This window comes from Ictidomys tridecemlineatus, chromosome 6, assembly GCF_052094955.1.
Source record: "Ictidomys tridecemlineatus isolate mIctTri1 chromosome 6, mIctTri1.hap1, whole genome shotgun sequence".
NCBI lineage: Eukaryota > Metazoa > Chordata > Mammalia > Rodentia > Sciuridae > Ictidomys > Ictidomys tridecemlineatus.
In genome coordinates this window covers 82,881,710-83,836,276 of record NC_135482.1, presented here as the reverse complement: position 1 = coordinate 83,836,276, position 954,567 = coordinate 82,881,710, and the positions used below count along the sequence as shown (strand labels likewise).

Sequence of the window (954,567 nt, the reverse complement as noted above, 5' to 3'; positions counted from 1 at the left end):
TCATATGCTTCTAAACTGGCAATTAATCTGCATATCAACAAACTGTTATCTAGATACTAAAGATCTTGGTGGCTGCCTTTCTACTGTCTTTTAGGGTTCTTCTTCCTCAAATCTAGAGGCTGCATTGAATGGTCTCTCTGGCTCTCCCCTTCTGTTCTCTCCTCAAGAACAAGCACATAGGCCTAAACTGTGATCACAATGGGAAAAAGAATAGGTTATAACAAGTATAATGGAATTCTGGGTTTGCTATACAACAAAACTCTAGTTTCTAGCCTCTACTGTTAGACTTTTTTAGAAAGGCAGCTACAAACACACAAACACATGTGAACAACCCTTTCGTCTGCTTTACGAAGAACACACTGGCCCTTTCCTTTATGGAATATCCTCTTCTACAATTAAATTAGAATTAAAGTCCAAACAACAGGAATATCCTTTTATGAGGTATGAAATGTCAGGCCACACTCAGGATACTGCAAATGCTGAGGATTTATTTTGAAAAATAAATGAAAATACCTTAGAAAATCTTATCATCAGCCAGAAAACTGATGTTTGGTCCAAGCAATTGTACATTTTGTGATCCAGCATTGAGCTCTGGTACTTCACTTCTCCCCTCTTTAGTAAGTATCTATTTCCTGTAACTCTAGTAATTCTGTTCATGAATCAGCATCTCTCTGATGCTTTTTTCATATAGTATCTGCTTCTGCTGCTATCTGTGCTTTGTGTCTACTTTCTGTAACCTACATACAGACTCTGTCTTTCATTCACTGTTGTATTAGCTTTTATGACGGTGACAAAATACCTGAGCAAAACAACTTAGATGTGGAAAATTTATTTTTGCTCATGGTTCCAGAGGTTTTAATCCAAGGTCAGCTGGCACCTTTCTTTGGACCTGGGGTGAGACAGAACATTGTAGGGAAAGATACTGGAGGAGTAAAACTATTCATCTCACGGCAGCCAGAAGGCAGAGAAAGAGGATGGAGCCAAGGACAAGATAAAGTTCCCAAAGGCGTTTTCCCAAGGACCCACTCACTTCAACTGAGTTTTACCTCCCAAATAAGTAATATAATTATAAAATATAATTTTATAAATTGAATAAAATTATAACAAAACTTCAGGCCTATCTCTTCCCTATCTCTTCATAGTCACTTTATTCTCATTTAGTCAATTTCCTGGACCATTTTAAATGAATAGCCTGTAATTATTGCAAATGTCTGTCTACAACCAAATTCCTCATCTTACTCTTCTAAGCTAATTTCTTTTCTTAGTTCTTTCATCTCACCTAAGTGGCATCATGGTCCTTCAAAAACAATTACATTTGAACACTTAATTTTTAATTCACTCCCCATTCAGATTGGTTACAACTCTTTCAAGTATACTTTCAAAGTATTTTCTCATTTCTGCGTCTTCTACATTCTTTCTTTCAAGGATACATTTTTATCGCCAACTACATTCATAGCTACCTTCCCTACCTCCTCCCTTTCTTCTTTTCAATTCAGACCATACGCTATTGCCAAATTAATCTTTCTCATGCATATCTTTCATCATTATCAAACATTTACTCTGCACTTACTCCATATAGGCTGCACATACACAGGATATAAATTTTAAAGGTACAAACATTTATAAGCTAAGTACCTAATAAATACCTAAAGATGATGAATACCTAGAAATTACAGGGAGAAATGATTGCTGGTCTCAGTTAAGCCTTCACTAAGACTTAATGTTGCTTACAAATCTTTTGTAACTTCTTATATCCAGCTGAATTAAGTCCAAATCCTTGGTATGCAACTTTTGGGAATAGCCATAGTCAGACACAATTCCAACCCTGTGACTTCCCAACTTCTCAAAGCAAATGCTCTCCTTCCCTCAAGTGAATCCCCTATCTGCCTTGAAAATAGAATAACATATGTTTCTGCTCTTTTTTTTTTTTTTAGCTAGCACCTTTTGCCTCTCTCTTTGCCAAAATTCTTTTTCATTAAAGATCTAGTCCTACCTTCTCTATAAAGCCTCTGTTAATTATGCTGACTCTTTTTTTCTCCATTATTTTATATGAGTTAATGACAACACCCTGAGTAAAATTTAGTAAAATTTTGCCTAGAGGCAAAGAGCTGTACCTCAGGTGTGTGAACCCTACCCACCCATACCAGCCTACTTCACTGCAATTACTCAATAACTACATGAATACACATAATGCTCTTATCAGCAAGGTAAACATGATGAAAGAAATGTTTGAGGAAGATTAGAATGGCAGCTACATGAGGAAAGGTCAGAAGGAAAAAAGACTTCAGGTAAGGTATTTTGTGAATAGCAATAGCAGTGCCTGTTAGCAGTGGAAATGGTTCACTGACTTAATTTAGTAGTCCTATGAGCTAGAACAAATTCATCAGTGTCTGCAAGCTTCAAGTATAAGGATGGAGTAACAGTTGCTATAAAACTCTTCCTATGAACTAGACAAACTTTCTATACTATTTTAAACAACTAAATCGATTCCATATCTGTCCACTTGTTGTCTTCTGCACTCCTACCACTTTAGTTCCCCAGGGGAACAGTCAGCTACTAACAGGTCTCCTTGCTTCTGTCCTTGTTCCTCCCCTTGAAGCAGCTGGACTGATTCTTATACAAGTGCAAATGGTTACATGAACAGATCAAAATTTTCAATGGCTTCTCATTGAACTCAGAATAAAATTCAAACTCCTTCAAACCAATTCATCACTAAGTTTGTGCCTATTCTTTTTCATACCATGTAGGATCCTTGTGCTCACTAGGCTACAACTACACTGACCACCTTTTTCTTCCTAGTGCATACCAAGCTCACTCCCTCCTTTGCCCTGAACTGACAGTTTTATCAGTGAATTCTGCTCCTGCCAGAGAGCCTCTTTTAGTTTTTCTTATTTCAGTTGATCTACCACTATTTCACTGAGAGCTCCCCAACATGTGATATAAATCAGCACTCCCCACTCAATATATTCCCTAATTTCTACATTTCCTAATCTTTCTTTAATAAGGAGGCTTCTTTTATTCTTTTACTGAATGCTTTTCATATCCGAATCTCGCTGATCATTTATTTGTTTGTCTGTTTCCTCTTGTGGAATATAAATTTTATAAGCCAGGGACCACTGAATCCTCAAGGACCAGAGAGAAAAATATCATGTAGAAGTCACTTACTTAACTTATAAATTGCTATAAGGATAATAGGACTAAAAATTCACTCTAAATGAAGACCCTGCAAGTTACTTTCAATCTCTCACTTTTGTTCAATGTACATAATGCAATAGAACTTCATTTAGTATTTCTTTAATTTTTGAGAATATAAAAAATCAGAAGTATTTTAAAAAACCATTTCCTTCTCGTTTCCCCCAAATTGTTTTAATTTATTATGTACTAGTTACAAGCCTGATTTTTCTAATTTTTGTTTCTTCTCCCTAATCACACTTAAGGGAGTGAGGTGCTTCTATCCCATTCATGGTAATGCGAAAGTATAAGTTGTCATGTACTACATGACAACTTATTCAATTAACAATGGGCCAAATAGATGAAGTATATAGATAGATAGCCTGGGCATGTTGTAGGCTATTCCATCTGGGTTTGTGTAAACATGCTCTATGATGTTCTAACAAAGATGAAATCATAATGATGCATTTCTTAGAATGTATCCCCATCATCAAGTGAAACATGACTGTAGAGCTCTATTTGTGTGCATCAATTCAAAATTCTGGAGTCTAGGGATACTAACTCTTTGGAAACAGGTTTCCTATTTAGAATCTATATTCCCTCAGTTGAATGAAGCAAGTTACTGTTGGCTAAACTCATCTAAACTCTATGGACGACTGTTCTGCTTTGTCAAATAACTTATTTTATCAGGGCTGTGAATGTAGAGACATTGTAAATGAAAATATAAATGGCTATTTTACTTTATTCTGAATTCTTTTCATGAATAAGTCTAATGTCTACATAAAATAATTGGATCCTTAATGTATCCTCCAACTTCAGCAAACCTAAACTTTATGATTTGTCACAGGCCCTTAAGGAGGCCAATCAGTTAAACTGATATGTAACACTTTTCTTATTCATTCACTCTTCAATTAGTATTTGTTGAGTACTTCTTACTTGCCAGAAACTGTTTGGATACCTGAGGTGCATTGATGCATAAAACAAAAATCTCTACTCTGTTGGATCTCTATTCTAAAGCAGTGGTCTTCAGACTTTTTGATTTCAGGATCCTCTTCCAAAATTAAACCACATGTTGACATATTATTATGGAAATAACTGCTTTTCTGAAAAATTGTGAGACTAGCATTGTCTTTTTTTCTTTTCTTTTTTTTTTTTTGGTAGTACTGGTAATCTAATCAAAGGGTGATTAACCACTACAATGAGCTACACCCCAGACTTTTTTTATTTTTCATTATGAGACAGGATTTTGCTAAGTTGCTCAGGCTGGGCTTTAACTTGGGATTCTCCTGCCTCAGCCTCCTGAGAAGCTGGGATAATGGCATGTGACACTATGCCCAGCTGGCATTATCTTTTTAAAACAGCTTGAGATTCCATTCACATGACATATGTTCATCCACTTATGTTGCCCAGTCTGGTCTCAAATTCCTTGGCTCAAGTGATCTTCCTGCCTCAGCTTCTAGAGCAGCTGTAACAATAGAGTCCACAAGACTGTGCCAGGCTAATTGACCCATTTAAAGTGCATGATCTAATGTTTTTTTAGTATGTTCAAAGAATCATACAACTATCACGACAATCAATTTTAGAACAATTTATCATCCAAAAAAGAAACTATGTAACCTGGTCAGCAGTCATTCCCTCATTACCCACTCCTCTCATTTCCTCACCACTTATTCTCCCTGCCCAGCCTCCCGTACTCACTTATCTACTTTCTATTTGCTTCTTGTGGACACTTAAAAATATTCCTCCTATCTAACTGTAATTATATATCCTCTGATAAACACCTCCCTATTCCCCATCCCCCAAGCATCCCAGCCTTTAGGACCACCATTCTACTCTCTTCTTCTATGGGATCAGCTTTTTAAAATTCCATATATATGTGAGATCATGTGCTATTTGTCTTCTGTATCTAGCTAATTTCTCCTCCAGGTTCATCCATGTTGTCATAAATGAGAGGGTTTCATTCCTTTCTATTAGTACTCCACTGTATATACACCACATTTTCTTTGTTCATACATCCATTGGTGATCACTTAGGCTGATCTCAATTCTTGGCTATGTATATATATATATATATATATTTTTTTTTTTGCTTGTACATCAGAGCCAAATGTTATAAATACCAATAAGAATTAGCTTTTCCAAAAAACTTTTTCAGAAAAGAGTAAACCCTTGTTAGAGAGCATCTATTGATAATGGTCATCAGGATAAAAATTGCTAAGATAACACAGATACCCAAATGCTATACTTTCTTGCGCTAATTGAAAACTTTTGGATTTAGGTTAGTCTGTGTTCTGAAGATGGTGAAGTACTTACAATTACTAATTAATTGAACTTTCCTGCTTCTTCCCTTTCTGGATTCCTTCTTGCCTACCTTCCTGTCTTCTTTCTTTCTCTCTTTCCTTTCTTACTTCATGAAGAAAAAAAAAAAAAGCAACCAAACTATGAAACTGCTCAGACTTAATTTGATCACTAAGTCTTGGCCAGCTGCATGAAGCACCCAGCTCTCAGGACATTATCACCTAAGTCACCTCACACTCATTATATTCTATCCACTCACATCCCGTTTTCGGTAGACACTACATCTTTGTTGAGGATCGAACCCAGGCCACACGCATGCCAGGCGAGCGCGCTACCACTTGAGCCACATCCCCAGGCCAAGAGCTTCTCATCTTATTCAAAGATAAAGCTCTCAAATGATCTACAAGGGGCCCCCTTGCCTTCTAATTGCACACCTGCTCTTCTTCCCCTTAGGATCTTCTGTTGCCACATTGGCTTCTTGTTCTGTGAACATACCAGGCAGTTGCCCACCTCAGGGCCTTAGTGCATGTTATTCTCCCTACCTGGAGAGTTCTTTCCTCAGAGAACCACATGATTTTTATTTCTCACCTTTTATAGTTCTTTGCCCAAATGCCATTTTCTCATTGAGGTCTTCCCTAACCATCTTATTTTTGAAAAAGTAACTTTTATTCCAGAACTTTCTCTTCCCTTTATCTGCATCCCTTTTTCCATAGAACTTATCACCATCTGTCACACAATATGTTTTACTCACAGTCTGTCTTCCTCAAACTAGAAATGAAGCTACGCAAGAGCTGGGATTTGTGTCTACTTTATTTGCTGTGGGTTTCCCATCAAGGACACATAATAGCACTAAAAAAAAAATTTGTTAAGTGAAAAAAATGAAGAAATCCTAAAATGCACTTTTATGTATCAAGATGAATAAGAATGTCACCAACCAAGAAAACATGTTAAAGTATAATAAATATCCATTTTCTGAAAATCATCTTGAAACAAACTATTCTGTCAACAAGCAAGGACAAATAGACATTCCATTCAGTGGTTTCTCTGGCTTCAAAATAGTCTGCAGCTTGTGTTGTTTTTTAAAAAATTAATGGTAGGACTATCAAAATGAATTCTGCTAATAAATAAAATTATGAGCAGAGTGCACATTCTCCTCATGATATAATGTGAGAGAACGAACTTAGGCATCTTTGAACCTATTTTTAATATTCCTTGTTTTCTCTTTATGGTGTAGAAACATTATTAGCCTGAAATAAATTTTAACAAAACAAAATAGAAATTCTCAACAACAAATCTAATTTTCTAAATGAAAATTTTGTTGTGATTAGGTATATTATGTATTATAAAACCCAAGAGCATACACTGTGCAATTTGTGTAATTTTAATAGAATTTGTAAAAATAAAAGTTCAGAAAAGGAAGTTAAGAATGAAGAACAGTAAGAGTCTATGCCTAACAGACTGGGAATGTGCACAAGTATGTGGGTGGTGGGGGAGTATGTCATGTGTGAAAAATGCTTGATGGTGATGGCATTATCAAGTCTATAGCTCTCAACTAAGCAAAGTGCTGAATGTGTTTACTTATGAGGACATTCATAAGTCATTTATAGCTCATGTTGAAGTACTTCCTACTCTATGGATGCAGTGACACACACCTATAATCCCAGCAACTCCAGATGCTGAGGCAGGTGGACTGCAGCTTATCCAGCTCCTGTCTCAAAATGAAAAATTTTTAAAAGGGCTGGGGTTATAGTTCAGTAGTAGAGTGCTCCTGGGTTCAATCCCCAGTACAACAAAAAGGAAAAAAATTACTTTGTACTCAAGTTGACTTTACAATTTTTAAATTCATGTTCAAAGTTATCTCTAGCACAGTGCTTCTCAAGATAGCTTGGATTATCTTGTGCTTTCTTGAGTGGGAGTAGCAGTCCATTCTTATAGGAATGTATTATTAATGTGATTATCCTCCACCATTTGTGTCCCAGAGAGAAAAGACTGAAAATCATTGGTTTGCCTCTTTTTCTAAGGAAAATCAGAAACCCTATAAATAGATAAAAAGAAGAAAGAAAAGCAAAGCTTTAATGCTATTATCAATAATCTTGTTGGACCATCTTTTTCAAATATTTCCAGTGTGAAACACTTGAAAATCAGTCATCATAAGCATGATTTCAGATAATTAGACACAGGCTGCTATGTTGCACATAAGTTCACAAGGTGAAATGTGAGTTTATAAAATTCCAAATAGTGCCATGTTTTGCATTGAGATATTAACTCAATACCCAAAGGTAGAATGCTTTTGATTTTCTTTCAAATCTAAGAATTCTCAGAGCATCTGGAGGGGAAAAAGCATTGCTTGTAAGAATATGAGACTGCTTTGATTTCAGTAACATCTCTATACAGAGTAGAAAACAATGCACGAAGTGGTTATTATTTTTCCTTATGTGCTGTGAAGAGACAAGCTGCTATGGAATGTGCATCTTGTATGCTATCTGTTTGCTATAAATTAAAGAAAGATGTGTAGTATTGCTGTGATACTGACTTACCATGAAGAGCTGTAATAAATAAGTAATGAAGATGTGTGTAAATGCAAGACAGTGACACAAATACTCAATAGTAATGATGAAAAGTGTGTGTAGTTTTATAATGATGATAATATACATTGTCACTCATGTATCCACTAGGTTCTTAATTGCTGCCCCCCACTATGATTTCTCTCTTCAAATCCATTTATACCATTTCCACATTAATCCTGTTGAAACACAATGTTGACATTCCTCTCTTGTTTAGAAATCATAAATGCCTACAGCATAAATACCTGCAGCATGAAGTTCAAACTTAAATCTGCTTTTCCAATCTCATTTGCACTAACAGTCCCCTTAGGGGCCTTTTTTAAACCTAAACATCTTAACTTTCTCACTGGTCTTAAACCTAAACGCCTTTACTTTCCAACTGGCCTGGCCACTGTAATTTTACTCACTCCCTGGAAGAATCCTGCTGCTAAGGATGTACTGCCTGAGTGTGTTTGTTGTGGTAGGAAGGGGCTTTTGTTTATTTATTTTTCCATATTTTTTATTGGTGAATTATAGTTGTACATAATGGTGGGATTGTTACATATTCATACATGAACACAATATAACAATATGATTTAGTTGATTTCATTAGGAGGGGTCTTTTGGACTACTTGGTGTCTACACCCAGTAGGCACTATCTAATTAATAGGAATATATTTTGAAGTTCTGCGGGGAAGTAAAAGAAAGAACAAAAAAGCATCTCAGTGGCAGAATCAAGTGAGAAAAGAACTTTGACCAAGACACTGTGGCTCAGAAGTTCTACCGAGCTGCTCAGTTAGCCATTGCTGACTGCTTACCTCAAGCAAAGCATCATCAGATGCTCCTTGTCCTACCTTTCTTTCACAGTGACTTAGCAACTTCCATCTCTGCTTTTAACTCCAACCACATCACCAACCAATTACTCGCTCTTCAAGGCTCATTCAAATTTCTGGAAGGTGAATTTGAATAAACAAACCATCTAATACTTAATACTATTGTGTTAAGCAGAACTCAGGACCCAAACACCAGAATTGGGATATAGGATGTATACATAAACAATTCTGAGGGCCTTGTCTTTGAAGGTAATCATATCAGAAAATTCAATTTCCCTATCAGATATAACTTTATTTTGGCCATATGTATTGTTTTGTAGTCCCTACTTGTTTATAAGCTCCTTGAAGAAATAACTGTGCTCCATTCATTTTTGCACCCTTCATAGAGAGTTGCTTAATCCTTGGCACAAAGTAAGTAGATGCTCAACAAAAATATGTTAATAGGCACCCAAATTATACACTGAATATAAATTATGAACTACCCAACAAAATGCTGCAAAATATAACCTGGAATTGGTTATTCTCCAAGATGGCTATACGTTCTTAGCAACAGTCACATTTAAATAGTTTCATAGTTCTCAACTACAATTCTACACAGAAGGGTGCAAAGCCAATACCAAAGATGGGGATAAAGGTGGGGATAATTTGTCAATTTGCTTTTTTATCTCCTGTAGAACAGTTTTATAAGATGTCACTGAAGCCTAGGGGCCCTACATATACAAGAAAGCTGAAATACCAAGTGGTGTTTTAAACTTGTTAGAAAAGAATTTCAGGGTGGAGCAAGGAGATGAAACAAAGTTTATATCCATAAATGCATTTCTAGTCTCCTCTGATTTGGCAGCCATCCAGAGGGGCCAAACAAAGATGTAGATGATATTTGTTTAACAGAAAAGATTTACTAATACATTTTCTATTTTACTTTTTTCCCTATGAATTATTTGTTGTTTCTCCTTTTTTAAATATATATATCTTATAGTTTGTATTTCTAGGTAGCAGAGCTATGTTTATATAAACAATAATTTTGTATTTATTCTCTCTCTCTCTCTCTCTCTCTCTCTCTCTCTCTCTCTCTCTCTCTCTCTCTCTCTCTTTGGGAGGGGGTCAGGAGGGTTGAATCCAGGGATGCTTTACCACTGAGTACACCCCCATCCCTTTATATTTTGAGATGGGGCCTCACCAAGTTGCTGAGGCTGCTTCAGACCTGTGATCCTCCTTCTTTATTTGTCTAACACAAATTATCCATAATTGTACCTTCTCATGTTTTTGATATGTGCATAATTCCTTTAGTAATGATTCTTTCCTGAAAAACACCAATAGAGATAAGTCCATAAAAAATGTAAAATGTTTATGTAAAATCTCATTTTACTTTCAAATAACTTATCAAATATGAATGCTTTCATTTATTTGCTTTTGCTGCCTGATTACCTCCATGTGTGAAAAGAGAAACATAAAATCATTTTGTCAGACATTTAGCTTGAAATTTTTTCATTAAAAACATTGTTGCTTGAACTGAGAAAAGGAGAGGAATGAATGTTACATGCACAGTAAGAAAATGTTTATGGATGTATGAAAAGGCACTAGCCCATGTTCAAATTTAAATAATTCTAGTCTAAAGTATTAACAAATTAAAGAAATAAATATTGTGCCTTTCTATTAGAAATAGAAACCAGAATAATTTCTTTCAGACAATTCTCTTTCTACATATGATCCATTGGTTTTAACCTCTTGAGTTGACTTGAGAAATTATGCACATTGTTTCCGTATTAAATGTTTTGCTGCCCAGGAAATGTAGGCTTCTGTGGCGGAGCTCCTCAACATTATACATAATGTATGACTATTGCTAGCCTCAATGTATATTGAGCAAGTCTTTGTTGCAAAGCATCTGTGCCATTAACAGAGATAAACATATTACCCAAAATTTTATAAACCACGCTCTGCATTTTCCATCGTGAAAATGTTAATAGTCCAAAAGATTCTTCTTGTCTATTATTTGCAGATTAAGCAACATCACTCATGTATGTCAACTAATATCATCAGCATACAGAGAGCATTTCAAGAATGTCAATATAGCACACCATCCAAGCATTGCTCCCGGAGGAATCTGTGCAAGCTAACAATATACTTAGAGTCAGAGTTATCCTTGCAGTTGAAAATTTCTCTTAAAGTAATATTAAAAAAAAAATAGAACACGATTTTTTATTTTTTGCTGTGCTAGGGGTCAAACCAGCACAGGGTAGGCAAGCACTCTACACTGAGCTACATCCCCAAGCCCAGAAATTACTTCATAACAGCATAAAGTAGAAAGTGCAGCTGGCAATTGAGCTTGGAGCTTGGCCCTCAACTTTATTTCATGTAAAAGACTATGACAACCTTACTTCTGATTTTTAGTTTGTTCTCTAACAGGAAATTTTCCCGTATTTAGTAGAGTTTTCAGAAATTAGCATTCCTAGTGAGTAACCCATAGATTCTCTACCTCTGCTTGGAACCTATACCATTTCTTCTGTTCTCCTTCTTTACCTCACTCTAACAGTTGCTCAGAAAGGACATTGCATAGACCAATGAGAAAAGAAAAATATTAAAATTATTTACAAAAATTTATGCTTAGAGTCACATGACAGATCATAAAAGGGAAACAGACACATTTAAGGCCAGTAATGAAGAGAAACAAATTAGATACACACAAGCAACAACTGAGGATAAAAAGTCCAAGTTGGCTCAAAAACCTTTGTGTGGGGTGGGGTGGGGTGGGGTACAGGGGATTTAACCCAGAGGTGCTCTACAATTGAAATATATCCCCAGTCCATTTTTTTTTTCAGACATGGTCTGGCTAAGTTTCCCAGACTGTTGTGGAACTTGAGATCCTCCTACCTTAGCCTCCCAAGTAGCAGGGATTACAGGCATGCACCACCTCACACAGCTGGCACAACATTTTGTCTCCCAAGCAGATCTATATGGCTAGGCGACAGAAACATTTATTTCATAACCCTCCTTGTCTTATTACAGCCTGTGGAAAACTGGGGAGACCAAAATCCTGTCAGTCTTCTCAAACTACCCCAGGACTGGACCTGGGGTTCTTGCTGCCACATTATTTATCTCTATGGGATTGCTTACTATCATGTGATCTTCAATTTACTAGTGTAAACTTCTTTAGGACAAGCTCAATTCACTGACTTGTTAATTCAGTCACCATTCAATGAATATTAACTGGATATCTATTATGTATTGGTCATTTTATCAGGTTCTAAAGATATAGCAGTGGGGGAAAAAGACAACAGAATCCCTGCCCTTATGTGTCTTATTGTCTGAGACTTAAGTGTTCTGCTGCTTCTCTCAGACCTGTTTAACCATGTGTTTTCCATTTGTTTTTCCCTTCAATGTTTTGACCCCCGACCCCATTTCAATCCAGATTTGCTTAATGCCCGGTATTCAATAAATATTGTTGAATTGAATAACTACTTCTCTATGTTCAATGAAAACACTGCCTGTAGTATTGGTTATGGTTTGGATATCATCTGAGTGTCTCCTAAATCCATGGGCTATCCCTAAATCCACTAGCCTAGCCCCTAGTGTGGTGGTAGAACTTGAAAATATAGGTCCTAGTGCAAGGTAATTAGGTCATGGAGTACTTCCTTAGAAGGGATTAATGCTGGTATCACAGAGTGAGTGAAATCTCACAAAACTGGGTTTTTATAAGTTGAAGTCATCCCTTTTTGCTTCTCTTTCCTTCTCTGCCATGTTGTGACACAGTCAAAGGCCAAACAGATGAGGCTGACTGATCTCAGACTATGAGACCCCTGCTATATAAATTTCTTTATATATCACCCAGTCTCAAGTATTTTAAGCAAAGTATGGCTTACTTTTTGTTTTAGTCAGTTTTTTTTTCTGCTGCTGTGACAAAAAGACCTGAAAGAAAATTGGATGAGGAAAAGTTTATTTGGGGCTCACAGTTTCAGAGGTCTTAGTCCATAGATGGCTGGCTCCAAACTCCTCAAGGCCTGAGGTTAGGCATACATTATGGCAGTAGAGTGTGTGGAGGAAAGCAGCTCAGGACATGGTACCCGGAAGCAGCAAGAGCCCCTCTCAATAAGGACAAAATATATATCTCAAAGGCACACCCCCAGGGACTCACCTCCTACAGCCATCCCTACCTACCTATAGTTATCATCCAGTTGATTTCTCTCAGGGCATTAATGCACTTATTAGGCTAAAACTCTCATAACCTCTGAACTTTTTTGCATTGTCTCATACATAAGGTTTTGTATGACACTTCATATTGAAATCACAACACTTATTCAAGCCCTTCTTCAAGATATGTGTAGATATCGTCTACTCATCCCTTGTTTCAGTTGCTGTTTTGGATGCTCAAGGTACACTAGTGAACAGGACAGATATAGTGTTTGCTCTGGCCAAATTGGGTGCCTAAGGGCGGAACCATCTTAAAAGTTTGCCACTGTTTGTCCCACAATGGAGTGGAATGTGTCCCGGTTTTAGAATAAGCAAAAGTGGCTCATCTATCTTTTCTTTTTTTATTGTTTTTTTATATATGACAGTGGAAATGCATTATAATTCATATTACACAGATAGAGCATATTTTTTCATATATAAAGTATGTCCACAGCAATTTGTGTCTTATACATGTACTTTGGATAATGATGTTCATCACATTCCTCCATCATTTCTAACCCCATGTCGCCGCCCTTCTCCTTCAATCTCTCTGCCCTATCTAGAGTTCATCTATTCCTCCCATTTACCCCTCCCTACCCCACTATGAATCAGACTTCTTATATTAGAGAAAACAAAAACTGCTATAGCACAAGAATTAAAATCAAGTACCAATAAATGAGATGGATTCAAATTAAAAAGTTTTTTCTCAGCAAAAGAAACAATCCGTTAGGTGACTAGAGAGCCTACAGCTTGGGAGAAAATTTTTACCCTTCCCACATCAGAGAGAGCACTAATCTCTAGAGTATATAAAGAACTCAAAAAGCTAAACACCAAAAAACAAAAAAAAAAACAAATAACCCAATCAATAAATGGACCAAGGACCTGAACAGACACTTCTCAGAAGAGGATATGCAATCAATCAACAAATATATGAAAAAAATTTTCATCATCTCTAGCAATTAGAAAAATGCAAATCAAAACTACGCTAAGATTTCATCTTACTCCTGTCAGAATGGCAGCTATTATAAATACAAACAACAATAAGTGTTGGTGAGGATGTGGGGGAACAGGTATACTCATACATTGCTGGTGGGACAGCAAATTGGTGCAGCCAATATGGAAAGCAGTATGGAGAATCCTTGAAAAAATTGGGACTGGGACCACCATTTGACCCAGCTATCCCTCCTCTTGGTCTATACCCAAAGGACTTAAAAACAGGATACTACAGGGACACAGCCACATCAATGTTTATAGCAGCACAATTCACAATAGCTAAACTGTGGAACCAAACTAGATGCCCTTAAGTAGATGAATGGATTAAAAAAAATGGCATATATACCCAATGGAATATTACTCATCAATAAAAGAGAATAAAATCATGGCATTTGCAAGTAAATGGATGGTGTTGGAGAAGATAATGCTAAGTGAAGTTAGCCAATCCCCAAAACCAAATGCTGAATGTTTTCAGCCATCCTCTCTATGAAGCTGCTGAGTAGGAACTCAATATCTGTGGTTGAGCCCTCATGATATCCACAGGTGCAAGCTCACTCCTGGCTTTCCAGCAGTGTGCTCCTTGGCTTTTCTGGTCTGAGCTCCAGAAGGTTGTTCCTTTAGCTGCCACAACCTCCTTTATTTGAATTCTCCTTCTCCTTAAGCCTAAATATGCAATAAGGGACTTTTTCTTTATTAACCTCTTTAAGCATTTATTCACTTAAAAGATCAATTTTTAAAACAAAGCAAGTTAAACAGTCTGGCTAGTGAATGGAGAGAACTTTTAAATGTCCTCATGTGAGGACCATGGGGGTGAGATGCAGGCATTAGCTCTCAGTAGTCCTCATATTGCTCAATATGTCATCAAAAGATCAGTCCTGCCCTTGGAGCAGTGAGCTCCTGCACTGTGCTAACAAGACCTTAGCAAAAATGATGACCAATCATTATAATTCATTATTAATGTGATGAATTAATGATACATACCCATGTGTTTCCCAGAGATCTTCAGGGAGATGAGGACATTTAGTTACTCATTCAAGACACATTTATTGTGCACTATTTTATTCTAGACATTGGGTTGAGTGGTAAAGCTAGAATAGTGAATGAGCTGCACAACCCAGCACCAAAAAAAAGATCCCTGTCCACATCATGGTTTCTGTCTTATTATAGATTCTATATGCAACAAATGGGAAGGAAGCAGGCATAGGCTCTGTGCCTTAAAACAGAGCTGGTTTATTGTCAGGTCCAGTGGATTTTTTTTTCACATTCTATGCTTTAAAAAATTCGTTTTTTAATAAAACTTTTCTTCAGAGAATTTCCATTTACCAAGAAAATATTTTTATTTGATTTTAAAGATAAACTTTATATTTTAAAAGTTTTAAATTTACATAAAAATTGTGGAAATTGGGCTAGGGAGTAGCTTAGTGGCAAAGGGCTTGCCTGGCATATGGGAGGACCTGGGCTTGATCCTCAGCACTGAAAAAAAAAATTATGGAAATGGTACTGCCTAGTAATTTTGAATATGTGAGTTTTGAGCAAGTGACTTAGTCAACTCAAGTTTCAAATTCCTTATCTTTGAAATGGGAAATACAGAGTTGCTTTCATAGATTTCTTGTAAGAATTAGAGATAATTTTTATAAAACATACTTGATAAGTATTCAAAAGAATGTTAGCTCTTACCATTGTCCTCTATTTGTGTGACTGGGTTTGGTTAAAGGCTGTTGTCATTCACAGATGTACAAGCCATTTATTTATAACCTTTCAGTCTCTGTGTCATCTGTCCAAGGGACACTTGGGCAGTGTCCATAGCCCTAGAGGGACCCTATTACACTCTGTTCAGGGTCAGAGCCATGCCAGCATCAGAAAAAAAAAATACTTGCTCTGGGAATTCTTGCCTATGTAGCCATTAAATCATGGCCATTTTTAAAGACAACTGACATGCTTAGTAGGCTAGAAGAAACTAGAATTACAACTCTTCAAATTTTTTGGCATGCCAGCTCCATAGCCAACCAAATTTATCCCAAAACAAGAATGATCAAAGGACTCACGAATGGTCAGACTAACCACTCAGCCAACTGGGGATAAAAAAAAAAAAAAAGACGATTTTCAAGAGAATATCATCTATACTGCTTCATTATGCTGGAAAATGTGCATGACTAAACCACCATGTGTGTGTTTAAAAAAAACTTTCATTTTTTATAGAGCTTACTTTTAAAACATGCTTAGATTAATTATTATAGGAAACTAAAATTATTTTAATAGCAAATACTTTTTGAACACTAACAATACACCAAGCACCATACCAAGGTCTATACACGTTATTATTTTTTTCCCACATTATGCTCACCATAGCTCAGTGAGAAAGATGCAATTACCATATCCACTCTACAGTATAGATGTCAAAAATGATACTGAGGCCAGGCACCTTGATGCATACCTGTAATCCCAGTGGCTCCGGAGGCTGAGGCAGGAGGGTTGCAAGTTCAAAGCCAGCCTCAGCAACTTGTTGAGGTCCTAAGAAACTTAATGAGACCATCTTTCTAAATAAAAAAGGACTGGGGAGGTGGTTTAGTGGTTAAGCCCTCCTGGGTTCAATCCCTGGTATCAAAAAAAAAAAAAGTTACTGAATTTGATTCCAGAGTATACTTTAACTCCTAGACATAACTGTATTATGAGGTTTTCTTGAGTTAATAAGAAAGAGTAATTAATGCCTCTGCTGGGTATTATGTTGATTGCAAGGATAATGGGGGACAGGATAGGCATGGCCCCTACCATCACATTATTTAAAGTGCAGGAGAAAGGAGACAATCATGATATAATTTTAGTAAAGTTTGATGACTATTTTAATACTCATAAGGATAAGAATAGTGTTCAAGGGAATAGGGTCAAAGGATAGTTTTATACCTGCTGAGCTCTTTGGGTCACTCTTAGATTTAACACATTTCATCATAAATTTTGGTTGCTGATTATATGTTATTTAGTTCACAAACCTATAATCATTTAACATCCCAGTAGTTTTTTTCTCTTTTCTTCTCTCTCTCTCTCTCTCTCTCTCTCTCTCTCTCTCTCTCTCTCTCTCTCTCTCTCTCTCTTTCCCTCCCCTTCTTAAAAAAACCTAAATTAAAAATATGATTGATTGGTTGGTTACTTCCTTATTGTCCATCAGTTTTTAAGAATTTAAATTATTACCTTTTTGTTCAGAAATAGAAGAAAGGAAGATTACTCAGAGATTACATTTTTCTGTTGCAAAAAAGAAGAAAAAAATATTTGGTGAAGTGTGGGGCCAACTACTGAGACCCTTTTAAGAAAACATCTAATTCAACCTGTTTCTCAAAAGACAGTTTTGCTATCCAAAAACATTTCTGAGTTCAATTACTTATTAAATTTTTAAGCATTGATCAATTCCTACTAAACAATACTAAATTATAAAATGCATCAGAAATATGTATGTTACATTTTCCTTGAGACCATTTGAATGTTAAAAAGAGAGCTTTATTTAGAAAACCATTTTGTTTTTGCCAAGCCCATAATATTTGAAAAAGAGTTCAAAACATTTTGTGAAACTCCATATCCCAAGAGATTCATCCATCTCTCCCAAATTATAAGAACATGTGTTTTATTTCCACACCTAAACTTATTCAGTTTGGGCCTTTCTTCTAGAATTTAAGAAATAAAACAAATAACAAAAACACAAAACAAAACAAAACAAAACAAAACAAAACCCTTGAAAGCAAAAGGGAGAAAAGACTTCCTAACTGAAAATCCAAACCAATGTGACTTGTGGATTTTAGACTTATTATGCAGGTTTTGATTTTGTTTTTAAATACTAATAGCCACGCTCTGTGGAGTTCCTAGCCTGTTCCAGGCACTGTGTAAGCTTCTTTCAATAGTGTGTTAGACTCTTTTGGGTGCAAAGAACAGAGAAACGATCACTTGGCTCAATTAAAATTGCAAGTGTTTTTAGAAAGGATATGAGAAGAAGAAGTAGGAAAAATAGCTAAAGGTCTTATTGGCAGGCTCAGGGAAAAAGAGTTAGTTTTAACCACTCAGCTTCAAATGAACAATATCTCCTATCCTAGAGTAGTCTAGTAGTATAACCTACCCTCTGGTGACCTCACAGGGAATCTTGGCTCCTTGCCATGCACATGACTCAGCTCTTCTGTCTCTGTTTCTTTCTACCTGCTTATTTTTTCAATTATTGCTACTGACTACACTTCACTCATTTTCCCTCCACCTCATGGCTTTGCTTACTCATGCCTTCTGTTTCCTGTCGTCTTTCCCTCCACTTCCGCACTTACCCAATGCTGACCCTCCCTGGATGTTCCCTACTCAAACTGTGAGACAGAAGAAAACACACTCCTCCTGTGCCTCGCTTCATTATAGGCCATTGGTCTTAAGGTCAGGTGGCTGCCTGTCTAATTAGCAGAGCTATGTGGCAAAAACAATGGCAACAGCTTGGTAACACAACCATATAAGGAACCTCTTACAAAGAACCACTCTGATGCTTTTCAGAGTGAGACAGCAGTGAGACTGCCCAAACTAATGAATCTAGGAGTCTTAAAGGCCTGCACACATTTCATTGTTTAACTTTGAAACTAAACAAATGCACACTGTTTGCATAGAGCAGACTCTGCTTTCATCATCTTTGCCATCATCTTACCCACCTTGTATAATAGTATCTAAAGCTTGGCAAACATGATCTTACAAAAGTGTGTCACTCTGGTTTTCTGAATACTCTTGTTAGGAAAGAATGGTTTGGTACATTAAACAGGGATTGTTGATTTTAGAAAGACTAGAATAAGAAGGCATCATGGAATCATGCTGTAGTTTTCAAACTAAAGATGTTAAAGGGCGGTGGGAGGGGGCAGAGTCGGGAAAAGAAATGGAGCAGCAGAACCATCTGCTCAATCAGACAATCCAGGAGTTTGTTTTATATTTTACATAGTTTTTGCTGCAGGAAGGTTTCATAGTTGAACAAAACTCTTAAAAACTTTAAAGATATATGTTCAAATCTCAGCTCCTCCTCTTTCTTGCTCTGTCAAAATGCATTAAATTAATGACTTTATTTTACCACTCTGTTTAAGAAATGGGCATAGTGGTAGCTTTTTCAGAGGTTTGAAGTGTGGATGTATAGAAATATGGCATGCAATGTAGCAGGATCATTGCAACTAGGTAAAAAGTAAGTTCCCCTTCTCCATCAAATATTAAGCAGTAAAACTTTACTATTTATGGTTTAATCTTTCATTACTGATTACATTAGTAGGATTTTCAGAAACTTTATAAATAAGATGCTAAGATTTACATAGAAGGTTTGCTCTAGAAATATTTATAAGTATTATAGATATTAAACTACACTTTTGATATAAAAATTCAGTGTTTGGAAATTTTTCACTGTACAATCAAGGAATTAGTAAAAACATAAGGAAGAGATATTACCTCACTGGATTATTCACACATATTATCTAACATGTAATTTAGTTGTAACTTAAATTATAATTCCCTGAAAAATATTGTCTTTCAAACATAAGGTATAATCATTTCCATGAATATGAATCACTCCTGGCTTTTATGTTTTTCTTAAGAGCATTTTAAGACATTAATTTTACCTTATTGATACTTTTCCTTTCGTGAATCTTTCTAAAACAATGAAATCATCATGCAAAACACAAGTCCAGATGTCAAGAACACAAATGTAACTAAAAGTTTATAGCCTTTCACATGATATGTTTGGATATGAGATGTCTCCCCAAAGCAGGAATGTTTGGAGGTAAAATGATTTCATTGTGAGAGCTGTCACCTAGCTAGTCCAGCCAGTTTGCATGGACTACCTGTGTGGTAAATGTAGGCAGGTAGGGCATGGCTAGAGGATGTGGGTCATTTACACTCTTTCCCTGGAAGGATGCATCTTCCCTGTGGTCCATTCCCCTTCTCTCTGCTTCCTGGCAGCTATGAGGTGAGTAGTGCTCCTCCACAAGTTGCTTTCACCATGGTATTCTGCCTGACCATGGGTCCAGAGCAATGGAGTTGGCCGAATAAGGACTGAACCTCTGAAACCATGAACTAAAATAAATTTTTCCTCCTCTAAGTTGTTTTTGTCACAGAAATGGAAAGCTAATGTAACATACAAAAGTATTTCTGATTTTTCTGACTTGCTAATATATAAAATGGATAACTGAAGATTCAAAATTCAATGGCTTTCCCAAATTTATAGAATTATAAGGAATTCTAATTTCCCAAATTTATAGAATTCATGGCTCAAAAACACTTATTGGGTAGATGAGGGAAATCAAGTACAGAGAAGGTATGTGATGCCACCCTTTAGCTAACCCTGGGGCCATGAACAGAGACACATGTGGACTTTCAGCACTTTCCTCACATCAAACCAGAGGAACAGCCACTTGCACTCTTGGCTGAGTCACCATTTGAATAGGAGGTTGAACTGGACTCCAAAAGAAAGAAAGTTTGTAATAATTATCGAAACTAGAGAACCTTTGGAATAAAAGTAAAGAAAAATAGAAGATTGGTGCTATTTGATGTACCAATTTCACTATATTCACCAGTAGGGAAAATATGTTTAAATATCTACAATAAGTTACTACAAGTGTGTTTGTGTCAATATAGAATCGTGTCTAAACTACTGGATTATTCTTTGTCAAGAAATGGAATTTGGGGGGCTGGGGAATATAGCTCACTTGGTAGAGTGCTTGCCTTGCATGCACAGGCCCTGGGTTCAATCTCCAGCAACACACACACACACACACACACACACACACACACACAAGAAATGGAATTTGAATGAGCTGATTTCTTTTTTCTACAATAAGACATTAGCTTCTGTCATGGTGAAGGTTAACGTATGTAACCCAGTTGTTTCAGGCAGATGGGAGATAGGAATACTGGGTATCCATGCCTGCCAACCTTCTGGATACAAACTACTTTATTATCTTAGCCTTCTTATTCTCCCTTTTTTTCTTTTAATAACCTAATAAGGCTGGTTGAATTATAACAAAATTGCTTGGGATAACAATTACCCTAAAACTAATAGCTTGAAATAATAATAAATATTATTTCTTATAGTTTCCATAAATAGGGAATTTGAGGGTGACTTGGTTGTTTCTGAATTAGGTCTTTCATGAGTTTCAGGTCATTCCAAAAGTGTACTGGAGCTGAAGGATCTGCTTCCAAGGTGACTCATTCATATGAATACATGCTGATGCTGGATATGGGCACATTCTATGGGAGTTTCTTCATGAGATTCCTTGAGTATCTTTACAACATGACAGTCGACCTCATGTCCTCTGAAGCAATCCAAGAGACCATGATACAAGTCTCAGTACTTTCTAGACCTATGTAGTTACACACTATCATCTCCATCTGTGTGTGTCAGTGGTACTGTCTCAAATGAGTTGTCTAAGTGGCCATGATGTTGTGAGGCACACCTGTTTCCCCTGTGTCTTCAAAGAAGAATCTCTCTTCCCTTAATTCCAATGAGAAAAGCCCTGGGAGAAAACTCTTATTGACCCAATCTACAACATGTGATCACTATATTGATCTGGGTACCATTGTTGGCTGCTTCAATTAGAATCATCACCTGGTTGGAATTCAAGGCAAAGACATTTCCCAAAATAAGTACTGCTCTTCCCTTCTTCTTGGAATACTACTTTTTTTTTCTTTTGCAGTACTGGGAATTGAACCTAGGGATACTCTACCATTGAACTCACGGACCCCCACCAAGTCTTTTATTTTATTTTATTATTTTTATTTATTTTTTAATTTTTAAAAAAATTTTTTTATTGGTTGTTCAAAACATTACAAAGCTCTTGACATATCATGTTTCATACATTAGATTCAAGTTGGTTATGAACTCTCATTTTTACCCCAAATACAGATTGCAGAATCACATCTGTTACACATCCACATTTTTACATAATGCCCTATTAGTAACTGTTGTATTCTGCTACCTTTCCTATCCTCTACTATCCCCCCTCCCCTCCCCTCCCATCTTCTCTCTCTACCCCATCTACTGTATTTCATTTCTCTCCTTGTTTATTTTCCCGTTCCCCTCACAACCTTTTATGTGTAATTTTGTATAACAATGAGGGTCTCCCTCCATTACCATGTAATTTCCATTTTTTCTCCCTTTCCCTCCCACCTAGTGTATCTGTTTAATGTTGATCTTTCCCACCAAGTCTTTTAATTTTCTATTTAGAGACAGGGTCTTGCTAAGTTGCCCAGGCTTGCCTTGAACTTGTTATCCTCACACTTTAGCTTCCCAAAGTGAAATTACAGGCTTTCTCCCACTACATCTAGCCTAAATTAAATATATCACATTAGATAAAATTGGAGATAAAAATTGATCACTCTGAAACTCTTTTTGAAAAGCATTCTACCCTGAGTAGGAAACAACTGCCTTTCCTCATTGCCACCATTTCCTTTTGCTACATTTCAAAGATATACTCCTTTTCTCCTTCAAGGACAGTATTTTTGAAAAAAGTCTTTTTAATCTTTTTCAAAGGTTTGTATTAAAAGCTATAAACTATACATTATCTTCATTTGAACTTAGTGCAATTTGCAAATGGTTCAAATGAGTGATGCAGAGTGTTGAATCATGTGAAATTAATAAAAGATAATCATAATGGTAGGGTTGACAAATATAATATTTGAAATCTGTAATGAGTTGAGATTTGGTAAAAATGCTAAGGACGTCAAACTGGGTTTCTCTATTTGTCTATCTGCTGACATATATGTATTTGTTTAAGAAATAAAATAATATATGTATATGCTGTCCTATATGTACATATAAATATGTATTTATGTATTTACATCTAGTATCTGTATCTGGTATATATCTCTACAAGTATATAGATTCACTCTCATTTTCATACATGCATACACATATGTGTGTTTACATACATGTTCACATATATGTATAAGCATATATCCAGAATAGAAGAACAAGAAAGATACATTCACTGCTGACAATTTATGATAAAACATAAATGAACTAAAAAAAAAACCACTTCTTCATTTCTCTTTCCTTCTACATGGAGAACACTGAACTTTCTACATGAAAGTGTAGATCAATCTCTGCTAAAAGGCACCTAAGGCAAAGATAAAGAATAACAAGGGGGCTGGAATTGTGGCTCAGAGGTAAAGCACTCACGTAGCATGTGTGAGGCACTGGGTTCCATCCTCAGTACCACATAAATATAAAATAAAGACATTGTGTCCACCTATAACTAAAAAATAAATATTCAAGAAAAAAGAATAACAAGGAAGCACCTAATTACTTTAATCCATGAAATACTTTTGGTAGAGCAAAAAAAACTTACCAGATTATGGGATGATGACTCAGTTTCAGTACCCTTTGAGAAATATGAGTTTCTTCAAGTCAGTGATGCTGACTGTCAATATTGAGTCTAACTCAGAAGTATTTCCTATTGTGGATGTAAACATACCAGAGGCATTTCAAAGGGTCATAGCAATAAATCACCTCATCTTTTTGGTAATGACAATGGCTGTCTGCCTCAGAAGTGTGGCCTAGAGAGGTTCAGTTCAATACAAGATCTGGAGTCAGTCCATACACGTTGCTCAAGGGACAGTCAATATTCACATTGCATAGATGTTGGGAGAGAGACCTCAGGAAGAACCTGGGGCAATTTATTTGAGCCCTATTTGCCACACCTTTTTTGTTAGAAACTGTACTAGTCTATTTTCCGTTGCTATATACCCAGGCTGGGTAGTTTGCAAATAAAAGAGGTTTATTTGGTTCATAGTTGTGGAGGTTCAAGGTACTGGTGCCAACATTGGTCCAGCTCTGGTGAGGAACATAGTAGGGCAGCATGTTCAAGAGGGAAAGATCATGCTGTCAGACAGGGAGACAGCATGATCTGGGGTGTGGTCAGACTTGTTTTGTTGTATAGCAACCCTTTCTTGAGAACTCAGAGCTGATAGGAGAACTACCTGAATTCCTTCTGAGGTCATCCCCAGGGAACTAAGGACTTCCCCCAGGCCTCACCTCTGAAAGTTCCCCTACCACCTCTCAACACTGCCACCAACCTTTCAACACACAAATCTTTAGAAGACAAACCACATCTATATACCATAACAGAAACCCTAGAGAGAGCTTTCTCACATATCCCATGAACACTTGGAAAAACCATTTCAAGGACAGTGTTATTTGATTTTTTAGTGTGAATTTTTTTGAGCTCTTTATATAATCCTCTGTCAGAAGAATGGCTAGCACAGAGATTTTCTCCCATTCTGTAAATTTTCTCTTCACATTCCTAATTGTTTCCTTTGTTGGAAACAAAGTGTTTTTAATTTGATGCCATCCTGTTTATTAACTCTTGGCATTATTTTCCTGAGTTTAGGGGTCCTATTGAGAAAGTACTTATATGCTGGAGTGTTGACCCTATGTTTTCTTCTAGGAGTTGCATAGTTCTGGTCTAATTCCTAGGTTTTGAGCCATTTCGAGTTGATTTTTGTGCAAGGTGAGAGATAAGGGTCTAGCATCATTCTTCTATGTATGGATAATCAGTTGTTCAAGTACCATTTGTTTAAAAGGCTATCATTTCTCCCCTGTATATTCTTGGCACCTTTGTCACTGGTCTCCGTGTCTGTTTTTATGCCAGTACCATGTAGTTTTATATATATATATGTATGTATGTATGTATATATATATATATATATATATATATATATATATATATATATATATTTAGTTGTCAGTGGACCTTTATTTATTTATTGATACATGGGGCTGAGAATCGAACCCAGTGCTTCACACATGCTAGGCAAGTGCTCTGCCACTGAGCCACAACCCCAGCACCCCCCAACCCCATGTAGTTTTTTCATCCTACAGCTCTGTAGTATAATTTGAAGTCAGATATTATGATGCCCCCAGTATTGCTTTTTTGGCTTAGAATTGCTTTGGTTATTCTGGGTCTTTATTCTTCTAAATGAATTTTGGACTGTTTTGTTTTTCTAATTTTGTGAAGAATGTTATTTGTATTTTAATGGGAATTGCATTAAATTTATATATTGCTTTTGATATTATAGCCATTGTAACAATATTAATACTGCCTATCCATAAACATGAGAGGATTTTCAATCTTGTGAGGTCTTCTTCAATTTTTTTTCTTTGATGTTCTATAATTTTCATTATAGTGGTATTTTACCTTCTTGATTAGATTTATTCTTAGGCATTTTATTTTTCTAAGACTATTGTGAATGGAATTGTTTTCCTGATTTCTTTCTCAGCAGACTCATTGTAACCTGCTACTTTGCCAAATTTGTTTATTAGCTCTAGCAGCCTTTTGGTGGAGTTTTTTTGGATTTTCTAGGTGTCATATCATATCATCTGCAAACAGTGATAATTTGACTTCTTCCTTTCCTATTTTCATCCTTTTTATTTACTTCTCTTACCTAAATTGCTCTGGCTTGAATTTCTAGCACTATATTAAATAGGAGTGGTGAGAATTAATATCTTTGTCTTGTCCCAGATTTTAAGAAAAATGCTTTCAATTTTTCTCCATTTACTTTGAGGCTGGCTTTGGGTTTTTCATTTATATGCTTTATAATGTTTATTTAGATTCCTTCTATCCCTAATTTCTTCAATGTTTTTATTCTTTTTACACAGGAAAACTAAACTTCTATCTAAGTGTTGTCATTTATCCTTGAAATAGTCTCCAAAGGGCTCATGTGTTGAAGGCTTGGTACCCAATGCCCCAATGTTTAGAGGTGGGGCTTTTGGAAAGTGATTGGATCAGGAGGAATCTGACCTCAATCAATGGATTAATCCACAGATAGATTTGTAGCTGAACTGACTATTGAGAGTTGACAGAAACTGTAGAAGGTGAAACAAAGTTAAAGCAAGTGGGTTTGGAGGATGCATCTTGTCTCCTGTGCCTGTCTGTCTCTCTACACCCTCCAAACTCACTTCTGCTATGAAGTGAGCAGCTGTGCTCCTCCACACCTCCCTGCCATGATATTCTGCCTCACCGTAAGCACACATGGAGCCAGCTGACCATGGATGGCAATCTCTGAAAATAGGAGCCAAAATAAATCTTTTTTTCTTTTAAGTTGGTTTTCTCAGATATTTTATCACAGTGATGAAAAGTGTGACTAAAACACTGTCAGTATAGTTTTAGATTTTCTGTCATATCAAAAATTCCAATGCAAATGACCCTGAATAAAGATTTAACCTCTAAGATTATGAAAATTAAGGGAGAAGGTATCTGTTCTATGCCCAGCACAAAGTAGGCACTTTTTAATTGTTAGTGTTTTCCAGTCTATTAAAATTACAAATCCATCAAAACATTAAATTTTAAAATACACTCATTTGTTCTTTTTCCACCTCAGTTTTATGGCTTGTTTCTGAACTAATTGTAGATGATGCAAATATCTTCATCACATTTGCATCTCTCCCCAGAAAATGGCATGGCTGCTACTATAGTCATGTTCATGAATGCCTGATCGAACAGAGAATCCTCTGCTAGAACCCTTTAGATAAATATTTAGAAAGGCATTCACAGAGTACTTGGCAGTGCTGTTCTAGAATTTCTAAAGCAACAAGTTATCAAGACCAACAGGCCTTTTTTACAATGTCATGTTTCTCAATCAAGTAGATGCTTACGGTACTATTGTTTTTTAATGGAAAACAAACAAATAAAAAAGCATTATTTTCACATGTTTCCCACAGGGTTCCAGGAGAAAAGACATAGGGAATGCTCAATATTCTATCAATCATTTTCAATTCTTTTATTTGTAGCTGAAAATTCAAGGAACCCCATTCTTTGAAAATAAAAGTTGAAGCATAGAGGGTAGTATCAGGAAGCATTTGTTGCCAGAATAGCATAATTAAAGGTAACTGCTAACCCAAATTCAAGTTCTAGAGGATGCCAATGTGTTTAGCTTATATATTACACATTTTCTTTGTGGTGTCATTTATTATACTTTAAATGAATAGTTAAAAAATGGATGGAAATATGTCAAAAAGACCCAGGATTTGACCAGAAAGAGCTTCTAGTGATAAAAGTTGGAATAATTTGAGCCTTAAAATAAATAAAAATAGTATTGAATTAAAATTCAAAAGTTATTTTCTTTTTCTTTTACTCTTTGTCTCCTGGCTGGTTTATTTTCACCTGTGTACAAACATGCCTTAACAATGTCTATGCTAAAAAAATAAATGAATAAAACAACTCCTTAACTTCAGTCCCTCTCTGATGACTGCATTTCTTCGCACTTTCAAAAGAAAAATTTGAACTTAGTTAATATTATCTGTCTCCTTTCTCACTTTGTAATCATTCTTCTATCTACAATGATTGCACTTTTATGAATATCACTCTATTAAAATGGTTTTAATTATGGCCACCAGATAATTTCATCTTGCAAAATTCTTACAGGTCAGCTGTCTGTCAATCATTTATTTGATCTCTTACCTATACTTTGTTGAAACTACTTCTTCTCTAGGTTTCCTTGATATCATAGTCTCCCAGATTAATCCTGTCACTATAATCCCTCTCTCCAGTCTCCTTTGTTCCTTATTCCTCTTTTCTACTTTAGTGATCAATCCAGGCCATGGTTTTGGATACTTGCCTTATGTGTCTGGCTCCAAAGTACATCCAATTTTCACCTCTCTCCTGAGTTCTAGATTCAGATATCCAATTATCTACTTGATATCTCTTCTTGAATATTTAACAACATTTGCAAAATGGAACTCCTGATTCCTGGCCTCTTCTCTTCTTAACTCTCTCTATCCAAATTTGCTCTTCTTCTTTGTAGGAAATGAATCCCATCATACGCTCAGGTCAGGAAATATGGCAATCATTATTTCTCTTATTCTTTTATCTCCATTCAATGAACAAGACCTATTTATGGCACATCCCGTACAGTCAACCGGTGACCACTTTTCATACATTTCACTGGAGAACTCTTGGTGTACGTGTCACTCATCTCATACTCTGCCCACTGTACCTGTCTCTTATGTGGTCTCAGGGCTTCCTTTCTTAGTCTTCACAAAAGCGTATGCTATATCATCTGCTGACTTGAATAAATTTCTTTTAGGTCAAGATAATGTCCATACTACTTTCTATCACAAGAGATCCTGCTTTTCAGTCTGCACTTTCTTTGCACTTTCAAAAGACAGGTAGGAGATGAGATTACAGAGGTAGGTAAAAGTAAAATAGGTGGAACCACAAGACCTATTTTACTTTTACCTACCTCTGTAATCTCATCTCCTACCTGTCTCCCCCTTGAGTGTCTATTTCTCCTTGCTTTATATAGTTCCCACTGCCTAGAATATTTTCCTTCTGGCTTTGCTGACAGAATGACACCTACTCATTTTTGCAAGTTTCAGCTCTGCAAAGCTTTCCCAGACACCTTTTGCTAGACACACTTAATTGCTCAATAATTGTTTCTTCCTTGGTCTAAACTTGATTTCACCTCCGGGTATTTCCTGTTCTTTGAGCTTGAAAAACTTTTCCCCACAGGTTCTTATGGATGCTCCATTTTTCAATTCTTCATTTTAGCTTGACATTACTTCTTCAGAGTCTTTCTATAATGATCTGAGGTGAATTAGTTGTAATATATTTTCTAGCGCCCACTACCTCTTATCCCAGTTTTGTTATCTCTGTATCACTTAGCATCATCGGCAATTATTTTTATTCATTTATCTGCGTAGGTTTGTTTCTGTGTTCTTTAGCTAAGATGTAGCCTCTGGTATGGCGTAAATACACAACAAAGATTATAGTGGGGGGCTGGGGATGTGGCTCAAGCTGTAACGCGCTTGCCTGGCATGCACGGGACACTGGGTTCGATCCTCAGCACCACATAAAAATAAAATAAAGATGTTGTGTCCACTGAAAACTGAAAAATAAATATTAAAAAATTCTCTTTCTCCTATCTCTCTTAAAAAAAAGATTATAGTGGATAAAAATTCAAGGATAGTTTACTATGTACCAGTTACTGTACTAGCTGATAGTGAATAAAATATTGATCTTTGTCCATCACCTTTTAGACTACTTGGGAATAAACATAATGCAACCAAAACAATCATAACACAATATGACAAGTGATACTAAAGTATACACAACTTGATGCAGCTCAGGAGAAGGAACTAGTTGTACCTCTAGAGGAGGTTGACTGGAAAAACTTGACAGGAAGTAATATTTGAACTGAATCCTGAAAAATGAATAAGAGTTACCTTTTATTGAAGACAGAAAAAGTGATTTTCCAGAAGAGAGATTAGTATACAAATAAGTAGGAAGAAAAAGAAATCTTAAAAAGCCATGAACACAGACACAAAATTGATCAATAGATCAACATCATCTAAATTACAATTCCAATAGGGTTTTTTTTTTTGAGAGAGAGAGAGTAGAAACTGATAAGTTAAATCTCAAATTTATATCAAAGTACAAAGGATGAAGCAAATTTGAAAAAAGTTGAAACATTTACACTACATAATTTATACTTGCTATAAAGCTACACAATAATAGTGGTACTGGCAAAAGTATCAACAAGTAGATCTCAGAATTGAAAGCTCAAAAATAGATTCATATTTACAAAGTAATTTGATTTTTTATAAAGCACCAAAGCAATCCTGTGGGAAAATAATTTCTTATCAACAAATGGTTCTGAAATAACTACCTATCAATATGGAGGAAAAAAAGAATATTAACCTCTACCTCATACTGTACTGAGAAAATAAATAAAGTTAGAAACTTTCATTCTAAACACAGAAGTTAAAACAACCACTTTCAAGGAAAACCAAGAGACTCATGACTTGGGAACAAGTAAAGATTTCTCAGGATATTGAAAGTAATGGCCAGAAAAGAAAAATTTGATAAACTAGTCTTCACAAAATTTAAAACCTCTCATTACTAAAAGATACCATTCAGAAAATAAAGAGGCAAGGGCTAAGGATATAGCTCAGTGGTAGAGGGCTGTATAGCATGTGCAAGGCCCTAGATTAGATCCCCAGCATCTAGGCAAGACACAGACTGGAAAAAAACATTTAAAAAATTTATAGTGTTTGATAAAGGACTGGTTAACAGGATTATACAGAGCTACAACTCCACAATAAAGAGGCAAGGATTTCACAGACATTGAAACCAGAGTTTTGAGATGAAACTTGATTCACTGCTTCTGCTGGCAGGTGGGGTCTGCACAAGCTGAAGGCCTCTATAGCCAAGAAATGATGTACCTCTTAATGATGTGCTGTGCCTTCCAATGTTGCAACAGAACTCAGCAGCTCACCATCGATTTCTTCTTCACAAGCTTTTGCCTCCTGATCAAAAAATGAAATCCAGAGATCAAGATGAGTGAGTGTAAGAATAGGATTTAAGTACTCATAGAAACAGAATGTGGAGTATGCTAGTCTAGTGGTTAATATAGCTCTTGGGTCAATGCTATTAGTACAAAGTTATGCTAACTATGGCTTGGAAAAGTAATCACACCATTGGTTAGCTCTGAATCCCATTCAGGTTTGCCTTACCTTCATTTTTTCCCTGGTTGGGGAAGTGGGAAGTTGAAGTCATTGAATTACATGCAGAATGGGGGTGTAGTTGCAGCGCCTACCTGGAGTGTGCTTCTGCAGTGGACATCTGCACTGTTTATAGGCCCGGCTTCCCAGCTGTGATAGGTCAACTCGCCCTGACTGACTTTGGCCTGGTCTATTGCACCGCTGCTATGGGGGGCTCCCCACGTAGAGCTTGCTGTGTAGCCGACTTTGCAGCACAGCACGTGCTTGCTGCCTGTGCTTCAGACCTCTGGGCTGCCACCCTGCCACTTCACCATTCCCCTGCTGCATTGCGATAGGGACCAAAGAAGCCATGTCAGTATCACAAAAGGAAGCAAAGAAATACACCATAAGCACATGAAAAAGAACTCAACATCATAAGTCGCAGGGGAAATGCAAATTAAACTACAATGAGATGATACTTCATACATTTCCAAATGACTAAAATGAAAAAGACTGACAATATAAAATGTTGGTGGGCTAGGGCTGGGGATGTGGCTCAGTGGTAGAGCACTTGCCTAGCATGTGTGAGGCACTGGGTTCAATTCTCAGCACCACATATAAAAAAATAAATAAAGGTCCATTAACAACTAAAAAATAAAAATAAGTAAATAAAAAGTATTGGTGGGGTGAAGTGTAAAAGAGCACAATTATTTTGCTATGACTTAATATATATTCCTACCCTACGACTCAGAAACTCCACTAGAAGTCAAATGATAACAAGATAAATGAAAACATGTAAAAAAAAAGATGTATACAAGAATGTTCACAGCAATTTTCTTTGTGATAGGCAAACATGGAAACAGCACAGGTGTCTGTCTGCAGGAGAGTGGAAAATCAAACTGAAGTGTATTTTTACAAAGGAATACTACTCAGCAATAAAAATGAAATGAAATGATACAACTATTCTCAAAGATAGGATGTACTCAACTATACTCAAAGATAGGATATTGTGTGAGAGAAGAGTATATTTGGTATGATTCCTTTTGCATGAAGTTATACAACAGGCAAGACTAATCTCTGGTGTAAAAAAAAAAAACTTGTGAAAGACTGGGGCTGGGAGGACTGAAAAATGGCATGAAGGGGATTCCTGGAATGAATTTAATAGGGGTTTGGATTATACAGCAGTATGAACTTGTCGAAATTCAGGAAATTGTATAGTTTGGATTTGTGCATTTTACTCCATGTAAATTCTGACCTAAAAAGAATAGTAAAAACCCATAAACAAATACTGATCTCTCATTAATGAAAATGAATACTGAAGTGGTTGGGGGAAGACCACAGTGGTGACTGCAATGTATTTTGATAGGTAAAAGGATAAATGAATGGGTAGATTTATGGAAAAATAAGTATAGTAAAATAAAAAATAAAATCCAGGTAATGGATATATATTTAAAGTTAAAACATTAACTTTGAAAATATTCAAAGTAAATGTTGATGAAAAAAGCATGGAGATGCGAAGGAAGAGGACACTTCCAAACAGGGAAAAATGAAGCAGGACAGGCAATCAGAAGTCTGATTGTGAAGAGCCTTTCATGTCATGCTAAGGAGCTCATATTTTACCTAGTGCAGCACAATTTCTCAGCTCTTTCTACTCTTATCGCCACCATCTTCAGTCATACTTTCATTAACCTTCCTCTGGGCTTTTGCAATACATTTATTTAATCAAATTGGACTAGCAGAATCAGATATGAAAAATGCATGTCTATTTCCTGTGAGTTGACATAATTTTTCCAGCTTTAATATCAGGCAACTTAAAGGTTTTTGCATATAAATAGAAACTGCTGTTTGGATGCCTTTCCCACAGAGAGTAGTTTCAAAATTTTATCTTTGTTTTCAGCTCTTAAAGCTTTGCTTTAAATTTTCCCCTAAATAAGCAAGAAGCAGACTTCACAGGTTAGTTTTGCAAATGGATAATGAGAAACGGATTCACGTTATGTTTCTCAGTATAAAATAGTCAAGCAAAATTGAAAATAAAATACTAAAGAGTTATACAAAGTATCTAATTATAAATAGTAACTTTGCTCCAAGGTTTTGACAGTGTAAAATTTTCCATTTTATGAAACACAAATATAATTCTTTGCAAGTTATGTTTTGTTAGCTGGAAAGATGTGTATTTGTTAAATTCTGTGGGTTATTCCCCTGTTTCATTTTTCTATTCCCATTTGATAATGAGACAACTATTTGCAAAGGTGTAATGGCAGATGATATCATCGGTTTGGGCACATTAAGTGCTTACCATCTATGGAGATAAAGCAACAGGGACTGAGCAAGCTTTGTATTTCCCAACAGCTACCTCTAAAATGCAAACTCACCTCTACAAAACTCTTTTAAGAAAATACTTCTTAAAACACAATATTAATTATGAACCAGACTGTGTCTCCTGTGAAGAAAATTTAGCTTATTCATCCACTTATTTTTTACCCTTTCTTACTTTTTGCAGGATCTGTTTTTATTTGAAGGATTTTGAAAATGTGGGTACCCCTAAGAGATTATATCTTTGAAGCCTATTGAGTAAAGCATCTCTCTGTTCAAGAGAACTCTGTTTTTGCCAAACTTTGTATTCCCAGATTTTGTCTAGTACCTGGCATAAGATATGTAGATGATGAATATTATCTGAGTACACAAATAAATGAGCAAACAGCCATGATGCTAGAATACAAACTGTGCAATTAATAGTCATACATCTAAATATTAAGTTAAAAACATATTCTCTACTTCTAGTATTATATCATAAAACATCAGATTTCTATGCTTGTATCAAATTATCTTCTCAGCAAATTGTGGGCTGAATGTTGTAATTTATTTATGAAATAACTATTACAAAAGGTAATGTTTTTATACTATCTTTGGGGCCTGGAGGAAACATGTGCCCTATTTGGTACTCAAATAATCCTATTCATGGACTCTTTCTATTAACAGTTATTTGCTAAGTTGAAAACCTCTGTTGAACAGATCTTTCTGTGTTTGATGTGTCCTGATAATGGATATTAATTAAAGATAAATTTAAAACCAGAGTTAAGTTGTAGGCAAAATACAGGAGCTCATAAATTTTGTATTTGGGGCCTCTTCCTATTCTTCTTCCACATCACAGAATGAGGAACCCTTTGGCCCTGTAGCAGATTCTGATTGCTCAACCATAAACCAATTTTTTTTTTTTTACTTTCTTTGTCCTAACAGAACTCAGTGGTTTTTTTTTCTTTCTTTCTTTCTTTCTTTCTTTCTTTTTTTTTTTTTTTTTTTAGGTGCCCATCCTCCTTTCCAGGGCTAGGGACTTCGAGGGTTATTGACTTCGCCTCCAGGGACTAAATTGTGAGTGGTCTGAGCAATCAAAGTGTTCTAATGCCCCTGGCCAGAGCCTTGTCTAGGTGCCTATTTGTGACATAATTCTCCTATAGTAGAAATTTGCCTGAAGGTTTTAGGGAAAGGCTTGGCCATACTGTGTGCCTCAGTGATCCCACTTCCTAGATATTGAATTGTATAAGTTGGCACCTGAAATTGTTACAGTCCCCTTGTTAGAAGACTGAAGACAAAAACCATCAGGCAGAGAAAGGCAAGAGATTACAGAAACAAGGACCTGGGCTTTCTGTGTTTGAAGCCTGTTGGACCCCTTGGTAAGCCAATTTTAACTCAAGTTTTCTGTTTCTTGATGCTAAAAGCATCAACATGATGTTGTATGAATTTTATTATTCTAAATCTTAGAAAACAGATCATCTATAAGTGGCAGATGTAGGATTATAATTTACCAGATGTTTTTCACTTTTCTTATGGCTGGAAGGTGCAAATTTAATGTGTGTGTGTGTGTGTGTGTGTGTGTGTGTGTTTTAAATAATTAACATATAACTTTTCCCTAAAGTCTTCTTATTGGGGCAAAGAGTATATGGAATTTGATTTTATTAGAAAAGAAGGAAAATTATTTTCTTAAAAGGAGTATCTTACTCTCATGTCTTGTATAGCCCATTAATAACTAAACGTTAACAGTAAAGCTAATTTGAAAGTCTATGGTTATTTTCTTCCTACGAAGCTTGTAAATCTAAAGATTTCATTCAAATGGGGCCTAGCTAGCACCATGGTCACATGATGGGCTTTCAAACATAATTGGCGCCACTTAATAGGATGGTGGTTAATACTGCTGTCTGAGTAAGCAGAACATGTGATGGAGAATCAATTCCACATCATCACAAGTAAAGATTTCTTCCTTCAAATCAGATTCTTTGGGGGATACTTTGAAAACCTCAGGTCAAGTGACAGAGAAGCTGAGAAATGCTTTTGTGAGCATTTATAATGAGAGGAGCTATTTTAAAAGCAAAGATTAAACAAGAAAAGCTGATCCTTTCCTGCATGGCATATTCTAGGCATTTCCTATGAGTGAAGGCAAATGGGAAACTCCTTTTCTCAGAACCAATCATGGTGGCTCTTATTATACCAGGCAGACAGCATCATGAAAAAGGAGCCATGATTTATTGTACCCAGTACCTGCCTCAGTAACAGATTCAGTGGAAGTTCCAATTTTTATTTATTTTTATTTTATTTTATTTTTTACTAAATATCTATGCAACTTAAAGGCTGTAATAAAAGAGTCAATTTTCCTTTAGCAGTAACCATGGCCAGGCCTCCCCCAAAGAATTTCCTTATTCACTTGCTACTATTTTTATGACTTATAAAGATTAGAAAAATGAAAAGAGATACATTTTATTAAGCACTGGCTATGTGCTAGGTATTATTCAGATACAAAGATCAAACAGGCCTGCAGTTCTTGAAGAATAAAGTAGGTACAAATCACATGTGATTCCCAAACAGAAAGCAATTAATTGCCTGGGTGAGTCAGGCACATCTCCATTAAGGTATCACAGCCTTAACAGTCATGGAATACTTCAGGAATGCCAGCAGCAGTCATTTGACCAGCAGGAAGGAAACGGGAAGCTTAGATAGGCACAGAGAGTCTGAGGTGGAGGAATGCCCACAGGAGCAGAGTGACTGTAGCCTATGGTGTTTGGGGAGTTCATGGGGCATGGGGCAGACAGCAGGGAGGAGGAGTTGAGCAGGAGATGAAACTAAAAGCTGGAATGAGCCATGAGGATTTCAAAGAGAGGACTGATTTGACTGAACCTTGTGTTTTGAAAAGTGTATCATGTGAGGAATGAATTAGTGGAGGCAGAGATTAGAAAGCAGTCAAGCCTGTGCCGAGGAACAGGAGGTCATTTTAATCACTTCTGGGAGAGAACAGTGACTTTCTGAACCACTGTCAGGGAAAGGAGGAAAACGCAGAACTGAAGACATTTAAAAAGTAAGACAACTGTGCAGTCAGAACTACCAGGTGACTGATTAGTTGTAAAGGGAGAAAAGAGAGGTTGTAGATTATTCCTAGGCAAAAGTCCAAGAAGATGTAAATATGATTTCTACCATAAAAATTCTTGTCTTGATGTATGTCACTTAATCACTGAGGAGAGAATAGTGTTATCCAATTAAGTTATGAATTCATAAATAATAGATAATGAAAATTTAGACATGACTCGGGACACAGAATTAAAGATCTCCACAAAGTTTAGAAAGTGAATAATTGTAAGAAAACATTCTCTATTTTTTAAAATGCAGCATATAATACTATTTATTATTATCCATCTTATTGTAGATGTTAACAATAATAAGTATGTAGTAATTGTTTAAAATAAATATCAGCTATATGCAAAAAAGCCAGAAGAAACACAATTTAAGTTGTTCTTCTCAGTCTTCATTTAGGTCGTCCCTGCTTTCTTTTCTGTTCTTACCTTGAGTGTTCTGTCTCGATCTTCACATATTTGCCTCAAAGTCATATCAATGAGCATTACAAGTCAAATCCAAAAAGAAAAGGAAATAGCTAAGTCATCTGTTTTCACTTTTGATGCCGTGTTGGTCTAGACAGGATGAATTTATTTTAACAGAGCTTTCGGCCAGTAGCTGTTGTGCCCTTGAAAGTGTAGTGTTTCAGCTGAGGATGTGCTGCTCTAGTGTTTTCATTGTTAAAAAGAGCTCTTTTGTCCTTTATAGGTACTTACTTATTTTTTTGTCAATAGAAATAACAATAGTATGAACATAGGGTTCATTATAATTTAAAATAACTTGATATTTCTTAGTTGATTCCTAATAAGCATTTTGGGTACATAGTTCTGATGAAGTTAGGCCCTTTAAAATAAAATTTAATACTTTTGTTATGAAATATAAGCCCCACACAGTAAGGTGCACAAATCATGGGCAGCTCAAGGAATGAAGATGATCGCCTGTGTGACCACCTCCAAGTCAAGGACGCCTGCCAGATCCCAAAGCACCCCTCCTGCCCTTTTCTACCATTACCACAGCCCTTATAGCACTGATAACTGTGTTCATGGCCTAGCATGTATGATTATCATCAGGAAGTGCTTTTATTTGCAGTTTTATTACACATATCTGTACCCTACACACTGTAGTTTTTGTTTGTTTAATTTGACATTTTTTTTGAGATTTATTGATGCTGTTTCCAGCAGCAGTTCATTCATTTTCATTGCTATAGAGCATTTTCATCGAATGAATATGCCACAACTTATTTATCCATTTACTATTGATTGAAATTTGGATGGTTTCCAGGTTTGACTAATACAAATGCTGCTTTTATGAACTTTCTTGTATGTGCACAAATTAGGGTAGATATAATTACTAAGCAATTCCAGGTTTCCTTCATTTGTACTCATTTATACCCCATCCGTAGCATATGAAAGTTCTCATTGTGGCTGTCACCAGTGTATTGCTACTTTTGGTCTTTAATTTTATCCTTTCCTGTGTGTACTACTATCTCATTGTAATTTTAAGTTGTATTTCTTTGAGTTCCACCAATGGGATTTGTCCTCTTTTCATGTATTTACAGGTCATGAGGGGTTTTATTTGTTGTTGTTGTTTTCAAATTGCCCTGTTTAAATCCCTTGTCCATTTTTTTCTACCGAGTTGTCTTCTTTTATTGATATATAGGAATTCTTTATTTCGGATATGACTTATTTGACATTTGTTTATATTACTGATTTGCCTGGCCTAAGAGGACACTTTCATGGTGTCTTCTTTGAATAATTCTTAATTTTAATTAGCCCAATTTATAATTTTTTCTTAAAGGATAGTGATTTTTGTTTGTTGTCTAAGAACTTCTTATTTGTAAAGACATAAAGCAGTGTCCTTTTTTTTTTATTGATTGTTAAAAACATTACAGAGCTCAAGACATATCATCTTTCATACATTCGACTCATTTGGGTTTTGAACTCCCCAAATACATAATACAGACTCACTTCGGTTACATACTCACATTTTTACATAATGGCATATTAGTGACTGTTGTATTCTGCTACCTTTCCTATCCCCTACTATCCCCCCTCCAGCAGTGTCCTTTTATAGATAAGGAAATGAATATATAGAGGGAGTGGTTTGCCAAACTTGAACCCACATATTTTGGTACCAAATTCTGCATTTTTCCATGACACCATGCCAGTGTCATTTTTTATGAACAATTTTTTGGTCACTAATTTTTCCTTCTCACTTGATTTGATATAAAACTTTAACAATATACAAGAATAGTTGGTGGTACCTAGGGCTAAGAAAAGCCTCCAAACCGCCAACTTTATTTCTACATAACCTCAGCCTGAGATGGAAGGATATTTTGCAAATATGTCCAACTTTGATGCCCATACAACTTTTTCTCAGCTGATTCATATTCCCAGACCTCCTCTAGCTTCAATTTTGCTTTATACTCTTGAGAAAAGGCAAAATTGTGCAAAAGACAGCTCAATTTCATAGAGAGCAACTAATGAGTTAGCTTTTTAAGGTTTTGATTTTGTTTTGGAATAATAAAGTTATGAAGAAGGGTATAGAAATAAGGTAAAAATCTAGCACATTTCCATTTCGATATGTGCTTCTCTACATTTTCACAGGAATGTATACTCATATATGATACTATCATTGCTGAATGAGTATTTCACCATTAGGAGCTGTCTTATTAGAGAGTTACTGTAAATATTCTGATAACATCTGAGAAATAGTTATAAAATCTCCAATCTCCTCTCAGCTTGCTCACTGAGCGCAGATGCCTGGTACAAAACAACTCCTGAACATCCCTTACATTATTTTTTAGAACTTCTTGTTATAACATAATTTGAAACTTGCTAAATTTGCAACAGTACCTAGGTCTTCCATGTACCCTTTACCCAGATTTGCCAGTATTTTGCATCATGCTCTACTTGTTTTATCATTCTGTCTATGCACTTACACACATATATTTTTCTGAAGCATAAAAATTGGAGACCTCACCCCTCTTTCCTCCTAAAAATACTTTATTGTGCACTTCCTATGATCAAAATCAGGATATTTAATGCAGATATAACAGAATTAACTAATATATCATTTGAATTCAAATTTTATCAATGGTCTCAAATATTCTTTACATATTTGTGGATATATATATCCACAATATATATATTATATATATATATATATATATATATATATCAGTGGTTTTTTGTTTTTTCAATCTAGGATCCAATTCAAGTGTTGGCATCATATTTAGTTGTTATGTCTCCCTTAATCCAGAATGGTCCTATTTTTCTATGCTTTTCTTAACCTTATTTTGAAGAAGACAGTCATTATTTTGTAGACTGTCCCTGAACTCATGTTTGTCCAAAGTTTTCACATGCTTAGATTTAGGTTGTATATTTTATCAGGAAGACTATAGTCATAGTATGCCATTTTTTTTCAGTATTAGAAGAAAATGCATAATATTGCTATTATTAACTTTGATCATCTGTTTAGATTGGTGGTGTCCAATTTTCTCCACTGTGAAAGCACATAAATATCCTGTGTCTCATCAAAGTTTGGCATACTTGTTTTTGTATCCACTGAAAATGTTCTTCTTCGTTTCTTATATTTGTTAATTGGCTTTTTAGTGTGAAAAATAGCTTTCTGTGTGTTGGTATACATGTATGTCAGTATGGGCTCATTGGTTTTAATTTTCCTCAAAAGACTGTAATCCATTGTATCATTATCTGTTTTAATGTTTAAATTGTCCACTGAGAACCTTTCGCAGCTGCCTCCTGTCTCCTTTTGATCCATCTCCACCATTCTTTGAATAAATCCTAACTTTCTTGGTGCATTAAGATTTTCCACACTCAGATTCATCTTGAATTTGTTTGATTCTTGGAATTAATTTTTTTAAGGATCTCTAGTTTTAGTTAGTGGAGAACAATATTTAGAAAGTTATGTCTGGGTAGTAATTACATACCTGTATGCATTTATCAAAACTATTTATAGAACCACATGCTAAAAGGATAATTTTTCCTATTCCAAAGCATTATTGTATAAAATATGTAAACATTATAATATGAAAAAAATTAAGTGAGTTGGACTACAAGTAATGAGGTCCAAGCAATAAATATAGTCCATAGTCAGCACCCACAGAACTTCTTTGTGTCCTGAGTGCCAACTCTCCTTTCACTCCAGCTTCTGGCAACCACTGGTCTATTTTCTTCTGCTGTGTTTTGCCTTTTCCAGGATGCCTTATAAATGGGATCATGTTGTATGGAGCTTTTTTTCCTTAATGTTATGTATGCACTAAGCTTCCTCCATGTAATGGTATACTTTAATATTTCTTTCTTTTTATTACTGAATAACATTCAATAATGGGTAGTTCAATTTATTTATTCACCTATAGAAAGGAAATTGGGTTTTCACAATTATGAATAAAGCCACTAGAAACATATATGACATGTTTTAAATTTTTTCTTGAGTAAGTACATAGGCCAAGATTACTAGATAATATGATGTGTTTATAAAACTTTATATTTTATAAAGCATAAAAAATCTCATGACTTCATAAAGTAAAAAGAAAAAAATTATAAATTAAAACTTCTAGACCTTTTTCAGTAGCATTTCTACCAGCAATGAATAAGAGTTATAGTTGCTCTACATCATTGCCAGCATGTGGTATTATTAAATTTTTTTAAAAATGACCTTTTCTAATAGGTATATAGGAGCACCTAGTTTCTGATTTTAATTTGTACTTCCTTGATGACTGATATATAGCATCTTTTCATATTACACATATGTTTCTAAAAAGCAAAAATAGGCTGGGTGCAATGGTGTATGCCTGTAATCCCAGAGGCTCAGGAGGCTGAAGCAGGAGGATTTCAACTTCAAGCCAGCCTCAGCAATTAAGTAGAGCTCTAAGCAACTTAGACCCTATTTCAAAATAAATTTCTTTTTTTTAAAGAAAAGGGTGGGGTGGCTGGAGATGTAGCTCAGTGGTTAAGCATGCCTGGGTTCAATCCCTGGTACAAAAAAAGGTAGAATTATATAACACTTATCATTTGCAACCTAATTTTAATTTCCACTTATCATGTGTAATAAAAATTATTCTACAGTGTAATCAATTAATTACTTTTAAGTCTAAAAGTAATTTGGCTAGCAAATGTGTAAAACAGAGGAGGGAGTCTTTAAATAATGTCATTTCTCCAGAATAGAAATGAATCTAGAATTCATCTTTTGATGCTGGGAGAACATGTCCGTATTCCTTCCTATTATTTTCTTTCCCTCTCAGAGTACCTATAGGTTGTTATTTAGTAATATTCATTTCTCCACTTGTCTACCTCCTGTTGAGGATTTGGATGAGTATGCAACTGGAAGAATATACTGTCCAGTAGTTCAGTCTTCAGTATCTTTTACCCATTTCACCCAGTTCTGTTCCTCCTGCTTTATCACCCTTCCCAAATGGAAAGTGTTCAGAAAGAATCTATTCTCATGCATCACTGTGGGAGACTTTCCTAAATTGAGATCACACAGGCTGTTTGATTCCCATGACTGTCACTGCTAACTCCCTGGGACGCACTGGACTGCTCAGGACTCCGTCACAAACTAACTTGCCTTCATTGGTTATTATTTTTTCAGAATTGTTAATGTCCCAGGAACATTCCACATGCTTCTGTTGGGGCTGATTTTTGTCAGGAAAATTCTTTTAGAGTTAAATCTTTGCTTTGTATTTTCATGGCATCTTCTACCTAACGGGACAGGTTTCCTAGGCCAGGATGTGAAATCCAATTAACACAGATGTCCTTTTGTGCTTCTTTCTCCCAGAAGACTGAAACATTATTTGGAGAAGGTCCCCTCAAACACCTGGCCCTCAGGTCCCCCTTCCTGAATGACCTCTGATTCTGCTTGTCTTGAATGCTCCTTCTTCTCTCTCCTTTGAAGTGAAAGATGTTATGAGAGGCAATTTTCTCCTGTAACCCACTCTTCCTTCCTTCATGTTGGTAGATACTTCCTTCTACTCTTGAATGGATTCCCCAAAGATTCTCTTGGCTCACACCCTTGATTCCACCTGGTCCTCTCTGGTGGTGTTTCTATTGTCCAAAGTAGACATTTTCTTCCTTCCTTTGTGGGAAGATCTGGGAAGAAGATCCCCGATGTTATTCCTGTCCAACCCCCAAGATCAAAAGATGTGCTGGCAGTGAGCTGGGATAGTCAGATTGGAGTCTCTTTCTTATAGTTAGCATTCCTTCTGGATTTAGCTCTATACTCTCATGCCTTCATTATCTGTCATTGTGTGACAAATTGTTCCAAAATTTAGCCACAGAACACAATAAGCATCATCAGGAATATAGGCTGACTCAGCTGGATGGTTCTGGCACAGGGCCTTGTGTAAGTTACAGTCACAATGTCAGCCAGGTCTGCAGTCTCTGAAGACCTGACTGGAGTGAAATACCACTCCGCTGCCAAAGTTTTGTGACATCATCTCCAGCACTCTTACCTATTGTTTCTCTTTATGATCTTTAATAGGGTTGACAAATCAGAATTGTCTAACAAGATTTTTACTGAAAGACTTAGTAATTATAAATAGTGCCAACAAAAAGATCAGAGCAAATTTAGAAAATCTAACTAATGAAGTTGTTTAGAGATTTTTTATCTTATACTCCACACTGAGGTGCTGGCCCTCTTCCTAGCTGCCTCCCTAAACCTTGCTAACCTCAACCAGTTGGGTCCACTTTCCTGGACCCTTGGATTCATTATTATCTGGTCAAAACTTAGATAGAGATTTTTTTATCTACCAGAGTCACTTCTACATCTTTTTCTGCTTCAGAAATGGCCCCTTCCCATGAATGTACTAGGAAAGACACCTCCTGACCTATGGAATCAGAGGAAATATTGATTCCATACCCTGAGAACCATGGTCCTAACCATGGGCTCTGTCCTTGTCAGCCTTAACTTGAAAACTACAGTGACTGAATATGCACTTAAGTGATGCAGAAACTGGAAATTGTTTTCTTAAACTACTACTATACTCAATTATTTTAATTTTGATGTGACTTCAGGTCAATCCAATCCTTGCTGAGAGGATAATTCCCCCCCCCCCCAAAAAAAATCAGAAAATGACTACAACAAATAGTTTGACCAAAAATTTATTCTACAAAGTTTTTCCTACAAGAATTGGCATTAAATTTAATATAGAATCCTTTCAAAAGTGACATGTAGATTCCAAGTTAATTTCCAGTCACGGGGTTAACTCTGGTTTTACTTCCCTGGTTTGTACTTGGTATAAGAACTTTCAGAGGGGGTTGAAAATTCTGGAGGGCAGTCTCTAATTGTGAGGTTCCCCTTGCTGTGAAAAGTACTTCTCAGAATCTATCTTTCCAGGTATTTCACACTCTCATTCAAATCTTATAGTTTACATATTTTAACGGTGTCAATATTCTCTACACCTAGGATGACAAGAAGATTCCTTGGCAAGATTCTGGAGTCTATACTGATAAGACTGCATTTGTGATGGCTGAAGCAGCTCTAGGATTGATCAGAGATTTCTGCAGTTGGGTCTAGATGGTCTTATATAGCCCACATATCACAAATAAGCTGTGCCAACATAAAGAATATTGTCAGTTGGTGGGTTCTGGTCTTGCCCAGGTTTTCTGACCATCAGTCTACCTAATCCAAAAGTGAAAGATACCCAAATCTACCCCAACCTAGTAGTGCATGCCATAATATCAGGGGGACTGGGAGATAGGAAGATCATAAGTTTGAAGCCAGCCTGGACAAAATAGTGAGAGCCTATCTGAAAACAAAAAGGACTGGGTATGTATCTCAATGGTAGAGCACCCTTGGCTCAATCCCCAGTACCAGAAAAAAATACAATAAAATAATAAAAATACCGAATCTCAAGGATTTTTAGGTGAGAAATTTTTTATTTATTTGCTAGCCTAGGCCATGACAGATAAGCTCAAGTAATTCTTTTGAGAAGGTCAATGAAAAGGAACAGAAGAAACAGATTTCCTTGTTTATAGCTTTTTTGGTATAACTTAACATGCAGTTACATTTTAAATGGGAAAGTTTTAAATCCCATGATAACCTGAAAATTTTAAAAGAATTTATGAAGTTTCTACTAATATCCAAAAGCAAGCACTAATCTGAAGCAAACTGAAAAGAAACCCCAGAGAACAATAGTTGCTCTTAGAGCAAGGGGGAAAGAAAAAAAAAAAAAAAGAAAACAACCTCACGATATGACTTTAAAAGCATCACACCAAATATCTTAGGCATTCATGAGAACTAGTTCTGGAAGCCTGTGTAAAGAAAAGAGATATTCTTTTCCAGCACCCACATAGCTGTAACTGTCCTCCCAGCAGTCTCCAGAGTTCACATAATTGGCCCCAAGATTTTCAAATGCTTTAGCTAAGTCTCTGGAGTGAAATATTTGCCATTTAAATGTTCTTTTCTGCCTTTAGTCATATTTCTTTTTAAATATCTTACTGGATTCTTTGTCAAATGATAATTCTTACTGCTCTGTGTGAGCACCATTTTTTTTCTTTCTTTTTTAGAATGAACCTATATCTTCAGGGCAAAGATGTGTTTCCAGAATTTAGGACATATTGTATCTCAACTTGGGCCTGATTTATTGCTAAATTAAAGACAATTATGAAGGTGTATTTGGGGGCACAGGGAGGAAAACGTCTTTCTATATACTTAAAGATGAGAAGGAATTACTAGTCGTTAATGGCACATCTAGTTTCTCTTCAGGTAACTGACTAATATTTAAGTATTGAATTATAAATAATCTCATCATGCAGTTTCTAAATGCATAAATATTTGCTAAATTACTATCATTGTGCAGATAGTAGAAGCTATAAAGATTAATAAGGAAGAATCCTCACCTTGAAGAACTCACAGCATCATGAAGAGGGTAAGCATGCAAGTATAAATTTCCTGTCCTGCTATTATTGAGTTATGTTGGATTATAGGTTAAACTGACACACTCCTATTACAAAACAAACATGGGGATAGGTACCTTTTAATATAAGATAAAAAATTTTGGAAAGCTACATGAGAAATGAAAAAGAGTTTGAGAGTTCATATTTGGGAAACCAACAATTGTAGCTTTATATCTTCATATTATCTCATGGTAGATGAAAAGTCTCTCTGTTGGGTTATTATGATTTCATTTTACTCATTAAGAACCAGAATCACTATCACTTAAGATTATGTTACATTTCTTTAAAATTAAATAGTAATTGTTAGAATCAGTACTCAATCTCAAATATTTGTACTCCAAGTTTAGATACAATATATATCCAAATTGTTTGTCTGTATTTTAATCTAATTATCTTTGATATATAGGAGTGTCCTACAAGGTGGGGGTATACAATTCAATAACTCCATTTCCTAAAAGTTTAAATATCTTTTCTTGAGAAAGAGAAATGGCTTCACAAAGTCATTACACAAAGTTGATCAGTTGTTCTCAAGTTCCACTGGAGAGAGGAAGAGAAAGAAATATCAGAAAGATTAAATGAGAAATAAGCTGTTACTCACTACACTACAACAGGTTATTGATGGTAGTTGTGCAGTCTATAATAGTACTAAAAACAAGATAAATTATCTGTTTGGGGAAATTTGTAAACTTAGTTTTGCCTAATGCACAGAGAATAGATCTAGTCATTTCAAAATCCCTATATTGTATAATTTAGGGGAGGCTACAGTGAAAACTACTTTTTCTTTTTTTTTTATCCCAAGTGGAGGAAAACATTAAGTGTCTAGGTGGACAGTCAATAGTGTACAGAATGAATTCCAGTTTGTGTGAAACTTTTAAAGTAGAGACATTTATCTCAAACTTGTTTGTTCATTAAATTCTGGAATTGGAGACTTGTGACAAATAACCTTACTCTTCTATGTTTTAGCAGCCAACCTTCCTCTGAGGAAAACAACTTTGAACTTCAAAGACAAAAATAGAAAGGACTCTGACGTTAATTTTTCACTAGCATTTCTTATCATTGGGCATGCACTCATCTAGCACGTATAGCAAACCAACTATATTTAGAGAATGCATAAGATACCAGTGGGAATACAGAGAAGAATCAGGCACATACTTGTAATTGAGCCAAGTGTAGCAGTTTTATTGGGATAAGGTTTGATTCGCCAAATGGCAAAGCAATCTGTGTGATGAATTTGCAGTTCTAATTAAAACTCCCCAGAGTCAATTCTTTAAAGTCTTAGCCTAATTCATTTCCAGACAGCCCTATGGTTTTAAGGTGATTTGTAGAGTTTCTGCAAAGACTGTAGAGAAAACTCTTGGTAATCATACATCTTATAAAACACAATTTGCAGATCAAACTGAGAAAAAGCACTAAAGAAATGCTGAGGGAAGAAATCATGAAATGTTCCAAACTCTACACTGTTTCTAACACAAAAAGGCACCTGATACCTGTTGACTACAGAAAGGTATCATGCCAGTTGCTATGAAGGCTCGGAACAAGTGATTCCTCCTCTCTGGAAGCTCATATCTCATGGGACACTGGGACACAGAAATGACTGTTAACAAGAATGCCTGTACCAGATCCCTTAACTACTCCCAGCTTGACTTTAACTGAGATCATGGGCACAGTGTTAAAACTAGCCATCAGCCCCTGAACTTTGCTCAGATAATTCCTGTCTGCTCATCTTGCAGTTGTCAATCTTGAATCTCCTCATACAGCAATGCCTCTCATTCCTGACAGTCGGTTTCTGGATTCACTAGAACTGCTAACCTTGGCGCCGCCCTAGCAAACCTTTAAGAGAGACAGTACAGTGATTGGTTGAAAGCACAACTCTGAACTATCCTGCCTATCTGGATTTGAAGTCCTATTTTCTATTTATTATGATCTCAGTCACCTGACATGACTTTTTTGTGTGTGCCTCCATTTCTTATTCTCTTGAGTTAGGATAATAATAGTAGTTATCATAAGGATTAAATAAGTTAATATTTTCAAATATACCAAAGGTAGAAGTAACCTTGGAGCATAGTTTCTATGGTAAACAAAGGTTACCTCCATGTGGTTTATTCTCAGTACTGTTTCAATAAATGTAGAAAATGGGCCCCATAGGCACATGGCCTTACCATGTCCTAGGACATCACTAGCCTGTCAAAGAGCACAAGATAAGGAGGTAAAAAAGTAAAGAATGTCTAATTAAGAGTTCAGGGAAGCCAAAGCATAGTACCCAGGGGACTGCATATGTAGTAGCAATTTAAAAAAAATGAAAAGATCCAGGTTGCAGAAGAACTTGAATACCAAATGGGAAGCTTGTCATCTATTCTGTAAGCTTGTCATCTATTCTGTGGCATCACAGAATTATAGAAGAGCTCTTAAAAACTGGTAGCAGTAGAAAAGATGGTCAGAAGACTGGGAGATGGTATAGACAAGACACATTTTTACAAAAGTTGCCATCATCTAGGCAAGCTGTATTAAGATATGAAACTAATGTGGTAACAATGTCAGTAACATCAAGGAAGAGATGATACTAAGATAAAAGATTATTTGAAAGCAAATTAAGGAAAGTAATATGTAAAAAAATTATTTTTACATTATTGGTATGTCAGACACATAAACAGTGCTTTGTAAGCATGATCTCATTTAAATGGCACAACACTTGGGCTCCACAAATATTGGTACCTGATTAATACACATGGGGGAAAAAAATCTCTCAGAGAGATTAAGCAATTAGCCTGAGGTCAGAATTCTAGAATGTAGCACAGCAGGGATTCAACCCAAGTCAGTTTTGTTTCAAAGTATGGTCTATTTTTTCACTGATTAAATCAATGCAGAGCTTGAGAAAAGCAGGAGCTAAATGTGCTCCCAAATACTCTTGCAGACAGAAAATGTATCAGTCTACAGGAGCAAGTTTTAAGATATAATGCTTCATTTGCTTCAAGATTTAAATTTGATGTCATTTTTGGAATGTGGCAGGATTTAGCAGGCAATTGGAAATTCAGGGGCTGAATTAGGAGAGAGAGAATGGGAAGCACATATTTTGAAGTCATTTGCAGAAAGCTGAAAAAAACTGAAAGGACAAGCTCTCCAAAAGAGAGTACAAAGAGAGGTGAGATGAGAAGAGGGTCAAGAAAAACCTTTAGTAGCACCTCATTTAATATAGAAGAGAAAGAAAAATCTGTAACTGGTACAAAGTTCAGAGAAGGGTGTCTAAGACTTCAAGGAAGAGAGCTTCAGCAGAACTAGTAGGTCAGAAATCAGAGAGGGTAAGGCCTGGCATCTATCTATGGGTTTGTAGTTTAGGGGTGCCACTGGGGTACTATCAGGAGAGCTGTTTCAGTTGAAGGGAAGACCTAGTCTTTGAAGTGAAGGTCTGGTACTAAACATAGAAAAACAAATGGGACATTAAAATATTGATGGGGACTATACAACAAGTTTAGGTCAAGGAGAGGTTGTCAAGCCTGCAAAGGTGATTGAACCTTCATGGGAGGATGACTCCCTAGAGAGCAAGGCCACCAGTTGGAAAGGATGAAATCAGGCCCTAGTGAGGAGTCACTCCTGGAGAGGAAGTTTCCCTTCATCTCTTCAAAAATCCAAGAAGATCCAAGCATAGTGAATGAAATGCATGTTGCACAATTTGTCTCCTCAATAAAGTAGAAGCAAATAGCAATGTGCTGAAGTTGCAGGTACCACATGGGGCACCTCAGGGTCAGGAGAATAATAAATCCAAGCCCTTTCCTACTACATTGTGGAATGACTGGCTACAAAGGTTGAGCTTCCTTTGTCTTCCTTATTGGCTTGCTGGTTGTTTTTACTGGCATCATGCATGAGATATACAATGTTTCCAGCTCCTTTTCATTTTCTTCTGGCACTTCAAAAATGCATTTAGTATTTTGTGAAAACCAAACCCAAAGAAGATACCATTGTAACCAATAAACTAAATAAGACATAAGGACAACTCAGCATAAATATATTGGAAAATGAAACATAAGTGAGTTTTTTTTCAAATTCCTGAAAATAATATTTAAATTGCCTAATTAAGCTTTGTCTTACATGTCCTTTCCATTTTCCAAGCATAATTCTAGAAAATTGAGAATCATACTTCTAAGGTTTGTTCGGTACACTTTATATTTCAAGATAGGAGGAAACATCTTTGTGTAGTATAAGTAACAATAAAATCACTGTTGATAATAATCATAATAGAAACCTTGCCAGCTCTCCCAAACTGTAGGTCAAGGACTAAACTTTAAAGGGAAGACACTTTAATTTATTTAAAATGGGAAAATTCCAGCCCACCCCCTGCTAAGCACTCCTATTCCCCCATTTTTCTTGGGAGATGACTCAGAAAAATGAGCAGTCTCAGAATTTTCCTGGTCGAATGGTTGGTATGTAGATGCTCTGAGTCAATTCTCACCTCTCTGAGGAACACAGAACAGAGCAGAATCCAGCAGTCATCTTTGCCGGCTTTGGGGGTGTTTCTCTCTCTCTCTCTCTCTCTCTCTCTCTCTCTCTCTCTCTCTCTCTCTCTCTCTCTCTCTCTTTCTCTCTCTCTCTTTCCTGATAGCTCAGGAAAAACAGTGAGAGGGGGATGTTGAAATTAAGCCTTCATGTGTGGTGAATTTCTGATGAGGCAGAAAGAACCGGTTAGAATAATACTTTTCTCAGTTACATCTCTTTCATCCCAGGAGCTCAGACATTTTTGACCTATACAGATAACTCTGCTATGTGGACAGGCATAGCATCAAGCACAAGATTAAAGAAATCACAGAAGAGGCACTCAGTTATTTTTTTATTTAGTTTGCTTGATAGAAGCAGGGGTTTAATCACATCTTATACTTTGCCTTTCAAAACATCTTCCCCCAAGGAAGAGGCCAACTTTCTTTACTTTCTTTCTTTCTTTTTAAACTACTTAGTAGGTGATGAACTATGTTATGCACAGACTTACTTATTTAATACCATCAACAACCCTGAAATGCAGTTTTATTGTCTTGATTTCATAAATGAAGACACTATTTGGAAAGTAAGCAAATTTCCCAAGATCATCCAACTTTCCTAAGATCATCCAACTAGGAAAAAAGTGGAATTGAATTTTGAACACAGGCATATAGATAGATGCCAGGCCTACAGTCACTCCAGTGAAGGAAGCATGGTTCCCAAGGTCCCCATCCACAGCCACACATGGTCACCTTCTACCCAGAAAAATATTATCTTTTCCCTGGATTGAAAAACAGTCTTGCCTTTAGGTACATTTAGGCTCAAAAAGCACAGAAAAGAGAGCTCTATGATTTTATTCCTAATTAATACATACCAATATTACATATGTTCACTCTGTGTTGTACTTTATAAAAACTACTCTCAAGTCATAATGACCTTTGAAAACAGTTTTAAAATACACATAAAAACATAATTCAGTATACACAGAAGTTCAGCTTCAGCTTCAGTAGTTAGTCAAAATTTACTGTTGGGTTTCAGTTTCAGACTTAAATTTCACTTTCAAAAGAATAATTGAATCCCTACTCCATAATATAATATTGGTGACAAACAATATATGTTATTCAGATTAATATCTGAATATTACATTTTAAATATGATTAGAACTCTTACACATTACATATAATTATATACAATATGAATATATATCATAATACTTATAAGCATTCTAGACAGTACTTTGAGTAAAAATTTTATGCTTTGTTCATATTTTGTCAGTTGAAGGACAATTGTATTTTCACTATTCTGGAGTAAAATTGCTACAATAATAATGATTTGCAAACTTGTTAATTTTATGTATCAAAAAATGTCCCTCAATTTTAAGAATTCTGTAATAGTTAAGTAGATGAACAAATTGATGGTTATTATGAAAATAGGTTCATAATCTCATATCTGAGCTCCATGGAACCACATATCTTTTGGAATTCAGACGTATATGCATTTTACAAAGGTAATAGATTGCATGTACTGTATGGATCAACACTCCAGGATGGGAGATGGGTTAAGAAACACAATAGGAAGCATTACTATGCAGTTAAAGGTATGAATATTTCCACTAAGCCTCACATCAGACAGACTCTGTGGCCAAATGAGTTATTAAAATATTTTATTTCCTCAGAGCTTTGTATCTTTAAATTGCAGATAAAGATCGTGAGCAGATTTAAAGGAAGGCAAAACTAGATAACTAAGAATAATAAATGCATTATAAACAAACATTCATAAACATAGAAGTAATAACAAAAGACAGAAAAATAGAGATAATGTAAAAATCATACCATAATGCTAATTTTATTCCCCCTCATCCTCCCTGGGACTGGAGATTGAACCCAGTGGTGATTTACCAATGAATTACATCTTCAGCCCTTTTTCTTTTTATTTATATGTATTTATTTTATTTATTCTTTGCAGTGCTGGCAATTGAACCCAAGGTCTCACACATACTAGGGAAGTGCTCTGCCACAGAGCTGCATTCCTAGCCCCCTTTATTTTATTTTATTTTTTTAAATTTGGGACAGTGTTTCGTTGTGTTACCAAGGCTGGCCTCAAATTTATGATCCTCCTGAGTAGCCAGGATTACAGGTGTGGGCCAATATGCTAATCTTAATATTTGTTTTGTAGCCTGGGATTCCTAATATAAAACAAAAATAACCTTTAAGAATAGTATTTAAGGGCTGGGGCTGGGGCTCAGTGGTAGATCACTCGCCTAGCACATGTGAGGCCCTGGGTTCGATCCTCAGCACCTTGTATAAATAAAGGTATTGTGTGCATCTACAACTAAAAATAAAATCGATGTTTAAAAAAAAGAATAGTATTTAATTTTTAATTATTTAATTCTAGTTAAGCCTTTTTCTTTTTTTCAGGAAGAACTTCCCATTTAGGATTACTTTATACTTGTGAAGATGAATTAAAGTAATTCTAAAAGGAGAAAGATAAAAGCTTCAAAATGATATTCAATAACATTCATTGTGAAGACAAAGCAAGAAGGTAATCTTCCTGAAAGATAAGCTACTTAAAACATGCCTTGTACTCACTACTCTCACTTTAAAGCAATAGACTTATAAGGGCTGTAAGAAGATTTGAAGGTGTAGCTCAGTGATAGAGCATTTGCCAAGCATGTGTAAGGCTCTGGCTTCGATCCCCACCACAAAAAGAAAAACAAAAATAAGATAACTTATTAGGGTTATATATAAACATATATTATATACATAAACATATTATATAATGTGTGTGTGTTTGTGTGTGTGTGTGTGTGTGTATTTGTGATACTGGGAATAGAACCCAGAATCTCATGCATGCTAGGCAAGTACTCTATCATTGAACCACATCCCCAGCCCTGATGAAATGTTTCTGCTTTGCACAAAAAAAAGGAGAGTAATGTTATTATATGTTCCATTTGAAAGGGGACATTTCTCAACTCTCTAATAATATAAATGTGGATCTAGAATACTTTTGACAGAGCTGGGGATATAGTTCAGTGGTAGAACATATTCCCAGTGTGCACCAAGGCCCTGGGTTCAATCCACAGTAACTCCTTCCAAGAAATATAAATAAATAAAACAATCTTAATGATTACTTGTGCTAAGAAATTATTGTTCCTGAACTGTAACATCAAACTTGGAAAATTTGTCTAATTTTTATAATTATACTCCTAATAAAGTTTTAAACAATTATACTTCAGATGTAAATTTATACCCTGGAAACTGATTTTATAATGGTGATAGTAGGATTCAGCTTTGCTGGATATTGATTTAAACACATGGCCTTTTGGCCAAAATGCACAGCAGTTTACATATATGTATTATTATCTTCAGACAGAATCATCATGTACACACTGGATGAATCATTCTTTTGTTTCTAGGTGGCTGTCTTTGCTGCCCAGATCAACTGTCTTAGATATTCCAGTAGAAAATATAATTTTCAGATTTGAACTATAAAAACTGTATAGTTGCAGATTTAGTCAGATTATGCTGATGAAAAAGTCAACCTCTTATGGAACTCCTACTATGTATCACATATTGAGCTGGTACCTTCAACAGTGAGGCTATGAAAAAAGTGATTTCAGTACTATTTCAGTTTCAAAGATGTGATCATAGAGACTCAGAGAGATTTAAATATTGAGTTTAAACCTAAGTTTTGTACTTCAACTTTGAAGTTCCTCCACTCTATTGATGTTTAAAAATTTTTGAGTAAAGCTGGAAAGGAGAATCTTGGAGATTCACAATGGTAACTTTTAATTTTAAAGCTTCTCCACAGCAAAGGAAACTATCAGGAATGTGAAGAGTGAGCCTACAGGAGAAAAATCTTTCCACCTGCACCTCAGATAGAGCATTAATCTCCAGGATATATAAAGAACTCAAAATACATAACATCAAAACAAACAAACGAACAAAAACACCCAAATAACCCAATCAATAAATGGACCAAGGAACTGAATAGGCACTTCACAGAAGAAGAACTATGAATGGTCAACAAATATATGAAAAAATGTTCAATATCTCTAGAAGTTAGAGAAATGCAAATTAAAATTACACTGAGATTCCATCTCACCCCTGTCAGAATAACTATTATTAAGAATACAAGTAACAACAAATGTTGGTGAGGATGTGGGGGGAAAGGCATACTCATTCATTTCTGGTGGGACTGCAGATTAGTGCAACCTTTATGGAGCAGTATGGAGATTCCTCAGAAAACTTGTAATGGAACCACTATTTGACCCAGTTATCTCACTCCTTGGCAGATACTCAAAGCAATTAATATCAGCATACTATAATGACATGGCCACATCAATGTTCATAGCTCCTCAATTCACAATAGCTAATATGATACCAACCTACATACCTTTCAACAGATGGATGGATAAAGAAAATGTGGTACATATACACAATGGATTTTGCTCAGCCATAAAGAAAAATGAAATTATGACATTCACTGGTAAAAGGATGGAACTGGAAACTATCATTTTAAATGAAATAAGCCAATTCCCAAAATCAAAGGCCAAATGTTCTTTCTGATATACAGATGCTAACTTACAATAAGTGGTGGAGAGGGAGTAATAGAAGTTCAGTGGACTAGACAAAGGGGAATGAAGGGAAGGGAGAGGTGATGGGAATATGAAAGACAGTAGAATGAATCAGACAAACTTTCCTATGTTCATATATGAATATACAACCAGTGGAACTCCACATCATGTACAGCCACAAGAATGGAATCATAATTAGAATATACTATGAATGTGTAATATGTCAAAATATACTCTATTCATATATATATATACAGCCAGGTACAATAGTGCATGCATGTAATCCCAGTAGCTCAGGAGACTAAGGCAAGATTGCAAGTTCAAAGCCCGACTTAGCAATTTAGCAAGTCCCTAAGCAATTTAGTAAAACCCTGTCTCAAAATAAAACACAAAAAGGGCTGGGAGATGTGTCTCAGTAGTAAAGTGCCCTTGGTACCAAAAAACAAAAAAACAAAACTATGGACAAATATTAGACCAAAGGAAAAGTCATAATTATTATGGCTGGCATGACAATAAAATATAGGAAAACTTACAAATGAAAGCTAAATTGAATCAATATACTATATATCTACATTAATATGATGTTTGATATCAGGTTTTTTGTTATTGTTTTTGTTTGAACCCAGGGGCACTTAACCACTGAGCAACATCCTCAGGCCTTTTTTTTTTTTTTTGTATTTTATTTAGAGACAGGGTCTTGCTGAGTTGCTTTGGGCCTCTCTGAATTGCTGAGGCTGGCTTTGAATCTGCAATTCTCCTGCCTCAGCCTCCAGAATACAGGCATGTGCTACTGTGCCAGGCTAATATTGTTTTGCTAAAACTAAATTGTTAATGCTGATTAGTGAAAAGATGTGTTCATGGGTTATATTCTGTAATTCTGTTGACTCATTGCTACTATCAATGCAATTCTTCTTTTAAATGTTGAACTATCATTTAGATTTTGTTCTGACAATAATTTTAATGGTAACCTGTAAAACATAACTATGAGAATATATTTTAAAGTTTTAATATTGTAACTAGGTAACACCAATGTACTGTCACAAGTAAAAAGACATAAACACCATAGACTCTTGCTCTAGGATAATGAGCTGTCACATTTTCTCTTGAGTTCAACAAGTCTACACATGGCACTGAATGTAATGATTCAATTTTCCTACCATTTCCCTCTATTCGAATTGCTGGGAAATGTTGTTTGTGCAACAAAGCATGACATCATTTGGCTATTAACCCAATCATAAGCAGAATGCAAATGGAGAAAATAAAATACAAGACACTATTCAGCTAAAAGATTATTATCCTGATGGTTTAAAACATGCTTATTTTGTATCACATTAACAAAAAAAAATGCACAAAATTAAAAAAAAAATCTGCTTGAATTTCCAGACTCCTGAAAAGATAAACATGGACACAAAGATAGGCTTCCTTAGATATTTGTAGAAGTGCTGTTAAAACAAATTAAAAAAAAAACAACCTTCTGTTATTGAATATGTTTGGGGAACTTATTACAATATTAAAGGTTCTGAGAAATCCTACCTGTTTTGTTCAATTTAAACTAGAATGCATTTGGGTGAGTGCCAGTCTAAACAATACACAAGGTGATACAATCAATATATCTAGAGACAGCCACGTAATTTCAAAGACTAATTATCTCGAAATATTGAACTGACAAATTGTTTTCAGCTTGAACTTTTACCTGCTCCCTACAGCTCAGTCTTCAAAGCACCATAGAAATCAGTTGTCTGTTGGCAATAATCTGTATTGAGATTAACTAGTACTTTAAAGGGAAGAATGGTACCTTTTATTTTGAATATGGTCACAGTGCCTAGTGCAGTGTCTTACATTTTGTAAACACTCACTAAATGTTTGCTATTTGACTGATGATGCAATTTCTCTAAGCCCCAACTGTAATCCACAAGTGTGATTTTGTTGATTATAACCAAGTCCATAGGGACTGAAACACATGAACACAAATGGCAAAGCAAGAGTACTGTCAGGAACCTTTACTCCTGTAGGTTTTGAATAAATAAGAATAAATATTTATGGTATATGCATGAATAAAATATATGGTAGGGTATTTTTATTTATAAATACCATAAACAGAATTGAATTAAATGAACTCAGGATAGAATTTTGGTTGTTTTTTTTTTGAGACTTCATGTTTTAAAAAGCTGTTTTCATCTCCTTTGAGATTTTTATGAGTCCTTTTCAGCTGGGAAAAGCAGCTGCCTCTCATGGCACAAAGTTTGTAGAAGCTGCTGTGGATTTTGGCTTTGAGGATGTAGGCGTTATTGTGTATTTCTATAATTTCTTAGGGATATGTAACTTGCCTATAAAAATATGCCTGTGGGCTGAATCTTGGCAGTTAACATTTTAGTAGGAGAATATATTTAGTAATATCCAAATGTTTGAAAGAGTAACACATAGGTGTGCTATTTTTAAAAACTGGGTGACAAAAAACATTGGTTGTTATTGCCACCTTTTGAATGTGTTTAGCCATAACTAAATATCAACTTGCAAATTTATTTTTTAAAAAATATTTGAAAAGCAAGGATTTGGGTGAGCTCTTCACTGGCTCACCTCATCATGAAAAGCAAATAACTGTTCCTTCATTTGGAAATTGGTGATGTTGAGCTAAAATTATGAGAATCTGACCTCTTTGAGTAGAGGGCACCCATTGCTTCTGCAATACTGACTTAAGTCAGTGCATACTGACTTAGGTTCGTGGATTCAAATTTTGGTAGGATTCAAATTTGGGTTTCTTATTTTGGTCTCTTTTCATTAATTCAGTTAGTTTAACAGACATATACAGAGTGTTTAGAATTTCTAGCTTTGTTTTTAAAATATAAAATGACAGCTAAGAGATTGAGGGCATTATCTTTGTCTAACAGATGACTGAAACTTCGAGGAGATGAAAAAAACATTATAATCTAAGTCTTTTGCTCAGAAGTACTGCTCTAAATAGCTTATGGAAGAGGACACAAATAAATTAACTCACAGACTTAAAAAAACAAATAATAAACGTTTTTGAAGTAGCCTGGTGTAATGGAAACCCTATTCTTTGAATGTAAACTTTATCATTGTTCTCTGGTCTCATTTAGCCTTAATGGCTTCATTTGCAAATGGGGATAATTATAGCTACTTTGTAGGGATTATAAGAATTGGACAAATATAAATTGTTCTATGAATGGGGACCACATAATGAATGTTACTTTAATGGCCAAATCTCCATTGGAGTTTCACAGCTAGTAAGTGCTACTGGTATTACTCAATAAAGGGAAGGTTAGGTTGTTCAGAATAGCCACAAAAGGCCTTGTCCTTGCAGAAGAGACCTGAGTTATCATAGGTTGCAGACAACTGTTGAGGGGGTGTGAAAGGGAAGAATAATTATGTGAGCAAAAGCTTGGTTTAGAAGGAAATATTCTTTAAGCCTACATAGAACTGAGGTCCCAAAGTGCTAAAGCTACACGAGAGGATTATAAATCCAAACTCTACATTTTCTTGCTCAGTGATGCAGCAATAATATTGTTAAAACAAAGTTCAACTTTGATATGATTATTATGACTAAAATTTCTTTTGTCCAATTATGAGAAAGAGCTGAGGTGATACCTATTCCAAAGGAAAATAATAAGATTGCTACAAAACTCATGTGATTGGTCCTATTTTCATGTTTTGAAAAATACACTGGTTCCTGTTTCAATCACACATTAAGTTGGTGCTTTTGCAGATTTGAGTTCCTGTGACCCCGAACAGCAATTGGGACACTGGACCTTGGTATCCCCACTGTAAGTAGAAAACAGGCCCAGAGAGCCTAGCAGAGCCAGGAATTGAGCCTGGGTTTTGTTTGCCTTTAACCACACCATGTTACCCATCACACACTTATCACATGTCATTGATTTTTCTGCTGCGGTTCTTAAATTTCAAAAGGATAACTGAGATAGGGTAGGGGAACAGCAATGTGGAGGACACTAGAGTTTTTGTGGAGGAAATGGGAGTAGATATTGCATGTAAACTCTGGGGTTGAGGTAGAGACTGGATTGGGAGGAGACAACCATGGCCTAGGCTGATTGTCCAAGGTACTGTTAAATTCGCCAACATTATGGTTCCCAGTGAGACTCCAGAGAGATACACATTTCATTCTTTCTCTTTTACCTGCAAGATTTCACAATTTTTGGCATAATTTGATATCATACTGATTTCTATGATGTGAGTATTTGAGATAAGGCAGGTGCTGAAACCCAGTCTTTCCTAACAAGCCTTCTAGGACTATTGCCAAGGATGCAGTGACTCCCAGCAGTTCCACCCAGCATAGACAGGGTGACTTCCTGTGACTCCCTCTCATTTGTCACTCTTCAGGTCTACTAAGTTTTCTTATCATTCATGGTAAACTTTTTCCTTCTATCCAACACTGACAATAACATTCTCTATTCTCCCTCTATAGTCCATATAGCATTATCTAGTTTATCTCTCTGCCTCAGTTTGGATATCAGAACTTCATTACTATTTACTTAAAGACTTGGGGAAAAATCACTGAATTTGCAAACCTGTGTTTCTACTTCCAAGAGGAGAGTGACAGTGGCTGGAGCCAGACCAGCTCTGACACTGGAGCTTTGGGATATTTTCTGGACCTCCCCTTTTGCTCTGAATTACCAGGTTCACTCTTCATATGGTTTAGGTAAGGTTTTCAGGACAAAGAGTTTCAACCCTTTGCCCAAGAAAGCCCCAGCTTCCCAAACTTGTTGGACGCAATTGTAATAAAGCCTCCATCAACCCTAGATTATGGAATTAGTTAAAGCCTACTTTACTTTATTATAAAGAAAATGCATGTTTATTGCACAAACTTTGGAAGATGTAAGTAATTTGACATGATAAGTTGATAACAAAGCAAAAGCATTTACCTCTTAACTGGTTTGGGGGCCACTATCCTTCCAACAGCTTCTTTTCCCATTAAAAGGCAATTATGACAGAGTATCCAAAACCTTCTATTCCTTTTTCTCTTTTCAAACCTGCATCTTACATAGTGACAGATTTAGAATTTTACATAAGGAGCTTAGGTGCCACATCCTATTCTCAAGAGGATTAAAGCTGCGAATTTGTACAGCACTTGACATTGACCAGGAAGAGACCAATACTTCACTTTATAGCATTGAAACACAACATCCTCCCACGCCACCCTTTTCATGCCACAATTGCTACAAAGGAATGCCCATGAGACTAGTTGGATATCTATTTAGTTAACAATCATTAATTGAACACCTTCTATGACTGTGCTGTAAGATGGATCCTAGATGGAAAAAAAAAAAAAAGGAAGGTTCATGACTGTCTGGAAGTTTTAAATAATAAAAGAAGACTTTGTTTGGCAGTTAGATCATTCTCTACTAAAAATAGTGCTGTGATGAAATCCCTGTGGTTGGATTCTTTTACACATCTATAAATGTTTCTTTGAGATACATTTTTTTTTTTAGAGTATTTGTAAGGTGTCAGTTTGACGATCTTAGAACTTATGAGAAAATAATCATGAGACAAGCTAGGATTTAATGGATCATTATCTGTAAGAGGCAGGCTGTTCAAAAACTTAAAGCAAAGGAAAGAACTCAGGAGTCAGACTTAAGGGAAGTAATAAAATATATCCAAGGCCAAAAAATATATAATATATATAATATATATAAAATCCAGTGAAATGAGTCAATTTTAAGAGTAAGTGTTACACATTCTGATATAATTTGAAAATTAGGTAACAAAATATTCGAATCTAAGGCCTTTGGCTAAGTGATGGCCTTTTGTTTCAAATGCTGAAATGTCTGTTAGGGGCTGTACACCAGGTTCAGTATGCCACCATTTTCCTTCATTGTCATAATCCAGAGTTGGCTCAGTCTATACCCGCTGGTCTTTTTGAAGCTTCAGCAAGCTGAAAAGACAATCACAAATTACCCGGGGAGATCATCTTCCAAAGGTAATCTCCTTAGGTGAAAGAAGACGTAATTACCTCCTTAGGGACTAAGCATCTTTCAACTCTGTAAAGATGGACAAAGTTTTTTTCCTGGTGTTAATACATTTTGTGTTAGGAAATCAGCATATGCTTAATATTTTGGATAGTGTTTGTAATTTGGATTATAATTGAGAGATGAGTTTTTTAAATTCAAATTTAAAACATGTAGTGCTTAATAGATTTAGACTTGTCAGTTTAAAGTAAAATCTTATTGAGTTAATGCACATATTGGACTTGTTATACACTCTTAAACTTCATTGTACTTAATGATTTATTTTATTTGTGATTTATTTTGTACCATAAGGGTTGGTTTGTTAGATCAGACAATTATAGTGATAAACAAATCAATATCTTAAATTTGCAAACAGAATTTAAGTTTTCAAAGGAGTTCATTTATCTGTAAAAGAGATCAAACAGTGATCAGTGGCCCTTTAAATAAGATTATTAATATTTAATGAACTTCAAATAATATTAGTAAGCTGAATTTAACACTATAATTCTAAACTACTGTTCAGAAATTGCAACTTTGATTAAAAAGTTTTAAAATCTTTTCTATTTTTCTATTCTCTCTCTCTCTCTCTCTCATTTTATTGAATTTTAAACAATCAGGCCTAGGGTATATATTCTTGACAATATAAAGTTATAGGTGAAAAAAACACACTTAAGGATGAAAAGAAGAAAACATAAAGTTGTATCTTTTTCTTCAGCAAGGATATAAACACATGCTTTAGATACTCAGGGACTCAAGGGAAATCTATAGATTAGAAATTTTCATATTATTGTGTATGGGGGGGGAGAAATTGAGGTGAATTTATGAACAAACCACAAAACTAGCTAAAGTTTTGTAAAAGAGGCCTCATAGGAGAGGCTCAAAGATCTGGGATATTTAAATTGCAGAAAACTGAGAAGTGCCTAAACTGAGCTGGTGGAATAAAACTGGCCTATAAATAGTGGTTAGAGTCCTAATGAACCTGTCCTTTTTAAAGCAAGTAAAGAGGATTTTTAAAAAATTATTCTTCTTTAGTGGCCTACTAAGTGCACTATTTGAGAGTCTCTCAATGTAGAAAAAGATGTGTGTATTATATGCTAAACAGAAGTTTTCTTTCCGTTAGAGATAGGTAAAGAAAAAAGTTACCATAAATAATTTACTGCAGGAAATCATAGATACTACAAGACTATTTTAGATCTAACATTGAATTATACAAATAGTACCTTTGTAAAAATAAAACTCATAAAGAATATTATTTCTTGGTGAGTAGAGATGACTATTAAAAAGAAAATCATAAGGCAAAGGCAGAGGGAAGGGAAGATACAGTAAGTGGCCATTGTGCTCAGTTGAATCCTAGACAAAATGTTAAAAAACGTCCAAGTTGACGTTTAATTCTTCCTACTTCCCGTCCTCATATTCGGGCCCCAGGAATGCGGCTCCTGAGGACTCTCATTTCATGGTCTGCTCTGAACTGCACTGGTCTTAACTCTAAGTCCTCTAGTCAATTTTTCTGCATTCCTCAGGGATTTTTTTTTATCAGATAAATATCTGCTCATCAAAGAAGTAACTTATTAAGTCCTTGATGGGTACACCTTGGCTAGTGTTATTTTTGCCCAACTACCACATATGTTTTATAACAGGTTTCCATAATATTTTTAGCTTTATTCAAAGAAATGACTGTAACAATAGAGTTCAGTAGAACTTTTTAGTTCAGGGTGGGGAAGAGTAGATTTTGAGGGATCTAAACACTTCTTGGACATTCAATCATTAAGCAAAAAATTATTAAGCACTTGATATGTCCCAGACATGCTCTGGTCTTGATGACAACAGAGAATAACAAGGTATACGATGTCAATTTCTAATGGGATTGCATTCAGCTGGATTTGGGGAAGACACACTATGATTTCATACAGTGATAAACACCTCAAAGCAAAACAGGATGAGGAGATAGGGAGTGGAAGGGCAGGACTGAAGTGTGCTGTGGTGACTACTTTTTCAAGATTGGACTATCTGGCAACCCCTCTTTGAAAAAGTGATACTTAAGCTGAGAATCTGAGCGACATGAAGTTTTCTAGGTAAAGATTTGGGAGCAGAGAATATTTCAGGCAAATCCTCAAATAATATTAGACTTTGCATGAATACAACCAAAGATACCAGTAGTTATTATGCAATTAATAATGGTCTCTCCTCTAGAAGCTCTAGGAAAATGGCAGGAAATTCAAATCAAATTTGATATCTTCTGTGGTCTTTTTCTTCCTAGATTTCAATCTTCTAAAGTAGTTACAATAGACATTCTCTGCTTATGTAAGGGTTTATTGTTTATTCACTTTTATTAGTTTTTTAATGTTTATTCAATAAATATCTATGAAGCATATATCATGTGCTAGATTATATAGCAGTGGGCCCAACAGATAAAAAAATCTATATTCATATAGAGATTGCATTTTTGTGAGGGAGAAATACAATAAATAAAATACTTTTAGTTCCTTAAATCAAGAGGCATAACTTTACATTTTAACATCTTTGAAGTTAAATGACCTGATACTACCTTACATTCATAATTGGCAGCAACTGTGATACAAAAATAGTGCTGCATCTTATAATCAAAGGTATCTTAGATTTGATGAATCATCATTCAACCAAAAAAAAAATAAGTGCATAATTAGTGGTAAGTGCAAAAAGAGAAGAGTAAAGCAAGAAAGGGAATAGGAAGTGCTAATGATTTAGGGAGTGGTCTAGAGTCTGATATCACAATTTCACTTTATGAGTAGCAGAAGATTTTAAACATGGCCTTGAAATGGAATACCTTGTTGATATCTTTAAAGCCTCCTCTCCTTCCTACAACCAGAAATATGAATAGGAGTGTCTGATCCTCACTCAGATATGGTCAGTGGCAATAAGTACAGGTAGTGCAGCCAGCCAATCTATCAGTCGAGCCTGAATCACAGTTTCAATGAGTAAATTATTTCTCTGCAGATCTTTTGGGTAAGGCGTGAAAGTATAAGCATTTGGCTAAAGAATGCAGTCCTAAACCTTAGGGAAATCAAATCTTACAAAAAGCATTTTCATTTTTTTTCCTGGAATATTGACATTCTGGCTCCTAGAAGCAAAATCTCCAGTCAGACCTAGATCCTGTATGTGATAACCTCTCATGCTGTTTCACATTGGTTATTTTTCTCTTGAGTTTCAAGATAGATCACCAATTTTCCTCCATACTTTCTGAGTGCTTATGGATCTGGGTTCTCAGGGGTGAGAAATTTGGTAATCTTTGATAATCTTGTAGCCTCACCCTTTTCTTTCTGGACATTCTGAATTCTCTTTGATCCATTTCCAAACATAGAAGTCTCTGTGATCTTTGTTCATGGAGGTTTGTCAACTAATGCTAAGGCCCAAAAGCCCCATAGTTAAAATTCTGCAGTACCACAAACAAGCTAGAAATAATCAGTACTATGTAGAAGACGTTCAACATTTTGAACTATGTTCAAAATTCATTGGTTGTTTCCCCACAAATAACCTTAGAAAACACCCCTGAAAAGGCTGTGAGTTCAGAGTCTTTGAAAATATTAATTCCTTTAATAAGGTTGAATTAGAGGCAGAATTAGTATATAAAAAATTATTTCCTAATAATAATTTAAGTTAGAAATATAATTTCCATTCTAATGGAAAGAATTCTTACAGTTTTTGCCTAAAATAAAACAGCACTTATTTTAATGCTAAATGCAAGTAATAATTCATCTCTTATATTTCCCAGTGAAAAATATTACTTTATCTTTCTAATTTGCATCCTCTTGTTGCCTTTTCTTAGATATCACATTATCTTCGGTGCACATACTCATCTGTGTGTGCTTATGAGTGTTTATACCAATATGTGTTTTCAACCAAATTCAAGATTTATAGAGAAAAATATATGCTTACAATTTCATTAATAAAGATAAAGCTTGGTGGCTGGGGTGTGGCTCAGCGGTAAAGTGCTTGCCTTCCATGTGTGAGGCACTGGGTTCGATCCTCAGCACCACATAAAAGTATATAAACAAAATAAAGACACTATGCCCACGTACAACTATAAAAAATATTTTAAAAAAGATAAAGCTTATGTTAATTGGGTCAATTAGTGAAGGAATGCCTGAGGTCTCTGGACTCCATAAATTGTATTGTGTTCGTTTCTTTATGTCTCTCTCTGCTTAGGTTGTGACTGCCCAGCGATCTCACATGTCTTGCTAGTCCAAGCATTAGCATGCAGAGGCTTGACAGTCAGTAGACGCTCAATAAATAAATCTTGTACTGGAGTCTCCAACAGGCCCTAAAAGCAGTTATGCCATGAATAAGCAAGAATAGAAATGATAGGAATGAAGATTAAAAATAAACTTGTAACTCTGGTCTATATTTCTCTAAAATGTGCCCAAGCACCACATAGAGGATTATTACTAACGTACTTGTAAAGTTAATGCAGACCTCCAGGGCAGTAGCAGGTTTTATGAGCAATTGAGTCTGAGAGTAAAGGTTTTTGGCTGGTTTTTTTTCTTGGTGGTTGTTATTTGTAGTATCTGCAGTTGAATAAACCAAACTGCCACATCTAACAATTGTCAGTGCTTATTATCTATGTAATGCCAAACATAGCAAGATTCCCAGAACACTGGATTCCTACAATGGCTTCATTTCTTTCTTTTCTACAGTTGTGTGTGTGTGTGTGTGTGTGTGTGTGTGTGTGTGTGTGTGCACGTGCGTGCACGCACATGCTTTTTCACGTCATTAGTTATCTATTTAAAGGAGAAAGCATCTGAGAAAAATCACAGGGAGGCCTGAATTTAGCCCGTGCTGAATACAAATAAGAAAACAAAAATGAACCAGTTTTGGGTAGGGGCAGGTTTCACCTCACTTTCCAAATACTGATCAATCTGTAACATTTAAAACTTTTAATATGAAAGATGTTGCTCTCTCAAAATATGTCATGTGAACAGGAATGTCATGAAGTTGTATTATTAATATATAGCCCTTTTGCACGTATCAGGTTTCCAGGGTCCATATTAATGTATGTGGGCTATTATCATTCAGAATGCCTTTCTTTAAAATGTTAAATATCTATCCTCTATGCCTAAAGAATGATCTTTGGTGTCAGAAAAAGAAGTTTCCTTTTTTCAGCTGTCTTCCTCTCTTTAATCAGTCAGGTCTCTAGCAATTTATTGAGTGCTTACTAAGTGTCCTTTGCACTGGTAGATACTAAAGGGAGTAAGACTTGACTTTTCTCCTTGAGGAGCAACAGAGAAGACTTAGCACTGGACTGAGTAGTGTTATGGAGAAGCTGTGGAAGGCTTCACGTAAGTGGGAAGTGAAACCTGTGGGTGGGGGAGTGGGAAGAAGAGAGCTGGGTCTGAAAGTTTATACCTCTGTGCCATTCCTATGTGGAAGTCCTACCTCCTAAAGTGATGGTCTCAGAGGGGAAGTCTTTGGGAAGTGATTAGAAGATGGGGCAGGCCTTCCAGAAAGGGATTGGTTGCCTTCATAAAAGAGGCCTGAGGGAGCTGTCTTACCCCTGCCACCATGTGGGTAACAGCAGGACGGCACCATCAAGACCCAGAAACCAGCTCTCACCAGACAATGAATCTGCTCAAGGAGTCACAGCCAAGTTCCCTCACACCTATGCCTGTTCTCCTTCCAAAAGAAAAACCACCTGACCAGTGCTTTGTGCATTCCACCCTTCTTCCCTTCTAGGGTTTGTGTTTAAATAGATGTTTAGAAATTAAAACTACACTGATGGAATATCACTCCAGTCAGAATGGCAGTTATCAAGAATACAAGTAATAATAAATGCTGGTGATGATGTGGGGGAAAAGGGTCACTCATACATTGTTGGTAGAACTATAAATTGGTGCAACCACACTGGAAAGCAGTATGGAGATTCCTTAGAAAACTTGGAATGAAACCACCATTTGACCCAGTTATCCCACTCTTCCATTTATACCCAAAGGAGTTAAAAATCAGTATTATACAGTGACACAGCCACATTAATGTTTACAGAAGCTCAATTCACAATAGCTAAGTCATGGAACCAAGCTAGGTGCCCTTCAACAGATAAATAGATAAAGAAAATGTGGCAAATATACACAACAGAATATTACTCAGCCATAAAGAAGAATGAAATTATGGCATTTTCTAAGTGTCCTTTGCACTGGTGGATACTAAAGTGAGTAAGACTTGACTTTTCTCTTTGAGGAGCAACAGAGAAGATTTAACACTGGACTGAGTAGTGTTATGGAGAAGCTGCAGAAGAACTTCATGTCATGTGAAATAAGCCAGTCCCCCAAACCAAAGGCCAAATGTTCTCTCTGGTATGTGGATGTTAACACACAATAAGGGAGGATGGGAAGGGGAAGAATAGAAATCCATTGGATTAGACAAAGGGGAATGAAGGGAATGAGAAGGAGAATAGGAAAGACAGAATTAATCAGACACAACTTTCCTATCCTTCTATATGAATACACAACCAGGGTAACTCCCCATTACAACCACAGAATAGGGTCCAAATTAGAATGTTATACTTCCTGTATGTATAATATGTCAAAATGCACTCTACTGCATGTATATCTAAAAAGAACAAACAAAATAAAAACTTCACAAGAAAAAAAAATAAACAGGAAAATCTTAAAGACAAAAAATAGGTGGTTAAACATTAAGTGAAAGGAATGTGTACACGTACATATATGGTAGCATTTAATCCTCTATCTTCTGCTACGTGTCGTGATCATTTTGTGTATTACAAAACAGATCTGAAAACATATAGGTGGGATCAAAATTTGCAGATAGGTCTATCTAACATGAAACCCATTTTATAAACTCTTTCCCTTATATAACACTTTAAAAAAATGAAAAATAAAAGAAAGAAGAAAAATAAAAAGAAATCAGCTAGCCAACCAACCGTTTCTGGGATCAGATGGGTGTTGCTCATATGTGTATATGGTATCCTCTAAATTCATGAAGACAAAGCAATTCTTACCAACATAAGCTGGGCCCCTATTCACTTGCAGAATCCCCACCTGGTTGCCAATCTCCTTTCAAAGCCATGAAACCAAAAATCAATGCTGGAGCTGGAATTGTAAAATGCACAAAATTCTGCTCCAGCTTCCCAAGTATGAGGAATGCATGTATGTAATAGCTTTATACCATGTATGTGGGAGCTAAAACCAAACCAAAGAGCCAAGGCAAGCAATCTCTGAACATCCCTCTGGACTTTTAAGATCATTGCTTCCCCAAATCAATGGGAGCAGGATTCAGTTGCAAATTTATATAAATCACTTCCTGATTTCCTACTTTGATCAATGTTTCTCTCACTGGGTATGTAACCTTCTTATAGAAAACTTATTATCTGAACAAAGCATTCATTAGATAACTTCACATTGTTTTAAAGAAACTTGCAAAATGTTTTATAAAATAGGGATTTTTCAGAATCTTCTCCACTTCTATATATTTTAATGAAAAAATAGTAGTTCAAGGACAGCACGCATGTTAAATATATGATTATATATATATATATATATATATATATGTTAGGAGTCCAGTGATGAAATTGAATCAGCCTAAAGAGTGTGAAGCTTAATATATTCTGGGTCCCACCACCAAGAACTTTGATTTAGCACTCCTCCAGGGCCCATGAAGTTGCATATTTATATGCAACCAGGAGATTCTGAAAAAAAATTTGAAAAATACTGTTCTGTTCTATGATGACAGGGAGGAGGAGGAGGAGGAGCAGGAGAAGCAGGAGTTGTGACTTGCTTTCTAATTTTTCCAGTTTTGAGAATCAGAACCAAACATCTAGTTTTAAGAAAAAGGATTCTAGTTGCTGCCTCAGGATGCTATAAATACTTTGCAAAATTTAGAACGTATTTTATTTCTTACTGAATTTCAGTCACTAAAAGATATGCGAACGGCAAATACCCCAGTGCTATGAATTAAGAATTACAATGAGACCATCAAAATCTAATTTATCAGGAATTAAGTGGCACTGCTCTATAAATACTTCATCAAAAACTTGGAGCAAGACTCCTGTGGAGCAGATCTAAAAAGGGCAGGAATATTTGTTATTTCCAACCAGCATATAAGTTCCGCCAATCAGAATTGCAAAGCTGGCTTTTCATGTCTTCATATCTTCCAACTGTGTCTAAGCACAGCTCAGATTCCTGAGCTCTGGGGTCTATGGTTCTCAGGTTAAGAAATTCTTGACTAGCCTGTTGAGGTAGTTTTGGAACTAGCTCATCATCCAGGTATTTACTGTTCTCTCAGGATAAGAACTCTACCCTGAAGGGTACTGGCCAGTTTCAGGGATTCTGTGGAAATACTCATGGGTTGTGGAAAGACTCATTAGTTCCACAAAGGCTAGTGAGGGTGTAAGTACAAGAAGAGGGTGTCATAGTTGATGAGCAACTGAATTCAGCCTAGGCAAGATACTCTTCTCTCACACATATAAGCTCACTTAATTTCAATTAAACATCACAGCTAGCCTATATTTTATTTTTTCATTTTTTAAAAAATATTTATTTTTTAATTGTAGTTCAACACAATACCTATATTTATTTATTTGTTTATTTTTATGTGATGCTGAGGATGGAACCCAGGGTCTCGCACGGGTCAGGCGAGCACTCTGCCGCTGAGCCACAACTCCAACCCCTTAGCCTATATATTAGAGATGTGGCTCAGATAAGTTAAGCAACCCTCCCAAAATTACATAGCCAGTAAACAATAAGTTTTAGTTTCAGATGAAAGCAATCTGATTATCAAGGCCCAATACCTCATGTCCAAGGAGATCACATAAGAAACTTTTTGTGTTTCCAAGGCATAAAAGATTATCTTCTAATGCTTCTCTGAGGCCAAAATAGCACTAAAGTGGACAAACAAGACTGAGGAGAAATTAAGGAAATATGGATGACATTATGAGATAAGTTTCAACTTTTTTTTTAAACTTTTGGACACTGTGAAATATATTTGAAAGGAAAACATATGCAAAACAGCTAGAATATAGCAGAGAGAAAGGAGAAGCACGCATGCAACTTGCTTCAATTTTTCAATATCAGCTAATAAATGAGGAAAAGATGATGACGAAGGGGCACATTTTCAATTAAAAGCAGCACTATTCAAGCTCAGCGTGATGCATGTTCTGCAATAGTAAACAACATTGCACAACTGTGATAACATCTTATTTATAGAGAGCTTAACGTACTAGGAAGGATTTGTTCCATGCTGCTTCAATTCAAATCATAATTCCATAAAACATTTTGTTAGGTAGGCAATAAAGAGACTATAATAAGTAGGGCATGGTGGTTCACACCTGAAATCCTAGTGGCTCAGGAGGCTGAGGCAGGAAGATCAGGAGTTCAAAGCCAGCCTCTGCAAAAGTGAGATGCTAAGCAACTCAGTGAGACCCTGTCTCTAAATAAAATATAAAATAGAGCTGGGGATGTGGCTCAGTGGCCTAGTGCCCCTAGTTCAAGGCCTAGTACCCCCTCTCCCCAGAAACAGACTATAATGTTTTCTGTGATTTTACTGCCACTCAGGTCCTTGCTATGACATTGCCTTGATTTATTTTATTCAGAACACTTGGTACTACCTGAAGTTAATTTGTGTGTTTATTTGTTTTTTAGCTACAGTCTCTATTAGAAGGCAATCTCCATGTGAGCCATCTGGTTTACCACTGTGTATCCCGTGCCTGCATCTGTGCCTGTAATGTCATAGAAACTTGATGCAAATTTGTTCAAGAGATTAATAAGTAAGGAAGTAAAAACACTTGCATTATCTCTTTTAAAAAGTTATAGTGGAGTTTGACCTGGTGGCACATGCTGGTAATCACAGTGACTTGGGAGGCTGAAGCAGGAGGATCATAAGTTCAAAACTAATCTCAGTAACTTAGTGATATGCTATCTCAAAATAAAATATAAAAGGGTATGGAGGGCGGCGTAGCTCAGTGGTAGAGCACTCCTGGGTTAAATCCCTAGTTCCACAAAACTAATAAAACCAAAATTGTTTACATTTATGTTTTAGATATGGTGGTAGAAGAATAATAGCAGCATCTGATAGTCAGCATTTGACTTCATTACCTGTAGATATATTTTTAAATATTCATAAAAATAGTGGACCTTCTTCATCCACAGGTTCTACATTCTATGTTTTGCATCAAAAATAGTAGAGAAAAAATTTACATCTCTATTAAACACATATAGAATTTTTTTTCATTATTCCCTAAATAATATAGCATAACAATAATTTACTTATCATGTACATTGTATTTTAGGTAGTATAAATAATCTAGAGATGATTAAATATACAGGGGGATATGTGCAGGTCATATGCAAATGCTATTCTATTTTACATAGGGACTTGAGGGCATCCACAGAGTTTGGTATCCAAAAGGGGAAGGGTCTTGGAACAAATCCTCTAAGGACACTGAGGAACAACTGTGTAGATATTCTGTATAAATATAAATGCATATTGCATATAAAATCTAATATTTATTGTGTATATGTGCTTACTTTGTGCCAGGCACATAGCATTAACTAATTTAATCCAGCAACATCACCATGAATTTAGACCAGTATTTTTTATCCTCTTCTTTTTATAGATGTTAAATTGAAGCCCAAGAAGGTAGGACAACTTAATCATGTTTTCCAGCAAGAAAGTGATGGGATTCAACCATAACACATCTTACTCCAGGCTCCATAGTCTCAATCATCCACCACATTTTACTGCCTTTACAGTATGCACTGATATTACACATAGATATAAGTGGATTTTTTTTTTGGTACAAACATGGTGGGAATCATTATATAGTTAGATGATAACTTTTAAAAATTCCATGATGATCCTCGCATTTTATTAGATCTCTAATTTTACAAATTTGATGCAAACACTTGTATAAAATGTAGATGTGACCTTCTCTCAATTAGTTACAAAGAGGAAAACAGTAGCTTTATAAAGGGGCAACACTTTGACCTGGAGACCAGAATTAAACTGCCAATGAGAAGAAGACAGACATCATGTGTGGTGGAAGGAGCATCTTGAGATGGACACCACCTACATCTAATGACACTGAACCTGACTCTAATTATAAAGAAATGTTAAACAAACACAAGTGGAGGAATAGCTCATGGAACAGCTGTCTGTAAAACAAAAATGCCAGGGTCCTGATCAACAAAGACAGCTCGAGGAGCTGTTGCAGGATAAAGCAGAATGAAGATAAAGGGCAACTAAATTCAATGGGTGAGCCTAGGCCCAATCCTGAAGAAGGAAAATATCACAAAGTTCACTGTTGAATAAATCGAGAGAAATGGAATAGGAATTCTAGAGGACATTAAAGCTTTCTAGAATGGTAATTTCTTTGCTTTGTTAATATTCTATGGTTATATAAAGGGTCTCTTTGTTCTTAAGAAAGACACATGAAAGTGTAGGGGAAGATGCATGCCACCCACTCTTAAACGGGTCAAAAAATAACAGCAAATTTTTAAAAATGGGTGAGTCTCTACAGAATGTATAAGGGAGTTCTCTGTCCTTCTTGTAATTTTTCTTTTGCAAATTTAAAAATATTTCAAAATCTAAATTGAAATTTAGATAAGGTAAAAGATAAATACCTCCAAAACAAAAATAAAGGAAAGGTGCTTCAAAGAGTCCTGGAGTTTATGACTTGATGTAAAGGATTTACATGGGCTAGGAGAGAGACAGCGGCTCAATGTCTACCTCACCTGGGCTTCAGGTCTAGTGACCACACAGGTTTGATCTGTTGGTTTTGTTTTCATGACTCAGTCATAGGGATCACAGTGGTTGTCACTAATCATGCCCACTCAACACTAGAATTCTATTTTTCACTTGCAAAACAGCTATCTTTCATGCTTGCAAAGTGTCCTGTACTCCTTAACCATTCTCTGATACTAAAAGTGCTCACACTGTGTATCTTGCTGTGAAGTAGAGAGAGAGAGGGCTTAATAGGTTAATAGGTCACTGAGTGTTAGACCCAGAGAGAGATGTGGCATTTATTTATCTCTATCTTCAGAAATTGCACAATTTAAGTAATAGGGCAAAATTATGTACTAGTAGAAAGAGGCAAAATGTGAGTCTGGGAGGTAGAGAATAACAAGTGAGCAGCAGAATAAGTATTTATTACATTGTCATCTGATTTTTACTTTGAGATTTTGGCTTACTTTAGCGTATGGCACATATTGGTTGCTAAAATATATCATAGTTGGTGAAGCAAGAATTTGTTTCTTATTTGCTACTCTGAGGTCTAAAATTTCCTAGTTTTGATGGGTTTCTTTTTTTTTTTTTAATCACAAAAGTATGAAATATAATTTGCTCTGATTCAGTCCCCAGAACTTCCCCTTCCTTCTCCCTGTCTCTGTTCCCTGCCCTCTACTTCACTGATCTTTCTGCAATTTATAGTTTTCTTTAAAAAAAAATACTGAGATTACAGGTGCCACAATATGTCAGTGCTTAATTTTATGTGATCGTGATCATTATTGATAAACAGAATTTTTAAAATGTTCTCCTTTAATTAGTCACAAACGGTGAAAAAAATATAGTACCAAATCATTAAAATACATGTTAAGAAATTGTTTGGCTGGGTGTGGTGGTACACATCTGTAGTTCCAGCTATTTGGGAGGCTGAGGCAGGAGGATCACTTGAGGCCAGCCTGGGTAAGAGAGAGACACTGTCTCAAAAACTAAACAAAAAGTAAAAAGAAGAAGAAAGGGAAAAAAATGTGTTTTGTTTTTGTTTTTTGTTTGTTTTTTAATATCAGTGATTCTAGCCACCTGATGAGAAATCTTGCTGTCTCGCTGTTTTATGGTGCATTGGTAAGGCAAATCATGATTCCATTATTATTTATAGACCCAGAGCTAGGAAATTACTTCTAGAGCCTTTAAATTGAATAAGGCATTAATATGGCTTATTTCTAATGCTGATAGATGGAGGAAAGTAAGGTGCTTCTCTAAGAACTTAGAAAGTAAGAATGTAAGATTACTTTCCTAACACTAAAAAATGCATGATATTACTCTTATAAAAGTAAACCAAGAGAGTGCTGGCAAGAGTAAATAAATACATTTTTGGGGGAGGAAATACACAAAACAACCCCCCAATCAGGGTGTTTAGAGTATTATTTAAGGAAGGAATTAATGTATACGATTATAATTAAGAAAGACAAAATATAAACAGCTGCATATGGACAATGAATAAATACAGGATTTTATACAAGAGCAGGTAGAGCCTTGAAAGGGGGAGTCTATGGACCAATGACGTGGTTCCTTGGTTAAGAAAGATTAGGTACTCTCTGGAGGGCAGGTGGCTCCTCAGCCTTATCCAGGCCTGGATGAAACGCTCAAGACTGGCTTCCTTCCTTGCTGCATTTCTTTTCCCCACAAAACTCCCTTCTGCATTCTGCTACTCAAAGCAGGAGAACATGATGAGCAAGTGAATTAGAGATTTTGTTGCATTTACCAGTGGACTTCTCAGGCTGGGGGAAGACTTCATCCCTGTTTCACACAGGAATTTCCTGAATGCAGTTAGCAATATTAGGCTCCTGTCCCATCATGCCATGGCTGACTGTAAAACCAGAGACCAGTTCCTGGAAATTGATGGTCATGCCAAAGTGCTGCTAGATTAAAGGAACTGCACCCCACATACACTCCTTAAATGGGAGCTGTCTCTTATAATGCTCAGAGTGTAATCATTGTAAAAGCCATCATTCTGCTAATTAACAATAATTAATTTCACAACCCTAGTTCCACAACCTATTGGTCTTGATGTTATTGCAAACTACAAACCTACAGCAACTACAGCATTATATCAATGGGTGAAGCAGTGTCTCCCAAGGCCTCCATCCTCTGTTTTATCAAGGCTGGATGGAAAGAGCTAAAATGAGATGGAGAGCTAAGGGGCCTGGGGCCAGGGATGGGTACTGAGGACAGGCTTCAGTCAGGTTAAGCACTGGTTTTCCAAATGGTAGGCCAGAGGGCCTTAGGAGCATGCAGCAGACCACTAGGCAGCACAGACGGAAGGAAGTGAAGCTCGCTCTTCCCCATCAAGGGAAGGCACATTTGCCTCAACAGCTGAAACTCAATTCCAGAGTCATGTGCCCAACTACTATTTCCCCCAATCTCACACTCTTCACAGTCCCACAATTTGCTCTTTAAACATACTGTCCTTCAGTGGCTGAGGCTATCCCCTGGCAGGGATATAATTTACTGTCTATGGAATGCCCCCTACACGCCAGGCAATATATATACTTCATTTGTTTGTCTCATGTTATCCACCAGAGTGCAGATGACTAAGTTGTTATAAAATATACATGTGTTATGTGTGTTATACATGTATATGTGTTATATATACATTCATATAATGCTTAATATACGTAAATATGCACATGTAAGATTTAGATGAAGAAAAGGAGGTCTAAGAAAGTTAATTAATGCAGGTCAAAAGTCATCCAGCCCACCGGAAACAGTGGGGCACACGTGTAATCTCAGCTACTTGGGAGGCTGAGGCAGGAGGGTCCTAAATTTGAGGCCAGCCTAGGCAATGTAGTGAGATCCTGCATCAAAATTAAAAAACAAACAAATAAATAAAAGGACTAGGGTATAGCTCAGTAGTAAAGTGCTCCTGGGTTCAATCCCCAGTACCTCACCCCTCCCCAAACCTCACCCAACTTGTAGGTAGAACAGGTTGAAATTTTCATCTGTCTATGTTCATGTTCCTACTGCATATATTAAGACACACTAGGGAAATTCTCTAGCCAATTAGTGCCCATCTTACCTCAGATCCAGACCACTGTCTAAGAAGCTTGTCTTAGAGGAACAAGAATCCCTGAGGAATTGTAGGAATAAAACAGTTCTTCTTCTCTGCCTTTAGAGATTGGCCTTTGCTGCCTGCCCCCCAACCCCCTTCATCACCATCATCACCATCATCACCATCATGCCAGAATGTTCAAGCAGGACAAACACAATTTTGCATAAATTGCTCTTTAATTTTTATTGCCATATGGATTTTTACCTTCTGGGTGTTTTTATACTTAATGTCATATTGTTCTAAACAATTATGGCAGATAGGATCCATCTACATCCTTTCAAATGTTCACAATTCTGGATACCAGTCACACTTTTAGAATTCCAGTGTATTTCAGAGGAAAGCACATGGACAAAACACTGCAGTGTCCTCAAACAGCAAACAGAACCCTTGCTGAAGAATTCAAATGTCCAGGAGAACACAGACCACATTTTGTACCCTATAAAGGTTCTGGAACAAGCTGGCATTCAAGAAATACTAAATAATATACCCATTAAACTTAAATTACCATTCAACATTTCAGGATAATTTTATACCTTCATGGAATGGATTTCATTTTCATAACAGTACAAAGAAAATTATTTAAACTGCTACTTGTAGATTATGCTTATAAAACCCTACAGCCTCCTCCCACACCCTACTCCTGCCCAGGGTTATTTTAAAAATGTGAATAGTGTTACCATTGTTATTCTTCATTTTTTTAATAAGAAAGGGAAATGAGAGAAACAGTGATTTTTCCAATGTGACACAGGATTACAGATCAATTGTTTGCCTCTCGCTTAGTCAACTGTACTGTTATGTCCCTAGTCTATGTTTCCCAGAGAAATGAATTTTCTCTCTTTATCCACATCATTGCCAAAGATATAAAGTTATTCAAGACAATATGAGAAGGCACTTTGCATTAGTAGTAGTCAAACCATAGAATTTCTAAAGTTTCTTAAAAATTTGAAATCACTTCAGAAAGAACACACTCAATATAAAACCAGATAAATCTATAAAATATATAAACAAAATATATAATAATTATGTGATTTTGATATCTTTTCTGAACACTGTAGAATGTGATCAACACAAAAATGAAGGCCGATGCCCTTCTTAATTGGTGACTGGTCAGCGCCTATTTCTCTCACCCTTTCTTGGAGAACAATTTCTTTCCATCACTCTAGACATCAATTCTAGATGGGAATAGCCATGTTCTTGCACGGTCCTTGGCCACAGAGGATGGTCACAGAGAGGGTATGGCATTCGTGGCCACAGTATTTGGTGCAGGAACAGGCAAGAATCCCAAGCCAGGTCAATCCAAATCTTCTCCTGAAATTTTGCTAGTTCTAGATAAGAAGGAAGAATTTTCTTCTCAGATACTGTGAAGATGTGAGCCTAGAACCTGTTGCCAGAGCCCATGTCTCCACAGGCTGAAGAAGGCAAGCCCACTGTGAAGGAGGAATCGAGCTGAGGCACAGACAGGAAAGCAGGCAAGAGTGTTGAAAGCATTTCAGGCCAGCCTCCAGGTGCCCTTCCTATATCTGCATGTATGTTCTCATAACCCCCTTTGTTTATGGTAGCTCAAATAGAGTTTCTATCATTTGTAGGCAAACAATTCTGATTAATACAATTTCTATGCAAAGCTGAAAGTGATATTTCCCAACCATTTCTCCAGCGATACTAGAGGGCTTATGAGTGTAAATAATAGAAGTCCAATTTAATTCAACCGAATTCATTAAGTTCCATTGTCACATTTTTGAAATACCTAAAGACTTAAACTGAGCAACAAATATACCATTTATGGTAACTTTGAGATATTTATATTTTCAGTGTTGTATTCTTTTGAGAAAATAGGTGATATTTATTAATATGATTAATGATATCAGAGTTTATCATAATGTAATAAACTTTGAATTATGATTTTCAACCTATTTAAATGCCCCTGTATCAATTTCATTGAAACATTTATAGAACTGAAAATGGAGAGTTAATGGGTTAAACACCCTGGTTGATTTATTTGCTCATATAACCAAGTGCTCAGAAAGGCAAGGATGGAACCTGGCTCTGAGAACTCTGGGCACCAGGGGCTTATCACTAGCTGTGTCTTATCTCTACTTTTCTTTGTATGTTAACTCCATATATCATTCTGATTTTCCTTACTGGGAATAAAATTGGCCACCCACAGCTTAGGAATCATCTTTGTGACTGTAGAGGAAAGAGGTCTGTTATGGTTTAGATATGGGATATCCCTCAAAAGCTTATGTGTGAGACAGATCAAGAAAGTTTGAAATGATTGGGTTATGAGAGTTTTTAACCCCATTAGTGCATTAATTCTCTGATAGGGATTAACTGGCAGGTAAGGTGTAGCTGAAGGAAATGGATCACTGGGGGTATGTTTTGGGGTTATGTATTTTGTCCCTGCTGAGTTAGAGTTCTCCCTGCTTCCTGATTGTCATGTCCTAAGCTTCTTTCTTTCACTATGATATTCTGTCTCACCACAGGGATAGATCAATGGTGTTGGCCATCTATGAACTGAGACCTCAGAAACCATTAGTGTCAAATAAACTTTTCTCCTCTAAGATTATCAGGTCTTTTGGTTGCAGCAACAAAAAAAAAAAAAAAAGAAGTAAAATAACATCTTCCTTCTTCTCATAGAACAATCCAGTTAGCAAAACTCAGAAATTACTCAGATAAACCTGGCCTGAACAATATGCTAATCTCTGAACTAATAATCACTCTGGCCAGTGGATCTTCTTTAGGCAGCATAGTTGGCCAATTCCTGCAGTCTGAGAAGTAGAATTCAAAAGAAGAAGGCTGCTCTGATTTGGATCAATTGACAGGCGTATGAAGAGAAGCGGTTTATAAGAGGATTGCTGGTCAAGAGAAAAGTGTGAAACAAAGAAACAATATATGTTCTTTTCTTCCTTTGTTAACAGTTTGGTGCCTATCTTTCCACAATTTTTTTCGATAGTGAGAAAACTGATAAATATAGGGAAGTTCCAATGAATCTGCTTTTGCTGGATGCATTCCAGTATTTGAAACAAAGCAAAGTAAACACAATGGGAGTGTAGCTCTGTGGTAGAGGGTGTGCTCAGCATGTGCAAGGCCCTGGGCTCAACCCCCAGCACCAAATAACAAACAAACAAAACATGATTAGCATCTAGGTTTCTCTGTTTCTAATAGGCATTCTGCCTACTCTAGGATCAAGAGAAAAACAGAATTTCCCAAAGAAAGCTGGAGTACAGACACAGCCTTGGGTGTTGGGTTTACATTCCATGTCTGACTTTTTTACATCATTCCAAACAGAGCTTACCCAGATACTCTTCTGATAAAATCCTGAGATGGCTGTCACATCTCTGAAGATATGTTCCTACCACTCTTCTGAGAACATAGCATATTTTCAACTGATAGATGATTAACTACCTTGGGATCTAACACAAGTATTTTCATCAGTTTATTGATGTTCACAGTTTTTTTAAATTTTAAAAGCATAAACATATATCTTAAAAGAATTTTCATATTTGAAAGGAAGTTTCATGCCATTGCATTTTGGTCATGCTTTTAAAATTACCCATAAGTCTTCATAGTATAGGCTAGAGTAAGCAGTGGTTCTTATGCCTTGGGGTTCATGCCCCTGGGCAGTCTATTCTCTGATTGAACCATGACTGTTATATGAGACCAGGAAAGCAAAATAGGTGGTTTTTGAAATAAGGTGACTTTACCACTGTCCCCTGTCCTCTTGCTTTATTTACTCTTAAGGAAGTCAGATACCATACTGTGAATATTCAAGACCCTTAGTACAGAGACATATGTGGAAAGAAACTAAGTTTTCCTGTTTACAGCTGCCATCAACTTGCCAACTGTGTGTGGAGGGGCACCTTAAGCCCCAGTAAAGCCTATTCATGATGTCCACCTCAGGGGACATTTCAGTGAAACTCTTGAAAAGATGGAACATGAACTGCCCAGTCAAGCCATTCTCAAACTCCTGGCCCATGGTTACTGTGAGAAATAATAAATGTTATTTTAAGCAACTGGGGATTATTTGTTACACAGCTAGAAATAACTAATATATAGGTTAATAAGCAAAATAAATTTTTAAAATTTATTTTGTTAGTCAGTAAGCTTAGCAACCTATTCTTCTGAATTATTAAAGTCAACCTTAAGAGGTGAACTTAGATCACATCGCCATTTTTTCTGTTGCCTTCTTCCTGTTGGGTCTACTATTCTGAGAAGTGCTTATCTCTAAGGTACTCTTAGTTCTAATAATTAGACATTATCTTCAACCAATGAGATCTTTGTTGCACAGAAAATTGGAAACACTGTTTCCTTTGCCAGTAGTAAAAAATCAGGCAAGGCTGAGGTCACTGGCAAAAGAATACAAAGTAGCAAAGTGAAGAAATATCTCTATCCCACCCAATGGGTTTTCCTTCAAGTGCTAAACAGGCCTAAACCTTAAAAAACATACTGAACAAAAGTGCTGCTGTTATATATTTTAGAACTTTTGTTGTTTACTTTCACTAAGTAAGTTGTTGAGAAAATCTGTGCTGCTGAAATATTTTTAGTTATGTAAACTCCCTGTTAATTGCTAAAGGAAGGGGTTTTGGAAACACTCATGCTAATATTTGCTTTCTTGAGCACCAACTGTCCCTCAGCTACATGTTCAAAGAATTCAAAGATTTACAACTTGGAATGGAGAAGAAAAGGCAAAGGCCTAATTTTTTTAAACAATTATTTTTAGAAAAATTTAAGTTAATTTAAGGCACTCTAGGAAGGGTATCAATGAATTGTATTAATATCTGAAATTCAGACTGTAACATGAAGTAATCTGAGAATTTGTCCCCCGCCCCTTTAGCTCTAGGGTTTAAAAAGAATAATCTTTCCAAGTTAAAAATCATTGTCCTTTAGAAAGTAGATTAGTGGTTGCCTGGGGTGGGGGCAGGAGGGATGGGAAATGACTATTAATGTGTCCAAGGTTTCTATGGGGGTGATAAAATTGTTCCCAAATTGAATTATGAAATTGTTGCACAAGTATATATACATGGTAAAAACTGTTGAATCGTATACTTGAATTTTGTGATAATTAAATTTTATCTCAATGAAGCTGTTTTTAAAAATTATAATCGATGACCCTGAAACATTTAGCCAAAGGACTAACAGTGTGCAAAAAGTCAGCAAAAGAATGGTTGTTTCAAATATTACCTTCCTCCTGCTTCTAAGCAGTTACATATGCAAAGCTAAGGTTGAAACCAAATTTTAAGATAGTACATGTAAAAAAACAAAAACAACAACCCTAACAAGAAAATTGACTTTAAGCTTAAAGGTTTATTTTATCTTGTACTCAGATTATAAATTTGATAGATTTTTTAACTGTCAGACCTAAAGATGTAATATAACAACAGCTGCAGAGTTTTGCAGTTATTACTAGGGCAAATCTATAATGCAAAAGTGAAACTATTACTAGTAAAAAGGTACTTTTTCCCACAGACATTACTGTAACCACAATAAAGTACATCAGTTATTTTGCATTTTAATTCTTTCAAAGGATTTTAAAGAAATTGTTTTCCTCTTAGTTACTACTTTAAATATACAAAAGTCACTCTTAAATGATGTACATTAGGTACATTATAAACATTAAGGTTCATTTTTTGGTTACTATTTGGTTATTATTATTTTTTTTGGTTGGTTTTGTTTTGTTTCCTTTAAACATTTGGTAATTTAGCAGAAAAGAAAGAAAGAATCTGTTAGCTAGATTTTGTTGATTGCCTTTAAAATAAAAGTATTTGAGGGAAGTAAAGGTTAATTCTTAATAAAAGGCCAAAAGCATTATAGATACCCTAAGTATAACTATAAATTTACAAATTAAGAAACAAAACAAATTTTTCTTAAATGTCACAGATTCAAATTATAATGGAAAGTAATCAAATACAATATTTCTAAGTAAAAAAGTCAGGAAAAAAAGAAAGACCACTACTGCCTGGTTCCATTGGTATTATGTTCTAGAAAAGACAAAACTATAGGGAAGAAAAGAGATCAATGTTTACCAGAAACTGTGGACACTCATTGTAAAGGTGCCCGGAGGGACCTTCTAGATGACAGACAAGAGACATTCAGCATCCTGATTATGGTTGTCATTACTTTACTGCACATGTGTCAAAACTCAAGTCAATTGTGCATTAAAGGGGGTGACTCTTAATGTAAGTAAATTAGACCTCATCTTCTGATATAAATATAATTAAGTATCTACATATATTATAAATATTAGATTTAACTTTTCAGATCAAAGAGTATGCTGTTAGAGTTAACTACATGTTGCTAAAGGTACACTGTATCCTCAAATGAAAACTGAATATTTATTGGGGTCATATATATAATTTCCAAGTCAACAGTTGATTATTATTATTTTTTAATCTTCGCTGTGGAAAACTACGGGTCTAACATGAAAATCCCACCACCCAAAGAAAACATTTTAGGGGTGATTTTTGAGTGTTTTTTTTTGTTGTTGTTGTTTGTTTGTTTGTTTTCATTATGCCACCCTTGCCAATGGCCTTGTTTTAATTATCAAAATGTTGACTACCTGTCCAGAGAGAACGCATCACAGTGTCCCTACAAACCAATTCTGACATATGTGGACTTTCACATTGGCAAAGACACACTCCCCCAATGGGATAGTCTGGATGGAAATTTTAACTCTTTAGACATTATAACAATAGCTCCTATAATGCAGAGGATCAAATGCTTTACAGGTACTTACCTATATTACTCACTTACTTGATTACCAATTGTTTTATCCTCTTATAATTCCTCTATTGCATACTAATATCTATATAGATATGGGTGTTTATCTGGCACATATATGTTCGTGCTACACATCTAATAAATTAAACAGGAGAGGTCTATATCCAGATCTTTTCAGTTGGAAAGTCTACTTTTATCTCCCATTACAGTATTAGTTGAAAGTAGAGGCAATGTGACATGTGTCCATTTCTTTGCAATCTCTACCATACCTTCTTGAAGGTAGTGCATGTAGTACATGGTTTTATGTTGTTGCATGAGAACTGACTCATTGATACTCATCACAGGATTTCATGCTATTATAATATTTAATCCTGTATAAAATATTTTTGGATGTATACTTATATTGAGTTATAAGAAAGGGCTTCAACCTTGATCAATAACAAAATTGATTTTTAACTTATCCTTGAAAGTAATGGTCATTTTATTATATTTAAAAAATGACAAATGCAAAAGTATTTCCTCTTAGCACTATAATCCTTGGGGGCATAACTTGTTTAAAATACAATGAAATTTAAGATGACATTTGACTGTGGTTGTGATGATCTCTGTAGATGGGTGTTCAACATCCTTTCCATCATCACCCTAATGTGCCTGCCTATTCTGCAGAGGCTGGAAAATCTCCCAGACTCCTTGCAGCTGGGTCCCAGAATTGATGTAGACAAGCCCACAGAGCCAATTGTGCCAGAGTAAACCCCACTTTTGTTGCTTTGGCTGGTAAGCACTGTGGAGGTGTTGGGCTTTCTTGTGACAGCTTGCATGAAACACCCCCAATGTCTATTCACTAGCCTCATAGGTGTTGAAGGCAGGAGGTAGGGCATCAGTTTTGATGATAAGGTCATTAATGAGTATGAAGTGGTTCTGGAACCAGCAGCTATGGCAATAGCCTCCTGATGATGACAGTGATAATGTACATATCAGGCCTGGAGGAGAGGCAATAGCTACCTTGGGTTTCCTGTTCTGTTGCATGGCTTTGTGAGTTGTCCTTCAACTTGACCTCAGTTCTGTTTCTTTAGCCATTTCAATGGTTCTTAAGCCATTTAATACCCATGATATTCCTGCTTAAACTAGCTTGAGCACACTTTATTCTCAGCAAATGAACCCTGACCAATGCAGAAATGAAATGAATAATAGTCATCTACAGACAAAAATTAAATAGATGGAGACACAGCACTGTCAATCAATACAATGATCAAAATGACTCATGAGCCTCACTAAAAGGAATGGATTTACAATGTAAGTGCAAACGGACACTCTATTTGTCACCTAATGAAGTCTAAAGAGAAGGTCAAATACTGCATGCAAATAGAACATTGCCTGAAATAAAATATTGATCAGGAGCTGAAAATTTGTTGTAGTTCCTTTGATAGCTTTATTTAAAAGTGAGGGCTGGGGATGTGGCTCAAGCGGTAGCGCGCGCTCGCCTGGCATGCGTGCGGCCCGGGGTTCGATCCTCAGCACCACATACCAACAAAGATGTTGTGTCCACTGAGAACTAAAAAATAAATATTAAAAATTCTCTCTCTCTCTCTCTCTCTCTCTCTCTCTCTCTCTCTCTCTCTCTCCCCCTCTCCTCTCTCACTCTCTCTTTAAAATAAATAAATAAATAAATAAAAGTGATATTAGGCATGATTAAGTAGAAGTGAGTAGGAGTGAAGTCAGTGATTTCTCATGAAAAATATTTATGAATGAAAACATTTCTAAGATATGCTAATTATATGGAATCCTAATGACTTTATTTAGCCATGAGAAACTTTAAGCAAATATTGGGGTGTTTGAAAACCCCTCAAGAAGGGTGGCCCCAAAAACTCATTGGGAAAGTATTTGAGAGTGTAAGATTTTTTTTTTAAAAAAAGCCTCCCTGAAAAGCTGTGCTTGGAAGTCTAAAATTTCATGCAGGATATGAGTGTAAATTTTACTTTGGAACCATGTAATTAGTCAGAACTAGATAACTTATTGTTAAGGATTTTTAACTTTCAGAAGAAAAAAAATTGCCCAAATGTAAAATATGATGATGAACTATTTTGAAGAATATTTTCCTTGAAGGTAGTTTATAGCACCATATTAACTTTTACAATCCTTTATTCTAAAATAGCTAAAAGAAGGGATATACCTGAGCTCCCAGCCTATGTCATCATGAATGGGTCGGCAGTGTGAAACTGCTATTTAAAAAGAGTTGACATGATCCTACAGTGCATTCACTGAATACGACACACAACACCCATGAAGTGATATTCCCAATGTATCAGGGTTGATCAAACCCACATTAGAAACTCACATCTAGACTGAGGTTTCCCAGTTTTAAATGATGTAGAGAAAGTAGAATGAGTGCAGAGTACAGCATCAAAGAGTGATTAAAGAGCTAGAAAATAGCATAGAAAGGTGGGAGGGATCTGGTTTTATTTAGCCTTAAGAATGATCTTAACCTGTAACAGTATTCTAGGCTAAAAATACATACATACAATTAGATCAATTACATGTAGAAGTTCTAAATACCCATACAATAACATATAGAATTAAATAAATAGGAACATAGGTTTACAATACAATCAATTAAGTGAGAACCGGTTCTATTGTTTGATTCCAAAATAGCTAGCCAGATCAGCTGGGAGCATCTCGGCACTGTGAATGCACCAGGGGGAAAGGGACTGGTTGAGTGACAGAACTCCTGTGGTGTCTTTGGATTGCTGAATTAATTTTTAATATTTCACTATAGGAAGTAATTCTCCAACTGTTATTTGTAATAGGGAAACCTACTAATGGGGAGTTTGCTGTATACTGTACCAATTGCAGACATTTTCAGAAGTAGAATAACTCATTCACATAGGCATTCAACTAGCTGTATTAACAAGTTATAGCAAGTTTTATGAATAATTGTACAGGACCTACTTAACATGTACTGGCAGATTTAAATCTCCAGTAGTAACACTTGGTCTTCAAAGCCAGACTGCAACTGGAGAAAAACAAACTATTGGTTTTTGATTGAGTCCCTTTCCACTTTTTGTGAGGCATTCGCCTTGCCACAGTCTCAAAGAAGAATCCTGTCATCAGGCTGACTTCTAAACAGGCTTGGATAGATTAAGATGGCCAAAACAGCACTGTATCTTTTGAAAATCTAAAATATTTTGAGAATTAAATGAGGGTCTTAAGTTGCTTGTCCCTTCGCTTGCAAAAAAAAACCAAAAAAACAAAAAAACAAAACCCAAGAAACAAGAAACCAAAAAAATATATAACTGATTACCAGAACCATGCCTTAGGTCCTGAGTCACCCCAATGGCCACATATATCAAAAGACAGACCCAGTGGTTTGCTACAGAATCACAATTCCTTGAGGGAAGCTATGAAGAAAGTAGAAAAGCTACAATTGAAGAAAGTAGAAAAGTGATACTGCTAGAGAGTCTCTGGATGTTTTGGGGAATTGCATATTACCCTGATGCTTTAACCCTGCCTCCTGAAGAGTCTTAGAACAATAAGTGAAGAAGTGTGTGGGCTAAGGAGGTGACTCAGGGGTCGAGTGCCTACCAAACACTGAGGCCCTGGGTTCAATGCCTAATGGTGCAAAAAATAAAATAAAATAAAAGCAGTGTGAAAAAGAATGTCTTCTTATTCCAAATGAAGAATAGAATGCACAATTACCCAATGATCTTGAAATGCTTCCAGGATTCTATTTAGATAGCAGGCAAAATGAAATTTTTGTGTCTTCCCTGTAGTAGTAATGATTTTTTTTTACTGCCTATGGGCCTTGTTCCTCCCAAGCTCCATGGCATTCTATTAGGACTGTCAATCAGAAAGCTGTGCCTGTCTCATGATAAGCCTGAGTATCAGAGACTCCCATCCCCTGAGCACAGTATTAGTCCCTGGTAACTATGACTCCAAATTGGATCTTGAAGGTTAATATGACTTTTAGCAAGTACAGAGCATTTCTCCTTGTGTACCACTGGATACCAAGGCCATGTAAACATAGAATTGTGGAAGGTCACATTTTCTGGCACCAGGAGAGAGCCCACAAGAGAATGACGCCAATACAGAGTATGGCCAAAAAGATGGAGAGTGAAGAATGACCCTGAGAGCAATGTTTAAGTTATGATAAAAGACAAACCAATCTCCAGAGATTTTAGTTTAAGTGAGCCAATATGCTTTCATGTGTGTGCAGGCACAAACATACATAAGCTATGTAGATTTAGATTTATGTCACTTGTCACCAAATGAGTTGTATCACACCCATTTGACAGACTAGAATACAAAAGCACAACAGTGGTTAAAGTCTATGGTAAGCAACAAGTGAAAAAACCCACTAAAGTAATCAATTTTCTATCACTTAACAAAATACCGAGGCAGTTAACTTATAAAGTAAAAAGATTTATGTTGTCTCACAGTTTTGGAGGTTCCAGTTCATGATCAAGTAGTCTCTTTGGGCCTCTGCGGAGGCAGCACATCATGGTGGGAGTGTGTGGTAGAGCAAAGACACTCACCTCATGATCCAGATGGCAAAGTCAGAGGAAGAGGAGGACAGGGGTCCCACAGTCCCTTTCAAGGGCTTGCTCTCCGTGACCTAATAGGCACCACCATGGGGAAAGGCTTTAACACATGGACCTCATTCAAATCATAGCATTGACTAAATGGTTCACCATTCCATAGGAAACTGGATATATGTGTGAAATGTTACTATTATAGTTTTATTTTTTGGATGTAAACACTTTGGAGTTTGTGAGAGTTTTTCTATGCAGGGGAGGGGACAGGTCTTCCAGTCAGACAATATTCTAGAACCAGGTGACAGTGGCTGTGAGGCTTGGGTGGAAGAGGGCAGGGAGACACTAAACTTCACTTGGCATATTTTCTTATCTGTAATAAAAGGAATCATAATATTTCCTCCTCATAAAACTATTGTAAGGATTAAATGAATATATATGAAATCTTGCTATAAACTCTATGTATGCAGTGGGTAGCACAAGTTTCTCCCATTTTCTGTAGATTGTAAATAAGAACGTTATAAACAAGACTTAGAGGAGGGTAAAGTGCTAGGAGAAGAAGCTTCATTTCGGAACATTGAGTCCCACCCCCAATGTTTACAGCTATTTTTACTTAAAAATTAATTCTTGACATTTATTAAAACTGTTCCTTAAAAATAAAGGCAGACATGGTGGCACATGCTTATAATCCTAGAGACTCAGGAGTCTGAGGCAGAAGGATTGCAGGTTAAAGGCCGGTCTCAATTTAGCAAGAACCCCATCTCAGAATAAAAGATAAATTAAAAGGGATAGGATACAGTTTAGTGGTAGAGCACCTTTGGGTTCAATCCAAAATAAAATAAATTTCTACTTACAATCTCAAGTATATATATAACAATACAACAAGGGGATTTCTAAAAGTCAATAATTCTGATTATATTTTTTCCTCCTCTGTCTTCTGACTCCCTTCTTGATTTCCTAATCTCAGGTCCTGACTCTTCCACACAACCTTAATCCAAGTGAGATCACAGGGAAGAAGTGACCCACTTCTTTTCCTTTATCTTCTTTTCTTATTCATTTCCCTATTTATGCTCTGATCCATTTCCTCACTTTCCTCTGCCTATTTCTCATGTAAAAGGCTACATTGCCCAGCCTTCCTTGCCAACCAGCTTCTAGTTGGGACAATTGTAGATAACAGGACAGAAGAGGAAGAAAACAAAGGTATTTTTCCCTTCTTTGGGGCGAATTCTTCTACAGTGAGTGCATCTCTCTCCTGGCCCAGCTCCCTCCAAATGGTCACCACTCCTGGACTCTGGTAGCACCCTTGTCCCTCTGGGATAGTAGACCTGCTCTTCTTTATTCCAGAGTTTCATGCTTATAGCCTTTTTGGCTTTTCTAAAATCTATTCAAATAAAAACTTTTATATCCCCATAATTAAATTTTTTTTTCCATTAAGCTTTCTGGCATGGGTCTGTTTTTCTTACCAGACAGTGACAAAGAGTATTTTTAACACTCTGTTCTTTTCTTCATCTCTTTCTATATTGCTACCAGGGTTTGTTTTCTAAAACACAGTCACCTTCTTGGGATCTTGTTACTGACCTACTCACAAACCCTTCAGTGGCTTTTCATCTTATACAGGAGCTAAGCTCCTCAGCATGATGGACTGTTTTTTAACAACCTGTCTCTATCTGTGCCAGTGACATCTCCAGCTTCTCAGTATTCCCTAACACTGAATTGCTTATATTGCCCACTCACATACACTGCACGTACACAACCACTCCCATACAAACATCCTGCTGCTCCCCGTCTCTGGTCTTTGTTGCATCATTTCCTTTTTACCTATCTAATTCTGGCTGACTTGAACTTTCCTTCAAAACTCAGCTCAAGGTTGTTTCCTCTAGAAAGTTTCATTGAAAACCCAGGCTGGGCTTCCTCTGGGCTTCTGTCACAGCTTGTGCCTTTGTCTATGACTGCAGTTACCATATTTTATTATCAGACCCTACTGATGAATCTCTTTTATCTAAGTGTGGTGCTTCAAGAGCCCTGCCCATGCCTTCTTGGTTGATGTATGTTTCTATACTTTCTAGCAAGAAATATTTAATGGAAATGAACTGGACTATAACCCCATGTGCCCTGGCAGCTCAAATTAGAAACCAGTGAGTCACTCTTAATTTCCTTCTCCTGTACCCCTATATTCAATCGGTCAACAAGCCCTAACTACTTTACCTCAGATATTTCTCTGATATCGTTGTCCTTCTTGCTCACCCTATAGACACTATCCCAATCTTCTCAGGGTTTTTAATCTTCCTTTGATCATGACCTATAGTGAGAAATACATTTTGCCTTGTGACTAAGGAAATGCATCCCACAGACCAAAATTTTAATAAAACCTCTTTAATATAAGATGCAAACAATTTGCAAAATACAATAGAGTATATTCAAGATTTAAAACCTAAAATTATCTATTTTGTCTTTTTAAAAATTTTTCAGGTAATAAATCCTAAATCCTATGTAATGACTTCAATGCTGTCATGATTTATAGCCAAATGATGGTACTTATGTTGAGAGATTATATACCTGCAATTGAACATGCTACATTTTAAGCCAATCCACTTGGTTCATTTTGAAGATTATGAATATTTGTCATAGGAATGAATTTATTAAAAATTCAAATTGTTCAGAAAGCTTTATGCATAACATATATCAGATGGGAGATTTATGGAAATTAACCCTTTTAAGATGCTTTGATATTTTCTTCTCTATTCAAGTCTATTTTTCTAAATGTAGGTTATGACTCACCGAATCATTTCAAGATTCACTAATGGGTTGTACCACATAGTTTTAAAACCACTGTTTTGGGATGATCACTTGCTTGAATTACTACAATTACTTCCCTCTTAGGCACCTCATCTCCAGTCTGGCTTCCACGCAGCTTCCTTTGTAAATAGATCTAACCATGTCACTTTCCTTCTAGGGAAAAAATTCCTAGGGGGTTAACTCATTACCCATAAGATGCAATCCATATTTCTGAGCATCTCAGGTCCCCTGGGACCATTCCCAGTTTAACTTCCCTCCACCCACTGCCTCCCTGGTTCCACCATGTCACTTGCGCCTGCCTTTCCCCTTACTTACTGACCCTTTTTGTCTCCTTCTTTTTACCATTGATCCTCCTTCCCTTGACATTCCCTTCCCCTCCTTATGGGTCTGGCAGTCCTTTATTCTTTTTTTAATTTATTAATTCTAATCAGTTATACATGATAGTAGAAAGCTCTTTGGTTCATTGTACACAAATGGAGCAGAATTTTTCATTTCTCTGGTTGTGCATGAAGCAGAGTCACACCACTTATGCAATTATACATGCACCTAGGTTAAAGCTGTCCATCTCATTCCACTGTCTGTCCTACCTCATTGCCCCCTCCCCCTGTCCTTTGTCCCATCCAAAGTTTCTCCACTCATCCCAGCCCTCACAATATGGATTAGCGACCACTTATGGGAGAAAACATTTGTCCCCTGGTTTTTGAGATTGACTTATTTCCCTTAGCATGATATTCTCCAACTCCATCCATTTTCCTGCAAATGCTATACATTTTATTCTTTTTTAATGCTGAGTAATATCACATTGTGTATATGTACTACAGTTTCTTTATCCATTCATCTATTGAAGGGCATCTAGGTTACTTTCACACTTGTGATTTGTGCTACTATGAACATTGAAGTGGCTGCGTCACTGTAGTAGCCTGTTTTTAAGTCTTTAGCCATTAGAGCCTAGCTTAGACTCTAATGGCTAAAGACTGGCATCAATACTTGAGCATTGAAAGAATAAAGGCCCAGCTCCAGAGATGCCAGTATTTCTGTATATCTTCCTCACCTTCCCCCCTCATCACTGAGAGACTAGCAGAATAGCTGCTCCCTCATTTGTGTTCCCATTTGACAATTTGGCATTTATCATAGTTGCTTCACATGCATTGGAATAGGTGCCTGTGTCACCTGGCTGATTATGAGCCTCTTGAGGGCAGAAACTTGGCGCTATTAAAAGGGATAATGACTATAATGCACTTTTCGGAAGTTGGCAGAGTCAATAGCTATAAAAATCCGTTTATTCTTCATTCATTTTTGTGTCTTAGCATCTAACCATAATAGTTGAAAAGACATGTTGACTTCCAATCCATAACTTGATACATTTATATTTTGTGTTTTAATACTCCTCTCGTTTTACATAGTACTTCACATCTTACAAAGCATATGTATCCTGGTCAATGGAATATATTGTAGATAGGGAGGACAAGAATCCATTTCTTCCAAAGCAGAAATCAACTTTGAGATGAACTCAAATCCAAACCTGGCTCCAGATCTAACTCTATCTTGTTTCCGTTTGGGAAGGACTATTCCAGGCCACCAATGCCTTGCAGTCATTCATTTGCCATTAGAGCCTAGCTCAGACTCAGAGAAGTGCCATGGCTCTCATTAGCTCTGGCATTACACCTTTCCATACCTAGCCTTAACTCTCTTGTGTTTCAGTTTGACTTTTGCAAAGACGTTATAAATAAATTCCTACCCCTGAAGCCAGCCTCCCTCAAAAAAAGGATTTAGGAAGGCATATTTTTCCTTAAAAAACAACAAATAAGGGCTGGGGTTGTGGCTTAGTGGTAGAGTGCTTGCCTAGTATGTGTGAGGCACTGGGTTCAATTCTCAGGACCACATATGAATAAATAAAATAAAGGTCCATTGACAACTAAACAATATTTAAAACATCAACAACTAAACAGACCAACCAAGGAACAATAAATGTGAGGCAATTTGCTTACTAACAACAGTTTGTCAATCAAATATAAGGCCCAGGTTTCATTAGGTGTCAAAAACAAACAAACAAAAACAGCAGCTGTAGTGACATAGCAAGGCTAGAACCCTACTCTAAATATCTTCTTTCTTTCACTTGGGGAATGAAGGGTGACAGGCACTGAGCATCAAATGATAACTTTCTAGCTTCATTTTAGCAAGTGGAAGGAAAGACAATTCAGATTTATCCAATACCTATTATATCATAGGGACTACATATTTTGTCTAATCCTCATGTCTCCCAATCAATCATCTAAGTACATTTTGCACTAGGTACATGGGAAATAGTGACAGAGAGGATGGGTACAATTTCTTTCCTCATGGAACTGCTAGTCTGGCCCAGTGGTTTGCTACGTTTCTTCCACCCTAACACACTTGAGGGATACAGCACAGTATCATCAGTACCAGGGGGTCATTATGTAATGATTTTTATCTCAGGTGAGGGGTGGGTGGATGAATTTTTGGTGTTAAGTGACAAAACATCTTGAGTGATTATGATTATTCCCCTTCTACATGAATAAGGACACCAATTCAGAAAAAGTAAAAGATACTTGTGTGTATAATGTATAAGTACTATAATGAGGAAGAATTTTTTTTTTTTTTTGAGCAAACTGGAGGGATACCCACATGGAGTTGGGTGGAAGTCAAGGACAGCTTTCTGGAGGTAGTGACATTCAATGAAAACCAGAAGAGTAGTAGAAGAAAATGTTTAGTCAGAGAAAGGACATGGGATGGAATGGGATGAGATGGTACCACAGTATTCTAGTAGCCCATATTAAAGCTCAGAGAAACAATAAAAATTTGGTACCATTAGAGGAGTTAAAAGAATTTAAGAATGACTGAAAGGTAGAAAGCAACCAAGGGGAGTTGCTGGAGACCTAGGTGGGGGCCTACTCCTGAAGGGCTTTGTAACTCATGCCATGCTTCTTTTGAGGGTAACAGGAGCCACAGAAAGGAAGATATGGCTGCCTAGCAGAGGTTTTAGGAGCTATAGACAGATGGCTGCTGATGGCCCAACCCACATGTAGGAGTTTCCTGTTAATTTTGTGGAGTGGGGAAGGGAAAGAGAAATGATAACCTGGCTTTCATTTGAACAACTGGGTGGGGATATTCCAAGGTGGAACAGACATTTCATCAGAGACAGCTGAGAGACAGATAATGGGCGGTTCAACTTGGATCATTTTAGTTTGAGGTATCCAAGGGGAGAATGTTCCAGACACAGTCATGTACATAGGTCTAAAGCTCTGGAAAGAGGCCTAAACAAGAGACTATATCTGCAGATGGTTCCAGGGGCCATGGCATAGGTAAAATTATCCCGAGATAATGTATTCAGGGACCAGGCTTGGTAAAAACTCTGAGAAACACCAGCATTTAAAGGACTAGAGGAGGAAAAAGAGGCAGCAGAGGAGAATATCAGGTTAACTTCCATTTTACATGTAAGAAAACTGGTTCTCAGATTCTACAGCTTGTCTAAGTCTATTCAGCTGGGATGGGGCAGAACTGGGATTAACCTGTATCAGGAGCCTGGTTTCCAAATCACTTGTTTCTATTATACACAACTGTGGTGGTAGAAAGAGGCATGACCTCAATTGCCTAAGCATTTCTTCATTTGAATTCCCCTTCTCAGACACTAATCACAGACCATCTTCCCAAACCACAGTTTCTCTTCCCTGGTTCTCTTGTCTAGATGCTAATGATCATAGGATAGATAAGGCAACCAAAGGGGAAAGCAAAGACTCATCTGACCTTGAACTAGGTTATCAGCTAATTCCAAATATCACTTCACCCCTAATTTACTTGGTAAATAACTCAGTGTTTTAGGTTCTCTATATGTTTAATGGGAGAAAAGTGTCTGTCATCACCCAATTGCCTAATCTAGAAGTGAAATGCTATATTAAGTTTAATCATTAAATAGCTTTATAAGAGGTTGTTACAAACACAAGGCAATGAGAATATTAGTTTAAGTCACTTGGATTTTCCTGAGGAGTCTCTCTCACATGAGGACACTATAAACATGCCACCAGACACCTACCATGCCTAAGCAGGACTTGGTTTATTGCAGTTCACAGGATAGTAGGAATAAATGAAGGCCTTTATCTTGCTGGTGTAATATGACATCAGCCTGCAAGGTTCCAGTTCAAAGTTGCATCCTATCCAAACAGAACACTAATAGTGAAGAGGCTTTGGAATCAGACTTCCTGGGTTCACATTCTCTCAGCTGATGGATACTTTGATCTTAGATTCTATTTCCTTATCTGTGAAATGGGCATAATAATACTTGCCTCACCCAGCTATGAGAGAATTAAATGAGATCCTGTGTGACAAAGCACTCCATGCTGCATAGAATAGGACAGTCAATAATCATTAGCTGTTATCACCAGCTTAGCTTAGCTTTACTTAGGGGTAGAATATGGGCACCACCCTTGGAGAACTGCGTACTAAGATTGCCTTGTAATGTCCCTGAACCTGGGAGAGAGCAGGCGAGGCTTACGGCAGAACTGCTCTTTTCCCAAGAGGCAAAATGTATAATACACAATATTCTCTAGTGTGTGTCCTTAACAGTTCTAAAGAGCAGAGACAAGAGCTCTGAAGACAAGTCCCTGGCAGGGAATAATGGAATCACGTTGGTCAATACTGAGAAATGGAATCCCTGACAAGGTGTTGAGAAATCATCCAGTCCTGCACACTGCTGGGACTTCTCACTCACCACCTGTTTTCCTGGATTTTCGTGAGCTCACGCTAAAATAAGGACAGCAGTTAAATACGGCTCCCCACCCCCCTGGATTCTGCAAATCCATCTAGCCGCAGGGATACCTTTAAAAGGAATTGGCTGCGCTTTCCAAAATGCTCACCTAGGGGAGCAACATTTGGCGACCAGTGCACCCAGGTGAACAGTTCTTCAAAGCAAGCCAGACAGTACCCGCCCCTTTGCCTGAAATCTCGAAATGCCTTACTGGGGCTGGAACCAGTGCAGGAGCGGATGGCCCAGTAAAGCCTCTTGGAAAAAGAAAGGGGGTGGAAGTAGATTTAAGAGAGAAACCAAGGCGGCCCTGCAGATGCAACCGTTGCAATTTGGGACCCTTCTCCCTTCTGACGTAATGCCAGTTTCCTGCTTTCGCACTGCAGTGCGCAGTTCGCTAGCTTCGAAGTCTGGAGGTCAACTGACAGAACACCGAGATAATCACTAGCGCTATCTTGCAATTTGTTTTCCAAGAACACCCTTTAACCCTTCCAATAACCCCGCCCCCAAATTCCACTTCGGGCTTTTCGAGAGGCATTGTTCTCCCCTCCCCCCAGGAAGGCCGCCTTTACGCACAGCCAGCACCAGGAAACGCTGTTGGCTAGTGGCTCAAATGGAGGGTTGGGGTGGGGTCCTGAACAAATCTTCTGACTCCCGCTTTTGTGAGATTTCCAAATCCCTTGCTTTATTTCAAGCAAATATATCGTCGAAGTGGTAGCGTTTTCTTACACTCTCCAAAAACCGACGTAGGAAGTGGATAAAAGCCGCTAGGAGAACGTGCACAGAGACACTCCCACGCCCAACACCCCTACAGAGCTGGGACAAGTGGCGACCGCTTAGCCACCTCACGCGCGCAGGGCTTAAGTGCAGCCTCTCAGCCACCGCTGCCGCCGCCCAGCGGAGTTGGGGGAGACTCCCAAGGGCTCTTTAAATACGATCTATAAATACTACGGGTGCTCGGAGCTCGCGTCACCGCATATCTAGCTTCCGATTGGTCGGCGTAACCTCGCTTATTTGCATAGTGGATTGCACAACTGGGCGGTGACCTGCGTCTGGTGCTTTTGCCCCGCGGCCCCTCCCCCTCCGCGGGCCGCGGGCCGCGGGCGCGGACGGGAGGCGGCCTTTAGAGTCCCTTGAACTAAGGAACGTTTTGAATCTGTAATCTGGAAGCGCTCCTCCGGGACGCCCACTGCCTCTCAGAAGGAGGTTTTGACCAGCTGAGGGTCCGCGGGTTTAAACTGGGTCTTTTTGCTTTCTATAAAAAAGAAAGTTTCAAAGGTTGCTCCCGAGCAAACGTTCTGGGTGACTCGCTGAGGCTGAATATAAAACCACGTGAGACCTGAACATGGGTAGAGCCCTGTCCAATGACTTGCGACTTGGGGTGTTCAAAAAGGGCTTTTGTATGATCGCTCGATCGTAAGATCAAATTAACTGGAAATCGAAACAAGGAGCGTTCGGAAAGTCAAGATGTTATGCCGCCTCCTGGTTTAAACCTACATTTAAAAAATGCACCAAGTAGCCAGTATGAAGTGGCATTATGGAAACTTTCGTCACCGTGGTCTATCCTGTAGCAGTTGACCATGTTCAGCTCAATAACCCGGACCCAGACCCGAGTTGGTTCACTCTGGGGGAGTGGCGGTGAAGGTCAAAGAAGAAAAGACCAGGCTTTCTTATTTGGGCAGCAACCCTAGAGTAGCAACCGAGACTTTTGAAGTGTAAACACACAGAGGATTCTGTTGAAAGGAAATGCCGTTGATTGCGTGGTAGAATGTGCAGATATTGTAATATTAACATTTAGTTATTACAAAATTATTTCTTTTCAGAATGTACACTGAGAATGCGGATTTTTTTCTGCTGTTTGCTGAGCATTCACTGTAACAGTCAATTCTTCTCTTTGGAGTGGGATCAATAATAGGGCAACTTTTAATTCCTTCACTTTGCTTTAGAATATTCTGCCCTTAAAACGCACATGGTAAATCATAAAGCCTTTCTGTAGCGATACCAATGGTTGACTGCTAGAATGTGTTGGTGTCTTATACATAGTCGATCCTCAGTAAATAGTGGAAGGAATGAGACAAATATATTTATCTGGAAGAGACTAAGCATGGCTAAAAACAAAAGATATTTTTATTGTTTCATAAATGTTTTACTTTGATATCCTTTCCCGCCTGAATAAAACTCAGTTCATTCAAGCGTTCTCATTATTGAAGACAATTCTTTATGCTGTATGAAGTTGGATACTGGCAAATATGCTATTCTATAAGCTTTGTTAAAAAAAAAAAAAAAAAAAAAGCTCTGGATTTTAACAAAGGAGCGCCCCCTGCTGTCAAATGTTTTATGTGGGCAACATGCCTGAAAATCTGAAACACCTGGTTTAGGCCCACTGTAAATGTGGAAGAGGATCCAACCCAGGTGTCAGGCTTGCTAGTTAAGAGCTGTACCACTGAGCTACATTCCCAAATTTTAAGTCACCATTTTAATTGTTATTGTTAAGTAGTTGTGGTTATTCAGTTATGAATATTACTTTACATATCTTTCTCATTTTCAAAGCCATACAAACCAGTTTATACTTTGAAACTAATCTTGATTATAGTAAAGCAAAAGATGAATTTTCTTTGTAGTTATTATTCTCTGCATTGACTATACCAGTGTAAAAAAAAGGCTTTGGTGGTCAAAATACTTTTCCCAACAATTTTTGTATTGTGTAGCTGAATCATTGAAATTGACTTATTCAAACTGAGACTACTTGCAATGGTCTTATATCAGCCTCTCTTTACCTTCTCAGCTAGTTTAACTGTGCCTTAATAAGTGCATCCAAATTCCTAGAATGATGAATAAATGCATTTACAATTGTTGTGTTCTTGGTAATTATCTTCTTTTTTCTTTTTAAAAATGCTACATTTCTTTGTTGCCTTATTCATATATTCATATAAAATATTGTTTTAAAAAAGTCTGACTGCATAGTTCGAAAACTGCACATTTTGAATGCTACTTTCATTGGTTTCTCATTTTTCATAACTGTTCATCTGGAGGAGGAAAGAGCTATGTTCAGAGGTGGGCTGCTGGTATAGTTCTGAGTCACTAGGAGGTGAGAGGATAACTGGTAACCACAAATAAAGAGATAAAGAGTGTGTGCATTTTCACTGCGAATGCTAATGGAGGTATTTTAGCTGCAATTTCCATGGTAGTTACTTTACCTTCCTTTATAGAAATATAGAGATAATGAGCATAACTATTCTGTGGTATCCATTCTCTTAGGAGTAGAGGCAGACATGGAAATACAGTCTGCCATTATGTGCGATAATGTATGTAGCAAAAGCTCAGCACTCTCCAGGGCTAGGAAGAGAATCTTGCCCTTGTGTTAGCCTAAGTTACAAAGTCTAGCACTTTACAGAAGTGTCAAGTACTCTTGTGGCCTCATGAATTGGGCCTTGTTATGACTTCAATTGTGTCCCCATTCCTTGAAATTTTTTTTAATTTCTAAATTTTTAAAGTTATGCATAAGGGCAGGTTGGATTTATGACAAAAGGCTTATGACTTGGCTTCACATTCATTTATATGTTGAAATCCTGCCCTCAACCCTGTACGTTACAGTGTGACTATTTACAGATAGGGCCTTCACAGAAAATGAAGATTACATGTGGTCCTTAGGTTGGGTCCTAATCTAATGTGGCTGGTGCCTTTTTAAGAATAGAAGCGTAAGAAATGGATTTGTGTGTACTGAGGAAAGACCATAGGAGGACACACTGCCATCTGCAGGCTGAGGAAAGATTTGTCGAGAAACCCAATCTCATGACACCTCTGTTTGGGTTTGTAACATCTAGATCTATGAGTAAAACTCTATTGTTTATGCCACCAAGTCTGTGGTACTTTGTTATTGTTATTGTAATTTTAGTAAACTAATATACCCCCCCTTTTCCCAGTTAATGGTGCGTTAACCATCTTTCATATGTGTGGTCATAAGGGGCCCCCTCCTCAAGTCAGTTCTAAAAGTCGAAAAGATGCTGAATATGCTGGGTGGTGTATCTGCCTCCTTTTAAAACAATTTAGCAATTACAACTTGTCCTATCTATAGATGTTCACATTTTTATTGTATACACAGAATAGGTAAAAAATTTCAAGGCTTAGGGGCAGGTTGGATTTACCACAAAAGGCTTATGAATTGGCTTGGCTTCACAGCAATTAGATCTGCACATACTGAAGTTCTGGAGTAACTAGTAAATGAATTTGCAGTAGATTGTGGTAGTGGCTTCTTCTCAGGTCCACTGACTGAGAGATGGCCTCTGACTGTGCTATATAATTTTTTTAAATGATAGGGATATTACATTACCTAGGGGACATGAATATAATAGCATGCTCATTCACTTTTAGCAAAAGTAGGATGTCCATACCTGCTAAACTTAGGTATTTTTTCTATATTGATATATGAATTGAGTTTTGTTTAGGTTATCTATTGAGGTACTCATGACTTTTGTTTAAAATTCCCAACTACTTTTGTTTTTATAAAAATTAATTTACAACAAAATCCAGTTGACTTTTTTCCTTGCAATTGCTCTAACAAAATTATACTTGCTCAAATACATTTTCTTTTAGGTAATTTTGTCTTATTGAATAGACAGCTTGAAAACATTATTAGTAGAGGAATTCCCATTTGTTGAAATTTTAGCATGTATCAAGGATTATAGGACAGTATCTTGCAATCTTTAACCTTACGTGGGAAGCACTACTGTTATCTGCAGTTTACAAATAAAGTAACTTGTCCCTAAGAAAGGTAAAAAACTTGCTCAGAGGTGCTTTCAAATCCAAAACCATATGAGTCCAGGTTAATAGAAGTTACATTCCAGAAAATAGAGAATATCACAAATATATAAAGTCAGAAACAAAAGCAATAATATTAACGACTTTATATATCACAGAAAAATGCTTTCCAAATTAAATATCAGAAAAATTTAGTTCCATATATTTGAATGGCATAAATAAAAAATATACCAGGATCAAACAAATTTTAGAAATAATGGCTTAAGCAAATTTTTTAAATTCTAGAGTTGGGTAATATTAGAGGGAGCCATTCACACTTGTAATTATTATGAATTTGTGTAGTTATTATAGCAAATTTCCAAGAAATAGCAAAAAAAAGTGTCCTTCAGTAGGCAATTTTCTGTTTTGCATTATGTAACCATTTGGTTTATCATTGGGTCTAGAGAATGGAATAGTAAGAAACTCCTAACATGCCTGGATGCACAGTCCTGTGTCATGTATTGTCACCACCATCACTTTCTAGTGTTTTATGAGTGGATAGAGTGTTTATGCCAGATAGATTTTTAAAATAGCTAATATTTTTAGGGTTTTTTAAAGTTCTAGATTATTACTTATCCAACTTAAAGAAAATAAAAGCCAAAAGTCCTTGCCAGCAAGATACTCCCCAAATATGATATAAGGCCATTGGAATGATGAAATATAAGATTATTTTTTCAAAATGAGCTCAGAATAGGTCATTGGTTTAGGGGATAATAATTGAAATTTGTATGCATTCATTCACTAATACTTACGTATAAATAGAGTAAACTTTTTGAGGGGAGACACTTTATTTTTTTCTCTTTATCCTTGTCAAATACCTGGCTACAGCAGAAATTATTTAATGTCTGAGTGTCTTCTATGTATCGGCCTGGTTCTGCTCCAGGTACTAGACTTTAGAGTGGAAAAGTACATTTCTATCTTCATGGAGGGATAAATGGAACCATGAAGAGGGTCAATAAGACAGAGCTCTCAATGAGGTTACTGCATTTTTGAAATAGGTTCTGATACTAAATAGCCTTGAAGGAGAGGAAAGGTTTGAAATAAACTTTAGGAGGGGGTATAATTCCTGGGGATAAGGTAAAGTTATAACTCTAGGACTGAAGATTCAATGAGGGAAGTCAAAGGGATTATTGGAAAGAAAGCTTCATGTTGAGTGGGACAGCCTGTGCATGTTGCAGCTTTTGAACATGGTGAAAGAAGCAGAGTAAAGAAGACTGTGAGCTGTGTGCTGCCACCTCCAGGGAGGTCATGAAACCATTGGAAGTGATCGTAAATGACTGGACTAGGATGGATTGATCCTCCAGAGTTGGATGGAATTACTTCAGAGGAGCTGGAGATTTGCAGGTGGAAAGGAAAGCAATAGTCTGAAAATAGCAATTCATGAAAGTTCAGATCAAAGGTAAAAAGGAGGTGCGAAGATAGTAGGGGAGGTGTCTTCAGGAACAGTTGGATTTCAATTAGACCAAGAACTGGAGGGAAACATCTCTTTTCTGAATCAATGAATGTTGAACCCTCATTTAGGCAGTTATTCTGAATATTTTTGGATTGAAGTAGCTTTTATGTCCTTTTAAATTTAGGTTAATTTAAAGCAATGCATTCCAATTTCCTTTGTTTATACTCTCATATTTACTTCAATATCCTTGTGAGGATAAAAGTTGAAAGCAGAATAGAGATTTTTGAGTGCAAAAGTATGTGTTGCAAGAGAAAATATTGCTTTTTACTCTATATGCTAGTATTTTTAATTTATTAGAATGCATACTGCTTTCATAGTAAAGGAAAACGAAGTAGGTATCTTTAGCATAGCATCTGAAAATCACATCACCAAAAAATTAAAATGAGTATCCTGAACTACTTTCCTGTTAGGAAGGAAATCAATCCTTTTTTTTCTTTAAAAAAATTTTTTTTAGTTGTTGATGGACCTTTATTTGATTTATTTGTATGTGGTGTTAAGAATTGAACCTAGTGCCTCATGGATGCTAGGCAATGTGCTACTCCAGCAGCCCCCCCCACCCCGTTTTTTTAGATTGTTCTGTTACCAATACCCCTGCCCAAATGATAAGTCGAGACTAGATTTTTTCTCCTTAGAACTGAGCAGCAGCTCCTTCCTCTGTGTAAAACAGTGGGCTCTGAAGACTCCCAAGTCTTGCTCCAGGTCTAGTAGATATTTCCCTATTTTTGGAAGTGCATATAAGGATCTTGGGGGAAACTAGAGGTTTCTATTTGCTGTTTTCAAAAGTAATAGACTAATTCACACATTATACCCAAGAGTTTTACTAAACTTTCAGCAAAGAATTCAACACAGAATAGTGCTTCCTCTTGGGTCATATCAGCTATAAAAACATGTCTACAAATGAGCACTCATTTTGTGCAAGACATTGTACTAAGAGCTAAATTCAGAATACTCATTTCATTCTCATAACTCCTCTTGGAGGTAGGTACTTTTAAGATCAAATTTACTGGCAAAAAAACTAAGACAGAAATAAGTAGCCCAAAATTGTGCAGCTATAAAGTCCAGGAACTGGGACATGAACTCATGTCTGCTGCAACCCAGGGCCTGTGCTGTGAGCTGTTAGGCAGGCTATACGGCCTCTGTTTCAGTTATTTAGTAGATACTTTCATTTTTGATGTGTTTGGTGGCTGATTGTCACTGGAACTGGATATTTATCCTACAGGGCTTTAGGGAAACATTTTCAGGGTAGAAGAAGCTTCAAATTCCCATAAAAGATCATCTCAAAATGATATTTATAGCATAATAAATAGCATAGTGAGCACAACTGATGATGTTGTTTTATGTGATTGGAATCTAGAGGCATTAAGAATACTAGTGAGTCTATTTTTAAAAAAGAAGGAGAATGAAAAAAGCCTATGAGGATCCTGACAGGAAAAGGACAGCACATTCAGTTAAGATTTTTTTTTTTTTTAAATAAGTGTTTGTCAAAAAGAGTCTTACAGAGCTAAGGGTGAATTAAGGGGTTCCACAAGGGATGTTGAGGCATTTAGGGATCAGTGAAAGTGGGAAGCCTCTACTTTCCTAGATGTGAGGGGAGCGGAGGAATGGTGTTACCAGAACTGGTGGGAGTGTAAACTTGGAAGAGGACTCCATCAAGCACCCTGGTTGGCAAAGGACCCAGCCATTTTCACAACAGACACTGTGTGGGTATGTAAGTGGAAGAGGTTATCACTCCACCTAGAAGCCAGAGGACAAACAGTTGGGGTGGGAGTAAGATAATTTTGACCAAGGGGGTCAAGCTCCAAAGGCACAGAGTGGGGAGAAGAGATCCAAAGGCCAATTAAGAAAAATAGCCCATTATCTGTCAAAGCCAGGTATAGGGTAGTAATTTAGAGCCAGATAAGTTACTTAGTAGGAAAAAAAAGCTATATCCAAATGAATGGAAATATCTTAGAAAGCAATTGAGATGTATAATACATTATTTGAAGTTTGAAATATAGTGAAAGACATTTTAATGCATAATTACCAATTTGCAGATCTATTGAGATTTTAATCGGTTCCTTTTGTTTCCAAAGCAACTTAAGAATTTTTATTTTGATAAGTTTAAAAAATATTTTATTGGAAATAATTTTAGATTTATGGAAAAGTTGCAAAAACAAGATAGAGTTCCTGTATACCCTTCACCAGGCTTTTCCTAATGATAATGACTTATAATAACCATAGTATAATGCTCAAAACCAGGAAACAACTGTTGCTAAAATACTACTCACTAAACTTACTCGTTTCATCAGTTTTCCTCCTAAAGTTTTAGGGTTTTTAATTTTTTTATTTTAATTTAATTTTTTTAGGATTCCATACTGAGTTTGCCTCTTTAGTTTCCTCCAAGTTGTGTCAGTTCTCATTCTTTCCTTGTTTTTAATGATCTTGACACCTCTGATGGATATGTTGTTCTGTAGAAAACCTTTCCATTGGGTTTGTCTGGTATTTTCTCAAGAATAGATTGAGCTTCTGCATTTTTAAAAATAAAAATAAAAAGTAATGTGTCTCTCTCTCTGCATATCATTACAGGGGTCACATGATATGGGATGCCTTATTATTAGTGATGTCACTTTTGATCACTTGGTTAAGAAGTATGTTCTGGGTTAATCTAAGTCACTACCACTACTTTCCCCTGTGTATCCAGAGGGAGATTGTACTTTGATTTTTGATTGTTTAGTGATGTCTTAGAACACAAAGGGAAGGAAGGAAACTCCCTGCCATGCAACATTCTGTGTACTTAAATACTTAAAATGTATTCTATTATTTAAATAATGGAGCCAAGTTTACACAACTAGTAAGTGACAGGGTCAGAGCCAGAATTCTGGCCCTCTGGTTTCCAGCCTATTTCCAGTTCAACTCAGCTTATTATATCAAACAATATAACTTTTATTCTAACATGATCTCTGCAAGGAAAAGTTGCAAGTCCTATTTGCCTTTCAATCCCTAGCACCTGACTGGTGACAAGTAAGAGATTATGATGGACCAGAAATAAAGACACTTTGTTCTAGTGAAAAAAAATGTATTCTATGATAAGTGTAAGGTTATTAATTCTATTTTTTTAAAAAGTAAACTCCTTTAGAAAAAAGTTTTCATGATTTGACTAAGGCTATAAAGCTAGGCCTGTGTTTATTTTTTTTTCCATCTGTTTCCAAAAAACAGATTTTCAGAAGGATTTAGAAATCTAATCATATGATTTGTGACAACAGAAACAAACATTCAAATTTGTTTAATACTACAACATTGATTGTTTCACTAGTTTTCAAGTGCCTGCAATGTGTTAGAATTCATACAGTTTTCAAAATGTTAGCTCACTCTAAGGTACTAATTTAAAACTGTGGCCCATTTCCAAAACTCATTTAAGAAACCAAGTGGTTAATTAAATTTTCAATTAGACAATTTGAGTGCTTTTTAATAGCCATGCTGTGGTTTAGGCAAAAACATTGGAGGAGCATCTTTTGAAAATGTTGTGTCACAATTTTGGGCCCAATCCAAAGATCATTTACTACAGATAAATAATGATAAAATGAATAGCTATAATGACAACAGTGGTTTTTGAGCTGTTTAGGTGAAGAATTTGTCAATCAAATCATTGGGAATATCTTCTGGATATGTGTTCAATTTGGGTGTGCATGGAAAATGGTGCAGGATCTAAATTATGTTCTTATTGGTATAGATGCCTGTGTAATATTGCCCTGAATGATTAAGGATTAGAGGACTAAATACACACAAACATTAGCTATGTAAGTACTTATTACCTTCAATGAAAAGAGATTTTGAAATAATGTCAATCTTTGAATTAAGATTTTCTATAATAAAAAACAAGAATCAAAACTCAAACTAAGAGGTATAATTACTGATAGTTTTTTTAAAAGAGATTTTAATTCCTACCCTCCCTACATCTGATTCCAGTTCCCTAGAGGCAAGCATTTTTATACACCCCTCTTGTTTAATTCACCTAGCATTTACTGTCATACATCTAAATAACCCTCATGCTGTTATTTCTTGATTTTTGGACAAAGGTGCTGATGATGATGATGAAGAAGATGATGATGATTGACTTCCTACTGTGGAGGATGAGATGTAGCTCACTTATAGCCATATATGCGCTCTCTAGTTCCCCTCATCTGTCACATTACCTTTTTTAACCATAAGTTTTGGTAAGATGATATTAAGTTTTTCCCCTAAAATTCTTCCCCCAACACACTCCCCCCCCCCCCCCCCGCAGTATACCACACTGAATTGAAAGCTGCTTTCTTTCCTCTAGCCTTAGAGCTCTTTGAAAAGACCAAAGACATTCTGATTTCTGATGCTTTCTGTGTGACCTGGATTATTTTCTTTTTATTTTTTATATTATTTTTTATTTGTTCTTTTTAGATATACATGACAGTAGAGTGTATTTTGGCAATATTATACATACATGGGGCATAACATTCTAATTCGGATCACATTCTTGTGAGTGAACATGATGTGAAGTTATACGGGTCTTACATTCATACATAAACATAGCAAAGTTATGTCTGATTCATTCTACTCTCTTTCCTATTCCCATTCCCTCTCTTTTCCCTTCATTCCCCTTTGTCTAATCCAATGAACTTCTATTCTTCCCTTCCCCGACCCATACTGTGTGTCAGCATCTGCATATCAGAGAGAACATTTGGCCTTCCATTTATTTCACTTAGCTTGAGAGCCTGGCCTGATCTGTTTTCTGCGTGAAAGCTTTCAGGACAGTCCTTTCATCCAGTATTCTGAAATTTTAGAAATCATGGATTTTCCCCTGTGTTGGAGAGATACATGTTGATAGGTTAACATGTAATCTTTAGGTTTAGGAAGTTTCCTTCAATTTTTAAAAATCATCTAATTCAGTTTTCTGTCTTCTCCTATTTGGGGACTACTATTTATTATATTCTTGTCGGGGTCTGTAGGTTGTTTTTCTTGGGCTGATCAGTTTCACCTAAAAGGAATTCTTTATAGAGTTAAAAGCCAGGCTGCCAGTGTTTTAACAGCCCAATAAAGGAAAATGGCTGTGAGGTTTCATCATTCAGTATGTGAGTGTTGATATCAACTAAAAGCAGAAGGCTCAAGTTTAGATATCATCTCTCTGTTCAAACTTGAACAAAGAATGAATTTCTCATCTTTAGGAAAGAAGGAAAGAGAACCAATTGGCTGTCCATGATCAGGAAGGGAAACGGGGGTCAGGAAGCTTCCTATAGACTTTCCACTAATTTCACTATTTTTGTTTATACCTTCATCTCCATTTTCAGGGTTTTAGATGTCTTAAAATCCAGGGCCTCACTTCTCTTATGCAACATAGTACAATAAGGCACAAAAAGGAAATAATAAAAGATATAGAGCTTGGAAAGAAATAAAATTGTCCCTATTTGCAGATGACATGATTGTCTATATGTAAAATCCCGAGCACTCTAAAAAAGTTTTCTAGAACTGATAAGTTCAACAAGATCACAAGATGCAAGATAAACTATATAAAAATCAATTGCATTTACATACTAGCAATAAATTTATTAGATACCAAAATAAAAATGCAAAATGAAATACTTAGGTGAAAATCTAAAAAAGCATGTCCAGGACTTGTATACTGAAGATTGTATATGCTGATGAAAGCAATCTAAGACATAAATAAAGAATAGACATCATAATCATGTTTTTAAAGAACCAAAACACGATATATCAACTCTTTCCAAATTGATATGTGGTTTTAACACATTCCTATAACAATTTTGAGATTTCTTGTAGATATATACAAGATTCCAAAATTTATATGGAAAGGTAAAGATGTAAGAACAGCTAAAACAACTCTGAAAAAGAATCAAGTGAGAGGAATTAATCTTACTTTAAGACTTGATTTATATCTACAGTAATCAAAATTGTGTGAAGAATTGGTTGAGGAATAGACAGACCTGAGGAACTCAATAGGGAATCCAGAAATTGCCACACACAAATAAGCCCAAACTGACTTTTTATAGAGGTGCAAAGATCAATTTAATGAAGAAAAATAGCCCTTTCAACAAATGGTGCTGGAGCAATTGAACATTCACAGGCAAACAAAGAAACAAAAAAACAAACCCTTGATCCAGCTCTCAAACTTTATATAAATATTGGCTCGAAATTTGATTAAATTAAACACTTTCAGGGAAAGTGTTAATGTTATGGGAAAGTTGCCACACTTTCAGGGAGGAAAAAAAAAATCACAGGAGAAAAATCTTTGGGACCTAGAGTGAGGCAAAAAGTTCTTAGTCTTGACATTCAAAACATGGTCTGCAAAAGGAAAAATTGGTGTCAGATCACATCAAAATTAAAAACTTTGGTTCTGAAAGACCCTGTTAAGAAAAATGATATCACTCAATGTGATATCACTACATAATTATCAGAATGGCCAAATAAGCATAGATGACACTTTTATTTGGAGAAAAATGCAGAGTAACTGGATAACTCATGATAGGAATGTAAAGTGCTAGAATTACTTTGAAGAACAATATAGGAATTTATTTCAATATAAATACACAGGCACCACTCAACATGGTCATATGTTCAGCCATTGCTAATGAACAAGACTTATGTTCATACAAAACCTACATGTGAATGTTTATAGAACTTTTTGGGGGGGTGGTACTGGGGATTGAACCCAGAGTCTTAACCACTGAGCTGCATCCCTAGCTCTTTTTATTTTATTTGGAGATAGGGTCTCACTAAGTTACTGAGGCTGGTCTCAAACTTGTGATCTTCTTGTCTCAGCCTCCCAAGTTGCTGGGGATACAGACGTGTGCCACCAAGCGTGGTTGTTTATAGCACTTTTATTTGAAACAGCTCCAAACTAGAAACAACTCACAGGTTGCCCTTCCACAGGTGAGTGGTTAAATCCAATGTGTGGTGGACCAACATCCTTGCTATGGAATACAAATCAGCAATGAAAAGGAACCATTGACGTGTTCAACCTGGATGAATGACAAAAGGCAATTTTTAAAGGAATACATACCATATGATTCCATTTCTATAGCATTCCTGAAGTAGTAAAACTACAACAGTAGAGAATAGATTAGTTATTGTTAGGATAAGGGAATGGAAAGAAGGACGATAAGTGGAGTCCTCATAGTGATGGAAATGTGCTTTATCTTGACCATAGCAATGTCAATATCCTGGATGTGATATTGTGTTATAATTTTATAAAATATTACTAGTGAAGAAAACTGGTAAAGGGTATGTGTGATATTCTGTATTATTGTTATTCTTATTATTTGGGAGGATATTGGGAATTAAACTCAGGGGCACTCAACACTGAGCCACATCTCCAGCCCTATTCTGTATTTTATTTAGAGACATGTTCTCACCAAGTTGCTTAGTGCCTTGCTTTTGCTGAGGCTGGCTTTGAACTCCCAATCCTCCTATCTCAGCTTCCCAAGCCACTGGCGTGCACCAGTGTGCCCGGCTGCATTATTTTTTTACAGTTGCATATGAATCTACATGTATCTCCAAATAAAAAGGTTGAATTTTTACAAAAACAGAAATTACCTCTGTCACCTTGTAACCCCACCCTCTCTGCAGCTTCACTGCTAGTAATCTTTTTGGTGAATTTTGATCCAAATGGCATCAGTACAAAATCCAGATTTTTATGTAAGGATTTTTAACCTTTCTCAGACCACGCTATACATGTTTATCTGAAATATTCACTATTATTTTCATTCATCAATGTGTCCTAGATACCTTTCCAGGTCTCTCTGACTATAGAATGGACCACTGTAGGGAAATTCGGACACAGAGACAGTCGTACACAGAAGACAATGAGAGTTCAAGGGATTGGAGGGATGCATTAAAAACCAAAGAATGTCAAAGATCGCCAGCTAGCCTCTAGAAGCTAGAAGGAAGCAAGGAAGCATTCTCTGAAAGGTTTTAGATGGAGCTCTGTAAACACCTTAATTTTAGACTTCTAGCTTCCAAAACTGTGAAACCATATATTTTTGTTCTAAGCCACACACTCAGTTTGTGCTACTTTGTTATTGACCTCTAGAAAACTAATAAAACAATGTTCCAAATTTTTGTTACAAACTGATGCAATGAATATTACACATACAGCTTTACCCACTCATATTGTTTTTGTAGGATGGACAAAGCATAGTGTGTGGATATGATACATGATCCACTTCCAAATTAATTTTATTGGCATTATTTTAAAATGTGAAACAGAGAAATTTTATCTTTTATGAGGATTAGGGCTGAAGCTGCAGATTTCAGATGAAGCCTCTTTCCCATAGAGCAGTTTTTGTACTGCCTAGGTATTTGAATCTCAGTTATGTGTGAATGAAGAATTATTACTTAAGGTTAACACTGACACCTTAGAATATTTTAAGATGTATTACTCATTCTTTGGACTAAATAGCACAGACAAAACAAACAAACAAACAAACAACAAAACCAACCAACCAACCAACCAACCAACCAAACAAACAAACAAACAAAACAGGATGTCTGAGGACTTCCAAGCTGGTCTTGGACCAATCTCAGGCCTAATTGTTGTCAGAGATTGGTCCTCTCTCTTTCCAGCTTGAACTTGCTTTGTTCTTTCCCTTGTCCTGTTACCATTCTTATTCCCATTTTTACTGTAGGGAAAATGGAGTCTGTCAGGCTCTCTCACCCAGATGTCTGGATGACTAGGATGTTCTCTGTAAATTAAGAACAACAGCGCATGAGTGCTGTTGTGTAACCTGTGATCATGCTTGGCACACTACCAGTTTTGTTGTCATTTCATATATGAAGCGATGGGGGATTTTCATTCAGCAGATTGCCCACTCATGGAATAAAGGCAGGTCAGATCTCCCCACAGCCCGTGTGTTTTCTTCAGGCTGCTCAAATTGCCAGTCTACCTGCCTGGGATAGGTTGTTGCAGAACACTCACTCCTTTCTTCTCCATGCACGCGCGCGCCGCGCACACACACACACACCAAAAAACAAACAAAAACCTCGCAACCGTCATTTACACAAGTAGTTAATCAAGTATGCATTTTCTTCTGAAAAATTTTTTGTTGTCTACAACTGGAATTTTAGGCAAGAAGGAAAGTGTTTGGAAACATGAGTGACTAATTTGATGCACTTAAAATCAGACTGCAAAAAGGCCTGGTCAGCATGACATTGCCTATCTTTCCTCTATTTCTGAGCTCTTGGGCTGTGCAAATGTGGGTTGGGGATGGCACTCTTCAGGCATCCATGACCTCTCCCTTTGCTCAGCAAAAAAAAAAAAAAAAAAAAAAAAAAAAAAAAAATAGAAAACGGGAAGAAAAAAGGTGATTAACACAGGGAAGGTGGGTGGCCAATTACATGTCAACTAAGTCTTTATTCTCTCATTGCTCTTTGAAACTACAGTTGGCAATGGAAAGAAAATTCTTACGGAAAAAAGCCTTGAAAAGATGTTAAAGTCACCTTCAAAAAAACTCACCTTCACAAAAGGCCTCACATCTTTCCTTTCCTTTCCTCCCAGCCAAGTTCTCTCTTCTCAGAGTTCCCCATTTGCTTCTCTTTGCTTGTCTTAAGATTTCTTTGCTGCTGACAACATAAACCAGGGATTTAGTGAGGTCTCAGAGGACTTTGGAATTCAGCTCAAGCACACAGCTGTTTTGCTTCTCTGGGGCTTTTTCCTCCTCCCTGTCAACTTTTCCTTTAGGTTTAGACATATGATGTTTTTTTTTTTTTTTTTAAATCAGTCAAATATCTGTATTTTACAACCTAATTGGAAACATGATTCTCCTTTGTGTTTTAATAAAGAACGGGCACACTTGAGGGTTCTAGGATTCTAGCCACCTCATCATTCTGTTAAATATTAAGAAAGATGATGGTTGTACTGTTTCAAATGGCTGTGCTGGTTTTCCCCCCCGGCTTTTCTTCCTCTGCATACTGCAGGAAGGAAAATACAGAACCACCCTTTAGGCTGCTCTCCTGAGAAGTACTCCTGCAGCTCAGCATAACCCCAAACAAGCAAAACCTTTATGTTTAGCAGAAAGTGGGTGTGGAGAAGAGACTGTTGAAAAAGACACAGAACATTGGGCTCTTCTTAGAAAGAAATTCTGTGCTCTCAGTGTCTCTTAGAGCTGTTTACCAAGGGAAAGGATGGTAGAAAATGTACCCGTTACAAGGGTTGTTGGAAGCTCTAAATTTGACATCAGTTTCTAAGGTGAATAACCTATGTCAATAAAACTAAAATTACCTCAGGTTTCTTGTTGCAGTATTTTTTTCCCCCTCCTGCCTGTGGTTGGTGCTCCAGTTTGGGTCAAGCTTCTGGGTAAAACACCAGGTGTGAGGATGGCAAGGATTTCCTGAGCTTTATAGTCTCCGTAGTCAACTCGCAACACCTACGTGGAAATCAACCTTCAGCTGAGAAAACAAAACATATTTTTGATAGTTGGTAATTGGTCTTTTTTTTGGAAAGACATCAGTCCCATGGAACATTAGATTTTTTTTTCACCATAATATCCCCATATTTTCAACTGTCTATCATAAATACCCTAATTGGTTGCCCTTGATATTATTTCAGTTTCAACTTATCTAAAACCAAATTTATCAGTCCTTGCCAAATTTATTGATTCATGGGTGTGGGGGACTGAATGCTTTCTTTGTGTCATGCACTGACCAGGTGCTGGGGCAAGAGATGAATGAGGCAGATCATGTCCAAGACTTTATTGGGCTTCCATTCCAACAGATGGATCAGATATTAAATAATAGTTATCTCAATGATGGTATAATTACAATGGAGATAAGGGCTATAATGGATATGTACACGTTCCATGAGTTTAACTGGGGGATATGACTTAATTGGGAGAGTTAGGAAAAAATCTTTGAGGAAGTAGTGTCTTAACTGAGCTCTAGAATGGTTACACACTCCCCTACTGAAGTGTATCCAGCAGAGAAGTCTGCGGAGAAGTCCTAAATTGTAAAGAAACATAGATTCTTGAATAAACTAGGCAAATCCATTGATCTAGACGTGGCTGGTTCACTCTTTCTTGGTTATATGCATACATTTCCTTATTTAAAATAAATAAATCTAGTTTGAATTTCTGTCATTTGCAGAGTCTAGACAATACTAGGGATAAGAACAGATGCAAAAGACTGATTGGTGAGGCTATTATTGTCTGCAGGTGAAAGGTGAGAAAGCCTTGAATTACTGGTCATGACGGAGGTGGAGAGAAGCGTGTTCAGAAGATGAGAGTGAAGGGGACTGGGTAACCAATTAGATTTGAGAGTGAGGGGAAATGTGAGCATCCTCTATTTTTCTGCTTGAATATCTAAGGATACCATTCACTAAAATAGGAGATACTCAAGGAAAAACAACTTGGAGGATAGTGGTGAAAATAGATTTTTTTTTAGATTTGGGTCATATTGAATTTGGGATTCCTGAAAGATACACGTCTGTCTACAGTATCATTCTACTAGTCACTTAGACTTAAGATCATTGTCTTCTTTGACCTACCTCTTTCCATTCAATCATACCAATCCATGGTATATTCTATACCATGATTTTAAAGAATATATTCTATATTCTTTTAAATCCATCTTCTTAAAACATAATATGTAAAACTAAAATGTCTAAATTTTACATGTATAGTACAGTGAGTTGTGGATGCCTATACCTGTGTCACCACTGACACAACCAAGATACAGAACATTTCCGTCACCCATGAATTTCTTCTGTTCTCCTTCCCATATCTCTCCTGCTCCTCCAACCCCTGGTCCTAGGCAAGCACCAATTTTTATTGCTATAGGTTAAACTTGATTTTCCCATTTTTCCCCCATAGGTAGAAGCATGCAATCTGTGTTCTTCTGTGTTTGAATTCTTTTGCTCATCCACCATAATTTTTTTTTCAGCATAATGTTTTTAAGATTCACTCATTTTACTGCTGAGTTATTTTGTGGAATGGGTGTGTCATGATTGTTGATCATTCTCTGTTGATGTATATTGAATTGTTTCCAGTTTGTGACTTTTGGAAATAAAACTGCTATGTTCTCATCACATACAAGGCTTCATGTGGACATATGTTTTTATTTTTCTAGAATAAGAACCTAGGAGTTGCATTACTAGGTCATATGGTAAGAGCATGTTTCTTTAACTTTAAAGAAACTGCCAAATTATTTCCTAAAGTAACTGTACCTCCAGCAATGTGTGAGATACTCAGCTACTTCCATATCCTTGTCAACACTTGATATTCTTTTTTAAATTTTAGCCATCCTAATGCATATAGAAGCAGTATCTCATTGCGGCTTAATTTGCATTTCCCTAATGAGTAATGACATTTGGCATTTTGTAAGGTGCTTATCTGTTATTTGTATGTATTATTTGAAGAAGTGTTTTCAGGTCCTTTGTTAGCCTTTTATAATGCCTTATTATTTTTAAATAATTATAGACTCATGGTAAATTAGACAAAAGTACAAAGGGACCCATATATCTTCTCCTAACATTCTGAAGATGACATATTATATATTGAAGTGCAGTATCAAAACCAGGACATTTTCATTAATGTTACTATTAACAGATTTCATTCAGTTTTCACTTTTGACAGAATCAGGATTCATTTTATATATGTGGGTGTTTGTAAATGTGTATATTGTTCCATGTAATTTTATCCCATGCATTAATTTGTGTGCCCTCCATAAGATACCAAAGTATTCTGTTATCAAAAAAGAACTCCTCCTTATTGTATTACTCATCCCACCTTGTCCTTTGACCCTGTTCTTCTAGCAACCAGTAATCTTTTCTCTATATATATATAGTTTTATTGTTTTGAGAATACTATGCAAATGGAATGATGTAATATATAGCCTTTTGAGAATGGATTTTTACTTAGCCCAGTTCCCTTGAGATTCACTCAAGTTTTGTCTATGAAGAGCTCTTCTCTATTGCTGACAATGTGCCACAATTGTAACCTTCTTCCATTGAAGGACATTTGGGGTGTTTCTAGAACTTGGCTGTTTATAAATCAGATGTGAATATACATGGGTGGGTTGTTGAGGGAATGTAGGTTTTCATTTATTTTGGAAAAATGCCCAACAGTATGACAGCTGGGTTATATGCTAAGTGTATGTTTGACATCATATGAAATTGCCAAACTATTTTTCAGAATAGCTGTACCAGTTTACCTTCCCATGAGAAATTTAGAAGAAATTCAGTTTCTCTACATTCTTGCCAGTATTTGGTATTGTCACTTAAAAAAATTTAGCTGCTTTAAAGGTATGTGGCAATATTACTTGTATTCTTTTTTTTTTAAGAGAGACAGAGAATTTTTAAATATTTATTTTTTTTAGTTTTCAGTGGACACAACATCTTTATTTTATTTTTATATGGTGCTGAGGATCGAACCCAGCGCCCCACGCATGGCAGGCGAGCGCATTACCACTTGAGTGAGCCACATCCCCAGCCCCAGTTGCTTATATTCTTAATTGGGATGTTTTTCTTCTTATTGACTTGTAAGGGTTTTTTACACATCCTGAATATAGACCATTTATGAGATATATGCTTTTCAAACACTTCCCCCAGTTAGTGGATTCCCTCTTTTCTTAACATCTCTTTAAGAGCAAATATTTACAATTTTGATGAAACCCATTTCATCAATTTTAAAATTATCTTTTTCTTTTGTGATCTTTGTGGCATATCTAAGAATATTTGCTTAACCAAAGGTAAAACAATATTCTATTTTACTTAGAGTCATAAGTTTGCTTTTATCTATAGCCTATGATCCATTTTGAGTTATATTTTAAAATTTATTTATTTTAGTTAGGTATATATGACAGCAGAATGCATTTGGATTCATTGTACACAATTGTGGCACAACTTTTCATTTCTCTGATTGTACACGATGTAGCGTCACACCATATGTGCAGTTATACATGTACCCAGGGTAATGATGTCTATATCATTCTACCATCTTTCCTGACCCCATGCCCCTACCTCATCTCTCCTGCCCCTTTGTCCAATCAAAGTTCCTCCATTTTTTCCCATTACTTCCCCCATATGGAGCAGCATCCACTTATCAGAAAGAACATTCGGCCTTTGTTTTTTTGGGATTGGCTTACTTCACTTAGCATAATAATCTCTAACTCCATCTATTTACCTGCAAATGTCATAATTCTATTCTCTTTTAATGCTGAGTAATATTCCATTGTGTATACATACCACAGTTTCTTTATCTATTCATCAATTGAAGGGCATTTTTGTTGATTCTACAGTTTAGCTACTGTGAATTGAGCTGCTATAAACATTGATGTGGCTATGCTACTATAGTATGCTAATTTTAAGTTCTTTGGGTATAGACTGAGGAGTGGGATAGCTGGGTCAATTGGTGATTCCATTCCAAGTTTTTTAAGGAATCTCCATATTGCTTTCCAGATTGGTTGCACCAATTTGCCATTCCACCAGCAATGTATGAGTGTGCCTTTTCCTCCACATCCTCACCAAACTTACTGTTTTCTGTATTCTTAATAACTGCCATTCTGACTGGCATGAGAACAACTGAGAAAAATCTTAGAGTAGTTTTGATTTGCATTTCTGTAATTAATAGAGATGTTGAACATTTTTTCATATATCTGTTGATCGATTATATATCTTCTTCTGAGAAGTGTCTGTTCAGCTCCTTAGACCATTTTTTGATTGGGTTGTTTGTGTTTTTGGTGTTAAGTTATTTGAGTTCTTCATATATCCTGGAGATTAGTACTCTATCTGACATGCATGTGGCAAAAATTTGCTCCCAAAATGTGTGGTCTCTCTTCACCTGATTGTTTCTTTTGCTGAGAAGAAGCATTTTAGTTTGAGTCCATTCCATTTATTGATCCTGGGTTTTATTTCTTGTGCTTTAGGAATCTTGTTAAGGGAGTCAGGGCCTAATCTGACATGATGAAGATCTGGGCCTACGTTTTCTTCTATTAGGCACAGGGTCTCTGGTCTAATTCCTAGGTCCTTGATCCACTTTGAGTTGAGTTTTGTGCATGGTGAGAGATAGGGGTTTAATCTCATTTTGCTGCATATGGATTTCTGGTTTTCCCAGCACCATTTGTTGAAGAGGCTATCTTTTTCCCAATATATGTTTTTGGCTCCTTTGTCTAGTATTGAAGCCAGAGTTAAAAATAGGTATTCAGTGTAGATATATAACTGGAGCCAAGTTGAGAAAAACAGACCAAACTGGTTTGGGTCCAAAAGGTTGAAGACTCCACTGTGGGAGATTGAAAAGTTAATGTCCCCCAAAGCCTGGCATATTGAGCAGACAGGGAACTGCTAATTAATTCACCCCAGGTCCCCCTTTCTGCCTGGATCACACCTCTCCAGCCCCTTCAGCCCACCTGTTTACCACCTTTTGGCTTTCCCATGGGAATCGCTTAGTCACATATATGGGATGAAGGGAAATGAACAAGAAGGAATAGTGTAGAAGAATAAAGAAAACTTTAGATGTATAAAAGAGATGGGACTTCCTCATCCCACAGATTCTACCTTTTGGATCCTCTTCTTCCTCTGGAAGAAGTCCGTTCAACTATCCTTTAAATAAAGCTTCTTACTTTCTACTCTACCCTTGCCTTGGCGTGCTTCTCTGGTGTTATTTGGGGAAGTAGGACTTCATCAATATAACTGGTAACCGTCAGTATCAGTATGAGATAACTGTATTTATGTGGGTTTGTCTCTGTGTCTTCTATTCTGTACCATTGGTCTACATGTCTATTTTTATGCCAATACCATGCCATTTTTGTTACTATAGCTTGGTAGTATGGTTTAAGGTCTGGTATTGTGATGCCTCCTGCTTCACTCTTATTGCTAAGGATTGCTTTGGCTATTCTGGGTCTCTTATTTTTCCAAACAAATTTCATGGTTGATTTTTCTATTTCTACAAGGAATGACATCGGGGTTTTAATTGGAATCACACTGAATCTGTTTAGCACTTTGGGTAGTATGGCCATTTTGACAATATTAATTTTGCCCATCCAAGAGCATGGGAGATTTTTTCCTTCTTCTAATATTTTCTTCCCTCATGGCAGAAATACGGAACGTTTCATGAATTTGTGTGTCATCCTTGCACAGGGGCTATGCTAATCTCTGTATCGTTCCAATTTTAGTATATGTGCTGAGGAAGCGAGCACCATTTGAAGTTTTTTTTTTTTTTTTGTTTGTTTTTTTTTTTTTTACAGGACCTGTAGAGTAAAGGTTGAGGGTGATATATTTTCCATGTATCCACATTCAATTGTTCCAATGCCATGTGGAAAAAATATCTTTTCTGCATAGAGTCATCTTGGGAACTTTGACAAAAATTAATTGGTTTATATATAAGTAGGTTGCTTTTTAGACTTCACACTCTTCCTTTGATCTGTATGTCTATTCTTATGCCAATACTACAGCATCTTCAATACTCTAGCTTTATAGTATGTCCTGATATCATATAACATTAAATTACAATTTTGTTTTGTTTTCCCAAACAGTATTCGCCTTTCTAGTTTCTCTGCATTTCTATACAAATCAGTTAAAATTTGGATTAGAATTATACTGAATCTGTAGATCAATTTGGGGAGATTTGCCAACAATATCATGTTTTCCAAACTGTGAACATGACATATTTCTAGATTTAATTAGATTTGCTTTAATTTTTCTGAATATATCATTTTGTAGTCTTTGCTTGAGTCTTTCACAATCTTTGTGAGATAAATTCTTAAGTATTTCACATATTTAATGCTATTGTAAATATTATTTTTAAGTTTCAAGTTCCACATTTGTTATTACTTGTACGTAGCAATTGACACATACATTTTGTGATATCACTAAGCTTACTTAATTTTTTTTTTGGCAAACTTATTTAGATTTTCCATATAGGCAATCATGTTATTTATTAAAAGACAGTTTCTTTACTCTTCTTTTTGTGTGGTTTTGTTTCTTTTGCTTTTCAGGTTGTTAGGTCAGGATCTCCAGCACAAGTTCAAGTAGGAGAGTTGACAGCACATGTCAATGTCTTTCCAGACCTATTGTTGAATTCAGATTGCTATTTCTTTATGAAAGAATTTTACATTTATGTTCAAAAGGCATATTAGTATTTCTTTTAATACTTTTGATTTTGGTTTCAGGGTAATACTGGCCTTAAAAGATGAGTTGAGAATTGTTCCCTCCTATATATTCTGAATGACCTTAGATAGGATGGGTACTATTACCTCACTAGTGAAGCCCCCACAGCTTGGCATTTTCTCTGTGGAAAGATTTTTAATTATAATTAATTTCTCTAATAGAGTTATGCCTATTCAGATTTTTCTGTTTCTTCTTATAGTAGTTTTAGTAGTACACATTTTTCAAGGAATTTGTCTATATTATCTAAGTTCTTTATTGCTCAATGTTTTGTAAAATTCTCCCTTACTATCTTTTTAATGTATGTAGGGCTGTGGTGATATTCCTGGTTTTCTTTCCGATACTACTGTATGTGTTCTCTCTTTCTTCTTTCAAGAACCTAGCAAGAGTTTCATAAATTTTATTATTCTTTTTCAAATAGGCATTTTTCCTAATTTGTTGTTATTTCGTTGATTTTTCCATTTTGTTTTTTTGTCTTTAGTATATCTTTCCTTTGTGTGTGTGTGTGTGTGTGTGTGGTTTTAATTGTTCTTTTTATTAGGTAGGAGGCAAAAACTTTATCTTGGATCTTTTTTTCTGTTTTATAAATTTAAAGCTATGGGTTTCCCTCTAATCACACAATCCATTCAATTACTCAGTCCTTCCAATTTCTATCTCTTAAGTAGATTTCAAATGTGTGGGCATATCTCCAGCTCCATCATTACCACCCTAGAAAAATAAACAAAAAAAATTACTCACAGCTCTCCCTCTTGTGGTGACTGAGGGATTTTGTGAATGCTTTATTTTGACACATGACCTGATGGTCATTGATGAAGGGAAAGGAAATGATGGAAGAGGCTGATTAGTTTTTAACTATCTTGATCCAGAATTAACAATGGTTATTTTTCTCACTATGCCTTGGCCTAAACTAATCAGCAGGTCCCAATCTAACTGCAAAGGAGTGTGGTAAGTATGAGAGAAAATGTATTTGTTGAGCCGCAGAACTCATTAATACAAACACCCTTTTATAGATGGAACAACAATATCTTAGTTGGTGAGTATCTAGGCTCTTGTTTCTTTTTTCAAATAATGTTGCAATATAATTCCTTATGCACATAGGTATCTGGGAGGCTACCGGATGGTCATATAGATATTCTCTGTTTAAATCTGGAGGACAAAACTAGCACCAGTCAGTGTCTATATCAGGAGAAGAGATTGCCGCTTAGTATAAGGAAGAAAATTGTAATAATGCAAAGAACTGAAGGCCTAGATGAAGAAGTGGGTTTTTTATCATGGAGTGTATTTCAGTGCGGGTGTGAGGGTTTGATTCTCTCACAAAGAATAATATGCACAAATGGGAGAAAATTCAAAGATTTTATTATCTTTAGAACTTTATAAGATCAGTATATCTTCTTATGTCCTTGCAAAATGTGTTCTCTTAGCAACAAGAACAACTCAGAGTCAGGAGACATTAATTACTTTTGATAAGTTAATGAAAAACCTTGTATAATTCTATCACCTTAGATATAACCCAAATAATACAGATTTTTCTCTTCTAAGCCCTTTAAGTTCTCCAGAGATTTTTTTTCAACCCTCTGAGAAAGACAACATGTGATAAGATTTTTTTTCTCTCCTTCATTCAGTTCCAAGTATTATAGCACGAAGTGTGGGATTGAGTTCTTTGCTTATGAATTAGAGGAATGAAATCCACAGACACAAAGTTGAGAGCAAAGTAGCAGGAGTTATTAGAGTAATAGAAAGAAAAAGAGCAAAGATCCTAAAGGCGAGGGGTCCCAAGAGTGGCTATTATCTAGGAGTTTCTATGGATCTAGGGTTAAAGGAGCTAACCCCTGACCCAATCCTGGGTAAGGCACTCAGTGTTCCCAAGCTTTTCAAGGGTTCTTTGGACCAAACAGGTTGCTGTGCCCCCTTTTTCTTTGCTTGGGTTCCAAGTATAAGACAGCAGATGTTTCCCTATCAGTGTATTCTGCTTACACAGGAATCACCCTGACCTTGATGAGGCCTGACTTGTGCCCTGCTGAATAGAAACCTGACCTTGAAGGAGTCCAACTTTCCTGCCCATTCATTTTAACCTTTTCTTCTGCCTCAGTATTTCTTACCATAACCAACAAAGCCTTTAAAAATAATTTGGGTTTACAATGCTTTAGATACCATTAAGCAGAAGTAACATCATAGACAAATGCTGGGGTAATCATTTCTTTGGAATTACTCCTTTATACATAGCCTCCAGAAATCAAGGATTATGGTGGACTATGCAGTCATATTTGTACCAAAAGAATCCATTTGATTGAAACAGGAATGACCATCAAAATCAATGGGAAACTGTCTGTTGATGTTGCTCAATGAAGTCAATTTGCTTTCTCAAGACTTTGCACTAAAGATGCAGAAATGCAGTTAGATGGCAGAAGGAACTAGAAATGAGAGATCATATAGACCTGGATTTGAAAGTAATGTGAGACAAGGGAGCCATTTACAGGCATCTGTCTTGGGCAATGTAACTAAAGAACTTGACTAAGGAAGTTGGTCTTTAGCAAGGAAAGTGGAGCTGTGGTGTGGAAAGAAGCAGAAAGAGTGTCTGGGATCCCAGAGACAGAGGAGCAGCTTCAGAGCTTGTTTATTTTATTTTATTTTTGTTTCTTTTTTTTTCCAACTCCAAGTCTCATGTGAAGGTGGAAATGAATTCCTTTTTATGGAGGTATGCACTATTCAATAAATTTGAAGTTTATGTTTGATTCCTTTTTTAAAGTTACCTTTTATTTTGAAATAATTTGAGGTTTATATAAATGTTGCCAACACAGTATAGAGAATTCCTCCATCTCCCTTATCCCATCCCTCCATTATCGGATGTGCAAGTTTCCATGCAACTTTTGTCAAAACTAAGAAAGCAACATCGTATTAAGGAAATGCCACACTTTATCTGGATTCCACCAGTTTTTCTATTAATGTCCTCTTTCTGCTTCAGGATCCCAACCCAAGATCCACTACAGACATTATAGTTACTTGCCACTTTTTCATCTTTTTTGGTCTGTGACAGTCTCAAGCTTTTCTTATTTTTATGACCTTGACCATATTTTGTAGATTATCTCCCACAGATCATCAGATTATTTTGTTTGATGTTCTCATGATTACACTGAGACTGAGTTTGGGAGAAGACCACAGAAGTAAAATGCAATCTTCAGGATTAATGCATCTGATATCTATATAACATCACTGGTGACATGAACCTTTATCACCTGGATTATGTTTTTCTGAATCTCAATGATAATCTCTTAAAGAATCCCCTCAAAAGCCTGGAGGATCAGGATAAGAAACAAAAACTAGGATCCATTTCCAAATATGTCCAGAAAAATAAGTTCTCCCAAAGCTGCCAGGATACATGCAAAACAAAGCTTTTTGTTTTTAATCTCATATTTTAGCCTTTTTGATGTATCCCAGAATATTCTTAAAAAGAGAAAGGCTGCTCTTATAAACAGGAGTGTATAAGATTCTTGCTGTGCTGTGGTGCGGAAGTCACAGAATGCCAAGCTCTGAACTGAGCACCACCTTGTAACAGGTTTCTCCACTATGGAGTTACTATTTTTCTCTTTTCCTATACTATTCTTTGGAAGTGAGTCACTAAGTATAGGCCACTGTATTAATCAGGATTGCCCAGAGAAGCAGACAGACAGACAGACACACACCATTTATTATAAGTCATCGGCTCACATGTTTATGGAGGCTGGTAAGTCTCAAGATCTACAGGGTAGTGAGCAAAAAGGAGATGCAGGGAACCATGGTGAGGGCTGGCAGCTCAAGACCCGGGTACAGAGGACATTTCAGTTTGAGTCTAAAGGTAGGAAAAAAACCAAAGTCATAGTGCAAGCAGGAAGAGCTCTTTCCTACTCCACAATGAGCTTTCTCCTACTCAGGGAAGTGTGGATTTGCTGTTCTGTTAGGCCTCCTCTGATTGGATGAGGCCCACCACATAAGGGAGAACAAGCTGTTTTACTCAACGTACAGATTCAAATGTTGATCTCATACAAAAACATCCTCACAGAAACATCCAAAATAACATTTGAATAAACATTTAGACATCCAGTAGCCCAGCTGGCACGTAAAATTAATCATCACACCCATCCCAAGGTCAAGCTCTACCTTCTGGAGGGGAGAATCCACAAATGTTATTTGGAATTCTTCCATTAGAAAGATTTGTTCTTTACCCCAATAGTAGCTCTTTATCCTTCACAACCGAATAAATATATTCTAAAATAGGACCAAAAGTGACGAAGAGGATGAATATTCCTTCAGTATGACTTTATTTTATTTAATTTTTTTGGTACCAGGAATTAAACATGGGGGTGCTTAACCACTAACTGACATCTCTGGCCCTTTTTATTTTTTATTCAGAGACAGGGTCTCCCTGAGTGGCTTAGGGCCTTGCTAAATTGCCCATACTGGCTTTGAACTTGCAATCCTCTTGCCTTAGTCTCCTGAGCTGCTGCCGATTTTAATTTAAATTGAAGCAACAGGCTTTTATCATGTCTCTTGGGATGGACTGTGGGTAAGCCAGGCCTCCCACTGTGGTACTTAGGTTCCCTCCAAAGCTTTGTAGGTTCACTGTGTGCCTACCAGGCGCCTGGATCATGCTTGTTCTTGAGAATATGATGTTCAGAAGATGTCTTTGCATTCAAAGAATTTATAAGCAAAGCCATAGTTAGGAAATGTGGGTTGAATCCCATTTCACTGCTTTCTCTGATCTTAGGCAGGTTTGTTAAAAATTCAGCCTCCTCGTTTGTCCAACAGAATATAATAATAGTAAGAATAGAATGGCTTGTCCACAGGTTTTTATAGTAACTAAATAAAATAATGCTTGTGAAGTAGAAGGCAGTTTTCACATTGCTACATAAATCCTAGTTTTACTTTCAGTAACAACTTATTGATATAAGCAAGAATAGATGTTATTATCCCTAACATTTATAGCTCCAGAAATTAAAATCCAAAGTGATTAAATTCCTTGTGTGACTCACACAGTCTGTTACAAGGTGGTGCTCAGTTTAGAGCTTGGCATTCTGTGACTTCCGCACCACAGCACAGCAAGAATCTTATACACTCCTGTTTATAAGAGCAGCCTTTCTCTTTTTAAGAATATTCTGGGTTGCATCAAAAAGGCTAAAATATGAGATTAAAAAAAAAGCTTTGTTTTGCATGTATCCTGGCAGCTTTAGGAGAACATATTTTTTTCTGGACATATTTGGAAATGGATCCTAGTTTTTGTTTCTTATCCTGATCCTCCAGGCTTTTGAGGGGACTCTTTGAGAGATTAACATTGAGATTCAGAAAAACATAATGTCATTTTATTTTTCAAATCCTTAGGGTGTTGAGAGTTTTTAGTCTTATTTTCCAGCCTGCCCTTTCATTGTAGCTATTATTTTTGGATGTATAATATTCATAATTCATTTCGTTGAAGAAGAGGCTTCATTTAATGTCAATAAATATGTATGACTATTGGAAGGAAAAGAGAAAACATCCAAGCTGTGAGTGCTGGCAAGGATTATAGGGCTCGGTTTAGTAAAATAGCATGCAGGAATTATGTCATTGACCTCCTCTACAAAAACCCCATGATTGAGAAGAAAATGGGGATCGTCTTCTGCTGAAATTCATTAAGGAAACATTTTCAAAAGCATATTGGAAACAGATGATAAAATTAAAAGGACACACTTTATTTTATTTGGAAAATCATATTCCCGTATGGGAGATCTAGGTAAACAAACTTCAGAATTTGGACTCTGTTCAAGATTCCCTGACTCTTTGGGTGGCTTAAAAATGATTTAAATTCACCATCCTTGTGAATTAGAATAATGATAGTTCATGACCATGTCCTTGGCACTCAGGTATAATTGTATTAGTGGCTCTGTTTATTGCGTGATTGCTATGTGTCAAACATATCCTTAGCACTTTTCTAAGTACTTTGATGAATGTGCTCCATTATTCTGTCTGTTTCGTAGATGAGGTCTTTTCCTCTGAACCAGAATTTGTGACAGTAGGGATTGAATCCTCATAGTAACAGTTTCCCAATCTTAGCATAGACTCTGGATCATAGCAGGAAAATCCATAAACCTGATTTAAACTGTGCTTTAGGAACGACATGATGTCTAGGATGAAAATGTGGGAAAAGATGAGATTATTTCAATTGTGTAGACAAAATCAAATAATGTAAAGGTGAGAGAGAAGACATGGCATATAAATAGTATGTGATTAAAGATTTTAACTAAAAGCAACATTATAAGCAATCACTATCAGAATTATTTAAGATGTTGATGGGTTAAAAAAATGTGTATCCGTTAATCCAAGTTCTGTTGAGGGTTGAAGCTTCAAACAGTGAATGAAGAAAAAAACGTGGTAAACAGAAGATGATATAAACTGCATCAAGATATTTTGGGCATGCATCCTATTGGAAACACAGCCTGCTCCTCACAAACAACAATTAGAGTAAGCACACGTTGAAAACTGTCACTCCTGGCTTATTGTAATGGACTCTTCAAGCCTCAATGTAGTCGAGAGAGATCATTGCATGTGGAGGGTGATATTCTTAAAAATATATTTTATTGGAAATGTATTTTGAAATATACTTTTGTGGTAACTTTTTATTTTTATATAATTTTAATCTTACAGAAAAGTTGTGAATATTGCACAAAGAATATCTTTTTGTACTTTGCTGAGATTCACCAGTGGTATACATTTGTCTCCATTTGCTTTTTTGTTTGTCTATCCTTTATAACAATCTGTGTGCTTGCCTTTCTACTACATACATATGTAGCCGTTTTTCTGAAATATTTACTTTTTTCAACATGCTTTTTTACTCAAGGCCTTATTGTTATTAAAATTTAAAAATGTATCTAGGGTAAAATTGAAAAATTGGAGATTTGAAATTTAGTAATTTTCTGTGCATAAATTATTTATTGATTTATGTTGCTGTTGAGTAGTAATATGCTATACAGACATTACAGTTTGTTTATTAACTCTTTGATAAACATTGAAATTGCCATTTCAATTTTTGACAACAATGAATAGAGTTGCTATAAACACTCATATACAGCTTTTTAATTTTTTATTTGTTCTTTTTAGATATACATGACAATAGAGTGTATTTTGACATGTTATACATACGTGGAATATAACTTATTATAACTTATTCTAATAGAATCCCATTCTTGTGTTTGTACATGATGTGGAGTGTTACTGGTCGTGTATTCATATATGAACAAAGAAAAGTTCTCTGATTCATTTTACTGTCTTTCCTATTCCCATCCTCCCTCCCTTCCCTTCATTTTTTTGTCTAATCCAATGAACTTTTATTCTCCTCTCCCCTCCCCTTATTGTATGTTAGTATCCACATATCAGAGTGAACACTTGGCCTTTGCTTTATTTGGGACTGGCTTATTTCATTTAGCATAATAGTCTCCAGTTCTGTCCATTTACTGGCAAATGCCATAATTACATTTTTCTTTATGGCAAATAATATTCCATTGTGTGTGTATGTGTGTGTATCTCACATTTTCTTTATCCATTATTCTGTTAAAGGGCCCATAGGTTGGTTCCATAGCTTGGCTATTGGGAATTGAGCTGCTGTAAACATTGACGTGGCTGTGTCACTGTAGTATGCTGATTTTAATTTCTTTGAGTATAAACTGAGGAGTAGGTTTGCCGGGTCAAATGGTGGTTTCATTCCAAATTTTCTGAGGAATCACTGTATCACATACAACTTTTTATATGACCGTAACTCTGTGTTTCTCCAGTATAAATAACTAGGGGTGGGGTTATGGGATCATATGGTTAGCATATACTTAAATTTATAAAAAACTACTAAACTATGTCCCAAAGCAGATTACCCTTTTACATAATCACTGGCATTATGAGAGTTCCAGTTGTTCTGCATCATTGCCAGCATTTGATATTGTCAGCTTTCAAAATAATTTCAGCCCTTCTAATAAGTGTATAGTAGTACACATTGTGGTTTTAATTTGTGTTTTCCAAACAGTGAGTGATGTTAAGCAAATTTTTTTCATGTTTGTCATCTATGTATTATCTTTAATAAAAATGTTAATTCAAATCCTTTACTTATATATAAATTGTATTGTTCATTTTCTTATTGATTATTAAGAGACTTTTTCAATATTTAAGCCCTTTTGGATATGTGATTTGCAAATATATTATCTTAGCTTAAGCTATTAATTTTGATGAAGTCCAATTTATCAATTTTTTTCTTTTATGGATTGTGCTTTTGGTGTTATATTTAAGAATTCTTTGCCAAATGCAAACTGTGAAGGTTTTGTCTTGTTTTCTTCTAAAAGTTTTATGATTCTAACTGTGAACCCATGAACCATTTTCAGTCAATTTTTGTATAACATGTAATTAGGTTAATATGCTTTTTGTCTGAACATCAAATTATTTCAAAACTCCTAGCTGAGAAAACTGCCCTTGCTCCATTGAATTACTATATCTTTTGTTAAAAATAATTAGTCACATTTGTGTGGATCTGTTTTTGGATTTTTAAATTACTTTCCATTGATTTATGTATCTAAACATTACAGTTTTGTTTAAATGTGTATTGTGAATCATCCAAGTTTATTTTTCTTTTTAAATAATTGTTCTGGCTATTCTATCTCCTTTATATTCCCATAAATTTTTAGATTCATTTTATCTTTATCAACAAAAATTCTGCTGTGATTTAATTGGAATCTCATTAAGTCTGTAAACAAGCTTAAGGAGAAATGACATGTTAATTATACTGAGTCTTTCAACCCATAAATGTAGTTTGTCTTTCTAGGTCTCTAGGTCTTCTTTGATTTATTCATAAGCATGTCTACTCCTATTATTTCTCTTCTGTCTGGAAAACTTTGGTAATTTTTAAGAGCAGTTCTGATGCTGGTGTTTTCTCCCTGTCTTTCTTCATCTGGGAATGTCTTTATTTTGCCTACCTTCCTGAAGAATATTTTGAGTGGATATAGAATTCTAAGTTGAAAGCTATTTTCTTCCAGCAGTTTAAAAGTGTTTCACTACCTTTCTACTCATGTTTTCTGATGAGAAACATGAAATCTTGAGGGCCATCATTCCCTTTTGTATCATGTATCATTTTTTTTCTCTGTTTTCAGGATATTTCTTGTTGTCTTTGGCCTTCAATCATTTATGGTATTATCTGGGTGTAGATTTCTTTGAATTTATTCTCTTTGGGTGTTACTAAGCCTTTTGAAAATGCAAGTCTATGCCTTTTGTCAACTTAGGGAATTTTTACCCGTTTATTTCTTCAAGTTTCTTTCCTTATAATTCTCCTTTCTCCCCTTGGAACTCCAGTGACACAAAAGTGAGACCTATAATATTGACCTGTAGGTCTTTTAGCCTCAAATTAAAAAAAAAAATCTTTTAAAATCTTTAATGTTCTGATGGGATAAATTTATTGATCTATCTTCATTTAGTGAGTCATTTTGGATGTTATGTTATGAGACTCCAGGTCTTGACAAATCCTATGGAAATTTTTTTTTGTTTGTTAATTCGGCAGGAAATTGACAAGTTAAGGTTTAGGTTACAAGTTGCTACTCCGCCTTCTGTTGATTATGTTTTCAATGTCCTGTGTGTGACATTCAGTGACTAGTCTGGGACTTGGACTATGGTCCATCCTATAGATCAGTTCTCAATGCCTTCTGTCTGTGATTTTCTCTGCCATTCTTTCCTGCCATGATGTTCCTGCTTCTTCTTGGGTCCAAAACAATGGAGCCAGAAGACCCATGGACTGAATCTGTGAAATCATAGACCAAAATAAATCTTTCCTTCTCTAATTTTCTTGTCAGGTATTTTAGTCATAGTGATGAAAAGGTGAGTAACACAGGGTATGCTTTCTCCGTCTTAATTGGAACCCAGAGAATGTTCTTTTGCTCTTAAATACTTTAGTATGTATTTTTTAAGATGAAGAACTTTGTCTTACATAACCACACTAGTAATGATCAGAATCAAGAAACTTGACATTTTCAGAATACTATATGACCTGCAGTCCATTTGACCAATTGTTTCGGTAAGTCTCTTTGAAGTTATTCTTTTCCCTGCTCAAGATCCAATCAAAGATATGTATTGTGTGTAGTTGTCATGTCTGTTTAGTCTTTTTTCATATGGTGCAGTTCCTTAACCTTACCTTTATCTTTCATGACCTTGACATTTAAAAAGTATAGTATTTTTTAAGTATATTATTTTCTAGAAAATAATCATTTTTTTTAGAATATTCTTCTATTTGTGTCTAGTGTCTCCTAATGATTAGATTCGGGTTATGTATTTTTGGTAGAAATATCACATATGAGATGTTGTGGTCTTCTCAGGATTGCACAACACGGGGTACATGGTGTCTGTTTGTCTATTACTGGGGATATTATCTTTGATCATTTTGCTGAAATGTTGCTTAACAGTTTTCTCTATTATTAAGTACTATTTTTCTGGTTTCTTAATGGCTGAAGTTTGGCTATTATGAGGAAAACCCTAGGCTATTGCTGTCCAATAGAATGCTTTGTTGGAATGTTCAGTTCTGCACTGTTCTTTAAGATAGCCATTGGCACTTGTGGCTCTCAAACACTTGAAATGAGGCTACTGTGACTGAGGAAATTCAAGGGGGTACAATTTGAATTGAAAAATTTTATAGAACACTCTGTTCCAGCATTTCCTGAAGATTGAAAGGACAATGGATTCATTTTTACCTTGGTTGCTCAAAATGTTCTGAGAAAAAAGAACTCCATGGTCAAGTCAGTTAGGGATGAATTCATAGGGCATACCTTGGGATGCACAGTACCATATGCTGCTATCATGGGATCTATACATCTTTGGTTTTTAATTTTTCTAGTTCAAGGTATAGGTGAAATTATCACCCAATTGCTCTTAGTTTGTGTAAATGACTTACCAATCAGCACACACAACTTGTGGCAGTACTGGGATTTATACTTATATTAGTGAGCTGACCTTCAAAGCTGAGGTATTTATGGTACACTAGAAATAGTAATGGAGAAGCCAGGAGAGGAGGGCACATGCCTGTAGTCCCAGTGGCTCACTAGGCTGAGGCAGGAAGATTGCAGGTTCAAAGCCAACCTCAGCACCATTGAGGTGCTAAGCAACTCAGTGAGATCCTGTCTCTAAATAAAATACAAAATGGGGCTAGGGATTTGGCTCAATGGTCGAGTTCAATCTCTGCCACACACATAGTAATGAAGAAAAGAGTGCTGAAGTTCAGGCTGCCTCATGAGGCTTTGTCTAAGGTTGATAAATGCAAGAGTTCTTTGCAAACATGTTACTTAGACTGAGGATTCCTTTTTACCAATGCAATGCCAAGTATTTAGCATTCACAGAATGTGATTATTTCAGTCTTTCTAAAAGGAATTAATATTAATGGTTCTTATCAACTTATAGCATAGCTATCTGAAGGTGTGTCCCACCCCCATCCCTTCTTTCTCTTTTTTTTTTTTCCTATTTGAATGGAAGGATTCCAAGCATAGAGTACTGTCTTATATCTTACTCAAAGTCTTTCAGAGGAAGTATTCTCATACAAAAGGAATCCAAAACTCACACACACATTTAATTACTAACGGGAATACAGGATGGTTAGAAAGTATAAAAGAAGATGGGGAGAGAAAGAAGAATAATTTGTAGAGACAAAGATGTCTTAAGCCAGAGACTATAACTCACAGTTGGTTGATGTGAATTAGAAGGAGAGTAAGCTAGGTTCTTTCTCACAGCTTTAGGCCTCTGGCAAGCTCTTTGATGAGCCAGGGTTAGAGAAATTTCACTCCTATAACCATAACAATCATTTGACTGGCTTGTCCCAGTCATTGAGGCTGTGTTGGAAGAATTCTCAAGGAAAGGAACTTCATCTGGTTGATGAGTTCAGAATCCAGATAAGATCTTGAAAGTGGTCATTCATTGTTGTCTGAAGCTATAATTCTTGAAAGTAATTGAGTTTAAAAGAAGAAATTTAGGGGAGAATGATTTCATCCTCCATAAAAGCAGACTGTATTTTTTTAAAGGTACCCAGTGGAAGTGGTGACCCAGAAATGCCCCAGTAAGACATTACAGATGACTGTTTCCATGTGCTATTTGGCATACGTTCAGGAAAACCACAAGAGGAAAATTGGCTTTGAAATGCTTATATATTAAGATATCTGCTGTGATACTTTATAAAGATTCATTTCTTGCCAAATATAACATTCAGTTACCAAGTGGAAGTGTAAAAGTTCACATTTTCATGAAAACCTTAGCAATGAGTTTAACAGGGTCATTTGTTTTATTTTTTTCCACTCCTCTGTGCCTACTTAGTTTACCACTAGAGGGCATTGTTGGCAGTGCTATCAGGAGAGAAAGAACTAGAGCACTTTGCCAAACAAAATTTTTGAGATCTTTTTCAATTTTTATTTCAGCCAGTAAATAAAAGTGTAAATTTAAAAGCTACTTTATTTGAAGCTTTTCTCTTACATTTTTATGCACCTTAAATACGTAACTTCTAGACTTTTCTTAGTGCATTAATATAAGGCAAAAATCATTGTAAAACATGGTTCCAGTTTTCTCAGTAGATGCTAAACTAGAATTTGTCAATTTTCCCCCTTGTAATATTATACACTTTTGCACATCCTGTTTTGGAAAGCTATTGAGTACCTGGAGACTCATTATTTTGTGTTTCCCTAACAGTGAAACAATTTTATTTTCCAAATCATGTCTTTCCTGATATTTGTCAGAGGATTTCAGTGTGGCAAGGGACCTTTAGGTTATTCAGTTCAGCTATTTATAAAGATTTTTTTTTTTTTGCACACTGATGAAGAGCTGTCTAAACCTAAGATAAGATAAGCTCTTTGCATTTTGGGACAACTACATTATTTATTGGAAAGTTCATGTGAAGGTAAGTTTGCCTCTTTGGTATTTATTGTATTAGACAAAATCTTTCAGTTGCAAACAATGGAAACCAAATCATGTTTATTCATGTGAAAAAAAAAAGAGGATGGTGGTGGAACATATTGTGAGGAAACCGAGGTTTCATGGACTGTGGCTACCTAGACACTAGATATCTGTCAGGACTCAATCTCTTTCAGTTAGTTGCATTTGCTTCTCTCTCTTTATTCATTTCTCTTCACATATCAGTATTTTCTGCATCTTGAATCTCTATGGCAAAATATGCCTTTTGAATGAGTATAAATGACAAAAGGCCTTTTGTTGACTAAGTTATTCCAGCATTGTATAAAGCCAGCTACTTCTGGGTGGGGCAATATGTGATATGATCAGTGGTCCCCATGGTCTTGGGTCCACCTCAATATCACTATCCCTGGTGATGTAGGTCTCCTGGTTGGATATTTTGTTATGTGGATTTCCAGGCCTGTGGATGAAGCCCCTGATAGTATTGCTGTCTAAGGCTATACAGGCAGGAAGAGAAAACACACGCCTGGATATGTATTTGTCTCTTTCTTTCCCAGTTTGGAAGGATTCCATTTATTCAAACTTGCTAAATGGCTGGTTAATTTTGTGACAGAGTAGTGCCATATTGGGATTTCAATGTTGTTACCATAGAATGTTTAGAGGTGGCACATTGTTAGTGGGGCATTGGCAAGTGGAGTCCATGCCATTGGGCTTTCTTGTAATATCCATCTCTACCACCCTGTTATATTAATGTGTCCATCGCAGCTGTCATGGAACCCATGACAAAATATTAACTGAATGGCAAATGGGTCATTTTGCTTTCTTGGTTGTTGAGTGCTTATTCTGTGTAAGCTGCTTTCTGGTGGCTACCCACATGGAATACCTGAGCTTCATACACCTATCTACAGGCTTCTTCCTCAAATTCCTGGGCTCTGTTCTTCTAGTTCCCTGACCAGACAACTAAGCCATTGGCCACTTTCTTATAATTTATGTACATTCTCTTTTGGGTCATTTCTCTTTCTCGCCAAAGAGGATGATTGGTTTTAATCTCATAGCTCTACCATAGGGAATATTTCCTCTTTACTCTCTTTTCCTGAATATAGTTGTAATGAAGCCACCATATACTTTTGGCTTGCATTCACAATACTGAGCCAATCCATCTATAAACCAAATTTGGGCTTTTTACTTTTCTTTCCTCTGGTCATAGGGGACCTTCCCACATTCCCACGTAAATATGTCCACAGGTGCAAGAGTGGGAGGCATTGGACATCTCTGCTTGATTATATATGGAGTTTTGGTTCTCTGCTCATGAAATCTTCACGTCTTCCATTTCTGTTTAGTCTCATCTCAGACATATCATCACTATCTCACAATGGGCTACCACTAACAGAGTTTTCTAACTTAGTGGATCTTACAGAATTCAATGAATGATAGACACTTCTAGACAGACTGGATTCCGTGGCCAATTGTTGTATCATTTCTAAAGTCCAAACACACGAAAAAGAAGAATTATTATTCAAAGGAAATATAATTCTCTGCTGTTGGTGGCATGACTTTTCTCCAGAATCTCAGAGGCCTTAGTTGTGATTCTTCCACTAGAGCTTTCTAAAAGACACCTCTAACACCATGGGGAGTGTTGAGAGCCACAGCCAAAGGGGCCCCAGCAAACTTCCAGCTGCCAGCAAACTTCCAGCTGCCGGCTGATGATTGGCTCACAGCGGCCCCCAAAACATCTAGCTGATTGGCTCCTCCACGGAGTTGCTCATTGGACTGTTTCCCTGCCCTTTCAGACCACGGAGCTGCTCATTGGGGGACTTCTTTGGCTCCGCCCACACGACCCAGCCAATTGGCCTCAAGAGCAGGAGGATTGTGGGAGGTGGTGAGGCTTGTGTGGGTGAGAGGCTTGTGGAAGCCGGTGGTGGCAGTTGGGCACTGAGGGTTTTTTTCCTGAGGAGCTGTTTTGCTTGGCGTTTGTAGTTCTAAAAATAAAGTTAGTTTCTTTTGACAAGTGGCTCCTGAATTGTGCCCAGCCAGACTGAGGCAGGGGAGCTGTTGTATTATGTCTCAAGTGACAGGGCTGATTTCCTTGGGCTTGGCCCTGCTTTGGTCCCATTCATAGGTGGAAGCTCGGGCTGGGGTTGTGGCTCAGTGGTAGAGTGCTTGCCTAGCATGTGTGAGGCACTGGGTTTGATTCTCAGCACCACATAGGAATCAATAAAGAAAATAAAGGTCCATCAACAACTAAAATATATATAAAAGGTGGAAGTTTTCCATGTCACCTGATGTGTGGGCTGTAGAAATATTTACTAGGCATGGGATGTATTGCCTCCAGAGCTCACAGAAGCCAGCTTCTTGTGGGCTTCCTTCTTTGTGGTAGGAGATGGAAATGCAGGACATAATAATTTGTCTTTTACTTTGGTGGAGATATTCCTACATACCACTGACCTGGTGGATTTCATCAAAACTTCACTGAAATGGCTAGTTATGAGTCTTCATAGATTTTTATCTCCTACCTCCTGAAATGAATGTCTATGATAATAAGAAATGCATATGTAGTCTTTGTTTCTAGTACCTAACATAGAGCTTCTGAAACTCTTGGAATTTTCTGAATAACAGGAGTGATAAGAACCTTTTTTTTTAACATTCATAAAAATTACTTTATAGTCATATCTGAGTTTATTTTATGAGACCTTATGTATCTATGGGGCCTTGGATGTCTTCAGAAAGGGGGCTGATTGCTAGAGGAACTAACCCTGTGAATAGAGAGTTGGGATGTTCAGTTCTATCCCTTAACCTCTGGCTGTGAGGGGAGCTGGAGACTGAGTAATCGCAAATGGCCAATGATCTAATCAATCAAGCTTAAGTTGTTGGGTGTGTGGGAGACTCCCTGCTGAAGTTAAGTTTCCCTCTCTTGAGAGGAACATCACATAATCCCTTACCCCTCCCCCTCCTCGCTGAAGGGCACCAAGCCCTAGAGTGCCAAATTCAAAAGTTGTCTCGACCAATCCCTGAGGGACACAGTCTCCACTCACCATTCCTGAGTCACCCTGCCAATCAGCACCCGCCACATGGCCTACAGCAACCCTTCTTAAGCTGAAACTTGCAAGCTCACACTCTCTGCCCTCTTCCTCTCTGCTCTCTGCCCTCTTCTGCCTCTTTCTCACGCTCTCTGCTCTTTCTCTCTGCCCTCCTCCTCTTCTTCCTCTCCTCTCTCTGCTCTCTTTCTTTCTCTGCTCTCTTTCTCTCCTTTTCTTCCCCTTTGGGCATCCCTCCCCCCATAAAATCTCTTGGTTGGATCTCCGTCTCGAGTGAGTCACTTGCCTTTCATAAGTAATAGATCTTCCTTAGAAACATCTCGTCAACAGGGGTTTGGAGAGCTTCTGAGGTGGTGAACACATTGGGGTACTGGGAGGTTGACATACCCAGAAGAGAGTATGGACACTGCTTCGCTTCCCATCATCTTGTCCTAGGAATCTCTTTTGTCTAGTCATTCCTGGGTCAAATTCTTTATAACAAATCAGCAATAGTAAGTGAACTGTTTCCCTAAGTTTTAGAAGCCATCCTAGTATACTATCAAACTGAAATGGGAAGTCATGGGAATCCTGTTTGTAGACAAAGTGGACAGAAATGTGGGGAGTCTGGGGACCCAGTACTGTGTCTGGCATCTGAAGTAAGAAAAGTCTTGTGGGACTAAGTCATTAAACCTGTGAATCTGATACTAATGCCAAATAGTTAGGACCAGAATTGAATTGAATTGTTGGACACTTGGTTGGTGTCTGGAGAGTTGGAGAAATCACTGGGATGAAGAAAGACTGCCACAACTTTGATGTAGAAGTGAGTAAAAAACATCACAAAATGTCTTACCAAGACCTTCATCATACCAGCCTGAAAAGTAATTTTTATGAATGACTTAAGAGGTTCCTATCACTCCTGTTATTCAGAAAATTCTGTGTCATCCAAAATAAGCATGATGTCACGAGTGTGATATTCTGTGGGATGTACAGGTGCTCTACATCTTTTTGAACTATATTGTAACCAAGGGCAGGAGAATATTGTGACCAAAGGCAAATATACAAGCAAATATTATTGTCTGTGAAAACAAAATATTCTTTTCTACTAGGTATGAAAAAGAATGCATTTACCAAATCAATGACCACCTTACACATATCCAAAGATTTTTAACCTCTTCTAGCATACTGTGATTCAGGTACTATATTGGTCAAGCCTGCACAAATCTGCAGTCATTCTCAAGATCTGTTTAGTTTCTGAGTCAGACTGAACTAATCAAGTGGACAGGAAACATTCAGATCTTTGATGGTAGCCTAGCCTTAATCATTCTTCCTGAGACACAATATGGTTTTTGATTTACTGTTTTTGCCAGGGATGAAGAAGACAATTTCAGATGTTTCCATCATAAAATTTCCCACAATAATAGCTCTTCTTCCACAAACAAGAAACCCAACATAAGAATTAGTCTGTAAGGGTCCAGCGAAGCATTGGAGAAAGAGACCACACAAGAGACTGGCTTCATGCAATTGGCAGGAGGGAGTTTATTGAACCAGCATGCTGGGGCTCAAGGCTCACTCAGGAAGGGAGAGCAGCCCAGAGCCCAGAGCAGAGGTCAAGCAGAGCTTAAGTACACTTTTTGGGGAGGGTGGGGGGCTTGGCATACATCAGAACAATTCATCATGAGGCCCGGGAAAATTGAACAACAACTCTGAGACATGATTAGTACATTCATTGGCGGGAACAGGCTGGACGGGGGTGATTGGTCACTTCTAAGCGGGGTACACATTCAAACTGATTGGTTTTAGGGCCTAAAGGACTACGTGACATACTACACAGAACCCCAGGTTATTAGACAACCAGTGGAAACAGTGGAAATATTTACTGGGCAGTTCGGGTATTGTCCTAACAGCTACAGGGATTACAGGTTCTGGGGGTAGCAGAGGAATTTTAACAATACCTAGTCTTTTACTTTTTAACCCAGGCCTTGCAGTTTAGAAACTTTACAATGCCCGGTCTTTTACACTTTAACTCAGGCTTTGCAGCTTAGAATCAGCTTAGAAATTTTTCTTTTACAAGTCCAACTGTGAAGTCTGTAAATTCCAATGATGCACTTGTGAATTGTGGAAAAGATCACTTGGCAGGACTGCAGGCCCAGTGTCTCAACTGTGAACCTGATTTTAGGTGGGTTCCATTTGCTATTGATCCTCTATAGACTCTCATTAACAAGGGAAGCTGTGATGAAATCTAAAGATACATTGTTAACTCAGGCCCTTAAATGTTTGTTATTGCCCTTCCCTCATGTTACAGCCACTTGAGTAAGATGGTCATATATCTGTTTTTGAAGACCTTGGGCTCAGAACAATGGAATTAGCTGGCTATGGTCTGAGACCTCTGAAACTGAGCCCCAAATAAACTTCTCCTCCCCTAAGTTGTTCTCATCAGGTATTTTGGTCATAGCCCTGCAAAAGCTGACTAAAATAGAAATTGGTATCAGAAGTAGGGTATTACTGTGACTGACTTGTTGCTGTGTGGTTGAGAAGAATTTCGAGCTGGTTTGAAAGAGGGATTTTGGAATATTTAGAGAGATACAAGTTGGAAAATCTTAATATTGTAAGTGGAGCTTAATGAGTGATTCTGGTGGGAGCTCAGACAACCAGAATGCTGATATGCAGACCATGCTCATGAGATTTCAGAGGGAAATGAGGACTCTATTAGGAATTGGACTAGAGGCCACCCATTATATTCTGGCAAAAAATTTGTATACATTTTCCCATTGCCTAAGATTCTGTGCAAGGCTGAATTTAAAGATGATGGGCTAATTAATCTGGTGGAGGAAATTTCAAGGCAGCACAGCATTCAGTCAGAGGCATGGATATTGCTGGCAGCATTTAGGCAGCTTTACTCTGGGAGTTGAGAGCAGAAAGCAGAGCTAAAAGATTTTTTTTTTTAAAAACTTGCAATTTAGCCAAAGAAGTGCTTATAAAACTGGAACCAAGAAAGGTGTGCTTGTTGAAATGATTATAGCCCCTTAAGAAATGCAAAGTACCTTACACAGAGACAATAGGAAAGATGTCTCCCAGGTGTCTCAGGATTTGCAAGACTGTACCCACCTTAGGCCTAAGGGTGAAGAAGAGAAAAATTCCTTAGAGAAGAGATAATGGGGTACCCCGTGTGCACAAAAGGCCCTTAAGTTTGTATCATCATACTGAAACATGCAGGCACTCAGAAACTACTGCAAGTTCTATTTCCAGGGGTCCCGAGTATTATGTGACCTGGCAGAAGACCTTGGCATCATCCAAATGGTGCTGGTTATACAAGAATATAAAATACTAAAGGAGTCATGGAGGCTTCCACCAAGATTTCATAGGAAAGCCTTGGAGATCAGGCAAAGAGTAGCAGAGTCAGAAGCCCTGTGGGCTACCTGCAAGAGGAGAAAGCATAAAGCTATACAGGTGAATCCAAAGTTGGAATGGAGACCTTGAGAATTAGGAGATGCAATATCATGACTGACTGCCAAGGAAAGCTGCTGGCTGTGAAGAGCCAGGCTGAAAGAGAGCCCATGTGTGCTGCAAGCCAAGAGGAGAGGACTGCTCAAGTCCTTCGGAGACTACATCTTGTTAGGTCAGTGGCAGGGACTTGGTGGCAACTTAGTGGCAACTTAGAACAAAGCAGCCCGAGCTGGAAAAGAACATCAGTCAGATGCTGGGGGAAACACCTGTCAATCAGCCAGATCTCCTGACTAATGCCTGTCAATCAGCAGGACCCCCTGGCCAATCCTGGAGTTCAGCCAACTCCCCTGACCAACTCCAAGGGGGCAAGGGACCCTAGAGACACCTTTTCCTTTCCCAAGCCCTTCCCTTCCTGCTGTAAGTCCCATAAAAGTCCAGTCCGGTGGAGCTTCCACGCGGTTTCTCCTCAGGCTGTGGGTCTGATTGAATTCCGCCCAGGAGTGATATCTCAATAAAGCCTATTCAGCAGCCCTTTTAAATCTGCCTCCTTTGACCGCTGCCTGCCTTGTCTGATCTGACACATCTCTCCACCATGTATCCAAGATGTAGTGCCCAGAGTTGAGAAACCTGGGTGGGTTTTGGTTTTGTTTTAGCTCCATTTCTTATTTCTTTGCCCCATTCCTCTCTTTTGGAATGAGAATGTTTACTAGATGCCACTGTATATTGGATATATGTACTTGAAATAAAAACCTTCCATGATAAGCAAAAGTTAAAAGAATTTATAGCAAGAAAGCCTGAACTACAGAACATTCTTGGCAAGATATTCCATGAAGAGTAAATGAAAAACAACAATGAAAATCTGCAAATCTACACTAAAGGAAAGGTCAATTAAATGAGAAACCAAGTCAAGGTAAAAAACAAAAATAAACCAAAATGACTGGGAATACAAACCATGTCTCAATAATAACCCTGAATGTCAATGGCTTAAACTCATCAATTAAAAGACATAGACTGGCACATTGTATTTATTAAACACAAAGAATAACCAACAATATGTTGCCTTCATAATACTCATCTCACAGGGAAAAACATTCACAGACTGAAGGTAAAAGAATGGGAAAAAAATGCATCACTTATATGGATTGTGTAAACAATCAGGGGTTTCCATCCTCATATCAGATAAAGTGGAACTTCAAATCAAAGTTAGTGAAAAGAGTTAAAGTAGGTCATTTCATACTACTTAAGGGAATCATATATGAACCAGACAAAACAATAATAAATATCTATGCCCCAAACAATGGGCCATCTATGTATGTCAAACAAACCCTTCTCAAATATAAGAAGAAAGTAGGCCATAATATGATAATACTGGATGACTTTAATGCACCTCTCTCACCACTGGATAGAACTTCCAAACAAAAACTAAACAAAGAAGCTATAGAACTCAATAATACAATCAATAATTTAGATTAACAGATATATAGAATATTCCATCCATCAATGAGCAAGTATAATTCTTAGCAGCACATGGATCCTTCTCCAAAATGGACCATATGTTATGCCACAAAGTAAGTCTTAGAAAATACAAAAAATAGAGATACTATCCTGAATCTATCTGACTATAATGGAATGAAATTAGAAATCAATGATAGAGATTAAAAATAAAAGCTACTCCAACACCTGGAGACTAAACGATATGCTATTGAATGATGCATGGATAACAGAAGATATCAGGGAGAAGATTAAAAAAAATTCTTAGGAGTAAGTGACAACTCTGATACAACTTATCAAAATCTCTGGGACACTTTGAAGACAGTTTTAAGAGAAAATTTCATTGCACTAAGCTATTTATTAAAATAATAAAAAGTCAACAAATAAATGACCTGACATTACATCTCAAAGCCCTAGAAAATGAACAAACCCACTCCAAAAGTAGAAGATAGGAAATAATTAAAATCAGAGTATAAATCAATAAAACTGGAACAAAAGAAACTAGTTTAAAAATTGACAAAACAAAAAGCTGGTTTCTTTGAAAAAATAAATAAAATCGACAAACCCTTAGCCACCCTAATAAAAAGGAGAGAGAAAACCTATCATTACCCTAGGTGCATATATGACTACATGTGGTATGACTCTACATCATGTACATCCAGAGAATTGAAAAGTTGTGCTCCATTTGTGTTCAATGAATGGAGATGCATTCTGCTATCATGTATAACTAATTAGGACAAATATAAAAAACTTGAATTTAAAAAATAATAAGTTGTACTTTTACAAGATGGCTGTGAATAGAGTGCATCACACCCCATGTACTGCGTCACTGCGCAGGTGAATAACGAGTTAGAGCGACAAAAAGCTATCTTGTTAGGAATTTACAGCAAAATAAGGGTGCACCGAAAACTAGAGGAAGGATTTCTAGCACCGAGGACCGGTTATTGAATCTCTAACATGAGCCAACTGTGCGACCGGAGTTCCAGGCTGACTGATCCACCACCTGTCGTGCGGCCCACCCTGTGGCTACAGATGGTGGGACGCCGTGGAGAAGCAACCAGCAAGCAGAGAAGAACAGTGCTACGGATTCTGTGTAATCCTGCCGGCTGTGCCCTCACTGAGCTTCAGGCTGAGTTCGGGATTTGAGATGGGGAAGGAAGCAGTCCAGTTCTATCTCCCACAATGGAAAGTCCACCAAGGAAACCAGTGGCCACCATCTTGGAGAGCTGACGTTATCACCGCCCCTCTCCAACAGATTGCAACAATAAAACAGGTGTGCGTTACTCAGCCCATCTCCCATACAGCAGGGAATTCACATAAAATCTCTCCCAGGCTTTCCGGGGGAGGGATTATCAGAATGAGCCTGCATAGAGACACGGGGAAAGGTAGAGACACTTGACCTTCAACTCCCCCTCCCATCAGCTGCCAAAACGAAACCTGTCTAGCCAGCGCTGGGGGAGGGGCAAGCAAAAAATATCAAAACAATAGGGTGCCAGTTCCCAATAGCCACCCTTCACACCCAGCAAACTGCAGGCCCAGAGGACAGTTTGTACTGCCGAGAGGCATCACACAGGGGAAGGCCTGGCTAGCAGGAGAAACCAGGATTAGCAGGAGAAGCCAGGGGATGAGAGGCCAGGCCCTTGCGACTGGGTGGCTAGAGACCGCCCACCTGCAGGTGACTGCCCATGGCCCCCGCAACTGGGCGGCTGGAGACTGCCCGCACACAGGTGACCGCGCGGCTAGACCCCGAGGTGTGGCCCAGCAGGTATGGTGCAGAGACTCTAGGAAGAGGTCTATAGCCAGGCCTTCATGAAGTAGCTAACTGGGAGCTGAAACCAACCAGAGACAGACCAGTCCAATCTCTCCCTTCGGACACCACGGCAAGGAGCCTGGGGCCTGCCATAGCACAGAGGTGACGTCACCGGAGTTCGGCTGTCGGAACTACTTCCCAGTGGAATCCACTTTAGCAGGCATAGTCTACCACCACAAAGGAGAGACAACAGAGATATACAAAACAAAAACAAATTTATAGGAGAGAACAGAAACACAGCAATCAAACATAGCTGGAAAGAAATGTGAACAACATGAATAAACAAGGAAAAAAGGATTACAAACAATGCAGGACAACTTAAATCTACAGGAGGACCTAGAAGCATCAGAAACATGGATAGGGAAAGAACTCAAGGCATACCTAACTCAAATGGAACAGAATATTAGTGAAGATATGAGACAGAAAGTCCAAGCAATGAAAGTATATTTTGAAAACGAATTAAACAAACAAATTCAAATGGCAAAGAACAAGCTTTACCAGGAGATAGAGATCTTAAAAAAAATCAAACAGTAATCCTAGAAATGCAGGAAACTATAAACCAAATTAAAAACTCAAACGAGAATATTACAAATACACTAGATCAAGGAGAAGTCAGAACATCAGATAATGAAGACAAAGTTTATCAACTTGAAAAGAATACAGTCAACACAGAAAAGATGCTTAAATCTCACGAGCAATCTATTCAAGAGATATGGGATGTCATAAAAAAAAACAAATTTGAGAGTCATTGGGATAGAAGAAGGCATAGAGGTTCAAACCAAAGGAATGGACAACCTATTAAATGAAATAATTCTAAAAAACTTCCCAGAGATGAAAGATGGAATGGATTGCCAAATCCTGGAAGCCTACAGGACCCCAAACATTCAAAACCGTAAGAGACCAACTCCAAGACATATAATTATGAAGATAGCCAACATACAGAACAAGGAGAGAATATTAAAAGCTACGAGAGAAAGGAGGCAGATTACATTCAGGGGTAAACCAATTAAGTTAACGACTGATTTTTCATCATAGACTTTGAAAGCGAGAAGATCCTGGAACAATGTATTTCAAACGCTGAAAAATAATGGATTCCAACCAAGAATACTGTTTCCAGCAAAATTAAGCTTCAGATTTGACAATGAAATTAAAATATTTCACGATAAACAAAAGCTAAAAGAATGCGTAGCCAGAAAACCAGCACTGCAAAGCATTTTGAACAAAATACTACAAGAAGAGGAATTGAAAAATAGCGCCCAAAACTAACAGTGGGAGGTATCTCAGTAAAGGAGGAGGAAAATAACCAAAGAGTAAAAACTAGCCAAACTAAAATAAATAAATAAATAAACATGATTGGAAGTACAAACCATATTTCAATTGTAACCTTAAATGTTAATGGCCTAAATTCACCAATCAAGAGACATAGGCTAGTAACCTGTATGAAAAAAACAAATCCAACGATATGCTGCCTTCAGGAGACTCATATGATAGGAAAAGACATACACAGGCTGAAAGTGAAAGGTTGGGAAAAATCATACCACTCATAGGGCCCTCGGAAGCAAGCAGGAGTGGCCATACTCATATCGAATAAAATCAACTTCAAACCTAAGTTAATCAAAAGGGATAAAGAAGGACACTATATACAGATAAAAGGAACCATCCACCAACAAGACATAACAATTATCAATTTGAATGCACCAAACAATGGAGCTGCAATGTTCATAAAACAAACCCTCCTCAAGTTCAAGAGTCAAATAGACCACAACAAAATAATTATAGGTGATTTCAACACACCGCTCTCGCCATTAGACACATCCTCTAGACAAAAGCTGAATAAAGAAACTATAGAACTCAATAGCACAATCAATAACCTAGACTTAACCGACATGTATAGAATATATCAACCATCATCAATTAGATACACGTTCTTCTCAGCAGCACATGGATCCTACTCAAAGATAGACCATATATTATGCCATAGGGCAACTCTTAGTAAATATAAAGTTGTGGAGATAATACCATGCACCATATCCGATCATAATGGAATGAAACTGGAAATCAATGATAAAAGAAGGAAGGAAAAATCCTACATGGAAAATGAACAATATGTTACTGAATTATCAATGGGTTACAGAAGACATAAAGGAGGAGATAAAAAAAATTTGTAGAGATAAATGACAATACAGACACAACATACTGGAATCTATGGGACACAATGAAAGCAGTTTTAAGAGGGAAATTCATTTCCTGGAGTTTTTTCCTCAAAAAAAGAAAAAAAGCAACAAGTAAATGAACTCACACCACACCTCAAAACCCTAGAAAAGGAAGAGCAAAACAATAGCAAATGTAGTAGAAGACAAGAAATAATTAAAATCAGAGCAGAAATCAACAAAATTGAAACAAAAAAAACCATTGAAAAAATTGATAAAACTAAAAGTTGGTTTTTTGAAAAAATAAATAAGATCGACAGGCCCTTAGCCATGCTAATGAAGAGAAGAAGAGAGAGAACTCAAATTACTAACATACAGGATGAAAAAGGCAATATCACAACAGACACTACAGAAATACAGAAAATAATTAGAAAGTATTTTGAAACCCTATATTCCAATAAAATAGAAGATAGTGAAGATATCGATAAATTTCTTAAGTCATATGATCTGCCCAGATTGAGTCAGGAAGACACACACAATTTAAACAGACCAATAACAAAGGAAGAAATAGAAGAAGCCATCAAAAGACTACCAACCAAGAAAAGCCCTGGACTGGATGGGTATACAGCAGAGTTTTACAAAACCTTCAAAGAAGAATTAATACCAATACTTTTCAAGCTATTTCAAGAAATAGAAAAAGAAAGGAGCTCTTCCAAATTCATTCTATGAGGCCAACATCACCCTGATCCCGAAACCAGACAAAGACACTTCAAAGAAAGAAAACTACAGACCAATATCTCTAATGAACTTGGATGCAAAAATTCTGAATAAAATCCTGGCGAATAGAATATAAAAGCATATAAAAAAATTGTGTAACATGATCAAATAGGATTCATCCCTGTGATGCAAGGCTGGTTCAATATACAAAAATCAATAAATGCTATTCACCACATCAATAGACTTAAAGATAAGAAGCATATGATCATCTCGATAGATGCAGAAAAAGCATTCGACAAAGCAAAGCATCCCTTTATGTTCAAAACACTAGAAAAACTAGGGATAACAGGAACTTACCTCAACATGGTAAAAGCTATATATGCTAAACCTCAGGCTAGCATCATCCTAAATGGAGAAAAAATGAAGGCATTCCCTCTAAAATCTGGAACAAGACAGGGATGCCCTCTGTCACCACTTCTATTCAATTTAGTTCTTGAAATACTAGCCAGAGCAATTAGACAGACAAAAGAAATTAAAGGCATAAAAATAGGAAAAGAAGGACTTAAATTATCACTATTTGTGGATGACATGATAATATATTTAACAGACCCAAAAGGGTCTACAAAGAAACTGCTAGATTTAATAAATGAATTCAGCAAAGTGGCAGGATATAAAATCAACACGCATAAATTAAAGGCATTCCTGTATATCAGCAACAAAACTTCTGAAATGGAAATGAGGAAAACCACTCTATTCACAATATCCTCAAAGAAAATAAGATACTTGGGAATCAACCTAACAAAAGAGGTGAAAGATTTATATAATGAAAACTACAGAACCCTAAAGAGAGAAGTAGAAGAAGATCTTAGAAGATGGAAAAATGTACCCTGTTCATGGATAGGCAGAACTAATATCATCAAAATGGCGATATTACCCAAAGTTCTCTACAGGTTTAATGCTATGCCAATCAAAATCCCAATGGCATTTCTTGTAGAAATAGATAAAGCAATCATGAAATTCATATGGAAAAACAAAAGACCCAGAATAGCAAAAGCAATTCTAAGCAGGATGTGTGAATCTGGAGGTATAGCGATACCAGATTTCAAACTGTACTACAGAGCAATAGTAACAAAAACAGCATGGTACTGGTACCAAAACAGGCAGGTGGACCAATGGTACAGAATAGAGGACACAGAGACTAATCCACAAAGTTACAACTATCTTATATTTGATGAAGGGGCTAAAAGCATGCATTGGCAAAGCATTTTCAACAACTGGTGCTGGGAAAACTGGAAATCCATATGCAACAAAATGAAACTGAATCCCTTTCTCTCGCCATGCACAAAAGTTAACTCAAAATGGATCAAGGAGCTAGATATCAAATCATACAGACTGTGTCTGATAGAAGAAAAAGTTGTCTACGATCTACATACTGTGGGGTCGGGCTCCAAATTCCTTAATAGGACACCCATAGCACAAGAGTTAATAACAACAATCAACAAATGGGACTTACTTAAACTAAAAAGTTTTTTCTCGGCAAGAGAAACAATAAGAGAGGTAAATAGGGAGCCTACATCCTGGGAACAAATTTTTACTCCTCACACTTCAGATAGAGCCCTAATATCCATAGTATACAAAGAACTCAAAAAATTAAGCGATAAGATAACAAATAACCCAATCAACAAATGGTCCAAGGACCTGAACAGACACTTCTCAGAGGAGGACATACAATCAATCAACAAGTACATGAAAAAATGCTCACCATCTCTAGCAGTTAGAGAAATGCAAATCAAAACCACCCTAAGATACCATCTCACTCCAGTAAGATTGGCAGCCATTATGAAGTCAAACAACAATAAGTGCTGGAGAGGATGTGGGGAAAAGGGTACACTTGTATATCGCTGGTGGGACTGCAAATTGGTTCAGCCAATTTGGAAAGCAGTATGGAGATTCCTGGCGAAGCTGGGAATGGATCCACCATTTGACCCAGCTATTGCCCTTCTCGGACTATTCCCTGAGGATCTTAAAAGAGCATACTATAGGGATACTGCCACATCAATGATCATAGCAGCACAATTCACAATAGCTAGACTGTGGAACCAACCTAGATGACCTTCAATAGATGAATGGATAAAAAAAATGTGGCATTTATACACAATGGGGTATTAAGCAGCACTAAAAAATGACAAAATCATGGAATTTGCAGGGAAATGGATGGCATTAGAGCAGATTATGCTAAGTGAAGCTAGCCAATCCTTAAAAAACAAATGCCAAATGTCTTTCTTGATATAAAGAGAGCAACTAAGAACAGAACAGGGAGGAAGAGCAAGAGGAAAAGATTAACATTAAACAGAGACGAGTGGGGGGGGAGAAAGGGAGAGAGAAGAGAAATCATATGGAAATGGTAGGAGACCCTCAATGTTACACAAAATTACATATAAGAGGTTGTGAGGGGAAAGGGGGGGAACAAGGGAGAGAATTGAACAACAGCAGATGAGGTAGAGAGGGAAGATGGGAGGGGAGGGGGGATAGTAGGGGATAGGAAAGGCAGCGAATACAGCAGTCACTAATATGCCATTATGGAAAAATGTGAATGTGTAACTGATGTGATTCTGCAATTTGTATTTGGGGTAAAAATGGGAGTTCATAACCCACTTGAGTCAAATGTATGAAAGATGGTATGTCATGAGCTTTGTAATGTTTTGAACAACCAATAAAAAAAAATTAAAAAAATAATAAGTCTATGCATGGGGAAAAATGGCTAGTCAGATATTTACTCTAGCATACACTAACAGCTAAGCCTAAGGGATATATAATTTTCCCAACTTGTACTATAGAAAGGGCTAATGTAACAGATTTTCTGATTTAAAAATTCAGATGAAAAATAAAATAATAAATTCAGAAATTGTAAAAAAAAATCATACTTCCATTTGTGGTCATTTTCCTTTAATCCAAAGAACTTCTTTTAGCATTTTTGTAATTCATGTGTACTGGTGATAAATTATTTTGTCTATGGTCTACTTGAGACTGTTTTATTTCACATTTTCTGAAAAATATTTTCACTAGCTAAAGAATTCTAGGCTGGCAGTTTTCCTTTAACTTTTTCCCAGTGCATTCAAGTTGTCATTACATTGTTCTTTGTCTTCTATCATTCTTATAATTGTTTCCTGGAGGATAATATATCTTTTCTTCTCTAGCTACCTTAAAGATTATCTTTTATTTTTAGCTTCAAGTGGTTATCAATATTCTTAGGAGGGTTCCCCCCCCTATTCTTTATATTTCTTCTATTTGGGGTTCACTGAGATTTTTGAATATACAGGTTATATTTTTTATCTCTCTTGAAAAACTCATAGACAGCATCTCTTCAAATACTGTTTTTTTCCTCATTACTTCTCTCCTATTTCTCTAGAACTCAAATTACAAGTATGTTAAATCATTTAACAGAATCTGCTCTTTTTCTCTTCTTTTTTCTTAAGATTCCCATTTCTGTATGTGTTTCAGTTCAAATAATTTATTTTGAGCTGTCTTTGAATACACTAACTCGTTCCAGGATATCTTAATTTCTTATACTGTGTAATTCTAAAAATTTCATTTGATTCTCTTTACGGATTCCATTTCTCTGCTTCAGTTCTTCACATTTTCTTCCATTTTGTTCATATTTTTATATATTTTATTTAGTATATTTATGATAATTATTTTATCAAGTCTGTAAATTCCATCCTCTGGGTCATCTATAGGTCTGCTTTTACTATTTTGTTGATTACAAGTCACATTTACCTACTTCATTTCATGTTTCATTTCCACATTTACCTACTTCCTTGTTCTTTTTTAAATGATCTATTTTAAAAAATATGCTAGGCAAAGACCTATAGGTAATAAAATAGGGTAGGGAAGACTTTCCTTCTTCCAGAAGGGAAGGTTGAGGGATAATAACTTCTGTCCTATTGGAAATTGAGGTGGGATGGAGAATGGGATACAGTTTCAGATTGCTTTGGTTCCCATCTGGTGCCTAATATATTGAGGATGAGATTAGTCTTGTGTTTATTGCAGCTATTTCTTTCTTTCTGATTCTGGATTGAAATCACTATAAACCATGGAAATCTCCTTCTACCTGGCCAACCTCATACAAGGCTGCACCCACTGTCCAGAACTTATCAACAGTCTTCACGGTGAAGACTGATTGGTGGGAAGACAGGTTATGCTTCTGGAGGATCCTCTGAATTCCATCATGTCAGTTATGCTTGTGTGGCGATGACAACTCTCCTTCCCCTCAGAAGACAAAACCCTCTCCCAAGCTGAGCTGAATCATTTGCCCAGTCCATCCTCAGCAAATTCCACCAAAGAGGAGGAAGAGAAAAAAGTCTTTCCTATCTTGAGTTTAAATTCTTTAGATTTTCTGTCCATTGAAGAAAATTTTAGCTTACCCATTTTTTTTACCCTACTTGTTACAGTCTGTCACAGCTTTTTATCTCATAACCTAAAATGTAACTCACCTAATTATCTGTAGTTATTATGAGAATCATGCAAATTATATGTCATCTTCTTTATTTTACAGATTGAGAGGACTACTTGCTTCATGTCATCCCACTGGTAAGTAACTGAGTTTTGGTGCAGAGTGAACTCTCCATGACTCTGGACTGTAAGACCATCTCGCTCCCCAGATGCCCTCCCTTTACTCTTTCCATTATAAATGTGCAGCTGTAAGGTGATTCAGGAAGAAAAAAAGATGTTTTGTGGTCATATCAATCCAAGAAATATTGTAGGCTATTTTCCCCTCTTTAAGATTCATAATATCTATCAACATGTTAAAAGTCCAATAGTAAAGAACTTATTTATTAGTCCTCAGGACTTTCCCCCACCTCAGCAAATATAATCTAGTAACACTGCATAGAACTAGAGTTATGTGGAGTTCGTTTTGTATAAAAGAGCTCTACATTATTCTGTCCCCCAGATTCTGCTGGTTATGTCATCTCAAAAGGTCATTTCTGCATTATTTAATAATAATTCTCTAAAGAATTTGACAAAAGACTACAGTGCTGAATTTTATTAATTACATATTTCCTATGGAATAAACATATATTTTACTAAATATTTAGAATAAATCTGCTTACCAAAAAAAAGAAAAATGAAAGAAATGCAAATTTAAAGGAGAATGAACAGTTAGCATAATATTATTTGTATTTAAAAATTTTTTTTACCAGAATTATGAAATTATTTGCTCTACCCATAAGAGTAATGAATCACTTTGTGGCATATAAAAGTATTACCTACAGTGAGTATCAAAATGACAAGGAAGCTCAACAATTGAGGAACTTTGTAGGGTAGCTACATTGGGCATTGACGTGCTTCATTGATGTTCTTATCTGGATTTGACTGTCAAGGTTAAAATAAAACCTATATAATATGTATATGTTACAGTATGTTCATTTGGTTAAGTCTCATGAACTAACACTCAAACTGCTCTCCACTGAATCTTCTGGAATTTCTACCAGATTCCAGAGTAAATAGATATCCATGTTCCTCTTTGAGACAGGAGTGTTTTGTGTGGTTTGAAAGCATCATGTCCACAATCTCTTGAGTGGTAATGTTCAGTGTACTGAGCACAAGGTACCAAGGAGTTCCTGTGTCCCAGAACATGAAGAGGTAACATGTGACTACCCTTGAGCAAGAAGCCTCATTACTTATTTCTTCCCAACATGACAAAAATAAATGCTGACCAGCAGTTCCTGTTAGAGGGAAATAACCAAAATAACTCCTACTCAGAAACATAGTCATCCTTTGCAAACCCACATTCACAGTTCCATCAGTTATTAGCTCTTGGCCAATCTTATTTCATCTTTCCTTCTCTGACTTCCCATCATCCCTAAACCCTCCACCCACAGCTGGATCATTTTAAGGCAAGTTCTGAATATCACTTCAGAATGATCTTCTATGGATTTTTAATTACCACCCCCATACAAACTTTCAAAAACAAACCTGTTATCTTGGAAACATTTTAGGTTTACAGAAAAATAAAGGTATCTCTATAGAGGAAGCGTTGTAAACATTCAAAACCTGTTTCCCCTAAGAAGTGAAAGCAGTTAGGGTCTAAATTTCCAGGAAGTGGAAAAATTTTGTTTATATGTACAGTTCATATAGTGTAGAAGAAGGTTCTGTGTGCAAGGGGGTCTGAGGTGTTTGGCTTGTAAGTGCCAAGAGGAACTAATGTTTAATTATACTCGTTCTATACAAGATAATCTGAATTAATCTTGACAAACTGAGGATGATGACTTGTAATGGTGGCATTTCATTTTACTTCAATGTTCCAGCAGTATGATTTAAATGTGAGAGCCGAATTGACAGCCATGAGCACGGGAGATGATATACTTCAACTTTCCAAGAAGAGTGATTCTCCTGCTGAATCATTGCTAGGCAGCGACAAGGCGAGACAGAATCCACGTCTTTGAACTGTGGACTCAGTGTTCTCCACACCAAACACTGAAGTCATCCTGTTTTTTGGGGGGGGGTCCTTCAGCATCAAGTCAGCAGACACAAAAGCTCCATTCATTTGTCAGTCTGTGGAGACACAGGATTGCCTATCTAAGAGAGAAGGAAAGTATTGATTCATGGAAAGAATTCTGCATCCTTTGGTTAGAAGAAAGTTTCTGTTTGGGTGGGGACCCTTAGATTATTACTTGCAGGATTCCATCACACAGGAGGAAAAGACAGTGGAGTAGTTGTTTTTTTTCTTTTTTTTTTTTAAGTTGAGCTAAGGAAAAAAAAAGTTGACTGAAGTAAAAGAATTTTGTATCTTACCTTTAGAAAATAAGGATGTTCTAGATGTTGAGCACTCCACATTATCTCTACCCTTTTCTCTGAGTAGCCTCAGCACATCAGGGGCTAGAAAGCTTGAGGTTTACAGCTGGGACACTCGTTGTTTTTTCTAGTTACCATCTATCATCTGGGCTGCAGGCAGCTGTGACTTTCAGCAGTGGTCCTAACCACTGACCTTCCTGTCCTCTCAGTAGGAGTAGAGGTTTCCTGGTACTCTGGACCAAAACTATAATTGAAAACTGAAAGCTAGTAGTCCTCTACTCCACAAAAGTTTTGCTCCCAACTTTCCCAGAAGTTTTGAGAACATCTTATTCTGTGTACTATTTTTTTTTCTTGAAATACATAGAGCTTTAATCAGAAAATATTTTTTTCTGATTAAATTCTGATTACAAAATATGTAAACAGAGTATTTATATCTTAAGCTGAGAAGTGGAACCAATTTATCTTAAATGGTAAAGTTATAATAAAAGTACAAAATAAGTTATAAAACAGAATGAAGATTCACATTTTTATTTAAAAATAAAAAAAATATACAGCTAAGTCATAATTGTCAACATTTTGCTTTGTGTTTTTAACCTTAAAGAAGAAGCTAAATCTAATTTATCCATCCACTCTCTATTGCTCATTCTTATTTTCTTTCTCCAAAATAGACAATACATTAAATTTGTTTTGCATTCTTCCAATTCACATTTTACAAATAAATAATAGTAATATTTTATGCACTTCAAAATAGTATTATGTGTACATATTCTCTATCTTGAAATTTCCTCTTAATATCACATTTTTTTCCTGTATTTTTATTGGTGCAATATAATTGTACATACTGGTTTATATCAGTTTTGATCCAGTTAATATGTTTACATCTAGTTCAATTACTTCAACTGCTTCTTCAATATTATTTTGTTAGTATGTTACCCATCGATGGGCATTTGTATTGTTTCCAACATAATGAAAATTAATGAACTCTTGTTCCTTGTTCAGTGTCTCACTGAATTTCTTAGGGCCTTGCTAAGTTGCTGAGGCTGGTTATGAACTCACAATCTTCCTGCCTCAGCCTCCTGAGCCACTGGGATTACAGGCATGTGCCTCTGTGCTGGGCTCCTGTTGTTTCAAAGCTACTTGAGCCTTGAATTTTAGAGACAGTACAATAATATATATTAAACTCAATTGTCCCATTCTTTGCTTTTTCTTATAAGATACATGTTTAATAATTATATGGTCCTATGCTCTAAAACCTGAGAAAGTCTGATCCTAAGTGATTGATTGTTTGGGTTCTTATAGTATCAAACTTCTACCAAATTCTGCATCCCTTTTGACTCCATGAAGTCATAGAGCCTGAAAGGAATCATTGATGTTAATAATTATTTGTGGGTTCCTGCCTTTTAAATTGTGCCATTGCAATATTTGCTTTTATGGTGATTTCTTGGATCCACATTTTAAAAAAAATAGCAGTATGAAGCTGTTTGCCTCCTTTGTATTTTGTTCATCACTATATGTTGCTTAGTCTCAATGTCAATTTATTGCTCACTGACAAATTCCCTAACAATACAGAAATTGATGTTAGAGCATAGTACTTAGCAAGTAATTGTCCAGTATAATTTTTAACAGGAGTGGTTAGTAGCTAACTTGATGACATGTTTCATACATAGAGAGATGCTTTTGCAGATATACAAAATGCTCATCTTGTTTGCAATTCCAATAAGGATGAAAATGAGTCATAGTAGTTGATTAGTTTATGGTGCAGATGAGTCAGTAGAACCAAAACATTTTGCAAAGTCCTTGGCAGATATCCAAATGCTCTGGCTTGAGCTACTGAGATATGACATTTTGGGAAATTTGAAGAAAATTGCCATATCTTGCTATCTTCCCATGGAAGGTGTTTATCAGCTGCCTAGATATTTTCATTTTTGCACATATTGCTTCCTAAACTTGGAACACTCACTGTAATGCCACCACCTGTGACTAGCAAATTCCTATTACTCATCTTTCAAGACTCATCTCAGACCTGAAGTGTTTTCTGATGTACAGTTTCTCACTGAGCCCCACAGCTGCAGGTTTGCACTGCTATTAAACCATCTACCATGGGACCTCATCAGTTACCTCTGCCTACATTTATCTTCTTCCTCACTCTCTGGAATAGATACCGTATCCTGCCTTATGTACTTGGCAGATGACACATAGTAGGGCTCAATTCATTTTTGTTTCCTTGTTAAGTTAGTGTTTTTCTGTTTATATAGGTACTATGAGATGCTAAAATTTATAACAAACGAAAAGTTAATATTTAGTTTTTAATTTTACCTTTGATTAGATACTTAGAGACACTGAATTAAGTGCTCTAGTTGGAGTAACTCATTTAATTTTTCCAACACTATACAGAAGGTAAACACACACACACACACACACACACACACACACACACATGCTTCTTAGCTTATGATGGAGTTACATCCCAATGAATCTATCATAAATTAAAAATACTGTAAGTTGAAGTTGCATTTAGTACACCCAATGTATTGAACACAATAGCATAGCAACACGGTATACTATAGGAGTATGGATTGCCTACTTTTGTGATCATGTGTCTCTCTGGGAACTGTGGCTTGCTAAATTGAGCAGCATCTTAAAAGAGTATCATAACACACACTGTTAACCTGGAGAGAAAATTCAAATTCCAAATTCAAAGTATGGTTTATACTGAATGCATATCATTTATGTACTATCATAAAGTGAAACCATGATAAATTGTGGACTATTTGTATTATTATAATCTCTTTTATGCATAAGGAAACCAAAACATGGAAAGGTTAACCATGTCAATCAGCTTTTCATTGTTGTGACCAAAATACCTGACAAGAATAACTTAGAAGAGAAAAAATTTATTCTGACTCAGGGTTTCAGAGGTCTCAGTCCATGGTGGGCCTGATTCCATTGCTCTGGGCCAGAGGTGAGGCACAGCATCATGGCATCATGGTGGAAGGGGCTGGCGAGAAAAGCTGTCTCTCATGGCAGCCAGGAAGCACAGAGAGGGTGTAGGGATCCTGGGACAAGATGTGATCCCCAGAGACTAGCCCTGATGACCCTCCTGCTCTGGCCATGCCCCAACTACCTACAGTTACCACCCAGTTAGTCCATTCAAATTATAAATCCATCAAATGGATTAATCTGCCAATGAGGTTATAGCACTCATGATCTAATCATTTTACCTTTGAACATTGCTGCATTTCCCAACACATGAGCTTTTCAGGGGACACTTCAAGATTTAAACCATAGCATTAAATTACTTATCCTAAGTCACACAGCTATTCAGGTGTGGAGCTAGGAATTGTGCTCAAGCAGTTGGATATCAGAGATTGTGTAATTAAGCACTGTGCTATGTGGCCTCTATTTTTTTCCTTCAGAAGAGAATATAAAACAATTTTAATGGCACATAATAAATAATTTCTTTAAAAAATTAAAAATTATAGTCACTAAAAGATAATGTCTAAGGATTAGCTAGAAGGCTGTACTTGGATGAGTTAGAGCTATACTTCTTTGCCTAGAGGGATGTCTATGATATATACTTAAGAATGCCAATTAAAGAGTAGTTGCATAATATGACTCCTCATGAAAAAGAAAAAAATTATCAAAGGCTCATAGAGGCTGGCACCCTTCCTTTCGTATCTTGCTCTATGCTTATAAAGTATGTACCTGCAAACCGGGCTGTTAAGTGCCAGCCATGGTGTGGAGGGGGATTAAAGTGGGGAGGTGAGTTTATTGATTTTTCTCTTTTGCATCATTCTGTTGGTTTCAGTAGTAACAGGTAACTGTTTTATTGTTTAAAGAGGAATTTATAAATTAAAAATTTTTTGAAGATTAAGAAATGAAATTCTAGTGAGAAAAAACAGAGAAGGTGACTTTCCAGGTCACACCTGGAACAAGTAGGTGAAATCCATTCAAAAGCTGTCTCCAGGATACCCTCATATCAGAAGCAGTAGTTTCACTCTTAATAGGAGGGACCATAGGAAATGCAGACATTGTGGCCTGAGAGTTGTGACAAGTCCTCCTAGTGTGTACCATGCTCTTGAAGTATCTCCAGAGACTCACTTCACTTGACTGGCTCTCAGGCCTTGGCAACCTCCTCAGTGAGGAGCCCTACGACCGCCAAACACCACCCACTGCCACAGTCGGTCCTGGGTGAGGACCAATCATGCATCCATATCTTGTTAAGTATCTCTTCAATGTTCTGGCATCTGCTACCATTTTGGGTTCAGGGGAAGTTTGTGCGACAGGAAAGGGGATCTGGTTTCCCTATGTGCTGTCCCATTAGGGCTGGGAAGTATAACCTGGATACATACAGAAAAGAGCCAGAGCATAAGCCCCTCCATCCTCCTCTCTTCTGAGGCTCAGGGATGTCCGTATGACCATGCAATTGACTGGATCCTCTTAGGAAGTTGGGGCTGCCCTGGCAGGAACCATCTGGCACTTGCTTCCTCTCCTTCACTTCTCTCTGATGCCTTTTCCCTCAACTTTGCTACCCTAGGAGCAAGAGTGGAAGTAGCACACTTAACACTGGGTTCAATTTTCTAGGACATCAGGACGAAGACATGGTAGGTTAACCAGGTTTTAGACATGCTGATACCTGATGTTAAAACCAGTTATTCAGAATTAAAATGAAGAACTGTTTGAAGTTTGAGCACCTGATTGGTATTTGGGAAATATTTGAATTCTTTTTGTCTGATATAAGAAAATTTAGGCTAAACATAATCATTCAGAAAAGTAAGTTTTCTCTGAATTACATAGGAAATAATTAATTTGGGATTTTTGTGGAGCAAAATTATATGAATGACATTTGTTTAAATACCTTGATTCTATTATTTTATAGTGCATCTGTAGATTGTCTCTGCTCATCATTGACTGTTTCCTTTGCTGTGCAGAAACTTTTTGGTTTGATAAAATCCCATTTGTTTATCTTATGTTTTGTTTTGTTTTTCTCTGTAGTTCCAAGGTCTTTTCCAAAAATCTTTATTAATTCCAATGTCCTTAATCTCTCCCTCTATATTTTCTTCTAGTAGTTATGTAGTTTCTGGTCTTTAATCATTTTTAGTTGATTTTTGTAACTGGTCCAAGATTGGGGTCCACTTTCATCTTTCTGAAGGTATGCATATCCAATTTAAAAATCAGTTTACTATTAATGTGTAGGTTAAGTTTTAGGTTCTCCTTTTTGTTCCCTTAGTCTATATATTTGTTTTCTAAGCCAATATTTTGCTTTCTTGATTTTTTGCATGTTTTGACAACTGGTAGTATAATTCTTCCTGCTTATTCTTTTAGCTCACAATGACTTTGGATACTCAGAGTTTTTTTGTTTTTAGTAATTCCACATAAATTTTATGATTATTTTTTCTAGTTCCTTGAAGAATGTCATTTGTATTTTAATAGGGTTACATTGATCTGTAAATTGCTTTGGACAGTATGGGCATTTTAACAATAGGGATTCTTCTAATCCAAGAACATGGGAGATCTTCCCACATTTTTGTGTGCCCTTCTCAATTGATTTTATCAATGTTTTATAATTTTCATTGTAGAGATTTTTTACCTTTGTGGTTTAATTTAGTCCTAGGTATTTCATTAATCTATTTTTTTTCTAGCTACTGTAAATGGGATTTCTTTCTTGATTTCTATTTTAAGATAATTCACTTTGGCATATAGCAAAGCTACTAATTTCTGTATTTTGATTTTGTATCTATAAATGTGCTGAATTCATGTATTGGTTCCAATTACTCTTTGGTTGCATTTTGAAGTTTTCTATATATAAGATTACATGTCATCTGTGAACAGTGACAATTTAACTTCATTTTTTTCTTTTGCCTGATTGCTCTATGACTTCCAGCATAAGACTGAATAAAGTTGGGAAAGTGGGCATCTTTATCTGGCTCTAGATCATCCTTGTCGGGTTCCAGATCTTAGTGTTTTAGTTTTTTTTTGCTGCTGACTAAAGGACTGGACCAACACAAGTGTAGGGGAGGAAGAGTTTACTTGAGGACTCACAGTTTCAGAGGTCTCAGTCTGTAAGAAGAACAGTTTCATTCCTCAGGGCTCCAGATGAGGATGAACATCATGGCAGGATAGGGTTGCAGAGGGAAGCAGCTCACATCACAGTGATCAGGAAGCAGAGAGAGGGACTTCAGTTGCCAGATACAAATATATATCCAGATTCTATGCCTTAATTCCCACCTCCTTCAGCCCCACCCTAACACTTCAGCTAATCTCTATCAGGGGATGAATTCACTGATTGGGTTAAGACTCTCACAACCCAGTCATTTCTCCCCTGAACTATCTTGCATTGTCTCACATGTGAACTTTTGGGGAATACCTCACATCCAAATCTTAACAGAAAGAATGTTTTCTGCTTTCCCCTATTCGATAGATATTAGCTGTTGGCTTATTATAAATAGCCTTATATTGTATTCCTACACCATAAGACGAACTCTAGACAGGGCAGAGGGGTTGGAGGGGAAGGGAAGGGGCATGGGGTTATTAATGATGATAGAAAGTGATGATCATTATTATCCAAAGTACAGATATGGTGCGAATATACTATGTATACAATCAGAGATATGAAAAATTGTGCTGTATATAAGAATTGTAATGCATTCTGCTGTCATATATCAAAATAAATAAATAGCCTTATGAGGAAGTGTGTTCCTTTAATACCTGATTTATGCAGCATTTTTGTCATGAAGGGATGTTGACTTTTATCAAATATCTTTTCTGCATCTACGGGGTGACCATATGGCTTCTCCCTTCGTTCTGGTGATATAGTGTATCATGTTTATTGACTTTTGTGTATTGAATCATCCTCCCATCCGTGGGGTGAGTCCCACTTGATCATGGTGAGCAATCTTATTAATGTGATATTGGATTTGGCTTGCTAGTATTTTGTCAAGAATTTATATATATATATATATATAAAAGTTCATCAAAGATATTGGCCTACAGTTTCCTTTTTCTCTTTTCTTTCTTTTTGTTATGTCCTCACCTGGTTTTGGTGTCAGGAGAATGCTGGCCTCATAGAATGCACTTGAAAGGATTCCTTTCTATTTTTTTTTTTTTGGATGACTTTGGGAAGAATTACTATTGGTTCTTCTTTAAGTGTTTGGTAGAATTCAGCAGTGAAGCCTTTAGACTCTGGGATTTTCTTTGATGGAAGGCTGTTACTGATTCATCCTTGTTACTTGTTATTGATTTAGTCTTGGTAAGGTGAAGCCACATGTCCAGGAATTTGTCCATTTCTTGTAGGTGACCCAATTTGTTTACATATAGTTGTCCATAATAATCTTTAATGCTTTTTTGTCTTTCTATGGTGTCAATTGTAATAGTTCTCTTTTCATCTTTGACTTTATGAATCTAAGCCTTCTCTCTTTTTTCTTAGGCTAGCTAAGGGTTTGTCATTTTTGTTTATCTTTTTCAAGAAGCAGTTCTTTGTTTCATTGATCTTTTGGTCTCTATTGCATCCATTTCTTCTCTGATCTTTTTTTTTTTTAAAAAAAATGAAACTAAAATTGATTCTTTTATTTCCCAAAAATGTAGGGGTGGGTGTTTTAGTTATCTTTTATGCTTTTGCAACTAAAAGACCCCATCGGAACAACTGTAGAGGAGGAAAGGTTTATTTGGAGGCTTATAGCTTCAGAGGGAAGAAGCTCACATGATGATCCAGAAGCAGAGAGAGAGAGATTCCATTCTCCAGGTACAAAATATATCTATACCGTAGCCACACCCCCATGAACCACTTCCTCCAGCCACACCCCACCTGCCTCCAGTTACCACTCAGTTAATCCCAACAGAAATTAATTCGATGGTTAGGTTAAGGCTCTAACCCAATCAGTTCTCCTCCAAAACTTCTTGCATTGTCTCACAACTGAGCTTTTGGGGGGATACCTCATATCCAAACCGTAATGGTGAGGAAGCAACATGATAACAATTAAAATCAGTTCCTTTTGGATTTATTCTCCTCTGGAAAGCACACAGTAGCTAGTTGGGGGAGGGGTCCATGATGCCATGGTTATCTTGGAGGTTTCTTAATTCCCCTGGGTTGTTCATGCCTAAATCTAAACACTGGTTAGATCTTAGAGTGAAACAATTGGGTCAGACTTCTCCTCCCTCTCCTACACAATCCCAAAGCCTTCAGCTGCTGTGACCTCCAGCCCAGCCTCCTTCTCCTCTTCTTAGCATCTGTTTGGCCCACATTGGGTCCTCCTATTCCCCTGGCACCTCTGGGTGGTCTTTTCCTGAGACTCCCCACCCTTCTTGCTTCTTTTGCTGGCCTTCCAGCAGTGGTCTCCACACACTGGGGCTTGGAGGAGCCTTCCAGGGGGTGTCTCATAAAAGGGAGGCTGTCCTAAGACCCAGCCCCCCTGCCACCCTCCTGTCAGAATGTATGCTGTAGCAAAAGTTTAAAAATGGTAAAGATTAACAACAGTAAAAGACAGGCAGCAAGGCTGATTGCTGGCACCCAAAAGGGGCTGTGACAAGTTCTAATTCCCTCTTGCAGGGCCCAAGTCCTTCAGCCAGGGACTAGACAGGGGATTTAGGAGAATAATCTGATGGCTCCAGATTCTCAGGACTCTCACATAGGAGAAACATTGGAATGAGGTGGAGGCAAGGCCAAGATACCAGGCTGGCCAGCTCCTTACCAACCTGACCATGATCTCTACTAGTCCCCAAAAGAGATGCCCCCTCTGGTCCCAAGACCATAGGATCTGGAGTGGGAAAGATGGTGGATCAGAAGATGCACAAGCCTGGGGACCCAAAGTTCCAGTGGTGGACAGAGGACATCTCCCTGAGCTTCAAGGTCTGGAGCCCTGGACAGCTGGAGGGAGGCCTTAGATGCCAAATCCCAGCCATTCGAAGGAGACCCAGAGCACAAAGCATACCTCCCTCCAAACAGGCAGCCCATGGTATATAGACATCAGGGAGAGAGAGAGCAGAGCCAGGCCTGAACCCTGCCCAGGGATCCCAAGAGGGTCTGAGGGATTAAGGAGTGTGTCTGAGGCCAAGTGGCCAGGCTGGAAGGAAAGGAGTCCCAGGCCAGACTTATAGACCTATAGACTGCTGGTCTCCTTAGATTTTTAGGACAGAAGCTGAAAACAGGGATGGAGTCACTGTCCATGGCCACCTCTTCCTCCACTCCCTGATGTTGTAGTGGCACCCGCTTTATCCACAGAAAAGTCTTAACTGGGCTTCTCCAAAAATCTTCACCATGGCCGATTTTGGGACTGTTAGCAAAACAGTGTCTACAAAAGAGTTCACTGTGGATAAAGTTTCTATTTTCATGTTGCCCTGTCTTACTTGGACACTGGCTGGGAAGATATCCGCACTCCAGATGCTGGACACCCCCTTACTAGTTTTTCACAAACATGTATCCAGTATAGTAGTTTGTAGAAATATGTAAATGAGGCCTCTGGCCTTGAGCTGGGGCTTCACAGAGATGTCTACATTCCTAAGATAAGAGAAGATACCAGCTGGGCTCCATGGTAATAGTTGGCTGGGGGAGGAAAGAAAGGAGAAGAAGCAGCTCTCCCCTTCTCAAGTGTTGGCCTTGAAGGGTTAACTTGCCCAGAACAGTGAAAGAAAAGAAGCTGCTTTATGTGAACTTCTGCAGACTGTAAACTTCTGAGCCCCTCCCCTTACATGCTGGGTATAAAATTCTGAAACTACCTGAACTTGGGGTTCAGGGGATTGATTGATTACAGCAAAAGCTGTGCCCTCTGAACCCAGCTTCAGCCAAATAAAACTGTCTCCTGCTGTCTTCGGTGCCTTGCCTCGTCTGTCCATACAACAATGTTAGAAATACTAGGGTGCCAGAAGGAATCAGACACTTTCTTCAAAGTAGCGTGCAAGGCAATATTTACTTCTGTAGAGGGGTGCACTACTGAATGAAGTCTGGCAAGCAAGCACCCTTGGGCAAGCAGTTCACCTGTTTTTATCTGTAATGCAGCACTGTCCCCTGTTTGGATAGGAGGAACTTGGGGTTGCAATCTATTTAATTGGATAATTTAAAATTGGGGCGGGAAAAGGAAGGGCTAGAGTTATGATTGGCTTGTTGAAGACAATATACACATTATGATTGGAAGACAGAGGATGAAGGGAGATTATAGCTGAGGGTTGTGACATAAGTATCAGAGTCCACATTCCTTCCCATGAATGGACATATGTTGTTCTTGTAGAGGAGCTCAAAACAGCTATATTTTAGCCACATGGTTTTGTGTTGGAAGCCACACTACACAAGAGCTGAGCACACCCCCTTAGCCTTGAGTAATGGGGGTATTGAAGTGGCATTGCTTGCACACTGTGTGAAGCAAGTGGGCCTTACCTTTGCTAGGCAAGGGTATGCAGCTCTAGACTTGGGCGTCATCCAATGGGGCTATGGTACCCTTGTTTCTTATAACACTACCCCTTGCCTTATTTGGGTGGAATGTTCTTTCAAACGTCTTTTCCCTAATAAATATATGGGTTCGTGGTGTGCTGGCTCTCTTGCCTCTTGCCTCTGGCCTCCCTTGCTCCTCTTGCCCTCCAGTGTGGGAGCTGATACCTGAGCAGGCAGAGCCATCCCGACCCCTGCAAAAAGTATTTCCATGTTTGTGGTCTTTTCATTACAGGCCCAAACCATGCAGAGTGATCCTGAATCCATCGCCTGCACAGGAAGTGGGCCATAGTTTTGTAACTTAAAATGGCTCCATCTAAACACACATTGTGAAATTGAAGATTTAGGTTATAGTGAACAGGTTTTTGTAACATATGGGGAAAGTCAGACCACAGATTTAACTTTGACAGAAAATGGAACATTAATCTGACATTAGGATAAGGGGCTGGAAGGTGGGGAGTGGGGAGTTAGGGTTAGGGCTGAGAGAGGGCAGGCCCCATGAAGATATGGTTTGGGGGGAGGTGAAGGAAAAAGAAGAGAAAGGGAGAGAACCAAACTTGGGGTCTATAAGCCCGTGTGTACCCCAATCTCAAGAAAATTTCTCTGAACAAAAGCCTGACCACCTCTGGATATCACCCCGACATGAGCCCCTTCCCCATGGGAGGCCTAAAGGGGGCCGTTTCCCCTGTGGAGGTGTGCATCAAGCCACAGCTCCCCAGACTTCTTTAGGGAACTGATGATGTCCAGCAGGGCCCTCAGCAGCAGTTTCTCCTGGTATTTCATGACCTGCTTGGCACCCAGAGACTTCACCAGCAGAGCCATCTTGAGCAAGTTGTGCTGGGGCGTGGTGGGGAAGAGGCTGAGCTGCTCCCCACCTCCTCCCATGACCCAGGGAGGCCCTGTCTGCAGCTAAGACAAGACTCTGTCTGCTCTGATCTTTATTGTTGTTTCCTTTCTACTAATTTGGGGTTTGGTTTTTCTTGTTTTATTTTCTAGTTACTTGAAATGCAGCTAGGCTGCTTACTTGAGATCTTTCTGCTTTTTTGACTTCTCTCAGTACTGCTTTTACTGATCCCATAGTTTTTGATATGTTGCATCTCCATTTTTATTTGTTTCAGGATATTTTTATTCTTGATTTCTTTTTTGATGCATTGGTTGTTCAATTTTAGGCTGTTTAGTTTCCATGTATTTATAATTTTCAAAGTTTTTCTTGTTATTGATTTCTAGTTTTATTGCATTGTGCTCAGAAAAGATCCTTGATATGATTTCAGAAATTAAAAATAGCCTGCTTACTTTCTCTGAGTGTGTAATCACTGTCATGATTTTAGCACTATTTTAGCATCTGGGACAAGATGTGTAGGGAATCTGCTGTTGGATGTGCTGTCACTGTTTCAGTACCAGAGGATAACCCAAGTCCAGGTTTTTCCAAATATACTGCTGATTTATTGTAGAGAAAGAACCATGAGAATATCTAGAAAGAATAAACTTCCTGCAAGCCTCTTCTTGGGTTCCAGGTAGGCCCAGATGCCTCCTCTACCATTACTGGTCTATGATTGGTCACTGTTGAATTCTGCCTCCCTCTGGTAAAGTCCTGATGGATAGACAAGCTCTAGGCTCTTGTTATACCTGTGGCTACCAGTATCACATCTGTGTCATATCCTGAGTTCACTCCTCACCAAGACCATTATAACACTTGGGTAGGACAAAGATACATGGCTATGGGCTGCATATTGCTGAGATGTACTCATGACCCAAGATTGTTGCAATCGGTCGCAAGTGATGTCAATTGAAACAGAAGTCTAACAGACTGAGGTCATATGTCTTTCCTGGAAAGTGGAGTGGTTCTGAAGACTCCATCTATAGGCAGGCCTGAGTATGGAACCATTAGGATCTTCCCAGAGTTAAGTTTCACTAAGTTCTAGGGCAAAATCTTATCCTTACTACCCTATTCTACCCCCAGCACATGGGTCTTGCAGAACACTATGATGACCAAGGTTGTATTGGTGCTAACTGAAGACAGTCCCTTGACCATCTAGATTGAAACTAAGTGGGGTTGTGTAGAAGTCTCACATAATGATCTACATAATCTCTGCAGTGAACCGAGGTCCATGCCAGAGTTAACACTGATGCAGGCCAAGACTCAAATGAGACTCTCTGGGGTGCAAGTCTGGTCTCTGCCTAGTGAAGGAGCAGTTCTAGAGGCCCATCTGTAATCACCAACCTGGCAATAGCTATCCTGCTTGAGGTTGGGGGACAGGTGATGGACCCAGACCTCTGGTCACCACAGCTAAAGCTATGTCAGGTTACACCGGAGTCTCATTGCCACAGAGAGTCTGCATAGTTTTAGGAGGGCACGTGTGGCCCCGGCCTACTCCAAGGCTGAAACGGATGTATCCCAAACTCAGGCCTGACCCACTAGAGCCCAGGAGTCTACGTAATGCCAGGATTTGAATCAGCTTTTTCATCATTATGACCAAAGGACCCAACAAGAACCATTTTAGGGAAGGAAAAGTTTATTTGGTGCTTATGGCTTCAGAAGTCTCAGTCTAAAGACAGATGGCTCCACTGCTGATGTCTCTCCTCTCTCTAGGCTGCTTGCAGTTGGGGGAGAGGCAAATGTGGACAATGCTTTTCTGCCTTCTTTGGTATGTTTTTCATTTTTCTATTCTAAAAATCAGGCTCTATGGTCTCTTACCTGATTTCCTTAGGTCCTGTGAAGACAGATTTGTAGGTGAACTGTTCAATTTGGTGGGCCTCTAGACGATCCTGGAGGATGTTATTCAGCTGCCATCTTGCTCCTATAACCACATTTACTAATTGATTCTTCAGTGCCTACATGGAAACTAGGGCCTGACACATGCTAGACATCCACTACGCCATTGAACTACATCCCCAGCCTTCATACTTAGTATTGTTTTTAATTGAATGCCAGACATGGTGAATTTTACCTCATTGGATATTGTATATTTTAAGTACTCTTGAGTCTTTTTTTTCTGGTTTGCAGTTAAGTTACTTGGAAAGAGTTTGATCCTTTTGAGGCTTGCTTTTAAACCTTTGTTAGGTGTGACCAGAGCAGCATTTAGGCCCAAACTTAGTTCTCTTCTGTGCTAATTTCTTACATATTAGGAGGCTTTTACAGCCTAGCTGACGGGAACACAAACTACTCCCAGCCCTGTGTGGGTTCCAGGAATTTTCTGCCTGTTTCTTTCAGGTGGTCTTTTCCTTGGCCTTGGGTATTAAGAATCAAGAGGAACTTTCCAGAAAATTCTGTACAGCAGGCTCCTCTCCACGGAGCTCTCTCCTCTGTGCTCTTCCCTGTGACTTCTAGCTACTCTGGCCTCTCCAGATTCTCAACTCCATCTCCTCAAATCAGGGAGGTTGCTGTGCTTTGGTTGGGCTCTGCCTTTCTGTGCTGAGGCCTGGAAACTGGGCAGTAAGCTAGGGCAGCTCCTCTTAATTGTTTCCTTTCATTGAGGGATTACCATACAACACTGGGTGTTCCATGTCTAAAGACTAAGGTTGCCTGTATTGTCATTCATTTCTTTTTAGTTGTTTAAGATGGCAGGGTAAGCCTAGTTCTCTTATTCCATCATGGTCAGATGTGGATATCCATACTTCTATATTGTTCTTTGAACCATTGACCCTATGAGTAAACAACTGGTCTACAGAACTTTACTATAAAGTTCTGGTATTATTCTTCATTGCTAAGACTGGATAATTAGTAAAACTTCAAGAAATGTGCTAAAATCTATACAAGTTTAGGTTAAAATTCCTGCCTTGGTATTTGGTAACTGTCTGACCCTCACTGTTTCTCTTCTGAGGATAACATGTGCCTTGCAGGGGAGGCATGAGAAATAAATAAGAGATGGTACATACAAAACACACAGTAAATTCTAGGTGGAATGTTAGCTCTCACTATATTCTTGGTATGCTGAAATAGTGACCTTGTGTTGACACAGGGTTTTATAATTCATGTGCTTTCCAGATAGGTATTTTATAAAACTCTAATGATACACAAATAACTATCCTGGTTTAATACATAGCCCCCAGAGACTTACGGAAGAAAAAACCCAAGCTAAAAGTTTGTGTATCTGAAGGCTTGGAAACACAGCTTGTCTGGTATGGAGGGCCCTAGGACACCATGCTCTATTTCTGGTCTTGTCGAAAAACATCCGGGTTTGCATGATAGACTTTGTCTCTCAAGTTTTTCTTGTTCCTTCACATCTAGTTGTGTATGGCAAAAGCTGTTCTTCACAGACTCCCCTTGTAACCACCTTTGGTGATATAAGACCTAAAATTAATATTAGGTGCTGCCTTGACATCTGGTATAATCCCAAATTGACTGGCCCCTCCCACTCAGTCCTCACAGAAAAGGGCCCCAAGCCAAGTGAAACTCTGCATTGAAGGAAGCAGGCACAGATCCTGCTTATCCCTGAGTAGTAGGCTTCAGTTCCTTCCAGCCCAAGGGATGATTCAAAGGAACTAATTATCCTCCTGTGGGAACTAGGGGGTGTCTCACCCTCCCATGAACCTGGGTTTTTGCTTGGTTCCTGAGTCCACACCCTGTGTGGCTGTATGCTATGTCCTCTTGCCCTGGACTGTGTGTCTATACGGAAAGCACATGAATAAACTGCTGTTGACCTCATGTGCCCTATCCCCAAGTCTGGATATCATGCTTGGCCCTAGGGGCCATCTCTCCTTCACCAACAGCATTGATAAGAGGCCATTCAAACCCACTTACGTCTCTCACCTGCAGGCCCTGTCTCCTGTTTTCCATCTGCACAGACTCTCTCCATGTTTCCCTTATAGGAGGGAAAGATTGGGTTGGTACCTCCACATTCATTCTGCTGAACAAAAACTTTAGGCTAAAGGGTCTGAAAGGGGAGGAAAGGCCAAGGAGAAAGAAGGAACTTAAAAGTGTACTTGCTAGATAACTGGATAAAGAAATTGTGGTGTGTGTGTGTGTGTGTGTGTGTGTGTGTGTGTATACATATACACATACATACACACACACAATGGAATACTACTCGGCAATAAAAAAGAATGACATTTGCTGGTAAATGGATGGTTCTGGAGACTATCATACTAAATGAAATAAGCCAATCCCCCAAAACCAAGGCTGAATGTTTTCTATGATGTGTGGATGCTAACCCACAACAAGGTAGGGAGGGGAAGAATAGAAGTTCAGTGGATTAGACAAAGGGGAACAAAGGGAAGGGAGGGGTGATAGGAACAGGAAAGACAGTGGAATGAATCTGACATAACTTTCCTATGTACATATATGAATACACCACAGTGAATCTCACCATCATGTACATCCATGAGACTGGGATTCTAGGTACAATAAGATATACTCCATGATTGTGTAAATATGTCAAAATAGACTACTGTCATGTGTGATTAAAAAGAACAAATAAAAAAAGAGTACCTGCTAATCTTTTGAAAACTATGGCAGTTTAAAGACCAGATCCTATAAGAGATCAGGAGGGGACCAATGAGCCAAACCTAGCGTCTTCTGCTATGGCTCTGAGCTCCAGATTTCTCACAGGAGGGAGAGGATATTAAACGTGGTAGACACGGTCTTCCTTCTCATCCCTCATGGGGGAGGAGTCTTTCAACCTGATGATACACCCAAGTTATACTGCGAGAGGCTCACAACACAGGAATGGAAAGGAAGGCTTGCTTGTCTGATAGCCTCTCTGGTTAATATGTTGGAATCCATTGTTACCTCCCCAAGCAGGAGCAGGAGCATCAGTCTGGTTGGCTCTGAGAGGTGGTAGGGAGGAAAGATAGAGCAGAGTCTTTGGGTGAGAAGAGGGAGAGAAAAGAAATATCAATAAACACGTGTCCTACTGAAACTGGCATATTTGGAGATGTAATACATAAATTCCATTGTGTAGATTTAAATAATAAGAATACAATTGTTTCAGTCAGCTTTTGCTGCTGTGACTAAAGATGCCAAGTGGAACAATTGTAGAGGAAAAGTTTACTTGGGGGCTCATGGCTCCAGAGGTCTCAATCCATAAACGGCAGCCTCCATTCCTCAGGGTTCAAGGGGAGGCAGGACATCATGGAGGAAGAGTGTGGCAGAGAGAAGCAGCTCACCTTGATGATCAGGAAGCAGAGAAACTCCTCTCCCCAGATACAAAATGTATATTCCAAAACCATGCCTCCCAATGAACCACTTCCTCCAGCCACACCCCACCTGCTTCTGGTTACCTCTCAGTTAATCCCAGCAGGGATTAATTCACTAATTAGGTTAAGGTTATAACCCAGTAATTTCTCCTCCAAACCTTGCATTGTTTGACACGTGAGCTTTTTGGGGATACCATATATAAACCATAACAATAATTAAATTTTAAAATATTCATATGATGTTAATATCATTAAATTAAAAAACGTACACGTAATTTGGCTTCTTTCTGCTGTGTACTTGCCCGGAATATCACCAGAATTGGACACATTTCATTGAGTAAGTTAATTTCAGTTAAAAAGAGAATCTTAGGTGAATCTAGACATTTTTCAAAGGCAGTTGAAGTGAAAACTTCCCTGCTAGCTATTAACAAGGGTGGGTGCTTTTGCTGGTAGAGATTTTGGAAAGTGACTTAACCTCTCTCGAGTCCCATCTATTAAAATGGGTGGTGTCACAGTAGCTGACTCATAAACCTTCTTGTGAAAAGGAAATGACAGAATTCATGTAAAGCACTCACCTCAATTCCTAGTACGTATTAACTACTAAAATACTAACGGTGAAAACACTGTGGTGTTTTTATTTCTGATCATTCAAGGGAAGTGTTTACAGATTTTGTATGTTAAGAGTATTTAAGTTTATAAGATACTTGCTAGGGTCTGCCTGTATCCCTCAAATATCATGTACTGGAAACTTAATTCCCAATTCAAGTGGTGAAGGTATGCGGAGTTGGAGCCGTTAGAAGGCAATTAGGATCAGGTAAGGTCATCAGGGTGGGATCCCCACTGTGGGACTGGTGGCTTTATAAGAAGCAGAAAACAGACGAGAGCTGACACACATTTGTTGTTTGATGTCCTCCACCAAGTTATGAGGTGGCATGGAGGCCTCACTGGATGCCAAGCAGATGTTGGAAACATGCTCTTCTACTTCTCAGTCTCCAGAACCATGTGTCAAATACTCTTTTGTTCTTTATAAGTTACCCAATATCAGGTATTTTGTTTCAGCAACAGAAAATAGAAGAAGACAACACTCAAAATGTTAAACAGTGCAGCCCTGGGCCATCACTTTAGTGCCATCTTGGATCAGTGCAGGAGGCACACCTTTATAACTATACTCCTTCTGAGTCCATGCAGGTTATTTGTGTCTTCTGGCCCCAGGAGCATGGTAGTAGTATGGCATGTAGGATAGTACTGTGGGTAACATGGTCTGTGGAGCCAAATTGCTTGTATTTTAATCCCACTCCTGCCATTTAGTAGCTGTGTAAACTCCTTGTGTCTCAGTTTCCTCATCTATAAAATGGGGAAACACCAATGCCCACCTCAGAGGGTGGTTGTGAGCATTAAGGGGAACAGTGAATATAATATGTACCCGATGTGTACTGAGCACTCCCATATGCCTTGATGAACAGTGTTTGAATAGAAGTCTACATGAAGTAAATCAATACAAAATGCTAATAAGGCATGAGACTGGGAGCTCACACTCCTATTGTGTGGAGAACTTTCTGTTAAGAATGGGTTTTGATGTTTTAACAGTTAATATGTATTGAGTACTATTTGCAAGGCACTATGTTAAACATTTTACAGATATTAACTTATTTAATCATCATAATAATCCCATGTGATAAGTACAGTTTTCTTCCCACTTAACAGATGAGGAAACCAGGGACAGAGAAGTTTAGCACCATGAAACCAAGCAGTAGGTAAGATGCACCGTGTTAAAGGGACACAGGAATGAGGCTTGGGGTGTAGAGCTCACTTACCATGAGGTTCACAACTTCAGAGCTGGGATATAGATCAAAAGGGACCAGCAGGTCTGGGAGGGGAACTGGGTATGGTAAGCCTTTATAAATTCGTTTACTTGTTAGCAGAGGGGGACAGATGTATGGTGGTGGGGAAAGCCTATGGCACATTTCTTTACTTCTCACTGAGCTATTATCAGAGGAGACCCCACATGAATGCTTTCCCAAACTTTGGGTATCTGGCATTAGAGTGAACTGATAATAGAAAGGGAGAGGGATGAGACTGGTGGCTTCCTGGAATAACACGCTTCTCAGTACAATGCTGAAGTGTAGAGAGAGGTGGCTTGTTTCTGCCCAGAAATAGCCATCCTACTACGTACAAGAAATCGGTTTCTAGAATTCTCTGTTGCATAGGAAAGGACACAGAAACCATTATAAACTGTCTTCAGATACTAAGTTAACCTAAATGTAGCTGCTTTATACATATTTGTTGAAAAGATTAAATGTAATGTCATCCAGCTGAGGACAAGGAAAGAAAAAATTAAAAGAGGAAGTTAATTGTGCATGTGGTGGGTTGAGATGGGAGTGGGAGAGAAGGAAAGAGATTGGTTAGGATGGGTGGTCTGAGATGGAAACCAGTGAGGCATCAGTCTTGCCTGCTTCCAATTCTCTTAAGCAGGCCTTGAAAATGCCATCCAGGAAGACCTCTTGTTATTCTTTGGCATGTGTGTTGTGCAACATTGAACCTTGTGAGAGTGCATCCAGAAGTACAGTCTCCTTCTTCTTTAAAACACTTTCCTTTCTATTCAGCAACTGCCTTATTGCAAGTAAGTACCCATCAGTCAAGAAGACATTAAGTGGCTTCTTACATAAACACTTACAGAGTTCTGAGTTTGCAAGGGTCTCTGAAAAGCCTTCTATTTCTTATAAGTTCTTTGAAGTTTTCCTCTGGCTCCTGCAAAATGGAATTTTTTCCTGTGCAAATTAGCTCCACAACTACACAGTTAGGATGAAGGATAACACCCAAAATTCATTGCTGGAGTGATCCCCTGGAGGATCATCACCAGGTAACATGGTTGGGATTTCTTTTGTTGTCAATTATTGTCCTTGTTTAGGATGACCCCTTCAGAAATATTTTTATTGATTTAAAAATGTCCATAATAAAATTAGGAGAATATATATGTATGTATGTATAAATACACACACATATATGAAATATACACATATATGAATTGAAAATAATAAATATCATTTGTAATTACAATACTGCATTAACTTCCTTTAACAATTTTTGTTTAGATTTTTTTTTTGTATTTTTATCTTTGTCTATTGATCTACCTGTTGTGATCTAGGAGCATAACAATATTTTGAGATATTCATTATTTTTGTTGTAAATTTTGTTGAAGTACAATACACAGAAAGAAAAGTGCACAAATCATAAATGAACTCAGCTGCTTTTATAAGTTGAACACAGCTGTGTGCCTAATATCCTGCCCCCAAAACAGAATGTTACCAGATCTGGTATGTATGTTCTCTGCTTTACTTGAACACTGAGGTTCTTTCTTAATCTTTAACATCTTGGGTTTTCCATCTTTGTGCCTTGAAAATGGAGGTCTCCCAGATCATGGAGAAAAAGAACTTTACTTTATTACAGAGATCCAAGAATAAAAGACTCGAAATAATGTGAATCAATTTGAACCAATTTTCTTATTTCCAAATCTGAACAAAGGATTCTAAGGTGGGGAAACGAAGAGAATCAAGTAAGTAAATGGAGTATAAACATTGTTGGATCTCCTAGAAGGGGCACTGGTCGTGCTTCGAGTCCAGAAACTCTCTAAGAGAAATGTATGAATTTTGATCGGCATGGAAATATTTCCATATCCAATAGCTTCTTTTCAAGACAGTGGCAGTCTAAACCATTGTTCAACTCAGCCACAGTAGCTTCCACACTCCAGTTCTTGGTTTCTCTTCCATGTCCTACTGTGTACGTCTCAGACATGCATGTAATTCTGAAGAAAATGGGGTTTGTTACTTATTTTCAGAAACATGTCTGTAGGTATCTGTTCTGCCAAGGCCATGATTCTCAGACTTGGGTGTGTATTGGAATTACCTGGGAATCTTATCAAATTTGCAGGTTTCTAGTGCCCACTACTGACTTAACCAAGCCAGGAAATCTGAATGTTGACCAACTCCCCAACCAGTCTAGCACTCACTGGAGGGTGCTATTTGGAAATCGCTGTGCTTATGGCCCATGAACTATATCATCTTGTGAGGAAAAATATTAAGAGCAAAGCTTTCCAAGTGACCCAGCAGAGCCCAATCAGAAGCTGTCAATGGGAGGGAGAAACTCAGGGAAAAGCTCTTTTGCTCTCTTTTGACCAGACCAGCCCCTTCTGTGTAAGTGTCAAGAAGGAGCCCAAGGTCAAGAAGGGTTTGCACACCATTTTATATGCCACATTATCAATCCTTTTCTACCAAATTGTTTCTTCTGTCATTTTTCTGTCAGCAGGGATCTTTGTATGTGGAGGAGGGCACCCTGGCAAAGAGCTTTGTAGGCCGGAATCCTCTACTCATTCCCCAGGGAGGCGCAACGCACAGCTGCAGTGCTGTTGGTCTGTTCTTGCTAGCGCCAGCCAGTATCCACAGGTCTCTGGAGGCTCCTGAGAGATGCCGCCATGAATTAGATTATGTCCTTTTGATTAGATGTCCCCTGAGCCTGGATGAGGAGGCTTTTAGAGCTCAGTTCTCAATTATTAAAAGCATTGAAAGGGTGCAGAGAACATTTACAATGGAGAGAAAAAGGCCTTTAAAAGCCAAAGCTATAACAGAAACACACACACACGTATATATATTTTACCCCTTAGATTAGCTGGATAGAAGGGTAATGAGCCATTAGGATGATGTTTAAACCATTCATCAGTCACATTTACAATATGTACTGCAAAAGCCTGCACCTACCACCACTGATGACTGGGCAGGTGTTCTTGTCAAGGGCAACCTCAGACTCTGATGAAGGTACAGTTGAAGCTCACTCAATGTTTGCCAATGGAAAAAACATGGAGAAAGGAGAAGCAGGATGAAGCAAACCAAGATTTGAAACCTCCCACATCTCCAAAGAGAAAACCCTCCAAATTTTATACTGGAGGAGAAGTTTAGAGAGGATATAGGGGAAACTTCAGGAACCAGACGATTTTCATTCAAAATATAGGACTATTGGGCAGTGTTGATAGTATGGTGGTGAGCATAGTTGCCTTCCAAAATATGGGACCAAAAACAAACAAAAAAATAAAGCTGTTATTATTCTATCATTCAAAATCTTGGTTACTGGATTCAAGGTAAGATGGTGTCTTAATTTTGCCCTGCTATAGCAGAATACCTGAGATGGAATAATTTATCATAAACAGAAATGTATTTGCTCATTGATCTGGGGACTGGAAAGTTCAGGATGGAGGTGCCAGCATCATTTAGGACTTTCTTGCTGTGTCGTTACATGGTAGAAGATGAGAGAATGAGAGGGGAAGAGTGAACCCTTTGCTGAGGGACCTTCTCATAATCATATTAATCTTCATGAAAACGAAGCCTGTGTGACCTACATACCACTGTGCCCAACCTCCCTACATCATTGTACTGGGAATTGAGTTTCCAACACATTAATTCTGAGGACACATTTAGACCACTGCAGATGGGAATTATTCTGACCTCTCAACTGGTTTTCAGGTCAAGTCTAGGAACATCAGAATTAAGTGGTATTTTTTATTTGTTTATTAAGCTTATTGAAAGAAAGACTTCTTATTGAGGTCTATCTTACATACATAAAATTAAACAATCATAAACGAAAGTTTTGCTATGTGAACTTGTCATTTTTACAAAGTGAACTGGAGCAGAAAGAATAGAACTTTAACATTTCTTTAGAAACACCATCTGTGTCTCCTAATCACTGCCTCCTATATACAGGAGACCATTATTCTACCCACTAACACTGGGAGAGTTTTGTCAACTTTTGTAAGTAGTGTGTATTCCTTTGTTCCTGGTTTCATGAACCGCACCATGTCTTTGAGATTCATCATTCAATATTGAGGTGTTGCTGTTCATTTTTATTATTCTATAACAGTGTTCCACCATAAGGACCTACCAGAGATTCTCTCTTCTGTTGTTGGACTATTTATATTATTTCCAATTATTTGCTATTTCAAAAACAATGCTGTTATGAACTCATTTATGTGATGAAAAAAATAATTTTTATCTACATTATTATAAAAAATCAACTGTTTTTATCTAAAAAGAAAGTATTGCATATATGATAAAATATTTTCTTGGAACTAAAATTTACTCCTTAGTATTACTATTTTCTGTAACAATAAACTATTATTAGCATATTTGTTATCAATGGTTCACCAAAATCTCATATACTTTTTGAATAGTGAGAGAAATGCACTAACATGATCAAAGGATGTAGAAAGTATTAAGAATAAAAAAAATTACATTTGTGGGTGGAGCTCCTCTGGCTAACAAGAGAGGTTTATCAAGTTGTTTTCTTCATTTGATTAGTCTATAATCTGATCTTTGCATGTTATGAAATCCTTAAGCCAATTCATAATATTTTATAACCCTATTTTAAAGTTTCATTCAAAGCTGCTTCTTCTCCATGAATGTGTTCCAATAATTGTCTTGTCTTCTTAAGAATATGATGGATTAGTATTAGCTCACAGTGGCTCTCTCATCTTATAATGTTCAGGCTATCTCTGTGTATCAGTTAGGCTCAAGTTTAGCTTCACACTACAAAATAGCAATATGAAATTTTAAAAATTGAACACATTAGAAGTATACTTCTCTTAAGCAATCTAGAGATATGTGATAGCTTTAAGATAATATCAAAGATTCAAGTTTTTATTTCTTATCTATCATTCTAAGCATGTGGCTTTCATTTTGATGGCCACCCTCTGGTTCAATATGGTTATTAATAATTGAACTGATAGTATGTCCATGTTACAAACTAGAAACAGAAGGGAAGGACAAAGAAGAGCATGTCACCTCTATCTAGAAAGGTTTCCTGAAAGCCACGTTTTACATATCATTTGCCAAAATTTCAGGGAAATATGCTCTTCCCATATAAATTAGGACTATGTTAAAAAGGAGGGGGGAAAGATATTCAAGTAGAGATAGTGTGTTAGTCAGTTTTTTGTCCTTGTGACCAGAATAACCATCAAGACCAACTTAGAGGAGGAAAACTTTATTTTGGATCATGGTCACCCTGGATTCCATTACTGTGAGGCATTGTGAGGCAGCACATCATGGTGGAAGGGTAGTGGTGAAAGAATGGAGCTCAGCCCATGGTGGTTGGGAAGCAGACAGAAAAAGGGGGGGAGAGGCTACATGGAAGATGAACCCTTCCAGTGTACACTCCCAGGGACTTGCCTCCTCCAGACATACTCCTCTTGCCCACAATTACCAGGCAGTCAGTCCATTCAAACTCTGATGGACCGATTAGGGTTACAGCTCTCATAATCTAATCATTTCCCACCTCTGAATATAACTATATTAGTATAGGAGCTTTTGAAGGGACACCTCATGTTCAAACCACAGCATGTAGGCATTAAAAGTATTTGTCACAACTTTCAAGATTGGGAGAATGTTTTTTTTTTTTTTTTTTTTTTTTTTTTGCTCAGGGATGGTGGGCCAATTGCTAAGTAGCAATGTGAGAAGATACCAGTGAAGGATACAGAGGACAGTGTGATAAAATTGTAGCTGAGAAATGCCAAGCATTCGACTCACTTGACTTAGCACAGGAACTCCAGATTGTTCCATTAGGACCACTTAGTACATGCTTTTTCAAAATAGTAAGGATAAGGGAGAATAAATTCTTTAGTTTTATCAGGAGCATGAAGAGACCTGGTATTTTTGTTTGTAAGTTGATTTTTTTCTTGTCAGTGAGGCAAAGGAAAAATGATAGAATCTCTTACGGAGATTTCCATTTATAAAGAAAAGAACATGTATCTAGATAAGTTACTATTAAATGTGGCCCTTCCTGAAGGCAGGAGAATGAACTAGATTACATTTTAATTGATTTTTAGTAGAAAATAAATCTTACTTTAAATAGCTCTTACTGGATTTTTAAAAAATGTTTACCATATGATTATTATACTGCTACTGACATTACAGTGTTCTCACATTTTATTTTTTTAATTTTAAAACATTTGCATTTATTGTAAATATAATTTCCACTGTTCATGTATCCAGAAAACGATTTCTGAATATTCTCTAAAATGACTTAAACTCTGTACTGATCATTTCTTAAATAATTTGCATGGTGTATTTGTAATAATCACAATAGTAACAACAAAATAACAAACACTGATAAAATCATGTTAGCTTAATAACTAACTTAAATGGTAATTTTGGGTGGACAGTCTCCCAAAATCAGGGAACAGTATTACTCACTCCAGCTTTGTGGTTGGGCACTGATCCCATTGTGGAATCAAAGCTTTCACTGAATATTTAACAAAATGGGGCACAGTTGTGAGGAAAGATATTTACCAGTCAATGTAAAATGGTTAAACAGTTTCATATGCTCTCTTTTGTGTGGTTTGTACCCAAAATAACTTTGTTGACAAGAAAAAGAAAAGAAACCTAAGGCAAATAACATTTTTGTCCATTTAATAATACTACCATCAGCTTGGTCTTCTCAAAAATTTGGAAGGAAAGAGTAGCGTAACTCGTTAGTTCATCAAACATCTGTCATACACTGGTTTTATACAGTTATACAAATATTTAGATCCTTTTGCATATGAAAATGTGTTTGGGGCAGAGAATGCAGTTTGGTAGTAGAGCAGCTGTCTAGCATGTGTGTGTGTGCTCTCTCCAATTTTACAGATAAGGCAATGAAGAATAAAGTGGTTGAAAACTGACACATGGATAGTTGGGTTGAATGAGAAGAACTGAGGGCCCTGGACTACATTTCCAAGGATTTTCCCAGTTCTGATCTCCTTGGACTCTTTATTTATATAGCTATTAAAACCATGTTGAGCATGCTAGGTGGGGCAGTGCTTCTCACTGGAAACTAGAAATGCAACCCTGAAGAACTGAGAATGGAATATGGCTCTCAGTGTTCATGTTGGACTGATTCACAGAAATGATTAAACAAATTCCAGGATTTCCAGGGTTAATCTAATGAGTACTCAAGATGTAGCTACTACCAATGGCCAGACCCATCCAAGGCCATTGTCATCGCACCATGGGAGTTTCCCAAGCCAGTATAACATACACCCTCCATCCCCATCCTCAGACTCTTGGAGAGTCAATAGATGGGCTTCACAAGATCCATGAAGCTCCTAAAATCAGATGAGAAGTTGGAATGTAGGTGATGTGAACTTTTCTTTTTATCTGATGAGAAACCCAAAGCTTTTATATGGAGAAATGTGACATTATATTTTTTTTTCCTAGAAATCTGTCAGAGAAAGTGAGATGGTAGAGATATCTTGAAGGAAAAGTGGGATTGACAGAAAGTTTATTTTAACATATGAAGGCACCTAGAGCATCTTTGACTTCAGGAGAAGGAGGCAATTGAACTCCCAGAAGAATCAATAAAGCACTATCCTAGTGGAGATTGGCGAGGATAAAATTACTGGTAGAATATAGGCAGGGGCAACCCATTCCCCTGAGACAAGAGAGGAGGACAAAGATAGAGAAAAATGAGCCAGAAGAGAGAAAAATTCAAAGATAAATTGCTGGTTAAAAGTAAGGATTCAGGAATGAGATTAGAGTCAGGAGAAACAGATGCAGTTTGGAAAATCTGTCTTGGGAGATGTAATCAGCATGCAGACCCAGATGGGATGGAAGAACAGAGCTGTGTAATGGAACCAAAGGATATAGCCCTGAGATTTCTTTTCTGGTCATTCTGACCAACTTCAGATTGAACAAAAGAGCTCCTGTGTGGACTCAGTCACACCTGCTCCTTTGTGAACGGTTATGTGGCTTGGGCAGTCACAAATGAGAGGATGATGCCCTCATTGGAGATTTCTGCATTTTATCATTTTCTGACAGATGGCAGTAAAACATCTTGTTCTCATTAAATCAGTTTGCTGCAACTTCCCAACAGATGAAAACAAAATTTCTCGAAGAGGAGAGTCTTCCTGAATTTGTTAAAAGTACTAAATGGTTTAGCATTAGCCATGGTTGTAGTGGGTGGTAGAAGCTGTGGTAAGACTTGGGAAGGCTGTCTGATCTTATTCTGCAATTAAAAAAGGCCAGTCCTCTGTCTGTTTGACAGACCTGTGGGTTTCTGCCTTAGCTCCTGCAAAATTGTCCTATGTTGTGCTGCCTTTTTCAAATACCAAGGATGGTTGAAACGGAGTCCCATTCTCCCTTCAGCCTCAAATCCTCCCCTGAATTCAGTGCTTGCTTTCCCCCTATGCTATAGTGTTTTGATAGCACTTTGCTACTCATGAGGCACTACCTGTATTATCGTATTTTCAGATATGTCTTTATAGTCCTTAAATGATTCAGAAACTGCAGATAAAAGCTGGGTTAGCTGAGCCCTGAGGTACTACTGGTTCATGTGCCTCAACCATGGAATGAAGAACCCCTACCTCACAGGTAGGCCTATCTCTTACTACTCAAAGATCTGAAGTTAGTGACATTCTTAACAATCAAGAATTGAACTACTTTATTCTGTAACGCTCTACTCGGCTGCTCTACCACTTGCCTGTTTGAACTGACACTTTTTATTCTCTCCCCATACTCACCAGTTCCAGTCATACTGTTCCTAACATACACTTCCTGATCCTCCCACTGGTCTTTGACCTTATTATTCCTACTGATGATACTCTCTTTTTTCCAGTTCCCCCTCATGGCCTATTTTCTCCTCTCCTCCAGTATTGGCTGACATGTCACTCTTTTGGTGACACCTTCCTTGGCCATCTTATTTAAATCACTATTCCAGCAGTCCCCTATCACCCTCCTCTGTTTTAATTTCCAACATTTCACCACTTTCTAACATGCTGTGTTACTGTACTTACTTACTTACTTTGTTCATTGTTAGTCTCCCATCCCTAAATACCAACTCCATGAAGTCAGAGATTTTTGTCTGTTTCCTGCCTCTGGATCCAATCAAAGATGTCCCAGCATTGGAAACAGTCCCTGTGATATAATTGGCAAATCATTCTATATTGGATTTATGGCTTATAAATAGTTTCATATACTACTCTTCTGGATCACATATACAATGATCAAAGTATTTTTGAAACCACAGTTTGATACATGGGTTCAGACACTTTCAAGTCAACTTCCAGATTTTTATGCAGCTTGAAACATAGAGTTTGGGCACAAACGCTATAATTTTTGGAGAAATTTTGATGTTTTAATGACAGTAGAACAGTGACTTGCAATCAGATGGTTCTATAAAATCTAGAATTTTTTACTGCTAAACTGAGCAGTGAATAATAGATTAACAATATTATCAAGAGATTAAATGCCAATAGAAACCTCTAAATTCTTAAAAAGGGTATTACTCTGACAGAAGATAGAATTTTGAACAATGAAAGTTTTCAGGACTTCCTTCAAATTAAAACTTAAATACCTAGTTATTTAATAAGTCAGTGGGTACACACTTAATTTACTTACATAGACTATCATATTGTCTCCTCTATACATATACACTATATAAATATGTTTATCTGTCATTGATGTGTGTGTGTGTGTAATCTCCCATCATATATATGATTATATTCACTTGTGAAGCAATAAATTTCTTTGAAATTCAATTCGTTTCACGGTATTTTTCCTGTAAAAAACCTAATTATCGATGATTAGGTAAAAGTGAACCAAGTTGGAAGACAATTCAGAATGAGTAGGAAAATAATATGGATAGAAAAAACAAAGAAGTGATTCCTTATTTTCTGTTTCAAACTGCAGGCTCTAAAATTATTGTCTTCAGTGTGTACATATTTGACAGTTATAAGACAAGTTGATTAATTAGCTGAGATTGACAAGAGTCGACAGAAGGTGACATATTGAGACCAAAAGAGATTACATGTGGATCCCAGAACCACAGCAGTTTTAACACTCTTCGTCAGCTTTAATTTTACATTTTCCCATAATTCCACTTTTAATAGTTGTTTGAGATAACAATAGAATTCTGAGACAGTCAATCTATTTTCATGAGAAAGACAGAAATTAAACCCCCAGATTAACACAAAACAGGGAGCTATTCAATACTTAACCATTGACCCATTGTGCTGTTGGTCATGATTTGGGATTATCTCTTTTCCTTTTGAACAAAATCGGTTACATTTTGAATAGCTTCTTTGATAATGTTCCCACGTGAGAAATCCAAGAGTTGGAGACAAATGTCTCCTCTTAAAACAAAGTAAGAGGAAATGGCATAATAGCATTTTCACTTTTCTGGAGGCAGCCCCTCTCCTGCCTGAACAAGCACAGAGTGTGTGTGGAACTCCTCCCGCCCTCCTGGAGCCTGGCTGGGTGACTGTCTGCATCCTGCCTCGAGTGAGGGGTTTAGGAACAGCTGTTCACAATTAAATTAATTATTATTTGTCAACAGCATTCTGAAGCCCCGAAATTCTGTGTTGGCAGAAAAGAATGCTGCTAGGCCATAGTGTGCTTTAGAACGCCTGCTCGATTAGTTACCCTTCCAGTTTGGCATAACATCTCTAAGGTAAACACCATCAAAGCAGGGACAAAGGCTTGTGAGCCAGGGCCACACAACCTTGACTCTTTTCCTTTTTACTCCAGTTGTTTGAGAATCCCCCACATACACTTGGGATTTTGACATGCCACATAAAAGGGACAAACATCAGAAAATAAAATGGATATCAGACATACCAGTGTGGGTCTCTAGGAATGAATGGCTAAAGCTTAGGTTCTTTGTGCAGAAAAACTCACGAATATGAATTCTAGCCTTTAACTCCTTGGTTAAAACACATCTCTCTGATGTAGTGCAAAAGGCTACATGCGACTTAGAGGACCATAAGAAGAGCTTTAATTTACTGACTCATCCTTAAGGTTGTATCTATTTATACAAATCAGAGTTCAGGCAATAAGTGGATTTTCCTCAAACTTGTCAGATAATTGAAAAAAAAAATACCCATTACACGTTTCATTTCTCTGGATAGTAACTTTTCTTCTGGAAATTATATTAAAAAAAGAAGTTAAGAATAGAAGATATAAATTTAGAATATATCCATACTTTATCCAATTAGTTTTCAATAAAGTCAAATTCTTCTCTCTAAATATTTTTACTTTAAAAATATTCATTAGCAATTTTAGACACCAAATAAATAATCTCACATATAGAACAATTTGCCTGAATATGTTTCTTGAAACCTAGTAAGAAACATCCAGGAAATAATTTAGATATCCCATCAGCAAAAGGATAAATTAGCTATGAGACATTTGATTGAATGACAGTTTTGAGTATTTGAAGCAACATGTATTATTGCTTGTGATGACACAAAGATACCTTTGAAAAACAGAAAAAAAAAAAGCAAGAAACAGGTGTTGTGGTTTGGTTATGGGGTATCCCCCAAAAGCTCCTATGTTAACACAGGAGTATTCAGAGGTCAAGTGATTAAATTATTAGAGCTGTAACCTAATCAGTCCATTTTCACTTTTCTGGAGGCAGCCCCTCTCCTGCCTAAACAAGCACAGAGTGTTCGTGGAACTCCTCCTGCCCTCCTGGAGCCTGGCTGGGTGACTGTCTGCATCCTGCCTCAAGTGATGGACTGACTGGGTGGTAAATGTGGGCAGATGGGGTGTGGCTTGAGGTCACTGGAGGAGTGCCCTGGAAGGGTGCATCTTCCCTCAGGGACTTTTGTCTCCACCCTACACCCCCTGCTTCCTGTCTGCCATTAGTTAAACAGCTTCCTCTGCTTGGCTGGGCCCTTCCCCCAAGATGTGTTGCCTCACCTTGTTCCCAGAGAAAGGGACCTGGCAGTCTATGGATTGAAACTTCTGAAATTGTGAGCCTCAAAGAAACTTTTCCCTCCTCTAAGTCATTCTTGTCAGGTATTTTGGTCACAACCCTGCAAAGCTGATTAGAACACCAGGATATAAAACCTGGATGTACTGATTTCAAATGTTTCTTTGTATAGCTTCCAAAATCTCCATGAGGTGCCTATATAGTTATTGTTTTAATTTGGAGGAACCGATTAGAAAGATTTATTTTGATACCAAGGAGAGACTGTGCAAACTTTCCTGCTAAAATCTAAAGGAAACCAGAAAGTTTAGTTTCTTTTCAAACTGTTAAGTTTAAAGACAAAAACGGTTTAACAAATATCCTTTTGCACTCTCTGCTAACCCCCAAATTGTTCAATATTAGAAGGTTTTGGATAAGCCTATAATGTCTCATTTATTTTTCTTTAACCTGTCCCTTATTTTTCACTAATCCTTCCATTTATAAGAGTAAGAATTTAGCAAACAAATCCATAGCTAACAAAGGAATACTATCAATAAAGATATACATCCACAATGGGTTTTTGTTTTGTTTTGTTTGTTTAGTTGTTTTCACCATTTGCAAAAGAACTAGCAAAAATTCTATTTGGCAAGTTCAAAGTGATAAATTTACATTCCTAAAATCTTCCTAAGTGAAGTTTGCGTTACCTCCTTCAAGGATATCATTTCTGAAACACTCAGCAAATCTGAACAAGTTCATATTTTTTGCTTGCCAGTAATCCAAAGCAACAAATCTATCATGTAGGGGGAATGGATCAGTTCATAAAAGTTAGAACTGAAGAGCTGGGCATGTAGCTCAGTGGTAGAGCTCTTGCCCAGCATGCTAGAGGCCCTGGGTTTGGTCCCCAGCAGGGCAAAAAGCAAAATGAAAGTTAGAAGTGAAGCATTTAAACTAATATAGAAAAAAAGGAATGCTTATCTTGTAGAGATGTGAAAGGGAACTGAAAACATGAAAGTCACTCATCAAATTTTTGCAAAGAGCTTAATTTCAGATAAAAGCCATTGCTTCCTCTTTACTATAGCACTATTAAACTATTTTGCTTTTCCTTCTGAGGATAGAGAGCCATCAACATCCTCTAATGGACTCAGTTCAATATGGACCTTAACCAGTGTTTGTGAATATTCTGTGAACCTAATAATATACTGAGTAGATTAGTGTTTCCTTAACTTTGATGTGCACATTAACCACCCAGGAACAGAATTAAAATGTGAATTCTAATTAGTAGGTCTGGGGTAGGTCCTAAAATGAAGGATTTATAACAAGCTCTCAGCTGATACAATGCAATTGCTTATGGACTCGTCTTTGATTAGCTTTCTCCAGGGTACCAGTAGGCAAAGTCGCATGCCTTTATGAAAGAGAAATGGAGTACACAATTGGCCAAAGTGAACCTTAGGGCACTTGCCAGATGTAAATGGAAAAGCTGCCATTGAGCTCTGGCTGCTGCTATTAGGAATCCTAGATGTCACCTGCAGATAAAATGGGAACTAAAGAATCTAGTTCAGTGGCTGATTAAGAGCAGGTGCTTAATCAGTCCCTTTTCATCCCCTTTCCATAAAACAATTGCCAAATGGCACCATTATGGAACATGACCAAATCACATTTCAGACCCTAAGAAGCTGGCAACTTCTTCCTTTTTCTTAGAAACCTGGGTTCTAGGCACCTAGGCACCATTTTATAACTGATGAAGTTAAAAGGCTGATTAGAGAATGGGGCCATGGGTGTAGTGAACTGTGCAGAAGACATTATTTTTAGAATTTAAAATCTGTGCTACTTTTGAAAAAAGAATAACAACAAATGCAAAAAACAAACAAACAAAAACAACAACAAAAAACACCAGAAAGGTAATTTTTCTAAAAGAGAATTAATAGGAAAGTGTACAGTGGTGAGGAGGGGCAGGGGGTAGTTAGAACTGAACTATGAAGCTTAGGAAATGAGGCTGAGAAGGAAAGTTGATGGAGCATTATGCATTCATGCAAAGTCCCTGAGAAGTTCCTAAACATGCGGATTCCCCACCCCCCAAAAAACCAAAAACTCAGAACAGAGATGTTAAACTTCAGTTTTGTTATTTGCTAAATTCTCTTGTTCTGAGGCAATGCATGTTGGACATATCCAGCCTTAAGAAAAAAAAAAAACACTACAGGGTGAGGAGATTCCTACATTGTCCACCAGACAAAATGTGCTTCAGGGAAAGGACTACAAGCAGAAGACAAGAACAGGCCAGAGAGAATTCAGCAGAAGGTCATTAGTGGCCGGGGAAACTCAATTCCTTGAAGAATCAACAATCCCCAGAACTACTGGAAGAGACATTGAAGTGAGGGAGAGGCGCAGGTGACAAATCAAAAATTTTTTTCTTAGAATTTTGAAATAAGGTAACCCTGGCAAGCTGGAATCCTTAGAAATATTTTGGAAGTTATAATTAATTTTCATAAAAATGAAGTGCTAATGGATACAATAAAAATAAATACCAAAAGGAGTGATTAGAAATCCAAGATGATGTCTTCTGGAGATCACTTTAAATATCAAACTTAAAGAGTAGGCGTCATTGTAGGAACTTGAACAGTGATTTATTTGAGCTAAGTTCTAGTTAAACTAACAGGACAAGGTTAGAAAAGCAAATGGGTCAATCAACATATTTTTTTCAAAAGTCTTCTTAAGATGAGAAGATTATCTCCTTATACTCCACTAAGCTTACTTGAATAGTGATTCAAGCAAAAATTTTAATTTAGGTTCATACATCCAGTCTTCCTCCTGATTAAGTCTCTAATTCCTGAGACAACTCCGATATTGGTCTTGGAGATCAGGAACAGGTTCTTGTTCCCCAGTGTTGAAAACTGAATGCCTAAATAATGCTGAGGCAAGCATAGAAAGCAAGTTCTATTTAAGAAAGGGACAGAGACAGAGTTCCCTGAAGGGAAAGGGCTCCAGAGTTGGGTGTCTGTGGATTGGAGGGGCATCTTGCTCTTTAGTAGGCCCCAGGACCTCCTCTTTTTCTTGGGGGAGAGTAATTTATTTATTGATCCCATAGGTCAAAATTTGGCATGAGAGAAATTGCATTTTTGTTTTTGTTCTCAAAAGGTACTTTTTAAATTTTATGTTTGAATTCTAATTTGTTGTAAATGACAGCAGAATGCATTACAATTCATATTAAACATATAAAACACATTTTTTTCTTATCTCTGATTGTATACAAAGTATATTCACACCATTTGTGTCTTCATACATGTACTTAGGGTAATGATGTCACTCCACCATCTTTTATACACCCTTTGCAAAACCCCTCCTTTCCTCTCCCTCCCCTTTGCCTTATCTAGAGTTCATCCAATTTTCCCATATATCCTCTCTCAACCTCAATATGAATCAGAATCCTTACATCAGAGAAAACATTTGGCATTTGTTATTTTGGGGATTGGCTAACTTCATGTAGCATAATATTCTCCAACTACATCCATTACCTGCAAATGTCATGATTTTATTCTCTTATTGCTGAGTAATATTTTGTTGTGTATATATACCTCAATTTCTTTATCCATTCATCTACTAACAGGCATGTAGTTTGATTCCACAGGTTAGCTATTGTGAATTGTGCTGCTTCAAGCATTGATGTGGCTATGTTCCTGTAGTATGCTATTTTAAAGTCTTTTGGGTATAGACAAAGGAGTGGGAGAGCCAGTGGTTCCATTCTCAGTTTTCCAAGGATTCTCCATACTGCTTTCCATATTGGCTGCACCATTTTGCAGTCCCACCAGCAAAACGAGTGTGCCTTTTTTTCACACATCCTTGACAACACTTATTGTTGTTTGTTTTCATAATAGCTGCCATTCTGACTGGAGTGAGATGAAATCTTACAGTAGTTTTGATTTTCATTTTTCTAATTGCTAGAGATGATGAATATTTTTTCATATATTTATTTATTGATTGGCTATCCTCTTCTGAGAAGTGTCTGTTCAGTTCCTTGGCCCATTTATTGATTGGGTTATTTGTTATTATGGTGTTTAGCTTTTTGAGTTTTTTATATACCCTAGAGTTAGTGCTCTGTTTTGAAAGTAGTAAAAATTTGCTCCCAAGACGTAGACTCTCTATTCACCTAATTGTTTCTTCTGCTGAGAAGATTTTTAATTTGAATCCATCATATTTACTAATTCTTGATTTTAATTCTTGAGCTATAGTAATCTTATTAAAGAGGTAGAGGCCTAATTCGATATGATGGAGATTTTGGGCCTACTTTTTCTTCTATTAGACGCAGGGTCTCTGGTTTCATTCCCAGGTCCTTAATCCACTTTGAGTTGAATTTTGGTGAGTCATAAGGGTTTACTTTCATTTTGCTGCATCTGGATTTCTAGTTTTCACAGCACCATTTGTTGAAGAGGCTATCTTTTCTCCAGTGTATGTTTTGGCACATTTTTCAAATATAACATAACTATAATTATGTGGGTTATTGTCTGTGTCTTCTATTCTGTACCATTGGTCTACCAGTCTATTTTGGTGCCAATAACATGCTGTTTTTGTTACTATTGCTCTGTAGTATACTTTAAGTTCTGGTATAGTGATGCCACTTGCTTCACTCTTCTTGCTAAGGATTGTTTTATCTATTCTGGGTCTCTTATTTTTCCAAATGAATTTCATGACTGCTTTTCTACTTCTATGAGGAATGTCATTGGTATTTTGATTGGAATTGCATTAAATCTGTATAGTGCTTTTGGTAGTATGGTCATTTTGACAATATTAATTCTGCCTATCCAAGAGCAAGGGAGATCTTTTCATCTTCTAAGGTCTTCTTTAGTTTATTTCTTTAGTGTTCTGTAGTTTTCATTATAGAGGCCTTTCACCTAGTTTGTTAGGTTGATTCCCAAGTATTTTATTTTTTGAGGCTTTTGTAAATGGGGTAGTTTCCATTTCTGAGGATTTGTCACTGATATACAGAAATGCCTTTGATTTATGGGTGTTGATTTTGTATCCTGATAGTTTGCTGAATTCCTTTACTAATTCTAGTAGTTTACTGGTGGAATTTTTTGGGTCTTCTAGGTATACAATCATATCGTCCGCAAATAGTGCTAATTTGAGTTCTTCTTTTCCTATCTGTATCCCTTTAATTTCTTTTGTCTATCTAATTGCTCTGGCCAATGTTTCAAGAATTACGTTAAATAGAAGTGGTGAAAGAGGGCATCCCTGTCTTATTCCAATTTTTAGAGGGAATGCTTTCAATTTTTCCCCATTTAGAATGATGTTGGCCTGGGCCTTAGCATAGATAGCTTTTACAATGCTGAGATAGGATCCTGTTGTCCCTAGTTTTTCTAGTGCTGTATTTTGTTGAATGCTTTTTCTGCATCTATTGAGATGATCATGTGATTCTTACCTTTGAGTCTATTGATTTAATGAATTACATTTATTGATTTGCTTATGTTGAACCAACCTTGCATCCCTGAGATGAACCTCTCTTGATAGTGGATATGTTTTTGTATTCAATTTGACAGAATTTTATTGAGAATTTTTGCATATATATTCATTAGAGATATTGGTCTGAAGTTTTCTTTCTTTGATGTGTTTTTGCCTGGTTTTGGAATCAGGGTGATATTGGACTCATAGAATGAGTTTGGAAGTGCTCCCTCTTTTTCTATTTCATAAAATAAATTGAAGAGTTTGGTATTAGTTCTTCTTTAAAGATCTTGTAGAACTCAGCTGTGTATCCATCTGACCTGGGCTTTTCTTGGTTGGTAGACTTTTGATGGTTTCTGCTATTTTATCAGTTGAAATTGATCTGTTTAAATTGTGTATATCATTCTGATTCAATTTGGGCAAATCATATGACTCTAGAAATTTGTCGATGCCTTTGATATTTTCTGTTTTATTGGAGTTCAGGTTTTCAAAATAATTTCTAATTATCTTCTGTTTTTCTGTAGTGTCTGTCATGGTATTTCCTTTCTCATCATGTGTGTTAGTGATTTGAGTTTTCTCTCTCCTATTCTTTATTAGCATGGCTAAGGGTCTGTCAATTTTATTTATTTTTTCAAAAAACAAACTTTCTGTTCTGTCAATTTTTTCAATGGTTTCTTTTGTTTCAGTTTCATTGATTTCAGTTTTGATTTTAATTATTTCCTGTCTTCTGCTGCTTTTGGGGTTGATTTGCTCTTTTTTCTAGGGCTTTGAGATGTAATGTTAAGTCACTTATTTGTTGACATTTTCTTCTTTTAAGGAATGAACTCCATGAAATGAACTTTCCTCTTAGAACTGCTTTCATAGTGTCCCAGAGATTTCAATATGTTGTATCTGTGTTTTCATTCACCTCTAAAATTTTTTAAATCTCCTTGATGTCTTCTGCAACCCACTGTTCATTCAGTAGCATATTATTTAGTCTCCAGGTGTTGGAGTAGCTTTTATTTTTTATTTTACCATTGATTTCTAATTTCTTTCCTTTATGATCTGATAAAATGCAGGGTAGTATCTCTACTTTTTTATATCTGCTAAGAGTTTCTTTGTGGCATAATATACGGTCTATTTTAGAGAAGGATCCATGTGTTGCTGAGAAGAAAGTGTATTCTCTCGTTGAAGGATGAAATATTCTATATATGTCAGTCAAGTCTAAGTTATTGATTGTATTATTGAGTTCTAGAGTTTCTTTATTCAGCTTTATTTATTTTTTTTTTTGGACAATCTATCCAGGGGTGAAAGTCACCCAGGATTATTGTGTTGTGGTCTATTTGACTCTTGAACCTGAGAAGAGTATGTTTAATGAATGTTAATGCTCCATTGTTTGGGGCATATAAATTTATAATTGTTATGTCTTGTTAATGAATTGTTCGCTTAAGCAGTATGAAATATCCTTCTTTATCCTTTTGATTAACTTTGGCTTGAAGTCTACTTTATTTGATATGAGGATGGAAACCCCTGCTTGCTTTTGTAGTCCATGTGAATAGTGTGATTTTTCCCAATCTTTCACCTTCATTCTGTGGATGTCTTTTCTTATGAGTCTCTTGGAGGCAGCATATTGTTGAGTCTTTTTTTTTTTTTAATCCAATCTGCTAGTCTACATCTTTTGATTGGTCAGTTTAGGCCATTAACATTCAAGGTTATAATTGAGACATGATTTATATTTCCAGCCATTTTTATTTATTTTGGTATTTAACTTAACTTGGTTTCTCCTTTGAATAATTTTTCTTTTAGTGTAATACCTCCCTTTATTTTTTCAAAAAACAAAATTTTGATTGTTGATATTCATTGTTATTTTTCAATTCCTCTTCATGGAATATTTTGCTGAGGATGTTCTTTGGTGTAGGCTTTTGAGTTGTAAAATCTTTTAACTTCTGTTTAACAAGGAAGGTTTTAATTTCATCATCAAATCTAAAGCTTAATTTTGCTGGATATAAGATTCTTGACTGGCATCCATTTTCTTTCAGAGCTTGATATATGTCGTTCCAGAACTTTCTAGCTTTCAGGGTCTGGGTTGAAAAATCTGCACATATTCTAATCAGTTTCCCCCTATTTGTAATCTGATTCCTTTGTCTCGTGGCTTAGTATTCTCTCCTTATTCTGTATGCTAGGCATTTTCGTTATAATGTGACTTGTTGTTGATCTGTTGTGATTTTGTACATTTGGCATCCTGTAAGCCTCTTGAATTTGGTTTTCCAATTCATTCTTCATGTTTAAAACTTTTTGTTATTATTTCATTGAATAGATTGCTCATTTCTTTGGTTTGGAACTCTATTCCTTCCCCTATCCCAATAACTCTTAAATTTTGTCTTTTTATCATGTTCTGCTCATGGTTTATTACCATTTTCACTGTGTGTTCTACATTGTTTTCAAGATTATATATTTTGTCTTCATTGTCTGAGGTTCTGTGTTCCCAGTGGTCTAATCTGGTGGTGATGCTTTCAATTGAACTTCTAATTTGGTTTATAGTTTCATTTCAAGGATTTCTGGGCTTTGTTTTTTTGTTGTTTAATTTTAGAACCTCTATCTCCCTATTAAAGTAATCTTTGGCTTCCTGTATTTATTTATGTGGCTCATTGTCAAAATATTCTTTTGCTTCCTGTATTTGCTCTCTTATATCATCCTTTAATTCACACAACATTTTATTTTATTTATTTATTTTTTAGAGAGAGAGAGAATTTTAATGTTTATTTTTTAGTTTTTGGCGGACATATCTTTATTTGTATGTGGTGCTGAGGATTGAACCCTGGCCGCACGCATGCCAGGTGAGCGTGCTACTGCTTGAGCCACATCCCCAGCCTTCACACAACGTTTTAATTATGTACATCCTGAAATCCTTCTCTGTTATATCTTCCATTGTGCTAACCATGGATTCTAATAATGTGGTATCTTGATTTGTTTGGGGCACTTTCTTCCCTTGTCTTTTCATATTGCTGTGTGTCTTCCCTTCTAGCACTGTGGATCCCAGGCATTACTGTTTTTACTCTACAGGCTTATAGTATCCCTGTAGGATCCAATACTTCTCCTTTGAGGTGAAGGACAATGTTATCAGATCCCACTATACACTCTAAAAACAAATGTTTGCTAATAAGATGTTTACAGTTGGTCATAATGTACAGAAATGATGAATTCAATTATTATCTACAATATGCTCAGTAGGTTTGTAAAATGGTTTACGTTTTCTGGTGGTACACAAAGAACTGGGCATGAGGAGTAGGATGATATGCTGAGGAGGTAGGAGGTGAGGATATAGAGTTATTGTATCTTAAGAAGTGTGAAAGAGAAATCTAAAGAGGAAGATTAGTAGTAGGAGAAAGGAGAGGAGGTAAATTTGGGTAGACAATTAAGTGAGAAGAAAGTAGAGTACATAAAATTACACTATACATATCAAGAAAAATAAAAAGGGTTAAAATAGCAGAAATAGGTGGAAAAAAAGAAACAGAAAAAATTTACAAAGAATAAAAATAATGAGTAACACAACTGTAATATACTATTAATACATCCCCATCCTCATAATCCTAATTAATGCAAAGTACTTGGTTTCACATATGTTGGGGATGTGAGGGTGGGAGAAAGGAGAGAGCAAGGGAAAAAAATCTTGAAAACACAGGGCTTGTTTTGGTAGGAGATCAGTATCTTTCCTGCTTCCCTTTTCAACCAATAGGGGGGGTCATCTGTTGTTAGCTGGTCTCTCTGCCCTCAGGATGGTGAAGGTAACAGGTGTCACTGTGCCAGGTTAGCAGCTACTGGGGAGAGGGGGGAGTTCGAAACTGGGTACCAGGAAGATGGTGATGAAGGTCACTCAAGATGGAGGCTCCTGCTTTCAGTGGTGGGGTGTCGGATCAGGTGGAAGGAGGTCAGTGATGGTGTTTGATGATGATTTCAGTAGTCAGCTCTGTGGCTTGCAGTTTTGGGTGACTTCAGAGCCTATGTTAAGTTCCCCGAGTATGGGCTGGCTACAGCACATAGGGGACAATGTCCACTGCTGTCCACTGAGCCCTGGACAAGCACCGGGCTTCCTGCATGAGCGGCAGGAATATCACTTACAGAGAAGCTTATATTCTCACAACTTGAATCCCAGGTCACGGAGCGAAGCAGAATGCTACCTCCCTCTGGCCACCATCTTGGATCTCCAGGACCCCTCTTTTTAATTATATCTTCCCTTTCTTTCCCATATCCGTGACCAAGGGCAGGGACATAGAAGTTAATTGTTAGCAATCCAGAGTGCCCAGTAGCATGATGGGAGGTTAATCACCTATTGTTCTTTGATAACCAGTTGTCATCCTCTCTTGACCCCCATCATTCTTTACCTACAGTGACCTTCATCTGTGCCTTAGTTTGCTGAAGAATGTGACATATCCTGTCCACGTAGGCCAGGTGAGCTGCAAGCAAATTGCTTTTTGGCAAAGAAAGCATGTGGAAGGCAGCACAGCAGGCCCATTTTATTATTCTCTTAACCTTGTAGTCCCATCATTTTTATATATCTCTTCCCTTCCAACTCCTTGAACATGGTGATTTTTCTATAGCATATTTTCACAATGGAGTTTATATAATATGTAACTTATTAACTAGTGGGCACAGTGACATAGTATTTTTTTTTTTTTTTTGGTGGAGGGAGCTGACATTCAAACCACGACTGCTTTGAAAATTTTATATTTTCTTCATCCTAATAGTAGATAATAAAGATGAGAATTTTAGGAGGCCTATGCTAATAGCAAGGACAGACATTTACTTTGAAGCCAAAGTTAGTTGAAATCAAACACTCTATTTGATCAATGTAACTATACATGGATAGCTAGAAATGCTTTACTCCATATTTTTTTTCTCATTGAAACATTTTGTTGCTGTTGTTTATGGTTTTGATTTGCAGTACTGGGAATTGAAACCAGAGCACCCTACAACTGAACTATATCCCCTGTCCTTTTGTTTTGCTTTGTTTTGAAACAGGATCTTACAAAGTTGTAGAGGCTGGCCTTGAATTTGTGATCCTCCTGCCTCAGCCTCTTACATCACTGGCATTACAGGTGTGCACCACAGCGCCTGAGTTTTTTATTGGGGGGGGGAGCTTGTTTTAAAGCATGTATTATGAAACAAAAAACAGGTTCAGAAAAATTGATTTTTTTTAGAAAAGTAACCATCATACTATATAGTGAAACAAATTTTATCTCCATCTCTTACTATTCAATAGCCTTATTTAATTTCCCTTCTATAACTTGTAGAAGCAAGTTCAAACACTTGGCCCTGAGCATCATGCTCACAATTTGCTCCAATCCACCATTCTAGCCTCATCTCCTTATTCCTTTTCTGTTGTTCTATATTCTACACACACCAATATATATGACCATTACTCAAAATTTCCAGTGCATTCCGTGTTTGCTGTGTGTCCTGATCAGCTCTTTTTCTCCTTTAACCTGATTTTATCCATCTCTCAAAAATCAGCAACCTGTCACCTTTCTGCAATTTTTCATTCTCCAGAGAACCTACAGGATTTTCTGTTTAGCCTTATTGTAGTATTTCCATGACACTGAGGCCTGGAGCCCTGGACAAGCATCAGGCTTTCTGCATGAGGGGCAGGATTATCACTTGCAAAGAAGCTTGTATTCTCACAACTTGAACTGAATCCCAGGTCACTGAGCGAAGCAGAATGCTACCTCCCTCTGGCCCGCCATCTTGGATCTCCAGGATCTCCAGTATTTCTATGGTTCTTTACATATTTGTTTGCCAGTATGTTTCCCATCAGTCCATGATTTCCACAAAAGCATCAACTATGCATTATTTTTATTTCAGTGCTTAGTAGAATACTCAACAAATAACTGATGATAAAAATGTACAAGAGGAAAAATAAACCTATAAAACTAAACAGACAAGTACATGCCTTTTGTAGCATATCCAGAGAATCCAGATGGATTTGGTGATTTGAGGAGGTAAATAGAGTGTACCTAAAAAGGTAGTTCAAGAGGTAATTGAGGCAATTTATAATCTCTACAGCCAATTGTTGCTTAAGAGAAATACTTGTTTCCTTTTCTTCAATTGAACTTCCAATATACACCTAAATAAAGAGGACCACAATTTCTGGCCTGTTTTGTTGTCATACTTGGAAACATCAGGATTCAGTGGGTCCACCAACTCAATTTGGGGATTTATTTTATTTTCTCAATTTGGAGAAGATCAAATTGAAAGGTGGTTTGCATTTACTGGAAAATATACAAACAAGAGTGGTTTTAAAACAAAATTCTTTGACACATCTTTGATGGGAGGTGAGATCTGTTTGCTCCCTGTGAACCTGTGGGCTCTGTAACTACTTGACTATTAGAACACAATAGAGTGCTACTGTCCGTCTGTGCCTCCAGACTCTAAGGAATAGGTTGCTTCCACTGCTTGTTTCTTAGTTCACTCTAGGAACCTAAGTACCATGGGTGAGGAAGCCTGGCTGCCCAGCTGGGAGGATGATTTGGATAGGAACATGCTGTCAGGATATTATGTGAATAAGCCTCCCTGGGAGGGGGCATCTTCCCTACCTTGAGTCCATGGTTCCCATAATTATTTTCAGCATAGCAGGCAATATGGGATGTGAACTTGAAAAACAGATTATATGGAAGTTATGTTCATGGTTTGTTTTAGTCAGCTTTTTTTTTTTTTTTTCCTGTGACTAAAAGTCCCAACCAGAACCACTGCAGAGGAGGAAAAGTTTGTGGGCCACAGTTTCAGTCCATAGACAACCAGCTCCATTCCTTGGGGCTTGAGGTGAGGCTGAACATCATGGTGGAAAAGTGGTAGAGGGAAGTAGCTCACATGATAATCAGTAAGCAGAGACTGACTCACTCCACTCACCAGGTACAAAATATATATCCCAAAGTCACCCCTGGAATGACCCACCTCCTCCAGCCACACCCTACCCACTTCCAGTTAACCCTATCAGGGATTGATTCAGGATTGCATTAAGGCTCTCAGAGCCAGAACATTTCTCCTCTAAACCTTCTTCATTGCCTCACACATGAGCTTTGGGGGGATACCTCACATCCAAACCATAACATGGTTACTATATTCCTCTTCTAAATCTGAACTCAAGTTATTCATTGACTAACATAAAATACGATGTGTGATGCAGATCAAAATTAGGAGAGTTTTATTACTGACCTTTGCAATCTGGTATTATTGATACCAGTCCATTGGAAATCAGGAACAGTTCCTTATTCCCTGGTGTTGAAGATTAATCACCCAAGAAACACTGAGGCAAGTATAGAGAGCAGGTTTTATTTAAGAAAGTGATAGAGACAGATTTCTCCAAAGAGAAGTGTGGCTTCAGAGCCAAAAGCCCATGGGAGGAGCTGGGTCTTGCTCTTTACAGACCTCAGAAACCCCCTTATCATTGTCTTCTCTTTTTCTCCCTGTGACTGAGAACACAAGGAGCTCTAGCTGTGAGGTTAATCTTAGCAACTCAGAGTGCCCAGGAGCATGAGGTTAAGAACCCATTGTTCTCTCCTTGATAACCAGTCGCCATCTTCCAGACTCCCATCATTCATTACCTACACTGACTGTTGGATCTTTGCTCCTGCCTCAGTTTGACAGATCCGGTCCACACAGGCCAGGTGGAGCTGCAGGTGGCTAGCTTTCTGGCAAGGAAAGCCTGTGGGGGTCAACACTGTGGGCCCATTTTATAAAATTATTACCTTAACCTCTTGTTCCCACTATTTGTATCTATCTGTCCCAATATTAAAGCAAAATTTGGCTACCTCATAATATATTTACTTGTTAGAGAAATCATTTCTTTTTTTTCAGGACCAGAATACAGAGACTTATGTAACCTAATTAGGAGAGATAATCCTTTCTCAAACAGTTCCAGAATTTTTATGTTTTCTTGTAGTGCCATAAAATTTAAATAACAGGCTGATAATCTCAAGGGATTAAACATACTGACAATAACATTAGCCTGAGAGAAATAAAATATTAGGAAAGTAAATTTCAAAAATATAACAAGCCAGGCATGGTGGCACATGCCTGTAATTCCAGAGGATTGGGAGGCTGAGACAGGAGGATCATAAGTTCAAAGCCAGCCTCAGCAACAGTGAGGCACTAAGCAACTCAGTGAGACCTTGTCTCTAAATAAAAATACAAAATAGGGCTGGGGATGTGGCTTAGTGGTTGAGTGTCCCTGAGTTCAATCCCTCGTACCATAAAAAAATATTGTGTGTGTGTGTGTATAACAAAATTTATATTATAATATCTTATAAAAATATGAATGTATTATGACTATCTCTGCTATGATTTGGATGTGGTCTTTGTGCCCCCAAGGATTCATGTGTTGGAGCTTTGGTGCTTCATATTAAGAGACGGCATGTTCCTGAAGAGGTCCAGCTTGGTAGAATGTCCTTAGGTCACTGTCTTTGGAAAGGATTAAGGTTGTTATCATGGAACATTGAGTTAGTTCTTACAAGAAAACATTATGAGAGTCTAAATCCTGGATGCTTTTTGGCTTTCTGTTTTGAAATGTGAATGTCTTCCTTTGGCATACATTCCTGCCACTGTGACACCATCTGTCATTAAAGCCCTCTCTAGAGGCTGACCCTATGGGATCACCTGATCTTAAATGTTCAGCCTCAAAACTATGAGTTAAATAAATATCTTCTCTCTATAATAAAGTTAACCTGCTTCAGGTATTTTGTTATAGTAACAGAAAATGGACTAATACAATATCTATATAGATGTATTTCAAGTTAGCACTTTAATAACCATAGATAATTGAGTGGAGATACTTTCATTATTTAAGTACAAAGTCATTGGTTTTCTTCTCTGCCCCCAGCTTTACTAAGGAATAATTGACAAATAAAACTGCATTTATTTATAAGGTACAACTTGATATTCTGATACATATGCATAATTGTGAAATGATTAAAACAAGTTTAATGTCTATCCCCTTTCACATATTTATTCTTTTTTTTAAAGAGAGAGAGAGAGAGAGAGAGAGAGAGAGAGAGAGAGAGAGAGAGAGAGAGAGAGAATTTTTTTAATATTTATTTTTCAGTTTTTGGCGAACACAGCATCTTTGTTTGTATGTGGTGCTGAGAATCGAACCTGGGCCGCACGCATGCCAGGCAAGTGCGCTACCGCTTGAGCCACATCCCCAGCCCACATATTTATTCTTTTGTGGTTAAAACATTTAAGGTCTACTCTCTTTGTAATTTTCAAAGAATGTGATATCTATTAATTACTGTCACCATGTAGATACTAAGATCTTTGGAACTCATTCATCCTTTTTAACTGAAACTTTGTACCCTTGACTAATATCTCCCTCAATGCCATTATTGTTACTACAAATTTAAAACTTTCTCAGATAGTTAAATATTAATGTCACCTGTACTGGGAGTTGAAAGAAAGTGCCAAGAGTAGTACTGCCTGAGAGAACTCTAGCCCTGATACTCTGAAAATGTGGATTCCTCTTCCAAGTTAATTAACAATCAAGCAAATATACCCTACCACAAGAACAGTATTTACTCTTTCATAATTTCTTTCACTATTTCCTGCCAAAGCTACAGTGCATGCATGTGTGTATTTTTTTTTGGGGGGGGGCTGCTTAAAATGTTCACCTCTTGTGGATTATTTAGTCTTTTTCATTATAATTTAGTTTATTCATCTGTAGATGAGTTTCTTTTCCTAAAGTGAATGATTTAACAATGATCATTCAAATGTTAATGAAAAAATTACAATTGCTGTAAGGTATTTTTGGTTTTTATTTTTTTACTTTTTATTACCAGGGGATTGAACCCTGGTACCAAAAAGTAAACCACTGAGCTATATGCCCAGTTTTTTTATTTTTTACTTTGAGACAGGGTCTTGCTAAGTTGCTTAGAATCTCATCACTTAGTTGCTGAGACTGGCCTTCAATTTTTGATCCTCCTGACTCAGACTCCGGTGCCCCTGGGATTACAGGCAGGCACCACTGTCCTTGGCTTTAAGATGTTTGTAAATAGGGTGTGGCATGTAAGCTGTAAACGGTAATAATAAAGTGGCAAGGCTCACTGCTATCCAAGACTGCTCAAACATAAAAATCAATCTTATAACTTCCATTCATAGAAAGTTAAAATAAAATGCTCTAAACACACATTTTTTTTTTAGTATTCCCTGAATAGTCTAGCCTGTATTTGACATACAGGCAACTAATGAAGCAGAATTGGGTGTATTTTCTCCAATTTACACCATCTGAGAGAGACCGAAGACCTGACCAAGAAGGAAGTTTAGGCATTGTGCTGGAATATTCTGCAGTGAGGTAACTGACAAGGAATCTACTGTAAGTCCCAGAGCTAAGCTTTTTCCCCTCTTTTCTCTTGCAAAGGCAAAAGGTTATACAGTTTTTAAGAGCATGCTTCACAAAAGTAAGCAATACTTAACTGTACCATAGTTTTGACGACCCATCCAGGAAATACTTGTGTAGAAGAGCTGAGATATTTTATCGATGAGGCATCAATGAATCAGAGATGCAGATGAAAATTTTCCTGAAACAGTCTTCAAATACAACATCTTCAAAACAGCATGTTCTGAGTTGAAACATGTTTTGGATCTAGAAAACTGCTGATCACAGGAGGGAAGTAATTGAAAACACCTGAACTTTACATACCACTTGTGTCATGTGTTTCTATTACAAATCTTTCAGGGAAATAGGTTGGGAGGCAAGTCTTTTAGGGGTGAGATCCCTTATTGGCCAGAGTCACCAGAACCCTTCTTGTTGTATGTTTATACTCCCAATGTGAACATAATAATCATCACAAATGGAGAGACAGCTGGAAGAAATTACGGACCATGAAACAAGTTAACTTTTATTGTACATTCTTACATTCTCTGCTAGTCTTTTCAAAACATCATGACTACCCAGTTTCTATGGTAACCATGAAAAAGAACAACTACATATGTTAACCAACCCATGATTCAAAGACAACACTTAATGGCACCAAGAGGCATACAGGTTGATTGACAGTTTCCCCAAAATGTACAAGTCTATCCTTGAATGTCTCAAGAATGAAGAGCTAATGGGATCTGGACAGCCCAGCAGCTAGAAAATATTCTGCATCATCACACAGGTACTTATATGAATCTCTTTTATATTAGAATAAAATGTGCATGATAAATTCTTTTGTCAAACAATGATGTCTTGTTAGATGCTTTAAATTGGAAGATGACTTCTTTTTTTTATCTTGGAAATGCTAGTCAGATTTTATTAGAGGCTTCTTAAAAACTCATTTAAATTATTTTCAAATGTTCAGTTCAATGGCATTAAGTACTTTCACAATGTTGGGCAAGCATCACCCATTTCCAGGATTTGTTTTTGTCAACATGATGCACTAACTTCCCACTCTTCCTGCTGCCCCACATCCCTGGCAAACTCCATCATGCTTCCCATCTCTATAAATTTTCTTTTTGAGATAAGTAAAAGCATACAAATATTTGTGATTTTTGTGTCTGGCTTATTTCATTGAGCATAAAGTTTTCAAGATTTATCCATGTTGTAGTACGTATTAGAATTTCATTCTTTAGGTTTGAATAACATTCCTTGCAATGTATTCCATATTTCAAAAGGTCTAATCATCTGAAGATGGACCCTCAGATTGGTTTTACTTTGTGTTTACTGTGAATAATACTCTACGAACATTAATGTTCACATATTTGTTAGAATCCCTTGATGTATCTTTTTAAGTAAGTAATTTTTTAGCTCTTTATATTTGGAAAAATTTAACCATAAACTCAGTGAGTTTCTATTCATGGTCAATACTAACAAAGTCTTGGGTTATTTTACTCTTTATTTTTTATAAGCAGATATTTGGGGAAAAAATTTCACTCTCTCTTCCTTCTCATATCACAGGATAGCAGGCACCCCATCTTCCTGCATGTGCTATACAAATACACATAAATCAATTTAAACAGGGGTATCTTCTCAGAATCAGAAGCAATCATACTTTCTGACTACATACAGGATCAAAATTAATAACTGAATATTCCATTATTTTTTCAACTTCCACACTATAGATAGGCATATAATAAGATAGCTGTAGAATAAGGAAAAATAATGGTTAAAAAATAGTTCCATCCTATTATTTGATCAAAATATTTTTTGTTCCTTTCTCATTTCCTATCTGTGGGATTTTTTTCTGGTATTATACGATGGAAGGTGACACTTCTTTGGGTGAATTTGAGATAACTGTGGACAGGTTAACAATGTTCCAATTTGTTACTCCATAGAAGTTTCACTCATTGTAGAGTTTATCCATATTGTAGTGTGTATTATAATTTCACTCATTGTAAGTCTCTAATAATTAGAAAGCTGAACTAACCCACACTATAGTTTCCAATAGTATAGAATAACTGGGCACAAGATTCATAATTCCTGATACACTACACATTGGAAAATGCACCTGTAGAAATAGCAGGAGTTTATATCTAACGGTTAGACAGGGTATAAAAGACTAAAATCACATGGTAAGCTTCATGTGAACAAAATAAAGACCATTCTGGTTTTGCTTTTGATCAATGATCTTGTTCTCAACTGCTTAGAAAAACAAACTAACTTTACCTCCTTCTTTAAAAAAAATGATCACATTTCTTATCTTTTCTGAAACAAACCATTTTCTTGCTGGCTGCTGGCTACCTCTCTTGCATGATGTGACATGCCAGGTACCCTCTTGGTGTCCTGAACAAAAATAAAATAATAAAACAAAATGACAACATGGCAAAATGCATTTCAGAATGGCAGTAGACTGAAATTGTTATAGCAATGTAAAGTTCAGATGTGTACAGTCTTTCCATTCACATTAATCTTAAATTTCAGACTTGGAATTAGCAGTTCTTTAGTGTATAAATGGATTCAGGACAATCACAGAAGATAGGAAATTATTTCTGTGACATCTCAACTTTTGCCAAGGTAAAAGGGTTTTTTTTTTTTTACCTCCTGCTAACTCAACTCTGTAACATGTGCACTTGTTTAGGTTATGGTTTTCATAATGGTTAATGATATATGGGGCTTTTTGACTCCTAAGCAACTTGGCTGTTTCATTAGATGGTGATGAATATTGTTTGTTTCTGGTCTTTAATATGAAGATCAAAATGGTTCTGAAGTAACCAGTTTAGCAACCCATTTCTTTTTTTGGTACTGGGGAATGAACTCAGGGGCACTTAACCACTGAGCCACATCTCCAGCCCTTTTTTGTATTTCATTTAGAGACAGGGTTGCTTAGGGCCTTGCTAAGTTGCTGAGGCTGGCTTTGAATACACGATGATCCTGCCTCATCAGCTCCCGAGCTGCTGGGACTACAGGCGTGCACCACTATGCCCAGCAGCAACTCATTTTTTAATGTTCATGTTTTTCATTTCCATTTTGGTGGTACTTGAGTAGTTACCTAATCATCTTTTCCTTTAAAGATCTAAGTAAAATGTACCCCAAACTTGGAGAAACCAAGTAACATACTTAAAGTGTAATAGAAAAAAAGGTGGCTTTGTTTTCCCATGTGCAGTTGGCTTGAGGCTTCTGTTGAAGTCTTAGCAGGAGGCCTCACACCCCAGAGGCCTGTGTTCTGTATCTCCTCTACCAAAGTGGAACTGGAAACATTTGCTACTGTGCTTAGTTTTCTTGAAACTATGGAATGTTTTTCAATAGCACAGTGTGGAGCCTGCACTTCAGGACTCTTGATTCTTCCTATTAAATCAAACCGTGACATAGTAAGGGCGAAGCTGGGAGGTCAAGAACAAGGAAGGCAACAAACTTGGAAAGAAGATAGTTGCAGAAAACAAATATTGATGATATGCCACGTGACTAAAGAATTTTGAACATTGATGCATCACTTTGGGGACTGAGAGGAGTAAAAATATTATCACTGCAGAGATTGAAACAATATACTATGACTATAGATAGAAAACATCAGAAAATGTGAACATTAGGCTTTCAAAATTCCTTTAGCAAAGAACATTAAATATTAATCCCTCATCTTGGGCTGCTAAATTCTGTCTTATCATTCATAAAACCCGGGCCCAGGAGAAATTGTAATGGAAAGTTCTTGTCGAGGTCCCCAGGCAGAGTTCTTGAATTTTTAAAAGAAGATCCTATGTTTGGACTTCCTGATATGGACCATTCAGAACAGTAAAGATGTGTGATTATGGCTCAGTTCACCAAAGGACTCCATCATCAATACTTCATTAGGAGTGCCTAATACAATGTACAGGAGTTCCTTGTGTGTGTGAGTTTGCCATGGATTTAATAGCCTGTGTTAGCAAGGTTTGGTGCTTTCTATAGGTTCTAAGCAATTGCAGACTCTTTAGGACAGAGCTGTTGATGTATAACAAGACCCGGTTCTTTTCCTTCTTTCTTTTTTATTCTCTATCCTACCATCCTCAGTGTCTCCCAGTGATTACGAGTGTTCATATGGCAGGTGGCAGCCACAAAGGATAATTTCCTGGCTTTCCCAGTGTTCTCTAATTTATGGAAAGTTTTTCTTCCCCCTGCAAAATTGTGTGACATCACCCACTTACACTGCCCATTAGTCACACAATAGAACTCCCACACATTCTGAGCAAAGTACTGAGTAAAGAAAGCATTTAAAAGCTCTGACTCTGACTACACTGTGTGTTTTTAATCAGTTGTTGCATAGAAACATGATTAGCAAAGACCCCTGAGGTTGAACTTTGATTTGCCTGTGTTTGTCTCAGTAATTGGCATTCTGTTAGGTTAGCAATTTTGGAAGTAAGACCTAAATATTTTTTGCAGTATAGATCAGGCTTTAAATTCTCATAGTGGCCAACTCCTCTCATGATGAAAATGTTTTTCTAGTGTCACTTCTAAGTGTGTGGTGTTTTCTCCTTTCAGATAGGTTGGAAGTGGGGCAATAAAACCATCTTTAAACTTAATTGGCAGAAGGGTGTGTAAGAACATCAGCTTTAGGCTGAGATTCTAGCCTTAATTGTGCTATTTACTATGTAAGTGGCTTTAGGTAAATTACTTAATCTCTCTGAGCTAAAGTTTCTTCAACCATAGACTGGAGATGAGGTCAGAACTGCCTAACCTCGTAGGCACAAATGAGATGACGTGAAAGCAGTGACATTCTGTACAAGTGTGTAGCATTATTAAGTTGCTAGGGAATGCTCATGAATGCCTACAAGAACTGAACCAACGATGGATTTGTCTCTGAACAGATATGCCAGTCTCAGGAGCTGAGTGCAATTGATAATTGATTCATTGATAGATACCTAAAATGAATAAAAAAGAATGTTTGCTCCTGGCACATTGATGGTCAATCCTAAAGGTACTTCTTAGAGTGGGATGGAGACTCTGAGAAGACAAAAGGTATCTAAAAATACCAAGAACTTTTCAAAACAGAGAGGATACAAAAAGCAATCAAATCTACCAAAGAATCTGCATGAGAGAGAATCAAAGAACATATCTGTGGCCATCACAGTTAAGCAAAGTAGTAACTGAGGATGATTAAGAAAGGCTAAAACACTTTGCCAAAAATATATTATTCAATATCAAATTAGATGATTCAGAACACTTTTTTTCTCCAACCCAAACAAACAAATGCTTGTTTTGTTTATAATAATATGCCCCCTTTTCAATTCATCTGCAAGTTCACTATTCAGTAGGATTTACTTCTGGCTACAGAGAGTGAACGTGGTGACTGGATGGTAGAAGTGCTGGTTGCTAATGCCTGTGCAGATTTCACATCCTACCCTTTGCATTTCAACCGCATCCTACTAAGGATTGTGGCAACTGGAGGAAATACCAGTGGAGACAGAATTCAAGACTTTTGGGAACAAGAATTATATCACTGGAAGACAAGGCTGGATTCTCCAACTTTTTGGAGTTTAAATACTTTTTGGAGTTTAAAATACTTTTTGGAGTTTAAAATATTTTTTGGAGTAATTTAGTTTTGGTTTTGTGGTTAGTAACTGGTTGATTTTAGTTCTTAAGTGGAATTGTTGAAATAAGTTCCTTTACGAGCCCAATGGCCTTTAAGAAACAAAGAAATCTTTTGAGTAGGCAGTTTTATAGGTTAGATATGAGATGTCCCCCAGAATCTCATGTGTGAGATAATGCAAAAATGTTCAGAAGTGACATGACTGGGTTATGAGAGCCTTAATCTACACAGTGGATTAAACCACAGATAAGGATTAACCCGGTGGTAAACACAGACAGGATGTGGCTAGATGAAGCAGGTCACTGAGGGTGTGCTTTTGGGGTTTATATTTTGTCCTTGGTTACTGAAGCTCTTTCTCTGCTTCCTGGCAGTCGTGAGCTGAGCTGCTTTCCACCACACTCTTCCACCGTGATGTATAATCTCACTTCAGGCCCAAAGCTATGAAGTCTTCTGACTATGGACTGAACATCTGAAACTGTGAGCAAAAATAAACTTTTTCTCCTCTAACTTGTTCTTTTCAGGTCTTTTGGTCACAGGGATGAAAGATCTGACTAAAACAGGAACTAAAATGACCATAGGAACTAAAATGTACTGTCATAGGTGCAGAGTTGTTATTGAGTATTAGAAATCACTGTAGATTTTCAGTGTTCATTATGTATCCACCAACAAGGATAGGACAAGGGTTTCAGGAAGTAAGAGGTGACATGTCCTTGTTTCCCATTCTTAGAAAGTTTATCATTCAACAGGAAGATAAAAACAGACAAAAACCTAAAATAGGGGTGTTGTGGCCAACACATCTTTAGGAAGTAGGAAGTTCAAGGATTTGATGTTATAGGAGTGAGGAGAGTGAGCTCGTTAAGAGTAAGTGACCTCCGGAAGAACATAAGATGAGGACTAGGGGAAATCTAGGGAGGGACAGCTGAAGGCAATTGAACAGTTCAGCCATCAGAGAAAACCTAAAAAGTTGGTACGCACAGGAAGGTGGCTGTAGGGACACAAGAGGCCATCGGTTGTGTGGAGAAGTAAAGTCAAAATTAACAAGCTAGAGGTTGGGTGGCAGTAGTTTCAGTCTTAAGCCAGGGAATAATCCAAAAGTCAGAAAAAAATGAGTAGGAAAACCATAGCCCAGTCATGAATATGTCCTAGAGAATAGCACTGACCATAAGGCTGAAAAATCACCTCGTCATCAGCGTTTGCAAGAAGGATATGAACCTAATCACTTAAAAAACAGAAAACCCCATTTGTTGGGATCTTCCCCGATTACCTAGTAGTTGACATGACCATGAAAAAGTTGATGCAAACCTAAGAAGTGACGGATTAAGTGATATAAGGTCGACTGGCAACTGAGTAGAGGCAGAGCTCCTCAGCTTCTTCTCATCACCATGTAAACAATATGCAATCACAGCAGTGTCTTTAGGCAGAAAAGCTTCTGTTATGTAATTACAAGTCTATTGACCATAGGAACTAAAATGAATTGTAATAGTTGCAGAGTTGTGGAGTTATTGAGTATTAGAAATCACTGTAGATTTCAGTGTTCATTATGTATCCATCAACAAGGATAGGACAAGGGTCTGGGGCAAGAAGTAAGAGGTGACATGTCCTTGTTTCCCCTTCTTAGAAAGTTTATCATTCAACAGGAAGATAAAAACAAATGGCCCCCAAAGAATTTAACAGGAAATTAGTAACTGCAAGATAAATAGGAACAATCCATGTTCTGATGACTTTTAAAGACATTTCTGTAAACTATTTGTCTTCTTATCTTTCTGCCGAGAAAGTAAATTTGCAATACCATTACTTACCTTTAAAGTTTGAGTTGGTTGTTTATTGCTTTTGTAACTTAGATTTCCTTTTTTTCTTGGTCTCTGAAAATAGGGAGGGGAAGGACAAAAGTTCAGTCCACTATTCCAAGCAGTGACATTTCACATTAAAACAAATACTAAACATACGAATTTTCCTTCATTTGAAGAAGAAACCCATGGTTTAAGGATCATATTTAATGGAGACTTGAACCAAGTAGCTTGAAAACTACTTGGAAAATATCATTTATTAAGTCCACGTTTTCAGTGAATCATTTAAAAATCATTTAAAAAAATATATTTTAAGACATAATTAATGAAAATCTTGAGGAGAAAATGTCCATCTGGAAGATCTGTATCTATATCTATATAAACAAGAGGTTTGTAGAATAATCCGACCAGCCTTATAAAATTCCTCAAATGCTTTCTACACTTAGACCTACCATAATAGCATAGTAGTTAGGGAAGGGAGGTGGAGGAATTGGACTGACTTATAAGGGATCCATAAAGAATTCAATGGTCAGAAGGGGATGCTGTCTCACCTGCCATTTTAGTCAACTCTATACTGGTCGGCAAAGTGACAAATGTGGGGTCTTCCTCACTCCCATATATAGTGGTCCCTGGGTAACCATGGAGATTGGTTCCAGTTCCCCTGTCCCCATCCCCAGAGATGTTCAAGTCCCTTATATAAAATGGTATAGCATCTGCATATAATCCCCACACATATTCCTGTACACCTAATCATCTCTAGATTGATTATGAAATTGATTATAAAAATTTGCATATAATCCCCACACATATTCCTGTATACTTAATCATTTCTAGATTGATTATAAAATCATTTCTAGATTGATTGTAAATGCTATGTAAATAATAGTTACACTTTGTTTTTTAGAGAATAATGACAAGAAAAATGCCTGTTCAATACAGATGCATTTTTTTCTGAATATTTTTGATCTACTGTTGGGCAGATCTGTGGATGCTGAAACTACAGATATGGAAGGATTATTTTACTTAAGCAGGGATTAAAAGGTTATTTGTATAAATATAACTTTCACAGCTGGGAGTAGTGGCACATGCCTGTAATCATAGCTACTTAGGAGGCTGAGGCAGGAGTATTCCCCTTGCAGGCCAGTTTGTTCAACTTAGCAAGACCCTATCTCAGGGATGCAACTCAGTGATAGAATGTCCCTGGCTTTAGTCTCCAGAATCTCTCTCTCTTCTCTCTCTCTCTCTCTCTCTCTCTCTCTCTCTCTCTCTCTCTCTCTCTCTCTCTGTATATATATATATATATATATATATATATATATATATATATACACACACACACACACACACACACACACACACACACACACACAGTACACACATGCACCACATGTAGTTTTTACATATGAAACTAGTATATCAAACTGAAATAGTGTTTAATTGAATGACCCTAATTTCAGATTACTTCTAAATCAGATATGAGCTCTTATATTATTCTTATAAAATAAAAGACAAGAAAGCAAAATAATATTCTAAGTACAGATAACAATGAGCTACTTTGGAAAAACCAAAACTAAAACAGGACTAGTTCCTCAGCACTCCTAACCCTTTATTTTTCTATGCAAACTTGGTATTATCAAGTTAAATTGTCACGATTTGATTACAAAGAAAGGACATCCAAAAGCCACATGTGAAACTGTGATCTGCAAGGAAGATTAACAATAACTTGGTGTTTTTGTTTGACAGTCATTTGCTTAGCCCCTAATAGGTTTCTTAATCTAATGAATCAGGATTGTGTTTCGTACATACAGTATAAACTTTTTGAATAGGAAGTTATGGATCTGGAATATAAACAGGATTCTCAGATATTTTCCTTACCTAGGCAGTGGTTAGATACAAGAAGAGTGGGGCTCATTACTTCTCGTCTTCCAGAGCCATTTGTTGGCATGAAATACACCTTGTAAATATTTTATGTATGTCCTTCCAGACAGAGTAGCCTGAGGATGAGGGTTTTGAATTGCACCCTGAAATCACGTTCCTCAAGAAACAAAGTGCTATAGAGCTGATAACATTTATTTAAAATTCTCATCTATAAGTTCTTAAAGTTTAATGACAGGATTATCAGTAGTAGTACTATTTATCTATTTAAATTCAGTGGATGATGGCAATTTATTAGGTAATTTGGACCTGAAATATTTAGCACCTAGCTAATTTAATCTCAGTACTCTGACTTCCTGAAATAGTATTTTTTAATTGTGTGAGGAAATGGATAATTAATGCATATATTTCCATAAATGAAGCTACAGTCTTTCATAATGAAAGGGCAATTTAAAGTACTCATTTTGTAACAGTGAAATTTTTTTTTATTTGGTCATGACATCACCTCATTATTTTGTTATTAGGACTTCTACCTTGGAATTCTTTATTAGGTTGTTAAAGAAACATTTCAGCCACAAAAAGAAGCACATAAATGATGTTCTCACTTGTCTGTCCTTTAAAAAATAGTGCTGTAGAAATACAATGATGTTCAATCTAAATTATCTGAAAGCAACAGAAGAGGAAAGCTGTTATCTTCAAATACAAGATGTAACAAAATTTTCCTTCACATGGAAGTTCCTAATTTTTGGTACCATTATTTGATAATGGAACATGGGCAGAACTTGTTGGCATTCTGCAATGTTCCCTCAAGTTATTATTTTCTATTCAATTTGAGAGTAAGCAGTCTAAATAATTATTCTTTTCTGGTCCATAGAATAGTCGGATGCTTGTGTTTTGTTTTGTTAAAAAATTTCTATATAGTGATTCAAACAATTTCAAGTTATTGAGTAATAATGCCATATATACAAATATAATATTGGCTAATATTCTAACAAGTCATAGAAATATGATATTAGACATTCCAAATTCCTCTTCTGAAAAAAAATTTAAACTATGAAATACAAACAGGGATGAACAGAACAGATACTGATCTGAAGACAAAATTTATTTCAAACCTGTATTGGAAGTAATTTCTTTTCTTTCTTTCTTTTTTTCTTTTTTTCTTTTTGTCTTGTTTTGTAGTACTAGGGGTTGAACCCAGGTGCTTTACCACTGAGTTAGGTTGATAAGGCTGGCCTTGAGCTTGTGATATTCCCACCTTAGCTTCCCAAGTAGCTTGGATTACTGACAAATGCCATCACACCTGACAGTTTCTTATGGAAAAAAAAATACTGTGATCTCAAGATAGAAAAGCCAGATCCATTGAAGTGTAATGAGCAATTGTCTACAGTCTGATTTAAATAAATTTCCATAATTGTTATCTTAATATAGAGCTTACACTGATGAGATACATCCTCATTTCATTCCTGTGTTAGGCTATCTATGTTCTAGTTTCATTGATTTTCTAACAGGTTGGCTTTTGCCATGGGGTTCTGTAACCTTCAGAAACAAAGAGAAATGATTATAATTATTACTATAATAACATCTACACTGAAGTTAGGAGTGCTGTAGGGTCTCCAATTAAAACAAATCCCACTGAACTGTACAACATGGATCACAGATGATAGGCGAATGCATTAAAAGTGTGCAGTAAAGTGCATTCAGTAATCAACTCTAATGTCTGTCAAATACTATTTTCAGACTCATTTCTTCCATAACCTGAGGTACAGAAGGAGACTGACAAAGTTGTCCAAGATCTGCAAACTAATTTCTGTAAGAAAGCCCGTGCTTCTGGGTCTAGGAACAAAACTGTCAGTACTGGGCAAACATATCAGCTTTGGGAAAGGCCCCAATCCTGTGGTTCTTTTCATGTTCACTCAGTGCCAGGCCTTTGTGCTCAACTAGCTCCAGGTGCATACTTTTCTACCAAAATGTCTGTCTTGTCTATCTTTTCAAACTTTATTATGAAAAATTCCAAACACACAGAAAATATCAATGAATAATACAACCATATTTGTATATTGAACACCCATATTCAGCCATTAATATTTTACCATATTCACATTATATGTCTGTACTTACACACCAACCCATTAGTAAGTATGTAAAAATTTCTGTATGAATCTAAGAACAACCAATATGCAATTAACACACCTAACAAAACAACAACTCGATGTCTAATGCTCATTTTATATTTAAATTTACCTAATTGTCTTAAAAACGTCTGTTCTAACTGATTTTTGCTTTCTTTTTAACCAGAAGCCTATTAAGTGAAACTAAATCTTAAGTGGCAACAATGTTGTGTGGGCCATCTGGCTCAGATACAATGATCCAACTTAACAATGGTTTAAACAAGATTGTTTCTTTCTCATTTAACAGCCTGGAGATGTGCCAAAACAGGGCACTTAAGGTGGCTCTTCTGTCCTCAACACATGGCTTCATCTCTGAGTTGAAGACGGCAACTCCAGACCCTGCTATCATTGCCACAAAGAAAACACAGGGGAGCTAAAACTCCAAGAACATGATCCAGATGTTGCATACAAAATTTCTATCCATATTCCATCATATAGAATGTTGGCACATGGTTCTGCTAGCTGCAGCAGAGGTGAGAAAAACAGTTTTTATTCTTGGTGTCCATGTGTCCAGATTTTCCTTGGCCTCTGGGTCCTGTGCCTAAACAAACAATGGTTTGGGGGCACCAATTAGCCATCTCTACCACAAGGTATTCCTGGAAATGGCAGAACTATATGACAAACTATATTATAATGAACTCCGAATACATTGTAATGCAGTAATAGATTTATTCTATTTTTCTCCTACACTAAATAAGTTTCATATCATTAATGTTTGTTTTGAGTGATTTTAATCAATGTACTTCTTTCTTGTCAGGGTATAAGCTATCCGTGCTTATTACTATAACAATGCTTTCTTCCTTTTCTCTTTTTTTCTTTTTTGTCATCAAAAATTTTAAAACAATTTTTAAGTATAACATACATGCAAGAAGGTTCACAAATCACGATTGCACAGCATTTTGAAAACATGACATGTACTAGTAAATACTACTCAGATCAGGAAATGGAGCACTGTCAATATTCTAGATGCACTGTCTGGTACCTTTCAAGTACTCCTTCTTTTTCTTGGAGATGACTACTATTCTGGTCTCTGACACCATGGTTCAGTTTTGTATGTTTCTGAATTTCACATACATGGGATTACCCAATACACATTCCTTTCAGTATGACATCTGTTACTCGAAATTATGCCCATGAACGTCATTGACATTCTTGCATGTAGCAATAGTTCATTCATTTTCATTATGTATAAATAATTTATAATCTATCCATTATATTGTTGATGAACAATTGGATTGCTTCTAGTTTTAGTGTATTGCAAATGCAGTTGCTGTGACCATTATTGTGTCTTTTGGCATTGTGTTCTTTTCATCCAGGTTTTTGTTTTTATTTTTAAATTACGATCATCTACTGAACCTAATAGACTCTCTCCCTGGGGATGGGTTGGGGGAAATCCTGTAGGCACACATTTTTTACCAAGTTTAACAGGTTCAGGGACTTCTGGGGGAATACATTCCCAGATCCCAGGTTAATAACACCAACTCAAAAAGCTTTATTTATGGGACTTAATAAGTTTATGATAGAAAATGAATCAGAATTTGGGATTAATACTGTTGTTTTTGGAAAAGATGGATATTTTTAGTACAGCATAACTTGTAAGATGAATTTTTCTTGCTTGATGAAAAAACAACAAAAAAACTTTTCTCCAAGCTTCAAGAATCCTACATACTTATGCAGGTCATGCTGTTCTTTTGATCTATTTGTTAGTTCAACAGATATTTATCAGGAACTGTAGAAGACGCTGAGCTACAGTAAATGTGATTGGTTTACAATACTTTTTTTTTTTTTTTTTAGGAGCCTTGCTTGAAGATCTAAATCTGAAGGTTTTTAATCCTTATCAAAAACACACACACATTCCTTGCTCTCCAATGGAATAAATACCCTTTTGATTTACCTGGGGCTGGATCAGGTCTGGTTGACTGACACCTGGGCTGTCTCTCCAAGTTGCTTCCAGTAGTGCACATGTTGTACGGGTCAATCAGAGGACAGTAAGGATGTGCAGGAACAGAGGGACTATGGCCCCAAGGGCTTCGATTGGGGAAAAGACTTGGTGGGATTTCCTTTTCTCTGAAAAAGAAAATGACAAATTTTAACCCAAAAGGTATCTTATGCTGTGGCACTAGTGTTGACAGTGTAATTAAAGTGAAAACATGCTTTAAAACCAAGAAAACATGGCTTTTCTAGACTTTGTGGGCAGAATATTTATTATACAACCAGAAATATTTGCATACAAATGAATGACATTCTGAACCTCTTGATCCAAGATTAAATGCCTAAGTGATATATATCTCTCTCTCTACCTAAGCACTGATAAAGACCTGAGGACAATCTCACCTCTTCACCCTGGCAGCATCCTTTCCTTGAATAAAGTGAGAAGGAAAATGAAGTGGCTTGGTCTCAACATGACCAACTGAAGACTGTCAGCCTTCATTGCTACAAGTATAAAACTTCTCCCTCGGTTTTTATGCTTCTCACATGGCTCCTATTCAAAACAGTTTCTTAACCATGGTTGACATATTACTTATTCATCACATAGCTGTCACCCAGTCATTCCCAGGTGCTCAGTTACTAATTTTTGGATCACCCAATAGAACAAACAAAATAAAATATCCTTTACCTCTTAATAAAAGGTGGAGTTTGTTCCACTAGACATGTTGAGGTATCTCCCCCCTTAGATTGATCTTGGTTTTCTTTAGTTACTGCAGCTGTAGGTGTGGTCCACTGAAAAACATCCTTTCTGAATGTTGGAGTTACGACTGAACATCTGTCAAATTCAATGTCAGTCTCCAATTTTTCCCATGCTTGCTTCCAGTGAATAGGAGTGTACCAAGCAATAGCCTAATGAAAACGATTTATTAATAGTAAATGTTATTGGAATGATACATTTTTAATGTCACAGACTCAGTGCAATATAATCTGTTTTTTAAAATAAGGTTTATTATGTATATTTGAAGTTTACAATATAATGTTATGGGATATGTATGGATATGTATGGATAGTAAAATGGTTACCATCAGACAGCAAATTAACTATCATTTCATGTAATTGCTTTTTCTATGAAAACAGCAACTAAATTTCACTTATTTAATCCGTTTTGTCCCATCATGCCATAAAACTATATTATATAATTTATGATATAATTAATCTATAAGGTAATTATAATGGTATAAAATACAGTATTAATTTATATAATATATAAGCTATAAGTTATTATTTTCAACATATTTTAATGTACCTGTGTCAAATTCATTGAAGTATTTTCAGAATTGAAAACTTGGGATTTAATAATGGGTTAACAAAAATAACATTACAAATACAAGTTTACTGTAGTCCTCATGTTTTATATTAAATCTCTTGACTTTTTCATCCTATATATATTCTTTGATTTATATTTTATATTCTTTATATTCTTTGATTTATCTCTCCCCCTGGGTAACTAGAATCCATCCGTGTGTGGCAGATGACAAGATCCCCCCTTTTTTTTAAGGCTAAATAATATTTGTGTGTGTGTGTGTGTGTGTGTGTGTGTGTGTGTGTGTGTGTATGTGTGTGTGTGAGTGATGTTTTCTTCATCTATTTGTTAAGGGGCATTTGTTTCCATATCTTGGTATTATGAATAGTTCTGCAATGAACAAGGAGTGTAGATAACTTATTAAGTGGTGATTGTGTGTCCTTTGGGTATACATCTGGAAGAGGGATTGCTGGGTCATGTGGTAGTTGGTTTTTAATTTCTTAAGGTACCTCCCTCCACACTATTTTCCATAATGGCGGCGCCAATCTACATTCCCACCAGCTGTGTAATAGGTTTCCCTTTTCTCACACCTTTACCAACATTAATCTCTTGCTTTTTGATAATAGTCACCTGTATAGGTGGAAGGTAGTATCTTTTAGTGGTTATTAGTTGCATTCCCTGATGGTTAGTGATGTGGAACACCTTTTCATAAATATATTGGGCACTTTTATGTCTTCTTTGGAGAAATGTCTGTTTAGATACTCTGCCCATTTTTAAACTGTATTATTTGGGTTTTTTTTTTTTTGCTATTGAGTTGTAAGAGTTCTTTATAAATTTTGGCTATTAACCTCTTATCACATTATGATTTGCAAAATATATTTTCCCAATCTGTAAGATGCCATTTTAATTTTTTGATTGTTTCCTTTGCTGTGCAGAAGCTTTTTAGTTTTCCATGGTCCCGTTTATTTGTTTTTTGTTTTTGTAGCCTGAGCTTTTGGTGTGATATCCAAAAAATCATAGCCAAGGTCAATGTCCAGGTCCTCTCCCACTATGTTCTCTTTTAGGAGTTTCATGATTTCAGGTCTTACATTAAGGTATTCTATCCATTTTGAGATGATCTTTATGTATGCCATAAAATAAGATGCGACATAATTTAAAAACCAATCTGTATAATGTCATTTACCTACTGTGTGTGGATTAGTGAATTACTTAATGAAAGATCTAGGAAGATATCTGCTTTTACTTGCCAGTTCTTTATAATCTCAATCAAGCCAGCCACATACTATCTTGGACTGTGTTCTCATATAAAATGGGGAGAGTAGCAGTAGGGCATCGCTTTACAAGAGTATTTGAAATTCATTTAAGCTACTGAATTTCATAACTATAAAGAACTGTATAGAAAGTAGTTGAAATATTCATAAGTTAAAACTTTAAACATTTACAACAACATTATATGTACATCCATATTTTGAGATGGAGAAATAGATAGTAAAACCAAAGGCATGGAGAAGAACACGTTTTCCAGCTAGAATCCTGAGAGTTAAGAAGTCCCATGAACACTAAAGCTGGAGTTTGCTTTAGTTTCCTGAAGCATTTGGACAATGAATATGTGCAAAAATTACTCAGGAAAATCCTGCATAGTGACCAACAATTATATCTTTATTCAACAAGAGAAAATTAATGCTCTACTTATTCTTGTGATCTGTTTTTAGTTTATAAAATTACAGGTTTCTGCTTTATGCTGTTATTGTTAAAAAAAAGCCTCTGGTTAGCCTGACAAATTAAATAGACATAAAGATAACATCAAGCAAATTGGGTGAGGCTACGAAAAATGAATGAGGACATGTAATCTTTTAAAAAGTTTGTTTTCATGAACAACAGCAAGAAAATCCCACAGTTGCAGCAGATCATCAGTTTGAGATCCTCCCTCTTTTAATAGCTGAGACATACACATTTATTTTGAAAATAAATTTGTGATCATTTTAGTGTGATCTTTCTTAATTACATTGCATGCCTTTCCTAGGCAAGAGCAATATTTTATTTCTCTCTGGATTGTAAAGACTTAAAAATATTTGATGACTATAATGATACTGTGATAAAATGGAAACTCCCCTCTTGAATGTTGGTCTTAGGAATATTTTGTAGGCTATTTTCAGTACTACATAAAAATTCTTAAAAGATGTGATTTTTAAAAAATTCTGTCATTTTATTAATCATAAAACTTGGAGCAAGACATCTAACTTTCCAAGTCCTGTTTCCCTCCTTTGTAAAATACTTGAATTACTGAGAATCAGTAAGATAGTGTATCTATAAAGAGGTCTTCAGTGAGTTGCCTACAAGGGATTTGTTCCACATCTGGATCTCCAATGCAGAATGATGGACTGGGAAAATTCCACTGAACAAACCTAAGACATCCATCATCAGTCGTCCATGGGTTGTATGTGGATCATCGCGCATGGAAGCCTAGTAAATAGAAACATCTGGTGTCTGGGAATTACCAGTGGACATTTTCTCTGGTCAGTTGCCCAGGGACAATGCGAATTTCTATTCTGCTCTGCCATGGTCCACAAAGCACCTGAGATGGGTGTGACCTGCCAAGATGTCAATCAACCTGCCAACTGTAAGACATCAGGAAGCAAGACTCCACCCCTGAAACCTTATCCCTGCCTTCGCTGTACCCCCTTAAATAAACCACCAGAGCCATCTTTTCTGTACCTAGTTCCAGCTCCCTTGTGGTCTAGATCTATCAGAGGCTTTGCTTTTCTAAATATATTTCTGAATATTTGTGTTTTGCTATTCACTAATTATTTGAGACTTTAAGTTTTAGGGTGGCTTACATTCTCCTGGGCAGGAAGAAGAACTCCCCAGTGAGATGCTGGCCATCGCCCCCATTAGACATCTATTAGTTTGTCAGAATAGAGTGCAGGGGCTATATAAATCCTGTGGGACAACAGTGTACCTGCTAGAAAAAGTCTAGCCCTTTTTTAAAAAATCCATAGATTCATAGATTATAAGTGATTAATCATACAATCTCTTATTTTACAGATGAGAAAATAGAGTGAAAATGGCATAATTAATTCATGGAAGAGCAAAACTAAAATCTACTTTTATACTACACCCTAAAGTTTGTAGTTATATGGAATATTAACTCTTGTCATGTCAGTGACAAGATAACTCAAAAAAAGTAGTCTAAATCAGGGGCTGGGTTTGTAGCTCAGTGGTAGAGTGCTTGCCTAGCATGTGTGAGGCACTGGGTTGGATTCTTAACCCTGGATATAAATAAATAAAATAAAGGTCCATTGAAAACTAAAGAAATATTTTTTTAAAAAAGTAGTCTAAATCATACTTTATTTAGGTTTCTTTTAAAGATTGACTTCTAATGTAACTTCTCTTTTTAAAAATAGTATTATGCAAGTTCAGAAACAGGATAAGTTTGTTTTGTTGTAGACAGAAGATGGCTGGCTCTGTGACTTTCCCCAAAGATGGATTATTTTCTAGACACACACACACACACACACACACATATACACACACATACACACATTATTATAGTTAGATAACTAGGAAAAAAAGAACTTTGTGTTTATATTAGGGTTTCAAGTTGATTTAAAATTACATGTCAGCTTGTTTGGTGGGAATATTTTCTAGATGAATCAAATACTACTTATTGCTTTACCATGAGTGGCATATTCCAATGGGATGTGACTCTCAGGGGAAAAAAGTCTTGCTAAGGTCTGAAGGGAAGGAAGGATTTAATAGGTAAAAAAGGTGAGGAAGAGAATCTCTGAAGGAGCAAAGCATGTGCAAAGGCTCTGTGGCTTGAAGAAGCAGTGAGTACTGGGAAATGAATTTAATGAAGGACAGAGTGGTCATGACAGAGCATGAGGAGCACAGGAGAGGACAGTCAGGGAGGTGGAATGGGGCAAGATCCCTCTCAGATTAAGAGCAACTGGGCAAACTCCCTCTCACAGACTCAGGACAAGTGTTTCTTCCTGCCAACAATTTTCCTGACACTCCTTTACATAGTTGACATCTGTGACATGGGCTGTCATGCTCTGTGCACATATTTCTCTTTAAGTACTGTTTTCACAGCATTGCAGTTATTTCTGGCTAATTCAATTTCTACTTAAAAAAAATTCTGTGTCTCCTAAGGAAAAGGACTATATCACATGTAGTTCTGCATCACATGCCACCATGCCTGACAGATAACATGTATATAAATATCTTCAAAATAAACCAATCAAAGTAGTTCAAACCAGCAAGTAAAACAGTCTAAGGACACAGTCTAATTCAGTGGCAGGGAATGACAATTTATAAGGTGCACATTCCAGGCGCTCAGGGACTTGGTCTGGTTCAGCACCCATCACCTGGAACAGTGCACACATAAGCAGCAGCCACAAACCTGGTTACGAAGTGGATACATGTGATGAAAGTTCTGAGCTGGGAACTCCCTTCATACTAATCTGGGCTTTACTAACGATTTCTCATGAGGCTGAGGAAATAACTTAGCTTGCATAATTTTTTTCTTCCCAAATAGTGAAAATTATTATCAGAAGTATAAAATTCAATTCTAACCCATAAAGGGACTTAGAGTGGACTGAATAAAGTCTGCTAAATGACATCTGGTGAGTGCTCTCCCCATCTAATGAAAACTGATCTCACAGAAAGGCATAAAATGGCTCTTAATAAATTAGCCAAGTATTCTAAAGGGAAAGTCAAGTGATGATGGACCAAGAAAGAAGCTGAGAGAATCCGATCAATACATTGTGTGGGTTAGTAGTTATAAGACACCATGAGACCAAGGATAAGAAAAAAAGGCAAATATTTAAGAAAAATCTAACCATTTTGAAAAAGGAATAACTTTGTTGTCATACAAACACACCTTTAAATTTTATTAGTATGTCAGTGGATATATATTTATGATGCTATTATACCAGGGAAAAATAAAATTACAGTATAAAATTATCAAGTACTGGAAACAAATTACACAAAGCTATTTATAATACAATTAATTTTAGAGTGGACAAAGAATAGTCATTTCAAATTAAGACTAAGTTTTTATAAGGATATTGGTCCCTTGGAAGCAGATCATATTTCTTTAAGTTATATTCCCAGCACTTAATACAGCCCTAAGAGTATAGAAGCTCCATAAATATCAGAAAAATGAATAAATGAATAGACTGTTATGTAGTGCCCTCTTTACCCTGCTCATCAAGCTAATATCACAAATAAAAATTTTCCTGGACTCTGAAATTTGAAGTAGTTTCTTAGAAATATGGCATATCAAAATCATTTTTTTTTGTCAAATTTGTGCAGTTCTTTGGCATTTGGACATTGGAAAGAGGGTGCTGTTGGATTGATTGCCTGATGTGTTATAGCATTTAGTGCCGACTCTCTTCAAGCTTTGCAGGATGGAAAAACAGCCGAGTAAGCTACGAGAAGAAGGGGACAGAAAGAGGGTTATCCAGTTTGCTAAAAACTATTGTTACAAACCAGACACTGACTTCCCCGTTGGGTTTGCACAGAATCGTTGTACAATCTGGACTTGTTTTAAATTTGTTTTGTTCCTTCCAAACAAAGTCTGATGGTGGATGATGCTTCGCTTCAGATGCTGCTGCCCACACCTGCAAGAAAACATTGATGAATGCTGCTGGGCTCAGCAGAGTCCCGTGAAGGTCACAGGGTCATTGCAACTTAACCTATCTCAACAGGTGAGATTTTAGTGCTGTTTATTTATTTTTAAGAGATGAGGTCTTGCTATGTTGTTCAGGCTGGCCTCAAACTCCTAGGCTCAAGTGATCCTCTCAGCTCACCTCCCAAGTAGCTGAGAGTACAGGGGGGTGCATGCCACTGTGATTGGCTTCAGGTGAGGCTTTAAAATATAATGGCTATGAAATATTTAATACCAAGCTGTGTACCACACCAAACAGCTACTGCACATGACTTAAGGGAAGGCACAGGAAAGATGGGGAATCTTCCAGCATCATCTACAATTACCTATTCTGCAAAAAAAAAAAAATCTCTTTTCTTGTATTCTAAGGACATGGTTATTTACAGTAAGGAAATAGGGAACTCCACTTTTTAAAAAAGAGATATCATGTACTAAATTGAAGAAAGCTGTGAAATTTTGATTATGGGTATAAATTTTTACCCAGAAGATAGATCAATTGGCACAATTAAGTAACAAGAACAAAAAATAATTACTTTTTATGGACAGATCTGGGGAAGATGCCACCACTGGTACCGAGTCACAGGCTGATGGGGCCAATGAACTTTATCTCTACAATTCCAGTTCCTCCTATTCCTATCACATACTCACCGTCACTGTGGAATTGGCCTGCATTACAATATTGGGAAGGAATTGGTACAAAGAAACTGCTTGTCCCTTCACATTCTGCTGGAGAATATGATCTCCAATCTCTAGTTCCTTGTCAGGGGAAGAGTTAAGGAGCCTCACAAACAAACCCTGGGCATTCACTTCAGCTATTTCAATGTCTCCAAGAGAACTGTAAAAATAAAACACAAAGATTATAAAAGTGCCTTCTGATATGAATGTCTTTGGCTCACTTTCAGAACTGAAAAATAAACATGCTTTCAAAGTTGTTCCTAAGCTGTGCATTCTACTGGGCATGTTCTACATAGAAATCATGTATTTTTTAATCTAAGACAAATGGCTTGATGCCTTATTTCTGTTTCTTTATTGACACGATAAAATGATCTGTTTCACACAAGATAATTTAAGGAAACCTAAAATGTGCAGTAAGAGTCAGAGTATGAATGCCCATAGGAAGGTGTGATTATAATTTTTTAAATTTCCTCCTGCTCAATTCAAAACCATTGTGACATGAAATTCTCAAGAGTAGATTCAAGAGAAAAGTTAAAACTTTTAGTTTACTTCTAATACAGTGACTGTGAAGCAACTGCTTTAATTCAGCTTTTTCATTGCTGTGACCAAAAGATCTGACAAGAACAATTTAGAGGAGGACAAGTAATTGATTCTTGGTTTCATTGGATCAGTCCATGATTGGCCAGCTCCATAGCTCTGGGCCCAAGGTGAGGCAGAACATCATGACAGAGGGCATGGCAGGAAAGCAGATCAAGATAGGCAACCAGGAAGCAGAAAGAGAGTTCCTCCAGAGGCAAAATAGAAACCCCAAAGTTACACTCCCAGAAACTTATTTCTTCCAGTCATACCCTACTTGCCTGCAGTTACCACTCAATTAATCCATATTAGTGGATTAATCCACTGATCAGGTTACAACTCATAATCTAATCATATCACCTCTGAACATTCTTGCATTGTCGCACACACGAAGTTTGGGGGATGCCTCATATTACAACTATCTGATTAAAACAAATTTGGAAAGTGAACATGTTATGCAAACATAAGATGGTATTTTTTACCTTCCACTTGTGTTGAGGACTGAGTATGTTCCAGGTATCAGCATTTTTCAGTGCGTGGGTCACAGCCCATTAGCAGGTTATGAAATCACTTGGATGGCTTAGGACCAGCATATTCAAAATAAAATATATCCCTACCAATAATAATCACCAATACTACTAAGTACTAGGCACTGGAAAAAAATATATCTGCATCTATCACTATCTCCATTTATATATCTTTCTCCACAATTCATTTAATTTTCACAAAACATACATATTTCTAATTGAAAGTCATAATAAAAAAATGAGGAAGCCTTTATCATCTCATTTAAGTCTTACAACCAAGTGAGACATGTACTATTTTTAGTCCCATTTTATAGATCAGGAAACCGGTTTAGAGATATTAACTCTCATGTTCAGGGTCACTCAATAAAAATTAGTGCTTGCCCTCTGCCTCATTCAACTAGTAAGATCTCAAATTGGTTTCATCCAATCACTCAATTGTTTAACGTCCTGCACACACCCTGCTTGGTGTGCACTGCTAGAAAACATCCCCTCACCCCTCTCCCACACACTATACACAGATTGTTGCTACCCCAAAATTATTGGTTTTCAACCACACCTGGGCCTTTAGCATCTCCCTTCATGATGAACAGCAAGTTGTCTTCTTCATGAGCTGAGCCAGTACCTTTTACCACCCCCCAATTATGTCCATATCCCTCCCCATATCTCCATTCTCCCTCTCAGCAAATAATCTTACTGAGAAAACATATCTATGAGAGAGAATTGTTTTCCTGATTCCCAGTTAGAAGCAGGTTCGTTTATTACTGCCACATACCTTTCCCTGTTGCAGCCTACTCTGCAGTAGAAGAGGGACTCTTCTCCCACTCAACGTGAAGCCCTTGGGTGACTTCCTCCTCTTCTTCCATTCATTATCCTTTAACACCAACCTCTCCCTCTAGACTGCATCTTTTCTCAAATACATACATATTCTTAAAGTGCTACAACTTTAAAAAAGAAAAGAAAAACAAAAACAAAAACAAAGCAACCCTCCTCCACCTTACAGGTCATACTATTCCCCAAACCTGATTTTGAAGACTGTATCATAAATTCTTCACTTCTCATTCACTTCTCAATCACGACTGCCTATGTCTGCTACAGATGCAGATGACCAGTGCCCTTCAAAGTTGGTAAGCTGAGTGGTATCTGTTCAGCCTTTGTCTTTATGTCTTTGAAAGATTTGCTTTTGCCAGATAGACCCTCTTTTATGAAAGTTCCCCTTTTGCTTTGCTTCTGTTACCTGTTTGCCCCTTTTCAGATTTATCTTCTTTGATCACCTCTCAGATGTCAGCCCATGACATAACTGTTTTTAGCTCTCTTTTATTTCCATCACACTGTAGAGTGGTATTATCCATGAACAGGGCTTCAGTGATCATTATCATACCAATGATCACTATGGTAAAATCCATTACCTGACTTAACTGCTGCTGAGCTTCAGACCCATAGTAACAACTGACCACAGGCCTCCAAAGGTAACTCTGAGCTCATCATTTTGGACTGCTGTGATCTATTCTTCCAACTGAAAAACTCTTTAAGAGAACTGCATAATTTCCACATTGGCCATGCCTGAAACTTCCATGGCTTTCCCTCTCTTATCCTCCATGACAGTTCTGTTCCTTCTGCCTCTTTGGTTTCTTCTGGGTACATCCACCTATATAGCTGCCATCTTTATTTGGCTCTCATCATCTTGTGTGATATCATCAGAGCATCCTGTTTTCTCCAGTTCTTCCTGCTCCTAACCATTCTGTTTTGTTTCTAGAGCAATCTTCATATGATTCATACCTGACATTGAATTTTCCTGCCAGAAATCCTTTAGTGTATCACCCTTTCCCCCAGATAAAAAGTTAACTTCACAACATGGAAACAAAGCCCTACCTAGTCTGTCAGCCTCTTTAATCTCTTTCTCCTTCCTCCTATCTCATGCTTAAACTGCAATAAGAAAGAATTCCTTACAAGTGCATAATGCATGCTGAGCATGCTCATAGTGCATGCTTCACTCATTGCTTACACAAATGCTCTTCCTCCATATCCCCCATATCCTGACTGACACCTCAAATTTTGGGCCTCTTAATTTTTTTTCAATATCATAGGTGCAAAAGGATATCTCATTGGTTGCTCAATTTTCCACTTTGGTGAGTTATCTGTTTATATCATTTTGTTCACTTTCCTATAGGTTGTTTTGTATTTTATAATTGATTCATAGAATTGATAGTATTTAATACATACATACATATATAAATTCTGCAAGGAAAGCCTTTTTAAATATATTCATCTGAAATGTGTCTTATGGTATAAACTGCTAAAATTCTTACTGTGATAAAATTCATCAGACTCTCTCTTTATAGTTTCTGCTTTTTTGTTTACCCTTCTGATAACATGGCTGCCAAGAAGCGATGGCTCACTGCCACTGCCCAGCATCACAAGAGTATCATATAGCATCCAGGTAGCCCAGGAAAAGATTGAAATTCAAAATACAAAGTTTGATTTCTCCTAAATGCAAGTTGCTTTTGCACCACTGTCAATTTGAAAAGTTGACTGTTTTAAGTAAGGGACTGTGTATGTGTGTGTGTGTGTGTGTGTGTGTGTGTGTGTGTGTGTGTGTGTGTGTGTGAGAGAGAGAGAGAGAGAGAGAGAGAGAGAGAGAGAGAGAGAGAGAGAGAGAGAGAAAGTGTTTCATATAGAGTTCATTTTCCTAGCTATGTTTGTTAAATTGTTCATAATATCCCTGCTGATTTTTAATGCCACCTGTCATGTGATGAGTTTCTGAATATTGCAAGGCTTTTTATCTGTTCTATTGATCTAGCTGTCCATCCTATGCCTCTACAAAATGTTTTTCTTTTACATTGCTTTATATTAAGTTTTGGGTTTGTGGATAAATCTTCCTTTATTTTCTTTTTCAGCATAATATTAGCTGTCTTTGGACTTTTGCACTTTGTGGCAGGATGCCCAGACACATCCATCCCTAATCCCTAGATTCTATGAATATGTTATGCTACATGGCAGGTATAATTAAACTTATAGATCTAGGTGGAGAGATTAACCTGAATTATTCAAGTAAGTGTAATCTAATAAAATGAGCACATAAATTAGAAAACTTGCTTTACCTGGAATCAAAAGAGAACTGCAGCAGAAGGCAAAGTTTTAATGCAGTATCTCTGGCTCTGACATGAAGGGGTCTGTGTACCCATGCGTAAGAACTGGGGAGAGACCTCCGGGAGCTGTAGCAACTTTATGCTGATAATCAGCAAGGCAAGGGGCCCTTAGTCTTAAAACCATAAGCAACTGAATGTGGCTAACAATATCAAGATACATGATAGCAGACTCTCTCCCAGAGCCTCCAGACAAGAGGTCAGCTGTATGACATCTTGATTTTGACCTTGTGAAATTCTAAGAAGATAAATAAGCTGAACCAATCTAGATTTATGACTTTAAAAACTGTGTGGCAATAAATGGATGTTATTCTCCTATTTTAAGTCCCTAATTTATTAGGTGGCAATTTGTTAGGGAATCAAAAGAAGTCATTTTATAGCCTGAGATTTTAGAATCATTGAGATTGCCCAGTTGGCCTATAGTTTTATATCCAACATTCTCATTGGAGGTTAATTCCAGTGTCTATTTCTATTGATACAGTAATTGCCAATATTTTTATTATTTCTTTAAAGATAAGTGTCAATTTTTTGTGGTTGACTTTAAATTTTTCTTTAGCTTTCTGTTTTAGAAATTTTTCTATAATTTACTTAGGTTGTTTTTTGTCTTTTATCCCACTATGAGTTAGTAGTGCATCCTGAATCTTGGCTTGATATCTTTCATTATTGGAAAAATTCTCTGCTATTGGTGAAAATTCCATCAATCTGTTCTATGTCAATCTTTTCCCTACTTTACTAATTACAATCATAAATATATAAATATAAATGTATGCAGCATATATACACATATATATGTACACACACATATATGTACATCACCCTATTTGTCTGTTGTGTGCTTGTTTCTAACCTCTTTGCTTTCTATGAATCAGTATGGATATTTTCTGGCTCTGACATGAAGGGAAAATATTATGTACTACAATAATTCTCTCTTCTGCTATATCAAATACTGATAAAACCCATGTACTAAAAGGGTTTTTATTCTTTTGTTTTTAATCTACAAGTTAAGGCCAAAATTTTTATCTTGTCATTTAATTCCTTGTATAGTTTAGTCATTGTTTCTTTGAGGTTCTTGTCCTATAACATCTGCAACATCTGCAACTCTTTCCACCTGTTTCTTTGTACATATTTGGTTTTGGATTTTGGTTAACTTTTATCTTTTGTACACATTGTTATTTTTTATATAGCTCTGTTATGGTTTAGGTAAAATGTGTCCCTTAAAAGCTCATGTGAGAGACAATAAAAGAAAATTTAGAGGTGAAATAACTGCGTTATGAGGGTCTTAACCTAATCAATGTATTAATCCACTTGAATGGGTTAATTGGGTGATAACTATAGGCAGGAAGGTTGTGGCTAGTGAGGTAGGTCACTAGGAGCATGCCTTGAGGGTATATATTTTGTCCCTGGTGAGCTGAGCTTAATCTCTCTCTGCCTCCTTATTACCACATCTTCAGCTGTGTTCTTCCTTCATGCCCTTCCTCCATGATGTTCTGCTTAACCCTCAGGCCCAGAATAATAGAGTCAGCCATCTATTCACTAAGACTTCTGAAACCACAAGCCCCCAAATAAACATTTCTCCCCTCTAATTCTTCTTGTTAGGTCTTTTTGGTCACAGTAATGACACAGCTTACTGAAACAAATCTAGTATCATAGATTAAAAAAAAAACCTGCAGAGATAATTTAAGGCTCTGTATGTTTTCTCACTCTAGATAGGATTTATTTTTGCTTTTGGCAGACATCTAAGTTGAAAAAAGTCACTTTAATTGAATCAGGGTGTGAAATGATTTGACACAAGACTGGTTTATTTTGATTATAGCTTTACTATTGGGTGTACCCTTCTGAGTTCTAACTGAAAACTGGGGGTGTTTGAGGGATGACTCTCATTCTTGACAGTTCCCAAATGCCAATTCTCATTCACCCAGTCCTGTGATCCTGCCAAAATCTTTGATGAACTTCTGAGCACCTCTGCTGCTGCTTTCAAAGTATTTTGAGGAGAAAAGTGGCTCCAAATATAAGGATTTTGCTCTATATTTCCTCTCCAAGAAGAACTGTGATAATAAAGGGTGTACACACCTATGGACTCTCAGCATAGTGATGAAATTCCATTCAAAACAGTGGCCTCACTTCCTACACCCCTGCACTGAGAAGATGCCTCTTTCATAGAGGTTCATTTTGAGCAATTTATAGGACCATGTCTTTTTTTTATGTGTGTTTTCATTATTTAATTTTGAACGTAACGTCCCTGGGATTCTTCTAACTCATTCTCATCTTACTCTTACTCAATTCTTTGTGTGATGTTTTTATTTTTTGTTTTACAGACTCATGTCTTCTGCCCATGAAAATGATCACTATTTTACTTTTATTTTAAACAAAAGACCTTGGAATAGCTCAGCTACCCTTTTGTTGAATATTTATAGTTGCTCTTCAAAAATCTTTCATTAAGGGCTGGGGCTATAGCTCAGCAGCAGAGTGCTTGCCTTGCACGTGCCGGGCACTGAGTTGGAGCCTCAGCGCCACATAAAAATAAATAAATAAAAAGATATTGTTTCATCTACAACTAAAAACAAATTTTTTAAAAAATCTTTCCTTAGTCAAGTAAACTGATTGTTCATTAAACTTTATTTTATATATATATATATATATATATATATATATATAATAAGTTTCTTGTCTGAAAGAAAACAAAACATTGTTCATATCAAGGCATGTATTTGCCTTCTTTTTGATTTAAGTCCTAAAGTTACAGGAAAACACTTTATGTAATACATGGAAATTCATGGAGGCAAACTGTCAATATGCTGTCACACTTGCTTTACAAGTAATCTTTTTCTCTTCTCTGCCATCCTTTCTGTTTATTTTTTAGTGGGAAAGTGACTTGAGACCTCTTCTCATAATTTGTGATTGGCTGAGAGTGGAGAGAGATGTTCCAATCATCCTGTCAGTAGCTTTTGTACATACCCAATTTGTAAAGATTGAAAAGACCCAAGACCATGTCACTTTTTTTCCCCCCTTAAGACTCACTTTCCATTATTTAAGCACTGATTTATCTGGTCTTTGGGTTCTTCTTGATAGCTCCATGCTATTTATCTGCTTTCAAGCTTCTGTTACTGAGCAATTTGCTGAAATTATCTTTAGAGTTTCAATTATTCCACCCTCTGTAAGACTGGAAGACGCTGCACCACACGACACAGATCATTTTATTACAAAAGGCTGTGTGTTTATATAGGTCCAAGGAGAGATCGCAGGGCTGAGGTAGACAACAGGTCGCCCCTTTATTGGCAAGCTCTTCCATATGTCAGTTCCGGAGCCCAAGAAGTTAATTCTTAATGGGGCTAAGGCTTCCCACCAGCAGGGTTTGAACGTTGGCGCTGGCGGGAACGTTTCACGCCAGTGAAAGAAACAGGAAAGGTAGCAGAATACAATAGTTACTAATAGGGCATTATGTAAAAATGTGGATGTGTAACTGATGTGATTCTGCAATCTGTATTTGGGGTAAAAATGGGAGTTCATAACCCACTTGAATCTAATGTATGAAATATGATATGTCAAGAGCTTTGTAATGTTGTGAACAACCAATAAAAAATAAAATAAAATAAAATAAAACCAAAAAAAAAAAAGAAAGAAAGAGGAGAAAGAGGGTCGTTAGACGCCATGCTGGGGTTTTTCTCTGGGGTGCTGCTGCCGTTATATGTTTTCCCAACACCCTCTATTTAAAATTCTCTTTATGTTGGCACCTGCACTTGTCATTGGGTGGGTAGTGCTGGCTGGAAAGGGCTCCTTAAGTTTTTAAAGGACAAAATCTAGAAAAAAATAAGGGAACTTGAATCAAAATTCACTGGTAATATAAGAGAAGAACTCTTAGACATGAAAGTCTTAGTGACAAATCTTTAATGTAATGAAGAGATAAATTTATATATTTTCTACTACCAGGCTCTAAATCACCCAAAGGAAGAATAAATGGGCTTAGAATGCTTTGGGAATATGGGCATATCTGCAAACTCATTGGTTGTTTTGGACAAGAGGTATTCATATGGTTATCATTGTCTTTTTGAGGCCCATTTCCTCCAGAGTTTACTAACATTCTTCCTCTAAAGTTGTAGACTGTAGAACTGCTGGGAAGCAGAGATGGAGTATAGATGGGAAGGTAGCCTTTTTAATATACTGTCATTATATACAGGGGATTAGGAACTAAACATGAAGCCAAGGAAAGGTCTTATATTTAGGAAGGGTACTAATGCAAAACTAGTGAAAAATTCTAGTAAAATGTCTCCTCCATTTCCTGCTTGCCTACAAGTACTGCTTTTATCCTTCTGCTGGCAGATTTTCAACTGATCCCCAGAGGTGGTTGGTGACGGTATGTGAGAAACAACAGCTTTCTTTGTTCAAAATGCTACAAGAAGATTAAACAGAATATGTAGAGATATGGCTGAGATGAAAAATATACAAGATGGGATTAACAGATTAGTGGTAGATGAAAATATTAGTGAATCTGAAGATATAGTAATAGACGGTTATCCAAAAAGAAACACAGAAAAACTGTTTTTAAAAAAGAAAGAGAATAACAGTATTAGAGAACTGTGGTACAGCTCCAAGTGGTCCAATAGATGGGTAATTGAAGTCCTTTGAAAAGGAGGGGATCAATATTTGAAGACACAATAGCCAAAATTTTCCAATTTAAATCCCACATATCTGTAAATCAAAGAAATGCAACAACTCCAAGCATAGGGAATCTGAATAAAGTTATACCAAGACACATCAAAATCAAGTCTCTGAAAACCAATGAACATCTTTGAAGCACTATGAAAGGGAAAAAAGAGAACATGTTTAAGTAGAGGATCAAATATATAATGATTACACTATGTTTATTAGAAACAATGTGGACAAGAAGAAGCAACATCTTTAAAGTACTGAAGAAAAAACTGTCCACATATAATTCTATATCCATAGAAAATATCTTTTTAAAATAGACAAAATCAAGAATTCTTCTGGTATGCCGAAACTAAGGGAAGAATTTACTACAAGCAGTTTTACACTGCAGAAAATATTAAAGGAGAAACTTTTCAGATGGTAGGATAATGATACTGTCTGGAAACATGATCTACAGACCCCCCCCCACACACACACTCCCAATGAAGAGTACTCAAAACATATCAGGGTAAATATAGTATATACGATATTTTTCTTATTATTTAAATTTATCCTTTAATTGGCTAAACGAGAACAATATAGTATGGAATTTATATAATATAAAAAAGAAAATGTGTGACAAAGACCAGGAGGGGAGCAATGAAAGTATGTTATGGTAAGGTTCTTAGACCACATGTGAAGTAGTATAAGGCCACTTGCAAGTAGTCTGTTATTGGCTCAAGATGTATCATATAAGCCTGAAAGCAACTGCCAAAATAAGAATGACAGTTAATTAACCAACAAAGGAGGTAAAGTGGATTTTTTAATAATACTCCATTCAAAGGAAGATTAAAAAACAAGAAAAAATGGAACACAGACAATTGAGAAAAATAGAAAACAAACAATGAAACAGTAGGCTTAACCCTTATCATATTAATAATCACTTTAAATGTAAGTGGTTTAAAGGACATGGATTTGTCAGATTGGCTAAAAGAGCACATCCCAACTACATGCCATCAACAAAACAGGCACTCCAAATATAAACACATAGTTTAAAAGTAAAAGAACAGAAAAAGTTACAGCATGCTAATATTAGCAAAAGAAACCTTCAGTGGTATATTAATATTAGGTCAAATAGCTTTCCAAGCAAAGAATATTGCCAAGGATAAAAGAAGTTATTTCACAATGATATAAGGATCAATGAATTGGGAAGATATAACACTCCTAATTGCTTCTGCATATAATAACAAAGATTCAAAATACATTAAAAACAATAAAACTGAACTGCAAGGGAGAAATCAACAAATCCAGATTATAGCAGATTTTAATACCTCTCTCTCAATAACTGATAGAACAAGTAGACAGAAAATAAGCAAAAGACAGTATACTTAACACTATCAATCAACATGTTTATGAAACACCTCACTCAACATTAAAATACACATTCATTTCAAGTGTACTTAAAATTTTACCAATATACTCAATATCCTGAATATTAAACAAGTCTCAATAAATATTAAATGTTTCAAGCCATAAAAAGCATATTTTTGACTATATGGAATCTAACTAGAAATCAATAACAAGAAGATATTTGCAAAATCATGAAACTGGAAAAATTTATGAAATATTTGGGAACTTAATAATGCTTCCAAATTACCCAAGAAACAAAGAGGAAATATTTTGAATAGAATGAAAATGAACATACATTTCAAAATGTGTGGGATGAAACTGGGTAGTACTTAGAGGGAAAATTTTAATATTAAATATCTATGTCAGCTGGGCACAGTGGCACTCCCCTATAATCCCAGCAGCTCAGGAGGTTGAGTCAGGAGGATCATGAGTTTAAAGCCAGCCTCAGCAAAATCGAGGTGTTAAGCAACTCAATGAGGCCCTGTCTCTAAATAGAACTCAAAATAGGGCTGGGGATGTTGCTCAGTGGTTGAGTGCCCCTGAAATTCAATCCCTGGTACCCCCCGCCCCAGTAAAATATCTATGTCAAAGAGAAAAAGTTATCAAATCAATGTTCTCAACTTCCAACTAAAAAATTTTAAAAAGAAAGAAAAGCAATATCCCTGAAACAAACAGGGGTAGGTAAAGATCCGAATGGGAATCAATGAAATAGAAGGCAAACAAAAAATAGATAAAATCAATGAAGGCAAACACTAGTTCTTGGCAAAACTCAATAAAACTGCTAAATCTAACAAAAGCAAGCAGGAAAAAGAGAACACACAAAGGATCATACCATGAACAAGAAAAGGTGACAGTAGAGAGTCTACAGCGAATAAAAGGATATTAAGAGAATTTTATATGGGTAGATTCCTTGGAAGACACAAACTACTCAAGTATACTCAGAAGAAATAAACAGAATAGTCTGATATCTATTTAAAAAGAGTTTTTAGTTTAAATATTTCCTACTATCATACATAGATGGGATATAATTTCTCATTTTTCTGAGTGTACATGTTGCAGAATAATATTGATCATGTGGTCACACACATACATAGAGTAATAATGTCTGTTTCATTCTACTATCTTTCCTATCCCATCACTTTCCTCTATCTAATCTAAGGTAATGCTACTTTTCCCTAGTGCCCCCCACTCCACCTTATTGTGAATTATCATCTGCAAATTAGAGAAAACATTCAGCCTTCAGTTTTGTGGGATTGGCTTATTTCACTTAGCATGATATTCTCCAACTCCAACCATAACCTGGAAAATGCCACAATCTCACTCTACTTTAAAGCTGAGTAATATACTCTATTGAGTATATTCTGCTATCATGTATAACCAATTAAAACAAAGAAAAAAATTTTTTAAATTACCCACAAAGAAACTCCTGGCTCAGATAACCTCAGTGGTCAACTTTATAAAACATTTAAGGAAAAGTAATATTACTTCTATGCAAATTCTTCTAGAAAATAAAATAAAATATATTTTATGAGATAAGCATTACCCTCATACCAAAGTAAAAAAAAAAATTATAAGAAAAGAAGACTATAGACCAATACTCTTTACAAACATAGACACAAAAACTTGAAATGAAATTTTAGCAATATGAATTCAACAATATATTAAAGGGATAAATATTACGGCCAAATAGGGGTTATTCTAAGAGTACAAAGCTGCTTTAAGATTAAAAAAAGATTATAATCTAAATAGATGCATAAAAACTATTGACAATACCCAACATCTAGGTTTAATATTCATCATCACAGATTATATGTCCTGGATAACAATTCTGTCACTCCATGATCAAAACTTTCCCAGGGGTGGGGGACATTTCACAAAATTCAAAAGGAGATCAGTACCTTAGAGGAAAGGGACAGGGGGAAGGAGGAGAGAGAGAAAGGGGACATACTAGGGAATGATATTGGCCAAATTATATTGCTATAATGTGTGCATGTACAAAATGTAGTGACAAATCACACCATTTTGTATACCCATAATGCACCAGTAAAAATAATTGAAAAAAGCTGCACGCTGTGGCACACCTATAATCCTAGTGGTTTGAGAGAGTGAGACAGGAGGATCACAAGTTCAAAGCCAGCCTCAGCAAAAAGTGAGGCTCTAAGCAACTCAGTGAAACCCTGCCTCTAAATAAAATACAAAATAGGACTGGGGATGTTGCTCAGTGGTTGGGTGCCCCTAAGGAGTTCGATCCCTGGTAACACCCACCCCCCAAATAATAATAATGGAGGAAAAAAAAAACTTTCCAGATTTCCCATCGTGAAATCCAAATTCTTAAATCAGGAATTCAAGATACACTATAATCTCTTTCACGCTGAATCAAGCTCTTGTCCCAGGAGCAGTAGCAGTGAAGCATGTCCAGATGGGCTGGCATGCACAGGAACCCAGCATCATTGACCACTACCTGCTGCTGCCCCTTAACTAATGTGAGCAGGTATACCAGGTGCCATGCGTCCACGTGAGCCATAGTCATGCAAAGCCTGCCGTGCATGCACCAGCGTGAGGCAGAGTGAGGCTTAGGCCCCTGTGGATGCCCTACTCCCATACCACACAGTGGCATGGCCTGTAATTCCTAGCATCCAGGATCCACTGATCTCAAACTCCTGGGAAGCTGAGATTGCAAATGAGCCTCAAGAAAACAGAAGTGGGGCAGACCTGAATGGAAGTTCAGACTCAAGGGTTGTTGGTACTTTTCCAAATCTTGATTAGCATAATTTTGGACCAATAGCATTAATATTTTTTAAAACCCTGATTTGCATGAATTTGGACCAATAGCATTGACCCAACTGCCATATAAACCTGTAGACTAGCATGCTCCAGTGGCAACCTGCTATCAGTTCCCCTCTTTTACTGTGAGAATTCACTTTCTATTCTTGAATAAATCCTACTCCTTTCACTTTTGCTTTCAGTTGTTCCTGAAATTTAGGAGACAAGAACTTGGAAAGAACTCGGCAGTGAGCTGTTGTGACCATGTTCTCTATTAAGAGCTGCAACATGTTTTTTTTTTTGTTTTTTGTTTTTTGTTTTTTTTGGCTGTGGAGACCTGCTGCTTATGCAGATCTCTCCTACCAGGCACAGGGACAAAAATCCTGCTTTCAACACTAGAACCTTTCTATCATACTTCTTTATGCACAGACTGATGTGACCACACTGTACAATTCTTTGTACCTGATCCTAACCTTTCTGCCTCTTTAGCTTTCTGCTTCTCCTTTGCTCTAGGCTTGTGGTTCTCAATCCTGACTGTGCATTAGAATCATCATGGCGTTAAAACACATAACAGTTGCCCAATTCTACCCCAAGAGATGTTGGCTGGAGTTCGGGTCAGGACAAGAAAAGCATCCCAGGTGACCATACTGAGTATTGAAAACCAATAGTACAGAATGTTCTCACATACTCCAAATTTATATATCCCAAACTGACCTGTCTTTCTTTTAAATTAGTGCATTATAATTACACATAATAGTGGTGTTCGTTGTGACATGCGTATCCGCACATAGCATAATTGGCTCCAGCAGTTCAATGTCTAGTACCATCCCTTTACCTTTCCTCCTTCCTTCCGCTGATCCCTTTCCTCTACTAGACTGATCTTCCTTTTGTTTATTCTTAATTGGTGCATTACACATGAAAGTAGGATTCGCTGTAATATATTCTTTCACGGATTTAGCATAATTTGGTCTATTTCATTTTGCATTTCCTTCTCTTTCCCTCCACCTCGATCCCCTTTCACTACTCTAATGACTAGCCTGTCTTTCAAAGTGTAGTCTAAATTATAGCTCCTTCACATCATCTTCCCAGATCATCCTGCCCTACAAGCAAGCTCTCTTTTAAATGCCTGGGTATCTGTGTTACTTGCCTCTCTTATCCTCATTTGCAGGTCTTCCCAGACTCCTTGAAATCATATTTGTAAGTCTTTGACAAATGTTTTTGCCCCAAATAGTTCATTATCTTTAACATAGTTCCAAATAGTTCATTATTTTTAACATGGTTGGTATTGAGTGAGTGATCTGATGAAGTGTTTTTAGACAGTTGAGGAAACTCATTGTTTTTTTTTTCCAATCCCAGTTGGCATTAGAATGCCTGTGATTTTTAGGAAACAAGGGGTAAGAAGAAAAAAAATTCCTTCATAACTGACACTCAACTCTGCCTACAATTTCTTTTAGCTCTTGAACACCCTATGCCAACATGAGTTTACTACTAACATTTCACAGTTCAATCTGTTGTTTATGTAAGTAAGGAAGGAAGAGTTAGGTAAATAAGTAGATAAGTTAGCTCCTTCTTTTAGTCCTAATATCAACTTTCTTCCTGATAAATTCTTTTTGCTATAGATACTGACACTGTAATGATGGATCAAGGAGGTAAAAATTATTCTCTCTCCTGTCTTGAATTCAAAAGTCTACTAGGGAAAAAACATTAAAACCATCTGAATGATTCACCACAATGAAAAAAAATCATTGAATAATGGGGTATGGACTTTGTAGGGATTATACAGTGCTATATTCTGTGGCTTTTTGTTTTCTTTGTACCAGGGATTGAATTCGGGAGCACTCCACTACTGAGCCACATCCCCATCCCTATTTTGTAATTTATTTAGAGACAGAGTCTCATTGAATTGCTAAGGGCCTTGCCATTGTTGAGGCTGGCTTTGAACTCATGATCTTCCTGACTCAGCCTCCTGAGCCACTTCTCTGGCACTTTTACTTCTCTAGAATGTTAACATCAATTGCTTTTAATTATATTTCAATGACTTGTTTGGAGTTTTAGAAGAAGTCATAGATCAGAACTAACAATAGATCAGAACTCTTTTTGCTACTGATCAGTCCTCCCTTCGAAGAGAATATCAAACAATTCAAATAGAGTCTGTACCTGCACATAGAGGTCCCAACTTCTTCAAGAATCATAGAAAAGCGTTTGAAAATATCTCTGGTGTGGTGTGAATTGTCAAGAAATTTATTGGAATCTCGAAACAAAGAAAGGAAGTAATCCTCTCCTTCACCAATCACAGATGATTGGGATTCAAAGTTTGACAGCCCCTTTTTCTTGGGAAATAGGAAGGAGTTGATTTCTTTCAAAGAATCTAGAGAAGTAAATGAGAGAGAAGTCAATAAGTGAATATTCAAAGAATCCTGAGGCATTGTCTTTACTCCTTACTTCTACAAAACTATATATTTTTTTCTATATTTTACTGTCACCATTAAACTCAGAATAATTATCAGCTTTTGAATGGTCATTTTCAGCAATCATAAACTATTTAACTGATTAGGTTGTTAGAAACATCATCAGTTTTTGGTAGGTAAAGCATTTGAGTCTGTAAAATTTAGATATGTTATGTACATTATAGTCATATTCTATTTTGTGTTTTCTATGCTACACAAATTATTACCCATAAATTAAAGCCTCAAATAAGTCCTTCTCTGCCAATGCTTAGTCCTTTTCCCAGATAAAAACTTAAACTTTGTCCATCAACTAAAATATGTATTTTATAAGAAAAATAATATTGAATCAGGTTCTAGAATCTTTGAGATGTTTTCTTTTTTGAAATTTTCTGCAGAGAATTGCTGACAGAAATTCCCTACAATTATGTCCCAGCCATGTCACTTATCAGGACAATGGGTTTGGACTTTCCAAGTTTCAGTTTTCTTGAACATAAAAAAGGAGAAGTGAGGACTGGAGATAAAGCAGGTAAGTGTCTGGCACAGTGTTTAGGATTTAGCAGGTACTTGAAAAATGATTGTTATATTGTAAAGGATTATGGTTAGTGTGGCCCTGGGTCCAGAATCCTCAAAGGATTAAAATAATTTAGGTTTTGTTTTAGATTCATATGTCCTTAACAAGAACAAAGGAAAGTAAAAGACATAAAGGGATAAAATCATAGGTTGTATTTATTTGTTTTGGTGCTGTGCTGGGAATTGAATCCAGGTTCTTAAACATGTTAAGCACATGCTCTATCACTGAGCCACACCTCTTGCCCATAATTACTAAAAAGGATTCTTTACAAAGTATTTTGTTGAAAAGAGTTCCTTTTCAGTCAAACAAATATTTAATCACTAAATTCCACTGGGAAAGGATAATATATGGCATTCTTCTTAACAGCTCATCCTGGTTGATGAACTACCAAAGGAAGAAAACCTCAATTTTGCTCCCAGTTGCTATTTCATCTAGAACCACAGGTGACATTGCAACAAGTTCCAGTGGACCCGACCACATCCCAATTCATCTCTCGCCTTGCAAAGGGAAGCCACAAATTTTTGTCACACTCCACTCATTGTGAAAAGCATTTACAGTTGAACCCAAATATAGAGCATCTTCCATGATATAATATATCATGACAAGGGATGGAGAATCTTCCCTTCCTAGATCTAAAATTTGTATTTGCATTTTAAGCCTATGGGTGTTGGTTATTACACTGATGTTCTGTGTAAAGTTAAGAGGCTTCTTTGGAAAGTTTATCTTAGTTATGCAAACAAGGAAACATGGGAAGATGACTACAATGGCAGTAGGAAAAAAAAAACCCTGCATAAAATTGTGTCAAAGGTTTAGGAAAATACCAGAAGCAAAATTAAATATAGATGAGATGCTGCCAGACTGGAAATGTTCACAAAATGGGAGAGGAAATGGAGACATCAGATATACCCTTGGGAGTGTTTGTGCTACCAGTTTTGAAACTTGTTGTGGATTGCTAATGAAGAAGATTACCATTAAATAGGGATGAGAAGTGGGAGGGAAAGGGAGAGAGAAGGGAAATTGCATGGAAATGGAAGGAGACCCTCATTGTCATACAAAATTACATATAAGAGGAAGTGAGGGGAAAGGGGAAAAAAACGAGAGAGAGAAATGAATTACAGTAGATGGGGTAGAGAGAGAAGATGGGAGGGGAGGGAAGGGGAGGGGAGGTGGGATAGTAGGGAATATGAAAGTCAGAAAAATACAACAGACACTAGTAAGGCAGTATGTATAAACGTGGATGTGTAACCAATGTGATTCTGCAATCTGTACATGTGGTAAAAATGGGAGTTCATAACCCACTTGAATCAAATGTGTGAAATATGATATGTCAAGAGCTTTGTAATGTTTTGAACAACTAATAAAAAAATAAAATAAATAAATAAAACATATAGGAAAAAAACATAAACACAGAACCTAATAAACAACATTGTAAAATAAGGTGTTACAGGTATGTTAAAATTCACATATAAGTCTTATTGGTACTTACTATGTGCTAGATTATGCATTAGGTGATTTTTATATGTATTTCTCCTAATCCTTACATTAATCCTGTGATGTTTATACTGTAATCCCTATTCTAGTTATGGAAAATAAAACCCAGAGTTGCTATGCTTTACATTGTTGAGGGTAGGAAAAGAGTTGGTCCTGTGTTTCCAGAGATAGGATGCTTTCTGTAAACCATAGAAGATTCCTCAAACTGGTGAGGAGCAATACCCCTAGAGTTTGAGTACTGCTGAGCATCTTGTGGACAACTGTCAAAACTACCTCTGACTATCACAGTATTAGCTACATCTTCTTCTCCTTCAGATTCTCTATTGCTTCCCCCCACCCCTTTGCTCTTTGCCATGTTATTATTTGCTTTTTATTTTTTCCTTTTCTTATTTGTCTATTCCTTATTTGAGCCATAAGTCTCCTAAAGGCACAAACTACTCAAGATGTTGCTTAATCTTTCTGGCAGCATTCAGGGGAAGAACCATTAACACTTTACATTGCAACATTTAATTCACTAGCAATTCAACCCAGACAACCCACAAACCTCATGGTTACTCCTGATATCTTAATCACGGGAGGATGTATTTGGGGATATGCATTTACGTGGCCTGAATTTAAGACTGCAGTTCTAGAGTCAATGATGACCGTAGTCAAGTTACTCTGCATATGACAGGGGAAATTATTATTATTGGGGACAAATAGTAAAACACCATTCTGGATGGGAGGCACCTAATGAGTCTAATGAAAAACATACTTTAAAAATAGTATATATATTTTTTACTTACCCATGTTGTCTTCTTGGGAAAAGCTGATTACAGTAGATTTAGAAGCCATTGGTCCCATCATGGATGTGTTTACTCCACTAATCTGAGAACTAGACACATAGTAACTGAGAGGAACTTCATTGGATAATGACCGTGACAATAGCTGTGTTGTAGTATCTGAATCTGTGGTATTTGATAAAAACTGTATTGAAGAATGCTGTTTTATTAGAGTAGTTTTAAGTTTGTCTTCTTTTCTGTGTACAAAAATTATAATAAAAAGGTAAGAAACTCAAAATGTCCATGAATTCAAGATACATGGGCTGTCATTTTGATCCAAAGCTCTGCTTTTCAAAGGTATTATCACCTAAATGCACAATACAAATATACATCTTATATTTATTACTTTTTTCTATTTAAATATCAATTAATTCCTATTGTAGATGGTTTTTAAAATGTGTAAAACAGGAAGAGGAAAATAATAATCACTACAATGCCAGTAACCAGAGATTTCATCATTTCCTTCCAGGCTTTGGAATACACATTTTACTCAAAATTGAAACTGTATAAACCACTTATATGGGTATAAACAACTTCTATGGATTAATTTATCATGTTTTCTCTTTTCAGTTACCTTAAAAATATCATAATTTCTGTGATTGCGTATTATAACTTTCCCCTTTAATTCCTGTTGTTGCCTAACTAATTTTCCTATATTAACATAGACTTTACCTTTAAGATCTGCATTCAAATAAACTGTGTGTGTGTGTGTGTGCACACCTTGGACAGAATGGCAGAAAAGAGGGAAAAGAATGACACTTTTCAGGTACTATTATAATAAGTGAGTTTTACTGTAAACAAGAATTTTTTCCCTTTCTTTTTCATGAATATAAAAGCATTTGTTGACTCTCACAATCATTTGAATGAGGTCCTAAAATACTATTATCTTACAAGTTAAGCAATACTATCATGATATGGCTCATGAAAAGGCTTACAATGACTCCATTTGATGGGTCACATGGATGCTCTTCCCAGTGACTTCAAAGCAATTCATGTGTGTGTGCACGCTTGTACTTAACGCATATATTGAGAACAAAGGTCTTAAGGTCCAAAACCCTTCCTAGTTCTGAAGTCTTGGAAAAATGGCCCGTTCAGCCATCTTCCTTTCGGCAGCTGCACATCTATTCAATATAAGTCAGGAGTTAAGTATTTTGCTTTGTGGATTATCTCTGTTTTAATCTGTCTTCCAGAGTACTTGCACAGTTATCATAGCCAGTCTCTGGCTGGTTGGTTTCTTTACAATGGTTCTCCAAGGGATGAGTGCCTGGAGCTTCTGTTGCTGCCATCTTGCTGATGTCCTCCTGGTGTTTACCAAGAGGCAGACACAATCATCTTGTTCTTCCATTCGGAAGTTCCCTCATCAGAAACAGTATATCCAGAGAGCTTTACATTCACAACTAGACTGTCCTAAACATATCTCTCTTAGAAGGCAAGGCCATCTCAGGCAAATTTTGTAAAAAGTTAAGGGTCATTGGCTTTAAAAATTGCAGTGTTACTAGTTCCTTGCTCAGTGAGCTTAAGTACTTGCCATGCAGGAGACACCTCAGGCATTCACATTTGTCAGAAAAGCTCTGACCCCTGACTGCATTATGACTCTGAAGCTTGTGGAGAGGAGACAACAGAGGTACACTGTCAAATCACAAATATTTCATCTGTGTCCAGCCTGAGAGAGGATCATGTGACATGATTTCTCCCTCACACTGTCTGGAATATACAGGGAAAGTGTTTTTCTCTTTCAACATTCCTTACATCTGGGTTTCATTATATACTGGCTACATCTTTTCAGCATGCTCATTTTTCAAGCTCCCATTTTTTTTCCTTAAGTAAAACAATAGCATTTCCAAATAAATTTAATTCCACAAAATATTCCCAATAAGTCTTTGCAAATGTTGCAATCAGAGAAATCTGGCTCAGGGACACCAGTTGTTATTTTTGTAGTTGAATAAGAAATGTCTGACAACTGCACACATCTTAGAAAGAGCTTGAATACTTCAAGAACTGATTCATATGACACAGCTCATGTCAGAACCACCTACTCACCTACCTATTACAGTCTCTTTGGAAGACCAGAGATTTTTCTTAGCGCTCAGTTAGCTTTCCCTTTAACTTAAGGAAGTTTCCAAGCCCCTTCTTGGTGTTTTGCTCTCTCTGTAGTTGAAAGGCACTAAACTAGGGCAATTACATATCAATTCCAGCAGTTCAATGTTACTTTGGGAGATGCTACTTTGGTAACAATGGTGACAATGGTTTCTTGCCTCTAAAAACAAATATTAAAAAACACACTTGGACTGAAGAGTCAACACAGGACATCTAGGTCCAAATAACAAAAAGTTTAAATTGTGTATACTCCAACAGCCAAATTTAGTTTTTAGAAAACCAACACTAATGCTTTTTTTGGTAAAATGACTTATATCAGCAATAAAAACAATAATTTTTATGCAACATCCTCATAATTGTATAATTTTATGTAACATCCTCACGGACATCTCTAAAACCAAGATTCTAATGTTTTTATCTCTAGGTTAGTCAACTAGTTCTAAAGAAATTGTGTCCACGGCCTTAGCACACTCACTGGAAACTTCGGACCTCAATCAGGTAGAAACGTGTGAATTTTTACACTAATCAAGGACTGGAATATTATAAAACAGTGGCTGGGGAAAGAGTTGTATACTGTAGTTTATTATTTTTAGAAAATTTGTGGGATCTATTCTTGTTCTAACTTCATGTTTTTAAACAACAAAATTCAAAGAGTCCATCAATATCTTTCTAAAACTCATTCTCTGCCCCCATTTATGCCATTCTTACTTCTCTTCTTTCTCCATTTTATCTTCCTGCCTTTGAACTTCTCTATTCAGGGCCTCTGAAGCCTCCTGAATGCTTTGTGGGTCTTTCATCTTGGAAAGAGTTCACTTTTCTTTCCTAGAAAAAAAATAGATCGTGGGAATTAGCAATGAATATAGCTAAACTTTAGGGAAGATTTTCTTGAAAATGACCCACCTATTAATCCAACTATCTTCAGTTTACTAGATTTAATGATTTCTTTACCACACTGGTGCCCAAAACTGAATTTTCATGTGAATTTGTAAGTACTGACATAGCCAATACTTTAACTAGTCAAGGATACAGGACAAACCCTCAGTGAAGGTAGGTAGCAGTCACTGGAAGCTTAGCCCTGCAAAGAGACCTTTATGACAACCACTTTCACATCTGGCCAACACTGCCTCTTAGAACACTATGAGGTAATGTCTCCATAGTTACAAAGTTTCAGCCTTTGAACAATTACTGTGTTGGTGCTGCACCTGCTTTGCAGTTTCAGACATTAAATAATGTAACTTGCTTTTGGGAGAACCACTTCTCCCACCAGACAGACTTTGACACTGAAATGTTTAATATCCTATTTTGGATTTTTGAGGGTCAAGGCCAGTATATAAATATTGAGGGGATTTATTATAATTCCTCCCTTCCTTTCTTTCTTTGACAAATACTTTGAGGATAGAGAAACAGGCAGCAGGGACAGAAAACATCATTTTAAGACAAAAAGAAACCTATTTGATTGAAATAGTAAAACCAAAGCCAGAAAACCTAAATTATTCTAGTAACACCAGAATGATTTAGAAGAAATCAGTAATTCAGTTTCTACTATGTAAAAGACCCACACTTAATGTTTCATGATAATGAGGTTGTGAGAAAAAGATTAACATATGAAAGTCCATGATTCTACACAGAAGCAAGATATATTAATGATGATGATTAATGGATGAGAGAATTCACTCAACAAATATTTAATGATCATTAACTATGTATCAGGAATCAGAAACTGGCTGAGTACTATTAATAATTTTTGATTTAGGGAATAATGAAAATATATCTTCTAACCCAGATTTGAAAATGACTTCTATCTTGAAATGATGAACAATATTTAAATACAAAGGACAACGAGTAAAGTAACCACTTTAATAAGTTGAGATCAAAAAACAAGATGTATATTAGCTAATAAGACAAAAAAGAGGAGAATACACATTTAACTATATTTTTTCTATCTTAGAAATAAAGCAAGTACTAATCAGGATTGTGGGTCAGTTATGCAAAAAATAATTAGGAGATTTGTAAATTACAATTATGCTTAGAAAAAATTAAAAATGGATTTATAATTTCTTGCCTAGTTTTCCTATTTACCAGTATGGATGAAGTCATTATGACTACATTTGTTTTCTCAGAGAAACTATTTATATTTTTCAACAAAATTTGGAGAAAAGAAATTCTGCCAACTGAGAAAAACTTTCAAAAAGTTTAAATTCGTGAATGTTTGAATATTCATTCCCCATACCCATACAGTATATTTTCCTTATTTCCTCTCCTCAAATTACTGCATATGTGCAGCAAGAACCAATTTCCTTTTTTACTGCTGCTGAAACTAATCTAGTGGTTTTCAACAGGGGCAAAGTGAACCACAGGGAGCATTTTGTAAATATGGAGGACACTGATAGCAGTCCTAACGATATGGGTTGGATGCTAGTGGCATTTAGAGGACAGGAGCCAGAAATACTAGACTTTCTGCAATTTGGCCGATAATCCTACTTGGCAAAGAATTTCCCACATACCTCTTGACTTGCTAGATATTCACACAGGTGGAAAATAGACTATTAATTATATAGGTCTAGTGTCACATTGCATATCAACATAAAATATTTTGCACACTTCTAATATATACTAGTTTCCAGGAAATAACTATTTATTATTTACATGGAGGGAAGGTTACTTACTGATTGACTCAGTCCTTTCCCAATAGTTGCTATCGGTTTGGGGAAATTATATCATCAATGGCAATACCGTGTGATAGCAGGCTGATATAACTTGCCTGACACAGGTAATAACAGCAACAAAATCAACCTGAGTCTAATGAATCCTGTAACTTGCATATAATAGAGGACAGGAGAGCATGTTAGCTAAGAGATCAAGAGATTTCAGACAATTTTTGTAACTTGTGAGTAAAAGTTACATGCTAATTCAAGCAAACTGCAAAAAATGTATGACAGTGGAAAGTTAAGCACACTAGGTACTTAATGGACGTCAAGGAATAACTGTTAAGTAATTTAGATGTGATATTATGGTTATATTTTTTGAAGTTCTTATTTTTTAGAGATACTAAAACATTATAGGTAAAATGATATGATGTCTGGATTTGCTTCATATTAATGCAGGAAATAGAGAGCAAATGAGGATATAGACAAAAAAGATGCACCACGACTTGTAATTGTTGAATCTGGATAAGAGTTACACGGAGATGTATTATGTATAATGACTATATATACATATATATACACAAACACATAAATATGAATATATACATATATATACATATGTATACATGCATCTTCTTTGCTGTAAATGTTTGAGAGTTTCTAGATGAAAAGGCTAAAAATGGAAAGATCAGTTGGGAGGCAGAGGGTTTAAACACCAAAAGCCTCATTGTTGTGGCTGTCTCTAGCTCAGGAAGGACAGGGCCAAGCAGGAGACCAAAGAGCAGACCTGCTGCTTACGCAGTGTGATAGTCGTCACACAGTTCTAGAAGGTGGGTATTTCTCCACTTTCTGAAGGAGAAAATGGACGTTGAGAGAGAGGAAATGCCTCTCCCAAGGGTATCTGGCCAGTAAGTATCAGAGCAGGATTTAGTGTCACTCCTTTGTGAATAAAGACACCTTTACTACACTGGCTGCTTTCGGTTTAGTTCCCACTTTTCTTCGTAAAGTGTTTCATGGTCATTGCCTAAACACTCACCCATTGCTGGCCAACTTTATACTGTTCTTGCTTTCTTCACTGATCTCAGAGCACTCCCTCCTCTGTCTTTCTAGCCCCATGTCAATTCTCTTTGGCCATACTCCCTCTCTTGGGAAGATACCAGAATTTTTCCTGGGGTATAGAAGCCCTTTAAGAATATACATATTACAGGTTAAAATAGGAAGATGAAAGCTGAGTTTCTTACCATGAACTTTTTACTTTATTAAGCAAAAATTAAAAGTGGAAAATTTTCGTATTCTGCAATTTAAATAAAAGTCAAAATATTGCATATACCCAATTTTGAAAGAGTTGAAGAACACAAAAAGCAGGCTTTATACATTTTAGTCTTCTTTCTCCACATATGGAGAACATTTGCACAGCAGGGGATTTTTTATTAAATTGGGAATATAAATAAAATGTCTTAAATGAATGAAGGCTGTATTCAGAAAGAGAATTTTCCTTTCTTCCCTGGCCATGGGTAATATGCAGTTAAGTAACATACAGTCGAGGATTACAGTAAAAAATATAACATGTTCTTTATCTAAGATTCAGAATTTGGAATACAATTGTAGAAATTCAATTTCATATTTGCACCTACAAAAAGATAGTATAAATCCCTATTATAAAGCATCTTGTTAATCTAAAAATGTGCTGGGTAAATTAACTTCTTTCATACAAATCCACATGTAAATAATTCAGTCTCAAACATAGATGCTGTTATTTTGCCTTGAAGGCAGGGTCAAATTAAGGGCTGACTGGAGGTGTTCAAAGAGAAGCTAAAGGACCATTTGTAGGGAGATTCAAGTTTCGAATAGTTTGTTTAAATAATCATCATGGGCCTTCCCAATAACAAAGTTCTATTGCAAAACAACAGTAAGACCTTAGATCTGCATTTGTGATCCTACGAATGAAACATGGTTTGAATCCTCAGACATTCATATCAATTTCAGCAATGTTTATAACTTCATAGTTACTGGACACAGGTTAATGTATCTTAATATTATCCTTTATTCATAAATCTCTTCTATTCATGCTCTTTAGAGGAATATGATCCTTATTTTTCTAAGACGGGGAAACTAAGACTTGTTCAGGAGACAGAGATCTAGAATACTCGATCTTACTGATCTTATTTCAGAACACTGTGTTCTTTGTGGGATATTTTAAAAATACAAATCAGTATCTTTTTAATTTTGCCTATTCAGTATTTTTATATGCTTTTACTAGCAAAAGAAATCAACCTTACATTATTTGTATACCATATTAACTCATAACTACCAATCTACAACTTCAAAGCAAAATAAAACACCCAACAAACTGTTGAACCACGACCAAATGGTTGGTTTTGAATTTTTCCACTGATATGAACTTACAATTTCATTTTCTTCTGTCATCTGTTGGCAACCTCTAGCAGAAAAGTTGTATCTAAAGCCAAAGACTCGAAATAAGTTATTGGAAGAAAATTTGAATTGAGGAAATTCTATCCATTAAACATTTTTTTTCTGTTTGCAATCAAGACAAAGGTTGTCACTATACAATATTATAGCTAAGTGCTGACTCTGTCAGCATGAGACACCAGTGCTCCATAGAAACAGTAGATGAAATATATATATATATATATATATAAATTTAACCCATGTGAGAAAAACTGTATTAGTGGAGTAAGAATGAATTATTAGAAACATGAATATGAGTCTTACCAGTGGCTTCAAGCACAAATATAAGACTGCCCAAAGAGCTCAAGCAAGCCCAATAGAAACACACCTACTCAGGGAATAGCCTCAACCCTGACTTCTCTTCTTCGATGGTTACCACACACTTTACAAATGTGATCAGTGCAGCTACTATCAACATTGTCTACTATGATGATAGCAACAGGTGACAATGAGGGTACAGTTTACCAAAGGATATTAGTTATTCTTCAGAAACCCCATAATATTGTCTACCAAATGAAACTGCTTTCAATTATTTGAAGCATAAACGAATTTAAGTTGGTAAATAGTTTTTCCCCTCATGTGCAAATGAGAGAATAGAAGAAACTGGGAGGATCCTAAGGATATTAAGGACCCTTGTTTTTTGCAAGGCAATGTTACCTTTCTAAACTTCACCCAGAATGAAAGAGAGAACACAAGAGTAACTAGCATAGTGTCTGAAATTAATATAGTGTCTGTGTCGCTTGTTTGAGTCCATGTGTGTGAAAGAGGCAAAAAAAAATGTCTGAGATGGAATAAATTTCAGGCACTATTAGGAAACAGAACTCTGCAGAAGACCTTTAGCCTGATATAGATTAGTTTGCAGTGGAAGAATGGCAAGTTAGATATTTTTATTTGCTTAAAATTTTCTTTAGCAGTTCTATTACTCTTAGCTTTGTTCTTGTTGTTCTGTTTTTATTTCCCCTTTATTTTTCTGAGAAAATACCTTCATGATTCAGAGTCAGCTGTATCCAATAGTGGATACATACTATTACTATAGCCACTCTAAGCTATCATTTGTCATGTCTCTAACTTATGTTAAGAATTCTACATATATTATCTCATTTCACCCTTATAGTGATATAATATATCTTCCCTTGACAAATGAGGAAATTGATGCCTGCAGCAGTTGGGTCATTTCTCAGAGTCACACAGCTATGAAGTAGTAGCACTGGAAGAGGGTTCAGTTCTCTCGGACTTAAGAGACTATTTTCTTAGCCATTACATTACATCTGTTGCTAGAAAAATATTGAACACCACACAAATACATGATAATTGGATAGATACTCTATAAGACATAAACATGTATCAGACATGTTCCATGCTCTTCTGGAATTTATTCTTTAGTGAAGTATCAGTATGTGTCAACATAAATAATAAATAAATGTAATGCATAAAAGGATGTGATAAGAATCAAAGGAGCAATTATGTCAAGAGCTCAAAGAACTTAGAGAAACATTTCCTTCTCCTGGCGTGGCTAGGAAAGACTTCACACAGGAGTTGAGATATGAGTGGATATCAAAGAATAGATAGGATTGCAAAGGTAGAGAACAGACAGGAGGCATTTGTTAACTTATTCCTCCATGCATGCATGCACTCAACAACCATTAAGTGTCTGTGGTGGTTAGAAGTATTGTACATACTTCTGGAACATGCATCAAAATGCAGAGGGAGAAAGCATAAGCAGGAATGGCACAGGCAATCTAACTGGCTAAGGGAATGAAATGGCCCTGAAAAGTAGATCCAGAGAGACAGGCCATGCTGGGGTGGGGGGGCAAGGAGGGGAAATTGAGCATCAAGCATTGATGCATTCCCAGTATGCCCTGTGTAACAATTATTTGTTCCTAATGGATCAATAATTAAATGAATTGCAGGATACTAAAGAAATGTTTGCTACCCTTGTCCATTCTCCTCTTGGTGGCTCTAGAGGCAATCTCTTTAAAAGCTGCATCTGTATTACAAGCAATAATTTGCTCATTATGAAGAAAGCACTCCATATTAGTACAGTTGGAGTTAAATTTATCCTGCTATCATATTAGGTACAGACAGTATGAATTACATGCTGAGCAAAATTGAAGCCATAGGCCACCTTTATGGGCCTATAACCTGCACAATCATACACAGACTCATGCTTGGTTTAATGCTCTGCTTTTGTTAACTTAAAATTTTAAATATTTTTTTAAATAAGAAAATTCATAAATTATGTAACTTGTTCTGAGAAGGTCAATTTAAAAACTGGCCCTTTAGGATAAGAAATTAATTATTGCAGTAGATAGAAATTGAAAAAATAAATTTAGTTATTTAAGAAACTAGGGTAATGATACTTCTAAAAACAAAGTTTCAAAATATTTGTGATCTCACATTTATGTGAAAAATTTTTAGTTTGTGTCATCAAAGGCACTGATTTCCACAAAATTGGAAATGTCATGGAGGCCTGGATGGGGACCAGGGTCTCTTAGGTTTTGGAACTAGACCCTTTTGAAGGTAAATCAGGAGTGTTCCTAGGATTTGTTCTGAGAACTTAGACAAAGTAACTTCCCCAGGCCTCAATTTGCTTTTCTTTGAAATGGAAATACAAAGGATGCTGTTACAAGAATATTATATAAACTATATAACTAGGAACTTCAAAACCTACATTTATTATTCATAACATCCATTTCATTGACCTTAATGTTAAAAGAAATTTCCTTTTATATTACATTTTGAGAGTGCTGTGACTTAAATTCAGTTAATGCAAATGGCAAAGTAGCATCTATTTATGAGACTCCTTAAATGACATGGTATATGAAGAATATTTTAAAATATTCTTTCTGGGCTGGGGCTGTAGCTCAGTGGTGAATACTTGCCTAGCACATGTGAGTCCCTGGGTTTGATCCTGAGCACCACATAAAAATAAAATAAAATAAAATAAATAGAATAAAGGTATTATAAGAACTTCTTTTTTCTTTTTAAAAAGTGTTTTTATTTTTAAAAAGTATTTTTTAAAAATTCTTTTATTTAAATTTATTTTTTGAGTACCACAAAAATATAAAAATTATTCACATTTGTGGGGTACCATGTGATATTTTGACATATGTACATTTTATGTTGTTGAAGTCAGATGAGACATATCTATTCCCTTAAATCTTCAAAATTAAGTCTTCATTATTTCTCAAAGTCCTTTCTCCGAGCTTTTTGAAACATGTAGTATATTATAATTATGTATAGCCACTCTACCATGCAATAGCACACCTGAATTTCTTAGTCCTATATAACTCAGAATCTATTAATGAATTTCTCCCCAGTTTTCTCCTTCCTCTACTTCTCCAGTCTCTCTTTTTTAAATTGATTTTTTAAAAATAAATGACAGTGGAATGCATTAAATTTTTATTATACATATAGAGCACAATTTTTCATATCTTTGGTTGTATATAATGTTCACACCAATTCAAGATAGCCTCTTCAACAAATAGTGCTGGGAAAACTGGAAATCCATATGCAACAAATGAAATTAAACCCCTATCTCTCACCACTGACAAAACTCAATTCAAAGGGGATCAAAGACCTAGGAGTTAAACCGGAGACTCTGTGTCTAATAGAAGAAAAAGTAGGCCCTAATCTTTATCATGTCATATTAGGCCCCAACTTCCTAAACAAGACTCCTAAAGCACAAGAATTAAAACTAAGAATCAATAAATGAGATGGATTCAAATTACAAAGCTTCTTCTTGGCAAAAGAAACAATCTGCGAGGTGAATAGAGAGCCCACATCCTAGGAGCAAATTTTTACCCCTCACACATCATCAGATATAGCACTAATCTCTAGGGTATATAAAGAACTCAAAAGCTAAACACCAAGAAAAACAAAAACAAAAACAAACCCCAATCAATAAATGGGCCAAGGAACTGTACAGACACTTCTCAGAAAAGGATATACAATCATTCAACAAATATATGGAAAAAATGATCATCATCATTAGCAATTAGAGAAATCAAAACTACTCTAAGATTTCATCTCACTCCTATCAGAATGGCAGCTATTAAGAATACAAATAACAATAAGTGTTGGCGAGGATGTGGGGGAAAAGGCACACTCATACATTTCTGCTGGGACCGCAGATTGGTGTAGCCAATATGGAAAGCAGTATGGAGATTCCTTGGAAAACTGGGAATGGAACCACCATGTGACCCAGCTATTCCCCTCCAAAGGACTTAAAAACAGCATACTACAGGGACACAGCCACATCAATGTTTACTGCAGCACAATTCACAATAACTAAACTGTAGAATCAACCTAGATGCCCTTCAATAGATGAATGGATTAAAAATGTGATATATGTATAATATATATATATATAATATATATATATATATATATATATATATATACACACACACAATAGAATATAAGTCATCATTAAAAGAGAATAAAATCATGGCAATTGTAGTTAAATGGATGGAGTTGGAGAAGGTAATGCTAAATGAAGTTAGCCAATCCCCAAAAAACAAATTCCAAATGTTTTCTCTGATATAAGGTGACTGACTCATAGTGGAATAGGGAGGGGAAGCATGGGAGGAATAGACAAACTCTAGATAGGGCAGAAGGGTGGGAGGGGAAGGGAGGGGGCAAGGGGTTAGCAATGATGGTGGAATGTGATGGACATAATTATCCAAAGTACATGTATAAGATTTTTAAAAAATTCTTTCCAATATAAATCCTTTTGAGGATTTATATGTGTACAAAAATCCATCATTTTCATACCATCATTAGTTTTGTGAAATGCACACTTAAGTGTTCCCAATCAGCAAGTGCTCCAAACTTGCAGCTTAGAATCCTACAGGGTTACAGTGAGAAAGTGAAGCAATGAAAGAGAGGGAGTTGGAAGAACTAACAAAAATACCATGTGGCAAGAAATAGAAGCAGTGAGACAATGGAAAATTAGAGGTTGCAGACTTATAATAAAGATTTGAAAATCAAAAAAGAAAACATTCACTGTGCTAGCACACTTCCTTCTGGCTTCCTCCCTCTCTCTTTCCTTCCTTCCCTCCCTCCTTCCACCTGCTGTCCTTGCAGAAATGGGGCTCTACTACAGTCACCTTCTCACTGCTCATTCTACCACTGTGACATGCTTTCTTCCCTCGTGTTGAACCATGCCTGGCCTCAGGGGTCACAGTGGTCTCCTAGCAGCCCTGTCTGCTGACTTTCATCTTCAGTCTCCTTCCTGGCACACTGACACGACTGGCTGCTGCTCTGTTTGCACTGTTCCCTGCTCTGATCCTGTGTCACATCACTCTCTTGTCTTTCCTTTCCAAACCCTTATTTAACTCCCCTTCCTCCTCTTATTCTCCAAGTTCAGAGGCTTCTCTGTGTCAATGTCAGTCCTATCCTGTCCTCTGTTTTCCTATTTTTTTTTCAGTAATATTACTCTTTTCTTCATATTGGCAAACAACACATCTTTGTGACACTAACTCTCCAGCCTACACTTTCTACTGAACTCTATCTAGTCCAGCAATTCTAATTGCCTACAGCAAATGCCATATTTTTCCAACTCTGCTATCTCTACTGATTAGGGACTTCCTTGAAGGAAACAGAGTCCATCCCAGTTCTAGAATTAATGAGAATTTAGGCTAACAAAGGGTATCAACCATCTTTCCTATGAACAGAGTCCAGAAACAACGTACTGTAATCCTTTCACTTCCCATGCTTGAGGTCTGAGTCTTTTGAAATGAGCAGAGCCCTGAGTTGGCTGATAAGATAGCATTTCTCTGAAAGACTGAAAAGGCCACAGAGCCTCACCCCTAGGATGTTTAGCTGGGCCTTCTGCCTAGATCTGTGATGCCACATTTTTCTGTTGGTTCACTAGGTGTGGGATGGGGAGGATCCTTGTCAGAGCTCAATCCTGTTTCCTAAGAAATTGGCAGTTAGCAATGGGGAAGAATTGGCTTCTTGGCCTAATCCATTCTTTTCCTTGTGGCTCAATTTTGCTTTTAAATTCTCCAATGGGGCTCTGAAAGCTCTTCCCTAATGACAGTTGGTTGTCACTCCATCACACAAATTGCTGTGGGGATTACCTTTGGTACATCAGGATACCTACCTGAGCGGGATCTGAGTTTGCCTTATCCTGGTAGAGACGAAGTCTAAGACTATACTTGCCAGGAACTCTCTATCTGAACTTGATGTTCAGAACTTTTATATGATCTATGACCATTGATTATACCTCAGATTTTGCTTGACTTTCCCCCCTCCACTAGCACAGCCAGTGTTAGGGCATTTGGAATGAAGCTGTTTAGAATAGAATTTATTGTCCTAAATTCCCTATGTTCAACAAATTTCTTTTCTTCATATTCCTTTCTACAAGACACCCAATCCACAAATCACTTTCTCATCTTGACAAGTCTATCTCCTTTGTTAACCCTAAACAAAACATTTGTTGCTTTATTTTGTTTTGTCTCCGTGGTAACTCCCATCTCTTCCTCCATCTCCTAGTTCAAATACTCAGTTTTATCTCTCTTGTGATGTGCCTTAACTAATCCAGTGCTTTAGCCAAATTAACCTGTGCAGCATCTGTGTGTGTGTCCTTGCTTTCTTACATTCATGCTTTTGTCTAACTTCCCACTGATAAGCAACACCCTTTGCTACACTGCTGCCACCTCTAAAAACAGACTCATTTTTCCAAGCCAGTTTTCTCATTTCTAAAATGGAATGAATGCCTATTTCATAGACTATTAAATAAAACAATGTGAATAATGCACTTTAAATGGTAGTTATTATTTTTTAATATTAATGTCATTATCACCCATCTCTTCCATAAAGTGTTTTCTGACTCTGCTAAAACTAGAAATAATTCCTGTATCTTCTGAATATCCATGAAGCACTTTTCTATTCCTTCCTCTGACATCATAACTTCTTATATTACATTATAACTTGTTTTTGAACATGCCTTACCTGATCATAATAGATCCAAAGCTCTCTGAGGTCGGGGACCAGTTTGGGAACATCTTTGTTCCTTTTCCTGTGCCCAGAATAGACACCTTCTAAGTATTTGAAAGGAACAAAATCACCACAGTGGTAATTACAGCTTTTCTATCATCTTTACTCACAAATTGCATCCTGATGAAATTACAAATTAACAAATCCCACTACACCTAGAAATTACAGAGTGAGTCATTCATCTGGAGGGTGACTACCTGGCTCTTTTTGAGAGGTGCTGGCAGGCTCTAAAAGGCAAAGACATGAAGAAGGTGGTGCCATTGCTCAGAAGTAAGAAAGTAAAAGAAATTTTGTTCCTGGTGAGGTTTTTTAATTCTAAGACAGAACTTCTTCCATTCTTCTGGCTATGTGATGCACCATTATTTTATCAACTAGATCCTGAATAGGGGCTTAATAGAGAACTTTGGCATAAAGCTGGAACTCCCAAGGGACAACTTGCATTTCTCAACCTTAGTTTTAAGAGGAGAGAGTAAAGGAAAATCTTGCCTAAGATTCTGAAACTCAAGCATCATTTACATCAGTACAATTCTGAATGCACACCACCAGGGTGAGGAAATTTAATACAAAGCAGTCTCGTTTTACTATTAATGGCCTTAAATAACTTGGAAATGCATGCTTTTGTAAGAAATTCAATCCACATCCATAGCAATGCCATAAGATGTCATTGATTGCACAATGCATCCCATTTTCAGAGGTGTTAAATTGTCATCTTAAAATTAATGTTAAAAAGTCATCTTAGAATTAATGCAACATGTTGTTTCCATTAAGGACAGAGAAGATCTACAAATACCTCAAAGGGGAAGATAATGTAGTGAAGCTAAACCTTCCATTCTTTGATGTTTTGACTGGGGCTGATTGCCTGTCTTCCAGAGAACACTTAGGAAGTAACTCCCAAGTTTAGAAAATAAATTGTGAGTGCATGGGACATTTTAGGTTCAGTGCTGGTCCCATTATCCTGTCCTATCAAGCCCATGGTGGGAGAGTATGTGAGGTTGGGAAGTGGTGGTGGGAATCAATTTCCCTAATCCCAGGGGACCGAAAGTTGTACCCATGAGTGCTTTGGCTTCATTTCTCAGAAAGGCTGCTTACTTCATTCACCTGCCTAGTTATCTGTGTGCCTGGTTGTCATCTTTCCCCCTATCTCACTGAGTATTACAGGACATGGCTCATTCTTGCCAGTAGACATTCTAAATTTGGGGGCATGCACATATGTCTTTGTGCACATGAACACAACCTGGGAAGATTGGTCAATCATTTCTATACTACTGCCAATAAACATAAGTGTGGTATTACCCTAAGTGAGAGAGTAACACGGAAAGGGAAGAGCAAGGGCAATTTGCTATATGTGGAGGGCAGATGTCAATGAAATACTGCAGTGGTGGTCTTGGGGTGAGCAGAGAGTGTGATGGCCTGCAGGATGGAAAACAGTGGCACCAGCAGATGAGGATGTGCCAAAAATGAATTAATCAATTTTGTAGGGTTTTTTTCCCCCAGAGGATCCTAGTGGGGGAAGGCTAACATAAAAATAGAATCTGCTTTCAGTGTGACTTGAGATACTGATCACACAATATATTGCATATGTGAGTAAGTTTCAAGCAAATCTGTGGAGATGAGGGAGTTGTTTAATACTGTACTGCTCAGTGATGTAAGGATCACTACCATGAGTGTAGACGGATGCAGATTCAGACTAGGAACCAATATTCAGCAACTTCTCCAGTTGTCATCTGCCAAGTCAGCACTAGAGTTTTATGTGCTGCCTTTTATTGTATAAGAAGCATGTAATCTCAGAATTCCCTATAGAAAAATAATGCAAATACTCTTCAAAGAGCTATCTTGAGATACTAGCAAATCTCTCACCTACAAAGTCATCAAGATCTAACCTAAATGTTATCAGCACAATGTAACCCAGATCACACAATTTTGGTTTTGAGTACGTTTTGTTACTTATAAAATATGATATGTGATCTATAAATTGATTAAAACCATAAAACTTAATCAAATTGATATAATTCAGGAAGATATGTTTGGCATCCCTATTCTATTATTTGGTCAAATGAAACATGATGAGAAAAGATAGTATCAAGCTCAGACAAAATACTAACCTAAAAAATGTTATTGCTAATCTAACTTCTCCTAAGGGAGGAATAATTACACATTCTACTTTCATTTTTTCCCCTCAGACTGTGAGTTGTCTGTTCAAGCAAGTGTGTGTGTGTGTGTGTGTGTGTGTGTGTGTGTGTGTGTGTCTGGGAAGTGTGTGAGAGAGAGGGCAATTATTTAATTAAACATCAGGTACTGCCAGTCATCTATAAAGTTTCCAATTGCTATTTGATTTCTCCACCTGGGTATTCTGCATGACACATTATACCCCAAACAAAGCTCATTATTGTACTCACTTTCCAAATATACTGTAGATGTTATTTCTATCTGCTTGTATTATTTGTAAAAACCAACTAGACATTGCTCAAGCCAATGTGTTTCTATGTCTACCTTCTTTTTGCAATCATCAATACAGGCTCTCCATAGGGCTCCCTTGATGTATCAAAAGAGCCTCTAAAATGTGTTCCCTTCCCCAGTGCATTCTCTACAGCACAGTGCCATGAAAATTATCTAGGCATAGGTATAATTGTAATTTCTGATGCTCAAAGAAGCAAGCAAACATTCCTTGTCTTGGCTTTGGTCATTGATGATATAGCCAAAGATGACTTTTATCATTATTTCTAGCCTCTATTCTTAATGAACCCTATAAGCCAACCACAGCAGACCCCTAGATATCTCCCAATGCCATTAAGCCTGTATTTAATTTAATTTAGTTATTTAGTTACCCCAAACTCTGTATCTTCTTTTGTTCAATGGAAAACTATTACTCATCCTTCAAGTTTTCAATTACATGTTATCACTACTTTATAGTCTTTATAGTCTTTCATGGTGACTTCCACCTCCTCCTCTCTGTGTTCCCATATATTTCTATTTCAATATTGATTCTGTTGTGAAAGGCAAAGCTGATATGCAATCAGCTTGATCTTCAGCCTACCAGCTGTACCTATCTACTGTCTGTTTTGATTGATTGGTGCTTGTTCAATATAGTTATTACACATTTCGTGTAGCACTTCTGATTATAGGTATTATTTCAGATCTATTTTCACCATGACACTATGAAGTCAAGGACAAGAGCTGTGAGTCTGATTCATTTTTATGTCTCTAGGGACCAGCATAATGTCTGCCTATAGGTGTATTCTTTATATGTTTGTTGAAATGAACAAAATGTAGACAATTGGTCTTTTCAGTAATTGTTTCAATGAGAGCATTACTTTTATCTAAATAGTTACTATATGAAGGTGACCAGAACTATACCAAAGTTATCATCAATCTATCTGATGATAAATCTAAGCTAAACTATGGATTTTATAAGTTCAGGGGCAGTATATAACAGAAGGCTGAGTAATCTCATGAGTTTTCTTTCTTTGAAAAGTAGAAAAAAAATTTCTTTGGGTAGAAAAAAATTCCAGACTTGAGAACCAGACAAACCTGAAATTGAGAGAACTCTCGTAACACCACGAGACTTTGCTAAGCTCCTTAAACCTCTCTGAGATCTGGCTTCTTTTCTTCAAAAGGGAGAAATGCATATGTTTTTTACAGGGTTGGGATGAGAACTGAGTGAGATCAAGTATTTAGGAACATGGCATGTAATCCTCCATGAACAGTAAAATGTAGCCTACTTGGAACTGATTTAACTTAGTGGATAAGCTTTCCATTATGAATAGTAACCTCTCCAGTGAGAAAGAGAGTAGGAAAAGGCAAGTGAGGAGCATATCCCTAGGCAGCATCCTGTGAAAGCTGTACATGACCCACACAAAGGACTACATGTCTGTTTCATGAGTGATTCTCACTGTGCTGCTGAGGAATTATCAAGTGGCCACTATTAGATACTAGGGATAAATTAAGGCTGCAGGCAGTGTTCTTTATCAAAACAGGAATTAATGTGATATTGTCTCTCAAGAATTTAGTTTTAAATCATCTGGATCCATTTTCAATTGAAGAATCTCATTTGATGATGAAATATGAGGAGTAAGTATGCAATACAGTTGGTAGGTCAGCTGTCAAGATTGGTAGTGTTATCATAGTTGTTATTTCCTTGATCTTCTGAACCTATTAGGATTAAGAAAGGTGATTCTTGGGCAAACAAGAAGTTGAAAGCCCCTAAGTCACAATATTTAGTAATGAGACCAAGAGAACAAAACATGTTTAAGAAATGTCATTCCTTCTAAACTGATTTCCTATGCATCAACTTTTAGCTTGGAAAATTGATAGGTAGTAATAATTGATATGATGAAAGGTTAAATCTAGGTTAAAAGATTAATTTACCTTAATTACACCTGGCTTCTTTTATTCCTCTACTTGTGTCTCACCCTCTTATTGTGAAGAGTTAAAAGCCTGGTGTCATCTTACCCACAGCCAGCAAACACAGAGTATCTCACTGCAGACAGGAAGATTGTATGGAACTCTGAGTTTTCAGGATTTAACTGGGATGCCAGAGTGGGTAAAAGGAGAGTTCCAGCCAAGACCTTGGTGTGGTTTCTTCTCTTTACTTGAAAGACTCTTGCTTCAAATGTTTTGTAGCCCTGAATAGCCCAGTCTATGCATCTGTGTCAACAGAAGGTAGTCAGGATGAAGTACAAGATTTATTTCCAAGTTTATTCTATAATTTGACATTGTATTAGCTATTGTTTTTATTCCTATTCATCAGCAAATTTCATACAAGGATATCACTCAACTTAGATAAGTCTGTCTCTAAATGGTGATTTTGCTCAGAAGCCTACAAAGAATCAAACAAAATACTTAGATTCTATAACTAATAATAATATTATTATAATATAATAATAATCTTACTGTCAGATTGAATAGGAAGGAGGCTTGAGTCAGGGGAAACTGTTCACATTTCTGAAAGATTTCTTGGGGTCTTTGGTTCTGCCTCCTGTCCTAACCTTGGACCAATAAATTAGACGTTTTAGCTGAAGTACTGAATATTGTTGGCACAGAGGCCCCAGGTTACATGCTCCCTTGCCTTTGAACAGAGCTCCTATGACTTTATGGTCTATCTCTTGGGATCTGCAGATATACATAGACTTTGAAATTTCTCCAAATTCAGAGCTTAAATAGATGCTGCATAAAAATGCAGCACTGTTTAAAGATTTAAAAGTGAAGCTTAGAAACTCCTGAAGGGTCCTAAATCAAATTGTATTATATATAGACAGCCACTCTTTGAAGACACAGATAAACTAAAATAGTATTAAGAAGAGCAAGCAGGAGAGTGTCCCTGTTATGATCAGAAAAGGTTAAAACTTTCAAGATATATGAAGAAAGTTCCATTAATCTAATTCCTTTCTACTTTCTAAGGACATGATCCTAAGGAATCCAGTAAAAGCAACTAGAATCAATAAACAAATACAGAAAAGTTGCAGAAAAAAGATATGTACTATAACTTTTATACTTGGTGAATAAGTCAAAAATAAAATTAAGAGGAAATTCTTTTTGTTAAAATATTAAAATGCATAAAATACTTATAAACATATGTAGCAAACTAACAGCAAAGTACACACAGTAGAAACTGCAAAGCATTGTTAAAAGAAATTAAAGAAGATTTAAACAAATGGAAAGAAATCTTATGTCCATAGATTGAAAGACTTAATATTGTTAAAATGGCAATGTTTTCTAAACTAATCTACAAATTCAGTGATTCCTACAAGAATCCTACTTGGATTCTTGATAGAAATTGACAACAGATCCTAAAATTCATATGGAAATTTAAGAGACCCAAATAGATAAAGCACTCTTGCAAAAAGTTGGATGACTCACATTTCTGATTTCAAAAGTTACTACAAAGTAATAGTAGCCAAGGTTAATAGAATACTAGCCTGAAGATGGATGTGTAGATCCATTACCTAGAATGGGGAATCAAAAAATACACCCTTACCTGTATGGTTGACCAACTGACTTTAGCAAGATACTAAAAACATTTAATGTGGAAAAGAATAATTTTCAACAAATGGTGTTGAGATGACTGTACATCCAAATGCCATAGAATATATTTGGACCCCTACCTCACACCTTATACAAATATGAACTCAAAATGGATCAAAGATTCACAAGTAAGAATTGAAACAACAAAACTCTTAAAAGAAAATGTAGGAATAAATCTTGATTACAACAGTTTGGCAATGGTTCTTAGATATAACATCAACAGCATGAGAAACAATAAAAAAATATAATCTATCAAAATTAAAACTTCTGCACTTCAAAGGACACTATCAAGAAAGTGAAAAGACAACCTATAAAATGGGAGAAAATATTTGCAAACCATATATAAGGTGCTTGTATCTAGAGTATATATACACTTACAACTCAACAATTTAAAAAGTAATTTTTTAAAATGAGCAACTGATCCAAACATGTATTTCTCTGATCTTGATATACAAATGGCCAATAAGCACAGGAAGAATAGCTTGGCATTGTTAATCATTAGCAAATACAAATTGATATTGTTTTATATCCACAATGATATAATATAAAAAACACATAATACCAAGTGCTGGAGAGGTTTTAAAGAAATCAGAATTCAATTATTACTGATGGAAATGTGAAACGGTGCAGCCACTTTGGAAAATAGTCTGGCAGTTGCTCAACAACTTAAAGAGTTACAATTTGACATAGCAAGTTCGCTCTATGTCTAAGCCCCCTCAAATGAAAATATATGTCTACACAAATACTTGTAAAAAAATATTCATAGCAGTATTATTCATAATACCCAAAAGATAAAAACAACTCAAATGTCTATCATCAGATTATAGACATTTAGATAAACAAAATGTGATGTATTTATAAAATGTAATATTATCAATAATAAAAAGTACTTATGTTTGCTACAACATTGAAAACATTATGGTATATGAAAGAAGCTGATCCCTAAAGACGACATACCGTATTCCATTTACACAAAATGTCCAAAATAAGGAAAGGTACATAGACAGAACTAGATTAGTTTTTGCCTTGGCTGTAGTGTCTGGTAAGGGAATGGCACTGATAGACAAATGGTCTGGAGGGTTTTTTTGAGAAAAATGAAGAGAATAATGAGAATAATTGTTGGAATGGTCACAAAACTCTGTAAGCATACCAAAAAGCATTGAACAGCATATTTTATTTATTTAATTATTTTTTTAAAGACAGAGTGAGAGAGCGAGAGAGAGAGAATTTTAAAAAATATTTATTTTTCAGTTTTTGGTGGACACAACATCTTCATTTTATTTTTATGTGGTGCTGAGGATCGAACCCAGCGCTCCACGCATGCCAGGCGAGAGCATTACAGCTTGAGCCACATCCCCAGCCCTGAACAGCATATTTTAAATCAGTGAATTGAATGATAAATTATCTCTTAATAAAACTGTTAACTAATAATGATGATGATGATGATGATATAATTACTATTATTAGTGCTCTATCTCTAGTTCTCTTAATAGTGCCTGGCATGTACACTACTGTTAGACATGTGCCTGATAAATTAAGGAACACTTTTTATATATTGACTTAGCATATTTTAGAAATGCTCAGTAAGGGCTCATTTTCATGCTAAATGATGACATAAAAATGAATGTGGAATAGACTTTCTTAAACTTTAAAATACATAAGTCCTTTCAAGTTTATTACAGCATTATTCACAATTGCAAATATATGAAATCTACTTAAGTGTCCATCCATGATGGATAAGTGGGAAAAGATGTGGGATATATACATGATGTGATACTATTCAGCCTAAAAAAGAAGGAAATCCTGTCATTTGCAACATATGTATAAACCTGAAAAGCATTATGTTAAGAGAAACAAGTCAGGCATGGAAAGACAAATACCGAAGGATCACACTTATATTTGACATCGAAAAACATTGAACTCAGAATTGGAGTATAGAATGGTGGTTACCAGGGCCTGGGTAGAAATGAGGCAAAGTAGTTGGGGAGATATTGTTCAACAGAGACAACTTTGCAGTGAGCTAGAAGAATTGGTTATTCCTTCTAGATAAGTTTTTTACAGCCTATCCAGAGTACAAAGCTTCTACCTTTAATGCTGCTGTAGTGTTCTGAAAGTAGTATTTGCACAGCACTAATTTCAACATGGTAACTACAGTTAATAACAAAGTATTATATTTTGAAAATTACTAGGTGAGATTTTAAGTGTTCTTGCCAAAAAACTATATGTAAGGTAAATGCATGTTAATTAGCTTAATTGAGCCATTTTAGTGAATATATATTTCAAAAACATCATGTAATGATAAATATATACTTTTATTTGCCAATTTTTTAAAATGGGTAAATCAACATGAGGAGCTTGCTAAAATAGAGATTCCTGGGCTCAAGCACTAGAGATCCATTTCAGAAAGTCTGGGGTGAGGTTCAGTCACTGCATTTTAAAATTCTCTTCTAAAGTGCTGTGCAAATACTACATATAGAAAATTACAGCATCATTAAAAGCAGAAGCTTTGTTCTCTGGATGGGCTGTTGAGAACTTAGGACTACTTAAGTTTATTTTTTCTTGGCATTGGTCAGGGAGAGAGGCAGGGAAAATGTTTATATGCCTGATTCATGTAGGGTGAAATACAGATTCCTTTTCTTTTAAAATCAGTATTATACATATAAGAAATAATATACGGGCTGTGGCTGTGGCTCAGTGGCAGAGCACTTGCCTAGCATGTGTGGGGAACTGAGTTCTATCCTTACCACCACATAAAAATAAACAGATAAAATGAAGGCATTCTGTCCACCTACAACTACAAAAAATATTTTTTTAAAAAAAAATAAAAAAATAAACAATATACAGTTGCTCTGCTCTGAATTAAGGACCTATTTTTAGTTTTTGACTTGTGGGTGAATTAATGAATTCATTAGAAAAGAACCACAACAGTCTATCAAGAGAAAGAAGATTACTCAAAATGAGATCTCAATATGCAAGAAAATTAAAACTTTGTTGGTTCTCAATAAATTTCTGGAAGTAGCGGAAAGCTTCCATAAAATCGTGTACCTGAAAATTTTTAAAAGCAAAACAACCTAAATTTGGTATCTAAACAATTTTTTGCATTAATATTCTATAAGCACAGTTGAATGGGAAAGCATTTATTTGATTTACATAATTATTTTTATAGTTTATTAATTATAGAGCAGTAGAATTAGAATCTAGTTTGAAATGCTGACTTCAAAATGCACACTACCCCTATTTCTGAAAAGTTTTGTTATGCAATATATAATAAGTCCTTTAAACAATCTAAGAAAATATTTAAAATATCTTTAATCAACATAATTTTATTTTTTCCCTTTTAATCACCTTGTTCCAATTCTATCACTGAATCTTACAATATCTCATTCTGAAATCTGTCGTGGATTTACTATATATTTTTCATTTTCAGCAGTTCAACTCTAATATTTTGTCCTTCTTAATTCATGCCTGGATAAACAGCCAAGGGAACAGAGGAGAGATCTAAGGCAGGGTCTGGCAAAGAGGCCAAGAGGCTGGGGCAGAGGGAATGGAGAGGGTGATGGGGAGGCTTAGAGAATGATAGGAGATGAGTGAGAGTTGATGGAGAGCCTGGAATCTCAGGGCCTTATCTGTCAGTGGAGGACTTTGGTTTTCACCCTGAAACAGAAGGAAAGTTATGGGGGGTTTGGAGGTGTGGCTGGCCAGGGAGTGACAGGATCTGCCTTTTGTTTTAAGAGAACCACTTTGGCTTCTGTATTGAAAATAGCCTGGAGGAGAAAAAGAAGCCGAAAGATCAGACAGGAGAAGGCGGTTGTCATCCTCCAGGGAGAGTTGTTGGCACCACACACTGGTAACCATGGAGGTGATGAGATGTGGTCAGATCTGGACATGGTCTGAAGGCAAAGCTGACCAAGTTTGCTGGTAGATTAAAAGTTAAGTGGGAGACAAAGGAGGCAAGAGGACTCCAGAGATTTAAGTCTGAGCAAATAAGATAAAGAACTGAGCTGACAATTTATACACACCACACACGGCGCGCGCGCGCGCACACACACACACACACACACACACACACACACACACACACACAATGTATGAAACATATCTTGATTTTTCTCACTTAAAGTATAATGGAAATAAATACAAATTAATTATGAGAGAAGATAACTGGTTTACCCAAGGTTAGCATGCCAGGAAGAGACAAGCATGGCTTTGAGTACCTCTCAGTGTGACCACGGAACCTGCTCTCTTTAATTCATAGCACTTTGGCTAGTGGTTAACCCACATGCACATCAGGTGTTTAATCATCAAAAATTCTATATGGTATTTTGACTTTTGAGAATTCACTTCTAATTCACAGATTTCACATACCTAATTGGGTGTACAGCATTTGGGTGTTAGCTGTCATTTGTAATTCAAGGTCTCACATTCTGCAAACACACTTAATACAATGCTTTGACAAAGAGTAAAGGCACTTGCATTTCAATATCTGGTTTGTGATCTGCAAAGAATGATTAGTTTAAACAGACAATTGACAAGGTTGAAGATTATTTGGGAATGTGAAAGCCATACAACTGTGGCTTAGAAATTCAGTTAACTCTATCATCATAGTCTGAATTTGTCTTCCTGTGGACACTGGGAAATGTATATTTTAATCACAACCTGGGATCTAATATTTATTCAGCAAGGAATATTTTTCTTTGGCTGAAAAAATGCAAATTTGGTGCTAGGATCTCTAAAATATCATATTGATATCAGATTTCTAAACTTTTTTTGTTTTTGTTTCACAAGAAATACTAGTTGAAACACTTTCCAAGTAAAATGGATTACACCTCCTGAAAGCATTACTGGTTCTCATTTAATTCAAGTTGCTGATTTTTAAAAAAGAGTCTGACCTTGAAGACAGTCGCCAGTTGGCACAGAGCACAATGGAGACGAGAGAGACTTGGGCCAAAACAAACACCTGAGTCAACCAATTGAATCCCTGTACTCTCGTGTCCCTGTAAGCATTCAGGGTCTTGGATTCAAACATTCTTTCCCAAAAGCCCAATCCTCAGCAAACTCCCTGCTATTCGAGATTCCCTGGCATCTTAACCTGGCAGCATCCTTGGGTCCTGCTTGCTAAGACTTGCAAAGTACAGTGGAAGTAGGCTGCAACCATCAGCTGAATTTGGATATAGGGAATTAGCAATTACAAAGCGTTCTTTCGGCCAACAATCACATACTGCCACCATTACTATACTCTGATGAAACAGGTCATTTTAATCCATTGTAGTAGGCGGAACAGTGTGCACCTGATCAACCGAAAGGGGAAATACTTCCTAACTCAAGGGAGACAGTCTCAGCTACCACATGTAGGTTTATGTACATAACAAGTAAAGTAATCCTTTTCCCCCAGTAAAACCTTTTAAAGTAATTTCGAAATGCGATTGGCAAAATCCACTCCATTTTCATAAGATACTTTGTAAATTTGCCAAGTTTAATACCACCAGACCACACTGAAGTAATTTTCCAGCAGCCAAGTAAAAAGAGATATAAAGCAATTAGATAGGAATTCGTGTTTACTTGAACTTTAAGATGCTGCCTCAATTATTTTTCCCCTCATTGGCAAGGTGTGCCTGCCTGGGGTGACACAAGGTTGTTCACTTTTGTGCTGTTGATTAGAATAAGCTATTGGTCTCATTAGTGAATCGAATAATTCTGTAGCTGGATGAGACCTTAGGCACCAGCTAGTTCATCTTTCTTGTTTTCCAGATGAAGAATCCAAGTCCCAGATGACAGAGTCACTTGCCCTTCGTCATTGGGTCCAGTTGGCAACAATGAGGTCTGGAATTCAGTCTTCCCAACCACTGGACTGATCAGAAAGAAAAGGACCAGCATCTTGTGTCATTCAGATATTAGTATCTCCCTTTTGCTTGTAAGTAAAATCTAAATATTTAGAGGAAGCACTGGATAAAGGATACTTTCAAAAAATTTTTTTTCCATTTTTTTTATTGATTGTTCAAAACATTACAGAGCTCATGATATATCATCTTTCATATATTGACTCAATTGGGTTTTGAACTCCCCAAATACATATTGCAGACTCACTTTTGTTACATACTCACATTTTTACATAATGGAATATTAGTGACTGTTTATTCTGCTACCTTTCCTATCCCCAACTATCCCCCCTCCCCTCCCCTCCCCTCCCATCTTCCTTCTCTACCTCCTCTGCTGTTGTTCAATTCTCTCCCCTTTTTTCCCCCTCCCCCTTGCCCTTCATAACCTCTTATACTTTTGTGTATCACTGAAGGTCTCCTACAATTTCCATATGCTTTCCCTTCTCCCTTTCTCTCCCCCCATTCGTCTTAGTTTACTGTTAGTCTTTTCCTCATGGTCTTCCTTCTTGTTCTATTCTTAGTGGCTCTCTTTATATCAAAGAAGACATCTGTTTTTTAGGGCTTGGCTAGCTTCACTTAGCATAATCTGCTCTAATACCATCCATTTCCCTGCAAATTCTATGATTTTGTCATTTCTTAGTGCTGCATAATACTCCATTGTGTATAGCTGCCACAATTTTTTTATCCACTCATCTATTGAAGGGCATCTAGGTTGGTTCCACAGTCTAGCTATTGCGAATTGTGCTGCTATAATCATTGATGTGGCCGTATCCGTATAGTGCGCTCTTTTAAGGTCCTCAGGGAATAGTCCGAGAAGGGCAATAGCAGGGTCAAATGGTGGATCCATTCCCAGATTTCCCAGGAATTTCCATACTGCTTTCCAAATTGGCCTCACCATTTTGCAGTCCCACCAGCAGTGTACAAGTGTGCCCTTTTCCCCACATCCTCGCCAACACTTATTGTTATTTGACTTCATAATGGCTGCCAATCTTACTGGAGTGAAATGGTATCTTAGGGTGGTTTTGATTTGCATTTCTCTGATTGCTAGAGATGGTGAGGATTTTCTCATGTGCTTGTGGATTGATTGTATGTCCTCCTCTGAGAAGTGTCTGTTCAGGTCCTTGGCCCATTTGTTGATTGGATTATTTGTTATCTTATTGTTTAATTTTTTGAGTTCTTTGTACATTCTGGATATTAGGGCTCTATCTGAGGTGTGAGGGGTAAAAATTTGTTCCCAGGATGTAGGCTCTCTATTTACCTCTTGTACTGCTTCTCTTGCTGAGAAAAAACTTTTTAGTTTAAGTAGGTCCCATTTGTTTACTCTTGTTATTAACTCTTGGGCTACGGGCGTTCTATTAAGGAATTTGGAGCCCGACCCCACAATATGTAGATCATAGCCAACTTTTCCTTCTATCAGACGCAGTGTCTCTGTTTTTATATCTAGCTCCTTGATCCATTTTGAGTTAACTTTTGTGGCTGGCGAGAGAAAGGGATTCAATTTCATTTGTTGCATATGGATTTCCAATTTTCCCAACACCATTTGTTGAAGATGCTATCCTTCCTCCATTGCATGTTTTTAGCCCCTTTATCAAATATAAGATAGTTGTAACTTTGTGGATTAGTCTCTGTGTCCTCTATTCTGTACCATTGGTCCACCTGTCTGTTTTGGTACCAGTACCATGCTGTTTTTGTTACTATTGCTTTGTAGTACAGTTTGAGCTCTGGTATCACTATACCTCCAGATTCACACTTCCTGCTTAGAATTGCTTTTGCTATTCTGGGTCTTTTGTTTTTCCATATGCATTTCATGATTGCTTTATCTATTTCCACAAGAAATGCCTTTGGGATTCTGATTGGCATCGCATTAAACCTGTAGAGAACTTTGGGTAATATCGCCATTTTGATGATGTTAGTTCTGCCTATCCATGAACAGGGTACATTTTTCCATCTTCTGAGATCTTCTTCTATCTCTCTCTTTAGGGTTCTGTAGTTTTCATTGTATAAATCTTTCACCTCTTTTGTTAGGTTGATTCCCAAGTATCTTATTTTCTTTAAGGATATTGTGAATGGAGTGGTTTTCCTTATTTCCATTTCAGAGGTTTTGTTGCTGATATACAGGAATGCCTTTGATTTGTGCGTGTTGATTTTATATCCTGCCACTTTGCTGAATTCATTTATTAACTCTAGCAGCTTCTTTGTAGATCCTTTTGGGTCTGTTAAGTATATTATCATGTCATCCGCAAATAGTGATAATTTAATTTCTTCTTTTCCTATTTTTATGCCTTTAATTTCTTTTGTCTAATTGCTCTGGCTAGTACTTCGAGAACTAAATTGAATAGAAGTGGTTATAGAGGACATCCCTGTCTTGTTCCAGATTTTAGAGGGAATGCCTTCAGTTTTTCTCCGTTTAGGATGATGCTAGCCTGAGGTTTAGCATATATAGCTTTTACAATGTTGAGGTAAGTTCCTGTCATCCCTAGTTTTTCTAGTGCTTTGAACATAAAGGGATGCTGTACTTTGTCAAATGCTTTTTCTGCATCTATCGAGATAATCATATGGTTCTTGTCTTTAAGCCTATTGATGTGGTGAATAGCATTTATTGATTTCCGTATATTGAACCAGCCTTGCATCCCAGGGATGAATCCTACTTGATCATGGTGCACAAGTTTTCTGATATGTTTTTGTATTCGATTCGCCAGAATTTTATTGAGAATTTTTGCATCAAAGTTCATTAGAGATATTGGTCTGTAGTTTTCTTTCTTTGAAGTGTCTTTGTCTGGTTTTGGGATCAGAGTGATGTTGGCCTCATAGAATGAATTTGGAAGAGCTCCTTCTTTTCTATTTCTTGAAATAGCTTGAAAAGTATTGGTATTAATTCTTCTTTGAAGGTTTTGTAGAACTCCACTGTATACCCATCCGCTCCAGGGCTTTTCTTGGTTGGTAGTCTTTTGATGGCTTCTTCTATTTCTTCCTTTGTTATTGGTCTGTTTAAATTGTGTGTGTCTTCCTGTCTCAATCTGGGCAAATCATATGCCTTAAGAAATTTATTGATATCTTCGCTATCTTCTATTTTTATTAGAATATAGGGTTTCAAAATACTTTCTAATTATCTTCTGTATTTCTGTAGTGTCTGTTGTGATATTGCCTTTTTCATTCCGTATATTAGTAATTTAAGTTCTCTCTCTTCTTCTTTTTGTTAGCATAGCTAAGGGCTTGTCTATCTTATTTATTTTTTCAAAGAACCAACTTTTAGTTTTATCAATTTTTTCAATGGTTTTTTTTGTTTCAATTTTGTTTATTTCTGCTCTAATTTTAATTATTTCTTGTCTTCTACTACATTTGCTGTTGTTTTGTTCTTCCTTTTCTAGGTTTTTGAGGTGTAGTGTGAGTTCATTTATTTGTTGGTTTTTTCTTTTTTTGATGAAAGAACTCCAGGAAATGAATTTCCCTCTTAAAACTGCTTTCATTGTGTCCCATAGATTCTGGTATGTTGTGTCTGTATTATCATTTGACTCTAAGAATTTTTTTATCTCTTCCTTTATGTCTTCTGTAACCAATTGATCATTCAATAACATATTGTTCATTTTCCATGTGATGTAGGATTTTTCCTTCCTTTTTTTATCATTGATTTCCAATTTCATTCCATTATGGTCAGATATGGTGCATGGTATTATCTCCACGCCTTTATATTTACTAAGAGTTGCCTTATGGCATAATATATGGTCTATCTTTGAGTAGGATCCATGTGCTGCTGAGAAGAACGTGTATCCACTTGATGATGGTTGGTATATTCTATATATGTCGGTTAGGTCTAGGTTATTGATTGTGCTGTTGAGTTCTATAGTTTCTTTATTCAGTTTTTGTCTAGAGGATCTGTCTAATGGCGAGGGCGGTGTGTTGAAGTCACCTGTAATTATTGTGTTATGGTCTATTTGACTCTTGAACTTGAGGAGCGTTTGTTTTATGTACGTTGCAGCTCCATTGTTTGGTGCATTCAAATTGATAATTGTTATGTCTTGTTGGTGGATGGTCCCTTTTAACAGTATATAATGTCCTTCTTTATCCTTCTTAATTAACTTAGGTTTGAAGTTGATTTTATTTGATATGAGTATGGCCACTCCTGCTTGCTTCCGAGGGCCATATGAGTGGTATGATTTTTCCCAACCTTTTACCTTCAGCCTGTGTATGTCTTTTCCTATCATATGAGTCTCCTGAAGGCAGCATATTGTTGGATTTGTTTTTTTGATCCAGGTTACTAGCCTATGTCTCTTGATTGGTGAATTTAGGCCATTAACATTTAAGGTTACAATTGAGATATGATTTGTACTTCCAGTCATGCTTCTTTTTTTATTTATTTTAGTTTGGCTAGTTTTACTTTTTGGTTATTTTCCTCCTCCCTTACTGAGATACCTCTTGTTGTTAGTTTTGGGCACTATTTTTCAATTCCTCTTCTTGTAGTATATTGCTCAGAATGCTTTGCAGTGCTGGTTTTCTTGCTGCGAATTCTTTTAGCTTTTGTTTATCATAAAAGATTTTAATTTCATTGTCAAATCTGAAGCTCAATTTTGCTGGATACAGTATTCTTGGTTGAAATCCATTATTTTTCAGCGTTTGAAATACATTGTTCCAGGATCTTCTCGCTTTCAAAATCTGTGCTGAGAAATCAGTCGTTAACCTAATTGGTTTATCCCTGAATGTAATCTGCCTCTTTTCTCTCGTAGCTTTTAATATTCTCTCCTTGTCCTGTATGTTGGCTATCTTCATTATTATGTGTCTTGGAGTTGGTCTATTATAGTTTTGAATGTTTGGGGTCCTGTAGGCTTCCAGGATTTGGCAATCCATTCCATCTTTCATCTCTGGGAAGTTTTCTACAATTATTTCATTTAATATGCTGTCCATTCCTTTGGTTTGAATCTCTGTGCCTTCTTCTATCCCGATGACTCTCAAATTTGGTTTTTTAATGACATCTCATATCTCTTGAATAGATTGCTCATGGGATTTAAGCATCTTTTCTGTGTTGACTATACTCTTTTCAAGTTGATAAACCTTGTCTTCATTATCTGATGTTCTGACTTCTACTTGATCAAGTCTATTTGTAATATTCTCGTTTGAGTTTTTAATTTGGTTTATAGTTTCCTGCAATTCTAGGATTATTGTTTGATTCTTTTTAAAGATCTCTATCTCCTGGTAGAGCTCGTTCTTTGCCATTTGAATTTGTTTGTTTAATTCATTTTCAAAATATATTTTTATTGCTTGGACTTGCTGTCTCATGTCTTCTCTAATATTCCTTTCCATTCGAGTTAGGTATGCCTTGAGTTCTTTCCCTATCCCTGCTTCTGATGTTTCTATGTCCTCTTGTAGAGTTAAGTTGTCTTGCATTGTTTGTACTCCTTTTTTCCCTTGTTTTCTCATGTTGTCCCCGTTGCTTTCCAGCTCTATTTGATTGTCGTGTTTCTGCTCTCTTCTATAGATTTGGTTTGGTTCTGTATTACTCTGATGTCTCTCCTTTGTGTTGTTAAACTATGCCTGCTAACGTGGATTCCGCTGTGAAGGAAGATCCGACGTCCGAGCTCCAGTGACGACACTACTTTGCTATGACCGGCCCCAGTTCCTTGCTGGGGTGTCCTGATGAGGGGGTGTGACTGGATTGTCTCTGTTTGGTTTCAGCTCCCAGTCGCGGCAGGTGGGCGGTCTCCAGCTGCCCAGTATCACAGGCCGCGGGCGGGTGATGGGTCGCCTGAGGGCAGGTGTTCTCTTACTGCCCAGCTATGCGGGCAGTGGGTGAACTGTCGCCGGCGGGCCTGCGGTTTCCCGCTGCCCAGTCTCGAGGGCCTTGCCTCTAGCCTCCTGGTTTCTCCTGCTAGTCTTGGTTTCTCCTGCTAGACCAGATTTCCCCTGAGTGATGGTTCTCGGCAGTTCAAACTGTACTCTGGGCCTGCCGTTTGTTGGGTGTGGAGGGTGACTATTGGGAACCCCGGCACTCTATTGTTTTGTTTCCGTTGTGAGTGATAGAACTGTACCGCTTCCTTCCTTTATGCAGATTCACTCTGATACTCCCTCCCACGCCTTCTGTAGCTGCAGGGCAGGCCCCGTGAATCAGTTGCCTGTATCTCCGGGGTCCCACAGTTGGCAATTGGGATCCCAGGCACTCTGTTCAAAAAATTTTTTTAAACAGTAAACGTATTATTTTGAATTTCCCCCTTGTTTTATGACCGTCTTTTCCCCTTCCATCAGTTTCATGATGATGGAAATGCACCAGCAATAATTCTGTCTACTTGGCTCCTAGGGACAAAACCAACCCCCGCCCCATCCCCATGCATTAGATCATCAACTCTTAACTGCTCTGCTTCCCAAACAGCTCTCAGATCTTGCCTTCAGTCTCCATCCTCTGACACTGCTCTCAAGCAGCTCTTCAACCTCTCACTACAATACTGCAGTAGTCTTCTATTGGTCATCTTTGCGACCGATGTCTTATTTATCTGTGGCAAAAACTGCCATTTGCCTTCCATATTCACATATTCACTTTCCAATGTACCTTACTGCTGGGTGTGACCATGGGACTAGGTGCTGGCCAATGGGAGTAGATAGAAGAGTCATGTGGCAGTTTCAGGAGACCTTTAAAATACAGTTGGAGAGCACGCTTTACCTACCCTCTTTTACATTTTCCCTACTTAACCTTGTACCCTGGAATGTGGTTGTTGCCATCCTAGACATCAATTAGGGCTGCATAAGAGAAACAATATAGGAACACTGAGTCTTTTTTTTTAATTTGTTCTAATTATTTATACATGACATTAGAATGTATTTTGACACATCATACATAAATGGAGTATAACTTCTCATTCTTCTGGTTGTACGTGATATAGAACTACACCAGTCATGTAGTCATATATGTACATAAGGTAATAATGTCTGATTCATTCTACTATCCTTCCTACCCCCATGCCCTATCTCATCCCTTCCCTCCCCTCTGTCTAACCCAAAGTTCCTCTATTCTTCCCTAACCCCCTACCCCATTGTGAATTAGCATCTGCATGTCAGAGAAAACATTTGGCCTTTGGTTCTTTGGGATTGGCTTATTTCACTTAGCATGATATTCTCTAGCTCCATCCTTTTACTGGCCAATGCCATAATTTCACTCTTCTTTAAGGTTGAGTAATATTCCATTGTGTGTATATACCAAAGTTATTCATCTGTTGAAGGGCACCTAGGGTTTGTTCCATAGTTTAGCTATTGTGAATTGAGCAAGACTGAGTCTTTGACAACATGAGTTTCTAATGCCACAGTAAACTGGATAACTGGACTAAGTTTTTCCCCCCTTCCTCTCCCTTCCATTTGCCCTTTCTAGAGTTCATCTAATCCTCCCATGCTCCCCCTCCCCCAACCACATTATGGATCAGCATCCTTAAATCAGAGAAAATATTCAGCATTTGTTTTTTTGAGATTGGCTAACTTTGCTTAACATTATATTTTCCATCCATTTACCTGCAAATGCCATGACTTTATTCTCTTCTAATGCTGAATAATATTTCATTGTGTATATATATACCACATTTTCTTTAAAATCAAGAATCAATAAATGGGATGGATTTAAATTTAAAAGCTTCTTCTCAGCAAAAGAAACAATCAGTGAGGTGAATAGAGAGTCTACATTTTGGGAACAAATTTTTACCACACACACATCAGATAAAGCACTAATCTCTAGAATATATAAGGAACTCAAAAATCTAAACACCAGAACAACAAATAACCCAATCAATAAATAGGCCAAAGAACTGAACAGATACTTCTCAGAAGATGATATACAATCAGTCAACAAATATAGGAAAAAATGTTCAATCTCTAGCAACTAGAGAAATGCAAATCAAAACTACTTTTAAGAATTCATCTCACTCTAGCAGCTATTAAGAATACAAACAACAATAAGTGTTGGCGAAGAGGTGGTGAAAAAGATACTCAAATACACTGCTGGTGGGAAAGCAAACTGGTTCAGCCAACATGGAAAGCAATATGGAGATTCCTTGGAAAACTGGGAATGGAACCACCATTTGACCCAGCTATCCCACTCCTTGGTTTATACCCAAAGGACTTAAAAAACAGCATACTACAGGGACACAGCCACATCAATGTTTACTGCAGCACAATTCACAATAGCTAAACTGTGAAACTAACCTGGACTAGCTTTGAAAACGAGTTATTTTTTGTTACTATAGATGAAATTAATCCTGATATTTAATATAAAGTTGGCACAAAGTTAATAAACCTAACTTCTACAACTACTTGAAGGTTGTATTTCTAAATTCCAGATATGGTCATGTCCTGTTAGTCAATGGCTCCCTGTTGCTTATAAAGTTCAAACTCCTTGACAAGTAATTCAGCACCATTCATGGTCTGACCTCAGACTTTCTCTATAGCCCTGTCTCTCTTCATGCTTCCCTTTGTACTTAAAGCTTCAGCAATACTGAACCACATGTAGTTCACTTGTTGTAACCTCTGGGCTTTTGTCCGTCCTGTTTCCCACGACTGGAAATGTCTATTCATCCTTTTAAAATGATCTTGAATAACTCCTTCTCCTGTGATAGCTTTCCTTAACACATTGAACTCCCAATATGTTTAGTCTCTATGTGACTTTTGCCTTGCTCTTTTTTCAATATGTTTTTAGTCATTGATGGACCTTTATTTTACTTATTTGTATGCGGTGCTGAGAATCACACATGCTAGGCAAGCGCTTTGCTATTGAGCCACAATCCCAGACCTGCCTTGTTCTTGTTTTAATTTTTGCCCTTATCTTCTCTATTAATTGTCTGTATGTCTTCTTTCCTGGACAGTGAATTCACCATGAATAAAAATAAATCACTTTTTTTCTTCCTTCCTTTTTTCATGGTTGGGGAGGGAATATTGACCTTAATAATTGTTGAACTGAACTAATGAAAATGGATCTCAGAGGGTGTTTTAGGAAAGAGGGTCAGAGAATTAGAAAACAAAGTGAATACCAGTAAATATTCTAAAAAAACCCAGCTTATATGTATATAATTTGCAATATCCTTGGATTCTAATTATTAGCATTTACGTTTGACTGTTTATAACTTAACTGACTATTTCATGTCATGTTTTCACGAATCCAGAAGACTAAAGGTTCTTCCAAGGTCAAATTTAGGCTCTTGGTCTTGAGGAGAAAAGAACACAAAAAGCTATGCTTCAGAGGTAGTAGATGTGAAGTGTGGGTGTATAAAAGTTAATTACTGATTATACCAAACATAAAATGTTCAGGAATAAGGTAGTAATAAAACAAAAATAAATCTGCTACCATAGCAACTAACTAGCAATTTAATCAAATCTCCTGACTCATTTGAAATTAACATAGATTTGCAAATTGGACAAAATGGGAGAAATAAGTGGGTTTAGATGAGTATTATTTTGTTTTAGTCTTATTTAACTTTTAACTCAGATAACCCAATATGAATTTGGGTTATAGGCAAAGCTGTAATATTAAAGTAAAATGGATCCCAAATCCTGGACATTTCAAGATGGAATATAAGATCATGTCTCACCAAAAGATGTAAAACTCAAAAGAATGTTCATCATATAAAGTTCATGATACCCACTAAACAATGTTGCTTAGAGATGTTTACATGAATGATAAGACTATCAAAAAAAAAAAAAAAAACAAGGAAAAGATTACCAAAAAAAATCAAGATAATGGTTTCCTCTTAGCAAATATGGGGTTGAGTCAGAGAGAGATGTAGGGTTTCTGAGGTTTTGGAAATGGTATTTCTTGACTTTAATAATACTTACACAGATATTTCCTTAAAATTATTCACTAAATTGTGTTGCATTTTATACATTTTTGTTTATATGCCATTACTTCACAGTTAGAAAGGAGTAACTTCTATATATTAATAAGTAAAAAATCAAATACTCCAATAGGAAAATGGGGAAAATCAGAATTGAATGGCTATTAAATATAAAATATGTGCTCAACACTATTGGTAATGAGGGAAATACAAATGGAAACCACTATTGGATACTATTTAAAACTCATCATATGTTCTTAAAAATTATGACAATATAAAGTATCAGTGAGGTTGTGGAGGAATAGAAACATTTTTACACGTGTGGAAACTAAATTAGAAAAAACAACCAGGGGTTATCTAGCAGAGATAAAGATATACATACCCTATAACCCAGCAATTACTGTTCAAGATACATGTACATGGATGCACATAGCAACATCATTTTATTATAACAAAGTTCTGGAATTAACCCAAATGTTTTTCAGCAGAAGGAAGAATAAAACTTTCATGTTTACAATAGTCAGAAACAAATGATGTAAGCTATACACATGAATATGAATGAATCTCCTAAACATGCTAAAAAGAACAAGTCATTGTGCGGGGGAAGTGAATGTCATTTACACAAAATTAAAAAGAAAATACACCCATAAACACATATTTATATGCATATGTTAGGGATGCATATGTAGGTGGTGAAAATGCAAAGAAAAGCAAGAATCTGATAAACACAAAATTCAGGATAGTGGTTGAGGTTGCTATTTGAGATTATACACAGGTGACTTCAAGATATTGTTAATATTCTGTTTGTTCTACTTCTTGAGCTGGATGGTAAGGTTGTTCATTTCGCTTGCTTTAAAATTATATATACATTCCCAATATGTTAAATATTTCATTTAATAATTTTGTTACATTGAAAATAAAGAATTTGATTATTATTATTATTATTATTTTGATGCTCCCAAGTCCCAAGAAGCTTCCATGAAGAGATTATAAGGCTGACAATCTTTATGGTAGGGATAGGCTGCACAGAATAAGTATAATACATGCTTTCCAGTCTACTAACTAAACTTAAGAAAGGGTAGATGACACATCTTAATTATTCATTATGCAAATACCCCACAACCTATTACTCTGAGTCTCTGACAGGTTGAAAGGTGTCAAATACCAAGGTTGAGCTTGAAGTATCCACATTACTGCAGAAAGTTGGTACATTTGTAAAGATCAAAGTCCCAGAGAAGATTTGATTCTCCTGTTAAACAATGATGATGCCTTGGAACACAAAATACGAGCTTACTAGAAAAGAAAATCAATACTTAATCATCAGTCTTCATGTTCCCCTCTTGCTGAAAATCAAGTTAATTGTTTTCTAAATGGTTCATCGACATCTTAATGCCTACTCTATAATGTTAGAAAAGCATGTTTTAGGCGTTAATGTCAGAAAATTTGATTATTTCTAACCGTTCTCCTTTTACATCTAGAAATTTATCTTAATCAATTAATGACATCAGCAATTTAGTATTATACTGGGACCTACTAAATTTAATATCTTTGAGCCTCTTTATAAATCTCTCACACTGGTCACTGGGCAGCATGCTTTTGCTTTTAATTTGTTAACTCTAAACTTTTCTTTAAGATATGACTCTCACTAAAAAATAAAGAAACACCCTTAATTTTCCTGCTGACCCTTCTTGGTCCACATCATAGTGACCTGCTCTTGTGTTAGGAGAGGAAGGTAAGGGCTGGATGCCTCAGCTGTGCCGAGAGGGAAATCACTGATCTTCCTTTACTCCCCAAGTGCTGACATAGCCAGGGAGTTGAGGGACTTTTCCTGGCAACCTCAGCCTCAGTCCTGCATGAAAGAGCTTTTCCTTGGGCTTTTCTAAAGGGATTTTAATTGCTGATGATCAAAAAATCGAGAATATTATCTCCTAAGAAGTACCAAAAGTAAAAGATGAAATTCTGACCTGAGCAAAGTGACTATTGGACTTCTATACATGTCGATTTTTCTGGAGGTAAGACTCATGCATTTCAACCTATAATTTGGCTTTCAGTCCCTGCTACTTTCATCACTGGAGAACCAAATGCAGATGAGAAAAGGAAAATGAAAGATGAACTGGTTGGAAAAAAAAAGCAACAACAAATAATTCAGGCTTTTATTTCAATTTAAGTTACTCTTTTTTTCCTTTTTCTTTTTTAATCTCTCCTTTTGAACAGCTCTTCCCCTGAATTTTGGACAACACAACTTTCTATAAATTTACACTGAAAAACATATGGACTCTTGGCAGCAATTAGCCAAACAGAAATCTGCACTGATGGAAATGTTCTGTATTAATACAAAGAGCAGGAAGAAATGGGAGAGGCATATGAGTGGTGAAAACTTCTTATTGGTCACAGTAAGATGTTCCCCCTTATGTCTTGCCAGAGTTCACTTTTTACTTTTTTGATGTTCTTAATAATACAGCTTTTAATTTTGTGGAGCAATGATTTAGTGTCACAGAATTTCATAAGAATATAACCAGATGTACAAGTATTATAATGTTCAAAATTCTATCAGGAACATGTGCTGAATATCTCAACAGGAATGTTGCAGAAGTGCTTGAAAAATAAATCTACCAAACTTGTAAAACTTCTTTACAAAAGCAGTTGAACATTGGTGTATCTGATTCTATGTACTCATAGTCAATATGGGAAAGAGGGAGGTCTTTCGAACATTTATTACTAAATAATTTCTAGAACCAGATTAATAGACTTTTTTTTAAGTAGCAGGGCTCATTTGTTTGCAGTGGTGTCTGAGGTAGAAAAGAGAAAATTTCCTCAACAAGGCAATGCATGATTTGCCATTGAAAAATGGAATAAAATTTTGACAGGGAAAACTACAAATCAAGGAGAATGAAGATTGGGGAATAAAAGAAACAATATGAAAACAGCAAGAAAAACCTGAAAGAGTGGACTGATCTTGCATGCCAGGCAAGAAAAAGCTCCACAAACAAACAAAAGAACCATGTGACTGAAAAAAATTGTATTTTTGAGTTGACTATAATATTCCCACCAAGCCATCTAGTGTCAGAATCTGCTGCCTGTCCCAACTTTGTTGAGTTCTATTTTTCCTTATATTATTCAGAATCATTTATAACTTCTACTTCTTTGTTCAAACTCTACCTCTTAGGTTCACATGGAACAAAAGAAGTCCTATTCTGAAAGACATTTAATCAAATATTGAAGCTGGCCATCTTTCTGGACTTTTTAAGTCATGGTTTTTAATGGCTTAAAAAGCTCCATTTTCTTAACCATGCATTATGTGCCGTGACTGCATGGATCCTTCTTCTAACCACCAGACTCTGATCGAACTCTGTGTTTCTCATGGCCCTCCCTGGACCCCCATAAATGAAACACAACCATGGGAGCACAATTCTGATGACCTTAAAGCTCAAAGTCTTATTGCTGGCTGTAAGGATGGATTGAAAAAAAAAAAGAGGAGAATGAAAGATTACTAAAAAACTATGACAATGGTCCAAGAAAAGGGAACAAGCAGCCGAATTAAAGTGGGGATGTTGCAAATGGAAAGAAAGGATGATGCAGAAGGATGGAGAGGTAGACATCATGGGGTTGGCCTCTGGTTTCACTGTGGGGAGGCAGCCACAGAGATCCCCCAGTGATATTAGTTTGGACTGTGAAAATGGTGGTCTCATCAATTAGATACAAGGAAGTCTCCAGGCACAAGTGGCCTCAGGAGAACAGGCAGGGTTGCTTTGGCCATAAGAAGTTGAGGTGACGGAAGAGACAAACTGAGGGAAAACTGGGAAGTTGTTTTTCTCTAAGTCACAAATGTGGGGATGAGAGAATCTCAAAATATTTCCTTAAGGAGAGAAGATATCCTTGAGAAACCCCTGCTTTCGGGGCTCATGGAAGTCGGAAGAAGCTGAGGAGAATGCAGCTCAGGGCAGGATGTCGAGAGAGGAAGAAATTTTATCATCAAATGCAAGGAAGTCACACAGACTAAACACTGACGGAGGCCATCACATTTGGTGATTAAGGAGACATAGTTAAGGGGCTGGGGATGTGGCTCAAGCGGTAGCGCGCTCGCCTGGCATTCGTGTGGCCCGGGTTCAACCTTAGCACCACACACCAACAAAGATGTTGTGTCCGCCGAAAACTTTAAAAAAAAAAAAAGTATTAAAAAATTTTAAAAAAAGAAGACATATTTAAAATGCAATTTTAGTGGAATACTAGAGACAGAAATGATCTTTGGGAATTCTAATCTTTAGGAAAGGAAGGCCATGAAAATAAATAGGTTGAAAAAACAACACAACACTGCCAATTAACGTAAGGAGAAGATGAACAGGAACAAAGGAGTGGTATGATGCTTTGATGGGAGGTTATTTTTTTAATTAGTTACTATCATTTTTATTTTAGGATGGAGAGATTTGAGCAAAGCCTGTAAGGAATACAAGATGAGGAAGGAACAAGAATGAAGGAAATACGTCCATACTGGGAGTCCTTGACTATGTACCCGAGTTCAGATGGTCAAGTGCAATCACAATCTTACTAAAATATAGCTCTAGCATTCAAGTATTTCATTTCAGAACATTTACAACATACTACCTTAATGGATAAAAATAGATTGAAAACTCTCCAAAATAGAACTGAGAAATAAAGGACTTCTCCCTACTCTCTGACACACACATTCACACACATAACTAAATGTTCTGCTTAGATATTCCTTTGACTCTATTTTTCCAGGCAGGTGGTCTTGAAAAATGAACCTGATCTCAGTTCCTTGAGGAGCAAGAGTTTTGCATTTAAAAGTTAGATTAGAATGGCACTTGTTTTACACCAATATGATAAAAACGGTTCCTTCCACATTTGAGCTTCCTTTGCTCAACACTTCTGATTACTAAGCTTTCCTCTTTGGTTGCTTTCTCTTTATTCTGTGTGGTAGAATTTAGGAAGGAACCTCTATCTGTGAGAGCATTTTCTCCTTTAAACAGCAAAATTTCAATCCAGGGAGAAAGAGTGCTGCTTAAGCTTATTTTAACCTCTTAGTTTTCGACATAATTGCACCTTTTCAAAGGTTTTTGTGTCTATTGAGTGATGTAGAGCTTTTCTTTCCACTGTTCACTGAAAAATAGGGTAGCATTTGATGGAAAGATAGCAAAATTAGGACTTTTCAGAGTAACTTAAATGCTTTTTGTTAAAACAAATGAGTAAACAGCCTGAAAAAAGTATACCATTTTCTATGCTCAGTACCTTACATGGTGTCTGACTCAAATAGGAGCTCCATAATAATAATAATTCTTGTTGTTATTATTGTTTATTAATATTCAATGAACAAATCACTGATAAACCTATATGGGTGCAGGAAAATGAAAAAGGGATGGGATGAATTATTTTTGTATTTTAAAAAATGTAGTCCCTCACACCCCCTATAATATAAAGGATACTACTATGGTAGGCTTAATAATAGTTCAAAGACACTGAGGTCCTAATTTCTGGAACTTGGAATGTCACTTTATATGGTCAAAGTAACTCTGCAGATGTGATTAAATTAAGTATCTTAAAATGAGGAGATTATTTTGGATTATCCAGTTGGCCTAATGATGTAGCCACAAATGTTCTAAGAAGGAGGCAGAGGGAGTTTTGGCAATAGAGGAGGCAGCAATGGGAAGATGGAAGCAGTAGGGCCAAGGTCAGCATAATGAGGGACCATGAGCCAAGAAGCGAGGGCAGCCTCCAAAGGGAAAAGGATTCTCTCCCTGAAGTTCTGAAGGGAGAAAGGCCCTGAAGATACTTTGATTGCAACCTAGTGAGACTCATTTGGAACTTCCCACCTCCAGAACTGTAAGAGAATAAATGTGTTATTTGAAGTCATCTTGTTTGTAGTCATTTGTTACAGCAGCTACAGGAAACTAATACAACATAAAAATCCCATTCTCCCTCTAATCTTCAGGGCATTTGGACAAGTAGCTCTGACATCATGACTGGATTAGATAATCATGATTATCTTAGGAGTAAAAGACTTATGACAGGTCTTGATTTTGACATTTTTTAGCCAGACCTGTAAGTCAGAACCATTGTGAGTGGGCCTCCTATTTTGAGGCTAAAATGATATCTGTCCAATCTACTTTAGGAAGTTTCTATAAGCATCACATGACATAAAATATACAAAAGAATTATGGAAATGGCAACAAAAATGTAAACTATTATGATTGCTACTTATTCCTTTGGAGTTGGGTGTTGAAGGCTTTTGGTAAAATGAAAATGGGTCTCATTTGATAATTCACATTGTGGTTCTGTATGGTTAGTGCCTGGCACATAAAAATCTCACATATATTTGACAAGGCAATCAACAAATAAACGAATGAATACAGGGATGAAGTTAGCTTGTTAAAAACAAACATTACTACCAGTGGAGAGTGGCTAAAGGAGATGGACACTGAGGATGGGAGAGCAACCAGAGGGAAGGAGGAAATGCAGAGAGCAATTTTTGGATCAAGGAAGAGAATATTTTCAAAAGGAAGAAGGGAATGATTATCAACATCAAGTGCTGCCAGTGAGTTAAAAAAAAAGGGGTCTAAAAAAAGTGTTTTCAGAGCAAGTCATTAGTGGCCAGTGGGTTTGGGAGGTCAAAGAATGAGGGTGAGCATTGTCTTTTTCCTTTCTGTCTTTTTCATTATTAAGCATTTTCCTAGTTGTCTTCTTGCTTCCTCAACTGCCATTTCTGGCTCCATTCTGACTTCTCTTATTCCTCCTTGCAACCGCCCTCATGGTGATGATTTCTATAGCTCCATTCTCAGTAGTGAGTAGACAGACCTCGACAAGGCCACTTCATAATCGTCAGGTTTGGGGGTCTCTGGGTAACAGCTTTATCATTGACCTCTAACCCAGCACATCTGCAGAAGCTGTGCTTTTTCAGACATCCTACAGAGCAGTCAACTGTGAACTGAGACGAGGATTGAAGTTTCACCTACCTTCTGTGACACTCTCATGTCCAACAAACACTGTGGCCATTCTCTTTTAAGGTATGTTCCTTCTAAAATTCATTTTTAGAATCCCAGAAGAAAATAGGGTACTAGAGCACCACTGCAATAGAATAGCAATTAGAGGGTCCTTAGGAGATCAGATCAGCATGACACGTAAGCTTGGTAAATAGGAAAAGTGGCTGTGTTCATTTTCTAGGGCTTCCATAGCAAAGTGTTACACACTGGGTGGCTAACAACTCAACAACTGAAATTGGTTCTTGACAGTTCTGGAAGCCAGAATTCCAAGACTAAAGTGATACAGGATTAGTTGCTTCTGAGGCCTCTCTCCTTGCCTTGTAGATGTCCATCTTTTCTCTGTCTTTATATCACTTCCTTCTGTTTGTGTCTGTGTTCTACTCTCCTTTTCAAAAGGACATTGGTCATACAGGATGAGGATCCACACTAATGGCTCCATTTTAAGCTAATCACCTCTGTAAAGATCCCATCCCCCAACATAGTCATATTCTGAGGTACTGGGGATTGGAACTTCAACATATAAGTTTGGGGCAGGAGCACCATTCAGCTCATAAAAAGAGTAAAAAAATAGAGTGAGGCTCAGTTGAAAAGGAGACACTTAGGCAGCAAAATAACTCCTGGCTCATCAGATGAGAGAGAGAGAGAGAGAGAGAGAGAGAGAGAGAGAGAGAGAGAGGTGCAGGTTGGCAGAAAAGGTCCCTGAGGTCACTGTGGATAATGTGCTTACCACGAGTCAGTGATGTGACTCCTAAAACACAGAAGCACAATACCCGAGTATATAAATAGAACCAGAGCAGAGCTCTGAGGTAGCTCAGCAATTGCTCTTTGTAGTAACTAGAAGCGCCACTTCCAATTCTGAACTCCAAGCCAGAGAGGGATGTGGAGATTTTGGTCAAGGTCAGAAGAGAACCATATAGAATCATATATTTTTAACTATTAGAAGTAAAAGTTCTGAGATTTCTTAGCCCAGAAATGGGCAGGCTGAGGAGAGATCTGTTAATGCTCTTTAACTCAAAAGTTAAAAGTGAGTGACCACAAGTTCTACAATTCATAAATTAGAGAGTGAAAGGAAAGAAATTTGGATTTGTCATAACTGTTTCTTAAGGCTAGTAATTTAGTTGTCATAAGAAAAATATTTCATAACAATGTAAGTTGTTCAAAATGAGCCTACTGGAATGGATTTTAAATGTAAATTTTCTCTTATTTCATCTTATTTTAAGATGATTTTAAAATCATACAGCCTTAAGTTGTGAGCATGTGGAATGTAATCATTAATTCATTCAACAATTATATATATATTAAATGCCAACCTTATACCAGGCACCATTCCGGATCCAGCAGTGACCTGATAAACTCCCTGTCATCATGATGTTTAATTCTAGAAGGGTAAGACAGGTCATACACACACACACACACACACACACACACACACACACACACACACACACATCCCTCATACAATATGAAATAGCAATAATGTCTATCAGCAATGCAAGATAAAGAAAGAAACATGACTGATACTATCTTAGGATGACTGGTAAAGGGCTCTCTATAAAATCTTTAAACAAAGACTTGGATGATTCAATAATAATAGCCAACATTTAGTTAGCCAGACTTGAGCGAAGCTCTGTTCATTGAACTTTATAATAATTTATTTTACATAGGAGTAAGCTGAGGCCCAGAAAGGTTAAGTAACTTGCCCAATACCTTAGGACTTACAAACTCTGGTTTAGTTTTGCTTTTCTCTAAAAGCTATAAAATGTTAACTTTAATAATTAAAGCTGAGGCTTGGCTTAGTAAAGTATTTTTACTTATTTATTTATTTTTAGCAAATAGTACATAGAAAATAAGTGAGTTCTATAAGAACCCCCATGTGCCTGTGCAGTCCTGAGTACATCTTCTCTTGGTTCTGAGGTGCTAAAAAAATGGTCACTTTGCTAATATCAGTGAAAGCCAGAAAGCAGGTGTCTACTGAGCAACCAAGAAGGGACTGTAGTCTCTTGGACAGGTAGAGCAGTTGGCCATTACTAGCAGCATGGACAGTCACAGAACGTGAGGTCACAGAGGGACTCGGGGGCACTGGCACAGGCACACACGTGGATAGAGGCTGGGGAGCTTGCAGAAGTTCTCATCTAGTGGCTTTTACTTCCTCAGAGAGTGAGAATGGGGAAGGGGTAATAAAAATGAAAACCTTTCATTTATAAGAATGAATGTGTATTCCTTAAGATGACGTAATGATCTTCCTCATTCCAAAATTCTTCATATACTTAGCAGAAAACTATGAGAGGGAGGTAGATAAGAAAGTATATCCACTGAAAGGCCAAGTGATAAATAGGTGAATGACATTAGTCTCAGGCAAGGGGTGTGAGGCCAGAGAAGAGAGTACTTGATTCCATCTGAGTCAAAGAGGGTTTCACAGAGCTTGGACAGGTGTGTTCTACACACTTAATATTTTAAATAGCCCCATGAAAGGCAGGTATTATTGTCCATACTTTTTAGTAAGATACTAAGATATGAGCTCAAACAGCTAGTGTGGATAAACTTCCCTAGTCTGACCCCAGCAGCTGTTCTTTCTATTTCTTCCTCAATCTTTACCTTTCCAGTCATTTATCATCACAATTTAAAAACTGCCTTCATAACTTTCTGTTTGTCATTTTGTGGTTATGTGCCAGATAAATACAGGATTTTACCCAAGTTGGACATTTTGATTGATTTCAACCAATATGCCTGTTAGTCACTAGCAAGTCCACAGCTGAACCCTTGGATAGTGTGATTTAACTGGTCTTGATTGGAGCACAGGCATCTGTGTGTAGAAGCATTCACAGGTGATTCTATTGTGTAGCTGTGAGTGAACACCCCTGGCTTAGGTGAAAGAGAAGAATTGAAAAAGTCTAACTTACAATACCATTTGTGATACCTGCAATATTGTTGCTCTGAGTTAAGAATTTTCTCTCTTAAAAGGTACATTGTTCTTTGGATTGAAGCAACATGTTAAATCTCTACAAAGATCTTTTCCTGTGATGAGATCTTCAGGAGGGGCCATGGTTGAACAGAAAACCAAGAATTTGCTCTGTAACTGGTTAAATCATGTGACATGAATTTGAATACTTATCAATATAATTTAATAATTGTGTCCAAGACCAAACCAACCGCTAAATTGACCTAATGATATTCCTAAATAAACTTCAAATCCTACTTTGGCTAATAAAGTTCAAAAATGGCTAGACTATAAGCTCCAAGAAGGCCAGAATTCTACCTTAATGTATACATAGCACCTAGCACAGTACTTAAAACCTAGAAGTGATTCATTGAATGAGTGAAATTTATCAAATGACTTTATCAATGTGAAATTATTTTCCACTAAATAGCAAACAGGCTTAGCCATTGGTTAACAGTCTTTGCATACTTGTATAAGAACACTCAAATTGTCACTTCAATCTATTTTTCTCATTTCCCCAGTCAGTGATATTTAGTTTGTTTTTTCAATTTCTTTGCCATTGAAAGCAATATTGCAAAAACCATCTTTGTAGGTATTTGCCTGTACAACTGTACAGGAGTTTCTCTGGAATATATTCATAGGAGTAGAACTGCTGGGTTGAAAATATGTGCTCTTCAAAGATACATATGTAGTTAAATAGCTTTACAATTTCATATAATCTAAATACAGTCACATATCACTTAAGAGAAGAGCTTATGCTCTGAGAAATCCATCATCAGGCAATTTTGTCCTGTGTGAACATCTAAAGTGTACTTATGCAAACTGAGATAGTATAGGCTAGTCGTGGACATGACCCTCTGTTGCAGTGAAAAGACACATGAGGCTGCTGCCAGGGTGACACAGCATGTTTTTTGACAGTACCCTTTTTATTTACATATGTATCAGTAAAAGAATCACTCTCTAAAATAATTATAGAAATATAGTTATGAAAACACACGAAGCAGTAACATAGTTGTTTATTTCTATTATCAAGTATTATGTAGCATACATAATTACATGTGCTGTTCTTTCATGTGACCCGCAGTGAATATAAAAATTCTGCATCAGCATTGCCACAAGCTCATAATTAGTGCCTGTGCTATGACGAGATCATGGCTACCAACGCATTAGTCAACAGGAATTTTCAGCTCCATTATAATTTTATGGGACCACCCTCATGTATGCAGGTCATTGTTAACTGAAGTGTCATATGTGGCATGTGACCGTAAGATACAAAAAGCAAAACCTACAGGAAAACATTATTGATCTGACTTAAAATGTAAAAGTTCCAGATGACAAAAGATACAACAAATAAAGCTAAAATACACCAGAGCCCTTTTTATTCCTTCCCAGTACATATAAAATGTATAACAGACACAAAGTCCTGAGTTTGCCTTTTGTAATCTATTCATAAAAATGGCTGCAAGAAAACTGAGGTCCCCTTTTCTTGTCTGAACTTGCTCTGTGAAGTTGTTCAGGAGAATACAGTATTCACAACTCCAGATGGTTCTACAGGGAAGCTTTGCTGGGGAGTCAGGCAGAGATCCAGGAGAGAATGATGGAAGACTGCAAGCACTCCTTCTGCCATTTTTCCAAAGCCACTTCTCAGCCCAGAACTTGGAGACCCTCCCTGGCACCTCTGCCTTTCCCTTCTCTGCTCATACCCCAGGGATGGACTAGTTTTGGCAAAATGATGCTCAAGCGATCCTGAGCATAATTAATGCAAAAGAATTCTCCTCAAGACTGATTATAGAAATGCCAATTCCTCCTTTGTTAAAACATTGGTTGTAAGATTTTTGTCCTTCCTATATGTAAATTCTGGCTTTAATCAAATAACCCAAACTAGAATAGTGTCTAGCCCTTCTCTGGGAATCTGTTGAACTCCACATCTCCAAAAGCCTCAGCTTTATAAATATTCAGGGGATGTACAATAGACACATATGTGACCATGTTTGTTTTATGATTTAGACTCTCCTTTAAATCCTTGTGTACTATGCTGAGAGGGAGAAAAGAAAAGCGTCACTATTGCATAGATTACTTTAAGTGACAACAGAGCTTCTCTTCCAGAGGAAACTATATTTCCCATATATTGTTATGTTTTATGGAATAGCAATAGCCACAGTTATTCCCCATACAGTGTTTTCAAAAGGCATTTCACCAAAATAGACCTTTTTATATGGTAATGGGAACTTCAATGCCCTCTCAGTCTAATTCCATTTAATTCTATATTCTCAATTCTAATTTTTACAGTTAGAAAAATAAATGTTATGGATTCTGTTTTCTTTCCTTTTTTTTTTTTTGAGGGTAGGAAAATGGGTAAGATTTACATTTTCAAGGTAGATGCTTCTTTTTCTTCAACAAGATGCACTGGATTTTCCTGCCACAGCAAAATGACCCTGCAGTTATTATGAGACTGCCCCATCAGTCAATGCTCCAGGTACATATACTTCTTTCTCACTGAGCAAGGCTCTCAGTTTTACTTTTCTCTGAATGGATTCCCTTTCCTGTGTTGAACTTAAAAGTACTAAGCTTAGTATTGCATCTTCAGGTACCAGGTCACCTCTGTTCATGGATTTTACTCCACTCCCCAGTACACGAACCAAATAGAGCTCTGGAAGCCAGGTGGTACTGGCTACATATCTTAATTTGCTCTACTAATGATCAATAGTTATGAATTCTTGCCATGTGTCAAGTGCTTTATGCCCACTGCCTCATCACTCTATCACAATTCTCTCCAACACTATGCAATAGATACCTTACCCCTCATTACAGATGGAGAGAAACTGAAGCCTCAAAGCCTTAAGTAACTCGTTCATGATAGTCAGGTGAGTAGCAGGGAAGAGAATAAAGTCCAGGTGAGCTTACCTCAGGGACTGGACCCCTAACTGCGGTCTTGTGCCATCTTCCTCGTCTGCTCTCTTCTTCTCTATTCCCTGTCAACTGTCCTTCACGACAGCAGTTTTCTTCTGATTTGTTCACTGGAATATTCCAAGGCCTGGAGTAGGGTCTGGCATGAAGTTAACACACAATGCATGCTTTAGGAGGGGGTTCTTGAATTCAATTTTTTTGAATTTTAAAGTATTTGTTTGCAAAATAAGGATTGTATATCTTTAATATGATTTGATTTTAATATGATTTGATTCAATATATCGACACATTGTGTAATAATGACCACAACCAAATTAATTTATGTATCCATCAGCACCAGTGCTGCACACTAGATCCTCAGAACTTACCCTTTGACTGATGTCTCCCCATGTCTGTTGAATGAATAAATCATTTTGTGCTTTTTTTTTTCACTTATTCATGTGTTTGCTCACTAAACAAATGTCTATGGGGCCTCTAAAACAAGGCCTTATCCTACACACGAGGGATAGAATAATGAACACAACAAACCCCTCCCATGAAGAAGAGTACATTCTTGGGGGAGAAGACAGACTAATACATGTGGGGGCAGGGATGAGGTGGTGGGCCACACAGAGGACTTGAGCTTTTACAGAGTGAGATGGGAAACTAACAGAGGGTTTTGAACAGAAAGCCGATGGGATTTACTTCCATCCTAAACTGCAGTGGAGAGCAGGGGTGGCAGCAGATAGAGCCACCTGGGGTTCTGACAAGAATCTGGGTTAGAGGAGATGGGGATCAGATCAAGATAGTAGCAGTGGGAATGATGGGAAACACCCAGTTATAAATATCTTTCAAGGGTGATCTGATGTGCTGATGGGGTGAATATGGGTTTGTAATAATGAGAGGAATAGCCCTAAGGTCTTGGGCATTGGGGCATTACCAAGCAGGCTGCCGAAGGAGGGGACGTGGGATTGGAGGGGAATCAAGGGTCTAGGTTTTGAACATGTGTCTCATCATCTAGAAGTATATTTTGTGGTAAGAATACTCAATCATGATTCCATAAGAGAACAATTTCAGGGGCCTAAAAATCCAGGCACCTTCAGGGTGCGCCAAGCAGGGCACACCTAACCATGTGACTTAGCCAACTGTGAACCAACACAGTAGTGGTGAGAGCCTGAACTGCAGGGCTTATGCGTGACCCACAGGGTTGTTGTGCTGGCTAGCATTCCCCTTGACCTTAAATTGGTGACCCCTACAAAATAAAACCAGCAATACTGGCTTTTATCCACATCATACTTAGTTAATACTTAACACCAACCTCTGCTTTCTGCTTCCCTGAGCATGCAGCTGAATTTTATAGGCAGAGATTGCACACTGTGCCTCGTTTGTCAATGCATTATTTGTGCAACAAACAGTTATTAAACCTCACTCTGTTGTCAATTCTATACAAGACGTGACAGCAAATCTACAGTGTCAAATAACATTTACAATTATGTTAGTGCCTCACATATTCAGAGATAACCCTTCTGAATCTCAGCTACAAAAACAAAACATAAAGGAACCTAAGGGATTCTGAGTAGTTACAATACGTGTTTGAAGTCTGACGTTCCAACATCAAAGTTCTTAATCCACAAGACTTTTTCCAGGACTGTTTTTCTTATATTATACATAATTTTAACACACCTGCATATCTAGTCCTAAACAGCTAAGTCAGAATAAGTTGGCGGAGGGAAGGAAGGAGAAGAGTGCTGATGCGGGTGGGCACACTGAGAAGAGTTAGACATAACAAAGACCGTATCACCTGGAGGCAGCAAAATTTTAAAAGAATAAACACCAGAATTACTTTTAATAGGACATCCTGAGGAAACTTCATGATTTCCTGTATAGACAGGAAACTGGCCAGAGCTTAATAAACCTCAAGGCTTCACTATTTTAAAGACTAGCCTAGTGTTTTAACTTCAACTCATACTTTGCTTAAAAAGACAGGAAAATGTACAGTCTATTTAAAAAGTTTCCCTGAAAATGAGTTCAATGTACACATTTTTTCCAGATGTTTGGAAAATTCACCAAAGTGAACTATCTCATTCTCCAATAATATCAGCTATCTCCTCTGATTCTGTACTCTCATCTATGTGCCACATTCATGGTTAACAGATGCTAAAAACACACCATCAGACATGCCTTCCTGTTGACAGAAGCTGCCTGAGACTCTCTCTCATGGCTCACCCTCCCCTCCCCTCATCTGTATCCAGAGTCTAGCAATTCTGCCCTAACTGCTGTGGACAGTCCTTGACTGCTCATGTTGGGCCTGATGAGAGGATCCAAATTCCCTGGTCCTGCCTCAGGATTCCAGGGGATGTGGCTGCATTGGTGCACCTCAGGAACCCAGACTTTCTCAGTGGGCTGTGACCTGGGAGCCCAACTGGCTTTGGCACCAACTTGGCCTGCACTTGGATAGGACCCATTGGATCCCTGCAGGACTGATCTTAAATTCAACATGCACTGAAAACACCTTTCAAACCATGAGAAGAGAGGCAAGTGGAGTTCTTCCTGAGTAAGTGGGGTTTTTTTCAGAACTAGTTTAATCATAGAATCATAGATCTTAGGCTTAAGAATATCCTTCAAGTTTGCCATTTGATTATCACCTACAAAGCTACCAAACTCTCCCAATTCACCTTAGTCTCTTATTTTCAGAAGCATTTATTTACAAACCAGATAACTAGGATAAGATATTCAGTGAACAGCTGTGATGAGAGACCATTGCTAATGGGTTAAAATAAGGATGAAACCAAAGACCTTGTCCTGTTTAAAGTAGAAGAACAGCTAGCAAGCCTCAACTAGAGAAGCTGACAGCTGGAAGTTAACTGAACAGAGTAAGGCCATCCCCTTTCTTTCATAGAAAATACAGTTTTAATATTCAGGTACAGGTAGTGTAGGAATCATTTCCTATTGTCTGAGTAGGCAGAGTCACTACTACAAAATAGGTATAATGAGATAGAGTATGAAGCTTTGACAGATTTTATAAATTTCTAATGCTAATTTTTGTCCAAGGTAAAGGTAAATTGAGCTCTCATTATTTGCATTATTTATGTATTGTTTAGCTTAAGATTAACATGTTTGTACACCAACAATAAAAAAATACTTGCACCAAAAAAAAATTCATTTCTACAAACAAGTCACATGTATCCTCTTGTCTAAAGGTAAATAAAGTGGCATGCCCCCCACTCCAGTGTTCATAAATTACCCTTTTATTGGAAACTTTCTCTTATTTTTAGTTGCCATATGGAAAAATTTAATCCTGTAGGCCAAAAGTGAATAACAGCATATGTGACAGTCATGACAACTCTAAGAAACACACATAAACACACTTACTAAATGTATGCATGCACACACATACACCTGAGCAGTTTTAAAGGGGACGCCTCTGTAGCTAGGTCTTTCCTCTCACACTTACTCCTCAGTTTTTCCTATCCACTGAGTGTGAAGGTAGCATGGTCAGCTCTGCTTGAGTAATAGTGTGACTCTGAATTCACCATAACCATCCAAAACTCCCTCAACCAATAACTTTTGACACTGCATGGTTTGAACTTGCATTTTTCAAGCTCCTAAACTATAACATCTTTCCACTACAACTCACTAATATAAAGTCATAAAATTTTCCAACTAGGGTAATAACAATAAAGGGCAGAATGCACTTTTAAAGCCAGGAGGGGGTATTTTGGTTCGAGCCTCATCATTTATACCACTGCAACTGGGGACACCCCCAGACCTCTGTTTCTATATTTATAACATCAAGGCTGTCACTAAACAGTGTCTGTGAAATGAGTCTATTCTATCACCTCTGGATAGAAGTGGGGGCTTCTAGAACTTTCCATATCTCCTCCCATTAGGCCCTCAGCTCAGGTCCCTTCAGGTCATATTAACTTCTTAAGCCTGTCAATTTTAGACTCCCCAGCTTACTACTCACCTTCTGGTCTTCACCTAAGTAGTGAGCTTTCTTTGAACAAAAAGCCGCCTTTGATATGGTGGCCTGTGTGGCTGCGGGTGATCAAAGGAAGCCCAAGACTGCTGAGCCTTGACCTCACCACCAAGAGGGGCTCAAGTGACAGCCAGAGAGACAGCCTCAGAGCCTGGTTGGCAACTCTGCCTCCCTCTTGTGGTGGCCTCCTACAGTCTGAGCTGTGCCTAGCCACTGTTCCCTAAAGTCACAGTGTCCAAGAGTATGGGCCTCTTCCATTTAGTTATGTCTCTTGCAGTTTTCTATAAAATCTCCTTCTTTGATGAAAAGAAGGTAGAGTTTTACTTGCGTCTTCTTCCCTTTTAGGGTATTTTTTTCCTCTGTATGAAAGCATATGACAAATACTTCTAGGTATGTATAACGTGTGTTTTAGTCAGCTTTGTCACTGCTGTGACTAAAGGACCCAACCAGCACAGTTGTAGAGGAAAAAAGGTTTATTTAGAGGATCATGGTTCAGAGGTCTTAGTCCATAGAAGTCTGGCTCCATTCCTGGGGGGCTCAAGGTGAGGCAGAACATCATGGCAGAAGAGTGTGGCAGAGGGAAGCAGCTCACACGATGATCAGTAAGCAGGGAGAGAGCAATCTCCACTTGCCAGAAACAAATACATACCCCAAAGCCATGTCCCCTAATTCCCACCTTCTCCAGCCACACCCTACCACTTCAGTTAATCCCTTCAGGGGGGTTAATTTAATTCACTGATTGGGTTAAGACTCTCACAACCCAATCATTTCTACTTTGAACCTTCTTGCATTGTCTCACATGTGAGCTTTTGGGGGATACCATATATCCAAACCATAACACTCTGCCTGGTCCCCAAAAGTTCACACTCATCTGACAATTCAAAATATATTTAGTCATTCCCAAAAGTCCCCATAGTCTCAACAGTTCTGAGATTGCTCAAAGTTTGAGTCCAAAATCTTCTCTGAGACTCAAGGCAATCTTGCATTGTGAGCTCCTGCAAAATTAAAAGTGGTTTACAAGTATCCAATATATAATGATACAGAGTAAATATTTCCATTCACAAAATTAGGGGCATAGAAAGAAGGGATAGGAACAAAGCAGGACTGAAATCCAGCTGGGCAAACAAGTCCTGAGGTTCTGCATCTGGTATCTGGGGCACATAGCACTGTCATGTTCTCTCCAAAGGGCTTGTGTAGCTCTGCCCTTGTGGCCTTGTTGGTTGTATCCCAAGTGGCCTTCCTGTTGGCTATTTTCTGCTTGATTCCTGCAGCTTTCCTTAGGATGATGTCCCAAGTTACTGGCATTTCTTAATCTTGGAGATCTCCACTGCAGCTTTTGCTTCTTTGTCAAATCTCCACACATTGCCCTCTCAGGAGTTGCCCACAGGAACTCCAACCCTGCTGCACTTTGCCTGATTCCCCAGCCTTCCTCTGAAATCTTGTTGGAAGCTTCCATGGCCCCCTAACTCCAGCATCATGCATTCCTGTGGAACCAGCACTATGTAGTTGATGCCAAGGTCTGCCACCATCTTGCGCCTCCAAGGACCCTGGCTACAGCAGCCTCTAAGTGTCTGGGTGGCTGAGCCCCAAAACTTCCTGGACCCCCTTGTGCAAGAAGGATTCCCCACTGGTCTCAGGAGAATTTTCATTTTTACTCCTTTGAGCCTGAGATGGGTGCAATCTTGCCAGCTCCTGAGATGCCCTCAAGTCATCTATCTTATTGTCTCTGGGCAAAGTCTTTAGCATTCTTTAATGGCAGTAGTATCTTTAACAACTGCAACTTCCTTATCCAGGTTTTCTTCCTGCCTTTCAAGTTAAAATTTTTCAAATGTTTCTGCTCTGCTTTCTGATCATCATGTGAGCGGCTTCTGTCTGCCACACTCTTCCACCAAGATGTTCAGCCTCACCTGGAGCCCCCTGGGGAATGGAGCTGGCTGTCTATGGACTGAGACCTTTAAAACCGTGATTTCTTAAATACACTTTTCCTCCTCTACAGTTGTGCTGGTTGGGTCTTTTAAGTTGCAGTGGCAAAAAAGCTGATTAAAGACACAACATTAAATCTTCTCTTAAAACATGAAAAGGGGGCTTCTGCGATGCTGTGTCTATATCTTGGTGCTGGTAATACAATGTATTAAATTTGATAAAATTAACAAACTTGAATATTCATTATATTTAAATATTTTATATGTATGCTTCTTATAAGTTAAGTGAACAGGCCATGATCTGAAAATGCTGCCAATTATATTTTACCCTTATATGAAAAACAGGTATGACTCTTAATTTCTATAGGAATGTGAATTGTTCTGAAACTTTTGTGAAATATACTAAATCTACCTGGTGATTCTCCAGACTGAACTTCCTAATAGCATTAAATGGAACCTAAAAGTTTGATCCTTTCCTGAACAGGCAAAGCATGTAATATTTAAAGAATATAACATAACGGGGATTGGAAAGCTTGTAGTGTAATTCTAAAGCATGTATTAAACTCTATTTCTTTATGTTTATTTTAGGGCCAAAAAGTTCTATGCAGCTCATAAGACTTTTAGCAGAATAATCTAAAAAAAAAAAAATGCTCCCATCCACCATGAAACCTCAAAAACATATCCTCATTGAGTTTGAACATCACTTGAGAATGTATCAAACAATGTTATTTTTTTAATTAAAGAGATTCATTTTGATTCTTTTGAAGGAGGCCTTTGAATTCAGTCATTTGTGAAAAAGTTTGATATACTCTTGCACCATTTTTAATAGAATAATAGTAAATCAATATATCTAGTAAAGTACTTTCTGCAATAAAAAAAGGATCTATGCTACAGAACCAAGTTCTATGCCCAGAAAACATGAAGTCCTATTTTCTTCTCTCTGAGCTGATACCACAAAGGGAATTTTACTTGCTAAGGAGGTGGGGGAGGGTCAGATCAAATCTATTTGGCATTGTTATCTAGGCCTTTCAAGGGCCAGATTCTTTCCTGTAACTACTTCTTATAACTGACAAGAACATGTTGTTCAACTTCCTATTCAGCAATGAGGATGTGCCTATGAAAGGCAGCTGTGGAGGGAGGTTTGTTCTCTCTCTATCTTAATATCTTTGAAAAACTCAAAGTGCAGACATTGTTAAAAGGAACAGTTGCAGCTCTCATCAAGACTTTTCCCCAAAAAGTACTCCCCAAAAGCAATCATTAATCAGTCCTTTTCATGGGTCACTTTATGTCACAAGAGAAATGTGGACATGCCCTGAATGTCCTTCAGGAGTTAGAGAAAAAAGAACCCTAGAGAAAAGCTCTGGAGAGGATCACACTTTGCAAACATGAATTAGTGAAAATATTTTTCAGAAAGAGACCTTCCCACATCACAAGTAGGTTTCTCCTGAAATTGTGGATGATTTCTCTCATCTAGAACCACCAAAGAATGCATTCCATAAATTTTCTAAGAGTACATGTTTATTCCACAGTGCATATGGTGGTAATAACTATGTTTTATTGTGTATATTCATGAAAATGAATTAAATTAACTTGGAAAAAAACATCTTGCTCACAGCCCATTGTTTTCTTTAAATACAGGGGATGTCAAAAGTAAAATTTGAATATAATGATTGTATTGCATATATTATTTTAAATTGACTTCATATATTTTTGTTAAAATTGTTATTATTTTATAATAATTCACTCATTTTATTCTACATCTATAGTTTATAACCCATAAATAATACAGATATTTGTTTTTGTTTGATCATTCAAACTTTATGTTCCGAAACAGGAGTTGAAAGACTGACTCTTAGTTTTATTGTACACTACCTACGTGATCTTCGGGATGCTTGAAGTCCAAGCTAGTTTCATCATCTATAAAGACCATGGCTCCATTCAGACACTAAAATCATATGAATCTAATTTATCACCCTCACCCACACATGATATTAATGTACTAGTCCTTACAACCTGAGGATACTACCTTATATGGCTAGAGAGCAATTACAGATGTGATCAAGTTAAACATTTGGAAATGAGAGATGATCCTGGATTATACAGGCAGATCTCATATAACCACAAGGGCCCTAATGAAAGGGACGCAGGAGGACAGGCCAGAGAGAAGGCTCCCACCCCCTGTGGTAATGGAAGCAAAGACCTGAGTGACCTGGTGCCAAGCTAAGGAACAGTAGCTGCCTCTGGAAGTCAGAAAGGGCAGGAATGGATTTTCTCCTGAGCCTCCAGAATGAACCACTCCTGCCAACACCTTGACTTTACCCCAGTTAAATTGATTTGGCATTCTGTCTTGCACAAGTATAGGAGAATAAATCTGTGTTCTTTTACACCACTGAGTTTGTGGTAATTTCTTACAATATAGGAAACACAGTTATCATTGTAGGGAAGAATGCTTCCCAATGCAGTATGAGAAGTACTGTGGGCCTCCCCCACCTCCCCCAAAACACCACAATTAATGAAAATTTTAAAAACAACAAACATTTGAAGTCTCAGGAAATTTTCCTAAAGACATACAGATAATGGAGAAATACATACTTAAGAAATCCTATTAAACATTGTTTTGATCATTGACTCCAGCATTGAGACATAATTTGTTCCCTACCTCCCAGCTCCATATGATAGAAGCTCTAGCTGAGTGGGTGTAGCCAAGAACAGGTTTCCTTCCTTTTACCAGTCCAACTTAGAGTTATGGTTTCTCCCAGGGAGGGAGGGCCACCTATGAGTATTTCTTAACCCTCCTAACTCCTCATTGTAGAAACTCCAGACAATTATAACCTTGAAGTCCTTTCCTTACCCAGACCTGTACTTGTAAAGTGGGAGTTTTAATCGGGCATGACAGGTCATAATCAGTTCCACTCCAGATTGCTCTTAGGGTAGTGGGTCCATGACAAGAGAAGAAAGCAAGCCAAGAAGACCAGAAGCCACCACCCACAAGTACCCAGCTCATAGCATGGTGCCAATCCAAGAGAAATTATACAGTCCTCTCCTCCAGGTCCAGAGCAGTGAGGCAGAGGGTTTGCTGTAGAGATAAAGCAAACTGTAAGAACGGAAAGCTCCACATATGTATTTCTATAAAGTAGGTATGGGGAGGGGAGCAATTTTTTTAATGGAGTGTGAGGAATTTTAGGCCTAACTCCACAATTATAAACACGGAAGATTTTGATGGTGGGCAATTGAGAGAAGACTAGCAACCCCATGACAAGAATGAACAAAGTAGGATACAAGCTAGAAGTTTAACAGAAACATGGAAAGAGGATCTTTAGAAGAGCCTAGCTGGAGTTAGAATGAGCCTCAAAACTAAATTTAATCCCTGACTCAGCAAAGAGACATGGCACTCAAGCCTTAGTTCCCTTTTCAGTTAAAAGGAAGTAATAAAAACAATATGTTTCCTACTTGGTAACATTACTAATAATGTGAATTTAGAAAGCAGAGTCATGTTTAATATATGAGGGCTTCATTAGTAAATTTAAATTGAAATGAAGGTACCTGAAGTCAGCAAGTAATAACTGGGCTATAATTTTTCCACAATGTAAACATTTAAAATACATATTGGATACTTTACATCCAGCTTTATGATAAGTAATCAAAGGAACGTCATGGAACTCTAGGGATCTTAAATTCTAGTAAAATTTTATAATCTAGTAATTTTAGATTGTGACAAGAGATAGTAAGTTATTAAGACAGAAATATAAAAATCGCAATTGACACTGTTATTTATAATGGAATGAGCAAAGAAACCATTTGAAACAGGTGATAGTTCTGCATGACAAGAAAGAGGGAGCCATGCAAAGGTTAGGAGGAAAGGCATTTAAGTCAGAGAGACCACCAGGACCAAAGATCAAGACACGGGAATGAAAAAGAGAAAAGACCAGTGTGGTGAGTACACAAAGAAAAGAACAGCATGAGATGAAAAAGATAATGAGCCCGATTATAGAGGGTCTCACAGACAAAATGAAGTGGGATAAACCAGGAAGGTACAGGATCTGACTTACATAGTCTGTTTCATTAGCAAGCAAAATGTCCCTGGAGGCTCCCCAGCAGATGTGCCTTACACTTTATTGGACAGAATTATGTTGCATGCACACTGAAGTTTATAAGAAAATTATTGACAATAAGAATTAAATTGTTATGATTGGACCAGAAATATTAGAGGGTTGCTTGGATGACCTATCACCCTTGGAGACCATGGCTTTTTGGTAACTATACAAAATCAAGGTTCTACTGGTAAAGAAGAAAGGAGGAGTAGGCGGTGAGCAGGCTCCAGGTGGAAAGTGCCATAGCAAATCTGTTTGTTATTCGAGTGGAGGTGCCAAGTAGTCAATTGATTATATAAGAGAGGAAAAGGGTGTCAAATTGATGGCAAATGAAGTCTCCAGCTTTTGGCTGATATTTAAAGTCATGGACTGGAAAAGATCACTTGGAGAGACCATCTATGTAGATTTAGAAGACAGTCAAGTATTATATTTTGGCATATATCAAAATTTTGAGATCAGACAAAGGAGGATAAATAAAGGGCAGTCCAAAGCTAAGGTGATGGAGATTGTTTATATTCAAAGCCAAGAGATAAAGTTTTCTAAAAAGAGATTGGACCACTGGGTAAGATGTTGCAGAGAGGAAGGCTAGTACAATGGAGACAGAAGTGCACATAGAACCTAGCCATATGAAATTATTGGTGGCCCTGACAAAAGAAGATCCAGTGAGTGATTAGTCAGAAGCTCAATAGAGTAACTAAAAGAGTGAACAGAAGCCAAAGAACTATTTTGAGAAGGTGTGCTGTGAAAGAAAATAGAAAAATATAGTAGAGGGCATCATCAGAGGTGTTTGGAGTTTTGTAACTTGGGAGACTATATATTTGTATGTTGCCTAAAATGACTCAGTGCACAGAAAGCCACTGATACTGTACAATATAGGGGATTTAACTATGGCAACAAATTGCTTGGAAATGTAAGAGTGGGTAGGACTTGAGCATTAGTGGTCTCAGAGGACTGACCTTTGATAGAAACAGAACCACTCCATTTGAAAAAGAGGGAAGGCAGAGAGAAGAAAAGGGGCATAGAGTCTGCAAGTTGTGTAGATATAATCAGATTAAGTTGTCCCTGTCTGATGGTTTAGATTTTTTACAATGAAGTCCAAGTTATAGACTAAGAATGGGGAGAGTGAGACTGTGGGAGGTTTCGGCAAGAAGAAATATAAGTCATTTCAAAGACTTAACAGAGAGAAACAGGAAAAGGCCATTGAGAAGAGCCCTCCTAGAGTTGGAACAAGCCTCAAAACTAACCTCAAATCCTGTCCCTGCCAAGAGAGGTGGTATTTAAGCCTTAGTTCCCTCTTCAGTTAAAGAGGAATAATAATAATATGTCCCTTACTTGGTAATATTATTAATAATATATGTTTAAAAAGCAGAATAATGTTCAATACATGAAGGCATCATTAGTAAATTTAAATTGAAATGAAGGTACCTTAATTCGGCAAATAACCTAACAACTTGTACTATAATTTATCCCTAATGTAAATATTTAAGTTACATATTGGATATATCACGTTAAGCTTTTGATAAATAATTAAAGGAACATTTTCAAACTCTTGGGGTCTTTTTTTTTTAGAGGGCTTTGTCATTACTGAGGGCATAGTTGAGGCTTGGGAATCACAAATTTAAAGTGCAACTAGGCTAACAGTTGAAGACGGCTGGCTGGGTTCAGGAAGGATAGAATCTAGCCAGGCAAACACAGGGAAAGTGGGGCCAGGGAATTTAGTGTGTTTTCAAGTAAATGGTTTTAATAATGGGTCATGAATTTACACTGTGTAAAAGAAGTAAAGGTAGGAGAATAGTGAAAATATGAAAGCGTGTCAGTATCAATACTCTGGAGGTTTCAATAAAATAAAGGGATAATTCCAGTGGAGTGCTAGGGTAAGGCAGCCGCAAAATAGGTGGCAGTGACCATCGGAATAAGTTCCCATTTTAAGAGTTAGATTGCTTATCCATTATAACTTTGCAATTTACTGCAGGTTTTCAAATAGATCAAAGGAACCACAAAACTGAGCTTGCTAATGAAGAGTACAATTACGTGTGGTCAAGAAACAGCGATACGAATTGGGAATTGGTAATGTGGTAATTCAGCTATGACATGGTAAAATGGGCCACAAAACACCTGAACAATAGAGCAACATCACAGCATAAAGAAAAGAGCTTGAAATCAGAGCAAACTGCTTCAAACCCTGGCTGGCATAGATAGTGGTAATATCTTTGGGACTATTTCTTAACTACTGTGCATCCTGGCTTATCCTTCTAAATTGGATTGGTATGCACATTAGAAAGGATAATATATTTAAAGTGCCTGTAAATAATAGATTCTTGGTATAAATATTAAGCACTGTGAAAATAAGGAGGAAATCCCTACTACTGCATGGCAGTTTCTCATCCACTTTAGAAAGCCTGTAATGTAGCTGTGAAGGGATGTGTCACCCAGAAGGACAAAGAAAGAATTCCCCCTTCAGGGTTTTCATGGGTAAAGGTGAATCCTGGGTTGGTTACTGCTTTATATCTAAGACTTTGATAACAGTATTGCAGGTCTGATTATTTGCTAGTGACATTTTAGAAGTCAGGAATAAAATCACAATTCTGGATTAATTTTTTAGAACTAGGAGAACCAACACTGGTCAGGATGGTGTAGGAGAGAAGACTTACCCCTGAGCCAGCAAGAACAAACCAGCTATTCATAGACTTCCTATGATAATTAGGACTCAGTGTTTCTAAGTGTATTCTGAAACCACCCCATCCTTTACCTCCCGCCCGGCTCCCTCTGACTTCTCATGACCTTCTCCAGTTGTTTTGGCCTCTCATTTTCCCCAAATTTGTCATTTGAGGGTTTTATTTTCCAGCTTCATGTTGCTTTTCAGTGTCCCATCTCCCCTTTAAATGATCTTCTGCTTTCCTGTTGAACTGCCAGTACTCAACCCTGCCCCAGGACCCTTTTTCCCATTCATGGTGTTCTCTAAGTCCCTTAGAGGGACAGCCGGCTGGCAGGGTTGATGTCTCCCATGCTTGCATGTTAACCCCAAGCCTCTCAGTCTTCAATCTCCCTCGATTTGACATTATAGGAGGAAAAGTAGACTGGAAAATGCAGAGAGAAAGAATCAACCATATTTCAGAGGGAGGTCACTGCTAATTGAACAGAAGGTCAAAATAAAATTTGAGGAGAGCTATACATGTTTTCAAATATAATTTCCTGATAGCTTAAAAAAATCCTTAAAAGGTTAGGTAAGGATCTATTGGAGCTCATAAGTTTTAAGTGCAAAGGAATTTTTCCCTAACAATTTTGTTTTCAGAGGATTCTCCTCTTTGTCTTTAAACTTTATAATTCAAATAATATGAAAACTTTTCTATGACATAGATCTATTAGATATGAGAGGTGGTTGGCATACCTTGTCTGAGAGCCATCAAGTAAGAAAAAGCAAAATTAGAGAGACATATTTTAAAAATGTATTTCCCAGTGTCCTGCAATGAGAATAATTTGGACTTTCTTCTGGAAATTTCTCGTATCTTTACTATCTTTACAGTGTCCTTTTCTGACACAGTCAAACAGGGTTTTAATGACTTTATATCTAACAGATCACTTGACTATTTCATAATTTTATGTTATTTACAATAATGAATGTTTTCTTTATAGATTTTATATAAAATAAAATGTATGGTTAAGTCTGTGACAGAGATTGTGTCCATCTAATCCACTCTTAACTCCAGCATGTTGCCTACTTTCTACAATTCACCAGTTGAATGAATTTACTCATCAATTAATTTTATCATCATTCAAGTTCCAAGTAACATCTATTAAAGAATTTGTTATTAGTTTAAAATGAAATTAATTCATTTACAATCTTGAAACTGGGCAAATTGTTTCTAATTAACCAAAATGTTCTGTCTTGATTCTTAGAATTGGGTAAAGATAGCCAATCTCATAGCAACTGTCAAATAATTTTGAAAATTGGTGAAAACTAGAGACTTTAGGACAGATTATACGTGTTTTTCCTCTCTCATCAGCTGTATCATTACTGTTTTTATTATCAGAAGTTTAATTATTCAAGGCAGAGAATAGTTTTTAAAAATGTATAGGTTTCCATTAAAAAGTAATGCATATTTATTGAAGGAAGTTTGGAATACACAGGCAATTAAAAATAAATAAGTAAAAATCACTTCAATTCCACTTCCATGAAATACCTCTGTTTATGTTTTAATATATCTTTTGTGTCTATTTTATACATCTGTGTTTATTTTTATAATCATTATAGTATAATATTTATACTATTTAAGCAATCTTTTTTCACTTCATAATAGGTTCTACAATGTTTGACTCAAAAACAGCACCTCAATCCATGCCATTTCCATTACCTTAGAAGCTTCAATTCCACATGTATGAAACAATATTGTTCTTATTTATCAGTGGTGATGACAAATTGGAGCATTTCTTAAAGTGTCAGGAAAAAAAAAGTATAGGAAAAAAAAAATGAGGTAAGCCAGGTAATTGCCCAAAGGAGAAAATCCAGCTTCATTTCTATTTTAGTATGGTGGACCTGGATCCGAAAATGCCCATGCTTCCTGCCCTCACTGATTGCTGAATACAGTTTCACCCAATCCTCTCTTGTTATATGCAGACCCAGAAATCTGGCACAGAGAGCTATAGTAACAAAGCAGTCAGCCAGGTTGCCTTAGCTACACATTAATGATAGGATAGGACGGCTGCCCAGCAGTGCTTGCCACTAATTTGTGGAGGGGGAGGTGCAGGGGTTGGGTTTGGAATGTGCAGCATGAGGTGGGAATGTGCTCCTACCCCACCCAGAGGGTCAGTCACCTCAACAAGAAGTCAGGAAGTCAGGTCAGGCCAGTTTACTGATCTAACAACATTTTATCAGAGATCTGTCAATATTTTCTTGGTTTTATAGCATACCATCCACTTGGAAACAGTTTAATCATACAGAATACATTTTTAAAAATTAGTCTGTAAGCAAAGGTCTTTTGATGATTATTTTCCTAAGTGAATTCTTTATACATTCCATACTGAGTGCAGTGGTCATTGTACTGTTTTGTGTATGTATCTCCAGGTTGATGCTCTGACTTCCTGTAGTATGTGCTGCCTTTTCGGACATCTGTTTTCATTTGCAAATGTGTATCTAGCACTGTGGAATCTTAGAAAGAACTCTCCTGCAAGGACCTCTTTCTCTAGAGCTGAGATGTTCAATTGCATAGATGTAAGCCACATGTGGCTCCTTAACTTAATGAAAATTAAATAAACTTAGAACTTGACATTATCAGTCACACTAGTCACATTCCAAGTGTTGGATAGCTACACCTGACTCATGGCTACCATATTGGACAAAACAGATACAGAACATTTCTGCCACTGCAAAAAGTTCCATTGAGCAATGCTGTTGGAGACCCTAAGAGGTTAGCAAGCCTGTTTGCATTTCTGAACCTATCAAATTGAATCCATTCTTCAGATGTTTCACTGAACTCTCCCTGTGGTGTTCTGCATTTATATAAACCATTCTGTAAGAAAGAGAAGTTCAGGAAGAGAGTGGTGACTAACATACATGCATTATGTAGGCAGATCACCAAACTATCTATAATTGTGTACCACTATAAAAAGCATTTTTGAGCAATTGCCCCCAATATAGGAATTTACAGTTATAAAATAATTAATATGTGCTAGTGTCAGCTAATATTTTCAAGCTCAGTGCATACTTAGGGCTCATTAAAGATAGCTGATATAAATCCACATTTCAAATAATCTTCCTGATGATTTCGAGCCTCAGGGGCCAACTACCTGTCATATATAGTTAAATCATTACTGTTTTAATTTCACAATGTGACTGAAAAAGAACTTTCTTTCAGGAGTAGAAGTGTCTGTTCTGCAATTATCTTGTTCTTCTTGTGTATACCTGTCTGCTTTCTATCTTCAATTTTTTGTAGGGTCTCTTTTTAGACCACTTGTTCCTTGTGTGAGGGAAAGTTAATACTAGAAAATATAATGTGTAAGCCCAACTATGTGGGCATACATCAGTAGCAATATTTAACAATAGGCCATTATCAAAGAACCAGAGAGTTCACTGCCATCAGACACAAGCCCCTACCCTTCTCTCTGGCTGTTTTACACTTAGCTGTCTTAATATGAGCGCTTACTACCACTTATACACTGAATATGGGGAAACCTGATTTGGTTTTGTTTTTTATGATAAATAAAAATACAAATATTATTTCAAATATTTTCTTTCCACATCCAAATGGATCATATCATGAGAGAAAAATCCTGCTTTGGAGGCCACACATTTAGACTACAGTAAGCTGTCTTTAATCCTGTCATGTAATATATAAATTATATTCAATTAGGCTTAGCCTTATCTATATTTATGTTTATTTTAACATAATTTATTCTCCCTAACATATTATGAAAGCCTACAGATGTTTATATGATGCCAAAAAAAATTTAACATTAAGAAAAACATGTCTGAGATCCTAAATACTTGTGTCCCAAATTTGGTTATTAGCTTTTTAGCAGCCAGTGTGAATTGGGAAATATTAATCCCAATAGAATTATCTCCAATTTATATAAGAGCAAATGTAGGGATTAGGAAAGTTAAAATACATTTTCCAAGTTTTTTTAGCTAGCAAGTGGAAGTTCAGAATGTGAATTCAGTTCTATCTAATCCCACAGCTACTCTTCTGGGATAAGGTAAGGGATAAACAAAGACAGCTTTTAAAGTTTTTAACATTACTTATGATGTAAGTTCTTACAAGGGCTAAATTAAATGGCATATTAGTTTCCTAGGTGTTATGTCAAAGCACCAAAAACTAGGTAGTTTAAAACAGTAATTCGCAGTCTAAGAGTCTGGAAGCTGGAAGTCCCATATCAAGGTCCCAGCTGAGTTGGATTATGTTGAAGGTTCTGGGGGAGTCTGACCCTCGCCTCTGGCTCTCCTAGCTTTTCAGCAGAAGTTGGTGGTTTCAGCTTGTAGACTCATCACTTCAGTTTCTGCCTCTGTTTTTACAATGTGTCTGTGTCTCTTATTATAAAGACACAAGTGATGCTGGTTAAAAGACCCACCTACTCTAGTATGAGCTCATTTAACCAAATAAAACAACACTCTTTCCAAATAAAGTCACATTCTCAGTCACTGGGAGTTGAGATTTGAACATATCTTTATCTTCGGGTGAGGCACAATTCAACTCATAAAGTGTAAATATCTTTTCCCGGGCTCACCCATGGTGGGTTTTTTATATATTTGAGTTTCCTTTGCCCCCCTCTGAATTGAACTTCTTAAGAGCAATGACTTTGTATGACTCCTCTTTGTTGTCACAGTATCTAATCTATCATATTCCTAATCCTCACCTCCTTCCCAGCTCCCTCTGAATTCTGGTGACCTTCTCCAGTTGCTCTGGCCCTAATTTGCCACTTGACAGTTTTATCTTCCCAGATTCATCTTGGTTTACCCATCCAATCTCCTTTTAAATGGTCTTCTGCTTTCCTGTTGGACTGCCAGGGCTTAACCCCGGCACATGTGATTTTCTCAAAATCCCTTAGAGGGGCAGCCAGGCTAAGAGGGGTGATTGTCTGTCATGCATGTGTGTCAATTCCAAATCTTTGATTTTCAGTATTGCCTGACTTTGACTATTACAGAAGAAAAGGTAGACTGAAAGTATGCGGCAAGGAAACATCATGTTTCAGATACAGAAATCACTGTCAGTCCTTTGAGTTTTATACTATAAATAATGTTCACTGCAATACAGATTGAGATGAGTGAGACATTAAAATTCAACAATATTCTATCACTTTAATTATTTTCTGTTATAAGCAATCACCAAAGCTAAGTGAAACAATTATAGTAGAAACCCTCTTATAACCAATAGATAAGTGTAGTTTGTAATTAGCAAAACTAACAATTCACCATAGGGCTGCTGAATTTTTACTTTTGTGGCTGTGACTATGTTTATAAATAAATGGAGAATGCTCGCTAATGATCAGATGAAGTAGGTAAACTTTTCAACTATAATTTTTATATACCAAACTTGATGCCTAAATTCTTTTTCTATCAGTGAAACGCACAAATCCTTAATTTGTGAAACTCCAAATGAAGAGAGTTATTGAATTACTCATTTTCACTGAAAGGAAATGTGACAATGGATACAAAAATTTCAGTTAGCAAAAGATGACCTATGGATTTGAATATATTCAAAGTCAACTAATTATAATAATGTTTTCCAAAGTTATATGCTTTCCTCTGTATAATATTGCTATAAACTAGATGAAATGACTTTTAACTCTTTAAAAATCTTTTGTCTGTTCCTCCTCTTTTCCATGAAATCAAGTCTTTAATAAACTAGACTCTTTTCCTAGTTTGATCGCCAATTTGCAGAGAGAAACAGAATTTGTCACGTTACTTGATCTCTCTTGGACCTTTCTTTAGTAGGCTTTCTTTTAAGGGAATTGGAATATACTATTGTTAGGTGCCTTCCAGCTCTTCATTCTTAGATTCTATGAATATAGAAACAGTTGTAAACTACATTATTTATCTTTTCATAGATAATTTCAAGCCATATGAAGCTCACACATTTTTAATTGGCCAAGGAATTGAGTATGTATTCAGAAATAAAAGAACCCAATACACAAATCGCCTTCTGCAAATAATGATTATAACAGAGAAACATGCCAGTTACGAATCCCTGATAAGTTTTCTACATGGTGACTTTATGAATCATACACTGATTTCTAAACTAAATGAGGTCCTTTAAGTAATACTGTGATTTTCAATATTATGAGAGCAAAGGGCATGTGCAGTGAATTTCCATGGTTGATTCTGTATAGGCAATTCTGCCTAGACAGCAAAATGGATCTATTTAAAGACAAAAATTATTCACCGAAGTCACTTTTCACAAATTTTAGCAAATGTGTAGGTTTAAGCCATGCTTACAGTATGCCAGATTGATTAGAATTTTAAAAACACCTTGACATTGCACTTAGTTTTGAACTGAATGTGAATTTATGAGGCAGTGTACAAAAGTGAACACACCTTTTCCCCCGCTGATTGCATCAGGTGTCTTAGACAAAGCAACAAAGGGGGTCATTAGCTCCTATAGGAGCAATTAGTGAACATGCTAAAACTTACCAAATGTATAATGCATGAAGTTTGGGGAAGGGTTTGAGTCTTTGCAGAACAGCTCAAAATAATGACAGATCTTTCTTAAAGGGATACTGACAATTCAGTTGTCTATCTGTTTATTGATATCTAAAGTACCCTAATTATAAGATGATTTATTGAGTAATTTATAGATTATATCTTGCTTCAAAAGTACCTTTAGTGCTGATAAAATGTAAAATATATTATTAAATTTTATGACCTGAATTTCTTCTGTCTTCCTTTTCTATGGAGCAGCTTTTTTGATGATTCTAATATATTTAACTCCTTAAACTTGTGAAAGTTGGTCTGCCATCTGAAGAGCATGAAGGGCACTTCAGTTACTAGTAATTCCACCAAGCCAGAAGGACAGCATTCCAGACCCTGGGAATTTCCTTCTAGAGGGCTTCAAAGTCTCTGCATGCCTTTAAGATTTAAGGAAATGACATGTGATAAGAAGATTGATAGTGAAAATATACCACTCATTTTTAGTATATTGGCTTCAAGAAGATCATTAGAACTTAGAAAAACATTAGGTAGATTTTCTTTGTTTGTTTGTTTGTGGGACAGGGGATATTGCTCACAGGGAGCAGAGGGCAGATATGTGGGGGATCTGGCTGCAGGAGACCTGGGGGCAAGGGGTCAGCACTGGTGTGTCAGGCTTGGAAGCAGCCCCTTCTTTTGAAAGAGAAAACAGAAATTGAGAAAGAGGGAGGGAGAAACTGGTATTTGCAGACCTGAAATTCTACAAATACTTCACATAAACTTTATCTATTGGTCTTACAGGACCCCTGAAATAGATAGCGGCCCTCATTTTACATACACTTTTAAATTATTTATGTGCCTAGATACACACTTTGTCTGTTAATATGTCACTCTTCTATAAAGTAATAGATACAGTATTTCTGCCCCAAGCTCAGGTTTTTTTCCCCATTTCACTCCACTGCCTCCCAGACAAAAATGCTGAGGAGTGAGTATAGAGACATGGTGGGGATAGGGAAAGAAATGGAAGGTGAGGCTGGTGGTGGCCTACTTTCATTCTAGCATTAAGAGAGCAGGCAGCTGGCATTTGGGAATGTAGAAACTTTCATCTATGATACACAATATCTGTGTATTAATATCTAATATCTGTGATATTAATCTCTAACACAGTTTACTTCTTATTGAAGAGTTGTGGCTGAATAAAATTTGGAAATCAAACTCTGTTGATTTAAATATGCTTTGTCATTATGACTTCCTAAATTTCAATTAGCAACATCCTTAACACTGTTTTTCTCTCTTTCCATCTCTCAATTAGCAATTCAGAAATACATCAGAAAGCTTCTACATGAAAAAACACTGTTGATTTTTTCATAAATAATTTTGTTTCAAAGTGAACTGTCTTGCAATTCATTTGTCTTGCTCATGCATTTTTATTGTACTTTCTTTCCTAACTTATATAACAAGGCACATCGCAATTTGGCAAATCAGATCAAATCGATGCAGCAAATACAGAACACTGACTTGTTGCACATCATTAAATGAAGATGATGGAGTACTTCAAGATGCTAGATGGTAAGGAAAAAGTCACAGAGAACAATAATGGTGGAAAGGACCTCTTGTCATACTAGCACCTAACTAGTTACAGAAAAGTTGTGGCTAGTAAAACCAGTATCTGGAGAATAGCCAGGTTGAAAAGTTCTGACAAGTACTTCAGCAAGCAAATCAGCAGGAGGCCTGGGCAACCATCAAGGGAACAGCACAAAGAAGCAGAAAAGGAGGAGGTGACCTCTTACTGTACCCACAGACCAGTGAAGGTGTGTTGAGACCTCAGAATGCAGTAGGTAGGAAGAGTAGATAATAGCTGTGTTTATGAAAACTGACCCAATTGTGTCTCTGGTCTCCTAGAAAATGGCCAATAGTCAAAAGTAGATGGGTCCAAATCAAGTTGGAGTCTCTTCTAGATTCTCCCTTGGTGCAAGGGAGCACCAAGGCAGTCAGAAGCAGGATTCCAGGCAGTGAGAACGCCTGAAGGCAGAGGAAAAGAAGTCTTGTGGGCCAAGTGACCAGTCTGCTTACCAACTACAGAAAAAGCAGCAGGACTGAATGAGAGCGATAGGGCTAAACAAAACAGGGTGTGTGCAGGGCCCAGCTGTACAACCAGGCCTAAGTGGAAGTCTGAGATCAAGGTATCAGTAGGGTGGTTTCAAGTGAAACCTCACTTCCTGGCTTGCAAACAACTACCTTCTTGCCATGTCCTCATACGATCTTTCCTCTATGCGTGCACATCCCTGGTATCTCCTTCTCTTCTTCTAAAGACATAAGTCCTATTGGCTTAGGGTCCTGCCCTTATGACACTATGAATGTTGAGAGAGGGGATCACAATTTAATCTTTAACACTGAGAAAGAACTTCAGGAGTTGATGTACTCAACAGAACTAAGGTATAAACACAATCACAGAGACAGTACAATACAGCATGAAGATTATTCCCAGATTAAGGGTCTCTATATATATCTTTAAGATAATTCTGCACTTCATCTGCTGAGTTTGGGAAGGGAAGAGCAGGAGAGATTCCACACTTCTCTCTGGTCTGACTGGCATTGGTACAGCCAGACCCAACCTTAAGGGGAAATACTTTTTATGACTACAAAGGATGGAAGCTCAGGAATGCAGGGCTGGACAGAAGGCAAATAGATTCTGCCCAACACCAAACTCCCTGGCTGGTGTGGTTCAGCAGGAACGACAGCCTGTAGGCAAATTCTGACCAAGACTGGTGCACCCACAGAGTTGCTGGAGCATAGCAATGTGAGAGCTTCCTTAGCTCAGGGGCCTAAGAAGGTGTGGGAAAGGTCATGCCAGGTCAATGGGCATGCTTCTGGGGCTGAGGTCACCTTTCATAGGGACTCTACAAAGACTGAAGTCTTAGAACCAAAGTACAGAGGACCACTGGGGATTCCAGTTCACCAGCCAGGCAGAGGCCCTGAAGAACATGCTGAGCAGGATCATCCTGTATTTCTCCTTCACCCTTACGTGGGTGGTGCTTAGCACAGGTTAGTTTGTCTCTATGCCTGATTGTTGCTTATGGAGCTCTAGAAGTTACTTCAAACATATTTTAGCATATACATTTATATCCACACCAGAGATAACTTTTGTAATGAAAAAACATATATTTAGATGAAACATTTTCCAAGAGCAAATATGAACCGTTCATTCATCTTCAACGTCTTCTCACTGAAGAGAGAGATCATGACCTGCTCCTCTTATGTCCATTTGCTTTCAGTTAGCAACAACTGAATGTTCATATAATCCTTTCTCCAGCTGTACACCCCTTCTCAGGATAGGTTTCTGGGGAGATTTTTTTAAATTAACCACTTTAATCACCCTGACAACTAAAAAATAAGCCTGAATAGGTTTGGGGCTTTACCAAAGCAAATACCTATTTCCAGAAATTTCTTTGCTTTTATTTACCATGCAAGGCCAACCCTCCCTGGGTTTAGAAAGAAACCCAAGCTGACCTGCACAGCTATTTCCCAGGGAACCTTCATGTTGCCAGGGAAATCTCCGTGGGAGATTGTCCAATCTCATGGCAGTCCTTTTGGGCTAGGAAGAGCTGCTGGTACCACAGGCATGAGAAGGTTTCCACCCTAACATCACTACCTCTTCAGCCAGTCTTCTCTCCCACCCCATCCCCAGTACAGACACGCACGCACAGACACATGCACACACACAGGCATTTTGTTCAAATGTAAGGCCGAAATGAGTGTAACACTTATATCTAATCAAATAGAATCAGGCAAATATGTAAGAAAACAACTTAAGAAAGGATTCAGTATGTCAAGATGACCCAAAGAAAACAACTTAAACTGGTGAAGTGTTGAGCACAAAGAAGTATTTTAGAAATGAGGATAGAACCTGGCTCTTCTGAGGACTGAATGGCACCTAAAGGAAATAGCTGAGCCTCCATCTAGACTATGGAAGGCAAATAAATCAAAAGCCAGACAAATGAGCCTGTATCTAGGCGAGGCTGGAAATTAAGGAAAACCTGTAGCAAGCACAGGACAAGGCTGGGAAGGTGTAAAGTATAATTTATACAATCTCCATATTGCAGTTAGAACTCCAGAGATCCTTTTAAGTACTTTAAAAAATAGTCTGTATGTTTCAAAATAAATTGATTAATGTAAAAAGGAAAGGGAAATGTGTTAATTAAAATATCAGTCTTTAAATCTGAAAAAAAATACAGGTTTATTAGTTTATTAATATTTTGACTTCAATTTTTCTGGACTTAGAATATGAGTAGAAATGACCTTGAGAGAGGACGTATCATAAAATCTCTTGAGCATATGTGAGCTCTGCCACTAATTAACTGACTAATAGGATCTTGCAAAGGGTGACTGCTGCCTGCCTTGGTGCAGGGTGTACTGTCAAGAGAAAGAAGGGAAACAACGTGTTCCACCACCAAGAGCTCATGCCATGGAGCTCTCACTGCCAAGAATGTCCAAACTGGAAGGCACCAAAAGTGCTTCAGTGGAAAGAGAATTAATGGGTGGGGTAGAGAATTGGGAGTGGAGAAGAGAGGTCTGAGCTTAAGGCCAGAACTTGACAAGTTCGAGGGCGAGTTGTTTTCTGTTTCATCAGAACTGGTGTATTTTATCATCTATTCCACTTGATGAGTTCCTCCAGGGCCCTTGACACAATAGAATTGAGGTCCAACTAGGAAAAAAAATTAATCCAAGGGGAATGGGAACAAACCCAGAAGCCTGAAGACTAACAAACACTTAAACCTAAATAAAACCAAAAGAAAATCTTCATAGGAGAGACAGAGCAGATTGTAGCTCTTAGAGATTGATCCTACAATATGGCTTTCCCAAGACTTCTGAACGAAAGCTGCTTTACTCCACCTGGCTATTGTAAAAACCAACATTTCAATGTTGCTCAATACAGTATTTATAAAGCACCTTAGGATCATGTGCAGACTATGATCTTCAATCCAAGTAAATAAAGCAAACAGTTCAATTATCACCCACACTGAATGCCAATAAAAAAAAAAAGCAACAAGCATGTTTTACTGCAGCCATTGGAGTTGCTTCAGGCAACACAAAAATATAATACCAACATGTTGTCCAGCAAAATTGTCCAGTGGGTGCCAGGCTCTTTATGAGACAATAAAGAATAAATACAATCTGGGAGGAACACAGGAATTGCCATACTGGGTGGTCCAGCATTCATGCAACTCAGTTATCTGTTGCCAGCACAATTTTGGCAGGGAAGGGAGGGCCTGGTCATCTTTCCTAATTGTAGAGCCCTTTCCCAATTTTCCAAATCCCACATCAGGACATCCATTTTTGTGGTTCTTTAGCAGAACACAAACTCCAAAACTTTAAGTTTCTCTTAGTTGTCGGTTGGTTCTGTCATTCACAAATACATAAATGGATATTCTTCCCAAACCCATTTATATTTCCTTCTATTACTACAATCTGAGGTCATGTGTCCTACAAAGAAACTTGCTCCAGGAAATTGTAAGCAAGAGAGTGGAAATTTTAAGCCTTCTGTGTTAGTCAGCTTTTCATTAATGTAACAAAATTCCTGAGATAATCAACTTATAAAGAGGGAAAGTTTATTTTGGCTCACAGTTTTGAAGACTTCAATCCACGGTTGGGTGGACTCATTGCTTTTGGGCCTGTGGTGAAGCAGAGAATCATGGTCCAGAGCACACAGCAGAGCAAAGTTATTCCCCCATGGCCAGGAGGAAAGAGAACAAAGGAAGAAGAGGGACTTGGGTCTCAGTATCCCCCCCCAAGGGCACACTCCTAATGACTGGAAGACTTCCCACTAGACCCCACCTTCTAACGTTTCCAGCACCTCCCAAAGCTCACGCTGATGCCTAAGACGTGAACATGTGGGCCTGTGGTAGACATTCCAGATCCCAACTCTAGCGCCTTCTTTGTAAGAAACTACATTCAGGGGCTGGGGATGTGGCTCAAGCAGTAGCGCGCTCACCTGGCAAGCGTGCGGCCCGGGTTCAATCCTCAGCACCACATACCAACAAAGATGTTGTGTCTGCCGATAACTAAAAGATAAATATTAAAAATTCTCTCTCTCTCTTTCTCTCTCACTCTTTCTTTAAAAAAAAAAAAGAAACTACATTCAAACATTGCAAATGAATTTTGTCCTTTTAAATCTAACATATAAAAGACTCCTGGAAAATTTTAGAGAACTCAAGACAGGTATAAAATATGGAGTCCTTTAAAAATTGAAGGTCCCAAATCTGCAGCTTTTGTTAGCCTTATCAGCTTATCCAGAGCTGTAAAGGTTTCTGATCTTTACAGCTCTGGAACTGGGTCACTGGTTCCCTTTTCTCACCAGTGATCCCAGTATTTGCCAAATGGTAGGCTTTCATTTTTGAGAGAGACATATTTATTTAAAACATAAGTGATTTAGTGTATTCACATGTAATCTATTTCTATCATGGCTAGTTATGAGTAAATCAAAATGTTATGATTTTCTTAAAGATTTTAATTTTTCATTCTTCTTTCAAAAAAAATTCCTATTATTGTCTTAGTATGCTTTATTATTTTTTATAGCAGCTATCACTATCTGGCATAATGTACAGATTTATCTGTTTGATTTTGGCTTGTCTCTGTCACAGGAATATAAGTCAATGAAGGCATTAATTTTGTCTGTGTGTCCCTGGTAGTTGGTATATAACACACATTCACTATGTACCTGTTGATTGGTGAGTAAGTTTTCATTTACTATTACCAATCTAGCATTTCCCACTTGAGGAATAAACACCAGAGAGAAGAGTAGAAGGAAAAAGACTCAGATTCAATGAGACCAACTGAGGTCTCTACCCTGCCATCAGCAAGTCACAAGTAGCAAACAGTGCCCCAAAGTCTAACTCTCTTGGTATCCTCCTGAACAACATCCTGTTGGAATGTAGTTCCTATTACTGCACCTGTATACCCATCTATTCAAGAGCTTAAAAACATAGAGTTGAAAAATATTTAAATAAAAAATATCAAGTGTTCCTATCTCACCTACTTTAGCAATCAGCTAGGCCAAAGAAACTCCAGCATTCATACTGACAATCTGTTGCCATAGTAACGATAACAAGCCTGATTTCTCAGAAAAGGTGTAAAAGTAGTCTTTTCAGTTGATCTACTGAATGAATGGTCTTTATTACCTTTGTAGTGTGTGTGTGTGTGTGCGCACACCACACACACACACACACACATGCACACATGCAAGCACAAAAAAAAGACTATCTTACAAAAAAAATTTGGTGGCCAATCATAATTACATTGATGTTTCATTTTTCCACAAAACCTTGTTTCAGAAAAAGTACACTGTATCAGTGGGTGGAAGATAGCATCACCTTCTTTCTACAGCTCCTAAAGATAAGTGATCAGTTTTACTTCCATTTTGTTAATGTGGCTGATTCATCTCAACCCAAAATGAAAATGGCCAACTCAAATGACCAGAATTATGGTCACAGTGGATTTGGTTAGGATCCAGTAGTGATTTTTAAAGCTGTGTAAATGTCATCTTTTGGTTTCTTTCCAGTTGATTTGGTTTTCCATTGACTACATAAAATAGGGAGATGCAACATCTTATTAATGAGATGACTGACAAAAGAGTAGAAATGATGAAAGAGAAGGTGGCATTCATAGATGTTTGGGGGCAAACAGAATTTTTTTTTTTTTTTTACTGAGTGCTATTTTAAGAAAAACATATAAAATTACGGGGCCTGGCATGTGCAAGGTCCTGGGTTTTATCCTCAGAACTGCAAAGTGAGAGTGTTTCTAAATTATATTTCATACTTTCAGATGCAGGCATATTCTGATAATGAGTGATATTTTTCATATAAATACATTTAGACACATATATTCACACATATGTGTATATGGCACAAAGAATATTAAAATCAAGGTTTTCAAGAATAAACTTGAATAACAATGGCTTTTATTATCAAAAAGTGAATAACATTAACTTTTATCATCACCGATATTTATGATTTTCCATTTTTCAGAGTTCGTCTACTTTTCATGCTATATAAAACATGTCTTGAGACTATTTCTACCCAATAGCTAAGAAATTCTCATTAATTGGTGAGAGTGAAGGTGCTGGGGTTTTAGCTCTGTGGTAGATTATTCGCCTAGCATGCACAAAGACCTGGATTTGATCCTCAGCATTACAAAGAAAAAAAAACAAAAAGCAAATATTTATTAATTAATTACTTTTTCTAATGGATATTGAAACTAATGACAGTGTCTTACTTTCCTTAAAAAAATGGTTGGTGAATTTTTATTGGTAATAATCTATTATTAAGTTGTGATAAATGATAAGAATTATTCTTTCTTCTTTATAATGTACATTTATTTTAGAGAAATAGAAAATAATAAAAAGAAAAACAAAAATATATTACTTTATGACATCATAACATGAAGTTTGTTTTCTCAGTATATGTATTTTAAAAAATCAAAATCATTAATGTCGTATTGCTTTGTTTCTAGCTTCTTTCATTTTTCAAAAGATAACCATTTTTTAATTTTTATACTCCAAGCACAATATAAAATCAAGGAATGAAAATAGGATACCTTATCTTCTAGATTAGAACTAATCACTTACATGTGCAATCTTCCTTATAAAGTGTATTTTTAAAGCCACTCAGCTATTATTAAAATCTGACGCAATAAACAAAGTCTGAGAGCCTGATCTTAAGTGAAAAATCAGGATGATCTTTAGGTTTTTGTGCACCTTTCTGTGGTTCTGTTCCCTTATTCTCTCCATTTTAATTGTGGCTCTATACAGCTATACCTCAAAGCTTCTTTGAGCCCTTCATTTTTTAACATATCTCAGATTTGAGCCCCAATTAGAATCACCCCCAGTGCTGTCAATACACTGGCTTTGGATCACATCACATAGTCTTTCCTTCACTGCATAGTTTTCAGGAGCAATTGTATTTCATGCTTCCTTTTATTGGTGGTTATTTATTTGTTTTATTTTTAAAGAAGAAGTTTGACATCATTTTAATGTAATGAAATTATTGTATCATTTCTTATGTCCTATAAAAAAATGTCAGTTTACTAAAGGAAATATTTAATTGAATTATTTTATTAAAAATCACTTTAGTATCAGTCTGGAGTCAAGGGCCATATGGCAACTTTTTCAAACTAATATATAATTTTTAAAAAGTGAACAGAAAAAAATGTGGCTTAAAATAAAGCAAAAGTTTTTTTTTCTTTGTCACTTTTAAATCACATATGAATTTAGAATATAAAACAGAAACTGAAAGGGGCTGCAATAATATGGTGGAATAGGATTCTCCAATAATTGCTCCCCTGCAAAACAGCAACTTGGATAACTATCTGTACATGAAAATACCATTGCAAGACCTAAGGAAGGTGAGTAATCATAGTACTTCACTATAACTAATAAGAAAAAATGCATTAAAGAGAGGAGAAAGAACAGTTTTATAATATACACATCACTTCTCCCCAAACTCCAAGCAATGTAGTATGCAGAGAGATACCAAATACTTGGGGAAATAAAGGAATAAGCAAAGGACTTTGGGGTCTATTATAGTAAAACCCAGCACCATGCAGGCTCATACAGCGCCTGGCTCCAAGATGGTACTCACAATCTGGACCTTCAGACCTGCCCCTCTGTCAGATGCGAACCCATAACCCATGCAAAGTGAATTCTACCTGCATGGAGCTGACTACAGTGGTCTTGGGCTCCAGATAGCTCTCAGCCACAAATAGGCCTCAGTGTCTAGAGGTTATTTATATACCCGAATGATGCACCAGACTCAGCCTGCACAAGATTCCAACCCAGTGCTGAGCGCTATAGGATTCCAACTTGACAGCCATGGGATTTCAGCCTGATATCATGCTGGCCACAGAAGTCCTAGGCTTAGGACACCCCAAGAACTACAATGGCCATAGTAGTCTTGGACATAGGAACCAAAGAGGAAGGTCTTCCAAGAATCCATGGGCAGGTTTATTGTTAAAAAGCATTCCCAGACAAGTACAGTCTACAAAGATTAAAATAAGACCTATTTCTCCAATAACCAGACATCGATATACAGGACAAGAATCAAGTACAACCAGGAAAACATGATACTACCAGCAAGACAAAATAACCAATGACCAACCTTCAAGAGATGGAGATGAGGGGCTGAGGATGTAGCTCAGTTGGTAGAGTACCTGCCTTACATGCACAAGGCCCTAGGTTTAACCCCCATGACAAAAGAGAGAGAGAGAGAGAAAGAAAGGGGGGGGGTAAAATTGCCTGACAAAGCATTTTAAACATCAATTTTAAGGAACTCATAGAACTTCAAGTAAATACAAAGAAATGCCTTAAAAATAGTCAGAAAAACAGTGAGTGACCAGAATTAGTTTAACAAGACATTAAAATGATTTTAAAAATCAAATATAAATTTTGGAACTGAAAAATAAAATTAATAAAATGAGAAATGCAAAAGGCTCAATGACAACAAAAACAGATCAGGCAAAAGTAAGTATTTTTTAACTCCAAGACAGGTTATTTGAAAATACAAGTCAGAGCAGTGTTCTGGAACGTACTGGTCCCAGTGTATGAAAATCAGTCATAAAGTGCTTTAAACTTGAAGAGAAGACAAAGACAGTTCCAGGATTGCACAGAATACAGTTTATTGGGGGAATTGCTGATAGATGCATGGTTGCTGGCAGAAGAAAGATAAGTTGGATCCCATGCTTAGAATCATAAAAATGAGGGCTTATAAAATGGTCAGGATAAGTGATTTAATCCAAGCTGGAATGGTACTTGTTTGTCTCAAGCTAATATCAAAGAGTCAGGCATGTTATTGGCACCAGGGTCTGGCTCTAAACTTCATATACCACTCTCATTTGTTTTTGTCTATTTATAGGATATTGGAAAACCATGTAGGGAAAGCTTATCAGGGTTACTCAGGAATAATCGTGGCATTTGAAACTCATGATGTCTGCAGTCAGGCAAACTTAATTCATACAAAAAGGTAAAAAAGAATGAAAAGGAATGAAAAACACTTATGTAATTTATGAGATAGGATCAAAAGAATAAAGGTTTAGATCATAGATGTTTGGGAAGGAGAAGAGAAAGACAAAAGGATAGAAAGCATATTTAAAGAAATAATTGTGGAGCTTGACACATGCCTATAATCCCAGCATATATAGAACCCCACATAGTCAAAGCAATCTTGATCAAAAAGAACAAAACTGTAGGCAACACATTACCTAACTTCAAAACATATTATAATGCTATAGTAAACAGAACAATATGGTACTGAAATTTAAAAAAATAGTAAAATTAATCCATGGAATAGAATAGAGAACCATAAATAAATCCATGCATTTATAGCTAAGTAATCCCTGACCATGCTAAAAACAGAATGGGGAAAGCACAGTCTGTTTAACAAAGGGTGCTGAGAAAACTGGATATCCATATGCTACACAAAGAAATTAGATCCTTATCTCACACCATATACAAAACCTGACTCACATGTATTAAAGATTTAAACATAAGACCAAAACAATAAAGCTACCAGAAAAAAAACATAGGGCAAAAGTCCCATGATATTGGTCTGAGCAATGATTTTCAAAACATGACCTTAAAAGCACACACCTGTACTTTGTCTTTTACAAAAGTAAAGCCTGACAAATGAGATAGCATCAAACTAAAAATCTTCTACATGGTGAAGATTATCATCAACAGGATGAAGAGAGAACCTGCAGAATGGAAGAAAATATTTGCTAACTGTATATCTTATAAGGGTTAAGATCCAAAATATATGAGGAATTTAAAAACAGCTTAATAAAAAGAAAACAAACTAATTTTAAAAATGGGCAAAAAGACTTGAATAGACATTTCTCAAAAGAAGGCTACAAATGGTCAAAAGGTATATGAAAACAATGTTCAACATCACTAGTCATCAGGGAAATGAAAATCAAAATCACAGTAAGATACCACCTCACTCCTATTAGAGTGGCCTTTATCAAAAAGACAGTTGGATAGGAACCCTGGCACCCAGTTGGTGGGAATGTACTAGTATAGTTGTTATGGAAAACAGTATGGAAGTTCCTTTAAAAATTAAAAATAGAACTATCATGTGATCCAGCTATCCTACTACCTTGGCTGATGTCCAAGGTAAATGAAATAATTATTGCAAAAGGAGATCTGCCCTCCTGTTTATTGCAGTGCTATTTACAATAGTCAAGATAAGGAATCAACTCAAGCAACCATCAACTGATAAAAGGATGAAGAAAATGTAGTATACACACATACACAATGGAATATTATCCATCCATAAAAAGAAGGGGGGAGGGAAACAGGGTGTGGGAGGAAAGGAGGGGAAGGGAAATACTGGGATCTGAATTAGAACACATTATATTCCATGCTTTTATAATTTAGACAAAGTATACTCTACTGTTATGTGTGACTAAAAACAAGCAATAATTTAAAAAAAAGGAAATCCTGTCATTAGCAACAACGTGGATGAAAATATGGACCTTAAGCTAGTTGAAATAAACCCAGCACATAAAGACAAATTCCACATGATAACACTCGTGTGGAATCAAAAACGTTGTTCTCATATGCAGATGAGAGCGGAATGGTGGTTATCAGAGCCCCAGGTGGTTGGACGTAGGGATTGGAAGATTTTGGTCAAAAGATACAAAATTATAGTTAGATAGGAGATTAAGTTGAAGAGATCTGATAACTATAGTTAGTGACAATATATCATCTTCTTAAAAATGCTGAGAGTGTTGTGTTCTTACTAAAAATAATATATGAGATTATATGTTTGTGGATTAGATTTAAACATCTCACAATGTGTATATACTTTAAAACATCACACTGTACACAATATGTTCATCCAAATTTATCTCTCAATTAAAGCAAAAAAAAACTTCAATATTTCATCTTACTTAGAATGATTGACCACCTAGGTTTACCTACGACTCTAACAGTTCAGTGGCAGTTTTAGTAGCACTGAAAGACCCATGTCCTGGGGAAGCGCCTCAGTCCCGGGTCAGCCAAGATGGTCAGTGTTGTCCAAATAAGCTATATTACCAAGCTACTAGTGTTCACAGTGCTGGTGGTATGGCCTAAGGAGAGAAGAATAAACTAAATAATCACACTTTAACCCACGTAAGGTATAATTTCTGACAAGTCTGACAACGGATTATTAGGATATTCTGGGAAAATTACACATTTCTTACATTAACATTTGATCCAAAAAAATGTGTATTAGTTGCCAAAAAGTCCATGGGAAGAGTACATAAAGCAGATTGGACAAACTCGCAAGGCTTTGCTTTCCCACTCCCCTTTGGTTTCTGGCTACGGTTAGTTCTGAGTTGAATTAAACCTGTTATGTCCAAATTTCATGTCTTTCTGAGGCAATTGTTTTTCTTTTTTCAATCTTTATACAACAGTCTCTGCTAAAACTAACATTTTCCTATAGTTTACAGAGCTGCTTCTCTTCACCAAGGCAATGTAGCCAACAAGAGGCTGGAGGAGGATTTTCTGCTCAGTGGTACTGTAGTTAAAGAACACCTGTCTTTTGCCTATTGGTAGGTGATAACTTAACCCTGATGGCTCTCTCTCTCTCTCTCTCTCTCTCTCTCTCTCTCTCTCTCTCTCTCTCTCTCTCTCTCCACACACACATCTCTCTCTCTCTCTCTCTCTCTCTCTCTCTCTCTCTCTCTCTCTCTCACACACACACACACACACACACACACACCTACACACTCTGCTGACACTCCATCCTCAAACTGACCTTAACACAACATGGTGACTACATCTTAGTTCAATGGAGGGTTGAAGACTGTAAGTCAAGTAATTGCCAACATTTTGATGCACAAGTCATATTAAAATAAAAATTGATTACTGTTCTCACACAGGGCAAAGAAAATATTTCACAACAGCTGAAAAATGGCTTATGATTTAATGAAAAATTAAAATCTACTGAAATCTCATTTTCAGCTCATATTAGTTTGTACCAACTTGTACCCCAGGAAATTCCAGTGTTAATGTTCATTACCTGAGCATCTAAAAAACACAAGCTCATGGTTTTTGGAAAGTTTTGCCCTTATGCTGCACTGTATGGTAATTCATATCACCGAATTTAATGTCCTTGCAGACTTGGGAAGGGTTGTCATATTTTTATTCTGATAAAAATATCAAAGTTCAATTTTTAGACTCGTTTACTCAGTTATGGATTTAAATAAAGCCTTCAGTTTGAATGGTGACTAACATAATTGCCACAGGATCATTATTTTATTTTTAGAAAACACTTCATGAAAAACACTGTATCATCATTCAAAGAGATTTTGGAATTTGTTTTGTACTTCAAAGATCCCCAATATAAAATTCCCCAACATAAAAATCAGAAGATTGAACATTGTTATAAAATACTGTTTCTTAAAAATAACTCCCAGATTTGCATTGCAAGTAACTAGATTCTTTAGAATTTGTCACTTTATAAATATTATGTAAGGATTATTCTGGCTCCATATGGCTCCTGAGAGTTTGCACTTTCTCTAGAATGACAGTTGTAGATACATAAAGGATTATGTAATATAACAAATTGGAACAAGAATGTAACAAGGCCTCATATTTAATAATCTGGACTTCCTTTCCCAAGTGTATTTTGAACTTTGAAATGACAAAAAATTATTGTGCATATTTATGTGGTACAGTATGATAACTTGATAAAATATACAATGTAATTAAATCAGAATAATTAGTCTTTCCATTCCCCTGAATATTTATAAATTCTTTGTGATGGGAAACCTTAATTTTTTTTTAGTTCTTTGAAAAATATGTAATAAATTGTTGGAAACCACAGCCATCTGATGGGGCTATAGAACACTAAAATTTATTCCTCCTATTTGTCTTCTGGTGCCCATAATCTGACCTCCCTCTATTACCCCCTTCTCCTTCCCTTCCTAGCCTCTAATAACCAATAGTCCTGTCTCTACTTTCATGTAATCAACTTTTTTATCTTCCATTTGAGTGAGAACATGTGGTATTTGTATTTCTGTGCCTGGTTCATTTCACATAATGTAAGGTTCTCAAATTCCATACACATCACAAATGACAGGATTTAATTTTTTATAGTTGAATAATATTCCATTGTGTACATGTAAACATGTTATCTTCATCAATTAATTTTTTTTTGATGAACACCTCAGTGGATTTTATATCTTGGATACTCAACAGCGCTGCAATAAACATGGGCATGCAGGTATCTCTTTCATTTCCTTTAGAAATGGTAGGATTGCTGGATCTCACAGTAGTTCTAGTTTTAGTCTTTTTAGGAATCTTCAAACCACTTTGCCTAGTAGCTGTACTGATTTACATTCTCACCAACAATGTATTAGAAAGAGTTCCATTTGTTATTTCTTTTTTTTTTTTGTTGTTTTAGCCATTTTTCACTGGAGTAAGATGATATCTCATTGTGACTTTGACATCCATTTCCCTGATGATTAGTGATGAGAGCATTTTTTTATACACTTCTTGATCATTTGTATGTTGGCATTTGAGGAATGTATGCTCAGATCATTTTTCCATTTTTTAACTGGATTATTTTTTTTCTGTTCTGTTTTTTTGAAATCCTTAAATATTCTGGATATTAGTCCTTTGGCAGATGAATAGAGATATTTTCCCCTATTCTGCATGCTGTCCCTTCATTCTATTGATTCTTTCTTAATATCACGTCATTTTTTATTATTTCTCTATTTTTCCTTGTTGTGTGTACTTTTAGATTTCTATCCAAAAAAATCATTGCCTATACCAATGTTTTGAAGTGTTTCCCAAATGTTTTCTTCTAGAATATTCATAGTTTCATGTATTACCTTTGATCTACTTTAATTGACTTTTGTGTATGGTAAGAGACAGGGGTCTAGTTTCATTCTACTGTGTGTGGATATTACGTTTTTCCAGCACCATTTATCAAAGTGACTGTCTTTTCTTGTTGTTGGCATCTTTGTAGAAAGTCTGTTGGCTGTGGATTTGTTTCTGGGTTCTCTGTATCTTTGGTGTAATTTGTCTATGTGTTTGTTTTTAAAGCCAGAAACAGGATGTTATATTACTACAGCTTTGTAGTATCTTTTGAGATCAGGTAATGTGATGACTCTAGCTTTGTTCTTTTTGCTCAAGAACTTACTTTGGCTATTTGGGATCCTTTGTGGTTCATATAAAAAAAAAACAAGAGAAAGAATTAAATTACAACAGATGGGGTAGAGAGAGAAGATGGGAGGGGAGGGGAGGGGGGATAGTAGAGGATAGGAAAGGTAGCAGAATACAACATTTACTAATATGGCATTATGTAAAAATGTGGATGTGTAATTGATGTGATTCTGAAATCTGTATTTGGGGTAAAAATGGGAGTTCATAACCCACTTGAATCGAATGTATGAAATATGATATGTCAAAGAGTTTTGTAATGTTTTGAATAACCAATAAAAAAATTTTAGGATTGCCTTCTCGGTTTTTGTGAAAGATATCTTTGGTACTTCAATACAGGTTGCATTAAATCTGTAAATAATTTTAGGCAGTGTAGACATTTTAACAATGTTAATTTCTCCAATTCATGAATATGGAATGCCCTTTCTCTCTCTGGGTGTCCTCTTCTTCAATTGTTTCATTAGTGTTTTGCAATTTTCATTATAGAGATAATTTACTTTCTAGTTAAATTTACTCCTAAGTATTTTAGGTAGCTATTATGAATTAAATTGGTTTAAATTTCTTTTTTTGGTAAATTTTTAAATTTATATATATAAATGCTACTGATTTTTATAGGTTGATTTTTGTATTCTGCAACTTTTCTGAACTCATTTACTGGTTCTAATAGTTTTTTTTGTGTGGAGATTTTAGGTTTTTTCTATATATTAGATCATGGCATCTGCAAACAGGGATAATTTGACTTCTTCCTTTCCTAATTGGATGCCCTTCGTGTCTTTACTTGTCTGATTGCCTTGGCTAATATTTTCAGTACTATATTTAATGAAAGTGGAGAGAGTAGACATCCTTATCTTGCTCCAGATCTTAGAAGAAACTCTTCCAGCTTTTCTCCATTCTGTCTGATGTTGAGTAGGAGTTTACCATATATAGCCTTTATTGTGTTGAGGCACATTCTTTCTAAATTGAATTTGTTGAGTGACATCAAATTTTGTTAAATGCTTTTTTCTGAGATGATCATATGGTTTTTGTTTTGCTCTGTTGATGTTATGTATTATATTTATTGATTTTTATATATTGAATCTTCTTTGACTCCCTGAGATAAATCCCATTTGTGCACATTGTATAATCTTTCTTATGTTCTGGTGGATTTGATTTGTTATTATTTTGTTGACAATTTTATATTTACTTTCATCAGAGATATTGGTCTATATTTCTCTCTTTCTTTTTCTTTTGTTGGTGTTGTCATAGTGTCTTTGTCTGGTTTTCATACCTTGGTAATACTGGCTTCACTGAATGGGTTTAGAAGAATTCTCACCTGCTTGTGTTTTGGAGTTTTTTTTGTTTTGTTTTGTTTTTATTTTTTGTTTTTTTTTTTGTTTTGAATGGTTCTTTTTTGTTTCCATCAGTCCTAAACAATCTGTAATGAACTTTGCCCAGTCTCAATCAGATTCTTTGAGCCATTTGAGCCCAGACCTCAGTCTTAAAAATATGTGCTCCAAGTTCCCCCTTCTAGACATTATGATAGCTCTGTAAGAAACCTCTTTTCCTTACCTCTGCAGGTTAACTAAGCTTTGCTTGATCAATAGATCATTGGGTTGATCCTTGTGGCTATGCCACTCTGCATGCTTTATACCAGATATGTAAAAACTACTCACTTTTCCTTAAACAAGATAGTTAAATTTCACTACTATATCTATCCACCCACATTCTATCTGGTCCCCTCATCTGGAATTACCTTCTCTGTTTGCTCACTTTCTGAATTTCTATTTATTCTTTAATACTCAACCAAAATGTCAACTTTTACTCTTTTTCTCTCTATTTTTGAAAATTCTAAATAGAATTAATAGCTTTGTGCTTCAAAATGTATTTTGATCATTTAGTTGTCAGCCTTATCACAGTCATAATATTTGTCAACATGCCTGAAATCCCTGCTGGACTAAGGACCTTTTGAGAGCTAGAACTGTCTTATTTATCTTGGCTTATCCGAGGTGCTTCAGAATGCATGACCTGTAAATGTTTGATGAATGAATGAGTTACTGAAATATAAAAGATCTTAACTTGATGAACCGAGGAAATCCTTTAATGTTTTAGCTTATTTTTTAAATTCAAAACTGAGAAGAAGAATTCGTAGATGAGCCTGAGTATTTCCAAAGACAATCTGGGGCAAGATGCTGTGTTCTTTGCACAAAGAATAATAAAAAAAAAAAAAACCTCAATATTTCAATGGAAATTATCATTGCCCCTGTAACAGGCAAGGGAAATGAAGCTTACAGAAGTAGTGACATATCAAGCCAGAAAAAGTAGAGGAACATGAATCAGATCCCCCAAATGGTACCACCAATCTTATACTGTTTTCTGCCAGTCTGCACGGCTCTGCTTAGAGTAATAACTGAAATGAACTCGGTCTCACCTAAGCTGAGTTTCTGTGCTAAGATATACCAAGGTTCTAAAATCCCATCTCTCTTCCCCCTCCTGTAGTTCCCTACTTCTTTGGTCTGAATCCATTTCACAGTGGCTTCCAAATCATCTATAACAGAGGGTTTCTTAAAGATTAATTTAGAGGGCTGGGGCTGTAGCTCAGTGTTAGAGTGCTAACCTTGCACATGTGAGGTATTGAGTTTGATCCTCAGCACCACATTTAAAAAAAAGAATAATTTAGAAAATTATTTACAATAATCAACTTGGAATTCTGCTTTTTAGAGGGAAGGAAGTCTAGCTATAACATACAAGGGTATCAGAGAGAAAAACATGAAAGAAAGAGTGGAGGAGGGAGAGACAAGAGGGGTTTTACAAACACTAGTAGGGTCAGTATAATTTGTGGTAACTGAAAACTGGAAAGTAATCAAATCAGCAACTATAGAGTGGATAAACAAAACATAGACTGTCTAAATAATGGACTAGTACACAGAAAATGAACCAAAACTTCAAGCAATAGGAACGAGACTTACAGGAAGGGAAGCCAGATTATACTTAAAAGTTTCGAAAGAAAACATATGGTGTTAGAAGACAGGATAGTGTCTATTTGGAGACTGAGGAAATGACTGAAAAGGGACATGGTAGGGCTGCTGTGACTTTATTAATGTTATTGGTATTGTCTATTTATATGGTTTTGCTAATTTGTTTAATCTGGGGGGTGGTTGTGCAGATATGTTTTGAGATAATTCATTGAGCAGCACCTTAGGACTTGTGCCGTTTCCTATGCTTGATAATGTACACAGACACACTTTTGGGGAATGAGTTATATTGGTCAGTTTTACTGCAGTAAAAACCAATCTTCCAAATCTCTGTAGCTTACGATATAAATATTCATTTCATTGTGGTAAACAGAATTCGAAGATGGCCCCTTTGGTCTCTATCCCCTGATGTTACTCCTGTGATTATGTTGATTACATGGCAAAGGTATTTTGTACTGATCAGCTGATATTCTGGTAGGGAGATCATCTGGGTGGATCTACCCCAATCACACAGCCCTTCAAAAGCAGAGAGTTTTCTGGCATTCAAAGATTTTCCAGGGGGAGTTCAATGTGCTATTGATAGCTTGAAGACAGAGAGGGCCACATTGAAAAGACCTGAGAACAACTCCTGACCAACAGCAAGAAAATGAGACTGCTGTCCTACAGTCACAAGGAAAATAGCTTGTGCCAACAACCAGTGAGCTCAGAAGAGAACGCCAAACCCTGGGAGAGAACTGCAGCTGAAACCTTGATTTCAGCCCAGAGAGGCTCCTGAGCAAACAACCTGTTTCCTAAGCTGACCTTCAGAAACTGTGAGATAACAAGCTTGTGCTGTCTTTTAACTGCTAAATCTGTGGTATTTTTAAAATACAGCAACAGAAAACTAACACACACTTCTTCACGGGTTAGCAGCTTTGGGTTGGCAGCAGCTTGAGGTTCAACTCTATCCCACATACCTCCACATTCTCAATCCCAGAAATGCCCTGTTTGGTACATTTACATGGCAGAAAGGAAAGAGCAAGTGAGCTGATAAAACCCATGCAGCCTTTGAAAAAGCATGGTGTTCATCACGTCCACACATGCTCCAATGGCCGAAGCTCCTAACGTGGCCATGCCCAAAGTCAATGAGGCGGGATGCATGATCTTATAGCAACGGGCAGGTTGGACAATTTTGAAAATTAATAAAAGATGTCATCATGGAATGCTGTAACTATGGCCTAATTAGAAAGAAAGGCTTTGTTTTGAATCTTGGTATCACCACCTTACTAGTTTTGTGACCATAGAGAAGTTAGAAAATCTCTCTGAGCTTTAGTCTCTTGAATAGTAACCAATACTTCCAGGATTGGTGTGAATGTTAAATATATGAGCACAATGCCTGATATAGCTAATGTGTAATTGATAAATATTAGCCTTTGCCTCTTGTATTAGGGATTAACTGGAACAGAAGCCACATATAAACATCCCCCCCTTTCCCTGATTTTCATTATAAATTTGCAGCAGAGTCCCAAATGCATAGCATCTTTACATATTTTACCTCCTTAAACAGTACAGTAACAAATCACTTAGAGTTAAGGGAATATAGTATTACTCTTTTGAATAGGATCATTAAGTGCAATCAATATCAGAAGTGGATTACTTTATAATTACCTTTCCAATTTGATGATTCACTTTAACACATATTCTTGGCTTGTGAAAATGTTGTCATATGCCATAGTTATTTCAATTGGAGAACTGTCCAAGTCAAACAGTTAATATCACTTTGTTCTTGGATTATTTAGACTTTACAACTTGTCAAAATGATTTTAAAATCTAACTCTGATTGGTTAGTTTGCAATATCTATCTCTTTTAAAAGTAACAATTGTTAATTGTTATTACTTAACCCTGAATCCATTATGTAAGGTTTTTAACATTTTTATCACATGAACACAATTCATTCTCTCTCTCTCTCTCTCTCTCTCTCTCTCTCTCTCTCTCTCTCTCTCTCTCACACACACACACACACACACACACACACAAATACATATACTTGCATGTATATATTTCTATTTCTAGGTAATACTTTTTTTACAAAATTAGTTAATATAAATTATATTCTGTATTCTAACTTGCCTTTTCATCTAGTCATATCCATATGTACCATTATTTTCATAATTCTATGTATACTTTCCAACAAGTACCTTATTATTGGATATTAGAATATATGTTGATTTTCTATTAGTCTCTTGAATAGTCCATTATAGTCCCATTAGTCCATATACATGGATTGAAGAAGACAGGGGATGGGGCTTAGTGTTCAGGGCACCAGTCAGAGTTTGGCCTTACCCCACCCCACTCCTTGATCAGACCCCATACTTGGCAGCTCTGCTCTTAAATTTCCAAATTTATACTAGAAATGTCAAAAAAATAAATAAGCCTAGATTCTCTCAGAATGGGTAAGACTTTTTTGAAATTTTGACTGGTCGTTTTGCAGTATCAGGATTTGCCAGATGGTATATAAAAGTAATTACATCTTATATTCATTAATTTCTCTTTCCAAGATTTGTCTTTCCTGACTGGTTCTCTGTTAAAGGGTGTCAAAACTAGATAAAGTGCTCCATATTTCAGATGTACCATGTCCTATGTCTGGGATTATCCTAGAGGGGCTTGTGATCAAAATACTCAGGTGTCATCTTTCTTTTCCCCTGAAACCCAAACTGAAAAAGTAGTCATGTGTTCTGACTGCTCTTCTTTTGCCTCAGACCAAGGGATTGACTGCTCACAAACTCCCCCAAACAACTCACAATGATGATTCACGGTGCCCTGAATTCAGCCATTGTTACAGAAACATGATTGCCATTATGGGTGAAATAATTACATATTATTATTTTGTTTTACATACAAAGAATTAAATGGAAGTCTCCATCTGCCTTAGTTAAGAGCTCCCTTTGGACAGCCTGGGAGGCCAATTACCCAGGAGCCGTGGACACTGACCCCTGGTCCCAGCCTTGAGTCCTCTCCTCTGGGCTCTGACTGCAGTGCGTTTGATGAATGTGCTATTTTTGATCTCTTCAAAGAGGAGCTGTTAAAGGAAAGAGAAGATTATTTGCAAGTGGGCAGGAAAATGTTCCAACAAAAGAATGAAATGAAATAATTAGCTTCCTTCTCTTTATAAGCACCAGCACTGCAGTCCAATCTTGAGGCTGTAGTGATCAGTGAAAATAATGAGCCTTCCCATGTGAGGGAGAGTCATCTTCAGCCACTCTCCAATAACAGTTAGGGCCACATTCTCCTTTGCCCTGGGGAAGATGTAGGCTGTGTGACAGTAAGTGTATTCTAGGGTATTTCTCACTGATTAAAACCTTTTAAAATGGGGACTACTTGAGTGGAAGAGACAGATAAAATAACAAGTTGTAAGTGAACCAAATATTTTTGGTCGTTTGGTTTGGTACTGGTGACTGAACTCAGCAGTACTCAGGAATATTCTACCACTGACATACATCACCAGGCCCCAATCACCTTTTGTTGGGGGGGAGAAGAGGGGAAAAGATCTCACTAAGTTGTCGAGGCTGGCCTCAAAGTTATCAGACACCAGCCTCAGATTTCTGAATGCCAAATTTTAAACACATGTCTCTTTAAAAGTAGAAAGGTGAGATATTTGTGGGGTAAGATTAATTGATTATTAATTTTTACCGTATATAAGAGATATTGTTATGGCTCAGACTAAAACTCAACAAAGCCCAGCTTGCTCACCACCACAGTATTCCAATGAGCTTGATTTTGACAGTAATCTAAAAGCCATGATGAGGACTTCTTAAATTTGACTCATCTTGTTTTGTTCTGCATAATGAAAAGATGTCATGGCTTGTGTATTCCTCAGATAGAGGTTTTTGACAATACGTTGTAGACAAAAGACAAATGGACATGTGGAAAATGTGCTGAACAGAAGAATAAAAAAAAAAAAAAGAAACATTCGGGTATGACCCTAATTAGCTATAAACTAGTTGACAACTTTGTCCAAAAGATGAAAGATGATGCGGCTGTTATCAGAGATGGAGATCTCTTCATTTTCACCTTGAGGAGAGATCTGGAGAAGGGGAACTGGTAGATTTGCTGCAGTCCTGGGAGAACTTATATGACAATGGTTGCTGCCAATAAAGGAAAAAAAATAGCTAACTTCCAGGAAGGGGAACAATAAGAATCAGCCAAAGAAATTAATTAATAAATGGAAATATGGAATAGGAAGGACAAGAGTTACAAACAGTGAGAAGGAAAGTGAAAACATTGAAGTGAAAAGAATGATTTACATTGTGAAGATGCTAAACTGGCTACTTACCTTCTACCTCTTTGTCTCAGACCTAACACTAACCTCAGGAAACCATCTGCGTCTGCTGGTCACCTGAGTAAGGTACTGTCATTGGGCTCTTGGAGCTGTGTCTCCTCATCACGAAGGTCTGCAACGGCCTAAGTATGCTTGTCTGTCTACCAGCAGATCCCAAGCCTCAGGTGTTCAGAGATGGGCCAACCCTGCTTCCTGTTATGGCTTGAGGAATTGGAACAATGTCTGGAGTATTTAAGTGTTCCAAATATATTTGATAAATGAATAAATCTCAGGGAAAGGCTGTGGATATGGTAAGCAGAGAGAAGCAGATTTGTGGAGGTGACCACAGCACACAGGTGGAGAGTTGGAGCAGTATGGCAACATTAAAAAGCACTGCAGAGTGCCAAAGTGGCAAAGAGTGGCCGTGTGCTGATCACAGAGGACCCAGAAACGTGTGAGAAAGATTAGAATTCATACTGAGAGAAGACATTAGCAGGAAAGTTGGGAAGATTAAATTTATGATTAAATTTGCATGTTTAAAAAGAAATAATTTTCTGCAACCTGGAAAAACAGATTGGAGAGGGACCAGCCTGGAGTCAGGGAGCCCATACAGAAATTGTTGTAGAAATCTATGGGAAATATTTCAAGGATTCAACCTCAGTGATGCAGGAAGGATGGAGAAAGTAGGTGATTTAAGAAATCTTTCAAAAGTTGGTTTGATATTGATTGGAAGAGCATAGGACTCAAGACTGATGTCTGTGTTTCAGGCTTGAACAAATGGATACAGGATAGTACCATTAACCAAAATAGGGAAAGGAGGAAGAGAAGCATTTTTAATTTTTAAATTCAGTTTCAGGAAGTTTGAAGTCCATGAGTCAATGCAATATCCTAGAGGAGATGTGCAGAGGCAGTTGGATGTGAGCATCTTGAGAACTCAGGTGGAAGACAGGGCTGGAGACATAAGTCATTGACGTGGAGGTGGTAATGAAGGCCAGAGGAAGTGATGGGATCGTTCAGAGGGGTGTGTGGAGGGAGGAGACAAGAAGAATCAGAACTCTGAAGAACAGATGCATTTTTAAAGGTCAGGGAAAAAAAAGAGATTATAAAGAATAGTGTGATGAAGGAGACTGAGAGGTTCATGGAAGATGAGGGAAGAATTATGTCATGTCAATAGGATTGCTATGAAGATCAACATCTCCAAAAGTTATATTGACAAGTGAGATGGGTTTATTCAATTTAGCATTAAGGAAGTAATTGGCAGCCTTGATGAGAACAGCTTCAATAAAATTAGAGGGACGGAAGCCATATGACTTTCTGTTGAGAAGTGAACAGAAGGCAAAGGGAGCACAGGGAATATAGACTAATGTTTCCAGACGTTTCACTGTAATGGGGCAAATTCTTTTAGTTTTCAAAGCCCTTAAATATTCAATCTATAGGAAGAAATAACTGGCAATTAGTGGTGGGCTAAAGAAGAACAAAACAGATCCCAAAGAGCTGTGAATAATTCCAATACCTTGGAGACGGCAGTCCCACAGACAGAAGGCGGAGGAAAGTGAGTTTGGTGGGGAAGTTCAATTTTAAACCCATCTGTCAGATGGTGTTTTGCCAAGTGAAAAATCTACAAAAGCAAATAAACAGAGAAGAATATGGTAAACAGAAGCACTCTGGACCTCTGAAGAATTCCAAGCTAAGGCAATTAATAGGTGTAAGACCCTCCAGGGAAAGAATGTGAATAAAACCAACAGAAGACTAAGGACAGTCACACAGCAGTACACTGTCATCAGGAACTTAGTGCTATCTACTCTTCCTGAGTGAATAACTGGATAACAGCAGTCAAGTTCTTCTCTTTATGCAGACTTTTACTCCTTTACCACTGAGTTATCTTAAGTATAGAGAAAATCTAAATCAGTTCTCCCTCATGCTGACTCCAGACTATATATTGTGCAAGACTCTTGACATTACTACTTGAAATTTATTCAGTTAAATTTAGTCAAGTGCTTTCAGCATTTTCTGTAAGATATAATTTCTATGTGTGGTATATTTCCCACCATAAATGACTGATTCAATAATGAGCATAATTATGAGAAATACAGAGTTCACCCAGGCACTCGGAATGAATGCAAAAGGGCATAGTATGTTTGGGCAACACCCAATGTGTGGATGACAGAAGTTTAGTGAATATGGAGTACTCTTAGTGTAATGTGAGAGCTGAGGGTAAAACTGTGGGTGGGAGTCAGATCATGCAGGTCTTTAACATTCTAAGTACTTTCAGCTTCATTCTCTACACCGTGGGAGCAACTGAGTTTTTGTGAACAGAGGACTGGTAGGGATAGATATGAGTTTTAATGCAGTAATGCTGGTAATGTAGTCTAGACAGTTGGCTCCAAAATACATTCATTAACTGAGTGAAAAAATTATGGCAGAAAACTAAGTGGTCCCATAAAAGGAGCTGCTTATGGGAGGTACAATGGATGGTCTCTCATTCAGTGAATCAGAAACTAAAATTTGGCCATTTTTAAAGGTTGCTCCATCAATGGTTAAAAATGTAAGCACTTATAATAGGCATTATATTTTAACTTAAGACATACATGGCATATTCACACACTGATTGTATGATAAGAGTACTAATTCCCTTTTTTTAATATAACTGGAGTTTAGTACCATTTTTCTTGTATAAACTATGCTCATGTTTCTGTTTCTGTTTCTTTGAAATGAAATGAAAGGTAGAGTGCAAATCTTTAAGACATTTTTTTAAAGAGAGAGAATTTTTAATATATATATATATATATATATATATATATATATATATATATATATATTGGTTTTTGGTAGACACAACATCTTTATCTTATTTTTATGTGGTGCTGAGGATCGAACCCAGCGCCCCACGCATGCCAGGTGAGCGCGCTACTGCTTGAGCCACATCCCCAGCCCAGGACATTTTTATAATTTTTCCCCAATCATTTTGGTTCATCTTTCCCATTACTTATTTATTACTTATTTAGAGTATAATATTTTCAGCCACTTACTCTTTTGGAGTCTTTCCAAAATATTTGACTTTATTTTTCACAGGAATAGCTCTCTTTCACACTCATATTCATTGGTTTATGTAATCTTTAATTAAGTATTGTAATGATAAAAAGCACAACTGCACAGGCTAATTCATAAACAAAATACAAATGTTTCTTGGTACATCCACTAAATTGATGCATCCAGAAAAGCCCATCCTACCACTTGCCCTAGCGATTAGTGTGAAAGGGAACTGGAGAGTGTAGCTAATGAAGTGATTTGAGTAACTGGGAAGTGACTAGCCGAGCTTCCTCTATAATGACCTGAGCTAGAGCAGCAGCAGTGGGAAAGAGAGAGAGGAGAGGAGACATTGGAAAAATATATGAAGACACTAGCTTTGAAAATAAATAGGCTTGAGTTCAAATGCTGACCTCATTCACTTAGCTGTGAAGTTTCTGTTTTCTTATTTGTAAAATAGAATAATGTGGTATGTATTTAAAAAGAGTCATCGGGAAGATGGGTCTTATGTACTTAGCAATGTGTATGACACAAATAGGTAATTAATATGCTATGAAATCAGTGGCATTTGGTGAAGTGTCAAAGATGACTCTTTATTTCTTACTTTGGGTGAAAAAGATGATCCCGCTCACTGGAGTAGGAAGCACATGAGAGGTAATGGATTTGACAAAAATTAAAAATAGTTCATTTGGGATGTGTTGAGTTTCCTTGTGTGACACCCATGTTGGGATGTCAAGAAGGCAGATGGAAATATTATTTTGGCTTCCAGTGAAAGGTCTCGGATTGCAAAATCAATTTAAAGGCATCCACAAAGAAATGTTACATGGAGTCACGAGAATGGATGAAAATGAGCAGAAAGGAGAAAGGACACAGCAGATTGGAAAGGCATCCATCATACGTGAAGCAAAAATCCAAGATCCCAAAGGAATCAGCTGGGCTACTGAGGCAGTAGGAGCGTGTCTAGGAAATACAGGTACAGGTGTAAGTGATGAGGTGAGTTTTCCTGTGTGTTTTTCTCACTGACTGGCTTAGCCTCCCAAGCTTGGGGCAGCTTTTTTCATCCCAGGTGCTCAGCATTAATGCTCAGACTTGGGTGCCTATGTCAGAGCTCCATAATCATTTAAAAGGGAAGCAAGGCTGAAGGGAGTCTTCTTTAGAACAGAGGAGACCTGAGCATGTTTTCAATCAAAGGGAAGAGAACCAGTGGGAAAAGATGTTTTTAATTAAAAATGGGCTCGCTCTCTAACATAAAGTTGTAGGTGATTTTTGTTTTCATCTTTGTTTCTTTCTGTGCTTTCCAAATTTTCTACATTGGATATATAATTCCTGGATCTAGGAAAAAAATAAACAAATAAACCTTATTTTCCTTAACATGAGATAAGAGATTAGGGAAATCTATGAAACAATGGGACAGAAAACCTGGATTGGAATAATATTAGTTACGTAAGTGGAAAAGACAGCATGGGAAAGGGGCTGAGATATTTTCCCCATTGAGACAGAAAAGAGAACAATTGAAGATTCAGAAAAACTTTGAAGTGGAGGTAAGAGAATGTGAGGAAAAAAATTGCATTATTTGACCTCTATATTTTTTCAGTAAAAAAATAGGAGACAAGATAATTGGCTAAAACTGAGGCAGAAAGATAGGACTGGAAAAATGGAAAGAATGAAATATTTTAAATAACTCAATATAAAAAATAGAATAAGATTGAACTTGAAATTGGTAAGAAAAGAAAATCCCAAGTAATCCAGGCAGACACCTGTAAGTCCCAACGGTATGAGGGCCTGAGGCAAGGGGGATCACTTGAGTCCTGGAGTTTGGTGCCAATCTGGAAAACATAGTGAGAGCCCATCTCTTAAAAAAAAATTCCAGTAACTGGAAGTAACAACCAGGTATGCGTGTATAGTAGAGCCAGTTACTACATTATCTTCCTCTGCAACACTTAACTGTCTGGGGATAGCACAGCAGTTAGAACTTGCCAGGTAGGTAAGACCCAATGGGGAGAAGAAAGCTAAGAGAGGCCTCCTTCCCACAAAAGTCCTTCTCCTTATGTTGACTGTCAGAGGCAACTACACCACCATACCTTCTGTTGCAAACACCTTGGAGTCACCCTAGATTCATCTCTGAATTCTATGAACCCTCATCTAAACAATCTCCAAGTTCCAGCCCTTTCTTCTCCTGACACTACCTTTGCTGTCACTGTCTTTGTGAGAGTCACCATTGTCCTTTTGCCCTGACTACTCACTTGGCCTCTAACAACTCCCTCATATCTGTTCCTGCTCCACTCAATTTCATTCTTTGCACTGGGGTTGGAGTGTTTTCTCTAAAAAAACCACATCAGTTATAATTTCAATCTTGGAAAACCCTTGAAAAGCTTCTGATTTCTTTTAGGATGAAACAAAAATTCTCATCCCAGACCACCAGTTTCTCATGATCTGGCCCCTGCAATATCTCCAGACTCACCAGACACACTCTTCCCCGACCTCTATTCTCTGGGCACACAGGCCTTCTCCCGATTCCTCAGAAACACAGATATAAAGAATGACCAACAAGGTAGAGTTGAGATCAGGGCAGACGGTGCCATATAATCAGATGTCAAAAGGAAGAGAGATTATTGAGATAAGACAGGGAAGTCATAGAACGTAAGAAAAATGCTGATATTGCTTCCTAAATTTGATACAAGTAGTAGTCAAAAAAACCAAACCAAAACAAAATCATTTCTGAAATTACTGTGATTCAAATGAGGTTGTCAGAGGAAAGTCAAATTTTAATTAGTTATTTAGTCAGTTGTTTCAGTCATTTAATTAGAAAATTTTCTAAGTCAAATTTTCTACATATAGCTGTGAAATAACTGAGCCACTGAAGATGACACATTCTAGTTACTCCAAAAGGGCAGACTCTCTGTCTGAAATGAGCCATAAATTTCTACAAAATTTAATTTAACTTCCATAGAAAAATGTCAGATGAGATATGCAGACCTGACATTTCATGATAGTGGCAAAATGCTCACTGAAGAAAACAAATCCCTTGGAAATTGGTTGAAATCCAGCAATGACTCCATGTGAGATCTCTACACAATATATACAGTAGATGTCCTTTACATTTTCATTGGGTAGGGGACAGCTCTTGTTCAGCAGAAACACAGAGACTACATCACATAAATTAAGTGTTCATAATTCTCTCTTCCAGCAGACAGAGGCCACTGAAGAATCACATCTCAAACAGCATGTTTACTTCCCATGGTTAATGGAAAGGGAGCCTCTTTCTGACTTCTCTTTGCACATGCCAGAGCACTCCTCAAAATGAAGGCATACATGACTGCTATTATTCCACAGGTAAATAACCTCTGAAATCAAAACCCACACAGGGTAAACAAAGACATTCAGGAGTTGTCTAGAACCTCAAGGTGTATACGTCATTTGTCTGCATAGATGACTGACATTCCAGCCTTAGATGTCCCAACAGGATTTGAGTATTCTGGATGTGTGTGCAAAAGTGAGAGTCAGAAGCAGCTTTTGTAGAATTCAGAAGGACCAGCATAATGAAGAAATACATTTGCAGTTAAGTTTGCAATAATCCTGAGTGTAGTCTGGGAACAGTCTGTAGAAGCATCTTGGCTCAGCCTCATTGAACTCATATCTAGAGAAGAGAGAAAAGAGGACTGGGGAGCTCACTTTGGCCTCTCTCTAAGATGTCATGATCCTGAGGGTGCTTTAGCAATGTAAGAGCACCGGAGCATTAGGGGAACTACCCAATGTGAGGAGGGCCTGGGGCCATACTTCACAGGAAGGTATGTGTCTGGACCTCTTCTGAGACACTTACTGTGACTGTGAGAAGTACTATTGTGCAGGCAAGTGAAGTGCAGTTCACACATAGCTGACCTGGCAGCCAACAGTCAGTGGTACCATATCCTGAAATCAAGGATAAAAAGGGAACAGATAATGACCAGTTCATCCTTTGTTTGAGGTGCCTATGAAACTCTTCTGAGGTATCAAGAAGGTAATTGAGAGTTTTAGAGAAAGAATGTGGGTATCCTGGTCATTTTATGTTTCTATAAAACCATACTCAAGACAGTTCTTATGAAGAATAGAGGCTGATTGGCCTCATAGATCTGAAAGCTGGGAAGTACGAGAAGTACAAGAACAAGGTCCCAGCATCTGGTAAGGGCCTTCTAGCTGCATTGTAACATGGAGGGCAGCATATGGTGAAATAGAACAAGTATTCTGGCTCAGGTCTCTTCTTCCTATAAATGCCTCATGGGAGTATCACCTCCGTGACCTCACCTAATCCCAATTAGCCCCCAGGGGCCCCACCTCCCTAACCATTAACATAAGTTTGTAGGGATCAAATCCAACACAAGAACTTTTGGGAGATACATCCAAATCATAGCATTGAGGTAGAGTTGCAGGTTTAGTGTCCTCAATTTAGAGATGTTAGTTGAAGTAATGGCTTCAAGGAAAGGGTCCAGAGAAAGTATATTAAGAGAGCCAAAGAAAGAGGAAAGCCCTGGGACTATTCACATTAGAGAGGTAGTAAAAAGTGATTTCAGGCAGGACTTATAAATAACAGAGTAAGGTGGGGTGAAAGGAGATCTACAAGAAATTTAGACCCAAAGACATCACCCTTAGAACAATCATTTCTAGAAACTTATACCATTTCTTTGTTTCTAGATCTTCCCTTTCAAAGAACTGATTGCAGAATATTAAATCTGCAACTCAATTCTCAAATAAAAGAAACATTTGCAAGCACTTTGTTTTAAGGATATAAATCAGCAAGTAGTTAAATCAAGGAATAATAAATAGTCACTGGATGAAGCACAGCAATGTTAAGTTCCAGAAATTTTTATTCCTTTTTAAAAATTGATTGTCAGATAAGACATCAAGCACATTAATGGGTGCTTATAAAGTGATTAATCTCTCCAATTCCTCTCCAGTCATTTGAAACACTCTGTAAGATGCCCTTGTTTTTTTTAAAAATTAAATATGATATTTTAACAAGGACTTTACAGGGACTTTTATCTTGCAAGGTTTTGAAGTGTGGTGGCGTAGTTTTAGCATCACTCTTTGACACCATCTACTTCAAATCAGACATTTTTATGTCAGTTTAGAAGACATGCAGGACTATAAGTGTCAACACTGAAATTTCCAAAAGCAGATAGATCTTCCTTTTTTGCTAACTGGAAGATAAACAGACCTCTATCTTCTATGTAAAAGAGGTCCTCTTGACAAAGAATAGGAGGACAGATTTGCCAAGTCTCTTTATTTCTTCCTTCTTAAGGATAAGCCCACCACTTGACATCTGCCCTCATCTTGTCAGGTTACTTGGAGCTGTGTGCCCCAATTCTGCAGTCACCATGAGGAATCCCACCTTCACCAAGCATTTGTTCTCTGGCAGAGCTTGATGGGCAGCTGAAGTGGATGATGTGTGTCAGTACATTTTATGGCTACTCCTCTTATATAGCTCACAAAACTGAGTGGGAAGAAGACTTTTATGACTCCAGGATTGGTCTCAGAAATCCCGAGGTTTTCAGAAACTGTATGAGCAGTTATTGTGCCCAGCAATTAGTGGACCCTATTTCTTCTTTCCTTGTCTTTCCCAACTGGTTTTGATGATTTTCCCAGCTGTATGTAAGACCCTACCCTTTCCAGACAGGAAATATTTGAAGGGTCCGGGGCCCTTGATGCCTTTACTGTCAGGAAAAGTTTAATACTAAATGACCTAGAAAGTGATCCCTTGGCTTGTATGATTTTGGTAAAACCTTATCTGAGCTACATCAAGGTTCCAGACAATGGGCCTCTTGCACTTGCCTTGCCTTTGAGATCTGGCCTTCTATTACTCTTGCTATTTCTAGTAAGAAGTAAAATTTGCCCTGCATTCCAGTGTGACGCCAAGGCCCCTACTATCCTTACATAGGCCATCTATATGCAAGCTGTTGATCTTTCCAAAGTTACCTCATGGACTGTGTGGCTGATCACATGCAGAAGGCAGCTACAACTTGGAGTGTTAGTGCTTTCTACTTTCAAGGTGGGTCTGTCTTATCTGCCCTAGAATTAGCTAAGATGGCCTTAGGGCAGGGCAACATTACTAAAGGGCCTACTGTGAGATTAATTACATAGCCCACTGCTCTAACAATAAAAATTTTATGTCCCTAATAGTTCCCAAATCATCCCTTAACATCTAATACTCAAGAATGCTTCACTCTACATCAGAACTATGCCATCAATTACCTGTGTAATGAACTCCTTTTGATGTATCAAATTAACTTGAAAACTTGTGTTGATATCCCATTGATGTGGTATCTGAATATTAGTAAAATGTTTTGCAAATAAATAACTTTTAGTAAGTGTACTAAGACCATCTATTCAAGTTGGCCTGTGACACATCCAATTTTAGCACTGAAAGTCCTGCAAACTGTTATGCTTTGTCACCCCAGGAAAATGATTCCATCTCTTTCATTGGTCTCAAACTACAAAACAGAAGAAGACTAAAATTATGCTATATATAAAATTATAACCTGATGATCCTCTTTTTAATTGCAGATTCTACCTACCAACTTGGCACACTATAGCTGTCTAGTATTTCCAACTACAGAATCCTTTTAGAGAATCTCGTCTTAGGAACAGAGAACCTTTTAAAGAATGTTTTCTATTACTTCTGTGACACCTTCATTTCCAAAACTATCATTACCACTGCCTTCTAGGTTTAAGCAGGTCTTTCTGTCCCAGTGACCCTGTCCCAAGGATATGTCTTCTATCCAAATCCAGTTGTCATCCCGGTCCTCTCATTGTTCTGAGCACAGGGACCACGATGCCCTTATCTCCATTCTACAGCACAGGTTTTACATGCTTAAACCAGGAATGAACACAAGCTCAAATGCTAGCTTAAGCCGAAGAAAGAGGGTTGGTTATTTGTTTTTTCATATTCAGCAGGACTTCTCAGAATCTTAAATTGCTAAGTATACATAGAGATCAATAAGACAGACCAACTCATTTTCTAAAGGTAACAAATCATCTCAGTTTGCAGGACTCTGATCACTAAAGCTGAATCAGGGTTCTGGGTAAAACTGGGCACTTGGGCACCCTCCATTCGCTCAAAACTGATTATTTGCAAAGGAATCAAGTACACTGCCTATTTCCCAAATGCATCTTTGGAGGGATAATGTTATTAATATCTTGTAGAGTTCATGTCTGGCTTTTTTATAGCAGGTACCTACCTGTTAGGAGTATTGTAAGGTTTTATGAGATCAGGTATAAAAGGCACCTGCAATACAAACTCAAAAGTTTGCTGATGATCTCATGCTTGTGGCTACCTTTTCACAAGAGATTAATGAAACAGAGCTAAAACTAAAAGCAGACTAATGAGGGCTGAGTTGAGGAGTGGTGTATATATACATAAAATCCTGGACCCTACTGCCTATCATTTCACAGGTCCTTTCCTTGTTGACCTAACATTTTGGTCATTTTAAATTTATCAAATGACCCCTCAGCAGACATTACTTCGAATAAATAACAAAAAACATCTTCTTTGAGATCCGCAATGGGTCTTGGCAAAGTAAAGCCTCCCCTTGGGGGATAAGAGGGTAAAAGGTCATAAAAGGGTGGGAAGAAGAGGTCAGAGGCAATAAAGATATGGTTCACACCCTCCACTCCACCAGTAGAGGAGCAGATGAGAGGGTTACCCGGCATGACTGTTAAATTCCTGAGCCAAGTGTTCTGTTTGGGTGAAACTCCCAAATACTTAGTCTTGCTTTACGGTCTAGATATGTTCCAGAAAAGTGAATCTTTATGCACGTTGCCACCCTTTCAAACAGGCCTTCATTATGAAAGTCCGGGGAGAAGGACTAGGTCTAGGTGGAGTGTATCACTCGGTTGCAGGGAAAAGAACCCACATTGTTGTCTGCTGGGTGATGCAAAGAATGTCATTTTCCCCATGAGCCTTTAGTTTTCTGTTCAAAATGGAGGTGATAGTAGTCATACCCTTTTCCAGGGTCATGAGGTTCAGACGAGGGAAGCTATGAGGAAAGCCCTCCTGTCCTCTGAGGACAGGAGCCACATCTGAAGTCTGTCTGGTTTATCAAGGTGCTTCCAGGCTGGGCTCATGGTCTGGAGAATGGCACACCCCCAGTGTATCTTTCCTGAATGAGTATATTCACACCGTAGAAGCTCAAAAGCCCTAAGAACACTCTTGTTTGGCTTTAGTTCATTTCTTTGTATAGGAATGTTTTGTAGCGGTGTTCTAAGATATTTTGATTTAATTGTATAATCAGTACCATTTCACCCAGAAAGCATTTTCAAATAAAAAAAAAATAGGAACAATGTTATCCCTGAATATAGGTTGTCCTTCCCATGAAAGCAGTTTGCATCTTTAAGCTGCCCCAAAATGATATTCAGGGCACTTACTTACTATCCTATGTGCTTAAAAATAACTAACTGATTGAATCTCGTAATTCCATATGGAACAGCTATAATTACTGCTGTTCTGTGGATGAGAAAACTGGAGTAAAGAGAGGTTCAGTAACTTCTTGATGAACACAGAGCCCTCTCCCTTATCCATGATACCTTGTTGCCTCTCATCGTTCTTAATATTGTCTTTATTTCTCACTAGAGAAAACTTGATCTTGGACCACCACTGCTTTGAAATCTTGTGACCACTGATTTATTTCACTTGAGGACTTTTTTTTCTTTTCGCTATAACCATTTTCTATTTGAAGTCCTAACTTCATCTGAGTAGAAAATAATAATAGAGAAAAAGAAAAAAAAATGAAAACAGATGAGGTTTTCACTGTAAATAGAGATGAATATTAGGAAGATATACCAAATGGAGGTGAAATTTATTCTATTAGAAGGGTTATGTGTTGGGGCTGGGGTTGTAGCTCAGTGGTACAGCACTTGCCTAGCACGTGTGAGGCCCTGGGTTCAATCCTCAGCACCATATAAAGATAAATAAATAAAATAAAGATATTGTATCCATCTACAGCTACAAAAAGTATTTTTTAAAAAATAAATAAATTTAAAAAGAAAGAAGAGTTATGTGTTCAGAGCAACTAGGAATTAAAATTTAAAAGAGCTAATTAAGTCAGAGGACTTGCACACTAGTAGTCCCTAAGTTCTGGTGAAAAACCTGACAGACACTACCATCCAGAGTCTTTAAGGAGGACAGAACGAGTGAAGATCATTGGCAGAACTGCACTAAGTGGAGCAGAGGGTATGAGTGTGAACTCTGCTCAAGTTCAAGCACTAATCAGTAAAAAGGTGGGGCATCGTGGTCTATCCCCTTGCTAAGGATGGCCAAAGCCAGGAGCAATGGCGTCTCAGAAACAGACATTTCTGCTTTGTGGCTGGATCTATGACAGCTCTGCCAAGGGGCGTATGAGAAGCCCTGGAGGGCAAAAGTTGTAGAGGGGGCGTGTCCTTCTGCTTCCTGATCCACTGAGCGGCTCACCATCAACATTGCTTTCCCCACAGCAGTTATTCCAGTGGCACTGGTTGTAGTTTTCAGATTCCCCGCCCCCGTTACCTTCCCAGGACAAGCTTCTACATCCATCTCAGAATGACCATGCCAGACAGTTCAGGACCCTCCTCAGAAGAATAGGCTCTCAATTCAGAAGGACCCCTCTGAGCGCTGACATTCTAATAACTCCACTTCTTTCTTCCCACAGTCACAGGGTGGCAGCTGCTGGCTGCAGGTACCTGTGGGTTTCCTCCTGCCTTTTCAGCCCAATGGTACCCATTCAACCAAACTCTTCATTAAAATATCTAGTGTGGTTTCTGAAGTTTTTCCTGGCTGGCTCTTGGTAGAACAGTGCCTGTATCCATTTCTGTTTCTTAACATTTCCTCTGAATCCCTCCTTTGTCTCTTGGTATTTGCAGAGTTGCATTATTAGTGAGGTTTTTAATTGCATGTGTTCTGATTTCCTACTTACCCCAAAACTAAAAGCACAGAGAAGAGCCTATAATGCCTGGATTTGGAAATAGCTTTAACATCTGGATCTTCCTTTCACAAAATAAGTGATTTTAAGCAAATTATTTAATATCTCTGTATATCACTTTATTACTGTAAAATAGTGACAATAAGCTTGCCTCATAGTGATGTTGAGAAGACTTAATGAATAAGATACATAAAAAGGGCTCTAAAGGCATTCAGTATATAAAGGTTATTTTTTGTGTGTCTAGGTACAGTAGCCTACACAAATATACTTGGTGGTGATTATGGGGATTCAAGTGTTTTGTTTTGTGTTGTGTGTGTTTCCACATACCTGTCTTTGGACATTGGTTTATACATAGTAGCATTCAATGAATATTTGTGAGTGATAATAAATTTATGTTTGGAAAATTTGATTAATAGTTCCAAACACATTCTAATCCATTTTTTTTTTCATTTACTAAAATATAGACTGCTGCTCTGTGTAAGAATTCCAGAGTATGCTGTTTGACTGAATGTCTGGCTCACCTTTATGAGCACACTATATATGGACCAAGCACTGGTACAATATGTTTGAAACAGAAGTTTTGTTATCTATTCAAGTGCCCTTACTGATAGGAAAGAAATGACCCTCTTTTTGGATGCTTTGCTTTGAGGAAAAAAAAAAACCTTATGGTTTTCATTACTGATCTGACTTTTGATGAAAATAGCAAACATACACCACAAATTCAGAAATCATGCACAACCCTGGCAACAGTGTGGACCTGGAGGAACCACAGAATGTGAATCCCCACAGAGCTTGAGACTTGGAAAGCAGACCTGCATATGTTCAGTCCTTGGGAAGGAATAAAACAGGGTACCCTAGGAGGTAACAGAGAGCACTCTGTAGCCTCTGTGAAGTACAGGCAGTATAAAATGTCTCATTGTCCCTGTGGCTAGCTGTCCTTAGATAAGGCCCATCACATACCAAAAGTAAGGTAATAAGAATCCTTGAGGAGTGTGAGGAGAGCTTTCTTACCTGTTTAGCCAGTCTTTAGAATATATTAAGCAACAATAACAAATATCCAGCATATTTACTTTCATATTTACATGCGCTAAGCTCATTAAGACATCGCACAACTGGTGCCTTATGCTTATTACTGTAGGAAAGGTGTGCTGGCAAAATGGGCTAGTTCAAGGTGACAACATTCATTTGTGATATCCAAAAATAAACTGGGACTCGGGAGTGTAACTGTTGATGTTAAAGTACCGCATTCCTCCCTGATGATGTCAATCAAGGACATGTTTCTCATATATAGTAGCTCTCAGGCCTTAGTGGGCCTCAGAATCATCTGGAGGCTTGTTACAGCACAGATTTCTGGGCCTCACTCTCAGGGGAAATTTGAACTGAGTTTCCAAGTGTATTAGGGTTCTTTAGAGAAACAGTTATAGGAGATATAAAGATATAGATACAGATTGTACCAAAGAGATTTGTTATAAGGAAATGGCTCAAATGATTTTGGAGGCTGAGATGTCCCAAGTTTTGCAGTCAGCAAACTGAAGACCTAGAAGAGCATATGGTGTAGTCCAGCTCAAGTTCAAAGTCCTCAGAACGAGTATAGACAATGGTATAAGCTGTGCTCTTAAGGCTGGCATGTGTGAGACTTAGGAAGAGGTGCTACCTGCCTTTGTAGTGTCAGTCTGGAAGCAGGAAAAAGAGGCATGTCCAGTTCAAGCAGTCAGGCAGGAGTAATCCCTCAGCATTTTGTTCTAGTCAGTCTTCAGGTATCTGGATGGGGCCCATCTTCATCGGGGAAGATGCCCTGGCTTTTCTCATTCATGCTAATCTCATGCAAACACAACCTCTCAGATGCACTTGGAATGACATTTGGCCAAATGTCTGGGCACCCTGTGGTCCAGTCAAGTTGACACAACCAATGAACCATCACAGCAAGGGATGCTGCTACTGCTGGCCCAGGGTCTTCATTTTGAGAACCACTGCTATAGCAGAACTTGCAGCAAAAGTGGAAGCACACAACTTTCTTGGTCTGTATCAAAGACACTATAGCAGATGGTTAATGAAAAATGAACTAAATAAATGAATAAATTATAGAAAGAGGACAGGGTGTGAGGGAATCAGGGAGGGAGGATCTCTCCCTCTCTTTAATGTCAACAGAGACCCGAGTGGATATTAGAGTTCTAGTGTGACTGGACCTCCCTGTCCTCAGCTCTAGGGTTTGACCTAAACCCTTTTAGGTCTTTTATGGCTCTATATGTTTAATTTTACTTCTAGCTTAAAGAGGTAGTTCTTAACAATGGTTTAAAATAATTCACTCAAAAAGTAACAACTTATTGCAGGCCTGTTCTGTGTCAGGTTCGGTGCTAAAAAACTTCATTAGCATCATCTCATTTAATTCTCACAATAACTCCATTATTCCCATTTTGCACATGAAGAAATGGAGTTCATGTCTTACAGAAGTAGTTAACCTGAGTTACCAAATCAGCTTCCTCTTGTTTCTAAACCTTTGCTTTTACACCGCACAGCATATAGATTTTGTGAATCATTAAGGACAAGTCACCACACCAGGAGGAAAACCTCAAGGTGCTTATAATCTAGTGAGAGATAGGCTTGCAAAATTTTTTAGACCTTTATTTTCTTGTTTTTATGTGGTGCTGAAGATCAAACACCAGTGTCTCACATGTGCTAGGCAAGTGCTCTACCACTAAGCCACAGCCTCAGCTCCTAGGCTTGAAATTTTTTAAAAGAGGATTGTTGGGACTGAGACTGTGGCTCAGTGGTAGAGCGCTTGCCTAGCATATGTGAGGCACTGGGTTTGATTCTCAGCACCACATATAAATAAATGAATAAAATAAAAGTCTACACATCTAAAAAAATATTTTAAAAAACCAAAGAGGATTGTTAAGAACGTCAGTAGAATGTGGGATAAAGGCACAAAGTTGTACAGTAGTTTGGAGAGCACACTTTTGGGACCAAGGTCTTCCCATTTCCATCATTTACAAACTGTATTACCATTTTGAAGTTACATAATTTCTCTGCCTTGGTTTCCCCATCTATAAATACCTACCTCAGTAGAGATTTTATAACCTTATAGAAACACATCCTTATAGGATTAAATGAGCCTATGTAGGTAAAGCATTTACACGGTACCATTCATAAGGCAATCAGTATGTGAATGGTTATCATTATTATTACTATTATTTCCCTAGCACCTACCTGAATGCCTGACACACGGAAGATAATTTTTATATATGCGTTGAAGGATACTAAGACTGTTTTTCTGGACATGGTAGCAATTATCTATATGGCAATTAAAGTTTGCTGTGTACTGACTGACCTTCTGGAAACTCATTCTCAGCCTTTGGGTAGCTACTTCCATCCCTCAAGGCACCAATTTCAATAACAGTTCTTACTACCTTTCAAATACCTGCTCATTGCTGGCTCAGTGATATCATATTAATATGGCTTTGATGTACTATATAAATACAGAGTAAGAACATGAGGCAAAATCTTCGAATTCTTAAATGCCTGACAATTTTCAGTTCTTGCAACTGCAGATAATTGAAACTTTGGAGAAAATAACCAGGAAGAACTTCCGAATTTGCTTTTTAATCAATGCCCTCTGTATGAATTGCAGGCGATGACCTCTTGTTTTGCTTGTCAGGTCAACTTAATAAAAAATCACTTGGAAACTCAAAACTTCACTCATCCTTTCTTTTAAAAATGGCACATTGCCAAAGAATTCATAGCAGTGCACACAGAAGTGAGAGCTGTGGTTTGTTCTCTGACATTTGAAAGTCTACCTGAGCTCTTTAGCACATGGGTACTGAATATTCAACAATCTTCTGAAATTTCCAGCACTGCTGCTTGCTTCAGCACTTTAATTCCTAGGATATGCCAGGATTGTACATTAGCATTTAAATGGACAGCCAAGTCCTACAGAAACTTCATGATATATGTCACACTGTAACTGGCTTCAACTCCTTCAGGGGCTGTGCAGTTTCTTTGCCTTGTCTGATGTTCCAACTTCTCTTTCAACTTTTGCCTTTGTGGATTTGGGATGATCAGTTATCTGCAAGATTTATAACCAACAGCTTTGAAGTTGGACAGACGTATGGTGTCAACATTCTGCAATTCAAGAAAATTCTCTTTCTCCTTTAGGATGTAGTGTTGTGTTTTTCTCTCTGCTGACTGCTCCCTTTGATATAATAAAGAAAACTTCAGTTCCCTGAGTTTCTCTTAAAGGGGAAAATTTTAAATCAGTCCTTCTAGTTTGGTACGAATTGGTATAATAGCCCTGACTACAGTGTATCCCAGGGCTGGCTCAAAAAGGTCTTCTTCTATATAAATCCAGAATCCACAGCTGCTTATGGCTCAGCAGCAAAACCACAAAGCATTAACTACTGCAAGTCTTTTCATGTTGATTTGATTACCTGCTTATTGAAATTCAGCTTAAATGACTGATTCTATTCTTTGACCTGGGGAGTGTGATGAAGATGACTCTTATTAATATTCTTAGATGACCTCAATGTCTTGCCTTGGCAATAAAATAATGGACCCAGGACCTAAAGCTGTGGGCTGAATACTATAGAGGCATGCAGTCACATAACTTTCCAGTCCGCTTTCCTTTGGGATGCTGCACAAGACACTCAATAGGGATCAATTTCATAACATCCTCTAGAGCTGTGCTGCCCACAAGGTACTCATTTGCCACATGTATCTACTTAAATTTCATCTCAAGTTGAAAATTCAGTTCCTCAATTACATTGTTCACACTTTGTGTATCCAGTAGCTACACTTGCCTCCTGTGTTAGGTAGTGTAGATAGAGAATACTTAAATTATTGTAGAAAATTGACTTATTTCAAGCCATAGAATTTAGAAAGACCTAAGAGCAGCCATTATCCTGATATTTCCAGGACTGAGGGGTTCCTAGGTTATGAGGATTTTTGGTGTTAAAATTAGGACAGTCTCTGGAAAATTGGGGGAGGTCATGGACACCAGCACATGTGTAATGCAGGCATCTGTGACATTATTTCTAAGTCTGCTCCCTAAAGGATGCCATATATTAACCGATCTGGTTGAAGCAGGCAGTATTTGGAGAGCCGTAGTAGAAGAATAAGTTAAAATAATAAATGGGAACTCAGTTTTTCATTTTTATCAAAGGTAGAAAGTTCACAGGAACAAGGCAGACTATCCAAACTCCCACAATGAACAAAATGATGCCTCTCATTGAAAAGGAACACGTTTTAGAAGTAGCCCATGAGGTTAGTAACAAATAACCTCTTCGCCTTACCCTGAAGTCTAACTTGAGAGGCACGTGTGTTAGAGATGACTGGGATGTTTCCTGGCAAATCAGGTCCCCTGTTATATTAACAAGCAGAGTTCTGTTGGGTTATTTTCTACAAATAAATAAGTATATATTTCAGAGTCACTGAATTTAAGAACTGAAAGAAGTCTTAAAGTTCTTCTAGTCCAACCCAATTTTGCAGGAGAAGGATCTAAGGCCCCAAACACCTGAGTGCCTTCTCCAAGATTCTATAGTGAGAGAGAAAGCCTTCATCATTTTTCCAAAAATAAAAGGCAAAAAGCAAAACCACAGAATAAATTCCTGCAAAGAAGTAATGGCATTTTAATAAGGTGGTACATTTTTATTTCTTCCCTGATTATTGTTTAGTGTTGTTAAAAAGCATCTTACTTGATATCATTTCATATTTGAGGTAGCTTTCTGATGAGAAATTACTAGCAGGCATAATCTTAGTAAATATGGTTTTAACATCATTGAGAACTAACAGTGTACTGGATATTTCTGATGGGTCAACATTACCAGATGGCAGAGGAAGGCAGAACTATTTCAGTCTTATTTTACATCAGCCTCTGTAACTAGGTGTGAAAACTTAAGGAACAAAGTATAAAAAAAAGTATATCATTAAAAGGAACTAAAGCCCAAGTTTAGCAAAGAAACTGGAAAAGATCGTGCAGGATTCCTTAAGAATGTTTGAGAACTCAGGTACCAAACAGAAACTGATCTATAGGATCGAAGCTGCCTCCTCCATTGGAGATCTTGTGTAAGTTATTTCACCTCTCCATTGTAAAACAGACTAGAACAGAAGCCACCTCATAAGATTCATAATACATATAAAGTTCTTTAAACAATGACTGGCCTGTTTAAGGCTCAATAAGTGTCATTAATTATAATTATTGACATTAAATTACACAAGTGATTTCAAGTCTCCAGATGCAGGTGTAAGTATATTCCAGAATAATGAACAACTTACAAAAATATATCTTGCATAAGGAATACATAAATTACGCCAAACTCTGCACCTACAACTTAAGACTACTATCGTGATCCATAATATAAATGCCTGCATTCAGACATTTGCTAAACTAATGCTTCATGAATGTCCATCATTTGATTAGCATCTGTGTAGTTCCCTATTTATGCTGCATTAAATTGCCATAAATTAAGTGGCATCAAACAAGAGATATTTATTATCAATGCAAGAATCACCTTCTTGAACTACATTTCCCATCTTTTTGTAAATCTGGAGTCTGAAAGGCAATAGATTGAAATAGATCTTATGGCGCTAAAATCAGGCTGTCTGCAAGGCTGGTCCTTTCTAACAGCTTCAGGGGAGAAACTATTCCTTGTCTCTTTCAGCTTCTAGAGAACAGAAGCCTTCCTCCTTTGTATCACTCCAACCTCTTCCTCCCCTCATGACATCTCCTAATACTCTGTCTTTAACCCTCCAGAATCCCTTTTATAAACACCCTTGAATTTCATCTTTGGACTCATGTACATCATCCAAGATAGCCTCCTCATCTCCAGATCCTCTACTTGGTTATATTTGTACCCTCCCTTCTGTATGGGATGACACTCATGGGTCCCAGGGTTAGCATGTGGCCATCTTTGGGGCCAATAACTAATCTACCACACCTTCTTTACTACATGATTTATGCCACCTCTGCTTACCAGTGTACTATTAGTATTTTTCTTGATTTTTAAAATTTAACCTTATCTGTGAACTCATAGTTTCAATGGGCTAGTTATTTTTTTTCTAAAATTCACTAAAGTAACATTTTAATAAATAAAATGTAAAAGTTTTCTATATTTCTAACATGCCCTAGACTGTAAGTGATAGAAATACTATAGGAAATGCTAATTGCAAATTCTTTGGTGAACTGATCAGTATCAAGGATTGGAGAAAGATTCCCTACAATATTAGAAACTGAGAAAGGGTAGCCTAGGGTAATGATCAAGTTCACTATATTCTTTTCTGAAGTCTTTGATTTCTATCTCAGTGTTATTTATAATATTGGAAGGTAGGTTTTTGAGTCACGTATTATTGAAGATAAGCACAGAAATTCCTTGAGTTTCAGTTTAATTGAGTTCTCTACCATTAAGGATAACTTTCTTATACTGTACATCCCACCTTCGTAAACTGTATATCTGGAGATGATCCATTGGTTCTGAATGTTCTTCATATAGGGAGGCAAGTCATAAATTCCTACTAGAGTTTAGTTCCAGCAAAAATGATGTCCTCTGCTGCTAAAGCTGTTGGCTTTCTTTGACCATAGAAGAAAATGAGTGTAGCCAAATGTGATTCTTTTTCTTGAATTTTATTTTTATTTGTTTATTTAGCCTAAGCAGACAAACATAATCAGATTCAAGGTGTAAATGAAATCACTTTGGGACCCTGGGACTCTGACAACAAAATTTCAAATGTGAGGTATATTGTTTGGAGGCCTCTATTTTGCTGATTATTTTGGGTCAAATCTTTGAAGTAATAAAATCCTATTATAAAGAAATTGTAATTAGATGCATTGGGATATTTTATATGAAATTAATTCCTGAATCCTGACCTGTACTTGATATTTTAAGAAAGTAATTTCAGTCGGCATAGGAACGTGCCTCACAGATCTCCACAACAGAGGACTCAATAAGGCTTCAACTGACATCCCATGAAACCCATCTCTGTGTTTGCATCATGCCTTGCTCCCATGGGTTGCTCCTAGGACAGGACTGAATACAGAAGGAATTCCAAGATGCCCATTCCTGGGAGACATGGAAGTCCTCTGGCAGGTAGCTTTGGCTCGAGGACTCCTTGTAGGTCCTGCCAAGCCTTTCTTAGATCACATGTAATTTAGGGTACTTCCAACCAACCTTCCTTCCCTCTTCTCATTCATTGCACTTACATTGTGGTCAGAAGGCTCAGCTTTCTTTGGCTCCCTTTTCCTTTTCTCTCACAGGCATTTCTCTAATTAAATCCTCATCCATTTAAACCCATCTTGATATCTATACCTGGAGGAGGATCCAGATTAAAAATATTGTAGACCCGGCCACTGGTATCTCTGCCAGGGGCAGCAGAGGGAGAGGAGGACGCTGGGTGCAGGAGTGGAGGGGCCTCAGGCTTTAAATCTTGGCGCCAGGAGGCAGGTCTCCCGACCCTAGACTTTCTTGGGGCGTCACGGGCAGACACACACACTCTCTTTGCTATGACTTCACCGTCAATTCTAAGCCAGCACCTGGACAGCAATAGTGTACAGTCCAAGGCCAGGTGGACCAGAACAATTTTCTCTCCTATGACCGTGGCCTGGACAAGGTCAAATCCTTGAGTGCCCTGGGAGATAAAGTGAGTGCCACAATCACCTGGGAAGAGCAGAAAATGGCGCTGAAACTGGCTGACATTAAAGCAGAAAATGACAATGGCCAGGGGTCTGCACACCCTGGAGGGCAGAATGTGTTGTCAGCATAAATTCAACAGCGCCTGGCAGTTGGGCTTCAGTGGACAGATGTGGCTCTACAACAGAAGGTGGAGAGAGATGTATTCTGGGTCCAACTGGATGAAAGAAATGTGGGAAAATGACAAGGAGGTGACCGAGTTCTTACGCAGGTCCTCAATGGGCGATTGTAGAACTTGGCTTCAGAAGTTCTTGGTGTAATGGGAGCCAGAGCTGGAGCCAACAGGACCTTCAAGTGCCATCATAGACAGAGTCTCCCACGAGTCTGCAGCCAGCACCCTTATCCCCTCGGACCTGCTCTGGATCCTCACCTACTTCATCCACTTATGCCTCCAGATCTTCCTGACCGGTTAAAGATGCTCCCAAGAAGCTTCTGAAAATGTGATTCAATGAAATAACTGTTCTTACTGATCTTCTGCCAATCTACTCCCTGCTCTTCCTCCATAGAGCAAACAAAGATTAAACTGCAAATCCAGAGGCCTCCAGTGAGTCAGTCAGACTTAGTCACTCAGCCTAGAGCTCCTCTGCTTATTCATATCTAGTGAGGATTTAAAAGATGTTCCTAGATGTCGCTTGTAGGAACACCATGAGCCCATACCCTACTTCTGCAAGAGCTGGATGGTTCTGATTGCTGCTTTCACTCTCCCATCTATCACAGCAGCCCCCCGCATCTCTCCTTTGCTACCCATTGGCCCCTGCCACCCCAAGATCTGATGACCCCCTTGAAGATCCATTAACTTCAATTTCAACTTTGAGCTCTTTGTTCTGTTTTGTGACAGTCCAATCCTGCACTTTTTCTTACCCATTTCCTGTGCTAACCTATGGAATCATACACTGAGCTCTGACTGCTAGAACAAGAAACCTCAACAAAGAGTTTTAATCTTGGTTGTGTTATCAAATACTTCTCTGTATCTTGAGCTGACCTTTATTATAGTTTGGATCTGGAATGTCCCACAAAGATCCATGTGTTGACTATAGTGCTATTGAGAGGTGAGGAAAACTTTAGGAGTGGAGGTGTTGAGTCGTGTTTTGAAGGGTTCTTTATGTCCCAGGCACCTTCCTTTCTCCCATATCTCCCTCCCCCCATCCCTCTATTTAAAAAAATTAATTATTTTTATTGTTACAGTAAGTTAAATCATCTTTTCTGCCACAGCTCCTACTGCTGTGATATTCTGCCTTACCTCAGACCCAAAAGCAATACAGTCAAGCAAACTTGGACTAAAACTTCTGAAACAGTGAGCCAGAAATTAATTTTTCTTTCTTTAGTTTACTGTCTTCAGATGTTTTTTCACAGTGATGAAAAGCCAATACAACATTGATGGTGCAATATTGTCTGTAAAATACAATGAAACACATCATTTATAACTTCAGGAACTCTTCTTGTGTTTGGTTTTAGTTAAATAAACGTATATTTTGTCAACAAAAAAAATCATAACTTTTAGACTCTTAAAAAAAATTAGAACACCTTTATTTCCCCAGTATTTGAATGCAGACACGCATCTAATTTATGTGATAGTTGCACCAAGTTGTTTGGTGGTATATTTAAAAACAGAAACGTAAATCACAGCTTTGTTCTGGCACCATTAACCTGGACATTGTATCTGCCTCCTGGAACACTTTCATGAAAATTTCACAGTGGCTTCGGGGGCGTATACTTTATCTACATCCGTGTAGTATAGTTAGACCAGTAGGCCATCCAAAGACTGCTGATATAATGATCAAAGATGAAAATAGACTTCAGTAGCTGTTACAGGTTTTTGTGATGACACGTGCTAGAGAGGAACAGAGTCACCACAGAGCTCAGGTGGGAAGTAATTGAGACTGGATCTTGCTGACAATTCATTTAAGAAGGACACGGGGAAACCAAAACAAGCATATTGAAGGCTGGGAAGGAGGGAGAAGGAGGGAGGGGGTGGTGTGTGTGAGGAGGGTGGAGTGTGGGAAACAGGAAGACAGAGAGGGATAGAGGGAGGGGAGAGAGAGAGAAACAGACAGACATAGCAAAGAAATGACAGAATCAAATAGTTGGCCTGAAAGTTCCCATTGAAAAGATGGAGTACTTATTCACTATATAATATCAAATTTGAAGATAGAAGGCAAGTTAAGTTTTATTCTTCCTGCTCCAGACCCTCTGGTAGGAGACGTGTCTTTTTATTGCATTTCAAGTGACAGGAATTTAATCGTCATCCTCAAGCACGGGCAGTGTTAAAGGATGTGGGCAGTCTCCCATGCTATAACATAACCTCTTGCGGCTTTTTTGAAAATTCTACAGTTATAGGTCCACTTGCATTTCTGATTTTAACATATAAATAAGCAGTCTGCAAAACATATGCTCATCATACATATATATGGGTTAGCATATTCAATGATATTTCAGCACCCTGCATGGTACTTGAAGACAATCAGAGACACTGTGAGACTCCTTTAAACAACTTTGTGTTTGGATTTAAAAGGGATGTTGATAGGATTGAGTCACTGGTGCTGAAACACAATTAGCTGTACATAGTGTCTTGTTCTCAAAAAACACACGAGTCCATGGTGTTAGGTGTAAATTTTGTTTGAAATTTTATTTTCAAAATAGTTGTAGTTGTTCTGCTGGGCATGGTGGTACATGTCTGTAATCCCAGTGGCTGGGGAAGCTGAGGTAGTAGATTGTCAGTTCAACACCAGCCTCAGGAACTTATTGAGGCCCTGAACAACTGGACTGGGGATGTGGCCCAGTGGTTAAGTGCCCCTGAGTTCTATTCCTGGTACAGAAAAAAAAAAGTTTTTCTCTATAAAATATAACAAAGGGTTAATAAATGTGGTGAGCCGTTTCTGTGAACTGTGGCCGCCATTACAAGATGGCCTGATAAGCGATGTGGCCTGTGATAAACAACTCCTTGTTTGGGGAGAGTTGGCACGTAGCTGTAAAACACCCTATGAGAAAGATCCACGTGGCAGTTGTGCATTGGGGCTTGATGTGCTTTATCAAGGCTGGGGCGCTCGGGTGAGGGGGTAGAAGAAGAAGTAGAAGTAGAAGTAGCAGTAGTAGTAGTAGTAGTAGGAGGAGGAGGAGGAGAAGCTTCCAGAGACACATAATTAAAGGCCTGAATAAACTGCTGAGAGAAGAATCCTGTGTCGTGTCCTCCTTGCTGGCGAGGGGTCGCGGCAAATAAACAGTTTAATTGAAAGTCTCTTAATAGTCTGAGTAATAGAAATAATGTCATTTAAAAGGGGTGGAGGATTTGGAAATAGGAAAAAAAAACATGTATAGAATTATTGCTCCAAAGTTTTAATTTTTTTCTTTTTTAAATAATTTGATAATAACTCACTCTAAAACATACATATTGGAAAGGAGAGGTAGGGATGGGACCTGTTAAACCTACTAGAATTCTTTGGGACCATCTTAAACTATTGTTATACATATTTTTTTAATTTGTTAAATTTTTTTAGTTGTCATTGGACCTTTATTTTGTTTATATATATGTGGTGCTGAGAATTGAACCCAGTGCCTCACACATGCTAGGCAAGCACTCTGCCACTGAGCCACAACCCCAACCCCTGTATATATACTTTTAATGATGGAAAACATACACACTACTACTAAGGCCTTTAACCATATCTTTCATTTATAACTCAGAAGTGGGATTGCAATAGAAATATATTTACGTTGTGGTGTTTTCTATGGTAGAAAAAGAAAAAGCATGGCTTTCCTGAGTCTAAGGTCCCTTCAGTGACAGCATTTGTAATGAGTTTCAAGTTTCTACCTCAGTGGACTGCTTTGAAACCCTCAAAGATGTTGATATTAAAGACAGCAATACCTTGAAGAGGTAGGGTGATGAGCAGTGAGGACAGCAGTGAAGGAATTTTAGATTCAGGTACACTTTAAACCAAACTGAAGTTGATTTCAAGAAGATAAAAGGCAGATAACCATCAATAAAACGTCACCAGGGCCTCTGTTTTAGCCAGCTCTTTTGCTGCTGACTAAAAGATCTGACCAGAACAACTGTAGAGGAGGAAAGTTTATTTGGAGGCTTAGAGTTTAAGAGGTCTCAATCCATAGACAGTCAGTTCCATTCCTTGGGCTCAAGATGAGGCTGAACATCATGGTAGAAGAGTGTGGTAGAGGGAAGCAGCTCACACAGTGATCAGAAAGGAGAGAGAGAGAAAAAGAGAGAAAGGCACTCTACTCTCCAGATACAAAATATATACTCCAAAGCCAAGCCCCAGTGAACCACTTCCTAGAGCCACACCCCATCTGCCTCCAGCTACTACCCAGTTAATCTCATCAGGGATTAATTCACTGGTTAGGTTAAGGCTATCACCAATCATTTCTCCTCCAAATCTTCTTGCATTGTCTCACAAATGAGCTTTTGGGGGACACCACATCTAAACCATAACAGCCTCTGTAAAGGGGAAAAATAGCAAGTCAAAACCTAAAGGCATCTATGCTTAAATGATACCTGGAATGGGAAAGGAGTCTAGCAGTACAAACATCGGATAGAAATGGAAACCAACAGCCAGCAAGACAAAATTGTGATTTATTTTCCATTTCGAAATGCTTTAGAAGTTTTGTTGCCTAAATAATCACTAGCACCTCCCAAAGACAAATTAACTGGTGGCAATGCCCAGGAATTTTTTACTCTAATGCCTTTACTGATAATTCTGTCTTAATGGTTGGGGTGTGACTTGTTAGAAACACAGCTAGACTAAAACATCCTCCTGTGTGGCATGAAGTCGTATTTTTGTATGCATCTGGTTATCCATGAGGATCACTTTACTAGAGACTGGTACTGACTTAGATTAGGTGACCTCTAGGAGTCCCCTGAACTCTAAAATCCTTGGAGTCTGTGATGTAAAATAGACATGGTGCCTTCTTATAGAAAACAAACAGCTGGGAAACCTCAGCTTTTGGTCAGAATGTATTCACAGAGAACTAATTTCCTTTACTTTAGAAATATATAAATAAATATATAAAATATATATTTTTAAAAAAGTGTTTGGACATTAGGCAACAGATTCCACAAGATTGGAATCCCCCAAAAAAGGAATACAAAGGAGATGTGACCTAAGGCTGTGCTAGCTCATTGCCTAAACATAGCATCCAGGGCACAGAGCAAGGACAGAACAGACATGGCATGGTAGTCTCCACTGTGTTTAAAATGCAGAATTTATGGAGCAGAACACCAGAGAAAAGAGAGGTGGAGAAAGGGTGGGGGGTGTGGGGCGGAGAGAATGAACTTCAGAGATCTGCAGAGGGTTCATTGGAGACTTTGAGCTCTGTACTAATCAATATGTGCATGTGAAGAAACTACCCCAGACAAGAGGGAGAAGGAGCCATCAGAAATATATTTATTCGTCTAGAGAAATCTCCCAAGTCCCAAGCACATGAAAGTTTTCTCTCTACTGCTCATATTTGGAATGAACCACACCTCCTTTCTCAATTTCTGAATCCCTGGTTTCATTTATGTTCCAGTTCAAATCCTCTCTACCCTTACCAATTTCTTACATCCTACTCTAAAGATTTTACTGGACTTACTAAATCAGAGTTCAATTTACAGTATATTTAACCTTTCATGTTAATATTCCTGAAGGCAGAGCCTTCTTTCTTGTGTGTATTGCCATGACCCAAGCATAAAAGCAATAATCGTTATTCGGTACTATGTTTTGAGTACTGTGCCAAACACTTCATTTACTCTTATTTAATTCTCCTCAGAACTCTTTGAGGGAGGAACTATAATTTAGCCACTTATCAGGTAAGAACATTGAAGCACAGAGTAGTTGAGGAATTAGGTGGATTTGAACCATTTAGTTATATCTGACTCTGTAATTAATGCTGTTAACTAACATTTTGTGAATGGATTAAATATATTGCCTTATGAGACACAGACACAAATTTCCTCTCTTTATTGCCAAAGGCCCCTGGAGAAGCCTAAATACAAGATTCATTTTGGAGCTCATGTATTTTTACAGTAGAATCAAATTTTTAAGATATTTTTCTCTAATTTGTAACAAATTCTTGAAATAATCAGGAACACATCAGAAAGGATAAGTACGTAGTTACATGGACTTTACAGAAATAAGACCCAGGAGAATAAATCTCGAGAGGCCACGTGCCATCTTTGCCTTTTTCACTTATTTCCTGTTTTGAGTGGGTCTTGGATACCACTCTTTCCTGTTGGGTTTTCCACTACTTTTCCGGGTCCCAGCTTAGGAGAGAAACAGTCATTATTTATTACAATCCATTAACATATGAAGATCAAAACTAATGTAAAATTTCAAAGTATTGCATGAAGTTTTAGAGCTGTTTTCATTTTTTGCTTTTCCATCTTGATATTCTTGGTGTATTCATTTTAAAAAAGGTATGGGGAAGTAAGAGAGTGTGTGTGTGTGTGTTGGGGGGGGGATAAAGAATAAAACCTTGTTCAAGGAATCTCAGTTTTAAATTCTTTAATTGGAGAAGCAGACAAACCCCCTTGAACTTGACTAAATAAAAAAGAACAAGACCTAATTAAAAAAAAAAAAAAGTTTGACCATTGGAAGATGTTAAACTGACCTTGTTCTTTCTGTGATCCCTGGTGAGGAAAATTTCAAAAATCCAGTTCTGAAAAAGATGCTCTAATCCATAAAGGGTAATGTCTAATAAAGATCTTTCCCAAAAGATATTTAAAGTATAAAGAGGCCATATCTTTATTTTTGTTGGTTCTGCAAAAATACAAATATATAGGAAGGAAATGATGATTCCAATCAACAGTCAGTGGTAATTAAAAGCAATTGTAGTCCTCAGGCTGTTTCTTTCAAATATGACCCAGTGATCAGAAGGAATTGGAAATGATTACATTTTAACCAGAAACACATTTCTGTCCAGAACTAAGCTTCGAAGCATGACAAAGGCACAGTGGTGGCCCCTGTTTGTATTTCCATCTGGGGCTTTAATTTGAACTTCAGTGATTATTCTACAAGACTTCTGGCTGTGAAGATCCAGAAAGTCAAAGCTAGTATAGTTTTGTATGCTGTTTCATACAGAAAATAAAATTGCACCAATTACCATGTTTGCATTTTTGTAGAATAGTTCTATTTAAATCGATTATATGTTAAACGAGAGTATTTGTAAAATTCACAGCTCCGAGTTAATCTGGCTTTATCCCAGAGCACCCAACCTGAAAAGTGATTGTAAGCACTCTTAGGAAGGAAGTTAGCAACCTCTTTAATGGAAAACAGTCTGAAACAATTAAATTTAACTTGATTTTCAAATTAGGAAGTATAGTCCACAGTTGGTTTTTCTATTTGAAATACTTCAAACGCCAAAATGCTCATCTTTTTCTGATATCTAGTTAGGGCTTCCAGAATGACATTGTCATCAGTGAAGAGAATAAAAGCAGATGAAAATGTAACACCTCGTGCCAGGAATTACTCAGTAATGGAAAGCACCTGAATGCCATTGTAGTGGCTCTGACTTCACAGATCTTGGCACCGGGAATTTCCATTTTCTGTGGCCAGGAGGGAACATGGAAGTTGCAAATGTCTTGATGGAAAGAAAGGAAATGACTTTGGGGCCTGAGGAGTTTGACCACTTTCTATATTTGATGTGTAATGCACAATCCTTTTATTTTCTTAGTCTACATAGCACACGATTCTTTTGGACCTGTGAATCTCTATTCCTGATTCATATACAGAGAATTCTAACAATTAGGATATTTAATATAAAATTTAAAAACATTCTAAGTAACTATGAAGATCTTAAAATAACAGAGTAAAATGCTACTATTTCTATCCATCACCATTGTGACACTTTAGTATCGAAACATTTTCTCAGGAAGATGAAGGGAAGAAGTGCTCTTGAGGGAAAAAGTAGGCTCTGGTTTCCAGGAACAAGTCAATGTTCTCAAATGGCAGGTTCTGTTCCTTCATTTCATTTCACAAACACCAGTGTAATACTTCCTATGTGCCAGGCATTTTTCAATATAAATTCATTTGAATCCTCATGTCAGTGCTGTGAAGGAGGTGCTATTTTTAACCCTACTTTACAGAATAAGATTGTGACTTGAATTAAGCAATTTGCCCATGATCCCGACTGTAAAGGCAAGGTTTCTGAGGCCCCGTAATCTGGCTCTTGTTTCTTGGAAACTTTCACAGTGCAAAAACCTATGCAGCACACAGAGACCACCGATAAAAGCTGTATGATGACATGAGCTTTGAGAAGAAATGGTAAAGTAATTTTGAAGTAGGCGGTATAAATTTTATAGCTTAAAGATGTTTTTTCATATTTGTCATATTAAAAAGTAAACTGTTCTAATGCTACCATCAAATCCCTAGCTGCATAAGTGTGATGAGAAAAATGCACATCAATCAAGTGAGTTGTCTTTACAGTCTTTCTTATTAGCAAGATGTAATGAAGATAGATCTTAACAACGCTAAGATGAAAAATGGGGAAATTCTATATATCACAATACTATTTATGTAAATTGAAATATATGCAACATAAAACCATATGCATGTTTTACAAGTACATATACCAGAAGAGAAAGAAAGGATACTCAGAAAACATCACAAGAGTTGCTTTGCGGGTAGAAGGAATGGGAAAGAAGAGGTAAGAAAGAATAAATGGGAATACAAACTTACAGGTATCTTTCATATAAACTAATCTTGCAATTAACCTCATAATCCCCAGGTCTGAAGCAAGGAAAAAGAAGCTACCTAACCATTTATCCATACATAAAAGGATTCCTCTTATTTATTATTCATTCATGGGAACAAGGGAAAGTGAACTCGTTTTGTTTGGCTGCTTGTGATGGTTAATTTTATGGGTCAACTTGAACACCCAGACATAAAGCCAAACATCATTTTTTATCTGTGAGGCTGTTTCTGAATGAAACTAACATTTGAATCAGCAGATTAAGTAAAGCAAATTACCCTCTTTAATGTTGGTGGGCCTCATTTAATCTGTTGAAGGCCTGAATAGAAAAAAGACAGAGTAAGAGAATTCTTTCTCTACCTGTCTTCTAGCTGGGACATTGGTCTTCTCCAGCCTTTAGCCTCGGACTCAAACTCAAATTTATACCATCAGCTCTTCAGCTCTTCTGGGTCTCTAGCCTGCTGACTGCAGATCTTGGGATGTCTTGGCTCCCATACCTGCATGAGTCAATTCCTTATTTATTTAATATATCTTTACATACATAAATGTATTTTATATTTTACATATATGTGTAAAATATGTATAAATACATATCTATTTGTTACTTATAAACTATTTTATTATATTCTTATATATTTCATAGAACTTATATATATATGTATATATACACATATGTTTTTGTGTGTATATATGTATTTTTATGTGTGTATACACACATATACACAACATATTGGTTCTGTTTCTCTGAAGAATCAAAACAATACAGAGATATTCATAATATATTAATTATTAATCCCGTACAGCACTAATTCTCACATATTTTGAGCTCAGGACACTTTACGTTCCAAAAATGACTGAGGATCCTGAAGAGTTTTTGTTTATGTCATATATGAAAATATATGTAAAGGAAATATATAAGTTCTAGATTATGATTTTCAACCCACTTTAATGCACTTATATCAATTTCACTGAAATATTGAAGAACTGAAAACTTGGAACTTCATGGGTTAAGTAAGACTTGCACCTTTTTCTTACAGTAAGCACATGACCATGAAGCACTCAGCAGCTAGTGCTGCCCCCATTCCTGTTCCAACACCAGCCTTTTTATCCACCTTGCTTTCTTTGTACCATCAGTACAGATGTTACACTGTAAATAGAGAATAACATCTTAGCACCATTAGGAAAATCATTTGTTGTCACAGGATCCCCAGGGATAGTCCATAGACTACACTGCTGCTCTACAATGATATCTATTCAAATTTGGCAACTAAAAATTTGCATCCTACACTTATCCTAAAGAAGTCCCCATGAAATCTGAGTCAGATACCTCCCAAGCCTCAATAACAGTGAATCTAGTATTTTCAAAGCCATTTGTTCATTAGTTAAAATTTTATTTACCTTAGTGATGTTTGGAGTGTCAATCTTTAAAAAGTTTAGCATTTAAGCAAATTTTCAAACTTTCTGAACTTATTCTTAAGGATTTCACAGCATTCCCAATGAGACTGCCAGTTAAATCAGTGATAATTCTGTTGCTTTATGGCCTATTCACAAGGTAGTTCTGAGGCTGTTTCAGACCAAGGCTGGGCTCTGATCAATACTTAATCAACCCACAGACTGCAATTCACTAAATCACTTTTTTTTTGGAGGCATCTATCCCATCTTGTTTCCAGGAACCCCTACTACATTGAAATCTGCAGAAACACAGTTCAAAAAAATGTTCATTCTTGCCAAAAAAAAAAAAAAATAGACCTTCAGGCTCCTGAAATTAGTGCTCTGAGAATATTTTCTGTGTTTCTGCAACCTCTCCCCCAACCACAAACCCTTTTTTCTTGGTGGTTATGGAGTGTTATGTCTTAATACCAGGCAGGTAAAGAAAGTTCTTTATGTCAAGAGCGTGAACATATCCTTCTTCTCTAATCAACAGACACCTCTGAAGGCCTTGTAAAAGCACTGGACTAACTCTGAGGGATTTGTAGGTGAGGAGAATGGCAACAACATCTTGGAGACAGTGAAATTACAGTCCTTGGCTTCAATTACCTGAAAACATTTTTAGGAGGAACAGCTCAAACCCACATGAAAGGTCAGTAGTGAACCAAGGTGATATCCCATGAGAAATCAAGTGAGTGATACCCAGTCAGCACTACGCTTATGACCCCGAACACTCTCTTGGTCTCATGATCTCTGCACTTGATGTTCCCTCAGCTTGGAAATTTTTCTTTTAGCCCTCCACACTTCTTGCATTTCTGGTCAAATGTCACCTGAACCTTCTCCCTATCCATAATAGCATTGCCTGCTATTACTTACCCTGTTTTATTCTTCTCCAGAGGATATACTACCACCGAACACATAATATACTTTGTTTATTTGATATTTACTGCCTCATTATATCTGAATGTAAGTTTCAGAGTGCAGGGACTTAACAATTCACTACTGGGTCTTAGGGACTAGACTTGGTTCATAATAGGAAATATTATGTATATTCTCCTCACCTCCAAATCCTTCAGAGTTGGTCCAGTGCTTTTACATGGCCATCAGAGGTGTCTTCTGATTAGGGAAGCAGGATATGTTCATGCTCTTGATAAACTACATATGCTATAAGAAACTAGAACTTTGTTTACCTGCCTGATATTAAGAGATAACACTCCATAATCACCAAAAAAAAAGCAGGGGGGGTGTTATGGTGGGGAGAGAGGTTGCAGAAACATAGAAAATATCCCCCAAGTACAATATATATATATATATATTGTACTTGTATATATATATATATTGTACTTATATATATATATATATATATATTGTACTTGTACAAAAATATATATATATTTGTTGAAGGAATGAATAAACACATTACTTAATTAATTCTAGAGTAGCTCAGAAGCAGGAGGGGAGACCACGTGTACTAACTCAGTGTTGGAGGAAGGATTTCACATACTGCATTTGAGCCTGGCAAATGAACAGTGTTTCATGTAAGTAGTGCCAATGGCTCAAGTGGTGGTGCCATCTTTTCAAGAGAGCCCTAGTTCTGGTCTCTAGAACTGGGTGAGTTGTCACTGTCTTGGGGTCCCCACTGTGGAACCACTCATTCCAGTGTATCTTATCTGTTTACTTGTCTGGCTTCTCCAGTTGAATATTAGTTCCGGGACAACAAGCCCTGGTATTACTCAGATGGCATATCCAATCATAGCACAGAACCTACTACCGAATAACTACCCTACCCCATAAATACCTTCTGACTGTAGGATTTAATGATCTAAGCAGAAAGCTCATATAGAGACATTGAAAGCAGGGCATGGACCAAGTCACAGAAGTTCATGGAGATGACACATGGAGCTTGGGTTTCTACCAGAGAGATGCTGTGACAACCTATTTATTGACCAGGCAAAGCCAGTCTGAGCATTTGTGTTGTACTGTGTTGTTGTGTGTGGTGAAGCAAGCGAAACAAATTAATAAGAAAGGCAAATTATAGCCTTTGGCAATGCTCTAGGCACAAAGTAATAAGGGCCTGGACCAGACTGGTGGCTATGGGAATCGTCATGAGGGAATAGAAGTTGCTGGTTTGGGTTACATTTCAGTATTAAGAGCAGCCATAGTTGACTTGTATTTTAAGACTGAGTCAGTTGTGCAGTCACTCTAGTCCTTGTTTCAAATTGTAAGGTCCTTAAGAAAAGAATATTTGGCAAACTATTTACTGAATGGCATCATTTCCTTATTTCAACAATACTTAATGGTAGAACCTGTCAGAATTTATAAAACCCGTTCCCTGATATTAAGCTTTGAGACAAAACTTTAAAGTCTTCAGATTAAATTTCTTTTCTGATTGCTACCAATTATCCATGAGTAGAAGCTGATTTCTAAGGACATGAAGGTAAAGATGTTGAGATATTCATCAAGGTATCACAGAATTCAGAGCTTTGAGAAATCTCAAAGCAGATAAGACAAACATGAGAGTTTTCTAAGACAACACACAGGCAGAGCGATTCCTAGGTTAGGCTGGACTGGGTGGGTAGTGCAGATGGGAGCAGGAGCATCACATGATTTCTGTTCTTGCCTTAGAGGTCACCTCTGGGGTCTCCTTCTTTGCAAATAAGAAAGGTGCAGTAAGTGGAGAAGTAAACTACTCAACGCCATTAGGTGAGGAGGCAGAGGATTTTATATCTGCAGTTATAGGGATAAAGCTTCAGAAGCCAAGGAATAACTTTGATCTTCTCATCTCTTTGTCAACAAAGAGGAAAACAAAAGACTCTGGAGGAAAACAAAAGAATCAGCAGGAGTATTTTGGAGGCAACTGGAAGATACAGAAAATCTGAAATGCTAAAAAATTCATGAAAAGAAGAAGTTCAGAGATAAGGTTCCAGTTCAATTTGCATCAATTTTATTTTTTGGATTCAGAATATAGATCTCTATCATTGCCACTCATACATTATTTTTCTAATCAAGAGCAACTGTGTTTCTTAAGATTCTATATGAGACCTATACTTTCCATACTCTGTTTAGTTTGTATCCTTTAGCATCAGGCCTAAGCAAGTTCAGGGGGTCAGACAAGAGCATCCTGATTTGGACTTGCTTTCTCCATCATTACTGCTTTTATCTTTGTTTGATTCAATTCTTAGCTCTCTTCTCATGGTGGCAAAATAGCTATTATTATATCTTCTCAAAAATTACAACTAATGGTCTCTTTCTCAAATGTTCCAACAAATCCCCCCTCAATTGAATTTTATTGACTCAGATTACATTAGATAGCCTTCCTTGAACTAATTACTGTGGTTAAGAAAGTGATAATGGACCAAAAATGGATGCATTCCAAGAATGGAGTGACACATGAGTCAACTCCATCCAAAGTTCACAGGCCTTGGGAAGAAGAATATTCCTAGACAAAAATTAGTGTGCAATTAGCAAAGAGGAGAGAATGTACATGTGACTTGCTCAAAGGAAATGTGCTGATTGGAGGAGGCTGCAATGTTTCACGAAATGAGACAGCTATAAGAATCCTGTCCCACTGACCTCCCCTCTCTCCCTCTTTCTACATACCATTCTGTTCTTTCTGGAAGACAGTTTTAGCTTCCTCCTACTTTAGCTGGTCATGGCCCCATCTTTATATACTGGCACCTCTGACTGCACTCTTTCAATTTCTGCACTGGCTTCTTCTAATTGCCTCATTATCTTAGTTTTCTAATTCAGAATGCCTAGGAACAGGAAGCAGATTGTTCAAGTCCATTCTATGTCCAGGTCAGAGGTGACATGGCAATCTAGCATTGCAATCTAAGGCTTTCCAATCAAGTCTAGGATTAATTCTTGTTTTGATCAGTTTAGTGTTCTTAGTCCTAGGGCCAGATCATAAGTAGCAAAATTTCTTTAGCAGAGGGTGTTGAAAGACATTTTATGTTAAATAACATCTCATAAATAAAGTACCAAAGATAATATTAACTATATTCCCTTGGTAACTCTTTTTCTATTCCCCAAGTCAATTGCTTCAATCTCTGGGTAGCCCCTCACCACCACTGCATGCCCACTGGGGAAATCAGATGCAGTAATATTTCCCCATCCCCAAACCATCAACCCACATTTCTATCTAAAGTTAAATATTCCACTTGGACAATGAATCCAACCCCCTTTCCCTTCCCAATGATTTTTTTCCAAACTTGATTAGTTTCCTAAAATGCATTTCAGGTTGTGCTTCCTTAATCTTAAATCTAAAATGCTCCAAAATCTGAAACTTTTTCCAAGTGCAATGAGACCACCCCCATGAAAATTCCACCCTATGAAACTGTTTCATGCACCATATTAATAAGGTATAGTATAATGTTATTTGGGGTGATATGTATAATGTATATATGAAGAATAGATGAATTTCATATTTAAACTGTGTCCCACCCCCCAAGATACATCATTATATATATACAAATATTCCAAAATCCAAAAGAATCTGAAACTTAACACTTCTGGCCCAAGAAGTTCAGAGAAGATATACTCAACTTGTATATGTCTCTACATGTGTTTATGGAATGAGTCTTCCCCCATATGTCTTCCCACTAGAAAATAAGTTCCTTGTGAAAAGGATGCCATATGAAAAACTATACCCAGATCCTAGACCAGAAGTTTGCTACATAGCGAGCTCTCAATTAACTTTTGCGGTCTGTTTGACTAATTTGAGTATGGTAGCACCTTCTTCTTTTATTCTCATCCTCTGATTTTGTTCAGCATTTACTTGGAAAACCTTCTGTTGAAAGGAACTTTCCTTTAATCAAAATATAAACACAGACCTATGTGGTAGAAAAGCATCTTCACTTTGTTGGTCTTGAAATTTATTAATATATTGATATGTGCATGTTTTCTAAAAATATGAATGTATTTTCCTGATATTTTTCAAGACTCATTCAGCTTAATCAGTAAGTCCAGAATGCCTTTAAATTGATTAGCTTTGTATTATGTATATAGCACAAATAAAATACTCTTAAGATAACCAAAGTTGCATGTGCAAGAATGTTTCCAACATTTTTGTTTATGAAAGGAAAAATCTCAAATAGTCTAAATGTTTTAATCAAAAAATTAGTCAAATATAGTTTAAATTGGTGATGAAAGCTGTTTATTGTAGCAGTTGTGCAATAGCAAATCAAAACTAAGAAGAATCCAAATGCCCATCAATTGTGGGTAATTTAAATAAGCTAAGATCATGCTATTAAAATGAGCACTATGCAGCTATGGTCTCAAATATATTGTTAAATGAGAAAAACAATGAGTTAAGTATATGTATACTATCCCATCTCATGGCTAAGAGGGACACTACAAACTCATGCACGTGTATACGTACGCATACAGGCTTATGCGCATGTACACACACACACACACTTGCTTATTTTCAAAATGCCAAAATAAACCAAAAACTAAAACCAATGTTTCCTTTTATGTCAGTAGAAATTGGAGAAGAGGGTAGGGGTGAATGTTAGATTTTTTAAAAATCTTGTAGATTTTATTCTGGAAATAAATGTAGATCATTCAAAAAAATCAAAACTTAAAAAACAATCTCTAAAATGAGAAAGTTAAAAGAAAATAATAAACCTAACTATTTTTGAGTCGGTGCCTTAAGTACCCAAAGAAGGATTATTTCAAAATGACTTTTATTTATTTTTTATTAGTTCATTTTAGTTATACATAATATACAAGCATGGAATAAAATTTGCTCTAATTCAGTCCCCAGTAATTCTGTTTTTCCTTCCCTCCTCCCTCCCCCTGTTTCCTTCCCTCTACCAAAGTGAATTTTAAATAGCAATTTGTTGTATTTCCTTAGTGGAATATATCCTAGGACAAAAGAAATATAAGAAAGTCTTTGAAGTGATCATAATAATAGTATTAAGATATTTTCTTTGATATAATATTATAAGATAAAGTAAATAATTTCTCATTTAGAAGCCAAGATTATGTGATAAAAAGGAAAAAAATATAAACTGAATAAGTAAAAATTCTGTAACCACACTTGTATTAGAAATACAAACTCAAGGATTTAACTTTTAACACCGTAAACGTCTAGAAACAATGCTCATCAACCAGACTGGGGGTCCTAAATACCATTCTCCACAGAAAGAATCCTGAAGATCTAGGGGAAGGAAAAAGTGAGCATGGAGTATCTTGCTGCCCCAGAAAGCCCCGAGAAGGAGCTAACCTGAAGCTCTCACTGTGCAGTCAGAGACATAGAGATTTCCAGTTTGAACAATTTGGAAAGAAATAACAACAGAATACCTGCAACATATTAGATGTATTAAAATTAAGAATCATTTATTTGTAATACTCATTTAGAAGGTGCCTTAAGGAATCAGCTCATTATTTTGAAAAATGATAAAGGAAGAATCAAGCATTTCTATGTCTCTCCTGACAAAGGGCACTTCAAGGCAACCAGAAGTAATGTAGGAAAGCCATTGAATCTTTATACAAGAATTCCAGCTAATAAAAGAAAAGGCAATTACAGAATTGAACTATCTCGATTTTGAAATCTTCAATGCAATAGCTGATTTAGGTGGTGATCATAAAGAGCTACTAAAATTGTTAGGCAAAAAACTGATGAGGAACTTTATAAGGGAAAGATCTGGTTGGCATAACCTAACAAAAATTGATCAATTTTGGCATAACAAAGAAAGAGACAACTTAGCAAGATGTTCTTCCAGATGTGATACAACAGAAAGTACACAAAACCATGAATAAAATATTCTTGGAAAAAAATCAAACTTGAGTCTGGTCAATTTGCATGAATACCAGGGTCTGAGGAATATGATGACATCATATGAATACACATCACCAAGATCCACAATGTGAAATACCCTGAAAGGACTTTTCTTAGTAAATCAATTGCAAATCAAATGGAAGAAAAATAAACCTATATATGAAAAAAAAAACTGGAAACACAAGACATAACAACTAAATATAATATGTGAACCTGCCGAGTTCTAAGTGTACTAACTTTTTAAAAGAATCTAAGAGAGCAAATAAATATATCAAATTCACAATACCACTTTTTTTTTCCTCTGAGCAAGACTTGTTTGGGAATATGTTTAAGAAACACAACAAAGAATCTATAGTTTGCTCATGGTTGAAATGAGGTAAAGTCAGTTCTCCATATATATATGGGCTACCCATCTGTGGACTCAACTAGCCACAGTGATAATACAAGGGGAAAGAATTGAATCTAAAGTAAACACAGCCAGACTTCAGTCCCTGTCATTGTTTCCTAGAAAATACAGTGTGATAACTATTTACATAACATTTACATTCTGTTAGGTATTATATTTAATCTAGAGACATTTAATCTATATAGGAAGATGTGCATAGGTTATATACCAATACCATACCGTTGTATATAAAGGACTTGACCAGTGGTGGATTTAAATAGTCACCAGGGTCCTGGAACCTCTCTTTGTGGTATGGAGGACTGACTATATGTACAGATAAGTGAGATGGTATTTGATATTTATTTCAAAATAATCTAGTATGTTGAAAGGAAGTAGTATGAGGGTAGATGTGGAGATAAAACAAGACCAGACATGTGTTGGTGTCTCTGAAAGCTGAGTTGTGGTTACGTGGGAGATCATAATAGTTTTAGCTCTACTCTTTTAATATTTTGACAATTCCAATAATAAACATTTTTAAAAGCTCTCTCTATCCTTATTTCGTTTTCTTTCAGTTCTTTCTGGAAAACTGTAACATGATTTATGGAAACAAAGAGCTATGAAAATCCCTCCTCAGAACGGTCTGAAATAATAATGAATTCCATAAGCATTAAATCTTCTCTACCCTTCATAATTTATTTCAAAAGAAGACTATTTATCACATCAACAGACATGATGTATTTATACAGTGGACCCTTGACAAGAAAGTTTTGATTTCTTATGAAAGTAATACAATATTTGTGTTTGAAAAAACTATGAATATTTAAAAAACCACAGATAGTGTTGAAATTGGTTTTCCCTTAAGATAGCATTCCATTAATTTGACACTCAGTGAACTCAGGTGTATTTTCCAATTTGCCAAACATCTGTCACTGTCAAGTGGCTAAAATTTTTATTTTTTTTCCCTGTGCAATCAAAACAATGGAACATCTTTCTCTAGACTGAAATCAATCCCCTAAATCCTTTTAATCTTGTTTTCTACAATGAGCTTGTCATCAGTCCTGGGCCTGAGCTGACAAGCCTCCACAATGACATGGCCATTTCCTCACTAAATGGACTGACAGCACTATCTTCAATCATGGATGGATCTCAACTGTCCTATGTAACTATAAGAACAAAGTGCTTCGAAAGAATAAATGTGCTGCAGCCACTGGACTTAATTAAAATAAACTTCACACAGTTCCACATTTCCAGTAAGCAGAAAAATAAAGGCCACACTTGACAAATGAAAGATGAAGTAGAAGCAGGATGTCACCATTAGATAATTGTAAGGATTCATAGCAACTCTGAAAATTGCCTTCATGTCCAAGTGAAGGCAGAGATATTATTATTTTTTTTACATATAGGGACTCTTTGTATGTGTGTGCGTGTGTGTGATATCAAAATAGAGGCGATGGCCAGATGTAGTGGCACCCGCCTGTAATCCCTGCATCTCCAGAGGCTGAGACAGGAGGATCCTGACCAGCCTCAGCAAGGGCGAGGCACTAAGCAACTCAGTGAGACCCTGTCTCTAAATAAAATAAAAATAGGGCTAGAGATGTGGCTCCGTGGTTGAGTGCCCCTCAGTTCAATCCCCAGTACCAAAAAATAATAGAGGCAACACCACAGAATTTGTAAGAGTTCTGCCATGGTCTATGATGAAAAATTCTTAGCAAGGCAATGATCCTCTGCTCTGGCAACATAGCAGTATGTTCAGAGTACACATCCAGGGATCTGATTATGAGTCAACTACCAGCTTTACTATGAACTAACTGTGTGGCTTGGGGTTTTTTTTTTTCTTTATGTCTCCTGTGTATTTCAGTCTTATCATGTACAAAATGGGACTCCTCAACCTTAAAACATAATAATGACAACATCTTCCCAGATTTTCTTGAGGATTTTATGATGAAGCACTTTAAACAGCCGCTGGTACACAGTTACCAAAGGGAAATGTCCACATCATGTCGACAGCTTAAATCTCTGAATCTGGCTTTAACCTCTTCTTGCCAAAGCTGCATTCGGGCGCTCTGTTATCGAGATTGCTCATGGTGCATCATCCAGTGATTCTTTGCTCTATGATAACAGGATTTTGACATTTAGCAAGGCTTATCATCACCTTGAATAAAAGAGTGCACTTCCCAACTTCCCTTGCTGCTGGGCATGTCCACATACTTACATTCTGGCCAATGCAAATCAACCAGAAATGTTTTGTGGGATTTCTAGGAAATAGTCTAGAAGGAAGTGAGCCTGCCCTGCCTTCTCAGCCTCCACCTTGCTTCCTGGGAGTGTGGATGTGATTGATGGCTGAAGCCAGGACAACCCAGCAGACAAGGAGGTCATGTGCTAAGAAGGGCCGAGTGGCTGGACAGAAGGAGTTCCAGACCCGTTAACACTGCGGCTTCCTTACTATCCTGAGATTTCCACTTGCCGATCTCAGAGTGGATTCATTGTAGGAACAAAGAATGAAGGAGAGAAAGTTCTGCCTTATTGTGTTTTCTTTTTGTTTTGATTGACCTCATTACTATTGTTTGGTTTTGTTCATACAGTTAAGGAGAGCCCTTCAGATCTGCTCAGTGTCGATACATATTGATTAAAATATAAATATTTCATTTACAAATGTCTGTGCCAGTCCATGTGTGAATGAAATGAGAAATATGGAACTGTAGAAGATGGGAATCTGAGGTTGTGAATAGGTCAAGAAAATATAGACGCCAAGAAAAAGGACAAAGGCATACAACCTAGGGAGGATCAAAAGAATCAATACATGGATGTGACTCAGTGGTAGACAGCCGCTGGGTTCAATCCCAAGTACCAGGGAAAAAAAATCAGTACATGACTATGAACCATTGTTAATATAATTCAGGAAAAAAATAGTACACAGAAATGCTAAGGGGCTTAGAGACAAAGTAATAGTTTTAACATGAGAAGAAAAGACACCTAGAGATGTGGTTAATGGCCATGGAGTGTGAGGAAAGGAAAAATTTATGCAATTGCTGGTCCTTGAGAATGAGCCAAAGTATTTTGGCAGCCAAGCACTGAAAGTCAGTAATCTATAATAAGTGAGCACCGCCACACCAAAATTGTTCCTACAATGAATCCACTCTGACTTTAATAAGGGAGACATTCCCATCCATACTGGGAATTGTTAATTTAATGACAACTTTTTGTTGTTGTTGTTTGCTTCACTGGTAATTGGTCAAGGCACGCACACTGATTTATGTCCTAAGAAATTGTGGCTTGTCTTCTTTCATAATAGCAAATGCAAATCCAATGTAATCAGCACTAAAAATCTTGTCAGTCTGGCTGACCTGGAATTGTCTGTTAGAAGCTGATTGATGGGTCTCATGTTGTGCTCAGTGAGACTGCCAAAGCATGCCAAAATACTCGCCTCTCCATTGTGTCTGACCCGTCTCTTCAGTACTTGTTCAGCAGATTCTAAATTGTGCAACTTATCTCCCATATGCAGCCTCTTGTTATTTTTTAGTTATATTTCAAGGCTGGAAAGAAACTTTGGCATTCATTTTGTACAGTCCTTTGGTTTTCAGGAAGATGCCAAGTTGAAAATGGCCAGGGCTGGTGATTATCTAGAAAGCTTTAAGGCAAAACTCCTCCATTACAATTCTATACCTTAACTCAGAAGTCCAGTTTACAGTTTTGCCATGAAGTTTTCTAGAAGTTCTGCTTCAGTCAACGTAAAAACATTGTTTTAATGTAATCTTTTCCCTGTGTGGACACAGGGATAGTTGAGGAGAATCTTCATGAAAATCCATTCTTATTCTTGAAAACAAACCAAATCATCCTAGACCTTCTTTCAATTTAAATTTTTTTCCACATAACATTTGCATATTTGTGATTCTCTTTCCTGAGTCTGTTTCAATTTCTCCACACTCTTAAAGGTCTGATGGCCCAAACTAGATCTATCAATACAATAAATATACCTGACTAATATGGACTGTGAAGGAAAAATCATTTTCTGTACACTGCACATAAACTTTTAAATGTTTTACCATTTTCTCATCCCTAGTGCATGTGTGTGCATGTGCACAGACACATATGTAAATACACATCATGTGGGTTTTGATGGAGTTAATTTTTTTCTGCTATTCTTCTATCTAGTTGGTGGTCCCTGACTCATGTCTGTGTGGGTGGAATGTCTAAGAATACAACTGAGACCTCATCTGTTTTCATATTTGACTTATTTAGCTATGTAAAAAAAAGACAGTAGTTAGCATTCACTATAGTTTAGAAGTCTTTGAAAAAAAAAGTGTGGCCATTATTTCCAGGGAAAGATAGGGAACACATAATATAAAATTAGTTTTGACAAAATTCTGATAAATTATGATGAAGAGAAACGTGATAATATTAATTTACTGTGTGCCATGCATGGTGCTCTCCTATACCTTGCAACAAATGCATAAGGTGGACATTTCACTCCATCTTACAGATGAGAAAAAATGATTCATGCAGAATTTAAATAGCTTCCTTGGACCATCCATGATGATGGGAGACAGAATTTCAATACATGACTATTTGGCTCCTGGACTAGGGATCTTAACCATTCCATTATACTACCTACCAATACTGATATCTCTAAATAAGAAAGAATTTGGGCATGATTTCTCATACTAAAGAAATGAAATAAAGCTAGAATATCTACAAGAACCAAACAATAATAGCTGCTTAATTAATACAGGCATTTTCACAGAATGCTTGCCTTTAGCTTGAAAAGGTGTAGGTATAAATTCTAGAAGGACCATGCTCAGAGGCCACGTTAGTGTTGCTTTATTTTTAAAAGAATCTGCTTTTCTGACAAGAGTTCAAGTGTTCTGTAATTATATTTTGGGTGTGCTCTTAGAACTAGCCTAGCGTCCAGACAAGGGTGAGGAAAGAGTGCTATATAATAACAAATGGAAAATGTAGTTTCAAATGCCAACAGAAAAAAAAAGCTTCATATACACATATAAAACCTGCTTGGAATTATGTTTTTTAAATGTTACCCAGATGGTTTGGCAAAGGAAAAATATATAGAGAGAAAAGATTGGAAAAAGTGAGGCCAGATGTTAATGGTTAAGTTAGTGCTGTCAGATTTCCCAAATAAAAACATAGGATGCTCAGTTAAATTTGAACTTCAGAGAGACAACAAATAATTTTTCAACATAAGTCTGTCCAAAATATTCCATACATATTCATACTTAAATAATACTTGTTATTTATATGAAATAACAAGGAATCCTATATTTTATCTGCCAGCTTTGCAGAAAGTGAATCTAGATAAGGATGTATGAGTCTACAGGGTCATTCATCCAACTTTTCTGTGAGTGAAAATTTTTAAATAAAAACACTAAATTACTTTCTGTTGTTTATGTATTTAATGATACTATCAGGCTTCTTAATGTTAATTATGAATTTAATTTTGTAGAAAAGGGAAAGTAACTTACATTTTAAAATTGCATTTGCAGCCTAGAGACATCTGGGTAGTGGTGGAAGAGCTGAAACCCACCAGAGGGACCCCGCTGCAGCATGCATTCTGACTTGTGAAAGCTCTTTGTCCCCATAGGCTCAAGACTGCCCTTCCATGTCTAGAGATATGGGGACATTTTGGGAACACCAGTAAGTAAAATCCCGCTATTCCTGTCCCATATCAAGAGAGATCCAGCAGCCTGGCCGGGGAAAATCTCTTCACCCCCTCAGGCACCAGCAGAGATCACTGAGAATCTGCAGTACAAGATGAACTAAAACAAACAAACAAAAAATAGCCATATCTCCAGAAAATTAAACTGCTATTGGATGCACAACAGGTAACAGTTGGCCAAGATCCATGTGCTAAACCTACATAGTGTGATTGCCTGCTAAATTAATGAGATTTAAATAAGACTCAGTCTCCTAAAATAATAGACAAATTGTTCAGAATACAATTGAAAATCACCTTTCATGCTAAGAACTGAGAAAATCACAATTTGAATGAGAAAAGACAATCAATTGACAACTCAACATGAATCAGATGTTGGAATTGCATGGTAAAGATTTAAAGCAGCCATAATAAAAATAATGCTTCCACAATTGAGTACAAATTTTCCTGAAACAAATGAAAAAGGAAAGTCTCAGCCAAGATAATATCATTCTCTTCAAGAATGTACCAGTGGATAACATAGATTTTTTTCAAAGCAGTCTTTGAAGTAATATAGACAAAGTAATTTGATATAGAACACTTAATCAAGTATAATCAATGTCCAGAATAAAATAAATGATGTTTGAAAAGTAGTGTAGACATACAAGCTATCAGTTCTTGCATGGAATTTACATATTTAGAGTACTAATGTTAAAAACAGAGGAACAACTTCAAAGTTTTACTAATCCAAGCAACTCAATTCTTATTTGCCTTAAGGATATTTGCCAAGAATTTAGCAAAAAGATCAAGTGTTAGAAGTCTCTCTCGCAAACTAACCAGACTGGGTTTTTCCAAATGTTGTTCTACAATGGAATTGAAGCATTTCAGAGATATACAAATGACTCTCTTGAGATACATTTTACAGGCTGATGCCCAGTAGAACAGAAATGATTTGAGTCGAAGATACCATAGATGTAGTCACTAGGTCCCCAAGTGGTAAGTTGAAAGGAACTGCAATTAGGCAATGGAAACATTTGTTAGCTATAAATGTGATTTGCATTTTGGAATTTTTCATAGCCCAAATAGATGTTCTATTGACAATAATTCTAGCAGAAATTTATTCTGCATATACTATGAACCAGACACTGCAATAAGCATGTATTTGTTGTCTAATGCGCATATCAATCCTCATGGTATTATTATCTTCATTTTACAAAAAGGAAAACAGAAGTTGAGAGAGTTTATGGCTTTGTCATACTTGCTTAGTAAAACCCCAACTCCTCTTTGAACAAATTATCTACTTATTCCACATCTATATCCTTCTTTCTGAACAGGTTACCACATTAAATTCATGATAATGAACTTCATTTACGTGGTCCCTTGATATTGCCAGCATTCAGACTACATTTCCCAACATCCCTAATGTTTTCACAACTTTTTAAATTTCCAACATCTCCCAGCCACTCCCAGATGACCACTTTGCTTCTTAATTTACTGAAAAACTACAATCACAAGAGAAATTCTGATTCTTCACACTCTACCTTCCTGCTGGTTATATGGATGAAGCATCTGTACTCTGCTTATACCTCAGACATCTCTCTCCTTGTACCTTGGGCATCCTGCAGCAATTCTCCCATTTTTCACTTGCATTATTATTCTTTTCTTTCTATTGAGTCAAGTCTATTAGTATACAAACACACTACTATTTCTCTCTAATATATTAATAAAACAAAAATAAGTACACACAAAGGCAAAGTCTCTCTTTCCTCCCCAGCCACTGCCCACATATTGTTCATCTGTAGCACAATTCAAGACTTGCTTAAAATTGCCTTCTCCAGGTCTCATTCTCTTTTAAACTCACCATAAATAGGCTTTTTACCTCTCTCCACTGAAAGTTCTCTTGCTAAGGTCAACAATGACCTAATATTGTTAAATTCAGTGGTCAGTTCTTATTTCTGCCTGTGCCTAATCTCTGTGGCAGCACTTGACACAGTAGATCACTCTCCCTCCTGCATATGCTTTCTTCAGTTGATCCTACAACATCTGTCTAACTCCTTAGCATAAGAGAGGCTAACTAACCCTCAGACCTCAGTCTTTTTCCTTTTCTTTTTCTTCCTTCCATTCCCTCAATGATCCCATCAGTCTGCTGGTTTTAAATATCTTCTTTCTGCTAATGGCACCAAATGCCTAACTGTAGGCCTCCCTTCTGAATTCCAGACTCAAATATCCAACTGTCTATTCTCCTCTCCCCTTTCATATCTCAGACCCAGTAAGTCCAAAGTTGCATTTCTGATCTTCGTTTTCTATCAATCATAGTTCTGGCAAGAAACAGATGGCATATTTTAATTGGGCAATTTGAGGGCAGTTTAATAAAAAGGCTAGTTACAGGATACAGGGAGACCAGTGCTGATAAAGGAGGCTATTGTTCCACCAACCCTGAAGGGTAAATGAGTGAAGGGAGGAAGCAGTTGTTACTAGGATGGAGGAAGGGAGCATAGTGGGAAGGAGGGAGGGAGGGAGGGAGAGAGGGAGGAAGAGAGAGAGAGAGAGAGAGAGAGAGAGAGAGAGAGAGAGAGAGAGAGAGAGAGAGAGGTAACCACTGACATGGGCTATAACTCTCAGTGGAAGAGTTGAACCAGCTTGAAGGAAATCCTCCTTCCTTTGAATCTCCTACCAGCATTTCTCACTGATTGAATATAACACTGGAAAGCCAAAGAACAAGAGATGAGCTGATGTTCTCATGCACTTTGTGCCCCTCTCATTGATAGCTCCTCCCTTTGTGCCTTAGACACTATAGGAGGTCAGCTTCCTGGGACACAAAACAGAAGGAAGAAGGGTAGACAGTGCTAATAGAGGGTAAAAAGGGACCCTTCTAAATTCCAGACTCAAATATCCACCTGCCCTCAATATCCAATCTCTGACTCCCTCTCACATCCAATCTATCAGATCTCACTGGCCCTACCTCCCAAAAAGACTCAGACTCTGACCCCGCCCTCACAAACCTCCATCACCTCTTGTCCTGCATAGCTAATGGGTCTCCCTGTGATCACTCTTGTCCCCATACATGCAATTTTAAACACAGTAACCAGAGTAAGCTTTTTATTTACTTCCAGAACTTTATCCATTTTATCTAGAATATTTATTTTCATACAATTGTTTATAGTTATTCTTTATTTATTCAAGGTTGATAGTAATGTTCTCTATTTCACTTTTTTTTTAAGAGTAAAGGGGATATTTGTTCCCTGAGCATGCACAGCATTCTTTTTGTTATTTTAATTTTTTGTAGTTATAGATGAACATAATGCCTTTATTTTATTTCTTTATTTTATGGATGAAGATGGAACCCAGTATCTCAGATGTACTAGGCCAGCGCTCTTCTACTGATCTACAGCCCCAGCCCTGCTCTTTCATTTGTTATTCAAGTAATTTTAGTTTTTTTCTCTTTTCTTCTTGGTCAGTCTAGCTAAGTTTTCTCAATTTTGTTAAACTTTTCAAAGAACCAGCTTTTGTTTTCATGCATTTTTATAATATTTTTCTATACTTCATCTCAATTAATTCCCTCTTTAATCTTTATTATTGACTTTTTTCTGCATGTTTTAGGTTTAACTTGATCTCCTTGTCCTGGTATCTTAAGGTGGAAGTTGAGGTTTTGATTTGAGATTTATTCTCTTTTACTGTAGGAATTCATAGCTATAAATTTTCCACTAAGGACTCCTTTAGCTACATCCTATAAGTTTGTGATGCTGTGTCTTAATTTTCATTCATCTCAAAATATTTTTTACAAAGCATTTAGCTACTAACCTCTACTAATTTGGGGCTAATCGCTATTGTTTATAGCAATGTTTGGGGAGTAAAAATTGCTTCGTGGACTAATTCCATCAAATTTTGGCTCCTGGGAAGAAATAATTCCTCAAATCTGTTCTTAAGATTTGTTCTAAGCCCAGGAAAGCTCTTCCTAGCTGTCTCTTTCCCCATTTTTCTTTATAAAACTATTTGTCTGCAACCTGGCCTATATTTCCAAAGAATCTCTCAATTGCCTCCCAATTACCTTTCATCTTTCCACTCTTTTTGAGAGTAACTTTAGACTTGAAGCTCTCTATATTGCTGCAAATAAAGGCAGTCCCCTCCATTAGTAAGGAAATTGGCACTCTGTTCTACAGCCTGCTTACCCCCCAACGGCCCCAAGTGGTTTCTGAGCACTGGCACTGATGCTAAAAGCAGGGACAATGGTGTCCTTCTCTGAGTGGCACCTCCACTACAGGAGCTGAGTATTCAGGGGTTAGATATACAGAAGCCCCAGGTCTTCTCGGCATGGAAATTCCCCACTGTATCAGCCAACTGAAGTTCCAATGTTCTCAGTGGTGCCATGCCCAACATAAAGGCGACATCCCATGAGTGGGAGCAAGGCAGAAAGAAGAGCTCCAAGTTTTCATTCACACTTGAAACTAAGCCTCAGCCAAACATAACCGGGGCAGGATGAGAAACACTTACATTTTGTCCTTACCAAGATGATAACCCTCCAACTAGGAGCTGGGCAGAGTGGGACACAGCCCTGTGCTCCTGACTGTACCATTCTGGAGTGGCATTTCTACTTTTTTTGAGCTTGGAGGGAGCCAAGAGAGTCTGGGCTGAGATTCAAATATCACAGACTTTCAGTTTTTTACCAAGTTTAAATAGATTTTCTTAAATAAATATTTCTTCATTTGCTGTATGCACTTTGTTTCATTTCCAAAAACTTTTAATGATTATTGTTTTAAAATAATTTCTTATTTTCCTGGTGAGTGGATCCATGGAGTTCCTCACACTGTCATGCTAGAAAACTCTTGTGCAGAGGAAACTTTTTAAAACATCAGTCAGATCATGCCGTTGTTCTCAGAACCCTCTACTGACTACTACTCACCCTTAGAAACAGTGGCCCAAAAGACCCTGGGTCCTGCCTCTCTCTTCCACCCTCTCTGACCTCATTTCATACTTCTGTCCTTGCTCACCTAGCTCCAGCCACTCTACTCCTTGCTGTCCTTATACACATCAGGATATTCTTGGTACCAGGCTTCACACTTCTGAACACACTTCCTCTAGGTATTTATAAGGGTAACTTCCTAGCATCCCTCAAGCAACAATTATTCAAATACTACTTTCTAAACAAAATCTACCCTGAGCAAAATCTGTTAAGATTATAATACAATCCAACCCATACAACATTCCCAGTACCTCTATTTCAAACATGTATCCTTTTTAAAGATGTTTATACAAATTGGTAAAGAAATCGAGTTTAGCAGACTGTTTTTTATTATCGGTCCCCTTCCATAGTGTATAAGTTTCAAGAGCAAGGATTTTTTGCCACTTTGGTTTACCAAAGTGGTACATTTCAATCTTTCAAAACCATGCTTGTCACTAGTGAATGCTGAATTAATATTTGTTGAATGAGTAGTGATAGGATAAAATGTTGGAATCAGGATTTGATCCAAAAATCAGCTTTTAATCAAAAACCTGTGTTAAGGCTACTTTCAGATATTAGGTTTTATTTAAATAAAATTCATGGGCTGAAACTATTTTTTTTTACAAATGTTTGTCACATAATGAGCTTTTTGGTGTTTAATTTTAAAGTGCTTAGTGAGCCTCAGGTGTCTAAATTCATTGGCAGGCATCGTTGCCAAAGTAGAAATCATAATATTTGGGAAACAAAATTTTGACCATATTTTATATTCATTTAGCAGAATGATAGTTTACACATCCATGGAAGATCAGACTTTATCCTATTTGTATTTTTTGTGGTATTTAAACTTATTCCCAAAAAAATATCTTCAGTGATAAACTTGGATATCATATTATTAGTGGGGCTTTCAGTGGATGAAGATTTCAGTTTGGACAATTGTCATAAAACATAACCATTTGTTAGCTTAAAGTCTCAAGGCAGGTACCATTATGAAAAAGTAAAACCTGGGGTCCAGTTTCCTTTTCTGAAACATAAGTCCCTGGACCTGGGAATGGAAGGCAAGGTCGGCTTTAGCTTTATGCAGCTGGTCTTTACTCTGAATGCTTATTTAAGTGAGATAGTTGGGCTGGAACAACATTTTGTGAATATTTGTTAGCACAATAAGTTCATATAGCCAAATAAGATTTAATTTTTCAAGTCATCTTTTTAAAAAAGATTAACACAAATCTGCCCTCAGACTCTCTCCTTTTTGTTTCCCTACTATCATGGTTTATATTTCTGCAAAAGTACCTGACAATGGCTTCAACCACTTGATGATTGATAAGCACTTTTAAAATGAACATTAAGGAACTAATTATGCTAAAAGAGGCCAATTTGCCTTCATCCTCTTTGGTCATATATATCTTGAGATTCTGTCTAAAGCCTTTCTGCCAAAATTCTCCAAATTATCATTATTGAAGCCTAGAGGTTTACTGTCACAAACCTCTTCTTTCTGGAAAATTCTACCTTCTAGTAATCCCTGAAGACTCTGGTAGCTGCTCTCCACATTGCCCCAGGACACCATCCAGGTACACAAATGTCTTAAGTATAGAGCTGTGGTCCTCAGGCCTAGCTGCATATCAGAATGACCTAGAGAGATTTTTTTTTTTAAAAGATACTGATATTCAGGTCCCATTCCTAGATTCTGATGCAATTGATACGGAATGGAGACTGGTATTGGTATATTTTTAAAGACCCATGTTTGATTTTAATATTCAGTCTGAAATGAGTCTAAAATATTAAGCCTTGCTGGGTTCTAGGGGAAGATGATGTTGGAAATGACTTTAATAATAATTTTATTTATATTTTATCTTAGTATGATGTTTTAGTCAGCTTTTCACTGCTTTTTGGTCATTGTCATGACCAAAAGAACAATTTTAGAGAAGGAAATTTTATTTGGTACTCATGGTTCCTGAGATTTCAGCCCATAGGCGGCTGACTCCATTGCTCTGGGCCTGTGGTAAGGCAGAACATCATGGCAGAAGGACGTGGAAGAGGAAAGCTGCTTAGAAGGGGGCAAGCAGGAAGAAGAGATAGAACTCTGCTCACCAGGGACAAAATATAAACCCCAAAGACATGCCCTCAGTGACCTACCCCCTTGAGCTACACCTTACCTGCCTAGAGTTATTACCCAGTTAATCCACTTGCATGGATTAATCTACTGATTAAGTTAAAGCTCTCAAAACCTAATCCTCTCACCTCTGAAAATTCTTGCATTGCCTCACACATGAGCTTTAGGGGCCCAACTCATATCTAAACTGTAATATATGGTTTGATTCAATAATGTTCATTCTGAAGCTATAATAGAATACCTGTAGCCCACTAGATGTTGCATCTTGAGTAATATGGAGTAAGACATACCTCTTGCCCTCAAGTAGATTTGGTGGAAATAAAACAAAACTAAGTAAGACAGACATTGAACAGGAAATCACAAATGCAAGGAGTCACCATGACCATGTCGGGTATTTGACATCTTGAATGATGTCAAGACAAAAAAAAGTATTGAACATGACTGATGAAGAAATTTGTTTGCATTAATAAGTTCAACCTTTCAATGAAAATGCATCAGGTAGCAAGTCTTTCACAAGTCAGTGTGAATTGGCTTAATGAGAGTCTAGTTTTTCTTATCAGTTATTTGTTTATACAAAGCTGACTTACATAGGGAGGTGGTTGGGGATCTGGCCTCTGGGAGGCCTTGCCTCTGGGAGTCTGTAGAGTATCAGAGATCAAGGGTTGTCTGGGAAGTAGAGGGCAGGAAGCAGGAACTAAGAGGGGAATCTACACCAGGTTCATAGCCTCTTATCTGATCCTTTATCTTACCAAGTCCAGAGCTTCTGGTTCTCCCTTAGGTTTCCCTCACCTTGATGTTCCTGTGACTGGCCTTTCATGGTCTCTCTGCCACAACATTGTATCTTAATTCACCAAAATTACCTCTTCTACTTTTCTACACATAGAACAGTTGATCCCTGACTTACAATGAGTTAAATGGTTTAAGTTATCAATTTTTGACACTACCAAGGCAAGAAAGTGATACTCATTCAGTAAAAACAATACTTTGAATTTTGAACTTTGTGGGTCCATCCTTCCCCAATTCCAGTCTAGTGATATTGCAGTCAAATACTTGGTCCCAATGCTGGGCAGCAGCAGTGAGCTACAGTGTCTAGTCAGTCATGTGCTCAGGAGAGGAAAGAACCCTATGTTGCTGACTGTGATGTGCAGTGGGTTAGATATATTAAATGCATTTTTGATTTGCAATAGCTTTAATTCATGATGGATTTGTCAAGACATACCCCCGCCCTCCCACCCCATCAAACAAGGAAGAGCTATAGCTTGTTTACTCTCTTCTCTCTTCATAAGAACACCACAGTTCATCTTGTTTACCTCTTTATCTTCCAGGTCTGGACAAGGGTATGTGTAAGATGTTCAATAAGTGTTTGCTGCATGAAATATATTCTTTCCTTTCTTCTTAGGCTTCTCGTTTTTTTCCCCATTTCCTCTCCATTACAAGAAACAACACAAATTGAATGGTGATAATGGGTTTTCTTTACTTCTAGAACCTTCAAAACAGTGTTCCTAGAGACCCATAAAGGTCAATAGAGTAAAAAGCACAAGGACAAAAATGGGACAGCAAGGTTCTCAGCTCACCTAACGGCTAATGGTTCACTGAGAGCAAAAGAAGCAAAAGATAACATTAGAGAAATGTAAGCGTCTCATGCAGTATCATCTGGAAATTTTTTTATTTAAGTTTAACTGAAAATACTCATTTTGATTAAAAAACTCTTTATTTCTGTTGTGTGCCAGAAAATATTCTCCAAAAAAGAGCATCAAGCCCCTTTTCTATGCACCCTGTGTCAGGCATGGAAGAATACTGTTTGGATTTTAAATTTAAATAGAAAACTAAGGGTTTTCCCAAAAGGTACAGAATTGTTCAAAGTCATTTAGACAACTGTGTATGTGTTGAAGGATGTATTGAACAAATTAACTCAACATTCAAAAAAAAAAGCCCTTTTGCTTTGTTCTCTGACATGCGGGGCACTCAGTGTCATACACATATTTGCTGCATGAATTTGCAATGAGAAGAGAGACTTGATGGCTCAAGGGCTCACAGACTCAAGTGTCTTTTACTTACTTAGTGCATATCAGGATTAATGTTGTGAAGAACATGGTGATTCAATTTCTCTTGTTTGTTTTTAATATTGAAAGAAATGATGATAAGAAAACCATAAGTTATTTATGTCTCTCAGCATATTAACAGTTGATTTTGCAAATGATACAAATCACTGTCTTGTATATAAATAGATCTGAATTATCAGAGTGTGTGTAAGAGGGGGGTGTCGTCAATTCATTTAGTTTTTTTATTTTTTCCTTTTAGGATTGGCTGCATAGCAGATGTCCAGAAAAAGAGAACTGAACAATGATTACACAAACACCAGTGATACAAAGAGAGAGAAAAAAAGAGAAGCCCCAGACTGTAAACACAGTCAGCCCAGCTGAATGGAAGGCCACAAAGGGACTTGTTCTAATCAAGATGCACAGATCTGTCTCTAATAGGCCCCAGGGATGTCAGGGCAGGGCCCTGATGTATGAGCTGGTGCATCTATATTTGCATATTAAATATATAAATAACCAGCAGTGCAGGAAGAGATGGGGGAAATGGGAACATGGCATTGAAAGAGCATATTCATCCAGTTAAAACTAGTTGGAATAAGACCAGATTCTAGTGTGTCTAGATAAATTTTTTTGTAGTAGGGCCCAATTCCAAAGCAAGATCAATGCACAGACTTCACCTGACTCAGACGGCCTGTGTAGCTAGGAAATAACTTCTGATCACCCAGTATGAATCTCTCCTTCACTCTCAAGGCAGGTCAGACTGGCTCAGCTAACATCCATCAAGAATATGTTATGAACTGTACTGTGGTATATAAATGGTATTGTCACAGGGCTTTAGCATTTAGAGTGGAAAGGAAACAGATAACGAATTCATTTCTGTATAATGTGGAAGTGAAGGGGTACATGTCCATCCAGGAGGCTATGGGAGTTCAGAGGAGGCATAGCAGAGACAGAGACCACGGGGGAGGGAGTTTCCCTAGGACTGAGCTGCAAGCAACAGAAATATAACCTAAGACAGCTTAAATTTTCTGTGCCCATTCCTGATAGCAGGGAAGGTATGAGGAGATTATGTCAGTTTCTTTCTTTGCTCATGTTCTATACCTGCATTTTATTCCCTTTAGAGCTGGTAAAATGAAGCTGTGTTACCTTGTTGTTGTTGGGGGTTTTTTTTTATTTTGTTGATGTCTATTTGTTTGTTTGCTTTGAGACAGGGTCTCACTAGGTTGCTTAGGGCTTCATTCAATTGCTGAGGCTTGCCTTGAACTGTTTTATGACTAACTCAAAAAAAAAGAAAGCAACCCCAAGAAACTTTCCCAAGACTCCATGCAGGATCTGCCAGGGGGCCATCTGGAATCTTCCCCCAACCAGATTCCTGGGGTAGCCTGATTGAGCACCAGCCTCTGGTTGCTCTGGAAACAAGAGACTGGGCTTTATCATTTCCATAAGAGGTTTCTTCTCTGTGTGCAGAAAACAAAACAGGGCTGTGGTTATTTAAGAACATCAGTCAAAGTTCAACAAACATTAATTGAGCCATGTGTCCCCTGTGAGGTGCTGGGGTAGGTACAGTGGGACAGAGAACAGGCAAGTTCTCTCAGAAGGACTTCAACAGAAGGCTTCACTTGGTGGTTAAAGATAGATTCTGGGGCCAAAACCTCACTCAAAACTTCACACCATCTCAGAACCCTTGCATAAGTTACTCCATTTTTCCAAAACTCACTTTGTCTGAGAAGGTGTGAGGTTTTGAGTCCAGATGGTTGGCCCCAGCATCTATCTTTAACCAGAAATCTGGATGCAGGAAGATTTCAGAAAAGTCAAATATGTATAAGCAGAGAATAGATCATCTATTGGAAGTTACAGTTATAAGATGAATCTAATAAAGAGCTAATGCAGAGCATAGTGGCTATTGTTACAATGCTCTACGTTTATAAAGCTGGAGGAAGAAAAGATCACTCTGCCTTTTGTGTGGAGATTAGATTGCAGGGGATATAAGCAGAAAGAGGAAACTTTTAACAATTCCTCACAATGGTTTGAGCAAGGTATGAATGAGGCTTGAGCTAGAGAGGAGCAGGGCAGATGTAAAGGAATAAATACAGTAAATACATTGGACATAGAGTTGGCAGGACCTACTGATAGATCAGAGTTTGGGGAAGAGAAAGGCCACATTCCAAGAGCATGAGCTATTGAGCAGATGAAGTTACTCTTCACTGAGATGACAACTTTCTTTGTGCATCAGTAAGTAAATAGATGGTATTAACAATATGATAAAAAACTAATCCCTTCTGATTGCTTATGAAAGATCAGATACAATTCTAAGAACCTTACATGATTTAATTCAACACTCATAACAGCTCTGTGAGGCAGGCATTATCAACATTTTATTCCAGAAAGTTGTAGAGCAGAGAAATAAAGTGACCAAAGTCACATAACCAGCAATCAGCAGAGCTTGGGTTGGGTTTCGTAGATTTCAGAGTCTGCCTCTTAATCTCAGGCCACACTGCCTGTCTGTTAGTTTGACTCCTTGATTCAAATCCATAGCCCCAATTCTATTGATTTGCCTCCGTAGGCGCATGTGGTTGAGAACCGGGGCTTCAGGTGACAGAGTGTGGGTTGGCCCAATCTAGAATATTCTCCAAAATCTTCCCCAAATGTTCAGGAAAAGCCACTGAAATCAGTGGGTCACACACTCAGCCTGAATGGATGTTGCAATTTCATGGAGTAGGTGAACATGAATCCCATCTGCTGCATTTTATGATTTTCCTTTGCCTCATTTTATTCATTTAAAGCAATAAAAAATACCCCGAAAGGTTAATCCATGGTTAAGAGTGCTGTTCTGACTAGAGCTCACCAGCTGTTAGCTGGGTGACTTCAGTACACCTCTTTATGTTTGCTTCCCCATCATTAAATTGGGGAACCTATGCCAAAGGCTGGCTAGTTTATTACCAAGCCCTATTCGTTTTCATTCTGGCCACAGACCTGGACTCTATGTCAAGCTTCTCTTGCTGTTTATTGTGGCCCTATGGCTCTAGCCATTAGGATAAGGACAGACATGATGGATGCTGCCTTCAGATCTGGTCCCCACAAATTTCCCAAGTGACATCACACTCCCTGTTTGTTGTCTGCTGACTTAATAAAAAGAATCTGGCAGAGAACTTCATGTTCCAGGGCACAACAGAGTCACAGGCTTGAAGGAGTCTCTAAATCTCTGTGTGATCATGTGGAAGACCTGCCAAGTAAGACCAGCCACTTTGAACGGCATAAATTAGAAATAAATATGTATTGTGTTAGATCAGTGCAAGTTTGGGGTATGTTTATTAAAGCAACTTTAATTATATACTCTAATTAGTATAAATACCTACCTTCTAAGATTACTCAGTATCTACAAAGTATATGGATAAATATGCTTACAGAACATAGAAGAAAATGTATCTCCATGCTTCTCCCTTTCCAAATTCTTTGTGACAACTAGAGAATGATATAATCCTCCTCTGAAATCATCATTCTTCAAGTGAGGCTTCTCATTGCAATTAACAATATGGTCTATTCACATACAGAACAGGTATTAAAGCATTCTGCAGAACAGTAAGAGGTGAGCAAACATAACCTGAGAGAGCTTGAAAAACTGATGCCTTGGTCTGTTTGTGCTGACTACACTTGAAGCTGGGTAATTTATAAACAACAGCAATTTGTTTCTCCCAGATCTCAAGGCTGGAAGTCTAAAATTGAGGCACCTGCTCATTCAAGGCCTTGGTGAGGGCCGGGTCAAACACTGCCTTCCCACATAATGGAAGGGAAGGTAAAAGGACCTAGCTAATTTCCTCAAGCATTTTTATAGCGTTGCTAATCCCATTCATGAGGATGCCATTCCCACGGCTTTTTCACCTCCTAAAGGCCCTACCTCAATGGCAATAAAGTTTCAACATCAAAATTTGGGGGGTGGGGGCACATTCGGCTGTGTTCTGGAGGCTTGTCTCATCCCTCTCAAGAGTCTTCATGACCTTAGTCTGCATTCAGGACTCTACCACTTCTGTGATTGGGTCACTCTAACACGATTGACCAGCCTTGCTGACAATTTAAATGAGTTTATTACAACCTACTATCTTTCTTTTGGGTAGATGCAGCCTCATCAATCCTGTGTGGGCAGGCGAGAAGACTTCAAAAGTCAGAAAATTGGTTACATCATACAGAATCAGAGATGTGGGCTTAGAGAGGGAACCAAATCCTACGAGAGGCTCAGATTTTCCTTTGAGGACCTTTCATTATTTGTTTTAAAGTAAAAGTCCTCACCCCGATAAAAAAAAAACAGATATGCAATAGACCATCTTGAAAGTGATCAGAGTTTCACCCCAAAAAGAATGTTTTGAATAAAAAGAGGTTTTAAGACATTTGATAGCTCCGTTGTATATTTATTTATTTCTACATACCCTGCCAAGTTTTCTCTAGACTTATGTTGGCATATAAATCTCTTGAAACTTGATTTTATTTATTTTTTTCCAGTTCACCTTCAGACTTTTAAGATGCTGTCCTCTGTCATCATCACTCATCGTCTTGTCTCTCTTAACAAAAATCACAAATCTTTATTTTACGATATAGCACAGTCATAGAAATACTGCCCGGGTAACAGAGAATACTTCATGGGTGTCTAAAATGGCCTTGCAGATAAACGATTCTATCAGTTCAATGATATTCATGTACTCACAGAAAACCTCTCATCACAGGGAATTTTCCAGCATATCAAACTGTGCAGTGGGAAGCACTAACAGAAAATGCCCACTTGTAGAGGTCAGGGCTGACAAGCAGATGCAGCCAAGGAAACCCTCATCACATGGCTGCCTCCCAGAGGACTGTGAACATTCACAGGAGTGCGATGCTGACAGGACATCCAATGTTTGTGTACATCTCTCTCAAAGAGGATACAGGCATGTAAACAACAAATGAAGACCCTTTCTCCTTCCCTAATTCATAGTCCCCCAAGCCCCTGGGAGCCTCTCACTTTCCGACCCCAGAAGGACTCATTATACTTGCATATCAATCTACTACTCAGACTTCTATCTTTATAAAGTCCATCATTTTTTCCAAAGCCTCCAGCAAAAAAAAAAAAAATGGCTTGACTACAGACCCATGGACACTATCATTCTCTTCAGTGCTTTTTGCTTTTCTGTCAAAAATTTATCAGCTTTGCTCTTGGTCTTTCTATCTTGTCCCCATTTCACCAGTTTTGCATCATAAAAGTATAAAGCATTGCCTGGAGATGGTGGAGCTATCTTCTGTGTACAGGAAAGGATAGAGACTAGGCTGGCCAAGCCAGAACCTTCCTCATCTATTAATTGCTTTTGTCTCATCACACCTATTAAGCATAAAGCGAGTTAAATAATGCCCTGAAATGTGTACATGTTGCCCTCACAGGCTCATTTCCAAAGAGCATTCAAATTCAAAAGCAGTGCTTTGTGGGAAATGGAGACAGTCACTGGCTTCTGGTAAATGATTCAAGAAAGTTCAACATGATAGCACCATCTCTCAAAGCCTTCACACAGCTGAGCTTTAGGTAACATAAAGAGTCCCCGTCTGTCACCTCCCAAAAGAAGAATGGCTTATTCTCCTACTGGGACTAAATTGAAAGATGGGGCTGATCTATCATATTTAGCAGCACACTTCGAATGCACAGAAGCTTCTGTGGTGCTGATTAAAAGGAGAAAATATCATCTGGCTAGCAAAGATGATCTGCAACTAAAACAAAAGTGTTCACACCCTTGACTAAACATTTACTGTCAACAATCTGTCTTCTGTGTGTGCCCAGAAAAGCAACATTTACACACACACACACACACACACACACACACACACACCACACAGAGTTTCTCTCTCTCTCTTCACAGTAAATTTGCTCTCAGGAACAATTACCCAGGCATAATTTTTCTTTCCCTTTTAAGTTAAATGCTTTATGCATGTATATCAGGATTAAATATGTCCCCCCCCTCTAAAGGAGGTCCACAGGCCTCTTGTGAGGGTTTACAAAAGAAGAGAAAAAGAATTATTTTCTTCATTTCTTAGCTCTTATTATGATCAATGTACTGTTCATTATTTCCACAAATAGGTTTCATTGGTTCCAAATTGATCATCTAGGATCTCTACCCTGAGCCCCAATTTGGTGAAAGACAAGGCCTGGTTTTCCTAGCATATGTGCAATATCCTCGCTGAAGATAAGGAATCTCTCTGCACTTGATCTTCAAAGACTTAGAACAAGTTCATCTCTACAGAGCACAGCTTCTCTTTCTTGGACATTAAGTCTCATTTAAGTGAGATCCAAGTGACCTAAAAGATCTTTTTCTTCTTTGTGACAATATAAATAAAATATCTCTTTGAACAATAGATAAAACATTTTTGTTCTAATCATAAGCTGTCAATACCTCCAAAGGGAAAAATTCCAATCTAAAATATTTTAGTTATATTTTTACCATTTAAGAAATTTTTATAACATATATTGCTTAAATCTCTATATTATTGAAATGTCTTAAATTTCTATCAGTTTAAATCTCCATATTGTAGAAGTGTTTTCCTTGTGAAATAAATTCAGGAACAGAAAAGATCAAGATTAACCAATTCTAAGAATATTGTTCTAATTTTCTTATTTTCCAATGACTTAAGACAATGTTGTGAAATTCATTAATTCCTGTCAATATAAACCATTTCTATGTAAAGTGCAGATAATATTTATTACAGGTAAAAGATAAAGCTATATGTATATTATACTTAATATCAATAACTTCTTAATTAGGAGTTTGCTACTCTGTAAACTTCTGTTTCATATACCATCTAAAATTTCTCATTTTATAAAAAATAAATTGTACCATCTGATTTGTTTTTGCTTCTCAGAAAGAAAGACTTTTATCCATGTAATTTGTTATATATTGTCCCAGCACGGTAAAACTGTACCCACAAGTGTTTAATGAAACTTTCTGAACATAAGCCACAAACCCTATGTACTGGTCACATTGTGATAAGATGTATATAAGAACAAAATCAGACTATCCCTCCAAGCCCTATATTTGAATTGAGAAAAGCTCCCATTGGAACAGTGGAGACAGTCTGAAGCCTCACATCCAAAGAAGAGGGAGGTTTGGAAGCAATCCCAAAGGAAAAAGATAAACATATTCAATTATTGGGAAGTGGATCAGATGGGGAAAGCAACTGCTCTTGTTTAATTTTGAAAAAAAGGGTTTGTTCACACATGGTTCCCCAGCATATGAAGTGCATTTATAAAGGGGAAGATAATTAGCGAATTTTTTCTCTCTCAGACTCTCTCTGTATTGAGAAGCACACACAAAAGGAACTATTCATAGAAAATAATTGTATAAAAATGGTTTTAAAATGTTTTGGCCAGAGACTGAGTCAGGTTAGATGTTTCTTGAAGAAAAGTGGGAGGCAGAGCTGGCCCTATGAAAAATTGTCAAATTTGAGGTTGAATTTTGTTCTTGGACTTTCTATGCCTCCTTACCAATTCAAAAACACCATGATCTCATTCTGTAAAGCACCAAAGACGTGTCATTTTTTCCCTTCCCCATCAAATCTATCTCACAAAAGATTTGATAAAGTCATTCATATAATGGTATGAAGCTTTGATTATTAACACCATAAACACTAAATAGTTAACAAAATTCAACATAATAAATATTTTTTGGAGCTCCTGGTAAGTACCAGCCTTTATTTGTTGCTATGATCCAACATCTTTGGAACTAATAAGTATGATTTTTAGAGGAAAGCATAGCTACCTTTGAAGAAAGGGAAGAAAGCCTTAAGTCAAAGCAATGTAAACTTGGTTGGTGTGTTTGTGTACATATTATGTGTTACATAAGTTGTGTGTGTGTGTGTGTGCGTGTGTGTGTGTATATGTACATGATAAAGTTACTAATACTACACATTTGTTTCCTTAGCTATAAAAGGAGTATTCTTAACCTCATGTGACATAGAAATTGTATTGTTGTTACTGTTATTCTTATTTTTACACCATCTTCTGGGTTCAAAAGCACTTGGAAAGAATCTGAAATGATTTCTACCCAAAAGGCCAAAACTGGGGAAGGGATGCAAACATAGGTTAACTTTCTGTAACAGACAAGGTAGGAATATAACAATAAATATAATAATAACATTAATAATAAATAGCATTTGTAAGTTTCAGGCACTATGCTACATGCTTAACATTGTCTCCTTTAATCCTCACAAGATTTTGGGAAAGGAACATTATCATTTCTTTTCTAGAGTTGAGGTAACTGAGGCTCAGCAACATCAATTAACTTCCCCAGGTCACAGAGTTACTAAGTGATGGGGCTGGGATTGAGCCCAAACTATTTGGCTGTATAGTACCTACCTACTTAAGTATGTACTTTCCTTATCCTAGATCTCCTGCATTGCTCTGTGCCCTCTGTTCTTATAAATTTTGGATGTGATTTATATATTTGGGTTAAAATAGATGTACTTTCTGAGCCTTGGGCTTTGAATACTGTATACAAGCTTAATTAAAATAATTTATCTTTATTTTATTCATGTTGCCTCTTTGAATATATAGACTTTTTACTAATTATTTTTGAAACAACATTAAAGTTAGAGAAAAACAGTATGTGCAGTTTTATTTTCCTGGACCAATTTAAAAGTTTGTTTCTGACCTGATGTCTAATCATCCCCAAATATTTCAGTAGATGTTTCCCTAAGTAAGAATATATACACTCCTATATATAATCACAATAAACGATCCAAATCAAGAAACTTTCACATTGATACATTCTTAACAACTAATTGGAATTTTGTAAAACATCTCAATAATGTCTTCTACAGAAGAATTTAGTCCAGAACCTCACGTTTGGTTCAGCTGTTATGCCTCTGAGAACTTTGCTCAGTCTTTCCTGGACTTTCACAGTTTTGACAATTTTGAACATTGCAGGTGGTTCATTGTTTTACATAATACCTTCACTTTGGGTTCATTCAACGTTTCATCATGATTAGATTCAGATTCTTTGGCAGGAACATCACAGAAGTGATGCTGTATTCTCAATTCATCCTATCAATTTTTATTTGTCCCATTTCTGCAGGTGCTATATCACTTGATTTAAAGTGTCTGCCCAGCTTTGCCAGTGGGAAGCTACTCTTTTTCCCTTTGAATAAGAATTGTGTGTGAATTTTGAAACTCTACAAATATCTCCATTAAGCTCTTACTTTATTTCAGTATGGACTCATTGGTTTGGATCAACTTTATTTCATTACTATAATTACTTATTTTGGTGCTTTTAACTTGCTATAGATTCGGCCCATGGGAGCCCTTTCTCTGGTTTTTAGGTCCTACTGACATGTCTCCATCCTACTGTAAAAACACATCCTTGTTCCTAGTCAACCCCCAACCCCCCCCCCAAAAAAAAAAGTGTTTCAGATTCATCTTATACTCTGCCTTACACCTGGGTTTGAGCATTTTTCTAAGGAGTATTTGCTACTTCAAGTGGACAGGGTATTTTAAAGCAGAGATTTTTTTAGGCTGGTTATATGCCTTGTTAATATATATATCCATATTTATTTCTATATAATTGTAAATTGAAAAACAGGAATTCAAACATATTTCATATTCTAATCTAATACCAAAGATTTCTTCTATTTATCTACTTTCCTCTTTGTAAACCCTCTACTTTAACCACATGGAACTTGACTCCCATTATTTTTAATATATTACTTTAATCAATAATACGTCAATCAATAATATATATTCAATCAAACCCAAACATATATGACCTACCCTTCACTATTGCCACCACTTCCCTACTCTCTGCTAGTGGAGACATTCTTCTTACTCCAAAACTCCACACCAGGTAGCCCCCCGTGCAGATTCTCTCCTCCTTCTATCTGTGCCCCACTCTAGGACCATTTGCCCACCCTACTCCTTGAAACCTACCTTACTCAGCCCAATTTAATAGAATTTGGAATAAACTGTTCAATGAGAATAAAGTAACATTTCTATCAAAAATGTAATTCTTTTTATTTGTAGGTTTACTGAAAAATGATTAGTAGTTCCAAGATAACTCATCCTAAACTAGAATAATTAATATTGGTTCCAGAGTTAGAGGACCTGATTTTATTCTTTTCTAACTATAGCAGATAAAAATTTTCACTATATCTTTTAACTTTGCCTATGAACAGAACCAATAAAACCAACTAATGACAAAACTCAGCTAGTGACAAAAAGAGTGTCAGAGGCCCTTAAAATTTGTTGGGGTCATGAACACATTTGGGATTCTGATTTTAAAAAACTACATAAATCTTTTCCCAGGCATGTTCATATCCGAGAAGCTGACTGATGGTTTGTCATCTGTTATACCTTGGCTGCTTTGAAACTGCTAGACATTGAGGAAAACACTTGAAAAGCAATGCCAGAGGGTTCACAGGAAGTGTGTTATGGGTTCCTTTGTAAAAGGACTTCTGGAATCTTGCAGATGACTGCATCTCACAAAGATTTCTACCAGATTCAAGGTAGATAGTTTGCACTTTGAGTCTGTCATACTATTTGGGTACTAAGGGAAACCTTCAAATATCAACAACTTAATCATGGATGGGAAATAAACATGAAAACAAGTTCAAGCTCATTAGTAACAAGGGTAACATACCTTAAAATCAAAATGAGATACTATTACTCATTCAAGTCTGACAAGGTCAATGTTAGCAAGATTATAGACCAATCGAAACTCTTTACATGCTACTTGTGAGAGTACCCACTGGCACATACTTCAAAAACAATTAGACATCAGGGAAGGTGAAGAAACGTAAACGTAAACTGTAAACCTGCACTTCCACTAATGGGTATATAACCTAAAAAAAAACAACAACAACAAAAAAACGATTTTACAAAAACATACACAGGAATCTTGTTTTTACAATCAAAATAATGGGAACAACCAAATGTACTTCCATGGAAGAATGAATAAATGGTAGTATAGAATAGTGAAAACCACTGACTTGAAGCTAAAAAACACAGATCAATGTCATAATGTTGGATCCAAAAATGTTAGAGAAATATATTCACACAGTAAAAATCCATTCATATAAAAGGTTTTAAAAACGTTGGATTCCTAAATTCAGTGAATGATCAATCAAGAACATTATCTTCCCATTGATACATCTTAGAATAACTGGGGGGCATAGGGGAGGAGCATTGAAGATTTAAATTAACTTCCAATATATACTAAAACCACCAGTGATCTGATTAGAATCTTATCTTTTTGGTTCCCTTTCCTATAATATAACCAAAGTGACATTTATCAAAAATTATCTTATATTCTGATAGCTTCATATATGCTCTTTTCTTAGCTTTCCCATTTCCAACCCACATACCCCATTTCTTGAAATGGGAAGCTCAGGCAGCAAGGTTAAATGAATTGCTCAAGACGATGAGAGACCTTGCCACAGATTTGTTCCTTCTGACACCCTGGTCTCTGTCCTCATCATCTAAATTGACTTTGCTTGGCAAGGAAGGAAAATCCCTAATTATTTCTTCAAGTCCACCTCAACCTTTAGCTTATTTACTTTATTCCATGTGGTTTCCAATACTTTGTTCTGTCAACCTAAGATGCTGTTGGTCTCTGATGACCGGAGGGTCAAGGATATAAAATGCATTCTTTTTTGCTCTCTCCCTGGAATGCTATTTCGGTTCCACTTAAACAGTGAGATGTTACAAAGGTTGTGACTACTGTCATGCTTATTTTTCATGATTTATTTTTAACACAAAATAATTCATGTAAAAAAATAAATAAATGAACTCTACCCTAAAACTAAAAATTCTAGCCATAGAATTTATATTACCTTTCCTCTAGGACATTGCTTCAACTCAGTAAGTGATGAGAAAGTAACCCTGGCCACTTCAAATCACTTAAAATATAGGAGGTAACCCATATTTTATAGGTTAAATATAGTAACCCTGGTCACTGAAAATATAGGAGGTTTGAATCAGAGGTTCTCTTCTGACTTATATAAATGTGGAAGAATACAATGCCCCTGTCTTCACAGCATTAGGAGACAGGAACAATATCTTGTGGGATCAGAGTTGTGGATACATATGAGATGGGAGAGACAGAAAGTTCGTGGGAATTTTTCAGTTGGTGAAAGAATATAAACCTCTTTCAGTCATCTGATCATTGACATATGTGCAGATATACAAACACGCAGATTTTTACAAATGAAAAGTAGTAACAGATACACTGACTTAATAGTGGAACATACCACACAAATATTTCATGTTAAAAACAGCAATCTAAATCTAAATAAAATTGCTGCTTGAGTTAGTCTGGAATCTAGTTCCCACATTATGCTTTTTCTTTAAATGTCTGAGCCCTTATCTAATGTTAAATAGCAATGTTATATAAAGAGAATGCTAGCTAGCATTCTCTTATTCAATTTCTTACAAAAACTTTCACAGAAAATAAGTATTGCTATTATTTTCATCATTTACTCAGCAGAAGAATCTGAAGCTTGCAGTTCTATTCCCAAGGTCACAGAGCTGAGGAGTGGTGGGACCATTGTGAAATGCCTGCCCTTCTGGATTCTCTGTTTATGCTCTTCCCCACTGTGCCACCCTGACCCACACAGCACAGATGTGCTCATTTAACGCCCAACATTACGATTCTATTCTGGTTAGCTAAGGTTTTTCCTATTTCCAAGTGAAATAACTTGCACTTTTAGTATTTGCTATGGAAGTAACAGCATTGTTGGGAAAATAAGCAACTCTGCCTCTGAGAAACAGCTTAGGAATTTTCCAAACCACATCATGGAGACTGATTAGCTCCAGATCTATGTCTCTTAAGCAAACCAGGATGGAGGGTTCTGAGAGAGAAGAGAGTCAGGCAAATGTTCCACACCCTAGTTACGCTCATTCTCCTTTATGTGTTCTCCAGCTTGAGAGAGCCCTGGACGATAAGGTCAACCAAACAAATGTGGGGACAAATTTCACCATGTGCTAGCTTTCTTCAGACACCAAATGAACATCAAAGACCACTTTTGAGATCAAAAGAAGTCATAAAGACATTTGAGGGTCTGTGAACCTCTGTGAACCTCTAAAGGGCACTGTTTTCTTGGCAGTGCTAGCTTTTGGAAGGAAAGAATAAATAGGTTATTGAGAAAACTGAGCATCGTAGGCCTCCTTGTCTGATGCTCACACACTTTATGATCTTTACAAGGAAGACAGCTAGCATCCAGAACTTCTGAGGGTCTTTTTTTTTTCCATTTTTGATTAACTATTTAGTGCCTACTTCATAACAAGTAGTATATAAATAATAATTTATATTTTATAATTCATATTATGTATAATAATTTCATTTTTCTAACTATATTTGTTAATATTGGCTGATTATGATAGAGCACCTACTATATGTTTTTGTTCTAACTGCTGAAAGAATGGAATTGGAAGAACCAAAGTTTTTATTCTCATGGAATGCAATAGTTTGGATCTTGAATGACTCTACAAGGCCCATAAGCTACAGGCCTCGTCCCCAGCCTGTGGTGCAATGCAGGCCTTAGGAGGTGGGGCCTAGTGGAAGGAAAAAAACGTCATTGGGGTGAGCTCTTGAAGAAGATATTGAGACCCCGGCTCCTTCCTCTCTCTCTTTGCTTCCAGCTGCCACGAGGTGAACAGGGTCCCCTACCATGTGCTCTGACCATAGACAAACTTCGGAAACCATAAGCCAAAATAAACTATTTATTTTTTTTAAAGATGGTCTATCTTGGGTATTTGTCACAGCAACAGAAGGCTGGCTAACACATGGGGAAAAAAACAAATCAATGTAAATACATATTATGTTAGGTGACATATATGCTCATAAAAAAATAGAACAGAGTAAGGAGAAAGAGGATAAAGAATAACAAAGAATCAGGAAATTTACAAAGATAGATAGTGAAAGAGATAATGTGATCAAGAAAGACCTCTATACTAAAGAGACACAAAGCAGAGAGACCAGAAGAAATTGGAGAAGTGACCGTGTAGTTATAGCATAGCAACCTAACATGATCAATCAATAATTTCAATTTCCTCATCCCAATGGCTCCAACCTCACTCACTGAAATGCAAAAGTCCCAGGATTCTCTTCCATGAATATCCAGGAATCACCCAGTATGTGGTCATTTGTGAATTAAATGTGGTCACTGGATTAACAGCTTGCTACATGCATGTGAATACATCTTCTTCTCTGCTTGTTGGTCATCTTCCCAAAAGGTGAATGGGAGAGTTTCCCACTTCTTACATTTAAGGGACTTCTATACTATTATATATAATAGAAAATAAGTTTGAAATTTCTACTACAACTTGATGAACTGTTCCAAGCTGTCCTGATGAGCTAGATGCTAGAGAACTTTAAAATCATATACTTAATCACATGGATAATCCAAATATTAGACAGCATTTACTGTCTGCCACTGGCCATGCATTTAATTTTTTGCTGATTTTTCATGCAGTTTTGTTCTAAGGGTCAGAAGTACACAGCCCTAATAAACGAGAGCAACAGTTTTTCAGTGGGACTCTCACAAAAGCAACCAACCTGGACAGTCAGTAGGCAAGTGGTCAAGTTCTATATAACTTTTCCAAACACAATGGGTATGATCAAGTTTTACCTAATTCAAATCTAGTAAATGTTAATTTAGTACTTGCTATGGATTGAATTGAGTAGTATACAGTAAAGTTCTATATGTAAAGGCTTGGTTCTCAGGGTGGAGCTCTTCGGTGGTACTGTGGACCTTCAAGAGGTATGGCTAGTGGGACGTCCTTAGGACATTGAGGTCATGCCATTAAAGTCATTGTGAGACCTCAGTCTTTCTCTGAGTTTTCTGGCTCAGGATATGAGCACTCACTCCAATATGCATTCCCATCATTATGTCCCACTCTTCCCAGAGACCTAAATCAATGGGGTTGTCCAATTCTGGATTTTAACTGCAAAAACATGTCCAAAATAAACTTCACTTAATTTAAAAGTATCTCCCTGTCTCAGGTAATTTGTTATGGTGGTGTGAAACTAATATAGTATGTTTTTATGCAAGGCCCTATGCTAGGTGATTTCATATAAATTTTCCCATTTATCCTTCACAGGAACTTGAAAATTTTCTTAAATGTCTTATAGACACAGAGACAATTTTTAACAGAAAAGCAATTTTACGATTTCTTTTTACCCATTCTCCATTCCATTCCATACTTTTCTTTAAAGCCACCGTGTTGAAATAATTCGAACTTGTTTCTCCCTCAGTGATTCTCATAATTATTTCTCTAAAGAATTACAATAGAAGGTTGTATTGACAAGACCTTTTATATGGTACTTTGTGGATGATTCAAGGAACTTCTCCAGGGCAATTTTGATTATAGTTAATTATTGCTTCGCTGGCTGAGTTTAGATTTTTATCCTCTTAAGTAAGATATAACCCTGTTAAACACTTAAACTTGAAAACAGATCCAATTAAAGATCTCTGGTCTGAAGAAGCAGAAACATTCCCTTTGGATCTACTCATAGATGTCTGACAGATTTATAATTTTAATGAATGAAACTTTTGCTCTCAGTGCACCTCTGGATCTTACTACTATCCCTTCAGAGCTCATTCATACCATGAATTTTAGAGTAAAAATGTAATGCATAAGTCGTGTTTGAACTATGGAAACAACTGCATTTATAAATCTGGAATGTTGTTGAGAGACAATTGGCCCTTGCCAGAATAATTCACAATTCTCTTCTTTAATGATGAACATTTCCACACTGTACCTGACCTAAATTTATATTAAACAGCTTTCCTCCCCAAATGGCATATTTTCAAGTGCCAGATGTAGAGGCATTCAGGTATAAGACAAAGTGTACGAGGCAGTGCATGATTAAGTAACAGACAATATCTTTGTTCATTTATTTAAATAATCAAGACAGACTTTTTCATCTTGGAAGAAGTTACTAGAACTTATTTGACAAGTACATGAGTTGTCAACAACTCATCTCCATGTTTCTCACTTTCAGATAATAAACAGATAAGAACAATATTTAAAGGAAATGAATCTCCCATTCCAATAGGTAGTGAGAGGAAATGATTTCTAGACTTTGCCTTGTCCTGAAAGGCTGTATGAGAGGACAAAGGGACACAGGTAGTGTTTCACAGTATGGTAAAAGAATACAATCCTTCTCTTTTCTTTTTTTATTTATTTGTTCTAATTGAATGTTTTTCAATTCATTGTACACAATGGGACACAATTTTTCACTTCTCTGGTTGTACATGAAGTAGGGTCACACTCTCATGCAATCATAATTGTACTACAATCATTTTCTACTGAGGAAAAGATGTTACAAAAAAAGGCTACGAGGAAGCAGAGAGAACTCTGATATTCTGTGGCTACTCAGTGACTCAGCATAGATTGTTCCTGAAGGCCAAACCCTATTTGCCCAGTGAGAGCACAATGCTACCATGAAAGGGAACATTCATTTATAAAATATCTTCTCAAGGAATTATAAATCCAGAAATGCTGGATCCTGAAAATATTTTAGAAGAGTCATAATTTTGATATCCTCTTCCCTTAAATTGTACCTACAGCATTTATCATGCCACTTTTTGAATTCTAACAAAAAGTATGCACTTTGGCTATGGAGTAAAAATTCTCAAATTTACCAATATGAGAGTCTTAGCGGCAAGTTCCCCATAGAAACAATATATACAAATTTTTAAATATATAGATGATGCTAGTAAACCACCATCAGTAGGAAGTGGGTTTTGAACTACTTTTACTTGCTCAGGTTGAGATGCACTATGGTGTCTTTCTGATTCTTTTTGTAGGATCAATGTGAGATATTGGGCTTAATTAGGAAAATCATATAGAATACCAGGTTCCATGAGCCAAGCTCCTCTCACAGATTCCAACAGAACACTGTTTAGTGGTAGGCTATTAAATGTACTTTTAATGAGGCAAATTCATTAGCATAAATCTGTACTGAATGTCTAGTAGGAGGATATTTTTAAAAAGAAAAGATCAGACTTTGCCAATAGATAGAGATTTAAATTTCAGCCCTAGCATTCATTAGCTGCATGACTTTGTGTAAACTGTCCCAAGTTCTATTTTAACTACAAATTCATTCCATGCTATTAGTCTCACATGGTAGGTGAACTAATCATAACTAAACATAGTACCCCAAATATACAAATCCTCAATAGGAGTTCCCACTCTTATTTGAAGTCTACTTGTTAAAACATTTCAAAATAGACTTAAACTTGACTTCCACAGCCAGCCAAGATGGAGAAAAAAGATATGGATTTATCTTCCTTCCTAAAAAAATTTTTTTTAAATTGACAAAAATATACAAAACAACTTCAGGAAACAAAGGACAATGACCCTCAATAGAAGGAAACCACTAAGGTAAGCCCTTGCTCTCCACAGCCTCCAGCGTAGAGGACATTTCCTGACCAGAAAAAAGAAGGGGAACCAGGCAGGGTCCAGGTCCACCCTGAGGAAGGAGACTGAGCTGGGAGAGGAGCAGTCAAAGTGGCTGTGGTTTCAGGAGGATAGCAGAGAAGAGAGAGTAATAGAGATGGGACTCTGCAAAACCAAAGAAGGCCCCTCTCCAGTCTTCAGCTGAGTGTTGTTTCCTCATATATGTGAGGGAATTATTCAAGACTAGGGAAAGATCCAGTAGAAATTATTGGGGAAATAGTGTCCAAAGTTCACAAAGGGACAAATGCAATGCTTAATCACAACACCCAAGATGGAAAACTTTATAATACATGGGGCATCCGTTAGAATACTAAGAAGAGTTTTGCCTCAACCGTAGGGAAAATCATTAACCCTGCATTAAATTTGCTCTGGTCCTGATTTTAAAAGTTTGAAGGTATGATCCAAAAGATTCAACTGTTGTCAAATAATTGTTCCAGAACAAAGCTCAAAAATAATTCTATGAATACAAAATAGCCAGCAGCCAACAAGACAAACTGCAGAATATCTAGGATTAAAATTTTAAAAAATCACAAGACACACAATGCAGGAGGAGAATAAAATGCGTAATGAGAATAAAAATGAATCAAGACTGACCCAGAAATGACACAGATGATTGAAATAATAGATAAGGGCAGTGAATCAGTTATTACAATTATATCCCCAAAAGCTAGCAAAAAGACTGAACATACTAAAAAGAAATATGGAAGATATAAAAAAATCAAAAACTGAATTTATAGAGACGACACCTATAATATTTTTTTATTGGTTGTTCAAAACATTACAAAGCTCATGACATATCATCTTCCATACATTTGATTCAAGTGGGTTATGAACTCCCATTTTTTACCCCAAATACAAGTTGCAGAATCACATCGGTTACACATCCACATTTTTACATAATACCATATTAATGACTGTTGACACCTATAATATTGAGATAAGAATGTACGTATAGAAATTAACAGTTTAGACATTTTAGAAGAAAATATTAGTGAGCTTGAAAACAGCTATATATATCAAAAAGAGATAGAGAGGAAACTATCAGTGAACTATGGGACAATTTCAAGCAAACAAATAATGTGTAACCGGAGTCCCCAGTGGAATTAGAAAAAAATGTTTGAACTAATAATGGCCAAAAGGTTTCTAATTTTGATTTTTAAAAAATGTCAACACATAGATTTAAACACAACAAACTTCTAATATAACCAATGAAAAATACTATAGCAGTAAATTATGATATATACTTAAGTATGATATATGTTAAAGCCAAAAATGAAAAGAAACTTCTTACATGCCATTTTGGGATGGAGATGTTATATACAGATGAATAAAGACAAAAATAACAGCAGATTTCTCAGTGAAATGATGCAAGCTAGAAGGTAATGAAGCAACATCTTGAAAATACTGAAGGAAAACCCCACCAACCTACAAGTTGTTACGCAGTGCAAGTATCTTTTTGAGACAAAATTCAGATAAACCTTCTTTAGACACACAAAGAGAGAAAGAATTAATAAACAGACAACATAACTATCAAATATGTTAAAGGAAATCCTTCAAGCCAAATGAAATGATATCTGATAAAAATTTGGAACTACACAAAAGAATCAAGAACACCAGAAATGTTTGGTAAATATAAAGAATGCTTTTATTACTATTTAAACCTTTTTAAAAGTTAACAGACTGCTGAGAGTAGTGGCTCATGCCTATAATCCCAATGACATAGGAGACTGAAGTAGGAGAATTGCAAGTTCAAGGCCAGCCTCAGCAACTTAGAAAGGCCCTAAGCAACTTAGTGAGAATCCTGTGTCACAATAAAAAATAAAAAGGGCTGAGGATGGGGTCCAGTGATTAAACACCCCTTGGTTCAATCCCCATAACAACAACAACAAAAAATTAACAGACAGATGAAAAACATTTAAAAAAAAAACTCACTGTGAAGTTTATAATCCACATGGAAGTAAAATATATGATGATAATAGCACAACGACTGGGAGAGGGGAAATGGGAATATATTTTATAGGGATCTTATAAGCAGGTTTGAAAAAACAATAGCTCTTGTTAAACTGGAATAAATTAGAGATGTATACTATAATCCCTAAAATGATAAGAAAAGTAACACAAAATGTTATAGCTAGTACATTAACAAAGGAGATGAAATGGAATCATATGAATACTCAGTTGATTAATATTAGGCAAAAGAGAGAAAAATGAAATAAAGACACCTGTGACAAATAGAAGATTAAATAGTAAAATGATAAATTAAAATAACCACATTGAATATGAAGGGTCAGAACACAACAATTGAAGACAGATTTTATAGATTAGATGAACCAGACCCAACTTTAGGATTTATTAGAAAGCTACAAATGTGTTCAAAGTAAAGAATACAAAAATGTAAGTAAAAAGAAAGTGGAAGTAGCTACATTCATATCAGAATAAAGGATACTACCAAAGATAAAAAGAGGCATTGCACAATGATAAAGGACATCAATTCATTGAGATGATATAATAATCCTAACCCTCAGGACAATTAAGACCAGCCTTTCAAGATATGTGGAGCAAAAACAGAACTTCAAGGAGAAATAGATAAATTCACAATTGCAGTCAGCTGTTGTTTTAACTCCCATAGGTCTTTGTGTGGACAGATAAGTGAAGGTAATCCAGTGGAGAAAGGAGAGCCTTTCAACACCCATGCCAAAACAATCACATCCCAAACACAACTAAACAGAAATTTGAATCCATTCCTCACATGATGTACACAAAACCAAAAGCACAACCCATAAAAGAAAAAAAAAATTGATCTCTGGATTTCTTCAAACTTAAGAGCCCTTGCTCTTAAAAAGACACTGTCAAGAGAATGACAAGATAAATCCCTAACTGGGTGACAATATCTTCAGATCCCATAACTGATAAAGAACTTGTACCCTAAATATATAAGGTGACCTCTAATCTCAATAACAATACAAACAACCCAAAGTTTTATAAATAGATGAAAGATTTGAGCAGACTTTCACTAAGAGAAGAAACACAAGAGGCAACTTAGCAAATGAAAAGACCTGCAGTATCATTAGCCATTAAAGAATCCACATTTCAAAAACTAGGGGATACCAGTACACAACTAGTAAAATGGTTAAACGTAATAAGCCTGAGCATAACAAGTACTGACGAAAATGTGGAAGAACTGGAACTTCTCTACCTGCTTGTATGACTACAGCATGGTTCAATGACTTTGGAAAACAGTCTGCAGTTTCTGCCAATGTTAAACACACACCTGCTGTATAATTCAGTTATTCTGATTGTCTTTAACAAAGAGAAAGGAAAGCATATGTGTATACAAAGGCTTGCATAAGCATGTGTTTGGTTTTTTTTTTTTTTTTTTTTTTTTTAGCTTTACTGGAACAGCCAAACACTAGAGATAATCCAAATACCATTAACATGCTTATGGGCAAACAAAGCAATATATCCATAAAATGCAATATACTAAGAGATGAAAAAGAATGAAGTAAACATACAATGACATGGATGTATCTAAAAATTATTATGCTGGGTGAGAGAAGCCAGAAAGGAGAGTACATACTGTGTTTAGTTGGGGCTACTAGCTACAAATTATTATAGGCCAGGTAAAGATTTATTTCTTACTATTCTGTAGACTATGAAGTCCTACATCAAGATGCCAGTGGATCCGTTTGCAGATGGCTGTTTCCATGTTGTATCTTAGAGTGGCAGAGAACAGAGCAAAGACAGCAATGCTTCTGTCTCTTATTAGGGAATTAACTGCATTCTAATTACCTGGTTACTCTCAAAAGTACCATTCCTCCTAATGCATACCACTCCTCCTAATAATCACTTTGCGGTTTAGGGTTTCAACATTTAAATTTCAGAAGGACACAAATATCCAGCCCCATAAAATATTATAAAATTTCATTTAACTAAGAATCTAGAAAATATAAACAAATATATAATGACAGAGAACTAACCAGGAGTTGCTTGGGAATGATATTGGACAGAATAAAAAAGAGCAATTAAAAAGGGATGTAAAGAAACTTGCGGGATGGGTTGCTGCAGGTGTTTTTATCTTGTCTGGGATGATGGCTTCACAGATGTACAAGCATCAAGTCTTATTAAGTTGTGCATTCTAAAGGCATGTTTTTTTGTGTATGTGTACTAAATTTGATTCATTAAAATTATAAAAATAGTTAAGTCCCACCCATTTGAATTACAGCACTTCACAATTGCTTTAAAAAACATTTCTCTAGTATGTACCTCAGAACTAACATTCTATGGATTTTAATAGGTTTTACTCAAAAAGGGGATTCTATAGTTTTATAATTGAAATAAGTTTAGGACAAACACGGTTAATCAATTTCTTTTGGGCAAGACTTCTGAGAATTTTTAATTTGTGATTTTGGGTAGGGATTATTATTCAGTATTTTCCTAGCTAAAAGTCACTTCTGTAGGAGTAACATTCCTTGGACTTTTAATTTGGAATATGCTGGCATGAAGACACTGTGATGATTTTACAGTAAATACAGTTGCTATAGTAAGAATTTTGAATCTTTTGTGCATGAATATTTAAATCTCTGATTAGGGACAGGGGTATAACTCAGGGATAGAGTGCTTGTCTAGCATGTGTGAAGCTTTGTGTTTGACTCTCATCACCACCAACACATACACAAAATTACAATCTGACAATATGATCTCCATCTAAATTTAAGCATGTAAGCAGATTTTAGAAACACAAAAAGTTTTATTTGTCAAACTAATATCTGATTGCTTGCCAATGAATGTTATGAATGGGATTTTTAAAAAATAAGAGACTTTGTGGAGCAGTTTAAGGTTTACAGAAAAACGGAGTAGAAAGTACAGACTTCTTATATCCCTGACACCCCTTCTCCAATTCTTCTACTAACAGTTTGCATTAATGTGGTATAGTTGTCATAATTTATGAGCCCATACAAATAACATTATTACTATCTTAAGCTCACAGTTTACATTAGGGTTAGCTCTGTGTGTTGTCCAGCCTATAGATTTTGACAATTGTATAGTGGCAGGAATCCACAACAAAATCATTCAGAAATATAGCTTCACTGCTCTAAAAGTCCCATGTGCTCCACCTTTTTAACCTCTCCCTGCCTCTCCCAACCCCTGCCAATCATGGATCTTTTTCACTGTCTCCGCAATTTTGCCTCTTACAGAATTTGTATCATTGAAATCACTCAGTATGCAACCTTTTCAGATTCGCCTCTTTCACTTAGAAAAATGCATTTAATGTTCCTCCACATCTTTTTGTGGCCTGTTAGCTTGCTTTGGTTGCTGAATAATATTACATTGTATTAATGTACCAGAGTTTGTTTATCCATTCATCTATTGAGAGACATCTCGATGACTACCAAGTTTTGGCAAATATAAGTTTCTATAAATATTTATGTACAGGTTTTTGCATGGAATTAAATTTTCAACTTATTTGGTAAATACCAAAGAGTACAAGATCCAATTGTATCTTTAGTATTTTAAGAAACTGCTGAACTGTCTTTCAAAGTGGGGTACCATTTCTTTCATTTCCACCAGCAATGAATGGGAATCCCTATTGCTCTGCATCCATGCTAGCACTTGGCATGATATGTTCTGGACTTTAGTCATTTTAATGGGTATATACGGTATTGCTCATTTTTTTCTTTATTTTGCAACTCCTTGATGACATAATGTTGAGCATCTTTTCATTAGCTTTATTGTCACTGGCTTTATTGTCATCTATGTATCTTCTTTTCATATGCAAGTTTAATCTTTGAACTGTTTAAAAATGGGTAGAATTCTTTGTGTATTTGGGATACTAGTCCTTTATCAGATAGGGATTGTGGAAATATTTTCTCCCAATCTTGGTTTGTCTTTCATTCTTTCAACAGTGTCTTTTACAGAATTTTTAGTTTGAATGAATTCCAACTTATCAATTTTTCTCTCATGGATTTTGTTTTTTGTGTGGTATCTAAAAAGTCACATCACCAGATCACCTAGATTTCCTTCTGTGTTCATCTTTAAGGAGTTTTATAGTTTTGCATTTGAAATTGAGGTCTAGTGATCCATTTAAAGTTTGTGAAGGATGGATGTGGTATCTGTATCTAGATTCACCTTCTTTTTTCCATGTAGATTCAATGATTCCAACAATACATGTTGAAGAGTATGCCTTTTCCATTGAATTGACTTAATTCCTTTCTCAAAGATCAGTGGACTATAATTGTGTGGGTTGATTTCTGGACTCTCTCTTTTTTTTTTTCTTTCTATCCCACTGACATCTTTATCTATTTATTCACCAGAACGACCCATCTTAACTATTGTAGTTTTAAATTAAGTCTTAAAGTAAGTAGAGTCAAAACTTTGATTTGATTCTTCAATATTCCATTAGCTATCCTGGGTCTTTTGTGTTTCCATATATACATTAGAAAAAGTATGTTGATATCCACAAAATAAACTTTGGGATTTTGACTTGAATTACACTAAAACTAAAAATTAAGTCAGAAAGAACTGACATCTTGACAGAATTGAGTTTTAATTTTAGAATTTTTTGATAAATTAATAAAGGCAAGTGTACCATAGCTTTATTCTTGTAAGTTTATCCTGATTTTATTCCTTCCCTTCAGGACCTGTCCAAAATATTGTACTTTTCTCTTGTCGTTTGCCTTTTTGCACTTTAAAACATGATTTCTGCCCAAAGCTCATAACCCAAACTAGATAAATCATCCAGGGATCTGGCACCAATACCTTGCCAAGTCACTTAGTCAATCTCACTTGAATAAATGAACGAATGATTTACAAATATGGCATTTTAGACATCTATAAGTAGGAGAATTCATTGTAATGATAATGGGGCTTCCTTGAATTAGCCTTATCTCTAGACTAGGTATGCTTAGATTATTGACAAATACTTATACACCTAGTTCCTTAAATACAAAGTATACATTATTTGTTCCATTAAACTGCCGCAGCCCGGCTGGCTGGGCAAAATAACCAGGGGGTGACGAATAACTTGTGTACGTTGATACAACAGGAGTAGGAGCCGTTTATTGTAGGACAACAGAGGTATTTATACATTTTGCACAGCTTATCTTAATTAGCATAAACTAGATACAGCAGTCAACCAATAAGGAATCTCCACACTTAATAGCTCACTTTTGTTACTTCTCAAACCACTCCCTCTGGCATTTTACCAGGCCCCATCCAAACTTGTTTACCAACTCTAACATTAAACAATACAAATATTCCTTCTAGATCAGCATACACCTGTCCTTAAACACAGCAATCAATAGTCATAATACATTTCACAAGGCATTTATCTTATCATCTGTAGTTCATGAGACCACCAGTTACAAAATGGATGATATTTTCAAGATGGCACTGCAATATGATACCTGTGGGTCTTCTGAGTCACAGAAGACCCACAGGTATCATACATTGGATTTTCTTCTCACCCAGGGAATTTTTTTTTTAAGAATTCTCTTTAAATAATGCAAAATTTCCTCAACTTGATTAATATTTGATAGCTTTCCATGAATCCATTCTTTTCTCCTACTATATATTAAAGTTGGCTAGGCAGGCCAAAGCTCCCACAAAAAAAAAATTCTTGAAGAAAATTTCAATGCACTGGAGAAAGGTACACAATAGAAAAGGCCATTTCAGTGTTCAAAAAAGTTACCAACCTTTTAACAGAACTATATTGTTAATAACAATAACACCATCTTAAAAATGTGCATGGTATCTATTTTCTAAGCCACTTTCACAGACATAATATCACTTGATAGTCCTGAGAAACTGTGAAGAAGAAACCAAGAAATCTGCCTGAAATCACAGAGTAAGTGCCTGTACTATCTCAAGCCCATTGCTCATTGTTCTTTCTGCCATTTCTGAGCTTTCAAGTCATTTCATTATCATAAAAATCATGCATCTTGTAAAATAAGAACTATACATCAAAGGCCTAGAAAAGAATGCTAAGTTTGAACCATTTTCATATTATTTTATCTCCTTTGATAAAAAGAAAAGTTATGCTTTTCTTTTCTCAGTTTGGTTCACAATCAAACTTCTTGCAACTTCAAGGTAGTAAAAGAATTGACCAACTCCAGCAATGAAATAGATTAGGACTTGCTTTTCAATTTCTGAGAAAAATGAAGCTTATATAAATAAGACTTTTGAGATCTATAACAGAACATGTATATTTTCTCTTTGTCCTCTGTTCCTCAATTCTGCACTGAGCTTCAGTACTAGAATGGATCATTGTTCAAAATGATGGAAAATGGCAACTATAAGGAATGAAATGAGTGGCTTCTCAAACATATATGTGTGTATGTTTTGTGTGTATGATTGTGTGACTGTATAGTATTCAAATTATAATACAAAAAAAAGGCTATGCTTCACCAGAGAACAGAAAAAGAACCAAAAAAACCTAGATGACTATATATCAAATGTTTCTGGTCAGATCAAAATGAACAATAAATAAAATGAGTAATTTTTTAAAATAAAGCTAGATGTCAGTTTTAATGCTTTGAAATTCACTTGACTTCTATTTTTTTCCAAGTTAAGGAACTAAAAAAAATTGTTCTGTTTAGGTAAAATACTATAATAATGGATACTGGTCCTGGATCCACTACAAACAGGCTCTTTATAAGCAGGTGTGATGCCTCATATTTATCAGTCTTTGCATCTTCACTTGCAAAATAGCGGGTTGGGAGTAGGTCTATTTTATCTATGGTATTCCTACCAATCTAAATTCCTTTATAGCCTTTCTATCCAGTGTCAAAACCATGTCTTATGCTCAAGGAACTTCTCTATTGGAATGCAGTGCTCTCTCCTTCATACTGTGCTGAGATTTTTGTAAAATAACATTCTGTGAAATAGAGAATGTTGATGTACAAAGTTAGATGTCAATCTTACAAATCTTCATTTTATATATGAGAAAATTTAGAGTGATGAAGGGTAAATGATATGTCCTTAATAAGAATCTCTTTCCTTCTTTATATGATTTTTTTAAATGTTTGCACACCTTCTCCACATACATGTGATTAGCAAATACTATCTTGAGATTCATGCTATAGTTAACCCTTTTGTTGTAAGGAAATTCCACTTGTCACTGTTTTTTATTAATCATACACACAAAATTTATATTAATGAGTTATAGATTTTACTGAAAAATAATTTCAAGTAATGAAACATATCACATCAAACACCTGTATTGCACTAACTTTACAGCATAGTTTTTCTATACATCATCTCATTTAATTATAGAAAAGCATGATTTTATGATAATGAAATGACTTGAAAGCTCAGAAATGGCAGAAAGAACAATGAGCAATGGGCTTGAGATAGTACAGGCTCTTACTCTGTGATTTCAGGCAGATTTCTTGGTTTCTTATTCACAGTTTCCCAGGACTATCAAGTGATATTGTGTTTGTAAAAGTGGCTTAGAAAATAGATACCATGCACATTTTTAATATGGTGCTATTGTTATTAATAATATAGTTCTGATATATATATATATATATATATATATATATATATATATATATATATATATATTGTAGGACACTGAAATGGCATTTTCTATTATGTATCTTTCTTCAGTGCATTGAAATTTTCTTCAAGAATTTTTTTGTGGGAGCTTTGTCCTGCCTAGCCAACTTTAATATATCGTAGGAGAAAAGAATGGATTCATGGAAAGCTATCAAATATTAATCAAGTTGAGGAAATTTTGCATTATTTAAAGAGACCTCTTTAAAAAAATTCCCTAGGTAAGAAGAGAATCCAAGTACTGAGTCACAGAAGACCCACAGTCTATCCCACTGCCATCTTGAAAACATCATCCATTTTACAACTGATAGTCTCATGAACTAAAGATGATAAAACAAGTGCCTTGTGGAATGTATTATGACTATTGATTGCTGTGTTTAAGAACAGGTGTATGCTGGTCTAGAAGGCATATTTGTATTGTTTAATGTAGCATATAATATATTCTTTGTATTTAAGGAAGTAGGTGTATAAGTATTTGTCAATAATCTAAGCATACCTAGTCTAGAGACAAGACTAATTCAAAGAAGCCCCATTATCATTACAATGGATTCTCCTACTTATAGATGTCTAAAATGCCATATTTGTAAGTTATCTTTATTATTTGCCACTTCTGCTATGACAAACAAACAAAAAAAGTACCCACTATTCATGACCTTTCAGCATTGCTGGCAAACAAGTTTTAAAATCAATGTCCCTTGACCTCAGGATCTATATCTTAGACACATGCAGAGAAGAGAATAATTCATGGTACATCAAGGCAAATATGCCTTCAAAATGTCCAGGATTTTTCCCAGGTAAGAAAAAAAAAGTTCATAAAACTTAAGTCATAAATATACTGAATCAATTAAGATTTTTTCTGGAAAATGTTATGACCAATTTGCATATAAATTTAGAAAGCATTATTTGGATGCCATCTGTTCAATATCTTATCTCTGACACTAGAGCACTTCTTAAGCTTTTTATTGACATATAACATACATACAGAGAAGTTCACAAATCACAGGTGCACAGCTGGATGAGTTTCCACCAAATAAATGCTCATGCACCCAGCACCCAAAGCAAAGTGCATCTCCAACATCCCAAACTCCCTTCTGTCCCTTCTTCTAGTTATTAGCATCAAAAACTCTCTCCTGGGTTCATTTGATCTATTTTTGAATTTTTATTAAGAATCTTACCATAAGTCCTTGTCTTGATTATTATTCTGTTTCTGAGCTTCACCTATATTGTTATATAACAGTTTGTGTAGTCTCATTGATGCACAGTAGTCAGTTATAAAATTGTTCAACATAATCTATCCATTCAATATATTACCCATTCTAATGTCGAATGATATGACCAGCATATACCTGTCCTCAAACACAGCAATCAATAGTCATAATATATTCCACAACTATGTTTTCTAAATTCTGGCTATTATAAATAATGCTCTCATGAATATTCTTATGCATGTGTTTTTTTACTAAATAACATATATATGTATATATACACAGATGTATGTGTGTTATTTAGTTATAAATACATATGTATACACACACATTTTTTCTTGCTGTGACATTGATAACACATGTTTACAGCTTGTTTAGCAGATAATGTTTACACATGTTTAGCAGATAATGAAAGCCAGTTTTCTGAAATGACTGTACCAATGTGCATTCCCACCAGCATTGTATGAGTGTTCCAGTTGTGCATAGCCTCATCAGCAGCTGGTATTATTACTACATGACATTATTTTCATTTTTATTGTATATAATTTAAAAAGCAAGTGATTTTGAAGTGAGGGGACTTTATATAACAAAAATAAATAATCTAATCTTCACAGGAAAGCCAGATATGCTAAATCTGTCTTGACTTAAGGAATTTTTGAGAAAGCTACAAAGCACATAGATTCACTGAAAGTGTGTCACTTGTATGAGAAAACACTTGAGCTGGCATGATTGTTCTAATGTGTGAGTCAAAATTACTCAGGAGTTTTAGCTGAAGGATTCTGATACCGGTTTGAAGATCCATGCATTCATTAACTTAAGGAAAGTTTGGATATTTTGAAGGTCTTGGGGATTAAAATAATTTACCTCCAGTGGGTACAGGAAAACTAGGAACAATTCATTTCTGAAATGGTTAAATTATGATTTCCCTTTAGTTTATATTGTGAAAATAAGTGGGCAATATCAGCCTAATGAGCTGATATTGCCCACAATCAACGTTGATTGCCTATGAAACCAAATGCCACAATTCTTTTCTACTTCCCCAACTGAGGACCAACAATGTAATTACAAGGGAAATCAATAAAACCAAAGTGCTTTCACAGCTCAAGTTATATGTTGATTTACAGAAAAATCACAACAATTATGGATCATTTATCTTTGATTTTTAAATTTAGAAATAATGATCAGCCGTAGTAGATACAACAAACATTTCTTCCTCAAGCACAGTGAAAAGTCTAGAGCTGTGAAAACCCTCTGATAGTAGAAAACTCACTCTCGTAGAGCCTTTCTAACTAATCGGCATTCCCAATTTTCTCCTTTCCTCACTGTCAGCTGATCCCTTACCATTTTATATTTGAATTGTTACCACATCAACCTTTCCCTTTCCAAGCTATTGCTACTAAACTTTTCTTCCAAAAAACAATGTAAAGATGTGCCCTTGTATTTTGCCACCTAGAAATCAAACTTATGACAATGAAAGGATCTATGACAAACTTCATTTGGTCATAAATCCTTTCATTCAAAAAATATTTGTTTATACATTTTATGGTTTAAATGTGAAGTTTCCCCCTAAAGTTCACATGTGAGACAACAACGTAAGAAGGTTCAGAGGAGAAATGATTGGCTTGTTAAGAGTCTTAACCCAATTGGTGAACTCATCCTGATAGGGATTCACTGAGTGGTAATTGGAGTTGTAGGGTGTGGCTGGAGGAGGTGGGAACTTGGGCACAGCTTTGGGTAATATATTTGTGTCTAGTGAGTGGAGTCTGTGTCTGCTTCCTGATGATGTGAGCTGCTTCCCTCTGCCACACTCCCCTGCCATGATGTTTAGCCTCTCCTTGAGCTGTGAGGAATGGAGCCAAGCTTCTCTGGACTAAGACCTCTGAAAAAAATGACTGTAAACTTTTAAACTTTTCCTCCTCTACAGTTATGCTGGTTGGGTCCTTTAGTCACAGCAGCCAGAAGGCTGACTAAAACAATTCCTATCTAGAAAAACCTCCAGAAAGAGTCTGAGGATAACAATATTTTACCATCTCTAATCTAACCTCATGAATAAAATATTTAAGCTCCTAGTATAAAATTTACATGAAGTTTATAAAATAGCCCTTCCTGCACATGTCTAATTATAGACTACATGTCTATCTGATGGAAAAGTTGTGAGATAAATGATTTGAATGTCTTGGTAGTGTGAAGATTCAGTGAGCCCATTAAGAGAATCATTCTCTTCCCTGTGTTTACAAGAAGTGACTCATGCCTACATTACATTTAGAGCAGACTGGAAACTCCTAGTAGAAATGAAGAACCTTCTTTGTGTTAACCATTTCACAATATCCAATAAAATCACACAGATACAACAATGATAATCATCTGATTATTCATTAAGAAATAAACTTTTAAAAAGATACGGATGACAGCTGACTTCTGTTGGGCACTTTCAATGTACCAAGCACTGTCTATGCAATTTTATTTTCACATTTACTTTTAATGATGCCCCTAGGGTTCTTATCCCCTATTACAGATAGGGATCTAAGGATCAAATAAGGCAATTTGCCCAAGGCCACATGAACTCAGCTTTGTCTGTGCCCTTAATCACCATGCTTTCCCAAAAGAACATGCCCTTGGCAGGAAAAGGGAAGAGTGTTATCTATCACAAGAGCAGACTGGTCATCAACAAGAGCCATTTTTCAATTGGCACATCAACTACTGACCACAGAAAGTCCCTCAGTAAATCAGACATCCACTTGCATCATTCTCTTGATCACATTACCATGGTAATGCATTTTTTTTTCCTTTTAATTCTGTCATCATTTCAGGAAGAAGTCATATTCTGTAAAGAAAACCATTGTTGAAAAAACGTACTGAACTAGGTGTTCTCAGTTAGAATTCTGCTGTTATAAGGACTAGAGATGTCAGCCAAAATTCTGAGGCTGAAATTCAGAGACTCAGATTATGGATTGGCCAGAGGGACCAAGTTTACATTCAGACAGCAAATATTTAAAAGGCTAACTATGGACAATAAGTTCCAGGGATGTAGAGAGAAGAGGCATTACCTTGCCTACAATCATATCATTTTAATCCTATTAATTGTGTTTCTAACAAAATGCTCTGGACACTCCAAAAAGGAAGGGAAATGCTGTTTGAGTGGGTGTCCTTCAACTTCATCACCCTGCTTAGCACCTTTCTTCATAATACTATGCCCTCAGCTCTGGCCTATCTAGGAAGAAAGAATTAAAGACTGGTTTCTTCCTGAAATTAGTGGTTGGGGATCACAGCAGCTGAGGCCTTGTGTCCCAGGAGCAAAGACAGGGAGACAAAGCCTGAGCTGTTTCACCAAATCACAAAATCAGAGTTAAGTCATTTTCCTGATTAATGGAATCATTTCCTGCTTCTGTCAAAGGCAGGCATGTGGAAGCGGACTTAAATGGCAAGACGAAGGATTAGGTGCCCAGGTTAAAAGAAATCCTGATACTGGTAACTAGTAGAAATAGTCACCATTTGCTGAACAATTGCAGCTGGCCAGCCATTATGTTAGGCAACTTACAAGAATTGTTTTAATCCTTGCCAGAGCCTGCATGAGCAAGTAGTTCCCCTTTTTCAGATGAGAGCATTGAAACTTTAAACACTGAGGAACTTGTTCAAGCCCAAGCAAATTATCTGTGGCTTTGCCAGACTTGCCACCCAAATCGGTCCAGAACTCATCTTCTTTTCATCATAGAACATTTTTTTAAGCTACAGACTTTGAAACACCAGTTTTATGGAATACTTAGAGATACCACATTTGGAATAAATGTGTTTGTGAAATGGTCAAAAAATACTTCAAGCAAATTTCTTTAATATCAACTGTCAAAATGCACTGGTAATATGCATGACAAATCCCCAATGGAGGATTCTGGGGTTTAATCTCTAGCATTTTCCAAACCTGTTTTGTCATGGCCCTCTTTTAATTCTGCTATAACTAGAATCTTCAAGAACTTATTTTGCATGGGACAGAATTCAGGAAAATTAGTGCTATCCTAATCTGTCTGGGAGTCTCCTTTAGAAAAGATGTTTTAAAAAGTAAGAGAGTTAATATAAGAATCACAGAAACAGGACAACACAAATCTTCAGGGGCTACTTGATTTTCCACATTCCAACATTTGGCAACATATTCTGGTTTGTCTGAGTGAATACCTGAGGGATGACCCATTCAACTCCCACATAATTCCTAAACATCAGGAATTTCTCCACTTTCTAATTTATCTCCTATCCTCCCCAAATTAATCTCTGAAGTCAACTCACCAAAGAACAGTGGAACAAATTTGTGTTGGTCAGCTTTTCACTGCTGTGACCAAAACACATAACAAGAACAATGTAGAGAGAAAAGACTTATTTTGGGCTCATGATTTTTTAAGTTTCAGTCCATGATGACTGAATCGCTCTATTTTTTTTTGGGGGGGGGGTTACTGGGGATTGAACTCAGGGGTACTTGACCACTGAATCACATTATCAGCCCTATTTTGTATTTTATTTAGAAACAAGGTCTCACTGAGTTGCTTACCACCTCACTTCTGCTGAGACTGGCTTTGTACTTGTGATCCTCCTGCCTCAGCCTCCCAAGCCAGTGGGATTACAGGCATATGCCACTGTACCCAGACTGGCTCTCTTTTAATAAAACATTTCCCTGCAAATGTGCCCTAATACAAACAGTAAATATTTCTTATATCAAAGAAGGCTTAGACATAAGGTAATTGAGGAAGGAGACATAACATGTGTAAACAAAAGAGACATAACATGGAAAGAGCTAATAGTTTCTGAATGTCTAAATTCTGTAAGTCTCTAAATATAATCCTATATTTGCTAATCCGTAGGTCCCAGAGGTCAGGAACTATCATATTTATTTCTCTAATCCCCACAGTTACCCACTCACTTCACTTTTTCTGAGATCCACTAAGTGTAGAGCTCAGAAAAAGTGAAGTAAATAGGAGGACTGGATTACATTGTTTGGTTCAGAAGAAAAAAGATTTTAAAATTGTATAAAACATACTCTTATCAATTTCAAATAAGATTTCTTCTTGGATAAAATCCAGGAATATGGTATGCAATACTGTATATAATCCTGCATGATTATTGATGCCTTGGAAATTTTATACTCCATTTAGGGTTTTTAAGTAGGTAGAAAGACTGACTTTGTGCCTTAAAAACAGAACCTGCCTTCAAATATCTCCTAACTATGTTCTCCTTCTTGCAACTAAACAGATACTTAGACATTCTCTTCCACTCATAATTTTTAGCAATAAGCAGAGAAAGAAAACAACACATTTGCACACACACAGAGTATTTCCAAGTATTTATGTGGAGACCTGAGAAGCATTTTCAATTAACATCAAGCAGTATATTTTACTTAGATCCTCATGATATTTCAAGTGCAACCTGGGACCAGGGGATTTTATGCTGACAAGCACCTTGATGCCCTCTCCTTCCTCATTAACAGGAACCCTGAAGGTCGTAGTAACAATTCAGGAAAGGAAGCAAGTCTCCCAGTTCCTGGCTCAATATCCCAAGCTATCCCTTTTCACCTTGTTGACCTGGGGAGATCTCCTAGTGGATCAAAGAATCACCTTCACTATAAATGGTTTCTTTGGTTTATTTTTTTGTTTTTCCCCAAAACACATTGTTTCACACAATCCTTTCCTGAGGCTTTAGCCTGGAAGACTTTCCTCCCCAGCAAACAGGGATCTTATTTGTGTTACTAACCAAGGGAGATTACATGATGAGCTTTGAAAGGAAGATTTGCCTGATGGGCACATGTAGGTAATGAATAAAGTAGTAACTTCAGCAGTGAATTCATCCTTTAAGAATGTCCCTTGAAGATCACCAGGCATTTCTTCTATTAGAGAACAAACATTTCCAGAGTTAGCTAAATCACTTATAAGACACACCCTTTAATATTTATGCATGATGAAATTTCTCAAACAGGCAATGCCACAGAGTTAGCCCAAATATATATACAGAGAGAAAGTCAATTTTACATATATATTTTAAATACAGAGCCATGAATTTCAGGGAGAAGAAAAAAACAAAACTCTTGGTCCAGGACCCAGATTCCTGCTGTAACTATATCCTTAATAACAGTTCACTGGGCAACAAATTTAATAGCACAGTAATGTACAGAGAATAAGTGAGTGCATAATGAGTACACTGGTTTTAATATACCATGCTTATTTTGTTTTATTTATATATTTATTTGTATGAGTTATTTTTTTTGCCACATAATGTGTGGCAATACTTTGTTGGAATCACCTTTGCTAGAATAAAGGTAGCCTGGAAATAATCTAAATAATAGTCACTCCTTAATGAAAACAATTTTTGTTTCTTGAATTTTATTTCCTGACATGAAAGATGTCTTTTCAGGGAAACTTTCTAGTTCTTTAGGCTTAAAGGAATCAAAAGATGGAGGGAAAAGAGAAGTGCATGCTAGAAGTACCCATGTCACACTGGGCCTGCATTTATATCCTGGAACCCCTTTCCAGATGGAAAAGGAGGGTGAAACTGGCTAGAGGAGTAGGACAGGTCTGCTCTGTGTCCGGTCACATAATGTCAGCCAGCTGGGGCAGAACTCAGGGGCTGAGCAGCTTATCAGCCATGAAGCTCTTGGGAAAGCTCACCACTGAAGAATGGGCCCCCAGGGAGCAGAACACTATCCACTCTGCCATCTGACTTCTGCTTCCTATTAGGACTCCTTTAGCAGGAGAAATGATTTCCTAGTGGTGCAGCATGTCCAAATTTATTGCTTTATTTACTGGCTATTGAATTAAATGGGAAAATCCACCATAAGAATTCCTTAGCAACACTGAAAGGATCTGTCTTATCAGATTCTATTCAAATTAGCACTCCTTCTATCCAGAATTTGTTAATAGTTACTTTATAATTCCAAGATTTGGTCTCAGCAGTTTTTTTGCATGAAGCACCTGTTTTGGTCAAGTTCAAAAAGCTTATATATTCACTAAAAATGATGCATTTGGGGGTGTACATTTCTAATAATTCTGACGTTTTTACTTGCATTGTCAACATACTCACATTTAAGCAGTTGTGAAATAAACACATGCATTTTAAGTTCACAGATGCACAGATATCACTTTGAAAAAAAATTCTTCAACAGATCTGTATTCTTTAGTATAGAAGCAGAGGAGTTCCTTTTTAATAATACAGTATGCATAAGCTTATTCTCTATGTCATTTTAAAGAATAATGTTTATTTTGATGACTATCCATGGTTATGATTGATTTCTGGTTATTCTCCATATAATATCACCTTGGTTTAAAAATCTAGCTCTAAACATTAATCAGATATTTTAGTTGTGTATTAGATTATGTGCATTGAGATGGATTTCTTAATAGGCATTTAATTCCTAGAAACATCAGTGTTTATATTATAGTCTTATTATTATTATTATAAATACATTTAGTTTGACTTTTTCTCTTCAATTTGCCATTCGTGTTGTCTGCACATTTTAACTAATTTTGAGATATTGGGGTCAGTTTTGTATTGTATAGGATAGGGCCCCTGAGGGGTCACCATGACACAAAGTTAACAGATTCTGATTTGCAGCTGGACAGGCTTGGTGGAGAGATAAATAGGAGTCATCTCTTCCTCTTGTCCCCCGACGTGCATCAGCACCCTGTGAGGCTCCTTGACCAGATGCCAAGAGCCCACCATATCAGTGCCAGTATGTACACAGTCTTTGGCAACATCTCAGATGAAAAGCTGCAAAGCGCCGAGCAGAGTGGCTTTGAAGTCAGACAGACTTGTTTTAAATCCTGCTCTGACACTTAATCTGCGCAATAACCTTGGGCGGGTTATTTTACAGCTCTCTGACTTCCTGAGATAAAATTAATCATATAGAGTTACAGCAGGCTTTAATATGGTTGGCTGTTCAAAGTAATAGTTACAGGTGTAGCTTCCCAAGTTCCAGTCCTGCTCTGCCATGCTCTACCTCCTTGACCTTAGGCAAGTCAAAATAAATCACTCCAAATCTTGGTTTCTTCATTTGCAACACAAGGATAATAATTATAACCTCTTATAGGGTTTTGGAAGGATTAGATTTTAAAAGTAAATGAAAACCATGTTTCACAATGCTTGGCACATAGTAAGCACTCAATATTAGTCATTTATCTTTTATGAAATTCATCTTAAGTTCCTAGCACTTGTAAGTTTTCAACACCCTGGAGCCCTCTGTCTCTCTCATGGCCCTTTGGGGTCTCTGTTCTCTGTTCTAACCAACACTGGGAGAATGAGAAGGACTGCAGAGCTAGGAAACAGAGTTTATATTCGTAAAATGTCCTGGAAAATACACTTCATTGTTCAACTTATAGGTCTTGTTTTTTTTTAAGCCTTTAAAATTATCTCTATAATTAAAATATCTAATCCTTAAATTGTGTATTCTGGGGGTTGGGGGGCGGGGGAGCAGACTTCCGTTCCTTTCTCTACCTAAATATCTGTGTTTATTTTTGACTGGAGCAGTTGTAGCTGATGTAAACACTCAGCAATCAGGGCACTTTGAAAATGTTTTCTATTTTCATTAAATAGTGTTTATCCTAAAGAGAAATGCTTTATGCCTTCAGCATTACTTTTAGAATGTTACATATTTATGACATAATAATGTGCTACTTTGGGAATTTTTTTTTATATTTAAGTTTCTAAAAAATGACATTTACATAATTTTTCCTCAAGCATTTATGTAATTCTCTGAAGTACTCTTTTTACTTTACACATACATATTCCTTTCATCTTCTAATATAGATTTGTTTATCTCCTCTTTCAATCAGAATATTTTAGATGAATATTGAAATAATTATTGACTTTTAAAAAAATCATGTAATCAACAGCTGGGTATGGCTGTAAATGATATACATATTTCATCAGTTTTAATACTCAATCTTTATAGGAAACTTTATATAGCTGTATTTTAAAATTACTTTTGATGCACAGTTTATAAATAAAGGTGGCTTAACTCTTTAGAGAGTTAAGCCACCTTTATTTATAAAGAAAGTTTATAGTGGATTTCTGACCTTTTGAAATGTGGAGGACATTTCTATATCTATTTATTACTGGTACATAATTTATGTGTATTTGTGCATGTGTATGCATATACAACAATATATATTATATGCAAATATATAGCATTATATATTAAATTAACAGCCGGACAGTCTGTTAATATATTCAAGGTATCATCTTCCCCTAATCCATCTACCAATCATCATCTTTTTCCAAACTCTCCCTTCTTCTACGACCACTATTGATCAGGAATATGGCACCATTCATGCCCATTCAACTAATTATGATAGCAGACGTAAAAATTCTGTTTCTGTGCTCTGCATTCCTTCTCATAGTCTCTCCATCCTCCCTAGATCCCGTCTTTATCCCAGCACACACACAAGCTCCACTTCCTCAGTCCACATTGTTATAATTTGGATCTTAATTGTCCTCCTAAGGCCCATGTGCTAACAGCTTAGTTACCAGCCTGCAGGGCTACTGGGAGGGGGGGGTGAAACTTTTTGGAGGTGGGCTCTAGAACAAGGAAGGAAGGAAGGAAGAAAGGAAGGTGTTTTAGTCAACTTTCTTTTCTTTTTTTTTTTTTTCTTTTGCTACTGTGACTAAAGGATCTAACCAGAACAATTTTAAAGGCAGAAAAGTTTATGTGAAGGCTCACCGTTTCAGAGGTCTCAATCCACAGACAGCAGGCTCCATTCCTCCTGGCTCGAAGTGAAGCAGAACATCATGGCAGAAGAGCTTGGCAGAGGGAAGTGGCTCACATTACAATCAGGAGCAGAGAGAGACTCCACTGGCCAAATACACATAAATACCCCCAAAGCCATGACCCAATTCCCACCTCCTCCAGCCAAACCGGGGATTAATCCACTGATTGGTTAAGACTCTCACAACACAATCATTTCTCCTCTGAACCTTCTTGCATTGTCTCACACGTGAGCTCTTGGGGGACACCTCACATCCAAACCATAACAGAAGGTCACTGGGGATGTGCCCTTGAAGGAAATGCTGGAATCCAAGCCCTTTCTACTCTTTCTAGCTCTCTTTTTTTCTGGCTGCCATGAAGTGAGAAGCTTTACCCAATCTACCATGTGCTCCCCACCATGATGTTCTGCCTTGTCACTGGCCCAAAAGCAGTGGGACAACTGACCAAGGACTGAAACGTCCAAAATTGTGAGCTAAAATAAATCACTCTCCTTATTAGCTGATTATTTTAAGTATTTTATCCATAGCAAAGGAAAGTTGAATAACACACATGGTTATACTGAGGTTTGTCCTGACCATATTTTAAAATATGTTATTTTCTATTTTTTTTGCATATAGGTAAACTATACATATATGAGATAAAATTAGTTTACATATAACTATATCTTTATGCATGTCCATATAAAACAATAAAATTATTTAACATATGACTGTACACAATCTTGTTTTCTTCTCTTTGGTCAAAGATGGTGTCCCTTCCAGATCTTCATGTGGAACTAGAGAAAGCTAATAGTTTTTTTTTTTCCAGTGGCCCCACAGCCTGAGATCAAAGTATTGTTGTTCACAGGCATATCTTTTTTGTGTATAATATTTTTCCAGAATGTAATTTGGAGCAGGTAATAGGGTAGAGATAAGGGAATGGCACATATTCTCTTGGATATGTCTTTATGTATGAAGCTGTAACCTTCACAAATGTTAGAACTGGATGTTTTCCACCACACTTAGATCTTATTTAAAGGAGTATGGGTTAATAAACAGGGTGCAAGAAAGTTGGTCTATTTTAAACAAAAAAGCAGAGACCATTTTATTTCTAGTTACTGGATCAGTACCTGGATCAATATAAAAAATATAGATTGAATGAACAAAAAGAATAGAATCCAAATCTTGATTCAGGAAAAATGAAAAGATAAGTGAAGAGGCAGATATTTCTCTTCATTTTCAGGTATATGTTGATATATATTTCTGAAGACAGAGAAGAGAATCTGGTAACCTAGAATTCGACAATCATGAACAAAGGTACTTGACAAGTTTTCCACTAGGGAATCAGAGTCACAGTCTGATTACAGAAGTTCAGGAGAGGCCATTGACTTTAATCATATACTGTTCCTTCAGCAATACATTTATGAACCCATGAAGACCTTGTGGCCTCATCCACCTATGTAGAAAGCTCCAGGCTTAACAGGAAATGTTTGAAAATAGGCCTCTTAATGAGAGACTGGTATGATCAATAGTCTACTGATCACAGCAAGTTTACCTTGTAGTAAGGATTGCTTAGGGTAAGTGACAAACTGACGTCCAGTAAAAACGTCTTCCATGTGTAATCACCACTGGGTGCTACTGTCACCTGTAATGAAAGTGTCATCCAGCAGTCTAATAGTCTTTTTGGAAGTGAGTGACCACTTAGGCCTGCAGAAACAAAGAGGGCTTAGGATACAACTGACCAGGCTCTTCTTTAGAAAACAGAAATCCAGCTGCCCTTCCTGATCTCCCCTGACTCAGCATTTGCTGAGGCTGAAGCATTTGTATCCATTCCGTGCAGTCTGATTCTTTCTAACTTGGTAATAAAAATATGGCAAGATGGGCTCTACACCATGTTTCATGCATTTTAATGTCCTAATATTTGTTAACTTGGAATGAAATATAAAATATATCCAGCTTTTGCACCCCAGCAAGCTGAATGCCTTGGCCATCTGTTCATTTCTAGTTTGTATACATCTCAGTCATTTCACTTCTGTTTTTAATTGTAACTACCACTTTCATGCTGATGGCACAAATCCTGAGACCCTTTTAAATGCTGCTTTCAGTCCTCCTTCTGACCCTTGGCTCACTTAAAACCATGGCTTAATCTTGATTGCTTTTAAATTTATGTTTAAACTTGAGGGGTGGATCCAAATAACTGTTTTCTTGGATGATACAATTCCATTTTCCTAATCTTATTTCTCGTTTCATTTTTCACGTTGGCTAACCAAGTCTCTGGTCAGGTCCCCAGAATTATATAATTTTTCTCCTATGTCTTACTCCCTCCATTCCATCACAACTGAAGCTTTCAATCACATTATCTTATTGCACAGTATAATTTTGCCTTCACATTGCCACCTACTCTGTTTAATTAAATAATTTGTTGATACACTCAGATTTCTGTTTACTCTAGCACAGGAGTTCTAGCCAAGATAATTACATCCTGGGCTTCAGGACCTGCCTATGGTAAAATGTTGATGAAGGGGAAATTTGTCTTTGCTCTATCTCTCGTAGGATTTATCAATTCAGGTTTCTCTCCTCTCTCTTCCCTTTCTTCCCTCCCTCTTTCTTCCTGATACGTGAAGTGACCATCCATTTTGACTCATCCCATCCATTTCTGACTTTATTTTTCCCATTAATCATAAGTCGATTGTTTTTTTTGTAGTCTAAGAAAACAGAGATCAGAAAAATCCCCAATCCTACAATTCTCACTAAAATAATAAATAAATAAATAAATAAATAAATAAATAAATAAATAAATAAATAAATAGTTCACCAGCACTTTAGTTGAACTCTGATGAAAAAAAAAGCACTTATTAAATGCTAACTGTCCTTAAGGCTTCACAGCAGATGCTAGGTATGAGGAGAAATAAGATACCAGTACTGACAATCTTGTTTTATGGATGATAAAACCAAGGTACAGAAAGATACAATTCCTTGTTCCAAGTCAGGCAGACAGTTGTGTTAAAGATCTAACTTGAATTCACTGAGTTTGACTCAGGAGTAGAGCTGTCCAAAAGAACTCTCTGTGACCATCAAATGTTCCAGCAATGTTGCCCATCACACTAGCCAGTAGCCATACATGGATGTTAATATTTGAACTGTGGCTATTTGCAGCTGAGGAACTAAAATTTTAACTTTAATGAATTTTAACTATTTTGATCCCATAGCTCCTGACCTACAGGTCTTCACTGGCCACTAGATGCTTCTTTCTCTTTGAGGTAGAACAATAACAATGTGGAAAAGAAGGACCAGTCTAAACAAGGATATCTGTTGTGACTTTCAATCAGAGATGTTGATGGTTGCATAGGCTGCCCCCATGCAGTAGAAAAAGGTAGAGAGGGAGGGAAGAGTAATAGGAGAAGGAAGGAATTAAAGAATGAAATTGACCAATATATATATATTTCATATACATATTTCATATATACATATATGAATATACCACAGTGAATTTTGACTTTATGTATATCTATAAAGTACCAAATTTAAAAAAAATACATCAACAAATAAATAGAAGAAAGACCAGTAGAGTAGAAGAAAGGAGGGAGAGAGGAGGAAAGGGAAAAAAGAAGTACTAGGGACTGAAATGGAGGAATTATATTCTCTATGTGCATGATTATGTAAAAATGAACCCCACTATTATGTATAAGTATAATAAACTAATAAAAACATTTTCTTAAAAAAGAAAACACTTAATCCTTGAACTAATTAAAGTTCTCAAGGTGGAATAATTAGTTTGGGCTTGAAATTTAAAGGTGTCACCTCCTACCAGTGGCCTCTCATCATGGCATTTCTATCCACCAACAGAAGGTCCAAGTTAACTTCAGTGTCCTTCTGACACTCTTAAGAAAAGGATAGTAAAACCGTACAATTACATGTTACAAGTGGAACTTAAAAACTGTGTTTTATTTAAGTGCTGTTAATAACAGACAATCAGAGACAAATCCAAAATATAAGAGATGAGGGAAGAGGCTCCAGATGTGTGATAATAATTTCAGTAAAAATCATATTATTACTAACAAGTAACTTTAGTACCCATTTTACTGTGTTATCATTTTGTCCTTTCAACCCTGTAAAGTGGGGATTATTTATTTCATTTTGCAGATAGTAACAAAAGCATGGGTGGTTACGAAGCTTGTCCAAGGTCAAGGGTCCTATAACTGGCACAACTGGAGCTCTACCTCATCAGTCTGGATCCAAAGTCTAGGCTTCTTCTTTCGTTTAAATCATCTTTCTGCTAAAGCTGCCTCAACAAAGCATCTGATTTCTGGGTGTCCAATTCCAGCCTCTAATCTTAGCTTTCATATCTGTCATCTGGGTAAGTTACTAAACTTAGTAGAAGACACTGAGATCACCTTGGAAGCACTCCATAAATGCTGGATTCTCTTTATAGCTCATCTTCCTCAATTCTACCAGATCAATCTCTGTAATAGGGTTTCATCCATGTCACTCAAAAATCCAAAAGAGTGCTGCTATGATCAGTCACTAATTCCCCAATCGGTCACAGAAGGAATCTAACTCCAGCAACTAGTAGCGGTCTATTTAGTAATGTATGTCAAAGTAAAATCTCCAATGCAGGTGGAAATGCTAATTATCCTTATTCAACCATCTCACATCGTATACATGAATTATCATACCGTACCTCATAAATATGTACAAATATTATGTCAATTTAAAAAATGCCGTTGCTGCCCGACTGATTTCCTCACCACCCACAGGCATAGGCAGCCTCTTCATTTGTGCTCTTCTTCAGTCTAGAGTTCTCTCTTTCCCTTCACCTATCCAAAGTGCATGTAACCAACAATGTCTAGGTCAAATGGATTCCTTCCCAAAGCCTTCCTGACTGCCATACCATTTCCATCACTAGTGAGGGGCCCTGCCACACATTTTGATACTTAATCATGTCATGCTTTTTTTTTTATCAGGTTCTTCCTTGCACATATTTCTGGCTCTCTATTAGATCACAATACATGCAAGAGATGGAATACACACTTATTACTTTCAAAGCTACAAAATATTTGGAATTCAATTGTTAATTACATAGTAATACAAAGCACATAAACAAGGACAAGGAGCATTAGACCTTCTGAAGCCTCTAATTCACTTATTTCCCATTCAACAATAATCTCTCCAGGGCAGAGTCCTTCTTTATTTATTTTTATACTTTCCTAACAGGGTCTCCTGTAGCATTTTCAAATAGCAAATGCTCAGTAAGCATCTATTAGGTAATGTTTATAGCAAATTGAGCATAGGCACTGGATGAAATTCTGTGCATGTATCATTTCATTCAATCCTCCAAGGCAGGATATTGCTAGATATCCCCTAGAGAACTGGACTGAGGCTCTTATTTCCCTGGATCCCAACAGAGTTGTTGGCTGTGATACTTTTCAGGAATTGCTCTCAGCTGTCACTCAAGGTCATGCTTCCTCCCTGATGGACCCCTACAAAGATCCAGCCCACTTATTTCAAGATGGTCAACTCTGAAGGATCATTCTTATCTCTCAGGCTTCATGTGGGATCAGCTGAGGCCTTTGGGAGCAGGCATTGTAGTTCAGCTCCTCTCTCTGCCCTGTCTTCCTTCCTTTACTCTCCCACAGACATGGATATAAGGTACCCACAATAACCCCCAGTCCATGCAAATCCCCATCTCGGAGTCTAATTCCCAGGGAAACTGACCTAAGACAGTAGGCATTACTAGTGTCATTATTCCTGGTATAGATGAGGAAAGAAAGATTTAGAGAAGTCATTTGATCAAATTAAATAAATAGTGCAAGATGGATGTAAGTCAGAGTGGATGACCCATTTCTGTGCTCCTACTTACCATGATGGCTGTCGCTCTGCTTCCTAAAGAGCAAATGCATGTACATAAATCAACTCGTCACAGAACATCAAGGCCTTTGCCTATTTCCATGACAGGGAAAGTTAGCCAAATCTGTAGTATTTGCTCAGGAGAACACGACACTATTAGAAAGCCTGGGTCAATGCTCCCTCTGGATCCTCTACCACCTTTTGTACCCTCCTTTGTGATCACTATGATCTCACACAGGCCTTACCTTGGAATTACCTTTAAAAATATAAGATTATTAAACTACAGAAAAGAATAGGGTGCAAATATTTAAAGGAAAAATACCACTCGCTATATTGAGGATGGTGATGAGCCATTTTCTGTTTAACCTGACTAAACAGTGGACGTGATTATAAATGTATTCATGCACTGTCTAGAGTAAACACAGGATGCAACTTCCTGATGATGAAGATTGTGAGTAACTTTTAAGCACAGTTGTTATTATGGAATCTGTTCTTTTGAAAGAAAATAATAGTAATCACAGAAGCCAACAAAATATTTGGGAACAACAAAATATCAAGAATGTACACTTAAGTTCCAGAAATCCTGTTCTAGAAGCTCCTTAAGCTCCCTTAAAGGTGTAGAACAATTGTGTCTGGAGGACTTGAGAAAGTGTCTAGGTTGACATCATGGGTAGTTTCAGAAGGTAAGGAATGCATATGCAACCTTTAGATAGCCCTGCCTTCATGAACAGGCTCTGTGATTTATTAAAAAGCATCAAGTGGCACCATAGACCTCTCTTTTCTTTCCTTATTTATATAGTTAGTTCATTTTTCCAGCACTGGGGATGAAACTCAAAGCCATAGGAATGATGATGGGCCAATACTCTTCCATTAAGGTATGTACCCAGTCCCAATGTCTTTATTTTAAAATTTGTTCTGAGGCTGGAGTTATGGTTCAGTGGCAGAGCACTTGCCTAGCATATGTGACGCATTGGGTTTGATTCTCAGCACCCCATATAAATAAGTAAAAATAAATAAATAAAGGCCTGTTGACAACTAAAAAAATTTTTTTTAAAAATCTGTCCTGAGACTCTCTATTAGTGTTTATGGGCAGAAGGGACATCTATGTCTTATAAATTCAGTAACAGAAGAATAAAAGAACATAACATTGAAAAATATGAATTTATAAAAGTAAATTTTGTAAGCCAACTATTTTTCGGAGTTTATGTGTATGTGTGTGTGTGTGTGTGTGTGTGTGTGTGTGTGTGTATGAGACAGAGACTGACTATTTTTTTAAACTATTTTTTTCAAGCCTAATATTTTCATTTCAGATACATTCTACCACAATTCTATAGCAATTTGAACAAAATACAAATAGCTGACATGAAAGATGGTGAAAGCCTTCTTGGTTAAGTATCTTCTAAGAGGAAAGACTTACGGGATTCTGAAGTCTGGATAGAACAATGCTTGTACTCTGATATTTGTGCCCATTTTGAGTTTATATAAACTTACTATCATGTCTTATTTTATCTTCTAAACAATTTCTCAACATCAAGATAACGTTTAAAAAATATTTCAGCTCACAAATTCATCAGTATTTGTTATTTCCAACTTGTCACACTCAGCATCATAATATAAGGCAAGAAAAACCTTCACTGTAGCTGTAGATATAAACCCCAGGGAAGCCATTTAACCTCTTTTGATCTCTGTTCAGAGCTACAAAATAAGATGAGATCATGATTCTCAAATGCTTACAGGGCAAGCAAATAACATAAATGGTCTTGAAGCTGAGATGATTCATTTGCATATTAACCCAAAAGGCACATTCTTCATTTCCACAAAGAAACATGTTCTCTATGTTTTTTTTTTAAGCACAAAGTCCTCTCAGATTATCTTTTATATTTGAATATGTAACAAAGTCAAACATATTGTTCTTACTTCCTAATTTGGCTATAAGAAATTGATAATACAAATACAATGATCAGTGCTAGCAGACTACTGACCACATTATTGACAATGAGGGGATGCCAGGATGGCGACACCCTAGAGAGCTAAGTCCATCTTCAGAGACCACCTGCCACTCCATTCAGCTGGTAGTTGGAGACCAAATGAAGGAAAACAAGCTCAGTGATTCTATTCTACTCTAAATTTTCATGAGAAATCCAACATAAAGAATTTTTATTTAAAATACACCCACTTAAAAATTTTGCAACTAATTAAAAAAAAGACCTCAACTGGGGTCATTAATACTGTGGGAATACAAATGACATATTTGGGGCCAGTGTACACCTAGGAGCTGTCAGTTTGAGGCTTTGGAACTAGTTGGTCTCTAAGGTCTCTTTCTACTTAAACAGTTTTATGATTTTCTTCAGGGAGACTCTGAGGTTTGGATCACAGAGGCATGAATCCAATTAAAATCACAGCTGCAAATGCCAGAAAGGAGTCTCACTGTTACATGCCTCTAGAAACAACTCGGTCCTAAGAGAAGCCATTCATTATGTTTAATAAAGTAGCTGAGAGCAAGAAGTTAGGAGGAAGATCATTAAATCTAAATCAGGAAATATGTATGTTTAGGTGTTGGCTATAATTCTCTTGACACATATGGAAGAATAAATCTCTGATATTTGATATTATTAATATTGACTGAAGGTTGGATTCATTTCTGAAATGGAAACAGCACTTTGATATATTACTGATCAAATTTTTACACCATCAGCATCCAAAGTATCCTAAAGAGAAAGTATAAAGAGGCCCTCGAGAGCACTCGCCATGCCATATTGTATCACTAGTCCCTCTGGGTCAGATAGCACCTGACTTCCATTGTGATATGCACCAACTGTGCGCTGGCTTAAGGTAGCTCAAAGTGATAACTGGTACCTAGTTATAGAGAACATGAATTCACATCTTGAAATGCAATTGTTTAGTTGCGTGACCTTGGACAAGTTACTTAAATTTTCTGGATTTATTTTTCACCTACAAAATAGGAATTATAAAGAGGATTAGTCAAAGTATTATTTGTAAAAAAAATTGACTTAAAGTTGAGTGTGAGTGACCAGCTTTTTTGTTTTGTTTTTGTTGTATTTAAGATTCCAGAAGACATAGGACATAGTTTCTCAGGAGAACACACTAAGATACTAGAAGGTTATAACAGTTGGTGGTGGGGGTGGAAGGCGGGGGTGGTCCTGGAGTTAGATTTTGTGCAGAGGATATTATGTGTAACCCAAAGCTTATCTTAACTGTGCTGCAGCCAGTCCTTTAAAATCTGAATTAACCCATGAATATGTTACATATATAAAGATATAACTTAATAATAAAAGACTGAGAAAATCTAAATATGCTTTTCACATTTTCAAAAATATAATCCTTTATAATTAATGCAGTTTCCTTCAAAAGTTCAGTTAAAAAAAATGGTTCACTTTATTCTATGACATTATCAGGGTAGAAATTAAGGCACAATTGAAGAGTAGCCAGGTGGAAAACTCATGCTGTCCAAGCTCGAGATTGTGCCAAGAATTCAATTTAGTTTATAGAAATGTCAGAACCGTCTCTCTCACAGACACTCTGACCTACTGAGACCCTCTCCATTGATGCCTCCATGAAATTACCCTAGGTAGCCAGTTTCTAGGCCACCATAATCTTTTAAATAATAGCTAAAACAAGACACAAAACACTTATCACGAATAGAATCAAAGGTCAGGAGAAAACTTTTGGATGGTGGATCCTGTCACTTTGTTTTGTTGGGAGTGGGGACAATACTTTCAAAAAGCAAGTAATTTAAAACTTCTGATATTCTGATTTAGTGTTACTATTTGGGACTTAAAAAGCTTTTTACGTTGGGCAAGCAAAGCATTTGACTCTTCCAAGATGTGCATCTAACCTCAGCCCATTTTGCAATCTCCTCAGCCTAAAAGATGGTGTACAGATTGCTTGAGATATAGACTAACAGCTGTGTTTTTTCTGGCAATTCAAACACTTTTAATATAGGTCTTGGCAGTTGAAATGCTAGCCTGTACACTCTGCACTGAAATTCTTTGAGAATTTATCAATTTGTGTTTAGGGACTTTTCAAATGGAAAAATGAAGTTATTCATGTTTTCACAGGCAGTTCCAAATTCCAAATTGTGTCAAGGGTAAAATGTTTCTGTGTTTGAAAGACCAAGGCAGAATTACGTAACCCAGAGGAGGACAATATAATGCTACCCAAGGAACAAATTATGGGGCTTTAAAATTTTGCTGTTATAATTCTATAACTTTATGCAATAGGAAGTGGTTCTTTCTTGCCCCTTAGGGGAACTGAACATGGTTTTCATAATAAACTTGTAGGGCCCAGAGAATTAGAAATTCAAATCATTATCATAAAGAAAGAATGCTTTGTTTTATGTGTTTTCACATTTGGAAAGCCATCTCTCTGATGAGTTTTGCCAGTGGCAGGCTCAATGGGTTTTTCCATGTTGCCACAGGTAATTTTGATTTGGGTACTTTCTTCTCTTTTTTAAAAAAGTTGGGATTTGGAATCTGTGAAGCCCGACAGCCATATGGGTTTGCAGAATTCATTACTCAGACATTTTTCCAGGCCATGTGCCTCTTTCATTCATGTTTTAAGCTATGGAATGGGATATAGGATGCAGAACATTAAAAATCAGACAAGAAGGTGTATTTAGGTTGTAATTGTGGAAATATTGAGAAGGATGTGGAAGGATTTCTATTGACAGGAATATTTTTTTATATTTAAGGCTGGCATGTACTACAGGGTAAAGTTTGTACACAAGTAATTATCTACAAAATAATGAGCTGGTTAAACTAGCAATAGCAAAGAATCCAATACCAAGTTCTTGGTTGGTTTGGAAAAGAGGGCTTAAAGAGAAGAGGAATAGGAAGGGTATGCATAACACAGTCTGAAGTAATACCCTGGTCTAGTGGCTTTTAACTCCAAGATTATAATTTTTCTACAACAACATGCTGCATTTTGTCTACAACTATTTTCATTTGGGAATCCAGCAGCTGATCTAAACTCTAGGCATATATCTCAGAATATTTTCAAGCACTGGACTTGGTGAGAAATGGTAGTTAGAAAAAAAATATTCACCTTTAAGAGAAATTGATAAGACAGCTATTCTTGTAGGTTCTTTGTGCAAAGATTTACTTAAAAGCTAATGTAAACTCTGATACACATACTGAATAATCACAGTAAAAACACAGGGCATTGTAAGAATTTAAGAAGGAAATAATCAAAAGACTTGAAACTCAGTTTTCTAGAAGTTTGTTTCATCCAAATACAAAAGACAAAGGCAAAATAGTCAAAATTGTGTAACTAAGGCTGGGCGTGGTGGTGCATGCTTGTAATCCCAGCAACTCAGGAGGCTGAGGCAGGAGGATCATAAGTTCAAAGCCAGCCTCAGCAACTTAGTGAGGCCCTGAGGACAACTTAGAAAAATCCTGTCTCAAAATAAAAAACTAAAAAGGGCTCAGTTGTTAAGTGCCCCTGGGTTCAATCCCAGCCCACTCCCCCCACAAAAAAAAAAAAAAGGTAACTAAGAACTTTAAGGATGGGACAAACTACTTCTGAAAAAAGAAACATATAAAGCCAATCTAAACTTTATTCAAGTTGAATTATTTGTGTGGTTTGCTTGACATTATGGTGAGCACAGGTGAACAAAATACTCTTTTCAGTAGAACCTGAAGATGGAAGAGAGCATGGTAGTTCCATTTTCCTCTAGAGAGGCCTCCTGCCACTCTACTAATCTTGCAAGAACTTCACACTTGATATAGTAGATTGATAGTATAAATTTTACAAAGGCAAATATATTAAGCAAACAGAAAGATTAAAAAGTATTTCCCAAAATGATTATGCTGGTTCCATGCACTGTTTTGCTTCTACAGCTAAAATGACCCAATGTCATGTCTATTCTTTTCTTGTGGTATTTTAATTTCACAGCATACTTTTGATTTCACAATTGTCCAAACAATATAATTTTTCAGAATAACTAAGAAATGAGTAATATATAGAATTTCACTATCTATAAGAATTTGTTGATTTGGTATAAATGTTAAGTGTGTAAAAGATAAATGTAGTGTATATATGTATACACACACACTATATGTATGTGTGTGTGTGTATATATATATATCCGCAAATATCTGAAGTTATAAATTTCAGAGTCCTTATTTTTTACCAATTTTTTTATTTCAATATATATGCATTTTTTAAAAATTTTAAGCAATAAGATAAAAGTCTATCAACTAATTCATACCAAGGAAATAACATTCATCTATTTAACAAATAGTGATTAATAATGTTACATATACCAGGCAACAACTAGTGTAACTAGATATGAAGATCTATGATGGCCCATGATAAAAGTTCAACAATTAAACAAGAAATAACGTAAGAGTGCTCAAGTGTAATGGCAGAAGAGCATATCTGAAATGTCTGACTTAGTTTTCTGTGAGATAAAGAGACACTTAAGGAGGCACCTCTCACAAAGATCTCCTTCTGTGTATCTGTCAGCACTTAAAATCATTCATTTTTTTTACATATTTATTGGTGTGTGTTCCCACTAGCATGCAAGTATCTTCAGATAAGTGACAGGTTTTTTTTTTTCACTGCTATATTTCCAGAGCCTAAAGCAAGGTCTGGCACACAACAGGCACTCAAATATTTTCTGACTAAATGACTAACTTATAGGAAAGGTGGTAGGCACAATTCACAATAGCCAGCTTATGGAGCCAGCCCAGGGGCTCATCAACAGATGAATGGATAAAGAAAATGTGATATATATATATATATATATATATATATATATCACATATATCACATACATATATATATATATATATACATATATCACATACACACACACACACACACACACACAATGGAGTTCTACTTAGCCATAAAAAAAGAAAAAAATGAGGCTTTTGGTAGTAAATAGATGGAAATGTTATCATTAGTAAGATAAGCCAGATTCAGAAAGTCAAGGGTCTGGTATGTGGAAGAGTCAAGGGTCTCATATGCAGAAGCTAGAGCAAAGTAAGGGGGAAAAGGAAGGAAGTATCATGAAAATAGAAGGGAGATCAGCAGAAAATAGAAAGAGGGTTGCAGGGGAGGGAGGAAAAAATAAGAAAAGAGAGGAACTAGAGAAAGGTATTGACCAAATTATGCTGTGTACATATGTGGATGTACCACAATGAATTCCACTTTATGTATATCTAAAAAGCTCCAATTTACAAAACAATAAATAAGTAGAAGAAAGTCCAGTAGAGTAGAGGAAGGGGAACAGGGATGGAACAAGAACAGGAAAAGAAAAAGTACTGGGGACCGAAATGGAGCAAATTTTACTCCACGCATATATAATCATGTCAAGTTGAGTACAACCATAATTCACTAATAAAAATATTTTTTAAAAAATGCTGTGGGGAGGAAGATAACAGCTTTCTAAGCCACACTGAGGAGTTCAGACGTCATTCCATGGCCAGAATGAAGCATGGGATGCTTTAGAGTGGGAGAATGGCATGATCTGACATAATGTACCACTTTGGCTCCATAGAGAAAAAGGACTGGGCAGAGAAGGACAAAGCCGACGACCTTCAGACAGTAGTTCAAAACTGATGGTGACCCAAAGATCAAGATGGCAGTGGGGATGGAGAGATGTAGATTCAGAAGATATTTAGAAAGTAGAGTCAACAGGCCTTGCTTGGTGACTAAATGTGATGGAGGGAATGAGGGAAGGGCCAAGAATGATTCTAGGCTTAAACCAGTAGCTGTCTGGATGGGGTTATTTCACTGAAATGGAAACACTGGAGCATGAAGAGTTTTCTTAGCGAAGATCAAGAACAGTGAACATGTGTACTTTGAGGGGCCTGCATGATATCTAACTAAAAATGCCTAATAGATAATTGAATAACCCGGCCCAAAGTAAGAAGGGAGTTTGGACTGGAAATATAAGTTGAACTTTTAGCTCAACACAGAAGTGCAGCTACAACTCAAACTTGTTAGGAAATCATCATCAGAACAGAACATTCTTTCCATTTTCATGACACTCAGTGTGCCACACTTGCTAAACATTAGCTGATGATGATGACAACTTCCTGGTGTCAGACTAGTCTTCATGTTGAAGTGCTGAACCATACTGACAGGGGCCAGGCCTAGTGCAATTTCCAAATTGCTTGGCAGCCGAAAGAGGTGAAAAACTCATTACTAAGCCATCTGTCCTGAGATTCTGTCCTGATTTCTAGGCCAGGGAAATTTGAATAGTTTTGAGAAAATTTAAATAGCACACACAGTTTTGGTAAGTTCATTCAATATCTGCCCTATATCCTCATTTCTTGTGCATTAAAAACACCCTCTGAAAGTTGTGTAAAGTGGCAGTATCATCAAGTAGATACCCTAGCTGTAGCTTTCACTATCATAGAAAACAGAGGATACTAGGTCTTTCCATGAAGTATACCACTTTGGAGATAGGAGCAATGTTTATTACTAACATTATTTATTTTTACTAATATTAATTTTTTTTTCATTTTTCTATGCTCTGCTTTTAAGCTTAAGGTATTCCTCTACTAGAAGATTTAAAGATATGAGCACCAATAAAATTAATCTAGTGGTCAATTTGAATCTCTTGCTTACTGTAGAGAAATTGCCTGGATTTGAATTTTTCTTCCCCTACCTTCTTCCAATCCCTTCTTCCTTTTTCTTTCTATTCTTTTTGCCCCCACCTGCCCACCCTCTGCTATTTTATTTTGCTTTGTATAATGAAAAAATCTGGGATATTGAATCAGGCAGAACTAGTTTGAATCAGTTCTCTACCTTCTTTTAGTTGAATGCCCCGAACCTGTTTCTGAAGTTTAAATAATAATAATAATGACAATAATGTACAATAGTGCAATGTTGCTATGAGGATTAGATGAGAAAACAGACAGAATTCAGTGCAGAAAGATGGCTCTGATTAGGTTTTCCATAAATGTTATTTACAGTCCCTTTCCTTGTTCATTTTCCTCCAAAAAGAAGGCTACTGAATCTCAGCATCATGAAACTTGGTTAAATTAGATTCAGTGAGTGGTAGAGAAGAAAACCAGAGGGCAGTGGATTCAAAAGAGAACGAAAAATAATGATTTATAGACAGAGAGTGAGGAAGCCACTGTTTAAAGAAATAGAAAGGGTAAAAGGATACATTAGAATGGAGCAATAGAATGGGGAGAACCAGAGTCAAAGAAAATACTCCCAGCAATGCAGGAGGCTGAGACAGGAGGACTGCAAGTTAGAGAAGAGCCTCATCAATTTAGAAAGACCCTTTCTCAAAATTCTTTTTTTTAAAAAAAAAGGCTGGAGGTATAGATTAGTAGTAAATTGCTTCCCAGTATCAAGAGAGAGACAAGGCTGGGGATGGAGGAAGGAAGATTGATTGATTGATTGATTGAGAGAAAGATGAAAAATATGTTTCTTAGTGCTGCTTGATTTTTATTTATTTATTTATTTTCAGGAAGGAGGATGGGATGACTTGAGTTATGCCCATACAAGTGAAGGAGACCAATAGAGGGGACTGATATAAAAATTAAAAGAACCACTATAGAGAAAAATCTTGAAGAAAATAGAATATAAGAGCTGCACTGATAAAATGAACTGCAGATGTTGAAATAAATTGACAAATCACACACTCTCCCTATAAGCAACACAGGTAGGTCCTTGCAGACCCAGGATCACCATCACCTAGAAAGTCAATCAGAATTTTACTGTTAGCCAGAAGTGCCCAGGACTTTGGTAGCTCTACAGTGGGTCAGGGGTGTGGAGTTCCACAGGAGTTCTCTACATGCAGCTGACTTTCCCTGTTGCCTAAAACAGCAATCATGCATTACATGTCAAGTACTTGAGAGCTCCATAGCTTAGCGAAGCAAAGGTTTGTGGGAGGTAAAGACCTCAGTGTGCATAGGAGCTCCATCATTCATTTACACTATCTTAGGAACACTGTTTAATTTTCATGAATCTTGGATTCTTTAAAATAAGAATAATTCAAATCAAACTGTACTAAGATTTCATCTCACTCCAGTCAGAATGGCAGTTACCAATATAATTAGGTGCTGGGGTTGTGGCTCAGCGGTAGAGCATTCACCTAGCATGCGTGAGGCACTGTGTCTGATCCTCAGCACCACATAAAAATAAATAAAATAAAGGCATGTGTCCAACAACAACTAAAAATATATATTTTAAAAAGAAGAATGTAAATAATTATCAATGTTAGTGAAGAAGTGGGGAAAAGGTACACTCATACATTGTTGGTGGGACTGCAAATTAGTACAACCACTTTGGAAGAAACTATGAAGATTCATCAACAAACTAGGAATGGAACTACCATATTAGCCAGCTATTCCACTCCTTGGTATTTGTCCAAAAGAACTTAAATCAGCATACTATGGGAAAATAGTGTCTATAATGTTTATTGCAGCTCAATTCACAATAGCCAAATTATGGAATTAATCCAGATGCCCATCAACAGACGAATGGCTCAAGAAAATGCGGTATATATTCATAATGAAGTTTTGCTTAGCCATAAAGAAGAATGAAATAATAGCATTTGCCAGTAAATGAATGGAAATAGAGAAAATCATAAGTTAAATAAGCCAGACTTCAGAGAAATCAAAGGTCAAATGTTTTCTCTCATATGTTAGAGCTAGAGCAAAATAAGGGAATGAAGGCAGTGGATCTTATGAAGGGACTGGATCTCATGAAGATATAGGGAAGATCAGTAGAAGTAGGAGATGAGAGGGAGGAGGAAGGAAAGGAGAGGGGAAGAAATGTGGAATACATCTAACAAAATCTTTATTCACCTTTTTTTCATATGTAGAAAGTACCAATCAAAAACAAATCAAAGGGAGCTAGGGTTGTAGCTCATTGGTAGAGCACTTGCCTAGCATGTGTGAGGCACTGGGTTTGATTCTCAGCACTGCATATAAATAAACAAATAAAATAAAGGTCCAACAACAACCAAAAAATATTTTTTTAAAAAAAAAGAACGGAAGATCAGTAAAGGAGGGAGAAAATGGAGAGGGAAAAGGAAGGAAGGGGGGATGGGGATTGGAATAAATTCCTTTTATGTATAATTTTGTTAAAAGGAACCCAAATATTATGAATAAGTATAATGTTGTAATTTAAAAAAAGAATAATGGCTTCCACATAACACAATTGGAGGTAATATATGCCAAGTAACTAATTAATAGTGATTCATATTCAGGAACTGCACTTTTTATCATAGGATACTAGAGTAATATAATTTGCCAGTTTGCTTGTTATTCGTGAGCATTTTGTTTTCATAAAATTTCAGAAACTATTAGGGCACATCTAATATAATGTGCTTGCAGAGATTTGAGTTGGTATCACCATCACTGTTGTTATCCTGTGGTGGTTAAAGGACAAGACTGTCCCAGAATTCTGAAAGTGGCTTCAGCTTGTACAATTGCGACATTCACCACAAAATGACCCAGGCCCATTGTGCTATAGGCATACACAATGCAAAAAATCACCTTGGAAAAAAGAGAGAAGAACAATTTTATTAAGATTTCATATGCTGAAACTATTAGCTTTAAGAACCTTCCCAGGGATAAGGATATAGCTCAGTTGATAGAAGCCCTAGGTTCAATCCCCAGCATCACACATTCACACAAAAACAAACAAACAAAAAACCTTTCCAAACTTTGATATTTATTAGCCTATTTTCACAAGATTTAAATTGATATGATTCTTTCCCAGTATGATAGTGATTGTGACACTAACAATAGCACAAACCACAAAAATTCAGAGGTAAAAAAAAGAATGTTAACTCTAATATTTGACTTTTGTTATTAATTTAATAAGTATTCTATTTAGTCAATAATTTTGACTAGCCCAGTGCTAATTAAGAATATATTTTTCAATATAAAGAGTCAGAATGCCTAAGATTCATGTCTAAACACCCATAGATAGTCCTGTCTTTGTGCTATGTCTTTTTTCAACCCTGACTTCATGATCCACTTGAAAAGGCAGAATCTACAAATTAAAAAGATTCTTCTCAGAAGAAAAAAAGCAATCAATGAGGTAAAGAGAGAGCCTACAGTATGGAAGCAAATTTTTACCATATACACATCAGATAGAGCACTAATTTCCAGGATATATAAAAAATTCAAAACACTTAGCTTCAATAAAACAAACAACCCAATCAATAAATGGGCTAAGGAACTGAACAGACACTTCTCAGAAGAAGATATACAATCAATTGACAAATATGAAAAAATGTTCAACATCTCTAGTAAAACTACTCTAAGATTCCATCTCACTCCAGTCAGATGGCAGTTATCAAGAATACAAGAAACAATAAGTGTTGGTGAAGATGTGGGTGGAAAAGCACATTCATACATTGCTAGTAGTACTGCAAATTGGTGCAACCAATCTGGAAAGTAGTATGGAGATTCCTTAAAAAACTTATTATGGGGACTGGGGTTGTGGCTCAGTAGTAGAGTACTTGCCTAGCATGCTTGATGCACTGTGTTCAATTCTCAGCACAACATACAAATAAATAAAATAAAGGTCCATCAACAACTAAAAAATATTTTTAAAAAACTTGGAATGGAACCACCTTTTGTCCCAGCTATTCCACTCCTTGGTCTATACCCAAAGGACTTAAAAACAGCATACTACAGTGGCACAACCACATCGATGTTTATAGAAGCACAATTCACAATAGCCAAACTGAAATCAACCTATATAACCTTCAATAGATGAATAGATAAAGAAACTGTGGTATATATACACAATAGATTATTACTCAGCAATAAAAGAGAATAAGATTATGGCATTTTCAGAAATGGATGGAATTGGAGAATATCATGCTAAGTGAAGTAAGCTAATCCCTCAAAACCAAAGGCCAAATGTTCTGTCTGATAAATAGATGCTGATCCCCCCCAATAGATGCCGGGGGTTGGGGGGAGCAGGCATGGGAAAAAGAGAGGAACTTTGGGCAAAGGAGAAGGAGAAAAAGGAAGGGGAATGGGGCAGGAAAGATGGTGGAATGAGACAAACATCATTACCCTAGGTACATGTATTATTGCATGAATGGTGTGACCCTATTTTGTGTACAACCAGAGAAGTGAAAAATTGTGCTCCATTTGTGTACAATGAATCAAAAAGCATTCCACTGTCATGTGTAACTGATTAGAACTAATAAATTAATTAATTAAAATAAAGAAAAGGCAGAATCTAACTTGTGTGTCCTATGTATTATGTAATTAAATATATAATTTAATTTAATATTTGGAAAGGCTTTTAGTAATAGGGCAAAAGTAAGGGTGAAAAAGAGAATATGGGTGTATTCTTTGATATATGTACATACGGTAGGGAAACACTTCTCAAACTTTAATGTGCATATAAGTTATATAGATATTTTGCTAAACTGTGGGTTCCAATTCACTAGACCCAGATGGGGCCTGTGGTTTAAGCACTTGTAACACACTTCCAACTTCCCAAGGTGTTTTTGATTTCCCCAAAGACACTCTGCATGTTGAGAAAGAAACTAAAATCCAGTAATGAGTGGAGAGGGACAAAGGCATATGCCCACCTTCTAGCTCACCATCATAAAAAAAAAAAAAATTGAAAAAACAACCACCATCCACCTGCCATTTGGAGTCCCTCATCTTTTAGCGCAATAGCTCTCTGACATTTCAATGCTAAGAATTGACATATCCATCCACAGGGAGAAGGCATAGCCTATGTAAACATTTCTCTGTCTGGAAACTTGATGGACATTGGTCAAATAGTCAAAGGAGTACCAATAACAAGGTGACAACATCTGCCATAGTGAAAGAACAAAGTCAGGGCCAAGAACCTAAATAGTTGTCTTTATCAGAATTAGGGCACTCTGGTAAACACACCAGTGGTGACAGATCCTTTGGAAAATTGTAACAAATCTTTCTAGTGGGCTTTTTTTTTTTCTTCTGGTGGACTGATCAGCATGGAATAGATCCTCTTTACTTTCTCACATATAAAACAAATTCAGATTCAAAAATTAATTCCATAGTAAACTACTATTTTAGGAGGAAACAAATAAGAAAAATACTTGATTATGTGAAAACATTAGAGGTGCTCTAATCTCGTTTGAATGATTTACTTCAAAGCACAAGAATTATAGTAGAAATCAATACTCTGGGTTAATCTCATTTTACGGGTGTCTATATTTACTGGAATTTTTTTTCTAAAAGCAGTTCCCTCTTTAGGCAGTGGAGACAGGCCAGCTATATTCAGTTGCTTTTAGCTGTGGTCAGAGGTGGGACACATCCTACAATGACCTCAGGAAGGACTTTCAGGGGTGCCTTTGGCATGATGATAATGTTTACTCAGCAGGGAGCTACCACACGTATTTCAGCAGGGTGTGTGCGTGAGTGTGTGAGTGTGTGTGTTGGGGGTGGGGTGTGCATTCTTTAATGGCCAACTAGAATATCAGAAGCCTCATTTCCTGGCTAGACAACAAGCATCCTGCCCTGAACTTGGACAGTGCTCAGCACATCTTTCCAATTGTTGAGTGAGTGATGGCTGTCACCATGACAGCTGTCCCTCCATTGCAGTATTATTCTTGGAAATGAGGTGATCTAAAAATTACAAGAGGAGGGTTTTGCTAGCTGGCTGTTTATAGCAACCTTTGCCATTTGGAAAGCATAATATCTTTGTTTCAGAACAAAGTGTATAAGTAGAGATATATCCAAAAACCATATAATGGAATAATAGATGCTTTTGTTTTTGTTGGTTTTTCTTTCTGGGTATCTTCTAACAAATGACTCGTAAAAGGGTCTTGCCGATTTATTTTCTTCAACTCTCCTTTGGGACTACAGTTTTCTTGCTATTTCTTCAGAAATGGAAACACTGATTTATATTTCACAGGCATTTTCAAAGGCACTACGGCACAGTGGGACCTGAGTCCACTTGTCTTCATTCCTTTGATAAGCAGGAAAGCATCCTGGAGGAGAGGCAGGCACAGGCTGTCACTGAGAAGCTGGAGTTCTTGTTCCCTGTGAGAGCCATTCATTCCATCACTAGCCTCACACCTTACTTAAACTCTCCAGACAAAAATAGATCTTCACTTCAGCTGGAAAAATCAGTGAGATGAAGAAGTACAGAACCACAAGTCTAAATACTTCAGCTCTGTCTGTGAAAATGACTCCCTATCGGGAGGTCACCTTGGGCATGTCAGTTGACTTAACATGGCAAAAAAAATTGATCCACCTTTCCTGTCAACCCAGCGAACACCCCCTTTTGAACATAATGATGAGCACAAAGAAAATTAATTTGAAGCTAAAAAGCTATCAGATTGGACCACCACTTGTGACACTTGTATAGAGAACAAAATATGGGGGGCGGGCGAACACCTTCAAAATAAGTGACAAATTTTGAAAATATAACCAATTTCAATTAATAATTATTTCACTATATCAATTAATTTCCTATAGGATGTAACTCTGAAAATAAAACCCACAGTTGGACAATTACCTTTTCTTCATTACTCTCCTTTCTTTACAGGAGTGCTTTCTTCCCAGTGAGTTTTACACTCCTCATGGGCAGTAATAATGTCATTTCATTCATAGTTTAGGGATAAATCAAAAGATCTCTGTGCTGCACATGAGCTCAACATGGGCAAAGAGATGAGAAAGAATTCCAGCCTGGCTTCTAAAGAGCTCCTCCTATGTTGGAAGAGAATAAATGCCATGAATTTTCTAGTTACTCTATCTCTTAAAGTGGAGCAACTGCATTAAGCTAGAATACAATAGGGATTCGAAGAGCAAATTGAGAAGATAAGAACATCGGTACCTTACTTCCCTCTTAGGGTCCTAGCCCTGGCACTGTGGCAACAATCATTGTCCTGTGGCAAGAATCAAGTCCTGCTACTTGTAGCTCTGAGTTCTGATTCCAATTCTACCTTCCCTTGAGTTTAGATATATACTCCTTTGTTTTGATAACATGGAAATATCTATGTACAGTGATTCTTGGTACATCCATGAATTTTACAATTATAATACCACTAATAACAGTCATTTATGCTGGGCTTGGTGGCACATGCCTGTAATCCTAGTGGCTTGGGAGGCTGAGGCAGGAGGATCTCGAGTTCAAGCCAGCCTCAGCAATGGCAAGGTGCTAAGCAACTGAGTGAGACCCTTTCTCTAAATAAAATACAAAACAGGACTGGGGATGTGGTTCAGTGGTCTATTGCCCCTGAGTTCAATCCCTGGTACCCAAAAAATATCTGCCATTTCCTGAACATATATTAAATGATGTGTTCTCCAAATAGAGAATCTAATTAAATCTACTCAAAAACCCTCCAAGCTACCTATCATTAGTCCCAGTACAGAGAAAAGAAAATTGAAGCCTACAGATCTTATCTAACCTCATCCATTTGGAAAATGGAGAAGAAGGTTTTGGAAACAGGTGTGTCTAAAATCTCTGTGCTCCCATTATAGGAACCTGGAATGTCTGCAACACATTCTTGTCTTGGGCAAAAGGCAGTCATGTGTCTGTCAGGTTGTTATGGCTTCTTGAATAACTGATATACAATGTGATAGGGATAATGGTGGGGTAATCAACTAAGCTACTATTAAAATGCTGCCTAATGATGACAGAGATGCAGCTAAATGCTGGGATGTAGTTACTACCTTTAGTCAAAAGAAACACAATTCATCTTTCCAGGATAATAGACTCTACATGGTTTGTGACACAACAAGGAAGAGTCTAGATTCTGAAAACTAAGTTTTTATTCCTTCCCTCATGAGATCATCCACAATGGCTTTTAAAAAGAATCGCCAATGCAGAGACCAGAAAGAACAAAAGAGAAGTCACAACTTGGGAGAAAAAAGACTTACAGTGTTTATCACTCCACCAAAGAAACTTCTGCAAACTAATTAGAAAAAGACAAAGAACCCAAAAGAGAAACCAACAAAAGGACTGAATAGGCTTTCCCCTAACAGCAAGACACAAAGGGCTGATAAGAGGGAAAAGATACACAGCCTCATTAGAAATCAGGGAGATGAATATTAAAACCATAATGAGCTGTCATATTACATAAGCCAGACTGGCAAAACATTATAAGCCCAGTGAGAATATGGAGTAACCCTGGCACTTACACAAGGCTGGTGGAATGCCGAAGAGGTAGATCTGGGAAGCAATTTGGCATTAAAGATTACTCATAAAGAGCCATAGAGACAATTTTGTCCATGTACATAAGGAGATGAATGATTCATAGCAACCTGTATAATGATAACAAAGATAAAAAGGAAAGCAATCTAAATATCCATTAACAGATTCACTCACTTATTCAGTAAATGAACAAGTAGATGGTGGTATGTTCATGGGATGGAATATTATCTAGCCATGAAAATAAGGAAGTATAGCAACATGTAACAGGATGAATTCATCTGGAACTAAAGATTGAACTAAAGATTTTCTGTTTCAGAAAAGCATACAGAAGAGGTTCCATTTATAAAGTCCTTTGTTGTGCAAGGCTGAAAAGCAAAGCAAGGGAACAATACAAGAAAATTTCAGGTCAGGACAGGGATAGACTGTGAAGGAACAGGGGAGCAATGGATCCTAAGAGGACTCTCAGAAGATGAATCTAGTCTTCTTTTTTCCTGAAGTTGGTGGGAGGTGCCCAGGTGATCACTGCATAATGTTTTTGTCCTGTTGTTGTTGTTGTTGTGGGAGATACACATAGCATAAAAAATTATCATTCTAACCCTATACCTTCACATTGCTGTGGAACCCTCACAGCAGTATTTGATTGAAAGAGTTATAGTCATGTTTGGTGATATTTCTATCATCTTCAAATCTCTGAAGAGTTTTAGTCATCTCATGAACAGAAGAACATTTTGGCAAGATTTTATAAAGAAAACCTTGCTTTTTATTGTAGAGGAAAGATCATCACTGAGTTACTTGGAGGCAAAATTAATACAATATTTGGAGAAAGATTAAGTTGTTTATCCCCTGAAATAATTAAAAAGCAGCAGTGTATTTTCAATGACATCAACAGGTTCAATGCCACTTAGAGTTTAAGAAGGTCTAGCTACAACATTCTGGGTTAATTGTAAAACTCATTTCAAGTCAGATATTTGTTTTATTACGTTAATTAGATTTCATCTCTCTAATTATTTTACAGCCCAATAGTTTTTCTAAAAAAGTATGATACATTTGCTTCTGGACACTTTCCAAATAATACATAATTAGAAATGGCAAATAATTGTTTTATGATGTTTTCCCTAAAACCAACCATTGATGTGTTCTGTGAAAAGCAAGGATAAAACAGTAGACATAGAATACACAGTGGAGTTATTAAAAATTTTTATCAACTCACCCTTTTGAGCATTATTGGCCTCACTCTTTTTTCAGTGTTGGGATTTCAGACCCAAGCTTAGCTATTTCTTGCTGCAGTTGTTCATTTGTTCCCAGTGCCTGTTGCAGCATGACTTGGTCATTGTTTAAATGCATTTGTAACTTAAGAAACTGAGGGCAGGGAAAAAAAAAAAGGAGGGGAGACTATGTTAGGCAAGAATTCAGCATTATAATAAAAGAAGCCATTGAATGCCAAAGCTGATTATGTAACAAACCCCATCAAGGTCTGCAAAATGCCACAGGAGAATGAAGCAGGATGGTAATTTTCAAGTCAGTTCTAATTTCTTTTCTGCCTGCAGGAGCTCTTCGTTAAAAACAATATATTATTTTTTTTTAAAGCCTGGCGAGACTTCAGAAGAGTAGTTTAACCTGCTATACTTTATGACATTTTATATAGCTAATTCATTTTTCAACAGTTCATTCATTTAGTAATTACAGAAGATTATCTGATACAGTTCTCTTTTATAAACTGGATTTTTTTCCTTACGAAGTAAGATTTGTTTACATTTTAAGTTTTTATTTATTTTTTATTTTTGTGGTACTGGGGACCAAATCCAGAGCATTACACATGCTAAACAATCACTCTACCACTGAGTTACATCCCCATCCCTGTTTAGATTTTAAAATGTTTTTTTTTTTTGGCCTGATAGTTCCATAAATATTCACAATGTATAATTCTGTGTTCCACATTTATCATAAAAGCCTTAGCCAACAACATACCATGAATAATAATAGTAATACACTTTGCTGGTTCTGCATATTTAGGATTTTAATTAAAATTAAAATTCTTACCTACTAAGAAGGTAGCATATAGATGATTTGTGGCTAGCAACATGCAAAAATAAATTAAAATTATAAATAATTGTTTTATCATCCAAATACCTGAGTATTTTCTGAATAATGAAGCGGCAACAGGGTCCAATGGAAACCTTTGGACAATCAATTCAGATTTCTGTTTTCTTGGTTACAAACTGTAAATAAAAATATAACTAATCTTATTCAGAATGAAATGAAACTCTAAGTGTACTGCATAAACCTAATTATAATTTGTTGGGGCATTTGCTTAAGTATTTTCTCAAATTCATATTTAGTGTAATACATACACACCCAATTTATAATGTTCCACACAGTGTTGACTCATCACATATCTATAATATCTACATAAAATACATATACATGCATAAATGCATAGATGTATATATGTTTGTATGTATATATGTATATGTGTGTTTATGTATGTATAAGTACATGTATAATCATATGCCCATGTTTGCCTCATGCTGTAGATGATACCTTCTCAGCCAGTGAGATCTATCCAACATACTGAACTGTTCATGTGCTCCTGTCTATAAAGTATTAGTGCATATATTGCAAAGACCCTGTGCTAAATGGTACTCTACCTTATTTCCTGAGTTGAGTTCTAGAACGCATATTATTTACATTGCTGTAGATGTTCTTTCCACTACTTACTTTGTGTTGAGTAGTTTTGACCCATAATTGTATAACAAAAAAAAAAATCAAAAAGTGTGTATCTGATACGTATTCCACAAAATGGTGGTGAGAGTGGTAAGTAGTATCCATGATGAAATTAAGGAAATGACCAAGGAAAGATCATGAAACACCGAGTGAAGGTCTTCTGAACTTCATAAACATCACTGAAAGTTGGGAGAACAACCAGCAAAGGCAGATTATCAGTGTTGATGGTCGGGAGAGATGTCCTCCAAGGAACCCACACAGAAGTAATCTAGCACTTCAGGAAAATGTCATTGAATTATACCAGGTGTGCTAAATCTAAAAGTTTTCTGGAGACATGGTATTTTTTGGAAAGTAATAATAAAAATACAATTCTTTGAGGGACAGGAGATGTTTAAGAAACTGGTTAAATCACATGAGGCATATCAATGTGTGAAGAGATGGACCACATGTGGTGAAATAGTAAAAGAATAAAAAGGATATAAACTATGTCCAAACAGAGAAAATAAATATTAAGCTCACCTAAGTTTAAATCTCATCTCTCGAGGGAGTTGAGAGGCATAAAATGGCAGCAAACAGTGGTAAATCAGTCAATAAAGATTCATCTCACCTCCCCAACAATGTTTGGCTAAGTGGTTAGTGAATGAATCTACAAGCAGTTCAGGTGACCCAAGAAAAATGAACCTCTATCTAGAAAGTGACCAACCTTGTTTTCCAAATGATAGGAAAAATGCGACAAAAAATTACACTAGCAAGAAGATTCCAAGCTCCGTATACACTTTTGATATTGAAAAATAAGAATTCAAAGATTTCATAGCTAAGTTATACCTTTAATTAGAAGACAATGGGTTTTTAAAATTACTTATTTAGAGGAAAACTTCATGGGGATCCAAAACAGATCTGCACATCATTTTGTATGCCTTTTTTCTAGGCTCACCTTACATGAAATGAGTCTCTGGCACTCAATCAAATTGATTCTTAGAAAATAAAACTTTGCTTCCAAATGTTGGATTTGTCTCCAATTTTTTTTTATTTTTATATTTTCTACAAATATTTCACCCCTTTCATTTTTAGAGAGAAAAGTATGTGAATTCTACCTACCCTTCCCTATCATCTCAACCTTTCCTATACACCCATATTTAGGGGAAAGAAAAGTTACAAAATTCTAAGAAAATTCTTGTCACAGCAAATTAAACAAGAGTGTTTAACCTCTGTCTAACATTTGACCTTTTCTAGTGAGTCATCAGCAGTTTGGGGGCTGAAGTGGTAAGCAAAGAGGCAGCAGAAGAAGAAAGGAGCCAGAAAAAGTGACAGATTCATTCTCTTGGCAGTTAGCGGGCTCACTATGACAGCTGGAGATAGTGCAGTCAATAAGATGCAGTCCCTGTCATCACAGAACTTCATTCTAAAAGTAGAAAACTAAAAAAAAGGGGGACTGGGGTTGTGGCTCAGTGGCAGAGCACTTGCCTAGCATGTGTGAGGTACTGGGTTCGATTCTCAGCACCACATATAAATAAATTAATTAATTAAATAAAGGTCCATCAACGACTAAAAAAAATTAAAAGAAAGAAAATTAATAAATGGAGAACAATACAACAAATACAATTTGGGCCTATGATGAAAGAAATGAATGAGGACTAAGGAATAAAACAGCTGCTGTGTGTAATGGCCATGGAGACCAACTTTAGACAGAATATCCAAGGTGAAATGAGCCAGGGGAAGAGAACACAGCATTTCCTCATGGACAACAATCGGCATAACTGGTGGAAGGAGGGTGAGGAGCAAAGGAGGATTCTCAACAGACCAGCAGTGACTGGTTTGCCTCTTGCAAAGATCATGCTGTTTGATTTACAAAGAATGTGCTGAAAAAGTCCAAGAGCAAGAGTGGAGGGGCCATTGCAAGAGTCTTGGTGACAAGAGTGGTTATCTAGGACCAGCATGGGGAAGGGAAGCTGGAGGGAAGTGACAAGATGTGACTTGCTGGTAGGATATGTGTGAGGATGCAAGAAAAGGGAAGAATTGACAAGGACTCACAAATCCAATCTTGAGCATTTGGGCAGTCAGTGGTGATAAGTACTGAGACTGCAGAAATGTTTGGGGAGAAAGGATAGGGTGATTGAAATTGAGAATTCCATTTCATGGTCTTTCTATGGATTGACCCTGCATTTATTGTGTCAGAAAAGTCAATAAGCAGAAATTCACCTACCAATAACTTTATTGCTGGTCCTGTTTCAGCCACAAAATATCTGCCTTATAAAATGAGGAGATTACAAAACTAAATACAGTATTATTCCTCTAAGCCTAGCATAATCGTAACCATGTGAGAACACAGTGAGTTCCACCCAACGCATAGCACGTTATGAGGTTCTCAAAGGAAAGTACTGAATATGTGTAGAAGGCTCATTAATTTAGTATCCAGAAATGTGTTGTTGAATGCAGAAGTGCTAAAAATAAAAGTAGAAAACTAAAAGTAGTATCACGGCTTCCTCCCCATAAAAGCTTTCTCTAACTGGTTAACCAGTGGCTCTTGCTCCTGTTCATGAATCCTGACCTAGTTTATAAGAGTTTATAAGCATCAAAACAAGGACTTTGACAAAACTCACAGTCTAAAGTTTTTATTGCCCTGTTTGGAGAAAAAACTATCATATTTAGGGATGAGATGCCCCTAATTTTCCTTGAATTTCTTTTGCCATTGAAATTGAGAAGACACCTGCAGGTCGTACGTGGATTTCTTTAATTCGGGTTCCTGTCCACAGGACAAATTATTAACTGTACCACTGTCTCAACCGTATATGAGATTACTCACACAAAACTAAAAATGGGCCTTTGTGTCATATCAGTTGTTCCTCTATGTGGAGATCTCAATGTTTTTATATGAAATAGTGTATGGAGTAATAGATAGTGCCCAGACTTGATTGTCTACTGGTATGTTAATCAACTTGTCTTCAGAATTTGAAGTGATGAGATATGTAATTTGTTCTTGAGTATCTGTACTCAAGCGAATGAGAATGAGATTTGCCAGTCACATCAATTCTAGGAACATTAAGTGAATGTGTATCATGTGCCTGAAACTAGGCTAGGAGCCACAGATATGGAATTAATATTATGTATGGTGTTTTCATAAATTGCTACAAACTCCCTCACCTAATTTTAAGAGTAGCTAATATTTATTGGATACTTTGATAAAAGGTATCATATGTTAAACAGTTTTAAGGATTAACTCAGAACCAGTTGCTTTACACATAAATTTTCTCACATGCAAGGGATAGAATAACCAACTTGTCCCAATTTGCCTGAGACTTTTTAAAATTAAGGTAAAATTCATATAACACAAAGTTAACCATTTTAAAGTAGCTGATTCAGTAGCATTTAGTACATTTACAATGTTGCTCAACCACAACTTCTAGCTAGTGTCAAAATTCATTACTCTCAAGATATCTACCCCATTAAGCATGAACTATTTCCACCTCCTCCAATTGCTGTCAATCACCAATCTGTCTTCTATTTCTATGGATTTACCTATTCTGAATATTTCGTATAAATCCAATCATCCAGATATTTTGTGTATGACTTCTTTCACATAGCTTATTGCATTTAATGTACACCATTTTTATGACTAAACAATTCCATTGAATGTATAAACCACATTTGTTTATTCATTGTCTATAGAATGTCATTGGGTTATTTCTACCTTTTGGTTATCATTAATACTGCTTCCATGAAAAATCATGTGCACATATTTGAGTATCTGTTTTTCCATTCTTTGGGGTATATTCCTAGGAGTAGAATTGTTGGGTTACATTCTAATTCTAAAATTAACTATTTAAGGAGCCACTTAACTCTTTTCTACAGTAACTAAACCCTTTAACATCACTACCAGCAATGTACAAAGATTTTTTTCACATCCTTGCCAACAACTATGATCCTCCTCTTTTTTTTCTCTTTTATTTACAGCCATTCTAGTGGATGTGAAGTGTAATATCTTTGTGATTTTGAGTTTCATTTCCTTAATGCCTAATGATATTGAGCATCTTTTAAGATGCTTACTGGCTATTTGTTTAATATCCTTTAGGGAAATGTCTGCTCATGTACTTTGCCCATGTTTTACTTAGGTTGTTTGTCCTTGTTGTTGAGATGTGAGGATTTTGTTCATATTGTGAATACTAAACCCTTATTAGATTATATTATTTGCAGATATTTTCTTCCTTTACTTAAATAATATCATCATAATAATATCCTCTGATGAACAAAACATTTAAATTTTGATGAAACCAAATTTATCTATTTTTCCTTTGTTTATATTTTTGGTACCACATATAAAAATCCATTGTTAAATCTAAAGTCACAAAAATTTAGAACTATGCTTCCTTCTAAGAGTTGTATAGTTCTAATTCTTATATATTAGATTGTTGTTCCACATTGCATTAATTTTTGTGTACAGTGTGAAACAGGGATAAAACTTCATTCTCTTGAGTGTAGATATCCAGTTGTATCAGCAGAAGATATAACACTTTAGGTTAAATTTTATATCAGTATTGATATCATATAAGGAATTTATAATTTGTAACTAATAAATTTATAATTTATAATTTGCGAGCTCCTAGGGGAAAGGAAAACAGAATAAAGTTCTGTTTGGCATTTAGTACAATATATTTCAATTACTTATATAGTATGTAATAAACTATATTGTTATAATGATAATGATGATTCCTCCCTTTAGCTCACAGTCCTCACCACTGGCCACATTAGAATCCCGTGATGACTTTTAAAAAATGGTAATTCCTGGGCATCGCTCCCATGCAACTGAATCAGAACCTCTAGGCATGCATCCCAAGAATCAGAAGTTTTTAAATATAGAGCTAGTATGAGGAAAATTGTTATCCTAATTATTATCCTTTAGTTTGTGTTTGTATTAGTATGCTCGGGATGCCATATCAAATACCATAGAGTGAACAAGAGAAATTTTCTTCTCATTTTTTTTAGAAACTGGGAAGTCTAATATGAAGGTACCATTCAAATTAGTTTCAATTACTCCTAGCCTGAAGATGACCACATTCTTCCTGTGCCCTCACACGGCAGAGAGAAGGGGAGAGAGACAGCCCAGCACATGAGCAAGTGCTGGTGTCTCTTCGAGTAAGGACACTAATTGTCCCACTTTAGTAACTCATTTAACCTTATCTATTTCTATAGAGGTCCTGTCTCCAAAAATAATTACATTAGGGGTTACTGCTTCAACATATGAATTGGAGAAGACACCATTCTATCTATAGAAATGTTATGCATACTTTCAGGCATCTAAGAAAAACTTTGGATTTCTCTTCCTACATAAAATGTTACCTGTACTTGCATGAAAATATTTTGTACAATTTCAAGAGGGTGTGCATCCCAGGTATAGATTGTGAACTCCTCAATGGCAGAAACTATGCTCTCTTGTCTTTGCTTATATTTAGTATGAACTTCTCCATCGTCTGCCTCCATTTCAAGAAATGAAAGTTTTAGTTAGTCCTGGCATAAAGACAGACAGTCTATGGAAAGAAGCCAACAATAATAATGCTTAGTGAGCTTTATATAAAATAGTTCCTGAGATCATCTAGATATAATTATTTTACAGCTTCTTTTAGGTATTTGGTAGCTCCCTACAGGCAATGTACTAATAAGAAATTGTTTGCCTCTTTTATAGAAGTTTCTCCCCTAGATCCTAGTTTTGACATTCAAATTATAACAGTCCAGAGACAAACCTCTACATCTATGGACAACTGATTTTCAAGGAAGATGCTGAGATATGAAGCAGGGAAGGAACAGTCTCTCCAGTAAATGTTGCTATGACACTTGGATAATCACATACAAGTGAATGCAGCTGTCCCTTTAAAAACACTCTATATTTCTCATATAAAGTTCAGGCTTGAAGATTTAGTCATCCATACTACAATCACCTATGGCAACAGCAGAAATGAACCACGATGTAAATATAATGGTATGTACCACAGAAAGCTAATGGCAATTAAAATATCTTCTACTCAGTTAAAAGAAAGAATATTTTTTCAGAGATTGAAATGTTGTCTGCTCGGAAATGCTAAGAGAAATTTGGAGGTTTAACTGGGTTCTTTGAAAAATATCATGCCAATAGAGAATGAGTTCCTTATGCAAAGAAATAGTTACAAGTGAAAATGTGAAAAATACAATTTTATTTTTTCCTCAAATAAACAAAAAAGTGAAATTGAAGGGCAAAGATTCCTATAGATAGAATTAAAAGCAAATTATAGGGAAGTTTTATCAAGCAGTTAAAATCTCCAATCTCTAAAGATTCTCAAGTTTGCTGGATAAATACTTGGAACCTATATTTTTGGTAGCAATTTTCCTTCACCACCAACTATTTTCTATGAATATTTCTTCCAAAGCTAGTGGTGAATTTCTAGATTCCCTTGTCCTTGTACATGACCTGCATTATGTAATATGGAAAAAGAAAACAACAATATCAATGCTTTGTGGGCTTTACATAAAGTAGTTCTTGAGATCACCTAGATATAGGTATTAGTATTGGTATTTTTTATTGTTATTTTACAACTTCTCTTGGGCATTTTGTAGCTTCCCACAGGCAAAGTACTAGCAGGAATTTATGTTGACTTTTAATAGTAGCTTCTCCTCTAGATAGTGTTTTGGACATTTAAATTACTGTTCACACTTCAAGTCATATAAAAATGGAGAGGGGAGCTGTAGAAATACAACTACAGAAGGTGACACTACTGGCTAAAACATTACAACATTGAATTCTCTGGAGGTTTTAAATATGGCTTCTTGCTATGTAAAACGATAATGATGTATTAGGGTTAGTTTCAAGACTACCAGGTTACACAATATACCCTGACTGGTTTTCTCTATATGTAGATATAAACACACACAGACATTTCATTTGACTTTATTTCTAGTTGTGAGGCTGTTTGAGTTAGAATCCTAGCCCCACCACTCACTTGTTATGTAACCTCGAGATGCTTCCCTTTTCTTCCTGTGGACACTTATTTAACCTCAATGGAATGGGCTTGATAATCATCTCTACCCTATTTCTAAGGTTTCTATGAAGATTAAATGAGTTAATTCATGTAGAGCACTTGTAACAGTGTTGGGCACAAATATTAACCATATTTCCAAGAAAACAGTAAAAAATTACAATTCTTTCTTCGACTCACTAGTGTACAGAAGTTATTGCTTTTGAAAGCATTGGCTGCTATGGTTTCTAATCTTAGCAGTCATGCAAAGTTCATTGCTTTATAGGGTTCTGAGCTTTTCAAAAAGACAGTAACTCAAAATCAGTGCCCTCTAACTTCCCTGGATATGTGTACAAAATGCCTCACTGGTCTGTGTCCAGCTCGTAGGGAACAGATGTTAAAGTGAAAAAATAACACCATGGCAATTTACCCTAATTAGCACCTTTGTGAGTAAACTGAACAAGAAGATTGAACAGTCCTAGAAACCAAAATACCCTCCCATCTGTAGGCGACCCTCTCAGCTCAGCAGCATGAGTCAGTAGCAAGCAAAGATAATTCCTCTCTGCTCTCCTGTGAATAAATGAGGCCCTCAGTCTGTAAGGCTATAAATCTGACCTCTTTTAAAAGCATTTTAATCATTCTCCATTTTTAAAAGCTGATGCTTCCATATCATCTTTATTCTTTCTTTTCTACTTTCTCCCTTCAAAAACACAAAGGGAGATAACTGTACTATTTACAGTATGACTGACTCAGCAATTCCACTATTTTTATGAGCACCTATCAGGAGTAGCATAAAAAATATTACCAAATTAAGAGCTAACAAGGTTATCTCTAGGACAAAAAAGAAATGTGAGGAGCAGGAGAGAAAATAATCTTGTTTTATCATCCAATCAAAATCAGATGACATCAAGTAATGATTTTGTGTGTGTTTGTGTGTGTGTGTGTGTGTGTGTGTGTGTGTGTGTGTGTGTTCTAACATGAAGTCCTTCATTCATTTAGGGCTATTTTTTTCTGATTTTCCATTTAGCATGTCCTAATACCATTAATTCTAATGTCATGAGAACAAGCTCCAGCATCTTAACTCTTTCATTTGTATACTATGATTTTTATATGATTCAGTTCCATGTCAATCTGAAGACCAGGAACCCAATACAAGAGTCACCATATCAGAGAACTGCAACATTTTTCTCTCTATTGTAAAGATGAATTTATTCTTAAAATAAATTTATTCTAATCCAACTTAAAACATACAGCCATTATCACAGATTCCTGGGAATGAAAGGAAAACCTAGAGGTTCTCCTCCAGTGAAGGCTAGATCAGTTTTAGAACCCATTAAGTAGAAGGTTTTCAAATCAGGTCCTAGGATTTTCTAAGAAAGGAAAGTTTATAGCATATCCCAATAAATTCTTTTTCCATTTTGACTATTCAGGGTGTGACTATGCAGTAATGAGATATATTTCACATAAATCACTTGAAAATCTCTCATTTCATAGTCATATTTCACAAAGGGAATTTCTCAGGTTATACACTTAATATTTTACTTTTCACATAATTTTCTACAAGATGCTAAAATAAAATTTTAATGAGCACACTGTCTATTATTTAACCTCTTCCTTATTTTCTTGTAGTACATTTCAACAAATTATGTAAACTTAATCTTGAAAAACTTATTTGTTTTGAATTAAGAAATTTATTCAATCTGCTTTTTTGCTACACCATGAACATAATAGATAACTTTGCTGTCTATATGTCTTGTAAAACATCCATATTCATTCTCTGATGTAGCAAACACACATAGGGTGGAGAATGATTAGTCCAAGGTCAAGAATAGCTGGAATATTTTGCTGAAGGAATACTAACTGAATCAATCCCATTAGGAATTAAGTAGGAATGCAGGTTTAGTAAATCCCAACAGTTTTATAGCTTATTAGATGAACATTCCTTTTCAAAAGAACTCATAAACATTTTGCTTTACAAAGAATGCTTCTCTTCCTGAATTTCCTTCATGTACTCCTTAAGAGCAATGTGGTTTTGTTTAGTATGTAGTTATCTACCAGGCCCTGTACTCAGGAACACAGGTACAAAGATTAATAAAACAAGATCTGTATCTAGCAGAAGCTGGTATCTTTCACGAAACACCAACACAACAGCATTTCTGGGAAAGTTTTCAAGTACCATGAGGGTCTCTGCAGGGCTACAGGAGAACAGAGATGGAAAGTCAGGGAAGGCTTCCTGAAGGAGTTGTTGTAACTAACCAAATTTTTTATTTTGTTTTTAAGGAAATAGTCTGCACAAGAGAAACTTCTAAAAAATAGTGTTCCTGGCCAAGATTCTAGGCAGGCATACTAGAGGACAGGAGCAGGGAGGAGGCAAAGCATCAGACAGTTGGGTGTCAGCTTCTCTTCTCTGTGGCCAAAATATCTGACAAAAACAAATTACAGGGGGAAAATCTATTTTTGGATCATGGTTTCAGAGGCCTCCAGCCATAGTCAGCCAATTGCATTCCTTTGGGCCTGAAGTGAGGCCAAACATCATGGCAGAAAGGCATGTAAGAGGAAAGCTGCTCAGTCCATGGCAGCTGGAAAGCAGAGAAAGAGGAGCTTGGGAGAAGGTAAACCCTTCCAGGGCACAACCCTGTGGCCAACCTCCTCCAACTACATTAATTAACCAGATTAATCCATTTGATGGATTAATCCACCAAAGAGGTAAGAGCCCTCATGATCCAGTCATTACCCACCTTTGAACCATGCTACATTGAGGACCATATTTTCAACACTTGAGCTTTTGGGGGACATTCCAAGTCCAAACATAACAAACTATGCTGCTGTAAAGGGAAGAATATTTCCTCTTTAATGTATGTAATCATATTGAATGAATATTCACAGGTCTGCTTGCAACTCTATTGTTTGATTCTAAATTTGATTATGCATTATTATCACTTGGACCACTTTATACAAATGTACCTGAAGTCAAACCTAAAGAGAAGATCTGAGAGCACTGATGGACCAACTTTTAATACTGAAATCTCAGACAATCGTTTCATAAGGAATTTCCCTCATCCCCTGGGATAAACCAGTATTTGGGAATCACTTTGTAATCTATGACCCAATTTTAATGTGTTTTAAGAATAAGTGAGGACTGTGGTTTCTATGTTTAGAACTATTTTCCAATATATTCTAATACTCAACTAGTGTGAGAAACCTAATCAAGATAGGATGAGATAAATTTGAATATGAGTTCTTTATATGCCATATACACGGAGTTCCTAAACAAAGTAATGATATAGTAGTCCCTCTTATCCACAGAAAAAGCTTTCCAAGGTGTTCTTTGGATGCCCAAAACCACACATGGTATTGAACCCTGTGTAAATTAAAGAATTTCCTTACATAGATTCCTCTGATAAAGCTTAATTTATAAATTAGACACAGTAAGAGATTAACTACAATAACTACTGTGGGCTGGATGTGAGTTATCCCCCAAAAGCTCATCTATGAGACAATGCAAGAAGATTCAGAGGAGAGATGATTTGGTTGTAAATCTTAACCCAATCATCAAATTAAACCCCTGATTGAGATTAACTGAATGATAACTGAAGTGACAGGGTGCAACTGGAGAAGGCAGAGAATTGGGGGCGTGGCCTTGGGGAATACATTTGTATCTGGCAAGTGGAGAGTCTCTCTCTCTGCTTTCTGATCACCATGTGAGCTGCTTCCCTCTACCACACTCTTCCTCCATAATTTTCTGCCTCACCTCAAGCCCTGATGAAGGGAGCTGGCCTTCCATGGCCTAAAACCTCTGAAACAATGAGCCCTTCAATAAACTTTTTCTCCTCTACAGTTGTTCTGGTCAGGTCCTTTAGTCACAGCAGCAAAAAACTTGACTAAAACAATAATAAAAAAATAGAGCAACTATAATAATATACTATGATAAGAGTTACACAAAATTTATGAATTATTTATTTCTGGTGTTTTTCATCTGATATTTTCAGCCCCTGTTTGACAGCGGGCAACTGAAACCAAGTGAAACAAAACTTCAGATGAGGGCATATTGTACTCATAAAACACTCCCGTATTTATTGCAAGTTCTAGAATACCATAGATGTTGTCAGGGCCCTTATTTCCCGGATTTTCCATGTGCATTGGCTCCTTACAACCATCCATATTTGCATCTGTGTCCTGAGAACTTTTCCCAGAACTGAGGTTCAATCTGGCCATGTATGTAGCAAAATAAAAGTGCCAGGGAATGAGCAACCTTGAGAAGCAGCCCTCAACTCTCAGGGTTTAAAAGCTCTACCTCTCAAGAAGAGAAGTTCTTCCGCCATCCGGGCTCCCCCTGGGAGGCCTAGTGCTCGCTCTGGGAGCAGCCGCATCACCCACCCGGTCCCTAACTACACAGCCACAGCTACCCGGCTAGACAGGTGGCCCCGCAGCGGGTGCAGAAATCATCTTCTGTAAACAGCAGCCATTTTTGCAAGCGGCGGACACCCGGAGCGGCTTGGCCCGCCCCGCCCGAACTGGAATTCGGCCTCCGCCATCCGGGCTCCCCTGGGAGGCCTAGTGCTCATTCTGGGAGCAGCCACATCACCCACCCGGTCCCTACCACGCGGTCGCAGCTTCCCGGCTCTACAGGTGGCCCCTCCGGCGGGCGCAGAGGTCCAATCCCACAACCACCAGCAGCTTCTGAAAGCGGCGGCAGCCTGGAGCGGAGTGGCAGCCCAAACCGGCAGACGCCTCCGTCATATCGGCTCTCCCGGGGAGGCCCTGCTCTCGCTCGGTGAACAGCCAAACCACCCGATCGGATCTTAACCACGCAGACACAGCTACCCTGCTCTTCACGTGGCTCCCAGTGGCCCGACTCAGCTAGAAGGGTCCCCGCATGGCCCCGTACATGGCCATGCCCTCCGGGCTCTGCTAATAGCCCCGCACACCTGGCGAACAACCGGGAAACTTCAAAATCTCTCTGTGGGCGTGACTGCAAGGAACAAAGGACTCTCGACACCCAACTCCCCTTACTGCCAGAGTCAGGCAGACCTGAGACCCACCAAAGGAACAGGCCTAGAGGCCTGCCAGCATGGTAGATACGCCACTCCATTTGGAGTAGGGGGGCAGAGCAGAGCAGCCGCCCGCATCCGGATCAGGCCCAACGACCCGAGGGGGTGATAGTCATATCACAACAATTGGAGGGGGGCAGAGCAGAGCCGCCACCCGCTCCCGCAGGGTGGGCAGACCTGCGAACAACCGGCAGAGCAGGGCTAGCAGAATGCCAGCGCGGTACTGAGATCACCCCAACTAGAGAAGGAGCACAGCACTACCCGCCCTGCAAGGGAGATTTTTCAACTATACAAGAGCAATATAAATAATTAGGGGGAAAAACTCATAATCACAACAGTTTCACCAAGCAGAAAGAAACGTGAGCAGCATGAAAAGACAAGGAAAGAAAGGACCACAAGCAATGCAGGTCAACTCAAATTTCGAAGAGGTAATAGCTGCAACAGATGGAATGTCAGATAAAGAGTTCAGGATATATATGCTTCAGATGATCTGGAGTCTCAAGGAAGACATGAGACAGCAAAATCAGACAATGAAAGATCACATTGACAAACAAATCCAGGAAGTAAAAGATCAATTTCACAGGGAGATAGAGGTAATAAAAAAACAAACAAATAGAAATCCTAGAAATGCAGGAAACAATAAACCAACTTAAAAACTCAATTGAGAATACTACCAGCAGAGTGGATCACTTAGAAGAGAGAACATCAGACAATGAAGACAAAGTATTTCAACTGGAAAAGAACATAGACAGCTCAACAAGTCTGCTAAGAAACCATGAGCAGAACATCCAAGAATTATGGGACAATATCAAAAGACCAAATTTAAGAGTCATTGGGATACAAGAAGGCACAGAGCTCCATACCAAAGGAATAAACAGTCTATTCAGTGAAATAATACGAGAAAACTTCCCAGACTTGAAGAATGAGACAGAATCCCAAATCCTAGAAGCCTAAAGGACGCCGAATGTGCAAAATCATAAGAGATCCACACCTAGACACATTATAATGAAGATGTCCAACATACAGAATAAGGAGAGAATTTTAAAAGCTGCAAGAGAAAGAAAGCAGATTACATTTAGGGGCAAACCAATCAGGATAACAGCTGATCTCTCAACACAGACTCTGAAAGCTAGAAGATCCTGGAAAAACATATTTCAAACACTGAAAGAAAATGGGTTCCAACCAAGAATTGTGTATCCGGCGAAATGAAGCTTCAGGATAGAAGATGAAATTAAAACCTTCCACGATAAACAAAAGTTAAAAGAATTCGCAGCTAGAAAACCATCTCTTCAAAAAATCCTTTGCAAAACATTACAGGAAGAGGAAATGGACAATAACATTGAAAACCAACAATGGGAGGTAGGACAGTAAAGGGGGGAAAGTAGTCAAAGAGAATAACAAATCAGGTTTAGTAACATCAATAAACAAATATGGCTAGAAGAACAAACCAGATCTCAATAATAACCCTAAATGTTAATGGCTTAAACTCACCAATTAAGAGACACAGGCTAGTAGAATGGATCACAAAACAAGACCCAACAATATGCTGCCTACAGGAGACGCATCTGATAGAAAAAGATATTCATAGACTGAAGGTGAAAGGTTGGGAAAAATCATACCACTCATATGGACTGCGGAAACAAGCAGGAGTGTCCATACTCATATCTAATAAAATAGATTTCAAGCCAAAGTTAATTAAAAGGGATAAAGAAGGACACTTCATACTGCTCAAGGGAACCATACACCAACAAGACATAACAATCATAAATATATATGCCCCAAATAATGGTGCGGCTGTGTTCATCAAGCAAACTCTTCTCAAGTTCAAGAGTCTAATAGATCACCATACAATAATCATGGGAGACTTCAACACACCTCTCTCACCACTGGACAGATCTTACAAACAAAAGTTAAATAAGGAAACTATAGAACTCAATAACACAATTAACAACCTAGACTTAATTGACATATATAGACTATACCACCCAAAATCAAGTAGTTATACCTTTTTCTCAGCAGCACATGGAACCTTCTCAAAAATAGACCACATATTATGTCACAGGGCAACTCTTAGACAATATAAATGGGTAGAGATAATACCATGCATCTTATCTGATCATAATGGAATAAAACTGAAAATCAATGATAAAAGAAGGAAGGAATCATCAAGCATCACTTGGAGAATGAACAATAGGATGCTGAATGATCAATGGGTTTTAGAAGACATCAAGGAGGAAATTAAAAACTTCCTAGAGTTAAATGAAAACACAGACACAACATATCGGAATCTATGGGACACATTGAAAGCAGTTCTAAGAGGAAAATTTATCGCTTGGAATTCATTCCTCAAAAAAAGAAAAAACCAACAAATAAATGATCTCTTACTTCATCTCAAAATCCTAGAAAAAGAAGAGCAAAACAACAGCAAAAGAAGTAGAAGGCGGAGTACGAGGGTTTAGACGGGGAAGGAAGCGGTACAGTCCCATCCCCCACAGCGGACAATCCGCCAAGGCAATCAGCAGTCAGCATCTTGAACAGCTGAAATTTCCACCGCCATTCTCCGACAGATCTCAACAACAAAACAGGTGTGTGGCACTCAGCCCATCCCCCATACATCGGGAACTCGCATAAAATCTCTCCTAGGCTTGCCGGAGGAGGGAGAATCACAGTGAGCCTGCATAAAGATTAGGGGGGAACAAGAGGCACCTGACCTGCAAACCCCCCTACCCATCTGCAGCCAAAAGGAAACCTGTCTAGCTAGAGCTGGGGGAGGGGCAAGCAGGAAAAATCCAAAGGACAGAGTGCCTGGGATCCCAATTGCCAACTGTGGGACCCCGGAGATCCAGGCTGACTGATTCGTGCAGCCTGCCTTGCGGCTACAGAAGGCTAGCAGGAGAAACCAGGAGGCTAGAGGCAAGGCCCTCGAGACTGGGCAGCTGGAAATTGCAGGCCCGCCGGCGACAGTTCACCCACTGCCCACATAGCTGGGCGGTAGGAGAACACCCGGACGCAGGTGACCGATCACCCGCCTGCGGCCTGTGATACTGGGCGGCTGGAGACCGCCTGCCTGCCGCGACTGGGAGCTGAAATCAAACAGAGACAGTCCAGTCACACCACCTCATCAGGACACCCCGGCAAGGAACTGGGGCCGGTCATAGCAAAGTAGTGTCGTCACTGGAGCTCGGACGTCGGATCTTCCTTCACAGCGGAATCCACGTCAGCAGGCATAGTTTAACAACACTAAGGAGAGGCATCAGAGTAATACAGAACCGAAACAAATCTATAGAAGAGAACAGAAACACGACAATCAAATAGAGCTGGAAAGCAACGGGGACAACATGAGAAAACAAGGGAAAAAAGGAGTACAAACAATGCAAGACAACTTAATTCTACAAGAGGACATAGAAACATCAGAAGCAGGAATAGGGAAAGAACTCAAGGCATACCTAACTCAAATGGAAAGGAATATTAGAGAAGACATGAGACAGCAAGTCCAAGCAATAAAAATATATTTTGAAAATGAATTAAACAAACAAATTCAAATGGCAAAGAACGAGCTCTACCAGGAGATAGAGATCTTAAAAAAGAATCAAACTATAATCCTAGAATTGCAGGAAACTATAAACCAAATTAAAAACTCAAACGAGAATATTACAAATAGACTTGATCAAGTAGAAGTCAGAACATCAGATAATGAAGACAAGGCTTATCAACTTGAAAAGAGTATAGTCAACACAGAAAAGATGCTTAAATCCCATGAGCAGTCTATTCAAGAGATATGGGATGTCATTAAAAAACCAAATTTGAGAGTCATCGGGATAGAAGAAGGCACAGAGATTCAAACCAAAGGAATGGACAGCATATTAAATGAAATAATTGTAGAAAACTTCCCAGAGATGAAAGAGGGAATGGATTGCCAAATCCTGGAAGCCTACAGGACCCCAAACATTCAAAACTATAATAGACCAACTCCAAGACACATAATTATGAAGATAGCCAACATACAGGACAAGGAGAGAATATTAAAAGCTACCAGAGAAAAGAGACAGATTACATTCAGGGGTAAACCAATTAGGTTAACGACTGATTTCTCAGCACAGACTTTGAAAGCGAGAAGATCCTGGAACAATGTATTTCAAACGCTGAAAAATAATGGATTTCAACCAAGAATACTGTATCCAGCAAAATTGAGCTTCAGATTTGACAACGAAATTAAAATCTTTCACGATAAACAAAAGCTAAAAGAATTTGCAGCAAGAAAACCAGCACTGCAAAGCATACTGAGCAATATACTACAAGAAGAGGAATTGAAAAATAGTGCCCAAAACTAACAACAAGAGGTATCTCAGTAAAGGAGGAGGAAAATAACCAAAAAAGTAAAACTAGCCAAACTAAAATAAATAAATAAAGAAGCATGACTGGAAGTACAAATCATATCTCAATTGTAACTTTAAATGTTAATGGCCTAAACTCACCAATCAAGAGACATAGGCTAGCAACCTGGATCAAAAAAACAAATCCAACAATATGCTGCCTTCAGGAGACTCATATGATAGGAAAAGACATACACAGGCTGAAGGTAAAAGGTTGGGAAAAATCATACCACTCACATGGCCCTCGGAAGCAAGCAGGAGTGGCCATACTCATATCAAATAAAATCAACTTCAAACCTAAGTTAATTAAGAAGGATAAAGAAGGACACTATATACTGTTAAAAGGGACCATCCACCAACAAGACATAACAATTATCAATTTGTATGCACCAAACAATGGAGCTGCAATCTACATAAAACAAACGCTCCTCAAGTTCAAGAGTCAAATAGACCATAACACAATAATTACAGGTGACTTCAACACACCGCTCTCGCCATTAGACAGATCCTCTAGACAAAAACTGAATAAAGAAACTATAGAACTCAACAGCACAATCAATAACCTAGACCTAACTGACATATATAGAATATACCAACCATCATCAAGTGGATACACGTTCTTCTCAGCAGCACATGGATCCTACTCAAAAATAGACCATATATTATGCCATAAGGCAAATCTTAGTAAATATAAAAGTGTGGAGATAATACCATGCACCATATCTGACCATAATGGAATGAAATTGGAAATCAATGATAAAAAAAGGAAGGAAAAATCCTACACCACATGGAAAATGAACAATATGTTATTGAATGATCAATGAGTTACAGAAGACATAAAGGAAGAGATAAAAAAATTCTTAGAGTCAAATGATAATACAGACACAACATACTGGAATCTTTGGGACACAATGAAAGCAGTTTTAAGAGGGAAATTCATATCCTGGAGTTCTTTCATCAAAAAAAGAAAAAACCAACAAATAAATGAACTCACACTACACCTCAAAAACCTAGAAAAGGAAGAACAAAACAACAGCAATTGTAGTAGAAGACAAGAAATAATTAAAATTAGAGCAGAAATAAACGAAATTGAAACAAAAAAAACCATTGAAAAAATTGATAAAACTAAAAGTTGGTTCTTTGAAAAAATAAATAAGATAGACAAGCCCTTAGCTAGCGAGAGAGAACTCAAATTACTAATATACGGGATGAAAAAGGCAATATCACAAAAGACACTACAGAAATACAGAAGATAATTAGAAACTATTTTGAAACCCTATATTCTAATAAAATAGAAGATAGCGAAGATATCAATAAATTTCTTAAGGCATATGATTTGCCCAGATTGAGACAGGAAGACACACACAATCTAAATAGACCAATAACAAAGGAAGAAATAGAAGAAGCCATCAAAAGACTACCAACCAAGAAAAGCCCTGGACCTGATGGGTATACAGCGGAGTTCTACAAAACCTTCAAAGAAGAACTAATACCAATACTTTTCAAACTATTTCAAGAAATAGAAAAAGAAGGAGCTCTTCCAAATTCATTCTATGAGGCCAACATCACCCTGATCCCAAAACCAGACAAAGACACTTCAAAGAAAGAAAACTACAGACCAATATCTCTAATGAACTTGGATGCAAAAATTCTCAATAAAATTCTGGCGAATCGAATACAAAAACATATCAGAAAACTTGTGCACCATGATCAAGTAGGATTCATCCCTGGGATGCAAGGCTGGTTCAATATACGGAAATCAATACATGCTATTCACCACATCAATAGGCTTAAAGACCAGAACCATATGATCATCTCAATAGATGCAGAAAAAGCATTTGACAAAATTCAACATCCCTTTATGTTCAAAACATTAGAAAAACTAGGGATATCAGGAACTTACCTCAACATTGTAAAAGCTATATATGCTAAACCTCAGGCTAGCATCATCCTAAATGGAGAAAAACTGAAGGCATTCCCTCTAAAATCTGGAACAAGACAGGGATGTCCTCTATCACCACTTCTATTCAATTTAGTTCTCGAAGTACTAGCCAGAGCAATTAGACAGACAAAAGAAATTAAAGGCATAAAAATAGGAAAAGAAGAAATTAAATTATCGCTATTTGCAGATGACATGATAATTTACTTAACAGACCCAAAAGGATCTACAAAGAAGCTGCTAGAGTTAATAAATGAATTCAGCAAAGTGGCAGGATATAAAATCAACACGCACAAATCAAAGGCATTCCTGTATATCAGCAACAAAACCTCTGAAATGGAAATAAGGAAAACCACTCCATTCACAATATCCTCAAAGAAAATAAGATACTTGGGAATCAACCTAACAAAAGAGGTGAAAGATTTATACAATGAAAACTACAGAACCCTAAAGAGAGAGATAGAAGAAGATCTCAGAAGATGGAAAAATGTACCCTGTTCATGGATAGGCAGAACTAACATCATCAAAATGGCGATATTACCCAAAGTTCTCTACAGGTTTAATGCGATGCCAATCAGAATCCCAAAGACATTTCTTGTAGAAATAGATAAAGCAATCATGAAATTCATATGGAAAAACAAAAGACCCAGAATAGCAAAAGCAATTCTAAGCAGGAAGTGTGAATCTGGAGGTATAGCGATACCAGAGCTCAAACTGTACTACAAAGCAATAGTAACAAAAACAGCATGGTACTGGTACCAAAACAGGCAGGTGGACCAATGGTACAGAATAGAGGACACAGAGACTAATCCACAAAGTTACAACTATCTTATATTTGATAAAGGGGCTAAAAACATGCAATGGAGGAAGGATAGCATCTTCAACAAATGGTGTTGGGAAAATTGGAAATCCATATGCAACAAAATGAAATTGAATCCCTTTCTCTCACCAGCCACAAAAGTTAACTCAAAATGGATCAAGGAGCTAGATATAAAAACAGAGACACTGCGTCTGATAGAAGGAAAAGTTGGCTATGATCTACATATTGTGGGGTCGGGCTCCAAATTCCTTAATAGAACGCCCGTAGCCCAAGAGTTAATAACAAGAATAAACAAATGGGACCTACTTAAACTAAAAAGTTTTTTCTCAGCAAGAGAAACAGTAAAAGAGGTAAATAGAGAGCCTACATCCTGGGAACAAATTTTTACCCCTCACACCTCAGATAGAGCCCTAATATCCAGAATGTACAAAGAACTCAAAAAATTAAACAATAAGATAACAAATAATCCAATCAACAAATGGGCCAAGGACCTGAACAGACACTTCTCAGAGGAGGACATACAATCAATCCACAAGCACATGAGAAAATGCTCACCATCTCTAGCAATCAGAGAAATGCAAATCAAAACCACCCTAAGATACCATTTCACTCCTGTAAGATTGGCAGCCATTATGAAGTCAAACAACAATAAGTGTTGGCGAGGATGTGGGGAAAAGGGCACACTTGTTCACTGCTGGTGGGACTGCAAAATGGTGAGGCCAATTTGGAAAGCAGTATGGAGATTCCTGGGAAAGCTGGGAATGGATCCACCATTTGACCCAGCTATTGCCCTTCTTGGACCATTCCCTGAGGACCTTAAAAGAGCACACTATACGGATACGGCCACATCAATGATTATAGCAGCACAATTCACAATAGCTAGACTGTGGAACCAACCTAGATGCCCTTCAATAGACGAGTGGATAAAAAAATTGTGGCAGCAATACACAATGGAGTATTATGCAGCACTAAGAAACGACAAAATCATAGAATTTGCAGGGAAATGGATGGCATTAGAGCAGATTATGCTAAGTGAAGCTAGCCAAGCCCTAAAAAACAAATGTCAAATGTCTTCTTTGATATAAAGAGAGCCACTAAGAATAGAACAGGAAGGAAGAGCATGAGGAAAAGACTACCAGTAAACTAAGACGAATGGGGGGAGAGAAAGGAAGAGAGAAGGGAAAACATATGGAAATGGTAGGAGACCTTCAGTGATACACAAAATTATAAGAGGTTATGAGGGGCAAGGGGGTGGGGGGAAAAAAAGGGGAGAGAATTGAACAACAGCAGAGGAGGTAGAGAGGGAAGATGGGAGGGGAGGGGAGGGGAGGGGGGATAGTAGGGGATAGGAAAGGTAGCAGAATACAACAGTCACTAATATGCCATTATGTAAAAATGTGAGTATGTAACAGAAGTGAGTCTGTATTATGTATTTGGGGAGTTCAAAACCCAATTGAGTCGAATGTATGAAAGATGATATGTCTTGAGCTCTGTAATGTTTTGAACAATCAATAAAAAAAAAAAAGAAGTAGAAGGCAAGAAATAATTAAAATCAGAGCTGAAATTAATGAAATTGAAACAAAAGAAACAATTGAAAAAATTGACAAAACCAAAAGTTGGTTCTTTGAAAAAATAAATAAAATCGACAGGCCCTTAGCCAGGCTAACGAAGAGAAGAAGAGAGAGAACTCAAATTACTAACATACGGGATGAAAAAAGGCAATATCACAACAGACACTTCAGAAATACAGAAGATAATCAGAAATTATTTTGAATCCTTATACTCCAATAAAATAGAAGATAGTGAAGGCATAGATAAATTCCTTAAGTCTTATGATCTGCCCAGATTGAGTCAGGAGGATATAGACAACCTAAACAGACCAATAACAATAGAGGAAATAGAAGAAACCATCAAAAGATTGCCAACTAAGAAAAGCCCAGGACCGGATGGGTATACAGCAGAGTTTTACAAAACCTTTAAAGAGGAACTAACACCAATACTTTTCAAGCTATTTCAGGAAATAGAAAAAGAGGGAGAACTTCCAAATTCATTCTACGAGGCCAACATCACCCTGATTCCGAAACCAGACAGAGACACTTCAAAGAAAGAAAACTACAGACCAATATCTCTAATAAACCTAGATGCAAAAATCCTCAATAAAATTCTGGCGAATCGGATTCAAATACATATCAAAAAAATTATACACCATGATCAAGTAGGATTCATCCCTGGGATGCAAGGCTGGTTCAATATACGGAAATCAATAAATGTTATTCACCACATCAATAGACTTAAAAATAAGAACCATATGATCATCTCGATAGATGCAGAAAAAGCATTCGACAAAGTTCAGCATCCCTTTATGTTCAAAACTCTAGAAAAATTAGGGATAACCGGAACATACCTCAACATTGTAAAAGCAATCTATGATAAGCCACAGGCCAGCATCATTCTGAATGGAGAAAAATTGAAGGCATTCCCTCTAAGATCTGGTACAAGACAGGGATGCCCTCTCTCACCACTTCTGTTCAACATAGTCCTTGAAACACTGGCCAGAGCAATTAGACAGACGAAAGAAATTAAAGGCATAAAAATAGGAAAAGAAGAACTTAAATTATCACTATTTGCAGATGATATGATCCTATACCTAGCAGACCCAAAAGGGTCTACAAAGAAGCTACTAGAGCTAATAAATGAATTCAGCAAAGTGGCAGGATATAAGATCAACACGCATAAATCAAAGGCGTTCCTGTATATCAGCGACAAATCCTCTGAAAAGGAAATGAGGACAACTACTCCATTCACAATATCCCCCCAAAAAATAAAATACTTGGGAATCAACCTAACAAGAGATGTGAAAGATTTATATAATGAAAATTACAGAACCCTAAAGAAAGACATAGAAGAAGACCTTAGAAGATGGAGAAATATACCCTGCTCATGGATAGGCAGAACTAACATCATCAAAATGGCGATATTACCAAAAGTTCTCTATAAGTTCAATGCAATACCAATCAAAATCCCAATGGCATTTCTTGTAGAAATAGATAAAAGAATCATGAAATTCATATGGAATAATAAAAGACCCAGAATAGCAAAAACAATGCTAAGCAGGAAGTGTGAATCAGGTGGTATAGCGATACCAGACTTCAAATTATACTACAGAGCAATAGTAACAAAAACAGCATGGTACTGGTATCAAAACAGGCGGGTGGACCAATGGTACAGAATAGAGGATACAGTAACCAATCCACAAAACTACAACTACCTTATATTTGATAAAGGGGCTAACAGCATGCAATGGAGGAAGGATAGCATCTTCAACAAATGGTGCTGGGAAAACTGGAAATCCATTTGCATCAAAATGAATCTGAATCCCTATCTCTCGCCATGCACAAAAGTTAACTCAAAATGGATCAAGGAGCTTGATATCAAAACAGAGACACGGCGTCTGATAGAAGAAAAAGTTGGCTACGATCTACATACGGTGGGATCGGGCCCCAAATTCCTCAATAGGACACCCATAGCGCAAGAGTTAACAACTAGAATCAACAAATGGGACTTACTCAAACTAAAAAGTTTTTTCTCAGCAAAAGAAACAATAAGAGAGATAAATAGGGAGCCTACATCCTAGGAACAAATCTTTAATCCACACACTTCAGATAGAGTCCTAATAACCAGAATATACAAAGAACTCAAAAAATTAGACAATAAGATAACAAATAACCCAATCAATAAATGGGCCAAGGACCTGAATAGACACTTCTCAGAGGAGGACATACAATCAATCAATAAGTACATGAAGAAATGCTCACCATCGCTAGCAGTCAGAGAAATGCAAATCAAAACTACCCTAAGATACCATCTCACTCCAGTAAGATTGGCAGCCATTAGGAAGTCAAACAACAATAAGTGCTGGAGAGGATGCGGAGAAAAGGGCACTCTTGTTCATTGCTGGTGGGAATGCAAATTGGTGCAGCCAATTTGGAAAGCAGTATGGAGATTTCTTGGAAAGCTGGGAATGGAACCACCATTTGACCCAGCTATTCCCCTTCTCGGTCTATTCCCTAAAGACTTAAAAAGAGCATGCTACAGGGACACTGCTGCATCGATGTTCATAGCAGCACAATTCACGATAGCAAGATTGTGGAACCAACCTAGATGCCCTTCAATAGATGAATGGATAAAAAAAATGTGGCATTTATACACAATGGAGTATTACTCTGCATTAAGGAACGACAAAATCATAGAATTTGGAGGGAAATGGATGGCATTAGAGCAGATTATGCTAAGTGAAGCTAGTCAATCGTTAAAAAACAAATACCAAATGACCCCTTTGATATAAGGGGAGTAAACAAGGACAGGGTAAGGACGAAGAGCTTGAGAAGAAGATTTACATTAAACAGGGATGAGAGGTGGGAGGGAAAGGGAGTGAGAATGATATATAAGAGGAAAGGAGAGGTAAGACAAGATAATACAAATGGAAGAAATGATTTACAGTAGAAGGGGTAGAGAGAGAAAAGGGGAGGGGAGGGGAGGGGAGGGGGGATAGTAGAGAATAGGACTGACAGCAGAATACATCAGACACTAGAAAAGCAATATGTCAATCAATGGAAGGGTAACTGATGTGATACAGCAATTTGTATACGGGGTAAAGTTGGGAGTTCATAACCCACTTGAATCAAACTGTGAAAGATGATGTATTAAGAACTGTGTAATGTTTTGAACGACCAACAATAAAAAAAAAAGAAGAGAAGTTCTGAGGCAAGTGTTTACACCATTTCCTAGAGTTTTCCTGCAGGAGTAAGATCTAGTCATGTACTGGAGCAGCTGGCTTATTAATGCACCCTTTTATTGGCTGCCTCTGTCATTATTGTTTTATTGTGCCTCCCTGTGTCATTTCCTTGCTCCATTACAGGTTTTCACAGCACCACCACCCCCAAATAAATTTATAGCTTTCAAATTTTATCTCTGAGTCTGTTTCTAAGAAGATCCAAGTCAAGAGGATAAGACCCATTGAATACAATGGTATCTTTAAATTCAAATATCATTTTATAAACTCCCCCCAAAATGAAACAACAATGCAGAGATAATGAATAAAACATTCCAACTGAACAAATATGCTTCATAAGTTGTGTTGAAAAATAGACATTTGTTCAATTACATAATTTTGATCCCTGAAGGTTTACATGTTTGCACACACTTGAAGGAAAACCAATTAGGACTGTCAGAAAGGAAGGGCAGATCAGTCATCCTAGGTACAAAGCTAGAGAATGATACAGCTGGACTGAGGGAGGTGTCAGGTGGAAAGCTGAAGACAGATATTGGACTTTTTTGAGTATCTAAGTGTAAGCATGCATACTGAAAAATCCTGGGGGACTGAAAACCTGTTGCTTCTCCAGCTGACTCAGATCAGAGCCACGTAACTAATAAATCATGGTTCAGTGATGGCTGAAACTGGCTCATGACTAGTTTAGGAGAGCCAGAGAGCTGATTGTTGATTTCAGGTATTTTGCAAGCAAGATTATATCACCTTATAGCTTGAAATAGGCCATGGTGGGAGTATTTACACCACAGAAATAGGAAAAAAGAAACATTAAATCGGGGCTTCCTCCTCCCTATAGAGCCAGTTGTTAAACACTTAGCATACACCACTGAAACCTGAAGTTGTCATCACTCGCCCAGTAAGTAATTAGTTAACCTCACTGTAACAAGGATGCCAACAATAGGTCAAGCCTTGTAACTTCCTGGTCACTCTCCTGGTGCCTTGTAAAACTGTATTGAGGTTATAAGACATCAGGGAAGATATTGTGACACCCAATTCAACCCTCAGTCTTATGGAGTTAACATACATACCAGAAAATTAGTGAAGCCAGAATTAGATAGGCAGTCAGTACAGATAGGTAAATCAACTCAGTTTGGATCAAGGAGGACAATTTTGAGTGAGTCTAGCCAGTTGGAGACTGTCCCCTGTGGGATTGAAACATTAATTCCTTCAGAGCCCTTCCTCTATCCTTATCAAGAACCTGCCCCTGCTCCAAACTGTTGCTAAGGTAACCTGTCCCAGGAATTGCCCCTCCCTACAGGGAGTTATAATGTGTCCTGGGCTGACCATCCTGCCCTTTCCCCTTCAGCCCACCTGTTTTGCACCTTTTGGCCAGCCCCCACCCCCCAGCATTCCTGGGAAGACAGGGGAAGAAGGCAGGAGAACAAAGGAAGCCTAGGACACATAAAAAGGGCATAACACTTGCTTCTTGGGATACCAGGACACCAGCTATGGCCCCTTCTCCCTCCAGGGAGAAGTCTATGTTACCCTTTTTAAATAAACCCTGCTATATATGCTTGCCTCTGCGTGCTTCTCTAATGTTCAGACTTCAACATGTGGGGAAGCGTCACCAATAACTGGTGGTATCATTGGGAGTTATAAAAAGGACCAGTCTTCAAGGTTATGGAACTAAGATAACACAACTGGAGACAGGTTGGGAACAGCTCAACCTTCTGAGACTATGTGGCCAGAAGAAATGCCAAGAAGCCAGAGTCAAGAGAGACAAGGTCACTGAATTCAATCCCACTGAAATAGGACAATAGTCTGTCCTGTTCTAAAAATAATATTAGGGATTCTCCCAGATAATAAGGGACAAGTTGTAGGTGGCAAGAATAGTCACTAAAGTAACTTATAGTTATCTTTATTAACATAGCAAAAATCACACCGTGAGGTGGAGACTTAAGAGGATATTAAGACCTATGTCACATGAAGAGGCATGATGAAAAGAGCAAGGCACAACCCAAACCCCACCTCTACGTGTGACAAAAGACCAGGTCTCTGCCTACCCTGGAGATACCATAAAAGCTGCACACCTTCATATTTTGTTTCAGTCAGCCTGGAATTTCTGTCCCCATGTGCCACCTCCCTTATTTACGCTGGGGAAGAAGAATAAAGAGTATTGTTCCCATCTCAGTTGTACTTTGTCTGATGCTGATGGCACCAGGACCCATGGAATCAGTAACAATGATGCACAAGTAGGTGGTCTGTGACTGGGCTTTGTTAAGCTCAGGAGTCTTATACAGTTTTGAGGAACTCAGTTTACAGATCTTCAAATGCCACCTGTGCTCCTTCCACAAATGGAGCTGCCTAAGAATGGCACACCTTTACACACACACTACCAAACTCTCTACTGGGCATTTCTCTGGGGTGAAAAAGTCCCCAAGGTCCTAAAGAAAGGAGTACAGGGAATGTCTGGTTTGGGAGAAAACTCCCTTCATGATTAATCAAGGTCTCTTAATGACAAAGGGCCTCTTTTCCATTTTATGCCTGCATCCATTAAAGTGAAATTTAACATTATAGTTTCAATCTTAAATGTTCCCTGAAGGCCCATGTGTCAAGAGCTTAGTCTCCAGGTTGGTGCTATTGGGAAGTGCAAAAACCTTTAAGAGATGAAGGTCTTCAGATCATATGAGTGTGCTCTCAAAGGCGACTGTGGGACCTGGCCCATTCCCCTTTCTTTTTCATGCCTGGGCCTTGAGGTGAGGAGCTTTGCCATGAAACACTGCCTTTTTGTAGGCCCAAAAGCAATGGACCCAGCTGATAATGAACCAAAACAGTGAGCCAAAATGAGCCATTCTTCTTTATAAGTTATTGTCTCAAGTATTTTGTTATAGTAATAGAAAGCTGACTAACAGACTTGGCGTTAAAAATAAAAACTTCTTAGCCCATTTTGTAATTTTCTGAATTCAGAACAATTGAATAAATACAGATGAGTGACACTGATTCTTTTCATTGTGACTGGAGAGCTGCACAGGTCCCTCTTGCAGGCTTCACCTGCCATCTGACCTCTGCAGAGGAAGACTGCACAGGGACAAGCAAACACTCTTCTAGAATTCCCAAAAGTAAAGAATGAAAAAGAATCCCTTTGAAAAATGTAGTCACTCACTGCAAACATTCCATTATTATTATCCTTTACAGAGAAGGTGCCTTCCTTCACTGATGGTAGAAAAGGTTTATGAAAAGGGGATCTAGAAAACAAAAGTTTTAAAGCATCGTAATACTCAAATATGTGTATCTAAAAGATATTGGCTTTTGTTATTTCATGTAAGACTGTTGGCCATAAAGAAGCAAAAATCTCTTATTTCTATAAATAGCCTCTAATCCACAACCTAGAGTACATCTCAGGGCTTTGTTTTTCCAAGCATAACCCCAAAGTCAGCTTTTCTTAGATCCTGTGATCTAAGTGTTTCTGTTGTAAGCTTTCCTATGAAGTCATAACAGATAGTAAATGTCTATATTATTAATAGTATCAAAGCAATAAATGTGTTCCTGACATTGGCTAAACCTGGGTATTTACGAGGCACCTGCACGGTCTTTTAAGAGTTCATGTTGGCAGAAGACCCTGGATTGTTCATTCTAAAAGCATCTACTAAAAACAGCTTCTTCGTCTTTATTAGGAATTCCAGAAGTTACAGTCTCCTATAAAATCTAACTCACCTGGGACTAAAATCTGTCTTTCAGAAAGTCCTCTCAGAACCAGAGAGGATGCACTTGCAGAACTTCCAGCTGTGTTGGCAGGCGCTGTGCATGTTGATTGGAGTAAGACTCCACTTAAAGGTATTTTGTGCTGGAAACTCGATGATGATAACCGGCCAGGTTGGAAGTGTGGAGGCAGATAACATTTCCTTGATCGAGAAAAGCAGGTAATCTCAGAGGCAGCCCTTTGTGCAAATGACCATAGACATTGCCTTCCTTTTTTGGGTACCAACTATAAAGAATGAAAAGAAAGAAACCCTTTCAGTCTTGGTGGAAAAAAAAAATTCTATTCTTATTCTGTTTTCTAGAAATGAGAAAATCCACCTATTTGTGTGTCTAGGGAAACTCTTAAAATATATTTTCTTTTGCAGATGTGTTAGGTAGTGTTGGTTGACTCACTGCTGCTCACATTCAAGGCATGAAGTCGGATGATCACTTATGCACAGGAAGAGAAAAGAGGGACTTAGAAAATGGCTCCTGTGAAAATACTTTAGCCAAAGGAATCACAGTTCGGAGAAGGAAAGTAAAAATGATTCAAAACTCTGATGATGAAAGGCACTGTGCAGACTCCACCCAGAGAAGGACACGTCAAGGACAATGATGACGGGAGCAGTGTCAGTTTTGCTGATTAGTTCATGACTGGACATAGCACAGCCGACTTAGGATGCCCTCTCCATATGGGCACCATCCAGGACGCTGCCCTCTTCCAAGGTTTCAGCAGCCCTCTCTTTGGCAGAAGCAGATAAAGGGCCATACTTCCTCCCTCTTCTTATCTATTTCCTTCCTCATTGTTATTTCTTTTTCCCTCCCTTCCCGATCAGATTCCCCTTTGCCCAGTGTATAGAATTCATCACACCCTGAATCTGCACGGTTATGTTGGCCCCAGTTGTGTGTGTAAACAGATATTTTCTTCTTATAAATAAATGTCTCCAAATATTACTATGGGTATTCTTCCTTCCCCCTGTGAATTGACTCCCTTAAGAACATTTTCAGCGATTTTTAACTATTCAAACAGTCTGAACATCTTTAAGACGCAGCACTATTTGCTTTTAAAACTTTGATGCTCCTGGATTCAAAGATTTTTACCTTTTCTCCCCTTCACTCAGGGAAGCTCATTGTAGATGAATGTGTGTGGTAGGGCAGGGAGGGGTGTTTTGATCAGCCCTGCAGGCCTCCTCCCTCCTCTCTGTCTGCTGCCTCCTCCAGTGTTTGGACAGAGGGAACCAAACAAAACTAAGTAAGAAAAGGCGCCAACACCTCCTGCCTGGGTTCAGGCCGCAGTTGTGGTTCTTTCTGTTGTTGTTAACTGTTTATCTGACCTAGAGACATGGTTTTTGTTGTGGTTTATGTGTCAGGAACACACAATGGTCTTCTGAAGACCATGTCAGGAATTATTTTTACAGGGCTGGCCTTTCCACAGCAAGGTTCCCAGATGGGGCAAGGGGCTCTGATAAAACCCACTTTTAGCTCCCACCGCTGGCTATCAGTCCACAGCCCCTGTTGCAGGGAATGCTTTTCCCAGAAGGTAGCCTGGCTCCATCTTGGGGTGTCTAGTCCACTCCCACATAAGGCCACCTTACGTGGTGGGAGTCCCACCGTGATCGTGCTACTTGCTCCCTCATCTCTTTACTGGCTGATCTCTATGTCCCAGCAGCAATGAGCACTCAGTAGGTCTAAGAGATCCTTCACTTCTGACTCTGTTAGGGGTAGAAGAGCTCATATACCTCTTCCCCTATCCAGCTTCAGCAGATTTTCAGGGTCAATTATCTTCAGATCCCCTTTCCTTATCTTGGGAGATGATGGCATAAGAAAGAATAGCACAGAAAGAACAACTTCCACCACAAGAATTGCACTTTTTTTGTCTCCCAATTCTCCCTACTCAACTCACAATAACCTAGGGCATTGGCCTAAGAGGAGAGTAGGGGAAGGTGATTGATTATAGGCTAGTTCTCAGCACGGGCACCTCTCACTACATCCTGGGGGAAGATGGCTGGCCCACTCACTGCTGTCAGTTTAAATGTTCTTGGTGCGCTTAATCCCTCTTTGGAACAACAGAGTAGGTTCCTATGCATGCACCATCTGGATCAGTCAGAGAGGCAACTCCCTGGCCTTGGGTCCACATGAGCAAGTCTTACCTCCTCCTCTTGCCTCACTGGATGCTCAGTTCTTCTGACTGACATTTGACACTCCTCAAGCAGCTCACTTATCCTCACTAGCCCCCAGAATAATACCTGGGACATTTCTTCTTAAAATCATATATTAAGGACCCAAACCTCTTCTTAACTCAGGTGCTCCAATAACAAAAATATGCAACAAGCCAAGAAAAAAGAGCCAAGGAATAGAATGTCTCCTGATGGCTCAGTTTCTCTCTTCATTTCCCCACGGAAAATGAAAATGGCCCCTATCCCAGCTCATCTCATCTACAGCTGCCTCTGTGCACCAATTTATTAACCTACCCAGCAGAATATTCTGGGATCAATCTACACCCTTCCCAACCCTGACAAAAGGAGGTAATTGGGCTCTCCATGCTTAGCTCAAAGACCTGTGCTTTCCTCGGGTGATCGATTCTTTTCAAAGTCATCTACTATGTTCAGTTACCCAAATATCAATGTCTTTAGGCAGAAAATCTACTGGCACAGTATCAGCAAATTCGTTCTAAGTTACTACACAATTAAACATGTGGAACTATTATTATTGCAAAAATCAAAATATGTGTATTAATGCAAGGTCAACTTATGGCAAATGGCTGGTAACCACCAAAGGCCCCGGACTTTGAGAACCACAGAAAACACAGTGCCTGGATAGCAACTCGGAAGATATCTGTAGTAAGAAAAGCAATACTTAGCAATTGGTGAGATGGGAAGAAGACCTGACAATCTTGGACACATAGCCAATCTATAATTTCTAACAATATTACCAAGAAAAGAGAGTAAGATTGTTCTTTCCTGAAGTTACACTCTCTTGGGGCTTCGTTGAAGACTTCTTCCAGCCTTCCCTCATCCCCCACAATAGCTGTAACATTGCCTTTAGTGGTTTTATTACCAAGATTTCATCAGTTTCAAATATTGAAGAAGGGAAAAAAGATCAAGAGACATACTTGTTTGGAAGTAGCTTCAAAACTCTGAAATTATGGAGATGTTATAGATGGGCTTCTCAGTAAATACGGTTCAGAACTTTTTGTAGCTCTTTGATTTTATATGCAAGAAGTTTTTCCATGGCCACAGACATGCAACTGGAAATGAAAGAAACTTCGGAAGGCATCTCTCTTTTCTCTACAGATTCATCCTGAACGAGTAAGGGAAAAATAGAGCCATTTGGAAATCTGCAGCCGGGTTCCAAATGTCACAAATAAGTCAATGATTCCTTAACTACACTCTCACTGCAAAACATGCTAAAGGTGTGATGTTTTCATTTCTTAATGTACCTGTCTTGAAAATGAATTTAGATGGCTATAAATCATTTCATTAGTGATAATCTCTAAGTTGGTCTCTTGGTGGAATAAAAGAACAAATCCACCTTCTCCTGATGAAGTATATCAAAATTTTCTGGGAAAGCTGGAGTTATGGCTCAGTGGCAGAGTGCTCGCCTAGCACATGTGAGGCACTTCGTTCAATCCTCAGCACTACATAAAAAATAAATAGATAAAATAAAGGTATTATGTCCATATACATCTAAAAAATATTTTTACAAATTCCCTGGGAGTCAGTTACCCTATATTCTTACATAGAGAAAAAAATAGAAACTTTATTCCTTAGGAACTTAAAGAATGACTTCAGGCAACTCATTCTGCCTTTCTGAATCTTAATGTCATCACTCACATAATGGAGATAATAATGGTATTGTATTATAACTTTCAAAGGCTGTTCTGATTATTGCTAAGGAAGCATTTATAAACTATAAAATTTTATATGGGTCTTAGTTATCCACAAAACCTTGCCATATAATTCTGCACTTCTCCACAGTGCCTGTTTTATAACTGATTTAGTCTCCTAGAAGTAGAAAGAGCTCCAGAGGGTAAAACAGACTTGAAAATGGAGTATGTTCAAATATAAGATTATGTGTATGGATTGACACCAACTTATCAGGATCACTTCTCAGCACTGCTCTTGAGATGTGCTGTATTTGAAAGCAGTTGGCACATTTTAACTCTGTTAACAAGCCTCCAGCTTCAGAGGGTCCTGAAACCCTGGAGCTGTTCCACCATTGCTGAGTGGAAGCAAAAGGAAGTGAATCTTAAGAAGCAAGAGCCCTATTAGAAATGAACCTGTGTGCTCACAGGTTCCATGCCTTCTTCAGAGAAGCAAAAAAATAAGCAGCTCCATGGAGCACTTACAACTGCAAGGCACAATGCTAACAGTTCTCAATATACTTGCCATTTAATTCTCATGATGACCCATCTTCCTTATTTTAGAGATAATAGCATATTTATTTTTTAGTTTAAAAAAAAAGAAAGCAGCTCATGATTGGTCCGACTTGGTTATACACAGTGGATGGAGGCTGCGCCCTTCTGAGCACATTTAAGGGTAATGCCAACCTATTACCCTGATGTCCCTATTTGCACACCTATAACCAGGAAATTTAAAAAATTAAAACATAAAGTAGACTGTTTTTCCTGTTCTATATTGTTTTTCAAAGGTATGATCAGGAGGTACTTCAGAGTCCCAGTTCCACAGGGAAGGTGAGACAACCTTCCAGATTTAGTCTGCTTTGCCTCTTCATAACACCAAGACTATCCAAATGGCAAATTCCCTCATGTATATGTAAGAGCATATAACTCCCTAACATTTGTCTAAGTGTATTAGCAACTAATGCTACATTCCTCGGTAACCTTTTGAAAATTTGGCTGATGCTAGAATCAAAGGATTTTTTTTTCCATCTGCAACATGCAGTCTTAACAAGCCGTGGTGCATTTTTGTTTATCCCATTAAATGAAAAGAATTGTGAGGAGTGAGTGACCGTTGAGGTAAATCTTACTTGTCAGGAGTGATTTCACTGTACAGAGCATCTGATGAGTGTCACTTCAGCATTCATGGAGCTAAATCCTATACCAGCTGATACGTGGTTATCAGCAGTAACATTCCAACCATATTCCATATTCCTGGGTCCAACAAACTAGAACGTATGCACATGGACAAGTGGAACAAAACGTAAATCCACAGGATAGTGGAAATTTGTAGTAAAAGCTTTGATGGGGTTTATTTATTCCAGAAGTTCCATATGCATGGACAAGACAGATAGCATATTTATCCTTGTGTGACAAACTGCCACAAGCTTTGCAGCTTACGACAACATCCATTTATTTCCCCCCAGTTCTGTAGAACAGAAGTCTGGTGGTCTTGGCTGGGTTTCCACTTAGAATACAAGTGTCAGCTGGGCTCAGCTCTTATCTGGAGGATCTAGGAAAGAATCTGCTGCCAAGTGCACTCAGATTGTTGTAGAATCCAGTTCCTTTAAGTGCAGGACCCAGCTCTCCATTTCCTCACTGGCTGTCAGCCAAAGGCCACTCTCAGTTCCTAGAGACCACCCTCATTTCTCATCATGTGTTCTCCTCTGTCTTTAAAGCCAATAGCAGCAAATGAAATCCTTCTCCTGCCTGGAAGCTCTCTGCCTTTCTCTTCTGCCACCAACAGGAGAAATCTCTCTGCCTCCAAGGGCTCCTGTGATTAGATTAGACCTACCTGCACACACTTAATTTAAAAGGCTGACTGTGCTCTAGAACACGACACATTCACATGTTATAGGGATTCGGGAACATGGAATCTTAGGGACCACTTAGAATTCTGCCTACCACACCTAGCCAGGAGAATTAATAAAAATAATGATAACCAATTGATAAATGGGCAAAGAAACTGGACCGTTCACAGAAGAACTACAAATGGGTCAACAAACATATCCAAAAAAATGTTCAATTATGTTCTAGCAATTAGAGAAATGCAAATTAAAACTACACTGAGATTTCCTCTCTAGTCAGAATGGCAATTATCAAGAATATAAGTAACAATAAATGTTGGCAAGCATGCAAGGGAAAAGGTACACTCATACCTTGCTGGTGAGACTGCAAACTGGTGCAACCACTCTGGAAAGCAGAATAAAGACTCCTCAGAAAATCTGGAATGAAACCATCATTTGACCCAGTTATCTCAATTCTTCTTGGTTGATACACAAAAGATTTTAAATCAGCATACTGCAATGACACGGCCACACCCATATTTATAGCAGCTTAATACACAATAGCTAAACTATGGAACCAACTTAGATGCCCTTCAACAGGAGAATGGATAAAGAAAATGTGGTTTTACACACACACACACACACACACACACACACAATGGAGTATTACTCAGCCATAAACAAGAATGACTTTATAATATTTGCAAGTAAATGGATGGACCTGGAGACTATCATGCTAAGTGAAATAAGCCAGTCCCAAAAAACCAAAGGTCAAATGTTTTAGCTGATATGTGGAAGCTAACCCACAATAGGTTTGGGGGTGGGAAGGAAGGAAGATTGGGGGGGAGGGGAAGAGAAGGGAGATGGGAATGGAGAATATAGTAGAATGAATTGAATGAATTGAACATAACTTTCCTATGTTCCTATGTGAATACACAACCAGTATAACTCCACACCATGTACAACTAAAAAAAAAAATGAGAAGTTATACTCCACATATGCATGACATGTCAAAATACATTCTATAGTCATATACAACTAAAAAGAACACATAAAAACATTTTTTAAAATGTACACTAGATAGACACTTCTCAAAGGAAGACATAAAGATGGGAAACAGGTGCATGCAAAAAATGTTCATCACTAATCATCAGGGAAATGCAATTTAAAATCACAATTAGATATCACCTCACCCCAATAAGAATGGCTAACATCAAAAAGACAAGTGCTTGTTAGGATGTGAAGAAAGGGAACCCTTGCACACTATTTTTGGGAATGTAAAATAGTTCAGTCATTCTGAAAAACAGTACAGAGGTTCCTCAAAAAGTTGAAAATAGAAGTACCAAATGATCCAGCAATCCCACTACTGGTATTCACAGGAATTGAAATTAGTATGCCAAAGAGACATTGATATGCCAAAGAGACATCAGCACGCCCATGTTCACTGCAGCCGCCCAGAAATGGAAACAACCTAAGCGTTTGTGTGAATGAATGGATCAAGAAAATTCAGTACATGAACATAATGGATACATTCGGCTATGAAAAGGATGAAATCCTGTCATTTGTGACAACATGATGGAACTGGAGATCATTATGCGATGTAAAATAAGCCAGGCACAGGAAGACAAGTACCACGTGATCTCACTAATGTTGCACCACAGAAGTTCAAAGTAGCATGGTGGTGACCAGAGACCGGAGAGAGCAGGGGGTTAGGAGGGTAGGGAAGGTTGACCAGCAGGTTCTAAGTCACAGTAAGATAGTAACAAGAAGGTCTGGTGTGCTATCATTGCACAGTAGGGTGACTATAAATAACAATAATGTACATTTCAAAAAGCTAGAAGAAAGGGTTATGAACATTTTCACTGTAGAGAATTGATAAATGTTCCAGAAGATTAATTTTGTTTAATCTGATTTAGCCATTATTCAATGCATCCATGTATTAAAACATGAAATGGTACCCCATTAGTATATACATTTTATGTTTTTTTTCTCTTCCCCCCAATCTTCCTGCCTTCCCACCCCCAAGCCTGTTGTGAGTCAGCATCCACATATCAGAGAGTATATTTGGCTTTTGTTTTGGGGGGATTGGATAATTTCACTTAGCATGATAGTCTCCAGGTCCATCCATTTTACTGGCAAATGCCATAATTTCATTCGTCTTTATGACTGGGTAATATTCCATAGTTTATATGTATCACATTTTCTTTATCCATTCATCTGTTGAAGGGCACTTACCTGGTCCCATAGTTTAGATAGTGTGAATTGAGCTGCTATAAACATTGATATGGTAGCATCGCTGTACTAAACTGATTTTAAGTCCTTTGGGTATAAACCAAGGACCAGGATAGCTGGGTCAAATGGTGGTTCCATTCCAAGTTTTCTGAGGAATCTCCATACTGTTTTCATAGTGATTGCACCAAATTGCAGTCCCACCAACATGTATGAGTGTACCTTTTCCCCCACATCCTTGCCAACATTTATTGTACTTGTATTGTTGGTAATTGCCATTCTGAATGGAGTGAGATGAAATCTCAGTGTAGTTTTAATTTGCATTTCTCTAATTGTGAGTGATGTTGAACATTTTTTCATCTATTTGTTGACTATTTGTATTTCTTCCATGCAAGGTCTGTTCAGTTCCTTAGTCCATTTATTGATTGGGTTATTTGTATTTTGGGTGTTACGTTTTGTGAGTTCTTTATATATCCTGGAGATTAATGATGTATCTGAAGTGCAGATGGCAAAGATTTTCTCCCATTTCTCTCTCTTCACATTCTTGATTGTTTCCTTTGCTATAAAGAGGCTTTTTAGTTTGATGTCATCCCATTTATTGATTCTTGATTTTACTTATTGCCTATTGCACTTTTTCTTTCTTTCTTTGTTTCTTTGTTTCTTTGTTTGTTTGTTTGTTTGTTTCTTTCTTTCTCTCTCTCTTTTTTTTTTTTTTTTGGTACCAGGGATTGATTTCAGGGGCACTCATCCAATGAGCCACATTCTCATCCCTATTGTGTATTTTATTTAGAGACAGGGTCTCCCTGAGTTGCTAAGCACCTCACCTTTGCTGAAGTTGCCTTTGAAGCCATGATCCTCCTGCCTCAGCCTCCCAATCCAATGGGATTATAGGTATGCACCACTGTTCCCAGCTATTGCACATTTTTAAATCAGATTCTTTTTCCTCAAGTTTTTGAAGTTCCTTATACATTATGGATATCAAGCCCTTATCAGTTTGCAAATATTTCTTCTTTGCTGGAGGCTATCTCTTCACTTTATGATTATTTTATAAAACTATTGTATTAAAGTTTACTTCTCCTTTTAGGTCTATAAATTCTTACTTTATGTATTTGGGAGCTCTGATATCATGTGCATATATATTTAAAATTCTATTTCTTCTTGCTAAATTGACCCCTATATCATTATATAGTGATTCTCTTATCTTTTTCCTTTTTTATTTAAAATTTATTTATCTGAAATAAATATAGTTACTCCTGCTTTCTTTTAGATTCCATTTGCATGTAATATCTTATTCCAGCCCTTTACATGTCTCTATCTGATGCCTTTACTATGTGTGTCTATATGTGTCCTTATAGGTGAAATGAGTTTCTTGTAGGCAATATAGTTGGGTCTTGTTTTTTGTTTGTTTGTTTTGTTTTGTTTTAAGCCATTCAGTTACTCTACATCTTTTAAATGAAGAACTTAATCCATTTACATTAAAAGTAATAATCGATAGGTAAGATCTTACTGCTGTCATTATGAAACCTGTTCTCTAGTTTTGTTGTAAATCCTTCCTTCCTTCCTTCTTTCTTTCCTTCCTTCCTTCCTTCCTTCCTTCCTTCCTTCCTTCCTTCCTTCCTTCCTTCCTTCTTTCCTTCCTTCCTCCCTCCCTCCCTCTATTACAGTCATCTTTTTTGGCTAAGTGATTTGCTCTGGTAGTGTGTTTTGATTTCCCTGCTTATTTATTGTGGTTTATCTATTATAGATTTTTGCTTTATGTGTACTACAAGGCTTACAAAAACATCTTTTGATTACCACAAAGCTATTTTGAAACGATGGCAACTTAACATAATCATAATGGTAGTTACAGAAACAAACGAAAGAACAAGAGAAATACACTATTAAGAAAACTCTGGCCAGGCACAGTGACAGCACATGCCTGTAATTCCAGAAGTTTGGTCAACTGAGGCAGGAGGATTGCAAGTTCAAAGCCAGACTCAGCAACCTAGCAAGTTCCGAAAGCTGCTCAGTGAGAGCCTGTCTCAAAATATAAAAAGGACTAGGGATGTGACTCAGTGGTTAAGCACCACTGAGTTCAATCCCTCGAATCAAAAAGAAGAAAGGAAAAGAAAGCTCTGCACTTGCACTCACTCCATTCTGCCACATTTTGAATTTTAGACATTTCATTTTACATCTTTCTATATTATTGATATCTTAAAATATTAGTGTACTTATTATTTTAATTCTTTTAGTGCTCATACTGAAGATGTGAATGGTTCATGCACAATGCTTACAATATTAAAGCATTCTGAAATTGTTTGTATACTTACTGTTACCAGTGAGTTTGAGTTCTATACTTTTCATATTTTCTTCTTACTTATTAATGTCACTTTCTTTCAGTTTGAAAACTTCCTCTAGCTGGTCATAGTGGTGCATACCTGTAACCCGAGCAACTTGGGAGGTTGAAGCATAAGGATCACAAGTTCAAGATCAGCCTCAGAACTTAGTGAGGCTCTAAACAACTTAATGAGACCTGTCTCAAAATAAAATATTAAAAAGGTATGAAGCTGTTTAATCCCCAGTACCAAAAAAGAAGAAAGAAAGAAAAGAAAAACTTCCCTTAGAATTTCTTGTGCAACAGATCTGGTGGAGATATGTTCTATCAGTTTTTGTTTATCTGGGAATGTCTTTATCTCTGCTTCATGCTTCATTTCCGAATGATACTTTTGCTGGGTAAAATATTCACAATTGACAGTTTCATTCACTCTACTGTAGAAGTCTCAATCCACTTTTTCCTGGCTTAAAAGATTTCTGCTCAGAAGTCGACTATGAGTCAAATCAGGACATGCCTGTTTGTTATCTGTTTCTTTTCTCTTGCAGACTTGAGAATCTCCTCTTTATCTTTCATCTTTTAAAGCTTGATTATGAGATATATTGGGGAAGAGAGCTGAGTTAAATTTGACTGAAGACCTTTGACCTTCCTGCACCTGGTTGTTGTATCTGAGAAGTTTTCTGTTGTTATTTCCTTGAATAAATGTTCTACCCCATTGGCATTCTCAACTCTTTTTTCTTTTAACAATGTTCTCAAATTCCCATAAGTTTCTTCACTCTTCTTCATTCTTTTTTCTCTGACTGTAAAATTTCAAATAGCCTGTTTTCAAATTCACTGATTCTTTTTTCTGTTTGATCTACCTTGTTGTTGATACCTTCTATCAGATTTTCAATTTCATTAAGTGTTTTTTTCAGCTTAATACTTTGATTTTTTTAACTGCTTCAATCTCTTCATTAAATTTCTCCATTAAATTATTGAAATGTTTTGCTGTTTTAAGTTATTGAGTTTCCTGAAATAGCTATTTTAAATTCTCTGCAAGTACTTCCATTCTGATTACTATTTAGTCAGCTTCTGGTACCTCTTTTGATTATTCGCTAAGGTTATGACGTCCTGAAAGCTCTTGGTGCTTGTTGGCATGCAACATCATCTGAGCATTGAAGGATTAGGTAATCATTCTAGTTTTCCTAATCTGGCATTTTTGGTGTCTGTCTTTATAGAAACTCTAAGCAGGCTGCTTATTTTCCTACCATCTATTTCAGCAATGAATAATCCCACCTCCAGAATTTGCTGGGAGTCTGCCACTGGTGTGCTGTCACTATTTCAGTGCTAGAGGGCAATTCAAGCCCAGGTTTGCCCAAATACACTGCCTGTGTGTCCATGTTCATAAAGAAGCAGGAGACCACCTAGTAAGAGTGGACTGTCGCCACAAGTCTCTTCCTAGCTTCTGGATAGACCTAGCTCTATCATCCATAGTTACAAGCCTGTTTTCACACACTGAGAAATTCTTCCCAGCTCTGGGCCCAATGATTATAGATGAACCACTCCCAGGCTCCTATGTCATACTTATGTCACCAATGGCACCAAACTATGTCACATCCTGAGCCCACAGCCCACCAAGATCAGCACAACACTGGGACAGGACCAAGGTCCAGGCAGCTATGAGTTGCCTATTGCCACGTTGAACTTGAAACACAGGACTGCTAACAATTGATTACAGGTGATTTTAGCTGGAATATAAAACTCCAATAGACCAAGGAGAAGTGGATATATCTTCCCCTGACACTGATGCTATTCCACAAGCAGGATGATGCTTCATCCACAAGCAGGCCTAGAGATGGAAACCATTAGGATCTTTCCAGTGTTATTTTTCATCAGTGAAACAGTGAGTTCTCATGCTTACTACCATGTCTTATATGCAGCAAATGGGGTCTTGGATGATGAAAGGCTGCCCAAAGTCAGGCTAGTGTTGGAGAAAGCATCCCATTGGCCACCTAGGCTGATGCTATGCCGGATCATGCCTGCGTCTTACAGCTATAAGAACCTGTACAACCTTTGGGGTGAACCAAGGCCCATACTACAGCTGTTAATGGTAAAGGCCGAAGCATAAGTCGGTCCTTTTGGGTACAGTTCTCTCTGCCTAGTGCCAGGATAGCTCTAGAGACCTATCTGTGAGCACTGACTTGGTGAGGGCTATGTTACCCAAACATAGGGGAGAGGTGGCTGGGACAATTCCACAGCTACCAAAGCTGACACTAAGCTGGGTTTTTACACTGAGTTTCATAGCTACAGGGGCACAGTCTCAGGAGGAGGTCAGGTGTATCGAGGTCCTCTCCAACTCTAAAACTGATGCAGGCTGAAACTTGAGTCTGTCACACCAACATGAATGTCTCCACCTGATGTCTGTCAGTCTAGAGGCTTGGCTTGTGAGCTCTAGTCTATGTACAGGGCCTTCAGTTTCTACCGAATGCAGGGTCTTACCATACCAGGCCTGGAATTGGGCTCTAAGAAAAAACTCTGTGCTAGCTATCCTGTCCTGCTCCCTTGTACTGGAGTCTTGCTCTCTGCTTTGCTGACCAATGTTGGGGGAAGATTAGGAGGGAGCCAGCCACCTGGCCTTATACAGTTCCAATAGCTTAATCCATGAGGATTCTCTAGGGGTAGAGGTTGTAGGGTTGGCCCAACACTGAGTTTCACTGTGGTGGGCTGGTACTGAGCTTCAAGTCTAAGGCCTAGATTTAATTCTGTCTCCCACCCAAGGGGGAGTAGTCTTACTCTGAGCTGGGCTGCTTGGAGTTGGGAGAAGAGTATCATGGGCAACTCCTCCCTTCCTGCCTTTGTCAATTATCTTTTTGTTTTGTTACTACTAAAAGCAGGCACTATGGTCTCTTACCTGGCTTCCTTAGCTCTTATGAAAATAGTCTGGTACATGAATAGCTGTTCAACTCAGTGAGCACATGGGGCGACCATCACTGGAGGATCTTGCTCAGCTGCCTTCTGGCTCTGCCCCCTAAATCTGTAACTCTTATGAATTCCCTCTGTTTGCCCTTCCACTTTTGTATTTTATTCTTTCACATAAACATAATAAGAATATACATGCTTATTTATTTTACTGAATGGGTTATTTAAAATAGGCTTGTGTATCCTTTATATTTGGGTTGACATCATATGTCTTAGATTATGTGCTTTCCTAGGTAGGTAACAATGTTAAAATGACTTGTGAAGTATCTGCCCAGGGGTGCTGATGATTATGATGTTGCCAGGTCCCGGGTGGACATCCCTGATGGAAGCCTACATATCAGCCACATACCAAAACCTACAAAGTTCAGATGAGCTAAGGTTTATACATGGCAAATTGCCAGGCTTCTTGTTGAAAGTCGAGAAATTGAAAATAACAATTTTGGGGTGCTTTTTCCTGCATGACTGGAACAAAAGCTGTTCTGCCATAGTCTGGCTGGGCTGCCTAAGTCTGGCTGGGCAAAATAACCGAGAGGTAACAAGCAACTTGAAGGTTGAAGCAGGAACTACTTTATTGCGAGTGAACTCAGCAGGAACTGAGAACTCAAAGTAGCAGGCCCCCAAGTTGGCAGGAGCTGCTTCTCTGCCAGACCGCAGAGGTACATATACCCAACTAATTACACACAACTTAACTTAATTGACATCATCTAGACACAGCAGTCAGTCATTAAGGAATCCTCATCATCTTAAAGGCTCAGGGCGTTGGCTCACAAACCACTCCTCCTAGCATACTGCCAGGCGCCATCTTAACTTGGTTGTGGCCCTCATCACTGTTCCTACCTAGTTTCCTAGGAAGTACAACCCCTGGGTCCTAGAGATTCAAGCCTATCTCAGAGAATAATTTCAGGAAGTTATTTTGTCTGGTCATTGAATATGTATTTCTTATTTTAGTTAATTATTCATACAAGTAAAATAAACTCTTCTTCCTTATTTACTGCATTCAGCTAAAAATACAAATGTTGCCCTATCTCATCTTGCTAAACTAAAATGCCAGCCTCGTAAATTTTCAGACTATTTTAAAATGAGGAACTTTAATCAAAGCAGAAAACTTTGCTTCAAAAGTAAAGTTGGAGAATATTTTTAAAAAGCCTAATTTTATAGATTTTTCAAAATGAAGAGCATTTCTATGTAGTCTTTGCCATAGACTTTAAATTCTCTTTAATATCATTCAAATATTTTGTTCCTTTCTCCTCCATGTTATTAAGTAAGTTATCTTTGATTCCAGATAACAAAAATGGAGCAGTACATGGGCTGGAGATGTGGCTCAAGGGGTAGCGCGCTCGCCTGGCATGCGTGCGGCCTGGGTTCGATCCTCAGCACCACATACAAACAAAGATGTTGTGTCCGCCGAAAACTGAAAAATAAATATTAAAAATTTAAAAAAAAATGGAGCAGTACAATAGTAAGGGAATACTTTCCTGATAACATTTCCAGAATCATCACAATCACCTTGGGGAATAGGCACGCCCAGAGCCCTCAGAGAAGCATTGAGAGGTTTCCTTCATCAGTGGTGTCCTTCAGACCTTTGCCCTGGACTTCACCCTGCAAAACCCCTGTCAGTTCCTTTTCTCTCCTTCTGGATTCAAAATAAAGCTTGTAGCCAAAATGCCCAGTGACAGATGGCTCATTCTGTGGCTGTAATGTCAATGTTTGGGTCTCTGAGGAGATGATTCCTGGAATAGAAAGTAGAACATACTCAGAAGTGGATATAAAACAGAATCTAACCCAAGGAGCACTCCTCTATCATCTACAGAATAAAAAGCTCCTTTCTAAATTCACCCCCAACAGGGAGTGCCTCTTATCCCTCTCAATATGGCAACATAGATTAAGGCATGGGGTCCTGTCTACAACCAGCTTGTTGATTCTGAATTCCGCTCTTCTATTTTCTCCTAAGGAAAAAAATAGGCATCATAATAGTTATTTACCTTCCAGAATTCTTGTGAGGTCCAAATTTGTAAAGGATTTGATTGAGTGCTTAGCTCAAGCTAAGCACTTAATAAACAGTAACTGTTATTTTCCTCCCACTAATAACTTGTCTTTGAATGAAGGAACAATACATAACATTACATAAGGCAAGATGCACAACACAGAAAGTCTACTAATGGAAATGCTATTTTGTTAAGGTTCCTAATTCAGATGGAACTTAGACCAAATAAGGCTAAAGCCAGCATCTTATTGTGTTAATGTAGGATCAAGGAATTTTCCCACTGAAACAGAACTTGTGAGGCAATTCCTTGTTCTTTTCATAGTTGAGGTTTCTAAAGCTAAGAGAGACTGTGACTTATCTCTAATCAAATCTACGAAGTATTTCTGATACAAATTTCCCACTTTGTATTGATTTGATTTTTTGTTTGTTTTACTTTAGAAAAAAAATGTATGAATTTTTCCATCACATGCATTTACAAAGGCGTAATTTACAAAGTTCTGTATTCTTTTAACTTGGCACATTCTAATATTCTCTAAAGGTCTATATTTGTGTTGCTGTTTTCCAGTTTTTCTTGGCATCACTGTTTCACCATTTGGCACCTGACTCAACATAGTTTGATAGTTTTATCACCAGTGTCTCAATAGTACCAACCATCTGCATGTATTTCACAACTGCCCATCTCTGCTCCATGCCTTTGCCTGGGTCTGTGTCCTATGTGGGTACCTATTTGTTTGCTTCTGAAGAATGGTGATTCTCAGAATCTGTTAACATCTTGACCTTTATTTGAGTTTAGTCACTGCCTATCATATTTCCTAACCTTCTTCCATCAAAATATTTTGCAAACTGAGGGCTACATAAAGTTTATCAGATTCTTGTTCTCTGAAATATCCTCCTAAGCCCTCTCTCTCATGATTAATTTGATCTTCATACCATTTATAGTTAATAATTATTAAGAGCCAGAATATTTACATATATTACTTTTAATTCTTATCATAGCCCTATGTGTTCATAAATGCATTTATTCCCATTTTGTAGATGTAGAAACTGAGAATCAGGGATTTTAAGTAACTTCTCAAGAGCCCAGTTTTGGGTAAGTTACCTAAAAGTGGTCTCTTTTCCCATAAGCCAAGATGCATATGAGGGTCCTGTGGTATTAGCAAAAGTGATCTGGCATGCTTATTAAAAATCCATCCCAGACTTCATCCCCCAAATTCCAGCCCCAGCTCCCAGATTCTGATTCAGTGGGTGAACCCATGCTATGCCTTTCCATGGCTCTCCTGGACATTCTGGTGCAGATCATCTGTGCAGCACACTCTGCTCAGGAGAATCACAGCTTAGCTCTGCATCCCCAGCTATGCACCCACTGCATAGAAACACCATGTCACGTTTCCTCCTTTTCTTCTCCTGAAAGTCAAAATGAACAAAGTACAAGTGCTGAGATTCACTTTTATAACAGAACCTAAATTCTGGGTGTTTTTTGAATTCAGGTTTTGGTGGGAGACAAAATTCTAGCCTGAAAATTTTGTCTGTGGCTTCTCTTTATTGACTTCTTGAATAGCATCTGATAAAATAACCTCATTGTGTCTTTACTCATCTCTTCTCTAAAGAACATGTGAAAATTCACGTCGACTATACAACCTAAAAGATTCTAAAGGGGAAACTGTGACCATGAGCAACATATGCAAAGTCCAGGCAACGATCATAGTATGAGTCCTCAAGATCGAATGACTCTCTGATATGTGTTGGACATGTTCATCTTATCTGAATTGCCACTTACTTTACAAAACACAAGGCATAACACATTTGGTTGGAATTTGTAAGACCAGGGTGCATTATCTTATAGTCTACAAGTTTTATGCTCTTGGAAAAGTAATTTAAAGTCTATGCATTTTATTTTGTCATATGTGAAATGGAAATAATAATATTACTTTAACCTCATGGGGTCTGTCACTTAGTACTTTGCATAAATGTACTGTGGCAAATTGTTCAGTCCAAATCTTTGCAATAGCCTGGTTTTAAAATAGGAATAATCTCAGCCTATTCATTCTAAGTCTCTGCTATATGTGGTAAAACATTAGGTGTTACAGAAACAAAAATGCCCCAACTTTTAGGGAAGTTACACTTAAATAGAAGAGGTGTTCTTACATGATACCTAAGACCACTGATTTGGAAGGGGCTCTCAAGGTATTATTAAGGGGCAAAGTTAGACATAGAAAAGTGTATATGATTCTCATATTTAAATTGATTTTCCTTTTTTTTTTCTTTTTCATTTTGGGATGCTGAAGACCAAACCCAGGATTTTGTGCTCCTAGGCAAGTGCTCTACCACTAAACTGTATTCCCAGCCCTTAAAAAAATTTTAAATCATGACAGAGTTTTTTTTTGTGTGTATATACACATACACATATACACATCATTAATCTAGGATGTCTTTTAGAAAGGATTAAGAAATAAAGGGAGAAACAAGGAAAACATATAACTAATTATTTTAAAGAGATGTACATGATAAAAAGAGCATAAGTTATACAACCCCATTTAAATAAATTTATGAATAAAAACAATCAAAATGCAAATAGAGGCTATCTCAATGTAATGAGATTTAAGTAATATTAACTCTCTTTCTGTACTGTTAGAGGTTTTTATAATAACAAATATTATTTATAACAACTAAAAACATTTAAGGGAAGAGGGACTGAGCCAGATACACTCATTGTTGTACATGGTGTATATTGTTTTATTCCATCTTTTCTGAATTACCTCTAATAAGTACGAATTATTTTTAAGTGGAAAAATTATATTCTTTAAACAGATATTCTTAGTAATCATAAAATACAGTGGAAGAGCTGCTTCAGTTATCCAAATAAAGTATACAATAAACTTGTTTTGCCAGAAGAAATTCACTGAATACTTTTTTCCCTTCTTTCTTTTCCTTCAGTAAATGTTTTCAATTATGTAAATCATGTATCTGTTGAAAGAATCTAGTATTTTAAAAACTGTACAATGTGCTTTTACTTATGTTTTTCCAACCCATTATTATTTTCTACAATTCAACATGTCCAAACTGAACTCATTATCTTCTCTTCCACCTCTACTTGTCTTTGTCTCCTTTTCAAAAAGAGTGTCACCACTGTCCTCCAAGTCACCCAAATTGGACTATCTAGAAGCTACCCTAGATTCCTTCCTTTAGTGTTGGCCCTCTGGATAAATAAATCCAGCCTTGCTATAGATGCACATCCATATGTTTCATTTTTAAATCAGTTTCCCCCACCCCCTCTCCACTTTAAATTGATAAAATAATTCAACAGATGTTCAAACTTCTTTACATACACACTCTGTTAAAAGTTGTGAATTGTCTGCCTAAATTCACTTCTTTCAAAGAACCAATCTCTCCTAAAACATGTTGTCTTGAGGACTGTCAGTCCCTGTACTATGTCAATCATTCACTGACACTACAAGCCAGGCAGTGAGAGAGCTCCATCTCCATTACTTGGTTCAGGAATGGGAACACAATAAGAAAAGCTTCAGGTATTTCATCCCAGGGCTTTTCTGCTAGCCTTAGTGGAAAACTCTTTCTTGCTTTTGGTGGATATATAGATTAACTTAACAAACTCCTTTGTAAGATTTATTTCTTGAAAACTGTCTAGGATATCATGTTCCCTTAATGCAGCCATGTTTAAACAGTTAGAGACACAGAGCAATTGAATTATTTTAATTATCATAGACATATATTTTCATCTAGTTTAGGAACCAATTCCAATTTTACAAAGATAGACAGATTAAGTGGTGCTTTGTGATGATTTCTACCTTTTTTTAAATCAGTGTGGTGATGCAAAAATAGAAAGCTATTAATTTCAACTCTTATTTTCAAGTAAGCTACAGATCTTTATGTTTTCACACCCCACATTATTGTTATAACAATTGTTTATTTTGTTGCTGTACTTTTTGGTCATTAATAATCTGCATACAAAGGACATATCTTAAATGTATAACTCAATAAGTATTTACAACTGAACACTACATTTTATATGCTACTGTATATTTGGTATGTACATAACTAAATTTAAGATGTCCAAGTAAGGACCATATTTTCACTTTCCACAGCACTCAGTTCAATCCTAAACTGAACAGTAATCACCTAGGCAGATGTAACTGTTCTTTACCTACCAAACAGGCATTTTGTATCAGGTAGTCACCAGGTAGAAAGGCATAAGTTTATTTCAGCATATTCATTTAAAATCTTAATCACACTAATCACTAAAAACTGTCTAGTATTTATAGATACTGTTATTATTTCAGTTTCATTGATTAGGAAACTGTGGTGAAGAGTGATTGAAAATTGACTGACATCAAATAGCCAGTAAATTGAAGAACAAGTCCACAACATAAAACTTAATATCCAGGAAAAAGAACAAAAAAATAATTTAAGCCATCTAGTTCCTCCACTGTGACACTGTCTTTTCTTCAAGACTGAAAAAATATCCAGCAATTTTTCTTGAGATTGAGGGGTAGGAACACATTTTCCTTTAGTAAACATTAGCGATGATTCAGACCTGGAGGAGGAAGAAGTCAAGTAAACTCTAACAACATATCAAATTCTGCAAAGACAACAAACAAGACTACATGTTATAAATTTGACATACTTTTTGATTGAAGGCCTTTTCCATTTATTCCTGAATCCAGATCACCTTGGCAATACTGGCTTCTTTTCCATGTTGCTGCTTATATGGAATCTCTAGGATATTTGGGGGGCTCTTCCAGATGGGTGGGGCTGTGCTTCTGGTGATCAGCAGCCTCTCCTTGTCTCCTGAAATGCCTCAACAAGCAGATGAAGGAGAAAGAGGGATTCCCTTTGAGGCCAATGAGACCATCCAAACCCACAAACCCACAATGTCACATTTATTCAAATTGCTTAAGGTAAAGAAATTCTTCAGATTCTTGGATTACATGTCTAAAATAAACCAAAATTTTTTCTTAGATATATAGTTTTAAAAGCTATGAACACTATCAAGAGATTATGAGTGATATATCCAAGTTCTAATTCAGATTTTATTGTGGCTATTTCTCTTAAAAATTAAAAGCAGTAGGCATTAGTGACTTGGTGTCTACCTTTATTTGGTTATGATGTACTTAATATAGCTAAGATGAGGAAAAAAATAGTGAGATTTTAAACATAGTCAAAATGAAAAAATTAATATGTACACTAATTTGATATTTCTGCATGTCATGCTCTAAAGAATGCAATGGAATTAGAATGTCTTGACTATGAGCTATAGAGAACTCTTCATGTAGATGTCATAGATGAATAAATAGATTATACATCTGTACACAAAGAAGATAAAATAGAATCTAAAATAATTTTGAATACATTATAATTACATTTAATTCATTTTAACTGAGTATTTAACAGATTATGTTTCAAAATGAGATTTTCATTTTCTCATTACTAAAAAAGTATGGAAGATGTAAAAGGCAATGATACACTGTTCACAATAGAGACAAATATGGCCTTAACCATTAAGAAATATCTCTTGCTCTTTTATCCCCCCAAAAATCTGTTGATGAATGTTTTTCGAATCAAGTAATAGCAACCACATCAAGCATGCCATTCAATATTTGCTTTAATAACTTGATGATCTAAAGAACATGAAGGGATGATAACTCCATTAAGCTATTCACCCAAACTCCTCTGCCTGCAGCCTTATAAGTAATAGGAAAGTCCCAATGGTATATCCCATAATACATTTTCTTAGCAAATGTTTTTGGAGAATTGGGTGAGGAAGAGGGCAGTCATGAGTCTGCAGTTCTATTTAAGCACAGTCATAAAATTTGAAGGAATAAGAGATCTCAGAAGTCATCTCATCAAATGTCTTCATTTTACAAATGAAGGAACTGAACTTGAAGGAGCTCAATAACCCACACAGAGTGATGAAATAAATTCACAGTTAAGTTATAACCTTAACCCATGTCAACTGACTCTGAAGATTACTAAAATTTCTTAAGCATAGTATTTTAAGTATACGTGTATATAGCATAAACTGCATATAAGCACTAGGTCGGGTGCTTTATATTAATGTTTCATGCCATAAACATTAATCCATTTTACCCCAAATGCTCTTGACAAAAGGAGAAGTAAATGAGAAATAGGCCAGTCTTGCAGAGACAAAGGCCTAACTTTAAATCTCTCAATCAATGAATGGGATTTATGTGATCCTGTGGCTCTAGAACTTTCAGCCACCAAGGTTAATCTTCACTGAGAATAGACAGAATTTTAGGCTTCAGTTGTTTTTACAATTTTCCAGTCAATGGCTGTCATGGATTCCTAAACAATCACGCACTTGAGGTGCCAAGATGACATGACCACAAATTCAGAGAAACAATAGATAACAGAAACACAGTTCAGGAGAATCAGGCTAATGTTCAAGGAAATAAGACATGCATGAGACTAGGTACTCTAACAGAGAATTGGAAACTTCAGAATAAATGGAAATTCTGGAACTAAAGAATACATTAACCAGGATAACACTTCAATGGAAATCATTCAACTGGGTAGAAAATTAGAAAATCAGAATATATGTCAGAAGAAAATATTCAGATGAAGTAAAGACACATACAAAGGTGGAAACTAGAGCAGATAATTTAAGATATCATGAAAAACTCTAATCCTTGTTATTAAAGTTCTGAAAAAGAAGAGAGGGAATAAAGCAGAAGCAATATTTAAAACTACTATGATTAAGAATGTATAAAACTGACTCAAGACATAAAGATGGAAGAAACTCTATAAACTCCAAGGACAAATAAACTGAAAAATCCCAGAGATACATAATAATAAAAACACTGAAATCCAAAAACAAAGAGAAAAATCTTAAAAGCAGCCAGAGAAATAAAAGAATGTCTTTGAAAAAGCAAAGACAGAAACAATGGTTATGCATTCTTTTACTATTTGGCTTGCTGATTAGAGAAGAAACAGGACATAGAGACTAAAGAGGACCCATGAATGGTATCTGGGGTATGGACTCTATTCTGTTTCTTTATCTGTTGTTCTATTTCTTTATGGTCTTTCTACTGTAATAACTAGTCCAGCTATAATATGTGTATTTAATATTTTATATGTATTCAATAATTTAAATATTTAATTTATATTTTCATATAAATATTAAATGTTCTTATTTGCTTAAAAAAACTGAGACTGTTCTCTTGCTTGTGCTTTCTTACTTTCAAATATTAGAGTGGATTGTGGATCAGGACTCCTTTTTTTGCTGGTTTTTGGTGCCAGGATTGAACTCAGGGGTACTCAACCACTGAGCCATATCCCCAGCCCTTCTTTGCATTTCATTTAGAGACAGAGTCTCACTGAGCTGCTTAGCACCTCACCATTGCTGAGTCTGGCTTTGAACTCTCAATCCTCCTGCCTCAGCCTCCTGAGCTGCTAGGATTACAGGTGTGTGCCACCATCACCCCCCCACACTCACCCCCTGGCATGACTCTTCTTAAGAGTTCCAGAGACATCTTCCCTGCTGTCCACCCTGCCTGGCTGCATCCTCATCTTCAGGACCACTTTGCAGGACAATGGTTCAAACACACAGGGAAGCTAAGCTTGGTTCACCATGAAACTATGACATCAATAAGGGGCAAATATTGTTTGTTTTTTTTCTAAAACATGTCTGTATTACATAGACAATTTGTCTAAATTCCATTTTGAAGTAAAATTAAACAAAAACTAAAGAGCATGGGAAGTGGTAGTCTCTCAGGTAAGAACCTTAGAGCCTCCCACTAACACCTCTGCATTTCTATTTTTTAAGTTTTCCTGCTGTGCTTCTGCAAACATGAAATTGAATGAGGGAGATTTATGTATGTTTCCAAATACCGTTCTGTCAACAAACTCAATTCTTGATCTAAATTCCTAAAAATATCTTCTTTCCAACCTACGCATTTTCATTTTTTATTTGGTTCCACTGCATTCTACATCAAAGCAATAGTTCTCAGACTCCCTTTCACATCCCTGAATCCTGTTGCCTTTATTCAATTTCTTCTTACTCTAATCTGATGTTTTCATTTTTATGGTCCATTCTACTCTATTTTCTTTGGTGACAGAGAGCATTACAAACACCCTTGGCCCTGCTCCTGAGACTATTTTAAATCCTTCTGCTTATATCAGCTTTCTTGTTCTGCCCTTTTGTCTCACAGAGCTAAACTAAATCCCATATTTATACAATAGATAATACTATCTATTTCATATACATTTGCCGAAGACATGGAAAGCTATATTTGTTAATTCATGGATATATTTGAGACTTAAACTAATATTATGGGATTCAATGGCATTTTCTTACATATCTAGCAATGATTTCTTTTAAAAAGATCACTAGATAGTGAATTATAATAAATGGCAAATACACAAAAACTTCATATAATTATGACTGTGATAATGTGTGATATTATCATTATCACAGACCTAATGATCATAAAGATAATGATGATTAAATCTGTGAATTAAATATCACTATACCTTGTATACATACAAAAAAAATTGTGACTTCCCTGGGTGATGGTAAGCGGAACAAGTCTCAGAGGATGATTATCTTGTAGTAAATGCAATACTCTCTTTTGCACAAACTGATGCTTAGTGAAGCTATTGTCAGATGTCAGTCAATATATAAAAAATATGAAAGAGGAAAAATAGAACAAGCATCTTGAAAGATCACCAAGTACCAACATAATTTTCTATTGCCAACCTCTAGAAAGCTGAAAGTAATTTCAATTACATTCTGAATTTTAGATGATCTAGATTTACACTTACTTATGAAAGTGCATTTTTCGGTTATTGTCACTTATTGCTTATGGAGCCAACAAGAGTTTAAGACATTGTTCATACATGTTGATAGGAGTAGTTGGGAGTATTAATTGTTTATTTCCTTTTTTGTTTATATAATACTTTTTTGTTTGTTTGTAGCACTGGGGATTGAACTCAGGGTCTTTCACATGGTAGACAAGCACTCTACCACCGAACTATACCCCCAGCCCTTCTTTCATATTTTTTGGACTTCAGAGAACAAAAGCATCACTGTCCCTGATCAAAGGAGGAAGGGAGCATAAAGCAAAAACTGTGGCCAAAGTCAGAACACGTCAAAGAAATTGGAAAAACTGCTTTCATTCATCCATTATAACCCTAGCTTTGGTGAGAATAAAAAAGAGATATTGTTCTTTTGAGTCCTGGAAAAAAAAAGAAGTCTAAGAAATGAATTTGTGGAGTCAAGATTAATTTATGAAAATAACTTGAATAAGAACAGCTATGATTTACTTTGAAGTTTGATCAACGAATTTTACTGATGCTATTTTTTTAACAGGGAAAATAATTTATATTCGTTTGTCATTAACTTGGTCAAATAACTTCATTGCCACCTTTTTTTTTTTACAAAGACAACTAACAATAAAATTATGATAGAATTGGAAAATACATATTGAGGTCCATGAATCATTTTCAATACTAGAGGAAATCCTAGAGATAGAAAAAGACCCAGTATTCCAGAGCCATACTGTGGGTTCAAATCCTGGCTCTGTCACTTACTAACAGTGTGACTTCAGGCAATTTACCTGAACTCTGTGCCTCAGTTTCCTCATCTGTAAAATATGGTAATACTAGCATATAACCCATATATTGCTTATAAAAATTACATTAGTTAATAAATGTAAGACATTTAAAACAATGCACTTATTTGGAAAAATAATAAAAAATAATAATTTCAAAATAATATTTAATTAATTATAGCACTCATTTCTGGTTTCAAAAATAATCTTAAGTTAAGAACAGGAAAAAAAGTGTTCTTGCACCAACTAAGAGTACTTCTAATGGAAAGTAACAGGAAAACCCTATGAAAGGTATTTAAGCTATACAAATATTTGTATTTATGTTACAAGAATTTCAGAAGCAGATGGCTTCAAAACTGGGTCAGTGACCCCAAAAATGTAAACCAGGACTCAGACTCATTCATGTTCTGACCAGGCTTAGCAATGGGCTCTTCATTCTCATGCTAGTTGCTAATGATCAAGATGGGTGGCACCTCAGCTCTAGGCATCCACATTCATATAGGGAAAGGAAAACGCCAGCAAGGTCTCCACTCACATGTGCAGTAACACCTGTTCCTGCAGAGGATGCAAATGGCCACCTCTTAAAGACTCAGACACTTCCCCTTCACATCGGAAATAAAGCCTGTGTTCAGCCATCGCAGTGGGGGGACTCTGTGGCTGCCAAGTTAGCCCACCAGGCAGGGTCTGCCACTTTGAAAAAGAGAATCTATATCAGAGACCAAAGGCAAATGTTGCAACTTTCAAAGTATTCTGATTAAAACCCCAAACAAGAAAATTCTGCTAGTTGCTTTTCAGCATTTTTATGGAGGCCCTAACCAAAGTCCATAAGTCAAGAAAATAACCTGAAAAATTGAGCATTAATATTAAATAATAAAATTAAAATTCAGTTCTTCAGTCTCATTAGCAATATTTGAAATGCTTGACAGTCACAGGTGGCTAGTAGTTACCATATTAGACAACACAGAAAACATTTCCAACTTGACAATGCTACAGCTTAGAGAGAAAGTAGTTACTATCAACCCTAAAAATGTGAATATTTGAAGGGACAATAATCTGTCTTACCAAAATACACAAGTACACAAAAATATATTTCAAAATTGTAGCATTACTAGCAGTACTCAAAAACTGGAAATGAGGGCTGGGGTTGTGGCTCAGTGGTAGAGCACTAGCATGTGCCTAGCATGTATGAGATGCTGGATTTGATTTCTCAGCACCACATAAAAACAAGTAAATAAAATAAAGGCATTGTGTCCAACTATAACTAAAAAAACTATTTAAAAAACTGGAAATGATAAAGTGTCCATTAAAAGAAAGACCACTTAATAAATTATATTATTCATATTTAACAAATCATGCAACCATTTGAAAGAATGACATCAATCTATGTGTACTCACAGAAAGGATATTTACAAGACATATATTGTTGAGTGTCTTGAACAAGTTATAAGTCACATGTACAATATGATTTCACATTAATTTTAAATACATTTTATATAATTTATAAAATATGCATACATATTTTTGCACACATTTCAGAACTGAGACTAGGAAAAAGTAAATGAGGTACTGGGATGCAAAATTGTAAGGCATTTACTCTTAGCACCTCCTTAAATTTTAGACCCTCCATTCCTCATTCACTGTACCCAAGTCCTAGCTCTGATATTTCTGCAAGAAAATGGAAAAAATGTTTGAGAAGAATCACACACAAGAATTCTTTTCATTCCTATTACCTTCCATATTATCTGATTTTTTTAAAGAAGGAGATGATCTGAAGTATGTCATATATCAAGACCTGCACCTAAGGGACCAGTGGAGACCACCTTCCAGTGATCAAAACATTGATATTTGAGCTAGTTTTAACATATCCAGTTGCACATCATTTCTGAAAACTTTCATTTATTTTATTCATCTTTGACCCTTTGATTACAGGAAATACTACCAATACTTCTACTGTATAAATACTCAGACTATCTCCTATTGGTAATTTTTCATGTCATATTCTCAATGCTTATTAGTAGTAACTCTTTCATGTCAGTTTCTACGTAATTACCATCCAATCAACATAGTTTAACAACTCTTTAAAGACACAGAAAGTGGTCAATTGGGCAAATATTTATAGTAGTTCAGGTCACTAGTCTACATACAGATGCTTCTGATAATTATAGAATTTCCAACATGAATGTAACAGCAGTGTTTTTATTCAACATCTCTACATTTTCAAGGTGCATGCCCTTAGATGTTGTTCAGTTTTTTAGCTTTACATGATTATTTCAAATAAAAATTAATAACCTTACCATTCAGGATTATATTTGCTGTATCCAGTTTTCTTTAGTAATTAGAGCTAACAATCAGCTTAGCTTTATTTTAGTATGTATTCTTTCCATAAGTCTGTAACTGGAGATAAAGAGTAGGAAGTGTGTCCTATGTTTTGTAATGATAATAAATCAACACAGTCCCCTTTTGTATGTTATCTCCATATGGTATGAAATATTTCCATTGTGTTTTCTTGTTTTTCAAAGACAAGGCTAAAAGTTTACTTTTTGGTTTGTTTTAAAACCTTTTAAAGATGTCCATAAAAAAATCCAACCCATAATTCCACTATCCAGGTTTATGATTACAAATAAATAAATGACTTATATAAATAAAAACCTATTTCAAAATGAAGATAATGTCATTTTTACTTTCCCCAAGTGTATTTTTTTAAGACAAATGCAATGTCTCCAAATACTCTGTGTGGTTTCAGCATGTCACAATGGTCAGTTTGCACAAGAGGAAAACTTTTATCTAAGTCAGCCAGCTGTTTGGTCGCTATGTTACCAAACAATGGATTCAATCATTTTTCCTAATGACTTGATCAACTTCGGTAACATGAAAATATCAATAGCCACTTAGAAATTAAAGATGATATCAATCTATACTTTTAACCAAAATTCCATTTCAATCAGGTTTTTATTATTTCTTTGGATAGTAAACAAACTAAATCAATATTTTTATTATTAAATATACAGGCTTACTTCTTTAGATGCTTATTTGTGAGGTTTTTCTACATTCTTGGTTGAAGGAAGAAAGAAGTCATTTTAAGGAAAAGATATTTAACTATTTTTAAACTAGACTCATTTTATTTCGTTACTGTGGTTCTTTTGGGGCTGGATTAAGTTGCATGAAAAATACCATTAATATGATTTTTAATAGTCACTATTGGCCTTGAGAAATTTAAATCTTTTGAAGTCTTTATGCAGTTCATTGCTCATTTCCATCATTATAATCACAGGAAGAGTTTTATTAATAATCTTCATTAAATATTTTAGTTGTTTCCTTCTGGACCTCAGTTTACTAGGATGAAAGAAATTATTTCTGTAGGCCTAAAATTCTACTTATTTTAATTTTAAAATAATCTCATAAAAGTAATTCTTGATTCTTGTGCTATTCGATGTACACAAAAAAATATTTTTAAATTTTTACCCAATTACCACATTTTTCTACCACTATTAGAAAAGTTACTTATTACTACCACTAATTGAATTAGATATATTAATGAGGCATCTTATTGTGAGGGACAAAAACAGTTATCACATTAGTTTAGGCAAAAGCAAAACTTATGTCTCACGTGTCTGGAGATCCAAGAGTATTACTACCATTGGGTCAAGAAGGATCAAAATGTTTAAATATATCTGTTTTTTGTTTGTCTATACCTCCAAGCTCCTCTTTTGTGTTGGATTCATTTATAGCTGTATTTCCTATGTGTAACAACTTAATGTTGCCATTAACTACATTCATCTTTATGGCCTATGAACTTAGTAATCCCAACTGTGGAAAATTTCCCATCTTTTCTGATAGCTCCAGAAGCTCTAGGATGGATTCCAATCTGACTCAGGCCATGTAGGCAAATCTTAACCAATCCCAGAGGTCAAGAGAATCTCTATTCTCATTGGCCAGGCTGGATCATGTACTCTATCCCCCAAATCAACTATTAATAGTAGTTGTCTTTTGGTTTCTGCAGGGGATTGGCTCCTGAACCTCTGTAGATATTCAAATATGCAGATGTTCGAGTTCCTTATATAAAATGGCAGTGTTTGCATATAAACTCTGCACATCCCCCTGTGTATTTTAAACCATCTCTAGATTATTTTTCTCCTACCACAATGTAAATGCTGTGTGAATAGTTGTTATACTGTATTATTGAGGGAATAATAACAGGAAAGAGTCTGTACATGTTTAGTACAGACAATTTTTTCCAACTATTCTTGATCTGTGGTTGGTTGAATATACAAATATGGAACTTGCAGATATGGGGAGCCAACTGTAAAGTCACAAAGTCATTCAGAGTGGAATCATGTAGACTCAGAGTGAATTGTTCCCCCAAAGGACTAGGTTTTATGTTTAAGAAGGAGCACTGAACAGGTAAACCACTAGACAGCCACTGTGCTAATTCCTGATAGCATCCTATCAATCTGAATCCCTAAACAACACATTCTAGTATTCAATCCATTCATGCAGCTGTTGTTAATGTAGTTGAGTCTACAATGTATACTTTATTGCATTGACTTAATATTTACCATTGTATAGTGCTTTACATGCAGTGAAGAAATATTTTTAAAACAAATATAGAATATGTTCTATTGTATACATTCTTTTATTAAAATTTACATATATTTTCAACTTTTCTACTTCTGCATTATGTAATTTACAATTTAATATGATTAATAAATCAGTAAATAATATTTACTTTTTCATTTTATAAAGTTCTAAGATCTGAAGCTCAATAATTTTTTTATTGGTTGTTCAAGACAATACAATGATCTTGACATATCATACATTTGATTCAAGTGGGGTATGAATTCTTATTTTTCCACATGTACAGATTTCAGGATCACATTGGTTATACAGCCACATTTATACATACAGCAATACTAGTGTCTGTTGTATTCTGCTGCCCTTCCTATTCCCCACCCCTCCCCTCCCATCATCTCTCTCTATCCAATCTACTGTGACACATTTCTCTCTCTTTTTTTTCTTCCCCCTCACATCATCATATATATAATTTTGTATAACAATGAGGGTCTCCTTCCATCTTCTGTGCAATTCCCCTTCTCCCTCCCATTCCCTCCCACCTCTCGTCCCTGTTTAGTGGTAATCTTCTTCTCATGCTCTTCCTCCCTACTCTGTTTTGAGTCACCCCCCTTATATCAAAGAAGACATTCGGCATTTGTTTTTTAAGGATTGGCTAATTTCACTCAGCATAATCTGCTCTAATGCCATCCATTTCCCTGCAAATGCCATGATTCTGTTGTTTTTTAGTGCTGAGTAATATTCCATTGTGTATAAATGCCACATTTTTTTTATCCATTCATCTATTGAAGGGCATCTAGGTTGGTTCCACAGTCTAGCTATTGTGAATTGTGCTGCTATGAACATTGATGTAGCTGTGTCCCTGTAGTATGCTCTTTTTAGGTCTTTTGGGTATAGTCCGAGAAGGGGAATAGCTAGATCAAATGGTGGTTCCATTCCCAGCTTTCCAAGGAATCTCCAAACTGTTTTCCAAATTGGCCGAACAATTTGCAGTCCCACCAGCAATGTACAAGTGTACCTTTTTCCCCACATCCTCACCAGCATTTGTTATTGTTTGACTTCATAATGGCTGCCATTCTCTTACTGGAGTGAGATGGTATCTTAGAGTGGTTTTAATTTGCATTTATCTGATCGCTAGAGATGGTGAGCATTTTTTTGTGTAATTGTTGATTGATTGTATATCCTCCTCTGAGAAGTGTCTGTTCAGACCCTTGGCCCATTTGTTGATTGGGTTATTTGTTTTCTTGTTGTTTAATTTTTTGAGTTCTTTGTATACTCTGGAGATTACACTCTATCTGAAGTGTAAAGTGTGAGTTCTATTATATACATTCTTTTATTAAAATTTACATATTATTTTCAACTTTTCTACTTCTGCATTATGTAATTTACAATTTAATATGATTAATAAATCAGTAAATAATATTTACTTGTTCATTTTCTAAAGTTCTAAGATCTGAAGTTTGACAATTTTTTTACTTAAACTCTTTTATTATTAAGCTCTTCATGAAAAAACTTTTAAAAACCATGTTCATTGCTCTTAATACTGTGTTTAAGAATCTTCTTTGTGAAATCCTGATAGAATCTACCTACTTACAATAAAATCCTTACATTCTTACCAACTAAAGAGTCTTGTATGAGGTCTAATTCAACAGCTAGATTCTAAGATGCTTATTTCTTTTATTTTGAAAATTAATTTGGAACAACCACACATTTTAAATACATTTTTAATCAGTATTTAAAATTGTCAATAATGAAATCAATGTAGTACCCTAATTCAGGGCTATAATTGTACTTTCCTCAGCATTTTAATTGTATATAATTGATCATCTTCATCATTTATCCAAAATATGTTTACTATGAGTTAAGAAGTTCTTTAGAAAACCCTTCACCTAAGTGATCCTCCTCAGACAAGAGCCACTGCATTTTAGGTAGACATAATTATTTCAGATGTAAATAAGAACAGATTGGAGTCTAATGTGATTCCCAGAACCAGATATTCTTAGCCTACAAAAATTCTTACATTGTAATTAAACACTATTTGACAACTTTCAGCCATCAGGGGGCCAATTTACCAAATTAGTCACCATAAACAACAAGTAATATAATCTTTCATTCCTTTCTTTTTTTAAGATGCATGCACTTATTTCTCCTAGTAGTTAACCAGATTCTGAGTGGTTGATATTTAGCTTCTTAGGGTGAATTATGTTGATGTCTGCAGTAAGTCAATGGTTCTAATATGAGGTATGTAGTATTAGATATAAACCAGTCACTTCCTCTTTATGAAACATTTAAGGAAGCTATCGTAATATTCATCACTTACACTAAATATGTGTGTATGTGCATATAATATACATAAATATTTAATATTTGCTCTGCTGAATATGAAGGTTCTTGGGGCCTTCTAATGGGAAAAAAAAATTTTAGTAGATGTGTTCAGCTCTTTTGCATGAGAAAAAGTCTAATAGGAATAACAAGAAGGTCACCCTAACTGTAACCCCTTCCCTGGATGTAAGAGATTAATGAGACCATTCCATTGGAATATGATTTTGAGAAAAGCAAAAGCTGTGGACAGAGCACATGCTTTGATTCTCAAGCCTATCCTTGGTTCTTCCCTTTAAAGATATTTTCCCAGATGCCACTATCCTGAGTGTGGTACCTATGTTCAGGGGTACTGATCCACATAGTGGGGTAAGAACAGGCAGACAGGTTTCATTTCACAGGTTGGACAAATAGGATCTGACTCTGGTGAGCAGCAGCCCAGAGTGTGGCCTGAAAGTCCATTCACAGTGGAAAGAAAAAGGAGTAAACACACTGCTGAGAGCTTGGACTCTGTGTGTGGCAAAGCTAAGATACAGGGCAGCTTGGCCAATAACAAACTGAAAAGGTTGCCTATGTTTCCATGCCCGCTTTCCTCATCTATAAAGTGGAATAAAACAGTATTTATCTTGCAGGATTATTGTAAATCCCTGGCACATAATTTAATATCCAATGCAGAGTAAGGGAAAAGCAGTTCCCCAGAGACTGAGGGTAGTGTTATGAAAACTAATACAAGGTAGGCAAGAAGTAGTTTGAAAAAACTGGGTGTACCTGAATTAAGTCAGCCACATTGTCACGAAGGCTGGAAATGGGGATATGTCTATACCTACTGGGTGGCCACCTTTCTAAAAATGGAACATGGGACCACAGTACAAGGCACCACTGAGATGACTTCAAGGGTCCTCCAGCAAAGTTTAATCGTAAACTAAAAATTGATATAAAATTAACCCTCTAGTTTGATAAAGATTTCCCTAAGCCATCTGGTCTATCTCCCTTTCACTCAACAGAATTCAATTTAAACATCTCAAGATATAACATGACCTTGATTTCAACAATCTGTAGAGAAATAACTTTCACAACCTCTCAACAAGTTATTTCAGCAGCTCACAATCTCCAACGCATAAAAAAGTTGATTTGGTGTACAATGACCATTCCTAATGCTTAATGGTATTCTATCTCTAATGGCCACTTACTATTTCTGAAGGGATTATTTCCCAGAGTCAACTACCAGATCAGTAAATTGAATCCTTAATGAGAAAAATGTATACTGTTATGAAAGGTAAAGGTTCCATATAAAACATTGTATTTCCAACATTCCAAATTGAGACAGAGCATGTAGAGTTAAGTTTCAAACTTCTCCTTGCAGTTCAGAATGATATTCATCAAAGATAGTTTCTTATTATCTCCTCCACAGTATCACTTGGTTTCCTTGTCCTCAGCCCAGCTGCACATTATTATCTCCCTAGGAGCACTTAAAAAAAAATTCTCTTAGGACTCCACCAATTCTGAGTTAATGATTCTGGGCTGTAGCCTATCATTGGTTTGTTCTTTGAAGTTCCCAGGTGATTCTAGCACAGTTGAGAGCCAGTGCTCTCTGTGAGTTATATATGCAAAGGAGTGAAATATTCTTGTACCTTTCTTTTGTTCTTTGCTTTTACAACTGAGTCACTTTGTGAAAGATTATGGTGTGAACATGATCTCCTCTGTTAAGAATACTTAAATGATTACATAATGGTTCTGTCTTTTCCTTGAGTGATTTAAAGAGGAAATGATATAGTAACTCCTACATTTACTATGCAATGATCTCATAAATTGTATTTGAAAATTATTAGGACTATTTTTGCCAGCTAATGAACTTTTTTTTTGCTATAAACCAAAGAAGACAAGAATTTCTATGAAAGCAATTAATGAGCACTTTTCTCCTTCCATGAAGAAATGCCTTTTCTATTTATAACAACACTCACCAGTGTTTTAGGTATCCATGCTTGAACCTTGCCATCTCTGCCACAATGCCATAAAGTGATTTTTATTTTCAATTTATAAGTAAAAATACCCCATTTGGTGGGGTGGGGACTGAGTAAATAATGTCTCCTCTCTACTTAAGTGACTGTCATCTGAGATTCTCTCTGTGAGCTTTTGTCTCTGCTGTTTCTGGATCTGTCCAGGATCCTGCTTCTCCCTTCTATTCACTGAAATTTCATTTAATAAATATTCATGAGGCATTTAACATGAGCAGGCAGTATTTAAGACTGCAGACCCCAGGCTATGAGCAAGGCAGGGAAGACTAGCCTGTTTTTTAGGAGATTACACTTTAAAAGCAGAAACAGAGGATAAATGACAAATTAGTAAACAAGAAAATAAATACCGTGCAGTACAGACAATATAACATCTTGTGATCCTGTATTGTATGGAAAAAACTTTAGGAAATTGTGTTATACTGTATATTCCCCTCTTTGGTTATCACATATTCTAAAATGATATAGTTATATTCTTCCAATATATCTTTAATTTCCCCCTTCCCCACAAACTCCTATAGAATTAGGAGTAACTAAACAGCAGACAGGATTTCATCCACTGAAAACTCACTCAATTACCTCTTTATGTTCCATTGAGAAATGTCCAATGAGGAAGGCCATAAAAGTTCAGACAAATCTACTCTTTCTTGCTATTTTCTCCTGTTGCTTTTGGGTCGTTTTCCTTTGCCTTTGACTAAAGTTTCTTCATGTTTCAGCTCTTTCACGGACCAAAGGTATTTTCCAATTCTTTTCATTAACTTAAATATTCTTTGCCTTAACAGTTCCTGAACTCAGTTCACCCTGTGCCATTTTCACTTCTTAAGTATTGGTGATAGATCTGGTGACTCCAGTATGAGTGACATGGCTCCCGACTACCAAACTGCACAGCTGGCCTACCACTTCCTGCCAAGAAGCAGCAGTGGAATAGCTGAGTGACTGCCGGGGTGGGTAGCAGCCTGGGGCCACATGGAGCCCACCACACAGGCCTGCCAACCCATCATCCCTCAGCAAACATGTCTCCGCACAGTATGGACCCCTGCTGAAGCTCCTAACAGTGCTGCAGACCCTTTGGCGCACCTCAAACACCTACTCCACACCCTTCCTGAACTGCCCTGAGAAAACAGAAATGGCTCAGATGTGAATGAAAGCTGGGACTCTAGAACAGACCTACAAGGTGAGTACATTTGAACCCACAGCACTGGTACTTCCTTCAAACCCTAATCAGCACAAGTTTGGACCAATAACTGTGAACCAAGTACTATAAACTAGAATTCTTAGCTGGAGATGAGTTATATTTGTTTGTCAACAAATCCTACTCTTACATCCACTCATCTTGGGCTGTAGGTTTCATTCTCTGAATTCACAAGACAAGAACCTTCATAGAAGAAACTGAAGATGCAACTCTGGAGGGCATGGCCTGCTGCAGAGGCCTTTCAGTCTGTGCAGACCCCACCTGCCAGCAGAAGCAGTGAATTGAGTTCATCTCAAAACTCTGGTTTCATTAGGACTGGGTGGGGAATGCTACTTTAAATTCTTTGTAAATAAATACTCTTCAAGCATTTGTGGAATATCTACCGTGTTCTATATCCTGCACAGGTTACAAAGATGAACAAGGTAATGGCTCCTGTTCTAAGAAGTCCAAGGTCTATGGTGAGTTGGTTAAACAAAAAGAAAATGTTGAAAGTGGACAATCTTAACAACTAAAAAGTCAAAATGTTGAAACCCTTCAGATATATTCACTCACCAAACTTTAGATGGAAGCCTTTTCTTTAATTGCTGATTTAAGTTTGCACGCATAACCTTTTTTGCATAGTCATAACACACCATCTGTAATTTAAGTTTCAGTTTATTTAAAACTGAAACCCTTGTGGAAACAGCTGAGTACTGAAACCAATTAGACTTTTTAAAATTTTTTTCTTACTCTTCTGTAGTTACCTTGTGAATATCCATTCTGACAGCACTCATTTTAGCATCTCATTTGTATAGTCCTTCTAAAGTATGCATGTATCTATGTATGTATTTTTGCAGTGCTGGAGATGGAACCCAGGGGCTCGCACATGCTAGGCAAGCGCTCTGTCACTGACCTACATTCCCAGCCTCATGGTTATCTAAATTAGTTTTTGAGAAGCAGCAATTCTCTTTCACTCCACTCTTAATATTTCATGAGTTTTAATTCAATTATATATTTCAAGAGATCAACTATAACCAACATAATCAGGTTTGACTACAAACACAGAGGTCTTGTGGTGAGCACACACCCCATGGGGAGGAAGGAAGCCAAGGGTAGGAGTATGAGAGGTGGTCCTCTACCAGAGCAATCAGTAAGCCTAGGTGTATCTCAGTACAGTGAAGACAGCACAAAACACTCTACGTAATCTCTTAGGTTGATTAAACATTTACTCATATTATTACAGTATAATATAAATTGTTTAATGAAGGCCTGTACAAAAGTGTTAGATCTTAAAAGGATTCTTCCCCGTTACCCAGCTTGAGTATTGTTTTGTTTTGGAATTTTTTCTTACTCCCTTTTTTTTGACTTTGATTATTTTAATTCATATTTTGGAATAGCTAATATAATTGTATAGTTCAACATTTCTAAAGTAAAATAGTGAAAAGTATTTCTTAAGAGCCCTTGTCCCCAAGAATCATCTAGCTCCCTTTCCCAGAGGCAACCAGTGTAACTAGGTCCTACTTGTAAAGATTTTGTATATATTCTTTAAATAAATGAACATAAAAACATAAGCATATACATTTGTTTTACAAAAATACAAAATTTTAGTATTCTAGTTTCTGAGATGAGTTTTGACATCATCTTTCTTCACACTCTGGGAAAGAATTTTCATCAAGCAGGTCAAAACTTGTCAGATGCTCTTATGTAGCTGACTAAGCCTCCAGCAGATGCCCAGATTATGTCCCACAACTACTAGATCTTGATTCTGTGCCAGTTTTATAACACATATCAAGAACACATCATCTGTTTCCTCTCTGAGGCCAGTTCAACATCATTAAGTCTCTTGCATTCAAGTGTAGGCAGGCTAGTATATATTTTGTGGATTTCCCTAAAGGTATATCTTCTTGACATGTGGAATTATCATATCTTCCCTCCTATCAAATTTGTAATTATTATTTACTTATTTGGTGCATGTGATAGACTAGTTTATGATAATATGTCCACTAGCTCTTGGTATTTAATCTTAGATTATACACACGTATATATATTGAAAGAAGAATGTATTTTATTTACAACCCATATGCTTTATATTTGTATTGGTATTTGAATTTCTGAGTGAATTTTTCAGTCTCTTCTAATTATTTTCTCATGTGAATCACTGAGAATGTCATTCAGACTTATTTTTCTTTCCACATCCTATCTGTTCTCCTCCAAAGAAATCAGCCTTATGGTTATGACCTTATCTGAGAGCTTGTTTTTCTTTATCTACATCTTCATTGTGCATGCCTCTTGAACAGGTCAGCTAACCTCTGGGAAAACACATTTTTTTCCTATTAATGTTTGCACTATGCACATCACCCCAGCCCAGGGCCTATCATTCCAGCACATTAAGTCATGGCCCAGGTATCTAAGTGCATTTCATTAACACTAACTACATTGTTAGTCCTTCCCTTCACAGAAGTTCCTCTAGCTTCAAACGTCCTACTCCACCGGGAAGAAAAAAGTAAAACAATGGATATGTGGCCTACACTTCACTGGTTTCTGCTTTAGAATTCACAATCCCTAAAGATGTTTCCTTTATCTTTTGTCAGTGTCTTTTTTCTGTTCAAAACTGAGCAATGTGTCAATTTGTCATCTTCATGAATCAATTCATTAATTTATCTGATAAACATTTATTTAGTATGAAGGATCTGAGTTATTAAAAATGAGTTTATTTGCCAGGTGTGGTGATGCACACCTGTAATGCCAGAGGCAGACTGAGGCAGGAGGATCACAAGCTCAAGGCCAGCCTCAGCAACGTAGCAAGGTCCTAAGCACCCTATCTCAAACTTAAAAATTAAAACCGGCTTAGGATGTGACTCAGTGGTTAAGTGCTCCTGTGTTCAATCCCCAGTACAAAAAAAAAATGAAAATATTTTTGAGAAAAGAGTAAATACTATCTCCAATTAATAGAACGACAAATTGAAGACATAATAAGTTTCCATAGTTTATACTGGATTCAATGAGGAAACTCAAAATACTAAATAACAAAAATCTTTTGCAACCATCTTTTAGGTAAATTGAATATTCCATTAACAGTAATAAGGAACCATTTGGCACATTTCACCCCTGATTCCTTTTGCATTTATAAATACTTGATGTGAATATTCAACTAGGGTAGCCAGTTACTAGCTCAGCACCATAGCAATAACTGGAAGTTACAGATGCTGAATGAGTGAATAAATACAACAATTTGGTCAATTTAGTTGGAGATATAACCAGTGCCTTAGTATTGATTTTAGCCTTTGTCCAATTTCCAGGGAGTATATCTGTATGGTGGGATATTATCAAAAAAGACTGGGAAGAATAACTCAGAATTAGGATCATATATAGCAAGAATGCTGGCGCTGACATTCTTTTTTAAAAATATATTTTTAATTGTTGATGGATATTTATTTATTTATTTATTTATTTATTTATTTATTTATATGTGGTACTGAGACTTGATCCCAGTACCTCACACATGCTAGGCAAGCACTCTACTGCTGAGCTACACCCCCAGCCCTGCAGCTGGCATTCTTAAACTAAAGGACATCTTACATGGCATTGAAATATATTTTCTGTTAGTCTGTCTATTGTTTTGCTATGGCTGTTCCATTCCTATTACAGATGTTTTCTATTATTATTACCATATAGTTTCCCATAACTAATTTAAGACAGATAGATCAACAGATTAAAAAATCATTTGAATTTTTACCTCTTATGGGAAAATGTTTAATGCAAATTGCTGCACTTATTTGCCTGTCATTCATTTCTCAGTCCAGCAATTGCACTCACATGACCTAACGAGTGCCAAACTTAGGTTTTGTCCACCTCTCTCTTGGGTTCAGACTGACACTTGGGCCATGGCTGGATGTCCTGAAATGATAACCTGCAGGCTGGGGTGATGTGCATACTGCAAAGATCAAGAAGAATAAATGTGTTTTCCTAGAGGTCAGCTGACCTGTGCAACAGGGCTGTTCCGGGTATAGGGTACCTCTGCTCAAATAGTTTATCTCAGGCTTGGCATTCCATCATTCTACCCATTATCAAAACTCAGAGTCATTTTTAAATCCTACTTCATTTCCTACATCCTAGTGGTCAACAAATGCTATAAATTCTAGCTCTGCATTCACCTCTTAGTTGCAACTGATGTTCAGGCCCTAGGTGCTTGTTCACACATTCATGCTTTTGCACAAAATCATCTGTCTTACATACTTTTCTCCCTTGCCTTCCTGGCATATGTTTACTCATTTCTAAACTCCCATATTTTCTCTTTTGTGAGTCTTATTGCTTTCACAGCTTTGGTACCCACCAGAGTTATCTGCTTTTTCCTCACTGCTCCTGTACCTTTTGTTTATTTATTTATTATTATTTATTACCTTTTCTGAAATACAATGTAAAATTACAGACCAGATAGCATTGAGTAACTGTAAATTTTATTTATTTTTTCTTTCTTTTTTAAAATTTTTTGGTACCAGGGATTGAACCCAGGGGTGCTTAACCACTGAGCCACATTCCCAACCCATTTTACATTTTTATCTTGAGACAAGGTCTTGCCCAATTGCATAGAGCCTTGCTATGATGCTAAGGTTGGCTTTGAACTGTGATTTTCCTGCCTCAGCCTCCCCAGCCACTGGGATTAGAAATGTGCACCACCACTCCTGACTCTTTTCAAATTTTTAACATAATTATAGAGTGGACTAATTTATAAAGATTAAAACATTTTTAAAACAGTGTCTGGAAATTTCAATATGGCACCAAAACCAAGATATGGGAGAAAGAATCCAGGCAAAGTGCAATTTCAAAATGCTATGTTGAGAGTAAACAGACTTGTGGTTCATGAGCAGAGCACAATCTCAGGGGAAGTATGGTCAAAACGCACTTTCCTTTGCTTCAGTTCAGGCTGTACATTGCCAAGGGTGTGAAAGAAAAGCTAAGCTTTCAGAGTTCTTCTACTTCTATTCCCAATCTCAAGTGCAAATTTAGCCTACTGTAACTTTTGGACACATCACTTAATTTAGAAAATGATATGCTCATTTAGAACATGGAAAACTCTAGATATTCGAATGCAAACTCCTGAAAACAGCAAGTTTGTTTAGTTTAAAGCTGTATCTATCATCAATACTGAAGTCAGTACTTGCCTTATTGTAACTGAACACACACACACACAAAAAAAAATATTAATGAAAGGAATGCATTTTGTTATTCATGCTCAACTTGATTTAACTGTCACAGACTTTAACTATCACAAGAAGCCCTTTCTCCTGTCTCTCTTGCAAGCATACACTGGAATCCCAGGGCAACTGGAAGACATTCCACCAGCATAGCAGCATTCGTTAGATGAGCCATTCTTCCTCTAGTCTCACCTATCCAAAGGTCACTGTAATACTTTCACACGTTTTGATTTTGAGGGGGAAAAAGTCACATAAAAGTGCAGAACTAACAGATGTATATGTTGTAAAAACCCTTACTTGAAACAGTAGTGGCATTTTTCTGCATTAATATATTAATTATTTTTTTAAAGCGACTGAAAAATTCTGGGCAAGGGAAGAGTACTGACACAGTTTCTTTTGCCTCACACAACTTCTGTCAATTGTTGCAACCTCTGTTCGGTTTCTCTTCACAATCCAGAACAGAGGTCATGTTTATAATGAAGACCAATATTCCCTCCTTATTTTCTTCTTGGTGTAACTCTATCTCCTTCAGAGATCATTTATTTATCATCTCTTTTAAGTTAGGTCTTAGAAATATAGAGGAAAATAATGTTAAGTTTTGTCTTCATATAAATCATAAGCCATTGGAAAAAACCAACTGTTAGAATAATTGCAAAATATGCAGTACATGCCTATAGGAAAGGCAGGTAACCCTCACTTTCCAAAAGAGGCATCATGTAGACTGAGCTCTCAATAAAAAGTGGAAGTGAATCAAGGAAGTAGCATGTACAAAGACATGAAATGAAGGGAAACCACAGCAGATGCAGGAAGCTCTGAATAGCTCTTTAAAGGTGGATGTCGACATAATAAAATGAGATTTAGAGACTACATAGAGGTAGGCAGGATTAGGCAAGATCATTAAGCCCCTGGACTATCCTAAGGAGCTTGACTTTCACTTGAACCTTCTACATAGTCACCGAAACATTTTAGTTGAGAATGGCATTTTCATAATAGAAAAAGTTCTCTAATAACATAATGGAAAATGCACTGATGACAAGAATACCTGAGCAAGAAAACAGAAAGACAGACTACAGGAGGCTGTTGTAGTGCTTCAAGAAAAAAAAGAACGAATACCTGAACTATGATACTGACAGAGGAAGTTTAGGTCAAAGCATGCGAACCAGAGGGAAGGAGATCACCACAATCCTCCTGGAAAGAAATGATGCCTGAATCAAAATAGTGAGAGCAGAGATGTAGAAAAGGGGAGAAGGGGGTTAAGAGATTTGATCTCCACCAATTTCTATATTATATGTCTGTCATTTTGAATGTCTCCTCAGAATCCAAGATATGAAATGAATCATTTAGCTTTCTGGTTCCATGGGTGGGAAAAATATTCTAATGCTATTTTCCTTTGTGGTCATCTGAGATTAATATCTAAATATTAGCACATTTAAAAACACACCTTTTATCAACCATTATCTGGAAATACATGTTTTCAAAGAATATCATAATCAGTCTTAACCCAAGGGAGCTGATGACAACTTGAATAAAAGCAGTTGGTGGAGGGAAGAACTTAAAAGAATACTCCAGTTAAAAAAAAAATGTTAAATCATCTCACTGCTAGTCAATATCTGCCTTCTTGCTCCAAATAAATGTCATTCTTTACCATGACCCACAGGCCCAAGGCAGCATCCCAACTCTCTGACCTCAATGCTTCACCTCCCACGATTCTTTCCCCTCAGGCACACTGGGGTAGCTATGCTGGGCTCCTGCTCCTGAGGCCGCTGGGCAGTTCAGCTTTGAGAATGTGGTCTTGTTTACCTGTTGTGCTCCTGGCTTGCTGTCCTACCTCCTTCAGGTTTTTCCCTTCCCTTATCACTTTGTTTAAAAATTAAATAATCTTCCCATTTTGTACTCTTCCCAATTTGTGCTTTTCCCTAATATTATGATCTGACAAATTATATTCTACTTACACTGTTTATTATCCATCTTCCATAAATAAAAAGTAACCACCACACAGGTGGAGATTTTTAATGTTTTGTTCTCTCTAGTGCCTAGAATAGTGTCAGGACCACAAAAGAAACTCAGTGACTATTTATTGACTATAATTAAACTGCTGGCTCAGTATGACCATCAATCATGCAATAACGATGTTCCAAAGATCTAACTGACTGACCCACAAAATCATTACCCAGGAAAGAATCCTGCAGTTAGTTATTGTTTTTTTCTACCAGAAAGCCTCTGGCAAAGGGAGATACAGTCTGAACTGTTTACATCAACACAGAATTTTTTATAAGGCACTATAATTAGGACGTGGTATATAAGAATAATTTGTATTCAGACTTTACCTGAGACTATCAAGCCATGTTGAATTCTTTAGCATAATGTAGAATCTGCGCTTATCCAAAACCACAACTTCTGTTCTATGTGGTAACAATAAAATGTACACTGTTCATTACTATTAACAAAGTATTTTGTTGAAAGCAATTTCATTACCTTCAGCTTTGTAATTTGACATCTTAGTCTTCATTTCAAAGTGACCATGTCAGCCAATGTGATCATCACAATTAAACAAAAGTGAATTATTGGATGATATGTCCAAAGACTCTTTTTTAATTGTCTTAATTTTTGGAAGACTTTTATTGCTATTTTATTTTGTATACATAAATGAGTGTACCTGGTTTTAGAAAAATTAACACAGATGTAGAATTTAAAAGAACAAAATTACCTTGTACTTCTGCCCAATTCCTTTTTCCTCCCCCAGAAGTAACAGAAATTACCAGGTTGGCATGTATTTTTATCCCATCCCTCTTTCTATGAATATATATATATATATATATATATATATATATATACACACACACACACACACACATACACACACATCAAGAGTTTAGCACTGAAGATTAAACTTTTATGTGTACACATACATATATATGCATACAATTTTTTTGTAATGTGTTGTCTTCATCTAACAATACGTTTTGAACATTTTCTCTTACTGTACCTTGAGTTCAGTGATCATATATCTTAGCTTACCACATTTTCCTGGATTAATCATTAATAATGCCCTCTTTCATTACTAAAAGCAGCCTAGTTTGGACAATAAATTATATGTTCCCCTAATATAAAGCTACCCAATTAATGAATTCATAGAAGTCTATAAAAGCATAATTTTAGCAACCATTATGTCATAAACATTTGGATATAACCTATTTTGGCATCATAAACAAGGCAGCAAGCATGCACTTCTGTGCATGTGTATGAATTTATAGTATAAATTCTATAATTTTTATTGTGAGGTTAATTGATATATGTATTTAATTTTTATGTGCTTTCAAATTATTCTCTATAAAGCTATACTGTATTACACATCCATCAACAACACCTATGTCTTCATATCCTTATAGCAAACTCTGGATATTATATATTAATTTAGCCAACTCAATGGGAAACATATCATTAGTACAGTTACATTGCATTGATTATAATCAAGGTTAAATTTTTTCATATCACTTCTAATATTTTTTCTTATCAATTTGTAGGGGTTTTTTAATATTAAGTATAATGTGTAGGCCTAATATGGTGGTACATGCCTGCAATCCCAGCTGAGTTTAGGTTGAGGCAGGAGAATTGGAAGTTCAGGCCAGCCTCATCAACTTAGCAAACCCTGTCTCAAAAATAAAAAGGGTTGGGGATATAGCTCAATGGTAAAGCACCCCCGGGTTCAATCCTCAGTACCAAAAAAATTAAAATGTAATATGTATATTGTAAGTATATTCTCCTAGTATTTCACTCCATTTTCCTTCAAATACCATGGAAAACCAATGTACTAATTCCACAGTTACACTGCAATTTTAATAGTCTCAAAAATGGCTAAAATATATTTAACTCAAAGCATAGTGTCAAACTTCACTTCCAAAGTGAATACTCTCTACAGGGATTCATGAATGAATGTCTTCCAACCGTATACAAGTATTATGATCAACTGATGGAAATGGTCTGCCACTAAATATGTTGTAAGTTATTTTATTCATATGTACAATTTCTCCAAAATGTTATATTTTTTAAAAAATAAATGTTTTATTTACAATTTTGAGTACAACAAATACTTACTGAATGCAAAACACTTTAGTTCCTACACAAAAACCTTGCCTCTTTAGAGGAAACAAAATTCATTCAGATTCTTTTGCATTTTTCATGTTTTCACTACATTTCACTACATTGCTAATTTTATCAACAATTGATATTACAAGGATTAACTCTCATCTCAAGGTTACAATGATTGAATGTATGTCATCCTAGCATGGAACTGACACCTGTCATCTTATGCTTTCAATAATTCATGAAAAAATTGGAGATAACAGCTTCTTCATCTGGAGAAAATATTTAATGATTTCCAGAGAGACAGAGCATAAGCAATTTTTCAAAATAACTTTATTCAATATTCTGTGGGTGAAAAGATTTCTCCCAAACACTTTATAATATGAATATATGGTCATGCTATTTGCCATCACATTTGGTTTTCCCACAATTCTTTTTTTATTATATAATAAAGTTAATGAGAGATTTTCTTCTCTTAAATAAATATACCTTATAAACAAAAATTAAAAATTAATAAGAAATTAATGGCAACAAGAATTCTAATTGACATTCATTTTTTAGATATAATAGATTTTGTACTTTATCAAAAATCTGATTGCACAAATCAGATCTGATTATTGTTTGAAATCCTCCAATGGATTTTCTTCATATTATGGATTAAATGCAGACTCCTATGAGGCCCTCTGTGAGCTCCCTTCGGCTGTTTTTCCTGCTTTCTGACATATTTATCCCTGAGACATGTCTCAACTCAGTCAGGTCTCAACCCAGGGTTGTTTCTTCAGAGAAGTATTTCTTCACCATTGTATCCAGAATTGTTCATACCATCCCCCAATGCAATAACCTAAGGCCCCTATTTTTTTTTTCAAATTTTATTTAACTCATGTGGTCACTTGTTTATTGTCTGTCACCTCCCACCAAACCATAAGCTCTAGCTGAGTAGGGCTCTTATCTTATTTACTCCTGATTCACTTAGACCTAGAACACTGTCTAGTACATGTGCAGGTGTTAGATAAATCATTGAATAAATGCCTTTTTTTCTCCAGGGGAAAAAAATCTGATTGCAAATAACAGGCATTAGCGATGTATTAACATAATTGATGACTAATTAGGTAATTAGGTCTCATCATTTCCACTCCTTTCAACATGTGACCCAAAGGTCAAATCTGAACTGTTGAAATGACACCATAGAATAGCAACTGGAAATATTTGATCTCTCCCTGATTAAGGTCAACTTAATAAACTGCAATAAATTAGTAGAACTAAATATTTCAGGCTGGTCAATTTACTGGCATCTTGAACAGACTTAAAAACTATTAGATAAATATTCTTTTTGCCTCACCATATTCTACACTTAACTCCACACCACTTAACTCCACACTTCTGTCTACTTTGCAAAAAGGTCAACTATACTAAAAAGTATGACATTCTTTATACTCCCAAGATTCTCCACAGGAGTTCACTAATGACAATCTAGGTATGAGGAATAAAACTTGGCTTTCCTGCCATTTGACTTTGTGAAATTGTTAAAATTTCCTCTGTTCAGATTCACAGAGTAATTACTATAATAGACGAAATTGGAAAGGCAGCATCTTGCTGGTTCATTCTTCTGGGTACTTCAAGGTATTGTCATCATAGAAGGAACTTCCAATGGTAATCACAGTATTTTTTTGGAACCAGGGCTTGAACCCAAAGGTGCTGTACCACTGAGCCACATCCCCAGCCCTTTTTATTTTGTTTTGAGACAGGTCTTGCTAAATTGCTGATTTAGTCTACTTTCTCACCTCTGTGACCAAATGACCTGACAAAAATAATTAGAAGAGGAAAATTTTAATTTGGGGCTCACAGTTTCAGAGGTGTCAATCCATAGACAATAGGAGGCAGAACAACTTGGTGGAAGGGCATGGCAGAGGGAATTAGCTCAGACAATGCACAGGTGGGAAGCAGAGAGAGAGAGAGAGAGAGAGAGAGAGAGAGACTCCCTTTAACACCAACAAAAATATATATCCCAAAGTCACAGCCCCCAGGGACCCACCTCCTCCAGCCACACCCTACCTGCCTACCTTACCATCCAGTTAATTCCTATCAGAGGATTAATGAACTAATTGGGTTAAAATTATAATCAAAACATTTCACCTCTAAACTTTCTTCCATTGTCTCATATATGAGCTTTTGGGCAGCACTTAATATCTAAACCATAATAATTGCCCAGGATGACTTCAAACTACCAACCTCTTGCCTCAGCCTCAAAGTTGCTGGGCTGCAGATGCACCACTGTGTCTGGAAATCATGGTCTCTCTTTACAGGACATGAGTGAAAAATCTTTAAAAAACAAAGACTTTTTTTTTTTAAATCCCTTATCGTAGTAAAGCATTACATAGGTTCAAACCCACCCCTATGGAAAGAACTTCACCTGTTTCTGTCGGATTTTATTTCTAGAATATCGTTCTTGTAAATCATTCACAAATTTTAAAACTAGATTTATATTTGAGGGTTTTTAAAAACAGTCTGGAATTAAGATAAAATTTGGCACCCTTCACTGGTTTTCTCCATCACCATTTATTAATAAGTGAATATCAAAACAGGAACATACACCATCTGCTGATACTGAGGAAAGACATGTTCTAATTCTGCCCTTCATTTATGACAATGAATGAGCCTGTTAATCATTTAGGCAAATCAGCTGTTACTGCCCACAGTGAATCCTTGCAAGGGCTTTGGAACTGGACAAAATTGGATTAAATTAAATTTCAATTCTCCTTATTAATTATGTGACCTAGGCAAATTGCCTCTACTCTCCAATTCTCATAAAAATAGAGATAAAAACCCTTACCACAAAAGTTACTATGAGAATAAAACGTTCGATGTTCAACAGAGTGCCTGGCTTTTTTTTTTTTTAAGGATTCCAAACAATAATGTTATTATTGTCCTGTGTTTGGTGTATTCAAAAATCATAGTAGAAATTTAATACTCATACCAATTTGCACCTGTAAAATTAGGAAAACTTTGAAATCTACTGAACAAGGACATCTTTTGTAATGAGTATGTTTACACATTGCTGTTGAAAGTACACACAGGTATGTCCCTTCTGAAAAGCAATTTGGCAAAAGCCAAAAGTCAAATATGTTCACATACTTCAGCTCAAAATTTACTTTTGCTAATAATCTACCCTAAGGTTTTAGTCATAAATATGTTGACTAAAGAATGAAATATAGTAATGACAAAAATCAGTATCAATTTATATATTCAGTGGTTATGAGCTGTGCTTCAGAAATAGATACAAGAGAAGGATAATGAAAACTCTAGCATTGCATATAGAATAAACATAAGGCAACTTGAAAGGAAGGAAGAATAAGGCTGACTGGCTCAGGGACTGAGGAAAGACACAGCAGTAAATTTCCTGGGTTTGCTTGTTGCTGGAGAAGCAGTAATCTATCTGTGCCAGTGAGAACAGACGAAAAACAACAGCTCCAAGAAAGCTAACCCAAGGAATAAGGGATAAGAAATGAGCAAAGTAGCAAGACACAAAACTTTTATATAATAACCACCCAACTAAGTAACCCAATTAAACTCCACAGAAGAATGTGCCAGGCGACTGCCAACCCTGTCAGCAAGGGCTGAGCGGGGATTATGAGGATTACAGCGGGGCCACTCCTGGATTTCCATGCCTGCCTGACAGGAACAAGCCTCCTCCCCACAGCATCAGTAGGAACCTTGGGGACTCCCACCTGACCTGAGGCACACCTTTCCCGTGGGTCGTGCCTGAGGCCATATGAGCCCCTACTCCCACCCTGGCACTAAGGTAGTCCTTCCGCTCAGCAGCACGGGGAGGGGGGTGTAATGGGGAATAAAAATACCTGAGGAGAGCCATTGAGGGGAGCCCAACTCCCATTCCTACCTGTCAGCAATGAGAGCTGCTCCCTGGGGTGACAACAGAGGCTCAGTGGGGAACTCAGACCTGGACTGCCACCAGTCCTGAAGGAAGCTACTTCCCCCAGTAGGCCCTGCTGGAACACTGTCAGATGAGATCTCCTGAACCAATGTAAATATGATCCAGAGTCTCCTAGTATAACACTTAATGTTTAGGATACAGTCAAATGTCTAAGATAAACTAATGTCTAGGATACAAGGAGCAGAAAAAATCCCAACCTGAATGGTGGGGGGGGGGGGCAAGGGGAAGCAATTAACAAATGCCAATACTGAGAATTATCTGACAAGGATCTTACATCTGCCACTATAGAAACACCTCCACAACTATGAACATGCTTGAAAAAAATGGAGGAAAAAACCCAGAAAGTTTCAAGTTTCAGCAAAAAAGAAAAAGAAGAGAAAGCTGCTAAACATAAGAAATTTTGAACTAATGGAAATTTTAGAACTGAATGGTGCAGATATCAAATAAGAAAAGAAAATTCAATAGATAGGCTCAAATAGGAAAATGAAGATAGGGAAGGAATAGTAAACTTGATAGAGCAGTAGAAAAAAAACTTGATATAAACAACAGAGACAAAACAGATTGCAAAAAGAGAGGGGAAAAAAATGAACTGACCCCCTCAGGGAATTCTGGACCTATAACAAAGACCTAAATTTATATCATTAAAATCCCAGAAATGAGAGGAAAATGGGGTCAGGACTAAAGGCAGTTTTTGAAAATTTCCCCAAATGTGGCAAAATACTTACATACATAAGAATTAGATAAAACCTCAAATAGAAACCCACAATTCCACACACAGGCATATAGGCAAACTTCTGAAAACTAATCATGATTTTAAAAAGCTTAAGGTCAGCAAGACACAAATGACACAACTTAATAAAAAATGACAGGGAGTTTCTCATCAAAAAAATATTTAGGCTGAAAGGAAGTGGCATGACATTTTTTAAGTACCAAAATTGAAGAACTCTCAACCTAGAATTCTATATCAGCAAAAACACATTTTGGTAATGAAGTAAAGATATTATTAGATGGTGGAAAACAAATAGAATTTATTACCAGCAGATTTATACTAAATGAATGACTAAAATTTCTGAAACAAATTAAATAATAAAACAAGGAATCTTGTACCATTAGAAAGGAAGAACAAAGGAAAAAGTAAAAGTATGGATAAATGCAATAGATTTTCTTTTTTTATTGATTGTTCAAAACATTACAGAGCTCATGATATATCATCTTTCATACATTTGACTCAATTGGGTTTTGAACTCCCATTTCTACCCCAAATACAGATTGCAGAATCACATCTGTTACATACTCACATTTTTACATAATGGCATATTAGTGACTGTTGTATTCTGCTACCTTTCCTATCCCCAACTATCCCCGCTCCCCTCCCCTCCCCTCCCATCTTCCCTCTCTACCTCCTCTGCTGTTGTTCAATTCTCTCCCTTTTTTTTCCCTCCCCCTTGCCCCTCATAACCTCTTATAATTTTGTGTATCATTGAAGGTCTCCTACCATTTCCATATGCTTTCCCTTCTCTCTCCCTTTCTCTCCCCCCTTTCATCTTTGTTTACTGTTAGTCTTTTCCTCATGCTCTTCCTTCCTGTTCTGTTCTTAGTTGCTCTCTTTATATCAAAGAAGACATTTGGCAATTGTTTTTTAGGGCTTGGCTAGCTTCACTTAGCATAATCTGCTCTAATGCCATCCATTTCCCTGCAAATTCTATGATTTTGTCATTTCTTAGTGCTGCATAATACTTCATTGTGTATAGATGCCACATTTTTTTTTATCCATTCTTCTATTGAAGGGCATCTAGGTTGGTTCCACAGTCTAGCTATTATGAATTGTGCCGCTATAATCATTGATGTGGCCATATCCCTATAGTGCGCTCTTTTAAGGTCCTCAGGGAATAGTCTGAGAAGGGCAATAGCAGGGTCAAATGGTGGATCCATTCCCAGATTTCCCAGGAATCTCCATACTGCTTTCCAAATTGGCCTCACCATTTTGCAGTCCCACCAGCAGTGTACAAGTGTACCTTTTTCCCCACATCCTCGCCAACACTTATTGTTGTTTGACTTCATAATGGCTGCCAATCTTACTGGAGTGAGATGGTATCTTAGGGTGGTTTTGATTTGCATTTCTCTGCCTGCTAGAGATGGTGAGCATTTTTTCATGTACTTGTTGATTGATTGTATGTCCTCCTCTGAGAAGTGTCTGTTCAGGTCCTTGGCCCATTTGTTGATTGGATTATTTGTCATCTTATTGTTTAATTTTTTGAGTTCTTTGTACATTCTGGATATTAGGGCTCTATCTGAGGTGTGAGGGGTAAAAATTTGTTCCCAGGATGTAGGCTCTCTATTTACCTTTTTTATTGTTTCTCTTGCTGAGAAAAAACTTTTCAGTTTAAGTAAGTCCCATTTGTTTATTCTTGTTATTAACTCTTGTGCTATGGGTGCCCTATTAAGGAATTTGGAGCCTGACCCCACAATATGTAGATAGGAGCCAACTTTTTCTTCTATCAGACGAAGTGTCTCTGATTTGATATCTAGCTCCTTGATCCATTTTGAGTTAATTTTTGTGGCTGGCAAAAGAAAGGGATTCAATTTCATTTTGTTGCATATGGATTTCCAATTTTCCCAGCACCATTTGTTGAAGATGCTATCCTTCCTCCATTGCATGTTTTTAGCTCCTTTATCAAATATAAGATAGTTGTAACTTTGTCTCTGTGTCCTCTATTCTGTACCATTGGTCCACCTGCCTGTTAGATTTTCTTTTTTATTTATTTATATACGACAGCAGAATGCATTACAATTCTTTGTGTTTGACTATTGGAGCAAAAATTTAATATCACCTTATTTGTTTTTAAAAAATTATGTTTAAAAATAAAAAGGCAAGGAGCACTGGCACATGCCTATAATGCCAGCAACTGGGGAGGCTGAGGCAGAGGGATTGCAAGTTTGAGTCCAGTCTGAGCAACAAAGTGATACCCTGTCTCAAAATAAAAAAATTAAAAGGGCTGGAGATGAGCTTTGTGGTAAAGCACCACTGGATTCAATCCTCAGTACAGAAAAATGTGTGTGTGTGTGTGTGTGTGTGTTATGTATATAAAAGAACAGGCAAAACTAATTCTTTGAGGAAAGTATTACCCTGATACCAAAACTCAACCAAGATATTATAAGAAAAAATAACTAGATACCAATATCTTTTATGAATATAAAAATGAAAATCTTCAACAAAATACTAGCAAACCAAATCTGGCAACATATAAAAGGAATTATATACCATGACCAGCAGGAAATGTAAGGTAGATCTAACATGAAAAATAATTGATGGGCTGGGGATGTGGCTCAAGCAGTAGTGCGCTCGCCTGGCATGCGTGCGGCCGGGTTCAATCCTCAGCACCACATACAAACAAAGATGTTGTGTCTGCCGAGAACTAAAAAATAAATATTAAAAAAAATTCTCCCCCCCCCTCTCTCTCTCTCTCCTCTCTCTTTAAAAAAAAAGAAAAATAATTGATATACTAGACCATATTATCAGAATGAAGGACAATAACCATGTTATAATCTCAATAGATACATAAAAAGCACTTGACAAAAATCTAACACTTTCATGATAAAAATATTGAACAAACTAGAAATAAAGGGAACTTCTCCAAAGTCATACAAGAAAATCCCACATCAATATCTTATTTAATAGTTAAAGACATTGCTTCCTCACTAGCATCAAGAACAAGATAAGCATGGCCAGTCTTGCCACTTCTATTTTTTATGTACTAGAACAATTACCCAAGAAGAGAAATTAAAGGAATGCATATTGAAGGGGGAAAAGTTTGTAGCTACAGAGCTACAAAATCAATGCAATTCCCATTGAGCCATTTTTTGTTTGGTTATTTTTGCATGGAAGATGGAAGGAGACACTCATCGTTGAAGGAGACACTCATCACTCATAGTTATACAGATTACATGTATGATGATGTGGGGTGGGGAAGAAGTGTCTCACATTAGATTGGGTAGAGAGAAGTGATGGGAGGGGAGGGGAAAAGGGGGATAGGAAGGACAGCAGAATAAATTAGACACTAGTATTGTTGTATGTATATATGTGACTGTTTGACCAATGTGATTCTCCAACCTGTACACTCAGAAAAATGAGAAATTATACCCCATTTGATTCAAATGTATGATATGTCAAGATCATTGTACTGTCATGTGTAACTAATTAAAACAAATTAAAAAAAATAAATTAAAAAACTAACCCTAAAATTCATGCAGAAGTTTATGGAAGCCAGCATTGGCAAAATAATCTTAAAATAGAACCACAAAGTTGGAAAATTCAAACTTCCTGATTTTGAATCATACTACAAATCTCCATTAATCAAGAATGGGGGGGGAATGGGGTTGTGGCTCAGCAGTAGAACACTTGCCTAGCATATGCAAGGTGCTGGGTCTGATCCTCAGCACCACATAAAAATAAATAAATAAAACAAAGGTATTGTGTCCAACTGCAACTAAAAAAAAATATTTAAAAAAAAGACTGTGTGGTACTGTCATGAAGATAGACATCTGGATCAATGGAAAAGAATTTGAAGTCCAGAATAAATTTATAGTCAACTGCGTTTTGGCAAGGAAGACAAGACAATTCGATGAGGAAAGAAAAGTCCTTTCAACAAATGGTACTGAACAACCAGATATCTACACGCAAAAGAAGGAAGTTGGTCCTTTTCTTATGCCAAAGTGGATCATAGAACAGAATGTAAGAACTAAAAGTATAAAACTCTTAGAGAAAAATATAGGAGTAATTATTCATGACCTTGGGATAATCAAAGGCATTTTAGATACTGCACCAGAATTGTGATTAAAAAAAATAATAACTTAGAAGTGATCAAAATTTAAAACTTTGGTGCTACAAACAATACCATCACAAAGTGAAAAGAGAATTCATAGAATTGGACAATATTTTAGAAATCATCTATCTGATAAGCGACTTGTATGTAGAATATATACATATGCACACACATACATATTCATTACAGCTCATTAATTAAAAGATAAGTAACCCAATAAAAAATAAGCCAAGAATCTTAATGGACATTTCTCAAAAAAAAAAAGAGACACAAATGACTAATAATCACATGAAATGATGTTGAACAGTGTTAATCTAATGTTAGAAAAATGCAAATCAAAATCATTACACTAGGACTAGACCAGTAGCTCAGTGGTAGAGCGCTTGCCTAGCAAGTATGAAGCACTGGGTTCGATCCTTAGCCCCACAAAAAATAAATAAAATGAAGGCAATTCTGTCCATCTACAACTACAAAAAAAATTTTTTAAAAATCATTACACTAGAATTGATAAAATAACAACATGTAATATGATAGCATCCTAATAAGATACTATTCATTTAATAGCAAATTAATTTTAAAAAAATAGAAAATAGAAAGTGTTAGGACATATAGAATTGGAGTCTTCATGCATTGTTAGGGAGAATGGAAAATGGTCTAGCCAATTAGGAAAACTTCCAGCATTAAGCACACAGTTATAAAAGACTCAGAAATTCTACTCCTAAGTATTTTCCTAAAAGAAACAAAAACATACATGGTCACTTAAAAAAAAAACTTGTACATAAATCCTCATAGCAACAATAGTCATAACAGACACAATCCAGATAATCCAGTTGTTTATCAGCTGATGAATGGATATATGAAATGCTGTATAGCTATACAATGAAATATTATTTTAAAATAAAAAGTAATGAAGAACGAGGCACAGTGGCACACATCTATAATCCCAGTGGCTCAGGAGGCTGAGGCAGGAGGATCTTGAGTTCAAACTCAGCCTCAGCAAAAGTAAGGTACTAAGGAATTCAGCAAGACCCTCTCTCTAAATAAAAAACATAAAATAGGGCTGAGCTGAGGATGTGGCTCAGCGGTCGAGTGTTCAAGCCCCTGTATCAGGAAAAAGAAAAAGTAATGAAGGACAGATATATAGAACACATGAATGAGTCTTGAAAACAAGATGCTAAGTGTAAGAAGCTAGTCACAAAAGTCACATGTCACAAGAAATGTTCAGAAAAAAACAAATCCATAGAGATAAATAGTAGATTCATAGTTGCATAGGACAGGGGCAGGGAACACTGAAGGGAAATAGGAAAAATGGGGGTTAATGCATATGGACTGATAATGGGTATAGAATTTTTTCTTGGGGCCACGAAATGTACTAAAATTGATTGTGGTAAGAGTTGTACAACTTTGTTAATATACTAAAAACAACTGAAATGTCTATTTCACATTGGTGAATTTTATGGTATGTGGATTTCTCAACAAAGCAGTTAAAATTGTCAACTAAAATAAGACAAGCCAGGCACACAACTTGTAATACCAGATACTTGGGAGGCTGAGGCAGGAGGACTACAAGTTCAAGGCCAGCCTGAGCATGTCTCAAAATAAAAAATGAAAATGGTTGGGAACGCAGCTCAGTGGTAGAATACTTCTGGGTTCTATCCCCAGTCCTAGGGGAAAAAAAAAGATAAAAATTTCTATTGACATAGGTAAATTATTCTGTGATAATATTAAGCAAAACAGCTGAAAACAAATTTCTGCATAATATGTTCAACTATATATGAAGTATATGCATAGAAATCTCAAAGCAAACATGCCAAGCTAATTATAAAATGGTTGTTTCTCTTTTACTTGTGTTTTAGCTAAATTTCTATGAATATAAACATTTCAATCAAATATAAAAAGTTTTAAACAAAAGTAATAACAACTCCAGTACCTACCTTCTATGAACCTGGGTGCTGGTAAATTTGCCTACTCAGATCTTCATCTGTACATTTTCTCCTATTTTTCTATGAATTTCTTCTCTATCTTCTTAACTTGGTAGGAGGAGACCATGACTCATACTCAGTTATGCACTTCTTTCTCATTTCTTATATAGAACCTGCTAAGTTCATTTATATGTAGTGAATAATCAAAAAGATTGCTAACTCATTGGACAGCTAACTATTGAAATTTTGGAGATAAGATTCAATACATGAATTTAAGAATACTGTTTTAGTCAGAGTTTTTTTTTGTTTGTATGTTTGTGAATTTCGGGTTTTTTTTTTGTTTGTTTGTTTGTTTTCCTTTCTCTGTGACCAAAGGACCTGAAAAGAATAACTAAAGAAGGAAAAGTTTATTAAGGTCTCACAGTTTCAATTTCAGAGGTCTCATTCCTTAGATGGCCAACTCCATTGGTCTGGGCCTTAGGCAAGACAGAACATCAGGGCAGAAAAGTGGGGTAGAAGAAAGCTCAGTACATCTGATCAGAAAGAAGACAGTCCCCTTGACACAGACAAAATATATACCCCAGAGGCATACCCCTAGGAATCTACCTCCTCTAGTCCCATCTTACCTCCCTAAAGTTACTACCCAGGTAATCCCTATCAGAAGATTAATGCATTGATTAGGTAAATATTCTCATAACCCAATCATTTCACCTGTAAACTTTTTTGCACTGCCTTACATGTGAGCTTTTGAGGGATACCTCATTTCTAAGTCATAACCAATACTATTTTCATCTCCATGAAATAAAGTCTGGGAATAGTCAGATCCAATAATAAACCACTTAGAAAATACGCATTATTCTATTAAGTCGAATTTCAAGTGTTTTCATTTGCACAATTTGCATCAAATGTTAGATTGGAAGAAAAAAAATACTTGGTGGTATAGATGATTTTTCAATCAACTTCTCTTTTTGTTATAGATACAATTGAGGCAACAGATATTAAAGTAATTTGGGAGAGGGGAAAATTACATCAAAAAGAATTAAGATGATTACAACAGCTAACGTTATTGAGCATTTACTCTAGGTCAGGCATGGTTCCAAGCAGTTTGAATTCATACTTTCATTAAATTCTCCCAACAATCCTAAAAGATAAGTACTACTGCTATCCCCTTTTTACATATAATGAAACTGAGGTTTATAAAGTTGATGCTCACTTAATTTAAGTTTATAAAGTTAATATCAAAGATCCAAACTCAGATTTGTCTGGTTCCCAAGACTGAATTTTGAAGCTTCAAGTGCTGCATCTTCACTATGCCAAGAACACAGTTCTACCAATTCTCTCCTTCCTGGAATAAAACTGATTAAAGATCTAGAGAAATAGATGCATTACAATGAGTTAGAAAAAAAAGAGGAGTTTCCCTCCCTTTTCTTGCAAATGAAAAATAAGATATTTGAAGAGATCTTTTTCCTAAGTTTCATTACCTTCTTTAGTGATTTTGGACTAAGAAAGGTAATTCCACCCATTTCAATCCTTCAGCTAAAGGAGCCACCTTGCTGAGCCACAACGGCCTCCTGAAGAGTGATGCCAACCCCTTCCCTGCAGTTCCAGATGCCTCAAGACCAGCACTCACCAGTCTTAGAGCTCTGCTCTCCTCATGCCAACCTCTTCTTCTCTCCTTTGGTTCTTATCAACTGCTTTCTCCGCATGGAGTCCTTTGCTTGGTAACTCAATTTAGATTCTGGCACACAGAAGAATTGACCTCTGGGACTATATGCTAATAGTTTTGATAAAGAGCATCTGGCTCTCATCTCTGGGATTACAAGCTTACTATATAGTCCATCCCCAACACCCACGGGCTCTGCACCTCCTAAGTCCACACTGTCTCATGGGGCTTCCTCTCACACAGCTCCTATGGCTCTACAGAAGCATTCTTCACCAGACCTTCATCTTTACCTCCCCTCTGTCCCTTCATAGGTATATGCAACTGCATGCACACACACACACACACACACACACACACACACACACACACAGAAGAATCTGATAAAGCAAGTGTGCAGTGCTGATGGAAGGAGGTAATATGTGGTTCCCTGTCACATTTCTAGAACTTTAGGCATTATTTAATAGGCACAAGTATTAGAAGAAGCTGAGGGATTTGTTGAACCCTGGGGAGGTAGTACATGGAAAACATGGAGCAAATGCAGCCTTCAAAAATACAATAGAACTCTATATGTTTATCTGAGGGGAAAAAAAATCTCCAGAGAAGAAACTGTTAAGCTTTTCTGCTACCCATTTTGAAATCTGATCCTTTACTTTCTGGGAGGAAGAGTCAAAAGGAAAATAGTTTTAAAGCAACAAAGTCAAATGAGAACACAGGGGGAAATGGGAAGTGAATGTTGCCAGATATTTTAGTCAGCTTTTCTTGTTGCTGCTACTGAAAAACCCAACCAGAACAACTGTAGAGGAGAAAAAAGTTTATTTAGGTGCTCACAGTTTCAGAGATCTCAATCCATACGTGGGTGGTTCCATTCCTTGGGACTCAAGGTGAAGCAGGACATCATGGCAGGAGAGTGTGGCAAAGAGAAGCTGCTTACATGATGATCAGAGAGCAGAGAGAAACTCCAGCCATAACCATGACCACGCCCCCAATGACCACTGCCTCTGGCCACACCCCGCCTGTCTCCAGTCACCACTCGATTAATCCCATCAGGAATTACTCACTGATTAGGTTAAGGCTCTCACCCAATCATTTCTCCTCCAAACTTTTTTGAATTGTCTCAAACGTGAGCTTTTGGGGAACACCACAACTAAACCGTAACACCACAGGATTGAAAGTTAGAACTTGTCGGCAGTGTTTAAGTTTGTTGAAAAATGAAGAGGAAGAGGAGGAGAGGAAAAGAAAAGGTGGAAGGGAGGGAGGGAAGAAGGAAAGAAGAGAAGCAGTAAGCTTGGGAAGGAAGAACTGAATCCTTTGCCAAAAATATTTCAGATGTTGAAATTCCATTACTCCATTACTGCTTCAAGCCAAATAGAATGTCCTTTTTTTCCTCCCCACCTCCCCCCTTACCCCATATTCAAGATTGAACCCAGGGATGCTTTATAACTGAGTCACATCCCCAACCCATAGCCCTTTTCATTGTTTTGTTTTCTAATAGGATCTTGCTAAGTTGCCCAGGCTGGCCTCTAACTTGCTATCCTCCTGCCTCAGCCTCCTGCATCACTAGGACCACAGACGTGGGCCACTATACGAAGCTCCCTTTCTCCTATTGCTCAATTATTTTCTATTGTTCATATTGCACCTCTTCTTCCAATTACATTAATTAATGCTTTCCTTTACTGTGGTATTTGTACTTTGTCTTCATGGCCTTTGATAACTCTTGTCTAAATTTCAGCAATTGCTTACTACATATTCCATCCCCAAGGCCACAGCAGGCTCTCCACCTCCTAAGCGCTGGCTATCTGATGAGGCTTTCTCTCACACAGCCCCTATCCTATCACACCGCTCACCCTGCTTGCAAAATTCACAATGTTCAAATCTGGTAAGGCTTTCCACGTTTCGATGTAAACCCACACTTCCAACCAACCTTATTTTTTCAGCTCTTGACTTCTAATTAATAACATACAGCAGCAAATCTTGAAGTTTTGATGGCAAACAAGGAGGGATGCTCACGGAGGCCCAGTCACAAGTACATGTCTTGCTATAAGCAGAATTGTGAAGAAAACAGCAGAAGCAGCCTCTCTCCAGAGAAAAGTAGCCAAATGGAGACAAAACTGACTTCAGCAATAAGCTTAGAGTCCTACTGAAGATGCACCTGCACTGAGACGCTGTCCACTGAGGAGCAGAAGAAGGGCAGGAGCCTTAACACCTACAGCACAGAGGTGACAGTAGAGGCTGAGCAGAAATGACATTGTTCATTATTAAGCTTTGTCCCAAAACTGATAGGGAAGTAGTATCTTCCCACATAATTTTACACATTTACAATCCTCTTTTATTTTGATCCACCCAAGCCTAGACACATTCACTCTCTGTTTTAAGGAGCAGATTTGGGTAGGCAAGGACTAGAAGATTGTAATCATGCTGGACTAGGTTGCTGCTGTTGTGAGTCTACCTATAGTGGGCTTTCAAAAGGCCTCCAAATAAGCTTTCAAAATAATGCAGGGCAGAGTGGCTCATCAAGCCAACATCTGCTTAGGCCTGAGAGGACTCGCTTGCCAAAGGCATTGTTAGATCTGTTCTCCAACTAGTTCAGGAAATTGACTTTGATGAACACAGACAGGCATTTTTCAGAATCACCATTATTTACAGTTGTGAAATATAGTACTTAAACTCAGCTGTGATTTAACACTACCTATTTCCATAATGAGTGTTCAAAAGGATGAATTAATAGCCCTTCCAATAGAACATGTAATAGCTTTTAATAGAGGGACATCTTTAATTATTTGAATTAAAATCAAGATTGAGGGGGCAAAAATTACAGCTTATTTCTCCACAGGGTTAACAGTAAACCACCAAAGAATGTATTCAATTTCATTAGTTTATATAAACAAGATAAAACATTGTATCTGATCTGAAAAGTAATAACCCAAGAAAGGAAATATATGGCCTTGTTTTTCCGTCAAATGTAGATATATGCTTGTAATAGGATGAAGCTCACTATTGGGCTGGCTCGTTTTACACTGATAATAAAAAAAATAAAATAAAAAGCTTGTACCAATATATCTCATTCTATCCTCTAAGTATTATATCCTTCCATTTTGGAACTAAAGCAAGCAAGAGCAAACATTTTGGTTTTTTCCTTTGCTTGCTTTTTATACATATCTCTAAACTAGTTCAAAATATTTTTTCCATAAATATATTTTTACTATTTTAAATTATTTGTTGGCATAGAGTTTGAAAAATTGTTGTTTGAATTAAATCAAATTTACTTGTATATATACACACAATTGTTATATTCACCATACATGCAATTTTACATTTCTTAAAAAAAAAAACAGGCACTTCCTACTCTTGTAAGATGAATATTTTTAACAAGCAACCATGGAGAGATGTGCCTACGACTCCCATGGGTGGGCATAATGTCGACTGAACTTTATCCCTTCTACTTCAGATTCTTGTTATAGATCACATACAATGTTGTGAGTTTATTTACTTTATCCCCTTCCTGTACCTAGATAACTATGACTTCCAAGTGTGAATGTATGCTTTTTCTGGAAGTTTCTAAGCATAATTAATTATATCAGGTAGCCAAGAAAACACACCATTAGCATCACTCTAGTTTCAGTGACAATGTCTTGAGACAGGAATCACATTCTGCTTGATGTTACAATTATTTTGCTTAAACACAGACGGATACCTTGTTCAACTATCTTTTACAGTGCCTGCTGTTCACATCATAGGTGCTCACAAAATATTTGTGAAGTGACTGATCAAATAAATGAATTGCCAATGGCTGCAGCCATACAGTGTGTTTGAGAAGAGTGGGACAAATGCAGCTGTGTGCCTTTCATTGATGAAATGAAAACCCTAGATTCTAATGGAGACAGATTTAAGGATGAATAATCAAAATCTTTTTCAATCAAATTTACTGTTACAGATCATTAATTGAAAAGAGAAGAAAATGTAAGTCTTTTATTATTTTGATGAAGAATGATTTATAGATTTTCAGAGTTGAAGGTGTTAGAGAGGGTTGCTTCAACATTAAAGTGCATGCTCTAATCCCTTTTTATGTACACACACACATCAGATGTTTGTGGGGTTCCTCCAGAGTTAAGCCTCAGCCTTAAAGTGTGACATTTCCTTAGGGTTTTGTCCTTGGTCCACCTCTCTCCTCTTTCTTCATGTTCTGAGTGATACTCATTCCCATGGTTTTGGCTTCCATCTATATGCTCAGAACTTCTAAACTATTATCTCTTAACACCAATCTTGTTTTGAGTTCCAATCTATGTATCAAGCTACATAGTGAGTATCTATATGAACTTAGATATACCTTACTTTTCTAAATTCAGAACTTTCAAAAACTGACCTCTGCATTCTCTCATAACAAAATGAAAAACTAAAACAACAAAAATAGTTGGCTCTCTCTTCTTTCAAATATTAGCATTTCCATCTATTTAATCATATATATATAAACTGAGATGTGCTCTATGGTCAGAAAACTACAGCCCATATATCTGTTTTCATAAATGACATTTTATTGGAACACAACAACCACCATTCATTTTGTTTATGGCTGCTTTCACACTTCAATGTCAGAGTTTAGCACAACAGAGGCCATATGACCCACAAAGTCTAAAACATTTCCTATTTGCCCTTAGCCAAAAAACAGGCTTGTTGATCTCTGTTTTGGAGAATCAGTCAATCTCTCTCTTTCTTTCTCTCCCTCCCTTGGAAAAAGCTGTCTATTTTTCTCTCTTGGATATTTTTCAAGTTTATCCCTACACCTCTTAAATCTGGGCTTTCATCATCTCTCACCTGCACTAGCAACTAACTCTTAACAGCATTCCTCACCTGTCACCAGAGCAATATATCTAAAACATACCTTTGACTGTTAAACTAGTGAGACAATTCTTCATGTGTGTCTAACATTCATGCACATTTTGTGAACAGAGGTACTAACAGCTTTTGTTCTGGATTATCCTTTCCAGTATATTTGTATATCTTCCTTGGAAGATATAGTATCTCCCTGCAGGAGAAAGAGCAGATTTAGTATCAGTATAATAAAGATAATCCCTCCCTCCAGGGCAAAATTGGGCAGGCTTGCATGCTTCTCTCTTACAAAATACTGGCTAACCTTAAGCTCTAAGATCGGGGTTTATAAACGCTTTGTGCACAAAGCATCCACCTGGCCCTACTTTCCTATTATTCCCATGGACTTCAAAAAGCAAGGTAAACAAATAGGAACTTGAAGTTCATGCTGACTTCTGTGATCCTGGAGTCTTGTGTCTTCTATAGCATCAATGAAACTGTAGCAGCCTACCATGCAAACAAACTAAAATCTCAGACCCTTCATAATTCTTGACATTTGCCCCTCTATTTCTTTCCATCAACTACAGACTGAAGTCCATGTTCTTTAGCCTGTGATAAATGGCCCTCAGTGACCTAGATGTACCTGCTCCTCTAGCTACATCTTCTGTTGTTCCCTACTAGCATTGGCAACGCATGTTTCCTACCTGTTCATAGCTCTTTGATTAGCACATCCTATTCTGTGTCTCCCTACCTTTGCTCATGCCTGAATTGCCTTCTAACCTCCCCAACTACCGTCCATTTTCCTCTTCCCTACCTTGTTCTTCCTTGGCCTGCAGCCTCTTTTTCATACTTAAAGCACAGTTCAGGCTTTATCTCCTTGTAAGACAATCCATGCATGACTCATCTCAGTGCCCTTCCTCCAGGTCTGCAGAAACCTCTGAGAACAACTCAATGATATCCTTGCCATTCTTTTTTAAATGTCCCCGTGTGATTGTCTTGCTCACAAGCATTTAAATTCCTCACGTGAAGAGGCAGTATCTTAGTGCTCCCAGAAGTTCATTTCATACCAGTACCTGCCGATGCTCTAGAAACATTTGTTTAATGATTCTGAACTGAAATAAGTTAAATCGATGCCTTAACCCTAATATCTTCAAATCTCACTGTAGGGATATGAAAAAGTATATATTCACATATATTCTTTAACTGGGAAAGTTGCTTTCCTGCTTCTTTTTTATACACTGTTTTTCCTTTTACTATATGATTCATTAACACTCAAGACTTCCCAGAGGAAGTAAGAATTTAATGAAATATTCTAGAGAAGTTTGTTATTTTTCTAAATCCGGTTATATTCTCTAAACCATATTGCATTTGCCAAATGGTTCCTGTTATCTGTAATTGAAGACAGTCCAATTCTTTAACACTAAGCCCTTGAGAAAGCTGAATAATGCCAGAGAACATGTGCCATGTGGGCAGACACAGCCTGGCCTGAGGACTCTGACTTCTGGGGACACCCCCAGTATGGCAATATTCTACCAGCTCTAGAGAGAATATTTTCTAGTCATTTGCTTAATTGGGTGGGACAGAGTGTCACATTAGTTGCATGGTGGGAAAGATGCCATCATCAGATTTTTTCAGGTCAACTTGCATGAGGTGAAATTCATCTTTGGAAAGCACAGAGAAAGCTCTGCCTCTAGGCTGTGAGAACATCTCCAACTCCATTGTTGGTAGCAGCCAGTGAATTAATAAATAGTGGACTGCTCACGCTGTCCTGGTTGCTCCAGGAGAGAATTTATCTCTTTCTTAAAAAATTAAAGGGAAAGTACAAAAAAGGATGGGAAGAGAAAACACAATTGTTTGTCATTCTAGGTTCTTAAAAGTTCATATATTAATTTCACTCATACAAATAAAATACTTCCAGCCAACACAGTCTCCTATCCAGAAGTTAGCATTGGTGTACTGAAGCTCTTGTATGATCCCTTCATGTTCAAATGAATCCACAGAAGATGCAGTAGGTAGAATGAGCAATGTAATGTAAGCAATGTAATGTCTAAGGAAACTTGGCTAAAATATTCCCACACTGAATATTTCATTGGATATAGTATTTATACACATCCTGATTGGAAAAAAAAATGTGTCTTGTAGTTTTCCACTGACTTTTCCAGATAACAATCTCTGGTTTCTATGAACTTGGATTAAGAAATTTAATTTGACAATTTGTCAAATCCTACAACAGCTGTAATCAAATATATTAATGTTTTCTGTTTTAAAAGCACAGTGACAGAAAAGGGGCACATTTTGCCTTTATTTCAAATTATGATACAAAACCAAAAGATTCTTCCTCCCTTGTTCAGACTCAGAGCCTTAGACCAAATATAAATGAACCAGGGCAGCCAGTTCATGAAACTAGTCCATCCTTTTCTTAATTGTTTGCTTATTACCAGTAAAAAGCTTAATGCATCAAACTATATAAATATAATCCATCAATGTATTAATAAATTAATGACTCTATGAACAATATATTGGTACTTCATATAAATGAGAGAAGTTCTAGAATTTTAATTACTTTTTGAAAACACTTGGCTATTAAATCATAATAGAACCAGGTGTGGTAGCTCATGCTTGTAATCCCAGCAGCTCAGGAGGCTGAGGCAGGAGGATTGCAAGTTCAAGGCCAGCCTCAGCAAATTGGTGAGGCCTGAAGCAACTTACTAAGACCCTGTCTCAAAATAAAAATTTAAAAAGCACCGGGGATATGGCTTAGTGATTAATCACCTCTGGTTCAATTCCTAGTAGTCCCCTCAATACACACACACACACACAAAAAAAAAAATTAGAAAATGTTTATTTTGAGAACATATTTCTCATCATTTTGTGAATACTTCAGTATTTGATAGAAAACAAAGATTTTAATCTTTTGCTTTCTTATAAAAAATCATATTGTTTAAAGATGGTAGGAAAAACTTTCAGTAAGTGTATGGCAAATATAAAAAGTCTATTACAAAAGATATTATTAGTGACACTCAAAATATAAATATCTATGTGTATTTTCTAAGGTTAACATTTTATGAAAGAAAAAGTTCAGGATTTCAAAACTAATCAATGCATTCATTATCCAAATTCTAAGCACATGATGCTCACTAGGGGACTATGATCAAGACAGCTAGTAAGTATCTTTCCAATAATGTTGACAATGCAAGATTATTGCAATATTTGCAAAAGAGAATTGCAATAACAACAAAGACCTGCATATTTACTTCATTAGCTTTAATCTTTTCCCCCTGAATATCAAAGAGATTAAATCCATTTGCATCAAACTTGGGTGGTAATCTTGAAGAATTTATTATCCCCTTTCCAGCATTGTTTTAGAAGTACTTACTTTTTGAGATTTTTAACCTTTCAGGTGCCAGAAAATTTCAGAAGATTCGTGTACAATCACTAATCTTTCATGATTGGGACCCTGGGACAGCTGCAGCCAGATTTGTTGTGGGTTGTCCCAGGAAACCACTGTGCTGATAGTTACAGGGAATGTTCTCCAGCAAGGCAAGGTTTCCTTGTATGCTGGTACTTAACTGGGCATGGTCAACTGTGTTAAGTATGAGTAAACAATAAGTGAGGTATAATAGCTACTGTGTCCAAATATTTATTGTATGAAAGTTAGTGCCTTGCTAGCTCAAGTATGTTTATTATTTTAGACTATGGGGGGGGGAATGCAGGTGGTTATCTGTTGACAAAAGTTTGGTGGCAATTAAAAATTCTGTAGCCTACCTTTATTTTGCAGATTACCTCCCAGATCCCCAACTACTATATTCCTTGCTCTAAGAAGGATGACCATTTTAAAATAAAAGTTGTGGGCTTACAGGTTGCCTAATGTAAAAGGATGTTTTCCTGGTTGTTTATCAGTTCTACTGTCTCAGAAACACGATTTCATCTCTAATTTTCTGGCTCATCATAGTTTTTGTTTTTCTCTCTGGAAGACTTACTTCTACCATATTGCACATTCCATTTTCAGTATGTTGATGTTTTTCACAGTTTTATTTTACAGACTCATTTTACTTTTAAATTCATACTGCAGTTGCATCCTTCAGTTGTGGTTGACATTACAGTATTTTCTTCATGCAGATAAAACACACATGCTTTCCCCACTCCCTCCAATGCTCTTCTTTGAAGTGGATCCCACTCATTTTAAAGGAGAGGTCTGGATGACAAGACTAATTCCAAAGCAAGGATTTAAAGACCCACAAAAGACTCATAAGAAAATAGAAAATCCTAATTTTAATTTGTGCTGTAGATAAAACAATTTGGTGTTTACTCTATCTCAATTTTATGACAAAGGAACACACGTATAAAATAGCCCTTTGTTTATTATAAGAAAAATAAATGCTGTCCATAATTAAAGACCATATGTTTTGATGTAAATCTGAAAAAGAAAATTTAAATTTATAACTGCTAAATTTAAAAAAATTACAGCTATAGTTAACCCTCTTTTACAAACTTTTTTCATATAACTGGCATAACTTTTATGGGCTAGTTTTGTCCAATTTGTTGGAAATGTCCAAAAGCAGCACTAATGTTTGATTTCTTAATTCAATGAATTCAGTCCAGGTCTTGTCATCAGATCTTCGGATCTATTTATCTAAATTTATCTGTACAAATTCTACATGTATTTGAATCTAAGCCACTAATAGTTCTGACATGTTTTATGTCTGCATATTAGATGATTCTTCTGACTGTTAAAAACAAGGGAGAGAAATGAATTACAGTAGATGGGATAGAGAGAGAAGATGGGAGGGGAGGGGAGGGGGGATAGTAGAGGATAGGAAAGGCAACAGAATACAACAGTCACTAGTATGGCACTATGTAAAAACATGGATGTATAACCGATGTGATTCTGTAATCTGTATACTGGGTAAAAATGGGAGTTCATAATCCACTTGAATCAAATGTATGAAATATGATATGTCAAGAGCTTTGTAATGTTTTGAACAACCAATAATAAAAAAATTGGTTTCAGTAAGACAGGATGGGATGATTTCAAATCATTTGTTCTCAAAAGTTCAACGTTCTAGAATCCTCCAAGGAAACATTGTTTTCAATGTAGCTTATTCCAGTCTTATGAGCCTCAAAATCTGGAGCTATTTCTTAAATCTATTCTTGATCATTTCTGCAGTAATAATGGAGGCCTTTTACTGTCATATACACAGAAAACAGTGTTCCGTATCACAATAGGATAGAAAACAGTTTTGACAGGTACAAATGAACTGTAAGAGTAATTCTAGCCGTGTTCTAAGAAGTGGAAATGTTCTAATTCTCTGTTGCTATTAAATTGAAAATGATATGCATTAATGAAAGCTACATATCTAGATATGACATGACTGTGGGGACTGAAGAATATGAAACATGGGAAAGAAGTCCTTCCAACTCTGTTACAACATGATGAGGTATCACCACTTTCTAAAGAAGGTGGACTTCTAAAGAAACACAGCATCCCACTTCTGTTCCCACAGGAAGTTGTTTTGGGAAAAAAGAAAGAGAAAGCTGCCAATGTTGTAGCAAAGACTTAGGGCCATTACTGTTATGCACACAGGAGATTCACCCTATGAGAGGATGGGCAAAAGGGTAGAGGTTTTTACCACTATCTATATTAGCTTAAGAAATTTCACAGAGAGATTCACCATCCATAATTATGTATTTATATTCACAGTTCTATTATAAATATAAATACATCTGATATACAAGGTTGGTGACTATTTCTAAGGAGTAGCATTGTAGGTAGTAGGATGACAGGATTTCCATTTTGTAATTTGTACCATTTTGCATGGCTCATTTTTTTATTTGTATGTATTACTTTTAAATACAGCTGTTTCCTTTGTGATTTGCAAACAGAAACTATATCATATAGTTTGAAAAAAACTTAAATTTGTCCTGGCCATCCATGCCAAGAATTAATTTATGATGAACTATAATCTTGGAACAAGTTTAATAACTAAAACTTTACTTTTAGCTATTTAGTGGGTCTTTCTCTAGAATAAATCATTTAAAATGAAACTCCAATGTAATAAGGATATTAATAAAAATGTAGTTCAGTACTTGGCTTAATCCCTACCTACCAGGGGATATACAATCACAGTACAGGATTTGACAATTTCCCAAAGAGTGTGACACATGCTGGAGCCTGAGGGACTTCTTTCAATTTCCATGTTTGTATTTCTCAGTGGGACACAAGTGATGGAAAATACATGTAAGTGAGCACAGAGCCTAGAAGACTCACAATTTATAATACTTGAGGTTCAGGTTGGCCAGGAATTAAAGTTGCTGCGAATAACCACTTAACTCTGCCACAGCAACCTTTCCAAATCCTCTTACCTATCAAAAGCATAATCATCATCCTATCTTCAGTTTTGGTGTCAGCCTGGCTGCTGTTCATTTTACACACATCTTATCTACATTGTGTCTAAAATCTAATCCACTAGGCTTTCATTCTTCACTAAATGTTGCTGGTTGACTTCTCCAGGAAGCTGATCCTAATCTAAGACAGGCATTCCTACATAGGGTGTTCCAGGGAATGCTCTCCAGATCAATATTGGTAGAGCTCTAGAGGAAGTAAGTTTGGGCAGAGGGAGAAATTGAGTGGCAATGGAGACTCAACAGAGCTCCATTTAGCTCTACAAGTAAACTGGAGCCTATGAAGTGGTCCCCAGATGAGCTGGGAGATCAGACATTAGTAATTCTCAAAAGTCTGGAGTTGCAGGTAGGGACACACCTTGACCAAACGGCTCTCTGCAGCCCAGCACAGCCACCAGGATCTATACACAGCTTCACAAAGGCAGCCATCCTACCTAGTACCTGGGTAAGTCAGTGCTTCCTTCCTGAGAACTAGATCTAAGCAGTGCTCCACCCAGTACTCTAAATACACCAATCTACATCTACATTACAGATATTGGCGCCTATTGGAGTGAATTTTCAAACTGAGTCCCTTGTTCTGGTTGACTCATTTGTATCCTCTTAATATGCCATCATGCAGAAATGTTCTCTAGCTCATAAATTTGTCCAATTTGATCCAATTCAACAGCTATGTATTGAGAACCCACAATTTGCAAAGCACTACCTACCTCTGAGGATCCAAGAATGGTTAGGGCATAGTGCAGAAGAATGATAATCATGTTATAAAGTATTTCTGAGGTTTTTCCATGTCATGTTCTATGCATCTCATCTAATCCTCTAACAACATCATCAGTTAAGTTCCACTTTGACCTCCATTTTGCAATTTAGGGACCTCAAGACAGTATGGATTTATTACATAAGAAACTCAGAAGGAGCCTTCAATGACAGGAGGGTAGACAGAACACAGTGAACAAAGGTCAATGGGTAGATGTTTGATTCAGTTTGTTATGTTTAAGGAAAGTATGGATCATCTAAATACATGTGTCCAGTGGGAAATTGTATGTTCAACTCTGAAGTTCAGAAAAGGGATGAGGGCAAGATATGGTTGGGAGACTAATGAGATTGTAAGTGGTAATAAGGACTTTGGAATAAATCACATGTGACACTGTAGTAAATGACACCATTCTGCACTGAGTGTGGAAAATAAGAAGAGCAGTGGACTGAGGTCCAAGCTTCAGGGAAGGGTAGTAAGAGAAGTTTATAATGGCAGACAAAAGGTCAGAGATGGAAGAGGAATGAGCACTGCCATAGAGAGAGAGAGAGAGAGAGAGAGAGTGCGTGCTTTTAAACAAAGAGAGGAGTTTCCAGGGTCAAAGACACAAGAAATCCCAGATAACTCAAGTGCCAGAAAGAGTCTGTGGAGTCTGGAGTATGGGAGTCCTTGCTGCCCTTTCCCAGAGCTGCCTCTTGGCAGTTCAGACAGTGGGAATCTGACTACTCTGAGTGGAAAGACGAATGGGAAGTAGAACAGGTGCTCAGAATTCATTCTAAAAAGCTGAAGAAAAATGAATGCAAATGAGAACTCTAGGGAGGACTGGTGTCAAAGGGATGTTGCCTTTTTTTAAAACATTTTCTATATGATTGACGTGTCAGACATTAGGGACACAAAAATGATTGAAATATAGTCCCTGCCTTTAAGGAACTCATACTCTAGTGCAGGACACAGAAATAAGAATAGTGACACTACATGTGATGAAAGCAGAAATAGCTATGTCATTAGAGAACTATGAGAAAAAGAGGGAGAAGTCTCTGACTTTCTTAGAGGTTAAGGAAGTAGGTGAAGTAGCAGATCAAGAGATGATTGGCAGAGAACGGAACATCTGTGGGACAGCATGGAAATATGCAAAAGACAGGCACATTCGTGAAAATGAATGATCACTGTGGCTGAGCGCAAGAAACTGGTGGAGACAAGGAATGGCACTGGAAAGATAAAACAGTTCAAATCACAAAGGGCTTTGTGTGCCACGTTAAGGAATTTAAACTTTTTCCACTAAATAATGAGGAAACTTACAGCAGAGCTTTAAGCAAACCCAGTAATCTGAATTATTGTGTTTCATAAACTGGTAAGAAAGGAGAGTGACTTGGAGAAAGCAACTCAGGAGACAAGAAGATTGCTTATGGGTCTACTGTACTAACTCGGATCATTTACGGTATCATGGGAAAATAACTAAAACAGCAAGAATGGGCATGAGGAGGAGGGGTAGATTAAAGAAAGCTAAAAGATAGAATTCCCAGAATATAATTATACTAGTGGAGAGATGGCAATAGGGAGAGAGCAGTAAAATATCATTTTAGATTTCTGAATTGGTGGCTGAATAGAATTAATTGGAATGTAGAAAGTTTGGGGGCTGAAATACAATGAGTTTGGTTTTGAGATGCCTGTGTGACACCTAAGAACCTAAAATGCAAGTACCCACTGCAAGATGTATGTGTGGGGACAGGATGGATGGGGATTTGGAGGTAGACATTCACCTGATGATACTTAAAGAAGAATGAATGCAGCTGGAAAGGTGTGAGGACAAAACCTTTGAAAATACACATGTTAGGGACTGTATAGGTAGAAAGTATTTGGACCAGTTGATGTTGGAAATGGCAGATTGGAAAGGCCAGTGAGAAGTATAAAGATTATTAAGTGGCCTTGAGTCTGGCCTGTAGTGGGAAACACGTTTGTAAGGGTTCTGCCTATGAGGCTGTATGAGTTCACCCAGCAGTGTTAGGTGATCCAGAAGGATAGATGGATTAAGCCTATGTGGGACATCTGCCGCAGATAAGTCAAGAGGAAGCTGTTTCAGGAGGTTGAGGGTGTTAGTGAGAAAGCAGTTAAGTTTCTATTGCATAAAGAAAGATATCAGATTGGATATCCTAGGAATAAAATGAGACAGTGGGCCCCCCATGATGTTGAAGAGCAAGTATGGGGAAAGGAGAAGGCAGAGTGAAAAAGAGGTGACTGGGTTCTGGGAATGAACTACGAGGCTTAAGATTCCAGAGGCTGAGCTGCTCCAGGGAGGACAAGGTAGCACCTGGATTCCAAATGGAGCAGAGGTGAAGGTCATTAGGGTGGAAAAGGTTTCAAAGCTCCCATAGTGCAGAACCTTATCCACTAAATGTGCTTCACATATTTGTTGGCAGAGCCAAGCACAGATGGGCTTTCTGTTTGTCGTAAAAACAATATACTACATTTTGGAAAACAGAGGGGGAGAGTTACTCATGCTCCCACCACCCACACAGCTCTCATTCCCATGGATTGTGTGGCCTTCCGCATGATGCACCTGACTGCAGCCACAGCTTACATGCTTGTCTCTCTTTGTATCTTGACATTAGGATGTAAGCGTAATTAACGTTGTTCTGTAATTAACGGATAGTTTCATAGTGTCTGAAATTTCAATTTGGGGATATTCCAGGTCGCAGACCCAGATCCTCATTTTTGTGAAACCAAACAAGAGGGCTGTGAAATTTCAACCAAATTATCTGAAATAAACAAGGACGTGACTCATTTTTGTCTTACTGTTAGAGACCCATGGTCTTCTCATTTCTCTTATCTTGGTATTTCAACCAGCTGCATTCCTCAACCATCTGAAGTTTGGGATTTTATAACACTGTTCAGAGTAAAAATCAAAATCCATAACTAATAAGCACAAGAATGACCAGGGGCTCACTCTTCCCTCCACTCCCCACCCCTACCAAAGAGCTAGGGTTTCCTGGTAGAAGATGGCTGAGAAGATACTCTATATGTGCTTATCCTGGATACAAGATTAGAAAGTGGCAAAATTTCATTTGGTTTTTATTTTTCCACCTAAGACCAAAGAACGTAGCTGGTCCCTTACTGGGTTGGAAGAGACTTATTTTAAATTTGATAAAAGACTGGCTGATTTAGTGGCATAATCATTCATTTCACTCCATTGATGACTCCTGCAGCCTTCTCTGGCAAGACTGAACCCACAGCACAGAAAAATACAGAAACATTCTCATTGTTCACATTAGAATTGAACATGCAAAAGCTGGAAACGGCAAAACAAACAAGACTCTTGAAACTTTTCTATGGCAAGGGCTGTGTTAATAAAAGCTGTTAGGAACATGACCTGAGTTTGCGACCTGGAGTATCCCCCAATTGAAATTTCGGACACTAAGAAACTGAAATTAAAATCCGTTAATTACAGAAACTGTGCCATAACACGAACAACACTTACATCCTAATGTCAAGATACAAAGAGAGACAAGCATGTAAGCTGTGGCTGCAGCCAGGTGCATCATGGGGAAGGCCACACAACCCATGGGGAATGAGAGCTGTGTGGGTGGTGGGAGCATGAGTAACTCTCTCCCTGTTGTCCAAAATGTAGTTATATTGTTTTTACAACAAAAAAAGAAAGCCCATCTGTGTGTGCTTGGCTCTGCCAACAAGTATGTGAAGCACATTCAGTGGATAAGATTCTGCACTGAGGAACTTTGGAAACTTTTCCACCCTAATGACCTTCACCTCTGCTCCATTTGGAATTCAGGTGCCACCTTGTCCTCCCTGGAGCAGTTTAGCCTCTGGAATCTTAAGCCTCATAGTCCTGCCCCAGAACACAATCACCTCTTTTTCACTCTGCCCTTACCCTATACTTGCTCTTCCAGTCTTTCACTGTGTCATTTTATTCCTAGGATACCCTTTTTATCCCTCCTGAGGTTTCTGGGCCTTTGGCTTACCAATCCTATCTGTGATGACTGATGTAACTTCTTTTCATATTTCTTTGTCTACATTCCACATCACTGATTTACTTTTCCTCCTTAGATAAATTATATTGGCAGAACATCTAATCTTGCAATAAGTTAAGAGAACCCCATTAGAAGACAGCTGTGGCCTCTAACTACGGCAGATTGGCAGTTGCCTATTCATATCCTTCTTCCTTACCAATTGAATCCAGTTTTTTTAGTGTCACAATTTATATAGCCGAAGATTATATTTCTCAAACTCCCTTACAGACATAGGTAACAAAAAAGATATATGCAGTCGTTATGTGGGTAGTTTTCCCAGATGGTAAAGTTTTTAAATTCAACTTTTTGAGATTTTCTTTTTAAAAAAATTGCAGTTATATTAATTACACAGAATATTGGATTCCATTGTGGCATTTTTCAATCACGCATATATTAACTTTTTAAAGGGCTCATTCCTCTGTGTGCATTTTTGTCTTTCTCCCTTCTTCTCTCTTCATGTCTCTTGTTGAGGTATCATGGCTGGAGTGTCAGCAGCAATTTTATCACCATGAAGAAAACTTAACAACATCTCTGCATGCTAAGGAGCCTGCAGGTGTTGACAGTGTTTCATAATGACTTATTTCCCTAGGCTTCCTACTTACATGTATATGTGTGTATATATATATATATATATATATATATATATATATATGAACCTGTATTTTTTAAAAAGCCACAGTTCTCAGATAATTGTTACTAGTACTTTGGCAATTCCTAATAAACATAAAATTTAATTCATTCATTCACTGCCAAATATTTTAAGGCTGCCTGTTCTGAATCCAAACTTATGTTAATAAAAGAACATAAAAGAAAAGAAGTGTTGAGGCTGGGGATGTGGCTCAAGTGGTAGCGCACTCACCTGGCATGCGCGGGGTGCTGGGTTCGATCCTCAGCACCACATAAAAATAAAATAAAGATGTTGTGTCCACCGAAAACTAAAAAAAAGAAAGAAAGAAAAAAATTCTCTGTCTCTTTAAAAAAAAGATGTGTAAAGATAGTATTAGAGTACAAATAAATACCCATTTCTTTTATATAGAAAAAGATATATTTTTTAGGAAATTTCATGATGGACTTCATAGAAGTCCTTGATTGTTTTCAGGTACACTAAACCATCTATGCAGTGAAGGACAGCAGTGAAAGGTAAGAGGTGGTGACTGAGAAAGTGAGAAGGTTTGAGTTGAACCTGAAAGAAAAGTTCTCAGCAAGAACAGTTGCAGCAAGGTTCTTTCTCATGCTGAGAGGAAAATCATGAACACAGATCAGAAAGGAAAATAAAAAAGCTTAAGTGCAAGAGAGGCTGCAGACCACAGCCTGGCTGCTTTCATTCTGTTTTAAGACAGCCAGGCTCTTTCTCCTGAAGATTTCCATTTTCAAAATCACCATCTATTACAGTAGGTTTGGGGACTGTGGCTGAATGTGGGAAAATGTTGTCAGTGGCCCTGGGATTTTATTAGAGTACAACATCCGCCTCCTTCATGAGAATGCAAGAAGAACAGAAACTGGATGGGATCACTGTCTTACAGCGCTTGACTTCACATCCCAAGTTGCCTGGTGAGTCAGCACTTAGACTAATGAAATTTCTCTTTGTGGTGGGCTTTGTTGGTTTTCCCTGGACCTGGCAGAGGTTTGCTTTGTTTGGTGACTCTGTGTCACTTTGTTTTGTCCTCTTGGGCTGTATTGGTTGAAGTATCATTGTCATAGGTTTTGTTGTAATATTTTACCAAACAATGTCATGAAGGGATACACTTGCCTTCCCCTGGGTCACAGTTCAGAGAGCCACAGAGGCTGTGTAAGCATTTAAGATCCCATAAGCAATATTTAGTCATCTGTGTATCACCGATGGGAAAAAAAAAAAAACTGGCTACAGTAAAATTTCAGGCATTTCCATTTGTCCCTCTTCTGTCCAGTACAGATCCAAACATGTCTCTAAGCCTTCAGTTAACTGACCCCCGATTCCTTCTTTCCCAGGACTCAGTTCCTGTCTCTTTTAGTCCTTAACAACATTAAACTGTTTCTCAGATTTCTTCTCCAGCCATTTAGTATTTCAGCATAAGGCTAATCTTTCAGTAACTCAATTCCTTGAGTAAAGTCTTAACCTGCACAAACCCTCTTGGCCTGTTTTGATTTTGACACCCTGACTTAATTTTCTAAAACTTGGTACTGTTTAAGAAAAACACACAAGTCATGGGTGGTGATGGGCATGCCTGAGACCAAACTAATGCAATCTGTTCAAGAAAGATTTTTGGGGAGCCTCTTGGGAGATGGGAGAAAAGAGATTTGTCTCCTTCTCCAGGATAAGTACACACCTCCTCGTATCTGCTGTATCCACTTTGCATTTGTTTTTGTTTTGTCCCTAACCTGGCACTGGTGGCAAAGACTAGAATCCTTCTCTAACTTGAAGGCACCAAAGCCAAACATTTTCCCCATGAAATGCAACCATTTAGGTAATGGGACCTATTACAACACTAGCACAGAAAGGCTTTGATCCTTTGAATAAGATTACCAGCTTTAATTTTAGGTTTGATGAAAAAATCTTTAAGGAACATTTAAAGGAGAACTCATTGGAGTCTGGACTACCATATTATGCAATTTACATTGCATATTCTTATGTGAGATCTTAAGAAAAGTGAAAAGTTGATTATTCTATTGTAATTGGAGTCCCTATCAGTTGTGAGAGGAAAATTCACCACTTTCTACAAGGAAGATTAGAGGCTGTTTCTAGCAAAGCAAAAACCAGTTATTAAAGTTTTCTTGTTAAAAAAAGACTTTGCATGTTACTGAGGATGTGTAAGCACTTAGTGCCTACCATCAAAATGGGAAACATAAAGCTGACTGCAGAAGTAGGCAGGTGCATGCATAAATAAAGCCCTAGTCACCCATACCTAAACACATTTTTTGCCTTCCATAGCTAACATCTACCTCAGCACATCTCAAATGAAACACAAGGGAATTTGTGTGTTTGGGATAGTGACAGAGAGTGTCTCAAATTCTTGTCCTGTCACTCCCTGGCTCTAGATCATGAGTAATTTATATAAGCTTTGTGCGGAACAAATATCTCTTCTGTAAAACAGGGCAAATAATACCTACTATTTAAGGTTATCAGGAATTTTAGCAGTGATATCTACAAAGCATTTAGTATATCTGAGGCTTTCAGTAGATGATCAGTATTTCTATAGCTGTAATAAACCACTATTTTTCTCCCAAAATGTATACATGCATACACTGGGAGAGTAGGGGGGGGTAGTTGCAAGAGAGACAGACAGACAGAATGGTGTGATGGTTCTACACTGTTAAGAGGTGTTTTCAACACCACAGCCACACCCCAGAAACATGTTTTCAATACTTCTTAATTTCACCATTCCAGGGTACAGAACTTACCTGAGCTATGGTTTTTATATCAGAAGTCAGCTTCCATTCAGAGGAACATATTACTTTAATTTCCCAGAGAATGGGCAAGAGATTTTCTTCCAAGAGCAGAAGGAAAGATTGCCCATTAGTCACATTCTCCCTGAGAGGCTAACCAGTCTGAATTTACTTCAATGAAGCACTCCTGCAAATTTTTGCAAGAGCTTTGATAAAGTAGAATGGAAAGAAAAGGGATATGTGAAGGGAGAGAGTGGGTAGTTTTTTTCCCTCATTCCTGATAACATATCATTCTCAATAACATTTTTAGCTTTTCTAAGGCAGGGAAACATTGCTGAGAAGCAGAGTAAAAATCTCCCTTTCTTAAAGTACTATCTTTGATGTTTGCCATTTCACCATGTTTCTGGGGATCTGTAGAAGCTGCTAGACGGTGCTCTACCCAGATGACTAACAGAGAACTCACTCCCCATGCACTTCCCTCAGTCATCAGGGAGCTGCCTCACTCTCCTGTGGCAGCCAGCTGGGGGTATAAAGGCCTCAAACCCCTTCCTCAATTCAGGAAGGGTATTCCACTCTAGAGCCTCCTCCACCCCCAAGGAATCTACTTAGGCCTCTGCTGCAACTACATCACAGTTGAAGACTCCTTTCTCCTCTGAATGGATGCAGGATCTTCCTGCTGCCTCACAGGTGTTCCTGAGAGATGGCTCCCCTTAACTTCCTGCATGCAAGTAACCCTCTCAGAGCCTATGTGAAGGAAAAAGATTACAACAGTGGCCTTAGATCCTAATGGACAGAATCTGGTAGGATTATGCTGCTAGTAATGCACATGAGAGTCCACTAATCCTGTGCATAGCTATTCTGGAAGAACCTTGAGGGGCCAAGGAGGGGTTGCACTGTGAGTAGTTGCTCACCAAAGACTGATGGGAAACCTGCATATTTCTCATATAGGCAGCCTAATGAAAGGCTTAAACACCTAGGTTCTGGAGCTGACTACCTAAGAAGAATACTGCTCCTTGCTGGTTGTACAACCTTGAACAAATCCCTTACTCTCTGTGTGATTTAGCATCCTTCTCTATAAATTGAGGATAATAGTCCTACCTCGTAAATTTTTGGAAGAATTAACATGTGTGAACCACTTGGATTAGCTTTGTCACATGGCATACACTTAGTAAATGGGAGTTTGTATAATTCATGTGCGTGCCTGTATTAGTCAGTTTTTTGACACGATAACAAAATTCATGAGTCATCTAACTTATTTTTTAAAAAGTATTTATGTAGCTCACAGTTTTGATGGTTCAAAGTCCAAAATCATTGGTCCCATTGATTTGGCTATTGGTAAAGGCAGAGGATGGTACCATCTCATAGCAGGAGTACAGGAAGAACCAAACAATTACATCAAACCAGAGCAGAAAGAGAAGATAGGCAGGTCCCTAATTCCTTTCAAAGGCACACTCCCAATAACCTCTCAGAAAATCTCACTTCTTAAATATCCACAGCACCTCCTAATGCTACCACCCTGAGAACCAAGCCTATAACATATGGACACTTGGGGGACATAATTAAACAATTTAACCATACCTAAACCTAGCAGTGTCTGTTTTTAGGAATACCCAAGTAATCAGTTGCCATTTTTATCTTCATTATTCCATTAGTAAATTCCTCAGGGAAAAGATAATATATTTAATGATTACATAAACACTAATCCACATATCCATGTATACATCTATACTTACATATTTGTAAAAGTACATTCATGCATTAGAGTATGTGTGTCAAACTGTCTATCAGAACCATATTTGTGCAAAAACACCTTAGAGACAGAAGCAGAGATTATAATGACCTTAAACAGAGTATCTAGAAAGGAAAAGTGCTGCTCGATTGAACTCACCACTGATCTCTCCCCTTCAGCTCTAACCCTTCACTTTGAGACAGCCTCTCTTAGCAAAAAAGGAATAACCTTTCTGTCTTGCAGGGTTGTAACTCTGATGTGTTATGTTCATGAAAGGACTGAAACAGAAACAATGATGGCCTTCTAGGTGTCAAAATTTAATCTCTTTCTCTAATATTAATTTGTATAAAGCACCTGAAGTCAACAAGTTGGTGAATGAGCATAAGTTAACAAATGATTTCTAAGAAAATTCATCTATTTTAAAAATGTGATATACCAATTACACATAACATCTCTAGTTGATGTCTTGTTTTTAACCATTTAGGGAGACATTAAAGTAACAACAGAAAAATCTAAAGTCGGAGAACATCTTAGAAGACATGTAGTTTAAACTCTCTCACTTTGTAAATGAGGAAACAAGACTTGGAACTATTAAGTGGTCATATAGAATTTTTAATTTATAAATATATATATATATATCCATTATTATATATATATATATATATATATATATATATATATATATATATATATATATATCTCCATTCAACACTGCAATTTAAGGTAGGATCAAAGCAAGTCCATAGGGAATCTGAGCCTACACTGGTCTGTACACAACTCCAGCTTTTGAAAGAATGACTGGAACTTGCCAAAGGTTTTGCATTGTGCATTTCTGGACCACATGTGCATAGAAAGCAGAAGAGGATAAAAATGCCAGTCGTTGTCAGCTTCAAACAATTCAGAACCCATATGTAGGATAGGGGAAAAACTGGCTTAGGATAATAACAGTGGCATGAGCATTGTTACCCAATACAAGGAACAATAACAATAATGAACATTAGTAGGGTGCTTTATAGATTACAAAGTATTTTCAAACACAGTCCTTCCTATCCTGATAATAAAGAACCAATAGATGAGTGAGCTTCTGTTGTAGTTATTACTACTATTATCTCCAAATGAATAGACTTAGATTGGCTAAGAAAACTTCTCCAGGTCACACACCTGAGCCAGGAAATAATATGTAGTTCTTCTCACTCTAAGTTCTGGGCACATTTCCCTATTCAAAAGTGCTTACTGCCACAATACATCAGTTTGATGATTTCTGCTGAGTTCTTTCTTCACAATTGGGTATGTAAGGTAGGTAAAAAAATGAAGTCAGAAGGGGCTGGGGTTGTGGCTCAGTGGTAGAGAGCTTGCCTGGCATGTGTAAGGCACTGGGTTTGATCCTCAGCACCACATAAAAATAAATAAAAATAAAACAAAGGTATTGCGTACATCTACAATTAAAGAAATGAAGTCTGAAAAATAAACTACTGAATATATAGAGATAGATTCTCTAACTGCTCAAAAGATAGGCTCATTCAGTATCAAAGATTTTTATGGGCGGTATGAAGGACTCACACCTGATGTGTGAGTTTGTGTGTGTGTGTGTATTTGTGTATGTGTGTGTGTACATGTGCGTTTGTGATGCTGGGCATCAAACCCAGGGCTTGGTACATAATAGGAAAACAATCTACTGAGCCACGTCACCCACCCTAGAGTCAACATTATTTATTATGCCAATGGTCTAGAAAGCATGTAGTATGCCTACAAATATTGTAGGCATATTATAACTTGATATTTACAATTTTCTTGAAATTGTAAAACATTTTCACTTCTTAAACTCTGCATTATTAAGATCTACAAAGAGGATCAAACCTGAATTTGTTAAATAGGATATACTCAAAGCTTAAATGTGGTACATGATTTGGAGAAACATATACTTGGTTACTACTTTGTGGATCTCACATTTGTTCCAATTTGATTTGTGAGAGGCTATTCTTATATTGTTCTACTTATTAGCTATTCTGATCTCTAAGGTGTCCATTTATGGAATGCCAGAGGGGAGAATTACATTAGGAGCAGATCTTTCTTAGAAAAGTGAGAAATCCTCATGGAGTGTTTAAACAGAACCTTGAACACAATTCAATCTGGAACACATAATTACTTCATGCTGACTGAAATCAAGAAGTAAATATGTGACTGTACTCACAGATGTAATCACAAATTACAGCCTGTGCCTCATCACTGCCATTTATTCAAAGATACTCTTGGCTGGATTTCTTAAAATGATGAATCCTTGGTTTCTGTAACTTAATGGAATTGTAACAAGTATCATGTTCCTAAGCAATTTATAATGGCTGGTGCCATTGTTTGGAACTTGAGGAAAATTTCTAATGAGATTAAAATATTTTCATAAACATACACACAAATTTTCTTTCCCTTTTCTATTCATTTCACTTTCTTTAAAATAGAAAAATAGGAACAGTCTACAATACCTCCTGGATTCCTTTTCAGAAGTGTGATGACTGTTGAAATTCATCACTTTAGAAATACAGCTTGAATTATTTTTACCTAAATTAACAAAAACTGATGCTTGTCAGGAAGGATTTCATCTGCCACTTTCCTATCCTTTAGCCCAACCTCTGATTTTCCCTATATACCTGTCATCTTTATCATAGAAAAAAATATTTTATCATTTGTGAATTTGAAGTTTTTACTCATCTACAAAAATTTTAAATACCCAAGTTTAGAACTGATCTCACTATAGGCACTGTTATAATAATTAGAAAATACTTACACATTCTGTTTCTTTAGGTATCCTAGCTAGTTTTGTATCCATGAGAGAACTTAATCTCCAATCCATCAGTAATTTTTAAAAAATTGTCCTCAAAGTGTTTGCTTTAACCAAATGCTTATTTATCTGTTAGAGGAAAAGAAATCTTTCCTACAGTGAATTCGGCTTTGTGGGCTTTCAATGAGCCTTTGCTTAATCTTGGTTTCCACCAGATTCCAGGTACAGCCATAAAGCACTTTAGGCTGTAGTTTCCTTGTGGTCCTCTGGAATCTTTCCAATGACTAGAGGCCATTCTGGAAATCTGTCAAGAATGCTTTAGCATAGCATTATGACTGAGAAAGGTTTTTTTCAGTTGTTTGTTTTTCCCTTTTCTCCATTTATTCTCACTCTTCAACACCCAGTTCAACTTCCATCTTCTTTGTGAAGTTTTCTGTCATCCTATTCCTACTTGAGAATTCACTCATCCTGTTTCAATGAGCAAAATGGAGAATGTTTGGGAATCAAGTGACTAGAAACCCTTCATTCTCAGACTTTAGAGGGATAGGAAAGCAGATGGATGGATTTAGAGATGAACAGATACAATCATAGGAGAGTTTTGTTGAACAGTTTTTGACTTCCTCATTGCACAGTTGCTTTGGCATCAGATAAATCTGGCGGGGCCTCAGTTAGATGAATATAAATGTAATTACTTTTATAGACACAGGTAATTCATGTATTCTATTTCTTTTTGAGTGAGCTTTGGTACTTTATGTCTATTTAGGCACTTGTTAATTTCATATAAGTTATTCATAATACATCTTGTTATCCTCTAAATGTTGGTGTTAATGGAAACCAAAATTAAGATTAGACCCATTGGATGCCTAAGAAACATAATTTGCTGGATCTGTAGTGATCAACATTTTCACTTATAATGACAGTCATTTTCTCTCCCTCTTTCTTTTTTCCGGTTCAGTCTGGCTAAAGTTGTATTAATTTTATTAAACTTAAGAATCAGCTGTTAGTTTCATTGATTTTTTTCTATTATGTTTATTTTTCTATTGATTTCTGTTCTTGTTTTTATTATTTTCCCCCTTCTGATTATTTTTGGTTAAATTGTTCTTATTTTTCTAAATTTTTAAGAACATTGATTTAAGAACATTCTTTTATTTCTAACAAGCATTTAACATTATAAATTTCTTTAAACACTGCTTTGACTTCCTCTCACAAGATATTTTCTAGTTTTTTGCATGAAGTCTTTTATCCCTAGATCATTTAGAATATGTTGCTTAAATCCCAAATATTTGAGGATCTTCCAGATAATTTTGTTATTGATTCATTCAATTACTGCTCTTCAAGACGTTCCAAGTTCGAAGCTGACCTTGCTCTTGCTCTCTAGGCTGTAATGGTGGGTCCTTACTAATATTTGAGCTGAAACGTGCCTCTCAGCTTCTCTCCTCATCTTGCCCTTCAGTAGTCTTCATAGCACTCACCTGGATGTTTCTAACTCTCTGTTTTCTACATGATCTGACAGAGGGAACACCAACACAGTAAATTTGACAGGAAATCAAATGAAGATCAATTAAAAGATTACCAAGATGCACTAAGGATTTGGTATAGATCAGTGAAATTATACATACAAAATGTATGTACAATTAGTGAATTTCTCTAAAAATATTCTGCAGCTCAGGAATAGGGCACTGGAAATGTAAAATGGGGTTTTATTTTAATTGGAGGATTAAAGAGTTGTAAAAGGACTCTCAGTTGTTAGTAACATACTTTTGATATGCCTTCACATTTCTGAAAGTTTTTCATTCCTTCTCAATGCAGGTAACAAATGATTCATGTTAATTAGATATTGTATTTGATAGCAGAGACATGACAGAAAAAATAATCAGAGTAAAAAAAGTTGTAACCTTCATTCTTTTTTTTTTCAGTTGTTAGTGGACCTTTATTTTATTTATTAATACGTGGTGCTGAGGATTGAACCCAGTGCCTCACACATGCTAGGTAAGCACTCTACCACTGAGCCACAACCCAGACCCTAATCTTCATTCTTCATCAGTGATTACAATCACACCTAGCTTTGGTAAGTCCTCTAGCTTTCAGATAACATTAATTTATTATTTAAAGTTATAATCAATATAGCCTAACTTATTTTCCAACTTTTAAAAACTTAAATTCATGTTATTACTTACTTAGGTATAAAAATTAAAATAAAATGTTTTTAAGAGTCTTTATTTTTTGGAGATACACACTGAAAAATATGTAGATAAAATTATATTTTTATAAAAATGTAAATTTAATTACTTTATTGAAAGAGAATATACTGAAAATTTTCCACTAATCTTAAATGAAGAACACATGACATTATTTGTAAATATATCCATATACAAAAAAATAGTTCATGTGAGATCATACATGTTCTATAATATATCCATATCTGCCAAGTCTTTAGGTAAGTCATATAATGATGCACAAAAATCAAATAAATTCATAAAAATTTCTCATAATTTGAGGAAAGTCATAATTTATCTTCATGGAAGCCATGAACTATAAAATTTATCCTCTTTTTCACATTTAGAGAGAATCCCAAATAATGATGGGAAATGGTTTTTTTTTAATTGGTTGTTCAAAACATTACAAAGCTCTTGACATATCATATTTCATACATTAGATTCAAATGGGTTATGAACTCCCATTTTTACCCCAAATACAGATTGCAGAATCACATTGGTAACACATCCACATTTTTACATAATGCCATATCAGTAACTGTTGTATTCTGCTACCTTTCCTATCCTCAAAAGGTACTTAAACTCAAGGATGTCATCTAACCTGATTAAAGCCCAGCTGGATCCTATGTTAAGTTCACCCCTTCTGTTTCCTAACTATCATTGGATCATAAGTCCCCTTCCAAGAGGGTCTGAAAGAAGGGAAAATAGACTACACCTGACTAATGAATCAGAAGTTGTTTCTGTATGTATAAATGAAAATGCTATTTCTGAGATGAACTTTTGTCTCTCTGTAGCTCAGAAAGAATAGGGATACTGTTCATCTACAAATCTAATATTTATGCTTCTGATACTGTGCTTTTATTCATAAAAATGTAGCACTAACTGTACATACATTGTTTAAACTAGCATAGTTCATGTCTGCAAACTTTTTTCTCACATTTTTTTACTGATGCATTATAGTTGTATATAATGATGGGATTTATTGCTACATATTCATATATGCACACAATACACAATATAACATAATTTGGCCAATATCACTACCCAGCACTTTCCCCCTTCCTCTCTGCCTCTCATCACTTGGTTCCCTTTTCTCTCCTGATCTCCCTTTGATTTTTTTTTCAGTTGTAGATGGACACAATATCTTCATTTTATTTATTTTTATGCAGTGCTGAGGACCAAACCAGTGCCTCACATGTGCTAGACAAGCACTCTACCACTAAGCTACAACCCCAGCCTTCCTTTTGATTTTCATAAGATCTGTCACCACCTTTCTTTCCCTTTTCCCTCTATAGCTTCTACATACAAGAGAAATATATGATCCTTGACTTCATGAGTTTGGCTTATTTTGCTTAATATAATGTTCTCAAGTTTTCCATTAATTTTCCTGCAAATGACATAATTTTATTTCTCTTAATGGCTGAATAAAACATTGTGTGTATATCACATTTTTCTTTTTCTATTCATCCATTGATGGACAACTACCTTGGTTCTGCAGTTTAGATATTGCAAACTGTGCTGCCATAAACATGGTTATGCATTTATTTGTATAGGATGCTCACTTTAATTCTTTAGAATAAATACTGAGGAATCTAGTTTCATTCTTCCACATATGGCTAACCAGTTTTTCCATCATCATTTATTTAAAAAGCTGTCTTTTTCTGCAACTTATGTTTTTGGCACCTTGTCAAGGATAAGATGACTGTATGTGTGTGGGTTTGTCTCTGTATCTTCTATACTGTACCATTGCCTATGTGTCTATTTTTATGCCAGTACCATGCAATTTTTGTTACTATAGCTCTGTGGTATAATTTGAAGTCAAACATTGCAATACTTAAAGAAGGGGACATTATCAGACCTCTCTGGAGTCTGGAAAGGTTGATAGATAAAAATAGGATGTTTCACATGACGAGACATCATAAACAACTGATCATGATATTTTGTGTCATATTTCAGACTTTTTTTAAGCTATTTTGTTTTTTGTCCCTTTCAGTCAACTTAACATCTTAGAATTGAAAGGGCTTAGAATTCTTTTGGCTATTCTGAGTCTTTCATTCTTCCAAATGAATTTTAGGACTTTTTTTTTTCTAATTCTGCGAAGAATGTCATTGGCATTTTGATGGGGATTGCATTTAATCTGTTTATTGCTTTTGGTAGTATGGCCACTTTACCAATATTAATTTTTCCTATCCATGAACATGGGAGATCTTTTCATCTCCTGAAGTCATCTTTAATTTTTTTTCTTCAATGTTCTATAGTTTTCTTTGTAGAGGTTGTTTGCTTCCTTGGTTAGATTTATTCCCAGGTATTTTATTTTTTTTAAAGGCTATTGGGAATGAAGTTGTTTTCCTGATTTCTTTCTCAGCAGATTTGTTGTTAGTATATAGGACAGATATTAAATTTTGTGTGTTGATTTTGTAAACTAACACTTTGCCAAATTTGTTTATTAGCTCTAGCAGTCTTTTGGTGGAGTTCTTTGGATCTTCCAGGTATAGAATCATATCATCTGCAAACAGTGATAACTTGACTTCTTCCTTTCCTATTCTGATTTCCTTCTCTTGCCTAATTGTTTTAGCTAGAATTTCTAGCACTATATTAAACAGCAGTGGTGAGAGTGGACATCCTTATCTTGTACTAGATTTTAACAAAAATGTTTTCAGTTTTTCACCATTTACTAGTTTCTTCTGTGTTTTTATCACAGATGGGGGCTGAATTTTGTCAAAGGTCTCTTCTGTGTCTATTGAGATGCATGTCTACAAAATTTGATGAAAAGCACTACAAATGCCATGTATTTGCATCACTACTTTCATGGCATGTTAATAGATTTTTTAAATCAGTAAATGGATTGGTGATGTTGCACAAGGTGACAAATCAATTTTATTACAGTTTTAAGTTATTTTTCGTTGTGGGAGATTAAAAATATTTTTTAATAATTTAAAAATATAATTAACTTTTTTTGACTAATGCTGTGAAGCTATCTGGTATCACTGATTTAAATAAGATTGATTACATTACATTAAGCATTTGTAGACATCTGGTCTAAAAATATTTTATAATTACAAATTGAGGTAAAATCCAATTCTATTTGATAAACAATGTGATTTAGAAAACTTGGCTGAGCCAGAAAAAGAAAAAGGGCAATACAGAAAGAAAAAGGAAAGGAAAAAGAAAAAAAACTAAAAGAAGCCAAAACAGGAAGCCTAGAAGTTAACTCTTAGGAGGGATAAAAGTCCTATAATCAAAACCAAGTTTGTTAACTATCGACATGGTAGAGAGATCAATTGAAAAACAAAATGAAACAACACAACACCACATGCTTTGCTGGCAAGCTTTCTGTAATATGTGCACTGCTGCTGCTGCTGTTCTGAGGAAGCAGAAATATATCCTGGGTTAGTCCCAGGAATGCTGGGTTTGCTACTGGTGACATTGATTTTCTCTAGTCAACCTTTCTGCAGTCTGGAAAGGTATAATAGATAAAAATGGGATGTATCATATGATGAGACAGCATAAACTGATCTTGGTCTTTGATGTCATATTTCAGATTTTTCTTTTTTTAGCTATTTTGGTTTTTGTCCCTTTCAATCAATTTAGCATCTTAGAATTTCATTTCACTTCTAACAGGAGTACTGAACACTAATGGGTATCTCAACTTTTTAAATGAAGCCTGAATTATTTTTTAGAACACTAGCTGGGGAAGAATATCAATAATACAGTTTGTTTTGTTTGACAGTGGCTGGCAACATTATTGTTCATATATGTATGCCTATAAACACTGCTATGGATCTTCTAGCTCTTTCCCTTGAGTCTAACCCAGGCATGAAAAAAGATCACCTGTCACCATGGATACTGAAGAATCTGGCCAAATGACCTAAAATATAGATTGTGGATAAAATTATATTAGTATCTGTTGCTATGACTGATGTCAGTGCACAGGCAATCTCATTAATAATAACAGCCCCAGGGAAGGGACCCAGTGTCCCCCTGGTTCCCTATCTCCATGGGTCCTGCTCTCACTCCTTACCTGCCCCAGTTGGAACCCATAGGTTCTGATTTCTACCCTCATCAGAATCCAGTGACACCAGTGTTGGTCCCAATTGTTGATCTCTGGAATAATCACTATGACCTCTAGGGATTTACCAGTTTCTGTTTTTATCTAGTCTAAGTGTGAAAAATCCCCTTGACTTTTGTTTTAGCTTAAGCAAAATGATTATACCAACCAACACAATGTTGTGCAGCCATAATTCAGCTACTAGGAGGCTAAGGCAGGAGGACTGAAAGTTAAAGACCACCCTAAGTAACACAGTGAGACTACATGTCAAAAACAAATACAAAAACACAACAGAAAATTAAAGAGCAAATAATGAATTTAAAACAAAACTTAACTCAAATGCTTACTCTATTTTTAATTCACTATGCACCTGAGTCATTATTCATTCAGCTAATATTTGTCAAGGTCCCACTGTACTAAGCATTCTTAGGCAAAACACAAGCAAAGGGAAAATGAGAATGATTTTGGTTCTTAGGATACTCATAATGGAAAAAGAAGATGCATGTATACACCAGCATTCACAATGTTGGGTGATACTGATCATGAAGGAGCAAAGAGAGGATTATTTAACTTAGAGTAGGAATTTAATGGTGGGCTTTAGGAGGAAGCAAGTCAGGAGGAGGCCTGAGCAGGGGACAGCCAATACATGGGGAAGGAGGAGAGAGAGAGGGTGCAGGAGGAGGAAATCATGAGATGATAGTGGACTCAGAAAGAAGAAAATGTTCTGCTAACACACTACTTGGCTCATCATGAAATATTGTCATAATAATATAAATGCCATTAATTCATTTTCACAGTTAAACTGTAGATAAAAAATATTGCTATTAGTTTAAGTACAGAAGCATTAATAACATTTAAATGTTAACAATATTTAGAAAATAAATTATTATATCTACTCTGATTTAATAATTTCACTCCTAGGTATTTACTCAAGACAAATGAAAACATGTCCACATAGAGTCTATAATAAAGGTGTTCTTAGAAGCTTTATTGATAGTAGCCCAAATTGAAAACAATGAAAATGTCTATTTACTGGGAAATGGATAAACAAACTGTATATATTTATACAATGTAAATGTCTCAGTAATAGAAAAGGAATAAACTTGATACACATAATATCATGGATGAACGGCAAGACAGTCTACTGAGAGAAAGAAACCAGAACATGTACACAAGGACACATGGTTGGGTTTATGTAAAGTTCTAGAAGAGGAAAATCTGGCCATGAGGAAAGAGGTAAGATAAGTTTTGCCACTGAAAGGGAAGAGGACTGACTAGGAAGGAGCACAGGGGAAATTCTTAGGGTATGAGAATAATAGAGATGTGGGTTACACAGGTGTATTCATTGGCTAAAATTCACTGAAATGTTCAGTTAAGATCTGTGGCAGTCACTGTATGGTTTGGATAAAAATAATAATGAAAATAATTATTAAGCTTGTGTAGTGGTATAAATGAGGCATTCTGAGGCCATCTTCTATATATTCTAGGGATGAGGAAAATAATGGGAGCCAGTTTTCTTACTGTTGAAGAAAGAAAAAATGTATGAAAAGGAGGAGCTTAACCCTGGAAATATGATTACACCAAATTAAGATGATGCTGTCAAATACACACTAGAGTAGGAGGTATAAAATAAAAATAAGTTATCATTTATAACTTTTGACATTGATTATATGTTGAAATAAAAACTTGGATATGTCAGGTTAAATAAATATAACAATTGCTTCCTTTTATTTTTTAAACATGACAACTAGAGAAATTGTAATTACACATGTGATCATATTGCATCCATTGTGGTTGCTGGACTATAATGTAGCTTGTGGGGTTGGTCTGGAATTGGAGATACTATACCTCAATATATGAATCCATTAATCTAAGTAATTACCCACCTACCTACCCATCTTTTCTCTTAAAAGGCCTGGAAAAATGGGATACTGATGGAAATAACCACACCCACCACCCAGATGTTGCCATTAATCTTCATTAAAAGGAAATATAGGCACTTGGATAAATTGCTGATATCAGGGATGGGGCAGGGAAAGAACAGGATGAGACTGAAACATCTTATTTCAAAAGAAAATAAAGAATTGCTCAAAAAATGAATGAAGTATATAAAAATGACACAAAAGAACCATCTTTAAGGGGCTCCCACTAGTCAAATCTAGGATAATTGAGCATTAAGCGAAATGATGATAGTAATGAATTATAAACTTCTGTATTAAATAAGATTCCCTGAGTCAACAGTTATATAAATAAATAATCAGAAAGTGCTTCCTGACAACAGAATGCCAATTGACAAAAATAAAAAGGGTGGAGCCAGAAAATCATGAATGAACATTAAAATCAGGGGATTAAATTTTAATAAGAAACAGGATTATTTATTTGGTCTCAAAGTATCTCCCATACCTTAATTGCAAAGGGAAATTTTTCCTTGGTACAGAAGTATAATTTTAAAAGTATACAACTAGAAAAATTATCAAAGTAAAACCAGAAGAAATTATGCTTTCTGTCTTTGTGTCTCTCATTATCACAGAGAAGATTCATCTCCATCCACCCTCATTTAATAAGGGAAAGTTAACCTTATTCTGGTTCAAAATCGCCATTAGAATAATGTGAATTCTTTATAATTCACTTTATTAATTATGTATTAATTTTATTAATTAATTTTATAAGACATAGGAGGTAGAAAGCCTTGATATCCCAAGGAAATTGGCAGAAGTGGGTGTAATTAAAATTATTATTTACAAAACTAAACAGAAAATTTGATAAGTAAGAAAGAAAGAAAAAATATGAAAGTTATATTGTTTTCCTAGTTACTATTGCCATATTTTGAAAGGCTATACTTTTAAGTAATGCCAAAATCTCTTTTGTAAACCTTGCACCGACACTTAAAATGCTTCATGTAATTTTAATAAACCATAATATATCATAAAGTTAAAAAATCTCATGGGAAAAAAGGCTAAAAATGGAAAATCGCCTATAAAATCAGATATGCTATTCTTAACTAGACTCAAACTACATCGAGTTTATTGCCCAGTTAAATAATATCTATACTAAAAAAAAGCCATTACCCCCACACACACATTCTGAGGCAGAATATTTTAAATCAAGTAACAAAGAGCAATTGCTTGATATTTAGCTCAAAACTTTAAAATTCAGTAATAGGCCAATAGCTGTATAAATAAAAACAAATAATCAGCTAATTTACTAATTTACCTATTATTTATAATATAACCTCTTTTCAAAACATTTGAGTTGCTTATAGTAGAAGGCATATAGACTAGGTTATTCAAAGTGGAATATAAAAACCTATGGTATTAGATCCATCACAGGTTGGGATATATGGAGGGAAATGCCTATTTTCCAGTGCTTTTGGTAAAAGTAAAGAATCTTCATGGAATTGAAAACAAAACATCCAGTGGTTGCCTCCTAGAGCATTTAAAAGTTCTCAAGGAGAGTGCCTGCAAGATAGGTGAACCGGCGACCCACGGGCAGGTCAGGCCCAGCAACCTGCCGAGTGGCAGAGCTGCCACACGCGCCTGCAGGGAACGTGGACCTGCAACCCACCAGCAGGACAGGTCCAGCGGCCTGCTGAGGGGTGGAGCCGCCCCCTCCCTCCACACCTGCAAGGTAGGTGGACCTGCGACCCATCGGCAGGTTAGGCCCAGCAACCTGCGGAATGACAGAGGTGCCCCTCACGCCTGCTGGGTAGGCAGACCTTCGACCGGCCAGCAGAGCAGACCTAGGGCCCGCCAGCTTGATAGACGGATCACACCAATTGGAGGAGGATCATAGCCACTACCTGCCCTGCAAGGGAGATTTTTCAACTATACAAGAGCAATATAAATAAATAGAGGGAAAATTTCAAAAACACAACAGTTTCACCAAGCAGAAAGAAATGCCAGCAGTATGAAAAGACAAGGAAAGAAAGGACCACAGGCAATGCAGGTCAACTCAACTTTAGAAGAGGTAATAGGTGCAACAGATGGAATGTCAGATAGAGAGGTCAGGATATACATGCTTCAGATGATCTGGAGTCTCAAGGAAGACATGAGACAGCAAAATCAGACAATGAAAGATCACACTGACAAGGAACTACATAAACAAATCCAGGAAGTAAAAGATCAATTTCACAGGGAGATAGAGGTAATAAAAAACAAGCAAATAGAAATCCTAGAAATGCAGGAAGCAATAAACCAACTTAAAAACTCAATTGAGAATACTACCAGCAGAGTGGATCACTTAGAAGATAGAACATCAGCCAATGAAGACAGAGTATTTCAACTTGAAAAGAACATAGACAGCTCAGCAAGTCTGCTAAAAAACCATGAGCAGAACATCCAAGAAATATGGGATAATATCAAAAGACCAAACTTAAGAGTCATTGGGATACAGGAAGGCACAGAGCTCCAAACCAAAGGAATAAACAATTTATTCAGTGAAATAATACGAGAAAACTTCCCAGACTTGAAGAATGAGACAGAACCCCAAATCCTAGAAGCCTACAGGACGCCGAATGTGCAAAATCATAAGAGATCCACACCTAGACACATTATAATGAAGATGTCCAACATACAGAATAAGGAGAGAATTTTAAAAGCTACAAGAGAAAGGAAGCAGATTACATTTAGGGGTAAACCAATCAGGATAACAGCTGATCTCTCAACACAGACTCTAAAAGCTAGAAGATCCTGGAATAACATATTTCAAACGCTAAAAGAAAATGGGTTCCAACCAAGAATCGTGTATCCGGCGAAATTAAGCTTCAGGATGGAAGATGAAATTAAAACATTCCATGATAAACAAAAGTTAAAAGAATTTGCAGCTAGAAAACCATCTCTTCAAAAAATCCTTGGCAAAACACTACAGGAAGAGGAAATGGAAAACAACAATGAAAACCAACAGTGGGAGGTAGGACAGTAAAGGGGGGGAAATAATCAAAGAGGAAAACAAATCAGGTTTAGTAGCATTAATAAACAAATATGGCTGGAAGAACAAACCATATCTCAATAATAACCCTAAATGTTAATGGCTTAAACTCACCAATTAAGAGACACAGGCTAGTTGAATGGATCACAAAACAAGACCCAACAATATGCTGCCTACAGGAGACGCATTTGATAGGAAAAGATATACATAGACTGAAGGTGAAAGGTTGGGAAAAATCATATCACTCATATGGACTGCGGAAACAAGCAGGAGTGTCCATACTCATATCAAATAAAATAGATTTCAAGCCAAAGTTAATCAAAAGGGATAAAGAGGGACACTACATACTGCTCAAGGGAACCATACACCAACAAGACATAACAATAATAAATATATATGCCCCAAACAACGGTGCTGCTATGTTCATCAAGCAAACTCTTCTCAAGTTCAAGAGTCTAATAGACCACCATACAATAATCATGGGAGACTTCAACACACCTCTCTCACCACTGGACAGATCTTCCAAACAAAAGTTGAATAAGGAAACTATAGAACTCAATAACACAATTAACAACCTAGACTTAATTGACATATATAGAATATACCACCCAACATCAAGCAGCTACACTTTTTTCTCAGCAGCACATGGATCCTTCTCAAAAATAGATCATATATTATGTCACAGGGCAACTCTTAGACAATATAAAGGAGCAGAGATAATACCATGCATCTTATCTGATCATAATGGAATGAAACTGAAAATCAACGATAAAAGAAGGAAGGAAAAATCATGCATCACTTGGAGAATGAACAATAGGTTACTGAATGATCAATGGGTTTTAGAAGACATCAAGGAGGAAATTAAAAAATTCTTAGAGTTAAATGAAAACACAGACACAACATATCGGAATCTATGGGACACATTGAAAGCAGTTCTAAGAGGAAAATTCATTGCTTGGAGTTCATTCCTTAATAAAAGAAAAAACCAACAAATAAATGATCTCATACTTCATCTCAAAATCCTAGAAAAAGAAGAGCAAAACAACAGCAAAAGAAGTAGAAGGCAAGAAATAATTAAAATCAGAGCTGAAATTAATGAAATCGAAACAAAAGAAAAAATTGACAAAACGAAAAGTTGGTTCTTTGAAAAAATAAATAAAATTGACAGACCCTTAGCCATGCTAGCGAAGAGAAGAAGAGAAAGAACTCAAATTACTAGCATACGGGATGAAAAAGGCAAGATCACAACAGACACTTCAGAAATACAGAAGATAATCAGAAATTATTTTGAATCCTTATACTCCAATAAAATAGAAGATAGTGAAGGCATCGATAAATTTCTTAAGTCATATAATCTGCCCAGATTGAGTCAGGAGGATATAGACAACCTAAACAGACCAATATCAATTGAGGAAATAGAAGAAACCATCAAAAGATTACCATCTAAGAAAAGCCCAGGACCGGATGGGTATACAGCAGAGTTTTACAAAACCTTTAAAGAGGAACTAATACCAATACTTTTCAAGCTATTTCAGGAAATAGAAAAAGAGGGAGAACTTCCAAATTCATTCTACGAGGCCAACATCACCCTGATTCCGAAACCAGACAAAGACACTTCAAAGAAAGAAAACTACAGACCAATATCTCTAATGAACCTAGATGCAAAAATCCTCAATAAAATTCTGGCGAATCGGATACAAAAACATATCCAAAAAAATGTGCACCATGATCAAGTAGGATTCATCCCTGGTATGCAAGGCTGGTTCAATATACGGAAATCAATAAATGTTATTCACCACATCAATAGACTTAAAAATAAGAACCATATGATCATCTCGATAGATGCGGGAAAAGCATTCGACAAAGTACAGCATACCTTTATGTTCAAAACTCTCGAAAAACTAGGGATAACAGGAACATACCTCAACATTGTAAAAGCAATTTATGCTAAGCCTCAGGCTAGCATCATTCTGAATGGAGAAAAATTGAAGGCATTCCCTCTAAAATCTGGAACAAGACAGGGATGCCCTCTCTCACCACTTCTGTTTAACATAGTTCTCGAAACACTGGCCAGAGCAATTAGACAGATGAAAGAAATTAAAGGCATAAAAATAGGAAAAGAAGAACTTAAATTATCACTATTTGCAGATGACATGATTCTATACCTAGCAGACCCAAAAGGGTCTACAAAGAAACTATTAGAGCTAATAAATGAATTCAGCAATGTGGCAGGTTATAAAATCAACACGCATAAATCAAAGGCATTCCTGTATATCAGCGACAAATCCTCTGAAATGGAAACGAGGACAACCACTCCATTCACAATATCCTCAAAAAGAATAAAATACTTGGGAATCAACCTAACAAAAGAGGTGAAAGACTTATACAATGAAAACTACAGAACCCTAAAGAGAGAAATTGAAGAAGACCTTAGAAGATGGAAAAATATACCCTGTTCATGGATAGGCAGAACTAACATCATCAAAATGGCGATATTACCAAAAGTTCTCTATAGGTTTAATGCAATGCCAATCAAAATCCATTTCTTGTAGAAAAAGAGAAAGCAATCATGAAATTCATATGAAAGAATAAAAGACCCAGAATAGCAAAACAATACTAAGCAGGAAGTGTGAATCAGGTGGTATAGCGATTCCAGATTTCAAACTATACTACAGAGCAATAGTAACAAAAACAGCATGGTACTGGTACCAAAACAGGTGGGTGGACCAATGGTACAGAATAGAGGACACAGAAACCAACCCACAAAACTACAACTTTCTTATATTGATAAAGGGGCTAAAAGCATGTAATGGAGGAAGGATAGTATCTTCAACAAATGGTGCTGGGAAAACTGGAAATCCATATGCAACAAAATGAAACTGAATCCCTTTCTCTCGCCATGCACAAAAGTTAACTCAAAATGGATCAAGGAGCTTGATATCAAATCAGAGACACGGCATCTGATAGAAGAGAATGTTGGCTACGACCTACATGCTGTGGGGTCGGGCTCCAAATTCCTCAATAGGACACCCATAGCACAAGAGTTAACATCTAGCATCAACAAATGGGACTTACTCAAACTAAAAAGTTTTTTCTCAGCAAAAGAAACAATAAGAGAGGTAAATAGGGAGCCTACATCATGGGAACAAATCTTTACTCCTCACACTTCAGATAGAGCCCTAATATCCAGAGTATATAAAGAACTCAGAAAATTAGACAATAAGATAACAAATAACCCAATCAACAAATGGGCCAAGGACTTGAACAGACACTTCTCAGAGGAGGACATACAATCAATCAACAAGTACATGAAAAAATGCTCACCATCTCTAGCAGTCAGAGAAATGCAAATCAAAACCACCCTAAGATACCATCTCACTCCAGTAAGATTGGCAGCCATTATGAAGTCAAACAACAATAAGTGCTGGCGAGGATGTGGGGAAAAGGGTACACTTGTACATTGTTGGTGGGACTGCAAATTGGTGCAGCCAATTTGGAAAGCAGTATGGAGATTTCTTGGAAATCTGGGAATGGAACCACCATTTGACCCAGCTATCCCCCTTCTCGGTCTATTCCCTAAAGACCTAAAAAGAGCATGCTACAGGGACACTGCTACATCGATGTTCATAGCAGCACAATTCACAATAGCAAGAGTGTGGAACCAACCTAGATGCCCTTCAATAGACGAATGGATAAAAAAAAATGTGGCATTTATACACAATGGAGTATTACTCTGTATTAAAAAATGACAAAATCATAGAATTTGGTGGGAAATGGATGGCATTAGAGCAGATTATGCTAAGCGAAGCTAGCCAAGCCCTAAAAAACAAATGCCAAATGTCTTCTTTGATATAAGGAGAGTAACTAAGAACAGACTAGGGAAGAAGAGCAGGAGAAGAAGACCAACATTAAACAAGGAGGAGAGGTGGGAGGGAAAGGGAGAGAGAAGGGAAATTGCATGGAAATGGAAGGAGACCCTCAGGGTTATACAAAATTACATACAAGAGGAAGTGAGGGGAAAGGGAAAAATAATACAAGGGGGAGGAATGAATTACAGTAGTGGGGGTAGAGAGAGAAGAGGGGAGGGGAGGGGAGGGGAGGGGGGATAGTAGAGGATAGGAAAGGCAGCAGAATACAACAGACATGAGTATATCAATATGTAAATCAATGGAAGTGTAACTGATGTGATTCTGCAAGCTGTATACGGGGTAAAATGGGAGTTTATAACCCACTTGAATCAAAATGTGAAATATGATATATCAAGAACTATGTAATGTTTTGAACAACCAACAATAAAAAATAAATAAATAATAAAAAACTAAAAATCTAAAGTTTAAATCAATTTAAAGTCATAATAAAGAAAAAATACATGAATGTTTTACTTAAAATATTAAATAATCTGTATCATATATACTTATGGCAAAAATCATGATATTGATCAAATAATGAAATTGTAATAGTTATCAAAAGTTTTCCAATAAAGAAAAGCCCAGAATGCAAAAAAAAAAAAAAAAGTTCTAAAGGAAGATTCTTTATGAAAGAGGTAATGCTATTTTAAGTAATATGGGTTATCATGTAGGAATAAAATTTGAATACATAAAATGGTAAGAGAAACTGGGAGAGACTATGAATCTTTGAATCTCAAACTAAAATATGTTGTCAGCATCTGAAGTGTTTGGAATCTTCACCATCCCAAACTTCTGGGCCTTCACTGAAACACATTGTGACTATAAATTGATATAGTTTACAGATTCCCCCACCTTTAGAAAAACAAAAAACAATAAATAGTCCTGATTTTTTTAGTAAACATGGTAGTGTTGTAGTTTGGACCTGGAATGTCCCCCAAAGGCTCATGTGTTAAAGGCTTGATCCTTAGCTTGGCACTGTTGTGAGGTGGTGGAGCTTTTAAGAGGTAGAGCCTAATGGGAAGGTTTTCAGTCATTGGGGTGTACCTCAAAAGGGTTTGTGGTCTCTGGCACGAATGTCACGCTATTTTGTTACAATAACAGAAAGCTAACTTACACAAGTAGCTCTGTCAAAGTTATAATCACCAAAATTATTTCATCATCAAACTCTTCAGGGGTTCGAATAATTTAACGTGATCTTCTTGTTTATCTTCTGCATATAAAGAAGAAAATACTATACTTTTTGATGGAAAGTAGCAGGTTTGGTTAAAGAATAAACAAAATGAAAGATTCTTTTGCAAAATTAACTGTGATTGTGACTTTTAAAAATATGATCCCATGTTTTATAGCAATCTAAAAATATTCTAAAAAAGAAAATTTGGATCAAGGCAAAAGGATAAACTTTTAAAAATCCATTGTGCTTCCTGGCAGCCAAGAAATAGGCACATACAATTATAAAGGCATGTTATTCGAATAAGAAAACATTCTAGATCCTCAGAAAAGGAGAAATTGCCTTGATTGTAAATTTGAAGAGATGTTTCTCATGTGGAAAAATAATAATATATAATGTGGTATCATGATCCTCAGCTGGATTTTTGTTGCTGATGTGAACATAATTGTCCATGGCTGAGTACATGCTATTAAAGTGCTGCTCAGTGAAGGCATTTCTAGGAGGGCAGCAGAATACTGACACAATCTCCCTGTGTTTTAGCAATACCACTATTCCCTGAGAGACATTTTGCTCTCTGAGGTACACTTAGGTATATTTTTCTATTTGAATAAAATATCATATCATATAAACATAAACACTATGTAGTCAATGGAATCAACTGCCATGAGATTCATTGATTGTTGAATGGACATAGAAATAAAGACTTTAAAAGTTGGAAAGCTGGATGTTAGAGAGCTCCTGGTCCAATGATAAATTATGGCAGCTTATATCATAAAAGGCATCTCTGGCTACTGGTGTAGGGACTCAGTGTGCACACCAAGACCAGCAGTTGGCTCACTCTCTCACAAGGTCATCTGATCCACTATTGAAGACAGTTGTTTCTTACATGTGCTGAAAACTACTGGGTTGTGGCTTCCCCTAGTTTTTAAAGTCAGCCTTACAGATCACTTGAGCAGCCCATTAATATCAGAAGATATTTTTGATTCCCCATGCTTCCCTACTTTCTCTAAGCTAAACTTCTCCAGTTTATGCTATTAATCCTTTTAATATGGTGATGACAATAACATTAAAAGTCATGTGACACTTTAAAATTTTTTTGGTGCTATATATACATTATCTCATTTTACCCTCATAATAAATCTCTGAGTGCTCTGCAACAGGTGTTATTCACATGAAAAAACTACCTCACCTAAGATCACACTTCTAATCCATGCCAGAAGGTAGATTAGAAGCTGTGTCTCTTCACTTTCTTCCTATCTTTGCTTACAAATAGACATTTATAAACTGAACTGAACACTAACTAAACACAGTGTAGATATTTAGGAGAAAGAAAATCTGAGGGCATTTTACTAACATCAAACAAATATCAGAAGAACTCATTTATGGCAGTACTTATTAATTTAGAAAATTTCCAAGTGTCAACAATTTCACATAGGTGTTTGGAAATTTTCACCAACCTATAGGTATAGGTTGAGGCTGAGTTCAGCTTCAAGCTTCCTGATGGTCCCCACTGTAGCATACTTGTATAATATAAACTCTTCAGGTTTGCCAAACAACTAGAATTCTTAGACTAATTTTTAAAGCATGAAGGGTCTAGGACTTGTGCTTCAGTCAGTTAAGCACCATTTGCTCATTATTTTTCCTAAATCCATCTTTATCCACTCCTACTTACTAAATTTCCCAGCATCTTCAGATTGCTTTTCTCTGTTTCTGGCAAGGAAAGCCAGGCTTCAAATATTTTTCCTTAAACTATAACAAAAATAACAAAACCCCACTAATCAACACAAAACTTCACCTGTTGGGATAAAAATCCTTAGAGTCCTAGAACTATAGATAAACTTCAATTTAAATACACAGAAGCAGTAGTTAATGGTGTACAATTAAAATATAGCTTCAAAATGTGCCCCCAGGGGCATTTTAACAAAGACCAATTTAAAGAATCTTCATTGTGTCAAAGAGGTGCTCTACTGAGCCTGAGAGTGCTCCTTGAGATACACCATGCCCTTAATCCTACCCTGAGTGGAACCGTACCACCACAGACAGTACATAGCACAACTCAATACTCTAAGAGCAGGCCTGAAGGTGAGATGAAGTGTCTCCCAACCTCTACAGAACACTAGTCCAGACCTTTCATGATGTGATGGGACTCGCTGTAGGCCAGCTTTCTGGAAAAAATACCTGGACTCATATTCTGTTTAAATAGAATGATTTTGCTTTTAGTTTCTTCTCCCTTTCTGAGTGTGTCAAAATGTCAACTTGAGCCATTTTTCTCAGGAACACATAATGGACATGAGCATCTAAACAATGAAACTAATCATTATGCCCTCTTGATACAAGATGTTCATAGCAGAGTGGATCAGACTAGAAAGACATGTACGAAGTTTAGATCAACCTCCTCCCTGGGACATGACCCAGCCAGGCCCAATCCCAGTGCTCAATCTTTCAGGTATTGAACATTTGTTGACCACTAGCTATTCAAGTGACCATGCAGACACACGGTGTGGCTCCTTCATCAGCATCTTATTAAAGAATCCTAGATTTTATGTTTTTTTTTAGCTGCAGATGGACATAATATCTTTATTTATTCATTTGTTTTTTTATGTGGTGCTGAGGATTGAACCCAGTGCCTCACCTGTGTGAGGCAAGTGCTCTACCACTGAATCACAACCCCAGCCCCTAATCCTAGCTTTTAAATACCATTCCCTACTCCTTAATCTCTGGTGTGTTTTCTTTCTAGAAGCAACAAAAACATTCAAAGGGTGCAGGCTCTAGAGTCAACTTTTAACCTATGTGCTCTCACCTGTAAGGAGAGGGTATTTATTCCTGGTTCCTGACGTTTCCTCATACCTGGAGACTTCACTATAACTTCTTCACCTCTTTACCACTCTGCCCTAGGGAATGAGGAGCTTGGCAAATTTGGGAGAGTAAATTTGACTTGCAGAGGTTACCTCTGCTCTGTCTTACTCTCCTTGCTTGAGGAATGGCCACAGTAAAGCACACATTTATGTCAACTCTTCCACGCAGAATATTTTGTGAGGGAGGCTCCCACAGGAGGAAACATGTGTCCATCTGGCAGAGACTGACTGATAAGTCTGCTTATTTCTGAGAGACAGTATTAGGAAGTTCCCAGTCGCTGTGCTCCTAAGCCACATTATCCCTCCAGTTTTAATCAGTAGTAACTATAGTGTTTTGATCTCCATCTGTCTTATTATTTGTCTATCTCTTAAGGAGCTTAGAACTCAGGTCCACTTTTTTCCTGTGTTGACCTTGGGAATTTATTTAATATAAACATCATTTCCACTCATATTTATCAAGTTTTTGAGCCTCTTCTGATTCCTCTTCTAGATGTATTTTACCAACCTGGCAGGACTGCAAATGTAAAGTGTCTAGCACAGGGCTTGGCATTCAGTTAAAGTTCACTCTCCTTTTCTATTATTTTAATTTTAATTTAGAGATCAATCCATTGTCTTCATTCTTTCCTTCCTATAATTCCTTCCAGGAAGTTTCTTCCATCTCTCCTCACTGTCTTCAACATATTCTTCTTAAACCTTTTTGCCCCTAGATATTGCTCTAATTCAATAAGTCTTCAAGTGCAGTCCCAGAACAAGCAGTATCAGCATCTTCTGGGAACTTGTTTAGAGTTAGAAACTCCCGGGCCCCACCCCAGGTTCACTGAATCAGAAACACTGGGGGCGGAGCCCAGCAATTTGTGGTTTAACAAACCCTCCAGGTGATTCTGATGCACATTCAAGTTTGAGAACCAAAGACCTAAATCATTCAGTTCCCTGGCCTGTCTCCGCCTAGATACTTTTCATGTGTAATCTTTTCTGTGATTACCAAACATTTTATGGGGTGTCTTATTTTTGTTTAATAACTCAAAGCCCTACTGCCTCCATTTCCATCCAAAAAGAGTAATATTTGGCCTTCAAAGGATTTAAAACTAGGATCTATGGGTCTCTTTCATATAGATTTTTGTCACTTCCTAATTATGATATCTGACTTGAAAATTTAGGCAACTTAGTTCCTCTTAATTTAGTTTACCAGGCATTCATTTCTACAGCTATGGCATAACACAAATCATTAACAAGTCTACAAACCTTTGCTCTGTGTTTTGTTTTAATGAGTAAATAGAAAATCTTCTATCATAGGACACTAAAGGTAGTAATGAAAAAAAAATTGGTTTTCACAGCACTGATTTCCTAGCAATTTGAAAAGCATGGAGCAATTCAATTATCCTAAAATTGTCATCCAATTTGTTTCTCTGTGGGAGTGCTGGTATTCTTATGTCATGAGGACCAGGAAATTAGCTGCTTTCTGGGATTTGTAAATTTTTTCCTTCCTGTTTTTGCTGAATCTCTGAAAGAAATATTTAGGGATAGTAGAGGTGGGGAGTTGGGGAAAGGGACAGAGAAGGAAGGGTAAAATTGGATTTGAGAAAACAAGGACTTTTTCATTTTAAATGACTCCCTAATATCATTATTTAATTGGCGCAATATATTTTTCCCATTTTTTCAATATGCTTTAAAATTATCTTTTAGTAACTGTTAGCTAACTCCTAAGTACTCCAAAATAATTGAATAGTTGAGATATTTATTAACTTTTCTCCCACTGTTCTCCAAATGCTTATGAAAATTAATTTTCAATCAATAATGTGTAGACATTCATGGTTCTACTATAAACTAGTATAAATGTGTATCATTTGGGAGGAAATGTCATTCTCATGTCATTCATTATGAGGCACCTTTGGGGGAAGCAAGTCACTGACTTAAATTATAATGAAAAGCATTTAGTTTTTATTAGTGGGTAGGAGGCTTGTTCTCAAGCGAGTATTTCACAGCTATTATTCATTCAATCTCAGTTTCCCTGGGAGGGAGGAAAAGGGAGCCCAGTGAGCCAGAGTCAATGAGTTGAGTCATTGTTCTGCTCCATTCCAAAAAACTACTCGGTTTCAACTAAACTCCTTAGGTTCAATTTAAGATTCCCTGGCAAAGGCTCTTCTTTGTGATCTAGTCTCACTGACAATAGTACAGACACCACTGTCTGTTCTCTAATCACCTTCCACCTGCAGGACCCATAGAACAAGGAAACTCCCTGAGCCTCCCTGGCTTTCCAGGGTCAAGCAGACTCCTAGAGCTGCATCTTTCAATTACACTAAGATTCCCATGGTGCCCACCAGAATGGCCTGTACTTTGTTATGTCATTTCCCCAAGATTTTAAATATGGTGTTGGTGATGATAGAGGTCCTCCTTTCTGATTTTATCTTCATGATTTCTAATTTGTGTGCTTTCTTAGAGAACTATACCTCTGGCCTTATTTCACTCCTGAGTCTGTTTCCTAAACCAACTTAATCACATTTTTTTTCTTTAGTGAACCAAGTCCGGACTCCAGGACAAGTTATTTCAACATTGTCTACTTAAACCTTCATCTTACTTCAACTTTTCTTTAGTCTTCCTACATTAATTCCAGCCTCTGATCATCTCAACTTTATTTTCCATTTCTATACCTAAGCTACCAAATTTTGGGAAAGGTTACAAAACTACTTCAAATGTTCTTCCCTGGCAGTCTTTTGGGACCCCCCGGTGGACACAGCTTCACACAGGACAGTCTACCTACTGACGTGCCTGATCTCAGTGCAGTCTGTGCAGATAACCTTGGTTATCTTACATCATTACACCCTTTTCTGCATCACCCAAATTTTCTTTGTACTTTATCCCTTTTCCGTCCTCCTTATTGCTTCAGAGGGAGCTGTGTCCCTTCCATATTCAACTTAGTTATCCCAGAAACCTCCTCTCCATTCCTTTTCCTGGCATTTGCTCTGCTCTGTTTTCTCCTTTCAATTTCACCTCAAGTGATTTTTTTTTTTTTAGGCCTGAAAACACTCTCTACATTCTCCTATGAAAAATAACAGAAAAACAAGTAAACAGAAATTGTTATGCCAGATTCATGGGACCCCAATAGACCTCCAGGAGCTGAATCCGATGCAATCACACAAGAGTCTTTATTGCAAGCTCCAGCCTGGACTCACAACTGTTCCCAACACAGTGGTCCCAGGGAGTGAGTTCTGGTCCTTTGATCAGTAGGATTTTATAGGTTTTGGGGGATACTCTATGCGTCACAAATCACACAGCAAATCATTCCATACTGTGGGAAAATCAAACAACAACTCTTAACATTGATTAGCACATTCAATGGCGGGAACAAGGTAGGTAGGGGTGATTGTTAGTACAAGAGGGGGATTCCTTTGAACTGATTGGTTTATGCCACGAGGGGTGTACATGCTAAACTACATAGTTTCCCAACATGTTATCAACCACCATAAACTACTTGGGGGTCATCTGGCATTCCAGGTATTTTCCCTGTCTCATGCTGATTGGAGGTTGCTAGGGGAGTTGCTATGGGTCCTCACCTCGCCTGAGTCAGGGACGCCACAGATCTCTCATGTTATTTACAGACAAAAAACTCAGCAGTGTGGGTATGTGCCTAGGAGTGCTCTGTGGGTCTTTCCAAGGACAAGGGTCATGCCCCCTTCCTTGGATAGGCTTTGCTCTGAGGTAGGGGCTGGTTTCTCAAAAATGGAGTCACATCAGTTTCTCAAAATCAACTTCCCTTGGTTTTGCAAACCCCTTCAGAGTTTCAGCTTCTTAGTTTCCTTTCAGGCTAAACCCGTTCACTCCTGGACCTACAGAAACCTGGCCAATGTCCTGTTGTTTCACACAAATTGCTTTCTCAGAGGCCACCAATGGCCTTGTATTTAACACCACATCCAAAAACTTTTAATTACTGAATTTACCTCTCCGAGATTTCTGCCATTACTCACCAACTCATCTCCAACTTACTCCCTGCTTGGCTTTAGGGAGCACACAGGCTCTTAACATGCTCATCTATCTCCTCCATGAGACTGCCCTCTCCCAACTTCCGGAAGTGCCCTTCTACTAGGTGATTTCTCCAGACCACCTTTCTCTAGTCTTTTCCTTGAATTCAACAACTCCCATGTTTTAAATTCTTATTTTTTATGGATAGTTCCACAATCTAAATCATAATTCCTATTGAACATTTTTTACCTTGGATATTCTAGACAAAGGGCTAGAAAACATTTTTAAAAAGGACAGAGAGTAAATATGTTAAGTCCTGCAGGCCATATGGTTTCTGTCACCACTGCCAAACTCTGTTGTTACAGTGTGAGAGCAGTTATGGAAAACACAGGAATGAATGAGTGTAGCTGCATTCCAACAAGACTATTTATGAACACCAATAACTTGAATTTCATATAATTTCCATGTGTCATAAAACATTCTGCTGTCGATTTAAAAAAAATTTTTTTTAATGTAAAAATCATTCTTAGCTCCAGGGAAACCAGGCAGAAGCTAGGTTTGGGCCCAAGGCCTTTTGGAACCCTTATAATAGAGGCATGTCCCTAGGACTTATGCTCCTTAGCCATTTATTCCTCTCTTACCACTGGGATTTTGTTTCCTCTTTACAACTGTCTTTATTATTATTTTTTTTTAAATAAAGAGTTGTGTTTTGTGTAACTTCCCACAGGTAAAGATTTCATCTAGAATGGGTGTAAGGAAAACAAGTATGAAGTCAGTATTCCCATTTTCAGATAAGGAAGCAGAGTCCTATTTGGGATCTGTCAAGGAGTTAACTAGTGTTGGAGCTGGTGTTAGAACTCAATTTTCTGAGTTTTTCAGACCTAGACTCCAGATTTGCCTGCATACAGCAGTCTATTGCCTATAATGTATGTGTTACATCTTTCAACACAGAAGGAGAGAAACAGAGAACATTTCAAGGTTCCTTTCTGATCTACAATCCATATTATATTGCCGCCTGCCTGCTACAAGCATATTCTTTTGCCACTCTGACCCCTGGTTATGACACTGCTTTTTAGCTTAGCTGGGCAGCCACAGAACCTGGAGGAGGGCAAACAATGTTTGCTGAGACACAAATAAAGTTTCACAGATGTCTCCTTAAGGTTTAAGCAGAAATCTTCATATGCATAATGAAGATCTAGATCACAACTCTCACAATACTTTTGGCATAGGAATACAGATGAAGTCCATTATTGCATTAAAAAGTGAGATGTATTTGCTAATAGTTCCAAATATGTCAAAAGAGAATGGATTATTTTCCTACAGCTAATGCTTATTTTATCCTCTGAAGTGTGTTTCCTTAGAACTCATTCGGTATTCAGAGTTCCATTGAGAATATTGTAATATTCACTTTGTTTTTATGAGGTTATTGAGGTCACAGATTGTTTTGTAATCGCTTTTCCTATTTCTTAAATTTTAGAACTGTGAGAAAATAATTCATCCTTACTTTATTCAGCCTACATGTTTATTTTTTTAGCTAGAGGTCAATTTGACACTGTATATTTAAACTTCAATTTTTATATTATTTTAAGTATCTATTTTGATTAAAGAACTTTACAAAAAATTTTGTTGTTTTTTAAATTTTGTTATTTTCCTTTGTGAGTTCAATGATCTTAACCTTGATTTATGCTTCTTTTGTTATTGTATTATAAGTGATCCTATAAAGTTTTGTTTCTTGAGGGTGCATTTCATTATAAGCAGAAGTTTGTTCTAATTAAAATGAGATTATTGTGGGATACTATATCCAAGAACAGTGTTTATGAGGTGGATATTCTGTTACTTATTTTCCATTAATACACATAGTGAAGGCTAGAACAAATTACCCTTTTCAAATAACAACTCTTTAGAAAATATGTCTGGTTTTGGTAAACAATTTTTTATGTTTGACTAAAAGATTAAATTAGCCTTATACATTTTTGAATGTTTAGAAAAATTCACTATCAGAACCAAATAGCTAAAAATGTCTAGTGTTTTGTTTTCTTAAGAAAATTACTTCTCACATATATAGTTTTATCATTCAGCATATTGAGGTAAAATACAACAAGATTGAAACTACTCTTTGTAGCAGTATTAGAGTAGGCTAAGCTGCTATAAGAAAGAGAACCCAAAAATTCAATGGAAAAGTAGAATGAGACAGACATTATATCTTAGGTACATATACAACAGCATGACCAACATGATTCTACAACATGTTCAATCAGGAAAACAAGAAATTATACTTTATTTATGTATGAACTAAAACTAATTAGAACAAATTTTAAAAATTAAAAGAAAAAGAAAAGTAGGGGGAGGGTGATTAGGGAGAGGTTGGCTAGCAAGTAGATAAGAGGAAAAAGTTCTAGCATTCAATAGCACAATTTGCTGACTAGACTTAATAATAATTTATAAGGATTTTGAATGTTCTCACCATAAGGAAATGATAAACATTTGAGGTGGTGGATATGCTAATTATACTCAATAAATCACTGCATGCTGTATTAAAATCACACCCCATAAGTACATATAATTATTATGTATCTATTAAAACTAAAATGTTTTCTAAAACATGAAGTTTATCTGTCTCCCAGTTTATCTAATTCCAGGTAAGCTACTACCTTCGTGAGCTCTGCTTCCGACAGTCACCAGCAACAGTCTGGTGGCACCTCTGCCATCAACAGTTGGCTTCCAGGGTGCTCTGGTAGTCACCATTGCAACTAGCTAAACAGGGGACAGGGAGACAGTCCCTGGCTACAGATTTCCTCTTACACAAATGAGGGAGAAGTTTCACAAACCACCAGCATCCATATTCCATTGGCAAATATCCAGTCACACAACCATGTCAACAAGCTAATAGGGAGATTAGAAAAGATAATCTCTCCATGTGCCCAGGAAGAGTGGAAGAATAGAAATACCAGAAAACTGCAGCCTTCATATGCCTTTTGATTGTGAAAAACTATAAATAAACCAACAGTATGCATTGCAAGGTCTCTCTAGAATGTTACACACATGACTAAATACAAGAAATAAATAGGTTAATCCGTTTCAATTATGAAAATATTTAACAAGGTAAAAACCAAGGCAGGCCTTTCTGATTTGATGTCACCACATCAAAAAGATTTTTGTTACCAAACAGGCATAGGAAATAGCTAACTTTTAAAATAAATCATGTTCTAAAGGCTGGAAATTCATTTTCTCATAGAAACAATGTTCTGAAAATGGCCAATTTCCAAAATTACTTCAAAGGGGCTCATTTACCTATGTAGCATGTCTGCAATGAACAGCAGTGGAAGACAATACTGTACTATAGTACTCAAAGTGGAAAACTGTTGACTAGAAATAGTTTTAAGGTATATTTTATAAAAGAAAGTGAAATTTAATTACAGAAGGATAAGGTAGAGCATGGGCAGGAAACAAATACTTTCATGTAGTCAAAGTGAACTTACTGTAGAAGACAGAGTTTCTTAGTTCAAATAAACACCAAGAGGTACAACTTTGCTTCTTCCTCCAAATTTTATCACAAGACAAATACTTATATTTACCAGCTGTATTAAAGGTAGTTTGGGGAACAATATGGGAGGGAGAAAAATAATGAATAGAAATATAGAAAGGGAGGATTCTAGAAATAGGAAAGACAAAGGAAGAGAGAAGGCATCACATATACCTGTCTACGTGTACATGTAAGGGAGAGAGAAGCAGAGGAAGGGACATATTTCAGTTTGGGAAGAAAAAGAGACTAAGACTCACATATGCATGATCTCTTCCAGGGATGGATGAGAACAACTTGCAATTGAGCTTTTATTCTGGTCTAATCACCAGGAATTTGATTGCTACCTGCAATGAGGATCTCAGATTGGCAGTCACAGTGAGAAGGTGACCAAGTGTAGAAAAAGAATGTTCATAATTGACAGGAATTCAGGAAGAGACTGACCTCTATTTCATTTTTATTTAATTGGCCCATGGAAAATTCATGGTTTAATATTAAGGAAAACATATTGAAATGCAAACTAGAACAAGCTTCATGGCAGAAGATTCTTAAATTAGTCCAGGGGAAACAAAAAGGGTCCCAGTGAATACTCAGCCTCTTTGCATCTGTCAAGTACACATTTGTTTTCTTCTTTTTAGCTGTTCTGTTTCAGTTCAACTTGATAGTTTCCCTACTGCTTACAGCATGACTTCTGAAGATGCTTGATCTTGAGTAAAAGGCAAATTTGAGCAGCTTGATCTGAGGTTTAGTAGTGTCTTAAATACTGCGGAGGGCTTTTCTCTGTGAGGCTGACTGACTACTCACAGCTTACTGACTGTAGAACTCACCAAGGGATGCTGGTTTCTTGCTTGACAACTGCACGTTCTGTACTCACAGAGACAAGACATGTGGGCTCCTCTGAAATTGTCCCAAACTGCTTCCAAAGACATACTTGGTCTAATGGTGGCACAGGTAACCATGACCATTGCAAGGGTATAGAGAGCTCAGCCTCTAAAGCCTAAACATGGAAAAAATATTCCTTTTAACTTCCAAACTGAAAACTCCCTTTCAAAATAAACATAATTCTCACACTGGCTGCAAATTATCTAATCAAATCCTTTTTATGGTTTCAGAGGCATTAATTATTGTACAAACTGATAAAAGGTGGCAAGAAAGGAAATGGAAATGATGTGACTTTAAAACAAATATCAGCAGAGAAGAGTTTTTAAAAAAATTGTTTGTCTGTATTCTGTCTCAAATCTTAACTCTGACCCTAATTAGCTGCTAGCAGGTCACTAGGCATCTGTAGATTTGATTCCTCAACTGTAAAATGAAGGGATTAGATGACGTGAATTCTAAGACTCCTTCCAGCTCAACAGGCTCCGATTCTAATTTTTTAGCTCAGGTTGTGCAGTGACAGGGAATTTTATTGACTCCAGTTACTCAGGGATGGAGCATATTGCTTCATGCCTATGTAAAACTGCCCTGAACAGGCATCTGATAACTGGTTCCTCTGTTAGAAGCTGCTTGGATGGGAGTGATCCCCTTGAAATTATGTACTCAGCTCTAAATGATGTTCTTGAGCTCTCATAAAAAATATTGATGCAAAGTAATTTCTTTTTTAGTCAGTTTTGCAGTGTTGTGACCAAAATATCCAACAAAAACAACTTAAAGGAAAAAAAATTATTTTGGCTCACAGTTTCAGAGATTGAGTCTGTGGTCAGCTGACTCCATAGTTCTGGGCCCAAGGTGAGGCAGAACATTATGGAAGAAGGGCATGGTAGAGGGAAGCGACTCAGGACATAGAACTGGAAGCAAAGAGAGAGCTCTGCTCACCAGAGACAAAAGGTAAACCCAAAGGTACCTTTGATCTACCTCCTCCAGCCACACCCTACATGTCTGCAGTTACCCCCCAGTAAATTCATATCTGTGAACTAATCCACTTTAGAGGTTGCAACTCCTGTTATCTAATCATTTCACCTTTGAACCTTCTTGCATTGTCTCACACAGGAGCTTTTAAGGGACACCTCATGCCTAAACCATAAGAGTTCCTCTTCCAAATTACAACTTCATCCCTTTTCCTACTCTAGACAACTAGAAATAGAGTAATTAAAATCATCCTCCTTGACCTTTGCTGCTATTGTGTCTACATTGAGTATTTTCCTACACAGCATTAGGCTTGGGTGTTGACAACACAGGCTTGGAATTTTAGCTTCCATATTTTATTTTATCTTGCCTTTTTTTTTAAACTTATAATTTTTTCCCCTAAAACCTCTTCTCATACCTTTATTTGCTGCTGTATAGCATAGTCAGATAGGATTAAATCCCTTATCTACAAAGATTTCCACAGTGCAATCATTACTGTTCTTTTAATACAAAAGAGAAGAAGGGAGACCAACTATTTCTTTGATTAATTTCTGGATTATGATAGTGTTTTTGTTTTATCCAGTACTTTCCTAAGGAATATCAAGTACTAAAATTTAAAAAAAAAAAAAATCTATGCCCTAAGGAGAAGAAAAAAATATTTTCTTTTCTTGGATTATTCTAAGACAACCCAGGGATGGGTTGATTATTGGCTTCCATATAGCACCTGTAGAATATTGTCCAGTCTTTTTCTTCAGTTTGATATGCTGTCATGATTCTATTAGTGTGTGGAATTTGCAATGTTGAATCCCAAGGACAAGTGACATGAAGCTATGTCTGAGGTTATTGACTCTATTCATTTACTGGTTATAAAGCTATAGTGACTAACAGAGCTCACTAGAAAATAACATTTTTGAACATCAATGCTCAGAAATGAATGTAGGTTAAGCATTCCTAATGTGAAAACCTAAAATCAAAAAGACTTCCAAATCCAAAACTTTTTGAAGGTCAACATGAAAGCCCAATTGATGCTTTCTGATGGCTCAATGTACATAAACCTTTTTTGTGCACAAAATTGTTTTAAAATATTGTATAAAATTACACCACAAGGAAATGAATAAGGTATATAAGAAACATAAGTGAATTTTGTGTTTAAACCTGGGTACTATCCCAAAGATAATTCATTATGATTTGCAACTTTTTTGAAAAATCCAAAACCTAAAACACTTCTGGTCTTAAACACTTCACAGATAACTTGTATTTAAATTGAAAGGAGTGAAGTCATATAATGAAATATAAAATATAGCATGATTATATTTAGTAAACATTATATTCTTAGTACAAATCTATCTTAAAGCCTCACTTAAAATTTTTGAAGGTTTTTTTAGGTCTATTTTGAACTGCAGTTTAGATCATTATTAGATGCTAGAGCAATCTATTTTTGCCATTTCTCATTTCTTCCCATGACACCAATCATTTTTTTTTTTTTAAGAGAGAGAAAGAGAGAGGGAGAGAAAGAGAGAGAGAGAGAGAGAGAATTTTAATATTTATTTTTAGTTCTCGGTGGACACATCTTTGTTTGTATGTGGTGCTGAGGATCGAACCCGGGCCGCACGCATGCCAGGCCAGCACGCTACCGCTTGAGCCAAAGCTCCAGCCCCCCAATCATTCTAATTTGGAATTTACAGAGTCAAATGTTAGAGCTAGATTCGATATTTGAGACATTTCTGTAAGCCATTGTTATAAGAATGTACCCCACCTGGAAATGCTGTCCTCTTGAAATAAATACACAGGCTTGAGGGGATATACAGGGAGCAGTGGAAAAAGAGAGGAAACTTGGAATAGCCAGCTAAATCTGCCAGTCAATGCTGGAAAGACACCATTATCATACATGGTTCCATCTTAGAGACATGCAGAAAGGCAAAGGGACTTGTGCAGGGTCACAAAGCTAATTTGTGTCATGTTCCTAAGATGGTGCCTTGCCTGCTAGGAATGTCCTTTAAAATGTAGTGATCTGAGTCATAGTCTTCTTTTTCCCACTTTCATTGGAAATTGACTTGGAAACTTACTAACCATTCAAAAATAAAGTAGGAAGTTAACCTGCTTTGCTAGGTGAACATGCAGAAGCACTGACAGTGCACACTCAATTTGCAATTCCACCCTTATTTTTTCATCTCCACCCAAGCCAATTCTATTCTTGTTTTTTTTTTTTTAGTTGTTGATGGACTTTTGTTTCATTTATTTATTTATAGGTGGTGCTGACCATCGAACTCAAGTGTCTCACACATGCTAGGCAAGTGCTCTTCCACTGAGCTACAACCCCAGCCAGCCAGTTCTATTCCTTATTCTCTATTATCTTTGATTCTTGTCTCACTTTTTAAATTTTTTTGTTAGATGTTGATGGACCCTTATTTTACTCATTTATTTATATGTGGTGCTGAGAACAGAACCCAGTGCCTCTCACATGCTAGGGAAGCACTCTACCACTACCCAGACCTTGCCTCACTTTTTAACAACATGGTACAGTGCAGATTTTAAAGCTGGACTTCCTGGGTTTGAATCCTAGCTTTTACTATCAAATGATGGAATCCTGAGGCAAATTAGTTATCCTCTCTATGCCTTGGCCTCCTAATCTATAACACAGGTATAATATGATTTATCTCATAAGGTTGAGAGGATTTAAAAAGTTAATATATGAGCAATTAGAACAATGTCTAGCACAGAGTATAGTGAAATAGAAAATTATAATTATTTCCTTTGATAAAAGTACCTTCAGAGAATAATAAATATTATTTAACAATAATACTTACATACCAGGCATTGTGCTTTATGCATATTATTCCAGTTGATATTCACAGTAACTCTTTTTATGCTATTAATATTATCTTTCCTTTCTTCCCTTATTTTTGACAGATAAGAAAATGAAGGGCAAAGAACTTAAACAACTTATCCAAGGTCATCCAGACAGTAAAAAGCAGAGCCATGAGAATTCATTTAAAGTTCTATTTTCTTTCATCAGTTGGCTCCCCTCCCATACAGGTTGGAAGGCTAGGATTGCTAAGAGACTGAGGAGCAACAGGAAGAGAAGAGCCTCTCTTAGAAGGTAGCACAGTAGGGATGATGGCGCCATCAAAGTCCTAACCATCTTCCACTGCACCACATGGTGTCCACACACCTTACAGTACTGTAATGGTGGAAACTACCCTAAAAATCCTGCTTAGCTGAGGGCAGTGTCAGGAAATGTGGTTCTAATTCCAGCCAAAGTGGTAATAATTATAATATCCATATCATAGTTCTTGGTGTCATTTATTTCTACTGTAGCCTTAGTAATGGAAATTTCTCTTCCATTCCCAAAGTAAAATCATAAACACTCACACCACTTTCCTTTCTTCCTTCGAAGCCCATAGTTGCCAGTATCTTTCTACATTTGCCTCACAGCCACCCATTCTCAGTTGTCAAAGTATCTTCATTAGTCTAAAATGGTATCTTTAGCAGAAAGTCTGGGGCTGGTGAAAGGCCTGAGGTTGTAGGGGTAGGGGGAGAAGGAAGTAACTGCAGTTGCCTTGTCCTTGCTCCTGTTCCCCCTCTGGAGCTCTCAGTCTTCTCCTTCACTCTCACAGTGAATATCAGAGCTTTACCCAGCACCTCCCAGGCACATCCCTGAAATGCAGATCAGTCAATTGCATGGCTTCTGTTTTTCACAAAGGCCCACCCTGTTTGACCAAGGTTTAATGGGCTAAATTTAGAAGGGGAAGTATGGCAAGGATTTTTCTTACTTCCCATACTCACCATAGAAAACTATTAGAAAGTGCTAGAGAAGCTGAAGTTGAATATTTGTTAGGTGAAGAGCATTGGAAGAGATGTCTAAATAGAGTGAAGTACAATTGCAGAGGCGGCCAAGAGAGACAAGAATCTTGGGCTGCTGCAAAGGGTATTAGCAGAGTAACAAACAGTGGGGAGACTGGCATGTAGGACTGAGATGTAAACCTTAACCCAAGTGTTCCCTTGTCCCAATCCAGATTCACTATATCTAGCCACTGTTTCCCTAACATCTTTAGTTTCTTTGCTGGGTATCTCGCCTCAGTCCCAGAAGCCAAGACCAGCTATTACTGCTTGGCACAAAAAAATAGGTGGGAAGAAACAAGGTACCAGGCCCCCTGCTAGAAGAGTAGACATGTTCCTTTCCTTCCTAATTTTACTTGTAATATACTTTCCTTTAGAAACAAGACCCTTAGTGTTGTTTGGCCCCTGCAGTACTGTTAGTAGGATATTTCAGTTTTTACAAGATTATTAAAGGTTGATCTGCTGCATAGTGAAGCCAGATTTAAAATTAGGTAGTCAGTGTAGTTAGGTAAATCGGGTCTAATATCGAGTGAAATCTAAAATGGATGCCATGTTGAGAATGAATTCCTGGAAAAGTTGAGCAACTCTCAGAAAGTTAATAAAGTCCAGAAAACAGGCCCCAACAGATTTGAAGATAGCCCATCCCAAAGAAATGTTAATGAACAGCCCCAGCAGATTTGAAGATAGCTCATCCCAAAGAAATGTTAATGAACAGCAAACTTAAAGATGCTGACTCCAAAGTGCCCAGATTACTTCTTTGGCCCACCTGTGTCCCACCCCTCGGGCCTTCCCACCTACATTCCATCACCAAAACTATAAAAAGGGGAACACAACCGCACTTCCACGGATTCCATCTCTTGGGTCCCCTTCTTCCTCCAGGAGAAGTCTTTTCTGCTGTCCTTTAATAAACTTCTAATTTTCCACTCTGACCTTGCCTCAGCGTGCTTCTCTGGTGTTATTCTTCAACATTGGGGAAGCAAGGACTCGTCACAGGTCAACAGCGGTTAACAATAGTACAGTGTTTCCATGTGAAGTAGATACTCTTGGTGTCCTGGCCAGATCCCTTTCTTGAGCTGGTGCACACATCTTAGGCTACCGTGAGTATTGGTTGCTCTCAGAGATCTACCCTCTTTGCCTAGGTATTAATACTAACCTACTGCCCATGAGTGACTGATGAGGGGTACAAAAGGCTGGCCTCCTTGTGACAAGAGGACCAACTGGATGGTGCAATTCCTACTCTAGAGTTTCCCATAGGATCAGGCCAAAACTGGTCTCTAGCAGAGACCATATTCTGACTTAGCTCTATCCCCCCTGTTCCATGATACCTTCCTTAATCAATTTCTCTTGAGAGCATACTCTCAACTAGTCACTTGCAAAAGAGTCCCTATCTCAGGCTCTGCTTCCAGGGAGTATGACCAAGACACATGCTTGATCCATATGTGTATTAGAGGTTCTTACTGTCATAAGAACCACCAAATGCATCTCTGGGGAAACCAAAGGTGAGATGAGAGAGCTTGACAGGACCCTCAATCCAAACTTAGACATACAACCAACTCAACTTACAATATGCTTGGGCCATGCCTCCGTCTGCTGTCTGGCTGACTCACAGATGACATTCTCTCAAATTCAAAATGAAGCTTTATCTACTCATACTCTAAGCTTATTTTTCTCACTATAGAACATGAATTATGATACTTATTAAAAGAATTAGCCATGTGACACTTATTATTAACCAATACATTTGTTACAATTCTTAAAAATGTGACTGGATGACTCTAAATTACTTCAAAATTATTATTATTATTATTATTATTATTATTGACACATTTAAAATAAATTTTTGTGGGTTTTTTGTTTTGTTTTGTTTTTTATTTTACACCCCTGAGTGTAACCTTTGCATCTGAGGATGCTAGGTCCTTGATAAGGAGCTCTAGTCAGTCTAGCAGTATTATAAAACAGATCAGATTTCCGTTTGCAACTAATAAAAATATAATTAAATACATGAAATTAAAGTGGAACATAATTTAATCTCTCTGCTATGATTCAGAAGTTATATCAGGGTCATCATTATGAACCTCAATTATAGTACTGCAGCAGTCTAGGGAGATTGGTGAAAGGCGTTCAGGTTGAAAGATGCTAGACAGACCAGATTTTACTGCATGTATTTGCAAAGATGCAATTTCATAACAGCTGGCATGTCATCCACTATTCTCCTTCAATATTCTTATCCTTATAGGCTCTAGGTATAATTCTCCATCTCAGCTAACTAAATCCATTCTTCCAGCCTACACTATAATAAAAGAATTGAGATTTTTAAAAATTATCCTTTTAAAGGATAACTTTTTTTAAAACTTAAAGAAAGACCCAACCATACTTTAAATATTATTTTTAAACATATTTGATTTATCCCTTTTGGCATAACCTATTGTAGTTTCCATTTATAGCTTATGCTTTACTTTCTTTCCATATGTACTTTATTATACTGATCTGATGATTATTGGAGGGTCTTTTAAGAGCTTATTTATTATTTGTTAACTACAATTTAATTTCTAAAAAGACACTATCATTAAAATAAAAAAGTTCTATACATCTGAGAACTGTTAGTTTGTTTCTAAAAAAAATCCCTCGTATTAGCCAAATACATCACAATATTTATAGATCATAACAGTGTTTCAATACAAGAACAAGAATTTCATTAGGAATGGGAAAGAATACCATATTTACTTGTTTAATACATACACAGACAAGGGGAGGAAATATGATCTTTTTTTTTTTTTTTTAAACTTACCAGTAAAAGTGGCTAAATGAAGGCTTAGTAATTCAGGCCAGATCTCTCACTAACCCAATATGAACAAAGTGAAAAGGTGATTAAACATTAGAATGTATAGAAATAAAGAGGAGAAGATATATATTATTTTTTTCTCAAAATTGGAAAAATCATAAGGCAAATAGATATAAAAAATTAGAGTTTCCTTAATTAATACTTCTTCAAATGCTTCCTGCCATAGACCTGAAGAGTTCCCATCATTTCCTATGCTTAATATCACATCATTCTTCTCTAATCAAAACAAAAAAAACAAAAAAAGACCATTATCTGTCTGTTCATATACCAACTTTACAACAACAAAAATGACCTGAAATATCAGATCTGAAATTCCTTCTTTCCAAGCTATTTGAGTCATCTTTTTTGCTGCTCTAACCAAAAGACTCAACAAGAACAGAAGGAAAAGTTCATTTGGGGGCTCACAGTTTCAGTGGTCTCAGTCTATAGATGGCCAGCTCCATTCCTTGAGGAGAGGCAGAATATCATAGCAGAAGAGTGTGGCAGAGGAAAGCAGCTAGAACACCCTGACAGGAAGCAGAAAGACTCCACTTGCCAGATACAAAATATAAACCCCAAAGGCACACATCCCTAATGCTTCCTCCAGCCACAGCCTACCATCCTCAGTTACCACTCAGTTAATCCCTATCAGGGGATTAAGTCACTGATTGGGTTAAGGTTCTCACAACCCTATCATGTAACCTCTCAATGTTCTTGCATTGTCTCACACATGAACTTTTGAGGGACATCTAATATCTAAATCATAACACAAACCAAGTGAATAGCTACTCATCATTTAAGCCATCTTTTCTATAATCCCTTTCCAATCTCCTTTTCCCTCAAGCAAAATTCATCATTTCCTTAAATGTACACCCCCCAAAGTTTATATACACCCTTTTATACCTCTAATGTCACCATAATTATTTTTTGTATTAGTTGGCAACTGTGTTTTGCTCTAATTAAGAGATCTACTATTTTTCTCTCATGTAAAAGAAATTTTACAGGTTGTTTTGGTGTTATGAGGAAAGCTCTTTTCATCCTCCTGCTATCTTCTCTATTCTACAAGACTGTTGCTAAAGTTCCAGTTATCTCATCCATGTTCCAGGCAGCAATAGGGCTTGAGTTAGTTTGAGGTAGCCTTGGCATTACCCTACCACCAACACACAGAGAGTTGTTTTTCTGGGAGTCCCTACATGACATTGGCTTATACTTAATTACCTCCATCTTCAAGGAAAGTTATACAGTGAAGTTTTTCAGCTGGACACAAACCAGATTTCTGTTACTAATAAAGAAAAAATAAAGGAGAGAAAAAGAATAGACTAGATAGGATTGCTTGCCTTATTTTCCTTTTCTTAGCATGTTTCCTTAGATGAACTGTGAGCTCAGTGAAGGTCCAGATTATGTTCTGTATATTATTGTAATACCAGTACCTTAGTTTATTTTTTTAAATGTTATTAATTGAAAAAAAGGATGGAAATCTTCATTGGTTATATGTTAGAAGGAGGAAAAGCAAAGAAAGTTGTAAGGTGAAATAAGTAGCATTAGTTTATTAAATTTGCATTGTTATTCACTCATTAATTATTATTTCAACTAGTACCAGTTAAGCTTTGCACTGTACTAGGCCCCGAGTCAGGCATGGGGTATTCAGTGGATGAGTGTAACATACATGCTCCATGGCTTTAACCAGGATATAGGGCTGAGGTTGGAGATGACAATAAGTAAAACATCAATTTCAGGAAATGTGGTGAGAGACCTGAATGACCATTTAAGAGGTCAGGGAATTGTACATTTATTATAGGTGAAACACAGAGTGGGAGAAGAAGAGAGGGAGAGAAAGACAGGCAGAGACAGATAATAAAGAATCATAATTTATTACTTCTTATACTATAGACCCACTTGTCAAGTCAAAATTTTAATTTTGATGGTCCCCCTGGACTTCCTCATGAAGGGAGTGTCCAATACTTTGCCCTTGGTGGATTCTGACCTACTGATTATTCTCTGTCTGGGTATAAGCATCTTGGCTAGTCTAGAATGGGAGTCATAAATGTGTCCCATAGACCTTACTAAGCCTGGAATCACTGGCTTCCCAGAAGCCTATCTTACAGGTTACTGTTCCCTGGTAGGCCAGTCTACCAACATATGTCTCAAACTTGGCAAAATGACTCCCTGGACATTACAAAAGAGTTGCCAGTGATTTGCATAGAGATTTAGCCCTATAAACTGCAGAAAGCCTATGAACTAGGCTTTCTTGGTGTATCAACACCTTGGTTTCAATTACATGGGACACGGGATGAATACAGATTTAGCTGAGGTAAAAAGTCACTGCTTCACCAATGTTACAGTCAAACTAGTATAACCCTGGTGAAGATTTGGTAAATAATAAAGTCACCTGTCATCTCTTCCTTTAAGTATTTCAATTCAGTCTCTAACATCTGATCAAAAACACTTCTATACCAATTTCTATTCTCAGGGAAAGAGATGTTCTCCTCACCACAAAATAGAAGTGAGAGAGCACAGAGGAAAGAGACAGGAAGTCTGGGCCTTGACAACAGAGGAAATGGAAGGAGCCACAAGCCAAGGTATGCAGGTGTATCCAAAAACTGGGAAAAGCAAGGGAATGATCTCTCCTCCAACCTCCAGAAGAAACATAATTCATACCTTAATTTTAGACTTCTGACCTTCAGGACTTTAAGACAGTAAATTCTTGTTGTTTGAAGCCACTAAGTTTGTGGCAATTTGTTACAACAGTAATAGGAAATTGCTAAATACTTGCCAGTACATCTCCAGGTGCTTCATCTCGGATTCATTCCCAGTGCACTCTAGCTTAGCCTGTCTCCCTTTATAATGATCTCTTATGAATCCAAATTATCAGGTTGTTTTCTTAAAAATAAAATCTTTATTAACAGTGTTTTCACAGTATGAATACTTACCCATTCTAGTTACATATTTTTTCCAAGAATATAATTAGAATCTGCAAGTAGAGTTATTTACACATCCCATCAAAGAAAGACATTTGGTGTGATCCCAGGAAACCTTAACAGGGACATGATTACAGCTAAAAAATAAATAAAGAAAGAAAACACCTTAAATTATACTATATGCAAAAGAAAGAATGCAACTAAATAGGACTAAGTAGGGAAGAGATTTTTCACTGATGGAGGCAAATTCATGACTTTGGTGACTCTGGCAGCCACCAATAAGGCACACACTCTGCTTCGGAAACAAGGATACCTCATTCAGGTGCCTGAATCTTAGTAAGAGCTTCTCCTAAATAGTGGACATAGTTATTCAATCATAGTAAACTTAATCCTACTAAATGCTGGTCAAATGGGAGTTGATTGTCACCAGTCAGTCAACTTGTTCACCTCTGGATGTATGATAAAACTGAAGTGGGGATCCTTCCTGGTAACCAAGAAAAAAACAGATTAAGGTCTAGCTACTCTGTAAAATCTTACATCCTAATAGTCACAATTCTGCCTGCTATCACTCATCCATGTTTCAAGACTTCCACAAAAGAGTGATGACTTTTAAAGCAAGAGAAGTTCTAAGATGAAGAGATAACATTGGCAAATGGCACCAAGAGCAGAATAAGATGAGCATAAAGTTTTTCCATTAGTTGACAATCAGACAGTGGCTGATACTGTTTGTAGAGTGAAGGCTGACAAGGCTACTAAAGGACATATTTTACCTTAAGGCTAAACAACTAGTAGAGTTAAGGAAGGATCCATGCCCTATAGATTCACCTTAAGTCATATTCCCTCAGGTTTTGATCTGGAATGATGGAGAGTTTTTCTCCTCCACAAATCTACCAAATGTTTGTTGACTTGCCAAATTTTAGTCTCACCAGAGCTCCCTCCTCAACCCACCTGCAAGGCAGAGGAACTAAAAAACAAAAAGGAGCTCTTGAGTAACAAAAGGTCAAAAACCAAGAAACAAAGGGTCAAAACAATCAGGTCCTGAATCACAACAATCACAAGTTGTGCTTCAAATTTAATATCCTTGTTTTGACGATAAAAAGCTGGTGTCTGAAATTAAAGGAGGCATTTTATAAATGGAGCATTTTCTTGCATCTCTTCCATTATCTGCCCCCATCTCCTTTCATATTAATAGCTGTTGCAGAGTTATGGGGATGTGTGAGCAAAGACTTCATTTTTGTCCAATGGCTAGCGTTACTCCATGACATTAAATTTAAAAAGGTGAAGAGTGAAAACAGAAAACAACATATATGTCTGCACTGCACTTCCAAAAGTAGCGATTTCCTTCCCTGATTATCGGCTATTTATAAAGGCATGTGTGCAGTGGCGCGGGGGGGGGGGGCATTTTCTGAATCGGTGCCTAGCCTTTCTAAACTTTTGTTACTCATAAGTGATTCATTCGCTTGTTTTTTCGTTCCCTGCCTCAGTCACTGCCTGCTGCAAAGGGGGACGCTGAATCACAGCTACTCCAGATGAAAAGCCCCCCCGCCCCACTCCCCGTGTGCGGAAAAGGCCTCCTACTTTCCCGGGTCACCCTAGAGGGCAGTTTTACAAGTCTCAGCCCTGGGCTATGGAAGATTTTGCTCCTACAAGCGTCACCGAGACGCTGGTCACCTCAAGGCGTCTGGCTTTCGGGTCCGCAGGCCTCTGCGCGCGGCGGGCCGCACAGCGGCGGGGAACGCGCGAGGGGCCGTTGGAGTCTGGCCCGGGTGTGCCCGAGGGCCGCGCCGCGCTCCCCCGCCGCCCGAAAGCTCCCACAATGCAGCGCTGGCGTCCCAGTTCCGTTACACAGTCTCGCCCGGCGCAGGCGGGCGGCCGAGGCGCGGGCGGGGGAGCCGGGCGGCCGCGGCTGTAACCCGAGCGCCCGGCCGAGGGGGGCGCCCCCGCGCCGCTCCTCTCGCGCGCTCAGCCCGCGACCCGGCGAAGGGGCGGAGCCGCCCGGCCACCCGGCCCGGCCCGGCCCGGCCCCCGGCCCGGCCCCCAGCCCAGAGGCACCAGCCGCGGGAGCGAGCCGGCCGCCGACTCGGCCGCCTGCACTCGTCCGGCGCCCAGCGCAGCGTCCGCCGCGCTGTTCCTCGTCGAGCCTCGCCCGCACACCCGCAGCGCGGCGGCAGCGGCGGAGCTGGGGACGGCTGCTGCCTGCGCGCTCGCGCACCCGGCACCCCTGCGGGTGGCGTCCACACTCACCTAGCCGGCCGCGGAGGTGCACGGAGAGGGCGCGCCGCGGGGCCGGGGCCTCCCGCCGCTGCGGGACGCGTGCCGGGGGAACGCCGGGCTGGGCGGCGCGGGGACTGGCACTGGGCAGCCGCCGGGCTCCGGGCGCCGCCGTGTCCCCAGCGCCGCCGAGTCCCCAGCCGCCGGCCGGCCTGCGGGAGCGGCGCAGTTGCGAAACTGAGTAAGTATTAACTTTACTTGGAGGCGGCGATTTCTGAGCAGGAGCCTGGGACCCTCCCTCTGCTCCTGGAGCCTCGGGGCTGCCCCCTCCCCGCCCCCTCTCCACTCTGCCCGCACGGTGGGTCCCGTCGTCCGCCCGCCCCCACCCCGTCCCGCCGCGGGCTCCCCACCTCCTCTTGGTTCACCTTTTCCCCGGTGTGTCACCCTTTGCGCCTTCTCTCCGAGGCACACACGCGCCTCGGACCAAAAAGTACGGGCTTGTTCGTGGCTTTTCTGCTTCCTCCCAGTGTCCTTGGCAAGGGAGTTTAGAGGCCACTTTTGTTGGGAAGGGAAATGTATGTCTGGCTTTTTAATATATTTTTTTTCTCCAGATGGAAATCGGATGCTCGCCCGGCCGGGTGGCGGATGGGTGAACGCTTCTTTTCTTCTCCGAAAAAGAAGTGATTGGTTTATAGGTTTTAAATTTTTGTTTGAACGATGACCGTCGTGCGTCTCCTTTCCCCCCTGTCGCCAAGCCTCCTGGGGAGTCTAGAAGAGGGGACTTTCAAAGTAATTCCATTCTGCAAACTAGAAACTTTGAGAGGGCAAATCGCAGAAAGCCTGGTATGCGTCAACTTTAAGGAACGTGAGCTTTGAATGCGAGTCCTTGTACCGCAAGGGTTTTATAAGACGAAACCTGGGTTCTTAATGAGTGTTGCGTTGCTGTTTTAGCATCATAGAGCCGCCTGGTGTTGCTGAACCACTACTTTCCCACACACAAATGGAATCTTGAGCAGCACAATCTTAGGATATAATTGCAGGTCAACATTGCCCCTGATCTTTAGGGATTTAGAAGGGAAATAGATTCAGGGCACGTATCCTAGCTGATTTAAACCTGTCAGGCTAGTCCTGTCAATACAGCAAATCATTGCATTTTTAAAAATTTCTCCAGCCTGGTGACAGCAGGGACGAACGTTTATAGATTTTCCAGTAGATTGTGGCTCAGCAATTCTTCATTAGATCTGTCTTTAAATATGTATAGATCTCAGCTCTTCAGACTCTTTTTTTTTCTGATTCACGTAGTTTTCTTTATTAAAAAAAAAAAAATCTTTCATCTGGTAGTTGCCAGGAGTTGCGATCATGTTACCAAGGAGCAGAAAATGGGAAGCTCTCTTAATGGGCTTTCAACATCCTGCCCTTAGCCTGGATGAGGCAGCAGTGAATGCCAGCCAGCTCTCTGCAGGAAGAGGTGCAGGGCGGGTGGATGCAAGAATCAGGATGCAGGACACAGCACTATCAGTGTGGGAAGTGGTTTGTGTGAGTTCTTTTAGTGGTCATACTAATGGTACTTTTAATGTTATTTATTTCCACGGGAATCTTTCCCCAAACCATCAAAATTACACCTGAGTGTACCTTACTTTAAAAACACTGAACATAATTTGATGATTATTTTATTGAAGGATTAAATGGAACAAAATATAATTTGTTATGTAGGTGATTGTATCTTTCAAAAATCTCCCCCTCTCAAAAATTTTCCCTCCTTTTGAGAGTGATGGCGCTTTCCATAATTGACACAATTGGCAGTAATGCATTGAATTATTTGTAGGTTCATTGATTAAGCCTTATTTCTGGGCTTCAGTAGCTCTGGGGACATTAGGAGCCCCTAGAGGGAGCAAATCATGGGATTGTGCAGATAGGAAAGGCATTTCAGTTTGTAGAAGTGTCAGTGTGCAGCAGGGAAAAACAGTTAGAAAGAGAAGAGGATGTTTAAATCATTTTTATGGTGTATGTCCTGAGTTTGGTTGTGATATATGCAAACTGCAGATTTAAAATCATACATGATTATATTATTTACTTTTGCCTTTTATTTATTTTATTTTTATTTTTTTTAATTGTGACTTTTTAATCTGAGTCTTTAGTACTTGGCTTTTGCAGCCTTCTCTTTCTGGTAGCTTGTATCAATTTTTGATATGAATGTCTTGCAGTTTGAGAAATGATTGGTTTTTCAAGGTTACTTACTCATTTCTTAATCTGTCTTATATTAATGTATATAATGACTTGAGAGTAAACCTCTTGCTTGCTTCTGGATTATTGTTGCTCTTTTTATTATGATTAATTCCTGGTATAATGGTTTTGCCAATTTTTATAAAATGTTAAGGTCTTAGATGTCTTGCTAGTGTTCAAACATTGCAAAATTTTTATAAGTGGAATGGGGATGGGATTTGAATAAGAAAACATTGGGCATCACAAATCTGACATTTTGAAGTAAAAAAGTAATGTATCAACTATTTATTCTCATTTGGTATTTGTCAGTTTGAAAGATAAAAATATAGTTTCCAAGTATTCTATATAGTGAAAATAATGTTTACCCTCCAACCAGACAGACAGACTGGGGTGGCAGGTATGAATTTTTCACTTCCAAGATAAATAGTCTTGGTCCAGCTATTCAACCTCTGTGATCTACAATTTGCTGTCTGTAAAATGGGGATGCTACTTCTATAAGGAATGTTACAATGAGCCGAACACCTAATACAGTGCCTGACTTGTATTAGCCAATAAATAAATGGCTGCATTTCAGATTTCTCCAGAGCTGACCTCATGACTTCCAGACTTCTCTATTTTTCATCTCTTCTTTTTTTTCTGTTTATCAACCACTCCAAACCAGTTTGCCACAAAATCCTGTCCATTTTTTCTGGGAAATCTATTTCAGATCTATCTGATTTTCATCCTTTAACATGCTACCATCTTAGTTCAAGCCATTGTTACCTCTTCCAGATTCGGTAGCCTCCTGCCACACTGTATACCGTTTCTTTCCAGTTTGTTTTCTCAACAGCAACCTGAAGAAAAAGAGTCATTTGTTTTTAAGGCTCCCAGGTAACACATTTATTCTTTTTTAAAATATTTTTTTAGTTATAAATGGACACAATACCTTTATTTTATTTATTTATTTTTATGTGGTGCTAAGGATCGAATCCAGTGCCTCATATGTGCTAGGCAAGTATTCTACCACTGAGCTACAATCCCAACCCAGCACATTTATTCTTGAGGTAAGATACAGAATCCTTAACATGCCTTCAAGGCCCTGTATAATTTGGTCTCTGCCCCCTCACCTACATCTCTTGCCAGCATCTTGGCCGTTTCTTAGCAGACTTGCCTCAGGACTATTGCTCCTGTGCCAGGTCTCTCTCTCTTAGGGCCATCACCTTTAGTAATTTCTCATTTTTGTGTGCTAGCTAAAATATCCTTTCTCTATATTTTCTCTAAGAAGGCCAACCTTATCATTATGTAAATTAGATTTCCTTAATTTTCTCCCTTGCAGTATATTCATCTTTTCCTTCTTAATATTTACCATATTTTAGAATTACATATTGTTTTATTGCTTAACTTCCCTCTCTTGCTCATAAGGGCAGTGATAATGCCTAGTTTATTCCTTTATATATTAGGTGCTCAATAAATATTTGTTGATATAATGAATAAGATAGTAATATCAGTTTTGTATTTGTATCTCCATTGCCTTATTTATCATTGTTAAGTTTGCTTTCTGGAAAGTGACATAAAAGCCAGTCCAACTCTGCCCTATGTTTCTTCTTTGCTGGTTATATGAATTATATTTAAGAGCCTTCACAGATATCAGGTAAAATTAATGCATTTGGACTCTGTAGAAAATTCATATTAGTAATAAATTGAGACACCTTTTAATTAGTGTTACCCTTGTGATTTTCTGTTGTAGCTAATCCTTTTGTAAGTACATCATTAAAATAATTATGCATTTCTCATCGTTATAGGATTAGTGAAAGGAAAAAAAAATGTCTTATGCCATACTATTTTATACCATATCCCATGATAACACACCAGTCAGCTGCTATCCACTGCTCAGTGGCAGATTCAAAGGAAGGTAGGGAAACTCCAGGAGAAAAATGAGAGGTGGAGTTCTAAGGATGTTAGGTACTGTTCAGGTGTTGATGTCACTAGACATTTCTTTGACCAGTTAGGGAAAGAAATAGTTGTTTAAAACTGGGAGCCACCTAGAGGTGGGGAAGTTGCTTTTTTTTTCTCTCCTCACTAAAGCATTCCTGTTTTAGCCAAAGAAGTTCTAAAGCTTTCAGTATTTTTGTTTTGTAGTTGCTCTTTACAAAATATTAGTTTGATGTAAGTCTTATTATTGATTATGTAATCTCTACTTCTTACATAATCATGTGCATTCTCTCATGGCTTATTTCTTGGGATTATAGTTTTCTTTCAGTTATCACCTTGTAATTCTAATTCTAGCTTTGTATTTTGTCGATTACTTAGTATACCCAGGACCTTAGAGTTGATTCTGTTGTCTTTAGAACTTATTCCTCAGCCCTCAACCATTAGATTTCCAAATTGATACCTCTTGGTGGTATATAGGCTTTCATCAGCTAGGGTGTTCTTGGATTGGAGAGCAGGGAGGGTTAGGGCTGTGTTTTTGAGCTCCTGGGATAAGCCAAACCTTCTGCTGGGTGCTCTTCCAAAAGAGAAGTGCACAGTTTACACATTCAATCATAAAGAGGAAGCTTATGCTTTCATACATTTCCTTCACTCAAGGAAATTCTTCTTCTTGTTCCATCATTTCACATTCCTTTTTTGCTGGTCAGGAAGATAGACATATGCCTCCTTTAACCAGACCCTTTGCCTTATGTTGGTTTTTGTTTAGACTCAGTTCTACCGTGTAATAAAGACATCAGGAGTGTGGCTGGAGAAGGGCAAATCACATGATTTGCTCTGTGCAGGGCTTTTGTGCCCCCAGGACATTTCATCACAAGTAGCCACCATTGTGGAGGAAAGTTAGGATTCAGAACCCTTGTTGTTTTTTGTCCCCTTTACTTATTTCTGTAGTGACCTGGAACAAATTGCCTGTAGCTCCTTAGCACCAATAGTATTTATTACCTATTTAATTCACAGCCTGATGTAGAATTTAAAAAACTTATTTGGGGCATTTTTTAAAAAATATCCTATTCAGATGTAGCACAAAGCTAATTACAGTTAGCTCCAGGACTGTCAAAGTTTTATTCATTAAGAAAAATAGTTTCCTATTCAAGTAGCATACATTTTACTCTTTGTTTTGATAGTAAGTCAGGTATAAATGTAGGTTGTAATAAGAGTGTCATGATTATTTTCCACCAGGTTTTATTCTTATGGGTGATATATTTTGTCATTTCATTAACTGGCATTGGCTTCTGAGTACTATGTCATGTTTATTCTTAATTATAGTAATTTTATTATTGAGAGATCACTTAAGTTATTATGCCAAATATAAGTATATACGTTAAAAACTAGTGTTCTCTTAATGAATAGACATTATTCAGAAAAGTAAGAATTCATTCTTATTTTTGCTTTAAGTTTTTGAATAGATTTTTAATATATAAACTCTGCCAGAAATACCAGTGAGAAATAAACTAGAAATGTTTTATAATGTTTAAGGTAAAATCTATCATTTTTACAAGAGGTTCTCATACCTGATACATTAAATGTCAGAAAACTTTATAGTAGTTTATTTGTATTTATTTTTATTCTTTAATATATAATGACTTCCTATGTATTTCTTTTTCAAAACAGCTTTATTGGGATATAATTAACATGCAATAAACTACACATACTTCACTATATAATTTGCATTGTCTGACTATATAAATGCATGTGAAATCATCACCACAGTCAAGATAATAAACATATCCATCACCCCCTTCAAATTTTCTCATTGCCCTTATCATTTTTTCATTTTCCATCCTTCCCCACCTTTTGAACAACTGTTCTACTTTCTGTCACCATAGTGTAGCTTACCTTTTCTAGACTTTGAGATTGATATAATATGTATTTTGTTTTGGACTGGCTTCATTCACTCAGTAATTATATGGTGATTCATTCATGTTGATATAGCTGTTGTTTATTCCTTTTCATTTCTGAAAATTGTATAAATGTATAGCAGCTATTGATGGACATTTGCATTGTTTCTAATTTTGACAATTACAAATACAGCTGTTATGAATACTTTCATTCAATCTTTGTATTAACCTATATTTTATCTTGGGTAAGCATGTAGGAATGGAATGACTGGATCTGGTGGAAGGTATTTGCTTCATTTTTTAAGAAACAGTCAAATCAACCAGGCGCAGTGGCACACACTTGTAATCCCATTGGCTCAGGAGGCTGAGGCAGGAGGATAACAAGTTCAAAGCCAGCCTCAGCACTTAGAGAAGGTCTGTCTCAAAGATGAAAAGGGATGGGGACATGGCTCGGTGGTTAAGCACCCCTGGATTCAATCCCTGATAAAAACAAAACAAAACAGAAAAACAGCCAAACTGTTTTCAAACTAATAGTACTACTTTATATTCCTAACAGCAGTGTATAAACATTGGTAGTTCCTTTACTTTTCTTGCCCATACATGGTATAATCTTTTAAGTTTTAGTATTGCCGTATTCCCTGTTTTAAATTTGCATTTGTCTAATGACTAGTGATGTTGAACACCTACTAAAGTCTTTTTTGCTTTTTTTCTATCTTCTCTGGTGAAGTGTCCTTTCATTTTTTTTTTTTGCCCATGTTTTTGTTGGGTTGATTGTTTTCTTATGATTGAATTTTAAATACAAGCCATTCATCAAATATGTGATTTACAAAGAGTTTCTCCCTGTTTGTGGTTTGTATTGTCACTCTCTTCATGGTGACTTTTGAAGAGTAGGAGTTTTAATTTTTTTAGTATTTATTTATTTTTTTTAGTTATAGGTGGACACAATATCTCTATTTTATTTTTAGGTGATGCTGAGGATTGAACCAAGTGCTTCACACATAATAAGGGAGCGCTCTACCTCTGAGTCACAACCCCAGCCCCCAGGAGTTGAAATTGGGAATTCCAACTTATGAATTTGTTCCTTTATAGATTGCATGTCTAGTGTGGCATTTAAGAAACCTTTGCCTAACCAGAGATAAAAAAAGATTTTCTCTTAAATTCTAGAATTTTTATAGTTTTTAGTTTAGGTCTTTGATCTATTTTGTGTTAATTTTTATATGAGATCAGTTGTGGATTACAGTTCATTTTTTTCATATGAAAATTTAATCATTCCAACACTGTTATAAAGAGTATTTTTCCTCCACTGAATTGCCCTTACCTATCTCTCTAAAATCAGTTGTCTGTTGCATCCTTTTTCCATTTTATCAATTGACATTCATAGTTGGATAACACTAAGTGAAAAGCATCTAAATCTAATTATTGATAATATGCTTTTGTCATATTTAATGAAATTTTTAGTTTCCTTCCTGTAGCCTTTATAGAAACCTTCCTACTCAAATATTTCTTCTCTCACTTCATTTTCCTTCTTGTTATTTACTTTCTTACAATAATGAAGGGGGATGCCTATGCTCTTTGCCCCTTTAAATAATTTCAAATGCTTGTTATTAATGATAACTACTTCACTATTTTCTCTCTTTAACAATATCCTAGCCTAGATCACCCCTTCATTGTCATTTTTCCAGACTTAACCATCTCTTCCTCTGTTGTACCTTATCAGGAAACACCACAGGGATTGTATTATATTTAAAAGCCTGGCTGTGCCTGGGTAGCTTTGGACTATTTATGAAACATACTGAGCACCAAGTTCATAATTTTTAAGTCCAAACAGGCCTCAGAGCTCTTTGCAAAGGACAGGTTCTAATACAGTCTGTCCAATTTGGTGGTTCTGGAGAGTACCAGGGGTAGAGGACCATTTCTAGTCATTCACAGTGGGAGAAGAGTGTTTGTTTCTTAATGCAGAGACCCTTCTCATCCCCTACACTCTGGAGTTTGTATCTCCAAGGCATTTCCCCATCAGCAGTCCTTTCTCTCTACCAAATTCCAGTCTTGCCTTTTCTTGGTTCCATACTCTTAGCCTAGAAACTGTATACTCAAGTCTCTCTTGAGTCTGCTTTTCTTTCTAGTTGTCTGCATTCTCAGCCAGTTTCTTACAGGAAGTTGTCTGTGTTCATTGCTTTTGTTAGTTCACCCTCCCACCTCCTCTGCAACCAGGAACCATTTCTTAGAAACATTTAGAACCATACACACCAATATCTTGACTGCCACAGTCAATAGCAACTTTGCAGTCCTAGTATATCCAAATTGTTTTACAACATATTGCCACTTTAGGCTCACTTTTCCTCTGGCTTGAAACATTTCTTCCATAGCACCACTCTTTTTTGTTATTTATTTATTTATTTTAGTTGTAGATGGACATGATACCTTTATTTTGTTTGTTTGTTTGTTTGTTTATTTATTTATTGTGGTGCTGAGGGTCGAACGCAGTGCCTCATACATGCTTACCAAGTGCTGTACCACTGAACCACACCCCAGCCCCATAGCAATACTCTTTTTTGTTCATTCTTTCATTCAAAAACTCAACTTCATTCCCTTCCATGCATGACTATGTAGCAGAGTAAAAACATAAAGCTCAAAGCTCTTCTGTCCATGCAGAGCTCATGCTACTAAGGGTGTTAATAAATGAGCAAGTAATTTCTCATTATTTGCATGATGATAAATGGAGAAAAAAATACATATATAGCAGGGAGGGGGAAATGAAAATACTTGGCGAGGGTGGAGGTGTTACTTGATATTGGATAGGCAGAAAGTCCTCACTAATGTGACCACATTTGAGTAGAAACCTTAATGAAGTGAAGGAACCTTCTCTCTAACCCTAACTCCTGAAAGAATACTCCAGAGTGAGGACATCATGAGCTCAAAGGCAGAGGCCTACAGGTGTGTCCACATCACAGCAATTAGAGGACAAGGCTGGAGGACAGCAAGGGGCAATGGCTAGAGATAAGGCAAAGAGGACATGACAGGGACAGGGGCCTATAATAGGGCTTTATTGACTGTGATAAGAATCTTCATTTTTACACAAGAGGACAATTGAGGGTCTTGAACAGAGAAATAAACAAAATAGAAAGCAGTGTGAGGTGGTAGGAAAGAGTCTGGAGTCTGGAATCAACTGGGTTAAAATCCCAGTCCTGTATCACTGTAACCATGGATTAATTCCATAGCTTCTTTGTGTCTTATCAGTAACATGGAAACGGTAATGGTACCATCTCATAGTGTTATTGTGGGAGTTAGTAATATAAAAATGCTATTTATTGTTAACTAAAATGAGTAAAATTGAAAAGGCTTGCACTGCTGCCATAAAGTTACTTGCCTTTGGGAAGTAAGGATAAAAGCAGAAAAACTAACTGGGGCCCTGGGGTTGTGGCTCAGTGTGCTCTTGCTAGCACATGAGCGGCACCATATTAAAAGAAAAAAGACTAGCTGGAAGATGAGTGTGATAATCCATCTAGGGAGGGCTTAGACAGTGTCCTAGGTGGAGAGGTGAGGACCAAGGTCCTTCCTGGTTACATTTTGGAGGGGGAGCTGACCTGTAGGCTTGAGGATTAAATCTGCTTTTCTTGTGTCTGATCTTTCTGATTAAGTCTTCTTTGCTGCCTCCTCCTTGACCAGGGATTCTCAATGGGTTGGTACCATTTGGAAGTACACGGGAGCAGTGTTTGGTTATTGCAGAGACTGTGGTGTAGATATTTCTAGTCAGGGGCAGGGCCCCAGGGGTGAGGGTGGGGGTGGGTGTTAATCATTGAGTATGGGGAAGACATCATTCACAATTTGCCAGTAACATCCTGGTTGAAAAATGTTAATTTAGAACTTCTTGCAACCTCCCATGCCCTCAACTCTTCGCTCCAGCTCCATAATTTCTTAACCTGTTTTCTCGGTATGGGCAGCAAGGGGCCTCCTGTGGTTTTTTTTTTTCCCCCTCAACATGTCTGTTTCTGTGCCTTGTGTTGCCTTTCTCCTATTCCTCCACTCCCTTCTGCAGAATTCATCAAGTTCTGAAAGAGGTCATGTCCTAATAATGTAAGAATTCTGCTATTTGTGGTTTCATTCACTTACATTGATTTTATTCTCTCTGGGTTGTGTATGTGTGTGTGTGTTTGAACCGATACACACAGTAATGAATGTACAAATCTGTATTCCTTCAGTGCACTGCACTCTAGTTTCAGCCCTGCTGCTGAACCACATGTCATTCCTTAAGACTAGCAAGTCACAACTTCTTCGTTATTTCCTGCCTGGGTTTGTGGCACCATTATTCATCTTATTCCTAATCTTGCTTTCCTGTGCCACCTCACCTTGACTCATCTATCTAGTCCTTCTGATCTTACCTTCAGGACAGCTGAGGAAGTTTTCCCTGCCTCCCATCCTTCATCACCCTGATTCATCATCTCTCATTTAGTCTGCTGCCTCTGAACTGCTCTCCTCACCTGAGACTCATCCTCCACCTGTCACCATGAGCTTTTGAATACAGAAATCTCACATACTGAACTGTTATAAACTTAGCCCTGTCAGTGCCTGCAGGGTTGAATTAAGACTCTGAGATACACACAGGACCTCTGACATTTGACTCTGGTCTCCTGCCCAGGACTCCTGCAGGTGGCTATCCTACCTCTTGCTTATTGACCCTCCCACCCCTTGACCATCTTGTGTGCAGCTAAATTAATAAGCCATCTTATATATTGATGCCGAAATGTATGAGCTTGCTGTTTGGTCATACAAAAAAGATGGTTTCACTTCTCCTTTACCTGTCAAAATACCCAGTAGTCCCAAAGATAGTGTGGTTGTTTGTCCTTCTGGAAGAGGTGCTCACTCCTTTGGGAGCCTGTCTTGCCTTCTTTCTACACCATATGCCCAGTTCTTATTCCTTTGCACTGTAATTTTAGAAGCTCTCCCTTCAAACAGGTGAGCTTCTGAGAGGACTCTTAAACTCATTTGTTCACAAGTTCAAAGTGAGTAAGATGGCTTTAAGCTTGCAATACTCTGATGCAGTTCAAGGAGTGTCAGTTGGATCTTTGAAGCTTTATAACCAGTTTTGCCCTTACTACTAAATGTTCTATGGGGCATCTTTTTCTGAAGTGGAGGAACTTTGTCCACATTAAAAATCTCTTGGTGCCAGAGGTTCCTTCATGATTTCTCTGGGACCTTGGGGAGGCCCTTAGTAACCCTTGATGTTCATGTTCACCCCTCACCTCTTGAATTACAGGAACCTTGGTGGGCTCAACCCTCGCTGTGCTTGTTCTTTCTGTTCTCATACAGTGTCCTGGCCTCTTGAACTAACACTGGACCGTGTTCTGCCTTTGGTCTTGATCATGCTATTGCACTTCAGAATGGAGACTTCTGAAGCTCTCTCTTCTGTGTTCTAGCTCAATATTCCTGCTTGTGTTTCATCCTTGGCCCTTCAGAGCTCTTTCCAGTCTTCTTTCTGTTTCCAAAGAAGGAAAAGGAGAGAGAGAGGAAAGAAGGAGAAAAAGAAAGAGAAACAAAAAGATTTTTTTTAACCGCTTAGCTGTTTTTATTAGCTGTCTTTTGGTTTCTATCATAATTGTTATAATCATATCTGACAATGCAAAAGCATGGTACCTTTTGGACCATTGTAAGATACAAGATTAATAATGTTTGTAAAACACTTCAAACTATATTTTAAATACAACAGACCCACACATCCACAGACTAACAAGCATGAAGGCACCCAGCCAGGTTGAATATTCAGTGTCTGGCTCTGGGGCTGGTATCTGTTCCTGCCTATGCACTTGGATTTGAAAGTTCAAGAGGGAGGATTCCAGATTTGTTTTATGTTACCTTCCCTGCTAGACTGTGGGTCTCCTCAAAAGCAACATCCATATTAATTATCCACCAACTGTAAGCTCTTTAATGCCAGGTAGTTGTCTGAGTCTCATTGGATTCTAAAGACTTGGCATAGCCAGTTGTTGAGTGAATCCAGTATTTAGTCTAGTATTTATAACTTCAAACAGAGCTACACTTAACTGGCTGTAAGCATTTAGCCATGCGGACTAAATAAGAAGTTTGGAACACAACTGCCTAAAATGCTCATGTTTCATGGACCACTAAGGTGATACTGAAATCAGGATTGGTAAGAATGGAGGCTTTACTTGGTTCCTGAAAACATTTCAATGAATAGTTAAGTACCTGATCATGTTCAGTATTATCATGACATAATATTCTGTGGGGATAGAGGTGGACAATGATGTGGTTTGATTTGGGGGAAGCTTTTTACTAAGCTAAGATGGTATTGTAAGTACATTAATAATTATATAAGGCTAATGTGTAATATAAACATATAAGGCAGCATAAGGGGAGAGAATGGCTAAAAAAACATAAAGGGTAAAATTATTCATTACAGCAGTACTTACAGTAATGAACATTGAAACAAATGTAGATATCAGGACACTTGTTAAGGAAATGTGGACAAGAACCAGATGGACTTTTATATAGCCATTAAAAGTATATATTAAGAATTTTTAAAATTCTTTTCAGTTACACATGACAGCAGAATATATTTTGACGTATCATACATATGTGGAGTATAACTTTCTGTTTCTGTGGTTGTTACACTGGTTGTATACTCATGTATGACTAGGAAAGTTATGTCCAGTTCATTTCACTGTCTTTTCCATTTCCATCTCCCTTCCATTTCCCCCATACCCTCCTAATCCAGTGAAACTTTATCCCCCCCCACCTCTCACCTATTGTGAGTCAGCATGAGCATATCAGAGAGATTTGGCCTCTAGTTTTTGTGGGGATTGGTTTATACCATTTAGCATAATAGTCTCCAGTTTAATCCATTTACCAGCAAATGCCATAATTTCATTCTTCTTTATGACTGAGTAATACACCATGTGTATATATACTGCATTTTCTTTCTCCATTCATCTATTGAAGGGCATCTAGGTTTGTTCCATAGCTTAGCTATTGTGAATTGAGCTGCTGTGAACATGGATGTAGCAGCGTCACTATAGTATGCTGATTTTAAGTCCTTCTGTTATATGCTGAGGAGTGGAATAACTGGGTCAAATGGTGGTTCCATTCCAATTTTCTGAGGAATCTTCATACCGCTTTCCACAGTGGCTGTATCAATTTGCAGTCTCTTTGTAGTCCTACCAACAGTGTATAAGTTGTACCTTTTTCCCCATATCCTCGCCAACATTTATTGTACTTGTGTTCTTTTTTTTATAATTTTTTAGTTGTCAATGGACTTTTATTTTTATTTATTTATTTATATGCAGTGCTGAGAATCAAACCCAATGCCTCACACATGCTAGGCAAACGCTTTACCACTGAGCTACATACCCAGCTCTGTACTTGTATTCTTGATAATCACCATTCTGACTAGAGTGAGATAAAATCTCCATGTAGTTTTTAAAATATTTTTTAGATATTGATGGATCTTTATTTTATTCATTCATTTATATGCGGAACTGAGAATCGAATCCAATGCCTTACACATGCTACGCAAGTGCTGTACCACTGAACCACAACTCCAGCCCCCAAATCTCAATGTAGTTTTAATTTGCATTTCTCTAATTACTAGTGAAGTTGAACTTTTTTCATATATTTGTTGACCATTTGTATTTCTTTTATGAAGAATTTTTTTATAATAATTTTGGTAAATGTTTTTACTTTTATGTTAGGTGAAATGTCAGGGTACAAAATTCCACATACAATATGATCATAATTATTTTTATTTTTTAAAAAATTATACCAAAAGGGGAAAAACACCAGAATGAAAATAATAAAATATTAATATTGTGTTTGGCTTCAAAAATGTTACATGTACGTGTGTGTATGTCTGTATACATATACACATATATGAAAATATACAGTCCATTGATTTTTGTATACTGAACAATAGACATGCAGCAAGTGCCAGATCAAGAAATTGAGTGTTTTCTACATCCCCTAGGCCCTCATGCCCCCAACTTCTAGTGATATTCCATAGTTTTGACTGTTTTAGTTTCTTTTATATAAATGAAATGTTACCACATGTACTCTTTTGTGTCTTAATTTCCCACATTCAAGGTTATGTGATTCATCCATATTGTGTATAGTTGTAGATTATTCATTTTTACTTATTGTGGATGACTTTTAACCTTACTCTTTCATTTTTTTTGTTTTCCAAAATTTTCTATAATCAGCATATTCTTTATAAAAGAATATGCTTTCTATCATAACATGCTTTCTATCATCTTTCTACCATAAAAAGAAAGCATTTTTAGGTGTTTGGTGGGGAGTTGTTTTGATTTTTAGTTTTGTTTTTTTGATGCTGGAGATTGGACCCAGGGCCTCATGAATGCAAGTACATGCTTTACCACTGAACTACACCCAAGTTTGGCATCTGTTTTTTTCAGTGAAACAACTTTATTTGTTTAAATGCTTGTGTAGGTTCAGTTGGTCAATTTGTATGGACCATGAAAATATGAAAGAGAATTGAGAAAACAAGTTGGGCCTGTACTGAAATAGGTATGGTACGGCCCACTGTGAATTCTGGGTCAGGAGAACCAGATTCTATCTGTTTTGTTATTTAGTAGTCATGAGACTATAGATACATTCTTTAATCTCTTTTATCCTCAGTTTGCTCATCCATGGGTTAACCAGGCACAGCGGTATCTTCCTTAAAAACTGATCATGAGGATTAACTGAAAGTAATGAGTTTGTTAGATAATATTGCTAGACAATGAGATCTGAACTGCATTTTATAATTAGAGTGGGAGAGATAGCTGATCAGTAGGTAACCTGCTCTGGTCTGAAGGTTTGTGTTGTCTCAAAATTCCCTTGTTGAAATTCTAAGGTAATTGTATTAGGAAGTAGGTCCTTTGGGAGGTGATTAGGTCGTGATGGCAAAGCCCTCATGAAGGAGATTAATGCTCTTATAAAAGTAGTTAGTCCTTTCTCCCATGTAAGGACACAGCAAAAAGTGCCATCTATGAGCCAGAAAGTGGGCTCTTACCATATGTGGAATTGATCATAAATTTCCCAGCCTCCAAACTGTGAGAAATGCGACTTTCTCTTGTTTTTAAGCTAGTCGGTTGATAAAATTTTGTTATAGCAGCCCAAATAGACTGACAGGACTCATATTCATTTGGCACAAGTTTATCTATGAAGTGAGGGACGCAAAAAAAGGTATTACTTGGAAGTGAAAGCAGGTAGCATCAAGATGGGAGTTTAAACAACACAGAGAAGCTTTGAAGTAAGCAGCCCCAACTGTTCAGTTAGTTTGGGGGTCCAAGGAATTTGAAGGGAGGGTACAGCAGTATGAGGGCCCAGCTGAGGTTGAACATCATTGTAAATGTAATGTGTAATTCCACCCCCTCCCCCGAATATTTGTTCATTGTGTTCCTTGTGGAAGACCACAGTGATTTGGAATGTCTTCTTCCAGAGGTATTTACCTAAAAGCAAGAGCTAAGATTTTAGTCTAGCTTAAAATCTATAACGGGGAACTTTTACTATTTACTATTTTAGTATGTTTTATAAACAATACTGTACTGGAAGCCACTGAATAGTACCCTAAGCCAAGTTAATTCTAAAGTAGCCTCAGCATTTCCTAATGGGAGTTCATAACCCACTTGAATCAAAATGTGAAATATGATATATCAAGAACTATGTAATGTTTTGAACAACCAACAATAAAAAAAATAGATATAAAAAAATAATAAAACAGTCTCAGAGAACACTGAGAATATTTGAATAAACATATACTGATTATCAGAATATAAAAAAATAAAAAAATAAAATCTGAGTAAGTAGAAATCCTGATTTCTCAGTACAATTTTAACTATTTTAGATTCTTCCAATTGAATGAAACTGAATGGGCCAGCTTGGAACCTGTTCATTAGTGGTAGCATTGTCTCTGGGGAAATAGGGTACAGTAAGCCCTACTGGAGAAGCACCCTGAGCTTAGCTGCTGCTTCAAAGCGTAGTGAGGGTGTGAGCCTGCAGTCCTGACCCAATGTGCTAGGTTAGCTCTTTGGGTTTTTTTTGTTTTGTTTTGTTTTGTTTTTTTTGAGAATTTTAATATTTATTTTTTAGTTATCGGCGGACACAACATCTTTGTTGGTATGTGGTGCTGAGGATCGAACCCGGGCCGCACGCATGCCAGGCGAGCGCGTTACTGCCTGAGCCACATCCCCAGCCCCATGTTTTTTTTTTTTTTTAATGTTTATTTTTTAATTTTTTCATTTGTTCTAATTAGTTTTACATGACAGTAGATTGGACACATAAATGGAGTATAACTTCTCATTCTTGTGGTTGTACATGATGTAGTTACACAGGTCATATAGTCACATATACACACAGGTTAATAATGTCCAATTCATTTTTACCATCATTCCTAAACCTTATACCCTCTCCTCTCCCTTTATTCCCCTATGTCTAGTCCGAAAACTTTGGCCTTAGGTTAACTCTTTGTAGACAATTGATGTTGGTGGATTGGGCACTGCCTTTACTTATTGTTGATTTGTTCAGATAGTAATAATCTATTGAATGTTTCTGAACTGGATATACAAAGAAAAAGAACTAACCTTTTCTTCCAGATACTTTGATAGAATGAAGGGCCAGGCATTTAAACAAATAATCTTGGGAGTAATGATAATGGATTAAAATGGAGATGTGGGCTCTGTGGATGAGGTTGGAAGTGACCTAAATCTGTCTAAGAAAAATAGGGAAATCCACTCTTGAGCTTGGACTTGAAATTTTGTGAGGACACTCCTCCAGACAAGTAGAACAACAGACACAAAGTAACAGAGTATAAGAAAGAACATGGTTTGTGGAAAGGATTGCTTTAGAATTAACTTGGCTTTGGAGTATTGCCTGATGTCTTTCCTTAGGATGTCTTGAAATCACCTTCTTTATATTTGTTCCACAAACATTTAAGGAGTACATTTTTTTGTAGAAGGAACTATACTTATAGTGGTTGGGTGTTACAAAGACTAGGTTCTGCCTCTAAGAGGCTTACCATTGAGCAAAGCAAATGCTGAACTTTAAAAGCCCTAGGCTAGGGGTTTATCTCAGTGTAGAGCATGTGCTTGGCATGGATTTCCAGCATCAAATAATTAAATAAATGCAATAGTAAAGAGGAAGGACTTGTTACTAATAACTACAGGAAGCAGAGAAAGCTATTTAGAAGACCATATACACTGATCAAATACCAGAGGACCAAAACAAACATGACTGGTGAACAGTGGTATAAAGGTGGGCAAGAGGGCTGGGAATATAGCTCAGTGGTAGAGTACTTGCCCAGTATGTACAAGGAAGGCCCTGGGTTCATTCCCCACCCAGCACCATACATACACACACACACACACACACACACACACACACACACACACACACACAGGACAAGATATGATAGGGAAGCTGGAAAGAAGCCATTCACGACCTGAATCCACAGTGGAGATTGCCAAGAGGAGGCACATGGAAGTGCAGAGTACATTTGAGAGGTAGCACAATGTCTAGTCCCTCAATATGGGATGTAACCACTAGGCATACAGAGAAATGGGGCTGATAATGTGACTGGGGCTAGGTGTGGAGAATCTTACATGCTGCCTTTTAAGATGTGGACTTTATTCCAAGGCAGTAAGCTTTATGAACAGGTCTATTAATCTTTCTTCCTTGACCCAGGTTGTCTGCTGTGTTCAGAACAAGTCCTGTGTGTTACAACTAATTCTGATACGGTGTGAACCTGGGTTTTCACACAAGAAAATTGTGACTGGGTCTAGAATTTTAGGATGCTTTCCCCAGTCAACAGTTTATTCCCTCAGTATTAGTTCTCCTCACTTAAGGTTTTTTTCAGACTACTAATTTTTCAGCCACTTTTGTGCCCGTCTCTAATTTTATTTTTAACAATTATTGAAATTAGATCTGGCAATTTATAGTTAAGAAAAGAAACTCAGAAAGCCTTCGTGAATAGCCAAAAATTATTCTGTAGGGAATATTTGAGATGAAATTAGGAGCACCATCTTTTAAGACCCTGACAGGGAGGGTCCTTCTGTTACATCATTACAAAGTAGCCTTCCACCTTGAGTGATTCTTACTACCAATAAATGTATCCACCCATGTTCTTATGGCTTCATTGAGATGTTTGCATGGATTCATTCCTGTTTGGCAATAGCATAAATATTTTGAAATGGCTGAGGTTATGGGCTAACACTATAACCATTGCAGAGCACTAACTATCTTATATGGGAGTTTGCCCATAACTTTCTTATTATTTATCTTTCCTCTATTTCAGGAAAAGCCTGACTTTTTAGTAAATCTCTTTCATACTCTGGAGCTTTTTCTTTTCTTTTTTTTTTTTTTTTTTTTGTTTTTGTTTGGAAAAAAATAACCCAAATCATTGCAATTTATATTCTTGATCTTGTATATTTAGCAGGTGTTTTCCATCTTTCAAATATTCAGCAAGCCAACAAGTTATATGTATACTGATTTAGTGAATTTTGTTGGCATTATGACTTGCCAACTTAAGTGCACAAATTAAAATATTTGTAAGGAAAAAAATTGAGCATCTTTCATTTTTTATTTCAAATATATACTTCGATTTTTCCAAAATAACAAAGCTAGCCTTCTGAAAATCCTCATTGAGAACAACTAGGCTGTGAAACAGCTGATAGGGGCAAAGAGACTGTTTTTTATAAACATCAAATAGCTGTAAATATGTTGATATTGACATCGGGAGACTCTTGGGAGGTCATTGTACTATATTTTTTCAGAAGAACAATCACTGAAGAATGAAAGTGGAAAATCACATGGTTAGTTGTAGAATGGGACCCTTGGGCTTGTGATATTCCTCTGATCAAAGCCTCATTGCTCCCTTTGGCTTCCTGTTGCTGATCCTCAGCTTGGCCTTCTATTTACTTGCTTATGTGTACTGAGCAATTTTCAATGGCATTATATTAATGATGATAAGTTTCAAGTCTCAATTATGCTGAATCTCTTCTAACACTGTTTTTAGAATAGAATGGAATCTAGGTGGATATGCAGATGCTTCTGAGCTTCAGATACAGAGAGCCACTCTGGAACACTGTTTCATTCTAATATCAAATCAAGTTGTTTCTAAACTCCTAAATGACTAGGAATGAGCCCAGCTATGATGCCCTTGTGTCAGACAGGCCAACATCACCTTTATAAGTTAGAGTATCTGCAGGGGTGTTCGCAAAACCTCCACATTGTCTTATTCCTATATTTATTAATTCTTACCTAATATTTATATTAATCTTATGTGTACTACAATTAATTATGCCAATGCTGAGATTGTTTTAATTACTATAATAACAAGTATTCCTTATCATATTTACAATTCAGAGTGTTTTAGATTTTAGAAGCATGTATGTGTGCATGTGCACATGTGTGAATGGGGTGGAGTTTCAGAAGCAACAGAATGAAGGCATTAAAATTAGGCATATGTGGATAAAATTAACATCTAGGAAAGAGGTAAGATAACAAGACCAGCACTCTTCTATCCTACAGTGTAATTCAGGAAGGTGGTAATAATATTACACATGATTATGGTACTTGATGGTTTCAGTCATTTTTATCTTTTCTGTGATTTGATTGTCACAGCAAGCCTGTGAGAATGTAAGCTAAACATCATTCACAGTCCCATGCAGAATTAAGTTACATAAAGTTTGTACATTCTATAAAATAACAGGTATCCAAACCATGTTCTCATAGTATACTTGGTCATACCCAAATCTTGGGTGTCTTTGGGAGAGATAGTAGGTAGTTGATGGTATCTGTGAAGAAAGCTTAAAGCTGGTGGGAGTTACCTGCTCTTTCACAGCCTTATATACAGAATATAATGTAACCAAGTTTCAGACTAAACTGCTGCACATACAAGGGTTGGAGGGCCTACAAAACATTTTAGCAAGCCCACAAATGAATCCTTTAATTCCACCATTGTGAGCCCAATTCTAATGTTAATTCATCTGCTAATTAGCAAGCTCACCAAATAAAATCCATCCAGAAGACTATGAACAATATGCCCTCAAAAATTTTGAAGTAACCACTTCTGGTGTTTAGATTTTCTGATCAGAGCCCTCTACTCCATGCTGAGCATTGTGCTCCTGGTACCATCAGAGGTAGGCCTCAACCTAAAAACATCACAGAATATCATAGGTCAGAATAGCTCCAAAAATAAATTAAGATATTTAAACACATCCATGTGTTTGACTTAGGTAAGAAGGTTACATTATTGTTTGTGTATTCTCTTTAATGAAATAGAGAAGTGTTTCTGTTAAGAGGCACATTAATTTGATTATAGAATGGTCTTAATAAGAAGTCATAAGTGTGTTTGTTGTGATGTTATTTATGCCCATGTTAATTAAGCATATGTAGGGCATATTTATATTTTATCTGTTTAGTGCATATTTACATATGATTGATATTTACATGTGGATCAACCTCATATAACCTAAAGCCTTAGTAAATTTTAGGTATAGTTTATGTATTCTAAAAAGAAACAAGGGCTAAGATTATAACACTCCTCTCCATTCTCCCAAATGTTTTGAACAAGCTATAGCCTGGTAAATGCCATGTGCAGATATTTACACATTCAGACATGGGAGCTGTGGTTTGGCAGTTAAATATAGATTTTTTTTAATAGATGGGAATATTTCAGTCTGTGAACTAAATGTGAGACCGTGCCCTCCCCCCACATACAACCATTTCTAAATTTTAATTTAACTGACATATTACTATTTTCGTTCTAACTTCAGATATAAAATACATTGAACTTTCCACTCTGCTTTCTCATGTTTCATTCTCTACCTAAGATGGTTCAAGTTAACTCAAAACTTTTGTAAGCTAAGATGCTTCTTTACAAGCTTGGTTACTTTGTGTTATTTTTTTGTGTGTATGAGTATCTCCTTGGCATTCCCTTTTTTCTTCTGGAGAACATTTTTTTTTTGATGTCTGTCCACTTTGTACCTTCATATGTGTAATTTTAAATTTTAAAAGTAAAGGAGTTGCTTATTTAGCATGCTTTGGGTTAATTTACTGACCTGTTTCTTTCTGGATAGACTTCAACTTCCAGTTGAATTTATTGAGCAATTTTATACTGGAACAGGATAGTGACTATTTTTAAAAAAATTGCTCAATTACTCACTTAAAAGTATCCCATGTACTTCTTTTTTAAAAAACTTTTTTTCCAATACTTTCATTTTATTTATTTATTTTTAAGTGGTACTAAGGAGCGAACCCAGCACCTCGCACATGCTAGGCAAGTGCTCTACCGCTGAGCCATTAAGTGATAAGAAAATAAATTGTTAAAATAGCAGTTTTTTCTTGTTGGCCATGTTAATTAAGCATATGTAGGGCATAAACAGAATAATTTTCTTAGAATTAATGGTGGCTCATAAGCAACAGAATACTGTTTTTGCCAAATTGGATTTTAAGAAGCAGGAACTGTTTATCAGAACTCTTAGGGAGCTAGAGTTTTATTCTGCATAGGAGGCACTTATTAAATATATTCTAGTAGATTGATTGTGATATTCAAATGTGCACATGAAGTTTAATGAAAAAAAATGGGTCATGACTGGATTAGTATAAACTGATTATTCTGGTGGCATTATTTATGAGGACCCTGGTCTCTCTGCCTCCAACCTGGGAGACCAGAAGGTGGTGGGTACAATAATAAAGAGTGAGAATATAGAAACCTTAATGAAGGATTTCATTTTGGGAATTAAGAGGACATTTTGGCCAGCAATTAGGGAATTAGAATAGGTAGAATTGATAGCTAACAGGATATCAGATCCAGGAGAAACAGATTTCGTAGTTGGTACCTCACAGTGTTTAACCTTAGCACATTCAAGAGAGTAGACAAGAGAAAGGTCTTCTGTTCTGTTCTACATGAAGATTACCTAGAAGGCAGTTAGAAATAAAGATTAAAAGCTCAAAGGGAACTTGACAGAGCCCAGTCATTCTTCTAATTATTCTTTGGATGTGATCTGTCAATAGATTGGACACATGTGGTAGTAGTTGAAGACACATGTGGTCGTAGTAGATAACCTTGTCTGTAGAAGGTATGGTAAGAAGAGAATCAAATGGCCAAAAGCTTTACCAGCTCTAGATAAGGAGAGAAGCCAAGAGAGAAGAAATGAGATTGATGTCCTCCCTGAAAACAAAGGAGAAAAAAGAGCCTCAAGATCAGAGAGATGGTCAGCAATATTGAAAGCAAAGAGGAAATCATGTAGGATTAAGATTTGACTCTGATAATCAAATAATTGGTGTGAACTTCCCAGGGACAGTGAGGTTAAGTATTGAGTTGAGTGTGAGGCATTGGAGATTTTTTCTTTTTTAATTTTCTTTAGTTGTAGTGGACACAATACCTTTATTTAATTTATTTTTATGTGGTGCTGAGGATCGAACCCAGGGCCTCACACATGCTAGACAAGTGCTCTATCACTGAGCCACAACCCCAGCCCTGGAGATTTATTTTTAAAAACAGTAACAATAATTTTATTTATAACATCTGAGTGCTTGTAGTGTGCCAGGTTTTTTGTCTTTATTCATTCATTTAAATCTCAAAACTCTCTTGAAAAGTCTTTTTTTTTAACCCCCCCCCATTTTATTTCTGTGAAAACCAAGGCCCAGAATGGTTTGTCCAAGCTTGCAATGGTAACAGAACAAATATTCCAACCCAGGGACAGCTCCACCGCTACTGGTTTTCTACCATTCCATACTGGTTTTCTACCATTCCATGCTGGTTTCCCTGGTTGAATGCTTAGATGTTCTTTGTAGTGTGGGAGTGATAGATGCAGAGACAATGCCTTGAAGAACTTCCACAAATCTGGTTCAGGAGATAGATCTACAATACAGTTGTGCCTCTATTGGTAGGTAGCACTAGGGAATGTAGTGGACAGTTTTTCGTATTGCGGGGGAATGAGGAGTTAGGAAAATTCTCTTGGAATAGGTGACCCCTAGGAGGTTCACAGTGGTAAATTCAAGGTGGTGGTTTAAAAAGTTTAGGTAACCAGAAGCTGGATTCCATTCTTAGGTCTGTTTCTTTCTTTTTCGTCAAATTTTCTAAGTACCCTCTCCCATGATTAAAAACTATTTGAAGCAAATGTAAGGTGTCTTTCAGAGTCTTTAGTGGGTTTAACTTAACAAGATACTTAACCCACAAATGAGAACTTTTCATTCTTTTGTTTGGCTAGGTGGGCCAAATTATGAGTATTACACTGTAATACTCATAATTATATATTTTCTTTAGAGGAGGAAAACCAAAGGTTCCTTACATAGTCTATTTTAAGAAAAAAGTACATACATATGCATGACAGAATGATCATTATCATCAGTTTAAAAAAACATTTAATTTAAGAAGTAAATGCAGTAACTATTATAATAGCTTTCTGTATGTGGTGGAAAGTATCTTCCTCCTTAATCATTTTTGTGCTTTCATCAAAAGCATCTTGTGAAATATCACCCAAATGGGAAGAATATGGAAATCAGCAAAGGAGTTTGGGAAATCATTCAGTTTCCTTATAAGTGATTCCCTTCTAAAGTACAGATGCCCTCTCTCCATCAGGGGGTTTTGTAGTGTAGTTGAGTTTATTATTTCTTCTTTATGAAATAAATTTTTGTCACATGTTCTTTGACAGCACACAAATTATAATTTTTTAAACTCAATATAAATTCCATAAAACAAAGTTATTTTGTCATTTTGGATCACTATTGGTTTATTTCCAGATCTGCTGACTTACTTGTGAGAACATTGAGTAGATATGAGACATGAAGGATTGTGCTGGGTCCTTGCTCTACATTTTTGTTTAATGTTCACATTTTGTAGGTACATTTACTTGTTTTCTGAATAACAGGCTTGGGGAGATTGTTTTTAAACTGCAGAAACTTTTTGTTGTTGTTTTTACGTCCCTTTCCATTTTGTGTTTTTGTTCTTGTTGCTGTTTTTTTTTTGTTGTTGTTGTTTTGTTTTTTGTTATTGGTTCTTTTTAGTTACACATGACAATAGAATTCATTTTGACATAATTACAAAAGTGTGGTATATGATTTGTTCTAATTCAAACCCCAGTACTTTCCCTTCCCCTCCCATTTACCCTCCCCTTATAACCTTCCTTCCCTCTATTCCTCTGATCTTTTTGCATTTACTTACAGTTTGTTTTATTTAATAGTGTGGATATACATGATGGTAAGATTTACTGTGGTGTGGTGTATTCATATATGTACTAGGAAAGTTAGGTCAGATTCATTCCACTTTCTTTCCCTATCTTTTCCCACTTTTTTTCCCTTCATTCCCTTTTGTCTACACCACTGATTTGTGTGTGTGTGTGTGTGTGTGTGTGTGTGTGTGTGTGTTTGTGTGTGTGTGTGTGTGGGTTTTTTTGTTTGTTTGTTTTGCTTTGTACTAGGATTTAACTCAGGGGTGTTTAGCCACTAAGCTGCATACCCAGCCTTTTTATTTTTTATTTTGAGGCAGGATCTCACTAAGTTACTGAGGCTGGCTTTGAACTTGACAATCCTCCTGATTCAGTCTCCTACTCCCTCCCCAAGAACTTCACTGATCTTTCTTCTATTATTTATTTATTTTTTATCTCCCCTCCTGCTTATTTTTGATTAGCTCCCTTATATCTGAGAAAGCATTCAGCCTCTGACTTTTGGGGACTGACTTATTTCACGTAGCATAATAGTCTCTTCTCTTCCATACATTTATAGCAAATGCCATAAAGTTGTTCTTTTGGGCCAAGTAATACTCTATTGTGTACATACACCACATTTACTTTATCCATTCATCTATTGAAGGGAACCTGAGTTGGTTCTGTAGCTTAGCTATTGTAAATTGAGCTGCTGAAAAAATTGATGTGGCTGTGTCACTATATAGTATGCCGATTTTAAATCCTTTTAGTATAAACTGAGGATTGGGAATATCTGGGTCATATGGTGGTTCCATTTCTAGTTTTTAATTTCTATACTGCTTTCCAGATTAGTTGCATCAGTTATGCAGTGCTACCAACAAAGTATGAGTGTATCTTCTTTTCCCCCACATCCCTCCCAACATTTATTGTTACTTATATTCTTGATAATTCTTAACTGGAGTGAGATGAAATCTTAGTGTAGTTTTAATTTACATTTCTCTAATTGCTAGAGATATTGAACATGTTTTTCACTTATTTGTTGACCATTTGTATTTATTCTTTTAAGAAGTGTCTATTTGCCCACTTACTGATTGGGTTATTTGTTTTTTTGGTGTTAAGTTTTTTGAGTTCTTTGTGTATCCTGGATATTAATGCCCTGAAGTGCAGGTGATAAAGATTTTCTCTCATTCTGTTGGCTTATTTCTGTTGATTATTTCCTTTTCTGGGTAGAAGCTTTCTAATTTGCTGCCATTCCGTTTATTGATTTTTTTATTTACTTCTTGTGCTTTAGGAGTCTTGTTAAGGAAGTCAGTTCCTGAGCTGACATGTTGGAGTGTTGGGCCTGTATTTTCTTCTAGCAGGTCCAGGGTTTCTGGTCTAATACCTAGGTCTTTGATCCACTTTGAACTGAATTTTGTGCAGATTGAGAGATCAAGTTTAAAAATCATTCTACAATATAAGGATTTCCAGTTTTCCTAGCACTATTTGTTAAAAAGGTTATCTTTTTTCCATCATATGTTTTTGGCATTTTTGTCTAGTATGAGATAACTGTATTGATGTGGGTTTGTCTCTCTGTCTTCTGTTTCACTGATATTTGTGCCTGTTTTAGTGCCAGTATCATGCTGGGTTTTTTGTTGTTGTTGTTGTTTGTTTGTCTTGTTTTGTTGTTATTGTTTACTTTTGAATTTTTAAAAATTATTTGTTCTTTTTAGTTTTACATGATAGTAGAGTCTATTTTGTCATATTTATGTAAACATGGAGTATATCTTATTCTAATTAGGATCCCAGTCTTGTGGATGTACACAATGTTGAGATTCACTGTGTTGTACCATGCTGTTTTTCTTATTATAGCTCTGTAGTATGATTTGAGGTACAGTGCTGGTAGCAGGCCCGCCCTGGCCCCTGGGGACTCAACCCCCAGTCTTTTGTTATGCATGTCAATGTGGCCAGCTCACAAGGCCTTGATGTGGGCTTGCAGTTTCCTGTTTATCTGCCTCGAGCATATGTGTCTCTCGAACATCTTGATCTGTTCGGAGCCTTCCATCTTGACCTGTTCGGAGCCTTCTAATAGGGGACGGTGGTGGTAACCCAAGGACACAGTTACTACTCTTCCCTCCTCGCTTTTGAGTAATTTCCCACAGCTGTTAAAAAAGATATATAAGGGGAACAAATTTGGCAATAAACGCACACACTCCTCCTCCTGGATGAAGAACCTTGGTGTCCTGTGTACTTCTCAACCTCGCCGTCCCTCGCTGGATCGGCCCCTTTAGCCAGACGCGGCAGTACAGTATTGTGATACCCTCTGTTTCACTATTCTTGCTTTGGATATTCTAGGTCTCTTATTTTTCCAAAATTAATTTCATGACTGCTTTTTCTATTTCTCTGAAAATGTCATTGGAATTTTGGTAGGAATTGCATTGAATCTGTATAGTGCTTTTGGTATTAATAGTCAAAATGGTCATAATACCAAAAGCACTATTCAATTAATTCTGCCTAATCAAGAATGTGGGAGGTCTTTCCATCTCCTAAGATCTTAAATTTCTTTAGTGTTCTTTAGTTTTCATTTAGAGGCCTTTCACCTCTTTTGTTAGATTAATTCTCAAAATTTGGGGGTTTTTGAGGCTATTAGGAATAGGATAGTTATCCTAATTTCTTTTTCTTCATATTCATCTTTGGAGTATAGGAATGGGATTGATTTATGGGTGTTGATTTTGTTTCCTGCTACTTTACTGAATTCATTTATGAGCTCTAGAATTTTTCTGGTGGGATTTTTTTTGGGGGGGGGGTTCTAAGTAAAGGATTATGTCATCAACAAACAGATAATTTGAGCTCTTCTTTTCCTAATTATATCCCTATAATTTCCTTTTGTTGCCTAATTGCTCTGGCTAGAGAGAAACTTAACTGAACACGTATGATTTCAGGCAAATATCTTTTATTGTATGAAATTGCAAGTACTGTGTGCTTTACAGATGTATCTATTAGGGAACTTTCTTTAAAATGATTTCAATGCTGAATAGTATGATGATCCACATCTTTTTCAACTTGGAATACAGAAGGCATATTAATAGTCTTAAATAAATACTTAATGGTATATAATATGTTAAAATGAGAGATTAAGAATTCCTTAATAGCTTAAAACAATGTCTTAAACATTAAAATAGACTAAATTTAATAGGTTAGAAAGTAAATTGCTGCATTCAGATTAAAAACAGCCGTTATGCAAGTGGTCTTATCCTCCTCTCACAGGTGTGGAACTTGGGGAGGTGTAGCTGAAATCACTATGTGGGGAGAAAAGGACAGATGAGCAAGCTTTCACCAGCGCACTGCTAGGGTTGTAGAGTGGTTAGAAGCACACACTGAGGTCCTCAGGGCTGGGTTCATAGGTACATGCCATTTACTAGCTGGGAGACTTGGGTTAAAGTAATTTTTTTTAATTGGTTCTTTTTAGTTACACATGACAGAATATATTTTGATATAATTATATAAACATGGAATATATCTTATTAGGATCCCATTCTTATGGATGTACATGGCAATGGGATTCACTGTGTTGTTTTCATTATATGTATATGAGAAAATTATGTCAGATTCATTCTACTTTTCTTTTCCTACCTGCCTCCCTTTCCTCCATTCATCCTTGTCTAACCTACTGAACTTCTGTTCTTCCCCATGCACTCCCCTTACTGTGTGTTAACTTCTACATAACAGAGAAAACATGCAACCTTTGGCTTTTGGGGACTGGCTTATTTCACTTAGTGTGACAGTCTCCAGTTCCATACTTTAACAGGCAAATGCCATAGTTATTCTTATGGCTGAGTAATACTCCTTTGTGTATATATACCACATTTTCTTTATCATTCATCTGTTCATGGGCACCTAGGTTGGTTCCATAGCTTAGCTATTGTGAATTTAGCTTCTATAAACATTGATGTGGCTGCATGACTGTAGTATGCCGATTGTAAATCCTTTGGATATATACCAAGGATTGGGATAACTGAATCAAAATGTGGATCATAGTATTTTAACTACCCTGTTCTTCTAGCCTGAGAAAATGAGGACACTTCCTATTTCCTAGGATTATTTAAGAGAATTAAATAAATCAATATGCATAAGGTAATTAGGTCAGTGGTTGGTACAGAGTAGGCACTATAAAATTGAAGTTTTGTGCGATTTTTTTTTTCAACCTTGGCTTTTTAACAAATGATTGCCCTGATGGTTATGACCCTTGTAGCAGAACTTATCCACAGTCTTAAAAGGCTGAGATTACTAGCCTCCCAGCATCCCAAGTTGGATTCAGCCCCATCCAGAAGGTAGGCAAGATCTTCTTTTACATTCATCAGGTTTTCCTGCTCCATGATCTTGCATCTCCCAGGCCATTGAGATAAGACAATGCCAGAATTTTTTAAATTTAAATTTATTTATTTATTCTAATTGTTATACATGACAACAGAATGCATTTCATAGTACACATATAGAACACAATTTTTCATGTCTCTGGTTGTAAACAGAGTAGAGTCACACCATTTGTGTCTTCATACATGTACATAGGGTAATGATATCCATCTCATTCCACCATCTTTCCATATCCCCTCCCTTCCCCTTCCTCCCCCCTTTGCCCTATCCAAAGGTCCTCCTTTCCTTCCATGTTCTCCCCGACCCCCATTATGGATCAGTATCCATATATCAGAGAAAACATTCAGCCTTTGGTTTGGGGGGATTGGCTTATTTCACTTAGCATGATATTCTCCAGCTCTATCTATTTACTGCAAATGCCATGATTTTATTCTCTTAATGCTGAGTAGTATTCCATTGTGTGTGTGTATGTATGTATGTGTATATATATATATATATATATAATCACAGTTTCTTTATCCATTCATCTATTGAAGGGCATCTAGGTTGGTTCCACAATTTAGCTATTGTCAATTGAGCTGCTACAATTGATGTGGCCCCGTTACTATAGTATGCTGTTTTTAAGTCCTTTGGGTATACACCAAGGTGTGGGATAGCTGGCTCAAAAGGTGGTTCCATAGGAATCTCCATACTGCTTTCCAGATTGGCTAGTCCCACCACATACTTATTTGTCGTTTCTTAATAGCTGCCATTCTGAAAGGAGTGAGATGAAATTTTAGTTTTGATTTGCATTTCTCTAATTGCTAGAAAAGTTGAACATTTTTTCATATATTTGTTGATTAATTGTATAGCACCTTTTGAGAAGTATCTTTTCAGTTCCTTAGCCCATTTATTGATTGAGTTTTTTGGGTTTTCGGTGTTAAATGATTTGAGTTCTTTATATATCCTAGAGATTAGTGCTCTATCTGATGTGCATGGAGTAAAAATTTGCTCCCATTCCGTAGGCTTTCTTTTTACCTCATTGTTTCTTTTGCTGAGAAGAAGCTCTTCAGTTTGAATCCATCCCATTTATTTTTTAAAAATATTTTTTAGTTGACAATGAGCCTTTATTGTATTTATTTATATGTGGTGCTGAGAATTGAACCCAGCCTCCACCCCTACCATTTATTGATTTGGAATTTTATTTCTTGCTCTATAGGAGTCTTGTTAAGGAAGTCAGGGCCTAATCTGACATGATGAAGATTGGGCCAACTTTTTGTTCTATTAGGTGCAAGGTCTCTGGTCTCTGGTGTAATTCCTAGGTCCTTGATCCATTTTGAGTTGAGTTTGTGCATGGTGAGAGATAGCGGCTTAATTTTATTTTGCTGCATATAGATAGATATCCAGTTTTCCCAGCACCATTTGTCAAATAGGCTATCTTTTCTCCAGTATATGTTTTTGGCACCTTTGTCTGGGATTAGGGTGTTTGCTGTTGTCTGTACTACTTCCATAATGCATAGAGGTCAAGGCCAGTTCTCTCCTTAGAGCCTTGATTCATGCAGTATGCATGACTTCATTTTTTTTGGGTCCCCTGGACTGTCAGGCCGTAGGGGTTGCATATGTCTGTGTGAGACCCATGGTGAGTATGCTGCCCCCAGCTTCTGAGTCACTCAAGGTCATTCTGCTTCTTCTTTGAGCACCTCTATTCATTACTCCTCTTACCTCAGTTTTTATCTAACATGTGTAGGATTAGACATCTAGTGACTTCTTCCATGTTTCCTGTCTGACCTGGTGTTTCCAGTGATCATTGGCATCTCATGACACTGACAAAGTTCCCCATTACTTGCTGCCTCTCCTCCCCTCTTTGCTTCCTCTTGTGTTTACTTTAATTATTTTTTTCCTTTCTTTCTTCCTTTCCTCCTCCCTGATTTATTTTTATGCTCTGACCCTTTTGTATTTCTACCATTTTTCCTTTACCTGAGGCAGGATCAGACTCAACTTTTTGAGAAAACATTAGGCAATGAGCATTCATGACAGGAACTAATCTAATCACACTATGTAAACTACATTCTTGCCTCTCAGCTTTTGAATAGCCTGAGGCTAAATTTTAATCAATACTGTATGCTTTCAATAAAGAGTACACGAAAATTGAACACATACTATGGTACACTGTAACTCCAGGAATGATCTAAAGGCTTCCATTCATTCAGGCAGGGTGGGTGGCAGGAAATGATAAGGTTTCCGAACCAGGTAAAGTATAAACTATATGAATGCTTGGCTTAAGTGGTAATTAAATCTAAATATATTCTTTTCTTCAATATAAATTAGCTTTTTATATTGTTTATGCTTTTCTTTGAACTGAAATGAGGACATTTATCAAGATTAACATACATTATGAAGCAGTTCCATTTAAGAAATAAGGTAATTATTTAAAACATACTTGAACATTTCAACATAGTACAGTAATTTTCTGTTCACCAGTAGAACATTCTTTATTGTGTGTATGTGTGTGTGTGTGTGTGTATACACATATTTTTAAACATATATTAAAGATTTTCTGTCAGCTGTGATTTTACAAGGAGAATGAAAATCATTGTCATTTGAAATTAATCAGTATTACTTTTAAAAATGAAGTCCTTCTTAACATTTGAACTTACTCTTCTTTGTGGAATTTTAAAATAGTTTTCTGAGACCATTAGGGGGGGAAAAATGGGACAGTTTTAACATCTATGCAGAGACAGCATGTCAAAACTGTCAGGTATTTACAAGCAATTTTAGGATTTTTATTATTGTCTCAATACTATTGAACAGATGGTTAATTCACACAGTAAAGCTGGATAATCAAATCCCATGTTCTAAGAAGAAGTTAACTAGAGCAATCTAGTATTTAGAAAATTTTCCAGGACAACCAGGAGGTGGTGACTGTAATCAACATTTGAAATTTCAAAAATATGTTAATAAAGCTATATAACATAAATCTACAAGCTTGTTTGTTTAATTAGAATTCTTTTTTTTTTCATTTAAAAAAAATTTAGGACCACACCTCCCAAATGTTCCTTCTTTTCAGGGGACAGGGGTAAGAAAAAAGATTTTCATCAGCTAGCCTCACTTACAGCTGCTTCAGGAAATGGCATGTGTAATTCCTGCTATATAAGGCCCTTCCTCCTTGCCTTCCCATGTTGAATGTGCCAGATTCCTCATTTGTTGAGTGTGCTAGGTGCTGGGACCATAAAGAAGACAGGGTTCCATGGCACAGTAGAGGAGTGAATCTTAACAGCAGTAGCATAATGTGGAAACCACCAGAGACACTTTCTGTCTTTTCCTGGAAACTATATCGTTAAGACATGGGTTACACCTCCTGGTTAAATCTTTGTGTTTTATTTCACTCAAGTGAAAAACTAGTTAACTTCTTTGAATTTTTCCTCTTCTTAGAAAGCAGCTCTTTGAGGGGTATATGTATCTCCCCACATCCCTCTGCAAACATATACTTTGTCTCCAACAGAGCCTTATACTTTCAATGATAGTAAAAAAGCCTTATGATGTTTCCTTTATGGAAGGTTCCTTCTTTCTCATCTGTTCTTCACATTCTTTGTCTCCTAAAATTTTCATCAGTTTGAATGTTTGCTCTGAACACTGATTTCTAGCCATGTGGGGTTTGGGTGGGGGTGAGCCGGGAGGGGTTGTGTGTGTTGTTGTAATTATATTCACTGTACTGCACCAGTGACCATACTGTTTTTTTTTTTTATGAGTGCTTGTTTGATGTAACCCTTTAATATGTCCTGGTATCACATCTGACTGATACGTGTTTTATAGTAAAACACAGTTACTATTCATGTGGTTGTGTTTGTCTTAATCTATATATATTTACTAGTTTGTGTGTTTTTCTTTTTTTCCCTTCTTTCCTTCCTTCTTGATTCAAATTGGAGTTATAAATCATAAATAAAAGACACTTAGATAATTTGATGAATACTAATCAAAACTCTGAAGTTGATCTTCTGAAAATAACTCTCTGACAAATGGGATATTGAAGTATTAGCCTGAGGAAGGAAACCCTATACAAATAATCATTCTGTAGCTTATCTGGTAAAGTTTAGGAATTGCATCTTTCAGATCTATTTAACAGAAAGGATTACTTAGTGTTTAAACAGTAATTGATCATATCCCTGTCTTTGTCTTTGTCTCGGCTGCTTTTCTTATTTCTTAGTGACATTTAATAATGAATAATACCAATGGAGATGTATTTCAGTTCATTGTGGTTTATGGACAAAATATGAGCCAGAGAGGGAAGGTTCAGTAAAGAGTGTGAATACTAAAAGCAGCAAGAGATAGGTGAATTAACCTGGGATAATCGGAAACTGAGTTCAAATCAGGGCTCTCCAGTTGACTAGCCATATAATCTGAAAAGGTACTAAATCTTTCTAAAATCTTATGTTTCCTCATCTTTAAAATGGAGATTGTAGGATATACATTCACTGCATTGTAAACAGTGTCTGAATTGCACATAAAGTGGTGCCTAGGACTAATTTTCTGAGTATATATTGTTATTCTCTAATACCAGTAACTGTATTCTAATCAAGTTACTCAATATTTATGGTCCTCAAGTTTGTCATCTGAGTAATGGGACTATTAATATATTAATATGAAAATACTAGAAAAATGTATAGCCACATACAAATACAAGGGACTATTTTATGAAGGCTTCTTGGATACCCACGAGTTGTGAACTTATTATAGCTTTTTCTCAAGTCCTTTGTTGCTTACCAAATATTTATTTGGTGTTCTTGTTACTAGATATTAGTCTAGTAATACTAGAAATTACGTCTCACAAATGTTGCACAGTTATTAGAAAGAAATTCATATCTTCATCTTTCTATTTTTAAATATGATAAGGTCTTGGTAAATTTTATTATGTAATTAATTTTTGTTATTTTCATTGCCCTCTGCTTTTTAGATTCATATAGCTCATAACATTATAATGGACTTATTCCCACAGAAAGTCAAGGTATTATTGTTATATCATTTTATTGTGTTAATATTTCACATGGAATATCTAAAACCTAAGATTTTTTTCTAACATTGTTTATTGCTTTTAGCAGGGTGGCATTAATCTTTGAATGTACATTATTAAGTTTTTGTGTCAAAAGAGGGAAGGAAAAACATGGTGGCACATGCCTGTAATTCTAATGGTTCAGGAAGCTGAGGCAGAAGGGTTGCAAGTTCAAAGCCAGCCTCAGCAATGGCATGGTGCAAAGCAACTCAGTGAGATCCTGTCTCTAAATAAAATACAAAATAGGGCTGGGGATGTGACTCAGTTGTCAAGTGCCCCTGAGTTCAATCCCCAGTACCAAAAAAAAAAAAAATTAAGAATATCACTTACAAAAATAAGGTACCACACCTTATCTATAGCTTAATATTCAGAATTCAGATGAATTTTCTCTTCTCAATAAAAATAAATTTGCTGTTTGTTTTAAAACTTTCCAAGCATAGTGGAGTCAGAGTAGACAGTTGTTCGTTTCCTCCAAAATTTCTTAGATTTTTTTTCTTATCTGATTTTATTCTTATCTGACCTGTAATATTTAAACAACCAGAGCTATGAAGTCTTTTCTCGTAGAAAGAAATGTCACTGCTGACCATTGATTATCATTCCTTGTGGACCTACTTTGAAGTGAGGGGACATACCTAACAACTAATAAGCAGTCATTAAGAGACATCTATCATGATATGAAGGGCTTGCATCCTTTACCTCTTAATGGAAGGAAAAGGCAGAACTCCTTGGAAACTGGAATTATTTTGCTTGAGTTGTACTTGAACATTTTGTTTGGCATTTGTTCAGTGTTTAGAAATTACAATAACCCAATATTGTATTAACATCAATTACTTCTACTTGCATTCTTATAAACTAATTTAAATGAAAGTTGTGTGGGTGGTAATATGTATGTTATTGCTGTATAACAAGTTGCCCCAGACTTAGAGACTTAAAACAGTACTTTTTAAATCTTGCTTAGTTTCTTTGATCAGGAATCCAGGAATGGCCGAAGGATCAGTGTCTTTGAGGAGATACCAGTCCAAATGCTGTGCCAAATTGTACAGAGACTATATGAAGATTTGACTAGTATGGATTATCTACTTCCAAAGTGGCTCACCCCCAAGCCTAGCAAAATTAGCACTGGTTGTTGGCAGGAGGCCTGAGTTCCTCACCACATGGATATCTCCCTGAGTCTGCTCAAACATCAATGTAATATTGGCTGGCTTATCTTAGGATAAGTGATCAAAGAGAACAAACTAGAAGTTGCCATGTCTTTTATGACATCATTTCCACAGGATCCTACTGGCTGTTCAAATTAACTCTGTTCATTATGGGAAGAGAAGATACAAGGGAATTAATACCATTAGAAGATCTTTGGGAGCTGTCTACTGAAGCAGATTGTCTAATCTTTGATATATTTATATGTGTCTAATCAATGTGTGACTACTCTTAAGTTTTACTAAAAATAATGTAATTATTGGAATACAAAAGTTTCTCATTTTTCTTTTTTTACCCCAATTTCACATTGATTATTGGTCTCTACTATTTGCATGACACTTACCTGTTTCTCAGAAACATGATTAAAGGAGAATTATATCTAGGTAAAAGAATCATTTAGCTTAGTAGGGCTTTCACTGAGGATAACCTCAGTACCTCCATTCTATAAAACCCTCTGAATTTATCAAGCCTTCAGTGAACATTTATTGAAAAACTCTTTAATATGCTAGGTATTGTGAATGCCGATATCAGTACAAAAATATACAAAAATTATATTTTATGCTAAAATGATAATACTGGTACAGTTGTTGAAGCTCATAGATTCACATTTTAATTTATTTTAAATTTAATTCCTGTATCCCCTGTATATTAGAGGCATAGCTTTTCTATTTCGTTTTCTGATTATTCCCTTGTTACAACTTACTTACCTCATTGGATTATTGTGAGGATTCAGCAAACAGTGCCAGTGAGTACCAAAGGTAGCTACTTGGTAATACCTGGAGTGATTAATTTGGATGAGGGAAGGTTTTCAGGGACTGGTAAGAAGACATTTGAGCTGTCTCTCGTAGAGTTTAGCCGTTACAAGATGATGATCCTGTTATGAGATTCCAGTGTGGAGTTTGAGGCTGGAAGCTGTGCGGTAGGGAGGCAGGGGCATGCCTTGTGGTGACTTCAGGAGAGCAACTGTAGATGAGCTTTCACAATAACATGAAAAGATGTAAAAGATTTCCTGTAGAATACCCAGCACATTATAAATTTTCTGAGTATTTCCCCAGTTAAATTTCTGGATTCTTATTGCCTTCTTAAGTACTACCCAAATTGCTAAATCTTATATGTGTATTTGTAGTTACAAAATTTTGTCACTAGAGTTACCAAAAAAGTTACACCACTCCTTCAAAACAGTTGGAACCTTTTCATGGAGACTTTCAAAAGCAATTGAATGATAGGATTTGGTCTTTTTTGCTTGGTTTGTTTCTATGAAGTGACCTGACTGAAAGGTGAACTGTGGATGTACTAGTTAGGATGCTTGTAGTAATCAAGGAGGAGACAATTAGTGCCTCAAAGAACTGGTGGGGGGGACAGGTACATAAGAGCCTAGTTCCACTCTTTCCCATCAGATTTGGCATTTCTCATGGGCATTCTACAGCACATTCCTGGGACTCTAGCAGAACTAGTATAACCCATCCCATCCCAGAGAGCCTTGACTCATTTGGAGTTTTGCATTGTAAATCTAAAAAGGAATGCTGTTAATCTCAGGATATGTGTAAATTGGTATGTTTGGGATTATATATGAGGGAATAAGCACCATAACTTCTTTCCCTTAAGTGTCTGGCTTTAATGATAATTTTATTTTGTGAACAAAATAAGCTAATGATTGTCAGTTTTAGAAACTCCCTTCTCAGTTGCTCATTCCCAACTCCCAGACCTTTTCTTAAAAACAAAACTAGAAAGAGATGAGGCTTTAGAGGGGGAAAAAAAAAGTGGGAAGAGATTTTGATTTAGGTAAATAACAATACTTTACCAGTGAGCTAGATTCCAATAATATCCAGGCCCAAGAATGGGAGTTAGGGTGGTTGTTGTTCTACTTGGCCTCTTCTTGAATGCTTCCAAATTGGTCATACAGTCATCTCTCAGCAGGCTTAAACCCTCCCTTGATTTTTGGATGCCACTCTACTGGACCAGCCCTCTATGAAGCACTTGGTCCTCTGATGTGTGAATGCCCTGGTTTCTTTGGAAGGAATGAGGTTATATGAAGGCTCTCTGCCAGCATCTGGCACATTAGGATGAAAAGGAATTCTGTGGTTTCTGTAATATCTAATATGCTTAAAGCCTGTTTATTATCATTAGGGAAAAAATCCTGACTACTACTCTCTTTTTCTTTTAAAAGATACGTGGGAGCAGGCACTAATAGACCCTTATTACATCACAACTGTAACACTACATACAAAATAATCAGGAAGCAAATGGCATTTTTGTAGCAACTATTAAGTTATATGAAGTGTTAATCTAGTAAGGGATTTGGAGACAGTGTCTCCATCTGAGAAAGTAGCAGCTGTCCAGGGAGAACCTGGCTATGGAACAACAAACTGCTTGCCGACTGACTTCCCCCTTGCTCAGTGATGTTTGAAATTTATGTATTTACTTCAATTTGCATCAGATTTAATGTCCATCAGTTCTTTTTCCTTAAGCTATTTCTAATTTAATATTTCATATCATTTTATGACTAAGAATTTAAGAATTGAAATACTTTTAGGTAGTATATTCTATTCATAATAAAAATTGTTCAGTGTCTTGTATTTTTTAAAATGGTTGATGGAAGCTGGTTCTGTTTCTAAAGTAAACTTTCCTATAAATAAATGTAGAAACAACTGTGGAGGGCATCGTCTGAACGTGGCAGACAAATGAATTGCGTCAATTCCCGTCTTGTGGCCAAGATTTCTTCCCTAGGCTTTCTTTATAACTAACATCATGGTAGAGCTTTACATTCTCACAGCATTAGGCAACAAAGTGGTCAAGAGAAGTGCAAGTTGCCCTCTTTTTTTTTTTTTCTATTTTTTTAAATTTGTTTTAATTAGTTGCCCTCTTCTTAAGTTGGGTAGTGGTAGTGATGTGTACTTATCATGGAAAAGTGTGGCATGTTTCATTTGTGTTTGTTAGGACTGAAAACCTGAGATGTCTACTCCAGCTTGATTTTTAGCCCTGGCTTTAGGCAGTTTTCCAAATGTCTAACTGCTTACTACTTTCAAGAAATTGTGATATTGCAGGGAGCTTTGGTCAGGAGAAAAAGAAGGCCAAAAACCTTCCTAGAACAGTACAGTCCATCCAGTGACCTTTTTAAAGAAACAACTGAAATTCCTTTTTCAAAGGGGCAAAAATGCTAATAGAAACCAAACAGAAAATAAACCCATTCCACAAGTGGTGCCATTCAAATGACCAGGGGAAGGGGATGTGGAGGTGGGGAGGGTGGAAGGAAAATTATCCCTGGGAATGTTATTTGAAGCTCCAAGCTTGTATATTTTGCTCTTTGATAGTTGTGAGTTAAAATGGGGTGATTTTGCATTTTTAAGATTAAAAATTAGCCAGGACTTAAGACCACTGTGTACCTTTTCAGGTGCCTGTGTAGATCCTCCCAGAATATCTGCCTGGTGCTGTGCTGTGCACTTCCTCAAGACTACCTCACATTGGCTCGGCTCAGAGACTCCTGCGTGCTGAGGTGAGTCAGAAAACTTGTACTCTTTATACGCATCCTGGAAGCATAGTATTTTTTCAGTGACATTTATAGGTGTATTCATGGGGGAACTCAGGAATCATCATTTGTAAGATGTTTTAATTTGAAAAATACAAAGTATAGTTAGTAATGGTCTTGCCACCATTATAGAATTTTTTATTCTAAATTTGTGATGACACTAAAAGCATCTTAAAACATGGTGTAGGGTTCAAGTTTGGAGTTTGAAACAGAAGTTTTTGAGGTGGTATACTGCTGGGTTACTGTTCTCACGACTAAAAGGCTCAAGGGTCACTCCAGTAAAACTGGGCTGACTGGGCTGCGCAAAATAACCACACAAGAGACACAGATACCTTTTTGTTTGGGGTCGCTGTCAAGACTCCTCTGACCTTAAGGGTCTGCAGGAAGAGAGAGAGAGAGAGCGCACGCGTGTGCTGACCCCTTTTATTGAGGAGAAGCTATTCAAATGAGGCAAGGGGTCAGGTTTCAGGGGGCTGAGTCTATCTTCATGATGTCCACTGTCAGCAGGTTGACTGATACCTGGGTAGGCCACATCCAAGGGCACAGTAAGAGAAGGGGACACACACAAGGCACTTCCATGGAAGATTCTATCCTAAACAGGGCAAGGGGTTATATTACAAAGGAACAGGTGAGCATAGCTTCACCCATGGGGCTGTAGCAAGACATACCCATGCACGAGACACGGACCCTCGGATCCAAGAAGGGTGGGGAAAACTCTGCCACATTTCTGCGACTGAGCGCCTCAGCACCCATCCAGGGAGTGTGACTTAGTCATGTGTAAAGTTGGTCTCCCACAGCATACCACTGCTTTTGGGCTTTCTAAACACTTTTATACTGATGTTTTGAATTGGTGGTCTCTTCAAAAGCAGAGAATTGTAATCAGCAGGGAAAAGTTAGAAATCCTTAATGGGTAACTGGTTTTTCTTATGATTCTCCATGATAATTCTGAAATATCCTGTTGTCTTCACTAATGGCAACAATTGGCTTCATTAAGTAAAAGGGAGCACAAAATCTCTTTAGGGGAGGATGTGCAACCAAAATGTGTTTCACTTGCTTTTAGTATGCTTGCTGTATGTGATCTCTTTTCTCTTGAACATTGAAGTGACTTATTGGTCCCAGAAGGGAAAAATAATTTGACCTTGTTTATACTAAGTGAATCATTTATGAATAAACTGTTCACATTTTATAGGTGAATAAACTCTTTAAGGGTACCAACCAGTTTACTATCTCATAAATTCCTTAGCCCCTCATTTGTAAAAGCTGTGTGCTTACATTTGATGGCTCTCAAAAGGCCTCACATAAATTAATCTCCTCATGAAATAAAAAAATAATAACTTTAAGTCTTCAAGTAATTGTGAGATTATGCAGAGGGACTGAACTCCTAAAACTGTAGGTCCATATCCTTACTGGTTCAGTACTTGTATATATCCTGCTGTAGTGCTTGTGTCATTAACAATAACCATAACTGCAAGACCACAAGTGTATACTAGAAGACAGGGATTCTAATAAGACAATTTTGTCATATCTGTGTGAGAGCTGAAAAGTCCTAGTGAAGCCCTATTCATAATTTGCTGCTATTTGAAATATGTTTTCAAAAAGAAAATCATAGAAGTAAAAAGGACTATGTATGGGCTGGCTTTGTGGCTCAGCAGTAGAGCACTTACCTAGCACATGCAAGGCCCTGGGTTTGATCGTCAGCACCACATTCAAATAAATAAAATAAAGGTATTGTGTCCAACTACAGCTAAAAAATAGTAGCTTCACTAACAAGTTCTCTGTGTGATTGGAGAGTCACTTGAATTTTAGATTTAGCTTCCAATACTGATAAAGCTATGCTGTGAGCTTTCGCTTTTATACTAATTATTTTTTATTTAAGATTTGTGTGTAAGTTGCCTCAAGAGGGACTATGATTCACTCTTAGTGATTAGAATTGTGTGGATTTGGGTTTGAACATTTCAGTTATTTGGTTCCTCTGGAGCACTTGCAGTTATTCCGGTAGGGATTGCATGGGTTGCTTGGAGTTTGCTGCTGAAGAATTTGCATGATTTGCTGTTTCTTCTCAGTTGCTCAATATTTCAAGATTATCAGCCTTTGATGGGCTGGGGATGTCGTACAGTAGTAGAGCACTTGCCTAGCATGTGTGAGGTGCTGGATTCAATCCTCAGCACCACATAAAAATAAATAAAGTTTCACCAACAACCAAAATAAAAATAAAAAGGTTATCAGCCTTTGAAATTTTTACTAACAGTGCAAGGAGACTCTTCTTTTCTTTTTTTTTTTTTTTTCTCTTTTTTAAAGGAAGTTTTTTTTGTTTGTTTGTTTTAAATAACCAAAAGGTCTGCCAGGGCTGGGGTGTAGATATATGAAAAACAGAGAGCTCTTTAGCCTATGAGGGCTAGCTACTGAAGAAGCTGTTGTTCCTTGCCCACAGGAGAGGGTGCCTTCCCTTGGCTTTTCTGATATAGTATCTAATTTTGATAATGTTAACTTTGATGGGTAACAAAAACAACTTTGAGGTTTCATTGTTGCTACTGTAAAACTATTTTATTTATTTTTGTTTGTTTCACGGGCTAATGTAAATTTTTAATGTCTTACAATCAATATTTCTACTAAATCATATTTTTTCCATCAAGACTTCAGTCCATTTTTCTTTTAGGAAATGATGATGAGAATAATACATACTTTATTTAAACAAGGCACCTTTGTTTAGATTCATAGATCTGAAACTAGGAGAACAGACTTGAAAGCCTGTAATTTGTGTAAAAAGACAGATTCAGTAAAACAGTAAATTTTACAGATTATTTTATTCTTTGTTTTTCTTTCAGTTTAAAATAGGCTATAGTCTTCCCTCAATCCCTTTCCTGGTACCTTCCTGTAAAAAGCATTAGTGAAGGAAAAATAATGATAAGCAGGACTTTACTGCATAATATTTTTTTCAAAACTGCCTTGCAAATAATTTCACACAGTTTCTTTTTTTTTAAGAAAGAGAGAGAATTTTTTAATATTTATTTTTTAATTTTTGGCGGACACAACATCTTTGTTTCTATGTGGTGCTGAGGATTGAACCCGGCCGCATGCATGCCAGGGGAGTGCGATACTGGTTGAGCCACATCCCCAGCCCCTCACACAGTTTGTGGAATGAAGCATACTATAGTATTGTAGTATGCTTCTGGTTGGGAAGTAGTTTAAAAATACTCTCAATAATTTTATATTTTAAACTGGGTATTTATGTATGTTCACGTTAGGTTTTCCATTCATATTATTTTAATGGAAACTATTTTCCATTAAAAGTCAATTATGTTTATTTTAAGGGTTTAGATAAAGATATTTATAAATAAAACTTGTAAAGAGGTGTTTATTGTTGTTACATTCATTTGTATGTACAGATTTTAGAATGCTTAAAGTTATCTTCCAGAGAAGAAACTTGGTAAAGAAAGGGTGGCATTTCTTTTCTGTAATTTAAGTTGTCATAGTAATTTGCCTCAATACACATACTTAGAATCCAGGCTTGAAGAATTTCAGTAACAATAAACATTCCAATTGCATTCATCATCTTTTTTTTTTTTTAACCAAAAAAAGGAGCTATCCATTGTGACTCAAATATTTTATTTCTGTTTAGAAGATGGAGAGCAGTTTGTCAGTTTTAGCACTTTGAAACTTTATTGGTGGAATAGAACTGAAAAGTTCAGCTATTTTTATTTTAGGTGGACAATTTCTGATGATGTGTCACAATTTTATTCAGGTTTCGAGATAGGTTCAGTATAATGTTCATTTAATGAAATTTGAAAAGAATCACAATTGGATAAGAACTGAAGAAATCATATCTGTTTGTTAACATGCAAGTCTAATATTAAGAGTATTATAATCTGGTTTCCATGGAGCACTGATTTTAAGAATGTTATCACTTTCTTATTGCCAACTTGTTAATATTTTTATTTTATAGCACATCACACTATACTGTTAATGATGAACAAATGATTTTAGAAGTTTCATTTTTACTTATAAAATAGAAATTTGTAGTCAGACATTATTTTTAAATATTCTCAGAGTAGGATATTATTTCCAAAGAGAAAGCCTTTTTTTTTTTAAGGATTTTCTTTGTTCTTGCTTTCTGCAAGGTTGCTAACCAAGATTATTCTCCTTAAGCAAGGAATATAAGGAAAAATAAAGAGATGAAAAAGAGAGAGAGTGTGTGTGTGTGTGTGTGTGTGTGTGTGTGTGTGTGTGTGTGTGTCTGAATGCATATGCACATATATGTGTGTCCAGTTGTTTTGGGAAGTTTGGAAAATAAATTGGAAGAGTTTATAGCCAGAATAATTTGTGGAAAAATTATTTACTGCAAAAATGTGAGGAAAAATAAAATCACCCATTATGTCACCCCATTATTTCCTTTTTTCAGATTGTCCTCTAATAATATTTTGTGGAAAGTATCTACAATTTTATAAACAAAATTCATATTCAATGCTAAAATACTAATGGTAGTAAAACATTAGAATTTTATCCATTTCTAGAATTAGTAGTGTGCTTGCTTTCATCATTTGCTAAGAAATAACGCTAAAATATCTAGTTAGTGTGTTAAGTAAACAGATCTTCCTTCCCAGTAATTCTGTGGGAATAGCAGAACTATTGGGAAGGAAGATAAAACTATTTCCATTTAAAAATTTCCAAGACAACTGTAAGTAACAGAGTTTAGTAAGGTTCTATTATAAATAATGTAAATATCATGATCTTTGGTATGTAGTAACAGTAACCAATTAGAAAGTGACAAAAAGGGAACCCATTTATAGGAGCAACAAAGAATATACTAAGGATTAAATTTGATAAGAAATGCAAACTGCCTGTAGGAAGGAAACTATTGTACAATTCTGGGAAGATAGGAGACTTTCTGGGTAGAAAAACAACTCATTAACTGTTTTTAATGTATTTGTATTGATTTATAAGTTTAGTACAATTACAATCAAAATCTCAGTAGGGAATTTTCACAGCTCAGTGTGATTATGAATTTCATTTTATACAATAATTAAGAGCCAAATGTGTTTATAAAGAAGAATAATGAAGGGAAAATTGCAATGCTAGGTAATTACTTAAAAATAGAAAATTGTGAGGTCCTGGGTTTGATTCTCAGCACCACAAAGAAAAAAAGGGCAGGGGGGTGCTGGAGGTGTAGCTTGGTAGTAAAATACTTGCTTCACATGCATAAGGCCTGGATTTGATCTTTGATCCTTAGCAATAAAGGGGCTTAGGGGTATATATTAGTGGTAGAGTAAGGGCCCTGGATTCAGTCCTCAGTTACCAAAAAAATAAATTCATAAAAGTAAAAAATAGTACCATACTGATAAAACATATAAATACTTGGAGAAGTATAAAAAGGTTAGAGGAATGTTGAATTGCTAAAAAATGCCATTGCAAATAATGAATATAAAAATGTAATATACAGAATGACTATCTGATCCTGGATTTGGGAAAGGTGTAGTAAAAGATAGAAGAAAAAGTGAAAGCAAGAGAATGATTCATGTATGTAATTACTTTAAAAATAAATGAATCTTATATATTTAGCACATCACCAAAAGGCAAACAATTACTTGTGGAAGGTATTCATGTATTTATATTCTTTTAATAAGTAGACCACAAAACATATAAAGTTGACCAAATATCTTCAGATTTCATGGTATGCTTTTTTTGGTGGAAAAAAAATTATTGTAAAGACCATTGGGGATATAAGATGGGGGGCTAGAGGGAGGCTGCATTCTGTGTCACTCCTTGACCTGGGATTCAAGTAGTGGGAATATTGTTTCTCTGTGAGTGATTAGAGGACCCCCGATGGCTGCTCCCACACAGGACTAAAGGTCGCTGTGCCCAGGCAGACCTCAGTGTCAGAGCAAAATTCCTGGCCACTCACCCACACAGGAACTCTGAGTGCCTGAGCAGGACCACCGGCATCAGCACCGGCGCAGGACACCCAGCCACTGCCCACGCATAGGAACTCCAGTAGCCACTCCCGCGTGGACCCCCATCTACCAACGTGGGGCTCCCGAGGTTGCCTCCATCTTAGAAAACTGCAGCTACTGCCATAGTCTACTACATGCAGTAGCCTTCACCTGGGGACACTGCACAGCATCTAGAGACAACCACCAGCCACAACACAGCACACCGCAGAGCTGCATCTCTGAATATGCTGTCCACCGCCGCCACCCGGCCCCACCTGTCCTGACACCCCATTGGTGAAAGCAGCCACCCCCATCTTGGGACACATTGCCACCTTTAGTTGGGACAGCCTCCCACTTGGAACACCAGCTGGGGCTTAGAAGCAATATCAGGATACCCTTCTTTAGTCCCCAAGTCCCCCATCTCCTCGGCAGCCGCTAATCTGGCATAGTGCTTGCGGCTGTAGGCCATCTGTAGCTCACAAAACCTGGTCCTGAACTGCTCATTACAAAATAGATCTCCAAAACAGGTATGCAGCCCCCGCCCCCAAGCACAGCCTACAAGACCTCCAGAGAGAAAGGTTTCTGATTGGGAAGTAGAAAGGGAGGGTGTGAGTGAGATACAGTTTTGAGACTAAATTAGAGACTAGGAATTGTGAGGTTTACAGACGATATAAGGAGATAAGACCAGGCACCCACATCATACCACCTGTCCCCAAAGGAGATCCTTGGGATGCAGCCAACCATTGGGGATCACAAGTGCCATCCATTCCCCACATCTAGGAACTATGCGTCCATGACCAACCCTCGCACCCTAATAACCTTCACCATCCTGAGGGTGGAGATACCAGCAAACAACAGACAACCCCACCTATTTGAAGATAAGGGAAGCAGGAAAGATACTAATCTCCAACAAAAATAATCCTTGTGAGATTGTTTTTTTCCTCTCACTCCTCCCACCCTCACATCCCCAACATTTGTGAAACCAAGTACTTCTCATGAATTAGGCTACTGAGGACAGTACGTTCTTTATTTTTTAATTTTTCTTAATATTTTGTTTGTTTTTTGTACTCTGTTGTCTTCCCACTTACTTATCTTCCCAAAATCACATTCTCTCTCTTCTGCTACTAATCAACTTCTTTAGATTCTTACATCATCACCTCCTACCCCTCAACATCTGATCATACACCTCACACCCGGTTTTTTGTCCACCATCAGAAACTATAGATCCTTTTGCAAACCTACTGTTTTATATTGTAGATAATAATTGACTTACCATTTCTGTATATTGTGACAAAGCTGTAATAGCAGCTATTTGGTTTGAGGTTGTATATTGTTTGTATTTTGGATCTGTTAATATTGTTCTCCCCTTAAAGGAGAGGTATTGGAAATCCTGCAGGGGCACTATAAGCCTATAGGGTAAAAACTGTAATACCTCATATCTGCAGTGCTAGAAGGGAAGATACACAAACAACATGAAAAAACAAGGGAAGAAAGAGATTGGGGAAAAAACAAAGCACTCACATGGACTGCTGAAACATGCAGGGATTTCCATCCTCATATCAAATAAAGTAGACTTCAAGCCAAAAGTTACTCAAAAGAGATAAAAAAGGACATTTCATACTGCCTAAGGGAACCATATGTCTTTAAGACATAACAATTATAAATATATATGCCCCAAACAATGGAGCATCTATGTTCATTAAACAAACTCTTCTCAAGTTCAAGAATCATATAGACAACACAATAATTCTGGGTGAGTTTAACACACCTGCTTCACCACTGGATAGATCTTCCAAACAAAAACTAAACAAAGAAACTATAGAACTCCATCATATAATCAACAACTTAGTCTTAACAGACACATATAGAATATATCATCCATCAGTGAGTGAATACACTTTCTTCTCACAGCACATGGATCCTTTTCTAAAATAGACCATATATTATGCCACAAAGCAACTCTTAGCAAATACAAAAAAGTAGAGATACTACCCATTCTCTCAGATCATAATGGAATGAAATTAGAAATCAAAGATAAAATAAAAAATAAAAGCTACTCCAACACCTGGAGACTAAATAATATGCTCCTGAATGAATGGGTAGCAGAAGACATCAAAGAGGAGATGGAAAAATTCTGAGAGGTAAATGAGTACACTGACACAATGATTTAAAATCTCTGGGACGCTATGAAGGTAGTACTAAGAGGAAAGTTCATTGCATGGAGTTCATTCCTTAAAAGAAGAAAAGGTCAACAAATAAATGACCTAACATATCTCAAAGTCCTAGAAAAAGACAAACAAATCAGCACTAAAACAGTAGAAGACAGGAAATAATTAAAATTAGAGCTGAAATCAATGAAATTGAAACAGAAAAAAAAATCTGAAAAAAAATTGACAGAACACAAAGTTGGTTCTTTGAAAAAAATAAGATTGATAAACCTTTAGCCATGCTAATGAAGAGAAGGAGAGAGAAAAGTCAAATTACTAACATCCATGATGAAAAAGGAAATATCACGACAGACACTACAGAAATACAGAAGATAATTAGAAATTATTTAGGAAATTTGTTCCTCCGTTAAATTGAAAATATCAAAGGCATCAACAAAATTTCTAGATTTGCTCCGACTGAATCAGGATGATATACACAAGTTAAACAGATCAATTTCAAGCAATGAAATAGAAGATGCCATCAGAAGCCTACCAACAAAGAAAAGCCCAGGACCAGACGGATACACAGCTGAGTTCTACGAGACCTTCAAAGAAGAACTAATACCAATACTCTTCAATTTATTTCAGGAAATAGAATGAGTTTGAAAGTGTTTCCTCTTTTTCTATGAGGCCAATATCATCCTGATTCCAAAACCAGACACAGATACATCAAAGAAAGAAAACTTCAGACCAATATCTCTAATGGACATAGATGCAAAAATTTTTTTAAAAAATTCTGGCAAATAGAATACAAAAACATATCAAAAAGATAGTGCAACACGATAAAGTAGGGTTCATCCCAGGGATGCGAGGTTGATTCAACATGGAATTCAATAAATGTAATCCATTATATCAACAGACTTAAAGATAAGACTCATATGATCCTCTCAATAGACGCAGAAAAAGCATTCACCAAAATAAAGCACCCCTTCATGTTCAAAACACTAGAAAAAAATAGGGATAACAGGAACATATCTCAATGTTGTAAAAGCTATCTATGCTAAGCCCCAGGCCAACATCATTCTAAATGGAGAAAAATTGAAAGCATTCCCTCCAAAAACTAGAACAAAACAAGAATGCCCTCTTTCACCACTTCTATTTAACATAGTTTTTGAAACACTGGCCAGAACAATTAGGTAGATGAAATAAATTAAAGGGATACAGACAGGAAAAGAAGAACTCAAATTGGCACTATTTGCTGATGATCTGATTCTATACCTAGAATACCAAAAAAAAATTCCACCAGAAAACTTCTGGAACTAGTAAAGGAATTCAGCAAAGTAGCAGGATACAAAATCAACACCTATAAATCAAAGACATTTCTGTGTATCAGTGACAAATCTTCTAAAAGGGAAACGAGGAAACTACCCCATTTACAATAACCTCCAAAAAATAAATAAATAAAATACTTGGGAATCAACCTAACAAAAGAGGTGAAAGACCTCTACAACGAAAACTACAAAACACTAAAGAAAGAAATTAAGGAAGATCTTAGAAGATGGAAAGATCTACCTTGCTATTGAATAGGCAGAATTAATAACCTCTTCAACAAATGGTGCTGGAAAAACTGTATGCAGCAAAATGAAATTAAGCCCCTTTCTCTTGCCATGCACAAAATTCAACTCAAAGTGGATAAGGGACCTTGGAATTAAACCAGAGACCCTGTGCCTAATAGAAAAAAAGGTAGGTCCAAATCTCCTCATATCAGATTAGACCTTAACAAAATTCCAATGGCATAAGAAATAAAATCAAGAATTAATAAATGGGATGGATTCAAACTGAAAAGCTTCTTCTCAGCAGGAGAAATAATCAATGAGGTAAAGAGAGCACCTACACAGTGGGAGCAAATTTTTACCACACACAGATCAGATAGAACACTAATCTCTAGAATATTTAGAGAACTCAAAAAACTTAACACCAAAAAACTCCAAATAACCTAATCAATAAATGGGCTAAGGAACTAAACAGATACTTCTCAGAAGGTGATATACAATTAATCAACCAATGTTTGAAAAAATGTTTAGCAAGTAGAGAAATGCAAATCAAAACTACTCTAAGATTTCATCTCACTCCAGTCAGAATGGCAGTTATTAAGAATACAAACAACATTAAGTGTTGACAAGGATGTGGGGGAAAAGGCACACTCATACACTGCTGGTGGAACTGCAAATTGGTACAGGCAATCTGGAAAGCAGTATAGAGATTCCTTGAAAAACTTGGAATGAAACCACCATTTGACCCAGCTATCCCACTCCTTGGTATATACCCAAAGGACTTAAAAACAGCATACTATAGTGACACAGCCACATCAATGTTTATAGCAGCTCAGCTGACAATAGCTAAATTGTGGAACCAACCTAGATGCCCTTTAGTAAATGAGTGGATAAAGAAAATCTGGTATGCATACACAATGGAATATTACTCGGCATTAAAAGAGAATAAAATCATGGCATTTGCAATAAATGGATGGAGTTGGAGAATATAATGCTAAGTGAAGTAAGCCATTCCCCCCCAGAAACAAAGCCAAATGTTTTCTCTGATGTGAGGATGCTGATCCATAATGGGGATTGGTGGTGGGTGGCATAGGAGGAATGGAGGAACTTTAGATAGAGCCAAGGCGAGTGAGGGGAAGGCAAGGAGTATGCGGGTAAGAAAGATGGTGGAATGAGATAGACATCATTACCCTAAGTACATGTATGAAGATACAAGTCTACTTTGTGTACAATCAGAGAAATGAAAAGTGGTGCTCTATATGTGTTCTATGAATTGAAGTGCATTTGGTTGTCGTGTATAACAAATTAGGATAAATAAATTTAAAAAAAAAAAGATTATTTATTGGGAGGTACTGTTCACAGAATTGAACAGCAAAAGAATCATCAGAGTTTCTGGGTAGTATTGAACAGACTGCCATTCAAAAAAAGAATACAAACTAAAGTAGACTTAAGGTTTGTTTGGTTTTTGTATTTTGATGAAAACCTATGTAACCAGTATTATGCTTCTAGAGGTGTGGGGCCCAGCAACCCTGGGAATGATGAAGAGCAGTTTGTCCCCATCATAGTTTGTTTTCTTCCGTTATAGCAGAATACCTGAGACTGGATAACCTGTAATGATCAGAAATCTATTGGCTCATAATTCTAGAGGCTGGGAAGACCATGACCACGGTAGAGCACCTCCTTGCTCCATGGTCATGTGGTTGTAAGTGAGAAGGAAAAATGAGAGAGATTAAAATGGGACCAGACTCACCTTTATTTATTTCACTCCTAAGTGAAATAACAGCCTAATCCATTCATGATGCTGGAGCACTTGTGGCCTAATCCCTCTTAAAGGTAACAGTTCTTAATACTAACACAATGGTAATTAAATTTCAGTATGAGTTTTAGAGGGGATAGACATTCAAGTCCTACCTATGTTTAAACTTCTGCCCCTTTCCCTGTACCCATTATGTCTCTGTAGTTTAAATTTTCAAATATTCATTGTCAATGACACTGAAACAAACTTGCAACATCTTTATGGATTAAAAGGGATAAATAGGACATTACTTTAATTCCTTAGCCATTTTAATGCATTATTGTTCCATTATGTCACTGTAGTTTAAATTTTCAAATATTCATTGTCAATGACACTGAAACAAACTGGCAACATCTTTATGGATTAAAAGGGATAAATAGGACATTACTTTAATTCCTTAGCCATTTTAATGCATTATTGTTCACTTTCTCCCATCTTGACTCCACTGTTAACATGAGCAATTCCACCTGGATAAGGAATTTTTAGGAAATATGCTCAGGGTGAGATATTGTGCTTTTGAAGTTTAAGTATTACTTTCTCTAATATGTTTGTGGTGTCCTTCCTGAACATGGCTGTTAAAGGGATCTTGGTCTTTTTCTAGCAGTATTTATGGATTTGCAGACATTTCCAACCAGTTTGTGACTAGGATTAACTTTGATCTCTGGTGCATAAAACCCTAGGAAGGTCAGACTGTATTGCCCCAGCACAGCCTTGGTCCTGTCTCATCATAGGACATAGACTGCCTGCTGAGGTGAGCATGATCAGACAGTATCTTGGTCTGCTCTTTAATGATTTGCTCTGAGTTCCCCGATAAGCCACCCCCGCCCCAAAATAAAAACACTTTTAAGTTTAAATGAAACTTTATTTTATACTATTTGAAACAGTTTCCAGATTTGTTTGATTTCCTCCTTAGAAGGCAAAGATTGATGACTAAAGAAAATTCACAACACACATCTGATACCTTGTATTTTTTTTTTTAATTCTGGAAAAGAAGTTTTTAGCAAAAGCAAAGCATTAGTCATCATCTAATTAAAACAGTTGCTCATTTTAAATAGTAATACAGTAAGTTTAAAGCATATATATAAAAAGATAAAATAAAGAATAAAATTACCCCTACCTTTATTGAATTTTGTTTTCTTTCAAGGTAACTATTGTTAGCAGTTTTGGGGTATCTTTGCACTGCAAAGATGCACATATACAACCTATATTTATGTCTTTAAATTTGTAGTGATGGAGTGTGTGTGTGTGTGTGTGTGTGTGGTGTGTCTTTGACTCTAGATTCATTCAGATTTATTCCTTCAATGACTAGAATAATCTGTTTTTAATTTGTTACTTTGAGTTATACATGACAGTAGAATATATTTTAACAGACCAGAATAATCTCAAAAGCAGATATGATTATTAGATTGTAGGTTGAATTGGTGAGAGCTCAGTATAGGTTTCTTGTTGCTTTGCATTTTTACATGTGACTGAGTTTGTATACATGAGGTCAGTATGTAACTGTCTGATAAATGTGGAACAACAATTGATTCTATTCCTGTAGTCTTAGTCAAGTCATTCTATGGCCTAGTTTCTATCACTGGGTCTCTGTCTACCTGGATGCAGTATGGAAAACAGAATCAAAATACAAATTAAGTTTTTGTAAGATCTAATAAGATAACTTCACAAAGGTGATAACTTTTGCCCCTGATGTTGGGCCTCATGAGCACTCTACCACTGAGCTATACCCTCAGCCCAAAGGTAATATTTTTCATCTAAGTGGACCTCATGAAAGTTATAAAACTAGTATAGGGTGGAATCCATGGTTTCTCCCCTTTCAGAACATTTAATATCGCTATGTTAAAAGGTTCACAATCCATAGGGAAATATGGCTTTTAATTGCCTTATAATACTATCTTATGCCAATCATCTCACTTACTCACTCTCACACCCTTCTTTTATTCTTCCTCTCTCAGATTTCCGCTAGGGTAAATTGCTCCTTAGAAAGTTTAGGGAAACATGTCTTAAACCTCCTTTTTAAATGCTTGTGACAGTCTCCCCATCATCTTTCTGAGTCAGACTTCTGTCTTTGACTTGCCACCAGTTGTGTCTTTTGTTTTTGTCTGGTTATACCTTTCTCTTTCATTTCTATTAAATAACATTCATGCTTAGTAGACCTATTTAGTAGACCTACCAAAGACCTAAGAGAAGAAAGAGACACACATTTCAGCAGAAAGGGAAGCATTAATTTCTTCCTGGCGTCTGGCTTTATCCATATTGCTCATCCTCTTTTTTTATCGCTACCCTTCAGGATGTCCCAAGGTACAGTGTCTGTGTTCTATAGTCTCATAAATTGCCAAATATCATCTGAGATCATCAGTCTAAGTTAGCTTCTTGAATTAATTAATGGTTGACTTTATGTGCTTAGTTTCACAAAGTTCTCTCTCATGTCTCATGACTTAAAGTTGTCTTACTTAAAATATTAAATATAAGACTATCTGTTTCATTGGTTCCTTGAACATTAAATTTTATATGTAAAGAACTTGGCATATACACTAATCCAAGTCATTATTTTTATTAAAATAATACAGTTTTTTCCCCTCAAACCTCAGACTTGATCCAGACATAGGTACATGTAAGTAGACTTTCACTCTTTTATACTTAGAAACAATTATTCAAATAAGACACTTCGGAGAGTGAAATATAAGGATTATTCATAATTACATGGGATAACAATGTAAACTTTGTCATTCCAATATGTTCCAGGATTCACGTTCACTCCATATATACCCCTAGTTTTTGATTCATGGTGCATGCTCAGAGACAAGGGCCTTTTGTTCATTGTGGTGTAGTGGACATGTGGGACAAAGCAAGATCACATTCATCTTTCTGAACTTTAGTTCTTACTCATTAAAATGAGGTTAACAATACCTATCTCCAGATAGCTATAGAGAATAGATGAAACTGTGATTTCATAAAGCACAGTGTCTGGAAATTAGACACCTGCCAGTTCCCTCCTCCATTTTTGCAAATTGCCTTAGCTGCTGTGATGGCTAAGTTTTGTGTATAGATGTTTCTGCTGCATTATGTACTTCTTACACTTTCTTAGTGTCTGTGTAGTCCATTTTACTGTACAAATCTGTCATCCTGAGAGGTAGTAGTCTTAGTTAGCTACACATGTGATTCCTCAGTGGAGGGTTGCTCTGTTTTGTTTCAATCAAGCACTTTTTGACATTGAAAGGCATAAATAGTAGTATTCAGTAATACACCCATTTTTCTGGTAAACTTCCCTTTTGTGATAGCCCTTCTTTAATTGTCGTGTAAATGGTTGAAATACTGTTTTATAAATATTTCGTGTATGAATTTTTATCTGCGTTTAATACAGACTTTGGGTGAATCAAAGGCACTTTTGTGTACACAACAACCTAATGGGTTTCCTACCTGGCAAGAAAGTCTGTCTGAACTTTAGAAAAGTGATAGAATAATTGGTAATAATACTTATCAATATGGTTTTCTTATAATGTATGAATAACTTCCAATAGTAATACCAAACTGACCAGGTGCAGTGGCAAAACATCTGTAATCCCAGTGACTTTCAGAAGGCCGAGGAAAGAGGATCCCAAGTTCAAAGCCAGCCTAGGCAATTTAGCAAGACCCTGTCTCAAAGTTAAAAATAAAAGGAGCTGGTGATGTAGCTCAGTGGTAAAGCATCCTTGGTTTCAATCCCCATCTCCCACCATATAAAAGGATCAAGGCCTTTTCATCTTCCATAGTTTTGATCTGAATCCCTGCACTCAGACTTGGGATTTCCTCCTGTTTAGGCTTGCAAGAGTCTGTTGGGGTGGGAGTGGAGGAACAGGTATGAAGTGATCACAGTCAGGTTATGAATTCTTCAGCAGCCCACTGAAGAAGGTGCCATGGGGAGAGACTTTGTACAGAAGTGAAGGAAGGCTTCTTGGAGATGTCATTTGAGCCATATGTTTAGAGGTGAGAGGTCTTTGTGGGGTTGTAAGAAGGACTCAACATGTGGGAAGTGGCCTAGGCAAAGCCTGGAAAGACATGTAGGACAGTGTGTGTGGGGAAAAGCAAGTTCAACTGGGTGTGGATGAGTGGATGAGCCTCTAGAGATGGCTGATTTTGATAGAAATAACCTTTTCTTCTAGCAGTGCTGGGTGAGCCTTAAGGTAATCAAAGGAATCAAAATTATTTATAATTAAAACAAAGTTATTTTTGAACAACATAGAGAAGTATTAACAATTCAAAGTAATCTAAACAGCTCTCTGTAAATAGAGAAATTCTCATGCTATTTATTCTTGATAATTTCTTTATAATCTCAAGAAATTAAATATATAACTTCTCATTCTTTTTAAAAGATATTGCTACTTTGAAGTATTCTTTCTTAAAATCATAGGTCTGATTTTAAGAAACACGAGAAGTTATACTGTCAGTCATTTGACTTAATGTTGTTCCCTTCATTTCAGCATGTTCTATGAGCTGCTCTAGCAACTAGACAGTTTTATTGTATGAACTCTGCAAATTTAGCTTTGTCAAAAAGGGAATTGTGTAAGAGATAAAATCATTAAAGATTACATTTTTATGGTAGAACAAATAATGCTTTCAGGAAAAACAAGTTCATATTTATTGCCATTTCAGTTCCATTTTGCTCCAAAGGATTATTTGAATATGTATTGTCAACTTTTATTATAAAAAGAAGTAGCAGTGGTAGTTTTCACTGTTAATAAAGTAGAAAATTAATATAGTAATATTTATATTCTTACCTGAAAAATAATATCACATAGTGACTTTACCAGAGCTCTTTAGTACCTAGTGCCTGCTTTTGTTGGTATTTTGGTTTGGGAAATACTAGAGATTCAGATTTGAGGCTGAAGAAACCAAGACACAGTTGGAGACTGATGGGCTCCCGCTGTACTTCTCTTCTGTATCAAAAATTTCTTTTATTCATTCTGGTGTTCCTGGGGCATAGCCAGTAGAAAAGATCTTTCAATGGGTAATGGTCTCTTTATTCACAATGCCTAAGTAACAATTCTGATTTTTTTTTTATTTTCAGTCAGTCCAGTGTTCTTTCTTGTACACCAATGAACTTTCCTCATTTTGTTTTCTAGGACACAGTAAGTTTACATAGCAGCAGTCCCAGGACTTCAAGTTATGTAAAGTGCCTACCTGTCACTTATACTCCCAATAAATCCAAGTTCCCTGCTGTGTTAGGATGAGGGATTAAATATAAATAGAGGAGAGGACAAGTGATGGAGATCTGGGATACTCAAATATTAAACAGTGATAGAGCCAGGGACACAGAGAAGGAACCAGTGAAGTAGACAGTTCAGTGTCCTGGAAGACAGGTGAAGAAAGGTGATGAGGAGGAAGAAGTGATAGAGGCTCTCATATTTAGCAATGCAAAGGTGATAGCAGCTTTGACAAGAGTAGTTTTGGTTGAGTAGTTAGGGCAAGAGCCTGGCAGGAATGGGCCTGATAAAAAGTGGAAGATGAAAACAGCAAGCTTAAACAATTTTTTTGAGGAGTTTTGCTGCAAAGGGGGACATGAAATTGAGGGTGATCCATGTGGGAAGTGGAATGGGAACAAAACTGTTTGGTTTGGTTTTAAGGTATATAAAATAGCCACTTATCTATTCTTTGACCCAACAACAACAAAAAAGTGATGAGAGTGGTGGACCTAGAGTAAGTACAAAGGGGCTGGCATTGACTTTGCTTGGGACCCCTAGGCCTGCCCTACCGGCTTCTCAGGTATCTAAGCAGGGCCTGGGAGAGTTAATTGATCCTGCCTTCATTTCTGAGGCCCCTGGGCCAGAAGGCTTTCCCACTCTCCAGGATTTGTTCCTCTTTCACATAAGGGGTTGGGCATTTACCAGCCAAGGGCTTGGGCTTTAGTCAGAAATTGAGTAAGAAATTATTGAGGAATTAAAAGGGAAGGTAGAACCAATGATGCCTTCTCCTTAGACAGTGACTTGGGAATAACTGAAGTTTTCCTTCTTGTCCTTCATGACCATTGTCACCAAGATGTCACAGGACCTTTAGAATAAGGCAACTGAGCCACCCAGAGGGGCACAAAATGTAAGGAGACATCACTCTCAGGATTGTGCAAGGACAGTGCTGGCACCTGGGAGAGTTCTGCCTCCTTACATGTTGCATACTAGGTCCCTAATTGCCAAACTCTAATTCCTCAAGCCCTGGGAAGGCATACTGTTTATTTCAGGGCAGTAGGAAAGCTCTCTTTACCTAATTGTCTATTCTTATGGTACCAATTGCAGATTAATTTAATATTCTTAGTTTAAACTGATATTCCCTTTCCCCTTAATATCTGGTTGACTTCTGCCATAAAGAAAAGAAAGATGACCTGGTGAAGAGGAAAAGAAATGCTCCTGAGATGAAAAATGTTGTTGCTGTTGGTAGGAGAGAGCAGAGAACGATTGGTTGAGGGCCTTTATACAACCAGCAGGTAACATGAGTGACATCCAGATACCCAAGAGGAGTTAGGGTATAGAAGGGATATGATTCAGGATCAGGCCTCGTCATGAAGGCTAGAATAGAAGCAGCTCCTCTCTAATACACTGGTCATTTCTAAGTGTTGTGAGGACTCTAATACCATTTTGTCTCTTCCTTCCTTAGAATTTAAAGATGATAGGCATCATTGATCTTGTTAATTGTGGAATTCTGCTGCAGTGCATATCCAAAAGAGCCATCTAAGCAAATAGCCCATATTCTCATTTTAGAAACCAAAGGAAACCTTACAGTAATAGCTACAGAACCCAGAAAGGATTCTCAAGGCAGAAGTTTTATTGCAGTTTCTTTGGAATGAGACATGATGCTGTTTTGGTTTGTGTTGTCCCAGTTATGTCTAAGAACTGAGTCAGCCATGTGTCCATGGAAAAAGATCTCCACTGAAAATAATAGGTACTAACCCAGTCTGATATTGTGTAATCAGTCCTCTTTGAGAATTTCCTTGGAATTTATTTTCCAAAAGGATCAGTCAGTGTTTCCCAGAAGAGCTTTCTTCTTCTTGATAAGCAATATTATTTTTGATGGTAGTGAATTGTTCTTTCAGGCCTTACTTTCTCTCTACCTTCAATCCTACAAACGCCTGGGTAAAGTAAATATGATGACTTAACATTACTGAGACTGACTGCTGTGGTCTGAATGTTGTGTTCCCCCCTCCAAATTTACCAAATCCACCCATGTGGTGGTATCAAGAGGTGGGGGCCTTTGGAGGTGATGGAATTATGAGGATTCATGAGTAGGATTGGTACTCTTAGAGAAGAGGTTCCAGAGAGCTGCCTTGCCACTTCTGTTAGGCAAGGGAACAGCAAGAAGGCTTCATCTGTGAACAAGAAGGTAGACCCTCATGAGATACCAAATCTGATGGAGCCTTGTTCTTGGACTGTTCAATTTCCAGAACTATAAGAAATTTCTGTTGTGTATAAGCCACCTCTTTTATGGTATTTTGTTACAGTAGCCCAAATGGACTAAGACACTGATCCATGAATTTGTTTAAGTCTAGCGACTTCGAAGTATTTATCATATGCATAATAGATAGTAGGCGTTTAGTACAAGTTTTTTGAAACAATTAGGTACCTTATATAATCTGCCTAATTATTTTCTTAAGACACTAGAGTGTGTATTAGTTAAAGCCCTGGTTCCAGAATGTATAGACTGAAGTCTTGACTTTTCCTCTAAAAAGGTGTCTGATTATAAGCAACTTCTCTTGTGAAAAATGGGGATAATAATAACTACTTCACAGGATTATTAAGAGAATTAAATAAATTGATATATCAGAGCACTTTGAATGGACCTGGCATCTGGTAAACACTTAACAAACGATTATAACAAAAGCTGTCAGGCATTTAATATTTTAAAAGTGAGAAGACCGAATTTCCACTTGTTCCCCAAATAGCCCTATAATTGGCAGTGAATACTTGACTGTTGGTTGTGTGAACTGTAGTTATTTAACCTTTTTGCAGTAAATAGCTTTCTGTGTTTCTTATGAAGAAGGAATAGTAATTGTCCTTCTGTCCAACTTTCTAACAGTATATCAGTCTGACACAAATATAATTTTGCTTATATATTTTTTATATTATAGCTAATCACATGAGTCAAATTTTTAAAAATATGTGGGGATTGTGATCAGCATCCAGATTTGTTCCCCACTCCCCCTTTGGCATCATATATCCATGGTGTTTCTTTCCGTGTGAGGTGTTGTTTTTTTAATATTTTTTAGTTGTCAGTGGACCTTTATTTTATTTATTTATATGAGGTGCTGAGAATTAAACCTGTGCCTCATGCATGCCAGACAAGTTCTCTACCTCTGAGCCACAACTCCAGCCCCTCTTTTCTGTGTGAGTTTTAAGAGCTGTGAAGTTTGTTCAATCTCCTTACTCTGTTTCTAAATCTAAACTTATAGAATCAAAATAAAGGAGAGTATGTCTCCTAGAATACAAAACTGACCAGGTTTCCATGTAGTCCACAGCATGTTTTCTGTAGGTCCTCTTCTAAGATGTCCTGGGCTCTGCCTTCGGGAAGTCGGCAGTTCAGTAAGTGGGTATGGTGCCCTCGGGGCTGCCCTGCCAACTTCTCTCTGTAAGTCTACTTTATAAACCCATTGGGTAATGTGACTTCTCCACTGAAGGCTATCTGGTGGGACAGCACTTAACAGTCCATAAGACATCTTTTATCGGTTCTAGTGTGATATTCCACCAAACCAACAAGAAAAAATACTCTTGGTAGCGTTTGGTAGAAGAAATGAGCCTCCATGTGTTAAGTGAGTTCAGGTTACACAGTTAAAGCAAGCAGTGAGCCCTGATCTCCTGACTCTTCAAATCCTCTGTCCTTCCAATTTTACTGTGCTCTGTCAGTTCACTCAGCTTGGTAAAATCATAGTAATAGGACCACAGCCAGGTCTGTTAACTAGAAATCATTATCATGGAGTTAGAATTCCAAATGGTATCATAAGATCTGGCACTTGTTAGCTGTTAAAACTTTCCTTTTTATAGGAAAAGAACCTAGTTTCCTTATAGCTATGTTGTTTATTCTTATTGTTAAATGTCATAAGTGTTTTCTAACTACCCTCATGTTTTTAAAGGTGTTTTTCCAATATATACATATTTTGTCATTAAAGTAAATCTCATGTGATAAAGTCTTTTCTTTTAATGTGATTAGTGTTGAATAGGCCTCCATTAAGACTCTGAAATTCAGAGAAAAGTATAATTACCAGTTTTTATCCTATACTTTGTAGGTAGGTGAGTAGTCCCAAGAAGAATAAGATCTTTGTAATCAAAATTTTTCTAAACCTCATCAGAGTAGGTGGCACATTTTTATATTACTTGGACAAAACTCAGACCTGTAGCACTGGTTTGAAGAATATAAGAGTGTTGGCCTTGTTTGCATTGGGAAGTTGTGTTCTTTTGTCCTGTGTGAGGAGCAGTGCCTCTGCTCAGTGCATGCAGCCATAGTTGGCTGGTGCTATGTGTCCAGTGGCTTGCTGTGTGAGATAAGATAACCTTATCTCAAGACAGACTCAGTGATCATCAGTAATAAGTTTTGAAAAGCTTAAACTCCTGTAGTAATGCCAGTAAGAGCTATTACTTATTAATTACAGCATAGCAGTCCCTGTTTTATTTTTTAATATACCTTTATTTTATTTATTTATTTTTATGTGGTGCTGAGGATCAAACCCAGTGCCTCACATATGCTATAGGCAAGTGCTCTATCACTGAGCCACAACAGCCAGACCTCTGGCCCTGTTTTAAATGTTTATATCATTGTTATTCAGCACTGACAACTTTAAGGATTATTATTCTCATGTTTCAGCCAAGAAAATTATTGATTTATCTAAAGTCATATGGCCAATAAATGGTAGGGCCAGGATTTGAACAAGGGCTGCTCAGAACTGAAATGTGTTAATGGACAGCTTTAATACTAGGGATGGTAAAATATGTCATGTTACGCTACCTGCACCTGTGGTAAACATAATTGATGATGCTGTGTGTTCATGCTAAGCCTGATAATCCTTTTTAGCATCACATTCTTGGCATCTGTAGTCAATCAGGTTTAGTGGGCAATATAAATATAAAAGATCTTCCTATCCTTGGTGCTAAATATGTCCTAAATTCTAGTAGTGTGTTGAAATTGGGGCAGTATGTTGGAAGAATAAAGTAAATTATTACTTTGTTTAAGAACAAGCATGTAGCCTTTTTCTGTATATGTCTTAATTGGTGTGGACAACTGAATTTAGTACAAGTCATTTCCATTTTTAAGCCACATAAATTTTTTTCTAAGCAAGTTATTATTGATCCATAATGTGTATTTATTTGAAAAGTATTTCTCAAATGGATATTTGAACTAAGAAACAAATTGTGACAGTGTTCATAGAATTTGTAATAATGAGATTAGATCTCTTTTATACAGTTAGCAGAAAGTGACTATGAAGTCTTCATTAAATTCTAATCTTAGATCAAAATATTGATCCTTTAAGAATTGCATTTAAATTATGCTATTTCTATAATTGTGGATATGAAAACATGTTAGGATTAGTACAATAGTTAGGTTTGGTTGTGGTTTTTGTCCTTTTTCTTTGAGACTTTATTACTACTTCAGTTGAATATGGCATTTTAAAAAAAAAGCCACATATAGTCAGGTAGATGCTCTAATCTTGGTCCCTTAAAACAGCGCCTATACCCATCACAGGATTATTGAAGAGCACCTTGGCACAGAGTTCAGGGTTGGGGGGTTTATACAAAAGCCAGTAATATGTACACTAATAAATTATCATGCCTGTCTGCTGTTTAGTGTTTATTTATGGAGAATAATCTCTTTAGTTTTCTCCTCTGAAGTCTGAGACACAAATCTGAGAAATAGGAAATAATTTTAATCAAATATATTTTCATTGGTAGACTGCCTGGTCAGCAAGGAGATTGAAACAAGATTTAGTCCAAATAAATGTATGACGCCATGGAAAATTGCTTATATTTTGTGCTTATCTTTAAAATTAAGTAGGATTGTATTTTAATTTACTTATCTCAATTTGCAAAGAAATGGAAATTTTTCCTACTTATTTTTGTAATGATGATGGTAGGAGAAATATACATAATACCTGAAGTTAGGCTGTATATAGTTGTAAGAGATGCTGATTTGAATGTGCTTTGTAAAAATAAATGAAATAAAGAGAAGTTACTCAGTAGTAGTGTTTCTGTAGTTTTACCATGCTTGTTCTCAGAGATATAATTTCTCTTTTCTTTTTATTGTTAAGGTCCTAGCTATACATACTATAAGAACATGATGTTCCTCTGTAACTGTGACCAGACCCCACTAAGGTAGATGTTACCAGTACTCCATGACCAGTTAGAGTTTATAATGTGTTACCAAGTCACTAATTACCTTTCTTTTCATCCTGTACTTTGACTGTCAAGTAGTCATAGTCTCCAAATTGAGGTTAGGACTTTCAGCTGAAGTTTGACCAGAGACAGGAAGAACCTATTTCCCCTTGAAATACATGGAAAATTCATTCACTTTTGTTTGTTTTAGACTTAAACCTAGATGACATTAGGGGTAGATGCGGGTATTGTTTTGCTTTTTATTTATCAATTGGTGTTTTGTTTCATTTTGAGTTGTTTTGGATTACCTAGTTGATCTCCCAGGCTCTAAAGTCTAACCTGTGCTTGGCTTTGCCTCTTTTGCTTCTGTTACACTGGTCATTTAGATTAAGAATAAGCTTCTCCTTGGCCCAAGATTTTAGGATTTCTCAGTAATCATGGACTGTAGTCCTTATGTCTAGATTTTTCTTGTAATGTTTCTTTAATTTGCCTATTTATTTTTATTTTTATTTTTTATTGGATGTTCAAAACATTACAAAGCTCTTGACATATCACATTTCATACATTAGATTCAAGTGGGTTATGAACTCCCATTTTTACCCCAAATACTGATTGCAGAATCACATCAGTTACACATCCACATTTTTACATAATGCCATATTAGTAACTGTTGTGTTCTGCTACCTTTCCTATCCTCTACTATCCCCCCTAATTTGCCTATTTTTGCTGTTATAAAAAGTCATGATTTGGGATATGGGGCCCAGGAGGGGAAATATCTTTTTAGTTGATAATTTAATCTCCAGGTAAAGGTTTTTGAGAAAGGTGCTTATCAGTAGCAAAGTTATGTGCAGGTTTTATATTAAACAGGCAAATCAGTTTTAGGTAATTATAAATATAAAAATAAATTTCTAAAAATTAACAAAGACTTCTTTCAGAGTTTAAGTCATTTATGAAAAAGTTGTTTGCTGGCAATTGTCCATGTCAGTCCATTTAATAAAATGTGAAAATATTTTCTTCTTTTTTTTGCATAATGAAATTTATTTTTGCCCATACTATTTTATAGATGCTCTTTTACATAATTTTCCTCACATTAATAAGACAGCATAATGAAAATATTATCTGATGTTCATTCATAAATTAAGACCTTTCCTTTTCTCTTTTCATTTCTAATGGTTTGTAAAATTGACCTAATTCCTTGATTTCTCTGCTGTGCACATACTGGGCAAGTATGAGCGTGTTTGCTTCATAAGTGTATTTGCTTCATGTTTTTAGTATTAACCTGGGTCCAATCAGAAGAGAGAAACATCGTAATCTGAACATGATAATTCTAATATAAAAGATCATAAATATAACAGGGGTTTGGAAATTTAATGTTGATAAATAAGAGGTAAGAGAACTCTAAATATTATAGGACTAGCAGATTTACTATTATATAATCTTACACTACTACTATTTGATGTTATATAATATGATCTTATACTATTACTACTAAGGCTGAGATCATATGACTTTCTGGGAGGTATCTTGCCAGTGGCACTCCACTAAAAATCCACCCAAGATAAGTGCTACTGAGTCACTACTAGATTTTGATACTCTGCAGCAGCTGGGCTCTAGAGAAACTCATTTGCCATAGGACCTGCACCCTGGAGAAGCCACCCATGCTGCAAGAGCTGCCGAGAAAGTACATCAAGAAACAGAATCTTGTCTTCTTGTTTTCTTCAGTGTCCCTTGACAAAAATTTCACATGCTATTACCATCTAAGAAAATATTTAAGAGCCCACATCTGTTTTCCTAAAGCAGGAAAAAAAGATGAAGTTGAAGCTCAGAAGCAATCATTGACAATGAACACATCCTGATAGATCTTTCATGATGAAAAATACTTTTCAGACGGGCTTTGGAAGTTTCTGAGAGCGCTTGATCTCATTTCTGCTAAAATGTCTGTAAAAATATTTGAATTATTAGACATATTGGTTTTTCAACCTCTAATGAAATTTGTTAATGCTTTTTAATTGACGTATTCTGTAGTTTTGAGAATCTCCGTGTCACTATAAAAGCCAGTTTTTCTTTAACTTTTTAAGACTTGCTTTATTTCTTCATGTTTCTTAGCCATATCCATTAGCATATGAACATAAACACTACAAAAGAGTTTGGGCATCCACCTATGAAGACCTTTTTCTTGCTTAAAATATTTTTAGAAATAGTTCTATGACCTGGTTACTTTTTCTTAAAGCAGATCCATGTTTTTTAATTAAAATTTTTTGACATTATGTAACTATACTAAAATTTGGCGTTCTACTTCAGCATTATTCTTCTTGGAAAAACAAATAAAATTAATATGCTAAAGTAATAAAACTTAAGGGGCCTGGATTATGGCTCAGTGGTAGAGCGCTTGCCTAGGTTTGATTCCCCGGCGCTACATAAAAATAAAGAAATAAAATAAAGGTATTGTGTCCATCTATAACTAAAAAAAAAATTAAAAATAATAATAATAAAACTTAAAACAATAACATTTTATAAACCAAACATGGGTCCCAGCATTAGTAGTGAAACAAAGAATGTAGTTTTATTCTCTGAGAGCATGATAAGTCAATCACATAGAAACTAAACTCTTAAAACTTGGAATCAGGGACCAGAAATTATATAGTTGGAAGAACCAGCAAAAGGGAAGTGTACCTGAGCCTTTGGTGTGCTGCTTATACCCCATACCACTCTCTGAGGAAAGAGGGCATTGGAGGGATCCTGGGCAAAACCAATGACCTGCCTACCAGCATACTTTTCAGTTCATTGGCAAATTCTTTGTGGCCCCAGACCTGATGTCTGATGTTGGCCTGTTTGGGCAGTCAAATTATTTGAAGTAATTATTCATGAGTGGCTTGAGGAGCTATATCCAAACTTGCCCAATAAGCCATTCTCTTCTCAAGAACTAGTCTAAATTTTAGTGAACCTATCTCCACCCCTACCCCCATCCCCCTGAGACTTGACTTCCACATATTCTGGCTTGGCTATAGTGGCAGAGTGATATATTGTCCTGTAATCAAGTGAATAATTGCAAGAGGTCTTTTGAGTTACAGGTAGCACAGGATTGGATTACACAAAGATGGCTGGAGACTTGTCATTTGGAGAGTGTCTCCAGTAGGACCTGAAGATCTGCTTGACATACTTAGTTACAGAGTATAGAGTGCCCACTTGGTCATGGCCTGCTCATTGGGATGAGGCAGCATATACTCTGTTGTGTTCTCTTCTTTCAAACTAATGTCAGTACCAGCAAAAATTTATCACATGGGATAAGCTTTCTTTTTAAAAATAAAAGTTCTTGAGTTCAACTATTACTTTTTATTTTATTTATTTACTTTTTAGTAAGTTTAGGAATAAAGAGTATGACCATTAAAATATCATGTTTTGTGGATATAGTAAATTGATATAGAAGAAATTTCTAAAAGAGAAGTTCAGATACATTTGAGAAATAGCAAAATGTGCATGTGTATATTTCTCAAATTGCCTACCTTAATATCTACAGCAACCTTTGCATGCAAAAGATACAAAATTATATGTTAAAGAAAATGTAGTTTCATTATATTATAGCCATAACTGTTAGAAATGACTTTGGAAAAGCAAAAAAAAAAAAAAAATTCTTATGCCTCCCAGACATACTAAATAATGTGAATGTTCATCCTGGGTAGGCTTATGTGAAGGGTGGGCATGGATATTCATACTACTAAATTGGGTTTAAAAGAAAACTTGAATTTTAAAAGGATTTGTGATTTGTAGAAGAACACTTAGTTTTTTTTCTTTTAAAGAATGCTTGAATTAATGAAAAGTGTACTATTTAGATTTTAATACCATATTTTTAAATGACTTTCTAGATAATTCTCTTAAAAGGGGAATTTGTTTTTCTTGGTATCCAATGCTTGATAATGGTTTTTAAACTTTGTGTCTTTGGAAGTACCTTTGGGCTGTACCTTAAACTTTACAGCTCCAAGTTATATTTTTAAGCTATTAGCAACAAGAATAAATATAATGATCACATTTGGTGGATGTTTTAAGAATAGTTTTGAACACTATATGTCAAAAGAGTGAATATTACCCAACATGACAAAGTAAATTATTTAAAGATTTTGAGAAGAAAAGCTTATCGTTCATTACCTTAGTGAGTCTTAATGTGATCACATCTGCCCTTTTAAGAGAGATGCAGAGATTGGAGTGATGACGTCATAAGCCAAGGAATACCTGAAGCCACCAGAAGCTCAAAGAAGCAAAGCGGAGTTGGCTCAGTAGAACAGATATTGGACTTTTGGTCCCCAGAACTGAGAGGAAAATCTTTGTTATTTTATATCCTCTAGTTTGTGGTATTTTGTTGCAGTAGCTCCAGGAAATAAATTCTTAGTAATGACAAATATAAAAATAGAGTGTAAATATATAGTAAGCAACCATAAGGGAAAATACAGGGAGATTGACAAGAGTTTTTTTAATTTATTTTAAACCTTTATTTTATTTATTTATTTATTTTATGCGGTGCTAAGGATCGAACCCAGGGCCTCGCATGTGCGAGTCAACTGCTCTACCACTGAGCCACAACACCGCCCAGACAAGAGGTTTTTTTTTAAAGAAAATGTTGTTTTCAGTGATGTTGAGGACATAATGAGACATAAACTATCTATTGTGGAAGTGAAGTAAATTTGGCAATATGGTACAAAATTTTGTAGCCATTAGAAACTATTTCAATCAATAAGATTAAAGGATGACTGGATGACTACAATACTAAGTAAAAACAGGTTTAAAAATTCTTTACATTATAGACCATATTTTAAGAATCTATTTTTTAAAAATGAAATTTTAAAAAAAACATTGTTGAAACTTACTTTTCTTCTTAGCTGTGTAACCTGTGAAAATTTTCAAAATTTTCTTAGCCTCCATTCTCATCTATAAAATGAGGATGAAAAAAAAAAAACCCCTATGTACCTTATGGAGGGACTAAACACTTTAATATTTTTTAGCCATTCAAAATAATGCCTAGCATATTCTAAATGTACAGTATATATTATTTGGTTTTCCTTGTTTATAATAAATATTATAGTCAGAGTTTTAGTCTAAAGAATTTTTTTATTCCAGTTACCTCAAAAGTTTTTCCTTCTTTCTGCACTTAAAATATAGAAATTGGGGGCTGGGGTTGTGGCTCAGCGGTAGAGTGCTTGCCTAGCACGTGTGAGGCCCTGGGCTTTTTCCTCAGTACCACATTAGAATAAATAAATATGATAAAGGTATTGTGTCCATCTACAATTAAAAAAATGAATAAATTAAAAATATAGAAATTGCTTTCTATCCTCATACATGACCAGTGTAACTCCACATCATGTAAAACCACAGTAATGAGATCCTAATTGGAACAAGTTATACTTATGTATGTGTAATATATCAAAATATTTTCTACTGCCACGTAATAAATAAATAAATTAATTAATTAGTACTATAGAAACTGGAGCTGTACTTTGAGAATGGCACTACAAAATGTTCCACTGTCCTACGCCGTAGCAGAACAATCATAATTGGTGAAACTATGTAAAGCTACTGGAAACTGTCCTATGGGCATACAATAAAAAAAGAAACATAACATACACACTTCAAACAATCCAAAAATTTGGTAAGAACAGCTTGTCTAGCACTTGAGCTGTGACACTTTGTGCTATATTTAGTGTTATCAACTCCAAAGCTCATATTGAAAAATTTTTAAATAACTTTATATTAATTTTTTAAAATAATTTATATGTGGTGTTGAGGATCAAATCCAGGGCCTCACACATGCTAGGCGAGCGCTCTACCGCTGAGCCACAACCCTAACCCTCATTTTGAAATTTAATGGCAATTGTAACAATATTACGAGATGGGACCTTTAAGAGGGGATTATGCCATGAATGCTCTGCGTTCATGGATAGGTTTAGTGCTGTTATTGGAATAAAAATATACTCACCTAGAAAAGCCAATGTCCAAATGGCTTCACCGGTAAATCCTACCAGACATTTAAGGAAAAATTAATACCAATTCATCATGAACTCTTCCATAAAACAGAAAAGGGGAGACCTACTTCTCAGCTTATTCTGTAAGGCCAGCATTTTTTCTGATATCAAATCCAGACAAAGACATCACAAGAAAAGAAAACACCACAATAATATTTTTTTTAATGAATTTAGATGCAAAAATCTTCAACCAAACATTTGTGGACCAAATTCAGCAGTATATTCAAATGACCTCTCTACCATGACCAAATGGGACTTTTCCTATGAACATAAGGTTGATTCAACATACAAAAGTAAGCCAAGCTATTATACTATATCAATAGAAGAAATAACAGATGTAGAAAAAGCATTTGACAAAATTTAATACCCTTTCATTATAAAAATACTCAACAAGTTAGGAATAGAACTAGGAAACTTTGTCAACCCCAAATGACATCTAAAAAAGTCTTGAAGCTAACATCATACTTAATGGTAAAAGACTGGATGCTTTCTCCCTAAGATCAGAAAAAAGACAAGCATTTCCACCCTTTTCACTTCTATTCAAAATTGTGTTGGAGTTTCTAGCTACAAGAATTAGGAAAAAAAAAAAGTACTGAAGCATCCTGATTGAAAAAAGAAAAAAAGTAGTAAGTAGAGCTACCTGTTTGCAAATAACATGCTCTGATATATAGAAAATCCTACGGAACCCACTTTTAAAAAAACCTGTTAAAACTATTCAACTTTGCTAGATATACAACCCATACACAAAAATTAGTTATATTTCTTACATATCAGCAATGAACAACCAAAAATGAAATTAAGAAAAAACATCCACTTATAATAGTATCAAAAAGAATAAAGTATTAAGAATATATTTCACAAAAAAAAATATAAAAGACAACCCAAACAACAGTACATTGTTGAAAGAAATTAAAGAAGAACTAAATAAAAAACATCCCATGTTTATGGATCTATCAGTTTCCTCTTGCGAAAGAATGAAGTTGGTCCCTCATATATTGCATATTAAAATCAAATAAACCACATAGTTAAATGTAAGAAGAAAATTATAAAACTATTAGAGGCAAACTTAGGTGTAAATCCTGTTGAACCTAATTAGACAGTAGTTCTTTGGATATAACTTCAAAAGCACACGCAACAAAACAAAAAATAGATAAACTGTGGATATCTTCAAAATTAAAAACTTATGTTTCAAATGACACCATCAAGAAAGTGAAAAGACAACTTTTTCTGTAATGGGAAAAGATGCAAATAATTTATTTGAGAGGAGACTTGTGTCTAGATAACATGAGAATCTTACAACTTAAAAATAAAAAAGACAATAGGACAATCGGCAAAGAATCTGAATAGCGATTTCTCCAGAGAAGATATAAAAGTAAGCCAATGAATAGATGCTTAACATTGTTCTTCAGGGATCAAAATGAAATATCACTTCATACCTATAAAGTTGTCTATATAATCAAAAAGGCAAGTACTATTATTGACTTCAACATAGATGAACCTCAAAAACTATATGCTAAGGAAGAGAAATCGGTTACAGAAGAAAACGTACTATATGATTTTGTTTAGATGAAATGTTCAGAGTAAGCAAATTCATAGGGACAGAAAAGAGGAATGTTTGCCCAGGGCCAGGGCTTTGAAGGGAAATAGGAAGTGAGTGCTAATGAATATGGAGTTCATTTTTGGGGGGAGTAATGAGAATGTTCCAAAAGTGATTGTGGTGATATAGTGCAATTTTGTGAATATATTAAAAACTATCAAGTTGTGAACTTTAAATGGGTAAATTGTATGTCTTGTTAGTGATATCTTATAAAGCTGATAATCAAACAAACAGAAACTGAAAAGCACAGATAATTTACCATGGCTATTAGTAAAGAAAGACACTGAAGAGTCAGCAGACCCTTATTTAAAGAGAAGGCTGTAACTCTAAAATTATGTACTAGTGAATGGGCATGTATTTGATTAAAATTTAATGTATGAAATACTTACTTGTCCAGCTTGGGTTGTAGTTCAGTGGTAGAGCACTTGCTACATGTGAGGCACTGGGTTCGATCCTCAGCACCACATGAAAAAATAAAGTTTTAAAAAATACTTAGTTATCTTGTTTTTATCATTTAATGCTTTAACACACTTTTATGATTAACCAGCCAGTTACCTGTCCTAGCTGTGGTAGACAAAAGGTTTCTGCTATGTGGTTCTGTCTGGCCTTGGAGCTGAGAACTTCCTAGAGATTAGAATCAAAAGTCATTAATATTAAGTCATTAATAAAACCCGACACTTATTAAGCATCTATTTTGTGTTAGGCACATCAGCCATGTATCAGTAGTTGATACCATGAGAGCACCTTTAGTTGTCCAGGGAGAGGGAGTAGAATGAGAAGCATAGATGATGGAACCGGAAATTCAGTAATTAATGTAAACCTGAAAAAGAACAGTCCAAAATGATGTGAGAAGGGAGTGACCAGATAGGTGGAAGGAGCTTAGGATGTTTGCAAAGAAGTGGTCCGAGTGCAAATGCTGCAGAGACATCAAAGAAGGTACAAGGAAATAATAAACTGTGAAAACATGGACTACCTAGCCCCAGATTCTTGGTGAACTTGTCAGAACTAGTTTTTCATTGGGAAAGGGAGCAAGAAGGCCAGTTGATTTGGTGATGAATGTAGATGAATGATGATATTAAAAAGTTGAAACCATGTGTAAATTTGTGTGTGTGTAAAATATGTTTCATTCAGAACTTCTTTCTCTTTCCCATATTCTCTGAGATTGTAGGCTTTTCTCAAAGCCTTCTCTATTTTCTGAATATTCTGTAGTGATATATTTTGCCTTTGTAGTTGGGAAAGTCATTAGGTGTCCAGAAGATACAAGGATGTGTGATTAAACTGATTTGCCAATATGTTAGAATACAAAACTGTACTCTAAACAAGTATTTCATAAAGAAACTACTAAGGATATCTGGGCTGCTAAATATCCTTTCTTTGAAATTTCCTGTGGTGCTGCATGAAATAAGAAATAGTGTGTTTAAAAATGTTTAATCTCTTGGTGTTCTTAGGGTCTATGCTGAATTGTCCCTTGTGCACATACATGAAATTGTTACTCTTGGATTTTACTTCTACCTGTGGTTTTAGCAAGTGGTAATAGAGAATGAGGCTGTCCCTTAACTAATGGGTGGGTAACTTGTGTTGTCAGCTTTTTCCTATTATATCTGGAAGATGGAGTGAGTGAGGAAGGTGTTTGCTGAGCGTGCTTTGAGCAGGGCACTTTGAGGGATTAAGGTTTCTTTCTCTTCTGTTTGATTATAAATATGTATGCTAAACCCTGGGGAGCCATGGCTGATTTACTCTTTTCTTAAAGCCAAAGTTCAGTGTATAAAATTTAGGTTTGACATGCAAAGCTAATGGGGGGAAAAAAAATTTGTTATATAGTCTTAAGCTGAAGGATGTGCAGGAGTGGTTGTAGTTATAATACAGTAAAAAAAAAAATTAAAAATCCAGAAACCTTTTCCAGCTCTCTTAGTCATCTCTCAAAGCTTGGCATCTGTTCCACAAATCTCTCTTCTCCCAGAGAACAACATCCCTTCTCCACTCCCCAGCGACTTGACTCAGCTCTATTAAGAACATCATTTTAGCCTCTCGGGCAACTTTCAGTTCTATTCTCCAATTTTTTCAATATTCAGATTTGTTTTGGGTAGAAAGAGAATAATATTGCCAACATGTGTATCTTTTATAGTACCCCTTTAACAAACAGAGTGAGAAGGGCTTCAGAGCTTTTGTCTCTCTGGGGAAGAGTGGCCTCTGGTGGTTGAAACCATAGCCCCAAAATCACGAGACAAAAGTTTCACTTCACTTCTGCCTAAATTGTGTTCATATTTTGTCTTGTATCATGCACTCATCCCAAATAAATCAGTATATTTTGCCATCATGTTTCTATGCTGCCTTTCTTGTTACTCATCAGCTATTCCTGTTTTCATGATTGATCCAAAGTATTTTCATAACAATTTATTTCTTAAGACTATCTCCTTGGCAGTCTCTTTATGATATTGAAACTTGAATTTTCCCTTTCGGTTAATTTTTTAAAAAATTTTTTTAGTTGTAGATGGATACAATACCTTTACTTTATTTGTTTATTTTTATGTGGTCCCAGGGATCAAACTCAGTGCCTCATGCATGCTTGGCCCTGGCCCTTGGTTAAAATTTTTACCATTCTAATTAGAGAAAGATTTTGCCTATTGGTTAAACTATCAGTCTCAAGCTACACTGTCTGATATATACCCCTGGCTGTTATTTATCTTTGATACATCTATTTTACCAATATATAATTGGGTGGCTTCCTCAGGGGTAACTTGTGTCTGTTAATAAATGGAAGCCAGATTGTCAGTTTTGCTTTCTTGTCAAGTCTTTACTAATTTCATTATGTATGCTTTACTGTGTTTTAAAAGGAGTTAAGCCAACTTACAAAGAGGGTTATACCATTAAAAAAGAAAGTTAATAGGTTCAAAAAACAAAAATGAGGTCAAGGGATATTTTCTTTCTCTTGAGTTATAGATTACACTACAAAATATCTAAATTGTCTCAAAGTTAATTTTAATTCATTTATTTTCTAAAATGTGATGGCATGGTGATTTAACTGGTAAAGTTACCCTTAATGATAAGCAAAAATATTAATGGTTTTTCCCCAAGATCAAAAGAATGTTTTATTCAGGAGAATATTTTTTTGTGACAGTAAAAGTCTGTTTTATTTTTCATGATTTACAGTCCCAATAGAAGCAAAAATGACTCCAATCCACATACTTGCATTTTTTTTCAGAGAAAGTTCTATAAGGTTTTCCGGGATCATTTTTCAAAGCTATCTGTCCAGTTCAGATGTACTGTATTTTTTGTAATCAGTATTGAGTTTGTGTCTGTCACACACAGGATTCTTTTTCCAGCCTGTGATGCTCTGCAGCACTGTTAATAACACAATAGGCAAGATACTGAGACATTTGGTATGAAACAAAAACCCATGTTACCCTAAATGCAGTAGCAAAGATTACTTAAATGAATGATATTTATTTGTCTATAACAGACATCTGTGAATTTTTCTTTTTTCCCATAAAATTTGATTTTAATGTAAAAGATAAGCAATTCCAGAATTGTGTCTGGAACAAAATTAGGACTCAAGAGTATTTCCTCATACATACAGTACAAACAATTGGTTTTCAGGGTTAGTTGTATATCACAAAATGTATCTAAATGATGGCACCAAAAAAACACAAAATATATCTGATTATGCTTAATTATTATGTTCCTGAACTATTAACCATTCTTTAGCTAATCTAAGGCATTCTGGTGCCAAGCCGAGACATTGGCTTTGGCATTAAAATGCCAAGGCCAATGTCTCGGCACCAGAATCACGAGGCACTCACACCTTTGCAGGTTCAAACAGCAATTCTTTATTCCAGCTCTCACACCACCTCCACACAGGTCCAGGGGCAAACGCGTTCTGCTGTCTCCCGCACCAACCACCTACTTCCCGAGGCTCTCTCCAAATCCCATTTTAATCTCACGAGAACTCAATGGGAACAAGCAGCAGGAACACCCTAATCCCAGCAATAATCTTCAACTTCCAACTTCCCTAAAACCCATTATCTTAAACTGGCAACGCCTTAAACTCAAGGAGCCGGTTACTTCCTCAAACCTGATCAGCTCTAAACCCGAATTCGCCTTGGTCCTTGAGCAAGGTCACCTTATTAAAGCATGCATGCAATGTTCCATCAAATGTCCTCTAAGCAGCATGGGGTACGCTTGGCAAGGAAATTTCGATGCGTCATTCCTACTTGGTAATGGCCCTCAGCATAGCAGGTTGTTCAAAAGCAAGGAACTTTGGAAAGTCTATAAAAAAATAAGCTTCTAGCACTGATTGTGTAGAGAAGTATATCCGAAAGTCAAGTTCTGGGACTTTTGGGATTCTTGAATGGCTTAGTCAAATGTTCCCTAGGGACACATGAGTTTTTAGGAGAATGAAAATCACTACCTTTATGTGCTGCAAAGAATTCATAATAAAGTATGTCCTGGTAGATTTGGTTGTATATTTATCTGCTATTTACAGCCTAAGGTGTTTTTAATTCATAAAAACCTTCAAATCCATTAAAAATAGAAGCCAGATAGATTTCGTTAGCATGTACAACACCCTATTTATTTACACCTCTATAATTATTTAAAGCAGGGTTCCTCATGGGAATATCAGCTGAGAAATTCTGTTGATGTTTGAAATGCCTGGAGTGCCAACATAATTAAACAGCGTATGAACACAGTTTGGCCCTGCTCCAATTGTGTCTGACATTAATCCCATATGTCTGTAAAAGCTGTTAGAGTAAACATCTGGACTCTTTTATACCAAAGCTGAAATATTACCTAATGAGTTAAAAGAAAGAGCTTCTTATCCGCACAGATGTACTCCAGACAACAGTTCATGTGTGATCTTGCTTTAAAGCAAACCTGTCTAAAGTAGCAATTAAACGCGTAGGACAGTCAGGCACCCTTCATTTGTGACCTGTTCTAAGGTAAAAACTAAGGATGGTTTAAATGTTGCTGAAGAGTCTGGATCAATCACGAGTACTACATAATGACTTTAATTTGGAGATTAATTTCTTTCTCAAATTGTGTGGCCCATCTCTCAGGCCACTATGGAATATGATATAACTTCCTTTTTCTTTTGGGGTTTTTTTTTGTTATTTGTTTGCTGAACTCAGGACCTCTCAGGCTAAGCACATGATCTTCCACTGAGCTATATTCCCTCCAGTAGAATTCCCTTAATCAAAAGAATTTTATATCTGTTTAAGTAAGTATTGAAACACTAAGTAAAAATTGTGATTTTTTTCCAGTCGTAACAGAAAAACACAAGTTAGTTGTAGCATTTTTCACAATTTAAGATGACAGGAACAATGTAATCTTTCATATCCTTTTGTTTTTCCACTATTATTATTTGTCTAAGCCTAGTAAGGTATTATTTTTAATCTTTCATCCTTACACATGTTAAGATTACCCAGAATGTAAATGTTTTCTTTAGAGCAATGTCATTAATATAACTATTCTGATTATTATTTTAGAGGGTAATTAATGTGAATATTACTGATCTTCACCGAAGGAAATAAAGGTTCATATATTAAAGATTTCTTTAAAGTGTGTGTGTATGTGTGTGTGTATGTGTGTGTGTTTGTAGGTAAAGACTGTTTCTTTGCATTTAATATGCAGATATGCCTGGTACCATTCAGGTAAGGTTATGAGCAAGGACTCTGCATTCTGACTCAGTATGAATCACTGCTCCATCTTGTAGGAGCTATATTCTATCAAGTTAGTTAACCTTTCAAAACCTCCAGGTCCTCTTTTATATGATGGAAATGATAATAAAATTACTTGAGTGGTCTATTTTGAGACATTGTCTGTGCCTGGGATAGAGGAAGCACTCATTGTGTACTGTGCCTCCTCCTCACTACTCCTCAATGACCAGCAAGATAGCTGGGAGCTAGCTGCTGGAATGGGTAGGAAAGAAGATGTTCTTAGCAGAGAACAGTACAAGGTGGGCAGAGAGATACAGTTTTCTCTTGCAGCCAGAGAGTAGTTAATGGAGAGGTTGGGGTAAAACGGACAGTGATAGAACTATGGATTTTATCCTAAAGTTAGTCTGGAATATTCATGGATTTAAACAAGAGACACTCAGATATATATTAACATCGAGTGAACAAACAGATGGGAATGAACGAGATTGTTCTTGGACAGAATTAGGCCAAGGGAAGAAGCTAATGTGAAAAGGTTGTCAGTGGTATCTGCTCTTTAAATGAAGTTTGAGCAGAAGGGCGAAGTTATGAATGACTATACATTTTCATTTTTTCAATGTGTTCTGAGAGTCCCTCCACCCCTTTACTATGAACACTTCTTTTCAAGAAAGAAAGAAAGGTAGGGAAGTTAACTGTGTAAATCAGTTGTTCTGTTTCTAGCCTAGGTGGTGTTCTTCTCAGCCAACTGTGTAGATAGGAACTCTCTATCACTAGGTGAAACAACTAACGAAAGAGTAAAACTGGCAGGAAAGTCCTGTCCACAACAATAAGGATCATTGCCTCAATATAGTCCAGAGAAGCAATTTCTTAACTAATCATACTGCTAGAATTAATAATTTTTATCAGTGGTATTGGACAATTGGAAAAATGCCATGAAGTTTATAGGGAAATACCAAAAGTAATTGTTATAAATCTCAAGGTAATAATTTATAGTGTCTAATGCACATAGGAACTAAAGCCAAAATGTTGTGATAAATATAAAGTACCTAGAAAGGTAAAAGTAGTTTATGACAAACAATTAGAATGAATCTACAACTTGTTGGTATGTCTATTGAATGGTGTTTTGAGTAAGATGGGTTTTTTAAAAAAATGTTTAATACAATACCATGGATTTTAAGATGTAATAAGTAATTTTGTTGTGTTTGGATCTTGTCCCATCCTCCATTTGATTTCTCTCCCCTTCCCCAGCATTTTAGTAAGGATGTACGAAGCAGAAGATTCTTTAGTTTTTAAATATGGGAAGTAAATGTTGAAAGAAAAGATGCAGACATTACTTAGCCTAATGGAAAAGAATAATGAAGGATTTTCTTTAAGATTATATGAATAACAATCTTAGATGGAGAGTAGAGCTATTTCATCCTGCTGCTATGTACTCAGGGATCTGACACTTCTCCCCTTGCTCCTAACCCCCTAAACCAGCTTTGGCTGTGTTTATTTTAGTTTGTCACTATGTTCATTAAAGTTGAGTCCTGTCCAAGTGGTGTTGGGGTCAGAAAACAGATGGCCTAGATACAAATGCTTATAGCCACTACTAAAGAATTACTAAGGTAAAGGAGATGAGAGAATATCTTAAATGGTGTTTGGTACTTAGTCGAGTGATATTCATCTGTGTTCAGTGAGTTATGAATAGAACTTTGAAGTACAGACTAAGGCAGACTAATATGAGATGTGGAAGTCATGTCTGTCAAATGTAGCCTATTGTTCTTTTCCTCAGTTTATTAAATGACCTTACAGTAGGTAGTAGGGAAGAACAGGGCAGGAACAAGGGTGAGAAACCACATCAACCTCGTAAGTTAATTTAATGTGGGAAATATGAATGAAATGTGCAGAAACTTGTTACTGATTTGTGTGTCTTCATTTAAACTGGATGATATCTGATATGTTCATTAAAGGTTCCCATGGTGTTTCACTTTTCATGCTTCTGTACCCATATTCTGACAGGAATGAAAGATGACTGACTTCATGAATTTTTAGATGAGCAGTGGTAGAAACAGTCTGACTATTCTTTGTGAATAGTGAAAGAAGGGCACATGAGAAAGGAAATCCATGACTCAGTTTATAGATTTATCTTAAACCTTTTTTGCAAAACGGCTGTTTTTTTGAACTGAAAAATCCTTACTGAAGAATAAATAGAAAATGATTTAATAAAAAAAGTTCAGATACTATTGGAAATTTGATACTCATTTCAATATTTTTTAAATATTTATTTTTTAGTAATAGGTATACACAGTATCTTTATTTTATTTTATGTGGTGCTGAGGATCAAACCCAGTGCCTCATGCCTGCTAGGCAAGCACTCTGCCTCTGAGCCACAACCCCAACCCTTATTTCAATAGATATTATTTTTTTAGAAAGTTATTTTCATATATAGTCTATTTGGAATAACAATTTTTATTTAAATTTAAGGAATATTTTATTTAATTTTTGTTTGAAAAGAACCAAGATGATTATGAAACTAATATTTAATACAGCCCAGATTTGGTAACCTGGATTTTTAAAAGTGCATATATTACAGTGTGTGTGATTAAGTACTAGCTAAGAGATAGGAAGTTTATTTTTTCCCTTTTATATCTTAATTTATCCAGATTTTCTAACAATATGAGTTAGTTGCTGCATATTTTTTAATTCCTCTTTAATTGTATGAAAAATTCTGCACAATGAATATAAAAGCTGCAAAGTCTGAATTTGGATAGCTCCTTTACAATGGTATCAAGGGCAGGCCAGTAAGACGTAAAAGTAGGCAGTGAGGATGCACTGTCCATAGAGAATTCAAAAAAAAACTAGTGAAACAATAGGAGTCCTAAAAACTGACCTTCCTTTTCTTCTCTTCCTGTTCCAGAAATCTAAACAATATTAGTGATTAAAAATTCTTCCTCACCTGGGTAGATCTCTGCTATTACCAACCCGACACCTCACCCACTTTGCTACATTCTTTAAAAGTGAAGTTTTTACAAATTTTAAATTTCACCTTATTTTGTTTAATTTTGGATTTTGTAGACTTTCTTGGCATTTTTAGGAATAGGGAAAAACATTTTTAACTCACAAGATCCCATTTTATTATGTTTTTATCAAAATCTTCATTTCATTTGTAAACATTATTTACCAAATTAAATAATAATTTTCTTGGATTTTTTTATTAAATATTTATAACCAGAAAACAGATTAACATTGAAATAACTTTAATACAGTGAATTCAGGGAATTATTTTCAAAAGCAGCCTTTATATGAGTGGTCTATCTCTATGACTACTTCCATGGAACCCTCTAGATTTTGTGGGGGTGGGTCATGTACTAAAGAAACCGGTTGAAATTGATGGCAGAGAAAAGAGCTTCAAAGATGTGCTTGTGTCCTGAAACCAAGAGATGTACCCGAAGATCACCACAATAGGCTTATTTCTGAATCTGAGACTAATGGAGCCTGGGGCTCAGGGACTGACTGAGCTGAATGCCCGTGTACACTTGACAGTGTCTCTTCCTCTTTGCTCTGTTGTCATTCTGCCTAGTGTACACACACCTCCACCATCACAGTTACGTTGCATTATCATTATCTGTAAATTTCTGGAGTTGACATATAGATTGCATGTGATTTTTATGCTTTAGTGAGCTAATAATATCAGTAAAACAAAATAGCTTATTCTCAGAATAGTATCATCTCTACTGTTCTGAACCTTTACTCTTAAGAGTGAAGCTTCAATTCAGGATCAAAGTCTCAAATTAGAACATCCTTAGTTCCTTTGGAAATAGAACTGATTAGATTTTTTTAAATATAGCAAAGACCACAAAAATAAATAAGCTAAAAATATGGGGTTCTTGAAAGTATTTAACATTCTCAGTTATGAACACCCAAGGTCCTGTAGAAGTACTTTTGTATTTTTATGCTTTGCATTTAGAACCTCAGTGTCTGAGGCATGTTGGAAGCCCAAAACTGTTATCTTCAAAATATACATTCATCACTATTATTAACAAACAAAAATTTGTATAATCTATTCTTTAGTTCCTAAGATTAATTTTGGGAAATAGTTCAAAACACTTTGTTCTTTAGAATGTTCTTGTTTTTAAAAGTTTAAAAGATAACATTTAATTCACTTGATTTCTAACCAGACATAATTAGTGCTCATTGAAGCCTTAGCTTCTAGAGCCCCAAACTAGGACATCGCTTTGTCTCTTGTTGGTTTTACTTGGTTTGTCTTTAGTGTCTTCACAGTGAATTTTTATTGCCTGCTAAATTACTCCTTTGTTTTCAAGCACAGAGTCTTCCTGTCATTCAGGTCTGTGTAGGCCTTTTCTACTTAGAGCTTCGGGGAGCATTCATGGACATTTATTCCTTAATAATTGTAGCCCGTTTCCCTTATTTTCCTAGAAAATGTTTATAGTCTTAAAGCTTGCTTTTAGTTTTGTTTTGTTTTTAACTATCCTAGTGGCACTCATAATGTGAAGGGACATTATGGATCTTCCATGTGATTGATGGATAACATGACCTACACCTGTGATTTTAGTGGAGGCCTATTCCTGTGACATTTGGCATATTGCTCAGATCAGGCTCAAAAGATGAATTCTTAAGGTGACTTTCATGGCACCTGCAGAATTAGCTTTGCTAAGGATAAGGACAATCTTCATTCTTCAGTTTTCCCTAGACATTCTATGGGTTTTCTGGCCTCTTTGTTTACTCCTTTCCATCCCCTATGATGAATGATGAATCTGAGAGGATGGTGAGATCCAAGTGGGCAGAGTTCTGACTTCAGAAGTGTTTCAAAATGATAGTGATAACTACTTTACCTCACTTGATAAATTATCTAAACACTTGTTAACACTATTTGAATTTTTTAGGTGTTAAAAACAGAAGGCGTTATCTCAAAACTGTAATTATTCTTACATTGTAACTCATTGCCCATTGTGTGAAACTTCAAGGTATGCTAATTGTGCTAGTAGCTGATGATTTCCATGTCATAGTCCATTGATTTTTCTAATAGCATGAATTTTTACTGAGTGTTCTTACCCTGCTTAAAGGGACTCACCTGTGACCTTGAAGTTGAAGGAATAACTTATTTGCTTCTTGAATACATTTATTTAAATAAAACTTATAACTAATGGCTTGATTTAGAGAAATCAAGTCATTTCTTTAGACTTAGTGAATAACTATACAAAGGAAAAGAATGTCATTTGTGTTTTTTCTAAATAATCACGTTGCAAAATGTCTCATCTCCTTGTCTGATAATTAACAAAGGGCTTGTGAATCACAGTGTGTATTTAAAATTAAATCAGTTTCATTTTTAATATTTATTTTATTAACATTAATTATACCAATTAATGGAATTCATGTGATATTTCCATATAACATGCATTAACCTTATTCTCTCAGCCCATTTATTTGAGTATTAGATTCACTTAAACATCGGCTTTTTAGTTTGTCGTCTGTTTTGGTCTTGTTTTGTTTTATATAATATTCTTGTGTTTTTGCTTTTTTAGTTATTAAATCATAGCTTTGTTAGCATTTTTATTGTTTGAAAAACAAAGTTTGTGTATCTCCTTATCATAACATTTTGCACTTATTAGCTAAACACAGACAATTGGTTCCTTGGGTTTGAATTTAAAAGTTAACAACTTTATTTTCTTAATTGTCTGCCACTATTGGATAAATTCTGAGTAATGGAGTAATTCTAAATGGGTTGTCAGTGAAGTGGGACTTTGGAAGGAGGTCAGGAGTGGGAATGGCAAGAGGGAGTGATGAAGTAATCCTGACCTAGAGGAAGGAAACTATCTGAAGTTTGGAAGGATAGAAAAGGTAGGAAATTATTTTCCTGGTGGACTTGTGCTGCAAGGCCAGGGAGCTTTCTGCTAGTGCTTGAGCTGATCTGCTATTAGTGGGATCTCTTGACTGTAGAAGCATCTGTCTCAGGCTGTTCACGAAAGCCTTCCCTGACACCCCCCTTTCTCACACTTTACCTCCTCAACCTTGAATCCTTGATTCCAATTTTGTTAATAAGGTAACTGCTGGCTCTATATGGAACTGGGACTTTTCATTGTTTTCAGAGCACTATATTTGTATAGAACTAATGTGAATATTTGAGTTCATTTTGATAGACTGATTTGTATAGATTTACTCTGTGATTTTTCCATAGTCTAAAATTTAATAACTCCATTTAATTTGTATCTTGTAACCTGAATACATTGGTTTTTATCCCATGGAGACACAGCTTTAAGTTTTTGAGGATTTCTTAAATTATTTTGCAGATGAACAGTTTTTAGAGTTTGTCATTGCTTAGTTTGTTTAATAAAGCTTTACATTATTCTCTGGGAGCTCAGATGGATTAATATTACGAGTCTGTGGAAATTTAGGAAATTAGAAACGGCTTAACTCTGTATCAACTTGAACAATTTATCTGCTGGGTAATTCAGTTAATTTAATGAAATATAAAGAAGAAAGACCAGGAACTATAAAGAAGAAAGGAAAACCCTTTTTCTTTCTAGTTTTAATGATAGTTAAGAAAGCAGGAGAGAGAGAGAATGTGTGTGTGTGTGTGTGTGTGTGTGTGTGTGTGTGTGTGTGTATACACACACATATACTACATGGTTACAAATATAAATATATGTGTGTATATGTACAATAAATGTGTATGCACATTAAAATACTAAATTTCAAGCCTAAATGAGTCTTAAGATGGAATCAGGGGGCATTCTGATATGAATTTGTACCTTAATGCTGAGGAGATTCCATTTAAAGCAAAATTAGAGTATACTTAAATGAATTTTATAGCTTTATGTCACTCCTACATGCAAATTTCCAATTTTTCTGGACATCTGTATAGAAATATGTATGTCTCTTACCAATTCAAAATATTCTTTTTTTTTTTTTTTTTTTTGGTGGTGTTGGAGATTTAACCCAGGGCCTTGTACATGTGAGGCAAACACTCTACCAACTGAGCTGTATCCCCAGCCCCCAAAATATCCAAAATATAATGAGCTACTTTTATTTATGGAAGAATCTTATTAAGAAAATGAATTGCTAGTTATAGAATAAATGTTTAGATACTTATGAGTATGGTTTTTAAAATGAAACTGGGTATCTACAGATTTATTGGACTGTAACTTCTTATTATTATTATTTGGTAGGGGGATACCAGGAATTGAATTCAGGGGCACTAGACCATTGAGCCACATCCCCAGACCTATTTTATATTTTATTTAGTGTCAGGGTCTCACTGAGTTGCTTAGCACCTCACGTTTTGCTGAGGCTGGCTTTGAGCTCACTATCCTCCTGTCTAAACCTCCAGAGCCACTGGAATTATAGCTATGTACCACCAACTTTCTATTATTTTATGAGCACTAAATATATTTATTTCAAACTAACATGAATATGTGAGTTCATTTTGTTGGACATGTTTTGCTCCTACTTTTATAGTAAAACATTTAATAATTTATTTAATCTTTCTTTTCCCATGAATATGTTGTGGGCATTTCTTTCACTGAGTTTAACATAATTCTTTTCTGAAATAATGAAGTTATAAATCAGAAAAGGCTGTTTTATCTCTTCTCCAGTTAAGGGGAAAAACAAACAATAATTTGTCAACTGAGGAAGCAAATAACATTTGAAGAAAGGATTGAAAAAGGGCACGTGTTTATGTACACTTTGTATGATCCCAAGCTAAGGAATAGGAGAGAATATTAACTTTAGGCCCATCTATGGGTCTGCTTGTCTTCATAATATTAGACAAGTTATTCAGATAGGTAATTTATAAACCAGAATCTGAAAATGGCTTGGAAAATCTGTGTTGTTTACTTTATCAATTCCTTTGTTTTGATTTCATTAGATTCCTCACATTCTTTTTATGTAAACCCTCAATTTGTAGGGTGGAGCATGTCTTTTTTTCTTGACTGGTGACATTTTATCTATTTTGATTAATTTGTTTTTAGGGAGGAAAAAGCTTTACTTAAGTGATAAGGTGTTCAACGGCTATGTCAGTAGAATTTTATACTATACCGATTTCCCTGGCCCCTTCCCCACTCCCCATTTTTAAGATACATTAGACATTGTTTAGCAGTTATTTTTCTATCTGCTTTCATAAGTGTGATTTACTCAAGCATCTCATTTCACTGAGTATTTAAAAAACAATATCCATAAACTTGTTTCGGTTAACTGTTTCACTTAAAATTTAAGATAATATGGGAACCATGGATCATAGATTAGAATCATACCATTCTTTCTTAAGGTATTGCCTGGGAAAATGTTTTAGAATTTTTCAATGTGATATTTACAATGTGATATTTTGCCGAAGTCTGGCTTGGCACAAATCAGGAGCCACTTGTCAAAAAGAAACTAACTTTATTTTTAGAACTACAAACGCCAAACAAAACAGCTCCTCAGGGAAAAAAACCCTCAGAGCCCAACTGCCACCACCGGCTTCCACAAGCCTCTCCCCACACCAACCTCACCACCTCCCACAATCCTCCTGCTCTTGAGGCCGATTGGCTGGGTCGCGTGGGTGGAGCCAAAGAAGTCCCCCAATGAGCAGCTCCGTGGAGGAGCCAATCAGCTAGATGTTGCTGGGGCCGCTTTGGCTTGGCACAAATCAGGAGCCACTTGTCAAAAAGAAACTAACTTTATTTTTAGAACTACAAACGCCAAACAAAACAGCTCCTCAGGGAAAAAAACCCTCAGAGCCCAACTGCCGCCACCGGCTTCCACAAGCCTCTCCCCACACCAACCTCACCACCTCCCACAATCCTCCTGCTCTTGAGGCCGATTGGCTGGGTCGCATGGGCGGAGCCAAAGAAGTCCCCCAATGAGCAGCTCCGTGGAGGAGCCAATCAGCTAGATGTTGCTGGGGCCGCTTTGGCTGTGGCTCTCAACAATATTTAATATCCACAATATTATCAATGGTAAGATGTAATGTTTATTCTAGGAATTCAAATCAGTTTCAATGTGGACTGCAGGACTTCTCTGAGCTTAACATACTTAAATGCCAGTTTACCACCTCTGTTCACATTTAGGCTTTCTCATTGGTTCTGTTCTTTCCCCAGTTAATAAGCATAAACCATGTCAGAATCTGCCCTGTGCAGTTAATACCTATGTTATTCAAAAGATACATATGGTACACCCACTGTGTCAGCCACTGTGCCAAGGGGTTCAAGAAGTAGTACAAGAATGAGTAAAGTTTCAAGATGATCAAGGAGCAGTAAATACATCAGTGATCTGTGAGGAGTTTGAATCTTATCCCAAAGGCAATGGAGATCCAGTGGAGGATTCTGAACAGTAATGTGGATTTTTACCTGAAAGAGATTTTCCTATAGCTATGATGTACAAAGTAGATACGCAAGGAGAGAGGCAGGATGGGCAGGCAGGGAGATCAGTTAGCCTGCATTTGCAGCATGCAACAATTTTCCTCCAAGGTTCAAAACAGCATTATTTATATAGCCCAGTCAACATTAGAATAGATAAATAAGTTGTGGTACATTTATGCAGTGAAAACCTCTGCTGCCCTATTGCTATGCACAACAACATGGATGAAGCTCAGCAAACTCAATGTTAGGCCAGCAAACCAGACACTATTACATATGTTATAATCCACTTATTCAGAGTTCAGAAACAGGTGAAACTAGTCTATAATGATAGAGATCAGGGGGGTTTTGCCTTTGGGGGAGTTGGGACTAAGAGAAAGGTTCTTCTTGATCTTGGAGGTGATAAGATGGGTGTGTACACTTTATGAAAGTTCATGACACAAGATTTCTGAATTTTTCTATAGTATATTATACTTTAATTAAAATTTTTTGATTTTGTCAAATGCAAGACATGTACACTATTCTAATATTGTTCCCAATCCCTTTCCTATCTAAATAGTCACTTATTACTATTCTCTTTGTCCCTCTAACTTTGCAACTCACAGAGGCATAGTGGAGTGACTACTGGCATAACCCATGAGCTGATGTTACTCCTGCAGGCAACCTTTACCAGGATGTCTGCTTTAGCAGTGCTTGAGCTTTCTTTTCTACTTGAAAATGTAGGGCTTGAGGAAATATAAAGATTATGGAAATATAAAGATATTGTGGATATACTAGTGAAATGCAAAAATGTTTATTTAAATATAGCAAAAACTAGGGGTTCCCCATTTATATAAGCAGTTTAATTTGGAAAGTGTGCTAGAATTTAAACTAGAGAATTGATTCAGCATTTGTACCCTACAGTTGAGACATTCATATTATTCCTGTGCCCTAGGTTGGGGAAGCTTTTCATGTTTAATCTGACTACTAATTGACAAGTCACATTCATCTTCACCTGACACAGTAGTTTCAATGAAGGGCAGTGACTACGCCAAAACTCAGTTCTATGAATAGGTTATTATCAAATAGAATACCATGTTAGTGAGCATCACTGATGATATTTACTATAAATACCAGGTTCTTTGCCCTAAAATTTCACAGTGCATATCTCAAACTTAGCAACTATCTTCTTCAATAATATTGAATGCCAATAAAACTTTCTAGATCATTTGAAACCCAAAACACTCCCAGCTAATTGCAGAGCAGCACACAATATGTCTTTAAAGAGAATGGCAACTAAAAGTAATATGAAGGAAAAAGTATGGGTTTGAGAAACAATAGCATTATTTGTTTCATTACACTAATTAGCCTCTGATAAATTTTGATGTAATGGAAAATACCTATTACTTTAAAATATCACCAAGGATACACCTATATTTGCATGTCATCTAGAGATTTAATTATTTAATTGACCTCAGTTTTCTTCAGAAAACAAATAGGAGAAGCAAAAATTTTCTTGCCTCTTAAAGATAGTGGAAAAGTTATTGTGCTTTAAACTTGTTCAGATAGATGCTTTTTAAAAATTCTCAATGAAATGAAATAGTTCCAGTTTAACAAATTTTCTTGTATGATTGCTTTTGCCAAATACAATTTCTGCCTTCCAGGCTTGTAAGACATTTAGTACTTTGTCAACTAAATATATATGATAATAAAATTTTAAGAAACATTTAAACTGTTCTGCTTTGTTTACTGTTAATTAAATCTTAAAATGAAGTTTAGTAGGAGTATGATTGGCAACAACTTTGATCCAGGACTTAGGGGCTCCAATTTTCTTCAATCATATATATTTGTTTTGTTACTATTTCTTTCAAAATATTTTATTTTGGGGCTGGAGTTGTGGCTCAGCGGTAGAGTGCTTGCCTAGCACATGTGAGCCCTGGGTTCGATCCTCAGCATCACATAAAAATAAATAAATAAAGATATTAAAAATATATATTTTTTTATTTTGTCCTTGAAATCATTACAAACTAATTTAGAAATACATTCCTCCAAAGAAGCATGTTTTGGCATATGAAGTTTGGCTATTTGAAGTCAACACTCTAGTCTTAAGAATGAACAATGTGGGGCTGGGGTTGTGGCTCAGTGGTAGAGTACTCACCTAGCATATGTGAGGCCCTGGGTTTGATACTCTGCACCACACAAAGATAAATAAATAAAGGTATAGTGTCCGTCTACAACTAAACAATATTAAAAAAAAAAAAAAAGCGTGGACCTCCATTTACCAACATGAGGCTCCCCTAGTCACCACCATCTTGAGACTCTACAGGAACAGAGATAGTTCCCTACACGCAGTAGCCTGCCTGCACCCGAGAATTTCACACAGGCTCTGAAGTCAGCCGCCCTGCATACACTGGACACCACAGAACTCATCTCTGAACTCACTATCCAATGCCATCACTTGGCTCCCCCCACATGACCCAACATCCTACTGCTGAAAGCAGGTGCCTCCATCTTGGGTCACCTTCATCACCATCTTCAGTGAGTGGCAACACCCAGTTTGGAACTCCAGCTGGCCACGTACCCAGTTTCTAATGCCCCCCACTCCCCAGCAGCCGTGACCTCACACTCCAACACAGTGACACCCTGGTTTCCTTCAGCATCCTGAGGGCAGAAATACTAGCTAACAACAGTCAGCCCCACCTACTGGATGAGAAGGGAAGCAGGAAAGATATGGTTTTCCACCCAAAACAATCCTGTTTCTTCCTTCTAAAATTTTTTTTCCTCTCCCTCTCTATTCTTCCACCCACACATTCACAACATGTGAAACCAAGTACTTTGCATGAATTAGGATTTTGAGGACTGGGACATCTGAATAGTATAGTACAGCTGTATTGTATATTCCTTTTTTTTTAAATCCCACCAGTTTCTACTATTTTAACATTTTTGTGTTTTATGTATTCTACTGTCTTCCCACTTACTTGTCTACCCAAAATTACTTCCTCTCCCTTCTCCTGTTACTAATCTTCCTCTTTAGATTTCTCTTTCACACTTTCTAAGATATAACAACTCTGTATCCTCACCTCCTACCTCCTCAGCATATCATCCTACTCCTCACCCCTAGTTCTTTGTCCACCATAAGAGACTGTAAACCTTTTTACAAACTTAGTATATTGTAGGTAATAATTGAATTTATCATTTTTGTACATTGTCACCAAACTGTAAATGTATTAATAGCAAACATTTGTTTTTAGAGAGTATACTGATTATATTGGGATCTGATAACATTGTCATTCACCTCAAAGGAGAGGTATTGGATCCCTACTGGGATACTTTAAGCCTACAGGGTAAAACTCATCAGATCCACAATGCTAGAAGGGAAGACACACAGCATTATTAAAAGACAAGGGAAGAAAGTCCCCCAAACATATCAAGATACCTCATTATTGGAAACCATGGCTAGTACATCAGAAGAAAGGACAGAGAATGAGTTCAGGATATACATGATTAAAATGTTCAGTGAATTAAAGAATGATATAAAAGAGTAAATCCAGAGCGCAAAAGATCATCTTGACAAAGAGCTACATAAACAAATACAGGAAGCAAACGATTTTTTCAATAGGGAGACAGAGGTTCTAAAAAAAAAAAAAATCCTTGAAATGAAAGAAACAATAAAACAAATTGAAAGCATAACCAAAGATTAGACCACTTAGAAGACAGGACCTCAGACAATGAACACAAAATATATAATCTTGAAAAGAATGTAGACAACATTGAAAATGGTAAGAAACCATGAGCAAAACATTCAACAAATAAGGGATAGCATAAAAAGACCAAATTTAAAAGTTATTGGAATGGAGAAAAAGAAGAGTTCCTAACCAAAGGAATGAGCAATCTATTCAATGAAATAATGTCAGAAAATTTCCCAAGTACGAAGAATGAATTGGAAAACTGAATTCAAGAGGCTTGCAGGACACCAAATGTACAAAATCACAACAGATCCACACTAAGGCACATTATAATGAAAATGCCTAACATACAGAATAAGGAGAGAATATTAAAAGCCACGAGAGAAAGGAATCAGATTACATATAGAGGGAAACCAATTAGATTATATGAAGATTTTTCAGCCGAGACCCTGAAAGCTAGAAGATCCTGCAAAAACATATCAAGCTCTGAAAGAAAATGGATGCCAACCAAGAATCTTATATCTAGCAAAATTAAGCTTTAGATTTGATGATGAAATTAAAATCTTCCCTAAACAAAAGTTAAAAGAATTGACACCTAGAAAGCCTGCACTACAGAATATCCTCAGCAAAATACTCCATGAAGAGGAATTGAAAAACAATAATAAAAATCAGCAAAGGGAGGTATTACACTAAAGGAAAAACTAATCAAAGGAGAAACCAAATCAAGTTAAATACCAAAACAAACAAAAATGGTTGGTAATACAAATCATCTCTCAATAATAACCCTGAATGTTAATGGCCTAAACTCACCAATCAAAAGACATAGACTGGCAGACTGGAAAAAAAAAAAAAAAAGACCCAGCAATATGTTGCCTTCAAGAGACTCATCTCATAGGAAAAGATATCCACAGACTGAAGGTAAAAGGTTGAGAAAAATCAAACCACTCACATGGACTGCGGAAACAAGCAGGGGTTTCTGTCCTCATATTAAATAAAGTAGATAGACTTCAAGATAAAGTCAATCAAAAGGGATAAAGAAGGACCCTACACAAGGGAACCATACACCAACAAGACTTAACAATTATAAATATATATACCCCAAACAATGGAGCGTTTACATTCATCAAACTCTTCTCAAATTTAAGAGTCAAATAGACCACAACACAATAACTTTGGGTGACTTTAACACACGTCTTTCTTCACCAGATAGATCTTCCAAAAAAAGCTGAACAAATATAGAACTCAATAATACAATCAATAACTTAGACTCAACTGACATATATGGAATATTTCATCCTTCAACGAGAGAATACACTTTCTTCTCAGCAGCACATGGATCCTTATCTAAATTAGACCATATGTTATTCCACAAAGAAACTCTTAGCAAATATAAAAAAGTAGATATACTACCCTTTATTCTATCAGTTCATAATGGAATGAAATTAGAAATCAGTAATAAAATTAAAAGTAGAAGTTACTCCAACACCTGTAGACTAAATTATATGCTACTGAATGAACAGTGAGTTGCAAAAGACATCAAAGAGGAGATTAAAAAATTCTTAGAGGTGAATGAGAATACAGATACAACATATTGAAATCTCTGGGACACTTTGAAGGCAGTACTAAGAGTAAAATTCCTTGCATGGAGTTCAGTCCTTAAAAAAGAAAAATCAACAAATAAATGACCTCATATTACATCTATAAGCCCTAGAAAAAGAAGAACAAATCAACACAAAAAGCAGAAGAAGACAGGAAATAATTAAAATCAGAGCCGAAACCAATGAAATTGAAACAAAAACATTGAAAAAATTGACAAAACAAAAAGTTGGTTGTTTGAAAAAATAAATAAAATTGACATAACCTTAGCCATACTAATGAAGACAAGGAGAGAGAGAAGTCAAATTACTAACATCTGTGATGAAAAAGGAAATATGACGGATACTGCAGAAATACAGAAGATAATTAGAAATTATTTGGAAAATTTGTACTCCAAAAAATAGAAAATATCAAAGGTATTGACAGATTTCTAGACATGATTTGCCTAAATTGAATTAGCATGATATACACAAATTATTTTATTTTATTTATTTTTATGTGGTGCTGAGGATTAGACCCAGTGCCTGGCACATGCTAGGTGAGTGCTCTACCACTGAGCCACAGCTCCAGCCCAGATATACACAATTTGAACAGCTCAATTTCAAGCAATGAAATAGAAGATGCCGTCAGAAGCCTACCAACCAAGAAAAGTGTGTGAGACCAGATGGATGGACAGCCGAGTTCTACAAGACCTTTAAAGAAGAACTACCAATACTCTTCAATTTGTTTCAGGAAATAGAAAACTTCCAAACTCATTCTGTGAGGCCAATATTACTCTTATTCCAAAACCAGATAAAGACACATCAAAGAAAGAAATCTTAAGACCAATATCTCTAATAAACATAGATGCAAAAATTCTCAAGAAAATTCCGGCACATAGAATACAAACACATATCAAAAAGATAGTGCAAATTGATCAAGTAGGGTTCTTCCCAGGAATGCAGGGTTGGTTCATCTCACTCCAGTCACAAAGGCAGCTATTAAGAATACAAACAACAGTAAGTGTTGGCGAGGATGTGGGGAGAAAGGCACACTCATACATTGCTGGTGGGACTGCAAATTGGTGCAGCCAGTATGGAAAGCAGTATGGAGATTTCTTGGAAAACTGGGAATGGAACCACCTTTTGACCCAGCTATCCTGCTTCTTGGTCTATACACAAAGAACTTAAAAACAGCATACTACAGGGACACAGCCACATCAGTGTTTATTGCAGCACAATTCACAATAGCTAAACTGTGGAACCAACCTAGATGCCCTTCAGTAGATGGAATGGATAAAGAAAATGTGAGGGCTGGGGATGTGGCTCAAGCGGTAGCGTGCTTGCCTGGCATGCGTGCGGCCCGGGTTCGATCCTCAGCACCACAAACAAACAAAGATGTTGTGTCTGCCAAGAATTAAAATAAATATTTTAAAATTCTCTCCCTCTCTCTCTCTCTCTCTCTCTCTCTCTCTCTCTCTCTCTCTCTCTCTCTCTCTCTCTATCTCAAAAAGAAAAGAAAATGTGATATATATACATACATACACACACACAATGGAATATTACTCAGCAATAATAGAGTATAAAATTATGGCATTTGCAGGTAATTGGCTGGAGTTGGAGAATATAATGGTAAATGAAGTAAGCCAATCCCCAAATAAACAAATTCCAAATGTTTTCTCTGGTAAAAGGAGGCTGATTCATAGTGGGGTTGGGAGGGGGAGCATGGAGTAGAGGAACTGTAGGTAGGACAAAGGGGTTGGAGGGGAAGGGGGTTAGAAATGATGGCGGAATGCAGTGATCATTAGTATCCAAAGTATATGTATGAAGACACAAATTGTTGTGAATATACTTTCTATATAACCAGAAATATGAAAAATTGTGCTCTATATGTGTAATATGAATTGTGGTGCATTCTGTTGTCATATATAACAAATTAGAATTTTAAAATGTCTGATCCAGAAAGCAACTAGAGGTTCCAACTTATATGCAGTTTGAGTTTGGAAGTTTAATCATTTATCTGGTTGATAAAATTACATAACCATCCTATGAGTATACCTATCACATTCATTATATTAACAGGTTCTTGGGAAATAAATAAACACCTTTTTGTTAAAAAAAGCATGAGCTTGTTGGTCAGAATTGATCACTTATGACATCATGAATGAGAAGTTCATTGTCATCCTCCCTATTATGTCAAGTGGTATTTCATTGCAAAACATTAGAATTTATTTTAAATATTGAATTCAGAAACTGGATTTATTATATCTGAATGGTGACTATAAGGTAACAAACATAGTTTGCCATCACTCTGACATAAAATTCACTGAGAAAGTGGCCTGTATCAGTTCAGTTGTGGAAAAGAAAAATAATTTTGCCTTTAGCAACTTACATGGAATGGACCTAGACTTTGGGAATCATATTACATTTGGATTCAGACTCTAGCTCTAGTTCTGCTTTGTTGAGTTGAGGGAAATTAGGAAGAGTTTTCATCAGGAGCTTCAAGGCTCATATATTTCTTACTAAGTCTGATTTGATTATTGAATATGAACTCCATGCTTCTCAGTTTTGTGGCAATATGGAACTAAATCAATCATTCAACTTTGTTGGAATTTACAGCTAATATGGTCAAACCTACTTGTTTACTTTCCTGAGTCAGGAAAACCAATAACTAATGTCTTTATAAACTTTACTAAAATCTGTTTTATGAACTTTGATTATGAGCATTATTATTCTGACTGGGTGACCATAGCTGAACATCTGGTTTCTATGTGCCTCATTTTCCTCATTTGTTTAATAATGATTCATGTTACAAAAAAGCTACAAATGAGTATTGAAAGGATTAAATGTGTATATGTGTATGAAATAATGGCATGTCACCTAGTAGGAATTCCATGAGTGCTAACTTATTTTTTTTATCTTTTTAGTTGTGAATGGACACCATCCCTTTATTTTATTTCTTTATTTTTATGTGGTACTGAGGATCAAACCCAGTGCCTCACACAGGCTAGGCAAGTGCTTGTTCACTGAGCTATAACTGCAGTCCCTAATTACTTATTTTTGTTGTTTATACATTCAGTAAAAACAAGGACTCATTGCCATTTGTCTGGCTGGTTTATAGTGAAGGTACCAAAGCATACCTGCTCAAGAGAAATACCACAAGTCTGTTTGTACTTAAATCTTCCTTTTATTTAGTTTTTATTTTATGACAGTGGGATCCATTACACATACAGAGCACAATTTTTATTCTTATTACACAAACAGAGCACAATTTTTCATATCTGATTGTATACAAAGAATATTCACAACAATTCGTCTCTTCATACATATACTTTGGATACTAATGACCATCACGTTCCATTATCATTTCTAACCCCATTCCCCTAAACTTCCTCTCCAACCCCTCTGTCCTATCTGGAGTTTTGTCTATTCTTCCCATACTCTCTCTTCCTCTCACACTATGAATCAGCCTCCCTATAGTGAAGAAAACATTTGGCATTTGGTTTTTTGGGATTGGCTAACTTCATTTAGCATTATCTTCTCTAACTACATCCATTAACCTGCAAATGCCATGATTTTATTCTCTTATTGCTGAGTAATATTCCATTATATATATGTGCCACATTTTTTTATCCATTCATCTATTGAAGGGCATCTAGCTTAGTTCCACAGTTTAGCTATTGAAAATTGTGCGGCAATAAACATTGATGTAGCTGTGTCCCTGTAGTATGCTTTTTTAAAGTCCTTTGGGTATAGGCCAAGGAGAGGGATAACTGCGTCAAAAGGTGGTTCCATTCCCAGTTTTCCAAGAAATCTCCATACTGCTTTCCATATTTGCTGCACCAGTTTACAGTCCCACCAGCAGTGTATGAGTGTACCTTTTCCCCTTATATCCTTGCCAACACTTATTGTTGTTTGTATGCATAATAGCTGCCATTCTGACTGGCGGGAGATGAAATCTTTGAATGGTTTTGATTTGCATTTCTCTAATTGCTAGCAATGATGAACATTTTTTCATATATTTGTTGATTGATTGTATATCATCTTCTTAGAAGTGTCTCTTCAGGTCCTTGGCCCATGTATTGATTGGGTTATTTGTTTTTTCTGTTTGTTTGTTTGTTTTGCTTTTTGGGGTTTTTTTTGGTGTTTAACTTTGAGTTCTTTATTATACCCTAGAGATTAGTGCACTATCTGAGGTGTAAGGGGTAAAAATTTGCTCCCAAGCTATTGGCTCTCTATTCACCTCCCAGATTGTTTCTTTTGCTGAGAAAAAACTTTTTAAGTTTTTTTTTTTTTTAAGTTTGAGTCCATTCCATTTATTGATTCTTGATTTTAATTCTTACGCCAAAGGAGTCTTATTAAGGAAGTCAGGGCCTAATCCCACATGATGGAGATTGGGGCCTACTTTTTCTTCTTTTAGATGCAGGGTCTCTGGTTTTATTCCTAAGTCTTTGATCCATTCTCTGTTGAGTTTTGTGCATGGTGAAAAATAGGGGTTTAATTTCATTTTGTTGCATATGAATTTTCAATTTTCCCAGCACCATTTTTTGATGAGGTTATCTTTTCTTCAATGTACATTTTTCAGCACCTTTGTCAAATATAACTGTAATTATGCTGATATACAGAAATGCCTTTGATTTATGAGTATTGATTTTATATCCTGCTACTTGGCTGAATTCATTTACTAGTTCTAGAAGTTTTCTGGTGGAACTTTTAGGGTCCTCTAAGTATAGAATCACATCCTCAGCAAATCGTGCCAATTTGAGTTCTTTTTTTTTTTTTCCTATGTGTATCCCTTTAATTTCTTTCGTCTATCTACTTGCTCTGGCCAGTGTTTCAAGAACTATGTTAAATAGAAGTGGTGAAAGAAGGCATCCATGTCTTATTCCAGATTTTAGAGGGAGTGCCTTCAATTTTTCTCCATTTAGATTGATGTTTGCCTGGGGCTTAGCATAGATAGCCTTTATGATGTTGAGATATGTTACTGTTGAGTTTTTTTATTATACTGTTTATCCCTATTTTTATTACAGTTATCCATACTTTTTCTAGTGTTTTGAACATAAAGGGGTGCTGTAATTTGTTGAATGCTTTTTCTGCATCTATTGAGATGATCATATGATTCTTACCTTTAAATCTATTGATGATGAATTACATTTATTGATTTCCGTATGTTCAACCAGCTGCATCCCTGGGGTGAATCCCACTTGCCCATGGTGCACAATCTTTTTGATATGTTTTTGTATTCGATTTGCCAAAATTTTATTGAGAAATTTTACATCTATGTTCATTAGAGATATTGATCTGAAGTTTTCTTTCTTTGATGTGTTTTTGCCTGGTTTTTGGCCTCATAGAATGATTTTGGAAGTGTTTCTCTTTTTCTATTTCCTGAAATAAATTGAAGAGTATTGGATTAGTTCTTCTTTAAAGGTCTTGTAAAACTTGGCTATGTATCCATCTGATCCTGGAGTTTTCTTGGTTGGTAAACTTTTGATGGTGTCTTTTATTTCATCACTTAAAATTGATCTGTTTAAATTATTTATATCATCCTGATTCAATTTGGGCAAATCATATGACTCTAGAAATTTGTCGATGCCTTTGATATTTTCTATTTTATTGGAGTACAAGTTTTCAAATAATTTCTAATTATCTTATGTATTTCTGTAGTGTCTGTTGTGATATTTCCTTTTTTATCATGTATGTTAGTGATTGGCATTTTCTCTCTCCTTCTCTTTGTTAGCATGGCTAAGAGTCTGTCAATTTTTTTTTTTTTTTTTTGCTTTTTCAAAGAACCAACTTTTTGTTCTGTCAGTTTTTTCAGTTGTTTCTTTTGTTTCAATTTCATTGATTTCAGCTCTGATTTTACTTATTTCCTGTCTTCTACTGCTTTTGGTGTTGATTTGTTATTCTTTTTCTAGGGCTTTGAGATGTAATGTTAAATCATTTATTTGTTGACTTGTTCTTTTTTTAAGGAATGAACTCCATGCAATGAACTTTTTTCTTAGAACTGCTTTCTTAGTATCCCAGAGATTTTGATATGTTGTATCTGTGTTCTCATTCACTTCTAAGAGTTTTTTATCCTCCTTGATGTTTTCTGTAACCATTGTTCATTCAATAGCATATTATTTAGTCTCAAGGTGTTGGAGTGGATTTTATTGCTTATTTATCATTGATTTCTAATTTCATTCCATTATGATCTGATAGAATGCAGGGTAGTATCTCTACTTTTTTTTTATTTGCTAAGAGTTGCTTTGTGGCATAGTATGTGCTGCTGAGAAGAAAGTGTATTCGTTTATTGGATGATGAAATATTCTGTATATGTCAGTTAAGTCTAAGTTATTGATTGTATTATTGAGTTAATTTGTTCAGCTTTTGTTTCGAAGATCTATCTAGTGAAGAAAGCGGGGTGTTAAAGTCACCCAAAATTATTGTGTTGTGTTCTATTTGACTCTTGAATTTGAGAAAAGTTTGTTTCATGAATGTAGATGCTCCCTTGTTTGGGGCATTTATATTTATAATTGTTAAGTCTTGTTAGTGTATGGTTCCCTTGAGCACTGTGTAGGGTCCTTCTTTATACTTTTTGATTAACTTTAGTTTGAAATCTACATTATTTTTTAATATGAGGATAGAAAGCCCTGCTTGCATCCGCAGTCCATGTGAGTGGCATGATTTTTTTGAACCCTTTATCTTCAGACTGTGGATGTCTTTTCCTATGAGATGAGCCATTTTTGTTTATATTTGGTTTAATGTGACTTGCTTTCTCCTTATTAGATTTTCCTTTAGTATAATACCTCTCTGCTGATTTTCATCATTGTTTTTCATTTCCTCTTTTAGGAATATTTTGCTGAGGATGTTCTGTAGTGCAGGCTTTCTAGTAGTAAAATCTTTTAAATTTTGTTTTTCATGGAAGGTTTTAATTTCATCATCAAATCTAAAGCTTAATTTTTCTGGATATAAATTGTTGGTTGGCATCCCTTTTCTTTCATGGCTTGGTATATGTTGTTCCATGATCTCTTGGCATTGAGGGTCTGGGTTGAAAAATCTGCTGAGATATAACTTGGTCTCCCCTATATGTGATCTGATTCCTCTCTCTTGTGGCTTTTAATATTCTCTCCTTATTCTGTGTGCTAGGCATTTTTATTACAATGTGCTTTGGTGTAGATCTGTTGTAATTTTGTACATTTGGTGTCCTGTAAACCTCTTGTATTTGGTTTTCCAATTCGTTCTTCGTACTTGGGAAATTTTCTGATATTATCTCATTGAAGAGATTGTGCATTCTTTTGGTTTGAAACTCTGTGCCTTCCTCTATCCCAATAACTCTTAGATTTGGTCTTTTGATGCTGACCCATAATTCTTGTATGTTCTGTTCATGGTTTCTTACAGTTGTCACTGTGTGATCAACTTTATTTTCCAGTTTGTATACTGTATCTTCATTATCTGACATTCTTTCTTCTAAGGGATCTAGTCTGTCAGTTATGCTTTCTGTTGAGTTTTTAATTTTATTTATTGTATCCTTCATTTTGAGGATTTCTGACTTTTTTTTTCAGAGTCTCTATCTCACTCTTGAAGTAATCTTTTGCTACCTGTATTTGCTCTCTTATCTCTTTGTTGGAGTGATCAATTTTTGCCTGTATTTGCTCATTTAGGTCATTCTTTAATTCACAGGTCATTTTAATTATGAATCTTCTGAACTCCTTCTCTGACATTTCATCAACTTTGCTGTCCATGGGTTCTGTTATTATAGTGTCCTGGTTTGTTTGGGGCACTTTCCTCCCTTGTTTTTTCATGATGTCTATGTGTCTTCCTTTCTTGCAGTGTGGATCTGAGATATTACAGTTTCTTCCTTACATTCTTGTAGTACCCATGCAGATTGTGTGTACCTTACCTTGATGTTGGGCTTCCAGACCCTGCTGGTGTCCCTAAATGTTTGCTATTGCATCTAAGGTTGGTGGCGGCAATGGCAGCGATAACTCGAAATAATAGTTAAGGTGCCCCTAGATGGAAGTAACATCTTACAGAGATGAGGCTGCAGGAGTGGCTTCATACTCCCTTTGGGATGCCTGCTCTGAGATGCAGCTGCTTGTAGGCCCTATTTTTTGTTGACAAAAAATTAGGGGCTACTTTGTGGGGAAGGCTATGGTGATAACTGCAGTGCTAATATAACTAGTGAAAGCAAAGTTACTAGTTGTATTCATTTAAAAAGTTTATTTTAAGGGGAAAAGATACTTGTTAATAAAAGAATCAGTATTTTCATGCCAGTAAGTTTATCTGGACTCATAACATGTCTCAAACTAAAAGTGATTGAAATTTCTAAAGATGGATTATCATTGTTAATGTCCATTTAAAAATCTTTGAGGTCTTCTTTAGGGACATGATATAATAACCTAAAATGTCTTTATTCTCAACTACTTTTGTTAATGTTTTCAGAATTTTTCTTCAATGTTCATTTTCCTTTCTAGACTTTTCATTTCCATACTCCAAAATAGCTTTTAAATTCATACTATGTGCCAAACTCTGCACTAGGTACATTTTTAAGACATTACCTCGTTCCATTTCTCACAAGTGCCATAAGGAACATCATGCATCCTGACCTAAATCCCACAGTAAGTAGAGCCTAGGATTTGAACCTCCAAGCGTGCTGTTTCCGCTGCTCAGCACTGCCTTGAAATAAAATGGTTTATTCTACAACATAGTTTCTAATTGTTCAAATCTTAAGAAAATGAAGGAAATCTCTTAGAAGTTTTACTTTTGAATTTAAGACAGGAGTTAAAATAATGACACATTCAAACATACTTTATTTGGGACTATGTAGAAATAAAGCTGAATATAATTTTAAAAAACTAGAAGAATTGTTTGTTGATCCTGAAAACAAATCACCATCAGATACTCATTTTTCTGGATGGCATGTGTGTGTGATAGATTCCTTTGAATTGAAATTGCAGTTTTTTTTATCATGATTTACTTGATTATGCCTCTTTTCTTTCTCCTAGAATGGCAAGTTTTTACATACATTCTGAAAATTATTTGTTGATAGAAATAAATCTCCAGGAAATTATAAGTGAGATTTCTTAGGGTAGTTTAAGAGTCTAAAAAGAGCTGTTCGGGTACGTTAGTCCTTGTGGAGAAGCATGGCCCTGTTTATTCTTAAATTTCTTTATTCATCTAAATTTTGAATGTGATTTGTTAACCTTGGAAAAAGTTATTTTTAGCTCTATGAAACTTATCTCATTTTTAAAATAAGATTATTGACGTCTAACTCAATGGGTTGTATTGTTGAGGTTATGATAACTGAGGCTCAGTACACAATGCCTAGCATATGGAAAGTACTCATGCCAAATATGGCAGTTGCCATTATTGCAGATCATTCATATTTTGATTATTCATATTTTGGCATTGTTAAGTATTTGAATGCTGTCACCTGAGGAGGATGAATAATTAAGAAAGGAACATGGATTTATTTTATTTAATAATTAGTAATCACAGATTGGTTAGAATTGAGATTTTTAAAAACTTACCATTGAAGAAGAAATCCTATGATTTAGACAAATCTCTAAAAGAAAATATCAATACGTCTTTAGGAAAAATGGGTTACTGGTGGCAATGAAAACTTTTCACATAGGGAAAGAGAAAAGCTAGATTATTAATAATTTTTTCTCTGTTTTATATTGTCCCTACAAGTAATACTTAAATAAGATATCCATCATCCTGGGTTCTTCAACATGCACTGAGGGGCTGGTACATGTTTCTTATTTTCAAAAGATGGTAGTTTGTTTCTATCCTATAGTTCAGCAGCATATTTTATAAGCATTATCTCCCTTTTCTTCACATAGCACTTCCACACCAAATCGCTGAATAAATTTATCATTTTGGCTGCCTTCTTTGCTGTGGCATATCAGAATCTTTGTCTTGCTGTGCTTTATCTTCCTAAGTATTAAAGTCGACCATAAGCTATTTGTGTATTGGCATCTATTGTCCAAGAAGTAATGGCATTTACTCAACAGATTTATTGTTGCCATTACAAGAAAGTTATACTTTTTAAAAATATACAGTCATGCTGGGCTTTGTGGTGCATGTGTGTAATCCCAGCCACCCAGGAGGCTGAGCAGGAGGATTACAAATTCAAGGCCTCAGCTTCAGCAACTTAGCAAGGCCTTAAGCAACTTAGTGACCCTATCTCAAAATTTAAAAAAAACTTTTAAAGCCTCCCCTTTCTCTCTCTCTCTTGCTCGCCCTCTCTATATATAATATATAATAATATTATTATATAGTTAAATGTAATTTATATGTGTGTGTATATATATGTATATATGTATGTGTGTATATATATGTATATATGTATGTGTGTGTATGTATATATATATATACATATATATATATATATATATATATTATTATATTTGTAAGTTTAATCCAAACACTCAATTAGAACTATTTTTCCTAAAGAGAATACATAGTTTCCTGTGAATCTCTGGTCACAACATTTTTTAAAAATTAATCAACACATCCCCTTGTTTTAGGTGTTTTTCTGTTTAAAGACGGCTTATTTAATATATTTTATTGATTTATTAACATTGAACTCCCAGCTGACAGCATTATAACTCATGTATAATCTAACATGCATTTTTCTTCATCACATTATAGCTTCCTTGCCTCGTAAACACTAGATAGCATTCCAGCACTATACATGGAGGCCACTTTAAACTGTAAAGTCACCAAAACGTGCACACGCATGCACATACACACACACACACACACACAAATATGGCACTAAGTCTATTGAGAAAAGGACACTGACAATATAGGAGTAGAAAACCAAAAAGGCAGAATGGCTTCTGATTCAGCCTCAGCTGGGAATGTGTCAGGTAGCTCAGATTTTTCACTACTCTGCATATCCTTGAGTAATTATGAAAGCACCAGTATTGACTTTTATGGTTACAAATAAGTTTTAGCAAGTAGACAAATTCACAAATGTAGAATCTGGGAATAAGGAGGGTTGGCTATTATTCCTTAATTAAAGCATTGATCTTGTGGGAAAATGTCTCCACAAATGTAGATGCTTAATTCAGGTGGGCTTTTATAATGACACATGGTTCTTAGCTAAAGAACTTTTGTTTCCTAGTGGCATGTTTTTGAATAAAAAATTATTAAAATAATCATGATTTGACTATAGAAATCTCATGATGAAAACCATCATGTTAAAGAACCTTACTTTAACTCTGTCACTTTTTATTTCCATTTAACTACATCATTTTTCCATGAACAAATTTATTCCAAATTCTAACTGGAATGCCAAAGTCCTTTGCTGCCCAGATTCTAAGTTTCCGTGATGCCTGCTCTACCACAGGCTCCTACAATATAGAACTTCATTTTCCCCTTAGTCGAGTTCTGGAGCAAGATATAGAGCTATAGAACTTGAGAGGGTTGAAGAAAAAGAGCAATTGGACTTGATAGGGTTGAAAAGATCCAGGCTATAGCTCTGAGAGAGGAGCATTATGGGCTTTTACTGGAAAGATGGAGAGACAGGTTCTTCAGATGACTCATAAAACAACTGTGACTTTTAGGGAAGTTAGAGATGATTATCAGTAAAACTTAAACCCCCAACAGAAATTGTATTCTCCTAAAAATAGTGGCTCTCCTAGAAATAAAATCTGGGGCAGGCCAGTCCATTGACCTGAACCCAATAAAACTTTTCCTACCCTCCTTAAGATTCCAAGTATAAAAGATAAAATTCAGAAACAGATGTTGGTCTTCCTGATGTGATGTGCCATGGTAGGAAGTCTGTTCAAAAACTTGAATACCCTGCAAGTTTATATTACTAAATAGTATTCTTTATGCTCAGTGTTTTCCCACAAGATTACTTACTCTAGTAATATGTAACAGATGTGCATGACACTTATGTTTGTTTATATTCACTCAATGATTGAAAGTTCAAAGTGAAACAGAAATTCAGATAAGAAAATATGTGTAGTATGTTAAGGTCTAAATAAGAATATAGAACTTAGATAAGGTATCTAGAGTAGTCAAATTTAAAGAAACAGGAAATAGAATAGTGATTGCCATTGGAATAGGTTTGGAATAGGAGGTAGTTGGCAGTTGCTGTTCACTGAGTATAAAGTTTCAATCGTACAAGATGAGTGAATTCTAGAGATCTGCTGTACAGCATTGTGCCTTCAGTTAACAGTGCTGTATTGTGTGCTCAGAAATGTGCTAAGTTTTCTACTAATTTTTTATTATTTATTGTTTTTAATTTTTTTTAATTTTAATTTGTTATATATGACAACAGAATGCATTAAAGTTCATATTACACATATAGAGCACAATTTTTCATATTTCTGGTTATACTCAAAGTAGAGACACATCCTTTGTGTGTTTATACTACATGTACTTAGGATAATGATGACCATCGCATTCCACCATCTTTCCTACCCCTAAGTCCCTTCCCTTCCCCTCCCTCCCCTTTTCCCCTTTGCCCTATCTAGAGTTCATTTAATCATCCCATTCCCTCCCCCACAGCATATTATGAATCAGCTTCCTTAAATCAGAGAAATCATTTGACATTTGGTTTATTGGGATTAGCTAATTTCACTTAACATTATATTTTCCAGCTCCATCCTGCAAAAGCCATGATTTTATTCTGTTTGAATGCTGAATAATATTCCATTGTGTATATATACCACATTTTCTTTATCCATTCATCTACTGAAGGGCATCTAGGTTGGTTCCACAGTTTAGCTATTGTGAATTGTGCTGCAATAAACATTGATGTAGCTGTGTCCCTGTAATATGCTGTTTTTAAGTCCTTTGGGTATAGACCAAGGAGAGGGATAGCTGGATCAAACGGTGGTTCCATTCCCAGTTTTCCAAGGATTCACCATACTGCTTTCCATATTGGCTGCACCAATTTGCAGTCCCACCAGCAATGTATGAGTGTGCTGTTCTCCCTACATCCTCACCAACACGTGTTGTTTGTATTCTTAATAGCCGCCATTCTGACTGGAGTGAGACGAAATCTTAAGAGTAGTTTTGATTTGCATTTCTCTAATTGCTAGAAGTGTTGAACATTTTTTCATATATTTGTCGATTGCATATCTTCTTCTGAAAAGTGTCTGTTCAGTTCCTTGGCCCATTTATGGATTGGATTATTTGGGGTTTTTTGTGTTTAACTTTTTAAGTTCTTTATATATTCTAGAGATTATTACTCTATCTGATGTGCATGTGGTAACAATTTGTTCCAAATTAGTACACACTCTATTCACCTCACTGATTATTTCTTTTGCTGAGAAGAAGCTTTTTAGTTCAAATTCATCCCATTTATTGATTCTTGATATTAATTCTTATGCTATAGGAGTCTTATTGGAAGTTGGGACCTAATCCAACATGATGGAGATTTGGGTCTACTTTTTATTCTAATAGACGAAGTGTCTGGTTTAATTCCTAGATCCTTGATCCACTTTGAGTTGGGTTTGTGCATGGTGAGAGATAGAGGTTTAATTTCATTTTGTTGCATATGGATTTTCAATTTTCTCAGCCCCACTTGTTGAAGAGGCTCTCTTCTCTCCCATGTATGTTTTTGGCGCCTTTGTCAAATATAACTGTAATTATGTGGATTTGTCTCTGTATCCTCTATTCTGTACCATTGGTGTACAAGTCTATTTTGGTGCCAATACCATGCCATTTTTGTTACTATTGCTTTGTAGTGTAGTTTAAGGTCGGGTATAGTGATGCCACCTGCTTCACTCTTCTTGCTAAGGATTGCTTTAACTATTCTGGGTCTCTTATTTTTCCAGATGAATTTTATGACTGCTTTTTCTGTTTCTATGAGGAATTTCATTGAGATTCTGATTGGAATTACATTAAATCCGTATAGTGCTTTTGGTAGTATGGTCATTTTGACAATATTAATTCTGCCTATCTGAGAACAAGGGCAATCTTTCTGTCTTCTAAGGTCTTCTTTAATTTCTTTCTTTAGTGTACTGTATTTTTTGTTGTAAAGGTCTTTCACCTCTTTTGTTAGGTTGATTCCCAAGTATTTTTTTTTCTTGAGGCTATTGTAAATTGGGTAGTTTCCCTCATTTCCCTTTCAGAAGATTTGTCACAGATATACAGAAATGCATTTGATTTATGGGTGTTGATTTTATATCCTGCTAGCTGAATTCCTTTACTAGTTCCAGAAGTTTTCTGGCAGAATTTTTGGGTCTTCTAGGTATAGAATTATATCATCAGCAAATAGGGCTAATTTAAGTTCTTCTTTTCCTATGTGTGTACCATTAATTTATCTCATCTGTCTAATTGCTCTGGCTAATGTTTCAAGAACTATTTTAAATAGAAATGGTGAAAGAGGGCATCCCTGTCTTATTCCAGTTTTTAGAGGGAATGCATTCAATTTTTCTCCATTTAGAATGATATTGGCCTGGGGCTTAGCATAGTTAGCTTTTACAGTGTTGAGATATATTCCTGTTATCTCTAGTTTTTCTAGTGTTTTGAACATGAATGAGTGCTGTATTTTGTTGAATGCTTTTTCTGCTTCTATTGAGGTGATCATATGGTTCTCATCTTTTAAGTCTGTTGATGTGATGCATTATATTTATTGATTTCCGTATGTTGAACCAACCTTTCATCCCTTGAACCCCACTTGATCGTGGTACACTATCTTTTTGATATGTTTTTGTATGGTTTTTAATATTTAAAAAAAAAATAAGTCCCAGAGGTTTCTTTTGAATGAAAGGTTTCTTTGGAGGGAGGGGGCTTTCTTTTTAGTTTTTTCAAGTTCAAGATTTTTTAATGAAAAAAAGGATGAGATATTAAGCATATTTTAATTCAACATTTTTTTAATGAAATAAAGCCATATATTAATGTTTGATCACTTTTTGATGCCTGCATCTTTTTCCAAGAAAGAATAATTTTTGCATGTTCTATGTTTAGTGTAGAGAGAACCTAGTAAGGCAGAGCCTTCAGGGTCAGAACTGCCCTATTCCTTTCCCTATGTGTCCTCCAGGTGAGTGGAAGACAGTTGTGTGTGCAGCTCCTTCTTGAAGCTTAGAGTGCTCACAGCCTGTTGGAGGTTCAGAGAAGTCTCACTGTAAAGAAACTTTTAACATTGTTTATGGACTTTCTTATATTTCTTTGACTTTGGAACCCTTTTTCTCAGGACCGTTAACCTCTCAGAGGATCTCATAACAAGGAACCCAGTTATGGGAATCAGCTGGTCATTGGAAAGAAGACCCTTCTCTGTATAATGTAAAACAGTAGAATATAGAGGGAAGGGAACTGGGCATGGGAGGAAGGAAGGGGAAGGAGAAATACTGGGGACTGAAGTAAAACAAATTATATTCATGCTCTTGTAATTTTGTCATAGTATATTCTGTTGTCATATATATCTAAAACAAATAAAAGAAAATATAGGGGTTTCTGAAACTTCTTTGGCACCTCATTATAGGCAGAGACCTGAAGCAGCATCCTAGGAAGTTACTGTTCAATCAGTCCTTTCTTGTTTTCATGATGACAGAGTATTTTTGCCCCATCTCTGGAAGAAGTAATATAGTTTATCTTCCTTCAGATAGCATGTGTTCTAACTTACCACTAGGTGACTAGATGGCCCATAACTGTCTTAGGTCCCTTAAGAAAATGTAAAGGGGCAAAGCTACTGTTCATAGTAAATTCTATTTTATAGGAAAAGTTTTCAGTATCTTTTAGTAAGCTTTTTTAAAAGTCATTAATTGTGAAACATCAGTGCCATTATAAACCTTAAAACTAATCCAAATGTTCTCTTAATTAAGTCAATGTTTATTGCATCTCATAAAAACTTTAATGTTCTTTTCTAAAACAACAAAGAAATATGAAGATCAAAAACAATGGATAGGGCTGGGGGTGTGGCTCAAGCGGTAGTGCGCTTGCCTGGCATGCGTGCAGTCCGGGTTCGATCCTCAGCACCACATACAAAGATGTTGTGTCTGCCGAAAACTAAATAGATAAATAAATATTTTTTAAAATTGATAAACAAAGTAAATTCTAGATTTATAAAAAAAGATTTGACACAGGAAAAGTTGAGATTTTAAAAACTCACAAGAAAAGAACTGTGCATAAATTCTTTTTAGCAGATTAAAACCTTTCAAATCAGTACCAGTAGAAGAAATCAAGGTATTTGGTTTAATGAAATGAGAAATGTTTAGCATATAATTCAGCCAAATAAAAAAATTGAGCACTGGTTTAGCACAGCAAATACAACAAATGATGATGGTTTATGTTTGTATCAGTCTTCTAATTCAGCAAAATTAACAAGCCCAGCTAAATAAGAAAAGAATAAAATGTTCACACATGGGGTCAGCTACCCAAGGAATTTGTTTTCAAAAAAAAAAAATGAGATTTTTTTTTTTACACACCTGTCTTCATGCATGCTTAATGGGAGCATTCAGTGGTAAAGACCATTTCCTCAGTCTTGTGGGGAGGTCAGGGACACACTCAACACAGGAGTGCAACTTGGAGTTAGCAGGACGCCTTGACAAATGTTTCTAACAAGTGTTATACTGAGTGCTGGCAACCCTGTGAGATTGGTTTATGATTCCAGGAATGACAAGAACTTTTTTTTTCTTTTAACTCAGAACCCTTCCTAATGAAAGTGGTGAAAAGGGATAGAAAAAGAACATATACATTGAAAAGTAGGACTTGAGCAAGTACATAAGAATATTTAGCCCAAAGACACATAAATAAAATCATTGTTAGGAAAGTAGTAATAATATGAAGCAGTGTCATGCTAGGTGGCTGTAATTGCATTTGTACTGCTGACTTTAGTTCTGTAAAATAAGTACAAATGGACTTTTATAGTAGCAGGATTCTGGTATATTAAAATTTGTTTCATGTAATTTTTATATTATATAATAAATGCTAACATTTACCTTATTAAAAATGATATTTTCCTCTTTTTATCTGACTACAGTCTCTGCCTTCTCTGTGTTCTTGAAGCCAGACATGACCTGACACTCTGATGACTACTGTCAGGCCCTTGGGTGATTAGCCAGTGCACCATGGAACTGAAAGTATGGGTGGATGGAGTTCAGAGGATTGTTTGTGGTGTCACCGAAGTCACAACTTGCCAGGAGGTTGTAATAGCCTTAGCTCAAGCTATAGGTAAGTAAACTCTTGGATGTCTAGGATAAAAGTCCTTTACATTTTCTTTTGGGGGCTGTATATGTGTGTGGTTTCAATATATGTCTCTAGTGAGTTTTGTTCATTTAGTTCTATAATAAATCTCACAGACACACTTTTACTTACTATTCTTTGCCGTGTTTGAGTGAATCTGTAATGATGCTGTTCTTAGAATTACCCCCCACCCATATCACTCAACTTCTTCCCTGGTGTCATCCTAAACAGTGATTTCTGAAACTGAAGATGTTTTCTTAAGCAAAACATAGATTCCTAGTTCCCAGAATCCCTCATAAGGAAAAGTTCTATTATCAATTTCTGAATACTTTTAGAAAAGCAAATACAACAAATGAAATAACAGCATTCCTTTTTAGGAAAATAATGTGCACTCTTTAAATCTTATACAGTGAAGATGAAGTTGTCAAATACATCTCCTGTTTTTAAATCTTATCCTCCTATCTCAAGTTTCTTCCAATTTATTTTAAACTTTTCCGTGTCATAATTTGTGCAAATTTATTTGTTATCTTAAATCCTTTTGTAATATGATGAAGATATAAATTCCTACCTCAGTAAAACTAGTAATGTGGATTATAGTTTCTATTTACATCTTAAATCTGTTATTCAGCAAACAAATATTAAGGGGAAACTGTGTGTCCAACATCATGCTAGATGCTCTACCCTTCTTATCAAAAGTTTATTTTTTGTATAGCTAGTTTATATTGGAAGCATGTCCAGTTAGATCAAGGTTGAAAGCAGCCAGTGTTGCCAGGACATCTGAGCATCTGATGGAGATGCTTGACTTTGCCTCCTGCGTTATGGCAGATGCTTTGTTAGAGATTGTAATACCCTACCAAGATAGACTTCCTGACATTTTTTATTTTTCCTTAAATGCAGTAGCATTCTAATATATTAAAGGAATGCTAGGCTTTCACATTCAGTGAAATTCCCTAGTATGAAATTAATGTAATATTTGTAGACTTAAATTTAACTATTGAAGAGGAGAAGACTAAGATGTTTAATTTTATTTCATATTCTTTTATACCAACTTATTTAGTTATTCCCCCCTCCCTTTTTTTTTCTTAATGAAGACTAGGATTACCATTGTTCATGTAACTTTCTCTGTTATGTTTGGGAATCAAAACATGGACAATACTTTAAAAAACATTTTTGTAGAAGTCAAGTAGTTGAGTGGTGTTGCAGTCCACATTTATCTGTGTGGTAGCCACATTTTCTGCACAGAATTTCAAGGGCAAAATGCCTACAGGTACTAGATACGAGTTTGTCCTTTGCAACTGAAGTATGTTCTTACTTGTGGAACATGGTAAAAAGTTTTAACTGAATCTTTTGCTGCCTCAATAACTCAGTACAAGACCTGTTTTGAAAGGTCAGCTACCTGAATACAGGTGTTTTATAATATTCCTCCAAATTTGGCCATCTATTTCTTTTTTTGTATCATAACTACTTTATTGAATTCAGAATTCAGAGAAGGACTCAACTGGCAACTAACCAACAGCTGTTAGTCCTTGTTTCTGTTGTTGTGCCAGATTTTCTCAGCACCAATTTGCTTCTGATATGTATTTGAATATCTGTCTTATAATGAAAGATTTTTATATTCAGAGTTTAAATACCAAGTGAAAATTTTGTAATTCTTTTTTCTTATCTCTATAAGAAACAATAGGGGATTTATTAATTAGAGAAAATTGCTTCTATAATAAACAACCCCAAAATTTCCATGGCTCAAACAGTAGTTTTTACTGAAGGAACTTGAGACTAGTTGCTTTTGTTTGCATGTACATATATACCCTGTTTAGGCAACTATATACAGTCAGCCCTCCATATCCACAAGTTCTACATCCATGGATTCAACTAACCTTGAACCAAAAGTACAGTAGTTATGCCTAGTACCAAACATATACATGCTTTTTTTCCCCTTGTCATTATTCTCTACACAATACAGTATATTAACATGGCATTTACATTGCATTAATTATTATAAGCAGTCTGGAGGTGATTTGTAGTATGTAGGACAATGTCATAGTTTATATGCAAATACATGCTATTTTTTGTAAGGGATTTAAACATCCACAGATTTTGGTATCTGCAGGGTCCTGGAACAATCCCCCATAAATACTAACAGATGACTGTGTGTGTGTGCAGGCATGTGCACGTGAGATAAAGAGAGAGACCTCAGAAGTGATTTTCTCCAAGTAGTTAAAATTATTTTTTTAAGAAACCACAGAAACTATCAAAATTGTTTACTATGAAAATATGTACATAAGCCAGCAATCTGAGAATACATATGACAGCTAACATCTTTTGTCTTAGTGCTTCTAATCAATCAAGTCTAATTAGCAAAGAGCCAAAAGAGAACCTAGTTTGATTTTTTTTAAAATTCTGAATGTATCTAATACTCTAGAAATAAATCCTTTCTACCCTAATCTTTCACTACTTTGGCAGATACAGGTAGGTGATGGATATAGGACACATTTTCAAATTATGACAGAATAGTTAAAAGTAAAACTGTGATTAAAATACTCTTTGCATGAAGTAGTTAAGCTACCTATGCATCCAGAGTGCACCCTGTGTTCAGTCATTGTAATCCTAGGCTTTCTGAAACATTCCCAATTTAAATATTCTATTTTGTTTCCCTGGTGAACTGTCCTAGAAGTGCCATTATTCCAGAGCTCAAACTGCCTGTATCAAGTTATAGTAGGGAAAGTGCATTTGCTTTTACGGTATCCCAAACCAAAAATAAGAAAAGTATGTTTTTTCTGCCCTCAGGTATCTTAAAGCTTAATATAGGAGCCAGGAGTATGGCTCAGTGGTAGTGTGCTTGCCTTGCATGCATGGGACACTTGTTTCAATCCTCAGCACCACATAAATAAATAAAATAAAGGTATTGTGTCCTTTATTTTATTTATTTATGTTTTTTTTAAAAAATAAAGTTTAACACAGAAATAAATTCCAGCTAAAATTAGGGGAAGAAAAAATAAAGGAACTGAAGGAAAAGGTTTCTGATCCACAAAGCTTTGATACCTGATGTCATTTAAAGTATCAGTGATTCAGAATCTTTCTGTTCCCATTTATTGTGATCTGTTCCCTGTAACTTCTTCAAATGGGGCCAGAGCAAGCATGAATAGAAGTAACTGGATTGGAGCTGGGACTAAAATGATGTAGTGGACTCTGCTCAAGAAGCCCTTTCATAATCAGTTTTCAAACACATTTTTATACTAAACTCTGGGTTTAGTATTTGTTAAGACTTATTTTTCTTTTCTGAAAATTCTTCTAAAGTGTAGAGGATCTTGCTTTCTTGTCTTTCTTATATCATTGCTTTGCCTAAAATGAGTACTCAGTTAAACTTATTTTCTAGGACAGTCCTGTTCAGTAAAACTTTCAGCAAGGATAAAAATGTTCTATACCTGTGCTTTCCAATATGATAGTCCCTAGTGACATTCAACTATTGAATACTTGAAGTGTGGCTAGTGTGACTGAGAAAATTTTAACTGAATCTAAGTAAGGCTAGTAGTAGACAACACTCTAGTAGGAGACAGTGTATTCTAGAGGATAACTGATTGGTATCTTGGACTTAACATGTCAAAACACAAGCTCTGTGTCCCAGGTACTGCCCATCCCCAAGTTTCTTCCTTCTACCCATCTCCGTAATGAGAACTCTTCTTTTAGTTGATAGAATCCAAAACCTTTGGGTTGTCTTTTCTTCCTTTCTTGCTTTACTACCTTAAAACTAACCTATCAACAAATCCCCTATTCTACCTTCAAAATATATCCAGAATCTTATTTCTTCTCTCAACAACCACTGATGGTGGTTTTTTACCACTTTGTTACCTTGATGGAAACCATGATTATTTTTCACTTAGATTTTATAACAGCTTTCCAGCTCATCTCCCTGCTGTGTCAGTCAGCTTTCCATTATTGTAACAAAATATTCAAGATAACCAACTTAAAAAGAGAAGAGGTTTATTTTGACTCACAGTTTCAGAGGTTTCAGTCCATGGTTGCTTTACCCTGTTACTTTTGGCCTATGGTGGCAAAATACATTATGGTAGAGGAGTTGTTCACAGTACCTAGGAAAGAAAAGAGAGACAGAACAGAAAGTGACCAGGGTCTCCATATCCCCTTCTAGGACATGCCTCCAGTGGTCTAACTTTCTTCTGTTAGATCCCATGTCAGGTTCCACCATCTCCCAGTAACACCACTGTCTGGCAGCCAAGTATTTAACACATGGGCTTTTGGGAGACACTTTGAACCTAAAGTACTACTTCTACCTTGACCCTCTTTTCAGCAGATTTCTTTTAAAAGTAATTCCTTTAAAACATGTTGCATCATTTCATTCCTCTGCTCAAAACCCATTAGTGGTTTTCTAACCCAGAATTCTGAACCCACTCAGTAGTCTTCAGGGGCATAAAGGAATCCCCATATACTCTCTCACTATTCTAACCTCATTTAAAACACTCATTTTGGAGTATACCCTCCCACCTAAACATGCCAACCACATTCCTACCTCAATCTTTGCATTAGTTTTTCTCTATTAAGAATACTCTATAATTAGTTACTTTGTGTTCATTCCCTTAGATCTCTGCTCAAACATAATCTTATAACAAAAACTCTCTCTGACCACTGTGTGTCATGCACATGTGCACATTCATATACTCCTTGTCCTAACTACTATTTCTCTGTAGCATTCACCTCCTGACATGTTACTTATCCACCACCATCCCTTATCCACATTATGAAATCTAAAAAATTTTGAAATCCTCAAGTTTATCATACTTCTTTTGTTAGCCCAATACCTGGCATTGCTTCAGTAGTGGTTAAAAAAAAAAAAAAAAGGCTTGATGTGAGGCTGGTTTTAGTTCATCTATCCCATTTGATATAAATGTTGGTACATTTTACTTTAGAACTGTCATAAGCTTGGGTTAGATTGAAAGGTTTTATTACAAATACAGAATCGTGATTGCAGGATGGCTTCATGCCACCTTTCTAAAACCTAAAAAATTCTGGATTTTCAGTACATATGACTTTAAAGCTGTTAGATAACAGAAAGTAGTTCTACATTTACTTGGGATTGTCTATCACCTACCACTGTTTTGTTATTGTTTATTCCCATAGCTTAAAGCCATATCTTTAATGTAGTAAGCACTTGAGCTGTTTTTATTCACAACATGCCTAACACCAACCGTTCAGTACAGTTCTTTTTTTATTTACTTTAATTTGTTATATATGACAGCAGAATGCATTTCAGTTCATATTATACTTATATATAAAGCACAATTTTTTATATCTCTGGTTGTACACAATGTAGAGGCACACCATTCGTGGCTTCATGTGTACACCATACATTGTACTTCATACAATGTCCATCTCACTCCACTGTCTTTCCTGTCCCCATGACCCATCTCTTGCCCTCCCTCCCCTTTGCCCTATCTAGAGTTTTTCTATTCCTCCATGTGTACCCCCCTCCATTTCTATTATGAATCCGCATCCTTATATCAGAGAAAACACTTGGAATTTGTTTTTTTGAGATTGGCTTCCTTCACTTAGCCTTATATTCTCCAGTTCCATCCATTTGTCTGCAAATGCCATGATTTTATTCTCTTAATGCTGAGTAATATTCTATTATGTATACATGCCACAGTTTCTTTATCCATTCATCTATTGAAGAGCATTTAGGTTTAGCTATTGTGAATTGTGCTGCAATAAACATCAATGTGGCTGTGTCCCTGTAGTATGCTGTTTTTAAGTCCTTTGGATATAGACAAGGAATGGGATAGCTGGGTAAAATAGTGGTTCCATTCCCAGTTTTCCAAGGAATCTCCATACTGCTTTCCAATTTGCAGTCTCACCAGCAATGTATAAGTGTGCTTTTCCCCCCACATCCTTGCCAGCACTTATTGTTATTTGTATTCTTAATAGCTGCCATTCTGATTGTAGTGAGATGAAATTTTAGAGTATTTTTTATTTGCATTTCTCTAATTGCTAGAGGTATTGAACATTTTTTCATGTATTTGTTGATTGATTGCATATCATCTTCTGAGAAATGTCTGTTCAGTTCCTTGGCCCATTTATTGATTGAGTTATTTGGTTTTTGGTTCTTTGTGGGATTTTGATGTTGTTGTTATTGTTTTGTTTTGTTTTGTTTTAAGCTTTTTGAGTTTATATTTGCTCTCAAACAGCATGGTATTGGCACCAAAATAGACATGTAGACCAATGGTACAGAATAGAAGACACAGAGACAAGCCCACATAATTACAGTTATCTTCTATTAGACAAAGGCACCAAAAACATACATTGGAGAAAAGATAGCCTCGTCAACAAATGGGACTGGGAAAACAGGAAATCCATATACAACAAAATGAAATTAAACCCCTATCTCTCACCATGCACAACCCTCAACTCAAAGTGGATCAAGGAACTAAGAATTAAACCAGAGACACTTCATCTATTAGAATAAAAAGTAGATCCAAATTTCCAATATGTGGGATTAGGCCCCTACTTCCTTAATAAGACTCCTATAGCACAAGAATTAAAGAATTAATAAATGGGATAGATGTAAACTAGAAAGCATCTTCTCAGCAAAAGAAACGATCAGTAAGGTGACTAGTTCAATATAATTCTGAAACTATCCTCCTGGAGTTAGCATCAGGTGAGTTAAAGGGTTCAGTTTTATAAGACTTTTCTCCACTTTATGCACCAGTTGCAAACCACCTATATACTTCTGACTGGTTAGCTATAAATTGGAGGTTTCCACAGCTGCTTCTTTAGGTTCAGTAATGTGATAGAATGACTCAAAAGGCTCAGGAAAGGGCTGGGCACAGTAGTGCATGCCTGTACTCCCAGCAGCTCTAGAGGCTGAGGCTGAAGGATCACAAGTTCAAAGCCAGCCTCAGCAACAGCAAGGCACTAAGCAACTTAGTGAGTTCCTGTCTCTAAATAAAATACAAAATATTAGGGATGGGGATTTGGATGTGGCTCAGTGGCTGAGTGTTGGTACCCAAAAATAAACACAAAACAAAACTCAGGAAAGGACTTAACTTATTATTGCCAGTCTGTTATTAAAATCGGTAATAGTAAAGAATTCAACTCAGGAATAATCAAATGAAAGAGTTGCATAGGGCAAGGAATGGTGTAGGAGGGGACCAAGAGGAGAGTACGAAGCTTCTTGATCCTCTTCCATCTCCCAGCACCTCAGTGTGTTCACTGACCCAGAGCTGTCTGAACTCCATTGCTGAGAGGGTTTTAATGGAGGCTCCATTACAGAATCATCATTGAGTAAATCATTGGCCATTGGTGATTAACTTGGTCTCCAAGATCTCTCCTCTGAGCCAGCTGGCACAAGGATTTATTATGGATACAGAAAAAGTGCTCTCATAACTCCTGTTATTCAGGACATTCCGAGGGGTTTTCAAAGCTCTTTATCAGAAAGTGGGGACAAAAATGAAATATATCTCTTATTATGTATCACAATACACAGTATATATTTCTGAATGGGTAAATGAGTTTTTAATTTTTTTCTGTTTTTTTGTGTGTGTAAATCCTAGACTGAACAAGATGACCATCTAATGTCAGTGACTCTTCTATCTCTAAGATTAATTCCTTTAGAATATAAGAGAAGGAATACATGTTGCATTGTCATATTTAACTCCTAACTTCATATGAAAGTTATCAAAATTAGAAATTTTAAATTAATCTACATTGTATCTATTTATGAAGTAATATTAGTCACTGTAAAATATTTTGAAATTTAGAAAAATACAAAGAAGGCAAAAGAATCACTCATGATTCTATCTCCAAAAATTAACCACCATCAATGGCAAAAATACAGCATACTTAAAGAATTTTAATTAGTATTTTAACAATTTTAATTTTTATTTTATTTTATTTGCAGTTCTAGAATTTGGCAACACTTCATTCTATAAAGTAGAATTAGTGTTCTGATAAGCCCAGCAGAGAACATTGGTTTTATAGACAGAGAGGAGCCAAAGAAAGCTGAAACAAAGTACAAAAAATAGATAGGTCACTCCAGAATTACTCTCCTGGTGAGAGTCAACACAGAGGGGACTTTCTCATCAAGCTGGCTCAAACCAGCTTATTTGGTGGGTTGGCTGTTATCTATCCTTCTCCTGTTGTTTCAGAAGGTCAGAGAAACAACTTAGTTTTTGGTTGGTGACATGGAACTTTAGCATATGTTACCCCATCTTGGTTTAGTCTGTTTTACCTTGTGCCAAGAACTCAGTCTAAATCAATGACCTCCTATAAATTTTATTTAACAAAACTAAAAGCAGTGTTTTTAATGTCTCTGTAGATGAGCCTTAATAAAAAAGATTATACTTTTCTAGGTTTTAAAATCTCACTTTTCACCTTTTGTATCATGAATTAATCTTCCATGTCATTTGATCCTCACCCCCCATAACAGTCTGATGAGGAAGGTACTATAATTGTCTGTATTTTACAAATGGTCAAACCAAGGCACCAAGATATTAATTACTATTCTTTTGTAGCCAGTGGTCTGATTGAAGACTTCTCCTCTTAACTATTATAGTATTAGTTGTGCTCCCTATAATCTCCATGGACAACTGTTAGAAAACATAGTTACTAGAATCAACAAATGGGACTTACTCAAACTAAAAAGTTTTTTCTCAGCAAAAGAAACAATAAGAGAGATAAACAGGGAGCCTACATCCTGGGAACAAATCTTTAATCCACACACTTCAGATAGAGCCCTAATAACCAGAATATACAAAGAACTCAAAAAATTAGACAATAAGATAACAAATAACCCAATCAATAAATGGGCCAAGGACCTGAACAGACAGTTCTCAGAGGAGGACATACAATCAATCAATAAATACATGAAAAAATGCTCACCATCGCTAGCAGTTAGAGAAATGCAAATCAAAACTACCCTAAGATACCACCTCACTCCAGTAAGATTGGCAGCCATTAGGAAGTCAAACAACAATAAGTGCTGGAGAGGATGCGGGGAAAAGGGCACTCTTGTTCATTGCTGGTGGGACTGCAAATTGGTACAGCCAATTTGGAAAGCAGTATGGAGATTTCTTGGAAAGCTGGGAATGGATCCACCATTTGACCCAGCTATTCCCCTTCTCGGTCTATTCCCTAAAGACCTAATAAGAGCATGTTACAGAGACACTGCTACAACGATGTTCATAGCAGCACAATTCACTATAGCAAGATTATAGAATCAGCCTAGATGCCCTTCAATAGATGAATGGATAAAAAAAATGTGGCATTTATACACAATGGAGTATTACTCTGCATTAAGGAATGACAAAATCATAGAATTTGGAGGGAAATGGATGGCATTAGAGCAGATTATGCTAAGTGAAGCTAGTCAATCCTTAAAAAACAAATACCAAATGACCCCTTTGATATAAGGGGAGTAAACAAGGACAGGGTAAGGACGAAGAGCTTGAGAAGAAGATTTACATTAAACAGGAATGAGAAAAGGGGAGGGGAGGGGGGATAGTAGAGAATAGGACAGACAGCAGAATACATCAGACACTAGAAAGGCAATATGTCAATCAATGGAAGTGTAACTGATGTGAAACAGCAATCTGTATACGGGGTAAAGTTGGGAGTTCATAACCCACTTGAATCAAACTGTGAAAGATGATGTATTAAGAACTGTGTAATGTTTTGAACGACCAACAATAAAAAAAAATAAAAAAAAAAAGAAAACATAGTTACTGATTGAGTTATACTAAAAGAAGAAATAAAAATCTTAGTGAAATATACTTCCTTTTTTTTTTTTTTTATTGTTGGTCGTTCAAAACCTTACACAGTTCTTAATACATCATATTTCACAGTTTGATTCAAGCGGGTTATGAACTCCCAACTTTACCCCGTATACAGAATGCTGTATCACATCAGTTACCCTTCCATTGATTCACATATTGCCTTTCTAGTGTCTGATGTATTCTGCTGTCAGTCCTATTTTCTACTATCCCCCCTCCCCTCCCCTCCCCTCCCCTTTTCTCTCTACCCCTTCTACTGTAAATCATTTCTTCCATTTGTATTATCTTGTCTTACCCCTCCATTACATATTTCTTGATATATCATATTTCACATTTTGATTCAAGTGGGTTATGCACTCCCATATTGCCCCTTATACAGATTGCAGATTCACATCAGTTTCACTTCCATTGCTTTACATATTGCCATCCTAGTGTCTGTTGTATTCTGCTGCCTTTCCTATCCTCTACTATCCCCCCTCCCCTCCCCTCCCCTCTTCTCTCTCTACCCCCACTACTGCAATTCATTCCTCCCCCTTGTATTATTTTTCCCTTTCCCCTCACTTCCTCTTGTATGTAATTTTGTATAAACCTGAGGGTCTCGTTCCATTTCCATGCTATTTCCCTTCTCTCTCCCTTTCCCTCCCACCTCTCAACCCTGTTTAATGATGGTCTTCTTCTTGTGCTCTTCTTCCCTAGTCTGTTCTTAATTACTCTCCTTATATCAAAGAAGACATTTGGCATTTGTTTTTTAGGGCTTGGCTAGCTTCACTGAGCATAATCTGCTCTAATGCCATCCATTTCCCTCCAAATTCTATGATTTTGTCATTTCTTAATGCAGAGTAATACTCCATTGTGTATAAATGCCACATTTTTTTTATCCATTCGTCTATTGAAGGGCATCTAGGTTGGTTCCACAGTCTTCCTATTGTGAATTGTGCTGCTATGAACATCGATGTAGCAGTGTCCCTGTAGCATGCTCTTTTTAGGTCTTTAGGGAATAGACCCAGAAGGGGGATAGCTGGGTCAAATGGTGGTTCCATTCCCAGCTTTCCAAGAAATCTCCATACTGCTTTCCAAATTGGCTGCACCAATTTGCAGTCCCACCAACAATGTACAAGTGTACCCTTTTCCCCACATCCTCGCCAGCACTTATTGTTGTTTGACTTCGTGATGGCTGCCAATCTTACTGGAGTGAGATGGTATCTTAGGGTGGTTTTGATTTGCATTTCTCTGACTGCTAGAGATGGTGAGCATTTTTTCATGTACTTGTTGATTGATTGTATGTCCTCCTCTGAGAAGTGTCTGTTCAAGTCCTTGGCCCATTTGTTGATGGGATTATTTGTTATCTTATTGTCTAATTTTCTGAGTTCTTTATATACTCTGGATATTAGGGCTCTATCTGAAGTGTGAGGAGTAAAGATTTGTTCCCATGATGTAGGCTCCCTATTTACCTCTCTTATTGTTTCTTTTGCTGAGAAAAAACTTTTTAGTTTGAGTAAGTCCCATTTGTTGATTCTAGATGTTAACTCTTGTGCTATGGGTGTCCTATTGAGGAATTTGGAGCCCGACCCCACAGCATGTAGGTCGTAGCCAACTTTCTCTTCTATCAGATGCCATGTCTCTGATTTGATATCAAGCTCCTTGATCCATTTTGAGTTAACTTTTGTGCATGGCGAGAGAAAGGGATTCAATTTCATTTTGTTGCATATGGATTTCCAATTTTCCCAGCACCATTTGTTGAAGATGCTATCCTTCCTCCATTGCATGCTTTTAGCCCCTTTATCAAATATAAGAAAGTTGTAGTTTTGTGGGTTGGTTTCTGTGTCCTCTATTCTGTACCATTGGTCCACCCGCCTGTTTTGGTACCAGTACCATGCTGTTTTTGTTACTATTGCTCTGTAGTATAGTTTGAAATCTGGAATCGTTATACCACCTGATTCACCTTTCCTGCTTAGTATTGTTTTTGCAATTCTGGGTCTTTTATTCTTCCATATGAATTTCATGATTGCTTTCTCCATTTCTATAAGAAATGCCGTTGGGATTTTGATTGGCATTGCATTAAACCTATAGAGAACTTTTGGTAATATCGCCATTTTGATGATGTTAGTTCTGCCTATCCATGAACAGGGTATATTTTTCCATCTTCTAAGGTCTTCTTCAATTTCTCTCTTTAGGGTTCTGTAGTTTTCATTGTATAAGTCTTTCACCTCTTTTGTTAGGTTGATTCCCAAGTATTTTATTCTTTTTGAGGATATTGTGAACGGGGTGGTTGTCCTCGTGTCCATTTCAGAGAATTTGTCGCTGATATACAGGAATGCCTTTGATTTATGCGTGTTGATTTTATAACCTGCCACTTTGCTGAATTCATTTATTAGCTCTAACAGTTTCTTTGTAGACCATATTGGGTCTGCTAGGTATAGAATCATGTCATCTGCAAATAGTGATAACTTAAGTTCTTCTTTTCCTATTTTTATGCCTTTAATTTCTTTCGTCTGTCTAATTGCTCTGGCCAGTGTTTCGAGAACTATGTTGAACAGGAGTGGTGAGAGAGGGCATCCCTGTCTTGTTCCAGATTTTAGAGGGAATGCCTTCAATTTTTCTCCATTCAGAATGATGCTAGCCTGAGGCTTAGCATAAATTGCTTTTACAATGTTGAGGTATGTTCCTGTTATCCCTAGTTTTTCGAGAGTTTTGAACATAAACGGATGCTGTACTTTGTCGAATGCTTTTTCTGCATCTATCGAGATGATCATATGGTTCTTATTTTTAAGTCTATTGATGTGGTGAATAACATTTATTGATTTCCGTATATTGAACCACCCTTGCATACCAGGGATGAATCCTACTTGATCATGGTGCACAATTTTTTTGATATGTTTTTGTATCCGATTTGCCAGAATTTTATTGAGGATTTTTGCATCTAGGTTCATTAGAGATATTGGTCTGTAGTTTTCTTTCTTTGAAGTGTCTTTGTCTGGTTTCGGAATCAGGGTGATGTTGGCCTCGTAGAATGAATTTGGAAGTTCTCCCTCTTTTTCTATTTCCTGGAATAGCTTGAAAAGTATTGGTATTAGTTCCTCTTTAAAGGATTTGTAAAACTCTGCTGTAAACCCATCAGGTCCTGGGCTTTTCTTAGATGGTAATCTTTTGATGGTTTCTTCTATTTCCTCAATTGATATTGGTCTGTTTAGGTTGTCTATATCCTCCTGACTCAATCTGGGCAGATTATATGACTTAAGAAATTTATCGATGCCTTCACTATCTTCTATTTTATTGGAGTATAAGGATTCAAAATAATTTCTGATTATCTTCTGTATTTCTGAAGTGTCTGTCGTGATCTTGCCTTTTTCATTCCTTATGCTAGTAATTTGAGTTCTCTCTCTTCTTCTCTTCACTAGCATGGCTAAGGGTCTGTCAATTTTATTTATCTTTTCGAAGAACCAACTTTTCGTTTTGTCAATTTTTTCAATTGTTTCTTTTGTTTCGATTTCATTAATTTCAGCTCTGATTTTAATTATTTCTTGCCTTCTACTTCTTTTGCTGTTGTTTTGCTCTTCTTTTTCTAGAATTTTGAGATGAAGTATGAGATCATTTATTTGTTGGTTTTTTCTTTTTTTAAGGAATGAACTCCAAGCAATGAATTTCCCTCTTAGAACTGCTTTCAATGTGTCCCATAGATTCCGATATGTTGTGTCTGTGTTTTCATTATACTCTAAGAATTTTTTAATTTCCTCCTTGATGTCTTCTAAAACCCATTGATCATTCAGTAACCTATTGTTCATTCTCCAAGTGATGCATGATTTTTCCTTCCTTCTTTTATCGTTGATTTTTAGTTTCATTCCATTATGATCAGATAAGATGCATGGTATTATCTCCGCTCCTTTATATTGTCTAAGAGTTGCCCTGTGACATAATATATGATCTATTTTTGAGAAGGATCCATGTGCTGCTGAGAAAAAAGTGTAGCTGCTTGATGTTGGGTGGTATATTCTATATATGTCAATTAAGTCTAGGTTGTTAATTGTGTTATTGAGTTCTATAGTTTCCTTATTCAACTTTTGTTTGGAAGATCTGTCCAGTGGTGAGAGAGGTGTGTTGAAGTCTCCCATGATTATTGTATGGTGGTCTATTAGACTCTTGAACTTGAGAAGAGTTTGCTTGATGAACGCAGCAGCACCGTTGTTTGGGGCATATATATTTATGATTGTTATGTCTTGTTGGTGTATGGTTCCCTTGAGCAGTATGTAGTGTCCTTCTTTATCCCTTTTGATTAACTTTGGTTTGAAATCTATTTTATTTGATATGAGTATGGACACTCCTGCTTGTTTCCGCAGTCCATATGAGTGATATGATTTTTCCCAACCTTTCACCTTCAGTCTATGTATATCCTTTCCTATCAAATGCGTCTCCTGAAGGCAGCATATTGTTGGATCTTGTTTTGTGATCCATTCAACTAGCCTGTGTCTCTTAATTGGTGAGTTTAAGCCATTAACATTTAGAGTTATTATTGAGATATGGTTTGTTCTTCCAGCCATATTTGTTTATTAATGCTGTTAAACCTGATTTGTTTTTCTCTTTGATTTTTCCCCCCCTTTACTGTCCTACCTCCCACTGTTGGTTTTCATTGTTGTTTTCCATTTCCTCTTCCTGTAGTGTTTTGCCAAGGATTTTTTGAAGAGATGGTTTTCTAGCTGCAAATTCTTTTAACTTTTGTTTATCATGGAATGTTTTAATTTCATCTTCCATCCTGAAGCTTAATTTTGCTGGATACACGATTCTTGGTTGGAACCCATTTTCTTTTAGCGTTTGAAATATGTTATTCCAGGATCTTCTAGCTTTTAGAGTCTGTGTTGAGAGATCAGCTGTTATCCTGATTGGTTTACCCCTAAATGTAATCTGCTTCCTTTCTCTTGTAGCTTTTAAAATTCTCTCCTTATTCTGTATGTTGGACATCTTCATTATAATGTGTCTAGGTGTGGATCTCTTATGATTTTGCACATTCGGCGTCCTGTAGGCTTCTAGGATTTGGGGTTCTGTCTCATTCTTCAAGTCTGGGAAGTTTTCTCGTATTATTTCACTGAATAAGTTGTCTATTCCTTTGGTTTGGAGCTCTGTGCCTTCCTGTATCCCAATGACTCTTAAGTTTGGTCTTTTGATATTATCCCATATTTCTTGGATGTTCTGCTCATGGTTTCTTAGCAGACTTGCTGAGCTGTCTATGCTCTTTTCAAGTTGAAATACTCTGTCTTCATTGTCTGATGTTCTATCTTCTAAGTGATCCACTCTGCTGGTAGTTTTCTCAATTGAGTTTTTAAGTTGGTTTATTGCTTCCTGCATTTCTAGGATTTGTATTTGTTTGTTTTTTATTTCCTCTATCTCCCTGTGAAATTGATCTTTTACTTCCTGGATTTGTTTATGAAGTTCCTTGTCAATGTGATCTTTCATTGTCTGATTTTGCTGTCTCATGTCTTCCTTGAGACTCCAGATCATCTGAAGCATGTATATCCTGACCTCTCTGTCTGACATTCCATCTGTTGCAGCTATTACCTCTTCTAGAGTTGAGTTGACCTGCATTGCCTGTGGTCCTTTCTTTCCTTGTCTTTTCATACTGCTGGCGTTTCTTTCTGCTTGGTGAAGCTGTTGTGTTTTTGAGATTTTCCCTCTATTTATTTATATTGCTCTTGTATAGTTGAAAAGTCTCCCTTGCAGGACAGATGGTGGCTGTGATCCTCCACCAATTGGTGCGATCTGTCTACCACGCTGGCGGGCCCTAGGTCTGCTCTGCTGGCCGGTCGAAGGTCCGCCTACCCAGCAGGCGCGAGGGGCACCTCTGTCTCTCCGTAGGTTGCTGGGCCTAACCTCCCGATGGGTCCCTGGTATGCCTACCTTGCAGGCACTGGGGGTGGCGCTGGCTCCGGCCGCAACAAGCCGCTGGGCCTGATCTGCCGCTGGTCGCAGTCCCGCCTACCTTGCAGGCACTGGGGGAGGGGACGGGCCTGCCCCACAGAAGGCCGCTGGTGGGTCGCAGGACCCTGTTCCCTGCAGGCGCGTGTGTCAGCTCTGTCTCTTCGCAGATTGCTGGGCCTGACCTGCCTGTGGGTCGCCGGTTCTCCTACTTTGCAGGCACTGGGGTATACTTCCTTTTTATAACCATGGTGATCATTTACAGCTTTAGTATTTATATCAATAATCTAATCAAACTTAATCTTAAATATTTTCTACATTTTCCACATATATTAAAGATTATTTTTAACAAATGTGAGTACAAGTAATTCATAACATTCATCAGTCAGGAAGGATTTTATTTATATTGCATTAATAAATAATCTCCAAAATCTTGTGTTTTGGTGATAAATATTTCTATTACTTTGGTTAATATTATTTAAATAAAGTAACAAGCATAATGGTACTCAGTAACTTCATTATTTTCAGTGGTATTAAGCTTATCATATCATCTTAAGTAGGCAGTAATTCCCTGATTACATAATATTCTCAGTATACTGGGACTGATTTAGCTATGGGTTAAAAGCATAACTAGCTGTACCCAGATGTAATCTTTTATTAAATCACTATCAAGATAAATGCTTTGTGGTAAAGAGTTATCTCAATAGTTTCACTATAATTTTTTATATATACCATAATTTATATATATATATATAAATTATAGTAATAGTAAACATATATATAAATAAAAACTGAAATTAATTCACTGATAAATTTATGTTATGCCTGCATGTCATCTTCACTGATGAGGATCAGAATAGCTATACTGCTTAACTCACAGAATCAATCAAGGTGATTATATAAAAACATTTTATATAAAAGCATTTTACGTACAGATCATAAGTAGCCCATTTATTGATTGGATTATTTGGTTTTTTGGTGTTAAGTTTTTGAGTTCATTATTTATCTTGAATATTAAGCATAAGTTCTGTTACAAAGATCAGCACTCATTATAAAACTCTAATTAAGCCATTATGGAAAGGAATAGTTATATTCACTAGATTCTGCATAAAAAATACAAAAAAGTACAATATGTTTCATAAAATTCTTATCAAAGTATATATAGCTCCAAATATTTTTTTTTAAAAAATGCTGTAGGGTAGTTTATTTGCCATAGATAAAAAGCAATACAGGTGTTACTGACATTATTTCTAATATGTCCAAAATCATGAGGGTGTTATTAACATTAAACTAATAAGATTAATGTCAGCTCTTTGTCATTATATTTTAAAATAATGTACAGTATTTTAATCTTTGGAATGGGCAGGATTTGACACTGAAGAACAAAATCAAACATCAGTTAAAATTAAAGCTAATAAAGAGAGTTAGCAATCTAATTAAACCTGTATCTCCAGAGTCAGGCACTAATTCTGACAAATATTTAGTGTTCAATGTGTATTTGTCAAAAAAAATAATAAGGTGTGACTTTTAAGTCATGATTTTTTTTATGATTCTAAAAGCAATTTTAAAAATAGTTATATAATAATGCTCCATCCATTTACCTGCAAATGCAATAATTTCATACTTCTTTAAGGCTGAGTAATATTCCATTGTGTATATATACCACATTTTCTTTATCTATTCATCTGTTTGAAGGGCATCTAGGTTGGTTCCATAGCTTGGCTATTGTGAATTGAGCTGCTATAAATGTTGATCTGGCTGCATCACTGTCATATGTTGATTTTAAGTCCATTGGGTGTAAACCCAGGAGTGGGATAGCTGGCTCAAATGGTGGTTCCCTTCCAAGTTTTCTGAGGAATCTCCATACTACTTTCCTTAATGGTTGCACCAATTTGCAGTCCCACCAGCATTGTTGCTTTATTCTGATAATTGCCACTCTGACTGGAGTGAGATGGAATCTTAGAGTAATTTTGATTTGCATTTCTCTAATTGCTACTGAAGTTGAACATTTTTTCAAATATTTGTTGATCAATTGTATTTCTTCTGTGAAGTGTTTATTCAGTTCTGTAGCCCATTTATTGATTGGATTATTTGGTTTTTTTGGTGTTAAGTTTTTGAGTTCATTATGTATCTTGAATATTAATGCTCTCCTGAGGTGCATGTGGTAAAGATTTTCTCCCATTCTGGCTCTCTCTTCACGTTGTTTCCTTTTCTGAGAAGAAGCTCCTTCTCATTTATCTTTTTTTAAAAAGAAGCTTTTTTAGGGGCTGGGGTTGAAGCTCAGTGGTAGAGTACTCACCCAGCAAGTGTGAGGCACTGGATTCGAGCCACAGTACCACATAAAGATAAATAAATAAAGGTATATGTCCATCTGCATCTAAAAAAATTACAAAAAGGTTTTTATATGGACTTTTTTCTTTTTGCCTAGTGACACTAAATGTGCATAATACAATGAAAGGTAACACTGGCAGTCAAATCAGTTTTCCATAGCTTTCTACCAAGACATTCTCAGAGGATAAGCAGCACCATCAAGCATTGGGAAATCCGTTTTATATGTAAATGTGAGTACATTAGGGTCTTTAGAAAGTTTAATTAAACTTGTATAATGTGATGATTCAGTTTTCTTTTTAAAGATACTTCAATACCTGATAGAACTGGAGGGGGCTCTACCAGTCTGATCTAACCCCTCATATTGCTGATGGGTACACTGAGTTACAAAATGCCTAAAGTAGTTGATAGGCAGCAGAGCCAGAAACAAAACAAAGTGCTGTGACCTCGTCAATAGTCTTAATACTGCTGATAAGTGGTTTTTCTTGAGACAATTACAGTGTTGTTGTTGGTTTGGTTTGGTTTGGTTTGGTTTGGTTAGTTGTAGATGAACACAATATCTTTATTTATTTATTTTTATGTAGTGCTGAGGATCAAACCTAGTGCCTCACATATGCAGGGAAGCACTCTACCACTAAGTTATAGCCCCAGCCTGCCCAATTAGAGCAGTTTTTAACCTGAAAATCATTAGAAATATTTTGTAATCCAGGAAGTCAATCCAATGTGCTAAGGTTTTCTTTTCCATTATCTTAGTTTGCCTGAATACTTTGATGGTGGTAACTAATATTTATATACCACTTTTCAGTTTTACAACAGATTTTTACATTTTACATTCTCACTTGACTTTCAGAACAACCTTTGTGTCAAATAAGGATACTGAAGCTAAAGGTTACATTTAATAATTTGTTCAAATAACATATGCAGATGGCAGACTTGAACACAAGCCTTCCAACCCTGAGCCATGTCCTTTCTATTCCCTCCAGCTTTACACATAGTTGAAAGTTGCTTAAGAAGAATTTTTTTTTAAGTCAAACAGCAGCAATATACTGAATGTCTGCTATGGGCCAAACAGTATGGTAGATTCTTTCTACATCTGCCATTCAAAATCAGTGAGATATTTTAGAAGTGAAGTTTTTATCCAGTGAGTAATTTTACCCAGGATTAAAGCATCCACAGCCCTGGAGCTGCACATAGGACTCAGGTTTCCTTAAAGAATATAGTCCTATGCTTAGAACTAAATCATTCTTTATGTGCTGCTTCTGAATTGCATACATGGGTGTTCCTATTTACACATCCAGATATCTGACACATAATTGAGGAAATACTATTGGCTCAGAAGCTCATCACATTTAAAAAAGAAGTCAGGAAAGGTAAGTCACTAGCTATATGTGCTAATATAATTACTGGATGGCATGATCAGGTTTTTTTTCCTTGTAATAATATTAAATAGTAATGTACACTTTTAAGAAAATTAAAATACCTTAAGTGAACATACTTTAGAAGTTATTTCAAGCTTATATCCTTACACTGTCTTCTGAAATTTTATCTAATTTTATATTTAATACGTTCAACATGTATTTTTAATTTAAATGTGATTTTTTAAAAATATATTTTTAGTTATAGTTGGACACATACCTTTATTTATTTATCTTTAAGTGGTGAAGACCAAACCTAGTGCCTCACACCTGCTGTTCAAACATTCTACCACTGAGCTGTAACCCCAGCCCTGTTTTTATAATAAAAAACAATTTAAATTTATTTAATTTTTAAGAATCTTTGCAACTATTATTGTCAAAATTGAGCAAGGCTTTGCCTCTTCAGGGTGCTTTTTTTTTTTTAACCTAAAGTTATTTTGAAGAGTTGTTTTCATTAGATCACTTGTTTATTGGCCAGAGTTAATATTTATATTTGTGCCCCTCTAATTAGAAAAGTAAAGAGGGATATGAGAGGAGAGGAGAGGCGGGAAGGTTCCAGCTGTGTGACCTGAGTAGCAAGTCCCTCTGGGCTGTGCATCAGGAGAGGTGGCATCTCTAGCCTCTCCAGATCCCGATATGCAAGAGACTTGCACATCAAATCTAAACTTTATTCAAGTTTAGCAGTGCTATCTAGCTTCTGGGGCTAGCCCTTGGTGTCCTCCTTTGCTTTGACTAGAATATAAACTTTGTTTAGTCTTGTCCCAAATAAGAAGTTCTAAGCAATTAGGCATTTGACAGGTGTGTGAGACTCAATCAGATTAAAAGTGTCAAGTTGAATTTCTAAGCAAATCTGAAGAGTACTGTGTGATTCACATTCTGTCATTTGTGTTGTTACATATCTTGGGAGGTTTGGTATCTGTGATCTTCCACTGAAGGTGTTAAAGACAACATGGACTGGACTCTTAAAATTTGACATTTTGATTCTAATCAAAACACGAGTGTCAAATGCTGTTCTCTGTTGCATTGTTTATCTATTACATATCCCACAATTTATTCTTATCTTTCCTGCCTAGGTCGAACTGGAAGGTACACACTTATAGAAAAATGGAGAGATACTGAAAGACATTTAGCACCTCATGAAAATCCTATCATATCCTTAAACAAATGGGGGCAGTACGCTAGTGATGTACAGTTAATTCTGCGTCGAACTGGGCCATCTCTCAGTGAAAGACCCACTTCAGATAGTGTGGCTCGAATTCCTGAAAGAACTTTATACAGGCAGAGTCTCCCCCCATTAGCCAAACTGAGGCCTCAAATTGACAAATCAATCAAAAGAAGAGAACCTAAAAGAAAATCGTTGACATTTACAGGAGGTGCCAAAGGATTGATGGACATTTTTGGAAAAAGTAAAGAAACTGAATTTAAGCAAAAGGTGCTGAACAACTGCAAAACAACAGCAGATGAGTTGAAGAAACTGATTCGTTTGCAGACAGAGAAGCTTCAATCTATTGAGAAGCAGTTAGAATCTAATGAAATAGAAATACGATTTTGGGAGCAAAAGTATAATTCTAACCTTGAAGAGGAAATTGTCCGCCTGGAGCAAAAGATCAAAAGAAATGATGTAGAAATTGAGGAGGAAGAATTTTGGGAAAATGAATTACAGATTGAACAGGAAAATGAAAAGCAGCTAAAGGATCAACTTCAAGAAATAAGACAGAAAATCACAGAGTGTGAAAGCAAATTAAAGGACTATTTGGCACAAATCCAGACTATGGAAAGTGGTCTTGAAGCAGAAAAATTGCAACGGGAAGTTCAGGAGGCACAAATCAATGAGGAAGAGGTTAAAGGACAGATTGGTAAGGTCAAAGGGGAGATTGACATCCAGGGCCAGCAGAGCTTGAGGTTGGAAAATGGTATTAAAGCTGTGGAAAGATCTCTTGGACAGGCCACCAAACGACTACAGGTAAGAACATTTTTATTTATTAACAGGATGTTTCATCTATTTAAAGAATATATTCCTGGACTCTTTTTTGAGTGTTTCCCTTGATTTTAAAGGACTTCATTTTTCTGTATTTCAAGAATTAGAAACCTAGTTTTGTTTAAAAGTCTCATAGAATTTTTGTGATGTGTGACAAAGTTCAGATATAACGCCACACTAATGGGTGCTCCATGGAAGAGGCTTTTCACTGTGACAATTGTGACATTAGGTGATTGTATATAGAAGAGCACAACCCCAGAATGGTCAACCCTAGATCTGGAATGGATACTAATGATGAGATAATGCACCTGACCTTCTCCTTTCAGAGGGAAACCCAAGCCAGTTGAGATTACAAAGATTGATTGACCAAGGGTTGTGTCTGACTGCTTGTCTGTCAGTCTTCCATTGTCAAGCCCCAGCTTTTTTCCTTTTTCCCAGTCACCTTCCCGCCTCTCCTCTCCCTCATATCCCTCTTTACTTTCCTAATTAAAGGAGGGGCATATCTCCAACTTCCCTCTCCCTGGTACCTATATAAGAACGTTTATATTTTACCACTTAAACTCTGATCACTCAACTTACATTTCTTGGATACCCATTCTTGAAAACACAGTAGTGGTTATACAGGAGTTGTAAAGATTTATGAAACAGTTGCTAACAGATGAAATGAAAAAGACAATTAATGGCTGTTTAAATTTAAATTAATTAAAATCAATATTCAGTAAATTAGTTTAAAATATAAAATAATTTAAAATTCTGTGTTTGGTCACAGTCACATTTCAGGTGTTTGATAGTACATGCAGCTGTTGATTAGATAGCACAAATGCTGAACTTTTCCAGGAAGTTCTGTCAGATAGAACACTATCTGACACTACTCACTACTCAAAGTATAATTCACGACAGGCAGTTCAGGGCACACTTATTAGAAATTCAGAATCTTTATGTATTGAGAGCCCCAAATAGTACCAAATAGCACACTAAAGTTTTAGAAGAGCTGCTTTAATATTGATACATACAGTCCTTCTGGGAAAGCTGAGATTTCCAGAAGAACCAAGATGGTTTCCTTTCTCTGTCACTAACTGGTAAGACATAATACTACCACCAAAATTTTGAAAATCAGGAATTTCTCATTTGTTAGCATTTTACTATTTGGATTTATTTTGACAGTTTAAGAAGAGTACAAAGGAAGTCATGTTGTCTTTGCTATTATTATAGTAATGACAATCATTATTTGTAAGCCATGTACCCATTGAAAAGTACCTGATAGCAGATTACTAACCCATTACCACATACCATCGTTCACTCAGTGTAAATGGAGAAAATCATTCCTCACTTCTATTATCTACCAGAGCCCTCAGATATGTCCAGCCCAGTTAAGGCCAGGCTGCCTTTCCTGAAAGTCCAGTAGAGACAGAATAGAAAGAGACAGAAAGTAACATACATAACAGGATGCCTCTCCTTACTTTTGGAGCTTTCCAGTTTTCTAAACCAGATTTCCTTCCCTAAGGATCTGTAGTTCTCAGGCTGTCTTTGTCAAGAATTTAAGAACTTCAAACAGAGACTCTTGTGAAAATCTTGCTTTGCTTATGCTATCTTGATAATAGATGTGATGAAAAACACCTTATGAAAACCAAGTACTCTAATAAATTTCCTGGACCAATTTATTCATCATTTGCAGTCAGTTATGAAATGGTTAGTAGGGAAATTTGTGATGAGCTTGACAAGACTTCTATAATGCTAGGATAGAGAGAAACCAATTTTTAAATTTCTTTTTAAGTTGGACACAATACCTTTATTTATTTATTCATTTATTTATTTATTTTTATGTGGTGCTGAAGATCAAACCCAGTGCCTTGCACATGCTAGGCTAGTGCTCTACTGCTGAGCCACAACCCCAGCCCAGAAAACAATTTTTTAAATGAAACTTCATAGACATGCCTTATTTTGTATGAATGCATAGTGATGTTCCAAAGGGAAGCATTTCAATTTAGAGGGCAGACTGAAGAAGCTGTTGCCTTTTTTTGTTTTGTTTTGGCCCATGCCACAGAATGCAAGTGACCTTTGTATCCATGTAATCCAGATTTGTTAAATGTGCTGCCTTAGCCCCTGCAGCAGAGGGACTGTCCTTGGACATCTTGAGCTGGCCAATAACGAATCCTCAGATGAAGAAATAACAATAATAATTTCCACTTAGGACAAAGAACAAGAACTGGAGCAGTTGACCAAAGAGCTGCGGCAAGTTAATCTCCAGCAGTTTATCCAACAGACGGGGACAAAAGTTACCGTTTTGCCAGCCGAGCCCATTGAAATAGAGGCCTCACAGGCAGATATAGAGAGAGGTAAGGGATTGATAAATATTTTTTTCATTTTTTCTCACTGGTTAACTTTATTCAGTTAGTTAAAGTGTCAGTCTACCATTCATAGCTAATTTTTAAGTGGGTCACTTTTTCAAAAATTAACATGCTTCCCATTTTTATAGAGAAAAACAATGATTTGGTTTTGTTAACTTAGGTAATCATGTAATTACCAAATCTCCTATTACTTAGTTTTAAAAATTTAACTGCTTCTTTATGAAACTTTTACCTGAGTATATATGAGCCATAGTGTATTAATTTGAATTTCAGCATCTCTCAGTTTCCCTAATGTCCCTTCTTCCCTTTCTCCTTTTCTGAAAGTCTGTTTTACTAACATGTGCTGATATTTAAGAGACCATTCCAATCTATGCACATATAATCTGAACAAAAAGGTGAGAAGAATGCTTACCTTTAAAAAAAAAAAAAAAAAAAGAACCATTCACTCTTCCTACCCTGCAAACCTGGCCTGTCAGTTAGAGTCCCATGTGAGATAGTCTTACTTTTCTCCCACCTCATAGCCCACAAAGGTTTGCAGTGGTTGCTATATGCAGTTCTCTCTCTCAGGTTTTTTTAGGGCAGGAAATATTCTAATTTGTCACATTGCTAAGTGCTGCTAAGTAATGAGTACATCAAGTGACTTTCTTTATTTCTCATTTAGAGGCACCATTCCAGTCTGGGTCCCTGAAGCGACCTGGTTCATCTCGGCAGCTTCCCAGTAATCTTCGTATTCTACAGAATCCTATCTCGTCTGGTTTTAATCCTGAAGGCATATATGTATAACATTATCTGTCTTTAGGGGAGAGATCAATAAAAGTACCAGGGACAGTCAAATTTCTACTTTGATTTGTGCCAATGATGAACAGAGGACATGTTTCACAAGTCACCGTATTTTTTTCTCTCCTAAATTGCATACCACTTGGAGCCATACCCTGTGCACTGATGCTAAAGAACAAAGAAACTGTTTTCACACATCAACAGTATTGACATTTTTGTCCAGCAGCTGTAATACAAAGCCTTCATTTTTATTTGTAGCATTTGAGAGCATTGGTAAAGTATTATACTATGTGTATACATAAATAAACCGTGAATTAAGAGTAAAGAGAAATATGTGACTGTTTTAGTTTAATTTATTCCTTGTAATTGATTAATGTGTGAATATTAATGTTTAATATTTTTATTAATACTTATCCTGTGATTTAATTATGTTACATATTGTGGGATTATGCCTGTGTGCATGTTGTCAGACTCCATCCATGAATTACGGATTTATAACTACACACGTGTCATGGGGTGCTCCACCATCCAGACTAACTCCAGAAGAACCCACTTGCATTAATTTCATGAGTCTGTTTTAGCCATTGCTTAATTAGGTGAAGTAATTGAGATTTCTTTTTAATATGGAATTTAATCTTTCCTTCACAGTATTTCCAAATATATAAGTGACCACATAACAGAAATGTTTTTCATGAGGTAAATTATACATGTTAAAGTTTGCAGTCTTTCATATCATATTGAGCAAAACCCTAACTGTTGTATATCTATTCAAACAGGCATGGGGGTTCCTGATACATTATGTGATTTGTTTCTGCCCTGCCTTATCATTTACTCTCAAGGATCCTCAGAATTAATATAATATATGTTATAGATGCCTGAGGATCGGGTTAGTATACTTTGTGAATATTGCTTCAAATTATATATTTTAAAATAACCCATTTCTCATCTATGGTCTGTTGGTATACACGCCTACAAGTGAGTTATTGCTTCCACATAATTTACTCTGTATATTATGAACAACTGTGCTTTTTCTTCAGTCACTTAGGGAGAGAATAGATTGGAGTTAGCTCCTTTTTACCAAGGAAATAAAGTTAAATTCAGAGTATATTTTTCATTTTTAAGTTTGACTTTTATAGGATACAAATCTCCATTTGTATGTATATTGTTTTATTTATAAAGCCAAAAATGAGTCCACAACTCCACTGTGAGTAGTGGCTTAACTGAGATTATCAAGTAATATTTAGACAGATGCTGTCAAACACTTCTTAGCCACTTTTACTTTCCCTCTGATCAAATTTGGTACAATATAATTAATATTTTAATCTGAAATTTAAAGTAGTTTTTAGTTCTGAAGGAAATATATTCTCTGTATTACTTACATGCAACAAAATAAAAGTGGATTAATATAGTAATGCCATGGTAACAATAAAGAGATATATCTTATGCATGAAGGCAACTTTGGATGTTTCAACACATTAGACTTATTTTGGTTTAATGAATGCTGAGAATGCTGCTTTATTTAGGTTTCCTATGAAAAATTTTAAGAATGACTATGAAAATATATAGACGTTCTAGAGAACTGAAAGTAACATAGTGTTGCCTTTTCTAGTCCAGCTAAGTAGTAGACCTCAACTGAACATATTATTCTTTGGGTTCTTGGAGTTATCAAATTGGTCTTGCCATTATACTGTTTTGCAAATAACTTAAGGAAAAATGATTCTTAACTAAGTAACCATAACCTGTACACATTTGCTCTCAGTTTATAATATGTATTTCATATCTACATATATTTAAAAATCAGAATTAAATGTCTAAATAATTTGTAGCTTTTGTGACAATGATGATTTAGGTATGCCCAATATATGCCTTACTTTTAAAGATTCCTATCCTCTACTGAGTCATTTTGTTGTTCAGAGAAATTGAGACCTTATTCACAAAGAAAAACATTTTATAAATTGTACTCTATTTAAATCAAAATGTTGAACTGTAGGTGTATTACACTTTGCAATTAGAAATTACAAAGATGCCTTGGTATACCACAAAGAAAACAAAGTCGGTATCTAATTTAGTAATTGTAAATTATTAACAGAATTGCCTAATAAATTTAAAGAAAGATAGATAGCATCCAACCAACTTGTAGTAGTCCTGGGTTCTCCAGCATAGTATCCCCAGTTAATCTCTGACTTCTTCAGAATTTTCAAGCTGCCAAATAATGGACCTAGTTACACATGAAAATACTGTTTCCTAGATGGGAAGAGTATGTAAGTATGAATTAATGAACACATTGAGCAGCTGTACTTTTTAATCAGTCATACTACTGGAAGCACATAACTGAAGAATATTTTTTAAATCTTTTTTTAAAAACAGAGAAAAATTCATTTCTGTAGAAACATCTTTAAATATTTTAGTCTATTTGTGATCATTTTTACCTATTGTGAATACAAATGAATTAGATTAAGTGCCACATCTTTGGATACTTTTGGAGGGGGGAGAAGTTAATGGTATAAAGAAATACCAAACATAAAATTTTGCATCTAAGGGATAATTCAGGTTCTAAGTAATAAATTAGAATACAAATTTATGTGTTTTTTGAATCATACTGTAAAGTGTTTTATTGTGATTTTCTACAACTATTAAAGATATTAAAATGGTTTTTTCTTACCAAGAAATCATTTGAAATAGCATTAGTCTATTTGACCTTTAGAATATCATTATTCTCAGAGAATGGTACATAGTGGGTCACCTCAGTTTTTTTCATTTTCTTTATAATTTGATTTGTTTATATTTGGTTTTTGTCTTAATGCATAGGGAATTTTTTATGAGACTTCAATTGGTTTTAGTAGAAATTGCCCACTTAATTCCCAGTCACCAGTGAGTAAATTGTCAGTTCCTATAGTTGCAATTAGTCGAAAACTAGACTGATAAAGTTAAGAAAAAACTGAATAATACAAAAAAAATAGAATATGTGGTGTGAAATGTGAAGTATGGCTATGTATAAGAATAGATAAGCACTTGCTTCCACAGTCAAAATAAAATGTATCCCTGTTCTAAAAGACAGCTTTCTTTGTGAATAAGAACAAAACAGCCTTTCGAGAAAAAGAATTCTTTATTGAAAGACACTTATGTGAACACCTTTCCAAGTTAGAACTGTATTGGATTGAGGAAATAATATGGAAAAAGCAAAAACTCGATTTCAGGCATGCAAAGGCTGTGAGCAGTTGGGCAGATGTACATTGCCTTTGAAAAACTGGGCCTTAATTTATATGTATATAATGGCACTGTGTTTGAATCTCTCTTCTACATAAAGTTGTCCTTATTAGTCTGTATTGTATTAAAATTTAGCTCATTAGTATTACTTTTGTATTATGTCAGTTTTTTAAGTTGCATGTTTCTACTGTTTGCTACAGTATTTTTAAGTTTAGGTGAAGGCCACCAGCTGTATCAAACAACACAACAATCACTATTTATTCAGTATTGCTGCTTTATGTTTGCCAACCAAGCTTTCGATGCCTGGACAGTGACTGCTAGAAAGCTGCAGGAGCTCTTTCCAATGCATTTTATATATTTTTAGAAATCAAATAAATGCAGATGACTATTTAGTATACTAATTATATTAAACCAGCAGAATATAAAGGCAATAAAATATATACTTATATATGGGGGGAGGGGAAAGATTAAAAATATGGGTTCACAACCAGACATGGTGATGGCCCTAAATGTATTTCTCAATGTCTTTCTTCACTGACCCTAGAAGGATTTGAGTTGCTGCAGCTTTAAACAGAAAATTACCACGTTCACTAGTTGTGGACTATAAATATGCTTTTAGTAATGCTTTGCTTATGTTCAAATAAAAAGTCTATAATATGTATTATATGTAACTATTTTCTTTTGACCTTCATTTCAAAATGTATATTTTCTGATTATTATCATGAGCTGTAAAGCAAAGGATCAATATCTGATATTCCCCCAAATAATAAATTTTCAGGATTCATTGGGGCAGAACTATTGTTGGTTTGTTTCTTATGTGTTTAACATTTTTAAATGTAATTTTATTTCCTTTAAATGATGGCAGAATTGTTCTGTCCACATCAGTGACACCAGTTATGTTTTTCCACAAATGATGTTGTTATAACTGAAGAATCCTGTTGCTCAAAAGGTAGCTGCTGGGCTGGGGCTCAGTGGTAGAACACTTGCCTAGCATGTGTGAGGCCCTGGGTTCGATCCTCAGCACCACATAAAAATAAATACAAAAAAAAAATTGTGTCCATCTACAATGAAAAACATTTTTTTTTAAAAAAGTTAGCTGCTTCATCAAGTAAAGCTTAATTAAGAAACTACCGTGCCTCCCTTTTATTTCTAGAGTGAAAGGAAAAGTTATTTCTTAATCTCTGTACTCCCCAGATCTTCTGAAAGCCCAAGTGAGAGGAAGGGAGCTAACGCCTCAGTGCCCATGGTGCCAGGGCAACATGAGGCACTCGTCACAGGTGAACACTCACAGCCATCCGGGGAACTTCTCCCAAATTGCAATCCAGTAAGTGGCTGACACAGCACTTGAATTTAGAACTTTTGGACCCTGAGTACCTCCCTGCATCCCATGGTAAAGCTGCATAAGTTCTACAATGCAAGTGTCTGCATTTTAACCACCCTACAGTGAAAATGTATAAATTTTATAGGAATAATATTTTTATAAGTAGGAGTTACATCTTGACCAAGAGACTATACAAAGTAATAGTGTACTCGAAAAGCAAAGTTAAAATGAAGAGCTTTAACTCAATTATTCTACATCCAAGCTTGGAGGACTTAGAATTCTAGTAATCCATCCTAGACCTTCTTTAAAGCCATGGTTTTATGTTCAAGGCAGAACAAGAAACAGGATATGTTCACCTGACTCTTCCAGCTGCTGGCTCTGCAGATTTGTGCAGTATCTTAGGAGAAGTTGCTGGAATCTTTGGAGAGATCCTGTTGTTGGCTAGACACCAGACAAAAATGAGCAGGCTTGCTCTCTGCCTCAAGGAGACCACAGTCATATGATGAGTCAGGTGACATCCTCAGCGCAACCTGTTAAGCATGATTAAAGGGGCCAGGACAGACTGTCATGGAACACACCCCTAACCTGTGGTATCAGAAGACCCTGGAGAAAGCGATAGGATCAAGGGTGGGTTTTCTGGTCAGGCTGGAAGATGGAAAGTTGAAGAGCCTGTAGAGCTATGGCAGGACAGTGAAGGGCACGGAGGGCTAAAGGAGAAGGGAGGTTGGCATCAGATCATGAAAGGCCTTGACTGTCATGGTAAGGAGTTTGGGTTTTATCCTGAGAGCCCCAGGGAAGTTTTAAGCATGAAAATGAAATGATCAGATTAGCATATAATAAAGTCACTTCTGGATGACAGTGTGGAGACATGAATAAGAAGAGTCATGAAAGGAGCCAGAAAGATAAAAGGGCTATAGGAGTCAAACCAGAGATGATGGTAACCTGAACTAAGAAAGGAGATAGCTATTGGAGTTTATTCATTGGACAAATTTTTGTTGAACACCTACTTTGTACCAGGATATGAAGAGAATTGGGCAGGTTATCCTAAGTAGACAATAGAAAAAGGACTTGGTATTTAAAAATGGGATTCAGAACAAAAGAATTTTTTAAATCCCAGGTATTTAACAGCTATTCACCATCCTAAGTAGATGGTGGAAATGGTACTGTGAGTCTACAAATAATGAGTACTCACAGATATCCTGTCTTGGGTGCTGGCAGGCAAGAGACAGGCACAGGAGAGATGGAGAAGAGAACAAAAACATGGAAAACAGAATGTTTATTCTGAAGTGTGTCTTCATTTGGGCTTGCTCCCTGCAGAGAGCCCCTGCAGTATTCCTTGTGAGAATGGCAGGGTGTGGAGGAATGCCCTTCTTCTTATAATATTCCATCACCCAAGTCTTCATTCAGTATATTGGGATATTGCTTTCCCAGCATTAAACTTGACTGTGTGTTCTATATCTACTGCTTCCATCTATCTGCCATGTGGATGTGTTCAAGATGATAGAAGGATCTGACACAGACCAGAATGAAGGGACATAAAGAAGGTGAACAATACAAACTCATCTATGCAAAGTCAATGTTTACAAATTTCCTGCAACTGATGGAAGTATGAAAATCAAATAAAATTGGAATACTTACTAACAAAATATTTTAAGCATAAAGAAAATCCTAGATACTAAGCAAAGAACACAGTGAGCAACAAACACCACAAAGAGGATGGGTAGAGCAAAGAGGGGTGCAGAATGTACCTCAGGAGCAATGCAGCCACGGGGAAGGTTTCTTGTGACAACTGTGGCAATCATTGTATGCAGTCATGAGCCACTTATACATTGTGTCACCAATGCTAACCTCCACCTGCACCCTTAAGGACCACACCATCCAGGCTTACCTCCACAAAATGAAAAAAGGTCTCCCTTTTATTGAGCTAAAATAGATTCCCTTGTCGAGGCTGAATCATAATGGGATGGGGGAGAATGGGAGGAATAGACAAACTCTAGATAGGGCAAAGGGGTGGGAGGGGAAGAGAGGGGCATGAGGGTAAAAAAGATGGTGGAATGAAATGGACATCGTTACCCTAAGCACACGTATGAAGACACGAATGGTGTGACTATACTTTGTATACAACCAGAGATATGAAAACTTGTGCCCTATATGTGTAATATGAATTGTAATGCATTCTACTGTCTTAAATAACATTAGAATCAGATGTTAAAGAAAAAAAATTAATTTGTCATGTAAGCTTTCATTAAGACCACGCAGAAGAAACAATTTCTCACTAATGCATTAGAATTTCAGATATTTGAAGACATCTCTATGTCCCTGGTTTTTCCTCTTTCCTTGGATAAATATTCTAAATTCTTTCAAACAGTTCCCTCTCTTCTAACATACTTTAGACTACACTTGAACATTACAACCAGGACTGATGACAAACTCCATCTGTGACTGGACTGAGTCAGCATGGAGGATTTATTTGATTCATTGTTACAGGATGTTGTAACTCCTAAAACCTAAATTGGATGGGTTTGTCAGTTGCGTTAGTTGGTGTTTGGGGAGCCTCAACTTAGAATCACTGAACTGGCAGTTGACTAAAATCCTGTGTTTTACCCATTTTCTGCTGTCAGGAAAAGCTTCCCTAATTGAATGAGTGTAGTTGAATTTCAGGATGCATGTGCAGAATTTTACTTTATGAAAATACTTACCTCTAAAGTAGTAAGTTCCAGAAGGAAGAGATATGAACTTTAATGTTAGGTCAAAATGAGGTTAATTTTTGTTGAGGGCAGAGCTCTACAGAAAGACACACACGGAGATTAATAGCTAGAAAAACCAGGGAAGAGTCCCCTGAGGTGGGCGAGGCTCTTGAAGAGCAGAAGGTTCCCACTCCCCAGTACTTAAGAAATTCACACCAGAGATTCAACTGTGAACAAAACCCCAAATGCCTGCCCACATGGAACTTGTAATCTAGTGAGGAAGACAGATGCTGTCCATGGAAAACACGCACACAATACCAGTGAGAAAAGAGCTAAAGAGGAAAAAATAAAGCATTTAAGAGAAATAGGAAGAGTCACAGTTGGGGGAAGGACTGCAGTTTTCCAGAGGAGGCAAGAGAAGGCCTTTCTTGAAAGATGACGCTGGTGTAAAGATTTACTCACAGGCCATGCTGCAATGAGGGGAGGTCTGTGGCCATGGGCCCCACATCAAGCTCAAGTGTCCAGGAAGCCTGCACAGACAACTCTGTTTCTAAGCAACTGACTCAGAACGTATAGGCCCTTCCTGGCCAGGAGCTGTAACCTCCTTGGACCAGTTACTTAGTCTTCTCAAATCTCAAAGAGTCTGGAAAGAAGTTATTTTAATGATATCAAACAAATGTTGCAAATCTGAATTACCCTCAAGCCTTCCCAAATTAAAAGTAAATTCACAGGTAAAATGTCCTTCTGCGACTAAACTCAAACTTGGTCTACTCTACTTTCCAAAATAGTGGCTAAGGTTTGAAACTTTAGATATAAACAGGCTTTATTTTACTATCTAGCCCTTCCAAAATTAATGGCTTTATAACCTGTAAATATATACTTTTAAATTCAAACTGATAAATAAAAGCAAACCACTGTCAGGTACTCTTTTGTGACGTTAAATGAATATTTCCAGGTGGCCCTCAGGAAAGAAAAACAAAGGACACAGATCCAAACCATATAAAATTGAGGTGAAGTTCTTAGCTCTTTGTTGTCATGTTCTCCTCTGCTATCTAGAGATCACCAGGCACTCTTATAAGCAGGAACAGCAAGACTGGCTATCACTCTGAAAGCTCAGGCAACAGAGGGAACAATACACAAGCGGGGAAAGCTACCAGCAAAGGCAACATCATCAGAATGAAAGGACAGACTGTGGATTCGGAGAAAACACATAACACATCTGAAAACAGAGTGATGCTGGACTATGTAAGTGACTTACTACCAAAAACCAAATATTCCAATTAACAAGTGGGAAAAAAAACTGTATAGACACTTCTCCAAAGAAGACACTAAGATGGTCAACACATGTATGAGGATATATTCAACATCAGTAATCAACAAAACAAGTTAAATCCTCAGTAATTCCACCTCACACCTGCCATACCTGCTGTTCTTGATAAGAGATATGTTGGTTATAAAGTGGAGAAAAGGCAACCCCTGCACACTGTTGATGGGAGTGTAAATTGGTACAGCTGGTATGAAAAATGGTAGAGAATTGCCTTAAAATACTTTTTTTTAATAAAACAACCATATGACCCAGCAATTCCTGAACTGGGTTTATATTCCCCCAAAATGAAATCAACCCTTCAAAGAGATATCTACCCTCCCGTGCTCACTGCAGCCTTTTGCAGTATTATTTACAATAGCCAAGACAAAGACTCAATCCAAGAGCCCATTAGTGCATGAATGGATAAAGAACTTATGTAACTATAATATGTACATCATAGATATGGATGAAATATAATTCAACCTTTAAGAAAGGAAATAAAGTAACTTGCAAAAACATGAATGAACTCAGAGAACATCATGCTAAGTGAAAAATAAGCCAGACATGGGAAAAAAGTACTTCATGATTTCATTTATACATGCAATCTAAAACAAACACACCAAATACATAGAAACAGAACAATGGTTAAGCAGGAAGGGGGAGTAAAGGGGAGAGATGTGAGTCAAAGGGTACAAACTTGCAGTTAGGTAGGAAGAATAACTCTAGAGGTCTAATGTACTACAGGAGGATGACAGTTAATAATATTGCATAAGTAGATTTTAGGTGACTTTACTACACAGACAAAAAAAGAGGTAGGTGATGTGGAAGGTGATGTATATGTTAATTTGTTTACTTGTAAGTAATCATTTCACTATGTGTATCATAACATCATGTGATATAACATCATGTTAAATATGAACAATAAAAAGAATTTAAAAGAACAAACTGTCAAGGTAAAAAGCCACTATCATATATTACTATGGTAAAAAATAAACAAACTGGTTCCTATAACATGAATTATCAAGAACTGCCCAGACTTTCATTTGAAGCTCCATTCACCATATTGCAGAGGGAAGTCCTCCATGTAGATTTGCTTAGAGAGGACCCTGTAAAGGGTTGATCCTCTATGTTTTCTCTAAATCTTTTAAGTTTACTGGGGCTCTTGGTAAGAGGGATATTATCAAATAGCATTGACAATATAATAATTCTAGTGGTTTATTTGAGATTCATGCTGCAGAATATAGACACAATGGTATTTGATAACAAGAAAGACTTTCGTTTGGATTTTATCATATGTATTGTAATCTAAATATTATGAATGTAATATATCTACATATGTATACTATGATGGTGAATTTTATGTGTTAACTTGTCTGGGCCACAGGATTCTCACATACTTGGTCAAATATTATTCTGGGTGTTTTTGAATGAGATTAACTATTTTCTGAAAAAGAATATCTATATTAGTGTTTTTTAGAAGAAATTATGCCTGATATGTCTTATTCCCAGTCCTGACCCAAGATTTATTTTTGTGGTCATTCTTCTGTTTTTTGTTAGTTTGTTTTTGGTACCAGGGAGAGATTGAACTCAGGGGCACTCAACTACTGAGCTACATCCCCAGCTCTATTTTGTGTTTTATTTAGAGACAGGCTCTCACTGAGTTGCTTAGTGCATTGCTTTTGCTGAGGCTGGCTTTGAATTCACTATCCTCCTGTCTCAGTCTTGGGAGCCACTGGGATTACAGGAATGTGCCTGGACATTCTTCTACACTGTGCACATTTAAATACAGATACATCATACAACCACTTAAGATTCTACAAATAATATATCAAATACTTTTCCCACTTTTTGTAGCAAATTTATTGTATACATTTAAGGTATTAAACATGTTATGATGTGCTTATCCTGATACACATATACATGGTGAAGTGATTACTAGAGTCAACTAACATATCCATCACCCCTTATAGTAATCTATCTTAGAAAAGATACTGGAATTCTGTGTAGGAACTCTAGTAAAAAAGTAGGGGCCAGGCGCAGTGGCACATGCCTATAATCCCAACGGCTCGGGAGGGTGAGGCAGGAGAATCTCGAATTCAAAGCCAGCCTCAGAAAAAGCAAGGTGCTAAACAACTCAGTGAGACCCTGTCTCTAAATAAAATATTAAAAAATAGGGCTGGGGATGTGGATCAGTGGTCCAGTGCCCCTGAGTTCAATCCCCAGTACCACCCCCCGCAAAAAAAAAAAAAGAAGTGGGAATACAAAGAGTGGAGATAAGGTAATTCTAATAGTAACTCAAGAGTGGAGAGGCAGGAACCAACAGGGACAGAGAAATGGAAATTGCTAAACACAACTCCAGAGATGCTTTTCAGGGAGAATATCAATAAAGTCCTAGGTCTGGCTGTACACAGGAAGGAAAGGAGAGTAGTCACAGTTCATCCCATGATTTCTAAGCAAAGAAGTTAGAAAGGTGAGACCTGTTCCACTAGAAAATCTTTGGCAAAACCTGGTTGGAATCCCTCTGTGCCACCTTCTCACTAAATAACTTGAGAAAGCCACTTAGTTCCTCTAGTTTTCAGCTTATCTGTCGAGGGAGGGTGCTGCATGAGATATCTCCTCTGTCCTCACCAACCCTGAAGAAGGGGTAATGACAGTGAAATTCTACTACTTTGTGACAAACTCTAATGGATGCGGGAGCTATCAAGAAGGAAGATACTTAGAAGATGGTGAGTAAAACATGGCACATGTCTTGCTGAGCTGCTGGTAAGATGGGTACTGCAATATGCGAAAGCATTTGATGGTGTTAGTCTGAAAGTTGTTGAGGAAACAAAGATGAAGATGGACATATAGAAAATATCTACAGAGACAGTCATTTAAAATGCAGGTGCACCCTCCAAGTACATACACACAAATATATTTTTAAATGATATAAACTTTCTCTGGGAGAAGTATAAACATTTGTTACTCTACTGAGAGGGAACCAACGTCTTCGTGACACCTGGGGACCTGATATAAATAGAGAATCTATGCTGCAATCCACGCAGCAAAAAATAGTTCTCCAGGCGCAGGTGATGAGCAGATTGAAAATAGAGGGAGAATAAGAAATAAAAACAAAATACACGAAAATAGGTAAAAGTGGGGCCGGTGGGTGAGCTAGCTCTAATGGGATCTAGCTGAACAAAGAGCAGAGCTCCGCATGTTTACTATATAGGTTTTAACATCAAAAGATTTATTGTGAGAAAACTTCTCCAAGGTAAACAAACCGAGGTTGTAAGCAGGAACAGACTAATTGGGGCTTATCGGCCTCTGCAATATCTTCTCTAGCTCCCCGCAGCTGCGCCTCAAGGCTATGATGCACCTATGTATCTTCTACCTCTGGGCAGCTGGTGTTTGAACCCAAAGCTATTGAGCTCATAAATTCCACGCCAGGCATGGGATCTACTCTATTAACAGTGGCCACCTGCAAATGGGCGGTCCTCTAGAACCCTCCCACAAAAAGATTCTCCAAAACAGTGTCTCACTATCCAGGGCTCTGGAGTTCAAAGCAATGATTGATTCGGGGCTCCCGACAAGAATCTAAGGCCCCACTTACTGAGTTAGAATTTTTAATCTAGTGAGTACCTTTTAAAAGAGGCCCTCATGCCAATCCTAGGCACATTCAAGTTAGCTGGTGTAGACCAAAGAGCGCCAAGGTCAGGAGCTGGGGGGAGCATCTACCTTGATGAGGCCAACAGACTGAAGAGGCTGGAGAGAGAGACCATGTAGAAGGAGAAACTAAAAAGCACTGAGAGAACCGTTTGTATCATAAAGCCTGTGATAACAAAACACCATGAACAACAAAGAGCTGTTTCTCACAGTTCTGGAGGCTGAGGAGCCCAAGATGGTCTCAGCAGGTTTGGTGTCTGGGGCCCATTGCTCATAAATGTTGCCTTCTTGCTATGTCTTCACAGGGTGAACAAAACAAGTTCCCTTGGGCCTCTTTCTTTTTTTTTTTTTTTTTTTAATTGTTCGAACCATCAGTCCATCACAGTAAGCCTTGGGCCTCTTTTAAAAGGCACTAATTCCATTCATGGGGGCCAACTTCACAAAAGACCCCACTTCAGAATGCCATCTCCTTGGGGTTAGGATTTTAGCATGTGGATTGTGCAGGAACGCTAACAGACCATAGCAATCACTGTCTAACCACAGGTAAATAGGACACTATCTGCAAGGATCTTGTACTTAGGTGATAAGATGTCAAAAACACAAATTTAACAAATATCTTTTTTAAAAAATTTTCTTTTGTTTTTAGCAACTCCAGATTTTTTTTTTTAAGAGAGAATTTTATTCACATGACCTGTCTCTGCTCTCCAGCCCCCATTCCCAGGAAGCAGAGATCATGATGGAATCAAACACCTGAGCTCTTCCTGCCTTTTAGCAATTTAGGGCAAAAGAAGGGAATTTTGAGACTGGAGTAGACTGTCCTGTAGACGATATTTATGGTTTAAAGATAATAAACCAACACAATGAATGAGCTAGATGGGATCTGGGGAGTGAGAGTTGAAGAGGGAAGTCACACACACCTGGAGATTGCCCAAGACACACAGGGATGGAGGTGTGAGCTGCAGAGCCATGTGCATGCACAGTGCTCCTGAAGCACCCAGGCAGCCTGGGGGCACTTTCTCACACTAGAATGTATATGGGATGTGTGCCTCTGTGTGTGTGTGTGTGTGTGTGTGTGTGTGTGTGTGTGTGTGTGTGAGAGAGAGAGAGAGGGTGCCCATGTGCACACATGGGTGTTCAGGAGAAGGAAGCAGAGCTAGCTGCTGGCTCAGTCTGCTACCTCTGAATGCTTCTTCCACCACAGAGGCTGGGAATCAGGGCCCACTTTTTCCCTGAATCAGTATGACCCAGGGATCCTTGTGCCATCCAAAGATGGGGATGTGGGAAAAGAAGGGGAAGTGCCCCCCAAATTAACTGATGATGTGTTTAATTAAGAAAGAGAATAAATGTGATATTTCTTTCTTTAACTCCGAGTGCTGTGGAGAATTTATGCCTGTTTAATTTTGTTATCATAAATCTGGCCTGATGTGAGCCATTTCTGATGGATCCTTGTGGAAATGGTTTTAATAAGTTAACTTTGTTTAAATTCCCCATTTTCTAAGTATCTGATACTTTTTTTTTTTTTGTACCAGGAATCGAACTCAGGGGCACTTGACCACTGAGCCAATCCTCAGCCCTATTTTATATTCTATTTAGAGACAAGGTCTCACTGAGTTGCTTAGGGCCTCGCCATTGCTGAGGCTGGCTTCAAACTCACAATCCTCCTGCTTCGGGCTCCCAAGCCACTGAGATTACAGTGACTGAGATTACCATGACTGGCTGTCTGATATTTTTAAGAGAAAAGAAATGGAGAGTAAAATGTATAAAGGAGTGTGTGGAGACCCAAGTTTTCACTCTTTCCTAAAAGCCATATAACACTAGACAAGTTACTCATTCTCTCTGGGCCTCAGTTTCCACTTTTGTTAAATGAAAAGCTAAAGTGAACCAATTTCTTTCTAAGTCTTTTCCAGCTATAGCACCACATGATTCTATGGTATGTAACAAAGATGATAAATGTAAATATTTCAAAGATCTTAGAGATGAAGAACAGAAATCACAAATGTGGTAGCACTGAAATTTATCAGTCAATTATTGAATTGAGACTCTTAAAAGTTTTTCTCTGATCATTGTCTACAATATGGCAGCAAGGGAATCAGAGAACTAAGAGGTAATATGGCTGAAGAAAGGTCAATCACCTTTCTTCATCTAACAAGGGGATCCACTCAGGGTGACTGGACAGAGCCTCCTCTGGCTTAGGGCTCTGGCATTGCACTGCAGAGTGCCTGGTCCAGGTGTCTGCCTATGGCTCTTAAAGATTGATCTGGCAACAAGATGCCTCTATGCCTCCAATTCTTAATCCCTACTGGCTTTAGCTCACAAAAACATTACTTAACATCCTCCCCTCCTTCCCCCCAACCCCACATTAGGTTCACCTGTTACGTGGCAATAGCATCCTTAGTTTTCTGTGGCTCATTTATCATACCTGTACAGTGATTTGTCTGGTCATTGAACATCAGCTTCACTATTCTGCTATTGCACAAGGACAAGGATTTCGTTTGTTTTGTTCATCTCTGTATTCCAGGCCCTGGCGGATAACATGCCTTTGACAAACATGAATTGAATGAAAAGATGAGTGAATGGATCCCATCTGGCAAAGGAGAAGACAAAGACTCCCTGCCCAAGTCACTAACAACTGAAATGACAGCCTCTTTTCACTGGCTCCACAGCCTGCCCATCCTCCATTCCCAATGGACTTCTCTCTCCTAGGCTTCAGCCCCTTGGCAATAGCACTGGTGCTCAAGGTGGCAGGCAAGAGACAATGACACATTGCCGTGACCTGGTCCCTTCCACCTTGCCCTTCTGCTGTTGTTTGCCAATGCTTTGTGCATATTTTGTGAGTTTGCACTCCGCACCTCCTCGCCCAGGCCCCACTTCCTGAGTTAGAATGTGTACAGTCTTAACATCTGGCTCATGGCCTTGCCAGAGGGAGCACAGGGTGCTGCTGTGTTCAACGGTCTGACTTTCCTCTCCTCCACCTTCATGTATATCATGGACTCTCATACAAAACATTCAAATTGGAGATGGATAGTTTTTCTGTTTCTCCATGGACCCAATCCAGGATCACCTCCCATTCCTAATGTAGCAATCCCTTCTCTTGCCAAGATACTTGGGTGATAAAATCTGAAGTCAGCCCTCAATCCATCCATTCCGAGCTCCAGGTCCATTTCCAAAGCCCAGGAGTCCTCTGCTTCAACTTCCCTTCTCTTGCCTGGAGCTACGTTCCTCTACGTGTTCACCCCGTCTGCCATAGCTACCTCCCTCCCTCCCTCTTCTATGCCCATAGCTCCCTCTTATTTCTTTCTTCAAAAGTCCATTAGGCTTAATATCTCTAATTTAAGATAAATAGAATGAACACATTCTTGCCCAAATGGAAATCAGGTTAGCTATCTTTCTTTACCTCATAATGTCATCAAAGTAAATTCTCAAATTGGATGGCTCAAAGTCATTTTTAATGATTCTATTACTTCTTTGTTCCAGAGAAAAACGAAGTCCCAGTAGGCTTTCCTCAACCTCTGTCAACCATTTGTTTGATTTAGAAAAAGCCTAGTATTCTCCAAATAGGTCTGCAGCACAGACAATGTGTGTAGAGCTGGGAAGTCTGCCCACCCGGAGGACACAATTAAAGCCTGACACCCTGTCTTCCTTCTCCAGCTGCCACTGGCTTTCTGCATTTCTCCCACAGAGAGGGATGGAGAAGGGCTCCCCACCCTGGATCTCCCCCTGCTCAGCAGCAGCGCTGTCACTGCCTGGTCATCCTATGCCCTCTGCAGGAGGACTCTATTTTGGCTCCATTTTATCCACAGCTCCCTAAAATTAGGCTCCGTCCGTCTGTATAGAATCAGCCCTTGATCTTGTGCTACTACGTATTACCTGAAATTAGCCCACAAGTTCCCACCTGCTTGAAGTTCAGGATTTGCATTCATGCTACTAAAGTTCACTGAGAAAACCTCTATTTACACTGACAAACCCTGGTGCTTGGAAGACTTTCAGACTGGCAGGAAGGAAGTACTGATATGGATATTCACACATTGATTTTAATCTATTGAAGATAGCTTTGGCATATCATTACCTTCTTGTTTTCCTAAGTTCTGGATCTTGACCCCAAATCTATATTCTCATTTGTTTCCCCCATGACAAAAAAGAATAAAACACCTGGAACACTCTAGGTGAAAGAGCTGTAAGAGCTGTAGTGAAAAATAAACCAGGTTCTAGCTTTGGCCTTCTGCTCTTTCTGTGTGGCCTCAGGAAGCCCCCCTCTGAGCTTTAGCATAACCTACTGTAATAGGGGACTGGCCACGGTGATAACTAAAATGCCTTCCAGCTCTGAAAACCAGTCGCCTTTTTCTTACCCCTTGGTCACCCTTCTCTGTCAATATATCTTGCTCTTTTTTTTTTAAGTGCTATGCATTTGTTTTATTTTCTACTTTGGGTTCTGTGCTTTCCAATGGTCATGCTTTTGGCTTTGCAATATTACCGTATTCTCTTAAACACAGAACAGTGATTACATGTAGATCTTCCATGAAAGATAATGAAATAGTTGTTGTGCTTGTTTCTGTCAGCTTTACCATCACTGTGACCAAAATACCTGACAAAAAATATTTCCAGAAGGATAAGTTTATTTTGAGACTCACAATTTCAAAGGTCTCAGTTCATAGATGGCTGACTCCATTCCTCAGGATTTGAGGTGAGGCTGGATATCATGATGGGAGGTGTGGCAGAGGAAAGCAGTTGGGAACATGGCACTAGGAAGCAGAGAGGGAGAGAGCTCCACTCTCCAGGAACAAAATATATACCCCAAAGCCATCTCCTCAGGGACCCACCTCCTCCAGTCACACTCTACCGGCTCCTAGTTACTACCCAGTTAGTCCCCATCAGAGGACTAATTCACTGATTGGGTTAAGGCTCTCATAACCCAATCATTTCACCTACAAATTTATTTACACTGTCTCACACATGAAATTTTGGGGTACATCTCACATCTAAACCATAATAGTGCTCATTTTAAATTTAAAAATATAGTGTTCCTTTTCTATCCTCTGCCCAGATTATTATTCTTCATTCCTAACCTATGCCAAAATTTACTAATGTATACTTCCTGGTATAGACAAATAACCTAAATGCAAAGGAACATGATTTTTGAACCTAAGAGATGGATTCTATTAGGTACATGTGGCAAACAGACGTAGTTCTTACATAATTGCCTCTGCTTCCTCATCTGTAAAATAAGAAAGTTGCACACATGGAGACAGGAGAGGGATCGGACTAAAAAATTCTAGGATTCTTTCTAACTCTTACAGGTTACAGATTTGTGGTTTGGACTTACAGTTTAATTTTATAATGCTTCCAATAATTATTAAAAGGAAGACTTTATATTTTCATCAAGACCAGTGGAAATGAAGCAAAACCCACTGCAAAAGGTTCAAACCTGTGTTCAGCCATGTCTATCTTGGGTCTATGATGGTAGATTAACTGATCAAAGACACAAGATCAAAATACAAACTCAGTTCCTTAAAATAAGGCATATACATTTAAAAATGAATCTCACATCTGGATGATTTTGAAGATCATTATTTTCTTTTGAAAACCATAGAGAAATAAAGTTGAAAGAATTCATCACCAGAGACATATACTACAAGGAATACTAATGGAAATTCTTCAGACAGAAGGAAAATGATACCACTTGGAAATATGGATCTACATAAAGGGAAAAAGAGATCCAGAAACAGTAACTACCCAGACACAAATTTCTTCTATAGATTTCATTAACAGATCAGAGACAACAAATGAAGGAATGGAGAGCAGATCTTGTAAAAATGGATACACTGATCATTCAGAGAAGGAACAAGCTGACAACCCTACACTCAGGGAAGAGAACTGGAAATGTGTTGGAGGACGTATTAGTGAAAGTTCTCCAGAAAAACAGAGCCAACAGGATAGATGAAAAGATGGATGGATAGGTAGATGATAGATAGATAGATAGATAGATAGGAAGAATACTAAATAGTATGGTAATTTATAGTATGATAAATAAAAAGAACATTACATAGTATGATATAAGATGGATGTGCTATATCTATATCTCTAGAAAAAGATCCATAATAAGAAATTGGATCATGGATGCTAAGAAGTCTCACAATCTGCCATGAGCAATCTTGAGAGAGAAAAGTTGTTGGTATACAGTACAGTCTAAGTCTGAAAGTCTGAGGAGTGCTAATGGTGAAAGTCTCAGTCTGAGGACAGAAGGACAAAGTCCCAGTCAAGCAGTCAGGCAGGGAGCTGGAATCCTCCCTTTCTCTAGCCTTATAGTTACTCCGACCCTCAATGGATTGCATGATGCCCCCCCACCTTGGGGAGGGCAATCCTCTTTACTCAGTCCATCAATTCAAATGATAATTTCATCCAGGAACACCTCAGAGACTTACCCTGAAACACTATTTAGTGTAATATCTGGGCACCTGTAAGCCATTTAGGCTAACATAGAATTAACCATCACAAAGAAGGACAAAAAAGGGAAAAGAGAGAGGAAATAATTTTAAAATCATAATAAGCTAATGTTAATTAGTAATGGTCATCCAGAAAAGATCCAATTAGATTCAGGATACTACCAGATGGCACAGGGAACTGAGACAGGTCTTTGTGACATTTTTATCTAAATTAAGTGAATAGAATTTTATTACTGGGCTAATGCAAATTTTAAATTGTATCTTACACTGTTTTTCTGATTATTCAATGGATATTATTCTGATCTTCCAAATAGAAGTATTCAGAAGGCAGGAGCTTTACCTTCTCCCTTTAGATTTCCTCCCTCTATGGTTCATACGGCACATCCTCCAAGAATGCCAATCACTGAACAATGCATTATAATAGAATTGTTGATAAAATTAATCTATAAATTTTTAACTATAAACCAGTTCTCCTAGAAGGCATACACTGTCATCCTTTTCAAAAGAGTTAAGCTGAAGGAACCCTAGAACTTGTCTATTCTTAACCACCACCAAATTTTCAAAGTGAACTTAATTTTGCCTCTTGCCACATATTCATACTGAGGAATCAAAAACTTTTTTCTGGTTTCTTTATAGCAAATACCCTTCATTTTTCTAGGCCATTAAAACAAAGCACACTAGATATATTAAGCATTTTTGCATGATTCCTACATTAATGATATTTATCCCACCTCAAAATGATGGCTTTGAACTCTTACAGAATGCAAGTCAAGGTGCACAAGTCAAGATTGTGTCTTGGGGGGCTGGGGATGTGGCTCAAGCGGTAACGCGCTCGCCTGGCATGCGTGCGGCCTGGGTTCGATCCTCAGCACCACATACAAACAAAGATGTTGTGTCTGCCAAAAACTAAAAAAAATAAATATTAAAATTCTCAAAAAAAAAAAAAAAAAAAAAAAAGATTGTGTCTTGGCCTTACTGCATTCTGTAAGGCCAAGACACAATCATGTGGCGCCAGCAGCAGAATCCTTCATCTACTGCCTGACTGTTGACCAGTGTCTATACTCTTAGGAAATTCCCTCCATGTTCTTCCAAAGAGCTTGAATTGTACATTCTTATTTGAAATTAACAGAAGTCCAAACAAGCAAACAAGATTTTAATTATACTTTTGTGGAATTGAATTAAGTCACACAGGGCCAACTTCATGGACGTGGCACTTGTGCAGTTGTTCAGGTCCTACACTCAGAAGGGTCCTGTGGTATGTTTAATACTGTGCTGCCATTTCCATGAAATTCTGAATAATTTTATTTTTTTAATTTGTGCTTTATAAGTGAAGTCATGTGGGATAATGGAGTAGGCATGTGAGCAGAAGAATCCTATGCGATCTGTATATCCACCATTCCTTAGCTCCTTATCTGTATACAGCATTCACAACGACCTGGGAACACAGAACCCCAGTGGGCCCACAACATGAGGGAATTCAGTAAGACTCAAATTAAATACTGGTTAGTGTTTTACATCTACATCTGGGAAAGCAGGAGCAGAGAGTCTGGAGAGGCCATTCATACCTCTCAAGCCACAATTGGCTTCTAACACAGATAGAAGAAATGGTATTCTACAAGCACAAAGGACCAAGAAATCCTGCATATCCTTTCTTATTTCTGTTATTTAGCCAATCACTTGTGCTGAAAATTTTAACATAGTAGCAAAGGGGGAAATAGATGGGGCAACCCTTGGCCATTTTTCTTTCAATCCTTCTTTACTCATCATTAAGACAGAGGTAGAGAGTATTGGCTGAATGAACAGGAATCAAGAAATGAGCTAATAACAGTTTTGTGCAGCATTTTCACTTATTCTAAAAAGAATGAAAGACATTGCATAATTAGAGCCAAATTCCAAAACATTGTATTTGCATTTAATACAAATTACACTTGCCCTTACCTTTTCCCTAACTGGCATAATATAACATAAAGATGAATGGCAACAACTTATGCTAATAATTAAAATTTTATTTTTTCTTTGAAATGACACGAAATAGCAAATTTTAAAACACCATGACAAGTTAGGAGAGACCACAGAGGAAAGGAAATGCTATTACTTTACCTTTAGTGGAATCTTTTTTTCTGTTTGCTGAACAAGAAATAGCACATTTTCATTGAACACTGGGTTCTGCAAATTACGTAAACAGCCCAGAAGCGGAAAAAGCAGAAAACAATGAGAAAGTCAAACTTTAAGCATGACAGAAAATCATCAAACTACTATTTCTGCAAAACCCATGTTCTAAGGGATTTATTCTGAAGAAATAATATGTCTTCTCTCAATTATCTTTATCATTAAAAGGAAACACCCTAGTGTATTTCCCATTCTTTGTGGCGGGGTTACCTGGCTATTTCAAACCCAATGTCTGCAGTAACAACGAAACTTACACTAGGGGGCAGCAGCTACCGTCTGTCAGTCCTCCAGGGTTCCAAAGCTGCAGCCTTGGAGTGAATGAACCCATACTTGAATACACCTTGAGAAAATGAAGACATACTCATTACCTAAGAACATTGCTTTTAATCCTTACATTAATTTACTTTGCTGCATTGTTTGTGAAAGAGGATGGGTTACTCCAAGGACTTAAGGTGCTTCTTTGTCAAAAAAAGAAATAGAGGCAAACATATTTTACCAGCTCATCTCTGGAGTAACAATTCACAGAGTTTGAAAGACCTTTTTACACTTAGTTCTTCTGTATAGCTTTGTCGTCATTTATTTATTATGGACTTAATCAAAAGGAACAACTCATTTCACCGAGACCACTAAGCACCTATGTTGCAATATACAGAGTGATGATTTTAGAGGGAAACTACCTGAATTGTTGAAGAACTATAATGTCTTAAATATAAACAAGAATCTAGAAACCTAAACTCCTCAAGAGAGAGTTTGCAAATATGAGTATGTTTGCAAAAATATGGAAAGTTACTCAGTACAAAGGTAAGAATAGCATTACCCTATAGATGAATTATGCTTATTTGTTCCAACAAGAGTTTCCAAATAATTTGTTTTTTTACAAAAAGCAGACTGAACATTCCATGAAACAATATGCTAAGAAACTTCACCTATGAATTGCAGACTATCTGGCAAGAGTTAATTTTTAAAATTCCTTTTGCCCTGCACGGTGGCAAATACCTGTAGGTTCTGAGACTCAGGAGGTTGAGGGAAGAGGAGCTCAAGTTCCAGGCCAGCCCCAGCAACATCAAGACCCTGTCTCAAAATTTAAAAATGAAAAAATGGACTGGGGAGGGGGAAGGTGCTGGGGGGGGGATATTAGCCAAATTATATTGTCATATTGTATTTATGTATGAATATGTAATAAGTCCCACCATGATATACTACTATAATGCACCAATAAACAAGTGTGTGTGGGGGGGGGGTAAGGGGACTGGGGATATAGCTCAGTGTTACCACTAAGTTTCAGTGCCCCTGGGTTCAATACCCAGTACCCCTCCCCACCCCACCCCCCCAAAATTCAACATCACTAATCATCGGGGAAATGCAAATTAAAGCCACAGTGAGATATCACCTCAAACTGGTTGAATGACTGCTATGAAAATACTAAGATAAGTCCTGGCAAGAGAAAAGAGAACCTTGGCACATTGTTCTAAATATAGAACCACTGTATGAATCAGCAATCCTACTTCTGGATGTATATCCAAAGAAATCTAAATCAGTATGTTAAAGAAATATCTGCACTGTCATGTTCATTGCAGCAGTATTCACCATGGTTAAGATTTGGAATCAACCTAAGTGTTAACAACAGATGACTTGATAAAGAAAGTGTGATATATACACACAACGGAATACTATTCAGGCTTAGCAAGGAAGGAAATTTTGTCATTTGTAACAACTTGAATGAACTTGGAGGACATTATACTAAATGAAATCATCCAGGCACAGGAAAACAAACACCATGTGATTTCATTTTTGTGTAGAATTTAAGAGAAATGGAACTCCTAGAAGGAGAGACTAGGAATGATGGCTATCACTGGCTAGAGGGAGGTGGAATAAGTGGAAGGATTGAGAAATGTTGGTCAAAGAGCACAGAGCTTTAGCTAGACTGAAGGAATAAGTTTTGAGATCTATCGCACCGCAGGATGATCTTAGTTAATAATAATCTATTGTATTTTTGTAAATTTCAAAATAGACAAGAGTAGATCTCAAAGTTCTCACCACAAAGATTGATAAGTAACTGAGGTGATGGATAATTAATTTGCTTGATCTAATCATTCCATATTGTATTCATAAATGAAAATAATCACATTGTACCCCATAAATGTATACAATTGTGATTTGTTAATCAAAAAATAATATAAAATACAGTAGGGAGGCAGAGCTGGTACAGTAATACAGTAGGCGAGTTCCAAACAATGAAAAATGATTTCCTATGTCTCACTTTTAATGATTCATCCATTTTACATATAAGCACAAATTATTTCTAGCGTGTTTTTAATAAAACTGAGTATTTCAGGAATACAACTTCCAGGTGAGTTGAAGAAAGGTCATGCTTCATCTCATCGAGGACTTCAGCAAAACTTGTTAACCATCTTTGAAGTTTCTGTGAAACTGAAGCTTGTGAAACTGAGCCACTAATAGACATATAGGAATAGCACTTGTAGTTCTTGATTCATGGTGGTTTTAAGATTACATCTTAATACTCTCTTCAGTCTTTATTCAAAATGTCAAATATATAAAAAAGAATCAACTTGAAAATTTCTTTATCTCTTAATTTTCAGTATATTATCAGTCTCTATGCATTGGACTACTTTACTATGTTTTACAGTATAAATACATCTGTGCATGTCCCTCTCTCTCTCTCTCTCTCTCTCTCTCTCTCTCTCTCTCTCTCTATATATATATATATATATATATATATATATATATATATATGTCTTTCCTTTTATATCTCCTCAATATTATGTTTTTGGGTTTGTTATTTGTTTGTTTGTTTTGATGATGTTGGGGGTCAAATCCAAGGCCTTGTAACATGGTTTTTTTTAAAAAAAAAAAAAACTCTATCACTGAGCTACACCCCATGCCCTTCTTCTTTATATTAAAATTAAGGCATTATACTATTTTTATAATCATGGGTATTATAGAATATATCTTCTACAAATTTTGTTTCAGGCTGGTGAAATGTCTGTTATAAAAAGGGAGCTTTACGTCTTACGGGTTTGAGAGTCTACTCCAACCATACCCTTCCATGTGTGGACTCTTCCATGTGTGGACTCTTCATCCCCTTCCATGTGTGGACTCTTCCTCTCTCCCACCCCACCCCCCGCAGCCCTGCCACTTAAACAGGAAGAAATGGTCAGGAACAAGAAATATTAGTAGCTAGGCCCATGAAATGAATTTTATTCTGATTAATAATTTTTTAAAGATAGTTGAAAGCTGAGAATTCTTATGTGATGTGACTATTAGTATTATCAAATGCATATATTTAGTTATTTAACTCATGAAGTATTATTAAGTCCCTACTAAGTTCAAGGCATTTTGCTGTTAAATAGATAATGTCCACATAGCACCCCAATAATTGCACACTAAAGAAAATTTCTGTGTAGGGCAGGGGTACAGTGGATGTTTAATAGTGATGACACAATTATCTGAGTGAAATTGTCAACTGGATATTTTGGAAGCATTTAATTTGTTTTCTGTCCACATTGAGCAGGTTAGGTCCCAACAAGCCAAATTAAAGTAGATATGCAAGAAAACAAAAAAACTAAAACTTTTTTTAAAAGTTCACATTAGATATATAAAATACAAAGATCCTTATTATTTCTTTTTTAAATTTTTTTATGTTTTAATTAGTTATACATAACAGCAGAATGCACTCTGATATATCATACATAAAAACGGCATAATTTCTCATTTTTCTGATTGCACATGTTGTAGAATCACATTGGTCATGCAGTCACATGTATACATGAGATAATAATGTCTGTTTCATTCTACTATCCTTCTTCTCCCCATGTCCCCTCCCCTCCCTTCACTTTCCTCTACCTAATCAGAACCCCATATCAGAGAAAGCATTCGGCCTTTGTTTTTAGGGGGATTCGCTTATCTCACTTAGATTCTCATTATTTCTGACCCAAATTTAACAATCAGAATTACACGACTGTTAAATTAATACAGACTTAAAAGACCTTTTTCATAACTATCTGCAATCAAGTTTTTCATAGTAAATTTAGTAATAAAAAGTGGTGGTCCTCTGCAGTTGTTAGAAACATTAAATTTTTTTACAGAGATGCCCCATCCCCTGCCCCTTTTGTAATAGCAAAAGGCAAAACAGCTTAGGAGGGCTAGTTACTTAACAACCTGGCACCTGGATTTCCTTGTATGGAAGCATTTACCTTATAAATTAAATGAAGTAGTTCATGTTGTGATCTTAGAAAAGGTGAGCAGCATACATAGTAAGAGACACAAGGCAAATAATAGTTGTTATCAGTTCTTTTTTCCATACCAGAAACATGGAACCCGTTCATGGGAGCAATTGCCTAGTGTTAGAAGAACTGCCTTGACCAGACTGCACAACAAATTACTCGCTTAGTGCTTTTATGCTTCAAGAGACACCAACCAGTCCTAGCACCATTAAGAGTGTCTGACAGCCTGGCAATCTTGGATGTTCCTAACTAAACTATAATTTGATTGCTCTAGTTAGAAAAACTGAAGATCTGAACAGACATTAGCTATTAGAGTTTGTTACCCAGCAACATATTGAAGTTCCTGAAGAAATTTTGAATACTCTCATTAAGAAAAACAACTTCCTGATAGACAGCTATTGACCCAAGAACTCATGATCCTCTGACCCAGAAAAAAAAAAATGCAGGTGAGAACTGATTAGATGGCAAGATACCAAGAAAACTTGTTTTGCAACCTATCAGTGAAGTGAATGAGTGGCAGATAAAAACAATATGTTTTTTTTAAAAAAAAAAAACAACTCTCTATCACTGACCTACACCCATGCCCTTCTTCTTTATATTAAAATTAAGGCATTATATTGTTTTTGTAATCATGTATATTATAGAATATATACTATAGAATAATCTTCTACAAATTTTATTTCACTGTTAGTCTTAAGACATGTGTTATCTGGGGAGACCAGGAAGATCAGGACCTCTGTATTTCATAGGTGGTTCTTGTCATAGAAAGGAAATGCCACTCCAGATTGACTTTCGGGGCATGCTGGCCCATTTCTCAGAATGGAGGCTACGTTTGTCTTCCTTCCTTCTAGGCTTTCCACAGTATTGTGTGACATTCAAATACAAGGAGGTTTTACATTACATCATTTAATCCCTGTAACTATCCAACAAGGATGCTATTCTCATTAAAATCACCCTCTTTGTAGACAAACATAAATCTGGAGAAATAAATTGCTTATGGTCACAACATTGAAAAGTGACACTCAAATAGGCTGTCTTGTTCAGATTCCATGCTCTTGGCCTCTGTGTTACTCTATTTCCTAGGAACCAATTACAACAAAATGTTTGTTTAGGGCTTTGGCATTCACAAAGCTCTGAACCCCACAGCCACTAGGACACACCTTATTTCATCACCATCCCCATTACATAGAGCAGGAAACTGATCAAAACATATGCAAGTGATTTCTCCAAGTTTATAAAATTAACTAGTGGAGCCAGTAATTGAAGCTCAGGTCTTCTGAATCTAAGTAGAATGTATAGCAGGAATATTCAAATAGCATGGGGTGACCTCTATTAGGCTCAGAGCTTAAGGGGTACAGTTCTATGATAGAACTTAGCCTATTTTTGCCTTTGCTTTCTCTGCCCAAACAACATGCAAAATCATGCTCTATTCATGCTTTTACATGACAGGATTATCTGATGATAGCCTGCATCCTGATTCCTTCATTTGTGCATTCTACATGACAGGTAGGTCCTGTGTAATCTAGATCTGTCTTCTCTGATGAAATCAAATATTGGAGATAGCACATCTGAGTCTATGCAATATCCTTAAAGCAACATGTCAGTGCTACATGAAAATCCCCCCAGGTTTGATAAGCAAATACTATCTGTCTAAGATGCCAAGCCCCAGAAAGAGATCAAAAGATGAAAACCTTCTATCACCCTTTCTGTTAGCAGAATGTTTGTGTCTCTCACAAATTTATACACTGAAATCTAACACCCAGTGTGATGATAATTAGGCCATGAGGGTGAATCCCTGAAGAGGGGATTAGTGTGTTTTTAAGAGGCCAAAGATGCTGGGGATGGTGGAACACACCTGATAATCTCATCAGCTCAGGAGGCTGAGACAAGAAGCTCCCCACGGCAAGTTCAAGATCAGCCTGGGCAACTGAGAGAGATCCTATCCCTATCTCAAAATAAAAAGGGGCTCAGTTGTAGGTGAGTGATAGAGCTCCCCTTGGTTCAATCCCAAGTGCCAAAAAAACCCAAAATACAAAAAACATCCCATTATGCTCACTGCTCACCCTTTTCCCACCAAGTGAGAACATAATGAGAAGTTAAAAGTCTGCAACTCCAAAAAGGGCCCTCACCAAGAACCCAGCCCTGCAGACACTCTGATCTCAGATGTCTAACCCCCAGAACTGTGACAAACCAACGTCTGTATGCTTAATCCACAGACACTTAAGTCTACGGTATTTTGTTAGAGCAGCCCATACTAAGACACTCATGGAAGACAAACATGCATTTTAGGGAAAAAGTCATTGTGAACCTACTGCGTGACTTTTATCTGGTAATCTAGTGCTTATTGTGCACTTCAGAAGGTCTGGAATGGCCAGGTAGCTGAACCTTTAGGGGACTGTGCAGTGTAAGAAAGGAAACAGCCTCTACAGATCTCTGCCAAAGTTCACTGTTAGTCTTAAGACACGTGTTGTCTGGCCTCACCAGTCTGGCACTTGTTCTAAAGAAGCTTCCAGAGTTCAGGGGATGTCTTTTACCAGAAGACTCGGCTACTGCAGGAAAAAGAGTTTGGGGATCAGTTACTTGAACCCATTTACCACATTTTCACAGGGCACTAAATATATCCCTCTGAAAGACTACTCTTTTTTTCCAGTCATAAAACATAACAAAATCTTTTGCCAATTTATTCCTCTAAGTTCACTTTTTAAATTTAATCTTAACTAGTGGATTTACTATTGATTTTTAATAAATATAGTCCAATGGTCTCTTGAGATAAAACTTCCTCAAAAGTATTTTCAACCATGAAGTAAAAAGTTATGTAACACTTTTTTCAACTACATAATAAATTGTTAACACCACCAAACTTTACCTGTTTCCAATCTTGGAAATAAAAAATTTCAGAAGGGCCAATTATTTTGAGTGGATGGATGAATGAATAAATTTTTTAAAATATTTACTGAATTCCAGGTATGGTGCTAGGTACATGGAATACTTGGATTAATAATTAACCAGGACCCACCCTGGTCATCAATATGATTTCACAAACGGAAAAATAAATGTGAGCACCTGAGAAGTATTTCAAGCGGATAATTGGGGGGACAATTCCAAAATAGAAATTAGGAAGCATTCTTTTTGGCCAATTCCAATTCCATTACTTTGTTCACTGGGCAAGCTGGAGAGATTGAATTCTCCAACCATGAAAAGAAAGGAGGGGCAATTCACTCCAAACCAACTACACGTGCAGAAACTATCAAATGTTCAGACAAATTGCAAGTTCATGATAGATCCAAGTTGAAAAATTGAAAGGAAAAAATTAGTGCAATGTGATCTTCAATGCTTGATAACAATGCTTTGGAACTTAACAGATGAAAAGATAGTCAAGTCACATCTGCTGAATAAATATATATATACATACCCCAACAATCAAAAGATAAAATGACTTAAACCCAAAAACATGGGGAGTCAAGACGTCTTGCAGGATGATGCTAAATCCTAAGAAAAACAGTTCATCAAGAATTTTGCCTGACCCAACTTTCTAGGAAAGGAATCTTAATCTAGAAGGTAGGCACCAGAAGGACAGCTGGTCATGAAGTACATACCCACCCTCACCTTCAAGGTGGCCAGAGTCACGGCAAACCAACACATCAGGTCTGATAACCAGGTCCCGAAAATTGGGCAAGCTGGGGTTGTCCAGTCAGGCCAATGGTATGGTGTGAAAGTGGGCCTTACTAGTGAAGTACCAGTGAGGATGGTCCAAATTCACCCTTTTCGGGAATAGAATTGGGTGGTGAGGAATACTGGGATAAATGTCTTATTTCTCAATTAGAAAATGGAAGTGGTTCTCTTCCTCCAAGTTTGGGTAGGAAGTACAGTCAGTCTCATTTCACAATAGAGAAGGTAAACCCTCTTGTACTGACCTCCTCTCCTCTGAGTCTCATCAGTTGTATATAGTTACATAAGTAAAACATAGAGAACTCTTGTGTGAGGCATACCGACCTGAATGCTCCTTTGGATTTGGGAGGTGCTACACATGCTCCTTGTTCAGGATCTTTGCACATGCTGATACTGTGCTGGAATACTCTTCTCCCAGATCTTGCCACACCTCCCTTTTACCTCTTCCAAATCTTTGCTAAAATTTCACCTTCTCAATGGGACTAGTATATTCATTTTCTATGGCAGCTATAACAAATTACCATAAACTTAAGGGTTTGCTGTATGTAGGATGAAATCCCATACACACATCGTGTAGCATAAAACAAGTCAAATTCATTATCCTATAATTCTGTAGGTCAGAAGACCAAGGTGGGTCACATTAAATGACATCAATTGACAGCAGTCTGTGTTCCTTTGTAAGGCTCTAGGGGACCATCCGTTTCCTCTTCATTCCTGTAGTTGGCGGGATCCCAGCCCTCTGGTTCTAAGAGTGAGGTCCTGTCTCTTTTCTGTCTGTCACTTGAAGGCTATTCCAACTTCCAGAGGACTCCAGCCTTTCTGAGTAGTGGCCCCCTTCTGCCATCCTCAAAGCCAGCAATGAGAGGTCAATTCCCATTCATACTTGGAGGCTTTTCTCCCCTCTCCCTGAGCCAGGGAAGAGTCTCCACTTTTAGGATTCAAGGGATCACATTGGGCACACCTGTATAACCAAGATAATCTTCCCATTTCACATCTGCAGTACTTTTGCCATGTAAGGTAATGTATTCCCAGGACCCCTGGATATCTTTGGTGGGGGGGAAGCTATTAAACATATTTAAAATAATGAGAAATTATTAGACTTACCCAGGAAGAAAATAAGCAACTTAAAAAAAATCCAATTCAGAATTACCCAACCTCTCCAATGGTCAGCATCTGCCTCAAATGCAATACAGCACGAACCCCAGGCATTAGATGTGCCAGAGTGATCCTTCCCATACCCAGGAACCTCCTCATAAAAATTCCACTGATCTCCACAACTGGAGAGTGCATGCTGTGCACCTGCAACCCTTTCTCTTGGCCAGCTGATTGGAGAAGGGAAAGCTGTCTATCCAAGGGCCATGAATCCAGTAATTCTTTGATTTGAGCAAATAAGATACGAAAGTAATGGACAGACAATGAGAGAATAATAACTAATATTTCTCAGATTTTGTCATCATGCCAGGCCTGTGATAGCTCCTTCCTCTACTCTATGGGCAGTTCTCCCCAAATTGAATGCATCCCTATGTGTCAATACTCACAATAGCCTATGATAAAAGCTCTCCTGCTAAACCCAATAGATGAACTTGGCAATCAATCTCCAGAGCCTGCACTCCTACCACTGACTTCCATGACATGGAACAATTCTAGAGGAGCCAGATGTACTTTTTAATAAAAAAAAAAAATGTCTTTTTACCTCCTTTCTTAAAGACAAGAATTATACAGGTGTATGTATAAAAATATGTATAAATACAATAAATATTGTGTAGAAATTCCCTAAATGTCATTCAAATGCTGTGAATGGCATTCATTTAGTAACCCTGAAAATTTATATTAAAACAGGACTACTCAGAAAAATAAATACCACCATATTACAAAAATGTCATAAATTTCTCTGGACTACAAAATTCAAGTAAATGTATAAACTCATGTCATTCTCATTTCTCTAGAGGTGGATGTCTCTTATCCAAGTAGAAACCAAGTGATGTGGCTAATACCCAATTTGGAATGGTATTTAAGGAAAGGTTTACTAAGGACACTCATTAGTTCTTAATTTAGGTTATACATTTCGGATAAGAAAACTGCAGAGGTGAAGCACCCTTGTTGCACAATACCTCGGGTACATGATACCCATATGACACATCACTGGTGATGCCAGACTTGAACACTTGGTTAAGGTGGTGCCTGCCAGATTTCTCCACTGTAAAGTTACTATTTTTTTTTCTTTCTATAATCTAATTGGAAGTGAGTCAGTAAGTCTAGTCTATACTCAAGGGGATGTTTTATTTTTTCTTTATTTTAAGAAAATTCCAAACTTACATAAAAGCCACAAAATAGTATGATATGTCATGAGTATACCAATATAAATTTCATCTAGATTCACCAATGATAAAATTCTCCATATTTTTTATCAATACCTCTTGTTTCCATAAAAATATGTATTTATATATTATTAGTATTTGTATTAATATTTTGATTGAACCATTAAGAGTGAGTTGTATGGGGCTGGGGTTGTGGCTCTGCAATAGAACACTCATCTAGCACGTGAGAGGCCCTGGATTCGATCCTCAGCACCACATAAAAATAAGTAAATAAAATAAAGGTAATGTGTCCAACTACACCTAAAAAATAAATATTTTTTTTTAAAAAAAGGAGTGAGTTGTAGACTCATAACCCATTATCCCAAATATTCTATATAGGGTTCTTTTAGAACCATAGTACAATGATCAGATTCAGGAAATTTAACATTAATATAATACTATTATCATATATATAGCCCAGCACTTCCACTTTTGTCTATAATGGAATATCTGGTACTTGAGGCCTAGCTACCTTCTTATAGACTATTGCCCTTTGCCTTAACCATAAATCTGAGCAAAATATCTAAGGCAAGTGTCATCAGACATTGGAGAATAAGCAACACAAGGAAGAGCAGGCAACACAAGACTGAAATCTATCCCTGAAGGCGGGGAAACCTAAGAGGTGAGCCTCATGACAACCCTGGCTCTCTGCCTTGGGGAACTTTCCTGACTGCAGTGTAGCAATCCAGAATCCAAGGAGAGCACAGCAGTTGATGCTTTGGAGCTGAGAAGGAAGAGATCAGAGGCTGGGGCAACTGAAGTGCTAAGATCTGCAAGGCAGGGCCCCAGGGAGATGGGAGATGTGCAGATACATAAATATGATGAGTCTGCATTGAGCTCTTGAATTCAATCCAATAGCACAGGTTTTCCCTGGTCATCTCCTAAGCCACATTTCTGACTCCTTTATAGAAACCTGGCTTGAGATCAGACTGGCAAGGTCATTTCCATTGTCAAGTCTTCTGTCTGATGGAAAGCCTCCCTGTGATGAGAGGAGCAAAAGAAGGACACGGGAAAAGATGATTGATTTGGTGAGACAGTGCATCAACCATTAATAGAAATGTAGGGGAAAACAACACATATTTGCTTTTTAAAGCCCCTATCTTTATATTTATTAACCCAAATTCCCAGTTGTTTAGTTGTAGTTTATTTTTAAATGGTTTCAATAATTGCATTTTACCACATTTTGTTTTCATTCCTAAATTCTTTATTTTGACTTATTTCTTTATTGTCTGGTGTCCATCTTTTTCGTAATTTTTTAAGAAATGTTCATGGATGTGGTTTCCCTTGGCTCAGTGATTCTCCATTCTCGTCCTTGGCTGCAGACTGTAATGACTTCTGGGCATCGTCCCAGACTAATTCAATCAGATTCTTTGAAGGTGGAACCCATGCAATAGTATCAAAGAAAAATTTCCTCAAGTCATTCTAATGTGCAAACAAATATCTCTAAACTCAAAGACATTACCCAAACAGGTTTTCTTGGGGGGAAAGGGGGCAAAAAATAAATAAAATTTCAAAAAAATAAAGTTGCAAGCAAAGTTCAAAGAAGCTGCCTGGATCGAGAAGCACTGCTTTAGTTCCTTCAAATCTGAGAATGCTAATTGTTTTGTTTTGTTTCATTTTGGTTTTTGGTCCTAAAGTAATTCCTTGGCTGAATTTTTAAAAAGTACATCACATTTTTCTTTTCCTAAGAACTGTATATAGACTAATGCTTAAATTTTAAGCATCTTAAATTTTAAGCATCATCTATACACATGATCAAGATGCAAATCTGATTCAGTAGGTCCAGAGTAGCCACATAGACTCTGCATTTCCAATCCCAGGTGTTACTAGTGCTGCTCATCCATGGACCACACTTTTGAGTAGCAACAGTTTAAATCTTGTTTCACTGTCTTCTATAATAGACATTGCTCTGAAGGAATATGGGGATACTGAACATGACCATTGCTTCCCTTTGGGATGGCTTGCTTATTATTCCTGGACATTCATAAGGTTCTCTTGTCTTTGAAATGCAGACTTAGTTAAATTACATATAGTAACAAGCTATAGAGCAGTGGTGAGTGCCTTTAATCCCAGTGGCTTTGGAAGCTGAGGCAGGAGAATCTTAAGTTTGAGGCCAGTCTCAGCAACATAGTGTGGTCCTAAGCTACTTAGCAAGACTTTGTCTCAAAATAAAAAATAAAAAACGGCTGGAGATGTGGCTCAGTGTTTAAGTGCCCCTGGTTTCAATCCCTGGTATGAAACAAGCTATAGAATAGATTTACACATTGATAATGCATTTACCTGTGTTTGCCTGTGAACCTTAAATTTTTTTTGGTTCTAGTATCTGTGAGACCCAACACTATAAGAGTTCTAGCTATTTCTGAGAACTTCTCATAGAATTACAGAATGCCTGACCTGCATAGTGGCTGAGATTCTGATTTCCTTATTTGTATATTTATTGCAATAAAATGCCTAGCACTTGAGATAATTGGAATGAGTATTGATTGTTCCTTACAATCAAAGAAAATAATTAAAACAATTAAAGTCTATAGATTTTCAACCATACAGAATGAAAATGAAGATTGCATAAAATGGTATATCAAAAAGCAACATTAACAAGAAAAGATGGAGTTCCAGTGGTGGCTGGTGGAAAGTGGGGCAGGGGCAGAGAAGACGTCCCAATTTCAATGTGCTTCTTACAAGTCAGGTAAATAAAAAAGAGAAAGGGTAAAAAAGTGATGGTGCCAAAAAGGAAGGGTAGAGAGAACAAGAGATTAACATGTGGAGATTATAGATGTCTTAACACCAAGCAAAAGCTGTAAATTAAGAAATAAATGTGCCTTAAGAAATAGTAAGACAAAGTTTAAAATCAGGAGAATAAGGGAAATTCATAAAACAGAAGTATGATATAGGCTACAAAATAAATAAATAAAATAAAGATTAGCACAAGAAGATAAATCTTAAAAGAAATCTGGAAGGTTAGAGTAATTAATATGAACATTAAAATAAAAGTCAGCTGTAATTTAAAAATGATGAAATTCCAACTAAGAGAAGGTTGAAAGCCAAGATGGAAATAAAGCAAGACATAAAATAGGGATATGAGATACTTTTGTTGAAAACATGAAAGTAGGATTAAAGATAAATACAATATGATGGTTATATGGGTTTAAAAATACTACTGAAATAAATGTTTTTAGAAACTTTTAAAAGAGGCAAAAAGAAAAGAAAAAATATATTGAAACACAGGAGTTAAAAAAAACCTTGGTGCTTATTTATCTTCCACCAAAAGACAATCTTCTAGGGGAATAGTGGTGTCTCATGGCTCCAGAGGGGCAGAGAACAGTGCAGTACCTTGGCCGTGGAGGTTCCCCCTGCTCCCCTCCCTGAAGGTCAGCCTTGCCATCAGTAATTAGAGAACACAGAGAGAAGGTATTAATACAGCAAACAGCTGGATGGCACCAGCCTGCCCCAAGAGAAACTCCCTGGCGGGCCAGCTGCATTCCCTCCTGGATTAGCTCCTCCAAAATTAGCCCACACTCAGAGTCAGGGGAAACTACTTTCTCCAGATCAATCACCTATGAAGCATCAGGTTTCAACAGTTGTCTTGAGGCTCTAGAAAAGGTTTAGAGTGTGGCAAAGTCTCCAGATCTTTTGAAAAGGTATTTATTCAATAAATGTTACTGGACATCTTCCTTGTCCCAGGGAGCAGACTAGACCCCAGGAATGCAATGCCAAATGAACAACTGAGCTCCTTTAACAGAACCCGACTTACATGGAGCCCTGAGCCTTGGCAAAGACTCTTACCCAGAAAGTGGCAGGCAAAATAGTCTTAAAACATCAATGGCACAATTGACAGGGTTGGCTTTGAACAAGAGGAGGGCAACTTTTCCCTCTGCATGAGTAGGAAGGAAGGTGAGGATACGAGGGGAGAGAGGAAGGACAGGTTGAGGGTGAAGGAGATTGTGCTCCACAGCCAAACACTCTGGAGAAATGGGGGTTTTCCTGACAGTGAGAAGTCTGGAGCTAGGTCTAGGTTTTGAGTTAAGTTGAGAGAGAGGTCCAGGAGGGTCATAAAGGAAACTTGAGTAAGAGGTAAGAACAAGTAAACAGTCAGACAGACAGCAGCAAGGGCCAAGTGGGGGCTGGGGGAGGTGACAATTTGTGTGACAGCAGCATGCTGGAGACATACACAATTAATGACAATACAACGTGAATCATCCTAACATGACAGGATAACTTACTGAGACATTAATCTGTGTCTGTTCTTACTGCATTACCCCTCAACCTATTTTCCAAGAAGGGCTTCAAGGGTACTTGCATCAGGAGAATTTTGATTAAACTCTTGAAGAAAACCTCTGAGCCTTTTTTCCCCTCCTTTAAAGCAGTGATCTCTAAGTAGTCTTCTGTAAAATACTTTTACAGATATGTTTCATTTGTAATGAATAGTGTTTAAAAGTTTTTAAATGTAGTTGCTAACATTTTTGAAATGGATTTTATATAAAATCTAGAGTTCAGCTTCTTCTAGAAAAATCAGAGGATCTCGCACTACTGAGCCTTACACATTCAGCCCGCCACAATCAGTTGGAGCTCCGTTCACTGTGGCCCCTGCCATTCTTCATGGCAACATCCAATATTTAGGTTAACTGTGGAGTCCTGGTAGCCCTCTCCAATGGTGGAGGTTATGCTAGAGGGAAGGAGCAAGAGAAGGGGGATGGGCACTTGACATCCCTAAAGGCCTGGAGCTCCTGGCATTGTCAAATCTCCTGCCCAGCAAATGTCAGAGGTGGCAGGGACAATTATCTAGGACAGTCTGAGAGTGAAAAGGTCCTTTCCCTGCTCTCTTAGAATCCCAGGTCCTTGTGAAAATCCTAAAGAGGTGGAAAAAAGGAGAGTCTTCAATGAATCTATGAAGACACAGATTATTTTCCACCAGCACTGGGGAAATAGCTTGAAGTTAGACTCACTGAGACAAAATAAGAATATGCTTCACTTCTTTACAATGCACATCTGCGGAAAGTTAGTCACCAGAATGGAGATTTAAAGAAAGGGCTAAGAATAAAGGAATGGGTAAGATTAAGTTTTGAGGGGGTACAATTTGAGCTGAATTTTGAAGGATGAGTAGGAAGCCTATAAGTGGAGGTTATCATACTGAAGAAACAACATTTGAAAGTGCAGAGCATACAGGTGTATGAACTTGGAGCAGTAAAATGCGACCACTGTATGCCCATCTTCCAGTTGGAGGAAATAGGAAAGAAAACAAAAGTGGGTGGAACCAGAAGGAAAGGTTTAGGCTTTCATACATTTTCCATGTAATATCGAACCCCTGGTTATTATAGCTTTTGTGTTTAGAAGTTAATTGTGCTAGCTGTGTGGCCAACGCTTGTGGGAAGGAATATTGGACAAAAACCACTAAGCAGATTCTTTCAAGAATCCAGGTGAGACTTAAAAACAGCATACTACAGGGACACAGCCACATCAAAGTTTACTGCAGCACAATTCACAATAGCTAAACTGTGGAACCAACCTAGATGCCCTTCAGTAAATGAATGGATAAAGAAAATGTGGTATATATACACAATGGAATATTACTCAGCAATAAAAGAGAATGAAGTCATGGCATTTGCAGGTAAATGGATGAAGTTGGAGAATATAATACTAAGTGAAGTTAGCCAATCCCAAAAGCCCAACAGCCGAATGTTTTCTCTGATACAAGGAGGCTGATTCATAGTGGGGTTGGGAGGGGGAGCATGGGAAGATTAGACAAACTGTAGATAGGGTAAAGGGAAGAGAGGGGGCAGGTGGGGGCAAGGGTGTTAAAAAAAAAGATTGTGGAATGAGATAGATGGACATCACTACCCTAAGTACATGTATGAAGAAGATACAAATGGTGTGAATATACTTTGAATATACTTTGAATGCAAGCAGAAATATGAAAAATTGTGCTTTATATATGTAATATGAATTGTAATGCATTCTGCTGTCATATATAACAAATTAGAATAAAAACAATTAAAAAAAGAATCCAGGTGAGGACATGATCAAGGTTTCAATTGGGACATATAACTGGGAATGGAGAGGAGAGTTTGAATTTCAACAATCATTCATTGAGGACTTACTATGTACCAGGCAGTACAGTATTGTGGCAGATGCTAAGGAAATTAAATCGGTACTAATTCTTGAAGAATTCTTGTCTTGAAGAAACCCACTGATGAAGAGACAAATGTTACCACACTTTGCAAGGACAGCCAACATCTGAAGCTGGGAATCCTCAAGTCTTGGTTATGTGTAGTACATACCATCATGGGTTGCAAGCAACCCCACTTCTTAGTTCTACACAGGGGTCAGGGGCCCAACAAACAAGATACAACTTGTTTTGAAACTCATTCATGCTGTATAGGGCTATTACAGTTATCCTCATTGATTAAGGGAACACAGAAATGAGTAGAGTCTTCTTTAATTTTCAATTTCACAGAAAGAATTTTGTTCAATGAATTTTTTAAAAATTTTTTTTAGTTTTAGGTGGACACAATATCTTTATTTTATTTTTATGTGATGCTGAGGCTCGAATCCAATGCCCCATGCATGCAAGGCCAGCACTGTATCACTGAACCACAACCCCAGCCCATCAATAAACAATTTGGACTAATTGGTCAATCATTTGGTCTAATTAGTACTAACTCAGTCTTTAAGGGAACTTTCTTAGTCCTTCAGTATTATATCCAAAACTTTATGGAGAAAAAAAAAGTTCAATCAGCTTCTAAGTCAAGCTGAATCTTTTCCATTTGCAGGTATGGAATGTGAACGGTTTTTGCCTCCTTACCACTGTTTACTTCCCTGTGTAGTTGTCTTTGATTTAGCCAGTGCCTGGGTTATAATGAGCTCACTAGGGTTGAGAAAGCAGACTCAGCATGGAATGTGTAGTTTTGAGAAGTTGTGTGTTGTTGTCTTTGGAAGTGATAAAGCTGAAGTGGTTGCCAGAGGTGTTTATTCACTTCGAAAGTATTAATGAAAATCAATATATATTTATTTCCATAAGAAATTTATTCACTGATTGTTAGGTAGCATTCTTGCATTACACCCAGAACAATGAGCAAAACAAAGTCCCTGGTTATCATTCTAGTGGGGGAGACAAGCAATAAATTATATGTGTGTTTATACATATATTATGTAAGGGGTGATACCTACCATGAAATTTAACAAAACAGTAAAACAAAGAATGATGGAGAGAGGGGGCTGGAGTTGTGGCTTAGTGGCACAGTTGTGGCTTACCTGGCACCCAGGAGGTGCTGGGTTGGAGCCTCAGCACCACATAAAAATAAAGTTATCATGTTCATATACAATTAAAAAATTAAAAATTAAAAAAAATTGAAAATGATGGAGAGATATTTTATATATTACCTACGGGCAGCTTAGGGAATGCCCCTCTCGAAGAAATGTCATTCAAACAGAGACGTTAAAAAAGGTTGGGGGATAGGGGGCATTGGATTTAGCTATCCAGATATCCTGGGGCCTAGTGTTGCAAGCAGAAAAATGAACAAGTAAAATATTCTGGGAAAGATTAAGCCTGCTCTGTTGGTTTAAAAGAAATCAAGGAAGGGAAGAAGGGAGAGAGAAAAGGGAAAGAACTGATGAGACTAAAGCTTCAGTTCTTTCTTCAACAAACCAACTAAAAAAAAAATCCCACTGTATCCCCCAACCTGGTATAGTAGAAGCCTAACATTTATATGTTGAATGAATGTTTGAAGTTTACCTTCGCTTTTTCAGCTTTCAGAATTTTGTAAACAAACTGTTTCATGCAGATTAATGCGGTGGGGGGCGTGTTATTCCAAATTAACCTATGGGACAGCAAGCATATATATCATTAAAAGGCAAACAATAAACAATGGAAGCCTTGTGTTTGGCTAATGTCTGTTAGCTTACAAAAGTCTTGTCTCCAGGGTGCCACTCAGAGCAACCTTTAGACTGCAGCGTTTACAACCACTCTATATGTCTTAGCAAAAACCTGCACGTGACCTGTCCAAATATTGCTAGCAACACCCGAGATCCCTTTCAATCACATGACCAAAACCATATTTGCAGGGGGTAGTGGAGTTCCCTACTTGTGTCAACAGCCCAGGAAATTCTTAATTATCCAGTCGACATTAGGAACCCCAAATTCCTCCGAACTATTCATTTAGACCATTTATAAAGGTCTTGAGAGGTGTGAAATCAAATAACATGGTCACTTCAAAACGTGAAAATCTGAAAGTTGATCATTTTTCCTAAGGGCCTTGTACATAATTTTTGAAAATACGTAACTTTTAAAAATGCATCTTCAGCCGCTGGCTACATTAGTTTTCTTCATTCTCTTATACCATGCAAAATCCATCGACGCCAAAAAAATCATTTCATTTATTTTGAACGGAAAGCCTTAATATATTTTTATCACAAACAAATTCCTACTGCCTAGGAAATTTTGCCATTTGCAAAACTGCACGTGAGACCAATGAAAAGCACGGCCTCCAACCAGCTGGTACTGCAACACTTCATTTGCCCAGAGCCCAGCTCTAGCACTTTCTCCCTACCCCACCCCTCTACCGCCGCCAGGGCTTCCCCGAGTCCTCGCGCAGGGTCAGGACTCATCCAGGTCCCGCCCGGTCGCGGCCAGCCCAGGTTTGGCGTTCCGCCTCCAGGCTCTCCCGAGGCCGCTGCCGACCTTCCTCTAACCGGCCCCCGGGAGAGCCGCTCGAAAACTGCTGTGTCAGAACGGCTCGAGGAGTCCCGAGAGTAAGCGCCAGCTTTAATTCGGGAGGGGTGACTACCCAAGGCCGGCCCGCTGAGAGGCGGAGGGCAAGGGAGGGGCGCAGCTGTCGGCAGAGCTCCTCCCGCGTCCCACTCCGTTCCCGCACCCCCTGCCAGCCCGCTACCGTCTGCCCGAGTCTGGCGAGCCGAGGGCGCAGCGCGGCAGCGCGCACGCGCGGAGAGAAGCCAGCCAGCGCCTCCCCGCCCCCGCCTCGCCTCCTCTCACGTGCCGCTCAGCGTGCGCCCCGACATGTGCGGGCGCACGTGACGCGCCGTGTCCGGCTCTGGCTTGCTCACCCGCTCACCCGGTGCGGCTGTACTTTGAACCCAGGCGTGGGAGACGGAGAGGGGAGGGAGGCAGGAAAGCCGGGCGGGGAGCGTAGGGAAGCGGGAGGCCGACCTCCGGGAGAATGATATCATCGGCGGCTTTATCGCTAGGCAACCTAAGAATGCTTCTCTCTTTCCAATCCTAGAGCTCCGTGAAGCTTTCAAGACAGATGACATTATCCGCCCCCCCCCACTTTCGTTCCCCAACCACGCAAGGCTTAAACGGCTGTTTAAGGAGCGAGGGTTGGTTTATCAGTTTTGAAACGAGTGCATTACGAACGCAGAGGTCAGCCGTCGATGCAGTGTGGCACCCACTTGGGAAGGTCTGCAGAGATCCTCGGGTGTGGACGTACTACACAGGGGTATCTCTTATCTGTTTAGCCACATGCAGATTGCACAGCTGCGTTATAGCTAGGTAGATAAGCCTTCCTCAAGATGATATATGCTTGAAAACTAAATCCTTCTTAACATATCAGAAAGAGAATCGTCAAGTTAGAGCCTGTGTTCTGGCTGCTCTAAGTAACTGAGGTCTCCAGAAGTTGTACCTAGGCTTCAGTCCTTCTGTGAAAGCCAATTTTCCAATCACAGTAAGGAAGCTGCAAAGCCGCATATGGAAGCAAAGTTTATTACAGAACTATCTGGCGGATACTCAGTTATCTCTGTTCAGCACATCATATTCTCTGTGCACACCCATATGGAAAAGCTTCCAAAATTGAAACTCTAGCTAAAGTTCACAACGCCCTAAAAATACCCTATATAAAAACTGTAGCACATGGCCCTTCTTTCCTACTTGCTCAATTCTACAGGTTTCCTCTTTCCAGTTTCCTACGTTATTTTGGTCCAGGGTTCCTTCTTTCATGGAGAAACGCTTGAGCTTAAGGAGGACCACACATTTACAGAGGAGTGAAATAGGGATGGAAAGTCCACCAGATCAAGTGGGGACTTCCAGACCAGGAAGGGCTCATTTTTGGAGGCCTACAAAGTGAGCAGACGGCAGAATAGTGTTGTTCTTTATAGAAGACTGAAAATTATTTTTGGCAGAATTTAATCTCTATTATGATTATTGCATGACTCTTTGCCATAGTTTAGAAAGATTATTACCATGATAATCTTCCTGCCTCAACCAACAACTATATTTTGGCACTTAGGATCTCACATGGACTAGTTCAACTTCAAGAGAAATCCTCAGCCTTCCTCACCACTATCTCTTGTAATAGTATAAAAAGTAGTAGGATCCAAACTAACAAATCTAGCACCAACCTTGGTTCTGTCACTTATTGGACTTTGTGACCTTGGATAAGTTTCTAGTTTCAGCTTCCTCTCAGAGATTTTTGAAAAAAAAAAAAAAAAGCCTTAGGATGCCATGCCTCTCTGTGAGTTGCTGTTTTTCTCATTTCCCCTGTGAGTACTAAGTGAAGAACATGATCACCACTCCCTTATGTGAAAAGAAAGAAATCACCATTAGCTTTTCTTGTAGAACAGATTCATGGAGGAGGTGAGACTGAGCTGCTTGTCAGATACCTGTTGTTATTTCTCTGCATAAGATACTATGTGATGGATGGTACCATATCTCCCATTGTAGTAGGAAATGTCATGACTCCCTAGTCCCAGTTCATGGTTCAGATCCTCAGGAGCAGATGTGGTGAGAGCCATGAGGGCAGTCAAATTCTTTTATTTATTTTTATGTGGTGCTGAGGATTGAACCCAGGACCTCACATGTGCTAGGTGAGCACTCTACCACTGAGCCCAAAACCCCAGCCCAGGGCAGTCAAATTCTAAAGAGACCAAACTGTTAGGAAATCTTTGGTCAGACCTCAGTGCAGATATAATATTAAATTGTCCCTGCAGATTAGCTTAGCATTAGATAGGTCTGTGCCAGAGCTACCTTCTTGGACATGATCTCATGAACTTATTATCTGTTTCTTCTGTAAAACCTAGCTACTTCCCCAGACTGCCTCTGATCTACCTATATGAAGTTAGCAACCTTTCTTCCCACCTGACCTTTGTGTCCAACCCTTCCAACACTACATTGCAATATAATTTGTTTTAGAATGTTTCAGGAGCTTGAGATTTTGAGATTTTCTTTGGTTCTCCAGCATGTACTACAGCATCTTGCATAAAATTAGAGCAAAACAAATGTTTGGAGTTACAGGTATAGGCCAGTGGTATAGTGCTTCCCTGGCATGCTAGAGGCCAGGGGTTGGATCTCTGGTCAATCCCCATCCCCACACGAGCAAAAATCAGAATCCCGATGCTATTTATTAAGTCCAAAAGAAAAGGAGCATGCCACAATCAATGAGTCTGAAACCACTCCCCAGAGGCTCTGCAGTAGGTGTATCTAAATACAGAAGCAGCATCCAGGCCTACACACCCATCCTGCCAGTTTGTCAGACTGCTTTTGCTGGATCATCACCCCTAAAGCCCAAGGTCAGGGAGAAGTTACACTGGAGAAGCAGGAGCTAGGGTCATCTATGAGTCAAAATGCTCAATCTGTTTTCATAAATGTCCCTTGGTCCCCTATTCTAACCAACATGAGAGAAAGAAGTGTTCAATCAAATAATTTGTTTTGACATGAAAATTTATTGTTAGCTGTGGACTAAAACCGTTAGCAAGTTGCTTTTATTTTTATGTAAGAAAATGATAGAGACATACAAGAAGTATTTGAAGCTTTTGAATAAAGAGTCTGATATGGAACATAGCTGAGAATCTGGAAGTTAAAGGACACAATGATAAAAAGAAGAGTCTACAAACTCACACAATTTATGTATAGAAGAGCCCCTCAGGTCCTCTGTTAGAACCTATTTATTCTAATTTTAGACACATTTCAGATGGATGTGGTTTTGTTTAAATGGTCTCCTAGCCCACAGTAAATCAGAGGTAGCAAATTAGATAAGGGATGGAGGTAGCACTCTGACCATCAAGAAGTGACAGCTGACAGCCTGGCTTTGTAAATAAAGAAACTGAAAACTTTGGATAAGTTTCGATAAGTTTTCAGTTTGTAAGAACCCAATAAAAATCAGTACAGGAGCAAATACTCTTCAAGAGTATAGAGTGATATTTATAATGGCGACTCTGAATTGAGAAAGGTTTAATATGTTCAGGGTATTTTTTCCAAAAACATGTAAGAGGATATGTGTAAAACTTTTTAGTATGTTTTCCAGTAAGATTTTAAAAAAGAAAATGGCATTGACACTTGAACACAGTTTGTTTAAACTGTTGTTTTGTGGGATATCACTGAATTTAGAATTTTTAAGTATCAGTTTGTAAAAAAAAAAAAGCATAGTTTTATATTTGAGAGGAATTTTCATTGAACAAGTACAAGAAATTCTAAGATAAATATACAATTCCTAAAAATAGCATATTTTTAAAGTACATGAATTGCACATGTTTTTTAATGTAAATCCCATTTTAATCACAGAAAATATGTGATAATTTTCCATGTCAATCCCCTACTTAAACTCTCCCCTGAAAAGCTGGGACATTAGCATGCACTGCAAACCCACTTTGAACTTATTTAAAATAACATAGTGAGAACAATGGGTAGGCCTAAGTAAATTAATCTGAAAGTCCCAAATTTCAGAATTAAAAAAAACCATAAAGTATTAGACTGCTATCTGAAGTAGAATACCTTTATCACAATAGTACAGCCAGCTCTTGGCATTATACTTGTCTTAATTCATTCATGAGAGCTCTATTCGTTTTTATCTAAAGTAAAAGGCTTTCGTCTGTTTGCCCAGCCATATCTTTGCAAGGTCTCCACTGGCAATCACCTCCCATGGAGAAGTCAATAATTGACTTGTGATACAGACAAGAACAAGCTGAGCCTCCTTCTACATAAGATTTGAACAAATCCCAGGTGACAGGCAATAACCAAAGTTACAGCCTATATAGTAAGTTACAGAGAACTAAATGAAAAGTAGTTTCACAATGATAGGAACTAAAATTCCAGTCATGTTTTCATAGCAATAGTTGCTAGTGCCTTTAAAATGTGCTTAAGTTTAGTTCTTTGGGAAATAGGACATTTATCAATTCACTATAACGTCTGTTGAAAAATATATGTATTTAAAATTCATTGGAATTCTCAAGATTCATATTTTTCTTAAAATTGGAAATTCACATGATCCACAAAGCAATTTAGCTGAAATTTCACCACTGAAGATATAGAATGCTCCTTAGTGGATTATAATTCAGATTTCAATCCATTAAAATTAATGAATGAACAAAAATTATATTCTTAAGTGCAACAGACAATATTACTTTGCATTTGCATTTCTGTCCTAATTTTATTATGCTGATGCTATCAAGGCATTTGGACTAAACTGATCTATCAAGTCTGATCCAATCCTAAATTTTTCTATTTTATCACACAAAAATTAAACAAATGCTAAAACATTTTATTAACTTCTGATTTACTTTGAATCTTTTTTTGAAAATTATGAAACTAATATTACTGTAATAATAGCATTCAAATGTAGTTCAAAATATTTAAAATGCTGCTTTCTCCATGATTCTGGAGAAACTATCCTTCTAAAGTTTAATAAATCAGTAATGCTCAAAAATCTTAAAGAGCTTTCTAAGGTTCTTTTTTATTTCCTTTGTTCCTATGGTTTACTCATTTAGTTTCAGGAATGTTGCCCAAATTCATCTTACCTGGACCAAGATGCTTCAGTGGAAAGTAGTTCACTGGCTGAGGACCACAGCAGGCCTGGCCTCTAGTGCTGGCTGTAGGTAGCTATGTCACCTTGGGAAGATACCAATAGCTCTGGACTTCATTTTCTTATAAAATTCAGGGAACTGGATGAGCCATTCCTTCCAGCCCCATAATCAGTAACTTGCAGTTGAGTTTCCATAATGTCAGCAGAGGGAGCACTTTCACTATGTCTTATAAATTTAGGCTATCATTTTCACTATCTTCACAAATCTAGGAGTTTGAGGACACTACAGGAATTAAACACTGACAATCCTTCACTTCATCTGTATCAAGTCACATGTTTGATAATAAATATGGTAAAGGTCTAGAAATTGTTTCTTGAATTCCATGATGAACTTATTTCATCCATAACAGAGTTATTTTATAAAAGTTAATGAATCAAAATACTTGGAGAAATTAAGCATCCCGAGGTGGTAATATACTTAATCAGGACCCCAGTAAAAGAGGAAAACACCAGACTGCGTAGAAGAGGCTGCCTGATGTCACAGACAGAAAGTGAAAATCTTGACAATTATAAAAACATGAGCAAATTGGGTTGAACATAAACAAACCATGCAAGTTATTGGTAGGTTTTTCTGTTGAGCTTTTCATTAGGATACACTGGAATAAGCAAGTAGACACAGCCAGAGCCTGCAGGCTTGCAAGAGATTGGAAATATGTGATATCAGGCCAATGACAAAAAAAAAATTGTATATCTGAGAACCTTAATGACTTTTGTGTTTATACTTACAAATACTTTAAAGCTAACTGTGCATCCATTATGTCTTTTTTTAATTATTAGACAATCTCATATCATATAGAAAGTTTTTATTCCTTAGTAAGAATTTTTAAGTCACAAAATAGTGTGGCAATATTTAGGTAATAGAATTTATGGAGTGCTGAAAATACTAGAATATAAAGATAATTTCTAGTTTATCTTCATATACTAAACTTTTCTAAACCAGCTGGTTTCTTGCAGACAGTATTTATTTATTTGCTTTTTTAATAATTTAAGACAGCATAAGCTTGTACCAAGCATAAGCATTGTAACAAAAGTGCAATGTTTCAGCAAATCCTCCCCAAAAGATATTTTAACTCAAAATATCATTCGCACATATTTTCTCCCTACAAAAATAGCATGTCAGACATCATTAATTGGATGTATTAACAACTATGTACATAAAAGCCACCTTGTAGGCTAAGAGTTTAACGTTGTTTAAACACAGCGTTTGAGGCAAACAGTAGCAACAGCAGCAGCAAATGCACCAAACTGACTAAAAGACCCAGATATTTTCTTCACTCACAGTCAGACTGTTGTGTCTCACCCCTTACATAACATTCAAGTGAGATTTCTCACAGTGCTACCTTGGCAACAAACTAAAAATATCTAGACAAGGTCCTGGTTTAAGCCTTATTTAAAAAGCTTTCTTTGTGATTATCTGGTATCTGGTTTGGTCTCCAGAAAATACATAGAGTTGGAGATAGGAAGGCCTTACAGGGCTTCTTTCCACATCTTTACAGCATTTCCAACCACAACTGACCAGTTTCAAGCTTTCCTCCACTTTTATGACCTAACAAGAATACAGGATAAATCAGTTTGGACTTGTTTCTTTTTTAAGTTCAGTGCACTTTTTGTTTTGTTTTTTTTTTTACAGTAAGATTACAGAAATTTAGAAACAAGATGGATTAAATGAGAATAGATGCACTTCAGATATATATATATATATGCAACATATATGTAACATATGTAACATATATTTATTTGTGTGTGTGTGAGAGAGAGAAAGAGGGAGAGAGAGAAAGGGAGATAAGAATTAAGATGAACCAACTGATTCATGGTCAATTTCTCAATAAAGTGCAAGCACAAGATGGTAAGAATGGTTCTGGGCTTCTTCATCCATCTTCCCTGACTTGGTGCTGACGATGGCCCAACTCTGTGTCTCTCAAAACAAGTGCAAGTTAGTAAAAGATACCATTTTAACCACTTCAGAATAGGTCGCAGTGTGGGCAACTGTATCCTCACTTCTTTGAAAAATATATGCCTTTCAAAATGCCGAGCTTAAAAAGATCCTCAATGTGTTGTGGACCTCATCCTAAAACAAGCAGGGCAGCCCTGAAACAAGGCTCTATGTAAAGACTACCCGCTGTCCTCTATCAACTCCAGGCAAGGAACTTGGCACCTTCTCCCCTTCCTGGTTCAATGAGGTCACCCACAGAGAAGACCCTTCTTACTTTCTCTAGAATTAGGTTCCACATTTTAAAAGATATTGGAAGATGGCCTAAAAGGAGGCAAAACTTATCAAGGGAACTAAAGAAAAAAGAACCAATAGCTATCGCGAGGATCTTTAACAGCTGGTGTATGTGGGGGGCAGGGGGGGTATTAGTGTGCGGAGGATGGGGTGGTGAGAATTGAGCAAAACAGGAACTCCAAATGTACACAAAACACCTGTTTCCCCCCCTTAAGCCTGTCCTGCATCTATCACGCTTCCTCCCTTAAAAACATTAAGGGTATTTTAACTTGTATTATTATTATTCCGCTTAAACCTCCATCCCTTCTAAGGAAGGGCTCAAGGACTCAGGGGGCTTCCTTTCCTGGCTGTGAGGGATCTTCCTGAGCAGAGCTCTCCGGGTTCCCCGGCTCGCGGGGGCCGGCGAAGGGCAGGTGGGTGCGGCCGTGCGGATGCGGGGGATGCAACGCCCCAGGGGGCGCCACCTCGTGCGACAGGAGGGTCGCGGCAGCAGCCGCGCCCGCCTTCTCGGGAGGGGGCGACAACACCGAGGACAGACACGGGAAGGCGGCGGCCGCGGCGGCCGCTGCAGCAGCAGCGGCAGCGGCAGCTGGGGCGGGGATGCCGGGGTACAACAGTGGGAACGGGGCGGCGGCCGCCGTGGGGTACAGATACTTCTCCAGGCCGCTCTTGTCCAGGAAAGGCTGCACGTAGGCGGCGGCCGCGGAAGGCGAGAGGAAGTAGAAAGGCAGGCAGAAGGGGGCCGCTGCGGCGGGCTGAGCGAAGGGTGCACCCCCGCCTCCGCCGAACGCCACTAGCGAGCTGAGCAGGGCGGCGTCGGGTCTCAGCAGCGCGGCCGCAGCGGCCGGGTCAGGCCCCAGGAGTGCGGCCGCCGCCGCCGCCGCGCCGCCCCCCGGGCCGCCGCCGCCACGGGAATCCAGCTTCATCCTCTTGGGCGCCGGCGAGTCCTCCCCGGGAGGCTCCTGCTTGATGGTGACGCGGCTCGCCCCTGCGCCTTTGCCCTTCTGGCGGTCTGGCCGGGCCTCGGCCTCTCCGCCGTAGCCGCTGTCAGTGTCCGTGTCGTTCTCCGCGGCGAGCTCGGCGCTGGGCTGAGTCCGCTGGATGACCGGCACGCAGTGGGCGAGGGGCTCGAGCTTCTGCCCTGCGCGCTCCAGGCAGGGGGCGGCCGTGGACCCGGTGGGGGCGGGGGCGGAGGGAGCGCCAGTGCCTTTGCTCAAAGGGACCTGTTGAGTCAACAACTGGGGGGTGGGCAAAAACTGGGTGGCCACGGCGTGCAAGTGGTTGATTAGCTGGACACACCGCGGCTCCCTGGGTGTCCAGCTCTCAAACCGGGAGAGGTATTGCAAGACTTCTTTGGCGCATGTTTGAAATCCCGAGTGGAACGCATCCAAGTCGGACTGAATGGGCGATTTCAGAGATCGCTCCCCTAGGATGAACAGGGGGTGGGGGGTAGGGACAGGAATGGAGGCAAGAAGAAAAATACCGACGTTAAAACATCTGCTTATCACGTGGGCCCTACATTGACTAAAGTGATCTCGTTTTTTCCTCAGTATTCGAGTGATATAATCCACCGGTTGCCGAGAGAAGGGGGGGCGGCGGGGGTTGTGTGTGGGGGGGAGCGCTGTCCTCCCAGCTGAAAAACCTAAGTGGAGAGGGCGCAACCGCCACTTTAAATAAAAATCTGATTCCGGGTTCAGCTGAAAGCCTCTAGGATGCTTCGGGAAATGGGCACTTGCCAATGAAGGGAAAGTATAAGCAATTTTCACAAGTGAGAGTGAGTCTACTGAAGGGGTGGGGGTGCTGTCTGCGGGCTGCCCCGCTTCAGCAGGCTAACGGGCCTCCCTGAACTGACTTACCATTCTGTAAAGCAATTATCTTCTGATGCTGTTGCTCGGTTAAGGCTGTTAAAGCTTTTAAGTGTTTCAAAGTTAATTCCAAGACTACCGCTTTCTCCAGATGCCCTAGTGTCTGCAGTGGTGCAAAAGAGAAGGGGGCACTTGGTTACTTAAAAGCACACATTTGGCTTGATGGCTCTCCATTCAGCACAGCAACTTAGGCAAGCACTTTGAAAGAACTACTATTCTTACACTTCTTGAGCTTTCCTTAAGACAGGTTATAAATGCTTTCTTGCCTTCAGCTTGAAACACCCATTCTGAGACTGGGAAACTGTACACTATAGAACAAGTTTTAAGTCAGGCCTCTAATATTTACATTTTTTCTTACATCTCTGTAAGTCGTACCGGGCTATTATAACGCCCTTGGAGATACAGCAAAGAATGAAAATGTGCATCTTACTGTTAATTTGAGATGTTCAGGCAGTAAATCTTTCAGCTGAGCAATGCATTCATTAATTCGGTCTCTTCTTTTCTTTTCTATTAATCTGTGCGGTAATTTGTAGGTATCCTTAATATAAGTGTCGTGGAAGAGAGAAAACAATAAGCTAAACATTCACTGGACACAGCAATCCTCCCACTCCCACCCCTCCACAACATACTATGTGATAGAACTATGCCCAAGAAACCTCTTTCCTCTGGACTGTTCTTGAAATGCAATTTAAATTCAGGTATGATGTTTAATATACCCCTGAGAGTATCCAGAAAGCCACTTAAAATTCACAGTTGGGAAAGCTCACAGGCTGGAATATATTTGCGGGCAGAGCTTCACTGTGAAATCAATGGCCCTAATTAACTATCCAGGCAGGTTATGGGAAACATAGGAAACTTACACTTACCTTGCTGTCGTCTCGCTTCATGCTCCTTTTGGGTTTACACATATACAAAGAAGAATAGTCCAGTCTGCAAAACAGAAATCATCATCAGGCACCCATTCCGGGAGGGGCTCTGCCCTTATCCGCTCCATACCACTTTCTGGAGGAGGAAAAAAAAAAAATCTAACCGAAGCCCAGACAGATATTCGCAAGGGTGCTTGCACCTTACCCTATAAAATCTCTGTGTTCCAGTAACTGTCTCTCTTGCAAATGAGGAATTCCTTCGTCCATGTTCAATCGCTGTTTGTTTCTTCTGTTTCGATTTTGGGGTCTCTGTTCTATAATCTGTGGGACGGTAGCCTTGGGAGATCTTGGGGGGGATCGGTGCGTCTCCAGTCTCTCTCTCTCTAGCTCTCCCTCTTCAGTGCAGTGTCGAAAGTGTGAAGCAGTTGGTCCCCCCACCCCCCCGCGGTCGCTTGCTCTCTGGCACACACGCACACACACACTCGCGCCGGCCCCACTGCGATGGTAGTTTGCTCTCACTCCGGGCAGTGTTTGGCCACAGGGCACGCGCGTCGCCGGCCAGACCAGCACCCAGCTCACGTGCGGAACGTACCATCCGCGGTCCAGCCCGGAGGGGGGCGGGGGAGGAGGGGCCGGGCCGGGAGGGGGCGTCGGGAGAAGGCGAGCGGCGGCGGGAGGGGGCGGGGACACCTGATCAGGGCCACCGGAAAGGAAAAACAACTTCGGCCAAGCTATTCATCTTCCCAAAGGCGATGCAATCTGAGGGGGGAGGGGGCCGGGGCGCGGGGCAGCCGGGGCTTCCTTGGCTTGGAAACGCGACTCCCGCGGTTCGGTCGTCATTACGGTGCAGAAACGTGAACGTGGCTTTTTGCTTTTCTACCGATGGGCTGTTGATTTGGATTAGAGAATGACAAGAGAGATTTCGCGGTGGGTAAACTTCAGTTCCGAAGGAAATTTTGGAGACTTGTTTGCTCACCGCTCAGTGGCCCGGGAGAACCCTTGGCGCGGGTTGGAGGTTGCCCCAAAAAGGGCAATTTGAAATCAGCTCCACGAGGGATTTCAGATAAATGAAAATGTAATTATTGGGTCAGAATGTCGCAATCCTAATCCCTTTCGGAGACGCACTGTCCCTGGGCCACCTAAACTTCCCGCAGCAGCCGGAATTGCGGTGCCACTAATCACAGCAGCAGATGACGACGTTTGGGGCCTCTTGTGCTTGCGGAGGAACGCGGCGAGGAGAGAGCGGGGGTAGGGAGGGTGGAGGGGGTGGCACGAGAGGGGCCGCCACAGAAAAGCAATGCAGCATTTATCACTCTCTGGCGAAACTCCGCCGCCCCTCTGCGCCTCTGGTGACGCTAACGTTCTTTCTTTGAGCCCCCATCCCCCGTGCGATAAGCCACGCCGGGAGTGTGCCGAGCCCACGTTTACTACCGCTGGCACCTCCAAAGCCTCCCTCCTTAATCCTCTCTCAAACGGGTACCAGCACAGGGCCAGCAACGTGATCCGACCTGCCGCTGCTGCCACATCACTGCGCGGGGAAACCGTGCGCGCGCGCGCGCTCGCCCAGCAGCCGCGGGAGCACAGGCTAGCACGAGCGGGGCTACCTTTCTCCAGAGCCACACCAGGAGCATGACTCACTCGCTGCTAGTGAGAGTTACCCGGAGGTGCCTGGGGATGAGCACTGCCCACGCCGCCCTGAGCGGCAGGAGACAGGGTCCTGGGAGGCCAGGGGAAAGTGTCTTGCGGGACCCCCAGGTCTCCGGTCCCGTGCTGCCGCAACTTGGTCTGCGAGGGGTGAGATGGAGGAAATATATATTAATCTCCTGAATAAACAGAAATTAAAGCCAAGCTTTTTTTTTTTTTTGCACTTAGAGTAATAATTGCGTTCTCCTCTGGTGATTTCCGAAACATTCATTATTGTCAGTGGCACGTGAACCAAGGGTAGCAGAACACCAAATGTACACGCACTGGAGCGCAGCAGGGATAGGGGCCGTCGCTACGTGTCCTCCCGGCAGCTACCCCCACCCCCAGCCTCAGGCCCGGCGGGCGCGGGTTCCGGGGACGGATCTGGGTCGCTGGAAGCGGCGGCTGGAAGGAGGTCACGTGGCTGCTAGAGTCGCGTCTCTTCCCCGCCTCCAAGAGCCGCCGGGCCACGGCCTCCACCGCTAGAGCTGCTGCAGTCTCCTGAGTCCTGCACAGAGACGCGCAGCGCGTCTGGCTTCGTGACTTGGGCGGCGGCGGCGGCGGCGGCGGCGGCGGCGACCCGGGCTCACCCTGGCGAGATGAACCACTTGCGGCCGATTCAATTCCTAGACTCCTTAGGAGGACCCTGAAGGTCTCTCGACTTCCTCAAATAGGGGATATAATTTTGCACCAAATAGGCAATTTAATAAAGATAATACTTAAAAGGTATTTTTCAATGCTGTTGTATTTAAACCTTTATCCGAATGTCTCTCCTGTTTCCAAGTGGTTGAATGAGTAATTCCCTTTGGTGGGAAGGGCAAGTTAGAACCCTAAAGCTGCATATTCCTGCACTACTGTATCGTTTTCCTCCTCTTGTTTTGTCCAAAAAGTGGGGATGGGAGGATGCCATTAAGGTTAACAACAACAACAACTAAAAATTAAAATACCAGCTCCCTTTACAGGATCTGATTGTTTGGAGTAGGAATAGGGTTGAAAAATGATCACTAAACTTATGAAAATGAAGTAAAGACCAAATCCTTGTATTTTGGCCTTGTCAGTAGATCAGAGACCAAGTCAGACAGACATCTGACCAAAGCAAACCTTAGGGATAAAGTCTGGAGCAGTTTCTACTGCAAATTAAAATAGGAGGAACCAGGACCTGCACCTTGAAGATCAAGGGTGGATTAAGTTAGCATACACACTTTCTATAATCTAAGGACACAGAAAGAAAATACTGTCTGCCTATGAAGACTTTTTGCTACCACTTTTCTCTCCTCTCTCTCCAATCCCTTCTGTAGTCATAGAATAGCTTCCATATTCCTGTAGTCAACAGTTTGGTTTTCCCTTCCTCTCTTTCCTCTCGTGATACCCATCTCAACTGTAAATGGGCTTATTTTTCAATTTTTGATCTCCTTTGTTCTCACTTTCCTCTTCTTGTCTTTTCCTTTCATGCCCCTTTACTCTTCTTGTTTCCTTCTTTCTCTTCTTTTCCCTTCTGTTATCTTCTATCTTTCCCTGTTAAATACCTGTTTTTGCCCTGTCCCTGTAGTTTTTGTTCTAAGTCCTGTGTTTTTTAACCTTTCACCCTGGTGACACTTCTTGCTTATCCACTTCCTTAAACTTGAGTCCTACCCCTTTTCTTTCTCAAACTACTGTTCTGGACACAAGGCATGGTGTTTTGTTTTTTAATATTGATTTTTTAGTTGTAGTTGGACACAATACCTTTATTTTATTTACTTACTTTTATGTGATGCTAAGGATCAAACCCAGGGCCTCCTGCATGCTAGGAGAGCGCTCTACTGCTGAGCCCCAACCCCAGCCCCAACCAGGAATAGTTTGATGTCTCCAAGTGTCCCTTTTCTGCAAGGAGGGCAATTACAATAGCTGACAACTACATAGCACTTAGGATTAGTGTACCAGACTCCATTCTAAGGGCTTTTCATGTATTAACTCATTAATCCTTATAGTACTGACCCTGCATATGGTAGATACTATTATTCTCTGCATTCCATAGATGAGAAAATGTTTACATAACGAGATTACAAAATGTGTCAAAGGTCCCAGAGCAGGATTTAAGCCCAGTGTATGCCTGAGTCTGTACCCTTTACTGTTACCCCTTAATGTGAATGGTGAGGGCTAAAGTCTAAATGTTTACCTGCTTCAGGGGTGTGCTTATGCATTTGTTGTGGAGTATGTGTGTGAATGTGGAAGGGTGGGATTTTGAAAGAGAGATGGGGGAAGGGATAGAATGTTAGCATTGGAGCTGATGGCAGAGAACCAAGAAGGTATAACAGAGATGGGTAGCAGTCTTTTGGCTGTCAGTAATCATCCATTTGGCATCTAGCTCCATATTTATTGATTTAAGTCCAAACATCCTAATTAACTGTTATTATTTCATACAGATGTTCAGAGGAAGGTCAGTGTAGAAAAGGCTAATGGTGACTGATTATTCACCATCTAACTGAGCAAACCAAGCCAAACTCTAATGTGAAGCCTGCAGGTTTGTAATAGGAAGAATTCACCTGTGGTCAGGTTAGAAAGGAAAAAATTCCCCTGACAGAGGAACAAAATCTGGACTGCCCGCTTTGGACATGTTTAAAATAGATTGAGTCTTATCTTTTTAGGAAGGCTTAATGCTGTTCTGCTGAAAGCCAAGAAGGTACAAAATGAGCTCAAAGCCCCTTTGAGCTTATAATTAAATGATTTTATGATGCATGCCTCCAATGAAAGATACCCATCTTTCTCCTTTTTTGTAAGTAGTGGAGAAAGCTGCTCCCATTGGTTTTCTTTGGTTAAACAGGGAAATCACTACTTCAGAGACTAACAATTTGGCCCAAGTGTTTTTCTCCTAAGTATTCTAGGCTTTACATTCATTGTATTCACCTTGTGGCTTTGGAAGGTCTTATCCTACTTGCTTGCAATGTCTTGGATTTCCAACAAAGACAGAATTCTCCTGAGAAGATTAAAGTTCCATTAGGAATATAGGTTTTCTACCTCTTCAGTGCTCTACAAGTCCTACTGCTCTTCTGGAGAGGTGACTCATGGAGAGGTGTTTGGGGACCCCAGACCTGAACTAAATGAATTATGTACCTCTGATGGCCTTAGAAATTCCAAGCTTTTCTGAAGGTGAGGAATCTCGTGCCTGTGATGCTGTGAAAACAGCCCATGGGGGGCAGATGTGTGGAGTGTGTGTGTGTGTGTGTGTGTGTGTGTGTGTGTGTGCGTGTGCGTGTGTTGCTGAGGATGCAATCCAAGGCCTCCAGCATGCTAGCCAAGCCCTCTACCACTGAGCTGCACTTCTAATACCAGATGCCTTAATGGCCTCTGTTTTGGATAGAATTTATAGCTGTTCTATGTCATTTTACTCAAACAGAAGATATAACCTATTCATCAAAGAACATAAGAATCTAAAAGTTTGGGGTTGATGCTTAAATCGAAGCCAGGGGGAAAGGTGGTAGGAATCTTCTTTTGTGGAGAAGGGTTAATGCTGTCACACACCCTGCAGAAAGAAAGATAGCACCAAGAAGGATCTTAGGAGGGAGGGAAACCCCACTGCTACTCACCAGAAGCCAAATATGACTTTAAAATATTGATGATGTTATTTGCTGAAGGTACCAGATTTAGAATCCTGGAATAGAAGGTTAGGTTTCCCAGTTGCATACTCAGCACTTTAGCCACAGCAGCAGAAGTGTCCCCTTTTTAATTTGTAAAAGAACTTAAGTCTTTCTGTAGCCTACCAATTAACATGTCTTTATGGTTGTAAATATACACATGAATCACGTTTTATACTTATGTAACACTTTTTAGGACATTTATCCACTTATTAGTCTTTGCATAATACCAAAGAGCAGATAATATTAAGGATAGGAAATACATTCTATTTCTGCTGAAATCACTTATATATTTGTATTTATTTGATTGTCACAAACTCCCTGGAAGGCTATTCCAAATTTAATGTGTTCTCAGTGCTCCCAGAGTTTCTAATATGCAAAAAAAAATGTAGACTCAAAAATTATAGTCGTTTTTAGAACTAATTGATTTCCTTCATATATCCTATATCTTCAAGTCATTCATATAGATATTTTCTTTTTAAGCACTTTTGCCTCTCCATCTTACAATGATTACCCTTTTAGGTGAAGGAGTTCCCCTGGCATTTTTGCCACCAATCTGCCTGGTCCCTCCTGTTATCCATACGCTTCTTATACTGATGCAGGCTTGTCCATAACGATGCCAGAAAAGAAGAGTGTGGAAAAGATGACACACCCATAAGGATCTCCATAACGTGATTCTTACCCTTCCTCTGGATTCCTTGAACTAGCTGGGTTATAGAACCCAGAGAGGCTGCAGTTAGAAGGCACCTTTTAACCTCTGTTTTCCTTGTTACTGCTAATGAAAATTCTTGGAAAAATCTTCAAAGAGAAGCATATTATATAATGTGAAGCATACTGAAATGGAATAAGATGTCCCAAACAGCCACTCTTCTCACCTACCTTTTGTGGGCTTTGTCAGGTCTTTGAATATCATACATGCTAGGCAAGCGCTCTCCCACTGAGCTACATCCTCAGTCCCGGAGTTATCCATTACAGAGTGCCACTTTATATAAGAAACAGAAAGTCTAGTTAAGGAGGACTTAATCTGCACTTAAAATTAGAACTAATGTTTGAAATTTAATTCAGTAGTTAAATCAAGAATTCATATACATTAATTACCCAAAAGTAAAGTTATACTTTAATTTGTAATTCTGTCTCATAAGGAAACTGATGGAAATCTAGACTATCTGTATTAATTAAGAGCTGTACCTCTGATGGCCTTAGAAATTCCAAGCTCTTCCAAAGGTGAGGAGTCTCTTGTCTGTGATGTTGTGAAAACAGTCCACGAGAGGTAGATGTGTGGAGTGTGTGTGTGTGTGTGTGTTTCTGAGGATGGAATCCAAGGCCTTCTGCATGCTAGCTAAGCCCTCTACCACTGAGCTGCACCTCTAGTCCCAGCTACCTTAATCGCCTTTATTTTGGATAGAATTTATGGCTTAAATAAGACAAAATAACAGCAGCTTAATCAAAGAAGGCAATTTTTTTTGTTGTTGTTTGCTAGCATACAAGAAGTCAGAAGGTAACGGAATTCAGAGGTAAATTGAGGTGATAATAGTGCCAATATCCTAAATTTCTGCTTTTCTGTTGTGTTCTCCACCAGCTCCTATCCTCAAGATTGCATCATGGTCATAAGATGTTTGCTGGAACTCCTGCAGGAAGGATAAAAGGGGGACTTCCAGCTGCACAAGGTCTCTTTAAGCTTTTCTTGGGGTATTTTAATTCCAATTCCAATTATAAACTCCATTCAATGACCTCTGCTTATATCTTATTGTTCAGTCCTATTGCAAGGCGACTAGAAATACAGTTTTCTAGTTGAAGCTTCCCAATGACTAGAGGGAACAGAGAATAGATATTAGATTGGCGCCAGTCATTCTGTTGTGGTGTGACTAAAGTAGTGGCTTGTTCAGGTCCTCTTCTTCTTCTTCTTTTTTATCAGTGGCTCTTTTTTTTTTTTTTTCCCTCTCTCTCATGCCACATGTATTGATAGTTTTCCTTAAGTATACTGGGGTGTTTAATTCCAGTTTCAGAAACTTTTCATTCTTTCCATCTGTAGTTGCACAAACTTAACTCCTTAAGCACAGGGTCTTTAACATCTGTATTCTCAAGTTCTAATAATTGCAGAAATCTGCTTAGGGAGGAAATGCAACAGGGTTTGCTCTTCTTGTAGAATGCAAATTGCAACTGCATGTTTTCTGGGAAATGACTTTCTTTCTTTTTAAGTTGCACACCTGTCCTCTGGCTGTTCTGTCTCTAAAGCAATGCCTTCTGCATTTGGATTGAAGCAAGAAATTTATGCTCCTTCTGATAGTTCCCACCTGAATGCAGCTAGGATTTTGTTCTTCATTCACTTATAGCCTCATTGATCTATGTAGAGTACAATATCTTTAGGGTCAGAAGATAAGGAGGAAAATTGTCTGATGTAATTGGGTTCCACAGTAGAAGGAGAAAAGAGGAGATCAGGTTGGTACAGCAAAAAGGGAGCAAAAGAACCAGTCTCTAGGGTGGGGATTGGGAAGTGGAACACTGGAAGAATGTACCTTGGGATACTTTACAATGGACATATATAAGAGCAATCATCTTACAACCATTATTTAGTTGAAATTCTTGACACTAGGCACCATAAACTCCACTTTATAGATGTACAAGTTCAAGTTTTCATCCTAGCTGTGGAGTGGTATTCCTGACATTTGAGTTGGAATACTAGGCATATTTCCCCATAGACAGATGACAATGGACAAAGGCTATAGCTATGGAATAAAATTTTCAAGTGTCTTGGAATCTGCTATTCAGTCTCATCCATTAAATGAGTATGTGCTGTGCTTATAAGTGCTGGGCATTAGGGATTTAGCATTGAACCTTGTCTTCAACAAGCTTACAATGTATGGGTGGAATTTCTCAAAGAGATCACTAAGAAAATGAACAGTTAATCCTAAAACCATCATGTGTTCCCCAAAGCCTCCTTTATGGCACATTCGAGATATACCTACAGCTATGCTTCTCTAGTAATGCACTTTAGAAATCATTCCAGAGAATGTAGTTAGTGGCCTCAGCCTGTGGGTGAGCCATGTTCTCCTGTAATCAAAAGACCACTGGACAGAAAGACTGGTGAGGAAAATGCTTTCTGTCTAGACCTTCATCATACCTACCATCCAATTTGCCCCCATCCCTGATGTTGCTGAGAATGTCGGTTCAACAGCCAGCTCCTCTGAGCACATACAATTTCACTTCATATCTTCTCTGTCTCTGATTTTGCCACCTCCAGTGACAAGTAGTGTGGTCTTATCTTCTCGTGGCTCAGTGTTGGAACTTTCTCTCTTTGATGTTTGAACCTAACTTTGTCTGTAGGTTGTAACTTGGTTTTCTCTGTTGGTGTTCCACACCCTCTGTAGTCTCTGACCAGACCTTCCTGATTATCCCCAGCACCTTGGCCCTCACCTTGACTCCTGCTGCTTGTTTATTGCCCTTGCAGTTCCTTTTAGGAGAAGATTTAAACAGGGCTAAGCTTAGCTTATTTCCTCTGCTCCAGAGCAGGCTGGAGTGGCTTCCAAAAAGAAGAGAACTCATTGAATGATCCATAATCTCCAGAAAATGGATTTGCACAGCCTGAAAAGGGTACCACATCTTCACCTTCATACACTTGACTCCCTTGATTCTTCTTCAGCCTTAGCAGTTTCACCAGGAAGGGAGCCTAGAGGGCTGGCAACTTGAGACACCCTGATGTCCACATTCCTTCCAGCAGTGTGAACTAGATTCCAAATTTAGAAAGACTGTCTGACCTTTAAACCAAAAATTCAATGGTTATTCTTGACCTCTTTATCCCCGCTCACTCTCCTCATCCAATTAACAGCAATGTCCTATAGATTCCACCTCATAAAGATATATTAAATCCAGCTTCTTCATCCTTGCTATCCACACCAGATCAACCATCAAAATCTCTCACCCCAAATGCTGTAAGAATGTCTTCACTGATTTTAACATTTGGGGCTTTCTAGGGAAAGCAGAAACCACTTTAGATACTTCAAGTAGGAAGAATTTAATAGAGGGGATTAAAGGCACATATAACTTTTGGAAAGGCCGGGGTCATCTAGGGTGGGAAAAAACTGCTGCTGACTTTCAGGAAATCGTGACAATCAGGAGATTCTGAAAAGCCAAGAGCCAATGAGTCCAACTCTCTGCTCTGCTAAAGGAGCTGACTTGCAGAGGCTTGCCTGGGGGCCACTGTGAACGTTGCATCTGTGCACATCCACACTACAGAAACGGTGTGTTCCTTCTTCTTGCCACATCTTGTACAGAGCCTGTCATTGAAAGTATCTTCGCTGGAGCCCTGTGAGGAAGAATTTCTGGAAAATGAGGCTCCAAGCAACTATCCTATGATGAGGATAGATGTGAAGACAGTGGAACTGGTACTAAATTAACAGCAAATTTCACATACCATGTGTCCATTGGGTATGCCTATCTTCTCTATCACACCTAGTTCTATCACCATACTCTATCTAGAACAATTTTTTCCTGTCCATGCCATTTTTCTGGTCAAAACCCTATAACAACTTCCTGTTTTTCTTAAGTTAAAATAAAAATAAAAACTCTTCAGTGGCCTAAAAGATGCTGATGTGATTTAGCTCCTGCCTAGAGCTTCAGCCTTATCTCTCACTTATTTTACCCTATTATTTTATTTTATTTTTCAAAAAAAACAAGAAAGATCTGGAGATATAGCTCAGTAGTAGAATGCCCCTGGGTTCAATCCCCCATTCTCCTCCCCCCTCCAAAATACTCCACATTTCATCCCTGCCCAGTACCATTCCTAATACAAGTTACACCTTTAATTCACTTGTTCCACATTATACACGAATGTTGTACCATACTTTTAACTATTTAGGGTCAATATTTCACACCACCCACAATTTGATTTTTAAAACAATAAAGGATGTACTTCATGTTGCAAAAGACCACTGCACCCAAAGGACCGCTGATGAAAATCATATGCATGTATGAATATGCTACAGTGAAACCCCACTATTATGTACAATTATTATGCACCAAAAAAGGGACCACTGATGGAAAAATGGTACTCCTCAGAATGCAGCCATCTGGGAACCACGTGAACTCCAACCACTGTCCTTCCCTAGATGGAGCGGCTGGAGGCTTGGGGCACTGACATTAACAAAGGACTACTCTGGTGACTCTGCACACACCACCATCAGAGCCACTGGCATTCATCAGCACTTTCAGATGTCCCTACCAACACAGGCTTCATCCCAGGCATCTTTCTCTATCTCTATATTCCACCCTACATCTTTCTCTCCAGTTTTATTGAATGTACCCTATTCTATCTCAAGCCCTTCACTCATGCTGTTCCACTGAGTTGAAATACTTCTCCTCCCTTCCCATCTGCCTTAAACTCTCTTTCTCCTACTTCTGCATCATCTGAAGCACCATTTTCTCCAAGAATCCTACTTTGGGTCCTATACACGCTTCTCCACCTTCTAGAAGCTTCCTTTGTACCTATAATTCTCTCGTATAACATTTCTACTGTTTGAAAGGCTCATAAGACTTTTCAATGTCTATCTTCCCCCATTAGTTTGTAAACTCCATAAAGATGGACACTGCTGTGAACCCCGTGTGAACCCAAACCACACACATTGCTGTTTTTGTCCAGGGACTCCAAAAGGTACTTTGCCAAATTGTGTACAAACTGAAGGTGGTTTTGTTTCAGGAAAACACTTGAGTGGCAAGTCATAGGCAAGCCATGTAACATCTGAAGGGTCCTTGTACCTGTTGGAGGTGGGGAAAATAATGTTGGCTTCCACTCTCCATTCCCCTTTCTCTTTTCCCCTTTTATATATTGCTGTGGGCAGGACTATCCTCACTTGCTTGGGATGCTGTATATTTATTTCTCAGCCTTACCAGGTTTGTAAAGATTAGGAATTAGACCAGATGAAGGATCAGAAAGTGCTCCTGATAGAGCAGGAAACCTTAGCAGGGTCTTTGGTGGAGCGGTTAGAAGTTCTTTTGAGCAAGGCAGCAGGTGTGGCCTCTAGAACTGATGTTGGTCCCTCTACCAAGATGGACATGTTCTGGCAGTTAGCTCTGCCAGCATGCTCCCTAACAGCCTTGGTAAGTTGGCATTGCTCACTCACAGAACTTTTGCCCCCTTTCACAGTGTGCATTAGCAAGGCAGAGAGATTTCAGGGGCTGGAGCTGATTCAGTTGAATTCCACAGGTGCTCCAGGGACCAGGGGTTGGTGAGTTAACATTGAGGGCCTGGCTTTCAAGGGCCAGAAGTGGGGAGGGGGCGTAGAGCTTGGCATGGTGAGCTGTTTTTCCAGGTCTGCTGGGCTGAGTGGCTCACAGGAGGGGGTCCTGGGACTGAGCCAAAGAGCTTGGTTACCAGGAGTGCAGAAAGAAACGAGCACTGTGCCAGGATGTAGGAGTCAAGCCTGGGACTCAGGAACAAAGTGGGAGGGTTGAGAGCCAGTGGAGCCAATCTATCAGAATGCCAAGCCAGTAGGCATGGAGGAGGCAAGAAATGAGGGATCAGTACAGACAAAGGAGAGCCGGGGCAGGACGTGGGAAGCCAAGGTCTGGATGATGCGTGATTGCTGTGGAACAATTCTCCTTGGGGAGGTCAGGATGCTTCCAACAGGTTGGAAACAGGGTCAGGAGCACTTCAACTCTCATCCCCAAACCAACTTGGTGTTTACTACAGGCACTTATAATTGCACAAACTCATAATTCCCATTTTTCTAATCATGTATTTAGAAGGGCAGCATTGCTTTTCCTGATGAAGGGGTTGCAAAATCAGACTATACTTCCTAAACACAGCCCAGGTGATAGCAAGCCATCAGCAGGCCTGGGTCTGAGTTCACACCTGCTCAACAATTCTGCATCAAAGGTGGTTATCTGGCAGCTACAAATCTGGGTCTGTCTTGTTACTGGATAATGACACTAATGATTTTTCTGGAAGCCATGTTTTTTATTGTACTTTAGCAATTCTGCTTCAGATGTACTGACGGTAATGAAACAGACACATCACACACTTTCATCCTTATTTCATATTATTTCACGTTGTTGCTAATGGTGGCAGCTTCATATGAGCTTGGGCTTTATGATCAAGAGGATCTGGGTTCAAATGCTGTTTTCCCCTGAGTAGCTGAGTGACCTTGGACAAATTATTAATGAATCTGCTTTCTCAAAGGTGACAGAGATAGCAGTGTCTTCCTAGGACTGCTTGTTGTGCAGGTCTGTGACAATGTGACAAGAACATCTGCAGCATGGTAGGTGAGCAATAAATGTTAGCTATTGTTTTCCCCATTTGATCTGCCTGGTCAAAAATGTGAGCAGCATAGAAAATACTGATGACATACTGGTGAAAATAACTGATGAATTAAATATATTTTAGGTTCAAGAGATAAACCTATTGCTTTCAAATATCAGTTTCTTACTAACAAGTGAATAATAATAAAACAGTAGGCCAGACCTGTCAACGTGGTTTTCTGTTAATGAGATACAGTTGAGAGTCCACTTTATTTCATGTCCTAGTTGGAAATAGGCAACACTGGTCACAACTTCGTGCTTTTAAATCACGCTATTCAGAGAGCTCTACTGAGAGGTCAGACGGTTCTACATTTGTTCCCCAATTGAGGGAAGTCCTGTCCATCCCTCCTTTGTCATGAGTTATGTCTGTTCAGGTCTTAAAGGAATGAGATGGTGGAATTAAGTTTCAGAGTTTGCCAGCTGTTCTAAAATCACTTTTAGAGCAGTTATTCTGTGCCATGCTTTCCTTTAGTTAATCGCCCACGTCCAGTGCAGGTGATGGAATCAGGATCACTTGGAGTGAATTGGGTTGGCAACGAAAAGACCATGCAAACACAAATACCTTTTTCCGGGTTTAAGGATGGCTTGGAGACCTCAGTTCCCACGCTGGAGGGCAAGGGCAACAAAGGAGGCAAGAGGCAAGAGAGGGAGCACCCCCGAACCTCTGTTTTTGTTTAGGGGAAATACATTCAAAATTCCACCCAAATAAGGCAAGAGATTGAGTTACAGCAAACAGAGGGGTGTAGCCCAGTCCCATTGGATAAAACCCACTCCCAGGACTCACTTCCTTGCCCAGTGAAGGTGAGGCCCACCTGCCTCGCACTGCTGCTGCTGTTCAGGGTGCTCCCCTCCCCAGCACTTTAGTGCTTTATAAATGTTAACTCTCAAATAGCCCCACAACCCTTTGAGATAGGTACTGAGACCACATTCAGAAACCGAGGAAACCGAGGCACAAGTTCAGTAAAGTGTTCATGTTGCACAGCTACTAAGTGGCACAGCCAGGATTTGGACTCTAGAGTCAATGCCTTAGTCTCTGCTGCCTCCTGGCACAATGACCTCCAAAATATCCAGGCAAAAATTGAAGGGTTCTGTTCATCTCCCATGATTTTTGTTTAGAGAAGAGACGATTCATGGTACCAGAAGGAGCACAAGCCTTGGAGTCTGAAACTCTGAGGCCCAGGTGAAGCTTTGCTGCTGCTTATTGGCTGGACTAGGAAAGATGAGGTGCTGAGCTTCTCCACACCTCAGCTCCCTGCCTTATGAAGTTGGAAGTGTAACTGGTATAATGGCTGACCCACAGGAGATGCCCCATGAATAGTGTACCTACCTTAAATGCTAAATATCTCACTATATCCAAGGATCCGATTATTTCGGTGGCTTATGTACTCCTGAAAAATTTTTATTGATTTTTGGTAAACTTTTCATCTTAAAAAATATGGTAAAATGTGATCACTAAGGGAACAATTTGGGTGGGGGGTGTTCTCTGTGTGTGAGGCATTTTCTGCATTGGTGCTATCCAACGGAACTGTCTGCCAGGATGAAAATATTCTATTATCTTTCTTGTTCAATAAGGTAGCCACTGGCCATGTATGAATATTGAGCACTTGAAATGTGGTTAGTTTAACTAAGGTATTGAACTTTTAATTTGATTTAATTTTACATAATTTAAACTTAAATTTCCATATGTGGGTTAGTGGCTTTAATTGGATTCAAATGCTAATAGATCAGCAGGCAACTCTTAAGAAAATCAAGACAGTTTCTTAGTCTGTTCTTTTTCTGAGTTGCCCATAATGCTTGGAATTTGTGTAAGAAGAAAAAAAATATCAATTAACAAGCATACATTTGAGCAAATAAAGAGAAACTGCAGCCATCAGCTTCTCTAGGTTTTATGTTATTTGTCAGATCCATTTTAATTTTACTGGAACCCAACCCAAATGATATAAGTTATCAACATTTTAAAAGACAGATCATGAATTTGCTATAAATATTTTAGTCACTTCCCATAAGTAGATAGTAACATAATAATTTTGATACTGCATATAATACTATATGTATATCAGTTAGGTTTAGAGGTAAGCAGTGGTATGCCAGTAAATGTTTAAATGATCCTCTGGGAAAAAATGTGTGTCGGGGGGGAGGGGACAGCTATTATATATTTATATATTTTACTATTATAAAGGATGTGCAGTAAAGTACACAATTATATGTAATAATAAAATATGCATCACTCCTCTAAATTCCATATAGCCAATTGATTCTTACTGAATATTTTCATTGATTTTTGCTAAATCCTTTAATCCCTTGCCAGTCAATGGTTGCAATTAATTCACAAGTGAAATTCCAACATGGATGTTAGTTGATATTTTTGTTCATACTAGTGATCAAGAGACAAATAAGACAATGAAGTCATCCATGATAACCTTACATATTTGTCAATGATATATGCAACTTCTTCATTAAATCATATAACAATATTCACATACTGTAAAAATATTTCCTCAATATTTTGAGGAAAATTATCATCCACAATGCAGTGACTATAGACAGAACACATTTTTAAGTGCAATCTTCATGATTAACATTTTCTCTTTTGCTTTCTTAAGTCTAAGAATCAACAAAACAATTCATCATACACTAATTTGTAGAGTTTCCAGTTTCCATGGTGTAAATAGTTCCACTATGACCAATTTCAACCTACCAATGCAATATCACTCAAAGTGGAGAGGACAATGGGCATACTAACCTCAAGACTATATGTAACAGTAACATGTAGTAAAATAACGAGGAAGTCATGAGTTTTGAGTAATTATTATCTTTGTGTTAATAAAATTTATTTAGTTGTAAGTTTATATAAATTAGTTTCTAATATTGGCTAATCCCAGAATTGATATTGTCAGTTCATCAACAATATATAGAAGGACTGGCCATTCTTTGCCAGGATTAGATACTTGGGCTAAACATAAAGGAAGCCTGTCAATACTTTAGTCTTCCAGAATGAGCTCTTGCCACCTTCTGTGTCTGTTTTTTCTCCCTGAAAAATCTCATCTAGGCTCATTACTGATCCAGCTTCATGCTGTTGACTCCTAAATTTGTTTCCACCCCTAGTTTTTGTTTTTAGCTATAGACTAAGAAAAACCTGACTTCCTACTTTATAACTTCTCTTGGATGTTGTATAGTTATTTTAAACTTACCATGGTCATTCAGTTACATCTTATTGTCTACCTTCTGCCTCAAACTTATCCACTGGTTTCTCCAGTCCTTGCCATTCTTAGGCAGTAACGGTGGACTAAGCCCAAATTTGATCCTTCTGTTTCATCAACTTTGCACATACAATCCATCAGCAAGCTCTGTTTTCTTTATTCCCAATACTCCCTAAATCTGGATGGTCCTCACCATCTTCATGGCTATCATACTTCTCAAGGCCATTATCCCTTCTTGTGACTACAGTGAGGAAGCTTCCCCTCCTCCAGTTTCTCCCACATAGACCTTTCACAGGACATGAGGATACTTTTACAAATATAAACCACTTTATGTCACTCTTTTCTTTCAAATATGCCCTGTAATTATTTATTACAGTTAGAATAAAGTCCACATTTCTTTCTATAACTGTCGTTGGTAGAATGGTGTGTTCATGTCCTAATCACTGGAACTTGAATAGATTACCTTATATGGCAAAAGAAACTTTGCAGATGGGACTAAATTAAGGAGTTCAGATGTCGAGATTGTCCAGGTGGGCACAACATAAGCATAAGCATTCTTAAAAGTGAAATGAAGAGACAGAGGAGAGGAAGTAATTGTTTCATCCTCAGGGAGCTACAACATTGTTGGGCTTAAAGATGAATGAAGGAGGCACAAATCTAGGATTATGGTGCCTTCAGGAGCTGGAAAGGCAAGGAAATGGATCTTCCTAGAGCCTACAAAAAGGAATGCTGTCCTCGGTAGTGCCCGCCTGTAATCCCAGAGGCTCAGGAGGCTGAGGCAGGATGATCGAAAGTTCAAAGCCAGTCTCAGCAAAAGCAAGTGAGACCCTGTCTCTAAATAAAATACAGAATAGGGCTGGGATGTGGGTCAGGGGTTGAGTGCCCCTGAGTTCTATCCCTAGTACCAAAACCAAACAAACAAACAAACAAAAAAAACAAGAAAGCCACTTAAGATTTATAGAACAAAAAGAAAATAAATTTTTATTGTTTAAACCACTACATTTGCGGTGATTAGTTAGGGCAGCAGCAGAAAACTAATACATTTTAACCAGAGTGAGATGAAATTTCAGTTTAATTTTGATTTGCATTTTCCTGATTGCTAAGGATGTTGAACATTTTTTCATATATTTGTTGGTAATTTGAACTTATTCTTTTGCAAAATGTCTATTTAGTTCACTTAGTTGGGTTATTTGTTGTTTGTTTTTGAGTTCATTATATATTCTGGATATTAATCCTCTGACAGAAGGGTAGTTGGCAGAGATTTTCTCCCATTCTATAGGCTTTTAGTTGTTTCCTTTGGCATGCAGAAGCTTTTAAATTTGATGCCATCTCACTTATTGATTCTTGGTTTTATTTCTTGTACTTCAGGAGTCTTATTAAGGAAGTTGCTGGCTATATGTTGGAACATTGACCCTATGTTTTCTTCTAGTGGGTACAAAGTTTCTGATCCAATTGCCAGGTCTTTGATCTATTTTGAGTTGACTTTTGTGCAGGGTGAGAGATAAAGAAGAAGTCTCATTGAAAGTCACATTACATTTCAAAGCCCTAGAAGAAGAAGACTAATCAACACCCAAAACAGTAGAAGACAGGAAACAATTAAAAACAGACAAAGGCTGGGTTTGTAGCTCAGTGGTAGAATACGTGCCTAGCACATTTTTCTGCATATGGATGTTTCTTCTGACCCTGGTTAGAATGGGAAGCATCAAAATAATAATAATAATAATAATAATAATAAAAAATTTTGGTGAGGATATAGGGAGAAAGGAGCACCTTTACATTGTTGGTGGAACTGCAAATTAGTACAACCATGTTGGAAAACAATACTGAGATTCCTCAAGAGAATAGAAATGGAACCACCATATGATCTAGCTACTCCAATCCTTAGTATTTATTCAAAAGAGCTGAAATCATCATACTGCAGTAATACCTGCACACCAGTGTTTATAGCATCACAGTCCACAATGGCCACATTATGGAACCAGCTTTGGTATCTATCAACAAATGAATAGATAAAGAAAATGTACTATATATACAATATGGAGTTTGACTCAGCCACAAAGAAGAATGAAGTTACATCATTTGCAAGAAAATGGATGGAATTTATGGAATTTGAAGACATTATGTTAAGTGAAATAAGCCAGACACAGAAAGTCAAGGGTCAGATGTTTTCTCTCATATGTGGAAAATAGAAATAAAGAATAAAAACAGGGATTTCATGAAAATAGGAGAGAATAGGAGAATAGAGGAAGGAAATCAAAGGGGAGGCAGGAGAGAACTGTGGAATGAAATTGCCCAAATTATGCTATGTGCATGCATCCATGTATCACAATGAATTCTATTTTTACATGAAATTATAATGCACCAATTTCAAAAAACAACTACTAAATTGAAGGAAGACCCGAGAGTAGAGGAAGGGAATAGAGGAGGGGAAGGAGGAGCCGAGAAAGGGAGGTACTGGGGATTGAAATGAAGCAAATTATGTTATATACATTTATGAATATGTCAAAATGAACCCCCTATTATGTATGACTATGAAGAACTAATAAAAACATATAAAGAAAATGAACACAAAAAATAGTATACATGTCCCTCTGAGATCTGCTTCTTGTCAGTCTCTGTAATCTCGTCTTTTATCACTCTGTCCCTTTGTTCACTATGCTCCATCAATCTGTGCTTTTGTTTTGTCTGGGCAACAAGAAGAATCATTTCTTGGGATTTGTGCTAAGTAGCTGTTGGCTACGACTTTCTTCCTTATATCTTCACAGAATTGACTATGCACCATTTAGATTTCCAAAATCTTCTCAAAGAGGCACTACTACCTGGTAACTTTTTATTCTGTTTTATTTTCTGAATAGCTTATATCAGACTCTAAAATTGTCTTAATGATTTATTCATTGTCTTCTACCTTCCGACCAGACACACTCCATTAAAATAGAAACTTCATGAAATCAGGAACCTTAGTCTATCACATTCACCCAGTGAGCACCCAGTGATACAGCTGAAAAAAAAAAAAACGTGGAAAATGCCCAAGTGCCTTCCCTCAGGATAGGCATAGTTCATGGGAGAGAGGATGAGTTAAGCAGTGATTACAGCCCAGCGCAAATGAGTGTCATAAAGGGATGTGGGGTGTCACAGGCACCCATCAGAAAAGCGCCTTGACAGGATTTCTGGAGGAGTATAACCATGGGACAGAGAAAATGGGAAAGCAAAATCCAGGTAAAATCTTGAAGAGGAAATGGGAAAGCAAAATCCAGATAAAAAGGAGCAGGTGGATGTTCATGCAGGGGATGTGGAGGGACAAGGGCACAAAGGTGTGACTCAGAATACAAAGGCATTAAGCAAGCTATGGATGGTTGGGTTACTGGAACCTGGAATGAAAGAAGGTGCCTCATTTTAGGGACTTGGTATGATTTATCAAGAGATTTTTAACTTGTCTAGGTGACATTGGGGGGCCATTGAAGGATTTAAAATGGGCCAGTTTTGCATCGTAGAAAGTTTACTTCCATGACACTATTGAGACTAGTTTAAATAGTCACTATTGAGACTAGAATGCTGCTGGAGGCAGGAGACCAGTCAGAAAGATCTGACATCATCAAGAGAAAAGATCCTAGGGTAGTAACAGGGAAGGTAGAGAGTGATGGGCAGATCTGAGAAACATCTTCAAGGTAGATTCTATGCGATTGTGTGAAGTAAAAAAGAAGGATTAGCAGTCACCTTCAGAATGGGTTTCAAGTGGCTGGGCAGAAAGTGGTACCACCAATAAGACTAATGAACACTGAAGGGGGAGATAGACTTCATGGGGTATTATGGATGAGGTGACATCTCAGAGGGACTTGGATAACTGAGTCTGCAACCCAGGGGAAAACAGCCCAGTGATTTAGATTCAGGACTTAATGGCAGATCTGATGCAAGTGGTTGAGCTAACTTGTGATTAGAAGAGAAGCAGGTTGAGGATGGAATCCTGGGGAACACAGGTTTTTATTCATTTGATGGAAGAAGACGAACCTATGAAAGGGACCAAGAAGGAATAGTCAGAGAGGAAGGGAAAATCAGGAATGTGCACTCACCCACAGAAATATCAGCTCTTGGTGTTGCACTTATTTAAATGTTATCTGCTCTAGTTTCTCTCAGAGGCATTTACTTTAATTGAATCACTACTGCACATTATTAGTACCTCTTTTGTGGAAATTGTCACATGGTACATAGATCTATATCTATTTATCTGTCTATTCTGGCCTCGTTGTCCTATATAGTGTATTTATATACAATAAATAAAAATAAATAAAGTATTTTTATGTGGTGCTGAGAATCAAACCCAGTGCCTCACAGGTGCCCAGCAAGCATTCTACCACTGAGCCACAAATCCAGCCCTATAGCGTATTTCTTGAAAGCAAGAACTATGACTTAATTTTTATTTTATTTTTTATAGTTCTCAGTAGAATATCATGCACTTATCAACTTTATGAAAAATAAACATCATCACAGAACATAGCAGATATTTTGGAAAGTATCATTTATTTATATTTTAAAGGAAGCAATAATCATTTGAATAAGTATAGGAAGGACCAAATAGCTAAGAAAATGATTTCTTCATGTGACAGTTGGATTTCATCTTCATATACTTGCATCATCATGAGTTCCTGTGTAATTATAATAGAGAATTATTTATTGAATGATTATTGTGTTCTGGGCATTCTCTCAAGTACTTGATAGACATGATTTCATTTAATCTTCACAGTTACCTATGGGTTTGGCATTATTCCCATTTCATGGATGAAGAATCAGAATCTCAGAAAGTTTTGAATAACTTGCCTAGGATCAAAACAGTCAGTAAAAGGCTAGTATTTAAAGCCACATAGACTATCTATAGAGTGGTATTCTAAGTTTGTCTCTCCCCAGCCACTTATGTGACCTTGTGGTCAAGTAGGGTGCAAGAGGGACACTTCAGGGGCCTGCAAATGGATTTTGCTTACTTAATTACCCATAATGGGGCATGTATTTTGAATGGTTAGAAATACCTGACATATTGGTATGTGAAACTGATAGTTGTGTTTTTGCAATATATCTTAAACAAAGATTTTCAGATTTAAGCAAACACTAATATAAGATTCATTCATTCAGCAAGCAAGCAATTTAGAACACAGAACTTTGCCAAAGTTTATAAAAGAAAATAGCACAACTTCATGCTCAAGGGCAAAAACAAGGGAATCTAATGGAGCAGAAGACCCCAAAGGGCTCTTGGTGCCCAAATTAGCAGAGCTTTAAGAGGTACTGTTGCTGCAACATAGTAGTAATATCCAGCCTTCCTGTTTCTTTATTGTTTAGCAAAAAGGTAGGGAATGGTCTTTATTCTCAATGGCCTGTTAAAATGGTAACATGTAACATATAAATTGTCTCTTCCTCTGAGAAACTGTGAGTCCCTCAAGAGCAGGGCTCAGTTTTTCCATTATTTTATACCAAATACAAAACAAGAGAAGGTGATGAATGGGATAGAGCCTGTAGCAATTATTGCCATATCCGGCAGAGAGATGCTCTAGGATGGTAGGGACTTCGCCTTTTTTGTTTACCACTGATTCTTCAAGATACTTGTTGAAAGAACAGATGGTTTTATAGTATGCAGCAATTATGTGGCAGGTCAAATGGATTATCTACTACATTTTAAAAAAATTTCTAAGGTCTGTGATTATTAGTAGTCTAATTCCTATTAAAAATTATGAGTTTGGGGCTGGGGATATAGCTCAGTTCGTAGAGTGCTTGCCTCTCATGCACAAGGCCCTGGGTTCAATCTTCAGCACCACAAAAATAAATAAAAAAATAATAAATAAATAAATAAATAAATAATAATAAATAAATAAAAAAATAAAAAATGAGTTGGTCACTTTATTCTCTGCCAGTGCAGCACAAACTCTATTCATTTTCAAGTTCACCTTTGTAGATTATTCAACATAATAATTAATTTGCTAATATATATATAATCATTTCTACAGCACCATATGGGAGTGTTCTCAACTAGTCAATTAATTTAATGCTAGAGTTAATGTAAATGATTGACTAACTATATGATTGGAGAAAAGAGGATTCTATTATGAGATACCATTCACTCACATCTGTATTCCATAATATTGTATATAGTCCATTTTCTAGTTTATGAAGAAAACTAGCATTGACACATCTGTCAAACTCTTGCGATATCTATGTTTGTGTAGTCAGAATGTCTCAGACCTCACTAGCCAGATGGTGCCATTGTATTTTTCAGGACTCGCCCCACCGCAAGTGACAGAGACCAAATTCCAGGTAGCTGAAGCAGTAACGGAGATGATTGGCCTATGTAACAACCTGAGGTGTGATAAGGTGACAGCAACTCCAGATGTGCCTGTCATTAGATCTCCCTCTCCAACTCTTATCTCAGGTTCCTTCTGCAAAGGAGCTTTATTCTTTCACGCCAATGTCTTCCTCAGTGGTAAAACTGAGGGAGGGGCATGAGGCTGTAGTCTGAAGCAGATATTCACTGCTTAGTAACCTGAGGGAAGGATTGATCGTTCCAGTTTTGGTTCAAGCAAGTCAGGGAAAGGACACTGGGCAGGCCCCCTTGGGGCACTTGATCAATCACTGTGTCCTAGGAGGGCTGACTCTGTGTTCCCACATAGTAGATGACAGAAAGTTCTGACTTGTAAAAAACCTCTGCCCCTTAATACCTCTGGAAGTCCTCAGGGTACTCATCTAAGACTCGGTCCAGGATTTCCCTCTTTACAGTGGCTCCCACAGTCTTGGACATGTTCATGAAACTAATATTGTGAGACAGGAATGAAGACAGTACCGTAGCCTCAGATTGGGCACTGGTGGAAACAAGCACCCACATCATTGGACTGACCCGAATGCTGCCCCTGCCTCTCTGCCAGGAGCCTACAGTTGTCACTCTTTAGCTCCTTCTGACAGTGGTTCTCTTAGGAGTTGTAGAGAATGCAGCAAGATTCCTTGTGCCCATGAACTCATGGCATGGTCCACTGGCTTGATACTGCCGTGGGCTGAGTCAAGACATTTCGTTCCCATGCTCATGTTCACCTGCTCAGAGGCTGCAACTCTGCTCCTGTCTTTGTGTCTGTTACCATTCTCTCTCCTGACAGACAAGGGCGTTTGGCTCCCTATGTAGCGGGCAGTCTGCTTCTCCTGATGTCGGCTAAATTAGAGTGGCAGTGCCTTTACGTAAATTCAGAGAGGCACATGCCGCATCCCTTCTCTCTGAGTGAGAAGTGAGGAGATTTTGACTTTGTTGGACAAAATGCTGGAGGTTTTGCAAGTCATACCTACAAACTTCTCCAGAGTATACAACCTAACAGGGTGGATGGATGGGGTTGGGGTGGATTCCCTAACACTTTCCAAGTTATATGCATGTTCTTAGGGGTGAATTCTGTTCTGGCCTTCTATTAGAGCCATTTCAATTTAAGAGGCATAAGGGACATTTACGCTGGTGGACTGGACCACCCAGGAGGGATTCTTTGGTATCTGTTGATTTAGACATTTGCATAATTCCTTGAAATGAGTTCACTGAACCTTAGTAATAGTTCCACACAGAACTATTGTCCTCTTAAGCCACACAGAGTGAGTTAAGGCAAACTTAATTGTTGATAAGGTTTTTTTAAAATAACAGTTTTATGGAGATATAATTCACATATGATAAAAGTCATCCACTTAAAGTGTACAATAAGCTTTTTGTTAACTTTGTTTATTTTTTTTTAATGTGGTGCTGAGGATTGAATCCAGTGCCTCACACAAGTGAGGCAAGCGCTCTACCACTGAGCCACAACCCCAGCCCACAACTAGCTTTTAATATATTCCAGAGTTGTGCAACCATCACAATCAATTTTAGAATGTTTTCTTCAACTGGAAAAGAAACCCTGTGGACAATGCCCACTCCCTCTTTCCTTGCCCTCCTCTCTTACCAGCCCCAGGCAACCACCCATCTACTTTTTTTTTTTGGAGTTGCCAATTCTGGACATTTCATGTCAGTAGAATCATACAAAATATTGTCCATTGTAACTGGCTACTTTCATTTAATATTTGATGTATCAGTACCTCATTTCTTTTTATTGCTATATAATATTCAATGGTATGGGTATACCACATTTTATTTATCCATTTGTCAGATGATGGACATTGGGTTGTTCCCCTTTTGCTATTTTGAATAAGGTTCCTGTGAATATTCATGTATAAGGTTTTATGGAGATGTGTGCATTCAATACTCACAGGTTTTTATCTAGGAGTTGAATTGCTAGGTCATTTGGTAACGGAACTGTCATACTGCTTTGCAAAATGGCTACAACGTTTTGCATTCTCCCTATAAGTATGTGAAGGTTCCCATACCTCCACATCATAAGGGGTGTTTTAACAGAAGGCGTGATAAATGTGCAAGTGAGGCATGAGAAGTCACGATTTGTCTTAAATTTACTGACAATAAGTTTAATAAACATTAACCATTTGATTGACTCGAACTGTAAATTGACATTCAAATAATTGTATTTTTATTCAAGAACACAAGTTTATCCCATAGGTTATGAAATATGACTGAGAAAGAGAATTTAGGTATTGAACAAACATTTCAGGTTGGCAGGGTTTAATTCTTTTTCCCAAGATACCCTTCAAAATGTAAGTAAATTAGCAAATACAAGTACTAATGGGAATACAGTACTAAGATGGGAATAGGGTTCTTGCTTAATTCTACTTTCTTGGAATATCCATATCTGAGCTTTAGCTCAGTCAAGACATCCTATAACATAATAAAGCAACACACAATGAAACTAGGCTAAGAAGACAGAAGCACGTGACAAAAATGCATGGAATCACCCTGCAGATCCTACTTAATGTTGCATCATAAATTTATGCATGACCAGAAACAGTCATAAAAGGTACAGTGCTTCTTTCTTCCCTCTGTTGTTCCTCTGTGAGCCTGACAATGAAGGCTGTTAAGGGAGCAGCCCCTTTCTGTTGTTGAATGAATTTTTGTGGCACCATAGTACACAGGCTGGTACTAAGGTGGGTGCATGGGGGTGTGGGGGAGTGCATGTTCATACCTCCCTCTTTGCACTAATGGAAATCTCCTTTTAGAAACATCACATCTAAGATGCATTTTTGGAATCCACCTTAATATGTACTTAACAAGGTAAATACTTTATTTTATAAAATAGATGTGGTCAGGGAATTTTAAGGTAATTGGCACATTTATTCTGTAGTTTGCGATTCTATTAAGTGATTTTGTGTTGATGTGGGGACTCAAAAAGTCTTATCTGTGATATTAGCCCATAAATCAGCACAGTGGACTTTCTTAGAACCTCTGTGGTCAGGCCCTCATGCTTTGTCATTTTTCTTGTTCCTCTTGCTCCTTGGCCATGTGTATCTCTGTCTCACCTTGAGGTGATTTTGGAGTGACCTGGCTTCTTCCTCGGATTAATTATGTCGATTGGCCTAGGATTATGCTTCTGAGAATAAAGTAAGGATGCTACACAGTTTATAATTTTCTCGAATAGGGAGGAGACCGTAACTTGATCTGAATAAAACCTAGACATGAATTAGCCTGTTGAAGGCTTTTGAACTGCCTTGAGATAAAGATGAACCTTGTGTGATGATGAAAAAACAGACTGACTCTGGGTGCTGCTTTCTAGAGTGGATATAAGTGGAAAAGCTAGGGGCTGAAGAAAGCTCTAGTTCCTCTTCTTACAGGTTTTATGATTTTGGCATCTTGCATTCTATCGTATTTCAACTCAATATCACTTTGTTTCAAGCATGGTTTTCTTAAACTATATATTGGGTGAAAACAGGGACTCAATGAACTGTAACTTTTTTTTTTCCAGAAAAAAAATCTTCCCTCATCATTATAAGTGTTTTTCTGTTGTGTTTCTATGTGACATTTCCATTGAGAAATGTCCTGAAAATAAATGAAGACTTTAAAGGAGTCAGAATCTGCCCTATCATTACTGGCTAATCGAGTGTAATTACAGTTCTCTGTATTGTTACACACTCAGACTTGCTGGATACACCACACAAAGGACTGGGGTTTTTTGTTTTGTTTTATTTTTTTAAGTCAGAAATTCTTTGTTTCTGATCAAGCATTACTCTTATTTATGGCTTGTGATTTGAAAAACTTCAAGCCATCTTGGATTTTAAAGTGGGGAGGGGGTGGATACCCCCTCCCCACTCCCCAGGAACCTTTATCTTACATGGAGAAGCACTGCTATAAATGGTTGAACGCAGGGATTGCTCTCTGTAAGATGATGTGTACAGATTATTTTTAAGTTGGCTCTAGATTTGATGTAGTCTTTACATCCCACCTCAAATGCACGGTGTCTCTTTGCTTGTGTTGCTGTATTTATAAAATTCAACAAATTTGTTTCCTAATTCTTATGATTGGAAATCTTGATGTCTTGTATCTTCACATATTTACCTGCCACTTGGTAGTTAGGAACCATAACAGTGATTCAGGGGCACTTGGAGAACAAGACTTATTTTTAAAATGATTTAAGGAATATAAAATTCTAGCAATTTCATCATTTAGCTCATTTAATTTGTCAGTGAGAGGCTTCAGAGGTATCAGACACCAGATTTGACATCTAGCTTCATCTTTTTCTAGCTCTGACCTTGGGCAAATTATTTACCCTCTCTTGGCCTTATTTTCCTCATTTTTGTCTTATTGACAAATATATGTAGTGCATACAGTTTTCATGAGACTAGAATAAGCCAATAAATGTCCATGTCTTACACATACTATCTACTCAGTACAAGTGACTTATTGTTTCTGCCAACATCAACAATTCCAACATTAAGAACATTTTGGAAATATTATTCTATTTGGAACTTATGTTGTAATCTTTATTAGCCAAATAATGTGATACCCCATTACTCAATTAATATACATTTTTATACAGTTAAAATATGCAGACAAACACAGGCACACACACCCCCATATATATTGCACCTGAAGCTTTGAAAGGGATTTTCAAGAATTTAAGTCCTTTGATATTTGGATACATATATTCTTAAGGTCAATACTCCCTTATAGGAAGAAACATGAGGACATAACTATGCTATATGGTGTACTCTCTTAAACTTGAAGACAATTCCGGCCAAGTACTTACGGTCCACACCTAGGGCACTCATGGTTTATGGCTCCCTCTTGATTGTGTCAGGAGGAGCTCAAGGACAAGCTCACATCAGACATCCAAAAGGAAGCATTTGGGAGAAAGCTGAAATGGATTTGACTCTGGGGCAGCACAGGGGTGCATTGTTTTGCCCACTGAACTCACACACATGACCCTACACAAAGCCCAGAACACCATCACCTGACTGTTTTGATGCTGAGCAGTATATTTTAGTAAAAATTTCTGATAATACCTATATGATACTTTCCTAAATATGGTGCTCTCACATTTTAGTTTCTTAACCAGTTATTATTTTATGATGCTATTATATCAGTTTGATTTTTTATATAAGCTTATTATTTTATTTTCCCAGGAGTGACTATTTTCCTATATGTAAAGTTTAAATGTCTTTCAAAAAGAGCTTGTTCCTAAGTATCCATTTGACAAAGAAGTCAAATGAAGATTTAATTTTTTTGTGCAAGTCCTTGTACATTTTTAATTTGGAGAGTCATCTGTATCATTATGATCTCTTTTCCTACTAAAATGTGTTAAAGGAGACCTTTGAGATCCCATAGCTGAGGATACTTTGTTATAAATTAGCAGAAAGCCTAATGCTGTGAGTACTAGTGAATTCTGGAAGGAAGCATAGGCTTTTGATTTTTTAAAAATTCTTCTTAGAGTCTGGAAAGGGACAGTCATCTCTGGGATTTGTGATGCATTCTGTATGAGGATAATTTTGCCTCTGGGAAAGTCAGAGTCAGGCCAAAATCACTCCTGGGATTTTGAAGTCTGAAGTCACTTGTTTGGCTCTGCGCACTAGAAAATTCAAGATTAATCATTGGCCAGCATGAACAGTGGTTGAGAAATGAATTGTTATAATTATCATTTCCAGAATTTTTTTTTAAGATATAGAAATTCTTCCACATTTTATTTTAAGCACCAGCATGGCAAATCTTAGTGGGGTTTTCAGGTGAGAAGTGAAGTGGCAAATGAACATTTGAAATAACCCCATGACTGTTCTTTCTTTTAAGTTCCCTGATAGTTTTTTTTTTTTAGTTAAGTAAATATTTTTGTCTTATTGTTACTTTATTTCATTGTAACATATTAATTTTTTACAATAACAGTCCACCCCATATCTAGATAATGAATTTCCTTCCCATTATCAAATTCTTTGATTTCAAATACTGAAAGCCTGTTTTCACATGGGAGTAACAGATTAAAATTTATAATGTTTATAAATTATAAAATTTATAATTTAAAAGTATCATCCAAGCACTCAGAATAAGAAATATACCATATTTTTAAACACTCACTTATCAAAAAGTGGCACAAGAAATTTGTTTCAGAATCACAACATGTTTCAAGCAGTTATCATTGGTAAATCGTTCACATCTTTTTCCTTAATACTGAAAATTCTTTTTTTTATTATTTTTAAAAATTTATATATGAAAACAGAATGCATTACAATTCATATTACACATATAGAGCACAATTTTTCATATCTCTGGTTGTATACAAAGTATATTCACACCAATTCGCACCTTCATACATGTACTTTGGATAGTAATTATCATCACATTCCACCATCATTAATAACCCCATGCCCCTCCCTTCTCCTCCAACCCCTCTGCCCTATCTAGAGTTCATCTATTCCTCCCATGCTCCCCGGCCATCCCACTATGAATCAGCCTCCTTATCCCCGTTAGTTTTTTGAACATGTTTTATTTATTTATTTGAATACTAATCATACTGTAATGCCAGCATGAGATCAACTTTTGTTAACATACCCAAGCAATATCATTACATAATTAAATCTTTTGGAGATGATAGAGAGAAGAAGGAAAATGTGAGAGATATAGTTCATCCCATGATATTTAAATTAGTACTAGTATCATTTTCCTCTTGAGATCCTTTTAAAAACCTGTTAAAAAAATAACCACATACATTATGTTTATTTTCCCTTTGTTTCCCAACACAACTAACTCTTAAAATCCTCTATTGGAGTTCTAAGCTTCTGTTTAGGGGCACTCTTTCATATAAAGTTTTCACAATGGCCAACACTTCATTCATTTAATACGTATTTATTGAATACTTTGTGTGTCAGGAATTGTTCAGAGTTCTTGGGATACATCAGTGAACAAGAAAACAAGGCTCCTTCCTTCACTGGGCTCTTATTTTAGCTTACACAGAGGACCTAACCTACCTATACTCAAGACCTAGACTTTGCCATGCTCCAAGGGTCCCTGTGGTCCAAGAGGGGATCTAATATGTTCTTGAAACAGGGCCACATGGATCAGTAGCACACTATACTCAATCGTACAGAACATAAATGTATTTTTAAAAAATATTTTTTACTTGTCAATGAACCTTTATTTTTTGATATTATTTATTTATATGTAGTGCTGAGAATTGAACCCAGTGCCTCACACATGCTAGGCAAGTTCTCTACCGCTGAGCCACAACCCCAGCTCACATAAATGTATTTTTAAATTTTGTCTATACCTGACATAATCCTCCTTATCTTTCCCTTTGTGGTAGCAAATGAAAACAAAACAAAACTTAATTTTTAAAAAATCTCATCCAAGACAATAACTTACCATTGCTTTTGGCAATGCTGATATTTTAGATTGAAAATGAGAAGGAGGTGAGAGAGATGCCACATGAATAAAAATTTTGAATATGTCAGCATGTTTACTTAATTTTTTTGTGCTATTCATAGTTTGGTGACTATGGGCACAATTCACTTTCAAGTCTAACTGACTTTATTAACATTTCCCTTACCATTTTCTTAACTCCCAACAATCAACAAAACCATAACCGAAGCCCTGGTTTGCAGCATCTACCTATTTCCATGGTGTAAATACTCCACCACAGTTGAGTTCAAATTTCCCACGTGATGTCACTGAACATAGAAAAGATGTGCAACAGAGTGCCATTCTACATGCCATTCACATTCTACATGTCACCCAACAGACATGTAGCCACAAATAACCTCAGGATAACAGATAATAGCTAAAACGTATTGAAATTGAAATGATGAGGAATGTATTTCCTTTGCTTTTAATGTAATGTTTTTGCCGGGGCTGTAGCTCAGTTTGGGGGTGCTTGCCAAGCATGTTCGAGACACCCAGTTCAATCCCTAGCACTACAAGGAGAAAACAAAAACAAAAACTTAATATAATTTATTTAATTGTGAATTTAATTGTTAATTATGGATGTGTTTAACTGTTGGCTTGCAAAATACTTGGCAATTTAACAATTGGCTCTCACAAGTCACCATGTCAGGCCAAACTACAGTAACCATCAATGATCTGTTTTCCTTATCTCTCTTCTTCAACTCAACAGCAAATGTGCTAACTCCACCTCTGAAGCTGATTTCAAACCCCTCTTTTCCCTATGACCATCAGTTCTCATCACACCCACCTGCCTCCTGGAAATAGTCTCTCCACCTGTTCTGTCTGCTGCCTCCACTCCAAATGTATCTACACTCCATTCTCCACATGGAAACCAGTCATATTTTTTAAATGTGTATCATAACATTTTTCATATTAAACCCTTCAACATCTTCTATTATCCTTAGAAGAAAACCCAAGCTCTCATCATGACCAACAAGGCTCTACGTCCTCCAATTGTGGTCTCCCTACACTTCATCTTAGTCATCATTGCTGAGAGCCATAGCCAAGTAGGAATGACGCATGGCAATTTCCTTGTCAGCCTACCCCATGTTGCTTAGAGGGAGGACTCTCCATTGTGAAAATGGGCTTGCCTTGGACCCAGGTCATTTGCAGTGACATTGCATGAAAGGTGACCTTGCTCAAGGACCAGGGCAGATCAGGGTTTAGGGCGGATCCAGGTTTAAGGTGTACCCTGCTGGGAATAGGGCATATCCTGCTGCCTCCAGGCGCCCACTCCTTGAGTTCCCGTTGAGTTCTCCTGGGATTCAGAGGGTATTTAGGATGCAGAGCCTGGTGGAGGTGGAATTTTCCCCAGAACATGCGTGTAGAGTGCCGGTGTGAGTTCGGGAATAAAGAATTGCTGTTTGAATCTACAAGGCTGTGAGTGGCTCGTGATTTTGTGCCCAGCCAGACTGCGGCACATCATCCTAGCCAAGCACACTGCATGCCAGTCACACTGGCTTCTTTCTTTTCCTGAAGCACACCTATTTCGTAGCTACTTCAGGATCTTAGCATTTGTTTCCTCAGCCAGGAATGCTCTTCCCCATTCCAGGGCTGGCTCCTTCTCATCATTCAGATTCCATCTGGAATATCATCTCCTAAGAGAAGTCTTCCCTGGCTGTTTTATCTATGGTAGCCCACATCTCCCAGAGCGCCATTATCTGTCACATTTCTCTGTTCCCGTGAATTCAGGCAACTCACTCAGCCTTTTCATGCCTCAAATTTTTCATTTCTTCAGTGGAAGTAACTATAGTACTTTCCTCCTAGGGTTGTGAAGATGTGATGAGTTAATACATGGAAAGTAATTTGCATACTGCCTGGATCATATTAAGTACTATATAGTATCATCATCATTGCCAATGTTTTGAAGTATTATCATCACCGTTATTATTGAAGCATTCAAGTTTCTTGTCACTGTCTATGAGTAATTTATCTATGTTTTTGCTTGTTTGTTTTCTGTCTTCTCTAATGGAATTTCAGCTCCATGGGAGCAGTGATCTTGAATAACTCAGGCATGGCTATGTCCTAGCCCCCAGATCAGTGCCTGCCACATGCTAAGTACTTCAATATTTTTTGAATGAATGTGTATATGTGAATAAACACAAGAAGAAGGGGTGACTCATTCTGAACCTTTGTATATTGGAAAATATTATCCCAGAAACTTGTAATCAGTATGATTTCAGAGACACAGCCTTTTCTATAGGCAGCGGGACTCCCGGACTCTTGCCATAGGGCAGCGGGAGCTTCCATGAATTCTGGATATGGTTTTCCTAGAGTTTTCAGGGAGCTGATGCTACAGTGATCTCACTCATCAGGAATAATATGCTAAACTGAGCTCCTAAGGTGAAGTCAATTGTGAGAACTAGTAGTTTGTATCCCTAGTGGGACTAGCCTAGATGAAGAACTGTGTGTTTGGGATTCAGAAAGCAGCCTGACAACAGGGAGTCCAACACTTTGTTATCCATGATGAGGAGACTCAGCAATCTATACCATTTGTGAAAGAACTTGCGGCAGCCTCAGGAACCACCTTTGTGGTTCTGGGGGTTGTTTTGAGCAAAAATCTTGTTTTGAGTCCACCTGTCTTGACGCAAGCAGTCATTTGTACCACATAAAAATAAATAAAGATATTGTGTCCACCTTAAAAAAAAAAAAGGTTATATGAAAAGGCCCATTTCCATGGTTCTTTTTTTTTTTTTTTCAATTTTCCATTTAGATCCCTGATGTGTCCTGATGGTAAGTTCGTGAAGATTCTCTGCATCTTGCCCTGTGTTGGTTAGAAAAGACCATTTTCTTGGCTCTGTGGAACCTTCTGAGGACACACCATGTGTGTTCTTCACCACCGCATGTTGAGTACCTAGCACATGCCTGTCTCTGAATAATCGCCTAAGGATGAAGGACAGGATTTCCATATCCAGAGCAGTATCAAATAGAGTAGAGTACCTGGCACTTAGAGAGCAGGGCCCTGGGGACACTCTGAGGAGCAACAAGGGAGCCCTCTTTGCCTCATCCACTCATCTTTCTGAAGGAGGCACTGAGAAGGGAGAAGGCAGGCCTTGGGATCAGAATTTGAGATTAAATTTTGTATCAGGCTGTAGTTATATCTTGAGGAATGACTATTTAAATCGCCTTGAGAACACTGTTACTTACCATCTTTCAGTTTTTTAATTTGTAAAATTAGAATAAAAAATGGTACCTATGAGAATTAATCATAGAGTATACAAATATTTTTTGCCCAGAACCTGGTGCCTGCTATGTGATCAGCTATGGGAGCTATTGATATGAATTAGTGTCGTGTTTTCTGTTTGCATATGATTATCTATTAGATTAAGGGGCTAGGATTTGTTGAGAGCAGAGTAGAATTGGGTCCAATAACACAGGGCCATAGCAGATCCTTGGCCAGAACTATATTAGGAAGAATTAGGGTTTGGGCCCAGAGGTTGGGCCAGTGATGATAGTGTGTGGTGAGGACATGGGACATGACAATATAATGACACAGAAGACAATGTGTGAAACAAAGAAATAGATCAGTTTTTATAGATGAGAAACTGCACTGAGATTGATATCTGAATCTCTACCAAACTCCTGGAGAATTTCTATTCCTCATAGGAAATCTACTTTTTAATGAGAGAAAAAAAATCCAAATCGTGTTTTATGAACATGGAATTAGGACAACTTGGAAGTTGGCTTTTTTAGAATTCATGACTAGTGTATTCATGGTACACAGTAAGGCCATTGGGTAATATCTATTTATCCTTCTCTTCCTCTTTTTCCTTCTCCTTCTCATCCTTCTTCTCCTTCTTCTTTTTAAATGTTTTTTATTAGTGCTTTATAGTTATACATAATAGTGTGGTTTGGTTTTGTTTCTTATATTGGGTAAATCATATAATAGAGAGTAATTCAGGAGTTGAAGTTACTGATCCAGATTCATCAGGGAAAGATGAATTAGCAGATGATGGGGTGAAAATTAGAGAAGAAACAATTATGAACATGGAAGGGAAGGCCACAGCCCAGACAAAAGGGATGGGAGAGCATGTATCTCAGAGAGCGGGGTGATACTGTATTGTGGGCAGAGGGCAAAAAACACCAAGAGATAATCAATACTTCAACAATATAAAAGTGACTCCAGCTTTGTCCTTAAATGGCTATAGCACACAGCTTTAAGACTTTAAAAGGAATAAAAAATGTTAACATTTAAGAAGATGTCCTCTGGCAAATCTGCAATAGAGTGATGACCCTTGAATGGTTTTGTAATCAGTGTGTGGGCGAAGGAGAAATTTGGCACAGAGGGGAAAAGTTAATCTGAAAGAGGAAATTCAAGGTTAGAAGAACATGAAGGCAAGTTATTTGTGATGAATGTAAAGGAAGGATCAAGATTTAATAATGAACAAGAGAGACAAAGAATAGAGCCAGCGTTAATGACAAGAGGGCACGCAAGAAGCCACTGCACTAAGGTTTTCAGTGGCACCATTGCACTGGCCATTAGGACAACCTTTGAGGTGAGCCCTGTTGCAGCCCCATATAGCAGGGCAGGTCAAAACTTGTCTGTGACTTGGAGCAGGGAGGCAGAGGAGCTGAGGTGTGAATCTGTGCTTTCTGAGACAAGAGCTCCGGTGTATCACCATTCAGCTGAGGTTTGTCCCGAGGGGCTGAGAGAAGACGATGAAGGTAGGAAAAGAAATGGGAAGAAGAGGCTCAAGGGACTTCACTATTCAAGTATCTTAGAATGAAAGTAAGACATTGTAAAGAATAAAAAGAAGAAAGCATCCATAAAGGAGTAAGGAAATCAATATTTATTGATCAACTCGTATGACTCAAGTTCATGTATATAATCTCTTTTAATCACAAGGACCCGGTGAAGCAGATAGGACTTTCCTTTACACAGATGAGATATGAGTTCAGAGAAGTCACTGTTAATCATGTAGCTCATAAATACCTAAGCCAGGATTAGAACCAAAAAAAAAAGCCTGCTGCTTTAGAAAGCCCGCAGTATTTCCATTTGAGCAGCTGCCTGGGGAAAGGAAGTGCTCAGGCTGGGTGTGAGAGAGCAGAAATGGCATCTCCTTCGAATGGTGGGGTTAAAAATGCAAATAAAGCATGACTAGAAAGACAAAAAAGGGAAATGAGAAAGGGAGGACCGCACAGTGATAATTAGGCTCACACCACCTGTTTTTCCTCTAGCCAAAGAGGTCCCTTGTCAAGGCACTGAGTGAAAAACAAAGCAACCGATTATCTCAGAAAGGCCAACAAAGTTTTCTGTTGGTCATCCCGGGATATGCAGCGACTTAGGAGCAGGTGATTTGGAGAAGCCCCAGACTGCCACAGGAGATTGCAAGAAATTGACACTGCTGACTGCCGTGGACATTTCACAGAAAATAGTAATTTTAAAAAGACACAAAATGGAGAGGTGCTCAGAGGAACACACTCTACAAGGGTGGCTGGCAGGAAGTATGGTTACTATGCAGGACACCGAGACACATAACAGCCCTGTGCAGCTTGCAGGGTCAATTTTATTATCACCGCTTTGCATATGAGGAAATTGTGCCCCTAGTGTTTGAGGACCGGCCTGTGGTCTTGAGCTTTAGAATCCAGGTGTCTGACTAAATCTAGTGTGTCTCATACTGTGTCATTTTCATTTAGAATGAAATATATTTCTACTGGTAACTTTGGGGTATCAGATAATGGACATATTTTTTAGTAGAGCTCCTTACCTTGTTCTATACAGGTAATTCTTTTTAAACACTTTATGTTTATTTGTTTTCAATAAAAGTAGCTTTAGAAGAAAATGCCATTCAGCCTCTTGGGTTACAGTGGTGTTTTCCAGGTGCAGAGTCATGTAGAATCTTAACCAGGATTTGTCTAATAATTAACAAAGGTGGCTGCTGGCTTCTCTCTGTGATCTCAGGTTCCACTACAAGTCTTTCTGTTTGCTGCTGTTCACGATACTGTGACTGGTGGAAGGTGATTCCTTAATGGCCAACTCAGTAGCTTTCATTAAGTAAACTGACAGCCGGGAAATACATTCTCACTCCCAGACTCTGGAGTTAATGAAATACTTAATCATTTCTAAATAAAACTGAGTGAATTATCTCTGGCTCATGCAGAACCTTCCTCCTGCCCACAGAGATTCACATTGGATATACTCAACAATTACCAAGGCCATGCTGACACTCTCAGACCGCTCAGATTACTAATTTTGCTTCTCCTTTCAAGAAATTGGGGAGATTTTTACATTAGGAGGAATAGCAGACACCAGAAATCACGATCAACGTGACTTTGAAAGATCTCTACACACTTCATGGTTATATTCCATACCCCTGTTTCATTCTGCTGGGATAAAACAACAGTTTCCCAACTATTGATAAGACTTAAGTGGCTCAGTGGCAGGGTAGCAACCTCAAACCATGGGACAAAAACTTAATGCCTTGATCACTACCAATCTTTTCATGTAGCCATCAACTAGTTCCTGAATCCAGATGGGCAATTTGCTCATTTCTCCTTTTAACATATTTTATTCAGGATTTAAAGGGTTTTTTTGTTTTGCTTTTTGATCAAAACCTCGAGAAACTCATTATCTACCTTCTGATCTATGACAAAGTTCTCTTTAAAAGGCAGTTACTTTTTTTTTTCTCTGCTTAACATCTAAAATCCAAGGCCACTATCATGAGAATACACTCTGTCTGAAAGGGCAGAAAAGATATTCCTTCTAATACAATTTTATATATATATATATAAATTAGTATAACTGGTGTGAGGGAAGAGCTCTGGGTTGTTGAATGCTCATCCTGTGCTTTGTTCAGCTCTCCCCTGTTTCTCCTTCCCTTGTTCCTTCCATACTCGCTTCCATCCTCTCCTTCTTTTTAAACTCTTCTGTGTTTGTAAATCCATACTTCCTACTCTGAGCTTTCTCCTCTCCATGATTTACCCTTGCAGGAGCCTACCCAGCCCAAGCTGTGTCTGTAAACAGACATGTGACCTTCCTGGCCACATCTGACATCTCTACAGACAGCCTGGTCATCATCAGGAAGGTTCAACAGCTTAGTCATGGCGCTTTCAAGCTCTGAAACACAGGGGCTTCTGACTGCCTGCAGCACAGGACCTGCAGGAAGTCTCTCTGATGATGCCGATCAACTGGGACTAGCCTGCAGCAGTTCCTTTTATAACCAGAAGAGGCAGATAGGGTCCTGGCTGAGGCAGCTGCGCAAACACAGCTAAGGATCTTCAGCAAGCAGCTGCCCCTACAGCTGACCACCAGTGTCTCCTTTTGTTTTTATGTCTGGGATTCTCTGGCTTGCCCACTGCACACAGCAGCGCCTTTAGAACCAGATGTTGTCCATTGAACCTGTTGCAAGTTTGGCATGACGCTAATCACCATCCTCTGACCAGCAAAGTCCATCAAGCTCAGAGTCAAGCTCAGAGGCACAGAGAAAGATATCTGAGGACAGGATATCTTCCACATCAACCAACAGGAGCAAGGACAGCCTGTTAAAAACTAGGTTGGGCCACGCTCTCCTTTTCTATATTACCTTTAATCAAGACTCCTCATGGTACAACAGTCATGCAACAAGCTCTAAGACCCGAAAAGGCAACTCTGCCCCTTGGTTGGAAAGTGGATCCATTCATCCCTGGAAATACTGGATGGGAGAGGGAGGAGAAACTGTCTGAAAAGCAGAGCCACATCATGGGGTACGGCAGAGATTGACAGTAGGGTGGAGCTAAGAGGCCTGACTTTCTGGGATGTGCCTTAGGGTGGGAGGGTGTCTTCAAATGCAGCAAAGGCCTCAAAGCTAACTCTCTTCCCAATGAACTAACACAGTTACACAGGCAGGAGTTTTGCTAATACCACAATACAATGGGTGGATCTCTAGTACAAGCAGAACTTGAGAGGCAGATGTTGGCTAAACGGAACACAAAAACCCAAACCAAAGCAAACCCCACTTCTGAAAGGGTCTGTGCCATGAAGGAGATCGGCTGTGACATCTGTCCCCTGGGAGGGTTTGTGGGATGATTTTGTACATCAGGATGTACAAAATTTTTCCCTGCAGCTCCATCGGTCACTGAGGGCAAGACCAGAAAATCTCAGCACAGAGGCCTGGGGCGGGAAGCTGGAACAAGATCTGTCCTGGGAAAAGTAGGCACTGCATGGATGGTCCAGGCTGCAGGGGATGAGGGAGATTCCATTTGAAAGAGAGAAGCCAATAATACAGTTTATGTCTGGGACAGTCCATGTTATTCAATGTTTGCTCAAGATAAAGAAAATAGAAAAATGCCCTGTTGTACAAATGGACACTGATTTTATTTTCTCATTTACCCCTGGACCCTCACCCAATAGTCTTTTACTTTCAAATGAGCTTCCAATTTATTTTTAAAGTCAATTTACCCTTCTTGTAGACCCAAGTAATCACTGCAATCTAAACACACAAATAACATTGGTGTGTTAGGTTGCAAGAGAAATCATTCTACTCTTCCACAATAACTGTCAGAGCAAACTCATCTTTACGTGAAGTGCTGTCAGTCATTTTGAGAAATTATGCAAGCAGCAACATTCAATTTAAACAATATAAACATTATAGTGCTTTATTTGTTTCCTTGATGACAAAGGGGAGTGTGTGAATTTTTCCTTTGCAGGTAGAACTTGTCTATGGTAGTCCTGGAATCATTTTTCTTCCATATTCATAATATCCTATCACCCTGTTCCCCTTATTTATTACCTTGACGCTCCCCACCCCCATCAGAGCCATGCTCCCCTCTCATCTTACTGAAAGAGTATCATGAACCATTCTTCTCTCTTGCTGCAGCCTTCCTTACATGGCAGACTGAATGAGCCCTTTAATCTCAGTTACATCCTATCTTTGCTCTGCTTAAAGCCTCACATTTTGCTGACAGTGAAACTCAAAGCCTCAACGCAGGACTACACAGCCCTGCATGGTATGTCCCCAGCCTCTTTCCTCCAGCCTCTCCTGCTTCTCTTACCTCACTGCATCCCTACAGTGACCTCCTTGCTGTTCCTGGAGCCCATCCGGAGCCTCCTGCCTGAGGGCCTCCGCTCTAGCTCTTCCCTCTGCCTGACGCTGTCTTCCTGGTGACATTCTCTGGGCTCACACCATCTCTCTCCTTCAAGTCTTCGCTCAAATCTCTGTCCTCTGAGACCTGCCTTGACCATTCAACCTGCACCTCAGCACCCACCTCTACACCCTTGAGCATATGAATGTTTTCAGTGTGTATTCTGTTATCCAAACTCTATCATTCATTTATGTAACTTGTCACTGATCAGTCCTTTGGGTCACCTCCTCCATTGTTTGGGTACCTGTTACTATTTCATTTTGATCATCTTATATGCAAATACAAGGAGGTCCCTAAGTCACTGGTGGTATACACCCTTGAAGGGGACTTTGAGACTCAGGCTCCTTGTTCTTTCCTTCTTTTTTGCTTCCTGGCCATAAAGAAAGCAGATTTGCTCTGCTTTATGTTCCCATCATAATGTGCTACCTCACTGTAGCCCCAAAGCAATAGGGCCAACCATCATGGACTGGAATCTTCAAGACTGTGTGCCAAAAAAACATTTGTCTTTATAAGTTAATTGTCTCAGATATTTTCATTATAGTGATGGAAACTGACTAACAGGTGGGAACTAAGACACAGTATTGTTCTTAAGAAGGTAATTAATACCTTCTCCATGATAATTGTTATTGATTATTCATTTAATTTGAAATTAATTCTGAAGTCCCCAGAAACAGAGCAGGTAGAATTGGGTGAATACCTAGCACAAGAATGAGTGAGAAAAAAGCTTTCCATTTATCTTTGTTTGTGCTATGGAAAAACAGAATACCTGAGACTGTGTAATTTATAAAGAACAGCAATTTATTTCTCATAATTCCAGAGACAATAAAGACCATTCAAGATCCCAGCAGCTGGTAAGTGTCTCCTTGCTGTTTCCTCACATGACAGAAGGCAGAAGAGCAAGCAAGAATGGAAGAACAAGCTAGCAAGCGAACAGAATTCCACATAAAGTCTCTATTAAAAGGACTTAATCCCATTAACAGTGGAGCAGCTCTCATGGTCTAAGCACCTCTTAAAAGCACGACCTCTTAGTATTATCATATGGGATTTCAGAGGGGATTAAGTTTCAACATGAATGTTGGAGGGAATAAAAACATTCAAACCCCAGCACCACGGATAGTGATAAAGTCTGAGAAAAATGGAACCTCTGTTACCCAGAGATTTATATTTCTTTACATATAGATATGTTATATTTCATATATTCACATAGATATGTAATATTTGACATGAAATACATGTTGATATAACTCACCAACATTCTGCCTAACACATCCCAAAATAAAAAAATATTATTAAACTCCACTGTGCTAAGTAAGCACTAAGGCCATCAGGGTGAACAAAAATATTCCCTGCTCATGGGATGGAACCCAGGACATAGTGCATGCTTGACAAGTGCTGAGCTATACTCACAGCCCTAAAATAAATAAATAAATAAACAAACAAACAAATAAATAAATAAATAAATAAATATATGAAAAAAAAAAGAGAGAAAGAAAACAGGAATGGGAAGCCTGCCCATGAATGTAGTGGATTTTAATTTTCAGGTCTGTGAAGAACTTGGTAAGCAGACCACTCTGTAGATCTCACACAACAATGGAACACACCTGAACTGAGACAGAGAGGCCTAAAAGAATTGGTTGTGGGCTGGGGTTGTAGTTCAATGATGGAACACTTGCCTCACAAGTATGAGCCTCCTGGTTCAATCCTGAGCATCACATAAAAATAAATCAAATAAAAGGTTTTGTGTCCATCTTCAATTAAAAAATAAAATATTTAAAAAAATTAAAAAGAATTGATTCTTCCAGAAAGCAATTTCTCAAAGTACGGTCAGAGATCAAGTTCTTTTCTATTGCATCGAGGCCTTTGGATTTTTGGTTATCTTTTTTGCTTCTGGTTGTACATTTTATATTTGCATTAGGTACAATATTGGTTCTATAAGATTGACTGTTGAGAGCCACAGCCAAAGGGGCCCCAGCAAACTTCCAGCTGCCAGCTGATTGGCTCCTCTGCGGTGATGCTCATTGGGCTGTTTCCCCGCCCTTTCAGACCTCAGAGCTGCTCATTGGGGGACTCTTTTGGCTCCGCCCACACAACCCAGCCAATTGGCCTCAAGAGCAGGAGGAGTGGGGGGTTTAGAGGCTGTAGGAAGCTGGTGGTGGCATTTGGGCCCTGAGGGAATTCCTGAAGACCTGGTGTAGTGCCGTGTGTTCTAAAAATAAAGTTCATTTCTGCTTGATAAGTGGCTCGTCAATTGTGCCCAGCCAGACTTCGGCAATTGACCATTAAAAAGTTGTTCAAAGCTATTTTGAACTTGCCTATATCCTCTGCAGTATTAACAACCCCTTTTGAGCTAGAATTGGTCACATATTCACTAGGCATCTGTATGACCTTTCTTCTTTCATTTATAAAGATACAGACAGGCAAATCTCCTCTCCTCCTTGCTTCTGGGACTGGTTTTAGTTGGATACCACTTTAGCCTTTAATATCTCTCAGCCATGAATGACGTTGGCCATAGCTTCTATGATATTCCTGTAGACGAATTGACTCTGTCCTTTGCATATACTTTATTGTCTGGTTTATTCAAATATTCGATTTAAAAATACTTAGAACATGAGGAGGAGAGAGGATCATGATATAAAGAATTCTTGAACAAATGTTTTAATTTGAAAAATTCTGAGCTTCTAGTTGGAGTCAAGAATAGGAGGCGTACCTTCTTCATACCTTAAAATGAGGAAATAATTCAGAAAACCCTTGGCAAGTGATGTAAGCCAAAATGTTGGATCTCCTTTCCCATCTATAGAGAGCTAGAGAAAGGGGTTTTCTCTTGGTAGGGAGTTCACTTCTTTTCTTGGCCTGACCAAGACCCTGGCCTTCAGATTGTCTAGTAAATCTGCCCCTTCCAGATTTTGAGACTGGGGGCTGTGAAGCTGATATTTTGACGCACCATTTTTTAACTGCTGCTGCTGCTTTATTTGTGTCCTAATTAAATCGTTTCGATTTTGTACTTATGGCCTGAAGCAATTTAATCATCCAGGGTACAATTTAATAAATTTTTAAAAACTGAGTGGGACTGACTGCCATTGTGCCCCACACAGTGGCATGCAACCAGTGGATGCTTAATAAATCCTAATTTAGGATTACAACAGCCCTACAGGCAGGGAACGTGGAATTCTGTGTTACTTTTCCTGTTCTCTGAGTCACTGTCTGATCAGAGAAAAGGCACTTCTATAATTCAGCTTCACAATCCACAAAAGGAAATAGTTCTTGTTCATCATTATCAATTTAGGATACAGAAAGAAATGCAGATGGATTAAATTAATAATTGTCTTTCTGTTTGAAGGTGGCAGTTGGCCAGGTGTTCTCAGGCTCAAGTGAAGAATCTGAATGAAATATATTTGAAAATATTCAGGTTACATGATGAAACTCTGGAGGGCCCCTCTGGAGAGCTTGAAATGGGGGCTTTTCTTGCTTCAGATGGCCTTAGCAGAAGGGGGCCAGATGACCCCTTTGTACAGGCTTGCCATTCTTATGTGGATTTTTAAAGAATATGGTTACTGACTAGAGGTAATGCACTAGAAGGTGAGTTCTTTGGTCTAGCTCCTTAATAATAATGTGATCAAGTGATCAATACACCATTTAAATGCCCAAACTCAGGCAGGAGACATGGTTGAACCAGATGGTTGTTATTGGAGAGAGGTTGACTGCTCATAACCTTTGACTTAGTAAACCCTAGTCTCTGGAGCAGAGGTCAGCAAAATACAGGCTGCCCAGTTTTGTACAGCTTGTGAACTAAAAAGGCTCTTTACAGTTTTAAACAGTTAAAACAAATTTTTCAAAAGAATACCATTTCATGACACATGGCAAACTAAATTCAAATCTCATTGCATATAGATAAAGTTTGATTTGAACACAGACATACACATTCATCTATGTGTTGTTTACGTCTACTTTCATAATACATCAGTAGAGCTGCAAAGATGAAACAGAGACCATCTGGCCTGCAAAGCTAAAGAGATTTGCTCCCTGGATCTTCATAGGAAAAGTTTGGTCTACCCAAAAGAAGTGGCCCACACAATACAGAATAATCTGTATGGGGGAAGTTTATCACAGTGTGATCTATACTAGAAAAATGTGAATGCTCTCCCAAGTACATAAACATTGTTAAATAAATTGTGCCACATCCTTTTAACAGAACATTTCAGAACCATTAAAATGGAGAGCATTGACTATCTACCAGTACTAAAAAAGAACATAGTATATTAAAGTGGAAAAAAAAATTAGACCATAGACTTGTATATAACATATGATTATTAATTATCCAAAAAATATTTAGTGGGAACTAGAATGTTAGTGAGGCATATACTAGATATATGAGAAGAAAAAACAATTTAGTGTTGATAAAATGACTGGGTAAGAGTGATCAATTTTGCTGATTTTTTCCCTTCATCTCTAGTTTTATTTTTTCCCTATATAACGCTTATGTTACTCACATATTAAAAGCTTTACTTTAAAAGATTGGGGAAAGGATCAGCTTATTTAAAAGGATAGTCAACAGCTCTCTTCCAGACTGAAGCTGCCTGGTGGGACCTGCCGAAGGTTCCTGACGGGCCGGGACAGCATCTTGTTCTGCTCCAGCAATTTCTCTCTTTATATCTTTCTCTACCACATTTCTCTTTATGAAATAGAAGACCAGGCTTCTTTTTAAACTCCTCCCTGCTCTCTTCTACCTGGACCCAGGGAGCCAGCAGGCATGAATTTCTCTCCATTTAAGAAACAGAAACAGCTTTGTTTTTATTTATTTATTTATTTATTTATTTATTTATTTATTTATTTATTTATTTTATTGTTGGTCGTTCAAAACATTACATGGTTCTTGTTTACACAACACCTATACCGTCTGAGGAACGGCAACTCTGCCTGAAGAGCTTTCAGTGGCACCTGCTGTTCTTCATGATCATGTAGGAACCCACATCTGAGCGAGGTCAAAAGTGGGAATTTTTATGAAGTAGAGCTGGTTCTAGAGCCCAGACTCAATACCTCCCCAACTCTACCTCTGTCAGGAAAAGCCATGTTACTTTCCATCGAAGTCTTTAAAGAAAAGTGCCACCACTGGTTAGCATTGCTTTTTGAATATTTAAAGGCATATTAAGGATGAAAACAATGGAAAGGGCATCACATTTGTAAGATTAAATATGGGACTGGCCTGAGACACTAAAAGGGAAGACCATTAAGAGGTTATTATGCATGTAAGACATCCATATAAAAATAAGAAGTTTTTAAAAAACCAGAATGCTCCAGTGAGTGATTCACCCCACATAATGTTCTAAGGCTGTCATAAAATGATGACCCAATGGGGGTAGTGGGTGAGCAGTGACTTCTGTCCCACTTGAGTGAAATAATATTGGCTTCAGAGATGTCCCTTACTCTTTACTTCTGAATTCAGTTCTTAAGGCTGTCCAGAATCAACTGTATGGGCATTGAAGAACTTCATTAATCTAACAAATATTCACTGAGCACCAACAGTAATGGAGTCTTGAAGTAATTTCAGATGATGATGTAGGAGGAGGGTTGGAGGGAGGTTATACGTCACAGTGATACCATGGCTGTGATTCAGAAAGGAGAAGACAGTGACAATAGAAAAAAGGAGCAAGAGGAAGATATGAGACATGTTTCAAGGAAGGATTTATATGACTCAGAGATTGGTTAGATAGAGGCCATTATGTAGAAATTTCCCTGAGGAGAAAGTTTATGCCTAGGTGTGCTGTGATAGCTAACACAGGACCAACCACGAGTGTACCAAGTGTGGTTTGAATTAAATTGAGTTGAAGATGATTTTCATGCTTGGAGAAATGTGGTATTCTTAGCAAGACTAAAAGGCAAAAAAGGGAAGCTAGTTTTTTTTTTTTTAAGAAAGAATATAGACCTAGTTTAAAAATAATAGTTTAAGGTATGGTGGGTCATCCAATATCAAATAACTAGTTAGCTGACCTGAATTCTGGAATGCTTTTTAAGCATCCCCATATTTAGCAAACATTTCTTTAGTATCAAAACTACAAAAGAATCAATTTTACATTCAACTAACAATTCTTTTCTCTCTCTCTCTCTCTCTGCTTCATTCTTTCAAAAGCAGTTGGAAGACCCTTAGTTAATATAAAAATTAATGTTTTTCATTTAAAATGCTTGAATTTGGAGTAATAACACGATTTTACATTTGGGGGGCTATTTCTGAAATGTGTTCATGAGATTTCCACTGTTATATTTTCCCATAAGTACTCATTTGTCTTGGGAGAATTTAAGAATGCTATAGAAGAAATATAAAGGGCTAGAAAGGCTTAGATTTTAGCCTCTAATATCAAAAATACGATTTTCAAGAGACAGCAGGCATATAAGACAGGTTTTGTCCCAGAAAGAGTTTTCTATATTTCTTACTTTCCTGAGAATTGTATGAGAGTCTATATCCCTAAAAAAATGCCAGTCACTATAAAAACTTGCTCTCCATCCAAGATGGCATGAGGAAATGGCCTGGGAAAAGCGGCTCAATGGGGGTTGAAAGATAAGCAGCTAGTTTCTCCCACCAAATATTTGACCTAAAAGAGTCTAGCAGTCCTCGAATACCCCATGGAGGGTCCCTAGGGCTGTGGAGAGAGCTTACAGAGAGGTAACTTCTGTGCACCTGAGCATTCAAGCAAAAGCTGAGTCATTTGAAGACACAGTGCAAATGAATGGTCAGGACTAACATCTGCAGAGAAAACACAGTGTGCACCTGCTGGCCATCCCACCCTCCTCCAGTTCTCAACCATGTGGGGACTCATGAGGAAGTCTCTTAGGTTATAGTGAAATAGAAAAAGAAGCTGCATTTCTTTGTACATCTGAGTGCATGCAATGTGAACGAGTAACCACTACTGTTATACGTAGTTAAAATTAGGAATATAATGATGATTGATGACAATAAATTATTCTCAGTTTCAGAGAGTAACTATAGATCTAGAAGAAAGCTGAACTAAGAAACTTGTCTTCAAATGTATGGCACGAATTCCAATTGCTCTAAGTAATAACTGTCCTAAGCCATTAATAGACCATCTTCCTCCAATGACATTAATGCAGACTTCAGAATATGCAGCTATTTAAAGAATCTTTATGTATTTACTGAAATCCAAACAAGTGAATTGATTACCACTTTTGAAATCCTCTCCAAGTAAGAAGGCACTAAAAAAATATCTATATAAACATTCTTGAATTGTACGCTTCACCTCTTGTTCTTTAATTGTCTATTGTCCTTACTCTAATTTCCCCCTGTGGTCCATGATTTGCTAACTCCAAGTGAGCCAGAGGAAATTTACTTCAATTCAGCGTCTGAAAGTTTGTGTTTGGGGGTATTCATTGAATTTATTGAACTTATTGAGAAAGTTTCTCATCTTAGTTAGGTACCTTTTTCCCATCCTTAGTCTTACTTACTAGTCAAATGGGGGAAATTAAAAAAAACAATAGCTTTGCCCTGTCAAGAATAGAAAAATTAATAACATGTGTAAGTTGTTCATCATCTGTCAAGCATTGTATGTAATTGTGGCTATATAAATCATCAAATTTCATCATCATGGTGACTATATACTTGGGTATTTTTAAAATCCTTATTTTACAGATGAGGAAACTGAGACTTAAGCCAAGTAAACCTGGTTAAAAAAAAATCATGCAGCTAGTAAAGGTGAGATTGAAACACATTCAGCTTAATTTACTAGCTCCTTCCCTTGACAATGGCATTATGTTGTAGTTTTGGTTGCTCTTCTCTGTTAGACTACTGTAGATTATACTATTGTTCCCTAGTTGCTGTGATCCATTTCTGGGCTGCATTCATTTATTTATTCCACATTCATTTTTTTAACGAGTGCCCTCCTGTTTCCAAAATTCTCTCTATTCTTTTTTGAACACTGTTCATTTTGATCCATCTGTTTTGTGCCATTGATTTTACTTATGCATTCCATGATCATTGGTTTCCTGTTCATATTTAGACCAAGAAACAGGATATAATGATTGACAAGATTCTGGGTGTCTCTCAGCTTCTAAAATTAGGGAAACTTTACTGTGGGGCATGAACTGCCATTCAATGAGTCTTGGTTTGTTTCTTTTCTTTAGGAAAGAGCATGGGAATAAATGTCAAAGAGGCTGATAAGGGTATTGTTCTGCATTTCAGACTGTAGGTAAGGGATGGGTATAACTGCTCTCTAAAGAGATCTTTAACAAAGTCCCCAGTTTTCAAGTCCACTTCTGAACTCTGCCCTCTGTAACTGCAGGTGCAGAGCCCAGATCCTCCCTGGGGCTCCATATGGAGCCTTGGCTCGTACCTCCTCTGGAGCCTTTTCATTCCTATTGTCCAGGGCTGCTTCTCCTGCCAACATCATGCTTGTTTTTTCCAGTGTCCAGATGTCTTTTATATGCTGATGAGTTATTCTCTTTATTCTTATAGGTTTCTTCTTCTCACCCCCCCACCCGCTCTTTTGCTCTTTTACTTCTTTATGGTCATTTCTTAGGAAGGAGTTTAGGCGAATGCACATATTTAATTATTATCTTAGATTAAAAGCCTGTGGTGTTTCTCTTGAAAAGCTATTTTAAGCACTGATAAACAAGATAGTGTAGCCTTAAATTTTATATTTCAATGAATTTGGAAACTAAATCTCAGTTTGCTAAAATATAAGTGCCTTTATATTTTTTTCTTATTTCTTTTTGTGATTTGTGTTGACTGTGGCTCATGTGGTGGATGATTAAACTTCAAATCGTGTCTTCAAAGATGAATGAAGAAATGATGATTTGTTTAAATAATACCATAAAACAGGTAGACATGGGAAAATTCATTTGTAGCCATCTCAAAAACTCAAGTGAGATATGTGATACATGAGATTTCTGTATCAAGTTTATATATATATATTTTTTTTCGTAGTGGAACATCCTAGAACATGGGAGACAGAACTTCTGAGGTTAAAAGCATTCTAGGGAGGAAATGGCCAGGATTTCACTGGTCACCAAGAAAATAAATACACCTTGTTTACCACCCAATAAAGATGAAATAAAAATAAATCAGGAAACTTCCTTGTGGTGGCTATGAAAAATGTCAGGCATTATTTGAAGGTTGAACTCACATTTTCAGGGCATCATCACTAACTTATTATACACACCTGATCTCTAAATACCATCTTGGTTAAATATTGATTGTTCTTCAGGCTCCACTTAAACTACAAATATTGACCACATCTACCAATTTTTTTCATTAGCAGCTTTATTGAGGCATGATTGACATATAATAAACTACACAAAAGTATAAAACTTAATAAGTTTTGATATCCATTACCCTCCACATTTTCTTGCATCATCTAATAGCAACCCTGTTCCTTTTCCTTCCCACCTCCTCTACCTTCTCCTCAAAACCATTGATCTGCTTTCTGTCCCTACTGTAGTTTGCATTTTCTAAGATTTTATAGACATTGAATCACCAGATTTACTTTTCTTGGTCCAGCTTTTCACTCTCAGAATAATTCTTTTTCAACTTTGCCTGCAGTTGTTTCCACATCAGGGATCTTACAACTGAAGTCACTATGAACATCACAACTAAATCACTATGAACATTTGCACATCAATCTTTGTATGTGAACATCAGCTTTCACCTCTCTTGGACTGGGTGGTGTGGGAGGTCTGCGTTCAACTTTTTAAGAAACTACTGGACTCTTTCCAAAGTGGTGGCACCATTTTACATGCATTGTGTGAGAATTCCAGTCACCCCACATCCTCACATACACTTGGAATGTTGAGTCTTTTCAGTGGAAGCTATTCTAAGGCATGTGTAGTGACAGCTCATGGTAGTTTTAATTTACATTTCTTTAATGGCGGATGTTGCATATCTTTTCAGGTGTATATTTGCCACCTATCTCCCTTTGTGTAGTGTTAAATGTTTTGTCCATTTTTTTTATTGGATTATTTGTGTCCTTATTACTGTGTGTGAGAGTTCTTTACATATTTGGGCTAGAAGTCCTTTATCTTTGATTTGTAAATATTTTCTCCCAGTCTGTGGCTTCTCCTTTCATTCTCTTACTGTCTACCTTATCTTATTTTGAAAGTGTGTGGGCTTTATGGGAATTTTTAAAAACATAACAATAACAATTGTAAGTAGCATACCTCGGAATTTAGATTCCTTTGAAAGTTGTACAGACATGTTGAGGTAATGTCAAAATTGAGCTGTTTTTGTTTTGTTTTAATTAATTAATTTATTTTAATTAAGTATATATGACAGCAGAATGCATTTGATTCATTGTACACAATTGCAGCATAATTTTACATTTCCATGGTTGTACACGATGTATCCTCAAACCATATGTGCAGTCATACATGTATCTAGGGTAATACTGTTCATTTCATTCCACCATCTTTCCTGCCCCCATCCACCCTACCTTCCACTCCCTTTGCCAAAAGTTCCTCCATTTTTCCCATGCCTCCCCATTGTCAGAGAGAACATTTAGCCTTTGGTTTTTTGGAATTGGCTTACTTCGCTTAGCATGATACTCTCCCACTCCATCCATTTACCTGCAAATGCCATAAAGTAATATTCCATTGTGTATATATACCACAGTTTCTTTCTTGGGCACTGTTTTATTTCTTCTCTCATTCCCAGTTTCATTGCCCTTTTTAGGCTGCCTTCTTGTACTTGTTGAATTATCACATCTATTAAAGGGAATCTAGGTTGGTTCCATAGTTTAGCTATTGTGACTTGTGCTGCTATAAACATTGGTGTGGCTGCATTACTATAGTATGCTGATTTTAAGTCCTCTGGGTATAGACCGAGTAGTGAGATAACTGGGTCAAATGGTGGTTCCACTCCAAGTTTTCTAAGGAAGCTCCATACTGCTTTTCAGATTGGTTGCATCAATTTGCAGTCCCACCAGCAATGTATGAGTGTGACTTTTCCCCCACATTCCCACCAACATTTATTGTTGTCTGTATTCTTGACAACTGCCATCTGATTGGCGAGAGATGAAATCTTAGAGTAGTTTTGATTTGCATTTCTCTAATTACTAAAGATGTTAAACTTTTAAAAATATATTTGTTGATCCAGTGTATATTTTCTGAGAAGTGTCTGTTCAGCTCCTTAGCCCATTTATTGAAACCTACAGAACACTAAAGAAAGAAATTGAAGAAGAGCTTAAAAGACAGAAAGATCTCCCATGCTCTTGGATAGGAAAAATTAATATTGTCAAATTGATCCTACTACCCAAAGAGCTATACAGGTTCAATGTGATTCCAATTCAAATCCCAATGTCATTTCTTATAGAAACAGAAAAAGCAACCATGAAATTCATTTGGAAAAATAAGAGACCCAGAATAGCCAAAGCAATCCTTAGCAAGAAGAGTGAGGCAGGAGGCATCACAATAAATACCAGATCTTAAACTATACTACAAAACTATAATAACAAAAATGGAATGGTATTGGCACCAAAATAGACATGTAGACCAATGATACAGAATAGAAGCCAAAGAGACAAACCCACAGATAGTTATCTCATATTAGACACAAAGTGCCAAAAACATACAATGGATAAAAGATAGCCTCTTCAACAAATGGTGCTGGGAAACTGGAAATCCATATGCAGCAAAATGAAAATAAACCCCTATCTCTCACCGTGCACAAAACTCAACTCAAAGTGGACCAAGGATCTAAGAATTAGTCTAGAGACACTGCGCCTAATAGAAGAAAAAGTAGGCCCAAATCTGCATCATGTCAGATTAGGTCCCGACTTCCTTAACAAGACTCCTAAAGTGCAAGAAATAAAATAAAGAATTAATAAATGAGATGGACTCAAACTAAAAAGCTTCTTCTAAGCAAAAGAAACAATCAATGAGATAAAGAGAGAGCCTACATTTTGGGAGCGAATTTTTGCCACATGCACATCAGATAGAGCACTAATCTCCTCATACCTCATTTGAATCAAATATATGATATATGATATGTCAAGATCATTGTAATGTTTGAGCAACCAATAAAAAAAAAAAACCCTTAACACCAAAAACACAACAACCCAATCAGAATTGAACTGTTAAATGTGAGTCTACAATGGGAAATCCAATTCTACATATTTAACAGAGCCTATTTCTTAAAATTAAAAAATTGAGGGCTGGGGTTGTGGTTTAGTGGTAGCACACTTGCCTAGCATGTGTGAGGCACTGGGTTCTATTCTCAGCACCACATATAAATAAGTAAAATAAAGGTTCATTGACAACTAAAAAATATTTTTAAAAATTAGAAAATTATGAAATTGTAGTTTTAATGAATTTTAATAGTGAATTATATTGAGTAGAAAATTTATTAAATTGTAAAAAATTTCAGATGTAGAAATTCTTTTAGCATTCTTTTCTTTCATTTAGATATTTTAAGCTGAATTATTCGAATTTAGATATTTTTAGCTGAATTAGTCTAATGAAATAGTTTATTTAGTTCCTGTCTTTCAACCTTTCATAGGTAAAAGATTCATAATCATTGGATTGGTCATATAATATTTGATTATATGATTCACACTCAGTAATAAATGAAGGGAGAGATGATGAATGATGGTTCTAAACCTTTTATAAGGTTCTCTAAATTCTTAGTGATATCAAAATTCTGCCAAATTTAATCCTGGAATTATGGCAAACTAAATTATAATGTGCAAACAGTATATGTTAAAGCTAGAATCCTAAACTTTATACCCCTTTCTAAGTGCAATGGGAAAGCTGAGTATCACTGCACAACTCTGCCCAGTAACTTCCATTATCAAAATTTTTCTTCTATATTTCTCCTTTTATTTTATTCTCAAGCATTTGTGATAATTAAAAATAGTTATTTCTTCAAAAATAGTTGAGTTTGCATATTGAGTCTAGATATTCTTTGGAAGTTGATATTTATCCTGTATCACAGTTGCTTACCATCTTCCCAGTTGCTTATGTCAGATAGATACTTGGGCACTGTTTTATTTCTTCTCTCGTTCCCAGTTCCATTGCCCTGTTCAAGCTGCCATCTTGTATTTGCTGACTTATCACAGTAACCTCCTGCTTTAGTCCCTGCCTGTATTCTTTCCCTCCATCAGTCCATTATCTACGCTGTAGCCAGGTAACATCTTCATAATATAAATTCAACCATGTTATATTCTGCTCAAATATTTGTCATAACTTTATTACCTTAAGAAAGGAGTCCAGGGCTGGGACCATGGCTCAGTGGTAGAGCACTTGCCTAGCATGTGTGAGACACTGGGTTTGATTCTCAGCACCACATATACATAAATAAAATAAAGGCCAGTTGACAACTAAAAAACAATATTTTTTAAAAAAGAATGAAGTCCAAATTTCTTTTATGACACTACAAGGCTCTCCATATTGGATTCACTCTTTTTTTAAAAAATATTTTTTTAGTTGTTGATTGACTTTTATTTTATTTATTTATATACAGTGCTGAGAATTGAACTCAGTGCCTCACACATGCCAGGTGAGCACTCTACCACTGAGCCACAGCCTCAGCTCCCTAGATTCACTTTTAAATAACAATACAAGAAGAGATGGAGATAGATTTTTTTTTTTAAGTTCAGAATATAAAACTATTCAGATCGGTGACTGAAGGAGTATAAAATTGTGGTAGGATCCAATGAGAAGATTTTTAAAAATTGGCTTTATGAGGCACAACACATTATTTTAATGCTTTTACTATGTTATTCCTACCTGTCCCTTGGTGAATCTCTGAGAATGACTGAACACTAGCATTTCACTTTTAAGTCACTTTCTATTTCAGCCTAAGCTCATGGAGCCCTAGATATGGGATTGGTTGCTACATAGCTTTGGATATTCAGAAAAATACTGGGCCACGTTGGTCTGCATCTCTAATGCTTAGAGGTACTCAACCTTGACCCATCGTGCTTCCCAGTGGACAGACAGACGGCATCATCCTTGAGGAGGGTTTAGAAAGTGATGGAAGCTCCCAGGCATGATGTGGAGCCATTCAGCACCACCTGCAGCTTCTCTTCCCAGCATGGAGCTCCTGTTTCTTCCTTCTCTTCTTGGGCTTATATGAAAGGGCTAACTGGGGCCCTTGGGAACCAGAAGTCTTAGAGCATTCCAGTCATGACTCCTTTGGATGCAAAGAGCAGAAATCCCCAATACTATAAAACAGAAAAGTCAGGAACTGGAGCTAGTTTCTCCAGATCATAAGTGCCACATGGATTGTCTCTCGACATCTGCATCTGACTTTGTACTCTGCTCATATACTCCAGCCAGCTGTCTACTTACTTATCTTGCACAACAGCCAACATGGCACCCTCCAATCCTATACATATCACGACAATTCATCTGACATTTACTAACAGGCCTAATTGCTCATTTCCCTCAATTCCAGATTTTCTAATATGATTGTTCTAAATTGTCATTTGAGCAATAGCCATCTCATAATGGTGTGTGGTGTGTGTGTGTGTGTGTGTGTGTGTGTGTGTGTGTGTGTGTGTGCGTGCACACAAGCACTTGCATGCTTAGTATGAGATATGTAGGTGCCAACAATAATAAAGATGGAAATCTGTAGCATAGACTGGAGTAAATTAAGGAGGACTATGGGTGGACTGGTTATAAAAAAACTACCTGGATATAAGGTGAAACCCAGCTCAACTGGGAAGATGTGAGAAGGAAAGCAAATTTAATGATCACACTAAGAATGTATTCTGAACTCTCAGCTAAAATTTTGGAGACAGAAATACAGGACAGGTTAGAGAGAAGAGGGCAAAAGGGAAGAGAATGGATGTGGCTCGGGTGCAGACACATACCTGATGGTATAGCTCAAGAAGCTCATGTGCCTTTGGGGCCTGGGCATCTTCCATGCAGGTCTGCAACAGGGTTGGACCCTGGTCTGTTCTCCCTGTTAGTGCAACTGGTGCAGGATAAAAACCAGAATGCCTCCTCAGGAATTTAAGTATATTAGACCTTTACAGATTGATATTGGTGCACACATCTGGACCAGATTAAATCATTCACTCTTCAAATATGTATTTAGTACTTGCTATATGTATTGAACTACACCCCAGACTTTGCTGGGGATGCAGCAGTGAACACGTCTATTTGTTCTGATTAGGGTTCAGAGACTCAGACTTACAACCTGGAAGGAGTACAACATTACACAAAGGTGACAATGACCTGAGAACTTTCAAAGGAGAAGCTTTGGGAAAGAGCTTGAGGAACACAGCTAGTTTAGGCTAGGAGTCAAGGTGGGCTACCTGGAGGAAACCATAAAGGCTGCATAGATGCATAGGGAACAAGAATGTCCCAGGTATGGGGGGCCAGGTGCTTGAAGCCTAGTGACAAAGAGAGCAGTGCCTGAGGAACTATAGCTCTGGCTGGGGAGGAGGTAGAGAGGAGAAGGTGAAGGCAGAGGGACCAGTACAGAGGTCACGCTAGGAGGCAGTCACTAGTACTAAGGGCAATGGAAAGGGGTAGTGCCGCAACCCGGCTGGGCACAGAATCACAAGCCGCTCGAGCAGAAACAAAGTTTTATTTTAAAAAGGCCGCCAGTGCCCCGTGTGCGCCCCGCTAGCAAGCTGGTCCACACACGTGTGTGCGTCTACCGGAACCGGGGCCCCCGACCTCCCCCGGAAATTCCCTCCTACTATCCTTCCCCAACCAATGGGAACTCTCCGGGAGTCCCATAACATGAGTCCCATAGCAGGCGAGGTGAACAGCAGGAGTCCAATTTCCATATGAATGTAAATCTTAACATAATCATATCATCTCAATGGCTAGCTGGCAGTCACCTAAACCAAAGGTGCCATGTATCATAATACTTTTGCTGTGGCTCCTAGCAGGGTAGAAGAGATTAGTGTCTCTTGGGGACTGGATCTCATACTGATGGATTGCTCATTTCTGTTTTGATGGGGACAGGAGCCAGGCACTATGAGGAGGGAGCCATGGCACCATGAGGCCAAAAGAGGATTCCAAAACAAGAAGGGTCTGTGAGCAAAGCCTCATCTACGTCACAATTGACCTAGGGGCCCCATGTTCCCACCAGTCAACACAGCTATGCCTGAGTATGTTCAGTTTCTCATGTCTACACCTACACAGCATCAGAAGCATTGGTTCTGCTATATAGCCCTGGTCTCAAATGCCCCCTAAGAGGCTCTACCAAATGAAGCCAGAAGACTATATGACGGCCATTAAAAACAACCAACCAAATTCCATGCCTCTTAGTGTCAGGCTGTCTGTTAAAGGAGGCAAGAACCCAGTCCAGTTGTGTACCACTCAGTAGTTACTTACAACTCGACATGTATATGGACTGTGTTGCAGAATCTCTGATGATATTCACACTTAGGTCATTGAAACCCTCAGATAATTGATCTTATTTAAAAGCCAGGCTTTTAAAATTTATTTATTTATTTATTTATTTGCAATGCCATAGTAAAATATTTACTTAGGCTGCTGACTTTTTGTATGAGAAAGATACTGTTAGTCCTTACTGGGACAAACTGTGTGCTGTGTGCTTTTCTGATGGCACAGAGAAGACTGCTCTCCTGAGCCCTCCTGACTTTCCCACAACCTGTCTTGGAATCAGAGAACCAGCAAGAGAAGGATGGAGTTGGGAAAGGTTGATGAATTTATGTTTCATCTTCCTTCTCCGCTTCTCCTCCGGGAGGTGTGAACAAATAATGAAACTGCTAAAAAGAAAGGCAGCATGAAAGATAAAGAGGCTGCACAATTGGCCCTTGAAAATTCAAACTCCAGATCATTAGCTGTGAATCTGAGAGGAGGTGTTGAATATTCATTCACACGATCGTGCACATTGCAGCCAGATTTCTTTTCTTGACACAATGAACAGTGTCCTGACACCTCTAGACCATTAGGGTGCTTGCAGAACCTTGCCAAGGTGACAACAAGGGAAGGGACTTTCTCTTCACCTCCCGTACCACCACCAAAGTGGCGCCACCTTGCAAAATCACATGTGCCATCTCCTGCCACAAAACATAAACTAACCACTGCATTTAAGAAGTTCCATTCCACCCCTCTAACTGTCCCCTGTGAACTCTGAGTACACAATGAATTTTCCTCCAATCTACAAATGAGCCTCAAAGTTTACTGTTTAATAACTAAGTGACTTAAATCAAGATATATGTTCTGCAGTACAAGAAACATAATTTTAAGATACACAGAAACTTGAAATGTACTGGAAGTCTTTAGAGAAGAATGGGGAGAAAATCAGACATTTGCATTTTATCTTCTTGAGAATCATACAGCATCTTTCTCATGGTTTGGGACTCAACAGATGTGGAAGAAGTGTCACTCCAACACTCCAAGCTAAGACATTTGTCAAGTGTCGTTTGCATGAATAGAGCATACTGAAGGTAAGCAAGACACTGGAGAGATATTCAGCAGAGTGTATTACTCTGAAAGGAAAGAATTTAAACTTTCCAAGAAGGAAACAACCCCTACTCTCTGCCAGGTCATTCCAAAGTATGCACTGGTCCACCTTCCAGAACCCTCCACGGTTGGGCTGTGCTCCAGGGAGACATTGTTAGAGGACAAGGAGCACAGGCTGAAAAGAAGCAGACTGAGTCTCCGGAGCTGCACAGAATCTCAAGCAAGCTTTACATCCGTGCTGTGTGTTTCAAGGAGATCTATTTTCATTCTCACTTGGGTTATACCAGCAAAGAAACCATGATCTCTGTGAAAATCTTTTTCCTTTTTTAAACTTTAGTACTCATCTTTTTTTTTTTTTCCTTTTCTTTTATCCAAAGAAACCATTTTGTCTAAAGTTACTCAATATCCATTGGGGAAATTTTCACTTGATCCACTTCTTTGTTTATCAGAATTCTGTTATCTTCTATTTGAGGACATGATAACAGCAAAAATACTGTTGTAAAAAAAAGTTAGTGTTTGAAATGGACCCAAGTCGATAGCTCCCTTATTGCTGAAGGGAGGCTGGTCAACAGTGGTAGCCCTCTTGCACTGTCGTATTTTTAAGAACATGTAATATTATAGTTGTTTTCTCAGTGGTGGCTTCAAAAGGGTCTATAGCGAGACTACATTTGAAAACCACATTTCTCTTGGTGCTACGGGTCAGCTTACAAAAGGCAGTTAGGTAGGGAATGCTATCCAAAAGCGTATGATTGTGTAAACAGACACTAATTATAGATCAAAGTTTAGTTACAGGTTTTGCTTTGTAGGATGACCTGAGCCAAACTCGTCTAGTGAGATAATCACCTGACAGACACCAGTAAACTAACCCAGACATGTGGACGTCCTTCACTGGAGCACCTGTGAATAGACTATAACCCAGTATGACCTGGAAGTACAAAATGGAAGACTGTCCTTAAAGCAATCAGAACTTAGATGTAGAAACACACATTGCCTTTTCAAAATGGACAGAGTTGTCATTGCTCAACGTACGTTTATTAACTAGTTTTTGAGAATTGCTTTTAAATCCTTTGTGACACATTATTATTAATATTCTATGCAGAAGCTAATAATATTCTCAAAGGACAGATTTAACACTGGGAATAACTGACAGTTGTTTGAAGGTGAGTGAGGCCTGTGGCAGGAGGAGAGGAGTCGATGACTAGGAGTGGTTCACTTGGCTTTGAGTCCAGCCCTGTCACCTGCAGTAGTGAGATCATGGGCAGGTGCAAAGGCTGATCTGGCCTCATCTGAAGCAGAGTCACTCACTCGTTCCACTGTCTCCAGGTAATGTTCTTTGTTGAGCAATCACTATAGGGACAGAGAACAGGAGCTGAAGGATGAAATAATTACCTCTGACTTCAAATTTCTGCCTTAGATTGATGATCAATCTTTAAAAAAATAAACAAAAATAATAAGCTCAGTGTATACTAGCATTAATGAATAAATATGATTATCTTGGGTGGCTTCTAAATTACCTTTGATGAAAGCTCCAAAGGTTTGTAAGTCCCTATAGTCTTACTAGGTAAAATTCTAACTTTTTTTACTTGACAAAGGTGAAGCACCAGACTCATTTCTGGTGCATTTCTGATACCATCGATCCTAGATTGATTTATTTTCTTGCTTTCTCCTCCCTCCTCTCCTCTCTCCTTCTTTCTTTCTTTAGTTTTTCTTTTCCTTCTTTTCTTTCTTTCTTTTTTAATTTGGGACAATGACTTGCAGTTCTAGCCATGTATCAAAATTACATGGAGCTGGGCATGGTGGCCTAAGCCTGTAATCCAAGTGACTTGGGAGATGAAGGCAGGAGGATTATAAGTTTGAGGCCAGCCTCAGTAACTTAAGGAGATCCTGTTTCAAATAAAAACTTGAAAAACAACTGCTTATGGAATCTTTGAAAAGTACTGCTAGTGGACATCAACCCCCTTCTGGAAGTAGAAGCTCTAGGAAAGATCTAGAAAGTCCCAGTGTTCAAAGTGCCTCATGAGTGATTCTGACACAGCCAGGAATGAGAACAGGAGCTTTCCATAACCACTTGTATTGTCAGAAATGTCTACCTTTATCTTAGCAAATTATACTATCTTTTCTTACAAAACTCTTTTAAGAAATATTATCTAGGCAACATCTTATTATGATTGAGATTAAATTAATATATGAAAATCTGATCCAGAGAGAATTTGTCCATCTACAAGTAGTCTTGTCTTTTTTTTTTTTTAGAGAGAAATTTTAATATATATATATATTTTTTTTAGTTTTCGGCGGACACATCTTTGTTTGTATGTGGTGCTGAGGATCGAACCCGGGCTGCACGCACGCCAGGTGAGCGTGCTACTGCTTGAGCCACATCCCCAGCCCCAGTAGTCTTGTCTTTTTAATTGAGTACCCATTAAGTATCTAACTCTGTGTTTGTTGTTTAGGTAACTATAAAGGAAATTCAAGATCAGTCTCTACCCCAAAGGCCAATGTTAGGAATTGGGGAAGATGTTAATAGAATTATGGAAGGGGCTCTTGGAATACTCAGAGCCACAGAAAACCACAGCTATCCTTGCATGTGAATTTCCTGGGGGGGGGGATGTGAACATGTAAGGAATGCTGTAAGTCTTCAGCTGGACTTTGGTCTCAAACACCACTGTAGCTTGCCCTGTGCTTCTCAGCTGGATCACAAAGCCACCCCCAAACCCACATGATAAAATGCATCACAGCTTCTGTTTATCATTCCATACTGTGCTGTACTTGAGGGGATTACATGAAAGGAAGAAAGTGGAAAAAAGAAGTCTCTGCAAATATGGACATTGGAGAAGTAGCTCCTGACCTAGTATCCTGTCTTTGTTGATAAGTGAAAACTTGAGCAGAGAAGGAGAAAGAAGCACGCCAGCTTCTACCCACTGTGGTCTTTGGTCAGATTTTCAATTTAACTTTCAATGTGACAGCTGATTTGTGTGGGACCTGGAGTGTCACAAGCATAAAGCAACTTCCTAGGGGTGGTGGTCAAGGTCTGAGGTGAGAAATGGGAAGCTTACTGCTCCAATGCTTGCAGAGGACAATCTGGAGGGCAAAGAGTAAGGTACACATTTTCTGGATTTGCAAAGCACTGCGTACATTTATAAATTGCAGTTACTTATTTCATTATATTCTAAGAGCCTGTTTTCTGCAATTTGGCTTATTCATGCTTTGTAGAGCTAACACAGTTCCTAGCACAGAGGGTAATCAGTAATGCCTTGTAAATGAATGAAAGACCTTCATAGAAGATAATAACAGGATATAAGACTATATAAATATAACTCGTGTGTTACATAGAATGCTACAGAAGTGCAAGAAAGAAATAGTTCAATGGCCTAGATAGTTAGGAAACTCTTAACAGAGAAGGTGGGCTTGGGATAAACACTTTTGCACAGTAAACGTTTTGTTTATTCAAAAGATGCCTGACCTGTGGCCAGTGCTGTGCACTCTCCTGGGATGTTGGAGGTGAGTCACAAATCAGCTGTCACTTTGAAAGTTAATGTAAGTTAAAAATCTGTCCAAAGACCATGCTTGGTCAACATATAGATCATTTAGTGACATAGTTAATTTCTCTTCTAGATGAACATCAGCAGAGGAAAAGAGTATGATAGAAATTAGTGAACCAAAATTGCAACAGCTTATTTCATAGAGAGGAAGGGAGCAAAAATGCAGCCTGTGGAAGAAATGAAGTGAATTTCTTTGGAAAACTAAGGATAGTTTTGTTGCGGTAGTTGTCTTACATTAAAATATAATGTGCACATCCAAGGAACATAAAATAGGAAGAAAAGGAATATATATATATACCTTTAAAGTCCATCCGCCCCTCCTCCTTTCACCGAGTGCCTAGTCCTGGTCTGATTGTACTCCTGGTTTCCACGGGCAATGGACAAAAGTGTGAAACCAGGGGAAAGTGTCTGTAAGGCTTAGGGATAGAGGAAGAGCTCTGTGCTGTGTAAAGAGACGAGGTCATTCTGAGATAATGTCCTGATTGAGCCAGTGGGTCTGACCCAGCACATTCCAGAGTCATCTCAGAGATAAATATCCACCAGGTGTGAAAGACCACACTGCTGTGCCAAGTCTGTGGGGTCATCACACCGCACATTTCCCAACTCCAGTCGATTGCCTGTGATTGTGACATGCTGCAGTAAAGTAACTTTGCCCTTTGTGCCTTACTGTACCTACGCACGATTCTGTCCTGGCACGTGTCACAATTTATTACCTCTCTCGAATCACGAGTCTCTCTCTCTCCAGTTGAATGGGATCTCCTTAAGGGAGGTTCCAGGGCCTGGCTATGTCAGGCAATTATTTAATATTTATGAACTAAAGAAAGAATGCTGTGCTGGTAGCCCATTGCTGAGAAGAAATAAATGAGGAGTAGCAGTCTCTAGAAAAGGGAATGTGACCTTTTGCCTTAAGGGGTGGCAAGAGTGTTGACCTCACCAGGCATGGTGGCACGTATCTGTAACTCCAGGGATTCAGGAGGCTGAGGCAGGAGAATTGTGAGTTTGAGACTAGCCTGAGCAATTTATTTATGTGTTTATGTATTTGGTAGTTATTTCCTTTTGTATAAATTATTTTTCTCTGATATGCAGATTCTGACTCACAATGGGAGCGGGGTTTCACCAGATTGGACAGGGAAGAGTGGCAGGAAGGGAGGGTGAATTGGAATGGAAAAGACATTCCTATGTTCGTATATGAATACACCTTCAGTGTAACTCCACATGAGGTACAACCACAAAAATGGAAACTTATACTCCATATATTATGATATGTCGAAATTCATTCCACTTTCAGGTAAAAATAAAAAGAACAAATAAAAAAAATTGTTCTAATCAGTTATACATGACAGAAGAATGCTCTTCGATTCATTGTACACAAATGGAGCACAATTTTTCACTTCTCTGGTGGTGTACGAAGTATAAAGTCACACCATTCATGCAATCATATATGTGCCCAGGGTAATGATATCCATCTCATTCCACTATCTTTCCTATCCCTATGCCCCCTGCTCTCCCATTCCTCCCCTTTGCCCGATCCAAAGTTCCTCCACTCATCCCATGCTCCCCTACTATTATGGATTAGCATCCACTTATCAGAGAATATATTCGGCCTTTGGTTTTGGGGGATTGGCTTACTTCACTTAGCATGATATTCTTCTACTCCATCCATTTGTCTGAAAATGCCATAATTTTATTCTCTTTAAATGCTGAGTAATATTCCATTGTGTATATGTGCCACAGTTTCTATTTATTTATTTGCCACAGTTTCTTTATCCATTCATCTATTAAAGAGCATCTAGGTTGGTTCCACGGTTTGACTATTGTGAATTGTGCTGCTATAAACATTGATGTGGCAACCTTACTATAGTAGTGACGCTATAGTAGTAGGAGTGGGATAACTGAGTCAAATGGTGGTTCCATTCCAAGCTTTCTAAGGAAGCTCCATACTGGTTTTCAGATTGGTTGCACCAATTTGCAGTCCCACCAGGAATGTATGAGTGTGGCTTTTCCCCGACATCTTCACCAACACTTATTGTTGTCTGTATTCTTGATAACTGTCATTCTGACTGTAGCAGGTTGAAATCTTAGAGTAGTTTTGATTTGCATTTTCTAATTACCAGAGATGTTAAACTTTTTTTCATATATTTGTTGATGGATTGTGTAGCTTTTTCTGAGAAGTGTCTGCTTAGCCCCTTAGCCCAATTATTGATTGGGTTGTTTGTTTTTTTGGTGTTAAGTTTTTTGGGTTCTTTATATATCCTAGAGATTAGTGCTCTACCTGATGGGCATGTGGTGAAAATTTGCTTTCATTCGTAGGCTCTGACTTTGCCTTATTGATGATTGCTTTCTGAGAAGAAGCTTTTTAGTTTGAATCCATCCCATTTATTGATTCTTGATTTATTTTAAATTAATTTATTTAATTATTTTAATTAGGAGTATATGACAGCAGAATGCATTTTGATTCATTGCACATGATTGCAACACAACTTTTCATTTCTCTGGTTATAAAGTGTCACACCATATGAGCAATAATATATGTACCTAGGGTAATGATGTCCATCTCATTATACCATCTTTCCTGCCCCCATTCCCCCTCTTGATTCTTTATTTTATTTCTTGTGCTTTAGGAGTCTTGTTAGGAAAGTCGGGGCCTAATCCGACATGATGAAGATTTGGACCTACTTTTTCTTCTATTAGGTGTAGGGTCTCTGGACTAATTCCTAGGTCCTTGATCCACTCTGAGTTGAGTTTCATGCATGGTGAGAGATAGGGGTTTAATTTCATTTTGCTGCATATGGATTTCCAGTTTTCCCAGCACCGTTTGTTGAAGAGGCTGTCTTTTCTCCAATGTATACTTTTTAACCTGGGAAATTTAGCAAGACCTAATTAGTCAATTAATTAATTAAAAAAGTGTTGAGCTTAGCTTGGAGTGTCCTGGGAAGGTTTTTAATAGGACTTAATCACTAGGATACATCCCAAACATGCAAAGACCCATACCACACTCCAAACACAACTAAACCAGGAATATAAAATGTGATTCAAATGTTTTAAGGGGCTTCTAACCTTCATCCCTGACTGAAGGCCAGTGTACACAAGTCTGTGTTAGTACATCACTTCAGTTTTTAGATTTAGACTAATGACAACTTCCAAAAACACTGTAAATAGACATCATAGAATGGCTTTGTATTTTCCTCCACAATTTGACAAAAAGTCTGTTATTTTCTGTATTCCTTTATTTCTAAAATTGAATTCACTGCTCATTTGTCACTTTCACATGTTTTGTTTTGTCCTTCAGCCCACTATTGCAGAGATAAGGACATTCAAAGGCAATGCTGTGATGTACCTGTGCAGGGGCCCAAGTCTGAGTACCTTCTACTTCAAGGGTCAGAAATAATTCTCTTCAACAAGAGGAGTATCTACTGGCTTGTTTATTTAACCGTTTAACAGTGTTCATTGAGCACCTACTGTAGGCCAAATATGGTGATGCAGTGGTGAATGAGACAGTCTCCTGCCTGAGGATGTTCAAGGAACTGGCTTCAGGCATAGTTGTTTTCCGATGCTCAAATAATATCATTCTCTCTCTCCCTGGATCCCTACACCCTACACTCATCTTCTTGGCTCTTTTAGACTGTTCTTCTTTGCACATTGACATTTTTCTCTTCTGTCATATAAAGTCCCCCTTTCAGTTGTGGGAATACAAGCAACTTACCATGGGCAACCCTTTTCCCAGAGGAAGAGAGGAGGACCACAGCCTCCCCTGTAGCAGCCACTCCTTGTGCCTAATGAATGCATTCTATTCTTGCTCTGAATCAGTCCTCCATCTGCCCACTCGGTATTAGGCTCAGGGTAGGGCAGGGATACCTTTGATGTGTGATTTGTCCAGCTAAGGCCCTCTTCTGCTGTCATGGAGTGGGCAACTGTCTCACAGGATCATAGTGGAAGGGTCATTCCCCAGTCTAAGAAGAGGTTTTAGACCTCAAAAAGGATGCCCAACGTACCACGTGCAATATTTTAGAAAGCAAAACATTTGAAAAAAATGTAAACATTTTTCTGCTAAGATATGATCGATTTAGCTTAATGTTACATTATCCATATGTTTTTGAAGTGCTAGCAACTCAGTAACTTCTGTAAAATACTTTTAAATCAATTTTAGGAATCAAGAATGAAACCTCTGCTAATTTCAATATAACTGTCACAAAGTACATAGTACCTGGCCTGGGAGGCACTTTTATTTTGTACAGGGGATTGAACCCAGAGGCATTTAACCACTGAGGCACATCCCCAGCCCTTTTTATATTTTATTTTGAGACATGGTCTTGCTAAGTTGCTTAAGGTTTTGCTAAGTTGCTAAGACTGGCTTTGAACTTTCAATCCCCCTGCCTCAGCCTCCCAAGTTGCTGAGATTACAGGAATTCCACTGTATCCTGCTTGTGTGGGGACATTCTAAAAAAACAAAAACACCCTACAATCTGAAAAAATTCTCAATTATACAGTAGGTTGAGGATAGAGAAGGTGGTGGTAAAGAAAAATGAAATGATATTGTGAAGCAAAAAATAAAATTATATTGCAAAGCACTAATTCCATGGTTGACACTTCAGAGATGAGGCAGTGAGTGTAAGAGATGACCAGGAAGAATTATACTTTTTGTGAAGTATGTTGGAGGAGAAATAATGAGGACAAAATTGCCAAAGAGAAACTGCAGAGAAAGAATGTGTAGAAAGGAAGAAGTGAATAAGAAGAATGTGTAGAAAGGAAGAAGTGAATAAGAAAAAAGGCAGAGTTAGGATAATAACTAACAAGTATTGGTTACTTATTTATAATTGATCCATTATTGATACCAGGAAGTGATCTGTATGCTGTTATCAAATTTTATTTGTATTGCATAGCAACCTTCTGAAGTAAGAACTTTTAACATTTACATTATACAAAAAGGAAACCAAGGTCTGGGGGAGGTCAAGGAACTTGTCCATACCTAGTCACACTGCTGCTAAGATCAGAGCTAAGAATGGCAGTCTAAAATCCGTGCTTATACATATAACCACATAAAAAGGAGAGAACTCAGAAATGAATTTAGGAAGGAAAAGAAGAAGGCCTACAGGGTTTATCTCAGAACCAAAGACGTCTTGAAAAGTAGTGATGAATAGATAAGGAATCACAGACAGTGGCATAATAGGATCAAAGGTGTCCCCTGGGCTTGGACACAGGCAGTGACTCAGCCATTCACTGAGGAGGAGGATTAGAGGTCAAAATGAAAATGTTATCGTTTGCATAGAACACATAGGATGTTTAAAATGACTCTGGTATGCTGGCACATCTGCACACTCCTGTAATCCCGGAGGCTTGGGAGGCTGAGGCAGGAGGATCACAAGTTCAAAGCCAGCCCCAGCAACAGAGAGGCACTAAAAACTCAGTAAGACACTGTATCTAAATAAAATATGAAATAGGGCTGGGAATGTGGCTAGGTGATTGAGGGCCCCTGAGTTCAATACCTGGAACAACAACAACAACAACAAAAAAGACTTTGGTGTATTTTAATGTTGTTGTTTAGAAAATCTGATTATCACTCATCCAAAGTGTCTTGGTTGAGTTGTTCCTAAAGATTAATTATAAAGGAGAAATAAAATATAAAATTCAGAGATCTTAAAGAAGTGTCATTTACAGAAGAAATATCTGAATCCAGATAACTTTCTATGACTATTTAGGATTTATAAATATTTATTAGAATCATAAAGTGTCCTGAGTGCTGAGCCAGGTACTCTAGGAGTAGATATGACTGGGAAAGCATGGCAGCTGCCCCCACAGAGCTTATGGCCAAGACTCCCCTGGGTGTCGTTTCCCACTGCAGTGGCACAGGGCAGGGACATCTGTGCACAGCGCACTTACTCCCTTAACACACGTGGCTGCCTATATGTGCAATGTAGGAATAAATTTTTTCTGTACAGTGAAAAATCCAAGTCTTTCGAAATCAAATATAAGTGGAAAGAGCACTAAATTTAAAGCAAGAAAACCTTGGTTAAAAAGCAGAAGACCTTGGATAAAAATAGCTGAGAACAAACTACTAAAGGACTTAGGAGAAATTCCCACCTCACAGGGTTTTAGTGAGATTGAAACAGGTGATAATATTTAAGAATACTTTGTATCCTATACAAACACATAAACATCTCAAGCATTATTATTATTATTCCTGTAATTGTCAGAAAATCTTGGTTTTGCCTAGTTTAGAGAAAATTTTCAGAAAATAATGTCATGACATTGGAACTATGTCTTTACTTATGATCATATCTAGCAATAAAATGTGCTGTGGCATTAGACGTGAAAGCAGAATGGCTCTGGAGCTAAAGTCTGCAGTATTTAGAAGAAAAATATCAATAGTACATTCATTGTATACATACCCCAGGCTACAGGTCAAGGACTCTCTCAGCTGCCTTCCCACCACCCCTGCAGACTTATCTGCATCCATTCTTTCCTTCTACCTCGTCCTGTGATGAACCTTTCCTTCAACAGCTCACCTCAATCAACTTGTCTGATCAATTGTTTCCTCCCCCAGGGAATCTTTATTAGCTTCTTTAGCACACAAACATATTCAAGTGCCTTCCACGAAGAAAAAGAATAAGAGGTGTGTTAGATTTCCACTGCTGTGACAAAATATCTGAGAAAATCAACTTCAAGGAGCAATGGTTTGTTCTGGCTCATGATTTCAGAGATGGTATAGTCCCTAGTGCTTTGGGGCTGTGGCAGCACAGTACATCATGGTGGGGAGTTTGCTCACCTTGTAGAGGCCAGGCAGCAAAAGAAGAAGAGAAGAGGGATGGGGTCCAAATTCCTTGAAGGGTAGAACCTCAGTGACCTAACTTCCTTCCACTAGGCCCTATCTCCTAAAGGTTCCACCACTTCCCAATAGTGCCACTGTGCCTTTAGCACATGGGCCACTGGGGAACATTTAAGATCTACACCATAGCCAGGTGTGATGGTGCGCAACTATAATCCCAGCAACTGGGGAGGCTGACGCAAGACGGTTACAAATTTGAGGCCAGTCTTAGCAATTAAGCAAGACCTTCAGCAACTTACTGGGATCCTGTCTCAAAGTTAAAAATAAAAAGGACTGGGGATGTGGCTCAATGATAAAGCACTCCAGTACAAGACCTACACTATAGTAAAAAGTAAACTTAATCACTGTTTTGGTTTTTTTTAATTTGTTTGTTTTACTGTTTTCTCCCCTTCAGAGGTTAGTGTTTCCATAGATTCCTTTACATGTATTCTTTTCTTCTACCTCCTGTCCATTCTTTTTTAAGTGTGTGTGTGTGGTGCCAGGGATTGAACCCAAGGCCTTGTGCATGTGAGGCAAGCATTCTATCAACTAAGCTATATCCCCAGTCCCTCCTGTCCATTCTTGATCTCATAGAAATCTTGAAACTGCCAGATTGGATTGATCTGGCAAAGGTAGCCAGTGACCATCTTGTCACTGAAGACTTTGGATACTTTCCTTTTACTTGATTTCTCTGTGGAGTTCAGGGATAGAGTGAGTTTAAAATACACCTGGGACTTTTAAGTGGACATGTGAATGGGTATCTGCATTTGCAGAGGTAGTGCTAAGAAGAGCATTCTGGGTTCCTAAGATAGATTTGGTAGTCTTGAGCAAAGCCATAGAATATGTGGAATAAAAAGAGATAGAGGATAGGAAGGGAACCCAGGGAATAACCCATATTTAGGAAATCATGAAAGGAAATATAGTCTACAGGGACACTTGAGATGGAAGGCATAATGGTTTAAAATGTCTTTGAGGGTTGGGGTTGTAGCTCAGCAGTAGAGTGCTTAGCTCAAAAGTGTGAGGCACTAGGTTGGATTAAATAAATAAAATAAAGAAATTTAAAAAATCTTTGATGCTCCTTGATTCTTTGATAGAATTCCTTTCAAAAGATAGATCTTCGTTCTTTTCGCCTTCATTGTGGGCTAGACCTAGTCACAGTGACTCATTTCTCAAGACTAGAATGTAGCTCAGGTGTTACTGGGACCTCTGAGGAGTATCATGCAAAGGATAGCTTTTCATCTTGCTTTCTCAACCTCTGAACCTCTGCTTCTGGTTGGAGTGAGCCAGCTGCCCAGTTGGGAAGTGACAGCTGCAGCCCTGTGGAAGGCCCCCTGGAATAGAAAAGCCAGCCAGCCAGGTGAATGAGCCAAGCCACCCCGAAAGCAGAGCCTCCTGCCTCAGTAAAACCTTCCGATAATTCTAGGCCTCCAGAAAACAGGAAAAAACAAACCATGCTGCTCTATGTCTGAATACTTGACCCATGTAAATTATGAAATAATAAATAATTACTATTATTTCAAATTGCCGAGTTTTAGGGTGATTCATTATGCAGCAATAGATAATTAATACAGAGGAGTCACCAGGGCAAGAAAGAAGTGAGGAGAGTTTAGGCCAGAATTTAAACTTATCTCCATTTATGGAACTGTTAATTGCTGATGGATATCCACCAACTCCCTGTATTTTTTTTCTATTATATATTTTTAAATCAAGATGTAATTACATGCAACATGCACAGATCTTAGATGTTCTTCATGGAGTTTTGACAATGGTTTATACCCATGCAACCACCACACAAGATACGGAAGACTTAGTTCCATTGCTCAGAAAATCCTCTCTAAACCTTTCCAGTCAATTCTTTCATTTCAACTCCATAATCACTGTTCAAATTCTATTACTATAGATTATCTTTGATTTTTTTAAATGAATTTATATCAATAGAATCATGCAGTAGGTATTATTTTGTGTCTGTTTTCATTTATTTAGCACACTGTTAGTGAGATTAATCCAAGTCATTGTCTATATTGATAGTTCATTCCTTTTCTTATTGGAAAGTCCTATTTTACTGTCAAATATAATTTATTTATCTGTTATTCTGGCATTTATTAATTAAGATAAATTTGGTTATTAATACCTCATCATATGTGGTCAAAACATCAAATTTACATGTTGAAATATTTGAAATTATAAATACAAGGCAAATTTTGTAAATAGATAAAATACATGATGAAATAATTGACAATTATCACTTCTACAGAATTTCATAGGATGAGAAAAATCACAAGCCCACTGTTGACTATAAAGAGAACATTGCTTACATGACATTTAACTCAAAAATATAAACTGCCATGCAAAAATTATAAATGGGTCAATTCTTTTGAGAACAAAATAGGCCTAAAGACACATTTCAAATTAATGATGTCAAAAAATAAAATGGAAAACTATATGATAGTTTTTTTTTTCTTTTCTACATGTGTATATGGGCACAGACATGGATCAGCATTAACCCTGGAGTCATTTTAGATATGGAGTCCAGTGAGATGTTTGGAGATAACGGTATTGAATACAACAAACAAGTTCCCAATTATTCTCTGCAGTGTATTTGATACTCCTTTAAATGAAATCTAACTGGATGCTTTTGATATACTTAATTACATTTTACAGAAACTTGATATAAGCCTTAGAACTTTAATAATTTCTTTCTGAAATCTTTTTTTGTTGTTGTTGTTGTTCTTGGCCAATGCAAGTTATGTGCTCAGAAATGTTAGTTTAGATTATTTTTAGTTGGATTTCCTAAGGACATTTTGTTAATGATGTTACTTTTAAAAGAGTTGTCATCTTCCCTAATCTAAGCTTCTGAGGCAAAAATACTTCAAAATAATGCTAAATTTGAGATATACTACAAAGATAGAGGTACTAAGTTTAATTTAAATTTTTTCCCTGAGAATCAAAATAATCTCAAACTATGTGTTAACTACTCTCCTGCAATTTCTAGTTTACAATCTCTATAAGTTTTGAGTTATGAGAATAACCAAGAATATCTGAAAACACTTTGTTTCTACTTTGCCTTTTCTCCCAATAATATAAGTGCATGAAGAAGCTATTACATACCCTATAAAACAGTGACATCATAATTTATGAATACTAAAGAAGCCCCAGTTTATTTCTGTGACATCTATGATGAACTGGAAATGTGATTTTATCAGTAGAAAGGAGAGTTTTCTCATTCTGTCCTTAATGACCATCTAATTTCATTTGGCGCTTTGACTGCTCTCAATCACTAACCATTTGACAACAACTCTTCTCACCTTCTTCTTTGACTTTCCTATAGCATTCGAATGAAAATGACATTCTCACCACTATTATCTTGTGATATTGCCAAGGGTGATTCCCCTCAAACACGGTTTATCCAAGCTGCTGGAAATCTGAGCAGGAGTGAAGAACTGTACATTACTGCCTCCTTTGCTAGAAGCTGAAAACTGAACTAGGCAGTTATAATCAGACTCAAAGGATTACAATTTATCTGGGATGCTGTTCACTGTTACTGGTTTCATTTGTAGCTAGTCTCAGCTAGGCAATTATAGTAAGTCTTTATTATAAAAACACACAATTATCCTCCGAATCCACAGTTTTGCTTTTTGAAATTTTTAAGTGGAAAATTCCAGAAATAAACAATTCATAAGTTTTAAGTAACTTTTATTGCAGTAATTATCTTAATCATTCTATTTTATTATTAATTTACTGTGCCTAATTTATAAATTAAACTTTATCACAGGAACGCAGAGGGGAAAACAGTGTGTGTGTGTGTGTGTGTGTGTGTGTGTGTGTGTGTGTGTATACATGGTTTGCTACTATTTGCAGTTTCAGGCATCCACTGAAGGTCTTTATATACGTCATCAATAAGGGGGGACTAGTATATACACAACTTTAAATCATTCTAATTCTGAAACTTAGAAGGCATGTACAGGAATACCCTATTTTCTTGTTTAACTACTATAACTTACATCAAACTTAATGTTTTAAGGAATAGAATAGTAATATTTTTCTTCCTAGCTAAGTGCCAACCCAGCATTATCATCAACAAATAGAGCCTGTATGTAGTCCTCAATTGTTAATAACAGGAGTAATGATCTCCACCGATGTGTTAGTCAGCCTCCCATTACTATAACAAATGCCCAAGATAAATCAACAGAAAAAGAGGAAAGGCTCAGAGTTTTGGAGGTTCCAGTCTATTCTGGATTGGTATCATTGCTTTGGGCCTGTAATGGCACAATACATCACAGCAGGAGCACCTGGCAGAAGACACCCATTTACCTTAGGATACAGAAGTGAAAGAGAAGAGGCCTGTTCCTAAATCCCCTTTCAGGGCACAACCACAATGATCTAACATCTTTGACTAAGCCCCATCTCTTAAAGCTTTCTACTACTTTCTAGTTGCACCAAGCTGAGGACCCCAACATTTAAACATGGGCATTTGGGGAGTATTTATTCAAACCATAGCAATCGACTATTGTATATATTATGGTAATACTTCAAGGTATTTTTGTAAAGTACTCAGATAGCCTTAGGCTCAAGATAACAGATGATTCTATGATAGAAAGAATAACACCTATGATAATTAAGTTGTTTAACGTCATAAACAATTTAAATAGTCCACCCACTTGTTTGTCCATAAGCAGTGTACATACAGGATTGATTAACAAAATAAGTACTCCACAAGGCCACTGACTTTGGATTTCACATTTGGTTTTCCTGATTCTCATCCCTACCTAGGTGAGTGACTTCACAATGAGGTTACTTAATTCTGATAATCAATATTTTTCATCTTTAACAATGAAAACTATAATCATAAAGTGCTTATAAGGAGGTAATATGAAACACTGAATGTGCTTGCTGCAGAATATTCAGTAATTGTCCCTATTTATTATTATTATTATTTGCAGGTGTTGGGGAGTGAACCCAAGGGTACTGAACCACTGAGCCACATTCCTCATTCTTTTTATTTTTTGAGACAGGGTTTCACTAAGTTTCTGAGGCTGGCCTCGAACTTGTAATTCTCCTGTCTTACCCTCTCCCGACTCTGTAATTAGAGGCATACTCCACTATGTCTGGCTAGCTTTATTATTAATAAAAATGAAAAATTAATTATAGGTAGTGAGTTGGCTTTCTATGTTCCATGGACCATATTTTTCTCACTTGTTCAAAAGGAAGGTATAAGTAAAACACTGAAGTTAATAAAATAAGTAAGGGTGAAGAATATATTTTATCTTCTCAAAGGTACTTTTGTGGGGAGTTGGCAGTTTATAAGGAGAGCTGATAACAATAATTTAATAATTCTGAGGAAACAGCAGGAAATTAGACTTTCTTTAAACTAGTTGATTGAAAACAATTTACCTACCATCTTGGCAAATCATTTCTTTTTGAATACAGGTTTCTGGATGTTAAAATGACCATACCAAAGGCATATAAATACTTGGAAGTGATGGTATCATTTCTTAGTGGTTTCACTGAAATTTGCTGTAAGCAGTACTGACTAGAGGTATGCAGGAATTAATTATAATCAGCTTTATTCATTTGCTTTGTGACTTTGGGCCAACACCCTTCTATCCTAGCACATTGTAGGTGCTTAAACTTAACTTTTACATGTTGTCTGGCTAAAACTGCCCCTCTCTAGGGTGGACTCTCCCCCTAGGCTCTGCTGTCTAGTTAAATGAAGACTGCCTGAGAACTCCATCTATTTTATTTTATTATTTTACTTTATTTTTTGAGACAGGGTCTCACCAAGTTGTTTACGGCCTGGCCAAGTTGCTGGGGCTGGCCTTGAACTTGTGATCCTCCTGCTTCAGTCTCCCCACTTGCTAAGATCACAAGATTACAAGTGTGCACCATGGCCCTGACCCTTATACACTAATTAATAGAGCTTTTAAAAATAACGGAGATTTCACCATTATCCCACCATCTCTACAAACAATTTTTCAAAAAGCAAATACCTCAATGGGGAAAATACCTTTATTTTTTGGTTGGATTATAGAATTTAGAAGAGTCCACTGTTGGAAAATAAGAACAATCTAACTTCTGGAAGTGACTTCACAGCTTGGAGCGCAGCAAAGCCTATTTCGGATTAAACTGTCTGTTAATGAAACTCAAATGATTTAAACATTCATCACTTTGCATTGCACCTCCCAGAAAACAAAAACACAACAACAACAAACCTAGGGTTTTGAGTGAGGAAAACGGCCCCTGCGCGCGCGCGCGCGCACACACACACACACACACACACACACACACACACACACACACTACACATGCACACACTCTGCACTCACTCACTTACTCCACTCCTGTCTACAGTGCTCAGATTTTAGGAGGCCTGAAGATTCGCGCCGGCTCCCACCGGCGATGGGAAACCCGCCCCGGGGCCGGTCAGGCGCTGCATCTCAGACCGTTGGCAGTTGGCGACCCCCCTTGAATCCCCCTCTGCCGCGGGCTCCCCGCGGCCTTTGCAGGCTCCGCGAGTCGGCTCCAAATGTTTTCCATATTTGTTCAGCCTCCGTAATTCGAATACCAGGGCAGGTTCAGCCCGCCCTGCGCCGCGCTCCCGGCCCAGGGCGCTGCTCACGCTCCCACCCCGCCACCCACCCCCGCGGCCGCCATGGGCAAGGACAAGCAGCCCCGCGGCCAGCAGAGGCAGGGGGGGCCGCCGGCTGCGGACACCGCCAGGCCCGACGACATGGGGCCGAAGAAGGGCAAAGGGGCCCCCAAGGAGTGCGGGGAGGAGGAGGCCCGGACGTGCTGCGGCTGCCGGTTCCCACTGCTGCTAGCCCTGCTGCAGCTGGCCCTGGGCATCGCCGTGACCGTGGTGGGCTTCCTCATGGCGAGCATCAGCTCCTCCCTGCTAGTCAGAGACACTCCATTTTGGGCTGGGATCATTGTAAGCATCGAGTCTGTTTTGCCTAAGCGCGTTTGCCAGACAGGAATGCAAAGCCGCATGGTCGAGTTCAGACTAACCCAACTGCATGCGCCCTTCCCAGCTCCACTCCTCTAACTCGCGCTGTGCTTGGTGACTGGTGCGGGGCACACTTGGCTTTCCCAGGGGTGAGGCTGGGCGCAATCGGAGCCGTGCCCTTCTGCAGGTCGCTCCCAATGCCTCCAAGGGGACTGATGAACGCTCTGGAGCTGGGCAGGCGCTCTAAAAGGCTGCGTGTTGTGGCCAAATTGTGGCTGTTAGCCTCAGGAGCTAACAGCACTTTGACTTCTTCCTTATCTGATTCCTCAGGTGCCACCCCTGTCCCTAAATAAGTAGCAAAAAGTGAAGTTCATCTAACTAATCAAAGTAGATTAGGGAAAAGGCTGAAGTTGCCACTTTGGGTAGTATAATTGTGTTAAATGAGGTTCCATTAGTAGGTTTTATGAAATAATGTTTCAAGGCAGGAAATGTGAATGCAACAAGAACAGCCTCAATCCACTGGAGTCTAACCTAGGGTAAGCAGGGCTCTGGCCCTGGCAGAAGTATATTTGGGAGTTTGCTAATGGATGTACTGTTCTAAGCAGAACAGTGCTCAGCTGTTAGGAGTGTTGAAACACGTAGCATACTTGGCTTCATTCAATGAATTCCTTAATGTAAGATGGGTGCCATTTATTGAGCACCAACTATGTGCCTGTCCTGCTGGAAGCCTTTTAGATATTATTTCTAATCCCTACATCGTCCTTATGGGGCAGTTATTTTTCAAATGAGGGAACCCAGGCCGGACTGGCCCAGGTTAATGAGTCGACAAACATTCAGCAGATTGATTCCTTTCTACACCCGACTGTCTGCAATTTCTAATTGAGATCTGCTGCCTCACGTTTGATTTGCAATTTTAATACCATGTTATATTACAGTGACTATGGCCAACTAAACTTTCATGTGCATTTCATTTGAGCCATTAAATAATGTTTTGAGGTGGGAATTGTTATTCCTCTTTGGACAGAAGAAAACAGGCTAAGAAGTTAAACACATTCTCAAATCAAGAGAGTCAACAAGAGAGACTACAATCCACACTTCTGATTCCTAGTTTCATCTTACATCATTACTGCCATCACTGACCATGAAACTATAACTCATAAAACAACCTCAAAATAATTTTTTATCAGAGACAAACATTAAAGTCACCTGATAAATATGCATCAATGCAGGTACTTTCTAATTAAGATTATTTGAATTAACAAATTCTTGCAGAGTAATTTAAAACTTTTAGTCTGTGTACTAAGAATTCCCATGAAATTAACATGATTGGAGTTTTCTAAATCAAGTGATTTTAAAAATAGCTCTTCACTATACTAGGTACTTTCATCACCTCAATGGCTGTCAACATACTGTGAGGGGGGGGGAAGATCTGTTCTTTAAGGATAGGCAAATTAAAAGAAAAAAGGAACAAAATCCTTTCACTGAGTGTTTTTTAGTATTGTTTTTTAATGTATCTTCTGTCTTTTATTTCAACTCCAAAAAGTCCCATACCAAAGAAGCAAATTAGATGGGGGAAAAACTTGTTGTAATGTTGATGGCATAACTTACAAAATATGCAATTTCATGAGTTAAAGTTCCTATGGGATATGATGTGCTTAATTGTCCTGGAAGCTCCCTGAGTGTGGCCAGAGCATTGCATATATCCCAGGTCTCTGATCTTTCTGATTTTCTTTTTTTTATAATTTAGGATTCCTTTGAAATTTGCTCATAGTATGTGGCCCAGATGGTACTTGTAATCTTGCGTTTTCTTTCAACAGAGAGACCTGAGACTAGTGAGGAGTTCTCTGAGAAATCAGACTAGGAACACCTCTCATCCCTCTGGGGCCAGAGCTATAGGCTCTGGCATTGTCTCACGCATGTACAGTGCTTGCCCTCACCACATTGGCTGTGGTTTGGTCACAGGGCACTCTTCCAAGTTTTCAGGGAAAGGGAAAGAAAGGGAGGCAGATGGTAAAGTGTAGATGTATAAACACTGTGCACAGTGTTGAGCCCCAGCTCAGACACTATTTGCTGAATCACTTTGGGAAGTTACTTAACTCTAAGTTTTCATTTCTTATGGAATCGGAATGACAATGGTAATTTCTACCTCTTAGAATTGTCCTGAGGATTATATAAGATAATGTATGTAAAGCCCTTGGAATAGTGTCAGCTGATGGTAAGCATACAACGAGTTAGCTCTTTTTATTAGCTATCAGTGAAACAATCACCGGTAGTGGCATTCTTCAAAGTACAAGTGGCCGTATTTCATTTCTAGTCTAACAGAACAGTCATTTCTGACTTGCTCCATTTCTCAGACCCTTTTTATCATCTCACCCTTCTCTGCTCTCAGCCAAGTTACTATTTAGCAGGTACCATGGTATTAGATTAGTCCAGTACTTTCTGAATCTCTCTGGAGGTTTCTAAAAATGAACTTGGAAGAGAGGGGCATCCTGAGGGTCATTTTCCCTTTGGAGTCCCGGATGACTCTGATCTGGTATATCCTGCAGGGACAACTGAAAAGTTTGCCCTGTTGAGGAGACTCACCACACCAGAGCCAATCCATGAAGCTGAGGCAGAGCCACACCCACCTCCTGGACATAGGCAGACAGCTAGATCCACCCCCTCTACACTTTGTGTGCGTCACTCTTGTTGCCTCTTAATTGTGTGGTCGTGGCTTCATTTTTCAAGTGCTGCCATTCCCTTAACTTGGGATTTGGAGACTGCCATTTCCATTGTGGAAACTGGGTATATGGATAAGTTAAGTTCACTTCGGTGACTTCTTTCTGGTTGATCAAAGCCAGAGTGGACATGAATGTTCTGGGAACTTCTGTTTGTAGTCTGATAAAGCCATTGTTGATGTATGATCAGAGTTTTATGTGTAGTGAAATTTGAGGAAAACGATTAGGTTATATCTTATCTATCTTCCATATTTACCTATCCAAAATGTGACTCCACTCACTTGGTGGTGGTGGGGTGGGTGTTTGCAGGGGTGATTGAAGTCTTTTTACCTCACTTACAGAAGATTTCCATAAAAGAAAAGGGGATGGAGAAATGTGATCTGCACAAGTGCTGGTTTTGTTTGTTGTTTGGGAATGAACCCAGGGATGATGATGATGATGATGATGATGATTTTTATCACTGAACTACACCCTCAATCCTTCTTTTAACTTTTTATTTATTTTGAGTCAGGGTCTCTCTAAATTGCTAAAGGTCTTTCTAAGTTGCAGAGACTAGCCTGGAACTTGCTATCATCCTGTCTCAGCCCCACAGTCACAGGGATTATAGGCATCCTGTACTGTTTGAGGGTTGTAAGTAATACCACAAATTTAATACAAAGTGAAAGAGCGTCTCTGAGGATGAACTTGGCTAGGGGCAAGGCATCCTAGGAAATAGAAGTTGGTTCTGTATTTTTTCTTTTAATGGCTTGAATATCTGGGTCAGATAGGCATTCAAATTTGCTCATCATTTGGGAATTCTTATTGATAAAAAATGTATATGGATTTTAGGAATCTAAGAATTTGTGGCACTTCTTGTTCAAATGAATACTTCTGTTTTAGGTGAAGCATGTTTAAACTTGAGCTTATTTTTCTTCATTCAGAAACATTTTGGGGGGTGTCTGCTGCACTAGGCATTGATCTAGAAATAATGAATCATGTACCTGGAGGAGCTCTCCAGCTTCTGATGGACAAGTGCCCTTATCATACTTGACAGTAATGAATATTACCGATTAAAAAATTTAACCTACATGCATATTTTTAAAGACCATTTACCTTTTAAAGTAGTCACTTGCAGTGGATTTATTTGCTTTGGCATCTCTACTCTGAAGTCAATTTAAGAGCAAATTCATGCTCCTCATCTCCAGTGGGGACATTCAGTATTTGTTAATCTCTTGACCCTCTAAGGAGTATTCACATGGAAAGTGGGAATTTTCCTTGACTTCTGTTTTCTTTAAGCTTTCCTTCCCTTCCCTCAGTATCCTACCCACTGGAGTAAAAGCCCCATGAAATATACTTTATTAATCACATTAGAAAGTTTAAGTCAAGGACATAGGAAAAGGAACAGTATCCTTTATTTAATATCATTCACAAAATTATTATGTGAATCTGCAATGATTAAAAGTCCTGTCAAGAATTTCAATAACATGTTAACTTACTCTAAAGAATTCAAAAGGCAGATGTATTCAGATTTTGAAAATCTATTTTAAGTCTTAATAGAAGAGAAAACTGGAGTGGTTATTAATTTTGAAACCATATATATATTGTGAAATTTACAAGTTGATATATGACATATAGAAAATAAGGATCATATATAATATTATCCACAATTTATAAGTAAAAAAATGATTTATCAAACTGATGTGATCGTGGTTATAAAGAGAAACTGGAAGAGAGAAAGATTTGGCATTGAGGTTTTGATACACCCTTCAATAAGTCAAGAAGCTAAAAATGGTGTCAGTTTTCTATATAGTAGTTTTGACATTTGAAAAATTAAATCTGGAATTATATTTTTAGGAACACACTGCATAGTAATTCATTATTTTTCATATTGGGACTGTAATATGCTTCCAAAACCTAATGCAGCACCTCAGGTGCACACTGGGGAATAAGTTTTATGATAGCGACTGTCATAGGATTGTTAGGAACTAAGAAGTGGTAATTACATGGCCTGATTCAATCTCCATTGAGTATGTATAATAGATAATGGCAGGAAAATTATCTTATAGTCACATGAATTTCTCATAGTAAGTATAAAAATGGAATGTAATTGAATTAATTTGGAAAAAATTAATTTTAATAAGTGCATGAAAATAAAATGGAATAGGCAAGAAGTTGGTGAAATGTTTTCTGAAGGAATTTCAGGAATAAAGAGTAAGGAAGATTGTGCTAAAGAGAAATGAGAAGGGTATGCTAAAGAGAAATGAGTTTTTAACCTTTTTCTGTAGTTTTATACTAGATATGCAAAGGCCAAAGAAATGCTTATATAATGAGGAATTTTTCTCTAAATATTCCTTTTTTAATAAGGAGAATTAAAACCCTGTATTAGAGTTATATTCAACTTAGGAACTTGATTCAGAATGCTAATCTCTGGAACATTTGAGATGTTAATCATTATTTTGGTGTAATTCTTTTGAATAATAGGAATAGTAATACATAGAGTTTTGGGATAATCAGATAAAAATAAACAAGGTATTCTTCTATTTTATGTGTACTTACTATATCTGCAGAGCTACTGTATATCCCCTGACACTTTGGGATACCCAGTGTGTTGAACTATCTATTTATTTCATTCTTGACATTATTTGCATTTGCATTTGAACTTGCATATACCCCATTTAAAGTATAAATACAGAGAAATTTAGATTTATTCATAACATATAACATAACTGAACAATAATAAAGAATATGTTGTTATCCCATTTTGGCTTTGGAGTATTTAAAATACTTAAATTTTACAGAAATTTTTTTTACAGAAGTATTTAAAACACTTTAACTCATCATTATCAAGATCTTTTATTGCGCGTTATGACTATAGGACTTTAAAAAAGAGAGAAGCAGAGAAAGAAAGAGGTCATTTGACTTATTTTACATCCCTTAATTGGAATAAATTAGGACATAATAGATGTAGCCAAATGCTAGATGTTTATATTACAATCATCTACCAAGGAAGCCATGGCATTAAGTTCCCTAATATAATTTCTGATGTGGGGTACACTTTAAATTTTTTTTCAATTGATCTGAGGAAATGGATGGTGTCTAGACTTCTTTCCTTTCACCTTGTCCCTGACATTTCCATTAAGAATATTCTTTAACTGTGTCCACTTGCATGTGCTGGGCTCTGGAGGGCTAGCATCAACATTAAAAGGAAGTACAGAAGGGTGTGCTAAAGAGTCCAGCAAGCATGTTTCTATGTTACTGTAGGACAGAAATGAAATCTACTCATTAAACTTTAATTGGGTCTCATTTCACTGCAAAATACTGTCATTTTTAGGGCCTAAAATCTGGCAAACTAGAGAAGTACTGGTCACAAGAGCCCATCAAGATCTGGGGCGGATGGGACCTCATTAAGTCATATTCTAACCTTCTAGTTATTACCTGCTCTGAGTGTTCAAGTCCAGGGTTATTATAATGCGTTCATAAACTGATAGTGAACTCTAAAAAAATAGATGTCAGGAATTGGATTTTTAGCACAGATTACATGAAAACCCATTTTGGAGGCACACTGTCTTTCAGATAGTTCAGATGTCATCTCAGATCTTCATGTATTGAGATCCACCTTGGCAGAGGGATCTGTCAGATGCCTGAGCAAGGCAGCTAACTCACACATCTTAGTTAATTTTCAAATTCACATATGTACATCTACACGTATTGTATTAACTAAAATACATTTTTGTTTATGTCTTAGTCTTCTTGAGTTGCCATAATAAAATCCATACACTGGGTGCTTTAAACAGCAAGCATTCATTTTCTCATGGTTCTGAAAACTTGGAAGTCTAAGGTCAGGGTGTCAGCATGCTTGGAGTCTGGTGAAGGTTCTCTTCCAGGCTTGCAGATGGCTGCCTTCTTGTGTCCTCACCACAATCTCTTTCTTGGTTTATACACTTGGAGAGAAAGGAGATATTAATCCGCCTTTGTCTCTATCTCTGTCTCTATCTCCCTCTCTCAAGCCATCGATTTGTCAGATTAGGATCCTACCCTTAAAACCTCCTTTAACCTTAATTACCTCCTAAAAGCCCTATCCTCAAATACAGTTATTTTGGGAGTTAGGCTTTAACATATGCATTTCAGGGAGACACAGTTCAGTCCATAGCACTTTCCATGAGGGCTATACACTTGTACAACCACCTGTATTTCTTAAGCCCATTTCCCATCTTATTAATGAAAGCCCTCTGGCTTTCTGGGAATGGCTATGCATCTGAATGTTTCTGATGAAGATTCTGAGCCTATAAACTGACAAGTGGCAATACATCGGGAGGGGTGGCTCTGTGCTCATACCAGAAGTGAAACATTTGTAGGAGGATGCTTTCACTGCATCTACAAATTGCTTAAATTGCTTCTTTTGTCAAATTTCTGTAAAAATAAAATCAAGTAGATCCAGGTAGTCAATGCAATTCTAAGAGTGGCTTGGGAATTTTATTGATTGCATTAGCTTTTCAAGGCTTTAGCTTTTTAAGGTTTAGGAACCACAGAGTAGTAAATTCCTGCTTTCCTCCCCTGCTCCAGGGACTAACTGGCTGTTAAGATGCAGCTAAATGACATCTTGGGTTCTGAGGCATGGGTGGTTGGCTGACTGATACTGCTGGCAGATGCTCATATTTTCAACAGTTTGACCAGCCTGCTGTCCTGTGAGAGGCAATGATTCATACTTGGTGTTTCTGGAGCTCAAAGGAAGCTGCCTTTCACCTCTTCTTTGTAATATTCAGCCATCATTTTCATTTTTGATGCTATGTAAAATTAGATAAATATTTTTTGTTCTGTGGAACGTGTCAGGATAAAACCCTGGATGTGTCCCACCCTGAACCTCATTATGTAAGAGCCTTTTGTACCAGAGGTACTTCCTTGTCAGATCCATACTTAGAAACTTGTTCAAGGGCTTCTCATGGGATTCTGTTGGTGCAGCTTAGAAATCCCAAACTGGGCTCTGCTTTTCCTTTACCCAGTGCTGCACAAATCCAAGCCATCTCAGAGGGAAAGGCAGGGGAGGTTGCTTAACACTGTCAAGTATGCAGCCCTTCAGAACAATTGCCCCATCTCAGTTCCAAAATGAGTAGCCAACAGAAAGCATGGTCACTTCTAAAGTACCAGAAGAATCCCATTATATCTCCGGTTTTATTTTTGAGCATAAAGTCGATGCTCTCTGTTCTAATATTGCTAGAGCCACAGCCCCTTCTTAGTAGTCATGAATGGGTTTCAGCTGTGGGGGCTGGCAAAAGGCCAGCATGTGACCAGGCATTAGAAAGCAAAGGGTTTTTTCCCCAAATGAGCATTCTCAATTTCTGCTGAAGATTCTGTTGGACTTGAGTCTGTCTTGCAGAAATGGCCAACTCTCCCCAGGTTGGGAGTGTCCTGTTGGTGGGAGAAGCTGTGAACAATCTAGAGGAAGCTCTTTTAATGGCATCCCACTTAGTTGTTGTTTTTAAAGTGTTAGATTCAGCATTCATTATTCCAAGTTTTTAAAAATCTCCTTTAAGATAAGAGATATTATCAAGGCCTCTCTCTTGTATGGAGGATAATGACAGGAGACCAGAAAACAGGAGGAATTGTTAATGTGTTAGCTAGGCCCTGACTAGGAAGACAATTTTAGCTTTATTACAGAGGATGGGAGGATGACATAACACTTACTGGTCAACTTCTAAAGTATCAGGTGTGGGTCACAGGCTTCCTGAGGGTGGTACTTCATCTTCATGGTTGTACTTCAGGGCGGGGCCAGGTACCATTCTCAGGCAAGTGGATGGCTGGGCTACCCTCACCAGAGTGCAGAGCACCCAAGACTAGAGAAGAAAGCATAAACAAATTAGAATGAAGGAAAAAGATCTTCTTTCGACCACATACAGATGTGAGGCTGAATTTGAACACTGCAGTTTACCAGTTCTCTGCTCCATAAGTTTATGCCCTTCTCTCTGCTAGTCTGATTCTGAAACAGAAGGACCAAAGCCACTCAGGTTGGCTTTGGCTCAGAAGCTTTTCATTCGCAAGTAGTCTGGGATGCCTATTAAAGGGTTTCAGTCTGTACTAAGTGCTTTGAGACTGGCTATAATTTTTAAAATGAACCTTGGATGACCAAAACTATTGTGTCATAGAACCTTCGATAAATAATTCTCATTCAGTCACCGAATCTAATGCGTCACAAATTTTTCCACCTCGAGACCTCCCTGAAGCCCTTAGCCCAGTCCTCACACCCACATCACAAAAAGCTCAGTGTTTGGCTAACCCATGTTGCGTGGGAGGCACACAGGACAGGCTGCAAGCTGCCTGGGGACACTGGACTCCTCACATTGAAATGATAAAACGATGTTCAGATGAAAAGCAATATTTCTATGTATTGCTTAATGTTCCTTTATATCCTGTTTATTTTTAAAAGTACTCTCAAATGGAAAAGCCACTTGATAATATTTTTTAAAGGTTGAACATGATGGTTTCCTCATTTGTGCTACTGTTACAATGTTATATAATAGAATTTATATTGATTAACCATAGTTTCTATACACTGTACTAACAGATTTCTATTTATTGTACTATTTCACATATATGAGCCCTGGGGCATTAATGGGAAATTATCTCTGCAGTCATTTCTAAAGCAGGGCCTATTTTGAGAGCCTCCTCAATTATGCCTGAGTAATGAAATCCAATCTATGACTGTACTTGGAGTAGACTAAATTCACATAACAAGATCCCTCTCCTTGTGAGGGCTTGAAAAATACCAAAGAGAAGCAAACGAACTATAGGTTATTTATTTTTTTCACCACAAATACATAAATTTTGCTCCTCCTCTTGATTCATGAGAAAAACTGGGAAAATAATCTTTGTTTCGCCACATTCTTTGGCAATGGATTATTTTGCAAAAATAGGTATTTATTGATAGAACTTGGTGATTAGTCTCTGCTAAGTCACTGCAGGAGTGAGTTAAGTAATTGATAAGCAACAAGTTAGAAGCCTATAAAAGAAAGAATACTTGTTAGTAAAATAGAAACTTCTTAGATATAGACACTCTCCCTCTGTATCTCCAAATGGCATCCCCTGCCCAGGTGTTTAATCTCTGGGAAAGGCAATACAGGAAAAATAATTACATATAGTTTAAAAAGCCAGGTGTCCAGGCTGTGCTCTAAACCATGTTCAAAGGGGCAGGCATGAGCAACCCGGCAGGGGAGGATCAGCAAAGGCAAGGAGAGGGGAAATGAAATTGTAGGAGAGGCTCCAGCTTTGGAGTAAAAAGAGTATGGGAAGAGTCCTGGCTCTACCAGTTTATAACCATTTTCCAAAACATGTTTGGTAATTACTTTTTATTTTCATTTTTATGTGAGTGTGAACAAGTACACACAATTCTATGACATTTTCAGTTTTGTATTGACAAGTAGAAAATAATAAGAACCATTTATCAATTCCTAACTTTGTCAAATTTTAATATTTTTATAATTGCTTTAGTGTTTTGTTTTTTTTTTTTTTAGAAAGAAACATTATGGTATACTGAAGTCCTCTGTGTTTCATTTCTTAATCACATTTTCCTACCTGCCTGTCTTCCCCAGAGGTGTCTATTGTCCTGAATTTGGCATTTGTCATGATTTTGCTTGTTTCTTTTCATATTTTACAGCATGTACATATCCATAACCAATAATTATCTTGTTTTAAATTTCATATAAATGGTATTGTTTTTGTTGTTATTTGAGATTTATTTATAAAGATATTTGTTGTTATTTGAGATTTGTTTATAATAGTACATGGATACCACTCATTCATTTTTGCTACACTATATTTCATTTTAGGAATATTTAATTATTCATCCACCTAATGATAAAAATTTAGGCTGTTTTCAAAAATGATTTTTTTTTCAGTTATAAAGTTTAACTAGACATTCTGGTCCATGGCTCCCTTTGCCTGTATTTCAGTTTCTTTAAGGCATATTCCCAGAAGTTAAGTTATTGGCTTGTACAATGTAGGCACCTTCAACTTACTAGAAATTGCCATGTCACTCCCAAAATCCCAAACTGTGCTAATTTATACTTATATGAATGATATAGCAGAGTTTCTTTTCCCTGTCTTATTTGTGTACAGTAGCATTTTAAGTTGCATTTTTTTCTGATTACTGCTGGAGTTGGACATATTTTATGTTGATTGGCCATTTATGTTTTTCTTCAAAAATATTTTCTATGGGTTGTTTGTTCCTCATTTCTTGACTAATAGGACTTTTTTTAAAAATTTCTGTTACTTAACCTTTCTGGTTTTAAGTACTGAAAATATCTTTTCCTACTTGGTATCAAGTTTTGTTTATGGTGCATTTCTTATGAAAAATATTTAATTTGTATGTTTTTATAATTATCAATCTTTTTATGGTATGTGCTTTGATATATTTTAGAAAAGTTTCTCCTTACTCCAGCTCATAAGATATTATTCTATACAATTTTCTAAAAATGTTAAAGTTTTGCTTTTACTATTTATATCTTTAATCTGGATACACTAAAATTTTGCATATGATATTAAGTAGGGTCCATACAGATTGCTAATTATTTTAGTACCATTTAATAAATGGTATTTGAGAATATTACTTGAGAATCAGCCTTTTAAATTCCAAGAAAAATACTGTGGTATTTTCATGGGATTTTTACTTTCTATAAATGAACAAAGAATAGCTTTCCATTTATTTGGGTCTTCCCTAACTTTTTTTTTTTTGTATGTGTGTGTGTGTGTGTGTGTGTGTGTGTGTGTGTGTGTGTTTGTGTGGTGCTGAGGATTGAACCCAAGGCCTTGTGCATGCAATTTGATTATTGATTTCAAACAAATTGGTTTGTGTTCCTTCTTGGATAACATGCCCCTTCTTTATGATTGCTTTCCACATTTTCTCTTTGTTTTGCAGTTTAACTACAGTGTGTCTAAATATGGATTCTGCTTTTATGTATCCTACTGGGGACTGGTTTTATGAACCAAAGATTTTTGTTTTTAATCGATTCTAAATTCCAGCCATTTCCTTTCAAATCATGTGTCTGTCTTCATGTGATTCCCCAGTGTGGGACTGGTATAAGATGTATGTTTATAATCTTCTTCTATTTTCCTTATCTCCTAACCTTTTATTAGGTTTTATCTCTCTACCTCTCCATGCTGTGTCTTGGGTTAGTTCCTCAGATCTTTTAGTTCAGGGTTTCTCTCTTCACTTGACCTCAATCTGCCTATTACCTAGCCATTGAGTTTCTAATTCCATCAATTTTCTTTTTCATTTCTAGAACTTCTATTTTGTTATCATTGTTAATATTTTTGTATCACATATTCCTGCTGTTTTTACAAGTTCCCTCTTCTTTATTGATGTTTTCATTTCCTTCTTTCTTAATTCATGTTTTCAATTCCTCCTCTCATGTCTTTAATTGTTTAGAATATTCTTTTTTATACTTTCTGCGCATTAGTTCCATTACTTGGATTTCTTAGGGCTTTAATTCTTAGAGAATGTGTGTTTATACATGTACATGTTGGCCTTCATCAGTGAATTAATTTTTCATATGTTTGCTCATTTTGATGTGTGGGGTCATCTTCCAGGAGGCCTTACAGATGGTTTTGTCTTGCCATGTGTCCCTTTGGTATCATCAGCCTAGAGCCACTTCTTTTTTTCATAGTCTATTTATCATAGAAGATTTCTTGCACACACAAAAGCAGATACAATTGTATAATGAACCTCTGTGCTATTCCCATCACTCACCTTCAATGATTATTGTCTTGTGATCAAGCTATTTCATCAATATGTTCCTATACTTCCTCCATACCCACATATCACACGCTGAATTATTTTAAGTAAATCCCAGACTTCATAACATTTCATTCATAAATATTTTCCTATATAAGTTAAATAATAAAGACTATAAAATAATGAAAATACCAATATTACATCTAACAAGTTAATTTCATCACAGGATCACACGAGTGTTCAAATATGCATTATTTACTCATGATTATGTCTTCATAGTTTGTTCCAACTCAGGATCCCAGTAAGATCTATATGCTGAAATTGGTTCATATATTTCTTTATTTTTTTTAGTTGTAGTTGGACACAATACCTCTATTTCATTTATTTATTTTTATGTGGTGCTGAGGATCAAATCTAGGGCCCCACACATGGGAGGCAAGCGCTCTACCGCTGAGCCACAACCCCAGCCCCTCTTTTGTCTTCTTTACTCAAGGATTTTCACTTTCTCTCTCCTTTCTATTATCTTTCTATTTCTCCCCACCCCACCCCACCTCCTTATTTGCTGACATATCCAAGTCTTTATACAAGGTCACTTTTATGTAACTTTCTCATCTTAATAGGATCCAGTATTGTGCAAATAGTTAAAATACCCCCAAACCCCTGAGCACAACAAGTTTTGTTGACATCCAGTGTAAGTGGGTTAATTACATTCTAGTCTTGTAAGTGTGTGGTCATTTAAGAAGTCTACACAAATGCCATAGTCTTGGTTCCAACTATCTATCTGTAGACTCAGGTGTATTGTTGGCCTGTGTGGCCATTAAAACCAAGACTTTTCTGTTGTGAAGATTGACTATCATTCTCCCTGCATGCTACTCCCACCTTTCTTTGGGATTTTTGCTTTGTCAATTTTTTTCATTTTTTGGAAATTTTGATATTAATAAAAAATGTGTTCTACATCTTATTCAGTATTTCACATCGCTTTATAAGGAGTTTTCTTATAATGTGGTTCTTAAATCATGCAGATATAAAACATCTTCTTGCTTTTAAATTTTTTTTTAGATTAACTTATAATTTTCTTAACCTTGTTGAGTCAAAATATTCTATATAATAGATGATGTCTTTTTACTTATTGTATAGTTTTAAGTAATAAATGAGCTAATATAAATAAAGTAATACATAAAAAAGAGCTTTTCTGGATGAGAATATATTTGAGCAGGTTTAAAGAATGAATATGACTGAGTTTAAGGTACTTGAAGGAGGCACATTACACCAGGTGGATAAGAAAGTGAAGGGACATTTTAGGTCAAAGGGGCAACTGGTGACCTGTTAGCATTTAACTCAGTTTTCATCCAGAACCAACATTACTGCTTCACAGTTCTGTTGTTTATGTTGATTCAGCCTTTTGAGTATATAATTGCAAAAATTCTCAATAGTTCCTATAAAATAAGAAAACTTAGATACACAAAACTGTTATAATATTAAAACGAGACCCCGCCCTCCATAAAGGATTCTATTTGGATGTTATAATAAATGAGGCACTGGGATGCTGTGGGATTTCTTTTCTCAGTTTTCTGTGAGTTGATGAAATATTCCTTAGGATTTATTGGCTTAAAATGATGAGTTATTTGCAATTATTTCCAAGCAAGGATTTAGGAACTTGTGAATTGTAGCAACTTGGTGCCCACACGCCTCTTGCACCTCTTCTAGCTCTCCACCAGAAAGTTTACTTTGGCTGAAACATCAAGGAAAGTGTACTCTATCCATAGGATTTAGGGGATTCACACTCATCTGATCCAGCTGCTGTTCACAAGTTCCAACTCATTTTTATTAGTTCCATTGAAGTACTTTTCTGATATAGTATAAGCAATATACAAGGTTCAAGTGAACATCTGGACAGCACACTGTGTGCTGGGAAGTGGGACCGTCACTTAACAAACACGTTTGTCTTCCCGTGTTTCTCTGCTTGTACAAAGATCTGGCTGAAGTACACAGCAACACAAAGTTCAAAGCAATACTGGTGGAAAAAAATATTAGGAAAAATACATAATTTCAGTTATTGGATTGTTTCAAATCATGATAAAAGCCACCACTTTGAATTAGGAAGAATGTATCTAACCATACAAAGGATTTTAGTCTGGTATAGTTCTGCATGCTTCTTTCCCATCCAATCAGAACTTTGATCACAACAGAGGAAGTGAATGCACTCTCATTGCTGGAAATCACATGAGCAATAATTTATTTAAGAATACCTCACAAATTCTTAGAAATTTTATTTATTTCCAATTGATTTTGCAAAAAAATCTAGATTTAACAAAGCTGTCGGTAAGGATCAGCCTACTTTTATATTTTAACATAACTAGCACATAAATCATTACTTTGGTTCAATTGCAATGTCTTTGCATACTCATCTATGAAGAATTCATATATTATAGTAATTCAGACATACATCTGTCAAATATCAACTCCACAGGTAAAAGGACAATTATAACAACAATGGGAGAGAATAAAATTGACAAGATTTTGCAGACAGAGTAAACATGGGTATTGTTGAGCAAAGATTTCTTCTCTTTAGATCCTTAAGAAAATTCTTTTCTGTGGTACAATTTATCATGTAGAATTGACTTCTCACTGAGAAACTTTGACCTAGATGTCTAATATTTGCTTCTTTAAAAAATAACCTCTTGGTGCATCTTTGCAAAGTAACTATTACAAATTCTTCGTTCAGTTTCACAGAAAGATATGGCAATGCAGAATTGAGGCTGTGTGTCAAAACCTGAACTCTCCGTGCACAGGCAGAACTTCGTTCTTTGGTAAAGAGAGGATTTCTGTGCTAGAAATTTTCAACAGCAGATTTTACTCTTAGCAGAAAAATTAACAATAAAGAGTAAAACTCAGTGAGGCTCTGGGATTGTAGTAGATTCCTAAGGCACATGACAAGGCATCAGATATCTTCCTGATATATCACAGGCCAAATAAAACACTCATAAGCAGAAGTTCCTAGCTATAAAAAAACTTTGCTAGCTAGAGTTTTCTTCATAGTGGAAAAGAAGCTACTATTTTGAGCTTAGTTTAATAAAACCAAGAAAAAATGTTTCAAGATTATAAGTAGTTTTAATTTCTGAATATTCAGTGTTACTCCCTTCCCCCTCATCTTCTGCCATAAAACCCTGGGTTGATTTTTAGTCTATATTTACACCCCTATCACTTCTTTAATCTGCCATGAATATCTTTTACACTGTTTGGCTGAAAGCTTCTTTTAAAAAAAAGTAACATTGAATTTAGATTTGTTAAGGACAGAATATATTTTTCAGTGAACAACTTTCTTTTTTTTTTTCAGAAATTGAATGCTTGTCTTTGTAAAACCACAATAGGGTAACTGAAGAAATATATATAGCTTGGCATGGTCACTAAGATTGGCATAGGTGGTGTTGAGCAAGGATTCCTGGGTAGTAGATAACAGGTTTGAAGCAGAAATTTTTAAAAGCAGCAAAAGAAGTTATATATTTTATATATTTCTCAGGTATTTTCAAACTATTGTGTTAACATTACTGGAAAGACGCTTTAAAAGTGGAAACTATGAAAGCAAAACTAACCCAAGTAATGAGTTAGTTTTTAATCCATTTATTCAGTCAACAAATGTTTATTGACTGTATATATGTGCTGGATGTTATACTAAGCCCTTTACATTTGCTGTCTCATTTAATCCTTATGGCAACTTATGAAGTAGGCATCATTGATATCACCCTAGAGATGATGAACCAAGGCTTGAAAAGTTAACTTCTTCTCAATATCTAGAAAGATGGAGAGTTGGGTTTTGAACCCTTATCTAGCAAATCCAGAGCTAAGATGCATTGTCAGAGTCTATCTTTAGGTATGTGGCATGGCCCATTTTGCTACAAAATCTTGCATAGTTACCCTTACTTGTCCCTTCTTCAGGTCTGTGTATGTTGCATCTGGAGCTGGGAGGTCTTATATGACATGGGTGGGGGGGATATGTGTTGTTGAAATAATAGAGCCAGCAAGGCACTCTCAGAAACAACTGTGAGTTCGCTGTGCTGTTTCTTTCTTTTTGGAAGGACATTACCCAATTTATTTTTTTCCCAGAGGGACTTATCACTTTAAGGACTTATTGTTTGTGTTTTGCTAACCACTCTATGTCATGTTTGTTGGGGAATAAGTTAGGATAATAAGCGCTCCGTTCTCCATAGCTTGTCTCGACAGCTGACATCATAGATCTGCTTATTTTGTTCATGGTCTGCTTTTCCATTTGAAAACATGAGCCCTACCAAGGCAAGATTTTTGTCTCTTCTCTTCCCTGTGGTATTGCCAAGCCTCAGAGAGTACGTGGCACATGGTAGGTACACAATGAACATTTGTTAAAAGAACAGAATGAGACTATTTCCAAGATGTGATAGAGTGCTTACATTTACATATATTATTCATTTTCAGCTCAAATTTCAGAGTGAGTTACACTGGCACAGTTTGAGGTCATATGAGATGGAAAAAAATACCTACTACAATTACAGGCACATTACTTAAGATCCTTAAAAATAAATTATAAAGTAAGTATTATTTTCTCCATTTTGTGCATGATAAGACTGAGTCTCAATGACTGAGTCGTGGTCCCGCACCTTGGATGCTTGTTTGGACTTTAAGGATTTCCTCTTCACACTTTGCCTCAGGAGTAGTGCTTTAGCCATTCAGGAGAGGAGCAGAGGCTAGAACATTCTCCAAATCACTGCAGTTCTTGCTTGGAGTGCTAGTCAAGATTCCTCCAAGGAGGACTCCATGTTGTGTAGTAGCTAAAAGCCAGGTTCAGTACTCTGACAGGTATGGCTATCAACTTGGAGATATATATATATGTTTTCTCTGTGAGTTTGGAGCATAAAACCTTTATGGCTCTAGTTTCCTTATCTATCAAATGGAATTAATAATGGGAGTATCTTGTAGGGTTTTTTATGAGTAAGGACTGAGATAATTTACATAGGATGCTTAGTAAGATGCCTGGTATTAAAACTTCTCAATATTAGTATCAAAATGTCAAATAATCTAGACTTGGTGAGCTTTTCTTACATAAATATACAGATTACACCAAGTGCTCACTTGTGCTAATACTAAGTAAATCCCATAATATTTGTAACCCAGACAGTATCAATTCTAAACATGGTTATGCTGATAATATAGTTGAGTCTTTAAATATACTCTAAACTTGGTCTACTCTAATAAACATATTAATTGCATTAATAATGTTAGTAATTACTACTAGTTATTCTGTACCTATAAGGTAGATATTATCCTAAACATTATCCTTGTTTATATTGTCATTAATCTTCTTCTGATTAACCATTAAAACATTATTGTCTTCATTTTATAGGTAGGGATACTGAGGCCAAAAAGAATTAAATAACTTTGTCCAAGGTCATCTAACTTGTAAAGAAATAGAATCAAGATTTAAATTCTAAAGTCTGAATTTTTTTTCCATTATGCAACTGTCTCCTTAATTATACTTATGATTCTACACTTGATTTTAACAGAACCAAATAAGCAGTTATCATTGTTGAATGAACTTGATGTTTCATGTTTTTGAATGTTATTTTTTCCTTATCTCATCAGGGGAAAGGGTGTGTTTCTGAATCTGTTTATTTTAGCTTTTACTTAAAAACATAATGAAAAATAATAATTAATAATCATGAATGTGGGAAGGGAATGTCCTTCATAATTTTAGCATATTTAAATCCTACTTGATTAACAGCAAAAATTTTGTCTTTTAAAAATAACACGTACTTAAAAAATAATAAAAAAAACCCTAGATGATTCAGGGCTTCTTACATTAAAAAGATCTGGGTGGTTGATCAGTGAGGGGAGCCGAGTGAGCTGCTCTTGTCTGCTCATCTCACACCTGGCCCAGGTTGCCAAAGGATACTGCTCATGGCAATCAGCTTTTTTGTACCTCACTTCCTCTTCTGTAAAGTGGGCATTAAAGTATAAATTTCCATCTTCTTCAAACTCCCAGTTTCTATAACAATAAAGCTTTTAGTGATTTTACTTTTATTATACTCCCCAAAATCACTTGGGGAGTAATTCCTATATTGGAGTGACCATTAAATTATTATATATTCTGTATTAATATAAAATAACTTAGGGTGCAAGGAGTAGATACCTAAACGTTTGTATTTGTAAAGCCTCAGTTTTCTCTCCCTTGTGACAAGCCTCTGGAGGAATGAATATATATAGTATTTAGTACAGGGCCTACCACTTTGTAAGTACTCATAGGTATCATTATTATTATATTATGATTATTTATAATAAATAGCTCATTATAGGATACTCAACTAGTTGTAGTACCAGTCTGGAACCCTAACCATTGTGATAAACCTCAAAGCAGGCATCAGCATTTGGAAGACTATGTTTATAACGTAGGTCAATGGTTCTAAAAGTGTGTCTATAGGACAAGCAACATCAGAATTTTCTAGGAATTTGTTAAGATGCAGATTTCTCAGTCCCTACCCCAGACCTATTAAATCAAAAATTCTGTGGATAAGACCAGTTCTGACCAAGACCTTTAAGTGATTCTGAAACACTGCCTTAAACCTTGTCTTCCTATAAGGCAATGTGATGAGAGTCTAGTAAAAATCTTAAATCATGCTAACATATTCTCTACAGTCCTGAAATCTTGATCACATAAGCAACCTTTAATATATCTTCTTGAAATGTTCTGTTTCATATTATTTAATTTTCTGGTACTTTATGTGTTAACAAGTCTCTTGAGTAAGACTACATTCAATTAACAGACTGTAATATGTTTATCATTTGTTGAAAATGATTTCTAATATTTTACCTTAAATTATATTAAATAAATGAAAATCCATAGAAATTGCCTTAAGAAATATCCATCAAAACATTTACAGTTCTACTACTTCCCTGGGTGATCAATTGACTGTGCAAACATGAGAAGAGAGTTCATCTTGTTACGATATTGATTGAATTAAAGCACTTTAAATACAAAGGTGGAAGTTGATTAACTTACAGAAATAGAGTCACATTTCAGGTTCACAAAGGAAAGGTAGGCATGGAAGGACAAGAGGATGCTGAAAGGCATTTGACAGGGGAAGGTTGTATTCCCCCGATAACCCTGTCAAGCAGCACAGTCAACACCAAAAAGAAGAAAACAAATAAATTGGAGGTTGTATGAATGTCACAAGACCAGAATATAAATACGTAAGACATGGAAAGAAGTAAATACCGATAATGCTTATTCTTAGAGAATGTTTAGGGGGATACCTTCTAGCTAGAACAAAATGAAAAGGAAAAAAATATAGATAAATCTCTGAGATACTGATCCTGCATCTACCTTTTATTCACAATAAACCCACCTTTAAGAGATACCAGTGCAGGTGCCATAGGCCAAATCAAAAAACAAAGTCAATGTGTGACAAAACTCAGGACTCCTGCATCTAGAAATGTACTTAACATTCTGAGAACATTTCAACCCTGTTTTGCTTTCCACCTCACAAGAGAGAATGCAGACTTCAGCCTGTGTAGACAGAAAATATCAAGACAGAATGTGGAATTTTAGGACTTGGGTTTTCTTATTACACTGAACAAATCGTAGAAACACACATCTAAAAATTTCATGTTAAAATGATGTTTATCTTTTTTTTTCCTCTTTTCCATTAAGAGTCACTGTAATATTTTCTTATCAATATAATATCTACCCATGCATGGACTAAACCTTACTATGGTCTTAAACACTAGTTGTCCTGTTGCTTTCCCATCCCATGTTTTCAGTGCCACCCATTTTCCACTTGGCATCATGCTCTGTGACACCACCTGTCCACCTCAGGCCTAGGTGTCTGGTCCAATGGATGCCTTCCTGAAAACCCCACATAATTGCCTGTTTCCTGTTCCGTGGGCTTCACCTCGCCATATCTAATGGGAGTGCTGGCCTGAATTCCAGGAAAGTTGTGCCAGAAAAATCTGGCGGGTCTTGCTGCTCATTAACATCAACTCCCCCTTCCTTGCCTGGGAAACCAGAACACGGTGTCTTGCTGGCATGCCCATGTCCTGCCAGCTCAGGAAGCAAGACCCTTAGTCTGGCATGGAAAATCTGGTTTCCTCTCCATGGCCATAAAGCCTTCAGTTTTTAATGTTCAATAAATATCAATCTTCTAGAACATTCTTACACGCAATACAAATGAACTCTCTGATTTAAAAAAAAAAATCACTGTTAAAACTTCAAAGCTGGGGTTGGGGTGATGGCTGAGTGGTAGAGCGCCTGCCCAGCATGTGCAAGGCACTGGGTTCGATTTTCAGCACCACATATAAATACATATAATAAAGGTCCATTGACAGCTAAAAAAGATTTTTAAAAATTTCAAAACTGTAGGAAAGAAAATGAAACAATATCTAGTACCTATCAAGTTTTGTCATATGATTAAGAATTAAAATATGTTGAATTAATTCAATCTTTATAGCCAACACCCGTTACAAGGACCTAGATAGAAGTGAAACTTTCAAAAATCTGAAAAGATAATCAGTTAAATAATTTTTACACATGGCATGACGTACAATCAAAATTTTAACAAGTATATTTGAGATGTTTTCTGCTCAAGAGATTCTTCATAACTGGGTAACTTCCTGGGCCCTTTTGTTTCCACTAGTCTCTCTAGATGGGCCAGTGTTTCCTGTGGCTTCATTAGCTTCACATAGGCTGATGACTCACAAATTCTCCATCCCAGACCTCATTCCTACACTGTAGGCGCACATGGCTGAGCTTCGAATCCATGTGGTATCATCATTTCCCACTTCCATTCTGCTCCTCCTCATATGTCTTGGAGCTCATGAAATGTCAAAACCTGGCAGCTCAAGTCAGGTAAGCAGCTGAGCACCTCCCTAATTCTTCTCTCCTTCAGCCCTAATATGGAATCCATCTTTAGATCCTATGGATTTTGTTTCCTTTCTGTCACTCAAACTTACCATCTCTCTATTCTCACCTCTACCTAAGCTCATCAATTCCTTGCAGGAAAAGAATAGTTTCCTACAGGTCTACCCTCCACAAATATCATCACCCCCATTCATTTCATTCTTCGTAGTCAGGAGGACAATTCTAAAATGCAGAGTTGACTGTGTCCTAAGATGCTTACTGTGCATTTCTCCATGCTTTGGTACCTACTAGTACCCTTTCTGCCCAGAATAGCTTTCCTCACATCCTCCTTCTACCTAATTCCTGCTTATCCTTTGAAACTTATCTTGCTCCAGGACATTTCTCCAAGTCTCCTTCAGGTTAGTCACCCCTTCTGTGTATTCTCATAGCAGATGGGGTTTTAGTACCTAGATTATATTGTAACTTCACCCTTTTCTATTTTCCAACTGGAATAAGAGATCCTTGGAGGCGGGATTGTCCTTGGAGTAAAGAACTATGGTTTTTCATCTGTCAATTCTCAGTCATACAATAGCACAGGGTCTGCTATTATAAATCCTCAATAAGGTTCTTCCGATTGAAGAAATGAAATGCTCTAGAATGAGGTCATGGGTTTCTATGCAACATCTTACTAGAAACCAGGTTAAATGAAGGCTACAAAGAATTAGATACTATTGAAAGGGGAAATTTTGTTCCAGCAGAGGCATTGAATCTGATTTTTAAAGATGCTGGTCAGTTAGGCCTGATTATTGGAAATGTGTCTCTTGTAAAGACAAAGAGGAAAGTCTTTGCAATTGCCAACCTCAGCACTGTAGTCTCTAGGGACCAAGACAGTTACATGAGAAAGATGTGCTTGTCCCATGCCTCTGCAGACAAAAACTATCAAAGGAAAACAGGAATATACTTTGGGATATAACAATCCCCATACAAGCAGTTTTAGAACCTTCAGTCTGATTTGTTGCCATTAAACAAAAAGGAAAGAAGGTCTCTCCTCTGTTGTGTCAATTCTATAAATTCTTACTATGAGAATACATAGTACATCCTCAAGGCTTTATTAAACATGTACCTTAATTTCTAGTTTTTTAATGTGCTTAAAAACATTAAAAACCACCTCGTTTCTGACTTGGAAATGTCAGCACATTATAAGCTACAAAACAACTTCAGTAACATTACCTGTTCACCTGCCAGCCCTCTGCTGAAAAGCTGCCTCCCTGGATTCTGCATTGCTTTCCATCCACACCTCTCTAGTGCATGCCATGTTCACGTGCTTTAAGGCTGTGTCTCTCCACTGGAAACTTTACCTACTACTATTAAACCATGCATCAAGTCCTAATAACAGAAAACCCTGGAAACAAGTTGTATTAAAAGAAGGCTGGGATTTTGGCTTCATGGTCTAGTAGAAATCTGAACGACCTTCTACTTGGGAACAGATAAGGGCACAGGCAATTTATTGATTGTGTTAACACGAGATAAAAATAGAAGTGTTACCTTAAAGTGCTGTTGGCTTGCTTTGTAAGTTCCCAGTTCTACAAACCCAACAATCGTAGGATAGTAGAGCTGGTAACATACAAAGCCAACATACCATTGTAAGATTTGAAGCTGGCCATGGTAGGCATTGTGAATATTACCAAACCAGTTGTTTACTTCTCAGTGACTCTCAGCCACCCCTCCAATATCCATCTCTAGGAAAATTGTGCCTATTAGAAATGCAATTCTATTGCGTTATGTTTCCTATCTTTAGCAACATTTTAAACTTTCCAAAATTGAATGTGAACAGATTCACTTTGATTAGAAATTTCAAATCACAGTTTAAAAAATTCCAGTTCACAAAAAAGAAAATACAGTTTAACTAACGGAATCAGTGCATTTTCCCAAAGCTGCCACTCCTCCCACCAGCCTTTCTGTAAGTCACATCTACCTTCTGTCCATCATCTTCACTCAAGACCTTGGAAGTTGCTTTCCTCCCAATATTCGTGCAATACATTACTATACCTTTTCCCTCCACTGCTCTATCTGAAGTTGCCTGCAATCCCCTGAGCTCTGACCCACCTGATATGTTAATCTTGCTCAGGTTTGTAAAATAAAATCCTGATGTTCTCTTCCAACCCACCCAACATCACTGTTCATTTTCCTGAAACAGTCTCAAATCATGTCATTCCCTGTTTGAAAACTTTCAAGGAGGCTCCACGACTTACTAAACCAGCCCTGCATCCTCAAATCTTGGTCCTACTTTTTCTTCTCTACGTTTCATTCATTCAACTGTGCTCTTCTTTCAAAGTGCATAGTGCAGGTGCAGCTCCATGCTCCTGTGGCTGCTTTTTACCCAGCCTACCTGGTTTGCATCCTGGTTCCATTATTTACTTGCTTTATGCCTCTGCTTCCTCATTTACAACATACAATAGCACCTAGATTTTATTATGACGATTACACGAGGAAGTACCTACAAAGCCCTTAGAAGAGCTCTAGCACATGGTGTTTAGTAAATGTTAGTGACCATTATTGTTATGTCTTTCAAAGGCCATTTTCAAATCCACTTGTTGAGCGAAACCTTTTGTCTTGCCTAACTCAATGTAACTTCTTCCACCTTTTGTACTTCTCTGAATAGCATTTGATATATTAGGCCCTGCCACAGTGTAGTGCATGTATTTATTTTGGCCTCTACTGAACTGTATGCTGATTAATGTTGAGAAAACTTTATTCATCCTTGTACATGGGATCATCAAAAGGATATAATGAATACTAGCTAAATTGAAATACATTGATTTTATTGTGTTCCACAAATTAAGTAAATACATATAAATAAGTAAAATGAAATGAACAGCTTGATAACATGGATGTTACTAGTGAAAGACACTGAGATGTCAGTAGAACCATGACTTGCCCTGATAACATCCTTTATTCCATGTTCTGCATTTCAGGTCTGCTTAGTGGCCTATCTGGGCTTGTTTATGCTTTGTGTCTCATATCAAGTTGACGAACGGACATGTATCCAGTTTTCTATGAAAGTAAGTTGTTATTTTTCTTTTCTTTATCATCAATAGAAATACAAGTATAAAATAAAGGAGTGCTTTTGAAAGGGTTGCATATCTGATGTGTCTAGAAATTACATTTTCAGGCAGGCCAAAAAATGTTTTAGGAGGGCATTGATCCAGACCCAAAGGTAATGCTAGTCTTAATTTCCATGAGCTGGGCTGGCATGGAGTATGTGAAGTGTGTCCTTTAATGCCCTTAAAAGGAATATTGAGCATTCATCAGCTCAACAAAACACTTGGCCAGGGAAAGGTGGCTCTTTCAGTACCCACTTCCATATCTTGGGGGTTATTTGGAGTATTTTAATAAAGAAGCAATTTAAGTGCATTTCCCCTTGTAGGTGGGATCACTGAGACAGAAAAAGTACATTGGGTGCATCCAAATGATCTGTGCCAGGAGTCTGAGGGCAATGGTTGGGATATGCATGGCTTGGCAAGTGTGTGTTTCTTTCATTTATGTGAATTTTTTTCTCTGTTAAGGACAGTGAATTTGCTTGGACTCAATTCAAATGCACAGCATTTTCGATGAACAGAATATTCTCCAAAGGGAAACATAGATACCTCCTTTTCAGAGTTTAAGGACATAAAACACTGAACCAAGTAATCAAAGCTAGTAGAAATCAAATTCCTACATTTTCTCTCAACTATTATAGCAAATAATAAAAAATTATCAATAACTTTTTTTTCTATTCACACTATTTACTTTTGTTCTATAAGAAAACATAAAAACTTTATAAATATGTAACATCATTATATACAAATATAATGCACCCGTAAAAATGTAAAAAGAGAAAAAAACATAAAAACTGGATGTTCTTTTGTTCACCTCAACTAGAATAAAATTAAGTCAACAGTATTATTTGGAAATTATGAAGATGAAGAACATAAGATGTATTGGAATATTGTAGTATAATTGAAGCTGTTAATATAAAAGAGCAGAGTGCTGATGCTTTTTAAAATCATGCTGTAGTTGGGTGTGGTAGAACACACCTGTAATTCCGTGACTTGGGAGGCTGAGGCAGGAGGATCACAAGTTCAAGGCCAGCCTGGGCAACTTAGTGTAATCCTATCTCAACATTAAAAAATAAGAAGGGCCAGGGATGTAGCTCAGTGGTAAAGCCCCTCTGGGTTCCATCCCTGTACTGCAAATAAGCAAACAGATAAATAAAATTTAAAAATCATGATGTAAAAAGGAAGTTAATGGAACAAAGAAAGTTTACATTTTATTAACTAATGAAAAAAAAAGCTCGTTACAAAAAATTTATCATATGATTTCACAGAAGAAAGACTATCTTTCATTGTGCATAAAAAATAGTTACCCATGAGTGCAGGGATAAAGAGCAATATTTTGTAGTTTTCTCCAATTTTGAAATGTTCTCCAATGGTGAGACATCACTTTTCTAATTAAAAAATAATAGATGCTGTTTTTAAGAAAATTGTGAAGAGTTAGAATTCTGGTACAAATATCTACATTTGAAAATTTTACTTTTTGTGTCTAAGGACTTTCCTTAAAAGAAGAAGCCTAGATAGAACAAAGCCTCAGTTCAAGTTTTTTTGTTGCATTCTGACTAAAAGAAGGCTTGGTGATGGAAGGAAGCAAGCAAGCAAGCAAGCCTGGTAAAAATGGTCTGTTAAATAACAGGAACTTAATTCAGTAGGTGAAAAACCCCCTAAACTAGGTTTTCATTAATTTATGTGCAATACCCTCATTTTCCCTCACAGATGATCTCAGAAAACAGCAGAACGAAATGCCTCACTTTCAGAGAGACCCCTAAAGGCATCTCAATGTCTGCACCTTAGTTAAAATAAGGAGCAAGGTAGAAAAAAGGGAAAGAAAGAAAAAAGTCACTGCCAATGTCAGCCAGGTTGAGAATTTCCCACTAGGAAGATCTCATTAGTTACCTAATTTTTTCACCTGTGACAGACATTGACAAATACTGAGGCACTTTTCTCTTCCCCTGAATGTGACCTTTAGTGGTGCTTGCTGCCAGCAATCTAAGGTGCTGGCTTATAATATCTTCAGGTCCAAAATCAGCTTCACTCATCTCCAGGTTTTCCAGTGGTCCAACAGGGCACAGTGATTTCCTCTCCCTTTTAGGAGGGGGCAGGAATGAAATGCAAGTTAGGTGTTTCTTACCAGCACAATTGCATTTGAGTGCCCCCATGTTGGCACCCTGGCTTAAGCATTGTCTGAGAATTTCTTTCTTCCTGTTGAATGCTCAGATAGCCAGGGCAAGCAATAGGGCCATGATGATAATCTCCTTGTGGTCAGAGAGAGAGAGAGAGAGAGAGCAAGCAAGAGCCAACACACACACACACACACACACACACACACACACACACACACACACACACTCCTCTTTTTCCTTTGGCAGGTCTTGGATGCCACCAGTGCTTTCCTCTTTCTCCCTGGCTTCTAACCCTGGGCTTGGCCGGTCCATCTTACTGTGGATTGCGCCTCCTGCCTTTCCCCGTGGCCCCTATTTCTGGGGGCGCACCTGAATTTTCAGAAATGGAGTTCATGTGCTTGCGGGAACATTCCGGGGCACAGTCCCTCGTACCCACATCTAGGTAGCCCCGGGGCTGCTGTGGCAGCCCGCTCTTGCGCGGTGTGCAGAGGGGACTTGACCATTCAGGCCACCGGGGAAGGTAATTAAATTGAAACAGAACCACCTTCTCCCGAAGTCACCGAATGTGAAAGCCTGAAAGCCGCAGCCGGGTACCAATTAGAGAGAGGCAGGGAACGGAGGAGCGAGGGAGCGAGACCCGCCTGGCGCTGCTGTTACATAAGCACCCGGGGCCACCGCGCCTCCGCCCGCCGCCGCAGAGCGCCAGACCGCTGCGCTGACACCCGCAAGACGAATGCCTCCCGCGCGGGGCTGTTATCAAGATATATTTGCTCGGATTCCCAAGGTCATCGTACACTCTTTCATTGATAGTTATTCGTGCTGTGTAGGTAAAACAAGCCACTTGATTTTAAATTATGGATTCTAACCCGTAAGCTTGTTGCTGTCAGATGAGTTTAAAGCCATGAAGGCAAAATGCTACAGCGTTGCAGATATAGCCCACAGGCTTTAGCCGATCAAGTCTATATTTATGACCTAAAATGGATAAGAAACTCTGTTCTGTGGCTTCTTCCTGTTTACTGATGCTTTTCTGAGTGGGAGAAGCGGAGGCACCTTTACGTGTATGGGAATTTGTTCATATTCAAAGGAGCTAAGGGGCATGCATAGCTTTTCTTGTACTCTTGCTGGCTTCTAACATATTTAAGAAGCTCAATTAAAATTGAGCAATCACTGTACTTGTGTAAATGTTTACATCCATTCCACAAGCCAAGTATGTATTGTTAGTCCCACACGACAGAGAATAAGACAAAGACAATACCACTGATATGCTAAGGGTCCTGTGGACTGGCAATCCTTCCCCTTCTCTACTAATTTGTTTATTTATTTCACAAACACCTAAACAGTGCTACTATGCACCAGACTCTGTTCTAAGCCCTTTGTAGATGTCAACTCTTTTGATTCTGATAATATTCCTATGAAGTCAGTGCTATTATGATTGTCATTCAGGTTTACAGATGAAGAAACACAGGTGCACATGGATTGATTAATTTGCCCAAGGACCACAGCTTTTGAGGGGACAGCCAAGTTCTATCTCAGACAGTCTGGCTCCTTGATTCATGCTCTTAACCATCACCCAGTACTGCTGTGCAAATCTTTTAATTTCTGAGCCAAGAAATTATCCGTTTTAAAAATAGGAAAAACTGTAGAGCATGGTGGCACACACATATAGTCCCAGCGACTTGGGTAGCTGAGGCAGAGAGATCACAATTTCAAGGCCAGCTTCAGCTATTCAGCAAGACTTCTCAGTAACTTAGCAAGACCCTTTCTCAAAATAAAAAATAAAAAGGGCTGGGGATATGGATTAGTGGAAAAGGGCCCCTGGGCTCAATCCTTTACCCAGAGGCACTGAGAAGAAAAACAAAATAGATAAAATTTCCAATTTTAGCAAATGGACTTTTGTCTCCAATAAGTATTGCAGAAATCTACTATTTAAGGGTATATGGCTGTGAGCGTGTTGAGGTAATTATAAGATCTGCCCATTCCATTCATTGGTGGCAATAAAAAGAAAACTCCATTTGGGGTCCTTCTACTAAGCAGATGACTAGCCAGTAGGAAATTATCACCTTGACTTGAGTCTTTTCTGCTGGTAATTATGAATGAAGTACTGATGTTCCCAGAGCAAATAGGTCCCAGCTCTCTGCTGGCTGCTCCAGAAACAGTTGCAATGGTATGCTCACACAACATGGCCAACACAGTTTGGCTCTTGGCATCAACTGTTTAAAGTCGATCACCAAGTCTAAATATTTCAGAGCAACCCAGAACATTTCAAGTATTCTGTTCCATTAGCTGCACACAATAAACCCATACTTTTAAGCCCAAAGAGTCCATTTTTGTATAAAATATAGTCACTAAATATGCTGGGGACAGGAACAAAGCACTGCTTTCAATACAGCAAATTACATATTTCCTTTTTAAATTTTATAATACTGCCACTTTGTATTTATCTGGTTCACTTCCTCCAAGGAACACTAAACACAGTGACTATAAATTATCCTTGTTATGTGCCTGAGATATAAGATGCTTCTATAAACTGTTTCACAGATGAAGATTAACTTGGGTTACATCTGAAAACCCTATGAATGATTTGAAAAGATTATCTTTGATGAGAAGATTCAAAAAACTTATGTACTCCTTAAGATATACTAAGACAAAATGATTTTAACCAGTTCCACTCTCTTCCAGTGACTTCAGATATCCAGTCAAGCTGTATGGGATCTAGGATAGATTTCTTCACAGGCAAACAGAAACACATGGTTAGGGCACCGGCAACCATGTGTGTGCACACACACACATACCTTAAATAAAAATTTTATTATTCCATATTTAAGATTTGAAAACACTTGAAATTGTCACTGTGTGGGAAATCACTCGTTTAGATGACTTTCATACATATATTTTATATTTTTATGTGTTTTTATTTTAATTGACAAGTAATTGGAGGTGGAAGAAGGGCATAATCTTTTCTGAGCTACTTTAATCTGAAAAAATGAATGGAACTAACCTTACCTTGGGGAGTCCCCATTCACCAGAACTAATCCTTTTAAAGAGCAACTTTGGATTATGGTGACATAAATCTTAAACTACAAACTGTGGATGCTAGTTCCCAGGTCTGCAAAGTCTGATCCTTTCTAGATTCTCAGCAGGTAGACCACTAAGAGAAGCATTACCAGTAGGTGAGTCTAATCACAAGAACATTTCTTGTCCTGTATGAGAGATTTTGCTGTGGCCATGTCAGTGGGAACCAACAATTTTTGATCAAAACATTTCACTGTAAGTAAGCCAAATGTTCTGAGGTTCCACAGTTCTTTTGCAGAAGAATTAAAACTTAAACCACCTTCAATTCTGAGTCTAACAAGTAGGTTAACAGTGCTCAGAGCCTTGGGGGCTGGGGAGCTATTTAGAGTTTATTTTCACTCCCAGGAACTACGTGTTTTTAGCAGAATATGAGTGATGAAGCTAACATCAAGTCATCTGCCTTCTGGAGCCATAATTTTCTTCTCCCAGTAAACTCTTGCTTGGGTCCCTGGCTTTTATGGACATAGTTTGGCAGCCACCACATGGAACAGTCTTTTTTCATTAACCTGTATTTTTAGTTGATCAATTACTGATAATTTTGGCCCACACAGTGTTTGCCTTACAGAAACCTGTTCTTGACTTCCTAGTCTTGTTATCAGCAGCTCTTGATTTCAAAATAAGCCCAATATGTCATCCAGGAATGGCTATCTGATTTGGAATTTATTTAAAATGGCTTGCTACATCTAGACATCAGCCATTCCACAACGAAGCTAATACGGTTGGCTCAGTTCTGTATGGCAGAAAGGGCTCAACATCTGTATGGCAAATGGTATTAGGATCAGGGTTTAAGGACTGCTTGCTAATAAATAAACACGAAAGTTATTTCCATGTCTTGGGTGCTGTGTCTCTGAGGAGATAGCCCTTCCATCGGAGAACTTCCTAAGAGAGAAGGAAAAAGAGTGATGTCAATTAATTAGCTTTTCAAATAGTCATCCCATGTTCTTTGTAACCAGAAAGGTTTCATTCTGCTTTCTTGCAGCTGTTGTACTTTGTGCTGAGCGCCCTGGGCCTGACTGTCTGTGTGCTGGCCGTGGCATTTGCTGCCCACCACTATTCGCTGCTCGAACGGTTTACCTGTGAGACTGCACTTGACTCCTGCCAGTGCAAACTGCCCTCCTCGGAGCCGCTCAGCAGGACCTTTGTTTACCGGGATGTGACTGACTGTACCAGCGTCACTGACACTTTCAAACTGTTCTTACTCGTCCAGATGGTGCTGAACTTGGTCTGCGGCCTTGTGTGCTTGTTGGCCTGCTTTGTGATGTGGAAACATAGGTACCAGGTCTTTTATGTGGGTGTCAGGATGTGCTCTCTGACAACTTCAGAAGGCCAACAGCAAAAGGTCTAATAGTCTTGCTCAGAGGTGGAAAGAAAACAGCACATGGAGTAGCTGAGGTGGCAACAAAATGTGTTTTTTTTTTAGAAAGAAAGAAAAGTTTGACGCTAAATACTATTCGCCATTCTAAATGAATGTTTTTATATTTTTCAGGAAAACAAAAGAGCATTTCTTCAGGTTTCTATTGCATTTTTAAAATTCATTTGAGGAAAAACAAATCCAGATTGAGTTTGGGGAATATTCGAATTTAAAAGAACACTGAACCGGGAAAGAAGGGCACAGATCTTTTTTTTGCAGTCTGGCGTTTATTTCTGACACTCATTTTATCCCTGACTTACAATACAACCTTCTTTCCTGTTAGTCCAGTTTTGGTGGTATGAACTGGCACTTTGGGGCCACTTGCTAGATTGTGTAGTATCTTCTGGTCCTTGCCACCTTGAACCACAGTTCTCATGGTATCTTAGAGAAAGGCAGGGTAGAGGAAGAGCCAAATGTCCAGGCTAAATCTTTTTATTTTTCCTGGTAGAGATGTCTTCAAGGCATGAAAGAGCTTTACAAAATCAGAGTAGAAAAGGAAGAGACTTTGCAAAAGGCTAAATAATTATAACCACCTGGGCTGGGGCGGCGGCCTTTTTAGTTCCCTGGGTTTGGCTGTGTGAGTAGATCATTCTCCGAATGCTTTGGATGATCATCTGTTTCTCAATAATTGAAAGGTGGTGGTAGTTGTATTCTTAATGATGTAGAAGTTTTAAAAATAATTACATTATGCTTCTATTCTATTGTCTAAAACAAATCATTAAAACTAATTTCTAGCTAATTGTTAATTATAATTATGCTCAGAAGTCTATTTAATGAGCTCTGGCTGTACTTAGGCAGCACTGTCAGTGTTAAGAGAAATTACTCTCACAAGAGAAGACGCCTAAAGATCTTTTTTTTTGGAAGCCAAGCATTATAAGAAAAGAAAAAAAAATATTAATAGATTAAAAGCACTCACTTAAACAAAAACAAGAGCATTTGTTATAGAAAATGTTCTACAAATGACACATTTGTGATATGTTGAAAAGTATCTCTCTTGGCAACTGAGTACCTTTGAGGAAGATTGGGTACTGCAGATGAGTTCTATTCATAAAACTGTAGTTGATACATAATCCTATTATTGATTTATATGCATAGTGAACTTCAAGACTCAATGTTTTGAAGTGCTTATTTGAGAAATATGTCCAATGATTTTTTTGTTTTGTTTTGTTTTGTTTTTGAGGCAAGGTCTCACTATTTTGCCCAGGCTGGACTTGAACTCCTGTGCTCAAGTGATAGCCCATTTCCACCTCCAGAGTAGTGGGTGTTATAGGCATTTTCCACTGTAACCAGTTGTGTTTTGCTTTGTTTTTGACTCACTATGATTAAAAACAAGTAGCCTGTGATAGGGGACTTTGCTCTGTTTTTGCTATTATTATTATTATCATCATCATCACTATTATTAACTTCTGAATGATATAATTGTTTCAAAAAGGAGTTCAAGATGGAAATTCATGCAGCATAAATGCTATCAAGAACTTTCTCTATTAGTACACTCTGTTGAAAGAGAAGTGCAAGGTAATGATTGAGCTCAATATGCCTCTCTGCATTGCTTATTGATATACTTTAATAATCACAAAATTCAACCCCAAAATCAAATAGATTCTTTGAGGATAGATGAATAATTTCATTGCTTATGATAATCGTGTCAATGTCTGCATAACATAAATATCCAAATAAAAAAGTCACAGAGGATTGTAAATATATTTTTATATTCTCTAGATAAATAACTTGATTAACAGATGTTAAAACCTTTTTATGTTTTGACCTGATTTACAAATGGCCTTCCTACCCAGTAGGTCAGGCCAAGGAGGAACATTGGAGAGCTTAGTGGCCAAGAGTCTGGAGCAGGATTGACTATATTCAAAAATTTCACTGACAGAATACCAAGCCTCTGAGGATAACATGAAAAGTCCTTTGTGCCCTGTTAAAAAAAAATCTCAATAACTTAATCCATTTTGGTTTTTGATAATGTTTGCTGCATGAAGAAGAAAATGACGAGAATCTAGAATGACCAGGTTGCCCTTAAAAGAGTAAGAAAGGACTGAGTTAGTGCTAGTTACCATGAATCAGGCACCCCTGGAAGCACATCCTGAATACCTTTAGCAACTTTTTATAGCAAACACTACAGGTTTTTATATTAGGAAATTGAGATTCTACACATCAATTAAGGTGCTCTATGATTTCAAATGATTCACAGGGTATTCCAAATGGTAGAAAAACTTTAGCTTTTTTTTTTTTTTTTTGCTTCCTTTGTATAAATAATGTAACCAATAAAAGCTGACTTGGTAATAAGCTTGATATTAGTATGTTGAATACTCAGGAGATGTGTGTGTGTGTGTGTGTGTGTGTGGTGTAGTGGGGATTTTGCTATTGTGGAATCAAATCATTCTTAAATCCCCAGAGAGAAAAATATAAACGAAAAGAAGGAACAAAACCAAAAAAAAAAAAAAGATTCCTTTGCTTAGAGCTTGCGGTATATTGATATGTGTAAGAATTGTGTTGCATGAATAACAAACTGCTTTGGGCTGGATTTGAAGTATTTTGATGTTATGTTTTGCAAATATTGAAGTTACAATAAGGGCAACAGGAAAGGAACAGACACACAGCTTTATACTTAGCAAAATGTTACATTGAAAATCTGACAAGGAGCCAAGATGGTGACTGTCTCCTCTTTTAAACCATACAACAGTAAGATTTGCGCAATCCTCCTCCTCTCCCACCTCCTTCAGGAGTATTAAATGAATCAAGACTTTGGAAAGAAAGGGAAACAGCCGGGACTTGGCAGTACTTGAAATAGGAGGAATACAGCAGCCTAAATGTACAGACTTTGTCACGGAGCCCACTCGATGGGTCTGTGTCTTCACGTGACCACCATCTGTGCCTCCCTCTCGCCATCCAAATGTGTGTAGGCAGAGACTTGGAGCCAAGCCTAAAAATACAGCTACACCAGGGCCCTGGAAACTGTAGTCAAGTAATAGGCCTAACTTTTTTTTTCCTCGTTGGATTAAAAGTGTGGATGATCTCTTTGGAGGGGATTCCAGCCATACATATCAGAGTGTTGTTCTGACAGGAAGAATCCATTATATAGGTATTTTCTATTCCTGTCCAAGGCATGAGGATCTTTTGATATCCTTGTACCTCTCTTCTCACGTGCAGTATATTTGGCATACATTTATAAAATTGTAGTAAAGGCTAGGATAGAGGGTGTCCAAGGAAGATTCTCAAGGACAACTGTGGTTACTGAAAAATAATAAAAAATCAATTTAAAAGCTGCCCTGCAAAACGAATGGCTTCTGTACCTAAAACATGCCTTTATATTTTCTAGTGATTATTTGGAGTTGTGGTTTATTCTTCTGGTCTTGATCACATAGTGAATAGAATACCAAGTGTTTCTACACATTTGAGGTTGTGGTTTTTAAAGGTGTTGTGTATAAGCAGATTTTCTTTATTAATAAAATTTCCATAGTCCTTGGACACACTGCATTGAGATGTGCTCTAAAGTGTCTGGTGCACACAAAATCTCTCAGGTTAGTGTTTACTCAAAAAAATCTGGCTTGGGAATCCACAAGACCCAATATCATTTTGACTCTTTTGTCCCAGGGACTGTCCCTATTTGGGGACTCTGGTCCATCACAGAAGTCAAGATTATAATGACTCCCCAGGCAACGAGTCTGAACCAGGAAAAAAAAAAAATCTTTTGAAAGGTACCTGGAATGTTGCTTCTTAGTTTGTATGATCTAATGTCAAATAAAGCCTGGACTAAAGAATTAGATACATGCTGAGAGTTACACATCTGAGTCTTTTTCCATTTCAAGTTGGAATTTTAAGACTTCTGCTTACCCACTCTGAGGCCATTGAAAGAGTTAATTATGTGGTAAGATGCAGTGGTTCTTTTTGTTTAGTTTGAAAAACTTGTAGAATGCTTGCAGAAAAAGCTAACAATTTAGGACCTACTCTGCAAGCTGGATTGGCTGTCCTTGAGTTGGGGCTGTAGATTCCAGGCTGGGAAGTCTGGCTGCCATTTTTTGCCTGTGTGACTTTGGACAAGCCATTGGCTTTTGGTTTCCTCATATGTAAAGTAGAGAAAAATCTAACTGCCTCACAGCATTATGGGGAAGGTTAAATGAAATAGCACTTAGCAAAAAGATGGTCTCCTAGAGAGCTCTTAGTACACATTTGGTTTCTTCCTTCTCTATCGGATTCTATGTAGTGTGCAAAGCTTCTCCTCAGTGATACAGGTTTCTGCTCCCACATCAAACTAGAAAAGTAGCTCTGTTTTGTTGTCACCTTTTGTGAAATCATTTTAATACACCAGAAACAGAAAGAAATTTTGCTTTTAAAATAAGATAGCACCAACTTTTATTGCTAGACACAGAATGCACATAATTTTGGGCTGGTCTGATCCCTTTGTTGTTTTCTCTATGCGGATGTTTTTGAATGAGTTTATCTTTTCTCAGTTCTTCTCCCCGGCAGAAATAGAGCCTGAGACATTTCTCTTATTTTTCATCTAAATTCTAACATAATGCAATAGAAATGTGTTTAACCCTAACTTGGTTTTTATTTTTTTAATTTTTTTTGGCGGTGGGGAGGGAGTACCAGGGATTGAATTTAGGGGCACTTGGCCACTAAGCCACATTCTCAGCCCTATTGTGTATTTTCTTTAGATACAGGCTCTCACTGAGTTGCTTAGCACCTCACTTTTGCTGAGGCTGGCTTTGAACCTGCAATCTTCCTGCCTCAGCCTCCTGAGCTGCTGGGATTACAAGCATGTGCCACTGAGTCCGGCTTTTTCTTTATTGAGCTTTTATATATTACCAGTCCACTGCATGTTAGGTCCTAGTGTACAATCCTTCATAGATTTAAAAACAAGCAATCAAGCTTGTCTCTGAATCACCAGTTCTCATTCAAGAATCATAGAAGGTTTACTTTTGAGCATAGACAGAAAAAATGAAATGGGTCTTTATTCTCCAAGCTAGATCTGAAAACATTGATGCCAATCTTTAAATTTGAGGAAATTTAATTATTGACGTTATATAGCCAGTAATATACTTTTTCCCTTGATAAAGTCTATCCATCTTAATAGGTCATGATAAATTATTATTTTTTATTTAACACATTCATCTTTTCTAAGTTTTTTTTATAAAGCATAAGACTATTAAATATTATATTGTATTTTTAAAAATAAAAATTGAAAGTGAAAATAAAACTAACATGGGGATGACAGCCCGGAGACAACAATTTTTTTCATTTTCCCCAACAAATATTTATATATTTATTGGTAATCCTTTTAAAGCATGGGTGCTCAGAGGTAATCCTTTTTGTTTGGTAAATCAATTAGAAAAATCCTTTAATCAATGGGATGTCGGACACATATTCACTGGTAATGGAAAAAGCAGATACCACCAGTAATCCAAAGGCAAAAGTTTCAGAGACAGGAAGTCGTTGGTTTAACAACCTTCTCTGAGGTTGCAGGGAATGAGGCCTGGAGTCTTCTGGAACCCATACTGGAGCTCTCTTTTGCACATAGAAGCCTGCTGGAAAGGGAGGGAGGGCCCCTGCAATGGGGTGAAGGTCCACCTGATGCTGCCAGGAATTGTAGGGGAGACTTGGGCAACACCCCAAGAGGGGACTGAATCATAAGAGGTCAGGTGGCACTGGAGACATTGGAGTACCCCTTTCTGAGCAGGGCATCCCATCTACTCTATCTGACTTTCTGCCAAGACCCTTCTCCTCAGAAATTCTCACTGTCTTATCTCTTGACTGCTCAGGGGGTGACTGTAGGGAGTGAGAGGATAACTCAAGAACCACAGGGGAAGGGGCAGTGTGAACAGAGAAAATAACTGTGATCTTGTGACATTCTCCCCCAATTGGTCTCCTACATTTTCCTAAACACACAGATCTGTTAGACCATCAGTGTCCCAGGGAAGTGATGTGCCAACCAGAGTGGACTGTCACAGACAGAGACCAGAATGGAGAAACGTGAAGTTCAAGTCATCCCTGACCTCAACAGATGATTTTAAATTCCCTTCCACTCAGGATAGAACTCACCTATCATTCCCTCAGATAGCTTTGCCTCAGATAGCTTTATTCTTCCATTAATTTCCCCTCGAGAGAGCAATAAAGTGACAAAAGGTTGGTGTACCCTTTCAAAAAGACAGAAGGCTTGCTTTGTTTTAATACAGGGAAGTTAAGAATCTGAGACTCTGAGCTTGACTGTTTAACCAGCGGCTGGGAACATGCACTTAGACAACTGTAGGGAGGAGTGACATCATGAGCAAATCTGGGGGCTGGGTGAGGTGACCACAAATGAAAACCTGGATTCCATTTGGCCTGGCTGGGTTGGAGTAAGAACAGCCATCCTGGTGCAAACTCACACCCACTCGCCACCTGATTTTAAAGTTGCTCCAGACAGCTCTGGGAAAAATCACCAATCCAGTTACCAACACTTCCAGATCTATATCTTTTCCCTCTCTTGGGCAATTTTTACTTTTCAGAAGAAGAAGACCCCCGCCCCCATACACACACACACACACACTGCAGAGTCACCCTGCCCCTCCCTCCATTTTCATTAGACTCTATTAAGGTACTGCTAATTCAAATGCTAGCGGTTAACACAGATACCCCGGTGGGCACTGGTTTCACTTTACTAGGCCACAACTAAAGATCAGGAAAGCTTTCAGATTCACAGAAATCAGGTGGAGACTTGTCCAAGAGTCCTTCATACCCAGCCACGTCGCCACCTACTCCGATTGCCCAGGGTTCTCATATAGCTGCAGAGCCCATGGGACTTGGAGGACACTTCCCATTAGCCTAGCTCTTGCTTTTGCATCTGCAGCTAAGTCAGATGCTCAATGCATTGGAGCAAACCTCAGCTCAGACTGGTGGAAGGGAGGCATCCAGAAACTGTTTCAAAGGGCATTTTACTGTGGAAGGCAGGATGAGCAGAGGGAAGAATCCATGCAGAACCTCTTGGCCCCGGCGCCTGGCTCCCTGACCATTACTCACGGATACAACTCACCAAAGTTGAGAAGCTTCGCTGGGACCCCCAGCTTTTCTATTCACCCCCCACAGAACATCCTCAGACTTTGGCTTGGCTTCACACTGCCGCCCAGAGCACGACGTGTCTGCCACTAAGCAAGGTTAATGCTCATTTCTTGCTGAAAAAGTCCCAAAATGTAACTTAACAGGGTAATCTTTTTGTTGTTGTTGTTAATTTCCAAAATGTGTTCCCCCCATCCCCCCCAGTCCTTGAGCACAGACCTGTGGTTTTGTCTCTCCTGGTTTTACAGTCTATCTGCCTCCAGCCAAGAGACTTGGCTGTTTCTGCCCCCTGAGTCACAGTCTCGGCTGGTAGCTGAACCCAGGAAGCCCTGGCCCATGTCTCTCCCTGGAACCACCAGACCACACAGCTTCCAGTGCTCAACCCTTTGGCGGGTGTCCTGCCTCCTCTTTGTTTGGAAAGAGACTTCTTACGTAACTCCACAACCTACTAAATGCTCCATTGTCTTCCACTTGGGAGAGCTCGAAATAACCCATTAGTGACTTATGACTTATCACAGAGATAGAATCTCGTACCCACACACCCACAGGCCCCATGGAGCTAGCCTCACCTCTCCTACCTCATCAACAATGAGACTGAATGCTTGTGGTCTTCGGAGACTGGAAAGTTCAGTACAAGATGCAGGGAATACAAAGGTCAGTTCATCTATAGGTCATGGTACTTTGCTCCAAAGGCACATGAAAGTCATTTGTAATTCAAGACTGAGGCAGTCATAAACAATTCTGATCTGATTATCCTTTTACTAATCTGATTTTGATAAACAGCTGATGAAAATGGGAGGTGTCTGGTTATCAGAGGAGAGATACCCAGGCAGTGAAATCAGTTTCTCTTATCTCACTGGGCAGGGATTTATTTCAAGACTCCTATTAATAGCCTGCAATGCCAAGAACTGTGATCTCTACCCTGGATTTCAAGAACCTTCTGAGCAGAGTGGCAGAAACCCATTGGGTAAGGTCTTCTCCTCCATCTTTATTTTCTATGAATCTCTGATTAGCCCTGTTGGGGATTCTAGTAATTACTTAAAGCTGGCACCTCTATAAAAAATTATATACCTCTTAGGATTCAATTAAAAATGAAAAGAACCACTGCATGTTGTTTCCAGGGAGCTTTCACAGTGTAAGACAGGGGTGTAGACCAGGACGAATAAAACACTTCTGCGTTAGGTGACATTTCCATCTGGCTCTGCTGCCACAGCAGCTCTGGGGAGAGCAGCTACAGAGAGGAGGGGGGCAGCCTGTTCTGTCCTCCCCATGGACCTCATGGTCTTTCAAGGATTCCTCAGGCCCTTTTCTTATTTCTTCCTGCCACAGACATTTTCTCACCTGGGACCAGCTACGTGACTAGGTGAGGTGGGGTCACATTTCTTTGCCCGCTCAATAACATGTGAGTCTTAGGAAAAGCTTTCAGAAAGGGTCTCTGAAATTGGTAAAGTGCAAGTGTTTCAACATACCTAGGCAGCGTGGAGACAAGAGGCAAGAGGCTGTGTCTCTCTTTGTCCCTGCTCTCCCTCCCACTTCCCTTAATGCCTCCGTGTCTTGGACACCAATTTACCAGATTCAGTGCATGTATCTTTGGACAGCAGCTGCCAAACTCAGAAGGCAAGAGATTTTGCTGTGCTTAGTTTTGGGTGAAAATGTGACTCGGGTCTCATAATATTCAGTTCACTGAGTTTCAAAAAGCTGAGTATAAAAGGGGCTTTCTATTCTGGCTTTTAAAGTAGGGATTTCTGCAAGGTTATTTGAAGACCCCCTTCAGTCTTTGGGTCCAAGCTTCTTCTAAGGAGCTACTTGTGTATTACAGGGAAAAATTTTAGGTCTTGTAATTTGGAGACTCCACCGATTTTTAAATAATGTGGAAAAAAAATCAACTTTTGATTTCTTGTTCATAGGAAACAAACTGAGATTCAAGTTCATCTAAAATGAGAAGATTAGATTCTTTGTGAAGGAAATACAAGTTTTAATAAAACTTGCATCCAAAAATGAACAAGAGTTGCTTATACTTACTGCAAGGACAATAGCTCAAAAGCTCAACACAGGCATGGACTTGACATTACAAATCCATTTTCTTTCTCACTGCAGACTGGCTATAAAGGAAGGATTTGGAATAGACATTAGGAAGAAGTTCCTAACTATAAATGTGTAAGATATGAAAGAAATTACCAAGGGAACTTGTAAAATTCTTATTTCTGCAGAATAGAAAATAATCTTCTCTGAAAACTATTGATAAAATAGTGTATCCTCTCTTTCTACAATGGCTTCATTTAAACACTACCCTTAAGCTCTTATGAAAAAAAAAATTTTCCAACTGAAAATCATGGGAATTTACCAATCCAATAGAGACTTCTAATGGTGTCATTGTCCTTTCTTATCGGTCCTCTGTCCTCTTCTCTTTCTAAAAGCACTTCTGATTTAGGAAATTTTGGAGACAGGGTGAAAAATAGAAAAATTAAGTGACTAAAGAAAGGAGTAGAATTGAAATACCTATAAATTACCACTTCAAGGTAACAATAAAAATAAAATTTAAGAAACCTCTTATGTATAGTCTACATATTTTAATACATAATATAATATGCAAACATGTGGTCCTGTTTAATTACACTTGGGAAATCCCAGAATGATATTTTTTTTAGAGAGAGAGAGAGAGAGAGAGAGAGAGAGAGAATTTATTTATATATGTTTTTAGCTTTCGGTGGACACAACATCTTTGTTTGCATGTGGTGCTGAGGATCGAACCTGGGCCGCACGCATGCCAGGCGAGCACACTACCGCTTGAGCCACATCCCCAGAGCCCAGAATGATATTTTAAGGAGCCCTTGAATTCAGAGTCTGTATGTATTTGAGAGGCTACACATCGTGATCATGAAAGGTACAATTCTGGAACCAGGATGCCTGGGTTGAATTCCAATGGGGTCTTGGGAAAGCCAAAAACTTCCTTTGTGCCTCCCCAACTCAGTTGCCTCTTTGAAGGATAATGATATGGTTTTTGTGAAGAATGAATGAATTATTAAAAGTAAGAGATTTGTAACAGTGCCTATGGCCTATGCTACCTCTAGGCAGGATGATGCTGATGATGATAAACTATCGCATAGAAATTCAGGAAACCGGGAAAAGAGTGGTAGCACCTAAAATCCCTACAGCAGAGCACTCTGCAGAAATACACAGTGGTTTCTGTCTTCTGTAGACTAAGGACAACAACAGTCCCTCTGACCCCTGCAAACATTGGAAAGTGCAATGCCAATTGTTTTCTTATGTTTCTTTCCCAGTCATGATCTCTATTCACTGGGAAAACTAGATTAGAGCTTCCAAGTCCTGGCATCTGGGAATCCTGAGGCTCAGTGACCTGGAGGAATGATATGTCACAGCCAGAATAAGATTTTTAGAGCCCAGAACCAGTCTGTGGCCATTCCCCTACACTCTCAGATGTGGGTGCTTTCCATGATAATAAATACTTCCTACGACCTTTAAGGGAATAAAAAAGGTAGCAAATGCTTTGAAGAATGCTTTGTTACACTGGGAAGGGCAGCCCCACCATCTTTGCCTTGGAGACTCTGAATCACATGTTTGTACAGATTCATGTGACTTTTTTCTTGGAATCCAGCTGGCAGAGTTATTTTCTTTCTACGTATCCATTAGCTCTGTCCCTGAGCCTTGCCCAGCACAGTAATTCAGATTCTATGGAGGGGCAGGACCCTGGCAAAGCTCTGGTAAGGACCTTTGTGTGAAAATAGATGGCTCATGGCAAAGTGACACCCTTGAATTTTACAGTTCCCTGTCCACACCATCAAGGTCAGCTCTGGCATCCACAAGATAAAATCTTCAGAGATCTTTTTCAAAGCTGTCCTTACCAAGCCACACTGCCTGTCCCCAGGGCCCCAGGGGGTGGTGCTAGAAGTGGACTAAATATGCAAGCCCAGTCTGTCCCTACCTAAATGTGGAGTTCTATAAATTGACATCCTGGGTACTCTAAAGAGCTAAGATAGACGAGATTTAGCTTCATAGCATGCTCATGAATTAAAAATAGACCTTAAATACAGACGTGACCAAACTATCCTGTGGGGGAAGAGTGGCCCCGCTTCCTTGATGAGCAATGTCATGGGCTCAAGCAGACACTCCATCCACAGTCAAAAATCCCTGAGGTCAAAATAGAGATGGGACCACCACGGCCCCTCAGCCCACACCTCCTCCCCTCCTGGCCCAAACATACTCACTTCCTCTGGAGTTCTTTCATGAGAAGAAAGAAGAACCCAAACCAGGGGAGGGGCCAGGGAGATGGCATGGAAACCTCTGATACCTGCTTGCAGGGCTGTGTGTACACTCATCCTCTAAGAGGAAAGCAGCTTCAGGATGAGAAAGAGCAGGAAGGTCAGAGTGAATGAACATGTGAGGTACTTAAAGATAAGAACCGGTGTTTCCATACTGTTCCATAGAAAGCTAGGTTTTACTCAAGGTTCATGCACTCTCTCTCTCTCTCTTTTTTTTTTTTAAATTAAGAATTAGGTGTTAGATGAGGGTTTTATAAATTACTGAATTTTTAATATTTTTTGAGATAGTATTTCTCTTCTACTACCTCCAAATTGCCTTCCATGCTCTATATTTTGTGCTATTCCCTGAGTGCATTTGGGGCCCTTAGACATAAAGCAAAAGAAAGAAATCGTTTTCTGCTAAGTTTTAAATTTTGGCATTTGTTACCAAGAGTCAAAAATTATTTTCTTTTACTATTTCATGTAAATAAGAAAACGTATGAAAGGGAAAATAAAATTTTACTGCAACCTCTTTTAGTTTACTCTTGTAATTTCTCCTTAAAAGAAAATAGTTATTTCTTAACTTAAAATTATTGTGTTGGAGCTAGAAGGAATCTTTCTAATTCATCTTATGGAAGAAAGAACTGAAGCCAGATGAAGTTAAATGACTCCCTCAGGGTCATTCAACTCAACATTCTCTTTTTTACTCCTTGGTAACACAAATTTTTGGCTTTTCTTTCCCTCCTTTTCTTGATTCTTTATCATATGAATTTAAAAGTTTGGGGTCCACAATTGTGCATGTCCTAATTTCAACAGGGTGGAAACCCCTGTTCAGTATTCTCCAGGAGGCTAGGCAAGAACTCGCTGTTGGTTTTTGTTTTTGTTTTCTGGGTGAAACCTCCACGTTAATAGTATTAATATGTCCCAGGATATTTTCTCTCTGTTTCTTTTAAAATGAAATAAAATAAAAATTGCTCATCTTCTCCCAACCTTGATGATCCAGAGTGAGTGGAGGAAGTACAAGGTGATGGGAGCGCCCCAGAGCCCATGCACAGAGGAGCTGGCTGAGAGTGTGACCAGGAAGCACTAGGAGCAGAGCAAACAGCCTGTTGTTTGAGAATATACCTTGGTGTTGATAGACAATGCTGGCAGCTGTACTCCCCAAGGGAGCTTCCTCTCTAACTCAGTGTGGTTCAGTGATTAAAAACAGACTCAGGATCAGTCCCTTTGCCTGAGATCCAAGTCTAGGTTTTGCTACCACTTACCAGCTAGATAGACTTGGACAAATTCCTTGACTACTCTCTTCCTAAGTTCTATCACCCACCAAGGGGAGTTAGAGAACACCTCCCTCACGTGTTCCTTGTAAGGCTCGCATGCATTAGTAACTATAATGTGCTGGGAAGAGTGTTTGGAGCACTCAAAGGCTCAACCCATACTCCTTATTACTACCTCCTATCCATCCTATTTTCTTTCTTTGAATCTGAAAATAAAGGCTAGATGTGCAAGAGGAAAGGTGTTGTATTATTCTGTCTGACTAGCTACCCAGATTAGCAATGCAGTTATGACCTCATGGGACAGTGAGGAGTCCTTTCTCGAGTCCTTTCTCATCTATCTCCACCCAGCTTACACCATTAAGGGCACAAATGCCTGCAGTTCACCTTCAATTAGAGAGCAATTTCCAGAATGTGCTATCTCAGAGAAATTTCTGGTAGATTTCAGACTTTTAACTGAAATCTGGTTTCTGGCTAACACAACAAATCCTCTCTGAAACTCGTGTGTACTGGGCTTTCTCATTGTCGCATCAGATCTGCAATCAGAAATGACAGTCCTACCTATTCCAGGTCTTCAGAGTGGGATTGGTTTTTAGACTCTGTTCCTAACGTCTCTATTGCCAATAAGCTTGGGCTATTCCTGACCAGTCACCTGCCTCCGCTTTCAGTGTTCCTTTTCAAAGCTGGACTGGTCCTCTGGAGAGAGACATGCTATACTTCTAAAGAGCCCCCAAGGATTTCAGCCCTTCCAAGCTGCACCGAAAGGTTTCTTAAGCAAATAATGGGATTCTTCTCTTCTCCATCATGTCCTCAAGCCTTGCAGCATGGTGTCAATCCCTTTGCCAATACTGGGGTGCAGTGGACCACACTGGGGGTGTCCCATGATGACTAACACACAAGAAAAGAGTAAAAAGGGAATCTAAAGAAAATTTCCAATGATAGTTAACTAGTCTGACACCCATGCATTCTGAAGGCTGTTTTAGGCTGGGAAGAAAAGCAGTGATCCCTGGGTTCCTGGCCTCACAAATGGAACCATGCAGCAGGAGTACCATCCCCGTTTCTGAGATTTCTGTGTCTTCCTCATAACCACCAAGGCAAACACAACCCCCGCAACAAATGGAGAACCTGGTTTGTTGCATAAGCTCCTTCCTTCCAGAGTAATTCAATCTCATCCCTCCCCACCGGATCTGAAAGAAGGAGCAAATGTGCATTGGATTTGGGGGCTCGTGGTAAAACAGAAATATGCATCATCATTGGCCAGGCCACCAGAATGCTTTGGAACATTCCTCACCTGCTCCACTTAAAAAAAGACCTGGCCCTAGCTTATCTTAGTAAGTGACTAATGTGCACTCCACCCGGGAAGGACTGCCATGGCCTCAGATCTTCTCTGCCACTCTGCACAGTGCCCTTGGCAATACCACAGCAGGCCACAGAAGCTGGGCGAGGCCAGGCCCAAGGAGAAGGAGAGGATAGCCCAAAATAAGATGCAGCTGCTGAACGTTCTTTTCATTATAGCAATTTCTAGACTTCTGGATACCTTCTGAAAGGGGTGGGAAAGGACTAAAGGAGACAATCTGTCTGCTTTAAACCTAACTGAAATTGAACAATAATGAAAGCCATTCAGCCTGGGCAGAGATAGCCTACCATGATCACTGCTCCACCACTCAATTCCATTTAGGAACCTCCATTTCGGCTCCACTTTGGGGGCAGGAAAACACAGACCCCTGAGGCAGTCTGCAGGCCCACTGCAGTCTCCTCTGGCCCTGCCTTCTCTCTTACCTGGAGCCATTCACCATACCAGCCCCTTCCAGGTTGGGAACAAGGGCAGAGCATTTGCAATATGGCTGTAGGAGCAGCACCCTCTATCCAGCTTACTCAGTGATGCTGCGCCTGGAGTGCATCTATGAGCAATGGGCCACAGTCCTGGACCATTAAATCATTCATGTGTTTCATATTACAGTGTATGTTGAGAGAAAAAGATGGTCAAAAAGATGTTTCTTAGCTTTGCCAGACCTGATGGGATTGAGGTAGGGGGTAGGAAGGTGGTGGACCAAAGGGGAGGTGTTAGTTTTCTTCCCAAGTCCTCCATTCCAACCATTTCCCTCATTTTCTGCTTGAGGACCTTTTATTATGACCTAATTCATGCATCTTTGAATGTTCTGTGCTTCTCCAGAATATCCCTACATCTTAGTCCCAGGGTTAAAAAAAAATGAAGACAAGAGAGAAAGAAAATGTGAAAGATTCAATACTTCAGTAATGTCTACAGCACATTAGTCACAATTCTAGGAGCTGGATGCACAGAGATCAACAACAGCAACAACAAAATAAGCTTACATTCATGAGGGAGAGACAGAAATAATGATCAAAATATAAGAAAATAAACAGAACAGAATTTTATGTAGAGGGTAAGAATTATGGAGAACACAGTTTTCCTGCTGGAGAGAGTGAAGGGCAGGGCAACATTGGGAAGGGTGGGGAGGGAAGGCCTCTTGCTGAGCATGCCATTTGATCTGGAACCTGAATAGCTAGAGAGAGCCAGACAATGATCTGGGACAAAAGCATTCCAAGCAGAAGGGACAGCAGGTGTGAGGTTAGGCAATAGAGGGGAGAGGAAGAGGGTGAGCATACGTTGATCAGAGCTTCTGAGGGGCAGGCTGCTGCTAATGGGAATGAAGTGGTCAGTGTGGATCAGATCACAGAGGCATTTGTAGACCATCATAAGTAGTGGTGCCATTGGAGTGTTTGTAAGCACCAGAGTGACAGGAAATTCGTCCTCTCTGTTTGCCTCTCTGTCATTCATAACTATGCATATACACTTATGCATAAGCACAGAGAAGATACATGGTTGAGGGTCAACTGAGTTAGGGTTGCGAAAATATTGTGTTTCTATCATACTTCCATTATGTTTTTACAATTGTTCATAACAGTTTCATAACTGAGGACTTCAAAATTGACATTTAGAAGGATGAACAATTTCTCAGAAGTACAGAATGAAGGAAAATAAACCAAATATATATTTGAAGCCCTTTTATAAAATTAAAACCTAATTATTATAACCTAATTCATGCATCTTTTAAGGCTCTGTTCTTCTCCAGAATATCCCTACATCTCAGTCCCAGGGTTAAAAAAAAAAATGAGGACAAGAGGGAAAGAAAATGGGAAAGATTCAATACTTCAGTAATGTCTACAGCACATTAGTTTAAATGGCACCGTCCACACACATCAAGCTGGACATTAGTCTTTCAAAGCCAAACTCCAAGATATTTTGCTGTGGCTAGAACAGGGACACAACCGGAAAGAAAAAGCTGTATGACTTTGCACGGAGCCTCCCTCACATATCCAGTGAGAAAAAGCACAGCTTGGTTTAAGGAATCCAAAACCAGTAATTTGCGAGTACCAAGGTTTATCCATATTTGCACAGGGCACTAGGCCTCCCTCTGAGATCCAGACAAGAACCCTCAGTTTCACCCACTTGTTTAACCACAATGGCCTTCATTTAGACAGATTTTGGAAACTAGTTCAATGATTAAAAACCTGAAGAATAAAAGTAGCATACACTGAAGTTTGGTTCCCCCAAAGATATCCTTGTTCTAATTCCTGGATCCTGTCAATTTTATTTTAGATGGCAGAAAAGGGTTTTGCAAATGTGATTAAGTAAGGGTCTTGAAATGGGCAGCTTAGCCTGGATGATTTGGGCAGGTCCTAAGTGCAATGACACATGTCCTTGTGAGAGAGACACAGAGGGCGAGGTGACACTACACAGAAGAAATCTAAGACCTAGGATTTTCTGGTAAATACCTGAGCACTGTCTCTCTCACTGTTTTTAAAAATCTATTTATAAGTAAAAATAAACTGAAGATTATTGTATAAAGTTTATGTCCCTGGAAAATTCCATCAGTAAACTAAGCACCGACTTAGATAGTCATGAAGAAGAGGACCAGTTTTGAATTAAAACTCCGAATTCTTTTTTTTTTTTTTTTTTTTTTGACACAGAGAGGTACTAGGGATCGAACATAGGAGCACTTTGCCACTGAGCTACATCCCTAGACCCTTTTATTTATTTATTTATTTATTTACTTACTTACTTATTTATGATGCTGGGAATTGAATTCAGGGGCACTCAAGCACTGAGCCACATCCCCAGCCCTTGTTTGTATTTTATTTAGAGATAGGGCCTCACTGAGTTGCTTAGGGCCTCTCTTAATTGCTGAGACTGGCTTTGAACCCATAATCCTCCTATCTCATCCTCCCAAACCACTGGGATTACAGGTATGTACCACTGAACTTGGCTGGACCTTTTTATTTTTGAAACAGGATCTCACTAAATTTCTCAAACTGGCCTCAAATTTGAGATACTCCTACCTCAGACTCCCGAGTCACTGAGATTACAGGTATGTGCAATAAACCTACTTGAAACACTCCTGAATTCTAATCCTGCCTCCTCACTGTCTAGCAGTGAGAGCTCAGGCAGATGACTAAATTATGAAAACTTGAGGGACTGTCTTTCTAAAAGCATGATGTCCTCATCTTTAGAATGCTGATAACAATACACGGCTGATATTTTTATACAGAGCAACTGAAATGAGACAGTATAAAGTTCTGTATCTGGCACCTAGAATACAACACCTTCTTAGTAAATGAGAACTATGATCATTACTATTTTAGTCAGAAACTTAGCTGGGACTGTGAGGTCGCTCAGTAGCAGAGCCTGAGTAGCTTAGCACGTGGGAGGCTTTGCAGGCTCTGGGTTCAACCCCAAGCACTGGGAAAAAGAATTATAGCTCAGGACCCTTTCAGCTTTTGATTAGCTAATTTAAGTTGTTTATTTTAACTAGAAAACAAAACACATAAGAAAAATCATATAAAATAAAAATGTCCAGTTTAACTGGCGATAATAAAACAAATGTGCAAATAACAAATACAGGGTCAAAAAGAACGCATTGCCAGCAACCAAAATCCTTCACTGACTCTCTTTCTGCCACCCCCAAGAAATACTTCCTTGTGCCTTAAATGTAGCTGCAATAACTGTCTTTTTCTTTTTCTTTTTCTTTTTTTTTCTTTCTTTTTTTTGGTACCAGAGATAGGGATTGAACCCAGAGACACTTGACTACCTAGTCACATCCCCAGTCCTTTTTTATTTTGTTTTGTTTTGTTTTGTTTTTTAGTTTTGAGACCAGTTCTCACTAAGTTGTTTGCGGCCTAGCTCAGTAAAATGCTGAGGCTGGTTTTGAAATTGGGATACTCCGGCTTCAGCCTCCCAAGTGACTGAGATTACAGGCATACGTTACTGTACCCAGCTGATTTTTAACTTTCTTAACTCATGTGGCAAATATTCCTTCGCTTTGTTTCTAATTTTATTACCTAGACAGAAATAACTTTATCAAGACTTTTAAAAACCTATGAGTTGCCCTAGAAAGTTTGGAGGATTGAGTTCATACTTATTGAGAGATACGGTGTGCAGAAACTCTATAGAAACTAATAAGACGATATAGGCTGCTTGCTCTCTAGGAGCTTATAGTGATGAAAACCAAAACCATACCCCTGGCTCCCAGCTTACAGAATGCCCTTATGCCACTTTCCTATTGAAACAAACAATATTCACTAGAAGCAAAAGTAAAACAATAAATTGCTCTTTTAAGAATCCTTTTCAAAGCTGACTGTCTACTCACGTTTCATGGTATGAAGAGAAAGGGAAATGGGAAGAGGCTCAATGTTTATTAGCACCATGTTAGAGTTTTTAAATTTTACCTACTGATTGTTACAATACTCTATTATGTTAGATATTGTACAGGAGAAAAGGAATAATTTTCTTCATACCCTTAATAATGCGTAACTGGGATTGTCTGTAACAAAAGATAGATTAACAAGAGGAAAACAAAAAGAAGTTTATTAACATGCATACCTCATGTATACATGGAGGAAATCCAGAGAATGAATAAATCTCTGGAATAGACTTCAAAGAGTTTAAACTTCAGGCTCAAATATTGGCATTTTCTTAAAGAAAGAAAGGAGAATATAGGAAAAGTCAGGTTCAGATCAGTTGGCCAGGAAATGAATATAAAGCAAAGGTAAATTTGTTAGGCTGATATGAATCAATACTTCACCAGTGTATGAGTCTCTATGGATTTAGTTCCTTCTTACTAATAGAGATTTCCTTTATAGATATAAATTTTTCTTACAAAACAATGTTTTATGCTATTCCTGTGTCTTTGGTTTCTCTAAATAATCAGTTCAACATAATCAATTTGCTCAAGAAGCATGTTATAGGGTGGCATAATATCTTCTACAGTATATTTTGGGATGGTGTGTCCTAAGCACCATCAATATCATTAATCTTATTTGAATTGTGAAGATGTTGAGGCAAGCTAGGAAGTTGGGACAATAAAATCTTTTATTTTTATTTTAAAATTTTTTTTTGGTACTGGGGATTGAACCTAGGGAAACCTACTACAGAGCTACATTCCAAGCTCTTATTATGTTTTATATTGAGACAGGATCTCAGTAAACTGTCGAAGCTGGCCTCAAACTTGCAATCCTCTTGCCTCAACCTCCCAAGTCTCTGGGATTACAAGTGTGCATCCCCATGCCCAGTTGGGCCAATATAATCTTAAAAATAGAAAATGGAGAGACTTCCATATCATGACATAAGGAAGATATAATAATGAAACAAAATGTAACAGAATTGAAAGAACTTTACAACTAAACTACTATAGTTGAAGATTTCAGTACAATTATATACATATGACATCAGAATGCATTACAATTCTTATTACACATAGAGCCCAATTTTTCATATCTCTGGTTATATACAAAGTATATTCACACCAATTCGTGTCTTCACACCTATACTTTGGATAATAATGATCATCACATTCCAACATCATTAATGACTCCATGCCCCCTCCCTTCCCCTTCAACCCCTCTGCCCTATCTAGAGTTTGACTATTCCTCCCATGCTCCCGCTTCCTGTCCCACTATGAATAGGCCTCCTTATATCAAAGAAAACATTCGGCTTTTGTGTTTTGGGGATAGGCTAACTTCACTTAGCATTATCTCCTATAACTCCATCCATTTACCTGCAAATGCCAGGATTTTATTCTCTTTTATTGCTGAGTAGTATTCCATTGTGTATATATGGCACATTTTTTAATCCATTCATCTATTGAAGGGCATCTAGGTTGGCTCCACAGTTTAGCTATTGTGAATTGTGCTGCTATAAACATGGGATGTGGCTGTGTCCCTGTAGTATGCTGTTTTTAAGTCTTTTGGGTATAGCCTGAGGAGAGGGATAGCTGGGTCAAATGGTGGTTCCATTCCCAATTTTCCAAGAAATAGAAATGCTAGACAAAAATTATCAAGAATATGGAAGATTGGACAACATTACAAACTAACTCAAACTAACTACATAAAGAGATTCCACTCAACAACTGAAGAATGCACAGTCTTCTCAAGTACATATAAAAGGACCATAGGAGGGTGTGTTCTGGTTCCTAAAATAATTCTCAGTGAATTTAAAATGATTATGATCATATAAAGTATGCTCTTCGATGACAACAGAATTGGAAGACCTATAACAACAACAGACAGAAATCTGAGAAATCCTCAAATATCGGGAAGTTAAACAGCACACTTCTAAATAACCCCTTGTTCAAAGAAAAAAAAAATCACAGGGAAAATTGACAATATTTTAACCAAATGAAACCAAAGTACAAGATGCCAAAATTTAAGGCATATAGGTAAAGCAGTACTTAGAAGGAAATTTATAGCTTTTTGTTGATTTTTGCAATGCTGGAATTGAATCCAGGGCTTCACACATGCTAGGCAACACTCTACTGCTGAACTATATCTCCATCCTGAAAATTCTGGTTTTGAATGTCTATATCAGAAAAGAAGAAAGCTTCAAATCAATAATTTCAGCTTTTAACAGCTCAGTGGTAGAACATTCATCTGGCATGTGTGAGGCACTGAGTTCAATCCTTGGCACTGCATAAAAATAAACAAATAAAATAAAGACATTCTGTCCATCTGCAACTACAACAAAATTTTAAAAAATAATGGCAGCTTTTATTTTAAGAAACTAGGAAAAGATAAGCAAAAATTTTAATGATCAAGAAGACTGACAAACTTTTAACTAGACTAACCAAGGGGGAAAAAAAGAGAGAGAGAGAGAGAAGACAAAAATTACCAAAATCAGGAGTGAAATGGAGACAGCATTACCAACCCTACAGGAATTATAAGAATTTTAAGGGAGTATTATGACTAACTTGATGCAAGCAGCTTACTCACTGAGATGAAATGAACAAATTCTCACAAATCACTGAGTTTAACTTTAGGAAGAAATAGAAAATCTGAATAGACCTTTAACAATTTAATCAATTAACAATTAAACATTGTCTCACAAAGACAAGCCCAGGCCCAAATAATTTTAAGAAATGATACCAGTCCTCTTCAAATTCTTTCAGATGTAGAGGAGAGAACACTTTTCAATTCATTCTGTGAGGCCAGTATTATCCTGATATCAAAGCCAAATAAAAACATTACTAGAAAAAAAATTATAACACTTATGAACAAAGGCACAATCGTCACTACCACAATACTAATAAATTAAATAATTATACACAAAGACAAATTATATTCCTAAGACATTTATCTTAATTACAACTTATCTTGGGAATGCAAAGCTAGTTAAACATCTGAAAATTAACAGAAAATAAAAAGGACAAATACCACACTGTCATCTCAATAGATATAGAAAAACATCTGACTAAACCTAACATCCACTCATGATTAAAAACTCTCTACAAACCATGAATTGAAGGAAATATCTCCAGCCCCTGTGGCTTGGTAGTGTTTGCACAATTCTCTAAATTTACTGCAAATATTTAATTGAATACTTACAACAAGTAAATTTTATTATATTTAAATTATGCCTCAGTATAGCTATTATAAAAATGAAAAATGATAAAGATACTTAAATCTCTTAGTAGAAGGTTCTATAGGCAAGAATTGTATGCTTATTATGTTCCCTTTGGAGCACAAAACATTAGGATTCCTCAACTTTTAGTGAATGATTCAATTGAGATTTAAAAGATGAATCATGAATCCATGGAATTCACAACCAATAGCCTGGAATTTGGGCTGCTACATATCATTGCTACAACTGATTCTCTTTACTCTTTTTCTCAAACTAACTTTCTATACCCACTTTCTCATCTCTGTCTTTGTTCACAGTATACCCTTGAGCCACAAGGTGGTACTTTGGACATGTGTAGCTTGGTTGCTCTCCAGAATGACTTCAGGGCAGTTTGAGAGAAGGGGATACATGATGTAAATAGGCCATTTGACAGCTGGATAGTCACACGCTGAAGAGGGCTTTGATTAGATAGAGACAACTTTAACTCATTCATAAAATAAATCTTTTTTTCTCTTCCTCACTAAAAGTTGAATATGAAGAAAGTAATGGCTAGGAATATTACCAAAATATGGGTTCCATGGGGGTTTTTTTGCACCCAAAAGCCAACCAAATGAAGGACCAAGTGGGGTGTTAGATAGGCAACGGGGTTTTGTTCATTAATATGGGCATGGTGGAGCTGACATTGACTTAGGGCAGATGTTGTGAAAAGGAGGTTCAAGTTGATATTGCAGTTCAAGTTGATATTCAAGTTGATATTAGAGCTAATATTTATTTAGCATCTGTTTTTTGTGCCAAGTATACCATCCCAAGTTTTGGAAATACTGTCACATGCAAAACAAACTCTATTCTCATGGGGCTTGCATTATAGTTGGGAGGGAAATAAACAGTGGGCAAATAAAGACTGGTATTTAGTTCAGGAGGGCTCTGGAAAGTCCTGGAAAGGAGAAAATGGGACTGGTGAAATGGTGAAGGTGGCAGTTACCTTTGTATCTGAAATGGACAGCCAAGGATTTCCTAACAAGATGGTATTTGAGTGGGTCTGAAGAAAATGTGAGAAGGAATCATGCTCTTCACTTGGCAAAAAGCAACCAACGAAGAGAGAACAAAAAAAATATAAGGGACTGAAGGTGGGAGCCTTCTTGGTATTTAAGCCAGAAAAAGAGAGCAAGAACATAGCTGCAGCGTGGGTCTTAAAGGTACATGGCAAAGATGAGTTTGGAGAGGTAGCAGTAATATGGCTTGCGGGCATGGAGGGTTTTGGATCTGGATTTTATTCTGAGTGAGCTAGAAGCCACTGTAGAATTTTAGAAGTGACCTGATCTGACTTCTGTTTTAAAGGGGTTATCCTGGCTGCTCTGTTGACACTGACTACAGTAGGGCAGAGGGAGAAGCCGGGAGACCAGTTAAGGTACTGTTGTAATAATCCAGGCAAGAGGTGATGGTGGCTGAGATCGAGGTGTTAGCAAGGGAGAGGGGAAATGACCATATTATATATATATATATCTCTAAGGAAGAGTCAACAAGATTAACTGATGATTATTCCTAGGGTATGAGAGAAATCAAAGAGCCAAACATGATTATTTATTTTAATCGTCTAACAAGACTTTGTGTACTAATTATGTACCAGGCACTGTTCCAAATTCTTGACAAATACCAATCATTTAATCTTTGCAATAGCCCTGTGAGACAGGTACTACTTTTATAATCATTTTTCTCCTTCAAGGTTTTGGCTCTGAGAAGATAAAAGGGTGGTGTTGACATTGACTTAGGGCAGATGTTGTGAAAAGGAGGTTCAAGTTGATATTCCAGTTGAGATGACTGAAACAACTTCACAGTGATGCCAAGCATGCAACTGGCTCTCAAATCTGGAGCTAAGGAGAGAGATCTAAGCTGAAGATCCTCATTCAATGGTCCTCAGTGTAAAGGTGGCCATGAAACTGGATGAAATCTCTAAGGGATTATGTGACAGAAGAGAAGAGGATCAGGAACAAGCTTGAGGCCATACAGTATTTAAATATGGGGACAAACTCTCAAAGAAAGCAGAGAAATGGCCCAAGAGGTTGGCATCCTGGAAATCAAGTGAAGAAACAGTTTGAAGGAGGAGAAACAGAGCAGCTATGTTGAATGCTACAGATTGGTCAAGTAAGAAAGACTGAGAATTTATTTATTAATTGCTTTGAAAGAGCCGTTTAATTGATTTGGTAGAGATGAAAGTTTAAATGCAATAGGTTTAAGAGGAGGAGAATAGGAGATGGTAAAGGTAATTCGTTTGAGGCATTTTCTTTCTTTTAAGCTGTAGATGAACACAATACATTTAGTTAATTTATTTATTTTTATGTGGTGCTGAGGATCAAACCCAGTGCCTCACACATGCTAGGCAAGTGCAAGAAGGGCAAAAGCCCCTCTTTTGAGGTATTTTCTATCAAAAGAAATAAAGAAATATGCAGCAGCCAGAGAAAAATATAGGGCTTAGAGAGAGGTTTTTTGCTTTTGTTTTATTCTGTTTTATTTATAAATGAGTGAAATAACAGCATATTTGTACACTGATAGAAATGGTCCAATAGAAAAGTTAAATAGATAGATAGATAGATAGATAGATAGATAGATAGATAGATAGATAGATAGATAGATAGATCAAGCAGAGAAGAAATGAAATGAAGTCAATGGCAGTTGAAACAGGATGATAAAGTCAGGGGCTTAGATACAGAGGGATTTCAAATTTAGTAAATGAAAGAAAGGCAAGAATGAATACATGGAAGTCCATGGAGATAGGTGAATGCACAGAGAGATATGATTGGCATTTGCAGAAGTTCCCTTCTAATTTCTTCTATTTTCTCAAAGAAATCAGGAAATGGTCATAAGCTGAACGAGGTCAGAAGTGAATGGAGTTTTGAGGCCAGAGAAGCTGTGACACGAATACCTAGGAAAATGGGGACTATATTCCAAAATTTTATAAAGCTCAACCACAGGTCACTGTATTGTTCTAGTTTAATTACGAAAGTTTGGATCTTCAGGAGACCCCTATTAAAATGCAAATACTGGGAACCCAAGTGCCTTCCAGCTGCTTTGCTTGGATAACACATTTGTATCAGAATGTCTGAGCTGTGAGACAGCTGAGAATAAGATTCCCCAGGGTCATGATGCTTGTAATCAGTCTTTCCTGGGAAATCTAAATTTCATTTCCTTTTTTTAAAAAAGGAAAATAAATTGTTTAATGTAGAACTGAAAATAATTGATTTGAAAAACTTAGTAAGATTTAATATAACTAAATCCATATATCAGGAAAAAAATTCATCAAACCACTTGTCCCAATTTTTCCCCCAACTACAGAAATAAGACACAAGTAAAGGCCTTTGGAAGGAATCAACAAAGTGGGATTGAGAGAGATACTATTCTTAGGAAGAAAGGGGTTGTTCCAGACCAATAATACTTGCAAATACTGGTACTTTGCCTATCAAACCTAGCAACATATTATTTTATTAATACTCCCTCTCATATTAATAAATGCTGAGTAGAAACATAATTATTTGTGCTCTCTTCTACCATTATGGCCCAAGAATTTTTATAGAATTTTCTTTTTGAAAAATACAAGCATTGAATCACCTCTAGGATGGTAATAGAATGCTGTGCATGAGGTACCTGGGTCCTGGCATGCCCCTTAAGCTTGAGCTAGAACCTCAGTTCTACTCTATCCTAGCTTTGTGACATTGGGAAAGTTTCCTGTCCTCACTGAGATAGTTTCCTCTTCTATAGATCATGGGCTACTGATGAATGTTGTGAAATTAAATGAAGCAACGTGTCACAAGAGGTACACAGGCCTGTGTCCTGCAATTGAAAGAGCTCTCATTCTTAATCAAATGTTGCTCAACATGGAAGGTGGTATTGTCCCTTATACCTGGAGAGACAGCTAGAGCTTCCTCTGAGGATTTGTTTGAACTTGTATCTGGAAAACAAACTGTTTCTCACTATACTCTCACTTAAAACACTCACTTCATTTCTAGCTGGCAGAGCCTGTGGGATTCTTTCCCACACCAAGAGATTCTCTAATTCTCTGTAGACACCAGCTGGGTGTCCTACAGCTCAACACTATTCTGACACTATCTAAGGGTAATGCAGACCCCTGGGGTTAAGGGCTCAGTCCCACAAGACCACCGCCCCCCCCCCCACTTCAGATGCCATGTGCAAGTGCTGTATCCTGAGGTTCCTTCCAGTTTCTGTCCACCTTGGCTACAAGTTGGAGATTCTCAAGATCCCCTTCTTGGCCTGGATAATTTGCTAGAGCAGTTCACAGAACCAAGGAAAGTAGTTTACTTTCTAGAGTACTGGTTTATTGCAAACAGTATATGAAAGGATACCACTGAGAGCCAGATAGAGAGGTACATAGGACAAGGGATGGGAGAAGAGGCATGAAGTTTCTAGGCCCTCCAGAGTGCACACACCTCCCAGCACCTCTGCAAGTTCAGCAACAGAAGCTCTGCAAACACTACCTTTACCACTTAGGTAAGTGAATGAGTAGATGGGTCCTTGGTGATTCACTCAATCTCCTTCTACTTCCAGGAGGATGGCAGTTGGGTCTGAAAGTTCCAGCCCTTGAATCACTTGGTTGGTTCCCTGGCAGCCAGCTCTCCCATTTCCCTCCACCACATTTAGGGGCTTTCCAAAAGTTGTCTCATTAACCTAAACTCAGGTGTGGTTGAAAGGAGCTTTTTATGAATAACAAAAGACCTTTATTACCTTTAACACTTAGGAAATTCCTAGGGTTTCTGGAACACTAGCCAGGAACTGGGGATACAGACTAAAATATGTATTTCTTACCGTATCATAATACCATGGTGAACAATGCAAAGACCCAAACACCACCAAAAACAGAAGCAAAAGAGTTGGACAGTGGGTATAGCTGTGTTTTTCATTGTCCCCTTGGCAGTGTAAGCATATCAGGGACTGCCGATATGTTTTGCTCATCTTTAGCCAACTGATGATGATGAGACCTTCATTTTACCATAATATTTTTAAAGTTCCAGAAGGATGGGGACCATGTATCTAACTGAACTCAATAGGGCTGCTTACTAACTCGTTAAATGAAGGAGAATACTTAAACAAAAAGGTGTGCTTTCCCTCAGCAGTGGGTTTTAAGGGAGTGCAGCCACGAGGTCCCTCTCACACACACAGGCTGGGCCCTGGGAAGTGAGTGGGTATGCAGGAGGCTGTGCTTGAAGTTAGGTTTAATGATGTCCTCCAACAACTGCATCCAATGCTGATGTCGCCATTGGAATTTTGCAGCTGCTTGGCTGCTGTGTGCACTTCTTATATGTTACAGTGTAAAATGAAGAGGGCAGAGAAAATGCTTAGAGCCACATCTAGAACCCCCATGGGCAGACTGTGTCCTCCTGCTGGAATGCTTAGGGAGCAAGACAGCCAAGTTTCTGTGTTCTGCAAGAAAGCCTGTCCTTTTGTGACCTCTGTGTATCAATCAGCTTAGATTCCAGACACTTTGTCCTATGGGAAAGTCTAAGGCCCCAGGTCAGGCCCAGCAGACAAAGCCTTATCCAATAATTCAAACTGTTATTCATTAACCTGATCAGGTACTAAGGAGTCAGTTTGTGCCTGACACCCTAATTACAGACCATGGCCATGGGGCTGTGTCTTTTATAAGCACTTGGAGTGTGGGGCCACTCCCATGCTTGTCACCTGGCCCTTTCTTTCCTGGCAGAGAATGTTTTCACCTCTTTAAGGCCTTCTAGATTCTGGACTTAACAGTACAGTTTGAAGGTTATCCTGTACAATGGTTTTTAGCTTTTTTATTTTGCTCTGACCCTCTTTTCCCATCAAAATCACACCCAATTCCAATATTTAAAACAGCTCTGAAAAGGTTGGCATAGAATTTGAAGCTCCTGAGATCGTCATCCTAGCCTTTCTTTCACAGCTGAAGAAGCAGTTCTAGGTCTCTCCTGTCCAATATGGTGACCACTAGTCCCTAGTAACCAGGGAATATTTGAAATGGCTAGTCCAAAACAGAGGCATGCTGTATCTGTAAAACACTCCAAGAATTTCAAAGATTTGGTACAAAACAAAACAAAACAAAACAAAAATGTAACATAGCTCATTAGTATATTTTTATTGAGAACATGTTGAAATGATAATATTTTAGATTAGTTCCGATAAGACATATCATTAAAAATTAATCCCATTAGTTTTACTTTACCTTTTTTAATGGGAGTACTAGAAAACTCAGAATTACGTAAGTGGCTCATATGCATAGCTTGTGTTATAATTCCATTGGACAGCACTGGTCTAGATTGTTTTTATAAATGCCTTCTTCAAGGGTGTGTAGATCATCAAGGGCAGGTCAGGACCATGACTCCGAACTTGTGTTCTCTCCATTCCGCCATTCTCACATTCCTCATCTTCACAGCGACATAACTGATGGACAGCAGCTCACAGTAACATCCCTGGGAAGTTTCATCTACTGTAACAGGATCAGAGGAAAGAACTCACAGGTGAAGGTCAAGGTGGAGTAGGATTAGGTTGATGCATGGTCCTCCCAAACACCTGTTTATTTGACATCTAGAAGACCATGGCTTAGGAGTCTTGAAGTAGAAACAAGTGCCGAGGCTAGACCTCTCGATGATTACTCCCTATCTCCTTGGGAAAATTGCCAACCTGCCCAGTGTCATTTCTCCTATCTGCCAAGTGAAGGAATATGTTTATGAGCTTCCAAAGTCCTCTTCCAGCTCTGGAATTCTGTGCCCCACCATTTTTTAATTCCCCTACACTCTTCCCTGCTAGCAAATACTTTTTCATGAGGTGGACTCACATCTATTTTTCCCCCTTTCTCATAGTCTCCTGAAAGCCAGCTTCAGCAAAATGAAATTGAGGTGGGAAGGGGAAATGACTTCAAAGACGACCTTAAATCGCTTCCTTTCCTCCTTGCCCCTGAAAACAATGGAAATTCAGCTGTGTGCTCATCTCTCAGCACCATGAAGAAGAGTGGAAAGGAGGGGGGAGTGGAAGGAAGAAGGGGAAAGAAGAGGGCAAAGAGGAGGAGGGAAATGGCTTTTAGAAATGCACACTTAGAGGGGTGATTAGTCATCTAACTGCACTCCTAGAAAGCAGGGTCCTCTGTTTGAGGGGTGGGAGCCGGGTTGTCTTGTGCAGTACTCCAGCACACTACTAGGCTGTGGCCCACAGATCTGAAGCAATCACTTGGTTAGGCACACGGAGTTTGTTTATCGCCCCCGCCTTTTATTTGTGGCACGTTCCTAATAGGCATGCTAATAAAGGCAGATGAAACACATAGTTACACAGAATGAGAGAAGTCAAATTAAACAACAAATTTATTAAACTTTTTACCTCCTTCAGAGCTCCTGTGAAGCAGAAAACACCCAGACATGTTTTAAGTCAGGGAGTTTCCAGCCTTGCAACTGAGCTCCCTGGCAGAAAGCCAGGTTGCCGCCAGTGCGTGGGAGAGAGCAGCCTTCTCAGGGCTGTGTTGGAAGTTGCAAGTTTATGAGGCATTTATGGCAGGGTTTAGCCAGTACCTATGGGTTTAGACTATAGTTTTACCTTGAAAATGAACTTCATTTCTGAATTGCTGCATGTGCTATGACGCTTATTATGACTTTTGTTTCCTTGACCCATTATGTATAACCATTGTCCTGTTTATGGAACACCTAAAAAACTAAAATATGTGGATTATTAACTTTGAAATAAATAATTTTGGTTTTAGAATTCTATGCTGTTGAGGGCTCGAGATGTGGCTCAGGGGTTAAGTACCCCTGGGTTCAATCCCCAGAACCAAAAAATGAAAGAAAAAAAAAAAGAATTCTATGCTTTTGAGAAAAGTAATAGGTGAATGATTAGTGATAACATTCACTAATATTATTATTGGGTTTTTTTTGTTGTTGTTGTAAGTGGACACAATATCTTTATTTAATTTTTTAATATGCGGTGCTGAGGATTGAACCCAGTGCCTCGCATGTGCTGGGTGAGCTCTCTACCACTATCCCAACCCCAACCCCTCATTAATATTATTAATGATATCATTAATGATAATAAATTATATACTTAGCTCTAGATTATGATTTTCAACCTATGTTAATGTACCTGTGCCAATTTCATTGAAATACTTGCGTAATTGAAAATTTGGGATTTAATGGGTTAATGCTTTTTAGTTTCAAGTTTTGTCTTCAATCAATTTTTGAGACTAGATGCTTCTCTTGGGTCCCACCCACACCTGACACTCCTAGGGAAGAGCAGTGAGAAGGGAAGTGACTCTGAGGCCAGCCACAGGGCCCTATTGGCTGCATCTTCGTGTGTGTAGGTTTGGGAGAAGGGAGAAGAAACTGGTGCAGCTTTGAAAGGCAGCTTGAACTTAACCCCTCCTGCCCATGCTGGGGCTATTGACAGTGGAGCCTCAGCCAGAACCAAAGAGCATCTTATTAAAAGAGACTTTTGAGAAAAGAAGAAAGGAGGAGAAAAAAACCCAGAACATCCAATTAAAATTAAAATTTCAGATTTCTGGAATGTTAGAAGAGAATAAAATTGGAGCAATTATATGGTAGCAGTTGCGGGGGTCAAATCATTAATCTTGGGGGGTATTTTCCTGTGGAGTCTGTTGTCTAATACCTGCCTCACAGAAGAGAGAACATAAATTAAAGTGCCAAATCCAGGAGCCAAGTAGCTAACGCTGCGGGGGTTGAGGATTCTTCCTGGAGCCGCCCACCCAGACCCCTCTGGGCCAAAGTACAAGATGAGTTTCCCTTGATACACTGCAGGCATTTTCTTGACTGCACAGGGGCTGCTGAAAGCCTGGGCAGGCTCTGGGTAAATGGGATCACAGTGGGGCTCAGCAAACATGCCCTCCGGGTTGAGTACACTCTGTTCACACAGTTCAGGTCACAGTGTCCTGGAGGGCAAGGCCCATGTAACTGTGTTTCCTGACGAGGGCCTCTGGGAGACACGCTTCTCCTGGCCAGGCCTTACCATCCTTTCTATTTTTGTCAAAGAGCTCACAAACTCAACCTTCACATCCCTTCACACTCAGGGACTGACTGGGGGAAGGAAGACCTCTCTTTCTGCAGGCCCTCGTTGTCCTTTAATAACTACACATGAAAGACACAGGCTCTGAATTAGGAACAGAAGTGAGGGGCCCCCGTTTAGGGGAATTCAGTGTCACCCTGTATCAGAGCTGACTTGGGCTGCCATAACAAAGGACCGTGGACTGGTAGCTTAACAATAGAAATTAAATGTATTTTCTCACAGTTCTAGAGGCTAGACATCTACCATCAAGGCTCCAAAAGGGTGGTTTCTTTTGGAGCCTCTCTCCTTGGCCTGTGGATAGCTATCTCTTCCCTTTGTCTTTGCATAGTATTTCTTCTGTGTGTGTCTCCTAAGGACCCCAGTCATATTGGATTAAGGCCCATTTCATGATCTCATACTAATTTAATATGAGATCAGGCTCTATAAAGGCCCTGAGCCTGTGGTAAGTGAAATTCAGATTTCTTTCTTTCTTTTCTTTTTTTTTTTTTTTTCGTACTGGGGATTGAACTCAGGGGCACTGGACCACTGAGCTACATCTGAGCTACCACTGAGCCCTGTTTTGTATTTTATTTAGAGGCAGGGTCTCACTGAGTTGCTTAGTGCCTCACTGTTGCTGAGGCTGGCTTTGAATTCATGATCCTCCTGCCTCAGCCTCCAGAGCCACTGGGATTACCGGCATGCGCCACCACGCCCAGCCTGAAGTTAGGATTTCAATACATGAATTTGGAGAAGGGGGCATAACTCAACTCATAACACCATGTCTGTGACTTTCAGGAAGGCTGGGAAAACCTCAGTGTAGCCTCCCACGGCACCACATCAACATTAGGATAGCCCAGGAATGCCTTTCTATCTACTTTTCTTACAAAAATGCTCCAGTATTTCTGGTCTTTCCGAGCATCTTAGACTGGTCTTCTACCAGGATCTCCGTTCCTGAGGATGTTTTCTGGAACATTCCCTGGAGGACTGTAGCACTGCCAAGCCCACAGGCCAATGTGCTCCCTCACCCACAAATCTTCCCCTCCTGGCCATTCCCAGTCAGCCAAAATAGGTCCAGTTAAGGAGGGTTGTGGTCTTGCCCAAGAAGCCAGGCATGGTGCACTCTCCCCAATCTCTTAGGTGTGGCCTCCCGAAAGATAACCATCTCCTCAGGTCAGCTTGTCCTTCCTCTGGTGTTTACCACCAAGCCTTCTCCCTGTGACACAGGTTCCAGAAATGGAGATCCAGATTTGTTTTTCTTCCCACTATTCCTTAAAAATAATCCCCTGGTCCTACAGGTTGGGAAAGAAAATTGGATTCCTAGCCCCCTCACCCCTCTGGGTTTTGTTGTGGTGATGGTTATTGGTTCATTTATTTGTTTAGTTGTTATTATTTTTTAAAAAGTAGCCATTTAAAGGCATGTCCCCTCTCCCTGAACCGGATCAACCACGATCACCTTTACTTGGGCTTTGCAATTCAACTCTGCTTTCTACAATCGCAGCGCTGAGCTCATTATACAAAAACAGCTCTAGTGAATTCTCTTGCTGAGACTGAACACTCCTGGGTGGTCCTTCTTGGGTGGGTCCCTGGGCACAGAAACTCCACGCCACGTTTCACGTTTCCTCCTCGCTCAGCACGCCAGGCAGATTCTGCCTCACGCAGCTCAGCTCCAGCTCATCAGGAGATAAGATCAGAGACACTACGGAAGGGCCTTGTTTTAACAAGGCAGAAAATACAAGCTATTGCAAACATCAGGCCTACTGTGCAGAAAACAAACCCCCGCAGCACACCTTGGCTTTGGGGGCCCTCGCCAGAGAGGGTTTCTCCCCTCGTAAAGATCAGTATCATGGGGTGAGGAAAGAGTCATGCCACTCCCAGCAGGGCTTCCAGGCAGAGGGCTTCACTTTCAATTACCCAGAGCAGCTGTAGACTGCTGCTTATGTAACGGGCCCTGCGCCTCCTTCCCGGGAGGAGGATGTGGAACCATTTGGTGTTTGCTGAATAATGAGTCATGGTCAGAGTTAGGGAGCAGAAACACTGAATTTCTCCCCTGCATTGCTTCATCCGGAACTTCTAGTAAAGAATGATAAGCCATGAGTCAGAGCCCAGCAGGGCCTACCCAGGAGGAAAGCACCAGAGAAGGTTCCAAAATGCAGCCCCCAAAGGGCTCCTGCGAGCTGCAGAAAGGGGCTGTGGGGGCATTTGAATCCCAGATGGGCACTTCATGAGGAGAGGCACTGTTTATTTTGGCCTGTGGCTGAGCTGCCAGGGGTTTTCCTATCTTTAGTGACTGTAGCCCTTTTCCAAGGCTCAGCCAGGATCCCTGAGTGTGGGGGTAAAGACCAAGGCTTGAAAATGAGCAACACTCTCTCCAAACCTCATTTAAACCTAAAAAATGAAACACGTCTCAGGGGTGGGAGGAAGGGGTATATTTACATCAACTGAGAAATCAAAAGGTTTGATTTCAGCCAGAGAGAGGAGAGAGAGAGAGAAAGAGAGAGAGAGAGAGAGAGAGAAGAGAGAGAGAGAGAGAGAGAGAGAGAGAGAGAGAGAGAGAGAGAGAGAGAGAAAGGGGGATTCTTCATATTCTAAGGTAAACATAAATATACAAAAACCCAACAAAACAAAATTAAACCCTGTAATAAAATGGGTCAGAAATTACTTGTCTCTTTTGTTTCTAAGGGATTCTATCAAAATTTATAGACTTTCTACATCAGCACATAATTTCTTGTGACTCGCCAGTCCCGCCCCGTCATGCTTTCCAACATACCCAAGGAGGAGTCACAATCTTTCTGGGGCGGTAGCTCAGTAGCAGAGCCCTCACTTAGCATGCAAAAACGTCACGGCCTTTATTGTCCTTTTTCAGCAAATCAGGATCCAAATCTGGGTAACATGCAAGGCTTTCTTCCTAAGTCGGTCTAAGTCGGTCTAAGTTGGTGGGTCTACTTTGTGGTGGTGTTCTAAGAAGCTCAGGGCAACTTGCCTGATGAATAATAATACTTTTTTCATTGTACCAGCTCTTAGGAAGCTGAGCTCTGTCTATGAGAAGTAGCATAGCATAGAGGTCAAGGTCAAAATGTCTGGATTTAATCCCTGCTCTGCTACTTACCCACCAGCTATGTAATTCTGGCATACAATTAGCTCCTCTGCTTGGTTCCCTCAGCTATAAAATAGGAGCAAGGAGAGCCTCTACCTTATAGGGTGGTTCTGAGGACTGAGGCAAAATTTCTAAAGCCTTTTGAATGATCAGGATTTCTTTTTAAACCTATCCTCAACATCATCATCATCATTGACATTTACCTTCACAGACTTCTATTCAAAAACATGTTTGCAAAATGTGAGCAGATCTTATGGTCAACTAGATATCGCTTTTTATAATTAGCAAGTTTTCTCTTTCATCTTTGCATGTACAAAAAAGGAGGGGACATCACAAACATATAGTGAAGATTCAATAAGATAAAGTTTATCAGGCTTAGAACTAACACTCAAATGATGGCAACTATTTTGATTATAATTACCAATTCCACAGATTGAATCTGTGTGCAAATTCTAGAATATCGCATGCAGCTAAGTGAAGTTCCAACCCCCTAGATCACAAACATCTCTTTAGAGTATTTCTACATGTGTTCATGATAACGAAACACCAGAGGGGAAGCAGATTCGTCAAATTCTAATTTAACACAAAGTTCATAAGGCATTTGTTCCGGTGGTGGGTCAAGAAAAGGAAGGAGGAAAGATGAGGCCATTCTTTAGATTCTTTAACAGGGCACTTTCAGCTTGAGTTATATTGATTGATTTCCTGCTCAATCCAGCTGACCACAGAAAGTAGATGACACACCTCTGAGACTGGCCCTTTAGCGCCAGACAGATGAGATGGGTGTTGTAGGGCAGCCACAGGCCTGACATCATCCCCACCAGCATCACCCCACATGGCGTCCATGTTAGAGGTGTTAGGCACAGTGCTAAAGGACTTGATGTATTAGCTCAGTTTTATCCTTACAACAATCTTGTTGGCTTAATATTATTATCTCCATCTTAAAGGATGAGAAAGCTGTTCTTTCCAGGCTTGCAACCCTCACGGTCCCACAGCTGTTAAGTGATAGAATATAGAATTCCAGTCTCAGACGCTGTCCATGGGGCTCTATTGCCACTTGCTACTGGGGTTGGGGCCTTCCCAGAGCTCCTCCTGCCGTCCTGGCTTGCAAATCCTCTGCCTTCATGACAATGTTCAGCAGCCACCAGGTGACCTGCTGGGTTAGTGCCCCCACAGGCCCTTGGCTGGGGAGAGATGTCTGTGTGGCTGACAGACTTCCAGGGGCTGTGGCCAGCTTTGGACCTTGGCATAACTGAGACGGACTTGACAGAAACAATTCAGTTCAACAGCAGCACGAAGTTCCCCCCAAGTTATTCTGTGGAGGCAGCAGTAAAGGAGGAGTGACCCCTGCCCCCAGGTCCCAATGTAGCCAACAGGGCCCCGTGAAGAAGGGCAGAGCTGATGGTTTGGACTAGCTTCTTTTCTTGAAACCACGTTAATTTGTCCAGTTTTGTGGCTTTTTTATGTGGAACAACATTAGCTCATCCAAGCTTGTGGTTTATTTGAAAACGAAATTCCGGTAAATCTTTCGCACCATCTGGCAGTGCGGTGATTGGCCACGAGTTAGGGAGAAGCCACTGAGCACACACGAAAACAAAGCGATGAAAACCCACCCCAAACAGAGAGGCTCTGTGTAATTTGCCTACCCAAGAAGCCCCACCGGCGTCTCTGAGGAATGGATCTGTCCCCATGAGCGGAGCCTTGACCTGTCACTCTCAGGGTGGGAATCTGTTTCTCTCAATAGCTGAGGCTGTGTGGAATTTCTTAGCTTAAGCCTGAGCCAGGGTCTTAAATTCTTTCTATAGAAATACATTAGAAGGGGCTCTTTGAGGACACAAACAGGGTGTAGAAACCAACATGAGTGATCAGGAGAAAAAGGGATTTAAACATCAGCAGTTGACTCTTGGGTCTGTGGAAAAATGAGACCTGGGTCTCTGAAGGATGTAGATGTCATTCTTATCTGTCTCCATTCCATAGTCCTTCCCTGGTATTCATAATACACATAATAAATATTCACCCAGGGCTCTCTCTGGGTGGGCCCCAGGCACAGCAGACAGAATCATAGACAAGGCAGACAGGCTCCTTGCTTTTAGAAAGCTTATATTCTGCCAGATGCGGTGATACGTACCTGTAATCCCAGGACCCCTGGAGGCTGAGGCAGGGGGATCGAACGTTAAGAGCCAGCATCAGCAACTTAGCAAGACCCTAAGCAATTTAACATGATCCTGTCACAAACAAACAAACAAAAAGAACAGAAAACCTGAGGTTGTTGTGCAGTGGTTAAGCACCCAGTTCAATCTCTAGTACCAAAAAATAAAAAAAGAAAGCTATGTTCTAGGATAAACAATTGAAAAAGCATATCATTTAAAGTAATAATTTTAGGCAAGCATGGTAGTACATGCCTAAAATCTAGCACCTTGGGAGGCTGAGGCAGGAGGATCACAAGTTCAAGGCCAACTCAGCAACTTATCAAGTTCTTAAAGCAACTTAGCAAGGACCTGTCTCAAAATTAAAAAAAAAAAAAAAAGAAAGAAAGAAAGAAAGGAGGGCTGGGGATGTAGCTCAGTGGTAAAGCACCTCTAGGTTCAATCCTCATACAAAAATAAATAAATAAATAAAATAATTCAAACATAATAACTGGTATGTAGAGGAAAAACAAGCACTTGAGAATAGGAGATGACATTTGAGCAGGAACTGCATATTGAAAAGCTGCCAGCCCTGGGAGGTGTGGAAAAGCTAAGGGATCAGCCTGATGAGACAGTGTAAGAGAAGGAAGCACGCTGACATGAGGACAGAGAGGCAGCAGGGCCACACCCAAGACACAATGGGAACTTGTTCCTCCTTTCACTCAGGGGGGGAAAGAGCACTTTAGTCACTGGGGGAGAATGGACCATAATAGTGGGTGCAGAAAAACCAGGTAGGAGGTTTCCTCAGTTATCCAGACCAGGGACCACAAGCCTGAGCCCAAATGGTGGAGAGGGAGCAGAGGAAGAGAGACTTGAGGTAGAACCAAGAGAATTTGCTGATGGATTTGATGTGGAGGAATAAAGAGAGGGATCATGGAAGAAAGCTCCGAGGTCCTGTAGCCGAAGCAACTGGGTGGGAGGTAATGCCATTACCAAGAGTGGGGAGATCAGAAAGGGGAGCACAATGCTTGGGGGGAAAATTAAGCATCTGTTTTAACACATTAAATTTGATATAACTGTGATGTAGCCATGTGGGAATATCAAGTAGATATTCTGGAATTCCTCAGAAAAAAAATAAATATTTAAGATGTCATTAGCATGAAGCTGATATTTGAACCCATGAGAATTGATGTACTGATCTAACAGAGGGAAATAGAAAGTATTCCAGAAAAGATTGGGAATGTCTCCTAACCCAGCCTGCATGCATACTTGGGAGGGGTACACACAGAAAACTTAAACACATTGTGGGGCCTTGTGCACATACACGTGGACACACTAGCCTGCTTGTGCAGTGCTGTGCACACCCATAACCCCCTCCACACAAAGCACCCATTGGCTACTACTCAGGAATGAATCTGGTAAAAGGCCCCAGGCAGATCTTGGAAATGAGCCTTGAGCTATTTGGACAGGAATTCCAGGGCCCCAAGGCTCTGGAAAATAGTGTAGAAGAGAACAGCACATGAGCTTGGTAGATGTGTTGCTGCAGACCGTGTTCTCCTCATTCATCTGGGTAAGGATCAGAGCAGGTAAGGTCAGAGCTGGGACATCTAAAGCACCGGAGAACAAGTAGGGACATTGGCATTCATGTCCAAGGGTGAAACTGCACATCTTATATTCATCAGGGTGATCAAGGGCGTTACTTCAGAATCTCATACGTAGTTCCGAGGAAGGGAGCCGGTGTAACTCACCCTGCCATGTCCTAGACTCTCCCTGCAGAGTCTGCTGTGTGGGCCTTCCCTTTGCTTCATACTGCCCTTATCATAATGCAAGTGGGCACCCTTCCTAAATTGACCAAAATTTATGTTGGTGGGAAGGAGAAGTAAGTGAATAGGAAAGATTGGGTCAAGGGGGAAAACCCCTGCCACAGAGTTCAATCTCAGCTAAATAGATCAGAAAGTCTGATGCACACAATCAATGGGCATTTGAACCTCAGTCATGGTACACCTAGGTCCCCAGGCACAGGCCATCCCTCAGGACGTGTTCAACGGGAATTCCATGCATAAATGATGTGCAGGGAATTGAAGGGCAGCATGGCTTCTCTTGTTCTTTGCATTCAAAGCTCAGATCTGCTGAAGACCAGGATCCATCCAATGCACACTTTGACCCTCAAAGGTTAGGACATAGCAAGAGCTACTCAAGGCATTTGAGGCTTAAGACTACTTTCCCATTTTAGTGAATTATAAGAGTGCAAGCAAGGCAACTCATCTTCTTGTTGTGAATGGTCCAACATTCTGGGCAGGTCGGGAATCTAAGGAGGAGATACACTTGAGCAGTCACAGCCGCCTACATCTCTAAGATTGGGCATTCTGACATGAAGAGTTAATTTTCTTCTCCATATACAGGGCTCAGTCGCCCTCCTTTGACATGTGTGGCTCAAGTCAAAGCAATGCCGTAGGCAAAGCTCATCAGCATTCCCTTTTCAAAGCCTCAAAGGCTGGCAGCCCTCCCATCAATTCCAGGACTGGTGACCAGGCCTTATTTGCTGTCCAAATAATGAAATCCTTAGCTTTCCTCATCTGCTCAGCACCCTCACAACAGGCGGATGTCACATACAATAGGGCTATAAAAATTGTACAGCTGCATGACACTTTCTAATTCTTCTTGTTCCTTTCTTTCTTTTTTGTCATCACAGCAACCCTGGAATCCCTGTAGCCAAGCCAAAGAGAGGTAGAACTGTCAGGGGAAAGTCTAAGCGTCAGAAACGATAAGTCTCATTCCAAACTCTAGTGGTGGCACATCTTGTGGCCTTGGGCAAGTCACCCAATCTGTCTGCTCCTTCCTTCCAAAAAGAGAAGCAAACTGAAAGGGGGCTGGGCGAGTTCATTAGTTTGGTGGAAAGGTTTGAACAACTTGGTTCCATCAGTGCAATAATGACCTCTCTCTATTTACAAGACATTGGCGCCTCTCTTCATTTCACTTTTGATAGCTGAGTGGATTTGCAAGTAAATGGGAGCTCTCAGCAGCAATCTGTGGAGCATTCTAAAAGCCTCTGGTTTGAATCTTCCAGAGAAAATGTCAGCCACTCTGTAGAATGTTACTTTAAGGGGCTTTCAACAGGACTTAAGTCCTCTGAAGCAAGGGTTACGTGAGAGTGAAATTATGCTATATTCCTTTTTCAAATTAAGGCAAAAGGAAATTTGTGTTTTTGAATGGTGGCCTTGAACTTTATACATTTATGTACCTCAAAAGAATGAATGACTCACATCTGGTGCATTGCTGTCTGTGTTACATAATGCTTGACAAATATTTATGGCTAAATTGATGAATGAATGGGTGACTATAGGTAGCAAAAAAAATAATCTATTGTTAAATTTTATTTTAGAATGCATTTTTATCCCAGAATGCTCAAGATTTGCTGTTGAGGGTCTTCAGTCATATTTGATATCACTCTGTACTATCTTACTTTCACTGGGTGCAGAGATTTTGCTTGGATTTAGATGAAACCAAAAGTAGAATCACTAGGCTTCACTGAGCTGTGGGAGGACGCTATGTCCTGTCTATGTGGGGCAGAAGTCCTGTGGTATGGTCATAATTCACAGAAAAAGAAACTAAAGCTTGGAGATACTGAACATTTCAGAATGGCCTTATCCCTACTGGAACAAGTAGGCACCTGTGATCTCAGAGGCTTTGAAAATCCCCTGCCCCTAAACAGGAGGGCTGCGTTGGTCAGCTTTTTGTCACTGTGACCAAAATACCTGACAAGAACAACATAGAGGAGAGATGAAGAAAAGCTTATTTTGGCTCAGGGTTTCAGAGGTCTCAGTCCGTAGTCAGCCAGCTCCATTGCTCTGGACCTGCGGGGTGAAGTAGAACATCATGGCGAAAGAGCTTGGTAGAGGAGAGGTGCTCAGCTCATGTCAGTCAAGAAGCAGAAATACAGGAAGAGGCCAGGAACAAGATTAGTGCTTTCAGGGTGTGCTCCCAGTGAGCTGCTTCCTCCAACCAGGTCCCATCTCCCAGGAGTCCATTCAGCTAGATAGGTTAACCCATTGATGGGGCCAGAACTCTCCTGATCCAATCATTGCCTAAAAGCCCAATGATCCACAAGACCCCATGGAGACTTATAGACATCCTCTTCCCATTCCACCAGGAGGCCACAGAAGATACACCCTTTCCTCATATACCCAGACACCAGTCCCTGAGAGAAGCCAGGGAAGGGGGCAGAACAACTAAGTATTTTATGTAGAAGAGATGGAAGAATTACATCTGGAGATTATTTAAACGATAATACCTAAGCTTATTGTGTTGTTAAAAAACCTTATTTCTTTATATATGGCCTGCAAATCAATAGCTTCAACTAGGAGCTCATTAGAAATGCAGAATCTCTTTGTGATGAGAACATTCAAAATCCTCTCTTCTGTAATTTTGAATTATATTATACAATACTCTTAGGTATTATCTTTTGATTAAAAAAATAAAGTTTACTAAATTAAAAAGAGAAGGAAAGAAATGCAGACTCTCAGGACCCATGCCAGACCTATCAAGTCAGAATTCTCATATTAACCAGATCTCTAGGTGATTCATGTGCATGTTAAAGTTCGAGAGGTGCGGCCCTCAAGTACAGAACCCTTCCTTGTCTCTTGCCCATTGTCCAGTAAGGACAACCAGAGTGGTTGTGGAATAGTCCAGAACTACATTTTATCTCTACATCTTACTGATGTATAAATCTGTGACTCCATCACAGTTGAATGAACATAGAGAGCAAACTTAAGAGAAGGGGAGTAGCTTCTAGCACCTTCTGAATCAAAAGGAACAGGTAAAATTGGGTTAGCAATGGGGTGTCCACTGATGTCAACCCCTTCTATTGATACCACTGGCTCTATTGCTATAGTGAGAAGGATTCTGAACCATGTCAAAGGTCAGCAGGAAAGGGCAGTGCAGGTTAACTATGACTACAGTGATGTCAGGCTAGAGATACCAGCGTACCTTCCCCAAGTCGGCCATCTCTGAGGTGGCAGGTATTCCAAGAAGAATCAATTGGGAAAGAGCCTTTGATGTTTCCTGACAAAAGTTGCACCAGGGATTTCCTGCTCTCTTCTCCTCCTTCTCCTTATTTTTGGTACCAGGGATTGAACCCAGGGGTATTTTACCAATGAGCCACATTCCCAGTCCTTTTTTTAAGATCTTCTTAATCTTGACACAGGGTCTTGCTAAGTTGCTGAGAACCTTTCTAAGTTGCTGAGCCTGGCTTTGAACTTGTGATCCTCCTGCCTCAGCCTCCCAAGCTGCTGAGATCACGTGTGTGCCACCATGCCTGGCTACTCTCTGCTTCTTGAACAAAGTTTGTCAGTGATCAAATGGCCTATAGCGAGACTTCTTCACCTTAGGAGAAGTTGTAACCTGCATTTTATAAGAATTCTTCTTAGTATTCATTAAACTGAAGTGGCCAAGAGAAAGGATTTTGCTAAGCCCAATTATCAGAAAACCAAATTACTCAGGTCATAAAGACTTTGCTTGTGAAAATTTTGCTATCTTAAATTTTAGAAGCGTTTTGAGAATGAATTTAAGAATTTGAGAAAGAATTGAAGCATCCTGTGAATTTTATTGGCAATAATATTTTTCCAAGTCAGCTATACATTTTCTTGAAACTGCATTATTTAAAATAAGTTACATAATTAAAGTTTTAAACTTTTTAAAAAAATCAAATCTCTTTCTTCCATGCAGCATTGTGGTAAGAGCACTGACTAGAAGTCGAGAAGACAATTGCTCCAACCCTGACTCTCTTGACCATTAGTTACATCTACAGGAAAGTTAACTAATCTCTTCAAGCCTCATTTTCATTGGTGACCACTAGATACTCTGTAATCGATAAATTTTAAAAAGAAATCAATCCTATCCTTTTCTATAAATCACATTTAGTTTGAGTACATATTGTTAACAGGGTGATTTCTTTCATCAGTAAAATTTTCAGGGTATCTGGCAGATGCTGATGGTGGGAGGATAACAAATCTTTTCTGCTAAGATCATTTCTCTTCTGTCCTGGATGATTTCATGCCATAGAGCTCCCTGGAAGTGAGCAACCAGGCCAGAAGACCCCTTAAGCTCCCTGGCATCTTTAAGGTTGTATCACTCCCTAAATAAACGTGGTGACGTTGAAGAATATTAATAGCAGCAGAAGCACAACAGGAATTTGCCTCTCAGCTTCCCCCTTCCCAAATGGCAAAAACAACAAGCAAACTCCTTCGTCCAGCAGTGCCTGGGCCCCATCCCCAGCCAGATCACAAAGCAGACAGGGCTATTTGCAGCCAGATTGAGGTGCTGGTTCTGGAGTTCCCAGAGAGATTACTTCTTAACTCTAAGGGAACCCATTCCAGTGTCACTCACAGGCAAATGCACTTTCTAGGTGGTTGTTATGAACAAAATTGTGCCCCCTACCCATTCAGACCTATATGTGAAATTCTAACCCCCAACGTGACTATGTTTGGAGATAAGGTTTTTAAGGGGTAATTAAGGGTAAATGAGGTCATAACGGTGGTTTCAAATCCAATATGATTGATATATGTGGATATATGCACACAGAGGAAAAAACATGGGAGGACAGTGAGCAAGTGGACTTCATAAGCCAAGAGGACAACAGTCTCTGCAGACATCAAGCCTGACAATACAATCACGGGCTTCCAGGCTCCAGAATTGTGCAGAAATACCTTTCTGTTATTTGAGGCACCCTGTAGTATTTTATTATGGCATCCCTCGCAGACTTGTGCACGGGTGCTTAGCAGGCTGAAGATTGGACACCCACTACTACAATAGTCCCACCCTGGACAGCCAGGATGCCCCAAAGTTAATGATGCAAAACTGACTTGCTTCTGAAGGGTGGGGCAGGAAAGGGGGAGCAAACTGAGGTCCCTGGGCCCATTCCCAGCTGCCAGCTCTATTTGAAGCCTGAGATCAGGGACAGCAGATGGGAGAGTGATGAGCCCCTTCTGGTGCAGGTGATTCATAGGGCATCTGGGCATGCAGCCCACCTCTACCACCAGTGGGAGAGATTTCCCATCTAGCCCAGCCCCTGCTCCACACTGGAGAGTCATGTGAGGCTGGGCAGGGGCAAGGGGCTCTCAGTCCTCTAGTGCATCTGCTCTTCTGCCCTCAGAAGCCCTTGGTCTGTCGGTTAGCTCACTCGGGCAGCTGTGTTTGTAGTCACACTTGCCTTTGACTTGCATCAGCTGCTCTACCTGCCTTGCTTTTTCTGTTCTTCCTATATCTCAGCCTCTTTAGGGCAAGTCCTAGACCTTCCCCAGGAATGCCTTCACCAAAAGGAGACCCACTCTTCCTAGTAGGACAATCGAGACATTCTTCCCTGCAGCAGTATAACAGTCTGTGCTTTTTGGCACCTTGTTGCCTATATGTTGGCCAGGTTTGGGATCCTGATCTGTGGCTTGAGGACTTTGACACTACGTCATTGCTTGGCATTTGTCTTGTGCCCCAAAGAGAGTCTCTGATGGGGTTGGGTCCAGTACCCACTCTCCTTCTCCTTGCCTTGGCTAGGATACTTCTCACTGGAAATCCACTGTCTGCCAGCTGGGAACTGAAGTCTCTCTTTTCCCTGGAGGTCCTGGTATTTTCAGTGTCACCTGAAGCACATAGCAGCTTCATTCCTCACTGTCAAGGGAGATTCCCTCCTTCTGGACACTTGGAAGGCATCAGAGTCAGTCCTCCCTTCCCTCTCTTGCTCAGTTCTTCTCCCAGGGAAGGAGGCTAAGATTTTTGTTCTCTTGTGATTTCTGGTTTATGGACAAACCCCAGAAGTCAACAGTGTTTTACCCAGGCTCACTTCGGTGCCACCTTGTGTCCTTCCCTGCCTGAGTGGGCATCGCAGCAGCAAGAGCCTGGAGTGGCTTCCCAGCCCCCAGCATGTGACCCACACATGCTCAGAAGCATGCAGAGCAGCATTAACCTTTTGGGGGATTTTCCGGAGCCAACGAGACAGCCCATGGAGTGTAATTTATGTCTCTTTCCTTTGTCCTTCCCCTCACCCCCCTTCTGGAAGCAGTCATTTGGAATGGACAGAGTAAAACAGGAGTTAAAGAACTGTCTGCATATTTTTCCTAAGCTATAATTAAGATGGAAGCTCATTTGCCATCACTGGGATTGGGGTAATCAAGCATATGACAGAGCAAGACTTTGGAACATTTTTATCAATTCTGGAACCACAGTTCCTCCGTGGCCAAATTTCTCTTCATGTCTCAGATTTCAGAGAATAGACTAACATTTCCCGTACAGACAGGCCACCCCTCTGCTCTCCTGATTCAGCTGTCCACTGTGCACTGCAGCTACATGCAAAGGGTAGGAGTGGACGCATTCCAGCTTGCTGGGGTTTGGAACGGCATCTCTCATCCCCAGAGAAGGGATTCTCTGTGGAGGCTGAGCTGGCGGTGCTTGAGCTTGCCTTGCGGTTGGCACGTAGGCCATCAGAAATCATCTGAGCATCAACCTGCCAAGCTGGGGCCATCCTGGGGTGCAGGGATTTATTGCCAAGAGAGGACAGAAAATAAGCCATTTCCTTTGCTCTGCTCTGCAAGCCACATTCACGTAAAGGGACTCTGCTCTTGCCCCTGTCGGGTCAATACCTAACTCATCAAGCTTGTGTTCGGCTGGCAGTTCAGGCCTGTCTGCTACCAGGAACAGGTGCCAAATCCGAGTGTGGAATTTTCCCAGCAGGCCCCAGGGAGTACTGCTGCCAAGGCAACTGTGGTAGAGTTGGGGAGTAACTAGTGAACCACAAATCCAGAAAAGGAAGAGGAGGCCACCCTCTTGGCTTGGGCCGACTCAGGTACAGGCTGTCCCTTGAGGAAAGCTGGGGGTTGCAGAGACTCCCCAGTGCCAAGGGCAGACAAGGCCAGAGCAAGCAAGGCTGGGCCCCATGAGGCAGCTTCCCAGAACCAGGTGAATCAGACCAGGTGAGGACAACCCAGAGAGGCTGTCTGCTTGGCCGCAGAGGACTCTGGCCAGCAGGAGTGACAAAAAACAGTTGGTTGCCGGGGAAAACCAAGGGACCTCTGTTTAGCAAACAAGATCAGGGGGTCCAAAGTGAGCTCTGGATCTAAGTGGCCGGGGAGGAAGCAGAGTTGTGTGCGATATAGAAGCAGTCCTGGAACTCGGGAGGGATGGCACGGACTGAGCCAGTGATACCCAAGGATTTGAGGTCACAAGTTCAACCCAAAAGAGCAGAAACAGAGAAACCAACCAGTCCTTTGGACCCAAACAGTAACAATTGCATACTGACACCACCTGACAGAACAAGTCTTTCCTCATCCCTGGAAAGGGGGTCCCACCCGTGGCCACCGTGGCAGCAGCACACCTAGACAGATGGAGATGGTTACCAGGCTGCTTGCCTGCCTTTACTCCTCCTGGGCCCCCAGATCTTGACTGCAATTCTGAGACCACATTCAAGCACCATGGTGTGATGTTCAGTGGGAACAGGACAGGGAAGCACACTGGTCATGGCCAGGATTTGATCTTCCTGGAGTTTCACTTAACTTGGAGACTCCATTAATTTCATGAAGACAACAAAATGTTGTGCTGAGAATGACTGAGCCCATAATTTGAAATGAGAACCAGAGTTTTATATTTCACATGATAACTAATTTAGACCACAAAATTATCTTTAGCAAATTAAGAATATAGTGGGCCAGGCCTTTGTTACTGAACGAATGAACACCCCCTGCCCCCAGTGCACCTGATTATCCTGTTCTCATGGAGATTTGATTCACTTACTTTGATTGCTTTTCTTTGAAGTATATACTTTTTTGATAGGATTAGATTCTCTGGTTTGAAACCTAAATCAAAATTATCTTTTGGCTGAAAATAAATATGACACTCCCTATATTCCAAAATTATGCAGCCCTGTGGTAGCAAAACTATAGTTGTTGCTTTCTAACCACTATTGAGTAGGTACAGAAGATGTTGTTATGACCAATGGCTTTTTCTAGGAGGAGGGCAGTGTGGGGTATTTAACCCAGGGGACTTTGCCACAGTGCTACATCCCCAGCCCTTTTAATTTTTTTAAAAATTTTTTGAGACAGAGTATCACTAAGTTGCTAAGACTGGCCTTAAACTTGCAATCCTCCTGCTTCAGCCTCCCAAGTCTCTGGATTATAGGAAAGTCTCACCATGCCCAGCTGACCTTTTAAAGCACATGAAACAAACTACCTCCTACTTTTTATAGGATCATAGCTGGGCATGAACAATATCTGTAAGGGGTCTAAAATCTCAAGGTTTTGGAATGGTAAACTGCAGAAATAAGAGAGTAAATTAACATTTTTGAAAGGCCAGTTTCCAGCACTCTATTGGTAATTTACTCTATATTATATCCTTAAATCCTTAGAACAACCTAGAAAAGAAATCATCACACCCATTTTTTTCTATGGGTATTGTAATGTCCAGAGAAAATAAATGTTACAGAGTGAGGGCACCACATGTGGCCCTCAGTTGCTCCTGCTGGACTCCATTCCCTTGGTGGAAGCTGTTGTGAACCACCTGTTTCTTCAAGTGCTTGACACTATAGCTTTGCAGCTGAAAGCATAGCTGCCTTCAAAATTATATAATAAACTGACTAATCAGTTTGAAAAAGAGCTCAGTGTTCTTATTTCCCAGTAGTTGTTATTATTTAATGTTGTATGTATACTTTAAAGTGGAAGATATTCCAACAAAAAAATTTAATTCATGGGGAGATGATTCTGCCAAGTTTACGACCCATGATTAAAGGTCAAAAAGTACAGCATGAGTCAACCTCATTGATTCTTTCTTTTCCATTTGGGGATTTTAGACATTCTCAAATATCTGTTGACATCATAGTCCTTGTGTAGGAACTGAGCTCAGTTTTCTTCTAGCATCTTCTTTTTTTGTTTGTATTTGCCCATTCTTCTTTGTGTGAGGCATGCAGATCTCTGCTTTGAGATTCCACCTCCTTAAGGAACTGCATTTTAAAGCATGAACAGTTCTGGAATATCTTATGGAAGGATCTCTGAGGTATATGGAAATATGGGAACAAAGAAATTATTGGCCTATGTCAGAATTAATTGCAAAGAGACCCTGGAAGCCCAGATCTGTCCACAAAAAACCTGGCTATTTCAAAGGGAAAACAGAGGCAAACTCTGGGTCTGAAAGCAAACACTTAGAGGCATTCAGGAAGGTGCCTTTAGAAAATAAAAACTCTAGAATAGAAAAAAAAAACATTACTTGGGGTGCAGGTGCTTTTTTTAATCCCTTAATTCTCCTGAGCCTGTGGATTTGAGATGAAGGAGAAAGAATTGAGATCAATGACTGCCTGCCCAGGTAATGTTGATGAACTGGATTTGGAGTTGGGGCCCATTGGCTTAGAATGCTGGAATACTGGGTTCTTGAGCATGGCTGGTTCACATTTCACATGCACAGGAAGAATATTTCAGGCTCAACACAATGGAGGAGGGAGAGAAACAGATAAATCTGGGAAAACAGTTATTAAGGAGCATGGCAGATGCAAAGCTGGAAAGGAGCAATAGAGTAGGAAAGGCCATGAAAAGTTACATGTAGGAGTAGGGAACAGCCTTCAGTATCAGTGATGGAGTTCAGGGAGGAGAGCAGTGGATAAGCATGCAGGTATCTGGCCTTCTCTCTGGGTCCTGAAGAAATGTTAAAGCAAGTACACAGCTTAGGTGGGGATAAAGCAAGAGGCCAGGAGGTGAAGAGGCAGGAACAGTTTGTGAATCTGATCCCATAATGTCCAAGAAGTAGGCTCTAATATCTCCAGGTTGCCAGGGGATATTGAGAACTGGCTAGTGTGTATGTGTTGCAGTGGGGTAAGGGGTGATGGGTGGGGAATGTTAGAAGGCTTGTTAGAAGGCCCAGAGCTGGGTCATAAATACATCCTTGGATTTAATTTCACACATATCAGTAATTGGGTGGAATGAGACTCACAAATCAAGTGAAGGGTTTTATATTAATTCCTTATTTATTCAACAAATAAGAATTGAGCAATTATTCTATTGGGATGCTGGGGATCGAACCCTGAATGAGAGTGACAAGAGCATTTCAATGAAGGAGTTTACAAAAAAATATACAGACAGGTAAGCAATTAAATAAGTAATTTATGCTATGAAAAAAAAGAGAGAGAAAGAAACAATATAGATTGAGAGTGATGAGGTCAGTTTGCATAGACAGAGACATAGTTGACATGGCACAGGCATCTCTGAGAATGCAACATCTGATTTTTTTTTTTTTTGAGCCCTGGATTTTGGGATGGCTCCACAGTGTAGAGAGATGGGATGGAATGATCCAAGTAAAGAACAGGAATCACATGGGCAATGGAGCCAAGGGAGGACCCTTCCTGCAAAGTCTGAAAGAGGAAATAAGCCAGAGTGGCTGGAGGATGGCGAGTGGAAGGCAGGAACTGGTTCTTTAAGTTTGGCCTCTAGACTGGTAGCAGTAACATCATCTGGGAATGTTTTAGAAATGCAAGTTCCTGAGTCCTACTCCAGATTTAGTAAATAAAACTCTGAGTGAGGACCCAGAAATTAGTGTTTTAACAAATTCTTCAGGTGATTTTGAAGTACACTAATATTTTGAGAACCAGTACTTTATAGCAAAAAAGATAGACTTTATGACCATTACATCAACTGCTCTTACACACTGCCCCACCCAGAAGCCCTAGCCCTGCATCGAGATGAAATGATGTTTTGAAGGGGAGTGCCTGCCTGGAGGTGTTTCTTGTGTGTATAGACAGGTGCTATCTTTTAAGGTACAGAATACACTGTTGGTCTTTCTCCATCAGGATTACAAGAGAGCTTTTAACCATACTGAAAATGATTTGAGAGCTATTTTCCCTATTCTCCGGTAGATGATCCATGGCTAATGCTGTCCTAGACTCTTATGAGGAAAGTTAATTCATTATGTACAATGGATGCCTCAGGGCATTAGGGCTTAATATTCTTGGAGAGTCCTTTTTGAGAATAGCAGCTATAAATCAATGACCCCTGTTATGGTTTGGATGTGAGGTGTCCCCCAAAAGTTCACATGTGAGATGATGCAAGAAGGTTTAGAGGAGAAATGAATGGGTTGTGAGAGTCTTAACCCAATCAGTGAATCAATGTCCTGAAGAAATTAACTGAGTGAAAACTGAAGGCAGATAGTGTGTGGCTGGAGGGGTGGGTCTTGGGGAGGCATGCCTTTGGGGTATATATTTTCTACCTAGCTAGTGGAGTCTCTCCCTTTGTTTTCTGATCAACACGTGAGCCACTTCCTTCCACCACATTCTTCTGCCATGTTGTTCTGCCTCACCTTGAGCCCTGAGGAATGGAGCCAGCAGTCTGTGGACTCTGAAAAAGTGAGCCTCATAAACCTCTCCTCCTCTAAAGTTGTTCTTGTCAAGTCTTTTAGTCACAGGAGTGAAAAAGCTGACTAAAACAACCTTTAGAGTTTGTTGTACCCCCAATAGGTAGAATAATGAATGGGTCTGGGAAACAAGGAATGAAGATAGGCGTGTGCCTCAGTCTGGCTGGGCACAATTCAGGAGCCACTTGTCAAAAGAAACTAACTTTATTTTTAGAACCACACAGGCCAAACAAAACAGCTCCTCAGGAAAAACCCTCAGAGCCCAACTGCCACCACCGGCTTCCTACAAGCCTCTCACACAAACATAGGCCTCTCTCCACCTCCCACAATCCTCCTGCTCTCGAGGCCGATTGGCTGAGTCACTTGGGCGGAGCCAAAAAAGTCCCCCAATGAGCAGTTCCGTGGTCTGAAAGATCAGGGAAACAGCCCAATGAGCATCACCGCAGAGGAGCCAATCAGCTAGATGTTGCTGGGGCCGCTGTGAGCCAATCATCACCCCGCAGCTGGAAGTTTGCTGGGGCCCCTTCGGCTGTGGCTCTCAACATCTCAGTTTGCTGGGGCCCTTTCGGTTGTGGCTCTCAACAGGCATGGCTCTGCTTACCGTGGCTCCCAATGACCCACTTGGGAAATCCATATTCCTGTCCCTACAATTCTGGGCTGTGTAAGTCTAGAGGTCCTAGTTCCAAAAGAATGTGTTCCAGCACAAAGAAGGAGTAAATTAAGAAAAAAGAAAACGTTTTATTTGGAAAGGAGTGGATATAACTTACAGGGAGGATGAAGAAATTTCAGGATGGTAACTACACAACCTGCACTGAGGACAATTACACAGTTTATGTTATGCATAAATAATATATGATACATATTATATATAAAAATATATAATTATATGATATATACTTATATTAATGTATTTGTATATAATATTGTTCAATGCATATTTATATAATGCATATAATATATATGTATATATTTTTATTTATATCTCAGGTAGAAACAAGTATCATGAAGGAAAAAGGGAGGAGAGACTCAGCAATGGCAGGTGCCCTCATAGCTCAAGGCAGTGTCAACCACAAGTACAAAGGAACAGAGGGGACATTCCTATTTAAGTCAGTGGGAGGAAAGAGGGGTGAGTGTTGGGTGCTTGAGGAGTAAGAATATGTGGGGCAAAGTCAATGAGGAAGGTAGAAAACCAAATACTAGAGAAATGAAGGTTTAGTGCCAGGCAGCACTGTGCCCATTTGAGGTTTGTGGTCATAAATTTAAAGGGAGACTATTCAGCATGGTTCTGATTTTTTTCCAGCCATGTTCAGACTTGAGTCTGCAGGCAGTGTAGAGGACATGATCAAGACCAGAGCTTAACTAGGTGAGTGTGATGGACGGAAAAAAGACGTTTCAGAGTCTTGTAAGTTGTTCCAAGGATGGAATTTAAGCTAAGGAGGGAAGTAGGGGCATGGATGAGGAGGGAAGGACGTGAAAATTTTCTAGATTCAGGGATTTTAAAAAAGAACAATTTGCTATAGAAGGGGATACAGTTTAACCACATGTCCATAAGCCATTTAGCTGTGTAGAAATTTAAGGATGAGAATAGCAGACTGGTTTTAAGAAGGACACTTCCTATCCCTATGAAATTCTAGGATGTGTAAGTCTAGAGGTCTAAATTCCCAGAGAATGTGTTCCAGGACAAAGCAGGTCTAACCTAAGAAAGAGGAAAACATTTCATTTGGAAAGGAGTGAACCCAACTTCAGCGGAGGATGAAGAAGTTTCAGGATGATAACTATGCAGTGTACAGTAAAAATAACCTCACGTTTGAACAGCGGGGTGGGGGCTAGCCGCAGACAGCACTCTCCTGACCCATTTCTCAGCCAACCTAGAAGCCTTCTCCAACCAGGAGGGTGTCTACAGAGTGTCCCATTTGGCTAAAAGTAGAGCATCTGACAAATTCCTGTCTTACTCTACTGACAGAATCATCAATCAGGAAGTGGAGGAAGAGGCAGGGAAAGTTTCTACTTTCACAAGGAAGAATGTGTTGGTGAAAGCGAAATTGGATGGGAATTTAGAGAGAAAAGTCATCTGATTCCCTTAACAGTTCTAAATGAGCCAAATCATCCAGGTTCATAAGATCATTAAATCCATGACTAGTGGATTTTGTCACGTTACATGAATATAAGATAATACTGGAAATCAGTAAAGGCTATGACTTTAAGAAAGAAGGTAGAATCTGCAAGATAAATAAATGAAAAAAAAAAAAAGAATGGTCTTGACCTTTCTCACTAGATGTAGATTAGTCAACCAGAGGATGTTTCTAGTGGCAATTCACAGGAATCTAGGAGTTAACATAGTAAATCATAATCTCAATTTCAGTGAATTTGGAATGTCAGTACAGTGAGTCAGTCTACCAACAGCAATACCCTGGCCCCCAAACAGCTTTTTAAAATCTGTATACTTCTATTGATTAGTATTTATACTCTATTTCTAGTACTTAAAGCAACTCTGTAACTGAAACTTTGATGTTGATCTTACTGTTGAAGAAACTGAGGTCAAACAAAGTAAATGACTTTCCCAAAGCCACATAGGATATGGTAGAGCCAAGGTTCAAGCCCAAGCCAGCCTCTCTCCAAAGACCATTTTAATGTTACTTGCATTTGAATAGCAATTCAACATAAAGTATGTGTGATAAAATTTTGTGGTGATTAGTAAAAAAGGACAGTACTATGAGTAAAAAGAACAGGTTTTGGTTTTGTCAATGAGCTTCTTTAGAAGCCATGGCACAACTTGGTCATTAAAACCACTGACCTGTTCTCACTTTCCATTGACATAGGGTCAGAATCTGCAGTGGTTCACCATTTGTGTCAGGCTGTGTCTAAAGTATTGGTCCAGTTGTGAATCCCAGGCTTGAAAAGAAATATAGGCAGGTCAGATCATATTTGTAATGAAGAGACCACCTTAATGGAAAACTGAAAATCTCATTGAAGCCTTGTTGAAGAAACTAGATACTTTGGAGAAGGGAATATCTGAAGAGAATAGATTATCTTTTCTAAAATACTTGGTGGGCTGTCTTTTCAAAGAGAGAATAAACTTATTCTCTATGACACCCAAGTGATAGAAAGAACAAGGACTAAGTATTAAGAGTTATGGGTTCAATCAAAAAGGGGGCTGCCTAAAAACACATTGTTTTCTATTCTAGAGTGTTTACAAACCACTAAGTACAGATATTACAGAGGTACTTCAAGTCTCAGATGGATGATTATGTTACATTTGTGTTTTTTCCTTCCAATCTGAACCTCCTACAATTCCATGATTTATTTTAAAAATTAAATGTCTTTGTGAATATAATCATATAATTTTATAATAAATAAATGAAATTATATTACACCTGATTTTTAAAAAGTCTGATTCTTTTCTGTATTTTTAATTGGATTTCCCTTTCTCTCCTTTTCTCATTGTAGAGCTCTGCCCTGCAATTGTCTAATCCAGCTCTGCTACTGACTGTGTGTCCTCAGACAAGTTACTTAACTTCTCCATGCCTCAGTTTCCATATTGTAAAATAGCAATAGCAACCTGTTCATAGGATTATTATGAGCATTACATATAAATAATATATGTAAAGAACCTGGTATTGTGCTTGTCATTTAACAAGCACTAGAGAAGACTGAGTCATGGTGACTCCCCATGTTAGTCCTTCCTTGTAAACTGGCATAGCAAAAATTGCTAGAATGGCTAGGTACAGTGATACATGCCTATAAACCTTGGTATGCTGAGGCAGGAGGATCCCAAGTTTGAGACCAGCCTCAGAAATTTAGCCAGGCTGTAAGCAATTTAGCAAGACTCTATCTCAAAAAAAAAAAAAAAAAAAAAAAAAGGGCTGGGATGTGACTCAGTAGTAAAGCAGAGCTGGGTTCAATCTCAGCACAATAATAAATAAATAAATAAATGACTAGAATGGCTGTAGAATATACGATAATTTATTCAGTCCTTTTTCTTTTGATGAATATTCTCTTTTTTTCCTAGATCCCCCCCACCCACCAATACAAATGGCATTGCAAGGACTGGGGCTGTAGCTCAGTGGCAGAGCACTTGCTTAGCACATGTGAGGCATTGGGTTTGATCTTCAGCACCACATAAAAATGAATAAAATAAAGGTATTGTGTGCATCTACAACTAAAAATATTTTTTAAATGGCACTGCAATATATAACTGTGTACTTATATCTTTTTGCACTGTTGTTTTATTTCTATGATATTAAAGTAAAAGTGCATTGCTTAAGGGAAGGCTATGTGTATTTTTAAGTTGGTGCATTATAACTATATAATGGTGGAATTCATTATGCCTTATTTGTACATGCCGATAACAATTTGATCAATCTCATTTCCTAGTACTTTCTTTATCTTCTCTTTCTTTCTCCTTCTGCCATACTGATATCCATTCTATTATTATTATTATTATTTTAATAGCTACAATGTGACTATATAAATATGTGGTATATATACACATATATACTTATATGTGTATATATGTATATTTATACATATATTCACATATGAATCACATACATGTGTGGTATATTTATATGTATATATTCATATATACATGAATCATGTATACATATATATGTACACATGTGTGTGTGTGTGTGTGTATACACACACATACCATTGAGGCTCATTCATACATGAACATAGCATAATTTGGTGGACTTTTTCCCCCAATACTTCCTCCCCTCATTCCTCCCTTTCCTCTGCCTTTTATTTTCATGAGATTCTCCACCCCACCCTCTTTTTTAAAAAAAATTCTTCTTTTCCTTTCTCTTTCTCTCTTTTTTAATTTTAAGAACGTTGTCCTCTTGCCTTCACTGAATAAAGTCTCTGTTAAGACTTTGTTAAGTCTATTTCCTCCCATAATGTGTAAGAGTATACTTTTCCCCACATCCCTACCAACAATAAGTCATAGAGTCCTTTTTAACTTTTGCCAGAGTAGTTGATATTTCACTGATTTTTTTAAATTTGCAGTTCCGTAATTTTAGGAAATTTGAGCACCCTTTCATGTTGGTCATCCACATACTCACTGCTGGGTTGTGGGCATTTTTCTTGCCTGTTCTAAGAGCTCCTGGCATAGCATATGTCTCAACCTCTCGTGTGACTTCCTTTAAAACCACATTGGTTCTAACCATGGGGCATGGCTATGTCTGGGTCACTTCTGCACCAGCATTCCTAGATGAATCATTTCTTCTCTTCTTTTCTCCTCACTGCCTGGAGTGGGGACTGGCCTGTAAGACAGCAAAGCATTTAACAAGAAATCAATGGGTCTCCACTGTGGAGAAACATACCAATGCAGAGCCATGAGAGAGAAGATGCAAGGACCAAGTCATGGAGTGAGCAGGGTGAGAGACGAATCTGCAAAAGCCAAATATGTGGGATCAGAGGTAGGATCCCAGAGTCACAAGTGTGGAACCAGGTCAAGGTCAGGTCAGGCAGGTCAGTATGCTGACAGGTCAAAGTGAAGGGGCAGTGATGGGGGCCATTCACTTAAGATACCCATTAGCGTGTGAAGCTTATTTTTATAGGCCGGCAGGAGTAAAATGTGATGGTGGTCTAAAGTAGACCTGGCTCCAAATGGTCAGGCAGGGCACGATCATTTGCTAGTTCCAACTCTTTACTGAAGCCTTACTGCCTACATATCTTCCACAATCTTCTCCGATCTTTCCCTCTGCGCTTTGCATTTTCTACTCCATTATTGCTGCTCAAACTCCCTTCATCTTCTGGCTTTTGCTTGGGATGTGTTCCCTGTTTCTCCTGCTGTATAGATTCTATTCATTTCTATTTCCCTGAAAGCCATCCTGATCACTCTCTCCTCATGTGAACTCTTCCCATTCTGAACTCTCACAGTAATTATTTTCTGCCCACACATTTGGCAATTGGTCATTGTCTCCTTGAGATTCTACTGGAAACAAATCCTCCACCCAGCCTGCTTGAGCAATGAGGAAATTTATTATCTCACATAGCAGGAAGGCCTGAGTTAGGACAGGCTCCAAGGTTGATTCAGGGACTTTAAAAAGTCATGTCTTCACTCTGCCACACAATGTCTGGTTTCTTCATGGTTTAAGAAGACAGCAAGAAACCACATAAACCTTACTCCCCTTGGTTTATGCTTAGCATTGGAGTAGGGGCTCTCTACCTGAGCATGGCGTCTTTCTTTCAGTCTGATTGACCCAACATTGGTCACATACCTACCACTGGTAATGCTGGCAAAGGGAATAATCTTATACTAATTTGAACTTACACCTGGATGTGGGGAGAGGTCATCTTACCCTGGGTCACCTGGAGTGAATACTTTAATAAGGTTGGGGTCTGGTGGGAATTGAGAATGGGAGATGAATGTGACATGGTCATGTGTGGCCTGTAATAAGTCTTTATTACCTTGAATTACTGAATTTATTACCTTGAATTTATCCCTCTTACTGTCACCTTTCCATGCTTCTCATATCCTTTTCTACCAGGTAAATTGTAAATACCTTGAGACAAAGGTGATCTTACATTTTGTATCCCTAAATTACTTTCTTATAGATGTTTCAGAAACTATTTATTGATTGGATTTGACTTCTCTAAGATTCACCTATATTCTTATTTATTTGTTTTTGGTACTGGGTATTGAACTCAGAGGCACTTTACCACTGAGCCACATCCCCAGTCCTTTTTGTTTTTATTTATTTATTTTTTTATTTTGAGACAGGGTCTTGTTAAGTTGTTTAGGGCCTTTCTAAGTTTCTGAGCCTGGCTTTGAACTTTTGATCCTCCTGCTTCAGCCTCCCAAGTGGCTGGAATTACAGTTGTGTGCCGCCATGCCTGGCCCACCTACAAGATTTACCTCAACTAGAATCACCAAGGATGGGATGGAAGCTTTGGAGGTTCAGGTGATAAAGATAAGATGGTAAAGCATTGGGGAGCTCAAGCCGCCCCAGAAGCTGGAAGTCTGTTTGGAATCATGTTGCACTCCTTCCCTACCTCTGCCCCCGGAACTACATGCTTATTAGCATTAAACACTAATCAAAAGAGCAAGGGTTGAGGTTGTAGCTCAGTGATAGAGCACTTGCTTTGTACATACGAGGCACTGGATTCAAGCTTCAGCACCACATAAAAATAAATGAATAAAATAAAGATATTGTGTCCATCCACAGCTAAAACAAATCTTTTAAAAAAGAGCAGGGAAATTAAGATTCTATATTAAAATTTCTTCATCCTTGATCCTTGCATTTTTCCCCACATTTTTTGCACTAAGACCTGCAAAGTTTGCCTTAGCCAAAAATATTCTTTTTATTATATTCCTTTCAGAAAAGACCATGGTCACACAAAAAAATGTACACTTAAGGTGTTTTATTCATTCATACAACAAACATGTTTTCTGAATACCCATTACCAAGCTTTGTGGTAGATAAAGCAAAGTTGGATAAGAAATTATTCTTTTGCTGAAATTTCCCATTAATAGATATGCTATCGCCCCTTCCAATTTGGTAGTCATTATTTCTATGGGGTCATTGGGTTCAGATCTTAAATGATCAACTGCTCTAGTATGAAGTATTGGGCTATGGACATTTTGCTGGTTTTGGTGAGAAAAAAGATGTACAGATTCGCCCTCTATTCAATGTTTAGCCTAAGGTGATTCACTTAGCTCAGCTTCGACATCACTAAAAAGGGAATTCACACTGTTAGCATACTTCTAGTACAAGTTATAAAACCCATTGCCCGTGTGTAAGGCATAATTCTGACAGCCTAAGCTTGAGAATCTCGTTAGCTAAAGTATAGTAAGATTGGGTGAGGTGGTTGTTAAGAGGTTTCTGAATGAGTCAGGCCTCTGGTGCTAAATTTATTAATGAGTCATTTTCCTTGCCTAGCAGACACTGTGGTAGAAAGTGAAAGAGGAAGAGGCCATTCAATGTCTGTTTTTAAAAAATATGTTCTGGCCTTCTATCACCAAAGCACATTTCAACCTATTTTAGTGTTTTAAGCCTAATATTTGTCACCAAAACATTTTCCTGATCCTCTCAGTTTGGAAAAATAAAGTGAGGTCTTCCCCCCCCCCCAGGAAAAAGGAGACTGGGTTTTGTTTTCTCTCAGAGGTCTCAGATACTAAATTCCTAATGGCCAGACATGGCCTCTATTAACCTTGCTCTCTGGGTGCAGAACCTGAAATTCAAATCTGATTATTCCAGGCTTTACTAAAACCTTCTGGTGACAACTCACTCCTCACACTGTCTTGCTTTGTGTGATTTGACCAGCCTTCATCTTCATTCCACGCCTCTTCCTTCCTGTATCACTACATCCTGGGTCTCTTCATAGATTTCCCACCTGGGATCTCAAACTAGTCTTTTCCTTTTTCTGCTGAAACCTCTTCAGCTAGTCCCTCTTCTTCTCCCTCATAAGAATCACAAGATCTCCTACTCTTACCATAGCTTAAGCCACTGATCATTCCTTTCAGCACCTGGGAGCCTTCTGTCTCCACTCAATGTTCTATGCGGCTTGAGGTCCCTAGTCAGCTATGACATTGCCTCATCCATCCATTTGGCACTTACCCAGGTCCATCATGCCAACCCCAAGTCCAGTCTGCACCCAGAGTGTTCATTCGACCTCCCTTGACAATGTAAGTCTATGGGATAAAGACTCAGACTGTAATAGGACTGGCCTTCTGAAAATTTACACTATAAACTTAAACAGATCTGCAATAGCAGGGTGATTTAAAAATTCTGTCAGAAGACATAAAACATCTCTTCTGGCCAATATTTCTAAATATTCCATCTTCTTCAAATCTCCAGTCAGACTGTCCTTGATCTTTGCAAATTAGTTTGCCTTCTTGATTTATAGAAAATGTTAAGACTACTCCATAATTCCTCTTCCTTGTTCCCACTCCTCCTCCTTCCTCCTTTCTCTGTGTGGGTATCCATATATACATCTCTGTATCTATCATCTCTTCTCTTCCTACCCTCCCACTTGTGTCCGTCACCATCATCATCACCTATCCTTGTTGCATCTGTCTTAGCTCAGGCTTGTGACAAGCTACTCAGTTGCCCCTTCAAGGAATGACTCTCAGCCCAGTGAGGGACAATGTGGTCAGCTAACAGTCTTCAGCCCTCAGCTCCCTCAGGGTCTGCCTCAGTTGTGTCACTTCGCCTGCATCCCTATAGCAGTGGCCCATATCCATGACTAAGGAAAGAGGACATAAAGCCCTCTAGTTGCCTGGCTTTTCCAGGGAATAAAACTATTGATGAGCTCAATTATTGCCTACCTCTGGAGCTCCTTACCATCTTCAACTTTTTCTGTCTGATCCTGCTTCTTCATCCTTCCTTTAGAGGTTTTCATTCAAAATAAATATTTTATACTCCAAATTTGTCTTAATGTCTCCTTCCATAGAACTCAACCTGGGGGTGTCCCCAGAAAACAGGCAGTAAGTTAGGTTTTCACCGCCATCTGACGGTGAGGACACCATTGCTGGTAAGGTGGCTCAGAGTCCCTGGCCCTGATTCTGATCTCATGATTAAACTTTTAGCAGTAGTGAATTGTGGTGCAATGGTGGAAGAGAAAGCACTAGAGTGGGTGCTATGTCAGGCTTTTGAGGTATATGAAGAGAATCACAGCAATAATAACAGTATTCTAATATTTGGGAAGATGGCTAAAGGCCATTGATGCACTGTTTATGCAGAAATGTAACCAACAGCTGGGCAACCGACAACTGAAAGCCCAGTTTGAAAGCCAGACAGATCCTTGTTTGCATGCATCCTTCCTGCAGCTGCAAGTAGAGAAAGGCTCCAAGGAGCTGATAATCAGAATGACTTAACTCCAAAGACGGTAAAACCCTCAGCTGCAGAAGATCTCTTTTTTGAGAATCAGGCCTTTGGCTGGAAAAACCTGGAACCTCAACACCTACAATGGGGACATCTGGATGGATTTCCATTTCTACTGTGTCGTGTGTAACATTATGCCTTTGTTACTTATTTGTCATATTTTCCCCCATTAGATGGTGAACTTGAGTGTTGGAATTCGATTTTAATCCTATTTTCTCTCTCTTCTTCATCCAACAGCCTTTATGCAACACACAAAGCTGCCTGGTGGTAACAAATGCTCAGTACAAGTTTTCATGAGTGACTCCAGTGTTTACTTAGGATTGTTGTTCCGTAACATCCCTACTTTCCTCGTTACTATTGAGTTCCAGAGGGAAATGTGTTCACTTTTTAAGGTTAGCTGATCCTTTTTTGACCCAAGACCCTCTACCTATTCAGTGTCCTCAGTCTTTTCCTCTCTATTAACTGCCCTTCCACATGGCTCTGCCGCAGGATGGTGCTTTGAAAGTGTTTGCTTAATGAATGAATCTTCCATTGTTTCTCCCTATAAATCTTCCTCATCAATAAGGCTGATCCTTTAACCAAAGCCATGGATAGCCTCAACTCTATACTCTACCCATGCTGCTGCTGCCTGTCTGCTCAAATCTTGTTCAGGTTCTACAAGGGAGGTGGACAGTGATATGTACCGGCAAAAGGAAAGTACCAAATGCCACCCTAAAGTGGGCAAATAGGAAGATTCAGCCTGCAAGGAATGGACATTTACCAACAAGCTTTCATTCTCTCATACCCTTGGAAATGCTTTTTTTGTCTTTATCTGTAGTGAACCCCCCTTCCATTCTCAGGCGCTGTTTTCTCCTCTGTTTTTTAAATTTATTTTTTATTTAAAAATGTCTTGGTCTTAACATTTCAGATGACACAAGCCTGTGTTCTGACACCCAGCCTTATCCTGAGCCTTACAGCAATTCCACTGCAGCTTCTCAGCCTCTGCCTGGACTTCACTAGGTGCATATTTAAGGAACCAACCAACATGTATGTGTCCCTTGCCACTGTGAGACATTTTTGTGAGGTAGAGGGGTCCAGGCTACTAGTCTAACCTGTGTTCGATTTGAAAGTTCCAGTGTGATCAGGGGATTGATAGTTAAGTAACTACGAAATTGGTTGGTTTGAGAGATGGGAGATCCTCTAAAAAATGAATCCGTCTTGGGAAAACAAGCTCATAAGCTTTATCTAAGAGCACAAAGTGAGTGTTACACAAGAGAGGCAATTTTCAGTTCAGCAAAGTCTTTGTTCCTGAAATCGTGCCATACAAATCACTCCTATCTTAGCCCCAGTCCCCTACACCCAGTTGTTTATATGGGGGCTGGGGGGGAAAGGAGAACATAAAAAAATAACCTTGCAATATTGTACTGTATACTATTATAATATTGCACCTTATTAATTTTTAAATTTAAGAATCCACATGATAGCTGGAGGTATAAGACTTGGGCATAATATCTGGTGCTAAGTTTACCCTTTTCCTTTGGAAGAAAGTAATTCGTGGAAGCAGAGAAGGCCTTTGGCATAGGGTAACAGCCTTGGGGTAATAATAGAACTGAGACTGACTGAGCCTAAAAACCCAAGGACCCATGTCCTTTGTGTCCCTCGGGTCTTATCCCCCTCTTCACCACACCTTGGAGATGGTCCACGTGTCTTACTATCACATTTCTAACATCCATTTCAAAAGCCTGACTGGTAGCTCTGCTCTGGATGATCTCTTCTTTTTGAACTCCTGAAATGCCTCTGGTCTGTACCAATCGTTTTGGCCTCCAATCACTCCTTTGCATCTATACTGTCCCCTCACTGGGGAGTATGGGAAATGGTTTTGGAATTGTCTGTCATACCCAGAATGCTAGGCTCACCTGTGGGGACTTGAAAAAATCTGTTGAAACAATAAATTATTGAAGAGCTAAATGTGAAATAAGAAAAGACTGACTTTGTGATTAGCATTCTGCTTCTTCCTCATTCATGTGTCCCTTGTGGATTTCTTCTCCCTCTCCAAGGTCACTGGCCAACAGAATCCATTCTGGCTGCCCTAGTGTGAAGCATGCTGGGAGCCTACTCAAGAAAGGGAACTGCACCCAGCACAAGAAGATAGTCTTGGGAATGCAATCTGTCTTTAAAGTTGTCTTCTTCATTCTTTGCTATGACTTTATTTTCCTCTTCTCAAAAGTGACAATATGGTAGTGCATTCCTTGGTACGCCCTTGATAGGTAATGGGAAAGTCTGAAAGGTTTCCTTGAGATCAGAGCTAAGCGGCTGCATTAGATTAATATAATTTGCTTGCTTAAACAACAACCTTGAGTATCCAACTCATTCCAATTCAACATACATCCATTGGGTATTTACCCTGAGGAGCTAACACAAGGCTCTGTACTAGAAATTTCCAGTGTTATTTAATAATTACAACAACCATGAATGTAACAGCCCTACTTTATAAAGGAAAACAAAACCAAAAATACCCATACCCTCAGAGAGGGTAATTTATTTGCTGAAAGTAAAAGAAGCCACATCAAACCCAGGCATTCAAACTCCAAAATTGCAGACTGACTGTGGAATTCATGGCCTTCCAAACACTCTCTCTCTACCTAAGCATCTGCAAGGCCAGGTTGACAACCATGCTTTTGTCCAACATATAAGAGTTAGAAGACCACTTTTCCATGTTTCTATGTTACTTTCAAAATTTCGATTCAACCCTAATTTCAAATAAAATTGTTTTGTTAACCTGTAGTTACTTTGACATCCTACAGCCTGGTCATGTGGAAGCAGAGCCCCAGAGTAGCTTGAGTTTCCAATCTCCTCCTGCAAGGGAGTCAAATAGGCAAAAGAAAAATGCTAAGCCACCTTTTCAGAGTGTCTTTCTAAACTGTGAATGCACAGCAACACATGTCCAACAAATGGATATTGTGCCATCATCCGCATTGGAAAATGGTCATTAGTACCTCCAACCCTTTTACCAAACCTCAGGGCTCTTGGTTTAAGATGGGTGTTTTGTAGTTAAGCTTTTGAAAGAAACATTTATGTTTTTTTCCCTCTGCTACTTATCAGCTATCGTATGACCAATTCTGAATACCAAATTACTTCAAGTCTTAACAAAAATACCTATACTTCATGCCATATGAAAATAGTACTTTTATTAGCTATAAAAGAAAAAATATAAATTGGTCTTTGTAAAGTAAAAAAAAATATTTCTTCAAAGACAAAAAGGGAAAGGTGAGCCAGAAACTGGGAGAAAAACTGAAAACACCAAGGATCCACATTTTGGGGAAAGACCTTGTATTCAGAGTTAGAAAAACTCTTGGAGCTTGACTTCTTGGAGAAGTCAAACACCATAAACAAAAATAAGCAAGATGTACAGAGTTCACCCACAAAGAGCTACAAATAGCCAGTGAGCACATGAAAATATGTTCACTATCGTTAGCCATTGAGGAAATGAGAGTACCACAGCGAGGTGTCATGCCCATCTGAACAGCTAGGAGAAAAAGGACCAAAACCCCCAGAGCTGGTGAGAGTGGGGACCACTGAACTCCAGGCAAAAGCAGCACAGAAACTCTGGGAAGAAGCTGGGCAGGTTGTTCCTGTTAAATCACCTAACTAGAAAGAACTGGGAAGAGAGGAATCATCCAAACCCAGAGTTAGCACAGGGAAGGAAATGGTAAAGATTGGCAGAGAAAAATAAAACAGTGTAGAAAAACAACACAGAAATAAAGGAAACTGAACTGGTTTTGTATCAAGATTTTAAAAAATTAACAAATCTTCAGTTAGGTTGATAAAAAGAGAGAGAGAGAAAAGAGACCCCAATAAATAAAATCAGAAATAAAAGAGGAAATATTGCACATGATACCACAGAAATAATTAGGGTCAGGAGGCTACTAGAAGTGCCAGCTAACAAAGTGAAAAACCTGGAAGACATGGATAAATTTCTAGAAACATATAACCTACTTAGACTGCATCAGAAGAAAGAGGAAGTCTAGACACACCTATGACCAGCAGGGAGACTGGATCAGTCATCAGAAACCTCTCAACAAAAACACCGAAAAGCCCAGGACCAGATGGGGCTTCATTGTTCAATTCTTCCAGCATTTGGAACATGGATGCCAATCCTTGTCAAACTCTTATCAAAAAACTGGAGAAAATGGAAAACTTCTAAACTTGTTTTATGAGGCCAACATTATAACTAATACCAAATCTAGACAAAGACACTATAAGAAAACAGAACTACAGGCTAGTATTCCTGGTGAACATAGATTCAAAAATCCTGAAAAAAATACTAGCAAATCTGTTCAACAGCATGTCAGAGTGGGATGATAATAAAGTGGGATTTAACCCTAGGATGCAAGGATGGTTCAATATATGAAGACCAACTAACGTGATATACCACCTCAACAGAATGGAGGATATAAATCCCATGACCATCTTAATAGATGAGTAAAAAGCATTTGATAAAATTCAACACTTGTCTACAAGTGGATAGGCACCCTAGTAAATGTCTTGATATATGTCTATGAATTTAATCAGAGATACACCTAAAAATTTATGTTCAAGAATATTTCTCATTATTGTTAGTAATGAAAAATGAAACCACTGAAGTGACAATGAATTGGTGCATTAAAATGGGGAGCTTTGGTGAGATGCATATTAATCTTTACAACTGGGTATCCTGCTCTGGCCCTAACCTGCCCTCCAACCTTGTAAAGTCTCCTCCATGTAAGTATTTCTGGGCCTCCCTAGAGGTCTCCAGTGGGAACTTATGAGTCAGGCAGCTGGATACAATCACACGAGATACTTGCACTATTCATCTCTTGCTCCCTTCCTCCTTACTCACAACAAGAGCCTTAATCCTGCCCTGGCTGACAGGACCTGTCATGAGCATTGCCAGCGTCCATGCCAACAGTATACCCATGGGTCTGCTGATCTTCAGATTGTCTGGGCAGTGGCTGCTGTCCTTCATTTCCTCTGAACTGAAAAGCATTCTCAAAATCCTTACAAGAACCAGATTGTACGCCATACCTCCACTGTCTTCCTCCCTCCTGTCCTAAGGACTACACACCAAATTCCATGAGCATCCTGCAACTAGGAACCCAAAGCCTTCTTGAAGTATCTTGCCCACAGGAAGGGGTCCAAACTCTGGGTTCTAACAACACCCACTTGAATCCCAATTTAGGGTCTGCCAGAGAGAGAGTGTGTGTGTGTGTGTGTGTGTGTGTGTGTGTGTGTGTGTCTGTGTGTCTGCAGATAAATGTCACAGCACTTAGCTACAAGCATGTATCGCCTCAGATTATTTCAGATTGTTGTTGTTGTTGTTTGTGTGTGTGTGTGTGTCATGCTCATCTGTGAATGTTTGATAGAGGATGTAACTGATGTGTCCTCTCTCCTAGGGAAAAGGTTGGGAGCCAGCTGACAGGACAGATGGATGCTCTTTCACTTTCTCTTAACCCTTGTGTAAGTAGAATTGGGCCCTCAGGGGGCATCTGGGCTTTAACTCCCATTGTCTAGGGCTAAGTGTCAGAATAAAGCACAATATCCCTGGAGGACCCTGAACTCACAGGGAGTACCCCAGGGCAGAAAACCCCTGGAAGCACAGACTCACCATGGAACAGCTGCAGTCATACCTGCCAGCCCACCCATCTGGGGAGATTCAGTCCTGTCAGGTTGACTGGGTCGTCTGAATTTGTTCTGGTGCCTACCTATGGATGAAGTAAACAAGAAGTCTTATGAAAGGTTAATCTTTGTCATCAGGGGTGTTCTTCCTGGCGAGAATGTTCTATCTAGTACCTCGCTAGGTAGCCAGCACGGCTTCTAAATAAGTCACAGTGAATCAGACGTACCAGAATTGCTGTTTGGATCCAGGTCCGTGGGTGTGTCTCTGGGTCTGAGAGTTTTGGATGGACACCTGAAAATGTTTATCACAGAGCCTCCTTGCAAGCCCTCCCTTTCAGGGAAGCTGGGCAGTCATTCTCTGGTTCCAACAAGGAAGAAGAAGGCAGAGCAGTTGGTGTCACCAATTAACCAAGTCATGGGGCTGAACCACTCGTTCCAAAAACTTAATATCCACAAACTTCAGTGCAAATGGCCTCTTTTAATTATTTGGGAATAATGGGCCTTAGGGAAGCAAGTGCGCTCAGCCTTGTGATCTGAGCAAGGTTCAGGAGCTCCAGCTGAGTCACCGCTGACTGCATGACCCCATGCACATCACCTGACCTCCACATGCTTCAGCTGGCCCAGCTGTAGAGATGAGTAAACGTGGTCCGGAAGGCCCTGGGGTGCAAAAACAGGCTTCTGCACACAGCTGCCCCGGGGAGCTTCTGAGGGCACAGGTCAGCTCCACCAGGGGAGGGGGACCCTAGGTCAGGCCACCAGAACAGTCTTACCTAAAAACCGCCTTTGGAAAAGTGCCATCTTTCATGCTCTTTGGGTAGGAGTATAAGTTAGCAAAGCCTTTGTGGGACCTTAAAACTATTCACATGTCTTGATTGCGTGATATCACTTGAATGAATCTGTTCTTAGCAAATCAGTGGTTCACACAAATATTTATGTGCAAGCATGTTTATCACGGTGTAGCCTTTCATAGTGAAAAACTGAGAATGATCTAAATGCTCGACTAGATAGCATTACTCAATAAACTATGGTACATCTGTGTGTTGGAAAGTTGTGTGGATGTTTAAAAAAATCATAAGTACAGATTAATGACCTGATAAATGTCCACAATAGAATATAAGTAGGACAAGATTATAAAACAATGTTGTTAGAATAATCCAACTCATTTAAAAATCACATTCTCTATCACATGGAGGCAAAAGGCTGGGAGGAGATAGAATAAATTGTTAACTAGTTTAATCTCTGGGCCTTGGGATTGTGAATTCTCTTTTCAATCCACGATGCTTGCCTGTATAAACCAGTTTTTTTTTTCCCACAATGAATATGAGTTCTGTTTTTGCCATAAAAATGATTCTGAAGTTCCCCATATCTCAGTCGCAGGGACGTCTTCCCTGGGGCCGACCTGCATGCACACGGAGGGAGCACAGGGGCACAGGACACACGTGTGAATCAGGGCTTAGGCAATCCCAACCCTGGGGCTCTCTGCCTGGGAACAGAGTGGGACAACTTTTGAGGAGACTGAGCCTGAGAATGATGACTCCGTGGGTGGCTTCCTAGATCCTCCGTGCACATGGCTGCCAGCCTTGACTCTTTCCTAAAATTCTGGCTTGTTGACCAAGGCCGAAGGGTGAATTGCCAAAGCAGCCAAAGCAGCCAACTGCCCGGCACAAGCCCATGGTTTACTCCATATCTACTCAGTATCTGTTAGGCAACACCGGATCCTGTTCACCAGGAAGTCTATTCCAAGTGAAACCTTTCTTTCAAAGTTAACCAAACACGTTGGTGAGGAGTCTAGCACCTGTTAGCCATGCAGTTCACTTTTGTTTTGGGTTTTTTTTTTATTACCTATTTGAATCTTTTTTTAATATGTATACATGACATTAGAATGCATTACAATTCTTATTACACATATAGTGCCCACTTTTTTTGGTTGTATACAAAGTATATTCTCACCATTCGTTTCTTCATACATGTACTTTGTTTTTTTTCCTCTCTCTTTTTTTTATTAGTTGCTCGTGACAATACAATGAACTTGACATATCATATATTTGATTCAAATGGGGTATGAATTCTCATTTTTCCAAGTGTACTGTTGCAGAATCACATTGATTATATGGCCATGTCATACACGTACTTTGGATAATGATGTCCATCACGTTCCACCATCATTTCTAACCCCATACTCCCTCCCTTCCTCTTCAATCCCTCTGCCCTATCTAGAGTTCGTCTATTCATCCCATGCTCCCTCTCCCTATCCCATTATGAATCTGCCTCCTTATATAAAAGAAAACATTTGGCTTTTGTTTTTTTGGGATTGGCTAACTTCACTTAGCATTAACTTCTCTAACTCTATCCATTTACCTGCAAACGCCATGATTTTATTCTCTTTTATTGCTGAGTAATATTCCATTGGGTATATATGCCACATTTTTTTTATCCATTCATATATTGAAGGGCATCTAGGTTAGTTCCACAGTTTAGCTATCGTGAATTGTGTTGCTATAAACATTGATGTGGCTGTGTCCCTTTTTAAAGTCCTTTGGATATAGACTGAGGAGAGGGATAGCTGGGTCAAATGGTGGTTCCATTCCCAATTTATGCAGGTCACTTTTGAAGTATTAAACCTACACAAATATCTTGAGTTGCAATATCACATTGGCTGGGTGGTGAGTCTACAGTGCTATATCCTGCATGGGAACAAAAATGTTTAAATGGCACATCATCCTTTGAGAAGAAAGCCATCTCCTCCATAGTCCATATTGGGAAGGAAGCAGGTAATTTATGAGTCAATCAAAGAAAATTGGCACATCCTCATTAGAGCTTTCAAGATGATCTTTTCTAAACCAGCACAGCCATTCTTAATCCTTTTTACAAAACTGAGGGGTAGAGGCAGTAGATCTCCTCATTCCTGAGACTTGCTTCGGGATATAGCATGTCATTGCCTCTCTCAGGTCAGAAGTGCATGCCTGCTTCCCCTGGGCAGACTTGCTGAAGATGGCCCTAGAACAGGCCAAGTAAGCAAGAAAGACAGAGGTACATTTTACCATTGTACAGTTAGTCACAATGTGAAGTAGGAGTAATAGCTCTATCTCACAAGAAAGAAAACAAAGCTTCTATCATCATCATCTTACATTTTATTGAGCATCTACTTTGTATCTGGTACTGGTTCAGGCACTTGGGGAAAGAGCAGTGCACTAAATGGATAAAGGCTTTGCCCTCAAAAAGTTTACCTTTTATTGAGAATAAGCAATAAGCAGATTTATAATATATTTAGTGATAATTGACATCAAGAAAAACAAAGCTGGTTAAGGGGATAGAGGATGAGAGAGGTACAATTTTATAGAGAGTAACTAGAGGAGCTTCCTTTAATAGGATGACATTTGAACAGAGACACAAAGGCAGAGCAGAAGTGAGCTACGTGAATCCTCACTGGACGAATGTTCAAGGCAGAGAAAAGAACAGATGCAAGGCCTGGTGGTGAGAGCCTGCTCTGATGTGTCAGAGGATCCGCAAATGTGACAGTGTAGCTGAAGGCCACGGGGAGGACTCAGACTCTGCTCCAAATAAGATGAGGAGCCATGGGAACGTTCTCAGTAGAGGAGTGGCATGCTCTGACAGGTTCTCAGTCACAGGAGTGACATGCTGTGACAGGTCAAGGTGGCCATGGCTATGGATGGAAGCAGGTAACCAATTCGGATGTCACTGTAAAATCAAGGACCAGGCTTGAAACGCTGAAAGCATAGTTGGAAGAGGAGCAGTTTCAAAGGAAGCTGTGTCAGGGCTAATTGGTATATTGCTTGTGGCATGGTGAAGGAGAAGATGACCAAATGAGAACCTCAAGGTCATTGGCCTAACCTGAGCTAAGAATGGGGAGGGGGAATTCCCAGTCTGGTTTTGGATTCACAGTGGATCCTAACTATTCACTGTAGTTAAGTTCTATAAAGTCACACAGAAGACAAATAGCCTGTATTGAACCTTTGTTCCTGGGAAAACTCGGGGTTAGGTTTCTGTGACTCTCGACCAATCAGATTATCAACAAATTATCTTGTCTGTGTGTTTCTATTTAAAGACACTTTATTTAGTATGTATTATTGATGATTTAACATAGAACTCTGCCAATGGCACTACAATTCATGCCTAAACAGAGTTTATCATCACATGTATTTTTCTCCATAAGGCACATCCCAGTTTTCTTGAACTTATGGACATTAAACATTGTGCTCTTCAGTTCAATGCTTGGGAGGCATTTTAGACAGTAAAATAACCAACCAAGAGCACAAAAATATGGAAACGTATCATTAAATAAATTGTGAAAAGAATTTTTTTTTTTTTTTTTTTTTTACATTACGAGAGCTGAAACACTGAGGCAGAACTCTGGCTTGTGTGACCTCAGAAGAAACATGCATTTCCAGTGACTTGACTTTCTCACCACTCTGTAGCTGTCTGAAGATGATTTTGAAAGCACTGCATTGATTTCGAGGAGTAAGTAGGCATGTAAATATGGAATCCACAAACAATGAGGACTGACTATATTAAGATTTAGAAACCTATTATTTAAGTAGATGTATGACAATCAGTTGGAGCTCAGAAGATGGGAGGGAAAAGTTGGAACTGAAGATGTTGACTTGGGAATCATTGCCCTGTACCTCAGGCTCTAAAGCTAGCGCGAGAGTGGCTGCCATCTCCTTGGGAGTACAGAAAAAGCAGAGAGAAAAGTTCTAGAGATTTGATGCTGGGCCAGCTAAGAAGGGGCTGACTGCAGAGGAGATTAAAGAAGAGTAGATAAGCCAAGGTGGTGGCACATGCCTATAATCCAAGATAGTCCGGAGACCAAGGCAGGAGTTTTGTAAATTAGAGGCCAGGCTCTGCAATTTAGCAGGAACTTGTCTCAAAACAAAAAACAAATAAACAAGCAAAAGTGGATGGACCATGGAAGAAGAAAATAATAAAGGAAGAGTTATTTTAAGAATAAGGGAGTCATAGCTGGGCGTGGTGGTGCACACCTGTAATCCCAGTAACTCAGGAGGCTGAGACAAGGATCGTGAGCTCAAAACCAGCCTCAGCAACTTACGGAGGCCCTGTGCAATTCAGCAAGACCCTGTCTCTAATAAAATACTTTTTTAAAGGGCTGGGGATGTGGTTCAGTTGTTAAGTGCCCCTGGGTTCAATCCCTGGTGGAAGGAAGGAAGGAAGGAAGGAAGGAAGGAAGGAAGGAAGGAAGGAAGGAAGGAAAGAAGGAAGGAAGGGAGGGGGGAAGGGAGGGAGGGAGGGGGAAAGAAGAAAAGAAAGAAGAACTAAGGGAATCAGGAATGATGAAAAGTTGAGTCTTCTGAGTGGTAAGGATTGACTTTTAGATTAGACAAGATGGCAGTCATTGGAGACTTGGATGGACAGTTTCATTTGAGTAGTAGAGACTCAAGCCTGTCTGGAATGGATTAAAGAACAAACATACGATTCCTTTCAGGAGTTTTGATGTAAATGAGAGAAAAGGAATAGGGTCAAAACCTAGGAAGATGTAAGATCAAAGATTCTTTTTTTCAAGGGAGCAGCCCCAGCCCAGGAGCTGAGAGGAACGGACCAAGAGACGGGGAATGGACTGCTGCTGCAGAGAGTTGAAGGCAGATCTGCAGAGAACTGCAGATGGCAGCCTTCTGCTGAACTGCATCAATTACATGTGGCAAGGACCCTTCTCCTCATCTCCAGGTGAGAAAAACAAGGCGAAGAAAGGTCAGAAACATGTTCATGATCACACGGTGAGTAAGTGGCAGATCCAGGATGCAAATCTGGGCTTTCTGTTCCCAGAGCTTGTGCTTGAACTGCTGCAACTTGAGAGTCCAATCAATTCACAGTTATCGATCACCTTGTATCTAGCCGCCGCGAACCAAGGTTGAACGGTGAGAGGAAGAAAGAGTGAAATCCCAGACTTCTGCCTTTCCTTCCCTCTCTCTTGGAAACATCACGCTTTGCCCTCACAGGCAGGCTGAGGAGGAGTGCTGCAGCTGCAGTTTCAGTGGAGCCCCTGGTGTCAGGGTCATTGCCGATTCCTGAGGCTGCCCCAGCGAGCCTCACCCTTCAGAACACGGTGAGGTCAATTTTGTAGCACACGGGGAAATAAAATTCATTCCTGAGGGTCATTCCCAAATCAAAAATTTAATTAATTTCTTCTCATAAACTTTTGTTCTTATTTTGATCCCGCATGAGAGATTTCTGAGAAAATAGCTCAGCTTTTCCCAACGCAAAGGTATGCACCTTGGCCATTCCCTCGGACCCCGTCGACGGTGGTTAAATAAATCACTTGTTGCTAAACAGCAATTCATTCCCCTGACATCTACATGGCCCTCTTGGTTTATTTTAAAATATATCAACTAACTTGCCACCACTGCCGTGGCTTTTAATGTGTCTGACACATCCAATTTCAATAGCTCCATGAAAATGTCACGCCATAAAATAGAGACAGGAAGACAACAGGGAAGGCACCGAGAGTTAGTGTGTCGGCGCATCCTTGGAAAATAAGGGACAAAAACACTCATCCAGGTGGGGTTCAGGAAAGGGCATTTCTCCCAGAAGTTCAGGAAATTAATTAGGTTATGTGGGACTAGCTCTTTATATGTATTCCTTTTGAAACCATTAATTCTCCATGCTTGTTATTTTTGCTTATGGAACTTATAGGCTTTCCTAGGGTCTCTTTCACATAAAGTAACACCTGTCTGATGAGTGTCTTCAATCTTTCATTTCCAGGGAAATATTTACTGTTGAATGTAGTCATGTTATTTAGTAAAGGGAAGAGTTCTAGAATGTTAGACGTGTGCTCTCTTTCTATTTGTTCCACACACAGTAATTTCATGTTATACTAAACGAGACATTGCGCTAGTCACCTGGCCTCGGTGGGTCGGCAGTCCCGTGAGAATGATCTTTGTCTATGCAGGCAAAGGTGGGAGGAGGTGGTTATGTCTTAGCTCTGGTACAAATGTGTCGTAACTAAGGCAATTGAGATTCCTAATCTGTAAAACTGGAAAGATATTAAATACGACTTACTGTAATGGTTTGGCTATGAGGTGTTCCCCAAAAGCTCCTGTGTTAATTCAGGGACGTTCAGAGATGAAATGATCAGATTATGGAGCTTTAACCTAATCAGTCCATCCCAGTTTGAATGGACAGAGTGGGTGGTAATTGGAAGCAGATGGGGTGTGGCTGGAGGAGATGGATCCCTGGGCTCATGTCCTGGAGGATGCATTTGCCCTGCAGTCCCTTCCCCTCCCTCTCTCTCTGCTTTCCAGCTACCATGTCCTGAACTATTTTCCTCTGCCATGCTCTCTGCCATGTTGTTCTGTCTCAACTCAGGCCCAGAGCAATGGGGTCAGCTGACCAGGGACTGAACCCCAGAAATCATGAGCTCGAATTAAATTTTCCTCCTCTAAGTTGCCAGCTATTTCGGTCACAGCAATGAAAACCTGACTGATACACCTACTTCAGGGTTACTGGTGTGATTAATAGCAATAGTAAAGCCCTGTAAAACTCAATGTTTGGTTCTTGACTAAACTCAAGGCACACTGTGATTATTGACTCTCCATCTATATTGTTCTAGAAGCTGATTCAGGTGCCTAATATCTACCATTCACTGCTGATGTCTTTACAGTGAGACAATCTGGCATTGAAAATAAGGTGTCAGGAAATCACGTGATGCTTTCGTTTTTTGCCTCAGTGGTTACCAGGTCTACCATCTTATTCCTCTGGTGCCTTGCAGATTCCTCAAGCCCAACAGGTCACAAATATACCCACTCTCGTGAATTTTCTCTCGTTGATGATGGACATTTACTTTCTTTCCCAAATTAGAACTTTGATATAATCCTCAACCCTCTCCTTCCCTGACCTATTACTGGTCTAAAATTCTAAACCTCTACCTCCTCGTGTCTCCCAGATCTGTCCACATTTCCCCATCAGGTCACTACTGCTCTGGTATGGGTCCTCTGTTCTCTTTAGAGCAACCTCCAACCTCGCTACCTCCCTATGAGCCTTTTATTCCTCAAGCTGCTTCAAGTCGAATCCCCGAAGTCAAACATGATCATGTTCTGCTTCCCATAGAAAAGCTGCTGCTGGCTCCCCACTGCTCCCTAGGATAATAATCTAAACAATTTAAAGCTCAGTTCTCACGACTTCCCCATAACACACCAGCCACATTTGCCCATGGTCATTCCATGAAGAATGCTTCTTTCTCCCTCTGTCTTAGTGGCTGTTTTCACTCTTCATGTGACTTCAATGTCCCCCTCCTTTGCCTTGACAGCTTCTAAAGTCTCATTCAACTGATCCAATGTCACCTCCCCCATGCACCCACTCAGCATTCTGGACATAGCTGCCACTTCTTTTGAGCTCCTTGGCACCTTCCATACTTTGACTGGAGTGTTTGCTACATGGTATTGAAATACTATTGTTGGTTTGTGTCACCCTTGAAATGTGAGCTCCCTAGAGTAGGGGTTATATTTTATGACCTTTTTATCTCCAGTGCCTGGGATCAGATGGAATCTGAACCTGACAGACGTTTGACAATAACGTAGGAGAAGGGTGCTGTTGCTCTGTTGCTTCCTTTCCCTCAAGCATTTATCCTGGATGTTCCTGTACTAAGAGCCTCCTAGATGTCCTCCTGCCTCTACCTTACTTCAAGTATTAAATTATACTGTGGTTGTCTTGGTCTACTTGTGCTGCCATAACTAAAGGCCACGGACTGGCTGACTTAAACAGCAGAAATTTATTTCTCACATTTCTGGAGTCTGTAAGTCTAAGATTAGGGGGCAGCATGGCTAGATTCCAGGGGGAGCTCTCTTCTAGGTTACACCTGGCTACCTTCTCTTTTAGCGCCATATGGAAGAAAGACTGCAGAGAATGATGGGAAGGGTCCCTTTTATAAGGAAACTAAATTCCATTCATGAGGGCTCCACCCTCATGACCTAATCACATTTCAACCACCCCCCGCTGCTGAGGTGGGTGCACTGTCGTGCACCTGTAATACCAACCACTGAGGCAGGAGACTCTCTTGAGACCAGGAGCTCAGTGTCAGGCTGGGCAACATAGACAGACCCCTACTTTGAAAATTTAAAAGACCCCACATCCTACTATACCATTATATTAGTGGTTAAGATTTCAATATATGAACTTGGATAAGTGGGGTACAAACAGTGGGGTACAAACATTCTGTCCATAAACTGCTACAGTCTCACTCCTCCTTAAACATTATTTGTCCTTCAGCAGACAGGATGTGGGCCAAGTATGGATGCAGAAGCATGTGGCCTCAGTTCAGGTCTCCACCTACCTGTTGGGGAACTTTTGGCAAATTGCTCAATCCCCTTGTGCCTTGGTTTTTGCATCTTAAATCTAGGGACAACTATATACTTATTTCACAGGGCTGTATGAGGATTAATAAGTTGAATCCTATACAGTATTTAGAAGAGAGTCTGACCCTTAGTGCGTGCTCTGGGGTGTTAGCTGCTACTAGCCTTGCTCAGATGCGAATTCCTCACCTGTGAACTTCTCTCCTCTCAGCTCTTTCCTCTGGATTCCACAGCCTGCTTTTACCACACGTACCTCCTGATTAATGAACATTAAATAGCTTACCACCTGGCTTCATGTTTGTCCATGAATCCATCTCTCTTGGTAGTTGTTAAGTTCCTTTAAGACATTCCATATTTTTTTTATTTTTAATTTTGGAATGCTGGGGATTGCAACTGGGGCCTTATGCATACTAGGCAAGCACTCTACCACTGAGCCACATCCCCAGCTATATATATATATAAAATATTTATAACATATATGATTTTGATTTCTTCACTCCCTGCCTGCCACTTTCTACTTAGAATATACTATTAAGCACAAAACTGGTACTCATTAAATTAAGTCACTTAGGGGACCTCATTGCTCTATGGAAAAAATGATGAATACCATGGGCCGTAGTCTCCTTCCAGCAGTGCCTTTTTACAGAGGGTGTTCTGAAGCCAGTTGTCCACTTCATCTCCCGTTCTCTGTCTACAACACAATTCTTTTAAAAGAAGTAGCTAATGAATAGTGGCCAGTTCAAATCAGATAGGAAAGAGTGGAGTCTGGACACGGGGAGGCATGTGGCCTTCCCAGAATCGACAGTCACCCTGTGCTTCCTGCCACCTGCATAGCTCACTCATGGAGCCAACCCAAGCTCTATGAGTAACAGGAGTCATCCGATGATGCAGGACACGAACAAAATCAGTCTCAACACTGTACAACATAGTGCGCTTATTATTTCTGTGATTACCTGTGCCTGCATCTACAGATAGGCCTGCTATGCTATTTTAAGTTAGGAAAAGAGGTACACTACAATGTGTGTATCCAGGGGCCACACTCATCTGAAAAACCTATAGAACAACATCAAAATTGCTCAGTAACACAGGCAAATTCCCATGTGTTATGTAACTTGAAACTAGAAAACAGAAGCCTATAATTATAAGAGGTGAGTTTAAATTGATGAAAGTAACATGTTCTCACTGAAAATCTCCTGAGCTTATACTATCTGTAGTTCCTCCCATAACCAAATCTAGGAGAAACAGTAAAATACTCAGATGCAAAGAAGGTTCCTTTTTCACCTTCTGCTTTGGTTAACACTCGTGGCACACCTACCCTATGAAAGCTGACTTGAGAGTCAGGCTGGGACTTGGTTGTTCGGGGCGTCTCTTGCTAACTCAAGTCTATTTGGCATTACCTTCCAGGGGCCCAAATCAGGAAGTAAATGCAGCCTAAATATGGTAGAAGACCATTTTCCTCTCTTCCTGTTTGCTCCCATTGCTGGGGCAAGTGGATACATGTGGCTGTCAGTCCAAATTGCAGTGCCAGCAATCGATCCTGGTAGAACAAAAGTGCATTTCTTCTGTGCTGGTCTTGGAGTCTCTTGGAGACAGATGGAGTGCATTATTTTAAGTTCAGTGTACATGGAGATCCACAATATCCAGCAGGGATCACTCCCAAAGCCCTTCTATCCAGGCTCACAACACTTCTCTTTCATTGATGCATGGTGAGGTGTACCTTGCCGCTGGCTCTCCCTCCTGCTTGCTGTGGTGTCATACATACAGGAAGCCCATCTCCAGAGTTAGAATGAGAAAAATTAATGGGAATGGAAGGAGAAAGGAGAGGCCCACATTGAACTGATAGTCTCAGAATATAGGAGAGGGGATGGCCTCTGCTTTTCAGATGAGTGTGGCCCCTGTTGTGGACTTAGGGAAACACTGGGGGGTGAGTCCAGGTTTTCTCCTAGTGTCTTTATTTTTAGACTATCCACAAACTAATCCTGAGAATGGAGAGTCTTGTGTTTCATCCAAGTTGCAGTTAGGGAAGTTTCTTAATAGACTTTTCTTAGCTTTATTAATGGCATTATTTGGCTGGTGGTGTATACTTGTAATCCTAGCAGCTCAGGAGGCTGAGGCAGGGTCATCACAAGTTCAAAGCCAGCCTCAGCAAAAGGAAGGTGCTAAACAACTTAGCGAGTCCCTGCTTTAAATAAAATACACAATAGGGCTGAGGATGTGGCTCAGTGGTTGAGTGCCCCCGAGTTCAATCCTTAATACCCCCTTCCAAATAAGAATAATGGCATTATTTACTTTATGACCCTGGTATTGTTTTTATGTTATATTCGTACATGGTTTTACTCTCTGGTCTTTTTCATGTTTTGTAAATAGAAAGTTAGGAGGAAATACACCAGACTCTAGGTGTTTGACAAGAAGTACTCTTTGAAACTCTTCTCTTGACTTCTGAAATACCATTCCTTTCTATTCTCTCACCAACTTTCTGATTTTATTACTTATCATTTCTAACTTCTGCCAGATTTTCCTTGGGCTGTGTCCTTGGGCTTCTTCTTTTCTCTACATCCTTTTTTAGCATTCATTTATTCCTTTGGTCCCACTGCCGTGCAGTATCTAGATGATGCTAAAATCTTTTATTTCAATCCCTGACTTCTTACATAGATATTTCAAACCAACACATATTCTTTTCTGGGTGTCTCTAAAACAAGTAAAACTCATTGAATCCAAGCATAAGCCCATCTTCTACTCCCCCTTACAGCTTTCCCTACAGAACCACTGTTTTCCCACTGAGCAAGCCAAGAGTCCACAACTCGTTCTGGATCCCTCCCTCTTTCTTGTTTCTCACCACTGAGCCCAAAGCTGCAGGCCCTTTGGAACACCTCTTTCAACTAATACTTTTTTCCATTCCAGTGGCTACTAATCTTAAGATAAAACCCTCCTCATATCTTGCCCAGACTTCTGCAGAATTCTTTAAATTTAATAAGCACTAAATAAATGTTGAAAAGATGAATATCTAAGCATCAGGATGGAGGTTTTGTAAAAATCTCGGTGAATTGCTATTCTGCCCTCTCCCGTATTTATGCAACAGCTTTTTTGGAGCTAAGCTTTGCATTTCTCCTGAAGTTCATCAGAATACCTTTGTTCACCCTTCCAGTTTTCTGACATTATTGTTCTTCTGTCATCAATCATGTTAACTCTACTTCCCAGCTTTATGTCATTTCCACATTTTGTAATTTTGCTGTCTACTTCTTTATTCCAGACATGGAAATAAATATTGGTCAGGAAAAGGCCAAGGACAGAGATCTAACAACCGGCCAAGGATATTTTACTCTAGTCTCACATTAAGTAAAACCGTTCACTTGCATATAAATTTGCAGAATTCCCTTCTTGTCCAAGACACATTTCTCTATGTTGTTGATAGGAATTTCATGCAAACTTCTAAAATATCTTTTTGAATTCAATATAAACTGTGACTATGATATTCACTTAATCCACAATTCTAGTCATCCTATAAAAATGTAAATGATGTTGGGAAAAACCTGTTTTTAGGAAATGTTAGATAGATTTAAGTCATTAAAACTTTCATTTCTAAAAAATGTCATTATTAAACTATCAAAGCAAATTTGAAAACTATAAAAAAGAAAACAAGGCATATCCTATAGCTATTTTATAATAAATATCATTTTGTGTATTTTGTTGAGAAGCATATTTTTATGTAGTTAATAGTCTATATAATTTTGTAGCCATTTAAAATAAAACTAATCTTACATGTTTTCCAGTATTGCCTCAGTTTACACACTTCTTTTAGATTTTATGACATTTCATCCTGTGACTGAATTATAAGTTTATAAACAAACCTAAATTGCTGGACATTTGGAATGTGTTTGATTTTGAAATGACATATGATAAAATAAAATTTTGCATATGCATTTTTTCTTATTTGATATTGTTCTTGGATAAATCCTAGAAGTTTCATACTTGAGTCAATATTCTGGTGCCTGCTACATATGTCACTGTATTAGTCAGGTAGGGTGTGTAATGCTGCAGTAACAAATTATCACATACCTCAATTTCATTTGTTTAACAACCCAAAAGGAAAAAATACCCCATATATTTCAATGGCTTATCACATAAAAGTTTATTTCTCACTCATACCTATTCTGCTGCAGGCTCAAGGACCTTCAGGATAGTTCCTTTCAAAGAGGATTTAGATTGGTTCCATCTTGCTCCATGACTGATGAGGCAGGGTAAGGACTGCAGATTGTATAGGGGCTTTTCGCTGCCTCAGCTTGTCAATTGTACTCACAATCAATTGGATAGAAATGGCCATGTGTTCCCACCCATTTGCAGTGAGTGTTGGAAAGTGTTTCATCTATGTGTTCAATACAAAAAGGAGCACCATTATTGGTGAGCGTTTAAGTCTACTCCAGTGGAATGGTTTTGTACTGTGTCTATTAAGCTAGGCTGGAACTACATTCCCCAGAATGCCTTTACTCATGAGGTTACCCATTAGGCTTGCCCACAGGAAGTCTTTTCATGAGATTTGGAACATGGAAGTGAAACAGTAGCTACTAAGTTCAGAATAAGCAGGTGACAGATGCCACTGTATCTCCTCCCTGGTCTCCTGGCTCATCGTGTTGGTGAGCAGCAGAAAGTGGTCTACAATTCTCCAGCTCTATCAGATTTCCTACTCCAGCTCTGAGTCCTGGGTCAGAAACACACACAGCTCCAGGTGAAGGGAGCCAGCTTCTTCAATTAGGCCACCTACACTATATGGAGTTTGGAGGTGGTTGACACTAGATGCACATCTGTCTATCCTCAGGATCCCAGTTTTTCCTTGCTCTCCTCTGCCTCATACCCAGCTTTCCTCCCTATCT

The 954,567-nt window shown here is 37.5% G+C and overlaps 4 protein-coding genes, 4 long non-coding RNA genes and 2 other non-coding genes across 28 annotated transcripts; 2 read left to right on the top strand and 8 right to left on the bottom strand.

Annotated features, from left to right (window-relative positions):
- Nucleotides 1–106,451: 106,451 nt before the first annotated feature.
- Nucleotides 106,452–109,211, bottom strand: LOC144378382 (uncharacterized). The gene is made up of 2 exons (XR_013440041.1): nucleotides 109,105–109,211; nucleotides 106,452–106,612 (listed from the first exon to the last, which is right to left on the bottom strand). It is a non-coding gene; the product is annotated as an uncharacterized LOC144378382 (long non-coding RNA).
- A 6,460-nt stretch (nucleotides 109,212–115,671) lies between these two features.
- Nucleotides 115,672–115,775, bottom strand: LOC120888841 (U6 spliceosomal RNA). Its single transcript, XR_005732512.2, has one exon. It is a non-coding gene; the product is annotated as a U6 spliceosomal RNA (small nuclear RNA).
- A 79,816-nt stretch (nucleotides 115,776–195,591) lies between these two features.
- Lmntd1 (lamin tail domain containing 1) lies at nucleotides 195,592–591,372 on the bottom strand. Of its 16 annotated transcripts, none has more exons than XM_078015050.1 (17): nucleotides 476,734–477,418; nucleotides 473,789–473,976; nucleotides 470,653–470,923; nucleotides 442,414–442,502; nucleotides 441,494–441,642; nucleotides 418,877–418,966; nucleotides 417,299–417,378; nucleotides 283,224–283,365; nucleotides 237,285–237,398; nucleotides 234,444–234,676; nucleotides 231,307–231,517; nucleotides 216,081–216,267; nucleotides 215,266–215,385; nucleotides 209,147–209,367; nucleotides 208,424–208,596; nucleotides 202,496–202,558; nucleotides 195,592–197,482 (listed from the first exon to the last, which is right to left on the bottom strand). In XM_078015050.1, the coding sequence occupies exons 9-16, from the start codon at nucleotides 237,371–237,373 to the stop codon at nucleotides 202,518–202,520; spliced, it is 1,275 nt and encodes a 424-aa protein (XP_077871176.1). In that variant the 5' UTR covers nucleotides 237,374–237,398; nucleotides 283,224–283,365; nucleotides 417,299–417,378; nucleotides 418,877–418,966; nucleotides 441,494–441,642; nucleotides 442,414–442,502; nucleotides 470,653–470,923; nucleotides 473,789–473,976; nucleotides 476,734–477,418; the 3' UTR covers nucleotides 195,592–197,482; nucleotides 202,496–202,517. The 16 variants fall into 16 exon arrangements, with proteins under 16 accessions (XP_077871176.1, XP_077871171.1, XP_077871170.1 ...); XM_078015045.1 differs by lacking the exon at nucleotides 418,877–418,966 and adding an exon at nucleotides 348,631–348,782; XM_078015044.1 differs by lacking the exon at nucleotides 418,877–418,966.
- Rassf8 (Ras association domain family member 8) lies at nucleotides 590,513–725,723 on the top strand. 3 transcript variants are annotated; one of them, XM_078015058.1, is made up of 5 exons: nucleotides 629,352–629,453; nucleotides 697,023–697,183; nucleotides 717,692–718,581; nucleotides 720,788–720,932; nucleotides 721,606–725,723. In XM_078015058.1, exons 2-5 carry the CDS (start codon nucleotides 697,081–697,083, stop codon nucleotides 721,725–721,727), a joined length of 1,260 nt encoding a protein of 419 aa, XP_077871184.1. In that variant the 5' UTR covers nucleotides 629,352–629,453; nucleotides 697,023–697,080; the 3' UTR covers nucleotides 721,728–725,723. The 3 variants fall into 3 exon arrangements, with proteins under 3 accessions (XP_077871185.1, XP_077871184.1, XP_005328940.1); XM_005328883.5 differs by having other exon boundaries at nucleotides 696,993–697,183; XM_078015059.1 differs by lacking the exons at nucleotides 717,692–718,581; nucleotides 720,788–720,932; nucleotides 721,606–725,723 and adding an exon at nucleotides 590,513–591,450 and having other exon boundaries at nucleotides 696,993–697,177.
- On the bottom strand, nucleotides 695,803–726,708 carry LOC144364902 (uncharacterized). Its single transcript, XR_013423013.1, has 3 exons — nucleotides 726,606–726,708; nucleotides 701,188–701,280; nucleotides 695,803–696,019 (listed from the first exon to the last, which is right to left on the bottom strand). It is a non-coding gene; the product is annotated as an uncharacterized LOC144364902 (long non-coding RNA).
- A 37,705-nt stretch (nucleotides 726,709–764,413) lies between these two features.
- Bhlhe41 (basic helix-loop-helix family member e41) lies at nucleotides 764,414–772,137 on the bottom strand. Its single transcript, XM_078015043.1, has 5 exons — nucleotides 771,729–772,137; nucleotides 771,524–771,587; nucleotides 771,088–771,195; nucleotides 770,649–770,760; nucleotides 764,414–770,218 (listed from the first exon to the last, which is right to left on the bottom strand). The coding sequence occupies exons 1-5, from the start codon at nucleotides 771,788–771,790 to the stop codon at nucleotides 769,119–769,121; spliced, it is 1,446 nt and encodes a 481-aa protein (XP_077871169.1). The 5' UTR covers nucleotides 771,791–772,137; the 3' UTR covers nucleotides 764,414–769,118.
- Nucleotides 772,138–781,984: 9,847 nt separating this feature from the next.
- LOC120888766 (small nucleolar RNA SNORD74) lies at nucleotides 781,985–782,059 on the bottom strand. The gene has a single exon (XR_005732453.1). It is a non-coding gene; the product is annotated as a small nucleolar RNA SNORD74 (small nucleolar RNA).
- Nucleotides 782,060–844,270: 62,211 nt separating this feature from the next.
- Nucleotides 844,271–879,098, top strand: Sspn (sarcospan). Its single transcript, XM_005328882.4, has 3 exons — nucleotides 844,271–844,831; nucleotides 869,105–869,191; nucleotides 875,396–879,098. Exons 1-3 carry the CDS (start codon nucleotides 844,553–844,555, stop codon nucleotides 875,759–875,761), a joined length of 732 nt encoding a protein of 243 aa, XP_005328939.1. The 5' UTR covers nucleotides 844,271–844,552; the 3' UTR covers nucleotides 875,762–879,098.
- On the bottom strand, nucleotides 850,296–853,633 carry LOC120888336 (uncharacterized). The gene is made up of 3 exons (XR_005731887.2): nucleotides 853,469–853,633; nucleotides 853,225–853,373; nucleotides 850,296–851,483 (listed from the first exon to the last, which is right to left on the bottom strand). It is a non-coding gene; the product is annotated as an uncharacterized LOC120888336 (long non-coding RNA).
- A 24,305-nt stretch (nucleotides 879,099–903,403) lies between the features above and the next one.
- On the bottom strand, nucleotides 903,404–940,924 carry LOC144364899 (uncharacterized). Of its 2 annotated transcripts, XR_013423010.1 has the most exons (4): nucleotides 940,607–940,924; nucleotides 940,369–940,465; nucleotides 911,550–911,646; nucleotides 903,404–903,778 (listed from the first exon to the last, which is right to left on the bottom strand). It is a non-coding gene; the product is annotated as an uncharacterized LOC144364899 (long non-coding RNA). The 2 variants fall into 2 exon arrangements; XR_013423011.1 differs by lacking the exon at nucleotides 911,550–911,646.
- Nucleotides 940,925–954,567: the final 13,643 nt, after the last annotated feature.

Coding starts and splice junctions, on each gene's coding strand:
- Lmntd1 (XM_078015053.1), bottom strand. CDS start 237,373: ATGAAAGACCCACAAAGCATTCAGGAGGCTTCAGAGGCCCTGAATAGA. Junction 216,268..231,306: donor GTTGGGACCTCTATGTGCAG/GTACAGACTCTA, acceptor TTATTTTTACAG/TTCTCTTGGAGACATTGAAA. Junction 202,559..208,423: donor CAGACCTGATCCAGCCCCAG/GTAAATCAAAAG, acceptor CCCTATTTTCAG/AGACCAAGAAAAAAAGGAAA.
- Rassf8 (XM_078015058.1), top strand. CDS start 697,081: ATGGAACTGAAAGTATGGGTGGATGGAGTTCAGAGGATTGTTTGTGGT. Junction 718,582..720,787: donor AGGCCACCAAACGACTACAG/GTAAGAACATTT, acceptor ATTTCCACTTAG/GACAAAGAACAAGAACTGGA. Junction 720,933..721,605: donor ACAGGCAGATATAGAGAGAG/GTAAGGGATTGA, acceptor TTTCTCATTTAG/AGGCACCATTCCAGTCTGGG.
- Bhlhe41 (XM_078015043.1), bottom strand. CDS start 771,790: ATGGACGAAGGAATTCCTCATTTGCAAGAGAGACAGTTACTGGAACAC. Junction 771,588..771,728: donor GAACACAGAGATTTTATAGG/GTAAGGTGCAAG, acceptor TCTGTTTTGCAG/ACTGGACTATTCTTCTTTGT. Junction 771,196..771,523: donor TGAAGCGAGACGACAGCAAG/GTAAGTGTAAGT, acceptor ACTTATATTAAG/GATACCTACAAATTACCGCA.
- Sspn (XM_005328882.4), top strand. CDS start 844,553: ATGGGCAAGGACAAGCAGCCCCGCGGCCAGCAGAGGCAGGGGGGGCCG. Junction 844,832..869,104: donor CATTTTGGGCTGGGATCATT/GTAAGCATCGAG, acceptor TCTGCATTTCAG/GTCTGCTTAGTGGCCTATCT. Junction 869,192..875,395: donor GTATCCAGTTTTCTATGAAA/GTAAGTTGTTAT, acceptor GCTTTCTTGCAG/CTGTTGTACTTTGTGCTGAG.